Below are 1,092,941 nucleotides of genomic sequence, written 5' to 3'. Positions count from 1 at the left end.
AAATATAAACAAAAGTTAAAAGACTTACTTAAAAAATGTCATGATTTAGTCGGGCGCAGTGGCTCAAGCCTGTAATCCCAGCACTTTGGGAGGCTGAGGCAGGTGGATCACGAGGTCAAGAGATCGAGACCATCCTGGTCAACATGGTGAAACCCCGTCTTTACTAAAGATACAAAAAATTAGCTGGGCATGGTGGCATGTGCCTGTAATCCCAGCTACTCAGGAGGCTGAGGCAGGAGAATCGCTTGAAACCAGGAGGCGGAGGTTGCGGTGAGCCGAGATCACGCCATTGCACTCCAGCCTGGGTAACAAGAGCGAAACTCCGTCTCAAAAAAAAAAAAAAAAAAAAAAGTCATGATTTATAGTGGACTATGATTGTGCCTATGAATAGCCACTGCATGCTAGCCTGGGCAACACAGCAGGATCCCTTCTCTAAAAAGAATTCTAGACTCATGACAGAGTTATGAGAAATAACAGGCTGGGCGTGGTGGCTCACACCTGTAATCCAAGCACTTTGGAGGCCAAGTTTGGCAGATCACCTGAGGTCGGGAGTTCAAGACCAGTCTGACCAACATGGTGAAACCCCATCTTAAAAAAAAAAAAAAAGAAATAACAGTGTTTGAAATAAAAAAGAGATATACTTTTAAATTAAATACCAAGATTCAAACAAGGTACGAGGAAGATATATATCTATATAATTCTTTTTTTTTTTTTTTTTTTTTGAGCCAGGGTCACCAGGCTGGAATGCGGTAGTGCAGTCACAGCTCACTGCAGCCTCAGCCTCCTATGCTCAAGCTATCCTACTGCCAAAGCCTCCCAAGTAACTGAAACTACAGGTGTACACCACCATGCCCAGCAAATTTTTTAAAAAAATTTTGTAGAAAGGGGTCTCACTATGTTGCCCAGATTAGTCTCAAACTCCTGGGCTCAAGCAATCCTCCTTCCTTGGCCTCTCAAACTGCTGGGATTGCAGGCATGAGCCACGACACCCGACCAATCCAGTATAATTATAATCGACTGTCCAATAGAATACTTTTGGGAATTTGATAAAATAATTAAAAAATTCATTTGGAAGAGTGCCATTCAAAAAAAAGCAAAAAGAGTCTTAAGAAAATAAATGAGAGGGAGTTACATAAAAATATTAAAATAAATTAGAATGATTAGCAGCAGAATCAAGAAGTCAACTAGGTACAGGTAAAGGGGAGGGGAGATGATGTTTATCATTCAGTTTACAGTGTTGAGAAACCTAGTTATTTCTTGTGTATCTCTTCAGACACATACACCTAAATATCCTTTTCCGAAGAAAATTCCTCATCTAATATGTTGATTTTTTTAAACTTCATAATATCTATTTTATTTCTATTATCAGATGCTTTAGATGAGCCTAGTTCTTTTGAAAGGCTGTGTAGTATTTTGTTGCTTATATGTAGAATAATTTATTTAACTCTTTGCTTTTCAATGGGCATATAGGTTATTCCCAAGCCCTTGCTATTCCTTACAAATTGAAATACATCTCTTTGTGTCTGATCCTGGCTTACATGTAGTGTACATCTGTAGGTTTAGCTTCTATAAGTAAAATTCCTTGATTAAAAGAGTAAATACATTTTATTTTTTAATTTTTATTTTTTTGAGATGGAGTTTCACTCTTGTCATCCAGGCTGGAGTGCAATGGTGCAATCTTAGCTTACTGCAACCTCTGCCTCCCAGGTTCAAGCCATTCTTCTATCTCAGCCTCCTAAGTAGAAGGGATTACAGGTGCACACCACCACACCTGGCTAAGTTTTGTATTTTAGTAGAGATGGGGTTTCACCATGTTGGCCAGGCTGGTCTCCAATCCTGACCTCAGGTGATCCACCCACCTTGGCCTTCCAAAGTGCTGGGATTACAGGTGTGAGCCACCACACCCGGCCACATTTTACATTTTGATAGAGAAAACCAAGCTGCCTTCCAGATAAGTGGCACAAGTTACAGTTATCCTAACAAAGATGGAAAGTTTGACAGCATACTATGTTCTCCTACATCCTCACCAGTACAGCACTATCAAACTGTTTTTATCTTTTCCAGTCTAATATATATAAAATTGTATCTCATTAAAATATAATTTTCGGCCAGGCGCGGTGGCTCACGCCCGTAATCCCAGCACTTCGGGAGGCCGAGGTGGGTGGATCACGAGGTCAAGAGATCGAGACCATCCTGGTCAACATGGTGAAACCCCGTCTCTACTAAAAATACAAAAAAATTAGCTGGGCATGGTGGCGTGTGCCTGTAATCCCAGCTACTCAGGAGGCTGAGGCAGGAGAATTGCCTGAACCCGGGAGGCGGAGGTTGCGGGGAGCCGAGATCGCGCCATTGCACTCCAGCCTGGATGACAAGAGTGAAACTCCATCTCAAAAAAATAAAAATTAAAAAATAAAATGCCTGGGTAACAAGAGCGAAACTCTGTCTCAAAAAAAAAAAATATATATATATATATATATATAATTTTCATTTCTATTTGAGAATATTTTTCTATGCTTTCAAGCCATTCTTTTTTTCTATTACCAAAAAATATTCTCCCATGTTTTCTTCTAAAACTTTTATGGCTTTGTTTTTCACATTTTATTCTTTCATCCATATGGAATTTATTTTGGTGGTAGCAGCAGCGACCCAGTTGTTCCCACATCTTTACCTGATAATTCAACTTTCCCCTGACTGAAAGCTGAATTTGTATATCATATACAAATGCTGTGTCATATACAAATTCCTTTATGGTCTAGGGCCTACTTATAAGTTCTCTTCTGTTTAATAACATTTAGATTTCCATATAAAATCTGAGTCATAACATACTAGAAGGAGGTATGAGTGAATTCATTTAGAACCTTTGAGTCCTATTTCTATACATGATAAAAACCAAAAACTTAAAAGAATTTGTACATTTTACTACAGAAAATATAAAAAGTTTCTCTAAGTAATAGAAAGATCATAGGTTAGTTTATTCCATTTGGAAGTACAATTTCAATGTCTTTCACAATTTATGTTTATATCCTCTAATTTATTCTACTTCAGAATCCTTAGCCTCTATATATTTATATACATGATCAGAGATGTGATGAAGGATAGTCATTGTCTTATTGTTGATAGTTATAAAATCAAAACCAAAATAAATGTCCATACTAACAGAATGATTAAACTCTGGTAAACCAATATATATGATCTAGCAACAGAATCAAGTTACCATACAGTATGATCTGATTTCTGTTTAAAAATACCTGTATCTTTAAATACATATGGAGATATTTTTCTGTTAACAATGTTTGAGGATTATAATTATCATTATAATATTTGAGGATTATACAGAAAATGTTGCATTTTTGAAAATAAAAAGATCTTTACAACAAGCATATATTATTTTTGTTATAAAAGATCCACATCAATTATTGCTACTACTACTAAGGAAATTAGAAAGCTGGTCATATCAAATATTGGGCTCTAAGTGGCATATGGGCCTCCGGTTGTTCATCACTTAGGGACTGTAGTCATGACACACTCTAAATCAGGAATATTTTATGTTGGACCCATGAACAACCACATATAATGGACCCCCAAGACTTTATTCCAAGTATGTGTGATTGTGCTTTTTTTCCTAGGGAAAATATCCATACTTTTTTTCTCCTTTTAAAAGATGGGGTCTTGCTCTGTTGCTCAGACTGGAGTGCAGTGGCTATTCACAGGCACAGTCATACTGCATTGTGGCCTCAAACTCCTAGGCTCAAGTGAATCTACGGCCTCAGCCTACCAAGTAGCCGAGACTAGAGGCAGGCATTGCCACGCCCAACTTCATCTATAGTTTTTTGACGAATTGACAAAGGGGTCTATATCTTTCCAAAGTGTTAAGAGCTTGTGTTTTAAATGCCAATGATTTTTAAATGCCATCTTTTACCTCGAAGGCTAAGATGAATTCTGGGCTAATCTAAATCTGTAAATAGCAATGTTTTCCCAGCTGGCTTCTTGTGTTCATCTCAATGTGAAGTATTTGTATTCTGGCTTGTACCAAGTATGTTAGTGTTTTCCCCCACTTTAAGCCCAAAAGCATATTATCCTTTCTTGCTTACAAAGTAAGAGCTGTGATGGGAATGTTGCCCAGGTGAGAAGCAGAAGCAAGATAAGTAATCCACTAAAACATGAGCAGGTAATTGGAGCACAAACTCTGACAGTGCTGAAGGAAGACTCTGTGAGTCAATACTAACACTTCCAAGTGAACCAAGAATTAGCTAGGGAAAAAAATGGAGTAATAGAAACCAGATAGGACTACAATTACCTTCAGGTCCACTGAATACACAAGTTATTTTCTTTTGGTAGTAGCTGAACGCTTTTTAAAATTTGAGAATTCCCCTAGGTTGTGGAGTCACATGATGGAAATGACCAAGATAACTAAACACTGGGACACAGTACATTGATAAGAACACAGCATTTGCACTCAGAAAACCTAAGTACAAGTCTTGGCAAGCCACCTAACTTCTTTGAGTATCTTTGTCATTTAGTGAAGGAAATAAAGTCAAGAAAATAAGTGCAGTGAATGCGTTTTGCACATGATAGCCTGTAATGTTTTTTCAATATTCAGCAGGAGCAAATACAATATGTGCATGAAAACTGTAGGCTTTAGACCACGATTTTTAAAAGCCAAACAACAAAAAGCTTTACAGGTTTTTGGAATTATTGAATGTTTTAGGCTTGAGATAATTTTTGGAAATTTTTTTTTCATTCCGAAAGGAAATTTTGGAATTTCTTGGATTTTGGATTTTCTTATTTACAGGCACCAGAACTTGCTAGATATATGCAATATTAAGACAGAAAAATGTAATTGTGGTGGTCCTGTGACTTCCACTTTTCTTTGCAAACAAAGTTCCTTTTGATATTTAGCTCATTTCCAGTTTTCCCCCACTGGTCCCAAATTGACCAGGCCTAGTTAGTTACTCTTATTAGAGCTGGCTACACCATAAAAGCAACCATATATATGTATACACACACACTTTAAATTCTGGGGTACATGTGCAGACTGTGCAGGTTTGTTACATAGGTATACACGTACCTTGGTGGTTTGCTGCATCCATCACCCTGTCATCTACATTAGGTATTTCTTTTAATGTTTTAATGCTATCCCTCCCCAAACCTTCCCCCCTGCACCCAACTGACAGGCCCCAGTGTGTGATGTTCCCCTCCCTGTGTCCATGTGTTCTCATTATTCAACATCCACCTATTCTTACTTGTTAGGTGCTTCAAGGCTCTACCTGAACCAAAACATTTCCCTCACCTGAATTTCTTGGCTACAAATTCTCACTTTTAGTCATTAATGAGTTAAACTACAAAGGTGTTATCTTTAGAAGGTCATAGTTAAAATTCGCTTTATGTTCTAGCTTTCTCTCTTCACACCCTAATGTGGATTGGTTTATCAGATTAGTTAGTAGTCTTGCTAAACCCTGAGGGAGAGAGATACTGCAGCTGCAAATTCTAATTAATAAAGGGGAAATAGGAAAGAGGGGAAGCCAGTTTCGGTGATGAGTGGAAGAGAGAAAGAGAGGAATTTGGTGGGCGAAGAGGTATGTGGTATGAGGGTGGCCCTCAGGGCTGATGATACCAAGGGAGGGGATCAAGGAAGTATATGTAGTACTAAAGAGGTGTGGCACTGAAGTCAAACTGCCTAATTCACAATTTTTACTAGGGTTGGTCCTGTCTCTGACTCATTTCTACTACTTGTCCTGGCAGGTTATGTAACTGCCTGTTCAGTTTGGTTGAAGGGAGTATGGCAAATAAGGGAGTTGAAGTGAGTGTGGCATAACCCTTCTGTTTTTCTGAAACTTAGCCATGTTAGAACATATACTAAGTAATTTAAGATGAATATGCTCTAATCCTGACCCATAGGGATTTGCCTTAGGGATCTTGATTTGTAAAAGTGTTCCCAGAAATGAAGACCAAAACAGAAGTTAAGCTTTCTAGTTCATCTTCTGTCTTAAAGAGTGTGATTTCATATTGTCTGATGGGAGTGAGCTGCTGGGCAAGAAAATTGATTATTAAAGCCTTTGTTAGGTGGAATTAGAGCATTTAATTTAAACAGGTATCACTTGAATAGAGTTTTTTATATCTCCCCCTATAATGTCTAGCAGAAAACTTAAGAGGAAAATTGTCATATCTATAGAGACTAGCTATTATTTTACAGCCAAATGCAGATTTATGGTATTCAAATTAAAAGGGAAACCTGCCACATTCAACAACGTGAAGAGAGGAAATTTGTCTTAGAGAGCTACAACAATTAGGATGAGTAGTTCTTCAGTTATTCTAAAAAGTTAAAATACAGAACTATAAAATATTATACATATATGATGTAAGCATTATATTTTCACTAAAAACCTATCATTCACAAAAACCTATGCATTCATTAGCCAATCTTTTGATGCTGAGCCAAGACCTTCTGACCATGGATCTGCTATTGGGAGTTCTAGATTTTCTTATTTACATAAACACTTTCCATAATACAAAACCTATAATTTTTTGTTTTGATTTTTGTTAAAGGGAAAATATAGCTTGAGGACACTTGTGAAACAATATGAGTTTAGAATGCTTCTATTAAATACATTTGTTTAATATATTCCAGTTTTCTTGCCCATAATAATTTGGGCAGAATTATTGAAATTACGTCTTTCCATAGCATTCCATTTCATTTTTTAAAAATGAAGAGAGACTAATACTGCATACAGAATCTTGGAGTATGAAGGGGAAAAAAAGACTTTTTTTACTCCCCTAATGATGTGGTTACTACAGGAAGCCATTAATATGAACCCAAAGAAGAATAAACTCTACTGCACTCTTTTGCTTCATTGTTTGAATGATCTTCCTTTCTCTGGTCCAGTTCTCTTAATGGGAAAGTCTTCTCAATAGAAGGTTGAATTGGATTAAAAGTTGGTAAAAGTGTTAGATAAAAGTCCTGGATTGGATATTGTTGAGCTATTATCTTGGACTTTTAATCCAAGACTTTTATTGGATAAAAGTCTTCTCAATAGCAGTTTCAAGCTTCCCTTCACCAATAGCAACGTAAATTGGATGAAGAGTGAAAGTATCTGTTAACCAAAAATCACCTTCTTCATAACCCCATCAGCTTTGGCTACAAACTAAATTCCAGTTATATTAATAATGCAAATTTAGGCCTGGCAAGGTGGATCACACCTGTAAATCCAGCACTTTGGGAGGCTAACTGGGAGGATCACTTGAGCCCAAGAATTTGAGATCAGCCCGGGCAACAGCCTGTAGACTGCATCTCTACAAAAAATTTTAAAGATTAGCCAGATGTACTGGTGCAAACCTATAGTCCCAGCAACTTGGGAGGCTGAGATGGGAGGATTGCTTGAGTCTGAAAGGTCGAGGCTGCTATGATCTGTGATGGTGCCATTGCACTTGCACTCTGGCCTGGGTGACAGGTGAGACCCTCTTGTAGGAACTTCGGACTTCCCAAAATTTCTTACCACTCCTAATGTTTCCAGGATTTTTCAAAAGATATTCACATGTGCTCTGTAAAAGTTTGCCTTTGTTTTTCCACTTAGACCTCCTAAAAGTCTAATAGCTGAATGCCACTTACGGTAGAGTTTCCCGACATTTCTACTGCTGCTTATACCCTCCGTGACAGAATTAATGTTGATGTCATGGGAATTGTCTCTCAGTGATTCCCAAACTGCCTACCAAGGAGCTAGACCTGGGCTGGGTTTAACTGCAGAAGTGAGGTGTGCCATACTTTGTCATTTAGTTCTTGAAGCAGCACCAATTGTGTTCACTATATCACAAAGTCTCTGATGAAATTGACTATTTTATGTGGATTATCACCCTACACACACCCATACATGCATGCACACACACACACACACACACACACACATGCACATTCATTCCCTATCCTTTAACCAAAAGTAAAACCAAAAGTAGAACACATATGTGCATAAGCGAATTCACCAGTCCTTTCTTTGAGAAATCACCAGCCTTTTCTTTCAGCAAATAGCTAGACTTTGATAATCAGAATATTCAAGGGGGTGGAAAGTGGGTACCTTAATTTAGGTAAGATAAAATAGATATTATTATTATTATTATTATTATACTTTAAGTTTCAGGGTACATGTGCAGAACATGCAGGTTTGTTACACAGGTATACATGTACCATGGTAGTTTGTTGCATCATTCCCCCATCATCTACGTTAGGTATTTCTCCTAATGTTACCCTTCTCCAATCCTCCCACCCACTGCTATCCCTCCCCTAGCCCCACCATCCCCGACAGGCCCTGGCATGTGATGTTCCCCTCCCTGTTTCCATGTGTTCTCATTGTTCAACACCCACTTATGAGTGGGAAGATGAGGTGTCTGGTTTTCTGTTCTTGTATCATTTTGCTAAGAATGATGATTTCCAGCTTCATCCATGGCCTGGAAAAGAATATGAACTCATCCTTTTTTATGGCTGCATAGTATTTCATGGTGTATATGTGCCACATTTTCTTTTCTTTTTCTTTTTTTTTTTTTTTTTTTAACTCTATAGGGAAAAATTTAACAATCCAATTGTAAATGGGCAAAGGATCTGAACAGACATTTCTCAAAAGAAGACATACAAATAGCAAACAGGTTTATGAAATACACTCAACATCATTAAATCATCAGAGAAATGCAAATCAAAACCACAATGAGATATCTCACCTCAGTTAAAATGGCTTTATCTAAAAGACAGGCAATAACAAATGCTGGAGAGGATGTAGTGAAAGGAAATGTTTATACACTATTGATGGAAAATGCAAATTAGTACGACCACTATGGAAAACAGTTTGGAGGTTCCTCAAAAAACTAAAAATGGAGCTACTTATGATCCAGCAATTCCACTTGTAGGTATACATCCAAAATAAAGGAAATCAGAAGGCTGAAGAGATATCTTCATTCCCATGTTTACTGCAGCATTATTCACAATAGCCAAGATTTGGAAGCATCCTAAGTATCCATCAGCAGATGAATGGATACAGAAAAGTGTGGGACCAGACACAGTGGCTCACGCCTGTAATCCCAACACTTTTGAAGGCCAAGGTGGGCAAATCACTTGAAGCCAGGAGTTCAGGACCAGCCTGGCCAAAATGGTGAAACACCATCTCCACTAAAAATATAAAAATTAGCCAGGTGTGGTGTGTGCCACATTTTCTTTATCCAGTCTATCATTGATGGTCATTTGGGTTGGTTCCAAGTCTTTGCTATTGTAAACAGTGTGGCAATAAACACACATGTGCATGTGTCTTTATAGTAGAACAATTTATAATCCTTTGGGTATATACCCAGTAATGGGATTGCTGTAAGTGGTATAATCCTTTGGGTATTACCCAGTAAGTGGTATTTCTGTTGAAAGAGGTATCTTTTATTTAAGCACTGTCACCTACTTTGGGCATGTGATCATATTTTTCTCAGAATATGAACTCTTTTAGGGCAGTGCATCAGAAAGACTTGGCTCCAAGTAATAGAATATCTGATAAGCAGTGGCTTAAACAGAAAGGGTTATTTATTACATTAGAAACTAGGTAGTAGGCAACTGCTTCTGATGATGCAGTAGCTCAAAAATATCCAATCGAGGATCACTGGAATTCTCTTTGCCTTCCTCTTAAAGTCATATATATGTGTATAACAACTAAGACTTTCCCCAAAAGACTTCTCTTCACTATTCTTTCACCTACATATTGATGGCCAGAATTATGTAATCAGACCACTTCTAATTACAAAGAAAGCAAGGAAGCAAGTACATTTCTTTTCCAGCCTCTAGAATTGTTAGGAACGAGAAGAAGGGACTTAATATATATATTAGTTTACTTAGGTAATTGTAAGTCTCTGCCACTTTAGTATCCTCAGAATGGGGGTACTACAGGCAGAGTTAATGTTCACTGGGTGGTGAGGGTAGGATGAACAGGTTATTTAGATGTAGTAACAATAAGTTTTTTCATCAATCACTAATAAACAAGCAAGACCTTTATACATTTCAATTTAACAAACAATTTTAAATGAGTTATTTGGTTTTTGAATAATACTATAATATTTTTATAAAAAATTGTGTTAATTTTATTTATATCAACTAATTATATTCAATACATTCAACTATAACCACAGTAGTAAGATAAAAATATAAATGCCTATAATCAACTAAAATGCTTATAATCTCTTATAAAAGATTAAATTTTATGTGAAGTATCATCGTTTTCTCAGCTTCTATAGAAAGTTTCCTGTCAAATCACTAGTCTTTGAGGGCTCATCGGTTTAGTTCCCAATCCCTGTTTGACAGTCATCAGTGCCAGGCCACTGCCTCTTTCTTTTCCCACAGTGTTGCCCGTATAAGTGTGTGTTTTTTTTTTTTTTAGTTGACATGGATGATTATTTCAGTCTTGCTCTAGTTATAGATTAAGCCAAGTAAAAATGTAATAGCTGTGAGGAAAAGGAGGCCTGTTTTGGGAGGGAAAACAAAAGAGCCAAGGTAGTTATTTGCTATGATCATGAATAAAGTTAAGGTTTGTATAATTTTGGTAAAACTAAGGTTCTAAGTTTATATTTGTAAGATATGTGCAAAAACCCCTGCTTGATTTTATCTGTTTCCAACTACTATAATATAATCACTTTCCAAATAACATGTATTTATATTAGTAATATGGTATCTAGTCCTTGAAAATTATGCTAATTTTACACTGTACTTATAACAAAGTAAACAAAAATGTATTAGCGAATTTGCCCTGTACTTATAAATTTCTTCTTCCCAAAAGGGATTTTTAATTTTGAAAGAGCTAGACATTACATTTGGCTTATTTTTCTATTTTTTCCTAAATGCATTTCATATTTGCTATTACTTCCATTTTTACAGATCACAAACAAGTGATTTCTTGTCCTTTAAAGACAAAGAAAAAAGCCTATAGATCCCATACAAAGTTCTTAAGAATTCCTGTTACACTTGGCACCTGATAAATAATATTTTAACAAAAAATAAGTTCCTATATGGACATCAATTGTGCAAACCACTTGATTTACATGCCTCTGCAGTATTAGGAAAAAAATATATATATATATATGTATATGGCTTACAGTGTTTTATTAATTTCCAGACACTTAGCACCAACAAATAACACATAAGAACATACAGCTCAGTTGGTGGGTCCAATTAATAATGTTTTAAAAAATTAATAGTCTATTCAAAGTTACATAGAGGTTATATAAAGAATTTAGAGTTCTTATACTTCATCTTCAACCAAAACAACACACACACACACACACACACACACAATAACCAAAAAAAGATAGCTTAGTTATACAAAACAACCAGAATAAACATAAATTTCTTCAAATAGAGCACCTGCTGGGGAATTGTGGCATGATTAAAGTATCATTGATTGCATTCTGAGAACATGCTTACCATTTTTTTGCTTTTTTTGTACTTGTGAACATACATAATTTTGAAGAACCTAGACTTAGTTTTCTTTATTACAGCACTAATATAATCTGTATTTGACAGACAGTTTTTATTATATCTCTAGTAGCACATTACTAATTTCAGCCTTTGGAAGGTTAGATTGCTTTGCCTATGGTAGTTATTCAATAGATATTGAATTTCCTTTTTTTATATGTGTTGAAACTATTTCTCATCCTGTTTTAGGGAGTAGAGATAATCTTTCCATTTTTTTTTGTAGTTTTTAAAAAAAATTTCAGACAAGGGTATGTCCATATGCCATGAGAAATTCAAATAGATTTTCTTTTACTATTTTATATGTGTTGAAATTATTTCTCTTCCTGTTTTAGAGAGTAGAGCTGATCTTTCCATTTTTTTCTGTAGTTATTATTTTTTAAATTTCAGACAAGGGTATGTCCATATGCCACAAGAAATTCAAATAGAAATAGTACAATGCCCTCCGATTGTCTGCTGGTACAATTCTAGCAGTTCTGGGCATAAATTTAATCTATAAAATGCAAAGTAATTTTTCACTTGAAATAGAAGAGGGTCAACTAATTTAATATGTATCCCAAAGATAATATTAATTGGAATTAAAGCAAAAGACCTTAATTCAAAGACAACTGACTATAAAATAGGATTCTCCTGTGGCATTAGAGAAGTCTTTGCATTCTGGGAGAATCTTGGAAGGACCACAGAGAAACCCTCATCTTCCTTTGATTTTGCAATTACAGGTCAAATCAGGCTGACTGTTTATCCCCCAGGAAGGAGGGATATTTGGGGGTTATACTTGGTATATGGTTGTCATGTGTTACATTTTTCTTTCTCTCTTCTACCAACTCCTCATTCTGAGCTCCATTTAAAGAAATGTGCGTGCACCTGAGTTGTCCATGTTGCATGGAGTAGAGGGGAGGGTTTAATTATTTATACAATCTCAAGCCCCTTAGCTCCCATTAAAATCTTGCTAGAAAAAACTTGATTTCAATGTGATTATTTATGTTTTTAGCATGTTAAAATGATCTTTACCTATCTCAGGATTTTTTTAAAATAGAGAAATTAAAATATTTGATAAAGTTGCATATTAATTAAAATTTCAGTAATTACTATTTAGAAGTACAGAAAATGGCACAAAATTAAGCCAAATTAAGAACATTAAGACCACTGATTTACTTTTTTTGTTGTTGTTGAGATGGAGTCTCTCTCTGTAACCCAGGCTGGAGTGCAGTGGCGCAATCTCAGCTCACTGCAACCTTCACATCCCAAGTTCAAGCAATTATTCTGCCTCAGCCTCCAGAGTAGTTGGGACTACAGTTGTGTGCCACCATACCTGGCTAATTTTTGTGTTTTTAGTAGGAACGGGATTTCATCATGTTGACCAGGCTGATCTGAAACTCCTGACCTCAAGTGATCTGCTCACCTTGGTCTCCGAAAGTGCTGGGATTACAGGTGTGAGCCGCAGTGCCTGGTTGACTTTTATACAAAGGATATTTAGTTTAATTATGAATTCATTTCCAAACATACTGCTTGCTAAAGTACACATTTTCGTTAAGTTGGCTTAACTAGTAAGTCTTAAAAGCAGGTCAGGGATGGTGTCTCACACTGCTAATCCCAGCACTTTGGGAGGCAGGAGGATCACTTGAGACCCAGAGTTCAAGAGCAGCTGGGCAAGATAACAAGAACTCTATCTACAAAAAATAAAAAAAAAAATTACTCTGCATGGTGGCAGTCATTTGTAGTCCCAACTACTTGGGAGGCTGAGGTGGGAGGATCACTTGAGTCTAGGAGTTTGAGGTTACAGTGAGCTATGATTGTGCCAGTGCACTCCAGCCTGGGTGACTGAGCAAGACCCTGTCTCTTAAAAAAAAAACCCAAACCAGAAAATGTACATCCGATTTTAAAATGTTTTTCTTTTAGTGTATCTGAGAACTGATAAACTTAAAAATTGTCAAGTAATTATTATGGAAGTTAATATTTTTAATAGAGATGTAATCTCTGGAATTAAATTTTCTCATTTGTTAAGTAATAAGTATCTTCAAGGTGGCCAGGCTTTAATATGTAATAGAATGCATATGGAAAATATAAGAAAAACATATGTGTGTGTTTATGTGTACATATATCCATATTTGCTTTTATTTTTATTAGGAATCACTGAGAGGATTCAGACTATAAAAATGGTTAATTGCAGAGAACTGGGAAGAATGAGGTGAATGTGCATGGCAGAAGGTTCAAGACTTCTTACTGTATACATTTTGATATCTTTTGCTTTTTGAATCATGTGAAATTACCTCATCAGAAAAAAAAGCACCTTAAACAGGAAGAGAAATAAATACCTGAGAAAGGAAAACGCAGATGTGGGGAAAACAGAGATGGGAAAGTTTTTTGTAGATGGCTCCTGTTTTATCTGAGGCTAAGGAGTGGGATAATCTGCTGATCCAATGTACTGCTGTAGTAGTAACAAACTTTGTACCTTTCTTCTTATTCTTTGCCACATATCCTGTTAAATTTCAGATACATTCTTACTGGCAGAAAATATTGGGTGAGTTTCCAAGTTAGATTTGTATTTTCCATGTGATTTTTAAAGATTACATCACATTTATTAGTTTAAAAATGGTTATTAAGAACGAAAGTGTCATCTTTATTTCACTCACTTTCAGTGTTTTTTTGAACTTTACTGTTCCTGTAATATTGATGTTTTAATATATGTAATGATAGAGTTGGTAATCTATCATTTTCTAGTAAAGCTATTGCTTTTTGTTTGCCTATAAGACCTGAATAGCTTTTTCTATAACAAATCTGGATCTTTAAGATTTTCTGTCTGAAATGGTTTATTATGTCACAAGTTGGAACTTGAGGTGCAAGATGTCAATCAAGACAAAAGTTCTCTTATTCTCTCCTCCATGAACTTTTTTTCTTCTTTTCATTCATTGCAAATATTTGCTGCTAGGAAACTCTTATAAACTGCATTTTAATAAAGACTCTCAAATATGGAAAACAATAATTAAGCTGAAAAGTGTCTATGATTTGAATGCTCACAAATATTATAACCTTTGAAAATAAGCATATTACAGTTCAAATAGTGCTTCAGGTCTTTTGAGAGAACAATGAACATGAAACCACAGTAATAGTCCATGGCCTTTATTCTCCATCTTATGTTATCTCTTTGTAGAGGCAACCACTTTGAATTTTTCCAGCTCTTTCTTCTGATTTTTATCTTCATGTCTCTAAACAACATCATTAGACTGCTATTGAAAGGCAAAGTAGTAAGGTGGTCAAGAGCTGCTGGGATTTAAATCCCAGCTCTCCCACTGCCATTTCTTTTCATCCTTAACCTTTCATTTCTTAACCAAAGCACAATTGATATTTTGTGCCAGATAAAGATTTTGGTAGGAAGTTGTACCATGCATTATAGGATGTTCAGCAGCATCCCTGGCCTCTACCCACTAGATGCCAGCAGCACTGCGACCCCAGCTATAACAACTAAAAATGTCTCTAGATATTGCCAAATGTCCCCTGGGGTCGGGAGCAACATCACCCACAGTTGAAAACCACTGATCTTGGGGAAATTAACCAAGTTTCCTGTGCCTTTGCTTACTCATCAGCAAACTTGGAATTAGTAATACCAAACATATAGATTACTACCTTATTAATATGGGTATTAATAATATCGACCTTAATTCCAATTAACTTGGAATTAATACCAACCTTAATCCTAATATCAGGATTAAATAAATAGTATTTGTGAAGCACTTACTGCCTAGGCCACAATAAATACTCTATAAATGTTAACTTAGTAAAATGGTATTTTAAATTTTTCATCCCTATGTTTTATCCATTAGAATTCCATTCCCCCGTTTTTCTAATTCAGTGATGTTAATTTTGATTTTTGCCAGTATTCAGCCTTTATAACAATTACAACCATGTAATTACTCAAAACTGAGTTGCATAGTGTATTAGGATTGTATTAATTTTCTTGTGCTATTTTATTTTCCTTCTAGAGTAAATAATTCCCCTTTTTTTGTCTGCTTGCCTGGTTTTCTGTGTTCCTAAATATCCCTGAACTTTAGGGATGTTTAGAAACATAAATCTCCTCTCGACAAGTTTGGCAAACAAACAAGTTTTTCCATTTTAGGGACTTTCTTATTAGAGCTTTGCATTCTCTTACTTCCATATGGATTTCTTCTTCTTCTTTTTTCTTCTTCTTCTTCTTCTTTTTTTTTTTTTTTTTTAGAAGAGATAGAGTCTTGCTCTGTCATCCAGGCTAGAGTGCAGTGGCGTGATCTCAACTCACTGCAACCACCACCTCCCGAGTTCAAGCAATTCTCCTGCTTCAGCCTCTTGAGCAGCTGGGATTACAGGTGTGCACCATCACACCCAGCTAATTTTTGTATTTTTCTTAGAGATGGGGTTTCACCATGTTGGTAAGGCTGGTCTTGAACTCCTGACCTGGAGATTCACCTGCCTTAGCCTCCCAAAGTGCTGGGATTACAGGCGTGAGCCACTGTGCCCAGCTGGACTTGTTCTTTAGGCCTGCTGCATAGATGTCATCCTGAAATTTCTTTGTACCATTTTTCTGGGAATTCCCTTTATCTTTATTGTGTGTTTGATCCTTTATTTCTGAGTCTTATTTCCTTTTCCTTCTAGTTTGCTCTTTTAATTTAATGAAATACATCTCTCTTTTTCATTAAAAAATTTTTTTGAGACAGGGTCTTTCTTTGTCACCCAGGCTAGAATGCCATGGCACGATCACAGCTCACTGCAGCCTCAACTTCCCAGGCTCAAGCAATATTCCTAATTAAGCCTCCCAAGCAGTTACTATTACAAGTCTGCATCATCACATCTGGCTGATTATTTTTTGTAGAGATGGATGTTGGGGGGCAGGTCTCACTGAATTGCTCAGCTGGTCTCAAATTCTAGCCTTAAATAACCCTCCCACCTCAGCCTTTCAAAGAGCTGGGATTACACATGTAAGCCACTATACTGGGCCTAAAAATGCATTTATACTAAATATAATGTTGGAAATTCTTTTCCCTCCAAATATTAAAAGCAGCACTCTATTGTTTCTGGGCTTTCAGAGTTGCAGCTGAAAAGTCTGTCATTTTAGTTCCTGAGTTTTTAAATGTAAACTGTTTTCCCTCAGTGGAAGATTTGGGATCTTTGTCCTAAAACCTTTGTCTGATGCTCAGAAATTTCACAATAATAAACCTACTATAGGTCTTTTAAAATCACGCTGGGCACTGGAAATCCAGGTCTTTCAGTTTGAGAAACGTTCTTGCATTATAACTCCATTAACTACTGCACCTGCCCCATCCGCACCCCAATAAATATCTCTGTTCTCATTTTGTGAAGCTACCATTAATCACATGCTAAACCTCTAATTTTCTTATGCTTTTTCTTGCCAATTTTCTTCTTATTGTCTTCCCCCCATTTTCTGAGAAATCTCTTAGATATCACCTTTCTTTTTTTGACCGAATTTTTATGTCCTATTTTTAATTTACAAGAGCTCTTTTTGGTTCTTGAATAATTCTTTTAAAAACATACAGTATTACCTGGGTATGATGGCTTGTGCCTTTAACCCCAGCTACTCAGGAGGCTGAGGTGAGAGGATCACTTGAGCCTAGGAGTCTGAGGTAACAGTGAGCTACAAGTATCACTGCACTCCAGCCTGGGCAATATATAATACATCCTCCCCTCCCCCGCAACACACACGCACAAACACAATATTATGTTATGTTACCTAGCATACAATATCTTCTCATCTCTCTGAAGGTGACAATGATACTTTATTTACTCCAAATGCCATTTTTTCCTGTTTATTTTTTATCTTCTCTCTTATGTTAGAGGTTTCCCTCAAATGACTTGTGATATTTGTCTACGGTTTTGTGTTTAAGAATGAGTTGCTATATCACAACCCCATCATACATCATGGTGGGTATTTGTTTATGATATAGTAACTCATTCTTAAACACAAATGCAAGACTGAGTTACCATTCAAAAATTAATCAGTGTAACTCAGCATATCAATAGACTAAAAACAAAACAAAAACAACATGTGATCTCTTAGTATATGAGAAAGCATTTGAAATAAATGTAATATCCATTCAAGATTCAAAAAAAAGAAAACTAAAACTCAGCAAATTAGGAGTAGAAAATAACACTCTCGACCTGTTAAAGGATATCTACGAAAATACTAGAGCTGACATACTTAATAATGAAAGATGTTTATTTTCTTTTAAAAAATCAGGAACAGCTGGGTGCAGTGGCTCACACCTGTAATCTCAGCACTTGGGAGGCTGAGGCAGTGGGTCATGAGGTCAGGAGTTCAAGACCAGCCTGGCCAAGATGGTGAAACCCCATCTCTACTAAAAATATGAAAATTAGCCGGGCATAGTGGCGGGCGCCTGTAATCCCAGCTACTTGGGAGGCTAAGGTGGGAGAATTGCTTGAACCTGAGAGGCGGAGGTTGCAATGAGCTGAGAGTGCACCACCGCACTCCAGTCTGGGCAACAGAGTGAGACTCTGTCTAAAACAAACAAACAAAAAATCAGGAACAAAGAAAATATATTTGTTCTGACTACCTGTATGTATTAGTCAGGGTTCTCCAGAGAAACAGAACCAATAGGATGGATCTCTCTCCCATCTGACTCCATAATCCATATTATGATATGAAATATCTATAATTTCTGAGATATTAGAGGAATTGGCTTGCATGATTATGAAGCTGAGAAGACCCACAATCTGCCATCTGCAAGGTGGAGACTCATGAAAGAAAGTGGTGTAATTTCAGTCTGAGTCTGAAGGTCTGAGAACCAGGGGAGAATCAGTGCAAATCTTAGTCAAGGGCAAGAGAAGACCAATGTCTCAGCTCAAACAGGCAGACAGGAAGAAAAACAGGGAGTTTCTCTTTCCTTTATCATTTTGTTCTATTCAGGTCCTTAACAGATTGGGTGATGCCCACCCACACTGGGGAGGGCAATCTGTTTTACCGAATCCACTGATTCAAATGCTCATCTCATTCAAATACATCCTCATAGACACACGCAGAAATAATGGTTAATTTGCTCACACTTTGGCACAACGAAGTTGACACATTAACTTTCAAATTTTGTTAAACCTTATATTAACTGCCCTGTTCAGAACAATAAGGCAAGAACAAGAAATAAGATGTGTACAGATTATAAAGGAAGAAATAAAACTATCAGCATTCTCAGATGGCATAATTTTCCCCCATTCCCCCCAAATTTATTTAAAATTCTACTAAAATAATAAGTGAGTTTAGCTAGGTCACAGAACATAAGATTGACATTCAAAAGTAAGTTGTATTTCTTAGCCATAGGTCTGACTTTAAAAAAATTGCATTTCCATATATACCTGTAATAAATAATTAAAAATTGACATTTAAAAAATATAACAATAGCATCAAAAATGGTGAATAATCAGGGTTAAATCTAAGAAAATGTAAAAAATGTCTACATTGAAAACTGTAAAACATTGTTGAGAGAAATGAAAGAAGATTATTAGTGGAGAGACATGTCATGTTTATGGATTCAAAGACTTGCTCTTTTTAACAGGTAAATTTATCCCATATTTTTCTATAGAATCTGAGCAATTTCAATCAAGATGTAAGCAGCTTTTTGAGTAAAAATCGATAGGCATATTCTAAACTTTGTTTGGAAATGCAAAGGACCCGGTATAAGCAAAATGATTTTAAAACAGAAAAACAAGAAAGGCCTCACACTGTCTGATTTCAGTACTTATTAAACAGCAGTATTCAAGACAGTGTAGTACTGGGAGTATGGATAGATATATAGATAGAGTACAGAAAGACACCCTTATCTATACAATTAAATGATTCTAACAAAGATAGAGTAATTTCGTGAGGTAAAACGTTGTTAGTAAATGGAGCTGGAACAACTGAACATCCATATGCAAAAAATGGAAGCTAAAACCTATCTCCACCATATAAAGAAATTAACTTGAAATTGTACATAGACCAAAATGTGAAACCTAAAGCTATATACATTTCTAGGGGAAATTATCTGTGACCTTTGTTGTAAATCTTCCTTACATAGGACATAAAAAGCATGAAGTATTAAAAAAAATTAAAAATTAGAGTTTGTAAAAATTAAGACCTTATGCTTTTCAAAAGATTCCTGCAAAAGTGGAAAAGAAATAAAACAAGCCACATATTGGGACAAAATATTTGTGAAGAATATATCTGATTAAGAAGTTATATCCTGAATATATGAAGAACTTTCAAAACTAAAGAAAATAATTCATTTTTTAAATGGACAAATTATTTAAACAAGTATTTTACTAAAGAAGATATCCAGGTAGCAAATAAACACATGCTATTCATCCAAATTGTTAATAAGGAAAATGCAAATTAAGATGAATGAGATATCACTATATACCTACTAGAATAGCTGTATTTTAAAAGTTTAACACTGCCAATTACTGGTAAAGATGCAAATCAATGGGGACTTTTTTTTTTTTTTTTTGAGACAGAGTCTTGCTGTGTCTCCAGGAGCCAGGCTGCAGTGCAGTGGCGCAATCTCAGCCCACTGCAATCTCCGCCTCCTGGGTTCAAGGAATTCTCCTGCCTCAGCCTCCTGAGTAGTTTAGGACTGCAAGCATGTATCACCATGCCCAGCTAATTTTTGTATTTTTTAGTAGAGACGGGGTTTCATCGTGTTGGCCAGGATGGTCTCGATCTCTTGACCTTGTGATCCGACCGCCTCAGCCTCCCAAAGTGCTAGGATTACAGGCATGAGCCACTGCACCCAGCGCCCAATGGAAACTTTCAAACATTGCTGGTGGGAATGCAATATACCACAGACATATGGCTTTTTGTAAACTCAGACTCAAATTCATGTGCAATTCAACAGGGCCTCATGCTCAAAGGAGTCCCATATTCGTTTTAATGTTTCATTGTTAATATCTTGAAATTCTAATAATTTTATCTCTACACCTGTGTTTTATAAGTAAGATCTGTTGGAACTGTAATATGAAATATGTCTCCTAGTACTTACTGCCCTGTTTGCATATAGTGTTGGAGATACCCCATGAACATAGAATTCCAAGGGACCCAGTGGTGCCTAAAAGTTTAGGGAGACTCACAGATAGCACAAGGTAAGCATGTTACAACTAAGATTGAGTTATCATAGATACTGATAACCTGTAGAGGATATATATATATATTTTTTTTCTGAAAAACTGTCCAATTGTAATAGATGACAAATTATCTTAAAATGTATTTTTTTTTAATAAAAAGTGAAAGTCACATAGAATATGCTTGATTTAGAAGGTGCTTTTTTTTTTTTTTTTTAAAGTGAATCAGATAATTTTGTACTGGTCATCATAACGTGACCACATAAAATATTTTGATTCCCAGTAGTATCTAAACTTTGTCTTCTTTTTATTATTATTAGCGTACTTTAAGTTCTGGGGTACATGTGCAGATCTTGCAGGTTGTTCCATAGATATGCATGTGCCATGGTGGTTTGCTGCCTCCATCCCTCTGTCACCTACATTAGGTATTTCTCCTAATGTTATCCCTCCTCAACCTCCTCACCCTCTGCTATCCCTTCCGTAGCTCCCCACCCTGCAACAGACCCCAGTGTGTGATGTTTCCCTCCCTGTGTCCATGTCCTTTCATTGCTCAACACTCACTTACGAGTGAGAACATGCAGTGTATGGTTTTCTGTTCTGGTGTCAGTTCACTGAGAATGATGGTTTCCAGATTTATTCATGTCCTGACAAAGGACATGAACTCATCCATTTTTTATGGCTGCATAGTATTTCATGGTGTATATGTGCCACATTTTCTTTATCCAGTCTATCCTTGATGGGCATTTGGATTGGTTCCAAGTCTTTGCTATTGTAAACAGTGCTGCAGTGAACATACGTGTTCGTGTGTCTTTACAATAGAATGTTTTATAATCCTTTGGGTATATACCCAGTAATAGGATTGCTAGGTCAAATGGTATTTCTATTTCTAGATCCTTGGGGGATCGACACACTGTCTACTAATTAGTGTAATGGTTGCACTAATTTACACTCCCACCAACAGTGTAAAAGGCTATGATTTTTATTTGAATGAGAATTGTTTCTAATGCAAAAAGAAGACAATGGCATTCTAAGAAACACAAACGAGAAAGGAATCCTATATATGCTTTCTTATTCTCATTGTTTCCTGGTATTATACAACTGGTTTTGCTGAAAGTAATGATGCCATAAGTCAAAGGTAGAGAGTGTTGGTAGAATGTGTTGGTATACTTGAAATAAAAAGTTGAGTTAGGCCGGGCATGGTGGCTCAAGCCTGTAATCCCAGTACTTTGGGAGGCCGAGGCGGGTGGATCACGAGGTCAAGAGATCGAGACCGTCCTGGTCAACATAGTGAAACCCCGTCTCTACTAAAAATACAAAAAAAAAAAAAAAAAAAAAAAAAAAAATTAGCTGGGCATGGTGGCACATGCCTGTAATCCCAGCTACTCAGGAGGCTGAGGTGGGAGAATTGCCTGAACCCAGGAGGCGGAGGTTGCAGTGAGCTGAGATCACGCCATTGCACTCCAGCCTGGGTCACAAGAGCAAAACTCCATCTCAAAAAAAAAAAAAAAAAAAAAGTTGAGTTAATTTTATGTAGTGTTTCCACTGTTCTGGTAAGAACAATATATATATACATGTATGAACTACAAAATATGAATCATGTGATTTTGGTGATCCTACATCGTAGTTGAGTGTTCACATTTGCATTTAAAGCTGGCATTATGCAATATAAAGATGAATCACAAAATTCAGCCTAATAATTTTAAATTTTTCCTTTGTTAGAAAAAATTAACTAGCAAATAAAAAATAAAAAACCCATGACAAGTTGAAAAAGAGACCAAGGAAGAAAAACAAGTTTTATATTTTTTATTTTTAATGATACTTTTTTTCCTGCTTTTTGAACCAGGGGCTTGTTTTGTTTTGTTTTGTTTTGTTTTGTTTTGTTTTGTTTTGAGACGGAGTTTCGCTCTTGTTACCCAGGCTGGAGTGCAATGGCGCGATCTCGGCTCACCGCAACCTCCGCCTCCTGGGCTCAGGCAATTCTCCTGCCTCAGCCTCCTAAGTAGCTGGGATTACAGGCACACGCCACCATGCCCAGCTAATTTTTTGCACCTTTAGTAGAGACGGGGTTTCACCATGTTGACCAGGATGGTCTCGATCTCTTGACCTCGTGATCCACCCGCCTCGGCCTCCCAAAGTGCTGGGATTACAGGCTTGAGCCACCGCGCCTGGCCAGGGGCTTGTTTTATAATGTAGCTGACCCTGTATAAATTAAACATACATTTACAATAGGACAAATACATCCAGTTATTGGGCTTCAGTGTAGGGTTGTCAGGAGATAGTCAACCATATCTTTGGCACCCCCAAAAATTTTTAGTGCGAGGTCTTTTCTTGTTCTCCTGGAAGGAAACTTCCAATATCTTGCTCCCACTAAGCCTATGTATAGCATTCTGGGGACTAAGTAGGAAAACAGATTGTTTTTATCAATCAGAGTACAGATTTTAAAGAATCTGTTTTTGTGGCTGGGCATGGTGGCTTAGGCCTGTAATCCCAGCACTTTGGGAGGCTGAGGCAGGTGGATCACCTGAGGTCAGGAGCTCAAGACCAGCCTGGCCAACATGGCAAAACCCCATCTCTACTAAAAATTACAAAAAAGAGCTGGGTATGGGCATAATCCCAGCTACTCAGGAGGCTGAGACAGGGAGAATTGCTTGAACCTGGGGGGCGGAGGTGTCAGTGAGCCGATATCAGCCACTGTACTCCAGAATGTTTCAAAAAAAAAAAAAAAAAAAGACTTGTTTTTGTTATGGTGCTCTATCTGTGTTTAGTTATCTCAAGCTCAGAGTCCTCTGGTTAAAAATCTTCAGAGTAAACCATCAGTTCCTGTTAAGTTGTGGTGGGGTTGGGGCGGGGTAGAAGGTGGTTACTTTAGGTTACCTTGCTTCACAAGGTTGTTAGGAGCTGGGAGACAGATGGCCTGTTTCTTATTCAGACTTTCCACTCGCAGCCCACCTTTTAGAGACAGTAGTTACCTTCAATTTCTGAGGCTTTTAAAGAATGAATTAGTTTGTTCTGAGGTGGTATATTTGAAAAAAAAAAAGAATAAATTAGTTTGCTTCGTGACTTTCCCAGCTACAGGTACTTAACTATTAACTTCTTCTGTTCAGCTAAGAAGTCAGTTATTACTTGATCATATGCTTTCTGGTTTTTAACCTATTTTTGATGGTTCTCATTGTTGTTACCTCTAGTTCTCCTTTTCTTTAATGTTCTAAATTTTCAAAAATTTATTTCCTGCCATCATTTTTGTAATGTTTTGGGAAGGAGAATTAATAAGCTCATATAGGTGTTCTATTCACTATTTTTTCCTGGAGAGATATATATCTCCATATACATATGTTTAATATATATTAATATATGTAAGTGTATATTAATAATAATATATTAACATATAAGTATATATTAATAAATATATATTTATAAACATATGTTTAAATTTTAATGTCATTGCAAAGATTTTTAAAATTAATTTAAAAATTTTTAAAATTATTTTTATTTTCTATGGATTCCTATCACTATAAAAAACCCTAAGTATTTTATTAAGTGTCTTTTATATAAAACAATACAACTTTAAAAAATAAATAGGGCAGGCCCACAGAGATGACAGAACCTGAAAGAAGGATCCGTGTCTATAGGAAGAGTAGAGATTATGGCATCTTCTCAGCAGGGAATTCTGCGCACTGCACCTCCCTTAGCTGGTTAAAAACACTGCCAGGCAGCTGGTTATAATTGTAACTGAGTGTGTGGTAGAGATGTAAAGTTGGGAGTCTTTAACAACTGAAACTAATCAGATCCAATTCCACACTGTCATCTGCTTATTTCAAGACTCGAACTGACCATGGGTGACTAAAGTCCCTCCATCAACCTCTTGGTGACTGCTCTGCTCATCCCTCTTGTTTCATTAACTCCTATTTGGTTTTTCAGACTAAATACCACCTACTCTAGGAAGTCTTTTCTGAAACCCTTCTACTAAGCTAATCTAGGTGTTCTTTACCTCAAGTTATTATTTTCATAATAACATATAATTTTCATAATAACTTGAGTTCTCAGGTTATAGGTATGTAACTATACCTATTTACCAAATATAATTGTATTTTTATTTAGTAAATACAATTATATTTAATACAATACCAAATTGTATTTGGTAAATATGATTATAGTTGCTAAATAAATACAGTTATATCCTAAATTTTTATATAGGTATTTACCAAATATAATTATCTGTAAATATTTCAGGGATCAGCAAACTTTTTCTGTGAAGTTTACAGTAAATATTTTATTTATTTATTTATTTTTTATTTTTTTATTTTTTTAGAGAAGAAAGAAAAAGAGAAAGAAAAAAAAGAATGAAAGAGAGAAAGAAAGAGGAAAAGAAAGAGGGAGAGAGAATGGGAGTCTTGCTCTATTGCCCAGGCTAGAATGCAGTCTAAAAATGGGTATTAAAAACTTATTTTATGCCAATAATTGTGCTTAACAATGGAGATAGGAAGGAATAAGGGAGGAAAAAAACAAGCATCCAACCAATATTTTATTTAAACCTGTGAAATTCTATACAATCACTGAGGAGTGATTTACTTCCACTTATGTAGTCACTTTTGGAGTAGGTATGATGTGGTACTGAGAAGAATATGTGTTTTGTAGATTTGGGGTGGAGAGTTCTGTAAATGTTTATTAAGTTTACTTGTTCCAGGTCTGAGTTCAAGTCCTGGGTATTCTTGTTAATTTTCTGTCTCGTTGATCTAATATTGACAATGTGATGTTAAAGTCTCCCACTATTATTGTGTGGGAGTCTAAGTCTCTTTATAAGTCATTAAGAACTTGCCTTATGTATCTGGGTGCTCCTGCATTGGGTGCATATATATTTAGGATCCTTAGCTCTTCTTGTTGCATTGATCCTTTTACCATTATGTAATGTCCTTCTTTACTTCTTTTAATCTTTGTTGCTTTAAAGTCTATTTTATCAAAGTTGAGAATTGCAACTCCTGCTTATTATTATTATTATTATTATTGCTCTCCATTTGGTTGGTAAATCTTCCTCCATCCCTTTGTTTTGAGTCTTTGTTTGTCCTTGCATGTGAGATGGGTCTGGATGCAGCATACCAATGGGTTTTGGCTTTTTATCCAATTTGCCTGTGTCTTTTGATTGGGGTGTTTAGTCCATTTAAATTTAGGATTAATATTGATATATGCGACTTTAATACTGCCATTTAATGCTAGCTGGCTGTTCTGCCCATTAGTTGATGTAGATTCTTTATTATGTTGATGCTCTTTACCTTTTGGTATATTTTTGGAATGGCCGATACGGGTTATTCCTTTCTATGTATAGTGCTTCTTTCAGTAGCTCTTGTAAAGCAGGCCTGGTGGTGATAAAAATCTCTGAGTACTTGCTTGTTCACAAAAGATTTTATTTTTCCTTCGCTTATGAAGCTTAGTTTGGCTGGATATGAAATTCTAGGTTGAAAGTTCTTTTCTTTAAGGATGTTGAATATTGGCCCCCACTCTCTTTTGGCTTGTAGGGTTTCTGCTGAGAGATTCTGCTGTGAGTCTGATAGGCTTCCCTTTGTGGGTAACCTGAACTTTCTCTCTGGCTGTCCTTAGCATTTTCTCCTTCATTTCAACCCTGGTGAATCTGATGATTATGTGCCTTGGGGTTGCTCTTCTAGAGGAATATCTTTGTGGTGTTCTCTATAATATCTGGAGTTGAATATTGTCCTGCCTTGCTAGGTTGGGAAAGTTTTCCTGAACAATATCCTGAAGAATGCTTTCCAGCTTGGATTCATTCTCTTTGTCACATTCAGGTACACCTATCAAACGTAGATTAGGTCTTTTCACATAGTCCCATATTCCTTGGAGGCTTTGCTCATCCCTTTTTACCCTTTTTTCTCTAATCTTGTCTTCTCGTTTTATTTTATTGAGTTGGTCTTCGACCTCTGATATCCTTTCTTCTACTTGGTCAATTTGACTGTTAAAACTTGTGCATACTTCGCAAAGTTCTCATATTGTGTTTTTCAGCTCCATTAATTCACTTATATTCCTCTCTAAATTGTCTGTTCTCGTTAGCATTTTGTCAAACCTTTTTTCAAGGTTCTTAGTTTATTTGCATTGGGTTAGAACATGTTCTTTTAGCTCACAGAAGTTTCTTATTATCCACCTTCTGAAGCCTGATTTTGACAATTCATCACACTCATTCTCCATCAGGCCTTGTTCACTTGCTGATGAGGAGCTTTGATACCCTGAAGGAGGAGAGGGATTCTGATTTTGGATGTTTTCCGGCTTTTTGCGCTGGTTTCTTCCCATCTTTGTGGATTTATCCACCTGTTGTCTTTGTAATTGCTGACTTTCAGATTGGGTCTCTGAGTGGACATCCAGTTTGTTGGTGGTGATGTTATTTCTGTTTGTTTTCCTTCGGCGGACACCCCTCCCCCACAGAGCTAGACCTTCCCTGGTTCAGCTGTGCTTGCTGTGAAACTCTCAATTATCAGCGATTCCAATTGCTGTTTTTTTTTTTTCTTGTGGGGGTGGGACCAGCTGAGCCCGATCACCTGGCTCCCCGCCTTGGAGCCCCCTTTTTTTCTTTTCTTAATTGAATGGTCAATTCTCTCCCAGGTGCCCCAGTTGCCCGCCAAAAAGGTGCCTGGATCTATGCAATTTCCCGTGTGGCAACCACACTGGCTGAAACAGCCGCACTGAGATTTGTGGCACTTTTCTGCCTGGGAATCTCCCGGTCTGGCTCCACGCTTCATTCCCCTTTCAATCAGCTGAATGGGTGACCCTGCCTTCCCGGAGCTCCAAATGCCAACTAAAAGGGCACCCAGTCCTGCATACTCTGCACTAAGAACCGCCTTGCCAAGATGCCGGCAAAACAGCCATGCAGGTCAAAGGAGTTGCACTGGCAACCCATGGGGCTCCTCCACTGGGAATCTCCTAGTCCATGGGCAACAAAAATTTATCTGGAAATCTGGCATCCACTCACTCCCTGTGCCTTCACTGGGAGCGGCAATCCTGAGCTGCTGTTAATCGGCCATCTTGGATCTCTCTCTGTAAGTAAATATTTTAGAAGTTGTAGGCCAACAGGCAAAATCAAGGATATTCTGTAGCTGCTTATATAACAAAAGAGAAAACAATTTCCCACAATTTTTTTAGCAAAATTAAAAATAAATAAAAATTGAGTATTATTTGTATAATACCAGTATACTAATCAGAAGAATGGAATTATTTTGGTGGGGAATAACATTTTTCTTAATTGGGGTTCAAAGTTAGTGTTCCCTGTTATCAAATTTATTGATAATATTTACCTGTATATATTTATCTATAAAAACAAATTTACCTGTATGTATTTATCTGTAAAAACCATTCTTAGGTCACAAGTCTTATGAAAACATGCTGTGTTGTTTGCTGAGCCTGGATCTATTTAACTATTTGCTCTATGTTTTGAGATTTGGGATTTCTTTTGGATCTTATTTATCTTTGAATTCGTAGGCAACACGCACTACCTGGCACATTATATGTGCTCAGTAACTTTAAACAAGTTTTTTGTTTGTTATTTTAAGCCATGAAGAGATTTGAGTCTTAATTGTCTCAGACTTTTTATCTTGATGAATACTACTTTGACTTTTTTTTCTCAGCTGAAATAAACAGTTCTCTCTCTCTCTCTCTCTCTCTCAAATTAAATATTTTTGTGAATTTAGGAGTACAAGTGCAGCTGTGTTACATGGATATATTGTGTAGTGATAAAGTCTTGGTTTTTAGTGTACCCATCATCTAAATAGTATGCATTGTACCAAACAGGTGGTATTTTATTCCTCAACCCTCTCCCACCCACCTACCATTTGGAATCCCCTGTGTCTATTACTCCATTCTGAATGTCCATGTGTAGCCACTGTTTAGCTCTCACTTGTAAGTAAGAACATGTGGTTTTAAATTTTTTGCTTCTGAGTCATTTCATCAAGTATAATAGTTTTCAGTTCCATCTATGTTGCTGGAAGATACATGATTTTATTCCTTTTTAGAGCTGAGCATATTTCATGGTATATATAATGCCTCCCTGCCTTTTTTTTTTTTTATCCAACATGTAGGTAAGTTGATTCCATGACTTTGCTTTTGTGAATAGTGCTGTGATAAGCATACAAGTGCAGCTTTAAAAAAAAAAAAGTTTTCATTTTCTTTGGGTAAATACTCAGTTCTGAAATTGCTGGATCAAATGGTAGTTCCATTTTTAGTTCTTTGAGAAATTTCGGTACTATTTTTCATAGGAGCTAACCTAATTTACATTCCCACCAACAGTGTATGAGTTCCCTTTTCACTGAATTCTCGTCAACACCTATTGTTTTTTTGACTTTTTAATAATAGTCATTCTGACTGGCATAAGGTAATACCTCACTGTGGTTTTAATTAGCATTTGTTTGATGATTGGTGATGTTGAACACTCTTTTGATAAGTGTCTGTTCATGTCCTTTGCCTACTTTTTTTTCTTGTTGAATTGTTTGTATTCTTTGTAGATTCTGGATATTAGCCCATTGTCAAATGCATTGCTTGTGAATAATATGTCTGATTTTGCAGGTTGTCTGTTTACTCTGTTGCTTGTTTTGTTGTGCAGAAGCTTTCCAGTTTAATGAAGTCCCATTTGTCTATTTCGTTGTTGTTGCATTTTCTTTTGAAGACTTAGTCATACATTTTTGCCTAGTTCAATGTCCAGAGGAGCTATTCCTAGGGTTTTTTTCTTTTTGGATTTTTATAGTTTCAGGTGTTACATTTAAGTCTTTAATCCATCTTGATTTAATTTTTGCATATGGTGAGACAGAGCAGTCCAATTTTTCTTCTGCATATTGCTCTTCATTTATTCCAGTTCCATTTATTAAATAGAGCATTCTTTCCCCAGTGTATATGTTTGTCAAATTTGTTGAAGACCTGTTGGTTGTAGGTGTGTAACTTTATTTCTGGGTTCTCTATACTGTCCCATTGATCTGTGTGTCTATTTTAATACCAGTACCACACTATTTCGGTTATTATATCTTTGCATTATAGTATAGTTGAGCTTTTTTTTTTGGTTCCTTATGAATTTTAGCATTTTTTTTCTAATTCTATGAAGAATGACATTGATAGTTTAAAATAAATGGTATTGAATCTGTAGATTGCTTTGAGCAATTAATGATATTGATTCCTTCAATCCATGGGCGTGTATTATTTTTCCATTTGTTGGTGTTGTCTATGATTTTTTTCTGCAGTGTTTTGTAGTTTTTTTTTTGGTAGAGATCTTTTACTGCATTGGTTAAATGTGTTCCTAGGTATTTGGTTTATTTGTAGATATTGTAAATGGAATTGAGTTCTGACTTGGTTCTCAGCTTGATCATTATTGGTATATAGAAATGCCACTGATTTTTATATGTTGATTTTATATTCTGTATCTTTACTGAAGTCATTTTTCAAACCCAGGAGTCTTTTGGAGGAGTCTTCAGGGTTCTCTCGGAATAAGTTTATATCACCAGTGAACAGAGATATTTGACTGTCTCTTTCAATTTAGATGCCTTTATTTCTCTTTCTTGCCTGATTGCTCCAGCTAGAACTTCCTGTCTTCTCATTTTTATTGCAAAGATTTACTTTCTGTTATGATAATAATACTTTACACGTATTTTAGGAGATGTTGAGTATTTTTTCTGCTGTCTTCTTGAGCATCTAGCCTTCCCTAAGAAAAAATAAATTACTTTGACATAAACTTTTATTACTGATCAGATTTCATTCTATAATACATTTCTTTTTAAAATTTCTCTATATGTCAGTAGATCTACTGAGTATCAAATGAAATTCAAGATTTTAATAAATAAATATTTATTTATATAAATTTAAGGGGTGTACAAGTGCAGTTTTTGTTACATAGATATATTACATAGTGGTGAAGTCTGGGCTTTCAGTCTTACCATTACCCAGTTAGTGTGGATGAAGTACTACTTTGACATTATGCACTATTTTTCTTTTAAGAATTTTCATATCTATTATTTCATGTCTATTACCTACTATGTAATAAGGAAAGGACTAATGTTATTATTCCCATTTTACTGATATGATAATGTAAGTGAATAGCATTTACCCAAAGTGACACATGATAGAGCCAAAACTAGAATAAAAGAATTCTGATTCTCAGCTATAGTGGGTTTTCCAAGGATTGCACTACACATTCTCAAGTATGTGTGTCTCTTGTTCACTTTAAGAATTATGAATTATTAGAAAATTCAGAGGTATAAGTAAACCAGCATGGGCTGGTGAAGTGGCTTTGTTGTCTGGGGTGATTAATCAGGGTTTGTTGTCTCACAACAAGAAAATTTAGAACACAGACACATTTGAGGAGTTTAGGAGCAGGGCTTTAATAGGCAAAAGAAAGAGAAAGGAAAACAGCTCTCTCTAGTGAGACAGAGGGGTATACCAGTGAATGGATGGAGGAACAAAGTCAATACCAAATGATAGTACCAACAATACTTGCCGAAAGAGGGTAGGGAAGAGAATGTTCCACAAGGTGTTAAGGGAGATGGTTGGAAAAGACTTCCTGGAAGAGATAGAAGTTAAACTACAACTTCAAAAAAAGATACCATCTAGGCAATGCAGAATTTATAGGACACTTGGGGAAAGGGCTTGAACAAAACCATGAAGGTAGAAAGAATGTGAATATATGTTCAGAAAATAATGAATAGGCCAGTTTATTGTGAGCAGTTTTATTTAAGGAAGTAGTTGAAGATACATTTTCAGTGTTGGGAAGGAAGGTGATGAGAAAGGCCAAGTATGGGAGTTTGATAGTTTACTGCAAAAAATAATGAGCTGTCAACAAAATTTAAACAGGAAGATGGAGTTGAGATAAGCACAAAATATTGTAGGCAAGCTAAATCTAATTTATTCCTAGACTGAAGCATTGAATACTGTTAATTATTTTTGCTACATAAATGTGTACTGCAACTGCTACATCTGTGTACTTTTTTCATTGTGCTCTGTTTCCCTTAGCGTTATCAAAAAACTAAATGCAATTTCATCATTGATGATTTAGAGGGACCTTGAAGATCTTTCTGTGACTCAAATATTTGTCTTTTTTCCAGATCAATTATTATATTTTGGATGAATAGAAATGCTAGCTTTTAGAGAAAAATTGTGTGTTTGAGAGTATCTTTATAGTCTACAACAGTGTAAGAAGATATTTTATTAATGTTCTATAAGTTTAAGATTTGTTCCTGTCTACTCTTAATTACAAAGTAATATAATGCTGGAATTGGAAACTTTGAGTTCATTTTTACATGGATTTATTCTTTTGAGCAAAGTAGGAAATGAGGGTATGTATAATGTGAAAATAAACTCAGTATTTCACCAATAAAAATATATTGTTCCGAGCTATTTTAAAAAGTGAATTCATATATAGATAAGTTTGACTTGCTTAATGTGTTGTTAGTGTACAGTAGGAGGCAGATTCATCTTCCCTCTCCCTAGCACAATTCCTTAGTGAACATGGGAACCATCTGGCTGCCACATATGCACCCAGCTGCACTCTCAACAGGAGTGGTGTATGTAAGAAGTTTCACAGAAGCTTCTTCTCCGTTTGTAGGGTTAGACTTCCTCCTGCTAGTCTGGGTAAGTTCTTGAGATGCCAAATCATTAAGCACAGTTTCCAGTGTGGGAGGCTCTTGAACTTCCCCCACCATCTCAGGCTTGAATAAATGCAGATCGTTCCACAAGCCTAAGCAAATACTCTATTGTGTTACTCTCCAGAGTGGTTTGAGATTGTACACTTGAAGAATTCCTCCCCAAGACTATCTTGCCATACTGAAAATGTACACTTTTCAGAGCTTTGGGGTCTAAATCCAGCCTAAAGACTATTTGTCAGTTTCACTTCCTTAAAAAGGCAGGGGTAGCTCCCCATGGCTCCATACGTGCATGGGATCACACAGATTTCTCTCCATTGCAGGGTAGAGAGTGAAAGAATTGGATTCATTTTGTGGTATCTCCGCATTTCTTCATTCATAGGCAAATAAACGTTTTACATAACTGCTCCTTTCTTCTTTCTTTGGTTTGATTGCATGCCTTTTCAAGTGCATACTGTATCTTAAGAGAGGGGAGAGGGAAAGATGTTAATGAGGAAGCAAGCAAGAGGCTCTGAAACAACCTGCTTTGGGAGAGGCAACTTCTATATTACTAATGATTTTGATCCCCTTCCTCTTCTCTTCTTGCATTTCTTTTGCAAAACACCATACATCCAACACCTTTCAATGGCCAGGAAGCTCTTCATCTCAAAAGCTACACAAACCTAGGCAAAGCTATGCAAAAAAAGTAGTTTAGATGTACAGTAGCAATACTCTCTCCAGCAATGCATCGAGTGCCCATAGTGATGAGAAGTGGTATGATGGGGACCTCACGGAATCCGAACTCAACAGCTATAACTATCTGCAAGGCACCTCTGCTGACAGTGGCATTGACACCACCTCTTATGGCCCCAGCCACGGCAGCACAGCCTCCCTGGGGGCTGCCACATCGTCACCTCGCTCAGGGCTAGGCAAGGAGAAAGTGCCACCCCTGTGGCACAGCTCCAGTGAAGTAATCTCCATGGCAGATCGGACTTTGGAGACAGAGGGCCACGGCCTGGACCGGAAAACAGAGTCTTCCCTGAGCTTAGACATACACAGCAAGAGCCAAGCTGGCTCGAGCCCTCTGACAAGGGAGAACAGCACCTTCAGTATAAATGATGCTGCTTCCCACACAAGTACCATGAGGTCCCGACACTCTGCCACCCCAGTGGTTTTCACCAGTGCCCGCAGTTCACCTAAAGAAGAGCTTCATCCAGTCGCCTCCTCGCAGCTTGCACCGTCCTCCTCCTCCTCCTCCTCCTCCTCCTCCTCCCCCTCCCCCTCCCCCTCCCCCTCCCCCTCCCCCTCCTCCTCCTCCCCCTCCCCCTCCTCCCCTCCCCCTCCGCCTCCGCCTCCGCCTCCGCCTCCGCCTCCGCCTCCGCCTCCTCCGCCTCCGGTCCTAGAAGATTTTACCCTCTCCAGGACGCTACTAGCAAGTACCTAACTGGATGGAAAAAACCTGAAGGAACCATAAACTCTGTGGGATTTATGGACATGAGAAAGCGTCACCAGAGTGATGGCAATGAAACAGCCCACACCAGGCTGCGTGCTTCAACCAGAGACCTATGGGCATCTCCTAAGCCAGCAACCTCCAAATCCACCATTGAAGAAAACCTAAAGAAACTGATCGACCTTGAAAGCCCAACTCCTGAATCACAGAAGAATTTTAAGTTCCACGCACTCTCCTCTCCACAGTCTCCTTTCCCCAGCACCCTCACCTCGCGGCAGGCCTTGCACAGAACACTGTCGGACGAGAGCATTTACAGTGGCCAGAGGGAGCACTTTTTCACCTCGAGGGCTTCACTTCTGGACCAAGCCTTGCCCAACGACGTCCTCTTCAGTAGCACGTACCCTTCTCTCCCCAAGTCTCTCCCGTTGAGAAGGCCTTCTTACACCTTAGGAATGAAGTTGTTGCATGGAGAGTTCTCGGCCTTGGACAGCTCCCTCACCGACATCCAGGAGACCCGCAGGCAGCCTATGCCCGACCCTGGTCTAATGCCCCTGCCTGATGCTGCTGCAGACTTGGATTGGTCCAACCTGGTAGATGCTGCCAAAGCCTATGAGGTCCAGAGAGCCTCTTGTTTTGCTGCTAGTGATGAAAACCATCGCCCCTTGAGTGCTGCATCCAACAGTGATCAGCTGGAGGAACAGGCTCTGGCCCAGATGAAGCCTTACAGCAGTAAAGACTCCTCTCCCACTCTGGCTTCTAAAGTGGATCAGCTGGAAGGTATGCTGAAGATGCTTCCGGAAGATCTGAAGAAGGGAAAAGAAGACAAAGCGCACCTTCAGGCGGAAGTGCAGCACCTGCGAGAGGACAACCTGAGGCTGCAGGAGGAGTCCCAGAACGCCTCGGACAAGCTGAAGAAGTTCACGGAATGAGTCTTCAACACCATAGACATGAGCTAGGGAAGGCTGAGGAGGACAGCAGAAGGGTCCGGACACTCCCTCCAGCCGGTGTCTTGCAGCCCTGATCCCACCATAGAAAGCATCCTCAGTGCACCTTCCCCGGCATCCTACTCCGCCCCCTTTCGGGGAGTGCGCAGCACAACAGTTGTAGATCAGCAATCATCACCTGCCTTTTGTAGAAAAGAAAAACAAACAAAAAAAAGTAAATAAAAAATTTAAAAAGTAAAAATAAAAGTTTAACCGATAAAAAAAAAAAAATCCCTCTTAAGCCTGAGCTGGCCAGGCGCAGTGGCTCACGCCTATAATCCCAGCACTTTGGGAGGCTGAGGTGGGTGGATCATGAGGTTAGGAGATAGAGACCATCCTGGCCAACATGGTTAAAACCCCGTCTCTACTAAAAATACAAAAATTAGCCCGGCGTGGTGGCGCATGCCTGGAATCCCAGCTACTAGGGAGGGTGAAGCAGGAGAATCGCTTGAACCCAGGAGGTGGAGGTTGCCGTGAGCCAAGATTGTGCCACTGCACTCCAGCCTGGCCACAGAAAGAGACTGTCTCAAATTAAAAAAAAAGAAAAGAAGAAGAAGAAAAAAAAAGCCTGAGTTATATAACAATCTATATGTGACTGTGTTACTCTTTTCCCACAAGATAGGATGGAATTCCCTTTGTAAAACTATGAATCCAAATAAATGTTTACAAAGTGGCTCTTAAGGTAACAACAACAACAACAAAACAGTTTTGCTTTCCATGGTTTTAATTACGCATGTTCAACTGTGGTCCTAAAATAGCAAGTGGAAAATTCCAGAAATAAGAAATTCTTAAGTTTTGGGCCGGGGGGGAGATAGCTTACATCTGTAATCCCACAATTTTGGGAGGCTGAGGGGGATGGATCACCTGAGGTCATGAGTTTGAGACCAGCCTGGACAAAATGGTGAAACCTGTTTCTGCTAAAAATACAAAAATTAGCTAGGCATAGTGGTGTGCACCTGTAATCCCAGCTACTTGGGAGGCTGAAGCAGGAGAAGCACTTGAACCCAGGAGGCGGAGGTTGCAGTAAGCTGAGATCATGCCACTGTACTCCATCCTAGGTGAGACTCCATCTCAAAAAAAAAAATTGTCATTTTAAATTGTGCATTCTTAGTAGCATGATGAAATTGCACACTGTCCAGCTCCATCTGGCCTGGGATGTGAAGTCCCTTTGTCCAATGTATCCACACTTTATATACTACCCGCCCATTAGTCACTTAGTAGGTCTCTTGATTATCAGATCAGAAATAAAACATACTGTATATAAGGTTCAGTACTATCCGTGGTTTCAGGAATCTACTGGGGGTCTTGGAAAGTATCTCCCAAGGATAAGTGGGGAGGACTACTGTATTAGGTAATCAGAAAAAGTACTCTAATCCTAGATGGGCCTAGATACCACAAACATAAAAGACAAAAAGTGAATAGATACTTCTACCCATAATTTAATTATCTGGATATAAATAAAAATAATGCTGCTACTTTGAAAAAATTCTGTTTCAAATATTCTGATTTCTCTTCTCTTCTGAAATTTTCACAATGTTTTCATCTGCTAACCTCAACATCATTTTTTTAACCTCCCACATATTTTGTAAATGAATAGTTATGTTGGCAACCAAAAGTTTCCTGTAAGTAAACTATAAATCAAGATACTGTTATGAATAAAATTCCTTTCTTCCATAGTAAATTTAAGCCCCACTTCTTTCAGTTTACAAAGGTTTCCATGACTTTTATCTCCACCTACATATTTACCCTCTTCTCATGCATGCTTGCTTGTTCATCTCATTGTAATCATTCAACGCCACACAAATATTTACTAAGTGCTCAATATATATTAAGACACATACCAAGGGTTATGTAGGAGTTTTTATGTGCTTGTAAGGAGGAAAGAAATAAACAAAACAATACAAGGTAGTATTTGACTGGTACCTTAAGAGTTATACAAAGAAGGAGCTTAAAGCATTTAGATGACAGAGAGCAGTTTCAGCTGGAGGAATTCTGGTTAGGCTTTATGGAAGAAGTGGCATATGAATGTTACCTTAGATTAGTAGGATTTCAACAGAGAACATTCTAAACACAGGCAACAGTGTAATCCAATATGGAAATATGGGAAAGTGTGTAATATATATTAGGCAATGATTTGCAACATAGTTTAACTTGTAGTGTGTGGGGCAGCAGGTAAAGTTGTTTTTTTACTTTTATTTTTTTAAACAGGGTCTTGTCCTGTTACCCAGGCTGTATTATAGTGGCTGGATCACAGCTCACTGCAGCCTCGACTTCCCAGGCAATCCTCCCACCTCAGCCTCCCAAGTTGCTGGGACTACAAGCGTGGGCTACCGTTCCTGGCTAAATTTATTTATTTATCTATAGAGACAACGTCTCCTTATGTTGCCCAGGCTGGTCTCAAACTCTTGGGTTCAAAAGGTCTTCCTGCCTTTGCCTCCCAAAGTGCTGGGATTACAGGTGTGAGCCACAGTGCCCAGCTCAGCAGCAGTTAAAGTTAATGAGTAGATTGACATCTGATGTTAGAAGCATTGATGCTGAGGCTAGAATAACAATTGAAACTTTATTCCAAAAGTATTAACCCTTGAACTATTTTATTTTATTTTTTTGATAGGCTCTTGCTTTGATAGGCTGGAGTGCAGTGGCATGATCACAGTTCACTTTAGCCTCCACCCCCTGGGCTCAAACAATCTTTTCACCTCAGCCTCCCAAATAGTTGGAACCACAGGGGCACATCACCATGACAGGCTAATTTTTAAATTTTTTTTGTAGAGACAGGGTTTCCCTATGTTGCCCAGGCTGGTCTTGAACTCCAAGTGCCCAAGGGATCCTCCCACCTTGGCCTCCCAAACTGCTGGAGTTACAGGCATGAGCCACTGTGCCTGGCCCAACTCTTGAACTTTTTGAACTGGATAGTTATGCAATCAAAGTAGAAGTTAGAAGGAAGAGTCAAATTAGTAAGGATGGAGTGGAGATATTTACCCGAGATGGGAAGGCCTTTCAGGGGAGAATAGTAGTGATCCAAGAAGGAAGTGGTAAATGTCCAAATTAAGATGATAAAAATTAGAATAGAGAAAAATGAATGATACAACAAGAATTGCAAAAGAATAAACAGTTCATATTTCTTCCAACTAGACTGTTGGTTTTTTAGGAGCAAGGACTATGTCTGCTTCTTGTCTCCCAATACATTGTATATTGCTTGACATAAAAAAGTGTTTTATAATGAGTAAATATCCTTTTTAATTACCTGTTTCATCTACTTACATATTATCTGCTTTTAAATAATTATGTCTTGACTATTAGACTCAATCACCTTCTTTTCTCATTTCTCCCTCATATATATATATATGGGGGGGGGAGGGAGAGAGAGAGAGAGCCAGCACAGCTAATTTTTCATAAGAAACAGATTTCAATAATACAAAACTAGTTCTTCATTCACTGTAAATCAACAAGAGAGTCAAGAATGAAAAATTGATTTTGGATAAGAGGTAGGAGGTTTTAGAGAATTGTTCTCAGTAAAAAATGAAAGAGCTTTGGAAACTAGGTTCAAATATGTTGAAAACACATGAGAGTCTGGACTATTCACACATGATAGAATAATTTTTTTGAAACACTACCACTACTTCTAATAAGCATTACATTACCTTACATTTTAGCATAAGAACTCATAATACACAGCAACTGACAGAGTCATCCGGGACAGGGGTCCGCAACCCCAGGCCATGGACTATTATCCATCCATGGCCTGCTGAGAACTGGGTTGCACAGCAGGAGGTGAGCTGTAAGCAAGTGTGCATTACCACCTAAGCTCCACCTCCTGTCAGATCAGCAGTGGCATTATATTCTCATAGGAGCATGAACACTTGTGAACCATGCATGTGAGGAATCTGTGGTGCACACTCCTTATGAGAATCTAATGCCTGATGGTCTGACATGGAATAGTTTCATCCCCGCCACTCCCACATCCATGGACAAATTGTTTTCCATGAAACTGGTCCCGGGTGCCAAAAAGATTGGGGACTGTTGACCTAGGAGATTGAGAAGGGATCGTACCACATGTGGGTAGGATTTCCTATGCTTTGCTCTATTTCTGATATGGAATCTATAGTGGCAAACAGGCTTCATTCCTGGCACAGCTCATTAACAATATTCCAGCATGTCCTAGGACTGCATAAGAAAGAATCCACTAACTGTATGAAAATGATTTTAAGTCTCTATTTTGAACTGAGAATAATTTCCCAAGATTCTGTATTCTGAAGTCAATAAGGATTATTGCACAGTTTTTTTCCTCTGTTTTGCAATGCTAAGTTTATAGCTTGGTGCCTCACTTAAAAAGGGGAATTGCCCATGTATTACTACTTAACTACCTTAGATTAGCTGTTAGAGAGATAAGGGTGATGAATGGTGCTTAGCCCCAGTGGTGAAATTGACCTAATTTTAAGCTTCCTGATAGAACCAGCAGGTTTATCAACTACTCCCTAAAATATTTGGAAGCATATGACAAAGGAGTGTAACTAATTCTATACAAATCTTTAAAGAAGAATTCCATTATAAGTTGCAATAAATATTGAAAGAAGAAGGCTCTCTTATTTGAAACTGCCTTTTAAGGCAAATACAGTGTATTTCCATTTTAAAAGGAAAAGATTATTTTGTAGCATCCAAGCTACAGGGGCTCACATTGCTGGACTTTGGAAAATATTGAAAATATCCACCAATTGAGGTTTGCTAACAACAGGTCTCACTGTGACTCCAAACCTTGGAGTAAATTCTCTTTCTGTAGCAAAAAGTCTTTAGCAGGCTGAGGCAGGAGAATTGCTTGAACCCAGGAGGCGGAGGTTGCAGTGAGCCGAGATCTCGCCATTGCACTCCAGCCTGGGCAACAAGAGTGAAACTCCGTCTCAAAAAAAAAAGTCTTGTCATTTTTGTTAAAGTGTGTTTGTATGTTTACATATAAAGTAATGTGTATAAAATTTAACAACTTTAAGTTCATCATGATTTAATTTAGTAGAATTTTGAAACAAAATGGTTACTGCTGAAATTATATAATTAGCAATATCCTATTTTTATTTTTAATTTTTTTCTTTGTAATACAACGTGACATTCAATGATTAGCAATATCATAAATTTTAAAAATTTGGCTGGTTTTATAAGGAAGGTGAGTGGCTATTTGTTTGTTTTGAGATGGAGTCTTGCTCTGTCACCTGGCTGCAGTGCAGTGATGCAGTCTTGGCTCACTGCAACCTCCACTTCCTGGGTTCGAGTGATTCTCCTACCTCAGACTCCTGAGTAGCTGATATTACAGGCACATGCCACCACACCCAGCTAATTTTTGTATTTTTAGTAGAGACGGGGTTTCACCATGTTGGCCAGGATGGTCTCAATCTCTTGACCTCATGATCCGCCCACCTCGGCCTCCCAAAGTACTGGGATTACAGGCATGCGCCACTAGGCCTGGCCAGGGAGTGTCTATTAAGACTGAAACAAAATATTTGAGTAGTATAGTTTGAAAACTAAAGGTATACTTTTGCCTTTCCTCTTTTCACCCTTTCCTGAAAGGTAATCTTTGCATTGCATTTTATACAAATTATCCAAAGCAGAGCAGGGGAAACAAAAAAGCTCCTTGTGAAGAAAGAGAGAGACTATTTGCTGCTATTATGATTGAGTACAATTTAATAGAGTAAGGTATCGTAAGAAAACCAAACAGCATAATGAATCCAAGCTTGGAATAAATCTTAAAACAGAGATATCTCTTACTAGCATTTTCACTTAGATAAGGCAAATTAAACATAATTTTAAAAATTATAGAATTTTTAGTTTAGTTTTTTTTTTTTTCTCTCCTTCAAAAAGAGTTGTTAGTCATGTAGGGGATAGAACAGCAAAACCACTGGATTTGGTTAAACCTAAACATGAATTTCTGGGGATGTCTCAACAAAAAAAGGAAAAACAAAGTATCTTATTTTTCATTTTGCTTCAGTAGCAGACATTTGCCTTTGAACTCCAATAGAAAAAAAATATGCAGAAAAAAAAATATGCAGGTTTACTTTAACCATCAACGTGAGACATAATGCAATAGCAGAGAAACTAGTTGTAATTGGGTTTATAGCAGGTCTTCGGTTCACAAAGAACACAAGCCTGAACAAGCCAGCATGAGTCACTTCGTGAGGTGGTATCATAATAATATTACCATCAAGATTTCTAGGTGAATGGACTCCGTGGACCCTAAAATGTCCCCATAAATGATCTGATACACAGCAGGTTATACATTTCCTGAAAGTTTTTTTTTTTTTTCATGTAAGTTTTATATCAAATTGCAAGTAATGTATACTCTATTTTCTTCCGGGTACAAACCTGTACATTTAGTTGCAACATGTCAAAATTATGTCAAAAATTCATTTTGTAGCAAAGAAGAAAGCAATAAAATAAATTCTCAAAGAGGCAATATAAACTTTTCAGAGTGTAAAAGGAATTCAACTTAGCAATGTTGCTAAACAAGAAACATTTTCTGTTGAGAATGTGAAACATTAATACTGATAGGAGAGAGAAATGAAGACGCCAACATGTTTATCTGTGAGCAGTTATGAAGCTCACACTAAATGTGTCTCTGATTTGTTCTACGTCATTGGGCAAATCTCATACTAATCTCTTTTTGTCTCCATTTCCTCAACTATAAAGAGGGGATAATAATACCAACCTGCCTCAGAGGGGTGTGGTGAGAATTAATTAAGTCCCATAAAGAGTTTCGAAGGCCAAAGATGAAAGACAGCATAGTAAGTACAAAGCCTTGTCTTTAGCACTGAATTTGATGGAATATAAAAACTTGTCTATTGATGGAACAATTCTCAAACATCTAATAAGAATATACTTTCTTGAATTTATGTGACTTAAATTTATGAATTTGTTCATAAACGTGTTTTATTTAGGTATACCATATTTAATTTTTCAGCCTAGGCTAATAGAAGAAGAGAACACTAATTTGAAAATTAAAATTATGGCCAGTTAAAATTGAAAATATATATTTTTAATTTACTTTTTGTTTCACCTCTGTATGTATTAGTAAACTAATCAGGTGTTTGTTTCAAGAGAATGACTGAGACTAGAATTGCTTCTTGGGGGAACATAAAAGAATAAACCATTTAATTTGTTGCAACCCTTTAGCATCAAGATACCAATGATTCAGTTTAGAATAAAGATATTATTAACTTCTACCTGAATCAGGGCACTAAATGTGGGAAAGTCTGTTTCTCTAAACTACCTGAATTTAGTAGCCAACGGAAGGAGTGTATATGAAAACAGAAATTTCATTTTCAGAAATATGATTCCTGTTGCACTCCCAAAGGCATATTAAGTTTCTGGAGTGCTAACTGACTAATGTGAAAACAGAAAATATTATGATGAGCCAGTCACCTCTACACTCTATATTAAGAAAAAATATTAGCTGCCTACTTTTGGCTGAAATGACATAGTATTTTGGTTTCATTTAATACAACATCGACTGCTGAGGGAATAAGCAATTTACCATTCAAAATATTACTAAATTTATCAGTAATTTGTAAATGATTACAACTAGAGCTAGTAAGATTCTTGAGATATTATTTCCTAATTGATTGCTTAGTTGGACAAAATCTTGGATGACATAAATTAGCAATGAAACTGTCATGCCTCAGAGTTCTACTGTTCTTAGATTTTTAAAAATGTACTAGTTTTTTGTGACAGTCAACAGTCTTTCCTTATGCCAGTTCATGGGAACAATTCATTACTGATGTTTGTTTTGCCTTGGGTTGGGCTGTAAAAGTACTTCATAATGATGTAACTTGGGAGGTTGTTATTTTATTATATCTTATACTGGTTGTGGTCAAGAAAAAGACAGACTGGAAAACAGGAAGTAACATATCTTTACAATATTTACCATTGCCATTTAACAAAAGATTTAGTTTAACTGCATTTAGAATTTCATTAATGGTACACTTCGTATTTCTTTTTTTAAGAAAACTCATTTTGCTTTTATCCCAAATTTTGACTGTAAACATTAAATGTCGAGATTGATACCCATGGAGTTTACCAGCTTAATTTTGGTTAGAAGATGAATGATTCACTGCTTTCTTGTCTGAAGAGTAGGAAGAACACCATATTTAAAATGGCTCTGTCCCAGAAGGCAAATCTTATGGGTTTCACTGCCCAGCCCACTCAGAAAAATAAAACTTGGGGAAGTTACAGCAGAATACAAACTGAGCATGGAATTGTAAGGACATCTTATAACGTGTTTTCTTGCCAGTGCTATAAAAATGGTTCTCAGTTTTCACATTATTCAATTTAAAATTTTAAAGATTTTAAAACTCTAGGAGAAATTTTCCAACTTATTTGGTTTAGTTATCCTTTTTCATCTAAGACTCGAAAAGGGTTTCATGAATAAATAAACATATTTTTGTTTTGCTCAGCATTTTATTCTTTTTGCAATCACAACTCTGTATTGTGTGAAACAAAAATATTTCTCATTTCTCTGGTGTTTGTTTTATGTCTTATTTCTTTTAGTTGACAGAAATAAACTGTTTTCAACCCCAGTGAGTGAATCAGGAACTAGCTTGCAGGTTCCTTTACCTCAAGATGGTCTAAAAACATTTCTCTATTTGTGTTAAATATTACATAAGAATAATTTTTAAAAATTCTTTTAGGTGCACATGTGTTTTATTATGTCAGACAAAAAATGAGTAAAGTTTATTAAGATATCATCTAGAATTTTGTAAAAAAAAAAAAAGGATTTTGTTTAATAAAATTCAACAAAGATGTATTCAGAATGTTTTACCTGGGAAGGAGGAGAGATGAATAAAAGTTCTTTGTCCTCAGGGAACTTGTAATTTACTATGGTAGCTAATATAGATAACTCATATTTTCTCAAATTTCATTAATCTATGGATACAGTACAGGCTTCATGAAATTAAAAACGTATATTATATTGCTAGTATGAATCGATCCCATCCTTCTTCAGGAATTATTTATTGCCCCTCATTTCCCACCTATTTCTGAAATGGCACAGGAAGTGTTTGATCAGTTTGATTAAATGACCAGATAAATGCAATGGACTGTAAAATGTTATGACTCAAACTGTTGAAATTCATACTCTAAATAGAATATAATCTTAACACCTAAAAAATCTTTCCTGAGAACCTTCAAATTAACCACTTAATGAATGAGCTTCCTTATATTATAAGGAGTGACGTGGATGGTAATATGTTTATGTCTAGTCAAATGGTCACATTCTTTATTTTCCTGACTCTGAGGGATTCAAGAACAAATCATAGCTGCTCCTCATTCTTAATTTAGCTAAATGTTTCAATATTCTCATTTACCCAACTTCTTACACTTTTAATAAGGAGCAAATTTAAAGTTGTTTTCTTTCCTATGCTATAGTTCATTATATTTATTTAAATAACAAAAATGAAGGTAGTCAAAGATTCAAATAATAAAATGTATATAATATACAATATGCAAAGCATGCAAAATACCAGCATTTGGCTGCTCAAAAATTTATTTCAGACTAAAGCAGTCAATTATTCTTGACTTGATATAAAAAATTAAATTATTCAGCCAGTAAGCATTATTCAACTATATTCAAGACATTCTGCTAAGCAATAAAAATAAAAAACCTATGATTCCTACTTTTTTTTTTTTTTAAGAGGGAGTCTAGCTCTGTCGCCCAGGCTGGAGTGCAGTGGCGTGATCTCAGCTCACTACAACCTCTCTGGGATTCAAGCAATTCTCCTGTCTCGGCCTCCTGAGTAGCTGGGACCACAGGCGCACATCACCACACCCGGCTAATTTTTGTATTTTTAGTAGAGACGGGGTTTCACCATATTGATCAGGCCACTGACCTGACCTCCTGATCCCTGCCTCAGCCTCCCAAAGTGCTGGGATTATAGGGATGAGCCACCCCACTGGGCCGATCCCTATTTTTAAGGAACTTAGTTTAATGGAAAAGGCAAACACACGAATAAACAAATTGAATACACAGAAATAAGTGCTGTTGGAGACTCTAGGAAAATTAGGGAAGGCTTAACTGAGAAGATGAACTTGGGATAGTCTTGAAGACAGAATGAAAATTTGTTATATATAGAAGAGGAAGAAAGGGCATCTGAAGCAAAGAAGGCAAAATTTGCAAAGCCATAGAATTTTGAAAAGATATGTGAGCAGTTCACTGTGGTTTGGAGCTTAGGGTTGTGGTGGGGAGTGGAAGGAAATGAAATTAGAACACTAAATTTGGGTTACATCACAAAGGGCATTGTACCTATACAAAAGAGCTTTGCTTTTATAGGGCAGCTAGTGAAAAATCAGGGGAAATTGTTAAATAAAAGGAGAGGGTGTAATCATCTTTGTTTGGTAAGAAAATAATGATGGTAGGAATGTGAAAGATGGATTACTGGGAGAGACTGATGGGGGAGGGACCAGACAGGGCAATGTGGCAATAATCTAGGACAGAAATCACAAGAGCCTGAATTGAACTAGTGGATAAGGAAATAGGGAAGAATGGTCATATTTTTGATGCATTTCTGAAATGAAATTGACAGAATTTGGGTGTGGGTGGTAAGAGGGACTCCAGAATGAATTTTTTACTTGGGAAACTTGAGCACATTGATTCCATTAACCTTGATGGGTAAGTTGGGAATATTTAGGAATATAATTATTTCAGTCTTCTTTTTTTAAAATGTATTAGGTTCAAGTGCTTTTGTGATAGCCAAATTAGCATTTGAAAAAGCTGGTCTGGAACTTGAAGATAAATTAAAATTGGAGATACAGTCTTGGGAACTATAAGCAATAGCTTCTAGAATGTGAATGAAATAATATATCTAAAAATGTAGAAGGAACACACCACCAAGGATGAAAACCTGGAACAATCAGCATTTAAGTGAGTGGCTCTTATTTATTTTCAACCTATGCCTCATTTTGAAAATATAAAAATCTCAGCCTACCTATAATCATGTCAGTTCAAATCTCTCCCTTCTTTAAAGGCCCATGACTACCCGCTATTCCTGCCTCCTCCTCACCTTTCCTTATTTTAAGAATTTCTGTCACCGGTCATGGTGGAACATACTTGAAATCCTAGGTACTTGGGTGGTTGAGGTATGAGAATCTCTTGAGCCCAGGGGTTTGAAGCCAATATAAGAAGACTCTGTCTCTTAATAAAACAAAAAAAAAAGAAAGAAAGTCTAATGTAAGAAGTAGTCTGAAGAGAAGGAACCATTATAGAAAACTGAGGAGCACTTAGAGAAGTAGAAGAAAAATAAGGAGTGGATAACATCCTGGAAAAAAAGGTCATGTTAGCATCACATTGCTACTTTAATCCCTGACTAAATCCTACAAATTGAATGTAGGCACTTCCTGTCCTCACAGAATCAGGTGGAATGGGAGACTTGGATGTCCATATTCAACAGAGCATCCAAGTTTGAGTCTTTCAGCTCCCTTAAGTTCCCCAGCATACCTGGAAGTGCACATGTAGCTTTTGTTCCCCATGGAAGACGCTGACACCACCTTCCTCTTTTAAGCAGCAGAGATCAGGGTAAAAGGAATGACGGGAGGAATCTGGGGCTGTGTAGGGAGAGAGTGGCTTCATACCAGTAAGCAAAGCATGTTTTCTTTCCACTTTACGTGACCCAGAGGCTGTTGATGGTATAACCAAAACTAATTTTCAAAGTTTTCATATTTTTCAAGTCGTCTCTCAGCTTTGGGGGCTCCTTGATCCTTTCTCCTTCCTTCAAGAGGAGAGATAACAATTGAAACACCCTTTAGATGACTTATTTCAGTCTTACCTCTTGCTGCTCAGACTCTAAACGTTCAGTAACAGGTAGAGCAGTGGGAGACCGTCACTCTTCCTAACTGCCCTTGCCTACTACTACTAGGTTTTTAGTACTGGGTAAATACCTCCCTGGGGAGTCTTCTCATAAATTCTAAGTCAGTCCTTAGGATCCCTTATTCTTTCTCTTCCAAAAAGCCACATCTGTCAGCATTCAATTCTTGTTGCCAAAAGTTTTCAAGTAAGCCGCCAAAGTTTTTTGGACGCCAGCAGAAGACGTGAGACTGCTGGGTCAGAGTAAAAGGACTTAGTTACTCATAGGACAACAGGAAGCATGAACTTCATGCTCATACCATTCATGCCACTACAAGTCTCATGGATGTGATATGTGGAAGCCCCAGTGAAAGCTGCACATGCAGTGGGTTAGTATCACCGTTGAGGGACCCTGAGCATAGGAAACCCTAATAAATTATTAAGGAGCTGCAAGCAAACCTACCTAAACTTTGCCTTGGAGGGAAGTATTATCTTAATTATACTGGGCAGCAAACAAACCTGCCCTCTACTCTAAAAAAAGAAACTCTCTTCTTCCAAAATTGTTCTCTATACAAACATGCTTGAAAAAATAATCCAGAAAAAAGCTAGTACCTCTTTTCACACAATATGCAGAAATGCAAGAGACCCATAGAGGATTTTCTCCCCAAAACAGGTTCTGGATTCCCTCCCTCCCTCCCTCCGTCCCTCCCTCTTTCCTTTTCTTTCCTCCTTTTCCTTCTTTCCTTCCTTCCTTCCTTCTAACTTCCCTTCTTCCCTCCTTCCTTCCTTCCTTCGAGACAGGGTCTCACTTTGTTGCTTGGGCTGGCATACAGTGGTGCAATCTTCTCTTACTGCAGCCCACACTTTCTGGGCTCAAGCAATCCTCCCACCTTAGCCTCCTGAGTAGCTCGGACTACAGGGATACACCTTCGTACCTGGTTAATTTTATTTTTTGTAGAGACAAGGTCTTCCTATGTTGCCCAGGTTGGTCTTGAATTCCTGAGCTCAAGAGATCCTCCTGCTCTGGTCTCTCAAAGTGCTAGGATTGCAGGAATTAGCTACTGTGCCTGACCTCTTTCTCCCTCTCTTAACTGACTTCACTTTTATTTTTTTTATTTTCTCACCTTTGTTTCTTTTTAAAATATAATTTAATCCATTCAAATTATTTTTAGTAATACACATTCTCTAATGAAAAATTCAGCAGAAATAAATATCTATTTTTAATCCTATGAAAATAAAATTCAAGTTCAAATTGTTATGGCAACAAATAGTTACAAGAAAATATTTAGGAAAAAGAAAACTCATGGCTGGGTGCGATGGCTTACGCCTGTAATCCCAGCACATTGGGAGACACACGGATCACTTGAAATCAGGAGTTCGAGACCAGCCTGGCCAACATGGGGAAACTCCACCTCTACTAAAAATATAAAAATTAGCCAGGTGTGGTGGTACATGCCTGTGATCCAAGCTACTTGAGAGGCTGAGGCAGGAGAATCATTTGAACTCAGGAGGTGGAAGTTGCATGAGCTGAGATCACACTACTGCATTCCAGCTTGGGTGACAGAGTGAGACTATGCCTCAAAAAGAAAAAAAAAAAATTCATGTTATTATTTGAAGCGTATACTTTATCAATTTTAATGAAAATTCAAAATCAGGAATGATCTTGACAAAATTTCACTCACTGGTTATGATTAGTTATGATTATGCATTGAGTAAAGGCAGTTCCTAAAATCACAGCCACAATTCTTTCATCTCGTTTTGCCTAGTTAGAAAATTCATGGACAGAAAGCAAAACAAAATTTAAGAACTTGACATTACTGCATGCAGCATATATGATGTGATCATTAAATAGTAGAAAACACATTTCTTTAAAGTAAAATAAATGAAGTAGTTTCATCTGAGGGGCTAACACATATCTATATGCAGTTTGGTTAACTAACAACTTTTTTTTACTATAATTATTAGAAGAGTGAGGTCAGACTATACAAATTGCCACAAATCTGGATGTCTGTATGCCACTATGGATGGCATTACAGAGTTCTCTATTTTCAGGCAAACAAGAAGATTTTACTTACCTGTCTCCTTGAAATTAGACTAGCTTTAGCTCATGAAATGTGTGCCTAAGTGATGTACGTCATTTTCAGAAGGATGAATTTATTACCAATGTTTAATTGCCCAGCCTATTCTTCCCCTGCTGGGTAATTGTGGAAGCATGTGCTGATGAGGAGGTGCTGTAATACCAAAGCATCCTAGAAAGTGGAGTGACACACAGAGGAATATGAGCCTCAGGGGACTTTATGTGAAGAAGAATCAAATTTTGGTTAAGCCCATGACATTTGGAGGTTTTTTTTTTTAATTTTGTATTTATTTGTTTATTTATTTACTGAGACAGAGTCTTGCTCTGTTGCCCAGGTTGGAGTGCACTGCAACCTCTGCCTCCTGAGTTTAAGTGATTTTCCTGCCTCAGCCACCGGAGTAGCTGGGATTTCAGGCATGCGCCACCACACCCATCTAATTTTTATACTTTTAGTAGAGATGGTGTTTCAACATGTTGCCCTAGCTGGTCTCAAACTCTTAACCTCAGGTGATCTGCCCTCCTCGGCCTCCCAAAGTGCTAGAATTCCAGGTGTGAACCACTTTGCCTGGCCTGGAGTTTGTTTGTTTTAACTGTCATTCAGCTTAGCCCATCCTGATTAATATAACGATGCTGCTGCAGCTTTTTAATTCTGAATTCTGATGCAAAGTAAATGCCAAATTGACCATGTGGATCTAGCAAAAATATACAACTGTTCATTGTCATACTTTAATGCCACTGAATCTCCCTGTGAGATCCAGAGTCCTCGGGAAGTATGGCTAGAAGTTCTATATGTATGTCATCCCATGTTCTGAATGAAGTAGTTCACTCTTGGCTATAAGCCCTAACTGTTTGACAGAAAGATGTCTCTTAGTATAAATTTGCATGGAGAAGTTTCTTGTCTTTGAAGCAGATGTTAAGTCTATACACCTGGAAGTCATGGTTACTTGAAAGCTATCCTTGAAAGGTATTGATACATAACAACTTATAAATCACTTGTAAGATTTATTTTCTGCCCTGAAAAATTCCTAGAAACCTGACTTTTAGGCTATAATGTGACTTATGTCTCCCTTCCTTCCTTCCTTCCTTCCTTCCTTCCTTTTCTTCCCTCCTTCTCTTTCTTCTTTCTCTCTCTCTCTTTCTTTCTTTCAACATTCTCTTATTTGTGTGTGTGTGTGTGTGTGTGTGTGTGTGTGTGTGTGTGTGTGTGTGTTTATTCTTAGAAACAGGGCCTTGAGAGGCTCGGCGCAGTGGCTCAAGCCTGTAATCCCAGCACTTTGGGAGGCCGAGGCGGGTGGATCACAAGGTCAAGAGATCGAGACCATCCTGGTCAACATGGTGAAACCCCGTCTCTACTAGAAATACAAAAAATTAGCTGGGCATGGTGGCACATGCCTGTAATCCCAGCTACTCAGGAGGCTGAGGCAGGAGAATTGCCTGAACCCAGGAGGTGGAGGTTGCAGTGAGCCGAGATCGCGCCATTGCACTCCAGCCTGGGTAACAAGAGCGAAACTCCGTCTCAAAAAAAAAAGAAGAAACAGGGCCTTGAGCTGTCACCCAGACTGGAGTGCACTGGCACAATCATAGCTGACTATAACCTCAAACTCCTGGTCTCAAGTTATCCTCTGTCAGCCTCCTAAAGTGTTGGGATTAAAGGCATGAGCCATCTTGCCTGGTCTAACATGCTCTTCATTAATGCGAAAGTATGTTTAAGCAAATTATTTTGTTTCAACAAACAGCCTAAGTGTTTATAAAGTCTGCAGTAGTGTATAGTAATGTCCTAGGCCTTCACATTTACTCACCACTCACTCACTCACTGACTCACTCAGAGCAACTTCCAGCACCGCAAGCTCCATCCATGGTAAGTGCCCAATACAGGTATACACTTTCTTATATTTTTATATGGTGTTTTTAAAGTACCTTTTCTATGTTTAGATACACAATATTTACCATTGTGTTACGATTGCCTACCATATTCAGTACAATAACATACTATACAGTTTTGTAGCCTAGGAGCAATAGACTATACCTTATAGCCCAGATATATGGTGAGTTATACCATTTAGATTTGTGTAAGTACACTCTGTGATGTTCACACAAGGAAAAAATTGTCTAACAAAGCATTTGAAAGGATATGTTTCTTTTATCAAGTGATTCCAGACTGTATTTTGAATACTTTATTTTTAATAATGGAAACTTTGGATAATTTCTATCACAATGATGTGATTAAAATTATAGCTTTTATTTTTACTTGATGTATAATAATATATTTATAAGCTTTTGTATTTTACATATATTAAATATTTATTTTTACTGGCTTTTTAAAATTAAAATACTGCATTAATATGAGTATTTTAGTATTCAATGAAATAAACAGTGAATTATCAGTAATATTTTCATTTTGTTCTAGAATGGAAATCACTAAATCATAACAGTGAAAACATGTATTTAGTTAGGCCTCACAGTGTTGCAAAAATATTAAGGTATTTGAAGGGAACCACATCTATTGAGAACGTGTTTTTAAGCCTTTCCACATCAGAAAGCTATATGGGATGTCCTTCTAAGTGGTCTCATTGTTCATAGTGTGCAAGTTGTGGCCTAGTGGAATCTAAAAATCACCAGGGTCAGAGTGGCACGTAGAGTAACTGTATTAGTTTCTTCTCACACTGCTATAAAGAAGTACCTGAGACAGGGTAATTTATAAAGAAAAGAGGTTTAATTGGTTCATGGTTCCATGGGCTAAGCATGATGGCTTCCGGGGAGGCCTCAGGAAACTTTCCGTCATGGTGAAAGGCAAAGGGGAAGCAAGCATGTCTTACTTACATGGCTGGAGGAGTAGGAAGAGAGAGAGAGGTAACACATGCTACACACTTTTCGACAACTAGATCTCGTGAGAACTATCATCAGAACAGTACTAGGAGGATGGTGCTTGTAGATGGCCCCTATGATCCAGTTACCTCCCCCTAGACCCAACCTCCAGCACTGGAGATTACAATTCAACATGAAATTTAGTGGGGACAGAGATCCAAACCATATCAGTATCTATTACTTCAATAACCAGCAAAGCAAGCAGTGTCTGTAGTGTTCCCTTGAAAGTTTTCTCCAAGACTTTGGCTAGCATACTGGAAAATGTTGTCTTGTCATGCATATATCTGAGAAATGTTGAGAGTTGGAACCTGAGCTAGGGTATGGCTGACAGGTCAGTGACCTCTGTGATATCACATAGAAAAGCAGAGGATAACTAGTCTTCTGACTTCAATAATCAGCCTCTCCCTTTGAACTTTCACAGTGAGAATTTACATCTGGGATTTTCCCCTCCAAGCACTGCATACAACCCATTCAAATCTGATCTTAATTTTAGGGTAAGGCTGCCTTCATGGGAATATGACTTATTCAGTCACATAGGACCTATACTCAGAAGGGCCCCTTGCTTGGTTTTTTTTTTTTTTTTTTTTTTGAGACAGAGTTTTGCTCTTGTTACCCAGGCTGGAGTGCAATGGCGCGATCTCGGCTCACCGCAACCTCCGCCTCCTGGGTTCAGGCAATTCTCCTGCCTCAGCCTCCTGAGTAGCTGGGATTACAGGCACGTGCCACCATGCCCAGCTAATTTTTTGTATTTTTAGTAGAGACAGGGTTTCACCATGTTGACCAGGATGGTCTCGATCTCTTGACTTCGTGATCCACCCGCCTCGGCCTCCCAAAGTGCTGGGATTACAGGCGTGAGCCACTGTGTCCGGCCTTCTTGCTTGGTTTAATGCCATTTTGCCACCTTGAAATTCTTGGTAATTTTTTACTTTTATTTTTTATTGTTGGTTACAGATTCTTGCTCTGTTGCTCAGGCTGGAGTGCAATGGTGTCATCTCGGCTTACTGCAGCCTCTGCCTCCCAAGTTCAAACGATTCTCCTGCCTCAGCCTCTCGAGTAGCTGGGACTATAGGCATGCACCACCATGCCCAGCTAAATTTTTTGTTGCTCAGCCTGGTTTTGAACTCCTTAGCTCAGGCAATCTTCCTGCCTTGGTCTCCCAAAGTGCTGGGATTACAGGCTTAAGCCACCGCACCTAGCCCTTAATAATTTTTGAACAAAGAGCCCTGCAGTTTTATTTTGCACTGAGCCCTGCAAATCCTGTAGCCAGCAGCACTGTTGGAGTGGTTTGCTTTAAGAATATCAGGAAGAATGATATGTATGTCTAATGTATGTCTGATTTTTTAAAGTGTGAGATTCATGCTTATTCTACTTGAATATATTTAGGCACTAAGACAAAATGTCTCTGATCAGAGTTGAAGCTAAACCAATATTTGAAGTGCTAAGATGTATTCCTTCTTCTCGTTAATGCCTCTCTTCTCCTTCCTGTCCATTTAGATCTTTATGCTGCTTCCTGGACTTCCCTCAATCCTTCTCCCTGATGTCTCATCATTTTCCCACCATGAAAAATGCAATACACATGTATATTGTTCATTTACAGACATTGCTATCAATACACGCCCCTTTTCTTTTCCATTTCCTGCATTGTGCCATTGGAAAGCAACCTCAGAAGCTATTTTAGTAATTCTTCTGAGGTTTTTTTTTCATGTCCTTCATCATCATGGAAATGGTGTGGGTTTTGGAGAAAGTTCTCAGAAGAGAGCACACCTGCCTCAAGCTCCCCACTCTCACTAAAATGCCCTCTTTATTCTGTCTTACAAAGATCCTCTTGTCATCATGGATGAAGGGAAAGGAATGACAAGAAAAAGAACATATCACATTTTTTCATGCACTCATTCTTAGACTCAACCCTTTAACCTGACACATTGATTCTACCTTTGAACATTTTTGTATGAACAAGCCTTGCACTCATTTCAAAACCATGACTCCTTGACCATCCATACCTTGTCATGTATTCTTAGCCTTATGTTGATACATACGTGGCCCTTGTTGATACACACATGAGCCATGGAACATTATTTGTCTCCTTTATTATCCAACATCTTAACATTTTGTAGTAGAAACAAAAATCCAGAGAGACATGGCCATGCCATTGCTTTCTTCCTTCCTCTCTTCTTTCCTTCTTGCCCTCCTTCCCTTCCTCTCTTTCTCCCTTCCATTTCAAACTTCTCCTTTAGAATCAAGTCTGAAGATTTTGTTTCTGGTTGAAATAGTTAAAAAAAAAAGAAGAAGAAGAAGAAAAACAACTTTCAGTTTGAAAGACAAGGATATTTTGGTGCAACCATGGAGCTGCTATGTCAGCAAAAGCCCTTTGTTCACCACAGGAAGCAATCTGGTCATAACAACTTCCTTCCAATATTCAATGCAACTATTGTCCCTGAAACCTATCAGATAGACAAACTACCAGTCATCCCCATTAGCAACAAAATATAAATTATATTTTCTGTAAGTACTAAACTATACTTCTCTCAAAGTGACTCTATTTAGTTTTTAAAAATTTTCTCTGCTTATTAAGTTAGCTTGTATTGCTCACTGATTTTGGTGAAAGATTTGAAAGCAGAGATTGTAAAGAGGTGACACTTTGATTTGTTGAACTGAAACTACATTTGTGACTTGAAGCAACTGACAAGAGAAAGAGAGAAATGACTATTGAGAAGATGTTTGTGGCTTCCTATACTGCTGGATTTCCAGTAAGAATAGTATGTAGGCAGTAACTATAATATGTCTGTAATATCAGCTTCATCTGCAGGGTCAGCATTGTTTTATTCCCCCCAAAAAGTTTTTTTGAAACCACAAATCACCTCAATGCCTTTTTGTTTTTATTTTGAGGAATTTTTATCCTTTCTATGTTATCTCCAGCTCCCCTACTTCACATTAGAAAATTATTTTCTGCTTTGGGATTATACTAGTAAGCATCAGAAAGACAATCCATCACCTCTTGGGTTAAGAATAATGACTTAATCTCTTGTGGAAAAAAAAACCTGTCTGAGGCATTCTTTGTGGGTGATAACCTTCTTATTGGAATTCCTCAAGCCCTCCCACATTCCCCATTCTTTCCCTCCACATGAGCAACACTACATTGGGCAAAGAGACAAACCACTGTTTCTTCTTCTTTGCTTTTCTTCAGTCTTAGTTTAAATGACATTTCTTTTGAAGGGATCCAGAATATACCTACCATGCAGAGTCATTAAACTTCCTCACGCTAGTTAGGGTGAGGTTTTGTTGTTGGCTGTGTATGTGTGTGTTTTTAGTGAAATGACTTTTTCTTCCACTGTTTTCTGTTCTCCTTTCCCTTCTTCACTTAATGACTCACTCTATCTCTTCAGATCCCATCTTGAAACACTCTCGTTTCTGTTTTCTTTGGACCCAGTTTGACTCCCACACAGTCTAATTCCCTTTACACTCCTCTTCATGTACTTGCCAAGGTTGCAAATGTGCTTAATTGTATCTTTTCTGCATTCAAATTTTAGTTCTTCTCTTTTTTCTGTTTAGAACTTTCAAGTTTTTCTTGGAATAGATTACCCAGTCTGTTCCATTCTATTTTTTTTTCTCTTAGGTTAGAAATAAAGATAAATAGAATAAAGGACAGTAGATTTTTACTACCCCAGAACTTATGGGTTTAGGGCCCTGTGAGTTAGGTGTCTCTTCAGCCATTGTATAGAGTCTCAGGCCATGTGTCACTCTGGTGTATGGGAAGTTTGTCCCCAACAAGCCAGGGAGGACTTTTTCATCATATGCGACAGGGAGAGGAAGAAAATTCCCAGAGGAAGCTGCAAGACATGGATACAAGAATGGAAGAGGAAAAAAAGAATAGCTGAGAAATTAGTCTGATGAGGTCATAGTTAGTTTTGAACAGATGTAAATTGGCTAGTCTGGTCTCTGTTTTTCCTATAGCTCAATTCCTGGTGTATTCGTTTCAATGCATCTATTTCTTTGGGAATCCATCTAGGTCCCCCCACCTGGACGGATCAAGTATGTGGTGTGAAATATTGCACCACATCCCTTTGGTTTCCTTGGCTTTGTGATTTCACAGATTGAAACAGCAGTAACAAATCTGCCTTTCACTGGTTCCCTCTATAAGCCAACCCTTCCTTGCCCTCTGAGGCTCTGATGACCAACTGCGTGATGAGGTAGTGTACTCAAGATAGTATTTGGGGTCTTAGGCTGGATGTGGGGCTGATGCCAGCAATAAGCACTAGCTGTACTCCCATGCTGGTGACAGGCAATGCTAGGTTGTGAAGTGTCCCTTCAGACACAGACTGCATGAAAAAGAAGATTGAAAACATTAGTGATATCGCTATGTTTTAGAAGCACAGCAAGCAGTGTCTGTAGTGTTCCCTTGAAAGTTTTTTCTAAGACTTTGGCTAGCATACTGGAAAATGTTGTCTTGTCATGCATATATTTGAGAAATGTTGAGAGTTGGAGCCTGAGCTAGGGTGTGGTTGACAGGTCAGTGACCTTTGTGATATCATAGGAAGTTTCGTTTTTTTAGAGAGAAAGGGTCTCATGTTGCGCCCAGGATAGAGTGCAGTGGCTATTCACAGGTGTGATCATGGGTCACTTGAGGCCAAGAGTTCAAGGCTGTAGTGTGTATGGCCTTGAACTCTTGGCCTCAGGTGATCCCTGTCCCATCCTCCTGAATAGCTGGGACTACAGGTACACACCACTGTGTCCAGCTAGGGAGTTGAAACCTTCATTTTACAGATAAAGAAATCTGGGGCTCAAGGAAGTTGAAAGACTTATTCACTATCACACAACGGCCAGGCGTGGTGGCTCACACCTGTAATCCCAGCACTTTGGGAGGCCAAGGCAGGCGGATCACGAGGCCAGAAGATTGAGACCATCCTGGCTAACATGGTGAAACTCCATTTCTACTAAAAATACAAAAAATTAGCTGGCTGTGGTGGTACGTGCCTGTACTTCCAGCTACTTGGGAGGCTGAGGCAGGAGAATTGCTTGAACCAGGGAGGTGGAGGTTGCAGTGAGCCAAGATCGTGCCACTGCACTCCAGCCTGAGCAACAGAGCGAAACTCCGTCTGAAAAAACAAACAACTAGCCCATCACACAACTTGTCAGTGGCAGAGCCAGAGCTAAAACTCTGGTCTCTGGGCTCCTGGCCTAGTATTCTTTGCATCATAACACACTGCCCTACAGTGCTGTGCTTGCATCTGCTGGCTGGCCCAGGGTGCCAAGAGATAAGGGCCTATGACATGACATGCCTTTTTAATGCAACTGGGCTTCTTAATGTTATTTTTCTGGACATTATGGATAATACTTCTGTGTCTCAATATTCTGAATGAAAATATAATGCATACTCATTACGGAGAACAGAAAATTTGGAAACATAGAAGAAAATAGTAATATTTTATAACTTGATTATCCAGATAGGATCACTATTAACATTTTATTTCTTTCTACTTTTTCCCCACCTGTGGATGCGTGTGTCTGTGCGTGTGCGCACATGTGCCCCGGCGTATTTACAAAATTGGTATTATGTATTTTGTATCAGTTGGGCTTCTTTCTTTAGTGCAAATAACAGAAACTGACCCAGTTACAAACTTAAAGAAGGAAAGGGATTTTTAAAAAGACGCCCAGGTGTTGTAAGAATAGGACCCAGGAAGCTTCAGAGAGCTCTGTAGCAGAAACTCAGAGCTGCTTTTCTCAGAATAGAGAATAATTACTGGATAAGCCAAAACAGCACTGTATATAGATGTCCCAGCTTTGAAAATCACAATCATATCTTGGATGAGTAAAGAGTTTCTTTAAATTTCTCTGTAACTGAATTTATTCTGTCACCAGTTCAGTGCAACATCGTCTGTCTCTTCGAGGTTATTATCACATTTGAAGTTCACACTTCTTCTCAGGGCTGTTTTTTCTTCTCAAGATTTTTCCTTTCCACCCCACCTTCTTACCTCCCTGCTGGCGGTCTTTGAGAACAGAGGAAGCTCATGCTACCACCCTGCTGCAAGGAAGGCATGTCTGGTCTTTGTGTGACCCTCCATTCCTTCCTGGCTGTGAAGTCTTGTTTACGTGGATTTTGCCTGTGGATTGTTCTGGACACTGGGCAGTGCAGTGTCAAGCAATTGCTCCCAGGAGTTTGGTTATCTTCCCCTGCTGCTGCTGAGAACCAACTGCCCCTGGTTTTAGTGTGGGGCCTCCCAATCCTCTGCTCTGTTCCTCCCCTACTCCCCACTTTCCCCATAAGCCAGCTGTCACACTGTTCCCAGATCTCTCCCATGCCCTTTCAAGAAACCATGGGGATCGTGGGGGCTGATAGGGTAGGAGCCTCTCTCAGCCCCCATCCCACCCCAGTCCTGACTTGGTGCCATTCATACCCTTTGCAGCCACCCTGTGTTGTCAGTGGGCATTCTGAAAGTGGCTTCTCCCTGATTTCATGTAGGAAATCTAACAAAAGTACCTCTGCTTTTGTTGTTCAACACAGGGTCTTGCCATGTTGTCATGTTGCCCATGTTGTCTCAAACTTCTGGGTTCAAGTGATCCTCCCACCTTGACCTCCCAAAGTGCTAGGATTACAGGGGTGAGCCGCCACACCCAGCCAAAAGCACCTTCTTTTCTCATGTGAAGAAACTTGTTTGGAAAGACGGCAGTCTCCTCATGGATTTTTCCTACATCTGACTTTCTTTTCTTTTTTTCTCTTTCTCCATGTTCTTCCCTGCAGCCCAAGAAGGGAATTTTTCTTCTTCCTTGTTATGAGGCAAGAATATATTAAATACTGCACTATTTTTATTTTGTGATTAACTTTTGTAATCTCTGTGCTTTTTAGTCTTCTAGATTCTGCGTCAGTTTTCCAATCATATTCTTTTTTCATTAATTCAAGAGAAAATCCTTCTCTTTCAATGACACAATTCTTTTGTTTGAGACAGGGTCTCACTCTGTTGCTCAGGCTGGAATGTGGTGATGTCATCCTGGCTAACTGCAACTCTGCCTCCTGAGCTCAAGGGATCTCCCACCTTAGCCTCCTGAGTAGTTGGGACCACAGGCATGTGACACCATGCCTGGCTAATTTGTTGTATTTTTGTACAGGCAGGGTTTGGCTATGTTGCCCAGGCTGGTCTAACCACCAAGCTCAAGGAATCTGCTCGCTTTGGCCTTCCAAAGTGCTAGGATTACAGGCGTGAGCCAACACGCTATGCATGGCCCAGTTCTTACATATCAAAGGTGCTTTGCTTCAGAGTGATAAGCCTGCTATGAGTTAAAACACATTTAAGCATGGAATGTATTTCTCCTCTCCTGAAGACAGTGGCTCTGATTGACCCAATGGATGGATTCAGTATTAATCTATTAATCTAATCGTTACAGGGCAACAGAAATAATTTGTGGAAAGGAAAAAACCCTTTAGTTAAAATTTTCCAATGACAGTTTTACCTTTCTACATTAATTTTGATACCCTGTATTTTCTACTATCAAGAGAATTTTTTAATACAGGGCTACATTGGATTTGCTTAGTAATCCCACAACTCATTTAAATTTCCTTCTATGGTTGAATATTTAGAACATTTTAAGATTTTGTTATTGTAATTAATATTGTAACCAACATTCTTGGACACACATTTCTAAATGCCTCTTACTCTATTTGACAAGCATTTTAGTAGAACAATTATTGGATCAGAAAGTTAAAATTTGAAAATTTTTTTTTATATATGTTGCAAAATGGTTTCCCAAAAGTCTTGTTCTCACATGTACCCCAGCCAACAGTACAGGAGGGTGTGAGACTTGTTACACACTTGCTGACACTGAATAATGATTTAGTCTTAGCTTCCCGCAGCCCTCATTAGTTTATGGGAATAGAAGGGGCATAGATTAGAAACTACTAACCTCAATATTGCCCTTTCCCCCACTTGATAGCTGATGTAAGACCTCTAATACTTTTGGAAATTCTCACTAATCTCTGTGACCAAGAGTTTCTAAAAGCACCAGGGCTTTCTTGCTTGTGCTCACACTCCAACCTCCCTCTGATTGGCTTTGCCTCATCTAGTAGCCGAGGTTTGGAGCTTCAGAGGGTTTTGTGCGAAGTGTAGGATGATGTCTTTTCTCCTAGTGTGTCACTCTAATAGGCCCGAAGCTGTGCTAGTATGTTCCAGTGCTTTAAAGACATTGATGATATTGCTCTTTCAGGTTTTTTTTCTTTTATCTTTTTTTCTGGATGCCCCCTCTCCCTTCCTCTGTAGGAGTTCAGTGAGGGAACTGAGCTAGAAGACAAATCTGAATGACAGAACAGACTGTACTCGTGAGAACTCCTGTTTTCCTGGGCTAAGCTAATTATTTTTCCATTTCTTCCTTAGAGTATATTCTTTTCCAGGAGGCTCTTGCATTTGCATACAAATTGTTTTTTTGCGAGCCCACCTCATAACTACAGCACTGATGAGCATTGATTTTTTATTTAGACTTAAGCTGATGTGCCTATTACAGCATTTAAAAAATATATTTTTAATTTGATAAGTGAAAATACTGCCTTGTAGGTATTTAAATTTACATTTCTTTACTATTAATGAGGCCAGGCATTTTTTCCTATATTTGTTTCTAATTTCTGTTTCTTTCTTATGAGTTGCCTGGTTAAGTCCTCTCTCATTATCTCCTGGTGTTTTAGTATGAGATTTAAAAATATTAAATATATAAACCCTTGAGCTATCATATTAGGTAGAAGTAGTTCTCCCTTTTTTGGTATTTTCATTATTATTACTATATGTACAAAAGTTTAATATTCTATGGAGTACCTTGTTCATGGATAGGAACAGTGAATATTTTAAAGACAGCTCTACTCCTAAGTTGGTTTATAGATGCAATGCAATTCTAATCAAAGTCTAAAATGGTTGTATATAAAACCTTACAAGTTTACTCTAAAATTTATATGCGAGAGGAAAAGGCTAAAAGCATCCAAAATATACTTAAAGAAAAAGAGCAAAACAGGGAAGTTTGCCTCCCAGAAATTAAGATTATATAGTACTTAACATTATGTGGGATTTGTGTTGGGATAAAATACTCAGGTGGGAGGAGTGACTGTTCAGTAAATGGTGCTGGGTTAATTGATTTCCTATAGGCAAAAAAAATAAAAAGGAATTATCTTGCTACATCAGTTCATACATGAACATAGATTCTGTGTGGATTAAAGACTAAACTGTGAAAGATAAAACCTTGAAACTTTTAGAACACAGCACACTATCTTGAGGGGTGGGAAAAGATTTATAAAACAAGGCTCAGAAAGCACAAACCATAAAGAAAAAGATTAATAAATTCAACCATATTAAAATTAATAATGGCCATTTATCAAAAGATATTATAAAATAGTGGCCAGATAAGCCACAAAGTAGATGACATTTTCCACACATGTAACCTAGAAAGGATTGGTCTGAAAAATAGGTAAAGAATTCAAAAATCAATATGATAAAAACACAAAGAACCTGACAGAATAATAGGCAAGAGAGAACCGTTAAGTATTTCTTAGGGAGGTACCTTGAGACTTGAATCCCTATAAGCTGGCTTCTCTGTCCTTTTGACCTGCTACATTCAGATTTTTCATGCTCATTTTATACATTTTCTGCCCCAGCTCTAGAATCAGCCATTTCTCCAAGGAACTCTGGTTCCTTTGGGGAAGAATGGTATTTCAAAACCATGATTTGCATGTCGGGTACAATTATTACTGTTGGGATATCACTGTTTTTTCTCTGTGAATAGAACTAGGGGATATTTGCATACACACTTACATCTATGGTTATTTCCCTTTATATCAATAACACTGAAAATCACTGCATTTCCACTGATGCCTATAGTTGCAATCTATCACCACAGAGTTCAGTCTCATTTTATTCCTGGATCTCATTATCCTGAATACTTTCACTTACTTGGTCAGTTCTTTCATATACATCACTCAGCCTTTGCCACCATCATCACCTCTCTCACAACAATGACTTCTTTATCTCAAACATCCCCTGCAGGGCTACTGTTGCTGGACACCATTGTGTGGATTCCCTCTTCATCCTACTCAGGCTCGGACACCCTGAGTCAGGCCACCCTCACGCCTGCATACTCTCCTCAGGCTGCTCAGCTTCCAACATCCATGCTAGGCTTTCTCCTATGCAGATGCTCATCTTACTTCACTCTGGGCCACCATGGCTATCCCTATCATGCTGCAAATGCCTATCCTATCCTATTTCTCTCTGCTAAAAGGCTTTATGACCAAGTTGTTCTGGAAAAGAAGGAAAGAGGAAGGAGAAAGGCAAGAGCTACGTTTAGATCTTTATGGTTTCATTTTTACTGTTGCGTTTTTAATCTATGGGAATATGGTATGATTTAAAGATAATTTTACTTATATAAAATCATCATTTACTAAATAATTAATTATATTTCCATGTAAATATCTTTTTGATTAGTATAATGCACAATGTTAAAAAAAATGGCTGTTTTTATTTTTGAAGAGAGTAGTAGAAAGACAACCAGAGGAATAAGAAAGCAAATTGAGATTATATCTACAACTAAAGCAAGAAAAAGAAAGCTGAACTTTCACGAGAAAAAATTTTTCTTTTAAGGAGATAGTAATATAATGTCCCATTTGGAAAGTTTTTAAATTTCACTATTTAAAATTAAATATAAAAGCTATTCATTAAAATGTGAAACCTCAGGATGAATAAATGTAATCGTGTCTGAGCTCGGCAACTGAATATGTTAGTTCCACATGGAGGATTGTTCTCTTATACACATCTGTTTTCACCTAGGAAAATAAACAAAAAAGCCCTTTCTCACCCTTGGCTCCACTTCTTTGAATTATGTCAAGTAAAATGAAACACTGAAAAGCAAAACAGTCCAAAGAAAGCATGGATTTATATGAGCATATTTACTACTGCAAGTATTATGTAAGAAACTGCCTGCTGTGTGTTCGAGCTTTTTTGGTGCAGACTATGCTTTTCTATGCAACACTAAATTATTTATTAGATAGTTGTTGTCTTGAGCCAGACTATCTCCCCATTTTTCCTACATCATTTTTCAATTGACTGGAAAACCTCGTAGTTGTCCATCTCTGGGGACATGGGGAAATAAACTGTCCTATTACATTTCTTCCTTACTGTATTACTATAGACTCACTGTGAACTTCTGGGACACATCTTATGATTCTCTTGAGTCTGCTTTATTCCCTAAGAGCGCAGTGGCCATAGACCTGATAGGAATCTTCTGGGATGATCTGTCATATCTGATAAAATGTTTTGAAGTATCTCATACCAGATGATAATAGACAAGCAATACATTTTGAAATTTCAGCCCTGGGAATTTGGTAGATTAAATTCTTTTAGCTCAGCTTGTTTTTCATTTTTCCCCTTGAGGATTGTTTTACTACAAAAGCAAATTAAAGAGAATTTGGAGACACAGATATCTCATAGCATAAAAAGTACACTGTCTGGGCTGTGAGTCTGTATATAAAGGAAGAAACAAAACAAAAAAGGTACATTCATTTAAATGTAATCTTGGGCTGGGTGTGGTGTTTATGCCTGTAATCCCAGAACTTGGGGAGGCTGGGGTGGCATAGCAAGACACTGTTTCTAAAAAAAACAAAAAAATTAGCAAGATGATTTCCTAAGTCCAGGAATTCAGGGCTTCAGTGAGCTATGATAATGACACCACACTCCAGCTGGGGGTGACAGAGTGAGGAGACTTTGTCTCAAAAAATATATATATTCTTAGATTAAGTATATTGTCAATATGATAGAAGATAGTTAACTTAGGCTGCATCTTCATGTGCTTCTTGGGTTGCCCATTTTGAATGAATTGTTAAAACTGTTCAGGCAGTAATTAGCTTGTATTATTTTCTAGTACATTTTGGAATTTTGTAAACTCTTTCTGGAACTTTCTGGCTTTGGTAGGAGAATCTCAGGTGATCACTTCTCAGGAACAAATTTCAAGGGGTCATTTTCTTTCTCTTACCAACAAAACTGAAAATAGAAACAAGGACCTAAAAATCTAGTTATGATTGGATAGAAAAAGAATATTAAGCCATGTATATAGATGGGCGTGAGTCTGTGGTTTTGATTTCATAAGTCTCAGCGTAGAAAAGTGGCCTCTTCCATGAGCAGAGTCAGATATTTTATCCTTTGCTTCTAAAGATGACTGGAGAAGATATAAATTGATCTTTTAAAAAATCAGCTTTTTATTTATTTATTTTCTTTCTCTTCTTCTCCTTCTCCTTCTTTCTTTTTCTTTTGAGATCAAGTCTTGCTCTGTCACACAGAATGAGTGCATTGGCATGATCTTGGCTCACTGCAGACTTCACCCCCTGGGTTCAAGCAATTCTCCTGTCCAGCCTCCTGAGTAGCTAGGATTACAGGCATGTGCCACCATGCCCAGCTAGTTTTTGTATTTTTAGTAGAGATGGGTTTTCACTATGTTGGCCAGGCGGGTCTTGAACTCCTAAACTCAGGTGATATGCCTGCCTCTCTCCCAAGATGCTGGGATTGCAGGCATGAGTCACTGTGCCCAGCCTGATTTTTGAATAATTTTAGATTTACAGAAAGATTGTGAGCATAGGACATAGTTTCCATATCCCGTCTCCCCATTTTCCTTAATGATAATATCTCACAATACCATTGGGCATTTGTCAAAACTAAAAGCCAACATTGGTACCTCACTATTAATAAAACTTTAGACTTCATTCATTTTTTTCTAATGTTTCTTTTCCATCCCAGGATCCAACCTGTGATAACACATTGCATCTAGTTGTTATATAACAGCTTGCATGAAATGTTGGGAACTTGGGAAAACAGAAAAAAAAAATACTGAAAAATACATTTATACTTAAATAAATTCTGTGGTTAATTTTATAACTAAGTATTTTCTGTATTGGTGTTGCAATGATTCCTGAAAATGTCTAAGTGACATCATAGTTATATTTCAAAAAATGTGGCATGCATAGTCAAAGACACTGCAGAGTATGAAGACATTTAATACAGGGCCTCTGCCTTCTAGAGAGGTAAATAATATAAGGAAACATTATGTGGCGAAGAAGACAAGTATTAATGAAGAGTTTTGGGAGCTGTAAGGGAAATAAATTTAGTAGTTATGGCAATAGGATTCCTGGGGAGGTAGAAGAGGGCTGTGTCTTTAGAAGCACCAAGGGCTCATGATTCTAGGGAGAGTAACAGTGCCTCTGTGAGTTGAGCAGAAAAATTGGACATTGGAGGGGATTGATTCCTCTCTTGTGAGAGAAACATGCTCACAAATCAGGAAGCAAATAAGGTTGAGTCCATGAGGCATGAAGTCCACAGAGGTGGGAAGTCAAACAGTGGGATAGTGGTAGGAAGCAATATTTTAATGAAATATGTTTGTTCAGTAACTGTTGGTTCCAAACCATTTATATACTTCATTTTAAGGTAATATCATTCAGAGTCAAGCCACAACTTGGAAGATTAAGGTTGGAGGATCGCTTGATCCTGGGAGGTTAAGACTGCAGTGAGAAAGACCAAAGGTACATGCAGAGCAAATATTGTCTTAGGATGTCATAGTAGAGGTGATATTTAGCCCACTAGTTAGGAATCTCAAAAGGATGGGTGCTGATGAAGAGCTCCATTTTGGTTTTCTATTGAACCCTCAGTCTTTTTTGAGCAATTCATTTACATTTTTTATTTCTTTATTTTATTGTGGTATAATATGCATAACAAAATTTGCCATTTTAATCTAAGTACACAATTCATTGGCATTAGTACATTCACATTGTTGCATAATTATCACTGCTATCCATCTCCAGAAATTTTTCTTCATGCCATACTGAAACTCTGTACCCATTAAACAATAACTCCTCATTTCTCCCAACTTTTATCCCTGGTAACTGCTGTTTTACTTTCTCTTTCTATGTATCTGGCTACTCTAGGCACATTGTGTAAATGGAATCATATAATATCTTTCCTTTTGTGTATGATCTATTTCACTTAGCATAATGTCTTTTAAGTCTCATCCATATTGTGATGCTCTACTTACATCCCTTAAAGTAGTCACAAATTATGCTGAGTTTTTTTTTTTTTTCCCCTGAGTCAGTTTCATAGGCTGAGATAAATAGCATGACACATAAAACACACATTGGAGGGGAAGAGTATGCAAAGTCATTAGTAGAAGTAGGATACTGAAGTAACCAACACAAAGGCCCCATGGGGTCCCTTAGCTGCTAGAGGTAGAACTAGAGATTGTGGACCAGGCAATGAAGGAGCAAGCCAGAAGGCAGAGGCCATTGGTGTGAGGCTGGGGTACTGGAGTGGGATGGAGATGTCAACAGGAAGGGCCTGGTAAACCTGTAGGCCCAAGAGTAGTAATGCTTATGGAGGTAATTGAAGATTCAGAAGTGGAGGGAAAGACTCTCCAGTCAGTGACTCAGATACGTAGGAGGGAGAGCCCACTTGGCTCAGGTGCCAAGGAGGGAAAAGATAAGAGTTTGGTGGATCCAAGGAAGTTTTCAAGGAAAAGGTAGTAGATAAATGAGTAGCATTTGGATAGGAAGAGAGGACTAGAATAATGATTTACTCCAGAGGAAGTGGCATTAGGACAGATAGAGAGATGGAAACCATAACATGCTTTTGGACCTAAGCAGACCAGTTTGGTTGGGGCTTTATGAAATGCAGAAGGAGACAGGAGTAGCAGCCAGTTATTGACAAATTATTCAGATTATTTTGAAAGCAATAGACATCACTAGAAAATGTTTCGTTTCCTTTGCTCCAATTGTCAGTAAGCTTGATTAGAATAGTTAGCACTCCTTGACTTAATAGTAGCTTGGGAGATATCTCCACCTCCTAGGAGAATATAAACTAGCTGAAGGTAGCACCATTTTAAAGATAGTGTCCCTTGTAGTGTTAAGCACAAGGTCTTGAAGTTCTTTATTCCTCATTAAATATTCTTTGAATCGAATGGTAGTTAGATTAAGAGATTTTGATGGGAGCTTCTTTGCCTGGGAGCTTTTAAAATTATATATATATTTATATAAATTAAATAAATTTAAACTTATAATATATATAAAAATTTTAAAAAATTTTAGTTACAGAGGTCTCACTATGTTGTCCAGGCTGGTTTTTAACTCCTGGTCTCAAGCAATCCTTCTACCTCAGCCTCCTAAGTAGCTGGGATTACAGGTGCAAACCACTATCCTCAGTGCCTCCCTGGGAGCTTCTTTTCTAAGCCAATGGGATCCAGTTTGGAGATGAGTGGTTCCTCTCACCCTTTCCTACTGGTAAGTGAGCTCTTTGGCTGAGGTTCCTGGTCCAATGTCCAGTCTTCTTCCCTTGCCAGGCAGCTCTACACTTCCCAAATCCTGTATGCTTTCTGTCAGGAGAAGCCATGGCTTGCCATCTGTGGTAACTCCAAATCCTGTCCCCATTTCACATTAGAGATGTTTCCCCTGATGGCAACTTCACTTCCATCATCTCTTTCCACACTATGTCTGCCAGGGGATTAGCTTAATTCCCTCCAATCTACCTCAAGTTTAAAAGCTGTTTAGTTACTGCCCTCTTGGTGAGGGAATCAGGGAGCTCACCCTCCAGAAACCAGTGCTTCCTCTTCCCTGCAGTGGGGCGAGGAAGAGATTCTTTATTCTTCATTGACAAGTCTATAGCAATAATAGCATTATCAACAACAGTAGCAAAATAACCCATAAAAATGACCACTACTACCACTACACACTCCAAGGTATCACGTTTTTCCTCACTAATTCATCTTATTGTAGATCATGTACCCTCACTGAGGGAATGTGAGTGTATCCTCAGCACGAAGGATCTTAAACGTGATTGTAATGTAATAGGCTCAGATAGAGTTCAGGCAAAGACTGATTAACCTTAGGGTTTGATAAACAGAGTGGAATCTGGAGGAAAAGTAGCCAGTGAAGGAGAATTTTTTGGTGAATCCCCAGTGCTCTTCAATCTAAATGATCTGGTCATGATGACAGGTGTTGTCATAATGAAAAAGGATGTGCCAAGTGGTAGTTAGCTTGGTGATCACAGAGATCACCCCGGTCCCCACTGCTGTTACAGTTTATTCTGTACTGGTCAGTTCCAGATTCTGCCTGGTCAAGGTCTCATCATGGTGGCTAGGCAGCCCTGAGAAATCCTACTGAAGTAGCCAGTCAGCCTCTCTAAGTAGCCTTCTTGTCTTCTTTTTACCCAAATTCAGAAAAGTTCATCTGTTTATATTAAGATGACCACAGGAAAAAAGATGCATTTTCTTTTGGTAGAAGCTATGATCTGAATGTTTGTATATTCCCCAAATTCATTTGTTGAAATCCAGACACCAATGTGATAGAGTTGGGAGGCTGGGCCTTTAAGAAGTGGCTAGTTCATAAGGGCAGAGCCTTCAGAAATGGGATTAGTGTCCTTATAAAAAGAGGTCCGGCCGAGCGTGGTGGCTCAAGCCTGTAATCCCAGCACTTTGGGAGGCCAAGGCGGGTGGATCACGAGGTCAAGAGATTGAGACCATCCTGGTCAACATGGTGAAACCCCATCTCTACTAAAAATACAAAAAATTAGCTGGGCATGGTGGCACGTACCTGTAATCCCAGCTACTCAGGAGGCTGAGGCAGGAGAATTGCCTGAACCCAGGAGGCGGAGGTTGCGGTGAGCCGAGATCGAGCCATTGCACTCCAGCCTGGGTAACGAGAGCGAAACTCCGTCTCAAAAAAAAAAAGAAAAAAAAAAAAAAGAGGTCCTAGAGAGCTGCCTTGTTTCTTCCACCATGTGCGGAGGCACCAAGAAGGTATTTCCTATGAATCAAGAAATGGGTCCTCACCACACATCAAATCCGCCAATGCCTTGATGGATTCTTCAGCCTCCAGATCTGTGAGAATTAAATTTCTGTTTTTTTTTTTTTTTTTTTTAAGCCACCCAGTTTATGGTAATTTGTTAGAGTAGCCTGAACAGGCTAAGATAGTAGACTCTTGTTTTCCCACTGTGTGCTGTGGTACATATTGGTGGCATGGGTAACTGCTTTACCTATGAAATGGAAATGTTCCACTCATACATTCATTCATGCAATAGACATGTATTGAAAGTCTGCTGTGTTCTAGGGACTATTCTAAGTGTTGGAACTACAAAAATGAATCAGATAGTCATGGTTTCTGTCTATGGGGCTTATGTATTAACACAAATCAGAAAATTTTGACCTTTCATTTAAATATTTCTTTTATTAAGTTTTTATTCAAGGTTCTTAAATGTTAGGCTGCTTGTATTTGAATCTATTGTAGATTGTCTGGGTATAGCCCTGGAGATTCTGATCAGGTGGATCTGGGATACAACCAGGAAGAATGTAAAAAAAAAAAAAAGGGGAAAACAAAACCAACAGCCTCTTGAGTAGTTTGATATGCAGCTAGGTTTGAGAGCCAATATTAAAAAAAAATTCTCATTATTTAAAACTAAGCTTGTGGGTGTGTCTGAATCATAAATGGATGGTGGGAACTTAGCACATAGACAAGCACTATAGGATGTCAAATAGGAATTTTCCTTATGCCATGTAACTACTGCTAAGACCCAAACTGAGGACAAAAACTACAATGTGTTCCATATTCTAAATTTATAGAGTCATCAGAAGTTGGAGTCAGCCATCCTTCTCCAGGGCTCTCTGAGATGCCCCTCGTTAGGGAACTGCCTCATCACTTTTCCTGTCTCCCAAGGGAGGTTGGGAGAGGGGAAGCCAACCTCTTGGGGAGTATGTGTACAGATTGTATTCATTCTCTCAAGTCAAGTGTGTAAGAGAGGGGAGCTCAAGCAAATAACTTGAAAAGAAGCAAATAACTTGAAAAGAAAAATAAACAGACATTTTGTTCCCTGGCTGTATGACCTTCTAAAGTAGTAGACTTGCTGATGTGCTTTATTTGCTACTGAAATGTGGGAAATTTGAAGGCCTTCTCCTTCAAAATAGGGGTAAAGTCCTCACATGCCTGCAGACTTGAGAGCTGGTGCAGAGAATGTGAGATTGGAAGCCACAAGTGTCCCAGGACTGGTGCAGTGTGGGGGCCAATGAGGGGCTTACCTGTAGAGAATGCCACCAAGCCTGCATCTGCCAAAGAAGGCAAACAGATCTTTCATCTAAAGGAAATCTTAGAGCCACCTCTGGTCCTCATCGAGCCCAGAGACAATAGGCTAAACCAGTGGTTATAATCAACTGCAGAGAGCATAGCAACAGTCATATGCAGAGATGCTCATGTTTCTTTCTTCTTTTTTCCTTTCTCCCTTCCCCAATCCAAAGGAGTTCATACCCAGAAGAAAGAGGAGGTTGGTGGTGGTGACAGAGAGTCAGAACTCTTTCTTTCACTCAACACCACTTCCCCCACTCCAACAAACTTTTCAAAACTTTTAGTGTAAAACTGAAGATCTAACCTCTTCTGGGTGATGGGACACGTAGAATTGTGATTAAATATAAAATCAAAGTGTTTAAATAGATAGAACTGAGTCTGAAATATCGGAATGAATGTTCTAATAACCACATTTGACTGAAAAGCACAAAATTAGGCAAGATATATTTGGGAGCTTACTATTCACCAGGAAAGTTTGGAGCATTTATTGGGAAAATAAAAACACTATGTGTCTAAGTTGGGTGTGGTGGTGCATGCCTCTAGGCCCAGGAACTCTGAAGGCTGAAGCAGAAGGATGACCTGAGGCCAAGAGTTTGAGGTTTCAGTGTGCTATGATCACTCCTGTGAATAGCTATTACACTTGAGCCTGGGCAACATAGTGAGACCAATAAATAAGTGAATAATCCCCTCAAAATATTGCATGTTCATAATGAGTTGAGATGCCTTAGTAGACTTAAAATATTTTATTTAAAGGTTTAAAAATAATTATATGTGCACATATCACAGAATTCAAAATATATAAAAGGATAAAAGTAAAACATAAGTTTGCTTTTCCAGTCTTCTCCCTCAACCATGCAATTTTTATGTTTCTTTCTGGAAATATCACAGAATTGCTTTATATTAAAGCTTCCAAAACAGTCATCTAGTTCCAAAATTGATATAGTTCTATATCAGTTCTATAGCATTGATGAACATATGCAAGAAATATATGAGTTAGATATATTTCCATATTCTATGGTTATGTTTCTTATCCAAAGTTTCCTTTTCTCTCTGTGTGTTTTTAAAATAATATCAACTTTTATTTTATAGATTCAGAGGGCATGTGTACATGTTTGTTACATAAGCATATTGTGTGGTGCTAAGGTTTGGGTTATGAATGATCCCATCACCCAGGTAGTGAGCATAATACCTAATAGGTAGTATTTCAGTACTTGTCCCCTCCATTGCTCCGCCTTCTAATAGACCCCAGAGTCTACTGTTCCAATCTTTATGTCCTTGTGTACCAGATGTTTAGCTTCCATTTATAAGTGAAAACATATGGTATTTGGTTTTCTGTTCATGTGTTAATTCAGTTAGGATAATGGCCTCCAGCAGCATCCATGTTGCTGCAAAAGACATGATTTCATTGTTTTTTATGCTGCATAGTATTTCATGGTGTATATGTAAGTTTCTTTATCCAGTCCACTGTTGATGGATATCAGGTTAATTCCATGCCTTTGCTATTGTGAATAGTGCTGTGTGAACACACAAGTGCATGTGTTTTCTTGGTAGAATGATTTATTTTCCTATGGCTATATACCCAGTAAGGGATTGCCAGGTCAAATAGTAGTTCTGTTTTAAGTTCTTTGAGAAATCTCCAAACTGCTTTCTATAGTAGCTGAACTAATTTGCATTCCCACTAACAGTGTATAAGCATTCTCTTTTCTCCACAGCCTCACCAGCATCTGTTGTTTTAGGACTTTTTAATAATTGGCATGTTGACTGGTGTGAGATGGTATCTCACTGTGGTTTTGATTTGCATTTCTCTGTTGATTAATGATGTGGAGCATTTTTTCATGTTTCTCGGCCATTTATATGTCTTCTTTTGAAAAGTGTCTGTTCATGTCCTTTGCCCACTTTTTTTTTTTTTTTTTGAGACAGGGTCTCACTCTGTTGCTCAGGCTAGAGTCTAATGGGATGATCACAGCTCACTGTGGCCTCAAACCCCCAGGCTCAAGTGATCCTCCCATCTCAGCTTCTTGAGTAGCTGAGACCTCAGGTGTGCCACAGTACCTCGCTAAACTTTTTTATTTTTAATTTTTAGTAGAGACGAAGTCTTGCTATGTTGCCCACACTGGTCACAAATTCCTGAGCTCAAGCTATCCTCTTGCCTCGGCCTACAAAAATGCTGGGACTATAAGCATGAGTTACTGTGCCCAGCTAATTTTGCCTGCTTTTTAATGGGGAAGATACTCTAAGATTGACTACATGCTTGGCCTTAAAGCAAGTCTCAATAAATTCAAAAAAGTTGAAATCTAACCATACTAACCATCTCTTGGTCCAGAGAGGAATAAAAATATAATTCAATAACAAAAATATTTTTCAAAAACACACAATTGTATGGAAATTAAGCAACTTGCTTCTGAATGACTTTTGGATAAACAAAGAAATCAAGGCAGAAATCAAAAAAATTCTTTGAAAATAGAGATACAACATACTAAATTAAGAAGTTAGAAAGATCTCAAATTGATGATCTAACATCACATGTAAAGGAACTAGCAAAGAAACTAACCACAAAGCTAACAGAAGAAAGGAAATAACTAAAATCAGAGCAGAAGTCCAGGAAATGGAGACCCAAAATCTATGTAAAGGATCACCAAAATCAAAAGTTTCCTCTTTGAAAGGATAAACAAGAATAATACCACTAAGTAGGTTAACAAAGAAAAAAGAGAGAAGGCTCAATCAAGTAAGCATGATCAGAAATGACAAATGTGACATCACAACTGATCCCACAGAAGTACAAAAGATCATCAGAGACTATGATGAACACCTCTAGGCACACAAACTAGAAAATCTAGAGGACATGGATACACTCCTGGAAAACATGGCCTCTCAGGATTGAATCAGGAAGAAATTGAACCCTGAAGAAGCCAATATAAAGTTCAAAATTACTAATAAAAAAACAGCTACCATCCCCTAAAATCCCTGGATAAGGTGGATTCACAGGCGAATTCTACCAGATATACAAAGAATAGCTGGTTTCAATTCTATTGAAACTATTCCAAAAAATTGAGAAGGGACTCTTCCTCTCTTATTCTGTGAAGACAGCATCACCTGATACCAAAGTCTGGGAAAGACACATGAAAAAAGAAAGCTGCAAGGCAATATCCATAATGAACAGAGATGCAAAAATCCTCAACAAAATACTAGGGTTACCTTTTGAAAGATGTTGCCAGAAAGCATCATCTAGACCTCATTATTTCTCTGTGATCCAGTGAATCTAATTTTAGTGTTTGAAATTCTCCAGAAGCAGGTATTCAGAAAAATCTTCAGAGTTTCCTTTTTAATTTTGAAACTTTAAAATAGCTATTCCTATATTATCTTATGTTTTGCTTATTTTCTGTATTTTGCTTATTCACATAAAACTGGTTTATTCATTGATGATTAGGTTCTAGTTCAGAAGCCACCTTATCTCAGAAATAATAATCCTAAGTGATGAACTCCATTCCTGGCTGGCTCCTCTAGTGATTTAAGATTCTGTGTAAGTTGTACGACCTTTATACTTGCTTTTCTCCATTACAAAACTGAATAAAGACAAGTTGCTGTCTTCTACTTTGTACAGTGAGGAAAAAATTTTTGTTAGCCAGAAATAACTGTTCCAGGCTAAGGGTAGAGGTGGAGAAGTTGACTTGTTTTTTGGTGACTGATTTTTAAGACTAGGGTGTGATGGGGTTAAAAAAGTTTTCACTGGCACCAAGTTAAAATCTAGGTAACAAATACAAACTCAGGAACCTCCTCATTCTCATCCCTCTTATCTAAATTGAATTTTGGTACTCTGTGTTTGCTTGTGTCTCTTTCTCCCTCCCTCCCTCCCTCCCTCTCTCTCTCTCTCTTTCTCTCTCTCTCTTTCTATTTTTAAGTTGAGATGGTGTCTCACTCTGTCACCCAGCCTGGAGTCAGTGGCATGATCTTGGCATACTGCAGCCTCTGCCTCCAGGACTCTAGCCATCCTCCCACCTCATCCTCCCAAGTATTTGGTACCACAGGAGTGCCACCACTCCTGGCTAATGTTCTGTATTTTTGGTCGAAACAAGGTTTTGCCATGTTGCCCAGGCTGGTCTCGAACTCCTGAGCTCAAGTGATGTGCCTGTGTCAGCTTCCCAAAGTGCTGGGTTTATAGGCATGAACCATTCTGCCCAGCCTGCTTGTGTTTCTTTATGTCAATGACCATTCTTTAGCTTGCTGACTCCTTAAGAATAGAGACGATAAATTATTTTTGCATGCTCCACAACACAAACCTGAGTGTTTAAGAGTGTTTAATATATGGCAGGTACCAGATATTAGGTTGGTGCAAAAGTAATTGTGGCTTTTTTTTGCACCAATCTAATTAAAATATTTGTTGAGTGATAGGCTAAGGAATATAGGGTTAATTCTCTAATGGATAGGAAACTAAAACAACAGCAGCAGAAGCAACAATAACAACTTTAAAAAAACCTAATTCAGTAATAGAAAGGGGAGAGAGTGTAAATGTCAGTATTACATGACTAGAAACGTGTTTAGAAAGATGAATATGTGCAAGGCTGCCAGATTTAACAAACACATTTTCAGGAAGCCCTGAATCTTACCTGGCAACCCTAGTATGGTGTTAATATAGACTCTTTAGGAGAGTTGAAGGGGAAGACAATGGAGATAACTAGGAGACTACTGAAATTATTGTGAGAGAAGAGAGTTTCTAACAAATGCATTGTGTAAGAACTGAATTGAGGGCACACTGTGGAGGTAGAATGTGCAGGACTTGCTGACTGGATGTGGGAGGTGAGGTATAAGTGAAATCAAGTGATTCCTTCAAGGTTTTGAATTTGGATTACTAAGTAGATGATTGCAAAAATGATATCCAGAAAGCTAGGAGGAGACAGTTTTGTGTGAGACTAAAGGGATTATCTTGGTCAATTTTGTGTTACCATAATAGAATATCTGACACTGGGTAATTTAGAGAAAAAGGGTTATTTTTCTTATGATTCTGATGGCTGTAAAGTTCAAGGTTGGGTATCTGCATCTGATGAGAGCCTCAGGCTGCTTCTACTCATGGTGGAAGGTGAAGGGGAGTTTGTATGTGCAAAGATCACATGGCAAAAGAGGAAGCAAGAGAAAGGGTGGGGAAACTTGCAGGCTCTTTTTAACAACCAGTTCTCTTCGGAGCTAATGGAATGAGAACTCACTCATCCTTGAAGGAGGACATTAATCTGTTAATGGAAGATCCACCCCCATGACCCAAACACCTCCCATTAGACCCCACCTTCAACATGGGTGATCAACTTCCAATATGAGGTTTGGTGGGGACAAACATCTAAGCCAAGCATAGATAGAGAAAGAAAATGAGTTCAACATTTCAAAAGTAAACATTTTTGAATTTGCCAGCTGAAATAACCATCAGATATTTAGAGATAAAGATTTAGAGCCTGGGAGAGATTTGGTAAATACAGACATATGAGACTTTAAAGGACTCTGAGAAGCAGAGGTAGATTTTGCTGGAATGCCAGGTGGCTGATCCAGGGTGAAGACATGTATTGCCTGAAGCTAAATTTGTATCGAGAAACAGAAGAGCCAAATGTATATAAATGTTCCCTTAAACAGTGGTGTATATATCACTAGTATAATTTCACAATGGTGATATAAATCTGAGTATAACAGAGAAATGATGAAGCAAGAAAATTTCCCCTTAACTCTTCTTGTAGAACTTTACCAGAGTGGAACCCTACCAGAATCTCTGATGGCTTTGCTTTTGGTATAGGGAATAAAGGGCAAGCAACACGTTTGAATAGGCAGTGCTGCTCCTGCTTAAATCACTCCTGGAACTCTTAGCCAGGTATTTGTAGCCAGGTGCATTCTTGGATACATCTAATAAGATCTATAGTAGGAGGATGTGTGTGTGGCAGGGGGGATGGGGGTCAGTGTTTTCCACCAATCCATAATCCTCCTGTAATGCTGCTGTGCTGCTCAATAAATATTTATTGAAAAAAAGCGAATGAATAAATATTGAATAAATAGCTATAAATATAGCTATTAACAAATATAAGATAATAATATAAAGGTTTTAATAATAACAATATAAATGTAGTAGAATGGAAGATATGAAAAATTAGAAATTCATTCTTTCCCATGAGTCTTTAGAAGTCTCAAGGAAGAATTTTGTAGATAAGGAATTTATGTTGGAAAAGCACAACAACTGGAGAACAGTCTAAAAAGGTATATTTCTAGCCTTGTCATATTCTTTTTCCTGCATATAGTAACAAATTCTGTGTGTGGTAGGGTTGGCATTTTTTCTCCCATGAGGATGCATAGGATGTCAGCACCTGTTTAAAGTTGCTATAACAACTGTAAGTCACAATAGCTTTTTCATTGTGAAGAGGGAAGAAGAAAGTGGGGAGAGTTGGATAAAAACATGTATGAATTGGTGCGTGAATCAAATAAGTCTCCAGAGATAAAAAAAAAAAATAAGGATCTAGGTGTAGCCTCTCCCACAGATCACTCCTCCTGTCTGTAGTCAGCAACTGGCTTTTGATAACCTGAGAAAAAAATGAGAATGGAAGGATTTAGATGAGGAACAAAAAGAACCAGAACTAAAGGAATAAGAGCACAACCTTTACCAAGAATACAACAAAACAGGAGAATTTTTTTTTAAAGAAGTTTAAATGTTTTGAGCTCCATCTTCTGGTCATGAAGTAGGATAGAATTGAAACATGATATTAATCATAAAAGCTAAAATGTATCAATAGGAACTGTGTGAAATGTATTATCTCATTTAACTTATCTGTCATGACAAATAAACTACCAACTCTCAAACTTGAAAATTAAGGTAGTTCACATTCTAGCCCCACCATCTTGTTTCATCACCATTCATTTAACAAGCATGTACTAGAGCCTAATAGGCAAACAGTATTATGTTTACATGGCTGGGCTTTGAGGGAAGTACAAACCCGTTATCCTTGGCACCTACTTTCAAGGAGTGACTTTTGCCACTAAAACATGCAATGAGAAAAATACCACAAGACAGCCAAAAAACGGAGATTCCAAAGTGTGAGAGAAAGAAAAGTCAGCCCCTGAACACACACCCCACTGAGGAATCTGAAAATCTAGATCATAGGAAAAGGATTTAAAGTTACCTAGAGCTGAAATGAATTTAGGGACCCAGGTGAAATATAAAAGTAGAAAAAGCAATGTGAAGAGCCCTGTAGGCACTCCCAGTACTCAGCTTGAACCCAGGGAAGTCATTCCTGGCCTAATCTCACAGAAGTCCTTGGGAAGGGGAAGGTAACCAGCAGAATTGGAGAGGGGCCACAGGGTGAAGGAAGCGCCTAGTTAAACTTTGTAACAGTTTTGACTGAGCACAAATTTTCCTGAGTGCAACTGGTGGTGGGGGCTGGTGAATGGGAAGTGCAGATACAAGTACACAAGCCATAGCTGATGGTGTGGCAGGCAGAGAGCCAAAAGGCCTCAGAGCCCTGTATGTTTTCTTAGTGGGGAGGGTTGTAGCCTGGGGCAAGATCTCAGCCTTGGTCACCAGCTGTCTTTATATAAACTCAGCATGGTTGGGGGGCACAGTGGGAGTGAGACTGGCCTAAGTGGCTGCATAGGAGCTGGGTGAGGCCTGTCACTGCTAGCTTTTTCCCTCCTCCCTGGAGGCCTATATGGTGCAGCACAGGCAGCCATAATTACCCTCAGGGCATAACCCCATTGGCCTGAGAACCACCCCCATTCCCCACAGTGGCCAAAACAAGCCTCACCCAAGGAGAATCTGAGCTCAGACCCACCTAATCCTTCCCCGACCTGATGGCTTTTCTCTACCTCCCTTGGTAGCTGAAGACAAAAGACATAAAATCTTGAAAGCTCTATGGCCCTACCCATTGCCTAAGAAACATGAGTATGAGTACTCATTTTGGCCAACATAGGGCAAGAGTATATCCCCCTGTACTACTCAAGGTGGTACTGTCTTGAAAGCACCATCTCCTAGCTGGAGGCCAACCAACTCGATGCATTACAGCAACTCAGAATAACTCTGCTCCAAAGAAGGAGAAAACAACAGCTAATTCCAATGCCTGCAAAAACCTGGCTAACCAGAGGTCCTGAGTCTGTCCACATGGCTGTTTCACTCTTAGCAACCAACATTAAAGAAAACGAAGCAAAATTACAACAAAGGACTCTCACAGAGTCCACTTCATTCCCCTGCCACTTCCACTGGACCAGGTGCTGGTAGCTGAAGATGGATCATATCACAGGACTCTTTGGAGATATTTTCCAGCATAAGCCTGGAATACAGTAGCCCCATCAGGTGGCTAGACCCAGAAGGGCAATAACAATCACTGCAGTCTGGCTCTCAGGAAACCCCATCCCTAGGGAAAGGGTGTGGAAGCACCACATCAAAGGATCACCCTATGGGATGAAAGAATCTGAACAGCAGCCCTTTAGTTCCAGAATCTTGCACTGAAACAGTATGTCCAAATAAGAGGGAGCCAAAAAGTAATATGACAAAACAAGATTCTGTAATGCCTCCAAAAGATCACACTAACTTTCTAGCAATGGATCAAAATCAAGAAGAAATCTCTGAATTGCCAGATAAAGAGTTCAGAAGATTGATTATTAAGTTACTCAGGAGGCACCAGAGAAAGGTGAAAACCAGTTTAAAGAAATTAAGGAAAAAAAAAAAAAAAAAAAAACAAATACAAGATATGGTTGAAAAAGTCTCCAGTGAAACAGAAATCATCAAGAAAAGACAGTCACAAATTCTGAAATAAAAGATACCCTTAGAGAACAGCAAAATACATTGGAAACTTTCAACAATAGAATCAAATAAGTAGAAGAAAGAACTTCAGAGCTTGAAGACAAGACTTTTAAATTAACTCAGTTCAACAAGGACAAAGGAAAAGCAATAAGAAATTGAACAAAGGCTCCAAGAAATTTGGGATTATGTTAAACAACCAAACATAAGATTAATTGGTGTTCTGCTGGGCACAGTGGCTCAAGTCTATAATCCCAGTGCTTTGGGAGGCCAAGGCAGGTGGATCAAGAGGTCAAGAGATCGAGATCATCCTGGTCAACATGGTGAAACCCCGTCTCTACTAAAAATACAAAAATTAGCTGGGCATGGTGACACGTGCCTGTAATCCCAGCTACTCAGGAGGCTGAGGCAGGAGAATTGCCTGAACCCAGGAGGCGGAGGTTGTGGTGAGCTGAGATTGCGCCATTGCACTCCAGCCTGGGTAACAAGAGCGAAGCTCTGTCTCAAAAAAAAAAAAAAAAAAAAAAAAAGAAAAGAAAAGAATAATTGGTGTTCCAAGGAAGAAGATAAAAGTTTGGAAACCTTATTTGAGAGAATAATCGAGGAAAACTTTTCTGGTTTTGCTAGAGATCTAGACATCCAAATATAAGAAGCTCAAAGAACACCTGGGAAATTTACTGCAAAAAGATTAGACACGTAGTCATCATGTTATCTAAAGTCAGAAGAAAGAAAAGAATTTTAAGAGCTGTAAAGCAAAAGCATCAGGTAACTTATAAAGGAAAACGTATCAGATTAACAGCAGATTTCTCATCAGAAACCCTGCAAGCTAGAAGAGATTGGGTTCCTATCGTTAGCCTCCTGAAACAAAATAATTATTAGCCGGGAATTTTTTTATCCAGCTAAACTAAGCTTCATAAATGAAGAAAGATACAGTTTTTTTTTTTTTTTTTCAGACAAACAAATGCCAAGAAAATTTGCCTCTACCAAGCCAGCACTAGAAGAAATGGTAAAAGGACTTCTAAATCTTGAAATAAAACCTCAAAATACACCAAAATGGAACTTCCTTAAAGCATAAATCTCACAGGACATATAAAACAATAACACAATGGGAAAAAAAATGCTAGGCCACAACTGGCATGATGAGTAGAGCATTACTTCACATTTCAATACTAACAATGGCCTAAATGCTCCACATAAAACATACCGAGTGGCTGAATAAATAAGAATTCACCAACCAAATATCTGCTGTCTTCAAGAGACTCACCTAACACATAAGGACTCACATAAACTTAAGGTAAAGAGGTGGAAAAACATATTCCACGCAAATGGAAGCCACAAGTCAGCAGGAGTAGCTATTATTAGACAAAACAGACTGAAAGTCTGTTAAAAACAACAACAGTTTATAAAAAGACACAGAGGGACAGTATATAATGATAAAAGGACTAGTCCAACAGGAAGATATCACAGTCCTAAATATATATGCACATAACACTGAAGCTCCCAAATTTATAAAACAATTACTACTAGACCTAAGAAATAAGATAGATGGCACTACAATAATAATGGGGGACTTTAATACTCCACTGACAGCACTAGACAAATATTCAAGACAAAAAGTCAACAAAGAAACAATGGACTTAAACTATACCCTAGAACAAATGGACTTAACAGACATTTACAGAACATCCTACCCAACAACTGCAGAATATACATCCTTTTCTTCAGCACATGGAACATTCTCCAAGAGAGGCCATATGATAGGCCCCAAAACAAGTCTCAATAAATTTAAGAAAATCAAAATTGTATCACGTACACTCTCAGACTACAGTGGAATAAAATTAAAAACTAACTCCAGAAGGAACCCTCAAAACTATACAAATACATGGAAATTAAATAATCTGCTCCTAAATGATCTTTGGGCCAACAATGAAGTGAAGATGTAAATTAAAAAATTATTTTGACTGAATGATAATAGTGACACAACCTATCAAAACCTCTGTGATGCAGCAAATGGTGCTAAGAGGAAAGTTCATGGCATTAAATGCCTTCATCAAAAAGTCTGAAAGAGCACAAATAGACAATCTAAGCTCACATCTCAAAGAACTAGAGAAACAAGAACAAACCAATCCCAAGCCCAGCAGAAGAAAGGAAATAACAAAGACCAGAGCAAAACTAAATGAAATTGAAAGAAAAAATAATACAAAAGATAAATGAAACAAAAAGCTGGGTTTTGAAAAGATAAACAAAATCAATAGACCATTAGTGAGATTAACCAAGAAGAGAGAAGATCCAAATTAGTTGAATTAGAAATGAAATGGGAGATATTACAACTGATACTGCAGCATTACAAAAGACTACTCAAAGCTACTACGAACACCTTCATGTGAATACCTTTACATGCAGAAATTGGAAAACCTAGAGGTGATACATAAATTCCTGGAAACACACAACCCTCTTAGATTAAACCAGAAAGAGTCTGGGCGTGGTGGCTCATACCTGTAATCTCAGCACTTTGAGAGGTCAAGGTGGGCAGATCACTTCAGTCCAGGAGTTTTGATACTAGCCTGGCCAGCATGGCAAAACCCTGTCTCTACTAAAAATACAAAAGTTAGCTGAGTGTAGTGAAGCATGCCTGTAATCCCAGCTGCTTGGGTGGCTGAGGCAGGAGAATCACTTGAACCTGGGAGGTGAAGACTGTAGTGAGCCAAGACTGCAACATTGCACTCCAGTCTGAGTGACAGAGCAAGACTCTGTCAAAAACAAACCAACCAACTAACAAACAAAAAAACAAACAGCAAACAAAAAACAGGAAGAAATAGAAACTCTGAGCAGAGCAATAACAAGTAACAAAATTGAAATAGCAATAAAAAAAATTGCCAACAAAAAAAGTTCAAGACCAGATGTATTCACAGCTGAATTCTGTTAGACATTCAAAGAACTGGTACTAATTCTACTGAAACTATTCCAAAAGATAGAGAAAGTTCTAAATCTTGAAATAAAACCTCAAAATACACCAAAATGGAACTTCCTTAAAGCATAAATTGATATAGATAGAGGCAATCCTTCCCAAATCATTCTATGAACCCAGTATTACCCTAATACCAAAAGTAGGAAAGGGCATAAGTAAAGAAGAAAACTACAGACCAATATCTTTGATGGACAGAGATGCAAAAATTCTCGACAAAATGCTAGCTAACTGAATCTAACAGCATATCAAAAACATCATATACCATGTTCAAGTAGGTTTCATATCAGGGATGCAGGGTTGTTTAACATTCACAAGTCAATAAATATGATATACCACATAAATAGAAGTAAAAACAAAAATCATATGATTATCTTAATAGATGCAGAAAAAGCATTTGACAGAATCCAGCATCCCTTTATGATTAAAACTCTCAGCAAAATCAACAGTGACCAAGGTAATCAAATAAAGAACTGAACCCCTTTTACAATATCTGCAAAACAAACAAAAAAACAAAAAGCAGTTTAGGAATATACTTAACCAAAGAGATTAAAGATATTTACAAGGAAAACTATAAAACACTAGTGAAAGAATTTATAGATGACACAAACAAATGGAAACACGTCCCATGCTCATGGATGGGTAGAATCAATATTGTGAAAATGACCATACTGCCAAAAGCAATCTATAAATTTAATGCAATTGCCATCAAATACCATCATCATTCTTTAAAGAACTAGAAAAAACAATTCTAAAGTTTATATGGAACCAAAAAGCCCACATAGCCAAAGCAAGAATAAATAAAAAGAAAAAATCTGGCTTCTGGCTTTTGGCTTTCGGCTTGGAGGAGGCCAAGGTGCAATTTTCTTTGGTCGTCCTGAATCTGGGATCATCCAACATCAGCCATCTCCACCATACTGCCGAAGTTCGACCCCAACCAGATCAAAGTTGTATACCTGAGGTGCACTGGGGGTGAAGTAGGTGCCACTTCTGCGCTGACCCCCAAGATCGCCCCCTGGGTCTGTCTCCAGAAGAGGTTGGTGATGACATTGCCAAGGCAATGGGTGACTGGAAGGGCCTGAGGATTACAGTGAAACTAACCATTCAGAACAGACCCGCCAGATTGAGGTGGTGTCTTCTGCCTCTGCCCTGATCATCAAAGCCCTCAAGGAACCACCAAGTGACAGAAAGAAACAGAAAAATATTAAACACAGTGGGAATATTACTTTTGATGAGATCGTCAACATTGCTTGACAGAGGCAGCACCAATCTTTAGCCAGAGAATTCTCTGGAACCATTAAAGAGATCCTGGAGACTTCCCAGTCTGTGGGCAGTAATGTTGATGGCTGCCACCCTCTTGACATAGATGACATCTATGGTGGTGCTCTGGAATCAACAGTGGTGCACTGGAATGCCCAGCTAGTTAAGAAGCACAAAGGAAAATATTTCAATAAAGGATCGTTTGACAACTGATGGGGGGGAAAAAAAGAAAAAATCTGGAGACATCACATTACCTGACTTCAAACTATGCTACGAGGTTACAGTCACCAAAATAGCAAAATAGCATGGTACTGTTTTAAAAACAGACATGGAGACCAATGGAACAATATAGAGAACCCAGAAATAAAGCCAAATACTTACAGTCTACTGATCTTTGACAAAGCAAACAAAAACATAAAATGGGCAGAGGACACCTTATTCACCAAATGGTGCTGGGATAATTGGCAAGCCACATGTAGAAGAATGAAACTGGATCCTAATCTCTCACCTTATGCAAAAATCAGCTCAAGATGAATCAAAGACTTAAATCTAAGACCCGAAACCATGAAAATTCTAGAAGATAACATTGGAAAAATTCTTCCAAACATTGACTTAGCAAAGAGTTTATGACCAAGAACCCAAATGCAAATGCATAGAACCCTCCCAAAAAGCATAAAAATAGATGGATCTTAATTAAACTAAAAAGCTTCCGCACAACTAAAGAAATAATCAGCAGAGTAAACAGGCAACTCTCAGAATAGGAGCAAATATTTGCAAACTATGCATCTGACAAAGGACTAATATCCAGAATCTACAAGGAACTCAAACAAATCAGGAAGAAAAAAACAAATAATCCCATCAAAAAGTGGGCAAAGGACATGATAGACAATTCTCAAAAGAAGATATACAAATGGTCAACAAACATAAGAAAAAATGCTCAATCTCACTAATAATCAGGGAAATGCAAATCAAAACCACAGTGTGATACCACTTTACTCCCACAAGAATGGCCATAATTAAAAAATAAAAAAATAATACATGTTGGCATGGATATGGAAAAGGGAACACTTTTACACTGATGGTGGGAATGTAAACCAGTGTAACCACTGTGGAAAACAGTGTGGAGTTTACTTAAGGAACTAAAAGTGGAATTACCATTTGATCCAGCAATCCCACTACTGAGTAACCGGAGGAAAATAGGTCACTATATGAAAAAGTCACTTGCATATGCAGTGCATACAAGTTACTTGGCAAGATATGGAAACAGTCTAAATGCCCATCAACCAAAGAGTGGATACAGAAAATGTCGTGTACACACACACACACACACACACACACACACACACACATACATTTACATATATATGTGTGTGTGTGTATATATATATATACATATATATATATATACACACACATATATATACACATACATACATATCATGGAATACTACTCAGGTGTTTTAAAAAGGAATGAAATAATGGTATTTGCAACAACCTGGATGGAGCTGGAGACCATTATTATAAGTGAAGTGCCTCAGGAATGGAAACTCAAACAATGTATGTTCGTTCTCACTTATAAGTGGGAGATAAGCTATGAGAACATAATGGCATGAGAATGATATAGTGAACTCTGGAGCCTTGGGGGAAGTGTAGGAGGTGGGGGTGAGGAATAAAAGACTTTACACTGGGTACAGAGTACACTGCTCAGGTGATGGGTACACCAAAATCTCAGAAATCACACCTAAAGAACTTATCCGAGTAACCAAACACTACCTGTTTGCCCAAAACTATGAAATAATAATCACTTTTAAAAATAGAAATAAACCCAACACATGTTGATTATTTTACATTTAGTATGAATTACACAAGCAATACATGAACAATGCTTTTCTCCCCAAATTGAAACTTCACAGAAAGGATGAAATTTTTCTTTGACTAGCACCACAGTCATAATCTCTCCTTCCTCCTAGCAGTAATCATATCTGTGGGTTTGTGGATGCTTCTGAATATTATTTAAGCTATAACATACATGTAAATGTACACATGAAAATTGTTACTTCTTGTAAACTTGAGTAAGGGTATATTATGTATGAGAGTGTTTTAAGTACACTATTGTGTACTTAAAAAACAAATTAGGCTGGGTGTGGTGGCTCATGCCTATAATCCCAGCACTTTGGGAGGCCGAGGCGGGCGGATCACAAGGTCAGAAGTTCGAGACCAGCCTGGCCAACACAGTGAAAACCGTCTCTACTAAAAATACCAAAAAATTAGAGACTCGTCTCAAAAACAACAACAACCACAAAAAACGAACAAACAAACAAACAAACAAAAAAACTCCAAACCCAAACCAAGCAAAACAAAAAAACAAATAGAGCAGACTCTAATATTTATTTAGGAATGAGGCTTTGTAATGGAAATACACATACCATAGTAAACTATGTACATATTCAGAGAGGTAAAGGAAGACAAAGGTTTTTAAAAGAAAAAATGAGAATTATATAATTGTTTTGTGATATTTAGTTTTAGCTGCAAGTATCAATACCATGGGTGGTGCCAGTCCGAGGTTGGAAGGACAGATGCTGGGCAGATGTCCTTACAGCAGTATTTTGTGTATGTAAAGTTGTGATGACCTTTCTGCAAATTTGTTTTTTTGTTTTTTTGTTTTTTTTTTTCAGAGCCTTTTGTGATAGTGCTTGTTATGAGGGCTTAGTGCACGAGAACCCTGCCTTCATGGCTTTCACCATGATTCTCATAACTTTCGCATTTCCCCCTTTTGATCAAGATCTTTCTCCAAAAACATCACTGGTGAATCATCCTGTAGGTAGGGTTTGATTGTCCTTCAGTGCTGAAATAAACCTGTCCTGATTTGGTCTGGTCTTCCCATGTTTGAGGGAAGTGGTTTGCAAGTAGGAGTCAGTATCAGAACATTTTTAGCCACATTGAGCAACAAGAGCACTTAGGAGGGAGTGGCTTTCAGGCTAAGGCTATCTGGAATCCATTGTTAAGTTAATTTTGTCAGTTCCATAGGTGTTTTTGTTACCATCTTAAAGTGCCTGGCCAGTATTATTGCACCAGAAGTTATACTTCTCCGAAAACTTAACAAGCAACAGGTATAAGGTTTAAAAAGGGAAAATACAAAGCAAATTGATCATCTTAGATTGTATAATAGTTTTGAGTCATGAATTAACCTTAAAGGCAATTACTTGAGTAAATAAAATGACTGTGGGAAATTAAGTAAGACTTGTAACCATGTGGCCTGTTTTCTCATTTTGTATTTATGGATCTCAACTTTCCCAGAGGAATATATCCAGGTACAGCATGTAGTATTAGCAATAGTTACAGACATCTCCTTATTAGCCAGTAGGTAATATTTAGCAACTTTGTCATCTAATATCTTAGGACTGGATTGAATCAAAGCAGAGAGTGATCAACCATTGTACTGGGAATGATGCCAAAGTCACCTACTAGGTAGACTAAAGGATCTCCTTGGCTGGGTGTGGTGGTTCATGCCTATAATCCTAACCCTTTGGGGGCCCAAGGCAGGAGGATCACTTGAGGTCAGTAGTTCAAGACCAGCCTGGGCAATACAGTGAGATCCTGTCTCTACAAAAAAATTAAAAATAAACTGAGTGTGGTGGTATGTGCCTATAGTCCTAGCTACTAGGGAGGCTGAGATGGGAGGACTGCTTGAGCCCAGGAGTTTGAGACTGAAGGAAACTATGATTGTATAACAGATTGAGACCCCCATCTCTCTAAAAAAAAAAAAAAAAAGAAAAGAAAAGGAAAAAAAGGATGTTTTAGGTTAGGTTCTGTCAAGCTACCAGCAGAAGGTACTTTTAATGTCACCATTATCATGTCAAGTGAAAAAGATAGGCATTAAGAGAGGTAAGAGTCTCATTATGATATGGAGGGTTCTGATGTTTTGGAAAAAGCTGTTTGAGGCATGAAGACATCAACTTCTTATCCTGTTTTGCAATTTGAATGTCTCTGGCTATGGCATCAGGTGGTTTGTTGAATTTTCTGTGTGACACATACATCAATCATGAAACTTATCCCTTAAAATTCATCTAGTTTTAGTTTTAGGGCTTCAGGAACAAAAGAGTTCCCATTTTTAGTAATTCCATGGGAAAAGTTAAATTGGAGGACTCTAAAAGAATTCAGGATCTAGTTTAGTCTGTAGGTAGACAGCAAGGACTCAAAAACAATGCATAAGGCTACAGTGTAGTAACACAAATATTATAGCTTTTCTTTAGAAACATTGCTCTTTATCTGAATATTGCTCACATGAAAATCTCAGATTTAAAACCTTTTGAGTCTAGGCAGCCAAACTAAGATAGATTTTTGGTTTTACCTACCATCTTAAGGTTTTGGGACCTGCCAGGAAGTGACAGTTTTTACTCATTCACTATAAGGCTGGAAAGCCTTGAAACCAGGCATTCTATGCATGTTCTCAAATATGATATTCCAGTCAATGCCTTGGTAATATAGCCAATGCTTCCAATTGTTTTCTGTTATAAAGGGAAAGTAGATTTTCATTGAACTTATCCAAATAACCATACAGCCATAAGAATACTAATAAAGAGTTTCCAAATTTTGGAGGGATCAAGCAAGAAGAAAAAGTAAATTTTTCCACCTTTGTTCACAAAAGTATACTTTACCATATTGCCGTAAACTGTAGTTAGCTTACACTTGGAAAACAACACATTTAAGTAAAGAGCCAAAAATGTTTCAAATTAAATTTATAAAAACATTATCTTCAGCAGTTACTTAATGTCATGTAATTTTTGTTTTGTTTAATCTTTATGAGTAGTTTCATGAATTCATCAGTTTCTTCATTAGAGTTCTAAAATTTTTTTAAATTAATAAATCTTAGTTATTAAAACCTGTATTTTAATTCTTCTTCTTCCTTCCCCCTTCTCATTCTTCCCCTCCCTCCCTCTTTTCCTTCTCTCCCTTCATCCCTCCCTTCCAACCTCCCTCTCTCCCTTCCTCTCCTCCTCCTCCCCCTCTTCCTCCTCCTTTTTCTCTCTTCTTCTCCTTTCTTCTTTTCTCCTTGTTTTTTCTTTTTTGGAGACAAGATCTGGTTCTATTGCCCAGGCTGGAATACAGAGTGGCCCGATCATAGCTCCCTGCAACCTCTGCTTCCTGTGCTTAAGCCACTCCCACCTCTGCCTCCAGAGTAGCTGGGATTACAGGCATGTGCCATCACATCCAGCTGATTTTTTTCTTTTTTTTTTTCTTTTTTTTAGTAGAGATGAGGTCTCCCTACATTGCCCAGGCTTGTCTCGAACTCCTAAGTTCATGCAATTTACCCACCTTAGCCTCCCAAAGTGTTGAGATTACAGGCATGAGCCACCACACTCAACCGAAACCTATATTTAAAATTTTTTAAAATTGATATATAATAGTTGTCACATTTTTGAAATGCATGCTATTTTTATTTATTTATTTATTTATTTATTTATTTATTTATTTATTTATTTATTTTTGAGATGGAGTTTAGCTCTTGTTACCCAGGCTGGAGTGCAATGGCGCGATCTCGGCTGACCGCAACCTCCGCCTCCTGGGTTCAGGCAATTCTCCTGCCTCAGACTCCTGAGTAGCTGGGATTACAGGCACGTGTCACCATGCCCAGCTAATTTTTTGTATTTTTAGTAGAAACGGGGTTTCACCGTGTTGACCAGGATGGTCTTCATCTCTTGACCTCGTGATCTACCCACCTTGGCCTCTCAAAGTGCTGGGATTACAGGTGTGAGCCACTGCGCCCGGCACTATTTTTATTTTTAGTTTTTGAGACGGAGTTTTACTCTTGTCACCTAGGCTGGAGTGCAATGGCATGACCTTGGCTCACCGCAACCTCTGCCTCCCAGGTTCAAGCGATTCCCCTGCCTCAACCTCCTGAGTAATGGGGATTACAGGCTTGAGCCACAATGCCTGGCTAATTTTTTGCATTTCTCATAGGGATGGGGTTTCTCCATGTCGGCCAGACTGGTCTCGAACTTCTGACCTTGTGACCCTCCTGCCTTGGCCTCCCAAAGTGCTGGGACTATAGGCATGAGCCACCGCGCCCAGCTGTATGTGTTATTTTGATACCTTTATACAATGTATAATGATCAAATCAGGGTACCTGGGATATCGGTCACCTCAAACATTCATCTTTTGTTTGTGTTGGAAATAGTATGTATCTTCTTTTCTAGCTATTTTGAAATACAGAATAAATTATTGTTAACTATAATTTTCCTTTTGTACTATTGAATACTAGAACTTATTCCTTCTATCTAACTGTATTTTGAACCCTTAACCAACCTCTCTTTATGTCTCCCTCCCCACTTTTCTTCCTAGCCTCTGGTAACCACCATTTTACTCTCTACCTCCATGAGAGCCACTTTTTTTGCTTTCATATATGAGTGAGAACATGCTATATTTGTTTTTCTGTGCCTGGCTTATTTTGCTTAACATAACAACCTGCAGTTCCACCCATGTTGCTGCAAACGACAGGATTTTACTTTTTGTGGCTGAACAACATTCCATTGAGTATATATATGTACTTTATATGTACATATATATACTTTTTTATATATGTACATATAAATTTATTCATTCATTCATCCACTGATGGACAATTCAAAAATATTTCTGTTTTTATTTTATTAACAAATTCAAAGCCAGTTTATTGGGCCAGTTGTGGTGGCTTATGCCTATAATCTCAGCATTCTGGTAGACTGAGGTGGGATAATTGCTCGAGGCCAGGAGTTTGAGATCAGCCTGTGCAACCTGGTAAAACTCTGCCTTTACTTTAAAAAAATATATATATATATATATACATACATATACATATATATATATATATATATATATATATATATATATATATACAAAAATTAGCTGGGCATGGGGGTACATATCTGTAGTCCCAGCTACTTGGGAGGCTGAGGTGGGAGAATCACTTGAGCACAGGTGTTTGAGGCTGCAATGAGCTATGATTGCACCACTGCACTCTACTCTAGGAACAGAGCAAGACTCTATCTTAAAACAACATCCCCCCCCATAAAAAACCCACCAACAGCTTAGTTATCAACGATTTACTTAAGTCATATGAACTAAAAGGCATTTGGATTAATTAGTATATATTTTATGATTGCTCATTTATCTAAGCTAATCCGAATAGGATTTCTTAAGGAATTTCTAGCCAACTACACCAGATTTTACTGTGTAGACAGCATACAACACATGTCAACACACATAAACACATATACATGCACACAATAAAGATCTTATAGCTTTAATTGTAGAATTTTAGTCACTAGACAGTAAAGCATAGTAATACAAACTGCCAAGTTTATAAAAGAATAGTTGGATCCAAATTGTCTTTTTGACAAAATGGGACCTGTTCATGTGAATAAATGTTATTTTCCCTAATTGGTAATCTAAGAAAACCTGTGGACCAAAATTTTTAGGTAAAGCATCTTGGTTTTAAATAAATCTTGTATCCTTTTTTTCCAGTTTTAAATGAGTTTAGGATGAAATTATCAATCGTTTACATTTTAGCTGGGACTGACTGAATTCTATAAGAAAATCAAAATCTCCAGTTGCCTTGAAGTTTTTAGTAACAAATCTTTCTTTCGTTTGCTAGTCTGGTTTGCTTGACTAGTCAATGCAGGCAGGCAGGGAAGCATTTTGGCAGGTGGTTTTTTTTTTTTTTTTTTTTTGGTCAACTTTTCCTGGCCCCTGTATAGCAGACAGACAAAGCAACTTTTATGCCAGAGATACCCTGCATTATTGCTCTAAGTTCAAGATTTTGACCTTTTTGATCGGAGACGCTAACGCTAAGCTGTATAAACATGTATCTCTTTATGTCCTTTTAGAATATCAATCCTTCAATTAACTGTTTTATCACCCTAAGCAATTAATAGTTAGGAAAACCTAAATTTACATTTCCAAAAGGTGTCTAGTTTGTTGATTACGATGAAGCGGTTGTAATTTGTAGGCCATTAATTTGAAAGTCCTTTAAGGTTTCTATCTTTATCCTGGTTAAAATGCTCTTTAAAAAAGGTCTAAGGAGCTTTTGAAATTAGCAACAGTGTATTATCTTAACACAAATAAGAAAGTCAACAGATTTAGAATAGCCAGAAAAAAAAAAAAAAGAGAGAACTAAAAAGAATCTACGTGTTAACTGTATTGGTTGCAGTTTCTAATTGAAGTCTAAGAAAAAAACAAGGTTGGAGACTTCAAATGATATTCATGATGGCCATTAATTTACAAACATGCACAAGCAAAAGCCATGTAGCCAGCTGGAGTCCCAGAAAGCTTGACATGCCTGAATGAGAATCCCATTCTGTTTCTGACTAATTTCTCCAGAGCAAAGAAAATTCTATAAATCCTGTCAGGAAGTTTAGACTGGTGGTTTAGATCATGGTGACCATCCCAGTGGCTTTTAATTGGCCATATCATGCCTACTATTTAGAATGTTTATTTTTGCTCTTAGAAGATGTTCAGAAACAAACAAGGGAAAAAGAGCCAAATCATTTACAGACACACATAACCTAACCAAAATGAAACCAAAATCAGAGTGCTCACAAATATTGTAACCCAGCCATGCAGAGCAAGCAACATGTTGAGCCTGATGCACCAAATCAAAAGTGAATTCACCGGAAAAGAATGCTACACAGACAAAATGTAAACTCTGTAGAAACCAGAGAACTCAAACCAGAAGGACACTTGCCTTTTACCAGAAAGGGATTGCCAGAAATAACTTTTATAGTCCCAGGAGGGATGCAAGGTCCTTTATTTAAGGTGGCCTTATTACCAAATCAGATCCCAAATAAAGTAAAAAAAGAACATACCAAAGGGAGGGAATCCAAAAGTCCTAGAGGAGATTCACCATGGCAGAAAAGGCAACACTGAAGTCAGTCAGTAAGGCACTCAATTCCACAGGCCACCAATTCATCAAAGGTGAGCTAACTTTGGCCTCACTTCTGATACCATTAATGTGAAACTAAATAACAAACACAGGAGACTCTCTAAAAGAAAATGTTATTTATCTGGGAATAGGAATTACAATGGGAATACACATGCCATAGTAAACTATGTATGTGTTCAGGAGGGTAAAGGAAGACAAAGTTTTCTTTTTAAGTGAGAAGAATTACGTAATTGGTTTGAGAGATTATCTCTGGATACAGAGTTTAATACCAAGGGTGATGACAGTCCAAGGCTGACAGACAATTGCTGGGGAGATGTCTATAGAATTTTTTTGTTTGTTTGTTTGGTATAAGGTTGCAATGGCCTTTGTGCAAGTTTGTGTTTTTTTTCAGTCTTTGTGGTAATTCTTGTTATCAGGCGTTTGTGCATGAGAACCCTCTTCATGGCCTTCTGAGGTTCTGTCTTTTAGGATTTTTAACACAAGTGGCTCCATTTTGATTCTGACAACTTTCACAGTATAATTCTATACCACTGTATGCAATTGCTCTTTACCCTTAGCAGTACATCTTAGGGAATTTACCTATGATATTACACACATATATACATAGGTTATTCTTTTGAATAGTAACATAATATTACATAGTATTTAGTCTGTTTCCTTTTTACGTTTGTTTGCAGAATTATAGGCAATGCTTCAATAAACATTATTGTACACATGGGTATTTCTCTAGGTGAGATACTGAGAAGTGGAATCACTGGGCCAAAAGGTAAGCATAGTTTTGCTTTTGATAGATAATGATTATTGCCCTTCAAAGTGGAAGTTGCATTGAAAGGGTTTTTTTCTTCACACTACTTTGTCTACACATCTGCTGACACTTGATATAGTCAAATTTTGTTTGGTCAATCTGTTAGCTAAGAACTGGTATTCTATTATTGCTTTTTACTTGTATTTCCCTGGTTGTTTATTCTTTTATGTTTAATGACCATTTCATCTATTGTTCTGGGGCCTGACTCTTATTCTTTACATTTTCATATCTTTTAATCTATTTTTGTTGGGTTGTTTTTATGTTTGCTATTTAGTCATTCTGTAATTCTTTTTTATATTCAGTATGATAATTTGTTATATATGTATAAAACTTCTTTCTGGATTATTGCTCCTTTTAAAAACAAGTTTTATTTTTATCTAATACACCAATTAGAAAAATTTCTTATACATATTCTTTATAGCCTCAGGCATACATATACTTAGATTTTTATGTATATTGTAATAGCGTGGGCAAAGCCTCACCCAAATCCTTTTGAGGCTTACCACTTAGGACAGCTGCCTTCCCTGTGAGCATCTGTGTGTCTTTCCCTGACCGCTTTCTTCCCTCCTGCAGAAGAAGGATTTCTGCTCCTCACTCTGGGAGCAGTTCTGACCTCGATTGTTGTGGTTGGTCTTTAATTCTCTGCTCCTCTTGACCTTTGAGTCAACAGTGGCTCCTGGAGTTTCCAGCTAGATTAGGCTCCAGTAGTGGTAATTTACTTAATAATATACACTTTGTATACTGCCTTTGCTTCCCTGACTCCCTTCCTCCCCTTCCTACCAGTGATTCCTGTGGTCCCCTTTCAAATAACTATTTGTAGTTGGAGCTTTGAGTCATAAGTCTGCTTCTGGGTGAACACAAGCTAAGTGCTATCTTTTAGTCAGCACTTATTCTGTGCCAGGCAGCAGATAAGAGTCTGGGCTTATGAAATGTGTAATCACATCACTTCCATTTTGTAAATGAAGAAACCAAAGTTTAAGCTAAATAAGCTACTTGGGGATGTTCATCAAGTAAGTGAAAAAAATATAATTTGAACTAAGGCCCCCTGAGTTTCAAAACCCATATTTTTAACCATTAGATTGAGAAACAACTGCCTTTCTAGCATATCCCTCACTCATTTTCTCATGAAAATTCTGTTCCTTAATGGTCCTATTCAAAGGATAGTTCCTCAATAAAAGATTCCTTGGTGTTGGCTGGGTGCTGTGGCTCATGCCTGTAATCCCAGCACTTTGGAAGGCTGAGATGGGCAGATCACCAGAGAAAATGTGTCTCTACCAAAAACACAAAATTAGCCAGGTGTGAAGGCACATGCCTGTAATCCCAGCTACTTGGGAGGGTGAGGCAGGAGAATCACTTGAACCCAGGAGGCAGAGGTTGCGATGAGCTGAGATTGTGCCATTGCACTCCAGCCTGGGCAACAAGAGCAAAACTCCATCTCAAGAAAAAAAAAAAAAGATTCCTTGGTATTATGTTTCAGTTAAGAATTAATTTTTTCTTTCCTGGATTTTTATATAACTGACTACCTTTCTTTTGGAATGTAATACTTTGTCTTTTGTTTATAGGTGTGCATATCCTATTTTTTGTGCTATATAGAATAGTTCTTGGGTGCCTAACACACATCAGGTACATGTTTTCTTGAAGGAATGATTATAAATTTCTTTAGGGCAAGAAGTGTGTCTCTATATTGCCTAGCTCATATTTTATGTTAAGGAGTTCAATGAGAGCTCATTGGATTGAAGTTCAGGAACAAGATCATCTGCCAGAAGACATAGCATATACATTTTAGAAAGGACAGGAGGATGAATTGGGGGAGTAATTGATAGATATTGACACAATAAGTAGGCTAGTTGATGACCTAAAGAAATTTGAAAATGAGTACAATTTAAATTGGCCAGTGGGTTCGTGAATCCAGTGTGTTCATAGGATATCTTTCATTATCTCTTCTGTTCCTAGTCTAGTATTAGGCATTATTGTATGATAGAAAGACACCTGTAAAAGAAAAGAAATACCTGAGGCTCTCATGTCTTTGGCAGGAGTTCAATTTAAGAGAGTGAAAGAAAAAGGAAACCTCTTTTTTTTTTTTTTTTTTTTTTTTTTTGAAACAGGGTCTCACTCTGTTGCCCAGGCTGAAGTGCAGTGGTATGATCATAGCTTACTATAGCCTTGAACTCCTAGGCTCAAACAATCCTCTCACCTCAGCCTCCTGATAAGCTGGGATTACAGATACATGTCACCACACTCAGATAATTTTTTAAGTTTTAGTTTTAAGTTTTATCAAAGGAATAAAAATACAACCCTTTCATTTTATTAAGGATCCAAGGAATTTAGCATTAGAAAGACATCAACTCACTGAAGTAGGTCTTTTAGATAACCCTGAACTTTGTGTGGTCCTTGTCTTCGGCTATAATTGCTGTAAGGTGGGAGCCAATAATTTTCTGCAGCAAGTAGTCAGCGCTTTCAGTGATATGAATATCGTCTTGGCTGGAGGCCAGGTGGACAACCTGTCATCACTGACTTCTGAAAAGAAGCCTCTGGATATTAATGCCACTGGTGTGGTTGGACTGTCATTTAGTGGACACCGAATCCAGAGTGCCACCGTGCTCCTCAGCGAGGACGTCAATGACGAGAAGACGGCTGAGGCTGCGGTGCAGCGCCTCAAAGCGGCCAACATTCCGGAGCAGAACACCGTCGGCTTCATGTTTGCGTGTGTTGGCAGGGGCTTTCAGTATTACAGAGCCAAGGCGAATGTTGAGACGGATGCATTTAGAAAGTATTTTCCAAGTGTGCCCTTATTCGGCTTCTTTGGAAATGGAGAAATTGGATGTGATCGGATAGTCACTGGGAACTTTATATTGAGGAAATGTAATGAGGTAAAAGATGATGATCTGTTTCATAGCTATACAACCATAATGGCACTCATACATCTGGGGTCATCTAAATAAAGCCAACTTTAAAGTGGCTTTCATGCAATATATATAAACAAAAACAAAAACAAAAACAAAACAAAAAAAACACATCTCTCTATGATGCCCAGGTTGGTCTTGAACTCTTGGTCTCAAGCAATTATTTTGCCTTGGCCTCCCAAAATGTTGGGATTACAGGTGCGAGCCACCTTGTCTGGCCCACTTAAAAAAAATAATTTAAACTTTTATTTTCGATTCAGGGGGTACATGGGCAGGTTATATGGGCATATTGTATGATGCTGAAAGGAAACTTTAAATTATCAAAGAGTAGAAGATTCATTTGAAAAATTGTGTATTAAATTGTTGAAGCACTATAAAGGAATGATAAGAATATGCTGTTGGCTAGCCAGGGAAAACTTCCAGAAATAGGTGAAGGTTGAACCAAAACAAGTATGTGATGGTTGTTATTTGGTGGAAAGCAGTGAGCAGAGCACTTGAGCTCTGAGCAGTGAGCAAAGTTTTTTTCATACTTTGGCTAGGATGAAAAAATAGTGCAGGGTCTAGAATTAGTGTGTTGTATTTATGGAGTATGCAGAGTGGATGGGCTTTGCTGGTGGAAAGACTTTGCTCGATATGTTTAATATCTCCAAAAGGGAGACTCTAGGCAAACTGGGAGGCAGGTGAAATTGAACTTGGGAGTTCTAGCAGATGAATCTTTCAGCACTTCTTTTCCTCTTCTGGCTCTTCTTCCTTTCCATCCCTCCCCCCAGGCAGTCATCATGTATCTTATTGCCAGCTCTTACTTAGGGCTGTGCTCACTCAGGTGTAGATAATGATCATTTAGAATTTGAAACAGTAAATCAATTGGAGGGTGCGGTAGAAAGAGCAGGGGAGGAAAAAGTTTTGCCAGTTAAGATACCCATATTAGCAAAGGAAGAGGTGTGAACGTTTATAGACAACTTGATGAAAAGGCAGTGGTTTTGTTTGGCTAGGGCAGTGAGGTTCCTAATGTTTTTGAGTAAGAGAAACCCTTGTTAATAAGAAAAAATTAGTAGGTTCCTACATAGTAGTTACTGTACTAAGAGTATCCTTTGAAAAAATCATGTTGATAAGATTACTTTAAATTGATACATTTTAAAGCAATAGTTTATATGGTAGTTAATTTAGTTTACAGACAACAATTGGCAGGATGTAGATTTACAGGCCTCTTTACCTTACTTTACTACTTCGGAGATCTTTGGCCCACAGATTGGGTTTCACTGGGCTAGCATAGGATTTCTGTAGGGAGGTTCATTCTGTGAGACTCATTTACTCATTCACCCAAGAAATATTTATTGAACTAAGTGCAGTATCCTCTTTTAGGCTCTGGGAAAATCGTTGTGAAAAAACTAAGACCCTCCTTTAAGGTGCTTATATTTTAGTGAGAGGAGACAGACAATAAAAAATATCACACAAATAACTATGATATTTCTAATGGTCTTAAGTGTTATAGATAATAGGGATTGTCTGCATGGGCTAGGGGGAATGTTATGAAGAGAGAACTCTCTAGTATGGTGACATTTGAATAGACATTTGAATGAATTAGGGAGAGCCCTTAAGGTCTCAGGAATAAGAGTGGAGTGCCTGTAAAGCACAAGAGGTGGGAGCATATTTACTGCCCTTGGATAAGAGCAAAAAGACTGGTGTGGCTAAAGTAGGATTAGGGAGATGAATAAATTATAGTGGATGATGGGTTCTGGTAGTGCTTAGCCATATTATATAGGATCTTGCAGGTCATTGTAAGCACTTTGAATTTTACCCTAAATGAGTTAGGAAAAAGCCATTGGAGGGTTTAAATCAGAATAGCGATGTAATCTGAAATGTTTTAGAAGAATTGCCATGGCTTTTTGTGAAATAGATGATTAGATAAAAGTTGAAGCAAGAGACCAACTGTAGAAATCCAGGCTACAGATTAATTCTCAGATGCTTCTGATTGGTTGAATAAGACCAGGATGGAGAACTCACCCTTGGATTTGCAATGTAGAGGTTACTAAGGAGTGTGTACTCAATTTTGTAGGTAATAACGAGCCTTTGAAGGTTTTATAGGGAAGTGATACCATCAGTGTTCTACTTTATGAAAATTTATCAGTTGGTAGCCGTAGATGGGAAGAATTAGATTAGATGAAAAAGTCTGAGGATAGAGAGGTAATTTAGGTACCCATTTCAACAATCTAATTGAAAAAGTATGGGGGCTGGATGTAAAGTAGCAAAGGTGTGGATGAAAGTAACATTTCAGAGTCTGAATTGGAAGAATTAGGCAATTGAAGACATATAGAGCTGGAGACTAAAGAGTCTAAGTTAAAAATTTGAAATTTTGTGATGTGAAAAATTGTGATTCTAATAACAGAATTCAGAAAGTCAGAAACAGAATGAGTTTGTTTGAGAAAGATGATACCCTTAACTTTGGATGCCATGACTTTGAAATTCTAGACTTCTAGGTTAATCTCATAGCTCACCTTAAAATTATTATTCTTCAATCACCTTTCAGCAGTCTGTCTTTGAGATTCCAGAGGCATTGGAAACCATAATCTCCTTCTGAACTGAAGGATCCCACCTTTCTTCCTAGAATAAACCTTTGTTACTTAACTCTGTAGTCTGTATTGATGATCCACACAGAACAAGGCTAACAAAAAGTCCCTTATTTTTATTTGTTTACGTGCTAGGTTTGAGGTGTTGGTGGTAAATTTTGGCAAAAATGTCTTTTAGAATGGAAATGTAAGACAGAGGGAGATAAAAGTTGACTGAAATATGGGAATCATTTTCTATCAAACTAAATAAGAACTCTAAAGGAAAGAATGTACCAAAGAGAATATTAATTATAGGTGCCAGAAGAATTCTCTGTAGTGGGAAAGATAATTTGACATATGGAGCAGAGACGATGTACATTTAAAAGCTATCAAGAATATGCCTCAAAAATAAAACTTTCTGTTTGGTCAGTCACCTAGATGGGCCTTATTACAGTGGAAAATAAAACAGCATGCTGAGGTCGAGGAGTGACATAAAGAGAAATAAACAGGAAGTTTTGTGAGTTTCAAAGGAATGGTCAGGAGAAATGTACTTCATATTAAGTCAATGTGAAGTAAAGCTAAGGAAATATGCATTGGAGAATTCAGCAGAAGCAAGAAATCCAGGGAAGAAGTAACTTAGAATAATGTTAAGCTTCTTTGGAATTCATGAAGATATTTCAGGAGTGAGTTGGGGGATGCTGTTTTATGTTATATTCTGAATGGGTATTCTTCCCATTTTAATTTATAACAAAAATATATGGCAATGGAAGGGGGTGGTAACTATTTTGGAGACATTCAAGTTGTAAACATACAGGTCACAACACATTTAGAGGAGAAAAAAACAGAGATTAAAAAAGTAGTCATTAAAGAGGCAGAAGAAAATGGTTTCAGAATATTTCTAAAACTTGGATTACTTTATACATGAACTGGCTAAAATGGCATGAAATCCATTTACCTTTAAAAGACCTTCCAGTGCTGTCATGCAATACCCTGCCATTTTGTTGTGATTATTGTTAAGGGATTAATTAATTTCTATAATAGTCTTTTTTTTTTTTTTTTTTTTTTGAAACGGAGTTTCGCTCTTGTTACCCAGGCTGGAGGGCAATGGCATGATCTCGGCTCACCACAACCTCCGCCTCCTGGGTTCAAGCAATTCTCCTGCCTCAGCCTCCTGAGTAGCTGGGATTACAGGCACGTGCCACCATGCCCAGCTAATGTTTTGTATTTTTAGTAGAGACGGGGTTTCACCATGTTGACCAGGATGGTCTCGATCTCTCGACCTCGATATCCACCCGCCTCGGCCTCCCAAAGTGCTGGGTTTACAGGCTTGAGCCACCGCGCCCGGCCTTTTTTTTTTTTTTTTTTTTTAAATACAGAGTCTCATTGTGTCACCCAGACTGGAATACAGTGGCGCGATCTCAGCTCACTGCAACGTTAGCCTCCTGTTCAAGCGATTCTCCTGCCTCAGCCTCTGGAGTAGCTGGGATTATAGGCTCCTGACACAATGTCCAGCTAATTTTTTGTATTTTTAGTAGAGATGGAGTATCATCGTGTTAGCCAGGATGGTCTCCATCTCCTGACCTCGTGAGGCGCGTCTCAGCCTCCCAAGGTGCTGGGATTAGAGGCCTGAGCTGCAGCACCCATCCTCCATAATAGTCTTTACTTTCAACTCAGGAAATTGTTAACTTTGTGCTTTTTTGGGACTATTATGGATGTGAGGCTTCTTTATCTCCATGTAAATCTCACTGTACCACAAGTTCTCAAATCGACCAAATTGGAAGTTGGAGGAAAAATTCAGCTATGCACTTTTTGAGTGAAGGATAGTCATCATTTCATTCTGCGGCACAGTGTAATGTTGAACCCAGTTGGTATGTCTTTCAAAACTGACATGGAGTTTGTTCTTTGCACAGTAATGTGTGTGTGTGTGTGTGTGTGTGTGTGTGTGTGTGTGTGTGTGTGTACACGTGCACACAAATGCATGTTTTCTCTTTGAAGACTATTCTCTTTGAAACAGAATACCCTGGGCAAGTTATAGATGGATATTATGGATTTAACCCAACTAATTGTTAATGAATGAATGTTTCTTACCAGTAGGGTTCTTCTTATTTCCTAATTCTCATTCTGCTACACAGCAAGGAAACACTAGGTTACACAGCTGTTTGAACTTGAAAAAGATCTTCATGCCACACAATAAAATTATATTTTAGTTTTACATCGTAGAATAGAATATATAGTGTAAATGATTCCTTGGTTCAGATAATATATAATAATATATGCTTATTAAATAATATAGTTGTATACTTGGTTAAAAGTTGTTGAAGACTATATGTAAAATAGTATGTACCTGAACATAGGGCACAGAGAAACTCAAGAACTACTAACTGAACTAACTTTCAAGGTTTTCAATTTACTGTTTTTATTTCCTGTAAAAATCAGGTCACTGTTACTAATTTCAACTGAAAAGAATTAACGAACAAAACCTTTTTTTTTTTCAAGTCATAGAGAGTTTCACATCACTGCAAATGAAATCTTCATCCACGTAAGAAAGTGTAAAGAATTTCATATGTTTACTGAAGTATCATGTTTTTACCATTACCCTAACCTTCTAATCAGTTTGCATTTTTAAGTGTTTAGATTTAAAATATGTATTAGAGAAAAAAATTGCCCTATTAAGGAGCTTTAGGTGTTTGCTTTGTAGATGTGGGATATAGATTTAAATTGTGCTGGGATTTATATTTTTGACCTAATGTGTATCCACAACTAGTTTGGTTGTAGCAACATGGCTTTCATTTTGCATAACTAATAAGGGTAGCTGATGAGTCAGTCTAATGATATTGCTTTATGCTTCTTTAGAATCTTTCATCTGCAGCTCACTAAATGCTTTGTAAACATTAATTAAACATCACAGCACACATTGGAGGAGAGGTTAGTATTATTATCCTTTTATGGGGAAACACATATAGAGGGCTTAGGTAAGGCAAATATTAAATATACAGAACTAAGTTCTACAGGATAAAGGTGCCAATAATGCTGTTTCCTGGGTACAGAGAAAGGAGCATAGGTGTAATTACAACAAAACCCCCAAAGTTTATGGGGAACCTGAGTTTCAGGAAACTCAGAACGCTTTGTGAAATAAATTTCAGAGATTATATATTAAACTGAAGTTTCTGGTTAGAAGAGCATGTACCACACAGTACCCAAAGTTATCTTTTTCCTGATGATGTGGAAAATCAGGTCAGGATTACTGCAACGTGCTTGAACTTAATAACTGAAAATAGAATCATATGATCTGGGTGTTCTAGCATAGCCCGATTTCAAATAAGCTGATCTGCTTCTCCCATAAGTGGATTCAAACTATTCTTATTGTGTGACCTAATTTTTAGTTTTGAGGATCAAATCACCATAGATATTATGGCCAGTTTTGAGCTTTATTTCTATATCCTAAAATGAAGTGGGTATTAACCATTTATCAGACAATTTGGGTAATTCAAATAGCTGGCAACTCAGTGGTACAATTGCTGGTAACACAGACAGGAATTCAGCAAGATGGAATTTTGTTTTATTTTTCTTTCATAAGGGAAGGCTGAAGAGAGGCTTATATGATAGTTCTAAAGTGGTGTCAGTGACTCAGGCTCTTGTAGTTTTCTTCACCATCCACATAGTATGTGATTTCCATCCCCAAGGTTTTCACATGGTCCAAGATGGTTTTTGGGATCCCAGACATCACATATCCACATATGTCTTCGTCGTCGTCGTCGTCGTCGTCGTCGTCGTCTTCTTCTTCTTCTTCTTCTTCTTCTTCTTCTTCTTCTTCTTCTTCTTCTTCTTCTTCTTCTTCTTCTTCTTCTTCTTCTTCTTTTCTTCTTTCTTCTTTTTTTGTTTTGAGATGGAGTCTTACTCTATTACCCAGGCTGGAGTGCTGGAGTGCAGTGGCACAATCTTGGCTCACTGTAACCTGTGCTGCCTGGGTTCCAGTGATTCTGCCTCACCCTCCAGAGTAGCTGGCATTCCAGGTGTCCACCACCATGCCCAGCTAATTTTTGTAGTTTTAGTAGAGATGGGGTTTCACCATCTTGGCCAGGCTAGTCGTGAACTCCTGACCTTGTGATCCACCTGCGTCAGCCTCCCAAAGTGGTGGGATTACAGGTGTGAGCCACCGACATATGTCTTCTAATCAGGGAGGAAGCAGAAAGGAAAAAACACATACTTCAGCTGTCTGTCTTAAGGAACTTTCTCTAAAGGCTCACTCACTGTTTACCAACCATCCCTGTCTGCAGGAGACATTGGCAAATGCAGTCATTTAGCTGGATACATCACTACTTGGAATACAGTTAAAGTTCTTAAAGTTTTATCATTAAGGAAAAAGAAGAGAATAGATGTTTGGTAGGTAACTAGTTGTCTTAACTATAGCAAGCAAGCAAAATCAATGATTAAAGCAAAAAGCAAATCCTCTTTGGATAGTGAATGGCTTTTTATCTTACTCAAATTGACTGAACAATATACACATTTCCACTGTGTTTCATGACCTGGAGGCACTGCCTATGGGTGTGTTTGTGTGGCCCTGGCAAGAAAATAACCGAACCAACAAGTGCATCAGCAGAATTGTCTGGAAATGCGCTTGCTGTGTTCCTCTCCACCCTGTTTTTGGTCATGCACTGAAGTCAAGCTTCCTGGTGTGCTTGTGACTTAGCTGCTGGTAGTTAAAGTGAGGCAGGTCCAGGGCAGTGTAAATCTCCTCTGAACTGTTTGATTGTGATAATCTGGAGTATAAAGCTACTTTTCCTTTTGTACAACTTTTGTCCTGTGCTCTATATGAGTGTGTATCTCTGTGCATGTTATCCTGAGGTTTGCCTACCCCTTGCTCCCCAGACACTGATGTTGGGAGGAGTTTGAAAGTATGGTAATGGCTTGCTTGCTTGAAAGAAGCATTTTATTTAACACAATTGTAATCGCAAAAGGATGTGAATATTAATTTGTGATTCTTTTTAATTGGATATAACCTTTAAAAAAGCAAATGGTCCATTCCACATTTGAATTAAACCCATGGTCAGGTGAACTTTAAGACAGAGGTTAATTTGGAGACACAGTATGAAAAAAAAAATGCATGTTTTAGTGCTCCCCAATATTAATAACTGTTATTTTGCTTTCTTTGAGTGCCACTTTGGTGTTCCACAACTTCATCTATACAGATAAACAGATAAGGGTCTGTAGAAAGTTTGGGGCTTATTCATAGGGGAAGAGGGTTGTTAAGGTTAGCTAAAAATGATGTTTGGCGATCAGAGGGTCCCTCTAGTGGTAGCTAGCTTAAATATGCTTAGGCAACAACAAATTGTGTGCTGTACCCTACATATTTGTGGTGGTGACCTACAGTTAATAAAGCCACCCCAATTTAATTTTAAATTCCTATTATAGCAGGGTTGTTAATGAGTCAACACTCACTAAAAATTTTTAATATTTTGTTTCCTTAATGTAGATTTGGGAGCTTGTGGATCAGTCTTAATGAACCTAGTCTCCTTTGTTTCTGTGTTTGTGGACTTCCACTTTCTTCTTATCCAAAAGCCACAACCAGTCACTTTTCAGGGCACTCAGTTTGATGAAGTTTTAAGAGTCTCCAAAACGTTACTCCTTGTGTTTGGCATATGATCAGAGTTAGATAAAAGAATCAAACCAATGAAGATCAAAATGTCAGGTTTATTACTAATAAAAGTGGTACTGAAGAATGTGGCTCAGTTGTGTGGTAGCAGTAGGTTTCCTAGGACTGCACCAGAAGTAGCCATTTTTCTGGTTGCCTGCCAGGCCTTGCTCTGCAGGGTTAGTCTCTTTTATATAAAGTGACACATAATTTGTTGTGCAAATCAAGACACTTTTGAGAGTCAAAGGGGGCACTGATAGGATGAAATGCCGGGACTGTCCTGAAAACTGTGGCATAAGGCCACTGACTTTTATCTCATGACAGCAGCCAAAATAGAAAGCACATTGTCTGCAGGCAGACAGGTCCCTGAGAGAAAGGGGAGAAAGGAGCTTAGCTCAGCATACTCAGTTGCTTCTCCCTAACACACCAATTAGATAAGTCAGTTCTTGATCCCTGAAGAGAAGTAAGGGATGGTCCAAGATGCCAGCTGTGCTCATGGAAAAATCCATCCACAGATTCCATAGGGATATGGAATGGAGGTTTTTTTCTAATCATCCCTGCTCTTAACATTTGCACAGCCAGAGTGGGGTGCTCTAGGCATAGGGACTGAGGAGTGGAGTGCAAGTGTTGATTGTTAGCATCTCTTCTCAACTTCACATTTGATGATATGAGGCTTGGTACATTTGAAATTGGCCATGGTGGAAGTTTTGGCAAACTACAAACCAGGGCCTTCTTTTCTCCTTTCCAGAAGAGCTGGTTGTTAAAAAATCATCAGCACACCACTTAGCCCTGGACTAGAATTTTATTTCTTCTGGGTTTTATAACTTAGACTTCCCCCTTCCCCCACGAGCTGGGCAAGATATCATTGATTAGTGATCATAGGCACATTTATTATTGCCATTAGAAACTCCAACCTCTGTGCCTTCTATATGCCATATAGGGATTCACTCCATTGGTCCTGCTTCCCGTGACCTCAGCAGTTGCAGTGCAGTGTGTGTTCTGAGTCTTCTATCCTGGCATAGCCAAGGAGCCTGAGGATAGGTTTTCCATTTGGCACCGAGACTGGCCATTCAGTGCATGCCTGCATAGTTCCTTGCCGAGTCTACTGAAATGGAAAGCATAAGTGCGACTTTGATGCTTTTAGAATCTCCCAGGCATTGGCAATGAGAAATAGGATTGTTCATAGGGGAAGTGAAATTCCTGACAATAGCATTGTCAGTAGAGCCGTAAGGTACCTGAGTTTTAGAAGTTAGAAGCTCTGAGTTTGATTCTTGTTTATGTGAAACATAACTAAACTTTGTAAACAAATTTTGACTGCCTGGAGTGTTGGTTTCTTGTAAAGCGGGAACAATATTCTCCCATAAAAATAGGTTTTGAGGATAAAATGAAATAACATGTGAAAATGAGTTATAAATCCTAGCTAGGTTAATGTAAAGCATAAGCATTATAAGGAAAGCGTGTGTTTTGTGGCAAAAGGAGAGATTAGTTAGTGCTGACATTTTAGCTAATTATTTGCAGGATGGGAGGGAGAGCCGGATTATCTGGTTTATCTTTAAGGCTGACTAAGCATGTACTTAGCTTTCCAGCAAAGGAGTATTGACTAATTTTTTTTTTTTGACTAGGGAGGAAATTAACTATTTCTCTAGCTCCCTAGAACAAATTAATTATCCTTGGAAAATAGACATTTTTTACTTTTCTTCGTGCTTATTTTATAGATTATTGTTTTAAAATTATAATTTGTAAGAGAGTAGGGGTATTGCATTCTTAAAAAGCACTTAGAATCTCTAAGAAAACTTAATCTAGTTACCACGACATAGTTTCCACTTGTGTTCTTGTACCTTCCAGCGCCGTAACAAGATCTGGGGTAAAGAAGACTTCAGGGGTCCATTTTGTATCATGTACTTTGTATAGGCCACACAAGGGCTATATTTTTCCTTCACATTATATTAATTTAGTACAAAGTTTCCTAGCAAAACACAAAATTAATAGTATCTAATATTAAATAAAAACTACGTTTGATATTTTAAAAATAACTTAAAAATGAAAATCTTCCAGGTTCAAGGCCTGTTTTTAAGGCTTGAGTTTTTCAAATGCGTATTGGCCTCCCTCTAGTGGTAGCTGAGGCGAACTGAACCAAAACGGACATAGAGCTCATCTCTGAATTAAAAATAGTTGTCAACATCTACATCTCAATTTTAATGGCTGGAAAGCATGTAGCTAATCTCAGGTTTTGCATTATTTAGATCCATGGGTTAGTTTGAAGTTGTTGTCTGTATAGTGTTTGGGCTTTTTTGAGCTTTTGTGTTTATTTTTGATTAATGGAATGTATATGTGTATTTTTTTTTTTTTTTTTTTTTTTTTTTTTTTTTTTTTTTTTGAGACGGAGTTTCACTCTGGTTACCCAGGCTGGAGTGCAATGGCGCAATCTCGGCTCACCGCAACCTCCGCCTCCTGGGTTCAGGCAATTCTCCTGTCTCAGCCTCCTGAGTAGCTGGGATTACAAGCATGTGCCACCATGCCCAGCTAATTTTTTGTATTTTTAGTAGAGACGGGGTTTCACTATGTTGACCGGGATGGTCTTGATCTCTTGACCTCGTGATCCACCCACCTCGGCCTCCCAAAGTGCTGTGATTACAGGCTTGAGCCACCGCGCCCCGCCTATTTTTTTCTATAAAAATGAAGCCCTTGGTTTAGTTATAAATTTCAAGTTTTTGATGAATTTTAGAAAAAAAAATGCTAATAAGTTCTGGCACGAATTACAGAAAAAAAGTGTTAATAAGTTTTTATTAAAACGAGATTATTCTTACAGTTCTTTTGATAAAAATTAATACATGCAAAAAAATTCAACCTGGATCTGATAAAGCCTTTAGATCTAACTAGCAATTTTCAGAAAACACAGAGGATGGAGAAGCATGCTAAAATACCAATGAGCTGTAATCAGTCAGTCAAACTCAGAATGAGAAAGTCCATAGGACATAAAAGCACATTTTTTTTTTCCGACAAATACTTTTCAAGAGGGGAAAAAAGGGAGAGAAAACTGGGACAGGAAAATTAAAAGACATTTCAAATACAACAATAATTTACTATATCTCATCCTTGTTTGGGTCCTGATTAAATAAACACCATGAAAAACCCGTATTTGTAAGATTAATGAAACAAAACACTGACACGACATGTTTTATATTATTAAGGAATTATTTTTAGATGTGATAATGGTATTTTAGTTACGTTGGTTTCATTATAAAGACAAGCTATTGCATTTCAGTGATTCATCCTGAAATACGTATAAGTGAAACTATATGATATCTGGGATTTCCTTCAAAATAGTCTCAGGGGAAGGGATAGATGGAGCTGTGGCTGGGACAGATTGGCCATGGGCTTGGTACTAGATGGTTATCAGGGAATTCATGATATCATTTTATCTACTTTTGAGTATGTTTAAAATTCTCCATAATAAACCATTTAAAAATACCAATAAATTGTTATAGTACCTTTAATAACAGCTATGTAAATAAATACTTCCTATCTTACCATATCATTAAGCATTATTGTTTGATGGGCTACATCCTCAACCCAGGCTCACTTTAGGTCTCATATTGGAGGTATTCCCTAAACTTGTTGGAGTAGCCCTCAGAAGTCTGGCTCCGTCTAAAGTGATTTGTTGGACCTCTAAGGAATTGTATTAACTTTTTTTTTCTGAACCTTAATTCTAACATAAACCAAAAGGCCAAGGTTTCTTAGGGAAGATATCATGAAATAAGCTCAAGTTATCCAATTCCTTGAGATTGAATCCAGATCAACTTAAGGAAAAGTAAACAAATATTTTGTTACTGATGCATAAAATATGTGAAGCATTTTCAAGTTAGAGTAGTGGTGACAAAGAACAAGCCATTAATAGACCCCCGTATTCACATTTCCGTAGTTCCAGGTTTTAAGTCTTCTCCTACAAATATCCCCTCCAGCTCTTTTTCTCCCCCATTCACGTGACCATGGCCTTCTGCTTGATCTCAGCCCATGTGAAAGGCCAGTTCTGTACCTGTTCCAAGGAGGCTGAGTACTGCATTCTCCACCTAGTGTATCCCTGGATTCTGGCTCTGAACATACTGTCCTCGTGGACCCAGAGAGCTACTGTCCTGCCAGACTTCCACTGTCCCCTTCTGGTGTAGAGAGAAAAATGGGACATGAAATTTAAAAGACATTTAAAATACAACAATAATTTACTATATCTTATCCTTGTTTGGGTCCTAATTAAATAAACACTATGAAAAACCCGTATTTGTAAGATTAATGAACCAAAACACTGACACTACATGTTTGATATTATTAAGGAATTATTTTTAGATGTGATAAAATCTCTCTACTCACAAAAACAGAAGATTGGACCTCACTGCATCCTGTTGTTGATCTGAAATAAAGATTCTAAACCTAGTAAATAGCTGGTATAGGCTGCATGTCCATTACTAAGCCACATGGAAAAAGAAGACAGAGAACTTGGAAAGAGAAATAGTAAGTTCCATCTACTGACAGATGATATCTCTGCCTTAACTTTTAAGGTCTATGATCATCTTACATAGAAGCTGAAGGTATAGGACCATAGGGGAAACCTCCCTGCTCTGAAACTTCTCTCCTTCCTAGATATTACACTGCCTTTAATATTTCCAGTGGAAATCATGTAGGGTGGAGATGGCTGGGCTGTCTCTTAGGAAGGGCAGGCTTAAGACTTTACCTTACTTCTCTTGGGTATTAGAAAAAGAAAGGTAAAAGGGACTGCAAACATATATATGTGTGTGTGTTTTTTAAAAAATTAATTAAAAAACCTCTAGCCAAGCAGGGAAACTGATTAAACTATCACTGTCTTCATCAACCACAGCAATCATTCACAGGGAGATTCCTAGAACTAAAGAGAAGAGCATGAGGAAATGGGGTTTCCAAACCATACAGCTTCCTTCCAGGCAGGATTGAAGGGGGAGAGTGAGCTAAATGTGCTAAGGCGCAAAATGACAGAAAGGCTGTCCTGAAAATCATCACATCTGAAGCAGCCAGATGCCAATTTCAAAGTGGAGTAGATTCTAGAATCCAGGACAAAGTAAAGACAGCCCAAATTAAATCTGAAAACAAATGGAGAAAGGCAAACACAATAGAGAAGAGGGTCTTGAGTAACTGCCTAAAATATATGAGACCTTTTAAAATTTCCTTTTTTTGTATACAGATAAATTAGTCTAGCATAAGGAGTTAAGATCAATTGAACAAATAATAACTTACTAGGACACCCCTGATAAAAGAAAAAGTTCAGCTGAATTAAATTTAAAGGAGTGTAAGTGAGCAATGAACAATTCGCAAATCAGGCAGCCCTCAGGATTACTGCAGATTCACAGAGACTCCAGGAGTGCCTTGTGGTCAGAACAAATTTATAGACAAAAGAAAGTGACATACAGGAATGGGAAGTGAGGTACAGAAACAGTGATTAGTTACAACTTGGCATTTCCCTTATTTGAATGCAGTTTGAACATTCAGCCATCCATGAAAGGTTGAAGTATGGCCGCTGGGATTGGCTAACACTCAGCTACTGTTACAGGCGCATACTTCTAAGCTAGCTTTTCAATTTTGTCCAACTAGTAAGCTAGGTTACAGTTAATCCACAAGGACTCAAATATAGAAGTACGGAGTCCTTCTCAGGCCATATTTAGTTTGCGTTAACACCCATCATACATAACATTCATTTTTAAATTACAGTTTTTGGGTACCTTCATTTCCAGAAGTAACAGGTGTTGTCACCATATTTCCCAACCCCAAAGCAAAACATACAGTCCTATAGTGGGTCCAAATTTTTAAAAAATCAAGGCCACCTTGGGAAATTTCATCCACCATAGTAGCTTTAGATCAAGAGAACATATACCATTATTGAGCACCTGCTATGCTCCCAGTACTTTGTTAAGTATTTTACATTAATTATCTCATTTAATCTCTACCCTAGGAAGTAAGCAAAAATTACTCTCACACACAAACACTAAGGCCTACTGAAATCAAGTGACTTGCCAAGGTCATATAGCTCACATGTGTGGTGGTGCAAGAATTTGAACTCATGGAGTCTAGCTCCAAAGCCCAGACACTGAAGCCATTTTGCTGCAGAACTAACAAGGATAGAGGAATATTTTTATTTGGCAAGAAGAATAGGGAATGTGTATTCTATTCGTATGGGATGCCTAAGAATCAGATGTTACTTAGGGAATGAAAAAGGAGAATGGAAAGAATTGTCCGCAGCTCCTGAGTTAAATGCTTCCTAAAACTTTGCTTTTCCTATACTGAACTGTCTGCTGTGTTACAGGATCCTAACTCTCATCATTCATTCTCAAGACCTACCTTCTGGGTAACTGCTATTTTAGCAATTGTACCTTGAATCTGAAGACAGTATTCTTACTTCTCTCACCCTTAGAAAAAAACTTACATACTGCAGCTTTGAGAACCAATTTAGTCATTTCATATCTGAATGTCTAAATCAAACTTTTCTATTGTCATTAAGAAAAAGCAGAGGTGCTAGTTATTAACAAACCACTGTCTGCCAAAAAATTGAATGAAGTAACCTATTCATTGGGACTACAGTAGTTTTTTTTTTATTTATTATTATTATTTTTTAATACTTGCTGGAAAGGAAGAGACCTGAGTTAGAAACTGGAGAGTAAATTCATACCTAGTCACAGTCTCTAGCCTATATGTAAGCTAAAAAAACCAAAACACACACACACACACACATACACACACACAGACACACGCACACACACACACACCCCGAGAGAGAGAGAGAGAGAGAGAGAGAGAGAGAGAAACACACACAAAACCTAGTTTCCTTTTGCTGTTAGGAAATACAAAAATACTTATATATGCTTAACAAACTATAGAATAAAATAATAAGAAATCAGCATAAACAGCAACCAACAAACACTTGTTCTAAAGTTGAAGCATTAAAGTGACACATTTTCCTACTGAGAAATCAAAATGGATTATTAACCGATATCCTAACGGGGCCTACATGCTTCAATTTAGGGTCCTTCTTATCAGGTGATAAGGCCTAAGGGGAAAATAATCCCTATATCAAAGTGCTGAAGCCAGAGCTGCTGGGAGATAATATCCTGTAAAACCAGAGATTTTGATTCACCCAGCCTTGTACTAAAGATGAGTGTCTGGAGTTTTAAACTCTGGTGGGCATTAGGTTCATGGTCACAGTCTTCAGAACTGGGGTTGGGGTCATGAGGGTATAACAAAGCTCTACTGCAATGGCAAAGGGAGCTGCTGCCTGAGGGACACGGCGGGTCTAATCCTGGGCAGGCACTCTGGAACCATCAATCATGTGATGCCCTTGTTGGACAGGTGTGCTTGCCCCTCACTCTGGGAGAGTGCTACTGTCATTCCTGCTCTGTGAAGCTATCTGTGTGCAAAGTCAATTTTGTTGCACCTACGTTTGAGGAACTTGTATCCTTTGCCTGTGTCTGTGGGATGCTTTCATCCAACACAGCACTGCTACTCTGCCTGCCATACTTGCTTCAGCCCCTGATCCACACAACTCAACCCATGCATGGAATAGCCAGGAATCCAGAGCTTTGCAGGCAGTAGTTTACATCTTTATACAAAAATAAACAAGCTAACTAGCTGGTTTTGAGGCCTGAGGGAATTTAGCTAGATGGCACATTTTTAAAGCCAGCAACTCTGTCTTACTCATCTTCCCCCCACCCCCCGCCCCCAATACCTAACACAGTATCTGGTACATTGTAGTATGTGAGGTTTAGGAGCTAAATAAATCAACTCTGCTTTTCTTCTCAAGTTGGAACTGACAGAGAGATAGACACAGGAATCAGATAGGTGGAAATCAACAGGCTGCTGTTAGCACATAAGTTACCTTTGTTCAGATTAGAAAAGCCACCTCCTTTTTCTTCCTTTGAGCATATGAATTAGAAGAGAACACCCACTCCTGGAAGATGATTGTAAATAACTGTGTGAGTGAGTTAGAAGAAAGGTACCAGGGAACTGGCTTCATGTGCAGAAGCTGGGCTGGACTTCAGTCCCTACTTTTTGTGCAGTGACTCTGGAGATCAAAGTAGAAGGGAGTTTTTGTTTTTGTTTCTTTAAATTTTATAAAAGTCAAATTAGAGTATATTGCATGGATGGGCCATCTAATTTCACATCAATTGAATTTACTTTTCAAAGTAGTAGTATTCTCCTTACAGGGCTAGAACTTGGCCCATACACTTACCACATAGTACAAAGTCAATCAGGATGCCCTCCCTGGACCAACAGTTATGAAGAAGTGAGGCCCAGAGGAGCTTCTGTCAAGCTTGCTCAGTTCTTTCTCCTCAAGCCTACAATAATAGACTTCATTTCTTTCCCTTGGGAGTAATGAAGGAATGTGGGAGGGACACCAAAGATATTGCTGTTGCAGTAGTTCTTACTCTTGGAATCATAATAGGAGAAAGGAGCTTCTTAGTGGCATAAACACTCAATGTTTCCTGAATGAGTGGATACATTTAAGAATGGGCAGATATGCTATTTATTGTATAAATTTAACTAGGAAAAAACAACGGTAGAATAGCCAGGAGGGAAGTCTTAGGGGCAAAATGAATGTTTTGTGTTTTGCTAATGTATTGGGAGTATGTGAACCATACTTGGCTTATTATTTGGAGGGCTCGGTTAGACCATGATGCTGGAGATGGGGAGATTGACTACTGACAGTGGAACAGAAAAAGGGCCCTTTGAGAGCTTAACTGTTCAGAGAATGCGTTAGAAGACACTCGATGTTTTGATTTTGGTGGAGAAAGATTGATCAACTTGTTCAGAAACCATTCAGAGTTGATTAGAGGAGTGGAGCTGAGCAGTTGGAGCAGTGACTTCTTAGCCTGGGTACCTTTGAGCAGACTGTGTTTCCAGGGGATATAATGATGGATACTTTTGTTCCTTAAGAGGAGAAAAAAGAGACAAACCCATGAATTCTCAGAATGCTATGTTAGGAGAAATCTTTTATTTCCTTTTTGGTATCGGTTAGAATGCTGCACAAGAGAAAGGATAAGGAAGTGAGGAGGCTTATTTTGGGGCCTTTTTTGGAGACTGTGTGTGCTATCTTATTTATTATACTTCAATTGCATCACTAATTCATATTAGTTTATCTGCTTAGTCAAGGATTTTGAGGTCCCAAAACATATAAAACAAATGAGTTTTGATGGTAGAGAAAAGGTCAACCTTTGGGTGGATAGTGGGTGACATTGGGATGAAGATGGATAACCAGGAGGTAGAAGGAGAGCAGCGTCTACTCTGAGGTACTTGAGTCTATAATTAGTTATTTATTATTGCATACATAATTATCCCAGGATGTACTGGTTTAAAATGGCAGTCACTATTTAGCTCACAATTAAGGTATGGGATCAGCATGGTGGTTGTCCTGGCTTAGCTGGATTTTCTCACAAGTCTGTAGTCATTTGTCACTTCTGAATGAATTATTGGGTCAGCTAGGGGTTGGCTGGTTTGTGTGGCTTCCCTCAGATGTCAGGTGGCTGCTGGCTAGGGTATCTTTGTTCTCCTCCAGTGGCCTCTGCATAACACTGGCCTGAAAGGTGCTGGTTTCAGGTTTCTAGATGCAGCAAGAGAACAAGCCCAAATGCGCAGGCACTTTTCAAGCCTCTGCTTCATCTTTGCTAATGTCACATTTGGCAGGTCCTGTGGCCAAACCCAGATTCAAAGAGTATCTCTTGATGGGAGGAGCTACACCACCACACGGAGGGAATGAATCTGAGGTTATTTTACCACCTACTATAGGATGCTAGGCAGAGGTGAAGACTGCAGTTTGGAGATGATGGAAGAGAGAGGTACAGACAGGGGGAAGGGTGGGCAGTACCAATCATCGTTGTCTACTTCACAGCCTTTCCCAGGTTGTCCTAACATGGTCTGCATGCCATTGTGTAGTGTAAAGACCTGTGGAGGTAACCACAGGCAGACTCAGAAACCGAAGTTAGCATCAAAAATCATTGGATAGATGTGGGTGTGTGGGTGATTAGAAGATACATAATGTAAGAGAATTTTAAAATGACTATTATTTCAACTCAATCCAGTAACCTAGATCTGATATTACCCTCCTGATATCTGGATGGGAAAATTGGGTAAGGGGGTATTATCCAACTCATAACATTTTGCACAAGGGGCTTGAGGAAACCAGGAACAATGTTTATTGAAGCTAAAACGATACACTGATGAAAAAGTATCATTTCCACTATTGTTGAGAACAACTGGGGACATCTTACAATAGGTTCTTTTTCATCAGCTGTGTCGAGACAATAAAAGGATAATGTCTGTGGCCCTTATTACCGAATTGTGCTTGCTAGAGCCTTAATGAGATGATTAATGATCTGAGCAAAGCGTCATTCAGATATGGGAGGAGGTGGGGGAATGGTTCAAGGGAGCTGCTTCTCCTTCAGTAAGCTCATCTGTCAAGGGACTGAATTAAGACGGCAAGTGGAGTCAAGGGAAAAACTTGCCGCATTCTCTCCCCATCTGAGCCTCCTTTCTTTTCTTCTCCTCTGCTGTTCTCTAGGTAGCATCAGACCTTGAGGCCTCTGAGTCCCAATTTGTCCTCAGTAAAATGAGGACAACAATCTCTGTCTCAGACTATTGTGCAATCTAACTTAACATAAAGGCCTAACCTTTATACCACTCAGAACTCCTTCACCTCTCATCTTTTTTGTTCTTTTGGTTTATTTTAAGTTTTATTTTGAAATAATTTTAAACTTATAGAAAGGTTGAAAGATGGCAACTCCCATATACTCTATTCAGATCTAACAATTTTTGACACTTTGTCACATTTGCTTTATTATACTCCCTCTCTCTTTACACACACATGCACGCTCTCTCTCTCTCTCTCTCTCTCATTTTATGAACTATTTTAAAAGCTTGCAATATCATTCCCTCTTACCTCTTCGTTCATTATTGTGTATTTCCTAAGGAAAAAAAGGTATCCTCTTACTTTACCATAGTACAGTTGTCAAATTTATGAAATTTAACATTGAAACAATACTTTTATCCACTCCATAGTCCATAATCTAATTTGTAAATTGCCCTAATAATGTCTGTTACGGTATTTTCCCTTTCCAGTACAGAATCCAGCACAGGATCCTGCACTGCAATTGACTGTCCTATATCTTCAGTATCCAAATCTGGAAGATTTCCTGAGCTTTTCCTTATCTTTCATAACACTGATATTTTCAAAGAATACAAGACAGCTATTTGATAGAATGTTCATCACTTTGGGTTTGTCTGATGTTTCCTGATGATTAGGCTCAGACCATGCCTTCCTCGCTGTATAAGACATCAGTGATTTGTCCTTCTCAGAGTACCGTGTCCCCGGCACAAAGTGTGTGTCTGCCCCTCACTGTTTATGTTAATTCAATCACCTAATCAAAGTGTTGTTTGGTTTCTCCACTATATAGTTACTATTTCCGTCTTTCAACTACTAAGCAATCTGTGGGGTGACACTTCGGGACTGTGTACATATCCTGCTCCTCATCTAACTTTTCCCCCTGGGCTTTGTTTCCACAGATAATCCTTGTTAGAATGAATCTTTATTATGGTGGTTACAGAGTTTTTCTTTGCTTAACCTTATTCCAAATTTTTACCTTTTTTTTCCACAGTTAGTTAGAATCTGGCTCCCAAGAACATAATCACGTTATTCATTTTCTCAATATTATGACACTCATAAAAGTTTCACAATTGCTATACCCATAACTCAATGAAAAATAAACTTATTAGAAAAAGTTCAAGCTTTGTTTGCAGTTCTTTTATTCCCTAGATCATGGATATATTGTCAAAATAATATGATCAAAAGTTACTTGCATTCCTCTCTTTTTCTCTTTCTTCTGTGTGATCCTGTCTACTCCCCAGTGTAGTTATGTATGTATGTACGTATGTATTTGTTTTAGAGATTGGGTCTTCCTGTGTGTTGTCCCGGCTGGAGTGCAGTGGCGATTCACAATTGCCATCATTGCCCAGTACGGTTCAAACTTCTGGCCTCAAGTGATCCTCCTGCCTCAGCCTCCTGAGTAGTTGGGGCTACAGGTGGGTACCACCACATCCAGCTTTCCATGAGATTACTTAATAAAATACAGTTATGTTAATTTGTTACTGTGTCTAGTAAGTTTTAGGGTTTTCCCCTCCACCACATCATCTTCCCAAATCTAAAATCTGTGGCCTACCATATTAGTTGACTTCATTGCCATGACAGAATACCACGGGTCAGGGGGCTTAACCAATAGAATTTTATTTTTCACTTCTCAAGAGGCTGGAAGTTCATGAGAAAGGTGCCAGTGGTGTTAGTTTCTGGTAACGCCTCTTTCCTGGCTTGCAAATGGCTGCCTTTCACTATGCCCTCACATGGCCTTTTCCCTATGAGTGAACTCTGTTGTCTTTTTCTCAGCTTATAAGGACAATAGTCCTATTGCATTAGGGTGCTACCCTTATGGATCATGTAACCGTAATTACCTTTTTACAGACCTTATCTCCAAATGCAGTCATTGGAGTTGAGGGGTTCAACAAATGAATTTTGCAACAGCACCGTTCAGTCCGTACCATCTACTGTCTTTCCAGCTTTCTCATTCTTTCTCCAATGAAGCTCTTGAAACTTGTTTTGAAACTCATTGAGACTCCTGATTCCTTTTGGCTTATTTCCTTCTTGTTTGCATATTCATTATTTCACAATTCATCTCATCATTCATTAATTTACTTATCCAAATGTTATTTATTGAACACCTATTAAGGATAATGCACTTTGCTAGATGTAGGAGATACAATGGTTAGGACGAAAACTGAAACTTAAAAAGGATGTGTTCCTAGAGCTTAGAGTCAACTGAAGGAGTCTGATGACATTAATCAGAGTCACTCAAAAATTATATTTAAAAAATTTTAAACATGTAAAATCACAGTACAATTGTGCTCCAAAGAATATACGTATAAGAAAGTGTAACAGGAGGGAACTGATCTAGTTAATGTGATTGGGGAAGGCATCTCCAGTAAGATCATCTTCATGCTGGGATCTAATGGAAGGCTAAGGGGTAAGTGGGGGAAGAAGAATAAAGAGAAAGGGAGGTGGGGGTAATAGGGAAATGATGGTTCCTTACAAGGAAACAGAATACCTTAAGAACTATCAGTTGAATAATGTTCATCAATGCTATCAATTTTTTTGCCAAAGGTTTGGCATTGTTTACTTTTCCCATCCCCAATGAGATATTACTTCAATCATATATATCTGCTCTTAGCACATGTTGCTGTATGTCACACTTTGATGTGAATTTCAGTCATGTGCCACATGAAGCCATAAGGTTTTGGTTAATAATAGAAAGCATATACCATGGTTGTTCCGTAAGATTATAATATTGTATTTTTACTTTACCTTTTGTACGTTTAGACACACAAATACTTACCATCATGTACAGTATTGCTTACAGTATTCAGTGTAGTAACATGCTGCACACAGATTTGTAGCCTAGGAGCAATAGGCTACATCATATAGCCTAGGTGTGTAGTAGGCTATGCCATCTAGGTTTATGTGAGTACACTCTATGATGTTCACGTGAGGAAATTGCCCAACGATGCATTTCTCAGGCCATATCCCCATTAGATAATGCATGACTGTAGTTCCACTGCAGATTCATCATCTCTAGTATCAGATGCCTGCTTGCTGATGTTTCTGTGTCTCTGAGCAATTCTTTTTCTATTTCTGTTGCTCAAGAGCTATTTCAAACCTGGCCCATTTTTCTTGAGCAATCTGGTTCATTGCTTCCTTCTCTGGATGAATTTACCTAACACATAGCAAATAAAAGCTATCAGGTCAGAAGACCCTAAATACCAATTGTCCCATATTCTGATAAATTTGGTGCTGCCTATCTCTCTAGCTCCCTCAAACTCACAGCACTAAACTGTATCTTCTTCATTCTTCTGTATCCCCCTATTATTTCTATTGAAGAGCTGGGGTGTGTGTGTGTGTATTTCTGATATAATCTTCTAGTTGGGAGGTGAGGTTCAGGCAGAGGTGGGGGTCAAGAATGAGTGTCCTCTGTTGTCTAGATTGACAAAATCAAGGAATTGCATAGTCTGAATTTGAAATAGGGAGAAATGCTGACTTGAGGGGCTAGAAAGGAGTCCAGGGAGGAGGTCTGGTTTGGAGACTTATATTATGAATACTAGCAATTAAAGAGACTGAGAAATAAAAGCAAGATAATTGTGCTGGTTGAATTTCTGAGCTGAGCTGGCTGCATATGACTTGCCTTTATGTACATTTCTCCATATCAGTTAGCTATTGTTGTATAATAAACCACCACAAAATTTAGTGGCTTGAGGTAAAAATCATTTATTATTCCTCATGAGGCATTTATTATTCCTTGTGGGTGATTAGGTTGGCTGATCTTGGCTGAGATCACTCAAGTGCTGGTAGTCAGCTTTTGGGTTGCCTCCATATTGGTTGGTCTATGATGACCTCGCCTGGGCCAGCTCAGGTTGATTCCACAAGGGTGTGTTTCACATCCTTCTAGCCAGCTAGCTTGGGCATGTTCCTATGGCTGTGGGAAGTGTCCAAGAGGGAAAGCTAAAACATGAAAGCACTTTTCAAGCCTCTGCTTGCATTAGGTTTCCTGATGTTTCAATGGCCAAAGCAAATTACATGATCAAACTGAGAATCAGACAGTGATGGCAAGGTGGGGGCCATTACCAGATGACACAGACACAAGGAGGCATAAAAGCTTGCAGCTGTCAATGCAGTCTATCTGCGAGATTCCACAGTATGATGTTTATACTCTTATCATTTCCTTAGACCTGTTCTCAATTCCCAGCCCTATGGACTATTTTTTGGTTTTACAGTGTCTAATATCTCCACAGTATTTGACACTGTTGGCCTTTTCACCTCTTTGTTTGACTCTTCCTCCTTTTCTTTTTTCTTTTTCTTTTTAGATATAGGGATGGAGTCTTGCTATGTTGCCCAGGCTGGTCTCAATCTCCTGGGCTCAAGCATTCCTCTCATTTTGGCCTTTCAAAGTGCTGGGTTTACAAACATGAGCCATTATGCCTGACTTCTCCTATGATTTTAATGTAAGTATTCCATCCTGACTTTCTTCTAACATTTCTGACTATACATTTTGTGGACTCCTTTTCTTCTTCCTGTTGTTTTCATCTTGGGTTTCCCAGATGATGGTCTAAAGAGTCTATAAATTCTCCTCCTAAATTTAAAATTGAGAAATAAGACACATAGAGATAGACCTAACTTCATCACTGATAAAATTAATTAGAAAATGTGACTACAGAATATTAGGACATTTACAATGGGCTTTCAAATATTTATCAAAATTAAATGTTCCCTCCTGGTCACAGCTTGAGACATTGGGGAGCAGAACTGTGAATGCCCTGCAGAGAAGCTGATAGTAAATAAGAGAGAGGAAGGGATTACATACTCAGTTCCTTCTCTAAACTACTTTATGGGATGTCAAGGGGTGGGAAAATAGGCCAAGAACACTGTTCTTCTATATGCTAACTTAAGATCAATGGAAGAATGTTCTTTCCTAATTCCAGAGTTTCATCGTTGATATATTTCATTCTAATTTCTCTAGCAATGCCATTTATATGCATGATTTTAGCTACCTATGTAATACTCTCTTTTTCTCTAGCACAGACTTCTCTCCAAAGGTCTAAACCAGTATTTTTCTAGGCTGCTAGATATCTCTTTTGGATACTGAACATAGTCCATGAACCAAAATTGAAATAATCATTTATTGGTTCACTTAGACAATAAAAGCTATCCAAGGCATTTCTTTTTTTTTTTTTTTTTTGGTTTTGGCCAAACTTTTTATTTAGTATTCTGTAGTTGTTTAACACACACTTAAATGGTCTTATTGGGGGAGGGGGAAGGGGAGGTTCTTGCAGATTCCCAAGGAAATGTCAGGAAGGCAAAATGGCCAGCATTATCCATTTGCATTTTTGGGTTTACTGGGTGATTATTTCCTTACATAGGCATCTGATTTCAGGTTTTTCATACTGAGATCATGGAGGTTTTAGTTGGAAGACACCCTGAAATCTTATGAGTAGCATACCCCAACCACCCTCTAACAGCTAGTTTGTTTGTATAGGCAGAATGATTCATCTCTCCATTTTAGATGGCTAGATGTTTTGTGGAAGATCTTAGAATTGCTTGCCTCACTTACTGGGAAAAATCATATAGGAAGTGACCTTTAGGGACACTTTAACTTGGAAAGTTACAACACTAGTACAACAAGTCTTAACACATTTAACATTTGCTTGTTGAAAAGCAATGTCATAAAATCAAATAATATTAAACATGTTTTACTTTTTTCCTCACAAGAACTTAAAAATTATGGAGGGGAACTTAACAGGGAATTTAAAAAAGGTAACACAATTTTTCTTTTTAGTAGTCCTTGGGTAGTTATGACAGAATAGTCTCCACTTTTTGTTTGTTTCTTTGAACTGGGATTTTGGTCCAAAGTTTTGTTTGTTTCTGGTATCTGCTTCTGCCTCCCCCTCTATCAGATCAGCTTCCTCCACGGCCACCACCTCTTGGTGCTCCGCGGCTTGAACTGCTGTAGGAATCACGTGGAGGAGGGTACCCCCTTTCCATAGAAGGAGGAAACCCTCTGTCTTGTCTGCCAACCCGATCACGACCACTTGAGTAGAGATCACTTTGGCTGCTTGAGTAACTGTCTAGACTTCCACCACATCCGCCACGTGAGCTGCTGTAATCATCATAGCGACTGCTTCCACCATAAGACGGCGGGGGCCCTCGTGTAGGTGGAGCACTACGTGAGTTACCATAACTCTCATATGAGTCTCTGTAGGAACCTCCACTTGGATGATCTGAATAGTCACGATCACGACCATATCCATCTCTATCGCTATAGCCTCTTGAGGGATAGTCATCACGTGAACTGGAATGACCATAGTCACGGTAAGTATAACCTCGTGGTGGTGGTGCATAACCTCTTGTATCACGAGAACTTGGGTAATCTCTGCTGGAATAGCTGTCTTTAGTAGAATACCCATCATCTCTTGGGGGCAAATAAACATCTCTACGAGAAGGCAGCGGTTCTCTTCGAGGTGGACCTCCGTAACTATCTCTTCCACGTGATACAGGAGCTCTTCCTCCCATTCCACTGCTGCTGCGAGCTGGTCCTGAAGGTGCAGATCTCTTAGGAGGAGGACCCCCACTTCTTGGTGGTGGTCCTCTTTTTACTGGGAGTGGTCCCCTGGAAGAACTCATGTTAAAATTCATGGAATAGCCACCGTCATCCATGTGTCCTCCCCGTGGGGGAGGTCCCCTGGTTCCTCCACTTCCTCCTCTTCCGCCTCTAAGACCTCTTGGAGGTGGAGGCGGCCCACGTCTACCACTTTCAAATGATGGTTTGGTGGCTTGTTCCACTTTGATGGCTTTTCCGTCTAATGACTTTCCATTCATGTCTCTGGCTGCATCCTTAGCGTCTGCTGGGCTTTCAAAGGTGACAAAAGCAAATCCTCTTGATTTGTTGGTTTCACGGTCTTTCATCAAGAGTACTTCCACTATTCGTCCATATTAGCCAAATACTGCTTCAAGAACTTTCTCATTTGTTTCCGTATTAAGCCCACCAATGAAGAGCTTTCCTGGGCGATCTGCTTCAACCATTTTTTGTTTGTTTGTTTGTTTTTTTGCTGGTAAGTCGGAGGAGTGACAATGGGTTCAAGCTCCAATGAGCTCGCCGAGAGAGGCTTCCTAGCAGCTTAGCACCAAAAGCGGCTGCCGGGTCCGAGTACCGAAACGCGAAGCCGCTAGCACTACTGCGCAACCTATCCAAGGCATTTCTGATTCCAATTTCTCTATTCTGTTCCTTATCTCAGGGCTATATTTGCCCAGTGGCCCAAGCCAAAAACCAGAAAGTCCTGCACTCTCTTCCTTGCTTCCCAGTGTCTAATCTGCCACCTATTCCTATTCATCCAACCTTGTCAGTATCTCTTATCTGACATATCTTACTCCACATAACCACTTATTTAATTCAGACTCCTGACTACTCTCTCTTAGATATCTACAAAAGCCTCTTAAATATACTACCCCCTGCTTTCTGTCTTACTGCCTTTGAATTTATTCTCTGTAGTACACAGGAGACCAGGGCACTATATTCTGTGTTACAAGAAACAGTGTGGGGTTTAGAGCAGTTCTGTCACTTAGTTATATGTCTTTCAGCAAGTAACTTAATTGCTTGAAGTTTCAGGTTTTTAAAATCTGTAAAATAAAGATAATAATACCCACATTTTGCCTGGTTCACATGAAGATTAGATAGGTGTCAAAAATGTGCTCAAGCGTAGTGCCTGGTCTAGCATCATAATGGGCAGCATTAAATTATATGCTGGGTGTTGTGTTACTGCTTAATGTATACTACCTCATTTATCTCTGGGTACATTTTATTATCCCCATTTTCCAGATGATAAAATGATGTCCAACTTGCACAGAGTCACAAAGCAAGTAAAGTATTGAGGAATTCAAGTCCAGGCAGTTGGACTCCACAACACCTGCTGTTAACCACACAACCATAACTACTAGGAGAGACAGGATGAGAAAGTGAGAACATTATGAAGGCCTGCCTCCATTTTTAGCTGCTAGATGAACTTGGACAGGTTCTTTAAAGTTTTGAGCATCAGTTATCTGTAAAATGAGGATAATAATACTTGCTTGTAATGTACTAATGGGAGTTAAATAAGAATGAATTATGTAAAGTGAATGGAACTCATTAGCACCCAATAAAGAATATCTATTAATATTGTTATTTCTAGGTTAAACATATCATCCTTTAGCCACTCCATTTAAATATCCTGTTGCATTCCCTCGGCTTCAAGGATAAAGCCCACACTCGTTTGCATGGAATACCAAGCCTCCATTACTTACCTCCTCCCCTCATCTTCCAGTTTGAGCTTTAGTAATACAACCACTGTAGTTCCCCTAAAGTGCATTGCTCTCCCATCAATATCTGCCTTTGGAAGGCTGCTCTCTTGGCCTGGAAAACTATCCTTCCTTCTCTTGCTCCTATTCTAACATTTGTCTTCTGGCTAACTCTCATTCTTTGATCCTTGGATCTTCCCCTCTCCCTCTTTTTTTATAAAGCCCTCAGTCACAGAAAGGATGTCCTTTCTCAGATGCTGTTGTAATTGTGCACACATCCATCTAAACTCATTTCACGATTGTTCATTTGACTTTTTTCCCTGCTAGCCTGAAATGTTAGAGGATAGAGACTTTAATTCTGATATTCCAAGACTTATCAGGGTAGGCAGGCAATGAATGCTTGATGTGTGAGGACTGAATGCAATAATTAGAGGTATAGAATCTGGTTCTTAGCAGGTGTTCAATCAATATTTTCCATTGTTTTAATAATTTTTGTATAAAATAATATTTATTAATGTATTCTATTTTAGTAATATTTATTATTTATTATTTCTATTAGTGTGATGTTTGTGGCTTAGCATTCTTTCTATTACCCTTTGTTCTCTGGAACATATTTGCACGTTTCATGAAATCTCTCTAATTCGTTCTATATTCTTACTTATCAGTAGAAGTAATTATAAAGGGATTCTGCATTCTGCTTGCTTTTGTTATTACCCAAAGTGAAAGTCTCCAGTTTTTTTACTTTTTTAAAAGCACACTCATAACCAAATGCAATGCCTTTTGTTGTTAACTGACCTAAAATATGGGCATTTCCACTAAATCAAGCTAGGAAAAATTGGTGAGGAATCTGCAGAAAAGACGTAAAGAAATAAACATGACAATCAACACAAAGAAAGTTGGAAATCCTTTTCCAGGGGTACGGTTTGCCAATCTGACATCTTCTCTTTTGACAAAGATTCAGTGCTGGCAGCCCCTGCTGGGGAGAGGGTAGAAGAGGAAGACAGGAACTACAGGGACACAGCTTAAATGTTTTGACAGCTGAGTCAAAGAAGTGAATTGCCGCAGGCATTTGCACATTTAACCCCTGCTGTGACAGCTACAATTCTTTCTCTCACTGTCTAAATCCTAGAATCAGTCCTTTGGAAAGCCAAATGTCTCATGCCTACCACAAAAAATAAATGAAAAAAAAAAGTGAAAAAAATTAGGTGAGCAAGAATTGAATATGCTCAAATCTGTTAGGTGGCAATGATTTACCCTTATTTTCTTACTTTCATTTTTCATTAGCCATAACCTAGAGGGCTAGAATTCTGTGCCTTATTCTCTTGGGCCTCATGTGTAAAATTTCAACAACACATTCTGGCAGGATGAGCAGATTTAATGGTGAGGAAAATAATTATGATATACTTCAATTTGGTTCCAAAGTTTACTGAGCTAGTCTTTCATCATTCATAGATGCTTCTGCTCATTTTTGTAAAAACTATGCTATAGTAAGAAGCAAGTCAGTCAGCAATAAATTTCTCATCGTTGGAACAAAGCATTTTTTTTTTTTTTTTTTTTTTTTTTTTAGGATGGCAGGAGCTCTCTGTCTTTGTCTTTGTTTCTATGTTCGTTTCTTCCTCCCTCTGCAACCCCCCACTATCCTTCAAATCATGGCACATAACTGGAAAAAGAGTGAGAAGAATAAAGGAAAAGAGGAGTGTGGTATTTGGGGCATTGACTTAACAGCATTTTATTCTACAAGCAAGATTTATGTTAGTGGACTGACTATTGTTTGTAATGAAGTCCAGTAGCACTAAGTTTTTGGCAACATTAAAAAATATCTCACCTTACAATTCATAATCACCTACTGCTCTATTAGGTGCAGAGGAGAATTCAAGAGATACAAAACAATGCCTACATGCCCTGTTCCCCTACAAATGAGCTAGGCAGGAGTGTAGAATTCAGAAATTAAAATGCCTATTTTAAAATTTATGAAGCTTGTACGAGTTTTCATGGATAAATAAGGCCAACATGAAATCACTTAAAAAATCCTCTTTTTGAAATATTGCACTTCATTGTATTATAAAATCAATAATAAATTTCTCGAAAAGTTTGATTTCTAATAAACTGCAGTGTTTTTTCCTGGTCTTGTATTACTGTTTTTCTTTCTGGTGCCTTTTCTTTTAGAATTACTAAAATCCCATGATTTACTCCTACGTGACTTTAAAGCAGTTAAGAAAAATAACTTGAAGTGCCGAGAATTTAGAGAAATCAAGCAGCCCAGAGTTAAACAGAAAGTATGCATTGTTTTGCTTGTCAGATTGGCAGTTTCCTTTAGATGATTTCATGGAGTTAATTTGAATTTCTTGCCTTCTTAAAATTCTAAGACAACCACATTCTTAGGCACCTGTTTCTAGCAGTACATACTTGCCTTTAAATCCCTTTTCATTGCAATGGGCTATGTGGTCGCTCAGCCTAGAGAACAAGCAAATCTCTGTAAGCACTTACTACTGGGGCAACATTTCCGGAACAGTTCATTATGTGTCACAGCTAGGGTCAACACTCAAATAATGGATGAGAACAATACCAAATATTTTGAGTGGAGACTAATTAAGAGGTAAGCAAGAGGAATTGCATGGCTACATGGTGTAGAAATAGAATTTTAGAGGATGGGAATAATAGTGGCAAAGGGTGTTTTTTTTTTTTTTTGTCCACTTTCACAACTTTCATAGTTAAAAATCTTGGCCATGTTGGGGCTCAAAAAACAATATCTTAAAGCAAGGTGCTTTGGCATGCTGATTGGCGCTTTAAATTAAAGGAGATTAGAAGGCTTCAGAAGCAAGGTCTCTCCAATTTTCTCCTGCCTCCTGTTTCTCACTTTACTTTCTCCTCCAAGCAAGTCATAAAATCTAGAATTCCACTTCCCCAAGGTAAACCATAAAAACCAGAACTTCTTTCCTCCAAAGACAGCCATAAAACCTAGAAATATTATTCTAACCTTCCACTGATTTCCTGTTTAGGAAGGAGTTTGCCATATAGAAATTCTCTGACCTGCCTTGTCTGATTGTAGGTCATAAGACCCTCATACCATATACAGCATTTGAAGAAATGCTGTATAGAAAGGTCAGGAAGAATCTGAATGGACAGGTTTGCTGAGTTTTCCCACCTTATTCTGTTACTGTTAGACCATCCCCTTTTTGTCTAATCATATTTCTACATGGCTGGCCATTCTTCGTCAAATCTAAGCATAAAAATGGAGTTTCCCCTGGGTCTTTGGTCTTCATTTCTGAAGACTTCTGTATCACTAACACTTCGATTAAATACATTTGTTATGCTTTTCCTGTTATTTTGTCTTTTGTTGTAGGAATGACAGCTGTTACCATTATGATGGATGAGGAAAGTTATCACCTTTTCCACCCCTACAGCCTCAAAACTGTCTCTAATTTAGCAGGGATTATGGAAATTGAATGTTAAAGCCCATAGCTACAAATTTTATCATCTTTATTTTCCAATGTTCTTTTCTTCATTTTGTGCCGGGGTGGGAGGATTTACAAAGATTCCCGAAGAACTGTAAAGACTGTGTTCATTTATTTATATATTCCTTCGTTTATATGGCCAGTCAAGCTTCTCTGGAATGCTCACTTAATATTAGCTGCTAATCTGTACCTTTTTTTCAGCTCACTTTCTAGCTTTGTAAACTCAACTGGGGTGCAGTGGGGTGGAGTGGTTAAGTATGATGATGAAGAAAAAAAATTAAAATTTTCAGGGACTGGTGGAGTAATGTTTGGTGTGTGAAAATTTTCTGGCTGTATTTTGCCAGAGACAATTTATAATGGAAAGTGCTGAATAACGTTGGGTCCTCTCTATGCTTTTGGAGGACAATGGATGTCTCCGTTAATAGTAACTCCAATTTAAATATTTCATTTGAGTTTCATTTTATGATACAAACATAGGTAGTTAATTTGTTTTGTTTTTTAAAGCCATGTATTAATTTTAACACTATGGATTCAGCCTTGGGATGTCTCAATTATTGTACATACAAGCTATATTAATACTGATTCATCTCCAGAGATTGCTCTCAATAACTTTTAGAGCTATATCAACCACAAAAGTAATCAAATGTGAGTTTATACCTACTTTATTCATTTCTAACAAATAAAAATCGTGTGCCAATGATATGCCAAAAGTATCCAATGATGAATAAAACTGAAGCCTTGTTGGAAATACATATATGACACACTGTAAAGTTTTCTTAAAAAAGCAAGTTGCTAAATTACATGTGGTGCATGATCCCATGTGAATAACAAAGTATGTATATATGCATGGAAGCATATTTGGGACCAAGCTGTTAATAATTCTTTTTTTTTTTTTTTGGTAGAGACAAGGTCTCACTATGTTGCCAAGGGCTGGTCATGAACTCCTGGCCTTAAGCTATCCTTCCATAGTGCTGAGATTTCAGGCATGAGCCACAGCATTCAGCTACATTTTATCCCTGGAGGATACCATTGCTGGCTGCTGGAATCAGCTCACTTCTCTGGAAATTTTCCTTTCTCAAAGAAGAATGATTTTCTGCAGTCACAGACATATTACAAATTTCTACCCCTCCCTGACCTCAGCTAGTGGACTAGTGGACATTAGAACCAAGGGGAGCCAAAGCATTGTCTGGGTTGAACCAGTTTAGATTTTCTCTAACGGGGTTTTAAAATTGGGACCCAGAAATGCAGATGAGTTGGTAAATTTGTGAGTGGGGAGGCACAGTGTTTGGGCCTCTATGTGAGGAGAGGGGAAAATTCGGCTGGGGCTGGAGGAAGAGAGAGACTATTTCCTAACCTCTTTCCAATTCTTGGACTCAGCTATGTAACTCTGACTGTACTTTCTGCCTTTGAGTTCCTAGAATTTTTTCTTTTTAAATAAAAACATCTTTTACTTAATCTGTTTTGAGTGGAAATTTTGGTAATTCAGAGAAACTTCACAGTAGGTCACTCATTTTGTCTTTTTGAAAATTTAATCCTGCTGCTCTAAAATAACTTTCTCTAAGGTCAGTATGTGATACCTGTTCAAATAAAGCCAGTTTTGACCTCCAAATAGAAATACAGTATTCGTGGTTTCAGTATATTTTAAGACCACAATTTCTAGGCAAAATGTTTCAGAAAAATTTCAAATTTTTGCAGGTCCTAGACAGAACTAAAGAAATAACTTTTTAAAAAAATTGCACTTTAAGTTCTGTGGTACATGTGCAGATCTTGCAGGATTGTTGCATAGCTACACATATGCCATGATGGTTTGCTGTCTCCATCCCTCCATCACCTACATCTGGCATTTCTCCCCATGTTATCTCTCCTCAACCTCCCCACCCCCCCACTGTCCCTCCCCAGCACCCCCCAACAGACCCCAGTGTGTGATGCTTCCCTCCCTGTGTTCATGTGTTCTTACTGTTTAACACCTGCCTATGAGTGAGAATGTGCTGTGTTTGGTTTTCTGTTCTTGTGTCAGTTTGCTGAGAATGATGGTTTCCAGATTCATCCATGTCCCTGCAAAGGACATGAACTCATCCTTTCTATGGCTGCATAGTATTCCATAGTGTACATGTGCCACATTTTCTTTGTCCAGTCTATCATTGATATGCATTTGGGTTGGTTCCAGGTCTTTACCATTGTAAACAGTGCCGCAATGAACATATGTATGCATGTGTCTTTATAATAGAACGATTTATAATCCTTTGGGTATTAGGATTGATGGGTCAAATGGAATTTCTATTAATGGGATTGCTGGGTCAAATGGAATTTCTATTTCTAGATCCTTGAGGAATCGCCACACTGTCTTCCTTATGGTTGAACTTATTTACACTCCCACCACCGAATTCTATTTGACCCAGCAGTCCCAATACCCAAAGGATTTATAATATCTTTTGCCCACTTTTGAGTGGGTTTGTTTGTTTTTTTTCTTGTAAATCTTCTTTAGTTCTTTGTATATTCTGCATATTAGCTCTGTATCAGATGGGTAGATTGCAAAAATTTTTTCCCATTCTGTTGGTTGCTGGTTCACTCTGATGATTGTTTCTTTTGCTGTGCTAAAACTCTTAAGTTTAATTAGATTTCAATTGTCAATTTTCGCTTTTGTTGCCATTGTTTTTTGTGTTTTAGCCATGAAGTCCTAGAAACAACATTTTTATTCTCAGATATAAGTGAATCAGAAATGACATTATTTCATCTGAAAAATGACAGGTAATATTTTTTCCCCTCTGTTAACGGTGGAGAGTGTCCAGGTTCTTGGCATCTTGAACAAAGAATTAGACAAAATGCACAAACAAAGCAAGGAAGGAATGAAGGGTTTTATTGAAAGTGAAAGTATACTCCACAGTGTAGGAGCAGGCCTGAGCGTAAGAGCTCAAAGACCCTGTTACAGAGTTTTTGTGAGTTTAAATATCCTCTACCTGAGATACGTCCTATGTAAATGAAGAGGATGAAGTAAAGTTACAAAGTCATTTACAGCATAGGTCCTTTGGAGAGGATATTTCCTGTTATAGCTGCAGTATGTGAATTGGCCTTATGTTCCCTGCCTCCAGACCCTGTTTTCCTGCCTCACTCCTATAGAGTTTATTGTATAATGAGTTAACTCATTTCAGAATCTTACTTGTCCTTCTATTCTGCAGCTTTTTTTTTTTTTGGAGAAAGGATCTTGCTTCTCACTCTGTTGCCTAGGCTGAAGTGCAGTGGTGTGATCACGGGCTCACTGCAGCCTCAACCTGCCTGGCTCAAATGATCTTCCTACTTACCCTCTCTGTAGTCCAGCTGGGACTACAGGTGTGCACCATCATGCTCTGCTAATTTTGTTGTATTTCTTGTAGAGATGGGGTTCACAAATGGATAATTATTCACATAGGTATTTGAGGATCTCTTAACAAGATCTATAAATACCACTTAGAATTGCTCTTACTAGTTTAAAAACATTGTAGGAAGTTAAAATTGTAGAATACATAATATTAGTCTACTGAATACAAGTATTTAAATGAACTAAAATGAAATTTTATTATCAAACGCGTTTGTATACTTACTTCAATGTTTTATTTCTCAAAAACAGAAAACTCTTTAACTTGAAACATTCATCAATTTAAAGATTAAATCAGCTGAAATAATACTGGAATTTGATATATGATGCATTTCAGTCTCCTGTACTATAACTCAATTTGGTACATGTAATCGGTTTATTATGGCAATTGGTTTATTCCTGACGAATGTTGCTATGAAATTTTCTCAATAACTGCAACAAAACCCCTAAACTCTTAAAAAGCAAATGACTATAATTTTATTAAAAGACAACATTTTTGGATTACTTTGAGTTTCACTGTTTTATTTATACATTCAGTTTCTACAGTCGTCGTCTCTGATTTCATATTAAAGAGGCACCCAGAAATCACCTGGGTTCATCTTTGTTGAAAAAAAAAAGAGTAAAACATAGCAGATGCATTATAGTAATTATGTAACAATTTTTGCTGCAGGCAAAAAATAACTTTCAGTTATTTTAATTAAGACAACTATGTTTCAGCATTCTTGCAAATGTATTTCATTTGATCTTCACAAAATCTGAAATATGGTATACATATTAACAGTGATAACATGGCAAATGTTTTATGTTTTCAGAAAACAACCATTTTTATATAAACAACTTTATTTTAAAGTGTAAAATGTATTTCTGTTTTTCAAATATAAATCTAGACAATTATGTTTAATTTAAAGAAAATATGAGAAGCCAATTATTTTGAGAAATGATGGCTTCGTGTTCAGCTTTCATTAGGTTCAGTTTTCATGGGTTTATTTTGTAAGAACACATCAGCTTAACACTTATGAAATAAGATTTTTTCTTAATGATGATTTTTCTCTATATTTTTATTGAGATTGTACTATATGTACTAAGTAGTTTCTCTTTTTTTGAGAGGGGGGACAGAGTCTCGCTATGTTGCTCAGGCGGGAATGCAATGGCATGATCTCAGCTCACTGCAACCTCCACCTCCCAGATTCAAGCAATTCTCCTGCCTCAGTCTCCTGAGTAGCTGGGATTACAGGCACGTGCCACCACACCCGGCAAATTTTTGTATTTTTAGTAGAGATGGAATTTTACCATGTTGGCCAGGCTGGCCTCAAACTCCTGACCTTGTGATCCACCCACCTCGGCCTCCCAAAGTGCTGAGATTACAGGCGTGAGCCACTTGCACTCTGCCTAATTCTTCATTAGCAACAAAATGCCAGTAAATATTTAAATAAGAATAAAACATAACTGGATTTGTTTTGATAAGTCTAATAGCTACTAATTTAATTTTTTGATTTTTAGTCACCTGACTTTTGCTTTGGTTTATTTTGGAATTTGTTTATTAGTTTTCACATCACCTTTTAACTGTCTTGTATAATAATTTTTAAAATAGAAATATAGGACAGTCTTGTCTTCTGTATGTAAATCAATATTTTCACCTAACATTCAATTCTGTCTCTTGGTATTAAACAGATATAAATTCCTTTGGTTGCAAAGACAGAAAAAGAAGTAGCAAGATACAGAATGAGAAAACAAAAAGGAGGGAAAAGATAGAGAAGATGAAATGGGAACAAGGCAAAGAAATTATATTTAACAGAAAGAGGTGTAAGTTAGACAGTTAACTCTGGAGAAAACTAATGAATTAAGAAGATAAGGAAATAGGTAAATATTAAAATAAAAAGACAGTATAGGAAAAGCAAATATCTATGCTATTTATTTTAGTTAAATTAAACATAATTTTATGAATAAAAAGAGGTTGAATTCTCCTAGAAGACATAAATGTTAAAATATTGACTCAGATTTGTCACAACTTAGATAAAAATGTAATCTTGAATCATAAAAATATTCTGATACTGTTATTTTCCCTGTAACCAGAATTCTCTGGGACAGGAAATTCCAAATGACATCAACTTCATGTTTCAATTACAAATCAAATCAAAACTATTTTAGAATAAAAATGGGATGTATCTTCATTTAGAAGCCAGATGTCTTATTAAATATAATTTCCTCTGTTGGCTGCTTTATATTAAGGGTGGATTTAAAACAAGAACAGCTTCTGTGAAATATAATTATACCCCCTTTTGTGACTTTCACAGTCATGGAGGCTGGAATAAAAAAGTAACCGACAAACAAAGCTGCAAAACAGTGTTTAGTTTTGGCCTAAAGGTTTTACTTAAATCTTAAATCAACTATCATTTTCTTTTGCTATTCCAGAACTATGTATTGTCTAGATTATGTTGCACTGATTGATAAATCCAGAGTTTCCTTTTAAGGCTTTTAGAAAAAACCTCACTGCCCTATGCAATGCTCAGCCATCAAAGACTTCTTTGGTGAATTTATATTTTTTACAATTTTCTTTGCCTCTTAGTTTTAAAAAGGATCTCAAATAGATGCAGTTCCATCAAAGACAGGAGAATAAGATACAGATGGTGTTTGGGAATTACTGTTCTTTTTGTTTCTTTGGGCACATCCTGGGTGAAAGAATGACTTCTTTCTTATTGATGGTTTTGATTTTGCTTTTTCCTCCTTTAAAAAATTATTAAAGCATATATGTATTTTCTTGCCTGTATAAGTAACCATAGTATTAGGTATTTACTATCCTCTTTCTGCTACTTATGCTTGATGAAATTGGAAAGTATTGGCAATTGGAAAATCTTGGCAGTGAGTGATTGCCTGGTTCTTAAAGTTCACTCAAATGTTCTCTGCATTATCTACTAGACAGAACCATACAATCCGGAAGCTCTCTGGTCCAACAACCTGCTCAATACTCTTGTTCTTAGTGTTCATACAGATAATGTCTGGGCACTGGTACTGGGGAGGAACTCCAGACTTGCAAGGCAACCCATTCCACCTTTGAACAACTTAGTCAGATATTCTTCATTGGTTTGTGCTGAAGTCTTCTGAAGCTTCCATTTATTGATCACAATTCTTTTCGTTTTGTTTTGTTTTGCTTGAGACAGGTTCCTGCTTTGTCATCCTGGCTGGAGTACAGTGGTGCAATCATAGGTCCCTGCAGCCTTGAACTTCTGGGCTCAAGGCTCAAGGGGGCAACCTGGCTCAGCTTTCTAAGTAGCTAGAATTGATCACAATTCTAATGGCAATATATGGAAACCTTCTATTCCATTTCCCACATAACAATCCTTCATATATCTGAAGGCAGCTTCTCTGCCCCTCTGAGTCTTTGCTCTCCCAGATTTAACATTTCCAGTTTTATTTGTATTTCATATGAATCCCCTGACCAGCCTGGTCAATTGGGAATTCTAATCCTGCCTCTACTACACAGTTGCTCTGAGTTGGGTTTTTTTTGTTTTTTTTTTGTTTTTTTTTGAGATGGAGTCTCTCTCTGTTGCCCAGGCTAGAGTGCAGTGGCATAATCTTGGCTTACTGCATCTGTTCCCTCCTGGGTTCAAGCAATTCTCCTGCATCAGCCTCCAGAGTAGCTGGGACTACAGGTTAATGCCACCACGCCTGGCTAATTTTTGTATTTTTAGTAGAGATGGGGTTTCTCCATGTTGGCCAGGCTGATCTCAAACTACTGTTCTCAAGTGACCCACCAGCCTTGGCCTCTCAAAGTGCTGGTATTACAGATGTGAGCACTGCACCTAGCTGCTTTGTTATTTTCACACTTATATCATCAGGATATTTTGAAAAACTATTCTGTTTCACCTTTTAGAAATGACTTTTTCTATTTAATAAGGAGCTCTTCAAAATCTATTTTGTATTGTAAAATAATTCAAAATGCAAAAAATTATGCATATACCCCTATTGTCAAATAAAAATCAAATCCAGACTTAGTAAGGAGAGCCGTTATTTGAAAGGATTATTGCAACGTGGTGAAAGGGACCATTGCAATAGTGAGAGGGGGACTCTTGCAATAGGGAGAATGTTTTGACCGTAATATATGCAAGCATCTCAAGAGGTAGGCAAAAAAGGGATGTTCTTTTATAGAGAGAAGTAGCAAGGCTAGCATCAACCAGGTGTGGGGAAGTGGGATGAAAGGGTTAGCAAAATCAGATAGTAGGTTAGAGAATGTTTTACCTTGAGGCCAGCCTATTCTCGGGAGGATCTGTTAAGGAGGAGTTGTAGGTTAAACCAAAATTTAGGGACCTGGGAAAAGGAGAGAGAATCTAAAGCAAATTTCTGGTTAGCAAGCTTTTTGTTCCAGCTGGTCAGTAGGGGAAGCAGTTCAGCTAATCATTTATGAGGCAAAGAATGGGAATTTAGAATTCTGTATCTGGCCTTGTTGCAAGGTAAGCAAGCGGCACATCTATGGGTCTTGTCTAATTTACATGGGGACTCTTGGTTCTTTTCAGTAAGCCAGTTTCTGGAACACAAAAGGGTGGGTACTAGGGAACTTCTTTGGTCAATGCTCTTTTCCAGGATAACAGGGCTTAGGTAAATTCAGCGTTGTCTCAATTCACCACCCAAGAAATGTCAACTTCAGAGGATGTCTGGAAAAAAAAAATAAATAAAAATAATTAAAAAAAAAAGAAATGTCAAGATTTACTTTGGCCATTTTTGCTTCAAAAACATTTTTAAAAGAAATATACACTGTAGACACAAGTGAAACCCCTCAACCTATTTTATTTCCTTATCTTTCTCTGCAAAGTTAACCACTTTCAATTGGTTGCTATGAATCTCTTGTTTTTAATGAAAACTGGACCATTTAAGAATTCAATTTGATTATGTGACACTTGGCATAAATGACTACATTCTGGTTTGGTTTTGCCTGTTGGGACCTAGTGTGAAGAAGGTTCACTTCAATACAGTGGCCTTCTATAATTTTTGGTTAATAATTTGAATGTAGCCAGAATCTCAGTCAACTTAAGCTGACTCATGCCAGGGTCACAAAACTCTCAAATTTCAGAGTTTGCTGCAATTGATGTATTTTCTTGTTCACATTCACATGGGTTGACAGGCTCTGTTCCACATCATCTTCACTCCAGGTACCGTAGCTGAAGATGCAGCACATATCTTGGACACGGTGGTCTTGTGACAGAGAGAAAAGAGACAACAGGCCCAAGGAAGGCTTTTAAAGCTTCTGTTTCAATGCCATTTTACAGCCACATTGTGTTGCTGAAGCAAGTGACCTGGGGTGAGGGCATGTAGTCTCCAACAGATTAGCCTGGGAGGGAGAGGCAGCAAATACTTTCACAGGGGTACAATCTATCACACTAGGTGTCCCAAACCATCTCTTTGTTCTGTGTGCTTTTCATGTTGTGTTTTAGAAACAGTTCCCTAAGCAAATGCCATAAAAATATTCTCCTGCATGTTCTTGAAAAGACTTGATTTTTACATTTGTATTTTTGACCTACCTGGAATCTGTATTTGGGTATGGTATAAGATAGAGATCTAAGTTTATTATATTTTTAGTTAGTCAGTTACACTGCTGGCATTCATTGGTGATTCCATCCCTTTCCCTCTGGTTTTTACTTGTGACAGGTGATCTCTGTCACATATCCAATTCCCAGGTATATGGGAACCACTCTCTACTCCTCTCTGGGTTTCCTGTAAAGGAGAACGTTATGTTCCTGGACCAGGTTTTCTGTGCCTTCTCTCCTGGTCCTGCCTCCCAGAACAAAGGCATTGGCTTCCTCAGTCACATTTCTGGCTTTGAGTTCCTGTTTCATTTTTGGCACTTAAGATATATCTTTCTAATGTTTTATTATTACCCAACTATGTAGTTAAGCTTATTTGGGGGTTATATTTTAGCTGACACTTCTATGTGTTGCTAATTGAGGGGAGTCTGTATACCTCAGTCTGCCTGGTTGGTGAAACCCACAGAAGACTCTTTAAAAGTTTAAAAATCTGCTATATTCAAATTAGTGGATTTAAAGGTAGATTTGATAGTAACCTGATTGACAAAAAGATTTATATTATGGAACACAAACCTTCCCAAGGAATCTCAAACTACGTTTCGAGGTTGAAGCAGCTAGCTTTTTTTTTTTTTTTTTTAAGATTCTTTCTTAGAAGTTAATTTTTTTAATTACATTTTTTTATTTCCATAAATTATTGGGGAATAGATGATATTTGGTTACATGATTAAGTTCTTTGTTGATGATTTGTGAGATTTTGGTGTACCCATCACCCAAGCAGTATACACTGCACCCAGTTTGTGGTTTTTTATCCCTCACCCCTTCCCACTCTTTGCTGAGTCCCCAGACTCCATTATGTCTTTCTATGCCTTTGCATCCTCATAGCTTAGCTCGCACAAGTGAGTGAGAACATACGATGTTTGGTTTTCTGTTCCTGAGTTACTTCATTTAGAATACTGGTTGCCAATCTCATCCAGGTTGCTGTGAATGCCATTAATTTATTGCTTTTTATGGCTGAGTAGTATTCTATCATATGTACTATATATATATGTGAGATATATATGTTATATATATGATATATATATTTCATATATATATCATATATATACTGTGAATATATAAAACTATGGATAAAGAAACTGTGCTCTTCAATTGATGGGCATTTGGGTTGTTTCCACATTTTTGCAATTGGAAAAATGTTATATTTTTGCAGATATATATATATATATATACTGTGAATATATAAACTATGGGTAAAGAAACTGTGCTCTTCAATTGATGGGCATTTGGGTTGTTTCCACATTTTTGCAATTGGAAATTGGGCTGCTATAAACATGTGTGTGCAAGTATCTTTTTCATATAATGACTTCTTTTTCTCTGTGTAGATATCCAGTAGTGGGATTCCTGGATCAAATGGTATTTCTACTTTTAGTTCTTTAAGGACTCTCACACTGTTTTCCATAGTGGTTTTATTAGTTTACATTCCCACCAGCAGTGTAGAAGTGTTCCCTATTCACTGCATCCATGCCAACATCTATTTTTTTTTTTATTATAGCCATTCTTGCAGGTGTAAGGTGGTATTGCATTGTGATTTTGATTTGCATTTCCCTGATTATTAGTGATGTTGAGTGTTTTTTCATATGTTTGTTGGCCATTTGTATATCCTCTTTTGAGAATTGTCTGTTCATGTCCTCAGCCCACTTTTTTATGGCCTTGTTTATTTTTTCCTGTTACTTTGTTTGAGTTCATTGTAGATTCTGAATATTAGTCCTTTGTCAGCTGTATAGATTGTGATGATTTTTCTCCTATTCTGTGGGTTATCTGTTTACTCTGCTGACTGTTCCTTCTGCTGTGCAAAAGCTCTTTAGTTTAATTAAGTCCAAGCTATTTATCTTTATTTTTATTGCATTTAGTTTTGGGTTCGTGGTCATGAAATCCTTGCCTAAGCCAATGTCTAGAAGGGTTTTTTCAATGCTGTCTTCTATAATTTTTATAATTTCAGTCTTGGATTTAAGTCCTTGATCCATCTTGAGTTGATTTTTGTATAAGGTGACAGATGAGGATCCAGTTTTATTCTCTTACATGTGGCTTGCCAATTATCGCAGTACCATTTGTTGAATAGGGTGTGCTTTGCCCACTTTATGTTTTTGTTTGCTTTGTTGAAGATCAGTTGGCTGTAAGTATCTGGATTTATTTCTGGATTTTCTGTTCTGCTACATTGGTCTGTATGCCTGTTTTTATACCGGTACCATGCTGTTTTGGTGACTATGGCCTTATTGCATAGGTTGAAATCAGGTAATGTGATGCTTCCAGATTTGTCCTTTTTTCTTTTTCTTTTTCCTTTTTTTTTTTTTTTTTTTTTGAGACAGATTTTCCCTCTTGTTGCCTAGGCTGGAGTGTAATGGCATGATCTTGGCTCACCACAACTTCTGCCTTCTGGGTTCAAGTGATTCTCCTGCCTCAGCCTCTGGAGTAGCTGGGATTACAGTCATGTACCACCACACCCAGTTAACTTTGTATTTTTTAGTAGAGACCAGATTTCTCCATGTTGGTCAGGCTGGTCTTCAACTCCTGATCTCAACTGAGTTGAGATCTGCCTCAGCCTCCCAAAGTGCTGAGATTACAGGCATGAGCCACCATGCCCAGCCCAGATTTGTTCTTTTTGCTTAGTCTTGTTTTGGCTATGTGGGCTTATTTTTGGTTCTACAGGCTTATATTTTCTAGTTCTGTGAAGAATGATGGTGATATTTTGAAGGGGATTGCACTGAGTATGTAGATTGCTTTTGGCAGTATGGTCGTTTTCACAATATTGATTCTACCTTTCCATGAGCCTGGGATGTGTTTCCATTTGTTTATGTCATCTGTGATTTTTTTTTCAGCAGTGTTTTGTAGTTTTCCTTGTTGAGGTCTTTTACCCTCTTGGTTAGGTATATTCCTAAGTATTTTATTTTATTTTACAGCTGTTGTAAAAGGGGTTGAGATCTTGATTTGATTCCCAGCTTGGTTGCTATTGGTGTGTAGAAGAGCTACTGATTTTGTGTGTATTGATTTTTGTATATGGAAACTTTGCAGAGTTCTTTAATCCGTTCTAGGAGCTTTCTGAAGGAGTCTTTAGGGTTTTCCATCTTGATTTCATATCATCAGCAAACAGTGACAATTTGACTTCCTTTTTACCAATTTGGATGTCCTTTATTTTTTCCTCTTGTCTGGTTGCTCTGGCGAGGAATTCTAGTACTACGTCAAAGAGAAGTGGTGAGAGTTGGACTTGTCTACTTCCAGTTTTCAGAGGGAATGCCTTCAACTTTCCCCCATTCAGTATTCTGTTGGCTGTGGGTTTGTCATAGATGGCTTTTATTACATTGAGGTATGTCCCTTGTATGCTCATTTTGTTGAGCGTTTTATTCATAAAGGAATGCCGGATTTTGCCTTTTTTTTTTTTTTGAGACGGAGTTTTGCTCTTGTTATCCAGGCTGGAGTGCAATGGCTCGATCTCGGCTCACCGCAACCTCCGCCTCCTGGGTTCAGGCAATTCTCCTGCCTCAGCCTCCTGAGTAGCTGGGATTACAGGCACGCACCACCATGCCCAGCTAATTTTTTGTATTTTTAGTAGAGACGGGGTTTCACCGTGTTGACTAGGATGGTCTCGATCTCTTGACCTCGTGATCCACCCACCTCGGCCTCCCAAAGTGCTGGGATTACAGGCGTGAGCCACCGCGCCCGGCCTTGGATTTTGTCAAACGCTTTTTTCCACATCTATTGAAATGATCATGTGATTTTGGTTTTGATTCTGTTTATTTTGTGTATCACATTTATTGACTTGTATATGTTAAACCATTTCTGCATCCCTGGTATGAAACTCACTTGACCATGGTAGATTATCTTTTGGATATGTTGCTGGATTCAGTTAGCTAGTATTTTGTTAAGAATTTTAGCATCTGTGTTCATCAGGGTTATTGGTCTGTAGTTTTCTTTTTTGGTTATGTCCTTTCCTGGTTTTGGTATTAGTGTGATACTGGCTTCATAGAATGATTTAGGGAGGATTCCCACTTTCTCTATCTTGTTGAATAGTGTCAATAAGATTGGTACCAATTCTTTTTTGAATGTCTGGTAGAATTCTGTGGTGAATCCATCTGGTCTTGAACTTTTTTTTGTTGGTAATTTTTAAAATTACCATTTCAATATTGCTGCTTGTTATTGGTCTGTTCAGAGTACCTAATTCTTCCTGATTTAAAGAAGGTTGTATCTTTCCAGGAATTCATCTGTCTCCTCTAGGTTTTCTAGTTTATGTGCATAAAGGTGTTCATAGTAGCTATGAATTATCTTTTGTATTTCTGTGGTTTCAGTTGTTATATCTCCCATTTCATTTCTAATTGAGCTTATTTGAATTTTTTCTCTTCTTTTCTTGGTTGATCTTGCTAATAGTCTATCAATTTTATTTATCTTTTAAAAGAAACAGCTTTTTGTTTTATTTATCTTCTGTATTTTTTTGGTTTCACTTTCATTTAGTTCTGCTCTGATCTTGGTTATTTCCTTTCTTCTGTTGAGTTTGAGTTTGGTTTGTTCTTGCTTTTTTAGTTCCTTGAGGTGAAACCTTAGATTGTCTGTGCTTTTTCAGCCTTTTTAATGGTTCAGGGCTATGAATTTTCCTCTTAGTGCTGCCTTTGCTGTCTCCCAGAATTTTTGATAGTTATTACTGTCCTTATTTTCATTCAGTTCAATGAATTTTTAAATTTCCATCTTGATTTCATTTTTGACCCAATGATCATTCAGGAGCAGGTTAGTTTCAATGCATTTTCATGGTTTTAAAGGTTTCTTTTGGAGTTAATTTCCAGTTTTATTCCACTGTGGTCTGAGAGAGTGCTTGATATAATTTTAATTTTCTTGAATTTATTGAGGCTCATTTTGTGGCCTATCATATGGTCTCTCTTGGAGAAAGTTCCATGTGTTGTTGAATAGAAGGTATATTTTGGGATTGTGGGGTAGAATGTTTTGTAAATATCGATTAAGTCTATTTGTTTCAGTGTATAGTTTAAATCCATTGTTTCTTTGTTTTACTTTCTGTCTTGATGACCTGTCTAGTGCTTTTAATGGAGTATTGAAGTCCCCCACTATTACTGTGTTACTGTCTATCTCATTTCTAGGTCTATTAGTATTGTCTTATAACTTTGGGAGCTCCAGTGTTAGGTGCATATATATTTAGGATTGTGATATTTTCCTGTTGGGCACAGCCTTTTATCATTATATAATGACCCTCTTTGTCTTTTTGAACTGCTGTTGCTTTAAAGTTTGTTTTGCCTGATATAAGAATAGATATCCCTGCTCGCTTTTGTTGTCCATTTGCATGGAATGTCTTTTTCTATCCCTTTACCTTAAGATTATGTGAGTCCTTATGTGTTAGGTGTGTCTCTTGAAGGTTGTGTGTCTTGAAGATATGTCTCTAGTTGGTTGGTGAATTCTTCTTCTTCTTGTTCTTTTTTTTTTTTTTTTAAAAGAATCTCTCCTTTATTTTATTTTTTAATTATACTTTAAGTTCTGGAGTACATGTACAGATCATGCCGTTCCTACCCCCCGACCCCTGACAGGCCCTGGTGTGTGATATTCCCCTCCCTGTGTCCGTGTGTTCTCATTGTTCAACACCCAACTATGAGTGAGAACATACAGTGTTTGGTTTTCTGTTCTTCTGTCAGTTTGCTGAGAATGATGGTTTCCAGCTTTATCCACGTACCTGCAAAGGACATGGACTCATCCTTTTTTATGACTGCATAGTATTCCATGGTGTATATGTGCCACACTTTCTTTATGCAGTCTATCATTAATGGCCATTTGGGTTGGTTCCAAGTCTTTGCTATTGTAAACAGTGCCCAAACAATTATAAAACATTCAATTATGAAGACATATGCACACATCATATGTTTGTATCCCTTGTTAGTTGTATTCCTAGGTATTGTATTCTCTTTGTAGCTATTATGAATGGAAATTCACTGATAATTTGGTTCTCTGTCTGTTATTGGTGCATAGTAATGCTTGTGATTTTTGCACATTGATTTTGTATCCTGAGACTTTGCTGAAGGTGCTTATTAGCTCAAGGAGATTTTGGGCCGAGACAATGGGGTCTTCTAAATATAAAATTATGTCATCTGCAAATAGAGACAATTGACTTCCTCTCTTCCTATTTGAATATGCCTTATTTCTTTTTCTTGCCCGATTGCCCTGGCCAGAACTTCCAATACTATGTTAAATAGGAGTGGTGAGAGAGGGCATACTTGTCTTGTGCCAGCTTTCAAAGGGACTGCTTCCAGTTTTTGCCCATTCAGTATGATATTGGCTATGGGTTTCTCATAAACAGCTTTTATTATTTTAAGACACATTTTATTGATACCTAGTTTATTGAGAGTTTTTAGCGTAAAGGGCTATTGAATTCTGTTGAAAGCCTTCTCTGCATCTATTGAAATAATCATGTGGTTTTTGTCTTTGGTTCTGTTTATGTGATGGATTATATTTATAGATTTGCATATGTTGAACCAGCCTTGCATCCCAGGGATGAAGCTGACTTGATTGTGATGGGTAAGGTTTTTTATGTGCTGCTGGATTTGGTTTGCTGGTATTTTATTGAAAATTTTTCACATCAATGTTCATCACAGATATTGGCCTGAAATTTTCTTTTTTAGTTGTGTCTCTGCCAGGTTTTGGCATCAGTATGATGTTTGTCTCATAAAATGAGTTAAGGAGGATTCCCTCTTTTTGTATTGTTTGGAATAGTTTCAGAAAGAATGGTACCAGCTCCTCTTTGTACCACTGGTAGAATTTGGCTGTGAACCTGTCTGGTCTTGAATTATTTTTGGTTGGTAGGCTATTAATTGCTGCCTCAACTTCAGACCTTGCTATTGGTCTTTTCAGGGATTCAACTTCTTCCTGGTTTAGTCTTGGGAGGGTATATGTGTCCAGGAATTTGTCCGTTTCTTCTCGATTTTCTAGTTTATTTGCATAGAGGTGTTAATTTTGCATTTCTATAAGTGCATCCATTATTAACTGAAGTTTTGATTTCTTTTATTTATGCTGGCTATTTCATTAAACATTTCTACTTTCACTTTTTGTATCATTTTTTGGATTTCCTTACATTGGGCTTCACCTTTCTCTGGTGCCTCCCTGATTAGCTTAATAATGAACCCTCTGAATTCTTTTTCAGGTAGATCAGGGATTTCTTCCTGATTTGGATCCATTGCTGGAGAGCTGGTGTGATTTTTTTGGGAGTGTTAGAGAACCTTGTTTTGTCACATTACCAGAGTTGGTTTTCTGGTGCCTTCTCATTTGGGTAGGCTGTCAGAGGGAAGGTCTAGGGCTGAGGGCTGTTGTTCAGTTCCTTTTATCCCACAGGGTGTTTCCTTGATGTAGTATTCTTCCCCTTTTCCTAGGGATGTGGCTTCCTGAAAGCCAAGCTGTAGTGATTGTTGTCTCTCTTCTGAATCTAGCCACCCAGCAAGTCTACCAGATTCTGGGCTGGTACTGGGGGTTATCTGCACAGAGTCCTGTAATGTGAAACATCAGTGGGTCTCTCATCTGTGGTTACCAGTACCTGTTCCAGTAGAGGTGGCAGGATGATGAAAAGCACTCTATGAGGGTCCTTAGCTTTGATTCATTAATGCACTATTTTTGTGCTGGTTGGCCTCCTGCTGGGAGCTGGTGCTTTCAAGATAGCATCAGCTGTGGTGGTATGGGGAGAAACAGGCAGTGGGTGGGGTCTTGGAAGTCCCAAGGGTATATGCCCTGTCTTCAGTTACCAGGATGGGTAGGGAAGGATCATTAGGTGGGGGGCAGGGCAAGGCATGTCTGAGCTCAGACTCTACTTGGGTGGGTCTTGCTGTGGCTGCTGTGGGGGATAGGTGTGAGGGTCCCAGGTCAATAGAGTTATGTTCCTAGGAGGATTATATGATTAGAGGAGTATTATATGATTAGATGTTTCTCAGTTTCATGCAGCTCATCAGGGAAGTGGGGGAAATCTGGCAGTCACAGTCCTCACCCAGCTCCCACACAACCCAAGGGACTGGTCTCACTCTTATTGTGCCCCTTGTAACACCACCAAGTCTGTTTTCAGGCAGTGGGCAATCACGGCTGAGAACTTTCCCCAGGCTGCCCACTTCCCAGCTGTGAAATAAACGGGGCTTTCCTTCTTCCCCTGCCTGTGGAGTCTGCACGCTGGATTCATACCCTGCCCCAAATTCTGGCCAAGAGACTTCTCCTTCAGTTCAAATTGTTACAAAGTTCAGCTGGAGATTTTCTTCTCCCTGTGGCCTTTCTCCATGCCTCCAGCAGCCCTCCTCAAGGACCCCTGTGAGGCCAAGCAGATATGGCTTGGTAGGGGACCCAGCGAGCCCACAGGGATTTTCCCACTGCTTCCTCTACCCCTGTATTTCTCTCAGCTGTCCAAATTTACTCAGCTCAGGTAAGGTCAGAATCTTCTCTGGTAATCTAGACCTCCAGGTTCCCCAGTGGGGGTGTGTGATTGGGGGCAGACAATTTCCATTTCCCACTTCCACAGTTTGGGCACTTATAGTATTTGGGGTGTCTCAGGGGTCCTGCAGGAGACACAAGAATCCATGGATTCTTGCAGCATTCCTAATGTATTCCTGCAGTCCTTCTGGAGCAAAATTTCCCAATGTGAGCCTCCACACACTGCTCTGTTTGTCCAAGCAGGAGTTGCAATCTAGTCCTGCCTCCTGTCTGCCATGATCTTTCCTTTGCAACTAGCTTTTAAAATTAATTAAAAAGCTATCTGTTATCCAAGCTATTTTTTTTGAGACGGAGTTTCGCTCTTGTTGCCCAGGCTGGAGTGCAATGGTGCGCTCTCGGCTCACCGCAACCTCCGCCTCCTGGGTTCAGGCAATTCTCCTGCCTCAGCCTCCTGAGTAGCTGGGATTACAGGCACACGCCACCATGCCCAGCTAATTTTTAGTATTTTTAGTAGAGACGGGGTTTCACCATGTTGACCAGGATGGTCTCGATCTCTTGACCTCGTGATCCACCCGCCTTGGCCTCCCAAAGTGCTGGGATTACAGGCTTGAGCCACCGCGCCCGGCCCCAAGCTATTTTTATAGGCAAACTTAGCTTACGGGCAACTCTCTGACTCCGCCCCTTGCTATGGCGTGTTGAATTTAATGTCTCTGCCAATTTTCCTAATTATTTTAAATAAATTATAAGAAACAAACCAAAAGAAGCTTTCAGACTTGTGTGTGTTTGTGTCTTTGTGTGTATGTGTGTTGTATGTTTCTGTGTGTGGAAGAGAAGGAAGTGGGAATGAGGGAAAAGAAAAGGAAGAGGGAGGAAAAATTTTGTTTCATTCTTTTCCTTTAATTTTTTTTGTTCTTAATCTTTAATTTCTCTTTAGTAATTTCTCTCACTTGCAAGCTTAGAGTGAAAGTTAATATTATGTGTAACCCAAGTGTCTAATACCTGGATTGGTACTCACTGCTTAATAGATCTAATTACACCGTCTCTCCTACCAAGGGTTGCTTTAGTATATTTGAGCTGCATCTTAAATGATTCCTGGTTCTAGCCTGTTTTCTGTTGTTTGGTTCCTAACCATGGCTTTAGTTCTTTCTTGGGTCTCTGCATGGTCTGCTCTAGCACTTGATTTAACAATATGGTGGAGGAGCTGGATAGTTTGGTTTCAAATCCTGACTCTGACGCTTATCAGCTTTAGGACCTTGGGCATCTCATTTAATCTTTCTGCATTTCAGTCTCCTCACTTGTAAAATGGACATAAAACAAATAGCTGCCCTCCAAGGTTGTTGTGAGGGTTATGTAATAGATGTCCTGTTCATATCTTGTTAGAGTTCTCTTCCATCTTTTTGCACACAGGCTCCAGATGAACTGTCATACCCTGAGCTGATATCTGGTGTCTTTTTTGTCAACTCCTCTCTCAGAACCTGCTTTCTAAAAGTACCTGGGAATTTATGTACCGCCCCTGTTCCCCCAGCCTTAACGAATGACTGCCACTTTAGGAATGTAAATACTCCACCTCCCTTGCTCCACAGGCAAGGGACACCTGGATTGCACCTAACTCAGGTTTATTTTACAATGGTGCTCCTGTGGGATTGAGTTATTATCCCTCCCAAGTGGGTAACACCTTTGCTTGGCCTCCTTCGCTTTCTGGTCCCACTATATCATTCCCACTCCTCCTGGAAATACTTTTTCTTAAATCGTTTTCACACAAATCCTTGCCTCAGGTTCTGGTTCTGGGAAAGTCAACTTGAAGTAGTTTATTTGAGTTAGTATCTATATAAATTGCTTTGCATATAGTATGTCATATAAATGTTGGCTGTTATTCTTCATGTTATTACCATGCTAGTCTAAGACAAGGTAGTTTGATGAAGGTCTCCTTTTCCTCTCTGCCTCATCACCAGAATATATATTTCACTCTATTTAATAATTTATCACAGAACTGCTAATATAAGGCTGTTGCGTACTGGCTTTCTGGAAGATTTGGGGATAACAGGGTAGGACATACAAACTTAAAAACAAAATGATGAATGTAACTTATTTGAAGAGTCAAGGTAACCCTATTTATTTGTAGAGGACTCTACAAATAGAATCTGGTCTTGCTTCCATTATTAGTGGTCTATGCTTTTCTCTGGGATGCTCAGTGGGGAAGTTCCTTTGGGTCTTTGTCACCTTAAAAATCCCCATCCTCTTCAGAAAACCCTCACTACACCCCACAAAGTCTCTCTAAAACTTAACTTTGAATATGATCCCTTTCTTTGTGTGGTTGAGGATTTGGATTTACAACCAAATGGCATGTCAGACACTAATTTTATACCTTTTTACAATATATTGGAGAAGAAAAAGAGAATAACTTTTAATGGAAAGAATACTTTTGAATTTTAGGACTGCAGCATTAAAAAGTTTGGTCAGCTAGCATTTTATTTTATAAGCCAACATCTTAATGTTCTTTTTGAAAGTGCTGGAACAGTTTGCTTTAAGACTGAGACATTAAATGTCAAGCTTGAACCCATATGCTGGGTTGTAAGTGTTCAAATAGCTGTATTATGTGAATTTCTAGAAAACTGGGTTTGCCATGGGAATATTATTATAGTTATAACTATGGGTAGGTTATTGTGGTTGCATCTCTGACCATAAAAAAAAGAAAAGCAATAAAATTTATACTCTAGAGGTAACTGAAGAGACAAAGGCAGAGATAATTGAAGGATTTCAATTATTTAAAAATAAATCTCTGTTTTTCCCCCCATTTTCAGTTGTGAATTAATATAATACTTTCTGTTTTCAAATAGACTCTTACATTTATAAAAGATTTCAGTTTAGTCAAATTCTGAATGCTGATGAGTACTATTTAGCTCAGGTTTTAAAGTATGTGGTATGAAAAAGTTGTGCTGAAATATTGAGCTTTGTAGTGTCTGGGGTTATTCTGGAATTTCCTACTCACAGCACTATAAATCTAAGGAGAAAATTAAACTATATAATACTGATACTTCACTCTGACTAAACTCCACCATAAATTTACTAAATGGTAAGTGATATTTACTGTTTGCAGTTGTAATGTTCAGACACAGTATTTGACTTAGTTTATTAGTTTTCTATTGCTGCTATAACAAATTACCACAACTTACAGGCTTAAAACAACACACATGTGTTATCTCATCATTTCTGTGGATTGGGAGTTCAGGTACAATTTAGCCAGGTTCTCTGCTTAGAGTTTCCCCAGATTACAATCAAAGGATTAGCTGGGCTGTATTTCCTTCTGGAGCTCAGTTTCCTCTTTCAATCTCCTGTGATTGCTGGCAAAATGCATGCCCCTGAGGTTATACATAGAACTGAAGTCCTCATTTTCTTGCTGACAATTTGCCAGGGTAACTCTCAGCTTCCAGAGGCTGCCCTTTGTGCTCCTATAACATGGCAGTTTACTTCAAGACTAGCCAGGAGAATCTTGTTCTCCAGTCTGCTGGGACTAAGTCTCATACGATGTAACAACCACGGAAGTGACTATGCTGTCGCCTTTGCCACATAATGTAACCTAATCAAGAGAGTGACTATCCTATCTTTGCCATATTCATTTGGCTAAAAACAAGTCACGGTTTTCTCCACATTGAAGGAGATTTGCAAAAGCATGCATGACTCTTTGGGGGTCATGTTAGGATGGGTACACCATACTTAGTATGCCCAAAACCATATAATCTGTTCATATATCACATTAAAGTTGACTAGGGTCAGGTTTTTTCATTTTGTGTCATGGTACGGGGTAAATTGAGATGTAAGTAAATAAAAATATTATTGCAACATATGAGTCACTGAAACCATTGTTGGTCTTAAATAAAGCATGCTTTAACTTGAATTTATGTTCTAAGTCTCTAAAATAAATGAGAGGTGAATGTTCTTCCTTCATGACCATGATGACATTTGTAGTGTTTTTTAGTTAGTACCTGCTGGTGAACTCAGAGCTTCAGATGATTTTGATGGATTATGGGAGTAAAACATTTTCACAAAGGATTAGATTTGAAGATATAAAAACGACACTTGGAAAACAAGGAACAAACCACAATCAGTTAGAACAGGTGCCTCCAATCCCCTGGGCCAGGAACTGGTACAGGAACTGGGCCACACAGCAGAAGGCGATCCAGTGATCTTCCTCTGTATTTACAGCTGCTTGCATTACTGCCTGGGCTTCACCTCCTATCAGACCAGCAGTGGCATTAGATTGTCATAGGAGCAGGAACTCTATTGTGAACTGTGCATGCTAGGGATCTTGGTTACATGCTACTTATAAGAATCTAATGGCTGATGATCTGTCACTGTCTCCTATCACCCCCAGATGGGACTGGCTAGTTGCAGGAAAACAAGCTCAGGGCTTCCACAGAGTTTACATTATGGTGCGTTGTATAATTCTTTCATTATATATTACAATATAATAATAATAGAAATAACGTGCACAATTAAATGTAATGCACTTGAATCATCCTGAAACCACCTTCTCCCTCCTCCCCTAGTCAATGGAAAAATTGTCTTCCATGAAACTGGTCCCTGGTGCCAAAAAAGTTGGGGGCTGCAGAAAGTGCAGTAGAAGAAAATGCCCATTTACGATAGTAATAAAAGATGAAATACCTAGGAATAAAGTTAACAAGCAATTTACAAGATCTACTTTTAAACAGTTAAAATATTGCCAAAGAACACAAAGAATACTTGGACAAATGGTAAGGCATATTATATTCTTGGATAGGAAGTCTTAGTATTATAAAACTGACATTTCTCTAGTTAATCCATAAATTTAAGTTAACAAATAAAACCAGTTTTTTTTTTTTTAAATTAGACAAGCAGACTCCAAGATTCACATGGAAAAATCATCAAGGAACAATAGCCTAGAAAACTCTAATAAAAAAATAGAGAGAAAATTCAGGGAAGATTTGCTCAGCACATATTAATATTAATTAATGTTACATTAAAGCTATATTAATTAAAAGTGTGGTACTAGCATATTAATGGAAAGAACAGAAAGCTGTGAAATAGACTCTAATAGCAGGTATATCTTCAATATAAAAGTAGTATTTCAAATCATTGGTGAAAAATGCTTTATTCAATAAACTGTTAAGAGACAACTCAGCTTTTTGAAAAAAGTACCAGAAGAAATCATGAGAGATGATTTTATAAACCTGGTATCTGGAAAGCCTTTCTATAAATGACACAAAACCTCTGAAATCCATTAAAAATGATTAAATTCAATTTTAGGAAATTAAAAAAATAAAAGACAATAATAATAGAAAATGACAAAATCAGAAAAACATTGGAAATATATTATTAAAAAGTGACACATTTAAAAATATATAAACTATTCTACAAATCAATGAACAAACAGACTGTGGACTAACAAAATGAAGAAATGTTATGAAAAAGAAGATAAAAATGACTCAGATAAGAATACTTAATTCACAATAAGAAAAAGACAACCATAAATAATAATAAGAATGTACCACTTTTTCACTATATTAAGTGGCAAAGATGAAAAGTTTGATAAAGCAAGACATAATGGAAACATACTTTCATACATTACGGGTGGGAGTATAAACTGATGCAAATTCTTTTTTTATTTTTTTTTATTTTTTTTATTTTTTTTAATTTTTATTTTTTTTTTTATTGCATTTTAGGTTTTGGGGTACATGTGATGAACATGCAAGATTGTTGCATAGGTACACACATGGCAGTGTGCTTTGCTGCCTTCCGTCCCCTCACCTGTATCTGTCATTTCTCCCCATGCTATCTCTTCCCACCTCCCCACCCCCCGCCCCTCCCCCATTTCCCCCCAACAGACCCCAGTGTGTAGTGCTCCCCTCCCTGTGTCCATGTGTTCTCATTGTTCAACACCCGCCTATGAGCGAGAATATACGGTGTTTGATTTTCTGCTCTTGTGTCAGTTTGCTGAGAATGATGGTTTCCAGGTTCCTCCATGTCCCTATAAAGGACGTGAACTCATCGTTTTTGATGGCTGCATAATATTCCATGGTGTATATGTACCACATTTTCCCTATCCAGTCTATCATCGTTGGGCATTTGGGTTGGTTCCAGGTCTTTGCTATTGTAAACAGTGCTGCAATGAACATTCGTGTGCACGTGTCCTTGTAGTAGAATGATTTATAATCCTTTGGATATATACCCAGTAATGGGATTGCTGGGTCAAATGGGATTTCTATTTTTAGGTCCTTGAGGAATCGCCACACTGTCTTCCACAATGGTTGAATTAATTTACATTCCCACCAACAGTGTAAAAGTGTTCCTATTTCTCCACATCCTCTCCAGCATCTGTTGTTTCCAGATTTTTTAATGATCGCCATTCTAACTGGTGTGAGATGGTATCTCAATGTGGTTTTGATTTGCATTTCTCTGATGACCAGTGATGATGAGCATTTTTTCATATGTTTGTTGGCCTCCTGTATGTCTTCTTTTGTAAAGTATGTGTTCATATCCTTTGCCCATTTTTGAATGGGCTTGTTTGTTTTTTTCTTGTAGATCTGCTTTAGTTCTTTGTAAATTCTGGATATCAGCCCCTTGTCAGATGGGTAGACTGCAAAAATTTTTTCCCATTCTGTTGGTTGCCGATTCACTCTACTGACTGTTTCTTTTGCCGTGCAGAAGCTGTGGAGTTTGATTAGGTCCCATTTGTCTATTTTGGCTTTTGTTGCCATTGCTTTTGGCGTTTTGGTCATGAAGTCCTTGCCTACACCTATGTCCTGAATGGTTTTGCCTAGATTTTCTTCTAAGGTTTTTATGGTATTAGGTCTGATGTTTAAGTCTTTAATCCATCTGGAGTTAATTTTGGTGTAAGGTGTCAGGAAGGGGTCCTGTTTCTGCTTTCTGCACATGGCTAGCCAGTTTTCCCAACACCATTTATTAAACAGGGAGTCCTTTCCCCATTGCTTGTTTTTGTCAGGTTTGTCGAAGATCAGATGGTTGTGGGTATGTTGTATTTCCTGTGAGGCCTCTGTTCTGTTCCATTGGTCTATATCTCTGTTTTGGTACCAGTACCATGCTGTTTTGATTACTGTAGCCTTGTAGTATAGTTTGAAGTCCGGTAGTGTGATGCCTCCCGCTTTGTTCTTTTTGCTTAGAATTGACTTGGCTATGCGGGCTCTCTTTTGGTTCCATATGAAGTTTAAGGTGTTTTTTTCCAGTTCTGTGAAGAAGGTCATTGGTAGCTTGATGGGAATAGCGTTGAATCTGTAAATTACTTTGGGCAGTATGGCCATTTTCACGATGTTGATTCTTCCTAACCATGAACATGGAATGTTTCTCCATCTGTTTGTATCCTCTCTTATTTCGTTGAGCAATGGCTTGTAGTTCTCCTTGAAGAGGTCCTTTACGTTCCTTGTTAGTTGTATTCCTAGGTACTTTATTCTCTTTGTAGCAATTGTGAATGGCAGTTCGTTCTTGATTTGGCTCTCTTGAAGTCTATTACTGGTGTATAGGAATGCTTGTGATTTTTGCACGTTGATTTTGTATCCTGAGACTTTGCTGAAGTTGTTTATCAGTTTCAGGAGATTTTGGGCTGAGATGATGGGGTCTTCCAGATATACAATCATGTCATCTGCAAATAGAGACAATTTGATTTCCTCCTTTCCAATTTGGATACCCTTTATTTCTTTTTCTTGCCTGATTGCTCTGGCTAGAACTTCCAGTACTATATTGAATAGGAGTGGTGAGAGAGGGCATCCTTGTCTAGTGCCAGATTTCAAAGGGAATGCTTCCAGTTTTTGCCCATTCAGTATGATATTGGCTGTTGGTTTGTCGTAAATAGCTTTTATTGTTTTGAGATACGTTCCGTCAATACCTAGTTTATTGAGGGTTTTTAGCATAAAGGGTTGTTGAATTTTGTCAAAAGCCTTCTCTGCATCAATCGAGATAATCATGTGGTTTTTGTCTTTGGTTCTGTTTATGTGGTGAATTACGTTTATGGACTTGCGTATGTTGAACCAGCCTTGCATCCCCGGGATGAATCCTACTTGATCATGGTGGATGAGCTTTTTGATATGCTGTTGCAATCGGTTTGCCAGTATTTTATTGAAGATTTTTGAAACTGATGCAAATTCTTAACAGCAATATCTATCTAACTATCTCTAAGAATCATATAACCTTTAATCTTGCTATATATTTCTTATGTATTGATTCTGCAGTATACTTATACATGTACAAAATGAATAGATTCAAAAATATTAATTTATAATAGAAACATTTGGAAGCAAGACAAATGTCTTTTAATGGAATATTGGTTAAATAAAAATTGGTTTGTGAGAATAGGAAGAGCTAACTTTTTTGTGTTTATGTGCTAAGCATTTACTAGGCTCTTTACATATTAACATAATCTAACTCCCACAACAACAGTATGAGGTAGGAGTCATTAATATTTTCACTTACAAAAGGGGAAACTGAGAAACAGAGAGCACAACTCACTTGCCCCTAATAATTAGTGGAGCTGGGACTGAAACTCATTTAATCATCCTCCAGAGCTAACATATTCTTTCACCAGGCTACACATTCCCCCATGCCCGTGGAATTCTAGGTAAGCGTAAAAAAGAAAGAATTCACTCAGTACGTACTATACTGATAATCTAGATTATATAGAAATACATACATATATGTATTTTTAAGATATACATTTTAGGAGAAAACTTTGAGAAATATAATAGTGCAGTGCATTACCATTGTTGTGGAAAAAGAAAATACATAAATATTTGGAAATACATGGTTTATCTTCGTAGATTCAAAAAGAAAAAAAAAAAGCACCGGTGTTTATATATCATGGGAGAGGAACTGAGTGTCTTGGAAAGAGGAAGATTTACTGTTTATGTTGATCATTTTGTGTGCTTTGAATTTTGTCCTATGTATATATACTCAAAGAAAGGAAGTTAAATAACAGTAGCAAAACCAGTAAACTCAGGGAATAGCATTTTTCAAGGGCCTGGTTTTTACAGTATTTGTATTAGTCCATTTTCACACTGCTATAAAGAAATACCCGAGACTGGATAATTTATAAAGAAAGAGGTTTAATTGACTCACAGCTCTGCATGGCTGGGGAGGCCTCGGGAAATTTACAGTCATGGCAGAAGATGAAGGGGAAGCAAGAATCTTCTTCACAAGGCAGCAGGAGAGAGAAGAGAGCAAAACAAAGGGGGAAGAGTCCCTTATGAAATCATGGGATCTCTTGAGAACTCCCTCATTATCACAAGAACAGCACAGGGAAAATTGCCCCCATGATCCAATCACCTCCCACCAGGTTGCTCTCCGAACACGTGGGGATTACAATTTGAGATGAGATTTGGGTGGTGATACAAAGCCAAACCATATTAGTATGTATTTACAAGTAACTTGCTTCTGCTTATAAAGACAGTTTATGTTATAAACATTTAACATGCAACATAAATAACTGAAAAGATGAGTTCTGAAGACTGAGAGAAGGTATATAACACACAGAATCAACAAATAATTATTATTTAGAATATATAAAGGAGTCTTACACATCAATAGAAAAAAAGACAAACAAGGCCGGGCGCGGTGGCTCAAGCCTGTAATCCCAGCACTTTGGGAGGCCGAGGCAGGTGGATCACGAGGTCGAGAGATCGAGACCATCCTGGTCAACGTGGTGAAACCCAATCTCTACTAAAAATACAAAAAATTAGCTGGGCATGGTGGCGCGTGCCTGTAATCCCAGCTACTCAAGAGGCTGAGGCAGGAGAATTGCCTGAACCCAGGAGGCGGAGGTTGTGGTGAGCTGAGATCGCGCCATTGCACTCCAGCCTGGGTAACAAGAGCGACACTCTGTCTCAAAAAAAAAAAAAAAAAAAAAAAAAAAAAAAAAGAAAAGAAAAAAAGACAAACAAATGGTAAAAATAAAGATATGAATAGGTAATTAATGGAAGAGAAGTTTAGGATAAGCACATGAAAAGCTGATCAACCTTATTAGTAATTAGGGGGAGGCAAATTAAATGAGACATAGCATTTCATACCTCTAAATTTAAAAGTTTGACAGTAAGAAGTATCAATCAGGATGGAGAATAATGGCAAATATCATACCAAGAACTGCTGGTGGGAGTGCAAATTGGTGCATCCACTTTGGGGAATAAATATAATGCCTAGCAGATAGAGAGATGCCTTTGAAGACCTGTGATTCAATAATTCCATCCATATGTGTTCAGGTAGACAAGCACGTGAATGTTTATAGTGGCTTTTTTTGTAAATAAAAGTATTTACTGGGGCCATACATGGCAGCTAATGCTTCTAATGCTAGAGTTTTGAGAGGCTGAGGGGAGGATTGCTTGAAACCAGGAGTTTTTGACCAGTCAGAGCAACATAGTGAGACTCTTTCTCTCACTAAATAAATAAATAAATAAACAAATAAATAAATAAATAAATAAATTCTTGAATATGTTAGATAATGTAATTCTCAAATATTTTATGTTAAAATTTCTAATCCTTGGTAACTGATACTTATGGCATCTATGAAATGGACATTGCTACCACGGTTTTACTTTATTTAGTAGTTGCTCTAGAGTATGCAATGTCCATTTACAACTAATCCAAGTCCACTTGAAAGTGAACTATATTGCTTCATAGGTACTGTAAGTACCTTATAAGAACAATTGAGTATTTCTAATTCTTCCTTTCTGCCCTTTGTATTATGCCTTCCAGCTCCTTACTGTCATTGATTTCACTTACATGTAAGCTATAATCTATCATCAAATACATTATTTCTGTTATTATCACAGATAACAAACTGTTATCTTTGAGATCAACTAAGAATAAGAAAAATTCAAGATTTTTTCTTTACCTTTACTTATTCATTTATCCCTTCTCTGATCTCTTTCCTTTCTTTACGTAAATTTGAGTTTTTGACCTATATTATTTTCATTCTCTCTGAAGAAATGCTTTTAACATTTGTTGCAAGGCAGGTCTCCTGTCAACAAATTTTCTCCCTCATTTTTTTGCTTGCTCTTTTACCTTTGAAGGATTATTTCATAGGATCTGGTAGTAGTTTTTTTTCTCCTCCACAGATTTTTAAAGATTATTTCCCCCCTCTTTTCTTGTTTGCGTGGCTTCTGAGAAGTCAGGTATAATTCTTATTTTTGCTCCTCTGTAGATAAGGTGTTTTTGCCCCTCAGGCTTCTTTCTTTATTTTATTTCTGTGTAAATTTTGATTTACATTTTTATTCTTATTTTAGGTTCCAGGGTACATGAGAAGGATGTGCAGATTTGTTACATAGGTAAACATGTGCCATGGTGGTTGCTGCACCTATCAACCCATCATCAAGGTATGAAGCCCAGCATACTTTAGCTATTTTTCCTAATGTTCTTCCTCCCCTTGATAGGCCCCAGTGTGTGTTGTTCCGCTCCCTGTGTCCATGTGTTCTCATTATTTAGCTCCTGCTTATAAATGAGAACATATGGCGTTTCATTTTCTGCTCCTATATTAGTTTGCTGAGGATAATGGCTTCCAGCTCCATCCATGTCCCTGCAAAGGACATGATCTTGTTCATTTTTATGGCTGCATAGTATTCCATGGTGTATCTGTACCACATTTTTTTAGTCTATTGCTGTTGGATATTTGGGTTGATTCCACGTCTTTGCTATTGTGAATAGTGCTGCAGTGAAGATACATGTGCATATATCTTTGTAACTGAATGATTTATCTTCCTTTGGGTATATACCCAGAAATCAGATTGCTGGGTCAAATGGTATTTCTGATTCTAGATCTTTCAGGAATCGCCACAATGGTTGAATTAAGTTACATTCACACCAACAGTGTAAAAACATTCTTGTTTCTCTACAGCCTTGCCAGCATGTGCTGTTTCTTGACTTTTAAATAATCTCTATTCTGACTGGCATGAGATGGTATCTCATTACGGTTTTGATTTGCATTTCTCTAATGATCAGTGATGTTGAGCTCCGTTTTTCATGTTTGTTGGCCACATGGATATCCTCTGTTGAGAAGTGTCTGTTCATGTCCTTTGCCTACTTTTTAATGGTTTTTTTTTCTTGTAAATTTGTTTAAGTTCTTTGTAGATTCTGGATATTAGGCCTTTATGGGATGGATAGATTGCAAAAATTTTCTCCCACTCTGTGGGTTGCTTCTTTGCTTTGATGATAGTTTCTTTTGCAGTGCAGAGGCTCTTTAGTTTAATTAGATCTCATTTGTCAATTGTTGCTTTTGTTGCAATTGCTTTTGGTGATTTCATCATGAAATCTTTGCCTGTGCTTATGTCCTGAATGATATCACCTGGAATTTCTTCTATGGTTTTTCTAGTTTTGGGTTTTGCATTTAAGTCTTTAATCCATCTTGAGTTAATTTTTGTATAAGGTATAAGGAAGTGGTCCAGTTTAAATTTTCTGCATATTGTTAGCCAATTCTGCCAGCACTATTTATTATATCCCTTTGGCTTCTTTCAGATTTTTTCTTTGTCTTTGATTTTCTGCCATTTGAATATGATTTTTGTAGTTCTTGGGCATTTATTCTGCCTGGTATTTTCTGAGCTTCCTGGATATGTGGTTTGGTGTGTGACATTAATTTGGGGAAATTTTCAGGCATTATTGTTTCAGATATTCTTTCAGTTGCTTTCTCGCTTTCTTATTCTGGAATTCCCATCATGCATATGTTACACGTTTTGTAGTTGTTGTGCAGTTCTTGGCTAATGTGTTCTGCTTTTTTTTTTCAGTCTTTTTTTCTTTTACTTTTCAGTTTCTATTGACATATCCACACACGCAGGGATTCTTTCCTCAGCCTATGAAAAACATTCTTCATTTCTATTTCAGTGTTTTTGATCTCTAGCAGTTTCTTTGGATTCTTCCTTATACTTTTCTCCTCTCTGCTGATATTACTCATCTGTTCTTGCACGTTGTCTACTTTTTCTGTTTGTGCCCTTAGCAAGTTAGTCATAGTTGTTTTAAATTCATGTTCTGGAATTATAACATTCATGCCATGAGTCTGTTTCTGATGCTCGTTCAGTCTCTTCCAACTGTGCTTTATGCTTTTTAGTGTGCCTTAGACTGTTTGTTGAAAGCTGGACATGATGTACCAGGCAGAAAAGGAAATGCTAAAAATAAGCCTTTACTGATGTGTTGGTAAAATGTGTTGTGCGTGTGTGTGTGTGTGTGCGTGTGTGTGTGTGGTGGAAAAGGGCTCAATAGTCCTGTGATTAGGGTTCAATAGTCCTGTGATTAGGTCCTAGTCTTTCAGCAAGGCTGTGACCTTGGTCTGTGCACTTCACAAGTGCTTCTCAGTTCTCCTTGCATTCATCTTAGGCAGGAAAGGATAGCTGAAGGAGGTTGGAGTTGGGTATTTTCTTTTCTCCGCATGGAAAACTAAAGGGGACAGGCATTGGATATTTTGCCTCCTGCAGGGTGGTTAGGCTCTGATAAAATCTAGTCAGTTAGGGGCTGGTGAAATAGTTTCTCCTGAGGGCAGACTTTGTTAAGCAAAAGAGAATGCTTTGGCGTATTTCAAAATGGTTTCCACCTCTCCCAGCTGGAAACACAAGCAATTTTTTTTTTTTTTTTTCCATTTTCGCTGTGAGAAGCTGATAGAGCTCCTGGAGGTAAAAAACTGCAGAAGTATGGGCATCCCCCCGAAAAATGAGTCACCTTGGAGTTTTTAACACACACACTTATCTATTCAGAGCTACCAGCAATTCCTCAATTCTAACTTAAGATTTCCTGCTTGGACACTGGTTCCCTTAGAGATTTCTGCTAAGGGAAGTTGGGGTTCTGAGTGTCCCTCTCTGTCTCTTCAGGGCAGCACTTTGCTCTGTGACCTCTCTTCTCTGATAGATCAGAAAAGTGTTTGATATTCAGCTTGTTCAGCTTTGCCTTGTTAGAATTTACGACTTCTAAGCTCCTCACGTGCTGAACTGGGAGATGGAAGTCGTCTCAGTGGCATTATTTTTAATAAAATATTGAAAAATTGGAAACATTCCAAATATCTGTCATTAGGAGAATGAATAGTCAAATTGTGGTATGTTCATATCATGGAATACTGTAACACAGGTAAATGAGCGTACTGGATTTAAATAATTTAAGATGGTTCTATCACAAAAACAGAGTGGGAAAAAAGAGAGATGCAGAATGATACACAAACACTATATGTTGTTTATGAATGCATGCTACAAAAATGTAGCAGAAAGGTACATACCATCTTTAGGATAGTGATTTCTTCTGTGGATCTAGGGAGGAATTAAGTAGATAAGGAATAAAACAGAGACATCCACTATGTAATATTTTATTTCTAAAAAGAGGCAAATATTTAAAGCAAATACAACAAATTACTAACACCTGTTAAGTATGTGTGACCTTAGGAAAGCTAATTAAACTCCAAGTGCTTATAATTTTCTTTTCTTTGACATAGGGATAGTAATATTTATCTCATAGTTGCTGTTAGGATAAAATTAACTAATATATTTTTGAAAAATTTATAATAAGAATGTAAAGAAAATTGCTGTCAAAAAGATTGAAATATTGAAATAATTTGAATAACTTTGAAAAATAACATTATATGAATTATTATTGTCACAAGTTCTATCATATTTAACTCAAAGTAGACCACATAAATCTGTTTGCATTTTTTACTCTAGCTGTCATTTTATTTGAAAAGTGCCATGAATACATCTGCTTTTGGTGATCAAATGATCAAGGGAAAATGGAAAAACAAGGCATTTGTTGTATTTGTTCTGGAGGAGTCAGAGGCTAATTTAGTTTCCATCAGCATTTCTCAGAGAATGTAGCAATTTTTGCTATGGCTCTTTGATTTTTATCTACATACTTCAATAACTCACAAAAAGATACCCCCCAGCCCCTTTTGTGCCCCTAGATTGAAATAAACATCTTTTCAGAATGCTGGTGGAATTGACTACTGTTTCTATTCATTAACAAAACACCAGGAAGCAGCAGGAGAGCCTTCCATGGGAACAATAAGGGGATCCTGGATGCCCCTTGAGTAGACTGATGCTTGTCCATCAAGTTTCTCCTCTGTCCCTAGTGTGGGTGGGGTTTCTGCTCTGATTAACAGCCTAGTCCATGCTTTTTACATCACTAGAGTCTTCATGGCACCTCGGGTTGCTGTGACCTTGCTTGAAACTGCTTTGAAAAGTACAGTGCTTTTGAATGACGTGGAAAATACCTTCTGTTTAGGAAAATGCTTGTTGTTCTGTATTCTGATTATCAGTAAGGCTGAAACTATTAAAAAAATATAAAGTACTCTGGACATAGTCTTTCTAGCTTTAAGCAAAAAGAATTCTACACAGTCATATAAAGTATTACAGTCATAGCTTGAAGCCTGAAATTTCTATTGTGAAAAAGCATGTCCCTGGAACACAGGCTTTGTGGCTAAAAGGTTCATATGGTTTCTGTAACGATGTAATGCAAAAGTAGGTCTCGTTGAAACCTAAACTGAGAGAAACTGTTGAAGCGTGAGTTACTTTGTGAACTCAATGCTTGCAGCAGAATATGAATAAGGATATTTTAGCAGTTCTGGGGCAAGCTTTGGGATGAATCAGAACATTGCCCTCTAGGTCAAAAATTCTCTATGACTAAGTGAAAATGCCTGACCAATCCCAGGTTTAATTTGTAGAAAGAAGATGGTCACACACGCATTATATACATGCAAACATGCACACGAAAATACATCCCATCTCCTATATCTGGCAGTGATGAGGAATGAGGTTTTCTCTATACAAATGAAACCTGATCAATTAAATATAATAGTTTAATATTTTATATGAATCTGTGTTCTTCAGTCTACACCAAACACATTTGAAGTTTTTCTTGATGATTCATCCATCACTATTAATAATTAATTATGATGCTTTTATTTCTTTGTAATGCTTTGCTTGTATTTCTCCTCCTTCCCCATTACTAAAGCAATACTTATTTCAGAAAATAAAAAAATACAGAGAGAAAAACATCAATTATTATATTTTTTACCTCATGTAAATATTTCCAAACACACACTCATATGCACGCATGTACTTAAACAAATAAAAACATGTAATACCTTTTGTGATCTGCCTCTTTCTCTTTTTCTTTTTCTTTCTTTCTTTCTTTTCTTTCTTCTTTTTCTCCCTTCCCTCCCCTTTTTCCTTTTCCTTTTCCCCTTTTCCCTTTTCCCTTCCCTTCCTTTCCTTTCCCTTCTTCCTTTCTGAGACAGAGTCTCACTCTGTTACCAGGGTAGAGTGCAGTGGTGGGCGATCTTGGCTTACTGCAACCTCTGCCTCCAGGGTTTAAGTGATTCTCCTGCCTCAGCTTCCCGAGTAGCTGGGACTATAGGTGTGCACCACCATGCCCAGCTAATTTTTATATTTTTAGTAGTGACGGGGTTTCACTATGTTGGTCAGGATGGTCTGGATCTCTTGACCTCATGATCCACCTGCCTTGGCCTCCCAAAGTGCTGGGATTACAGGTGTGAGCCACTGTACCCTGCTGATCTGCCTTTTTCTCTTAATGATTTATCATGAATATTCTTTTAAGTATCAGTGGACCCATACCTGAAACATCATTTTAAATGACATTATATGCGATTGTGTGGACAATTATATTTTATTTCAATACCTTCATATTGTTGGGCAGTTACATTCTTTTTTTGAGACAGGATCTTGCTCTGTCACTCAGGCTTGAGTGTAGTGGTATGATCAGCACACTACAGCCTCAACCTTCTGGGCTCAAGCAATCCTCCAACCTCAGATTTTTGAGTAGCTGAGACTACAGGTATGTGCCACTATGCCTGGCATTTTTTTTTATTTTTTGTAGAGACAAGGTCTTACTATGTTGCCCAGGCTGACCTTGAGCCTCTAGGTTCAAAAGATATTCCTGCCTCATCCTCCCAAAATGCTGATTACAGGCATTAGCCACTGTACCTGGCCACATTCAGCATTCTTATTTATTTTATAGTGCTTTTATTTTATTTTTCTTTTTTTAAATTGTACTTTAGGTTCTGGGGTACATGTGCAGATCATGCAGGATTGTTGCCCAGGTACACACATGGCAATGTGGTTTGCTGCCTCCATCCCCCAGTCACCAATAATATCTGGCATTTCTCCCCATGTTATCCCTCCCTGACCTCCCCACCCCTCCACTGTCCTTCCCTTGGCACCCTCACCCCCAGCGTGTGATGCTCCCCTCTGTGTGTCAATATATTCTCATTATTTAACACCCACCTATGAGTGAGAACATGCAGTGTTTGATTTTCTGTTCTTATGTCAGTTGGCTGAGAATGATGGTTTCCAGATTCATCCATGTCCCTACAAAGGACACAAGCTCATCGTTTTTTATGGCTACATAGTATTCCATGGTGTATATGTGCCACGTTTTCTTTGTCCAGTCTATCATCAGAGGACATTTGGTTTGGTTCCAGGACTTTGCTATTGTAAATAGAGCCGCTATGAACATATGTCTGCATGTGTCTTTGTAACAGAATGATTTATAATCCTTTGGTTATATACCCAGTAATGGGATTGCTGTGTCAAAAGGAATTTCTATTTCTAGGTCCTTGAGGAATCGCCACACTGTCTTCCACAATGCTTGAACTTGTTTACACTCCTACCAACTATGTAGAAGTGTTCTTGTTTCTTCACATCCTCTCCAGCATCTGTTGTCTCCAGATTTTTTAATGATTGTCATTCTAACTGGCGTGAGATGGTATCTCAGTGTGGTTTTGATTTGCATTCCTCTAATAATCAATGATGATGAACATTCTCTCATGTGTTTGTTGTCCTCATAAATGTCTTCTTTTGAAAAGTGTCTATTAATATCCTTTGCCCACTTTTGGATAGGTTTGTTTGTTTTTTTTCTTGTAAATCTGTTTTAGTTCATTGTAGATTCTGGATGTTAGCCCATTGTCGGATGGGTAAATCGCAAACATTTTTTCCCATTCTGTTGGTTGTTGGTTCACTCCAATGATTATTTCTTTTGCTGTACAGAAGCTCTGGAGTTTAATTAGGTCCCATTTGTCTATTTTGGCTTTTGTTACCAATGCTTTTGGTATTTTAGTCATGAAGTCCTTGCCTATGTGTATGTCCTGAATGGTTCTGCCTAGATTTTCTTCTAGGGTTTTTATGGTGTTAGGTGTTATGTTTAAGTCTTTAATCCATCTGGAGTTAATCTTAGTGTAAGGTGTCAGGAAGGGGTCCAGTTTCTGCTTTCTGCACATGGCTAGCCAGTTTTCCCAACACCGTTTATTAAACAGGGAATCCTTTTCTCATTGCTTGTTTTTGTGAGGTTTGTCAAAAATCAGGTGGTTGTAGACGTGTGGCATTACTTCCAAGACCTCTGTTCTGTTCCATTGGTCTTAATACCAAAACTCAGCAGAGACTCAACAAAAAAGAAAGCTTCAGACCAATATGCATGATGAACATTGATGCAAATATCTTCAATAAAATACTGGCAAACCAATTGTAGCAGTACATCAAAAAGCTTATCCATCATGATCAAGTAGGCTTCATTCCAGGGATACAAGGCTGGGTCAACATACATAAGTCTATAAACATGATCCACCACATAAACAGAACCAAAGACAAAAACCACATGATTATCTCAATGGATGCAGAGAAGGCCTTCAACAAAATTCAACAGCCCTTTATACTAAAAACTCTCAATAAACTAGATATCGATAAAATGTATCTCAAAATAATAAAAGCTATTTATGATAAACCTGCAGCCAATATCATACTGAATGGGCAGAAACTGGAAGCATTCCCTTTGAATCTGGCACTAGATAAGGATGCCCTCTCTCACCATTCCTGTTCAATATAGTATTGGAAGCTCTAGCCAGAGCAATTAGGCAAGAAAAAAAAAATAAAGTGTATTCAATTAGGAAAAGAGGAAGTCAAATTGTCTCTATTTGTAGACAACATGATTGTATATTTAGAAGACCCTATCATCTCAGCCCCAAATCTCCTTAAACTGATAAGCAACTTCAACAAAGTCTCAGGATACAAAATCAATGTGCAGAAATCACAAGCATTTCTATACAACAAGAACAGAGTAACAGAGAGCCAAATCATGAGTGAACTTCCATTCACAATTGCTACAAAGAGAATAAAATACTTAGGTATACAACTAACAAAGGATGTAAAGGACCGCTTCAAGGAGAACTACAAACCACTGTTCAAGGGCACACACAGATGGAGAAACATTCCATGCTCATGGTTAGGAAGACTCAATATCATGAAAATGACCATACTGCCCAAAGTAGTTTATAGATTCAACATATCCCCATCAAGCTACTAATGACCTTCTTCACAGAAGTGGAAAAACCACATGAAACTTCATATGGAACCAAAAGAGAGGCAGCATAGCCAAGACAATCCTAAGCAAAAAGAATAGAGCCGAAGGCATCATGCTACCTAATTTCAAACTATACTGCAAAGCTACAGTAACCAAAACAGCATGGCACTGGTACCAAAACAGAGATATAGACCAATGGAACAGCATTCTTATATCACAAACAACACTGAATATACTTGTGTGTGTTTGTATGAATATGTATATAAGTATATATAGTCTATGTTTCTTAATTAGTTCTTTATAATACATTATTAAATATGGAATTTGTAGTTCAAAGAACATGCCCATTTTTGAAAATTTTGATATGTTTTGTCAGCCAGGGCAAATATTCAGCTAATATATCCTATAGACACATTTAGTCTATATCTTGTGTCACTCTGATTGTTTAGTGCCTGTGCTGTTTTGGTGGCTAAATATCTTGAAATATTTATTTTTGCAAAACTACACTAGAAGAAAAATTTGTATTCCCGCTCAGATTTATATTTTCAGGAGAGATGAAGGGATTTCCTTAAACATGTTTTTATTTCTTCTCGTATAAAAATAATCACCTGAAACTCAGGCAGTATTTGAACTGAAATTTTGGGGCTAGAAGGCTGATTTTTTTCATGGATTAAAATATATAATATTTACAAATGTGTGGACAGATACTTTACCAAAGAAGAAACGAGTTAGTACTAGACACCTATTGGATTGGCTAAAACAAAAAACAAGAAACATAGAAACCTGACAATACTAAGTGATAATAAGCATATGTAATAACTAGAACTCTCACACATTGCTGGTAGGAATCAAAAATAGTACAGACACTTTCAAAAACTGTTTGACAGTTTCTTTAAGATTAAACATACACTATGTTATGACCCAGCAACTCTACCTTTAGGAATTTATTCAAGAGAAAGGAAAACATCTGTCTACACAAGAATATATACAAAGCAAATATTTGTAGTGGCTTTTTCGCAATTGCCCCAAATTGGAAACAACCCAAATGTTCTTATCTGATGAACAGATAAAAAATTGTGGTATATCTGTAAAGTGGAAGACTACTCAGCAATAAAAAGGAATGAAATATTGAAGCACACAGGAAGATGAACAAATATCTAATGCATTAATACTGAACAGACTACATAATATATGATTTAATTTATATTTTAGAAAAGGGGAAATTACAGGAATAGAAAATAGATTAATGTTTGCCAGAGGCTGGAGATGGGGTGAGAGGCTGACTTTAAAGGTTCATCATGAGGAAGATTTTTAGGGTGAGCAAAGTGATAAATATCTTAATTGTGTTTGTAGGTATATGACTACATGCATTTTTCAAAACATGTAGACCTGTACATCAAAAATGTTAAAGTCATAGATAAATTAAAAAGGCAAATGAAAATTAAAAAAAAAATAAAAATCTATTTTAGCAGGAAAAAGAAAATGCCATGCTGAAATCTCTTGGCCACCATAAGAATGCACATTGCAGACCTTGAACCACAGTCAGCATGATTGACCAAAGGGCCAGCTTGCTGTGCTTGAAATCCTTTGCTGCATTTGCTAGTGACTGATATAGTTAGTATACTAAAGTAGGCTAATTCCTGCTAGTCATGAGGTTCCCCAGTGGCCTCATTGAAACTTCTTCAGATTGCACCATAATGTGGGATGCTTCCACCCCTCCCTCCTTTCCTCCTTTGCTCAAGTCAAACTTGCATGGTGGTCTAATGGTTCCCTCAGCCTTACTGGCCCCCTCAATTTCTTTCACACAGGCATTTCACCATAAAACCTTGCATTTTTAAAAAAATTATACTTTAAGTTCTGGGGTACATGTGCAGAATATGCAGGTATGTTACATAGGTATATACATGCCATGGTGGTTTGCTGCATCCATCACCCTGTCATTTACATTAGGTGTTTCTCCTAAGGCTATTCCTCCCCTAACCCTCACCCCCTGCTATCCCTCCCCTAATTCCCCTCACCCCCCAACAGACCCCAGTATATGATGTTCCCCTCCCTGTGTCCATGTGTTCTCATTGTTCAACATCCACTTATGGGTGAGAACATGCAGCATTTGTTTTTTTGTTCTTGTGTCAGTTTGCTGAGAATGACGGTTTCCAGCTTTATCCATGTCCCTGCAAAGGATATGAACGCATCCTTCTTTATGGCAGCATAGTATTCCATGGTGTATATGTGCCACATTTTCTTTATCCAATCTATCATTGATAGCCATTTGGGTTGGTTCCAAGTCTTTGCTATTGTGAACAGTGTTGCAACAAACATACATGTGCATGTGTCTTTATAATAAATGATTTATAATCCTTTGGGTATATACCCAGTAATGGGATTGCTGAGTCAAATGGAATTTCTATTTCTAGATCCTTGAGGAATCACCATACTGTCTTCCACAATGGTTGAACTAATTTACATTCCCACCAACAGTGTAAAAGTTCCTATTTCTTTACATCTTCTCCAGCATCTTTTGTCTCCAGATTTTTTAATGATCGCCATTCTAACTGGCGTGAGATGGTATCTCAACGTGGTTTTGATTTGCATTTCTCTAATGACCAGCAATGATGAACTTTTTCATATGTTTGTTGGCTGCATAAATGTCTTCTTTTAAAAAGTGTCTGTCCGGCTGGGCGCAGTGGCTCACGCCTGTGATCCCAGCACTTTGGGAGGCCGAGGCAGGCGGATCACAAGGTCAAGAGATCGACACCATCCTGGCCAACATGGTGAAACCCCATCTCTACTAAAAGTACAAAAAATTAGCCAGGCATAGTGGTGCGTGCCTGTTGTTCCAGCTACTTGGGAGACTGAGGCACGGGAATTGCTTGAAACTGGAAAATGGAAGTTGCAGTGAGCCAGGATCGCGCCACTGCACTCCAGCCTGGTGACAGCGCAGGACTCTGTCTCAAAAAAAAAAAAAAAAAAAAAAAAAAAAAAAAAAAAAAAAAGAAGTGTCTGTCCATATCCTTTGCCCACTTTTTATTGGGGTTGCTTTTCTTGTAAATTTGTTTCAGTTCTTTGCAGATTCTGGATATTAGGCCTTTGTTAGATGGGTAGATTGCAAAATTTTTTTCCCATTCTGTTGGTTGCTGGTTCACTCTAATGATAGTTTATTTTGCTCTGCAGAAGCTCTTTTGTTTAATTAGATCCTATTTGTCTGTTTTGGCTTTTGTTGCCATTGCTTTTGGTGTTTTGGTCATCAAGTCCTTGCCCATGCCTATGTCCTGAATGGTACTACCTAGGTTTTCTTCTAGGGTTTTTATGGTGTTAGGTTTTGAGATGGAGTTTCACTCTTTGTTGCCCAGGCTGGAGTGCAATGATAAAATCTCAGCTCACTGCAACCTCTGCCTTCTGGGTTCAAGTGATTCTACTGACTCAGCCTCTCTAGTAGCTGGGATTACAGGCACCTGCCACCATACTCAGCTAATTTTTATATTTTTAGCAAAGGCAAGGTTTCTTCATGTTGTCCAGACTGGTCTGGAACTCCTGACCTCAGATGATCCACCGCCTTGGCCTCCCTAAGTGCTGGGATTACAGGCATGAGCCACCGCACCTGGCCCTTGCATGTTTAATCATTTCTTGTCAGATGCTTCTTGCAAGTCCTGAACTAACACAACCTCCAATTTTATACTTTATAATATAGTCATCATAAAGATAAAATGCATGATCACATTTTAAATTACTTTTACCCAATGATCTCTTTTATAAATATATTTATTAAAGAATAACATACATAAAGGCATATTAAATGTAAGCACATGGCTCTATAAATTTTCACTAAGTGAAATTGCCACTCATATTGAGAATTAAAATATTACTAGTAATTTAGAATCCCTCCCCCACCATTATGCCCTCTACCAGTGACTAATTCCCTCTTGAAGATAACTGGCATCCTGAATTTCTACCATTATAGATCTGTTTTGACTATTTCTGAACTTTATTTAATTGGCATTTTTCAGCATATACTTTTATTTTTATTTCACCTTTGATCAACATGTTTGTGAGATTAATTCATGATGGTATGTATAGCAGCAAATTCTTCCTTTTTTACTGTTATAGAATATTCCATTGAGCACAGTACAGTTTATTTATGCATTCTGCTTTTGAGGGCTAATTATATTTTTTCCCCCAGTTTTGTGCTCTACAAATAATGTTCTTATGAGCTTATTTGAACATGGCTTCTGGTACATGTATATATTTATTTCTCTTTGGTATATCATTAGGAGTAGAACTGTGAGATTATAGGTTATGCATATGATCAGTGTAAGAAGATACTATAATAACTTTTCAAAGTGGTTACTTTCAGCAGCTAAGAATTCAATTGCTTCTAGAACATCATCATTCACACTTGATATAAAATTGACAAAGACATAATAGTAAAGGAAAATTACAGGCTAATCTTTCTCAGAGACAAAGATGCATAAAATCTTAAGTTATTAGCAAATAGAATGTAGCCGCCTATTAAAGATAGTATATCACAACATGATGTGGGGTTCGTTGAATGCAAAGTGGGCTTAGCATTTGAAATATCAATTTATGTAATTCTGCACAAATAACAGAATAAAAGAGAAAAATCATTTTGTTATCTAAATAGAAGAAAAAAGCTCAATAAGTAAGATTACAGCAAAAAAATACTATTAAGTATTAAAAATAATATAAGTAATAGTATTTTAAAGAAACTATAATATCCCACCATGATTTAAAAATACCTCTCAGCAAACTGAAGAGAAGGGAGCTTCCTTAATTCAGGAAAGAGTATCCATAAAACATCTGTGGCAAACATAATTTTTAATGGTGAAATATTGAAAACTTTTTCTCTGATGTAAGCAGAGAGATAAGGAGATGCCCTTTATCATCACTTCTATTTTTTTTTTTTAATATTAGTTACCCACCAGGGAAATAAGGCAAGAAAAATATGGTATAGGTATTGGGAAGGAAGATACAAAGTAATCATTTTACTTATATCTTGATATGTTAACTATACAACAGTCAATATTATATCTTTATATCACAGGTGACATGACTGGATACATATGAAATCCAAGAGACCCCACAACTAAATTCTAGAATTACGTACATTTAGCTAGGTTGTTGGATACAAAGTCAGTATATAAAAGTAAATTTTATTTCAACATATCAGCAATAAAACTATTAGAATATGAAAATTAAAAAAACAATTAAAAATACATCAAAAAAGGCTACCTTAGTGCTTATACTAACTGACCATCGATTGCCACGTGCTTGCTGTCTTGTCAAAGTTTTGATAGTTTTTCTATCTCTTAACTCACTGGGTTGTTAGCTACAATTTCTATTGCTATCGTTATGCTTGCTTCTAATTGTAACTTCTTTTAGTAATTTTCTGCCTCAAATGTGCTACTATTGGAAAATCAATAAAAACATTAAATGACTAAAAATTATTGTAATAAAACTAAAAGCATTTTAGTGCTCACTGTGACTTTCATTTTGGCCACTCAGGAGTTACTCAGAGGCCTTTACACATACATTCAGGGTCTAGTTTTGCTCAAAGTGACTGAGGTTGCCAGAAGTACAAACTCCAGGGAAGAAGGGTTATGAACTCTGTAAGTTTCCTGCTTGAATACGACTTTCCTCAAAATTTTCTATGAGGTTATTTCATCTTGAAAGATAAAGAAAAAGAAATTGATTTCAGCTTCTGTTTAGGAATTTTTAACAAAATATGATTACCTTTTTTTTGGAGAAATATTTGGTATAAATTGAATCAATAAGTTTGCTGATAGGTAGGTATTGACTGTGATATGATTTAATATGCATAACAATTCTTAGATAATGTTGCACTGGCTATTGTTAGCCCTGGAAGGTTTTGTTTCTAATATTAGTTGAATTTGGTTCAGCTCAATAAGTAAGATTACAGCCAAATAAATACTATTAACTAAGTAAACCAATAATTATCAGAACTGCACTCCAGAAATTGGGTTTCAGAGGATTAATTCAGTGAGAATTGAGTCTCTATAGCTAAAGTAACAGCCAGAACAAAAGTGACTAATGAGGAGCTAGCCTTTGCTAGTTTACAGGAGCTGATGGGGCTGCATTATTAAATATTTGAGCTCTAGTCATGGCCTGTGGGTGCTATGATGGCATCACATATTTTTTTTTCTTTTTTAAAAAAAGTTTATCTTTTTTATTAAGGTAAAATACACATATAAAATTTACCATCTCTGTCATTTTTAAGTGGACAGTTCAGCAGTCGTAACTACCTTTATATTCTTTTTTTTCTCTTTCATTCCCTGGCCCCTTCCTGGCCTCTGGTAATCACCAATCTACACTCCATCTTCATGAGATTCACTTTTTTTTGGGATGAAGTCTTGCTCTGTCACCAGGCTGGAGTGCAGTGGCATGATCTTGGCTCACTGCATCCCTGCCTCCCAGGTTCAAGTGATTCCACTGCCTCAGCCTCCTGAGTAGCTGGGACTACAGGCACGCACCACCATGCCTGGCTAATTATTTGTATTTTAGTAAAGATGGGGTCTCACCATGTTAGCCAGGATGATCTCGATCTCCTGATCTCATGATCTGCCCACCTCATCCTCCCAAAGTGCTGGGATTACAGGTGTGAGCCACCGTACCTGGCCGAGATCACTTTTTTTAGTTCTTGCATATGAATGCGATATTTGTCTTTTTGTGCTTGGCTTATTTCACTTAACATAATGACCTCCAGTTCTATCCATGTTGCTGCAAATGACCATATTTCATTCTTTTTTATGGCTGAACAATATTCCATTGTGTATAAAGATCACATTTTTATTTATCTGTTCATTCATTGATGGACACAGGTTGATCAATCAATGAATGGATAAATAGAAATGTGATCTATATACACAATGGAATAAAAAATGTCCATCCATTGATCAACACAAGTTGGCTATTGTAAATAGTACGGCAATAGCAATAGGAGTACAGATGTCTCTTCAATGCACTGATTGCCTTTCTTTTGGCTACATACTCAGCAGTGGGACGACTGAATCATATGGTAGTTCTACTTTTACTTTTTTGAGGAACCTTCCTACTGTCCTCCATAGTGGCTGTACTAATTTACATTCTCATCAACTGTGTATGAGGGTTTCTCTTTCTCCACATCCTTGCCACAACTGTTACTGCCTGTCCTTTTGATACAAGCCTTTTAACTGGTGTGAGATGACAATTCATTGTGGTTTCGATTTGTATTTCTCTGACAGTTCACTTACGTTGAGCAGGTTTTTGATATACCTGTTGGCTGTTTGTTTACTTTCTTTTGAGAAATGTCTGTTCAGATCTTTGGCAGATGTTTAAATTGGTTATTTGTTTTTACGCTATAGAGTTGTTTGAATTCCTTATATATTCTGGTTATTAATCCCTTGTCAGATGGATAGTTTGCAAATATTTTCTCTGTGGGTTGTCTCTTCACTTTATTGATTGTTTCCTTTGCTGTGCAGAAGCTTTTTAGCTTGATATCACCCCGTTTCTCCATTTTTGCTTTGGTTGCTCATGCTTTCTAGGTCTTACACAAAAACTCTTTGCCCAGACCAATGGTGCATGAGCCATGTCTAGTTTCATTCTTCTGCCTATAGTTCTCCAGTTTCTCCATCATCTACTGAAAAGATTGTCCTTTCCCCACTGCATGGTCTTAGTACCTTTGTCACCATTTCTTTTCTGTTTAGATTCATGGCTTTAAAGTTTATCCATGACAACCTAATGTCAAATATACATTTTATATCATTTCTCGGTATATTCTGAGTCACATACATATACATCAATAGGCATATATGTAATTGAAATAAAGTTTCAATAGAAAAAACGCTTTTCTTCATGTGATATATATAGAGAGTTTCTATTCTATTGTAATTTGTTGCATTTTGTTTAAGAAATGGGGGTGGTAGCTCTCTAAATTGATTTCATGGCTCATTAATGTGTCATGAGGTTCAGTTGAAAAACACTAATTTAGATGACCTGAAGGGTCAACTTTCCTCCTTCAATGCTCCCTTGAACTGGAGCCTTGGACTGGGCACAGCTTAGCCCAGTCACGGTCCAGCAGTTATTAAAGAAAGCCTAAGCTGGGCATGGTAGTTCATGCCTGTAATTGCAGCAGTTTGGGAGGCTGAGGTGGGAGGATCACTTGAGCCCAGGAGTTTGAGACCAGCCTGGGCAACATGGCGAGACTCCATCCCTATAAGGCAAAAACAAACAAACAAACAAACAAATAAACAAACAAAAACAGGCCTGGACTATTTTGATTCTGGACCATAGACAGGAGGAAGGAAAAAAGTTAAGCAAGAATGGGGTCTCAGTTGAAGTCTAGTTTCAGGATAATTTCACAGGGAGTTCTAGAGTATTAATTGCACCAAAAAGTTGATCATGCCTTCAGGAAAGGAGTTCAACATTTTGTATTTTGTTATTAGCTGCAGGTTGGCACCAGTGGGGGTCCTGGAGGGCCTAAAACCTCAGAGGGGGCCCTGCAGCATGGGGGTTGGGGAGGCAGCTTCTGTTGTGTAAGAACAATTACCAAAAGAAAGGGGACAAATGTGGGCATCAGTGGAGTAAAGGAATGTAGGTAGGGAGCATCAACAGGGCCTCATGCAGTTTGCTCCTTTCGCTGATGAAGCCCACTTGCTTTTCACATTAACCTCACTCTGTACAAGTGTGATTTCTCCAGAACTCTGGATGGTTATAATTTCTGGAAAAATCTAGAAGAGGATGGTTAGTAGGATAAACTACATTCCTTGTTGCTACAGTTGATCCTGAGATCATACTCAATATCTTCAGCTTTTACCCTTTGTTCTACTTCCTCCCTCCCACAGGTAGGAGCTGGCTAGATGGCCTTTGGTTATGCAGATAAAGGATTATTCTTGTTGGCTGCCTATTTCTCTATCCCTGAAGAACCTTATGGTTTGTTTGCCATTTCCATTGATCCCTGTGAGTCAGGCCATCTGCCCCTGTTGCCCGTTATGGTAACTGTGCCTATCTTGCCGCTGAGGATTGAGTGCCACCATGTGGCTTTGTTATTTTGGGCTCCTCTCATTTCCACTACAAGTAGTGAGGGAAGTTCTGTAACATCTCCTGTCATTGGATCCAGCCCTTAGTCCACTCCCTTCTTAGAGTCTGTTTTCTAAAGACTCAAATTGTGAGAAATAAAGATGGAATCCTGGCTGGGCACAGTGGCTCACACCTGCAATCCCAGCACTTTGGGAGGCTGAGGCAGGTGGATCACCTGAAGTCTGGAGCTTGAGACCAACCTAGCCAACATGGTGAAACCCTGTCTGTACTAAAAATACAAAAATAAAATTAGCTGGCATCTTGGCGTGCACCTGTAGTACCAGCTACTGGGAAGGCTGAGGCCCCAGAATTGCTTGAACTGGAGAGATGGAGGTTGCAGTGAGTAGAGAATGTACCACTGCACTCCTGCCTTGGTAACAGGATGAGAGTCCATCTCAAAAAAAAAAATCCTATGTCCCCTAACTGACTGAATGGACCTCCTCTTAACCAAGAAGAGCCCAGAGAATCCTTGAAAACTGAGCTCCCAGCCAAGATGAGATGGGAGGTTGGATTCATCTCATTATACCCACCTACCTGCCTAACCACAATTATTAGGCTTTCTTCTCTAAGGGCTAAACAGAAATCAGCCTTTTAAAAATACTCTGCCTCTGACATCAACCCACTGCCTGATGCTGCCTGTCCTTTTGCATTTCGACAAAACATCTGACCAGCATTCCTTCCTGATAAAAGACTGCTGACCATAAGGTGATTCTGGCCAGTGTAAGCAGGACACACAGCAAGAGTTTTCATGTCCTTTGCTTCACCCTTTGACATCATAGGGTTGAAAACTTTACCCTTGAATCATGCTAATATTGCCATTTTTAAAACATGGGTCCCATGGAGAGGCATGAAGCTCAATGTGCATACACGTTTCTCTTTTCATCAATATTCATGACTCTTCCTATAGCTTATTAAATATGTATATTTAGCCACCCTGCTCAGCAAAAATTCCTGTTCCCTTTACTCTTCCCTTGAAGTGCTTGTTTCTGGCTTCTGACCAAAGGCTATGCTTCCCAACCTGTCAGAATGGCCACTCTGCAGGCTGCAAACTTTAATGAGGAATACAGCTCCTCTTTCTAATTTAGTTGACACCTGCAACACTAGTTTAACCAAATTAAATACTATTTCTGTATTTAGGATTTTTTAAGTCTTTTGTGGGAGAATACAATGTGAATTTCCATGGATATAATATAAAATAGTTTGTAAAACCTCTGTTTCTTCTGGTGACACTTGTCAAAACTGCCAAATTGGTATTCACTTGGGCCCTCAATGTTGTCAAAATTTTAGGTGAAAAATATCAGTCGTTTTAATTTTTAATTCTCTTGTAATGAATATTTTTTCATATGTTTATAACATTTATATATCCTTTTTTTTTTGAGATGGAATTTTACTCTTGTTGCCCAGGCTGGAGTGCAATAGTGCAATCTTGGCTCCCTGCAACCTCTGCCTCCTGGGTTCAAGCAATGCTCCTGCTTCAGCCTCCTGAGTAGCTGGGATTACAGGCATGTGTTACCATGTCTGGCTAATTTTGTATTGTTAGTGGAGATGGGGTTTTTCCATGTTGGTCAGGCTGGTCTCGACCTCCTGACCTCAGGTGATCCACCTGCCTTGGCCTACCAAAATGCTGAGATTACAGGCGTGAGCCACCATGCCTGGCCTGTATATTCCTTTTACTAAACTGTTCATTTGTTCCCATTTTAAAAATTGAGTTGTTAGTCTCTTTTTTATTGATGTGTAGAAGTTCTTTATATATTACCGGAAGTAGCTCTTTGCCTGCTATGAGTGTAAAATATTTTTTCTTAATTGTCATTTGACTTGAAAATGTTAAAAAGTTATCTTTTCTTTTCTTTTTTTCGTTTCTTTTCTTCCTCCTTTCCTCTCTTCCTCTCTCTCTCCCTCTTTTTCTTGCTCCTTTCCTTTTTTGTACCATCTTTTCTAGCCTAAGCCATTGTAATAGCCTTCTTATAATAATAGCCTGGCTTTCATTCCTGTTTCTGTCAGTTTTTTTCCCATATAAACAGCCAGAATAATTTTTGAAAAGCACATGAATATTTCATGCAACCACCTCAAATATTTCAGTGTTATTTCCATTGTTCTTAGGGTAAGGTCCTAAATTGACTTACTAGGCTTCTCTGATCTGAACCCCCAGCTGTCTGTAGCCTCATTGGCAGCCACTTCCTGTATCATGACCTTTTCCCCCCTTTTCCTCTAATGTGCCAGTCCTCTTTCCTCTCAGAGCCTTCACATATACTTCCACACCTCTCAAGGTGTACTTCCTCTATAAATTTGACTGGACAATATTTTGTTCTTTAGGTTTTAGCTTAAATGGCACTTTTGCGGGAACAATTTTTCTGCTCCTTAGATTATAGGCTCTTCTTGCAACCCTATAATAAACTTCGTAGCTCCTGACCCAACTCTATGGTATATACCTATTTGTTTATTTAAATACCTGTATCTTCTGCTAATGTCTAAACTTTGTGCTGACAGGAATTATCTCTCTCTCCTTTTATATTTCTAGCACCTAACAAATCACCAAACACATAATGGATAGTCAGTACATAATTGTTTAAAATATATTGAAGGAGGAAAGAATAAGAATTGAGAGTTGGGCAGTAGACGAAGATTTAGTACTATGCCAATGAATTTATACTTTATGCTGTAGAAAATAAAAATCATTAATATATTTAATATCATTTAAAATCACCTTAAATCATTGATACACTTAATATTATTTGTTTTATTCTTCCTTTTCTTATAGAATGTTGGATTTTCAATTAATAATTACTTCTTGAGTATTGTTTCATACGACCAGGAATCTACCTGGGTACGTAGTAGGAGATCTTTAAATCCTTAATTAAGATGGAGTGCATTCTTTCATCATTGGTCATGGGACTTGATTTTAAAAGTCTATCTATCTATCTATCTATCTATCTATCTATCTATCTATCTATCTTCTTAAAGCAAATAATTCTTAAAAGAGATTTGCCATTTCTTATCAATACTCTCCCAACCAAAAAATAACTTCAATGATCTGAGCCATATGACAACATTTTATGAGATGAGTTAATATTATAGTATTAGGGAACCACAGATTTTATTGGTAATGATATGCTCAATGATATTTTTGTGAAGAAAAGAAAACACATATGAGAGTAGCAGGTATTGAAAAAAAGTGACCTGTTTTACCATTTTTTTTTTTTTTTTAAACAGAGACAGGTTCTTGTTCTGTCATCCAGGCTGGATGGAGAGCAGTGGCATAATCATAGCTCACTGTAGCCAGAAACTCCTGGGCTGGAGTGATCCTCCTACCTCAGCCTTTCCAGTAGCTGGGACTGCAGGTGTGCACCACCATGCCTGGATAGTTTTATTATTTTTTTGTAGAAATGGGGTTTCTCTATGTTGCTTAAGCTGGTTTTGAACTCCTGGCCTCCAGCAATTCTCCTTCCCTGGCCTCCCAAAGTATTGGGATTACAGGCATGAGCCATTGTGCCCTATCTGTTTTATATTTTGTAATCTAAAAAATTATTAGATAATCTAATAATAAATATGATAGCAATAATAAGAAGCAGAAAAGATATCTCTGTGCTTCTCTGCTCAGTAATTTCTGTTTTAATAATATTAGGACTTACCTTCAGTTATGTAACATTTTTTATGTTGAAATTGCTTAACCAAAATTAAGTAATTAATCCTTATATAAAATCCTGCAAGGCAGATAAGAACTATCTTCATTTTGCAGATTAAGTCAAGTGTACCATATTCTAAATGATTAAGACTTCAAAATCTCTAATACCAAATGGTCTATGCTCCCCTGGAAGCATGTGGAAACCTAAATTTACATAGTAATTATGTGTTCAATTGTGCTGAGCAAGCAAGTGGCAGGCCCAGATAATCTTAAAAAAAAAAAAAAAAAAAAAAAGGAAGAAAGAAAAAAAAAGAATACTGATAATATACCAAAAATGAGTAATGTGGTTTTTACAATCCTTGTTCAATAATACTATTACTCACATATAGTGATTCTTCAGAAGTCTTCCTATGCTAAAAATAAAAACAAAAAAACCCACAAGAACCTTGGTAAATGCTAATGTTTTATGCACAGAATAAATCCAATGAGATGATGAAGTTTGCATCTTTAAAGATAAAAAAAGGTCCTTAGTCCATTCAGAGATAACAATGATATACAGCTATCTCCTTATTATTTAGTACATAAATTTAAGTATTTGACTGCATTCTGCTAACTGTGAATATGCCTTGTGGGTAAAGAGAATTTGTGTTAAAAAAAAGATATTGTGAAATGTTAATAAAAATGTAATTCCTTAGCCTTACATTGTGGAAGGACTCGGATAAATATATCATTTCTATTTTTGAAAATACATAGCACTTTTCTCAAGGCAGAGGGACAAGTCATAATTGTCAGTGAAAAAAAAATGAGAAAAGTTGTCTGTCTATAAATCTATCCATCCATCTATCCTAGTTTTACAAAGGAAGATTTCAGTCAACCTGAGTCGGCATTAACAGGAAAGTCCCCTCTGTTTTAACCCTGTGTAAAGAAAGTAAAGTTGAGAGCCAGGTATGATGGCTCATGCTTTAATCCCAGCAGTTTGGGAACCAAGGTGGGTGGATTGTTTGAGCCCAGGGGTTCAAAACCAGCCTGGGCAACAAGATGAAACCTCGTTTGTTCAAAAAAATACAAAGACAAAAACATGCAAAAATTAGCCAGGCATGGTGGTGTGCATCTGTGGTCCCAGGTACTGGAGAGACTTAGGTGGGAGGATCATTTCAGTCTGGGAAGTCAAGGCTGCAGTGAGCCGTGATTGCTGCTCCAGCCTGGGCAAAAAAGCAAAAAGAATTCATCTCAAAAAAAAAAAAAAAGGTAACTGAAAACAACCAATCTGCTTTTTGTTTTCTGTTTCTGGTTTCTTCAGCCCTTTTTCTGCTGATAAAGTCAACCTCCTCTGCTGAGCTCACTGGAGCACTCATTCTACTTTGCAGCATAAGGTGTTGCTGATTCTAGAATTGAAAATAAAAGCCAATTAGACTTTTGTTGTAATTTTGTCTTTTGACAGAACTAAAAAAGATCAAGGTATGTTAGAATACCAGAAAACAGTAGTTTTCAAGACTAGAAGGTGTGGCCTGAATTAAAGTATTTGAAGTCTTCATAATAGTTGAGAGGAGGGAAAAATTATATATTCTGATATTAAGATAGCTATACATTTTGTATTTTAGGTCACTCACTAAAGAACAGAAATAGAGTATAAAAATTTTAACGTATTTGAAAAAGAGAGATAAAATGAGAGATTTATTTATAGAAATTAGTCCAAGTCTTATAACCTGTCAGTTAATTTAGAGAATGCTGTGCAATCTTTTGTCATGTCTTGAAATAAAATTGTGTGTGTGTGTGTGTGTGTGTGTGTGTGTGTGTGTGTTTGTGTGTGTGTTTTCTTTTTTAGTTTTTTAGACAGAGGTTTGCTCTTGACTCTTGTTGCCCAGGCTGGAGTGCAGTGGCACAATCCCAGCTCACTGCAACCTCCGCCTCCTGGGTTCAAGCAATTCTCCTGCCTCAACCTCATGAGTAGTTGGGATTATAGGCATCTGCCACCACACCTGGCTAATTTTTTGTATTTTTAGTAGAGATGGGGTTTCATCAGGTTGGCCAGCCTAGTGTTGAACTCTTGACCTCAGGTGATCTACCTGCCTTCGTCTCCCAAAGTGCTGGGATTACTGGCGTGAGCCACTGCGCCTGGCCAAAATGAAACATTTTAATCCTCCTCCTCTTCCATCTTTTTCCTTTTTGTTCCCTTTCTGCTTTCCTTAAACATTCATTGGGCACCTGATATGGAATAGAACTTACGTGCTACAGATTTAGAGATAAATGAGACAAAGAAGGAAGATTCTCATTCAGACAAGAAAGGGATCCTTTTGACTGAGGGAGATATGAGTGGAGTTTCAAAGGGGAAACTTGGTTAGCTACCAAAGGTGAGTGTTGTATCATTGAGAGAGTCAGATAGATAATTTTCACTGACTTGGAAACCATATTTGATCAATTAATGCAGCTTTAATTTTTCTTTTTTTTAAAAAAGTGATTGAATTTAAAATATAAAATATAAGGCACTGATTTTCTGCAGATGATTTTTCCTTTCCTAACGTTTATAAAATAGTTTTTGTGTGCTGAATACATTACTTTCATTAATCCATTTTATCCTTTCAAATGAAATATGAGTAAGTACTAGTATTATTTCTTTTTTAAAAAAATATATTTTATTGCATTTTAGGTTTTGGGGTACATGTGAAGAACATGGAGGATCGTTGCATAGGTATATACATAGCAATGTGGTTTGCTGCCTTCCTCCCCATCACCTATATCTGGCATTTCTCCCCATGTTATCCCTCCCCAACTCCCCACCCCCCATTGTCCCTCCCCTAGTTCCCCTCAACAGATCTCAGTGTGTGATGCTCCCCTCTCTGTGTCCATGTGTTTTCATTGTCCAACACCCACCTGTGAGTGAGAACATGTGGTGTTTGATTTTCTATTCTTGTGTCGGTTTGCTGAGAATGATGGTTTCCAGGTTCATCCATGTCCCTACAAAGGACACAAACCCATCATTTTTGATGGCTGCATAGTATTCCATGGCATATATGTGCCACATTTTCCCTGTCCAGTCTATCATCTATGGGCATTTGGGTTGGTTCCAAGTCTTTGCTATTGTAAACAGTGCTGCAATGAACATTTGTGTACATGTGTCCTTATAACAGAATGATTTATAATCCTTTGGATATATACCCAGTAATGGGATTGCTAGGTCAAATGGAATTTCTATTTCTAGGTCCTTGAGGAATCGTCACACTGTCTTCAACAATGCTTGAACTAATTTACACTCCCACCAACAGTGTAAAAGTGTTCCTATTTCTCCACATCCTCTCCAGCATCTGTTGTCTCCAGATTTTTTAATGGTTGCCATTGTAACTGGCATGAGATGGTATCTCAGTGTAGTTTTGATTTGCATTTCTCTAATGACCAGTAATGATGAGCATTTTTTCATATGTTTGATGGCCTCATATTTGTCTTCTTTTGTAAAGTGTCTGTTCAAATGCTTTGACCACTTTTGAATAGGCTTGCTTGTTTTTTTCTTGTAAATCTGTTTTAGTTCTTTGTAGATTCTGGATACGAGGCCTTTGTCAGATGGGTAGATTGCAAAAATTTTTTCCCATTCTGTTGGTTGCCTATTCACTCTAATGACTGTTTCTTTTGCTGTGCAAAAGCTCTGGAGTTTAACAAGGTCCTATTTGTCTATGTTGGCTTTTGTTGCCATTGCTTTTGGTATTTTGGTCATGAAGTCCTTGTCTCTGCATACGTCCTGAATGGTTTTGCCTAGATTTTCTTCTAGGGTTTTTATGGTGCTAGGGCTTCCGTTTAAGTCTTTAATCCATCTGGAGTTAATTTTAGTGTAAGGTATCCAGAAGGAGTCTAGTTTCTGCTTTCTGCATATGGCTAGCCAGTTTTCCTGACACCATTTATTAAACAGGGAATCCTTTCCTCATTACTTGTTTTTGTGAGGGTTGTCAAAGATCAGATATTTGTAGATGTGCGGCATTGTGCCCAAGGCCTCTGTTCTGTTCATTGGTCTATATGTCTGTTTTGGTACCAGGTACCAGTATTATTTCTATTTTAAAGATGGGGAAATTGAGGTAAACTGGGCAAAATGGCTTGCACAAGAGCTATCCGATTCCAGGACATAGGAACAGAAAGAGATCCATCTCGAGTAAGTTGGGGAGATACAGGATTAAAGAAACTTAGTTCCTGATGTGTTTCTCAGGTACATTATGAGTCCCCTAAAAGGGGACTGCAGTATGGAACGTTTTCCCAACTTGTGGGATTGGTGTGTTGAATCAGCACAATTTTTAGGACCCCATCCAAATGCAAATTTATTTCATCTCCCACCATTCCTCTAATTTTTTTCAGAGGGTATGCACTTCTTTTGCCCCTTGATGAAAACTTGAAGAGTTCACGTTTTCTGATCACTGAATAATAAAATGTTTCATTTACTTCAAGTTGGAAACAGCATCCTAGTTGGGAATTAAAGTTCACAGTCTGTTTGCGTTTTTATTCTGAAAAGGATTTAAGTGTCCAATCCATAGTGGCAGACCAATTATCTTGAACATAAGCATCTTCAAGATTATAATAAAAAATGACATTTAAAGAAAAGGAAAATTCTAGCATTGTATTCAGTAAACATTACATTGGCCTACTCGACATTAATATAGCATACTATAAAGTGAAATAACGCAAGCAAAATCAATAATCATAAATAATTTGTTTCTTCAGATGACACAGTGAGAGGCCAAAATACTAAAATGGAAAGGAATACAGAGATGTTTGGAAACAAACATTTGAATGAGAGAATCCTTAGCATGGCTTAGTGTGGCTGAACCACAGAAAAGGATATATATATATATATATATTTTTTTTTTGTGAGACAGAGTCTCGCTCTGTCACCAAGGCTGGAGTGCAGTGGCGTGATCTTGGCTCACTGTGATCTCTGCCTCCCAGGTTTGAACGATTCTCCTGCCTCAGCCTCCTGAGTAGCTGGGATTACAGGTGTGTGCCACCACACTCAGCTAATTTTTGTATTTTTAGTAGAGATGGAGTTGCCTTGTTGCCCAGGCTGCTCTTGAACTCCTGGCCTCATGTGATCCACCTGCCTTGGCCTCCCTAAGTGTTGGGATTACAAGCGTGAGTCACTGCTCCTGGCCAGAAAAGGATCTTAATAATTTGTGACATATATTTAAAATATAGCTCTCTGTGACATTTGTGACATTGCTGTGGAATAAATGAGTTCAAGCAGAGAAGAAAATCCTTAGGATAAGCAAGCTGCTTGAGTCATAAAATTGGATGGTTTAAAGAAGATCTTACAAAAACTGAAATCTCCAAACAAACAAACCAAAACAGGTGTGTTTGTAGTAGTCCAGTAAATATCTTAAAGCCTAATTTTTTTTTAATACAGAAAAAGAGAAATTACCTTATATAAAATGGAGTCATTTTATATAACATATATGTGTCATATATTTTATATATTTTTAAACTCTTTAAAGCAGCTAAACAAATACATACAGCTTCCAGTAAATATGTGCTTTATGATTAGAAATAATGTTGGTACTGCTATTCTTTTTGATTTAAGACTACCACTGTATTGTATACTGTTAAACCAACAAGAACTATTTTGGGAAATTACATACTGTTAGGAGAAAAACAGGTTATGTCAGTCCTTATTCTTGTTGACGCCTTCCCTATTGTCAGTCCTTGTATGTGTTGATTCTTTCTTTGCTTGACTTTCAAGACTCTAAAATCCTTTCTGCCTCTGTCACTCCTCTACCTCCTTGCTGGTTATACTTCTTCCTCCTGACCCTGAACGTGGAACGTGGTCCTTGACATTCTGCTGTTTCTTCACAACAGTTTTTCCTTAGGCAATTCATTGAGATGTTCCTCAAATCCACCCTGGTCATGACATTTTTCTCTGAGATTTATTTCCCTATCTCTGTCTGCCAGCTGGGCATATTTCTTATGGTTAATTATGCTTGAATTATTGGAGTCAGCTTTAGTTCTCTCTCTTCTTGGTCTTCATATCAAATTAGTCACAATTCTTCTTTTTCTGATTCATCTTTTCAGATTAGCAGGAGTCCAAAGGACCTATACTACCCTCATGATTTCCCTCATGATCATGCTACCCTCATGATTTCCTAGATATGAGAGTACAGTGGGCTTGTGAAGGAGGCCATACATAATTCAAGAGGGAGATTCCTAAGGTGAAGCCCAAATTGAGAGCAGCCAGCCAGCCTAACTATAACTCCTGCACAAACAGACAAAGCACTGTAAGAACTTAAGTTGAGGCAAAGCGGTGGAAACAAGGGACTTAGACTTGAAGGAGTTGGCTGGTGTGGTGCGGTGGCTCACGCCTGTAATCCTAACACTTTGGGGAGGCTGAGGTGGGTAGATCACTTGAGGTCAGAAGTTTAAGACCAGCCTGGCCACCATAGTGAAACCATGTCTCTGCTAAAAATACAAAATTACTAAAAATACAAAAATTAGCTGGGCATCGTGATATGTGCCTGTAATCCCAGCTGTTTGGGAGGCTAGGCAGGAGAATTGCTTGACTCGGGGAGGCAGAGGTTGTAGTGTCCGAGATCACGCCACTGGGCGACAGAGCGAGAATCTGTCTCAAAAAAAGACTTGAAGAAGTGGGTCTGAAGTGGAGAGTGGGAAGTAAAGTTGGTGGAATTCCATGAGCTGTCCGAACGTCACCATACATATTATTTAATAGTCCACGGACTAAAACACCATAGATATTTTTATAATCATCTTCAGCCTTTTAAGGGGAACGATCTCTTAGAGGTACTTCTTTTATATATTAATATTATGATAGTCTCTTCATTGGTTTTTGGTTCTCAAATCTTTACCTTTAGTGTACATCTTATATTCTAGTTTTAGGTTACTTTCCTTAAAACAATTTCTTTATCCATGCCTATTCCCTATTCAAAATTGCATTGACTCTCTTTTCCCCAACAAATCAAAATTCTTTGCCTAGCAATGGAAGCCTTCTAAACATGTATATAACCCAGTAATTACTTATATACAGCCCTCATTTCAGGGAAACCAGACTATTTAGTACTTATAACACACAATCGGTGAAGCCTCACACCATTCTGATGTTATTCCTATATCATTCCCCTTCACAGAAATAACACCTTCAATTTTCTTTGTAAGTATAAAGCTTCCAGATTTCCTAGGCTGTGTTAAAAACTGTCTGCGTTTTCTTTTGTAACTTACCAGCTGACTGCCATAGCCATTAGAAACCACCACAACATCTGCAACAGCCACTGCTACCATTTGTTGAGCTTTATTAAATGCTGAGTACATGCACTGGCTGGTTTAATGTCTTATTTAATCCTTATTTGTTATTAGTAAATTCTTTGGATCCTCAGATCCTAAACATGGTGTTATGCGTATAACAGATTTTGTACTGATGCTTCAGCATTTTAAGAATGAGAAGGTCATTGGAATTAGGCTATTTAAATTATTTTCTTCTACTAGTTTCACCTGAATTTTTTCCATAAAATGTTTATGTGAGAATAATGAGGAAAATTCTTAGAATGTTACCATCTCAGAATGCCTTTTGTCTTCATAATTGCTTCTCCAGGTAATATATGTTGTACTCTAAGGTATTTTGAATGCATTGTGATGCTAATATATGTGTAAATATCATAAAGGGACTATAACTACCATATTCATTTTAGTTGTATGATGTCTGAAGTGAGAATCCAGGAGAAGAGAGAATTAATGTCAGTGGAAAAGAATAAAGCTAATGAGAAAATAAACTTTACCTTTCAACCATCAGAAAGTCCATTAGCAAATAACAACAAAGAAGAGAGAAGGAATGAAAATTCATTAAAAAAATCTTATGCCCTCCTTAGTGTGTTTTGCTTCCTAATGTAATTTCTGTTCACTAGGATTTTCCAATTTTCATTACCTTAACAGGCTGTTCTCATTTCGAAAGCTCTCCCAGTTGAGTTTCACATACCTTCATGTGTATCATATACCCTTAACACTTTTCACCTTTTTGTTTGTATGCCTGCCGGTCTGTTTTGAAACTTACTTTAGAGAATGTGTTAAATATCCTACCTTATAGTACACTAAAGATAATTATGTCCTTGTTGGCTTACTAAGTGTGCCAATGATGTTAATCTATGTAAGGATTAAAATCATGGGTTATTTGTAAAAGAGAAGGAAGCCATTCTGATTTCCTATGTTATTCTCATAGGCATACCAGGAAGCAGATGTAGTATGTTGTCATTTTTTCTTGTTTTGTTGGCATAATGGAATGAAGGTGCAAGAAACATACTGCCACCCCACAGCACATCCTTCTTTGTCACCTGTGCCTGCTAATTTACCATTAACAAGTCATTCCCACATGTTAGGCATTGCTTTCTATTTTTATCTTTTTTAAAAATGCAAGTACTCTTAAGGTATAACACATTAAGTGTGTTCCCTAACACTTCATTCATTCATTCAGTTAAAACTTGAAAAATGCCTGTATGTTGTAGGTTCCTTGTAGATAGGAGCAACATAGCTGTAAACTTGACAGGTGAGGCCTTGCCCTTAAGTGCTGACATTCTAATGTCAGCGACACATGACCAATAAACACTCAAATGATGTAACAAAATAGTTAACTGATGGAAGGAAGCTGTAAGGGAAATAGGGTAATGCCATAGGTAATACAATGGGGCTAATGAGTGAGAAGGACCACTTTAGGCATTAAGGTACTTCTCTGAGGAATTGGTATTTGGGAAATCATGTAAAAGGCCTTGAGACTGGCCACAAAGGAGTGAGGCTGGAGTACAGTAAGCATGGAGTGCTGGTGGTGGTGACAGTGGTGGCACCTGATGGGAACAAAAACCAGATCCCTTAGGGCCTTGTCAATCATGGTAAGGAATCCAGGCTTTATTTTATGAGCAATGGGAAGCCACCGGTGGGATTTAATTGGAGGAATGGCACAATCCTACCTATGCTTTAAAACTCACTCTGGCTGTGGTGTGGAACATATTTGCAACTTGTTAGTGGTAGGCTGAGATCTACCCACAGGCATTCTGCTCCAGCACCCAGGTTCTTCCTGACTGCACCACACCATTTCCTTGCATTTGTGCTTTATATTCCCTGTGCCTGGAGCAGCCTCCTTCCTCCCCGAGCCACCCATTCTCCAGCTGGCAAATTCCTACTTTCTTTTTTAGATATAAGCTCAGATGCTACCTCCTCTATAAAGACGATGACTCTATAGTTTATCATCCTCACTAAGACACTTGAGAGTGTGCAAGAGGGCACTATTAGAAACTCTGCTAAATATATGCAAAATCGACTGTCTCAACCAAACAGTGATATGTGGCTACCTTTGCTTCCAAGTGGCTTTTACTTATTTACTTATTTTGTAGAGAATTTATAATTTATTGTTATTAAACATAAGAAATACCCACTAATCCAAAGCAATATAATCAAGTGCTAGGTATTGTTGTCAGTCAGTGTACCAAGAAACAAACAAACAGGCAAAAAAGTGATAGAACTTGGGGAAATGACCCAGAAGACTGAGAAGCCTATTTTTCATTTTAACTAAACACATGCACATACACATGTGTGATTATTTCATTCAAAAGTAGATTTTGTATATGTAAATTTTTAATTTTTTTTTTCTGAGACAGAGTCTTACTCTGTTGACCAGGCTGGAGTGCAGTGGCACGATCTCGGCTCACTGCAACCTCTGCCTCCTGGGTTCAAGTGATTCTCCTGTCTCAGCCTCCTGAGTAACTGGGGTTACAGGAGCCTGTCACCGTGCCTAGCTAATTTTTATATTTTTAGTAGAAATGAGGTTTCACCATGTTGGCCAGGCTAGTCTCATATTCCTGACCTCAGATGTTCTGCGCACTTTGGTCTTCCGAAGTGCTGGGATTACAGGTGTGAGTCACTGCACCTGGCCCTTAAATTTTTTTTTGACAGAGTCTCTGTCACCCAGGCTGGAATGCAGTGGCATGATCGTGGCTCACTGCAGCCTTGACCTCCAGGCTCAAGAGATGCTCCCACTTCAGCCCCCTGAGTAGCTGGGAACACAGGTGTGTGCTACCATGCTTGGCTAATATTTTGTACTTTTTGTAGAGTCAGATTCTCTCCACGTTGCTCAGGGCTGTCTCAAACTCTTGAACTCAAGTGATCTCCCCACCTCAGCCTCCCAAAGTGCTGGGATTATAGGTGTGAGCCTCTGTGCACAGCCAAAAATTGAGTTTTTAAAGGCAGCTATCTTAATTTAGTTTTTCATTAGTTGTTTGGGGCACCATTATTCCCTGGCCCTACTAGATACTGACAAGGCCCTCAATGGAAGTACCTATGGCTAATATAAAAGTTCTAATGACAGGAACTTGTTCCTCAATAATATAAAATAAATATTTAGATCTGTACTTGGTTCATTTCTGAATGAGATATTATTTGGTACGCATTGTATTCCTATACCTAGAAAAGTAGACTAGGGTTTGAGAATTGGGCTTACATGTGTGTCATGCAGATGATCACACCAGGCACATATCTGTTCCTCAAATCTACCTAACTCTCTGCCTCTCAAGTGAAATGCAGCTCCTTAACAAACATTTATAGTATATGTATTGTAATTACCTTTAATGACCTGTATCCTTTGGTAGCCACTCAGGTTTTTAGAATAATAATCAGGTCTTATTTATTTTTTGTTTGTCTCAGTGGATGTTGTAGCACTTGGCACATAGTCACTGACATTCCAGATTTTAGCTGTAGAAAAAATGAGTGAATGCATCTCTACTGAGAACAAAATGTTATGAGTACAGGAGCTACAATGATGACTAAGATATAGTTGCAAGTTCTTCCTTGGGTCCTTACTTCTTTAATTTTCAAAATTTTCTTTAAAAATTCAAATGCCTCTTGTAGAACTATTCTCTAATTTATTGTCATGGGTATTGGCTGATGCCACTGAACAAGAAAGATTTCTAGGAAGGAATATAAGAGAAAATAGACCAGAAAATAGCACACTGAGAGGTTATTTGAAGCTTTATGGATTTTTCTCTAATGTCAATTGAACATTCTCTTATACAACATTATTTAATTTTCATTAAAAAATTATCAATATTGGTGAATTTGAAATTCAAGTCAAGTACATACAAAAACTAAATACCAAGTGATAAGCAACTCAATTTTGCTACTTATCAGTACATTAATTTTGTTTGAAATGAGCTGATTTAAAGTGCAAATGCCTCAAATTTGATGGTATAGTCATTTGATTTGAGTCCCTCAATGTAATTAGGTAAGATAAATGCTATATGATAAGTTGTTATGTATGTAATTTTTGTGTACAATAATGTATATATACATCATGCCATAGAGATAAATTGTTAGATTTGTATGCATGGTAATATTTCACATATGGTATTTAATTTATAAAATGAATGCTTTAATTATTTTACTACCCTCAAAGGAGGAAGGAAAGCAAAACCAATAAAATTGATAAAAACATAGAGATACGATAAGGAAATACTTTTTCATTTAAAAAATGACACATTTTTATAGCCATAGCTATTCTTTAAAGCCAGTAGAGTTTTTTTTTTTTTTAAATTTATTTTATTTCAACAGTTTTTGGAGAACAGATGGTTTTTGGTTACATGAATAAATTCTTTAGTGCTGATTTCTGAGATTTTGTTGTACCCATCACCCGAGCAGTGTGCACTGCAGCCAATGTGTAGTTTGTTACACCCCATCTCCTTTCACCCTTCCCTTTCTAGTCCCCAAAGTTCGTTATACCATTCTTACACCTTTGCATCCTCATAGCTTAGCTCCCATATGATATTTGGGTTTCCATTCCTGAGTTACTTCACTTAGCATACGGGTCTCAAACTCCATCCTGGTTGCTGCAAATGCCATTATTTTATTCCCTATTATGGCTAAGTAGTATTCCATGGTGTATGTATACTACATTTTCTTTCTTTTTTTTTGAGATGGAGTTTTGCTCTTTTCGCCCAGGCTGGAGTGCAATGGTATGATCTCAGCTCACCACAACATCCACCTCCTGGGTTCAAGCAATTCTTCTGCCCCAGTCTCCCGAGTAGGTAGGATTACAGGCATGCACCACCACAACTAGCTACTTTTGTATTTTTAGTACAGACAGGGTTTCTCCATGTTGGTCGGGCTGATCTTGAACTCCTTACCTCAGGTGATCTCCTACTTCAGCCTCCCAAAGTGCTGGGATTACAGGTGTGAGCCACTGTGCCCAGCTGTATACTACATTCTCTTTATCCACTTGTTGGCTGATGGGCATTTAGGCTGCTTCCATATTTTTGCACTTGTGAACTTCGTTGCTATAAACATGCATGTGCAGTGTCTTTTTCACATAATGCCAGAGAGATATTTTTGTATTTGTGAAGACTTCTTGAATAGGTCTTGCAAACATTCTGCTGTTACAGTTTTGTGATAAGTAGGTCGAATTGATCAAGCCTCTAGGAAGACTATTAAAAACTAAAGGAGGAGGGAGGAACATTTTATAGTAGAATGTTTTGAGTAGTTTGCAGTTGCTAATTTTAGCTTATAATTTATTAGATCTTCTTGATGAATCTGAAGTTATTGCTTTGGTGCATTTCATAACAAATGATTTTGCCCAAAGTCTTTAGTAAACATTTAATTTTAATTTTAATCTCTTTATAGTTGATGCATAAAAATGGAACACTTCCCATGACACTGGAAAAAAAAGTACACAAGTTTAGAAAACATGGGTTTAAAGAGGAAACACCATCTTTGATGGTGATTTAGAAATGGCAAACACACACAGAGGAAATAACTCTCCAGGTTAAAAAAAATACTCATTTGTTTTTTCTTAGGTACATGCTCTCAATATGCTGTTAAATCAAGTTATTCAACAAGTGTTTATTGACTACTGTGTGCCTTTGTGTGCACACTATTAATCATAATCTCCAATGACATTTACTGAATGTGCACTGTGTGTAGATTATTGTACTAGAGGGAGTTAGTGATTTTTTTTATTTGTAGCAGATGCAGGTTCTGCTGTGCATTTTGGGGCTTAATGATTTACTGACATAGGCTGTAGTCTCTTCAGAGAAAAGGGTTAGTTCAGGATGTAACAAGGTCATCTGAAACAAATAAATAGCTTTGTAACAGAGAAAAATTTCTACATTTCGGGCCAAATTTTGGAAAAGCTATTTCATATATATATTTTTTTCTAAAATTCTCCCATCTACTTTTTGAAGAGCATAGCTATTCAAAGGAGAGAATCTTCAAAGGAGAGAAGAGCAATTTGGGAAAGGTCAGTAAAACCCTCTAGGTGGGGCAGCAGGAACTGCCTTGAGCATGCTAGAAATCCAATGGAATCTCAAAAAGTGTGAGTAAGTTCTCAGAGGATCCCTATATTCCTTTAAACAACCTCAGAAATCAGGTGTAAGTGGACATTAAACATAACACGTCAATCCAGTCTTGTTCAACTCTATTAGAATGCAGTTTCTGTGGTTAAATGACTTCTGCTGAATTAACTAGACCTTGGACCATAGCTTTCAACATGTTAAATAATCATATAGGCAGGAAAATTAATAAAGTGATACATTTTGAAGACAGTCTATATTTTTGGAAATTAAAAAAATCTAGGTTTTTAAAATTGCATCTACACACACAACCTGCCAAGGATAATCGGAGCAACTTAAAAAAAAACCCCATTAAATGTAAATGAATAATATCAATAACAAAAACTCAGCCATACTTATTTAGTTATTCAAATAATTGATATTGAAGGGCTTTTTTAAAAGGGAGTATGGATTTTTAATAGAAGTCTCTAGAATTTTTATTGTAAACAGTGCTGCAATGAACATTCGTGTGCACTGGAACCAACCCAAATGCCCAACGATGATAGACTGGATAGGGAAAATGTGGTACATATACACCATGGAATATTACGCAGCCATCAAAAAGGATGAGTTCACGTCCTTTGTAGGGACATGGATGAACCTGGAAACCATCATTCTCAGCAAACTGACACAAGAGCAGAAAATCAAACACCGTATATTCTCACTCATAGGTGGGTGCTGAACAATGAGAACACAAGGACACAGGGAGGGGAGCACTACACACTGGGGTCCGTTGGGGGGAAATGGGGGAGGGGCGGGGGGTGGGGAAGTGGGAAGAGATAGCATGGGGAGAAATGACAGATACAGGTGAGGGGACGGAAGGCAGCAAACCACACTGCCATGTGTGTACCTATGCAACAATCTTGCATGTTCATCACATGTACCCCGAAACCTAAAATGCAATAAAATAAAAAAAAAAAAAAAGAAATCTCTAGAATTTTTAAATTCTACTTTTAAAATAAATTTTAAAATTATACAAATAGCAAACTTTCATTTTACAAAATTAACAAATACAAATGTAAAAAAGAGAAGGAAAATGGCAAAAAGAAGCTTTACTAATTCTACGAGTACCAGGTAACCATTGTTTAAATTTTGCTGTATTTATGATCTTATTTCTATGTGTACATGTAGACATAAGCAGTTAATGCAGGTGTTCTCTTAGAGTACTGAAGAGGAGGGGAGTGGGTGGGCAGTGTAGGTGGCACCGGTCATCCCAAATATAACCCACCTATGTGACAATTCCAGCAGCAGGTCTTAAAAGAGAGGCTCTTGAGGTAGTGGGAGGAAAGCAGTAATTCCACTCGTGGTCCCAACATTCCAAGTATCTTCCTTTTGGTTCCAGGCTGGATATTTCTAGCAGCCTAGGAATTTATTTCTTAAGAAGAATGTGTCTGGTGGCGAATTTATTTTGGAACTCCCTCTGGAGCAAGATTTAGCTGCTTCTGAGCTCTTACATCTGTTGCATGCGTAGGAAAGCCAACGATGCAATTTGAATGAGGAAGGCACACACTGAGGTAGCTTCATGTACCAGGTCTTACTCCTCTTAAAATATGCCCCAACCAGACCTTGTCATCAGCAGCAGGAGATTAATCCTCCCTGGCTAATGCCCTAAAAGGAATTCTGGGACAGATGATGAGAGATATAGACAGTATCCTTCCATCCTTTTCCACAAGATCTGTGTTTATGAAGTAATAACAATAACAGGAACACAATCAATGAGGACTTTCTTCATGCCCAGCCCTAGACTCATTAATGCATTCAGTTTTCACCACACCTCATGAGAGTTCCTATATCAGTCTGCTCAGGCTGCCATCGCAAGATACACAGAGTTGGGGAGCTTATACAACAGAAATTTATTTCTCACAGTTCTGGAGGCTGGAAGTCCAAAGGGTTGGTGTCTGGTGAGTCCTCTCTCCTTGGCTTGCAGATGGCTGCCTTCTTACTGTGTCCTCACATGGTGTTTTCCTTGTGCATGTGAATCCTTGGTATCTCCTCTTGTTATAAGGACACCAGTCATATGAAATTAAAGTCCTGCCCTTATGACCTTATTTAACATTAATTGCCTCTTTAGAGGCCCCATCTCCTGAAGCAGCCATACTGGGAATTTAGGGCTTCAACATATGCATTTTGGGAAGACACAATTCAGTTTATAACAGTGGTACTATTATCATCCACATTTTACAGAAGAGGAAGAAGATTTTATTTTACCAAGATCATGCAGCTAGGCGATGATAAAATTTAAATCGAACTTTATGTAACCTGGAGTGCATATTCTGGACCACCACACACTACACCCATGAGATGCAATTTGGGTACATAGTTCTCTCTCAAGTTCCATTCTATTCTATTACTATTGTAAGTTCCTGTAAGATTCTGACATTAGGCTGTCCTTCAGTTTTAGTTTTCAAGGTTATTTTGAATTTTTAGCACTCTTTTTGGTCTCCTGAATATTTTTGTGAGAATATGAGAGAAAATGCAGGTCACCAGTAAATAATTTTGAGCCATTTGGGCTGGCTAATTCCAGATATCAACTGTATGTTGTAGGGGGAGAAAAAAACTAACTTTGTAATGGTATCAAATCTGTAGCTTTTCTCACAAGATTATAGCAGGAATACTTTACCCCAAGTAAAATGCCTGCTTACTACCTATTTTCTATTGGTCTTACTAGTTCTTTGTTGAAGAGAACAAAGCATCAGAAATTCACAATATCCATGTTTCCTCAGTTATCAACAGCTCTGTTGTGTAATAATGCTGCCTTACAGTTTTTCATAGAACTCTATTTGCTCCTAAAAGAATTATAATTCTGAAGTTATGAGACAAAAAAAAACCACACTGAAAGTTAAGTTGACATTTCAATGCCTCTTTAGTTTTCTGGAGTCGTTGACAATGTGGATTAGAATGGGCTGTTGCTAGCAGTTTCCAGTTCTGAACTGGCATGATCACAGAGCATAGGATCTTGTCAACCACTGCATGATGAGTCTACAAGGCATTTGCCAGATAAAATGCCATTTTTTTTTTTTTGAGACCGTGTGTTGGTCTGTTGCAGCCTTGACCTCCAGGGTCAAGCAATCCTTTGACCTCAGCCTTCTCTGAGTAGCTGGGAATACAGGCACATGCCACACAGCTGGCTAATTTTTTTATTTGTTGTAGAGACAGGGTATCCCTATTTTGTTATCACAAACAAGCTTTTAATGGTGCTCAGAGGGTGGAATGCAATGATTGGCTTAGCTGAGGTTATGTGCCCCATTCCTGGAGCTGGAAGTAAACCCAGCTGTTCTAGGACAACATGGATGTTATGTCATGGATGAAGGATAAAATGGTTGTTAGGATGATTGCCAAAATATCCAATTGTATTCATAAATACCCTTTTAGGGTACTTGAACCAAAACTTAAAAGTAAAAGGGATCTGGGGTCTACTTAAGTTCCACTAGATCAGTTAGGAAGTATTAGCTTGTATCAAAAGAAAAAACTAGCACAGACTGGCCAAAATAATAGGAACAGGAAATTTATTTAAAAAATTGGGATGTTCATTGCTATGTGGACTTCAGGCATAATTTGATCAACATACAAAGTCATCCAGCAATTATTTTGACTGTACACTTCTCTGTGTGTCTACTTCTGCAGCTTTCTTTATGGTAATAAAGTGGATAGAGATTGGTGTGCCAGGAATTTCTAGCATAAGGCCTGAGATTTTACCTGTTCGACTAGACTAGATCACATGTGCGCCAGTGAGCCCTGAATAGTGCTCAGAGGGCAAAATGCAGCGATTGGCTTAGCTGAGGTTTTGCACTCCACTCCTGGAGCTAGTGGTGAAGCCAGCTGTTCTAGAACCGCAGGGATGTTACATCATGGATGAGGGGTAGAATGGTTGTTACGATGACTACCAAAATATTCAATTGTATTCATAAATACTGTTTTTAGGGGACCTTAACCAAAACAAAAGCAAAAGGGATTATTTGAAAATAAGCTATGTTTGCCAGGCCTGAAATTATGGCCAGATTTTTCAATAAATTAGAATGAAACATATACAACTAATTGATAATCTTCCCCACATTTTAAAAAAGCCACACAAATGAGATTCATGTGATCATTTATTCATTCATTCAAAGAATTTTTCTTTCAAATATTTCATATTTTATTACATTTATACTTTAGTATCACTTAATTTCTTTTTAAAATTTATTTTAATTTTTTTACATTCACAAATTTTATAAACATTAATTGAGCACCTATTATGTGCTCAGACCATGACTAGGATCTAGAGATTAAGGGGCTCCACCATTTAATAGGGAAGACAGACAGATGAACAGATATTTCAATATGCTAAGTGTAATTTGACAATATAGCAAAGTAATTGGCATCATGAACTCTGCTGACAGACTAACTGAATTCAAATTCTAGCATTGCCTTTCATTCAGTGGATGACATTGGTAGACAAAATCTGTGAGCCTCTCCACTCTGCACTCACCTTTTTTTCTCCTGTAAGTATGGAGAAATATCTCTTTTTCTCTGTATGTTCTCTTGATTTTATTTCCTCTGCCCATTTTCTCAGGAGCATTTGCTTTCTGAACCTTAGCTTCTTTTCAACAAAGTTGGGAGAATAATAGTACTTCTTTTTATAAGGATGTTCTAAATGTTAAATATAGTAATACATGTCAAAGATTTAATGCAAAGTCTGGCAGATAAGAAGTTCTGAAGAAATGTATAGGGTAAATGCACCTATAGCAATAACTCAAGCTTACCTTAGCATGACCTAGTATGGCAGAAGCACCTGAATGTGTGTTCTGAGCTAGGGAATGCAGAAGTGACCATACTAGAGATTCAATTCTTGTCTATTAGAAACATGTGAGCCCCTATCTTATCCTGTGGAACGTAGGTTGTACAGGGGATTGAGGCCCTGAGTTCTGGGTTAAATTGTCAGGTTGGATTGTAAGTGAAGACCATTAAGGAGAGGGTGTTAAATTAAAATGCAATATTAATTCATGCTGTTTGTAAGCGCTTCCAATTTTCCTGTCCAGCCCACCACCACTGGGCTGTGCAGTTATCTTGTCTAGCCTGCTGCCACTGCACCATTTCTGTAATTAAGATGGTTCTCCTGTCCAGCCTGCTACCACTGGACTCTTTCTGCTCTATGTAAGCCCCTAATAAAACCCCATGTCTTTTTTTGCTGGCTCTGGCTCTCAGGCCTCTTGAATTTGGTGCCTTTCCTGTTGAGGTTAACAGGAGTTTGGCATAATAGTGGCTATAACTGTTTATGGCAGAGCTGTGTTCTGTGTTCAGTGCAGAGAACTGGAATTGAATTCATTCCTTTTATTCTCTCTTATCTGACTGATTCCCACTAATACCTGACGATTCACCTACCCCACCTCCTACGCTGAGTTGTGTTAAAATGACTCTTCATTATATTTGAGTAGCTCACTAACCCTATTGTACAGCATACCTAATATAGAGGGTTATATCTTCTTGTTCAGTTCCCTTTCTGACTATATCATAATCTAGTGGTTCTTGGACTTTAGCTTGCAGCAGAATAGCTGGATCCAACTCCAGGATTTCTAATTCAGTAGGTCTGCGATAGGACCTTGAGGATTTGCATTTCTTACAATTTCCAGATGAAGCTAGTCAAGGGGCCACACTTTGATTAGCACTGCTATAAGCTATTGGAAGGCTTATCCAACCAAACTTGCCACAGCGAAAGCCAAAGCACTATGCTTTTTGTTGCCAGCAAAATTGTTGTCCATATATAAGTTCTCTCCTTTACCTGTATTCTTCTGAAAGGTCTAGCAGTCCTCTTAGATGATAGTCTTATATTAATCATTTACACTTTTGTGTAATTATACCAGACAGTGCTCAGGTGGTTGCAGGTTTGCTTTCTTACCTATTTCTTCTGTTTGGTCAGATAAAAAGATGCTTGCAAATTATAAAGCACAACAAAGATGTGAGTTATTGTAGTATTTGGAAGATGATAATGAATTCTAACATTTTTCTTCCAGCTATTGAGCTAAAAGCATTAACTCACTCAATTCTAACAAGACAGCTACGAACAGAGATTCTACTCTTTGCTTATTACAGATGAGGAAATTGACTCTTAGCTTAGGTCACAGAAGTAATCATCTAGATCTCTGCCAGCTAAGAACTATGTTGCTAGGACAAGGTAAAAGAGAGTGACTGAGTCTGTGAAAAATATGATGCCCATATATTCTGGTGGCTCTAAAAGTTGGGCATTTATGATATATGTGAAAAATTACCTTTAAGTGCTCAAATATTTGTGAGTAGACTTGCTAGTATGTTGAATATTTGGGAGCAATTATATGTGTGTTGCATCAACATTAAAGTTTGTATTTGGTTCCTTTAAGGTTGGTAAGAATTCTGGAACTTGGAGTTTTTGAAACCAAATTATACTGACATCTCTTTGGACTAAGATCAAATGCTTTAGAGAATATATTGGAGGTATTAATGTTCAACAGATCACAGCCAACTTCATCTTTAACTGTTATTTGAGGTGTATAGCCAATTGTACACATCACTCATTATTACAGCATACTATACAGTCAATTCCTTTAGTTTTAACAACACATTCTGTTGCTATATAAAATTATATAAAATATGAGAGATCATCTTACCTATCATGATTATTAAGCTTGTAACTGGTTATGTCAGACCCAGAAATCAAGAACACCAGCTAGATTGGTTCAAATAAGAAAGGCCCAGAGGAGACTAATCCAATCAGAGACATGGAACTCAGTGTTTGAAAACCATGAGAGCAGGCAATAAGCAACTGAGTGTAGTTACTGCTACCTGCTAATGCCTATAGAGTGCTCATTATGTTTTGGGATGCATGCCAAACTCCTGGGATCATGGGATTTTCTCATTTAGTCTAAGTAAATCATTCAATGAAGTAGGTAATATCACTATTCCATTTCCTTATTCAAGGTTACAGAATTAGCAATTATATAATTATAATATTATATTATATATATTATAGCATAGGGATTTGAATCAGACTGCCTGTCTACAAAGCAGGAGCCTCAAACTGCTATGCAACTCTTACTGTCTACTAAGATAGAATGTGAAACCAATACTTTCAACGTCTGGGGCATGTGATTGCTGTACCTTCAGAAATTTCTTCTAATGCTGTGAGACAAGATTTCTATGGATTTGCCCCTCTCTGCATACAGATTTTTCTGAAATATTTTTGCTTTTCATATTTTTAAAAGGGTGCTTAAAATGGTGGGATCAAATTGCCAGAACTCAACTTTAAAATCGAATTTAAGGGGACCACAATAAGGGTTATAAACAGCGATAAACCTCCGCAGTACATAAAAATAAGAAAGCATCACATTTAATGGATGATCTAAGAGTGGCGTGAAGCAGTAGGCATTGGCAACTACATTAGCATAAAGAGAGTCAATGAATCATGAATGAAGAGTAATAGAAGTCTGTAGTTCAAGAAAACAGTCCTAGAATCTGCACATTAAGCCTTAGCGTATAATTTTCACAGGAATAGTTAATTGTAAGAGGAGATTTGAGAACATGCACTGGTATCAATTCTCTTCCTTTCCTCTCTTAAGTGTTATATAATTCTCTCCCATAGCATTCAGATATATATGTTATTAAGCACCCACTGTGTGAAAAACATTTTCACTAGAACAAAAAAGGAATATTGTTTAGACTGTGGACTTTGAATCCTAACTTGACTAGGAATTCAAGAAGGACATACAAGAAATAGCTAATATGGGCTCTAATATGGGAGTTCACAATAGTCTACAACTAAGAATTACAAGTCTGGACTTAACATCATGACAACATGGTGATAAGGGTGGTAAGTTTTACCTTGGGAGAGTAAACAAACATAATCAAGGAAATTGGAAAGGAGAGAAAAAGTGTTACTCAGTCTTCGTATTAAACATTTAGGCAAAGTCTCTGATATAGTTTGGCTTTGTGTCCTCACTCAAATCTTGTCTCCAGCTGTAATTCCCAGGTGTCAAGGGAGAGACCTGTAATCCCCACATGCCAAGGGAGGGAGGTGATTGGATCATTGGGGCAGTTTCCCCCATGCTGTTCTCATGATAGTGAGTGAGTCTCGCAAGGTCTGATGGTGTTATAAATATCTGGCATTTCCCCTGCTTGCACTTCGCCCTATTGCCACCATGTGAAGAAGGTCCTTGCTTCCCCTTTGCCTTCCACCATGATTGTAAGTTTCCTGAGGCCTCCTCAGCCATGTGGAACTGTGAGTCAGTTAAACCTCTTCCCTTTATAAATTACCCAGTCTCTTTTTTTTTTTTTTTTTTTTTTTTTGAGACAGACTCATTTTTACCAGGGCTGGAATGCAGTGGCACAATCTCAGCTCACTGCAACCTCTGTCTTCTGGGTTCAGGTGATTCTTGTGCCTCAGCCTCCTGAGTAGCTAGGATTATAGGCACTTGCCACTGCACCTAGCTAATTTTTTGTATTTTTAGTTGAGATGTGGTTTTACCATGTTGGCCAGGCTGGTCTCAAACTCCTGACCTCAGGGGATCTTCCCACCTCAACCTCCCAGAGTGCTGGGATTATAGATTTGAGCCACCACACAGATGTTTCTTTATAGTATTGTGGAAATGGACTAATACAGGCTTTAAGTCTTATGACCAATTTTCCCATATCATCCAACACCGGTAACACATATGAATCCATCAGTATCTCTTGTTTCTGAATTACCAAAAAACAAAAAATTGATTTAGTTCCTGACATTCTTCTTCTGACTCAATATGAATCACTTGATATTATGTTTAACTGCTTCTTTAGCCTTAATTGTATCTTGTGTGCCATAGAATCTCACTATAGGTGTCAACCATGACAATGTGATTGCAAAATCTCCAACAATAGGGAGTGAAAATTACCAAGGGTCCCAGATGCTGCTCTCTGAAATCCAATGTTGCATTTGAGCCCAGGCCATGCTTTCCATGGGCTGCTTCTGGCCTGTTACTGACTGGCTGGAATGCTAAGGCAGGCCTGTTTCTGGGATATCTGGACCAACTTTGGACTTGAGGCCACCCCAATGGCCTTGTTGAATCTTCCTTAGACTGCACAGCAGTCTAGGAAGCTTCCATCCAACTTTTCTTCCCTTTCTCTTTCACTCAGGGTCAGGCTTATACCACAGTCAAATGGCTAGCCTTGCCTGGTTCCTTCCCTATTTTCTCTAACATGTGTTTCTTTTAATGAAATCCTTGAATGGTGTTAACCCATCTAATTGACTTCTAAGAAAACCTACATTATCATACTACAATGATAAGGAATTTCCTTTTTAAAACCCCAAAGTTTCTGCTCATAGGTTTAGCAGCTGATTTTTAAAAATATCCTGGTTCATGAATTCTTTTATATTTTCTGCAGTGATTGGACATATTTTAAAATAGCATTATAGGATAATCAAGTATGTTTCTGCTGCCCTGTGAATTTGCCTACGTTAAAACTGTGGGGGCCGGGCGCGGTGGCTCAAGCCTGTAATCCCAGCACTTTGGGAGGCCAAGGCAAGTGGATCACGAGGTCAAGAGATAGAGACCAACCTGGTCAACAAGGTGAAACCCCGTCTCTACTTAAAATACAAAAATTAGCTGGACATGGTGGTGTGTGCCTGTAGTCCCAGTTACTCGGGAGGCTGAAGCAGGAGAATTGCTTAAACCCAGGAGACGAAGGTTGCGGTGAGCTGAGATCGTGCCATTGCACTCCAGCCTGGGTAACAAGAGTGAAACTCTGTCTCAAAACAAACAAACAAAAAAACCTGTGAATTAGGGAGCCCATGGCGACAAATGATATGATGCTGTATTTGGGATTGCAGATGACTTCAGACATGGTTGGGTCAAGACACTCGACTCTGTTATCAGAATATCATCTCTGTCTCTTTCAATTCTGCTTTCCTTCATGTTGGTTCAGTTTTATTCTAATGCATATTCTCTCTGTGAAGTGAAAAAAAAGTCCTCTTAGCAAATCTAGATTTAGATTGTCTTACTGTGAGCAATTTTCATAAAATGAGAGCACCAGTTTTGTTTTGTTTGTTCCAGCAGAGTCTTAGGTATGACTTTCTTTGTTTCAGCATAGGTCATGTGCTCATGTGGAAGTAATCACTATGGCTGTGGGCATAGGATGCTTTTTCAGTTAGATTCTGGTCATGTGTTCACCCCTGGAGTTCTGACAGTAGAACATAGGGGAGGAGGAGAAATAGTTTCTCAAAGAAAGTTTCAAGATACTCCAAAATGGCAGTGGATATCCAATACTAGTGTTATGGACCCTCAGCACCACTGAAGTACAAATTTCAGTGGTTCTCTCTTTGGGAAGATAATAAGCACTAATGTTTGTAAACCAATTTGAAAACACTGTTATATAAATAATTTACTTAGAGTTTTACAACATACTGTGAATATATTATAAATGGGAAAATGGAAATTTAGAGATTAAGATATTGCTTTAGGGTCATATTAGTTAAGACATAATAAAATTGACATATAATAAAACAGAAAACTTTTAAGACATACAACAAAATAGAAAAATATAAAAAGTAAAATTTAAAAAGTAAGACAAAGGATAGTATGTTACACTAAAATTTGTAGAGTATAAAGATCTAAAGTATAATTTACTTTACCTACACCTTCATGTGGAATAGAACATGGAGATTATAGAGTTGTTTGCTGTGAATTTGAGTCATACATTAAGCTTCCAGGTAGCCAAAGTAAAAAGAGAAACATGATTAGAAAGAATAAAACATATCAGCTCCTAATGGGAGGTAAGGCTTTTCTGACTTTAAGATACGTAACAAATGTATGTTGTGGCAGTTTGTATACAGTGCTTTTACTTTTCTCAACAACATCTTTCTACAAATTGTAATTTTTAACACAATTTCCAACATTGCTTTCCATCGGAAGCAAAGAATCTAAAGTGAAAATCACTAAAAGCTAATCCTAGTAGAGGACAGAATAATGAGGTTCAAACCATTATTGCTGATGCCTATCTATATATCACATCATTTGTATACGTAAAGGAAATAGAAATATGTCATGTCTTGCATTTCTATTCTAATATAGAACAGAATATATTCTATATGTAGGAGTGCAGTGATAAACTCCTTGGACATTTCAGCATTTGTACTCATCAAATTGTGTTTTGACTCAAAATTTAGTTATTTTCCTGTAGTACATTGCTCTCTCTATATATATAATTTTTTTTTTTTTTTTTTTTTTGTTGAGACGGAGTTTCGCTCTTGTTACCCAGGCTGGAGTGCAATGGCACGATCTCGGCTCACTGCAACCTCCGCCTCCTGGGTTCAGGCAATTCTCCTGCCTCAGCCTCCTGAGTAGCTGAGATTACTGGCACGTGCTACCATGCCCAGCTAATTTTTTGTATTTTTTAGTAGAGACGGGGTTTCACCATGTTGACCAGGATGGTCTCGATCTCTTGACCTCGTGATCCACCTGCCTCGGCCTCCCAAAGTACTGGGATTACAGGCTTGAGCCACCACGCCCGGCTCCTTTAAAAATATTTTTAAACCTGTTAAAGGGATAGAGGCAAGTGAAAATAAAAGTTCTGCTTATAATGCGTGTAGTTAGATATACTAACGCCATTAATTTGTAATTTTGTAAATTGCAATTTATTGACTCTGAGAAATGGACCTTGTGATCCATATTTGATTTTGTCATTTATTTTTGCTATCCATGTTTATGTAAGCACACAATAAAATCTTCTTGTACTTTTGGATTTAATAAAATTCTTTTAAAAATAAAGGAATAATGGCATACTTATATTTCACTGAAGAATTATATTTTATCAGTAGGTTTTATAATTAAGCCTTTGAACTTTTGTTGTTGAATATCATTGACTTGGAAGTAATTGACTTCCAAATATTGCAAGGAGTTAAACCAACACTGAACCCTTCTTTCAGAGGCAGTGTCTGTTATATGTTGAGTAACATTTTATAAATCATACAGCTTATTTTGATTTTATTTTTGTGAAAGATATAAATTGATTCAAGCTCATTTATTATAGAAAACAAGTTAGCTATCAACAATATCCTGGTTTGAGTGTACTAAATTAGGCTTTGGAACTAAAAGGCATTTTTTATTGTGCTGCCATGTCTTTCTGGTAACTTACTATTTCAGGTAAATTACAACTCCCCATTACATGGAGAGAGAGAGAGAGAGAGAGAGAGAGAGAGAGAGAGAGAGAGAGAGCGCGAGCGTGTGAGAGAGCGCAAGCAGAAAAATCATTACTATCCCTTGCTTATTTTTCATGTATATCACTATAGTAATGTTATCAGGGCTTGAAAGATGTTAGCTTTCTTTTAATATAACACTTTATCTTGAGAAATGTGTAAACATGGGTATGGGAAAGAAATGCATTAGTAGAAGAGCAATATAAATAACACTCAATAAGTAAGAGGAAAAACAATCATCATATGATGTCAGAAAAGAGGTGAGCTTTTGTCAGAAACTTGTCTAACCCTAAGGCATATCATTAAAAGTTCCAATGCAGTAGCAAAATAATGATAGTTTAGCAGGAACTTTATACATGAGGTGACTATAAAATGTGAAAAATATATTTCTGTATCTGCATGATAAATGTGTAATTTATATTTGTATGTATTAGCAACATACACCACAAAAGAATGCTTCAGCTGCATCATAATTTTCAAGGTAATGATTTCCCATACTAATTTACGTCTCATCTAAGGGAATTTTTTAATAGGAAGTAGATAATTCTATGTGTATTATAGAAAATTTAAAATAAATGTAGTTTTAATCATTATCAAGTTTTCATTCTTTTCTAATATTGCTAAGCAGAACTGTTAACTGTTTCCTCCTCTGTGCTCTCCTTGCACTAGGTCCATATCATTAGGAAAGCATTTGCCACATTACTGTTCCACTAATGAACCACCTCAGTGGTAAGGATATTAAGTTCAGAAGAGATTTCTTTCTTACTTTGTGTGTGTGTGTGTGTGTGTGTGTGTGTGTGTGTGATGGAGTTTCACTCTTGTTGCCCAGGCTGGAGTGCAGTGGCATAATCTTGGCTCACCACAACCTCAGGCCAGCGGTGTTCTTGCTCTTTTTATATTCCCAGTGCCTGTTATGGTGCCAAATGCACATGAGGTGCTCCGTAGTGAGTTTGTTGAATGAACCAGTTGATAAAGCCACATTGGGTGGAGATTATAGCTGCAATTCTTAGTCTCAAAATATCATAATACAGAAGTGGACAGCTTCTGCATAGCAAAAGAAATGTCAACAGAATATACAGATGACCTACAGGATGGGAGAAAATGTTCTAGTATCCAGAATCTGTAAGAACAAATGAAAAACCATAACCCCATTAAAAAGTGGGCAAAAGACATGAGCAGATACTTTTTAAAAGAAGACATACAAGGGCTAAGAAACATATGAAAAAAAGCTCAATATCATTAGTCGTCAGAGAAATGAAAATCAAAACCACAGTGAAGTACCATCTCACACCAGTCAGAATAGCTGTTATTAAAAACTCAAAAACCACATATGCTGGTGAGGCTATGGAGGAAAGGGAATGCTTATTCACTATTGGTGGGAATGTAATTTAGTTCAGCTACTGTGGAAAGGGGTTTGGAGATTTCTCAAAGAATTTAAAGCAGAACTATTAGACCCAGCAATCCCATTACCGGATATGTATCCAAAAAAAGAAATTATTCTACCAAAAAGACGTATGCATGCATATGTTCATTGCAACAGTATCCACAATAGCAAAGACAGAATCAACCCAGGTGCCCAGCATCAGTGGATTGGATAATGAAAATGTGCTACATATGCACCATGGAATACTACATAGGCATAAGAATAATGAAGTCATGTCCTTTACAGCAACATGGATGCAACTGTGGCCATTATCCTAAGTGAATTAATGTAGGAACAGAAAGCCAAATGCTGCATATTTTCACTCATAAATGGGGGCTAAATATTGGGTTCTTATGGACATAAAGATGGCAGCAGTAGACACTGGGGACCATTGGCAGGGAGGGAGAGAGGGAGGCAAGGGTTATAAAACTAACTATTGAATATTGTGCTCACTATCTGGGTGACAGAATCAATTGTACCCTAAATTTCAGCATCACACAACATACCTACATAACAAACCTGCACGTGTACCACCTGAATCTAAAATGAAAGTCTAAATTATGAAGAAAAATAATAAAGTACATTAATATTGTAAGGAAAATGTGTAGTAAGTAAGAACCTTTTGACTTGAATTCATCTTTAAGAGAGGCAGGACATTGCATGGACTCTGCAGACATATTATTTGGGTTTGGTCTTAGCTCTGTTGTTTACAGCCTGACTGCAGAAAAGGAATTTTGCTTTCTGGGTTTCAGTTTTACTCATTTTAAAGAGGGCACTGATGATAATACTATCTAGCATAGAGCTGTTATGAATGTAAATGAGTTGGTCTCTGTAGAACCCTGAGAATAGCATCTCACCTAAAATAAATACTTAGTAATAATTAGCTACAAGATCTTTAGGACTTTTTTTTTTTAAGAATCTTTAGAAATAATAAGTTACGGGCGTGTTTTCCCCAAAATTGAATTTCAGCGTTTCTTCATTACTTGGAGAACAAAGTTTTTGTTGTGTGGTCTGTCTGCCTGCCTGTGTGTCTCCTTTCATCCATCTTTCTCCCCAGAACTGAGTTGAAGACTAGTGTTAGGAGTCATGGTGGCTGGGAATACAGATAAAGAGTGGGAAGTAGGTAGTTCAAAGGTTTCAGATTATTGCATGTTACGAGTTCTTTGTCTGTACCTACTTCTTAAGAAAGAATTATATTTTCTACATGGCAATTGATTGGAACAGGAAAAACCACTTTTTTTTTCTTTTGCCATAGCATATTCAGAGTTTATACAATGATCTGGAAAATTCATTTGGAAAACTGAAACCACAAACTAGTTCCATCTTCCGTTATCATTGGATATCAGAATAAATTTGAATAGATTGAGTGCAGAGGCTAAGGGTCAAATAAATGATACAAGTTAACACAGGGAAAAGGTAGAATGATAGGGGCAAGAACAAGGGTATTGCCCAGGGAGGAAATTGTAGGTGGAGTCAATCAGTGGGGGAAGAAGAGATCTCACACCCAGAAGCCCAGGGGGAAGTTAACAAGCACTCCGGCAGGTGGGTGGTGGGGGTGGGGAGGGGGAGGTTCAATACCTAGAGAAGGGCAAAGATGCCAAAGACCATTTCTGTCTTCTTCAAAGATCTTTGGAAATCTTTAAAATGTGATATTTAACCATCTGTCTTAAATAATGAATTATTCAATTTCTCTGAAAGCAAAGAGTTCAAGTATTTGGCCTTAAAGTACTTTCTATCCCTTGGCAATACTGCATGAAATATATAGTTGTAATGTGGCCACATTTTCTTCGCCAGAATCTTTTGCAATAGTCAGACCCCATGGAGTAGAGATATATGTCTATGAGCAGAGATATCCATCTATCTGTAACACAATTGAAGGATAAATTGATAAAGGTAACAATATAAAGGTTTCATTAAGAATGACTAAATCTGCCTCACAGATTTAGAACCTGACCAAAGTTAAGTTAGGCCAGCCACACCGGGTGCTTCTTAATATATAATTTTTTTGTCACTGAGGAATCAATAAATATTTTAGATGTGTTTAATAAAAATCTTTTTCCTGATCTGTTTCCAGAGCATCTTCTCTTTCTACTGTGTGTTCATCTTTTTTTTTTTTCTACCTCATTCTGTTTATGCTCTAGGCTAGTAGCACTGTCCAACAAAAATATAATGTGAGCCACAAGGGGACCCACATAGGTAATTTTAATTTCTAGTAACCAGATTAAAAAGTAAATAGGTGAAATTAATTCCAGTAGTGTATTTACTTAACTCAAAATGTTATAATTTTAATATGAAATCAATATAAAAATTATTAGTAAGTGATATAGTTTGTATATTTGTACCTGCTCATGTCTCATGTTGCAGTGTAATTCCCAGTGTTGAAGGTGGGGCCTGGCAGCAGGTGTTTAGGTCCTGAGAGTGAATCCCTCATGACTTGGTGCTGTCCTCACAATAGCGAGTCATTTAAATGCATGTGGCACCACCCTCACCCCTTGCTCCTGCTTTTGCTATGTGATGTACCTGTTCCTGTTTTGCCTTCTCTCATGAGCAAAAGCTGCTTCCCTGAAGTGGAGCAGATGCTGGCGCCATGCTTCCTGTACAGCCTACAGAACTGTGAGCCAGTTAAACCTCTTTTCTTTATAAATTACTCAGTCTCAAGTCTTTTTTTACAGTAATGCTAGTGGCCTAATATAATAAGCTACTTTACTTTTTTTTTTTTTTTTTTTGGCACGAAGTCTTGAAAATGCAGTGTATATTTTACACATAGTTTGTCTCAGTTTGGTCTATCCCCATTTGAAGTACTTAACAGCCACCTGTGGCTAGTGGCCATGGTATTGGGTGGAAGAGCTTTAGGTCTTCTCTGTTGGAAACATTAATTAGGTTCACATTAAAAATGCTCCTGTCTGGACAGATAGAATGGATAGAACAGTGTGTTCTAGGTGGTAGGAACCAAATCCTTGTGTCTTCCTAAAATGTATATGTTGAAGCATTAATCCCCACGGTGTGCCTTAGGAGGCAGGGCCTTTGGGAGATAATTAAATTTAGATGAGGTCATGAGGGTGGAGCTCCCATGCTGGGACTAGTGCCCACTCAGGATGAGGAAGAGACACCAGGGCTTCCTTTCTCTGCCCTGTGAGAGCACAGTGGGAAGCAACCTTCTGCAAGCCAGGAAGAGAACCCTCGCCAATAATGAAATCTGCCAGCACCTTGATCTTGGGCTTGGAAGCTTCTAGAACTTTGAGAAATAAATATCTCTCCTTTAAGCCACCAGTCTATAATATTTTGTTATAGCAGATCAAGCTGACCAAAACATTGTATAATATTATCTCCACTCCCCTGGCCACCTCCCCTCACTATAGCCACAACTCCCTCCACCCCAAAAACTATCAATACCTGGTGATTGATTGTTGAACCATTTTATTACAATGATTCAGTCACATCATGTATTCTTTTGCTCCTACTCTTGACATTTTTGATATTAATATTTCTTAATTCATAGATACTACATGAAAGCATAATTTTAGAAAATGTGGACACATGTTAGGTAATATATTAATCAGAATGGCTAGCTAAATAATAGGAATTATAAAGAGAAAATGTTTATTCTATAGCTAAAGATTAATTTTGGTTAGTTGTCCAAAAATAAGACAATTGAATTTTTATATACACTAAATAGTGACCAATAAATATGGATTTGGATCTTAGCTATAATTTTCCTTTTAATGAAATAACAGAAACATCTGCTCCAGTAGACCTTAGCTATAATATTAATGATACTTTCCTTTTTGGTATAATTATAAAACAAAAGTAACGTCCTTTGCGTTTGTATGCAAGTCTGAGCTTTGGTCCCAAATAGTTTTCTGGAATACTGAAGACTGCAATGACATAGTGGGTTTTTATTGGCTCAATACTGTGAATGAGTGCATGTGAAGCTGTTTCCCAGAAGTGGTGGAAGATTTACATGCCTTTTCATTTGGTAGAGCAAAGTTTCCCCACAGATGGTGCAAGAATGGGCACAGGTGTGTGAATATATTGATCCCCTCAGCCACTAGAGCAGCTGGGTTTTGCCGGGGAGTGGCCCCAGAACCTTTGGCTGTCACTTCAGTTAGGAGCAACCTCATTCATTATCCCTGAGCATGGTGCAAACATTGTTCAATATGTGAGCCAAGATTTGCTAACGTTTGGAAAACCCTGTCATTGTAGATCCAAATCTCACTTCACTTTTTAAAATAAATGAGATCCTACTCAAGATAGAAAGCATGCTAAAATGTCTGTCATTTATAGTATTTTTCCTAACATCCTTTTCCATGAGTCATTGTATCTTCCAAGTTTTCAGGTTTCCAGGTGAAGTTTGCTTTATCTTCTCCTTAAACCTATTAAACAAATGTTTCTCAGTTGAAAAAAAAATCCCACACCATTGTTAATTAAAAATTATTTTAAATATTATTTGTTGCAAAAACCAATTTTGAACTAAGAAAAATTCATTTAAAAAAAGGGTAAATAATTATTTTATTTTCAAGCTATATATGATTTCTCACTTTTGTTATATACCTTGGTGATAGTGGTAAAGCCTCTCTAAAAAGTCACTGACAATTGCTTTCATTCTGAAATATTGATAAGCCAAGTATGACATACTTTTATTTGCTCAAGAGGAATAAGTTTGAGTATCATCAATTCCTATCCCTCCCTCCCTTCCTCCCTCCCTCTCTCCCTCCTTCCTTCCTTCCTTCTTTCCTTCCTTCCCTTTTTTTCTTTTCTTCTTGCCCTGTCACCCAGGTTGAAGTGCAATGTTGCGATCTCGGCTCACTGCAAACTTTGCCTCCTGGGTTCAAGTGATTCTTCTGCCTCAGTTTTCTGAGTAGCTTGGAATACAACTGCCCACCACCAAGCCCCACTAATTTTTGCTTGTTTAGTAGAGATGGAGTTTCACCATGTTGGTCAGGCTGGTCTCAAACTCCTGACTTCAGGTGATCCATCCACCTTGGCCTCCCAAAGTGCTGGGATTACAAGCTTGAGCTACTGTACCCAGCCCCTATTTCTCATTAGTCATCCAATGTTCTCTTTCTTCCCTAACATGTTTAAATGTTATGTTCTTAATGTTGCAATAACAGAGTAGGTCTTTAATACTCTTAAAGAGGTACCTCACCTTATGTGATTTAGTGAGACATGCAGAAAGTGGGGAAGACACTCAAGGTCAGGCAGAGAGTTACTGTGGAACTTAAGTCAGGTCTCTATTGTCACTGGTGTCATGAACAGCTCTTCAAGCTTGCTTTCATTCTTACCATTCTACTGAGCATCTTTTACCCACAGATACAGTGACAGTACCTCGCAGAATTTAAATAAAGGACATTTTGGTTAGCATCATAATATATCGTTGTCTTTTTAAAAAAAGCTAAAAAATTACTTGTTTTCTTCAGGGAAAAACATTGTAGATTAATGCAAGAAAGCTATAGTGGCAACATGTAAAGTATTTGGTTTGTCGATGCTTGCCTGGTAGTGGTTCTGTTAGAAGCATTGCTTTATTTTTGATCACAAACATTGAGTTACAGGTAATCATGAATACTTTTATTGATTTATTTAAAAAATGGCAGGACTGTCAATGTATAAATAATCAAGTTTCTTTAACAGACCTTTTTCTTTTTGTTTACAAAATTTAGTTTTCTTTAAAAAGAAAAAAAAAAAGAAAGCTAGATCATTGATTTGATGTAGAGTGGAAATTGCAAGAAATGAACTTAGATGGCCAAAAATTCGAGTTGAATTTGTTGAAATAAATATCAACAGGCTATACTAGATATGCATTTCAAATTATCATGTGAAATGATCTTAACTTTCTAATTGAAGTTATGCCTGAGGGGGAAAAATGCTCCTTTTATTTTTTTTCTTGAGGACAGGTCAAAATGTGACTGTTTATTATCAAGACATTTAAATTTGATCTCTACATAAGGAATTCAATACATTTGTGTAATCCTCATTAAATCTGGCAAGTGTGCTCTGCCTCAAAGCCAGCCTCTGCAAGAAGTCACATTCAAGGACGTAAGTCTGACTCCAGAAGCCTTGAAGAAAAATATATAGAATTTTAGGTTATATTTCCTTCTATAAGGAAAACTATATGTAGCTTATCATACAGCAAACTTCCTAACAGTTCTGTTTATATCTCTCTCCATCTCCCTAAAGTCTTGTACTCATAAGAGCTGCTAGAATTCTCTCCTGTCCTCCTACACAGTCTCCTCACCAATGCACTATCACCAGCCACTTCCTCTTTTTCTCTCTCCTTTTCCAAGTCATCTTTGGCTCTTCCTGCTGCTTGCAGCATTTGTTTTTCAGTCATTCAGGAAGTGTTCATTGAGCACCTTCTATGTGTCTGACACTATCCTTAGTATTGGGGATAGGATGGAACACTATAATCTCTACTTGATCTGCTAGTCTGGTCCTTTTTCTTCCTTTTCTTTGCAGGACTGGGAGGGTTAGAAAAGATACAACTCAAAATAGCATAGTAAAAAGGGAAAAATACTGTAATGGCTTATGTAACCGAACAGGCGTTGTCTCGGTTCAGAAATCAGAGCCCATTTTTCTACTCTGAATCCTCTTTTTTTTTTTTTTTTTTTCTTTTTGAGACGGAGTTTCACTCTGTTGCTCAGGCTGGAGTGCAATAATGTGATTTCAGTTCACTGCAACCTCCGCCTCCTGGGTTCAAGTGATTCTCCTGCCTCAGCCTCCCGAGGAGCTGGGACTATGGGTGTGTGCCACCACACCCGGCTAAATTTGTATTTTAAGTCGAGATGGGGTTTTACCATGTTGACCAGGCTAGAACTCCTGACCTCAGGTAATGGGCCCGCCTCAGCCCCCAAAGTTCTGGGATTGCCAGTGTGAGCCACTGTGCCTGGCCATACTCTGAATCCTCTTGATCGACTTCATTTTCTGACTCTGCTAGCTGTCTTTGCAGAGTTCCAGGCTCACAGCATGATAACACCCAATCCAATGTAAGAGATACTCCACTTCCAGACTGCTGCAGAGGGAATTTTAGATTAAGCTTATTGGTCCCAATTAACCTGCCTTTTAGGTCTGATGCTCAACCCTGAAATTGCCATTGTAGTCAGGGGAGGGAATATACTGCTAAACCTGTGGTGGGCTTCAATCCTGAATCCCTAAAGTAGAGGTAATTTTATTTGAAGCAATTAGCCTGAGACTGTGAAAGCACTTGTTCATCCTGGAAGGAAATAAATGTGAATGCATGCTGGGTAGTCAAAAGACAATGATTTATGTCACTGGTTTTACTACTCTTTTCCTGCAGGATCCAGAGTCTCCTCCTCATGTTAATAAGTGATATCTATCTTGTTGCATGTGAATTATTAGCTTTATCTGTGTAATCTCAGAGTCAATGCAGGAATTTCGCCTCCTAGTTGAAAGATTCTAAGATTCTTGCCTTGACTTGAGTGTTCCCAGAGATAGAGAGCTCACTGCCTGGAGAGGTATACTGCCCCTTGTCTCTATATGCCATACAATCAGGACTCAGATTCATTTTCCACTCCTCACTTGGCTTGATAGGGAGTGACAAAAAAATCGTGAATGCTTAGAAATGATTGTTCTATTATTCTTCAGTTATGATACATTTAAAAACCTTGCATGTAGACACATGCAGGATATGACAAAAGACTGAGCTACTCTGACTTGTATGACCACAGGTAAAAATCTAAAGAATTAATGGATTTTGTTTCCATTTGCTCCAATCTTAAAGAAACATTTTTCAAGGAGAGCTTTTTACTTTGTTTAGAGTGATGATCTATGTTAATATTTATGGAGGCTTGCATTCTGGTAACTTGCAAATTTGAGAAATTCAAATATAATTTTATGTACTAAAGCTGTGCTTATGAAAGAAACTGTTAAATATACAACTAAGATTGATTGTAAATAATGCATCTTTGGTTTCATCTTCCTCAATTTCATAAGTGATTTTTGTGTAGGCTTTCATATCTGAAAATGAGTACAAATGTGGAGACAATAAAAGGATCTTTCCTAAACGGCATTCTAACATTTTTAAAAAGATTGCACTGGTAATGCAAACAGATAAAATAGTGAAACCCCTCAGACAGCAATTATGTGGCACAGGCTCTGAGAGCTAATCTCTGAGAGTCAAGCATATTAAGATACCAGCAATAACATCTACATGGACAGAAAACTGATAGCTTCTTTGAAAAGAGCAAATGTATTGCTTTGGGCTCAAAGCCCACCACCTTCCCAGAAGCCCTTAGCATTCATGATCTACTCCAACAGACCTTCACCATTGGATTTGTACTGTCCTCCTAGGAAATTCTATAGGATACGTCAGACATAAAAGGATGATGTGTGGATTCCCTCTCTCTTGTGTTCATATCTGGGCATATATCCATTATCCTCAATAACTCTCAAAGTACAAGTCGATCAAAACACGAGCACCTGTATCTTGCTGGCAGTCTTTTCTAGCTCCTTTAGCTTTCTCAGACTTGAGGAAGGCCCACGTCTCCAACTGCAGGGAACATATTTGAAGCTTTCTAAGTGGTCTCATGGACCCCCCTACTCTAGTTCAAAGTAGAGGTAGCATCCTGCCCAAGTTGCTTGGGGGAAGGGAGGGCACGGAAACCTAAAGACTGTAGTTCTCACCTGTTCTCTTCTTTCTCTACATTCTAAGGTGTCAAAAGTATTGCAAAGCTGTTTTGAAAATTCTGCCTTTTATTTTGGCATCTCATAGGTAGAATCAAGTGCAGTTGTTTTCAATCCTATCCAACTCAATAGACTTTTAAAATAGTAACTTTTTATCATCCTCCTTTTCTACCATTGAATGAAATTCATAGAAATACAACCTACCTGCATATATGACTTTGAAGAATCAATATAATGCCTAAACTGTGAAATAAGAGAGAAATAAAATTTTATGTATGTAGTAAAATGATATGCATTTCAGTATTTAAATACTCAGGCATGGCTCCACTGGAGAAGAAAAGGAAGGAGGCAGATGCTTGTCCTTACTTGGAATGAATAAATTTAGATGTAGGAAAAGGCAATATTCAGTTGATTGTCAATCCTTCTTCTTTATAATTATTATTTTAAAACAAGGGGTAAATAAATGTATTCGTATTTCAATAGATAGGGGTGTGGAGAGAGAGAGAGAGAGGTTCTTTAAACATGAATTCAACAGCTATAAATGCAGACTCATCTGTTTGAAATATTAGCAATTCAAATTCCACAGTGATACTGCTTTTAGTAACACACTCTGAACTTCTTGCTAACTCCAAGTACCTCTAAGAAGAAAAGAAAGCAGCATACAGTGTTTCCTCTACTTACACAGTAGTCATAATCCTAGAAAATGTGTTATATATGGAAAACTATGACAAAATATGAAGGTTTGTCATGTGTTGGATATTAAAAAATTGCACAAAACACAGATCAATGCTTCATTCTGTGGGGCTGTACTACATATTTCACAACATCCAGTCCCTTTGGTCCCAACCTATAATTGGGCCTCCAATCACTGTAAAACTCAGTAAAGACAAAACAAACAAACAAACAAACAAACAAAAAACAGAAAACAAAACAAAAATCTCTAAAAAATATCCCCTGGGGGAGTGTGGCATGCTCCCTTTCATTGAGAATTACTAATTTATTGTCTCATGATGGTGAGGACATAGTTAAATGTTTGATAATAGTATTATTAAGAGATAGTTGGATGTTTATTACTAAGATCATATTGTATTCATTCATTTTTACACTGCTATAAGGAAATATCTGAGACTGGGTAATTTATAATGAAAGAGGTTTAATTGGCTCATGATTCTGCAGGCTGTGTGGGAATCATGGCAGGATCTGTATCTGGGGAGGCCTTAGGAAACTCACAATCATGACAGAAGGCAAAGAGGGAGCGTGCATGTCTTACATGACCAGAGCAGGAGCAAGAGGGTTTAGGGAGCTACTATACACTTTTAAACAACCAGATCTTGTGAGAAGTCCATCAGGAGAACAGCACCAAAGGGGGAGATCTGGCCCCATGATCCAGTTGCCTCCCACCAATACCCATCTCCAACACCGGGATTACAAATAAATTCGACATGAGATTTGTGTAGGGACACAAATCTGAACCATATCACATATTGAATGCTATATGCCAGTTTTTGCATTAAAAACATTACATATATTATTTTGTTTTATTCACTTAGTTCATTTGCTTATTCACTTAACAAATATTTATTATGTTCCTACTTTGTGGTAGGCAGTTTTCTTTGAGCTAGAAATAAAAGATAAGCTGTTGTGTTGAGTACATTTCATGCATCTATGTTTCCTTTTGAGACAGAAATATCATGGATATAAGTTATGTCATTTATTAATATTGATCTTTATATGTATTGTTTATGCCTATATTAAGGTTACATAAGAAATGATTTTGATATAGACATTTTTACGTAGATTCAATCGCCATCCTTGAATTAACTTGTTATACAGTAACAGTGAGGTGCAAAAGTAATTCAGGTAAGTTTCTGTGACATCAAGCCAGTGGTCAGGATTTCTAGAATCAGCAAGCTACACAGACGCTTGTTTCTTGCTCTTTTAACTCACGTTAAAATAACGAGCAGTGAATAAAAGTCATCTTATGTATGATTAGACATATTACTGATTGTACACTGAGATATCTGCTGGGTTCTTCTTGTGTTTGCTTTTGCTTTTATATTTACTGTTCTTGGTTATTAATATCTGTCAGTTATTAATTTTAGAGTTATATGAAATAAGTTACCACTCAAACATTTTTCTATCCTTAGTCACAACTATAAAATACATGGATGTTTACTGACAAAAGATAATATATAATGCCATGTAATAGCATGGAATGTTTTATATAAGCCACATGTATGTCTTATATATAGTCTCTGTCTCTACACACACACACACACACACACACACACAGACACACACACACTTTTTTTCCTAAACTTTTTGAAGTAAATTACAACTTACATCATAGATTATTGTTCTTTAAGTATTCAGTGTGGATTTTTTTTCTAACATGATTACAGAACAGTTATCAAAAATTTTTTTTTTTGAGGTGGAGTCTTCTCATTCTGTAGCTCAGGCTGGAGTGCAGTGGTGTGATCTCGGCTCACTGCAATCTCTGCCTCCCAGGTTCAAGCGATTCTTCTCCCTCAGCCTTCTGAGCAGCAGGGACTACAGGGGCACCACCACACCTGACTAATTTTTGTATTTTTAGTAGAGATGGGGTTTCACCATATTGGTCTGGCTGGTCTTGAACTCCTGACTTTGTGATCTGCCCGTCTCGGGTTCCCAAAGTGCTGGGATTGCAGGTGTGAGCCACTGCACCTGGTCAACTTCTTAAATTTACATTGATAATTTCCCATTTGTTTAGTAGTTTTATTTTTAATATTTTTATTATATATTTTATAAATATTATATATTTATTTTTCTGGATACTTTTGTGTATATTTTAATAATAGTTTTTAAAAAGACAGCTTTCTAGCTACTCTAAGTAGCTGTCTTAAAGCCATTAGTTATATTCAAGTAGTAATAGTATTTCATATAAATCAGGACCAAATAGATCCAATTAAAACATAAACAACCCATAATAGGAGGCGAGGGGTCTAAACAATTAGAAAAAAGACTCACTACTTGAAGAAAAAAGTCAGTTCAGTTTACTCTTTCCATGTCAACATGTCCTTCATTGCTTCTGCCACGCAGGGAGAATGAAAATAATAGCTTCCAAACAAGGCAACCAAGGGTTTTCCTTCACTTCTTTTGACTAATGTCAAAAAGAAATTGAATAGAGCACCTATAGCTAAGGTAGCATCTGCTATTAAGTGCTAAGTAGTCAGGGACTTGCTCCACTCCAAGCTTAGATATTGAAGATAAATAAACAGAAATGTGTTTTATAACTCAAGATCCTGGGTGATAAAATTAAATATTGTGCCTTGCACAACCTGAACAGTTGTTTATTATAAAAGGAAGCTCTAATTTACTGCTTAATATACGAACTTGATTGTTTTGAGTTTTATACTTGACTGTTTTTAGTGAGTATATTTGACTAATAGTGCAGAAAATCATTAGCAAAATTAAATCAGGCAATGATATTTCTTATTCAAATAAAATGCACTTTAGTTGTGCTGTTAGGCTTGAAGGACATCTTCCCTATCCCAGACAACTGCCATTGCCCGCTTCCCCAAACAACCAAGCATAACATGACCAGCTCCCCCTGCCCCTCCAGCTCCTTCATTTCCAGTCATGAAGTACATAATAAAATATGCTGCAGCCATTTTCAAGCTAGATCAGCGTTTTTCTCCAGAATTTGTCTTTTCCATAGACTTCTGTTCTAAACTACTAATTTCCATCTCCTTGGTTTTTATCATGCTGGTGTCTTGCCCAGATTTTTCCTTTTGGTACACTCTTTAAATTGAATGGTATTTTTAGACAGCCTACTCAGCTTCTCTATCACAGTCTTGAGGCATATGATGTTCCACATTTGACCCAGTTTCCAAAGATATCCTAGCCCAATCTTGATCTCAGAGCCTCAGATCATTCTGTTATTTTATCTGAAAAGTGGACACTGCATGGCCGAGGTTTAAGCTTTCAAGTTTCTGCCCATAGTATAATAAGGCTTTATATGGGCAGAGAACTTAAATTTGTGGAATCAGCCTTTCTACGTTGCTCAACAAGTATTTGCTAAGCATTTACAGAGAATCAGGTACTGTTATCTGTACGTTTTAGGGCTTCAAAGGGGCCAATAAATAGGACCTTTTCCTCTGCTGTGCGTGGAATCTGAATATTTTCAGAAAATAATTCTGAAAGGCAGATGGAAGCAAAATATCATCTCTGTCATTTGTAGATCAAGATTAGAGTCATAGATTAATGAGAGAACCAAGTGAACCAGTTAACCAACTCTCAGAATTAGGAAGACCTCCCCATGTGGTCCCTGCAGTCCTGCATCAGGGCAGGCAGACCTTTTCTCCACAGGGATTTAGACTCTAGAGGTGATGGGAGATACTCCTGCCACAGTCAGGCAGTTCCCAAGAGGGAGAATGGTACAACTGAGCATTCCTGCTTACTTTTCTCAAGCTTCCATTTCTCTTACCCAGGGAAGAGTGAGTTAATGGACAGAGAGATGCTAGAAGTATGCTTAGAGAATAATATCTCCATGTCAACCAGGAGCGAAGTATCGTGATTCTCTTCTAACAGAATGTGCTAGAGATGTAGTGTTGTGTAGACATGATCCCCTGCCACCCCCTCCAAATGGAGTTCATAATTTTAAACATGTAATCAGAAATGATGAAGTAGGATGCAATTCTTCTCTGCATTGTGCTTTCAGGGGGCAGATCTTGAGTGATAAATTGCATGTCTTTTAAATAATGTTTAAAATCAGTCACAGAATATTCTTTACCTGTCTAAGACTGAATAAATACTACAGTACTAGGGTTTTCTTTGTGTGTTTGCGTGTGTACTATAGTCTAAACACCTTCTTGCTATTCATAGTCTTTCTTTACATTAGACACAATACAATTAATTGTTTCACTTCAGTAAGTTATAGTCACTTTTCAGTCTGACATCATAGAGGTTATACCCAGGTAATTTCAATGGAGTTTTGGGTGTTCCAAATTCTTTGGTTTTGCATCTACAGGGAATCTTTCGGTTTACCCATCCTGGGAACTAATCATATTCATTATGTGTGGATTTTAACAAGTTTAAACCTCAGATTTCTTTTCTTCATTTTGAAATTCATGGGAAGTAACTTGTGGAACCCAAACAGATGTTCAGAAATAACCATTCTCTATCAGTTCATATTAAAGATATATGATTAATTTATAAAGGACCAATGATTACATAGTTTATGTTTTAAAGAAAAAGAAACATATATAAGCAATATTAGCAGATCAGTGAGATGAGAGAAGAATACTGCTAAAGTCAACCACATAATGTTTTTGAAATTTCACTCAATGTAAAGAATTTCTTTCTTTCTTTCTTTCTTTCTTTCTTTCTTTCTTTCTTTCTTTCTTTCTTTCTTTCTTTCTTTCTTTCTTTTTTTTGTTTGAGATGGAGTCTTGTTCTGTTGCCAGGCTGGAATACTGTGAGTCACTACAACCTCTGACTCCCAGTTTAAGCGATTTCCCTGCATCAGCCTCCTGAGTAGCTGGGACTACAGATGCGTGCCATCACGCTTGGCTAATTTTTTGCATTTTATTTAGTAGAGACAGAGTTTCACTATGTTGGCCAGGATGGTCTCGATCTCCTGATCTCATGATCTGCCTGCCTCAGCCTCTCAAAGTGCTGGGATTACAGGCATGAGCCACTGTGCCTGGCGAGAATTTCCTTGGAAAGATTGTGCCATTTCCGATGCTGAGTTTCGCCTCCTTAAACTTTTAAATGGTAAATGAACAATGGTTATTAAATTGCTAACAATGGCAAAAATAAACAGCAATGGTTGATAAACTAAAATGGTTGAATAACAAATAGGAATTTGCCAATTCTTTCCCCAGTAGCTAGTCTATAAATTGTCAATACTATTATTTATTAATTATATAAATATTTATTTTATGTTGCATTGAAATTATTTTATTCTCTAAAACTGAGAAAGATAAGTAGTAAAGGAATGGTAAATAAATGGCAAAGTATGAAAAAAAGTGTTTTCTGTGCTTTTCACATCCTCAATAAACCTGCTATGCTAATGCTATGTCCAAGAGCATTATATATGAGAAAACAATTTAGGTGTAATTAAATGTATCATATCTGTTTAGATATATCTAAATATATCACATCCGTTTAGATATATTTTATCTAAATGAATTATATCTATTTAGATGTACTATTTGTTTTTTCTTTTTTCTCTCTAGTTTAGGTGAGAGTTATTAAAACTTTAGTTGTTTTCTTTTAATATAGCTGTGTACTACTTAATTTCTTGCTCTACTGAAATGTTGCAAACAGAGTTCTCACAGTTTCTGTGAAATATCATAAATAAGAACATTTTTTGTCATCCTGCACATTTAATCTTACAGCTGGCAAATCTGTCATCTTCACATTCAAAGCATATTCTGAATCCAGCCGCTTCTCGTTTATCTGCCCCTGCTGTCCTCCTCCAACTTAATAGCCATCTCTTGCCTAAGCTGATGTTCTAATTTGCCTCCTTGCCTCCACTATTTCCACCTAGACTCTGATCTGCACATGCCTCCGGCTCCCAGAGTGGTCCTAGTGTAAGTCAGGCTCGCTCTCAGCACTTCATAGCTTCTCATTACGTAGAATAAAGTTCGGGGAAGTCCTTACCAAGCCTTCTGGCTACCGCACCTGCCTCACTTCCTGCTGTTCTCCCATCCATCACTGGCTGCTTTGCTGTTTGTTCAAGCACACCACACTCTGTCCTGTCTCTTGGTTCTTGTACTTACTCTTCTCTTTGCCGTGAATACACAAACTTCTTTGCTTAAATGCTTGTTTATTTTGTGCCTGAAAATGTATATACCAGAGACTTGTTCTTGTAGTTTTCCCAGTTCCTGGTGTAGCACCTGGCACACAGATAGCACTCCAAAGTTTTTAAATGAGTGGCATCTGATGAAAACATCAAAGCTACCTTCTAGATTTGTGGAGATGGCCCAGATAAAAGCGGTAAAGGATAAGGAGAGATTTTATGTTTCCCCAACACTTGTAATATTTAAGCGTTCTGTAGAAACTGGTGAGTACAAACTAGTCTATAAAGCTTCGGAATGTGTAATGAAAGAAATGATACGTCTTCTAAGAGATCAAAGAATGAGAGAAAAGACATTTGAAAGATTAAAAATTCATCAATGAAGATAAATCAGGCCATTAATTCTTCAGAATTAATATGTACATTAGTCACACATTTTGCCCTTTTGCCTTTCAATTGTGTATGAAGTAAATTCTGTTATCTCTACACATGATTACCTAAGTTTTCTTTTTTAAAAATATTTGTGTTCTTGGTACTTCACTCGACTCTTTGTAATGGTATTTAATTCTTTTAGAAAATGAATTTCTACCTTTATCAAATGTAAGCTTAAAGGATAAAATAAAATTGAAGAAGAAAATATTATTATTTTATTCTCTATTAGAAAACAAGCAAAGGTTTTATGTTTTAAAGACATGTCTTGGTGTTTTAATTAGAATAGCTTTGGTTAATATTTCAGCTTGAATTGATATAAAAGTACAGTAAAAAAACCTTTTTTTACTGGTTCATACTTAGGTCACGTTCTTCATAAAATTAATAATTGGTTTGCTTTGGGCATTAAGATACTCCATGGAAAATTATAAAAACAAAAACCAGGAAGGGAGTTTAGTTCATAAGTTATTTATCTACCTGTGCATCCTGTGCTAAATGGAAAAAGAAGGGCCCAAAGGGTAAATAGGTAGGACAGGTTACATTCTACATTTGACTGTGGAAAGCTTGCTTAACAGAGAGGCAGATAAAAACTTGCCCAAGTCACACAGCCCAGAGGCACCATTGAAGAGCTAAGGGATTTGCTACTTGTGGGCTGCATGGCTTAGACTAAATAGGGCCTTGTAGGAAAAAGTTTACTGTAAAGAGCTTGGACTTTTTCAGTCTTGTAGCTACCAAAGGGAAGGGAAATAAAAGAACAAGCCTTGATTGGAAGGAAGCCTAACGTATGCCTGAGATTACATTTATTTTATTTAACATTCACTTACATAGTTCTCACATTATGCAGAATGAGGATCTTCAAAGTGCTTAAAAACTCTTAATTTACTATTTGTACTAATTTTATGAGATATGTAGTTTCATTATCCTTATTTTACTGATGGGGAAAACGAAGCACACAGAAGTTAAAACAGCTCACTCAAGGTCACACAGCAAGTCAAAAGTAGAAGAAGCAGTGATGTGAACCCAAGGATTTGTCTCTGGATCCTTGCTCTTAATACTATTCTCCACTGCCTGTCGCATTAAACTAAAACACTGCTTCTCTGACACTACTGAGAAACAGAAAAACAGTGTTTCTCTAACATGAGTGAACAGCAGAATCACCATGACAAGAATGTGAGTGCATGATGGTAATCAAAAGGATCATACTCTCAAAGGCGTGTATGTCTGTCTTTAAGTAATAACCCAAAGATTACTGCTATAGTTGCTACAAGTAAAACATTCATTCATAATTTGGTTACACACCATGTGTTTATTGCACTCTGATTTTATGCCAGGTACTGGGCTAGCATTTAGGTGAACAAGCAGTCACAGCCCATATCCTCAAATGGTTTTCAGTCTACAGGTGAGAGAGATATTAAAGATAAACAGACACATAAAATAGATAACCACGAACTGTGTTAAGGTCTGAGGGCAAACAATAGTGTACAATTAGAATAATAAGTAAAAGCTTAATTATACACATGGTGTGAGGTTGGCCAGGCAAGGACTCACTGAGAAGGTTTCAGGTAATCCAGGGATCTGAAGATTGAGTGTCGGTGGGGGATCAATGCCAGGTCAATGTGGGGTAAGGAGTTGTGCCGCTCTGTATCCACTTTCCTCCTCCCTCCACTCTTTTCTATACTCTGAGGCTGACCTAAGTGGATTACAGCAGGTGGTTGTACCTCAGTGGTCCTCACCTAGGGGTGATTTTGCACCCTGGGAACACTTGGCAGAATCTGGAGACATTTATGGTTGTCATAACTGGGAGGCATCTAGCTGGCAGAGGCCAGGATGTTTCTGGCTAACCATTCTACAGTGCTCAGGATAGCCCCCTCACCCAAATACAAGGCTTTATTGACCACAGATGTCAATAGTGCCACTGTAGAAAAGCCCTGAAGAGGGAGGAAAACAATGGCTTTATTTCCCCATTCCTTCCCCATCGAGTTAGCCTTAGGTGACCTCATCTCTTGCCTGAACGTGCCCCCTCCTCAAAAAATGGATGACTCTTTAGGATTCACTCCTTGTTGGGTCTAGGAGTGTTAAGCATTATCCACTGTGACTCCTCTATATCCACGTGTTTGTAAACTGACCCTCTGTAAATAAATGCACCTCAAATTATCCTTTTTAACTATGCCTTCTGTTTCTTCTTGGGACCCTGAGTGATGCAAGTGTGTTCTGGCAGAAGACACAGCAGCCTAATGTGAGGACTCCATGAGTGGGAACCAGGGGAGAGAGGCTGCTCCTGCCAGAAACACCACATAAGGTAGAGAGGCAGGGACGCAAATACCTTGGCTTCTTCCTTTCTCCTGTCTTCCAGTATCCTTCTGTGTCTCCCATTGGCTGAAGCCAGTTGAGAGACAGCTAACATGCATGTCTGAAAGTGCAGGTCCCAGGCATCAGTGAAGGGCAAGGATGAATCTGAGGGTAAATATGCCTGGGACCTGCACAGGGAGAGCAGCCCTGCAGTGTGAATATTAGGAGGTTACTGCAGTAGTCCATGGAGAGCCTGATGGTGGTTTGGATTAGGGTTGATGGAGACAGAGAGAAGGCAAAAAAGTCTCCCATGGCCTTTGGGCATGTAGCGTGAGAAACACACACTTCCATGTTAAAAGGCCAGGAGGCTAGTGAAGGGGAGGCATGCATGTGTAAGGACATCTGGATAGGGCAAACAGGTCCTTTCAGGCCTCAAGCAGTTGCTAGGTTGGAATGTGGTCCCAGTACAGCCAGATCCTCAGAGATTTCAAGAGAAGCCAGATCTCCAGATTCTGAAATGAAATCCTTCAATTTTTAAACAATGACAACTAATGAAAACATATGCACTGTGAACTGAACTGGATTTGGCTCCTGACTCGAGTCTAGAACAATGAGTTTGCAACCCCAACCTACTGAGGGATGTTATAAATGAGGCATATATTAGTTAGACTGTTGCTAGCTCTGCTTTGGTATCTCTTTTTCTGTTTTAAATGCAGGATGTATGAACTGGATCCAGTGTTTTTTTTTGAATGCTGTCTAACAAAAAATACAGAAACACATATTTTATTCGGGGAATGACAGAACCACAAGTGTCACCCGTAAGTCAGGATTGAAAATGTCTGACTCATCAAAATAGCCACATTGTTCGCATTCTTCACTTTCACTATAAAAGAATAGTACAAATTTAAACATGCATAATGCATTTGTCATTAACAAAACATTGCTTTACAGATTTTATACATTGGACTCTGTGAGATTTTTTTTGAGGAAAAGAAAAAAGGATTCATTTAAGAAAAGTAAAAACAAGTAGACTAGATGAATGCCCTAAAGATTGGTGATTAGAAAACTGATAACCAGAAGGCCTGAAGCTCAGGGCCAAAATGGTTAGAAAAGCTTGTTTGTCAGTGGCAGTCCTTATCTATAATTGGCCTATTCACTGTTGTGCAAAGGCAGAGTTTAGGGCTTCATTACTCCCAACAAAAGTCAACAAATAATTGTGAAACTCCAGAGGAGTGTTGATGCCAGGGAAATCAGAGCTGCAAAGAGGGTAGTAAATGTAAACCTGGAGACCATAGTCCAACATATGACGGAAGATGAGAAAACCAGGTTTTAATAGGAAATGAAAAGAAGTAACAATAAAAAAAACTTCAAAAGCTCCAATTGCCAGTGAATCAAATTGTTTTTCTGTTGGTTTTTTTTGTTGTTGTTGTTCCCTTTTAGGCATTATTCACATGCAAAATAATTTCTACAATATAGTAATGCTTGTGGTCAAGTTGTGATGCATGCAGTTGGAGATGGACATTTCAGCTTTTTCAGACCTTTAAGTAGTAATGGTTCTGCTAAGCCAGGTCTTCAGGAGGTTTCTTTGGGCTGCAGAATAAAGTTCTAGGTCCTTAACATGGGAAACAAACAATCATTAGTTTCTCACTTTCCTATGAAACCTCAGCTCTCACCACACTGTTCTTGGAGCCATGTGCTTTTGTGTTCTGACCATACTTACCTACATTTCCTCACCTGACCTCACCAGACTGTTCCACGTTTTCTCGAACATATGCTGCCTCTTCCTTATGGAAAGTTCTTCCATGAAGTTTTTCCCACCCACAGGTAGAACTGTTTCCTCCTTATTTCTCTTTATAGTTTGTATATTGCCTGTAGCAATTCATGGAATATATTTAAAGGCTGCCTAGTCTTCTTGAGGGCTGGGTCCATGAGGGCTTTATGTGACTCTCTCTTGTGCCTATCCCAAGACCTATCCAGTGCCAGGAACAGAATAAGTACCAGATAACTGTTCAGTGACTGAATGATACCTTCGCTTTGTAGAATTGTCAAGAATGTCAGAGCAAATTTGAAATATTGTTGTATTCAATCGTTCACCAGATTTTTATATAGTGACCGACTACATATCAGGCATTTTCCCAGGTGCTAAGGATTCACTGATAAACAAAACGTTGTCCTCATCCTCATACATTTTAGAGGGCAAGACAGAAAATAAACACATCAACATTTAATATGTCAGGAAAGGGTAACTGCTGTAAAGAAAAACAGCCAGTGAGTAAGGGACAGAGGTTATGTCGGATACTATTTCAGACAGGCTTGTCAGAAGTCCTCTCCAGAGTTCAGTGCCTTCCAAATGAATCAAAGTGTGAATAACACACAGGCCAAGGAAGAGAGTTCTAGACAGGAGGAACAGCAAGTGCAAAAGCCACGAGGTGGAAGCATTCTTGATTTGTCTGAGAAACTACAAAGAGGCTAGTGTGGGAGAGAAAAGTAGGGAATGGGGTCAGAGAGGGAGCTAGGAGCTGGAATATGTGGGACCTGGCAGGCTATGATAAGGAATTTGCATTTTATTGCCAGTGTGTTGTCAGCCACTGTGGGGTATTATATAAGGAAGAAATGTAATTTGATATAGGTTATCACATGGTTGCTGTGATGGTTAATACTGAATATCAATCTGATTGGATTGAAGTATACAAAGCATTGATCTTTGGTGTGTCTGTGAGGGTGTTACCAAAAGAGGTTAACATTTGAGTCAGTGGCCTGGAAAAGGCAGACCCACCCTTAATCCCGGAGGGCATAATCTAATCAGTTGCCAGCATGGCTGAATATTAGCAGGTAGAAAAATGTGGAAAGATGAGACTGGCCTAGCCTCACACCCTACATCTTTCTCCCATGCTAGATGCTTCCTGCCCTTGAACATTGGACTCTAAGTTCTTCAGTTTTGGAACTCCAACTGGCTTTTCTTGCTCCTGAGCCTGCAGATGGCCTATTGTGGGACCTTGTGATCATGTGAGTTAATACTTAATAAACTTCCCTTTATAAATCTATATATCTATATCTATATCTATCTATCTATCTATCTATCTATCTATCTATCTATCTATCTTTCTTCCATTAGTTCTGTCCTTCTAGAGAACCCTGACTCATACAGCTGCTCTGAGAATAGACTGTAGAGGAGAAAGAGCAGAAGCTAAGAGACTTAAAAATGTTTATTACTAATATTGTTCATACTTGACTGCTTTAGTGATTCACTGATTCATTCAGTATTCTTTGATTCAACAAAAATGCATTGAATTTTTACTATGAACTCTTCTAGGTATGGTGGATACAGACATAAATAGAAAGGTCCATGGTCTCATGAAACTTACACTCTAATGAGGGAGATACTCCCCATTCTAAGTAAGATTTGAGATTATTCAGTCCTTCTGGTTCTTCTCCTTCATGAAGGCCTGCAGCTGGAGTGGCTGCAGCTGTACTCCTGACTACAGAGGCACAGTAGAAGGCACTGTGGTGGCTGTAGCTGTTGTGCCATTATCGTTGCCAGGTCAGCTTCTCTGCAGGACTTGGGAGAATCACAAGAATCACCTTTTCTTCTGGAAGTCCAGGTCTTCTGGTGGTTGGGCAATAGAGCTCTACTGGAAGCTGCTTCAGCTATGGCCACCTGCCCTCAGAGATTTCTGCAAAAGAAATTGCTGTAAACCACAGAGGGTCTGGATGTCTCTTACATCAGAGTGCCAGTGTTAGATTAATCTGACAAGACAATAACATTCTTAAGAAGTGGCAAGACTTCATGAAACACCTCTTTAATTTCCTTAAGATAGCAACCTCACAGGGAATGATTGGCTGCTGTAGAATTTGGATGAGGCTGAGGGCTTTACTTATGACATGTTGCACACTCAGCCTTGGAAATGGGTTCCTGCTTATGAAGCTATTGTGTTTCACACTGAGTCTGGTGGGTTACTCTGGAGCAGAGATCCCCAACAAGGGCCCAGAGGGATCCGTGAAGAGACTTCCCTACAGGAGGTTTGTTGTCTATGGTTGCAAAGTTTAGACTGGAATAAATTGCTCTTTAGTGGTTTCATGTAGGAATGTAGAAATAGGTTATATTGGATTTAAATTATTTATTTTCAAAAGACAGGGTAGAATGTGTTCTACAACATATTTATTTAAGAGACTCGATTTAGCTTTGGGAAAGTGAATGGTTGTTTCTCATGTCTAATGCTAGGAAAATGTAGGCAATTATCTTAAAATGGATATGATTATATATGTCTTTAATAATTATAGTTTCTTCCTATTTTTCTGCTAAGCACTATGTTAACTATTAGGGAGGATGTTACGCCTGACACGTGACTTCAGCAAGCTCTCAGCAAGCTGAGGCCATAACCTTTATTCAAAAACCAGCTTAAATGTGTTATTTTGACAAAAATTTTGAACCATCTATAATTTACAATTTCTTTCTTGTGACGTCTTAATATGGTGAATTGGAGTCTCCAGATTTTCGGAAACTTTCTTTGGGTTTTACAGTGTTTACTTAGCCTTTGGCCCTAATTTCATAATGTCTATATTCTCATCTATAAAAATCAGAATTACCAACATGTTATTAACTTAGCTAAAATAAGGACTAACTTAGGCTTGCTATGTTTCGTTTCTGATAATCTGGAATATATTCTTACAAGCTTTGAATGGGGAGAAGAAAAGATAACTGCTGTCTATTATTTAGTGGTATCTTACTAAACTCAAAGATAAGCCGTGGGACTATCTAATAAGGGAAAAAATGGAATAACTTCCTCTATATTAGAAGTAAGTGATGTTTTTGAGAGATTGCTGAAGTTTGAGTTAGCATATCTCAATTTTTCCTACAAACATTGTGAATTATATTTAATTGTAGAATACAGTAATACCGAGAATAGGTGAATAAATGTTAAAGACCATATCACAATGCTTGACACCTAGTAGACAATTAGTTATTTAGTGTTAAACTTGTAGAACTGAGATAATTAATTTGTACTTATATATCCACTTCATTAGAATAATAATGAGTTCATAGAGTTCATTACAGAAAGTTTTATGAGGTTCACACATAAGGGAAGGAGGTACTTGCTTTATTGATTGAGAGACTGTTTTCTGTTTGACTGTTACATTTATTAGAAATGAAATTTTCTTTCCATTTAATTTTAATTTTTTTTTAGAGGGGATCTCACTGTGTCACCCTGGCTGGAGTGCAGTGGAATGCTCATGGCTCACTGTGGCCTTGACCTCCTGGGCACAGGTGATTCTCCAATCTCAACCTCCCAAGTAGCTGTGACCACAGGTGCATGCCAACATGCCCAGCTAATATTTGTATTTTTTTGTAGAGACAAGGTTTTGCCATGTTGCCCATACTTGTCTTGAACTCCTGGGCTCAAACTATCTGCCTGTCTTGGCCTCCCAAAGTGCTGGGATTACAGGTATGAGCCACTACACCTGGCCCTTTATTTAATTTTTATAAGTATTGGTAGTTGAACTTCTGGTTTGTCTATCCCAAATTCATCACTGCGAGCTGTTGCAAGTTCTCGATATTACTTGCAGTGAGGAACCTGGCTCATTTTTCTGTTTCTATTGTAGATTTTTGGTTAACAGTCTCTTCATTGCCATTGGCTGGTTCCTTTTGTATGTTCCTAGACATTTCTCATAAAAGACATTGCTGATTATGCTATGTTTGTGTGTGTGTGTGCGCACATTTCCAAGCACTCTGATCACCCCAGCTAGAAATCATCTCTTTTTTCCAAGTGTTTATTGCTTTGTTCCCGTCACTGTAATGATTTAGCAATTTAAAAGAAACTCTTGTTTCATAATCATTCATACCTGTCTAAAAATCACTGAGCTCCATGAACGAGCAAAAGCAATATCTGAACACGTTTTTGCGTTGATCATGTAGAGCAGACATTCAATGAATGTTTGTTAACTGGATGAACACGTGTGCTTGTTTGGGCAGGTACACAAGCATTCATAATATCTTTGTATTTCATTTCTACAGACGATGTCTTCAATTAGAGAGTACAGCTGTGTTTGAAAAGACTACTACCAATATTCCTTCTACATTGTGTATGTGAATTGGCTTTTCAGTTTAGGGACTGTAGCTATTTGAACATACTGAGAATTTGTCCCTCAAATTCAGTTGGCCTAAAAGGCTTTGTTAAAAAAATAAAAAAATAAAAAAAAATAAAAAAAGCAGTCACCTTCCTTATAGGGGAACTTCAGGTGTTCTATTAGCTGCTGTTTCTCAAGAGCTCACCGCCCTGTCACATTTTTAAAAAGCTGTGTTATTCCACATCCTTGAAGGGCTTTTTCTGCCTTTTATGGGGGGTGGAATTTCTGTGCTTCAGCTCACAAGGTCATACATGCTCTTACTGACAATTTTCCATAGGCTCCACACAGGACAATAATGACTGGACAGTTCCCATTCTGAGTGTGTGAAAGGACCTTTGAATGAGGGATTCACCTTTTTTTTTTTTTTTTTTTTTTTTTCCTTTCTTTAAGTTCTGGGACACATGTACAGAACAGAACGTGCAGGTTTGTTACATAGTATACAAGTGTCATGGAGATTTGCTGCACCCATCAACCTGTCATCTACATTAGGTATTTCTCCTAATGCTATCCCTCTCCTAACCCCCAACCCCCGAAAGGCCTTGGTGTGTGATGTTCCCCTCCCTGTGTTCATGTGTTCTCATTGTTTAATTCCCACTTACGAGTAAGAACATGCAGTGTTTGGTTTTCTGTTCCTGGGTTAGTTTGCTGAGAATAATGGTTTCTACCTTCATCCCTGTTCCTACAAAGGACATGAACGCATCCTTGTTTATGGCTGCTTAGTATTCCATGGTGTATATGTGCCATATTTTCTTCATCCAGACTATCATTAATGGGTGTTTGGGTTGTTTCCAAGTCTTTGCTATTGTGAATAGTGCTGCAATAAATATACGTGTGCATGTGTCTTTATAGTAGAATGATTTATAATCCTTTGGGTATATCCCAGTAATGGGATTGCTGGGTCAAATGGCATTTCTGGTTCTAGATCGTTGAGGAATTGCCACACTGTCTCCAACAATGGTTGAGCTAATTTATACTCCCACCAACAGTATAAGTGTTCCTATTTCTCCACATCCTCTCCCGCATCTGTTGTCTTCTGATTTTTTAATGATTGCCGTTCTAACTGGCGTGAGATGGTATCTCACTGTGGTTTTGATTTGCATTTCTCTAATGACCAGTAATGATGAAATGATGAGCTTTTTTTTTTTACATGTTTATTGGCTGCATGAATGTCTTCTTTTGAGAAGTATCTGTGCATATTCTTCCCCCACTTTTTGATGAGGTTGTTTTTTTTCTTGTAAATTTGTTTAAGTTCTTTGTAGATTCTGGATATTAGCTTGTTGTCAGATGGATACATTGCAAAAATGTTCTCCTGTTCTGTAGGTTGCCTGTTCACTGTGATGATAGTTTCTTTTGCTGTACAGAGGCTTTTTAATTAGATTCCATTTGTCAATTTTGGCTTTTGTTGTCACTGCTTTTGGTGTTTTAGGGATGAAGTCTTTGCCTATGCCTATGTCCTGAATAGTATCACCTAGGTTTTCTTCTAGGATTTTTATGGTTTTAGGTCTTATGTTTAAGTCTTTAATCCATCTTTAATTTTTGTATAAGGTGTAAGGAAGGGAATCAGATTCAGTTTTCTGCATATGACTAGCCAGTTTTCCCAGCATCACTTATTAAATAGGGTATCCTTTCCTCATTGCTTGTTTTTGTTAGGTTTGTCAAATATCAGATGGTTGTAGGTGTGTGGCATTGTTTCTGAGGCCTCTGTTCTGTTTCATTGGTCTGTATATCTGTTTTGGTATCAGTATCATGCTGTTTTGGCTACTGTAGCCTTGTAGTATAGTTTGAAGTCAGGTAGCGTGATGCCTCCAGCTTTGTTCTTTTTGCTTAGGATTGTCTTGGCTATATGGGCTCCTTTTTGGTTCCATATGAATTTTAAATAGTTTTTCTAATTCTGTGAAGAAAGTCAATGGTAGATTGATCGGAATAACACTGAATCTATAAATTACTTTGGGTAGTATGGCTATTTTCATGATCTTGATTCTTCCTATCTATGAGCATGGAATGTTTTTCCATTTGTTTGTGTCCTCTTATTTCCTTGAGCAGTGGTTTGTAGTTCTCCTTGAAGAGGTCCTTCACAATCCTTGTAAGCTATATTCCTAGGTACACTCTTCCCAAGGAGTATTTTTGTAGCAATTGTGAATGGCAGTTCACTCATGATTTGGCTGTTCGTCTGCTATTGGTGTATAAGAATGCTTGTGATTGATATTGATTTTGCATCAATATTGATATTGATCCTGAGACTACTAAGTTGCCTATCAGCTTTAGGAGATTTTGGGATTACACAAAGCTGTTTTCTAAATATGCAATCATGTCATCTGCAATCAGAGACAATTTGACTTTCTTCCTATTTGAATATCCCCTATTTCTTTCTCTTGCCTGATTGCCCTGGCCAGAACTTCCACTACTATGTTAAATAGGAGTGGTGAGAAAGGGCATTCTTGTTTTGTGCCAGTTTTCAAAGAGAATGCTTACAGCTTTTCCCCATTCAGTATGATATTAACTGTGGGTTTGTCATAAGCAGTTATTATTTTAAGATACAGTCCATCAATACCTAGTTTATTGAGAGTTTTTATCATGAAGGAGTGTTGAATTTTATTGAAGGCCTTTTCTGCATCTATTGAGATAAACATGTGGTTTTAGTCTTTGGTTCTGTTTATGTGATAGATTGCATTTATTTATTTGCCTATGTTGAACCAGCCTTGCATCCTAGGGATGAAGCCAATTTGATCGTTGTTGATAAGCTTTTTGATGTGCTGCTGGATTTGGTTTGCTAGTATTTTATTGAGGATTTTTGCATCACTGTTCATCAGGAATATTGGCCTGAAATTTTCTTTTTTTTGTGGTATCTCTGCCAGGTTGTGGTATCAGAATGATGCTGGCCTCATGAAATGAGTTAGGGAGGAGTCCCTCTTTTTCTATTGTTTGGAATAGTTTCAGAAGGAATGGTACCAGCTCTTCTTTGTAACTCTGGTAGAATTCGACTATGAATCCATCTGGTCCTGGGCTGTTTTTGGTTGGTAGGCTAATAATTAATGCTTCAATTTCAGAACTTGTTATTGGTCTATTCAGGAATTTGACTTCTTCCTGATTTAGCCTGAAGAGAGTGTATGTGTCCAGAAATTTACCAATTTCATCTAGAGTTTCTAGTTTATTTGCATAGAGGTGTTTGTAGTATTCTCTGATGGTAGTTTGTATTTCTGTGGGGTCAGTGATGATATCGCATCTATTATTTTTTATTGTGTCTATTTGATTCTCTCTTTTCTTCTTTATTAGTCTTGCTAGTGGTCTATTTTGTTAATCTTTAAAAAAAACAGCTTCTGGATTCATTGATTTTTTTGAAGTTTTTTTTTTTTTTTTTTCTGTGTGTCTCTATCTCCTTTATTTCTGCTTTGATCTTAGTTTTTTCTTGTCTTCTGGTAGCTTTTGAATTTGTTTGCCTTTGCTTCTCTAGTTCTTTTAATTGTGATGTTAGGGTGTCGATTTTAGATCTTTCCTGCTTTCTCCTGCAGTCATTTATTGCTATAAATTTCCCTGTAAATACTGCTGTAGCTGTGTCCCAGAAATTTTGGTGCATTGTGTTTTTGTTCTCATTAGTTTCAAAGAACTTATTTATTTCTGCCTTAATGTCCTTATTTATCCAGTGGTCATTCAGGAGCAGGTTGTTCAGTTTCCATGTAGTTGTGTGATTTTGAGTGAGTTTCTTAATCCTGAATTCTACTTTGATTGCACTGTGATCTGGGAAACTGTTCGTTATGATTTCTGTTCTTTTGCATTTGATGAGGAGTGTTTTACTTCCAGTTATGTGGTCAATGTGGTGCTGAGAAAAATATATATTCTGCTGATTTCTGTAGATGTCTATTAGGTCTTCCTAGTCCAGAGCCGAGTTCAAGTCCTGAATATTCTTGTTGATTGTCTTGTTGATCTGTCTAATAGTGACAGTGAGGTGTTAAAGTCTCCCACTATTATTGTGTGGGAGTCTAAGCCTCTTTATAGGTCTCTAAGAACTTGATTTATGGATCTGGGTGCTTCTGTATTGGGTGCATATATATTTAGGGTAGTTAGGTCTTTTTGTTGCATTGGTCCCTTTACTATTATGAAATGCCCTTCTTTATCTTTTTGATCTTTGTTGGTTTAAAGCCTGTTTTATCAGAGACTAGGATTGCAACTCCTACTTTTTGCTTTCCATTTGCTTGATAAATATTCCTCTACCCCTTTATTTTGAGCCTATATGTGTCTCTGCATTTGACATGGGTCTCCTGAATATAGCACACCGATGGGTCTTTACTCTTTATCCAATTTGCCAGTCTGTGTCTTTTAATTGGGCCATTTAGCCCATTTACATTTAAGGTTAATATTGTTATGTGTGAATCTGATCCTGTCATTTTGATGCTAGCTGGTAATTTTGCCCATTAGTTGATACAGTTTCTTAACAGTGTTAATGGTCTTTACAATTTGGTATGTTTTTGCAGTGGCTGGTACCAGTTATTCCTTTCCATTTTTAGTGCTTCTTTCAGGAGCTCTTGTAAGACAGGCCTGGTGGTGACAAAATCTCTCAGCATTTGCTTGTTTGTAAAAGATTTGATTTCTTCTTCATTATGAAGCTCAGTTTGGCTGAATATGAAATTCTGAGTTGAAAATTCTTTTCTTTAAGAATGTTGAATAACTCTCATCTGGACTGTAGGGTTTCTGCAGAGAGATCTGCTGTTAGTATGATGGGCTTCCCCTTGTGGGTAACCTAACCTTTCTCTATGGCTGCCCTTAGCATTTTTTCCTTCATTTCAACCTTGCTGAATCTAACAATTATGTGTCTTGTGGTTGCTCTTCTTGAGGAGTATCTTTATGGTGTTTTCTGTATTTCCTGAATTTGAATGTTGGCCTGTCTTGATAGACTGGGGGAGTTCTGGATAATATCCTGAAGAGTGTTTCCTGACTTAGTTCTATTCTCCCTGTCACTTTCAGGTACATCAATTGAACATAGGTTTGGTCTTTTCACGTAGTTTCATATTTCCTGGAAGCTTTGTTTATTCCTTTTCATTCTTTTTTTCCTAATCTTGTCTTCACAGTTTATTTCATTAAGTTGATCTTCAATTTCTGATATCCTTTCATATGTTAGATCGAATTAGCTATTGATACTTCCACATTTTTCACAAAGTTCTCTTGCTGTGTTTTTCAGCTCCATCAGGTTATTTATGTTCTTCTCTAAACTGGTTATTCTAATAAGCAATTCCTCTAACCTTTTTTTTTCCAGGTTCTTAGCTTCTTGTATTGGGTTAGAGCATGCTCCTTTAGCTCAGAGGAGTTTGTTATTACCCTTCTGAAGCCTACTTCTGTCAATTTGTCAAACTCATTCTTTGTCCTGTTTTGTTCCCTTGCTGTGAGGAGTTGTGATCCTTTGGAGAAAATGAGACATTCTGGTTTGTGGAATTTTCAGCCTTTTTGAGCTGTTTTTTCCTGATCTTTGTGGATTTATCTACCTTTGGTCTTTTATGCTGGTGATCTTTGGATCGGGTCTCTGTGGTTTCTGTGTGGAGATCCTTTTCGTTGATGTTGATGCTATTCCTTTCTGTTTGTTAGTTTTTATTCTAGCAGTCAGGCCCCTCTGCTGCAGATCTGCTTCAGTTTGCTGGAGGCCCACTCCAGACCCTGTTTGCCTGGGTTTCACCAGCAGAGACTGTAGAACAGCAAAGATTGCTGTCTGTTCCTTCCTCTGGATGGTTTGTTCCAGAGAGGCACCTACAAGATGCCAGCTGGAACTCTCCTGTATGAGGTGTCTGTTGACCACTGCTGGGAGGTGTCTCCCAGTCAACAGGCACAGGGGTCAGGGACCCACTTGAGGAGGCAGTCTGTCCCTTAGCAGAACTTGAGCGCTGTGTTGGAAGATCCCCTGTTCTCTTCAGAGCCGGTAGGCAGGAATGTTTTTGTCTGTTAAAGCTGTGCCCACAGCTGCCTATTCCCCCGGTGCTCTGTCCCAGGGAGATGGGAGTTTGATCTATAAGCCCCTGACTGGGGCTGCTGCCTTTCTTTCAGAGATGCCCTGCCTAGAGAGGAGAAATCTAGAGAGGCAGTCTGGCTAAAGGGGCTTTGAGGAGCTGCAGTGGGCTTCCACCCAGTCCGAACTTCCTGGTAGCTTTGTTTACACTGTGAGGGGAAAACCGCCTACTCAAGCCTCAGTAATGGCAGACACCCCTTCCTCCACCAAGCTCGAGTGTCCCAGGTCGACTTCAGACTGCAGCGAGAATTTCAAGTCAGTGGATCTTAGCTTGCTGCGATCCATGGGAGTGGAATCTGCTGAGCTAGACCACTTGGCTCCCTGGCTTCAGCCCCCTTTCCAAGGGAGTGAAGGGTTCTGTCTCAGTGGAGGTGCCACTGGGGTATGAAAAAGAAACCTCCTGCAGCTAGCTTGGTATCTGCTCAAATGGCTGCCCAATTTTGTGTTTGATACCCAGGGCCCTGGTGGCATAAGCATCTCAGGGAATCTCTTGGTATGTGGGTTGCAAAGACCATGGGAAAAGCATAGCATCTGGGCTGGAATGCACTGTCCCTCATGGCATGGTCCCTCAAGGCTTCCCTTGGCTAGGGGAGGGAGTTCTCCGACCCCTTGTGCTTCCTGGGTAAGATGATGCCTTACCTTGTTTCAACTTACCCTCTGTGGGCTGCTCCCACTGTCCATCCAGTCCCAGTGAGATGAACTGGGTACCTCAGTTGGAAATGCAGAAATGACCCGCCTTCTGTGTTGATCTCGCTGGGAGCTGCAGACTGGAGCTGTTCCCATTTGGCCATCTTGCCACTTATAATTGAGTTCACTCTCATTTATTTTTCTTAATTTCTCCAAATGTAGGAATTTCAATTCAATATGAACAGATGTCAATACTGACCCATGGTGGTCATTTGTGATCCTGAATAAATGACTTAAACTCTCTCTAAGCCTTAGTTTTCTTGCATAAAATAGGGATAATAACTCTACCTACCTTAGGATACAGTAGTGAGGATTGTAATGTAAAATGGGCCCAGGCACCCTCTAGATGGTTGGTAGATGTTAGAGATAATGATCGAGAAATACTGTGTGACTAGAGCAGATGTCTGTAAATCATCAGCTGGTGATGCACAAAGCATGCTTTCAACAGATAGTAGCTAAAATCATGGTGATGTTAATGATGACATTGGTGATAAAAATGATAGCAGCTATGACTCATCATAAGGTAGAATTTATTAAATGACTCAAAAAGCCAGAACTGACTTTAGCAGTAGATCCTATTCTCATTGCCTTACACTTTCATTTACAATGTAAATATTTGGTTTGTATATTTTGCCTAGAAGACAATCTAGTTGAAAATAGTCCACTACTTTCCTACTTGTTTTAACTAGGAAAGTGTTCTGTCTTTACTCTCATCCGAACAAGATATGTTTTCCCTCACTTTTTAATCTATTCTTATGAAATATCTGTATAAATTCTATGCATTGAGTCATCTGAAGACTCTCTTTTTCATTTTGTTACAGAACCAAAATTTTCAATTTATCTAGACCTGATGCATTGTGAATGAAGAAACATATAGAGAGAGCCACTACTTGCCCAACATCCATGGTTAGTCATAGTCACAGTGGAACTGAGACTAAGGTTTCCATTTTTTATCTGACTATGGTGCTTCCTGAAGTAAATATAAGATTTGAGATCTATATTTTCTGCTTGCATGACTGTGTTGAGGTATTTTCTTGTCCTGCATGTAGAGCTTCATTTATAGATTTTTTTTTCCCCTTAAGTGGTCCAGTCTAACAATGAGATCACAAACTCCTTTTTGATGGGGACCATTTTTCAGATTTCTTTTTCTAATCTTTGGTATAGAGTTTTAAACTGATATGCTATTCAGTGATTTGCTGATTGAATTAATTTTAATTCAATGAAAAGAATGTCACACAGCTCCAACAATGACACTATTTTTGTTTAATTATTAAAGAAAAATTTGTTATCTATTTCCTGTGAAAGACTGTATCTCTGAATATTTGCTGACCAAGTGGCTGAATTTTAAATTTCCAGTGAGAATTGCTGATGTTCTGAATAGTATCTCAGGTGTAGACGGGCAGGTAGGCTCAAATTTCTTCAAGTTTATTATTTCTTTATGTGCTGCCTCAATGCTGCCAGGTAGCATATGATCAACTGCATCTCCTTTTGAATATACACTTTAAGAACATTATCAAACAGCAGAAGATGAATGCTTCTGGGCCATTGGACAAGGTTCACAATGTTATGTCAGCAAATTTTACTCTAAGTGTGGGTTACATGACTCACTGCAAATAGAATGTTCAATATCTGTCGAGTGACTATCATGTACTAAGGGTTGCTAGGCACTCTCACATACATTATCTAATTTGTTTCTCATGAAAAGTCCGTGAAGTGAATATTATTATCCGTATCATGTCAATGCCTAAATTGGGAAATGAAGAGGCCATGTGATCTACACAGGTCACACAGACAGGCCTATACATATTTCCAATAAACTTTGAAAGTACTTACACATTATCTTAAAAAATCTTTTAATTATTTTGTGCTCATGTAAGGCATGTGTTGAATTTAATTACTAAAATCATTGCTCTATTTTCATGAATTTAGACAATTTTCAAGATCATATTTTTATTTTCCTGTTTCCTTGTTGAATATAACATTGCAATATAGGTGGAATAGCATGTTTAGGCTATTCTAAGACAATGTTTTTTGTTAATGATTTGAAAATCCAGCAGATTTTTAGACAAAACATAAGCTGCACATATAAGTTTATGTTGATAAATATTTGGCTTAAAAATGTAAGACTACACCAAATTAATATTATTAATTTTGATTATTACTCCTTTAAGTGTTTGGATATGATCATCATATATTAATATTACTTATGCTATTGTTTGATTAGACAGACCCAGAATTCACCAACTGGTCAGGTGATTGTGAAAGTGTTCTCATATCAATGTTTAAAAATAAGCTCTTTAATATTAGAAATTAGAAATTTTTAGCAAGCAGTGATACTTTCAAAGCTTATTGGAAATATGTATAGGCCTGTCTGTGTGACCTGCATAGATCACATGGCCTTTTCATTTCCCAATTTAGGCATTGATATAATAGGGATAATAATATTTACTTTATAGACTTTTCATGAGAAACAAATTAAATAATGCATGTGACAGTGCCTAGAACAACCCTTAGTACATTACTGAACTCTTATTTTAATTTAATTACACAATTTTTGGCTCATATTTTGCTGCTTAGCCTACCTCAGTGACCACCTTTTGAGCACCATGATGACAAATTACAGTCAGAGGTGAGAATAGCCCCATTAAAAGTTGCAGGAATTGCCACAGAGTGGGAAGTGGAATTTCCAGACCAAACTCAAATGTAATCCATGGTATCTTCATGTTTTTGTCATGCTTCTGGGACAGTGCAGCGAAGCAAAGATAAGGGAAATTGGAATTGCTACAGATGTGTATGGATCGAAGTGTGAATAAACCTGGAGATGTCTGGCAAGAATAACTTTCTTTATCTCACACACCAGCTTCCGCTGGGATTAGCATTATTGTTCAAAACACAAATACACTAATTAGATGTTTTAAGCTGCTGCTACCTGAGGAGGCTTAATCTTCTTTGATATTATTTTATAATAGACTTTCCCTTCCCCATTATCATTTGTGAACTAAATTGAAACTTTCCAAAAAAAAAAAATGCTACTAGGTTACTGAAAAGTTGTGTGTAACTGTTTTTATTGCAGCAGATAGTTTGCATTTAACCACAAAGGGACATAATTTTGCTGGTTGTGGGGAGTCCCCAATCCAAAACAAAAGGAAAACCAAAACAGTGCTTTTATACACTTAGTAACAGATGGTTCAAAGTACCATTGAATTTTAATAGTAGTGCTCTGCCCCGTAGGAAAAACTTTCGGGAGACCAATTTATCTACTTTTTGTTTGATGAAACACAGTTGTTTTCTGAAGGTAAAATCAACTCCTGAGCAAGAAAAAAATTAAATGTGATTCTAACATGATGGTATACATCTGTTAAAACCCATAGAACTGTATAAAACAAAGAGCGAACCCTAATGTAAACCATGGATTTTAGTTAATAATGTATTATTCATCATTTATAACAAATGTACCACACAAATGTAAGATATTAATAATAGGGGAAACTGTGGGAAGGGATCAGGCTATAAGGGAATTCTGTATGTTTTTTTGCTCAATTTTTCTGTAAAGCTTAAGTTTCCCTAAATATTAAATCTATTAGGTAAAAAGAGAAGTAAGTGGAAGGTAGATCCCTTCTCTTACGTGAAGTTTAAAGGTCAGAAAGTTTACTCATATTAGGAACTGTGAGTGCTTTAAATTTGCACCAATGGCAATCATTATGACAATGGTGAGCTGTGGGCCCTGTGTTTCCCATCCCAACAGAACGATAAAAGACATTAATTAAAAACTACATTTGAGAAGTAATTTTGAGAAATTTAAATAGTGTTCTTTTCCTCAGGGCTTCTCAGCACCTTTAATTTGTTAATGTAATATAGAAAACACCTTTTTGCCTGGCAAGAGTAATGCCATCTTGAAGCAAAAGCACCGTGATGGCTGATGTTTGGCTGCTGCGTAGAGTGTTCCTGCAGTAAGGTCCAGAAAAAATGCCTGTAGCATAGAAAATCCCTCACAAAAACAAAACAAAACAAAACAAAACAAAACAAAACAAAACAAAACAAAACAAAACAACTTTCCCAGGGTTCACAAGTTTTGCAAGAGAGTTTGAGACAGGACTAGCTGTACATGTTTCACCAAAAACAAAAGCTTGCTATATAAGAATACTTTCTCAAGTGAAAGTATGGGGATTAAATTTTTTTTTTTTTTTCTGAAAAAGTGGATTTGTCAGTCTCTTTCTTTGGCCTCTCAGCTTCTTTGGCCTTTGGGAGTAGGTTCGCATAGACCTGCTCACTGTAGAACGTGCAACAAAACATGGCTTTCCAAAGGGGAGCTATTGTATGCAGCATTTATGAAACTTTTAAACTGTGGAACAGTTTTTGCAAAGAGCTAGTGTTCCTCAAGTAGAATACACTTGGGGGAATCTTATATCCTAATAGTTTCATAAAAGATACATGACTGACTCTCTGAGGGAAGGCATTCTGTGAAATGATAGTAAACATGATACTCAGAGAGTAAACACTGACCCTTCACCATCCTCTCATATTCAGTCAATCAGCATGTTCTATTGCTTTATATTTCATAATTTTGCTTGCTTGCTTTTTATCAAACCCTTTGCATCCCCTTGCTGCCATCCTAATTCATGGTATAATAATCTAATTATTATGTTTATTATTCATATTAATTATTCAATCTAATTGTTGAAAGTATAGGTAGGTGACACTTAATGACATCACTATTTTAAGACATCACTTCTTTTGCAACTCTTTCTTTCACAGTTGCTATCTTTCAACTTTCATCTGAGAGTTCAAGTCTATTCTAGATTATGGGATAGGGTGGCCAGCTTTCCCAGTTTGGTCTGGGATTAAGAGATTTCCTATGATGTGGGACTTTAAGTGTTAGAAGATGAGAAGCACCTGCTAGAACCTGAGAATTACCTGGCAAATGGAGACAAGTTGGTCACCCTACTCTGGAACCACTTTTGACAAAAGACCTTAGGGCATGAGTTGGTTTTACTGGTAGCCACCTTAATCCACTTGAGAATTGGATTCAGAAAGTGTTCTTCAGCACCTTCATTTCCCTCTGCGTCTGAGTCCCAGCATTGAATTAGTCCCTGCAGCTGAACTTAGGAATCTGCTTACTGCCATGCTTTTCTGAAAACCTGTTTTTTGAGAGTCTGAATTCTCATCTGTTGATTGCTATGTAAATTTCCATCAGTTGTCTGCCTCACCTCTGAGGGTTAGGTCTCTTAAATTCTGGTGACTCTGAGTCTAGCCTTTCCTATTGCTGGGGCTGCTTGGGTCTGAAAAATTAAGATTCCCGGTATGGGCCTAGATATGCAGGTTTAGGAACCCTAACTTAATGGCTCGTTCAACAGTTTCCCTTTTTCCCAAAAAGAATTTACTTAAAAATGTTTAATGGCAGTTTCATTTACATAGGGTGAAATGCACATATCTTAAAGAGTTACACTTTGAGGAGTTTTGATGAATGCATATACCCATATGACTCACATCTCTATCAAGATGTAGGATCTTCTCATCACTATAGAAATTTCCCTCTTGCTGTCAACATAGTCCTTGACTGTTTGCCTTCTCCTATCACAGGCAATCACAGCTCTGATTCCTATCTCTATAGAATAGTTTCGTCTGTTCTGAAACTTCATGTAAACAGACATATACAGTATATACTCTTGTTTTATTTCTCAGCGTGTTTTGAGATTCATCTGTATTGGTGCATGTTTCAGTAGTTTATTCTGAAAATGTAATGTTCTATGGTTTGTATTTATAAGGTGAGGAAAGATCTCCTTGATTGGAGAGCAAGAAATATTCCTGAACATCTTTAGTTCTACCTCAGACTACACACGTGACATTAAATAAATAGATTTGCATATAAAAGATACTAAATATAATTTCATGCTTTTGAAAATAACTTAATTGACTTATTCATTTAAGACTCTCCTTTCAAAAACTCTTATGATTGGTAGAACTGATAAGATTCAAGTCAGACTTCTATATTGCATACAGTTTTATTTGAAAGCACTTTGAAAAAGAGTTTGAAGCAGTTAAAGTGTTTTTAGACTTCAATACGAAGTTCAAATATGTAATACTGTAACAGAGGTTACCTTCTTTAATATTGGATATATCACAATGTAACATTCCATAATAATATTTGAAATAGTTTTGATAATTGTAAAAAAGAATTGTAAACTGCAGATAATTATAATTAACCATAAATGTTTACTGATCACCTATCATGTATAACATGATATGCTCTACATGGGAAAGGGAACGTTCAGGGAAGATAATGAGAAATAAAAATGATTAAGTCACAGTTGAGTGCAAGGTGAGTTTTTTATTTTTATTTTTTGAAATGGAGTCTTGCTCTCTTGCCCAGGCTGAAGTACAATGGTGTCATCTTGGCTCATTGCAACCTCCACCTCCTGGGTTCAGGCAATTCTCCTGCCTCAGCCTCCCAGGTAGCTGGGACTACAGACATGTGCCACCACGCCCGGCTAATTTTTGTATTTTTAGTAGAGATGGGGTTTTGACATGTTGGCCAGGCTGGTCTCGAAATCTTGACCTCAAATGATCCTCCCTCCTCAGCCTCCCAAAGTGCTGGGATTACAGGTGTGAGCCACCACACCTGACCAAGAGTTTTGGCTTTATCCAATCAGAAATGGAACTATTCAGATATTGATTTTTAAAGAAACTAACTTGTATTGCATAATCAAATTTTAGAAAAGTGATTTCCTGAAGTGTATAGAATAGACTTAAAATATTATTTTAATAATGTAAATATAATTGAGATGAGTTTGTTGAGAATTAAAACCCTCTTTAGTAAGATCCACCCCAAAATATATGTGCAAGGTTGGAATCTATCATTCTGTAACTAATGCCAAGAATCAATATCTTTGGAAAATACTTCGAAAAGAGTTTCAGTGGACCTGGAACAGTGAGTGGCTCATGCCTGTAATTTCTGGGTGTGGTGATGCATGCTTGTGGTCCTAGCTATGCAGGACGCTAAGGTGGGAAAACCTCTTGAGCCTGGGAGGTTAAGGCTGCAGTGAGCCGAGATTGCACCACTGCACTCCAGCCTGGGTGACAGAGTGAGATCCTATCTGAAAAAAACCCAAACAACAACAACAAAAAAGTTTCAGGCCTGGTGAAGTGGCTCACACGTATAATCCCAGCACTTTGGAAGGCCAAGGCAAGAGGTTCACATGAGTTCAGGAATTCAAGATCATACTTAGACCTCATCTCTACTTAAAAAAAAAAAAAAAAAAAAAAAAAAAATTAGCCAGGTGGAGTGGCAGGGACCTGTAGTCCCAGCGACTCATGAGGCTGAGGCAGGAGGAACTCTTGGTCCCAGAAGGTCAAAGCTGCAGTGAGCTGTGGTTGCACCACTGCACTACAGCCTGGGCAACAAAGTGAGACCCTGTCTCAAACAAAAAAAAGAGAGTTTTAGTTAACCAAAGTTTTAGTTAACTAAAATTTCAGTAAGGCAGGAGGAATAAATTTTGAGATCTGTTGCACAGCAGAATGACTATAGTTAATAATAATGTACTGTATATCTTAGAATAACTAAGAGAGTAAATTTCAAATATCTTACCACAAAAATAAGTGAGGTGACAGTTATGTTAATTAACTTGATTTATTTACTCCACATTGTATACATATATCAAAATAGCACAACATACTCCATAAATATATATGATTATGATTGTGAATACAAGTAACATTAATAAAAATAAATAAATTTTCAGAAAGCTTAAAAAAGAAACTAATACCTAATGGATGAAAATGATTGGTTTTAACCTGTTCCTCGTTGCCATTACTTTTTAATGCTGAGTAATAGTCTATTAGGCAAATACAGTCATCCAGCAGTACTCTCAGGGGGATTAGTTCCAGGAACAACCCCTCCATACCAAAATCAGTGGATGCTCAAGTCTCTTACATAAAATGTCATAGTGTTCCATCCTCCTATTGTTTTAAATAATCTCTAAATTACTTATAATACTGAGTACAAAGTAAATGCTATATAAGTAGTTGTTATAGTGTGCTTCTTTTCTTTTAATTGCTGTAGTGTTATTTTTTATTTTACCCTCCTGAGATTTTTGATCTTTAGTTTTTGAATCCACAGATGTGGAACCTGTGAATATGGAGGGCTGACTGCACATCATAATTATCTGCTGTCTTGTTGATATACTTTTGAGTTGTTCCAGTTTTTGCTAATTATAAGCAAAGCTGGCATAAACATTTATGTTCAGCTTTTTTTGGTGGACGTAAGTTTCCATTGTCTTGGATGACTCCCTGTAAATAAAAGTGTTGAGTCATACTTTAGGTGTAGGTTTATAATTATAAAAACGACCAAACCATTTTCCAGTGTAGTTTTATCATTTTATACTTCTACCAATAATGTAGGAGCATTCTGGTTTTTCTGTATCCTTGTCAATATTTGGAGATGCTAGTCATTTTAATTGTAGTCATTTTTGTGGGCATGAAATGGTATCTCATTTTGGTTTTAATTTGTATATTTCTGCTGACTAATGGTATAGAATACTTTTTCATATGTTTATTGGCCACTTACAAATTTTCCTTTGTCAAATGCCTTTTCTAGTCTTTTGCCCATTAAACACAATTGTTTGTTTGTGTTTATTATTGAATTGTAGGAAATGTTTTATATAATCTAGGATTTGTATGTACCATTAATATTTCCAGCTATCAAAAGTATTCAGATATATGTATCATCTAAACTGTGACTTGTCTATTCATTTTCTTAATGGTGACTTAGGATAAATAGAAACTTTTAATTTTGATGAAGTTTCTTTTTTTCTATTATGGTAAGTGTTTTCTGTATCTTAAGAAATCTTTGCCCACTGCAAGTTCAGAAAGCCATCTTTAAAAAAGATATTTTAATAACTTTATATATTTTAGCTTTTATGTTGAGGTGTGCAATTCATCTTGAATAAATATTTATGTTTACAATGTAAGGTAAAAGATGAAGTTCATTTTTTCCTCGTTGATGTTATATTACTTGGCATTGCCTTTTTAAAAATTGTTTTATTTTTAATTGACAATATTATATATAATATGGGGTATAAGGTGAATGTGATGTTTTGATACGTGTATATACATTGTAGAATCATCAAATCAGACTATCTGTCTTCTCAAATATTTGTCATTCTTTTTAGTGAGAACATTTGAAATCCTCTCTTTTAGCTATTTTGAAATAGGCAATATATTATTATTAAGTATAGTTACTGTACTGTGCAATGGAACACCAGAGCTTATTTCTCTCTTCTAATAGAAACTTTGTACCCATTAACCAATGACTCCCCTTTCTTTGTCCACCTCTGTGTCTCCAGCCACTGGTAACCACCATTCTACTTTCTATTTTTACAAGTTTGTCCTTTTTAAAATTTCACATATAAGTGAGATTATATGGTGTTTGTCTCACTGTGCCTGGCTTATTTCACTTACCATAATGCCCTCTAGGTTCATCCATATTGTTGCAAATGACAGAATTTCCTGTTTTTATGAGGCTGAATAGTATTCCAGTGTGTGTGTGTGATATACATAATACACACACACACACACACACACACACATATATATATATATATATATATATATATATAATTTAAAAAATCCATTCATCTGTTGATGGACACGTTTTTATGACTATTAGAATAGTGATGCAATAAACATGGGAGTGTAGACATCTCTTCAACATACTGATTTAATTTCTGTGGGATTGGGGAATTGACTTTTGATATCCAAACTTAGTATATAATACCTCAAAAGCCATAATGCCAATTATTTTGTGTTATAAAGTTGTTTGGCTATCAATCCATATTTTTGCATGAGAAAGTTATCTTGCAGGTAGGCCCATTGAGAAGACTAGCAGGTGGTCTTGATTGATTCTTGCTGAAATTGAAATTAGAGTAAAGGGACATCCAAACACTTCTCCAGTGGACTACAATGACACACAACTAATTCAAACCTTTCTTTTTCTAATTTTTCTTTCCAAATAAAACAACAGCAGCAACAGCAACAAAAACAACAAAACCTTATTTGTTTCTTACAGTTTTCTGATGTGTTTCAGTGTCTACAGTCACTGCTGAGTTTGCATCTGTTGCATGTTGTATCTTACTGGTAACATATGGAATAAACTTCTTATTCATGTAAGTATGCTGGTTCTAAAACATAACGTGGAATCACTTACGACTCAGCACTACTTGGTAGCAATAAACAGAAACCTACCTCAAAGGAGTGTAAGCAAAAAAGGAATTGAATTAGATTATGTAATTTGACAAGTCCAAAGCCTGGAGACGGTTTAAGCAAAATTTGCAGTGAAAATTTTTCTTACATAAAACAGGTAAAACAAATTTGGTAAACGTAATTTTTTTTTTAATAGTGCAAGTAGTCAACTGCTGTCATTCCAAGAAAGTATTATTTGTAGATAGTAAAACTGTATGGAGACTTAAAAAATACCCTATAACAGTTAAAGGCAGAGCAAATTACTTAAATAAAATTACGACATTAGTTCCAAATAGTAACAGTACAATTTGTATCCGTTTTCTAGAAAATATCAGCAATTAAAAAAAAAGAATGCTGATGCGTTAACTCAAATTAATCAGTATTTTCTTTGTACACTCAGATTGCAACCTAAGTATTAGTCTGCTGAGTTTGGTTTAGTGGATATTTATTCAGGATTTTTTAGGAAAACAAGGAAACAGAAGAGGAACAGAGCTGTGCAAATGACCTCGGGGTTCAGGCGAGACTCAAATGCCTGCTTCTCCTCTGAGGTTATTACAGTCTCTTACTTGTTTGACGTTTAGAGATATTGCAGGAGATAGTTGAAAAGCAGAGGTTGACTGCATTTCCAGTGGTGTTTTGCCCTGCTGGTATTTGTTCCTCGGTGCTGCTGTGCAAAGGGCCAGAGCTGCGTCAAATGGATCTTTTCCTCAGGTCGTGCAGGCTGGCTGCCTTGATGTAGTTGCTGATGTTGGCTGCTGACGATCCTTATTCTTTACATTTGCCTGGTCCTCATTTAACCGGAAAACACAGTAGCTGTAGCTGCGCATAGACTTTTCCTCTTTCTGTTTCCCCCTCATACCCCTCCCTAGACCTCTCTGGGCTTTGACGTCATGTGTGCTCCTTTCAGTTGCCATAGCAACCCCATTCCCCAAGCCCTCTCGGTCCGTCTCCTCTGGTAGGTTCCACAATGGTACAGGCAGCATCACGCTGCACAATGGTTTCTAGGCAGTGAAAGAGGGTGATTCAGCAAGCCACTCTTCTTCTTTTCTCTTTAACCTCCCCTTCACTTTTTATTTTTATGGGGGTGGGTGGTGCTTGCTATATGCTTACCTTTTTCTTTTCTTTTTTCATTTTTTACAAATTTCCTTTTTTGTCCTCACTCCTCAATTCCTAGGGGCTTGAGTGAGTTTAAGATTGGGTTTTCTTGGAAATCACCTGTCCATCGTTAATTTTAAACAATTTCCCTATCTCCAAAGAATCTCTTCCTTATTACAGTCTGGAATGTGGTTAATGAAAAACAAGTAGGGAGGATTTCTGGGCCAAACACTGCCGGATAAGGATCGTAGTTCTCAGGCACGGAATGGTAGGTGGCTCTTTGCTCGTTCTGGGTTCTAACCTGTTTTTTGAGGGTGGGGTGATGTCTATTGATTGTTCCTGGTGGGGCGGGAGAGGGAGTTTGGAAGAGACGCTAGAAATGGGGGGGAAAGCAGGTTAATTAAGTGAAGTAGCTTTGAGGCAAGAAGCCACCAGCTTTACCCTCTGTGCAGAACATCTCTTACCAGACTTGGGCGTGTTGAAACCTTTCTGTTTGGAGTGAGGGGTAGCAGAGGGAGGGAGGGAGCATTCTTATTGTGACCAGGGGTTTTTAGACCAATGCAGAGCTACAGAAGGAGAGAGAGAGAGAGAGAGAGAGAGAGAGAGAGAGAGAGAGAGAGGAAGAGAGAGAGAGAGAGACCACACAGAGAGGGAGAGGAAAAAAAAAAGCTGTGCTTGTTAGAACTGCTGACCTTAGTTCCATATCTGAAAAATACAATGGGTTCTATAAAACATTTAAAATAATGTCTTTTAGTTTGAATTTGTGTTTACTTCCTGAGAAGTATAACTTAAATATTTTAAGATGTATTTTACTAAGGAGCAGTATTTATATATATTAGGTGTAAGACTAATGGCATTGCTCTTGCAGAACAACTCCAGTCTAAATCTGAGCTGGAGAGAGGAACACAGAACAGGGGTCAGGTTAGAGATAAGAGGAAGCACTGGCGCTGCAGTCAAATAGGAAAGAGGTCCCTTTAAGAAAGTGATCTCCTAGTCATAGCAGGCAGCATTTTTTTTTTTTTTTTTTTTTTCATGGCAAGGTTCCCAGGTATTCTGTGCTGGGATACTGTGTCCCCTACAAATGTCAGAGCTCTTTTGAAAAAAAAAATCAGTAATAAGTATGGCGTTATATTTATTAGAATCTATGTGTTTATGCCTTCAACAAAAAAATGTAATTTACTGGAAAATCTGTAAGTAAATCAGATTATAGATATTACAAGAAAATTATCCATCTATATTTTTTTCTCACCCTCCACCCACATTTAAATCTAGAGACTTAGTCTCTGCTTTTACCCCCTTAAACAGATAACTTCCCAGGGTACTGCAATTTAGCCACAGAAAAAGAATGGCTTATCCCAAGCAGCAGGCTCTGAAGCAATCACAAGGTTGTTTACATGGGCTGCCTTTGGTGCAGAGCCTGACAGTGTCTATACAGCAGCCCTGCCTGCTTCTGGTATGTTGACGATAACTTTTATGAAGAAACTGCAAGGAAGCAGGCTAAGTCATATGGGACAGGCCACAGTTCAGGTGGAAAGAAAATGAGTAGAAGTGCACCAGGCATTGCCAGTACAACATCCAATGTCTCCCTCTATCCCTAATCTGCTAGTTGTCGGACCCTGGAAGATCCCACAGAATGCTTATCAACATATTTAAAATGGTTGCAGTAAGGACCAGTTCTCTCAGAGAAGCTTCTGTGAATTTTCTACTTTAGGTCAGTATAGATGTTATAAATGTATAACAAATAAATCTATAAATGTAGCACAAGCTTCCGACTTCACTTCAGAACCATTGGATTTTAGGGGTTGGATGCTTTGGATGTAGCAGCTTGGCTGCCTCTGGTATGTATTCCCTTCTTTTCCTTGATCACACTCTTACAATTGACATAAAGTATTGGATTAGGTTATTTTATTATGTGGAGCAACTGGGGTTTCTCTCCCCTACAATGGGACTAGAAAATCAGATGACAAAGGTGGTGTGACCTTAAATATTAGAGTCTTCATGCTTTCTCATTTGCATGTCATTCCTCTGCTGTTGCAAAGTGTCTTTAATTTGAGGGGCTCCTGTTCTTAAAAAATCCTCACAGTTTCAGTAAAAAGATTCTGGATAATGAGGCAGTAAGAAATTATATGTAGAGTGGAAAAATCAGCTGCCTCCAGCTTCCTGCCTGCTCGCCTCAGAACAGCATCTGCTGTTGAGAGGAGTGTGTTTGCCATGCTGGAAGGGGATGTTTATGAACAGATCCCAGAGGGACTGAATGTGTTTTTGCTGTCATTGTCTGGTACGTCTGTAGCTATTAGTATTTAATGGTTTCATAGTACATGGTCTATATATTTTAAGGTTAGAATGAACTGAGAATTTATTGTCAATGCTATAAAATGTAAGTATTTTAAATTTATAGAAAAATTAATAAGATTTTCCTTGTTAGTATATCATACAGTAATATCATAAGCAAAACAAATTTGCCCAACCTAAGTAATCTGAGAAAACCTCCCATGTTTAAAGGCATAAACAAAGTTTTATTGTGGTTTCATGTAAATCAATCTCTTTCTTTGGGTGAAGCCTAGTTATAAATTCTTCTTATGCTGATACTAAAAGCTAAAGACAAAGTGGGTGTTTACTTGTTTGTTAAATATGGGAATAGATATTCTCCCTTCATTCACCAATTCTGGCCTCAGGTCACATTTGTAGCTAAAGGACTTTCAGTGGAATTGGTGTGTTCAAATTGAATGATTGCTTGGCGGCTTATCAGAATAATGGACTCAAAACAAGAGAGACTTCCTTCAATTAGAATAAAAAGCAAACACATTGTTGTCTTCAATTCTTTCTTTATTGCCCTTTCTATTTCCTCTGACAATCTCTTTTAAGGTTTTGGTTGGACATTTCAGCAATCATACAAAAAGAGGCACGGAAGTGTCCAGTAGTGATAAGAATGGAGTACAATGCTCTGTTTGCTGCAGGACTGCTGAGTGCCTTCCTCTTACCACACATGCATCTATTATTGCATCTTCTTCTGAGGACCAAGGACTTGTGGAAAAAGTTGGGCCTAGAGACTAGTAGGGGACATGCTTACTGGTAAAGAAGAACAGGGTCCATTTGCTTCTTTGGCATATTGGATGTATTTATTGCATTACATTAAGTCTGAGATGAGGCACTGTTTGCTGATTCAGATAAAAAGATTATGCTGCATATTGATTGTTTAAAAAAAACGTAACAGAATTGGAGCCCATCTTTTCAGAAATTCACCTAACTGTACATGTTTGCATAGTGAAGTTGTAAGGTTTTGACTAAAGATTATTCAGTTTGAGTACATTTTATCCTCATGAGCCAATCAAGGCAAAGAAGGGGAAAATACAAAAACTGTTTTGCATACCTTTTGTTTTCTGTATTTAATAGGGAGAAGCTTTATTTCTTATTGTGAATCTTGATAGAAACTCTTAAGAGACGATGTCAGGTAATATTGAAAATCACTAAATAGAAACATTTTAGGTTTAAAATGTAGACCTCAAACATATACTGTATTTGGTAAATAATTTTCTAGTTTATTTGATGGTTTGGATCCATAACAAGCCACTATGGCTTTTCTCACAGTTATTATCTCTGGTGACTATGAGATGTAAAACCCTTAAGGCTTATGGAAATAATGCATGTAGGAATGGAAATTGTAGTTTTCAATGGAAAAAAGAATGACTAAAGTCTCCTGAGAAGCATTCGTATCCACAGCTGCTCTAAAACCCTGAGTGGTGTGAAGGTTTAAGGCAAAGCTACCCTATAGGGCAATCGGGCATTTGCAGTGGCCTGCTCGGTAATAAACAGGAGTTTCACTACTGTACGCACGCGCATGTGTGTGTGTGTGTGTGTGTGTGTGTGTGTGTGTGTGTTTATGAAGAAAAACAAAAACAAAAACAGCAGTGACTTTAAAGTTCTAGAAATTCATCTTAGCGACTTGTCTTCATAGAGATAAAACTGACTCCTGTTTGTCTATGTTAACCTGCCTGGGTGTCCTGTGCGTTTTCTGAAAATGGATTGCTTAAAGCAAGTGTCTTCTTATACATTGGAAATGGGATCTGAAAGCATTGATAGTGAAGAGAAGCTCTTAGGTCTGTTTATTTGGCAATGTTTATTCAGTGTTTGTAGGTGGAAGCTCCATCACAGCACTTATATCATATAGTAATTGCCTATTCTTGTATTACTTGTATTCTCTACTAAGTTATAATTCCTATCAGGGACTGACTTTGTCTGGCACACAATAGGGACACACCAAATATTCATTAAATGAATATCTCTCATATACTGAATTCTCTGCTAAGTGCTATGGTAGAAAAAATTGGGAAACTGTAACACAAAGTTTCTGCCAATTGGAACCTATACTCATTTGGGGAGGTGAGGCTAAATATCAATAAAGATGGTATAAGATCAAGGGCCTGTATTAGTGTTTTGAGAATAAGTGCAATAGAAATTCAGAGGACAAAGGAATCCACCTCGTCTGAAGTGGTGGTAGGTAACAATTAGGCCACACTAGGGGTACTGGGGTGAGCTGGTGGGATGGTGAGAGGGCAGTAGTCCTGGAAGTAATTGTAAGCACCTGGCCAGGAAAGAGACTCTTAGTGCGGCAAAGAGGAGGCCTATTTTGGGTATGATGACCATATTTTCCAAACTAGAAATAAAAACTTATGATTTGACCATGGGTCGCATGTTAAAAACTGCCACAGAGTCTGAAGAATAGTGTCTCATATAATGGTGGGAAGAACAGGTGATAATGGTGAAAAAGTGGGTTTGTAACTAGATCAGATGATGCAGAACATAAATACAGGTCTTTTCAGAGCAACTCCAGCTTAGGTTTACTTTCTTTTGCATACCTCAGAGGTTTTCAAAATTATCCTCCTTTTGTACCTATGTAACCATTATTCCAATTAAATCTTTTTTTTTTTTTTTTTGAGATGGAGTTTCACTCTTGTTACCCAGGCTGGAGTGCAATGGCGTGATCTCGGCTCACCGCAACCTCCGCCCCCTGGGTTCAGGCAATTCTCCTGCCTCAGCCTCCTGAGTAGCTGGGATTACAGGCACACGCCACCATGCCCAGCTAATTTTTTGTATTTTTAGTAGAGACGGGGTTTCACCATGTTGACCACGTTGGTCTCGATCTCTTGACCTCGTGATCCACCTGCCTCTGCCTCCCAAAGTGCTGGGATTACAGGCTTGAACCACTGCGCCTGGCCTGAAATCTTATATGAAAAGCAGAATATGTAAATGTATGCAACAGTGGAGCTCTCCCAGTTGAGGATGAGTGGGGTGCCTTGTATCAGAAAACCATATTCATATCACAAGACCAATTATATCAACTGAAATCGGACTTACTTATTTGGTTTATGCTCAGATATTAAAATATCTAGTTGTTCTGGTATTGATAACATCAAAGTTCTTGGGCTTGCAGTAAATTATGAATACAGAACTACCTTGAGATGTTTCCTTTCCTCTGCCTGCACTCACCCACCTAATAACCAATTGTCTTTGATGTCAGCTTTTTGGTTTTCTAAATACAGGTGAAGTTCCCATTTAAATCTTAAAATCAAACTCATCTGTTTTTCGGCTTTGCTTTCAGGCTAGTGTGGGAAACACCAACTACAGACCCATCTCAGATCTTCACCATGGCAGCTCATGCAAGAAACTGTTGAATTAGACCTGTTTCCTATAGATGAGAAACCATACAAGCTGTGGTGAGTTGCAAATTTAAAAATATTCCTTAGCATGAAAACTGTGATCTACATAAACAATTTAAATATTGCAGATGGTTTGGTATATGGATCTGGAGAAATACTGCTCCAAATAGTATCAAATACAGAAGTGAAAATAAATAGAACAGAATGTTTTATAGTGTGGTACTACTAATACCACATACAATAGTGAAAAGTCTTGAAGTGTATGGGTGCAGCATATAATACCATGATACTACCACCATGGATGATACCTGCAATTAACATTTTCACGTGGCAGAGTAACAGTTGGGTACCATTATTTTTAAGTGACTTTTATTATTTGCAACATTGTACTGTATTGTACTGATTCATCTTTAGTAGAAAAATTGGTTCTGAGCTAAATTATGGTTTTCAATATCTTTTAGGAACACACACACACACACACACACACCCCAGTTAGCTTTTCTGAAATAAGAGTAGAGAAATCATAGTTTTATAAAACTCAATTCATGGGCATTTTAGCCTACGAATCCTTTTGCTTAACAAAACAATGTTAAAAGTAGATCCAGTTGCTCTGCCTAGTTGGAATAACTTTAAAAATTTATTATTTTATAAAAATATCAGCACACACAGGTAGAATATCTTTTTAAATCAAATACTTGATGCTTCAGAGTCACCAAAGTCAATAATCAATAGATTCCAGCAGAGATGAATGAGTTATAATCTGTCAAGTAACATATTTGAGAACTAGAGTTTGACTGTGGTGCTTATCAGACTCCAAAAGAAGCTGTTTCGAGCTAGTGATCAATATCTTTCTTTCATTTGCCTAGTGGCTTTTATAACTCTAGATAGGTAGGCTGCCCTGTGAATTAATGTATAGCCGATAACTGCAGAAGACTGTTGAAATTAATCCTAGAGTTACTTCATATAGTGATTTTATGAAACAATTCATAAAAAACAACCTGTCTCCCATTGTATTAGAAAACAGATCTAATAGCCATCACTATACTGTGCTTAATCAAAATGTATTTAATGAGTGTTACAAAGAATCACATACAATTGCCAATAACAAACCATTTTTGATCTAAAATAAGGGCAATTTTATATGGTTGAACATAATATGTTATATGTTACTACCAATGATGTAGAAGGCATATTATGCTCTCTTCATTCTGAATATTACTTCACTAATCAAACTCTTATTGAGAATCTATGATATAGGTAGCATGTTTAGCTTTGGGGGTAGATAAAAGGTAGTCCCTGCTTTAAAGGAGCCCTCATTCTAAAGAGCGTAGTGCTTATAATAAAATGTTCTTATTAATGGGGTAGTTGTGTTCCAGAGTGTGGCATTTATAAAGTGCTATTACATGAGTAGGTATAGAGTGCCAAAGGAAGTGCATCAGAGGAGACTCTAATGCAGATGTGGTAGAGGTTAGTCAAGGAAGGGTTCCCAGAGGAAGGGATCTTTTAGTTGACTATTAAGCACAGTAAGAGGATAGCCAGGGGAAGGGAGGATGCAGTGCACAGTGGGAGCATTTTTTAACAGACCCGGAAGCCTGAGAGAGCATGATTGTGTGGGGATACTAGGTATGGTTTACTATGCTGGAGCAGAAATTGTAGTGGCAGAGATAAAGTTAAAGAGGAATGCAAGACATGTGCCATGAAGGGTCTCTTAGATAAAATTAAGGAGCTTGGAATTTGTTTCAAAGTGAAGAGCTTTTAAAAGATTTTAAGTAGGAGATCGACATAATCAGTTTCTTTTTTATACCATACACATAGAAGAGTGTATAAAACAGAGGTTAAAGAATAATTGTAAACCAAACATTATGTAAACAAATCAAACAACATAAAACAAATCAAACAAATAAATCAAACATTAGATGATACACTCCCGGCAAGCCCTTATGTGTCCCTTTCAGATCAAATACTTTTCCTTCCCCACTTCTAACTACTATCCTACCTTTTGTCATGCACATTACCTTGCTTTTCTTTGCAGGTTTTCTAATTATGTGTGCATCTCTGTGCTATAAATCTTAGTTTTGACAATGCTTCAGCTCCGTGTATTTAGAATTATAGCATATATACTCTCAATCACCTGACTATTTTGCTAACATTGTGAGATTCTTTCATGTTAATGCATGGAGTTTATTCATGTAAATTGTTGCATAGTATTCTACTGTATTACTATGCCAAATGTACTTATCTAGTCTACTGTTGTTGAACATTTGGATTAAATCTATTTTATTTAATGCTAGTATAAATATAAATTTAATATTTTTATGTTTATATGTTAGTTATCATAGATTCTGATATTTACCCTTTTCTAGGATAAATATCAAGGGAAGGAACTGCTGAGTTTTTGGATATGTGCGCCTTTAATTTTACTAAATAATTCCAAAATATTTTCCCCAATCAGTTGCATCAATTTACATTCCCAGCAGCATTATGTAAAAAACTCTACATTCTCAACAACACTTGATTTACAAGTTCTTAAATTTTGCTAATCAGTTACATATATAATTGTACTCGTAGAAGTATTAATTTGCATTTTGCTGATTACTAATGAAGAAGAGCATCTTTCCTTTTTTTTTTTTTTTTTGGTAATTTGTTTTTCCTTTTTTGTGAAGTGCCTGCTCAAATTTTTTTGAGATGTGTCTTTCAAAATAATAACTAACGCTTATTGAGTTCTCACTGTGTAATAGGCACAATAGTAAGTACTTTATGAACAGTTCATCTTCCTATTATTCCTATAATTTACAGGTAAGGAAACCAGCGTTTAGAGAGGTTAAATCACTTACTGACAATCACACAGTTAAGAAACAGTGAAGTTAGCATTCAAGCCCAAGTGTTTCTGATTCCAGAGTTCTTCAGTTTCTCAGAGAGTGTTTGGAAGGGGATTTGATTAGAACCAGGGAGAACATTTAAGGTGCTATTGCAGGAATCTCGTTAAAAAATAAGTGCATAAACCAAAGAATTGCCAGTAGGGCATATGTAACAAACAACTGGAATTGGTAATGAATGTGGTGGGCAAAGAAGAGAAGGGATTTAAAATGTCTCAAGTTTTAATACCTATCAACTAGGCAGATTCAATATTAGTCATACAATGTGTACACACACACACACATTGTATATGTATACACACATTGTATGACTATTATTGTCATCTATTGTATATATATTATACAATACATTGTCATATATTGTGTGTGTGTATATATATATGTACATATATAGAGTACAGGTATTGTTGTAGGTACTAAGAATTCATTTTACAAAGTCCAGGCATTGTAGTAAGTACTAGAATACATTTTATAACTCTACAATTCAATGAGATGAATTTAGTTCACAGGCTCATACATTTTAGGGTTTAAAGCAACGACACTGTTCATTTGGGTCAAATCTTTACTTTTTTTTTTTTTTTAAAGATATGAAAGCCGCTGCTAAAATAAGGTAAGTGGCCTATTTGTTCTAGATCACATGTTACTAGGTGTCAGGTTAAGAATAGATATCAGGCCTGCAAAAAAAATGCAAAGAAATAACAACCACCTGATTTTTAAATTAACAAGTGATGAAACAATCAACCTATTCTATTTCCTAAACATTTCTCAGATCAATCTCTTTTCATCTAAATCTGTTGCTACTGCCATAATTTAAGTCCTACTCCTCATCTTTAGCAGGTTTATTTAAATAGCCTAGTATACTATCTTCTTGTTCATTATTCTACCAGTGAAGCCACCAGACTTGTTACTTGATTTGCAGTTGTTACCGCATAATTTCCCTACTTAATTTTTTATATACTCTGTCATCCATATAATAACTTCCCTTTTCCTTAAGACATGCTATACTCCTGCAGGGCAGGTGGCTCACGCTTTTGTAATCCCAGCACTTTGGGAGGCCAAGGCTGGCGGATCACCTGAAGTCAGGAATTCAAGAACAGCCTGGCCAACACAGTGAAACCCCCATCTCTACTAAAAATACAAAATTTAGCTGGGCATGGAGGTAGGCACCTATAATCCTAGCTACTCGGGAGGCTGAGGTGGGAGAATTGCGCGAACCTGGGAGGTGGAAGTTGCAGTAAGCCAAGATCGCACCACTGCACTCCAGCCTGTGTGACAAAGCGAGATATGTCATATTCCTGTTCACCCACATTTTAGACACTCATGACCTTTTAAATTGCCTGGCAACACCAGTGTGCTTCAGTTTCATCACACATACTCAAGTATTTCCTACCTCTGTGGTTTACTTCATGCTGTTTATTCTGCCTGTTTTCGCTCTGCAAAGCCCTTACTTACTCCTTTCCATCCTTTAAGATGTTTGCAACTCTAAGATGGTCTGAGGGCTAGCAGCATGGACATCTCCTGGAAACTGATAGAATGCAGCATCTCGGGTCCTACTACTCAGACACAGTGATTAAGAAACTGCATTTTCACCAGATTCCTAGGGGATTTTAATACATGTTAAAGTTTGAGAGTGCTATTTAGAACTGCTTTAGATTTCATAAGATTCTATCTCCTCCTGGAAATCTTTGAGATCCCTTCCATCCAGCATTGAGTCATTCTTGGTGCTCTCACCATAACCTGTGCATTATCTACCTCACTGTACTACCACAGTATCTTGTTATCTGTTTATTATCTGTTTGTGTCTGCTTTGCCTCCCACCTTAGCCAGGGGGTATTTTGAGCCAGATTCATCTTTGAATTTCTTAGACCTAATTCAGTGCCTGACACTTGCATAAATATGTATTGAATGATTGACAAAAGAGAGAAGAATGAGAAAGAGGTAGATAATACAGAAAGAGAAGCAGGACAAAGACAGGCACATGAAGAAAATAACACATAGTGAAAGAGACTTCTACAGAGATAAAACTACATAAAGGCACCACAAGTTCTGTCTCTGGATACAATCTGGAAAGCAGCCTGGCAGAGAATCCACAGTCTTATTTAAATAGGTTAGATGATGGCCTATGTAGTTTGTCTCAGAAGAAAAATTTAACTTAATTTCTCATTTAACAGTATTGTTTTTTGTTGGTTGTTATTAAGTAAATTTTTCCAAAATTGGCCCTACTTTCCTAACCAAACTGTTACACTGTCATTTTCACCATTCAGAGCCTGCTTGGAATATTATGTGTAGCATTTAGTGCCCTCTATGTTCATAAAATGAAGTGGGTCCTGAAGATTATGTTGAGGATGGTGATGATATAGGAAACATATCTTGTGATGGACAGTCAAGAGAAATTACAGTGTTTTGCCTGGAGAACAGAAATGAAAAGATCGAGGTGGAGGGAGGCAGTGCTAGAGAGAGAAAGAGAGTGCAACTTAGCAAGCAGCTGCCTTCAATATTTAAGGGCTTTCATATGAAAGAGGTTATAGGATGCAGGATTGTTTTTAAGTTGTACTGAAGGCAGAACTAAGAGACCAATGAGTGGATAGTAGGTACTGCACATAAAAAAATTTTGATTATAAGAACTGGTTGAGTCTGTGCTTTTTGAAAAGTAGTAAAGTTTTCATTACTGCAAGTATTTAACTATCTTCAGGACTGAACAAATATGAAGAGCTTTTTAGAGATGATACTACATGATGTAGGATATTGAACTAAATGACTGTAAGATCTAAGGTCCTTATTACTTATAAATCTATAGTTGTTCAGAGAAGTACAGGAAGAATGGCAGTAATAAAGAATTACAATAGTGGTTAACATTTATTGAGTGACTACTTCATGCCAAGCACTGTTCAGAGTGCTTCGCATGTACTAGTTCACTTGGGCCTCACAGCAATACTGCTGAAATTTCTGTTTTACAAAAGATGAAAACAAAGCACAGGTGATTTAGTAACATGCTTCAGGTCAGGCAGCTATTGGTACATGATTCTGACTCTGGAGCATATGCTTTTCATTACTATGCTATATTCTTTATAGTGTTAAATGTTAAAATTGGACCCAAATAGAGCTTTAAAATATTGATGTAGTTTGAATTCCAGGTAAGTATAAGAATTCCAAGGAATGGTAACAGTAACATAATCAAAGTGAAAAGAGATAGAAATTGGCATAACAGGTTTGTCGACACAAGTATCTTACAAATGAGGCAAATAAGAGAATATTCAGAAATGTTTAATTCTGTGGTGCTGTTCTGTCTTGCTTCTCAATGGCTGCAAGTTACCAAAGTGGGAAATTAAATCTTTAGGCATATTTAACCTGGTAAAACCAATATAAGTAGTCCTAGACTGTGATCAGAATTTTGCATTCCCTCCAAATTCTTATGTTGAAGTCCTAACCCCAAGAAGATGGTATTATGAGATGGGGCATTTGGGAGGTGATTAGGTCATGAGAACAAAGGTGACTGGGATTAGTGTCCTTATAAAAGAGATTCCAGAGAGCTAGCAATATTTTCTACCATGTGAGGATAAAGCAAGAATGCACTGTGTGCCAGAAAGCGAAACCTCACCCAACACTGAGTCTGTTTGTATCTTGGACTTACAGAACTGTCAGAAATAAATTTCTGTTATATATAAGCTGTTAAGTTTATGGCATTTTGTTATAGCAGCCTGAATGGACTAAGACATTCTAGTACTGTATAAAATTTTTACAAACTTTTTTCTTCACTGATTGGTAGAATATCTAGCTGTGTCTTAGGAAGATGCATTTGGGGCTGTCATTGTTTGAGAGTTCCCAAGTAAATGATGCCTTATCAGGAGCACATATTCAGTGCTTTCTCTTAGAAATTGGGATTTTCCTGGAGTTTATTTGAAGACTGAGTAAGCATGTGCAAAAATTTAGGTTCTTCATAAATAATTCTCTGTATTTTGATAATCAGTATCAAAAGAACTGCTATTAAAATCAAAGTATGAGATTTTAATGAAAATTTGGTTAACATAACAAACCTATTCAGGTTAAGACTTGAAAAATTTAGTGTACAGTTGAACAGCATTTATTACATGTGATAATTTATTATTTGCCTTGTAGATACTATAAATTTTGCATGCCAGATGTTTTAAAGTTTACTTTCTATTTGTACTTTTGGAGGGCCCAGGTGGGTTGTGAGTGCTTTAAATCCTGAGACTGACTTTTAAGCTGTTTCAGATTTAACTGTGGATAATCTTCATAGTATTGCTTTCAGAAAGTCACTTATAAATCTTAAGAATGAATGTAATTCTGTTTTGAATTTAGTTTATTAAAATATAGATACATCTTAATAAAGATACTCTTCTATATTCACACACACACACACACACACACACACACACACACACGGGTACATATGTAATATTTGACTCATTCCCTGCCAGAAAATTGAATAAAGTATATTAAGCAAAAACTATGTGAAAAAATGGGTAGGAAACATCTTAAGCTATATAGCTGACCTTTGAACAACATGGGTTTGAACTGTATGGGTCTACTTATATGTTTTTTTCCCCCCAAAAAACAGATTAAGGGCCGGGCGCGGTGGCTCAAGCCTGTAATCCCAGCATTTTGGGAGGCCGAGGCGGGTGGATCACAAGGTCGAGAGATCGAGACCAACCTGGTCAACATGGTGAAACCCCGTCTCTACTAAAAATACAAAAAATTAGCTGGGCATGGTGGCGCGTGCCTGTAATCCCAGCTACTCAGGAGGCTGAGGCAGGAGAATTGCCTGAACCCAGGAAGCAGAGGTTGCGGTGAGCCGATATTGCGCCATTGCACTCCAGCCTGGGTAACAAGAGCAAAACTCCGTCTCAACACACACACACACACACACACACACACACACACACACACACACACACACAAACTTGGATTAAAAATCCAGTACTCCTGGGATGTGAAACATCCAGATATGGAAGGCTGACTTTTCCTACAAGGCTGATTGTTGGACTTGAGTATGTGTGGATTTGGTTAGAGACCTGAAGTCCTGAAACCAATTCCCTTAATATACCTAAGGATGACTGCATTTTATCTTTTCTGAGTTTCAGACTAGTACAGTCGGCCCTCTGTGTCTACAGTTTCACATCCGTGAATTTAACCAACCATGGTTTGAAAATGTAGTTAGGCCTATGATGGCTATGTCTGTACTGAACACATTTTTCCCTTATCATAAACAATACAGTAAAACATCGATTTATATAGCATTTACATTGTATTAGGTACCATAAGTAATCCAGAGATGACAAAGTATATGGGAAAATGTGTGTGGATTATATGTTACTACCATTTTATGTAAGGCATTTGAGCATCCTTGGATTTTGGTATCCTCATGAGTGGTCCTGGAATCAATCCCCTGAAGACAGCTTGTGACACCTTTATGTCATGTCATATGTTTGTTTGACTATCTTGTTGTCAACCAGGGTTCAGGTTAACAAAGTGAAGTATTACAGGCAATAATCTTTCATTCATTGTACTGATTGTAGTTTTGGTCCTTTGTACAGATGTTTGACTCTGTGTTATAATTTAAGGAACCAACACACATTCTTTTTTTTTTTTTTTGAGGTGGAGTTTCGCTCTTGTTACCCAGGCTGGAGTGCAATGGCGCGATCTCAGCTCAATGCAACCTCCACCTCTTGGGCTCAGGCAATTCTTTTGCCTCAGCCTTCTGCGTAGCTGGGATTACAGGCACACGCCACCATGCCCAGCTAATTTTTTGTATTTTTAGTAGAGACGGGGTTTCACCATGTTGACCAGGATGGTCTCGATCTCTTGACCTCGTGATCCACCCGCCTCAGCCTCCCAAAGTACTGGGATTACAGGCATGAGCCACCACGCCTGGTCCCAAAACACATTCTGATTTTCACGTATCTCTGCTTCTGAAACTGATATCATGTTTTAAATTTCCACTTGCTCTTTTAGTTGAAGACTCCTATTCAAGTAGAAATGTTACGAGGCAAATTGATTGGCTTGCTAACCTAATAAACTAACTTGAATTAAGGTGTGAATTGGTCATAATGGATTTTGGATCAGATGTACTAACCACTTTTGAATAAATATGGTGCATTAAAATAGCAGGACACTGAAGGAATATATAGGAAAAGTTTTTATATGGAGAAGGAGTCCAGAAAGCCTCTGGAAAAGGCAGAGGCCTTGATGCTAGATTTTTATCCCAGCTATGTCATGAATTACTATTTCTTTGGGCAAGTCTTAATTTCTGAAGTGACTAAGACACCAATAGTTTCACTGGATATGTTGGAAAATCCCAGTACAGTTTATAAATCCTAATTTCTAAGGGCAACTTTTAAAAGATTTCTCTCATAAGTAATCAATGAACAAATATTTGCACACACTAGTCCTTTTTTAGCCAAGAATAATTTTAATATAAGACAAAGCTGAGCTTCAACTGTATATGAGAGAGTTGTAATAGATGATGTCTAAATTTCTTAAATTATAAAAATTATGTGAATTATGTTTCACAGATTGAATTAAAGAATGAGATGATATCTAGGAGTTTACATCCAAGTTGGGTACCTTGGTGGGGGAAGCCTTGGCTAGTGAAGAACTCCATGAGGATGCAAATCAGCTATGAGGGAAAGAGAGGGCTCAGAAGTCTCTTAGAGAGGGACTTGCCAATGCAGTTTTGCTTTAACCTCCCCCTTTTGTTGTCTTCAGCTTAATTCTGCCCGTTCTTATTTACTCTAAATCAAGAAATAAGATATTTTAGCTATAGGAAGTCACTTCTAATTATTAAAAACGTACTATCCATAAGGAAGATAGTTTATGCATAGCCAGCCAAACTACATCAGCTTTCCAAGTTCGCATCATTTTTTATCCTAAAATTATCCTTTGCTATTGAAAGACTAGTGTGCACAAATATTTGTTTATTGATTTACTTAGGAGAGAAATCTTTTAAAATTTGACTTTAGAAATAATGACTTCTAAACTGTACTGGGATTTTCTAACATACCAGGTGAAAACATTGGTATCTCTCTCCCTCCCTTGCTCCCTCGCTCCCTCCCTCCCTCCCTCCCTCCTTTCCTCCCTCCCTTCCTTCCTTCCTTCCTTCCCTCTCATCCACAAATATTTACTGACCGTTTACTCTGTATGAGGTGCTGCAGAAACAAAGATAAATTTGACTTAGCCTCTGTTCCTAAGCAGCTCATTATTATACTAGGGAGCTTAGGGGGTAGTGAGAGAAAGGAGAAAATCCTGTGAATAAATCTCACACATACGATAGTTCCTTTGATAAATGTTGAGAGCTGGTGTGGTGGCTCATGCTTGTAATCCCAGTGCTTTGGGAGGCAAGATTACTTGAGCCCAGGAGTTTGAGACAAGCTTGGGCAACATAGCAAGACACCAACTCTACCAAAAAAAAAAAAAAATGTCTGAGTGTGGTGACATATGCCTATAGTTCCAGCTACTCGGGAAGCTGAGGGGATAGAATTCCTAGATCCCTGGAGGTTGAGGCTGCAGTGACTGTGATATTGCCACTGAACTCCAGTCTGAATGACAGAGCAATATCCTGTGTCTAAACTCAACTTCTATCCAGACATTCTTAAATGAGGTTCTGCAGAGAAACATGTGCCAACTGCCCTCAGGCAGTAATTCTCACACTTTTTAGTCTCATGATCCCTTTATATTCTTGAAAGGTATTGAGAAACATAAAGAATTTTTGTTATAGCCACTGGTATTTGTTATTTTAGAAATTAAAATATAAAATTTTAAATATTTATGTAATTTATTTAATAATGAACAATTGTAAACCCATCACATGTTAATGTAAATAATGCTATCTTTTTATGAAAACTACTTTCTATAAAATAAAAATAATTTAGTGACAAGTGACATTGTTTTATACTTTTGCCAATCTGTTTAATGACTACTTTAACAGAGGGCACATGAATTTTCCTATGTACCTATTTTTTTGTTATACATATCAAGTCACCTCTGGAAGATTTTGACATATACTTGTGAGAATATGAGAGTGACATTGTTGAACCATGTCTTCATATTATTTGGAATTAGTTTTGATTAATTTGGGGATCACATGAAAGGGTCTTGGGGACCCTCAGAGGTCTGTGTACTATACTTTGAGAACCACTCCTAAAAAGTATATGCTGTATGTAATGAATAGATGTCTCTTTTATGCATCTAGCATGGTACTATTAGGTAATACCCTTGGGAAAATTGAGAAAATGGTGTTTTGCTATTTAGATAAGGTACTGTAAATGAGAAAGGCTGCCAGACTATAGGCCTCATAAAAGGAAGGCTATTTCTCATTCTTACCCGTCACCTGTCACAAAATCTGACATGGGACCTAACTCTGAGAATCTCAGTGCAGAACATTCTAACAAGAGAGATGTACTTTCTTAAGTCACTGTAGTCCTAGGTAAAATGTGGTGAGTGCTACAAATAAGACTAAACGTGGAAGAGCTGGAGGAAGCAGTCCTTTCCAGATGGTAAGTCAGGAGGGCTTCATGAGGAAGACAGCACTGGGGTAGAAATACTAACATTTTGATAGCGCCAAGAGTTTGGAAAGGTAATTTCTGGAAGAGGGAACAGAATGATCAAGTAGCAGAGTGGGTTTGGAGTTCAGAAGTTTAGGTTTGGATGACTTATGCACAGGGGACATGGCAGTCAGAGACAGGGCTAGAAAAATAGATTGGGGCCAGACTGAAGGAGGCCTTGAATGATCTGTGAAGGAATTTGGGGTCTGTTTCTATAGATGATGAAGAACCTCTGCTTTTTTTCTGAACAGATTTAAGGAAATTATTCTGGCAGTAATGTTGGTTTGAAGAAGAGAGATAACAGAGGCAGGATGAGCAGTAAAAAGGAAGGAGAGAGAGAGAATCCAGCTTGAACAAGAGGCAGTAAAATTCCAAGTAGGAAGGTCTAGTTGATAAAGAAGGCCCCAATGTCTGAGATAATTTGGAGTAAGAAGCTGTAAATGAGAGTTTCACTCAAGGGGAGGAAAACACTGGGTTCTTTATCATTTCATTCTAGGCTTAGCCACAGTTTTGCTAAGCAATTATGTGCAGGTTCTTGGGCTTTGGTTTCTCCATATGTAAAACGTAGAAATGGATTGCTTGCCTGTTTGTATCACAGGAGTCTGTGTAAAGATTAATGAGCTCTTCGACAGAAAGGCACTTTATTAATCTAAGCCATCAGTAATAAAAATGAGAATGTTTGCCAGGTACTTTTGCTCCTATGTGGAAGGCTGCTATGTAAATATGAAATGCTGCCTGGAACTATTGTCATTGTTAATAATAGTAAAGTCATTACCACGAAATGCCTACACAGAAAACTTGTTCTCAAGTCAGTTCTGAAGAGGCAGGAGGAAGCCAGGCATGGAAATTCATTCCATTTTGTTTATTATAAGTCTTCCTTATTGTAGACTATTTTCCTGGTTAGTAGAGAAGTCATTTTAACAGTATTTGTATTTTATTGTATCTCATTATTACCATCACTCTATTCTAGTCACGTATTACATTACTATCAGGGACATCATTCTCCTTACTTTCCCCATGCAAAAAGAGACGTGACAACGTTGATGTGTCTGGTTACCTGCATGAGTGTTCTTGTCAATTTTAGCTATTTTCATCAGTTTAACCCATGGTTATATAGTCTGTTGATCAAGCAGGTAAACTCCAGAGTTAAACTGCCTGGATGTAAAGCCAAGTTCTACTACTTCACATGAGATCCTGGTTAAGTCACACAACCTCTTAAGTTTTGGTTTCTTCAAGTCTAAAATGCTACAAATAATGGTACTTTCCTATAAAGTTATTGTAGAGATAATGAAGGTAAAACTCATAGCATTAGGTGCTCAGCAACTGCCAGGTGTATTTTTTTCTTTTTTAGTCAATTTTTATTACATTATCATCATGTTTTCTCTTTTTCTAATCAGGGTACTTTCCCATTCCTTGTCAATTAATTATTTGCCTTTTGGTAGTTAATTTGTGGTAACATAATTGATCACAACCTTTTTATTACCTAGAGTAACAATCTAAAGAATCCACAAAAATCTTAAATTTTATTCATTGCCCTTTTATATATTCCTCTTGCACTTGTTCTCCAGCAAGTCAAGTACTTAATTCTGCTATAAATATAAGATATCTAATAAGTTTGTCCTAACCATTGACAGGTGTTATTTCCTATGACACATTGCTATCCTCCCACACAATTGTCCCGTAAAGAAAATTTTCTTGCCGTTTTCCTTTTTGACCCATGTATTTATTCTCTTCTCAAGATCTGTATCAGTATGTTTCCATTTTTGCTATTACTCGTGTCTCCCAAGATGACTAAAAGTACCTTCCCATATTATCTCAGATACATCGAGATCTGTTTGGAACATACACCATGCCCTCAGTTTAGAGTGCTGAAGCTACAGCCAAATTTGTCTTATGCTCACCAAACCAAAGCTCATTTTTCTAATTTGCACAAAGACTTCAAGAGTATATTGGGTTAGTGTGTGATCCTGTTTAGCACCTTATCAATTGTTATACATTAGTATTGTTAAGTCATGACTGTAAATTCCTGTGGATTTTGGCCAAATATATCACTGGCAGATTCTCTTTTGTGTCATAGTTACATAGAATGAATACTCAGCCACCATCTCTCCCTATGTTGTTTATGACTTCCTTGTGTCACGAACCAAATGAAAGCAATGGTCTTGCTTCATGTGAAAAGTTAATCTATATTTGCTAATAGTGAATTATATCCTCTTGAAATTGTATAAGACATTAAAAATTACTGTTGACAATGGCTGCTAGTAGAGGTGGAAAATGATTGAGTAGAAAGCCAAAACAGAATATATTAGCATTTAATCAGTTTCTTCTTTTATGACTTGAGTATTGAGTCTTTCTCTTAGTCACACTGGCTTAGAAACTACTTAGATGAACATACTAGAAGGGAGTTTCCTTTTTGAAAATTGTTATCTTCTATCTGGTATTAGGTCACAGAGATGAAAAGTTAGCACCTCTGCTTTGTTTACTTTTTAGTATGGGGTATACTTACCTTAGCCACATGCTAGATGTGTGATATGGTTTGGCTCTGTGTCCCCACCCAAATCTCATGTTGAATTGTAATCCCCAAGTATCAGGGAAGGGACTTGGTGGGAGGGGATTGGCTCATGGGCGTTGATTTCTCCCTCCTGTTTTTGTGATAGTGAGTGAGTTCTCACGAGATCTGATGGTTTAAAAGTGTGGCACTTCCCTCCTTGCTCTCTCTCCTGCTCTGCCATGGTAAGGTGAACTTGCTTCCCCTTCACCTTCTGCCATGATTGCAAGTTTCCTGAGGCCCCCCAGCCATGCTTCTATGCAGCCTGCTGATTTGTGAATCAATTAAACCTCTTTTCTGCATAAGTTATCTGGTCGTAGGTAGTTCTTTATAGCAGAGTGAAACAGACTAATACAATATGTGATCTTGGCCAAGTTGTCTAATGCCTGGTCCCTCAGTTTTCTGCTTTGAATAATGAAAACAATAAAAACATCCATCCCATGAGGCGGTTGTGATAATTAATTGAGGAAAGAGATGTAGAGTTATTAGAACTATGCCTGGCACAGAGCAAAACTTTAGTATCTTTTAGCAAGCATCATTAACTACTTGAAGTAACATAGTAGTTAAGAGCTTAGTTCTGGAGTAGATTGGTAGGCTTGAGTTCTAACTCTGTCATTTGCTGCCTGAGTAATTTGTGGATTCACCTTTCTGAGCCTCTGTTTCATGTAAAATTGGTACAGTAAGAATATTTACCTTCCAGGGTTTATGTGAGAAATAAATGGGAAGCACTTAGCATAATTGCTCATTGAATATTAGCTATCATTTTTTATAATCCTTATGACACATAACTTATATAATAATTATTTAGCAAATATTTACAGAGAACTTATTTTGGGTCAGGCAATATCTCAAGTATCTTACGTATGCTATCTCATTTATTCCTCACAATATCTCTAAAGAGGTAGGTAGCCGTTGTTATCCCTATTTTACAGAGGAGTAAATTGAGGCACAGAGAGGTTAAGCAACATTTCCAGGGTCCCTCAGTGAGTGAGTGGTGAAACAAAGTCTGTGCACTTATCCATTATGCTCTATGACATAAAGAAAAAAGTTGAATATAATGTTTGGAAAAGAAAATTCGACTGTTAGGCTAATGACTGAGGCTCTCACTGTGTCCTGACCTTTTTCAAACCCTGAATCTATTCAAATGGTCAGATAAATCTCGTTAAAATGAAGATTAGTAGGTAGCACTAAAGAAGAAAATAAGGTAAGGCAGTCTCTGAAACACCTGGGATCTCAGCGGTGTGTGTGGAAGTGAAGCCTTCAGTGCTTTTTCCCCAAGAAAAGCTCTTTTTATCTTGAGGATGCGGTAGGAGCATGGTTTACTTGAGTATTTCCAGTCTTATTTAGCTTCCGCCTCTTCTCCCCTTTGCTACTGCCTCCCTTAGTCACTGCATGACTCTGCCTGAGGCCCTAGGCAATTGTACGCATTTGCTTTATGCCCTGAATGTCCCTGGTGATATTTGGGATGACTTCTTGTTGTACCGCAGCCCTGTTGTTACACTGTATGTAATAAAATAGTGCCTGGCTGCAGAATGTGATGGTAAGGGCTTCTGCTTTCAAGTACAGAGCAGATTCAGATTCTCAATCTGCTTATATGGGCAAATTAATCAACATTTTTAAGACTTAGTTTTTTAATCTGCAAAATGAGTGTATAGCACATACCTCAGTCTCTGAGAGAATTGAATGTAAAACATTTTAATATCCTGTCAGGTATTAACATTCCCTGGAAATTTTGTTGTTACTGCTAAACACCAAAAACTTTGAAAAAGATTGGTTTGCTTTGGATCATTACCAAGCACTTTCATCACCGAAATAACAAAATAAACTCAGCTGTTATCATGACAAATGTCCTGGGGGTACTTTTCAGTATAATAAACTAATTTCATTTCCTCATTAACATGTATACTCCTGGGTGAACCCTACTAGGATTGGGAAGAGCAAGCTGTGGAAAGGCTATAGGGCTTGCAAGTACAAGAAAAACATGTGTCTATAAAATAGTTCTCTGCTGTTTATTATCTAAGTGAGTATGTGAAAGCAGAACGTGAAGCTGAAATTACCCCCAGAGCAGGGGAGTTCCCACAAGAGCATGCCCCAAACTGTCCTGAGATGGGGCCGGTTGGGATTCCAAAGAAAGAAACCCAGATGCCAGGGTGATCAGTCCAAAACATAAATTAGGGTAACTTACAGAGGACTGCAGCAGTCCTCGAGATAGACAAGAGGAAAGGGGTGTTCTACATAGGTATATCTGCAAAAGTGGATAAGGAAATGAAGTTTATATGAGGGTTTCAGGAATTCAGCTCAGGGCTAGAGCCAGTTTCTTTCAGTGTTTTGGGAAATGACATAGATGCCTTTATCAGTGATTATGAATGATCAAAACCCCAGTTTGGGTTCAAGCCTGCTGGGAAAAACCTGCAGCTGGCCAGGTCACAGAAGAGTCAAGGTACCCTGAGATTTTCAGTCAGGACACAGAAAGAAGGTGTTTGTGCGGGAGGGGAACTGGAAAGACACTACAGTGAATGTACTCTGCAGATTTTCAAATTTTCTACAAATCTAAGATATTATTTTTATAATTTCCACAGGAAATTTCAGAAGAAGAGCAGTATGGAATCAGTTTATTCAAGGAAGGCAGAGAGGACGATGTCTTGCATTATATCTTAAGGAAAGTAGATAGATTGGACTGGAGGAAATTGGACTTCAAGCAATTAGCTGAAAAATGGCAAATATATATTGTAAGAGCATATCTGATAAGAATAAAATGACCAGTCTGATAGTACTGGGATATTTGACATCTATATGGGCAAATCAATGGAGCCCTGAGTGCTAGGTAAGGAATTTTGGGTGATATTCAGTTGGCATCAGTTCTTAGATTCCCTGGGGAATTAGCAAGCAACGTTTTGTTTACTGCATGTGGAATGGAAATGGCAGATTAATTGGATCCTCTACTCCAACTCCTGATCCAGGCACCGATACAAGGACTGTTTGTTATAGTCCCTCCTTTAGGTTGCAAACATGCTCTGGATTATCTGGTTGTGGTGGGTGCAGATGTCTACCATTCTGAGGACTCAGAATTCTCACCACTTTCTATTTCCCCATTCTATTTTTGGTGTGAGGCAGTTTCTCCTTTATGAATCTCTAAACAAAGGGACTTATCTATTTTCTTCTGGACATGCACTCATGTAAATATGGATACAGAGTAATTTCTGGGGAGTTCATCTGAATTGAGTCATGTGATTAGCACTTCCTTGTTGATCAAGTTGACCATCAACCTCTTATCATTAGTGCAAAAAATCATTTTTAAATTTAATTTATGGCAAGACGTCTAGCTACATTAAACTGAACCATTTAGAGGTAAAGGCAATCTGGAATGCACTATCAGTTACCATATTGATTCCAAGAATATACTTAATTTTATTTACTCATTGGACAAATATTTATTCAGTATCTACTATGTGCCAGGTCCTGTACTAGCTGTGGGAATGCAGTAGTGAATACGATAGATTAAAAAATCATTCCTGATGTTGTGGAGCTTATATTTTGGTGGAAGGAGACAGAAAACAAACTGAATGAATAAATGAAATATTTCATATATTAGATGGTAGAAATGGTCGAGATAGAATATTGAGCAGAAATATAGAATAGAGAGTGTGGTGAGGAGTTTCAGTTTCAGAAAGAGGGATGAGGGAAGAACTCCCTGGCGTGTCATTGAGCAAAGACCTTGTTTTATATAATGTCATAGGCTTGTATTCATCCTCTCTTGATTCCACGTTTGTCACTTCCAAATCTATTGTTTGATAAAAGTGAAAGGAATTCCTGGATAAGAATGTCCTCTGTTCAGTAGTCTGTGAGTAGCCCCAATTACTTGATAGAAGCTCCAAGTAAGTTCTCAAGAATCACTTATAAAAAAAGTGCAATTGGGGGCTGGGCGCGGTGGCTCAAGCCTGTAATCCCAGCACTTTGGGAGGCCGAGGTGGGTGGATCACGAGGTCGAGAGATCGAGACCATCCTGGTCAACATGGTGAAACCCCATCTCTACTAAAAGTACAAAAAATTAGCTGGGCATGGTGGCACGTGCCTGTAATCCCAGCTACTCAGGAGGCTGAGGCAGGAGAATTGCCTGAACCCAGGAAGCAGAGGTTGCGGTGAGCCAGGATCGCGCCATTGCACTCCAGCCTGGGTAACAAGAGCGAAACTCCGTCTCAAAAAAAAAAAAAAAAAAAAAAAAAAAAAAAAAAAAAAAAAAAAAGTGCGATTGTCAGCCTAAAGTTAAAACACATAATTCTGCTTAAGACCAGGTCTCCAACAGCTAATACCAAGTTTTAAAGTTTTAGAGTAGTTATAATGGGTTATCTTTCCTAAAACACTCACACTACCAGTTTTAAAGAAAACAATTTAAGACATTTTGTGTTATCCCTCTTCCATAAAATTGATTCCACCCTTAGCAATTATCTGACATTAATTTATAGAAGTAATTTCATGTTCTAGCTGTTTTCTCAAGATTATTGTCTGACATATCCTTGTTTATCCATTTACCATTTGATTTCAACACAAATTATAATTTTCTTTTTATATTAAAAAATCTTTTGATTCTAGTTTGATTTCCTTGTCTAATCTCCAGTCGGGGGACATCTCTGACATTATCTGAATAACGTAGTTGATATGGTTGGGCTCTGTGTCCCCAGTCAAATCTCATCTCCAATTGTAATCCTGACTGGAGGGAGGGACCCATAATCCCCACCTGTCGAGGGAGGGAGGTGATTGGCTTGTGGAGGCAGTTTCCCTCGTGCTCTTCTTGTGACAGTGAGTTCTCACAACATCTGATTGTTTTATAAGTGTCTGTCATTTCCCCTGCTTGCAATTCTCTCTCTTGTCACCATGTGTAGAAGGTCCTTGCTTCCCCTTCCACCATGATTGTAAGTTTCCTGAGGCCTCCCCAGCCATGTGGAACTGTGAGTCAGTTAAACCTCTTCCCTTTATAAATTACCCAGCCTCAGGTATGTCTTTATAGCAGTGTGAAAACAAACTATTACAGTAGTATATTATTCGTTGCAGGGCACAGGGAGAAAGAGGGAGAAAGAAAGGAGTAAGAGAAGAAGAGGGGGGTAAGAGAGAAGGAGCAAGAAGATAAAAAATAAAAATATTTTTAAAAACAAACGTATTTTAAATCTGTCATTTCTACCTTTAGCAACCTTATATGGCTATCTTTTATTACCTGGGACTCTAAGGCAGAATCATTACAGACAGATTTTAAATTTAAAAAATTATTTTTACATATTATTTGCATACCAATGTCTTGTACTTGTTTCATATAATGGCATTTGCCTTTAACTTCTACAACCTTTGTGACCTTTTAGTTTGAATAGAGGTCAATGTCTGCTACAACATAACATGTACAACAAATTGTTAATATTTCTTAACTAATTCAAAACATATATCAGGGATTATCTCAGCTATTTCATAGATTATTTTTCATTTTGTTGAAGCTATGGAGATGAAATTGGAGGTGCAGGATTGGTGTGTGGAGATGGGTATTGATAGTCAATTCTCTCAGATAATGTAACAGGTGAGTTCTGAGAGGCAATGATGCTGTCTTTCTCTCTTTCTTTTCCCTTATATATTTCCTGCTGGCATTAATGATATTCCTCTCCTTCTACAAATTTATTTACAAATATGTATAACACACATGTGAAAGACTATTATTCTAGGCATTGAGTTCAGAAAAGATCTTGTCTTCAAGAGATTATAGTCTGGTGAGAGAAACAGGCATTTTTCTTCACAGTATGTATCACAGTTTCTCATTATTTATTTGTATGCTAACTTTTAATATTTGAATAAATTGTAAGAAAACAATATTATCAAGAGCCTGAAGGTGTTTTTTTCATTTTTTAAATGAGAATAGGGTACTAAATATACTATAGTGTCAGAGGAAGTCTCTTTGAGGAAATGTGTTTCTTTAGGAATAGTCAGATGAAGTGGGGAGGTTTGTGAGGTGGAAAAAAGTTGCAGGCTGAGGAGGCAGCCTATGTGAAGGTCCAGTGGGGACAGAGATTGGAAGAGCTGCAAATTGTGCAAGAGGGAAAGTGATAATAAATGAGGTTTGAGAAGTACACAGGGTCAGATTACATTATGAAGAGCTCTGTGGGCCATATTAGTTATGAAATGGAAGGCTTTAAGCGGAGTCAGAGACATAAGCAGATCTGAGCATTTGAAGAGTGATCTCTTTGCTGTGTGGAAAATGTTTAGGGAAGGATAAGACTGACAGTGAAGGTACAAGGTGACCCAGGAGAGACATACTGGTGACCTAGACTAGACTGACACAGTTAGAAGAGGAGGGAATGTTCTCAAAAACAGTAAGGAGGTAGATGGAATCTGCGGGACTTGTTTGCATTTGGAATATGAGGGGAATGACAGTCGGGCATGAGTCTTGGTTTCTGGCTTGGATGCCTATGTGGGAGGTGGTTGCAATTTTAGAGAAAGGGAACACTGGAGGAGGAACAGGCTTGGAATGAAGAAGATGAATTCAGCTGTGGATATGTTGAGTTTGAAATACCCAGCAGGCAGTTGCATATATGTGTTTAAAGTTTAAGAAATAGGCATGGGCTGGAGGTTATGGTCAGTTCTTGTCACTAAATAGAAGAATAATGGGGCAAAGAGAGATTCTAGGAACAAACTTTGGCAAATACCATCAAAGAAGTGCAGAGAAGGAGCAGAATAATAATGATAAAAATGATAACAGCTAAAACATATATAATACTTACTATATGCCAGGCACTATATTATGTGTTTTTACATATATTAGATCAATTTAATCTTCTTGAGAGGTTGGTGCTACTGTGATCCATGATTTTACAGATGAAAAATATGTGAGGCCCAGAAAGTTTAAGTAACTTACAGACTGTCACCAACCACTATATGGTAGAGATGATTTAAAACCAGGCATCCTAGCTTCAGAGATTGTGGGCTTTTTCTCTATATTCTGCTGACAAGCATGGGAGTGCACTGTCCAGAAACTCTGGGAAGAGAGGGAGTTATCATCCTTGTCGCTGCTTAGAGGTCAAGGAAGATGAAAGCCCCTTAGGTTTAGTGACATTTGCCATTTATGAGAACACGTTTGCTGTCATGACAGTGTGAGAAGGCAGATGAAAGTAGGTTGAGGACCTCCTGGGAGATGAGGATATGAAGACAGTAAGTGCAGATGATGCTGTCCGGAAGTTTGGCTGGAAAGGTGAGCAGATAGGACTAGGAGAATTCTCAACTCTTCATGATGAGAAAAAAAACCGTGGAAAGAATTTGATTTTAGGGCAGAGCAGAAAGGGGTTCTTTGTGAAAGGAATGAAATTGTTTTGATGCCTATTAGAACTCTCTCCTGTTATATTATCTGAGTGTATTGACTGGTCCATGTCTCTTATTCGAGAATTTTTTTTCTAGAAGAAAGCAGGTATTACCTGACATAATTATAAAGTAATACTTGATTATACATTATGGAACTTGTTGTTTTCTTAAAATCTCTACAGCTGGGTGCAGTGATAGTGCCTGTAGTCTCAGCTACTTGGAAGGCCGAAGTGAAAGGATCCCTTGCCCCCAGGAGTTTGAGGCCAGCCTGTGTAAAATAGCAAGATCCTGAAGATCCTATCTCTAAAAACAAATAAAAACAAACAAACAAACAAAACTCCACAGCCATACAATGATTAGTTGACAACTATTACCTACCAGTCAGTAGCCTTAAATTTGGATGCAAAACCTATGGCTAGAAGCATACAGATTTGTGACTTCTCTCTTGAGAACCCTGGGAGCAAATACTCTGTAAATTTTAATCAGTCGTAAATGGAGTGCTTTCACCCAGGACAAATGACAATCATCTTTTCTGCATTTTACTCCATTTGCTCATTTCCTTTCATTTATTACTCTAAAATTACAGATGACCAGGGCTGCCTTGAGGAAGTTTCCTCAAAATTTCTTTTCCCTGTGACTTTAAATCAGGTTTAATTTTGACCGTAGGCTTTTGTCTAGATTGGTTGAATCACCAGCTCTGTTATAACCTCCAGATTATTAAAAAGCTCTTCTAAAAGATTTTGTGGAAGGTTACAGCATGAACTGGCCTATTTCTCTGTGGGAAGGTAGGGCTCAGGAAAACGTAACAAATGTCACAGTGAAACTATGCTGTGTCAGACCACAAGTGGTCCCTCCATACAAAGGGGGACTGAAACATATCCTCTAAAATTCAGTGTAATATCATGGGTGACATTCTTTCCTTTTTCTATTACTGAGAGCTGAGATTACTGAGAATAGTTTTTCACTTAATGTTAATGGGTATTGATTCTACACATTTTTTCCCAGTCTTAAATCCACAGCATGTGTTTGAAGAGATTTTAAAACTTTTTAGAATAATTAAAAAAAATAACCTCCCAATGAAGGAGAATGATTTATAAAATGATGCATTTAAATATAAAGTTTCATTTAAGGTAAAGTATTATTTCGAACAGAGTGTATTTAAAGTTTTGTTAAACTTATTTAAATGTAATATGCATTTAAATGTAATTTATTGCTTTAATAACTCAATTTTGTTGTACTTCTAGTTTGTATGTGCTGAAATATTTACAGTATATTTTCATATTATTTGAAAGAGAAAAACACTGTATACCATAAATGGAGTTGTGCTATTATGGTTAAATATACATTTTTAGGGAAAAATGTGAGATTATCTGTTAACCACTCCAGAATCCTATTTAATCATTAAAAATGAAAAGGGAATTAATGAAAGAATGATATAGTTAATGATCAAATGAAATTTAGTTACAAACACAGAAAAGTTATAATCAAAAACAGTTAAAGTATCAATCTGAGACAGCTTTTTTCCTTCTAAACAGGCCTTATAGATAATTATGCTTGTTGAATCATTTGTCATATTATACATTTGTTCACATTACCTGTAAAACGTATTTCATGAAGTTCATTTCATGATTGATTTGTTACTCTTGATAAAAAGTGCTGAACTTTCCCCTGTTAAAAGAATTCAGTGACTTTTCTTGAGAAAATTTGTAGTGCATATTCTTTGTTAGATGAAAAGCAGGATAGTGAAGCCAACCGAGAACATTTTTCTTTTCAGTTCTGGGACTGAGTTTGAGAGTGAAGCAACACCTTGTGCTCTCATGGTGCACTGCTCTCATCCTAAGCTTAGCATCTTTGCTGAGAGAGATAAACAGAGATGTGGTTTTTCCAGTTTGGGCCTATTCTGACAAGACTGCCCTTAAGTTTATAGGCTGATAACAGGGTGCAGAGGGAACTCTGTAATTTTACTCATACTTGAATGTGACTATAATACATCATGTTTGAGAAATTTCCTGTATTCAAAGAAAATAACCAAGTTGGTCCTGTGTTCTGTCTGTATGCCACTAAGTGAAAAAATATATGTTCCTTTCCTGCTTCAGCTGTTGTTTACTTGGTACATAATTTTCTACTCCTTTGAAAATGACAATTTTTCTCACTCTCATCCTTTGGTGAGAGCCTGAGAAAGGCTTTGACTTTAAGAACTTTCCTGGTTGTTTAAGTCAAGCTTGAGAGAGAAAATCATTGTTCTTCTTACTGTCCTCATACTTCCCTTTTTACCCTCCCTATAAAGAAGGGTAATTACGACCTGCCCTCTCTCTCAGTTTATCACAACATTCTTGAGCTACTTGTCAATATTTATGTTTTTTCACTGATAATTCTTTTCTAATCATTATTCAATCAACAAATATTTATTATCTGTCACATGCTAGCTATTGTGCTATAATTCTAGGATGAAGATGAAAAGGATAAAGTATTTACACACAATCTTTTTGTATCCAGAAAAAACACCAACAAGTATATTAAACACATTTTAATTAAGAATTTAAAAATAAATTTAAAACACGAATCCACCATATGACTATGTCAAATTAACCTATAGAAATGAATACTCCTTAGCAGTGGTTCCTTGTATTAGTCTGTTCTCACGCTCCGATAAAGAACTACCCAAGGCTGGATAATTTATAAAAGAAAGAAGTTTAATTGACTCACAGTTCTGCATGACTGAGGAGGTCTCAGTAAACTTACAATCATGACAGAAGGGGAGGCAAATACATATTTCTTCACATGATGGCAGGAAGGAGAAGTGCTGGGCAAAAGGGAAAAGCCCCTTATAAAACCATCAGATCTTGTGAGAACTCACTCACCATCATGAGAACAGCAGCATGAGGGTAACCGTCCCCATGACTCAATTACCTCCTACTGGATTCCTCCCACGACATGTGGGGATTATGGGAACTACAGTTCAAGATGAGATTTGGGTGGAGACACAGCCAAACTAGATCATCCCTATAGTTTTTCTTAATCTGTACCAGAGCTTCCCTTAGGTGTGGGAGAACAGAGAGGAAAGCATAGTGACAAAGATAAAATTTATGTTGAAAGCCTGCTGCTTGCCTCTGCTTTGATTCACTTGGCAAATCCTATTAGGATAAGAAGTTCATAAAGCTAGCAGGCTTGTGAACTATTTATGAACTTGTACTTAAACACAAAAAAACTGAAGTAAGCACTGTATAAATTAGTTCCAACAGAAAGACATTGATTATTCTGAATGGACCTAGCACAATACACCTCTATGTGACTTCTCACACATGGACATGCTCAGTTTCAGGGATACAGACATATATGTACACACATTCACATAAGCCACACATGACTGTGTATTCTTTTTGCTGGCCCACCAAATTGAACTTTCCTGAATTAGGGACATAAAATTCTACTAAATTAAAAGTCTGGAGAAAATATGTCTCTGCCCATCTTTATTCCAGTAAAAATTAACTATTACTGGCTTTATTGCTTGTGATATTTATATAATAAAAGATATTCTTAAGATATGATGGGTTTTCCCAAAAAGTGCTATATTTACTAATTGATTTCATTTTAGGAAGGTAGAAGTGAGGTTATCTGTGCAGACTAGAGGATAAGTTTATTCATCAAGACTAGAGGAAGAAAGGCAAATTGTGCCCCTGGATCTCTGCATAGGCACATAGCAGATGGCACAGTGGAGAACAAGTTGATAAGAACAGGCAGAGAAAAGTAACACTATCATAAGCCCCAAAACTGGGATCCCTCACTGCTGCTGGCTTGAACCAAGCTCAAGACCTTGCCCTTGCCCGTGCTAAAAGGCTGCAGACAGTAAAGGCTGCACATATCTTACTTCTTGCAACACAATGAAGCTTGCTTCATTAAATAAAATTGTAATATAACAGCACAATTTAGTGTCTCTAGATTAAATGTAGTTTTAATCTCTATAATAATAAAAGTATGAAAAAGGGTAGAACTAAAAGATCAGTGAGTTAAAAACCAATTAACCAGCTGATTGAGATGTGCTTAAATATGTTTAACACATTTGTGGAGAAGGTTACCATACCAATAGAGTTTACAACATTTCACAAACTTCAAATAAATATCAGGAGGCTGAGGCAGGAGAATTGCCTGAACCCAGGAGGTGGAGGTTGCAGTGAGTCGAGATTGTGCCATTGCACTCCAGCCTGGGTAACAAGAGTGAAACTCTGCCTCAAAAATAAAAAAATAAAATAAAAAAGTAAATATTGATATTTGACTTAGTCTATTTCGTGTTGGTATAACAGAATACTACAGACTGAATACCTTATAAAGAACAAAAGTTTATTTTCTCACAGTTCTGAAGGTGGGGAGGTCCAAGATCAAGGCACCAGCATTTGAGGTCCAGTGAGGGCCTTCTTGCTGAGTCCTCACGTAGAAGGTGGAAGGGCAAGCTAGCCAAATACTATGGGAAGCCTCTTTTTTATTTTTATTTTTATTTTATTTTAAGTTCCAGGATACATGTGCAGAATGTGCAGGTTTATTACATAGTTATACATGTGCTATGATGATTTGCTGCACCTATCAACTTGTAATCTAGGTTTTAAGCCTCCTCGTGCATTAAGTATTTGTCCTAATGTTCTCCCTCCTCTTGCTTCCCACCCCCTGACAGGCCCTGGTGTGTGTTGTTACCCTCCCTGTGTCCATTTATTCTCATTGTTCAGCTCCCATGTATGAGTGAGAACATGCAGTGTTTGTTTTTCTGTTCTTGTATTAGTTTGCTGAGAATGACAGCTTCCAGCTTCATTCATGTCCCAGCAAATGACATGATCTCATTCTTTTTATGGCTGCATAGTATACCATGGTATATATGTGCCACATATTCTTTATCCAGTTTATCATTGATGGGCATTGGGGTTGGTTCCACGTCTTTGCTATTGTAAATAGTGCTGCCATAAACACATATGTGCATGTGTCTTTATAGTCGAATGATTTACATTCCTTTGGGTATATACCCGGTAATCAGATTGCTGAGTCACATGGTATTACTGGTTCTAGATTCTTGAGGAATCACCACACTGTCTTCCACAATGGTTGAACTAATTTACATTCACCAACAGTATAAAAATGTTACTATTTCTCCTCAGCCTCGCCAGCATCTACTGTTTCTTGACTTTTTAAAAATCTGCATTCTGACTGGCATGAGATGGTATTTCAGTATGGTTTTGATTTACATTTATCTAATGATCAGTGATGTTGAGCTTTTTTTTCATGTTTTTTTGGGTGCATAAATGTCTTCTTTTGAGAAGTGTGTTTTCATATCCTTTGCCCACCTTCATATGGGGTTGTTTGTTTCTTTATTGTAAATTTGTTTAAGGAAGCCTCGTTTATAAGGGCTTTAATCTCATTCATGAAGAAAGAGCCCTCATGGCCTGCTCATTTCTTTAAGGCCCCACCTTTTAATACTATCACATTGGCAACACCTGAAGTTTGGAAGACACAACCAAACCATAGCAAGATTTTATAAGAAATGATTTTTATTTTATTATAATTATTTTTCAGCCAGAGTCTCACTCTGTTGCCCAGGCTGGAGTGCAGTAATGCTATCTTGGCTCACTGCAACCTCCACCTCCTGGAATAAAGTGATTCTCCTGTCTCAGCCTCCCATGTAGCTGGGATTACAGGTGTGTACCACCACACCCAGATAATTTGTGTGTGTGTGTGTGTGTGTGTGTGCGTGTGTGTGTGTGTATTTTTAGTAGAGATGGAGTTTCACCATGTTGGCCAGGCTGGTCTCGAACTCCTGACCTCAGATGATCCACCAACCTTGGCCTCCCAAAGTGCTGGGATTATGGGCATGAGCCACCATGCCCAGCCAGAAATAATATTTAAATAATATTTAAAATGAATAGTAACACACCACTTAATTAAATAAGCATTCTGCAGGATACTGAAATCATGTTGTCCTTCAAAGAACCGCATTTGATACAAGAGTGAAACTTATAAATGTTTAAACATTTGCAAAAAAAAAAAAAAGTAGTACTGAAAGTAATTCAGGAGAAGTGTCACCTAGTACAAGACAGATGTTTTACTGTGGCATGCTGGCTCTGATTGAAGAAAAAACTCATATTTTAAAAAAATGAGGTAAAAGTGAAATAATTTTTTGCAGGGTGAGAGAATTTGTGCTAAAAAATTTAAAGGTATCCCTGTTTGCTAAACTTCACCTGGAATATTCAAAGACTCTAAGATTTGTAAAATTTAATGAAGTATTTTACTTCAGGCTGGGCACAGTGTCTCATGCCTATAATCCTGGCACTTTGGGAGGTTGAGGCAGGGGGATTTATTGTGCCTAAGAGTTAGAATCAAGACCAGCCTGGGAAACATAGTGAATCCTAGCTCTATCAAGGAAAAAAAAAAGATTAGCTGGATGTTATGGTGCATGCCTGTAGTCATAGCTACTCAGGAGGCTAAGGTGAGAGGATCGCTTGAGCCTGGGAGGTCAAGGCTGTAGTGAACCATGATCACACCACCGTACTCTAGCCTGGGCAACAGAGTGAGATGAATTACCTACTAAATGAAATAAAAAGACTTACAGTTCTTGTATATATTACATGCATTCCTGCTGCACAGATATAAAAAGATTCTTAAAGTTGATTTAAAAATGCTGAAAGTGATATAACAAGGAACAATGTTGTTAAATACTTACAGAGTATAGATTTAAAATCAAATAATTGTGTGTATTTTCTGTACCACTGGACATATTTACACAATTGTTAGCATAAACAGTGTTCTCCATTTTTCATTACAATTTTATCTCCCTACTGAATGCTAGACTTTTAGTTCTGTTATTTGTTATAGCTTAATTTGTTTCCCAACAGTGAAAAGAGCTATGGACTTGTAGATTTTCAGCTATTTCATCTTAAAAAGCCAGTGTAACCTGACTACAGACGACTCCAGTGGTATATCACTTTAAAGGGAATTTAGACTATTACTCAGCAGTTTGTAAGATGCATTCTTTTTTTAGCATTTGGTCAGAGTTAGGAGAAGCTATGGCAAACCATCTCACCATTAAATCTCCTCTACACAACTACTGCCCTGGCTCAGACCCTTACCATCTCTCAGGGAAGCCATTGCAATTCCTTCCCAACTGGGCATCTCCACAGTGGGAGTTATCAGACACATCGAAATCAGAATAAATTTTCTAGAATAGATTAGACCATGTCTCCTTCTTGCTTACATGCATCCAGTAGATACTTCTATAAAGCCGACATTTTAAAGCCCAGTAGTCAAGTCACATAGTCTTGCCAGCCTCACCTCCTGCCCCTATGATTCCAAGATCCTGCTTACTCCCCAAACAAGCCATGTTCTTTCATGTATTTCCTTGTGACTGGAATGTTCTATACTTGTTAACTGCAGCCTCTGACGGGGTAAGGCACATACATTTTGCAATGTCACTGCTTCTGTGAAGGTCTTCCTGGAGTTTCTCACACCCCAAAAAAATTTTGCTGTATTTTTTCAGTCTCGATAGCTCTACAACATACCTTTATTATAGCCCTGAATATTTATTATAATTTTGAAATCTTTACTTCCCTTTGAGAAATTCTCAAGGGTAAGGCTGTTTTCTTCTTACTGGTCTTCTGGCACCCTGCATGAACAGAGTAGGTGCTCAGTATAAATTAGTTGACAAATGATTGAATTATGCTTAGAGTTTTTGCTTTATAAAAGTTTAAATATTATTTTCTTTGTGTCTATTTTATCCTATTTGATACTAATAAAACCATATTACTATTCTAAGTCATTTTATCATTCTTTTTTTAAATCATTCTTTAAGGAAATAATTATGGTGACATGAATTAAGGTGCAATATTCTATTCCAAACTTAAGTAAGTTTTTACTTAAGAACTCCTTTACATTAAAACGGTAACAAAAATAATAATGTCCTAATGTAATTTTTATTTTAAAATTCAGATACAGTCATATCTTTTTGAAATCTATTAATTCCTAGATCTAAGCTCATGTATTTTAATAATAAACACTCATAAATAGGACTGTATTTAGTAACGTATTTGTTGACGATGTTATTTTAATAAATGAAATTTCAGAGGCAGTGTAAGCAAGCTGACTTTAGAGCTAAACTAGGTTTAAATATTGCCTCCACTAATTACTGCTTGAATAACTTTTGAAAGTTACTGTGCCTCAATTTCTTTTTCTTTTGACCTGTGACTGGAGATAACAGTAGTAACTTTCCTTATAAGGTTGTTTTGTAAATTAATTGCGTTATTTCATGTAAAATTGCCTGGGCACCCAGTAAAGTCCATAAATATTAACTCTTATTATTATTGTTCCTAAATTACTGCATTCTCTTTTCTTCCTCTGTGATCTGTGAAATCCTGGTTACTTAATTATTGGCATAGAGTGCTTTATCTTTCTTAGGAATATTTTTTAGTACAAGTTGCAGCTTTAGTGGGAAGCTCATAGGTGTAGAAGAAGATTACATTAAATTTATAATGGAGAGAGAGCTGGAAATTAGAAACGAAATCAAAATTTCTATTTCCTTTGTGTAAAAGTCCTTGTCTGAAACAGTTGGCAATTTAGAAGACAATATGCACAAAGTGCATAAGTTTGAAAGCTTGTTCAGACTGTGAACTAAAAAAACTTGAAATGGACAAGTTTTGCTATGCAGAGCAAATTTTATATACTTTATGTATATGTGTCCGGGTGTATGAATAAAGATAGTATTTTAGAAGGTACCTAGATTGTACCTAGATTGTAAGTAGAGGCAAGGAATTCACTGTGAAGAATTCCTGGAAAGAGGTCTAAGAAATCAGGGGGAAACAGGTTCATTAATAATGCTCTTTATGATAAAATTTATTCCATTTATTTTATGGAGAATGTGAGTTTTTCATGTTTATAGAGATGGAATATATTCCTTTTAAAATAATAATTTGTTTGATTATTATGGGAGCAAAATGAACAGAAAATAATTTCTTGGAGGAAGGAGAGGTGAGACTGAATGAATGATAGGATTAATATTTTCCCAGCTCTAGTTATACCTCTGCCCTTTTTACTGGACACCTCTTTCTAGTAACTATCAAAACTAATGTAAGGGACCTGAAAACATATTTACTATTTGGTTTCAAATCTTGAAATTTTATGATTTGAGCATTCTAAAAACCACATTAAACCTCAGTTTCTTTCGTAAAATGAGGACAATAATAGTATGTAACAGTGTTGTGTGGACAGAAACAATAGATGTATGGTTCTAGTGCCTGGCACACAATAAGTGATCAATAAACATTGGTGCCTCCTGGAGTCAGGATGTTGCCCGAAGAAGTTGTCATGTCTGAGCTTGTTTCTCACCTCCCAGGTTCACCTTACTTGCCTTCCCTTATCAATAGATTTCCCATTCTCCAACCAAAGTTTTACTCACCCTGTTTCATGGAAGTGATGTATTGAAATGCTATTCTAGTCTTTTGAAACTTTGAACTGAAGAATGAGTGTTGGTCCCTTCTGCTGTTTAACTTCTGAGATACCCTCCAACTCAGAGGTTCAGTAAACATAGATGTTCCCTCTTTCACTTAGAGTTGGAAAGGACATTAGGGATAATTTAGGCTGTCCCACTTTAACTTTCAAGTGAAGAAGTGCTGCCTAGAGAGGTCATGCAACCTGCTTAGGTTCCACAGTTAGCAATGGCAGGGCTGTGATGAATAATTAGGGATCTTTCCAATGTGTTATATTGACAGCATAATATAAATTATTAATTTATGTAAAAGTCTGTAAATTGCTAACTTCTGGTGGCTGGAGGCTAGATCTATTTACTTGATTTATGTAAGTCCTACAATAGGCACAGTAATAGATAACATAATAACTGTCAGACAAGATCAGAGAAACCCTTCAAATGATGCAAGAAAATGGGACACAGGCTTTTCTATCATTTCTTCTTCTTTTCCCATTGTGTGACTTTGGGCAGATTATTCCTTAGTATATTATATTATTTAGCTTTCTCAGTGGAGCTTCCCATGGAAGTGTTTAAATCTATAGATATTTTGAAACGCATGGGGAAAGACAGCCTAAATTCAGCAAGTATTTTTATAATTTTTATAATTTTGAACTTTCTCTAGTTTTTTTTTATTAGTTTTGTTATGAGTGAGTTTCTGCAAATCCCCTAAATTATGATAGTCCTTGAAAAAATATAAGTACAAAATCTCACTGTATTTATTTTCAAATATTATTTATTCTCCAGTGCTTACTGCTATTTTGAATTCTACGTAAAATCAACCCTGAATAGGTTAGCTGCCCTATAAAATGGAATACTGTCTTTCAAAATTTATGTCCACCAGAAATCTATGGATGTGATTCTAATTTTATTTTGGGAAGATGATCTTTGGAGATGTAATCAGGTTCAGATGAGGTCCTACTGGACTTGAGAGGTCTCCTAAATCCAATGTAATTGGTGTCCTTATAAGAAGATGGAAATTTGGACACAGAGACATAGACACATTGGGAGAAAGCAATGGGAAGACAGAGGCAGAGACTGGAGTGATCCACCTACAAGGCAAAGAACTCCAAGGATTGCTGGTAACCACCGGAAGCACGAAGAAGCAAGAAATAAGGCTTCTCTAGAGCCTTCAGAGAGAGCATGATCCTGCCAACAGCCTGTTTGCTGACTTATAGCCCCCAGGACTGAGAGAAGAAATATCCATTGTTTTACACCAAGCTTGTAGTGCTTTGTCATGGCAGCCCTCAGAAATTAATAGAGATGCTAAAATAGTATGACAAATAATTTCCAGGATTATTTATAGCATCCTTATTCATCCTGGAAGAGATATGAAGTCAACCAGCCAAGACTATTTCTTGAGTATTTAGCATATTCTCAGTAATATGTTAGAATTAGTAATTAGTAAGATGTTAGAATTAATATGTTAGAATTAGTAATATGTTAGAATGTAGACAGTGTGAAAGAAGGAAAAGACGGTTTTAACTCTAAAGGAATTTACAGATTTGGGTAGATAAATACTACAAAACAGAAAGCATAATCAATAGATAATAAGGCCCTGTACCAACTAGAAGTGCAGTAATCTTTCAAAGAAAGAAGACTTCACTGCGGGCTTCAAAGAAACCTTCCTAGAAATACGGTATTTAAGTCTGGCCCCGAGAGGTGGGCAGGACTAAGGAAGGTAGGGTAATGGGCATCTTCCAGGGAGGGAGGAGAGCCTGAACGAAAGTACAAATGTGAGACAGAACCTCAGATGCATGCGAGGCTGATCTAATTGGAGTTTGGGTGATTTAGACTAGGAGAGAGATTCTAATGGAAATGGAAAAGCATGATAGCCAGATTCACAGTGGTGCCCCAGAGAATACATGACAAAACATGGTTTTGGAATACAACTTTGTCAGAGAATGCAGCAAACTGTGTGGTGGTGGTGGGCATGCCTCTCGGAGAGACAGACTTCTTTTGGATGTGCCAATGTCCTATTGTGTGATTTTGGGCAAATATTTCTCCTTTATGGACTAGATATGGATTGCACACTGATTTACTTCAGGATAAATCCATGTTTAGTAAGGCTTACACATGGTTTTAAAAAAGTTAAGCATTAGAAGCTTTTCAAAACCCAGAGTTTAAAAAAATCTCTCATGAAAAATGATAAAATCTGAAGCATAAGGTGGGGATTTCTACTCTGGCAACAACTGGCTGCAGCTAATGCCATTGGAATGGCTCGTGTGGTTGTTGGGGTTCAGCTCAGCTTCCTCATGAATCTGTGATCCCTGTATAGTCCCTGTGGGCATTTGTATTTGCAGCCCCTGGACCAATCTCTGTCTGCCACTACTGCTTTCTTAGTCAATGACCATTTTCTTACCTGTGATGAAAATCATATCACCTTATAAATTATTGTTCATTTTAATAAAAGTAAAATGCTTTGCTTTTCTGCCGTGTTTCCACTAATGAGAAATCATTGCAAATTCACCTGTACATTAAATTTGTTGCGTTTTTCTGCGTGCTGTATATACATGTGTGACAAAGAGTCAGAGATACTCATTGAGATTGTATTTTATTAAATTTACTGTGAGATATCCCTGGAAAAGATAATTCATATGTAGATATTATTAGTCATATGACCAATTCAGATTTATGTTTATATGTCAATATTCTTGTTATTTTTTAAAGAAAAAGTTGGCTTTAAGTTGTTCCATCAATTTTACTTTAGAATAGAAAAAATATGTAAATGCTAGGCTTCAACTCACTGCAAAACTTTCAGATGTGAATATTGTTTTTGGTGCATGCAGTAAGTCATGTATTGCTAAGGATTTGCTATGCAACTATACTTCCTTTTGTTATCTCTCTTTTTTTCTTTGTTGTATCATGTAGTATTTGTTTGATATGATTTACATCAACTCTGGAGGAATGAAAATTTCAGTGTAGCATCAACATTAGGAAGTAGCACCAGTGTTTGTTACAGAAGCATTTCTAATGAAGATAGCTCTCTAGCAGTGATGTCCTTTTTTAAAAAAATGTATGGACAAACCTCATTTTAAAATAGTTACAGAGATTTACTTGCACAGAAGAGAAGAGCCTTAAGTATACAACTTTTTACTGCTTTGGGGAAGAAAATAATACTTTATTTTGTATTTCTATATATCTCAGAAGTATTTAAGACTTTTTCAATATGTCTACTTGAAGAAAAGTTAACGTAATTTACATTTGAAGCTGAGTGACTTAGTGTACACCTAATTTTTCTGGCATGATGTGTCTGTGTCAGCATTAGGAAATGTATTACTTTGCCAAGGTTATGTAATTTTGCTTATTTGCATTAGAAAGCAACCTTGTACATACATATAAATAAAAGTAACAGGCAAAAACTATGGGTAATTTGACAATACACTACATAATAAGTACTCTAGAAAATGTTTACATTGTTGGGTTTAGTATTTTCATTTCTAAAATGCATTTAAATATTTTTTAATTTTTAATTTTTGGAGGTACATACTTGGTACATATGTTTATGGGGTACATGAGATATTTTGAGACAAGCATGTAATTCATAATAATTACATCATGGAAAATGTGCTACAAACAATCCAATAACTCTTTTAGTTATTTTAAAATGTATAATTAAATTATTATTCACTATAGTCAGCCTGCTGTGCTATCAAATGCTAGGTCTTATTCATTTTTTCTATTTTTTTTTTTGTTAGTGGTTATTCCCATTAACCACCCCCTCCATGCCCCACCCTCACACTACCCTTTCTACTTTCTGGTGACTGTCCTTCTACTCTATCTCCATAAGTTCAATTGTTTTGATTTTTAGATCTCATAAATAAGTAAAAACATGTGATGTTTGTCTTTTTGTCCCTGACTTATTTCACATGACACAATGACCTCCAGTTCCATCCTCTCAAATGTATTTTATGTGTGTCATCAAAGATTATATAGGGATATCTATCTATTGCAATGTATCATAGCAAAAACTATAAGCATTTGAAATTTTAAAAAATATTTTAAACATTAAAAGCATTTAAAATTATTTATTAATAAGGGATAGGTTAAAAATAATTCTATTTGTTGGTATACTTCACAGACATTAAAACGTAGAAAATTTTATGACACAAAGCTTTCATTTTAAGAGGAAAGAAATAGAAGCTTGTGTGTGTAATATGATCTTAAGTTTGTTATGCATATCAGTATATCCTCCCATCACTCTAGATGGTATTATGGTTGATTTTTATTTTTTTATGTTGTGTACCTAAATATTTTCCTTGCATATATTCTCTTTGTAATCAGAAAACAACAACTGCTATTTCCACTGAGTTACAGGCAGCAAGTGCATGTGTCTTAAATGAACAGTGTGATAAATTTTCACCCATGTATATACCTATTGGATTAGTCCATTTCACACTGCTGATAAAGACATACTCAAGACTTGGAAGAAAAAGAGGTTTATTGGACTTACAGTTCCACATGGTGGGAGAGGCAACAGAATCATGGTGAGAGGTAAAAGGCACTTCTTACATGGTGGCGGCAAGAGAAAATGAAGATGCAAAAGTGGAAACCTCTGTTAAAAACCATCAGATCTTGTGAGACTTATTCACTACCATGAGAACAGTATGGAAAAAACTGCCCCCATGATTCAAATTATATCCCACTGGGTCCCTCCCACATGTGGGAATTATGGGAGTACAATTCAAGATGAGATTTGGGTGGGAACGCAAAGCCAAACCATGCCACCTATGTATCCACCACACAGGTCAAGATCTAGAACATTTCCTAGAGCCCAGAAGGCTCCTTTGGGCCTCCTTCCAGTCAGTACTTTCCAAAAGCAATGGCTCTTCTGACTTCTGTCATTATAAGTTAGTTTCACCTGTTCCAAACTTGATATAAATGGCATTATATAGTAAATACTGTTTTCGTTTCTGCTTTTCACTCAGCATTATGTCTGTAAAGCCCATTGATGCTGTGTGTGTGTGTGTGTGTGTGTGTGTGTGTGTGTGTGTGTGTGTGGCTGTAGTCTACTCTTTTGCATTGCTTGTAGGATTCCTTGTATGAATATATCCAAATATATTTTATTATCTCTACTGTTGATAAACATATGTGTTCCTTCTAGTTTTGGCTCTTTTGAGCATTCTTGTACTTGACTTTTGGTGAACATATGTACTTGTATATACATCTGGGATGGAAGTGCTAGATCATTGGATCCCTGTATGTTTAGCTTTGGAAGATACTGCTATACAGTGTTCCAAAGTTATTGTGACAATTTGTATTCCTACCAGAAATGTTTTCTGAGTTCAGTTGCTGCAGTTGGTATTATTGTCAGTTTTAGAAATTTTAGTTATCATTCTGGTTGTGTAGATACCTTATTGTGGCTTTAAACTGAATTTCCCTAATGACAAACAACGTTGAGAACATTTTAATCTGTTTTTGGTCACTTGAATGTCTTCTTTTGTTAAGTGCTTATTCTAGTATCTCACCTATTTTTTAAAAACTGAGTTGTTTTCTCTTCCTGATATTGTAGTTCTTTATAAGTCCTTTGTTGAATAGGTAGTTTGCAACATCTTTCCAGATCTGATTTTCATACTTTCTTAACAGAGGCTTTTGACAAGAAAAATATTTTTAATTTTAATGAGGTTCAATGTATCAACCTTTATTTTTATAGTTATTGCCTTTATGTGTGTTCTTTTGAGGAAACATTTGCCTATCTCAAGGACATCATTTTACTTATTTATTTTCTAGATGCTTTTTAAGCATTTATACTTGGGTCTCTGATCCATTAGATGTTGCGTCGAAGGAAAAATTAGAGTTTATATTATTTTTCAAATGCAGATTCAATGGATGCAGAACCATCATATTCCTCACTGCATTGCAGTGGCATCTTTTCCATAAATCATTTGAACAAAGTCTATCTATCTATCTGTATATGAATGTATTTATATATATGTATTAATGTATTTGCATCTACATATGTATCTATGCCTACATATTTGTGCATGTATACGTACACACACACACACACACACATATATGCTTGCCAAAACCAATAACACATATATGCTCATGACATAAGCTTAGTATACCAGCTTAAATAATATCAACACCAAAAGTACACATAGCTTTGCATTCCTTACGCTAATGCCAGGAAATTGCTATAAAATTGAACGTAGACAATCCACTGTTAAGTTTTTAAGTGTAAGACTGGCAAATCAATTTCCTGTCTGGTTGGACTGTCTGATGCTGGATTCTTCTGATGACAAAACACTTCTACTGTAGTTCCCTGGATTCCCGCTAAACCACCAACCACTGTAACACGAATTTAGGAAATGATCTCTGGTAGATATCACTTAATATCCTGAAGTCTCTTTTTACATTGCTTCACCTAAATCATTGACTCTGAGAGAATTGTAGTGAGTTAGGCTATGTGAAAAACCTTAAATTTACTGTGAAAGAATTTGAATTCTAATTTTCAGACAGTATTCTGGATACATTGTAATACACTTGCTATTCATCTTTCAACCAGAAGTCCTGAAAGTTTCAGAAATATTTCCAGTAAGTTGCTTTGTCTGTATGGTGGATAAGGAGCACTTGGAAGGACACTATGGACATTTTCATATGTGAAAACTAGTCACATGTAATAAAAATTAGAATATGGCATATGGGGTCCAAGAAGGCTCTCAGTATGATGATCAAATATAATTACTGGTGATATCCATGTTAATTTAATATAAAGAGCAGCATTTAAAACCATTGGTTCTATCCAAAAATAGAAGAAATTGTTTCATGTGGTCACATGGTGCTTGTCACTAGAAGTGTTTAAACTGGATAGCCAGTGTCAGACAGGATGAAAGAAGGATGCCTCAATTTGATTGAACAATGTGCTCAAACTTCCAATTCTGAGTCCATATATATTTCTTAGTACAGGATGCATATAGTACTGACTTTTGAGTTTATCAGTTTGTCATTGTTAATTCCAGAAGAAATCATGGTCAGATAGTATAAGGATTTATATAAAATAATATATTTTTTTGAGCCTGCTCCATTTTGAGATGCTTTCCCTGTATTGGCTATTTTGATTCTTTTATAAAATAATAAAACAGAAGGTGTAGAAGAATAAGAGATAGGGTCTAATCAAGAGGTTGATGTTTCCTTTTATGTCTTATGAAATACTGTGATTTTAACACCCAGACAGTATCTTCACAGTTCCTGCCTTTTGCCTGAGAGTGGAATTCTTCAGTAGTCCCTAAGGGTTCTGGATCCTGAAACCAGTGTGACTACCTTTTTAGAGAGGCATGTGACAGAGGGCTTGCCTTTGACGTAACCACATCTCTGTGACCAGAAGGAAGTAACCCACCTAGGAGTAAAGAGTCTCACCATTTCTACCATTGTACTTGGGGTAGATGGTAGAAATGAAATATGTACTCTATTTCTGCAAAGGGAGAGATAGAAGTTGTCATCATTTGCTGACAAAATGTAGTTAAATGTAGTTACAATCCTTTAAAGTCTCATTTCCTCTCTTCAAGATAATAAAAATTGTTTTTCTTAGTGACAATGTTGAAGTTAGAGGTTCTCAAATTCCAAACAAGAGCAATCCTAAAGGTATCCTATAATGTAAGATCAGTGCCATTAAAAGACTTATACAGTTATGATGGAAAAATTGAGAATCATACAAGGGATAAAGATTTACCTTGGATTATCTGTAAAACTAGTGAATAATAATGTGAGAGCCTAGGATTTGTAGTTTACAACTTTCTCCTCCTTAATATTTTGTCTTTTAAGCTTCTTTATTAATGTTGAGCCATTTTTTGTTGATATTAATACATTTATGCTATTCAAGCAATATTGGTTACACTTGTTGTTTGCATATTAGCTTAGATGTTTGCTATTCAGGACAAATATGCACAACCCTCATGGTTGACTCTGTTGGGGTGTGTGTGTGTGTGTGTGTGTGTAACTTAAAACTATGTAATCATATAGTGATTGGAATTTGGTGTCTTCATGTTGTATCTCTCTGGGTCTCACTTTGACCTTGGACTCTTACAGGAAACCTATATAACAACCCATCTTAAAAGTAATGCTCTAATGTTCTGACCTATGCCACAGTAGGAGATGTGGAGTAAATAATTAAAATTGCCACCATGAAAAACATTCCACAGCAGGAAAGGGATAAAGAATCTTTCTTGAGAAGAAAAACCACTAAATCACACAGTGAGAAATTAGGAAAAAAATAACAGAGAGCAAGCCATTATAAACAGTGCCTCAAGGAAGTGAACTATATTTTAAAAATAAGACTCAAATTTAGGAAGGTGAAAACATTTCAGTAGTTTTCAAGGCTGCCAGCAATTTTAGAATCAATTTCTCCCTTGACATTATATACCGATATTTTCACAAGTAGTAATACCATATTTATGTTGCTTATAAGAAAGCTACTGGTGGTAAAGCCAATGTACTATACACATTGATCAGAAACCTTCACACTTCAAGTCATTCAGTCATATATTGCTTGGTATAAAAATGGATGACCCATGTTCAAGAAATATATTTTCTGTATTTTCGAATAAAAGCCAAAATAGAGGGCATTGCAAGTTCGCTTAGAATGATGTTACTAACAGATGACTTGTGAACCCAGAAAATCTGAGACAGGTTTCAGTTAATTTAGAAAGTTTATTTTTCCGAGGTTGAGGATGGGCCTGTGACACAGCCTCAAGAAATCCTGATGTGTGCCCAAGGTAGGTGGGGCACAGTTCGGTTTTATACACTTTAGGGAGACACGAGACATCAATCAGTGCATGTAAGAAGGACATTGTTTCGGTCTGGAAAGATAGGACGTCCTGAAGCAAGGGAAAGAAGACTAGAAGGGGGGAGAGGTCGCAGATAGGTGAGACATAAATGGTGACATTCTTTTGAGTTTCTGATTAGGTTTTCAAAGAAGGCAACCAGAAAGCATAGACCTCAGTGAGCAGAGGAATAGCTTTGAATAGTATGAGAGACAGGTTTGCCTTAAGCAGTTTCCAGCTTGAGTTTTCCCTAGTGATTTTGGAGGCCTGAGATATTTTCTTTTCACAGACTCAAATAGTTCAAAGGATAGTGGTGTAATGCTTAATCTTTAGTCCTGCATGTGGGCTGGCACATATTGTTGTAAGTGTAGGTACATTTATTAAGCACTTGCTACATGCCAGGCACTGCTTTAACTTCTTCCCATGTCTTAACTCTGATTCTTCTTAACAGTTCAATGGAGAATATCCCTTTATTATGTCCATTTTGTGAAATTGTCACTGAGGAGGAGAGAGGTTAGTAACTTGCCCAAGATCACACACCTTGGTAGCAGAGCTGGAACTGAACCAAGATTAATTGGCTCTGGGCACATACTTTTAACCACCACAAATGATTTCTAGGTTACAGCCAGAAATGGAAAAAGCCCCAGTTGTTGATTTTCTGATTACTTCAGTATTGCTGGAAGCATTTCCTTAATGCAATTATGGTGCAGACTGCTGAATGCAGGCTGCAGGTGACTGAAGGCAATGTAGCCCTTGGTCTTTAGTTCCTGAGCACATTACATTGCTTCACTTACTACACTTATGCAATGCTTGTGCATAGAGGGGCCAAGAAGATCTGCATGCCAGAGTGAATCTGGTATGTGTATCTGACAGTAATTTGCCTGCCCAGCAATGGAGAGGCGGAGATAGTGGTGTAATGCTTAATCTTTAGCATCAGCGGGGAATGTGGGACTGCATTACGGCCTCGATTTATTTTCATTTCAGTTATATAGTATGCAGTAGAGCTTTTAAATAAAGAGGCAAGTTACAAAATAAATAACACACACACACACACAAAAAACAAAACACCAAACAAAATACGGGCCAGATATCAGTGCCAGCAAAGAATACTGTCCAATAAGACTTTGAATTTAAAATGATTTTTTTCCATTTTAATGTAAGGATTGTAGGATATAAAATGTATATACATATATACATACATATATATGTATACACACACACTTTTTTCAGTTTAATGCATGGAAGAAATTTTAGTGTCTCAAGTTTTCAGTTATTGATGGATGTGGTAATAATGATGATGATGATAGCAGCATTTAAATAGCACCTGACTATGTGCCAGGAGCTATTCTAAGGACTTTTAATGTTAACTCATTCATCACCATATTGAGAGTTTTTAATATGAAATGAAATGAAATTCACTGAATACAATTTAAATATCAGAAGAGTTAACTTTACTAACTTCAGTAGAATGCCAGTTCATATTTGCAAATTTAGCAGAAAAGGTAGATGATCGTTTATTTTTAAATGGTATGGTTTCTTTCAAATCCCAGGGAGCTTTGGGAATCTTTCTTTTAGGTCAGCAGAACAGATGCATTATTCCCCCAGTCTATTCTAAACTAAGCTAAAAGCCCAACGATTCATCAGGTAAGTAGTTTGTGGGTATTATTCTTGGATAGATACATCTAAATAGGCTATTTATAATTTAACTAAATCATGTCTTGAGACACATTGTCACTTACAAAAGGGGGGATGACCTACCAGAATTTATATAAAAATAGAGGCAAAGAGATATTAAATCACCATGTCCTCTTGCAAGTTTATTTTTTTCCCTTTTCTTTTTCTTGTCTGTAATCTTCAAGACAGCAATTCAGTAAAGAAAAGTGGCAGCTTGTAGGAAGACTGTACTCATTTAAGCTCTAGCAGAAATATAGGATAATGCTAGATGTTTCATTCTTTGCAAGAAAATGAAATGATAAAAATCAATATATTTTTCAATTAGGTAAGAAACTCTAATCTCCCACCTCTTTGGAAATTTTAAGTATTAAGAGATGTATAAAGATCACAAATAGAGGAGTCTCAGTCCCTACTCTCTATTTTCAAATGCTCACTTAACCTGTATTCTGAAATTTAACATGTCCAATAAACATTTTCTTTCTCTCAAATCAATTCTCTTTTTTTTGTACTTCCCTATTAATATGAATGATATCATCATTTCCCCAATGGACTAGTGTCAGAATCTGAGTCATTTTCAACAGGTCTTTCTCTGTTAATTGTAATATTCACCTGTTAGTTCATTTTATATTTTTGTCTTAAAAAATGTCTCTTGCCTCTATATTTCTACAGTGTGAGCTACAGCTTAGGATCCAGTCATTGCTTCTTGCCTTGACTTAGATAATGGATACTTGCTGGTGTCCTACCTCTCTTTTCTCTAAATCCATCTGATGCAGGACTCTGAGACTACTGCTAAAATCTTCAATGATTCCAAACTTCTCAGCCTGGAGTTGAAGGACCTTGACAACATTCAACCACTCTACGATTCCTGATAATCTTCCCCTATTTGCCCAACAAGTCTATGTCCTAACCAAACTAGCCTCTGCACAGTTTCCTGAATGTGAGTCATATGTTTCTGTTTTCTACCTTTGCATTCTTTTAAGGCTATTTCTTTCCCTTGGGATAACCTTGGTTTCCATTTCTACCCTTAAAAATCTTATTTGCCTGTATATGTCTGTCTCACACCACGAACTCTTTCTCCAACTTAAAGCACTGTCTTTTCTTTATGAATTTCTCTTTGCACTTCCCTTAAAGTTTCTTGTGTAATAATCAACATCACATTTTATAACACTGGTTCAACTTCCTAGTTCCTACACACATGCATACATGTATGAGTTCCCTATAAAATGTATTAGGCCAGTTGAATGGAATTGAGCTTTCATCACTCTAGGTACCTCTCAGGTACAAATCAGAAAGGCTCTAAGATCTGCCTTTAGTATATTAAAAACTCACCTGAAACTGTGCAATGTGAGCCCATGGAGCCCTTCTATTACAAAGTAGACTACGTAATGGCATATTTATTTTCTAAGTAATGGACCCGAAAGGACCTGTTCTGAAAATATAACTCAGATAACTGGAATCTCATTTTATGTCACTGTGAGTCAGATGAAGATTTTTAGATTTGCTTCTTTGTTCTCTCAGTATATCACCCTAGCTATGCTTCATTTACTTATCTGGCTCTTCTTATGATACATGGTTGAAAATTTGAATGACTGCCCAGACTTAGAAAGTCACTAGACCCGTGCTTGAATTATAGACTCTAAGCTTATCTCAGCCATGTAAAAATACACAGAATTAGAAGTAAGATATTTCCCTTCACAAAGATTACATATAAATATGGGCACACACAGAGTAATTATTTCTGCAACATTAATACTCATGGCCTTCATGGCAAGATTCTCATCTAATGGGTAAAGGCTATGTCAGAAAAATCTTAGAGTTCAATCTGTTTTTAATTGCTGAAATTTTCCCAAGTGAAATATAAGCCACATTTTTCTTTAATTCTTCCTCTAAGGGAATTTATTTTTTATTTTGCTATGTTGAAAGAAAAAATTCTAATGTGTTATAGTGCATATTTTGTTTTCTGTAATATTTCTGGGCACATTGCACCATAATTACCATTTTAAGATTAATATAATATCTTTGGAATTCTTATACTCATGTAACTGATCTGTTTATGGACAGATTCACTCAAAGTAGTTTGGAGTGAATACGTTTGTGCAGTTGTTTGCAAAGTATGATTTGGGAACCCCTGGAAATCTCTGAGTACCTACAAGAAATGTGCAAGGCAAAAAGTATTTTCATAACACTGGAAAAATACTATTTACCTTTTTCATGCTCATCCTTTCAGGAATGTACAGTAAATTTTCCCAGAGACCACATGATATGGGATATCATAATAGATTGAATGAGAATCTAGCTATCCTTTATTAAGCAAGATATTAAATAGATTTGCAAAAATATAACACACTGCCACTCTTCTCACACATTTTAAAACATAATTTTTTAATAATATTCATTAATTTTGCTAACATTTAATGTGTTTATTGTGGTTACACTAATATCTAAAAAATGTTCTTAGCTTAATTTCTGACATGGTAAATCTGATAAATATAATAATCATAAATAGAAGCTCTTTTGGGTCCTCAATTATTTTTAAGAGTATCTGGAGAAAAAGTTTGGTAATTGCTGTATTAGTGTATATAAAATAAATTCTCAATATTATCAAAAAAGTTATCTATTTATTTGCCAATTGTTTTATTTTTAATTGTGATATTAAACATGACAATTGATTCTATTTCCTTGATTTAAAAAAATTACCTGTATTAGAATAGACTCTTGCTTGTCTTAAAAAGAAAGTGATTGTCTGTTTCGATTTTTTTTTTTTTTTTTTTTTTTTTTTTGAGATGAAGTCTTGTTCTTCTTGCCCAGGCTGCAGGGCGTGGCATGATCTTGGCTCACTGCAACCTCTGCCTCTTGGGGTTCAAGTGATTCTCTTGCCTCAGCCTCCCAAGCAGCTGGGATTACAGGCACCTGCCACCATGCTCAGCTAATTTTTGTATTTTTAGTAGAGCAAAATGAAATATTTGTTCTGCCTTACCACTATATTTCAGGATTACCTTTTCTTTGATTCTTAATAGTTTTAATTCTAGTCCATGATTATCATTTAGTTATTGAAAATGATTCTAAATCTTATATAATGGACACATAAGTATTCTCAGAGAAATAATTTTAAAACATTACAGTGAGAATTCCTTCAATTTTCCAGAGTCTACATTACTGTTTACTAGGTTAGCATTTATGGATGGTAGTCTTTTCTTGTTATGAAACTAATAGGGATATAATGTAAGCAATATGTATGATATATCACATTATTATAACTAAAATGTGCATCAACAATGAATTGGAATTTTAAAAAATATTTGAAAAAAGCCTCAGTAAAATAAATATTAATGTTCTTCATGTGTGACTTAGGTGCATAACACTAAATAACCAAGAAGTACCATATATTTTTAATTCAGACAACACTGTCTCTAAAAAATAGGTGGTCTCTCAGATACACCATTCAGTGAAAATTAGGGCCAGTGGAAAATCTGTATTTCTGGTTTTCCCACCAGCCTACATCTTTCAAAGCAAAAAACATGTTTTATTCATTTTTGTGTCACTTCTTCCTTTGCCAAACATATAGCACATGACTTGTAGATGTTTGCTTGGTAAATGTTTATTGATAAATGAAAGTAGAAGTCACAGAAAAGGGTAATGGGCATATTTTAGCAGTTGCTGATAAGGGGGAAATTGGTTACTTGGAGCAAAAACAAAATGACTTTTTCACTTGTAGACTTTATGGAAAAATATAATTTAGCATGAAATTGAAAAGAATTGAAAGAAGAAGCTTAATGAAGCCAGAATGACGTAGGAGACATGTGGATTAAGAGAGCTGAGAATTAGAGGCTTGCACTGTGGCTGTTTTCCCGAACTGCTGTAGTTAAGACATTTTTCTTCTGTCATACTTTATGCATTTGTAATTTAGGGGCGATAATTATTATAATTATCCAGACAGAGGATTTCCCTTAATGGGATGTTTCAGTCAAAAATGGACAGGAGGCAGCTGTACTTGGCTCATTTTGTTATGAGTGAGGATGGAAGAAATTTAAAATAAATGTAGCTTGAAATAAAATTAAAAGTGGCATGAATCCTCACTGTGAATTTGGAAAAGTCTTTTTCTTGGTAATTAGCATTACCTCCACTTCCTTACCATTTATATTTTTATTTTATTTATGTACTTTTAGGAACTAATTTTTGGCAAAGTAGGCAGCCATTAGAATGAATAGATAGACTGGCTTTCATCAGGTATTCTACACAATTAAATTTAATTGTGTTTGAATACCTTAAGATTCAGATGTTTTTGCAAATGTTTGGATTTTTTTTTTCCTGAAGCGAAGAGTGATTTTGAATATTTACTCCCTAAATAGGTCACTTACAAATAGTAGACTTAAAAATAAGCAGTAAAATTTGAATTTATGCCTAGGCAGGTGAGAGAACTCAAACTATTTACTAACACAGTTCATTGCTGTTTCCATGGTAACAGAGGCCAGTTACTGTCAGTCCAGAGTCGCTTCGCCAGTTGACTTCAGAAGTGAACTCTGTGTGATGTTGCCAAATGTCTGGCTTCTGTGTTTCCTGTTCCAAGCAATTGTTTCTTATCCTGAATACTAATGACTAGTCTACAAAGGCTGTGGTTGAATACCACTGAAGACGGGACTGTGAATCATATGTGGAAAAGTAGTGAGCATTTTGCCTGTAGTGAATTTAAAAATATATGCAATTGGATTGTACATTCTCTAACTAGCGATGCCAGTAATTTATTAATAATGTTATCTTGCTATTATTAGGCAGCAAAATAAGAAATGACAGCACAGCCGTCATCATTGAATCAACTGCCTTTTCAGAAACGCTTGCTGACTTCGGCTGGTTAGCATCATCATGTAAATTCAAAAGATTGTGCACATGTATGCCAGCAGAAAAATAAAATTGCAACTGGATATTTTTCTTTTAAAAATGTTCATATATTGATTGCTCTGAGATGGAGAAAAAAGCAGCTGCCTGAGATGCCAGTGAAATGGCTGGGAAATTTAAAATGAGAGAAAAAAATTAAAGCATTTGAATAGAGAAAAAAGCTAAGCAGATTTTGCTTTTTAAAAAAGAAGACCACTGTGATTTTTTTTTTTTTAAGTTCTGGCTGTATAGTGGTTATCAGTGCGGAGAATTGGGACCCTCTCTGCCTGGCTCATACCCTATACCAGACATTTAAGCATCGAACTTGTTATAATCTGTTCCTCTCTGGAGCATAAGTTGCTTGAGGGTAGACTGTTTTCATCATTGTATTTCTGACAGCTAACACAAAGCCTGACACATGTTGAGTGCTCAATAAATATTTAATGAATTAAATGAAACTCTGTGAATCCCCTGCAAGGATTTTCTGGTATTTAAGCCCATCAAATTTCCTGGAAGAATCCTATTAGACTCTTCTTTTCATTAAAGAGGATAATAGCTCACTGCTAACTATATGATATGGAGCTTCAGTTGACAGTTACATATGGCTGTGACAGCTCCAAATGTTTGTTTCCAGCAGACACTGCTCAAAGATGACTCTTCTCATTTTTTTCCCCCCTAGCTAGTGGATCCATCAATCATGGCTTTTGGTGGCATCTTCTGCCATTTCTAACTCTTGGCTTGGCCATCCCCTGCAGAACTTTTACTGTGAAGAAGGATGCTTTCTTCATAGTAAAAGTTCCCAGTAGTTAGCTTTAGGAAGGCAGTTTCAAATTTCCTTTCTTTGTGCCAAATACCAACCCTGGTTCTCAATTGGGGAAAATTTTGTCTGACCACCCCTGCCCAACTTGTCCCACTGGGCATTTGGCTATATCTGGAGTCATTTTTGATTGGCAGAGAATGCTACCAGCCTCTAGCGGGTAGAGGCCAGGAATACTGTGAGCCATCCTACAATGCTTGGGAGAGCTCCCACAACAAAGACTTTTCCAGCACAAAATGTCCATGCATGAGAAATTGAGCTCTTTTGTGAAACTTGCTCAAAATCCTTCAGAATCACACCCTAGTCCCCCCTTATCTCCTTTTTGGAACTGTTCCCACTCTCCCCACTTAGACTTAGCTTTTTTTTTTTTTTAATACTTTAACAATTTGATTTCTCTTCCTCAGAATGTCAAGATACTGTCATGAACAGAGAGACTGTTAGTCTTTGCTACCAGTGTCAGAACTTACAGGTTCATAATTATCTTGCCGGTAGCCCCACATTCTAGAAGGTGGAAAGGCAAATATGCAAATCAAGTTACAGGAATAATCAATCTTGATGGTCCCATTGCTTTTAAGAAAGACATGCAAGGAATGCTCTACAAATATAGCACATGGATTGTGGAAGCTGCTCTACAAATAATAAATATTTTGTATTGTTCTAAAACTTTTTCATGGATTAGGAATTTTCAGTTGGATATTTGTGTATTACATCAAATTCTGCAAAGGAAATGTGACTTGACAGTCTTAATAATAATTCTAAGGATTGGTATTTTTTTCTTTAAAATCCCCAAATTGATCTACATGATATCATAGTTATTTTAAAACAAGAAATGAGCATTTTAATGTATGAATATGGGGCTCAAGTTTTGAATTCTAACATGAAAAAGATAATTGCACAGCACTGGATAGTTAGGTTTTTCTAAGACAGTAAGAAAGGAATACTGATCATCACTTGTTAATGATTTCAGTGACACATAAAGAAGGGAGGAAAGCATTTCACTTTTAAAACTCTTTACAAATATAAACTAATGAATCCTCAGAACTTCTTATAAAAAATGTATGAGGCCAGATGTGGTGGCTCCCACCTGTAATCCCAGCACTTTGGGAGACTGAGGTGGGCGGACCACTTGAGGTCAGGAGTTCGAGACCACCCTGGCCAACATGGTGAAACTCTGTCTCTACTAAAAATAAAAAAATTAGCCAGGTGTGGTGATATGTGGCTGTAATCCCAGCTTCTTGGGAGGCTGAGGCAGGAGAATCACTTGAACCCAGTTGCAGTGAGCCGAGGTTGTACCACTGCACTCCAGCCTGGGAGACAGAGTGAGACTTCATCTAAAAAAAAAGAAAAAGAAAAAGAATGTATTATTGTCGTTCTTAAAAGATGTAAACACAGTTTACCGTATAATATTCTAGTTTAGCAAAATTTGTGAACAGTGATTATGGGAAGTGTTTCTGCTCTCAAATACTATAATTAAATCCTTTTCCCAGATGCTTTCTTTGTAAATAGCATAACATAGTAATTTCTAGTCTTTGCATTTAGGTGACTAGTCTTGATTTGTCAAGAGAAAGGAAATTTGGATAATAAATGTACAAAGTATCTTAGTCTGTCTGGGCCTCCATAACAAACTACCACAGACCAGGTGGCTTATAAATAACAGAAATTGATTTCTCACAGTTTTGTAGGCTGTTAAGTCCAAAATCAGGGTACAGGCAAATTCCACCTCTGGTGAGGTCTCTCTTCCTAGACAGGCATCTTTTTGCTGTAACCTCACCTGATGAAGGAACAAGGGCTCTCTCTCCAGACTCTGTTATAAGGGCATTCATTCCAATTCATGAGGCAACTGCCCTCTTGATCCCTCCTCTGAAAAAGTATCATTACTATGGGGCTTAGGATTTCAGCATGTGAATTTTGGGTTGACATAGATGTTCAGACAATAGCACAGTGTAATTGGATGAGTTAAATATATGTTGCCAAAAGTCAAGTCTGTTATCTCTTTTTCTTTTAATTTTATTTAAAGTTTAAAAGTTTGCTTTCATGAATATCCACATACTTAAAGTTGCAAAACGAGGCATTATTTTTACTGCTTTTATTCTGAAAAACAAATTTCCCTGTTTTAGTCTACTCACTCTTTATTGTACCATTAAATTAGTTCAAATTTTAGACACATATCAAGAAGGTTATATCTCACAAGTATTCCAATAATAGGCAGGCCTCTCAGGTTTCTTTTCTTATAAAATGAAATTTATTTGAGATGAGGTTTCCCTGTTTCTACTAAAAATACAAAAAATAGCTGGGCATGGCAGTGCATGCCTGTAGTCCCAGCTACTTGGGAGGCTGAGGCAGGAGAATCGCTTGAACACGGGAGGCAGAGGTTGCAGTGAGCTGAGATCATGCTACCGTACTCCAGCCTGGTGACACCATGAGCAGTGAGACGCCATCTCAAAAAAAAAAAAAAAAGAAAAAAAAAGAAAAAGAAAAAAGAAAAAAAGAAATCTAGAAGTTACATTAGCACCAGCTATTACCGCGTCGGTGTCATGGGGGAAATAAAAGAGGCAGGAAGCTCTCTACTTTTTCTGTCCTCATTTTCCCAAACCATTTCCCAGCTTTCTCACCTGGTTCTCTACAAAGAACTGAATCAGAACCACTGTGCCCATCATCTGCTTTAAGTTTTTGGAACTGGAGTACAAGGAAGAAGAAGAACAAAAATAAAAGAAGATGGTTATGGAGTGGTAAAAGTTATATCTGGGCCAGTCACCAAAAATTGGGGAGCAAATATTCACTGACTGTCTGAATTAATTCCAATCACACAGTAATGGCAAAATAAGTGTCTACTATGTGCCTGGCACTGAGATGAAGTGAGAGATGGTCTCTGCCGTCATGGAGCTTTCAGAGCAGGAGACAAGAGGCGCAGCTGGTAGTTCAAGGGCTTGTGGCATTGTCTGCAAAGAGCAAACGGATTTCAGGAATTGGCTTCAGTGGTTTCCTGAAGCTCAGCACGCTAGCCTTCCTGATGGCTAGACAAAGGTCACAGGGGTAGTTAATATAACAGTAGCTTTGTTTATTTAAAATAAGAGAAACTTCTGGCCTATTTATTATTGAGTGTCATTCTTAATTTTTTTAAAAAAATTTTAGAATCTTTTGTATCCTAGCATTTGTGGAGGAATTCAATAATTAATATTGTCATAGCCCCTCATCTGGAAATGTCTACAAACTACTGGGGAGCAGAGACAACAAAATAGAAAATTGTAATAGAGTGTGATGAATATTGGGTTGGGTAATCTGTATGCTGTGGAGGTACAGAGAGGACCATAGTCGGTTAGCAGGGACCAGAGAGTAGCGGACATCCAAGAGTCTTAGAGAAAACATGGACTCAACAGGTCAAATGAGGTAAATGGAGCAGCACTTCGGGCAGATAGGACCACACAAAAGCTCTGATGCAAATGGAAACACGGAGAAGCACAAGTGTTCCAACTGAACGTGGGATAAAAGGGGTGGAGGTGAGATATGTTAGCCAGGAACCTGGAGAAATAGCAGTCATGAAAGACCTTCTATGACATCTTAGGAAACTTGGGATTTATTCAGACAGAAAGGAGCCATTGAAAAGGTTACCAGAGAAAAATGACATGATCAGATTCATGTTTTACATTGATCACTCTTGCTGGATATAGGGAAAAGATTAGAGTAGAGGCAAGAGTAGAAATAGAAAAATCGTTCAGATAATAACATTGAATACTGTATACGGAGCCAATTATAGGAAAAAAAATTTCATTAGTAATCATTTTTATTGTAAAATTATTTAACTGGGTACAAACGTAAAACTGTATATAACATCTTTATGCTTATAGTTTTTATGTCACTATAAAACCAACAGATTGAAAAATTACCAACCAGATTTAAAAATAATAAAATTCAAATTAACAACATTCAATTAATATGAAAGATGGTGTGAGTTTTTTGAAAATACATCCCTTATACTAAGTGTAGTTGTTCTTAGAGCATAGTCCTGACCAGCATATTAGCCTCACCCAGGAATTTGTTAGAAATACTAATTTTCGGTGGGTGTTGAACAATGAGAACACATGGACACAGGGAGGGGAGCATCACACACTGGCGTCTGTCGGGGGGGGAAATAGGGGAGGGACAGCAGGGGGTGGGGAGTTGGGGAGAGATGGCATGGGGGGAAATGCCAGATATAGGTGATGGGGAGGAAGGCAGCAAATCACACTGCCATGTGTGTACCTATGCAACAATCTTGCTTGTTCTTCACGTGTATCCCAAAACCTAAAATGCAATAAAAAAGAAATGCTAATTTTCAGGCCCCAACACAGACCTACCAGTCAGAACCTCTGAGGGCAGGCCAAGAAGTCCCTGTCTAATGACCCTTCCGGAGGAGTCTGGTACACACTGAAGTTTGATAATCACTGCTTAGCAGGTGAACACATGGATCTCCTCTAATATGAATACAAGACATTAATTTTTCTGAAAGCAGAAGGTCCTAGGAATAGAATTTATAAAAATTGTTTTAAGGAATCATGAGAAATGAACATTTAGGGTCATCAGATGCATAAAATATAAGAAATTCTCATCATTAACTATATGATTAAACACTAGAGAGGAACCATGAAGAATTATAACTGTAATGAGAATTTTACTATGCTTTTCTTCTTTTTAGAGTGGATTAGGATCCTTGTCTTTTCCAGTCTGTGGCATGAGTTTTGTCATGCCATTTAAATCATTTAGGGCAAAGAAATTTATATTTACATTCTGTTTCTATGTTTGCCAGTCAATACTGTTTAATAAGTTTTCTTATATGCATATTTAAAAAAATTTCATCTAACAGAAAAAGGCCTACCTGGTTTTATGTGGTTCTGTTTTATCAGGAGGGTGAAATGTTTTTCATGTCCCACCATCAAGTTCTCCATTTGTCTGTCATGGGTTGATAAGCCTGGTGCAGGACCACCCAGGATTGGTTCCTTTCAGCTCCTGGGTGCTCCCTCACATGCGAGCCTCTGTTCCACCTTCCCACCTCTGAGGCCTCAGCCCTTCCTACTTTTTTGTTAGTCACTGCTGAATTTTCTCCTCTTTCCCACAAATCCAGTTTTAACTAATCTTTAGGTATAAGAAAAAAACAAAACAAAAACACCAGTTTGTATTGCACCCAAATCTTTCTATTTTGCATTTCTGCTAGTTTTTTTTTTTTTTTTTTTTTTTTTTTAAGATCTTGCTCTGTCATCCAGGCTGGAGTGCAGTGGCACAATCTTGGCTTACTATAACCTCTGCCTCCCATGTTCAAGTGATTCTCCTGCCTTAGCTTCCCGAGCAGCTGGCACTACAGGCATGTGCCACAAGGCCCAGCTAATTTTTGTATTTTTAGTAGAGATGGGATTTCACCATGTTGGCCAGGTTGGTCTTGAACTCCAGACCTCAGGTGATCCGCCTGTCTCAACCTCCCAAAGTACTGGGATTATAGGAGTGAGGGACCACGCCCAGCCTCTGTTAGGTTCTTTGATCTTTGTTTTGGTTTCTGCTTTGAGCAGGGGAGGGAGAAAATAGCCCTTGAGATATTAGTAAGAGAGAAGAGGAAGGGAAACATAGAAATTATATATATTCATATATATATAAAGACATAATGAAACTAGAAGATGTCATAGTAAAAGCTATAACATATTTTTATAAACCATGTTTTTCATTCCTTTTGTGTCATAGTAGACAGTACACATTGTAGCTGCAGTTATTTTTCTAAAATATTTATTCAGCTGGTGATCTTTAAGCATTTACTATGTACTAGGAACTACTCTAGAAGTTGATGAAATAGCAGTGAACACAGAACAAAAACTCCTGCCCTCATAAAGGTTATAGTGTAGAGAAGGGACACTGTGACCAAAAAAAAAAAAAAAAATGTAGAGAAAGTTACATGGTGATAAAATTCTACGGAGGAAAATAAAGCTAGGAAGGAGGTTAAGGAGTAGGGAAGAGAATACAAGTTTAAATTGGTGGTCAAGGAGGGCTTCACTGAAAAGAGGACATTTGAATACACCCTAAGGAGGTGAGGGAACAAGTGAAATAGAGATCTGAGAGTAAAATAGAGATCCTCCAGGCAGAGGGCCTGGGGCGTAAGAAGTGAAACAGCAAACACTTGTGTTGTTTTGTTCCTTCATAAAATGGAAGTGAGAGTCAGGGGATACGAGAGTGTTGGGCTTTGTCTTAACACATAATAAAACTGTTTTGGATGGCATTGACATTTCCAAATCTTTTGGCAAGTGCAGAGCAGCCTTTGATGTAGGGCTTATTTAGCTGTAGCACTCAGGTGATACCCTTCTGAGGCCTCTACCAAGTTCCCTGGATCACCAGTTTTTCTGCTTTGGCTGGTGAGATGACACATTCTTTTGAGCCTGGTTTGAGCTCTGCCAATTGCTTCAGGAGGTTCTTTCCAAAGCCTCCTGGAGTTTCAAACCAGGTCTGTGCTGATTAGAACTAGCCAAAGCCTCGAAGGGGTTTCTATCCAGGTTTCCGGAGCTCTTTCTCTCCAGGATATCACCTTTCTCATATTCTGTCCTGTGAATTCTGGCTGCCTTAGCTTCCCTGGTCTCTCCTCTCCTCACCTTGTTGAGGCCATATGACCACGGAGCTTTGTTAGGCTTTTCCTATCCTAGGGCTTTAGAGCTGCTTCCATGACATAATTTGGAGAAAGTATAAGGATCGTTTGTTTTCATTCTTCCAAAGATCACAATACTGCTCTGGCTGTCATCCAAGGTCAGAAAATACTTATTCCTGTAGTTTCCTTTTTTTCTTTTTCTTTTTCACAATAGGGGGCCAGTTCTCTGGGCTGTTAATCCCTCTTGGGTAGAAACAGAAGCTCTGGTAGAACTTTTGATTGCCAAACTAAAAAAAACCGTTCACAACTTAACCTATTTATATTTATACGTAAACTCTTGCCCACACTTAAAAACCAATATACCATGGAAGCAAAAATTCTTCCCATGAGGTTTAAATTGGGTTATCTCAAAGTAAACCTAGGGGCAAGGATTTAAGTGCAGAGCAATTCATTTGGGAGGTAGATTCCAGGAAACACAGGTGGAAGAGTAGGGAAGTGAAAGAGGAACGGGAAAGAAGACATGAAAGGGCATATTAGCAACTCACTCACCAGATGTACCCCAGGGCCCAGTGCCGCCACGGATCTCTGGGAGCTCCTATACAGCACACCTTGGAGCTAATCACATTGACGAGGAAAGAAGCTGGTTGTATGTCCGGGGACCCGTTAGCCAGCATTTGCTGAGTTGCCTCCATGGGTGTTAACTCCGGTCTTCTGGCTTGTCCTGCCTGCTGGTTACACACGTTCCCTGTGGTCAGAGAAGTCTTCAGGCAGAGTGGTGTAGTTTGGATATTGTCCCCTCCAAGTCTCATGTTGAAATGCATTCCTCAGTGTTGGAGGTGGGGCCTGGTGGGAGATGTTTGGATGGGGCAGATTTCTCATGGATGGTTTAGTACCATTCTCTTGGTGCTGTCCTTTTGATAGTGAGTGAGTTCTTGTAAGATCTGGTCATTTAAAAGCATGTGGCACCTCCCCCGCACTCTCTCTGTTGCTGCCGCTCCTGCCATGTGAGATGCCTGCTCCCCCTTTGCCCTCTACCATGATTGTAAGCTTCCTGAGGCCTCCCCAGAAGCAGAAACCAGTGCTATGCTCCCTTCACAATCTGTGGAACTGCGAGCCAATTAAACCTCTTTTCTTATAAACTACCCAATCTTAGGTATTTCTGTATAGCAATGCAAGAATGGCTGAGTGCACAGAGATTCTCAGATGTGTACAGTAAGTAGCCTTCCTAGTTCAGAGGTGAGAGCCAATGGGGGTATAAGCAGGGTTACTAGTAATGTTGCCACATCAGACATGGGATGCAGGTTAAACACTTTCTTAAGAAGTGCTCCGTGCTCCAATTTCAACTCAGCAGACAAAGTAGACCTGACCAAATAGATGCAGGCTTATGTCAGTCTTCTCTTCCTTTTCATAATTATTAGAGGACATTCTTTAGCTTTTATTTCTTCAAAGTACTATGAATACCTAAGCTATCTGGAACTCACAAGGAGTGGATAGTTCTATACATTTGATATTTTCGTATACCTCCAAGTTTCAACCTCTAGGGGACATTTTGAGACATTAATTTTTTATACGAATACACCCACACTTTTTACTGCCTTCTTTAATAGAGAATGTAAAATAAATTTTAGATTTTTCTGAAGACTGTGTTAATTTTATTTAATGCGATGTGTTTAAACTATAGGCATAGCTGTATTTGTAGATGTGGAGTGAAAAACATTTAGGGTAGATGAGTACTCTGGTAGTAGCTTTCTTGTCAAAATATCTCATGGTGACTTAATTTTATACATTTGTACCTTTCTCATAAGAGGAGAGTGTAGTCTGATGACCTGGACGTGGAAACAATAATGAGTTGTGCAAAGTAGTTATGAGACCACAGACTGCCACCGCTTTCTCTGAAGTGGTTTAATTTGCCCTCCCACACTCAAAAGCATCTCCTTGGCCAAAACTGTCCTCACCCTTTGACTTGTAGGCCCTTTTCAAAACACATCTATTATTTCTTTGTTTTGTTTTAGAAGCAGGGTCTCCCTCTGTTGTCCAGGCTGGAGGGCCATGGTACAATCATAGCTACTGCGATTTCAAACCCCTGGGCTCCAGCAACATGCCTATCTCAGCCTTCTGAGTAGTTGAGAGCACTGGCAGACACCCTCATGCCCAGTTAATTTTTCATTTTTATGTTTCGTGGAGACAGGGTCTTACTATCTTTCCCAGGCTTGTCTCAGACTCCTGACCTCAAGCTGTCCTCCCACTTCTGTCTCCCAAAATGTTGGGATTAAGGGGTGCCCAGCCCACAGCTATTATTTCTACATCTTAAATACAGTTGACCCCAGGAATTTCCTGATTCACTTATCCAAGTGCTTTCCCCTTCTACATGTTGTTGAATTTGTGCTAGAGATGTGGAGAGAAGTATTATATTTTCTTAACAGCCATTAAAGTCAATACATTATATTTTTCTGGACATCACTCAGTTGCACACATTTCTAGATGTTCCTCTTAACTTTGTATTGGAAATAGAATACTAGATAGTATTTTGAAAAAGTATTTTTACTCTAATAATTAGACAAATATTGAAAACCTTGAAGAGTTCTTGATAAATTGGTGAACTTCCTATAAATACTCTTCAGAATCAGCAATACTATAAAATCTAAGTATCTGTCTCCATGAGCTCAATTAATGAAATAACACTGGCTCAGGAAGATGTGAGAAAAAGTCCAATGTCATGGTCCTTTTTCTTGAGGGAATTATTATGATTGCCTGAAAATGCCATCCACTGTAAGTACAAAAATCTATAAAATTATTCGGAAAGAGTTATATGGCTATTCACAAATTGGTTTACACTTGACTCCCAAATATTGTATTTCATAGGAATTTATAGAATTAGCACTTGCAAAATGAGTCATTTTTTTCTTTAACCTGTTTTAATCAAAGGGCATTTAGTTCCTTAGAATCCCTTCAGTTTGGAAGTTAGCAAATCTCAATGCAATATAAATTATCTAGGAGATAGACAGTGCTTAGAAATGAATTATCTGAAAAACATAGAAATTTATACCATAGTATGATTTACAATTTTTTTTTGTCAGTAGCATCTAACTTCCTAGTGCCATGTCTCAGTTTGAAATGCCAAAGCTATATGCATTTCTTTAAAAAAATGTGCATAGCTCTATTGACTACTTTGCTTAAATAAAACCTTGTACTTTTTCCATAACCACTAGACCAGAGATGGGGCATGCTTGAGGCTTCTCAGTAAGAAGCATTTATCAGAACATTGTAGAGTTGCCTCAGGGTAGGCTGGTATGATGTGTAGCACAGCTACCTGGCATTGGACGACTCAGGACCTGTAAAACATTTCAACAGCTGCTCTTCTGAAGTGCTGTACTGGTATTACTAAGATAGATTATCAAGCTAGATTGAATTCTGTAAGAGTAGAGGTTGTGTTTCTTTTGCTTATTTTATCCCCAGTGCTGAATCTGGTGTTAATGATCAATTAACATTTAGTGAACAGATAACTTAATTTGTTCAGAAATTTTCTGATGTTTTTGTTATTAGAGATGATCTGATGTTTTGTAACACCTTCATGCACAGGTGAAGTCTGACCTGATTCTCCACCTGTCTGGTTCTCTACTCACTTGTTTAAGCCTCTAGTGGTCTTGTCTATAGTTGCACTTACTATGCTGTATTACAGCTTTCCTATTTACAAGTCTTCAGTCACCACCAGACTAAGTTGACCCTGCCTTATATATTCTTGCATCATCAAAGTCTAAAACAATGGTTTACATAATGTCTGATAGTTTTTTAGCAAGCTAGTCTCAACATTTTAAAGTTACATGCAAGTATCTCCTTCCTTTTACATATTAGCTTTTCCCTAGAGGAAGCTGAGTCTATGACCAACGATAAGCTTTGATTAAAAAACAAAAACAAAAAGATCAACTTTGTAAGGCTGATACATCTGTTATAGTAAGTGGTAGCTTCATTTATTCATCGAATTATGTTTTTGATCAGTATTTATTGAGTGCTGAGTGCCAGCCAGATGTCAGGCTTCATTCTAAGTACTGATGAAGTCACAATGAACAAAAGAGGCCCAAAAACCCTGTCTTTATGGATTTTATATTCTAATGAGGAAAATAGATACTAAATAAGATAAATAAGTAAAACACCTATTTATTACATAATGATAAAGAGCTAAGGAGAATGAATACAGCTGGGAAAGGGGATACAGGTAACTGGGAGAGCTGCTTGGCTTTTTGATAGGTTGACCATTGCCAGTATTACCAAGTAAGTAATTTTGAGAAAGACCCGGAGAAAGAAATGTTACCATCTATGTGAACATCTGAAACAGCATTCCAGGAAGAAGGAAGAGCATGCTGAATCTGGTGGTCAGTTCTCATTTCTCCTATTACTTGTCCTTCTCAGCAGCTCTTGTCACGGTAGATCACTCTGCTCCCACAGGGCCACTCTCCCAGCTTTCCTCTGCTTTTGCTGATAGCTCCTCCACTGGTTTCTCCTCTTGATTTCCAAATGTTGGAGAAGGCTAGAGCTCAGCCACCATGATTCTTTTCTTCTCTCTCTCCTCCCTGTCCAGCTCATCCTATCCTGTGGCCAAACACACTTAAATTTGTATTTCTAAACTTGACTCCTCTGAAATCTAGATCTATGTATCCAGTTGCTCACTTAGCATTTTTATCGACACAGTCAAATACTCACCTCAAATTTAATATGTCCAAAATCAATTCTTAGCCCCACTACCAACATGTGCTTCACCTTATACTTCTTCACCTTAGAAAATGGCATCATTATTCATTAGTTTCTCAAGCTAAAACTTAGAATTCCTCCACGAGCCCTCTTTCACTCGTCCACCCTACAGAACATCCATTGGCAAGTCCTGTTGGATCTAACTTCAAGATATTTACCTCAAATGAGTATTTCGATTTCTACGCCTACTTTCTTACTCCAAACTATTATCATCTTTTTCTAAGAATATAAATGTAAAGAACAATAGATAATAATAAGTGTATCATTATTACATATTATAATGATAAAACTCATTATAACATATAATATTTTTGGAATATAACAACATGGTATATTATTATATAACAACATATACTATGTATGTGATTTATATAATTATAAATATAAATATAGTAATATAATTTATCATATATTAACATATTCCCATACTATAATGCTGTAACTGAAAATATTTGTGTATGTTAACATAGATGTCGAAACTATCTCCTAATTTCTTCCTGGCTTAACTGTTGCTCTCTGCCTCTTCATTAACCATATAGTGTCTAGAATGGTTTTTTAAAGATAAGGATCTGATCATATAATTCTTCTGCTCAAAACTCTTCCCTGACTTTCCATCCTTCAGAAGCAAACCCAACCTCCTTGCCTGTTCAACAAAACCCTACCTGATCTAGCCCGTGGCTACCTTTCTCACCTCATCTCAAGACATAACCTCCCCTGGCACACCCATCCAAGTAGCTCCTGCCTCAGGGCCTTAGGTGTTCTCTCTGCCTTGGGTATACTAAATGCTCCTTCACATTATCCATGTCTGTGCTCGTATGTCACATAAAGCAGAGGCCATCTCTCACTGCCTATCTAAATATAATCCTCTACCAGTGTATAGTCCCTTGTTCTGTTTCATCTTTCTTGATAGCCTTCATTTTTACCTAAAAGTATAGTGTATATTTATTTTTATTCTTTGTTTATCTTTCTGTTGCTTATCTAGGGCAGGGTCTTTTTTTTTTAACTTTTATTTGTCATTGCTATATTCATCTTGTTTCTTAGAATGGTGCCTGGCACATATCAAGTTCTTAATAATTATTTGTAGAATGAATGAATCAAGATCTTTCTTTTGAGCTTCATACCCCACTATTTAAAAACCTATCATAGCACTTAAAATTGTATCTAATGAGAAATTATTTTTCTTACTGATGTGACTATGAGCCTCTGCAGGAGAAAGACTTTAACATTCATCTCCGATTTTCCAGTGCTCATAAAAGGCTTGGGTATATAGAGGTGATTCAAATATTACGCTTAACAATTTAACAATTACTTGGACACATCCCTCCCTAAAGAGGCAAATCTCTCTGGTGTTTTCCCAATGCACTAGGCTACTAGAGATACTGGACATCATGATTATCAACTACCTTGCCCTAGATACAGTACAGCCTATTTCTGGCTCAGAAAATAGTTGAATGACATTCAGGAAGCATCTGAAATTTTAGATTATTAGATTATGATTTTTATAGCTAAAAAATGCAAAGAGTTTACGAAATCTAACATTAGAGCATTGTAGCTTTCACAGAGTTCAACATTAGTGATCATCTAGTCAAATGTCTTATTTTACCCGTGATGAAACTGAGGGCCAGAGAGGTTGTGCCATTTTCCCAGGTGATGACAAAGTCAGAACTAGTGTTAGGATACCTGACTGCAGTCTGGTTTTTTCTCCATTATACCATTTTCCATATGTTACTCAATTTCTCTGGTCTTGTTCATCACCTCTCCAGTGGTAACCTCAGAAGACTGTATCTAGATAATGTCTTAATTCTATTCTATTCTATTTTCACATATAGATTTTCATTTCCGTATATTTAGAAGCCTCAGTGGTCTAAGTCAGTGAGCCACACTTTTACGACAAGAATATTAAAAGGGCAGACCAGACTTTTAGACAAGTTTTAAGCTGTATCTTGACTCTAGATACAATGAACATTATTGAACATTATCCTTAACTTGAATTATTTCTGGTAGTGATTGGGTTTTCTAGTAGTGATTTAAGTAGATTTATGCACTAGTGTGTAATCTATGGATTATTGGAAGTAATTTTAATGTAAACATTTTCACAATGAAAATTGTATTATGCCTAGAACATATAAGAACAATAAAAGTCACAACTTTCTGGAGCTTTTTAGAATCCCTGATGCTTTGAAATGTGTGTTAAAGCATTACTCATGACTATTTCTTTCCTAAAACGATGGCAGCTGTGTTTCCTAACTTGTGATGAATATTCTTAAGATCACCATACCGAAAAGAGCAAGAATGTATTTAGAACACATGTCGAGTTTATGTGGTACATTTTTGGCAAAAACAAAACAAAGAATAAAAACTTTGTGAGTAGATTCTTTGATAGAAATAGTTCATAATTAATATGTACTTAGAAAGCTGAAAACTAGAATCACCTCCAGTAGAACTGTGGTGTTTTTATTCAACAATGACAAGCAGAGACAACATTTTAAAAAAGTTTTTGTGGATTGCTTATAAAGGTAAAATGCTAGATTTATTGGTCTATCATCCTGGAAAATGGATTTTGTTATTTTAAGCCCCTTTTTCATGATCCTCTTTCCTTACCCAACTGGGTAAATGTTCCCTTCTTTTTCCATTTACAACACCTCAAGCAAATCATTCTATTTTCCTCATTGAACTGAAATGACATGCTTATACTCTGCTTTTTCTTGAATGTAACTTAAGGTCCCTGAAGGCGGAGAGATCTGATTTTCTATTCCTGTTAAGGGTGCCAGCATTCTCCCAAACAGGCTCTAACATGCTCTCTACCTACCAGCTTTCAAAATCCTGTTGGTTCAGCTTTAAAATTCTGTTTTGTGAGGCTTGACTGACACTGAGAAGCATCATCAACAAACCAACAGGGTTATTCTGACTAAGGCTACTATTAGGTGGGGAGATGGATGTGTTCAGGCTTCAGACACGATGACAACTTCCTCCTCTCCTCATTTATGAAGTACTTGAGGATTGCAGACTGCCCTCATTTTTCAGTCTTGTGATAAAGCAGGAACTATGGAGCCAGGATGCCTGGAGTGGATCTCTGCTCTGCCATTTACTAGCTCTGCTCCTTTTAGCTCTGTAACCTTAGACAAGTTTCTTCACATCTCTCTGCCTCAGTTTCCTCATCTGTAAAAAGAGGATAATAATATAACCTATATCATCATCTGGTTGCTCTAAGGATGACATTAAATGGGTTAATAATATGAAATGCTTAGAATAGTGCATGGCACAGAGCAAGTGCTGTAAGAGTTACTGGTAATTATTATTATCATTACCATTCAGGAATGCTGGTTCTCTACATAGAGATGGGAGAGAGAAATAACAGAATCTCTATGAGAATAAGGTGGTAGTTTCAAAAAGATTGCCTCCCCAAAGGCTTTGTTCAGGAACACTGTTCTAGGCTAGAAATCCAATGACGCCCCAGGTTTCAGATCCAAAGAGTAGGAAGCTATCCAGTGATAATCTGTTTCACTGTAGGTCATGGATTACAAACTGTTTATTTGATTTATTGATCTACAAAGTTATTTAAAAGTACATGTAACTGTGATGGTTAGTTTTACGTGTCAACTTAATTGGGCTAAGGGATGCCCAGATAGCTAGTAAAATATTATTTCTGGATATATCTGTGAGAGTGTTTCTGGAAGAAACTGGCATTTGAATTGGTGGACTGAGTAAAGAGTATTGCCTTCACTAATGTGAATGGAAGTCATTCAATCTGTTGAGGGCTTGATTGGAACATGAATACAGAAGAAGGCAGAATTTGTTTCTGTTTGAGCTGGGATATCCATCCTCTTCTGCCCTCAGCCATTGGAGCTCCTGGTTCAGTTCTGCAGTTTCGGGAGTTGAATAGGGACTAATGCCATTGGCTCCCCTGGTTCTCAGACGTCTAGGCTTGGGCTGAATTATACCACTGGTTTTGCAGACAGCAGATCATGGGATTTTTGGCTTTTGTAAATTGTGTGAGCCAATTCCTATAATAAATCTCCTTGTATATATATATATATATATATAGGATATATATATATATATATACACATATATATATATATATATATATATCCTATTGATTCTGTTTCTCTGGAGAACCCTGATTAATATAATAACTGTACAGATGCTAGACTTCTTTAAAATTCATGAATGAAATGACACTGCACTCATATAATTGCTCTGTCCAGATAAGTAAATCTATCTGAGTTGTAAGCAAATACCTAGAAATGCATCTTACAAGTGTTTTTAGAATATGTAAATTTTGCTGAAGAATGGTCTTTAAAAGTAAGATTTCATGATTTTGGTTAAAATTAACACATTACCGGTCTATTCTGCTGCATTTATTCCCATCTTCCACCTTAAATGTAAAAACACAGGAAAACATGAAAAGCCACAACAGGAATGAAAATGAGGATTGCTTATTTACTTCTGCTAGATTACAAGGAGTTTTCGTTTAGTGAAAGGCCATGTAAATAAGACTGAAAAAGGCAATGGATAGTCCTCATGGACAAAAAGAAAAATCCTGCTTTTCTGAGAGTAGGTAGGAAGACTTTTTATTCTTTTCTCACTGCACGCCCTTGACAGAGTTAAAGATCTATAGCTACTCACAAGGAATTCATAATCCTCCTACTGTGTATGTACTGCATTCTTAGGCACTCAAATGCTGTTACCCAACTCTTACCAGTACAGTGTTTTCTGTATCCATGAAAAGCCTGACTGTCTGTGAGACAGAATCAGTGATGACAATAGCAACAATAATTCTGAAAATTATCATTAGCATCATCATTAATGTTTACTGGGTTCTTGTCCAAGCTGCTGTTCAAAGGACTTTTCACTTTAGGTCTTGTTTATAATAAACGTAATAACCTATGAGGCCAGTAGTATTATTCCTTTTATATCATCAAGGAAACTGAGGCACAAACCTCTGTGGAAGAAGTAGTTCGAAAATACAGAGAGAAAAGCCAATGAAATGATGACATCGAAGCTGACAGCTATGAAAATCAGGGAACATAACTCCAAACAACCATAGAATGGAAGCCATTCAGAAGAATAAGTGAAAACAACCAAAGTGAATCAACTTTCCCAAGGCAAGGAATGGACTGAGCATGGACAGTTCTCTGCTAAGGAGAAAGAAGAGGCAGCAGATTGGAGTCTCTAGACTCAGGCTTGCCAGATGCAAGTTCTTCCTCTACCACAGCATTGTGTCCTTGGGCTAATTACTTAACTATTCTAAGACTTAGTTTTTCTTTTTTTTTTTTAATTTGTAAAATGGAGATAATAACACTGGTATGTTCCTCATATAGCTTTTGTGAGGATTCAGTGAGTATTGTATTACATGTAAAAGGGTATATAAAAACTGTCTGATACATAATAAATAATAAATAATAGCTATTATGATTAAAGGGTTGAAAAGAGAAAGGAGGAGGATTCATGCTCAAATAATTTGTGAGGTGCTGATTAACTGGGTTTCTTTATTATGGGTCTTCTCATAACCCTTAATATGCTAACCTAGATTATAAAACTTCAAGAACGTTCTCAGGTTTATTTGACTGGAAAAAAACCCTTTCCCCGCATGGAGTACAAATAACATCTCGTGGACACTGGTGTTCCACAGATCACAGTGAAGGAAATATTTTTTTATTTCATACTTTTTGTATACAAGGTTAGAAAAACAGACATGAAAATGTCTTACATTGATCTGCACTGAAAACAACTAACCGTCAATGAGCTTTTTAGCTTTACAAAGCATCATGAATACACTTCTATCTCCATTTTATAAAACCATGTATCTAGGCAGTCAAACCTGATGAAAACTCCCTTTTATCAGCATCATCACCTGGAACACTGAACGTTTTCTCAGCACTTTTCCCAGATGCTGTAAAAAATGAGTTAAAATGGGCACAGCTCCAGCCTTCTGGGAGATGTATTTTACCAGATTATAAATCCTTCAAAGTATTTGTGCTTCATTGTGTCTTATCATGTCATAAGGACACTGTTCTCTTGTGTGTTGAAATTACATTTCTCTAGCATGTCCCATTTTGGTATTGGAATGCTGCTGAATTAACATTAAAAGAACATACTATTTAAAAGTTTTATGTCTCTGCTGCCCAGCACTGCTGGCGGATTATATTGATCAGCTTTGTTTTATTTAATCTTCTTGTGTCAAATGACATATTCAACGTGGTTTTCCAGATCAGTTTTCTTTTATGCAGTCTTCTTGTGTTGAATGACATATTCTACGTGGCTTTCCAGAACTGGACCAGGGCTTATTTACAGAGAGGTTAATTAGCTTATATAGGAATTATACCCATTATACTCCATTGCTACTAAGCTGGGTTAAGGAAATATAATTAGAAATAAAATCTCCTACTAAACCAGTGAATCCTCTTTACAAAAATGTAGAAAAGAACAAAATAGTGTTACTACTGAATAAGCATTAGACTGTGATGCACATTACAGATGATCTGCTAAGGCGATTACAAAGGGAGAATGAAATATCACCCTTTATACAGCCAAGCAGATATAATCTATTATATGCATGTTGATTGTCTGTATCAAAATAAAAAAAATAAAACCTCTTGTATCTTTATGATAAGCAGGAAATTACATCATGGAACATGCACCTAGGCTTTGATTGCATAGAGATCGGGAAACAAGGTGACTTCTGTCCTCTTAGATGTTCCCATTTCAAAGAAACGCCTCTGATGCCTCAGGAAATACATTCCTAGGATGCAGAACTGGCAAGAGGCTTAGTAAGCTCTTAAAAAAGATTTGTAAGCACCTCAGAGAGACAGATAAAGCACTTAAAAGTTCAAGTTTCCTAAGGGTGGGCAGGGAGAATACTCTTTCCCCTCTTGGTGCCAGGGAAAATTTTAAATTAAATGTTTGTTTTCCCCCAAAATCTGTATTTATCCTTACAAGTTTCCTTTTCTGTTGCTATTTTATAGTTTCAATGTAAGTTTTAAAATGATCTCCATTGGTGTTTCTACTTTTTCTGGCTAGTTTGCAATTGACTAAATAGCTGGCAAGTCCATAATAAAGTTATGAAACAAGCAATTATCAGAATTACAATAGGATGAATTAAAAAATTAAATACAATATTTGCCTGTGGGAATAACCTTTAATATCATAACACTGGTATGATTCTCCATTAGAATTCTGAATTCTTGATTAGCCATGCATAAACATTGTCCATTAGACATTAAATTCACATAACAGTGTGGAGATTTCTGCTTGTGCATTCAAATGATTCCCTATTTGTATATTACTTTGTAGTTTCTTGTGAAATGTTACCCAATTTAAGTAACAGCTTAACTCTGTAATCAGATCACCTAAGTTTTTAATTAAGAGTTTTTCTTGAAAGGCCAATAAATTTCTGCTGAGTTTTTGTCTGTCACATAAGTAATGTAGCCGTTACATGTTAATCTAGTCCCTTTAGAATCATTCTGTCTTCTTAAAATTTTCCCAGTTGTGAAACACAAAGATAGCCATTGCCTTTATCTAATATAAAAGTCTTATTATAAGGTAACCATTAATAGTTACAGATTGAAATTTCAGTGTTTGATTTATGATGTGTTGTCTTAAGGACAAACCCAAACTGTGGGCCATTTTTTTTTTCATCAGTCCAGTCAATAGTTGTATTATTATAACAGTAAATTAAGTCCCCATGAATAATAGACATCTACCTTTGTTTACTGTCTAACCTGACCCTGGCAAGAACTTGTGTTCTGGGCAAATGGGACATGCCTTGAAAGACTGTGTGCTCTTCCTCAAGGAGCTAACATTCCAGTGGGATTTCCTTTCTCTTTGCTTATTGTCTCAAACATCAGCTCAACAAGCTTCGTTCCTATTCAAAGTATGGTCTGTGAACCACATTTTCAGAAGCAAGGCTTAGAAACACTGCTGTTCTGTAACTATTTTACTTTATTTTATTTTATCGAGAGGGAGTCTTGTCTGTCACCCAGCCTGGAGTGCAGTGGTATGATCTCTGCTCACTGCAACCTCCGCCTCCTGGTACAAGCTATTCCCCTGCCTCAGTCTCCTAAGTAGCTGGGATTACAGGTGTACACTACCACACCCAACTAATTTTTTTTTTTTTTTGTATTTTTAATATTGATAGGGTTTTACCCTGTTGGCCAGGTCTCGAACTCCTGACCTCAGGTGATCTGCCTGCCTCCCAAAGCACTGGGATTACAGGCCTGAGCCGCTGCACTTGACCCTCTGAGGCTTTAGAAACTGGGTCTTGGGATATTGGTATTAGGGTAAAAACAACATGGTTGTAGTTAGCTGCAAATAACAGAAACCAACATTTTTAAAATTTATTTGTTTTTCAACTTTTATTTTAGATTTAAGGGTTTCATGTGCAAGTTTGTCACAAGGGTATATTGTATATGCTGAGATTTGGGGTGTAAATGAACCTGTCACCCAGGTACTGAGCATTGTATCCAGTAGGTAGTTTTCCAACCTTTCCCTCCTTTTTCTTCTTTCCTCTAGTAATCCTCAGTGTCTATTGTTTCCTATCTTGATGTCCAGGTGCATCCAGTGTTTAGCTCCCACTTATAAGTGAGAACATAAGGTATTTTGTTTTCTGTTTTTGTGTTAATTCACTTAGGATAATGGCCTATGGTTGTATCTATGTTACTGCAAAGAACATGATTTTCTTCTTTTTTATGGCTTCATAGTATTCCATGGTATATATGTGCCACGTTTTCTTTAGCCAATCCACTGTTGACGGGCACCTAGGTTGATTCCATGTCTTTGCTGTTGTGAATAGTACTGTGATAAACATATGAATGCATGTGTTTTTTGGTAGAATGATTTATTTTCCTCTGGGTATATACTCAGTAATGGGATTACTGGGTTCAATGGTAGTTCTATCTTTAGTTTTTGAGAAACATCCAAGCTGCTTTCCACGTTGACTGAACTAATTTACATTCCCTCCAACAGGGTATAAGAGTTCCTTTGCAGCCTTAACAACATATGTCATTTCTTGCCTTTTTTTATGGTAGCCATTCTGACTGGCATCAGATGGTATTGCATTCTGGTTTTGATTTGCATTTCTCTGATGATTAGTGATGTGGAGCATTTTTTTTTCTTATGTTTGTTGGCCACTTGTATGTCTTCTTTGGAGAAGTCTCTGTTCATGTCCTTTGCCCTCTTTTTCATGGGGTCGTTTGCCTTTTGCTTGTTAATTTGTTTAAGTTCTTTATAGACTCTGGACCTTTGTCAGACGCCTAGTCTGAGTTTTCTCCTGTTTTGTAAGTTGTCTGTTTACTCTGTTGATAGTTTCTTTTGCTCTCCTTCTGCAGCTTTTTAATTAGGCCTCACTTGTCAATTTTTGTTTTCGTTGCAATTGGTTTTGAAGACTTAGCCAAAATTCTTTGCCAAGGCTGATGTCAAGAAAGGTATTTCCTAGGTTCTCTTCTAGGATTTTTATAGTTTGAAGTCTTGCATTTGAGTCTTCAATCCATTTTGAGTTTTTATTTATGAACATAAGAAATAAAGATATTTGTTGGAAGAGCATATGATGGCTCACAGAGCTGCAGGAGCACTGGAGATCCAGGGTTGGAAGATGGGCAGGGAACAAAAAAGGCAGGCAGAGAAGCCCACAGCCTGGTTTCCACCTGGGGGGAGTGTGACTAGAATGCTGGAGTGAGGAATTGTCTGTTTCCTTGATTCTGCTAATGTGTCCCTTCACCATTATCCTTTAAGAAATAAAAATTCCAATCAGAAGTGTTTGATTAGTTAAGCCACCTTCCGGTAATGTCAGTTTCATTGCAGCCAGAGATAAAGGGAAGGAAACAGCTGCCCCACTTTGTTGCTGAAGTAAGAGACATGACTCTGTCTCCATGTTATTCTGGTGTTTCTGTCAAGTGGTGCTCACTCTGGGCACACACTGCTCTACCATATGCTTTGTGTATATTAACTCATTTATTTTTATACAACTCTATGTGGCAGATATTATTCTTCCCATTTGTACCATAAAGAAACTGGGCACTGAAAGTTAATTTTATTGCCCCAAATCACACAGTAAATGGTAGAAATACAATCCGAAGGTAGGTTCCCAGGCTGCAGAATGTGTGTACTTCTCTATATGCTCAAACTTGACTAAGACAAGTGATCAAAGGCTTGGAAGATAAAAAGGAAAAGAAAAAAGATATCTAAGAGAAAAGAACAAATTAGTAACACAGCAATCAAATGTTTATTTTGTATGATGATATAATGTGCACATTTCTGTTTTTTAAATCTATACTGTACTTTAAAAAGTAATGTAAATCTATACTGTATTTTTAAAACATAATTTTGTTATAATGTTAGACTTATGGGAAATTTACAAAGATAATATGAACAGTCTCATATAGAGTCTTCACTCAGCTTCCCTAAAGGCCAATACTTTACATAACCATGATACAAAGAGCCAAAAAACGAAATGAACATTGAGACATTACTATTAACAGATGATGAACTTCAACATATTTCCCCAGTTTTCCCACTAATGTCCTCTTTCTCTTTGAAGATTCAATCTAGACCCTCTCATTGTGTTTACTTACCAGGTCTTTAATCCCCTCCAATTTGTGATAAGTCCTTTGTCTTTCTTTGTCTTTTGTGACTTTTAAAGTTTGGTCAGGTATTTTGTAAATCATCCTTCCATTTGGACTTTTCTTGATGTTTTCTTATGATTGATTGAGGTTATGAATTTGCAGGAAGAAGGACTTTTTCTGTGTATTCTATCAGGGAGTATGTAACATTGATACGTCATATTACTAGTGATGTTAACATTGATCACTCAGTTAAGGTGACATATGTTTACTTTTAATCATTTCTTTTTAGTTTTTAAAAAATTACTAGGTTAATACTTCTTGTTTGAAACTTCAGTCAGATTAACATTTCCAATATTTAGTAAATTTTATTCATTTCTTTACTAGTGGATTTCACTGTATTTCAAAACCTTCAACTCATATGGATACCTGAACTAGACATAACTCCTTTTGCCTTTCAATCACTTACTATGATTTAGAATGTATTTCCTTAAACTACACATAACTTGGTGTTCTATATGATGTATAACAAGCTAAGCTGAAGATGAGTGGTCCACTATGTCCATAATTTGGAGTAGACTCCATAGCCAAAAGCAATCCTTATTCTAATACAAAATGTACCAGGACACTAGGGAGTTAGTGAATTAGAATCAATTCTATCTACTCGATGGGTATCCAGGCCATTTCTTTTGTTGTTTTTGAAAACTATGTTTGTTAGGAAGACCTTCAAGCCAATTTGGCTATTAGTCTAGGTTTTATGTGAAACAACTTTGCATATGTAAGACTGTATATCTGTCTTTTGCTATGAGTAAAACATGCCAAAATAGTGATGTAGACAAACTATTGTTATAGAAAACTCTTTAGCAATTGTCCCTGTATAAGGTCATCCTCTTTTGTAATTTGTATGTTTTACTTATAACTGAAGTACATATTTAAAAAACATCATGATATTATACTTTGTGGTATATATCTGCCATTTCTCCTTAAATTTTTGCATCTTGAGGAGTAGTATTCCATGTTTGTGTGTGTTTGTTTTTTCTTTGAAATAAATGATAACATCTACTCCAGGCCTCTAACAGATAGCAAAGATTATTAATGTTTGGTAAACCATTTGTAAACAAAACTAAATTTAGATGATTGATAGTGGAGATGTGGCTAAGGGTAGGATAATAATAAAATTACATACTCATAATAAGTCAATGTTTGATGTGCCACCATTCTGAAAATGCTTTTAGATTTATCAACTAGAAACAAGTAACACCAGGTATTAAACATCTTATTCTGTATACTTTGCTTGCAAATATAACTTAAAGAATTACTGTCTGCTTAACCATCTAGTTACATAAGCATTAGTTTTTATCTTAAACTTAGGCACTTTAAAAGTAATCCAAGTATCAAATTTAAGCTTGTTATATTAGCTTGTAAACAATTTTATTAGATTATCACTGCCAAAAGCTAACACAAAACCCTGAAGCCCTGGATTTTAATCTTAACATTAATATATTAGAAATCATAAAAATAAAAAGAATTCAGTTTTCTTCCCAGGATTTGCCATAGATGATGTCTACAAACCATTATTTCTTATTTTTTTTCTCAGGAGTGTAATAGGTAAGTAGGAGACAAGCCATTAGGCAGAAGGGAGCAAAAAGCATAATTAATGTTTTTGTAGATACTTTTTGTACTTTTTGGTTTCTGGGCAGATTAAAGAGCCCTCACTCAGAGAACGCATGCAGCAATGGTGTGCTGGAGATGGCTTGTACCAGCAAGAAAGAACCAATTGTCAAATTCTAAATAGTTCTGTCAACTAGTTGATAAATACAGCCATTATTAAACATTAAATTATATAAATCCACAATTAAATAAATACTATTAAAAGAAAGATGACAAAACTTAAGACTGATCACTTTCTCATTTTTTCCTTACATATTACTATTGTTATTATTTTGTTTGTGCTCTTGAGGTTGTTTACTTCTGTGGCAACTGTGTTATTGAAATACTACATAATGGTGTGCCACTGTGCATCTACTCTCAGCTCTGCACACAAGGAGTTCATGTTGGTAGCTTGATGAGCTGATGATTAAAATAATGAGTGTGTATTTTCCTAAAGAAAATGAAATTAAATATGGTGGGAGACTATGTGATGTAAAATTATGTTTCTCTTTCCATTACTGTCATTCTTTCTGCCATTCAAACCTACTCTATTCCTATCTCAGGCTATTTGAGTTTGCTGTTATCTCTACCTAGAATACTTTTTCTTCTACTATGTGCTTGGCTATTTGTTTCTTATTAGAATATGCCATCCTTTCAGATCAACTTTGTCTGGTTATCCTGTTGAAAATAGCCCACCATATTCTGCCCACTCCCTGACCTGGCAACACTTCCCACTCCATTACTCTGTTTTTATTTTTGTTATAATGTTTACTGCTATCTGAAAGTGGTTTATCTGTTCATATATTTACTATTTTCTTCTTCACTAGAATGTAAGCTCCCTGAGGGGAGGAATTTTCTATAACATTTTCATTTCTGTTTTTCAACACTTAAAACAGGGCCAGGCACACAGTGGATTAACAAGTACATTTTTATATTGATAAATGATTTAACATTTGAATAGACTGTATCAGTGAAGGACATCTAAATTAAAATACAGGTTGAGAAATAGGTAAAGCAATTTGAATATGAAGTAAAATAAAGTTTGTCAAAATCCCACCACTTGAAGAAAGAGACTCTAAGATGCTGATATAAGCTATGTCAAACAAAATGCTGTTTTTTGTGTGTAATTGATATAAATAAAAAATATTGAATTTTTATTAAGTTTCTTAGGAGATAGAATTTGGGAATAGATTATGTCAAAATTCTAGTTAGAGATCAGACTTGTACATTGCATTAATTATGCTGTACGCATCTGTGGAAAGAATGCTTCTAAAGCAACACTAATTACATGAACGAGAAAGAATGTTTTATTTTAAGGAATAGCAGCATATTCAGATTTTTGTGTGGCATTTCTCCAGCTACAGAAGCTAGCTGTCAAAAACTACTTTCTTTCCCAGAAGACTTTTATAAGGTGAAAGCTGAGGCTGCAATTCTATTCCAAGCCAAACTTTGTACAATATGAGCAAATAAAATGCCAAAAAATATTTTCAGTGACTTTGATGAGGGTAGCTTTTTCTAATATTTAGGAGCCTCATCAACTTTATTGCTGACTTTTTAAAAGTATGATTGGGGATTCTGATAGATTAACTATAATCTATAAAGTTCTGTAATGTATGGTTCATAAACTGAGGAATACAAAGTAATGAGGATATTGCTTACAGGATTTTAGTGTGAGGATTGACAAGTAGTTGGGGAAAACATTTCTATTTGTTATTTCATTCACTTATTTGACGAATACGTTAAGCTCTAAATATGTATCAGGCATTGTTTTAGGTGCTAGGGATACAATAAAAGAAATATTTACCATCCTTAAACAATCTAACCAGGGAATAAAACAAGTAAACAGGCTATTGTGATACAATGTAATGGGTTGAGGAGATTCAGGGCCTCCCAAGAATACATAAAAAAGACAACTAGCCCAGATTTATGACATTTGAAAAGTTGATCACATGGTCATAAATAACCACGTGGATTAAGACAATTTCTGACTTGTATTTGAAGAATGGATTGCAGAGTGGTGTGCTAGCAACTGTTTAAAAACTACCTATTTGGGAAGACAGAAAAGAAAAGCACCCTGATTTGTGATGTTTGCCCATTTTTGTGGTGTGAATATGTCCACCATGGTGGTTTAAAGGTACCAATAAGATGTAGCTGAATGTGAAGATGAAAAATGATGGTTGGCAGGGTGCAGTGGCTCACGCCTGCAATCCTAGCACTTTGGGAGGCTGAGGTGGGCAGATCATGAGGTCAGGAGATCAAGACCATCCTGGTCAACATGGTGAAACCCCATATCCACTAAAAATACAAAAATTAGCTGGGAGTGGTGGCACATGCCTGTAATCCCAGCTACTTGGAAGGCTGAGGCAGGAGAAACACTTGAATCAGGGAGTTGGAGGTTGCAGTGAGCCGAGATGGTGCCACCACACTCCAGCCTTGTGACAAGAGTGAGACTCCATCGAGAGAGAGAGAGAGAGAGAGAGAGAGAGAGAGAGAGTCACAGTTGGTGCTAGTGAGCTGAGATGAGCAGGATCCAGAATATTTCTGGTTGGAGAGGACAGAATAGAGGCTTAGACACAAGTGAGAGAACACTGTTCAAACAGGGAAAAGACGATGGGGTTTCAACTATACTGGTGAGATTTGAGCAACTTCCAGAGATGTTAAAGGGATAAAGAAACAGTTTATAGTAATGCTTAAGAGTTATGACCATACCTGGATTCATAGCTAGACTTTGAGCCCACATCCTGGTGCTGCAAGTTAACTAGCATTGTGATGCAGGGCTGTTTTTTAGCTTTTCTGGGCTTCAGTATCTCATTTCTAAATTGGCGATAATGATAGAAACAGACATTCAGAGTTGTTAACAAGGAATAAAGAGTCAACACACATGAAGTGCTTGAATCAGTAAAAAAACACAGTACATGTTATCTTTAGCAATACAGAAGAGATATTGGTAATTAATGATTAGCATATTGATGGATGAGCAAGGAAGGAAAAAGAGGAGTCAAGGTTGACTTGTGATTTTTTTTAGAATGTCCCAACAGGTAGCTAGAAATGTATGTAATTCTGGGAATCTTCTCAGTGACTGCTTATCTATCTTTGCACTGTTCTGTCAGAACGAAATAAGCATGTGTCTTTTTTTAAACACTGGGTTTTAGGGCCTCTTCATTATAGCAGCTGAGACTACAGATATGGTGGGCTAGTACAGATGGATTCTATTTTCTCTGTGAGTGATGAGATGGAAGGGTTTTCTGAGAAAAGAAAGTTAGTGTGGAAGGGCATAAGGTTTGGAAAGAGTGAAATTAATTTGAAACAGCTAGTGGTTAGGGGCCAGGATAGTAAAGATAGGCACAAGGAAAATATAGAAACGTTGTGTGATAATCTCAAGTAAGTAGAAGAGCATTGATTCGTGGAGAAAGGAAACAACATAAATATGAATTAAAGAAATAAATCCAACAAAATAGAAACAAAAAACTAACAATATAGGCCACAAAATTTTTACCAAAAATATTTACAATTTTCAGACTTAGTATTAAAAATGTTTCATGACAGTTAAGATCAAAAGTATGTTTTCAGTGTTACAGTACTTTTAAAACAACTTGTGAATTAGGCTATTAATATAAGAATTTACAAAGTTTAGCCAGACCTAGCTGCTATTCATATACAGCTTTATAGGCTTGCATGACTTTAAAGAAGTGAAATGGGCATTGACTGACAGCAATATTTAAATACCAAATGAAATATAAATAAAGTGCTAGGAGCACTGAGATTAACTAAGATGGAACAATGCTTTAGCCTTATTATGGGAAGCTTCCTGAAGGGGGTGGTTTTTTAACTGAAACTCAAAATGGACATATCTTTACACTTTGGAAACTAGAACACATATTATTGGTTCTATGCTTCTATTTTCATACATGTTTTCTAGCGGTAGTAGGTTAGTGCAAATATAATTGTGGTTTTTGGGCAATGAAAAGTAACAGCAAAAACCACAATTATGTTTGCACCAATCTGATAAAAATCATATTTGACTTTAGGATCTTTATGCTGGGGCAGCTATAACACTACAGTCATTTTTCTTAGGCTCTTTCTCTGACATTTCCTGTCTTTTGGTCTTCCACATTAATAAAATGTGTTTTTATTTTAATGTTCCTGGTATGAACCATGTAGAATTATCTGGGGTCATTCGCTAAAAGTGGACTACATCATTTCTTTGTCAAAATTTTCACTTTTATCTAATCTGAAAAATTATATAGGTTATTTTGAATTGAGACCTTCCGTATATTGTAGCAAGAAAACATACAGAGACCTCACATTTTACACAACATTAGCTACAGTCTTATTTCCTAAGTAGATGTTGAGATAATGTTTTTCATATTTTTGCTTATTTATTAGGTAGTATAAAATATAATTGGAAGAATTCTTTAAGAGCCCATCATGATCAGAATTGTTATTTATCCTGCGAATAAACTGAGGCATTTTATACATTTAGTTTCTGCAGAAAATCATTGTCAGGTTTGATTTTTTAAAAAATTTTAACCAAAATCCTTTATTTTGGTAGTGAAGAAAGTTTTCTCATGCAGTTCTGAATATGCGTAAGTGTGCTTGTACATGTAAAGCCTTAGAGAGGCTTTGCTTTTACTGGGAAAATGTTTTAATTTGGGAGACAGAGCCTTAAGCCAAATTCCTTGTTATCGTCAATTTAATTGAGAAAATTGCTTAACCTCAGTCATTTTGTCAAGTTTGACTGACAAGTAACTGCTAGCTGTGAAGTGCACTGGAATTATGAGTACCTTAAAATATCTTGAGACTTCTTGAAGTGAGGAGGTATGTGTGTAACGGGGACAGAAATCATCAATGCGTGAGGAGACATGTTTTCCTCTGTTCCTTTGCCTAACCAGTTTACCATACAGATTAGCATCATATTTAGAGGCTGAACAATAGAATTAAGGATGAATAAATGCATGAAGGTTTTGTCTTTAGAACAAAAGAGAATAGCAGAGAATAGAAAGGAAGAGGGAAAAGAAAGCCAAGTTTTATCCGGAGACAAGGAAGATAGGACAGGAGGTTTAGGGGAAAGGGTTGAAAGTGAGAGGTGAGAAAGCTGAGGGGTGGGGAAAACTGGCAATCAATTGGAATAGGAAAAAAAGATTATACATTGGATCTCTTTTAACATTTTCCAAGAGATGCACCTAGGGATTAGAATTACTTTAAATTGCTTCTGGTTGCTGGTTTTACTTCTTGGTCTCTAGCACTTTGACCCAGATATTTGGGTTTTCTGGAAAAAAATCACAAAAATGATAAATTAGCTTCCTATTCTGAAATACTTTAAAATAATGTTGTATAAAAATCCAATATGGTAAAGATAAAAATATTTTCGTATGACATTAATATCTTATTACTCAGAAAATCTAATTTATATGAAAGTCTTGGGAGACATTAATAGATTTATTTCCAGCTAAAATCCAGATTATTATACTTAAACATTTTTAGCTTAAGACAAATTCAGTGTGAAGACTAATGTTTTCCCCTTACTTTTCTAACTTGCAATTCTCATGAAATATGTTTTACTCTTTGATAGCTAAATCAATAAAATCCATTTTAAGTGAACTATTTTTCAAACAAGAATTTTCATAGTATTGATTCAGGATTAGAATATTACATTTTGATAAAAATCAGTGAAACTAGTAGCTCTCTAAATACTGACTTTTCTAATTTGAAACTTAGAGAGTCATCATGCTTCGAATGCTAAAGTTTTCTAATGTTCTTCTCTTTAATATATAAGACACAAAGCCTCTTTATAAGACATAAATTACAACTAACAACTCTAAGGAAAAGCATCAACTCTTTACCCCCTAAGTTATTTTAATAGAAAGGACTATGAGGGAGGAGTATTAATGAAAAACAATGGGGGAGTAGACAAACCAAAAATTGTGCCTACTGCTCATTGAATTTAATCAGTAAGGCTGTTTGATAATTAGAGAAGTGGAATAAAAAGCAGACCTAGATGCTACCAGGTCATTTTTATGTATTATGGTAAGTTAGATTTAGTGACTATTGGCAGTAAATACGTTCTCTGGAGATAATAGGCCCCATGAGAAAATTTTGTATTGATTTCTTTTAAAATATCTATTGAGTTCTGTGAGGCTGTGAGCTGGTTAATATTCATGCTAAAATGAACATATTTACTATTGTTTCCCAGCTGATTTTATATTCAGGATTTTGAAGAAGGAGGAGGATATGAACTATTTTGAGGATTTTGAAATTTTGCTAATAAGCGTGGCTTTTGTCTTGGCTTTGTTAACTGGTGACAATAATTGCCTTTCTTTTGTTAGACTTTGGGCAAGATAAAATTCTTCTCTCACACAGCCTTTATTTTCTTTTTATTACATCAGATTTTGTGATTTTCCTAAAGCAAGAATGCTGATGTGTACCCTATGTTAAAAAGAAATTGCAGGTTTAGAAAAAAATTGGTAAAACAATGAGATTCCATAATTAAATGTTATAATCTTAGTTTTTCCTTATTTTATTTTGTAGCATTTCAAAAAGTGCTGCAAAATAGTGTTGTGGTGTATTTATTAAAAGGAAGGCTGGTATCTGTGCCATAGACCTGCCATGCAGAATGAACAGCTGTACATTTGCAGATGGCTAATATGGATGTCTGGAGAGAAGATGAAATTATTTGCCTAGCCTAGTGCATTTCCTAAGAGCAGCAGATGATGTAATTAGCTCATCATGCAGGCAGACTCCAGGATGTGTGAGATCTTCCTGTGAGACCTCCTATGGCTTGGGCTACCAGCAAATCTCCTGGAAAAGGTGCAATTTGGTCACAGGCAAATGTCATATGTGATTTGCCCTCCCTAGACCTATGAACCATTTTTAGCTCACTTCTGTTTGGGCTGTTCTTATATAGACAAGAGGTACAACACAACAACAGCAACAATACAAAGACTGGCAAAGTGTAATGAAAAGAATTAATTTTTAAGTGCTGGTCTTAGGTATCCAGTGTTTTTATGTTTCTCAGTAAAAATCTTTAACTTAAAACTTAGCATGAATGTATGAAAAAAACTTAACCTCTAGTTTATACCTTACAAAAGTTAATTTGAGATGGATTGTAGACTTAAACATACAAGCCAAAATTATAAAACATTTAGAAAAAATAAAAGATTTTTTTTTAAACTTGTGATAGGCATACACTTTTTAGAGAGGAACTAATTATAAAGGAACAAATATGGTAAATCAGTTTTTATCAAAATTCAAGGGTTCTGCTTATCAAGAAATAGTGCTGGAAAGATGCAAAGGTAAGCCCCATGCTGGGAGAAGGTGTGCACAATACAGAATCTGACAAAGGACTTGTTTTCAGAATACATTAAAAATATTCCTAAGCTACTATGAGGTCATAAAAAAGAATGAAATCATGTCCTTTGCAGCAACATGGTTGCAGCTAGAGGCCATTACCCTAAATGAATTAATGCAGGAACAGAAAACCAAATATCCTATGTCCTCACTTAAAAGTGGGAGCTAAACTTTTTTAGGTCCTCAAAAATGTAAAGATGACAACAATAGACACTGGGCACTACTAGAAGTGGGAGGGAGAGAAGGGGCAAGGGTTGAAAAATTAACTGTTGGGTACTGATATGATTTGGCTGCGTCCTCACCCAAATCGCATCTAAAGTTGCAATTCTTGTAATCCCCACATGTCATGGAAAGGACTCAGTAGGAGGTAATTTAATCATGGAGGGGAGTTACCCCCATGCTGCTGTTCTTATGATAGTGAGTGAGTTCTCTTGAGATTTGACGGTTTTATGAGGGGCTTTCCCGCCTTTTGCTCAGCACTTCTCCTTGCTGCTGCCATTTGAAAAAGGACGTGTTTGCGTCGCCTTCCACCATAACTGTAAGATTACTGAGGCCTCCCAAGCCCTGTGGAACTGAGTCAGTAAACCTTTTCTCCTTTCATAATACATTATCCTGTTTCAGGTATGTCTTTATTAGCAGCATAAGAATGGACTAATACATGTACCATGCTCTCACTACCTGGGTGACAGGATCATTTGTCCCCAAAACCTTAGCATCACAGAAAATACCCAGGTAACAAACCTGCATATGTACCCTCTGAATCTAAAATAAAAGTTGAAAAAATTATATATGAAAAGAAAGTTTTCTTAAAATAAAAAAAAACTGAATTTGCTGATAGAAACTGAAATAACATATTTCTATGAATTAGTAATGACAAAAAAATCAGTTGAAGCAATGGGGCAAAGGACTTGAAGAGATATTTCACAAAGGAATATATAGAAATGGCCAATATGTACTCAAAAAAGGACCAACATTTTTAGTCATCAGAGAAATGCAAATTAAAATCACAGTGAATACCATATCGCACCCACTAGAATGTAAAAAATGAAAAAACTGACCATATTAAATGTTGGTGATGATGTGGAGCAACTAGAGCTCTCAAGTATTGACAAGAGGAGGCTATAAGATACAACCACTTGGAAAAGCAGTTTGGTAGTTTATTATTAAATTAACATTTACCTGCCAGTGCTCCAGTAATTTTACTCCTAAATAGTTATAAACCAAGAGAAATGGAAGTATATGTTCACAAAAATATTTGTACATAAACATTCATAGCAGTTTTATTTATAATTGTCCCAAACCGGAAAAAAAAAACAAATTTCAATGAGAAGTGAATAGATAAACTGTAGTATATTCATTTAGAGAAATACTAACAATTAATAAAAAAGACTGCATCAACTATTAATGCAATCTGCAACATGCATGAATCTCAAAAACATCATTCTGAGAAAAATCAATCAGGCATGATTCCATTTTATGAAAAGCAAAAACAAGTAAAACTAATCTATGGTGATAGAATTCAGAGCAGTGGTTGTTTAGGAGGTGTGGGGATAGCCTAGAATGAATGCTTGGGAACTTTCTGGGTTAACATCTGGGATACTCTACATTTTTATTGGGGTTATGACTATAGGATATATATGGATATCAGAAATCATAACTTAAGGCCTGTGTGTTTCACTTTATGTCAATTTTACTTGAATTAAATTTCTTAGTTCTTTATTATAATGTATCCTAAATGGTGCAGGAAAGTGGGAGTAAATTTGAATAACATCTTTATCTTAAAGGTAGAGTTTTGCAAAAGACATTTGATTTATCTTCCGTTGTCTTATTAAGATGATTTGATTTTACAAGTCTTTGAGACTTCTTAGGACTTGGGTTTTACCCCTTAATTTTATATATTTGACTACTACCTGGATTCTAGAAATTTTAAATTAATATCCCCATAGTCTTCTGCGTGCAAAATTCTAGTTATACTAGACTATGATAGCACTTTGCCTTACTAAAATTTTTATTGTGATTGTAAAAATTGCAACAGTGTCCCCCACATTTAGATATGGTACACATTTTTTCTCTTTGTTTTGTACAGGGGAAGGAAATTTTTTAAAAAAATATACATTTTTTTCATTCATCGCGCATTTTCCTTTACTGTTTCCTGTTTTAGGTAAAGAATAAATAAAAATTACCTCCCAAGAAATATACTAAAATGTTGAGTCTTACAAGTCAAACTAATCTCTTTATTTCATGTGTTAGAATGCTGAGGAACTTTTGAACAGTAAGATTCCAAATTTCTAGTTTGAATTACAACGTAATAGAATTTTGCATTGCTTTTCTGTGCTTCAATGGATGCTAGAATAAGTTAACTTGTACAATGCCTTTAAAATACTTTAAATTTGTTGAAAACTGCTTCTTGAAAAATTTAAGATATTTAATCATAACACTTGTATTTCTTACTTAAAATGGAAAACGTTTTGCTATAAATAGATGTAATATCTTCAAAATGCCTTTCAGAATTTTTGGACTATAATATACAATTCACAGGAAAACAGTCTGAGGGATAACATGCCTGCTCACTGCACAAATATCTTTTAATCAAAATTTTCTTATTAAGTATCTTTATTGTTGTTATACAGGAACTTTGCTATTGTATTTTTATTAAGGACTGACACCAAATATTTAATTTCTTATCATAATGACAAGAAATTTTGAACTAGGATGAGGTTTAATTGCTTTCTTATAACCTGTAATTTGTTATTTAGGACATCGTTGTTAAATGGATTAAGTTTGGGTTTGCCAGAGAAGGTGGGAACAGAGTGTTGCAGTATTTGAAGTGGAAATGTTCTCCAAGTGGGAATAGACAAAGGGAGGAAAAAATAATGTGAATTAATAAATGGAAAGGGCTGGATGGAGGGGAGAGAGTAGTTATAAAGATGCAGGGCCTTGAGGGCTGAGACAAAATGTACAGAATCTGCGTGTTTGCAGGCGCATAAGCACTTTCCGAATTGAATTAAGACTGAGGATGCCAGAGAAAGAACTTAAGGAGTGTGGTGAGGTAGTCATGGTGATAAAAAGGGAAGATTTTAGAAGATGCAATTTGAATTAACTGGAAGAAGAGATCTGAAGCAGTGAGTCTTGTAAAAAGAAATTTGAATTTGTCAAAATGACAGGAACCAAAAACATTAAGGAGTTTAGGCATATGTCATAATGACAGGGCAATGTACTCACTACACAGCCTAATAGCTCATTCTAATAGACTAGTGGGTTCAAATAATTTATGTAGTTTGTGTTTATGAAGTGTGGGGAGGAACACGGAGAATATCACATTGCAGGCAGTCATTTATTTACTTATCTTTTTATCTTATGATACTGGTATTTATTACTTTCACCTATATTCAAAATATAGCCTCAATATTTTGAGCTCAGAGAGGTGCATTTTAGTCATTGAAAAAATATTAGTAGACATTATGAAGTCAGCTAACAAATTGTTGCTGCATATGTAATCCCATGTACTGGGCACTATTTCAGACACTGGGAATGTAATGGAGAAAACACAGAAGTAGGTACTTTTCTCAAGAAGTTTATGTTTTACTGCTGAAAGAGTGGAGGTGACAGACAAGTTTTATAATTTATTCATTCACTTATTCATTCATTCACATACTGATACATGCCATGACGCATTTAAAAAATGGGGTAAAATACAAGAAGTGACAAGACTTGGTCAGTAATTTTAGTTAGGACTGTCAAGGAAGACCTCTGGGAGGAAACTATGCTTCAGTTAAGACTTGAATGGTGAGAAGGCAGCCGTGTGAAAATCTGGGGAAAGAGTATTTGAAAATGAAATCACATCAAATGCAAATAAACAGAGGTGGAGATGAGTTTTGCATGTTCAAGAGAAAGAAAGAAGGACAATGTGAGTGGAGTAGCGTGAATAGTAGAGGACAGAGAGACCTGAGGGGCAGTGAAACACCATCAAGGCAGAGCCTATGATAATGGTTTTAGATTTTATTCCAGTTGCAGTATGAAGCCAGGAAGACAGAAAAGTGATATGCTTTGATTTATGGTTTAGAATTGTCATTTTGGTTGCTGTGGGGACATTAAGACTGAGATAGAGGGCAACTAGGAGCCTCTTGCAAAAATTCAGGTGAAAGATGATAAAGGTTGGAATCAAGATGTCACGGTAAAGACGGTGAGAAGATGGTGTGATTTGGGATCTGTTTTTGTGGTAGAGTGGACATGACCTGCTAACGAATCCTATGTGGAGTATGAGGGGAGGACAGGAAGCAAGGATCACATGTAAATTTTCTACTTTAGCAACTTGGTAGATAATGTGGCTATTTAAAGAGATGACAAAAGTTAGGTGACGGGAGAAATTCATGTCTCTGTGTGTGTTTGTGTGTACACACTTGTCCATTATAGTTTCTTGTTGGCTGTGTTATTGATCCAGTGCATAAATTTCAATAAACATTTCCTGAGCATATCCTATGTTTTAGCCACTGGACTAGGTGTTAGGAAAACACTGAAAAGAAAAATAGAGAGACTTGCCTTCCAAATAATTTACATTGTAATAGAGCGAGCCAAGTAATGAATAAGTAGATATATGCTTTAGTTTGTTAGATATTAATAATGTCTATGGATAAATATAAAAACAGAAGAATAAGGGAGAGTGCTGAAGGTAGAGATAGGTTTGCTTTTTTGTGTGTGTGAGATCATGGAGGGCTACTTTAATAAGGCAATGTTTGACGAGAAGTTTGATGAAAATGGGGCACGAGTCATATTAAGTGTCTAAGGGGAAGAGTTCCAGTCAGAGTGCAAAGCAAGTGCAAAAATCAGAAGTGGGTGTGTGTTTGGCTTATTGGAGGAACTGCAAAGAGGTCAGTGTGAATGAACTGGGGATAAGGAGAGCAGCAGCAGATGAGGCCAGGAGAGGCAGGAAACAGATCATTTAAGATGTTATAGACCATTGCGAGCAATTTCCCTTTTACTCTGGATGAGAAGCCAATGGAGAATTTGGGAGACAGGGATATTGGTCCTGTAAGTCTCAAAGCAAGTAGTATTTCTAGACCTCTAAGTGGCTTATCTTGTACATGAAGGGACAGAGTAGCTTACAGGAGTATACAGAGTATGAAGGCCTTGGGACAGCTGGAGTTACTGCTTAGAGAACAAGGATAAAATGGGAACTATGTGGCTTTTGATTCTAATGCTTTGTTAGAAATTTTCTTTTTGCTATTTACAAACTAAAGGAAGGTAATTTTATTTATCCAGAATCAAATTGAAACATTTGTGTGAAATCTATGCTAATATAGTAACTTCTGTGATCTTTTCTGTTCAACACAGTATTTATTTTGTAGCTATTAATTCATTTTCAAATGATTGCATGTCATTTACATTTGAATTACATACCTGTTGATTAGTTTCATCTAATGAGTCAACATATTGCTGGAGACCAAAATGATTCATACAGCTTGACTCCTCAAATAAATATGGACTCCAATTTAAAAGAAGATACATAAATACATATATATATATATATATATATATATATGTATATATATATATACCACCAATACACATCCATATCACCTAGAGAAAATACATAAATACATATTTATATAAAATAAAGATATTATAGTTTTGCAGAAAATGTTATATAATATTATATAACACTTTGATATGTTGCTATATTTTTAATATTTTGTACTGTTTAGGTCTGGTCGTTAAGATGGTTGTATAGTTGTAGATTTAGTAATAAATTCGAAGCTTAAGGGGATTAAGTGAATTTTAGAGTTGCAAACATAGTAGAGCCTCTCAAAATCCTGCTTCATTTATGATTCACTGTGATATTATTGATACATGCTTCCCAGTCAGGTATCAGATAAGTATCAGATAAATTTCTTTTGTTATTTATTTGTTTTTACACTATTTGAATGGTTATTTGTATGACATGCACCAATTTCTACTCTAATTGACTTTTAGTGGTAGAGAAAATAGGACATATCTCTTTGGCCTAGAGGATGCTGACATCCCAGACTGTTTGTACAACTGGGACAAAATTATAATGCTAAAATGTTTGTCATTATTGTTAGTTACTACTCTGTTTTGCAAACATTAACCCTTCAAACCTCACAGCAATACTGCGAGGTAGGGATTATTATTACAGATGAAGAAAAGGAAGTACTGATTGTTAAATAACTTGCCATATGCCAAGGTCATACAGCTATTAAGTAGTAGGCAGGCATTTGAAACCAGAGACTGTGACTCCAGAAAGCCAAATTTTATTGACTGTGATTGACTTATTTCACATATCTTGGGAGACTGAAGGAATTCAACCTGCTGAAACTGAACTCTGTCTTCCATTTACCAGATATTCCTCTTCTCTTTCCCTGTTGTTTCTTTCTTTCTTTTTTTGAGACGAAGTCTCGCTCTGTCACCAGGCTGGAGTGTAGTGGCATGATCTCAGCTCACTTTAGCCTCCGCCTCCTAGGTTCAAGCAATTCTCCTGCCTCAGCCTCCTGAGTAGCTGGGATTACAGGCATGTGTCATCATGCCCAGCTAATTTTTGTATTTTTTAGTAGAGACAAGGTTTCACCATGTTGGCCAGGCTGGTTTTGAACTCCTGACTTCAGGTGATCTGCCTGCCTTGGCCTCCCAAAGTGCTGGGATTACAGACATGAGCCACTGCCCCCAGCCCCTCTGTTGTTTCTTAAACTTAGTAAGCCTCTCAGGAAAATTTCACACAGTTCCTCCCATGATCTCCTGAATTCATCTGCCAAACAAGTTTACCACATTTCTACCGGATCTTCCTTTTCGATTCCACCGTTCTCATACTCATATCTTTGTTTATGAGGCAACTGTACTGTTAGATGTGAAAATGCTGATGTCTGTGTTAAAGGTACTTTTCCTTGGTGTGTCGTTAATCCTCAAGGTCAGAGCAGGCTTAGGATTCATGCAGAAGCCAGTAATAAACCCCAACTCAACAATGGGTAGTATGCTATTACTTTGACATTGAAATAGCACTGCTTGTGGTCAGGACTTCAGGAAGAAAACCTCTTAACAGTAGATTCTGCAACTTCTGCACCTAATGTGGCTCTCAATTGTGCTCCAAATATCCTAAGGGGTTAAATGGACACTAAGCATTTTTCTGTCCTTTACATCTCTTCCTCTTCTCTTTAACGTCCGAAACAAAAAAACAAAATGAAAACCCTTTCCTTTCTCTTTTACCAAAGCCTGTGCACTTCAAGTTATATTATATAAATGGTACACAAAGAGACTCCATAGCTTGGCAGGCCACCTTGGGGTTGGGGTTTAATAGTGAATCCATATCATTATATATATATATATATATATATATATATATATATATATATATATTTTTTTTTTTTTGAGACAGAGCCTTGCTCTGTCACCCAGGCTGGAGTGCAGTGGCATGATCACGGATCACTGCAAACTCCGCCTCCTGGGTTTGAGCAATTCTCCTGCCTCAGCCTCCTGAGTAGCTGGGATTGCAGGTGCCTGCCACCATGCCCAGATGATTTTTGCATTTTTGGTAGAGATGGGGTTTTGCCATCTTGGTCAGGCTGGTCTCAAACTCCTGACCTCAAGTGATTCACCTGCCTTTCAATGTGCTGGGATTACGGGCTTGAGCCACCGTACCCGGCCCATATCATAATACTTTTAAAGGCTGTTGGGCAAAGGAGTGCTTCTGAACAAGCTCAGGATCCCCATATAAATTTCAGGGCCATCAAAAACCTAGAGACGGGGACTTAGTTTAACAGAAAGAAACACATTAATGAATTCTGTTTAAATCATGAAGAGACAAATGCAAGGTTAGCCTTGGGCACAAATGTGAATTCCTCAATGTTTCTCTTCAGTCTTTTCTTTCTCAACCATTCAGTTTCCTCCCTGGTGTAATCCTTTATCAGAATCAGGAAAAAAACAAAAACAAATCTCACTGTAAATTTAATAACTTTGTGTATTTTGAACTTATTTTAATAAGATGTCAGACTTCATTCTTTATTAACAAAGGAACTTCAGACTTTCATTGTGGGGGACTAGAAAGGAAGAAGCTTAAGAAGTCTTTTCTGGCAGCCTTAAAAATCGCAACTCACAACCTACCAACTATTCCGCCTATAAGGCTGATTCAGTTAGTGGGACTATTTAAAGATTTTGTCTAATGCATGCTGAGAAGTTAAACAGAAGTATCATGTCTCTTCTTGTTCTTGGGTGGTGTGAAATTCATTTGCCTTGGAAGGTTTTTTTTAACTCTGTGAATGTTTGCACTTTGAAAGACCATATTCTTAATTTGGAATGGTAACTGTGCCAGATATCTTGGCAACTTTACAAAAAAAAAACTTTAATGTTAAAGGAAAATTATACACTATGAAGGCTGTCATAGTATGTTGCATTGATAGGGGACAGAATGGAATTAGTATAACATTTTCTTGTTAACTTAAAAATTTAAAATTAAAACATTTTAATACATGCAAGAAATAAGATAATACAATTCTGAAACATAACTTTTCTGTTCTTTATATTTGCAATAACTAGAAACAAGAAATTATTTTCTATTTAAGCACTAGCTATAACCAATAATGGTGATAATTTGCTATTATGAATTCATATGACAGAAATTAACAATGGGAGATTTTTGCAGCTAAAGATAATTTTAATGCCTCTCTATTTAGCTGAATGGACCTTTGGAAATAATTCCTTAGTTGGAATGTGTTTTATAACATATCTTGTGTTACAATGATGTTATCAATAATGATAGTCTACTACTATTTTTTAGCACATACTGTGTGCCAAATTTCAATACATGTTTTTAGCGTTTATCAGAAAACCTCACAGATAAAGATAGGTTTTGTTCTTCATAATTTACAAAAGAAATGGAGGCTCAGAGAGTTTTCTTAATTCACCCAGGCACCAGTAAAGTGGTCGAATTGAAATTCAAACCCTCATCTTACCAGACTTAAAGGCTTTGATCTTTCAGCTATATCATCTTATGTCTCTAAAACAAAAATTAATCCCTATCTGCCATGCCAGTATATAAGTGGCAGTGGCTATAAGGGATGGACAGTGAATTTGGACCAGGGAAATTATAGCAAGATCTTGTCACGGTAGGGCAGCGAGGAGCCACCAAGGGTTAAATGTGATTTCAGCTAAATTAGACCAGGGAAAATTGTATTTATCACTGTAATTCTAGAGAAATAGGAGCAGTGATGGTGGGTCATGGCTGGTGGTTGAACCAAGTAAACTCATTAGTAGCAGAAAAATATATTGCAAGAGATTTGAAAAGTAGCTAAAGAAAAGGTGTTTCAGTTGAAGTCCTTAAAGAAACAGCATGCTTATATTTGGCACTTTGAGGAATATCTAATAACGAAACCAATTTAAACATGTGGACAGGATGTAGAGAAGTAATAAGGGACAATGTGATCTCCTGAGGAAAGTAACAAGAAGCTGTTACCACTCATACACCTGAAGTGGTGAGAGACAGTGGTTCCTGAAACCTGGAGATGATAGCTAGTGTGGAGAGGGCCATTTCACAGAAGCTATGGCCTTTGCAGCACCCCCTGATTCACCATGCAGATAGGGAGCTGGAGGAATAAATACTTCCACCTCCTGCCCTACTCTCCATCCAATAACTTATTGTGGCCTTTGTTGGTACAACAGGAAGCTGGAGGGCAAGGTAGTCTGTTGATACCATCCATGCTGCCCAACCTCCTGGACACAGAGTAGACTGGAGAAAGTTGGAGAGTAGATCTGGAGGTGCAAGTGGAAATTAGCCAGCACAAGATGTTAAGCAGAGGATCAAGAAACTTGATTCAGAATCAAGGATAGGGCAGAACTGGGGCAACTGAATAGCGGGATTAGGATCAAATGAGACTTGAGAGAAGAGGCTCTATCTTCCTTTTTCCACTGTATTGGTGAGAATCATTCATTCATTCATTCACTGTTATTAATTAATTGCTTAATTTATTCAACAAAACATTCTTCAGTTCTACTATATGTCAAGCATATGGTTATCGTACTAGATTCAGTACACACTAGGAGCCTAATCAGGGGGTGTGTTAAAAAGGCAACCAGAAACTTCCTGACATGCTTGTTAGTTACTTATGTATTATTCTATTATCTGCTATTACTTTACCCTAAACTCTGAAGGTGGGACCAGGGGGTCTTTTTAGGTTCTTAGTCTGTTTTCTGGTGATTCAACAGAGTACTTGAGATTGAGTAATTTATACGGAACAGAGATTTATTTTTTATGGTACTGGAGCCTGGGAAATCCGAGGCTGAGGGACTCATCTGGTGAGAGCCTTTTTCTTGTGTCATCCATGGCTAAAGACAAACGGGCAAAAGAGTGCATGTGTGTGAGAGAGGGCAGGGGGAGAAAACCCACTCCTGTGACAACTAACCCACTCCTGCTATAGTGACATTAATCCATTCACCTAATCACTTCTTAAAGATCCTACCTCTCAACACTGTTGCATTGAAAATTAAGTTTCCAACACAGGAATTTTGAAGGACACATTCATAGCAATTCATAACAAATCATAGTGCAACAAATCATAGCAGTTATATAAAAAAATTAGACCCACAAGATTATCTTAAATCATACGTGGCATCAAATTTGCTTAGAAGCATATGGGACAAGAACCTTAGTAGCCCAGCAGGGCAATGTCACTTATGACTCTTCCATGGAACTAGCCCTCATGGCAGTCCATGATGTAGCCTATACTGTAGCACAAGAGCTATACTCTTTGGTTTCTCTTTGGTATGAAAGAATGATTCTCAAAGCAGGTATACAAATTCTCCTGGTTTAAAAACCTCATGTCCCACAGGAGCCAATATCTCTTGTAACAACTCCATAAGCAGAGCTTCTATGATCTCTGAAAAATGCATGTCCAGTTACAAAAGTTTAAAGCTATCCCTATCAGGTATTTATCATTTATTTATGATTTTTCCCATTCCACATGCAATTACACAGATTATTTTTACCCTAAGCAATCTTGCCTATTAGCATATCTGACATACTTCCTTTATCAGGTTGTCAAGGAAACAGATCTAGAAAGTGAATTGAACATCAAATTCTGAGGGAGAAAAAGAAAATATTTTGTTAACCCTTTATCCACACACATTATGCTTCTAATTAATGATTTTTTTGATCAAACAACTAGAGAAAGGCTTAAAAAGGCATGGGACAGATAAAGTTCCTAACTCAAGTAAGGTGTGGCATACCTACAGACAAATTCAGCTCCTGTTACGAGAAAAGAAAACCCATATTTCACTTTGCACCAGCAAGTGATTTTAAATTGTCAAAGTGACCCAACAGTATCATCCAAAGAGGTGGTGAACAATTATGTGATGAATTGTTGAAACTATTATTATCATGAAGGACAAGGAGCTTGATCTACTTCTGTATTCAAATAGGCCTTAGAATGAGCTGACATCTTAATATTTAGTTTTCAAGGTGCAAAAACATTACAAAGATATTATATTTTCTGTGTCATGAAAAGTGTATTAGCATGGCCATTGAAATATGTGTCAAATATCTTGCAGGTTAATTGCTTCTCCTCCTCTTATGGTAGGCTATGCTTTTCTTATTATGTTGTATTAAACTTTTTAAATAAAAATTCTCCCCATTAGTAAACTCTTTGAGGACAATAATAATACTTATCTCATCATTGCATCTGCAGCATATAATGCAATGTATTGCATAGTAAACACTCAGTAAAATTTTTTGAATGAATGAATAAATGAAAGAATGTAACTATAATTCATATTATAGTAGATTCAAATTTTGTATAAAATATTTCTTATAGGACTGTCTTTGTCCAATGATGTTAAAATTTGACTTCCCTAATTTTTATTTTTTATAGAAAGCCAGTCACATATGTTTTCTTTTAAGAAAGATGTATGAATGCAGACAGCTTTGATTTGAAGTACGTTTTTTCTACAGGGAACTACTATGGAAATTATTTGCCAAGATTCCTAAGAACTTTCCCCTGAACTTCGATGGACTTGTAATATTATCTTCAAGATCCTCGTAGAACAGTTTCTAAGACCCAAAGATGGAGTTAAATTCACAGAATCCACTACAAGAAAACCGATTTTCAGATTTATTTAGGGAACGATGCAGTACAAATCCTAAATAAAGAGACCACTATTTGAAGTTTACCAATTTACTAGACTAATAATTCCGTATATTATATTTGATAGTGATTTAAAATTTACAAAATATTTTTATCTGCTATTTTAATTAAAACCTTGTTTCAGAGCTCAAACTCCTGTTTTACAACTGGCAAAGCCTCAAAACAGAATGCGACATTGAAGACAGAAGCTACAGAATCAAATAGCCTGGGTCCAAAATGAGACTGAGTGATCTTGAGTAGAATACTTTACTTCTAGGCTCTTCAGTGTCTTCATCTGGAAACTGGGGAAAATGATAGTGCTTGTTGTATAGGGTTATTGTGAAAATTGTAAAATGTGAAACTCTTAGAAGAGTGAATGGCTATTTTTAACTTACTTGAAGCCAAACAATTAATAAGCAGTAAAAGAGAAATTTGAATCTAGATTGCCAGTTTTCAACTTTAGTATTATTTTCACCACACTCCATTGTATATGTAATATTATTTAAGCTTTATTTAGAATGATGCCGATTTTGCCCATGTTACACTTCCTCTGGCATTTGGAGATAGCTTGGCTTAATTATAAATGTATGGTTTATCTCTGAACTCTGATCATTTTGGTTAAATTTATTGGGTAATGGCAGATAGCTGAGGGTTTTCATTTGTAGATGCAAATGGCTTGGAGGGTAATGTTTTAAAATTATGTCTTTATATATTTGTTACAGAAAATTCAGTGTACCAAGTCATTAATCACCTAATTATTACTCAAGATTATAGAAAAAGCATCACTAAGATATGAAAGCAAAGCTTTCTTTGATCTATCATAAATACCTCAGTTTCACACTACTGAAAATATAAATCTCTTGATGTGATTTGAATAATTCCTGGTTGCATAAAGCATAAATTCATTTTCACATTTACAGTATTATTTTTACCTCTATACAGAGTTGTTAGGTAAATTATGGTATTTAACTCAGAAATAGTACTTTACAGAAGACATATAAATATAAGTCTGGATTATAATCATGTGAGTGAAAGGCTATGGCAGGTTGGAAGAGAGTTTGAATATGTTGTGTTTGTGTTGTCTGTGGGATCTCTATGTGTAGATGTTTGGGAAGACATTAGGTATATGGATTTGGGATTTAAGAGAGAGATTTGGAATGGAAATATAGATATTTCAGGAGCTAACATGAAGGAGATAGTTGAAACCATAACAGTGGATGAGATGTCTTATGGAGAAATATGAAGAAAGAGCCTTTGGAAGGAAACTTGGGGAACATTAAAAGTTAAGGCATATGTAGCAGAAGCTACAAAAGATATTGAGAAAAAAAAATTAAGAATCAGGAGAAAAGCCAAGAGAGCCTGTTGTCCTGGAAACCAAGAAATCTATCCTTTTGACAAATATTTTTTGTTATTATTTTATATAAAATGTTGAGATACATCAGTGAAAACAGCAAATTACCTTATATGGTACTGAAATGAGACAGGAATAAATAAGTAAATTATACATTTTATTAGAAGAAGTTAAGTACAATAAAATATAAAGCAATGTAAGAGAGACTGGGAGTGCAGGAGTCAGTGCTGCAATTTTAAGTACCAGTCTTTTTGGGTAAGTTTTACCAAGAAGGTGGCATTTTAACAAAGACTTGAATGAGGTTAAGGGAGAGAGATAGAAATAATATCAAAAAGGATACAGTAGTTTATATTTTTAGAAGGGTTAAGTAAAATATGAATATGAATTCCATTTGGGTTTTTGAAGTTTGGAGTCCACACTGACCTAGACAAAAGCAAAGATTTGGTGGCATGGAGTGGGGTAAAGGACAGATTGCATTGGATAGAGGCATAAACGTACTGTTAGGAAGAAAAGACAGCAAGGACCCACTATTCTTTCTACCAGTGTTAACGGTGAAAGGAAAAGGAAAAACACAATGTGGTATCTGGAGGGGACATGGATTCGTAAAGATTTTGAACATAATTATAGATACAGAGGGGGTAAGCTAGCATGCAAGGGGTTTAAAACTCAGGAGTTGACAGGAGGATGATAATTTATGGGAGGTGGCACCTGAGAACAAGAAAAATGGGAAGAGAAAATAGTATATAAATGTAGAAAGAGCTCCTTTGCTCGGAAAAAAAATGAGTAAGGAAAGGTATAACCAACTCAATAATAAAGATTGAGTTGGTTATACACAATCTAGCAATGGGAAGAGGCAAATGATGAGTTTTGTCTATGAAGTAAGGAGTTAAGGTGATTTGTTAAAAATTGTAAGGTGAATAATGACAATAGAAGGCCTGTGATGATTTCATGTGGTGTCTGTGGGACAAAGATTAAGGAGCTGACTAGGACTGCAGACCAATTTTGCGGGTCCAGTTGAAGCCAGAATCCTTTTTTCACTAATTTTCATATCATTCATCTTCACGATTGAGCAGCGTGGCACAGAGAGGAATGAATAGATAACTGAACTGATCCAAATCTGAAGTTCTGCCTGATATGTGTGATGAATTGAGTTAAGGGAGCCTAAAAGAGTATATTCAGAACCACATTTAGATTCACTGTAGAAAAGAGAGAATAAATAGGAATGGACTGATGAATTGGGAACAAATGGAGAGATTAAAGGGCAAAGGACATGGAATGTGTGTTAGGAACTCATGTAAGAGGATGTGGTTCAACAAATTTGAACTTGTAGCTTAAGCGTTAAAAAATGGAATAGTTCTGGGTAATAGAAAGCCTAAAATGTGGATACCTAGTCAAGTGGAGGTGGGTAATAAATAGAACTGAGGACAAAGAAGTGTGAGGCAAGATTATCAAACTTTTTAACCACGTGAGGACTGACGTCACTGAGCGTGACGGTGATGAAGAGGGAGACTGTGAACCAGGTATAAAGTTATTATTGAATCAGTGGAAGATAAAAATGAGGAAGAAACAGGGAGGTGATAAATGGATCACCAGAGCCCCAAAGGAAGATTTGACAACATTTAAGACATTCTGCTAGACTCGAGAAGACTACCTAAGAAATGCACCGTGAGTGGATATGGTACATGGATTCAGTATTTATCCTTCTTATTAGCAAATTAAGCTGCAGTGCATCATATTTACCAATTTACTGTAAACCAATCCACCCTAAGCTGGTACCTTAGTTAAATGTACTTCTGCTTCTTTCAATTATTCTTTTCAATGAGAGCAAATCACAATAAAATAAGTTAATATTAGGGGATTAATAAAATGCCAACTTGTTGGTCATTTATGATTGGAGATACATTCATGCTAGGGACCTATATCTTCTCTATTTTCTTCCTTAAGATGACACAATAAGGAATGGTATTTGAAGTAAAGACAGAGAAGTTGAGATAGCATGGCCAGTCACCTGTTATAAAAGATCTAATGCAACCATTAAAAATGGAGAATAATATAGAATAATATGTGAAGTTCAGATACTCAATGATACATATTTGGGAAGAGGTGTGTTAAGTACTAAGCACATACCAGGGACCATTTGATGCTGTGAATAAATAGGTAAAATATATTCCCTATTCTTAAAGAATCTGCCTTCTGTTGGGGTGAAAATTAAGACAAACAGATATCTAAGATATCTAAGATGAGACAAATAACATTTCTAAATATCAAGGTAGTGCTGGATTATTTTAAAGGCAGATTTTAGTTTCTGTTTAAGGTCTTATTAAAGCAGAGGGAATCTTCCCACCCCATCTCCCAGAAAAATAAAATTTGCTTTCGATAAACTTTTCTAGAATTTAGCAATTGAAAAAAGTTAAACAGAACCTTGATTTTTAAAAAAATTCAATATAGATACCAAATTAGACATTCAAAATAAGATTATAGTTTGAATTAGATATATGGGGTAGTCTCCAAAGTCTCCTGCCTGGCACTGCTTATGGACAGACTAAACAGCAGATGTACTATCAGGACAGCATATATGCCTTGAGAAAGGAATGTGGCTCTTCCTCGTGAGATGTCATCCTCTGACTCAGTGCCCTGTCTTAATAGATCATGGTGCATTGATGAAGAGTGACAGCCCGACAGAGAAAGAGATGTCACATACAAAAAACTTTATATCATTCATGCTTTTCATTCAGTGATACAGGGATATACATTTCTGAAAACTCAATACAACACATTAAAAAGAGCAGGTGAATTTCTTTTAGAACCTAGAGTAAACTGCTGTCAGTAAACTGGATGAGCAGCAAAATCCCAGGCAAATACGAGACAGGAGCGCTTCTCCATTTTTCTACTTTTTACTCACCTTACCCTCGATCCCACCAGGTCTCCAATTTAGTCTCTTCTTTTTTACTAAATCAGAATATTCTTATTATTTTTCTTCAGAAAATAGAATTCCAAGGATATGTCACTCTGATTAAGCAGATTGGTTACCTTGGTGATGTCACTCTTATGTTACATCTTCGTAAAGGAATTGCATTTGGATGTTAGCTTATCTTCTGTTGAAAAATAAGTGTGATCAGAGCAAGCGTTATGGTATTTCTGAGAGTATTTACAAAAACCCCAATTTTAAAAAACCTTTTTAAAAAGGTTTTTTAACCTTTAACATTGAGAATGGAGATTATAATCTTCCTTCAATGATTTTAAGAATCAGCATCTTTTTAGGCTTCTAATGTGGGGACAAATATCTTTTGTGAGGGACAGTTCCTTCACTTCTCTGGGTTGCTCCCTGAAGTTTTATTTCAGTGAGAAAATTATTGGTCACTTGGTTCAAAGCAACACTTTAACTGCATGATTGAGCTTACTTTATCCTAGCTATGATTTCAACTGTAATAACATTGGCCACAGAGGAAGAATAATAGTTTTCTCCTAGAGTCAATCTATCATGTCCCCTAGCTGTGTTGTGGCTCATGACCATTGGCGAAATTAATCAGTTTGACCCTTTAAGAACATGTTTCCTTGACAGTAGTACATTGTCAAGGCCTCAGGAAGCACTGTCCATGACTTTTTTACAACGTAACTAGATTTCCAGAAACTGTGGTTTACTTTTTTCTTTCTTTGCCATTTTCTTGATTCCATAATAAATACATTTAAAGAGTCAGGGAATGCTAGATGACTCTTCTATGAAATTGAGATATAATTTAATTAATTTTTCAGAGATAAGTTGATTCTTCACTTCAAAATTGGATAGATATTGCCTCCTTTAAATTTTTTTTTAATTTCAAAATTCTCTAGGCTTTCAGTCAATATTAACAGCAGAAGCATAGTTCAGTGGGAATAAGAGCTATTTTTATGATATGCTTAATCTGAGGATGCTTAACCTTCTGCTAATGTTGTTTAAAATAGAATAAAGATAGTCTGTCTGGAATGATTTAAGACCTCTGAATGGGTATTTAAGATGACCACAAATACAGTATAAGGCCCACTCTAAAACCAGCCACTTGCTCCTGTGATTACTGGAGAGAAATGTTCATTTCAAAAACGCTTTGTTGCCCAAGAGAAACAGATTTATTTAATCAATGATCATAGCTCCTTGGATGTGATAAACTTTCTGCAAAAGTTTGTAAAGATCAGCATTCCTATAAGTCTAGCTGGACTATTTACCATTAAAGGACCTTAAGATGTCTTTTACTCCATCATTCTCTTTTAGACAAAGGCAAAGTATGAGACATAGTCATCAGATATTATTTCTAGATGCTCTGTTTCTGAGCACCTGTGTCCATCCTCACTTCATATGATTTTCCCCTTTTTAGATATGAGGCTTTTTGTAGTTCAATAACTTTGCATTTTTATTTCACATTCTCATTATGGTTTTATCAAATGTAGGCTCCACAGTCAGAAATGAGGTTTGTTTTGATATCATTGTATAATTATGAAGTTTCTTTGGTTTGCTCACATAGGTATAAGCATCTTGACTGAGACTGTCATTAGGGGGCCCACTTGGCCTAGAAGTATATTTTCAAAATATTTGAAAAGACTATTTAACATGGGGTTCAAGACAATAAAAATTTATTCACCTTTCGTTGGTAGTGGTCAAACCCACTATATGGGCCAAAAAACTATATCCCATGCACTGATCATTACTATAGCTGGGATGCACAGATAGACCTGGTTCTGACTGACCCCAAGTCACTTCCAAACCATATTTTCTCCTGTTTTATTGCATTATGGAGGCTTGAAAGACTTTTTAAAATTCTCTTTCCAGCTTCCTTTGCTGAAAGGGATGACATGGTTCTACCCAAGTGGAAATCTGCTGGGATAGCATCTGATAAAATGTCACTTTCCAAATTCACAGGGACAATTTGGTGGGCACAGGTCCACCCCTACTTGTTTTAGCAGCTAATGGGACTGTGATGCTTAGAATCACAGCAACCGCCTTGTGATGATGAAGGAACCTGCATAGCAGAATCATAGACACTGGCCTTACATAACTGAGCCACTGAACCGATGCCAGTAGCCACCCACTTCCAGCTGTCTTTTGAAGTAATAAAAATAAGCTCCTATTTATTTCAGCAACTGTTAGGTTTCACTTTATGCATCTGAAAGCATATGGTATGCATGTGTGTGTGTATGTATGTATAATAAAATTCTGTTTTTAGCCATTACTTTCCCCTCACTAGGGAACTGATAGAAGCCAAAAGTTGATATGACCAAGGTAATCTACTTAGGTCTATTTAGATTTCTTCTCCTTTATCATTTTGATTTGCTGGTTTAGATTAGTTCTACATTTTCCTGTGCTAAACTATACTTTTAAAAACTATTTCAGAGCCTTCTAAATCTTTCTGAATTTGTTCAAAATTTAGATTTCCAGTAGTCCCTTAATGATAGCATATCTATATTCTCATCATACAATGCTGAGATTTATGGTTTGTTCTCCTTTGAAATATTTAATAAGATTACAGTTCAGCATCTCTTTATTATAGAAATAATAATATTACTGTTCTTTAGGGTTTTCAGTCTGTTTCTCTTTGCTTCAGTCTACAGGAGTAAATCTGGTTAACCCTGCATTGTATCAGAAGGTGATCCCATATCCTGATTCTCTGTTTAGGTGGGCAAGAAGAGTTGCTTTGTAGAGTCTGACCTGAGAAAGATTCTTCTCTGATGAAGCATGAGCTCTATAAAACTTTCTTGTGGTATCATAAAAAAAAAACCTTTTCTGGCTGTAGCCACTTGAGATTTAACTATTTCATTATTTAATGTCTACTAACTTCTAGGCTACCTTCTCATAAAATTCCCTGTGCCTGTAATATGCATATGGCAGGTGCTCAGTAAAGGTACATTGTTTAAATGTTGAATGATGAATTGAGATTTTTAAAGAAACTATTGAGTTTTCTTATAAGTTTTCTTGACTGTCAGTTAGAATACAGTTTGTATCTAACATGAGACTGTGAGCTGGCTTTACAAGAAGATGTTAACCAATTAATTTGACATTTTAATTTAAATGACCAGCAATTTTTTTTTCTTTTTTTTTTTATTGCTTTTTAGGTTTTGGGGTACATGTGAAGAACATGCAAGATTGTTGCTTAGGTACACACACGGCAGGGTGATTTGCTGCCTTCCTTCCCTCAGCTATATCTGTCATTTCTCCCCATGCTCTCTCTCCCCACCTCCCCACCCCCGTCCCTCCCCCATTTTCCCCCAACGGACTCCAGTGTGTAGTGCTCCCCTCCCTGTGTCCATGTGTTCTCATTGTTCAACACCCACCTATGAGTGAGAACATGCGGTGTTTGATTTTCTGTTCTTGTGTCAGTTTGCTGAGAATGATAGTTTCCTGGTTCATTCATGTCCCTACAAAGGACACGACATCATCGTTTTTGATGGCTGCATAGTATTCCATGGTGTGTATGTGCCACGTTTTCCCTGTCCAGTTTATCATTGATGGGCATTTGGGTTGGTTCCAGGTCTTTGCTATTGTAAACAGTGCTGCAATGAACATTTGTGTACATGTGTCCTTATAGTAGAATGATTTATAATCCTTTGGATATATACCCAGTAATGAGATCGCTGGGTCAAATGGGATTTCTATTTTTAGGTCATTGAGGAATTGCCACACTGTCTTCCACAATGGTTGAACTAATTTACACTCCCACCAACAGTGTAAAAGTGTTCCTATTTCTCCACACCTTCTCCAGCATCTGTTGTCTCCAGATTTTTTAATGATCACCATTCTAACTGGTGTGAGATGGTATCTCAATGCAGTTTTGATTTGCATTTCTCTAATGATTAGTGATGATGAGCATTTTTTCATATGTTTGTTGGCCTCCTGTATGTCTTCTTTTGTAAAGTGTCTGTTCATATCCTTTGCCCATTTTGAATGGGCTTGTTTGTTTTTTTCTTGTAAATCTGTTTTAGTTGTTTGTAAATTCTGGTTATCAGCCGCTTGTCAGATGGGTAGACTGCAAAAATGTTTTCCCATTCTATTGGTTGCTGATTCACTCTACTGACTGTTTCTTTTGCCATGCAGAAGCTGTGGAGTTTGATTAGGTCCCATTTGTCTATTTTGGCTTTTGTTGCCAGTGCTTTTGGCATTTTGGTCATGAAGTCCTTGCCTATGCCTATGTCCTGAATGGTTTTGCCTAGATTTTCTTCTAGGGTTTTTATGGTGTTAAGTCTTATGTTTAAGTCTTTAATCCATCTGGAGTTAATCTTAGTGTAAGGTGTCAGGAAGGGGTCCAGCTTCTGCTTTCTGCACATGGCTATCTAGTTTTCCCAACATCATTTATTAAACAGGGAATCCTTTCCCCATTGCTTGTTTTTGTCAGGGTTGTCACAGATCATGTGGTTGTAGATATGTTGTGTTTCCTCTGAGGCTTCTGTTCTGTCCATTGGTCTATATCTCTGTTTTGGTATCAGTACCATGCTGTTTTGATTACTGTAGCCTTGTAGTATAGTTTGAAGTCCGGTAGTGTGATGCCTCCAGCTTTGTTCTTTTTGCTTAGAATTGACTTTGATATGTGGGCTCTCTTTTGGTTCCATATGAAGTTTAAGCTGTTTTTTTCCAGTTCTGTGAAGAAGGTCATTGGTAGCTTGATGGGAATAGCGTTGAATTTGTAAATTACTTTGGGCAGTATGGCCATTTTCACGATGTTGATTCTTCCTAACTATGAACATGGGATGTTTCTCCATCTGTTTGTGTCCTCTCTTATTTCATTGAGCAGTGGCTTGTAGTTGTCCTTGAAGACGTCCTTTACGTTCCTTGTTAGTTGTATTCCTAGGTATTTTATTCTCTTTGTAGCCATTGTGAATGGCAGTTCGTTCTTGATTTGGCTCTCTTTAAGTCTGTTACTGGTGCATAGGAATGCTCGTGATTTTTGCACGTTGGTTTTGTATCCTGAGATTTTGCTGAATTTGTTTATCAGTTTCACGAGATTTTGGGCTGAGACAATAGGGTCTTCTAGATATACAATCATGTCATCTGCAAATAGAGACAATTCGATTTTCTCCTTTCCTATTTGAATACCCTTTATTTCTTTTTCTTGCCTGATTGCTCTGGCTAGAATTCCAGTACTATATTGAATAGGAGTGGTGAGAGAGGGCATCCTTGTCAAGTGCCAGATTTCAAAGGGAATGCTTCCAGTTTTTGCCCATTCAGCATGATATTGGCTGTTGGTTTGTCGTAAATAGCTTTTATTACTTTGAGATACATTCCGTCAATACCTAGTTTATTGAGGGTTTTTAGCATAAAGTGCTGTTGAATTTTGTCAAAGGCCTTGTCTGCATCAATTGAGATAATCATGTGGTTTTTGTCTTTGGTTCTGTTTATGTGGTGAATTACGTTTAAAGACTTGTGTATGTTGAACCAGCCTTGCATCCCTGGGATGAATCCTACTTGATCATGGTGGATAAGCTTTTTGATGTGCTGTTGCAATCAGCTTGCCAGTATATTATTGAAGATTTTTGCATCTATGTTAATCATGGATATTGGCCTGAAGTTTTCTTTTCTTGTTGAGTCTCTGCCAGGTTTTGGTTCTCTGCCATGTTTTGGTATCAGGATGATGTTTGTCTCATAAAATGATTTGGGAAGGATTCCCTCTTTTTGGATTATCTGGAATGGTTTCAGAAGGAATGGTACCAGCTCCTCTTTGTATGTCTGGTAGAATTCGGCTGTGAACCCATCTGGACCTGGGCTTTTTTTGGGTGGTAGGCTCTTAATTGCTGCCTCAACTTCAGACCTTGTTATTGGTCTATTCAGGGTTTTGACTTCTTCCTGGTTTAGGCTTGGGAGGATGCAGGTGTCCAGGAATTTATCCATTTCTTCCAGGTTTACTAGTTTATGTTCAGAGTTGTTTGTAATAATCTCTGATGATGGTTTGGATTTCTGTGGAATCTGTGGTGATATCCCCTTTACCATTTTTTATTGCATCAATTTGGTTATTCTCTCTTTTCTTTTTTATTAATCTGGCTAGTGGTCTGTCTATTTTGTTGATCGTTTCGAAAAACCAGCTCCTGGATTTATGGATGTTTTGAAAAGTTTTTTGTGTCTCTATTTCCTTCAGTTCTGCTCTGATCTTAGTTATTTCCTGCCTTCTGCTAGGTTTTGAGTTTTTTTGATCTTGCTCCTCTAGCTCTTTCCATTTTAATGATAGGGTGTCAATTTTAGATCTCTCCTTTCTTCTCATATGGGCACTCATTGCTATATATTTTCCTCTAGAGACTGCTTTAAATGTGTCCCAGAGATTCTGGTATGTTGTGTCTTCATTCTCATTGGTTTCAAAGAACATCTTCATTTCTGCCTTCATTTCATTGTTTATCTAGTCAACATTCAAGAGCAAGTTATTTAGTTTCCATGAAGCTGTGCGGTTCTGAGTTAGTTTCTGCATTCTGAGTTCTAACTTGATTGCACTGTGGTCTGAGAGACTGTTTGTTATGATTTCCGTTCTTTTGCATTTGCTGAGGAGTGATTTATTGCCAATTATGTGGTCAATTTTAGAGTAGGTGTGATGTGGTGCTGAGAAGAATGTATATTCTGTGAATTTGGGGTGGAGAGTTCTGTAAATGTCTATTAGGTTTGCTTGTTCCAGGTCTGAGTTCAGGTCATGGATATCCTTGTTAATTTTCTGTCTTGTTGATCTGTCTAATATTGACAATGGGGTGTTAAAGTCTCCCACTATTATTGTGTGGGAGTCTAAGTCTCTTTGTAAGTGATTAAGAGCTTGCCTTATGTATCTGGGTGCTCCTGTATTGAATGTGTATATATTTAGGATCGTTAGCTCTTCTTGTTGCAGTGATCCTTTTACCATTATGTAATGTCCTTCTTTGTCTCTTTTGATCTTTGTTGCTTTAAAGTCTATTTTATTAGAGATGAGAATTGCAACTCCTGCTTTTTTTTGGACTCCATTTGCTTGGTAAATCTTCCTCCATCCCTTTATTTTGAGCCTTTGTGTATCCTTGCATGTAAGATGCATTTCCTGGACACAGCACACTGATGGATTTTGGCTTTTTATCCAATTTGCTAGTCTGTGTCTTTTGATTGGGGCATTTAGTCCATTTACATTTAGGGATAGTATTGTTATGTGTGAATTTGATACTGTCATTTTGATGCTACCTGGCTGTTTTGTTGGTTAGTTGATGCAGATTTTTGATTGTGTTGATGCTCATTACTGTATGATATGTTTTTGGAGTAGCTGTAACTGGTTGTTCTTTTATATGTGTAGAGCCTCTTTTAGGAGTTCTTGTAGAGCAGGTTTGGTGGTGATGAAATCTCTGAGTACTTGCTTGTAACAACCAGCAATTTTTAAATCTCTCTAAATGGATTGTGAAAAACAAGCTTTTAAAAATTAGAAAAATACCAATGACACACTGAGAAATTACATGGCTGTCAAAAAGTAGCCACAGGATTTCACAAATATCAGGATCTCATAAACACCATATGGTGATTAAGTACTTCTTGTGAGCTTTTTGCTTCTGGTCTGAGATAGAGACATGCAAAAACCAAAGAAACACAGCTTTCACTCTTTATCTAACTCTGTTAATCCTACAGAGATAATGTTGGCTGAGGGGAAGAAAAGTGTCAAGCTACTTGATATATGACAATGAAAAATTAGAAGGACCTTTGATATCAGCCAAGACTGACATGTTGGAACGTGTCTCTTCTCTTAATTTTTTGAAGGATGTTATCACTTGGAACTTTTGGCCATTAACCAACATTCCCAACACTTCCATAGTTCAATGCTGCTGACCATGGTTTTTCCAGTGCCTAGAATGCCTTTTCTCTACTGTAAAACTCCTAGTTATGTTTTAAGACCAAAATAAAATGTCACCTCTTCTGTGAAGCATTCATAAAGTCCTCCAAAGCATCTTAGAAATTCCATTTCTGTATTTTCAGATCACCTACACAAAATACACACATACACACACACACACACACACACACACACACACACACCACACCAGTGTTTATCTATTAAACCACCATCACCTATTATGGTAATTTGTTGATTTATATGTATTTCTCCCTTCCTAGACTTTAATTCTATAAGAATAGCATCTGTGACTCATTTATCTCACTAAGTCAGGGCCTAACAATGCTTCAGACAGAGTAAGTGCTCAATAAATCTTTGTCCAGTGAATGACTCTCCTGGAGAGGAAACGACTCAGCAGTAAAGATTCAATGGGAGTTAACAAAAAGGTATAATAACAGGTCTTGAGATCAGGACAGAGAGCAAACATGAGTTAGATTAAACAATAATTGTTAACTATTCAGAATTTGTAAATATGGTGCTAAATTATGCCAGTATTTCTCAGGATGCTTTTGAGTAGAAGAAAGTGATAACCTGATTGAAGTTGGCTTAAACAATGAGAGACTATAGAGGAAAATACAGAAACAGAGAGCAGGCTGAGGGTACAGTACAATAGGAGTTCTGCTTTCTCATCTTAATGATTCTTTTGGTTCTTCCCTCTTCCTTCTGGACTTTAAACTGACTTCCTTCATGATTGGCAGTTGGATGACAGTCAGCAGAATTGGCAATAACATGCATCCTTGTTTTCTCCTGCTGAAGCTGAGTAAACCTCCCCTCCCACCAAGGAGTAAAGATTGTTACCTTTACTCTGATTGGTCCAACTTAGGTTGTACACTACTCTGGAGCATCACAGGTGTTGAGGAATATTATTTAATGCTTGGTAGGGTGGTTGGAATGATCATGATTGGCTTACTAATCAAGAGACTTTCCTGAAGTTGTAGGGAATTAACTTTCTACACCAGACAGGCTGTGTATAGGGGGAGTGGCATGGTGACCAGCAGGCTCCAGTGTCCGACTGCCTGCATTCCAGTCTTGTCTCTTCTGTTCACCTGCTCTGTGAGTTCAGGCAAGCTGACTCTGTTTCCTGATCTGTAGTGAGGGTGGTAACAGGACCTACCTCATAAGATTACTCTGAGGTTTAAGTGATTTATTAGATATAAACTACTAAGAACACATCATAAGCACCATGGAGGTGTTTGTTAGTTTTCCCTTCTTAATGATTTAACTAAAATTAGTGTTGTGTTAAAAGGGCAACAGCAGGGAATACATTCTATTTAAGCAAACAAAGCTGTGAATTATATTAGTTTTTGTTTTACTTAACAACTTGACTTTTGAGGTTATTTTTGAATGTTTATTACTTAGTAATGATGAGTTTCAGTTTTTAAATGGAAGGGCAATAGCATAGAAAAGCATGTGATTAACTGTCTATTAATCGTGTCTGGAAAGTAAGAAACATTATTTGACTATTCTAAGAATGTTTGTTATGCCAACCTGATGGCCATATAAACTGATTACAGATAAAGTATTTAAAAAGTAATTTACAGTAATATATTCTGGGGTTTAATTAGATTCTTAAACATCATGTACCTTACCTTTTCATTTTGCATATCAGAAAACTGGCCCAGAAGAAATTAAATAAACTTGCCCAAGATTGTACAGTTGGTGGCCGAACTGGTTTTAGAGGCAGTGATTATAACCTCAAATATTGTCTTATAAGTCGAGTATTGTTTTACTAGCCCGTATGACATGTCTCTTGAGTGGTAGACCTACAATGCCTAAATAACTAAAGAGAGAGAGAGATGTTCTCCTTATTAAGAATTGGCACTTGTGGGCTTGCCACAGTGGCTCACACCTGTAATCGCACTGCTTTGTGGGGCCAAGACAGGAGGATGGCCTGAGCCCGGAGTTTGAGACCAGCCTAGGCCATATAGTGGGGCCTTTTAAAATTAATCAATGGGTGTGGTGGCATGCAACTGTAGTCCCATCTACTCAGGAGGCTGATGTGGGAGGATTGCTTGAGCCTGGAAGGCAGAAGCTGCAGTGAGCCATAATCACATCATCACACTCTAACCTGGGCAATGGAGTGAGACCCTGTCTTAAAAAAAAGAAAAAGAAAAAAAAAATCGGCACTTGTGCTCGTGTGTGTTTTGTGATCCGTAGTATAGAACCATGTGTGCAGCTGGGCTCAGCAAATCAGAATCTTGCAAGCACACGAATGTAAGTGAGCTCTTATAGTTAGTGTTATGATGTATACAGGATTAAATGAGACAGGCTACCCAGGTACTTAATATGACTTAAGTCATATTTTTCAGAAACTTGGTTACAAATACTAGCTAAAATTTTTAGATGTATGAAATGAAATAGAATGTTGAGCAGATTTCTTGGAGATAGCTATATTCCTGTTTATAAAGAGGAGAAAAAATGCATATCTAGACCACATATTGGATAAAATTCCCAAATGTTATATACTGCAAAGTGTAACACAGGAAATATTGTATCAATGCTGAAGGTTGGGGAAGCAATCTAGAGCTTTCCAAATTTCACAGTAGAGTTTTATAAAGAAAATTTCTCAGACTCAGACAGATCACATGATGCAATTCAAAATAGAAAATGCAAGCACACTTAATAAGCTCAGCCCTTTGATTACCCAGCCTAAAGCTGCTTTCTAAGTTGGTTGCTAACATTTTATGGCTTTACCAACATGTCTTCTAGGAATCACAAAATGCACATACACACTTTATGCTGCACTTTGTGAACCCTCTGTGATGTTCACTGGAAGCATCATAAGCCACTTTACAATTCCTACGGGAGCCTGTTTTTATTAGGGTGGCTTCTCAGCTGGCGGTTCACTTATTCATGCTGAAGGATACTATTAAGAACTGTTTTGAACTGAAACACTAGAACTGGCCCTTCATTTGATACATCATTAAACAGAGACATAAGATCAAGTAAGTGTTAATGAGCAGTGATATATTTTTAAATCTATTGTAGAAATTGCAGACATCTCAAACGCAAGAAATTTTACCTCTCATATATTTACTGTTGCATAGATTTTACAAAATTTAGTTCATTCTCTGGTTTCATGTTATTAATAAAAAATCATCTTGTAGGGCTGGGCTCAGTGGCTCAAGCTTGTAATCCCAGCACTTAGGGAGACCGAGGCGGGTGGATCACATGGTCAAGAGATCGAGACGATCCTGGTCAACATGGTGAAACCCCGTGTCTACTAAAAATACAAAAATTAGCTGGGCGTGATGGCATGTGCCTGTAGTCCCAGCTACGCGGGAGGCTGAAGTAGGAGTATTGATTGAACCCGGAAGGCAGAGGTTGCAGTGAGCCGAGACTGTGCCACTGCACTCCAGCCTGGCGCCTGGCGACAGAGTGAGACTCTGTCTCAAAAGAAAAAAAAATGATCTTCTATTAATATGGTATAATTTCACAAATTATGATGTACAAAGTGGTTGATTTTTTTCCAAGTGTTTTCATAAGTGCCTAAACACTGCTCTCATTTTTCCTACAGACTTTCTCTCTCCTCCTGTTTTATACTCCTTTAGTTGTAACCTAAGAGCTATAAAAACATCTAGAAAGGTGTATATGCCTTTGCAGCACTGTGGATGTGCTAATGCGAGCCGCTACTTATGTGACTATTGAATCAATGCTTCTGTTTGGCTTCTTTCCTGTGCTCCCATGGAACAAGTGTTTATCAGGTTACTATTGTGTACCACTTAGCATTACTCAAAATGAAATTGGAGCCATTTGTGATTTTGACCAGTAAAGAGAAACAATCTCTGACGTTTTAACAGGGTTCCTCGTTAGTCATGTGTAATCATGAAACTTACATTCCAGTGGGTGGGGGAGGAGCTCAGGGAGGTAAGCACAAACAATAAGCAAACAAATAAAGTTAATTGTACCTTTACAGAGAAAAGTGCTAGCTATGGACAAACTAAAGCAGGAAAGAGATTCAGGGTACTAAGATTGAGGGGAGGAGGTAAGAAGTGGGGAGAAATTTTAAATAGAGTGGTCAAGGAAGACATCACTGAAAATATGATTAAGATCTGAAGCAAGACAGGGCTGGAAACACATGGGAATCTGAGACAAGAGAGGTTCAGGCTGAGGAAAGGGCATGTTCAAGGGCCCGAAAGTGTGAGCATGTCTTTATCAGAGGCTGAATGCAAGCCTGGCTAGAGTGGAATGAGTGAAGTGAGGAAGAGGAGAGAACAAGTTCTGAGAGGTCACTAGATCATAAAACCTATCTGTCCATTGTGAGAGCTTTGAATTTTACTCAGAATGAGATCGGAGCCATTTGTAGTTTTGACCAGTAAAGAGACACAATCTGGCGTTTTAACAAGGTTCCTCTGGCTGTCATGTGTTGCAGGATAGACCAATGTGTATGATGAATGACTAAATAGCTCCATAATTAAGGCTTCTAGGCACCTGAAACTCAACATCTGATGTATCCAAAATAGAACCTATCATCTGGGCAGGGCCAATATGGTCTACTAGAAGCAGCTGAGTTCAGAGGCTCCCATTGGAAAAACCATAATAAGCATATGAATCCTTCACCAGCAACCAAGGTATCCAGGTTCTCTCATCAAAATTGACTAGAAGGCTGGAGTGACCCATGGAGAGAAGGAAGAGCAGTGTGGTGCGGCAGCCCACCTGAAAGCCAAATGGGGAAGGGGAACCCCCTCCCCCTCAGCTAAAGGAGGCAGTGAGTGTCCTCGCTACCCAGCTAGGGAAACGGTGCTTTTCCTACGGAACTCTGCAACCCACTGGTTGGAAGATCCCATTTGAGAACCACCAGGCATAGCGTCCCAACCCCAGAACGTGCAGATTCTTCAGCTGGAATCTACTTAAGTCTATTGAACATCCGGGGGAGGGGCATCCAGCACTGGTTGCCACTGCCTGTTGACTAAACCCTTTGAGCTCCTTGTGGAAAGGGCAGCAGCCAGCACTGGGACTCACAACTGCCTAACATGCTAAGCTCCCTGGGCAGAGGAAGGCATATCCATTTCTATAGCTCCAGGCTTGGTCCCCACACTTGTCCCCACAGCCCAATACACTGGCTGTGGCAGTTAAGTGTCTAGAGTGTCTCTTCAGGTCTAACCCTGACCCATCCTTCCTCAGTGGGTGGGCCTTCCCTGCAGGATCTCCAATAATCCCAGCCAGAGGCTCAGGGACAAAATTTGGATCTTCTTGGACTGAGCCCTTAGTGAGAGGGGGGACCACAGTCTCTGTGGATCAGCAGACTTAGCCTTTCCTCCTGGTAGTTCTGAGGAATCTGGGCAGCCCAGACAGGTGGGTTTCCCCCAGAGAAGCACACTTTCTCCACCAAGGGACAAAGTGCTTCATTAAATGTGCTATCCAACTGGGTGAGACTCTACAAGAGGAGTTGTCAGACGCCCTATACAGGAATGATTCTACCGGCGTCAGGTTGGGGCTTCTCAAAGTCAAAGGTCCCAGAAGAAGGAGCAGGCACCCATCTTTGCTGTTCTCCAGCCTCCTTGAGTAACATCTCCAGGCACAGGAGCAAATCAGATGAACAGGGCCTGAGTGAACCCCCAGCAAACTGCAGCAGCACATCAGAAGAGGGACCTGACTATTGAAAGAAAAACAAGCAGAAAGCAACAACAACATCAACAACAAAAAAGGCCCCTACAAAAAACCCATCCAAGGTTCAGCAGCTTCAAAGACCAAAACTAGACAAACTCACAAAATTGGGAAAGTATAAACAACAAAAACAAAATGCTGAAAACCCTGAAGGCCAGAGTCCCTCTTCTCCAAATGACTGCAACATTTCTGCATCGAAGGTGCAGAACTTAATGGAGTATCAGATGGATGAATTGACAGAAGTAGGCTTCAGAAGATGGGTAATGAAAAACTATGCTGAGCTAAAGGAGCATATTCTAATCCAATGCAAGTAAGCTAAGAACCTTGGTTAAAGGTTAGAGGAATTGCTAACTAGAATAACCAATTTAGAGAGGAACATAAACAACCAGATGGAGCTGAAAAACACAGCACAACAAGTTTGTGAAGCACATACACGTATCAACAGCCAAACTGACCAAGTGGAAGAAAGGATATCAGAGTTTGAAGACCACCTTACTGAAATAAGACATGCAGACAAGAATAGAGAAAGAAGAATGAAAGGAATGAACAAAGCCTTCAAGAAATATAATATAGGACTTCATAAAAAGACCAAACCTGCAATTGATTGGAATACCAGAAGGAACCGGGAGAATGGAAACAAGCTGGAAAACATACTTCAGGATATCATCCAGGAGAACTTCTCCAACTTAGCAAGACAGGTCAACATGCAAATTCAGAAAATACAGAAGACCTCATTAAGATACCCCATGAGAAGATCAATCCCAAGACACATAATCATCAGACTCTCCAAGGTCAAAATGAAGGAAAAACTGTTAATGGCAGCCAGAGAGAAAGGTTAGGTAACCTACAAGGGGAAGCTCATCAGACTAACAGCAGACCTCTCAGCAGAAACTCTGCAAGCTAGAAGAGATTGGGGGCCAATATTTAACATTCTTAAAAACATTTTCAACTCAGTGTTTTATATCCAGCCAAACTAAGCTTCATAAGCAAAGGAGAAATAAAATTGTTTCCATACAAGCAAATACTGAGGGATTACATTACCACCAGGCTTGCCATGCAAGAGCTCCTTAAAGAAGCACTAAATATGAAGAGGAAAAACCAGTACAAGCTACTGCAAAAACACACCAAAATATAAAGACCAATGACACTACAAAGAAACTGCATGAACTAGTGCACAAAATAACCAAATAGCATTATAGTGACAGTATCAAATTCACACATAACAATGCTAACCTTAAATATATTATCCTAGTTTATCTAAGTGGGCCCAATATATTCACAAGGGTCCTCATAAGAGTGAGGTGGGAGGGCCAGGATCAACAGAAGATGTGATGACCAAAATAGAGGTCAATGAGAGAGAGTGTTGCAGATGTTAAACTTTTGGCTTTGAAGATGGAGAAAGAGGCCCAGGACCAAAAATACAGAAGATTTTAAATCTGAAAAAGGCAAGCAAACAGCTTCTCCCTTAGAGCTTCCAGGAGAAACTATCCCTGCCAACTCTTTGACTTTAGCCCGTGAGACTGATTTTGGACTTAGGACCACAGAAACTGTGAGATAATTCATTTATATTGTGAAGCTACTAAGTTTGTGGTAATTTGTTATAGGAGCAATGCACAACTAATACAAGACGTGAATCAAACATGTTCATTTTTTGAAACTTCTCCTGAGCATGCTCATCACTTCCACCGCAGCTGGTCCGCAGGCACCAGGTCCCCATAGCTTCTTTTCTGTTCAGCTGTCATCACTTTGTTCACAGTATTGTAACTACTTGCTTGTCTGTAATGCTTGAGGGCTTAGATTTTAACCTCATTTGTCTTTACATTAGCATTACAATGCTTGGCAAGTAGGAGATGTTCAGTAAAAGATGAGTGACTTTCTACTATAATGTAATACATGTCAATTATCACAGAACAGAAAGTTTGAAAGCATCTTATTAAATTTCATTGAAATATAACATGTATACAGAAAAGAGCACAGAGCATAAGCTTGCAGTCCGATGGATTTTCACAAGGTGAGCACACCTGTGTGACCAGCACCAAGATCTGGAGACAGCATTTTATGGGCATGCCACAAGCCCTCTTTGTCCTCTCCCACTTCTAGGGAAGGCTTGACTTCAAACACCAGGGAGCATGTGCAGACAAAGCACAGTTTTTGGTAAGGATTAGGAATTCTGAATAAAAACGGAATCTCCCTTTTGATTGAGTAAGAATGTGGATAGGAATGTGTGGGACTCATAAAAATTATCCCTTTTGGGGCCTCCATTCCTTCATTTGGAAAATGAGATGTTCGGTTCCTCAGTTTACCTCAGTGTATGAGTCTAGGAACTCATTATGTGATGTATGTGCTGATTTTTGTGCAGGAAACAGATGTGATGCTTGAAGTTTCTATATTATTAATTTAAATTATACAAATGATACGATTTATCTAATAATCTAGAAAATGAATGTAACATGAGGGTAAAGAAGAGATGATCTGGTATGATTTTCTAAAATTCTTCTCTTTTCTCTTAATCCATTACTGCATGTGTTTTAGAAAACGTGTGTGAATATCTGTTTACTTTATCAAGTAAATAAAATGGTGGAAAACTTTCCTTACAAAGAGTTGTATTTCTTGAAAGGGTCTTAGAGACTTTTGATTTAAGTCTAATATTGTAAGTTTCCTCTGAATTCAGAATACAGTGTTTCTATGCTCTTATAAACTTTGAGGACTAGAGGATTAACTCTGGGGTCTTTAAATAAAAATCTCAATTGATAAGAAAATTGATGATGCTATTTTTAAATGGAAAATGCAAAAACACACCAAAATATAAATTTCCATAAAATTTAATTATTATGATTTTCCATAAAAATCATAAATGTAAAAAGTTGATTATTCAATTGCTTGGAGAAGAAAACAAATTCTCCTACTTGTTAATACATTTGTCATTTGTCAGAAGATAAGACACTTATTTTAATATAGTATTTATTATTGAAGAATTTGCCCTAGATATTCATGGATTAGACAAAAGGACCTGAGATATCATAGTAAGGAAGTTAAAGTGAAAGCCAAATACCTAATAAGAAAATAGAACAGAAACTGTTTATATTTTAATATGTAGTACTATGATATTAATTATATCAATTTTAACTCAGAATTTTGAATAGACTCTATTCCGAATTTTGAATAGAATCTATTCTGAATTTTGGCATACATTTTTATGAGACAAAATAATTATTGTTTATTACTCAATAGGTGATAACTAATTATATTTTGTCAGGTGATAAACAGTACTCAATAGGTGATAACAAAAAGTACTATTTATTAAATATACAACACATATCAGAATCTTTACATTAATTTTTTGTCTCTATGATGCTGTATATCAATCTCAAAATGAAGATGTTGTTTTTGTTGTTATTGTTGTGTCTTGCATGTAAGAAAATGAAAATGACATTGTGATCAAAGTCTCTTAGCTAATCCATTCCGGAATCTGTATTTGAGTCTAGAGACTCTGACTTAAAGTTTAATTTTCTGTTTTTTGTAAATAAAATTTTATTGGAATACAGCCCATGCTCATTTGTTTATATATTACCTCTTGTTTTCATGCTACAGTGTCACAGTTGAAAAGTTGCATTAGAAACCCATGACTTTCAAAGTCTCAAGTATTTACTATGTGACTCTTTACAGAGAAGTCTTGGTGACCAGTGGTATAGACCAATTCCTGTTAAAATGAACCCATCTATGTTCCTCTGTAATGTAAGAGCACTTGATTCATATATAACCTAATGTCTAGGATTCTTAATTTCTAAGAATAGGCCTGGCTTCATGGGCATTTGGCTTAATGCTGTGCTGTTGCTCGAAATAATAATGGTTGAAAAAGGTCCTGCATTTTCATTTTACATAGGCCCTGCACATTATATAGTTGGTCCTGTCTAAGAACATTTATTTTTTGCAACAATAAATATTAAGATTATCTTTAATTCAAATGTGAGGGGAAAATGAATTACTATCCCTATAATTATATTTCTATATAGATTACCAAATTTGGCAAATAAAAATGTAGGGTGCCTAGTTAAAGGTGAATTTCAAATAAAAAACAAATTATTTTTAGTATAAGTATGACCCAAATATTATATGTATTTTATCTGGCAATTATACTTCTACGCAACTGGTAAAAGCTCTTTAGCAGTAATAATAAAGTACTCATCTGAAATATCTACAATGCAGTTATAGGACATGCCACAGAAATTATTTTAATAACCAAGTAATTCGTGAGACTATTAAAAATCTTCTCTTCGCATTTTCACTTGCTTGTTAGCATTGGTCTTGGATGAATATTCTAATGCTTATCAGTTCGTATTTTCTGATAAAATGTCCAAATGGACCTAAAATTATATATTCCTTCGGCATCCGTTTTCCAGTAGGTCTAGATTTTTAGACCATTCTTTCCAGAGCTGTTAAACTGCCATTCCTATCTAAGCAGTTAAAAAAGGTCATGAATAAAACAAAAAGCAGACTGAACAAATACTTAAAAGGGCAGAGACTTTATAATTACCAATACAACTAACTAGGTGATAAAATGTTGACCAGATGTTATATGATATTTTTGAAATTAAAAACATTGAAGTAATAATATTTTGCTAAAACTTAAATTGCATTGAAATAAAGGGAAATAAATTAAGGGCAGTTTTAAAGAAATAATTTATAAATTAGTTTTATACTAAGAAAATTAACAAGTGAACTTGTACAAGTACAATTTCATTAGTATAGAGGTAATATTAACTTTTATATATTTAGTTAAGTATTAGGCTGATGAGTGATTTAGATTAATAATTTCAGAAATTTATCCCCATGGTTTTTTCTATGTAAGCAGAATAGTTACAAAAATACATTTCTGAGGTAAAATTAGAAGACATAGTTTATTTGTGAAATTAGAAAACAGTAGGTTGTCAGGATATGTGTAGGCACATCACACTTTTTTGAACCTTCAGAGAGGGTATGCCAAACTTTTCTTTATGTGTTACGCACTATTTTCTTTAAGTGGTACAATTTATTGCCATATAGTAATTCATACACTGACAGTTCAGGTGCTTAATTTCTCACTTAAAGATGAAGTTAATAACCTTTAAAATGAAACACAGTACTCAATGGGAAATATATTTTTTAATCAATCAAACTGTATAAATTTACCTTTCCTAAAATCACTTAAAGATAAAAACAAGGAATTGCTTGTTTTTCTAAAACAGGATTGGCTATTTTTAGATCTGACAACTCAGAAGTGTTCTATGAACATGTCATTATAATTTATCTTATTTTGAGATAGGGTCTCACTATGTTGCCCATGCTAGAGTGCAGTGGTGTGAACATGGCTCATAGCAGTCTCAACCTTCTGGGCTCAAGTGATCCTCCTGCCTCAGCTTCCTGCGTAGCTGGAACCACAGGTGCATACCACCATACCCAGCTAATTTTTTGATTTTTTTTTTTTTTCAGAGACAGAGTCTTACTATGTTGCCCAGGCTGGTATTGAACTTCTGGGCTCCAGTAATCCTCTCTCATCAGCTCTCCAAAGTGCCATGGTTATAGATAGATGTGAGCCACGATATCTGGCCTAAATATGTCATTTTAATTTTAATTTGAAAAATACACATGCATGTAATTTTTTCATAAAATAAAATCATAGTTACATTTCTCACCTTAGAGAGTAAAAAATAAGAAAGTTCCTATGTATTTAATATTTTCAATCATGCATACAATGAAAAAAGCCAGTTGTTTTCCTGCATTCTTAGTTAACCATTAAGAATGTTAATTTCTTTCATAACACAGACCATATCAATTTATTCTACTATGAAATGGATAACTTTTAGATAGGGACACATATTAGAAAAAAAGAGAGTCTAGATTCTTGTACGGTTTGTAAGTTATTTCCATGTGATTGAAATCTGGTAAGTATTTACTAATGTAATAGGAATTTTCTTTTTCAGGTGTAGGCAAAATATAGATTCATCCTTTTTTTTTTTTTGTCTTTTTGTTTTTTTTCCTTTTAGTGGAGAACGGGGTCTCGCTATATATTGCCCAGGCAGGTCTTGAACTCCTGGGCTCAAGCTATCCTCCCGCCTCTGCCTCCCTAAGAGCTGGGATTACAGGCATGAGCCACAGCGCCCAGCCATATAGATTCATCTTAATGACCTCACACATATTTCTGCCATATAATCTTTTTACAATGGCTACTTCGTTATTTTATTACAACAAAATTTCAGCTCATTAAAAATATCTTAATGGCATATAATGGATGTATTTGGGAGTGTGGGTACTCAAATATTTTAATAGTGCATGATTGTTGTATTTCAGAATGTGGGAGTGTGAAAAAAATTAAACTTCACGTGGACCCTGGAATTGACTTTGCTCTTCCCATTAGGATTTAATTAGGATCTTTATGTTTAAACCTAACAAAATTTCAATAGAGTGTTGATGGGAAACCTTTAGTTGCCTTGAAAACTCATAGGGAAGGCTGAAAATTTCAATATGTCAAGTATTTGTTTGAACTTTTTATTCTTGTTTTTTTTTTTTTTTTTTTCAAAGACAGTACATTTAGAGACCTGTAGAACTATAAATTAATGTTATTATGGTTTGAACTATGCGTAGTATTTGTGATTTAATGAAGTTAGTGTAGTTGAAATATGAACTTAAGCTATATTTCATAGTTGTTGTTCATGAAGGACTGAAAATAAGGACTCAAAATAAAACTAAGCTAGTTTGAGAGAAGCCATAGCTTACTTGGGAGTCTGTCTTCTTCATTCAATCAATATTTATTTAACACCTGCTATGTAAAGTGCTGGGGATACAAACATGGATCAGATATTTCTTTACTGAAGAAGTTCATTGTATATTGGGTAACAGACATTTATAATTAAGATTTAGAGATAAGATACATTTATAAATAAGATACAAAGGGTGATAGAATTATGCCTACCATATCTTGTGAATACCCTAGAGTGGGAATTTCCCAGCCTAGGTATAGCAAGAGTGATCTGACAAGGCTTCTAAGATGAATTTATAACTTAACTGAGTTGTAAAATATAAAAATAAGTTAAAAAATAGAAGTATATGGGAGAAGGATTTCAGATAGAGTAAACCGCAGGAGAAAAGGGGAAGGGAGAAAGAACATAGTATTGTGATATGCAACACTTACTGTATTTTCTGACCTTGATTTTCTGGCATCTGAGGCCTTGATCCCAGAGAAATTGCCCCTCCCAGAGCTAGCTAATTCCTAGAGAGAGGAAATGACCCTCCTGAAAGTACACTTTTCATATATACACAAGCCAAACAATGCAGAGCCCATGCTCCTAACCATTTCCTTTATCCAACTCTCTTACATGTCAACCCAATATTCTCCTGCCCTAAATCACCCAGAACCAGATATCAGACAACTAGAGAGAGTTCCTAGGGACAGGGTTAGCCAAGAGCCCTACAGAATTATTCAAGCTATCCAATCCTAAGCTGACTCAGTGTACCTACCCTGCCTTGCCCATTCCTTTTCAATAAAAGATCAATGAGGATTTGGGCCATGCTCTCTCCTCTCACCTCCTGATCTACCTTGGTAATTCCCCACATGGCCCTGCATAGCATGTAGTGTTTACTGTTTCTAGGGATCTGTGTGTATGGACTTCTTTCTTCATGGCAGTCATTTCTGTGTCAGTATGTACTATATCTGATTAAAACAAATCCTAAGTACACTTTTAGAACAGACAATATAAGGAGTTTAGGGTTAAAACAAAATGTGAGGTAAGGACAGGAAAGAAATAGGGATGGAGAGGCAGGCAGGGGTCAGATTGCACAAGACAAAGAAATTTGATTTTAAGCAATATGAGTAGATCCATACTAATATTGTTTTATGGGTTTTTTTTTTGATCCCTGTGTGAGTAATGCCATTTTTAGTTTGGTCATACATCATCTCCAAGGCTGATCTAAACGACTTTTAGGGCAGACCCTATCTTGTAGTTGATGTTGCTGACAGGTGAGAAAATATTCTTAGAGACCTGAGAATAATACCACCTATGTGTCTATTTTCTAATCATGTTTATACTCTGCAAAGTGGATATTTACACTTTTGTCACCTCTAGGAGAACAAATACTTGAGAAGTTGCGTGAGAGAAACCTTCTTATTTCTGATTCATCAAGGGCTCTACATTACCATGACCAACAAGACAAATTGTGACATTCATAATATGTTATTATTGAACATAAAACCATATTTTTTCAAAAAAATCAGGAAAAGCAATTTATCAAATTCAATGAAAATATGTTACCAAGTGAAGCTAGGTAAATTAGATTTGCATTACTTTGGGAGTATACATTTCTCACATGGAGGACCTATAATCACTTCAAATGATATTGGCAAATGCCCAGGGACAGCTATGTCAGACTCTTCAGGAATTCATTCTCACTATGGAAATGGCTTTCAGACCTGTTTGTAATATAGAACATAGAATGATTTACTACATTGTCTTAACATGTAATAGAAATGAAATTCCAGGCACATCCATCATTTCTTATTTTGTGGAACTGTCTTTAAAATTCTTGAGGAGAAATTAAGGTGATGACTTCCTCCTGGAATCTCGCATTGTGGGATAAATTACTCAGAAACTGATGAAAACAATGTGCAAAATAAAATGTCCAATTAAAAGTCCTTAGAGGGAAAATATATTCAAGGTTTAATGCTGTTTACTATACTGACTTATATGCTACAAAGGAATTTTGAAATATCTTTAAACTCTGGCATAATGTATTAGGATACTGCCAACTGAAATTAGTGATCTTTTAACCTGCCACTGGTAATATGCTAAGTTTTTCCTCATTTTTTTACATGCCCCATTTTATTTGGCATCATCTAAGGATTTCAAAATGCAATATGATCTCAAAATACAACTTTCCACTTGAAACCTGGTAAAGCCTGGCTTTAAATGGAAACTAAGCCTAGCCTATTTAGATACCCAAGTGACAGTTCAGAAGCTTGTGGTTTAGTTACTTTGTGAGCCCCTCATACACTTAGATTAATGTTCTATAAAATCATGCCAGATGAGTTCACAGCTGAATTCTACCAGACATACAAAGAGGAGCTGGTACCACTCCTGAAACTATTCCAAACAATCCAAAAAGAGGGAATCCTTCCCAAATCATCTTATGAGACCAACATCATCCTGATACCAAAACCCAGCAGAGACTTAACAAAAAAAGCAAACTTCAGGCCAATATCCATGATGAACACAGATGCAAAAATCTTCAATAAGATACTGAAGATACTTATCAATAAGATACTTCAAACCAATTGCAATAGCACATCAAAAAGCTTATTCATCATGGTCAAGTAGGCTTCATTCCAGGGATGCAAGGCTGGTTCAACATACACAAGTCTATAAAAGTAATCCACCACAAAACAGAACCAAAGACAAAAACCACATGATTATCTCAATAGATGCAGAGAAAGCCTTTGACAAAATCCAACAGTGCTTTAGGCTAGAAACTCTCAATAAATAGATGGAATGTATCTCAAAATAATAAAAGCTATATATGACAAACCCACAGCCAATATCATGCTTAATGGGCAAAAACTGGAAGCATTCCCTTTGAAATCAGACACTAGACAAGGATGCCCTCTCTCACCACTCCTATTCAACATAGTATTGGATGTTCTAGCCAGAGCAATCAGGCAAGAAAAAATAAATAAAAGATATTCAATTAGGAAAGGAGGAAGCAAAATTGTTTCTATTTGCGGACAACATGATTGTATATTTAGAGGACCCCGTCATCTCAGCCCAAAATCTCCTTAAACTGATAAGCAACTTCAGGAAAGTCTCAGGATAAAAACTCAATGTGCAGAAATCACAAGCATTCCTATACACCAATAACAGACTTAACGAGAGCCAAATCAAGAACAAACTGCTGTTCACAATTGCCACAAAGAGAATAAAATACCTAGGAATACAGCTAATAAAGGCTGTAAAGGACCTCTTCAAGGAGAACTACAAACCACTGCTCAATGAAATAAGAGAGGACGCAAACAGTTGGAGAAACATTCCATGCTCACAGTTAGGAAGAATCAATATCATGAAAATGTCCATACTGCCCAAAGTAATTTATAGATTCAATGCTATCCCTATCAAGCTACCTATGACCCTCTTCATAGAACTGGGAAAAACCACCTTAAACTTCATATGGAACCAAAAGAGAGCCCACATAGCCAAGACAATTCTAAGCAAAAAGAACATAATGGGAGGCATCACTCTACCTGACTTCAAACTATACTACAAGGCTACAGTAATCAAAACAGCATGATACTGGCACCAAAACAGAGATATAGACCAATAGAATAGAACAGAGGCCTTGGAGGCAATGCCACACAGCCACAACCATCTGATCTTTGACAAACCTGACAAAAACAAGCAATGGGGAAAGGATTTCCTGTTTAATAAATGGTGTTGGGAAAACTGGCTAGCCATGTGCAGAAAGCAGAAACTGGACCCCTTCCTGACACCTTACACTAAAATTAACTCCCGATGGATTAAAGACTTAAACATAAAATCTAACACCATAAAAACCCTAGAAGAAAACCTAGGCAAAACCATTCAGGACATAGGCATAGGCAAGGACTTCATGATTAAAACACCAAAAGCATTGACAACAAAAGCCAAAATAGGCAAATGGGATCTAATGAAACTCCAGAGCTTCTGTACAGCAAAAGAAAAAATCATTAGAGTGAACTAGCAATGAACAGAATGGGAAAAAATTCTGCAATCTACCCCTCTGACAAAGGGCTAATATCCCGAATCAAAAACAAACTAAAACAGATTTACAAGAAAAAAAACAAACAAACCCATTCAAAAGTGGGCAAAGGATATGTACAGTTTTCAAAAGAAGACATTTATGAGGCCAACCAACATACGAAAAATGCTCATGATCACTGGTCATTAGAGAAATGCAAATCAAAACCACATTGAGATACCATCTCATACCAGTAAGAATAGCAATCATTAAAAAATCTGGAGACAACACATACTGGAGAGATGTGGAGAAATAGGAACACTTTTACACTGTTGGTGGGAGTGTAAATTAGTTGAACCATTGTAGAAGACAGTGTGGCGATTCCTCAAGGACCTAGAAATAGAAATTCCATTTGATCCAGCAATCTCATTACTGGTTATATATCCAAAGGACTATAGATTGTTTTGTTATGAAGACACATGCACATGTATATTCATAGTGGCACTGTTTACAATAGTGAAGACCTAGAATCAACGAAAATACCCACTGACAATAGACTGGACAAGGAAGGTGTGGCACATATACACAATGGAATACTATGCAGCCATAGAAAACGATGAGTTTGTGTCCTTTGTAGCGACATGGATGAATCTGGAAACCATCATTCTCAGCCAACTGACACAAGAACAGAAAATCAGACACTGCATGTTCTCACTCATAGGTGGGTGTTGAACAATGAGAACACATGGAAACAGGGAGGGGAGCATCACACACTGGGGTCTGTTGGGGGGAATAGGGGAGGCACAGCAAGGGATAGGGAGGTTGGGGCGGGATAACATGGGGAGAAGTGCCAGATATAGGTGACAGGGGCATGGAGGCAACAAACCACATTGCCATGTAGGTACCTATGCAATAATCCTCCATGTTTCGCACATGTACCCCAGAACCTAAAGTGCAATAAAACATGCATATATGTAAATTATCTTACCAGAAAAAAAAAATCATGCCTTCCAAGCTCATTTCAGTGAGAACAAAGTGTGTCAGCAGATGCTGAAAGCCAGAAAACCTCATGCAACGAAAAATACTCCTAACTTTTTAAGAATAAACCTACATGTTTAATTAGCATATGCAAAGACCACTTGTATTATCCTATATGCTGTAGTAATCAAAAGGTGTTTCTGGGTATATTATAGTGAAAGGATACAAACTGATTTAGCAAAAGAAAATGGTCCACGGAGTGAAATTCAAAGGGAACCATACACAAACTTCCAAGAGTCTTCTTTCAGTGGAGTCACATAGGACTTGCACAGTTCCTACAGCAACAGACTGTGACTACATGTCTACCAGGAAAGCTCACTGAAAACTCACAGCCCAAGGATTTATTGGTAGCTAGTCATGTAGGCATACTATGCTGGCATGTACCAAAATTTGAGACATTAAGGAGGAAAGCAGGCATTCAGCATAAACCACATTGTTAATACAAACAGTTATGGCACTCTCATCAGTTCTGACAATGGCAAGAACCCTCCCCACATCCAAGTTTCCATACTCCAGCTCAGGGCCAAACTTCCGAGGAGGGATTTCTAGGGAAAACAGCCTCAGGCCTGCTGTTAACTCTTTTCTGCACAAAAACAAATATATTGATCTATTTGGATTCTTGCATGAGTATTAACATTTTCTCCCCTAGGATATTGACTTACTTCTTAGCAGTTACATTCATGCACTAATTGAAAACAGTTAACTTCAGGGTTCCTTAAGGCCAACTAAACATCTGCCGTCTATAAATTTTAGATTACTGCAAAATAAATGAGATTTAATTTTCATTGCAATAGAGAATTGTATTTAATATGTTATTTCTGTAAATGAATAATAAGACAAGTCTCATTCATCTTAGATAATATTTTTATACTTCCATTTCAGAAGATGAAATTCTCTGACCTTATTTTCTAACTTTGAGGGAGAACACAAACTCAGATTTATCAAATCCTGTGCATTGATTATGTTATCTTAAATTTTGGGGGCAAAGAAAGAGAAGGAATACATATGCTTGTGAATTAAATCAATAGCGTTGATATTGGGTTATTGGTATTTGATCTTCAATATATCTGCCTTTTTAAATTCATTCTCCATAGTGACCCAGTGTAATCATTCAAACACAAATCTGATAAAGTCATGCTAACCCCGAAGGCCTTCAACGATTGCTCTGATTTTCAGTCCCTCACATTCTCTATGCTTCCTCTGCCACTGAGTCTTTGTATATGCGAGTCCCTTTACCTTGAATTCCCTTCCCTTCTCTTTTTACCTAGTGCACTTCTACTCATTCTTAAGCTTTCAGCCAATATATCACTTCCTTAATAGTTCTGACTGTCTAGGACTGATTTCATTAGAATCAGTAGGTCCATATAAGGTATTAATAATATACTTTTTTCACCTGTCATTTGTCACAGTTACAAATTTACATTTCTTAAAATGTCATTGATTAATAGCTATCTTTTCCATTAAACTGACAACTCCTCTGTATTCTTGAGTATCTAGCACAATTCCAGGCCCATAGTATGCATTCAATAAATATTTTTTACATGAAAATGTTGATAAAGTTTCATTTGTTCAGTGCTCTCAGATAATCAGAACTGAGGCAGGGTTCCACCTCCCACATATATTTTGGATCCTAAAGAATGGCAACTAAGCTCAAAAAAGTTTTCAAATAAAAACTGAGGCATGTCTAAGTCACCCTCCAGAGGAAGGATGACCATCCCTCTCACAAATTTGGTTCAGGTGTCAAGATTGATGCTACCACACATGCCACTAGAGGATATAGAGGCTAATTGTTTACATAATGAGACTCCCTGAAGAGCAGGGCATGTTTCTAAGCAGGTCCAAGAGTGACATGAGAAAGCAGGAAAAGGGACTGACTTCGGATTTTATTGTGGTTAGAGGGTAGGGCCAGAGTGAGAGTTCATTTATGTATGGCCCAGGGCTTGTGTGATTTGAACTTCCTGTTGGCACCATGGCACCAGAGGAGGGAGCATCTAGGCTTTCTTATTAGTTTTCCCAGATGTGGTTCAGAAGAGGAAGAGGGAGGGGTGAGACTTGGGGATAGGGGAGGCTATTGCCTCCTGCAGGTGGAATTTGCCTGAGGTTCCAGGTTTGTATTTATCTGTAGCAAGGAGGCCTCAGTGGCAGTGCTGAGCTTTCAAGGTGCTGTTTTCATGACCCAAGGCATAATGTGCAGGCGAGTATGAGGAATTTAGGGTTCAGGCCCTGTGAGAGCTTCTGTTCTCAGAAGAGCACAGAATGCAGCCAGCATTGCTTTTCTAATGGTGTGTCATAAGGTGCCGAACAGGACAATGTCTTGTAAGACAGAGTCCATGGGCAAGTTATGGCCATTACAGGTGATCCAGATTTTCTGGGAGTCATGAGAGGAGGTTTCTAAAGTGAAGAAGTCTTGGGGGAGAGAGGCACTTGTGGGAATCCCTGTTGTACTGCAATTTGGACAGATTCTAGAGCCTTCTGTTGTAAAAGGGGAACTACCAAAGGGGAATTGATATGTAACACCCAAAATGGTAAAATTTAAAATTTGGCAAAAAGTAAATTTAAAATGGTAAAAAAAAAAATTTAAATTGGTAAAATGTAAAATTTGTAATGCAAAATTTATTGCCTTCATTATCGACCAGGCTTAAAAGATGTTGAGCTTGTGGGTGTTGAGGGTCAATGACTGTTTCTTGACAGTGTCAGGGATGGAGTGACCCTTGACATGCTAAATAATTTTTAGGACTTTAACCAAGGTGATGAGGCCTTGTACTGTGTGGAGGGCAATGCCCATTTTATCTTTGTGAACTCATTTGTGAATGTTTGCATGTTCTGAATAAGCATGTAGACTGACTCTCCTTGGAGGAAGATGTCATCAGTGTGATGAAATTCCTATGCTCCTGGAGAAGGTGGGATAAAGTTTAGAAGTAGCCTTCAACTATAGTGTGTAAAAGTGCATTAGGGGGTGCACAGATCTTCTGGAGGCCTGGAGGACCAGTCAAGAACAAAATGGACTTCCACTTCAGTAGGAAGAGGCTGGACCCTGCTTCTTACCTATGTTGGGATTCTTCATAAAGACAAAGTTTTTTTTTTTTTTTTTTTTTTAACTGATCTTTAAAGGCTATAATACAAGCTGTACTGTATTATGAAGTGTTAGTATTTGCTTGGGCAGCATGCAGTTACAACAGAGACCTCGGCTGATCCCACAGGTATCTGTCAAGTTGCAGTGACCCCATGGGGATGCCCCTAGTTAAGGCAAAGTGTGGAGGTGGTGTGAAGGCTTTGCGCCTTGCATTGCACAGTCACTGGGGAAGAGGAGTAACCTTGGGCAGGGAAGCCCCTTTTAGCAGAGGACCATTTTTAGGACACAGCACAGCTGTGTGCTGTCAGCAAGAAAAACTCCTGGCATTTGAAGAAATGAGTGCCTTAGTTTAGAAGAGAGAGTTTGAGTGTTATACATGTTCCTCTGCATATGAAAAATGTGTGTATTAGTTTGGTTTTACATTGCTATAAGGAAATATCTGAGACTTGGTAATTAATAAAGAAAAGATGTTTAATTGGCTCATGACTCCACAGGCTGTACAGGAAGCATGATGCTGGCATGTGTGAGGCTTCTGGGGAGGTCTCAGGAAACTTCCAATTATGGCAGAAGGGGAAGGGGAAGATGGCATGTTTTACATGACTGGAGGAGGAGAAAGAGAGTGAGGGGGAGGTGCTGCACACTTTTAAACAATCAGATCTCACAAGAACTCACTCAGCATCACAACAGTGCTGGGGCTATGGTGCTAACCCATTCATGAGAATCCACCCCCATGTTCCAATCACTTCCCACCAGGTCCCACCTCCAACATTAGAGATTACAATTCAACATGAGATGCTGTGTTAGGTGGCTTATGCCTGTAAGCACCTAGGGAGGCTGAGGAGGGTGGATCCCTTGAACCCAGGACTTCAAGACCAGGAAACATAGTGAAATGCTGTCTCTGCAGAAAATACAAAAATCAGCCAGGTGTGCTGGTATGTATCTCTAGTTCCAGCTACTCAGGAGGCTGAGGTGAGAGGAATGCTTAAGTCTGGGAGGTTGAGCCTACAGTGACCCGTGGTTACCCCACTGAATTCCATCCTTGGTGACAGAATGAGACCCTGTTTTTACAAAAAACAAAAACTAAAAATACACTTGAATATGAGATATGGGTGGGGACACAGATCTAAACCATATCAATGTGCCTTCTTTATTATCTATAAATATACTTGATTGCTACAGTTTTTACACTGCCTTTTGCTGCATAAGATCAATTAGCAGAGTAACCATCCAATGTGGCTTTTTCCTCCCACAGTTTGAGTTACTCCTGTCAAGCCATTGACCTGTAAAAGCCAAGGACATACTGGATGGCATTGTTCTTGAGGCAATTGCTCAGGATTTACACCTCCTCACTTCTCCTGTTTAGTTTGATCTGAGCCCGTTATCACTTCTCCTTTTTGTCTTTCTGGCTTCATACTGGACTTTCTTTATTTCTAGACCTCTCCTTGGGAGTCTGTCTGTCCGCGACTGATGGGCACTTCCCAGGCCCCTTCCATTCAGTAGACTCTGTGGGCTAGCTCAGTGGAGTAGCCTAGGTGGCATTTTAAGCTAGGGAAATGGACAACTTACCCAAATACGTTCATTGGAGAGGAAAATTATATAGAAAGCAAAAATAATAATTCTCTGTCATTACTCAAAACATTCCTTCAAAACCCCCTTATATTGTTGGCCAATTAAGACATAACTGGATCTACAGAACATATTTAAAGGTTATAAAGAGCCTAGAGATTGGGACAGAAATCAATGAGATAAAAGAAACAAAAAAGACACGTTTGCCCTTTGCCTTGATCCAAATGCTAAAATGTTAAATCGAAATGCCATACAAATACATTAGGCTGCACGAAGAAACCTAAAATATTATTGTGTTTACTGTTTAAAAATACCTATAAAAATTTGAACTTTCTTTTCTAACTCTAAACACAAGTGAAGTTCAATGTAAAAATACATATTTCCTTCTAAATACCAGCCAATCATATATATATGTGTAAAATATGTTTCTCTCTCTTTTCATTTAAATTCTCAAATTCTTTAGGACAAAATAGAATTTAAGGAAGAGCTTCCTATGGCATCATTGCCCCTACTTTCTTGCCTTCATCTAATCTGTTAACAAAATATGAAGACTTATTATTTTCATAAAGAGATGAGCATAATTCATGGTCATCTCTTGATATTCTTGAAATCATATTATTCTTACATTAGTCTTATATTTTTCATGTTACAGATTACTCAATTCACAATATGCAGAGGTCAAATTAGTATATTGTCATCCTTGGTTTTGTTTCTTTTTTTTACTCTGGATGACACATTTGGCATGAGTAACTCTCCTAAGTGGTTAAGTGATGGCTCCATACAGGCCAGCCATTTAATGCTTTACTTGAACTTTATTTTTGTTGTTGTTGTTGTGACATTTTAGCTAATCATAAAATGTCACAGGTGAAATTAATCCAAACTTAGATTATATAGCATAACATTTTATTTAGTTTTGGGCCATATTAATATGTTTTTATTTGTTTCTACAGCTTTTTCCTACAGTTTTATAACCGATATCTTAAAATAGTAAATGCAACTCAGTGTATCATAACTTACTTAAATTGGATGTGGGTTAAATTTGTAAACATATACTTTGCAAAAGTGTGTGCAGTTTTATGTTGTAAGATTAGGGAATGTATTGTAAATCATATACACATTTTTAGAAAAGAAAATATTAAAGCAAGCAATTTATTATAAAAAGTACTTATCTGTAGATGGTTTTCAATAGATGATTGTTCTCTTCTTACCAGCCCATAACCTGTAACTTGCTTTGGTTTGTGTTAACAGACATTAAAGCCATTTGAATGCAAGAATATTGATATTATACCTGAAGAATATAAAATATTTTTCTTATAAAAGACTGAATTATTTTAAAAAGTCTTCAAAGTTGTCTATTAATTTATATTATCATTAAATAATGACCTTGTCTTTAAATAAATGACCTTCCTCTAAGAGGTTAAGGGTTACTCGATAGTCTTTTTAATTATTTCAAAACAATAAGAGATACATTTCCAAGTTTCCACAAATATTGCTATTCTTATAAGAAATATTCTTTTAAAATATTCATTGCAAGTAGACTAAAAGAATAAATTAAGAAAACATTGACCTTGTGAGAATTTATAGCTCATTAGGCTTGAAGCATTGAATTGTGATTTGAGTTTACTAGGAAAATATCCCAAATATCCTCCTTTTCTTCCTTTATTTTATGTAGTACTGGCCAACTAAAAAAAAAAAAAAAGCCTTTATACTGCTAAGTGAAATGAATGTTTGTACTTGTGACTTAGGTTGGTAGCATTGTGCTTTACTTTGGAATTTAAAATAATTTGGTTGTACAGGAGAGGATATGTGCTAATTCTATCTACACAAAGGGGCAGGTCTGAGAAATCTGCCCCCAACACCATGGAATTCTCTCTTTCTATCTCTGACTCTCAATTTCTTTTGGGGAAAAAAGAAAGACCAAGAAAACTATGGGGACAAAGAGAAAGGGTTTAGGTTTTCATGTGTGCTTATGAAGTTTATCAGTAGAAAGAGGAAAGTGGAGAAATCAGAGAGATGTATGGATAAAAAGAAAGGGAGGTAAACATTGTGTCTGGGGCTTCGGTGTGATGATGAATTCCTCCCTACAAGAAGAGTTGGCTGGAAGCCCTGGATAAAGCTGCTTCCATTTCCAGTTTCTTTTTCAGTGATCTCTACTATTGAATTTATGGTTAATTATTTTTACAAATCATTTTCCTCTTGCTCTCTTCATTACAATTCAGTTGCTAAGTGACTGGGAGATAGAGTGACCTCTGAATTTATTCTGCTCATTATATTGTTAGATTTTTCCACGTCACTTAAGGGATGGATTTGTTCATGTAAGTTCAGCACCTCTCCAGGATTCAAGTTGACATTTCACCTAATTAATAGCCCCTATTGGTTTAGTAATTTTCAGGATGTATAATTAAATCAATAATAGTCTTGTTCAGAGGAATTAAGATTTCATTTTCCCTTTTAAATTAATTGCCCAAAGCGTTATTTCTTTTTCTTGCTTAAGGCTTATGATTATGCCCATATCTGTTAAAATAAACATATTTTGAAAGGCCATCTTTAGAAAAATTTAAAATGCTGAACTTTTGAGATTGAAAAATAAGTCTAGGCCAATTGTGGCGGCTCATGCCTGTAATCCCAGTACTTTTGGAGGCTGAGGCAGGTGGATCACGAGGTCAGGATATCAAGATCATCCTGGCTGACAGAGTTTTTTAGGAACCTCATCTCTACTAAAAATACAAAAACTTAGCCGGGTATGGTGGCAGACTCCTGTAATCCCAGCTACTTAGGAGGCTGAGGCAGGAGGATTGCTTGAACCCAGGATGTAGAGGTTGTAGTGAGCTGAGATTGCACCACTGCATTCCAGCCTGGGTGACAGAGCAAGACTCCATCCCCCTCGCAAAAAAAAGCCTATATATATGTACAATATCTTAATCTAATGGGAATTCCTTAAAGGCAATAATTTTGGGTTTTTATCTTTGAATTGTTCATTTTTGCTCATGAAGTCCTCAGTATAGTGCCTTACTCAGAACTGATACTGTTAAACATTTATAGAATTATTCATTGAATCAGTGTGATGAGAATATGAATAAATTTTCCTTTAAAAATGAGGTTAATATTAAACATGACTATACATATAAATAATTTTACTTCTCTTTATACATAATTTTAAATAAAAATCAAAACAATTTGATGGATAATATTCCATTGCTATTTTTAGTTTGAGGCTTGCAGTCAATATGTATTTATCTTCTGTTATGTCAACTGTTATTTACTTAACATATTATATATATATATATATGCACATATATAGTGTCTACTATTGAGATTATGTATTTGATGCTTTACAAATAGGTATCTTATTAATGAGGAATCATTAAGGAAAAAAATACCATCTTTTCTTTCCAGTCACTACTTAGAAAAAAAGACCGTGTATGACTCACGTATGTACATATACAAACCTAACAATGATTAAAGATGTGGAGAATACAAGGATGTTACATGCTGAGTATTCTGTGTTGGAGGATGGCTGTGGTGGTGCTACACAGGGTTTCTTGCAGTAACCAAGAAGCTGCGTTGTATGCCACTCAATAGGTGTAATGACAAAATGCCTTAAGAAATGTTGAAGAAAAAGATGTAACTAGGCCAAAAATAATGGTTTGGGTACTTCACCTGTGTAAATGGTTTTTGTGATTGATAGTGAAACCTGAACTGGTAGTATCTGTTGAACCAATTCAGGAATTTTTAAATTAATTTTACAAATTACAAGGATGACAGAAAAAAATCTTGTTTATATTAATATAATTTTGTATGGAATGTTTTAGAAAAGTAAGTGAAATACTTGTATCTAGGTTCAGGCCCCAAATACATGAATTTTAGGAACAACTAGGGGAAAAAAAACAATTCCCAAGAGGCAATTTCTAAAATGTTTCCAGTGTTTGCTGGCCAAAATTTTGGTGAGAAATGTAGTCTGTGTTTAATGCATAGTATTTGGGCATTTAGATCTGACTCCTTATTGCCTTGTGGATGAGATGTATAAATTATGAGTTTCCTAACCATTTACCATTTAGACCTCTGGTTTCTCTATGAAAATAAGTTGCTCAGGTGTTTACTATGTTTTCTTTCAGTCCAAAATATCTGAATCCATTATTCTTTCACATACTATAATAATAATTCACCTTATATAAATATGCATTTCTCATTAGAAAACGTACATAAAAGCACAGAGTTATTAATGTGCATATTTCTATCTATATTTTCTAAACTATATTTGTATCTATTTTGTTTTAAAAGATTGGGAACACACTGTAATACTCTTTTGTTTCCAGTTTTTCCACTTTACAATATATTATGAACACATATCCATGTCATAATTTATAAATAGCTGAATGGAATTATGTTCTATTTCTAACAATAATTACTTCATCACTTGCTTTTTATTGAACATTTATTGAACATTTAGTGTTTCTATTATTTTATTATAAATAATGCTGTGGTGAACATTCTTATGGACCAATCTTATGGATTAAAACACAAATATTTGATTACTTCTTTAGTATAAGTGCTTATGTATGGAATTGCTCTTTAAATTTTAAATGCATTGTTTTTTTGTCAACATTTTCTGTTGTGGCAAAATACATAGAACATAAAATTTGCCATATTCACCATTTTTAAATTTTTTAAACTTTAATTTAATTAATTTATTTATTATACTTTAAGTTCTGGAGTACATATGCAAAATGTGAAGGTTTGTTACATACGTATATATGTGCCATGGTGGTTTGCTGTACCCATCAACATGTCATCTACATTAGGTATTTCTCCTAATGCTATACCTGCCCTAGACCCTCACCCCCAGGCAGGCCCTGGTGTGTGATGCCCCCCTCCTGTGTCCATGTGTTCTCATTGTTCAACACCTACTTATGAGTGAGAACATGCAGTGTTTTGTTTTCTGTTCTTGTGTCAGTTTGCTGAGAATGATGTTTTCCAGCTTCATCCATGTCCCTGCAGAGGATATAAACTTATCCGTTTTTATGTCTGCATAATATTCCATGGTGTTTATGTGCCACATTTTCTTTATCCAGTCTATCATAGATGGGCATTTGGGTTGGTTCCAAGTCTTTGTTATTGCATCTTTACCATTTTTAATTATACAATTGAGTAATATTAAGTACATTGATCACGTGCAACTATCTCCACACCCATCTCCAGAACACTTTTCATCTTGTAAAACTAAAACTCTGTACCCATTAAACACTAACTCTCCATTCTCTGCTCTCTACCAGGCCCTGGAATCCACTATTCTGCTTTCTCGCTCTATGAATTTGACAATTTTAAGTATTTTATATAAATAGAATCATACCATATTTATCTTTTTGTGACAGGTTTATTTCACTTAGCATAATTTCTTCAAGGTTCCTCTATGTAGCATATCGGAATTTCCTGCATTTTTAAGGGTGAATAGTTTTCCATTGTATGTATACAGCACATTTTGCTAATTCATTCATCCATGGATGGACACTTTAATTGGTTCTATATTTTAGCTAATGTGAATAATGCTGCTACGGACATAGGTGTACAAATATGTTTTTGAGATCCTGCTTTCAATTCTTTGGGGCATATAACTGGCATGGAATTGCTGGATTATATGGTAATTCTATTTATAATTTTTTAAGGTACTGCTCTACTGTTTTCCATGGTGGCTATACTAATTTTCATTTTCCTCAATGGTGCACAAGGGTTCCAATTTCTCCGCATCCTCACTAACACTTACCATTTTCTGTTGTTTTTGTTTGGCTGTTCTTTTAAAAATTGATAGCCATCCCAGTGGGTGTGAGGTGATAACTTGAATATTTTTTTAAAAAAGTTATTTAGTGTTAGTTTCTACATATTTTGGATTTGAATCTCTTTTTGTCTGTATTATATGAAAATATTTTCTCCCACTCCATAGGTTGCCTTTTCACTCTATTGACAGTGTCTGTTTATGCACAAAAGTTTTTAATTTTTATGAAGTTCAATTTTTCTATTTTTTCTTTTGTTGCCTGTGTCTTTTGTGTTATATCCAATAAATCATTTACAATCCAATACTGTGAAGATTTGTTCTATGTTTTCCATAAGAGTTTAATAATTTTTGCTCTTACATTTAGATCTTTGATCCATTATTAGTTACATTTAGCATTTGATGTTAAGTAAGGGTCCAGCTTCATTTGTTTGCATGCAGATATACAGTTTTCCCTGTACTGTTTGTTGAAAAGACTGTCCTTTCACCGTCGAATGGTCTTGGCATCCTGGTTGAACATTAATTAACTGTTTATGCAAAGGTTTATTTCTGGGTTATCTATTCTATTTCATTGATCTATACATTGATCTTTATGCTACTATCACACAGTTTTGATTACTGTAGCTTTGTAGTAGGTTTTGAAATCAGGGAAGTATGGGTCCTTCCTTTTTGTTCTTTTTTCAAGATCGCTTTGGCTACCTAAGGTTCCTTGAGATTTCATATACATTTTAGGGTATATTTGTCTATTTTTGCAAAATGCAATGTGATTCTGATAAGGATTGCATTGAATTTGCATATTGTTTTGGCTAGTATTGACATCTTAATAGTATTAAGACATCAATCTATAAACATGAGATGTCTATTTTTTATGCCTTTTAAAAATACATTTTAGTATTTTTTCTTTAGTTTTCATTGTACATGTCTTTTACCTTCTTGGTTAAGTTAATTCCTAAGTATTTCATTCTTTCTGATGCTATTATAATTTGAAATGTTTTCATAATTTCCTTTTCAAGTTGTTCATTATGTATAGAATGTAATTGATTTTTGTGTGCTAACTTTGTATCCTGCTGCTTTGCTGAATCTGTTTATCAGTTCTAAGAGTTTTTTAAAAAAAGAAAAAAATATATTTAAATTGTGCACTCTAAAGAAACTGCAAATAAAAATCCAGATGTTTGTCTTTTCTGGAAAAAAAAAAAAAAAAAGAGTTTTTTAAAAGTAACCTTTAGAATTTTCTATGTAGAAAATCAGATATCTGTGAACAAAGATAATTGTACTTCTTCCTTTCAAATTTGGATCCCCTTTCTTTATTTTCTTCTTTCCTGTTTTTTTCCCCCATTTCTCTGGCTGCAACTCCCAGATATTTGTTGAATAGAAGTGGTGAAAGTGAGCATCCTTGCCTTGTCCTTGGTGTTAGAGGAATATCTTTTGCTCTTTCACAATTGAGTATGATGTTCATGATGAGTTTTTCATATATGGCACTTATTAGTTGAGATAATTTCCTCCTATTTTTAGTTTGTAGAGTTTTTTTTTTAAATCATGAAAGGGTGTTGTATTTTGTCAAATGCTTTTTCTGCATCAGTTGAAATATTCATGTTTTTCTCTGTTCTGTTAATGAGATATACTATATTGATTAATTTTTGTATGTTAAACCATCATTGCATTCTAGCAATAAATTTCATTTTGTCATAATATATAATCCTTTTAATGTGTTGCTGGTATTCTGTTGCTAAGAGTTTGTTAATATTTTGTTGAGGATTTTTCCGTCAATATTCACAGGGATATAGGTCTGTGGTTTTATTTTCCTGTAGTATCTTTGTCTGGTTTTGGTTTCAGGGCAATGTTTATCTCATAGAATGAGTCTGGAAGTGTTCCCTCTTATTCAGTTTCCAGAGGAAGTTTGAAAGTAATTGGAATTAGTTCTTCTTTGTGTGGTAGAATGGTAGAATTCACCAGTGAAGCCATTAGGTCTAGGGCTTTTCTTTGTCAGGGTGTTTTTGACTATTGATGCAATCTCCTTGCTAGTTACAGGTCTATTCAGACTTTATGGTTTTTTTAATTTGAATCTGTATTAGTAGGTTTTATGTTTCTAGGAGTCTGTCCATTTCATTTAGTTTAATCAATTTGTTGGCATACAGTTAATCATAGTAATCTCTTATTTTCCTTTTCATTTCTGTAGAATTTGTAATAATGTCCCCAGTAATATCTTTACTTTCCTTTCTGATTTCAGCAATTTGAGTCTTCCTTCTTTCACTTAGTAAATCCAGTTAAAATTTGTCAATTTTGTTAATCTTTTTAAAAAACAAACTTCAGGTTTTGACAATTTTCTCTATTGCTTTTCTATTCTTCATTTTGTTGGTCTCTGCTCAAATTTTTGTTATTTTCTTACATCTGCCAGGTTTAAGATTAATATGTTCTTCTTTTACTAGTTCCTTAAAAGTTATGTTGTTATTCAACATCTTTCTCTCTTTTGTATTGTAAGTATTTGCAGCCCTAAATTTCTCCCTCAGCATTGCTTTTGCTATGGCATACAAGTTTTGCTATGTTGTGTTTTCATTTTAATTCATCTTGTAGTATTTTATAATTTTCCTTATGATTTCTTATTTGATTCATCGGTTGTCTAAAAGTATTCTTATTAATATCTACAAATTTCTGAATTTTTAAGTTTTTCTCTTTTATTGAATTCTAACTTCATACTGTTGAGACCAGAGAAGATACATGTATTACATCTTGGACTATAGTAACCAAAAGAGTGCCTCCTGCCTCAGCCTCCTGAGGAGCTAGGACTACAAGCATGCACCACCATACCCACCTAATTTTATAATTTTTTTGTACAGACAATATAGCCTATTCTGGAGTATGTCCCATGTGCACTTGAGAATAATGTATAATCTGTTGTTTTGGGGAAGACTGTTCTGTATATGCTTATTAGTTATTGTTCATTTACTGTGCTGTTCAAGTTCTCTATTTCTTTACATATAATTTGTATTTGTATAGTTGCTATATTTACTATTTAGAATAAGGTACTGAAGTCTCCAATTACTGTGGTAGATCTGTCAATTACTCCTTTCAATTTTATGAATTGTTTCATCCTATATTTTGATGATCTATTGTTAGGTGATTTGAATGGTTTATTAATATAGTGTCCTGTTTGTTTATTGTAAACTCTTTTTGATTTAAAGTTACTAATCTGATATTAGTATAACCATTCCTGTTCTCTTTTGGTTACTATTTCCATTGAATATTCTTTTCTGTTTGTTTTCAAGACAGGGTCTCACTTTGTTGTCCAGACTGCAGTGCAGTGGTGTGATAATGGCCCATTGCAGCCTTAAACTCATGGCTCAAGTGATTCTCCTGCCTCAGTCTCTTGAGTAGCTAGGACTACAAGCATGCACCACCATACTCAGCTAATTTTATAATTTTTTTGTACAGACAAGGTCTTGATATATTGCCCAGGCTGGTCTTGAACTCCTGACCTGAAGAGATCCTCCCACCTTAGCCTCCCAAAGTGCTGGATGCACAAAATATATTTTTGCATTATTTGACTTTCAGCCTATTTCTGTCTTTGGATCTAAAGTGAATCTCTTATAGATAGCATATAGTTGAGTCATGTTTTGTTTTTTAATCCATTCTGCCAATCTGTCTTTTGATAGAAGAATTTAATCTACTTATATTTAAAATGATTAACAAGAAGGAGGAACCTTTGGCATTTTGATATTTGTTTTTTTCTATGCCTCAGAGCTTTTCTGTCCCGAATTTCCTGCATTACTGTCTTTTTCTGCATTCAGTTGATTTGTGTGTGTGTGTGTTTGTGTGTGTGTGTGTGTGTGTGTTGTACTGAAACATTTTAATTCCCTCTGACTTTCTTTTTTGTATGTTCTATAACTATGTGTGTGTGTGTGTAGCATGGGGATTACCATTTAACACGTTGAAGTTGCATCACACCAATTTGAATTTATACCGACTTAACTTCAATAACATATAAAACTGCTTTCCCCCCCCCATTTTTGTCCTTATGCTCTTTATTTAGTTATTGATGTTATAAATTACATTTTTATACATTGTGTGTTTTCCAAAACAAGCAATTCTTCTCAGTGCATTAGCCTCTTAAATTATGTAGAAAGCAAAAAATAGAATTACAAACCATTGTTGCAATGAAACTAACTTTTATAATCATGTCTGTATTTTCCTTTACTGAGTTATTTCTTCATATGGCTTTGAGTGTCTTTTCATTTTAACCTGAATGACTTTATTTAGCATTTCTTGCAAAGGAGGTCTAGTGGTAGTGAACTCTTTCAGCTTTTGTTTATCTGGAACTGTCTTAATTTCTTTCCTACTTTGGAAATACATTTGTGTTAAACATTAGATTCTTGGTTGACACTTTTTTTTCTTTTAGGACTTTGAATATATTATCCCACTCCCTTCTGACTTCCAAAATTGCTGATCAGAACTCTGCTAATCATCTTATTAAGAATCTCTTGGCCGGGCGTGGTGGCTCAAGCCTGTAATCCCAGCACTTTGGGAGGCCGAGGCGGGTGGATCACGAGGTCAAGAGATCGAGACCATCCTGGTCAATATGGGGAAATCCCATCTCTACTAAAAATACAAAAAATTAGCTGGGCATGGTGGTGCATGCCTGTAATCCCAGCTACTCAGGAGGCTGAGGCAGGAGAATTGCCTGAACCCAGGAGGTGGAGGTTGCGGTGAGCCGAGATCACGCCATTGCACTCCAGCCTGGGTAACAAGAGCGAAACTCTGTCTCAAAAAAAAAAAAAAAAAAAAAAAAAAAAAAAAAAAAAAAAAAGAATCTCTTGTGCTGCATCACTTCTTTCAATATTCTCTCTGTCTTTGTCTTTCAGCAATTGAATTTTAATTTGTCTCCGCATGGGGTCTTTTTGATTCATCCAACTAGGCATTTGTTGAGCTTCTTGGGTTTTGATATCTTTCATCAAACTTGGGAAGTTTTGGCAATTATTTCTTTATATAATCTTTCTACCCCTCTATCTCTCTCTTTTTCTTTTGAAACTCCACAATGTATAAGTTGGTTCACTTAATGGTGTTCCACAGGTTGCTTAGGCTTTGTTTACTTTTTCTCAATCTTTCTTTCTAATCTTCAGAATCAATAATTTTTATTGTTTTGTCTTCAAGTGCATTGATTTTTTTACTCTGCTGCTTAAATCTTCCTTGGAGTGTGTCTAATGAATTTTTCTCTCTTTACTTGTACTTTTCAGCTCTAGAATTTTTTTTTCCTTTTTAGAATTTCTCTTTATTAATATTTTATTATTCATATATTATTTTCTTGATTTATTCCATGTCTTCCTTCAGTTCTTTGAGCATCTTTGAGAGACTTGTTTTAATGTCCTTGTCTAATAGTTTTGCCATCTGGCCTTTCTCAGGGATAGTTTTCTGTTTTTTTCTTTGAATGAGCCATACTTTCCTTTTTTTGTATGACTTGTGACTTTTATTGAAAACAATGTAATATTTTTAATTTTTAATTTTCATGAGTACAGAGTAGATGTATATAGTTATGGGGTTCATGAGATATTTGATATAGGCATAAAATGCATAAAAATCACATCAGGGTAAATAGGGTATATATCACCTCAAGCATTTATTGTTTATGTTACAAGTAATGCAATTAAATACTTCTAGTTAAATACCTCTACTTAAAATGTATTATATTATTATTATTGAACATTGAATTATTATTATTTAATCAGGTTTTTCAAATTTTTTCTTATAGAGTTGTTTGAAGTCCATATATACTCTGGTTATTAATACTTTGTCAGATAGATAGTTTGCAAATATTTTCTCCCACTCTGTAAGTGATCTCTTAACTTTGTTGACCGTTTTTCCTTTGCTGTGCAAAAGTTTTTAACTTGTTGTTATCCCATTTGCCCATTTTTGCTTTGGTTGCCTGTGCTTGTGGGGTATTACTCAATAAATCTTTGCCCAGTTGAATATCCTGGAGGGTTTCCCCCAAGTTTTCTTATCGAAGTTTTATAGCTTGAGGTCTTATATTTAAGACTAATCCATTTTGGTTTGAATTTTGTTTATTGTGAGAGATTAGGGTCTAGTTTTATTTTCTGCATATGGATATCCAGTTTTCTCAGCACCGTTTATTGAAGACACAGTTCTTTCCCCAATGTATGTTCTTGGCACCTTTGTTGAAAATGAATTCATCGTAGATGTATGAATTTGTTTATGGGTTTTCTCATCTGCTCTATTGGTCTGTGTGTCTATTTTTATGCCAGTACAATACTGCTTTGGTTAATACAGCTCTGTAGTATAATTTGAAGTCAGGTAATGTGATTCCTCCAGATTTGCACTTTTGCTTAGGACAGTTTTGGCTATTCTGGGTATTTTGTGGTATCATATACATTTTAGAATTGTTTTTCCTGTTTCTATGAAGTATATAATTGGTATTTTGATAGGGAATGAATCAAATCTATAAATTACTTTTAGTAGTATGGACATTTTAACAATTTTGATTTCTTCAATCCATAAACATGGACTATCTTTCCATTTTATTGTGTTCTCTTCAATTTCTTTCATCAATGTAAAAACTGAAAATTTATATCTACTAACATGATAACTATGGAAATCAGATTCTCCTTCTACCCTATTGTTTGCTATTTTTAAATTTTGTTTTGTTTCATTTTGTTTTTAATTGTTGTGGGCTTTCTTCATACTGAGGATTAACCTAGAAATTGCGAACCTTCAATAGAGCTCAGAGTTCCAAAATAGTTACATCATATAGATTTTGTCAGTCAGTGCAATTGTTGTCTAGGTAGGGAAGCAGATTACTGGTGCTTCCTACTTCACCTTTTACTCATTAACAGTGTTTTAAATTTTATGTAAGTGAATAGATCAGTAGTGTCATTTTCATGTGCTTCTTAAACATTGCTTAAGAAATGTATTCATGCTGTTAACATTTGGATTCAATTTATTCACTTCCAGTCTTGTATTTTCCTTCACGAATAAATTTCTCTCATGGTAGGTTGTTAGGTTTTGTTGACTTATTTTACTATTAAAAACTGAGAGATAATGAACATGATTTCTCCTTGCATTTTGTGTCAGGTTTCTCAGTGCAGATACATAGAAGTGGAATCTTTTTTTTTTTTTTTTTTTAGTTTACATAGCTTCGACCTTACCAACTATTATCAATGTTTTCTTGAATATTGTTGTATAGGAAGTATCGATCAGAGTTTTATATACTAATTATTGTATTAATCTTCTTATTTTTCTATAAAATTGCCAACAGAAACTAATGATTTGTCTCCAAAATTTTATTTAATTATTTTATTGGTTAAAATAATTAGTCATTGCTATTGCAGTGTCTCTCTAAACGATCCCATGGTTGTCAGTGGAGAACAGTTTGTTTTTTTCAATTTATATGGCAATTTTAAAAATTTCATTTCATTTCCAGGGTACTATTGTGTAGAAACAGTGATAGTAGACAACGTTATCTTTTATGAAATCTGAGAGGGAATACCTCTTTTTCTTGTTTTCATCATTAAATATAATATTTGCTGTTTTTGATGGATAACTCTTACCCAATTATGAAAAAATGTCTTTTTTTCTAGTTAGTGAAATATATTTGTGTGTTTTAACCATGAATAGATTTGAAATGTTATCAAATTATTTTCTCTTTCAATTGAATATGACAAGGATTTTTCTAATTTTATGAATTAAATATATTGAATTACATTACTAGATATTCTCAAGTTGCCACATTCTTGTATGCTTGGGATACACTCTATTTGATTTTGTGTATTTTTTTTCTAACATATAATTTTGGTTTATAATTAAAAAAAATTTTCACCTGTATGTTCATAAGATTGGTTTACAATTTTCTTGTCTTATATTAACTTTGTATGATAGTGTATGAACCTCAACAGATTAATAGAAGAATTTCTCACTTTTTTGTTATTATATAAAGTTTGTATAAAATGCAAGAGATACTTATACTTTTCTATACTATCCTTAAGATTTTTTTACACATGATTTATCAATTATCGAGGAAGCTGTGTTAAAATCTCTCACTGTGATGGTGAATTTTTCAGTTTTCTTTTGTAGTCTTCTAATTGTGTTAATATTTGCTTTACATATTTTGAGACAATGCTAAGTGCATATAAGTCCAAGACTGTTACATTTTCTTGGGGCATTTATTTTTTGGCATTAAATAATTACCATTATAATTCCTAATAATACTTTTTGCCTTAAAGGCTATTTCGTTAATATTAGTGTAGGATAGTAGCTCTCTTTGGTTTAAATATTTTTTTATGTGGTGGGATTATCTATCCCTTATCACTTAAAAATCTCTCTCAACTGCTCTGTTATGGATTAGTTGTGATAGCTTATAGCTGAATTCTTTTTTTTTAAAAATTCTATTGAATGTAATATTCACTGACATCTGATTTTTATTACTTTTCTCTGCCTTTTTGGTTTTACTGTTATTGTAGAATAGCTTGTGTTGACTTCTTGTTGCATTCCATCTCAACAGTTCTGACTTTCCAAAATAATGGGAAGAACTTTTTTTTTTAATTTTAAGAAAAATATCTGAGAGTTCTATAATCTCAGTTCAGCTCACACAGATTACGACTTGTGTAACCCACTGCCTTTTCCCAGTCTACAATTTAAGCCATGCATAGTGTCTACTGTTTAGTAAAAAGACAAAGAATTGGGAAATTACTACAATGTAATTTCTTAACAAGAGTAACTCATTGAAGTTGGAAGAAGAAAAGAAGCAATGACAATAAGCAGTCTGCAGTACCCCAGAAGTTCTCAAACATGGCTGGATTTACAAAACTGAAGTCTTCACCATTCTGAGGTTCCTCTTTTGTTTCCTTTCAGATTCCACACATTATTTCTCATATTTGTATGCTGTCTATGTCTATGCTTACCATATTACTGAATCATTACAGTATTGGGAATAATTTGTTGTACTAGCTATCTTGTTGGTTGTCCCTTTCTTTTTTGGTGATAACTCTAATGCTAATTAATTTTTTCCAAATGGTTGCAAATCATACTTTTTTTTTTGTCATCAAGATTAAATAACTTTACTTCTATCTTTTTATATGAACAATATTTTAAGAAATATCTGAGTTTTAGATGTGAAACTATGGAGCTATTATTTATGAGAAATTAGATATTATTTTAGAAAGTATGTATACTTCTGGTCCTTGTCAGTTAGCATGCTCTAAATCAGAGGTTGGTAAACTTTTTCTATAAAGGCTAACTAGTAAATATCTTAGGCTTTATAGCTCATACAGTTCCTCACATGATTACTCAATTCTGCAATTTTAAAGTGAAAGCAGCCATAGACAATTTATAAACTAATAGATGGCTGTGTTCAGACACAATTTTATTAAAACAGGTGATAAACTGAATTTGACTGATGGACTATAATTTGCTGCCTCCTGATCTAAATGATAGCACATCTACTGAAGAATTTGACAGTATCTTAAAGTGAGCATATGTACAGTTATTATTAGAAAATTTAATTTAATTCTGTTTTCTGCTGCAGCCTCTGAAAAGAGAATTACTTGTTTCAACATATATGTTAATTTGGTCTTTCGAATATTTTAGGCAGAATCCTTTTGAATGTGAAGGAGACAAAATGTGTCTATGACAGCCGGCAAGTATATGTATGATACAAGAACACAAAGCCATTTTTAATTAACAATGAATTTATATTCTTATATCATATATATGCTTGCAGGCTTTTATAAATGTCATTTATAATAATTACATTGTATACTGATTGAACTCAGAAACTGATGGAACTTTTTTTTTATTAATAATTAGTAGTTCATGGTTTTTCCTTCTGTGTAGTGCATTTCAGTGAAAAACCATGGAATCCTGGAGCTGCCCAGAAGAATTTGATTTTTGCCATTTGTGAAGCTTTTTAAACCTCCTGTGGTTTAGTTGACACATTTCATATACACAAGAATTTAAACATTGATCTAAGCTGTGAAAACACATAATAGTTATATTCTATTAAAGCAGCTGCTGTGTGTCACTTCAAACTAATAAATTCTTAAGTGTATCTCATTCATGCAACTTGGCTTCCTGCTTTGTTTGGAGTATCCAGTAATTTCTATAGACACGAAATAAGGAGAAACTAAGTACAGTGTGTTGCATAGCAAGAAATGCATATATGGAGCTTTTCCCAGAAGAACAACTCATGATTGAAAGCACTAAACTCCCTAAATTAGAACCTTCTTCTCTTTCGAGCTACTAACAGGTCCTATATTGCACCAATATATTGTCACTAATTTCATTTTAGCATAATATTGAGATACTACCTTGACCATTTGTGTTGTTTCTATGCAATGGACCAAATGCTCTCTGCCAGGCTTCTAGGAAATACAATTAGCAAACAAATTTTTTTTTTTTTTTTAACTTGCTGAGATTGTCAGCGAAAACGTTCTTTATCTTTTAAGGTGCCTTTGTGGAACAAGAAGATTACACAGTGACTTTGTAACGTTTTCAGCTATGGTGCTACACTGGAGTCTTTGTAATACAAACTAGGGAAGGTCAGGATGCTTGCTTTTCATGGCAAGATTATTCATTCATTAAAAATTAGAACACATTGTTTTGCTGGGGGGTGCTGGCTGTTACTATTTTTCACATGCCCACTTCAGCAGTGCAGAACTTTAACATCCCTGCTGGGTAGCATTTCTGAAGTCATTGTGCTTTGATTCTTTCCTTCATATTTCCACTACTGCAAACTCTTAGCTTCTATTTGTTAGCATCAAATGTATTGCAAATTCACAGGTTTTAATATGAGGAGATAATGAAAAAAGCTTAGACTGATACTTTTACAATTTGGTTCTTCTTTCATTCAATAAACATTTTCTCAACATTATCTACATATCAACAATAGTTGTAGACCATGGGGTTGTGAAGATTAATAAAACATAGTCATTTTTCTTGAAAAGGTCTTAAATAGAATGGAAGACATTTAAGTGAACAGTTAAAATATTATATGACATTTATAATAGAAGTAATGAACAAAGTGCTGTGAGAAGACTGAGAAAAGATAAAAAAGTGACTGGAAGACGTCCCTGTTTAATGCATGCTACAAGACAGTGGAACAACAATGGAACAAAATATTTTGAATGCTGAGAATGAACATTTTGAAAACAGAAATAAAATAAAAATGCCATTTTAAAAAACATCAAACCTATGAATTCTTACAAACAAATTTTAAAGAGGTGGATAAGGACTACACACCTTTATACTATGTAAGTAAATATAAAATACCTTTTTGGTAATTTCTTAGTTTCTTCCAAACATAATTGAGTCTTGAAAGCACAAATAATAGCAATGTTTTATGAAGTCTATAATGTGTGTATAAGTAAAATATATAACATCAATAGCTCAAAGGATTGGAGAGGAAAACGGAAGTATACTATTAAAAGTTTCTTAAACTATATGTGAAGCAGAATAATATTATTTGAAGCTAGATTATTATAAATTAAAAATGCAGGGTGTTATCTCTAGAACAACCACTAAAAAAAAAAAAAAAAAGAAGAAAAAGACAATTTAAAGCTTCATAAAGAAAATATAGAAGAATATCTCCATGAACCTCGGGTAGGCACAGATCCCTTGACAAAACTAAAAACAAGCTAATCATAAAAGGAAAATAAATTAACAATTAAATTTGTAAAATTAAAAATACTACTAATTTAAAAATAACAGTAAGCTGAATATGTGAGCTGAAGACTGAAAGAAAATATTCATAGTGCATGTTTCTAACAGGAATAAAGAATTTCTACAATTTGTAATAAAAAGATAAAGTCTTCTCCCCACCCACGGTCCACTATCCACTGAGCAAAAGACTTGGAAAAGCACTTTACCAAGGAAGATAAATAAGTGGCCAATAAACACATAAAAATTTCTCAAAATTATTAGTCATCATTATATTTTTAAACACTCACTAAAATGATTAAAATTTAGAAAACTGATAACACCAAATGTTGGGAGGGATGTGAAGCAACTGAATTTTCATATATTGCTGCAGGTGATTGAAAATGGTTCTGGCAGCTTTTCAAAAGTTAAACATATTCCTTCAACCTAGGTGTCTATCAACAGATGAATGCATAAAGAAACCGTGGTACATATATGTACAAAATGGAGTATTTTTCAACCACAAAAGACAATGAGATCCTGTCATTTACAACAACATGGACAGAACTGGAGGACATTATGTGAAGGAAAATAAGCCAAGCATGAAAAGACAAATACCACATGTTCTCACTCATATGTGGGAGCTAAAGAAATTGATCTCATGGAGATAGAGCGTAGAATGATGATTACCAAAGGCTGGGAAGAGTAGTGGAGAGAAACGAGTAAAGAGGGGATGGTTAATGGGTACAGAAATCCAATTATATAGAAAGAATAAGATCTAGTGTTCAATAGGATGATTATAGTTAACAATAATTTATTGCATATTTAAAAATAATTGGAAGAGTGGAACTAGAATGTTTCTAACACAAAGAAATGATAAATGCTTGAAGTGATAGATATCTCAGTTATCCTGATTTAGTCATTACACGTTGTACATTTATATTAAAATTTCACGTGTACCCCATAAATATGTTAGCTGACTTGTATCTATAAAAATTAGAAACTAAAAAATTAAGCATAATCTTATCCCATGATCCAGTAATTTCTTTAGATATTTCTCCAAGAAAACATACCTATGCAAAAAGACACATTCATATATGCTCATAGCAGCATTATTATAATATCCAAAAAATAGAAACATCTCAACTGTCCAAATGCAGAATCAATAAACAAACTGTGGTACATTTTTGTCACCAATAAAAAGGGACAATTACTGATAAATACACTAACGTGAATGAATACTAAAGACATTTTGCTGAGCAAAAGGAGCCCAACAAAACAGAGTACATACTGTGTAATTTCATTTACGTTAGTTCTAGGAGAAGAACTAATTTATAGTGAAAGAAGATAGGGCACTGTTCAGAGGGTGAGGAGTATTGCCCAGAAAATGGACATGGGGTTTTCAAACTATTCTCTATTCATGGGAATGTGTGTTTCAAGGGTATACGCATTTTTCAAAATTCATCCACTTGTACATTTAAAAATGGTTCATTCTGCTGTGTCAATTAAACTTGAATCAAAACTTTTTTTTTTTTAAATAAAACACTAACAAAGTAGTGGTTACAGTATGGCAAAAAACAAAAAACAAACAAACAAACAAAAACAAAAAACATAAAATCCCTAGGCATGCAATAAGGTAACCTTACAGACTAAAATTTAAAGAGTAAATGCTTCTTTTGTTTTGTTTTTTACTTACAGATTATATTTTAGTATTTTTTTCTATAGAGAATTTTCTCATATAACAAAAAACCTAAAAGGGAAAAAGTTCTAGAATTTATTAATTCAATAGTTTAATGGTTCTTTTTCTCTTTCTACTTTACAAACCTCGGCATTTCTCAAGAGCATTTCCTGTTAGTGGCTATTCTAAGTGTCTGGTACATCAAATCAAACATACATACACAAGACCCAGCAGAATACTGAAGGACCACCAATTCCTTGTGTCACTAGATCATTTTTTCATAAAATATTTTAGAAACATCCAATACCATATATTTCATCTGTTTAAATAATGCAACAAACATGTGTGACCCCACTGCCCAGCTTCAAGAAGTAGACATAGCTTATATCTTTGAAGATCCCTGTATGCCCCTTCCCAGTGGTTTCCTCATCTCCTTAGGATCATTATCTAATCTCTTCAATTGTGCATTTTTATTCTTTTGCTTTTAAATTTTTTTATCACACTAAAGCAATATTCTTAAATAAGATATTATTTAGTTGTGCATATTTTCAAAATTTTCATAAATGGATTAAGCATAACTTTTTTTGTTTACTTAAAATATTTATGAGACTTTGTCATAGTTGACAATTGTTACACTGTTCAACTATTTCATTACCACATGGTATTCTATTAAAGGAAAATACCACAATTTATTTATTCATTGCTCTTTCTACCGATATTTGTTTTGTCCAGAGTTCATTTTTATTATTTATTATGCTACTACAAAAATATTCTAATGAACTTTCTTGTACATGTACACTGGTAGAAAAATATAAGAGTTACTCTAGGAATATGTGTAGATGTGGAGTTATTGTGTTGTAGGCTGTGCACAAATTTACTAAATAATGGTATCTTTTCTCTAAATTGAGTTATTCCAATTGCTACACCTATTAGCAATGTACAAATATTCTCATCAACTTCCTTTTAAATACTGATTTTTTTTATTGCATTTTAGGTTTTGGGGTACATGTGAAGAACATGCAAGATTGTTGCATAGGTACACACATGGCAGTGTGGTTTGCTGCCTTCCGTCCCCTCACCTGTATCTGTCATTTCTCCCCATGCTATCTCTTCCCACTACCCCACCCCCCGCCCCTCCCCCATTTCCCCCCAACGGACCCCAGTGTGTAGTGCTCCCCTCCCTGTGTCCATGTGTTCTCATTGTTCAACACCCGCCTATGAGTGAGAATATGTGGTGTTTGATTTTCTGCTCTTGTGTCAGTTTGCTGAGAATGATAGTTTCCAGGTTCATCCATGTCCCTACAAAGGACGTGAACTGATTGTTTTTGATGGCTGCATGATATTCCATGGTGTATATGTACCACATTTTCCCTATCCAGTCTATCATCGTTAGAATGGCGATCATTAAAAAATCTGGAAACAACAGATGCTGGAGAGGATGTGGAGAAATAGGAACACTTTTACACTGTTGGTGGGAATGTAAATTAATTCAACCATTGTGGAAGAAGGTGTGGCGATTCCTCAAGGAACTAAAAATAGAAATCCCATTTGACCCAGCAATCCCATTACTGGGTATATATCCAAAGGATTATAAATACTGAATATTTATTATACTTTTCAGTTTTGGACAATTTAAAGGATATAAAGTGGTATGTTAATATGATTTTAAGGTACACATATATTTATGAGCCCTTGTATATTTTTTTCATGAAATTCTTCCATTTTGGGGGTTTATTTATATTAGTCATTTGTCTTTTCTTATTGATTTTTAAGGAGTTTTAATAGATTCTGGATACATTTTTCACTGTTTATATATATTTTTATTTCAGATTTGGGGACTACTTTTTGAACTAATTATCACATATTTTCATAAACAGATATTATTAATTTTGACATATTTTCTTAATGTGTTTTTTCAGAGCTTAGCATATATATTATTTATGATTTATTTCATGGATGCATTCAACTATTTTTAAAAATATTATTTAAAGTTTGGCCTTTCCTGAAGTTTCTGATCTGTCTGGAATTATTTTTTTGTGTTCAACATGATGTAGGGATTGTCAAGAATGCTGGAAAGTCTGAGTTGTTACCCTACTTGCATGTTCGTAAGTTAGCCTTTGACAGTTTCATGGATATTAGCAGAAGATACGTGACTCCTGGGTCAGCTACTAGGGACTTTATTACTCAAAGCAATAGCAGCAGCTAGAATCTCAGAACTCACGTCATTTCCTTGGACCCCAATTTCCATTAGGTGATGTAGCAATTCAGGTGACCCCCAGCACCACAGTGGATTGCATTATTGAAGAGAAACCTCAAGCTAAGCAAACCTGAATCTTTTGTAACGGGCAGTACACATGCTTGACCTTTGCCCCAGATAGCCCCAGAGTCATCAGAGCTACTCTTCGCTCCAGAAGGAGATACTATCTCTATCTTTCAAGGTTGTCTGCTATAGAAACATACTTAGGAAGATAGTCTGGAACAAAGGCAGCTAGTGTTTCTGTTTGAAAAACATGGAAATATGAGAGGCCCATAGAGAATTGCCTTACAACAGGAATCTACTTCCTCCCCAACCACATATAGTGACCAATTGGGGCAAATCAGCATGATTTAATGCATAATTTCTTATTTCTTCAGATGTCTGCAATGCATAGTTTGACATAATCAGGTTTTATATATGTCTGTGTCTGTTCTGGGCTCTGTAGTCTATTAATTCATAGAGTATTACCGCATCCATTCCATATATATTTGCTTATCACACCTTTATAAATGTTGTTGATCTCTGGTAAAACAATTCCCTCCCTTGCCCTAGGCAAAGACCCACTTGTTCTTCAGGAATATCTTATATATTCTTATCCCTTCAGTCTTCCTTAAATTTAAAATATCTGCACAAGTTCCAATGCAAAACATTTCACCTTGTAAGTCAGACCCTACCGCTTGGATTATTTTGCTTCCTCCAGAAGTTTATTGAAAATGTCTTATAGTAAGCTTTATGCAGTGCCTCCAGTGTGACTTCCCACCATAGATAGGTCTAAATCTTGCTTCCTGTATGCTGCATGCTACCCTTTAAGAACTAAAGTTCTGAGTGGCTGGCAAGATAGCAGGCAAATAGTCTCTGTTTGAAGATGACATGATTGTATATTTAGAAAACCCCCATTATCTCAGCCCAGAATCTCCTTATGCTGATAAGCAACTTCAGCAAAGTCTCAGGATACAAAATCAATGTGCAAAAATCACAAGCATTCCTGTACACCAATATAAGACAAAAAGAAAACCAAATTATGAGTGAACTTCCATTGAAAATTGCTACAAAGAGAATAAAATACCTAGGAATACAATGTAAAGGAGAACTACCAACCACTGTTCAAGGAAATAAGGAAGACACAAACAAATGGAAAAACATTCCATGCTCATGAATAGTCAGAATCAATATCATGAAAATGGCCATACTCCCCAAAGTAATTTATAGATTCAATGCTATCCTCATCACACTAATTTCTTCACAGAATTAGAAAAAAAAAACTTTAAATTTCATATGGAACCTAAAAAGTGTCCATATAGCCAAGACAATCCCAAGCAAACAACAACAACAACAACAACAAAAAGTCACAAAGCTGGAGGCATCACACTACCTGACTTCGAACTATACTGCAAGCCTACAGCAACCAAAACAATATGGTACTGGTACTAAAATAGGTATATAGACCAATGGAACAGAACAGAGGCCTTAGAAATAATGCCACACATCTACAACCATCTGATCTTTGACAAACCTAACAAAAACAAGCAATTAGGAAAGGATTCCCTATCTAATAAATGGTGTTGGGAAAACTGGCTAGCCATATACAGAAAACTAAAACTGGACTCCTTCCCTTCACCTTACACAAAAATTAACTTAAGATGAATTAAAGACAAATGTAAGACCTAAAACCACAAAAACCCTAGAAGAAAACCTAGGCAATACCATTCAGGACATAGGCATGGACAAAGACTTCATGACTATGATCAGAGTGAACAGGCAACCTACAGAATGGGAGAAAATTTTTGCAACATATCCATCTGACAAAGGGCTAATATCTGGAATCTACAAAGAACTTAAACAAATTTACAAGAAAAAAATAATGCCCCAAAAACGTGGGCAAAGGATAGGAACACACATTTCTCAAAGAAGACATTTATGCATCCAACAAACATATGAAAAAAATTTCATCATCACTGGTCATTAGAGAAATGCAAATCAAAACCACAGTGAGATACCATCTCATGCCAGTTAGAATGGCAATCATTACAAAGTCTGGAAACAATAGATGCTGGAGAGGATATGGAGAATAGGAACAATTTTACACTGTTGGTGGGAGTGTAAATCAGTTCAACCATTGTGGAAGACAGTGTGGTGATTCCTCAAGGATCTAGAACCAAAAATATCAGAAAAACCATTATTCTCAGTAAACTAACACAGGAACAGAAAACCAAACACTGCATGTTGTCACTCATAAGTGAGAGCTGAACAATGAGAACATATGGACACAGGGAGGGGAACATCACACACTGGGCCTGTAGAGGGCTGGGGGACTAGGGGAGGGATAGCGTGAAGAGAAATACCCAGTGTACATGATGGGTTGATGGGTGCAGCAAAACACTATGGCACGTGTATACCTATGTAACAAACCTGCACATTCTGCAGATGTATCCCAGAACTTAAAGTATAATAATAAAAATGAACAAATAAAGTTCTAGTCATAAGACATCAGCAGTTGGTCTGGAACAAACAGCAGCTTCAGCTCATTTACTTCTCTGCATATATCCTTTCACATTGTTTTCACCTTTTCAGAACTTTTCATGCTTTTGTTTTCGACAGCTCAGCTATGTATTCTAAATGATGTTTTGTGGATTTTATGTAACATTTTTAGAAATTTTGCACTGATAGTAATTTTCAGGATACTTATCAATCCTATTGCCAGAAACCAAAGTCTCATATTGATAGTGTTTTTAAATGGTTTAATCTTACAGAATTGTGCATTTTGCACATAATAAACATTCAACAAAGTGCATTTAATTGAACTGAAAAAAATTTATTTGTGTTTCTCTGATGTTACTGTATCATTCACGTTACCAGTATCTAATTTGGTAATACTATCATTAGATGACTTTTTCCTCTTCTTAAAATTTTGCAAACTTAAAGAATATTTTGAACATGCAGAAAATCATATAATTGAATCTTTGCAATTCCCACCAAGATTAAATTCATGCTAATATGGTGCCTTATATTTTTTTACTTCACAGTTATATGTACTTAAAAATAACATTTAATCATTTTTGTATATTTTGTAATTTAAAAAATTTATGAGAATAAAGTATATTCTTTATGTCTGTTACAAACTGCTATTCTTCTCAGTCAACATCTTGTTTGAAAAATTTATCTATACTGATACACTAAGCTCTAATATAATTACTCCAAGCTCTATATAGAATTCTATTATAAATCATATTTTATTTAATAATGTTTTTATTCTACAATAAATATATATATATATATCCTACTGAGCATATGTTTGATGTTTTGTTTGTAAATTAAATTTTTAGAAATGAATATACATTATAATTGGATATATTTCACTTTAAATTATTAGGTATGTCCACTTTCTTATATCTAATCTTTATGAGTGTGATGGAATTGATTATTGTAAAAGATATGACATTTTAACCTTATTTCATTATTAAATACAATTTGTGAAAGGTATAGTATGGGTCAAGATAAGAATTATGCTAGAGATATGTTGTGCATGATACCTTGCATATAATTCAAATTGTGCCAAAATCTATATTGTTAAATAATGAAAAATTAGTGATTTGGAAACTTATGCTCCATTTTTTTCCCCTCTAGGTATTTATGAGCCTCCATTTCTTATACTACTGCAGTGAACCAACATTGGATGTGAAAATTGCCTTTTGTCAGGTGTGTGTTCCTTACAGGTAGAACAAGGTACAGTATATTCCCTTGTATTTCCACTTTGCCATTCCATTTGCATATACTCCGCACCAAAGTCAGCACTTATATTATATTAAAAATAGTTTCAGATCAGTGTCTGGCAAGATGCCAAATAGGAACAGCTCCAGTCTGTAGCTCCCAGTGAGATAAATGCAGAAAGCAGGTGATTTCTGTATTTCCAACTGAGGTACCCTGCTCATCTCATTGGGACTGGTTAGAGAGTGGGTGCAGCCCATGGAGGGTGAACCAAAGCAGTGTGGGGCATTGCTTCACCCAGGAAGTGCAAGGGATCAAGGAACTCCCTCCCCTACACAAGGGAAGCCATGAGGGACTGTGCCTTGCACTCCGCCTAGATACTACACCTTTCCCATGGTCTTCACAACCCACAGACCAGGAGGTTCCCTCAGGTGTCCAGAAAACCAGGGTCCTGGGTTTCATATATATGTGTGTGTATATATATATATATATATATATATATATATATACACACAATTGAGTTTTAGGTTTTGGGGTACATGTGAAGAACATGCAAGATTGTTGCATAGGCACATACATGGCAATGTGGTTTGCTACCTTCCTCCCCATCACCTATAGCTGGCATTTCTCCCCATGTTGTTCCTCCCTAACTCCCCACCCCCTGCTGTTTCTCCTGTAGTTCCCCCCTACAAACCCCAGTGTGTGATGCTCCCCTCCCTGTGTCCATGTGTTCACATTGTTCAACAACCACCTATGAGTGAGAACATGCGATGTTTGATTTTCTGTTCTTGTGTCAGTTTGCTGAGAATGATGGTTTCCAGGGACACAAACTCATTGTTTTTTATGGCTGCATAGTTTCCCTTGGTGTATATGTGCCACATTTTCCCTGTCCAGTCTATCATCGATTTGGGTTGGTTCCAAGTCTTTGCTATTGTAAACAGTGCTGCAATGAACATTCATGTGCATGTGTACTTACTGTAGAATGATTTATAATCCTTTGGGTATATATCCAGTAATGGGATTGCTGGGTCAAATGAAATTTCTATTTCTAGGTCCTTGAGGAGTCGCCACACTATCTTCCACAATGGTTGAACTAATTTACACTCCCACCAACAGTGTAAAAGTGTTCCTATTTCTTCACATCCTCTCCAGCATCTGTTGTCTCCAGATTTTTTAATGACTGCCATTCTAACTGGCATGAGATGATATCTCAATGTGGTTTTGATTTGCATTTCTCTAATGACCAGTGATGATGAGCATTTTTTCCTATGTTTGTTGGCCTCATGTATGTCTTCTCTTGTAAAGTATGTGTTCATATCCTTCACCCACTTTTGATTGGGCTTGTTTGTTTTTTTCCTGTAAATCTGTTTTAGTTCTTTGTAGATTCTGGATATTAGCCCTTTGTCAGGTGGGTAGATTGCAAAAATGTTTTCCCATTCTGTTGGTTGCCGATTCACTCTAATGACTGTTTCTTTTGCCGTGCAGAAGCTGTGGAGTTTGATTAGGTCCCATTTGTCTATTTTGGCTTTTGTTGCCAATGCTTTTGGTGTTTTAGCCATGAAGTCCTTGCCTATGCCTATGTTCTCAATGGTTTTGCCTAGATTTTCTTCTAGGGTTTTTATGGTGTTAGGTCTTATGTTTAAGTCTTTAATCCATCTGGAGTTAATTTTAGTGTAAGGTGTCAGGAAGGGGTCCAGTTTCTGCTTTCTGCATGTGGCTAGCCAGTTTTCCCAACACCATTTATTAAATAGGGAATCCTTTCCCCATTGCTTGTTTTTGTCAGGGTTGTCAAAGATCAGATGGTTGTAGAGGTGTGGCATTGCATCCAAGGCCTCTGTTCTGTTTCATTGGTCTATATGTCTGTTTTGGTACCAGTTCCATGCTGTTTTGATTACTGTAACCTGGTAGTACAGTTTGAAGTCCGGTAGTGTGATGCCTCCAGCTTTGTTCTTTTTGCTTTGAATTGACTTGGCTATGTGGGCTCTCTTTTGGTTCCATATGAAGTTTAAGGTGGTTTTTTCCAGTTCTGTGAAGGTCATTGGTAGCTTGATGGGGATAGCATTGAATCTATAAATTACTTTGGGCAGTATGGCCATTTTCACACGATATTGATTCTTTCTAATCATAAGCATGGAATGTTTCTCCATCTGTTTGTGTCCTCTCTTATTTCATTGAGCAGTGGTTTGTAGTTCTTGAAGAGGCCCGATACATTCTTTGTTGGTTGTATTCCTAAGTATTTTCTTCTCTTTGTAGCAATTGTGAATGGCAGTTCATTCCTGATTTGGCTCTCTTTAAGTCTGTTATTGGTGTATAGGAATGCTTGTGATTTTTGCACATTAATTTTGTATACTTAGACTTTGCTGAAGTTGCTTATCAGTTACAGGAGATTTTGGGCTGAGACCATGGGGTCTTCTAAATATACAATCATGTCGTCTGCAAATAGAGACAATTTGACTTCCTCCTTTCCTAATTTAATATGCTTTTTTTTCTTTCCTGATTGAATTGGCTAGAGCATCAAATACTATATTGAATAAGAGTGGTAAGAGAGGGCATCCTTGTCTAGTGCCAGATTTCAAAGGGAATGCTGCTAGTTTTTGCCCATTTGGTATTATATTTGCTGTGGGTTTGTCAGGGCCCTGGGTTTCAAGCACGAAACTGGGCGGCTGTTTGGGCAGACACCAAGATAGCTCCAGGATTTTTTTTCCATACCCCAATAATGCCTGGAATGCCAGCAAGACAGAACCATTCACTCCCCTTGAAAGAGGGCTCAAGCCAGGGAGCCAATTGGTCTAGCTCAGTGGATCTCATCTCATGGACCCCAGCAAGCTAAGATCTTCTAGCTTGAAATTCTCACCACCAGCACAGCAGTCTGAAGTCGACTTGGGACACTCAAGCTTGGTTGGAGTAGGGGCACCCACCATTACTGAGGTTTGAGTAGGCAGTTTCCCCTTCACAGTGTAAACAAAGCCACTAGGAAGTTAGAACTGGGAAGAACCCACTTATACTCAGCAAAGCCCCTGTAGCCAGACTGCCACTCTCCTCCTCTCTGGGCAAGGCATCTCTGAAAGAAAGGCAGCAACCCCAGTCTGGGGCTTATAGATAACACTACCATCTCCCTGGGACCAAGAACCTGGGACAAGGGGCAGCTGTGGGCACAGCCTCAGCAGACAGAAATATTCCTGTCTGCGAGCTCTGAAGAGAGCAGCAGAAGAATGAATGAAAAGGAATAAACAAAGCCTCCAAGAAATATGGGACTAGGTGAAAAGACCAAACCTACATTTGATTGATGTACCTGAAAGTGATGGGGAGAATGGAATTAAGTTGGAAAACACTTTTCAGGATATAGAACTTCCTCAACCTAGCAAGACAGGCCAACATTCAAATTCAGGAATTATAGAGAACACCACAAAGATACTCCTCAATAATAGCAACCCCAAGAAAGTTAATAATCAGATTCACCAAGGTTGAAATGAAGGAAAACATGTTAAGGGCAGCCAGAAAGTTTGGCTTACATGTAAAGAGAAGCTCATCAGACTAACGGCAGATCTCTTTGCAGAAACCTTACAAGTCAGAAGAGGGGGGCCAATATTCAACCTTAAATCTTAAAGAAAATAATTTTCAACCCAGAATTTCATATCTGTCAAACTAAGCTTCAAAAGTGAAGGAAAAATAAAATATTTTACAGACAAGGGAATGCTGAGAGAGTTTGTCACCACCAGACCCGCTTTTCAAGAGCTTCTGAAGGTAGCACTCAATACAGAAAGGATAAGCTGGTACCAGCCGCTGCAAAAAACATAAAAAATTATATATACCATCCACACTATTAAGAAAACTTATCAACCAACAAGCAAAATAACCAGCTAGTATCATAGTGACAGGATCAAATTCACACATAACAATATTAACCTTAAATGTAAGTGCGCTAAATGCCCTAGTTAAAAGTCACAGTCTGGCAAATTGGATAGAGTCAAGACCTATTGATGTGCTATATTCAGAAGACCCATCTCACATGAGCACTAGTTTGTAGTTCTCCTACAGTGAGATAGGTCTCCTGAATATAGAATATCTATCTATCTATCTATCTATCTATCTATCTATCTATCTATCAATCAATCTATCTATCTATCATCTATCCATCTATGTGTGTATATATATATGTATATATTCAGGAGAATATAGCACACACATGGGCTCAAAATAAAAAGATGGAGGAATGTTTACCAAGCAAATGGAAAGCAAATAATAATAATAATAATAATAATAATAATAATAAAAGCAGAGATTGCAATCCTAGTCTCTGATAAAACAGACTTTAAACCAACAAAGATCAAAAGAGAGAAAGAAGGGCATTACATAATGGTAAAGAGATCAATGCAACAAGAAGAGCTAACTATCCTAATTATATGTACACTTAATACAGGAGCACCCAGATTTATAAAGCAAGTTCTTTGAGACCTATAAAGAGACTTAGACACCTACACAATAATATTGGGAGACTTTAACACTCCACTCTCCATATTAGACAGATCAATGATACAGAAAATTAACAAAAATATTCAGGACTTGAACTCAGCTCTGGCCCAAGCAGATGTAATAGACATCTACAGAAGTCTCCACTCCAAATCCACAGAATTTACATTCTTCTCAGCACCCATCTCATTTATTCTAAAATTGAGCCACATAATTGGAAGTGAAATACTCCTTAGCAAATGCGAAAGAACAGAAATCATAACCAACAATCTGTCAGACCACAGTGCAATCAAGTTAGAACTCAGGATTAAGAAACTCACTCAAAACTGCACAACTACATGGAAACTGAACAACCTGCTCCTGAATGACTACTGGATAAACAATGAAATGAAGGCAGAAATGAAGATGTTCTTTGAAACCAATGAGAACAAAGACACACATACCAGCACACCTTTGGAATTTTGTCTTTGGTTCACACTGCTGTATAGCAACATTCACAATAGTATCTGACATAGGGTCGGTGGATTATGCAGTTCTTGTGATGCTATAAAGAAATACTTGAGGCTGGGTAATTTATAAAGAAAAGAGGTTTAACTGGCTCATGGTTCTGCAAATAGTACAAGAAATGTGGTGCAGGCAACTGCCTCTGGTGAGGGCCTCAGAAAGCTTATAATTATGGTAGAAAGCAAGGGAGGAGCAGGCATCTCACATGGCCAGAGTGGGAGGAAGAGAGAAAGGAGAGAAGGCACCACATATTTCCAAGCAACCAGATCTCAGGAGAACTCACTCACTATTATGAGGACAGTACTAAGCCATGAGGGATGCACCTCCAGACTCAAACACCTTCCACCAGGCCCCACCTCCAGCACTGGGGATTACATTTTAACATGAGATTTGAAGGAGACAAATATCCAAGCCATACCAGTAGACTCTCATCAAACATTTACACAATGAATAAATGAATTACAAATGTTTTGTTTATGTGATCAGTTGCAACGGTGATCCTGCTGTTGTGGAAAATGAGCAGGACTGAATTTCTAAGTTAAAAATCTGAGCCCTATCACTTGCAAGCTGTATGACTGCGAGCTATTTCCTTAGCCTTCATTATTCTAGCCATTTACTTGCCATGAACACTTAAAATAATACTAACCAAAACCAAAAAATCGAAGTTAATATTTTACGTATTTCAAGATTAAATCTAAACGTCAAAAAAATTTATCAGTTTACATAACCTTAAAATTTCAGCCATTTTTTAAAACATAGAAAGTCTTTGTGTAGGTTATAGTTATTTTTCAGTTCAACTTTCTACATTTGGGTGCAGATACAGAATGTTTATTTCTAATGAGAGTCCTTTTAAAGCAAAGGAATAAAAAGAAGTGAAGCATGAACTTTCTTAATGACTCTGGATTTTCCTGCTTACTATAAGCTTTGGATACATAGAAAATATGCATGCATATAACATTTTTTAAAAAATCTAGAAATATCATAGTAAGCAGATGTTTCCAGTTGTGACTGGGCATTTTATTTACTTCCCATGTGGAATTTTCTTTGATAATAACATTTATTTTTATTTTTTCTATAGCTCTGTGCTTCATTCACTTCTCCAGCAATTTAAAGAAAATAATGTATTTATTTTTAGAGACAGAAAGATCTATTGGGGTTTTCTTTCAAACTATGCTCCTTGGAAGTGTTTCATTTCCTGAGGCATCTCACAGATCCTTTATGTGCTATGGTGTTTAAGCTGATCACCAGCTTGGCTAAGGTTACTCTCAACATTTTGCCCAATAGACAGTACTCAAATATGTTAAATAACTTGTCAATAATTAATTAATGATTAACTATATCCAGAATTCCACTCTCTTGACCTTTGGGCTGTCAGTTTTTCAATTATGTCATATTTCTAAGTTTTTCATTATTATCTGTAAGAAACTAGAGAAATATAGAAAATAAAATTGTTGGATAGTATTTGTTAACAGAAAATATGTACATTATCTATAAAAGTTTTAACCTTAATTCTTAACTAAATTATTTAAAGAATTTGGGATTCACTGACTTTTTAAGTTACTCTATTATTTTTTTTTTTTTAACCCAACCAAGTAGCTTTTGAAGGCAAGAGGTTTCTTGTTATAGTCTGGGAGAAATTTTTCTTTGTAATGTTGGACAATAAAAGTATATTCTTTAGTTTGCACTGATTTAATTCAATAATTACAAAAATATAAACCTACAGGGAATTTAGAGTGTAAAAATTCTTGATTTTCTGGAGAAATAGGTAAATACTCTTAGCCCTCTTTTCTCAACTGAACAGAGGTATAGAACTGTTACATTTCACTCTATGAACTAAAAGAACTCAAGAAAGTATACTTTTTGGAACTCTGTTGTACGGGGATACAGTCACAGAGAAATAACATGTGTTGGAGCCCCCAGCCCTCACACACTCACTGTGTCTACAGCACCTACTGAATTCTTTGAGCATTTCCATTTAGTTTACAGATTTGTGTTTTTCCCACTCAATGGTACTATCTTAGGGTCAGGACCAGGACATCTTCCTCCTTAACTCCCAGCCCCAGAAGTTTATCTTACTCCAGTAAATATTCAATTAATACTTTTTGAATAAAAGAGGGAAAATGAAAACCCAGCAGAAAAACACTGTTTCCTAAGTAGAAATGTGTTTACTTGCTTTTCAAAATCAAATCAATTTCTCAACATCCTCACATCTTACAAGTATATATTAATAGATTTAATTATGTTTTGGTTATTTTCCTAATCATAAAGCAGTGTTAACTTAACATTTATCAACTTTTTGTCCTCTGTAAACATTTACCCATGATTTAGTTATGAATAATTTAAAATTATTTCCTGATTTTGAGAAGGCCTCTGACACAGAGGGTACAAATTAATTAATCAACAAATCATAAATTAAAGCAGCACTAGAAGTAACAGGGACTGAGGTAAGACTGGTCTTCCTTTTTTTTTTTTTATGACAGAGAAACTTCTTATGGCTCCTTATCTACTCATTGACTGATTGGTTATTCGTCTTACCATTCATTGATTGAACACATATTTTGAAGAGTTTTTGGTAATTTTTCCAATTTATTAGTATAATATTCTTCCCTTTAAAAAATAATTTAATTTACTTTTAAAAAATGGCACATAACAATCATACATGTTTATGGAGGTACATAGTGATGTTTTGATACATCAGGGTAATGTTACTCAGGGTAATTAACATATCCATCATCTCAAACATTTATCATTTCTTTGGGTTGGGAACATTCAATATCCTCCTTCTATTTGAAATTTATAATATAAACTACAGTTTCCCTACAGTGCTATAGAACACCATATTATATTCTTCCTATCTAGCTCTAATTTTATACCCTTTAATAAATCTCCTTTTTCCCCCCCAACCCTTACCTATCTCAGCCTCCAATATCCTCTGTTCTACTTTTTACTTCTATGAGATCAACTTGTTTTTAGCTTCTATATATAATGAGGACATGTGGTGTTTAACCTTCTTTCCTTGTCTTACTTCACTTGACGTAATATCTTCCAGTTCCATTCATGGTGCTGAGACTGACAGGATTTCATTTCTCTTTCATGGCTCAGTAATATTCCATTGAGTGTATATACCTCGTTTGCTTTATCTATTCATCTGTTGTTGGACACCTAAGGTTGATTCCATGTCTTGGCCATTGTGAATAGTGCAATAAACATGGGGGTACAGATGTCTCTTTGATATACTAATTTCATTTTTTTTTTTTTATGAATGCCCAGTAGTGGGATTGCTAGATCATATGGTAGTTCTATCTGTAGTTTGTTGAAGAACCTATTATACTGTTCTTCATAGTGGTTGTACTAGTTTACATTCCCACCAACAGTGTATAAAAACTCCCTTTCCTCCACATTCTCACCAACATTTATTTTTTTGTGTGCTTTTTATAATAGTCATCCTAACTGGGGTAGGATGACACATGTGGTTTTGAGTTGTAGTTCCCTGATGATTAGTGATGTTTGGTGATCTTTTAACATATTTGTTGGCCATTTGTAGGTCTTCTTTTGAGAAATGTCTGTTCAGATAATTTGTCTATTTTATAATCCAGATTTGTTGTTGTTGAGAGATTTCAGCTCCTTGTATATTTTGGATATTAATTCCTGTTGGAATGAATAGTTTGAAAATATTTTCTCCCATTCTCTAGGTTGTATTTTCACTTGGTTGATTGTTTCCTTTGCTGTGCATAAGCTTTTCAGTTCGACAAAATCCAATTTTTTTTTTTTTTCTTTTTTAGTTTTGTTGTCTCTGCTTTTGAGGTCTAGTTTCATAAAACTCTTTGTCCAGAACAGTGTCCCAAAGCATATTCCCTATCTTTTCTTCTAGTAATTTTATAGTTTCAGGTCTTACATTTAAGTATTTAATCTATCTTGAGTTGTATTTTGTGTATTGTGAGAGATAAAGGTTTAGTTTAGTTCTTCTGCATATGGGTAACTATTTTTTTCGCAGCATCATTTATTGAAGAAGGTTTTCCTTCCCCAGTATATGTTCTTGGTACCTTTGTCAAAAGGCAGTTGGCTGTAGATATGCAAATTAATTTCTGTTTTTTCTAATTTGCTCTGTTGGTCTATGTGTATACCATGCTGTTTTGGTTACTATAGCCTTGCAGTACATTTTGAAGTCTGGTGGTGAAATACCTGTAGCTTTGTTCTTTTTGTTTAGGATTGTTTTGGCTATTTGGGGTCTTTTGTGGTTCCATACAAATTTTTGGATTTTTTTTTCCTGGGATAAATATCATTGGTATTTTGGTAGGCATTTCATTGAATGTGTAGGTTGCTTTGGTTAGTATGGTCATTTAACAATATTAAGTCTTCTGATCCATGAGCATGAGATATCTTTTCATTTGTATCCTTTTCAATTTCTTTTGTCAGTGTTTTATCATTTTTCTTGTGCAAAACTTTCATCTCCTTGGTTAAATTTATTCCTAGGTATTTAATTTTTTTGTGTATACTATTGTAAATGGAATTGACTTCTTGATTTCTTTTTTAGCTAGTTTGTTGTTCATGTGTAGAAATGCTACTTATTTTTGTTTGTTGATTTTGCATTCTATGATTTTACTGATTTTGTTTATTAGTTCTAAAAGTTTTTTGGTAGAGTCTTTAGGATTTTCTATATATGAGATCATGTCATCTGCAAACAGACAATTTGACTTCTTCCTTTCCACTTTGGATACCCTTTACTTATTTCTCATGTCTAATTACTATAACTAGTTCTTCCAGTACAATGTTGAGTAATAGTGGAAAGTGTGGGCATCCTCTTCTTGTTCCACTTCTTAGATGAGAAGCTTAAAGCTATTTAGTATGATGTTAACTGTGGGTTTTTCATAAATGGCCTTTGTTGCAAGACATCTTACTGAGTACCTATAATATGTACTTGTAATTTGTATAATGGAAACTACAGCATGATGCAGTTATTCCACTAAAAAACATGCTGTTTACTCTCAATTATGGTAGGGAGTGGTTGGGCTTATAAACATTAAAAAAACCTACTCTTTAGAGTTCAAGACCTCAGAGATAAGCAATAACAAGTCACAAAACAACCAACTAACCAAAACCCCTCACTACTTATTGAATACTTACTGTGTATGAAAAATTTATTAAAGTTTTACTTCACTTTATCTTTACAATACCACTTAAACGACATTTAACTGAGAACAAAAATCTAAATGCAAAGGATCCTAGGATACTATTGGACCAGTCAGGGAAAAAGGTTTTTACACAAATTCCAAAATGTGGTTGTGGTATTTATGGTCCAAAATACTGCTGGAGATAAGACAAAAATAGCAGTCTTATTGTGGAGCTGTTAGTGTCAAAATTAACCTTCAGTTAAAAATAATTCTTACTTTATTATGGCATTTTACATTGTAAGCCATATGGCCAAGATTAAACATGTGACTTTTTTTTTTTTTTTAGTTAAAGCAATGTCTTTTAAATAAATATAAAATAATATCAGATGACTTGATTAGTTAAAATGTATTTTATTTCTCTAATATCTGGATAATAAAAGCACTATGTGAATATATGTAATAATATCTACTCTTTAGCAAAATTACTGATCACTTTCTTTACTATTTTTTGGGTGTTTTTCAATCTTTGGACATTTCAGGATAATTTACCAATGTTTTATGGGGTGCAGTAGCTTTTAAGAGCCTATTTTAAACCTGAACACTAGTAAACAAGGGAATTTATTTTTTAAAAAAAGAAGTGTCTGGAGTGTCCATGGAGTGATTTCATTTTAAATGATATGTTCAGATTACTAGTATCTAGAGCATTTAAAAAATATCGTTAAACTTGGTTTCAGAATTATATGGGATTTTAAAAACAGCTCTCTTGATTTTAAGGCATTTTGAATTTAAAGTAATTTGTTTTGCTCAACTCATTTCATTTGATGCATCTATGATGTTTCGAAGACTTTGAAAATATCCAATTAAAATTTTTTATTCTTCATTGGATGGCCATCCTAGATGGAATAAAGACTTTCATATCAACATGAGAAGTAGAGCATCAAAGAAAAAGATGTTTTGGTAGAGCAAGGTGAAGGAAAAACCTGCATAACATGACAAGTAAACTGTAAACCATTTTAGGTGATCTGTGAAAAAAATGATGTGTTTTGTTTGGTTTAGGTTTTTGGAAGGACCCAAAAAACTCAATTGAGATTATTCACTTGATATCAATATGGCTTAAGGGGATCAGCAGGTTGAACCATGGATATAATTGAAGGCACTGGTGTTTCATAAATAAATGGCTGTAGTTTTGACATATGAACCTATATATCCCCTTTTTTAAGAACTATTTTAGTTTTTCATGTAATGGGGAAAGAGAAATTTTTACTTTACATTCTCCTTTTAATGGGTTTTCTCTCTTGCGCACTCTAAGAAAAACTGACTGACTTTCTTCTACATCTGCTTTAAATGTAACATTTAATTTTGCACTAATATTCTGAAATCACAATGTATATGCTTTTGCTTACATGACTGTGAGTAAATTATTTAATAAGGTGACCATTATCATAAAAATGTGATATATCTTGTATGCTGAAATAAATCACTGAAATTTCTATACTGTCATGATAACCATCTACCTGTTTTTATGGATGAATGATTCATGTTGCTTGACAATAGTTTTTTTTGAGTATCCACAGGTGAACATAGTTATAGCAAATTTCAAAACTGTAAATTTAGTGCTATGTTTCTGTTTTATAAACTGAGCAGTTTTTTTCTGAAGATTTATTAAGTAGTTATTTTAGTTAATGCATACACTTAGTTATGCTGCTCAAGTTTAACTCACAGAAAATTTGAAGGTCCTCAAGTTCAGTTCTGTGATAATTAGCTTTTCTCTATTGGTTCATTGTGAAAATGTGCTTGACTTGCTTGAAGCACAAAGAGGTCAGATTTTTGATTTCTTTTTGAGCTGGTTTAACCTAAATTTAAGTGTAACTTGATGTTATGAGTTTAATTATTGTTGAGGTATGAATCAGATTAAATACAGTTATTGGTTACATTTTTCAAAATACAGAAGTTATGTTAAAAAATGTAGGGATTCAGTCAGGCTAATATGAGAAATTTTAGTTATAGAAAATATACACAAATCCTTTTGAAAGGCCTAAGGGTTTTTTCTATAGTTCTTGGCTAAAGTCAGCCTAAATCCCCTTTGCATTTAGTTAATAAGAAAAGCAAATAGCTAGGGTATGTGGGGAGTTTACCTAAGTAACTTGTTTACTCATTAACCTTTGATCATTCCAGATGGCTGTCTCAGTGGGAGGTTGACCAGGGATATTACCTACTAATGGTGTTTGCTATGGGCATTGGAACCTGTCCTTTAATCCTCACTCTAGTGGTGTTGACTCAAAGCTTTTGTCATTTAATGTGTACTGAATAAAGGCCAGAGAGGCCAGCATGTGGGGGCTGGCGGCTGCTGTCTCTTTATAGCACTTTCTAGGGAGTCTGTAAGTGGCCATGGAGTTACATTCATTCGTTTCCTATAAAACAATCTTGTAGCCACCTTGACATAAGTTTCTAGCACCTGTATAAAAGTTCCTGAGTGGCTTGGATATATATTTATGCTCCCTTTATTGGCCTCCTGACCCGACTTTCTACATGGAAGACCCCCAATTGCATCTCTCTACTTTAGGATTAAAAATTAAGTAGATTCGGTTCATCCAAAATACAGCAGTATCTTTTTTTTTTTTTTTTTTTAACCTAAGATGGAGTCTCACTCTGTTACCCAGGCTGGAGTGCAGTGGTGCCTTCTTGGCCCACTGCAACTTCTGCCTCCCAGGTTCAAACAATTCCCCTGCTTTAGCCTTCCTAACAGCTGGAACCACAGGCACATATCACCACACCTAGCCAATCGTTTGCATTTTAGTAAAAATGGGGCTCCACCATGCTGGCCAGGATGGTCTCAAACTCCTGACCTTGTTATCCTCCTGCCTTGGCCTCCCAAAGCACTGGAACCACAGGCATGAGCCACCATACCCGGCCTACAGCAGTGTCTTAACTGCATGAATGTATCAAGAAATGGTCTGCTGGGTGTGGTGGCTCACGACTGCAATCCTAATGCATTCTATTGCATTTGTCCTGTTTCAACACAGTGAGGTAGGTTTGTGGTGATCTCACAGTATGTAAACAAAACCCCCTTTTCTCCTTTAGCTACCATGACACTATTAATCACTACTGCAGCAAGGCAGGACACGGGCCCCAGGTACCATGAAGCCCTCGATTATGTGTCTCCATGGAACCCAAGAATTTTGAAAGGTTAAAGATTTTAGACCTTCATATATCCATTCCTTGATGGCACAGGATTCAGTACAGGGGTACTGGTCTTAAAATGTATCCTTACCAACACTGTTTTTTCCAACACACACACCCTGTTGTGCATGGTAGGCCTAGCCCAATCTGGTGAAGAATGGATCTGAGATGTAAAGCACGTCTTGTGCCTTAGGATGAGACAACCCTCACCTAATCTTGGCTTCCTCTCTGGGCTTTTCACCTGACCCGACCTCTCCAAGCCTCTCTGAATCACCATTTCCTGTTTAGACTAATTTTCAATCTTCCAGTAGGAGGTGATCAAGTCACAAAGCAACCCAGTTAAAACCTAGTCTCCCATAAAACATTTTCAAGGCAGAGAGGGTTTCAAGAGGACACGATGGCAGAAAAGCCAGCTCTTATTGGCAAAATTGAGGTGGGCAATAGGCTGTGCACTCCAAATAGTTGCTCTCCATGGTGGCAAAAATAACAAAAAGTATTCCTGCTGTGCAGACCTGGAGCTGCTGCCGACTTATCCCTGAGATTGCTCATGTACCTGAGAACACAGTGCAGGAAATGAGGGCCTTAGATTAAAATATACAAAAATACAAAACCAGAATATTTATATTAAGGAAAAAAAGTTAAAATGCATGAGCTATGTCATTTGCACACAACTAGTGTAGTTGGCATCATGGAGAAAGTGGGACTCAAGGTACAGTAGCCAAGGGAGCAGATAAATAAAATCACATTGACCCAGAATGAGGCCCTTTTTGCCATCATCACTACCCATTGCTTAGGACAGTTGCCAGCACCTTATCCCAAAAATGGGTATGAGGATACAAGATGTGAAAAAAGAAGCACTGCCTTACTCCTGAGAGATTCTCTTCTGCAGAATATAGTGGCTTGGCTCCATGAATCTGGTCTTATACTTAAACATTTCACTCTGGCATGGGAATTGTTATTATATATTTTTAAAAAGGAAAACAACTTCCCTATCCAGGCCACTTTCAAAAGCTGGACATTCTGGCGATGGAGCCTCAGATAAAGCATGCAGGTTGTAGGGTGATACTCTCATCCTGGTTGCCCCCAGAACCCTCACTTGCATATGGATAGAGCATGGTTGCCGTTCCTTTGACTCACCCTTTACCCCGCCCTAGAAGGAAGAAAGGGTGATGGTGTGAACTCCAGCCTGAGATACATGGCAGTGCCAACTAGCCCCATGCACCCTATTCTCACTTTCTCTACTCTGCCTGCTCCTCGAATATTTCTGATAGCAAAGTAGTAGCCCCCACCCACTGTGGCTCAATTCTGGGCCTCCAGGAGCAAGGCAGCGCTGTGAATTTCTTCTTCTGGAAAGTAGGTTGGCTTTCCCTGTGTGCTAGAGGCCTGCTGGGCCTTCAGTGGACATGAGGCTACCAGATAGCTGATGCTCTGGCAGAAATGGCACTACTTGGGCTGGGGTGGTGGCTTGGATTCCTTGGCATGATGGTCTAGACCTCCTGAGTTGTAGCACCTATCTCCTTCTGATCTGTGCTTCTGCATGTTCTTCCCCTTTGGTCGACTCTCACTCCCAATACAGAACACACCATCAGGTCTGGTGATGTGGATGGATTCCAGACCCTTGGCTGACTTCTTAAAAGTGAACTCCAGTGGCTCACACCACCTTCAAGCGCCAGAAGCCCTCCATATGTAGCTTACTTTGGTGCACAAAGATGTCCACTGCGGGGTTCCGGCACCGGCAGTCATGAACAGGAAGCCAAACCCCATATGCATGTTGAACCACTTACAGATGCCTGCACTATGCAGCGGTGGAGGCTCGTCCTCTGTCCTGGGCCTCATCTTCTGGCGCCTCCTTTGGCGCCTCTTCTGCTGCCTTGGTGCAGCCACCTGTAAACTGCTGCTTGAACATGAAGCCCGTGGTCATCAGCCGAGCCCATGGCCCAGGGCCTCTGGTCAGGCAGCTACTGGCCCCAGAGGAGTCCAAAGGCAAAGGGCCAGTTTCTTAAATGTAGCATTTGAAAAACTCAAATTCTCTTTTCTAAAAATATAAAGACATATTTTAGAAATGAGTTTGTAAAATCCAGATAACTCATTTTAACCATTTAGGTTCCCAAATGACATTTTTACTTTCCTTATGATGAAATATTAACCTCTTACTCCCATTCTGAGATTTTTTTAAAGAATATAATTTATTATTACTACCCTGGAAAATTTGTCCTGTCTTAATTACGTAGTACCACTAATTATTTCTGATTTTGTATGTCTTTTTTCTTTATTGCAGACAAATTCTGAATGTGTAGATCAAAAGATGTAGAATTCAATGTGATTCGTTTAGTAGTTTCGATCACTGTGATAATGAAGCCAATTACTCAGAAAAGTTTGCTCCTCTAAGGGAAAATTTAATATTAAGCTCCAGGGAGTCAGGAGCTTTGCATTCTCAAACTGTCTAGGACAGTTCTTGGCACATTTTATGACCAAAATAAATCTTTATTGGATAAAAGACATACTGCAGTAATAATAGATAGACTCCAAATTTCAGTGACGTATCAGATGAAAAGTTTATTTCCTGTCATTCAAATTCCAATTCGGGTGAGCAAGGACTGTCCTCTATCTGACGACTTGGGAATTTAGGTTTCCACTATCTTGTGATGCATGAGCTAAAACACCCCTGTAGAAAGAGATGTATTGTGGAGGCACATCACATTTTTTAAAAACTTAATTTCAGGTTCTGGGATTCATTTGCAGAATGTGCAGGTTTGTTACATAGGTAAACATGTGCCATGGTGGTTCCCTGCACTTATCAACCCATCCATCGCCTAGATATTAAGCACCATATATGTTGGCTATTTGTCTTGATACTCTCCCTCCCACCACCCCCATGACTGGTCCCGGTATGTGTTGTTCCCCTCCCTGTGTCCCTGTGTTCTTATTGTTCAGCTCCCACTTATGAGTGAGAACATGCAGTGTTTGGTTTTCTGTTCCTGTGTTAGTTTGCTGAGGGTGATGACTTCCAGCTTCATCCATGTCCCTGCAAAGGACATGATGTCATTTCTTTTTATGGCTGCATAATATTCCATGGTATATATGTATCGTATTTTCTTTTTCCAGTCTATTATTAATGGGTATTTGGGTTGGTTCCAAGTCTTTGCTATTGTTAATAGTACTGCATTAAACACATGTGTGTATGTACCTTCATAGCAGAAAGATTTATATTCCTTTCAGTATATACCCAGTAATGGGATTGCTGGGTCAAATGGTATTTCTGTTTCTAGATCCTTGAGGAATCACCACACTGTCTTCCACCGTGGTTGAAGTAATTTACATTCCCACCAAAAGTGTTAGCATTCTTATTTCTCTGCAGCCTCACCAGCATCTATTGTTTTTTGACATTTTAATAATCACCATTGTGAATGGTGTAAGATGGTATCTCATTGTGATTTTGATTTGCATTTCTCTAATAACCAGTGATGCTGAGCTTTTCTCAGGTTTGTTGCCTGCATAAATGTCTTGTCTTCTTTTGAGAAGTGTCTGTTCATGTCCTTTGCCCACTTTTAATGGGGTTGTTTTATTCTTGTAAATTTAAGTTCCTTGTAAATTCTGAATATTAGATCTTTGTCAGATGAATTGATTGAAAAATGTTTCTCCCATTCTGTAGGTTGCCTGTTCATTCTGATAATAGTTTCCCTTGCTGTTCACTAGCTCTTTAGCTTAATTAGATTCTATTTGTCAGTTTTTGCTTTTTTTGCAATTGCTTTTGGTAGTTTCATCATAAAATCTTTGCCCATGACTATTTTCTAACTGGTATTGCCTGCATTTTCTTCTAGGGTTTTTATGGTTTTGGCTTTTACATTTTTACATTTAAGTCTTTAATCTATATGGAGTTAATTTTTGTATAATATGTAAGGAAGGGGTCCAGTTTCAGTTTTTTGCATATGGCTAGCCAGTTCTCTGTGCACCATTCATTAAATAGGAAATCCTTTCCCCATTGCTTATTTTTGTCAGGTTTGTTGAAGATCAGATGGTTGTAGATGGGTCTTACTTCTGGGATTTCTGTTCTGTTCAATTGATCTATGTGTCTGTTTTTATAACAGTATTATGCTGCTTTGATTACTGTAGTCTTGTAGTATAGTTTGAAGTTAGTTAGCATGATGCCTCCAGCTTTGTTCTTTTTGCTTAGGATTGTATTGGCTAAATAGGCTTTTCTTGATTCCATATGAATTTTAAGGTAGTTTTTTTTTTCTAATTCTGTGAAGAATGTCAATTGTATTTTGATGGGAATAGCATTGCATCTATAAATTACTTTGGGCAGTGTGGCCATTTTCACAATATTGATTCTTTAAATCCACAAGGATGGAATGTTTTTTTCATTTGTTTGTGTTGTCTCATTTCTTTGAGAAGTGGTTTGTAGTTCCTAAAGAGGTCCTTCACATTCCTTGTTGGCTGTACTCCTAGGTATTTTATTTTCTTTGTAGCAATTGTGAATGGAAGTTCATTTATGATTTGGCTCTCTGCTTGCCTATTGTTGGTGTCTAGGAACGCTTGTAACTTTTGCACATTGATTTTGTAACCTGAGACTTTGCTGAAGTTACTTATCAGCTTAAGAAGCTTTTGGGCTGAGACAGTGGGATTTTCTAGATACAGGGTCATGTCCTCTGCAAATAGAGACAATTTGACTTCCTCTCTTCCTGTTTGAATACTCTTTATTTCTTTCTCTTGCCAGATTGCCCTGGTCAGAAATTCCATTACTGTGTTAAATAGGAGTAGTGAGAGAGGTCATCCTCATCTTGTGTCAGTTTTCAAGGGGAATGTTTCTAGCTTTTGCCCATTCAGTATGACATTGGTTGTGGGTTTGTCATAAATAGCTTATTTTGAAATATTTTCTGTCAATAACTAGTTTATTGAGAGTTTTTAACATGGAGGGATGTTGAATTTTATCAAAGGTTTTTTCTGCATCTATTTAGATAATCATGCAGTTTTTGTCATTGGTTATGTTTATGTGATGGACTATATTTATTGATTTTTGTATATTGAACCAGCCTTGCATCCCAGGGATGAAGCCAACTTGATGTGGTGGATAAGCTTTTTGCCTTTATTGATTATCTTTGCATCGATGTTCATCACGGATATTGGACTGAAGTTTTCTTTTTTGTGTGTGTCTCTGTTAGGTTTTGGTATCAGTATGATACTGGCCTCATAAAATGAGTTAGGAAGAAGTGTCTCCTTTTCAGTTGTTTGCAATACTTTCAGAAGGAATGGTACTAGCTCCTCTTTGTATTTCTGGTAGAATTCATCTGTGAATCCTTCTGGTCCAGGCCTTTTTATGGTTGGTAGGCTATTTATTACTGCCTCACTTTCAGAACTTTATATTGATTTATTCAAGGATTTGACTTCATCCTGGTTTAGTCTTTGAAAGGTGTATTTGTCCAGGAATTTATCCATTTCTTCTAGATTTTCTAGTATATTTGTCTACAGGTGTTTATAATATTTTCTGATGGTAGTTAGTATTTCTGTGGAATCAGTGGTGACATCCCTATTATCATTTTTTTGTGTCTATTTGATTATTTTCTTTTTTTCTTCTTTATTAGTCTAGCTAGCAGTCTATCTATTTTATTAATTTCTTTTAAAAAACCACCTCCTGGATTCATTTATTTTTCAAGACTTTTTTTTTGTGTTTCTATCTTTTTCAGTTCTGCTCTTAGTTATTTCTTATTTTCTGTTAGCTTTTAGATTTGTTTGCTCTTGCTTCTCTACTTCTTTTAGTTGTAAGCACATCACTTTTTTGAAGACCTCTCTGTTTAGGTAACAACTGGCATTTCTTTTTTTTTTTTTGTTTTCCTGATGACTTGTTTTACTATTTGATTTAAAAATAATGTTTAAACCCATAACACTAAAAAACTGTTTCAAGTAATACATTTTGAACCAGCAGCTAAGCAAAGGTTGCCTAATTACACAGTGAACCACCACCTCTTTGAAAGACCATTGTTCTGACTTAATTAACATTAAGTAAAACAATTCTAAGACCACAGGGCATATTCTCATTAGGATAAATTACTCAGACCTCAGTAAGGCAGCAAAGAATTCTCTAGAATAGAATCTTTCACTACTTTTCCACTTGCACTATATCTACCTCTCAAAAGACTCTGCTAGGGCTGAGAGCCTCCCTCTGGAAGGGAAATCTGTTCCATATTGAATTTGCTCCATTTGTGGCCATGGGTGGAGGGTGCAGCAGATCCCCAGGTGTCAGGAGAAACATGGTTGGGATGGAACAGATCCTCACCTGCTGTGGCTGCCTTTGAAGCACTTTTACCCTGCTCATTCTTGTCTCAAATCTTCCATGTGGATATTTAAGTCTATTGTTGCTTGACTTAATGTAGAAAAGAATGGGATGGGTAGTTGCCAGAGAAATGCTATTTTCTTTTCTTTCTTTTTTTTTTTTTTTGAGATGGAGTCTTGCTCTGTCACCAAGGCTGGAGTACAGTGGCACCATCTCAGCTCACTGAAACCTCCATCTCCCAGGTTCAAGTGATTCTCCTACCTCAGCCTCCCAACTGGTTGGGAACTACAGGACTGTGCCACAATGCCCAGCTAACTTCTGTATTTTTAGTAGAGTCGAGGTTTTGCCATGTTGGCCAGGCTGGTCTCTAACATTTGACCTCAGATGATCTGCCCACCTCCACCTCCCAAAGTGTTGGGATTATAGACATGAGCCAGACAGCTGGCATTTCTGTATATAGTCACATGACATCAACTGCAACTGCAAGGGAGGCTGGAAAATGGAGAGCAGCACATGGATACTCGTGGATCACTGTCTCTACCACAAATGAAAACAAATATGTGTGTATATGTATATGTGTGTGTGTATATATATATATATATATATATATATATATATATATGGTTATCCTGTAATTCTGATCTCTGTTGGTTCTTTGTGGGTTTTGAAGCAGTATCACAGTGATTTCACATGGCAATGTGGCTTATGAGCTAGACCAGCTTTTGTTATAAACACTCTAAAACTGCTAACTATGGGTCTTAAATGTTGTCTAACTTCTCAATAATAATGATAATTATAATAATGGTGATAATTATATTAAGAATAATAACAAACTTTGAGAATTTTCTATAACCTTATTCCATGCTTATAGCTTACATGGATTATCTTATTTAACCTTTCCACTAATCAAAAGTAGATTATTGCCCTCATTGTGCAACTAAAGAAGCAAAAGCTAAGATTATAAAGAACTTGCCGAATAAATGGAATCAGGCCCTTTAAATTTCATGACATCTGTGAAAATCCAGCTTTCCATCACTACACAAGATTGTCTACTTCAATCTTGAATTATTTTATGTTAAACTTAGACTCTAGGCTGACACAATTGATAAATGAGTTTATGAAGGAGGGTATTCATTCATTTCTCTTGATTTTCTTAGCTTTGTTCCTGAGAGTCACCTTATTATAGGAAAACCACATCATTATTCTTAATTATTGTAGCTGAACTAACACATGGTTTACGTTACAAAGGAAGACAACTTGTTGGCCAAACTTTAATTCATATTAATTGGTACCACCATTTAATAGTTCTGAGACTTTGAGCCAATTAATTAACAGCTCTGTAGGCCACTTTCTTCATCTGTTTTGAGTGGTCGCTTTAACATGTTAACATAATACAGAGTACACCTATGGTAGATAGGCAATAATACTGGTTCAGCTTTCTTTCTCCCCTTGTGTTATTGAGAGTTAATATCATACAAGTCATATGACACATATTTCTGTGACTTTCACTAAAAGTTTTTATCTACTGCCTGTTGTTTGATTCCAGGTTTATTGTATAAATAAACTATTGAAAATATTCTTCCTGAAGTTTAGCTGAAGAATCTTATCTTTCCTATGAATTGGTATTACACATTTCATGAGATTAATGAATCAAAACTTGCCACTCACTGTGGTTTTGTTGTTGTCATTATTTTTTTCCTTTGATGTTCTAGAAGCGTGATACTAAGTTTTGTGCTCGAGGCAACAGATATTAATAACTTCAGGTAAAACTGTCATCTCCTAGCTTGCTTTATTTGATATTTGTTCTTAAAACTGGATTTGATGGTTTTACTGTTTCTCTTTTCTTTTCTTTTCTTTTATTTTTTTTTTGAGACAGAGTCTTGCTCTGTAGCCAGGCTGGAGTGCAGTGGTGCGATCTCGGCTCACTGCAATCTCCGCTTCCGGGTTCAAGCAATTCTTCCGCCTTAGCCTCCCGAGTCGCTGGGACTACAGGTGTGTGCCAAACGCCCAGCTAATTTTTGTATTTTTAGTAGAGACGGGGTTTCACTGTGTTGACCAGGATGGTCTCGATCTCTTGACCTCGTGATCCACCTGCCTCGGCTTCCCAGAGTTCTGAGATGACAGGTGTGAGTACCACGCCCGGCCTGTTTCTCTATCTTTTACCATGAACTACACAAATATTTTATGGAGCCATACAGAATATAAATAATGAATGAAAGAATAAAATGGTTTGCCCAAGGTTTCACAGCTATTAAGTGCAGAACTGATCCAGGCTCAGTGCTATTTTGAGCTATATCATTTAAAAGAAACTAAGAAAGCTTAACCTCCAAAAATTCTTAAACCTCAGTGTTTCCCACTCAGGAACTATCAGAAACATAGGACAGTCATCCACAAATGATGAGGAGGGAGTGCTTCTGAAATACAGGCTATTATATTTAAGAAAAGTTCAATCAAAGCTTTGGACATCTGCAAGAGAAGTTCAATAATGTGAGACATTTTTCTTTGCAACATTCTGTGGCTATAGGTTAGCAATGGAATTGATGATGAGGGCTTAGGTGCCGATATCAAGGAGAGTCTTTTATGACATTGTTTTTAACGTCCATGTCTTTTGTTTACGTGATCTGCATTGCTTCCAGTTTTTGACTCCTTAATTAGTCATCTTTGAATGGTGACATCTTTTATTTCTACTATTGTCTAAAACAGTGATTCTCAAAGTATGGAACTTGTTAGAAATATAGATTCTTGGCCTTATTCTAGTATTACTTAATCAGAAACTTTGCGTTTTATAAGCCTGCTAGCTAGTCTTAATCCATGTTAAAACTTCAGAATCTCTGCTCTAGACCAAGTATTGGCTAATCATGCCTTCTCAACATAAATTTGTGTGTGTGTGTGTGTGTGTGTGTGTTTTAACTTTCTAGGTTCAAATAATCAGCTGTCTTGTCCTATGACCTGAACTCGGGAAATACTAAAATGTATAACTAGAGAAAAGTCATTTTCAGCACAAATAGTATTTTTATGCACTGTGCTTAATGGAATATTTTCATGGGCACGTTTCATAAGCAAAAATTTATATTTGAACAACGAACACTATATAGAAGCTGAAGGATAAAATATATTCTATTAAATATGCTCTGAACTTTTCAAAACTCAATTTAGATTTGTAAGCTTGGGGCACAGATGGAATCTGAGGGAAGTTCTTTAACACATCATATTTGCTATAAAATTCTTTATTATGACATCAGTCTAAGAAAATTTTCTATGCTATTATATCCATGTCTTACTGCTTAAACTAGCAATTAAAATAGACTTTTACCAATTATTTGATATGCTTTCATGAATATCTTCCCTAACTTCCAAATTTTACCTGAAGTTTAATTCAAACTGGGGTATAAAGAAGAAACTTGAAAGGAAATTATATATTTGTGTGTGTGTGAATTCACAAACTTTGTAATGATGATTTTCAACTGGTTGATTGCTGATGCTTGAATCCAAATCTCCAGAATGTTATGCCAATGGCTGGTATTTTATCAAGCCCTGCTTCTCAGATGTGAATCCCCAGGTGGTTGAAATACACGTTTATTTCTGAGAACCAGTGAAAGGGCGGTTCAGGGATATTTTTAGTTGGGTAAAACACAGATAAAATCTCCTCTCAAATATTACCAACTTTATACCTGTGACTTTGCATCCAGTAGTTGCTGTATACATAGTAGCTGAATGAATTAATGATAATGAATGAATGCAAGGGGTTAGTTGAAACTGTTAAAGTTGTCAGAATCAAAATGGAGTCACTTGTGTTATAAGAAAAAGAAAAAACCCTGACAAATAGAGCAGAGGAAGGCCATAAAAAAAAGGGTTCATATGCAGAAATGCCTGTTGGAAACTACTACAAAAGGCTGAAAACCCACAGGCTTGCACAAAGACCATCACAACCTTATGCAAAACATATTGCTGCAAAGACATCTGCCCAGCAACTGCCTGTCCCACTTCAGACTGGCATTGCCTTTGTTATTGATCCTGTAGCCAAGGATAATTACCTCAAAATAGATAATCATCCTCATTTTTTCTTTAAAAACCTCTGTCATCCTTTATCTCCCTGAATACACACATAGTTTACTGTGGCATATATGCTGCCATTGCAATACTCTATTTCAGAATAAATATTCACTTATTTCTATTATATAGAGAGAGCCTTTTTCTGCTTGTTAGTTTCTGTTTGCTTCCAGCACCTTCTTTTATTTACTGTAGAATGTATTATCTATACTTTAAAAACTTTCTTATTTGATTGTCTTCATTCTAGACCAAACCTTATCTTTTTTTTGGTTATATTTCAAGTGCCAAACCTAGTATTGGGCAAATAATATGTATATCATCTGTGTTTGTTGGGTTAAACAGTTCTAAATATTAAATAGGGTAGCTTGTGAAGTTAAACCTGAAAGAGAAGTGACACGAATCTTTAAGCTTCTTTGATATATTTGAATATACATTGAAATGTTGGAAGAGGAGGGACAACAAGTTGAATCAACTGTGATATGAAGACTGAGACCACAGCTAGAAAAGCCACAGCGAAGTCCAAAGGCATAAGGCCATGCCATGATACAGCATTAAGTCAGGAATCCAGAACACAAAGTTCAGTGCCAATGGTTAGTGTATACATGCAATACAGTTGAGAAAGCTACACTTCAAAAGCGAAGGAAATAAGTAAGGGAAGGGTAGATATATTATCCAGGTTTGATGAGGCTAGTATGTGTTAAAGATTTTTGTGTGGTCAGAAACAGAATATTAAAGGATATAAAGAAGGATCAGAACATGACAAATGGCAAGTTAGGCCCTTCATTCATCCCAAATTAAACTTGGCAGATGAATTTGTTATATATTTTAGCTCCAATTGCTTTTTAACCTTTCTTAGCAAGGGAAAAAAGGAGGGCTTTATTCAGGGTATTCTGCTCATATGCCAAAAAGTCTAGAGTAGAAATGGGCCATGGTGTGGAGAGCAGTTCCTGGTACTGTGGTTGAAATCAAGGATTGTTTAAAGACTAATGTTCTTGTTTCTGCCACTATCCACACCCATTGTCTAAATTCTAAACCCTGTTGTTGTCTCCTTCAATAGGCTTGCAATGTCCTGATGTTTAATAGTCTTGTTTTATTCCCTATGCCATGCTCCACAGTCTGCTTTCTTGATTGTAGACCTTTTGTTATTGCATTTGCAAATCACTTGAATTTTTGGTTTCCTGTACAAGCAACATACGTTCCCGTAAGTCCACTTTATTCCTTGAGGTCTGAGTGCATTCGAAGTGAATGCTGCCACCATATCTGATGCAAACATAGGTTGGTGCCTGTCACACATATTCTACTCGCAAGTCTGTTTCCGCTATCTGGGGTCTCAAGATTCTAGCACTGGATTTGTAGGTTTTGCCATCCTTGTTCATATGGGCCCCACTGTATTCTCATTTACATCACTGATGCTGCTTGGATTCTCTTCCAAGGGCGTATGGGGAAAATTAGATAGTACTTCTATTTCAAGTTTTTTTATTTAGAGATGCAATGCCAAAACTTTCCAAGGAAAATAGTTTTATCATCAATCCAGAGGTTCAGAGCCTAAGGAGATTTAAATCTTTTAAATTATATCAGAATTTGATTTTCAGAAAAGTTGGCACGTGTTAAAATCATACAGAAAGTCTTTGGTTTAGATTCTGGACTCAAAACATTATAGGCAGATTTTTTTACTAATTAAAACTTTGGCAGGACACTCACAAGTTGTGAGGTATGTGAGAAATTATTCATTGTGTGGGAATGACTCATGTCTCACTTCTTGTAGGACAACCAGCAATCTTTGACAAACCAAATCAATATAAAAACCCTACCTCTCCCTTTATTGCGGCATTTTGAAACCTGCCCACAAATCTCCTAAATGCCCCAAATGGGTCAAAGCCACCTTTAATGAGAACCACTGGCATAGATTGTTTAATTTTCAGTGACTGGGATTGGAGAGAAACCCATAGAAAATGTGGGTGCTTAAAACCTGAACAAAACTAGCAAGAAAGGGTGACTGTTGGGAAGGCATTCACCAGTGTGTGCCACAGGAATGGGCTGCATGATATTCTGTGAGGTCCCTTCTAGCTATAGAATTCTTACTATTTATGTCATAAGGACAATATAAGATCATTTGTGCATTATCACAGGTAATGGATATTTGTATTATACATATATATTACAGTTTAAAATTATAAAGACAGACTCTTCAATGACTAAAATAATTGATGGTTTAACTTTTCTAAAAATATGCAAAAAATGCAACAATTAAGGTATTTAAAAGCTAAGCTTCCAAAATATAAAGTGTCATGTGGCATTTTAGAAAATGTTAACTTGAAAAAAATTTTCCTATGCTTGTTCAGAATAATAGCATTTGTTATTAATGAGAATAAATGAAGTCAACACTGTTTAATTCAAATTTACTCAATTAAAATACTTAAAACTTTACATAAGTTTGTATCTTAGTTCTTTCTGAGAAAGGGATGTAGGTACAATTTTTTTTTATTACTTAAAGTTCTGGGGTACATGTACAGATCATGCAGGATTGTTACATAGGTATACACATGCCAGGGTGGTTTGCTGCCTCCACCTCCCTGTCACCTACATTAGATATTTCTCCTAATGTTATCCCTCCCCAATTTTCCCACCCCCTGCTATTCCTCCCAACCGCCCCCCACAACAGACCCCACTGTGTGATATTCCCTTTCCTGTGTCCATGTGTTCTCATTGTTCAACACCCACTTATGAGTGAGAACATACAGTGTTTGGTTTTCTGTTCTTGTGTCAGTTTGCTGAGAATAATGGTTTACAGACTGATCCATGTCCCTACAAAGGACATGAACTCATCCCTTTTTATGACTGCATAGTATTCCATGGTATATATGTACCACATTTTCTTTATCCAATCTGTCTTTGATGGGCGTTTGGGTTGGTTCCATATCTTTGCTATTGTAAACAGTGCCTCAGTGAACATACATGTGCCTGTGTCTTTATAATAGATAGATTTATAATCCTTTGGGTATATACCCAGTAATGAGATTGCTGGGATTGCTGGCTCAAATGATACTTTATTTCTAGATCCTTGAGGAATTGCCACACTGCCTTCCACAGTGGTTGAACTAATTTATGCTCCCACCAACAGTGTAAAAGCACTCCTATTTCTCCACATCCTCTCCAGCATCTGTTGTCTCCAGATTTTTTAATGATCGCCGTTCAAACTGGCATGAGATGATATCTCAATGTGGTTTCGATTTGCATTTCTCTAGTACTCAGTGATGATGAGCATTTTTTCACATGATGGTTGGCTTCATATATGTCTTCTTTGAAAAGTTTCTCTTTATATTGTCCACCCACTTTTGGACGGTTTTTTTTTTTTTTCCTTGTAAATCTGTTTTAGTTCTTGGTAGATTCTGGATATTAGCCCTTTGTCAGATGGGTAGATTGCAAAAACTTTTTCCCATTCTATTGGTTGCCAATTCACTCTAATGATTGTTTCTTTTGCTGTACGGAAGCTCCGGAGTTTAATTAGGTCCCATTTGTCTATTTTGGCTTTAATTGCCAATGCATTTGGTGTTTTAGCCATGAAGTCCTTGCCTATGCCTATGTTCTGAATGGTTTTGCCTAGGTTTTCTTCTAGGGTTTTTATGATGTTAGGTCTTATGTTTAAGTCTTTAATCTGTCTGGAGTTAATTTTAGTGTATGGTGTCAGAAAGGGGTCCAGTTTCTGCTTTGTGCACATGGCTAGCCAGTTTTCCCAACACCATTTATTAAACAGGGAATCCTTTCCCCATTGCTTGTTTTTTTCAGGTTTGTCAAAGATCAGATGGTTGTAGATATGTGGCATTACTTCCGAGACCTCTGTTCTGTTCCATGGTCTATATCTCTGTCTTGGTACCAGTACCAAGCTGTTTTGATTACTGTAGGCTTACAGTATAGTTTGAAGTCAGGTAGTGTGATGCCTCCAGCTTTATTCTTTTTGCTTAGGATTGTCTTGGCTATGAGGGCTGTTTTTAGGTCCCATAAGAAGTTTAAGGTGGTTTTTTCCAGTTCTGTGAAGAAGGTCAATGGTAGTTTGATGGAGATAGCATTGAATCTATAAACTACTTTGGGCAGTATGGCCATTTTCACGATATTGATTCTGCTTAACCATGAGCATTGAATGTTTTTCCATCAGTTTGTGTCCTCTCTTATTTCCTTGAGCAGTGGTTTGTAGTTCTCTTTGAAGAGGCCCTTCACATCCTTTTTTAGTTGTATTCTTAGGTATTTTATTCTCTTCATAGCAATTGTGAATGGGAGTTTGCTCATGGTTTGGCTCTCTGTCTGTTATTGGTGTATAGGGATGCTTGTGATTTTTTCACATTGATTTTGTATCCTGAGACTTTGCTGAAGTTGCTTATCATCTTAAGGAGATTTTTGAGCTGAGATGATGGGATCTTCTAAATATACAACCATGTATATTGAGACAATTTGAATTCCTCCTTTCCTAATTGAATACCCTTTATTTCTTCTTCTTGCTTGATTGCTTTGGCTAGAACTTCCAATACTATGTTGAATAGGAGTGGTGAGAGAGGACACCCTTGTCTACTGCCAGTTTTCAAAGGGAATGCTTCCAGTGTTTTCCCATTCAGTATATTATTATCTGTTCTCATGTGACTGGTATAATGGATGACCAGTGATCATCTTTGTCTTATTTACTTGAATCCTGAAGGATCTAACATAACCTCTGAGATCAGTGCATATTCAGTAGATATAGATGTTTATTCTACAAATGAATGATTTCATGAGATACTTTAGAAAAGATAATGCAAATAAAATTTAAGGTAAGTCTATTATAAATAGTTTTAATGTTGGGAAAAAACCATTTCTTTGCATTTATTTCCCTAAGCTCTTTTACTCCAGGTAATCTTGTATGGATGAATACATATTTTTTTTTTCTATGTGAACTTCATGAAATAGATGATAGATGGCTAGGTGTTAGTAATCGTTAAAAGAACAAGTTTCTGTACATCTCATTATCATTCTGCCTGTTCACTTGCCTCATGTTTTTGCTGTTCTTCTTTTTGACAGGGATTCGATAAACAAGTGGATGTGTCATATATTGCCAAACATTACAACATGAGCAAAAGCAAAGTTGACAACCAATTCTACAGTGTGGAAGTGGGAGACTCAACCTTCACAGTTCTCAAGCGCTACCAGAATCTAAAGCCTATTGGCTCTGGAGCTCAGGGCATAGTTTGGTAAGCAGAATGAATTTGCTGTATTTTTTAAGGGTAGATACTGTGTGCAACTACTAGACACAAACACACAAACCAACAGAACCCCCAAAATAAATAGCATAATTTGGGAGGGAAAAGTAATCCTGCTAAAAAAATTATTAGCCTTATGTTTAATTCATTACCCACTTGCTAACAATATATACAACTTGGCTTGTGACATGTTTTTCTGGTCACAGAAAAAAAAATTGCTACACAAGAATCATAAGGCAATAAAGAGAACCAGAGGTTTCTAGAAGTTGCTAACGTATTTACAAAAAAAAAAAATTTTTTTTTTTTTTTTTTTTTTTTGAGATGGAGTCTCGCTCTGTCACCAGGCTGGAGTGCAGTGTCTCATTACACACTAGAGAGAGATAAAAGATATTTCAAATGTTTCTATGACTTTTCAAATTCAGTGTTTGAAACAGTTACCTATTTCAAAAAAGTAGTATTTAAAAAATGTTGCCTTATGTTTCCAAAATGAGAAGATTCTGGGAGTCTTAGTAATTATTCTTTTATGACATGGCTGAGTAGCTAATTAAAATTATGACAAATCTAGATTTGATTTATCTGTTATGAGACTCTTGCAAAATTAATGATATCAGGTTAATTGATAAGCATTTCTTTTATACAGTTTTAATTTGTAATGTTACAACCAAATGTATTTAATATCAACTTATAAAATAATTGTTACTATTTCTAATGGCTCACACAGATAAGTAAAAATTCAAGACATGTATCTTGAGTATTTATATATGTATATTTATTTATAAAAGATATTTATTTATATATTTATTTGTTACTGTTCTATTCATAATGTCCATTTAAAATCACAAACACTTTTAAGGGATGAGATGAATTTACAGCAAGTCACCATAAATTTAGCCATTTTCTTGCTGACCTTACAGTTCTGTAGGTCAGAAGTGCTACACAGGTTTCACTGGGCTAAAATCAAGATGGTGGCTGGCTGGGTTCCTTTCTGGAAGTGCTGGAGGAGAATCTATTTCCCTGTTCATTTGAATTGTTGGCAGATTTCAACTCCTTCTAGTTGTGGTAAAAAAATAAATAAATAAAAAGAGGTTTACAATTTAAAATATTTTAAATGTTTTAAAAGTCGTGTTTAAGTGACTACATTTATGGTGGTTTGCTATGCTAGCAATACTAATACACCTGATATAGTAAAGATTCTGATATTAAGACAATTCCTATAAATGTCCTAAACTTACCAGTGACAGGAGAAAAGGGTAGTTTCTGGCTACCTTTCCTTGACAGAAAATTGTAGAATATTAACATGAGACAGTTTTCCTGACTAAGATTCTCAGTTCAGATGCTCACATATTCCTTGGGATAGTTTGATCTTCCCTTGAATAGATCTGCCACAGATTTGTGGCCGTGGAACTGAGTACTGTGAGTGAAAGAAAAAGGAGACCTTTAATGGCTCAAAAATAGATGCAAAGCAATTTGCTCAGGAAGTTAACATGATTACAGAAAGATTTGAACATTTCCTAATAATTTTGTAGTATGTTTTATAAGACATTTGGGCCTCTATTTCTCCTTTATATAGAGTAGAAATTATCTACTCTTTTTATAGAGTAGAAATAAAACACGGAGGAAGCAATTACAAAACAGATATCATCATTGTTGTGCATGTGTCACCACGTGCAATTCTGCATGTGTGTGCACGAGAAATTTTGCTTTTCAAGCCTAAGTATTGGCATATGGATATTTATTATGTCACAGAATCTCCATCCTCCTAACTTGTTTGAAATGGAATCTTGGTTCTACTGTTCTGGTTACCTTAAACTTGTTATTGGGTTCTTAGAATCTCTTTCCCCTCTTTAGACTGTTTCATTTCCTACTTATCAGTATGGGGAAAAAGGTAATACAAAAATATCTTCAAAGGAGATTAACTATTACTATACTGGTTTTCATTTACCATGGATGATAGGTCAAAAATGTCAATGTTGAGCACAATTAAATGAAAGCTAATATAAAATCTTTGGGAAAAAATGAAAATTTTTCTTCTGTCTTTGCGGGAAAAGAAAAGATTATCTGTTGAAGCAGAAACAATGAGAATTATTCTGCTTCACTGTGTGAGCTGAGAAGTTCTCTGTAGCTTCAGAGATGGGGAATTGTAGAATAATCTCTAAGATGAGTTTTTAGCAACAGTGGTCAGGATCCAGAGGGGGGAAATCATTTCAGAACACTTTTCCAATCATCAGAAGAGGGTTTCAATAGTGTTTTTTTTCTGTTTCCAACTCCAGAACAAAAACAAGCACGGGAAGAAATCAACAGTAGGGGTTTCACTGTCTTCACTTACACACTCACATCCATCCTACTGTTTCTTGCCAAGCCAAGGAACATTATCTACTTTCTCATTTCTGTCTCTAAACATGATTCAAACTGACAGCCAAAGTGGTGGCAAAAGTTAACAACTATGTTTAGCGGAGACAATTTGCCAAAATTGTTCTGCTCTTTAACTGAAAAGGGCTGATTGCATAGTTTTAAATGCAAGGAAGTAAAGCCATATTATTTCCTTCTTTGTGGTGTCACACACTATCAGCTTGTAAGTGGTCACAATTCTATTTGACAAGATGATATTAGGCAGGGTATTTACAGCAAACTGTAAGATTAATACAGATAAAACCATAGAATCATTGTAAAATATCTGTGCCTTGAAAATTAAGTATTTAAAAATAAGATGATATCTTTTATGTTAACCAACTTAAAAAAAATCCCACTCAGAGCTAGAGGATGACATTTAATTAAAGTTGAAATAATCATAGTTATAAGATGCCCTGGAAATAATACAGTGGATTAGTTTGTCTTAAATGGAACATATATCCATATATATGTATATGTATAGTAGTCCCCCTGTAGAGCTTTCTGTGGTTTTAGTTACCCATGATCAACCAGGACACAGAAATATTAAATGGAAAATTCCAGCAATACTTTGTAAGTTTTAAATTGTACACCATTCTGAAATCTTTCCCTGTCTCACTCTATCTCATTGCATCCGGCTGGGGATGTGAATCATCCCTTTGTGTAGGGTATCCAGGCTGTCATATGATACACCTGTTAGTCACTTAGTAGCAGTCTTGGTTATCAGAACAACTGTTGCAATATTGCAGTGCTTGTGTTCAATTTACCCTTATTTTAATTAATAATGGCTCCAAAACACAAAAGTAGTGATACTGGCAATTTGGATGTGCCAAAGAGATGCAGTAAGGTGCTTCCTCTAAGTGAAAAAGTGAAAGTTCTCAACTTAATGAGGAAAGAACAAAAATCTTATGCTGAGATTGCTAATGTCTTCAGTAAGCACGAATCTTCTATTTGTGAAATTGTGAACAGTATGTTATTACAGTTGTTCTATTATTCTTGTCAATTCTCTGCTATGCTTAATCTATAAATTAAACTTTATCATAGGCATATATGTGTAGGAAAAAGCATACTATATGTAGAGTTTGATATTAGCTAGTTTCAGACACCCACTGGGGGCCTTTGGATGTATCTGCCTCAGAGACAAGGCGGTGCTACTGCAATGAATATGTAATACCAATATAGAGTTATTATATATTATATATATCTACATATTAATCCAGTGGGTTAATCTTAATTGGTTAGGTATCATATATATTATTTTAAATATGTATATATATTAGGATATATATCATTTTGTTTTGCACAAAAATTTGAAAAATCATTTCTGGTGAATGTCCTTCAATAAGTGGTCTACAGTAATGAGATTATACAGATAAACAATTTAAGATATAAATTGCCAGGCATGTTCAGCAGAACCTCAGGTGTTCACATATTCTTCTTTGAAAAAAAAAGTTCCCCCTTTTTAATGTACTCATTTTTATTAAAAGAAAAAAGACTATTTACTCTGATGTGTTTAGCAGCTTTTCCCATTTTGATGATGAATTTGAGTCACCCTATCTGCACTCTGATTTAATCACCCTTGAGCTAATAACATCCATCCACAAAATGATTGGAAATGGTTGGGAACATCTTCCCCAAGGGGTTGGTAAATATGCACCAGAACAAAAGTGATTGCACCTTGGCCATCTTAGGGTGCATGATAGAAAGATATTTAATATCTATTTCTTGCTGATGAAAATTAGAAGAAAAATTGATAAAGTATGTTCTCAGGATTCTGTTAAAATTTGCATATTTAAATATTATAGATTCAATTGCCTGTAGTTTAATATACCTTATATTGTCATCTTTAGTAATTACAATTACAAATAAACTTATGTCCAACAAATACTTTTTTCCCATTATGATTTGTCAATGAGAGCTTTTAACTTTCAGTCTTTCAGAATCTAGGTTTACTCATCTGTAAAATGGAGATAATATTATCTCTTAGGACTCAAGAGAGTACAAAACAAGCTAGATACATAAAATTGCTTTACAGATCTGAAATTGTCAGGACTTTTAGTTAATTCAAAAAAGGTAGGCTTATGATACTTTTTCCTAACAATGGAAAATTGTGAAAGGTCAGCACATGTAACCCAGGAAAATGCCTGATTATAACAGTTGCTTCGTCATCACATTGTGTATATTATATACATATTACAGTTAAGAACATGGTATTTAATTTAAAAAAAAAAACTTCACTAATACTCCATCATGGAGGCTGGCAAAGAAGAATTTGAACTTGTTTTCCCCTCTATCTTTCATCCAGGGCTTCAGTTAACCAATATTATTTACAATATGTTAGTTTTAAACATTCATTTTTAAATCTGTAACATGGCTTCACAGGTCCAGTTAACCATCTTTAAGCACAGAATATGGATGGGAGCATTTTATGGTTATGAGGTTGGTGACATGAAGAGAGATGGGTAAGATCATCCGGAGGGTTTTCCAGAGCATCACACTTTCTGAATAACACAAAAGAGACTTGAGCAATGGACCCCAGATGATTTTATTTTGTTTCTGGAAACATCACTCAAGCTCTTGTGGAACATTTCTCTTAGAGTCTCTAATGAGCCATTACGCTCAATGACACAGATTTAACCACACATTTCCATTTAGCCCCTGACCAGTGGAAATGATTATCCTCTCATCCACATCTGGAATATCAGCACATTCTTCATCCCTGGCATTTTCCATTAATTTTACAATTTCAGACCTTTAATTGCAACCTCCTTTAAATAAGAAACATTGAGCTTCAAATACTGTGTTTTATACTTGTAGTAGGTTTAAGGTGGTGATGGCCCAGTAGAATAGGACAGAATAAGATCCTGCAATTCTTCCACCTTTTGCTGTTCTCCTAGGCCCCTTTGCATAACACAGGCTACAAATATTTATTTACTGTATTTCTCAGTTGACCAAAAAGACTGGTAAATGTCATTCTTTTCCTTCACCAAGAGGATGTGGTATTTTGAAAAGCAATGCGTACAAGTTTGAGGGCAGTATATTTACAGAAAAAAACAATTATACATATATATAATACCCACATTTCTATGTGTTAACCATAAAGTATGTATATGTCCTTAATGTATAAATACTTAATGTGGATGTGATAACTAATGCTGAAGGGGTTGGTAATTCATAATCTTAAAAATTATATTTGGCTTTAGAATGTATTATGGACATTTATTCTGAATTTTGTCATTCTTCAGTTAATTTGTAATTAATTTACATCCCTGTAGTAAAAACTGACAGCAAGAATTTGTATCCTGAAGGCATTTTTCTTGTCAGATTTGAAAAACAGTCATTTAAATTTTTGTAGATAATTATTCATTTCCAGATGACTGAGTATTTTCTGTAAATCATTTGTTGATATAAATGTTAATGTCCCTATTAGAAGAAATAATTAATAAACACATTATTATATTTTTCAGTTTCAATTTCCATCCCAAAGATTAAATAGTTAAGTGATGCTGATTCTTATTCTTTTTTAGAACTTATCTTTTAGTGCATCAGCGGATATTTTCATTGCCAAAGTAAAGTCAGTTTATGGTCCATATACTATTTTTTTCAGATTAATCTTTATTAATTGTTAGGGTTAAAGTGTATCCATGATTATATTAAAAAGTAACCTATAGCCCAAATATAAATATCTAACAAGTTAATCCAGCATCATCCAGTGCATCTTGGAAAAGCCAAAATTCCTCATAGAAAGGAGGCAGTTTGATCAGTTAAATTTAATTATGCTAAGTAACAGATGGCAATGGCTGCCCCTCAGGTTCTGGGAAGCATCCTCACTTACTGCCCTAGGAGACCTGTCCGTTCCATCTGTAGATAAGGTGGATTTGTTTTTTGTTTGTTTGATTTTTTAAGACAGCAGGTATGTGTTAGAAATTTTGTAACAAAAAATACCAAGGCTTAGAGGAGCTCTTTATAAAGCTCAGAGGAAAGGTAGTTGGCCCTTCTCTCTACTAAGTCATGTTTTTGGCCTGTTACAGCATCACTTTGTTTATGAGTCTGAGTTGTCTTGCTAATCATGGATTTGAATATGGGGGCTGAAGACAAAGGAAGACATCTTTTAGTTTGGAAGACGGAGTGACAGCCCTATCATTCCCTTTGTGTGTTCTCTGCCTCTCCTGTGATGGGATTTAAATTTATTTAAAATATTTGACCTTGTCAAGTAAGTTTCACTTTACATGTCCAAAGTTATGAAGGCAGCATTGAGCCATTGCATTTTAAGCTTCTGTGTGTGATGGGGAAGCCTAAATCACCATGAGGGAAGGCACTCCATCACTTCATTTGATGTAGAGTTTCTTTTATTTGAATACATGTACCTTAGGGCTCTTGTAGCTATGCTCTTCTTCACTTCTATTTTTCTTTATATTTTATTATTAAAAACATTTTTCACAGATTTTAATATGTCTATTCATAAAATCAAGATTTCACTGTCAATCCAGGGAGATGCAACTCCAAATATATTTTTGAAAGTTTTCTTTTGGGTTCCCCCAGGACATCAGAATTTGGTTGGGGAGTGTGTGCCCTGCACAAGAGCACCGAGATGAGAGACTTGTAAGGGCTGAACTCCAGCCTGGGCTCTACCAGTGGATCCTGATGAATGGTCACCACTGCCTCCAGGAGCCGCTTTTTCTCAAACCCACACCAGATGGGCTAGCAGCAAATACTGAATGAATGAACTTTAGATTTGAAGTGACAATGACAGAAACTCAGTTTAACTAGCAAAAATATAAGTTGGAAAATAATTAGTGTACGGAAGATCTAATACATATAGGATGTTAAATAATTCACTGGCATGATGATTGAAGACACCTAAAGGGAATGGAAATAATCAGGGAGCAGAGGAAAATTATAAGTCCAGTTGTTGTCATGTTAACATTATCTCTCCTCTTCAGTGACCCTGCGTCTCCCATCCCCTTTCCCTCCCTACATCTTTGTATGGATATCTGTCTTTCAAGACCTCCCTGTTCTCTGAGCCCGTCATACTCCTGCTGGATTATTTTTTTCCCTATCTTGCCAGGAACCGTGAAGAGTGATTTCATACACTCTTAGATGCTCCTTATAATCTCACCTCCTTGTCCTCTGCAGCTTTGTTTTCTGAACTCTCATCCGGATCAGCGCAAGTGGCTGTTTTCTCCGCTCCTGCTGGAAGGCAGAGCCCAGCTGGAGAAATGATATAATCACACTGATTTCCTTCATTATAAGTTTATGAGCTTCATCCTCAGCTGGGCCCTTGTTCCTGCTCAGCAACCATTTTGCATATATGTCTTGTCAGCTCCCTATCTATTTCCCAAGGTGGCTGTTACAATCCTTTTACAACTTTCATGAAAAGTCCCAATTCCACTTCACCAGCAGCATTCCTTATAGAAGTTCTTATCTCCTACTTCTCAGAGCAAACAGATAGACTCAGGCATGTAAACTCTCAGTTACCCCTTTAACCTCCTAACTCTTGGTCATCTCCATTCTCCCTGCCCAGCTAGGGCAGCTGAGGACTGTGTAAGGGAGTGGTTAGAGTGCAGGCTCTGACATCCTGGCTCCCTCTTACCTGTGTGGGATCTCAGGAACTTCATCTGAAGATAGGGCTGGAAGAAATAAATATGTATGTATAGAACCGCTATTAAAGCAAACTTAATTAGTTAATACAGTGCCTGGATTTGCTTAGTAGTAAATACCAGTTAGTTTTCAATATTGTAGCCGGCCTGGGATATGGCCAGGTTCTAAGGGGTTGGTTTGATTAGGGTACTGTCTTTTCTAGTTCAGTGTTCAGAATGCCAGTAAAATAATCCAATCCAGGCTGGTCATGGTGACTAATACCTGTAATCTTAGCACTTTGGGAGGCTGAGGTGGGTGGATCACCCGAGGTCAAGAGTTTGACACCAGCCTGGCTAACATGGCAAAACCCAGTCTCTACTAAAAAATACAAAAATTAGTAGGGCCTGGTGGTGGGCACCTGTAATCCCAGCTACTCAGGGTGCTGAGGCAGGAGAATTGCTTGAATCTGTGGGTGTGGAGGTTGCAGTGAGCTGAGATCACACCACTTCACTCCAGCCTGGGTGAAAGAAAGAAACTCCATTAAAAAAAAAAAAAAAACCCAATCCAAAGATACAGAGGACAAAATTTGAACCGGTGGGCAGAGCAAAAGGAACCAGAAAGACAGGTACTACTTTTCAAGCCTAATAAGAAATGAGATTCTAAATGAGAGAAGGAAGGCAAATGCCAAGAATCAGACCAAAACTGGATCAAAGTGGATGAAATTTGGCAACAATGGAATGAATCTAGGATAAATGTCATGAATATTATGGGCTGGTACGTGAGTGTTAGTGCTATTAGACTAGGTTGAAGCCAACTGTTTCCTGGTGCCCTCCCACCTCTGTGGTCAAGCATTATCTAACTGTTTTATTGATCATGTCTCTACCCTTCAAATATTTGTATTTTAAAAGTTTTTGTCATCCTTTGGACTTTCATTTTTCACATTTCAATGCCTGATGTCTTCTGTCATTTGGCTATAATTTACGTCTAAGCTCTTGGTCCATGAATTATTTCTGTACTCTTATCTCCTTCAGATTACTCCACAGATATCTCAAATTCACCATGCCCAATATAATTTTATGATCTTCTACTCAAACTTGCCATTCATGATGTATTTCTTATTTGGGGACTGCTATTCCTTCAGCTGTCTCAATTAAAAATTACAGAGTCATCGTTTCCTCCTTTCTCTTTCCAGATTGAGTCTAATTGTTTCTATTTCTGAAATATCCCTTCCCTCCATTTCAATTGACCGTTTCCATGTCTTCATCATACCCCACTGGGCTATCGTCATGGGTGGTTAACTGATGTACCTTTCCCCCTTCTTACCTCTCCCTCTTCTAGTCCATTTTCCACACTGCTTATTATGGGTAAAGTTGCTTACACAACAAAATTCAAATATTTTAGAAGGGCATACTAATCATTGTTCTCAAATGTGCTGGCCACTTTTATGCTTCGGGTATTTATATGAAGCTATTTTCTTTCACCTGAATCTCTTGACATGCTTGCCAATTTTCCTAGGAAATTGCTACTCATCTTCACATTTCAGTTACAGGGTCACTTTTTCTGTGAAGTCTTAAGTCACTTTCCCTACTGCTCAGCAAAAGTAATTGCCCTCTCATCTGTATTATCATGACATGTTATACTTACCTCTCTTTTGGCTCTCTTTATATTTTTGTTGCTGTTAAAGTCCGTGTCCACTGCTAGATGATGATATCCTTGGGACAAGTATTCTGACTTTTTTATCCTTATAGTATCAAGATTTCAGAAAGTACCTGTTGCATAATGGAAACACCTAAATATTAACTATTAAATTTATCAATAGTGTAATATGTATGTTTGAACATGTATATACTATGTATCAGATAAATAATATGACCCACTAATTTCAGGAGTAATACATCAAATCATAAAGTGTACTTATAACAGGCTAGCATCAGCTGTAGGAAATAGCTACTATTGTATGCAAACATCAATTCAATAATTAGAATAATTCTAACTTTCTCTTAAATTATGCCTTTTGGTAATCTAAAGAATTAGTAATTTGAAAATTGATTTTTCAAATCATTCATTAAATACTATTCCAATTTAAATCTGATTTGATAATATTAAAGACTACAGATATACGGCAGGTTTTAAAAGAATCATTAAAGAGTACAATCTAAGGACTTGATACAAATTTACTAAAAGTATTCTTTCATATTTTGGTGTCAATGTGTGAGAGAGAATGTAGTCACTATAAAATAATATTTATGATATCCTTACAGAATGTATAACATTAGTGTCATAAGGTTGGGAAATAAGACATGAATACCATTGATACAGCTAAACTCAGTATTGGAGGTATATTTATTAGTGTCTTTCACATGAGGAATATTACTAGATTTTTTTTTTGAGACAAGAGTCTCTCTTTGTTGCCAGGCACCAGGCTGGAGTGCAATGGTGCGATCTTGGCTCACTGCAACCTCCGCCTCCCTGGTTCAAGCAATGCTTCTGCCTCAGCCTCCCAAGTAGCTGGGGCTACAGGCGCATGCCACCACTCCTGGCTAATTTTTGTATTTTTTAGTAGAGCTGGGTTTTCACCATGATGGCCAGGATGGTCTCGATCTCCTGACCTTGTGATCTACCAGCCTAAGCCTCCCAAAGTGCTGGGATTACAGGTATAAGCCACCACGCCTGGCCATTACTAGATTTAAAGGAGACTGAAGAAATGAAGAAAATACGAATGATGGTAGTTGTCTGGATTCATTGTTTATAAACTGAAATAAAGGAAAAAAAGACATTTGGGAGACTGAGGCAGGCAGATCTCTTGAGCGCTGGTGTTTGAGACCAGCCTGGGGGATGTGGTGAAACCCTGTCTCTACCAAAACGAAACAAACAAAAATTAGCCAGGCTTGGTGGCATGTGCCTATGGTATCAGCTGCTCCTGCGGCTGAGGTGGGTGGATCCCTTGTGCCTGGGAGATAGCAGTTGCACTGAGCCATGATCATGGTGCTGCACTCCAGTTTGGCCAACAGATCAAGACATTGTCTTGAAAGGAAGGAAGGAAGGAAGAAGGAGGGAAGGGAGGGAGGGAGGGAAGGAGAGAGGGGAGGAAGGAAGGAAGGAAAGGAGGGAGGGAGGGAGGGAAGGGAGAAGGAGGGAGGGAAGGGGAAGGGAGAGAGGAAGGGAAATAGGAAAAATACATTAATGAAAACAAAATAAAATATTTAATCCCATACTAAGTCCATAAATATACTTTCCTTCAGTGGATATTTATTGAGTCTGACGCATATTAGACACTAGGCTATGTCATAGCAATATAAAGTTGAATAGAAAGGATCAAAGATCCTGCCATCTAATCAAGAGATCGATGTAGTACATAAATGCTATCGCTGTTCCTGGGCTGGTTTCTTCACATCCTTCCATTCATATACATTGGTTAGGATAAATCTGGCTGCTGTGACAAACTGACCAACATAAAATGATAGAAGCTCAAACATGATAGATACAAGCGTCCTTCTTATTTATCAGGTGAAGATGGGCGTAGTTAGGGGGAAGATTTCTCTTCTATTCAGTGAGCTGAGGGGAGAGACTGATGAAAGCTCTGGCATATGCATCTTATAATGTGTAAGGGCTCCAAACAGCCAGAAGCATAGAGTTGCGCCTGGAAAAAGAAAGGATAAAAAGAATAGGAGAAAAAGAAAGGAAACTGTGAGCTTTCATGTAATTTCTAAAAAGAGATACAGTTCTGAATATCAGGAAGGAAGCACTTATAATGTAGTTAAAAGTTTCTTTTTAAAAGTATGTTTAAAACGTATTAGTCAATCTCGTAGGCCATTGAATACCTTATTTTGATAAACTAAATAAATAATCTAAAAGGATTGTAAGTAAATGCCATTAAGGTGGATAAATTAAACAGCATACATCTGTGTGTTGGAAAGCAAGAAGAACCAATGATTTCTATAATTTCAAGGGATGATGCTTTCTAAAGAAAGGTGAAATATCTTGTGCATATATGGACATTTCCTAATAAACAAATGCGAAATATCAAAAAAAATCACATACATGGGGAAACGAGCCAGCAAATCTGTAATACTAGAATTCTTATCTCAGCTTTAAAAACTGAATTCTTTCTTCTCTATAGTACCATAGAATGGGGAGATTCATACTTCATCTTCAGAAGAAGACCTTAATAATCACAACACAATAATACAAATCACAGTAATAGTTAACATTCATTGAGCTATTATTAGGCATTGTGTAAGCAGGGCCAGCCCTGTTTCCCTTTTGCTCACATTTCATCTCCTAGAATTCCATTAAATGGCCACAACCTAACTTCACAGGAGGCTGGAAGTGTCATCTAGCTGAGCCATGTGTCCAAGAAAAGGAAGACTAGGATTTTTCAGGCTTTTCCATCTCGAAAATGCCTACCATCCTCCTAAATCTATTACCAGTACCCCTCTGAGCAGCTCCTTCATAACCCTGTATTTTCAGTGTTATTAGCATCATCACATTGGTTTTACTGTTTCTCCTTACATGGTCTCATTTCCCACTAGACTGTAAGCTCCATAAGGAAGACTGTCAAGTTTGCCTTCAGTTGAATTTCTAAGGCTTAACACAGCTCCTAGCAGAGTAGGCACTTAATACATATTGCAGTCAAAGTGCTGATTTTCCTTTCCACATCTACTATTCACTCTCAGCTCACTGGAATCCACTTCTATGCACTCTAATATGCTAAAGTTGCTCTTGCTAAATTACCAGTAAAGTAACCAAAATGTTAAATGCAGCAAGTAGTCTTTAGTCTCCATCTCATTTGATTTGGCATTTTGGTACTCTCCTCTTCAAGATTTACCTCTTTTTCAGTTATAGTTTCCTAGTTCTTAGATGGACTCCTTTTTTTTGTAAAACTAGTGGTGCAAAGAAGAGCTCTTGGGTGTTAATAGCTTGTAATCTCAGAGGTAAAGGAAGGGCTACATTTTTTTTAATGGCAGGAGAGTGTATTTACTTTATTAGGGAGGAAATGCTAGATGTTACAGGTTGGGTGTGTGGAGAGAAAAACGGAAAGAGAGAATGGCTCTAAGACAGACTAAGAGGAGAGTGAGACAGAGAGACAGAAGAAGAAAGATACATAGAAAAGGCAAGATAGATAGAAACAGATGACAGACACAGAGGAAGAGGAAGAGGAAGAGAGTACACAGAGAGAGATGTAGGAAGATCAAGCAGGCAGCCGAGAGACTCCCAGAAATAGAGAGACTGAAGAGACGAGAAAGAAAAGTCATAATCATTAGAGAACAATTTCTGAGAAAGCAGGATGGTACAAATGGAAGTAGCTTTGGAAAGAAGCAGTAATTATTTGTGAAAGAGAAACGTTGAGAAATATTATTTTTGCTTACGTTAAGACATCTTTGGTATGCTGTACAAAATTTCATCACTAATTTTTAAAAATCATCAAATAGAGATGGAAATTTGGGACCAAGAAGTCTTTTGACCCTGGTGCTACATAAGAAAAAGCAATTAAAAGGCTAAGCAGGAAAATTACTAGAAAAGATCACTGGATCCAGAGTAATTTTTGTAAAATTGCCACTTTTCTGCTTGTTTGTACTTTAAAAAGGAGAAGACTCATTGGTAGAAGTGCTGTATCATTGATATGTTTTTAAGGATTTTTTGGTAAACATATTACCAGGTAGGGAATAGAAACTTAGACTCAGCTACTATGTCCATGGTGTGCAAATTTGTCCAATTGCGTTCATAGAGTTGTACTCATTTAATATCTCATTATAAGTTTTTAACATTTGTATTCCTTTATTTTTGCCTGAAAGCAAACATGGAGTTTCTGGATAGTGGCAGAATATTGTTACTCAAGGCAATAATTGCATCAGTTACCTATGTCTCCTTCTTTCCTTACAGTACAATGTTCTAAAAGACAGATGTTATCCTCTATGTGCAAAGGGCTTTTTGCATTATCAAAAAGCAATTATGATATATAATTTATATAGTTTATATAAGGCCTGCTATATAGCTGCCACTTTGCTAGGAAGAGAGATAAAAGAAAAGAGAGAGAGAATGAGAGAGAGAAAGAGAGAGCAAGAGAAAGAGAGAGAGAAAAACACACACACACACAGAGAAAGAGAGAGAAAGAGACAGAGAGAGAGAGAGACAGAGAGAGAGAGAGACAGAGAGAGATCTAGTTTTCCTAAAATAAATATTCTCTGGGAGGAGATAGAGAAGATCCCTATTTTACAATCATTTGGAATGTAAATGTATGGCTCTGAGTTTCACTCACTTTGAAATGATAACAAATTTCTCTCTGGAGGTCTCTCTACACTCTTTAACTTCCAAGACCTGTCCTTTAACCAGGTGCATTATTTGCTCAAAGAACCCTGACAATGCAGCAACATTGAAATGTCTCTATGATATGGGTATTATTATGTACATTAATAATGTAAAATTCCAGTCTTATAAAGTAATAATATTTCTGGATTCAAATAATCTTGTCAAATTTCTATTTAAAAATATTTTAAAATAACTATTGTTAACAGCCCATACTTAACTGGAACACAAGATCTTTTAATGTTTTACTTAAATCAGTTTATAAGTGCATGTGCTGTGGATATATACTTATACTTGTTAAGTGTGCAGAAATAAAAATTACCCCCTTAATACCTCCAAAAAATATATTAGTAATTTGGTATGTTTTCATAAGAATACCACTCACTCCTCTTGTATGTATTCAAAAAGTATTTTACAATTTAGTTTGTAACACAATAATATCACAAACAATATGATTGATTGAAACTATGCTGTGTTCACCTTTATTCTCTAATAAGCTTAGCATCTGATAACTATTTTCCCTGGTTATCAAAAAGAATGCCAGAGGAATTTTGGTTTTTGCCAGTGTAAGAAATTTTTTCATATAAAATACACTATGTCTTTGGAGAATTGAAAGAATGTGCATTATTAATAAGATGTTGTAAAAGAAAGTCATTCTTTATTTCATGTCTCTTTCCTCATATTCAATAATTTCCTTGAGGTTGGGAACCACATCTGTTTCATTATATTCCATTCCATTTAAAACATTTTAATGAAGCACCTAATGTGTTTCAGGTACTGTATTGGATGCTTGAGCTATTTTCTTGAGCAAAAGCAGACATGGTCCTCACTCTCTTTCCAAGTTTTGGTCTAGTAAGTAGACTCTGGTTGTGGATATCTGTTTTAGAATATACTCTGAGGTGTCCTAACCAAGAGACATGTAGTATAGTGACTTCAACACTTCTCTCTTCCACTGAAGTCTGAGTTCCTGCATAGTTCCAGTGAATAGGACAACTCTGTTTCACAGAAACACAGGAATCATGACAGCATTGTTCTGTCCACATGACAAACCCACTAGGGTCACATTCCAGTTTATGGAATGAGAAATAAAGCAAGTAGAGAGCAAGCTGTCTTTCTATAAGGATATTGATATGGTTTGGCTGTATCTCTATGCGAAGACTCATCTTGAATTATAATCCACATAATCCCCACATGTCAAGGGTGGGACTAGATGGAGGTAACTGGATCATGGGGACAGTTTCCCCCATGCTGTTCTTGTGATAGTAATTGGGTCTCAGGAGATCTGATGGTTTTATAAGTGTCTGGCATTTCCTCTGCTTGCACTCACTCCTTCTTGCCATCCTATGAAGGTGCCTGCTTCTCCTTTGCCTTCTGCCATGATTATAAGTTTCCTGAGGCCTCCCTAGCAATGTGAAACTGTGAGTCAATTAAACCTCTTTGCTTTATAAATTACCCAATCTCTTCATAGCAGTGTGAGAAAGGACTAATACAGATACGACCTTGAAGTTGAATGTTTCCCTTTTGCCCTCACCCATTGTTTTGAACCTAATCTAACTATAAGGAAATCTGGGAACTACATAGTTAGCTGAATGCCATGTGCCTATGTAAAACTAGGGAAGTTCTTATAACCACCAGGAGAAAGGGGATGGATCTCGGGAGACCATGAGACTCTGAAATAGCAAATCTTCCATTTCTGGATCTGGTAACATCCAGTCTCTCTCCTTGTTTATCTGACTTTGGCTTATGGGCCTTGCTTCAAGTCAATATGGGTTTTATTTCTTGATCCTTCTAAATTGTGTCCCAGCTAGCTGCATTATATGGATTAGAGCCAATAGCTTCTCAAGAAATAGAACAATATAACATAATTTATATGACAAATCAATGAACTAGTGTCTGGCTAGAATGATGCAATCACCCTGTTTGTTTTCCTCACCCTGTTTTCCCAGACCTAGCACAATGTCTTGAACATAAGAGATATTGGGGAAAAAAAACTTCATTCAATGAATGAATGATGCATGAATCCTTTAGAATGTAAATGGATGGTTCTAGATTTTACCTGCTTTGAAATATAAACATGTTTCTCTCTGGCAGTGTCTCTTTATTCATTCTTTAACTTCCAAGGTTTGCCCATTGACCCAGCTCCAGATTTCTTTGTTTAGAAAACTCTACCAGTGAATAAATATTAGCATACTTCTCTGAGATAGGTACTTGTTGTGCTTTGAAAATGCGTTGTATTTCTCCACCAAAACTAATGTGGAAATTAGGTCCCTGGTGTGTGGTTGTTTGGATGTGGGGCCTAGTGGGAAGAGTTTGGGTTTTGGGGTGGATCCCTCATTAGCATCTTGGTGCAGTTCTTGTTGTGGCAAGTGAATTTTTGCTCTTAAGAGACTGAATTAGTTCTTGCAGAAATGCATTAGTCCCCAAGAAAGTGGGTCGTTAATAAAGCCAGGATGCCCCTCAGGCTTCCTCCTCGTTGCAGGTGTTCACTTTCCATTTGATATTTTCTGCCATGTTGTGACACAGCACAAAAGCCCTTGCCACAAGCCAAGGCCCTGCCTTGGAACGTCTTAGCCTGCAGAACCATGCGCTAAATAAACTTCTTTTCAATTACCCAGTCTCAGGTGTTCTATTATAGCAACACAAAATGGACTAAGATAGGACTATCATATCTATTAATAATGTAAAATTCTAACCTTTAGCACATTGAAGAAACTTACAGGCTACATTTTAGGTTCAATGTGCATGTTTTAAAGTATATTCTTTATTAATAAATTCTACAGAGCTTTATTTTCTCGCATAGACTCTGAAAATATCCAGGCTATACCATTGTTACCCTAGGAATGGCTTTTCTTTCTGTTGTAAGATGCTGTGGCTCAATGTTAATTTCTGTTTCTTGCCTGCTGTAACTGATATTCTTAGCTTTAGTAAGAGAATGGTGTCTTACACTTCTTTTGGCTACAAAGAGTAAACTACTAGTGGTGTAGAAAGTGATGACAGAATATTTCCTTCGCACTGAAATAAAGATGTGGACTTCGTAACACAATTTCCTCAGGTTAAAAAAGCTCAGGGGATTGTCTTGGGTACTACATTTGAGGCACTTGCTGTATCTCTTTGTGTCTTGTTCAGTGGTTGCCTATCTCATGTTCACTACGGGACTATCATTTTAATATATTTTTGTAAGATACCAGGATCATGTTTTAATAAACTATATCCTTTCTGTAAAGTAGTGAATCATTCTGAGCTTGACTTGTACGTTGCAGTGTGGCTGAACTCTTTAGAACATGGTACGAGGCCTTTTAGAACCTAAGTCACAAATAAACTGAATGACTTTGAATAAGTTAATTGTCTTCTTTAGATCTTAATTTCCTCATGTTTAAATAAGTGAGGTATTGGGTATTGGTTCAATGATTAATGGTCTTTCTAGCTAAAAATTCAGTCTTGATATGTAGATTATTTGTTATTTAGAGAAATGCACAATTTGCTTTTTCTTCCTCTTTGAAATTTGCTTTTGACACTTTGCAAAGTATTTATTGTGCATCTGGTAAGAAACTGAGCTTGAGATCCTGGGAAGTAATTACTAAGTCTCTAGCAGCCAATAGCTGTGTGTGCGTGTGTGTGTGTGTGTGTGTGTGTATTTGTGCCCACCTGCCTATGCATACATGTATGTGTAAATTGTAGCTGGTTGGAATCAGAGTGCATACATACATTTTCCTTTAATTTGAATGACAAAGATAATATGTAATTTTTACCACTAAAAATATTTTTTCATTTTCCTAATTTCTTTTGATTTGGAAATGTTGAAACAACTGGGTGCTGTTATCAGCTTACAGATCAGGTAGAAGTAACAGACTGAAAAAAGTTTATGTGTGTGGTGTGGCAATATGATAATGGGATAGAGGGCTGGGTGGAGATTTTAATGTAGTTTTGTAAAATCTGATTATTAATTGCAATTAATAGAGCTTGAGTTAGACATTTTCAATTTCTCTGGCTGGTTAAATTTGTGCTCTATGAATACATAATGTAGTCATCACACTTCTACTTTCCTTGAAAATATACATAGGAAGGGAATGGTTAATGAAATTAGAGCTACAGATACTTAATTTGGAGAGAGGTTGGCTCTTTAGGGAGATAAAATATATCTTCAAATATTTGAAGTCACAAGTGTCAATAAATGAGTACACTTACTCAGCTTGACTCCAGAGCACATTCACAGAATTAACAGGGCTTGGATTTTGGCTCAATGTAAGATAGAATTTTATTGGAGTAAAAGCTATTCATCATGGGTTGTCTTCCTTGTGAAGGCGTAAGCAACTGGTGACATTGTTTTCCTGCAAAAGATGTCCAGATGAACATTTCTTAGGAATATTGTATTTTACATAGAATTTCCTCATTTGAGAATGTTGGATTAAATGACATGTTAAATTTTCTTCCCATTCTAGGATTACATATTTTCCCATTGCCTCAGAATTATTATTTATGAACTACCAATGCTTTTAAGCAAAGAATTTCCAGCTACAATGTGTCTGAGGTAGTTTGATGCTCAGATTTGGAATGTGTAATCTCCTTATTTACCACATTGTCAGTAAGGACTGACATGATCTCAGTTGGAGCCACCAGCAAGATGTCTGGCTCTGCACCCAAAGTCTGAGACAAAAGTCCTGGCTAAGTGTGCTAGGTTCACATATGTTAATATCCACAAAAAGAGTTTTTTAGAATTCAAATTATCTTCTAAACATAAAACTATAAACACCTTTCTTTGAGAGAGGTCACATAGTCTAGTTCTGGCTCTTGGTCGTACCCTGTAGACCATTTTAGCTGTAGGCATTAAAAAGTTTTATGTTATGGACACAAAAATTCATATTATGGTTGGGTATTAATCTTATAAAATTCTGAAGTTCTCTCTTTAAGAAAAATCACAAATACAAAATTAAGAATGATAGTAAATTATTTCCTTAGAATAAATACATGATAACAAATTACAAATGATAAAAAAGCTGATAAATACCACAGAATCATAAAATCAAAAAAGATAGTACTTTATTTTTCAATTCTCTGATATAATACCCCTTTTACTATATATTTTTGACTGTATTCTCTTTTAACATGTCTCCACATGAAAATGATTTTGTAATATCATTATCTGTAGAGAAAATAGAAATTCAGTGTCTTCGCTACTATGATCAGTTAAAACATATATTTTGTTATTGATATTTTGGAAAATATTTTTTTCAGTTTCAAAATTTATTACTGATAATGTCGTATATATGTTTAGAATTGTGAAATTTGAGAAAAACCTTTCCCAGTTTCTTTTATATATAGGCTGTCATATTTGAAAAAGTCTACAGATTACATTCTGTCTTCGTACAATTCAAACTTTGTTTCTCAATCACTACATACCTATGACATACTTGTATTGTCAGTTACTGTTCATATTGTGATATAACTTCTGAGTCTGCTCCTTGCTGTCATAAGATTGAGCACCAGGTAACTAGGCCCACTGGTAGCAGTATTCTTAGAAATCATATCTACACTGTAAAATGTTGCAGTAATGTAAATACATAAGTGACTGTGAAACAACAATAATCCAGTGTACCAAACAAATACATTCCCAACTTAATTTCCTCTTAGACAAATGTCAGAACATCTGTAGCCATTCTAATTCTACCAGGTACAATGGGCATTTGATGAAAAGAAAAGCTAGAATGTAAAGAGACAGTGAAAATTTAAACAAAAACAGCTTATGACTTGCTTTATTAAACCTTGTATTAGCTATCTCCAACCTTTTTGGCAGCAGGGACTGATTTCATGGAAAACAATTTTTCCATGGACCTGGGGCTCGGGGAATGGTTTTGGGATGATTCAAGTGCATTATATTTATTGTGTGCTTTATTTCTATTATTATTACACTGTAATATAAAATGACATAATTATACAACTCATCATAATGTAAAATCAGTGGGAGCCCTGAATGTGTTTTCCTGCAGCTAGATGGTCCCATCTGGGAGACAGTGACAGATCATCAGGTATTAGATCCTCATAAGGAGTGTGTAACCTAGATCTCTCATATGTGCAGTTCACAATTCGGTGCACACTCCGATGAGAGTCTAATGCTGATGATGATTTGACAGGAGACAGAGCTCAGGTGGTAATGTAGAGTGATGGCGAGTGGCTGCAAATACAGTTGAAGCTTTGCTCGCTCACCCACAGCTCACCTCCTACTGTGCAGCCCAGTTGAGGACCCCTGCCTTATGTTATTTATAAGTTAGAGGACTTGAAGGTCAGAGAATATTGCAGGTAAATTTTTGTTGAACTTTAGGACAAAATCAATTGGACTTAGCCTTAAAAATGCATTTTTATGACTATCATAGTCAATGTATAGTTTCAAAGGCACATGACCTGTTATTCCTCAATAAGGTAAATATATTTGGTTATATGCATTTCCCAATACAAAAAAAATGTGTTGGGTTTGAGTTTTCTTTTCAACAGTAGATAAAGGGCAATATAAAATTATTAGGAATAACTATTACGCTATTCAGTATGTTAACTCAACATGCATCAGCAATAAAATTACAAAAGAATTATATTCAAGTTTCATATATGTATCAAGGACTAAATAATTAGGTTATTAACTCATGGAGACCTTTATGAACTAGGTTATTAACTCATTGAGAGCTTTATGAACTAAAAATTATATCCAGGTTTCCTATATGTATAAATAATTAAATAAGTAGGTTATTAACTCATTGAGAACCTTATTAACTCATTTAGACTTTATGGACGAGGACGAGTAATACATCATCTACTAACCAGAAGCAGAAAAGAGACGCGGTAACCCTTGGAGTTAAGTTCCAGTTTTGCATTCCTTTAAGTTCATATTTGACAATTTTTTCTGATCTGGTACACTTCAATTTATTCTGTGGCGCTTACCAAACATTTTGGCTATGTTCTCTCAGTCTTTCAGAGTCCTGTTTCATAATGTAATAATCCATATTAGATCTTTCATATAAAATGTTATTTGCATCGTCTCATAAATAACATGATTTTAAAATACTTAGTGTAAAGAAAAACACTTTTTAATGTTAACATTTTACATTATTTACTGGCCTATAAACAGGATTTATGCTGAAACAATTGACTAATTGCGTTTTTGGCACAACCTGCTGCCAGTAATTCAATCATAGACTCATGGAGCCTCTTTTTTTTCTTTTTATTTTCTACCTTGAAACTGCAATAAAGCTGTAGTTTATGATAAAAACTGGGAGAGAATTATAGTTCTTGTTGTAAAAGTACAGCAATTAGTACAGATGGTAGGATAAATCCCTAGCTAAGTAGGTTCATTCCTAACTGTGCTTTTTTAAACTGATGTATTAGTCATGAAATGCAGTTTGGGCTTTATTAAATCCTCAAGTTCAATCCTACATTCTTCAGTGATAATTCTTCATGCTTATTATTTTCTTTACTCTTCTTAAATACTTAAACTATCTGTATGCCCGTTAGCTAAATAGTAAAAACAAAACAGGCAAAACACCCACTAGGTCTTCTTTATATATGTTTTTCAACTATCAAAATGAAAATAAGTCAAACATCTCAATGGCTTGAAATTTTTTGTTTCTAGAAAAAGTGAAACATTTGATTTGATATTGGTACCTTGTTTTCAGTAATTCTCCAACCCCACTAGGATATACGGTCTACAATCTGCCATAATTTTTCTGTCCCTGACTACCTTCATGGAATCATTTTCTTCCTTATACTTCATAGATCTTGTGCCTTATATTATGAGCTACCCCATTTATAAGCTTTCACTATCTTCCCCTCTTTCTTCTTGGCAAAACTCAAATACTTGTTCAGTCCAGTTCCTTAGCACTAGAATCTATAAACAAGCCTGGAGAAAAACGTTCACACTGTTTGGTCTCTTCTAAATTTAATACGAACAGGAATGATGGAGCCTTTATCACTGTTCAAGATCTCTAGCCCATCTACATTCCTACTGTCCTAAGTGACAATTTCATCCCTTTACCTCTTCCTCAAAACCCCAACATATTCTTACCCATCCTGTCTCTCATCTGATGATCTTGCTTCCTATTTCACAGCAAAACTAAAGACTATCAGAAATGAATATCCATAAGCTGTTCCCTCCCACCACATTTACCATGGACTAATATCTGTATCCCTTCAATCTCCCTTTCCTGCTGATGCTATGCACAAAATGTTTTATCCTGTGTAAGACAATCTTGCTCTTGTGACTAGATCACATTTCGTTTGGTCACCTCAAGAACATTTATCTAGCAATTATTCTCTTTGCCATTCTGTGTATTTCCTTAAACCAAGAACTTTCTCTCAGCATCTAGTATTTTCTCCTCTTGACCTAATTATATGTTTAATTTGAATCTATCTTATATTCCTCAATATGATATAGTTCTTTGAGTGTAAGAAACATAACTTGTACTTGGCAATATCTACCACAATAAATATCAGCAAGTTTTTGCTTCTATAACATATGACATGGTTTATTAACATTTAAATTTAACCTCTTATGAAGTCTTTTATTTTATCTAAATAAAGATATCCAATAAGAGAGGAGACATGCTAGAAGATCAGTAAACTGTTGTTGAACGAATGAAGAGATAGCTCACTACAACTTTAAATGAACTTGATTGTCAAAAGTGAGTATCAGCTCAAATTACAAAGAAATGCTACAAGAGAATTTCATTTCCCTGTAGCACTTAGTCAAAAGAAAAAGAGCGATATTATTTTTGTAATCCCAGGGGACACAGAATTTAAGTATTCAAACAGTTTCACCTATGCAGCAGTCACTGAATCTATGCACGTGTACACATTCACACACACGTTTTCATTTTTGCCAATAGCACAGAAAGAATATTGGTGAGAATAGAATTTTTGTAATTGTTAAAGTGAATCTTGTACATACTGACCTTTCTCCAAACTTAAGCTACATCACAAAAGGGTGCATAGATAAATGTCTTTTCTATTTTTGAGCTTATTAGTGTTCACTGCCTTGTGTTCCCAAACTGAGCACACACAAAACCACAAAAGCAGGATGCACTGGGGAGGGCTGTTAAAATCAGCTGATCAGGAAATCCATTTGGGGTCAGTAAACTGGTTGCTAATGACACCAACCAACAGGAAAAAGGTGGAGAGTGCAAGAGCAGGACATGCTCTTAGGAGTAAAATCAATACACACATTTGATTGGTGTAATACTTTTTAGAGAACTGTGCAAAGAAATCCCAATATGTAGCCTCAAAGTGCTAATCTTCAATCTTGGTTTAAAATACTTAGAGAAATAATAGCAGGTTATATGAGAAGACTACTATCTAGACCAAACCTTGTCTGAACAATCTTCATGTTTATTTAAAACAAACAAAAAACAACTTAAAATTGCAAACTTTATTAGCCTTTTATGTGGTTTTACCACATTTCTCAAATACATTTATATGCTTTTGGATTTTAGTATTTTCTGGAAGCTCAATTTTTGTTTCTTTTACAGCACAAGGATGCTTGTGTAAAGTTTCGAAAGGAGAAAATTCTACTGTACAGTAATAGTTTTATTAGCACATTATTCAACCACCCTGAACCTCAGTTTCCTCATCTCTACTGGCTTGCGAAATTTCTGTAAAAATACAGCAAGTTAATGTTAATATCTGTCCAGAAAGCAAGTTCAACTTCTAGTTATTAACATGTAATGATTTTTCTAACATCAACTCTTTCAATTATCTAAATAAATATTATTTAACTTTTTGTTGACCTAGTGAATAAATGAACAAATTAACTGTAAAACTAGAATCAGAAAGGCATATAGGAATTTTCTTGTTTACACTATTCATTATAATGAAAATGATACTGTCATCTTAATGGAATAGCTTGCAAATATTTATAGTTTTTGCTTTAATAATAAGGAAAAGTTTAAAATGTTAAAAATTCAAATAATCCTTAAAAAAAGGAAAATTAATAGTTGTCATGCATCACAAGTGATGTCAGTTATAGCTTAATTTTTCCAATATGTGTTGTGCTCCTATATACTTATAATAAAATATTTACCTCTTATTTCTAAATAATTTCAAACATGTTAAGTTTGCAAGCATAGTAGAAAGAGCTATAACAACATTATGATTGTATTAGTCCATTCTCATGCTGTTAATAAAGTTACACCCAAGACTTGGTAACTTATAAAGGAAAAAGGTTTAATTGGCTCACAGTCCAGCATAGCTGGGTAGGGCTCAGAAAAATTACAATTATGGCAGAAGGGGCAGAAAATTACCAGCATGTCCTTCTTCACATGGTGGCAGAAAGGAGAAGAATGAGAGCCCAGCAAAGGGGGAAGCCCCTATAAAACTCTCAGATCTCGTAGAACTCACTTACTATCATGAGAACAGGATGGTGGAAACTGCCCCATGATTCTATTACCTCCATCTGGTCCCTCCCAGGATACATGGGGATTATGGGAACTACAATTCAAGATGAGATTTGGGTGGAGACACAGCCAAACCATATCAGTAGTAATATTTATTTCATATGGTCTTAATGAGAATCAAGTTACTCATGTATTAAAGTATTAAGAATTTTAGAAACAAATGAGTTGGGAGCAAAAGTGCTTAGAACTAATAAATATTAGTCATTATTAAGTCTTGATTTTGTCAGTTGAACAATAGGAGTGCCTATCTTATAGGACTATTAGATGCATAAAATTTAGAAACCCATGGTTTTTCCAGTCTAAGCTAATGACAGCCTGTGCTATATATATAATAAAACTTACTGAAAGAAATCTAATCCTAGTGTCTAAGATTATTTGAGTAACACTACAATAAAATAAAAATTGCCTACATATAGTGTTTTTAAACCTAGAGTCAACAATTACATCTAGTCTTTACATTTTAGGCTTCCCTAAGTTTCACACTGATAGCGATTGGTGTGAGGATAAGTTTAGTTGATCTCTGCCAAAATGAATGCAGCAAATTATTTGATATTTGGAAAACATTTACTGGTGGAAGATAATGCAGTTACACTGTCTTCATATAAGCTATATAATAAAATTTTGGTAAAAAGAATGGGGTCTATTTGTTACTCTTGCACTTTTCAAAGTGGAGTCCTTGTGCTTCAGGGTGAGGACCAGGCAGGGAGGCTGCAAGCACAGTGTGCCAGGAGAAGTCAAAGCCACAGGAGAAACATGGCAAGCCTTCCTGGAATCCAAATTTAGAAAAAGATGAAGTGTTATGAGGAAATGAGATTTTATATTAAAATAAACATATCTCTATTATATATATGTTTATATTTAATTCCATACACATGGAATTAAAATATACATTTTACAGAATTTTAAAGTATGAAAAATATTTAAAGCCTGTTTGAGTAATGTTCATAGAAATCTAAGGACTATATATTCAGTCTCCTCTGCTGTTAGGAGTCCACCAATCATCAGTTAGTTTACTTGTGTGACAATTATTTATTTAAGGCCAACTCTATGTCAGACACTGTACTATGTTCTTAATGCAAAAGTGAGCAACACTGAAATGGTCCCTGGCTTTATGAGGCTTAAAATCAAGTAGTAGCATGCTTTTTTTTAAAAAAGCTAAGCTAACTTAATTCTCCTGACAACTTTCTGAGGTGCATTCTATTAGTTATTTTATTCGTGTTCTGTTAAGACATAACAGTGCTTTAAATACAACAAGCAGGATTCTCAATACAAAATAATGTGGCAGGGATAGTCTAATTTAGATGAGATTTTGTGAGGATGATGAGGTGTGGATTGGAGGAAAGCATAATTTAATGCAGAGACCATGTAAGAGGTATTTTCTGGTGTAAAACACAGTGATAGAAATAGAGCTAGATTGAAGTGGATCGATTTGAAAATATAAATTGGAGATACAAATAGGCCTTCTTCATGGATTGAATATGGAGAGATCAGATGAAGAAAATCAAGACAACTTTCCAACTTGAACAAATGGGTATTTGAATGATAGACTGAAGGAGGGTGATTTAAAGTTAAAGAGAGAAATCAGTTTGGGGCATACTAATTTTAAGATATTTCTAAGACAGCCAATTAGAGATGTTTAGTTGTATGTATGAATATGTACACTTACAGTTGTACATATGTTAGGACCTTTGGGAACAATACCTTGGCTAGAGATAAAATCTTGGCATCTTGAGTAACACAACATTAAATTAATATATGCTTGCTTAGATTATTTAAACTTTTGTCCTTTATTTTTTCCAAAGCCCTTTTAATTTTTTTTTAAATTTTTAAATTTTTTTATTTTTATTGCATTTTAGGTTTTGGGGTACATGTGAAGAACATGCAAGATTGTTGCATAGGTACACACATGGCAGTGTGGTTTGCTGCCTTCCGTCCCCTCACCTGTATCTGTCATTTCTCCCCATGCTATCTCTTCCCACCTCCCCACCCCCCGCCTCTCCCCCATTTCCCCCCAACGGACCCCAGTGTGTAGTGCTCCCCTCTCTGTGTCCATGTGTTCTCATTGTTCAACACCTGCCTATGAGTGAGAATATACGGTGTTTGATTTTCTGCTCTTGTGTCAGTTTGCTGAGAATGATGGTTTCCAGGTTCATCCATGTCCCTACAAAGGACGTGAACTCATCGTTTTTGATGGCTGCGTAATATTCCATGGTGTATATGTACCACATTTTCCCTATCCAGTCTATCATCGTTGGGCATTTGGGTTGGTTCCAGGTCTTTGCTATTGTAAACAGTGCTGCAATGAACATTTGTGTGCACGTGTCCTTGTAGTAGAATGATTTATAATCCTTTGGATATATACCCAGTAATAGGATTGCTGGGTCAAATGGGATTTCTATTTTTAGGTCCTTGAGGAATCGCCACACTGTCTTCCACAATGGTTGAATTAATTTACATTCCCACCAACAGTGTAAAAGTGTTCCTATTTCTCCACATCCTCTCCAGCATCTGTTGTTTCCAGATTTTTTAATGATCGCCATTCTAACTGGTGTGAGATGGTATCTCAATGTAGTTTTCATTTGCATTTCTCTGATGACCAGTGATGATGAGCGTTTTTTCATATGTTTGTTGGCCTCCTGTATGTCTTCTTTTGTAAAGTATCTGTTCATATCCTTCGCCCATTTTTGAATGGGCTTGTTTGTTTTTTTCTTGTAGATCTGCTTTAGTTCTTTGTAACTTCCGGATATCAGCCCCTTGTCAGATGGGTAGACTGCAAAAATTTTTTCCCATTCTGTTGGTTGCCGATTCACTCTACTGACTGTTTCTTTTGCCGTGCAGAAGCTGTGGAGTTTGATTAGGTCCCATTTGTCTATTTTGGCTTTTGTTGCCATTGCTTTTGCCAATGCCCTTTTTCTAATATATTTAAAGTCCTGGAAATAAACATTTGGCAATAGTGAACATAATTTTATGCAACAAACATGTAGAGAATACAGAGCTAAATCCTTCAGGATTTCAGCCATTAAATTGTACAACTTTGAGGCTAGAAAAAATATGATGAAATACAATAAATGATATGTATATCATCATTATGGTACAAATAAACTGCTGCAAAGGAAGAATACAATTTATAAATGTTCAGCCCAGATAGTGATTGAGTATTGGAAGTAAAAAATAAAAAAAAGATAAATAGTAGACAAAGAGGGACAGAGTAGTAACAAAGGAATGAAGTACAGGGCCCTACAAAATAGCTAAAATACATTTTCCAGAGGCAAGAGATGTTAGGAGTCATGCATAGTTGGCAGTGCTGCACCAGTTGTAAGTCTAGTGGAGGACAATCATAAAATCAGAGACACTGTGCTGGGTCAGGTTTAAGGAAGGAAAAGTAGGCCCATGGGCTGAGCAATGAAGTTTATTTCTATCATAATTACATGTCCTGCGTGTAGGAATAATTTCCAATTCCTGTGGGTCACTTAATGAATCTCATCAATTTTACAGGTCTCAAGAAATAGTACCAACCTGTGAGCCAATGGGACCATCTTAATGACTTCAGGTCATTAATTTTAGACATAGCACATTCTTTTCTACAAGGCTACTTTGAGAGTCACTGTGTGGCTGTTGGGTTTCTGGCACAAATAAAATTTAACACAATATACTCAATACACTCTTTCACTCCTTAGCTAACTCTGACATCATCCAGACAGTGATGCTCATGGAAGTTGCCATGTGGATTTATGAGAAGAATTTTATTAAGATAAAACAACTAAACATAAATAATACTTTAAATTTTATTGCCAGGAAGTGGCCGAAGGTAGGAATGTAGCGGTAACCCTGGAAGAGCAGTTCCTTGCTTCCGACTCTTTGTCTTGGGAGAGTGACATGTGAAAGCTGCTTCAACAAGAAGCACAGTGCCCTTGAGCAGCAGAGAAGCATATCACTTACATCTAATAGGGAACATTTTGTCAATGAAAGTACACTGAAGTATATTATACTGCTGGTTATAAAAATAGTGTTTTTGAAAATTGTTTTAAACAAACATTTTGGTGGGACACTGTGGCTTACACCTGTAATCCCAGCACTTTGGGAGGCTGTGGCAGGCAGATCACGTGGTCAGGAGTTTAAGATCAGTCTGGCCATCATAAGGAAACCCTGTCTCTACTAAAAATACAAAAAATTAGCCAGGTGTGGTGGTGTGCAGCTGTATTCTCAGCTACTTGGGAGGCTGAGGGAGGAGAATCATGTGAACCCAGGAGGCGGAGGTTGCAGTGAGCCGAGATCTTGCTGCTGCACTACAGCCCAGATGACAGTGCAAGACTCTGTCTCAAAAAAAAAAAAAAAAAAAAAAAAAAAGAAAGAAAAAGAAAAATGAAAATAAAAATACAGTTAGTATTTTATAACTTATATGAATTGTCTAAATATTGTTTAGTGAGAATAATAATTACTCTTAGTATACCTCATGTATTTTGATCTGCTAAAATTTCTGATATTTTTCTGAAGTCAACTTTTTATTTTATTTATTTATTTTAGGGTTTTGCAAGCAGTTATTTATTAGTGTTCATTTCTAAAAATGAACAGTTGCTAATTTTTTAGATAATTGCGAATTAGGATTTAAAAGGTATTTTTCAGGGGTGAGATTCAAGGCTTTAAGGAGCATCACTCCAAGAACACACACACATGGACATGATTTACTCCTTGTTTCTCTTGCTTGATTCTGTGGAGGACTTGGTACTAGTCTTTGGATGCAGACCTTATTTGATTGGGGCAAATTCCATTATGTTACTTTTTTTTTCTTTATTGTACTTTAGGTTCTGGGGTACACGTGCAGATCATGCAGGATTGTTGCATAGGTACATACATGGCAATGTGGTTTGCTGCCTCCATGCCCCTGTCACCTATGTCTGGCATTTCTCCAAATGTTATCCCTTTCTGAACTCCCCAGCACCCCACTGTCCCTCCCTTGGACCCCCCAACATACCCCAGTGTGTGATGCTCCCCACCCTGTGTCCTTGTGTTCTCATGGTTCTTCACCCACCTATTAGTGAGAACATGCGGTGTTTGATTTTCTGTTCTTGTATCAGTTAGCTGAGAATTATTGTTTCCAGATTCATCTATGTCCCTACAAAGGACACAAACTTGTCATTTTTTATGGCTGCATAGTATTCCATGGTATATATGTGCCACATTTTCCTTGTCCAGTCTATCATCGATGGGCATTTGGGTTGGTTCCACATCTTTGATATTGTAAACAGTGCTGCTATGAACATATGTGTGCATGTGTCTTTATAATAGAATAATTTATAATCCTTTGTATATATACCCAATAATGAGATTGCTGGGTCAAATGGAATTTCTATTTCTTGGTCCTTGAGGAATCGCCACACTGTCTTCCATAATGGTTGAACTAGTTTACACTCCACCAACAGTGTAAAAGTGATCCTGTTTCTCCACATTCTCTCCAGCATCTGTTGTCTCCAGATTTTTTTTTTTTTTTTTTTTTTTTTTTTTTTTTTTTTTGAGACGGAGTTTCGCTCTTGTTACCCAGGCTGGAGTGCAATGGCACGATCTCGGCTCACCGCAATCTCCGCCTCCTGGGTTCAAGCAATTCTCCTGCCTCAGCCTCCTCAGTAGCTGGGATTACAGGCACGTGCCACCATGCCCAGCTAATGTTTTGTATTTTTTTTTTTAGTAGAGACGGGGTTTCACCATGTTGACCAGGATGGTCTCGATCTCTCGACCTGGTGATCCACCTGCCTCGGCCTCCCAAAGTGCTGGGATTACAGGCTGTCTCCAGATTTTTTAATGATCGCCATTCTAACTGACATGAGATGGTATCTCAATATGGTTTTGATTTGCATTTTTCTAATACTCAGTGATGATAAGCATTTTTTCATATGTTTGTTGGCCTCGTGTATGTCTTCTTTTGAAAAGTGTATGTTCACATCCTCCTCCCACTTTTGGATGGGTTTGTTTGTTTTCTTCTTAGAAATCTGTTTTAGTTCTTTGTAGATTCTGGATATTAGCTGTTTGTCAGAGGGGTAGATTGCAAAATTTTTTTCCATTCTGTTGGTTGCCGATTCACTCTGATGATTGTTTCTTTTGCTATACACAAGCTCTGGAGTTTAATTAGATCCCATTTGTCTATTTTAGCTTTTTTTTGCCAATGCTTTTGGTGTTTTAGCCATGAAGTCCTTGCCTATGCCTATGTCCTGAATGGTTTTGCCTAGGTTTTCTTCTAGGGTTTTTATGGTGTTAGGTCTTATGCTTAAGTCTTTAATTCATCTGGAGTTAATTTTAGTGTAAGGTGTCAGGAAGGGGTCCAATTCCTGCTTTCTGCACATGGCTAGCCAGTTTTCCCAACACCATTTATTAAACAGGGAATCTTTCTCCATCGCTTGTTTTTGTCAGGTTTGTCAAAGATCAGATGGTTGTAGATGTGTGACATTGTCTCCAAAGCCTCTATTCTGTTCCATTGGTCTATATCTCTGTTTTCATACCAGTACCATGCTGTTTTGATTATTGTAGCATTGTAGTATAGTTTGAAGTCAGGTAGCATGATGCTTGTTCTTTTTGCTTAGAATTATCTTGGCTATGGGGCTCTCTTTCAGTTTCATATGAAGTTTAAGGCAGTTTTTTCGAATTCTGTGAAGAGGGACATAGGTAGCTTGATGGGGATAGCATTGAATCTATATATTACTTTGGGCAGTATGGCCATTTTCATGATGCTGATTCTTCCTATCCATGAGCATGGACTGTTTCTCCATCTGTTTGTGTCCTCTCTTATTTTGTTGAGCAGTGGTTTGTAGTTCTCCTTGAAAAGGTCCTTTACATCCTTTGTTAGTTGTATTCCTAGGTATTTTATTCTCTTTGTAGCAATTGTGAATGCACGTTTGCTCATGATTTGGCTCTCTGTTAGTCTGTTATTGGTGTATAGAAATGCTTGTGATTTCTGCACATTGATTTTGTATCCTGAGACTTTCCTGAAGTTGCTTATCAGTTAGTTTTAAGGAGATTTGGGGCTGAGATGATAGGGTCTTCCAAATATACAATCATGTTGTCTGCAAATAGAGACAATTTAACTTCCTCTTTTCCTAATTGAATACTCTTTATTTATTTATTTGTTCTTGCCTAATTGCTCCACCTAGAACTCCAATACTATATGGAATAGGAGTGGTGAGAGAGGGTATCCTTGTCTAGTGCCACATTTCAAAGGGGGATGCTTCCAGTTTTTGCCTATTCAGTATGATATTGGCTGTGGGTTTGTCATAAATAGCTTATATTGTTTTGAGATAAATTCCTCCGATACCTAGTTTATAGAGAATTTTTAGCATAAAGGACTGTTGAATTTTGTCAAAGGCCTTCTCCGCATCTATTGAGATAGTCATGCGGTTTTTGTCTTTGGTTCTGTTTATGTGGTGGATTACATTTATAGACTTGTGTATGTTGAATCAGCCTTGCATCCCCAGAATGAAGCCTACTTGATCATGATGGATAAGATTTTTGATGTGCTGTTGCAATTGGTTTGCCAGTATTTTATTGAAGATTTTTGCATCTATATTCATCATGGATATTGACCTAAAGTTTTCTTTTTTTTTTGTTGTTGAGTCTCTGCCGGTTTTGAATCAGGATGATGTTGATCTCATAAAATGATTTGGGAGGGATTCCCTCTTTTTGTATTGTTTGGAATAGTTTCAGAAGGAGTGGTACTAGCTCCTCTTTGTACATCTGGTAGAATTTAGCTGGGAACCCATCTGGACTTGAATTTTTTTGGTTGACAGGTTATTAATTGCTGCTTCAACTTCAGCCCTTGTTTTTGGTCTATTAACAGTTTCAACTTCTTCCTGGTTTAGGCTTGGGAGGGTGCAAGTGCCCAGGTATTTATCCATTTCTTCCAGCTTTACTGTTTTATGTGCATAAAATTGTTTGTAGTAATCTCTGATTGTAGTTTGTATTTCTGTGGAATCTGTGGTGATATCCCCTTTATCATTTTTATTGCATCTATTTGATTCTTCTCCCTTTTCTTTTTTATTAATCTGGCTAGTGGTCTATTTTGTTGATCTTTTCAAAAAACCAGCTCCTGGATTTATTGATTTTCTGGAGGGTTTTTCGTTTCTCTGTCTCCTTCAGTTCTACTCTGATCTTAGTTATTTCTTGCTTTTGCTAGGTTTTGAGTTTTTTTGATCTTGCTCCTCTAGTTCTTTCAATTTTGATGATCGGGTTTCAATTTTAGATCTTTCCTCATTTCTCATGTGGGCATTTATTGCTATAAATTTCCCTGTAGAAACTGCTTTAAATGTATCCCAAAGATTCTTGCATGCTGTGTCTTCATTCTCATTGTTTTTGAAGAACATCTTTATTTCTGCCTTCATTTCGTTGTTTATCCAGTCGACATTCAGGAGCCAGTTGTTCAGTTTCCATGGGGCTATGAGGTTCTGAGTTAGTTTCTTAATTCTGAGTTCTAATTTGATTGCTCAGCGGTCTGAGAGACTGTTTGTTATGATTTCCGTTCTTTTGCATTTGCTGAGGAATGATTTACTTCCAATTATGTGGTCAATTTTAGAGTGGGAGCAATGCAGTGCTGAGAAGAATGTATATTCTGTAGATTCGGGGTGGAGATTTCTGTAGATGTCAATCAGGTCCGCTTGGTCCAGTTCTGAGTTCAAGTCCTGGATATCCTTGTTAATTTTCTGTCTCGTTGATCTAATATTGACAGTGGAGTGTTAAAGTCTCCCACTGTTATTGTGTGGGAGTCTAAGTCTCTTTGTAGGTCATTAAGAACTTGCTTTATATACCTGGGTGCTCCTGTATTGGGTGCATATATATTTAAGATCATTAACTCTTCTTGATATATTGATTCTTTTTTTTTTATTGCACTTTAGGTTTTGGGGTACATGTGATGAACATGCAAGATTGTTGCATAGGTACCCACATGGCAGTGTGGTTTGCTGCCTTCCGTCCCCTCACCTGTATCTGTCATTTCTCCCCATGCTATCTCTTCCCACCTCCCCACCCCCCCACCCCTCCCCCATTTCCCCCCAACGGACCCCAGTGTGTAGTGCTCCCCTCCCTGTGTCCATGTGTTCTCATTGTTCAACACCCGCCTATGAGTGAGAATATACGGTGTTTGATTTTCTGCTCTTGTGTCAGTTTGCTGAGAATGATAGTTTCCAGGTTCATCCATGTCCCTACAAAGGACGTGAACTCATCGTTTTTGATGGCTGCGTAATATTCCATGGTGTATATGTACCACATTTTTCCTATCCAGTCTATCATCGTTGGGCATTTGGGTTGGTTCCAGGTCTTTGCTATTGTAAACAGTTACCATTATGTAATGCCCTTCTTTTCCTCTTTTGATCTTTTTTGATTTAAAGTCCATTTTATCAGAGACTGGAATTGCAACTCCTGCTTTTTTTTGCTCTCCATTTACTTGATAAATCTTCCTTAATCCCTTTATTTTGAGCCTATTTGTGTCTTTGCATGTGAGATGGGTTTCCTGAATACAGCACACCCATGGGTCTTGAATTTTATCCTATTTGCCAGTCTGTGTCTTTTGACTGGGGCATTTAGCCTGTTTACATTTAAGGTTAATATTGTTATGTGCAAATTTGATCCTGTCATTTTAATGCTAGCTGGATGTTTTGCCTGTTAGTTGATGCAATTTTTTCATTGTGTTGATGGTCTTTACCATTTGGTACATTTTTGGATTGGCTGGTACTGGTTGTTCCTTTCCTTGTTTAGTGCTTCTTTCAGGAGCTCTTGTAAGGCAGGCCCGGTGGTGATGAAATCTCTCAGCAGTTGCTTGTCCGTAAAGGATTTTATTTCTCCTTTACTTATGAAGCTTAGTTTGGCTGGATATGAAATTCTAGGTTGAAAGTTCTTTTCTTTAAGGATGTTGAATATTGGCCCCCACTCTCTTCTGCTTGTAGGGTTTCTGCAGAGAGATCTGCTGTGAGTCTGATGGGCTTCCCTTTGTGGGTAACCCGACATTTCTTTCTGGCTGCCTTTAGCATTTTACCCTTCATTTCAACCCTGTTGAATCTGATGATTATGTGCCTTGGGTTGCTCTTCTTGAGGAATATCTTTGTGGTGTTGTTCTCTGTATTTCTTGGACTTGAACGGTAGCCTGACTTGCTAGGTTGGTGAAGTTCTCCTGGATAATATCCTGAAGAGTGTTTTATAGCTTGGATTCATTCTCTTCGTCACATTCAGGTACACCTATCAAATGTGTATTAGGTCTTTTCACATAACCCCATATTTCTTGAAGCCTTTGTTCATTTCTTTTCACTCTTTTTTCTCTATTCTTGCCTTCTCATTTTATTTCATTGAGTTGATCTTCATTCTCTGATATTCTTTCTTCTGCTTGGTCAATTTGGCTTTTGAAACTTGTATATGATTCATGAAGTTCTCGTGCTGTGTTTTCCAGCTCCATCAAGTTGTTTATATTCTTCTCTAAGCTGTTTATTCTAGTTAGCATCTCATCTCACCTTTTTCTAGGTTCTTAGTTTCTTTGTATTGGGTTAGCACATGTTCTTTTAGCTCTGAGAAGTTTGTTATTACCCACCTTCTGAAGCCTGTTTCTGTCAATTCATCAGATTCATTCTCCATCCATCTTTGATCCCTAGCTGGTAAGGAGTTGTATTCCTTTGGATGAGGAGAGGTGTTCTGATTTTTGGTGTTCTCATCCTTTTTGTGGTGGTTTCTTTCCATTTTAGTGGCTATATCTACCTGTGGTCTTTGTAGTTGGTGACTTTTGGATAAAGTCTCTGAGTGGACATCATTTTTGTTGATAATGAAGTTATTTCTTTCTGTTTCTTAGTTTTTCTTCTAACAGTCAGGCCCCTCTGCTGCAGGACTGCTGGAGGTCCACTCCAGACCCTGCTTGCCTGGGGATCACCCACAGGGGCTGCAGAACAGTAAGTGTTGCTGCCAATTTCTTCTTCTGTTATCTTCATCCCAGAAAGGTACCTGCCAGATGTCAGCCTGAGCTCTCCTTTATGAGGTGTCTCTTTAGGTATATGGGGGTTGGGAGCTGCTTGAGAAAACAGTCTGTCACTTATAGGAGCTCAATTGTTGGGAGCTCTGTTGTTGTATGCAGAGTTGCTGGGCAGGTACTTTTAAGTCTGCTGCAGCAGAACTCATAACCACCTCTTTTCCCAGATACTCTGTCCTAGGAAGGTCAGATTTATTTATAAGTTCCTGCCATGCTGCTGCCTTTTTCCATAGATGCCCTGCCCTGCACAGCATAGTCTAGTCACAGTCTGCCAGCAGAGGTGTTGCTGAGCTGCCACAGGCTCTGCCCAGCTGCTGTGTGAACTGCCTCGGTAATAGGGGACTGCCTAGGTAGTGTGGTTGCCCTTTCCCTCAATGAGCTGGACTGTCCTGCATCCAGCTGCGTTTGCTGCAAAACTGTTAGTCCAGAACATTTCAGATTGCTTGTTTTGTGGGGGTGGTACCCGCCAAGCCAGATCACCTGGCTCCATGTCTCTACCCCATCCCTTTCAGTTGAATGGGCCACTCTATATCCCAGGTATTCCAGGCTCCAGTTGAAATGGCTGCCCAGATTTGCGTGAGTTTCTGTGCACCAAGCTGGCACCAGCTGAAACCACCATGCTGAAAACTTGTGGAACTTTTCAGCCTGGGAATCTCCTGGTTTGTGGGCAGTGAAAATGTGTTTGGAAATGTGGTGGGCACTCACTCTCTGTGTTGTTCTTACTGGGAACTGCACTCCAGAGCTGTTCCTATTCAGCCATCTGGGATCATCCAAGAGCAGAACTTTAAATGGAAATCCTAAACAAGTGGGATCAAGACCCTGAAGCATTTCTTCAAAGAATTGTAACAGGAGATGAAACACAGCTTTACCAATGTGATCTTGAAGACAAAGCACAATCACAGCAAAGGCTACAAAGAAGTGGAAGTGGTCCAGTCAAAGCAAATGTGAACTGGTCAAAAGCAAAAGTCATGGCAACAGTTTTTGGGATGCTCAAGGAGTTATGCTTGTTGACTTTCTGAAGGGTCAGAAGATGATACTATCTGCTTATTATGAGAGTGTTTTGAGAGAGTTAGCCAAAGCATTAGCAGATAAATGCCTGGGAAACTTCACCAGAAAGTCTTTTTCTACCATGACAATGCTCCTGCTCATTCCTCTCAATAAACAAGGGTAATTTTAGGCATCCAGCTTACAGTCCTCATTTGGCTCCTTCTGAATTTCTTTTGTTTTCTAATCTTAGAAAATGATTAAAGACACCCATTTTTCTTAGTTAATAATCCAAAAAAAAAAGAAAAGAAAAAAGAAAAAGAAAAAAATATGGCATTAACATGATTAAATTCCCAAGGCCCTGATTTCTTTAGGGATGAACTAATGGCTGGATCATTGCTTACAAAAGTGTCTTGAACTTGATGGAGCTTAAGTTGAGAAATAAAGTTTATATTTATGTTTTTATGTTTTAATTCCATTTTTTTCCCAGAAACTTTTTAAAGCTCCCTCTTATGTGGAATAAAAATGTTGAGCTCAGAGAAGCAGAGAATAGAATGGTGGTTACCAGGGGTTGGAGGCCAAAGAGGGGGAGACCGGAGAGATGTTGGTCAAAGCACACAAAATTAGAGACGGGGGAATAATTTCAAGAGATCTATTGCCTGACATAATGACTATAGTTATAAGAATATACTGTATACCTACAAATTGCTTAGAGAGATTTAAATGTTCTCAACACAAAAAGTCTATGCAAGGTCATTGTATGTTAATTAGCTTGAGTTAGCAATTCTGCAATGAATATATATCAAAATATGACGGCCTATACCACAAATTTATACAGTTTTTGTCAATTAAAATATGTTTTGTAACCATCACAAAAAAGAAAATAAGCAAAATTAATTTAGAAGAATAATCATTTGATCTAAATGAAAAATTATGATTCAGAGTAATCTGTATATGTATCTTTTGTGTCTCCTCAAAATTCATATATTGAAACTTAATCTTCAATGTGATATCATTAGAAAGTGGTATCTTATGGAGGTGATTAGGTCATGAGGATTTCCCCTCATGAATGATATTAGTGCCCTTATAAAAGAGACTCCAAAGAGCTAGGTAGCCCCTTTGCCATGAACACAAGGTGGTGACTTCTATGAGGAACAAGCTCTCACCACTCACCAAATCTGCCTATATCTTAGTATTGTCCTTCCTAGACTCCAGAATTGTGAGAAATAGGTGTCTTCTGTTTATAAGCTGCCCAGTCTCAGATGTTTTGTTACAGCAGCCCAAATAGGCTAAAACGTAGCTGCATGTGTTAAACCATTGTATGTGGGCACAGTCAGTCTTCTTACAGTAATTACTAACTTTGAAATAGATGCTGATGGTCCTTTGGAGAACTTTTTTCTGGTTTTCATTTGGTTGTGATGAAGAAGATATAAGGAATAGAAATTTAGTATATAGTACTTTATGCAGTTTTAATTTTATTAATTTATTTCTGTTGGAAGAGTTTTAATGCAAAGTTAGAAAATATTTACTAAACCTGAAAGGGTAAATAATTATGGATTTATACCACACAGTAAATGGCAAAATCAGTGTAGCAAGGCTGTCTGACACCTCCCTATATGCCTTATAGCAGGCCTGGCCAGTCTCTGTGCCCCTCACATATTTCGTATCAGGCCGAACAAATTTTCCAAATTTTCACCTTACTCTATCAATTGGCAGCCTGGCAGCTTTGCGGATTTTGTAGACTAAAACATGAGCTAGATAAATATATGAATCATCCATTGAATGGTCAGTAAAGAAGTAGAATGAGCGTGAGACAATTTGTCACAAAGATGGAAGAGAAATTAAGACAGTCTGTGTGCGTTGCATCAACTACCAAGTTAATTCTCCGGGAGTCTTAAGTTTCTTCTCCAGTGTCATCATCCCTATTTCCAGAAATTGCCTTGTGTCTAGAGCAGCCATCTTCTTTACATTCATCTATTTTCTGTGGTGATGAGCTTGCTCAACTTGTCCCATGTTTTTGATTAAAGGTGAATAATCTTTGTGTGGTCTTACCTGTCTTTAGTTTGCTAAAGGATTGTAAAGTACTAGTTCAGTTTCTAGTGTTTTAGGGAATTGCTGCTTTTGATACTGTCTTTGAGTGCTTAGCTGTGAGACCTACTTGCTGCCTTTGCTTCAACTCAGTGTCTACCAAGTGCAAAGTGCTTTGGAATGAAAATTCTATAACTAGGCTTGGTTATCTTGGTTAGTTGGTTACATAGGTGAAATGTCTTTTCTTGATGTTGTAGTATAGCCATAATTTGACCTGCCTTTTGCCTAGAGAAGCATTCACGTGTACTGCAGAACATGCTGCTGTATTTGCTTATCAAACCCTGTATTCACCAGAAAGTACACTTTGAGACAGTGATTTCATGCAGGAGATTTATTAGGAACTATTTTAGAGGCGAACACCTATGAAAAAATAAAGTAGAGAAAGAAGTTCAGCTGCAATACAATCTCAATGGAAGCCTCTGCTGACACTATTGGGAGTTCTGAGGAGGTAATGAGCTTTACCAGCTGTCCTGAATTGGGGTGAAGTGGCCAGGCTTCTATAACTACTCAGTCTTTGAGTGATGGCTGTCTATGAAGAGTGTGTAGGCTAGGTTAGGCAGCTCTTTTCAGCTGAGGTCATCCTCAAAGGGAGCTAAGAGCTGAGAGGCTGTCTGCTGACAGCACACCTAGTATCTACATAAAAGCCCTTTATTCTTGATAGAGAATCTCTGTGCCTCACAGCACCTATACCACTGCTCTTGGATACATCAATAGAGTTTTCCTATTACTGGTTTTTTATCCCCAACATGCCAATAATGAATTTGCAGAATATCAGAAGGCAAAGCGCTTAGGGCCCACAAAAATCACAATGCATTTCTGTAACCTAGATAAGCCTACTTTTATACTTTCTGTTATATGATATAATGAATATCTATATAACCTAAGTTATTAAGAATTCTGTTACTTATAATTGAAAGTATTCCCAACAAATATAAACAAACTTGTACAGCCAAACAATTCAATGACAAAATAATTAACCAAAATATCAACTGTTAACTTTTGATGAGAAAACTAAAGAAAATCTCTCTGAGGAGATAATATTTGGGCAGAAATGTGAATTGCAAATAGGGTTAGCCAGGTGAGGATGCAAGAAGAGCATTCCAGGCAGGAGGAACAATTGCAGAATCCCGAGGCAGAAGTGAATTTGGCAGGTTCAAAAACATGATTCTGATGAAAGATTTTGGCTTCCCAGGCTATGATTTAAGATGTTTAAGATACTCCAGTAATGCCTGGGGATTTTCCCCCACAAATATTTAATATGATTACAAACATTTTAAATGTAAAAGGAAAGAGGAGTAAGAAAAATTTTCAAATAATTGATTATGACTTAGGAAGAACATTTGTGTAAGAGCTTATCTGCAATTGTCAGAAAAAAATGCTTGATAAATATATTGAGAACAAGACTTGCCTTCAGTAGTGTGTGTGTGTGCACGCATGTGTGTGTGCGCGTGTGTGTATGTGAGAGAGAGAGAGAGAAAGAGAGTATTGATATAAATAAATACAAGGAGGTAAACATAACTTTATAGCATCATCAAACTGAATTAAACGACAGGAGCATAACAGCAGAAGGCTCTATCACTCTTTTAGGAATAAATGTGGTAGAAGTAGAGGTGTGTTAGTACTATATGCCAAGAAGTTGCTGGAAAATCTTCAGCAATATGGCTGGAGAATTGTTGGAAAAATCTTCATAAAGACTTATCTCCATTTTAACCTGAATAAAGATAGCAGAAAGAAAGAAATGCTGAAAGAAAAAAAGTAAGATTTCACAAAACAATATTTGATGAAAAAAATAGATGACTCAAGAGTAATAGAAAACTTTCAGATGTGAATTTGTGACTGTACAGCATCAATGATGCCAATTTGCAGATGTATTTGCTAAACTTCTGCCAGTAATCACTGAGAAATTACAGAAAATGGGAAAGATTGTAGTGTCAGCCAAGGTTCACGGCAGAAGGCAGAAGCATTTTAAGTAGGCAGAGATTGGATGCTGTAAATGGGTGGCTGCAAAGTTACAGGAAGGCCTGGAGTGGTTGCTTTATTTACTCTGGTCTACCTTGAATGACTCCCAGACACCAGAGAACTGAAACACCGGGGAGCTCCCACCTCTGAGAGTGTCCTAAAACCATCAGATTCCAGAACCTACAATCAAAGCTGAGATTAGAAAATCAGAGAGCTGCAACTATGCACTTACTGTTGCCATGGCTACTCTATTATGCTGTGAACAGTGGAATGGAAGCAGGAATTCATTGGTGTCTTTGCTTCCACTCCTCCTCTTAACCAGGGATCTAGAGAATGACATGAAATATTGCTTCAGAAGAAAATCTCACATCTCCACAAGACCTTACCTCCCAAACAAGACATGTAAGGAGATGCTGACCATCCTCACTTCTGCTTTACAAATTGATCATAGGTGCACCTGCAGGATCTTACTGGAATCCAGAGTGCTAGCTGCAAAAGCCTCTGGGAATTGTACACTTAACTCTGAAGTGTATTTAATATAGAAAGGTATGATGTAAAAGGGTCAAATGGAAGTTCAGTAAATCAAACCACAGTATCCACACAATTCAAGACAGGCAAAAGTTCTTATTTCTTTAGAGGAAAGAATAGCTTTTGTAAGAGACACCTCCTGAACTTGACACGGGTCCATATATTGGCTAGAAAAGATACCCCATGAGCCATTAAGACAGGGTGTAGTGATCACTGGGAATAGGGTGTTTGTTAAAAACATATCATACAGATAGTTTATTAAAGTGGTAAGCCAGAGAAGTCTATGGCTTCAGTGTATTTGTTTATTATTTTTATTGATATAGGGTGGTCTCACTATGTTGCCCATGCTGGCCTTGAATTCTTGGGCTAAAGCAATCCTCCTGCCTCAGCTTCCTGAGCCGCTGGGACTACAGGCACATGCCACTGTGCCCAGCTTATAATGTATTTAAATTGTAACAAAGCTTTTTGTCTTTTTGGAATATATATTTTATGGTATCATGGGACAAACTGAAAAATGTGGTCACGATGATGGTACCATTGAATGTATTTGTAATTAGTAGAAAGACTAAACAACTGTTGATTAGCAGATATGTGTCCAATTGTTACCTGTGCTCTAGGAATTCATGCTTTATCCTGCCCTACATGACATAATGAATCTGGGAAGAACACTGATTTTAAAAATAGCAATAGCCATCATTTACTCAGTGCTCACTCTAGGTGAGGCACTCTTTATACGTTATTAACTCTGTTACTCCTTACAACAAACTTGTCAAGTTGTTATTCTCTTCATTTTAAGTATGAGGAAACTGATATCTGAAAGAGTAAATAACTTGCCCACATTTAGTAAGCAGCAGAGCTGACATTCATATCTAAAATTGCTTCTAGGAGGAAGTACCCCAGACAGAGGGAGAATGCCGCAATGTTTCCAGGAGAACTGTTTAGTTATTTGCCTGCCAGGAAACCCTAGAGGGTGGCATTTTCTCAGTTATGCCACATGAGGTAGGGGGATGGACCACTGTTTCGCATGATCTGGTCAATATCTCAGGGGCTCAAACTTACATTGACAAGCCTCACTACCATCTCACATATAAAACCAGATACCAATTTTTAAAATTATGATAGATGTAACAGTTAGGCTGACTAAATATAGACAATATTCTTATACACATGTCCTGAATAAGAACCTGATTAGTAGAATGTTGACTGTAGAGGATAAGATCAGCCCAAGGAAACTCTGATTAGAATGCTAACTGGCTGTAGTTTCTGACAATCACAATGTGAATGTATTCATCTGCCTGCCTGACCAGATCTCTGGACCTACCCGGAAGGGCACTTTCTTATTTGGCCAAGCAGTGCCAGAGTTTGCCTCTCCAACTCCTTTATATGCCTTCATGACTGATTGCCATTCTTTCTTTTGGTGTTTTAATAATTTGAGTTAAGTTAATTTTGGCCTAAGATTTAGTCCTTGTCTTTGAGGTGATTGATCAATTTTCTGCAAATACAATGATTTAACTTTAGAAGATAAGTTTAATTCTTGTGTTTCCAAATCTACTTTTGCCCTTATATATTACCTATAAGATACATGCCCATTTGATTCTATCTGTGCTGCCATTGGTAGGTGAAAAAGAACAAACACAAGAACAGAAGCACCAGTGCTGACGTATTAGTGTAAGAGTAGCACAAGATTTTTAAGAGACAGTTTTTTAAATTAACATAGGTTCACTGTGAGCCAATAGGGTGAGATGGAGAGAGAGGAGCCAAGATGGCCAATTAGAAGCATCTCCTGTCTGTGGCTCCCACCAAGAAGAATGAAAACAGTGAGTGAATCTTGCTCCATCAGCTGAGATATCCAGGTTTTCTTACTGGAACTGACTAGGCAGTTTGGTGTGACCCCACAGAGCGAGGAAAAGCAGAGTGGAGTCATGATCCAAGAGCTGCATGGAGTAAGGGGAACTCTCCCACCCAGCCAAGAGAGGTGGTGAGTGACTGTGCTGCCCTGCCCAGAAAACCATGCTTTTTCCATGGATCTGTACATCTTGTGGATCAGAAGATCCCCTCATGAGCCCACATCACTGGGGCCTTTGGTCTCCAGCACAGAGCTGTGTGACCTGCTCAGGTTGTGACCAGTGGCAGCAGGCTGGATGATGCCTAAGACAGCCGAGTTCCTGAGGGAAGGAGTAGCCACCCAACCATCACTGCGACTTCAGTTGGTCATTTTTTCCTGCTGGTGTCAGGAAGACTGGGTAGTTTGGACTGAGAGAAATTTCCCACAGCACAGCACAGTGGCTATGGCAGATTGTGGTCAGACTGCTTCTTTAGGTGGGACTTGTATCCATCCATCCTCACTGGGCAGGGTTCCCCGCAGGAATTGTAGCAACTCCAGCCAGGAGTTTTCAGACAGAGCTCTGATATCCTCGGGCAGGAGCCCCTGAGGGGATGGGAGGCCACAGTCTCACACTTTGGAGAGGCCTAGTCTTTGCTGGCAGTCCACATGATGGGGATTCTCCCCAGCACAGTCCAACCTGCTCAGCCAAGGGGCAGCCAGGCTGCTTCTTTAAGCAGGTCTCTTATCCCAGGCCTCCTGACTGAGTGAGACATCCCATCAGGAGTCACCAGACACCTCATACAGCATTATTCTGGCCAGCATCAGCTTGGTGCCCCTCTGGGATGAAGCTTCCAGAGGAAGGAGCAGACAGCCATCTTTGCTGTTTGGCAGCCTCCACTGGTGATACCTCCAAGGAGGGACCCAGGTGAACTGGCTCTGGAATGGTCCCCCAGTAAACCACAGCAGTCTTATGGAAGTTGGGCCATACTGTTAAAAGAAAAACAAAGAAACAGAAAGCAACAACAACCACCTCAACGAAAAAAATCCAATGGACAGCAGCCTCAAAGATCAAAGGTAGAAAAACCCATGAAGATTTGAAAGAATCAGTGCAAAAATGCTGAAAACTGAAAAAGCCAGAGTGCCTCTTCTCCTCCAAATGAAGGCAACGCCTCTCCAGAGGGGGCACATAACTAGACTGAAGCTGCAACAGATGAGTTGAAGAAGTAGTCTTCAAAAAGTGAACAATAATGAACTTTGCTGAGCTAAAAGAATTTATTATAACCCAATTCGAAGAAGCTAAGAACCATGATAAAACATTACAGGAGCTGTTAATCAGAATAACCAGTTTAGAGAGGAACATAAATGACCTGATGGAGCTCAAAAGAACTTCACAATTTAACCACCAGTATCACTAGCCAAATAGACCAAGCAGAGGAAAGGATCTCAGAGCTTGAAGACTATCTTGCTGAAATAAGACAAGCAGGCAAGGCTGGAGAAAAAAGAATGAAAATGAATAAACAAAACCTCTGAGAACTATGGGATTATGTAAAAAGACCAAACCTATGACTTATTGGAGCATCTGAAAGAGAAAGGGAGAATGGAAGCAAGTTGGAAAACATACTTCCCAATGTAATTCAGGAGAACATCTCCAACCCAGTAAGACAGACAAATATTCAAATTCAGGAAATCCAAAGAACTCCAGTGAGACACTCCATGAGAATATCAACTCCAAGACATAATCATCAAATTCTCCAAGATCAAAATGAAGGAAAAAATCTTAAGGGCAGCCAAAGAGAACAGCCAGATCACCTACAAAGGGATACCCATCAGACTAACAACAGACCTCTCAGCAGAAACCTTACAAGCCTGAACAAACATGCAACATTCTTAAAGAAAAGAGTTTCCAACCCAGAATTTTATATCTGGCCTTTTTAGACAAGCAAATACTGATGAAATTTGTCACCACCAGGCCTGCCTTACAAGAACTCCTGAAGAAAGCACTAAATATGAAAAGGAAAAACTATTACCAGTCACTACAAAAACATGTTGAAGTACACTGAACAATGACACTATGTAGCAACCATATTAACAAGTCTGCAAAATAACCAGCCAGCATCATGATGACAGGATCAAATTCACACATAACAATATTAACCTTAAATGTAAATGTGCTAAATGCCCTAATTAAAAGACACAACAGCAAGCTGGATAAAAAGACAAGACACATCAGTGTGCTGTATTCAAGAGACCAACCTCTGTGCACAGATACACGTAGGCTCAAAATAAAAAGATGGAGGAAAGTTTACTAAGTAAATGGAAAGCAGAAAAAGGCAGGGGTTGCAATCCCGGTTTCTGAAAAACAGACTTTAAACCAACGAAGATCAAAAAAGTCAAAGAAGGACATTACATAATGGTAAAGGGTTTAATTCAACGAGAAGAGCTAACTATTCTAAATATATATGCACTCAATACAGGAGGACGTAATTTCATAAAACAAGATCTTGGAGACCTTCAAAGAGACTTAGACTCCTACACAATAATAGTGGGAAATTTAACACCCCATTGTCGATATTAGACAGGTAATCGAGACAAAAAATTAGCAAGAATATTCAGGGCTTGAACTCAGCTCTGGATCAAGTGGACCCAATAGATTTTGACAGAACTTTCTACCCCAAAACAACAGAATATATATTCTTCTTAGTGCCATATGACACTTACCCTAAAACCGACCACATAATTAGAAGTAAAACACTCTTCGGCAAATGCAAAAGAACTGAAATCATAACAAATGGTCTTCCAGACCATAGCACAATCAAATTAGAACCCAAGATTAAGAAACTCACTCAAAACCACACAACTATAAGAAAATTGAACAATCTGCTCCCGAATGACTCCTGGATAAATAATGAAATTAAGGTAGAAATCAAGCAGTTCTTTGAAACCAATGAGAACAAAGGGACAACATACCAGAATCTCTGGGATGCATCTAAAGTGCTGTTAAGAGGGAAATTTATAGCTCTAAGTGCACACATCAAAAAGCTAGAAAGATCTTAAATTGACACCCTAACATCACAACCAAAAGAACTAGAGAACAAAGAGCAAAAAAACTCCAAAGCTAGCAGAAGACAAGAGATAACCAAGCTCGGAGCAGAACTGAAGGAGATTGAGAAAAAAAAAATCCATAAAAAAATCAATGAATCAGGATCTGTTTTTTTGAAAAATTAATGAAATAGCTAGACCACTAACTAGACTAATAAAGAAGATGAGAGAGAATAATCAAATAGACACAATAAAAAATGACAAAGGAGATATCACCCCATAGAAATATGAACTACCATCAGAGAATACTATAAACACCTCTATACAAATAAACTAAAAGATATAGAAGAAACTGATAAATTCTTGAACACAGACATCCTTCCAAGACTGAACTAGGAAGAAGCTGAATCTTTGAATAGACCAGTAATGAATTCTGGAATTGAGGCAGTAATAAATAGCCTACCAACCAAAAAAAAAAAAAAAAAAGCCCAGATGGATTTATGGCTGAATTCTACCAGAGGGACAAAGAGGAGATGGTACTATTTCTTCTGAAACTAGTCCAAACAATTGAAAAGGAGGGACTCCTCCCTAACTCATTTCATGAGGCCAGCATTATTCTGACACCAAAACCAGGCAGAGTTATAACCAAAATAATAAAACTTCGGGCCAATATCCCTGATTAACACTGATGCAAAAATCCTCAATAAGATACTGGCAAAATGAGTCCAGTAACATATTAAAAAGCTTATTCATTACAATCAAGTTGGTTTCATCCCCAGATGCAAGGCTGGCTTAACATATGCAAATCAATAAATGCAATTCATTACATCAAACAGAACTAAAGACAAAAACCGCATGATTATCTCAAAAAGGCTTTCAATAAAATTCAACATCACTTCATGTTAAATAAAGCTCTTAATAAACTAAGTATTGCGGGAACATACCTCAAAATAATCAGAGTCCTTTACAGCAAACCCACAGCCACTATCTTACTGAATGTGCAAAAGCTGGAAGCACTCCCCCTGAAAACTGACACAAGACAAGGGTGCCCTCTCTCACCACTCCTATTCAACATGGTATTGGAAATTCTGGCCCAGACAATGAGGCAAGAGAAAGAAATAGAGGGTATTCAAATAGGAAGAGAGGAAATTAAATTGTCTTTGTTTGCAGATGGCATAATCCTATATCTAGAAAACACCATCATCTCAGCCCAAAAGACCCTTATGCTGATAAGTGACTTTAGCAAAGTTTCGAGATACAAATTTAATGTGCAGAAGTCACAGCATTCCTATACATCAACAGACAAGCAGAGAGCCAGATCATGAATGAACTCCCATTCACAATTGCTACAAAGAGAATAAAATACTTAGGAATACGGCTAACAAGGGATCTGAAGGACTTCTTCAAAGAGAACTACAAACGACCACTCAAGGAAATCAGGACACAAATGAAAAAACATTCCATGCTCATGGATAGGAAGAACTAATATCATCAAAATGACCATACTGTCCAAAGTAATTAATAGATTCAATGTAATTCCCATTAAACTACCATTGACATTCTTCGCAGAATTAGAAAAAACTATTTAAAACTTCATATGGACCCAAAAAAGAGCCCACTAGCCAAGACAATTCTAAGCAAAAAGAGCAAAGCTGAAGATGTCACACTACCTGACTTCAAATAATGCTATAAGACTGCAATAACCAAAACAGCATGGTACTGGTACAAAAAAAAAAAAAAAAAAAAAAAAAAAAAAAAAAAAAAGATGCATAGACCAATGGAACAGAATAGAGAACTCAGAAATAAGACTGCACATCTACAACAATATGATCTTTGATAAATCAGACAAAAACAAGCAATGGGGAGAGGATTTTTTATTTAATAAATGGTGCTGGGAAAACTGACTAGCCATATGCAGAAAATTGAAACTGGACCTCTTCCTTATATTTTATACAAAAATTAACTCAAGATGGATTAAAGATTTAAATGTAAAACCCAAAACAATAAAAACTCTAGAAGAAAATCTAGGCAACACCATTCAGGACATAGGCATGGGCAAAGATTTTCTGATCAAAAGGCAAAAGCAATTGTAACAAAAGCAAAAAATGATAAATGGGATCTAATTAAACTAAAGAGCTTCTGCACAGCAAAAGAAACTATCATCAGAGCAAACAGACAACCTACAGAATGGGAGAAAACTTTTGCAATCTATCCATCTGATAAAGATCTAATATCCAGAGTCTACAAGAAACTTAAACAAATTTACAAGAAAAAAGCGGAACAATCCCATTAAAAAGTAGGCAAAGGACATGAATAGACACTTCTTAAAAGAAGGCATTTATGTGGCCAACAAACATGAAAAAAAGCTCAACATGACTGGTCATGAGAGAAATGTAAATCAAAACCACAATGAGATACCATCTTATGCCATTCATAATGGTGATTATTAAAAAGTTAAGAAACAAAAGATACTGGTGAGGCTGCAGATAGGAATGCTTTTACTCTGCTAGTGGGAATGTAAATTAGCTTAATCATTGTGGAAGACAGTGTGGCATTCCTCAGAGACATAGAAACAGAAATATCATTTGACTCAGAAATCCTATTACGGGGTATATACTTAAAGGAATATAAATCATTCTGTTATCAAGATACATGCACATATATGTTCACTGAAGCACAGTAGCAAAGACATGGAATCAACCCAAATGCCCATCGATGATAGATTGAATAAAGAAAATGTGGTACATATACACCATGAAATACTATGCAGTCATAAAAAGGAATGACATCCTGCCTTTTGCAGGGACATAGATGGAGCTGGAAGCCATTATCTTCAACAAACTAACACAGGAACAGAAAACCAAACACTGCATGTTCTCACTTATAAATGGGAGCTGAACAATGAGAAGACATGGATACAGGGAGGAGAACCACACACATTGGGGCCTGTTGGGGCCATAAAGCCGAGGAGGGAGAGCACTGGGAAAAACAGCTAATGCATGCTGGGATTAATACTCAGGTGATGGGTTGATAGGTGCAGCAAACCACCATGTCACACATTTTCCTATGTAACAAACTTGCACATTCTGCACATGTACCCAGAAACTTAATATAAAATAATTTTAAGTGAAAAAAAAAAATGGTGTGTGATGTCATTATTAAAGAAATCCAGGAAAGACTTAGCTGTATTAACTATGTCAGAATAGGATTGTTGGATGAATGAGTGAAGGAATGAATGAAGGAGTTACTAGTTCTACCCTAATCCTCAGTTACACTCTATATCCAGAGTAGCAATATTTATTTAGTACAGGATCCATATTTTCAGAGCATATTGACACATGAGTTTATTCAGAGGAAGCTGACCAGATGGTGATGGGACTTGAAACCACATTCCAACAAGTGGTGGTAGAGGACTGGTAATATTTAAGAAAGAAAAGACTTGGGCGAAAAATACTAAAAGCTAAGAGTTACTGAGTGTGTACTCTGGGTCAGGCATTATGTGCAGCCTTTTAATAGATTTCATACATTATGGTTAATAATGGAAAGGAAACATTTTCTTTTGAGTTTTCCTGGAAGGCAGGACTAACAGTAGTCAGTGGAAATGGCAGAAAGATAACTCTGCTTATCAGAATGATGGCATTTCTATTCTCAAAGCTGCCCAACAATAGAAAGAGCTGCTTGGATATAATGATTTCCAAGTTTTTGGAGGTGTGCAAGCAGAGACTGGTGAAACTTTTCATGGACATATTTTAGAGAGAGGAATGAGTATTAAATGGCGGTATGTGCCAAGTGAACTCTAAGACTTTTTTCAGCCTTATTTTGTGAATCTCTCATTGTCTTACAGTACAGCAATTCCATTTTTGGCTCTTAGTTCTGTGGCATGAACCTTCAGTGGTCAATGTTACTTCTAATTTAGTAGTTCAGTTGTAGTGGAATCTGGTTTTGCATTTCCTCCTGGCAACTAAGACAAAACCCAACAGAACTCAAAGTCTCAGGGATTGGACACAGATATTTTGAGAGTCCATCACTGAGTATAAAGGCAAAAAGAGCCTCTCTCATTTTCTCATTTCATCTCTAAACTCATGTACTCTTTATATGAGAGAAATAGCACCAAATATTTAGATTGCTTTTTGAAAGCATTGTAAATTTTTATTCTTAGTTTGAAAGCTTCACATGTGAATAGCATTTATTTTTGTCTTTGTATTTAAATGCAGTTATTTATGTTTCTAAAATTCCCTCTGATTGCATTTCTTATTTTGAGCTTTGTTATTGTTAGAGTGCACTGTGATCATCCACCCACCTGTGCTTTTATGGTAATTAACATCACACCTTAAAAATTGGTTCTTAGTTGGGTGCCATGGTATGTGGCTTTAGTCCCAGCTACTAGGGAGGCTGAGGCAGGAGGTTAGCTTGAGCTCAGGAGTTCAAGACCAGTCTGGAGAACATAGTGAGACTCTATTTCTAAAAAACAAAAACAAACAAAACACCTGGTTCTTATGAATGGGTAAAGAAAACATGTTCATTTAAAAGATGACTACCAAAGAACAATGAAGTTTTATAGATATAAAAAATTAAATATCATATATTAACAGATGAGAAATTCAAGCTCAAAGAGATTGAATGATTTGTCATAGTCACATGGCTAGTGGGAAATTTGAATTCTTGTCTTACTTCTTTTTTCCACCCACTTAATGAGGCAATTATGTACTATATTCTTAGTAAGATCTTTTTCTTCTCCTTTGCCCTCTTCTCCTCCTTCTCCCCTTCTCCTTCCCTTTCTTCAACTCTTCTTCATCCTCCTAGCATGTAGAATATTCTTACACCAGTTACTCATTTCTTTACTTACAGCCTGATTGGCCTGTGACCAGCACAGACAGTATCTGAGTAAGGTTCCAAAATAGTCTTTTCTTTACCTGTATCCTTAGTCAGGTAGGCAAGAGTTCTAAGGAATCTTGCGTTCTTAATTCTGAGTTGCTTTTGGATCTCTGCAGTGCTGCGTATGATGCTGTCCTTGACAGAAATGTGGCCATTAAGAAGCTCAGCAGACCCTTTCAGAACCAAACACATGCCAAGAGAGCATACCGGGAGCTGGTCCTCATGAAGTGTGTGAACCATAAAAATGTAAGTTTTGTTATTTTTAAATTTCTGGCAGTGGGAGTTTGTGAGACTGGAAAAAGAAAATGTGTCTGTACTCGAGTAAGAAAGGCTTTCTTTCTTTCCTTTGCAATTCCTGCCTCTTAAGATTGTTTATCCTGCCAATATGCTACATTTGATTTTCTTGTCCTCATGGTAGCTTTCTGCTGAAAAATCACCTAAAAACCATATGAGGTGGAAGTGATGAATTTTATAAATATTTCCCTAGTTAGAAAATTTACCATATTTGGCTATCTTGCTCCAAATTGAGAGTTTCATGCTTTCCAAAAATGAAACAAGAGAAGCAAAACCAAAAAACAAGAAACAAAAAACCCTACAAAGCACCATGCTACATTTCTTTATAATTTAGATTTAATTGCTAACAGTTGAGTTTTATTCATGTTACCTCCTTTTTGTTTCAGCTGTAGTCTAGTAGTGGCCTCTAATTGTTCAGTGAATCCTCTGTGCGTTGGCAATATTTATTTCAGGGCTGGGCAAATATGCAAGTACATATTTGCAAAGCACTTGAGAACAGGATCAAGTTTTTTCTCATCAGAACTCAGCTGGGTAGACCATTAAAGGACTTTCTACACTTCAGAATCTAGGCTCCTTCAATCACAGGCTGAGACCTGTAGAATTCTTTCTGTGCTCCACTTCTTAGTAAAAATAAATAGGAGATAATTCATTATTTTAAGGAAAACTTTTATTAATAAATACATTATAATAAATGTATTGAATACATTTTACATATAAATACATAATAAATTATAAATTATTATAAATAAAATTTTATTTTCTTAAAAATAAAAAAAAATTATTATAAGTAAAATCATTATAAAGTATAATAGCTATAATAACTTCCTACAAAGTTCTCACATTACCAGTGTGGTTTTATAAACCATGGATCTTGTTCTAGTGCTAGCCATCTACCAGTGGCACTGAGAAGACACATATGTATTAGTTTTAAGTTGAAAGATATTTGAAAGGCAAATATGCAGATTCAGGCCCCATGACAGTATTTCTCTTTTCCTCTATTACTCTACCCTGATGATTTTTAAATTCAGTCTTTTGACATGTATGTGTTAAATGAACAAAATGTGCCAGGCACAGATCTAGATGGTCTGGATGTTGATACAGCAGTGAAAAAAAAAAGACAAATCCCCACCCATGTGGAGCTCATGCTCTATTGGCAAGAACAAGGAGGTCCACAATAAGATAGGTCAATATGTAAAATGTCAGGTGAAGGTAAGTTCTATTAAGTAAAGCAAAGCAAAGCAAAGCAGGAAGATTTTAAAATGCTGGTCAGTATGTGGTGGGGTAGGTTTGCCCTTTAAATAGACTAAGCAGCAAAGACCTCACTAAGAAATGAAAATTTTATGAACTGCATACCCACAGTTAATATGGCCATGCAACAAGCATGAGACTTCTAGAAAGGAATACAGAAATAATAGAAAGTTCTATACTAAAGTAATTTGTTCTTTCAGTATGTTAAATAAAGGTAAAGGCAAGATTAGCCACATGATCAATACAATCCATTCTGTTATACCAAAGAGGATGGAACATAACATGGGCAATGGAAAATGAATGGATACAAGCAATGGAAAACTTTCCATACAATTGATTCATCCTCATTCCAGACCCTGTAATGTAATACAGTGTGGAGAAATGCCCACTTACTTGGCCAGTTTGAGAGAATGATTCTTCCCATTCTAGACTGAGATGTTGGAGTCTCATATTTACGAAGCCTAAAAAAGAGTTCCAGATTGCAGTGATAGTTTATAAATAGCATCCCACCTGCTACCTTCCTTTTATTTGTGTATGGATGTATGTAGAAGTCTACAGAAACGTATTTCTGGAATGTTTTATGAAAAGGAAATTCACTTACAACCAAGTGTAAATTCCACATTAATAAGAACATAGAACTCTGTTAATACTGTGGAAAGCAAAGGAAAGGTAAAGTAATCCCATTAATCTTTAATAATAGTGAGGAAAATCTGTTTAGAAAATACTTCTTTATGGTGTTAGTTTGGTCCTGTTAGCTGTATTTATACAGTCCTCTGCTCTACCAGCTGAGCTATCGAAGGGACGTGTTGTATTTCTTATCCACTGAAAATTAGATTAGAATTCTTATTTTAAAAAAAGAAAATAAATATTCAATTCTAGGAACTAGTGATTGTGAGGCCTGACAAGCATGGATTCACATCTGTGTGTCTCAAGGTGCTAGGATAAAAGCACTTAGATTCCTATCTGGAAACTGTTGAATTAAAATGGAAATAGCTGTGATAATGTCCTAAAGATGCATGTTTTAAATTGGCTATTGGTAGGCATTAGAATTTATAAGAGAGCAAAGGAAGGATAGAGGATAAATTCTCAAACAGTAAAAAGTGAGAAAACAGGGTCATAGGAAATGGGAAAACAGGAACCTATGGTAGGGAATAGAGCTTGAGAAATTACGTTTTAGGACAATAAATCTTGATTTATTTAAAATTATAATGCTATTTTCTAGGTTTTTTTTAAAGATTATCTAGATTATTTGTTCACCAGGTGACCTGGGTTAGCGTTTTTCCATTTTTAAGGAGTGTTCATATGAATGTTTGTGTGAGTGTGATGTGTGCTCTATACACAGTCTCCAATGTTTTTGTTTGAACAAATATCAAAATGAAACAAATTACTGTATGAGATTGATAAAGTCCTAGAGAAATGGACCCACTGTAGATGTTCCAATGAAAGGTGGACTTCATAGGCATTTTTTAACACTCACTGGCACTGAGATGCTATGAGAATACAGAATAAAATGGCCCTTTAATAGCAAGTTTTAAAGATAATTTTAAAATAATTATATTTCTGTATGAATATTCCATACTGCGTTTGCTTTAGAAGAGATAATCTTGTTTTATTTTTAAATATGGAATGCTTCACGAATTTGCATGTCACTATATAGTTGTAATATAGTGTAATTGCTATAAATATGTATACTAGAAAATATTGGATGGTACTGTGATTATTTTTTGTCAATAATTTCTCAACAAGTTAAAACTACTTGAGGCATAAAACATTACATAGAATTGAGTCAAATTTTCAGCTGTTTAAACTAATTTTATTTTGTTGATTACTTTGTATGTTTTTATATCATTTATAAAGTTTACTGAAATTCATTGATTGGTGCTTTGAAGCTGCTTTTATCTTGACCTTGTACTTATCCAGTTTTTATAAAATAGTTGCAATATATTGTGAGTATAAGATTGTTATTATATGTTTTTATTTTCATTTCCTCCTGGTTTGTTAGTACAGAATATTTAGTTGAAAGCACATTTTGAGTTATTGACATATGCAATCTATTTGGAAATGTGACAAAGTATTTTCACAAAATTTGCTTATGCTAGAAGGTAAATTTCTTTACTAGCTAATATATAAAATAAAGCAGGAAACAAAAAGCTTCTAACTGAATTTAGATAACTTTAAAATAATTTTCTACTAAATTCGTCATTGATATCTTCTAGAATGCATCTTTCCCCACACCTATTATTGGAGCATTAGTTTAAGTAATATTTGAGTGTGAGGTAGAAGAAAAAAAAATGAAGTAATAACACAAAAAATCATGAAGAAGAAGACCACTTTGTTCATCTGGAGAAGTATCCCACTGCTAGGTCTCATGGAGTGTTTTCCTGCCATCTCTCTTCTCACATGACATTTCTTTTTTTGTTGTTTAATCCCACAAAGGCCTATATTCTGCCACGAGGAATCACACTTGAAAGCATTGTAACAATTATGCATCTCTCTGACTCTTCTGCTCAAAAATTGAGCTTTTTAGCTTCATTATTAACTTTAAGACAGATCATCTGTGAGACAGCTCCAGAAATTTTTCCAACTTCTCTATTTTCACCTTAGCAGTAGTGACTTTGAGTTGAAGTAAAATTTAAAAATAATAAATTCTCTCTCTTTTTTCTTTCTCTCTTTCCTCTGTCCCTTCCACTCTCTTTCAGATCATTAGTTTATTAAATGTCTTCACACCCCAGAAAACGCTGGAGGAGTTCCAAGATGTGTAAGTAACAAAACTCAAAACTCCTGAAGGAAGAGACAGCACAGCACTCAAACAGTCCAAGGGAAAATCTCTCTCTCTCTCTCTCTCTCTCTCTCTCACAAACACACACACACACATACACACACACACACACACACACACACAGAGAGAGAGAGAGAGAGAGAGAGAGTTGAAATCCTTGTACTGATCAAAAAGAGGTAAGAGGTGGCGGCAAATGAAAGGGGTCCAGTGATAGAGAAGATTGTGTTCGTGGTGTTATTTCCTGGAAAGATATTCTGCCTCCTTTTGGCCTTGTGGCTTTATATACTTAGTTGTTCCATGCTCTTGGTCAATCAGATAAGGCTTATTTATTTATGATTATTAATAGTTTCCATGAACTTTCCACGATGAGTTAATTCACCTGAAGAAATAGTAATAAGAGGGACATGAAAATTATCTTGATTCTTTTGATTTTTGTAGTGCCATTGATTTTGTGCAAAGGGTCTAACCAGTAATGACAACAGATGGAGGAGAGAAAGTGGTTCCCTAGCACCTTGTGTTCAACACAGATGCATTGAATTTAATGGAAGAGGCTGTCTTGAAATTTTTTTATATGTGTAATTATAATACTCAAGAAAGAGTTGAGGGAATACAAGGGAAAGTGAGAGCAAAATTAAGGTAAAAAAATCTATGGGGACGAACCACACACTAATAAACGCTGCTTCTACTAGCAACCTTATGGTAGGGTTCCTGTAGCTAACACACATGCAATACCTGGAAATTTTCATATTCTTGATTCTGTCAAAGTCAGAGCTAGGAAGTTCAGAAGATGTACAGAGTTAGGAGAGAATTCTGACTAAATCAAAGGACTTCATCAATCTTGTAATCTGGAACTAACATTGTGGATTTACTCTTCTAGTTATTTAGTAATGGAACTGATGGATGCCAACTTATGTCAAGTGATCCAGATGGAATTAGACCATGAGCGAATGTCTTACCTGCTGTACCAAATGTTGTGCGGCATTAAGCACCTCCACTCTGCTGGAATTATTCACAGGGTAAGAATACCTTCTCTAGGATTACAATGAAAATGCTTTAACAGAAGAGGAGGAGTAACTGTAGATTATTTTCTTTATACAGGGGCATTGGTCAAATATAATATATTTCCTCATTTATATGATATTAAATTAGCATCTAGTTCACTAGTTGTAGAAGGAAATTCTAGTTATATTGTAGTTGAGTTTATTGAATATTATGTTTTGGCTCATTGAGACACAGCTTCTTAGAAGCCTTATGCTTTCAGCTCCTTGATTGGCAGAGGTCATACTTAAAACTGAAATAAGCCAATCCATTTCCATAGTTGTTTCTGGTAGCATAATTACAGCTGCTCTGATCTCTTCTTCTGTCAGGCCTAGAAATGATATATAAGTTGATTTATATTGTCCTAAGGAGAAACCTAAAAGAAGACAATAAATGATATATATATATTTTTTTCTAAAACCTCTTCCCAAGATTAGTGTAAATTGTATAAATGATAATACAGTTGTTTTCTGGGTTTGAAAATCTTTCTGGGGATTTTTTTAAATCCAAAAACTAATAGTTTACTTATTTGTGGCAGTAAGCATTTGCCTTATCTAGGGCGCTGTAGGCAAGGGGGACCTCATCAATGCTACTGCAAGATGGCTGTGTTGATTGAGTCAATGAAAATAACATGTTTCACTTGATGCTGGCTTTTAATTTTTTCCCTTATCCCTATTGTTAGGATTTAAAACCAAGTAACATTGTAGTCAAGTCTGATTGCACATTGAAAATCCTGGACTTTGGACTGGCCAGGACAGCAGGCACAAGCTTCATGATGACTCCGTATGTGGTGACACGTTATTACAGAGCCCCCGAAGTCATCCTGGGGATGGGCTACAAGGAGAACGGTAGGGATGCTTCTGAAGAGCAGCATCAAAGCGATGAATAAAACGGGTATACATTTTAGATAGCCAAGGAGAATGTTCTCTTTCATATACAGGCTTTTATAAAGTAGGCTGCCAGATAGCATATTCAGGTTTTTTTTTTTTTTTTAATACTACTGGTAAGAATCACTCATTAAAAATGTGAAGGGTGTTATTGAGAATTCTCAGCTTTGCTAGAAAAGCGCTAAACGTTAATAGTGAAAAAGAATTCTAAATAGAGTCTGATTAAACAGTCAAGTGGATACTGATTGGCACACATGCCTAGATATTGAGAAAAATTGCCATTTGGGTTGCAGCTCAGCTGAGTGTGAGTGTGAAAGCAGGAAGGAATCTACCACATTTAGCCATGTGGCTTTTATGTTGAGTCTCAGATTGATGGCTCTAGTTCTAGAAAAAGACAAGCAAAAAAAAAAAAAAATGCCACAAATCCTTAGAGTGAAAATCTTCACAGACAACTTTGAAATAGTCCAAATTATTCAAATTGAATAAGAATTTCTGTAATACTTTAAGCTGCTCTGTAAGAAATATTTAGAGTAGCAATTGCCTGTAAATCTTCATATATTCCAAAAATCGTAAAAAAGGAAAATGTCAAATTTGACACTACTGCTTTCATGAAGAAAATCTAATATTTATGAACACTTTAGAATGAAGGTATGGAAAGAGCCTTAAAAATGTATTACAATTGACTGTTGTTGATTAAAACAAAGGATTTATTAAATACCTGTTAGAAAGCATTACAATGTATTATTTTGATGAGAATATATCTTACAAGTAATGCAACATATTGAAAAACGTATTCAATATACTTAGGAATTAAAATAGTTTTAAATTAGCATTGTATATGTATTCAATGTACCTTTCATATTTATTTTTATATTCTATTTAGTTTTTAACCATCTATTTTTATAAACTCTATAAAAATAATCAGTGTATTTTTATGTACAGGTGCTACAGGGTACTTTAATGAGAATTTTCTGGCCACTGAAGTTTACAGAAACTTCTTTGTATACTCTTAGATTAGAAGACAGAGAATGTAGGTATGCATTTATACAGAGGAAGTTAAAAAGTCAGCTCTTATGAAGGTCAGGTTTACCCTGGTGGGCAATATTGGAGTTCTGGTACCTTTTGACTCAGAAGAGATGAATCTAGCCCTCCTCACAAGGCAATACCACATCTAATTTATTCAGAAAAGAAGACATTTTTATACTTTCTTTGCAAGTTATTTTTAAAAAGTCAAAGGAGAAACAAAGTCAAGAATCAAGAATGTACAGGAGACTGGGTGGGCCGGGGGGTTCTGAATTTGCCTATTTGGGCTTTTCAGATCTTGATACTACATATAGATGGTATTAAAATCCCTCTCCCTTCCCTCACTAGAAGAAATTGCAGGTTGCTACCTTAGGTTTTTGACTTCTCTAAGTCCAAGGAGAAGGGCTGCCTGGCACCCTGGTGCTGCCCTCCTACCAATGGGGGGGAAGATTATCACGCAGAAAAAGCTGCTTGCTCCCACATCAGGCACACCCCGCTGTCCCCTGCATCTAGCCCCACCCACCTTCCCCATAGAGGAAAGGTTCCCTTTGTCTATAATACAAAGCAAGTTGGAAGTGGGTAAATATTGATAAGACAAGGCAAAGGCAAAGCATGTTTTCCTAACAAGTATGACAATTTGGAAATAAATATATGTACATAACAATTTTTAACACCTTTAATACTTTTTTCACTTTCCTTCCAGATGACTCGTTTATACATGTGCTAATTCATCATATGTCTTTTTTCTTGAAATATTTCAAACAGAAACTAAAACTGATGTTTATTTACAAGGAAAAACTTCTGAAGGAAAAGCTAAGTCCCAAATATGAGGGATTCCAATCCTTTTGACTCTAAACCATAGTTCCAGCCATTTCCTAGTTTCTTGGATTTGGTTGAATTTATCTTGTTTTGCCCTCCCTCCTCCGCCACCAAAAAAAAAGGTGGTCTCTTTTTGCCCTATTCTCTGTAACTGAATGAAATAGAAAATGAAAATAGCCACCCCTACAGGTTAATTGTTTTCTCTACATCCAGCAAATGACCCAGAATACCCTTTGGTGGCTTTTAGCTGTCACCTACCTGCCATGGAACTTTTGGTTTAACTATTGTTTTCCCTGTCACCAATGTCACCACGCTGTGGTACTATTGAGAGGCAATGTAAGGTACCCACCAAGTAATGTTTTAAACATTAATTTGAGTTCTCATACTAGACACTGTTTATGTAATAGCATAGTGCTGGTTTTAATTCACCTTTTGGCCAACTTTTGGTGGGAGGTGAAAATTGTACTTTTAATCAAACTGTTCTTTTTCCTCCTCCTTCAGAAGTCAATTATCTTAGTTAACTTTACTTTCCTTCCTTTTCTTCACTACCCTCTCTCTCCTGTTCTAGTGGATATATGGTCTGTGGGATGCATTATGGGAGAAATGGTTCGCCACAAAATCCTCTTTCCAGGAAGGGACTGTATCCTTGTACCTTTTGCTACAGCTTTACCTGTTTTGTTCTTTCTCCCTTTTAAAAACATAATGATTTTACCAGGAGAGTAAAGATAGAAGCAAAAAGTTGGGTAAGTGGTGTTATTGTAATGAAAAAAACTGATGATTTCTATAATCTGACCAGTACTGAAGACTACCTACCACAATGATTTCTTTAAATTAAATTTCAATGGGCTTTTTTCTTCTAAAATTACTTTCTTGCCTGCAACTAAAACTAGAAATGCTACTTTTCCTTAATAACAGAGGCCACCAGATCCCAAATGATTAAAATATATTTACCTTTATAACTAGCAAAATAAGTCACTATTTGGAAGTCATTTTCCATCTCCTTTCTAAAACTATTTTGTACTTCTACAATATTTAGGCATAAAATTTCTCTCCTTGCTGACATTCTAAGCTACTGTCTATGCCTTCACTGATTTAAATTACTCTTGACACTAAATCAAATCTTTAACAGGTCAATATAACATATCCTCCTCAAAATATGCACTTCCACATTTAAAAACTGTAATTATTGTTCAAGTTGCTGGTGGTCAGGTGAATTTAAAATAGACTTCTCTCACTTGATTTGGAGATGTGACATACACATAGATACTTGTTTTCCCAAATAAATTTATAATTTCATAAAGCAATTTTGATTTAAGTTCTATTGAGTCCTACAATAGAGTCCATCAGAAATTTGGTCTAGAGCTATCAATGATTTGGAATTATCAAATGAGCTGAAACATTCTTAAATGGCCAAAAGTTCACTCTGTAAAGGTACAGATATGTGTTTATAATATACAGATAATAAAGTTTACATGTAATAGTAGAATATAATTTTAAAAATACAAAAATACCTTACTACAAATACTAGTGCAAATCTAAGTACAACCATAATTGACAATTTTAACAATTATAAGCCAGGATTGAATTTAGTATATTTATTACATATGGATGTTTGGGAAATTGGCACTAACCACGTGACCCGTAACTCCATTAACCATTCTATTTGATTGATAAGAAAGTTTATTAAGGAATCCTTTTATTATTTAAGAAAGGTTATAATTTTTATTATTTGAAAAGTCAAATACAAAAAACAAAACAAAACAAAAACCTGACTCAAGAAGAAGTGGATACCATAATAAGCTTGTATTTAGGTAGGCATTTATTCATTCTGCTGGTTGTTAATGAGATAGTCTCTAAATTCCACTAGTAATGTAAGAGTAATGACATATTCTAGAACCGCACTGTCTAGTAGGTAGCCACTAGCCACATGTGGGTATTCAGCACTTGAAATTATAGCTAGTTGAAATTGAAATGTGTTTTGTTGTTAAATGCATAGCTGATTTTTAATATATTTCTAAAAATATGTAAAATATATGATTAATAATCATATAGATTAAGTTACGGTGATAGCATTATAAATATATTGGGTTAAATATATATGTTGTTAAAATTAAACTTAGCTGTTTCCGTCTTTTTAATATGGACATTAAACTTAAAACTACATATCTGATTGGCATTTGTGACTGTCGTTTTTCTGTTAGACAGTGCTGCTCTAGAACATGAGAAAACTCCATGGCAACTACTTATTTATAACCAATCTTAAAGTCTTGAATCTCTGTTTGCTCCATGTTCCTTTCCTATCTATACTGTGAAGTCTCATTTTCATCATCAAATTTGATATGGCTACTTAGGAAAATTCATTTCACTTTAAATTATGTATCTATAGCTTGGGCATCAATTATATACCTACCATAGTTTATTTGAACAATGTTATAATGCACATTCATATTTAAATGTGCTGACTTTATTCAAAAGTAGGAATTGTTTTCTTTTTGCTTTGCCTTTGGTGTATAATACATTTTGGATGAAAAAGGAACCTCTCAATACTCAGGGTGAAGTTGCACAGCCACATCTTTGCAATGCACTTGTCAGTGGAAAGCAAAAAGCCACAGACTTTCTCATTTCCATGTGACTTTTTGTTACATGTCACTTGATTTCATGTAGTGAGGTTGTTCTCTGAGATCTTATTTAGCTCTTCAGGCATTTATGAGAATTGATTTTCTTCTATTTTGACAGTATTAAATTTAAAAGCCAATAAAATGAGAAAAAAGCGAAAACTTTTAAACTTAATCCAACCCTTCAGAAAAGCATGCAAGCAAACAAACAAACAAATAAAATAGCACCATGTTGGATAATTCTGTTTTCTGTTAAAAATTGTTCTCTTGGAAGCCCCCGCTTTTTTATCCTAGTTTGTTTTGGAAACATTTTTTAGAGCTGAAATTAAATTGTGTCAAAATAAATGCATAACATTTATATCCTTGATATGTATGAACCGAAACATTTAAATAATCTTTAATATAAATAATATAGACTATAATAAAGGTTTGCAGTCTATATTTCTTTATCTCAAGTGATATATAGTATAGCAGCCTTTGATAGCCTAGTGCCATATGTGATAATGACCCTGCAAGTGGACCTAAAATTTAAAAAAAATTACATAAAAACATCTACAATGGAAAGCCTTTTGCTTAAGTTAAATTTTATGGAAGTATGAGTAAATATTTTCCAATGAAATAAGTTAGATAAAAATTTCCTTTTTGAAAATTTTTCTATTTGAATTTAAGTTTTTAGTTCATTTTACATATAATTAAAATTATGACTTAATTTTTAAATTAAATTTTAAAGATGAGCAAACCTATAGGAATCTCTGCACAGGGCTTTCTACCAACAATTGAGCAGTCAGATAACCTCCCAAACTATGACTGTGAGACACAAGGCTGAGGGCTGATTCAGGCTATTTATGGGCAGAAGAATTATACAATTTTAAGCATATTGAAATGAGTCTAACATTTATTGGAAGCATTATCAAAGCTAAGTATATGCTAACTGATACCTTGACTACTTCCAAGATTCTGCAGAAATTTCAAAAAACAATCAGAGGTTCTCATGTCTTTCACGTAGAATTATTCAGAGTAATTTATACTAAATTACTTTGAGGCTGAAAAATGATGTGGTAGTACTATCATCATAATCAACATTTTTCTTCTCTCTTCACAGAACTTTTAAACTTGAACTCTAAGCAAAAATAATAAAATGTCTTGACAAATCGGAGAATCTTATGAAATTATCATTGATGACTGAAGTTTAACTACTTTCCCGCATTTCCACATTTTCCCACATTTCCCCTATCTTTGCATTTTGAGGAATACTATGGGGGTTTCTTGGTGGTTAATGGGATCTAGATGATATCACAGGGAATTGTCTTGGTTACTAAATTAGAATATTGGCAAAGTAAACAAAATTGAACAAAATAAACCATACATATTTGCTTTTCTACCTATTAGTTTGCTAAGTAATAGCCAAAGGATCACTTAATACTTATTTTTCTTGTATAAAGTGTTTCTTAATTATACATACACTTAATTTTCACTATAGTTTTATGATTAAAACATATTTCATAGCATATATTTTGACATAATGTAGTTTATGTATACAATATTATAATGCACATTCATATTTAAATATATTACTAAACATTCTTAACTAAGCATTCTTAAACCCATGCTGACTTTCAAGTCAGAGAGTAGTAAACATGCCAAGTCCATTATTTTCTTTATGTAGTCCAAAGAACAGATAAATCAGTGGCTTTAGCTTCACTCAGATTTTGTTCCTTTCAGTAAAATTTACAGGAAAGCAGTTTTACAATGCTTCCTTAGAAGTTTTTCTAAGAACTATCCAGTCACTCACTGCCTTCACCCACCCCAAACCCCAACCGGGGCATGCCATCTTCTTAATTATCAAAGGCTTCTATAGTCCCAGTATATTTCTCATGAGTCCTTTCTTCAAACCTTCTTTTAGATGCATTCTTCAACCTTATTTTTTCCATTCTACTTCAAATGGTAGCACCTTCTTTGAGCAAACCCTGCGATGTTCCTTTATCTAAGTTCTTGGCCAATATTCTCTGGATATGGTAAAGTTAAAAACAGGCACACTACACTCATTTGAAAATTCTAGACCTCAAGCATATTATATCAAAAGCTAACAGCTAGACTGCTAAAATAGCTCCTCTTGCCTTTCCCTCTGAACAAGAAATTGCAATTAAGATGAATGGGATATACATATAACCTTGCCAGGAAGCCAAGTTATTAAGGAACAGGTAAATGGTTTTCCAAAAGTATATTTGAAGAAATAAAAAAAAATACCCTCAAATGAACGGAATGCTATATCTTTATAAGTTTATGAACATTAGGAAGGATCAAAGTAAAATGAACAAAAATTTGTGTTTACAGATTGTTATATCCATCTAGCACAGAGATATTTTTAAACTCTTCTTACCTCTTTGAAATAACAGTGCTTAATTCCTAATAAACTTTTGCAGCTAATAACTTACTATATAGTCTAACTCTGTTTGTTGCAATTAAGATAATACAGGGTTATTTAAAACAATATAAAATGTATGGCTTTAAATAAAATTAGAATGAAAAAATTTAATAGGTATTTTTCACATCTATAAGCAAATTGCACATAATTATATATATATTTAAAATAAAATTATTTATTATTTAAATGTATTTAAAAGAATACATTTATTTTAAAGAATCCATGTTTACCACTAGTATGCTTGCTACTCTTCTCTTTTATTATTATTTTATGAAAATGTGAGACAGGAGTCACCAGAATGGGAGCTGGAGATTCTGAGGTTGTAAAGAAATAAAAGCAAGTTTTATAATAGGTAGACTCAAGGAGAAAGTCTTTTTCTGATTTCCTGGCATTACAATATTTAGCATTAAGTTTGTGAATTGTTGCTTATTTTTCTTACTTAGATTCACATGAGCAAAATATGTACATTCTTAGTTTATTTATGTATATCAGTATCCTTAGAATTCTGTTTTTCAACTGAAGTTTAATACAAGGTCCTTTTGTTAAATAACTAGAGGTATAACTTAGTAAACTAATTTTAAAAGAAATGTTCTAATTTTATAACTTTTAATTTTATAACAATTTTTATAAAATTATTACATAACTAGTTTTCAAAGCAATGTTCTGATTTTAGAAAACTATATTAAATATTCTTACTATCATATGTTGAGTTATTCATTGAAAGAAAATTTGTATAAATTCTACGCTAAGTGAAAATATACGTAGGTGTGTTAAGGAGAAGTCTCAGAAATTATGTTAAAAGACCACATAATCTCCTAGATAGGAAACGTTTTCCAGAACAGAAGCTTATGTAGTCCAAAAATGATTTAATCATGGATCGTGATCTGAACTATTAGACTGAGTGTGGAAGTAGCAATAGAGTTCTTCATTTATTTCGATTTTACTTCCATGGCCTACATTACATCATGTCTGTCTCTTGGTTAGAAATAGAAAAAAGACAGTTTAGTACAAACTAATTTCTGACAAATAATATGACACGAAATTTTCAGAGATTCTCACTCAGAAAATTAATAACCATATTTTGGTAACACCAAAACTTACCTAACATTTCTTTTAAGGAAAGTGACTCAGTTATCTGAGTGTTGCAATTGCAAATGAATCTGCCGTCTGCCTATGGAAATGTAGAATGATGATGGAAGAATGTGAGGAATCAGAATTTTAAAAGCCAGCAGAATTCTACCTTGGCAGCATTACTGTGCAGAACTCTTATAGAGACCCAAATGCTAAACCAGATTGTCTCAGAAAGCATAAAAATCCAGTTTCCAATAGTGATTGAATTTCCTAATTACTTCTAAGGTGTATGCACAGTCTCTATTCATTGTAATACTTCACAATTTCATAAATAATCTAGTCTTACCTTGATTAGCAAAATATATATATCACTAATATATACAAACGCATATTATATTAGTATATTTATGTATCCCAATATAGATAAATCAGTAGAGGGAAGGCTTGCCATCTTCCTGTTCAATAGGAGTTGATATAAAATTCTTTTATTACATATTATTTGCTAGTGGGGATGACAAATTCATGAATTTTGGTACAATGGCTTTATCTTGGGCCATAATCCTGTCTTGAGTACATAAAAATCCACATAAATGTATATGTATATATTCAATTTTTGTAATTCAAGGTACAGAGCTTATCATTTCTAGGCACAAAGAGTAGCACTTTGGTAGCATAGATATAAATATACACTGGGAAAAGAGAATAGTGAGTAAAGTTAAAATGGGAATTAGAAAGAGTTTTAGGATATTTTCACCCAGAAAGAGTTATTAAAATAAAGAAAATGAAATTCAATATGTACATCAGAATTTCAGATCTAGAGCTTTTATCTCTGCATTATTTTTATGCAAAAGCTTTGAGATCTATTAAACCTATTAAAGATACATTTTAAATAAATGTTCTTATTTTACATTGGAATATCTCCTAGATCCCCCACACAAAAAAGAGAACTGGGAGATATACCAGTTACTAATAGCAGTTATTGAATCAACAACTGTATAGAACCAATTGAGGCTAAGGCAACATAGAGACTAGAATTCCATTTAGGCCATCTGTTGTGCCGTTGCTGTTGTTTAAAGGCGCATGAAGAACAGTAAAAACAAATACAAATACACACACAAAAAGGGATTTTAGCCTGAAAGATAAAATCAGCCAGTTTTAAGAGAGTTATGGTTAGGGATTACAGGTTATAGTTACATATTTTAAGGTTACTATAGGATGAGGAAACAAGGTCATTCCTATTTACATAGTGAAGAGAAGTTCCATAGAGTCAATGTGATTCAATATGTAGGATGCCTTTCTAAGTGGTTTCAATAATAAAAGAGATTGCCTAGTGAGTAGCAAGTTTCCTCCATTGGAAAGATTTCTTTATTATAGATGTAAATATATAATATAATTATGTAAATTTAAAATGAATAAACCTTTTCCATATATATTTAATTCCCAAATATAATTTTAATATGTTATTTAATACATAATGATGCATAAATAATATTTATTGGGGACTTACTATGTACCAGGGAATTGTGCAAGGATCTTTACTAGACATAACTTTTTGAGTCTTTCATAAAACTCTGCATAATAAATACAGTTTATCATCAATATTTTATAGAATAAAATTGAGGTTTAGAGAGAAGTAACCTGGCCAAGATTACACAGTTAGAAAGCAATGGAGTCGGTTCTCTAGTAGAAAAAGATGAGTATGTCTACCAGAGATATTATAAAAAACAGTTTTGTGCTAAATAAGAAATAGAAATAGATGCTTCTTAAGTCCCAGACTGCCTGATGGCAGAAACCATTTTTTCTAAATGTTTGAATGGAGACAGGCAAGAGAAAACACTGCATATTAAGTTTTTTGGTGTCAATATTTTTTGTGTATCTCTTCCACATGTGTAAGATATAGATATACCATAAATAGCAATTTTGTCAAACTGGTCTCTTTGAACAGTATGATAGGAATACTTGGAATTTAAAAATAAATATTTTTTCAGAGTTTTTTTTTTCTTTAATCAAAGATTTCTCAATACCAACCTGCTGTAAAATAGATGTTACTTGAAATTACAAACACGTTCACAATAAAGGGGTGCACAACTGTTTGCTCTATCTTTCCCTGATATTTTTGCATGTCAGTTGCTTTCCTAAGCTGGAAGCAAACAAATTTGCTTCTTTGGGTATGCTTATCACCCTCAAAGCTGTAACCATTTCTTTGCAGTGATCATTTTGTTTAGGTGTTAAATCAAACAATGGAAACTTTGGGTTTAACCCGAGTGAGATTTTCACATTGGAATGAATCTCATGAGGAACTCTTTAAGGTCACTGCCAAATTACAAGATGTAATTTGAAAAGTAAGTGGAGCAAAATTATATTGTGCTGCCATCTTAATGCCTTTCTCTATTTGCTCCCCCTCAACATCCCTCATTCTTCTGCTTTATTTTTTTTCCTCATAAGTATGCCCTATCTCTCTTTCTGACTTTTAAGTAAAACAAATGAGTAACCAAGTACACTTCAAGAAAGAGATACCACTCTGTTGCTTCACGCTTCCCCATTTTGCCCCTGCCCATGTGCACTCTGCCCTGGCTTCCTGGTTTTAAGTTCTGGATGATACCTGGCAATAGCAGAGAGATCATTCATTGTAATTTCACCTTGAATTCCAGATTTCTTTAGATTCACAGTCTCAGAAGAAGAATCAGCTCTTTAGACGTGTTTATTTCACGTTTATTTCATTCCATTTTGAAAGCTAGCGTTTCTTATCATTATGAAGCAACCGTGTTTATAAGACTAAGACAAGGCTTCCTGCTGAGAAACATGCCCCTTTGGTGGGAGTCAATGAAACTAAGACAACATATTCTGAAACATTCATTCTTGAACTGGCTTTTCACTTCTGGAACTGTATTTCATTTATAAGTAAGAGTAAATGTAAATGTATTTTCTAAAAGTAACTCTTTTGAGGTTGCCGGCAGCTCAGTTTTTCTTTTTTCTTATTCAAATATGTATACAAGAGTAAAAAAGAAATTGATTTGCATATTAACACTAGCTAGAATAATTTATGATAAAAATCAGTAGGATTCTAGTAGATGAATGCAAATTAGACCTTTTAAATTGAAACCTGAATTAATCATTGAGTTATAATTGCAATGTAATACTCTTCTACTTTAAGTAGCATTGGGCGGCATTGTTGGTTCAGTTATATGACAGAAAAGGGCCTTGACAGTCTGTGTGCTCCCCTTTCTACTGTTTAAAATACTAATGATCATGCGACTGGCCTCTCATCCAGTCAGTGAAAAGTCAGGCTATTACTCTATGGCATGGGTAGCCCAGTGTTTTCATTTATTTGTTGTTCTATTCCTGTGTTCTTGTTTATCTTCATTTCATTTTTGTTTTCAGTTGACATGTGGTCAGTAGGGTGCATCATGGGAGAAATGATAAAAGGTGCAGTGCTGTTTCCTGGCACTGATCGTATCCTTCCTAGCAGCCAGTGGTATCTCTGGGTGTCACTCTCAATTAATTCCCTGTTGTCTCAGATGCAATTCTGCTTATGGTATTTGTTCACAGTCACTAGAAAGTTTCTGTGAGACTCAGCATCAAATATTTACAAGCTGGCATTATGACAGAGTAACTTTGTCTCCTAGTAAGATCTTATGTGGATAATACAGTAACAAATATGGAAGAGTAAACCTGATATCAAAAGGTCTGCCTGAATTCAGTTCTACCAAACTAATAACATTGTGTACTCTTCTTTCTTGTTTTTGTTGTCGTAGATTTTTCAAAATTAAGATGTATTCATAGCTAGATAATAAATTAAAAAGTCTTTCAGTTCTAAGACTGAAGAGTTATACTTTGATATAATGAGAAATATTCATATGGCATGGGCATTTTTATCAGATTCATGTTTCTCCACAAATACTAATTGGTTTATTTTCACATATATTCAGAAAGCATGCATATGAATTTCATTTTACAGCTGAAACTTTTTCTAAAATTATTTTTCTTATTCATTCCATTTATGGGAATAATATTTCTAATTCTTTCTCTTATTTTCTGCATTTTATTAACAAGTACAATAATTAAAACTTCATTAATTGATAATGGCTATATATAATATCTGAAGAAATACATTGAAATCACTTGAATAATTAAAAGTGATTCTGTCTTAAACAACAAATAATTAACAAGTAAAGATCAAGGCCAGATGTGGCAGTATATGTCTATAATCCCAACACTTTGGGAGGCTGGAGTGGAAGGATTACTTGAGCCCAGGAGTTTGAGACCAGCCTGGGCAACAGAGCAAGATCCCTGTCTCTACAAAAAATAAAAATAAAAAATTTAGCCAGGCATGGTGGCAGCACCTGTAGTCTCAGCGACAAAGAAACTATCTTGCAGGACAGCTTGAGCCTCAAGGTCAAGGCTGCAGTGAGCAGCGATTGTGCCGCTGCACTGCAGCCTAGGCAACAGAGGGAGACCCTATCTCTAAACAAACAAAGAAACAAACAAACAGATTCCAGAGGTTCTGCAGTATTAAATAGATATGGATAGTGTGTGATTAGTGATTAGTATATGGATGTTCATGGGTCCTAGCATCAGGCTTAAAAATCAGTTACTCCCTTAGTTAGTTAAATATCCCTCTACACTTAGTCACTTATGAAAGTTTCATGTTTTCATCCTACTAAAGGTAAAACCTCTGCTTCAATAACATACTTCAAAAATAAAATTGAGCCTATAATAATGGGGTTTTAATGTCTGATAAGACTAAATCTAATTACGAATATGGTACATCCATGGATGTTATAATTAGCCATTTGCTTTAAGTTTCTAACACCTACATTACAATTCTTTAGTAAATGTTTATAATGTAATGTATAAACTTGAGAATTAATATTTATATCTGGTTTTATATATACATATATACACACATATATAAATATATATATAGTTTCATACATATAGTCTCTCTATATATTAAAAGAAATAGTTCTGGAAATGATTGAATCAGGCACTCAATTTTTGTTGGAAGAAAGAACTTAAAATACTTTGGTTAAAAATAAAGTTACACTGTTTTTACTTCTGATTATTCTTACTAAAATTTTTTTTCTAATCTTGCATTTGACACAATTTAAAAAAATCTGTCTATATTGCTGTTTTGTTTTTTAAATATACATTTTATTAAATGACATATATAATTTACCACATCAATGTTAATGCTATTTGAAACTATGCTGGCTTTATAAAAACTAAATTCCCTTGGATTTCTTAAAAATCTGGAGGATTAAAAAAATAATACTTCTTTTATTCCCAATCAATTATAACATTGTGTTTGGCCTTTGGGCATAAATATAAAATTGTCTTGGGCATAAATATAAAATTGAAAAAACAAAGTTTTTTCAGTAGTTCATTGTGGTTGAATAATTGGTGACTGAAATGAATAATTGCCACCTGTAAATTAAAATGAATGTTTTAAAATGACTTCTGTTATGTTTTGGAGAGGAGTATCACACACTAGGGGCAGTTGGTAGGGGTAGGGGAGAGACAGTGGGGTCTGAGAAGGGAGGGGACTGTGGGGAGGGATAACATGGGGAGAAATGCCAGATATAGTATGCACCTAAAGTAAAATAAATAAATTTAAAAAAAATTAAAACATTTCTACAACTGGGTTATTAAATACAGTTTGACATTTCTTAGAATAGTTTCTTGGGAAAAGTTGCTTGTATATCATTTTATAATTTGGGTGTCAAAATTTCTTGTAAATAATTGTTTAGGTTTCTAGTAATGTGGCAGTATCATATTCAATGCCCTTGATATTTGGGTATGAAGTCCTTTATGGGGCTCTTGTATGAGGACATATTTGTAAATTCTTGGAAGACAAATAGGAATCATTTTCTCAAGTATGTCTTACAATTGTGGGCTGTGGTCTCTTAATAATTTCAAACTTGGTTAAAGTTTTAAATCAGTCTTTTTAAAGCAAACAAATTATGAACGCTGAATATCAAATAATTAACCTCTGAACATATAAGACGTTACTGATTTTAAAAATTCTGTTATTAGAAATGAGTTATCTGAAAAGACAATAAAATTATACCTAAATCTGTTAGTAAAATAGAGACATTAAAATGGAGCTGGAGATATGCATATGTATAATATACACCTATTTAATACATTATAAGGAGTTATGGTTTTTTAATGAATATATCCTCATTTTATAAAAGCATTCTCAAAACAATAATCTCTAACAGCTCTTGGAATATGAGCTATGCATATCTTTTTTTAATTTTTAATTTTTCTGGGTACATAATAGGTATATATATTTATGGGGAACATGAGAATTTTGATACAGGTATGCAATGCATAATAATCACATCATGGAAGATGGAATATCCACCCCCTCAAATATTTATCCTTTATGTTACAAACAATTTAATTATACTCTTATAGTTATTTTAAAATGTACAATTAAATTATTATTTACTGTAGTCCCCTTGTTGTGCTATCAAATACTAGATCTTATTAATTCTTTCTAACCTTTTCTTTTCTCCATTAACCATCCCCACCCACCACCTGGTCTGCTATCCTTTCCAGCCTCTGGTAACCATCCTTCTACTCTCTATCTCCTTGAGTTCAATTGTTCTGATTTTTAAAATTAATTTAACGGCCGACTCGGTGGCTCAAGCCTGTAATCCCAGCACTTTGGTAGACCAAGGTGGGCAAATCACCTAAAGTCAGGAGTTCAAGACCAGCCTGGCTAACATGGTGAAAACACATCTCTACTAAAAATACAAAAATAAACTGGGCATGTGGTGGTGGGTGCCTGTAATCCTAGCTACTCAGGAGGCTAAGGCAGGAGAGTCCCTTGAACCAGAGAAGCGGAGGTTGCAGTGAGCCGAGGTTGAGCCACTGCACTCCAGCCTGGGTGACAGAGCAAGACTAGGTCTCAAAACAAACAAACAAAAAATCAATTTTAATTTTAAGTTCCAGGGTATATGTGCAGTATGTGCAGGTTTGCTTCATAGGTAAACATACCACGGTGGTTTGCTGCATCTGTCAACCTATCACAGGTATTAAGTTCAGCATCCATTAGCTGTTATTCCTAATGCTTTCCCTTCTCCCACTCTGCCCCCCAACAGGGCCTAGTGTGTATTATTCCCCTCCCTGTGTCCATGTGTTCTCATTGTTCAGCTCCCACTTAGAAGTGAACACACGCAACGTTTGTCTTTCTGTGCCTTACCATTTCACTTAACATTTTAAAATGTACCACATTTTCTTTCTTCATTCATCTGTTGATGGATGCTTAGGTTGCTTCCAAATGTTGGCTATTGTGAACAGTGCTGCAACAAACATGGGAGTGCAGAAACCTCTTCAAAATACTGATTTCGTTTCTTTTGGGTATATACCCAGCAGTGGGATTGCCAGATCATATGGTAGCTCTAGTTTTAGTTTTCTGAGGCACCACAAAACTGTTCTCCATAGTTATTATACTACCTTACAGTTCCAGGAGTGTACAAGGGTTCCCTTCCTCCACATCTTCCCCGGTGTTTATTGGTGCCTGTTTTTGGATAGAAGCTATTTTAACTGGGATGAGATGATATCTCATTGTAGTTTTGATTCGCATTTCTCTGATGATCAGTGATGTTAGCACTTTTTCATATGCCTGTTTGTCGTTCGAATATGTTCTTTTGACAAATGTCTATTTAAATCTTTTGTCCATTTTTACTCAGATTATTAGATTTTTTCCTATAGAGTTGTTTGAGCTCCTTGTATATTCTGGTTATTAATCACTTGTCAGATGGCTTGTCAGATGAGTAGCTTGCAAATGTTTTCTCTCATTCTCTAGGTTGTCTCTTCACTTTGTTGACTGTTTTCATGCTGTGCAGAAGCTTTTTAGCTTGATATGATCCCATTTGTCCATTTTTGCTTTGGTTACTTGTGTTTGGGAGGTATTACTCAAGAAATCTTTGCCCAGACCAACGTCCTGGAGAATTTCCCCAATGTTTTCTGATAGAAGATTGATAATTTAAAGTCTTGTATTTATGTCGTTAATTCATTTTGATTGAATTTTTGTATATGGTTAGAGATAGGGATCTAGTTTTACTCTTCTGCATATGGATATCCAGTTTTCCCACACAATTTATTGAGGGGACTATGTTTTCTCCAGTTTATGTTCTTGGCACTTTTGTTGAAAATGAGTTCACTGTAGGTGTGTGGATTTGTTTCTGGGTTCTATTTTCTGTTCTATTATTCTATATGTCTGTTTTTATGCCAGTATCATGCTATTTGGTTTCTAAATTTCTGTAGTATAATTTGAAGTTGGGTAATGTGATTCCTCTAGTTTTGTTCTTTTTGCTTAGGATAACTTTGGCTATTCTGGGTCTTTTGTGGTTCCATATAAACTTTAGGATTGTGTTTTCTATAAGTGAAGAATGCCACTTGTATTTTGATAGGGACTGCATTGAATCATAGATTGCTCTGGGTAGTATGGACATTTTAACAATATTTGTTTTTCCAGTCTATGAATATATAATATCTTTCCATTTTTTTGTTTTCTATTCAATTTTTTTCAACAGTGTTTTAGAGTTTTTGTTGTAGAGATCTCCCACTTGTTTGCTTAAATTACTTCTTAGGTACTTTATTTTGTTTGTAGATATTATAAATGGGATTACTCTTTTGATTTCTTTTTCAGATTGTTCGCTGATGTCATATAGAAATGCTACTGATTTTTGTATGTTAATTTTGTATCCTGCAACTTTACTGAATTTCTTTATCAGTTTAAATAGTTTTTTTGATGGAGTCTTTGTTTTCCCAAACATAACGTCATATAATCTTCAAACAACAATAGTTTGACTTGTTTTCCAAGTTGAATGGTCCAGAAATGCCATCCAAGAGCCAAATCATGAAATTGGTACCTCAAGAGCCTGCTTGGTGCTCTACCCACACTGTGGCCTAGCTGGTGCCTAAGGTACAAGACAAAATCCCCTTTATTTTATCTCTGCTTTTTTGTCTCACTCCATAGTCACCACATTTGGGAATGTGCCAAGTCTCACCTGAGGCCAGCAAGTCTCAGCGTTTCACCCAAGCCCCTCAACATAGCACCTGGGTATTGCTGCTGGTTATTCAGGGCCCAAGGACTCTTCAGTTAGCAGGTGATGAATTCTGATATGAATTGGTCTTTCCCTTTAAGGCAATGGGTTCCCTTCTGTTCTACGGTGTATCTAGAAATCTCATCTGGGAACTGGGGGCTGGAAAGGAGGCCTCACAACTCTGTTGTCCTAGCCTACTGTGGTTGAGCTGATATCCAAAATGCAAGACAAAGTTCTTTGCACTCTTCCCCCTCCTCTCCTCATGTGGATGAAAGAGGTCTCTTTTGGAACTGTGAGCTAGGCACCATGACACTGAAGACCCCAGGCATTTATTATTAAGAAAACCTTGCACATGTGCTCTTTTAAACATATATTCATAGCATCATGGTTTGTAAAGGAAAAAAAAAAAACAATAAAATCTGTATATATTCCAAAGTCTACTTACAGGATAATGAGTTAGTTATAGATACCCATAGACTGAAATACTACTCAGCTCTGAAAATGAGTTAACCATGTCCAGTCCATAAACATGAATAAATCTGAAAAATATAATGTTAAATTTTTTAAAAAGCAAGTTACAAGCAAGTCACAAGAAAATGACTTAACCATGTCCAGTTCATAAAGATGAATAAATCTGAAAAATATAATGTTAAGTTTTTTAAAAAGCAAGTCACAAGATAATGGGTTAGGGGAGGGGTGATGCCAGCACTCCCTTAGTTGCTCTGGCTGGTGTCTCAGTAGGTCACATGTCCCAAAAGTCCATTGACTCTGAGCCCAGTTCAGGACTAGGATTCTCCTAGGAGTTTCAGTCCTAGTGACCTTGACTGCCTTTCAAATTTATTCTCAGTCCCAGAGCAGTTTAGTCAGCAGTGGTAAGTCTTGTGGAAACTCAAGTACTGACTGTTGGGATTGGCGATTCCCCTCTGGCTAAGGCTGGTTTAAATGCTCCTCCTGTGGGCGGGTGTTGACTGAGTTTGGTTTGGTTTTACTTTCTGCTACAACAAGGGCAGCACTGAGTTCAATTCCTCACAATTGCAGCTCTCCCTCTTCCTGGCACACAGAATTACTCTTTGCACTATGCTGCTGGGGATGGGGAAGGGGTGGGACTGGCAATTCAAGACAGTTTCTCCTGCCTCTTCAGTACCACTTTCAACAATATGGGAATTAAAACCAGATGCTATGAGTGGTCATCTGATTTTTGATCCCTATGAAGGTGTTTTTTGGTATAGGTAGTTGTTAAATTAGGGTCCTTTCAGGGAGAATGATTGGTGGAGCCTTCTATTTTGCCAACCTGTTCTGCCTCCTCAGACATATATCTTAATATATGAACTCACTCAACAGCAAAGCTTAAAATGTTAAAAAGATATTCTATCTTTTACCTTTTGTGCCTACAAAAGTTTGACACGTTGTTTTTAGTAGTAAGAAATTTAGATAACCACACTGTTCTTAAAGGAATTTATACGCTACATTATAGTAGATAATGTTAATGGAATTTTATTCAATCAAATATGTTTTTAATGATATATAAAAGAATCAAAATTTAACTGCTAGGATAATTTTGGGGGGGAGATACAATGAATTTTATCATAGTTGACATTTTATTTAAGAAATTATAAGACATTTTGTATTAAACAAGTGAGTTAATATTAAAAGCATAGCTTTTGAATAGGATTAATAAATAGACGCACATATGCTACCATTCAGGTTAAAAAACAGTACCTTCCCAATACTACCTAATATTTTTATGTGCTCCACAGCAGCCACATCCTCCCTTTTCCAAACGGAGTTAGCCACAGTTCTAAATATCTGTTTTTACTGTATCTGTAATTTTCCTTATGTTTTTACTATTTGCATATTTATCTTTATACAATCTATGGTTTAGTTTTATGTATTTTACATGCCATACTATCATCATTATCTTGTGACTTGCTTTTTAAAAAACTTAACATTATATTTTTCAAATTTATTCATGTTTATGGACTGGACATGGTTAACTCATTTTCATTGCTGAATAGTATTTCAGTCTGTAGAGGTATCTATAACTAACTCATTATCCTATAAGTAGACTTTGAAATATACAGGTTTTATTGTTTTTTTCTTTTACAAACCATGATGCTATGAATATATGTTTAAAAGAGCACATGTGCAAGGTTTTCTTAATAATAAATTCCTGGGTTCATAGGTGTACACATTTTTAATGTTCCCATGTAACATCGAATTGATTTCTAGAGTAACATTTTATATATGTGGTCCACATCCTCATCAACTTTTGCTATTGTCATATTTATTTTTAAATTTATTACCAATCTCTTGTATTTAAAACACTATTTCATTGGAGGTTTAATTTACACTTCCTCATCTACAAGGGAAGCTAAGGATCTTTTTCCATGTTCATGGGCCACTATTATTTTCCTTTGGTAAAATATCTCTTTTATAAAACCAAGAATGAACACACTTTTTTCTATTGTGTTTTTTTCCTGTTGATTAGTAGACATTCCTTATATAATTTGGCATCTAATTTTTGTCAGTTTTATGTGTTGCAAATATCTTCTTGTATTTGGATTATTTTCCCATTTTATTTTATGGTAATTTTAGAAGCTGGCAGTCTGTCTTTTCCTATATGTTCCATAATTTATATGTTTTATGTCTTCAGAATCATTTGATACTACTATATTGTGCTATAACTTTACTGGAAATATTTTAAAGTTTAGTTTTTTACAGTTAAACCATTAGTCCACATGGAATTGATTTTTTTTTCCTGTGTGAAAGAATCCACTTTATTCGAGTTTCATTTATTGATTAACTTACTTTTTCTTTACAGATCTATAATACTGCCTCTCTAATAAGTCTCCACATATTTGGTGGAGGGGTGTTAAGTCCTAGGCTCTGTGTTCTGTTCCACTGGTTTGTCTATCTCTGGACCATGAACATCCTTTCTTAATGAATATAAATATATGCTCTTCACTTACATCAGTTAGGGTAAATACCCTTCTTTTTTTTTCTTGGTTATCTTCAGAAGTATCTTGACTATTAATGCACCATTGCTCTTCTATTAAGATTTTAGAATTGGCTTGCTAACTTTTTAAAAAAAATCCCTATTTGTATTTATTTTGGAGTTGTATTTAAAGTTCAATTTTGTATAAAATGCTATTTTAATTAAGATGATTTATTTTAATCTTTCTCTTGAACATAAAATGATCTTGGCAAATGTTAATTTAGATAATTATTGTCCTGACTTAAATATGCTATCAATGCCCAGTATTTTAGTTTTCTTTTTAGGCTCATAAATTGACAATACTATGATTTTTTTTTTTCATAAAGGTGGTTTGTTTACACTTACCCTTATGATTGCTATTTTTTGGCTTACCACTACTCCTTACATTTTGACCTTTTATTTTGAGATTATTATTATTTTCTCCTGAAGTATGTCTTTAGAAAGTATCTTTAGTGGAGTCTTTGATATTAAAACTCTATTTTAATTGAGGTTCCCTTATATGAAATATAGTTTGGTTAGATATAGAATTTTACAGTGAAATTGATTTTCTTTTGGTGTTTGAAAGCTATTATTCTACTTTCTTTTTTTTTCCCCAGTATTGCTGGTAAATAATCAGTTGTCAGTGTAATAGCATCTTAGGAGATAATCTGTCCTTTTCCTTCACTTGGGATTTTTTTTCTTGGTATTTGATTATCTGCTGTTTCTCTACTGTGAGACTCGGTGTGGATTTCTTTTTATTTATCTCCATTGAGAATCATTGTTTCCTAGATTCCAACCTTTCTTCAGTTACTGGAATTTCTCAGCTGTTGTTTCTTTGAATATTTTATTTCTTCCATTCTTTGTATTCTGTCTGTACAAAACTCTGATTGGGTGTAAAATAGACATTAATTTATAACATAAATATTTTTGAGCACCTACTGTATACTGGGTACTTCTTGTCTCCAGAAATACATTAGTTTAAAAAAAACTGACAAAAATTCTTATTATAATGATATTTACATTAAAAATGCAAGATACTAAAAGAAGGTGATAATAGCTACAGAATAAGAGAGACCAAAATGCTAGGATGGAGGCAAGAACAACCTCATATCTTCTTTTTTTAGTTTAAATGTCAAAAGTTTTTTTCAACTATGCTTTAAGTGGTATATTTTCTTGACCTCATATAAGCTTGACTGCCTCTTGTTAACTTCCACTGTATGTAGTATTATAAACAGAAATGAATGTAATTTTCCAGATTTGGTCTTACAGAATAGAGCACAGTGTCCCTGAATTTCTCTTAAGTAGAATCTATATTTCTGTTAATGTAGGCTGTTTGTATTAGCTTTTTTAAAAATAATTATTTACCAAATTGGAAAGGGCTTTAATACTTTTCAGCTTTAAAATAGAGATGCCAAATTACATGATCTCCAAGGTCTCTTCCCACTTTCAAAATACTATCTCATGCTGAGAAAATCAAGTCCAATGTTTTTGAGATCAGAATATCATTCAGTTGCTATTTACAAAAAATAAAATTACCAACAAAAAATTAGTCTTGTAAGAGGCCTATGCGAATGAAACTCCCCAAAGATTAACCTTCAATAGCTTAATGAAAATTCTGCCATTGCAACACATTAATATATATTGGATTTGCTTGTAAGTTACATGCCTCTCCATTTTTTTATTTCTAAGTAGAGATAGGATGTAATAGTGAATAGATTTACATAAAGTTTCAAATATTAGCCTTTGAATATTCCATGTTCCATATTGTAACACTAGCAATGTGCCAGTGCCAGAGTACAAATGGCCTTTTATTTAATTTGCCAGCTTCATGTTGTGGATGTGTTTTGGCTTACAATTCTTCTTCCTATGCTCAACTATAATTAAAACAGATGTTAGTTACAATTGTTCATTAAGTCTTATTCATATTTCCTGTTACCCGAATCTGACAAGGACTTTTGAAAGGAAAAAAACATTTTCAAATAAAAAATACCCTAAAAACATTTTTTTAAAGAAACAAAACAATTCAAAACATAAACCTGGAAATCTAGATTCAGAACTCTGTATGTTTGTGCATATATACACATATATATATCTTTATAATTATTTTTAGAAAAAATTCTTTTAACCACAAATTTAATCACAAGGAGCTATAATTAGTACTTTCCTTGGGTATTATTCCCCTGGTAATAGCAACATACAATTTTAGTTCTCCCACAGATGATGAGGGACAGAATTCTTCTGCATTTACTGGGAGCCTACAAGTGCCACTTACTATAATTTCCCATGGACTTTGCAGGAAAATTGCATGGGCAAAGAAATAGAGATTAATACTTTTCTTTCTCCAAGTATTCTCAGGTGAATGACCCCCAATTTTTCGGTATCAAATAGGTGTGGAATAATCTTTTGGTGAATTTGATCCTATTCTTATTTGTATCATAAAACTGAAACATGTTAGTATTTTATTCTTACAGCTGGACTTAGTAACTCACAAGAGATGTTTGGTATATTCTACACTAGTATTTCTTAAAATATAGTCCCATACTTTATTACAATTACTGCTGGTGTTTTTGTGATATCAGCCCAGACCTGTGGACTCAGAATCTTGCAGATCAGTGAGTAGGAAGAAGGGATCTGTATTTTTGTAAGTTCCCTGTGTTATGACTATTCAAGTTTGGGAACCACAGTTTAATATAATAATGCCTAATACATGACTTATGTGCCTTAATTTCCTTATTGTGCACCTGTTGCAGACATACTAATTGATCACAACATTTTTTTCCTGCAGAGCTAATAGAAAGCCACATAAGTCTACTCAGCATTGTGCCTAAACAGCTGGTTGGCGTGGATGATAAGTCTCTCTTGGAACGATTCTATACCAACATTGCTATTTGGCAATATTGTCCTTAGGGACATAGCTAAGAATTTAGAGACAAACACTGATGTTCTTTAAATTGCAAAGAGAAGTCAGAAAATTTTTGCATAAAGAATTGGATATAAGGCCTAGAGCAGAGTAGAAAGCAAGTCAGAAACTATGAGGTGTCAGCTCTGGAAATCACATTCATAACAACAAAAAACAATCAATGATAGAGGAAAACATAAATACATGATGTAGTCATTCAAAGGACACAATTGAATGAGGCCATTAAATAGCTCTTTATGATTCCATTTAGTAAGTTCTGAAGGCTTAAATATGGATGGCACAAATTATTTTTGTAATTATGACCCAAAATACCCAGAAAACGATAAGTCTTATAAGGGCCTGTGCAATGAAGAGGCCCCAGAATTGACCTTTTCATACCTTAGGTTCAAGGCATTATTGTTTTAGAAAGTTCCCTAACGAAGGAAGCTAAAGAAAGAGAAGTGCTTGAAATGTAAGTTATTAGCTAATTGATAATATTAATTAAAAATATTTTCAATCTTAGGTTTTCGGAAACTCATTTTTACATTCATATTTACTTTGTTTACTCTCCTATTGTAATACTATTTATTGGAGAACTCAGTAATAACATTTGTATATTATCTTGTCATCATGCTCTGTAAAATTGAACTTCTTGCAATATAGCTCTACTTTTATGTAGTCAATTTAGAATTATATCGGGTGATTTACTGTCAAATAATTCTTACTAAATGTCCCTTTTCCATTTGTATTCAATTCATTTGATAAGGGTATATGTTAAGGGTGATAATTTCTTAAGCAGTACATCAAAAATATAAAAACAAATATACTTTTTGCTTTTTTGATAACTGCACAGGGCTGGGATCTGTAAATCCTCACTCTGTGTCGTATAAAAATGATAACTTACGGATATTGTAAAGCAAATAAATTATTCTCCAAAAATGGTTTTGGCCATTCTTTAAAAAATATTTATCATGTTAATAATTAACACATAATCACAAAATCTAGTCGATATTTTATGTATTTTAAAAATGTAATCATTGTGGAAATCTGTTTTTCCATTTAAAATATCACCTTATTTTCTATATAAAATATATTTTCTTTCTTTTTTTTTATTGCATTTTAGGTTTTGGGGTACATGTGATGAACATGCAAGATTGTTGCATAGGTACACACATGGCAGTGTGCTTTGCTGCCTTCTGTCCCCTCACCTGTATCTGTCATTTCTCCCCATGCTATCTCTTCCCACCTCCCCACTCCCCCGTCCCTCCCCCATTTCCCCCCAACGGACCCCAGTGTGTAGTGCTCCCCTCCCTGTGTCCATGTGTTCTCATTGTTCAACACCCGCCTATGAGCGAGAATATACGGTGTTTGATTTTCTGCTCTTGTGTCAGTTTGCTGAGAATGATGGTTTCCAGGTTCATCCATGTCCCTACAAAGGACGTGAACTCATCGATTTTCTATATAAAATATTAAGAAAACTAATTGTTTCATGGGAATATGTTAACCAGATAGACTAAGAAAGGGGCTTCAGAGACATTCTTTAAGGGAATTGCTTCTGACAAAACACACCATTAATTTTATGGCCATATTAAAGCAACTTTTTACCATATCGTTCCAAATTTACTCTTTTCCTTACTGGAATACTTGAAATAAGCACTGAACATGCAAACAAGAGATGGGACTTCTAGTCTTGGCTTAGGTTAGGTTAATTAGTATTATAAAGAAAAATCACGTGCTCAACTAAATTGGACATAGTGGTTCATGTTAGTATCCTATGAACACCTGGAAAACAAGTACTTACCATATGTAGATATACATACCCATATGTTTATGGGAAGAAAAAACTTGAAATGGATTGGTTAAATAAAGACACAGACTTTTAAAGATCGCTGCAACACAGATTTCCAGTGTGAACATTTAACTATTTCATTGACAATGATAAAGATTCTTGCCACCCTTCTTTTCGTAAACCATTGCATCGAGAACCACAACAATGTTTCATTTAAAAGCAATCTAAGGCAGGAATGAGCACGAGTGTGTCGATGGACTCTAGTTATGATTTATTAAAAGATGAATTTTAACAATTCTTATTTAACAAATTCCAGAATATCTGACCCTCTTTAAACTTTAATGTAAAAGCATCACTTTTTTTTTGTTTTGGGAATGCTTCTTTAAAAGCAATTCTTTAGTGTATATCTTTATGATTCTAGCAAATGTAATTAGGATATAATACTATGTTGGGATTATTTTGCCAACTTTGTTAAATGACTTAGTTACAGAAAATCTGACATCCTCTTAGCCTCTATTTTAAGTTTGACATCAAATGATTAGAATTTTGAGGAAGTTTGGCCAGTGATGAAATGATAGCTTGGTAGCACATGGTAACCCAACTGTTTAAAAAATATGTCTCTTTGTAATTTATAATGACAAGCACTTAGGTTTTATTTTACTATACTAATGTATTCTATTCAGTATGTCTATGTACTATGGATATAGCTTACTTATATCCATAGTAGTAATACAGGCTCTTGTCTAAGAGTAATTTGTAACTCTAACCTTATATAATGTTTTAGTTTTATTATTTCTAGTGAATTACTACTGCATTTTCTCATGCACATGATAATTAGATGAGCTTTTATCAAAGCATGTTCTTATTTAATTATTGCTACTATTTTGCACAGGAATATTATTGTTTTTCCCACATTCGTTTCTTATGTTGATAATCTATAGTTACATATTTTTTATTTATATATTTATTTATTCCAATAACTGAGAGAATATGTAGTAATTTAAGTTTTATTCAGCCAGATTATAGGGAGTAAGAAGAGGATTTGCAAATTAATTTGATTTTATCTTTGTTCAGTCTCCTAGCTACTGTGTATTATATATTTACTTTTGTTGAATACAGTTAAGTTTATCTTTTTTTTTTTATTTTGAGACAGAGTTTCACTCTTGTTACCCAGGCTGGAGTGCAATGGCACGATCTCGGCTCACCGCAACCTCTGCCTCCTGGGTTCAAGCAATTCTCCTGCCTCAGTCTCCTGAGTAGCTGGGATTACAGGCACACGCCACCATGCCCAGCTAATTTTTTGTATATTTAGTAGAGACGGGGTTTCACCATGTTGACCAGGATGGTCTCTATCTCTTGACCTCGTGATCCACCTGCCTCGGCCTCCCAAAGTGCTGGGATTACAGGCTTGAGCCACCGCGCCCGGCCCCAGTTAGGTTTATCTTTAATCAGGATTGACAATCTTTTTTAGTCCCAACCTCTTGAATAACCAGGAGTAAAGACTTTACAAACTTCAACTAAGTGATATTATGGTAAGAGTCCCTTAACTGTCATACCATACCTTAGTGGAATGAATTAACCAAACACAAAAGAACAGAGTTGTAGAAGAATAAGCAATGTAGGAGAGAATACTGCTTGCAGTATTGGATGTAAGGGGAATTTCCAAGGTCTCTATTATTCACTGACACATGGCAAGGAAAACTGTTTGAAATCAGTTGTTTCCAGCTGGTTCTTCAGAGTAGATGGTGTTTATCACTCTCAAGACTCTGATATATCAAATATTAATGATAGATGATAAAAAGAATCTTAGTCAGTGAGTTTGTCTGCCAAAAGAGCTAGCTCCGATTTAAGAGGGTATTAATTTTCATAGACAGGTAATATTTTTTCTGTGGTATTCCTTAAGCTTAATGTACTTTGTAAACTTGGATGTACTTGGATAGAAATCTGTTGTTTTAAATTAAAATTCCTCTGTTCACTCACATATTTCATTGAAAACAATATTCAGTGATGTCAGTGGTAAAAATAGGTATGAAATAGGTGATTTCTTTCTTTAATAAATATGATTTTTAGGAATTTGGCAAAGAACTGAGTTGTTTTACCATCAAAAGTTATATTGATATGCATGATGTATACAAATAGAAAAAAAATTCCAGATTTTTAGAGAAAAAAAATCTTAAAGGTAATTTAGGAAAATGTAAATGAATATAGTCTAAAATATTTGTTTACTTGTCATTTAAAAAATATAAATAATAGAGGTAACTTCAGGATAAAAAGTCACTATAATGTGTCATTATATATTTTTATTCTAAGACACATGATTATATAGAAGTTTTTCTAAAGAATATGAGATTCGTCTTGTGTTATTTGAATAACTTTTTATCTGTACAACCCAAAGACTATTTCATGATATCTTATCTTGTTAAATAATTACTAGTCTTCCAAAAGTACATAAGTTTCATAAGTGAATTTAAAATTTCAAGAAGACTCATACCCTGACAAGTCTGATTTTGCATTTTCATGCTTTGTTGCTTATTAATACTCTAGTTGCGTTAGTGACTGTTTAGGACTTTGAGTAGAGTTAGCCTCCCAATTGTTGAAAGGCTAGTGGTCTGCACTTCCTTTTTCCCTTAACTGTTCAATTCTCAGATATTGACCAGTGGAATAAGGTAATTGAACAACTAGGAACACCATGTCCAGAATTCATGAAGAAATTGCAACCCACAGTAAGAAACTATGTGGAGAATCGGCCCAAGTATGCAGGACTCACCTTCCCCAAGCTCTTTCCAGATTCCCTCTTCCCAGCGGACTCTGAGCACAATAAACTCAAAGGTATGTTCTTCGGGAATAACTTAAGAACAACTATGAGGGTGACAAGCCAAACAAGTACTCGGTATAGAGACATCAGTCTCTTTCTCTTTGTTTCCTTTTATGTTTAGTCGACACATGATAATCGTGCATATTTCTGGAATACAGGGTAATATTTTGAAATGCGTATGGAGGTATAATGGTCAAATCAGAGCAACTGGTATAACCTATCACCTCAAACATCGATAGGTTCTTTAATTGGCACAACCTCAAGTTAAAAAAAGGTATTTCTTGGAAGATCTTTCCTACAAAGCGGAGAAACCATGGATTTTAGATCTGAATATTCAGAGGGAAGTGTGATGATGCTGTGCACTATGTATTTCATGGGGGGTTATTTAGAATCCTAAAGTTATTTAACTCTGAAAGACCACTATAATACACATATATACATTGAAATCATGGTTTCAATCCTTTTTATTACTTAAAAATATTTTCAGTGCAAAGTTTAGTTGCAAAATCTTGGAGATGCAGATCTGAATTTATTTTTCTTATAATTTATGGAATGCTTAAATTATTTTTTTATTTTAAAATAGTAAATGAGATTTTATATACATTTTTTATTCAATATAAACACTTCCATTAATAAGTCATTTTTTCCTATCACTTTGTTGGCAGTTAATGTATTTCAGTCACAAATATCTTCACCCACAAAATTGACTTGATAATGCCTCAGTCTCATTTGGAGACATGGAATAAATTTAGCAATGCATAAATTGTAATATAAATAATAATACCAAATTCCTATAATTTGGAATACTCCTGGAAATCTGGTTTTGAAATAAATCTGTTTCCCTCCTGCCTGGTTTCAAATTTGTCCCTCTGCCTTAAAGTCTGTATGACCCTGAGCAAGTTACCTAATTTTTCTTTCCTTCTTTTAACAAATGAACATAGAGAGAACCTACCTTATAGGGTTGTTGGGAAGATTAATTGACTTAATTATTTGTTGAACACTTAGAGCAGTGCCTGGCTCACTGTGGATGCTCAGTGACATGAAATATAATAAAAATAGTGGTTTTAAGATGTATCTATAAATTATCAAAAAAGAAAAACTTAGGACACATGTTTTTTAAATTTAGTCCCAAATGTTATATGAACAAATTAATTATCTACAGACTTAACTTACAAGCTTAATATGTATAGCTGAGGAAGACTTAAATGAGATGAGAAATCTAAAATGTGGTGCCACTGTTTTGCAGGATGTTTTTATATCCTCTGAACTTTTATCTAACGGGTTTTAAATGTGTAACACTGTTTCTGTGCTCTTAACACATGCTGCACAGTTGAATTTCTTCCTTCAGCTGCCTCTATGGACTCTCTTACTGACAATGGACAAAATTATTTCTAAATCTACAACTTTTAAGATCAACGTTGCCTGTATCCAGTTTGAAAAAGAGCTGATACTCAAAGTAAAGCTCTTATGCCTTTGTGATACTAATTGAGATATCAGGCAAACGTAATCCCTTCTTATGAAGACACTTGCAACAATACGGAGGCAAAAAGCCCTTATTCAACTATTGTATGAAATCACAGTAAAAAGGCTATTAAGATACTATGTTTCATAATATAATTACCATTTTCTTGAGTTTACTCTTTAATTCAATTTGAATCTCTGCAATTATATTACTTTTGTAAATGAAAAACTAGTTTGCATATTTGATTATTGATTTTAATTTTTAATATAAAATTGGCAAATATGAATAATCATAATATACAAATAACCAAATAGAAGAATTTATTTTAGTGTATTTGGAAAAGAGCATAACACATTTGCTTTCAAATAAAAGAATGAAAGAGAACTCATTGAAACGTTTTCCCATATTGTTTCCTAACAATAGTATTGATCATTGTTTCTTAGCAAGATGATTTGGTATTGGTGTAGTTCATGATCCTATTCATGAACAGTCCATTCTAATCCCAGCTTTTTCTAAGAGCAGAAAAGTGGATGGATTTGATGAGAGAATCTATGAGAATTGGACATGAATTTGGATGTAAAATCAGTTACAAATTAAAGAGATATTTAAAGCAATTAATAAATAAACACAGCCCTGTTAGGCTGTTAGGAGGCTATTGGCAATGAGAAAATTAAATATTGAATAAACATATAAGTATTTCTGTATTTTTGTTATTCTTGTGCAGTTCAGAGTTTTAATTTAAAAGTAATAATAGTTTCTAGGATTGAGTTTCCCAAAAAAATGGTCAATAAAAATTTCTTAGATTTGATTTAACTAGTGATTTTTTCATATTTGTTAAGAACATTAAAATATATATTTATTGATTACCAAGTAAATTGGTAATTATTATCAATTACGAATTGGTAATAATTTATTAATTACCAAAAAATACAGGTAAAAAAATTAATTGCCACATTTTAACTGTCATATAATTAATATTATGTGAAAAAGACATGAACAGCACTCAAAAATAATATGCCAATAATCATAGTCATTGCCTCTAGCTAAGGGTGTTAGATATTATTTCCTGATATTTATATTTTATATAATTTTCAAACTTGTAGAATTAGCCCAGTTGTCTTAATCTGAAAATTGATTAAATAAAAACTGATACGTGTCCACAGAGTCATCTATGTTGTTTGAAAACCAAATTTAATTTTTTCTCTTTAATTTGATGTCTTGCCATATATTTAAACCGTTCAACTTTCTTTTTTTTTTTTTTTTATTTTTGAGACAGAGTTTCACTCTGTCGCCAAGTGCTAGGCTGGAGTGCAGTGGCACAGTCTTGGCTCACTGCAACCTCCACCTCCCGAGTTCAAGGAATTCTCCTTCCTCAGCCTCCCGAGTAGCTGGGACTACAGACGCACGCCACCACGCCCAGCTAATTTTTGTATTTTTTTTTTTTTTTTTTTTTTTTTAGTAGAGACGGGGTTTCACCATGTTGCCAGGATGGTCTCGATCTCTTGACCTTGTGATCCACCCGCCTCGGCCTCCCAAAGTGCTGGAATTACAGGCTTGAGCCACCGCACCTGGCCAACTGTTCAACTTTCAAATCCATTAACAATATTGATTTGATGTATTCATTTCTGTTAAAACTTTATGTAAAATTTTACATATTTTTAGAGATTAACATTAATGTGTCTTTTAACAGTTATTAAATAAATATACTATCACCATGTAATTTTATAACTATTACTACCCACAACCATAAAATTAGTTATGATAATTTTACATAATATAGAATTTTTCCTTAGTGTCTGGTATAGTATTAGACTGGCTTCAGTCTTTAGCTACTGGATTTCATCAAATCATGATTCCATTGATTGAAAAATGCCTGATGATTACAGAATGTAAAAATAAAATTCAGTGGTTGAATGATATTATTTCTATCACATCAATTCTTCTATTGTTTTTATATATATAAGAAATTTGTGGCTGGGAGCAGTGGCTCACTTCTGTAATCCCAGAATTTGGGAGATTGAGGTGGGAGGATCCATTGAGCTCAGAGTTTGAGACCAGTTCGGGCAATATAGGGAGACCTTATCTTTACAAAAAAATAAATCAATAAGATAAAACAGCCAGATATGATGGTGCATGCCTGTAGTTCCAGTTACGTGGGAAGCTGAGATGGGAGGATCCTTTGAGCCCAGGAATTCCAGGCTGCAGTGAGCTGTGGTCATTCTACTGCACTCCAGCCTGGCAACAGAGGGAGATCCTGTCTCAAAAATAAATAAATAAATAAAATAAAATTAATAAACAAACAGAAAAAGAAATTTGTCTGATTCAAACTGTTAAGTCAATTTGTATACTTGAATTAAATTAAAAATCTGATAATTTCGTTGTATGAATAAGAATACAAAGACACACGTTAACGTCAAACAGCCATCCACACATTTGTTGAACATCATGCATTTGCACTTTTCATGCTCTTTATTCTGTTTATCCTATATTCACACAGTTTACCAAAGATGATTACTTTGCTTGCATAAACGCTCTGGGTTGATACATCTTACTTAGAAATTTGAGTGAATAATTTTATACTCAAAGCAGTATAACCCTTAGAGAGCCTCAAAATGAAGCCGTAAGCTTAGAGACACAAAGAAACGAGTGTAAAATGCATTTCCTTTCCCATCACATCAAAGAATTTACCTGATGTTTGGAAAAAAGATACTATTCCATACTTTATTTTCTTAATTTCTTCTCTGTTCAACAAATTTCCTTACTGAAATCAAAATCTTACTAATTATTTTTCTCATTTATTGTTTCAGCCAGCCAAGCCAGGGACTTGTTGTCAAAGATGCTAGTGATTGACCCAGCAAAAAGAATATCAGTGGACGACGCCTTACAGCATCCCTACATCAATGTCTGGTATGACCCAGCTGAAGTGGAGGCGGTAAGAAATAGGCTTCCTTTGCTTTCACAAACAAAGCACAGCTCATAGCAAAAACTCAATAAAACTAGAAGACAAAAGAATTCACAATGGACTTGTATAAATTTTCTAAGTCCAAAGCCTGTTACCTGCCCCTCTAAAAGTTATTTTCTTCAACGTATGTTTTAAAAATATTTTTCCAGGGCTTAGTAGAAGAGGGATGATTTAGTCCAACAAGCCTTAGATGTCCGTGACACACTACTATTTTTTCTGTTAAATTGATAACACTTGTATTTCTTCTTGCATGTTTAACCATAAGCCTCTTCTAATGCAAAATTATGGTACGAAACAACAGAGGACAAGTTGCTTTGCTTGCATTTTTTTAAAAAGATACCTGCCACTAGTAAAATGTGGTACTTAAGAATATTTCAGTGAGAAAGTTTTTATAAGACCATTGGTGCCTTGTGAAACCTTCCATGAACTAGAGGAACTAGAAGCAGGTATTTCAGTAAGTGCATTCCCTCAGGTTGATCGGTATGATGTATCTCCAGGTCTTATACCCAGACGTGGAGAATCTTCTCAGAAGCTTAACTCTATCTTAAAACATATTTTTTAACCATTTAATACCTTCTATTCAACCTCCTTCTTTTATCTTTACCTCTCTTCTTTCTTCTGTATGGATCCAGGCCTAGCAGGGCAAGGGGCTCTTGCTGTTGCCCATGTGTGTTTTAGAGGCCTCCTGATGAGAATTTCCTTTCTGTACCACCTTCGAATGTTCCTATCAGCAATGTTACCTTCTCCCATAAGCATGAAAAGCTTCTTAAATTCTCAGAGTACCTGTGATAAATCATCTCATTTTCTTTTATATAATACCTTCAAATTCATTTGTTTGGATTTGTTCTTAATCTTTCATTTGAAATACTGTTTATTTCCCCAAGGTATTCTTGAGGATATTTTCACTTTCTTTCAGTTTTCTTTCCTCTGCTTCACTATGTGTTTTTCCATGTCAGAGGTGCCAGATTCAAACACATAATTCCCATTTCTTCATTCTTCACTAGGGAAGATATGAAAGATGGCAGGGAGGACTCAGTGGAATTGAACTTTGCAGACACAATATTCAAGAGCTCCTTTTCATAATGTAACCCAACCTTTAAGTGTTTAAAAACTTCAGAGGAAACACTTAAGTGATTAATGAGTCTCTCAAATGTGGAAACCGAAGTGTAACCATCCTGCATTACATTTTTGTAAAGATCTTCTCTCTTAATTAGTTTTACAATGATGTTGAAGTTTCATTTTGCCTCCAGTTAATTTTTAGTCATTTTATTTGATTCTTACAAAATAAAATACCTACAATTAAATATTTCTGAGTTTAATTATAATGCTCCTAAAGTTAATATATATTCTTACAACTAAAATGTAGAACCTCTTCTAGTGTCTCACACTTGGGAAATACTTGCAAAAATATTTTTGAGATAGAATGAAGTAATGAAGTGGGTGAGAGAAAATATGATGTAAATGTATATGAAAATTAAGTATAAAAATTTTATCTCTGATGAAATTCAAGAAAATATTTTAGGTTATGTTGATAAAAATGTTATATAAATATAACTTGTTTGAAATTGCTTCTCCTCATTTATTTAGAGGCATGTTAATTTAGGCCTCAGTACGTCACTTATTTATTTTTTCTTATATCTAACTTAATGGGTATAATCTGGTTTTAATGGGCTGTGGCCTAGAGTTTAATTAGAGTCATAAAGTCTGCATTTGTAATTCACTTGTAATTATGTTGCCTATAAAAGAGATAGTTGTTTGGAATCTATAACAACATCATACTGAATAGTGTCAATGAGTTTTTAAATTTATTTTAAGTTTTTATGAAAAATGCTTTGTAGAATGAAAAGATAAAATTTAGGATACTGAAATAGCTAGAGCGTTTTTGTTAACCATTTTGATATTGGCATGCTAGGGCATGGCTAGCAGCAAGGCAGGGTGCATGAATTTTAGGGGAAGGATCTGATAGAGGCTGCAGGTCCAGGAAAAGAAATCAGTTAATACACAGAACAAGCAAGTGTTTGACATCTAGACTGGGATCATTGATTGTCTTACATCTAGACATTTTATAGTGAAGAGCTGGGAATCCTGATACTAGGGCAAGAACAATTTATTACTCTATGAAGTGCATCACCGTGGTCACAACTAAGAAGAGACAGATTCTGAAGTCTGTAGTCACCTATGCTTTCTGCAAAATCAGTAGTCAACTATGCTTTCTGCAATATCCTTAGAATTCATGTGTCTTTTATTGCATGTGAACATATGTCTAAAATAAGATAACCTTTCTTTATGGACACATGGCAAAATTATAATAGAGTGATGTATCTTCTTCCAGGGCTGATAAGACTGTTTTGCAAAATGCATTCCTGTATGTCTTTATAATCCAAATAAATGGAAGTAACAAATAATCAGAATATTCCTTCTGATCAAAGAGCCTTCAAGTAACTCATGTCCTGTTAGAGAGGGAAGGAAATTCAAAGGTGCTAGAGAAAAAAAAAATAAGTTTCACTGGATGGAAATAATGGCAAGAGGACAAGGAATAAAGGAAAAACTCTCATAATGTGATAATTTAGAGGAAAAGTGGAAAGAGTATAGATATGCTATGTGTAATAAGTTATTAATCATACTATGAGCTGTCTTATCATGTTTCAAATGAGAAGAGCACATGAATGAATATTTTCATAATTCTAAGAGGAAAAATTAGCCATGTATGCATAAGTTTGAAAATATTTAAAATTGGATTCTATGCTGAAGAATAATCTGTGTAGTAATAGTACATAAATATTTTGAAATAACTGTTAAAATTATTAGCAAGTTGTTATTCAAATAATGTTTAGAGTAACAAAGTGCAGTTTAAAAATGGAACACACAAGTCGCATATAATGTCAATGCTTTTCCATGAAACAATTGGAAGATGCTCTAACTCTGGTTCAGTGTTCATTAAGAGGGCAAATATTATTGCACACAAATGTAATTGGTTGAGTTGTTTGCATCTTCATAGATATGAAAGATGAGTGAGGTTTAAATTTCTGCTCTGCCCATTACTAATTTGCTTTGATCAAGTTTCTTAACCTTTCTGCAATTCAGTTTTCTAAACTAAGAAGGTTCTTTCTTATCATATATGCAGCATAGCATTCTGAGATTTTGAGGAGTTAATGTGCATAAAGTGCTTAGCAAGTGCTTAGCAGTCAGTAAGAATCACATAAATTATTCTTATCTTATAATACTATTACTATTATGACTTTTACATGCATAGCTTTACTACCTTTTGATATTAGAAAAGGATATATGCATCTGGTGAAAAAGACTAGCTGGACAAGATATTGCAGAAATATTCCACAACATTTATTTTTTGAATAATGATGATGATCTAATTCCCACATGATTTTAGGTCCATTTTTTCTTTTTCTTTTGTCTGATGTATACCTACCTCTTCTTTGCCAGGTAGAAGAGCATCTAGTGTTGTTAGTTTAAACCAAACTAAGACAGATCACAGAGTCCACAAATCCTGATTATTATTCTCTATACTTTGGGAAAAGTAGGAGATATTTGGGATTGTTTTGGGGAACTCAGTTTAATATCTTCCTTGTGCCCTCTTGGAGGAAAATGCATTGTTTACGAAGCTTTATTGCCTCATCTCTTACCAGATTATTGAGTTTAGCCACCCTTCTAGGATGCAGTGGTGGCTTTACCCCTGAGAATGGGGCTACAGAGCATATTTAAGGAGCATCTGGGTGAACTCCAAGCTAAGAAAGAGTTGATTAACTATTTATCAGGGCACAGAAGAAGGGGATTTATGAGGAACATAAGCTGTAACTATTTTTAAAAACAGTTTTATTTCTGCCAGAAATTTCAGAGCACTTCAAGGAAACTCCTGAGTATAATAGCCTTACAAAAGGCTCCATCCTGCCGTTCTTGTTCCTTGCAAGGGCACAGGGAGAGGAAGCAGGAGAAAGAGATGTGTGTTCAGGCAAAACTAAATACTTCAAAACTCAAAGAAATCATCGTGAAGAAGCCTATTACAAACATATGGAGTCAGTGGGCACTTTTTGATTTCTCAAGTCTCGACTAAAAGGAAGGATCTAGACTTGAGACTAGACCCATCCCCTAAGATGGGAGAGGTGCTGGAGCCAAGCTTCATGGCCAGTGGTGATCAACCAGATAGACCACTGTGTTGAAGGCTCTGTTTCAGAGAGGCCCAGATATAGTTGTTAATGGCTGAAACCTTACTCTTGGAATTAGGGCAGAAAGGCAGGTTGAACTGCTTGGGCCACTGGCATTTTGAAATGTTTTTCTCTAGTGGGTGAACCTGGGGTACTTGAGAACCCAGAGGACAGCTGGCAGGAAACATAGAAACTTCTGGGTGGCAGCCAAATGAAAGTTCCAGAAGAGAATGCTGGAAACGGGGCCTGGAAATGGTACTCCAGCTATAATGTAGACCACAGAGAGAGAGTGGGTGTGTTTTGTTTGGGAATCTAAAGACACATGACATCCTCAACTAGAGTAAGACAAAAGGTGTAACTAATTCACCCAGTTTGATTGGAAGGTGACTTGGTAAAAAGGGCCAGTGCTGAGCTTGTTTGTTATTTTTGATCTAACTCAAGATTAATTTGGGAATTGGGACAGGGATAAGTGGGAATTTAATCTATCAATATAGATCCTGAATTAAACCACCTGATCTTTGGATTCCCAGTGAGAGTATAACCTGAGAAACAGAGTAACACTTACATGTATTTGTGCTGAGGTCCAATTAAAATAAACACTTAGACAACATGAGCCCAGAATAGTCAACACTATTACACATGTACTGTTTGTTTATAATGTAAAGTGATTAAAAGGGTCTTAAATACTTTTTTTTTTTTTTTTTTTTTTTTTGAGACGGAGTTTCGCTCTTGTTACCCAGGCTGGAGTGCAATGGCGCGATCTCGGCTCACCGCAACCTCCGCCTCCTGGGTTCAGGCAATTCTCCTGCCTCAGCCTCCTGAGTAGCTGGGATTACAGGCACGCGCCACCATGCCCAGCTAATTTTTTGTATTTTTAGTAGAGACGGGGTTTCACCATGTTGACCAGGATGGTCTCGATCTCTTGACCTCGTGATCCACCCACCTCGGCCTCCCAAAGTGCTGGGATTACAGGCTTGAGCCACCGCGCCCGGCCGGGTCTTAAATACTTTATTGATATTATTATTTACTAGTTCATTACTTTAGGGATTATGTTATTTTTGCCTACAGTGAAAGAATTTATAGAAACAAGTTAACCTGACTATATTAAGCTCTTTTATTACAAGACCATCATACATTTCATGCCCCGTGAGCAGAGTTACTGTCTGACATGATTTTATCCATCTTCTTGTCTGCCATTGTATCTTACTGGATGTTACCAAAGAGGATGCATGGAAGGGATGAACACATGCAGGAAATACACATTACTGTATTTCTAATCTTCTTGTGACATAAACACGTAGACTTTCATGTTGCCTGTGTCTGAAAATCTGTTCAAGGTAAATCTGAAGCGAGAACTTAGAGATCATTGTAGAGTGGTTTTGTCCTGCAGTTCAGCAAACATCAACATTCAGAGTAGCCGCTTTTCAACTTTGATCAACTATAGGACCAGCAACCATGATAAGGTGAATGGAATAGAGCTAGACATGGCATCAGAAAGGAGAGAGAAGGGAATCAGAAGCCTGTGGTCAAAGTAGAACAGGTTCCAGAGCTTGATCTGAGCAATCCAGAGAGAGAGAGCTGATGCAGATATGTAGGCCAGGCAGTCAAGGCCAGCTGGGCAGTTAGGTGAGACGTGTGGTTTAAGATCAGAGGTCTAAGCAGATGAGACCCTAAAGGGTGTTTAAAGGGTGTCAAAGATAAGGATGTTCTCAGATTGCAGTGCAGAAGTCAAAAGCAGATACTCTTGGACCAACACAGAGATAAGCAAAAATGGGAAGCTACTATCAACCTGAGAGCTTGGGGATGGTTTACTGGAGCCCAGGTAGTAATGACCTGTCCAGTGGGAGCTGGAGTCACAGACACAGATAAAGTATGGAGAGAAATGCCTCCTGGTGGTGTCTCCCTCCTGTTGGCTAAGACCATCCCTAAGGCAGCTGACAGACAAACCTGGGAAATTTGGCCTAACAGAGTCCAGCCCCCTGAGAAAAACAGCAACTAAAGAAAGTGGGAGGACAGCATCTGTGGGCACATGTTTCCAGGGCTGGCATTTACCATATCATTCTTTCCTTATTCACAATTCTGAAATACCTAAGCAAAAGAGAAGTAACCAGGGAACTGAGCACAATTCCTCTGGTGAGGAGACTTTAGATATTAGAAGAGGTGCTGGGATACCTTCACTAGTAAAGTGAAGAAAGCATCCTTCTAACAACTATTTAATTTCTTCTAGTATTTCATGATTTCTTGCCAAGAAATCACAAGTGCTACACCAACCTGATAATCTTGGCAGAAGCCTTTTTCTCATTGGGGTTTCCACTGAATGTGTGCACTTTCTTCCATTTGAATGCTGACGTCCATCTTTCCATTGTTGGTTGTAGGGCTACAGTCTTGTTGAGACAAGGTTGGACCACATACACGTACATGAGGGCAGTGAAAGGATTCAGCCATCTGCTTTCTTTTAGGTTGCTGTGAATCTACTCTTCTGCTGCCACAGGAAAGACCTCTCTCACTAGGAAAGACCTCTGTCACTTTCTTCTCACTCACCTCTTCTTTATTTCTTCCTTTTCTGTCTCTTCTTCACTTCGTACTTCTTTTCTTTTTTTTATCCAACAGAGTTATTCAAATAAACTTTCACTACTTGTTAACAGTTTAGTATTTATTCACTTATTTTATAAATATTTACTGAGCCCACACTTTGTGTTCCACACTGGCCTAGATGATGGTGATTCAGCATTGAATTTATAGACAAAAAATGAGAAACAACAGTTTCCTACTTTTATTGTTCTTCGTAGGTTTCCGATAGTTAATAACTTTTATTGAATGGGAATCTTTGATAACTTATCATCTCCTAAAGAAACAAAATACACTCTTCCAAATATGAGTTATCTACTTTACTTGATTATTTCACTTGTTGTTTAGTGTATGATTTCCTGACTATAGAATCTGAAATTCCATGTCCTTTGAAATATTAATCAGTTATAAATAAATTGCAGTGAGAATCTGCTAATCTTCAACCAGTTGTACATCAACTTCTTTGAATCATAATTAACAAATTATGCTCATCTACTTTTAGCTATGATTTTTAAATTATTATTTGACTGAATATAAAACAATGTCCTGCTGGGCAAGGTGGCTCATGCCTGTAATACCAGCACTTTGGGAGGCTGAGATGGGTTGATCACTTGAGATCAGGAGTTTGAGACCAGCCTGGCCACAATGGTGAAACCCTGTCTCTACTAAAAATACAAAAATTAGCAAGATATGGTGGTGACCCCCTGTAGTGCCAGCTACTGGGGAGGCTGAAGCAGGAGAATCGCTTGAACCTGGGAGACGGAGGTTACAGTGAGCCGAGATCACACCATTACACTTCATCCTGGGAGACAGGAAAAAAAACAAACAAATAAACAAAAAGTCTTGACCAAGCTTGGTAACCCAAATGCTTAGATTATTACTGAAAATCAAAGAATACTAAAGTTGCTATGCTAAACATCAAAATATAAAAATGAATCTTTAAATTATAAATTAAACCTTTCTATTTACTATAGCAACTAAATAAAAGTATTTAATAGATAGTTTAAAGATTTATCTATTAATGTATTGATCATCTGAAGCCTTCAAACATAATTTAGATGATTGATGGTGATGGGAAAGAATTATTCTCATTCATTATTACCACTGACTTTTAATTCTCTCAAATCCATTTTTACTGTAAAAGCTAATATCATTTAATTATGAATATCCTATGTTACTTGCTCTATTAAATCTACTCCGTGAATGAGTTCTTGTTTGCATTGCTTCTAACTTTTTTAACTGTAGCTTTGCTAGTTGTCTTCTATTGAATTCTCTTAAATTCACAATAAATTCCTGAAACAACATGGTGAAGAATAGGGTTATAAATATACTTGATTATAACTATAAGCAATACATTTTGCTAGACTCAATATATATGAATGTAGGAATGATAAGGAAAAATATGAGCTACAATGAATATGAATTTGATGTATCTAATGTTCAAATAGTTCATCAGTAGATGTCTACTGTTTGGAGATAAACCACTGAATAAAATGTACATATGTTTGCTTCAAATATTTTGTTATCCTTTTATTAAATTGGTTTATCTGAGTGTAGCTCTGTGAGTTAAACCTGAAGTATCTGGAGAAGATGATTTAAATGATTTAAATGAGTTGTAAATGCAAACAGCTCTCTGTTCAGACTGTATCTCCCATTGGGAGGAAAGGGGATTAAAGTCTTTGTCAGTGACATTTTCCTTTGATGAGTGACATCAAAAGGTTAGGGCATGTCTTCAAGACAATTTCTGAATAATGAATCCATCTGAAATTCTGAAACTGTTGTTTTTGTTTCCTGATTTTCCCCAGAGGGTACAGTCATGCACTTAAAATAGTTAATAGACATTATTTTTGTTTGCTGTTACTTGGTTTGCCTCAGAAGGAAGTCAGTTTGCATATGAAGTTTATTATATAAAATTTAGTAGCAACTCTCAAGTGGCAGAAAATGCCTATCAAATATTTAAATACTGTAAAGCTTGAGTTATTTAATAACTTTTTCCATAAAAATTTGAAAATTTTTATTAAGAAGGCAAAACTCCGTTTAGCTAAAGTAATAAGAAAACTTAAAAAAAAAATTTCATGGGTAGAGAAAGCCTCTGTTGTTTATTAATAGAAAAGGTTCACAGTACCTATCACGTTGAATAGGACCTTGGATTTTACTACTAGTTTGTTTCTCAATGCTATATCTGTGTGCTCACTTTTAATAAGTTTCCACCTTTCTGCTTCTTTAGATTTTTTGAAATATGCTTATTACTTTGGATTTCAACTTGGAAAGCTTATAAACTAAACATATTACTCTACTTGATAAAGCACATCAATTGAGTTTTCTCGGAAAGACCTATTTGGAGGTTTTTATAAAGGGGCTTATTCTCAAAAAGATTTCTCAAGTTATTTCTAGCATTTTAGGAATAACAAACAAAAATTTTATCTAAATTCCCATAAATATTTTCACTAGTAAGACAGACTACTCTAGACTAAGGAAAGAATAATTAACAATGTGAATAATTTCAAGTGTCTGAAATATTTAGCATGTTAGTGATTTTATTTCCATAATATGTTATATAATGTTTGTTGCATATTTTAAACTTGACAATCAGTCCACGTATTTCCCAAGTGCCCATCACCAGTTTGGTCTATAATCTGTATGCAGGTCACTGGTGACCTTTTGTTTCCTAGAGGTAGAAAGACAAAGAGGTAACTGAATGATGTTGTACTATGAGACATCATTATTCTCTTTTCTCCCTTCTAAAATTGCCATCATTGAAATTCTGTTTTTCAGACTAAATGTCCCTATGAATTCTTTTAAATATGATTTGTTCTACTCACACGGAGTTAATAAACTGGCTGAATTCCTCCCTCAGCTGTTCTCTCCATCTGTCCTGACACAAGGACTACCTCTTTGAGTCTTAGAATTCTTACTGCAGCATGTGTCATGCTGTGAAAAAGCTAGTGTGACCCATGGCAGGCTTAATTTGAGAAATAGTTTAGTACCATCTATCTGTCATAGAAGACTCTTTCAGCGTGGAGTTGAACTCTAAGTAGGTTTGTTAGACTCAGAATGTATATAAATTTAGAAATGAGGAGGAAGAAACGAGCTACAATGGATATGAATTTGATGCACTCTAATTATGTACTTAATTATAGAAAGAGCAATTTATATTTTGCGGTTTTCATTTGCCTGGTGAAAGTTAAATCAATGTCTCTAATTCCATTTTTGGAATTCTAAATTTCCATCTGTTCATTCTGATGTATTCTTTCAGCAGCAAAATATGAGCAATTTACTAATTGCCTCCATAGAAAATATAGCTTCATTAGATTTTGCTTGCCTAGTGCCTCAGCTGCTTAAAGTGAAGATATCGTTTGAATTGCCTTTGGATTATTTTGATGCCATGTATTATGTTAGTGGGAGCTTGTCAAAATGTTTGTTGTAGATAGAGTTAGCCACCTGCTTTTAGGAGCCCCACTCCCTATATGCCTTATAATAGGAATATGTATTTTACTGAAACACTAATTCATTTGTCTATAATTTTAACAAGTTATATTACTGAAGAGAAATACTCATCTTAATTTTAATTCATTGGGGAATTCAGAATCCACTGAATCCAAAATTCTCAGGTGTCAAAAACTGGAATGATTGAATTGTTCATTCTCAGGAGAGACATGTTTTGTTGTCTAATAGAATCCATGCTTTGGTTTTTGTTTTCATGTTTTAGCTTGAGCACTTTAGACCATGAGTGTTGTTAATCTTTTGAACAGATCACTAAGAGAGAATACTTTATAAAAAGGGGGAAGGGAACAAAAAAAAATTTCTAGAACATTCCACACCTGTTGCTCTCTGAAAGGCTGAGTTATGGCTAAGGTGTTTGTCAGTTTCTTCCAAATACCTGATTTTATGTCTTCTCTCCTAGGTGATCTCTGAGATATTGTAAGTTCCACCTATTTATCTTGAGGTCGTGGGCATTTGTGAAAGTATAGTTTATTTTCATAATATGTTTCATCCTGGAAAAAAAGAGTTAATCCAGTTGTATCACCTGCCTCGTATGTAATCCATAAACTGTGAGAGAAAAACTATATATATATATATATATATATATATATATATATATATATATATATATTTCCCGATTAGAGTTCCTTCTAAGAGATAAGCAAAGAAGTCCGTGTGGGAACTTATAATATGTTTTGTCAATTAAAATTTACCAAATTTTATAGTAAGAGGAAGAATAAAAAAGAGAAAAGAATAGGAGTAGGTCAGAAGAAAGAATCTCTATCAGACAGCTTTGCCTTGAGATAAGTAGAGGCTACAAAATTGGCAAATCTCTAGGAAACAACTCTTTTGGTAATTTGCATTCTTGCCTTGTTCGCCTACCTGCAATGTTGCTAAAACAAACTAGACTTGAATTTTTGTCAGTCATCAAAGGATCTCTTCTTAACCACTGTGCATACATGTTCAAGGGCAGCTCAAAAGTGCTCCTACCCATTCTCATATCATTGTGGTTTCAGTAAAGAACTTTTATTGATAAAGAAAACGATATGCCCTGCAGAGGTGATATTGTTTTCTGCAAGGCCTACATGTTAATTATTATATATCAACCCTGTAATTTAAGGACCATATCAGTTCTGTACTCAGCAGAATAATTTGGTGAGCAGCCCTGCTTAAATTCCTAAAGGTTTACTTTAAGTAACAGGTTTGCTATTTAACACATTTTTCTTTGCTTCTTTGCTCTGAGAATTAGTGAGGTTTAATTGCATGATGAACTTTTAAATACTATATTCTTCTTAAAAACAAAACAAAACAAAACAAAACAAAACAAAACAAAACAAACAATAATACCTGCCAGGTGCAGTGGCTCATGCTTGTAATCCCAGCAATTTGAGAGGCCAAGGCAAGTGGATCCCTTGAACTCAGGAGTTTGAGACCAGCCTAGGCAACATGGCGAAATCCTGTCTCTACTAAAAATACAAAACTGGCCAGGAATGGTGGCTCACCCCTGTAGTTCCAGCTACTTGGGAAGCTGTGGTGGGAGAATGGCTTGAACCTGGTAGGTGGAGGTTGCAGTGACCCAAGATTGCACCACTGCACTCCAGCCTGGACAACAGAGGAAGACTCTGTCTGAAACAACAGCAACACCACCACCCAAGTATAGACATACTGCATGATGCAATATAACAAATGTTTATAGCACCCCTAGGAATGCTGACACTGTACAGGATCTAGAGATGCACACAGGAGGGCATTTCCCTGCCCTTAGGCACTTACTATCTAGCACTGACCTTTCTTATGAACACTGAGGGTTCCTTGGAGGAACTTAGGAGGGCTTTTGAAAAACATCCCAACATTTTCTACCTATAATTATGTATTTACATATTTCTGGACATACAGTTCACAGGCTTTTTCAGATCTTAGGAGTTGCTTTACTCCAAGTTTAGTTCTTAAAGTTGTGAAAATCATGAGTCTAGTAAAGAAAGTTTTCAGTGGGTGGGGGATGGGACTGCAAAAATGCTGATTCTTTAGACGATTATCATTTAGAGACATAACAAAAAGATTTGATACACTTTTTTAGAAAATAACTTCTCAGGTAATTTTAAAATTTTTATTAAAATACTTTTTGATTCTGTAAAGGTCCTACTTTTTTTAAGGAAAGTGCTGGAGGCAGAAGTAACTAATAAATATAAAATGCTTTCAATTTTTATTACTGTGATTTTAAAAAAACTGTTAACATTACAAAGATAGTTTCTTATGGTCCCAGGCAATTTTAAAATGGCTTTTTTTTTTTCAAGAAATAGAAATTAACAGCCACTGTCTACTCTTCAAGTAGCTAGTTCTTTTCCCATGCTGTGAGGCTTTCAGGGGTTCAGTTGACACGTGACTTACAGCTTTATTGTTGCATTATTCTGCAATGAATAATGCAGATTTCATAAGAATGACAGATCCAGCTTTCCTCATACTTTACTTCCACTTGTTTTTCCTAAGGACTCACTTCTTTCGCAATATTTATTTTCCTTTGCCATGTTTGTCTCCAAAGATTTTTGGATTTTTTTTTGTCCATTTTCTAAGAAGGTTGTTATGTTGCACATTGCAACGAAAAGGTAAAATGAACAAATGAACAACAACAAAACACAAAAAAATTAACCAAACATCCTGTTCGAGAAGTCATGCTTAGAGTTGGCGATGCTGTCAATATTAGGAAGTAAACTAAGAAGTTTGACAGTCTAAGAGAGAGGGGAATATGATCAGAAAGTATAATCAATAATGATGCTGAAAATGCGTATTTGTGATGATGTGAAGATAGCTTTAAACACTGTAGGATGTTTATGCTGGCATTTTTAAATCCCTAAAGGATAACAATAGACATGAAGTCAGAATGTCATCACAACTCTACATAGACTACAAGTCTGGAAGTTGAAGAGTTGGTTCTTTTTGCAAAAAGAACCAGAAAAAAAGCTAGGCAGAAACTATTCTTGAGTGCTAAATCAAGGTAACCTTCAGATTCAGGGAAAAGGCTGAATGTCAACATTTTTTTCCCAAGTGTTGATCCATGGCTTAGGCCCTAGGGTATTCGTTATATATGAGGAGAAGGTAGAATAGATGAGAGAGAATATTAAAAAGGTTACACTCCCTTTTTACAAGTCTATTAAAAGTTTATGGTCTTTCCCAGAGTATGTGCTACAATAAAATTATTATGTCCCTTTCTAATGGCAAGGTGGTTGTAAGAATGATAAAAAACACTTCCATAACTTGCTGCAGGTTTCATATGAGACTCATAGGGTTGTTTGTAGAATAATGGCCTACAATATCTTGTGAAAGAGAATAGAATGTATTGTTTGTGAAAAAAAAAAGTGCGTTTAATCGCCATCCAAAAGATGCTCCCCACAGTTTCTAATTCCAGGGAGAATCTGATTTCTATCTTAAGGTGCATTTTGAAAACGGAATTCCTTTGATGTTCTTCTGTAAAAAGTGAGAGATAAATTAGCTAAGCCTCAAACACTTTTTCTGAAAATTTCCTCTCTGAGTGTTGTTTTGGACTTAGCAGAAAGAACTTTTGGTGACTTTCTTTCATGACATATATGCCAGAATGCTGTTTTCCTAGTACAGCAATCTGTTACCACTTTTTTTTCTGAGGCAGGCTTGCTCATGCTTCTTTCACCATTACTGTTTAATCATGAACAATAGTTTATTCTTAGCCAGAATTTTTACATGCATACTCACAGGTAAGTTTTCTTAATAATGAATAACTCCCCCAAGAATCGAAGGCTAGGCTTAAATTAAAGCAAAAAAACAAAACAAAACAAAACAAAACAAAACAAAACAAAACAAAACAAAACAAAAAAACTTGGTTTGGCTTGCAGTTAGTTAATTTAAAATACAGCCATACATAATTCAGCTTTCCCAAAGCAAAGGCTGTAGACAGACAATGGGAGAAGACCAAGAGCTGCAGAGCGTGGAGACCAAGGTCATGGCACTGAGGGGCAGTGGAGCACAATGAAAACCAGCCACTGTGGGTCAACAAGTAGAGGACATGGACTCAAGGCCTCATCATACCTTGGACGGATCCACCGCATTCATTCACTTACATTTTATTAAGCTTCAAGTGTACACTACTATTGAGGATTCACTGATTCTAATAATAAAAATACACAATTCCTGTTATTTAGTAGTTTTTAGTATAGTAGAGTTGATAGATAAGTAAATAAGATATTACAGCCATAGTACAAGTGCCATGGAAACACAAAGGAACAAGGGATAATTCATTCTATAGCAGACAAAGAAGGTTTTCAGGAGGAAGAAAAGTCTCAGGTGGGACCAAAAGGGTGGGCAAGAGTCAGCCAAGTGAAGTGGAATAGTGGAATCTGGTAGGCAAAGGAAGCAGCCTGCTCACGGTCAGGAGAGAAGACAAATCAGGACACCTCTGGAAAACTATGAGTTAATTCACTGTGATCAGGGTAGGGAGTGGTGAGAAATGTAGCTGGAAATGTAAGCAGGGCCCTGGTCAGGAAACACGCTTTAAGTCATTCCCAGAGAGTGCCCAAGCTGAAAGCTTAGTGGGAACGGCTGTAGGGATTTTAATCAGGGAGTAATATAATGAGATTTGTGTTTTAGGTAGATCATTCTTACTGACTGATGAAGTGATAATATAGTAGAAAGATTATTTAGGAAGCTGGTGAAGTAGTTGAGATAAAAGATGACAAAATGGACTTCAATGGCAATGGAAATGAAGAAAGAATGACATTCAGAGATGGTGGTGTAATTGTATCACTATTCTTTACTCATGGAATGCCCTGTCTAATAATGTTTTAAAGGATAAAATATGTGAAAGTACCCAATTAACTTTGAAAACATAGGATGTTACTATGAGAGTTTTCTTAAAGCTTGTAGAGGTAATTGAACTATTTTAAACCTAATAGTTTTAGTCTATATGACAGAAGAGAAATGGAAATGTTACCAATTCCTATCATTAACACAAAAGCTCAGTTAGACTTATTTTCTTTTAAGATTACTCTTTAGAGGAATTACTTAATGAAAAGGCAAGCTCTGTTTTAAGAAAATCCACTGTATGAGACGTATTTCTTAAATGCAAAAGTAAGAGCAATGGTAATGCCTTATATTAGAATAGAGAGCTTTATGATTGTGTTTGTTTCTCAGTCTTTTTTGTTCTCCGCCATACCTGAGAGATCATCATCAATTCATTAACATCATCAACCTGTCAATTTTTTTTGAGACTGCATCTTGCTCTGTCACCAGGCTGGAGTGTAGTGGTGTGATCTTGGCTCACTGCAACCTCCGCCTCTGGGTTCAGGTGATTCTCCTGCCTCAGCCTCCCGAGTAGCTGGGACTTCAGGTGCATGCCACCACGCCCAACTAATTTTTGTATTTTTTAAAGTAGAGGTGGGGTTTCAGCATGTTGGCCAGGTTGGTCTCCATCTCTTGACCTTGTGATCCACCCACCTTGGCCTCCCAAAGTGCTGGGATTACAGGCACCAGCCACCACACCTGGCCAACTTGTCAACCCTTTATTAAAGCAGTGATTCTTGATGTTGGGTATGGCAGATTCTTTTGGGCATGTTAATTAATTGGAAATAAATCCTCACTCTCAAGTGATTCTGTTTCCTAATCGCTCTCCTCAGAGCACCCTTTCCCCACCACACATACCTTGGAAATTATTGCTCTTGGAACAACTTACAGATAGAAGTTTTGTCTCATTCATTTACATCATTTATGTTACTGTGTGTTCCTAAAATACAGTAGGTTCTCAGAAATATTGGCAGAATTAATAAAATGTTTCAATCATTCTCACATTGACTATTTTATTTAACCTTTCCACTCATGTTCCTTTTATCCATTGCCCCAGCCAAAAGAACCCCTACCACTACCTCCAGGTGTTAGTATACTCATTTTACAGAATTTTAACATGATTTTACTTAGACCCACAAATAAGCCCAAGGTTCTCAACTGATCTTCGTTTCATTATGTCACAGTATCCTTTAAGAAGTCCACTTTTCTTCACAAAGGTGGTATTAATAATTTTTATACTTAGAAAATTTAGAATTAAAATGAATTTATAAGAATAGTATTTGCCACTTTCTTTCTGATGAACATCTCATCTGTAAATGTGGTATACAAATGCTTTCTTATATTATGTGCCAAATATATTGAATCTATGGTAGAAGGGGCAGTTTTTACTAAATTAGCAGATGTCTTTATGCTTGCTTGAAAGACTTGATTAACCTAGAACCTTTATGTCATGTTCTAAACTTTTTCACAGAGATTAGTGGTAGAAGGGGAAAAATAAAGTTTTGTAACAAAAAGTATGTATATTTTTAAATTAATGAACACTTTAGAATTGAAAAAAAAATTATTAAATTTCAACCTAAAATATGATATTATCCCTCCAACATTAGTGAAGTATACTCAAATTAGTTTTTGTTAATAACATTTCTAATTCTGTAATTACGTTTCTTCATTCACTGTGGATTTGTATCCTGGGGCTATTCATTGATGCTAACTGGAAGAGTGTGGTTTTCTGTGGTTAATGTCTCCAGGATGCCTCTTTATTGATTCATGTTACTAATGTAGGAGGGCTGAAGTTCATTTTTCCCTTGTTCATTTGCTTTTGTTTTGTGTCTGTACACAGAAGTGCAAACGACATGTGGCTTTAATAGACTGACTGAGCAATATCTGTGCTTGATGTGTTTATTTTTCACCTAGAACTGTTTTCTATTTCACTTTTAGCTCTTATTTGTTCCATAGAATATCATTGGTGCTAATGTGATCTTTTGCCTATTAAAAGAAAGGCTTGCAACAAAAGCGGTTCCTTCTCAGAATTTTAAGTTAACTTGTTTTCTTTAGAACCTTCCATATGCCATCATCATATTATGCATTATGCTGCAATGATTCATTTTTATGTCTATCTTCCTCAACTCTACTGCTGTAAAGTTCCTTGGGAGTAGAAATTCGGCTTTATCTACTGAGTGCAGAGAAAACAGTGAGAGTAGTGGCAGGTGCATAGTGTATGGTCAGTAAATGTCAGTTGACTTGAACTCAACTACACTGTTCTGAGCACTTCTCTAGTGTTTATAAAACACTTTCTGATATCCAATCTTATTTAAACCTCTCTACAAACTCTAGAAAATGATGACTATCCTCAACAACTCTTAACTGAGCTTATCTTCTAAATGTACCCTGACTCAGACCACTTCTCATTCCTCCATCTACACTGGATCATGTAATAATTTGAAACTTATCTCTCAGCTCCACTCTTGTTCCTTGTGGTCTGTTCTGCAGAATGCCTAGAGTTTTCCTTTTAAAATGTAAAACAGGTCACATTCAGATAATTCCTCAGCTAATACTTTTCAATGGCTTCTTACCATATTTATAATAAAACTCAAAGTACTTATCATGGCTTGCAATGCCCTACCACAGTGTTGTTTCAAATTTTATCATAACCTATAATAAGAGGGGCGTTTTGCATTGCAACCCAGCATGCATGTACACGTGCATATGCGCGCACGCGCACACACACATACACACACACACACACACACACACACACAAACAAAAAGAAAACTATACACTGATATTTTTCTATCTCATTTAATCTTCTTGGTTACATAAAAAGTGCTAGTGATGACCCAGCAATTTATTTTCATGACTGCAATTTGGAAAACATTGCTCTACTTGGTCTGGCTCCTGCCTGCTTTTCTCATATCACCTTTAGGCTTTCCTTTTCCACTCTGCCCCAGTAAATGGCATCCTTGTGGTTTCCTTACCACACCAAGCATGCTGCCCCTTTAGGGTCTTTGCATTGTGTTTTCTTTTATCTGGTACATTCTTTTTCTAGATATTCATATTGCTCCCTCCTTACTTCATTCAAATCTCTGCTCAGGTGTTGCCTTCTCAAAAAAGACTTTTATGACCATCCTATCTAGAATAGTGCTCTTCGGCCACCCCCTTGCCTGTCATGCAACGCACATTCATGAGTAACCTGGCACTAAACCATACGTAGACAACCTGCTTCTGGGTCGGGATTTCATATGTAGCAGAGTATGATGTGCTACTGAAAGTCCGCCCTCGACACAAGCGTTTGTAAAAGTAGTAATAATAATAATAATAATTTAAAAAGTAAAATAAAAACAAAAAAGAAGTAAAAAAACTAAAAAGAAAGTAAAAAAATTAGAATAGTACTCTGTTACATGCTAGCCTCTTTTTTCTCTGTAGTGTCGCTGTTTGACATTATATATCTCTTTTTGTTGTCTGTCTCATCAACGAGAATTTAAGGTGCATAAAAATCGAGATGGTGACTCTTTGGGGCTCTGCTTTATCTCAACTACCTAGAACACTGTCTGGCCCTTAGTAGTCATGGCTTTATTTCCTGAATAATGTGTCTGCGTTTACAATTGAAGACACTAAAGCTTCTTCTTCTTTTTTTTTTCTGAATATTTGCTGAATAAATGTATCTGTGTTTACAATTAAAGACACTGAAGATGTTAATGGCTGTCAAGTGCATTGCCCATGATTGTGCAGCTAATACGTGTATATCCAAAGCTGGAATCTACTTGTTGTTGTTGTTTTTAAATTATTTAAATAATGTCAGACGTGATAGTTTATTTCATCTCTTTCCCAGGCCTATTTTTCCAAGTTAATATATGGCATATTTTTGAATGCAGTAATTGTTTTTCATTCAGTGGTTCATACTTGTTGAATGTTTACTATGTACTTTATACTGTGCTGGACTGGTAAACAAAGGCACAATCTTTGTCCCACAGTCTAGTGAGAAGATAAAAAGTAAATGTTGATGATACATATTCCAGATTTTAGGCTTATTGTACATTGGAAACACATACAAATAACTCGGTAATGTGGGTTAGTGAAGGCTGCTTGGAGTGATTAATTTTCAAACAGGAACATGAAGACCTGAAAAAGAGATTATCAAAGTGAAGAAAGACAGGCAGAAGAAAGGGTATATGCAAAAACCCCAGGATCAAGAGAGGGTGGGGAGAGTGGTAAACCTTTCCAGGTGACTCAGCGGAGAAGGGTGAGAAATTATTTGGGGCTGATAAGCAGGGACCAGATAAGAAAGGACTTCCCAAGCATTGTCATGGGTCATGCACACTAGCCTAGGGTGAAGGGAAGCTATTCAGAAGCAAGTGGGACAATAGCGTTAGCAGATTTGAAGTTCCAAAGGGTCACTCTGTCCACAATGTAGAACTGGAGTTGAGAAAAGGAAGACAGAAGGCAGTGGAATAGATCTGTAGTAATCTAAATTACTGTAGACATGGGCAGAATATTCAAGAAATGTTTAGAAGCTAATAATTGACATAAATTGTAAATAATTAAATTTGGAATTTAAGGGAGGTGGAATTCAAAGATGACTAATAGCATATAGTAGTGGGTTAATAAGTATGTATTAAATTAATGAACAAAGAAAGAAAGATTCATGACCAGGGCACTGGGTGATTGGTGGTGCAATTACTGAGACTTTTCAGTTAAAGAACCATAGAAAATTTTAATTGCCAAGAAGCAGAAAAGAGAAATTTCATTTTCAAGACATGATTACACTTTTTGATGATGTAGAGCTAATAAATTAGTGACCTACCATTTGAGAAAACTACAGAGCAGAATGAAAAATAGAGAAAACTGAATTCAACTTCTTTGCCAAACCACTGGAGCATTGTGTAATTAAGCTTTCCAATTACACTCAGTTCATATCATAATTAAAATTTGCATTACTAGCTTTCAAAGTTTCCTCTGGTCACCTAGTGCTATGATATCTCTAAGCAACATTCGTGCTTCCCATATGTAACGCATTATAACACATGGAAATGCTTTGTGCATTGCAGGTATTTAAGAGAGTTTGTTGAATTACCTGGTATGATATTTGTTCAACATTTGGAACTAGTTCTCTCTTGCATAAAGCAGTAGGTGAAATGCTTTCATTGCAAACTAAGTGACTTGCCCAAGGTCACTCATCGTACTAGTGCCAGAGTCAATGGTGCTTCAAGTTCAGAGCTCTTTCGATCGTTCCTTTCAGAAAACCTGTGACCTATTACGAGGCTCAGAGATTCTCCATGCTCAGTTTAGTCTACAGACTGCATTTGATTATGAAACATAAATCTTGTTTCCACTTTCATTACAATTCACAAATTTCTTTGTCCTGTTCTTTAAAATAATATATCTGTCCAGAAATCATTGTATTCTACCAAGAAATAGATGTCATTGAAGATTGAGAGAAAAGTTACCTATTTTCTCTAGAACGTTTTCTTTTGCCTCTATACAAATGAAGCGTAATTAGGCAAATGGCAACACTTGCTTTTGTACCGTATAAGTGGTTAGAGCAGAGGTCTTAATCTTTGCTGCACGTTAGAATCATTTGGGAAGTTTTTAAAAATATCCTGACACCAAGCCCTCACCCCAGAACAATTAAATCAGAATTTCTGAGGTGGGATCTAGGCAACAGTATTTTTAAAACTCTCAGATGATTTCAATATGCAGCCATAGTTAAACCATAGACTAGAGCGACTTGGTGAAAATGATGAAAACGCAAAGCACCTCTTACTTATTGTTTTCTTTTTTTCTAGCCACAAGGTGGCAGCATCACAATACGTTGCACATTCTCGTCCCTCTGAGTGGACGTGGAAATTTGAAACATCAACATTTTCTCTGCTGTTCTCTGTTGCTTTGTTTGCCTAAAAAAAAGTTAAAATATTTTTCAATAGGTTGAATTAGTAGGAACTATAAGTCTTGCGTGGAAAAATGCAAAGAACACCGACTTTGCAATCAGTTAAATTTGGGGTTAAATATAGCCTCTGCTACTGATAGATTTTTAAATCTTTGTGTGCTTCAGTTGCATGCCTGGAATAGGAGGGTTATCACAAAGACTAAATGAGGTTATATATGAAAATCCACTTTCTATAACTGATAGTAGGATGAGGAAGATGTTGAGGAGAAAAAAATGATAATGCTGTGATAGAGTCATTTATATAAGATCCAGAAAAACCCAGGATACTTACTCTTTTATTTATAGCCTTTCTTTCCTGCATTTGGGTCTCTTCCTTCCCTGTGTGTGTCCTTTGACTTAGTTTCCAGTGGCAATTACTTCTTAACAAATAAACATGTTCTAGTCTCTTTCATTTCAAAGAACAAAGACTCAAAGCCCACATTTATTTTTAACTACACTTATGCCTTTAACAATGGAAGTATGTCGTCCAGCTTCATAGCCAAGTCTCTGTAAAACATTAGTCCTTGCTTATGCGCAATTTCTCTAGTTCACTTTTCAAACATTGACACCACTTTCTCTAAATTCACTGGTGGTTTCTTAGGTGCCAAAAAAAATTGGTATATCATGTATTTGCCCATTTAAATAAGCTGACGACACCCTACTTCCTGTACCCCTGCACATTAATTTCTGTGATGGCAGCACACCTATTCTTCTGCAGCCTCCATTGCTCGATGTGAGTTGTTCTTTCTTCCCTTAGAATTGTGCATTCCAGGAATTTTTTTCTTATAGCCCTAATTTATTTTCTCCCTGGGAGTCTTACCTTCCACCACAGCCTTAATTTTGATTATCATAAATGACTCAAAATCTATACATTATACCATAGAGCTGGCCTTAGTTCCAGATGTATAAATTTAACAGTTACTGGAATTGAAATTGGCATTGCAAAATCAACATATTAAATATTACACTGGCCGTGTCTCCTCCCCACACAAAATCTATGCTTCCTCCTCCTTCCAACTGATGGCACTACTTTGTATCCAGGTTATCATCTGGATAATGGGATATCTTGCAGTCTTTCTATTTCCTCAGTCCCTTTCATATCCAAGGTGATTGGAGAATTTAATCAATTTGCATTCAAGGTAATTATTGATAGATAAGGACTTAATATTGCCATTTAGCTCATTGTTTTCTGGTTGTTTTGCAGGTTCTTTGTTCCTTTCTTCCCTCTTTCTGCCTTTTTTTTTTTCTGATAAAATGATTTTCTCTGGTGGTATGCTTTGATTCCTTACTTTGGATCTTTTGTGTATCTACCATAAATGTTTACTTTGTGGTTACCATGAGGCTTACGAAAACATCTTATAGTTATAACAAGCTACTGTAAGCTGATAATAACTTTTCACCTGCATTAAAAAAAAACTATACTTTTACTCCACCATTCCTCCCACATTTAAAATTTTTGATGTCTCAATTAACATATTTTTATATCGTGTATCCTTAAACACATTCTTTTAATTTTACTTTAAAGTGTGGGATACATGTGCAGAATGTGCAGGATTTTTGCATAGATATACATGTGCCATAGTGGTTTGCTGCACCTATCAACCCAACATCTAGGTCTTTTAAAATTATTATTATTTTATTATTTATCTATTTTTATTTTGAGATGGAGTCTCCCTTTGTCACCCAGGCTGGAGTACAATGTCGCCATCTCAGCTCACTGTAACCTCCACCTCCCAGGTTCAAGCGATTCTCTTGCCTCAGCCTCCTGAGTAGCTGGGATTACAGGTGTGCACCACCATGCCTGGCTGAACATCTAGGTTTTAAGATCCTCATGTGTTTTAAGATCTCCCCTTGCCCCGCAACCCTCTGATAGGTCCTGGTGTGTGTTGCTTCCCTCCCTGTGTCCATGTATTCTACCTGTTCAACTCTTACTTATGAGTGAGAACATGCAGTGTTTGTTTTTCTGTTCCTGTGTGTGTTTGCTGAAGATGATGGTTTCCAGCTTTATTCATGTTCCTGCAAAGGACATGAATCCATCCTTTTTATGGCTGCATAGTATTCCAGGGTATATATGTGCCACATTTTCTTTATCCAGTCTATCACTGATAGGCATTTGGGTTGGTTCCAAGTCTTCACTATTGTAAATAGCAATAAACATAAGTGTGCATGTGTCTTTATAGTAGAATGATTTATAATTCTTTGGGTATATACCCAGTAATGGGATTGCTGGGTCAAATGGTACTTCTGGTTCTAGATCCCTGAGGAATCACCACACTGTCTTCCACAAAGGTTGAACTAATTTAACTCACACCAACAGTGTAAAAGCGTTGCTATTTCTCCATAGCTTCACCAGCATATGTGGTTTCCTGACTTTTTAGTAATTGCTATTCTAACTGGCATGAGATGGCATCTCATTTTGGTTTTGATTTACATTTCTCTAATGACCAGTGTGATGAGCTTTTTTCAAATGTTTATTGGCCACTTAAATGTCTTCTTTTGATAAGTGTCTGTTCATGTTTTTTGCCCACTTTTTGATGGGATTGTTTATTTTTTTCTTGTAAATTTGTTTAAGTCCCTGGTAGGTTCTGGATATTAGATCTTTGTCAGATGAGTAGATGGCAAAAAATTTTCTTTCATTCTGTAGGTTGCCTGTTCACTCTCATGATAGTTTCTTTTGTTGCACAGAAACTATTTAGTTTAATGAGATCCTGTTTGTCAATTATTGCTTTTGTTGCTGCTCTTGGTGTTTTAGTCATGAAGTCTTTGTCCATGCCTATGTCCTGAATGGCATTGCCTAGGTTTTCTTCTAGGGTTTTTATGGTTTTGGGTTTTACATTTAAGTCTTTAATCCATCTTGAGTTAATTTTTGTATAAGGTATAAGGAAAGAGTCCAGTATCAGTTTTATGCACATGGCTAGCCAGTTTTCCCAGCATCATTTATTAAATAGGGAATCTTTTCCTCATTACTTGTTTTTGTTAGGTTTGTCAAAGATCAGATGGTTGTAGATGTCTTAACACATTATTGTAGCTATTATTATTCTTAATAGTTTTGTCTTTTAACCTACGTGGTAAAGATATAGGTGAATTACACATCACCATTACAGTATTAGAGTGTTCTGAGTTTGACTGTGTACTTAGCTTTATAAGCAAGTTTTATACTTTCACATGTTTTTGTGTCATTATTAGAATGCTTTTCTTTTAGCCTGAAGAACTCTCTTAAGCGCTTCCTGCAAGACAGGTCTGATGTTGATGAATTCCCTCAGCTTTTGTTTCAGAAAGTCTTTATCTCTCCTTCTAAAGGACAACTTTGATGGGTACAGTATTCCTAATTGATTCTTTTTTTTTTTTTTTTTTTTAGCATTTTGACTCTATCATTTCACATACTCCTGACCTGTAAGGTTTCTGCTTAAAAATCTATTGCCAGCCTGATAGGGACTCCCTTAAATGTGATTTGCTTCTTTCTTTTCTCTTGGTGCCTTCAAGATCCTTTCTTTGAGTTTGATTTTGTTGATTTCATTATGATATGTCTTGGTGTAGTCTTGTTTGAGTTAAATGTGATTAGAGATCTTTAACTTTCCTGTACCCGAATATATCTTTCTGAGACTTGAAAAGTTTTATTTCCTTAAACAAACTTCCTCCCCCTTATCTTTCTCTTCTTGAACTAAAAAATGTGCTCTTTTGATGCTCTCCCAAAAATCACATACATTTTCTCTATTTGTTTTCTTTTTTTTCTCCTCTGGCCATGCATGTATTTTTAAAAAGCCTGTCAAGACTACAGATTCCTTCTTCTCCTTGATCAGTCTTACTCTTGATGCTCTCTATTGCATTTTTCATTTCTTTCATTATATTCAGCCATAGGATTTCTGTTTGTCCTTGAAAAATAATTTTGATATCTCTGTTAAATATGTTTTATTTATTGTTTTTTGATTTTATTAAATTGTTTCCCAATAATTTTTTTAAGTCTGCTGAGCTTCCTTAAAACAGTTATTTTGAATTTTTTGTCTCATAATTTATGTATTTTCATTTCTTTTGGGTCAGCCTCTGGGAGATTTCTGTGGGGTTTTTTTTTTTTTTTTGGTGGTTTATGTCACCTTGGTTGTTCATGTTTCTTATTTCCTTATATTGCTATCTGTGCATTTGAAGAAGTAGGGCTTATACCAGACTTTGCAGACTTTCTTTGTCTGAGAAAACTCTTCATTAGTCAGCCTGCCCATAGATCCTATGCATGCCACTGTGTGGTCTAAGAGTAGGCCTCCTGTTGGAGTCCTCAGGCAGGTTGGCTGGAAGCCTGGGACAGCATGTGGGTGGGTCTATGGGGTTGGGCCTAAAGTCTAGATCCACAAGTGTGGACCTATTGATTGAGTCCACATGGATGGGCCTGAAGCCTGGTTTCCCCAGACCTGACACTTATATCTGCAGAGGCTCGCCTTAACTCTGGGTCCACAAGGGCTACTTGGCTTTGGTATGGGCTTTGAGTTTGAGTCTGCAGGGGATAGCCAGTTACTGGGATGAACGTGAAGCCCAGGATTATAGGAGACAGCCCACTGCTGGAGAAGTTCCAGAGGCTGAGCTGTTGAGGTAGACCTGGCAGTAGAGTGGCCCAGAGACCAAGTCTGCTGTAAAGACCTTGAGCCTAGGGCTACGAGCTCCTGATCAGTGTTGGGAAAGGTGTGGAAATGCAGTCCACAAGTACTAGCCTGGAGTCTAGGACTGTGAGGGTCTCTTCGGTGCTGGGTTTTACAGTGGCAGGCCCAGTGTTGGGGTCGAAGGCAAAGTCTGATGCTCACTTCTCTCTCCTTCTGTCGTGTGGAGGTTATCTCTCTCCATGCTGTGCTGTTTGGTGTTGAGGGAAAAGAGAAGCAGATAATGTAAAACTGTCTTTCCTGTCTCTCCAATGCATCTTTTTTTATTTTTGTGCTATATCCAAGTGCTGAAATCTCTCACCTGGTTTCCTTCACCCTTGTGAAGGTATTTTTATGTGTGGATAGTTGTTCCCCCTGTGAGAGGGGGAGCACTGGAGAGCCTTATTTTTATCATCTTGCTGACATCTACTCAACTCATACTTTTAATAGGCCTTTATCTCATCTGTAGTAGTATATTATTTATTATCTGTTTGAGAACACAGACATAGTTCCTGAACCATGCTGAAGCAATTTTAAATAATCAACTAGTGGTATATCACAAAATGTCATTATCTACTTTTGGAAGGTAATGAAGTTTTTGATATTTAGAAACCAGGCCATTGCTTAATGAATAGTATAAGGTCACATTACTGATAAATCATAGGAATTAAATATATCTAATCAATTCTTTTGATAATTGTGCATATTGCTATAATATTTTCATTATTTTGGTGGATTGTTGGAAGATTATTTGTGAAACAAATACTGAGCTCCATTTTGGGGTAATTAACTGCTGTTGGTGTTACAGAGAATATAAGGTTTTAGAGAAAAATAGAACATGCTAAACTGTCATTAGCCAAATAAAACCATAAAAGTAAATATCATTTAGTGCTTAATCAGAGTCATTTTACCAAATTTTTTATTTTCCAACTAAAAGGTGAAAATTTAAGAAGTTTTAATCATCAAAATCTTTAAATAAATTTAGAAAACTTATTCTCTGTGTGTAGATTCAAGGAAACATAAAATCAAAGTGTTGCACATTTCGTTAATGGATTTGCTGATCTATCTAATTTTGCACTAAGATATACCCTTCTTGCTTAAAGCCTTTTAATAACTATGCACCTTTTGGCAGTCATCAAACTGCCAAGCTTAATAAGAAAAAACAAAGCAGGTTTCAATAAGATACAATAACATTTACTTAGATCCAGATGTTCAATTAATAGTGAATGCAAACACCAAGAGACAGTGCTATTTAAAGCTTTCATTGACATTTTAAACAAGGCTGCAGAACACAGGGAGATCCTTAATTAGCACAAAACAAACACCAACAACTTAATGATTGTCGTATGGTTCGGAGCATGAGCGGTAGGGAAAAATATCAGTTCAGGGCTCCAAGATGGATCAAAGGAATGGCTTTGTACAACTTCGATTTCTTATATCTGGCTTTTATCTCTTTAGAGATTCATAAGTTTAGAGGTCTTTGATGTCAAAGATGCCTTGACAGAAAGTGTTTAAGAATATAAGCGTTGACTGCTTGTATGATAGTTGCCAGCTCTAGCTATATGTATAGACTGACAGAAAATTGGAAGAGAAATCAGTGTGTGGCAAGCTCAGATTTGTCTTTAATAAATATCTTTTATAGGTGTCAAATTATCCAATTTAATGTTTCTTCAACCCATAAGAATTTTACTATTCTGTCTTTTCCCATAAGAGACCATAAATGTATTCCTCTGTCACTAATTAACTCTGTGATTATAGGCAAATTACTTATGCTTTTTTAGTTTCTGTATTATCATTTGAAAATTGAATAAGGATGACATTAGATAATCTCTGAACTGTCTTTTACCACTGATATACTATAATGCTATTGAAAAAAAGAATTATCTCAAATATTCAGTAAAAAATAAATACACACCTTTCACTCAATGAATATTACTTATAGATGATACAAAATGAATGAAGTCACAAGAAAGAGCAACTTTGACCTTTGAAAGATCAGTTAGGGATTAAAAAGGTGCTTGTTAAAGAGATCTTTTAGTACAAAGTCATGGCCAACAGCTAGAACTTCATTGAATGCCCACAGAATCGGTATTTTTCAACTCCAGATTTATCATGTAGAATTCTACTCTTGTATGTACTGTCTCCCAACAGCCATATTTTGTAGCTGAATTGTACATTCCTAAAAATAGAGAAAATGGAAGAAAATGCTGACCTGCTGTCTCAGAGAGGCAAAGGGTACAGCTGCAATTGTTGAAACTTCAGGGATAGAAAAACATTGCAATTCAGTTGTTTTCTCTGTCCTCAAATTACTGTATACCTTAGATCTCTAATATGTCATTATCACAACATTGTTATGTAGAGTGCCCACATATTTAACCTCCAAACCGCAACACTTAAGGGAGTGAAGGGGCTAAGGGCTACTAATAATTATAAGGACAATACGCATAAAGTGGAACTATTTTGTACAAACTAGGAAATATGGCCACTCTATTGGCTTATGTTTCTATTTCTTGTTTACAAGATGTTCACCCTAAATATTGTTCTATTAGCCTTTATTTTTGATTCAACAGTATTGACACTGCTCTGGATTACTCTTTAAATTTGATTTTAATAAAATTTTCATCATTAATTAGCCATATGACTTCAAGATATAGTTTTAAAAAGTTCTTTGAATCTTAGTTTCCTGACTTTGAGGATTATTAGGGCATATATGTATAGTTCTCAAAGAGACTTGGGAGAGTAGATCTGAGATCATTATACTTTTTCTAGTGTCACAATTATTCTATAGTTTCTTTCTTTTAGTTATTTGGTGTTGAGGATCTTTTTCTACATTTTTACAATTGCTTAGGTATGTCTCATATTAATGTCCTCCACCGAAGATCGATCTGGGTCTTTCTGGGGGTAATAGCAATTTAAGGTTTAGAAAGTTTTCAAAGGGTTCAGCAGCATGCTTTCTATCATGCCTTTCTGGTGCTCTGAGAGCCAAAATCTTCATGTGCTTCATTTACAAGAAACAACCAATTACCTCCTTTTTGTGAAATTCTACCTGCTTGACTTCTATAACATAGCAATCTCATTTTTCATGTATTTGTCTAACTGTCTCTTTTTCCCTTAGTAAACTTATATTTCTCTGTCCAATCTTTAAACCTTGATGTCAGACAGGGGTCCGCTTTGGCCATTTACTCTCTATACCCACATATCTTCCCTGGGTTACCTCATCCACTCTCATAGTTTCAACAAACATCTCTGGCTGGTAGTCTCAAATCTATGTATTCCTAGACAACAGCATTGCTCTGAACTTCAGATTATATACTTAACTTTCAAATCAACATCTCTACTGATACAACACTTAGGCTCACCTCTCTTCCAACCTCATTTCCCCTTTTCTATTCTCTATTTCTTTAGATGGCTTCACCACATGATCATCTTTCCAGCAACTCAACTGAGAGATTAGGAACTCATATTTTTCTCTCTCACCACATATGTTCAATCAAAAACCAAATTCTAGCAAGCTTATTTATTAATATTTATTAATTATTCCTGAATCTGTATCTTTCATTCACCCTCACCTTTTTTTAAACCCCAGTCAGAACTTTTAGTGTTTTTTTTTAGGTCATGCAATGGCTCCCTACCTCTTCTCTCTGCTTACAGTTGCATCGTTCTTCAATCCAGCTGTAAATTTGGCAATGCCATTCTCTTACATTCTTCAGTGGCTTCTCCTATTCTTTAGGAAAAAGTATTTCTTCCATATCATGATACCATGGATGATCCTTGGTCCATCCTTTCCTGGTCCATTTGTTTCTCTAGGAACAGCTTTTCTATCTTGTCACTTCTGACCACATGTTTTATTTTACTGTGAAAAAAAATCCTTCTTTTACTCTCTGTGTGCGTGTACACACAGAGAAACACATGCATCACCACCACTACCACCACCACCACCACCACCCCGTTCTGTTTTCTACATATTGTGACTTGGCTTATAATTTGCTCTTGGCATGGAGTCACATTTTTTCCTCCTTCGTTGATCTTGAAAACCTCCCACACATCTTTTGCTCACTGAATAAGCATCACTTAGCCCAGGAAATCAAAGCCAGGCTTTGTTAGGACTTATCCATTCTGCTCCCTTATATCATATACATGTTTCTATCATTTACCGTATACTAATGATATGTTTTGAATCAGCCTTACTCAAGTAAATTGTGAACTCCTTGAGGTCAGTAGTCACATTATTCAGTGTTAAAATCTCAGTTTTTTAATAAGTCTGCCACATGATAGGTGCCCAAAACCTTTATTGAATGAATAAATTAAATAAATAAATTTTAGTATTTACTAATTCACAGTGACCATGTACTTGTTTGTGTTTTTTCTCATTTAATTGAAATAATTCAGACATGTCTTATCAGTATAAAATTTATATAATTGACCATCAATATAAATTCATATAAAATTAACCATCATTAAAAAATATGTCTAATCCATTTTAAGTTACTGTTTATGTAATCTATATGAATTTGTGTTTCAGTTTCTACAGTAATTTCAATTAAGGAAGTAAAGTTCAAATCTTCCAAAATAATATAAAAAACGTTTACAGTCTTTTGAAAAATATTCAAGCCGGGTGCACTTTGGGAGGCTGAGGCGGGTGGATCACGAGGTCAAGGGATCAAGACCATCCTGGTCAACATGGTGAAACTCCATCTCTACTAAAAATACAAAAAATTAGCTGGGCATGGTGTCGCGTGCCTGTAATCCCAGCTACTGAGGAGGCTGAGGCAGGAGAATTGCCTGAACCCAGGAGGCAGAGGTTGCGGTGAGCCAAGATCGCGTCACTGCACTCCAGCCTGGGTAACAAGAACGAAACTCTGTCTAAAAAAAGAAAGAAAAATATTCAAAGGGTGAAAGTCACAAGCCTTGATAACTCTCCATATACTATCCTTAATTTCCTCCTATCTTTAATTTCACACATCTCAAATTAGTCTTATCTGCGAAATTCCCCTAAAACACTCTCAACAGACATCTCTGGGGCGTTTCTCTTTATCCCCACTCCTCATTTATTTTTAATTAGATTGTCACTTAGCAAAATAGAATAATTCCAATTAAATAAGGAAGGGAAATAGAACAAGTAAGTGCTCAAACACCAACTTCTCTTTAGCAGGAGGCAGGGAATGTTGCTGACTATCTCGTCCTGATGATGGCTGCCAAGCACTTATACGTGTTGCATCTGCTCTCTTTGGATTATTGGTCAATTATTCTTTTATATTATCACATAGAAGACATCTGTATGTGAATGTGCCCTTTTATTGGAGGTGACATTTGCATTTCTTCTTCAAAAACAAACAAACAAAAATCTGAATATGTAGTAGATTTGCAGAGGCCCTCGAACAAATACTGTAAATTCCAGTGTGTTTAAAGCAGCCCTCTTGGTTTGTTGAAAGGAAAAATCTTGGACTCAGCACTTTACTTTTTCTCTTGTAGTTTGTTTGTGATTAGAGTCTATATACTTTGTACTTTATATATCAGCAACAGCTGTACACTGATGGTCCAAGGGAAACCTCCTCAAAATAGCTTTGTTTCCAAAAGAAAATGGCCTTTATGAACTTTGGCAGGAACTGTATTCTTGAGCTATGTTAAATTTTAAAACTTGGATGGAAAAATCCACTGCATGGAGAAGCCAGCCACACAGGATCATGAGCCGGATCTGTTGTTAGAAGAAGAATGAGGTGCCAGCAGCTCACAGAGCTCTGGAGGCTCTCAGGGCTTATGTACACTGTATCCTGTGGGGGTCCTGGACAAGGGCACTTGGATGGGGGCCTAACCACAGCATTACACATGCTCAGGAAGAGGTAATGCTGGAAATTTACCACTTGGCAAAGCATCTTTACAAAACCAGAGTTTGGCTTTGTGGTAGTTTCTTTAGGTAACAGTTTCACAGTTTTTCAAAAATAACTTCATTTTACTCATTCACTCACCAAGTTAGAATGTTTCTATAATTTGAGAGTCCTTTACAGAGGTGGAAAGTTCTACCTGGTTCTACCAGTCAGGTCCTGAGAGCAGTGCTTAACCATCCCATTCCTGTCACCTTTATAGGGTCAATGTATTTATTGTGTTTTCACTACTGTCTGGGGTGCTGTGAGAGTCTCACTTTGCTTAGTTGTCAGTGCTGAGGGCTGCTGAGAGCTGCTCAGCCAGCCACATGTGAATTGCAGTAGGTGGTTTTACAGCCTTCTGCCCCAGTATCAGTCAAAGGTGCTAAAAGAATATCTGGCTCCATGAGTAGTTATTTCTCAGTACTTCAGTATTATGCTAAGTTACTTCACCATAGCTGGGCAAAGTCTTCTATTTTCATGGGAATATACTTCTGCAGGATGTGAGGCTGCCCTAGCATGCCAGAGCTAAGATGAATATTTGTGTCTGCCACTCTTCAAGCTACCACAGATTCTGCATGAATTAGAGAAGGGTCACTTTAGCCTGAGGGTGCTGTTCATGAGCCAAAAAGTTCTCACAGAAGCTGGAAGCTGTCTCTGAAAATCTTGTCTAGAGCTGTCACAATAGCCATTTTCGAAAGGTCTGCATCCTAATGGACTTGCATCACTCTTATTCAAGTGACTCTTAGTTTTTCACAAAAACAATTGCTTTCGGAGTATTGGACAGGAACAGATTTTAGTGTCATGATACCAGAAATTTGATAGCTCTTTTCTGCACTCAATGTGCCAGCCAATGTAGTTCCTCAGCCTTGTTTCTCTACCTCGTGGTGATTTATTTTTCCAAGAGCTTTTTTTTTTTTTTTCCCTTTCCATGTCACTTGGCCTGAACTGGAGCTACTCTAGTCATGATGATAGATCTCCCAAAGTCTAAATATCAGGAAGAAGAGGTCAGAGAGTTTATCTGAGATTCTACTTCCCGGTAGGCATGTAGGTTTGTGAAAAATCCCTCCTTTTCCATGTTTGAACTCCACATGGGAAGAGAAATCCTGGCTCTATAAGTCAGACTGAAGGCCCTATCGCATCATTTATACTAGAGAGGACTTAACCAAGGGCCACTCAGGGGTTCAAGGTGACCCACCTTTGGCAGCTTCTTCAGGAAAAAGGGGAAAAAAGCTTTAAATTGTTTAGGTATGGGACACATAGCAATATACAAAGATATTCTATGATTTTTCATGAAAATAAAAAGGTTGATCTGGTCTCAATATTTCTTTATATTGAAGACTAATGCTATGGTCTGTTGAGAAATATAAACTTTTCTTCAGAAAAGGTCTAAAAATAGAACAAAATCATATTAGTCTAGAAGAATTTTAGCATGGCTCTATGATAGGGCAAGTGAATAAAGGAAAAGTAGCTTCTGGGCCATTGAAATCAAGTGTTCTGTCTGCTTCTTAAAAGACCAGCCATTAGTTGCCTAGGCATGGGTTCTAAATCAGAAGATGTCAAAAAGTGAGCTATCAGCATTTAGGTTCTGCTGCAAATATTGCAGCAATATTGGGTCAGCGGCAAATATTGCCATAGGAATAAGTCCTCCATAAGTTTATGGGAAAAGTTTAACTTCTGAACTACTGTAATTACCTCATAATTTATATACGATTCTAATAAAATAAATGAGTTGCAAGTTGTTCTCATGTATTCTAAGACTTTATGTTTAGGTTATTACACAAAGATTATTGTTTGTTTTTATTTGGCAGCCTCCACCTCAGATATATGACAAGCAGTTGGATGAAAGAGAACATACAATTGAAGAATGGAAAGGTAACTCAAAAAGCATACTTTTTGCTTTATTGGACTCAGAAAGTATCGTCAAGGCTTCTCCTTGTAAAACAATGTACTAAAAGATGATTTGCTGACTGCTATTCTCTTAGGCCATTTTTAAATTCCTAAAACTTCATCTGTCTTTTTATGCTAAAAGCAATGTTGTATTTGCTCAAGAATGAAAGGAATTTACCATTGGTACCTTTTAAAATGGTACTGATTGTCAGTTTTGTCATGGTGGGGGCAAGCTTTAGTTCAGAATTCCAGAAAAAGTTTTCTATGTTTGTATATAAAATCATCATTTGACACATGAAACTAAAATTAATTCTGAGATTGGCTTAGAGTTTAGAAAATAAAAGATAGTTAATATATGAATTTACTCATTGAATTGATAGGACTTGAGAATTTAAATAGAAAATATACATATCTGAGTAGCTTATTTTTTCTTTAACATAAAAATTAGAATGAACAAATGCATTAATTGATTTTGCAACAAAACTTTTCCAAACACATACTGCATCTTTAAGATTATACTCAGAATAAAACAAAGCAGGAAAACAATCGACCTAAAAAGAATTGTTAAACTAATCTAAATCACTACAGAATAGAATAAAGATGAGAAAGTCAAATGCAAATTGTAACAAATGATCAGATCAAAATGGGACGAGCTGAAGGAAAGGAACTTTTGAGCTACCTTGAAGGAATTAGTAAGTGTAATTCGGAATAGAAAAAAAATTAAGAAAATACCAGATAAAGGACTAAGAGTAAAACAAAGGATAGGAATAAGCAGAAAATGTTGTAAAGATATTAAAGAGGAAGACGTGTGATGGCTCATGCCTATACTCCCAGCAGTCTGGGAGGCTGAGACAGGAGGATCGCTTGAGCCCAGGAGTTCAGGATCAACCTGGGAAACATAGTGAGACCCTGTCTCCATCAAAAACATACAAAAATTAGCTGGACGTAGTGGTACGCAACTGTGGTCCCAGCTACTCAGGAGGCTGAGGTGGGGGGATAACTTGAGTCCAGGAAGTGGAGGCTGCAGTGAGCCATGATTGTACCATTGAACTCCAGCCTAGGTGACAGAGAAAGTCTCTCTCTCTCTCTCTCTTTCCTTCTCTCTCTCTCTTTCTCTTTCTCTCTCTCTTTCTCTCTCTCTCTCTCTCTCTATATATATACATATATATAATGTATATTATATATATATATATATATATATATATATATATAAAATAAAGTAAAATAAAAAATAAATAAAATTTTTAAAGATGCCAAAGAGATTCTACTGGTCCAGGATCATGTTGGTTAATATGGAAAAATGAACATATATAAAAAGTGGATCATGTGAAAAAAGATGCTGGATATAGATGAAGAAAGCTTGCTTTGATCTAAGAAGGGACAGGAAGGCACTCCTTAGGGGCTCATGAATAGGTAGGTGGTAGGATATTACCACCATTTGGGGAGTACATGGACTAAATTGTGAGAAATCGGAGAAAGAAGTACCTGTAAAGAATGATAATTATACAGATTATAAGCCACTGCAAAGCAAGAACTAGTAAGGCTGAGTGATCTTTAGCTAAAGGGGACAAAGTAAAAAGAACTGAAGCTACCCAATTTAACTTTAGCATTCAGAAAGCCAAATATGGATGCAAGTCTGAGAGTAAATGAACTAAATTTTTTAATGCGTTTGGTTTTTGGCAAGTTTAGATTTACAAATTCAAGATATGAGTGTGGAAAAAAAGATGCAGTAAGAGATGGAAGTTGTAAGGACTGGTAATAATTTAAAGTCATGACAGTCTCACAGGCAGTGAGTATAAAAGAAAAATCGATATTCGAAACTAACACCATAAAAATTGTTACTAGATGAAGCTAGAATATACTAGTAGTACCCCCAAATAATTCATAAAACAAGTAAAACATGTATTAATTTTTCATGTATGTAGAAATGTTTCATATATGTAGAAATAAATGTTATTTATGTAGAAATGTATGTATGAATAAATATGTATGTAGAAATAAATAGTATGTTTCATGTATGTAGAAATAAAATTTTTACATTTATTTATTCAGCTGCTGTATTTAGATACCTATTTGTTCCAGGCTCTCTGAATTATAAGGGAATATGGAAATTAAAATCTCAATTGATTTTTAATTTACTCAACCCCATCAAAATGTTACTATTTCCCATTTACTAATGAATTTCCCTGTGGATTAAGGAGAAATTTGTTTTCTATAATAACACAGATAACTATTTCTTACAGAACTTATCTACAAGGAAGTAATGAACTCGGAAGAAAAGACTAAAAATGGTGTAGTAAAAGGACAGCCTTCTCCTTCAGGTACTCAGTCTCTGTGAATAACCAATAAACTAGTACTTGTATAATTTCTTGGCCTTTGTGTAGGGTAGCAACAAATAGCATTGCTTAAAGAGCAGATAGACAAATATCACACAGCTGTTTCCTTATAATGATTTTAGGTTTATTTCTTTTGATATTAAGTGTGGCATTCATTCTGATTATTCTGATTGTAATGATCCAACATGAAAACTTTTTCATAAATTATTTTAAGACAGTAATGAATCGTGAAGAAAACGTTAACATGGGCTAGTTAAAGGGTAAATGCTCCTCATCAAAATTCAGAGCCATAATGCCCTTTTGACCATCAAGTCAATGTAGAGGTCAGGAATCCTTTCAGCCCCAACCTCTTCCCTCATTCATTCTTAGTGTTTGAACTCTTCTCAAGGTCAGTGCGACAATGAAACATCTACCAAGATGGGCTCCAGTTAAAGTCAGCTTGGAAAATCTGTCGTTTGCTAGCTACAGAATCTAACGTAAAATTGTGCATATGTATTTTTTACCGATCCTAGTAATGTGCTTTAATATCACTTGAGATGATTTACTTATTAATGCTAATATATTTTTTCCTAAGGCCAATGCTCTCACTATAATTTAGCAAATGTTATGGTTTATTTCCTGCTTTAAGAAAAAACTACGTTCAGTTCACGCTACCTAAAATGTGGGCTACAAAGGCCTAGTTTTGAGAAAGACTGATTAGGGTGTTGTTTTCCTAAATTATTTTAGGAAAAAAAGTTGTAGGATGAAATAATTAATCAATTATTCATATTGATACTACTCTTTGAATAACTAATTTATACCCCAAACCACTATGATACCCAAACAGATGCAATTCAGTTATGACATGTTTTTCTCACCAGTAGACTTGAAAATATACTCAGTTTTATCCCAAGTCTTTCCTTTCCTCAAAGAGGGTTAAGGGAATCATTGGAGTTGTTTTCCATGCTGCCCTCCTTACTCATTCACCCTAGAATACAGATTGACACAGTCCATGAAAGCTGCTTCTGACTAATCTGCATGTTTGGGCTGTTGCTCATTAAAAAACTCAAAGACAGAATCCAAAAGCCTCAAGATGACAGCTGTTAAGGCAGGACAGTGCTTTGTTTTAAGAATCCCTGTAATGACCAGAACATATTGTTTTATACTCATTAAGCAGCAGAAATACCAGAATTTAGCCATGGGTGACCTAGCATGTTAGGCTGAGCCTGGACAAATTTTAGTAGAACCTATTCGATCCATCTTCAGTTCAAGTTTCCTTTTCATATCACCTTATCCCAAAAGACTTTTTACATCTTCCCAAAGATTAGAATCTTTCCTTTTTATAGGTCCTACTAGTCCCTGTATGTTGAACAGTTGACTTCTTGCCGTATAATCTCTTATTGATTGTAATTTCATTGAGAAGAGTGTATGCATTTATCTCTGTGTCCCATGTAGTGCCTGGGTACTGAGGCTTGCACAGTAGTAGCTCAATAAATATTTATTAATTTGAAAATTGCCACTCAGTTTCTCCCTCACCATATTTCTTGATACTATTCCAAATACAGAATTCGAGATAAGATCATGTAACTGTAATACAGTATACTATTCAGCAGTTCTTACACCATTATTATACATATTTATTCACTCTATTAATCTCCATGAGGATAAACAGGCCAAGCATGAAGTATATAAATTCTTGCTATTGGCTTTCTTTCATGCTTCACATAAAGGTTTGCAACTTTCAGGTGTTCGATTCATTCATTTTGGGAAATACATATTCATTATTTTTTTGCAGTCCTGATTGTTAATGATTAATTCTAAAATATGCAACTTAGGCTCTACCTAAGTAAGAAGGCTCTGCCACTTTTTAATCATTCCCACTACCTTAACAATTAAAAATGGTCTATGTAATACATATGCCCTAAACTATAGTTGACTGGCTTAACCCATTTATATTTAAAATGATTGTGGATTAAATCTAGAAAAAATATTCATGACTTAATTATGAGTCATGTAGTATGACTTTCTCTTTTGTGAGAAATCATATGTATACTACACATTACAGGACACATTTCTGTATGATATATTTGTATGCATGATGGAGAGGCTATAGGGCAGTCATGTGCTGGTGCTGACTCTACCAGCTCATGACAACCAATTGCGTACTTCTCTTCCCAACTATGCATTTACTGTTGGTGTGTTGGCAGCTTGAAATCAGCCACAGAGGATTTACAACATGAAAATCGGCAGACCCTACAAATCAGGGCATTTTTGTTCCCCACCCCCAGAGCCAATTGTTAAATTTTTATTGGCGCACCACAGTGTGTGTGCATTTGTGTGTGTGTAGTAAACTATGCTGGAAAGAAAAAGCAATTACTAAAGAAAAGTTTGAAAAGTCAGCTTTTTTGTGTTGTTCATTGTATTCACCTTTTTTCATTAATGTTCATGTAGCACATTTTATTTTAAAAATAGCTAGGGTAAAGTGTTTTTATAATAGAGACTCTCTTAGTATTCAGTTATAGCAACACTGGGAATTCTGCAGCAGGAAATAAGTTAGTGCAGTATCTCAGGGGCAAAATGCTTCTAATACTGAAACCTATGTTTTATGATGCTTTTTAAATGTAAATAGGAAGTTAAATGTGTATTTAAAAAAAATTTATAGGTTTGAAATTTATTGATGGAATTGTATGCCAATAAGAGATAAATCTAAACTTCAGACGCATTTCTAAACAAATAATTGTACTCACTTCTGCTATCTGATTTTACTTGCACAGTAATTTATTTTCAAAGATGGCATAGCTGCTTGCTTCCTGAATTGATTTGTAACAATTGCTGAGGGACTAGCAGCCCATGAAAAGAAATTAATTTTCTTCTAAAAGCATTTGTTATAGGGCATTAGAGCTAGAACAAATATAGGAGAGCATCTGATTCACCAATTCTCAGATTCTTCACCAGCCCTCTTCCACCTGAGAAGTAAAGCTCCCAAAACTAACAGTGACTCACTAAGATAAAAATGCTGAACATCAGAATGGGCAGAGATTTTTCAAAATCTCTAAGTCAAAGATAAAGCTTCTGGGTGATTTTAACATGCAACTGTTCCCTCCCCAATATGGACCACATTCCCCACCATGGGAATATGTCCTAGGGTCACTAATCTAGTCCATTAATTTTATTTATGTTATATTAAAAAATCTCAGGCCCAGACATACTGTGGTTCAATATCATCTAGATAAAAAGGGACTATTTTTTTCAGTGTTGCGCTTTTTCTAATTCTATATCTATCTTAGTATTTTGTTGTTTGGGGTGGGGTGTACCAGGAAAATCATTTCATTTAGCAACAACAAAAAAAGCAGAACAACATTTTCCCCCACAACGTCTTTTGGTTAAATAACTTCTAGCTGAGAATTTTTCATTAGCATAAAGTTACTTATTTCTATGAAATCTAATTTTTTAGGTAAAGTTGAAGGTAGTTAATATTCCTCATTTGCAACCCTATTTGCATTTCAGTTCCTTTTAATGCCATTTTTATTGACAGAAATTTGTAATGCTTTATTGATGGCAAAACATTTCTGAAAATCTATATCTCTACTGTTTTCTCTTAAGCAATATAGAAGGAAGGGATATTTATCACATTGCCAGGACAAGTGAACACTATGATCAGATTCAATTCAGTGCAGTTCTGTTATGAGATGTTCACAAACTGCTTGGCAGTAATTTAACAACTTAAAGCCAAGGCCCATGTCTTGTCCCTTAAATTTTGTTTGAGTTTATGGTTTATAAAGCCTGCTTATTGCATACATGAAAATAGATTTGAATGGATCATCCAGTAAAGCCAGCAGTGGCTGTAGGCAAGGAGGCATTTATTATAGCACAATAGAGGGAGTCATACAGAAGCAAATAGTTTTAATCTAACAGTGGTGGGCTGTAATATTTAACAACTATATTTTAATAAAGGAATTGATGAGTAGCACTTAACGTTTTCTGTGGTATAAATATTCTCACTGTGACCAATTTTAAGCAACAATGGAACCTCAACAGATGCAGATTTGAAAAGAGATGCTAATAATTGGTTCTAAGAAGCCACTAAAAGCCAGCTCCAACACACCATAGACAGTGCACGTTTTTCTCCCACTATCACACCGTTAACCAGGAAACATTCCCATCAAACAAGCAGATGTCATGGGTATTTTTACAAAGAAAGCACTGGAAGAGAAGACCTCTTAATGAATTAGTGCTGTATAAAATCAGAAGCAGTAGTCTGTGGAACCCTAGAAATACGGCTGATTAGCACTTTGCTAGATTCTGAGCTTTGAATAGTTGAACACTAATTATAATGTGGATTCAACATTGATCAGATAGAGAGCAAGACCATTCTAACACAAGAGATGGAAATTAGAGAGAACCCAAGGATGAACAAAAGGAGAAGAAAAACAACTACAACAACATGATTTGGCCAAAAATAGCTTAACAGTTTCACTAGTTCAAAAGCAGGAAGGAACTTGCTCTTCCTCACAGAACCTATGTAGAAGGGTACACATAAAAGATACTCAATGCTGTTTTGTTAACTCGAGTACTTATTCTATGTTACTACTCAGCAGCAGACATTGTGAAAAACAAGAGAAATAAGTATAATTAATGAAGTAAAAAGAAGCAGGGGAATATATAATTGAGGTAATCTGTAACAAAACTACATATAATGAGGGGCTGACTAGTATGGCGTAACACTCAGAATATTCCAGAAGTGTGCTGAAAATAAATATGCTGATTTTGAAAACAAGTGCAGTAGGAGTGTTGTGTGTTTTATAAGCATAGCCTGCATCATGATCCCCTGTTTATGAAGAGCTTATTAAAAGTTACTCTGGCTTTTGCTACATTTATTCAATATGATGCATAGAAATAAATTTGTTGTTTTGCTGCTGGGGAAATTTCTTCAGACTCTTTGTGTAATTTCTCTAGCTGCCATTGTTGTAGATGTGTGTTTATTTGTAAACATCAAATTATGTTCTTACAAGGGAGCTTTATTTCAGCTAAGCCTTATCTCACTCTTATTTGAATCATTATCCAACTTTCACTGTGGCAATAAGAACATGTCTACATAGGGACCAGCCAGGATAGGGGAAAAGTCCTATCTAAAGGGAAGATCAAGACTATTATTAAAAATACTTTTTGGTTTGTATTATGCCACAATTTTATTTGGAAACTTTCAAGCTGGCTATTTTCTCATAAATAAAGCATGTTATAAAAAATCTTCCAGTTCCACTGGCATTCTGGTTCATTATAACATTTTATATATATGTATATATATGCATGTATACACACACACACACGACACAGACACAGACACACACACAGACACACACACACACACACATGCTCGAGCTGACTTTTAGCGGCTTCTGTTTTTTAGCATCTCTTTCCAATTCTGCATCCGTTGATGTTACATTATTACTTAAAATTGGTCACAGTGAGAATATTTATACCACAGAAAGTGTTAAGTGCTACTCATCGATTCTTTTTTTAAAATATAGTTGCTAAATATACATATATAAATTATTTGATGTATTTTTAATATCAATCCACTAATACTGAAATAAATCCTCAGTATAATTGTATTTCTATACATTAGCAATGAACATAAAAGAATTCCATTTAGAATAGCATCAAAAATATATAAGAATAAATTTAGCAAAAGAAGCTCAAGCTTTGGACTCTGAAAACTACAAAACATTGTTAAAAGAAATTAAAGAGGACCTAAATAACTGGAAAAACATTTCATTGTTCATGGATTAGAAAATTTAATATTGTCAAAGTGATGACAGATATTCCCCAAATTGATGTACCGATTAAGCAAATACCTATCAAAATCATAGCTGTCTTTTTTTGCAAAAATTGAGAAACCCATCTTAAAATTTGTGTGACAACGCAAAGCATGCAGAATATCCAAAATAGACTTGCAAAACAACACAGCTGGGAAATTTACCTGTTCTGATTTCAAAAGTTATTACAAAGCTACAATATTTGCGACAGTGTGCTCCTTGCATGAAAATACACAAATAGATCAAGAGAATCAAATTGAGAGCCCACAAATAAATACCTACATTTATGACCAATTGATGTTTGCTAAGGGTGTCAACACATTCCATGGATAAAGAATAGCCTTTTCAATAAATGGTGCTGGGATGACTGGACATATATATGCAAAACAATGAAGGTGGGCCCCTACCTCATATCATATACAAAAATGAACTCAAAATGAATCCTCTACTTAAGTATAAGGTCTTAAATGATAAAGCTCTTAGGAAAAAACATAGGGTAAATTTTTATAATCTTGGGTTAGAAAATGGTTTATTAAATATGAAACCATAACACAAATGATAAAAGAAAAGATAGATAAATTCAATTTCATAAAATTTTAAAACACTTGTGCTTTAAAAGACACATTCAAGAAAACGAAAAGACAAACCATAGCATAGAGGAAAAATATTTGAAAATATATATCTGTTAAGTAACTTGTACCCAGATTATATATGAAGAGCTCTTACAGGACTGTCACGGTGGCTTATGCCTATAAACTCGCCATGGTGGAAGGCAGAAGTTGGGAGATCATTTGAGGTCAGGAGTTTGAGATCAGCCTGGGCAACATGGCAAGCTCCTGTCTCTTCAAAAAAAATTTTTTTAAATTAGCCAGGTGTGGTGGTTGTGTGTGCCTGTAGTCCTCATTCTACAGGTAGTACTACAGGTACTTGGGAGGCTGAGGCAGGAGAATTGCTTGAGCCCTGGAGTTAGAGGCTAGAAGGTACAGTGAACCATAACCATGCCACTGTGCTCCAGGCTGGGTGACTGAGTGAAACCTTGTCTTTAAAAAAAAAAAAAAAGAAGAAGCAGCTTACAACTCAATAATAAAACGAAAATAAGGCAATTAAAAAATGGCCAAAGGAGCCAAGTAAACTTTCTCCAAAGAAGATATACTAATGGCTGACAAGCACGTGGAAATATACTCAACATCATTAGCCATCAGGCAATGCAAGTCAAACCACAACGAGATACCATTTCATGCACTCTAGGTTGGCTAGCTAGATAAAAAGATAATAAGTATTGGTAAGATGTAGAGAAATTGGAATCCTCATACATTGCTGGTAGTAATGTAAACTGGTGCACCCACTTTAGAAAACAGTTTATCAGTTTTTCAGATGTTTTTAAACTTAGAATTACTCCAGGCTCTTGCAATTTCATTTCCAGGTATATATCCAAGAGAAATTAACACATGTTCATACAAAACTCGTACATGAATATTCATAACAGCATTATTCATAAGAGCCAAAAACTTGAGACAACCTAAACATCCATCAATTGCCTACCAACTAATAAATAAACAAAATGTGATGTTTCCATACAGTGGAATATTATGTGGCCATACAAAGATATGAAATACAGATACATGTCACAGCATGGATAAACCTTAAAAAAATTATGTTATATGAAAGCGGCCAGTCATAAATGATCACATATGGTATGCTTCCATTTACATGAAATGTTCAGAACAGGCAATTTTAGAGGCAAAAGGTAGATTAGTCATTGCCTAGAGCTAGAGGGTGGCTGAGGAATGGAGTGCAGAATTTTCTTTAGGGATGATGAACTGCTGCAAAATGGATTGTGGTGATGACTGCACAGTGATGTGCATATACTAAAAAATACTGAATCATAAAAATTAAATTTCTTAATTATATATGTGGATTATATCTTAATAAAGCTGTTACAAAAAGATATATGAACATCATTTGATACCTAAAGTCAAAACTAAATTAAGCTGTAGCACCATGATTTGAAAGGCATCCATAGTCTAGGAATATATTATCCGGGAGACAAATAGTAGGAAAAAAGCAATTTCCCTCTGCTGGCTCACAATTGATCAGGCCTTTATAATAGAGTCCTGTGTCCAGTTTTAATCTCTACTTTTTATTAAGGGTGTGGGAAAACAGAAGAGAATTCGGAGGAGTTCATCATAATGACACTAAATTATTAGCAACTTGTGAAAAAATATGAAGGATGTTGGTATAATTTAATCCAGAATCGGGAGGAAAAACAGAGCAGGGCATTTGGGCAGCGTAAGGGAACCAAGGGCTGTCTGCTAGGAGATAAAATCTCATTAGGAAGGGAAATGAACCAGCTCTGTACCATAGCTATAGGGGATATAATAAAGTTGGAATAAATAGAAGCCATTCAAAATCAGAATATTATGGAATATTATAACTTTACACATTGTTCTGATAGAGTAATTATTTACAAGAAGACAATAACAAGAGGACTTGAAAAATCTTTTCTAGAGACATTTAAGATTAGAAAGGATGGGTATTTTTAGGAGTTTAAAGAACATAAAAAATTCTTGAGATTTTCTGTATATAAAAATATCAGGATCAAAAACAAAAATACATGTTAAGTGATCATAACACAGGAAATTGCCAAGCAAAACAAATGGCCAGGAAGAAATACATGAAAAGTTTAACAGTTCTTACCATTAATTTGAAGATCACTGAATATCATTATCTTTTTCCTATATTTTTTCACATTTCCTATAGAATACATCAACATATTACTAGTCAACAAACAACTTAAAAACATGGAGGAGGCCAGGCGCGGTGGCTCAAGCCTGTAATCCCAGCACTTTGGGAGGCTGAGGCGGGTGGATCACGAGGTCGAGAGATCGAGACCAACCTGGTCAACATGGTGAAACCCCGTCTCTACTAAAAATACAAAAAATTAGCTGGGCATGGTGGCGCGTGCCTGTAATCCCAGCTACTCGGGAGGCTGAGGCAGGAGAATCGCCTGAACCCAGGAGGCGGAGGTTGAGGTGAGCCGAGATCGCGCCATTGCACTCCAGCCTGGGTAACAAGAGCGAAACTCCGCCTCAAAAAAACAAAACAAAACAAAACAAAACAAAACAAAAAACAACAACAAAAAAAGGAGGATACAAGTGATCTGTGTTAGTTCTGGTGTTTGTGTCCTCTCTAGATAACTAATACATTTTCATCACATGTTTTTCACAGGCAAGAAATGTCTACTTCAGGAACAAAGAAGATTGTGTTAACCCCTCCCCTTCCTTAATTTAGTTTCTTTTTGTCTTTCTGATTTATTAGGCCTATGTGATAACACTATTATAATTGCCTTTGGATTTATATTTTTCACCAAATAGGTCTTGCACACTGTATTTGCTCAAATAAAATATACTTTTGGTGAGAATTCCTCATCTCTTATTTTATTAGGGGATTATACTACAGATTTTTAATAGCCAGCTATTTCACAAAGCAAGCACGTTACCACTCAGATTGCTTAGGTATAAAGAATACACAAAGAAAAAATGTAAATGGATTGTTTCCATAGCACTCTGGTTTAATTATATTGCCCAATGCCTTTGGTTCATCTTTCTTCTGTTGATCTCAAAGCTGGCAACTCAGCAAGCTTTACTGAGTGATTTACCATGGGCAAGTTTCTTCTCAGAGTTTCAACCTTGTATTCCAACATAACAGATAAATAATATTTTTCAAATTAATCTAAGCTAATCATTCAGAGTTCTTATTTGGAGATCTCAGGTAAGCAAGCCTGCTGGAGAGTAAGCTCATAAGCAAAAGGTGTACTCAGCCTTCTCCTTTTTTTTTTTTTTTTTAACATTCATCAACAGTCCTACTTATGCCCTACTGGCTTTTCTATATTCATTTTAAGTTTGATGTCATTAATGATGACACAATATTATTTACTTTATATACCTTTCTTTCTCTAGAGATGTGGTCCCCAAGTAATTCAGATTTCCAAACTCCACTTCAGCTCCTATTACTGTGATACGATCTTTGCAGATGTTTGTTTTAAAAGCTCCCTGCATTAAAAATAATCAGGCTCAAGGCCAGGCACAGTTGCTCACAGTTGTAATCCCAGCACTTTGGGAGGCCAAGGCGGGTGGATCATGAGATCAGGAGTTTGAGACCATCCTGGCCAACATAGTGAAACCCCTTCTCTGCTAAAAATACAACAACAACAACAACAACAACAACAAAATTAGCCAGGCGTGGTTGCAAGTGCTTGTAGTCCCAGCTACTTGGGAGGCCGAGGCAGGAGAATTGCTTGAACCAGGAATGCAGAAGCTGCAGTGAGCCAAGATTGCACCATGTCACTCCAGACTGGGTGACGTAGTGAGACTTCATCTCAAACAACAACAACAACAAAAAACAAAAACAAAACAAACAACAACAATAAAAAACAGGCTCAGATGGCTGATTAAGAAGTTTTACGTATTTGTCTCCTCCATAAGCCAGGGGTAATCTTTAACTGAATGCACAGTCTCTGAGGAGTTTTTGATAAATGCAAATGCCTTGGCCTCACGCAAGGCCAATTACATTAAAATGTATGCAATGCATGGGGGCAGGGGAGGCAGTGTGACCAGGTATTAGTGTTTTTTTTTTTTAAATTGAAAGTGTTACAGTGTTATGATTTCAAACATAAAGTGAGATTTGATAACCACTGCACTAGTCTGTGAATAACTTGTGACAAGTGAATTTCTTTTATTTATTTATTTTTTTATTTTATTTTTATTTTTTTTTTATTGCATTTTAGGTTTTGGGGTACATGTGATGAACATGCAAGATTGTTGCATAGGTACACACTTGGCAGTGTGGTTTGCTGCCTTCCGTCCCCTCACCTGTATCTGTCATTTCTCCCCATGCTATCTCTTCCCACCTCCCCACCCCCCGCCCCTCCCCCACTTCCCCCCAACGGACCCCAGTGTGTAGTGCTCCCCTCCCTGTGTCCATGTGTTCTCATTGTTCAACACCCGCCTATGAGTGAGAATATACGGTGTTTGATTTTCTGCTCTTGTGTCAGTTTGCTGAGAATGATGGTTTCCAGGTTCATCCATGTCCCTACAAAGGACGTGAACTCATCGTTTTTGATGGCTGCGTAATATTCCATGGTGTATATGTACCACATTTTCCCTATCCAGTCTATCATCGTTGGGCATTTGGGTTGGTTCCAGGTCTTTGCTATTGTAAACAGTGCTGCAATGAACATTCGTGTGCACGTGTCCTTGTAGTAGAATGATTTATAATCCTTTGGATATATACCCAGTAATGGGATTGCTGGGTCAAATGGGATTTCTATTTTTAGGTCCTTGAGGAATCGCCACACTGTCTTCCACAATGGTTGAATTAATTTACATTCCCACCAACAGTGTAAAAGTGTTCCTATTTCTCCACATCCTCTCCAGCATCTGTTGTTTCCCGATTTTTTAATGATCACCATTCTAACTGGTGTGAGATGGTATCTCAATGTGGTTTTGATTTGCATTTCTCTGATGACCAGTGATGATGAGCATTTTTTCATATGTTTGTTGGCCTCCTGTATGTCTTCTTTTGTAAAGTATCTGTTCATATCCTTCGCCCATTTTTGAATGGGCTTGTTTGTTTTTTTTCTTGTAGATCTGCTTTAGTTCTTTGTAAATTCTGGATATCAGCCCCGACAAGTGAATTTCTATTGCTATGTCTTGATGGTCACCATTTAATATAGTCCCCTGTGCGTAGCTGTTCTATAAAGGCTTGCCAAATGATTGATGGACTAGACATCCCCTGTTGTATTTGCTCATCCCTGATTCCTGAATGGCATTAGATGGGTCTGGTTCTAGATTTAGTCATGTTGGTCTTCATTTTCTTAGCACAGGTGCAGCAGTGAACAGCAGTGAGAGTCTCCCTCCATCCTCGTCTGTCAATGACATCTCCTCCATGTCCACCGACCAGACCCTGGCATCTGACACTGACAGCAGCCTGGAAGCCTCGGCAGGACCCCTGGGTTGTTGCAGGTGACTAGCCGCCTGCCTGCGAAACCCAGCGTTCTTCAGGAGATGATATGATGGAACACACACAAACACACACACACACACACACACACACACACACACATGCATGCACGCACTCACGCACACACACAAATGCAGACACACAACATCAAGAAAACAGCAAGGCAGAGAATCCAAGCCTAAAATTAAATAAATCTTTCAGCCTGCTTCTTCCCCAGAGTTCTGTATTGCAGCTAAGCTCAAATGTATATTTAACTTCTAGTTGCTCTTGCTTTGGTCTTCTTCCAATGATGCTTACTACAGAGAGCAAATCAGACACAATTAGAAAAGCCTTTTCCATAAAGTGTAATTTTAATGGCTGCAAAACCAGCGACCTGTAACTGCCCTTTTAAATGGCATGACAAGGTGTGCAGTGGCCCCATCCAGCATGTGTGTGTCTCTATCTTGCATCTACCTGCTCCTTGGCCTAGTCAGATGGATGTAGATACAGATCCGCATGTGTCTGTATTCATACAGCACTACTTACTTAGAGATGCTACTGTCAGTGTCCTCAGGGCTCTATCAAGACATCATGTACTGGGGTACCACACGGTCCATTTCCTGTGATCTATTACTCTGACATAAACCCATGTGTAATATATTGCCAGTATATAAGCTGTTTAGTTTGTTAATTGATTAAACTGTATGTCTCATAAGAAAACATGTAAAGGGGGAATATATGGGGGGAGTGAGCTCTCTCAGACCCTTGAAGCTGTAGCTTCCAAATTTGAACGGATTAAATGGCACCTGTATACCAATTTGTAGAAAGAACATATGTGATGCTTATGTAAAGTGTGGGGGGAGCGGGTAACAGTTTTCAGGCACAAAACGGTTTGGCCTTTAGAAGGCAGGTGTGACTAAAAGCTGAGAGTCTTTTCTGTGGCAGTGAAGCATAGGAGAGACTGGAGAATAGGGTGGTGGTGTGGACTGAGACCTAGAGGAGGTCATTACTCAGATTCTAGGAGACACTGGTGGCCCTATTTTAGAGATTTGTCCCTATTCCCATTTGTCATTTCTCAATTATTGGTCACAAGAAGAGGCCACTGGAGAAAGTGGCAGGTGGTGAGGCAAGGTTATTGTGTGTGCTTTTGATGGTAAGAATCTCTCCTTGGAATTGAGCGGAATTGCCTCCGTGTGAATTCCTTCAACAACAACAAAAAAATTGAGCCTGCCTAGACTACTTTCAGATTGTAGGGTGCGTTTTCCATGTGTGGGCTGCTTCCCTGGTTCATACCCCACCAAAGTTTTATTTTGAGAAATAATATTACTTTCCTCTTCTGGAATAAAATAATCAATAAGAGTAAAACCCCCAAAGCACAGTGTGAGTCTCAGGTTAGCATTTGAAAACATCTCCAGAGATGATATTATTCTGCAGGAGTTTCCCCGACTCCTTAATGTGGCTGATGTTTCATGTTTATTTATTTATTTTCTTAAGTATGAGCAATCGAAGAAGGGCTGATCATCTGAGTTTTGTAATGCAGTAGACGTAAGAGCAATAACTCTGCCCATAAATTTACTGCTGCCAAATAGTTTTAGCAATATTAGTTCGTCTTAAAAGCCATGAAGCATTAATGTCAACGTTTAGCAAAATTTCCTGAATTTAGCTTAACTTAAAAGAAAGTGCTTTCCTGAGCACTTAAGGAGGCACTGTGAAACATCTTGGTTATATACAAGGCAATACCAAGGTGATCTCAGCAATAATCAGTTCAGGCTTCCCTTCTTATTCACTTTGAAGTATCCATCACAGTTATTTGCACTCTGGCCATGTTGGTGCTCACCAAGGTGGTGATATTTCACCTGAAGAAGTGAAAGACAGAAAATATATGGTTGATGAGTGTGAACTGATTGGAAAATAGAATCCCCCCCACCCCCGAAACAGAGCAAACAAGAATGCCAGTGCTCTGAAAACTGCCTTAAATACAATAATAGGGAAGTTTCTTTCTCTCTTCAAGCAATAGAGTCCACAGGGAAGTGCACCCACCTGCACCATCACCATGCCCGTGGTGCTGCCATTCCGAGATTGCTTCACACAGTCGGATTCAGTACACATGATCCTTTGTCTAAAATAAAGAGAAGAACATTCCTTTGTGCAGCTTGTCCCCTGTAATAAAAATGACCCATTCTCTCTATTTTGCTATCATTTATTTTTTGGTTAATATTGTTGACAACTGATTGTTAAAAATACCTCCTCAGTCACATGAGCTCCCTCTATTATCTTTCAGTCATATGCCTGTTTTTTTTTTTTTAAAAAAAAAAAAACTTCCCCTCTCTATATCTCTAATTCTTTACTGATTTTTCTTTCTCTGTACTTTTCTCTTGATACATCTGTGGCCTCTCCCCTCACTTGCTTTATACCACATGGGATTAAGTGCAGAGAGCAGGGAGCTGCTTTAAAGAGAGTCTCAGGGGAATTTTATTGGCCCCGAGATGACATCACAAGGCAGAAGGAAGTCTCTATTCGGCATCTTTAAAGGGCTTGACAGGCTATCTCTCATATCTGCAGAAGTGGTAATGTTTTTCCCCCTCAAATTAAACCAGGCAAGAGCTAGACAGAGCCCCTCCGCCACTATTAACACCGTCCCAAAGCTCAATTAGTCTTACATCTTCTGTGCATGGCTCTTGGGAGCTGGTTAGCTTTAGCCAGATTTCCCTTATGGACAAGAGAAAAATGGAACAAATCCCTCGAATTTAAGTATCATTTACAAATGGAGGTAAGGATTTAGCCCCCAGAATTTTTGCAGGATCAATTTTATTAGGTGATCAAAGAAAGGTAGATGATGGAGCAACAAAGCGAATCACCACTGTAAAAGCCCCCCAGTCCTTTATCCGCTAGGTCTGCTTTCTTATAATATCTCTAGGAGGTGATGAATATTATAAAATTCACAGAATATAGTATGTTTTGCCTTCATTTGTCTTACACACACACACACACACACACACACACACACACACACCCCGCAAATATTTCTTAGTCACTTCCCAGGAATGTCCTAACTTTTCAGGTAGACAAGTGTCAAGTCACCTGGACAATATTCCTGAAAAAAATGAAGGCTCTACCCGGGACTGGGGCTCATTTTGGAAGTTGAAATTGGCACTCTGAGGAGCCTTATCTTCTGTCACTTCCTATAGGGCAGCTGGTTTGCAGAGATCCTTAATAAAATCTTTCGCAGTATTTTGTAGGAAGGATGGCTGTGTACTCATGTGCAGGGAGAATTAAACTGCTGTGAGAGTTTGGAAAAACCACCATCACTTTACTATTAGTGTGTCTTTACTATTTTTATATGTGTTTTGTGGGTCAGCGTGTTCAATTTTAAATAGGAATACACTAGCCTTACAACAGAATTTCTTCTTGTGGAATAAAAACTGATAATAATCATTCATCTTCAAGAATCTGATGACTGAGCTTTGTAGGAATGTACCCCCACAGTTGGACCAGAGCCTGGTCAGCTCCCACCAACTGGAGTAAGCTATTTAACTGAGGGCCAAGAAGCTTGATAGTGTTTTCAATCTGTTATCAGAAAAATATTATCTAAAGACACTGATAGCGGCTGACTGGTAAAACAGAAAGTTGGCCTTAGCAAATGGAACTAGTAAAAAAAAAAAATAGGTAAAAATTCAAAAAATCTTTATGTTCTGTCAAGGAAAAAAAAACACACACACAAGGAAACCTGACTTTTTTGAATTTCAAATATTCATTGCAAAACCTAAACCATACAAAATCTATCTCGATTTGAATCCCTTAACATACGAAAAGCCACATCTTAAGTGCATTATGCTCATTATGCTCTGTAAGGCATGTTATTAGCCAGCTTTGCTGAAAAACGTGTCTTCTACAGCTCAGAAAAAGAAGTAAAATTGCTCTAGAAATTTTTGATCCCAGCCACTTTGGGTCCAAAGAGGAACCCGACTCCCCACTCACAATCCCCTACACACATTTTAATTACAGGAGTCTAACATTTTCTACAGATATCATTAAACCAAGCAAGGAAACTCCTTTCTGTAAAAACAACAAAAAAGTTACTATGTACATACTTACATTAGCTATTTTCTTTGTGATTAGAGGATAAGATTTTGTTATTTCTTTTGGCGCTTAGACCTTTAACTATCTGAAAATGGTTCACTTTGACCTGTTTCTTTGATCAGCCAAACTTAAGTGAGGGGCCTCTGTTTATATATAGAATCCTGTATATGTAACTTTACTTATGTGGGACCAATGGCCAGTATACTCTAATGGACATAAATCTCCCAATCCTTATCTAGGATTATCTGTTCACCTTGCCATGTCCATCTTGCAATGAGACCTAACTTGCACTTGCCTGTTTTTCTGCATGATTGGACTCCAAAGACTATTACCAATGATGAGAATTGTCCTGTGTCAGTGTTTATAAAATGGACTTAAAGCACACACTCATGCATACACACATTCACATCCACCTTTACTGTTCTAGATCAACCCTGCAAAGCAAAACCATGTACTCCCAGTTTCTTTGCAAGGTCTGTGTGGTGAGAACTAAATTCAGTCAGCCTAATGGGTAAAATGCAATCTCAGTGATGTTTAATAAGGATTTGAAATCATTCAAGTCATTTCTGTGTTCTTTCTCATACCCTTTCCTATTTTCTCTTCCTTTATTTTCAAAATGTCTGTGGAACAAGAGGATGAATCGGGGAGAACTTTTGCTTCTTTTGACTCTTTGTAGGTGATACAGAGTTAATATATTGTGATTTCTGTTTCTTATGAATTATTAAAATCAGAGGAAATCTGCTTCCCTCAGCATAAAACCAAATCCAGACCCAAACGTTGTTGGAGTTTGCCTGTTGACAATGGTTATGATGCTGCTCGCTGTCTTGAGTTGCATGTACCGACAGTAGCTCTGAAGGGCCTCATGATTTCATTTTGTCGTCTGATAAATGAAACTTGTAGTATGGTCCAATTGTGCCAGGGAATAAATAAGAAATAAGGAACGACAATGACCTACTTTCTCGCCTTGGGTCAACAGTGTGTGATATGAAATTGACCATGTAGAAATCTGCGTTTTTCATTAGACACTGGTTTCTTCTAAAAGTGACCTCATTTCTGTCTGCAGATACTAGGTGTATATCTGCAAATCAGTAATTTCTCTTTAAGGTATAAAATTAATGAAGGGGAAAGAAAAAGATCATGGTGGGGGCATTAGGTGAGTAGAGCAGGGTTAAATTTCCTAGATTATCAAATTCCTATTCATTTAACTATTTTCTAACAGAAGAGGAAAAAGTCTTTGTTTATCTACACCAGGCGTCCCCAAACTTTTTACACGGGGGGCCAGTTCACTGTCCCTCAAACCGTTGGAGGGCCGCCACATACTGTGCTCCTCTCACTGACCACCAATGATAGAGGTGCCCCTTCCTGAAGTGCGGCGGGGGGCCGGATAAATGGCCTCAGGGGGCTACATGCGCCCCGCGGGGCCATAGTTTGGGGACACCTGATCTACACGATATCAACTTTAACATCTTAGACTCCCTGAATAATTAAAAAGATACATGATTTCGTGGCTGGATGAAGAGTTCACTGCACTGGTGTTAGTTTACTTTGCAGTATCTGAACAATGTCAAGGAGTGGCTCTTCTATTTCTGTAAATGATATTTTATTTAACCAATTAACTATTAGAAAGCCTGGAAGATAAACATATGCATTATTACCTACTTCCTGTTGGAAGATAGCAACAGCCTCTAGTTATCTCAGGTGCAGCTTCTATCCTAGTTTAAATCACAGATCCTTACTCTCTTTTAAAAAGATCAAGCATAGGTACCGAAAAATACCCACAATAGTAAGAAGGGAAACTGCATTCCACAAAATGATTGCTCGAAAAGAGTCAGACGGAGTTACTGGTGCATTCTTTTTTTTTTTTTTTTTTTTTTGAGATGGAGTTTGCTCTTGTTACCCAGGCTCGAGTGCAATGGCGTGATCTCGGCTCACCGCAACCTCCGCCTCCTGGGTTCAGGCAATTCTCCTGCCTCAGCCCCCCGAGTAGCTGGGATTACAGGCACGCACCACCATGCCCAGCTAATTTTTGTATTTTTGGTAGAGATGGGGTTTCACCATGTTGACCAGGATGGTCTCGATCTCTTGACCTCGTGATCCACCCGCCTCAGCCTCCCAAAGTGCTGGGATTACAGGCGTGAGCCACCGTGCCCGGCTTACTGGTGCATTCTTGATAACGTAGATGGTTACCAAACATTTGGTAATTTTGACCAAGTTCACAGTAAGAAGAAAAACAGTCTTGGACTTACTTTTCTTGAAGATTCCTTATGGAGCAACCAACCTGGAAGGATGAATCTATTTACCAATAACAACACTGTTACCAATTCATCACAGCAGTGTTTTGTATTTGTAACATGTCTTTTCTCCATGGATGTTGAAAGGCATGCTTGAAACACATATACAAGTAGTGAAGCACACTGAAAGTCCCACCATCACAGACCACTTCATGTTGGGAACCACCTACGTGACAAGTCATCTCTCCCTGTTCCAGACTAAATTTCAACTGCTCAACCAATTAGATCATTGTAGTCTGTTTAAGGCACTAAAAACATGCTGTAGAAATTTCTATTTCTCAGATGCATGAAATGTGATGACACATACAGCAACGAGTCAAACATTCCTTTAAATTTTCTACCTTATGTCAAATATTTCTTAAAGACATTCTTATCCTGTTATAAAACCCCACATAAAATAATCTTAGGGAATTCAAGGAATTAAAATTTCACTCCATAGAGTACGTGGCTTTATTTCTTCATTACTGAACTTCTAGTAATATTCTTCACCTGATCTTGTCTGCAATGTTTAACCAAGGGTCCAGATCATTTGCAACTTGGGTACAAAATGTTATTCATCCTAAAAAGCCTTCACATATTGCCTAGACGAGTGTCTCACACACAACTTGCCTTCGTTAACACTTGTGAATCCATCCTGGTGAAAATACTGCCTAGAACAATTATACAAAAAAAAATCATTTCTTATAATGCAAATAATATTTTACACAGACCAAGGGAATTCATAATATTAAAGTATTTCTTTCATTAAAGGAAGGTTTTTAGAAAATAATGGCCTCTTCCTTCATGTTAATATATTGCAAACTTGGATTTGGTATAAATCAAGTCCTAAAAAGATTGCTCTGAATTTCTAATTTAATTTCTGAGGAACATTCTAAAGCAGTTCATTAATTTACTCCAAAAACATTTATTGAACACTTCTGTGTAGGGGGTATCTATTGCATGGTCCATAACCTCAAATTCAGAGTTATTAAATCTTTGTTTAAAAAAACTAGTTAAAGCAAATAATTTTATTTCATTTATTTACTATAGTTTTAATATAATAATGTATTTAAATTAGTGGTGTGACTTGCATGAGTCGATTTTTATTATTTGCTTAAAGCAATGAAACAAGGAATCTGCTTCTTTCAATGTTCTCATTTTGTCTAATTATATATAAATACACTGCATGAATCAACATGAGAAGTTTGAATATTTTCCATTACAAGAGATGAAACCATTTTTAAAATTTATTTAAAATTCGAAATTCATTTTAAAAATGCATGGATGTTCTTTTCTGCATCATAGAAAGTTTGCTTTGATATATGGTTCTTCTGAGAGCTATTGGACCTGGATGCTGACTAACTTCGGGGCTTATACTTTCAGCATCACAATCTCCAAATCAGCAAATGATATCACAATGGGTACTGAAACCTCTTTGCAGCGACATTCTTATATGAAGCCAAATCTTTGCAGTATTTTCAGTCTATGGATAGTTGTTAGAACGCTAAAATAACTTAAGGTAGAATTTGGTCGTTTATTGTTTTTTATTAAAAGGTCCAACTGAGAACATCCCTGAACATCTGAACCAGAAATTTCACATAGAGCTCTAAATATTCACTCATTCATTCATGCAACAAATATTTATTTATTGAGCACTTCAATCATCCAAGGACTGTTCTGGGTATACATAGCTGTGATGAAGTCAGCAAATGTGCCTTCACATGCTCTACATTCTAGTGGGGAAGTCAGGTAGAGGTAAGTACAAGACCACAAAGGAGGTTAAAAAACAAGGTGGGAAAGGGATGCTATTTTATACAAAGTGATCAGGGCAATCCTCTCAGAAGAGGTGATAATTGCTCAGACACCTGACTAAAGTGAGGGAATGAAGCTATGACATGGAGAAAGTCATTTCAGACACTGAAGAGAAAGCAAAGGCAGGCTCTGGAGGGAGAGTTTGTTTATGCAGACAAGGAGGGGCAAAGAATCTTGTGGATAAAGCAGAATGAACAAGAAAAAGTGGGATTGTAAATGAAATATGAAAGCAAAGCAGGGTTAGAGCATGGCAAGATCTTGAGATTTCATTCTAAATATGGGAAGATGGTGGTTAGATCTGAGAGAGGAAATGATATAGGCTAAATTTTCTTTTTAAAAAGATTTCTTAGGCTACAGAGTAAAGAGGAATCTTAGGAAGAAAGATAAGAATGGAAACAAAAAATCCATGATAAGATAAAACATTAATCCAGAGAGACACGATGGAGCTTAGACTCAGAAACAGAGATGCTGAGAATGATTTGAATTCCGGACCTATTGTGAAGGCAGAGCTGACAAGATTTGCTGATAGACTGATACTGTGATAAGAAAGAGAGAAGGGATGACTCTAAGTTCTAAACCATGAAGTAAATGTTGGTGTAGTTGACTGAGATGATGAACAATGGGTTAGAAGAATATTGGGGGAAAAATCATGTTTGCTTTTGGAATATCAGTTGAAGATGTTTATTAGATATCCAAATGGAATAGGAGTATATAGCAGGCTGGAATTGAAGAGGTTGAGCTGAAACAGAAATCTGAGAGTAGTCAGCTTATAAATAGTATTAAAAATTACAAGTCTGTATGAGACCATCAAAAGACAGCATAGATAAAGAAGAGAAAACCCAAGATGGAGATGCCTCTCGCTCCAACATAAAGACACCAGGAAACAGGAGGGTATTCCAGAACGTTTAGTGAGGTAGAGAGAAAACCAGGTGAATGTGCTCTCCTGGAAGCCAAGAAAGTGTTTCAAAAGTGAGGGCATGGGCAGGGGAGCAGCGTTACTGAGAGACTGAGTAAGATGGGGACTGAAGATTCACAGTTGGACTAAATCTGTGTGAAAGTCATTGATGACCCCAATGAGAACAGTTTCCATGCGGTACCGAGCAAGAAAAGAGTAACTCCTGTGAGTTCTAAAGAACATGGGAAGTGAGGAAGAAGAAATGGATACAGAAAAGTCAAAATTTTTTCTACAAAGTGCAGCAGAAGAATGATGTAAAAGTTGGAGATAAATGTGAGATTGAGATAATTTTTAAAAACTAATATAGAATAATGGTGTTGGTGGGGCCAACAGACAAATGACAAAACTGATAATCCAAAAGAGAAAGGGGATTATTGCAAGTCTAAAGGCCGAGCAACCCCGTAGCTAGGATGCCGTGTGGAAGCTGAAACCGCACCTTCTGCATGGCCCTTCCGGCCAGCCGTGCCTCTCAGATGAGAGCTGTGCCCAGGCCGTCACCAGCCACTCAGCCACCAGCAGCGGCACCCCCCCTCTGCAGTTAGCTCTCCTGCTGCTGCGCCCCGGCAGCCAGGTCTGCTGTCCCACATGGCAACCACTGCAGCTTGTGTGGCTGTGGGCTCTGCTGTGGGGCACACACTGGGCCACGCCGTTACTGGGGGCTTCAGTGGAGGAAGTGATCCTGAGCCTGCGAGGCCTGACGTCACCAGGAGCCTCAGGGAAGCCAGCCGGCACAGCAGCAGCAGCCTTGCTTCTATGAGATCAAACAGTTTTTGGAGTGTGCCCAGAACCAGGGTGACATCAAGCTCTGTGAGGGTTTCAGTGAGGTGCTGAAACAGTGCCGACTTGCAAAGGGATTGGCCTAATCAAGAAGTTCAGCCTGGAGAAATGGAAAACCAGCTCTCATAACCAAGTTAACTTAATATAAAATTTTAATTAATAGTGAAGGTGTAAAGTGTAGCCATCAGTTAAACCTCTCCTGTCATTCCTAGCTTCCTTGCTTCAGAATTGAAATGGAAGGGGGTGTTCCTACTCTGTAGAATTTGGAGCTGGGAAAATGTTTGTGTGGCCTCCTTAAACTAGCTGTTATGATTTTATTCTTTGTGAGTTAATTAGAATAAAGGGATTTTCGTCCAAAAAGAAGAGAGAGAGAGAGAGAGAGAGAGAGAGAGAGAGAGAGAGAGAGAGAGAGAGAGAGAGAGAGACTATTTATTGCTAGAGTAGCATGCTTGAAAAGACCCGAGGAGTGTGCTCCAGTTTATGGGAAGATGCGCTGGCCCTGCCTAGTAACTGTAGCTGGTGATGTGGTGTGCACAGACTCAGGTAGCTTGGGAATACAGTGATGTGATGGGTATAAGTACATACTTACCTTTTTTTTTTTTTCCTTTTTTCCTCAGTAAAGATAGAAGTAAGGTTATCAGTTGAGAATGAAGAGAAGAGTCTGGAGGTTTGAGAAGTGTGAAATTGACCTTGGAAACTGTGACAGTAAGTTACTGGACAGTGATGAAAACTATAGCCTTATTCATATAGATACAAAGCAACACAGGTCAACATGGTGGTCTTTTGTTCTCTAGTCATGTTTAGTATTTTCAGGCACAGGTTAAGAGTAAGAAAAAATTAGTTTTAGCTAGAGTCGCATTTTGTTTCTTTTTAATTCTTAAAGTAGTAGCACAGTGCTGGGAGTATAGATAATGGAATATGGGAACAGGGGCAAGAGAATAATTATGAGAAAGAACCACAGAAGCTAAGCTGGTTAAGGAGGGAAACAATTAAATGGGGACAATAGTTGGTGAAAACGTACCAAGTTGGAGTGATGGTGCTAAGGGGAGTGACTAGAGAGAGAGAAGAAGTGATGACCACAGCGTGGGATGCTTGAAATGGAACTGTTGGTGATGCCAGTGATTAGTAATGACACAGTGCATGGTATAACCATGAGCATAGTGGCTGATGCTCAGGCAGGGGCAGAACAACATTTTCAAAAGTGGTCAAGTTGCTGAATGGCCAAGATGGTGAGTGGACTATGAGCAGCAAGGGCGAGTGGGTTAGGTGCTGAAGTGAATAGGAGTCAGTGATAAGGAGACATGTGCTTGTAAGAAGGTCGTTAGAGAGGAAGAAGGATCAAAGATCTGAAAGTAGCTGCAAACAGCAAGGCAAGATTGGTCCCCTTTTCAGGCCAATGATATGCAGGTTGTGGGACAGGAAAACAGCTAGGCTTGAGAGGGCTGAAAGGAAGGTGATGTCTTCAGGAGGCAACCGTGATTCAGAGAAGAGGATGTAGGGGAGGGTGATGGCAGCTGTAAGATCTAGAGGGGATCATGGAAAGGTTCTAGGAGGGGAGAGGGCATTGGAGATAGAAGCAAATGAGAGAATACACTAGGCAATATGGAGATAAGCAAATAGATGAAGGTAAAATGGAAAACTTGGACTATTTTGGCAACAGTTAACCAGGGATGAGGACATGATGGCATGACCCTGGGGATCACTTCAGTGAGGTGCATAATTAACCCAGCGAATAATGAGGATGCAAGGAACAGGGAATGGGTGTGTGGAGAAGAGGCCTGGGAGGGACATCCTGTTTTCACAAGAACAGGTGGGATGCTCAGGGCCTTCCCCGGAGGTAAGAGACAGTTGTCCTCAAAGAAAATGATGCCAGTTTGGTTTGCCACTTAACAATTCAGTGTTCTCCTGTTGCCTTTACTCCCTGCTTAAGGCTGGCCTCACAATGGCTTATCCCTCAAGAGGCCATTCAGACAGCAGTTATACAGCGGTTCAGAAATAAAGCGCATCATTCAGCCCCGGACCTGAACTATAAATGGTGCTTTAAAAAGCACACTTTTCATCAGCTGAACTTTTTACTCAAAGATCTACAGTAGGTTCAGTAGATTTTAGTTGATTGGGGAACTGTTAGTTCTCCAAGTCACTTCAGAGCAAGAGAGCCTTAAGCTGGGCAGTTCTAACTTTCAACTCATTCCCCACTTGTGCAATTAAGAAGACTGTAAAGAGAATAATGAAATAGACTTTTGGGAGCCACCGTTCCAGCACTTCTTTCCTGTGGTTTGTGAGTTCAAAAGAGGCAAAATGTTTCCAACTCTGGATACTTTGAATAAGAGCATAGAAGCCACATGGGTACTAAGTGTGTTTTCAGTGTGTTTTTCTCATGGCATGCTGCTAGGGAGTTATGCGCAATGCCATGTTGATGGCATGAACTTGGTAGGTCATGTTTATTTTATTGAAAAGACTCCCTAGGGTCTGCACTGAAGGCACATTTGCCATGCTGTTCCAAAACTGCCCCTTACCAAAACTGCGGCTGTGTCTGATGACTTCCTACTCATCTTTCAGGACTCACACCAAAGTCATGGCTCTGCATTGCTCTCTTCAGCTTCATCTTCATGGTCTCTTTAGTTACTTCTATAGTACATCATATAACGTGGCAATAACTATAAATTTATGTCTCCCAGAACACCTAGTCCATAGCCCTCAGTTTCTTCATCATAGCCCTTAGAAATATTCATCATATTTTATCCAATATCTTTAACACCCAACATCATTTTCAGTGTAGACATGCATAGAGTTGAAGAAGGACAGTTATAGGTAGGGTTTAGACATAATTTTCAGATTATGGATCTAATTATATATCTCAGAATAGAAAGAGTGGTTTGGGCTACTTTCCTTGCCGTCAATCCCTGGCAAATTATCTGGGCACAGATAAACTTAAGATTCTCTGAGACAAGGATATAATGTCCTGTTCTGGTGAGCATGATACTTTTAATGCTGGTCAAATCCCTGAGGCCAGAACCTTGCTATGTTCCTTAGAAGCTGAAACACTCTTTCAATAGAAATAATTTGAGTGCTGATAGCTTCCATTTAGTGAACACCTACTATGTACCAGGAACTATGCTAATCCCTTCACCTATCGTACTGCATTCTTCATAAAAATCTGATAAGGGAGGACTTATTACCCTTCCAGAAAAAACAAATTCAGGCTTATATTTATTATATAACAAGTTCATAAAGCTATTAGGTGGCAGAGCTGGGTTTGAACCCTGGTCTTAGATTCCAAAACTCAGTCATGTGCTACTCCAATCAGAGTGCAGCTCTGCAATGTAAGGAACACTGGGATTTGTGGCAAGCATCACATTCTTTAATGCTATCCTGAATTTTCAAGGTGCCATAATTATCTCAATAATATAAACTGCCCCTCCTAGGAATGATTTTTTGAAGAATATCCCAGCTTGTGAATCAGAGAGAATGATTACTTAAATTCCTTTGGAGGTTTTAGTCATTTCATAATGTTGCATATAAAATCTACGGTTCAGTGGGCCTGACATCATAGGCAACTCTATTTTAAATGTTCTCCGAAGAATACTCAGGCATATAGTTTGAATAGTGAAGCTAACACAGTAGGCTCCTCACCGGCAAGCAAATCCTTTCTCTTGAGTTTATAACTTAAGATTCATTTTAATTACCTAAGTAGTTTTAAAGAGGCATATACAGGATGTAGCAAATGAAATCTTGATACCACCTAACTACTTTGTATCCTTATTGATTTCCAATTTATCCTTATGTTAATTTGCAATTGACATTGTCTAGGCTTTTTATTGAAGTAACAGAAATACAGATGAACATGCTGCTTGTGGTATTCATTGATTAGAGGTCATCATCATTGAAATTGACAATTAAAATTAACATTAGCATCCCTCAAATATCACAGGCCAAATAATGCCGTGTGTGTGTGTTTGCGTATGTTTGCATTCCAAAAAATTACTGCAAACTCACTGTGCTGACATTCTCTTTGACATAAGGCATGGAGGGATTTAAGAGCAAGGAGATACAATCCTGGCCTCTTAAAGAGGCTTCATTTATCAATAGAGTTATCAATGGAGCAAAGTGACAGACCCTGGGATAAGCACATTACATACCACCATTAACAACAACTACATCCCTACTCTGTAGGAGTGAGTTACTGTCTCCACTTTGTAGATGAGATCAGACAAGTCAACTTACCTGGTATTGTCATGTATCTTGCATAAGGCATGTCTAGAGGCGTTATCCAGGTTAGAATGGCTCTCAATTTTCTATTTCCACTTCACCACTCTCTCCTCTAAATTGCTCCTTATTTGGTGAAGAAAATCATCAGATACGGAAAAGACAGAAAGAGATATATGCAAATTGGGACACAAAAAGCAACTCACACGGCTTTGAGATTCTAGGAAGCTTCATGAGGAAACTGACATTGATTTGGCTCTTAAAGGATATTTGGAGTGTGCCAGCTAGAAGGAAGGCAAGCAAGAAGAACACAGCAATAGCAAGTGGAAAGTTCTAGAGGCATGAAATGGCAGGGCAGGCGTGGCGGGAAGAGGTAGGAGATGAGAATGAGAATGAAACTGGAAGTCAGAGCCATTTACATTATGTGAAGGGCCTTGTCTCAGGCAACTGAAAGTCGTCAGATGCAATTAGCAAGATCAAGCTATGGTCGGATGGGTGATTTCGAAAAGGCAGCCTGCAAAGGACCAAAGTATAGGAGAGATGCTGGAACAAAAGGCACTGGGTAGGATGCCTTCATCAAAAGGTAAGGAAAAAGTGATTAATGAGAGCAGATTAAAAAGACAAAGATGAATGGAATAGACTGGCTGGTGAGCAAATTTATGAATGAAGAGGGTAGAGAAGGAAAATATGAGTTGGTTGAGCACAGTGGCTCAAGCTTGTAGTCCTAGACAAATTAAGTGACCCGTCATAGCTATGTGTCTTGTATAACTTTCGGGAGGCTGAGTAAGGCAGACAGCTTCAGTGCAGGAGTTTCAGAGCAGTCTGGGAGATATGGTGAAACCCTATCTGTACAAAAACATACAAAAATTAACAGGGTATGGTGGCGCACACCGTAAGCCTAGCTACTCAGGAGGCTGAGGTGGGAGGATCACCTGAGCCCAGGGAGGTCAAGGCTGCAGTGAACTGTGATTATGCCACTGCACTCCAGACTGGGTGATAGAATAAAAGAGTGAGACTGTCTCAAAAAAAAAAAAAAAAAAAAAAAAAAAAAAAAAAACCCGAAAAGAAAAAAATGTGAGTTAACACTTATGGAATCCTTCTTGTATTCTACTAGCGGCTGTGCTCGGCCTAACCCAAGCTATCTCATTAAGACCACATAACAAGTCTATGGGAGTAATATTTTTATTATTCCAATTGCACAGAGAAAAAAAGTTATGCATGGAAGGTTCAGAAACAGCTGGAAAATTGTAGACAATTTGAACCCAAGCAGTTTTACTGAATATCTTTTCTTTCTTTCTTTTTTTTTTTCTTTTTCTTTTTTTTAAATTGGGGCATCATAGAGCTTCCTGGATGAGTCTGACGTTTTTATCGACTATGATAAGGACTAGAAAAAGATGAAAAGATTGAAGGGAGAGTTATTAAGATCAATTTTCACATTTTGAGTTTGAATTTCCTATAGTATGTCCAGGTGGAAGTAACTGGTTAAATAATTGGAAAGAGAGAGAAGGGAATTAAGAAGTCATTGCTATAAAGACACTGGTTGATACCACAGGAACACGCATGCTCGGTCGGTAGAAGGGTAGAAATAAAAGTAGGACAGTGGCAAGGATGAAAGCAGTACAGACCACTTTCCCTCTTGAAAATAAATAAACACATGCAAACATTCAACCTTCAATACAAACCCCATAAACTCAAGTATGTAGACTTTATTTCCAATTATGTCTTTTATAACTTTCTGTTCTAGTGTGAGAAAGATGATTTGCCTGACTTCTCAAAACTATTGCCTTATTGTGAAGAACTGTTCTCTCAAAACTCTAGCTCCAGAGAGCCCTGGGCTTTTCTAGAAAACAGCAATGCTGAGGTTCCCATATTTGTCAAAATTGGAACTTTAGGCATTCACTATTTGAAATTATTGTGAGTATGTTTCAACAGGAAAAACTGATGCTGTCAAAATGAGAAGCAAAATAGTTTGTTTCTTCCAAACTTTTCTCCTTCTCCTTCTGCACCCCCACCCCCTCACCATTCCAATTATCTTCTTGCTACAAACCACCTTTGCCAGCTGGGGTAGGGAAAGATCCAGATGGCAATTGTCTGAGTGAGGAAAAAAAGGTCACTACATGACACACACTCTAGCAGTTTCACTGAGAGGGACACAGTAACAACATTTCACTGCTGGTATTCCAAAGTGCAGTTGATGGGAGGTGGGAGAGGTTTGAGTGGGAGACAGGTGCTCACACGGGCATGGTTTAGTAGGCATGTTTCCCAATTCCTAAACAGCAGGAAGAATTCCTCTGTAACTATCCTGCAGTTCAAAGAGATTCAGTCCAGAAGGACAGAGTAATTCAACGCCTGAATGGTTAAATGTCATTCTTTACCATATTTCTTCTCTAAGGAGCATCTTGTGTTGGAGAAATGCATCTGAGGATCTGGCAGGGTAGACAGTGGGCCTCAGAAGGGGGCTTTCTCATGGAATCTCAAAGTTCCTATGTCAAGTTATCTCATGAAAGCAAAACTGAGCAGTGCCGGGGAAGAATTTTAAAAGCAGCTCAAAGGTTCCTGGCGATTTGACTGTATTTTATAAAACTCTTTTCATTTCTCTTTTTGGTCATGACAAAGTCTATTGGCACAAACAGCACAGCCACAAAGTATTTTTTTATTTTAATAACATATATTTATATATAGATTTATATTTTTGCTTATTTTCATTTCCTCAGCAAAAAGGGAAATAAAAATATTGATCTATAAAATAAGCCGATGATAACACAATGCCAAAAATAGCTTATGTTAAGTGCAAGGGGTGAAGCTTGAAAGCAAGCTAAATTGCAACAACATATTGATTTAACATTTTAAATACAAGACTTGCAATAAAATAATTCTTGAAATATGCTTCTCATTTTTAGTTTACTTTTGAAAAACTACTCTATATACACATATCCAGTTGTAACACTTGACAGTAGCATAATGGGGCATAATATAACTTTGGTACACATTGCAGATATGGATGGCTAATGTCTGTAAATGATATTCCCTCACCAGTTAGACCTCTGTACATCCAGGTGACCAGCCACCTGGTTCTAAGTCATCTCCCCCCAGAATCCCCGTAGTCTTTCCCAGAGCCATCGGAGACAGCAGGAGGAAGCAGGCTCACTGGATCCATATTGTGTTTCCTCTCTCGGTTCTCCTGGGTTCCACGGTCAGCTCTCCGAATGTGGAGAAAAACTGCTCCATTTCTTTCTGTAGCATGTCGTTTCTTTTCTCGGCATCTTCCTTTGCTCGCTCGGCATTTCGCATTTTTATTTCTATCATTGTGAACTTTTTCCGCTCCTGATCCAGTTCATCATGGAGGCTCATCATTTCTGTTTCCAAAGTCAAGTTTCGCTGTTCTAAGCTACAAAGGATGTGGGGGTGGGGAGGCAAGAGTAAGATAAAGTGATTTTTTATTCACTTGAAATGAAAGAGGCATACAAATATTTTCTACACTCCTTATGATGCTTAGGAAATTGAAATAAAGCCCTTTCTACAATTTAAAAGATGTAATTTTATTGTATTATTTTACTATTTGCTAAGTTCACTAACTGTCATTTTAGTAATTAGGTTCCAAGACCTCTCTTGGAAGCAGCTGTCATTTAATAGTAAATAATTGAATGTCAGCATAGAGAAGCCAGTGACACATTCCAGGAAGAAGAGGCAGAAAGCTTCCTGAACATTAAATTGTAAACTTGACTATAATAAATGCAGAAGGAAAGTCTGATAAAGTTGAAGAAAAAAAAAAGAGGGCAATAACATTTGCTTTCTATTGAAGGAAAAATAGTGATGGGAAATGTCATTGTTGGTTAACTGCTAAGAATGTAGTTTTTGGAAGCATATAGAGTCACATCTTATAAAAGAGTACACAAAGTAGTGAGCTTACATTTTATAGGACAGGTAAAGATCACATGTGTTAAATAAGCCCTGTATCTTATATTTTGTAAAAATAAAGCCCATCCCTTGTTATCCTCAATTCTCACTGCTTCCCAAGTTAATGTAGCTTAGGACATAGGTATTTTATATCTCTCTATAAATTGATAGTGGTTTTGTATAGCTGTATTGATAGCTTTTGGATAATTGTAGAATTTGCAATAATATCTCTAAAAACAGAAATTGTTTTCTCCATAACAATTAAGATACAAATCATACACATATATTATTCAGAAGAAGGGTATTAAAATTACATCTTTATTGTAAAATGTATCTTGATCATGGCTGACTTTTTAATTTCACCTATTCTGAGCTAAAGTCCCGTGAGACTCATTCAAATTTACCGTACCACTGAAATTTGAAAGGTTATTGCATTTGTAGCTCTCAGAAATCTGATTATTTGAATAACAATTTTAAAATTAAAATCTCAATTATGTTACTGTTTTAACAAATTTGAGCCCCACATGTTGATATTTCATCCAGATAATAAGAACACTTTAAAATTAATCTTCCCTCTCTTTGTAAGAACTAGAATTAAAAAAATACTTCATATTTTGTAATCCTACATCATTTAGAAGGCTATTTTAAACCTATGACCATATTTTTAAATGAAAATTTGACACTATGCTGGTTGCCACCCAGAATCTAGAGTATATTCTCTTTGCTTTCCAAAGCCATTTTAGTGCCGAAATGTTGGAAGAAACTGAAGTTAAAATACTGAGAAGGACAAGCCTTGCAAAACAATATATTGACACATTTGTATTTAGCGGGTGCTTACAGGAAACTTCCCGGAATGAAAAGGGATGAATTGAATACAGAAGAAATCCCTTTCAATGCAAACATATAAAAATGCTGAAAAATTTTTAAGAAATCTGTTTAAAAAATACACAATCAAGGTTAAAATAAAAGAGCAACTTCAGGTATCAGAATCAAGGAAGAAACTGAAATATAGAACAGTACGTAGAAGCACACAAGGGATATTAGTCTTGGATAGAAGCCACAGGGTTGGGGCTACGTTTTTCCTTTTCACACGGGGACAGGAGATGGGGCGTCCAGTATTAGGGAGGCAGAAAACTACAAGTAATTTAACTGAGAGCTTGGAACACTAACTTTTTATTAAGAAGAGACTACAAAATCTCTACTCATGGGCTTGGGGAAGTATCAGAATTGAATTAGCACAACAGAATGTTAGTAAGCTACAAAACGAGTCTGAGAAAAGTTACCTAGAATGCCTCAAAAATGACAATTATTGGCTGGGCAAGGTGATTTACGCCTGTAATCCCAGCACTTTGGGAGGCTAAGGTGGGCAGATTATGAGGTCAAGAGATTGAGATCATCCTGGCCAACATGGTGAAACCCTGTCTCTACTAAAAAATACAAAAATTAGCTGGGTGTGGTGGCACACACCTGCAGTCCCAGCTACTCGGGAGGCTGAGGCAGGAGAATAGCTTAAACCCGGGAGGCGGACATTGCAGTGAGCAGAGATTGTGCCACTGCACTCCAGCCTGGTGACAGACCGAGACGTCATCTCAAAAAAAAAAAAAAAAAAAAAGAATAATAATTACGGAAATTTAATATAGGAAAAAGAAGTTAACAAAGATGGAGGACAAACATATCTTAATAAGGGTTTTGGAAAGAGAAAATTTAGAAAGTGGGAAGATAGACAAAAAGATGATGAATAAAAATATTCCAGAATTGTAAAAGATGTAAGTTGTTATATCAAATCATGAAACAAAGTTTGAAAATTAAAGAAAGGAAAAGATATATCAGGAAGTTACTAATCAAAGGGAGATGGCATGACAGTATTAATATCAGAAAAAATAGACTTTCAGGTAAAAAGCATCATTACAATGAAAAATAACCACTGATTAATGATAAAAAGGATCAATTCTTCAGGGAAATATAAACAACTCTAAACTTCTATTTACTTAGTAGCAGAACCTCAAATTGTTCAATATAAAATATGACAAAATTGTAAAAAGAAATGGGTAAACTCAGAATACTGTTAGGAAATCTTAAAATATCTTTCTCAAAAATTATAGGTCTAGCTGAAAAAAATGAGGAGTAATGTAGAAGCTTTGACTAGCTTGATTAGCAGACTTGATCTATTGGTCATATATAGAATCCCAATTCAGTAATAAGGGAATAGTTTTAGCTGACCAATTAATATCATCCAAATGAACTTCTCTGACCACAATTCAATATTTTCTAAGAAAATAAAGTTAGAAATTGCTGAGTGCAGTGGATCATGCTTGTAATTCCAGCACTGTAGGAGGCCAAGGTGGACAAATCATTTGAGGTCAAGAGTTTGAGATCAGCCTGGCCAACATGGTGAAACCCTCATCTCCACAAGGGGAAAAAAAAAAAAAAAAGCCAGGTGTGGTGGTTACTCTGGAAGCTGAGGCAGGAGAATTGCTTCAACCTGGGGGGTATGGGGGGTAGAGGTTGCTGGGAGCAGAGATCATGCCACTGCACTCCAGCCTGGGTGACAGAGTGAGACTCCTCAAAAAAAAAAAAAAAAAAAAAGAAAGAAAGAAAGAAAGAAAGAAAGAAACCAATTTGGAGATGGAAAATGAACATCCAACTCACATGTTTCAGAACGGAAAACCATATACTACACTGACTGATAATTAAACTAAAATATTATCTGTCTACCTACCTTCATATTTATTTACCTACCTACCTATCAATCCATCCATCCACCTTTAATACTTGTTGAGTAAAATTATAAAGGAATTTAAAGAAAAAAGAATAACTCTAAACAGGAATGATCAAAATGTAGCCAGAACAGTTATCTTTCTATAATCTCATGGCTGGTCCACATGTGCTCCTCCAGCCTACCCTACTGCAGACCTCTCCCTTGGCCTCTCATGAGGGTAAGAATGTGGCAGTGAAATGGTGCATTGAGATGACACTCTATTGGGAAGTTCTATCAGTTTATCAAAATCTCTAAAATACACCATAGATCCACAGATCTCAGAATATATATGCATCAGCAACATCCTCAGAAATGAATGTATTCATCTGCAAATTAGTAATGAACCTTTTTTTTTTTTCCTTTTTGACTACATTTAAAGTGTGACCCCTTGCCTCAAAATATAAGCTTCGCAGTGTGAAGTGCTAATTTATCGTCATGCGTTGGCAGTAATTCAGAATTCTAACACATAGCGGTTCCAAAAACTACATTCAGAAAGAAGAGTAACCTTTTAAGACGATGACCCTATTTTTTAAATTTAAATCTCTTGTCACTCTGCATTATATAGAAAAATTCAAACCACATTTCCACTCAGTGAAATTTACAAAAACAATACTTTCCAAGAAGGTAATTTTTCAATCTCATTTATAAGTAGTATTTTAATATATTTACTTTGCCATAGCTTCTGAAATGTTATCTTTTGGTCTGATAATTGATAAATGGATAAGAAACACACTAAGGTAAATCAAAGCCAACTTGCAACCGACTTGTGGATCCTAGCACACCATGGAGGAAGGGTCGCTCAAACCACGCAGGCTGAAACTGGGACTAAGACGCTAGAGGAGCTACTCCTACTTTGATCATTTTATTAGAAGATGTAAATTGATATAATTCAGTTTTAGCATAATTGCTTTTTGGCGGATCATGTTCTTTGTTCCTCATTTAGGCTACAGTCTCCCTTGTTCATGTGAACACGCTTCACGTCCCTATTCTCAAAAACCTCCATGAATTCCTATCTCAGAGTAAAAGTCAAAGGCTGAAAATGAGCCTGTCAATCCCCAGTGTCACCTGGCTCTTACTGCTTCTCTTAGCTTATTTGGATCCTCAGGGTCTGGAACAGAGCCTGGTGGAAAGAAGGCACTCTCTCAATATTCAATGACTGAAAGAATAAAACATGGAGATACATTTACTTCTACTTTTATTTTTACCCCAGTTTCATCCTTTTCTTGACAGTGAAAACTGACAGGCTTCTAATGCTCTGTCCATCTCCTCCACAGCCCCTCTCCTTCCAGCCCTCTAGTGCAAATCTGCCTATTTAATAATAATCAAAAATGACATTGTTGAGCCTATTCTGTACCAGGGAAATGTTCAATCACTTCTTATGTGTTTTTGAGGTAGGTACTACTGGCATTTAAATTGCTTACATTAGGGAACCAAAGCTCACAGAGATGAAGCTAACTTCCCCAAAGTCACAAAGCTCATAAATGGTGGTGCAAACTTGGGCCTCTGACTTTGGAGCCAGCATTATGTCCCCCTCAGTATGATCCTGTCCCACAGTAGGAGGCTAAAGAGCCCTCTCTGGTAGTTACAACCGCCAGATTTTCCTCACCTCTTTATCCTGGACTCATACTCTATCTTCTGTTTGGTCATTTCCTGTTTCAGGCTGGAGACTAAACTGTGCAGTGCACTGTGGTTGCTGCTGCTGTTACCAACAAATGTCTCGCTGTTGTCACTGCTGCTGGTGGCACGACTACTTCGACCTCCTACACTCCTATGGTCACTTTTGCTTTCATAGTCCCTGGGGTGGGAGAGGTCATCCTGCGGAGGCCCATCCAAAACGGGGTCCTCAAAGTTCCCCCCATAAAAGTCTTGCTCTGGGCAGGTGGTGGTGGAAGAGCGACAAGAGTTGGAGTTCTCAGGGAGGGAGATTTCACAGGAGGAAGTGGACCAGGTGGCACTGTCGATGCTCTGCTTGTCATCAAGGTTCATCATGGAGAACTGTTGATGGACGTTATCATAGGTGGACAGTCTGTTGTGCTGGCCTGACTCTCCAGCTTGTTCTTTCTGCTTGTTATCCCTCAGGGTCACATAGCCATTTGGCAGCCAGCTCATGTTTCGACCATTTGCGGGATTCCCGAGTGTGTCGCTCGTCAAAATGCCCATGCGCACTGTTCCATTCTGTACACTGTGTGTGCCCATTTTGGTACCAGATCCCTTCAGTGAAGAGTTCCTTCTGGCTTGTAGGCTCCCATTGGGGGTGATTTGGGTTTTCTCAAGACCTTCTGCATTGCTGCTGAAGGACCCATTGGTAACTATCCCACTACCCTTATTAAAAGCTGGGTTCTTTTTTACCATGAGAGGGGGGCTTCTGGACACATCTAGCTTGTGAACACTGTTCCTTGGGCTGTTGGTTTTGCTGCCTGATAGAGCGGTGGGGGATCCATTGTCCATGCTGCTTCTCCGGGGTGACTCAGACTTGTCCCAGGAGCACCGCCTACCAGGGCTGTCCTTGGTGTTATTGTTCTCCTTGTTCTGTAACTGCCCTGTGGTGACTTTCTTCTGAATTTCATTGTTGTTGTTGCTCACTCCATCCTGAGGCTTGCTCTGTAGTTCTGCGTCTTTGGGAAAGAGGCAGTCATGTTTGCTAATCATCACTGACATCAACTGCTGGACAACCACAGTGCCTAGAATTGCATAGAACATAAAGTAGCATGACTGAGAGAGTTTTTATTTATTTCTATTTGAATGTGACTCTTAAAGAAACACATTCAAGTGAACATTCATTATTATTAGCAATACCAAACCACATTCTTAACTATGATAATAGCAATAGAAGCTAAAATGTCTTGAGCATTTACTCTGTGCTGTGAACTGTTTCAAGAACTTTGCTTCTGTAATTTAATTGAATTTTGAAACAAATCTACACATATATACTCTGATTATCACTGTATTATGAAGGTTAAGTAACTTGATTAAGGTTACATGTAAAGGACCAGACTCAGGGCTTGAACCCAGAGTTAATCATTAAAAAGCTGGGCTCGAAATCATAATACAATATTTATTACAAGGTTGACATTTAATTCTGAGAAATCTTTCCTAGGAGGAGGTCACCATGACCCCTCATCTAATAATTGCCTCAAACTATCAAGATACTTTAGTGGTAGCTATAAATAGAACCCTATACAATCTCTGGTGGATGCATGATTTTTCTAATGTAGCAAGGCAATGAAAATTCATAAGACTTTTGATCACCATTCAAAAGCTTCAGGGCATTTTAAATGACATCAGCCAGAATGGTGTAGTGAATACTTCCAAAAATTCTATTCACCATATAAGCAACAAGCAAAAATTTCCAGAATCAACTATTTTGGAATTCTGTAAATGAACTAATGGCTTGATGCAATCTGGAGAGTGTTTATGTAAGAAAAATGACTGAATCTCAGTAAGAACAGCAAGGTCTGTGGTATTTTCACTTGCTCTGATCTTATCCTTCTGTCCTTGAAAACCAAGAGCCCACAGTCACAAAGAAAACCAGCCATCTGGCTGCCACTGGGATGTGCAAAGCAGGGCTGGATTTTTAGTTAGTAAATATGGTTTCTATATAAAATACTTAAAACATGATATTTGGCAAAAAAAGAAAAAAGATGAAAATGGCTTTTGACAATGCAGAATTTCATTAAAACAGCAGCTAATTGAGAGGCTGTCAGAGAGCAGAAACCTGACCTGGGGCAAGGTCACTTTTTAGCTTCAAGTGACACCTGTGAAATAGAATTCAAAATCAGATTTTGAATAGAAAAAAAAAACATATTATATTCATTTATATTCTACACGCTTTTCCTGTGATGATTCAAAACTTAGACTGTTTTAGACTGCATATCTGCAATGAGCAAGATCTATTGCTACATCAATGTTGTTCAAATTTTAAAGTTCATAAAAATTACCTGGAGATCCTGTTAAAAGGAATATTGAAATTCAGTAGGCATTGCGTGGAACATGAGATTTTGCATTATTAACCTGCTTCCAGATAACATTAACATCAGCAATAATAGAATAGTAGCACTGGCATCACCCAGAAGCCTGAACATTTCAGGACCCTATGCAGAGCATCTGAATCAGAATCCCCAGGTGATTCCTGGGGCCGTTACAGTTTGAGAAACACTGTAGTAGATGCAAATGTTTCCCTTGTATCTTCCAAATCAAATTTCTTGAAAGTCCAAAAGAGGATTCATTTTTTTCAGATGAGAAAATTGAGGGTAAGAGAGGTTAAGCTATTTGCTCAGAGCACAGAGACAATGTGATCAAAGTGAAATTTAATATTTAGTCTTATTCCATATTATGCATTTGTTCTACTATATTTAGCTGCTGCAATTTAAAACTGTAGCAGTAATAAGTAAACTTGGGATAGTTTTAAAGATAAAACTAGCTGGGCGCAGTGGCTCACGCCTGCAATCCTAGCACTTTGGGAGGCTGAGGCAGGTGGATCACAAGGTCAGGAGTTCAAGATCGGACTGGCCAACATGGTGAAACCCTGTCTCTAATAAAAAATAAAAAAAATTAGCTGGGTGTGGTGGCTTGTGCCCGTAATCCCAGATACTTGGGAGGCTGAGGTAAGAGAATTGCTTGAACCGGGACCCAGGAGGCAGAGATTGCAGTGAGCTGAGATCACGCCACTGTACTCCGGCCTGGGCTACAGAGCGAGACTGTATCTCAAAACGAAACAAAACAAAACAAAAGATAAAACTAAAGATAAATACCTATTGAATTACCATCAATTATTACAAAATTGCGAAAAAGACTGAATGTAATAATTAACTGTATTACATAGCCTTCTTTTCTCTTTTAGTATTCTCTGAATTTGTCATCATATTTTCCATGCATGTTAGCAGTGAATCTGATAAAAAGGATTTCAGAGCAGTTAGAATAACACTGTCAACCTTATGCACTATGTTTGAAGATGTTGTGTATTTCATACTATTTTATTATTTGCCCATATGCAGACACACTTTCAGAGGTTTGCAGTTTCCATTATATATGCCTCTGTCTAGTATTTTGGGAGAGTGGACCTCTTCCCTAGCATTGGAATATTAACATTTGAAGTATCACTGCTTCCTGTCATAGCTATGAACTGTGTGGGAGCATGTAATTAATTGAAGACCAGCATCCCTAAGGTCTCCATGATGAGTTTGTGAACAGCCATGTCAAAGTGTACTTGTCACAGTTACAGAGTATAAGGTCAGATCCTCAGAGATTTAGAACTCTCTCTTGTATCTTGAGAAGCTTTGATTCCATCTAGTCTCTGGGAAAATAAATGGCCATAGGCCTTGTAAAGGGACTTTCTTAGAATTTTTATAGTTGTTTAGGACAGACTAGCTCAGTAGTAGTGATGATGTGTGTGCTACTGTACACACTATCACTTTCTCTTTTTTATCCCCTCTTCTCTGTTATTTTCATCCTTAGAATGCCAATGAGGACATGAAACCCAGATCATGAGGTCAGAGGGGTTATAATCACCAGCCCACTCTGAAGAGTCCAAAGAGTCCAAGCAGATGCTGGTGTCCCACTGTGCTACACAATCAGCAATTCTTCCCTTGATCATATAATTTTACACAGGTTGCCTCTAAATACCATAGAATAGACACTTTCCATCATAAGCATTGGCTAAAACTTTGATTTTTCTTAAAAAAAAACCTAGGCACTTTAAATATAATAGGTAAATGTAAAAATATATGTAAATGACAGCATTCCGTGCAATATAGTTTCAATTTATATTTTTTTGCAACAAATAACTTTGTATATATGTCATTTTGCATGTTTGAAGACACCATGGAATATTACGCAGCCATCAAAAATGATGAGTTTGAGTCCTTTGTAGGGACATGGATGAACCTGGAAACCATCATTCTCAGCAAACTGACACAAGAGCAGAAAATCAAACACCTCATGTTCTCACTCATAGGCAGGTGTTGAACAGTGAGAACACATGGACACAGGGAGGGGAGCACTACACACTGGGGTCCGTTGGGGGGAAATGGGGGAGGGACGGGGAGGTGGGGAGCACTACACACTGGGGTCCATTGGGGGGAAATGGGGGAGGGATGGGGAGGTGGGGAGGTGGGAAGAGATAGCATGAGGAGAAATGACAGATACAGGTGAGGGTAAGGAAGGCAGCAAACCACACTGCCATGTGTGTACCTATGCAACAATCTTGCATGTTCTTCACATGTACCCCCAAACCTAAAATGCAATTAAAAAAAAGATATTTCATGATTTTTGACAAATGTATATACTTCTGAAAGTACCACCTAAGCATGATATTAAAAAGTTATCCTATGCCTCTTTGGAGTCAGTCTCCTACCTCTAACTCTGGCCCATAGCATCCTTGATGCTCTGTCTTTATAGTTTTGCCTTTTTCACAATTTCATATAAATGAAATTACACAGTAATTACATATCTAGGTATTTTCCACTTAGCATAATACTTTTGACATTTATTTATATTCTTACATGTAGCAGTTCATTCTTTAATGTCAAACAGTATTACTTTCTGTGGATTTACCACAATTTATCTGTTCACTAGTTGATGAAGTATTGGTCTGTTTTCAGTTTGGGGGCTAATATGAATAAAGACAATAGGAACATCTGACTGCAAGTCTTGGGTGAACATATGTTTTCTTTTTCCTTGGGTAAATGTTTAGCACATGGCTCTATTGGGTTTTATGGATACTGTATATTTAAGTTAGTAAGAATCTACCTACTTCTTTTGTGAATTGGCTCTAACATTTTGTATTTCTACCAGCCAAACCTAGTATATTTTCAGTCTTAATTTTGCTTTTTGTAAGGAATGTGTAGCGACATCTTATTGTGGTTTAAATTGCAGTTTTTCTAATGACTAAAGATCCTGAGCATCTTTCCTTGTATTATTTGCTATTTGTGATGTGTATATTTCAAATCTTCTGCCTATTTTTTCATTGACTGTCTTGTTTTGCGTGAGTTCTTAATGTATTCTTAAAACAAGTTATTTATCAGATACGCAATTTGCAAATATATTCCCCATTTCCAAAAAGGCTTGACTTTTTCTTTTCTTAGGAATATCTTTTAAAGTGCCAAAGTGTCAATTTTGACAAAGTCCAACTTACCAAATAATTTTTAAAATATTTTTATAGTTAGAGTCTTTTGTGTCATAAGTCTTTGACTAACATAAGGTAATCAGATTTCTTAAAAAATATTTTCTTCTGTATCTCTCATACTTTTAACTCCTAGGTCTATGATCCATCTCAAGTTTTTTGTATATGATGTGAGGTAAGGATTGAGGTTATTTATTTATATTTTTAGGGATATGAAATTGTTCCAGCATCATTTGGGAAAATGACTATCCCTTTTTCATTGAAATACCTTGGTACATTGGTCAAAAATCAAATGACTACACATATTTCTGGACTCTGCTCTATTTCAGTAATCTGTGTGTCCATCTTTATTTCAATACCACACTTAATTATGTGTGGCTTTATACTAAGTCTTGAAATCAAGTTGTATATACTCAACTATTTGAACTATTCTAGATTGCTTTTATTTCCCTGTAAAACTTATAATATGATTGTCAATCTCTACAAATAAAAATTCTGGTGGAATATTTTTGTGTCAATTATATTGAAACTATAGGTCAATTTTAGAAAAATTAATTTCTTAATGATATTGAGTATTCTAATACATGAGCAGGGTATATTTTCCCATTTACGTAGTTCTTACTAATTTGTTAGTTAACGTTTAGCAGTTTTCAGAGTGTGTCTTATCCATGCTTTCTTAAATTTCTCCCCTAAATATTTTAAATTAATGAGTGTTGTTCTAAATAATAATTTTTATTTCAATTTCTAATTGTCCAATGTAGTATATAGAAATACAGTAAAGTTTTATAAACTGACTTTGCATTATGTGATCTTGATACATTTGCTTATTAGTTATGTTAGTTTTATTTGTCGATTACATAGAATTTTCTACATAGATGGTCATGTTGACTGTGAATAAAGAGAGTTTTACATCTTCTTTTCCAATTTTATACCTTTTATTTCTTATTACTGGCTAGGATTTCCAGTACAATGGAAGTGGTAGGATAAGGTAAATTTACCTTAAACCAGATCTTAGAGGCAAAGCATTTGGTCTTTTACTGTTAAATATGATATTTTAAAAATTTTTCAGAGAGAACCTTTGTTAATTTAAGAAACTTTCCTTTTTATCTGCATCCAAGACGATTTTTTTTTTTTTTTTTTTTTTTTTGTATCTTAAAGTGGTGTATTAACACAGCGAATTAAACTGATTGATTTTATATGGCTAACCAACCTGTCTTCCTGGGATAAACTCTCCCTGGTCCTGATATATTATCCTTTTTATATGGTAAAGTCAATCCACTAAGGTTTTGTTTAGGATTTATCTGTCTACATTCATGAGGGATATTATTCTGTATTTCTCTTTTCTTATAATTTCTTTATCTATTTCTATATCAGGGAAACATTGGCCTCATAAAATTAGTCAGCAAGAATTCCCTCTACCTTTTTTATTCTGAAAGAGTCCTTGCACAATATGTAATTTCTTCTTTATATGTTTGGTAGGATTCAGCAAATTTAAGTTAGTGGTGTTTTTGTTTTTGTGTGGATGCTATTAACTATGAATTCAATTGCATTACTAGTCTCAGTTTCTTTCTTTCTAATCTTGAGTGAGCTTTGATAGTTTGTATCTTTTAAGGAACTTAAACATTTCATCTCCATTGCCCAATTTTTTGGCAAAAAGCTGTTTATAATATTCCCTTTGATTATTTTAACATATATAGATTTTTGGTAGGCCACTTCTATTAAATCTGATATAGGTAATAAAACTGTTTCTTTTCTGATCAGTATGGTGAGAAATTTATCAATTTTTTTGATCTTTTTAACAAACCAGTTCTTGGTTTTACTGGTTTTCTAGGTTGTTTTTGTTCTCTTTCTATTATCCTGATTTTCTTCTTATCTTTATTATTCCTTGCCTCTGTTTCCTTTAAATTAGCTCTTCTTTTTGCAGCTTCCTGAAATAGAAACTTAGATAATTAATTTTAGATCTTGATTTTTTCTGATATAAGCCTATAACTTTATGAATTTTTCTCTAAGCATTGCTTTAGTTGTATCACACAAACTTCATACAACGTTTTCCTTTCTTTTAAATTTTAAATGTATCTGTATATTTTAATTTTAAATGACGTGTATACAGTATAGAGTTGGGTGTTGCATTTTTATTTATTTTATCTTTGCCTTTAGACTGGAATAGACAAAGCATTAAGATTTAATGTAATTATTGATAAGGTTGAGTTTAATTCTGTCATGATTTTTTTTCTACTTATCACATCTGATAATTGCTCCTCTTTTTTTTCTGTCCTTTTTAAAAATTATATTTATTATTATACTACATTCCATTTTATCTTTATTGTTGGCTTATTACCTAATACTTCATTTTATTTTTTAGTGGTTGTTGCTTATTACCTAATACTTCATTTTATTTTTTAGTGGTTTTTCTATGCTCATAATATTCATATTTAATTTATTATGGTCTACCTTTAAATAATATTGCAACATTTTGAGTACAGATTAACAGCCTTACAGTAGTCCACTTTTATCAGTTTGCTTCCATTTTCTTTTGTTGCCATACATTTCATTTCTGTGTGTATTCTGTATCCCACAGTACGTTATCTTAATTTTGCTTTGTAAGTCATTTTTAATGAGATTAATAATAAGAAAAAAAATCTTTTATGTTAATCCACATATTATTCATTTGCAGTACTCTTTATTCATTTCTGTGCATATGTGTCTATCTGGTTCATATTCTTTCTGCCGCAACAGACTGTCAGTGATGAATTTACTCACAGATTTTGTTTCTCTCGAAATGCCCTTAGCTCCTTTTTATTTTTGAAAAATATTTAACTATATTCACTGGACACAGAAATCTAGGTTAATAGATTTTTTTCAGCACTTCAAATATTTTGATCAACGTCTTTTGGTTATATAATTTCTAGCAAGAAATCTGTGATGCTTCTCTTCGTTCTTCTGTATGTAATGTGTCCTTTGTTCCTCAGTCTGCTTCTAAGCTTTTCTCTTAAATTGGTTCTCAGCATTTTGATTATGATGTGCTTTTGTGTGGCTCCCTTTATGTTAATTCTCAGCTTCTGAGATATCTGTGTTTGTAATTTTCATCAATTCTGTGAAAAAAATGAGCATTTTCTTTCCTCTGTGCTTCATGTCGGATAATTTCTCTTATAAAGACAAAGTCTTTATAAGTCTGAATTTATTATTTGCGAGTTTTCTCCAATATCTAATCTGCTATTAATCTCGAGTGTAATATTCTCTTAAGTGATAATTATAATTCTTAGAAATTCTATTTGGACTTTGTTTTCTTAAAGCCTTGTATTTATTTATTTATTTTCATTGTACCTTATGTTCTGGGTACACGTGCAGATCATGCAGGATTGCTGCATAGGTGCATGCATGGCAATGCGGATTGCTGCCTCCATCCCCCCGTCACCTACATCTGACTTTTCTCCCCATGTTATCCCTCCTTGACTTCCTCACCACCCCCACTGTCCCTCCCTTGGCCCCCACAACAGACCCCAGTGTGTGATGCTCCCCTCCCTGTGTCCATGTGTTCTCATTGTTCAACACCCACCTATGAGTGAGAACATGTGGTGTTTGATTTTTCATTCTTTAAAAATATCTTTGATCTATCTCTTCATCATGTTACATTTTGCTCTACCTTCTTAAACATATTTACAGAATATAAAAATAATATCCTTGTCTTCTATCAGAAATGACTCAATCACATTTGGGTCTTTTTCTATTAGCTATTTTATGTCCTGTTTACAGCTCATGTTTTTATGATTCTGTGCATGTCTTGTAGTTTTTAATTGTATGGAAGACATTGTGGACTTTTATAGCTGGTTATTGAATTTTGAAAAATATATATACATATTCTAGATGTGTTAGACTTTGTTCTGGCATAGAGTGAAGCATTTGGGGATCAGTTGAATCATTTTTATTATATGTTAATAGGCTTTAATTTTTAGAGCAGTTTTAGATGTACAGAAAAATTGAGCAGAAAGTACAGAGGGTTCCTATGTACCTCCTCTTCACTGCCTTTTTACACACAGTTTCCTCTTTTATTAACATCTAGCATTAATGTGGTGTATTTGATAGTTGGTGAACCCTTATTGATACATTATCATTAACTAAAGTTTACATTAGAGCTCACATTAGAGTTCACTCTTTGTGTTGTATGCTCTATGGGTTTTAACAAATACATAATGTTATATATCCATCATTCCAGCATCATACTGAATAGTTTCACTGCCCTAAAAATTCCTTATGCTCCTGATATTCATCCTTCCCTTCCTCTCTGCACTCCTATTGGATCATTTAAAAGTTGCTTTAAAATTTGTGAGGACTCATCCATAATTTAAATCTTATCACTGAGGTAATACCTATGTGAGAACTCTACACAATGCCTCATTATCAGGACTTTGCAGTCTTTCTGTGAGAAAGACAAATTATGTCAAGCTTAGTTTGAGGCCCAGAAAATTTTTCGTACTATGAGTCTCTGGTAAATTCTCTCAAGTTTTGTGTAGTGTCCTCTCATGCCAACATAAATCAGTTCTCAGCTACTCTCTCTTGGTCTCCGCATGCTCTATGTCTAGTTCTCTTCTCTTTTTTCTACTCCCCCCAATTCTAGCTCCCTTGGGCTTCCCCTTGTCTGATCTTGTTCTCTTCAGCTCAGCAATACTTAGGATTTTTTTCTTCCCTGTGATACAATGTGAAAACTGCCTCCCAGTAGTAATGTGATGCAATCACTGGGTTCCCCTCATTTGTTTTCCTTCTCTTAGGAATCATAGGCATGTATTGCCTACTGTCCAATGTCTAACAACTGCTGCTTCGTATACTTTTCTGGTTTTCTAGTTGTTTAACTTGAATGGTCTCTATTCCACTTCATTATGACAAGAAGTAGAATGCAATATTGTTTAGCAGTATTTTTTTTTATGCTGAAAACACCTTTTGAAGATTTCCTTGAAAGCTTGTATGTATTATATAGATACGATTATGCTTATATAATAAGGGTATCATTAATGGCTACATCAGTATTTGAATGGTAGCAAGAAGGACAGTAATGATAAGGAATGTAGAGAGAATTTTTCAAGTAAAAGAGAATTTTAAAAGAGCATATTTTTAAAATAAAGCAGTCTCCATGTTTTTCAACAGAATTCATGTCAGTTGACTGTAAATAATATGTTAACAGCCAAGAATAATGTTTCATTTACTAAAGCATCTACTAAAATGAGATAAGAAAATAAAAATAAACATTATGGGTTAGTAAATACATAAGGTTTATCTTCCAGTCTGTGCAGCTTTTACTCTGGCTTACTGTTGAAACTAGAATGAAAACACCAGTTGGGGACAAATCCACTTCACATGGATTGAACTCACTCAGATCAGGCCAATGTTGCAAACACCTACTGTATCTCAGGGGTTACTTCAGCTTTAGAGTATATTTGATTGAATTGTAATTGTGCATGTGTAAAACGCAGGGCAAATGACTAGGAGGCATGAGCACAAATACAAATTTGATCTTGGAAGTCAGAGCCTGTGAGAGATAATGCCTGTCTGCCATCTGATCACTACCTTTCTTCTTCAGCCACTCTACAGAGCTGAGAGAGCTATTTTTCTTTTTTTAAACTTTTAAGTTCAGGAGTACACGTGCAAGTTTGTTACACAGGTAAACTTGTGTCATGAGGGTTTGTTGCACAGATTATTTCATTGCCCAGGAATGAAGCCTACTACCCATTAATTATTTTTCCTGATCATCTCCTTCCTCCCATCATCTACCCTCTGATAGGTCCCAGTGTGTGTTGTTCCCCTACCCATGTCCCTTTATTCTCATCTTTTAGCATCCACCTTTAAGTGAGAACATAAAGTATTTGGTTTTCTGTTCCTATGTTAATTTGCTGATGATAATGGCCTCCAGCCCACCCATGTCCCTGCAAAGGACATGCTCTTGTTCATGTTTATGGCTACACAGTATTCCATGATATGCATGTGTCATCTTTTCTTTTAGTCTATCATTGATGGACATTTAGATTGATTCCATGTCCTTGCTATTATGAATAGTGCTGCAATGAACATACACATGTATGTGTCTTTTTAATCGAATGTTTATATTCCTTTGGGTATAAGAGTTACTTTTCTGACTGGATGTGGTGGCTCACGCCTGTAATCCCAGCACTTTGGGAGACCAAGACAGACAGATCACTTGAGATCAGGAGTTTGAGACCAGCCTGGCCAACATGGTGAAACCCCATCTCTACTAAAAATACAAAAATTAGCCAGCCATGGTGGCAGGTGCCTGTAATCCCAGCTACTCAGGAGGCTGAGGCAGGAGGATCACTTGAACCCAGGAGGCGGAGGTTGCAGTGTCTGAGATCAAATCACTGCACTCCAGCCTTGACAACGGAGCAAGACTCCATCTTGAAAGAAAAAAAAAAGAGTTGCTTTTTTTCTGAAATAAAAAATACAATTTCAGCATTCTCTTCCCCAAGAGGGTTCGAAGATTCCTGAATGCAAATGGTCTACAAGACCTTGAAAATACTGTGAAGTCTTTCTAGCGATTCTTTCACCAGTCTTCCCTATATGCCCTGATATCATCGACCTTACCAAATTTTTCACTTGGATGCAGTGTTATCTTTCTTACTGCTAAATACTGAATGTTTGCATCTCAAACAAAATTCATATTTTGAAATCCTAACCCCCAGTGCAACAGTATTGGGAGATAATACCTTTCGGAGGTAACTAGGCCATGGGGGTGGAGTCCTCATAAATGAGATTAGTACCCTTGCAAAAGAGATCCCAGAGAGCCCCTTCACCTTTTAAGCTATGTGAGGACACATCAAGTAAACAGTTGTACGTGAGCCAGGAAATGGGTCCTCACCAGATACCTATCTGCTGGTGCCTTGATCTTGGACTTCCCAGACTCCAGAGCTGTGGGTAATAAATTTCTGGTTTTTTTAATCTACCTAATCTATGGTGTTTTGTTATAGTAACCCCAGTAGACTAAGACATCCCTCCTCTTGCCAATCTATATTTCTTTTTCTAGTGGAAGAACTGTTATTTAATGTCCCATCCTCTGTGATGGTTTCCCTGACTTCTAATTAAAATACCATAATTTCCTACTTTTTTATCTCACAGCCCTTTGACTATCCTGTACATAACATTTTTCATACCATAATTGAATGTTTAGCTGTTCAAGTCTGCAACTAGGCTAGGCAATAAGTTTCTGTAGGGCAAAACTTTTTCCTTATTCATCTTTGCATTCTCAGGCTTACTGATGATCATTGCTTAAAGTAGTTCCTTGACGAATATTTATTGAATGATAAATTAATTAAGATATATTTTAAAAGATTATTATTGTGAAGATTAAATTCAACTCTCAGAAATGGTGTCCAAGTCTGAAGATTAAATTCTACTCTCAGAAATGGTGTCCAAGTCCAATTTTATATAAATCAGGAGAATGAATAAGGAAAGAGGAGAAGCTTATTTGTAGAAGTAAGAAAATGAGTAGATTCAGAGAATGAGGAAGGACAGAGGAAGACAAGAGATACTGTATGGGTGGATTTGGGAGAGTTTTGAGAGCAGGGGAGACAATAACAGAGTACTTTAAAACAACTTGCTCATTGGGGTTTTGATTTGCATTTCTCTAATGATCAGTGATGTTGAGTTTTTTAAAGTAAGTTCGTTGGCTGCATAAATGTCTTCTTTTGAGAAGCATCTGTTCATGTCTTTTGCCCACTTTTAATGAGGTTGTTTTTGTTTTGTTTCTTGTAAATTTAAGTTCCAGTGAGATGCCATCTCATGCCAGTCAGAATGGTGATTTATTAAAAAGCCAAGAAACAATAGGTTCTGGCAAGGAGGCAGAGAAATAGGAATGCTTTTATGCTGTCGATGGGAATGTAAATTAGTTCAATCACTGTGGAAGACAGTGTGGCTATCCCTCAAGGATCTACAACCAAAAATACCATTTGATCAAGCAATCCCATTACTGGGTATAAACACAAAGGAATATAAATAATTCTGCTATAAAGATAAATGCACACATATGTTAACTGCAGCACTATTCACAGTAGCAAAGACAAGGAATCAACCCAAATGTCCATGAATGATAGACTGGATAAAGAAAATGTGGTACATACATACCTTGGAATACTTTGAAGCTATGCCATAAAAAGTAATGAGATCATGTCCTTTGCAGGGACATGGATAGCGCTGGAAGCCATTATCCTCAGCAAACTAGTGCAGGAACAGAAAACCAACCACCACATGTTCTCACTCATAAGTGGGAGCTGAACAATGTGAACACATGGACACAGGAAGAAAAACAACACACACTGGTGTTTTTTGGGGCAACGGGGAAGGAAAGCCATCGGGAAAAACACCTAATAGATGCTGGACTTAATACCCAGGTGATGGGTTGATAGGCACAGCAAATCACCATGGCACACGTTTACCTATGTAACAAACCTGCACATCCTACACATGAACCCCAGAACTTAAAATAGAATAAAATAAAACAAGTTAAAAAACACAACTTTCCATGCATTAAGAATGCAATCAGATTTCATATTTTCTCTAGAGACACAATAAACATCTAACTTGTTTTTAATTATTTTTGGATTCAAGAACACTTTTTATTTAAATACTGACTCATGTTGAGACTGGGCTAGGATGTAGCTGAGTGGTTTATGTGCTCAGCGAGGTCTGCTGAAAGTTTGGTCGCTGTGAGCTGGTTTTCCCTGAAACCTCATTGATCCTGGGTTAAATGAAACAGTTACACTCCCAGGGAATTAAGACGTTCCTATGGCCCCCAACAAATTATGATAATGGATAGGATTAGTTTGCTTCTCCATTTTTCCTGTACTTACAAAACAAACAAACAAACAAACAAACAACAACAACAAAAACTTCTCTGTCTACTTGTGCACCTATCCTTTACACAATTATCGGTGTATTTGGAGAAATTTATTTTTTTCTTTGGGTATCAGGTATCTTATCCACAGGGAGGCAAGGGGACACTACATAATTTTTAAAAGATTTCTCCTCAAATAACAAAATTTGCAACAAGAGTTTAAACAATAACAACAACAAAAACAATGAATTCTAGGAAGATGGTGGCAGCACAGTACTTGATCTCCTGAAATCCTCACATAAAAACAGAGCAACTAGATAGCAAGGCCAAAACCCACGGGTAACATTTTTAAAAAAAACTAGCTGACAGAGTATCTCCTAGAATCCCAAAATATACGCTGGTGGAGACAAATCCCCATTTTCATAAGGCCTGCATGATATCAGTGTCTCTGCAGAGGGAAGCAGAAAGGAGCAATGAGGGCTCTGATGGGTCTGGAAATAGAACATCCTCCCAAATCCCCATAGATATTCGCCAGAAAATGCAAAGGTTTAATTTACGAACAGTGGCTAAAATTGGGAGGGATTGTGCCTAGTCCAGTAAAGGTGGCCAGTGGCAAGGTCTGAAGGAGTCAGAGACAAACAGCCCCTCAGATCTCTCCACACTGACCAGCCAGGACTGTCTTCCAAACAGGGCTCTGCAAGGAGGGGACACTACTAGGATAGGGGTTACAATTGAGAAGGACTAGGACAATAGAAATAAAAGAAAAGAAAGAAAGACCAATGGAAATCAAGAAGGCAATAAAGCAAGGCCATCTCAGGAAGCTAGATGCCATATTTTTTTATGATATGAAAAAATAGATCAAGCTCAGTGAAGTCAGAAAAGCTAACCCGAATGAATCCTTTACACACAAATGGCTTTGTGACAACACACTATTTGGAAAATTCACTGAGTTATGTTGATCCCCCAAATCCTGACACATGCATTTCTATAGTATCAAAGATGTATTTGTTAATATCGACACTAATCTTATCAGAAAAGTGGTTCGAAATTTAGGAAGCTGTCAAGCCCAAGGTTTTAAATACGAATTTTTCACATGCAAGTTCAAATTTTGTGAATGGCAACAAACTCTGACAGCTGTATTTCTTGAACTGAAACGTTTAGTTCATTTTGAGAATGTGTCTGCTAAATGCTCAAGTCTGAATAACTGTAGTTTGTCAGATGTTCTTTCAAATAAAAATGGAGTTCCAAGAAAAAGCAGTTAGTGCTGCTCAAATATCACACAAATGCTTCCCCTTGAGCCAATCACTGTGTTACTTTTAGAAGCAGTATGCAGAAGTGCTTTATACAGACAGCTGTCTCTTCACCCTAATATTAAACAGATGTGTTCTCAAGATTGAGTATTTAATGTAATTAATATTTTTTACTGACAAGAACATTCTTAAGTAAAATTGGCATTTTTTTCCTCTATTGTAAATGCATGCTGGTGAAGAATATGGTGCTAGTGGGGTGTGATGGCACTGCCTTGATTCATATTAAGGTGCCAGCTGCTGCATCCATCACTGCTATAGCACCATCTGTGCAAATGTCAACACAGTGAAAGAGCAACAGCATCTTCATATTACTATGAAAATACTTTTAAGACCATGGACCTCCTGAATGCATCTCAGGGGCCCCCAGGTATATTTTGAGAACATTTTGAGAATCTCTAGGCTGAAGAGACATCAATATAAGGACCAGTAGTGAATACTAAGTGGATAGATTTATATACATATCACCAAAGATTAAATGAGAACTAAAAAGGAGAGGGTATAGAGTATAATGGGTATATATTGTGACAACATACAGTATCACTATTAAAAGAATAAAAGGAGGATTAAAAGAGCACATGTAAAGAATTTTGCAGTAATCATACTAGTGTTTGTACTGGTATTCTGAGACTACTGTGTGTGTGATGAGGTATCGAGCAAATGATTAACTGTGAGATGTTCTAATTCTGTTATCCTCAGTGTCTTTGAAAACCAGGATTCCTTGAAAGAAAGAGAATAAAACTGTAAAGAGAAAGGAATAAATAAAAACCCTGCAGTTCTAATTTTGAATTGTAACTTTTGTGAACTTGTGAGGCACTTTTTTAAAATACGTAAATGTGTATATAAGTTTATTATGCATATACTATGTACATGTGTTGTGTGCGTTCATATCTACTAGCTCTGCCCACTAAAAAGTCTAGAAACAATAACCAAGCCAGTAGTAATGAGTATCACTGGTACTAAGCATCTAGTTCACCTTAAAATATCATTTCCCTACTAAAAGAAGTCAGGACTTTTGGAAATTGACAGATTCCAGGTTTGGGGCATAAAATATATAATATGAGCCTGAGAAACCTGGTCATACTAAAAAGAAAGATAGCTACCCCAAACTAGGAAGATCATTTTTAAAGAACTAAGAAGACAATTTGAAGATACTTCCACTGGTCAAAGATGGGAAAGTTGGAGATTCAACGAAGCACAGTAATTACAATGTATTGACCAAGTAAACTGATTTTAATACATGAGTTTATAATGATATTTTAAAAATGTTCACAGTAATATGTATAGTAGGAAGATAAAGAAGTAGAATTCACTTTTAGAGGAGATAAATATCTAATTATGTGCTTTAAAAATTGGTAAGTAAAGGGAAAGACCCAAGCAGTGCTTATGTTGCCTTTTAAAAAGTTACTGTTGGGTTCCTAAGCAGTAGGTGAGAAGGAATTTTTTGAAAAGCATTCCAATTACTAACTTAAAAATTAAAATGTTGCCACATGGATGAACCTTGAGGACATTATGATAAGGGTAATAAGCCAGTCAAAAAAAGACAAATACAGTATGATAATGGGTATATGAGGTACCTAGAGTAGACAAATTCATAGAAACTGAAAGCAGCTGGGTGGTTGCCAGGGCCTGGGGGAGAGGACAAAAAGAGTTTGTGTTTAATAGATGGGGAGTTTCAGTTTTGCAATACAAAAAGAGCTCTGGAGATGGATGGCGGTGACAACATGAATGTACTGAATACTACTGACCTGTGAACTTAAAATGGTTAAGATGATACATTTTATGTTATATGTGTTTTACCATAATTAATTGAAAAAAACCACGTAATTACAATATGAGCATTTCAGCTTCCTGCCAATTAATAGTTTTAGGAATTTTGTAAGTTCGCAAAAAGAGAGATAAGGTGACATTATGTGTCTCCTGATAAGGACACAGCACAATCAAAGGTCACACAGAACAAATGTGAAGTTGATCCAGTTCCTAACTTGCAGAAAATGCAGAGGGCAGAGAAATATTTATATATCCCATTGCACCATGAATCAAAAAATCCATGAATCAACAAATCCAGATTATAGGAAACTCTACAAGTGAAATAACATGATTTTTCAAATGGCAAGTTATAGGGGATTCTGTATATTAAAAATTCTAAAAAGATATCAAGTAAAGGAATAGGAAACTTAAATACAATGTCTTGGAACTTCATTTGTGAGATAAAACTACAAAGAAACACAAAGAAATTGCTATCAAAATTTGGATATTAGGATGACAGACACTGGGATTGGGTCATAGCATAAGGAAGTGTTTTGGGGGTGCTGGGAAAAGTTCTATTTTTTTTTTTACCTAGATAGTTATTTGTTTTATATAATTTATTAAGATGTGTGTGTATGTGTGTGCATAAGTGTGGTGGTTTTCTGTATTGTATGCATTTTAATTTATAATAAAGATTTCAAAAAACAATGGACTAATATATCTCTAAGCTTCTTGCAGCTTTAAATTTCATATTTTCTAATGCCTGCTAAACTCTTCAGATAGAAATTAAGTTTTCTGAACTATCTCATGCCAAAAATCTGATGTTCAATTTATATTGCCCTTGGTATTTAACAAAGGAAATTAAACTGAAGTGATGTAGGTGGACATGCAAAAGTTTTTCTTGCATGTCCAAAGAACTGAAAATAGTTGAATTTTAAAGAAAGGAACAGTATCAGGTAGTAAAATCAAAGTGACTGAGGGGGATATTTTGTTCTAGACTAAATAAACCCACAGTGAATCTAAAAATAATTTTTGCTTCTGCTTCCCCTTTTCCTATTAAAATTTGAAATCATCAGTTAGTCTTGTGTGCAGAAAACAATGGCACTATGAATGACACAGAGCACCTAGGGCTGCTGGAAAGAAAAGGAAAGTGCAGTTTAGTTCATTGCAGAAAATAATTGAGACACTTTGTAATTTGAACAACAGAAATTTCTTCATGTTTTAACCTACAAATAAACAAGCAGCATTGCTTTATAAAATACCATTTTTCCCTCTTTAAGTCAGTCAAATAAAATCAAAATTAATAAAAATGCATGTTAACTGAAAATAATAACTTTTTAAATTTTCTGAAAACTGTATTGAACTCACCAAGTGAAGTAGTTTTCTTTTTTTCAGTCTGGAATAATACTTTGCATATGATTTATGAAGGTTTCATTTATTTTTGTGAAGCTAATGAAGAGTGATTTAGTACATTTTACGTTTAGTAAACTCAAACAAAAAATATCTGACTCTCAAAAGGAAGATTTCACATTTAAAGAACTTCAGTTAATAAATGGAGTTACCATATATTCACTTATTACCTTGGTTTGCTCAGAGGTGAGTAGATTCTGGCCAACCAAGAGATAATTGCTTCTTCTTTTGATGAGGGTGTAAGATAATCATTTACTTACCCTCCATGATAGTCAAAGGATCTTCCACTTTGGGACGCAGGATATTAGGACCAAAGACAGTTGCCAAGTTCTGCACACTCATTTTGTTAATTCCCGAATAGGACTGTACTTCATCCAAGAACCTACGGAGTGTAAGCATATGATCAAAACACAATGGGGTCAAATTTGCCAGTGGAAGAATAATAATCAATCATTAGAAAATTCACAAACTGGAGTAGGTTTAAAGATGACTATGGAGACAGAATTATGTGGATGCTCACACATCTCTCACTCAAACACAGGGAAAATATATTGCAAATTAGGAAAGATCAAACTTTACATATCATATCGACTATCTGTTTTGGCCTGGCCTGGTTTGGTTTTTCTGTTAATCAAAGGAACAGGTATGTTTGGACAATGCTAACATGGAATTCAGAGTCAGCAATGTGGATTCCCTTCCAATCCCTCAATCAAGTAATAACTTATATATATATTCAATTAGAGAACTGTAGATAAGATCAGCTGGTAGAATGCCTTATTTTAGACAGAAGGAATTAACCCTCTTTGTAGAGAATTTGCGAGCTTCAAATTTATAGTATTTAAGAAATAAGATAAAATACAGTAGAAATTAAAACATCATTCCTAATGGTATAAAAATTGCAAATGCAAAATGTTTCAATTTATTAGGTGCTAAAAAATAAGGGGCATAAAATAGGAGAGATTGTTTTCATAATCTTTCAGCATTTCTTCATTCCCTACCTCCTCTTCATTTATACAAGAGCTTCTCTTATTTCATGGCTTGCTAATTGTACTGATCAGATAGAGAGTAAATAATGAAAAATCAAAGTAACATATTTATATAGTACTATTATGTGTCAGTCATGGTGCTAAGTTATTAAATTCTAAAAGCATGTCTCTGAGATAGGTACCATTATTGTCTCTGTTTTACAGATGAGAGTCATGTGGTACCAGACGGAAGATCTTCTCCAAAGACAGAGTTAGTAAGGGGCAAAGCTAAGATCTGAACCCACCAGAGGATATGACCTCAGAGGCTGTACCCTTAACTACTATATCATGACTTTCTAAAAAAGTGCCTGTTTCCACACATTCATTACTGTTATACAGCCTAACTATAGTAGCATTGAAGGCAAAATGTTAAACTAGCGTTTCTTATTTAAAAGACCTGAAATTAAAAGTCTGCTTAATTATTTCAAGAGAAGTTAGGCCTTTCTATTGCAGAGATAAAGACTTAAAATATGGTTCCAAAGGAACTTTTTTTCCCTTTTACTTTAGGAGAATGTAATCTCTTTTTCTTCTCTTTTACTTAGGGAGAATCTAGACTCACCCACTAGAATAACTCAAATTAGTTCAAAATCTTTGGATTATAACTCTCTATATTAATAAGTCTAAGCTGTCAGTGGTATGATTTCCTGCTTTTTCAAATTCTGGAACCCAAGGTCCCATTTGCTTCTAAGTATAGCCATCACAAGAGAAAATTATTGTGGGAGGATTTGGAATTTCTACTCAGTTACATTGAAACTTACCACCAAGATGTCTGATACTATTCTTAGATTTCATAGTTTCTAGTCCGTTGAACACTTATCTCATCATAACACCAAACACATACATAAATGATGCATTGTACTGAATTAAAACTTTGAATTCTATTTTAAAATAGACTGGGAAGCCATCATGAAAGACATCCTGCAGTGACTTGTAGTGTCAATCATCACTCTCTATTTAAGTTTACTCTGTTTCAATTTTGCATATTTGGTTTCTTAAACAGGAGCATGTACATAACATATCCCATCCCAGGCTTTGAGTTATACACTGAGAGATACATTTTTCAGGCACAATTATTTTTCTAACAGAATTCAGTTAAATGTCTTTTTGATGAATCCTGAGGTGGGAGAGAAATGGAAAGAAAATAGCATTTATTGAACACTTACTATATATTAATCATTTAAAATATAATTCAATTTTTTAAAACAACTACATGAAATAAGTGTTTTCATTACCATTTTACCTATTAGGACCCTGAGACTCAGAAAGAATAAGAGAATTGCATAAAGACAGGCGACTAGTCAATGACACAATCTTGGCTCCCATGCGGATCTTTCCCATGCCAAGATAGCATGCTTCTTTTCCTAAACAATGCCACTCCTGGAATAGTACAAACAACTTGATGGAAGTTCAGAAGAACATATCTTTAATGTGTAGCGGCAAGAGACACTTCAGAAACATCAAATTTCAGAATCAAGGAATTTAATGCTCAAAGAAGGTTTTGGGATCACCTTGTCTAACCTTTTAATTTTACAGAAGCCAACACCAGGGATCAAAGCAGTTGAGTGATTTTATTCATTGTCAAACGCAAATTCGCATCAGGCTAAATATTTCTTTTTTTGTTTATGTTTGTCCTTGGGACAGTTCTTACCTGCAAATATACTTGAGGAGGTTGTAATTTACCACTGGCAAACTCTTCACCTGCTTTGCTAATTCCTTAACACCCTGAGTACAAAAAAGAAAATAAGTATTATCTTTCTACATGTTGGCCTTAGAATTAAAGCAAATGGGAATGGCCATATGATTTTCTTAAAACATTAGTTTCACATGTTATCAATGAAAGATTTTGTCCTGAAAACTTACCACCATCACAATGAATATTTTAGAAACATTTTCAAAGATGTACAAGCATTTTAAATATCTCCATAAGTACTATTTGTGGAGAGACAGATTTAAATGAAGTTGTTTGTCATTTTTAACATTTGCTTGCAATTGCCTGAAAAGAGAAGATAAGCTCGTTTATCAATAAGGTTATTTGAAAAAAATTAAGCGACGTAATAAGGGTCCTTGCCATCTTTAGCATGTGCAGAACATAGACAAACACATCTATTGACAAGTCTCTCAGAGCTGGTCATGCTTAGGATACATCATTTGGGGAGATAGTATGATTGGAAAAAGTGATCTTTCTGGAAATTTCACAAAGAACTAATTTATTTGGTTCTTCTCATTGTATGACTTCCTCTAATATGTAAATGATACCAGAAAAGCCAATGGATAATGTAATTTTCTTTCTTCTTCTCCCCATAAAGGTTCAGATAGTAAATATTTTAGGCTTTATAGAACAAATTATCTCTGTTTGCAATCACTCAACTGTTCTGTTATAGTGCAAAAGCAGCCACAGTCAGTATTACATAACAAACGGAATAAAACTGCATTTATAAAAATAGGCAGCAGTTTTTGACATGAGAGTCAAGAAAATATAATGGGGGAAAGAAGAGTCTTTCAACAAACGGTGCTCAGACAATTATATATCCACATGAAGAAAAATTAAGTTTGTTCCTTTCCTCACACCAAAACCAAAAATGAACTCAAAGTGAATCGCAGATCTAAAGGTAACAGGTGAACCTATAGAAGTCTTAGAAGAAAATACAGGAATAACTATTTGTGACCTTGTATTAAGCAAAGTCTTCTTAGATACAACACAAAAACACAACTGATTAAAAATAGATAAATTTAACTTCACCAAAGTTCACAACATTTGTGTTTCAAAGGATACCATTAAGAAAATAAAGAGACAACACATAGAATGTGAGAAAATAATTGAAAATCATATTTATGAGGGACATGTATCTAAACTATATAAACTCTTACAACTCAATACTATTAATAATAAGGCAAATAATCTAGTTAAAAATGAGGAAATAATCTGAGTAGATGTTTTTCCAAAGAAAATATGCTAATATCCAATAAGTACACAAAAAGGTGTTCAACCTCATCAGCCATCAGGGAAATGCCATTCAACCTTCAATGAGTTATGACGTTACTCATGTTGGGATGGCTAGGACAAAAAAGACAGGTAACAAGTGATGGAAAAGATTTGAAGAAATCAGACTCTGCACTCATTGTTGGTGAGAATTTAAAATGCTGGAGGCCTTTTGAAAAACACAGAGTTACATATGGCCCAACAATTCTACCTTCTAGGTGTATATCCAAGAGAAATAAAAACATAGGTCTATGCAAAACTTTGTACATGGATGTTCACAACAGCATAATTCAGAGTAGCCAAATAATGAAAAAAGAAAAAAAAAACAAAGGTCTGTCTGATGAATGAATGAATAACAGAATATTGTTTAGAAATAAAAGGAATGAAATACTGATAAGTGGCACAACATGAGTAAACCTTGAAAACAGTGAAAGAAGCCAATTGTGTACACACACAAAAAAGGTTGAATGATTCCATTTATATGCAATGTCAAGAATAGGCAAACCTATAGGAACAGAAAATAAATTAGTAGTTGCCAACAGCTGGGGGGAAAAGGAGGATTAAGAGAGGGTATGAGGTTTATTTTGAGGCAATAAAAATACTGTAAATATTCTAAAATTAGATTTTGGTGATGGTTGCACAACTCTGAGAATATACTGAAAACACTGAATCGTACATTTTAAATCAAGGATTGTATTGTATAAAAATTATATCTTAACAAAACTGTTTAAAGAAACAGCAGTAGGTAGGATTTTGTATACAAGCCACTGTTTGAAGTGGTTTTGGTCAACACAGTTAAAAGATTATGAGACACTGCAGTCAGTTTATTTTGAGACAGAGTCTCAGTCTGTAGCCCAGGATATAGTGATTAGATCTTGGCTCACTGCAACCTGTCTCCCAGATTCAAGGAATTCTCCTGCTTCAGCCTCTCGAGTGGCTGGGATTATGGGTATGCACCACCACGCCTGGCTAATTTTTGTATTTTTAGTAGAGACTGGGTTTCACCATGTTGGTCAGTCTGATCTTGAACTCCTGACCTCAGGCAATCCACTCACCCTTGTCTCTCAAAGTGCTGGTATTATAGGCATGAGCCACCTTGTCTGGCCAGCAGTCACCCTTTTGTGTGATATGTGGCCTAACATAGCACTGCGTTTACCATTTAGGGAAGTAAAGTGGCAAGTCGTGCTGATTTAATTTATTCAGCCATATTTTTTCTTTTCTTCTTCTTCTTCTTTTAACTACAGAGGGGATCAGAAATGGTACCTGAGCCGTATATGGAAAGTCTCAGTGTGTGTGAGGTCAATACATAGGATAATGGAGAATAACACTGGGATAGGGCAATGGAAATTTACAGACTTAAGACTAAGAACAAAGACAAAAATTCCAAACAAAAGTTTATTTGGAAATAAATGCACCAACTTACTGCTTCCTCTTCCTTGCTGAGCAGTTTGGCACATGACAAAAAATCTTCATACTTTGCATAAGGAATAACTGGTTCTGGAAGTTCTCGGAGATACAGCTTAAGAAGTGATGCCACCGTGTGTACATCTGTGTTGCTGTGGAGACATAAGTGTGAAGACATTCTCTGAAGTAAACTTCATACCATTCTATTTATTTTTTTCAAGAGTCTAAGAGTCAGAATTCTATCCCAGTTGGCAACTGAATGAATTGATCCAGTTTTCAGAGAGCATTTCTGTGATGCCTACTAGATGCCACCACAGGTGGGGAGAAGAAGGCCTAGAAGGACCTAGAGAATCATCAGTGAGAGTGGAATGATAGCTACCAGAGGCTGGGAAGCATAGTGCATGTGTGCGTGGGTGGGTGGGAGTGGGGATGGTTAAGGGTACAAAATATAGTAAGGTAGAATGTATAAGATCTAGCATTTGATAGCACAATAGGGTGACTACAGTCAACAATAATCTATTATACATTTAAAAAACAACTAAAAGAGTATAATTAGAATGTTTATAACACAAAGAAATGATGAATCCTTGAGATGATGTATACCCCATTTACCCTGATGTGATTATTACACATGTAGGCATGTATCAAAATATCTCATGTAACCCATAAATATATGGGTACACTGACTATGTACCCATAAAATTTAAAAAAACTAAAGAATTTTCAGTGTGGTTTGAACATTCGAGCATATTTTTGTGCGTGTATCTGATGGTAAGCAAAGGTGTTAACTTAAGAAAACAATGAAAATATATTAGATCTTAAATAAACTGTAATAAAATTTACAAAAACTATATCAAATCTACAGATGTGTGTATGTGTGCATTCAATGTCAAAATGAATTACTAAATCCTCACTCATCTCTCAAAATGTTGGACTCATTTTTGAGGTGTTGGTGTTTGCCCAGAGATACTCAAAGCTTAGTGTGACATGCTATACATCTTTAACAGAGCTCATTTTGAAAATGATTGATTCTTGGCATAATTGCTTGTCTAATATTCTAAGATAGCTGGGAATCCTTAGAGTCTTCTAGAAAAGAAGAGCAATGTCATGAAAATAAACAATGAACACCTAAAGTCCTTTACATAACTTGAATAATTTATTTGTTTCGTCTACTGAGTGTGATTGGCAAGACAACTTACTAAAATATTAATTTATATTTTCTCTTCTGTATCTTATATTTCCTGTTAATCCATGAAGATGGATCATAGTAAAGAAGGGAAGAATTGAGTTTTGTGTGTGGGGAGGGGAGAAGTTGTTTGATTTTTGTATTTCAGGGGAGAAGAAGCAAAAGCATGAAAGGAGAATTGACTTCTTGTGAACCCGGAAGAGTGGTAGTGAACAACTCAGGGAATTCTTTACCTCACTCTCAAGTTGTGCTGCAGGAAGTGACATGTCCCCAGAGAGGTGTGCTTTGAGAACTGGAATGCAGGCACTGGGGTTTCCTGCCTCAGTGAATATTCTCTTCTCTTAGCTGTGGCATGAAAGCAGAGCCGACTTTACAAAATTATATGAGCTGAGACAATGGGCTTCTCAGTTCTCAATTTTGGGCTCATGGGCTGGTTTCATCAGGTATTTATTTACTGCACATCTACTTCTAATGGGTATTATGGAAAACACAGTGGCTAGGACCTCAGGGGTTTAAATAAGTGGTATTATTCTAGCCTGCTCACTACTTATAATCTAGTTGAGGCAGCAGATATTAAGTTGATAATAAGACAAGTATGAGATTCCAAAATAAGATGAGTGAAAATAAAAGAAATTATGGCACATCATCTAACAACAAGAGAAGGTTTGGAGGTCTCCTCCGAGAAAATGATGTTTGGGAAAAGATTTGAAGAGTGCGTAAGGACAGAAGAAGGCATTTCTGATCAAAGCAAGGGGAAAAAACAGCCTGAAGTGGGAGGGAGTCACCTGTCTTTGCAGAATTGACAAAGGCTAAGAAGGCCAGAGTCCAGAGTGGAAATGCTTAAGGTCTGAACAGTAGGCAGCAACCTCATGGACCATAGGACTTTGCCTTCTTCAGGGTAAGGGCTGAGGTTTTCCGTTTTGACATTGGAGTCTCTCAGAACAGGCATATTGTCAACTGTTTTATAGATGTTAAAACGATGGAGATTATCTGAAAGGGCTTGTTTGAACTAACTTATTTTGTCTTCTTGATAACTAAGTAAATATATGTTTTTCTTTCTAAAATTCTGAACCTATAGACATTATAGAAGAGATCATCTTAAAACCTTGTAAAAAACATAAAAATTATATTTCCAGGACATCTTGAAAATTACAATCAACTCATTCATTCCTAAAACTAAATTCCAAAAAAATTGTTTTTAAAAGATTTAAAATAGTCTCAATGGTAAGACAAGCAATACACTTGTGTAGTATTTTTGGATGTTTGTTTTCTGAAAAACCACCATATTTCATGCGCATCAAAGTCTTCTGTGTTTTTCTTGCTATATCTGCCCCTCGAAAGGACAGTCATTAGCAGTAATAAAACCACAGCCTGGGCAGGATATGCATAATAGTCAAACATTCCAATAAACTATTTCTTTTTGATTCCACTCTAATTCAATCTACCATCATGACTGACTCACATTTGTTTGCCTTCAGAGTCAATGATAATTTTGTTAGGTATAGGTAGTACAGAGAGAGAAGAATGTAAAAATAAAATATAAAATAAGTATATATTTCAATATGTAGAGTATGTTATGTATAATTTGCATGTCTATAGAAACAAGATATCAAATATTTATGAATAAATACAATACATAAATGAGACAATAATAATAAACAAGAAAGATTTAACAAAAAATTTGCTTTAACGTTTCATTGATGATCTGTTTATTACATTGGCTGTTCCCAAACACTGTTTTTAAAGCAAATTGCTTAGCACTTTACTGTTTTGCTTTTAATGAAGTGAAGCATTTTATAAACTATGGTATTGAGAACCTTTGAACACTAGATGGCGAGATTGCAAAGTTAGACGATGAGATGGTGTAAAAATTGTGAAGGATGAAGGGCCGCAGAATCATTCTCCCTCTACCAGCAATTTTCTTAGCACCAAAGCTGCAGTAATGTTCTAAGAATAGAAATATTTGAGCCATGAATCAAGGTAAGAAAGGCGGAGTGGGATGATTATTTTATTCCTTCCCAGAAGTGATACAAGAGCTTTCTAGCATTACAGTATATATGCACACAGCTAGTTATATAAAGGATGAGAAAAAAAGTCCAATTACATTTTGTTTGATTAACAAAGGTTATTAAGTTTTTGCTTTAAGGCTAAAATTTAAAAATTTATGATTCTTTTTTTGGCTTTATTAAACTTAGGCTACTCTGTAGAAATAGAGACTTTCGCATTTTTCTAGAGTTTTCATTTTTGCTTTGTCCTTTCTCACTAAAGAAAACAATCATTTCTAGACAGAATCTAACGTATTTTTCCAGTTCTGATTCACCTCAAGAGGTTCTCAGTCACATGCCCTAATTGTTATTAGGCTACCTATTGCAATGAGGAAGTCCGGTGTTTCTCTGAAAAATATTTTTGTATGTTCAGTCTACAAAATAGAAACCCTGTGAATCTCCCTCTCTAGCTTTCTATCTCTTATTGGAAATCCACTACTCTGCCAAATTAATATTTACCTCTATGTGCAACTAATTAATTAGATAACAATATTATGTGTAATTGCCCAATGTACCTAAAAGAAAGTACCATCTTTGTCTCAGAGAAATGTATCTCAGTCTTCCCCAAAGTAAAGTGAAGGGACTGCGTTGTGGCAAAAGTCTATGTACAATGGAGAATAAAAATTCTTCCCCTAAGAACAACACCACATTTACATACATCAGGGCCTCACCGAAGGCCAATGAGTAGGTTCGGCTGTTAACCCCAGTAGTACTTTAACAGGAAACTTCACAAAAATTCTTTTTGGCTAACACTGAGATATGAGATGCTTTAGAGTCATGCTCTCTGGTATGCTAAATAAAATTGAAATTGGCCCAAGGATGCCTCCCTACAAGTTCCTAACTGCGACCTAACTCAGTACCAGAAACGAAGTAAAAACCTAACTAGGAACAAATAGCCGAGTTTCAGCCAATCACAGGCAGCCGGCTGTGCAAACCATGTATGAGATGTCAACCATGTAACTGGGCTTTCTCTGTACCTTGCTTCTGTTTTCCGTAGGTAGCTTCTTTTTCTCTGCCTGAAAATATAACCTGCACATGTGATAAAGTAGAACATTCTGAACCATTTTGGCGCAAAGTGCTGCTGGATTCTAGAACCACAAAAAAAAAAAAAAGCCAATGAAGATCTACAAAACTAGATTTGTTGTAATTTTATCTTTTAACAGGTAGAAGTTCAAGACTATTTGCTAAAGTCATTATGCAGACTCAAGACCCTTTCACTCAACTGGTAGTAGAGTCTTTTCAGAAGGTAAGATAAATAATCAAGTATATTATATCCAGTGGTAGACAAAGGCAGCACAAGATAGGCCCAGAGATCTGAGTGAAAGAGCTCTCAGACCAGGAGGAGCTTTGTAGCATATGTTCCTTAGTTGAGCAACATATAGATTTGGTTTGCATATTATATCATACTTGGACTTTACGTTTGAATCCTGTTTCTTCCTGTTTATTGCTTTTTTGTTTGTTTGTTTTTACAAATTTAAATGGAGAATTCCATGAGGCTTCCTGTTATTGACTTAATTTTATATTCTCATAGGGCTACTTTGATCATTCTGGGATCAATCATTCACTCACCAAGTAGTTCCTGAGCACCTATAATATGCACAGCCTCAGGCCACATGCTAGGTGAAAAATAAATAAACAATATAGACCCTTTTTTCTTCCTTTGAGTTTATATTTCTAGCTGATCACCAGCACTTTTCCATACCATCTCTCATTTTCTTCTACTCATAACACTTTCTGTGTATTCTACTGCTGAGCTCCTGCCAGGTATGTGATCTGAAGAATGTTCTTTATATTTCCTGGAAATTATCTGTCCTACTTATCATCTAGGTACGACATAGGCCTCTTTTTGCACCTCTAGGTGCGAACAAGGATAAAAGAGTTTGACAAGAATCCCTTCTTGCTTATCCTCTATCCCCATTCCTCCTTTCCTCATAAACATACTTACACACATGGATCAATCCAAATGCCACCATAATTACAAGTATAATACTTCACAGACAAAACCTCGTAACATTTAAGCCTCAAAATTAGAAATGGGAATTTTTCACTCTGAATACTATGCAGTATAATCCCTTGGTTTAACTGAATAGAATGAATTTTCAATGCACCCACATAGGAAGTTATTAAAGATATTGTGAACTTATCTGCAATGAGCACAATGAGATGACCTAAAATTCACTTAGAATTAAAAAATAATAATGTCATATCCATCAGCCTCCAGGGAGAACATATATGAGACTGAAAACATTCAGCAGTACTTCCAACACGAATGCTACCACCAAACGGTCTTGCTTAAGCAATACTCTGCTTTGCCTGCTGAGTTCACCAAGACACAGAAGCAATTCCAAAGATACTAAGCAGCTCCAGACTAAACTCAACATTTCTTTAAAAAGTCTGGTTCTGTTCAAACTTATTTTTTGATGTATCTGTCAAAACAGATGCATTTTTCAGCAGTGAAACTAGAATCTGGTTAAACTGTCAAGGCTTATTGCAGTTACTTAAGTGTCACCAATGAATTATATACAAAACCAAAAGACTGTTTCAGCTCCAGGCTAAGTGCTAGACTGCAGTGAACTAGTGCTTGTCCCAATAGGATTCTCCTGGTTTAAAGCTACTGATGGCAGAGAACTACATGATATCTGCTATGGTTTGAATATCCCCCCCTCCTATTCCTATCAAAGCCTAACTCCTAATGCAATGATACTTGGAGATAGGGCTCTAGGAGGTAATTAGGGTTAGACAAGTTCATGAGGGTGGGGCCTGGCCTGATGGGATTAGGGCTTTTATAAAATAAGACACTAAAGAGCTTGCTCTTTCTCTCTCTGCTTGTCCACAAATCCAACCAGAAGACAGTTATCTGTAAGCCAAGAAGGCAACATTCACCAGAGCACAACCATGCTAACACCCTGATCTTAGGTTTCCGATTTCTAGAACTGTGAGATAAGAACTTTCTGTTGTTTCAGCTACCAGTCTATGGTATTTTATTATGACAGTTTGAACTGGCTAAACAACCTCCAAGACTACTTTTGGTGAGCTTGTTTGTAAAACTGTTGATGGTACTATCAGAGTACTAAGTAATGAAATGTTACTGCAAAAACAGAAACATGCTTTCACTTGATGTAAATTTATGGAAACACTGTCAGATAAACCAATGTAATATAGAAAACAAGGATTCACAACCTTGGCTGCACACTGGAATTAACTGAAAACTTTTTCTAATAATTGCTGACTGGGTTTTATATATTCTGGTGTAATTGATCTGGGTTAAAACTTGGGCGTTGAGATTTTATTCTCTAGAACACGTATTTAGAGTGGAAAATTCCAAAGAAAGAAGGGAGTTCCAATGTATAATGGTCACAAGTTTAAATGTGGCCACTTCTAACATCTGTGGGAGCCTACTACTTACATATTTGTCTCACCAGTGGAAGAGATGAGATTGTGTCCTCACCCAAATCTCATCTTGTAGGTCTCATAATTCCTATGTGTTGTGGGAGGGACCCAGAGGAGATGATCAAATCATGGGGTTGAGTCTTTCCTGTGCTGTTCTCGTGATAGTGAATGGGTCTCATGAGATCTGATGGTTTTAAAAATGGGAGTCTACCTGCACAAGTCCTCCCTTTGCCTGCACCATCCATGTAAGATGTGACTTGCTCGTCCTTGCCTTGTACCATGATTGTAAGTCTCCCTTAGCCATGTGGAATTGTGAGTTCTCTATTAAACCTCTTTCTTTTATAAAGGCCCAGTCTCAGGTATGTCTTTATCAGCAGCGTGATAACAGACTAATATAGTGTCCAAGCTTTACCAAATTGTCACATTGATCTTCTCTCTCCTCCCTCTAGAATTACTTATGTGTATAGAGACTCCTCCCTTTCTATGCTAGCTAATCATATAAAAATATTTGACAGTTTAACATACAATCACTCCAACATCCCATACATGCAAGCACATGCATGTGAGTGTACACACACACACGTACACAAATCAGCCTCTTTATGTACATAAGGTGCTCAATGTAACAAAATACCTTGTAGTATAGCTGTAAGACAGAGATTACTCTCAACAATCTGAGTTTGGTGCTTCTATACCACAGAATCCTCAAGAAGAAAGTAGCTAACTCCCTAAACTGAAAAACATTATGGATATTTATTCATTTTCTACTATTTCCCATGAGTAAGTCTCTACTTCAGTGTTTCTTTGACACCTTACTTGCCTTTCCCTTCCACCTCCTAGCCTATTCTCTGATCGTTCCTCACTAGTTAGCTCCCAAGCTCTTCTTCCTCTGCTGCAACACATGGTGTTGTTTTCCTGGATAACCTGCACACTCTTTGGATTAATCCATGAGTTCCCCTGTCACTTTGCTACAAGATTACAAAATCCATATCTCTGTATCAGACCTTTCCACTGAATTCTCATATGTTTCATTTGTATTTGAACTTCATATGAACAAAACTGACTGGTAACAACAGAAAAATCTCCAGTAAAATTGTTCCTCTTTAGCATTCTTTTTCACAATGGATGGCATCACCATTCATGCAAATAAGTAAGAAACCTAGAAGTTAAACTAAATTGGACTCTTCCCAAGACTCTACATCTAACAGCAATTGCTGATTCTCGGACTGAGAAGTATGTTGGAATTACCTGGGAAGTTTAAAAAAATACTAATGCTCGATTCATATATATTCTGACATAATAGCTTATGAATCCATACTTTCTTTGGAAATCTCACTGACGCTGCTTAAGTTCAAGTTTATATTACTATCTCCACTAACACAATACCATATTAACTGGTCTTCCTGATATCCAGCCTGTCCTCCTACCTCTAACTCCCTTAAAAAACATGTAGGTGGTAATAATCAGTACCAAACAAATATAAATAAAAAACAAAATGCATTGTTGCATAGCTTTTGAATACCATATTTAAATGCCAAGGGCAATTGTTTAAGCATAAATAAATGAATATGTAACCCACAAAAACAGACACCTCTATTTTATAAATTAGTCATTAGAGTTGTTGCCATTTAGTTTGAATTAATATTTTTGAGAGCATCAATTTACTCTAGAAATAGATATATTCTACCGTGTCTCTCTAAATTAAAAATTTAGACTAAAGAATAAAAATAAATTCTGACTTTTTCTGTTATAGTACCAAGGTATTTTCACAAAAAAAAAAAAGAAAGGTTAGCAGGATCAAGATACTTATAAGGCTTGATGTAGAACATTCAGAAAAGTTTCCTGAAAGCAATAATTACATTAGTATATAACTTAAACAGGCTACTTTGTATAACATACGCATTCAGTTCCAACAATAACAAAACCTTACTAAAACCTTAAGTGCTGTCAGTTACAAAATAAATCAACACAGCTTTTAAAATGACTCAATATGTACCTACAGCTTTACTGATTTTATACCCAAGATTCAATCTCATATCCAAATTTAACTTAGAAGTAACATTCAAATACACACGATGCATCTCATACTGCAAATGACACTAATATTTTCCAAACTTAACAAAAACATGATTAATTTTCTCCCAAAGAGATTAAATCTAAAATCAATGATCCCACAAATATTTTTTCTATTAAACTAAGATCCTAGTCATATCAATGATCTATACAATTATTTAGGACAAGTATTCAAATAAGAAACTATTTGAAAGTAAACAATGATAGAAAGAGGATAGCTTGTTTGCAAACTACAGAGATTCTATTGTAAATACATATTACACACACATAAATGTTCATACATACAGACACATATATATTTTGTTCTTTGTAGAATCATTTTAAACATATCCAATCAGTTTTATGGTATAAAGAAAATCAATGAAATCTCCTGTGGGATGTTATTCTCTCCTTAGTGTCCGTAGATCTTCATTGCATTTATTTACAATTGTCTCAGGAGAAAGCTAAAGCCTTGAGGTCCCACAGGGTATCTGTAGCTACCAGTGGACAAAGTAGTTAGTTTGCTTAAGAGCTTTAATAAGCATAAACATTCTATATCTAGGTTGGGAGTCAGGATGAATTAATGTCCACACGTTAACTCCTTCTCTGACTGCTCTGTGGAACATCACTTCCTAAATTCACAAAGAATAACATATATACTAAGGAATGCAAGAATGATTTAAAAGATTGGTAGGTTATTGTCAATTCAGATGACCTGTTTTCAGGTGGTTATAAACTACTCACCATAAGAGATTCAACAAGAAAACACATTTGTTATCCTTAACAAATCACACCTATACTATACACTGTACTATCTACTACACAGTAGGTTACACGACTAGTTTGAGAGAGGTGAACTTCTTGCTCACCTCACATTTCTCCCAGGAATTACTCAGAAATAAAAAGAACTGAATGAAATAACACATAATCTCTAGGTACACTATAATGATGCAGTTATCTGATTAGATGCTGTAATAATGAACTTTGATTTTTTGCTAAGCTGGAGTATTCTGTTTTCCTAACCTTTGATTCCTGATACACAAACACTAGATGGTATTTTTTCATTGAGAGTTTACGTGGCTGTTCTAGTTTTCATGTCTTACATTATTAGTAAATACATTAATATATGCCTGAGACTTCATCACACAGCCTTTTCTTGCTTCAATTGGAGCTAGGACTTGAAGTGCAATGGGTTGTAATTTCAGTATCATATGGTCTTAAAAGTTTTGGCAAACTGTTAACGAACTTGGCATAGCAAAAATAGAGAAGTTTTGGCTGTATTTAGTTACTTTACCATTGTATTTGCCTGCCTACACGTTTTTCCCTTCACTAAGCTCTGCAGATGGGGTTTCAGAAGAAACAAAGGAAATGTAATCTTCGTAATACATTCAACAATTTATCTCATAATCTGAGAGATTTTAGATTATGTAACCAAGGACTTCCCAGGAGAAATATTATTGATATTCTCATGCTGAGGGGTACATTTATGCTTAAACATATACGTGTGTATTTGTGTGTGCATGTACGTGTGTGTGTATTCTCTAACAGCATTTAAAAGCCATATTACATATACTTTAATATTTCCATTTTTAAATAAAAAAATAAAATATAGCCAAACATCACAAATAATTTTCTAGCTAATGAAGGCTAGACAGTAACTTATTACTTGTTCATGTGTCTCCAACAATGACCTTATTGCATGTCACTCATTTCCTGCCATATTCACTACAAGTGTGGAGAACTATGATTATCTGATTCTGGATGAACAATGAAAAATCACATATATTCTTTCCTAGAAAATATATTTTCTTCCAGTAAAAATAAATAAAGTAAGAAAACAAATTCTTGTGCTCCACGCAAGAAATGAGTAACTAGAAGCCTAGTTTTACACAGCCGAATCTCTAACTCACAGTGTAAGAGGAAAATTAAAAAGATTTTCTGGTATATTCAGTTGAGTCAACAAGTTATTGCCAAAATCATTCAAGTCCACACAAAACTTGTACTATACGTCCAACATGGAAGTATTCTTAGTGTATTGGACTGGATGATACCATCCTAGTTTATTAATATGTATGTATAAATCAAGGGAAACACATAAAAAGGTATAAAAGAGCTGTTACGTCTTTATTGTAGCTCTCACATTAAAAATGCAGTTCATGCCCTTTGCTAGAAGGGATCCTTTGTCACTACATTTCAGATGATTTTCATATTAGTGTTTTCTGTTTGGACAATGTAAGAGGGGTCCGAGTGAGGAAAGAAAGAGTGATAAAACAAATTTCATTGAGAAGAGGCAAGTTTTTTGTTTTATTCTGGTTTGGTTTTTGTTATTGTTTTGTTATAAATCAAAATCTAGTTTGCTTTGGAAGTATAGTATGTCGATAGTCATGACAGCATTTCAGGAGTAGAAAGCAAATAAAGGTACTGGTCCTGACTTGGAATTGCGGTTTTATGAAATTTTGAACCCATTCATAGGATTATGACCTTGCATACTGACCCAGACAAGCATTTTGCCTTAGTTGACAAAAATTATTTTCTAACAGAATTTCAGAAATTATTTTGCAACGTGGTAATTTTCAAGTTTCCTAAATTCTAATCTATGAAAACTAGTTCTTGAGTTTTCTACTTCCTGAGCTATCACAAATCTGGGCATTTTTTTTTTTTCATTCAACAACTGATTCAAAATATACTCCTAGTATTGAGTTATTCAACAAACATTTATTGAATGCCTGCATTACATTAGACATTGTTCTAGGCATTAGAGATAAAAAAGATGATTAAGATTCACAAAATTCTCTACCTTCTTTGAGTTCATATTCTAGTTCTATATGTAAGTTTGACTTTATGAATACAGAGTTTTCAATGAATATCCACAGTGATGTCCTCTTGGGTATATAAGTGTGTGTTCCCATAATATTGTAGACATTTATATCAACCCTAAACTGATATTCCCAGAACATCACTATTAATTCCTTAGAGACTTTGTAACCATTTCCTTACCATGGATTATCAAAAGAATCAGAAAAATAAAATATTATAAAAACATATATCTTCTAAAGAGTAACCTGGATTCTTTTAAAACTTTTTAACTGCTCCCCTCAATTTATGTATACCTATTAATAATAAGGGTAGTATCATCAAGTTTAATGTTAAGAATACTTTGATGTTGGAATATAAGATTGTTGAAGTATTCAGAGAAGGTACAAGTTTTGTGTGGCCTGATTTTGGCGATAACTTGCTGACTCAAATGGATACACCAGAAAACCCTTTTAATTTCTGTCTTACACTATGAGTTAGAGATTTAGTAACTAAGCTTTGAGTTACTTTTTAGAATGGCTCATGAAAAGTAAAAAGAACGGCTCATAAATACATGAAAAAAGTTGAACATCACTAGTTATTTGGAAATTGCATATCAAAAGCTAAAATAAAAAAAAATATTTCATACTCACTAGAATGGCTAGAATTAAAAAATATCATAACAGTCATACATTGCTGGTGGAAATATCAGATAGTTCAGCCTTTTTGGAAAACAGTTTAACAGTTCCTCAAATATTAAACATAGATATGATCCAGCAATTCTGCTTCTAGGAATAGTCCACCAAAATATTAAACATATCTTTACCCAGAAACTTATACATGAATCACAGAAATCTTATTAATAAGAGCCAAGAAGTAGAAACAGCATAAATGTCTCCAACTGATAGATGAATGAACAAAATATGGTATATTCACAAAATAAAATTCTACTCTTCACTAAAAAGGAAGCAACTACTGATGTATGTTATGACATGGATGTGTCAGGTGTGTGAACCAGAGCAACTCCACCTAGAATAGGGGCTGGGTAAAATGATGCTGAAACTTACTGGACTGCATTCCCAGATGGTTAAGGTATTCTAAGTCACAGGATAAGATATGAGATCAGCACAAGATACGGGTCATAAAGACCGTGCTGATAAAACAGATTGCCGTAAAGAGGCTGGCCAAACTGACCTCTGATTATTCTCATACACTCCCACCAGTGCCATGACAGTTTACAGATGCCATGGCAATGTCAGCAAGTTATCCTATATGGTCTACAAAGGGAAAGCATGAATAATTCACCACTTGTTTAGCATATCATTGAGAAATAACCATAAAGATCAGCAACCAGAAACCCTTGGGGTTGTTCTGTCTACGGAGTAGCCATTATTTTATTTCATTAATTTTCTAATAAACTTGCTTTCACTTTACTCTATGGACTTGCTTTGAATTCTTTCTTGTGGAATATCCAAGAACCGTCTCTTGGGGTCTGGATCTGGACCCCTTTCCTGTAACAGATGAACCTCAAAAGTATTATGCTAAGTGAAAGCTAAATGCAAAAGAATAGTGAATGATTCAACTTATAATAATTTCCAGAAAAGGAAGAATCTATAGAGACAGAAACAGATTAGTGGTTGCCTGAGAAGGAAGAGGAGCTGGGAATAACAGTAAATGAGCATAAGAAATACATTGGAGTGATAAAAATGTTCTTAAACTGATTTATCATCATGGTTTCATGAGTTGGTAAATTTGTTAATGATCATTGGATTGTACTCTTGAAATGGGTGAATTACAATACGTAAAACATGATTCCCTTTATTTCAAAAACATGACTTTAAGGGATATGCTTTCATGAAATAAAATTTACAATCTGAGTCATAAAACACAGAAAAACACACCTTTCATAACATACAATCTTACAGATACCTTACTTATTTTCAGTAGGAATTAATTATCTTAGAGGTTTCAAATCATAAATGAAGACTTCCTGGATTAAACATACTGAAGAGTTTCTGGTGAAATATTAGTCTTTGTATCACATAGATTAGATAATATTACTTTTCCTTATAACATAAAATGTTAGTCAGAGTCATCATCACCATCATTATCTCCATCACCATACTTACAATGATAATAAAAAGTGCCTACAGCATGCCAGGGCCTGTGCTATTTCACTTACATATTCCAAGTATTTTTGTTCCATTTTGTTTTATTTTTAAGTGAATGACTACAACAATCCTGTGAGATTAGACATGATGATTTCTATTTTGTATGAGGAAATTAGCTTTGAGAAGTTCGGTAACCAGTTTCAATTCATTAACATGGGTAGTAAGTGGCAGATTTAGTCCCGTTCTTTCTGTCATGGAAGGCTGAACCTTTAACATCTACATTGTATTCCTGCAAATAAGTAGACAAACACCAACTGACAGATATGCCAAATATTGAAACACTTCTTGGTTAATGGTGCACTTGTATTGATAACCCCATTGGGTTTCAGTGGAAGTAAGCCGAAATTCTGGAAAGATAAATGGGAAGGAAAGCAAAGTTCATATTCCCAATTCTAGATGCATGGGCTTTTTAGATATATCACAGAGTAAAACACAATGCAACATTACGGTTTTCTAGTATACATCCTGTCCCACATAAATATTTAGTTAATACGCATTCGTGGAGGTATTTTTCACATATGAGCTATTTTCCCTCACAGCCTGTTAATTTTTCAGACCTTGGTGGGTTTATAAAGTGGTTTCACTGAACTCTTGTGAGTTACTCTTTATTCAAATTAGAGAAGAGGCCAAGCATTTAAAAGAAAGAGGCCTCCTGGTGTTCACAAAGAGTGACCTGACTGTATTTCCCAAAGTGTGGGTTATTCCAAGTAACTTAAGATGCCACAAAAATAGGATATTGACATCACATAACTTAGTAGAAACACCAGTTCTTTCTTGGTTCTCTTTCAATTCTCCTGACTACATCAAAGAGGAAGCATCAGTTAGGAAAGAAGAGTCAAGTTAAAGTGGTAGTAGCACTGGCCAATCTCCACTTTCATCAAATCAACAGAGGGCCTTAGGGTCAGAGCCTTCAGAAAGCAGCTGTGTGCAGGGACATTTCATAACATGATCTTGTCACTATACTTATGTTACATCGACCTCATATTTATGCAAGTAGTGCTGGTTTTCAAAGAACAATAATACATAAATTTCCTTTTACCACAAAATTGGTCAGAAAACTGTAACTATGTTTAAAGAAAAATATCAATAAACTTAATGCAGGCTTTATACGGAAATGGCTAAAATCATGAGGGTAGAATGTGAATGAGAGAAGTTTGAGAAATAGTCAAAGACAATGGTTATCAAATTTTGTCACACCATCATACCTCTAAGAAGTGCATCAGAAAATAGGAACATTAAGAGTTACTATAAGTAAAGAGCTATTCGGGACTTTAGAGGCTGGCCTCGCCTTGACTTCAGAGAATCATTTAGGGTGCTGAAAATAGGTATCCAGTTCACCATCTACACACACAGAGCTTGCCTTAGGCAAATTCCTGGGAGTGAATTCTTTGCTTTTCCAACTCTTTAGGAATGCAAATTTCTCCCTTTAACTGGTCCACATGCTTTCAACCTACCACTTGCTTTCTCCACTTTGTTCCAACAGGCCCTGCCCTTAGATCTTTTATTCACACTGTGATACTGGGGCTCTATGACTGTACAGTCTGAAATCTTGAGTTTGAGTTTTTGCATGGATTGAAGTGTAAAGGGGCTGAGATGTACCTTTCAGGCTGTCTTGAAACTTCAGGCCTTATTCAGCAGATAGGAAATCATGATTTCACACATCAACTCTACACCCAAGAAAATAGTTTATCTCACAATAGCATCTGGCTTGCCTAGCCCAGTCAGGACTGATACGTTGCTCCCAGGAATATTGTGGTGTTGATTCTACTGCCACCCTTTCCCCATTTCATAGATAGGAAACAGAGTGACATCAATTCTGATGAACAATACCCTTTGCCATACATTCCTGCAGTGGATAGTCCAGCTAGGATTTCCCAAATTACAGTTTTAGGACCATGCATATAAGAATGATGTGGGGAGACGAAGGCAGAGGTTGGAGTTATGTAGCTTTAAACCAAGGAATGACAAGGGTTGTTGGCAAATATCAGAAGTTAAGAGCAAGGCATGGAAAAGATACTTCCCTAAATCCTTCAGAGATAGCAGGCCTCTGCTGACATCTTGATTTTGATTTTCAGCTTGCAGAAATATGAGCTAATAAGTTAGTTTTTTCTTTTCTTTCTTTTTTTTTCTACTCAGTTTGCAACGCTTTTATATGGCAACCCTAGGGATACAATACAGAGGTCATGGAAGACTCAACAAGGAAGGGGAGTTGGGTAAATTTGTTAGGCTCTTCCAAGGGGAAGGGAGCACAAGCAGAGGGTGGCAGGGTGGGTGGGGTGGGCGGAGGGGCTCGGGTCGGGGGACGGACATGGGCTTATTCAAATAGTCAAGTATAGGGACTTGAATTTTAAAACAGAAAAGGGACAGGTTCTGCTGTTTAGGAAGAGATCTGGGCTCTGGGCTGAAGGCAGCCCTTCTACTACTGGAACAACAGCAACAAAGTCATGAGAACGTGTAGCACTCCCTCAGTACACTCAAACGTTCTAAACGCTAAGCTAGAACACGTTAAAATGATCAAGGATCTTCTAATTTTGGTACGTGTGCTGCTGAAGCGAGCACAAACAAGAATCTTCATTTGTAAAACAAATAGGTATTAGGATATTCTCTTGATAAATATTTGGTGCACTATAGGCCTGGTGTTGTGCTCAGAGAGGGTATAGTATCAGGACAGAGAATGATCTTGCCCTCAAGGAGCTTAAATTACCACAGGGAAGACAGATGATAAGCAGTAAAGAATCAAACAAACTAGATAACTACCAAGGGCGATCAAAACTTTGAAGGGAATAAACATAGTGAGCTTAGAAGCTTCAGGGAATTGAGGATTAAATGAAATAATCAGGAGAGTATCCAGCACAAGGTAGGTTATTATTGACAAAGTTATTATTCTTCCTTAAAGGATGAATATTTTATCTACTGACTACATCCTGGTTTTTAATTTGCAGTAGCAGACGATGGATTTTTTCTGCCCTAAACAAAACATTTTTTTTTTCTTGATATGTTTGGGGCAGCTCATTTGTTTTAATGCAGTGGCAGTCAAATGGGTTTCCCAATCTCTGATCACAAAGTGCACCCATGCTCTGTCAAAAACAAGAGCCTAAGCTGGACAGACCATATTTCAGAGTCCTCCACCGTCTCCTCTTCCTTCCATCTCTGATCCCAGTAACCAACTCAGTCAGAGTGATCTCTGTTGCCTCAGCTGTATGCCTTGGAGGACGGGCTTATTTCCTCCTCCTTACAGCACCTTCTCCTGTCCTCCCTTGGAAGCCAGCTCTCATTCTTCCCTCCACATTGAACAGTCTCCTCATTTCAACGTCTTTATGCTTGTAATAGCACACTGGTGCTCATGAATCACCCTCTGCCCTGACCTCATGCCTGCTCTCTGCCAGGCTCCATGCTGGGTGCAGAGGAAAAGTCCATGACTAGAGGACATGGTTCCTGCCCCTGGATAGCACAAGCAGATTAAAAAAAAAAATCACCTGTGGATTTGCTTACAATGCAGATTCCTAGGCATTTTCCAACCATTTAAATCAGAATGCAAGCAAGTGGGGTCTGGGCATCTGAATCTTAAGATATTTCTCTAAGTCATTCTTACGCATACTAAGACTGGAGAATCTCTACTATGTCTGTAGTACGCCCCACTTTCGAGTTCACTTTTTCATATTTCAGATCAGTAATTCCCAGAACTAAATTCCTTCCCAGAGGATTAAATGAAAAGTTGTGCCGCTTTTCTGTCTCCTAAATTTTAGGCTTTTATTTTTCATTTTATATCTCTGTGGGCTTCCAGTTTGTTTAGTCCCCCAAACAAATTCGAAAAATAAATGAAAGGGGAGAATAAGAGAGAGAGGAACACGGGAAGTGTGAACTGAGTACGTGGGTGGGCAGCTGGGGTACCTCGGACAGCAGTTGCTTTACGGGATTCTTGGACAGAATGTGTAAAATTCCTGGCGTCATGAAGCCTCTGTCCTTGCTCCCAAACACTGTGTTGTAAGAGCATAGTTATTCTGTTGCCCAGCAGTTAATGCTAGGATGGTGACCACACTGCCATTCTTGCCTGGCCCTACCTTCCCAGCCCTTTCAAAATGTATCTTGCTGAACAGCTGATACCATCTGGAAGGCTTTGGTAACAAAATAACACTCAGTTTCTAATTCGATTTTATACATTCTAGATTTCATTTCTGTCTCCTCAAAACTTGGAGGTTTAATATAAAAAGTTATGTTTTAATTTGTTTTCATTCCTAAATAGAAAGAATAAAGACAAGAAGGGTTAGAAACTATGATAGCCGTTCTTTTTTGTTTGTTTTTACAGTTGACAGGAATTGAAAGAATACAAATTCTTTCAGGTCAATGAGAGTGCCCTTTCTCACAAAATTCACTGGCCCAGGAGTATGTGGGAATATGGCATAACTGTAGGAACAATGAGTCATGCCTATATAAAAGTCTCAGATTTGAACTTCAGAACTGGAAAAAGAGCATACAATATAATTAAGGAAGAGCAGAAAGTACATGGTTTAATAAAGCCTCATCCATGCACTCACAAACACTCTAAATTCAATAACGTGTGAATTTCAAGTGACTTTTTCTCACATCATCTTTCCTTTTTTTCCCTTACACAGGACAAAGTGTTTCTTCCCATTCATATGTGAAATATTATCTTCCAAATCCCAAATGGATCCACAAAAAAGCTTCAAAAGCCCAGGCAGGTATATGAATACATGCTCTTCAGAGGAGGACGGATATGTTCAAAACATTGAAAACAAAAGAGGCAGAATTAAAAAAACCAATGTGCTGATACGATGAATTATTACATAGTCCTTAAGATCACACATGTGAAAACTACTTAATGACATGGGAAAATGCCCATGATATAATGTGAAGGAGAAAAGCTAAGATGTAAAACTGTATGATTCCAGTATATTTTATACATAGTTGTATTTTGATATACCTAAATCTCCGCTTATCTACTTATTTGTCTGCTATGTATAGCAAGAGATCCCTGGAGTGTTGAATTTTAAAATATTCACATTTCCTTCTTGTATTCTTCCATATTCTACATTGTATATAAAACATTATAAACAAAATATAACTTTAATAATATTCAAATTAAACTTGATAACTTCTTGGTATTAAAATTTTTAACATTTTAAATATAATTTTAAAAGTTTACTTTAAAAATTAAATTTCAGGGCTTAATATTAGAGGTGCAGTGTCAGTGACTAGAGATTATCTTTGCAGAATACCTGTGGGAATTTCTTTTTATGTTTTAATAAATACGTTTTAAAGACAAAAGCTGAATCCTATTGACTCTTTAATGAGAAATAAGCATTATTGGAATAAACAGGGAAAATATTCATTCATTCTTACTCTTTAAAATGTTTCACAAGAAAAAATTTCTCAGTTAACACTTCCCTTGTTCCTCTTTCTCTCATTCTCCCCATTCGTCTATTTTTCAAATTTTTTTGGGTGACTAAACAAACTGCAAGTCCACAGAGATAAAATGAAAAAAATAAAACAATATCTATTCAAAGCATTATGCACAGTCTGCACTTTTATCATCTTGAAGCCATGGACCCCCATTTGGGGCTCATAGCTTCAAAAATACAGGCATATTTAAGAACACAGATGCTCCTCAGAAGAGGGCAGATATGTACAAAACATTGAAAACAACAGGGGAAGGATTAAAGAACCCGGGTGAGATAAACTTGAACTAATGAATGTTCTCCGGTAGTTTCTCTCCACATCCCAAGTGAATAAAGCCTGATCTAGGACTTGACCATGTGAAATATCAAACTCAGACAATTAACCAAAAAACTACATAGGGGCAGAACACTCTGCTTGGACAAGTTTCTGAAAATAACCTCACCATCCTTTGGGAAATTATGGATTTTCTTTCCCTTCCCCATGTAGCTCCAATTACATTTTGCGGGAAATATGTTACCCCTTTCTTATTACCTCACCATTCATGGATCTGGGAACCCATTCTTTTAATCAGCAGAATCCAGGAATTTGCATATCTGCCACCAGAGACCAAGGGATTCAAGCTTGACCATTTATCAAAAGGATATTTCGGTCGTCAGAGTGAACTTTGTAATATGTAAATAAAATCATTTTATTTACCTGCTAAAAATATTTTGACAGTTTTCCATTTCACTTAGAATGAGAACTAAATTTCTAATTATAGGCCAGGCATGGTGGCTTATGCCTTATAACTCCAGCATTTTGGGAGGCCGAGGCAGGTGGATCACCTGAGGTCAAGAGTTTGAGAGCAGCCTGGCAAACATGGTAAAACCCTGTCTCTACTAAAAAATACACAAAAATTAGCCAGGGGTGGTGGTGTGCATCTGTAATCCCAGCTAGTTGGGAGACTGAGGCAGGAGAATTGCTTGAACCTGGGAGGCGGGGGTTCCAGCGCACTCCAGCTTGGGTGACAGAGAGACTCTGTCTTAAAAAAAAAAAAAAAAATTATTATAATCTGCCAGGCCATACAGACTCAACCTCTACGGACACTATTTATCATCACTTGCTGCATTCTTGTCACAGTGGCTTCCTTTCTTTTATGCTTATTTAATTAAATTTTTTTTGTTGTTATTTTTTTAGAGACAGGGTCTGGCTCTGCCACCCAGGCTGAAGTGCCAGCAGTATGATTATAGCTCACTGCAGCCTCAAACTCCTGGGCTCAAGTGATTCTCCTGCTTCAGCCTCCTGAGTAGCTAGGATTACTGGTATACACCACAACAGGCAGCTACTTATTTAAATTTGATTTTATTTGTAGAGATAGTCTTGCTTTGTTGTCTAGTCAGGTCTAGAACTCCTAGCCTTAAGTGATCCTCCCACTTTGGCCTCCCAAAGTGCTGGGATTACAGATATAACCCACTGCTCCTGGCCCACCAATGGCCTTCTTTATGTTCTTCAAGCAAGCTAAGCTGTGTCTGAATCTAGGACTTGCTATTCTTCCACCTGTAACATGCCTGTCATACCTCCACCATGTCACAGGTATAACAGGCCTCTTGTCATTCGAGTCTCAACTCACATGTTACGTCCTAAGGAAGGAGATGGGTATCTCCACCACTTTACTTACAGTATATTAGCATGTCACCCTCATTACTTTTCAAAATTATTTGTATATTTACTGTTTATTGTTTATCTGCCTATGACTCATAATGCAAACCCCAGAAGAGAATGTACCTTGTCTCTGTCATCTAGAACAGTATCTAAGACAGAGTCAACATTCAAAATTATTTGTTGAATGAATGAATAAGGTGGATTGTTTTCAAAGATGACTGTTCATAATTTCTCTCATCCTTATATAACCATCACATTACTTCTATCAAGAAGTAGAGTCAGTTTTCTCTCATTTTTAAGCTGAATTGGTCTTGTGATTTGCCTTGGACCAAGAGTGTGCAGTGGATGTGACATTGCACCAGTCCTGGGCCTACGCCTTAAAGGTCCTGTAGCTTCCACCCTCACTGTCTTTGAGTCCTGAGCCACGGTGTAAGGAGTTTCAACAATCAGCTATAGGAAGGAGCCCTGAAGGATACAAGACTAAGAAGAGAGAGCAGGAGGCTCAATCAACCATCGACGGTTCTAGCCAGCCCAACTTAGGCACCTATCTTGTCAGTAATGCTCTCTAGGATACTGCAGCTGCACTAAATTGCAGCATCCATTATCAAGTGGAACAGAGACAGGGCCTTCTGCCGAGCATTGCCCATATGCAAAATATGAAAAAGTTATTATTTTAAAGTAAAAACATTTGGATTGGTTTGCTATTCAGCAATAGATATCTCAAACAGTCACTGGTACCAGAAATTGGGTACTGCTGCAACAAAAACCTAAAATATGTTTTGGGTGCTGGTACTGGAACCAGGCAAAGTCTGTACAGCCAGTGAGGAAACTAATTAGTAAGAGCATGGCAAACAGTGAAAAAATTGCTATTAGAGGCTAGAGAAAGGCAAATGCTTATTTAAACAGTGCTGGAAAAATTAACAAGACTATTGACTGCAATAATTTGGAACATAGAGAACATTCCTGGTGAACTTGTGTCCCTGGCTAAGGAGGGTTTCAGGCCAAATGACGACGGTCCTAACTGGCTTCTTTTATTTGTGCATATGTTAAGAGTGCAGGAGCAATGGTACCTAAAAGAGAAACTGTTCCATTTTGAAGAATTTTGAGAAATTCCATCAGCCCTAAGGCAGTATCTCTAGCTGGTCAGAGTCTCAAAGTAGGAAATGGCCATAGGAAAAAAAAAAAAAAAAAAAAAAAAAAAAAAAAAAAGGAAAACCCAGGGTGCCGACAGGAAAACACGGCTTAGAGGAAAACGTGAGACGATGGGTGTGAGTATAAGACTCCTGCTAAGATTTCTGAAAGACACAGCACCTCATAGAGTCTTTTGGCAACATAAATCTTTTATTATGTTTTCTTCAGTCTGTTTATGCAATGGTGTAGTTTCTGCAAAAATACATCTTATAAAGGAGATAATTAGGGTCACATTTTTATAAACTTTGGACAATATTTCATTGTCAGTCAATAGTTATCAAGAACTTGATTTGGAGATAACTGCTTACAGGGCACATCTGTTCTTACAGGAATCCTAAAATACATAAACTATTACTCCATTACCTCACATTAGAAAAATCTTATAAGAAGTAAATCTTAAATGCCCATGAAAAAATAATTTTAATAACTATGTTTTGCAATAATGTCAATGTCATATAATTAGGCCATATGTAAATATGAAAAGAGGGCATTGAAACTCATCATTGCCCCTCGAAGTTCATTGTAGAGGGTATTGCTTATCCCATTACACGATATTCTATTTTGAGAATCCTATTGACATATTTCTTTCTAATTTGGATAATAAAAATGAACATTTATCCTCCACAACTCATTGATTATATGATTGATTATATGGACAGGGCTGATCTATATAACTACAGATCTGACTTTCTTTTTAAAGTATAGAATAAGAGATGTGGCTCCTCATCAAAAAGTATATTTGCAGTCTTGAAATCTGTTATCTGATCCTTGTTCTGAATTCATTTCTGTATCTCCACATTTACTTTTCTTTTTCTCAGAGTAAATTTATACATCTTTATAAACTATTTGCAATTTCTTTTTTGTAAAAGGTAGGGCTTTCATCAATTAATTGATCCTGTCTGCTTTTTCCATTTATCATTATTTAATTAAAATTGTCCTAACATGTTAAAACTGTGTAATATTTTCTGATATGAATGTACCATTATTTAGTTAACCACACTTACAGGGAGATAATAAATTGGTATTCATTTTTTGCTGTTATACAATTTGTAATAAACAACTTTGCACTTAAGTTTGCTCTACATATCTGATTTTTTTCTGGGATTGGAGTTGCCTGCATGAATGCTCCTGAAATATATTATCAAATTGCTTTAGAAAGACTACAACAGTTTGTATACTCACTATGTGTCCATCCATGTACTAATTCTACACTTTCACAGAGAAGTAACACTTAGTATGTACCATGGTCTGAATGCTTGAGTTCCCCCATATTTATATGCTGACACTTGATCACCAGTGTGATCGTATTAGGAGGTGGGGCCTTTGGGAAGTGATCAAGGCTCTGCTTTCAATAATGCCCTTATAAAAGAGGTCCCAGACCTTAGTGAATAATTTATGCCACATCCTCAAAAGCAACTTCAACAAAAGCAAACATTGACAAATGAAATCTAATTAAGCTTAAGAACTTCTGGATAGCAAAAGAAACTAAGGGAGTGAACAGACAACCTACAGAATGGGGAAAAATACTCATAAACTGTGCATCTGACAAAGGTTTAATATCCAGAATCTATAAGGAACTTAAACAAATCAACAAGCAAAAAATGAAATAACCCATTAAAACAAGGGCAAAGGACATGAACAGATACTTCTCAAAAGAAGATATACCAGATGCCAACAAACATATGAAAAAATGCTCATCATCACTAATCATCAGAGACATGCAAATAAAAACCACAGTGAAATACCATCTCACACTAGTCAGAATAGCTTCTGTTAAAAAGTCAAAAAATTACAGATATTGGTGAGACCAAGGAGAAGAGGGAACGCTTAATCACTTAGTGGAAATGTAAATTAGTTCAGCCACTGTGGAGAGCAATTTGGAGATTTCTCAAGGAAGTGAGAATTGAGCTACTATTTGACCCAACAGTCCCACTAGTGGGTATATACCCAAAGGAAAAGAAATTATCCTATGAAAAAGACACATACACCTATGTGTTCATTTCAGTGCTATTCATAATAGTAAAGACATGAAATAAACCTAAGTGTCCAACAATGGTCACTGGATGAAACAAAAGTGGTACATATATACCATGAAATACTATGCAACTATCAAAAAGAATGAATTAAGTCCTCTGCTTGCAACATAGATGCAGCTGGGAACCATTATCCTAAGTGAACTAATGAAGAAATGGAAAACCAAGCATCACATGTTCTCACTTTTAAGTGGGAGCTAAACATTGGGTAAACATGGACATAAAAATAGGAACAACAGACACTGGGGAATACAGGAGGGGAGAGGGAAAGAGGGCGCTAAGGGTTGAAATGAACTACCTGTTGTGTACTATGCTCACTAGCTGGGTTACGGATTCATTCATGCTCCAAACCTCAGCATCATACAATATACCTTTGTAACAAACCTGCACATGATTCTAAAATAAAAGTTGAAAAAAGTAAAAATGAAGAAATATATTTACAATAGGAAAAAATATACATTTTAAATAAAAATAAAACCAATCTCATCTTGAATTGTAATTCCCACAATTCCAACATGTTGTGGGAAGAACCTAGTGGGAGGTGACTGAATCATGGGGCAGGTGTTTCTCATGCTGTCTCATGACAGTCAATGAGTCTCACAAGAGCTGATGGTTTTAAAAGCAAGAGTTTTCCCTGCATAAGCTCTCTTTTTTTACCTGCTGCCAACCACATAAGATGTGACATAGTCAACGTTGCCTTCTGCCATGATTGTGAGGCCTACCCCTCCCAGGTTTAAGAGATTTTCCTGCGTCAGCCTCCCAAAGTGCTGGGATACAGGTGTGAGTCACTGCGCCCAGCCCTTTTCATATGTAACTTTTAAGAAGCACATTATCTTATTTGTCTGTTATTTACACTTGTTTCACCATTCATTCTAAATACAAAGCAGATCTTGAGTCACATAGAAACCTAAACCTTGAGACCAGCCTGGTCAACGTGGCGAAACCCTGTCTCTACTAAAAATACAAAAATTAGCCAGTCATGGTGGTGTACACCTGCAATCCAAGCTACTTGGGAGGCTGAGGCACGAAAATGGCTTGAACCGGTGGGATGGAGATTGTAGTGAGCTGAGATCACACCACTGCACTCCAGTGTGTGGCAACAGAGCAATACTCTGTTTTAAAAAAATAAAACTAAGCCATCGTTAATAGTAATATTCATGTCATCATTCATAAAGTTCATCTTCATAAGGGCTTTCTTTTGCATTCTGATTTCATGATTTTCATAATTATAACAACTGTGATTTGTTATTACTCACAGTCACAAGCTGAGCTTGTATCTACAACTCGTTTAGACATTTTCTTAAAAAGAGGCCCCAGAGCAGTGCTCTGTGCCTTCCACCAACTAAGGGCACAGTGAAAAGGTACCATCAATGAACTGAGAGCAAGTCCTCACTAGACATGGATCTGCCAGTGCCTTTACTGTGACTTTCCAGAATTTCCAGAATCCAGAATTTTCAGAAATAAATTTTGTTTTGTAAACCACTCAGTGTATGATATTTTGATATGACAGCCTGAATGGATTAAGACAGTAGGTTATTTTTAATTTTCAAGCATCAGGATTATTCTGCAACCTCTGCCTCCCGGGTTCAAGTGATTCTCCTGCTTCAGCCTCCCAAGTAGCTGGGATCACAGGTGTGCACCACCATACCTGACTAATTTTGTATTTTAGTAGAGACAGGGTTTCACCATGTTGGCCAGGCTGGTCTAAACCTCCCGACCTCAGGTGATCCACCCACCTTGGCCTCCCAAAGTGTTGGGGTTACAGGTGTGAGTCACCACACCCGGCCTAGCATCAGGATTATTCTTATCCGAAAAGTCCAATGCTGAGAATTTATCCTAAGTAATCCAAAAATAGAAAGTATTTATGTAAATGTATATACACTACAATAGTATTTATAATAATGAAAAACTTATAATGTAAATGTCCAACAATATTGAAATAGTTGTGAATAATAAAGCTGTAGAGTGAAATATTAGGTATTAAAAAAGAGGCTTACAGAAGTTGCTAATTGGAAAATGTTAAAGTAGAATGGAAGGGGATTATTCAACTATTAATATGGGGAACATTTCTGGTGTATAATACTATTGATAAAATTTTATTTTTTCTACTTAAGAGAAGGAGATAATTCACAAAATATTAGCCATGATTAACTCTTAATTAGTGGAGTTAGGAATGCTTTATATTTTCTTCTCTGGGTCTGCCATTATTCTTTTATTTTTACCATGCAATACTTCTTGTTTCCCTGTAAAACTATTCTAGATTAAGGTAGAGCTATATATTTCAAAATATAATGCTTTTGTTATTATTAAAATACTTATTTTAATTACATTGCCAATATCCCAATCTCTACTCATAATACTTTTAATATTCCTTATTTGAAATAATTTTAAAAAATTAAACAAGAAACTTATTTCATAAGTTTGCTTTTTCCAGCGCAAAAGTTTAATACAGTTATACTTTAGTACCACAGAAAAAGGAAAAAGTACAACAAAGACTGTTTTAAGATGGAAAGTATGGAAGAAAAAGACATCTAAGTTGCCAAATTTTTAACTTTGTAACTTAATAAAAACAATGCAAACTCCTGTGGCCAAATAATCTCTGTTGTAAACTGTTATCACATCAATCAAGGTTATGCCTCCTCAGCTCACTGCATCCTTTCAGTTCAGTCTGAATTTCTCATTGAAGATGGTTAGTAAAATTGTGACATCTACCTGTCAAATGATGGCTTCTCCCCACAGTCAAAGGCATCTTGGAGCTCCTTAACAAGATTAGCCTGGCCTGGCAGTCGAAAGAGACCCTCTTCTTTCAGCCCCCTTTGTCTGATAAAGTCCACGCACTGCTCCACCAACATTGGAGCCAGACGGTTCCCATATCTCTTCTCATAACGAACGGTATCCTCCAGTTTCTGTCCAAAAATGCCTAAAAAAAATAAAGGATCACAGTGAACTTGAGAAATTTCTCTCTTCCCACTTTGTTGTTCCTGTGTTTTAATTCCATACAACAGAAAAACAAAGATTGGAATGCTAGCAAGTACTTAACATTCAGTATTTCACATTATTATACAATCAAATTCATTGCATGCAATTCCTCAAATGGGATGAATTTACCTTATGCTGCTCCTTTCCTGTATTTTATGTTTAGCCCAGAACCGAAATAGAAATACTGAGTTTGAGATATCCATTTTGAAATAAGAAACACTAATACATGTAACTTGAGTTTGAGGGTTTCCATTTTCTTTTCCTTCTAAGAAAGGAATTGTATTCAGTAGCTTAAAAGGAGAAATATGCTACAGAAAAGAGTCAAATTCTACCTTTATTAGAGTTATACGTTTATGTCCAATTTCCATTCAAGTTCTGTCTTTTTCTTTTTTCCCCTTTTGCTTTCACTCAAGTTGTGATGTCATGACTGTAATCAAGGTGATAAAACCAGGAAAAGAAACCCTGAATTTTCTCCCATATGAAGTATTTCAGACCATATTTGCTCTTTAAAATCTTAAACTATTAACTTATTTGAAAGCAAAAAATTGAAATTTACAAAACAGTTCATACTAAAAGTGAAGAGGTAGGGGCTTGCCCTAATAGGAAGCGTTATTTTATCATGTACATTTTTCAGAATCGGCAGTATGTGGTGGTAATAAAAAGCTGTCCAACTTTTAGTTAGATTTATTAATGATTTTACAATACCTACAAACCACACATTCCTTGGTGCTTACACCTGGGCCGAACACCCCCATTATTTCATCCTTAGTACTCCACTAATTAAGAGATAACACTTTTGAATCACATTAATGTTAGGTAGTAGCTTGGTAAAAATTATCAACCTATGAGAAAGGGGGGAAAACAGCCAAAGGAAATGTGACTCCAGTTTCCCAGATGGAAAGAATACCATGAAATTATTTTAATAGTCTAAGGAGTTTCATAAAAGGGGAAGAAAAGTAAGTGGTTGCATGTTGAAATTATGTAAAACTTCAGAATGTTTGGGGAATTATTTCACAACCATTAGGTTAAAGATTTGATTATACCAACAGATGCTTTGCCTCCCCACCTGTAAGATAATTTCTTTACGAATTCAGTAGTGCAAAACCATCACATTTCAAGCAGTAAAGAATTGTTACCAAAGAAAATATTCTTAGCTCAGGAAGAAACAGTAACAGCAAACACAACATTCTCACCTGGTATCAAATCTAGCACTAATGAAATACATATATTCCATTTAGGAAATACTATTGAGTAACCTAATATCAATATTCAAGTGCATATAAAGCAGAATTAGAAAATAGCATTTTCTAAGGGCAGTAAAGATTAGAGCAGATAACGGGTCTAGTTAGCTTCGTTTGTAGACTTTAGAACAAGCAGTTTCTCGATAATGGCGTATCAGATCTCATTCACTAACTCCAACAGACATTCACACCCCATATTCCCTTGGCATTTCTGTTTTAGAAGCTGGAAAATTAAATACTTGTTCCATTTCACTTGCAGTGGGGTGGTCATATGGCATAGTCCTGGTCAATAAGTCTTCTTGTAGCCTTCGGGAAGACTTTCTTTGCTTGATGATAAGGAAAGATATCTGCAGCTGTCTCTCCTTTTGCCTGCCTTGAACATGGGCATGATACTGGCTCTTGTTAGAGTCATCTTCTGACCATTAGGCAACAATCACAATGGAAAGGCTAAAAGATTAACAGACATGCTGAGGCTGAAGTTTCTGGCAGTACTTTTGTCCAGATAGCTTTTAATGTGAGAAGAACAAACTGGTGTGTGTTTAAGCTAGCTTTCTGTTCCTTCAGCAAAACAAAATTCTAATCCATTAAATGGTGCTAATAAATTATGGAGATATTCTAATGTTTTAATAATAAGGTTTGCAAATTGGTTATGTTGGAGAATATCGACCCTTTTGGTGGAGAGCTTTGAAAACAAACGTGATGCTTATTTGCCTCTAGTGATTGAACTCTATCCCGCCAAAATTAAGTAAATAGCCTCTTAAAAGGTACTTATAAATCATTTAAGAATATAATATGTTGACTTTTGGGAATAAATTTTATGTATGTGTGATTTTTTTTTTTTTGCTTTGGATTTTTGCTTTGGATTGATAAATATATTACTTAAGGGTTCTCTTTAAATCCAACAGAAAATCTACCAAGGATGTTCCAATTCAATGACCATGTGTACTACAAACATGAAACAAATTTCCAATATTTGAGTTTATACAGTAATGAAAAACAGTCAAACATTCTTTTCTCAAAGCTTTTAGGATTTTTGCCCCCAACAACTCAAGGAGTGATAAAGAAAGGACTGTTTTGCTTTAGATGTGTATATTTGGTTTCCTTTTTATTTTCTTGTACATGCAGGTTTGCCTTTATGATAAAATAAGAATTTATTTAAAAATTATAGCAAGAAAGTTAAATTTATTAAGTATGCATTATATTCTGAGTCCCTCAGAATGAATGTTCTCTCATCTTCATAAGAAATACATAAGGTAACTATCATTCTTTTTATACATGAGAAAAGTGGGGCTCAGAGATGAAGTAATTTGTCTGAGGTTAGTTACAGAGCATCAACGGGCATAATGGAAGTCCACATCCAGATTTGTTTAGCTTTAAAATCTTTGCTCATTTCTGAATATCAGTCCTATTCCTTTTTATTTAATCACAATCATGAGTTCTCATTTTCTAGTAATTAAAAATATTAGTACATTCTACAACTGAGTAAAATCATGGACCTTTTTAGTGCTTTTCAAAAGTGATAATAGCTAAGCTGTACTTACGTATGTCAGGTATGTTACAAGCAGTTTACCTGCATTTCTCTCATTTAAAACTGATAACACCCTATGAAGTAGGCACCACCATTCTTTGCATTTTAAGGAGGATAAGCTTGAAGCACAGAAAGGTTGAGTAACTTGCCAAATGTCACACAGCAGCTAATGGTGGAGCTAAGGCTTGTTTGAAGTGGTGGGATATCAGAGCCACTTAGTGTCTATTACACAATACTGTGTGGTATACACAGTGGATGAAAACAGCTATAATGGAAGACACCTGCCATTTATTAGCTTTCTGACCTCAATTCCTCCCATCACATTAGGATAAATGATCTGTGCTGAGAAAATGTAAATTGGGAGGTGGGGGAGGTCAGAAAAAACAAAAAGAGAAGGAAAATACTCTGGAGCTTCAGTGAACATGCTGCTCCCCCAAAGCAATTTCCTTCATATAGAGCTGATGCCTTTAATATAGCAGTGTAATATGTAAGAAAGCTAAAGCATGTAGAAAACATGTACATACGATTCAAAATTTCTGTGGAAAAAAATGAGTTTTCTGCTGTAAAACTGGTCTTGCAAAGAATGAGTAAAGAATTTTTATAGATGTGTACTCCCCATTCTGTAGCACTGGGAATAGCATGCCAAATATTTCTGACTTAAAATGGTAGATGTGGTTTGCCCTTCTGCCTAAGAAAGGTCCTTGGGAGGAAAGCTATTGTTGGGAAAACATCGTTTAAAGAAACAAATGTATTAAAAAATTTCCTTGAGGGAGCAGTGAAACTTCCAATTTTAAAATTAACACAAAGGCACAAAAGTCATGTGCTACCCCCAACTAGCAGCACGAAGAAAGGACACACTGACTAGTAGTTTATTAACAATATTCCCCAGAATGTGGGTCATGCAAACAGTTCCAGCTATGTCCATTTAAACTCCCAGCAAGGTTTCACACTCTCTGACAAAAGCATCCCCAGTATTTCTGGGCAGCAATGAATGTCATGCCTACCTCCCCTCCATGTGAAAGTACATTGGTAGTGTCACAAAGCATCACTCAGGATGTGACTTTTCACTGGACTGAGAAAGTAAATCACATAGGTGGATTTATTACACTGGTAGGTGGCTGTTTCCAGTGGAGCAAGCAAGAAACTGCCATAGCCTTCAGGATTTGCGAGGGTCCCCCTTCACATGTGATTTATATAGGCAATAGCTAGAGGCTGCCTGTGAAGCAAGTGACTGTGATCCTGTAAATACATTCGTATTTCATTCTTCCTGAAAATGAACAAGCAAATTTTAATTTAAACCTTCTTAGATTCTGTGTCCTGGAACTGCGTATCCTCTTTGCTCCTCAACTCTCAGTGAAGTATGTGACTTTGTCTCCTTTTCATCACTTTCCATTCACTTGCAAACTTTTGCAATTTGGTAGCTGACCCAGTTATTACAATAAAATGTTTTTTTTTACAGTCACCAATAACTTCCTAGTTGCCAAATCACTGACAGTCAAATTTATGTTTTGTGTTACTTTGTGTCTCACTCCCTGTAAAACTCAGTCTCTTTCTTCTTCCCGACAACTCCCATGTTACGTGACTTTTGCCTCCCAGTACCCTTCTCAGTCTCTTTCTTGATTATGCGACCTACTATGCTCTTTAATAGTTGTCTGGGTTCTGTCCTCAGTTCTGTTTTTTACTTTACCTGATACAGTCACTCTAATAGATTCCATCTAATTTCACTTCATATTAACTATTCTCAGGTTTATATCTCAATTTGGGCTATTGCTATAATCTCCTGCATTGGATTTCTAGGTGCTCAGTAGAACCCTCAATATGGATAGCTCAAACATTTTCAAATTCAAAATTTCTAAAGCCAAATAAGTCATCTCCTTTTTTAAAAAACCTATTCTTTGTCCTTTAATCCTAATTTTGGTTATCAGTACAAGCTATTCCCCCCAAAAACATTGAAGTGCCATCTGAGAATCAACCTATATTCTTCTTTCCTTCAAGCCACTCACTTTACCACCATGTTGCTCCCCGCCAAGCTTTTCACCACTGCAGTAGATAAGATATTCAGTATTTCTTCAATGATTGTTTTGAAGAACAGAGTTCCCAGTCCAGCCAAGTGCTGCCATGATGGACTTCATAATAGCTCAATCAGATCATGCCACTCTTATGCTTCACTTCTTCCAACGGTGCCCACCGGCCTGTCTCTGCAACCACCTTTTCCTTTTTATGAAATAAAGTCCCCACAAGCTGATCTCAGCCTCTTCATTCTCCATTCAGTCAACAGTGTTTAGGTGTCATCCATTGTGTGCCAGAAACTGTGGTATCTCCATTCTCATTTCTTTTGCTTCCTCACAAACCACACACTCTCAAACTATTCTGAACTATGTATTGTTTCCTAAATAAAACATGACTTGTCATGTCTTTATAACTCCTTCTAGAAGGTATGTCCTGCCTTTGAAGGTCAGCATAGGAAACCTTAGCCTTTAAAAGTCAACTCATATATCTCCTGTGTCACATCTTTGCTGACATTCCATTTCCCCATTCCCTACGCTAGACCCAAAGCTTGATATATTTCTTTATTCCTCATCATTTTTCTTGGGAATTATTTATTTAGATGCCTAACCTGTGTTGGACTAGTCAAAAGAGGATTTTATTTTTACATTTATGATAATGAAATAATTGTTTTACATTTATTATTATTGTTATAAATATTAGAAAGCAGCTACGTACTATATGTCTATCCTATTAGCTTTGGAGAGGTTTAGGCAAGGTGCCACAGACACAGGAGCACACTGGGATTGGTCCCAGGTGGAAAGGACTCCAAAGCATGAATTCCATTTTACCATAGTCAAGGCTTTTTGTTTATGTCCCTGAAACTTATCAAGATGGGTGACGGACAGATGCTCCATAAACATTTATGCAATAAATGCATGCATGGAAACAAAACATTTTACCTCCCCAATTATAGAAAATAAATGAATAATTCCAATGTAAAATGAAGCACTTTACCTCACCAATTATAGAAAATAAATGAATAATCCCAATGTAAAATGAAACTCAAATGTAAAATTGGGCCGTGCCATTAAGTTTGAGTTCCTTATCCCCTCTTGTCAGTAGATCACATGCTCAGCCACAGTGGGAATTTGCCCTGACTTACCCTCTGCTTACTGCAACTCTGCTAGCAGGATAAATCCTGGTATCACCAGGATGGTAATAATTTTCCATTAAAATGACCATTTACCACAGAAAATGGTCAAATCAAAGTAAAATACATCCGTTTTAGTACAGAACTAAGAAACAAAGCCAGGCAAAGCTTACTTCACTCTATCATCAGCTTTCTAAGTAGCCACAAAATCTTATATAGATAGAAAACCTTTGCTCCAAGGAGCTCAGGGTCTATTATAACCAGTTAATGTTGGTAGAACCTTCACTCTTTTCACAATGTGAGTGGGGAAGGAGGGAGAAAAATAAAGGCTAGGAAAGGTTAGGAAAGTGTTGTAAGGTGAAAACAGCAATCCAGTGGACTAGGTCTTGACACCAGGTTCCAAGTCAGGCAATTTGCATGTATTTCTTTCTTTCTTTTTTAAAATTAATTTATTTTACTTTAGGTACATACTATCCTCTCCCCATGTTATCCCTCCCCACCCTGCCCTCCCTTCTCATCCCCTGCTGTCTCTCCCCTATCCGCCTCAACTGCCCCCAGTGTGTGATGCTCCTCTCCCTGAGTCCATCTAAAACAGCAAAAGCAATGATAATAACAGCCAAGATAGACAAATGGGATCTAATTAAAATGCATGCATTTCTTTCTTTGTCATTCATGGACATTCTGCAAGGAGGTACCTTTTCTACAAACAGAGAAACAGATTAGAAACTGACAGGTGACCTGTCTGAGATCACAAATCTAGAAAGTGGCAGATTTGGGATACAAACACAGTTTCATATGATTCTAAAAGTCTTTCTTTTCCACTATGTTATGCTAATTCAATTTAAACATAATTTTTCTGAGGCATTCTCAGTATTATCTTAGCATCACATGGGAGAAAAATATTTTTTTTTGTAACTTCCAAAGACCAAATCCGATTTCCTTTAGTTTACGTGAATCACTGGGTTTCCACAGGAGCCCGTGGTCAGCCTTTTGTTCATGGGCACCTACAACTTAATAGATTATTTTGTGTAGTGCTTATCACAGAGTAGGTAATTAATGTTTCGTTATTCCCAAGGAGTCTGTGAACTCACAGATTTGAGACAACCTGTTTGTTTATGTTCTCATTCCCAGCATCACTTGGTAGAGGCTCCATAAAACATTGATATATGAATTAATGAGCTATTCATTTATAAAGAATTTAAAATTATGTAGATTTGGATAGTGGTATTTTGTTGGACAAATCCATTTTCACGGTGATTACAACATATACAACATACAACAAAATTTAAACAGGATGTTGGTCTTGTCCACCACCACTGTAAAGACATTCTATTGCCTATGGACTCCTGTGAATAGCTAGATTGTAACACCGCACCTCACCAGTTTGTCATCAATCTTAAATTCCTCATTAAACAGACCTATTGCCATTCTCCCACTTTGGAAAGAAATAAGTGTGTGTGTGTGTGTGTGTGTGTGTGTGTGTACAAGCCTGTGTACTACTAACATGTATAAAGCACCTCAAGGTGGCTATGAGGCTACAGTGGCCAAGAATCAGCTTATATAAAATATAAGAGCTATAGGCTGGGCGTGGTGGCTTGCACCTATAATCCTAGCACTTTAGGAGGCTGAGGTTGGAGGATTACTTGAGGTCAGGAGTTTGAGACCAGCCTGGTCAACATGACAAACCCCATCTCTAATAAAAAATACAAAAATTAGCTGGGTGTGGTGGTGGGCACCTGTAATCTCAGCTACTTGGGAGGCAGGAGAATTGCTTGAACTCGGGAGGTGGAAGATGAAGTGAACTGATATTGCACCACTGAACTCCAGCCTCAGTGACAGAATGAGATTTCATCTCTAAATCAATAAATAAGAGCTATGGAGTTAGGAGCACATACTTGGTAAACAGAGAAAGCTTGCTGAAGAAGTGAGAGCCAATGATGCCTTAAAGAGAGCATACAGTTTGGATATATAATGGAGAAGAAAGCATCCTAGCAGAGGGAACAAAGTGAGGAAAAATGAACAAGTGGTGTAAGACATGTATTTAGGAGAAGGAGTGAAACAGTCTGGGGAATGAAAGGGCTTATACTCCAGGGAATGTTTGAATTTGTTGGAGGGCCTTTATAATTACTTGAAATAGGACTTTCTCCTGTGAGCAATAGGGGATCATACAAATCTTTTAGGCGGGCAGATCACTTGAGGTCAGGAGTTCGAGACCAGCCTGGCAAACATGGCAAAACCCCGCCTCTACTAAAAATACAAAAATTAGCTGGGTGTGGTGGTATGTGCCTGTAATTCCAGCTACTTGGGAGGCTGAGGCAGAAGAATTGCTTAAACCTGAAAGGCGGAGGTTGTAGTGAGTGAATTGGCTGCTGCACTCCAGCCTAGATGACAGAGCTTAGTGAGAAAAAATCTTTTAAGCTGTGGAAGGTTGTTGACAGCACTGTTTTAGAAATACAGATAGGGAAATGCTTCACAGGATGGCTTGTGTGTTGTAGGAATTCATGAACAGTGCTGGGGGTGCACAGAGATGAGGATGAACACAGTCTTGGAAAGCCACTATTTAGGTTAAAGTAAGTTGCATACATGGAGCAATAAAGACACAGAGAGCTAAGGTGATGGGAGTGGAAATGGAGCTGAAAGGACATAAAGAAGAAGCAATGGTGCATGATCACTAAGTGGTTTTCATGTAGGAAAAGCCACTGAGGACCTGATAACCTATCTCCAAGAAAGGAGCAGTTCATTAAAACAAACAAACAAACAAACAAACCACGACAGAGTCAGACTTTAAAAATCTAATTTCGCGTCCTGGGATCACAACAATCAAGGAATCCTTCCTTTTATGACTAGAACCAAGTGCTCAGACCCCAGTGTTACGCATTCCCAAGAAATCAAAAGATCAGTTATACTGTTAATGTTCATATTATAGCGGTAAAGAAAAATTGTAGTTTCAAAATCAACACGGTAGAAACATTCACTTATAATATTTATCTCAACAGAACATAAATCCCACAAATCCCAGCTTCCTGCCTCATAGATGTTTCTTGGTTCCTGGATTTTTCAAACTACTGAGAAAACATTTTCAGTGACCTTAATTAGTACCCAAACAAAGAACGAGAGATGAAAAGGGCAACAAAGGACCGAAGAGATCTGGAAGAGAAAGGTGCTCTGAGAGATGAGTTTCAGCTTGCACAGCACAGCAAGCTCTAATGTAACCAGGCCTCTGGAAACTTTTACTCAACTCCACAATTTATCTTGACAGCATTTCTAAAACCGCTAGAAATGCAGCATGTCTCCTCCGCTGTTGGCCTACTTTTGACAACAGTAAAAAAAAAAGAAAAGAAATACGTTTTACATGTGGATCAGGAAAAGTAGCCACATCAACATTTTTTTTTTTTTAACCTCTGGGCATTTTTTCCTGGCTTCACACATTCTCTTTATTGCATTCCTTAAAATGACTTAAGCTGATGCTTTCAGACAGGCTTGGGAGAGGAACGCAGAAACCCAGGCCACTTCTTGAAACACTTGAGTACCCAGGAGATTAAATAAAGCGCAAAAGAACACACTCTTCTTAAGGTGGCATGGTTTTAGGAACCCAGAATTGAGAGACAAGTTCATTCTTTTCAAGGCCAGACCTTCGATAAAGATGTAAAACCTCTGTGCATCATGCTGCTGCTGCTGCTGCTGCTGCTGCTGCTCTGAGTGATGAGTGCGGCAGGAGCAAGGTGGCGGTGGCTGGGTTGAGGCTGCAGCAGCTGAGCGCCTGTGCTCCCGGGGCCTCACTGCAGAACTGTGGGTACGCAGCCCTTGAACAGAGAGCCTGGGATGCAGCCGGCTCCAGAGAATGGAAAGGAAACGTAAAACCGCTGAATGCTTCCTGCACCTCCTTTCCTTTCTCCTTTTGACAGAAAGCAGAATACAGCTTTGTAAAAAACAACAACAACAAAAAAACCCTCTTCATCCTGGTTAAAATGCTGGACATTGCCCAAATTACGAAGGCTTTGCAGAGAAAATGACAGCAGTTTAAAAATAGCCCCCCAGGATAGGATAGATGGAAGCTATGCCCTACCCAGTGGTTGCCATTTGCCCGTCCATGGGAATGTTCTTCCCAGGCACTGCCTTCCCCTGTTGGTATTTAAGGAGAAAGGGAGGAAGGTATCGGGAACAGCAGACTGTTCACAGGGATTCTATGGGAGACAGGAGAGTGACAAAGGCGATATAGATATATATCCTTTAAAGATACATTAATAATCCTCCAAACATCTAATGTTACAAATGAACGGCAGTAACCCCGAAAAGCTGTGTTTGGATAGAGCCAATTTAGTTTCTAATGGGCTGGGAAACTAGAAGAGAAAAAAACTATCCTTTAAGCAATTAATCTCTGAGCCTTTAAGAATTTCTGTCATTGTTAATTTCTGTATCAATGATGCAATCCTAAAAAATATGACACATGCATCTCTAATTATCTTTGTGGCTGAGACAGGAATGTAAATTAACACCTGAACTCTTTGTTGATAATATATAACGGTGATTATTACCAAGTCGTCTTAGCTACGCAAACACTCTGCAGGAATAATGATTTTCTTAAAAAAAGAAGTTTCCAGTATATTTTGTAATTTTGATTTTTCTTATTTTTGTTTTAATTTTTTGTTAGTTATGAAGTAGGGATTAATTAATAGATGACAAATCAAAAAAAGGATGTGCGGGAGGAAAAAACCCTAGATGTCATTCAACTCAGTACCTGACTAAATTATTAGCTTACTGTACATGACATTCACATTATAATTACCTAGTTTCTATTTAAACAGCTATTCCACTTAATTATCCTCATTTTAAAGCAAAAAGACATTTTAAAATATTTTGATCCATAAACTTTTTCTGAAAACGTTTTATTTTACCTATTTTGTATTCTCTAACTCCCCCAAAATAAGTCAACTCAGAAATGTCTCAGTTTCTGTTACTGATCGTAAGTTGTTCTATGTTGTCACCCCTGTTCCTAATAGTTTTTATCTTTGCCCTCTCCCAGTGCTACCTTGTGATATATTTGAAAAGTCAAGGTGACTCCTATTCTCAGCAAATATTCATCAATACAGTTGAAAGCCTCCTGAAAATGGGTCAGCACAGATAATTTGATTATCAAATTTTTCTCAACATGGGAGGTGAGGCAAGCACAGACAGCCAGAATCAAAACCAAGGTGACAGGAATACAGCACAGAGATTTGCGAGGGCCCTGTTTTGAGGGGTCAGAGCGTGGCTGCTTGATTTGGGTCTGGGAAGGGCTCGAGATCTCTCTGGCCCCTCCTCTGAGGACAGTCAGCCCAGCTTGCTTAGCCTCTGCCAGTCAAGGTGATTCCCATAGGATCACTATTCTTTAAGCCCCACCTACCCCACCTATTCACAGACAATAATAAACAGATTTAAATGAACCTCAGAAAATAAGTATGGACAAGCAAGGATACACACAAATCACTCTTGCACATCCCTAAGCTCTTGGTTTCCAAAATCCCACTTTATCTGAGCATAAACAGACTTTGAAGCCTAAGAGAATATTATTTAGATTTATAAAAAGGACATGAACATATCTTCTACCTACCTTTCCGAAAACTAAAACACCGTTTGATTCTTCTGTATGTAGTTTTAGGGATGAAAGGAGTTGAGGCTAAGGCACCAGCGGGGCGTCCCCCAGAATTCCGGTCTTCAGGCATCATACAGGCCCGAAGTTCTGAACCCGGTTTTGGCTTCCTTTAAAACCTGCCTCTGAGCGAAACCCTGCAGCCACTCCTCATGCTTGTTTATTTATTATTTTTGAAGTGCTGATTCCTAGAACTCGAAGGTTTTGATCATCCAGGTCCTGGCTTAGGAATAAGTTACCACCTCTTATTTACTCCTTTTTGGCAAAAAACTTCCTTTTCTCTTGCCTAATCCAGGGAGTTTTTAAGGTTTTTGTTTTTTTTGTTTTAGTTTCTGCAGACATTCCAAAATGCCACAGGAAAAGAACTGCAGCAAGCAAGCTACCATTCCCATTTAGACAGCAGGAATTGGTTTTTGTATTTATTTTTTTATTTTTTTTTTAATTAAGAACTGTCTTCTCAGCTGGACTGAGATTCCTCTGGAAAGGTCAGCAAATAGCCCTGTGCAAAAGGAAAGAGGAACAATGACAAAAAGTCCCCTAAGGAATATTTCAGGACTGTCCTTGCTGGCTCCTTTCATCTGAGCAGGAGGGGAGGAAAATAATGGCACCTTCTCCAGAAAGCATTTCAGTGCATGATGGATTTCTTTCAAAGGACTCCCCTGCTCCTTTTACAGCACCCCACATTCTTTGATGCTCTCTGCAGGCTTCTCCCTTTTCCCTTCTGTCTTCAGACTCCCAGGGGAATCACCACATCAGAATAGTCGAATGCCCATTCCAGGAGGCTCCTTCGATCTTCGGGGGGGAGGCAGCTTTGCAGGGAGTGTCTCCTCCCTCTCCTCCTGCTCCATCTCCCCTTTTCTCAATGAGAGCTGAGAAGGAACTGGCAAGGCTGTGGCTGCGGCTGCCTCCAGTGCCCGCTGGTCACATGCAGCAGGTGCAGTCACAACAGGATGAGGGGAGGAGGGAGAATGCCTGCCACACTGCGGTGTGAACCCCTTTCGTTTGCTTTTGACTTTATGTTGACTTCCCAGCTTTTGTCTTGTGTAGCATTTTTACAGCTGGCTGGCTCAGCCTCTCCAGAAATCACAGGGCACCAACCAAACCCCAGGGGGTAAACTTTTTGCCTCTTCATACCTTCATTTATTCTCTTCCCATGCAAGTTATACTTCTTCCAAATCATTTGTAATTGAATTCATTTGTGAACACTGATTTAACATGCATACCCTGAAAACATATTTATATGTGTGTATGTGTGTGTCCATAAAACAGAAAAATATTAAAAATTTAGTGGCAAAGAGTCTGTGGCTATAAATGCAAACACATAAACACATATGTGTGTGTGCGTATTTACACACACTTCTATGTTTCTCCAGCTATGATTTGAAAACCAATTCTGTTTTCAACATTCTCCATGGTCTTGCACATACACTCTGCACCCCAGCCCCCACGTCCATCAAGCGTTTCAGTCCTACTCACTGAACAATTTACTTGCTAGGTTAATCATTCATCCACCTGGCTGTTCCATGAACTGATTTGGAATGCCAGTGCCTTAGCCCCAGCTGACCCCCAAGGCCTCTGTGCTCCTTACCAGCCATTTGGCAGAAGCTTTATAGGACCATGAGGAGTGTTAAAAAGGCCCTTCCGTTAAAAATATCATTACTCTGACTAGCATGCTCAAGTAGGTAATCTTTTGTCATCGAAAGGATTATTATTAGTTAGTTCTGCCCCACGATTCAAATGGTATTTTTACCTTCTGGGTCACAGCATGCTGCTAAGAAAATAAAGAACCACAAAGTGTAACTTAGCACCACCGAGACAGAGACAAGTTGCCCTTGCAAGCACCTTAGCCAACAGACAAATCCACTGACCTGAGCACTGATCTGCAGGGAACTCCTGTAGTCACAGGATTTTGGAGCTGGGTAGTGAAAGCATTTTTTTTTTTCTTCTAATGTTCTTATTTCACAAGTGAGTAAAACCAGAGGGAAGGGAAGTAAAACTGCATATCCAAGATTGCACAGTTGTGTCTAAGACAAGACCATGTTGCCCCTTAATTAACCTCTGTTTGCCTACATGCCAATTGTTCATCATAAGGATTATTCACAAATAGTATTCGTAATGCCTGGCTGGGCCTCTGAATCAACTCTTTTCATTAGGAGGCAGAAATGTACAGGAAAGACCTGATGTTGGCAGTAGCTAACATCAGGCTAAGCAATCAGAACTAAAAAAACTGTTGGGTCGGGTGCAGTAGCTCATGCCTGTTATCCCAGCACTTTGAGAGGCTAAGGCGGGTGAATCACCTGAGGTCAGGAGTTTGAGACTACCCTAGCCAATATGGTGAAATCTCATTTCTACTAAAAAAAAAAAAAAAAAAAAAAAAAAAAAAAAAAAAAAAAAAAAATTAGCTGGGCTTGGTGGCAGGCACCTGTAATCTCAACTACTCGGGAGGCCGAGGCAGGAGAATAACTGGAACCTGGAAGGCAGATGTTGCAGTAAGCTGAGATGGCGCCATTGCACTCCACCCTGGGTGACAGAGGGAGACTCTTCTCTCAAAAAAAAAAAAAAAAAAAAAAAAAAAGCTATTAATAAATTATCACTCTCCTCAGATCTCAGATTCTAGACTAGAGCCTTTCATAAATATTGCCTCAAAAACAATACAAAAGGAACCCTGTATAAAAATAAACAAGAAAAGAAGGGAGGGAAGGAGTGAAGGGAGGAAAGGAGGAAGGGAGGAAGGGAGGGATGGGAGGAAAGGGAGGGAAGGGAGGAAGGGAGAAGGGCAGGAAGAAAGGAATGAAGGAGGGAGAGAGGGAGGAAGGGAGGGAGGAAGGAAAACTAAATCTTCCCAAGGCTAAATAAATGTTTGACATTTAAATTTCTGAATTTGACTTTCATGCAGAAACCATATGCCTCTCAGTTAGCATTATTACTAGAGGAGTAACCATGCATGGGTGTTTTCAGCAGGTAGCACAAAGCTGAGCTATCTAGAGTCAATACTGAACTTTGTTATCAGGTTAGAGAGTTAAAAAGAAATGTCTGTTTTTCACATTTCTCTTGGTTCCCTGCCCCATACGAATATTTTATAAATTCACTTTAATACAAAGGAAAGGCCTATAATTCCAAAATCCTAAATTTTATAATTTCCACTTAATAGTTTTAATTTCTAGGAGACTGAAGAACTAGACAAGCTCCTCAGGTGTCTCCTATATTTTAATCTAATATCTATTATTGCAATGGCAAAGAGAAAATACTTTGCATATATGTGCAACCTGACTAAAGATAAGCTTAAGTGCCTTATGAAAAACTTTAGCTTTTTAAAAACAGTTTATGAAACTGCCACAATGAAATGCTCCCTTTGCAATAGATACATTTAAAATATATTCAAAAGTGGTATACTGTGATTGATAAATTAGAGTGATATGTCACCTTCTCTTCTAAATGTGTTTACAGATACCATCTAATCAAGTGCTTTTTTATTTAGGATTACCAGGGCCGGGTTCTATAACTAAGACAGGAAAGGAAAGTGCATTCTCTTATGAGGGTGATTATGACAATTCAGAATTTTTAGTAGCTTTATTGAGATATAATTTCCATGCCATAGAATCCCCCAATTTAAAATGTACAATTCAATGGTTTTTAGTATATTCACAGATACATGCAACCATCATCACAGTTAATTCTAGAACATTTTCATCTTAAAAATAAACCCTGTATCTGAGGTGAGCAGATCAGGAGGTAAGGAGATTGAGACCATCCTGGCTAACATGGTGAAACCCCATCTCTACTAAAAATACAAAAAATTTGCCTGGCGTGGTGGTGTATACCTGTAGTCCCAGCTACTTGGGAGGTTGAGGCAGGAGAATTGCTTGAACCCAGGAGGTGGAGGTTGCAGTGAGCTGAGATCATGCCACTCCAGCCTGGGTGACAGAGAGAGGCTCTGTCTCAAAAAAAAAAAAAAAAAAAAGAAAAAAAGAAAAAAAGAAAAGAAAAGAAATAAAATAAAATAAACCCTGTATCTTTTGACTATCTCTCTCCTATCCCCTCATCCCCTCATCCCAGCTCTAAGCAACCACTCTGTAGATTTCCCTGTTCTATACTTTCATCTGAATGGAATCATAAAATGTGCTTTTTTTGTGATTGGCTTCTTTCACTTAGCATAACGTTTTCAAGCTTCATTCATGGTGTTGCATATATCAGTACTTCATTTCTTTTTATGGCTTAATAATGATCCATTCTATGGATACATCACATTCTGTTTATTCATTCATCTGTTGATGTACATTTGGGTTGTTTTGGATTTTTAAAAAAATGCTCTATGGTATCAATTCCAGTATTTTTGAAGGACTCATAAAACTATATTAATTCTAATTATCATACATTTAAAAACTTTTTATTATTTTTCATAGACTGAAGAATATACTATCAATAAGGCATGGACTTATAATTGTGGGCTTTTTACTATCACAGTAGAAGTAATAGATCACACTATTTTGCTATAAAGCAGGAGGAACACATGGGTTTTCTTCCTACTTCTGCTCCTCACAGTGTGACACTTGGCAAGTTTTTCATCCTCTTTGGATCTTAAAGACTTAATTCACAAAATGTGAGGTTGAACTAAAACAGTGGTTTTAAAATATTGCAAATCTGTAGAAAAGTTAATTTAATTTAACATTAATTTTAATATTTCCTTGAAAATGTTAAGTGGAAACTTAATACACAGCATAAAATAAGTAAAAGGGTTTTCAGTCATGTAACTCATTGTTTAAAACTAAAATGTATAAGATTTCTTTAAAATTCAATCAATAATCACAGAATTTATTAATATTAATAGGAACATTTGACATCTTAGATTAATATGATCATCTGAAACACAAGATTATGGCTGACATTCAGTACTGATATTCTATTTTGTTTTGTATTCTGTATTAACTTTAGCAAACTCTGATATTCAGAGAAATCAAAAAGGATTTCTTACAAATTAAATGATACTTTAAAAATTTACCTTGCAATCTCATAACACTCCTATTAAACAAAGGTAGCAGGAGAAGATTTATTCTTTGAAGCATTGTTTCTATGATGAGTGCCATATGATAAAATATATCTCTTTAAATGTAAATTCGAATCGAGCATTTGCAAAATTCCTGAAGTAGATCTCATATAATAAAGTATATAGACCAATGAATAATTGGAGTGTCCCTTCCAGGTTCATGAATTTGAAGATTCACATATGCAGCTCTCCCAGTCCCACTGGAATTATTTATGAGATTTCTGGGTTGATGTGACTGCCTGTGGCCATTTATTTGGAGAAGTTAACTGGATTTCATTCTTTTTCTTTTCTTTTCTTTCTTTCTCTTTTTTTTTTTTTTTTTTTGGAAGTCACAGATGGAAGAGAAGAAAGGGAGGAAAATAACCAACACTTGATAGAAATAATCCCTCAACAAAAATATATTCTTCAGTAGACATTAAGGATTCTTCTAAACTCAGGAACCCCAGAAATCTGATGATAAAGGAGAGAAGAGAGTCTTTAGAGACAACAGGAGCTTTGAAAAGATTCATCCTCAGGCTCCTCACAAACTCTTCACCCGGGAAATGCTAACAAACATTACTAGATGGGTATGTGTCTCTCACCTACAGTAGCCACTCCTTATTCATAGGGGATAAAAATCTCTGTTGGATACCTGAAATCTCAGAAAGTACTGAACCCTTTATATACTATAGTTTTCCTATACATACATACCTATGGTAAAGTTTAATTTATAAATTAGGCATAGTAAAAGTTTAACAATAATAACTAATAATAAGAATAATTATAGCAATATACTACAATAAAAGTTATGTGAACATGATCTTTCTTTCAAGGTATTTCATTGTACTATAGCTCTTAGCAACCGTAGCATGCAACTATTTTTTCCCCTTAAATCAGGAACGTTTTACCTGTTCACATAAGTGAAACATTCTATGACTTCTCTTTGGCATATCCAAATTTCCAGCATCACTACTCTTGCACTTTGGGGCAATTATTAAGTAAAACAAGAAGTCTTTCTTGAACACAAGCACTGTGATACTGTGAAAGTCGATCTGATCACCGAGATGGCTACTAATGAGTAGAGGGTAGTGTGTGCAGCGTGACAGTTGGACAACTCACATTCTGTGAAAGACAGTGTGAGATTTCATCATGCTACTAAAAACAATGTGCAACTTAAATCTTATGAATTGTTTATTTCTGGAATTACCCATTTAATATTTTTAGACTGCAGTTGACCAGTAGTAACCGAAACCATGGATAAAGGAGAAATAACTCCTTACTGCATAACTATCCTCTGCTAAGGTACTAGAGTGGGGATCTCAGCCGGTGAGCCCTTTTCAAATTTTACAGTCACTTGCTAGCTATTTGGGGTTATGAACAAGTAACCGTATGTGTTGTCATCCAAACTAGAACACTGTGGGAGTGAAAGGTAGCACAACCAATAATTAGCCTGGGACAAAAGTTGTAAACTGCTCTTATTGAGCAAACTGGAATGAATGGTCATCCTAGTTAGAAACCTTCCCTTTCCCTGACAGAAGATATTTCTAAAACATAGACACTTTACAAACATGTGCCATTAATCTAGTAAAATATCATGTTTTCAATGAATCTCTACTATTTTAACTTTAATTTACCAACTTTTAAAACTAAGCTTTTAAGTTATTCTAAAATATAAAATGGTCAGTCAGCCTAAGAAGCATCTGATATAACAAAATCGCTTTGTCAGTTCAGGGTGTTGACAATATACAGAAAAATGGAAAATATATACAAGAACTGTAATTGTTTATAAAGTGTGAATTTGACGTGATACAACTTATTTTTAACTACATCACTATATAAAAATTAGGCATTATGTTCTTGGAAATATATTGTTGTTCTAGATAAATAATTTTACGCTTTTATTTTTTGTTCCATTTGCTCATTTTTGTTAAATAATTTTTCTGTTTATATGATTCTATTTTTTATTTTTTGGTACATCAAGATCACATCTTTTATCTTTTCTTCCTTTGTTTAGTTCTATTCATAGCACCTTTTTAGCTCATTCTTCATATGGTGCATTAACACTGTGTTAACTAAAACCTTTTAAAAACTCACTTTCAAATTTAGAAACACTTAACTGATCGAAAAGCATGTTTTCCACTCCAATAATCATCAGATCATTATCAAAAGTTTTGGCATTCCTCTTTGATACAATTGAGCATTTGGGGGCTGGGATATCTTCCAAACCCACTAGTCATAAATTTCTGACTTCATATCTAGATATTCTTAACTAATCGACTTTTACAGTATGAGTCCCATAATTGCAGATTGTTAGTAACATGGAAAAATCCAAAACTAAAAAAAAAAAAAACCGCTATTTTTATAATTCAACATATTCACAGAAGGTTTATTATTAATGATACATGATCTAAATTAAACCTGTAGGATTTACAAAGATATATGTCTAACAATAACATTGAACAATTTGCAATTTATTTTAACATTCACCCACTCGAATTCAGGAGCTAAGAATAACATTAGCTGGGGGAAAAAGATAAACAGGTTTGGTCTACCTTTCTGTTTTCCCATGATTTTAAAGGAACACTCACCGCCTCCAAAAGGTCCCCATATGACTCGGCGGATGGACTTCACCCAGTCTTCCATATCATTCTGGGTGCTTGCCATGAGGAGGTAGCTCTCATGATTTGCTGTCATCCGATCTCGATCACCTCCTGTGAAAACACAGTAACATATGCAGCTGAAGTTGCATCCAGAGATTCCTCATCATCAGCATCCAGAGGAACCCCTGAAACAGACCCTGTGCCTAATACAGCCCGCACTAGGTTCTACCCAAGGAATTGAAATATTTACCATGGTTTCTGAGTGGGAAGAAAAAAAATTAAAAAGGAGAGGCTCTTATATTTTCAGGAGTAAGCTGGAGAACAAATGTCATTTTCTAAACAAAGCCTGGGTTTTTTGTCCTAGCAACAACCCATAGGCCTGCATCAATTCATAATCCAATCTATTCACTCGAAGCTGCTGAATACAGAGAAATAGCAAAAACAAAATGAAAGACAGAAAAGGTGGAAAAGTGGTCCACAGAGCTTGGCCTTTCATTTCAAGCAAGCATGGAGCAGTCAGCACTGCATAGTGCACACACACGGAGGCCACCAGGACATTGTGATTGGATATCGGAGTTACAGGAAAGAGTAAAGAGTCACATGCAATGCCTTTGACCCAGAGGTTCTGCTCTATGCCTCTGTTCTGGAAGAGGAACCTCATCCTCCCAAATCACAACTTCAGGAGGGCAGAGAGGAGGCAGGGAAGAAGAAGACATGCCTGGCCAGCCACAACGGCCAGATCAACACCCCTGCCGGCTATCGCACCTGCAGGTGAGCTTTAGGAAACCCTGCCAGTGCCTCTGTGAAAAACCTTGATGGTTCCTTCAGTATTTTTCCCCAAAGAACAACTCATGCACTTTAAAACCTTTATAATCTCTAATATCAGCTTTGAAGTGCTGGACTTCCAAAGCATGTAATTTAATTTCTTAGAAGTGTTCTATAGCGCATTTAAGATTCCCCAGTGATTTAATTTTCCCACTTACAAAACAGGGATAACAATATTTGACCTTGAAACAGATCTTGAGGCACGGTTTTGTTATACCTTTTATGTTTAAAGGAGTATTTCTGAAGACAAGTATTGGAGTCTGCACTCCTTCACCATCTTTGAACACAGTGCTGCTCACAGAAGGAATAATTAAAGAAATAGAATAGTATTTAACTGGATTCTGATAATATGTTAATATTATACCAATTTCTAAGGTACTCAAATATCTATCAAAATTTAATTTTCATGCAATGTTGTATACTTGATGCCTTGGGTTGAATTAATTCATATCTGAGCATTTTGTTTGGTTAAGATGCTGTTTGTTCATTTGTTTGTAAGTGGATCTAAATACTTTCATAAGGAATTTGCAGGCTTCTGTTTACAAAGGCACCACACTCTATTATTTCACACTCAATCTGGTTCACACATAGTTCTGAAAGTTACAGGCATTAGAATTTGTGACCTCTAAATTCTATATGAATGCTCTAGGTTGAGAAGGACATCTATCCTAGCATAATGCAAATTTTTGATACAGGTGAAAAGTCAGAGAAGTGCATCTTTAAGTCAACCAGTTGAACAACCAGTATTGGTGCATTACATTTTAATACAACTAAATGAGAACAGACGAAGGGCTCAAAAACTGTATCAAATAGGTTTCCTAATGTTGACAAATCTTTTGAATAAACAAAACTAGCCTCCTCATATTACAGTGAACATCTCATTACTAGGGAAACTGATTCTTTTACACATCTAGTGCCACTCTAGGTCAATCATCGCTGTAAACCAGTGGTCCCCAACCTTTTTGGCACCTGGGATCCAGTTTTGTGGAAGACAATTTTTCCACAAATGGGGTGGTGGTAGTGATGGTTTCACAATGAAACTGTTCTACCTTAGATCATCAGGTGTTAGTTAGACTCTCATAAGGAACAAGTAATTTTGATCCCTCTCAGGTGCTTCTATGAGACTCTAGTGCTCCAGCTGATTTGACAGGAGGGAGAGCGTAGGCAGGAATGCTCACTTGCCCTTTGCTTACCTCCTGCTGTGTGACCCAGGGGTTGGGGACCCCTGCTTTAAACAACTTGTATATGGAAAAGCATCTATTCAGGAATCAAAGAAAACCCAGCTCGAATCACAGTTTTATCTTATATTAGCTATTTGACTTCCAAGGAATTATTTAACTTCTGGAAACTCAGTAATCCTTTTTTTTGTTTGTTTTGTTTTTTAAAGAGACTTTAAGTTCGGAGATATATGTGCAGATTTGTTACATAAACTTGTGTCATGGGGATTTGTCGTAAAGATTATTTCATCGCCCGGGTATTAGCCTAGTATCCATTATGCTTCCTGATTTTCTCCCTCCTTTCACTCTCCACCCTCCAATAGGCCCCAGTGTGTGATGTTCCCCTCTATGTGCCCATGTGTTCTCATTATTTAGCTCCCACTTATAAGTTAGATCATGGAGTATTTGGTTTTCTGTTCCTGCATTAGTTTGCTAAGGATAATGGCCTCCAGCTCCTTTCATGTCCCTGCAAAGCACATAATCTTGTTCTTTACCTTTTATGGCTACATAGTGTTCCATGGTATACATGTAACACATTTTCTATATCCAATCTGTCATTTGATGGGCATTTGGGTTGATTACATGTCTTTGCTATTGTGAATAATGTTGAAATGAACATATGTGTGCCTGTATCTTTATAACAGAATGATGTATATTCCTTTGGGTATATACCCAATAATGGAATTGCTCGATCAGAGAGTATTTCTGTCTTCAGGTCTTGGAGGAATCAACACACTGTCTTCCACATGGTTGAACTAATTTATATTCCCACCAACAATTTATAAATGTTCCTGTTGCTCCACAACCTTGCCAGCACTGGTTATTGTTTTCTTTTGACGTTTTAGTAATAGCCATTCTGACTGGTGTGAGGTGGTATCTTATTGTGGTGTTGATTCGCATTTCTCTAATGATCAGTGATGTGTTTCTTTCATATGATCGTTTGCCATATGTATGTCTTCTTTTGAAAAGTGTCTGTTCATGTCCTTTGTGCACTTTTTAATGGAGTTGTTTTTCTCTTGTGAATTTAAGTTCCTCATAGATGCAGGATATTAGAGTCTTATCAGATGGGTAGATTGCAAAAATGTTCTCTTCCAATCTGTAGGCTGTCTGTTGACTCTGTTGGTAGTTTCTTTTGCTGTGCAGAAGTTCTCTGGTTTAATTAGATCCCATTTGTCAATATTTGCTTTTCTTGCAATTGCTTTTGGTGTTTTCATCATGAAATCTTTGCCTGTGCCTATGTCGTGAATGGTATTGCCTAGTTTATCTTCCAGGGTTTTTACAGTTTTGAGATTTACATTTAAGTCTTTACTCCATCTTGAGTTGATTTTTGTGTTATGGCATAAGGAAGGAGTCTGAAACTCAGTCATCTTAGTCATGCTTTAGAAATAATTATACATACTTAGTCAACTTTTGTGAGAATTCAACAAAATAAAGTATACAAAGACACAAGCACTAAAGTAGAAATGTAACTATTAAATTTATGTCATTTAATTGTCTCTCACGCTTACCTAAGCAAAAAATACATATTACATTACATCGATCCCAGAGACATTACATTTAATAAGTGTTTGAGAACAATTAGTCAATAGCAACAACAATATTCTAAAAGTGTTATCTTTCTTTGATACATATATGCATACCAATGTGCATTAAAATTACATACTGCACACGTAAATACACCATACCTTAATATGCATATACATGGCTGTATGACATAGAAGTGGCAGAAGTAACTAAATGGCAAAATAAAAACATGCTTCATTTGGCATAGTGCAGTTCTAAAAATTAATTTTGTATTCTGATCCACTTATGCCACAGTATCGAGAGCAAAATATTAACATTTTGAAATCAGAATATTGTAATTATTGTCTTTGCCTGAAGGATGTTTAGCAATTCAGAGAGCAATAGCCTGCTGTGTCACTCCAGGCCTAGTAATTAGAGTGAGTGGCAGCCGCTACAGTGTGTTTCTGCCTGAAAACAGACGAAAAAGAATGGCACACACAACTGGCCATTATCCCCTGACTTTTCATTTGATGCTTTATCTCTGCCAATGGTGCTACATGTCTGACCTTAATCTCATTTAGACTGCCAATCACAGATACAAAATCCCATCTGTGAATTTCATCTATGAATCTAGATCTTCATTTTTCATTTTAATAGCAAGGTGTGGGGTATGATTTAGAAAAACTTTTTATGTAATTCTTTGTGGATATATAGACTCATTACTAAAGATGTGACTGAAACAATTATATGGATTTCTAAAGGTATGAACTAAATATTCTGTACTAAAAATAGCTGACTTCTAACTGAAAGTGCCATCTGTTCTAATGCATAACCCCTCGGTTCTAAGAGCATGGGGCTGTGTCTTGCAATTGAAGGAGCTTAAAAATAACTTACCAAATATATGGTTTGATAAATGAATAAACTTAATCATGTGGATCAAGATTCACTCTCTTCCTCAGCCCTTTCAAAAGGTGAAATTTTTTCAAGAGGTGAAATTTTTATAAGCAATGTTGAGATATAATTATCACTGGAGTGGTGGGAGTTTCCCAGTCTTCATATGTAATATGTGTATGTATTATATCACATTATATTAATGTTATATGAACCAGTATACATTCTACTATCTTCATTTCTGCATGAACATAAATATCTATGCAGTCGTAATGTTTTAAATAATATTACTTTAAATGATACTAGATTAGTTCACATTTTAAAGAACATATGTCAGAAAGTAGTACATAACTTTTAGATGTTACCTCTTTTTGGTAGCGATGCTTTAGTGTTACTGTTAACACATCAAGCATTTATGATTTTGTTAATTAAATTGGCCACATCATTCAATTTACTTGTTTATATCTAATTGAAAGTATTTGTACATTTTGTTGAGATAGTCTATATATTTTCATTTGACATAAATTTTTCTTTCTTAAAAATAAAATAGATTCTCTTAAATGCTTGACACGATCAACTTTTACAAAAATTAAAAGTTGGATTTAAAAAAGCTTAATGGGCTGGGCATGGTGGCTCACACCTATAATCCCAGCACTTTAGGAGGGCAAGCAGGCAGATCACAAGGTCAGGAGTTCGAGACCATCCTGGCCAACATGGTGAAACCCCATCTCTACTAAAATAGAGAAAATTAGCCAGTGTGGTGGTGCATGCCTGTAGTCCCAGCTACTCGGGAGGCTGAGGCAGGGGAATTGCTTAAACCTGGCAGGCGGAGGTTGCAGTGAGGCGAGATTGTGCCACTGCACTCCAGCAGCCTGGCCACAGAGTGAGACTCCATCTCAAAAAAAAAAAAAAAAGCTTAACGAATTTAATAGACTAAGAAATGTGTAATCTAAAATTAAAAGAAATAAACACAAAAAATGTAAAGTTAATTCTAAAATGAAATGTAAATATTCATTAACTGTATGAAAACATTGACGCTTTTAGTAATTACAAAACAATAATTTCAAAAACGATATTTTTAATAAATAAATTTGAAAATAATTCTTAATTTTTTAAGAGAAATATTGGAAATGGTATACCAAGATGAACATGCTCATTGCTTATAGGCATATGGATAATATTCCTTATGATGCAGTCACTAAAATAGAATTTTGAAGTTTGTTAATATGAGCTTTTATTATGTAAATTTACAAATTTTATGTATATTATCTCAATTTGTACATAGATAGAAAGTTAGAAAAATAAGACACTAGATTGAAATACACAATAGTTTTAACAATAACTATTTCTGCTTGCTAAGATTGAGAGGTTTTTAACTCTTTTTGTACTTTTCTATAATTTCCATATGTTTAATGATGCATCATTTTATAATAAACATATTATTCCATATGCTCTATCATGTATTATTTTATTATCAGAAAAAAAGAATTATTGAAAAGAAAAAAGAACAAATTATATAAATCATACGGTCATGATAAATGACTAAATGATAAAAAGCTAAGACAGACTGAAGGTAATTATCACTAACCTCCCTCTGTGCTGCTTAATTACTTACTTTGAATTCTCATTTATTTATCGATAGCCTCTTTCCTTGATTCCCCAGACACTGATTCTTCCACTTAGTGTCCTCAGTGGAAGATCTGGGACACGAGACCTATGTTGCTCAAAGTCCAGACTACATCAGGTAACTAGGACTTTCTCAGTGACAAAAGAGACTGTTACTATTACATGCATTAAAGATTGCTACTATGTGCATTACTTTTTAAAAAATACACTCTAAGAAACATTTTATTGAACTTATTGTGTGAAAAGTTCCAAAAAATAGTCATAAAAGTAGACTTTTGCTATTTTTCTTTGGAAGAAAATAATTGTAGGTTGTCAATAAAATTGGTTCATAAAAAACAAAAAGTTTCTTAGAAGGATGTCTTTCTTAGAAGATGTACATCTCTCCAATAAATAATTATTTAAGTATTGCAATGAATTATTTGTTTGTATTTAAATTTTTAAGCAAGCTGCAGTTGCACAAAGGAAATTGCTGTCACAGACATTTGATTTAGTTTTCAAGACAAGTTTATAGTAGAGAACTGAGGACATTTCAGTGACTATTCAGATGCTGTTAATAATTTCAAGGGTGATTCCCAACTGCCAATCAGTTCAAAACCAGACTATTGCACTATCCATTTTATTGTAGGTTACAGAACAGTATTTTAATATTATAAGTAAAGTTAATAATTTTCACTCATACAATTATAAGCTCTTATTTATTTTTTAAAAAATATTACTTTCCCCAACTTAGTTTGGTTCTTTATTCATAGTGGAACTCTAATGATAAATTGCAAGAATAAAAGTAAATTCTGAAGTCTATCAGTGGAAAATTACTGAGAGGAAAAATATTTCTTCCCTTTTACCGTGACTGATACCTGAAAAACAAGCAGAGCTATGTGATGCACAACAAAAAGTTATAGGCATCTATAGACACTGCCACTTCCTAATAAATAACAACAAAAATAAGAAAATAGCACATAATTCACAAAATAAAGCTAGAGAACAAATTGGCCTCACATTCAATACTGTATTTAAGTTTTTCATATATAGAGATTTTACTACCTGAAAATTAAAGGTTTTTGAATGATTTATTAAGTGATTTTTTTTACAAGTATTTCTTCCCCAAAGGTTAATTTCAAATATATCAGCAGGGTAAAATTTCAGTCTATTTATCAGTGGAAAAGTTGACAAAATGTATTGTGTTTTTCTACAATAAGCTATTTGAATATTTAAAAATCTCTAAACCAAAAAATCAGAATTAATTAAGGTACCAGTGGCAGTAATTATCATTTCTTTTGTAGCCAGTACCACACAATAAACATATTACTAAATGTTACCTTGAATTGTTATAAAATTAATTCTATATTTTAACTTCCTCAGTACATACTATAATATTGTTTTACATATTTCTTATATCCCCTAGTAAGTCATAATCTCTTTGTAAGAAGAAATCATTCTACAATACACAGCTAGCTTATGTTTCAGTTCAAAGTAGCTATAAATGAATACTTATTAACAAATTATAGAAGGATTGGTTTTTATTAGTTAGAAGCTTCTAAAAATTAAATTTAGTAAAGATTTGTTAAGAATCCATCTCTTTGGCTATAGATATATAAAGAATTGACTCAAAAACTCTATACTGTACAAATTACTACTGACATGCTTTTCCTCAAACGTTACTATGACAACGTCTGAAATAGGAACAGTGAGTAAAAGTCCTGCCTTGCTCAAATTGCAAATACAAATACGTGCTTATAAAAAAGTATGGGGCTGGGCATGATGGCTCAGGGCCAGGCACATTGGCTCATGCCTATAATCCCAGAACTTTGGAAGGCCAAGGTGGGTGAATCACTTGGGGTTAGAAGTTCAAGATCAGCCTGGACAACATGGTAAAACCCTGCCTCTACTAAAAACACAAAAACTAGCCAGGTGTGGTAGTTCATGCCTGTAATCCCAGCTACTCAGAAGGCTGAGGCATGAGAATTTCTGAACCCAGAAGGTGGAAGTTGCAAGGTTGCAGTGAGCCACACTACACTCCAACCTAGGTGACAGAGTGAGACTGAGTCTCACACACAAAAAAGAAGTATTGAGCAAGGCATGGTGGCTCATGCCTGTAATTCCAGAACTTTGGGAGGCCAAGGCTTGAGGATCGCTTCATAAGTGAATAAGAAATAAAATCCTTTACAAACAAGCAAATGCTGAGAGATTTTGTCACCAACAGGTCTTCCTTACAAGAGCTCCTATAGAAAGCACTAAATATGGAAAGGAAAAACCGGTACCAGCCACTGCAAAAACATAACAAATTGTAAAGACCATTGACATTATAAAGAGACTGCATCAACAAATGGGCAAAATAATCAGCTAGCAATATAATGACAGGATCAAATTCACACATAACAATATTAACCTTAATGTAATCAGGCTAAATGCCCCAATTAAAAGATCAAGACTGGCAAATTAAATAGTCAAGGCCCATTGGTGTGCTGTATTCAGGAGGCCATTCTCAAGTGCAAAGACACACATAGGCTCAAAATAAAGGAATGGAGGAATATTTACCAAGCAAATGGAAAACAAAACAAAACAAAAAAAGCAGGGGTTGCAATCCTAATCTCTAACAAAAAAAGTCTTTAAACCAACAAAGATCAAAAGAGACAAAGAAGGGCACTATATAATGGTAAAGGGATCAATGCAACAAGAAGAGTTAACTATCCTAAATATATATGCATGCAATACAGGAGCACCCAGATTCATAAAGCAAGTTTTTAGAGATTTATAAAAAGACTTAGACTCTCACACAATAATAGTGGGAGACTTTAACACCAATATTAGACAGATCAATGAGAGAGAAAATTACCAAGGATATTCAGGACTTGAACTCAGCTCTGGACCAAACAAACCTAATAGACATCTATAGAGCACTCCACCTCAAATCGACAGAATATACATTATTCTTAGCACCACATCACATTTATTCTGAAATTGACCACATAATTTGAAGTACAACACTCCTCAGCAAATACAAAAAAACTAAAGCATAACAGTTTCTCAGATCACAGTACAATCAAATTAGAACATAGATGAAGACACTCACTCAAAAACTCACAACTACGTGGAAACTGAACAACCTGCTCCTGAATGACTATTCCTTAATTTCATAAATAATGAAATTAAGGCAGAAATAAATAAGTTCTCTAAAACCAATATGAACAAGGACACAACATACATGCATCACTGGGACACAGCTAAAGCAGTGTTTAGAGAGAAATTTACAGCATTAAATACCCACAGGAGAAAGCAGGAAAAAATCTACAATTGACACCCTAACATCACAATTAAAAGAACTAGAGAAGCAAGAGCAAACAAATTCAAAAGCTAGTAGAAGACAAGAAATAACTAAGATCAGAGGAGAACTGAAGGAGATAAAGAAACAAAAAACTCTTCAAAAAAAAAAATCAATGAATCCAGGAGGTGGTTTTTTGAAAAGATTATCAAAATAGATAGATGACTAGCCAGACTAACAAAGAAGAAAAGAGAGAAGAATCAAATAGACACAATAAAAATGATAAAGGGGATATCACCCTGGATCCAACAGAAATACAAACTACCATTAGAGAATACTATAAACACCTCTATGCGAATAAACTAGAAAATCTAGAGGAAATGGATAAATTCCTGGACACTTACAACCTCTCAAGGCTAAACAAGGAAGCAGTTGAATCCCTGAATAGACCAATAACAAGTTCTAAAATTGAGGCAGTAATTAATAGCCTACGAACAAAAAAAAGCTCAGGACCAGATGGAGTCACAGCTGAATTCTACCAAAGGTACAAAGAGGAGCTGGTACCATTCCTTCTGAAACTGTTCCAGACAATAGAAAAAGAGGGACTCCTCCCTAACTCATTTCATGAGACCAGCATCATCCTGATACCCAAACCTGGCAGAGACACAACTAAAACAGAAAACTTCAGGCCAGTGTCCCTGATGAACATTGATGCAAAAATCCTCAATAAAATATTGGCAAACCAAATACAGCAGCACATCAAAAAGCTGATCCACCATAATCAAGTTGGCATCATCCCTGGGATGCAAGGCTGGTTCAACATACACAAATCAATAAACATAATTCATCATATAAACAGAATGAATGACAAAAGCCACATGATTATCTCAATAGATGCAGAAAAGTCCTTTGATAAAATTCAACATCCTTCATGCTAAAAACTCTCAAAAAATTAAGTATTGGTGGAACGTATCTCAAAATAATAAGAGCTATTTATGACAAACCCATAGCCAATATCATACTGAATGGGCAAAAGCTGAAAGCATTCCTTTTGAAAACTGGAAGAAGACAAGTATGCCCTCTCTCACCACTCCTATTCAAAACAGTATTGGAAGTTCTGGCCAGGGCAAGCACGCAAGAGAAAGAAATAAAGAGTATTCAAATAGGAAGAGTGGAAGTCAAATTGTCTCTGTTTGCAGATGACATGATTATATATTTAGAAAACCCCATTGTCTCAGCCCCAAATCTCAAGCTGATAAACAACTTCAGCAAAGTCTCAGGATACAAAATCAATTTGCAAAATATCACAAACATTCCTATACACCAATAACAAATAAACAGAGAGCTAAACCATGAGTGAACTCTCATTCACAATGCTACCAAAAGAATAAAACACCTAGGAATACAACTTACAAGGAATGTGAATGACCTCTTCAAGGAGAACTACAAACCACTGCTAAAGGAAATAACAGAGGACACAAATGAAAAAAATATTCCATGCTCATGGATAGGAAGAATCAATGTCGTGAAAATGGCCATACCACGCAAAGTAGTTTATAGATTCAATGCTATCTGCATCAAGCTACCATTGACTGTCTTCACAGAATTAGAAACAGCTATTTTAAATTTCATATGGAACCAAAAAAAGAGTCCATATAGCCAAGACTATCTTAAGCAAAAAGAACAAAGCTGGAGGCATCATGGTACCTAACTTCAAACTATACTATAAACTATGGTAACCAAAACAACATGGTATTGGTACCAAAACAGATGTATAGACCAATGGAACAGAACAGAGACCTCAGAAATAATGCCACACATTTACAACCATCTGGTCTTTGACAAACATGTCAAAAACAAGGAATGGAGAAAGGACCCCCTGTTCAATAAGTGGTGTTGGGAAAATTGGCTAGCCATATGCAGAAAACTGAAATTGGACCCTTTCCTTAAAAATTTATACAAAAATTAACTCAAGATGAATTAAAGACTTAAACATAAGACCCGAAAGTATAAAATCCCTAGAAGAAAACCTAGGCAATACCATTCGGGACATAGGCATGGACAAAGACTTCGTAATTAAACACCAAAAGCAATGGCAACAAAAGTCAAAATTGACAAATGGGATCTAATTAAATTAAAGAGATTCTGCACAGCAAAAGAAACTATCATCATAGTGAACAGGACATCTACAGAGTGGGAGAAAATTTTTGCAATCTATCCATCTGACAAAGGGCGAATATCCAGAATTTACAAGGAACTTAAACAAATTTATAATAAATAAAAAAAAAATCAAAAAGTGGCAGAAGGATACGAACAGACACTTCTCAAAAAAAAAAAAAAAGGCGTTTATGCAGCCAACAAACATGAAAAAATGCTAATCATCACTGGTCATTAGAGAGATGCAAATCAAAACCACAATGAGATACCACCCCATGCCAGTTAGAATGGCAGTCATTAAAAGGTCAGGAAAGAACAGATGCTAGAGAGGATGTGGAGAAGTAGAAACACCTTTACACTATTGGTGGGAGTGTAAATTAGTTTAACCATTGTTGGAGACAGTGTAGCAATTCCTCAAGGATCTAGAACTAGAAATGCCATTTGACCCAACAATCCCATTATTGGTATATACCCAGAGGATTATAAATCATTCTACTATAAAGACACATGCATGTGTATGTTTCTTACAGTACTGTTGACAATAGCAAAGACTTGGAATTAACCCAAATGCCCATAAATGATAGGCTAGTTAAAGAAAATGTGGCACGTACATACACAGAATACTATGCAGCCTTAAAAAAGGATGAGTTCATGTCCTTTGTAGGGACATGGATGAAGCTGGAAACTATTGTTCTCAGCAAACTAACACAGGAACAGAAAACCAAACACTGCATGTTCTCACTCATAAGTGAGAACTGAACAATGAGAAGATGTGGACACAGAGAGGGGAACATCACACACTGGGGCCTGTCAGGGTGTGGGGGACTAACAGAGGGATAGCATTAGGAGAAATACCTAATGTAGATGACAGATTGATGGGTGCAGCAAACCATCATGGCACATGTATACCTATGTAACAAACCTGCACGTTCTGAATACATATCCCAGTATTTAAAGTACAATAAAAAATCAGTAAATCAATCAATAAATAAGAAAGTCATGACTTTTCTTTCTCTTTCTTTCTTTTTCTTTCTTCTTTTTCTTTCCTTCCTTTCTTTCTCTTTCTTTCTTTCTTCCTTTCTTCTTTTCTTTTCTTTCTCTTTCTTTCTTCCTTTCTTTCTTTCCTTTTCTCTTCTCTTCTGTTCTTTTCTCTTCTTTTCTTTTCTTTCTTTTTAAGATGAAGTCTTGCACTGTTCCCTGGGCTGGAGTGCAATGGCATGATCTCTGCTCACTCTAACCTCTGCCTCCCAGGTTCAAGCAATTTTCTAGCCTCAGCCTCTCAAGTAGCTGGGATTACAGACACCTGCCACCACGCTTGGCTGATTTTTTTTTTTTTTGTATTTTTAGTAGAGATGGGATTTCACTATGTTGACCTGACCTCCTGATCCCACTTTGGCCTCCCAAAGTGCTGGAATTACAGGTATGAGCCACCATGCCCAGCCTGATTTATTTTTTAAGTAATTATTGACTTTTATTTTGGTCATGTTTTTATAAAAGCACAATTGTGACACATTTACTTTTCACTGATTAATGAACCTTCTGAAATCACAAATAGGCTGTTTGTATTTTCACTATTTTTCACATTTTTTGGACTTATTCCTTCAAAAGGGTGAATCTGTTTGTAATGAGCACGTCAAAGATAAGAATGACATAATTTATTATGTTTTAAATACTTGTTACCCAGGTTGCACTGGGAAGTTGACAGGATCTCAATTTAAGTTCAATAGTTTATTTTGATTTTCACTTTTGTCAGAGGTTCAGAATCTAGTTTTTTCTTCTCAGCATGTAATTGCATTCTTCTGATCGAAACTTCCAACAAATAAAGGCAGAACATTTCCTTGGCAGAACCAAAGTATCTAGAATTTATGTCCTCTTCTAATTTGTTTGGTTTAGGTTGGTAGACTAGTGAGTTCAGAATACCTGATTGACATAGGAGGAAGGTTGCTCTTACAGATGGTATTTATATTCAGATCAGTGTTACTCCAGCAATGCAGATACAGACTAAAATTACAAGAGAAAGCAAGTCCTGATACAATAACCCACAACATGTGGCAAATGGAATATCACTTCTTTAGGAGCAAGACAGGGAGTTTGTTGACTTATCAATGAACACCTAAACTAAAGGCATTTTCTATCGGGATGTCCCATAACAGTACAGACGACTGGAATATTGAAGAAAATTGGTGAGAAGTATAGGAATTCTTAATGGTCATGAAAGTTAAAAACAGGAAGTTTTCGATAACTTGACAAAGGGTATAAAGATTTCTTTATACAGGGGAAAATGTGGAATTATATTGAACTTTATGCTCCCTACAAATATGGTGATAAACCCTCTATTGCAGGGTTACTCAAACTGTGATGAAAACTTCAGTGTATATGTCTAAGAGGACAGTACCTGGAAACTTGTTAGAAATGGGAATTATTAAACACCATCCCACACTAACTGAATAAAATTGGCAATGGGACCCCGCAATCTGTGCTTTGAAGATGCCTACTGGGTGATTCCGATGCGTCATAAAGTTTGAGAGCCACTACTCTTATAAGATAATTCATTATAGCAGGTAGCGGTTATAAATTTTAGAACTCATGTATTTCAACCACACTCATCCTATTAGCTTGTATTCATGTCTTATTCATTTGGTAACAACCATTCAGCCAGAATTACTAAGCTTGAAAGCTATGGATCATATAACTTACCTAATTGCCCATTTGCATTGTAAATGATTAACTCTGCAACTAGTTTTGCAAGGACATGCCATTCAAGTTGAGATGAGTGAGTCTGGCAAATTTGTGAGCCTCATGCATTAAAGATACCATGCTTTATCAAATCAAAGCAAATATTAAGGTATTTCTTTTTGCATTTGAATACAGAGCCATTATACCTTTTTCCCTGATGCCCGGAGTTTGATGAGTTAAATAGGACACTGAATTTGGACAGACATGCCACTTTTGAAATCTGGATGAAAATGTTCAAATCCATTTTTAAAATTTCCTCAGCTCATACTCATTTTATTGTTTATTAATATTACAAACCTGTAAGACTCATAATATTTGATGACAGTTGCTGGGTGATCTACAGTTTACAAATTACTTTTATATCCGTTCATTCATTTGGTTTTTACAAGAACCCTATGAGGTAAAGCAGAGCATTTTTTCATTTATTCAACACATTTATTGAGAACCTGTTGTTATGCCAGTCACATTCTAGTTCTAAGGATATAGCAGTGAGTAAAACAAAGGTTGGAGTTTTGGGGAGAAATCAAGACCGAAGACATACATTTGGAATTCACCAATGAGATGATATTTAAAGACAGGGACCTACGTGAGGTCCCAGAGAATACTGTAGCTCTGGGGAAGAAAATTTAGTAAGGAAAAAAAAAAAAAGATAGGAGAGGCTGAATAAAAATGGTGACAATGAGTCAAATGCTGTTGAGAAGTCAAATAAGATGAAAAGTGAATGAGTATAGACTACTAGAATAGGGAAAATGGAGGTCATTAGATCAGGCAACATCTGGATAACTGGATTAGGGATCACGGAAGTTTTCTGAACAACCTTGCAAGAGCTGTTTCAATCCACCAGATCAGCACAAATGAAATTCTGCCTGGAGTGTTCATAAGATTATGGAGGGAAGCAAACAGGAAAAGCCAGTTTAAACAAATCTCTCAGGCATTTTAATGTATTAAGGAGTAGAGAAACAGGGCAGCAGTGGTTGGATGGGTGAGCACAAGGATGTTTAAAACGAGAAATATTAAAGAATGTTTATATATGTTCATGGGAGTTATTCATTGGAGAGGAAAAACTGATACTGTAGGATAAATGAGGTTTCAAGACTCATCCATATTTTTTTAAAGCTATGCAAATATTTCTCAGTCTTCTCAGGATCTTTAATAAGGTTTGACAATCCATATAATTAATTTCACCCTAAAGTATGTTATTTTAAAAATATAGAAAACATCTAGAAAAGAATCATTAAAAGAAAAGAAAATAGCATTGAGCAGTTTTCTTTACAACTCTACCTGGGAGCAAAATATAAAAAGAAAGATGGTTAAACTCACAAATTATTTTCAAAGTTAAATTTTACTATTTTTAAACAAGTTTTAATATTTACTGAATAAGAGATTATTGGCAACTTTATTTAATTGGAACACCTTTCTTCATAAAGTATCTCTTAGTGTTAGTTGCTATGGTGCTAATTACCCAATTTTACATAGCAGCAATTTTAGAGAATGTGTTTGGATATACACAAAGAATTGACATTTTGAAATAAAATACTATGATAGATAGTACAAAATTAAATTATTCCACCCATTGAACGACAACTGGTGATTATTATAGTAGTGCAAAATTAAGAAAAATTCTGATTTGGGTTTAATTTTTTTTTATCTTAAGCAATTACAATTGGCTTACAATCACAACAGCTTAACTGTCCATTGTGCTTTGCTCTCACAGTTGATATCTGAATTTTCTGGATTTTGTGAGCTCCAGTGTATACGTGTGGGAAAGCAAGATGTGAAATTTGTCTTATGGGCCTGGAGTGTAAACTCCGCCATTTAGATTAAAGGCACACTGCTTCACAGAACATACAACATTTGTATAACATTTCGAAAATCGAATATTGGCATTTCAGGACCATTATCACTTCCACAGGTAAGCATACTTGGGGATATTTTCTTAACTCATATGATATAAACATATTTCAAATCAAATATGATTTCATTAAATAAACTATTTCTTCAAGATATGTTGAAAACAACGCTCACCCTGTTAATTCCTCAACTTGTGTCTAAAATTAGGGGGTCTCACCTAATTGCAATGGGTCTCACCCATTCTAATTACAAATAATTTTAAGACTACAAAAAGAGGGGAGGCCAAAAGGTCACATGTTATTCCCAAACTAACTGTAGACATGTAAGTTCTTACAAAGAATGTTAACCTGTACATGCTTCTTAATACAAAATGCTTGTATGCTAATTTTAGATAATATTAAGTAAATGCATAAAACTCTGAAATTCCTTCTTAAAACTGTGACTCCCAATACAAAATTAGCAGGGCATGCTGGTGCATGCCTGTAATCCCGGCTACTGGGGAGGCTGAGGCAGGAGAATTGCCTGAACCCAGGAGGCAGATGTTACAGTGAACCGAGATGGTGCCATTGCACTCCAGCTTGGGCAACAAGAGCAAAACTCCATCTCAAACAACAAAAACAAACCCGGCGACTCCCAATAATCATTTGCAATGGCTAAAACCATATTTTTGTAGTCTTAGGTTTAAAAATTACAACAAAATGAGAATAACTTAGAGAATCATCACAAAGCCAAAAAAATTTCAGGAACTCCTTTCCACCTCTCAAAAATGGTCTGCAATGACTTCCAAAACCTTAGAAAATGGTGACTGTCCTTAGCAAAATAAGGCACAAGCTCTTCAATGTACTCATAAGTGTTCACTTATTAACAAATACGATAAAACTTTTAAAAATCATCCACTTTTTACATGAAATTTAGAAAACTGAATAGAAATGAAAACTCTTTAAAATTAAAGAGAAACAAAGGCAAGCTAAAGTGTCTAGAAAATGTTGCCAGGACTTTTTCATTGCTTTCTTTCTTTTTTTTTTTTTTCCTTATGAATTATTGATGGCAGTGGCTGCTCCAGACAGCCTACCGCTGCCATCATGCGGGTTGCAGCAGGGAGGCGATGCTAGGGCTGCACAAGCCAGCAGCAAGCCCTGCCCATTTGAGTTGGCGCGGGAGCTCTCCCGCCCCCCCCCACCCCCATACCCGCCCACACTCCATCCCCCCCCCACCCCAACCCTGTGTCACTGCAGCCGCTCAAACCAGCGTTGCAGACCCAGGTCTCTTGCTCCGTGGAGCAGGCTGGAGCCCTGTCCTACTGGATGCAGCTGCAGCCATCCAAACTGCAGCTGCAGATTAAGGCATTCCTTGCACTCTTGCGGGCCTGGAAAGGCCCTCCTGCCCTCACAGGCTCCGAAGTGCCTGCCCTTCCCTTCCCCCATTCCCCCCGCCCCCCATAGATAATTGCTCTGGGATTATCTATGGTTGGCTCTGTATTTTGATCAAAACTCACTACTCTTCAGAAGGCTTTTCTACAGGGAACTCTTATTCAGAGTTCTGCCATTGTCTCTTAGACTGGAAAAGCTTCTTCACTATTATTAGAGGCATTATTATTGTACTATTTTTTATGATTCCTCTATACTCCACTCACACTTTAGTAAGAAATCCCTTTGGAGAGAAGCCCCCTACATTGAGTGTATCATCTTTTTCAGTTGGGATTCTGATACAGTTAAGTTTGCATAAGTGATATGAATGTACCTTTTAAATTACAACATTTTCCTAATTCCCGGAAACTAAATATTCAGCAACTTCAATGCAAAGGAAAAAACGTAATAACTTACAACTAGTTTAAAGCTACAGCTTCTTAAATTTTACATAGTTTCAAGACTGCCAAGGCACTGTGATGAGTACAGAAATAGTATTTATTTTCTATCCACCAGGATGTTGTGATCTTATTAAGGAGACAAAACATGAAATGAGGAAGATGGCAAAGAAGATATGAACTGAGCAGAGTCTGGTGCAATTATTTACGATATAGAGAGTAAGAAGTATTGTCTGTTAAGAAAAAAAGAAAGAAATATTGACTTATGTTATCAGAGAGGATGTTCTGAAAGCAGGGGAAATTGAAAAATCTTTTGATGAACAGTCCCAAAGTTGAGGTGATGGTGTAGATGGAGAGAGGAGTGTGAGCACATGTGAGGCTCAGTGTGCTTGAAGACCTGGCTCAGGTGTCTTTTCCGCAGTGTAGCTTTTTCAGGTTGAGTTGGTTTCCACCTGCTTTGAACTTCCTCCAGCTTATGTTCAATCTCTGAGAGGCTTGCCAAAGGTATTCTCATTTGCTCCTTTTCCCAAGCCTTTTTTTGCTTTTCCTGTATGTTGCTATCTTTTTCAAGGCTCCCTGCTTGCATGTAACTCTCCACTATTAGAAGATCCCCAATACAGGGAGAAGAGCAGCAAGGCATCATTTTCGGGATGAGTTAATCTTAACACTATATTAGTTTGGCAGGCACCAAACTAATTAAGAGCCTGGATACAATCATAATTAAGACACAGTTCTTATCCATAAGTAGTCTTCTGTCTACTGAGGAAATAAACAAGCATATAAATCTCCAATTTCTAATCCCAGTAAGAACAAGGTCATTCTGGTTAAGTGCAATACTTATACACACACACATACACATACAAACACATATGTACACATATACAAGCAGATGCTCACATATATGTGCACCTTTTCTGGTAATTATGTATCAGCCAAGAATTCATTTGCAGAGGAACTAACCAGGAAGAGAAAATGTGTTATGTTGAAGTCATTCAAGAAATCAATTTCAAACAAAAATGGACAAAGTACGTGATTCCTGACAAACATCAAGATAATACATCTTTTCCTGTGGATATGTCTACTTAGGTTTTGTAAAGTGATTCAGATAAGAAAAATATATTCGAACATTTTAATAAATATACAATTTTAAATAAAATGAACTAGATTTGTTTGGCTATTTATTTTTAAGTTGGCAGTTACGGGAAAGCCAAATGATAAGCTGACCACAGGAGAGCTTTTCCTTTTCTTGGAACCTAGAAACATATTAACACTAGGAATATATTAACAACTACAAAGAAGAAAACAGCCATTTGAAACTCCAATGTGGGAGCTCCGAGTTTAGCTAAGGCTGAGTCCTTATTTCATAGCTAAATGTCTGAACAAGCAAGATTTTGTACAAATCAGATTATTTTTCCACTCATTTTGCTTCTAATGAAGATGAAAAGAATCAATTAGTTCCTTTCATAGTTCGTCTCCAGTTTTACCAATGTCTTCCCTCCTTCCAGAACTTCCTTTCTCCCTTTTTAAAAATAAAAATAATGAAAATGTCTCCCTGATTTACAAACAATAATGTGAACTAACAAGTGAAAGGAATCTTCCTAAGTTACGAGTTCCTGTTTAAATAAATATAAAAGATGACCTTTTTTTGTCTTCCATCCCTCTCTTCATGTAATTTTGTTCATAAGTCAACCTATTACTGACTTCCAATGATGCTAGTAACTATACTGTCCAATCTTATGATTTTAAGAAAAATCTTAAAAGCTATTAATGATGAAACTTGGAGCTCTACTATTTATTTACATGAAATATGCATCAATATGGTGATTTTTCTTTCACTATAATTTTTAGGTATCTTTTGTTCTTAGTTTATGTTAGCTTGTAAAGCCAGAGCTAGGGTAGTACAGAATTTAAGTAGCATCAAAATACTTGGTAATCAAAATAAATAATCTTTTGATAACATTAAAAAAAGTTATAGAAAATTCATAATGAGCAAAATATCAAAATTAAGATGGGATCACTATTACTGATTTTTTCTTTTGCTTTAAGCTCCAGTGTCACTGTGACTGATCCTAGTCCTGTTCATTTGAATATTATCAACCCTAACTAGTATCTTCCTCCTCAACCCCATTTCCATCTCTGTAAGCAAACCATCTCTGGCCATATGACATGGCTATCCCCGTTTATTTGACTATAAGGAACAACAGAATGATGTAAACAGCATTCTAATGTGAGTGGTGGGTTTAATGATGCTGGAAAAATCTATAATGTCTACTTTGTATGCTATGGTGGTTGCTATAACTTTGAAATATTTATAATAGATTTTCACCATTTTCCATGAGAAGAGGAAAAATTTTTAATAAGTGTCTGCATATTATCTCTTTATTATAAGGCTCCTACATATTACTGCTCCTTTACTAAATGGTGTCTGTGGCCTCTAGCTCCAAGTTAAATACAGCTTAGCAGTGACCTTGGTGCCAAGAAAGAATGAGCTGATGGCCTTATTTCAGCTTATTCTTGGCAGATGTCCAGTGTACTAATTGGTACCTAGGTGACAATGCCACGAACAAACCAAGGTGAAACAAACATGAAAAGTAACCCAAGTGCACAATTTCAGATCATCTACATACTTGAAAGTAAGCATATAAAGTTTTTTTTTGCCTTGTATCACTAAGTATGGAGGAGGGAGAAACTCACTGCTTCTGATAGTCCTACTATCATAATTTATTATCATTTAAGGTAAAGTGGTCTTTATATGTATTTAGGAGCAAGTGTAACAATCAACTAATGTGCAACAGAAGCTCAGGGAGAAGACTGATGCTCAGTGGGAAACAAATGCAAGGGAATTCTCTTTCCACACAGAACTTGTGGAAGCACAACTCTTCATTCACTTTCAGACATGTTCAATGAGATTTACTGAGTGAATCGCACAGTGCTATTTTCTAAAAATGAAGGAAAAATAGGAACAAGAGAGGATGGGATGAATGAAGGAAGAAACATGGGGAAAGCGAATATATGGTGTGAATGTAGGTATAGTATATAAGAGTTAATTATCATAATTTTTTTTTAATGTCAAACAACAGATTGTCTTTTCTGAAAGTTTGAGAAGATTCGAAGACAATCTATTTTACTTAAATGAGATAATGTACATATAATATGCCAAGCTCAGTGGCTGGCCTACATGACCTGAAAAAATGCTGGTTAGTAAATCACCTCTCAGCCTTCTTTCTCCTCTTTTCAGCAAGGTAAAACAAAGACTCTTTTGCCTTAAAAAAAAAATATTTCCAATACTGTGGAAATGCATCCTTTCTTAGATTTTGACACTATCTGTACCTCTACATCCAGACTTCTGTAATGTTTTTTGTAATTGAAAAAAAAAAGCAAATTAAATGTAATTCAAATTGCTTTGAGCATATTAAATTAAATTAAATACCAAGAAACTAATTTTTAAAAGTATTCTGTCCCCTGAGTATTATGTTAGGTTTCATTCTACAATTAAAGGCAACAATCAAACATTTGTAATTTGTTTTTAATACCAGTATGTTTTGGGGTTTTATGATATGGCATTTACTTGCAAATTTTAATTCAGCAGATATTTACTAATGTCTGAACAAGAGCACTTTAAATAGTTGAGCTTCGTATAAATTGCCACCTAAATCACTGAAACAAATCATTTGTTTTGCATATTTTTGCTTTCTTTCTAATTATTTCATCCAATTAAAAAACACAGGACCGGGCGCGGTGGCTCAAGCCTGTAATCCCAGCACTTTGGGAGGCTGAGACGGTGGATCACGAGGTCGAGAGATCGAGACCATCCTGGTCAACATGGTGAAACCCCGTCTCTACTAAAAATACAAAAAATTAGCTGGGCGTGGTGGCGCGTGCCTGTAATCCCAGCTACTCAGGAGGCTGAGGCAGGAGAATTGCCTGAACCCAGGAGGTGGAGGTTGCGGTGAGCCGAGATTGCGCCATTGTACTCCAGCCTGGGTAACAAGAGCGAAACTCCTTCTCGGAAAAAAAAAAAAAAAAAAAAAAAAAAAAAAAAAAAAAAAAAAAAAAAAAAAAACCAAAATTGTGTAAATCCTTGGTATTTCATGTCTCGATGCCATGTTGGGCAATACAAATATTTCACCCACAGGCCTAAACAAAAAAACAATTTTCAGTTTTGAATGTTGTACATTCTCAAAGGCATTATATTGCATTAAAAATCAGTAGTAATGTAAGTAACACTTTAAATCCTGTCAAATTTCATTTAGTAGCATTTCTCAAGGACATTTGATATGGTTTATATATTTGTCTCTGCCCAAATCACATGGTAAATTGCAATCCCCATTGCTAGAGGTGGGGCCTGGGGGGAGGTGTTCCATCATAGGGGAAGATATCTGACAGCTTCGTGCTGTTTTCATGATAGTGAGTTCTGGAAAGAAAAATGTAGTGATTTAAAAGTGTGTGGCACCTTCCCCTCCACCCCTGACTCTCTCTCTTTCTCTCTTGCTCCTGCTTTCACCATGTGAACTGTCTGTTCCTGGTTCATGTTCTACTATGAGTAAAAGCTCCCTGAGGCCTCTTTGGAAGCAGATGCTGCTATGCTTTCTGTATAGCCTGCAGGACCATGAGGAAATTAAACCTTTTTTTAAAAAAATAAATTATCTAGTCTCAGGTATTTCTTACAGCAATGAAAGAACAGCCAGTCTAATACAACATTCTTGTAAAAATAGGCTTCATGGCCTAGTTAGAGATTACACATGATCAAAAGTTGTCCAAAATGAAATACATCTAAAAAACTATAGATTAAAACAAGATAAACAGTTTTTGCTTTCCTCTCTGCAGGATTTCTCAGAGTCTTCATAGTTAGAAATGCAAAAACTCCAAGAAAGGACGATATACAGAGTATCCATCCCTATATACTTCATTAAGGAAACTTTTCTTTGCAAATCATCTCGAGAGACTTGTGTTTTATGGACTATACTTTGGGAAATATTGTTTTTCATGCCAGTGACTATATCACACTGATGTCTGTGGTGCACATAAAAATTATCTGAGGGAAGATTTTTAAAAATTGGGGTGCCTGGATTCAATACAGATCAAGCGAATCAGAATCTCTAAAGACACAGCCTAGAAAATTATATAATTTTAATGCTCTAAGATAATTTTAGTGTTTTAAATATCCTTGGGTTTTTTTAAAAAGAATGCTTTAAACAGTAAACAGTTTTAAAGTTGTACATTGTAGCAGCTTTATGTTGCTAATAGAAATTTTAAAAATATCTTTATATGGTTAATTTAGTAATTTTTACAGCTTTTAAACTAAACCATCAATGTCATTACATTCTGGGAAAAACATATCAAAATATAACTGCCATATAGTAATATAAAAGCTCTTGAGTGAACAAACTATAAGATCTTTAATAAAAACAAAACAAAACAAAAAACCCTAAAGGTTCAGCTTTAAGTTGCAATTGCCACAGATCGAGTATTTATCAGAATTTTTTTTTTTTTTTAGATTTTAGATATTTTTAACCAAAGATCTAAGTTAGGCAGAACTCCTGATGTGGAGTATAGACATGTATCTAACTTCTCATTCATGAGAAAACGAAACACAGTGCTTTTGATCTTGACAGTAATTCAGAGCAGAAATATTTTCCAATTCCATTCTCAGCTGATTATTCTTAAAGCATACATGAAAATAACCTGTTTGCTGGAGAAAAATACTAAAAGCAAATTAGGATATGGAACAGAACAGTTAATGCTTTCACCAAAGCCGAGGTTAATTTCAACTAGTAACTTTTAAGTTTTCATTGAATTTCAAAACTCTGGTCACATCTGGTAGCTGGGCACCGTGGCTCACACGTGTAATCCTCACACTTTGGGAAGCCAAGGTAGGAGGATCATCTGAGGTCAGGAGTTTGAGACCAACCTGGTCAACATGGCGAAACCCCGTTTCTAATAAAAATACAAAAATTAGCCAGATGAGGTGGCAGGCACCTGTAATCTCAGCTACTTGAGAGAGTGAGGCAGGAAAACCGCTTGAACCCAGAGAGCGGAGGTTGTAGTGAGCTGAGATTGCACCACTGTACTCCAGCTTGGGTGACAGAGGGAGACTTCATCTCAAAAAAAAAAAAAAAAAAAAAAAAAAAAAAAAAAAAAAAAAAAAAAAAAAAAACAGTTGTGTGTGATCCATCCCAAGGGGAACATGTCACAAATGACAGGCCATGATTACCAGATAATGGAGATTTTATTTTCTTCTCTCAGCCAACCTTAAATATGAGTGGTCACTAAAAAGCTGGAAGGTTATTTGAGACACAGAACTATGGTGTTATATCAATTTGCAATGTGATGCTGAAGTGTAAAGGCACTGGGTCCAGTCAAATGACTACTTGAAAACAAACTTCTGAGGAAAGAAAATAGAATCTCTAAATGACAGAGATCTGTAGGCTACAGATGTTAACTCTGTGCCCTGTCCGATCTTTACAGAAACTTTAAACATCTTCAGGGGTCTCTACCATAACAGTTGTGTGACATATTAAATTTGCCCTGAAGAATAATGTTCAGTCACTATCACCCAAATACCATTTAAAGTGTGGCAGATATGTAGCCATAAAAAAAGAATGAGTTCATGTCCTTTGCAAGGATATGGATGAAGCTGGAAGCCATCATTCTCAGCAACCTAACACAAGAACATAAAAGCAAACACCAATGTTCTCACGCATAAGTGGGAACTGAACAGTGAGAACACATGGACATAGAGAGGGGAACATCATACTTCAAGGTATGTCAGGGAGTGGGGAGCGGGCAGGGGAGGGAGAGCATTAGAACAAATACGTAATGCATGAGGGGCTTAAAACCTTGATGATGGGTTAATGGGTGCAGCAAATCACCATGGCACATGTATACCAATGTAACAAACCTGCATGTTCAGCACATGTATCCCAGAACTTAAAATAAATTCTTTTTCAAAAAAAGTGTGGCAGATAGATTATGAATAGACTAGACCATCTCTTCTGGTTAGAAAAGCTATAATAAATATTTACTTTCTGTATGACAAATAAATTACTCCTTGGTTCAATTACCAAGTTGAACATTCTTGGAGGAGAAATACTACAATAAACAGAGTGAAGCAATTGGTAAGTTACATCACTTAGCAACTTTCTCATATATGATCTCAAGTTCTGAGTAAATAAAATGTACCTACAGCCTAACATATGTTATTGATCCTACTCAAGTTTTCAATATGTTGTTATATTTAAGATTCTAAAACACCATGTAAAATTCTGAACATCCATCATCAAATGTCCTACTGGTCTACTGTGTGGTAGGTAATTGGAATGTAAGAGATGACATTTCTTACGGTTTTGTCAGTGTTTTGGGTTGTTATTTGTTGGTTTGTCTTGCTCCTTGGGCTTCCATAATGAATCCTAACAAGAAACAAATCACCATAACTTTCTTGCTATTTCTCCTTTAATATAAGGGAATGACAGCAAGTTAAGATGAAGGCAGGTCTTTGGTTAGTCTGCAACTGAGATTAGTAAATCATTTGTTTTTCTTATTTTTTTCTAATATAGTTCTAGTACCAAACAGAATTGAAAGTATTACCTTCCCAGTGAAGTAAAGGAGAACACCAATCATTCAACTCCTACTTAGAGAAAAGGGCTTGGTCTCACATCAAAATTGGCCAGTGCATATATAATTAAATGTTTCAAATTGATATAAAATATCTAAGCTATAGATGTATCACTTTAGAGTTTCTCACTTTAACTAAAATTTTAAGTGAACTAATAAATTTAACATCTACCAGATTGGATATGGGGACTAAGACAGCTTCAGTTGTATGGCTATCAAGTTATATCAGTTTATCCTTCTAAAAGAACCCATCCTTTTCTGCTATTGCAAGAGCACAGACAACAGTGTGGGGATTAAACATGAGTGGAACTTGGAAGACTGACTGTGTTCAATACGAAAGCATCAGCCCGAAAGCCCAGTTTCAACATTTCTGATTCCCAGGAGAATCCCTTGCTCTTGTGGTGCAAAGAATGCTCTTCTATCTGAAGAAAGTACAGGTATTAAAAAGACCTGCAGGATAAGACAACTTTAAATTCTGTACATTACTTAGTTTTTCCTGTAAATGCATACTATTTGTGCTTGCCACATACTCTATTCCTTCACAAACTGTCCGCTGACATGATTTGTCAACACTGTCAGATCCACCCTGAATAGTGATGGGGAGACCATATGCTGATAGAAAGGAAAGAAATATTTGATACTAAGAATACACAAATATATAGATTAACAGGTAGACATGATCAGATACCTGTTAGAGATACATTATTATACTTTTTGATTACTTCAATTTTACTTTGGATCATAGATTGACAGCATAAACCTTTTAATATACAAATTATTTTTGTTCCTCTTGTTTTTTTGTTATATTAGCCATCTTAATGTTGTAGAATGTAGTAGATATTACTACACTAATATCTTTATAATCTTATTCTGTGAATACCTTTATTAGCTGAGATTCATCACATTTTTATATTATCCTAATGAATATAAATTATTTTTTTATTTTTTATTGAGACAAGATCTCTTCTGACATTGTCCAGGCTGGTTTCAAACTCTTAGACTCAAGCCATCTTCTTGCCTCAGCTTCCCAAAGTGCTGGGATAACAGGGTGAGCCACCATGCTCAGCCTGAATTACTTTAAATGCTATTATGTAATACAGATGGAGACAATGAAGGTCAAGGTTGTTTTTCAGTTTTGAACAGCACTGAAAAGAAGCTACGCTTACAAATTTACTGCTTAGTTTAGATTTAATACTACTTGAGAATTGACTAGATGGTATCTCAAAGTATATTTTGTCTCCAGAGCTTATAATTTTTGCTGCATAGTATCAATCTCACTTCATTATCAAGAATTCTATCTGAATACCGTTGCCTATTAAAATAATTTATCTAACTTATTGTCCCTTGGAGATTCTGTTTCTATGTGATGAAAATATTCATATAAAAATAAAGAAAAAGAAATAGCGACCTCTGGAAATGTGTGGGCAAAGCAACACTAGGATCTAAAAGGTATTACTGAACATTGCATGTAGCACAGTCATTTACTGATTAACTGACATTGTTTGCAAGGGAGCTAAATTTTTATTTTAGTTACCCATATGTTTTGTTCTTTTAAAATTTACATTCTGTAAATGCATTTCAAGCCATCTATCTAATGTAGATCCTTTTATTCTCCTCAAAGATTTATTCTTCACAAAATAGAGATTTCCAAAAACTAAACTAGTTTTTACCTTAAACACATTACTCACTAGCTTGTGCTTTAAAAACTCCCAAAAAAGGTATCTGATTAATTTTTTAAGTGCAAAATTTGACATAGCTATATCTTCAGTCATTAAAAAATATATGCACAGGCTGTGTATGGTGGCTCATGCCTATAATCCCAGCACTTTGGGAGGCTGAGGTGGGTGGATCACTTGAGGTCTGTAGTTCGAAACCAGCTTGGTCAACATGGTGAAACTCCAGCTCTACCAAAAATACAAAAATTAGCCAGGCATGGTGGAGAATGCCTGTAATCCCAGCTACTTGGGAGACTGAGGCAGGAGAACTGCTTGAACCTGGGAGGTGGAGGTTGCAGTAAACCAAGACCATGCCATTGCACTTCAACTTGGGCAACAAGAGTGAAACTCCGTCTTAAAAAAGAAAAAGTATACACATTAAATCCCAACAACTCTTATTGGAATCACTTACTGATTTTGGTATATTTTTATTTTCTTAAGAGAAATGGCAATCTAACAAGATCCCAATGCTGCTAGCTATTTTTTTGAAAGTGCATTAGTCTTTATTCATGCTCACAGCCTGAGATACTTCTTTTTAAATGATTTACAAATGCATTTTTTGCTCTTAAAATAAATGTATCCTAGACTAATTCTATTCAGAATAGGGATCTCATCAGTTTCAGTCTGAGGCAGTCATCTTTTTCTTTAATCAGTGAAGAGTATGGTTATAAATATGTGTCTAAGAGCCTTTATGTGCCCTCATTTAGGCATGGAGCTGTTAGTGATCTACGCTAATGGAGAAGGAGAAAACACTGTCGTCTAGCAGTCATATACAAGGAAGTCGCTGAAACTCCTTTCAGCCTGCCTTCTCCACGTGTGAGATGGAGATGGTTCTTTTTTCTATTGGCTGCACTTCCAACAAGAGTTGGTTTAATAATAATAATAAAATGATAATAGTTAGTAAGAAAGCATTGTAAAGGAGCTCATACTTTTGGAGACAATTTCATTTAGAGACCTTCCAAAGCCTCCCCTCCCCACAAAAACATCCTAACCTAAAAAAAAAAAAGTTAGAGGTAAATCGCTATACAGGAACCATGTTATATGCCAGCTCCATCCTTACTTCCCACTCAACTTACAATGGACCCAGCCACACATTTGCATGCACACACCTACCACTTTATCTCCCTACTTGCTTGCTTCCTTCCTTCCCTCACTTGTCTCTGATGAAATTTGACTGCCCAGCCATTGAAAAATAAAAGAAGGAAAATTGGAATTACCTAGGAAGATGCAATAAGCAATGGGAAAATGTCATAAATAAAGGAAGAAAAATAAGAAAGAACAAGGTAGGGAGAAAGAAATAAAGCAGTAAGAAGGGCAGCAATATGAGAGACACAGGGAGACAGAACTGTCAAGCTGCTGGCTTAAGCAACTCACCTGGCTTCACAGCCCTTTTAATTTTCTGTGAACTTTTTGTGTTCATTTTTTTAGATATTTAAATACTTGTAAATTATGACTTGTATCAGAAGGTCAGTTGCTTCTTTTTTTAGAAATCAGTAGTAATAATTATAACACGAATAAATAACGCCTTAACATTTTCCTATCAACAGATGACTGAACCAGATAATATTTTGGGATCATATTTATTACTATGATTCACAATCTATATGAGTGAAGGAAATTCAGTACATTCATATATTTTTTAAAGTAGATAAACAAGTGAATAGGCAAAACAAAATCTATTTGTGTAGAAGCTGTGGAGTGATTTTTCCTTCACATTTGTCTTTTGAATTAATATCTCCTTGAGGTGGCTGGCGCTTTGGCTTGACAACAGATCAGTGTTTACACCAGCATTGAGGCAGAAAGCAGGGCTGGGCTGGGAATGATTTAAGGCATCATTTTATAGCCTTCCAAGAACTCCTACTATGAGAAGAGACAGTGGGACATTCAAGGCTGTTCGTGGGAGTGGCTAACTGCTGACAAAGAAAGAAGGCTCATGTGGTTGTAGTGGGCAGTGCCTTTTACTCATCAAGTTCTCAGGATGGTAAATGTGCGATGCCCAAGGTGAAGAGGTTGCAATAAAGACAGGATGAAGTCTAAAAGAGACTTTTAAAGCAAACTCCATGAAGAACCTTGACAATAGATCAGTGTTTACAATATTTACACCCTGTGAGCACTTTATAGCCAGTGTTCACAGGGTGTCAATATTTGCTCTACTATTAGAGCATGATAAGTTATGAAAATAACAAAATATCTTGAGCAGCAACCCAGACTAATGTATATTTGAAGAGATAAATGAGACAGAATATCACATTTATGGGACATTCAACAGAGGCTCCCAGAACAGAAGGAATGACTATTGCAATACTGGGGGCTGAGAGGGCAATTAAAATGCAAGCATGAAACGCTGCTACAGCCTCTGAGCATCAGTAGAAGATGGAGGCAGTGAAAGGGTAAGTGTCTTGGATATAGACTTAGCTCTATCTCTCCCAAATAAACATTAAATAAATGTACAATGTTTTCTATGCAAGTAAACTTCAAGAAGAAGATTCCAGCAACTATTTCTAAATACAACAGATTCTACCCATGAGCCACTTCTACAAATAAATTCTACAAAAACACTACAAGAAGAGACTTAAGGAGGATAGGATTCCCAGCATGGGATTAGACAAAAGGTTTAAAACAAGAGAAGTATTGTTTTGTTGGTAGGACATGGCCATAAGAGAACTAAATGGCAGTTTTTTCAAGATTGAGGGAGAAGAGAAATCTTTTAAGATAACATAGTAATAAGGAACTACTTAAAAACTAATAATAAACATAAAAAAGTAATATTTACTTGATAGATTGCAAAATAATGTTGGCTTCCTAAAATCAAAAAGTTAAACTATATCAGATACTTCCATTGCAACTGCATCCTTTCATTAAAACAGAAATTAAGTTTAAATATCCCACCACATATTCTATTTGTTTAGTAATACCTGATATCAACAAATAAGTGTTTACTGAGGACTGGTGGTTCTTTCTGTTCTTGTGTTTCTGTTTCAATAAAGTAATTATTCTTATGCATTTGGTCACTGAAGCCATTAACTTTACCATGAAGTACTCTCTACTGTGGAATTAACAGAACTGATCACTACAGGCAGTGAGATCTATAAACAACCTCTGAAACAGAGAAATGACCTATACATCTTTCAGACAGGTTTTGAGATCTGGCATTAAATTTCCATGTCATCAGGTAGGCAGTCTGGAATCAGAACAATGAGAAGTAACATGTAAATGGTCTACCACTAACAGCACTGAAGCTGGATTTTTGCTCCAGTCTTCTATATTCAAGTATGGTAAAAATTCTCACAAAACACCCTTCATCCATACACTAGACATTTGTGCCTAGAATGACCTCTAATTTCAAAAGGGCACACACAAAAAAACTCAGATTAAATTTTTGTCAAGGTATTCAAAATAAGGAATGTTAATTTTGCCCCGAAACATTATTAATGTAGAGCATGAAATATCAACAGTTGCAAAAAATAAAACAGAACCTTTCCCCCCAAAATATATTTTTTTTCTCAGGAAAACAAGCACAAAAGATGAGAAATCTAGCTGCTCAGAGTCCATGGAACAATTTCCATGTTCATTTCTGAGTGTCTTCCCTGAGTGTCCTGCTAGCTGAAGCCCAGGTGATCTACTTTGGGATACATGGCTTTATTGTGAACAACTGGTCATAGCACAGATAAATTTCCAGAGACTGGGCCAGTTCTCATTCTAACTCTTCACTGTGAAACTTCCCATGGTGAGCTACCAAAGCTGGAAGCAATAAATAAGTAAATTATGTCCTTTACTTTTATTCCTTTAGCAATTCTGTTTCTTCTACCTGCTAAATATATTATTTTTATTTTAATAGTTTTTTGGGATACAAGTGGTTTCTGGTTACATGAATAAGTTCTTCTGGGGTGATTTCTGAGATTTTAGTGCATTAATCCCCAGAACAGTGTACTGCGTGCCCATCACATAGTCTCTTACCTCTTACTCCCACCACCCGACCTTCCCTCTTGAGTCTCCAAAGTCCTTTCTTTTTGAGAGGAAGTCTCATTCTGTCACTCATGCTGGAGTGCAGTGGTGCGATCTCTGCACACTGCAACCTCCATCTCCTGGGTTCAAGAGATTCTCCTGCCTCACCTTCCTGAGTAGCTGGGATTACAGGCGTGTGCCACCACGGCTGGCTAACTTTTGTATTTTTAATAGAGATGAATTCTGCCACATTGCCCAGGCTGGCTTCTAACTCCTAAGCTCAAAGTCATCCGCCCATCTCGGCCTCCCAAAATGCTGGGATTGCAGGTATGAGCCATTGCGCCCAGCCCCCAAAGCCCATTGTATCATTCTTGTGCCTTTGCATCGTCATCCTGCTAAATATTTTAATAAATAATGTGAGGTTTGCTTATCAGCTGTTATTAAATCCCATAGTGATTCAACTTTGCTTAGAGTTGACAAAGAAAAACAAACAAAAATGTTTGCTGCCAATCATGTCTGCAGAGGAGGAGAAGAGAGAGTGGATTATACACCTTTTTATTGGATCCATCCTTACTTCCCTGGCTGTTTTTTCACTCATCGTATCCTTTTAGTACATCTTTTACCTTCCAAATAGTGACCCTCTTCTCGTGCGAGCCTCTTTCTGAGGAATCTCATTTGCTCCTATAAGCTTGGCCACTAACCCTGGTGTAAAAGTTCCTAATGCGACACCTCCTTGTCTTCTCTCTTTTGCCATCCAGATGTACTATATTAACTTTAAACACAGAATATCCCCAAATAAGGATCACTATTTTCACCCACAAACCTGCATTTTTCTCTTGCCTTCCTGAAACCTTGTTTGAAAGTTACTCTCATCCCACTGCAGCATCGCATCCCCCTTAGGTCCTAGACCCCCTCACTCATTTAGCCATATTAGCACTACTTCCAAAATCTCTGTCCAGTTGACACCTGTCAGCATGCTGACTTCCACTGGCCTCTTTAGGTTATAATTCTCTCTCACCCAGGTCAGGTCACTACAGCCGCCTCTTCATGGTTACCCCGTCTCCGATATCATCCATCAGCAATTTCACTGTTACACTGACTTTGGGTGTTCCTTAGACTTAAAGACACTTGTTAAATGAACAATTATTGATGCCTACTCTGCTTTAGGGCTTTAGAAGTGAATGAAACAAGGTCCCTACCTTAATGGATTTTATGTGCTATTGTCGTAGATTAAATTTAATAATTCGTCTGCTTAAAAATCTTTGATAACAATTCATCCTTAGAGAGGATAAGGTCACCAGTTGTAGTGATGTGCAAAGCCCTGAACAGTGTAGCTTCTAACACATTTCCAGTCCAGTTATCAAAGCCAACCTCATCTTCTCACTCTGGTTTTCTAGATAGACTATTCTAGCTGCCATTGCCTGAACATGCTTTTATGTACATGTTCCCTCCTGTACCTCTATATTCTTGCAAAATTTCTATTCAAATTTTAAGATTAAGGTTGAGATTTTCACTTTCTGTGGTTTTCTCATGAAACTAGCCAGGCTGAATTGATTTTTCCCTTTGTGGTTATGTTTGTTAATGCTTCTATCACCACCCATATTCACAGAGTATTATGATTCTTTGCTTTCTTCTCTGTCTCTCCTACCAGGCTGTCAGTTTCTTAAAATGATGCAGTCATCTTTGTATCCTGAGCTACTAGCAAAAATTCTGCCACAATAAGAACTCAGTAAGTTTTTGTGTAATGACCAACATAAAAGAAAGAAGAGAAAGATAAAGAAAAGAGTGAACAGAAAGTCAGGGCCTGGGAAGTCTACAGGGATGAAAGTATTGGTAATAAAATAGTTAACGATCTTTACTCTACACTCAATAAATGCTAAGGATTAAGTGTCATTGTTAACTGATAGCTAAGAGGAAAGACATTGATGGTCCTCAACAGACCTTTCATCAGTCCAGTGATTCATTTTCTTAGGTTGACTTTTCATAACAGGGAATCTTTGCTTTCCTACAACTCTGACAGCAGGATGGGAAAGAAACTATATATACACCATTTACTAAAACATGAAAATTGTAACTCCTTTTACAGATCATGGATTTAGGTATAAAAGGAGGAGGACAAAAAAGAAGCAATATAAAAAGAAAGAGATGGCAATAAAAGTCTTGGGGGTCAATAAAAGATTCTGCGGGGACTCAGAGGATTTATGTATAGATAAGGCATTTAGTGGGGATTAAGAAATAGTGTGCCTTGGTTGCTCTTGCTACTATCAGCTGAAAATGATAGAAATACCAGGAAGCAGGGCATTATTTATAAAAGAGGCCATTTCAGTTGCTGTGTAAATTTCAGGAGAATTAATGTTTCATACTTTAACCAGTGAGATAATTGGAGTTTTCCCTTGGCATTCCATCCATTTTGCTCTGTACACACTAGTATTCAAGCAGCTAAATAGTCGTGGAAAGAAGATGTGTGATTATCAAAGTTTTCTGACATTTCAAATATAGAATGCCTTGCATACCATTATATGAAACTAAACCTCATAGACTACAGAATAAAAAGTGTTTTATTTCTACTTTAATTCCATGAGGTATTACACTAAAAAGGAAATAATGGCAGCTCATGTTTATTGAGACTTCTCCCTAAATATGTTATTTAATCTGTAAATATTAATTATAATTTCACTTATTAGGATAGCTTATAATTTATAATTTATCTGCATTTACTAACATGTGACACATGTAGTAAATAAGGAATTCTGTCTCTTTCTCCATTTTGCAGTTTATTACCAATGTAAACACTTTCTCAGTAAGAATGGGAAGCTAAGCTCCTGTTATATTTACCCTATGTCCATATAAAATTTACACTTAGTTTAATTTAAAATCTGGCAAAGTGGTGTGAAATATTCATCTTCTTGAAACAAATACCCAATAAGTTTAAATCATTCTTTTATAAAGACACAAGCGTGTGTATGTTCACTGCAACACTATTCACAATGGCAAAGACAGGGAATCAGCTAAATGCCCAACAAATGACAGACTGGATAAAGAAAATGTGATACATATGCACTATGAAATACTATGCAGCCATAAAAAGAACAAGATCATGTCCTTTGCAGAGACATGAATGGAGCTGGAGGCCATTATCCTTAGCAAACTAACAAAAGAACAGAAAACCAAATACCAGGTGTTCTTACTTATAAGCGGGAGCTAAATAATGAGAACACATGGGCACACAGAAGGGAACAACGCACACTGGGGACTATCAGAGGGTAGAGAGTGGGAGAAGGAAGAAGACCAGGAAAAGTAAGTAATGGATACTAGGCTTAATAACCGGGTGATGAAGTAATCTGTACAACAAACCCCCATGACACAAGTTTACTATGTAACAAACGTGCACATGTAACTCTGAACTTAAAACTAAAGATTAAAAAAAAAACCATCTTTGTGTCCAAGATAGTATAAATAAAAAAGATACCTTGTTATGAAAAAGAACAAAGTTTAAAATTGTTTTACTAATGTAATAATTGCTGCTCAGAGCAATGAACTCAATGTTATAAAAATGCATCTGAAGCTTATAAACATCACTCCTGTACAGATAGAATTTTCTTTCTTTGTTCTTTATTTTATTTTATTTTATTTTTGAGAAGGAGTCTTGCTCTTGTTGCCCAGGCTAAAATGCAGTGGCATGACCTCGGCTCAGTGTAACCTCCACCTTCCGAGTTCAAGCAATTCTCCTGCCTCAGCCTCCCAAGTAGCTGGGACTATAGGCACATGCCAAGATGCTCAGCTAATTTTTGTATTTTTTGTAGAGACGGGATTTAATTATGTTGGCTGGGCTGGTCTCAAATTCTTCACCTCGTGATCTACCTGCCTTGGCATCTCAAAGTGGTCTGATTGCAGGCATGAGCCACTGTGCTCGGCACAGATAGAATTTTCTTAAATTGAGAGTTACCAAAACATGACAAATAAATTCAAATGAAGGTCTAATTTAATTTCTGAGGTCAAAGGTAAGATTAATTTATTTTTCCTGGTCATAGATAATCCAGGGAAAACACTGATTTATATATGACCCAGGATGTTCTCTCTTCAGAAAATGCCAGCTTCGATATTTGTCAATGACATAAATGGGAAGAAATATTTCATTTTCTACTTCTTTTTAGTAAAATATAGCCAATTAGAAAAAAAAGACAAACAATTACAAAAACATATTGGAACAGGTATCTTACCTATGTCCTCACTTATGAAAGAACAGAACATCTTTAGTTTCTTTAATATTTCAGGTCAAAATTCACCTAAGCATAAGCTTTGAGAACTTGAAATAACATGACAGAGGGAAAAGGAGAAACTTCCATGGAGAAACATTTTTATGTTACAATAACTTAGCATTTTTCCCATAAGGTTCTTAAAATAATGTTTTGCATGTTTCAATGTTGTACAATATTTACAACAGTAAACATACAGGTGTAGGTTATATTGTTCTGTCCTGGTGTTTCTGGAGACAGTCTCCCAATCCATATGGCAGGAAGATATTTATTGCATCTTTCTCAGTCTCTTGCTCTTTGACCTGTTATTTTAAGAACAGATTTTCATTTGGTGTCATTAAAGTTCATCAAAATTTGGTATACCTCTCCTTTGATTAATAATTCTTAATAGATATATTTTAACTATAATTAATTAACCTTGGATCAGAGGAAATTTTTGAGGGCTTTGGATTATAGATTTTAATACTCTAATCAGCAAAGAATCTTTCAACTAAATGTTGAGGATTTCTTTTAAAATTGTAATGTGTTACATAAACCCTTGGCAATATTAATGAAAAACAATTATTAAATCATCATCATGACAGCAAATAAATCACTTTTTACTGTTTTGTCTTCTTCTAGTCCTTTTCATACATATAGATGATACAAATATTTCTTGAATATTGGTACCACAGTATGCTCTTGTTACTTCAAAAATTACATTTGACATATCATAACTATTTAGTTAAATCTAGGAAAAATGATACCAAAGCTAGTCAATGCAATCATTTGCTGGTTGATAATGAGATCAAGGCAAGAGAAAAACTGTACCGCTTATACATAATAAAATCTGATATTGTCTCTGAAATAACCAACAATATATTCTACGCACAGAATAAGTAAGTTGCCTATCTGAGTCAACCTTGTTTAAACATTGTCTTATATCAAAACATAAATGGGATATTATTTTCATATCAGTGTGAGTATAGGTGTTAATTTAGACAACTTTATTTGAAAATCTTAGGGGACAATGGAGATGATCTAGCATCAATATTTTGGATGCTTTATGACATTATTTCCTTGCTTAATGTATTCACTTATTTGAAAGCAGAAAAGCTATTCAGTTAATGCTTTCAAAGTTCTACGAATATATGTCAGTTTTACAGTGCCATTTAGAAAATAAGCACTGAATGATTATCATTCCCTTTCTCTGAATAGGTTTGCGTGGCATCGACTCAAGTGTTTATTTTAGCAGTGATTCTATAAGCAACACACAAGCCTGGTTTATGATGATAAGGCTTAGTACTTTCAAGACAACCTCTGGTGCACTAATTGTTCATCTATTAAGAGCTCACCTTTACATGACATGAGAATGTTAATCTGGAGGCAGGGTGAAAACTGAAAATGAAAGGTATACTCTACCCATGAGGCAGCTCACTGTTGCACTTAAATCAGGTAAGCAACCCAACTCACACTTTGTATTTCACATGATAATATTGTTACATGAATATATGATTGTTCTGTGAAGTTTATCATATTACAGTAAATAATGTTGTCAGATAATGTCATTGACAATCATTAAACTTTTGCTAAACACATGGTTTGTTAAAGATTATCTTGGGCCCTGAGAAAATGAATTACTTCTGAGTTTAGTCATTTCCAAATTAAAGATAAATCTGGATACAATCCCCTCAAGGTGTTTTGAAATTGCATGAGATGTTTCAGAAATTCTTTATAGCACTAGAATAGCAATGTTATGACTTTAATTAATATTTATCTTTATTGGACAGGTGCAGTAAGGAAGTTGATGATGACATTGCATTTCAAATTTCTGTGTGTGGGATACTTATCCTAGGTGGTGCATAACTAATCCAAAATTTCACTCTCTTAGTTTTAAAAGATGATAAAGTATCAACCAATATAATCTACCACATCTAACTCTAGCTTTAAACAATTTAAATTAAAAAGCTCAGATGTTAAGAGAAATGACCATTCTCCTAGCCATAACAATGTACCATTTTAGTTTTCCATGTCATTTAACACATGAGCCATGATCAAATATTTGGAAATCTATGGAACTATAAGAACTACTGTTTCCCCAACTTACTAGAAATAATTCAAAAAAATATAAATAGGTTTTAAAAGTTCGTGTTATCATTACTTTAAATCTAAGCCATATAATCTATGATCAAACAATGATTTTATATATTTCAAATTTTTAACTTTCAGAAACAATTAATAACCTCCCAAAAAGATGACCTTGAAGATTCTAAAAATGCCAAACTGTATTATCTGAGATAATTAATAAAACCCCCAAAGTGGGTAAGAACTAACAGATAGTCATGAGTTTCTATAGATAAGGTACTATGAATCAGAATTTGTAAAACTGGCCCGTGGTTGAAAAGCACAATTAAAAAACATATATTTTAAAACCCATAAATAGACACCAAGTTTCCAGAAGCAAATATCAGCCTACATTAGGCTGGCTAGGTGGATTACAAAACTGAAAGGCTAGGGGAGTTATACAGCACTCAAAACAGTATAATCAAGACCATATATATGAACATTAAACTTACACAAAGGAGGCATAATAAATCTAATATGTACCAAAAAGAAACCAAATCCTAAAATGTCCTCCTAAAATGTGTTAGCTAATAATGAATAAATCTGAACTGAAGAAAGGATGTTTGCCATACTTTTTCCCTATTTGCTTCTACATTGTAACTTCAGACCACTCTTGCAGTGTCTTTGTATTTTTTGAGAGACCATAAAGCACTTACATCACTAAAAAATTTCCAAACCCAATTTTACCATATATAACTGTAAAAAGTGGCACACTTTCGAGACTATATTTATACATATAATTTGTAGATGAAGCAGATCAGACAGTAAATTGAAATAATAAAACTTTAAAATAACAATTTTAGTTGATGTAACAATTTCTGCACTCAAGAACTCCCAACTCCAACCCCAAGATTTCTTTATCAAAGCTGCCAAATATTTCTAGAAGAAAAAATTACCTTCCATATTTTGTAGAAGAAAGTCAAACATTCCACAACTTGATAGTTTCCGATTCAATCTTCCTTTACAATAGGAGTGTTTGTAGGAAGTGGGATAGGGGCCGCAGGGAGGTTAGTTTATAGACCCACAGAGAAAAGCTAACCCAGAATGGAGGCTTGTCTTCACACTCACCTCTTCCTTCATCAGCTAAGGGTGAGAGACCAGTGACCACACATAATACCTCTGTAACTCCCCCTTAACAAATGTTTAGAAAGCTAGTCTTGACAGAAACTGATTACAAGGATGAAAATCACACCCCCTTGTCCCCTCACAACAAAGGGCTCAACAATGAGAAGATTAAAAGACAGGCTTTGAAGTGGTTTACTGTCCCATTGGTCTTTAAAGTCAAAGTGGGCAAAAAGTTTCTTCCCCTCATTAACTTTTTAGTATCTTGTATAAGTGGACTGGAATCTTCTAAGATCACATAGTTCCTAAAAGGTATTTGCTGGAGAACCTTTGAGCAAAAATTCTTTGAAAAAGAAAGTGATATAAAATAAACTGGAATTGCCAATTCACTAAGGAGTGGTTGAGAGTGTTAATTTAATGAAATAAGTAATATGTTTCATGTTATCATCAATTACAATTTAACTTATATATTCCTGCACAAAATTTAAGTGCTTTTTGCTTTTTGTGAGACCAAATTCTATATAGAGAGCTTTCACATACTTGCCCTCAAAACACTATGGGCATTTTAAGTGGATGATTTTTTTATTGTTCTTGGTTTATGTCTCTACTTCATAAATAAAGAAATTGAGGACTAATGTGCTTTTCTCTAAACATGCATGAAAAACTATAGGTCAACATACAAGGAAACTAGAAAGGGAAGTTATACATTGCTGGATAATCATATGAGACCTAAATGAAGGAAAAAATAAAGTTTTTATGGCTTCTTAATTTGTGTTATGTTCTGCTAACATCTGTCTGTGTGTTTGGATATTTCACTATGTAACCATATCATTTCTCCGGAAACTCTCATCATCCTTGGCTCCTAGGCTTTATACTGTCTTGGGTTTTTCATTTTCTCCTAGGTATCTAGTTTGTCAAGGCTTTGCTATTGACCCTCTTTGTTTGTGTAATGATGTATTATTTTCCTTCCCGCAGTGTAATCTCCCAGCATATGTACCCTATCCTCTGCACAAGCAGAAGTGCATGACTCTCTGGCCCCTGAATAAGCCTGTTGGGTCTTTCCTCTTGGCTTCCTGCTAGTTGGAACAGTCTCTTACCGCAGTACCTTTTCAGCCTAAGTTGCACATCAGAATCCTCAAGAAAGGAGAGGAACCATTTTATAAAATGTTTTACAAGCAACCCAGGTGATTCAGTTAATTCAAATACTTAGCCAGGGTTAAAAACCACAAAATCCTATTAACATTCTCCCTATCTCTACAAACCCTGATCACAAGCCCTTTCAACTACTTGTTCCTTACATCTTTTGAAGTTCCTCTTCTTAAAAATTTCTAGTGATCCCTTCCAAATTCTGCATTATATGCAAACTTCTGCCAGACCTCTTACTCGCTGGTAATCTTGGAAGAGGAGAGGTGACAGTTCTCTTCCTGGCCTTGTTTTTAAGTCAATTGTTCCCCAGAAGTATCTCTGCTAATTTGCTTGATACAGGCCACTTAAACACAGGATAGGGAGTATTTAAATATCCGCAGTGTCTTTCCTGAACAATCTGGGTCAGTCCAGCAAGTTCGTTCTCCTTTCCCAGATGGTAGCTCCAGTGAAGTACATTGAGTACTAAGCAGTTCCGAGTTGTGTCTTGCCCAACACTCTCTCTCTAATCGCTCTAGGCAAATCCTGCTGTAGTTCCTGTTTTGTTCTTGTTAAGAGATTTTAGTTTTACTCTAAAATTTCGGTCCAATCACTGGGGTTTATGTAGTTATACATTGACGCCAGCATTGTCCCTTTATATTCTGTGTTGCTGCATTCTAACCATCTGTGAGAACCTTCCTATTTTCTTTTGAAAAACCTTTGCTAAATGCTTTTTGAATCTCTTGGCTACGTGGACCATGGACCTTGATGGACTCTCTAAGCTGGTGGTCAGCTGGAATACAAAATAGAATATAAAAGAACCACAAAGCTTATTGTGTCCATTGTCTTCATTGTGTAAATCAAAAACTAGGTAACCAAAAGGGTTTAATGAACTGACCAAGTTCCTGGAACAGGCTAATAGCAGAGCCGGAAGTCAGATTTCCTAATTTCTAATGATATCATCAATATCATCTTAATTATCAGGAGGGTTCTAGAATGACTTTTTTCATTCCAGAGTCATAGAATGGAAAAAGGAAGAAAAATATCAGTGATTAAGTGCCCACTAAAGACAAAAACTTTGCATATGTTGTGTCATCCAATTCTCATCATAACCCTATGATACTGATAATATTTACAAATTTTAAAGAAGAGCAAACTGAGAATCAACAAACTTAACGCCAAGTTCACATACCTGCCATTTAATAGACACAGATTTGGAACTCAAATATATCTATCGCCGAAGCCTATGGCTTCTCTGTTTTAACTCAAGCATAGGGTTGGAAAGATGATCTAGCACGAATTCTTAACTACGAACTTCATTCAATACAATCCCTGAAATAGGGTGTTCTTGGTGTTATTTCCCCCATCAAATTCCAAATTTCAAAGTATAAAATGTTTCCTTGGGCATTTTCCTTTACTAAATGATCAGTATTACTACAAAATATAAAAATTCAACAAACATAGGTAACATTACTGGATGAGTTACTAGAAGCCATTGTCTATGTTTACTATTTCCTGTGAATAATATACAATTTATTTTATTCAGAGCACTGCCATTAAACATTAATTAATTTTCCATTCTCTTCACTAAAATGTAAAACCCACTAGAGCAGGCACTAAAGGGAACAAGAGCTTCAGCAGGCGTTGGTTTGCATGTGTATCATCTATGTTACAAACCTGAAGGCAGTGTTTCCAGCAGAGAACTGGGAGGTGCAGAGAATCTCAGCATGCTTAGGACATCCAGCTCTGACGGTTGGTTTTCCAAGGTACCAAAAACATGCTTCACAATTTGAAAGCATGATAAGCATGGTTAACTTGCATAGTTAGAACTGACCAAATTGACAATTCTTTGAAATCACCATCTGTCTGTCAAATGACGTAAACTTGAGGAGATGAAAAAAAATTTACTCCATAGATTAGATTAAATCATGTTAAAATATAAAATATAAAACAAAAACCTAGATAATCTATTCTTCCTCAACTGTATCTTTTTAAAAAATAAAGAATATACATCTTGGCAAGGTTAATGATTATAAAATAAATTACACACATATAGTAGTCCCCCTTTATCCACCATGGTATAAAAATTTAAATGAAAAATTCCACGAGCAACAATCTGATCTTCGACAAACCTGACAAAAACAAGCAATGGGGAAAGGACTCCCTGTTTAATAAATGGTGTTGGGAAAACTGGCTAGCCATGTACAGAAAGCAGAAACAGGACCCCTTCCTGACACCTTACACCAAAATTAACTCCAGATGGATTAAAGACTTAAACATCAGACCTAACACCATAAAAACCCTAGAAGAAAATCTAGACAAAACCATTCAGGACATAGGTGTAGGCAAGGACTTCATGACCAAAACGCCAAAAGCAATGGCAACAAAAGCCAAAATAGACAAATGGGACCTAATCAAACTCCACAGCTTCTGCACGGCAAAAGAACAGTCAGTAGAGTGAATCGGCAACCAACAGAATGGGAAAAAATTTTTGCAGTCTGCCCATCTGACAAGGGGCTGATATCCAGAATTTACAAAGAACTAAAGCAGATCGACAAGAAAAAAACAAACAAGCCCATTCAAAAATGGGCGAAGGATATGAACAGACACTTTACAAAAGAAGACATACAGGAGGCCAACAAACATATGAAAAAATGCTCATCATCACTGGTCATCAGAGAAATGCAAATCAAAACCACATTGAGATACCATCTCACACCAGTTAGAATGGCGATCATTAAAAAATCGGGAAACAACAGATGCTGGAGAGGATGTGGAGAAATAGGAACACTTTTACACTGTTGGTGGGAATGTAAATTAATTCAACCATTGTGGAAGACAGTGTGGCGATTCCTCAAGGACCTAAAAATAGAAATCCCATTTGACTCAGCAATCCCATTACTGGGTATATATCCAAAGGATTATAAATCATTCTACTACAAGGACATGTGCACACGAATGTTCATTGCAGCACTGTTTACAATAGCAAAGACCTGGAACCAACCCAAATGCCCAACGATGATAGACTGGATAGGGAAAATGTGGTACATATACACCATGGAATATTACGCAGCCATCAAAAACGATGAGTTCACGTCCTTTGTAGGGACATGGATGAACCTGGAAACCATCATTCTCAGCAAACTGACACAAGAGCAGAAAATCAAACACCGTATATTCTCACTCATAGGCGGGTGTTGAACAATGAGAAAACATGGACACAGGGAGGGGAGCACTACACGCTGGGGTCCGTTGGGGGGAAATGGGGGAGGGATGGGGGGGTGGGGAGGTGGGAAGAGATAGCACGGGGAGAAATGACAGATACAGGTGAGGGGACGGAAGGCAGCAAACCACACTGCCATGTGTGTACCTATGCAACAATCTTGCATGTTCTTCACATGTACCCCCAAACCTAAAATGCAATTAAAAAAAAAAAAAAAGAAAAGAAAAATTCCACAAGTAAAAAATTCATTAGTTTTAAATTGCCACAGTTCTATGTAGCAAGATGAAATGGTGCTGTCTCGCTCCATCCCTCACCCAGAGTATGACTCATCCCTTCCTCCAGTGTATCCATGCTGTATACACTACCTGCCTGTCAGTCACTTAGTACCCATCTTGGTTAGCAGATATATTGTTGCAGTATTACAGTGCCTGTGTTCAAGTAATCCTTATTTTACTTAATAATGGCCCCAAACTGCAAGAATAGTGATGCTGGCAATTTGGATATGCCAAAGAGAAGCCATATGTCTTTAGGTGAATACATGAACATTGATGACTTAGCAAGGAATGAAAAGAAATGTGTGCTGAGGTTGCTAACATCTACAGTAAGAATAAGTCTCCTATCAGTGAAGAAGAAAAAGGGAAGTTTGTGCTTGTTTTGCTGTTGTACCTCAAACTGCAAAGGTTAAGGCCACATTAAAAAGTTATGCATTCATAATAAATACTTAGTTAAGGTGGAAAAGCCATTTAATGTGTGGGTGGAAGACTGCAACCAGAAAGCTTTGAGCCCATTTGAAGACACAAGCAAGGGATCCCCTGAAACAAGTGACACCCAGCCGTTTGCTGCACACAAGAGATGGCTACACAGATTCAGGAATACAAAAGGTCAGCAGTAGCCTAAAGCTATGTCATAATGCCTGTGCCATTCACCGCACTTCGTCTTATCATGTAGGCACTGTATCATCTCACATCATAAGAGTGAATACAGTACGATAAGATATTTTAAAAGAGAGGCCACATTCACATAACTTTTATTAGAGTATATTGTTATAATTGTTCTATTTTTATTATCATTTATTATCTGTTACTGTGCCTAATTTAGAAATCAAACTCTATCACAAGTATGTATGTATAGGAAAAAAAACTGTATATATAGCACGGGTTCTCATCCAACCTCCTGGAACTGGTCCGTGGCCTTTTAGAAACCAGGCTGCACAGGCCAGTGAGCATTACCACAGCATTAGATTCTCATAGGAGTGCAAACCCTACTGTGAATTGCACATGGGAGGAATCCAGGTTGCCCACTCCTTATGAGAATCTAATGCCTCAGAAATCATTCTGCACTTCCTCTCCCGCACCTCCCAGCAATCTGTGAAAAAATCGTTTTCCATTTAAGGTACCGGTCCCTGGTGCCAAGAACATTGAGGACCACTGAAATATAGGGTTTGGTATTAAATACGGTTTCTGGGCATTTAAAAGGTATCCTCCACAGAGAAGGGAAGACTAGTGCATAAACTTGCTATCTTAACAAATTATTTAATTATTTATGATTTTTTGCAATTTTGGCTAATATCCTTAGCACAAATACCATTTTATGTCATTTTAAATATTGCTATTACAATCATAATTATATTCGGAAACATTTTTATTTTGCATGATTCAGATTCACAAGATAAAAAAATCATAATTCATCTAATTTGATCTTTAAAGTAACAGTTTTTCTAAGTCATTATCACTTGTTACATTTATATAAATATAGAGGAGCTAGATGGTGATTGTAGTAAATCTCCAGGACATGTAAAGATGTTAATGTGTTATACAGAAACAAACTGTCTCACCTTGTATTTGATGCAAAAAAATCAACAAAGATTGATTTCCACTATTCACTCAATAAAACTGATATGTTCATAGAACACAATTTTGCTGACTAAAACTGCATAGAACAAGATCATGATGTTGAAATTTTGTGCAAAAAAAAAAGCCAAATAAAACACTTTCCAGATTAATTCATATAGTATGTTCCTATGAAATATACACAAGTCTTCTGTTTCTTAATGTTCATTCTCAAAATAAAACTCCAACTCCCTTCTTCAGCAGCAATCCTTTGTAATATTTCAACAGTCATTGAAACGTTTGGTAGTGTACTTGGTTGAATTGCTCAGTGGAGATTGACTGCTGTGTCAACTTTTCATTCCACTTTTTACACAGTTCTTTCAAAGCTTTCACAAAGGTGATATCTTAAATCATAAAGCTTGACCAAAAGAAAAAAAATTCAAGGTTGTGGAGAAAAATGATCATAATGTAAGATAAATTTTATATTTCAGACAGGAGACAAACTTTAAAATTGCTGTTCTATTAATCTCTTAATGGACATAACTAGAAGAACTTCAAGAATAGCAAGATCCTCTATGATAGCAAATACTTTGGACCTTTATATAGAAACAAATCGATTATGCAAGATCAGAAATGTCTAGGTCTATGTATCTTATTCCAAGATATGATATAAAAACTACAAATATATGTAGTTTAATGCCATTTCAAGACTGGCTGAAAATGTTATCTGAGCTTGAATTAACTTTTATCAGTGAATAAATGCCAAATTGTTATTGTTTATCAACAGTGGTCTTAACAAATAATTTTTCTTCCCTATCTTAAAAGATGATTGAATCAATAACAATTGATATTAATTGTAACATCAAAAATTTGGCTGGCTAGACATTCCATAGTGTACACAAATGTTAACTGCACAACTGTAGTGGCTACATTTCTGAAAATAATTGGATACATAGCCTTGCTGAAATATTTATTAAGAAGTATTCACACCATTCTTTTGCATTATATTCCACTCTCAACTCACAATAATTCAAACTGATCTTTAAAAAATTTACATAATCAAAAACACATATACATATCTACCTATCATCATCTATCTATCTATCTAATCTAATCTATCTCTCTATTTCTCTATCTACCTATCTGTGCATAATTGTACATTAAAAGGAATAAAATAAGCTTGTTTTAGTAGTTGCAAGCACTTGAAATAGACTTATTAGATACAGGAATAACTCAGTTAGATGTTATGAAGATAAAGATGTTACTTCTTTCATTATGAAAGTATTTGATGTTCCATTTTAAGTAACTACAAAAAAGTAGGGCTAATCTTAAACCATTTTAACATCAACTAAAGAACATAAAACCCTGAGGTATGCATTAAGTTGATATTTAATAATGTAATTATCAATTCCCAGAACTGCATATTTTGTATGTTATCTTGTTTCATAATCATAGACCCAAAGTGTTTTTAAACTAGTAAGCATAAATAAATTAAACTCTGAATGATCGGACAAGTTTAGTAAGTTTTCTTAAATAGTTTATAAAACTCTAGCATACGTCTTTATTAAACAGAAAACTTTTAGAATTGTTTGTTCCTACTTAAATTCATGTATTTTAGATAGACTGAAAAGTGCTATTATATTCTTTTTTTTTTTTTCTTTAATTAAGACAGTGTCTTACTCTGTCACCCAGGCTGAATTGCAGTTGTGTGATTATGGCTCATGGCAGCCTCGAACTCCTGGCTCAAAAGATCCTCCCACCTCACCCTCCTGAGTAGCTGAGACTACAAGTGTACGTTGCCACACCCAGATAGTTTTTGTAGTTTTTGTAGAGATGGGGTGTTGCAATGCTGCCCAGGCTGGTCTCAAACTCCTGAGCCCCAGCAATCCACTCACCTCAGCCTCCCAGAGTACTGGAAGTACAGGTCTGAGCTGCAGCATCCAGTCTTGTGCCATTATATTCTTAAGCTCTTATTTCAATCTAATGTTTCAAAATAAATAACTATACCCATTACTCGTTTTTGCTTTTCTATATTACCCGGAATTGAATAAAAAAATGCACAATGCAAATGAAAATTGAACAAAACAAAACAAAAAAAACAAAACAAAAACAAAACTGCCTCCTGCTAACAGACTGCAAAAGACTAAAAACGTTTTAAAGGAGCTACCCCATTTTGTGACACAGTTAAGAGAAAACAAACTGGATAGATACACAGAGATAGAGATGGCTATAGCCGGAAGACATAACAACTGTAACTGACAATTTACATGAAAACTGAATCTAACAATACTGTAGTAGTTATAAAAGTACGTCAATATCAAACACAGATCATCCTCAGTCTGTTATCTTTTTTATAAATAAAAAGAAAGGTCCAATAAATAATGGTACAGTCGGACCACCTGCAAACATGCAGCAATTTTTTAAAAGAACTTCTTTTAAAAAATAGCTTCTGTTTATAGAAGAACTTCTATAAATCGTGCATATTATGAAGCGGTAAAACAAGAGCATTAATTGGGATGCCTTACATTATGGTTGATGGTCAGTACCACTGATGTTATACATGCTCCATCACATTTAGAGCCCATGATCTCTACGTACCCATCAGAGACTAGGAGCCACTAGGTGCTGGAAGAAAATATTGATTGGTTTTGTATTATTTGCATAGAAGATAAGAAAGACATCTAATATTATTAAAGTTTAAGTGATTGACCCTGGCACCTAAACTTAGTGTATATATCAGATGGTCAAGTCTTGCTTACTGAGGACAGAGACCCTAGTGGGAAGAGGAGGCGTTTCATAAGGTAAAGGAATTGAGAGCAGAGATCTTACAGTTGTATTTGAGCTTTGAGCTTATTGGCTATATTGTAGTTTGTGGGCAGCTGGCTCTGTAATGGGTTATCGCATTCAATTTTAAGAGATTAGCCCGCACAAAATGGACAGATGGCTTCAAGTTTCCTTCTAAGAAACTAAAGATTAAAGATAATGCTAACGATTCAAACACAAGCCATTCACATTAGGTAAATTACTAGATAAACAATCTAATCAGGTCTGACAAGAAGTAAGCCAAAACTGAAAATATAACAAACTTATTTGAAAAATATATGGATAGGGGCTGGTTTGTTGATAAACATTGCCCTGAGTGTGTGTTCATTGTACAGCATGTATATTCTGCCTTTTTGAGATAAGTTATCTCCATTTTAATGGTCACTAAAATAACTGCTTTTATAAAACAGTTTGAAAAATAATGCCATGTATTTAAAATATATCCATTCTGGCCAGGTACGGTGGCTCACGCCTATAATCCCACAACTTTGGGAGGTCAAGGCTGGTGGCTCACCTGAGGTCAGAAGTTCGGGACCAGCCTGGCCACCATAGTGAAATCCTGTCTCTACTAAAAATATAAAAATTAGCTAGGTGTGGTTGCACATGCCTGTAGTCACAGCTAATTTGGAGGCTGAGGCAGGAGAGCTGCTTGAACCCAGGATGTGGAGGTGGCAGTGAGTCGAGATTGTACCATTGCACTCAAGCTTAGGCGACAAAGCAATAGTCTGTCCCCCAACCCCCGCCCCCAAAATATAAATATATTCCATTTAACTTACTAAGGCTTTTTCTATTATTCACAAATACAATTATCATTTTTTAAAAGACAATCTCTTCTGTTACACGTTTCTGAGGCATGAACTTCCTCACCTTGTAATTGTTCAACAGGGGAATGATATCAGTATGATATAGCAGTTATTCATACGACTTTCCCCAGAATATTAATATTCTGAAGCAATCAGGGACAGGCTCTCTCACAATCAAACAGAAAGCCTTAGTAATATTTGAAAACCTTACGAATGAATCTGAAAATTATAGAAGTACCTTTTCTAAGTAGTGGCTTATTAAGGAATTTTAAGAACTGCTCAGCTTTCCAACAGGTTAAGCTGCAAGTGTAATGTGCAAAGACATGTCCACCCTCATTTAAGACAATAGATTAATAAGGAAATCTATACCTGGAATAAGATTCCCTTAATGTTGATGAAAATGGTACCTATTAGAAGCAAGTACTCTTTGAGACCTCCATCTCAAAGGGGAATATAGGAGCCCAAGATTCAAAGCTGCAAAGGACTGACTGATGGTTGTGCTAGGTGACAATGCCCACTAATCTTTCACTCTGCTTCCAATATTTGTATGGATTGTTATCATTCTGGTTTATGTTCTATTTTTAAACTGCTCTAGGTTTTGGGTGATTTTTAATTTATTCTATGGGAAAATCTAAGCCTCAATATTTTTATTAAGCAGACTTTTTTGAAGGAATCCGTATATATTGTAACAACAGAAGTACCTAATTTAACCATTCAATCTTAAAAATTATTTTTGTCTGCATGTTTTATAATGAAAAAGTACATTAATAAAAGTAGACAAGCAAATATATTCACAATTAACTGCGTGGTCACATTTTATTTTATTCATACAGAGGGAGCACAGTCAAAAATGTGTTGAAGCCACTACTCTGATCTGTATTATCCTGAGTGGAGAGGACAGAATAGAAGCAGACATCAGCTTTAGTGTAGAGATTAAAGTGAGGAACTCTCGACAGGTCACATAACAGAAACATAAGATGGGTATACTGAAATAGAAATGCGTGAAATCATGTCTGCTGAAATGGGATGCTTGGAAAGAAAATCTAGACAGACCTCAGTCATGCAGCAGACAAGAATGGAGTTGCCCATTCTGAACATTCTGAACACTCGGTGGCAAGATTTATCACATGCTCTAGCTAGATGGTTCTGCCTCCACTATCATATGGGCTCCTGCTATGGAGCACCATGTCTTTTCAGCTTTGTAAATCCTCTGCAATTGGCAAAAGCCTGGGTATACAGTAGATAATTCCCAGTATGTGCTGAATGACAACATTGATTTATGACTAAAGATGTGTGCTTACTTGGAAAGGAAATAGGGAGAAAAGTAAGAAAAAAAAATAAGACAATTAACATTTATCAAGTGGTCATAATGTGTCAGAAGGAGAGCCAGGTACTTTGTTTCTTTGAATTATTGTTACAGCTATCCTATGAGTACATATTCCCATTTATAGAGAGGAAGCCAAAGCTAGAAAAAGTTGATTTAGTCACCCAATGTGAACACAGCTAGCAACTAGCTCAGCCAGAATTAGAAATCTACTCTAACTTCCAAGTCTGTATTCTGGGCTCCCTGATACTGCCAGTAGGAGTAGGATTTCCATTGAGGATAGCTAACAATCACACACCACAGCCTTTTTGTATCTAACACTGATACCAGGAACAAGGTCCTTTAAAGACTAGAATGTCAGCGATATTATGTCTAATGATGCTTTCCCAAACAAAATCAGCCATTAATGATTTATTCTTTTCCTTATAGTTCAATTGCAATGGATTCACTTTAGTTTAAGAAATGTTTTGCTGGGTGCAATGGTTTACGCCTGTAATCCCACACTTCGAGAGGCTGAGGCAAGCAGATTGCTTTGAGCTCAGGATTTCAAGATGAGCATGGGCAACATAGCAAGACCCCATCTCTACAAAAAATACAAAAATTAGCTGGGCATGGTGGTGTATGCTTGTAATCCCAGCTATTTGGGTGGCCGAGGCATAAGCATTGCTTGAACATGGCATGCAGAGGTTGTAGTGAGCCGATACTGGGCCACTGTACTCCAATCTTGGTGACAGAGTGAAACCCTGTCAAAAAAAAAAAAAAAAAGGCTAGGCATGGTGGCTCATCCCTATAATCCCAGCACTTTGGAAGGCAAGGTGGGTGGATCACCTGAGGTCAGGGGTTTGAGGCCAGCCTGGCCAACATGGTGAAACCCCATCTCTACTAACATGCAAAAATTAGTTAGGCATGGTGGTGCACACCTGTAATCCTAGCTGTGCGGGAGACTGAAGCATGATAATCACTTGAACCTGGGAGGCGGAGGTTGTAGTGAGCCGAGATCACACCATTGCACTCCAACCTGAGCAACAGAGCAAGACTCCATGTCAGAAAAAAAAAAAAAAAAGTATTTTAAGATTCAGTGATTTCTATTTCTATATCAATGTGTTGACTAATTTGGTTTCTCTAATTTAAATATAATACTTAATTAAATTCAAATGCATTTCACAAAACTTTTTCTCTTCACAAAGAGAAAAAGTTTTGTAAGTCCGAGATCACTAATCTGTAATCAAAATATAACCTGATAGATGAACACAAACATGGATTCAGCCTGTTTGAAATTTTGAGTAAATAATTCATGAATATTTTTACTGTTCTTACTGTGGGTAAATTGATAAGTGAGACAACACACAGTGCACACTAGATCTTGGTTAACTCTCTAGTTTAAAAGCAAATAAGTGTTTTAAAATATTGGCAATAATCTTTTTAAGTGAAAACCATTTCTTTTTATCCTTATCTTAGCATATTCATGTCATCCAATAACTAGAGATAATATAACCCCTAGATAATATAATGTGTTTCTTTGTTGCTGAGAGGAAGGGTCAATGTGCCATCACTGCTTTGTTCTTCAGAGGAGAATTAATTATGAAGCAAATGGAGCTTAAGCTTCAAGCCCCTCAGTTGCATGGGCCTCTTGCAAGGTTCTGCAGGGGTTACAGCAATGTGCTCATGTGGTCATACACTTAGCCCACAGTCTATTAAGAGACCTCTTTCCATTCCAGTTTACTAACCAGCACACTTTCCCTTGGGTCAGGTAAGCAGGAGTGGCTGTGGCATTTTGGTATCCAAATAAGGGGAAGTTCTATTAGGGATACATTTAGCTTAGATTTAGTGGAATGCGTGTATGTAGTTTAAGGAAAGACTGATTTACCTTTTTATTCTTTCTGTAGAAAGTGATGTTAGAAAACAGTTGTCAAAGAAAAAGTTGATCAAAGGGTATGCAATCAACTAAGGTAGAGAAGAAGGTGCATTGGGCATTTTACAAATAACAATCTGCTGTATTTCTGAATCTTTCTGACATTCGTATTTGCTAGCTTTCATAAATAATTAATTTGTTGTGAAATTCTTTATTCTAAAGAAGTAGTTGATTTCTTATTCATAATTTCGTATTATTTCTCCTATGTAAGACTCCTAAATTACATGAACTTTAGGTCCTTCAAAGCCTGAAGCCCTCCTTCCCCTAGAGAGTGAAGTAGAACAATTTAGGGGTTAAAACTCCGAGACTGTGTGATAGAGTTATACACCTTCCTTAGAACAGGTGAGAAAATCAATACCCTTTCTTCCCACCAGGAATTAAGAGATCTTTATTCAAAAGAGAGAATAAATGGGAATAGCAAGTCTAATCTCATATCTATTTGATAATTCCTCCTCTTATTTCAACATTACCCTGGTCAGCAAACACAAATACAATTGTACCATTTAGAGGTAATATTTGATACAAGGAAACTTGAAGTAAACTCATGAAACAGTAAACACAAAAACAGAGTACACTGCTACTTGTAAAACAAAGGAGGTATTATTCTTTCCTTGCCTATCCCACTCTCCCCTTCTTGATATTTCTGAACATTCTTTGCTCTGTACACACCTAATATCAAAGGAAAGGAACCTACAAACCTCATTAAATAATTAAATATTGTTATACAGCAAAAATGGGTTTATATATACTCACAACGCTAGGTAGGGCCTATAGAAAATTGTCCCCCTGTAAAAAACACCTGAATCTCCAAGCACTCTTGTCTTCAGATCATCCCTAAATAGATGAGCTAGTAGAAAAGAAAGGCCTGCACTAATTAATGGAATTTAATGCTGAGGAGGTAAACTCATAAACGTTGAGACAACATGTACCATAAGATGCCATACACAGCCAGGTACACAAATCAGAGCTTTTGCAGAAAAGTGATGAAAGGTCAGCAGAATGCACCGAGTTTACATTTCTTCCTGGAAAACAAAATTAACAATTGAGGTTCATCTGCTTTATAGCCACATCTAATGAATGAGTTCTGCTACTTACATTTCATCTTTGAAAAAAAATATGGACATGTGCATATAAAAAGAATTAATAGGACAGGAAGTGTTTTTATATTTCTAGACACAATTGGTTGGCTACATTTAAGGTTAGGGAAAGAGAAAACATATCAATTATATATGGTATATGATAATATAAATAGAGCACTTTTATTGCTCTCCTGTGACACTGAAATAACTAATGATCATCATAGTTGAAATTTATGAAGTGCTTTCTATGTGTCAGGCATGTTTTTAAAGCACTTTACTTGCATTAGCTCAATTAATCCACACAGTATCTTAGGTAGCTACTATTATTGTCCTGCCCATTTCACAGATGATGAAATTAAGACAGAAATGTTGAGACACTAGTCAAAGGTACACAGTCACAGTACTGGTAGGTAGGAATTCAAATTGAGGCAGTGTGGATGCCTAGCCCAAGCTATATGTATTAATAAGCTGACCTCCAGGCCTGTTCTGAAGAATTCTAATTAAACAGGGTACCCTGGAACTTTAATGAAAATTTCCTGTTTTTCTGATCTAAGCCTCAACTTTGCTTCAGAAAACAAGTTAACATGCATTCAATATAATCAGTGCTTTTGACAAAATGATTCTGTTAATCTATAAAAGAAAAACAAAATGATTCAGGAAATTCATGGGAAAATGAAAGCTTTTCCTTTGCACCAATTTGGTGTGGGAAAAAAAAAGTGCTGCCTTATTCTATACATCAGGTAGGCATCAAAATAGTGAAATGCAGTGAATTTTCCAGCTTAATGATTCCTCCCTCCCCCACTCCCTCCAAACAGGACTATAGTAATTTAGAGAGAGTTAGATGATCATAGGAGACACCAGTCAAAGGCTGGAAAGCATTATCTTGTAACAATGCCTGAATCAGAGCTAATTCAAGTCTCAAAAAATCAGAGTCTCCTTGCCAAGAACGACAAAAATTGCATAGGAGCATGATATTTTTAGAGTGACAGACACTTAGGGCTGGATGCATCAACAACCATTCCCAACATCCCATTTCCTCCTGAAGCTCTTCTGTAGACTGGAAAGGCAGGGATTCTTTGCTGCCACCTTGCATGATTTTGGGCAATCAGACACAGGCAGACTGCAACAGGGGGTAGTGAAAAGCAGAAAGATGTGACTTGCTGCCTTTTGTCCTCTTCCCCTGCTTTGAAATTGCAGCAGTCCTTTGTTGTTCAAGGGGGAAAGACTAGGACAATCTTAGAACACTGAAGCAGTGTTAATTTACATCTGTGCTACTTGTTATGGGAGAAATAAAAACCGTCTAGTATTTTCAACATTGTGGGCAAGTGTTCTCTTATTTGCTGACAAATGTAATACTGATAGACCTGAAGAAAGAAGAGATAGGGAGGCGCCAATTGCATTGGTAAGGGATCATTTTTAGGCAGCAGGAAGTAGTCGTTACTGAAACAAGGGCATTCATCATATTTGTATGTGTATCAAAAGATATACAAGTATGATAGATATATCACATACAAAATATATACAAGTATGATAGATCAATGAAAATACAAATTAATTAATTTAATTAAGAAGAAAAAAGAGAAGTTATCCTGGAAACATTTGAAAGATGACTAGAAATGAGTAGGTACAAATCTTTTAAAGTGAGGGGATTATGGTTTTGCTTTTTAAACTTTTATTTTAGAGTAATTTTAGGTTTATAGAAAAATTGCAGAGATAGTGCAGAGAGTTCCCAGATAACTACACCCTGTTTTCCTTATTATTATCAAGTTACATGAGTATTACATAAATATTTTTATTAGTCTTATTATTAGTCCATACTCAGTGGACTTTCCTCAGACTTTGTTAGTTTTTACCTAATCCTTTTCTGTTCCAGAATCCCATCTGGGGTGTCACATTATATTTAGTGTATAATATCCACTCATAGATATTTATTTTGTAGTTTAGATTGTAGGCCAATACTTTGTTACTCAATGTGTTCCAGCTTCATTTATTGGGAGGAATGGGCCTGCAAAACTGTCTCTTGTGGGAAAATTTGCATTCTGTAGGGAATCCTCTTCTCTTTCCAGATCTTTTCTTGATTCTGAAGAAACTAGCAGAGAGTGTAGCACCTTTTAAAGTTCTGAATAGAAAACATCTGCCATCTATTGTCTCTGAGGGAGGGGGACACCTATGAGAATTCATCTACATGATATGAACATTGGCTTCCACAACCCCTTTAAACCAGACTCTTCTTTCTATTGATTTCAGGTGTTTAGACAATAAATTAACTCTTTCAACAAATTGACAATCAGAAAATCTATGAATCCACCTATGATCCGGAATCTCCTCCTTCCAGATGTTCTGCCTTTCCGGACTGAAGTAATGTATACATGGCATGCATTGATTGATGTATTTTGTCTCCCTAAAATGTATAAAATCAAGCTGTAACCTAACCACTTTGAGCACATGTTCTCAGGACTTTCCGAGGCTGTGTCACAGGTCACGATCTTTAACTTTGAAAAACCAAACTTCTAGATTGATTGAGACCTGTCTCAGATACTTTTTGGTTTTTGGTTTATGCATACAAACACACACACACACACACACACACACACACACACACACGTACACATTATATATGTTTATAGATCTACATTATAACTAATATATATATATATTAGTTTTATATATATATATATATATATATATATATATATATATATATATATATAATTACCAGGCAAAAATAATCTAGAGGATCTAAAAGTCTTATAAATGAATTAAATGTGGAATTTTTATCATCTAGATTACTATTGTCTGTTAATAACACTGAGAATTGAGAGGCAAGTATAAAAATATGATTCTAAAAAAGAAGAGGAGCTGACACTTCTAGGTACTATTATATTTCCATTTTTTTCCTCTCAGAAAATCACTGAGTAATTTATGAAGCAAGCCAAGCAATTTGTGCTATTTTGAGAAAAAGAGGATGTCCCAGCTAAAAATAAAAAGAAAAAAATTAAATCATATGTTTATTATTGCTTTTTGCCAGACTAACTAGAGTTTTGTCACCATCTCTGATCTCTGGCTGACTGCAAACCCAAATATTTTCAGTATTAGTTATTTGGCTAATGAGTATAAATCTAATGTTCTCTTCATTCTGACTTTGGGTGTAAATGCACTAGAATTCATAACAATAAGAGCCATGTTACACTTCCACATGTTAAAGATTATATACAACATATAAATAGCTATGACATTTAAAATAAAATAGTGCTCTTCAATCAGCATTAACATTTAAAAAACATTAAAATGGCTGCTAGGTGCCAGCTGCTTTACATAAACATAAATCATTTCACTTAATCCTCCTGGTTAGTCCTCTGAATCAAGTGCTTTGGATTCCATTTTAACCGCGGTGGCTCAAGCCTGTAATCCCAGCACTTTGGGAAGCCGAGGCGGGTGGATCACGAGGTCAACAGATCGAGACCATCCTGGTCAACATGGTGAAACCCCGTCTCTACTAAAAATACAAAAATTTAGCTGGGCATGGTGGCGTGTGCCTGTAATCCCAGCTACTCAGGAGGCTGAGGCAGGAGAATTGCCTGAACCCAGGAGGCGGAGGTTGCCGTGAGCCGAGATCGCGCCATTGCACTCCAGCCTGGGTAACAAGAGCGAAACTCCGTCTCAAAAAAATAAATAAATAAATAAATAAATAAAGAGGAAGTCATTTGTTCAAACACTCCTGACTAGTATGCTGAAGTGTCCAGATTTAACGACATTTTTCTGACTAAAACTTATATCGAGTACATACAGACCCACTCATGTATATATTAGAATCCTAGCAAATTAATCTGTGATAATTCATGGGGGCCTTAATAAAAAGACTTTCCACAAAAGCATAGGGAGACAGCAAGGAAACCACCTGGGTAATACCCCGGGTTTGTCACTATAGGGTCACACCATCCTCTAGGATGCAGCCAATTGATTTACCTTTCCCTCCAACCACAGTGAGGGAGTCTTGTGAACAGGCACTGTACTGTAATTCTCTTCCCCCATCTGATGTCTTGATTAGGTCTCCATGGCCAACTCCACCAAAGGCACAGGGCAAGGGAGGTATAGGTGTGATCCTCACAGATCTGCTACTAGAGCAGAGACCAGGATGAGAGTGGTGGGCAGTGCATCAGGAGAGGTGAACAGAACAGCTCAGCAAGTGCTGGAAGGTCTCAAACTCTTGGTTTGAGCATAGAAACAATATTTAAATACGCTAATCTTGTATTCTTTTGAAAATAGACTTGAAAACCAGCAGCAAAAGATCTCTACACTGAATCTTTCTAAATGTATAAGAATTAAAGGTGAGTTTGTTCATGTGAAATAATCCTTTGAAATGAAAAATCCTTCCTATTTTATAAAGCTTGATTTCAACATTCCATGATTACTTCCAAAGTAAATTACACTTAATTTTAATTCTGAAAAACATAAATAAAATAAATTTTCCCTAATTAGTTTGAGATTTAGTTATTAAAATTATTATTTATAATTTATAAATAACATTATTTATTATTCATTATTGTTATGTATAGAATTATTTCATAATATATATTTGTTATTATTTCTTGTATTTATTTATTACAATTATTTATTTATAATACTAAATAAAGAATTGTTTATTCTTTAGTATTATTAATAAATAGGGTTCTGTGATAGAAAACAATGGTGTGGTAGCCTGCATTATTTAGGATGGTTAACAAAGGCTTCTCTGAGTTTTAAACTGAGACCTGAAAGAAAAAGAGTTACCCAGCCAGTAACAATTGATTTTACCTCATCTGCCAACTCACAAAATTTTAGGGCTGAATTTGGCCACAATAATCATTAACGTAGAAAATCAAGAATTAGCTAAAAAAATTTTATATTCATAAAATGAAGCAGAACAAAATTGCAAAGAGATAAAAAGGTATTTTTCTGATACACATCCCAACAAAAAACATAACAGAAGAAAATGTTCTCCAAGAGAAACCAGCAAACTTCACCAAGTCATTTCTACATCTAAGTCACAGGAAATCTGCAAGGGGCTCCTAATGAGTGTTGGATGCTAATTAGGTCCGTTTGCTTACAGGGCCATGACACCGCATGAAGAAGGGAGATGGATGTGACATGTGGAACTTACTCTCACAGTGACAGAGTTTATTCATTACAAATGTATTCATAGCCTCAAGATGGTATTATAATTTATTTATTTTTAAGATATTTTAGTGAAAAGCCTCAGCCAGAGCTCCTCTATTTCTCTAACATATAAAAAAGAAAAATCAAACAAATACAAAAATTATATTAATTCCCTTGCCCTAATTTGTCTGTATTTCTATATACTACTTACTGCTCTTATTCATTGCAGGTGGGCCTGGCTCACGGGAGTGGCTCTGAACATGCTTCCTATCTTCCCATCCTATCATTTACATTTCCTGCCTCATCCACTCCCTAAGCTTATATCCTATCTGTTCACCAAAAAAAAAAAAAAAAAAAAAAAAAAAAAATCTAATTTTCCTGCAGTGTCAGATAATTACCTGTCTATCATAAGTTTGGCATCAAGGTCTTTGTATAGATAGGCATCTGTCTTTGCCAAACCAGAGGAGAGTAATTCTGGATTTCTTAGACGATACGGAATTCAAGATAAATCTGTACCAAATTTTACATGGTTAATTCAATCGTCTTAACGTAACTGTACTTTTTTCTTTGGCAGGACTATACTAAAATTTTATTCAGAGTTTCTGACCACCATTCCGATTATTATTCAAGGAATCACAAGCCGTTTCCTAACAAACGTACCTCCAAACCCCCAAGTGATATAGGAGTTAAGAAGGACTTCCTTAGGCAGATAGCAAGGGCATGGGAGTCCTTGGTAAGGCTTTTATTTTTATGAAAATAAGCTCTAAATTATTTTCTAACAAAGAGCAGTCTGAAAGCTGGGAGCCTGCACCAGTGAACGCTGGCAGGAACTAAGGACTAGACATTTTCAAAATGGCAGCTCTATCTTCCCTTCTCTGCCAGCAATGTCTATTGTAACAAGCAGACACGTTGGCTCCGATCAACTGGAAAGTCCATTTGCACAAAAAGATTAAGATGCAGCAACCAGTCTTCTCCTCCTCACTAAGTAAATGTCATACCTCATGGAACCAATCTATGAGTCCTGTGTAAATCAGACACCGGCTCCTCAAACTGGACTATAAAACTCGGGGCATTTGCCAGAAGCCGGTCTTTTTCTGCTTGGAGACCCCTCTCTCTATAGAGGAAGGTGTTTCTCTTTCTCTTCTCTTGTACCTAGTAAACCTCTTCTCCTAAACTCCTCCTGTGTGTCCATGTCCTAAATTTTCCTGGCATGTGAAGACAAACCCTGGGTTTTTACCACTTCACAAGCTCACTGCATACACTCAATGTGACAATTCAAGGTTCCTAGTTAATTAACCCTAACTATAAAAAAGTTACTGATTTCCAAATATATGTAGGGTTACTTTTCTAGGTATTGGAAAATAGTGTAAGACAAATTCACAACAATGATAAGTAATCACCCTAGGGAGAAGATAATCTGTGCCCTAAAAGTAGTGCCCATTAATTTAACTAACCCTCACTGAGTAGCTATGATTATGATTGCCAGGCAGAATGCTAAGTGCTGGAAATACAAAGATAAACAAGGAGACCTTGCCTTTGACTTCACTGAGCTCACAATCTAGTGTTCGTAACAGGATTTTTTAAAAAGATTATAATATCAAGTAATTAAATAAATGACCATATCATTGGAGATTATGGTAAGTGCTATGAAAGAAATAAATAGGGTTCTGTGATAGCAAATAGTGACGTGGTAGCCTGCATTATTTAGTGTGGTTAACAAAGGCTTCTCTGAGTTTTAAACTGGGAACTGAAAGAAAAGGAGTTAGCCTGCCAAGAAAAACAGGCATGTGGAAGGAAGTGGCTCTGAGTGAAGGTGCCTAAGTTAAAAAAAAAAAAAAATACTTCTCGTGGTGTTGTAGTGCAGGAATCACCAGAAGGCCAATATGGCTAGAATGATATGTCACAGGGAGGGTGGCCCAAGGTGAGGTCAGAGATAGATGTCATCACCCTACGTCTATACACCATCGTGAGGAGTGTGGACAGCTCCAAACAGGGGCGGAACAGGATCTGATTTATGTTTGCTTATTTACTTTCCTGTTTTAATGGCAGCTTTGTGGAGAATACATCTGAATGAGAGACATTTTAAGAGACTGTTGCTATACTCTGAGTGCTAGTGGCTTGTGCCCTAGTGATAGCAATAAACATAAAGAAAAGTAAAAAGATGTGAAATACATTTTGGGAGGAGCACTGACAGGACTTGTAAATGAACTGAATGTGAGAAATGAGAAAAATACGAGATCCCACCAAATATTGGATGGTGTTGCCATTTACTGAGATGGGGAAGAAAGCAAAAGGAAGTCGTAGTGGGAAGGAGTGCACAGAGAGTTGCCTTTTGGACAGGTCAAGTTCGAGATGCTGACCACGAGTTGAATATTTGAGTCTGCGTATCAAGAAAGAAGGCTGGGGCAGGAATTCAGAACAGAAGGTGAGCCCTGTTAAACCAAACTAAATATGGCCTAAGAAGGACTCCACATTTGTCTATTTGAGTCCTTGTGGATGAATTGAAACCTAGCTAAATGATCAGACAAGATTGAAAACATAACAATAACTGAGTCTTGGCCAATCCCAGTGTCCACACTTCAATCATTCATGGACTGATAAGTGTTCAAACTGTGTTCAGATAATGCAAATGTAACCAATCCAGCTGTTTCTGCACCTCACTGCCGATTTCTGCAAGTCATTTCCCTTTTTTTTTTTTTTTTTTTTGGCCTATAAATCTTCTTCCACCATGTGGCTGTGCTGGCGTCTCTGTGAATCTGCTGTGATTCTGGGGGGCTGCCCAATTTGCAAATCATTCATTGCTCAATTAAACTCCTTTAAATTTAATTTGGCTGAAGTTTTTCTTTAATCATCCCTAATGGAAGAGCTGAAACTCCGGGTATTCAAGAAGGAGGAGGACTTGGAGAATTAGAGAAGGGAGAAAGGCACCCAAGGTCTTAGAATGATGGGTTAACCTAATTGTGGAATAATGAATAATAAGCTTGGCTGCAACTTAAAAGAAAAAACATTAGAGAAATAAGGGCCAGATTCAGAGAACCTTTATATTCAAGCTTACGATTTTGCTGATTTAAGTTTTAGGAGCTAGCAAGAGTAATTGAGTAGAGATGTGGAGTGGGAAGTGTTGTGTGTAAGAAGTATATTATTAAAACAGCTGTGACTGCACGTGTATGATGTTTTGGAAGTAGGGAAAACCATCGGCTCATGTGGGGATCTTTCAGGACATTACTTCTGTAATTGTGGAGTGAATGAATGAACGTTTGGGCTGAGATCCTGGTCACAGAGTATAAAGGAAGAAAGGAATAAAGTAACATTATAAAAAGAAAACATTGGGATTATAAGGAAATTGAAATAAATTATTTTATTTCAAATAAATTATTTTATTTCAAATAAATTAAAATTTATTTCAAAATAAATTAAAAATTATTGGGATTATAAGGAAATTGAAATAAATAATCTTATTTATCAGAACAACAACTGTAGGGACTAATATTTTTCCCTACTCACCCAGAGAGAGGAAAAAACAAAACAAAAAAAAAAAGAAAACATCAAAAATATTTGGTGCCTGAGAAGGCAAGAAAAGAAATGAGGGAGAATAATTGGGTGAATGTCATTTATACTTCTTTTCCTTTTTAACTGTATACATTGGTAACATGCCTAAGCAGGACACAGCACGTATATCTTGCTTCATGCTTTGTTTCCTCTGGAATGACAGGTACGAATTTACAAAGTAATAGTGGAGGACATTAGGGCAAAACTGATGATTGCTGGGCCAAAGAAGTTCCAGCATAGCAATAAGAAATGATGAAGGATAAGATTAACACCTACGAAACGTACGCTTTAACTAAGGAAACACGTGCAATAACACGTCTTATGCAGCTCACACGGCACAGCATTTAATCTTTTACTGTTCCACCTCATGTCATAATGGAAGAGGATGTTCACAAGAAGGCAAATATTGTAAAAATATACAAACTAAACCAGTGATGGGAAAAATATAATCACCAGCAAGAGCTAGCTGAATGACAAGCAGGTTAGTGGCTGCTTCATGTTTAATTTTGGCATTTTGATTTATGTGTTGTTGAAACAGTATCTGACTATGGGCAATTCTTTTCCTTTTTGTGTCCTGGTTTTACCATGTATAAAAGGAAATCATTTAATCTAGTGAAATGGGAGGATTATGGTTGAGTGTATGTGCGTGTGTGTGTGTGTGTGTGCACAGAATAATAATATACGTTCTTGTAAGGGACTGAGAAAATCTAAAGGGAGAAGATAGATATTAAATACTGATAATAACGATCTGAGAAAGCCAGCATTAAACATAATGCCTTCCTCCTAAAGCATCTTATTCAAAGTATAAGTAAGAAAAGATTTAACAATATTAATAAACAACCTGCTCACAAAATATGATGAGTAGGAAAAGTGGCTATCATGATTCATTTTAATAACTAATGAAAAGATAAGATGGATGCCAGCAATTGCCTTCCCTAATGCACCTTCATTCTCCTGCTGATGGACAAATTATTTTGTATTGCACCTAGGGCACACTATTAGATTCACTCCTAATCATTCATCACTTCATGGTCGTCCCATCCTCAGGAATCTCGGTTATTTTTAATGCCTACTTTCCTTTAGTAATTGATGCTTCATTCAAAGTGAAGTCATCGATGCTAAGTTAGCCTTGGGTTTCACAGAGACACATGCAGTAAAAGCCTCTTGTCCTTCCAGACTGTTAGGCTGATGACTCTATCATAATGGATCCTAAAGGGGCTGACAGGTTTAATATTAAATCGTAATGAAGAGATGTCACAAAAATATCATGCTTATTTAGTATTTGGTCTTTGGAGAGACGATCTCTGTAAATTGCAGTTCCTTCTTGGCATCTTCCTTGTTTTATCTAACTCATATATGAGTGAGCCCTCGTGCGGCACCATATTTCAGCAAGTCACCTGCTTCCCCCATTTCTCTACACATTTGCTTTTTATATTCTCCATAAATAGTATCTTACCCTGTAATTCATCTTCCATGCCTAATTCATTCTAAATATAAGCTTCATGGCCCTGTTTCTGTCACATTAAAACACTTCCCATGGCAAGCTCACGTTTAAAAAGAAAATCAATTGTTCTGATTCATTGGACATGAGCTTCTGCATGTTTTTATAATTTATTGCTCATCCTTGGGCCAGTATGATACCAGCATTAAGTACTAAGGCTGCTTAGGGCACAATCCTTTTCAGAAAGCTTTGCCCTCTTAATATCAGGAAAAATGCTTGAATTTTTAAAAATTGTAAGCTCTTAAACTTGGAATTGTAAGCTCTTTTTGAGACAAAATGAGTGAGGAACAAGCACTACCCAGGAGACTAAAAGATAACTAGGGGTGCTCAAAAGGAAAGGCTGTCATTTGTTTCTGTGTCTTCCCAACTGCTGCAGACTGTCTCATTAGTAGGCTTAGGCTCTTAAATGAAACTGGAAGTTAGAATTCCAGACTACAGAAAGCTGGAAGAATAAATTAGTAAAAATAGTTCTTGTACCTAAATATCTGATAGTGGTGATGACCCTAAAACTTCACTTGTCACTGCAACACTAGCTACTAGTATGGGCCTTTAGAGATACTCAGACCTAAATATCACATTAACATCAAGAAGAGAAGAAATATGTGGTTTAGTTATAGAGAATATTTCAACAGTTGTCGGCAAAGTTCATTGTGTATTTAAATGACTGATGCTTATTACTAAAATATGTTGATACTCATTTGGGATTTTATTTCTATCTGCCGAGATTACTCAATTACCATGTTCCATCTTTGTTCCATAAGTGAACGTTATTTAAGTAAATTTCTTTAAGGTTCTGATGCCAACAGTTTATGAAATAACTAAAATATGTCCAAGTCTTGGCTGGGCACAGTGGCTAATGCCTATGATCCCAGCACTTTGGGAGACTGAGATGGGCAGATCACCGGAGGTCAGGAGTTCGAGACCAGCCTGACCAACATGGAGAAACGCCATCTCTACTAAAAAAACAAAATTAGCCGGGCATAGTGGTGCATGCCTGTAATCCCAGCTACTTGGGAGGCTGAGGCAGGAAAATTGCTTGAACCCGGGAGGCAGAGGTTGCAGTGGCCGAGATCACGCCAATGCATTCCACCTTGGGCAACAAGAGCAAAACTTTGTCTCAAAAAAAAAAAAAAAAAAAAGTCTATGTATATGTGTATGTGTGTATATGTGTGTGTGCACTGAACTGGGTGTCAAACCTCTATCCTTCATGTTTTTCCCCAGTGGCCTCTTCCCAGGTCAAACCATGTTTAAATGACTATTGACAACTTGCAGCAATGTGTGAAAATGAGAAAGGCCTTTGCCTAAGACCCAAAAGCAGATCATGACAGGAGGATGTGCACGTACAGATTATCTGGATTGCTTATATGTACCTGAGGTTCAGGTATTTTTTTTTCCCCAAAGACCATATTACTGAAGTTGACGTAAAAGGTTCTTCAATTGCTGGAATCTGTGCACCTCTCTAGAGTCATTTATTTTTATTTTTATTATTGCCAGATATACCCTTTTAACCCCCCAGGTAAAATAAAATCTTTCAGTTCCTCCTACATCGTCCAGACACATTATCACTTCTGTTTGTACAGATCACTTTTCTTCCACCTGAAATGCATACATTCCCTTTCCTTTGCCTGGCAGCTTGGTTAATTTCATCTCTTACGTGACATTGCTTCTCAGAATCATCTTGTCCACAGAGGCAAAGCCAACTTGCCAGCATTTAATGCTTTATTTAATGCCATAACATACCACATAATGTTTTCTTTAATATTTGCACGAGCATTATGTTTTAATTTATTGAGTACCCTGTCCAGGTCGAAGCTTAGTTGCACAAAACATTTACTCATTTTCAGGCAAATGCCATTGCTATGAATGGAGGAAGGAGCAAATACATCACATTCCCTCTGGGCATCATTCACTAGTATCCCATTACTGAAAAAGTGAGAAATTCCAAAAAGGAAATGATGGGAAACATGACTGGGTGCAACAAATGGTTTAAACAAATAGTGACAGAATGCCAACCAAATGAAACACTATCTTCATTAGCATCTACCATGTGATCAGGGGCTCTGAGCATTAGCCAATGTTCCCCGTCGCTTTGTTTGTTTCGTAAACGCTAGAGTTGTCTCTCTCACACCCCTAAGCTTAGTGGAGTGCTTCATATACAACCAGCATTAAATAGATATTTCTTGAATGTTATGTGAATGAACAACCAATTGAAGAAAGGTATATGTCCATTCTATATATTCTATATTCTATATATTTTTTTCTCACAACTCTTATGTTGAGGAAGAACTCACTTTGTGGCAGGTTTTAAACAAAAGTTTAAAAGAAATCTTAATTACAAGCAAAAGAGGTTTAAAAAAATGACAGACTTAAGTAAAAGAAAAATTGGCCAGGCGCGATAGCTCATGCCTGTAATCTCAGCACTTTGGGAAGCCGAGGCTGGCAGATCACAAGGTCAGGAGTTTGAGACCAGCCTGGCCAATATGGTGAAACCCCATCTCTACTAAAAATACAAAAATTAGCTGAGCATGGTGGTGCCTGTAGTCCCAACTACTCAGGAGGCTAAGGCAGGAGAAATGCTTGAACCTGGAAGGCAGAGGTTACAGTGAGCTGAGATCCCACCACTGCACACCAGCTTGGGTGACAGAGGGAGACTCCATCTCAAAAAAAAAAAAAAAAAAAAAAAAGAATTATTAGAATACATCATGGACTCAGAATTAATAGAAGCCTTTAGAGCTTCAGAGGGCCAGAAAAAATGTTAGATAAACATAAAATGCAGGAATCCAGGGTAGGCAATCTATCACACTCGCTAACCTGAATCTATTGCCCCCTCTGCAACCACTATTAAGTTGTGTAGCTTCCAACTATTTCTCTTAATCTTTTATATCTTACAGTTGAAGAGAGCACAAAATTGGTGAAATAAATTCACATGCCTACTTTCTGTCTCTATCAGGCTGAGGGAGTAAGGATCTAGTGTGTTTTGCTTCTTTAAGAAAAGGTTTAACCTAAAATTTTTCTACCCTCACATAGTAGGAATTTCCTTACTACCAAAACTGCATAAAGATCATTTGCAAACAGGAAATAAAAGCATTATGAGAAAAAAATAAATGGGTTGAGGAAAACCAAGAAATATACATAATAATTGATTTTGATGATAATTTGAATTGATAATTCACACTTAATCAACTAACAGCAAGCAACGGTATGTATGTGATATATTCTTATGTTTTCAGAAAGCAGCATATGTGGATACTCTTTTCCTAGGAATTTTGTTTACCACATTATGTATTTAATTTTTATGCATGATATGGTTTTGCTCTTGTAGTTTGTATAGTGTAAATAGATATTTATGAAAGAAGCTTTGTTCTGCTTTCCTCACCATCTTCAAACACTAAGGAAGTTTGGTCTTGCTAATAGTTTAGTTCATTACCCTGCTCTAAAGATCAGTGACTTTGCTTTGGTGACTCCTGTATCCTCAATGTCTAGAACACAGCCAGGTACAGGTGCTTAATAAATTATTGCTGAATATTGATTTCTTAAAAGAATATATTCCAGAATTATTGAATAAACGTTTCTGATGGCAGCAACAACAAAAATGGAAACAATCTATGTATCTATCAATGAGGAAATAATAAATACATTTTGATGTGTCTACATTCATGAGATGTTTATATGTTAAGTAAAAAAATAAAAAGGTCAGTTGCCAAAAACAGTAAAAGGTCATATTTTTGTTGAAATATGTGTGTTACTAAAAGTAGTCATAGAAGAATATACTAAAATGTTAAAAGAACTTACCACTAAGGATAGGTTTTGAATAGAAGAACTAGAAAGTTCCTTTTACTTCTCATTTTAAGTAATTTCCAGCTGGGTGAGGTGACTCACGCCTGTAATCTCAGCACTTTTGAAGGTCAAGGTAAGTGTATCATGTGAGGTCAGGTGCTTGAGACCAGCCTGGCCAACATGTTGAAACTCCATCTCTATTAAAAATACAAAAATTACTCAGGTGTGGCAGTGCATGCCTGTAATCTCAGCTACTTGGGAGGCCGAGGCAGGAGAATCGCTTGAACCTGGGAGGTAGAGGTTGCAGTGAGCCCAGATCGCACCATTGCACTTCAGCTTGGGCAACAGAGCGAAACTGTCTCAAAAAAAAAAAAAAAAAAAAAAAAACTTTTATTATTAAAAAAGTATAATATGCACATTGTAAAAAGAAAGTGGTGACAAGCAAAACTAAAAAACTAAAAGAATTAAAATATCAAATGTTCTTAGTGTGTGTTCTTACAGATTTTTGTTTATATGCATAATTTTTTACTAAAATGAAGTCATTCTGTACATACACATTTTCAAGTAAATGATGCTAGTGAATGGCCCAAAAGTACCTAAATAGGTACCCAAGATCATAAGTCATCAGAGAAATGCAAATTCAAACCACAGTGAAGTAGCACCATGCACCCACTAGAATAGCTAAAATTAAAAGAAAGATTGATAATATCAAGTGATGGCAAGAATATGAAGCAACTGGAAATCTTAAACATGCTGATGGGAAATTAAAATGGTACAAAGAATTTGGAAAATAGCTGGCCCATTTCTCCAAAAGTTAAACATGCATAGCAAATGGCTCATCTTTTACATGAATGTTCATAGTAGTTTTAGACGTAATAGCTCAAATTCCATTAATTAAAACTATTAAAAATCAATTAAAATTGATTTTAGATGAGGCATAATGTGTCATATCCAGCAGCCAACTCTCTAAAGCCAGCTGAGGGTATGAAGGACTTCTCAGCATCCTGCTAAACAGAATGAAAACATGGGATTCTCAGGTTCTTTTTTTTTTTTTTTTTTTTTTTTGAGATGGAGTTTTGCTCTTGTTGTCCAGGCTGGAAAGCTGGAGTACGATGGTGTGATCTTGGTTTACTGCATCCTCCACCTCCTGGGCTCAAGTGATTCTCCTGCCTCAGCCTCCTGAGTAGCTGGGATTACAGGCACCTGCCACCACACCCACTAATATTTGCATTTTAGTGGAGATGGGTTTTCACCATGTTGGCCAGGATGGTCTCGAACTCCTGACCTCAGGTGACACACCCACCTCGACCTCCCAAAGTGCTGGGATTACAGGCATGAGCCACCACACTCAGTCATCAGATTATGTACAGACTTTCTGTGAAATTAAGACTGGACATTCTGGTCCTGTATTTGATCACTTTCACTCTCCACTTTTTCCTATGTACCCCATTTCTGTTCAGTTCCAACTTTTCTAATTTGGGTTTTATACAGTTTAGGGAAGAAAACCTTGGATATAGAGTTTGAAGATTTAGTTTTGCCTTTTGCGCAGGTTCTCTGACTTTCTCATGTACACACAGTGTCTAAGCATATTGGGCTTGTAATATAATATCAACTCACAGGGTTATTATGAGTATTAAAAAAATAATGCATAGCGAACTATTTTTCAAAATGGAATACTCTCTACTGACGTTACATATTAGCTGCAATCTTTGAGACCAATGGTGGTAGCATAAAATTGCAGATCGAACAATGTAAACGACTCCTGGTCACCTGGTCCTTCTACAAGAACAAAAGTTAACATAAAGTTAAGACCTTGAACAGCATCAACATCCTGTAAATAGGCCTTGTTCTTGGGACAAGTTCAGACCTTAAAGAGTTATTAAGTATTTTTGTTGCTTTCCTTTGGAAATTCTGCCTGTTAGGTGCTGGGACAAATGACAAGCACGGTTAAGTATCTATTTCCTATAATGTGAAGTCATCCCTGAAAATACCATTTCAAGTGGCAGTATTCCAGGAGATCAAAGGCACACAAGATGTATGAGCTCACTCACTGGCTCAGAATGAACCCAGTTCCACTTAGATGTAGCCTGACGTAAGAAACATGGTCACTAAGTTAGGAGACTTGGGCTTTCCAGGCCAAAGGAAAAGAGAAAAATGAAAAGAGCAAGAAAGGGATGGGTTTATAAAATTTTGGAACTTTCCAGAAGGAGTTTAGATTTAAAGATAATGTTTAATACCACTTTTAATTTACAAATAAAGTAGGTAGGAAATGTCAAGTAGTTAAAAAGGAAGAAATAAATTTTCACAAAACAAATTGGCAATATGCTAGTCTTAGGATGTTACTCATTATCATTTTATTTCAGTGATTTTGTCACAGTGAAAAATAAAATTGCACCATTATCTGAAAAGGCCCTTGAACCTAAGTATTGTCTGTAGGCCTTCAGTTCACTGATGGAAATTAATTTTCTCATGTTTAAATTTCATAAGTTCAAAATGATATTTTTCAAATATTTAAAATGCTGATTCTTGTAGATTGCCTCTGAGATTATGTTTATATGAATACAATTCCTGTGGCAGTCAAAGTTGCAGGTTTTCCTTTTTAAAATTTTTTTTAAATTTTTTTGAGACAGAGTCTCACTCTTGTCACCCAAGCTGGAGTACAATGATGTGGTCTTGGCTCATTTCCACCTCAGCCTCCCGGGTTCAAGCAATTCTCCTGCCGCAGCCTCCTGAGTAGCTGTGATTACAGGCATGTACCACCATGCCCGGCTAATTAAGGTATTTTTAATAGGGACAGGATTTCACCGTGTTGACCAGGCTGGTCTCAAACTCCTGGGCTCAAGTGATCCGCCCACCTCTGCCTCCCAAAGTGCTGTGATTAGAGGTATGAGCCATTGTACCCAGCCAGGTTTTTCTTTTCATAGTATTTATTTAAAATCATGCATGTAAATATACTATTTGGCTACTTTGTATCTCATATTAACAAATGGGAGGCATTTTATTTGTTAGCCTGTATGCTTCTGAATTCGGATACAGAAATAGCACTGCCTCGCTATAGAGATGGTGTGGTGGAAGGGGGAGAAAACGTATAGAACACAGATTAGATGACTATCTCTCCTATTTACTAACTGTGTAATCCTGCACAATACATGCCTAGATTCCTTTATTATGGATTTTCTTCATCTGAAAAATGAGCATTGTTCTTTTGCCGCATTGGAATGCATTAAACTCAACTCCCAAATTGGGGATGGGTGATTGTATTTGGAGGGCAGAGTTACCCTCCAAAGACTACAACATCTTAACCTCTAATCTCTAATGCTGTGGACAGATAATCATTTATTTGACCAGCGATGACTGTATGTGTGCCCTGACCTTGACCTGGGTCTGCTCCCCACAGTTCAAGACAAACTGATCACCTTGAAGTTCCTCAAATAGGCCAGGTTATTCCCACATCTAAACTGACATTTGCAGTGTCTTCTGCCGGGAAAGCTCATCACACAGCAGGCTTCCTTAGGCTTTTGCTTCTTTGCTCAAAATTCACCTCCAAAATGTCTGTCTTGACCATTTGCATAAAAGAGCACTTTCCTCCGCCCATTCTTCTTTATGTCCTCTATTCTGCTATATCTATCTTTATGACCGTTACTACCTGGCATAATTTATATTTACTTTATTAAGCATCATTAATACATGTAATATACCATTATTAACTATGTTCTGTGTCTAGCATGTAAGATTATTGAGGGCACGGACTTTAACAGTTTAATATACTGCTGTATTCCTAGAACTCAGAATAGTATCATCACACAATGCAAATCAACAAATATTTGTTAAATACATAAGAAAAATGAATCAAGCAAAATTTGGTTAAAAAAACCAAGTGACGCTTTAAACTTTCTGATTAGATATTCATTGCAGATCATCAAGTGAAAGGTAGAATCTAGATATGGAAGTATTATTATAAAAATTTACTGATTTGAATTTTCACATGTATTCCAGAAAGTTTTAGGAGAAATCTAATGTCCAGAAATTCTCAGCATAGCTCATGAAGCTCTACAACCTCACAATGCCCCGCTTTTGTTTACAGAACCAGTTGGCACTCAAGATCTCTCAGAAGAACACATAAATTTAGATTATTTTGGCTGAATTATACTCTAGCCTTTGTTTGAATTTAGTTATAAGCTGACAGTAAAATTGTTGTAAATTTTTCTCTGATATCTCAGCCTAGCACATAAATAACGAATAAGTCTAAAGATGGTCAGTCCCATGAATGAAGGGTAGCATACTATTTAACTATAATCCAGAAGACAAACTGTGTAAATGTTTCCTTATTGCTTTTTCCCAGTTAAAAGGCTAGAAATCAATTTTTCTCAGATACTCATGGCATGGTGATGAAAACAGTATTGGAATCCTGATAAATTATCTTTATCCAAGATAACAAGGTAGAGTAAAAATTTGTTAATAACCATAATGTGATGTCTGAGAATGACCCCATCACCATTAGGTGAGAATTAATTGATTGTTTTATAGTTTTTTTCCAACAGAAATGTAAAGTGTTGATTTCAGAAGAACCCTTCCCTAATCCTAATGATTGATAGTAGGTGATTTGTGCTGTACTGTTTGACTTCTCTTACTGAAAAAGCAATAGGTAAGATATTAAAGTAGTAACTCTCAACAAAAAGTGTCAGTAATAAAAAATCCTGATGTATGAAGGCAGAACACTGTTTCTAAGTCCCTTACTTCACAGAAAGCAGATTAGGGGGTTAGAGACAAAGTGATTGTGGGAAGGCAGCTTTTTTGTGTGTGTGGTTTTTAGACACATAAGTAATAACCCTTATTATAAATAAAATAAGTGTAAATATTTTTAAAAATTATATTTTTGAGGCCAGGCACAGTGGATCATGCCTGTAGTCTCAGCGCTTTGGGAGGTCGAGGTGAGTGGATCACCTGAGGTCAGGAGTTTGAGACCAGCCTGGCCAACATGGCGAAACCTCGTCTCTACTAAAATACAAAAATTAGCTATGTGTGTTAGCGGGTGCCTGTAATCCCAGCTACTTGAGACTGAGACAGGAAAATCACTTAAAACTGAGAGGCAGAGGTTGCAGTGAGCTGTAACTGTGCCACTGCACTCCAGCCTGGGCAACAAGAGCAAAACTCTGTCTCAAAAAAAAAAAAAAAAAAAAAGACAGAAAAGAAAAAGAAAAAAATATATATTTGAATTTAAACAGCCTCTTATCAGCTAAATAAGTCTTTCAAATAACTCTGATTTTTTTCTATTCAGATTAAAAAGTGTATTTTAGTGTAATCCTCTCAATATCCATCAATAGTAGCTATCATCATTTTACCTTATTTTTAACTCTGTTAATATAGGTAGGAATTTCTAATCCATAATCAGAATACATTATTGTGTTGATCACTTCTGCTTCTGTCAGGTAGGCAGTGATTAGGGACACTGCTATGTCTTAAGTGTGTGTAAGCAAAAAGGGAAAGAAGAGAAAATATAAAAGGCAGGGAAAAATCCTCAGAAGTCAAATAAACATAGTGTACATAATTTCTAAATTATGTTAACAAATATACATGAATGATTTATATTAATATGTACATGAAGTACCTATAGTTTGGAAGTAAGACTTCAGTTAGAATGGGGCACTGCTACTTACTAGCTATGTAACTTTGAAGAAGAGGCTTAATCTCCACTGGACTCAATTTTCCAATCTTTAAAATAGGACAATAGCAACAACCTCTAGAATTGTTGTAAGTAAAGACATACCACAAAGCTGATTTTCAACTTTGTGTGTATAATAAAATCGTTGTAATGCATAATAAAATTTTTACACAGGTTGGGTAAAATCATAACTATGACTGAAAATTACCATGAGTGATAAAGATAAACTTTCCAGGAAAACTAAAATAGCTTCCTTTATTGTCCAGACACAATTCAATACTTATGACTTGCAAAAGAAAGGAAAAACATATCCATGGTAACATGTGCTTCTCTATTGCTTCAAGGTCGAAGTTGGAATATATATATAAATCCTATAAGGTATTTAAAAATGCAGGTAGAAGTGATAACAGATGAGTATTTCCCAACCTCTCTCAGTCAATGATATCTCCCTGTTAAACTGGTGCCATGCAACATGACATTTGCAGAGATTAACTGGCCATTGGTTCCACTAATCCTGTTCCAATGTCCAATTCCTCATTCCCTAGACACCTACATCTGCAATATCCCCATTTCCTCTAAGATTCACCATGGCTGTCATAATTTCCATACAATATAATTGGGCAACAAAATGAACAAAAACAACAATAGCAACAACAGAATTATGAGACACAGCAACAATTTCATTATATCAATACAAATTTGCTTGACTTTAATCACCAAGCAAATTATCTCAAAGTATAATTCCCATTGCAATTAATATGGGACATATCCTAATCATTGTTAGAAAAGGTGCAAAGTGTTCTTTTCTACTCCTTCAGGTAAATACAGATACAGAACTTGACCATTTTTTAAGTTTCTAAGACACTGGGTTTATGTTGTTTGTATGTGTGTGTTTGTATGAATGTGTGAATTGTTACTAACAACTGCTAACTCTGTGGAGTAGAACACTAAAGATGTTTTTATTTAATTCTGTAATCTCAGAACGTCATCACGAAGTTGCCTAAATTAACACTTCTTTTGTTTAGAGGAAAAGTTTATGTATTCACTTTATAAGTATTTATTAATGGCTTATAATATATGGGCTACAGAGCTGTGTGCTAGAGATGCTGTAACAAAGAATTCGGCCAAGAACCTGACCCTCTGCTAATGGATCTACTGGAGAGTCCGTATTTCTCTACTGTCTTGTATCAGTGTTAGCTCATTATGTTCTCTTCCTCTTAATTCCTAAATCTATTTTATAAAACTTCCCTAGCATATCATGATGTATAATAACCATTTATTAACAATACTAATAAAGACATTGAATAGTATATTTCAGGGAGGAGCTTACACTTTATGTTATCTCATATAATCTTTACATGAGGAAACTAAATGAGAAACAATTGTTGGATTTCCATAAGCAATTAAACCTTAAAAAATATGTTGTCAATTATGTCTTAGGGCTTTTTGTGTCACACATTCTACTTAATTATTCTGCACTTAATGAAATATGACTCAGTGACAAAATTTTATGCATTTAGCTGTAAAGAAAACCCCATATAGTTCAATATATATTTTGTATCAATGTCAACATCTATAATATATGGTGGAAAGAATAACATAGTCAGTGATTTTAAATATTATATTGCATAGTCTATGGCTTAAATTTCCAACAGGTTTTCTAATTTTTGTTTATTTTTCTGTAAGTAAATATGTGGCTTAACTCTACCATAGTAATGTTTATTTTGATGAAATAATATTTTTCCCATGATAAAACATTTTAAAGAAATTTTTTCCCTGAATTAATTTTTAAAAATCACACACAAAATATGATGATTCCTGACAATGAACATTTAGATAAGCAAAAAATGTCTATTCATGGATTTATACAAATTTCTATTTGTGATACATTATTTAAATTATTTATTTATTTTAAAATGTGACGTCTAAAATCATGAATTTATCAAATTTTTCTTATTATGAGTTGCCTTTGCCTCTCTTGCTACTTGCATCTAGAGTTTGGATAGTATCTCTGTCGCTTAGCTGCTGCTTAATTTTTCCTTACCTGTAAATCACAGATAATGAAAGAACTTAGAGCTAGAATGCAGACCTCCTGACTCATGATCCAGTTTTCAATTCTGTTAATCTATTTTTATGTTATTAGACATACAGAAACAGTAAGAGGACTGTCTAACAATGTGGCATTTTAATGCTAGTATTAACCTAAATAGAAAATATTACTATACCATCAATCTAATCTGTTAAAAACATAAAGGCAATCATGAAAATGGAAATGAAACGTGCATTTTCTACAAAATACTATGTAAATAATGACTTAATATGAAATACTTGGTTTTTACTGCTAACTCCAACTGGTCATCGGAGAGTATTTGTAGCATTTTAAGTAGCAGTCAACAGTATGGGCGGACTGACCTCCGGATCAGAATCTCATTTACTACCTGTGGGTTCTTGGCTGTGTTAATTGACCTTGCTAAGTCTCAGTTCCCCATGTGTACATCAGGGTTACTGATACCACCCCACCATCAAAGTGGGAGGATCAAATGAGACAACTTACAGATGCACTTGGCACAGAGTAGACGTTGAATAAACATGAGCTCCCTTCCTCTTCCCCTAGTGCCAGCTGGCTGGCAGACCACACTGAGCAGAAAAAAGGAAGCTATGTTCTCCTTTTTCCAGACAGCTGGTAATGCAGACATCACAGGCTTTCTACAAACAATGTTGACTAATTTTTTGCCACAGCTGACGTGTGTATAATGTGCCCTGCCAGTTCTCTCAATAAGCTGAATTCATGACCATGGAATAGTTAAGTTTTTATTTTTTTTATTGCTCCTCATTTTATGAGTCCAGATTGAGGTAAAGTGGCAGTTTTGTAATGTTTTGTATATTTCATGGACCTGGAAGACTTCATTTAATGTTTTGTAATAACAACAATAAAATGTTTTCCATTGTTTAGTTCCGACCACAGTCCTATGATATACATAATACTACTCCCTCCATCTGTAGATGGGACCACTAAGAAACACAGGTTAAGAAACTTGTCCAGCATCACACAGGCAGAAAGTGGCAGAGTTAGCATTTGAATCCTGTGTTTTGACTCCTGTTCCTGCACTCCAAATTCATAGAAATGGTTGAGAGTGAGAGCAGGATGTGCATATCAAGTGAACAAAGGCCTTAAACTTTCATTTACTACTTTCCATTCAACTGAGGGGGCAAAAAATACATTACTGAACACCTGGATTGTATTAGCTATGTTCTATTTCGGAATAGAAACCCTGAAATTTCCTCTTGATAGGGAAATATTTATCCCCTTTTATATCACTCAAGTATAGTATGTATAGGATATGAATTCAACAGGCAATACCTTCTTAATTATACCTAAAATATTCAACAGTTGGAGAGGCACATTCCTGCTCTTTTTGGTCCTTTTTACCTAAGGGGAAAAAGGTCCAAGTAGGGCTTGTGTGTGAAGGTTTAGAACAGTGGCTGGTACAAAGTGAAAACTATATTATTTATTACTGTTATTACTTAATTTTCAAGACTACTTGCTTAATCTACACTTCTCTGATTAATTTTATAGACCACCAAGGAGCACCTTGCTGATGCCTAGGTCTGTATAACTCTGCTGAATAAAGTGTGCTCCACGACTGTGTTTTATATACAGGTACACCTGGGTGAGGCTGCAAAGAGGAATTCTCACCATCGTTTCAACCAAGCTAAACTGGATTTTTTCTGCTTTATGAATATTCATCACTATACAATGTCATTTGAAGAAAGATTCCACTAAAAACGAAAATAAATGAACAAATATGAAAAACTACTGCCGTAGCAAAATAGAATAATAACAATAATCTCTAATACACATATTGGGCTTATTTAAGCCAGAAACTATTCTAAGTAATTTTCATTATTATACTATATACTATAAGTTCTATATTTCCCATTTCATAGATGAGGAAATTGAAGAGATTAGATGACTTATCTAAGGCAAGTTTAGAATGGAGCTGGAACTACAATCAACACAGTTTAGCTCCTGAATCTGGTTTCTTCAGCACTGTGCTCTGCAGGCTCTGGACAGAAAAGAAAGCTCCTCTTAACAGATTTTATATACTTTTCAATCACTGTTCTTAAGCTCTACAGCTGAATCAGAATAATCAATGTAAGCTTTCTCATTTCACAGTATGACCTGAAAGCAATATGCCCAATAAGTAAACAAAATATAAACATAAAAAGAGATTCTGAAAAAGCACAAATGCTGCTAAATGGAAACAGCCTACTGAGGAGTTTTTCTGGATTCCATTTAAAAAATAATAATAGGTAGGTCTAAAATGGAACTGGGGTAGGTAAAAAAAAATAGCATTCTCTATGGTTTCTCTAATAGGTATTAAGCTGTCTACTTTAACACTTTCATTTCTATGGTGTTTGCAACGCTTTAGTGACCAAATCCAAAAAGAAGAGACTAAATTCAAATAAGATACCTAAAATGACCAGCAGTTTTATGTTGGATAAATTAGTAAGAGCTGTCTAATTGCATAATTGATATACCTCTATCTGCTCAGACCCTTTGTTTTATTTTTTATCCAGGTTGGAGTGCAGTGGCATGATCTCGGCTCACTGCAACCTCTGCCTCATGTGTTTAGGCGATTCTCCTGCCTCAGTCTCCTAAGTAGCTGGGACTACAGGCATGTACCACCACACCCAGCTAATTTTTGTATTTTTAGTAGAGACAGGGTTTCACCATGTTGGCCAGACTGGTCTCGAACTTCGGACCTCAGGTGATTCACCTGCCTCAGCCTCCCAAAGTGCTGGGATTACAGGCATGAGCCGCCACGCCCGGCTTGCTTGTACTTCTTAGCCATAGATGATTTCCTTTTGATCAGGTGGCAACTTTAATACAACTTAAGGATGATTACCACAGGCTGTATCATGATACCAAACAATTAAATTTTGATTTATAGAAGCTGTGTTTCAATAATGTTGATTCATCACAGAGAGAGTCTTTATCTCTAAAAGTATTCACACATCATGAGCTTCCCTTTAAAATATAGAACCAAAGCTATGAGAGCCAATCCTGCTAACTATGCAAAACCCTGGATCCACAGCAGCTATGGGGAGAGACAAATCATATGAAACAATTAATATGGAAAGAGACATGGCACATGTGGTGTGGGATAGGCCAGTCACAATGCTGAGCACAAGACCATATGGTTCATTAGACCTCGTGCTGCTCCTGGGTACAGTGTCCACTCTGAAGTTTATCTCTTCTTCATAGTTTTTATTTAAACTAGTTCAGGGCTTAAAGGCAGGATGTAAAATTCAGTTCAGGAAAAATAATTCCTTATGTCCCCTGCCTGGGTAATTATGAACTTGGCACAAGTTTTCTTAAGTAATTATTAATTCAAACTTTATTTAAGCTCATTCTATCACTTATTTTGTTTTCTTTTGTTCTGTTCTCTTCAACAAAAGATAGGCCATCGAGTTTCTTTGAAAAGGTACTTGGTAGTTTCTAAGTTAACTCCAGTTAAAATCACTTGTGTTTCATCTGTTTGGTCAACAGAGTGAAATAATTGTAATCTTAACAAAATGTTAGAATTTCCCAGCACTTTGCGAGGCCAAGGCAGGCGGACCATGAGGTGAAGAGATCGAGACCATCTTGGCCAAGTGGTGAAACCCCAACTGTACTAAAAATACAAAAATTAGCTGAGTGTGGTGGCATGAGTCTGTAATCCCAGCTACTCAGGAGGCTGAGGCAGGAGAATTGCTTGAACCTGGGAGGCAGAGGCTGCAGTGAGCCGAGATCATACCACTACACTCCATCCTGGACAAAAGAGCAAGACTCAGTCTAAAAAAAAAAAAGTTAGAATTATGACCAGACATATTCAGTTTTAAAGCTTTATCTGCATTGATAAAGAATTTCTATATGAGCGTAAACACTGTTATTAAGAATTCAAGTTTGGATGATCAGTGTTAACAAAAGATAAGAATAAGGAGCACTAGAAAGTCTCTATCCTCTGATATCCAAATTTAAATCAGCATGTACACTTCCTTCTTTCAGAAAGGCACTTTGAAGCAAGGGTGGTATTAAGCCACACATACTTACAAATTACTATTTTTAATGTTTAAAATAATTTATACAATTATTATTGAGTCTTCTGTTTTAATATGATCGCCAAAAGTAATGAGAATAGCCACCATTTTTAGTTCATTGCAATTGTAGGGGTTTCCCCTTCCCTTTGGAATTAAGCAGGTGTCAAATATTTGTTAGATGTCATCTAAGATAGGTAGTTGCTCATGAAAATGCCATCAGCAGTGCTCAGGTTGTGACAACTGAGCTATGATTTTTGTTAGAAGTCGGTATTGATCAGCATAATGACAACAAATAAAGGTGAGGGGCTCAGTGTGGCTGAAGGAAGAAACAAGGAGAGGAAGAGCAGAAAAGGTCCGAGGTGGACCCTCCATGCAAATACAGAACGGAGCGGGTGTTTGGCAAAGTCAGCTTAGGGGAGGGAGGGATGGACTTTGTGGGGGAGGGAAGGTGTGCAAATAATTGTATTTTGTTTATATCTTAAAGAAAATGTGCCTAAAATGTGTCACTTAAGGAAGAATACAGCTTTGGCAACCAAAGTGGGAGGAGGGAACATCTGCAATAATAATTGGCTAATGCAATGAAAGAGATTTTAAAAACACTTTTTACAGTAGTTATTCTGGCCTTTTAGAGATATATTCAGAATGATTTCATGTCTCTCTTGAGAGGCAGTATCCACAGTAGTCATGTTCACAGGCCCTGGAATCAGATTTGAACTCTGACCCTGCCACTAGTTGCTGTCACAATTTAACCTGTCACAACTTCCTCATCCGCACGATTTCCCCATCTGTTGTTTATACCATTGTTGTGAGAATTAAAAGTGTATAAGTAACACAGGCACTTAGGAGAGTGGCTGGTGCCTAGTAACAGCACATGTTCGCTATTTCTTCCAGACGTTGTCTGAATCCAATAAAGAATGTTAGCAGAAAGGATGATCAAAACCATTAAATGATGCTGGGAGTATATTTTCAAAGTACGGCTTTGTTTTCATATTTAGCATACAGATAAAGCAGCAGAACAGAAAGATGATACTTATCTAGGAAACTAAACTAAGTATAGGTCTTGAGCGAAGATAGTAAAAATGTTAAAGTTCTCTAATTTTCAGTCACAAAGATTCATTCCCGTGTAGGGAAGTTACCCGACAACATTATCAGCAGCATGGCAGTTTTATTGGGATTGGGATACAGTCCGTATGGTGTGCTTGCTGACAACTCTGGAGTTCAGGGGAGTGGGCTCCTCCTAAGCATATTACTTCTGTGAATAACCACGTCACTTCAAGCCCCCACCCCCGTGAGAACTACCACCTCAGAATTCCTCTGGGGAAGCTGAATTTGTTCCCTTGCTATTATAAGCATTTGCCCCAGATGACTCCAGGACAAAGTTTAATTCTGCTGCTTTTTTTTTTTTTTTTTCTCTTTCCATTTGTCTTCATGTAACATAGACTTCAAAACCACAACTTTCAACTGAATTACATTTTTAGGGACATGCGAAGACCTTGGGGCAGGAGAGGCAGAAGTCAGTGAAGCAAGAGTTCACCATGTTTTCAGTCAGTTAAAGAGTGATGTTAGAAACTCAGGTACCTTTTCCCCATTACTTGGGAAAATGTTTTTCCTTGCCGGGCCTTATTTCAGAAATATATTGTATGACCGAGTTAGCTAGTCTGACTCAAATTACAGACCAGGTTGGCAGAAAAGAAACAACTTACAGAAGCAAAGCAAGTGTAGGAAAAAAGAATTTGCGCTATCTCTGCATATGATGATCTTCTGAGTTCACTCTTAAGGGATGCTCTGCAGCAAGGGAGTAAATAGTCTTTGACACTTAACTCCTGAACTACTTTCAGAGATAAATATTACCTTTAGGAATAAATATGTCATAACTTGGCTAGAATGATGACCCATACTTAACTATGTGCACATATTGAGGGAGTCTCTGCACATCAACACAGTCCTTTCCCCCCTTTTTTTGGCATTTGAGAATGGGGCTTCTACTCTCTGAGTTGGAGCAGCTCTTCTGAAACTTTAATGTACAAACAAAACATCTGGGGATCTAGGTTAAAATGCAGATTCTGACGCAGGAGGTCTAGGAGGGGCCTGAGACTCTGCATTTCTCACCAGTGCTGACAGCATACTGATGCTGCCAGTCACTGACCACACTTGGAACAGCATGGAGGTAACAGAATACTGAGGTCAGTCCTGGACTCTGAATTTTCTCGGGTTCTCCCATTACTATTATTCCTTCTGAGCCAGTGCTAGGGGTTGAATTACACTCCCCAGGAAAGATACGTTGAAGTCCTAACTGCCAGTATCTCAGAATGTGGTCTTATTTGGAAATAGGGTCTTGACAGGTCAACAAGGGAGTTCCTAATCCAATGTGACTGGCGTCCTCATAAAAAGAGGATATTTGGATGCAGTGACAGATATGCACACAGGGAAGGTGATGTTGAGAAAGACAGACATCTACAAACTAAGAAACTCCCGAGTCTATCAAAAGCTAGGAGATAAACTGAGAACAGACCCTTCTCTTGTGCCTTCAGAGGCAGCGTCAACCTGCTAACACCTTGATTTTAAACTTGGCTTCCAGAACTGTAAGATAGGAAATTTCTGTTGTTTAAATCACCCATTTGTGAAACTTTCTTACAGCAGTTTTGGGAAAGTAATACAAGTACCATTATCAAGGACATTTCCCTGACTCTTCATGCTCCTACTCTCTGACACACACAGAAACACCCAGAAATGTTTGGTGTACCACAAAACTTAGCACAATGTGAGGAATGTGAACAGAACATTCCATACACAGATAAGGTAACAATGAAAGGTGGAGGTCATGTGTCTTTGGCTAAAGCTTGCGTTGCTTCTACTGTCATTGCAGGTGTCAATAATGACATGCTGTCATAGATTGGCAACACTGCCAAGTCTGAATTCCATAATTTATCCAACACTGCTCTTATCTACAAATCACTATCTGGCTGGGCATGGTGGCTCGTGCCTGTTATTCCAGCACTTTGGGAAGCCAAGGCAGGAAGATCACTTGGGACCAGGAGTTTGAGACCAGCATGGCCAACATGATGAGACTCCGACTCTACTAAAAATACAAAAATCAGCCAGGCGTGGTGGCACACGCCTGTAATCCCAGCTACTTGGGAGGCTGAGGCAAGAGAATAACTTGAACCTGGGAGGCAGAGATTACAGTGAGCAGAGATTGTGTCACTGGACTCTAGCCTGGGCAACAGAGCAAGACTCCATCTCAAAAACAACAACAACAACAAAAATCAAATACAAATCACTATCACATTCCATCACTTCACATCCTTTGCACCTCATTATCGGCCCTACGAATTGCTTTCTTTTTTAAAATTTTCTACAATGAAACAAATCTTTCTCTTAAAAATTTCACATTGTGAGAGTTACTAGGTTTGCAATGAATACAAGTAGAGAAAAACAAATAAACATAGACTTATATGAGAGTGTGTAGGTGAGAATGAGGTATGCTAATGTCACTCACTAGCTAAGTGATGGGTCTATACAAATCAGACTCACAGCAAACATCATTCAAACACACTCCTCAGAAAAATGGCAAACTACTAACAAGGTATTTGCTTCCACTTTAAAAGACTAAAACACATGCTTAAAAGATCCATGAAAGCCAAGGAGTGAAGTTTTTTATTTTGATACTTAGTCATTATACATCCAAATATGGTTCATTCTACTTTTTAAAGTCTCAATATTCTTCAGTTGGGAACCATTCCCTTGGAGGTATTTGAAAAGTACAGGAGTATTTGGGTTTTCACATAAATGGAGGAGTTATTGGCATTTAATGGGCAAGGCTTGGGGAAACAAAACATACTATAAAGCAAAGGAATATAAATATTTTTCCCTTCCCAAATAGTAAAAGCAACTCTAGTTCAAGGCCCTCATCCCATCTGGGCATTTCTTTAAGATTAATGGTCTTTTCCATTTGGGGTTCTCTGTTCATCCTTTGACTTTTACCAGAAGCCACGTGGACATCACAGATCTCTCTCCTTTGACAGGTGTGTCACTCCTTGAGATGTCCAAAGAACACTGGTTTCCCACTCTCTCCTCCTTATGGGATGTTATAAGGATATACTGAGTAATCGATAGAACTGTTCTTATTAGATTTTTGCCTCATTTTCAAGGGCAAGTGGACAGATGGGTGAAGTATTATAGATACATCTGACCAACACAGTGTACTTGAGATAGGACATCTTGGAGGTGTTTTTAAATATTCTTTAATGCAGGTAGTGTCTCTTTCTTTCTTTTATCCATTCATTTATCAAACAAAAAAAGGACCTGCTTTGAGGAAGACATTGTATTAGGTCCCACAGAGGAAGGTCACAGACAATGACAATAAGATCGTCATTCTGCACTAATTAAATTTATCCTATTTTATCTCCCATTAGTTCTTTTTATTCTCTCATAACTTTCCCCCAACTTTTTCTACCTCTCGATCTAGGCATTGGCTATCCCTGTAAGGGGCAGTCTCTTCAAGCCCACAAGGCCACAGACGGCAAATCATCAGAAATACAAAAAATAAAAAGGCATAATTAACACAGATTAGCACACCAAACAGGAATAAACTACTTAGCATCATTTTGCTACTTGTGGTGTGCAATGGTAGGTCCACTGTGGACTAACCTCCTGTGTCACTCCTCTACCAAATCATGATAGTTCTATTTACTAAAATATCGCCATTTACAGATTAGCTTTTTGATTATTTATTCTGCTATAGACAAATCCATACATACATATTTTCTCAGTTATATACTTCATAATATGTGATTTATGCTAATGTCATATATGTGAAAACTGAGCTTTACAAAAGTTAAATAACTTTCCCAACTTGCTCATGGATTTCAAAACAGGTCTAGCTGATCCCAATGTCTGTGTTCTTAACTAATGTAAAATATTTCTGATAGTTAAAATCACTTTCGTATGACTTCTAGTGAGCTTATAAATATCCTACTTGAAAGTTTCAAACACATTTGACCTTCATCCTCAGCACCTTGACTAAATTTATTTATGACTGTTTTAGAAAACTGATTGTACCTTCCAAGTTTCTATTAATACTAAATTTTAGAAGTTTAAAAACTTTTCTAGGTTTCTTAGCTAATACAAATCCAAAAGGCAGAAATTCCAAATATAACTGGGTAGTCCTTGGCAATTTTTCAATGCCTTCAGGCTTTTGAGGTTCTGTGGATTTGCCTTAATCTGTTGCTAGGAACGCTGCACATCGCTCTCAACAGCCTGCCAGTCTGAGAAACTTAGCGTGAATGACACAAGTGTTTTGTTGTTGTTTTTTTTAATCCAGAGGATGGTATGAAACAGTACAAGAGGTCATGGGAGGGGAGGAATCGTAGGATAACGAAATTAACTAGAGGAACAGGAAGTGAAAAAGGAAAAAGAATCCACAGACCTAAGGAAAAATCTTTCCAACTGAAGCTGTCTCCTCCCCACAAAGCACATAACTCTTGCTAGATAGCTTTTTGAATCAGTTCAGTCTATTCTGAGAGCAACTTCAAAGGGCCAGCACATAGCTGACAGTGTGTCATCCCATTATCACACCAATGGAAGTCACAGATCAGAAATCTGCAGACACCAGAGAGAGTGATGGCACTTTAAGGCCTCAATCAAGTGTCAGATTTTGGAATCAGGACAGTAAGAGCAAGAAATCAGTATACAATATTTTCCTAACACTTGTCTGGCCCCAGCATAAAACATAGGCATCAATTTGGAATTAAAAAAAAAATTGGTGATTTATATTTATACCTTCTTTGCTTTTCTTACTTTCTGAAGCCCAGGAGCCTAAAACACGTAGATAACATTGGGATAGATGGTACAGAAAAAGGCCCACCTTGGATACATCTATACTGCTACAGTAACTGCCATGACTGCTGCCATGCCCAAGTACATCTCAAGCAGCAGGACACCACTCCCACCCCTTGCCCACGACAACTCAGTGACGTGGTGGTGGCAGCCCCTCCACTGTGCATGTAAGCACACCAAACCATCTAGTATGCTGTTAACTTCATACTTTATACATAACTTCACCTAAACCTTCAAACGCTTTAGAATGTATTTTGGTGTTACTTTTTTTCCCAAATGGCTATATAGTTGTACCAGTACTTACTACTTCCTACTTCATACTTCATACATAACTTCACCTAAACCTTCAAATGCTTTAGAATGTATTTTGGTGTTACTTTTTTTCCTAAATGGCTGTATAGTTGTACCAGTACTCACTACTTCCTACTGACTCGTTCATCCTTCCCCCACTGTTCTACAGTTCTGCCTAAATTAATGGGGTATGTTTGGCATTAAGAGAGGGTTGTCCACAATGGACTGACCCATGGCACACTACACATGGTAAAATGATACTAAGTAGTCTATTCCTGTTTCGTGTGTTAATCTGTATTAATCATGCCTTTTTATTTTTTGTATTTCTGGTGATTTGCCATCTGCGGCCTTGTGGGCCTGAAGAGATTGCCCCTTCCAGGGCTAACCAATGCCTAGTAATAGCAAAAGACTTAGCTGGCAGTGTGTTTTCACATGCAAATTAACCAATCCAGAGCCCATACCCCAACCACCTCCTCTATCAGGCTCGCATGCTCTGGGCCACTATCCTTCTGCTCGAATCACTCCAGTGCCAGGTACTAGACAACTAGAGATAATCCTTTTACCACTGAGCCCACCAAAATTATACATACCAGACAATTCTAAGCCTACTCACCTGACCTTATTTGTTCCTGCCCATGGAAAACACAAAAGGCTCTCGCCCCTGTTTTTCTTTGGTTCCCTCTGCTTCTGACGGACCCCGGTGCTTCTCTGTATGGCCCATGTGTGTAGCCTGCCCTGCTCTTCTTGGGAACTTGAGAGTGACAGACTGCCTTTTCAATAGCAATCACCTCCTGATCTAGTGGTCTCAACTTTCCTGAATAATAATAAAATCTATGTTTAAAAATACAGTCTTACAGACTTAGAAGGAAGAGGAAATACTGTTTTTGTTTTGTTTTGTTTTGTTTTGTTTTGTTTTTAGATAGAGTCTCTGTTGTCCAAGCTGGATTGCAGTGGTGTGATGTCAGTTCACGGCAGCCTCAACTTCCTGGACTCAGGTGATTATCACACCTCAGCCTCCCTAGAACTCTGGACTACAGACATGTGCCACCATGTCCCGCTAATTTTTGTATTTTTAGTAGAGACTGAGTTTTGCTATGTTGTCCATGTTTTGCTATGTTGTCCCAGTCTTGAACTCCTGGGCTCAAGTGATCCTCCGACCCTGGCTTCCCAAATTGCTGGGATTACAAGTGTGAGCCACTGCACCAGGTGGAGACCTTTCTTTATAGCCACAAAATAATCCCTCTGAACACATTGGTGTGTTCTGATAAGTTATCAGTCAAAGGAAAGCCCATTGTACAAGAATAAGAGTTGGAGAAGGAACATGCTCCAGCTGGTTTTATACTTTATCATAAAACTATTTAAAGCATGCTTATCTTTAAAAATATTAGAGAGCATGTGAAAGTCTCTCTATTTATTGATTTTAATATATTGGAGTAGTGTTTTTAAAAATTCCCTTAAAGTCAAATATGCCTATAAATAGGAAACTTTGCAATAACTTTCTATTGATGGCTCCTTGCCCATTGGAAATATTTGGAAGTTGGCCGGGTGCGGTGGCTCATACCTGTAATCCCAGCACTTTGGGAGGCCAAGGCGGGCAAATCATGAGGTCAGGAATTTGAGACCAGCCTGGCCAACATGGTGAAAACCCCGTCTCTATGAAAAATACAAAAATCAGCTGGGCGTGTGGCACATGCCTGTGATCCCAGCTACTCAGAAGGCTGAGGCAGGAGAATCGCTTGAACCCAGGAGGCGAAGGTTACGGTGAGCTGAGATTGTGCCATTGTACTCTAGCCTGGCTGACAGAGTGAGAGTCCATCTCAAAAAAAAAGGAAATATTTGGAAGTTGTGATTACATTGTTTTACAGATTATTTAAATTACATATTGTTAAGAATTTTGGAGCTATTAATGTGTAAAGAGTTTACATTGTATTGATCATCAGTGTTGTTAGAAGTTATTTATTATTTATGGTGATGGGTGGCTATTGAGGGGAACATAGGTAGGCACTGGGATCCTATTTGAGGCCTTCCCTAGTATAACAGACATAACTTAAATGTTTAAAAAGCAGGAATAATATACATATTTGAGATAATGACTTTAGTAGGTAAATCCTGTGGCAGGGGCCAAGAATGACAGGAAGTCATATTTTAGTAAACAGTCTGTTCATTCTATTTCCTCAGAAGACAAACTGCACTCAAGATAAATGAGGCAGGGCTCTTGAGCAGACTTGCAGAAAACGTTTATATTCCCTGTTTCTAACGGAGAATCACCTGCTGCCATCTGCTCCTACTCCAGCTGCCAAGTCCTTACAGCCGGGGTCCACTGAGGAGCCCAGTGACTGTCAGAACACCGTGATCTCAGAGGACCACTACCAGAGGAATGAGCACATCCCATACCCTGCTCTCCAGGTTTCTTCTCTCCAAACAGAGGCCTACTTTAGGGAATCTAGAAGTAATAGATAAAAGTTGTGTGAGTGCCCATTATATTATCTGAATCTATATTGCTTTGGGAAGAGTTAGTAGGCAAAATAGAACTTAGTGGCTAAGGTAAAGAGATATAAAAATGATGGATAGTGCTGTAAGCCATTCTCATATGCTAAAAATCATATTTAGTGTCAGTTTACCAAAGGCCTTTGTAGAAGTGTAACTATGTCAGTATGTGTAAACAATTGTTGACGTAGGTTTCCAAGCCTAGCAATGGACTAGATGGATTGAAAAAGTATGAATAGCAGAAATGCTAGGGACAATGGACACAGTGATCACTGCTGCCTGGCAGCCACTAATCTCATTCTTTCCCACTCACCCTCCCATTTTCTACTCAGTAGAAATGGGCAGTAGGTGGGCAGTAATGTCTTGATTTCACGCAAGGTAGGATTTTCCGTAGTCCCAAGGGATAAATCATAACTGCTTCCTTGTCCAAGGTGTAGAAATTGAGTGTAGGTCAAAAGAAAGAAGGTTCAGGAAATGAAGAACTTAGTGAGTTTAAAGTCTAGAATAAAAGTGTAAAGCTGAAAGAAGGAAGAAAGCAAGGACACAATGTATCAGGGAGTTTAAGCATTTTAGAAAATTAGAGATACTTATCAAATACATAAACAAAGGTTAATCTTTCCCCTTAACTAGGTGAACTTAATTGCATAGAAGTAAATGTGTTTGAACAGACTGGCATGTGCTCTGAGGTCAGTACCTATAATCTCTAAACCTTTTTAAACCTCTTTGCATGTTGAGGTAAGCTAGTTATCTAAAGAATAAACACAGACACTATTAAAGGCTTTTCTTGTCTGTATACACTGATTATGATTCATCAAATAGGTGACTAACTTTCTAGCTTTTCTACATAGAAGCTGACCATGGGTTCACATGGATGCCACATTTGAACATACTCGTCTGTAGTCCTCATAGAAGGATGAATGGGCATGTGTTTATAAAGCAGTTTTATGAGGCCTTCCTGTACCTCCTTTCAGTCATGGTGATAGTCATGTTAAACTCCTTTCAAGAAGCAGCCAAATTTTAGATTATGAAAAGCCAATATAGTACAGCTTCCCATGTGGAAATGCCAATCATTAATTCTTTATATACCTCAAGTTCCACATCCATGAAATGAAACATTTTCTTAACTCTCATAGAAAGCATTCAGTGTTAGAGTCAGGTGTTTCTGCTCAGCATAACACAGTGCTCTTATATAGAGTCTGAAAGCAAGAAACCATGAAGAGAGTATCCCAGGAACTTGGCATTCCACATGCATGTAGGAACAGGTGGCGATCTAGTTTACAGGGTTAGAATTTTCTTTCTAAACTGACATGCTTTAAAAGTGGGACAGATGATTTTTAATATTATATGCTATTTATTGTTTTGAATAATTTTAATGTTCATTGCCTTTTAATAAAGTTTATTTTACTTCATACTTTTTTAAAGTCTATGAAAATGGAGATCAATTTTAAATAAAAATTTAAAATTTCCTTTTTTCTTTCTCATTTTATTAATCTCAGTAATAGAATTCAAATTAATTAAAACTGACAAGTGCCTTCCACAGGTTGACATGTTTTATTAAGAATTCTTGTTCTTGGCTTCGTTTCTGCTGACTCTAAATTTTTTTAAGTATTCTATTGTTCTTTCATTAGACATAAAAACTTGAGCGGTTAAAGTACTTTTTGGCATTCTCTCATAATTATTCCTCATTTTAATGTATTGTCTTCTTTTCCATTTTAAAATCTGATATTCTTTTTCTTCTTCTGTTTACACAGTACCAAATTCCTATACTTTTCTCTTTTCTAGAATATGAGCCTCATGAATATAAATCTCCTATATATTTATTTAGATATTTAAAAAGTATCTCCTTTATATATTTTGTGGGTTCACTTAAGCAGTCAACGTACAAAACTGACCCATGATTAAGGTATATTAACCCAAGAGCATGATTTTAATTCCTGTTTTAACAGACTGATCGTGAGTAATCCTCTACATTCCCATATACTTTTACAAGCTCACACAGCTGTTGTATTGTCTTGTGTACACAGAATGTAACATTACAAAATTCAAATATGCTGATAACAAAAGCTTTATAGGTTGATTAAGTTAATTGTAAGTACACCAAAAGATAGCAAGTATTATTTGGTTTTCTTTTGGTTCTCTCTCTCTCTTTTTTTTTAAATAACACATGAACACACACACACAGACACACACAAATGGCCAAGTAGAAGTTTTCATTTTGACAAGCAAATACACAGAAAACTCCCACTGCTTTTGTCATCAGATCAAATCCTAAGGCACTCTACTCTCTTAAAGTTTCGGCCACTAAAATACGGGTAAAGCAAAGAATACACCACAGCAAGCTCTAAACAAATACAGCAATTCAGACTTTCATCAGAAGCAGTTTTTATGTGCCTTCGCATCAGCACTGGGATTCTGTATATGAACAGATATATCATGTGGCAGCAGCGATTAACAAAAGAATCCAAGAAACACTGCAGTATAATGATCACATTTCAGCGTGGAAGAATAGCACTATGTCCAATCTGTTGCCACAATGTGGACACCGTGGAGAGCTGAACGGATCATGACAGAAAACAAGGGCATAAATAAAACCACACACAGTCTAGGTCCTGAATTTGTGGTGATATAAATATCCCCAAATTATCAAACACAATCAACAACAATACCTGGCAATTTGTCTCCAAATTAAGAACAAAGCACCCAGCTCTCACCTTGCCCAAACATACACTTCAGTGGTCAGTGACAAATGCAGGCTGCACTTGCAAGCTGGGAGACAGAGCAGCTGCTCTGTCCTGAGCCGCTTAAAGCACATTCGAGCCCAACTCAGGTCCTACTGTGTTTGCTCACTGCAGTTTCTCCCATGACTCCATCACCCAGGAATGGAAACCACGGCTCGCTCCCCAGCACTAGTGGGTTCCCCAGCTATTGAGCTCAGGTAAAAACGCTGAGTCCTGCAAGGTCACCACAAGGTGACCACAAGCAAAAGGAGTGTACAGGGAAGAGGAGGGGTTGTCACGGAAAGACCCTAAACTCCAGACACCTTGCCTTTCGAGATTCTGAACTCCATAAATCAGAGCTGGGACAATAAGAGGTCAGAGACGCAGTAAATCTGAGAATCCCAAATGGCACCAAGCCAAGCAACCAACCCGGGCAATAACCTCTCTCTAAATACACACACGTGCACGTGCGCACACACACACACACACACACACACACACACATACACACACACTCTCTCACACACACAGACTTCAGTGTAGCTATTCCAATTGCCCAGACATCCCTCTCAAGCCAAAATGTTGTTTATTTTTTTCTGGTTTCCAGGTAACAGGGCTCAAAGAAGGGTCGTAGAAAATTAAAGTATTTGCCAAAATCAAATTAATTCTAAGAGCAAAGTGATTCTGGCCCATAAACCCATATAGTAAAGTCTTGTGTTTGCATACATACTGGAATTATTCAAACTCCCATATTAAAAAAAATAGTAAAGATGTATTTATTTCAGAGCTGACTGACAGAATCAATTAAAATTTCTCATAAAAATTCCTCTCATCTTTTTCAAAATTAGTCTCGATTATGCACATTTTAATTTGGGGGGTCTTTAAGAAGACATTTCTTGCCAAAAAATATAATCACTCTGAATATATATACTATCAGTAGATACAAACATGTTAATAAATATTTCCCTGTAGAGTCTCTCTAAGTTTTTATTTCTCATATTTTGATCTTCTTAGAAGTGGAGAAGTAACATTTTTTTAATCTTGCATGTGCTTACAAAACATTTCTTCTTCGTTGTATATATTTTTTAATAGGTAAATAATGACTTACTGAATTTTAGATTGATTGCATAAGCAAGAAATTATTCTGACTGTTTAGACAGTTTGTTTTACCTCTTTCTCCAACCACCACTGTTCATTAGCAATTTAAGTTCCTAGGTATCAATTTTGTAATCTATAAAACAGGAATTTGTTACTAGTGCCTGTTTTGTTTACTTCCTTGGCTGGGGCATGAGGGCGAAATGGGACAGAGTGTAGGAGAAATTGCTTTCTATATGTACAGTACTTGAAAAAATGCACTTGCTGCATTCCCCCCACCACCCCTTCCTTTATCTCCCCAGTTAGTAGTGGGACTAGTAAATTACTTGCTGTGTTCTCAAGGAAGGCTTCTTGGGCTTCAAGGAAACTGCTTGTTTCAAGTGGGCTATAAATAAAGTTCAAGATTTTATTGGACTGCTGTTCTCTTTGTTGCAGATATCGAGGGCAGCCACCACATGCCCAGAGTCAGTTAATTGTGAGCAACATGAGCCCTGTCTAGTGTTTGAGGCAGAACAAGACTAGTCGAAACTCTGGTAGAAAATGCTTACGTGCATGGCTGGTTACATAGTTCACCTGGTGTCCTGTTGTACTTCTGTGTTTGAGGGGGCTGGAGAAGGGGATTAATGAAGGGGAAAGGTTAGCTATGGCATGCCAAATTCACTGCTGAGTTAATTCAGTCACAGATGCATTTGGGCATTCATGCTAATTTCCCTACAATTACTTATGCATTATTTAGAGGTTAAGTTGTGGAGGGGGTGGGGAACAGGGAAGGGAGACAGGTGGAGAACAGGAAAGGAACTAACAATGTGGCCGCCTGTCTTATGAGACCCACAGGGCTGTGAGCTGTGAGCTTTAGGCATATTATCTCAGTTAGCGCTCATAATAATCCTAGGAAATACCTGTTATTCTTATTTTACAGATGAGCATACTTAGCCTGTACACTGTTAAAGAGTCAGTGGTGAAGTTAGAATTACAATCAAGATCTGCATGGCCTAGAGTTCCATAGTCTGAGTAAATTAGTTAATTTAAAGCTTTCTCAGAAAAAGAAAGGGAATAACGTGTGGTTTTTACATAGTGCGAATAGGCAAGGCAAGAATACAAGTTGCTCAGAAAACTTCTTGAGGATATTGACTAGGCAGGTTAACTTTTACAAAGAGTCCACAGATTTTTAGAAAAATAAGTTTTGATTTTTTTTTTTTTTTTTTTTTTTTTGAGACGGAGTTTCGCTCTTGTTACCCAGGCTGGAGTGCAATGGCGCGATCTCGGCTCACCGCAACCTCCGCCTCCTGGGCTCAGGCAATTCTCCTGTCTCAGCCTCCTAAGTAGCTGGGATTACAGGCGCGGGCCACCATGCCCAGCTAATTTTTTGTATTTTTAGTAGAGACGGGGTTTCACCATGTTGACCAGGATGGTCTCGATCTCTCGACCTCGTGATCCACCCGCCTCGGCATCCCAAAGGGCTGGGATTACAGGCTTGAGCCACTGCGCCCGGCCCTTGATTTTTTTAAACAGTGAACTCATTGCAAGACACAGAAAGAAAAAAATCAATGTTTATTATCAGTGCCAATACTTATTTTTTAAATTGAGTCCTGCTTGTTTTTCAATTGAAAAAGCAATTTAGAAGTCTTTCTATGTAGTGAACTATTACTCTGTTTTTTCTTTAGCATACACACATGCATTATTTTATCTTAATTTTCTTAAATTATCAGACCCTTAACAATGCTCTTAAGGAAGCAAAGCAATCTCTTGAACTTAGATGAAGCAGAAGACTTTTAACTACAGTGAGGAATATAGTACAGTAGCCATAATTTTGAGTCTCCTAGGTTTGAAGATGTTAATAAATTGGCAATTTCTTTCAACCAATTTTATTTAGAAAACTAGAGGCAGAATCTGGACTGCAGGACTACATGTGTGTGTCTCTGTTCCACCCTTTAAGTAAGTATCATTCCCAGCCGTAAGCAAAACATTTAAATCATATCTGAAGTCAGTTTTCAATCATTCAGATATCTCAATTGAAAAATAATAAAAGTGGAAACAGTTTTAGGCACATTGTTATACTGCCCCACTAAGATATTTCTTTACATTTTTCTTTTCTTTTTTCTTTTTCTTTTTTCTTTTTTTTTTTTTTTTTTTTTTTTTTTTTTTTTTTTTTTTTTTGAGTGGAAGTCTTGCTCTGTTGCCCAGACTGGAGTGCAGTGACATGATCTCGGCTCACTGCAACCTCTGCCTCCCGGGTTCAAGCGATTTTGTTGCCTCAGCCTCACTAGTAGCTGAGATTTCAGGCACACGCCACCATACCTGGCTAATTTTTCTGTTTTTAGTCGAGATGGGGTTTTGCCACGTTGACCAGGTGGGTCTTGAATTCCTGACTTCAAGTGATCCACCCATCTCGGCTTCCCAAAGTGCTGGGATTACAGGCATGAGCCACCAACCCAGCCGGGTATTTGGTTTCTCAAACTCTACTGCTAGTATTTCCCTAGTGTAATTACTATGGCAGAATAAAAGAGCACATTGCTTCCTCCCGTTGTCTCTGAACCTCCATGTTTTCTTTTTCTCTTTTGGATTTTAAGATCTCAATTTTAGAATCATATATGGAAAAGATGCTTGCACTGAAGTTTAAAAGTATGAAGAAGAAAGCATCCAGAAGAATCGGTCAACATTTGCAATCAATGAGGAGAATAAATAAGATGTTTTGGTTTTCTGTTTGGTTCCTGGTACCTTGCCCAGTAACGGTACCTTCCTGACGTTTCCTAGAGGCAGCGTTTCATTTCACACAGATACTCAAGAAGGTCTGGCCCAAACTCCTCATAGTCTTTCCACTTAGAATAGAACTGGGTTCATGAATGAGTCGGATGTTGTTTCCAGTGTGTGAACTAATGAAGGCAAGTAGTTTTCTAACACATTTTCCCTGCCACTCCCTCACATTTGGCTTTTTAATTTAGGTCTTAGAAAAAACTCCAAATGATAATACTTATTAACTGTGAAGAGTGAATACTGTCAAAACTCTGAAAGTCATTTAGGCAAAAAAGTGAAAGTAATTCAAAATGTGAATGCTTTTAGCAACCATCTTACACGGATGTTTAAAGACAATCTGTGTGAGGTCTCAACTTATTCTAAAAAATGTGGCACAGGTATAGAGTTAAAACCATAAAATTTAACACCTTCTGAGCATTCATAATTTATTGTATTTCTAAATATAATTGTGGTGTTTTGTTAGATTAAGTAATATTTTTCTAGGTGGGAATAGATGTAATTCTTTATGCCTTTCCTACCTTAAGATGTAAAGAACAAATGTCTTCCTTTCATTCAAAGCTTCCTAAATACATTCAAGTGGTTTTAGAAAAAGAAAAAGAAGAAAGAAATGAAGGAAAGAAGGAAAAAAAGGCAGGAAGGAAGGAAGGAAGGGAGAGAGGAAGGGAGGGAGGGAGGAATGGAGGAAGGAAAGGAAGAAAGAGGGAGGAAAGGAGAGAGAGAGGGAGGAAAGGAAAGGAAGAAGGAGGGAGAGAGAGAGGGAGGGAAGGAAGGAAGGGAGAAAAGAAAGAAGGGAAGAAGGAAGGAAGGAACCTGAAGATTATCTCTTTCTGAATTCTGGAGAAGGAATTCCTGGGCACTTAAAACTATTTTAAGATGTACAAACAAGGTCATTCAACATATTTGAAATCTTTTAACAAATATAGCCTTGCAGTATAATCGCATCCCCCCACCCCCCAACCACACACACACCTAAAGCATAAACCATTATAGTCAGGTGGCTCATGGACAGGAAGGGCCCTTAGGCACCCAGCTGCCTGAGCTGAGTGATAACAGTATCAGCTGCTGTTCCATCAGAGCACTGCATGTGGGGGTCCGTCAGGAAGCCTGGGAACATTGGTGCTCCTATTTCCATCAACTGAAGCCTTGATGACAAAAACTTCAAAAGCATTAGTGTCAATATCCCTAGTCCTTAAATAACTAAATGTACATCCATATCCCATGATGCAATCATACTGAAATTAGAGAACTGTGTTAGGATTTTGTAAGAGATTTTATGATACATTACTGAGTACAGCATATTAGAAAATAGTGGGATCTATTTTCTAATAGATACAAATAAGATACAGATATTTTTCTATATATTGAATATTTATTACAAACTTTGGATCACATTGTACTGAAATTAGAGAACTGTGTTAGGATTTTGTAAGAGATTTTATGATACATTAAATGTGATCCAAAGTTTGTAATAAATATTCAATATATAGAAAAATCTGTGAAAAATATGCATTATGATGTTAATAGTTTTTAACTCTAGGTAGTGAAATTACAGCAATTTTATTTTCTTCTAGATCTTTTAGCATTTTTAAAATGTTTTTCAATGACTATTACTACAATGTAGTGAAAGAAAGGAAAAGAAAAGAAAGAACAAAAGAGAGAGCGACAATAGTAACTCTAGTTCATAATAAGGGATCATTTTTGAAAAGTTTTTTGACAAAGTTAATTTGCCGTGCTTATAATCACTACAAGTGGAAAAATTCCAGTTTTCAGACATGTTATTACCATTACTCTCACCATCTGCATTAAAAATATTCATGGTACACATAACAAAATTCTAGATGCTGCAGTGCTATAACATAAGGAAAATATAGAGTACTTTGGAGTTCACTGATTTTTAAAATATAAAAACTGATAGGGGGAATAAGGCAGGCAGAATATGTGTGTGCAGAAGCAAGTGTGTATAAACTCAAATACAAAGAGAATGGATGTGGTATCAATATAAACAGCATGACACACATTCATGAATGTATAATTATAGTCTTGGAGTCACTGCTTATTTTTAAAAAGGACATGGTGAATTAACAACACATTTATAATCAAGAAATTGTATTGTCTTCTAACATGTTATGTTGCATGAGCACATATTTTAGAGAGATCTCCTCCTTAATAGCAACATAGATTGGTTTGAAGGTGAGCAGGTGCATGGGGAGAAATTACATTGCTGATGTTATCTGTATCTTATTTGTATTTTTGTTTTCATTCTTTACGTCTTTCTGATGTAACCAGGAGCCAGCTGGTAAATAACTCAGAATTACAAAAAAATAAACAACATCAACTTGTTAATTAAATGACAGACTCAATGTAAATCAATCTTGGGGACAGAGTATTCAGCACAAAAGTCTTAAGCCAAGTCAGAAAATTTGGATTCAGCCTAAAAATCATTCATCTGCTACTCATTTGTTGGTTTGCTGAAATAACATTTGAAGGACTGGAAAAATAGAAAGACCAAATCCACATCAATTGAACATTTCACTTTTTAATAGTTAAGTCATAGCCATGTGTTTCCTTTTTAAATTGAAAGAAATTTTCCTAACATGCATATATGGAGAAAGTGCTCCATCAGCTGACCAAGGCTACATTTCAAAGGAAAGGGATTTATTCTTTAACTAGAAAGTCAACGCAAATGAAATCAGAAGTTCACTATATTCTTAGATACTATTGAGCTAGAGGCTCAAAAATATAAACAATGCAATGTTTTCAAAACAACAGTCACCAATAAACTCTCTTAAGAAAAACAGTAAATATTTTTACACACATTCTATCTTCTGCTGGCCTTTAAAGAAACTAACGTGTAGGTTTACATTATTCCTACTCTTTAACCAGAATAATATTATTCAAGTTACTTTTGGAAGCTGAATAAAGTTTGAATATACTTAAATTATATTTTTATGTAATGATCTGATATTATTTTAAATCTCATCTTGGTTGATTAAAAAGTAATTGAAAAATTAAAAATTTATGCCTTCATATAAAAATAATAGGCTGGGCATGTTGACTCATACCTGTAATTCCATCACTGTAAGATGAGGCAGGAGAATCATTTGAGACCAAGAGTTCAAGACCAGCATGGGCATGACAACATAGTGAGATATTTTTTTCTACAACATATTTTTTAAAAATTAAACAGGCATGATGCCATGTGCCTGTAGTCTAGAGGCTACCCAAGAAACTGAGGCAGGGGGATTACTTGAGCCCAGGAGTTTGAGGCTGCAGTGAGCTATGACTGTGCCACTGCACTCCAGCCTGGGAAACACAGCGAGACCCTGTCTCAAAATAATCATAAGAGTAAACTATTTGTCTTATGGATTATATTTTATTATTAAAAAGACAAATTTTTCAAGTTTAATTCACTCAAGATAATGATCATATGTGTTCAAAATTTAGGAATTTACTATGAAGACAAGTTTCTATTTAAATTTAAAGATCTTAATATTAAAGAAAATTATATTTACAGGCTTATCATCTGTATAGTATAACTATCTGCATACAAATATAAATGTGTGTATATATATATATATATATATATATATATATATATTCCAATGTTTTTCATGTGTAGAGCTTTATGTGGTTGTAGTCATAGTACACATATAAAATTTTGCTTCATTATTTTGCTTAGAATATTTTATAAGCATTTTTACTTGTGTCTCCAATCTTCAAATGAGATATAAAACACTAAGTAAACTAAACTGTAAAACAGATAAATAAATTATTTATATATTTGTTATTTTCAATGCCTGCATAATATTTTTTGAATCGATTTGATACAGTTTATTTATACATTTCTCTATTTGAAAGCACATATTTGTTTCCAGTTTTGTTAGTAAAATTATACTGTTATGTTACTAAGAAGGCTTTTGTTTTTCTACAGATTTCTTTTTTAAGAACTCCTTTTAGAAGACTTTTTAGAAATTTCTAGAAAAATGGATCAGTGGATCAAAAAGTCTATTCTTCTTTGTCTTTCAAAAGTTGAAGAACAATTTATCATGGTGAGTGTTAACCAAACTCCTCAGTGCCACTGTATCTCAGTTTCTTTTTAAAATTATTATTATTGAGCCAATGAGTATTTTTAACTTTTATTTTAGGTTCAGGGGTATACATGCAGTTTGTTATATAGGTAAATTGCATGTCATGGGGCTTGGTATACAGATTATTTCATCATCTAAGTAATAAGCATAAAACCCAATAGTAGTTTTTTGATTCTCACCCTGCTTCCTCCTTCTATCCTCAAGTAGGGCCTGGTGTCTGTTGTTCCCTTGTTTGTGCCCATATGTGCCCAATGTTTAGCTCTTTGCTTATAAATGAGAGGATGTGGTATTTGTTTTTCTGTTCTTGTGTTAGTTTGATAAGGCTACTAGCCCCCAGCTCCATCCATGTTGCTGCAAATGATGTGATCCTGCTCTTTTTTATGACTGCATAGTATTCCATGGTGTATATGTATCACATTTTCTTTATCCAGTCTTCTGCTGATGGGTTTTTAGGTTGATTCCATGTCTATGCTATTGTGAAGAGTGCTCTGATGAGCATACACAGGCATGTGTCTTTATGATAGAACAATTTATATTCCTTTGGGTATATACTTAAAAATGGAATTGTTAGAGCAAATGGCAATTCTACTTTCAGTTCTTTGAAAAGTTGCCAAACTTCTTTCCACAGTTGCTGTAATAGTCTGTTCTTGCATTGCTACAATGAAATACCTGAAACTGGGTAATTTACAAAGAAAAGAGGTTTAATCAGCTCATGGTTCCACAGTTCCATAGGCTGTACAAGAAGCATGATGCTGGCATCTATTTGGCTTCTGCGGAGGCCTCAGGAAATTTTCAGTCATAGTGGAAGGTTAAGAGGAAGCATGTGTGTCTTACATGGTCAGAGCAGGAGCAAGAGAGGGGGTGGAAAGGTGCCGCACACTTTTAAATGACCAGATCTCACAAGAACTCGCTCGCTCACTATCACGAGAACAGCACCAAGAGGAAAATCTGCCCTCATGACCCAATCACTTCGCACCAGGCCCCACCTGCAACACCGGGGATTACAATTTGACATAAGACTTGCAGTATAGTAGAGCTTTTTTAACAATGGTATGTTAATAAATTTGCACAAAATATATTTTTTACTCATTTTTCTTTTCTCTACCATTGCAAATTTTGACAAAGAGAATTAGAAAAATAAGGAAAACCTAACTACCACCAAGAATCAACAACAAAGGTGGAAAAATTATGGCAATGGGAGTCACCTAGATCCAGCCATTTCCCCAACTGAGCAACCTTGGGTAAATCACCTTCCTCTCTCTGTTTCAATTTTCTTAACTGTCAAATGAGACTGCAATCAGATATTGGATGTGGAAAATGAGATGTAAACTGAGAATCTAAAGAGTTGTCATTATATGATAGGCTGCACTAAATTTTACACATTTGGCATTACACTGATTTTTAAATGAACTCCATGATTTTTACTGCCAGGCTATTCTAAGTGATAACACAATATAAAGGCATGTGGCCATCAGCATATACCAATATTAATTCATAAAGCAAAGGATAGAGGAAGGATGTGCAAAAGTTGAATTTATAAACATTTCCATACAGCTTTTGCAGCTGTATGACTTTTCAAACTGGCTAACCAATGGCTCTTTAAAAAAGTCATCTCTTCTGAAAGCTACCTTCCTCCCTAAGTCCTATGATGTTTCTCTTTAAAACACAACAAAACAATGGCAATCTGTTGTGAAGAGGGTTGCCATGATATCTTGGGAGAGAAGAAAAGGCAAAGAATAAGGAAGTGGGCACAGGCAATAGTAATAGTAGATGCAATAAACATAACTACTCACAACAGGGAATCAATAAATGTTAACTTAACATAGAGAATAAAAGAGAATGATTTCACTGGGAAGGAAGAGGACTTAGTGTAGAGAAGAAATTTAAAACTGGAGCCCTAGCTCTCTCCAATGAAAATATATCTAAAACAAGTGCCTAAAGTCCTTCTCACTAAAGTCCTGAGTGTTGTGGTCAGCAATATCAGAAGCAGAGGGATGCGTTTAAAAGGACCGGGTGATACCTAGTTGAGGCCCTTTTGATGATCAGTCACTCTCTGCTGTGGTAGTGAACATTTCTTTCCTAATTTACATGGTCTCGAATGACACTAAAATGGTCAAGAAAATGAAAAAAAAAATCTATTTGACATCAGAAGTCAAATACTTTGCCTTCTTCACCACTTTTCTGAAGAAAAAATACTGATTATAGACCGATGACTTAGTGGGTATAATTATTTTTAATACTAGCTTGTGTGATGGTTTTGTGTGAGTTGGAGAAACAATTTTAGGTATCTTCTGTGGTTTGGGTGGACAGGTCCTTGGCTCTCATTTTCTCTTGTTGCCACCGTGTGAGCATGCCTTTCACCTTCTACCATGACTGCGGGGCCTCCCCAGCCACATGAAGCTGTAAATCCCATAAACCGCTTGCTTTTGTAAATTTCTTAGACTTGGATATGTCTTTATCAGCAGCAGGAAAATGGACTCATATAGGAAATTGGTAACAGTAGAGTGGGGTGTGGCTAAAAAGACACCCAAAAACGTGGAAGTGACTTTTGACCTGGGTAATAGGCAGAGGTTGGAACAGTTTGGAGGGCTCAGAAGAAGACAGGAAAATGTGGGAAAGTTTGAAACTCCCTAGAGCAGATGTCCCCAAACTATGGCCCACGGGCCGCATGCGGCCCCCTGAGGCCATTTGTCAGGCCCCTGGCCGCACCTCAGGAAGGGGCACCTCTTTCATTGCTGGTCAGTGAGAGGAGCACAGTATGTGGCAGCCCTCCAATGGTCTGAGGGACAGTGAACTGGTCCCCTGTGTAAAAAGTTTGGGGACGCCTGCCCTAAAGGCTTGTTGAATAGCTTTAGTCAAAAGCCTGATAGCAATATGGACCATGAGGTCCCGGTGGAGGTGGTCTCAGATAGAGATGAGGAACTTGTTGGGAACTGGAACAAAGGTGACTGTTGTTATGTTTTAGCAAACAGACTGGTGGCATTTTGCCCCTGCCCTAGAGATTTGTGGAACTTTGAACTTGAGAGAGATGATTTAGGGAATCTGGCAGGAGAAATTTCTAAGCAGCAAAGCATTCAAGAAGTGGCTTGGGTGCTGTTAAAGGCATTCAGTTTTATAAGGAAAGCAGAGTATAAAAGTTCAGAAGATCTGCAGCCTGACAGTGTGATAGGAAAGAAAAACCAATTTTCTGAGGAGAAATTCAAGACGCATAAATTTACGTAGTTACTGAGAAGCCAAATGTTATTTCCCAAAACAAGTAGGAAAATGTTTCCAGGTTATGTCAGAGCTCTTCATGGCAGTCCCTCCCATCACAGTCCCGGAGGCCTGGCAGAAAATGGTTTCCTGGACTGGGTCCAGAGTCCATGTGCTGTGTACAGCCCAGGGTCTTGGTGCCCTGCATCCCAGCTGCTCCAGTTGTGGCTGAAAGGAGCCAATTGTAGAGCTTATACCATGGCTTCAGAGGGTGCAAGCCCCAAGCCTTGGCAGCTTCCACATGGCTTTGAGCCTGTGAGTGCACAGAAGTCAAGAATTGGGGTTTGGGAACCTCTGCTTAGATTTCAGAAGATCTATGGAAATACCTGGATGCCCAGGCAGAAGTTTGTTGCAGGGGCAGTGCTCTTATGGAGAACCTCTGCTAGGGGAGTGTGGAAGGGAAATGTGGGGTTGGAGCCCCCAAACAGAGTCCCTACTGCGGCACCGCCTAGTGGAGCTGTGAGAAGAGGGCCACTGTCCTCCAGACCCCAGAATGGTAGATCCACCGACAGCTTGCACCAACAACCTGAAAAAGCCACAGATAATGCCAGCCTGTGAAAGCAGCCAGGAGGGAGGTTGTACCCTGCGAAGCCATAGGGGTGGAGGTGCCCAAGATCACAGGAACCTACTTCTTACATCAGAGTGACCTGGATATAAGACATGTAGTAAAATGAAATCATTTTGGAGCTTTAAGATTTGACTACCCTGCTGGATTTAGGACTTGCATAGGGTCTGTAGTCCCTTTGTTTTAGCCAATTCCTCCCATTTGGATCAGCTGTATCTAACCAATTGTATACTGCCATTGTATCTTGGAAGTAACTAACTTGCTTTTGATTTTACAGGCTTACAGGTGAGGGTCTTGCCTTGCCTCAGATAAGACTTTGGGTTGTGGACTTTTGAGTTAATACTGAAATGAGTTAAAACTTTGGGGGACTTTTGGAAAGGCATGATTGGTTTTGAAATGTGAGGACATGAGATTTGGGAGGGGTTGGGACAGAATGATACGGTTTGGCTCTGTGTTCCCACCCAACTCTCATCTTGAATTGTACTCCCATAATTCCCACATGTTGTGGGAAGGACCTGGTGGGAGATGTTTGGATCCTGGGGGCTGTTTCCAGCATGTTGTTCTCATGGTAGTGAATAAGTCTCATGTGATCTGATGGTTTGATAAGGGGAAACCTGTTTCATTTGGCTCTCATTCTCTCTCTTGCCACCACCATTTGATACGTGCCTTTCACCTTCTGGTATAATTATGAAGCCTCTCCAGCCACATGGAACTCTAAGTCCAATAAACCCCTTTCTTCTGTAAATTGCCCAGTCTCAGGTACATCTTTATCAGCAGCATGAAAATGGACTCATACATGTTCTTACCACAAATATACACTGTATCTGAGTTGAGAATATGTTAATTAGCTTGAGTGTGATAATCATTTCACAATATTCACAATATTCACAATATTGTGATAATCATTTCACAATATCTACATATATCAAAACATCAGATTTTATGCCATACATATAGACAATTTTTCTTTGTCGATTATACCTCAATAAAGCTGATAATGGGAGAAATAAAACATTAAAAATCAAATAAAATTGTTTTTTCATAAATAACAGAAAAAGGATATGTTAGATCCCCATCAAGCAGGGCTTATAATTATTTAAGCAGTTTTCACTTTGAATAATTATACTGTAACCCATAGATATGAAAAAGACTGTAGGAATTTTACAACTGAGGACACTGTAACCTTCAGACAAGTAGTCCCTCACTCAAATTCATGTAGATGTTGACTATCTGAGTCAGGCATATAAAAAACTATGAGATTCTCCATTTGGATATTATATTACTACAAAGTTTTATCTCATGTTTCCCACTCAGGTAGTTCGGCCTTTTTCCTCCACCCTCCCCACCCCCCATTTTGATAGCTCCATTGGTTGAGATAACCAAAGTAAAGCAGTTTATGGAGAAATTCAAATGAACTGCTTCCCTCTTGCTCCTGGGTACCCCTCCTATGTGAATGCTGGGTTCACTGAAGTACATTAAGGTAGTTACTATTCTGTTGTGGTCTTCATAAAGAGTAATACTATTTCTGATTGTCATCTAATGATCAGAAATAACCATGCTTCTAATTCGTCTTGTAACGAGGTACTTCCTTCATCCTGGAATAAGATACTTCCTTCATCCTGGAATAAGATACTTCCTTGAAAAAGAAAATAAACTCAGAAGAAGGCTCTCAAGGGGATGAAAAAAGCAACTGCTTTCTGGCTCACAGACATATGTCTAAGCTTTGAGGAATGTGAAAGTATTAAAGAGTCTCCTACGTAACAGATTCTAAGATAGGCCCCCAACCACACTGAGGAAGAAATAGGGCCACGGTGTAATGGAGGCAGGTAACCCTGGAGAGTAGGTGGTTATTTCATGGCCAGATTATTTAGTTGCTTGTTGTCATCATTTTCTTTCCCTGGGTCTTTTGAAGAATCCAGCCTCATATCAGATGTTCTATTGGCTATAATCAGGAAAGCTGTATTGACCAATTATGAAAGAAAAAGCCCTGTGAAGTCATTGTGGTGATGAAAGCAAACAGCTAATGGGAACTTATCTCCGGAAGGGAAGACAGCTCTCAAGGAAACCAGGGAAAGAGAACTGGAGCTATGAGTCTCATGTGAGACCTTTCTATTATTCACAACCTGTAGAATCTGGGTTTTATTGTTAAGACTAGGAGTGATTTCCTTAACGCAGGAGATTTTTTTAAGAAAAAATACTGGATTAGAGTTTCGAATGTTGGGTTAGATTTTATCTAGATTCTGAATGGAGTGTGAATCAGTTTCTTTCTGGGGAAATTAATGGATGGCATAAAAATCATCTTAAAAGCTCAAGATATCACTGTCATAGTTACTAAAATCCCCATAAACTTATGTTTGGAATGTACCTTACAAGCATTAAGATTTATTTTAATTAGTTATTATCCAGTAATCAAGCTATGAAACAGATATGAAAATAATTTTTTTGAAAAATGACAGGTTCTCACTAGGAGCTCTGATACATACTATCGGAAAACACATGTACTTTTTTATTATTATTACTTTTATTTTTTGGAGACGGAGTCTCACTCTGTCACCCAGGCAGGAGTGCAGTGGTGTGAACTCAGCTCACTGCAACCTCTGCCTCCCAAGCAATTCTCCTGTCTTGGCCTCCCAAGTAGCTGTGACCACAGGTTTGCACCACCACACCTGGCTAATTTTTGTATTTTTAATAGAGACAGGGTTTTACCATATGGGTCAGACTGCTCTCAAACTCCTAACCTTAGGTGATCCTCCCACCTTGGCCTCCTGAAGTGCTGGGATTACAGGTGTGAATTACTGCACCTGGCCAAAAACACATTTATTATAAAGGTAGAAAATACTAATTACATCACCAGCTTTTATGTCTCTACACATATATATTAAGCACAAAAGAGCAATATAAACTTATTTGAAAAGATGCTAAAATCAATTTTGAATGTAACATGTGTTTTGACTTTTCTCTGAATCGTCTTGATAATTGTGAATATATCCACATAATAACAAAATATGTGAAGACTTTCTCCAATCTGTAAATAATTACTCTGAGTTGGGACCGTATCTTCATTATAAAAATTTTCTATTTGTGCTCCATTATCAGTGAGACAAAGTGATACACATTTAAGTAATGGCATCAAAAAATAAAACTAAGGTGAAACCTACTTAGAAATTCTGTCCTGAAGATGAAGTAGCATGAATGTAAGTGGCGGTGGAGATTGGAGGGAACCATGAGGTGCCCTTGCATATTAAGTCTCTCCTGTGCTGGGCAGCTCACTACCCTAGACTAGAACTCTCTTTCCATCCATATTCACTAGCAACTGAATCCAAGTTCTGGAGTGAACTCATACCTAGGGTGAAGAGTAGTGCACAAACATTTACTAAAGAGAAGGAAAGCTTCAAAATTTGCATAATATTAATTTTAATCTTTGTATTTAAAATATTTTACAGCAATTCAACATGTTAAAACAAAATCTTTAGACCCACACTAGTTACATCTATAGAGGTCATTTCAAATGCTGCCATTTTAAAATAAATTTCTCAAGGGATACACAGAAATCATTGGCTCTCAGCATTAGAAAAGGTGCTAGTAGCCATGTAGATCAAATCCCTATCTTGTCATTAAGTTAAAAACATTGATAGAATTACATTTCTTTTCTGTTAACTATAGTTGAGCCTTAACATTGCAAGAGAACTTTTCCAAAGCTTTCATAAATGTGGAAGTGTTTTATAGGCAGTACAGGTCATGAACCATCATGAAAAGTAAAACCTTCAAGTAAACACTGAGAGTGTTTTGACTAATGGATATGTTGCCTTCATGCTATGTTCTCTGTTTCAATAATGTTAATAAAATTAAATGTCCCAAATTTCTAGTGAGCATATGTTATAATAATTTTATAGCTCTACAAACAAAAAGAAGTGACACTGAAGAAACTTTTTTTTTTATTTGATTGGGTTCAGAGGATGAAATACTGATGTTTAGCTAGCTTGCGGTAAAACAATTTAATGTTTTCCTTAAAACTACTTATTTACACGTGAAGAGTACAGTACTACTAAAATAGATGAGACATTTGAGGACAAAGGATTTTCTCTCTAATACCATTGGCAAATTAAATGGTATAAAGGAAGTCTAGAAAACTGAGAAACTGAGGCATAAAACAGCTAAAAGACCTGCCCAAGATCACTCAGCTGTGTTAAGCAGATGAACTGTGAGTAGTAATGTAGGTTGCCTGACCCCAGAATCCATGCTTCTGATGACTGCACTGTGGTGCACTATGAATACATTGATGCATATGCCTATACTTTGCTTTAATTGTGATCAAGAACAAAATGGGTGGCATCCTATTAGAACGTGGCCTTACAGAGCGCTACTCTTACTCAGGATATTATTCCTGTTACTTCACATGTGAAGAAATAGAATCATATAAAGGTTAAGAACATTTCTTAAAGTTACATAGCTATTTTGAGCTGAAAATTGAAGATGAAGGAGATATTGCCTAACAAAGTTGGTAATGGACTTACATGAAAGGCAAAGCTGAAATTTTTAAAAAGAAGGCTTGTATAACATCCACCATTTATTAAGCATTGATCACGTTCTGAAGACTTGGAATACATTTTTATTAACCTCTCAAAAGCCTTGAAATATATTGTCATTTTATCCCATTTTATGATTTTATAATGTTACAAATGAGGAGATTACACGCCAGTCAGGTTATAAATAAGGATTTGACTCTAAAGACCATGTGCTTTCAAATATGCCTTTGAAGACCCCAGTTTATGTGTCTATGCTAGCAGTCGAACATAGGGAAATGACAGAAGGAGAGATCCTTAACTAGGCACACACACTTCCTGCTTTTTGCAGTCTGTCCCGGACATCTACCCCTCAGCCTGCCTGGCTAATGCCCCTCCACCATGCATCACTTCTCTGATCTGAAAAGCCTCATCACGTCCACATCAAGGGGCTTATTTATCTTCTGAGGTTGCCAGACTGGAATGCTCTGTGAACCAGAAATTTTACGAAACAATAAAGGATGTTAGACCTAAGCATTTGAAGCTCCTGAAGTAGGTTCTATATTGGAAAAAAAATAAAACGTTGGGTGCTAAGGAATGTTAAATAAATGCTTGCAAGTATTAATACAGTTACGTTATAACATTTTGAAAGTGACTATGCCTTGAATGGAATAAGGTAATTTCCTCTCTTATTTGAATACTTATTTGATTAAACACATGAATAATTCATTTACTGACTCTGTCATTAACACCTTGAAATATGAATCTCTATATAACCAGATGGATATGTGTATTTCTTTTCTTAATTTTATGCAACAGTATATTTATTCTCCATCTATTTAAATGGAAGGGTTCATTTGTTTTTAAATTTGAACTCCTTTTAGTACCTAATATAAAAACCCCCAAAGATGTTAAGAATGTTAGCCAGGTGTGGTGGCTCATGCCTGTAATCCCATCACTTTGGGAGGCCAAGGGGGGGCGGATCATCTGAGGTCAAGAGTTCAAGATCAGCCTGACCAACATGGTGAAACCCCGTCTTTACTAAAAATACAAAATTAGCCAGCACACAGCCGTAATCTCAGCTACTCAGGAGGCTGAGGCAGGAGAATCACTTGAACCCAGAAGGCAGAGGTTGCAGTGAGCCAAGGCAGAGGTTGCAGTGAGCCGAGATCGCAGCATTGCAATCCAGCCTAAGAGTGAAAACTCCATCTCAAAAGAAGACAATGTTGACAATGGTGGCTAGATGTATGTCAATGTTTATAGTGATGACTACAGAAAAGCAATGTCTTTGATAGTGTTTGTGTTTGTGTTAGTGGAAAGCCGGTCTGTCCTAGATCAGTTGACTCTGAGACTGGTATCTCCCTTTGTTTACCCAAAACGTTAACAGGGTGTGTGTAATGATTTTCTAAGCAATGCTTAGGACAGCCACTTACTTTAAATTGGATAAAAGGTGGAAGGAGCTGTGTAAACAATTCTGTAATGATCCTTCTTATAACTTCCAGGAAGACATAGTCCCCAGTTCACATGTAACACAGAGCTTGTTTTCTGCTGATATATTGATCTTTTAAATCACCTACATTCTCTCATCAAAGAAAACTTTTTTTTTTTTTTTTTTTTTTCTGTTTCAACTAGTTGCTACTCTTTTTGGGTTATTTTCTTTTAAAGCAGACAATCACCTCCATATGGACACTGAGATGGCAGAACAGGAATGAAAGCTATCAGTCAAAAATCTCATGACAGACTGAAAAGGACCTGCTACATTAGGACCAACTTTAATTCTAGACTGGATAATTTCTCTTGATCTTCCTTCTCTCTGATGGCCTTTTGAAATACAATATTAACAATACAGAGAGAGAGAGGAGGTAGGAGGTAATACCGTAGAATGTCTGGAAATCCACCTTGCAGACTACCCCTCCCTGGGACAGGCTAAGGAACACTGGCAACTGATAGCATAATTCTCTCTTAATCTGAAGAAACTCAATGAAAACACATCTGCCTAAAGCAAGTGAAGGAATATTGAAAAGAATAAGATGTAAATAAATGAAGGATTTACAATGAACCAAAAAGGAAAAAAAAAAAAAAAGGTTAAAGTGGCAGAATGTTTAGAGCAGTTGAAAGTAAGAAAGTTTAGAAAGCAATCTGCTGGGAGTTGACCTGTCTAGGTACTATGTTAGAATGCCAAGGTCTGAACATGCTTGCTTATAACCCCTAGGACTTAACATTGAGAATCTTACTTTATATTGATGCCTGCTACAGAATTTTCTCAAGAGGGTGACAATGAAATAAAAAGCTCTATTTTTTTTTAATTGGGAGAAAAATAAAATGAGAATGCTGAAACATCTGGTCTCTTTCATTACAAGAAGCAACAAACAACTACGTAAAACTGTCAGAACAAGCAAATAAAAATATGTATTAGAGTGAATTAGTAAGAAAAAACTCTCAAGAAAAACATGTCAACATTGTATTTATAAAGGCTCAGGGAGAGTGAGTTTGTTTGGGGGAAAAGGGGAGACAAAGATAAAGAAAAGTGGCTTGAGTGATGCAGACCAAAGTCGCCGGCCTCAGGGTAAGAAAACATACTCTCCAGGACTAGCACGTCATGGGAGCTTTGGCAGAACCTTGGAATAGTGGTGCTTGAAGTGCCCCTGGGAGATTACAGGACTTGGAGGAGAATAGAGGCTTGGTACATTTCTGAGGTCAGCCCCTGTGCCTCTGGGCTCCAAGGTCGGATGCACGCCCAAATACCCTAGTGATCTTGGCAAAGAGGCAACAGAACTATCTGTCATCAGGACAGTATGTGGCTTGGACATTATTCATTTCAGCCAAGTGTGAGCTGAAGACCTGAGAATCCTCTCTATGAAAATTTAACACAACCCTAGTTCCCAGGGTGGAAAAATAAGGCAAGGAAGGACAATAATGCCTGTGATTGAAGCTTTATTTATTCAACATCCTGGTGACTTGGATTTCAGAGTTTGATTTAAGGTAATTAGAAAAACAATGAGTTGTTTGGCACTATATCAGGAGTGGGATAAAAATGATACTGTTAAAAATGCACAATTTTACAAATGCTCTCTGACTTGAAGACTAGCACTAGAGGAAAATATCTTTGTAACACTGGGTGCCTTCGATTTGGTTGAAAAGGTAAATAGAGTTATTTTAGAACAATCTAAGATAGGTCTATTTTAAGTCAAAAAGTATATTACGTATGTTTTTTCTACCACCTGAAAAATGCAAGGCTTTATTCAGATTGACGTAAATAAAATTGAGAAAAAGGCATATGTGGCAAAAGCTACATATTTTTGGGCAGTCATAAGCTTTCTCTTAATTACCTAATTTCTGAGTTACATTAGTATTCTCATCTTAGAAATGGAAAATTGGAACTAGAAATTACCCAAGTGAACTTATGAAAATAATAATTATTTAACAATTTAGCTGGTGAAAATCTTTATTTCTTAACTCTCATTTTTGTGCATTTTTTTTTTTCAGATCACAGTGGATTATGTAGCAACATTCTCCTCTTGAGTTCTCAATCCAGCCTACAATTAAAAAAAAATATTACTGTCATTGGGAACAATTGCTACCCATGGGAGGAGGTCATGTTCTTCTGGAATGTTCAGACTTTTTTAAATTTTACTTTAACTTCTGGGATACATGTGCAGATGATCAGGATTGTTGCAAAGGTACATACATGGCAAGGTGGTTTGTTGCCTCCTTCCCCCCATCACCCATGTCTGGTATTTCTCCCCTACTTATCCCTCCCCACCCTCCCCACTCCCCACTGTCCCTCTCTAGCTCCCCACAACTGACTGCAGTGTGTGATGCTCCCCTCCCTAGGTCCACATGTTCTCATTGTTCAACGCCCACCTATGAGTGATAACATGCGGTGTTTGGCTTTCTATTCTTGTGTCAGTTTGCTGAGAATGATGGTTTCTAAAATCTTCTCTCAAATGCCCTTCGAAGTAGAATATGTGATTTTAGGCCATGTAATTTATGATTGTCACATGTTATTGCCAAACAGCATATTTTCAACAATTATACATATTTCCAACAATTAGTTATACAAACTAAGCTTCTGTCAACTTAAATAGTAGAAAGCATTGCTTCCTTGCTAAGAAGCTTGTGATCGAGTCCTCTAAATAAATGCACATCCCCTTAGAATCCAGTTCAAGCATCTGTTCTTCCCCTTTAGACCTTAGATCAGTGGAAGCCAAGACTTATGATTTGCAACTGATTTAATTTATCATTCTTTGAGATTAGGGGTAAAAATATTCAACTGGGAACTATTAGACTGAACTAAACTGAAGGAAGTTTAGTTTTCTAAACCAAAGTTCATGTTTCCTGAAAAACTTTGAAAATTTGCTCAAATGAAGCAGCTGAAGGGGGTAGGCTGCTAGAAGGAAGGTAATGCTCCACGTATGAGAGAGAAATAAGTATGTCTGAAGAAGAGATACTTAATCTGGGATACACCCCTCCTGAGAGTCTAGGAGGCCCTGAAATCACATCAAAAATTCTGTGATTACATGTACATGTGCATTCTTCTAGAGACCCGATCCTGATTTACATTAAATTTCCAAATAGGCTCATTAAGAACAATTGTCAAGAGTTTAGGCATTGCTATGCTCTGGCTGACCTCTCTTTGAAGCTCAAAGTTGATCAATATCATTCTTCGGGGAGCACAAAAAATTAATGAGCACTAATGGGACATTAACAAAAGGCCAAAGGAAAAAATCCAAAGCTCAGAAAATTTACATTTTAATGCTGCAGCACACCTGAGCAAAGTACTTCAAGCCATAAAGCCGTTGCTACTATGCTACTAATAAAGAACCCTACAACAGCAGGGGAATCATTTGTGATCAAGACACATTTTAATACAATCCCCAATCAACACAGCTGAGGAGAAAATTTTACATCTTTCTTTCCAGATGGTGCCATTTTATCAGAGTAGCACTCCTTGGTATGTTCAGTTAATTAAAGTCCTTACGGTTTGTTAATGGCAGATTTGTGCAGCAGAAATGAGTCTAGAACAGATGTCTGTAAATTTATCAAAGCGGCTGGATAATCATCCTGACTGTGCTCTGAAGAAGTATTTCATTTTCACCAACACTGACTCTCAGAGGACCTAAATATCACCTCTGCCTTTACTGCTTTTCAAAAGGAAGCAAGGGGAAGGGGTGGTGTTGGGAAGGGGGGAAACAGCAAGATTGTTAGCCAAAGTCATCAACTTTGAAAGGGATAATCAGTAATGAAGGCATTCCAGCACAGTTTCAAATACAAAAGTATCAAGATATATTTTTACGAGACTCTCTGTAAGTCTCATCACAGTCTCCCTAATCAACCTGCATTTGTATTTGCTGTAAACTTGTGGCACAAATGAACTTTTATCTCACATCTTTGTTCTTGTTTTGTCGGCATGTACCTGCATCTAAGATGGTACCTAATGTAACTAGAGATTAAAGGAAAAAGAAATAGAAGCCACTGATTAACACACACAAAAAAAAACAACAAAAGTTATAGTGGGCACTTTACCCCACCTCCAAAGCTCCACGGATCTTTGAACTAAAAATTGCAGATGGGAAGTTTTGTGTATACTGGAATATTGCCTGTGCTTTGACAGTTTCAGAATACTGTACATAGCTAATGTCTGCAAGAAAGAAACCCAGGAAAGTGTTAGAACAGAAAAGCTAACATTCAAATAAGACAAAATATTTTGATCCTATAAAGCCCTGTACAAATGCAACATCCTTTAAAAATCAATTGGTTGAGATCTCTCAGAAATTCATTAGTTTGTGATATCACGTAAAATTATGACAAAATTCTTATCTGACTTATAATTGGATTTATGTTTCTGAGCTGCCTGATCCCTTGTATTTTCTTTAAGTAAGCCATGTTCACTTATATACTATTTGGTAGTATTACCTAGCTCTCTTAAAAGAAGAAAAATTACCTCCTTTAAGTTAACAATGTATATTTTAATAATTTATACAAATCTTGTTTTATGTAGCATTTTATATCTAAGTTAATGTAGTATGTTATATTTTAGTACATGTTTATTACAACTATTGCAACTACTGATGACACAAGTACAGTACCTGTTGTAAAGATGATGAACAGCTGCTACAAGAAACACTATATCATTTACTAAGTTATTGGGTCAAATGACAACTAGACCTCTAGTTGCTTCCATACCAACCTTTTTTTATTACAATGCTCATTATAATGAGTTCCACAAAATTTTGCAGATTTTCCTAAATCTAATTGTATCTACAATCCCATTCTACTAAATGCTATTTAAAGAATTTTTCTATTTATAAAAATGTATAAAAATTCCAATCTTCCTGGGATTGAAAATGAAGTGTTTTAAATTTATTATGAAGGAAAATATGTTACAGAACAATTAAGAGCCTTTGACTGTAATAGAAACACACAAAGATCCATGGCACACTGTTTGCAAAGCCACATTCTGTAGACCCCACAGTAGAGATCACACAGAAAAAGGTGTGAACTGCCCTGTAAATCATGGGGAAAAGAGCTGTGAATTGCCCCTTAACTAATTAACCTGGGCAAATGGCACAAGGAATATTTAGAAACAGAAGAATCTCTTTTAAAAGATTTTCAGGCAATTTAATCTTCAAGTCCACAAAACATAAGGAAATAGACACAAAGAATTAAAGAAAGGAATAGCAAAATGAGCATCATGATGAAGGTATAAAAACTGTTCTCAAGCTGTAGGCATGAGAGTGTTATGCTGCTGCTTCTTCCTCTTCATTTCGGTAACAGGGAAGATGCCCTGGAAGAGATCCATCTTAGATAGCAAATGAATTAAGCTCTAATTTAGTTAAGGAAAATAGTACTATCCCTAAGCATACTTCTACAGCAATATATTTTCTGGTATTTAGAAAACTGTAATATTTTGAAACCTCAATTGGTTTAGGAGGTAACTATGACTGCCCAGTGCTGACAAATGGGCCTCAGTAAGCCACAAAAGCCAGACCCAATGTAATATTTTGGTATTCTGAAGTTCACATAAGTATCACCACAAAGTATAGTGTTAAGGACTACATGTTGAACTCTTCCTGTGTGTCAAACAATTTATATTCCTTAATATATCATTTGTTTTTAGCTTCATCGGATTTTTTTTTTTTTTTAGACAGAGTTTTGCTCTTGCTGCCCAAGTTGGAGTGCAGTGGCGTGATCTCAACTCATTGCAGTCTCCACCTCTCAGGTTCAAGCAATTCTCCTGCCTCAGCCTCCTGAGTAGCTGAGATTATAGGCATGTGCCACAACACCTGGCTAATTTTCTGTTTTTAGTAGAGACGGGGTTTCTCCATGTTGGTCAGGCTGGTCTCGAACTCCCGACCTCAGGTGATCCACCAGCCTCAGTCTCCCAAAGTGCTGGTATTACAAGCATGAGCCACCGCACCCAGCCCATCAATTATTTTTTACAATTATTATTATTTTGCAAATGTGAAAACAGAAATTCATGGATATTAAATGATTTCCTCGGGCTGTGCAAAAGAGTTGGTAATTGCAAAGCAACTCCATCTAACTTATAACTCCTTTATCCGTTTTATTCTAATGTAATATCTGAAACTACCTTGGCTTACCATACAAATTATTTTTCAAACTGGGTATTAACTACTTAAATCCGATCGTCTCAATTATTTCCCTTTAAAACTATAGTATTGCTATTCTTTATCCATCATTATAAATTATCGTTTTCTCTGGACATGTGCTGGTTCAGCTCTTAAGCCCAACTCTTAAGTTGAAACTCACAAGTGTTCTGCTTTCAGTGAAGTACCGTTAGGTAGACATGAGCCATTTCATAGCTCAAAACTCTTTCTGGCATTAAAATAGAAGTAGACAGTGAATATGGAGGGGGCTATCTTCACTGGGAAATTTTTACATAGGTGGGGTATATAAATACTATCTTAATCGTCACAATCTTAGGAGTTGGATACGAGATTTTGAGAGGTTAAGTAATTTGGTTAGCTCTACACAGCAATTGGTGGTCACGTTGGGAAATCAAGAAGTCAGTGCTACTAATACTTTTCCAAACATTGTCCATGAAGGGGTTCTAGTTAATAAATTTTATTTGTTTCCATCTACCATGAAGCTCATTTCATTATAAAATAGCTTAGTCCAATTATTAAAAACTTGCTACATAAAAGGCGCATTCTTCAGAGTCCAGGTGCAGCAAGTCATCTTTCAGATGTCACTTGGTTTTGCACATATCTTAATTTCATGGAGAAAATACCATTTTACTGATGAAAGTAATCCAGCCCAAATAAAGATGGTGCTGGAACTCTGCTCTTCTCCGTCATTCTCTTGAGCTTGAATAATGTAAATACACCTATCACACATGGATCTACTAATAATGGGTTCACCATGTCTGGCTAACATATTGCCAGGGAAGGAATGCCTGCCTGAGATGGCTGGCTCATTTCCCAAGGGAGAACGCAAGCAGTCTTTTGTTTGAATAAGTAGCTGCTGCCTACACAAGCACAAAGTTCTATCTACAGGAAACAGTTATATAATTTTCTTTTCTTTTCTTTTTTTTTTTTTTTTTTTGAGACAGAGTTCCGCTCTTGTTACCCAGGCTGGAGTACAATGGCGCGATCTCGGCTCACAGCAACCTCCACCTCCTGGGTTCAAGCAATTCTCCTGCCTCAGCCTCCTGAGTAGCTGGGATTACAGGCATGCGCCACTATGCCCACCTAATTTTTTGTATTTTTAGTAGAGACGGGGTTTCACCATGTTGACCAGGATGGTCTCGATCTCTTGACCTCGTGATCCACCCGCCTCGGCCTCCCAAAGTGCTAGGATTACAGGCGTGAGCCACCGCACCCGGCCAGTTATATAATTTTCAAATGATTTCTACAGTACAGAGAAATGTCACAGTCCCAGCAATCCTCTTCAGTTACTCTTATTTAGAAAATCTCATAAGACACCATCTATTCATATGCCCAGGGGATGACACTGTAAATACACATATTTCAGTTTTTACATGGAATGACAATTCCTGTAGCAGAGTAACTGGCATAACACACGGAAGAAAAGTCTTATATCATATTACAACTGCATGAAAATGGTATGCAATGTTTAAGTAATGACAGCTGGACTTGAAAATTTTTCCCAGGCTTTTGCTTAATTTAGACTTAGACCACACTCGAAATATAGTTATCAATATTTTTCATTTAATGTTTCCTAATCATCCAACATAAGGCGCTATTTGTGGGACATAGTCCCTTCTACAAATCTGGTGGGCATTAAAATAGGAGGATCTGAATAAAGAGTATAATATAGGTTTAGCAAATTTATCACCTAGATTATTATTTTTAATGCACTTTAAAGTTGCTATACTTCAACAAAAAACAAGAAAAGAAAAAATAAAAACCTATAAAACTATAGATCAGGCGTCCGCAAACTTTTTACACAAGGGGCCAGTTCACTGTCCCTCAGACCGTTGGAGGGCTGCCACATACTGTGCTCCTCTCACTGACTACCAATGAAAGAGGTGCCCCTTCCTGAAGTGTGGCGGGGGACCAGATAAATGACCTCAGGGGGCTGCATTCGGCCCGCGGGCCGTAGTTTGGGGACACCTGCTATAGATAGTTTAAAATGACTGACTGTTAATAACTGAGACGTAACCATCCATAACTCACATTTGATGCTATATATTGTGTTCTTAGAGCTGTATGTCCTTTGGAAATTTTGTGTTTTTATGTATTTAACTAAAAAAAAAAGACTTTAATTTGAATAATTTCTTAATGTGAATGAACTTTTTCTCTTATTGAGAATTTTCAACTGGAATTAATATGCAAGCTTCATATGTTATGAATATCTAGGAAATAACCTACCTGTGGTAAAATGCTCTTGAATAATATATAAGGCAAACATTAGCATTTTAAAAATTCCTAACGTTTAACAGAGGGCCATATGGTTATAAGTATTGTTTCAATGTAGGCTGTTTCAGTTGCTATGCAGCAGAAATTGTTCCAGCCTTTTGATATTGCTTAATGAAATAAGTAAGATTTGTATTTTAATAATTAAGTTATATTTAAAACAGTTTATTTGAGCATATTTTCCTCCTCCTCCTCCTTTTTTTTCTTCTTTCTCTTCCTTCTTTCCTTCTTTCCCTTCTTCCTCTTCCTTCCCTTCCCCTTCCCTCCTCTTCTTTCTCATTTGCCTCCTCCTGTTCTTAATTCCTACCCTATGTCCTCCAATTGAGTAGGATGTTGCTATTTTACCATTTGGGCCCTATTTCATTCAGCCTGGGATCTATTTTCTGCTTTGCTCTATCTGAGCAATTCTACTTTGGTACAAGATCAAAGAGCTAGAAGAAACTCAGCCAATTACCAGCACAGTGATTCTTAAGCCTGATTCACTGTCGCAATAACCTGGGGAACTTTTTTCTCTTTAAGCTTTTTAAATCTTTAAACAATTTTAGAGTTACAGAAGAGTTGCAAAGATAATACAATAGAGTTCCTGTATACTCTTCACCCAGATTTCTCTTGTGTTTATATCTCACATATCCTTCATACAATTTTCAAAATTATGCAATTAATTTTGGTACAGTATTACAAACCATACTACAGAGATTATTCTGCTTTCACCAGCTTCTCACTAGACATGTTCTTGGATCCAATTGAAGATCTCATGTTGCATTTAGTTTTTATGTCTCTTTAGTATTCTCCAACCTGTGACAATTCTTGTCTTTCTTTGCCTTTTATGACTTTGACATTTTTTTAAGATGACTAGTTTATGATTTTGTAGACTGCCCCTGAATTTGAATTTGTCTAATGTTTTCTCATGATCAGATTGAGGTTCCACATTATTAGACAAAATGTGCCCTCTCAGTGATCACTCAAGAGGCACATGATGTCAATATGTATTACCAGCAGTATTAAATTTGATCACTTGACTAAGTGATGCTGTGAGAATTCTGCATTTAAAGTTATTATTTTTCCCTTTATAATTATTAAATATTTGAAAGGAGATACTTGGAAACTATGCAAATTTACCAGTTCCACTTCAAATTATGCCCACCAATTTTAGCATTCATAGATAAATTTTCCTATAGCAATTATTACTCTTAGGGTGATTTCTATATTCCTTATTCTTTGGATATTTTGTGAATTGGATTTTTCTATAAGGAAGAATTTACCCTTCTAACTCATTTAAATTGTTTTCAATAATTTATTTCTATTAGTATAGACTCAAGGAATTTTATCATAGTTCTCAGGTTATAATCCAGTACTATCTTTCTTTCCTTGCTCAGATTATTCCCACTTTGGCCATTAGAAGCTCCTTCAGGTTGGTTAGTGTACCCTTTCAACATGCTGCTTTTTTCTTTATTCTTTTTTTTCTTTTCTTTTTTTTTTTTTCTAAAGGAAATCCTTTACATCTAGAACACAAGGCATCCCAGGTTCTCTGCACCAGCCCGGGAATCAATGAACTCTCCAAGGCATTCTAGTTATTGCTTATTGGAACATGATGTTTAGAACCCAAAATCTGAGCATTAAGTGTGCTCATGGTTACTGGGGCCTCATGCTTTGTAGCCTCTCTCAGTGTATATGGGTAGGAAATATATGCATGTATACTAAGTCATATACTCACATACACACATGCACACAGTTCTCAGTATATATTTTTAACAATCATTCCATGTTAATATCTCTGACTCTAATTCAGTACCATAGGTGGTTCACTCTAATTTTCTAATTTTCCATCCTCTTTATTTGCACGTATTTTTTGTTAATTGTTTTCATTGCTTTCAAAGCCTAATATTATTAAAATATCTTTCATTTTTAGAATTAATAGATATATCAAACTAATTATTAATACATTTTTGTTTTCTGTAAAAAAAGCAAAAAATGAAAAAGAACTTTGTTTCCTAATTCTTACCAGAAATCCACCCTCAATTTGCAATCATTTTTAACTATCACTTTTGCCAACTTTATTTTAAAATAATTTTACCCTTTTGTAGAAGTTGCAAAAACAGTACAAAAATTTCTTCTATAACTTCTGTAGCTTTCCCTATAGATAACATCTTTGAAAACTATAGTAATATCATCAAAACTGGTATAACATAATTAACACTTGCACAATACTATTAACTAAATCAGACCTTACTGGAGTTTTGGCAGTTTTTACATGCACCCATAGTTTTTGAGCTGTGGGGAGGTGCACAGTCCTGTGGAATTTTGTCATACATATCGATTTGTGTAATCACTATGATAATCAGGATACAGAACTGTTTGATCACTCCAAAAAGCTTCTTCTTGCTCCTTCATAGTCACACTATCTCTCCAATCCCAACTCTTGGCACTCACAGCTCAGCTCTCCATGACAAAAAATCTGCCATTTCTAATAATTTTATATAAATATAATCATACTGTAGGTTGCTGTTTGAGATATGCTTTTCACTGAGCATAATGCCTTTGGTTCCATCCAAATTGTTGAGTTATATCAGATGACACAGGTGTACCAATATTGCTGAGAGAATATGTTTAGTTAAATAGATGGGGCCCTTCATCATTAAAAAGGGTACATCTTGTAACTTTTTGATTCTATTTTAACAGATATCCTAGGTTTGAAACCACAAACACTGAATCTCTCTCTCTCTCTTTTTTTAAATTTTTTTTAGTAAACTCAAGGGATTTGACTAAGGTAGATGATTTTAATTTCCTTTTATAATCTAGAACCTTATAAAAATGATTTTAAAAATAAAGCCCAACAGGATGTAAGGTATTTAAGGCATGCAATAAATTCTGTAGTTTTGCTCTTCAGCTATTGTGCCTCTATTTACTCAGGGTTGTTTGGCTTCCCGCCTCTCCCTCCCCAAAATAATTATTCTGATAATGGCACTCTGAGGAGCGCAGGGTTAGGAAAGCATAATATCTAATGAGGTCAAAAATAATAACACATATTCTAGCTTTGGAGATGCTACGTGGCACAAGCCAGGCTAATTAGTGTCAACATACTCACTTCTGGGATTTGTGTGACAATTTACAAGGAGAAAAATTTTGTTCTGCTGAATTCTTCATACCATAATATGGAGGCAGCCAGTCTAGAATGAAGCTACTCAGAAAAAAGCACTATTGAGAAATGGAGAAAAAGCAAACCCTGCTGACATCATCTGAATATTTAGATCTGGCCACCTTGGCTATAAATTAATCCTTTTGCCTGCTCTGTGGAAATGAATATGGTCCCTTTAAAAATTTTTCCTTTGCCATCTGATACCATGCTAAACTCTATCAGTAGAGGGCGATAGAGAGTCTCTGCCGAAGAAAATGGGATTTTGCTTCCTGGAGCCGGTATGCTGACTCCGCAGGCTTCTGCAGCTCACGTAGCTTCCCTAGCACCCAGCCCCTCCGATGTACACACCTTCCTCAGAGCCCAGCTTCTGCAGACCTTCCCCACAAAGCAGTGTTGTAGCAGAGTCCTCTAGTGAGATGCCTCACCATAAATTTTTCTAGCGTTCTGGAGGGCTAATTTCAAGCATGGAATGAAGGAGGACTTCCAGCAAATCCTATGGGCACAGCACCACCATGACTTCTAGTGAGTCAAGGCCAAAGCATCTCCAAAGAGCTCTGGATCTCAGCCTTGGGATCAACTTTTCCTTGTGTGCTCAATTTCCCTCACAGGAGTGGTGGCTGCTCCTAGATCTGCTATTCTTACATTCTTTATAGTTCTTTTTACTTTTTATTAACCAATCCCTTCATACTCTAATTCCCTGTAATAGTTAATCATTCTTTACATTAAACTGTCCCTGTTCAAATTACTATGTGGTTTCATTCTCATGATTGGACCCAGATTGATACGCCATGCCTGAAGGCTGAGACTCCATTGGACTTCTCAATTTTATGATCTAATAAATTCCATATTTTGCTGATGTTGGCTTGAGTTTTTGTAACTAGAACTAGAAAAGTTCTGATACAACTGTGATGCGTTAAATTAATAGGAAGGCTAATATAGAGAATATTATTTTAGAAAGCTGAGTCAGTATATTTTTTAAAGATAGACTTGATACTCAAACACTTTAAAAACAAATTCAAATTCTAGTAAACTTTTTTCTCAGCAACCTAGGAATAATATAGTGATAACTTGTAATTTGCTCTAAATTATATCTATATGTGAGTGTGTGTGTGGGGGGGGTAGGTAGAAAAGTAAACTGTGGGTACCTTTTACAACTTTGATACAAGAATGTATAGGTTGGTGCAAAAGTAATCACAGTTTTTGCTATTACTTTTAATGGCAAGAACTGTGATTACTTTTGCATCAACCTTATATCATGAGAGACGTGTTTCATGCAGCATACCTCACCACATCCGGGGGAGAGCCTTTCTTCCAGGGAATTCTGGGAACTCTGTCATGGTGAATCAGTGTAATCAAGTAAACATTAGGCAGTTAATGCACATATATTGATCCAGAGACTATCCAAGATGATCTTGTGTGAGTGCATGAGGGAAGATTTAATGCATTAATAAGATACAAGTACAATAAGCTGAGTATACTTATGCAAAGAAACACCACAAGTTACTTTTAGTTTTAGGTTTGTGTTTATATTATTTTGTGTTTTCTCTTAGCTTATTTGTTTGTTTGTTTGTTTTTTGTTTTTACCATGCCATATTAACTGAAAATATCTCCCCTATTTGAGGCACAGGCATAAATTTTGTAGTCATGTTAAATATACAAAATAACAAAATTTGGAGGGTCTTGCAAAGATACTCCCCAAGTGAGAAAATAACATACAAATAGTCTTATTTCAGATTCTGATTGCCAAAAAACAGGAAGGACAACCATAATTTGGATATGAGTATTTAATAATTGTTGCACATCTGCCAATTTCCAAATAATTAAAATGACAGGAAGAAATATTCTAGGTGGAATCTGTCACTAAAGTCAGATTGATAATATTTTAAAACTTAAAGAACCATTGACAAAAACCCAAACAAGCATGGTGTCAACTCTAATTTGTTGGAATCTACAACCAATATACAGCATGTTGCCTTCCAGAGGGAGAAAAAAGAAGGGAATAGAAAATAGAGCCAACACAGACGGAATGAGGATGAAAAGGCATTAGATTATTATTATATCTTCTTGCCTCTGGAATAACATTGATTCCTATATATGAACTTTGCATACATTTCTATATCCATGCACACATCAATTCTGAGACAGATGCCAGTTTCAAAAGCATTAAATTAGGAAATACTGTAATGTGGAATGGAAGAAATATAGTGGTGAGGGGTATCATTCTTTTGTTTCCTAGAGGGACTTCCTTGACATGGGAGATTGTCTACAACCTCCAAAAAGGACTTTGACTGATTAAACATTGTTTCTTTTCCCCAGTCATTATATTTCTCAAGCTGCTGTTCAAGGGGAATAACCCAAGAGGTCTATGAGGGTGGACCTTTATTTCATCAGTTGCAGAACAATATCACACCAACCAGTGGAGATGCAAAGAGAGTGCCTGCCTGGGTGCAGGCTCAGTGCTACTCGTTCAAAACATCACATAATTGAAATTTTCTAAAACGTATTGAAGAAAATATTTACATAAAAGAATTAGCAGGCTGGGCACAGCGGCTCATCCCTGTAATCCTAGAACTTTGGGCGGGTGGACCACCTGAGGTCAGGAGTTCAAGACCAGCCTGGTCAACATGGCAAAACCCCATCTCTACTAAAAATACAAAAATTAGCTAGGCATGTTGCCACACATCTGTAATCCCAGACACTCAGAAGGCTGAGGCAGGAGAATCTCTTGAACCCAGGAAGCGGAGGTTGCAGTGAGCTACAATCATACCACTGAACTCCAGCTTGATTGACAGAATGAGCCAAAAAAAAAAATTTTTGCAGTAACACTTTGAAGATGAAAGCATATTTTAACAGCATTGTATACAATTATATTTGAGGATTATTCTTTCTCCCTTTGTACTTTATTAATCATGTCACTGGCTTTATAATATTACAAAAAGTGTTCTGAAAACTTTAGAAAAATAATCTTCAGTGGCATATAACATCTCTATTTCACTCTTCCACTTTAGTATTTCAATGACATTCAGATATCCTCTTGACAGATATAAACTGCATTATAACGGCCTTACACAGCCCCATTTGGTTGTCTAAAACAACTCTTAGAAATAGCAGAAATGGTAATAGAAAACAGACACTATGTTGAAAATAAAGATATAATACAAAGGATTTTGTCCCTCAAAGTTCCAGAATATATAGTTTCATCCCCTCTCTATGATATATTAATACATATGGATTGTTTGATTAAGTCATTTCCTCTGGGCACGAGAAATACTGTTCCCTAAAGAAAATAGCAAGTTACATGACAACTCTTCTTAGTCATTGCTTCATATACCTTAAATAAATCACAAAACTTTCTTCTCAGGTGATTCCTCAATAAATTCTCTTAAAAATTGTCCTATGTATATCTCCATAATTTTGCTGTTTCCTTTTCTTGTATTATGCTTATAATGAATCATACATTCTCAGAAAGAAAGCATTACTTCTTGTGTGCGTGTTTTCAGCAACATGTGGTGTAACCATGAACAGTGGATAAATATTAAGGAAAACACACTTAGGGACTACTCATAATTTCTTTTCTATGTATACATAAGAATACTCTATTTTTGTGACAGGAAATACTCTGATCTCATTCCCTCACATATTTTATTTGAGATTTAAAAAAGAGTATACACAAACCAAGGGTCATCATTTTGAACCTTTTAAGGCATGTTTAAAAAGAAAATGTGGGCCAGGCGAGCTGACTCACACCTGTGATCCCCACACTTTGGGGGGCTGAGGCAGGCGAATCACCTGAGGGCAGGAGTTTGAGACCAGTCTGGTCAACATGGTGAAATCCCTTCTCTACTAAAAATTAAAAAATTAAAAATTAGCTGGGCATGGTGGTGGGCACCTGTAATTCCAGCTACTCCAGAGGCTGAGGCAGAAGAATCGTTTGAACCCAGGAGGTGGAAGTTGGAGTGAGCCAACAGCCTGGGCCTCCATCTCAAAAAAAAAAAAAAAGTAAGTAAGTAAATAAAATGTGATGACAGAGTTTACCAGATGCCATAAACAGAACTAAAAGAAGTGGGATTATCCTATCCTTTGACTATTCTGTGGGAAATAAGGTTTAAAATTTCTACTAGCCCTGTTTCTGTTTTTTTTCAGGCTACATTTTAGAAATTCAGTAACTTACCAGCCCCACTATTTCAAAATCGTGGTCAGAAATCAAAGCATACCTCTCTAAGAAAAAAATCTTTTAAGATCTAGAGGCAAAAGACTTGTTTAACTCTGTTTCTTTAAGGATTCTTCATCACAAAAGCTTGCTGTATATGAGCAATTTGAATTATCACTGGAGTTTTTCAAACTATACATTTTAGAGTTATTTCAGACTCAAATATGTGCATGAAGCTTACTATTTAGACAAATCTAAAGCTAATAAATTTTGTACTACTTCATGTTTCTACAAGCAGAGGGTAGTAAATGGTGTGTGCTCTAACATTTATGACCTCCTGCTAATACAAAATTTCATTTAAAAAATTTATTGGTGTTATATAACTGGGAGCTAACTTCGCTTCTTTTATATCTGTCAACTCTCTATTTATCTTATTGGCTTTAATTTATGATGCCAGAAGAAAATATTACCCTATTTCAACAACAATTTCTTCAGTACTGAAAAACAATGGATTCCCTGAATACAGTGACATTTTTGAGCCTAATTAAATAATGACAGGGAGTTAAAACAAGTCCAAGTATTAGTTGACGGGTGCAATTTGTTGATGTTCTTCAGTGGTGCATGACAGTAAGATCTGACAGAGCTTCAAATTGTACTACAATAAATCAACTTGATGATCTCAGATTTCTAAAACAGGAAATATACCAGCTCTTTGGGATCAGATATTTCCTGAGAATATAAAGTCAAACTGAGAAAGTGTGTGTAGAGAGTGCTGAGACAATTGAGGAGAGAAACTGCTTCAAGTAAGAAGATTTTTTTTTTTTTTTAAATAAAGGAAAAGGAAAAGGAGAGTCCATCAGCTGGAATTCAGGGATACATTTTTTTTTTTTTTGAGGGTTCGGATAAGCTGTTGGGACAAACAAAAGAAATGGAAAAAATTTTAAGAGCTATTGCAATAAATTAAGATATTCTAATATAGTCCAAGAAACTTCACTGGATTAAGGAAAATATTTATTGTTACTAAGTCACGTTTCTTTAAAGCAGTCTATGCTATGAGTAGACCACGTGTGGCTTGGCTTTTATATTGGTAACTTGGGATACTCCATTTTTCTTCCTTGTCCTTGATTTTAGGATTTTTTTCAGGACCAGTGTTTTCTGAATTCTCTTAATCCTGACAATCATGTTTAATATGAAATATAGTTTTTAAAACTGTCAAAATTTTAAATTTTTATTAGAGTATGACATTCGATTTTCCAATATTGGTATTATTGATTACAAAACAGTTTCAAGCTCATTTTAAAAAAAGTTTAATTGTTAGGAAAATTAGAATTGCCATACCATTTGTTCCCATTATCAATATTCAAATGTCATCATTGACAATTTTGTTGTATATTTCTACTCTTCACTACACATCTTCATGAACACAAATTTTTCAGTATCACTTTTACCTCTTTGTAACTCAAACCTGACCACATAATTGAACTAAAAAGCACAGTTCTTTTCATTAGGCTGGCTCTTATGCTCCATTAAAGGATAACTCAAATCTTGTAACTCAAATCTGACCACAGTTCTTTTCATTAGGTTGGCTCTTGAGCTCCATTAAAGGATACACAATGCACAATTGGACATTACTGACCACCTCCATCTTTACTTGGGAAATTCTCATTTTCTATCAAGACATTTGAGTTTTTTTGCGTCCATGTCTGCATTTGTACTAGTCAAGATAGGCTAAATTATGCTGTACTAACAAGCAGTTCTATAACAAAGATTTTTCCTGACTTACACTAGTCCAATGTGGGTCAGCAGGGTCCTTAGCTCATAATGTCACAGTCACTCAAGTGCCTCAATATGTGCTTCCATGATCCCATGATCATGGAAAGGGCACACAATGACCCCTGTTGTGGCACCTAAAACTTCTACTTGGAAGTGGGGCACGTCACTTCTGTTCATTTGTCATTGGCCAAAGCAAGTTACATGGCCATGACTAACTTTAAAGGAGGGGAGAGATATAATTGATACAATTCTTTTTTGTGCCTGGAGAGAAGAGTGGTGGAAATATTTGGTGAACGCTTTTCATAACTATCTCATACATAAACTGTATATTTTAATACATATAATTTCTTTTGTGGGGTCACTTTTCAAATCTTTTATTTATTTATTTATTTTTCAGATGGAGTTTCGCTCTTGTTGCCCAGGCTGGAGTGCAATGGCACAATCTTGGCTCACTGCAACCTCCATCTCCTGGGTTCAAGCAATTATCCTGCCTCATTCTCCCAAGTAGCTAGGATTAAAGGCATGTGCCATCATGCCTGGCTAATTTTTTATATTTTTAGTAGAAACAGAGTTTCACCATGTTTGTCAGTCTGGTCTTGAACTCCTTACCTCAAGTGATCTGCCCTCCTTTGCCTCCCAAAGTGCTGGGGTTACAGGTGTAAGCCACTGCACCCAACCACTTTTTGAATCTTAATCACTTTATAGAGAGCAATATTTTACATTTGTACCTCTTGTATTTACCCTTAAATGTGCCTTCTTGCTCAACCTGAATATGTTATAGCAGCAGAATTTATAACACTGGATGGGCTTATTGATGATAAGTCCATTCTGAAAAACAAAAATGTAAAAGGCCTGAACAGATGCCCACAATGTGGACATTTAGTTCTAACCTTACCTACTTTTTCAGACAGCTGCCCTTATACACTATATCATGGAGTTCTCTCCTTTCTATGATTCTTTATTCCTTTGCTGGCTTAAAAAGGGTAAGGACACAACAGGTTTTGACCAGCACTGGATTCTCAATCTGCTGCATATACCTGCTATTTGATTCTTACAGCCTTTAGTGACAACAAATGTTTACTGATTAATGGTTAAAAGCCTGATATATTTATTTTTAGACCAGGTTTTAATTTTTTCCAATGTAGTTCATGAAGAGCAAAATCATATGTGAAACAGTCACGCTAAACTTGGCTGAACACAAAAGGCTATGACTACACTGCCTGGAAGAATGCTTATTCGATATTCCCTAGACTAGCATATTTCTCAGTAGAGACAAGAGCATATACTGTAGCCATGGAAAATCTGGAGAACAGAGCACTTGAAAATACCATTTATACTACATCAAACTTGAGCCCACTCAGGAAATGTAAATCTTTCCCATATGTGATGACTACTTGGTGTCCAGCTTCCAGTTCTAAAGAGACACTGTAAATATCACAAATAGTCCTTTTTAACTACTACCAAGAGCCTGTCTTTATGCTTGTGGTTGAAAGAACAGTTCTCTAATAAACAATAAGGAATTTTTTTTTACTCTGGGAACAGCAAAAGGATATAACTGTATATTTCAGGTATAAATTGAAACCATTTTCATATTTCAGATTGGGTCTAAATTTAAATAAAAATAAGTTTCCCTTAAAACCATAGAGACAATAAAACTAAAGACAGCCAAAACAATCAATCTTGAATTATAAATTGGATCCTAAAATTCTAATGTTTTCATGCAAGATATAATTGTTAGAACCATTTTCAGAGTTTCAAATCAAGATATGGTGTGAAAAAGAATGATTTGTGTGCTATGTGGGATGCGAGAGACAGTCCGAGAGGTATAATATGGCTAGTAAATCGTCAAATTTCCCAAGGCATTTAGATTACTTAAAGCAGTGCTTCCCACAGTGTGGTCCATGGACCACCAGCACCATAATCACCTGGGTTTTGTTAAAATGCATATTCTGGGACCCCATGTCAGATCAGTTGAATCAGAGACTTAGGGCCCATGGCCCAGAAATCTGCATTTTAAGAGATTCAACTGATTTCTGCACCTAATTTAAAAAAAAAAAAAGGAATGTACACAGGTTTATTGAGAGATGAAAAGAGGAAAGGATATTTAAAATCAGGGCATTGGAAGACAGTCCAGAAACTTAGGCAATGACTAATGAAACATTCTTACTTAGATCTTACAGCAAGGAGATGAAGAAATCCAATAGTCTTAGAAGAGAAAATATCATACTGATGGTTGAATAGGACTTCTCAGGAAGATTCTAATATATCCTTAACATTGTCTCTCAGGGAGAAGGCAATCGTACTCTCCAGCAACAGTTTCTACAGTGAATGCACTGGAATGGTTGGCATCAACTTCTCCATTCCCCTAAGACAGGCATCCCCAAACTATGGCCCGTGGGCCTCATGCAGCCCCCTGAGGCCATTTATCTTGCCCCCCGCCACACTTCAGGAAGGGGCACGTCTTTCATTGGTGGTCAGTGAGAGGAGCACAGTATGTGGCGGCCCTCCAACGGTCTGAGGGACAGTGAACTGGCCCCCTGTGTAAAAAGTTTGGGGACGCCTGCCCTAAGACCATCTGTTAGTCTACCATGAATGTCAAAGGTCTAGAATAGGACAGCCTTGAAGAATACCTGACATTCTCCGGTTTGCAATACCTATAATATGCTTTTCTGTACCACCACTTGGCTCTCACTGCCAACTCAGTTTTGCTTCACACTCTGTAGCATCAGATGTTGGTTCTATTGTAAGTTGACTTTTTGCTTTTTTGGTGCCTTTGTACCCATCTAATGCCCAGGGCTCAATGAGCCTGTATCTTTCTTGCCATTTCACTCTTAAGAGTTTCATCCCTGAACTCCACCCAATCTGCTGAGTGATCTTCCTCTTTAGAAACAGAAAAATAAAAAGTCTGCCTGGTCTATTTACTGTTGCCTTTTCTTTGATTCTCTGTAGCGTTTCTATGCCATCTATGGGCATATATCTCTTTGAATCTTGATGTGTTCATCAACCTACACACTCTCCAAATCCCATCTTTATTTTTTTTTCTTTAATGGAGGTTCCAATACATTGGCATGATTAATTAAGTTATTGACCAGGGGTAATTAACTCTGCCTTCAGCCCCTCTTCCCTCTGGAGGTTGAGTGTTGGGACTGAAAGTTCCAACCATCTAATTATGCCTTGGTCTTTCTGGAGACCAGACCCTATACTGGAGATACCTAGGGGCTCCAGCCACAAGTCATCTCATTAGCACACAAAAGACACCCTCATCTTTCTAGAGATTCCATAGGTTTTGAAAGCTATGTTCCAGGAGCAAGGGACAAAGGGCAAACATGTATTTCTTAATATGCCACATCCTCAGGAAAACAGAAGACATTTTCCTTTCTGTCCTTGTTCTCTATGGAGCTCGTATCTTAGAGCAGATGTTACTTCGTGGGAATCTTAGCTGTACTTTCAGAACTTGGGTAAAGATCACTCATTACCAGTATGGCCTTACTTTATAAGGCACTTTCAGCCAAGCAACTGTCCTTTTGAGTGATTTATGAAAATTTCTGCATTTGCTTTGTGTTACTTAAGATAACACTGGTAAGAAGTGGAAAGATCCTTAGAGATCAGAATATGGATGAAATATAAACTAACATCTGAAGCCCCATTAAGTTGTCTAAGGTGGAGATTCTCCTGTAAGATTACTTTTTTATTCCCTAATCCTCTCATCTCTATGGTCAAGACCTAACCAGGTCAAATCCTACACTTCATATTTCAAGCTTTAAAATCCCTCCAGCTTCAAAGAGAAAAAATATACTTTGGACTCTTGATAAGATTATAAACTATTACCAACCAACATTTTTAATAGCAAAATAGACAGCTAAAAATAATTGGTGTAAGTTTAAAATATAATTTATGTAGAAGAAATAGATGTTAGTCTATAAAGCCAAGTGTGTAAGCTATAACGTCCTTATTTTTTTACATTGGCAGGTGGCTGAAACTTAATTTTGATTAACTTACTTTCCTGGGTATCATCTGATGTCAGGGTTACATGTCTTGGGTCGGGATAAGGGGAAATCTGGTCTGTGGTCATCATCTCCTGCACATATGGCCATCTCTAATATGCTGGCTTCCTCATCCATGTCTGTTCCTGGAGTCCACAGGCCCTGTGGCTAGGTTTGCATTTCTCTGGACTTGTCTCTCTCACCACTCCTTCTCTTGCCTTCTTGGGGCTGTATTTAGGAAACAGGGTTAACCTGGAAGGCTATTTTGGACACAACTGTTAGACACCCATTTCTAATGATCTGGCACTATACAGAGCCTAAAAAGTGACTCAAGTTTTACAGCCTTCATGCACTTGTTTACATGAGAAGTGATCCACAGGTTCCTTTGCTCTTATATTTTCTCAATGTGATCTGGGTTTTCAGTTCTGCTCCCACGTACCCAGCTCAGGGGATACCCAGCCTGGTGTGGCAGAACTTGGAGCACTTAGGATACTGCCATCCCTCAAGAACCTGATGTCTCTTTGCATCTCCTCTGATTCTGCCTTTGGCTCCATTACCATGAGAATTATTAATATCTGCATTATTTGCTCTTAGTGTAGGATAAAGAAATCTGTTTCATTTTGTTGTTGTCATTATAATTTAAAATTTGAGCCCTGAGGTCTTATGAAGTTAGCTTTTGGAAACTCAAAAGCTGTTGCAAACAAAAAATCCAGAACACTTTAAAAAATTATCCCTTTTCTTAGGCAATATTAGTCACAAAATAAATGGGATTGGAGCAAAGCCAAATGCAAGGAGGTAGACCACGAGTTACTATCTCAAAATATCTCTCAAATGTCAGCACTGAGTCTAAGTCCCCATCATGTGAAGCAACTGCTGAAACTCTGACAAATGGTGAGGAATCTAAGATAAACAAAGTTTAATGAGTCACCTGAATGGTCATCTGCTTTATTATGAAATCTGAGCAAATAATAAATGAAATATATGGAGAGAAAAATCTGGGACTATTTTACCGAAAGGGAAGAAAAGCAAGCTCATATCATCTTGTTGCTGTCTTTTTACTTTCTTATCACCTAATTAAATGTGTACTGTGACAGGCTGGACAACCCTTCAGCACATCCTCAAAGAGGATATGTCCACATTTGTAATAAAACGAGAGCAATACTGAACCCCAAAACCTAGGATTTGTGGGTGAGACACTGTGCTACATACTGCTCAGACAAATATGTAAGACAAAGCCCCTACCTTCAAAGAGCTTACAGTCCAGCTGAGCTAGGAAAATGGACTGGTCAATAAAAAGTCAAAATGCAAAGTGCTGAAAGTCACAGCAATGTTTTGAAACAGGAGGGATGAAGTAAAGGAAAGTGATTCAGAAAAAGTAATGATTCCAGAAAGAAAAGATCAAGGAATAGTCCTCTAGGCTGAAAAACTCCCTGCATGTGGCAAGCCACACAAAGGTGAGAAAGCACAGACATGCTGAAGCTAGCTATGTATATGAGAAAGTGGGCAGAGCTGGTGCAAACCTGAGGGGAAGGAAGAAGGGAAACATTCAACATTTACTCTAATCAGGTTTGTTGTCCCAAACCATTTCCCCCAATATCTGTGTGCGTGTGTGGGCGTGTGTGTGTGTGTGTGTGTGTACGTGTGTGTGTGTTCATAGGAGATACAGTATTTCATATAAAACTGCCATAAGATCATGTTAATACTTTTTGAAATGCATATCTCTGATGCAAAGATTTGCTTTACTTCAGAGAATACTGTGGAGCATTGGGAGCTGCACTTTGGGGTTGATTAATAAATATTTAATTATTTTATTTGTTATGTATGCCATTAATTCCCATTTCAAGAGCTTATGGAGTTAGCTTTTGGAAACCCAAAAGTTCAAAGTGAAGAGAACATTGTGTGGAAGACTTCACCCGCTTAAAAGCAGCTCCTATGAATAAAAAAGGATGGATTTCTAAGATATTATTCCTGCTGACAGCTGAAGATGGAGGGAGAAAGGAAGAGAAGGCTCAGATTTATTTTTGTTGCAGATTTGAGACTTTGCAATGGAATTAATACTCCAAGAAGTTGCCAGTATGGCTGCAGGTTCTTACAGAGGAAACACATTCTAGAGTTGCTATGTGATTGTTGATAAGTAACTTAACTTAGTTGGACAGTTTTGGTCATTACAGAAATATGTGGGGCTTAATTACAAGATCATTAAGATCCCATCCAACTTCATAATTGTATGACTTATGCAACTTCCATTTACAAGTAATTAATGAGCTAATTAAGGAAATGAAATAAGCAGCAGATGCTAAGAAAAAGCCTATGTCCTCTTACAGAAATAAAGGTCGTAGTGGTCTCTGAGAGAAGCACTAGCAGAGACACTAACAATAACCTTCCAAAAACCGATACTGGGTATAAGAAATGATGGTCACTTTATCTTCCCTACATGACAGGCAGGTGTCACTTTGGAAAATTAATTTATGACTCTAGGGTAGCAGTTGCAGTGAAATAATATTCCTGGCACATGTCTAAAGACCTTTAGTCATTACTTTGAAGTATTTCCACTTAAATTTGACAACGGCACTGATGGATTCTCAAATTCAAAGAAAGGACAGTATTATGGCAAATGAGGCAGCCTGGTGTCAAAAAACCTGGGACATGTTACTGGCTACTCCAGTTGCTTCTTTTGTGACACTAAGAATAAATCAAGAAAACCACATATAAACATCAAACAAACGAAAGTGTTTATTTGCATTATGTATTTGTAATTGTTAAAAAGAAAATAAACCTCAGTTTTACTTTTTACTTTTCTTGCTGCCCTTCCTTTCTTTTTTTCTTTTCTTTTCTTTCTTTTCTTTCTTTCTTTCTTTTTTTTTTTTTTTTTTTTTTTTTGATGGAATTTCACTCCTGTTGCCAAGGCTGGAGTGCAGTAGCACAATCTTGGCTCATTGCAACCTCTGCCTCCTGGGTTCAAGTAATTTTCCTGCCTTAGCCTCCTGAGAAGCTGGGATTACAGGTGCATGCCACCACACCTGACTAATTTTTGTATTTTTTTTAGTAGAGATGGGATTTTATCATGCTGGGCAGGTTGGTCTCAAACTCCTAACCTCAGATGATCCACCTGCCTTGGCCTCCCAAAGTACTGGGATTACAGGAGTAAGCCACTATGCCTGGCCCATGGTGCCCTGTCTTTAAAAACCAAAACCAAAACAACAACAACAACAACAACAACAACAACAACAAAACGGAACCAGGAGATGATGATTTTATCTAAAAATAAAATATAATACCCAATTACCTTTGTTTTACCACCACTTGCAATCAGACCAAAACTATTGGTATTATCTGAATTTAACTTTACTGTAGACTTCTTCAAAAGTCAAACTGAACTAAAAGAATAAAGCAGTCTCTTTAAGAGAAACTGGATTCTGTTTTTATAATGTCTAGTACAAATAGAATAAAATGTTTTCTTTTGAGTGCTGAATGAACAATATATGGGAAATGTGCTGAGCACTGTGGCTGGCACATAGAAGGTTTTGACATACGTTATTCATTACTGACACTCTGAAACGGAGGCTTAGGATGATTAAGTAACCCATAGGATGACACATGTAAATGCGCCAAAGCTGGGCCTCAAATTCTGAAATTCAACTTCACAGCCTCTGCTCCTGTCCATCTACTAAGGACACACTGAAAAATTGTGTGGGGGGGGGGCGGGGTATAAATATATCTATCTATACTTATGTATCTATATCTAGATATGAAAGTAGGTAGATAGATAGATACATGATCACCTTCAAATTGCCACATGTATAGAGGATAGATAGCAGTAGCAATGGATGGAAGAGGGGATAGTAGGTTAACAAGAGGGAATTAAATTCTGAGCAAGAATGTGGCCATGGAAATAAAAAGGAAAAATGCCAAGAAATGGTTTCTAAAATTCTAATTGGCACCTGGTTGTATAAAGAGTGATGAAGGAGATGAAAGATGGAAGGCAGGTTTGAGTGAGGGAAAGACATGGGGTTGGAAGCACTAGAATACCACAGACAGCTTTGAATAGGAGGCCCTGGCCAGCAGGGACACTGCCTGAGGTTGTGCAGGCTGAGTAGGGTCTGGGATTCAGCTCAGTTCGCTGCCAAGCTGAAGATCCTGATGTGAGAGCATTGTGGATCTGGAGGAAGGGGCCCTTTGTTACGACTCACAGGGTAGAAGAGGCCTTGCTGACCGGATATCTACATTGGGCTTTAAGGTGAAGCTATAGGCCTGTAAGAAATTTTCCAAAGAAGAAAAACTAAGGGAGGAAGCAAAATAAACACAGACACTGAAACCAAGAAGGTGGAAAGAAGGCAGGAGCCCCTCTAACAAGAAGGAAGGAAAAAAGTCCAGAAGAGGGGCAGAGCCATAGGCTAGTACGAGATCTCCAACATCAAAAGACAGAACTATTTCAAGAAGAGCATGAGGGCAAACAGTATAGATGGCAGAAAGAACAGAAGACGAAGGCAGGGATAAAAAGCTGTTGGACTGAACAGTTAATTCAGCCATCATGAGCAAACTCTGAGAGGTCATTTCAATATTGTGGTAGAAAGAACGCCAAATTGCAAAGGGTTATCAAGTCAAGGGGAGGCAAAGGAGAAGAAACAAAAAAATGTGAATTTTTCTTGGCACCAGGAAAAAGGCACATGGTTGAAAAGGCTGAAAGTTTGTTTGTTTCGTGTGCCAGAGGCCTGAACATCGCTGTGCCCTAAGGGAAAACAAAGGTGCAAGTAAGAGGACATAATTTATGCAAGTCCTGGTTCCATCTTCATAAATATGTTGTTTAAAAGTTCCATAAACACCAGTGGCCCAGGAAATGCTTTAGCAAATACTCATTAACAAAGTGACAGCTATTTAAAAATGTTCCCATAGCTATCATATGTGTATCACTCCTTGAGAATAAAGTCTGGCAGGGAATCGTGACTGTTTCCTTTAGTATGAGAACCCTTCCATTCCCTGGGGATTTTCAGAGAATGGGGTACATGGTTGACCTCTTACTCAGACAGAAGGAAATTATGCTTTCACTTCCTGCCCCTTTATGTATTTTTCACCCAGTCATTACTTCTGGCTAGATATAGATATTAGACTGAAAGCTTGGAAGTCAAGGTTCTAGATGAGTAATATTTCAGGACTTAGTTCTGCTACTCTTTTTTTTTTTTTTAAGAGTGATCAGGACTCACTAATTTCCAAATCATTTAAGTTTTCAAATGAGCAAAATCATACGTAAAAGAATGATTATCCTAATTGTATTCAAGAGGAACACACTGAAACAATGTAGGTCCCCAACAATGGGAGACATGTTCTATTATGTTACAGTATAGCCACAGAATGGAAGAATACACAACAGTAAAATGTTTTTCTCAAAGTTGATATAAAAAAATTTTGATTGATATAAAACAAAAGTTCACAATGCTTACAGCAAAAGAAACAAACAAAACAAAAATAAAAAGGCGTAGAATAACAGTTGGGACTTTCTTGTCCTCCAAATTCACTTTCTGAAATATTGTTGACTGTAGATACCTGATGGTTTTTCTTCTGGCAATTTAGAGTTCCAAATTACTGTTTACTAACAGCAATTTCATAATTTATTAAATGGCTTTGTTCAGTGAATCACTCATGTTTTAGCATAATTCACAATAAACTAAGTAACAAATACTCCAATAATCAAATATGAAATAAAACATAGCAGTTTTGGCATCATTTTATTTGTCAATCTCTTTTTAAATTAAGTTTTGAAGGTAATAGTCATTCAACAAACATTTACTGCATCACTCAGTTGTTAACACAAAAGGAACCCTGGATTCGTATCACCTCTTAAATTGTCCAGAAGCTCCAATTTAGTATGGTTAAACAAAGGCCAATATATAGAAAGATACTTGCGTCAGTTTAAGCATATTTATCCCTGAGAGACTGTAATTGAAAGTGAACTAAATGTGGATTTTTTAAAAGAACAAAGCAATTATCTTTTTCTCTGTTCAACAACTTCAGAAATGTCAATAGCTTCTCTCCCCTGTCCATAACCTACAGCACTAAGCTTGACAGCTCCTTGGGAACCATAAATCCTGCTCACTGAATTCTACTTTATAAGGAGCTGAATTCTGAGGCTTCTGGAGAATTCTCATAAGGTTGTGCTAAGAAGGACCCTTATAACATGTTATCAGTGAATGCTAACATGCATTAATTCATTTAAATGATTGTTTCCTTTTCCAGGTTTAAAAAAGCATCTTTCTAAATTGAAGTTTTCCTAAGTGTGTATTCATAATGACACTGACATTTCAGGAATTTTAAATTTACATCTAAATTAGTACTAAAATTTCCTATTTAGGTATGAACATGAACATTAAACTTCAATTAAAGTGAAAGACTCAGTCAAATGAGGAATAGCTTCAGTGAACTGACTTAAAATAGTATATTTTCAATTTAAAAGAGCTGTGTTTCAGTTGCAATAACATTTCATTTTAAAATAAGTCATGTCACCTAACTGAAAGTAGGAAGCAAAATTAAGCACAATTTCTAGACAATCTTGTTTTATTTGAGACAGAGTCTCACTCTGTTACTCAGACTGGAGTGCAGTGATGTGTTCTTAGCTCACTGCAAACTCCACCGCCCCGCTGGGTTCCAGCGATTCTCCTGCCTCTGCCTCCTGCATACTTGGGATTACAGGCACAGGCCACCACACCTGGCTAATTTGTGTTTGTGTGTGTGTGTGTGTGTGTGTGTGTGTGTGTGTGTTTTAGCAGAGATAAGGTTTCACCATGTTGGCCAGGCTGGTCTTGAACTTCTGACCTCAAGTGATTCATTTGCCTTGGTCTCCCAAAGTGCTGGGATTACAGGCATAAACCACCAGGCCTGGCCTAGCCAATTGCTTTAGACAAAGTCATCAAACATATGCATATCCCAAATTCACTGCTGCAGACAAAAGGCAGTCTCTAATTCATTGTTTCAAACAGGAAAGTTTGTCATATACACCATCTGATGCTTTAATGCTTAGGAAAAATTTCTACAGTGACTAGGTGAAAATTGTATTTTTTTTAATTAAACAAAAATGGACTTTTAATACAAAAGTCTTCACAATGTGATTCCAAATAAAGTTGAATTATCAAGTAATTAGCAAAGGAATTGAATTAAAGTTGAAATTTAGAATTGCCCTGGACTCAGCTTATAGCTTAATATATGTTTGTAATATATCCAGTTCTATTTTCTTCTTTTGTAGAGTGGGATTAATAAAAGTGACTACTATCATTGTCAAGATGATTGAGAAATCAGTGATTTTTTTTGCTCTAAAATGCACAGTATAAAGATATTAGAAGAAAACACATATTGTCATATATTGTGCTACTAAATTCATTGTACATGGTTTATAAAATTGCTTTGTAGTGTTTTTCAGCTTAAAAGAACTGGAAAGTTAGAATGCAGTTCAACAAATCAAAACAATCACTGAGAAAATTAACCTAGCCTTATTCATTTTTTCTTAAGCATAATCTCTACACAGAGGAATTGAATAAACTAAAAGGTGATTTTTTTTCCCTTTTCTCTCTTTCCTACAAAGCATTATTACTGTATTTCCCAGCTATGCATACATGTGAGCAGCATGATTGTGAATGGGACTAAAATAAAATACTTAGTTCTTGATTAATATTAGGTATGCCCCTTGAGATTTGTTTAGTCACTGATTCCTTGACACATACCTCCAGTAATTTTATAAAAAGAAGAACCCAGCACTTTCTGCAGAAGATGCAGTAACACATTACTTATTCCAGAACTACTTCCATGGCAACCTCTACTACAGAACACAACTAAGAACCTGGACACAAGCCAAACGTCTCCTGAGCACCCAAAATAGATATCACTGTGTCTATATCCTTTGGCATATGCACATTTCTCGGAAGAGAATCTCTTGAACCTTCAGATAAAGTTATTGTCTCTTATTCTATCCATAATTTTTTCTAAACTTGTTTATTTTCTGGTGTTCTTGCTCACAGCACAAAATAATCATGAGGAGGTGGTTGAGGTTGAAGGGAGTTATTAGACATATGCAAGCTGTCTACACCAATAAGGAAATAGGTCACTCTGCAATATGGAAGGTGGACACAGGGGGAAGAATGTCTTATAAAAATAATACAATAATTCAAAACACAGTGATTATGTGACCTTTGCATCTAAGAATTAATAGCCTTATACACCATGCAATGTATTATTGCATTGTAAAATAATTCTATAATGCATATCCATGAGTAATGCTGAGTAGTTAGGGAACATTAAATTGCATTTAGTCCCCTCCAGAGAGAGCTCAAAATATACAATGGATCTGAGAAAAAGAATGACCCACAAGTGGCTAAATTCTTTAAAAAACTTTTCAAGTTCTCAGTGGTAAAAGTTTACTTTTTGAACTTCACTTTTTGGAAAATTCACATATGTTGAACCCCATAATGTTCTCCATTGTCGTTTTATTGGCCAGCAGCATATATATACTAGCTAGCCAGGGTCTTGGGGAAAGAGTGACACCTGGAATGCTAGAGTACACAGGGATTTTTTTTTTTTTTTTCTGTCCCACATTGGGCTATTTCCCTTCTGCTCTGGAAACCCCTCTATAGCTCAGTGACTTGAAATCTTTTTGCAAATGTCACTCTTCTTAGAAATGTTTCTCCATTAAGGTGAATAAGCTTAAACTATGATAAGCTTTATTAAAAAAAGAAAAGCAGGCTTACTAGAATTAAAAAAAATAATAATGATTAAAGAGAAGGCAGCATTAAAGTTAACAGCTAAATATAGAAGCAAACTGGAGGCAAAAACCCCAATTCAAAATAACTGTTTTTTCCAGGTCAGATCCGCTAAGCTGTGATAAATTTAGTAAGCTTTGACTGGATCAGTTAAAATGCCTAGACTGCCCTACCCAGGTTCTCTTGCCTGATTGGCTCCATATTAGTTCTATATTTCAAGTTTAAGATTCATTAACTTCCCCCTCCCGCCCAGTCAAGAACATTCTGTACATTCTGTAATGCTAAAGTGTATCCCTCTTTATCCAACACAAACAATAAAACACAAAAATCACACGTGACAAGATGCAACAAAGAAACAAACCTAAGCTAAGCTTTAAAATAAAACAATGCCAACAACCATTTGGTTCCTGAAAACAAAACAAAGCAAAATCCGGGTAGTTTGAAGTATCAGCAGCCACAAAATAATACAGTTAAAAAGCTAAAATACTTTCAAGACTACATTTCTCTCAAAATAGACGTGAAGAGGGAGGGGAAAAAAAGGTCAAGTGACCACAGAATACTTGTCCCCAAAACAAATGAACCCTGAAGATTTAAATGAGTAAAAACAGTACCTTATAAGTCACTGGTCTGGTCTACGCACAGCTGTTCCCAGTGCCGACTCTTGTTTAACTGTCCACTGCCTTCAGTTTAAAGTTAATTCTTTTGGCAAAAAAGTACAGAGCTTGTCTGGAAAATGCTGTTTGGACACAAACCATTTCTTTCAAAGCGGTGGTAGCTATATTTAAGTTTTCTTGTAGAGGGGGATATAAACTCTTCCTGTAGCTAATTTTCTTTCTCCTCCTTCTCAGACTTAGTCAGTATCCTCCCATCCCATATATTGAAGAAAGAGACAGAGAGGGGGAAAAAAACCTACAAGGAAATATACCTTAAATAATGTAATATTTGAGCATTTAGAAAAACAAAACAAGAAAGAAGAACCATAGAAAGCTCATCAGGACCTTAAATATAATTTAGCCCAGTGCCCTCATTTTGTAGATAAGGAAAGTGAAACCCAGAGAAAACTATGATTTGTATAAGGTCACTCACATGGCTAGTTAGTGCCACAGTTAAAAAATAACCAGTTTCACAACTCCTGCTTCAATGCTCTTTCCACTACACTAACATACCTGAGGGGAAATGGTTTACCTTTTCCTCTATATCCTCGTATAATAAGCAAAGGAGTTGGCAGGGAGCACTAACACAATTAGGATGTGAGAACTGTCTCAGAGAAAATATTTCCTTTGGATTTAAAATCCTTAATATTGTAAGTTTCCCTATAATCTCCAATTTCTTTGTATATCAAGAAATAATCTTTTTCTTTGCTGATTGTCCAGAATATTTTTACAATTCAGGAGTTGCCATGTTTCAGAGGATGCTAATATCTGTTAGTTCTTACAGAGTACTGCTTTAGTAAGGCACCGTGCTGTGACAGGTGACAGAATAGGTGTTCTACCTAGTGTAAGCAATACTGCTCCATAGCTCCTCAACTAGACACACATTTGCTATTATCACAAATCTCCACTTTCAATATGTCAAGATCTTTTGAATACACACATTTGGTTTTGATTATTTTTGATTGTATACTTTGTTACATAAAACAGAGAGACAAAATAATAATTTTCTTTGGTGTCCTTCATACATTTCCTACTTATTGGTGAATATATTATTTTCCTCTAATAGCAGGAATGATGTTCTTATTATAATAATTTTTAAAATTGCCTTTTTGAAATGTATTCATTCATTCACTTATTTAACAAATATTTATTGAACATTTATAAGATCTATCTCATCCCTCTGATGTGAAATAGCATAACAGACAAGCAATAGCTTCCTTGGAAAAGTAGGGAATTTTCAAATAAAATCAAAGGTTTGCGTGGGAAGTAAGGCCAATTCTTTGTAACTATTTCTTTATCCATTCTCACACTTCAAACATGTGTCCTCAATTTATTGATATCCTATTGATTGGGTTGTTCCAATCTTAAAACATCCTGCCCAGGTCAAATAAACCAAAATATGAAGAGACCCACATCAAAATCACTCTGGTCAATATTAATTTTCCATTTGATCTGGAAAAATCCTTATATATATTTTTTTCCATGTTTGTTGTTAGTATTTTTTTTATTGCATTTTAGGTTTTGGGGTACATGTGATGAACATGCAAGATTGTTGCATAGGTACACACTTGGCAGTGTGGTTTGCTGCCTTCCGTCCCCTCACCTGTATCTGTCATTTCTCCCCATGCTATCTCTTCCCACCTCCCCACCCCCCGCCCCTCCCCCATTTCCCCCCAATGGACCCCAGTGTGTAGTGCTCCCCTCCCTGTGTCCATGTGTTCTCATTGTTCAACACCCACCTATGAGTGAGAATATACGGTGTTTGATTTTCTGCTCTTGTGTCAGTTTGCTGAGAATGATGGTTCCTTATATTTTAAAGCAAAATCTACTTCTACGCTTTGCAATTCCAAGACACAATGAGCAAATGCTCAGATCACTCAAGGCCCATTTTCAAACTGTTACCCATTCTTTATCTCAGAAATGCACTGTTTGGTTTTAATAGTTCTCATCTACTTTTAAGGCATCTACTCTTGCCCTGATCTTTGGCAGAAAGCAGTGTGCTTATGACCAAATAATTATAAAAATGTAATATCTAAAATGACAATTAGATTTTCTGGAACATATTTTCCAAAATGTTGAGAAATTAATGGGCACGATAGCACTTTTCCAATGCTGACAAATAAGCAACAGATATTCAAAGCATAAATGTTGAGAAATAAATTTTTGAAAACCATACTTCATGGGTTTTGACATGATGACAGCACCCTATTTTCCTTTTATTCTCATTTGATTATGTCTATTTGAGTCCTATGCAAAGGTTGAGCAACATTAATATGTCAAATATGACAGGAGTTAGACACATGGATACATACTACTTGCATTTGCTAAAAATATTTTGTATTTTCCTTTTACTTCTTAAGCTTTACTTTTGATATTGACAGTTTTACCTTTAATCTGTTAGAAAGAGCAGGAAGGAAATATGAGTAAAACCTCGAGAGGTAATAGGCCTTGAGGAGACACAGAATTTTACATGGAATGAGTCAAAGTGATTCAGAGGGTTAAGCTGCTGGAGGAAGGAAGGAAAGAGTGAAGAGACATCATGGACAAACAGATTGTTTAGAACAGGAGTGGGCTGAGCCATAGACAAAAGATTATGGGTATTGAATTCCAGAACCAAAGTCTCCTAAAATTGGCTAAACAAAGAAGGAACTAGCAATTTTGGTGAGCAGTGAGAGCAATAGGAAATTGGCCTTTAAACCTACTTCAAAATTCATGGCATGTCTCATCTCTGCCTATTGGAAGGGAAGAATGTGCTGTCAATATGTAATCCAATACAATGTAAAACAGCACAACCATTTTTAAAATTTGTGTCTCCCTCTATTTAGGGTCCTTGGACCACTCCAGGTTGCCCTACTCTGGGAATACTCTGAATTTCAGAATACTAGTGTAGGTTTAGTGGGGAATAGTCACGTATTTTGAAGGTTTGCCTTGTGGTGTTGAATTTCACTGATGGGAAAAATACTTCCAGCAGAGGTGAATTCCAGGGCAGGCTATATTAACGCAGGCAAGGCAGTTGGAGTTCTCTAACTCTTGATCTCCTCCTCAGTTTTCAGGTTTATTGTAACACTAGAAGAAGGCTTTTACTAAGAAATCCCAGAGAGCTCTTTGGTGCTAACAGTGAAGGGTAGTGACTGCATGAACAGCTACTAGATTCTAATATGTATGCTTCAGGATATATTTCAATTATGGAAGTTTTTAACATTCTTAAGAGACTGATACACAGAACAGTCTTAAGCATCAACTCTCTTAAACCAATTCCAGCATATGCGTACACCTCTCACAGTCCATTCTCCTCAGAGAGCCAGAATCCTCATTCCCCTCCTTGTATCTATGATTTCTCATCTTTCCCATCATTCCTCTGCTTCACTGTTGAACAGTTTCCCATGATTACTCTCCTTCATTCCTTCCAGTGGTTTTCCATTATTCTCTTGTTTTGCATTGGTCCAATGATTTCCCATAAATTCCCCTGCTTTAGCCCTACCACAATCTCCCATTTCCCTTAGTAAAAATCCAAATGCCTAACCATGACCTCCTAGGTACTACATGATTTAGCTTCAGTTTATCTTCCCTACTGATAAAGTTTGGCTGTGTCCCCACCCAAATCTCATCTTGAATTGCAGCTCCCATAATTCCTATATGTTGTGTGAGGGGCCTGGTGGGAGATAACTGAATCATGGGGCAGCTCCCCGCATAGGGTTCTTAGGATAGCGAACAAGTCTCAGAAGATCTGAGGCTTTTATAAGGGGAAACCCCTTTTACTTGGTTCTCATTCTATCTTGCCTGCTGCCAAGTAAGATGGGCCTTTGACCTTTCACCATGGTTGTGAGGCCTCCCCAGCCACATGGAACCGTGAGTCCATTAAACCTCTTTTTCTTTAAATATTACCCAGTCTCGAGTAACTCTTTATCAGCAGCATGAAAACGGACTAATACACCTACCGAATATCCTAACCTGCTATCACATCTGTGTATGATGCTTCTCCCTCATATTTTCACAGAATGATCTCCTTTTCATCATTCACGGTGATGCTACCAAAAGTCACCTCCTCAGAAAGAAGATTTTAAAATGTTCTAACCATTCTGGTTAAGCATACTTTCACCCACATATGCCCTCTATCCCATTTCCCCCTTTCATAGCACTTTCCACATATGAAGTGAACTTTTGTTCTTCCTTACTTAATCATCCATTTGAGTAATCAGTTGAAATACGTTTGCTATGTCTTCTATAGAATAAGTTTTATCAGATCAGAAAGATATCAGGATATATAAATAAGATTAGAAACCTGAGATTTAGGCTTTTTGAACCACATTACCCTTAGTGTTCAGAAGAGTAGTATAAAATAGGCATTTAACAAATATTTATTTAATAAATTTTTGCATGAGCTGCTATTCTGCTGTCAACAGAAGTCTAACATAAGTCCATAAACATGAAGGTAAAATCTAATCTACTTCTGCAATTGACTTAACACTGCAAATCTCCCCTTGGCTCTAGCAGCTAGGAATCACAGGAAATGAGGAAAGAGCCCCAGCTAGGCCCTAAGTAGTTGTGTCTACGTAAGATACCTGTAACCTTCTGAATTGTATTAAAGCAAAGGCCAGATAATATCTTGACTTGCCAGAATATCCTCTGTGGATATATGTACCTAACTAGATATGTGATTACATTTGCTAGAGGTCCTAAAAGCTTCTAGACACCTCCTTTGTTTCCTGAATTCTACAGTGTAGTTTCTCTTACTGAAACAGCAGATAACATAGAGTTAAGTCTATCCTTTCCAGGTGGTTTTAAAAAGCTGCCCTCACCTGCCAACTCTTCAGGAGCAAAGGCTAAATCTTTGTGCTTGCAACATATGTTTTCTAAATGAAAAGGAGGGAGACCAAATAATTTTGGAGAGGTGAGCTCACAGATAATTTAATCTCCCATCTAAGCTCTGCTGCACACTCAATCAGAGCCCTCCAGTGAGCTGTAAATTAGATTTCCTCTCCTGTCTCTTATCCTACTGCTTCCTAATTATCTGTTCTAGTGAGTCAGCCTCTCTGGGTCCTGGGGCCCAGACACATTGTGGGATAATGTGACTGGCTCACCATGATTCAAGTACAGCCACATCAGAGAGGTGGCCATGTGATGGCAATATAGGGAGAGGGTGATTTTTTGTTAGGAAGAGAATGGCTTTCCCTAAGTGCCATGACAGCCCTCCTCGCAGGACAACCAGGGAGAGGGAATTTCTTACCTGAGCACTAGTGTCACTCAGAGGTAAATAACTACATTTAAAGTAACTTCATTAAAACAACTTCATTGAAACAAAAAATGCTCTTTTCCTATTGCATTGATTATACATTAATCTACATATATAAGTGGCATTTATTTCATCAATGGATCAAAGCAAAAATATTTATTAATTATCTCTATGGACAAGGCCTTCTGTTAGATTATGAAGTTTCTGTAATAATTTCTTATCTCATTGATGATAATGTTTCTTTATCCAGAATAAAAATTTCCCCAGGAAAATAAAAATTTCTTTCTTCTTCCTTGAATTTATTGATATGCTTATATTTGTTGAGCCCATATAATGCACCAGATGCTTGGGTACAAAGAAAAAGACTAACTCCTGCCTCAGAAACCTTTGTTTTTGGAGGTGGAAGACATTTATAGACTATTGTGGAGGTAAGCACTGCTTTACAGGAGACCATCGAAGCAGCAGGGAATCAAGACAAAGTAACCAAGGAAGGCTGCCTTGAGGAGATAAAACCAAAATGCCATTTGAATGCGGAAGGAGAGGATTAACATTCCAGGTAGGATATAGGGTACACTTGGGTCAAGTGGTTCTATAGAGCTGGCATGTAGAATGAAACGCCAAGACTGATAGATAAAGTATGCAGAAAGGAAGACAGGTGAAATTCAGGCTCAGAAGTTTGGTTTTCATACTCAAGGAAATGGGTATCCATTGAAAGTTTTTAAATAAGGAATATTGTGGTTTTAGAATGCTAAGTGAAGAGAAAATTCAGGGACAGGTTGTCTAAAGGACCTTCTATATCACCATAAGACACTGTGATAGTCTGAAATTAGGCAGAAAAGACAGAGAGAAAGAAACACATGGCCCTAAAATATATTTTAAAATTACTACAGGTAGGAAGATGTAAGAAGGCAAACTTACTCCTGACAGCTCTATAAGATGATTACAGAAAAATATATCAGTGTTAGAACTGGATGAAACTAGTATTTTATAAGAATTCATTATGTAAAAGACATTTTTCATACAATCCCTCTATTTACAGATGAGGAAACTGAGGCATATAACTGAAAAGAGTGATTGAAGAATTTGAAATCACATTCTTCTATCTATGAGGCTCATATACTTTACACTAAACTGCCTGTCTCTTTGAGGGCAGCACAATTTGGACATTTTTACAAATTGGGCAGTAGATGACTAGAGTCAAAATTATTGTTTGGAATATAATTTGGCAATATCTTAGAATATTTCATGGGCAGAAAATTAGGTTTCATAGGCATCAGCATGTCCAAATATGAGATTCAATACATAAACAATTGCATTTGCATGGTTTCTATGAAACTACATGGTTAGCTACTTTGCAAAGTACAAATCCTTCATCAAATTCCTCTTGATAATCTAATTATATTTATGCCTGGAAGTCTTACTCACTACTATACTAGGACAGCCAGTGGAAACCAGAATGAAAGTGAACTTGGCAGATACCCTAGTTCCATCAAGTCAGATATTGAGTTTTGAACTACATGGAGTTTGAAGGATAATTCAGTTTCAATGAACCTAGGAAGGCAGGAGGTAAACTAAGACACTGAACACAGAAAGGGGCAAATATAGCTCTAACAAGAGAAAATGCTGAGCTTTGTTTTAAAGTTGAAGTAGGAAAATTCCTTCTCCAACATATTTTATACTCACTATGGATGATCCCTACTGTCTAAACCTTGACTCTGAAAGTAAGAGGCACTGCTGTTAATGACAATGAGATTGCAGCTTAAATCCAAGACTCTCACAGGCAAACTTGGACACATGTCACCCTACCAATGAAGTGAGAATTAATATTGACCTAAATATGATGCTAGTATCAAGAATGAGGTCATAGGTCTTAGAGCAACTAGCTCCAAAGTTGGGAAATTCTTACACAATTTGGACACGTTGCTCAATACTCAATAACAAGGGCCAGGTTAATAAACTATTTGTAATAGTTCATTAGTCATTTTCATTCCATAGTTTGTTTTTATTTAAAAATGGTATAGAATGACCAGGCATGGTGGCTCATGCCTGTAATCCCAGCACTTTGGGAGGTCAAGGTGAGTGGGTCAATTGAGGTCAGGAGTTCAAGACCAGCTTGGCCAATATAGTGAAACCCTATCTCTATTAAAAACAAAAAATTAGCTGAACATGGTTGTGCGTGCCTGCCATAGTCCCATCTACTTGGGAAGCTCAGGCAGGAGAATCGCTTGGACCCAGAAGGCGGAGGTTGCAGTGAGCCAAGATTGCACCACTGCACTCCAGCCTGAGCAACAGAGTGAGACTCTGTCTCAAAAATATATGTATATGGTCTATACTATTGTTCTGTAACAATGCAAAATGATGAGGCTTCTTTTGTAGAAGACATTCACAGATAATGGGCTGTGATGGTTAATTTTATGTGTCAACTGACTGGGTTTAGTGATGCTCAGATAGCTGGTAAGACACTATTTCTGATTGCGTCTGTGACCATGTTTCCAGAAGTCATTAGCCTTCGAATCAAAAGACTGAGTAGGCCGGGCGCGGTGGCTCAGCCTGTAATCCCAGCACTTTGGGAGGCCGAGGCGGGTGGATCACAAGGTCGAGAGATCGAGACCATCCTGGTCAACATAGTGAAACCCCGTCTCTACTAAAAATACAAAAAACTAGCTGGGCGTGGTGGCGCGTGCCTGTAATCCCAGCTACTTAGGAGGCTGAGGCAGGAGAATTGCCTGAACCCAGGAGGCGGAGGTTGCAGTGAGCCGAGATTGCGCCATTGCACTCCAGCCTGGGTAACGAGAGCGAAACTCCGTCTCAAAAAAAAAAAAAAAAAAGACTGAGTAAAGAAGGCTGTGAGTGGCAGTCACTATGTGAGTGGGCAGAATGCAATCTGCTGAGAACATGAATAGAAAAACAGGCAGAGGAAGAGTAAATCTGCTCTCTCCACTTGAGCTGGGACATTGATTTTTTCCTTCTCTTAGACATTGGTACAACTGGTCTGCAGGCCCTCAAACTCAGACTGGGACTTAACACCATTGGCTCCTCTGGTTCTCAGGCCTTCAGGCTTAGACTGGTACTACACCACTAGGTTTTCTGGGCTTCCAGCCTACAGAAGTTTATGGAACTCCTTAGCCACCATAATGGTGTGAGCCAGTTCCTTATAAGAAACCTCCTTCTCTATATCTATATCTATATATCTCCTTTGGTTTTGTTTCTCTAAAGAAGTCTGGAAAATACAGAGATACACAGTGTGTAGTCTCCCATATAAAAGAACATATTTGCATAAACAACATGGCTATGAAATATAAAGATAGTGGTAGCAGATGAGTGCCCCCACGCTATTTTGATTATTTAAAAAATAAGCACAGGTTTTATTTCTTCCATTTGTTCAGTGTGACCATCAGTAAGTCAATATTAATGAACATCCAACTAAATCAAACCTCAGTTCACTTTCCTGCCCTACTCCTGCAAAGTTCTCTGAGGTAAGAACATTCTTTCTTTTCTTTTCTTTCTTTTCTTTTCTTTTTCTCTTTTTTTTAGATGGAGTCTTGCTCTGTCGCCCAGGCTGGAATGCAGTGGCACGATCTCGACTCACTGCAACCTCTGCGTCTCAGGTTCAAGCGATTTTTCTGCTTCAGCCTCTCCAGTAGCTGGGACTACAGGTGTGCACCACTGCACCCAGCTACTTTTTTTGTATTTTTAATAGAGATGGGGTTTCACCATGTTGACCAGGCTGATCTTGAGCTCCTGACCTCAGGTGATCTGTCCACCTTGGCCTCCCAAAGTGCTGGAATTACAGGGCATGAGCCACCACACTCGGCCTGACATTCTTTCTTGTATGACAAGTTTCCTTACTGGTCTAGGCAAAGGGAAGGATGGGCACCATGAGGAAAGCAAACATTCCCAGGTACAGACAGGTGAGATCAGCCAAAGTTAATTAGGTTTCCAAACTTGGTTCTGTTAGCAACTAGCTGTTGACCTTGGCCAAAACATTTCACTTTCCAGAGACTTTGTTTTCTCCCATATAAAATAAAGGGATTTAGTAAGATTACTCTGAAGGTTCTCTCAGATGTGAAATTCAACTATTTTCTGAGATAATTATCTCCCATATGTTTTAAATTTGCTTAAGGTTTATTTACCTTTGAGAATTGAGAGATCTGTTGTATTATAAAGAAACTAAAACAGGCAGTTATTGACAAAACAACTGTAATGGTAACAATAATAATGATTTCTAAGACTCCCAAGAATACAAACCTAGGAAGTAAGGAGACATTTATATTGTGAATAATAGGAGGATTGTTAGAATTTCCTTGGGGAAAAAAGCATCAGATATAAAATACGAAACCATACTGTGCTGAATAATTTTTAAATATTAAGCTTCCTTGGGCTCCCAAACACACTGAGGATTAAGATTCTTGAGTTTATACAGGAGAGAAAGGTGAAGATGCTTCCCTACACTGTCATTTTTACAATAAGAGCAAATCCCCATTTACAAGGTAGAATGTTGGAAATGAATAGAGGAGGCCCTTCCTTGATCTGTATTCTTTGACAAGTTCCTACACACACAAATGTAGTTCAGAAAATAATGAAAATAAATTGCCTATCAGTGCTGGGGTATTGGCCAATCCCAAGCTTCAGTGCAACCAAATATAAGAATGTTGGACTATTTCCTTATGCTTATTTTAATTCCTCTTCAACAGAAAGTAATATAATAAGTATATAAGTCAGGCATCCCCAAACTTTTTACACAGGGGGCCAGTTCACTGTCCCTCAGACCGTTGGAGGGCTGCCACATACTGTGCTCCTCTCACTGACCACCAATGAAAGAGGTGCCCCTTCCTGAAGTGCGGTGGGGGGGTGGGGGCTGGATAAATGGCCTCAGGGGGCCGCATACGGCCCACAGGCTATAGTTTGGGAACGCCTGATATGAGTATATCATGTAAAATTTAAAGTTCCTACCCTCTACTACCCATACTATTCTTAAAGATTAACCACTACTAACAATTTGCTGTGTATCCATCAAGATATCAAGCTATCTGTGTCTATCCACATATATGTATACTAATACACACATATATATCTACAAAAGGGTTTTTGGAAAGAAAACATTATCTTTTTTCCAATTTTTGCTATATTTATTAATTTTGTTGACATTTTAAAACAAGCAAAAGAGCAACCAACTAATGTATCTTATTTTCCCATCAAAAAAAAAAAATCTCTTTCCTCCATCCCTAAACCCTTGGATTTAACTGTACAACTTATAAGGTGGTAAAGAAAAACAATGCAATGATGCATTACTAAGAGTCAAGATGCTTAGCAAAATGAGTATCTAATAAATGTTTACAGATTTGAATGAATGGATGAATCACACCAGAGACCCTAATCTCATTAACATGGGAGAAACTGCCAGGAAACAGCCACATGTGAATCGACTTCCCTCATATCCATTCCTCTTTTTATCATGTATTCAATCATTGATTTTTTGAATGTCTTTTAATCACTGTTTTTTCATAAGGACATGACTATTTCTAACATGAACACTGTATTTTTCATCATCACTATCTGACTATTCAGCAGTAAAGAGAACCTCATCCTTCATCATAAATTGAGCTCTGTAGTGTCTCTCTCATCATTCCAGTCAACACTTTGTAGGGTCTATTAATCCCAGTACCTTTGATGAATTTACCTTATGTGAGACTGAGAGATGTTACTATGTTTTATGTCAGCTTAATTTTTAGGCCCAGGAGGAGACCCTAAAAAAATAGAGAAGGATTTTTTTCTCCCCTACACCAGTGACCTCATCTTTAGTTGTGTCTTTCTATCATTCTTGATTTTAATTTGTTTGTTAGATTTGAAAAGGCTTTTTTTTAGATTTGACGTTGCCTCCTCAACTCACTCAGAAGCATTCATTTCCTGCTGTTTTATCACTCTGTCTTTGAGCTCATATACTCTGATTTTACAGTTTCCTTAATTCCGTATACAATACACAGCATTGGGTACTTTTGGACAGCTTTAAATTTAAATCCAATCTTTAGATTGTGGATTAAAAAAAATAAAACTGTATTTGCCATGCTATTTTCATTTGTTTTCATGTTTCTTTCAATTATTTTATTTTCATTGCTAACATTTTGCTATAACATATTTGCAAGTTGTCATGCCAGTTTATTTCTCTTTGCTAATGGTTAACACAGCAACCACATCTAAACAGTCTATTTTTTTTCTGAAACGGTGAGGGTGCATCTCTTTGACACCTTTCCTACCCTGGTAAAATACTGTTTTATCTTTCAGAATGCCTCAAGATTTTCAAGTTCAGAGTAATTCTTTTTCCCAACAGCCATTTCCAAAGGCCAAGCTATAAACAGAATTTAATAGTGTAAGCACTGTAGCATTATATACACAAACATGCACTCTATTTCCCAGTTCACACATCAGAATCATTTGGCAGGAAAAAAACAAGAATAACAGAGTTTAACTCTGACCAAGAATGTCATAGTTTGCTAAGAGCCTTTCTCTCTGCAATCACACTTGACCCTTGTTAACATCGTCTCGAAAATACTGTGTTCTACCATAACTAAAATATGCTACTGAAAATGCAAAACATTGTTTCTTTTTTCTTAAATAACTTGTTCCTCTGGGACAATCTATATGCCAAAGAACAAGTTTCATTTTTCTTTTTCCTTCCTCCCAGGTACTCAGTTTGCTTTTGTTGTTGCTGTTGGGAATTCTCTGCTCAAGTTTCCAGGGTTTATGGCTCATACAGACAACCTCTCTTCCCCTTCCACAGCAATTCCATAAACCATGCTGTAATTTTAGTGTACATAATAAAGGCGATGAAGCATTCACACTGAATGTGTGAGGTGTATGTTTGTCTCTGTGTGTGTGTATATGTGTATGATGGTGACATAATACATACATAACAAACTACATCTAAAACAACGTATTTATATAAAAATGGTCAGTTGGCAGCAGAGCAATCTGGAGTGACATTTATATTCATAATCAAAACATTAAAATATCATTACCTGAAGACTTCAGCTAGGAAGAATTAACATGCATCATTTACAACTATGGTCATACATTGCTTAACAATGAGGATGCACTATGACAAACGCAATTAGGCAACTTCAAGTTGTGTGAATGTTGCAGAGTATACTTATACAACTTAGATGGTATAGCCTACTACACACCTGGACTATGTGGTATAATCTATTGCTCCTAGGCTACAAACCTGTTTAGCACTGTACCGATTACTATAGACACAATGGTAAATATTTGTATATCCAAACATATCTAAACATTGAAAAGATATAGTAAAAATATGGTATTATACTCTTATGAGAGCACTATCATATATGCAGTTCCTTGTTGACCAAAACATTGTTATGCAGTGCATAACTGTATTTGCTAAACATTAAAATCGTGAGCATTTTTGTTTGACTTTGAGAAGTAGTGAAAGGCGGGTGAACCCAGTGTAGTTTGTGGTTCTCGAGTTAGAGCTGGTAAATGACCTCAGTGATTTATTGTCAAATAGGAAACACTTGGCATAAAAGAGGAATTTTGTATTTCCTATTTTTGCTTTCACTTCAGAAATTTTTCATCTGCTTTTTTACATGCTGTTTCATCACTGTCTTTAGTCTCCAGGGAATAACTTCATATTCTGCCAAGAGACAGGGGCCATATTAGTCTTTAATATGCATAAGAATCACCTGGGAATATGCTTAAACATGCAGACTCTGATTCTGGCTCCAGTAGAGATCCAAGAATTTGAATTTCTAACAAGTTCCCAAGCGTAACTGCTTGGGAATGGCAAAGATCTGGACACTAATGACATAACAGGAATAGTTCAATTTTAAAAACCTGAAAGTGTTATGGCAGTTGATGAACAAGGAATTATTTTCATGTGTTAAGCTGCAAGACCTCTATGCAAGTACAGAAAATTCTCAACTGCTCATTTGATATTGCTATGATTGTTCCCTTCTCTATCTTTTCTTTTTTGTGTGTCATTTTCTCTGATTCCCGGACTCATATCCCATTTCTACTTCCTTCATCTGTACATAGAAGAATGGTTGAATCACAATATTCAGGATTAGGAAATAGAGACATGATTTTGGTGACTTTTCCTCCCAGGGATTTAAGTATTTTGATTTTGCATCACCTTGTTGATGTTACTCTAGGCTGAAAGTAGATTGTGAAGTATAAGAAATCTGACTAATAGTTAAATGCAGTGGTTAAACAGTTTCAACATTTGAACCCCATTCTTAATAAGGGTGATAATAAAATAAATTCATGCTGGCAAAAAAAAAATACAAAAAATCCAACAACACCCCAAAGCAAAAATAACTATGTAATTGAGTGTAAATTTATTTTTGCTCTGCTTTCGGCCTTTATTACCAAAGAGTTGTGCTGTATGTGACATTTCATGTTTTAAAAGAGAGTGGCTATCACTGATTTTTATAAATGTACTTTTCTTCTTCTTCTTCTTCTTTTTTTGTTTAATTGAGGTAGTCTTGTTCTGTTGCCCAGGCTGGAATGTGGTGGTGTGATCTCAGTTCACTGCAACCTCTGCTTCCTGAGTTTAAGGGATTCTCCTGTTTTAGCCTCCCCAGTGGTGGGAGCTATGGGTGTGCATCACCATGCCTGGCTAATTTTTGTATTTTTAGTAGAGACAGGGCTTCACCATGTTGGTAAGGCTGGTCTTGAACTCCTGACCTCGTGATCTCCCCGTCTTGGCCTTTCAAAGTGCTGGGATTACAGGTGTGAGCCACCACACCCAGCCATAAATGTACTTTTCATATGAAAAGCTGGTGTCTGTCTTTGAAATCTAGAATTAGAGAGTATATTTTCAATTTTCATGATAAACTCTCATATCCATTCTTACTATTGCCACTACCTTCCATGGTATTTTGCTACTTTTTATCCACCTGATACTTCAAGTAAGCAGAATTTTTTAAATCTAATTATATTCTTTCTTTAATATACCAGAAGCTTGCTAATAGAGTATTATATGCCTACAACTCTTTATTGAAATTACTATCATGCTTGGAGATGTATGAAAATATATAACCCTTTTCATGCTTAATTATTTTTCCACCTCTCCCCAGAAATCTTTTTATTATAAGGATCTTAGTGCCTCTTTCAACCCACTTTTCTTAGTGTTTATTTGGTAAACATTAATTCTTCATTCTGAATCCACAGATCACACCTATATGCTCTAAGCTTATTCTATGAATCAGTTAAAACAAAAACGTTTTAATGCCACTTATAGGAATAGTCTAATATTCTACTCACTATACAATCCAATTCATACATAATGAAATTATTTTCAAGGCAGGCTCCCCACATTAAATTAAAACACACCGTTTTAAACATTAGCTACCTTTCACTAAATAGCATTCATTCTAGCATGTATAGTGTATGTAGTTGAAGAGTTTACTTTTATTTAAACATTAGCTTCAGGAATTAAAATGTGAAGTTTGATTCTTATGCTAAGTCATTCATTTAAAAGGCCAAATAAATGTTCCACTTTTATTGCAAGGAAGCAGATACAGACAAACTTCAAAGTTAATCAGCCATTTGGGCCAAAATCTCCAGATGAGGCAAAAATCTCTAGATCTTTCCTATGATAACAAATGCCTTTCGAAGGGCAAGGAACAAGTATACTGGTTTGTTTAAACATAAACACACGTAGAATTAGTATAAACTTTCTGAATTGCAAATGTTAAGTAGTTGTATAATGAGAAATCCTTGAGAATTGTAATAACGGAAGAGATCTACTTATGCCTTATCAAAATTATTAATAGAGAATGCCTTTCTCCTTGTGAGCATTCAGAAAGTGCTCCCTCACCCAAACAGCTTTTGTTCACAGAAACAAAAGTCAGAAAATGTCCTTGCTTTCTCCTCTGTATTCACTGCTGTTTAAAAAAACAAACAAACAAAAAACAATAACTATGAGGGCTGAAGAAAAGGGGAAGAATGCACCTCCTGTTTCTGTAAACATCTCAACACTAACAAAATCTCAGATCTTGCTTCTCGATTAATACGAAGCTCAGTGGTTAGAAGGGCTGCATCAAATCTGTGTTTCACCTGGTTAATGATATCAATAAAGGTTATCTCTACAAAGAATGAAAAGGTCACTAAACAAATCGCAGTGACTCCATCACATTATTATTGCTTGGGAATGTGTTTTATTGATTAAGTATTCCTGTGTAGAATCTTCTTCCTTCTAATGCATTGATTATAGCAGGGGAGAACAACTCTAAAATGTTGCCACACAAGTACCCTCACACTAGAGTGGATAGAAAATCAGATCCCTCCAGCATCTCTCTTTATGATAATACATTTTAAATAGACTATGAAGAGGCAAAAATTGAAGAAAAATTGGATAAGTGAAAATTTGGCTTAGAGATTTCTTCGTGATAAAAATAAACCACCAATAAATTCTCCAAGAAACTCTCAGTGTTGTTAGTAGACTTGGTATTCAGCATGACATGTAATGCTAAATTATATATATGTGACTATATATATATTTGAAAATCTACTTCCTTACAGATCTTACATTTTTGGGGAGAGACGAACAATTAACATCAAAAATAAAGTGTGATATGCAATTTGATATGAAAAACATAGGATGCTGACTTTTGGATTTTATATACAATGTTAATGTATATATCAATTTTATTTATTGCTTCTTTTGCATTTTGTAAAAGCCTTTAGTGTGGAGGACTCTAGCTCTTGTATGCCTGGTAAGAAAGCATACATTTGTGATTGCGTAAATGGTATTTATTAGTATATCATATACTTCTGAAAACTCAAGACTGTTACTCCATCATTATTAATATTTTGGGAAGGTATTTAAAACATGTTCACTCCTCAAAATAAAGAAATAAATGAATCATTAGTAATACTTTGGGAGAAGTATTTGAAACATGCTCACTCTTCAAAATAAATGAATAAAGAAACAAACAAACGAACCAAAACAAATAAACGAATAAGTAATTCCAGACACCTCCCTTTGCCTCTGAAGGCTCTGGGGTCCTCTACATTCTTTCTGGTTGATAGTTTCATTTCAAACTTCCAATCCAAGCTTTGTCCTCAATCTATCCCATCCTTTGCCTCCTGTCCTCGGTAGGTGTTCCCTCCCTATGGGACCTCAGTTATTCCAGTGGCACCAGGGTAGATCTAATGGCTCCCCTGCAAGATGTTAAACTAAGAGGTTTTATTACCTGGAAAATACAAGAAACAGCTGTTTATGTAAGTGCCCTAGGCACCCTGGTTAATCATTCTTGCAAACAAAATTAAATGGAATACAATTCTGATTGCTGCATTTGTTTTTTTGTCTATTATAAGAAAATAATGGCCTAGCCACCTTAGCAGAAAGTCAGTGATTTATCACAACTGATTGCTATATTTCATGCTTTTTCAGAATTAAATAACAACCCCAAATTATTCCACTTGGAATATTAGCTTCCTGAAACTATAAAATACAAGAATCTGGCAGTGGATATATATCCAAAATACTGATATAATATATGGAAGATTTAAAAACGGTAAAGTTGTGCTTTTAAAAATGTTTTATTTTAGAAAATAAAGGAAAAATCAATAGTCCAAAGGAAGACTTAAGCTATTACATCACTACATTTAAAATGTGCATTTGAAAATGAAATCACAGATTCTTTGTTTTATATCCTGTCATCTTTTTTGTTGTTGTTAAAAAAAGAAAAAAGAAAAAAGCATTTCTAAGCTTGTTGATCTTCACAGTTACGCAGTTAAACCAGTAGTATAGAGTACAACTCTTTATATTAGGCACATGAGATAATTCTTTACATAAGTGTAATAGAAAATTGCTTCTGGTGGTTCAGCTGTTGGAGGAGCTTCTGGCCATCAAGGAAGGCAATAGATCCTACATGTTAGAACTTGGGGTTTGGAGTCAGACAGACCTGGAAGAATCCTGGCTCATTCACTCACGGGCTATGTAATCCTCGGCAAAGTTTTTTTTTTTTCTTTTTGAGATGGATTCATCTCACCCTTTCTCCTAGGCTGGAGTGCAGCGGCACGATTTCCACTCACTGCAGCCTCCTGGGTTCAAGTGATTCTCCTTCCTCAGCCTCCTGAGTAGCTGGGATTACAGGCACCTACCACTATGCCCAGCTAAGTTCTTGTATTTTCAGTAGAGACGGGGTTTCACCATGCTAGCCAGGCTGGTCTTGAACTCCTGACCTCGTGATTTGCCCGCCTCAGCCTCCCAAAGTGCTGGGATCACAGGTGTGAGCCACCATGCCTAGCCAGGCAAAGTTTTTAAACATTTTGGTTCCTCTCAATTTCCTATTTTATAAGATTGAGATATCTTTCTCACACATTTTTAAAAAGAATGGTTCAGCTAAAATACACAAATTGCTAAGCACAGTCACCTTTAAAACAACACAGTTTTGTTAATGATCGTATTTGTTAGCTTATGTTGATTAGGTTTGGTACAGAGTAGGTGAAGAAAATGGGAAGACTGGCAGCAGGGCATGTGTTTTCCCTCTTCTGGATATTCCTTCAGTCACTTTCTTCCCCTTCCTTCTCATTCTCAAAGAAAAACTATCATATGACCTTCTGTACATTAGCCAAATGTTCAGAGGGTCAAATATTAATGTGCAAATGACGTAGCATACTACAGGGTTTTAAAAATAACAGTGAATGAAACTTCTTAAAAGATACTGATGGTTGCTCCATAACGTAGCTTAGTATTTGGACACTATTTTGAGCAAATCATTCTTTCTGAAATGTTCTCTATTCACCCATAACCACGTGACACTTCAAATGGAAACTGAGTTTAAGCAGAATACTGAAGATGTGTCCACTGATGGGATGTATTTATACTTACTAGTGGTGCAATTTTACCATGGCCACTGGCCAACTGGCTGAGTTCTTAAAAAGTCAATATAAAGGCTGCGAGACATAAACAGGAACTTTGGGGAAGAAACAAAATAGCACTGTTGATCATAATACAGCCGTTACTATGGACTCAGTCTTCCTTCTCTCTGCAAACACCTTAAAACCATTTGTTCATTCACTGAAAGCTAAGATTTTCCCAGGAAAAGTGCAGCCAGCATCCAGAAGGTTAAAACCTTTGTAGTGCTGTGGTAAAAAGACATCACCTCAGCTGCCTGTACATTGAGATATCCTCTGCTTCTGAAATTCACCTTCATTACATCTCACAGAGAATGTATAACATATATTTTAGGCATCTTTTTGATTAATCTAAATCTCCACCCTGTTCTCATACTGCATTCATTCTTTATTCAACCCATACATCAGAATCACATTATTTTCTCTTCCTTAAAATAAAAAAGTCTTTACCAATCTAGTCAGATTTCCAAATGTTTCTCTCATTGGTTTCCCTTTAACCACTTCACTCAGTTTTATCTTTCCCCTTCTCTTGCTAGCTACTTCCAACTTGGAGGAACCAACAGGAGAATTCACTCACATAAACCAAAGGCCAGTACAGATTCCCATGCACTCCAGCAGACTCTTTTCGGTGGATGCAAGTGAGTGGTGAGAGATGAGATTGGGAGAGAAGAGCATTCTTAGCTACTGGTCACATAGTGAGATTCAAGAGAAGCCATCGCAAGGCTTGGAGAAATATCTCTAGAAATAGCTTGGCTGCAATGATGAGATTTGGGTGTATGTTTCTTTAATTGTGGTATAACATGAAATAACAAGACAGAATCATATTAGGAAGAACTCCAGCTATTTCCAAGCTGTTTGTGATCTGAAGCACTACAAGGGAGGTAACTGAGGCTGATACACCACCACAAAAGATTGAGAACTTCTCCCTCCTATAATAATCAGACTAATGTTTTCCTCATTACCATGTCTTCATTTTTCCTGCTGACAGTACAATGCCTACAAAGGTCTCTACTGTTTTCCACATTTTTGTTTTAAATTATTGATAAGCTCTAGTAGGGCTGATATGTGACTGCAAACAGGCAGTGGTAGGTAGTTAAGAAATATTTTTCAGAGAGCCATTGGAACATAACAGATATACATCTGTCAAGGTCAGAAAGCAGAAAACATACATGAGACACAGTTGGGCTGTTCAATTTGTTAATACATGGGGCAAGTCCGATGTCTCCTGAATGCAATATCTAACAATGGCTGAAGTGATAGGATTCAAACTCTTCCAAGCTCTGGGCCTTTTGGCTCCAGGCCTTCTGCTTTTCCTGCATCTCTTTATGATGGCAATTATTGACCAAACAACATCATATGGCAATGATTTAATTGGTTCAAGTCCTGCTCCAAAGGTAAGTGTTACAGACTTTTGGTCCTATTCCCCACTTCTCCTGTTTGAAAGCAGATTACTCAAATAGCAGAAATAAAATGTCATTTCTGTTGCCGTATGGGAAACGTAATGCTACAGTTAAAGAAAAACTCATGTAGAAAATTCCAAGTTTCTTAAACGTGGCATGCAAAATTCCATTGCAGTGAAAAAGAATGGCATTTCATATGGTTAAAACATCTACAAATAAGGAGTATAAAACCAAAACTCATGACTCGATCAGTCATAAAACCTTGATATGTAATATTACTATAGATCTCAGGTTAATCAGCACATAGTGAACATTGAACAATATTTAGAAGTATTATGGAATATTAAAATAATGTAATCCTGAACCAGTTAAACTTGACTTCATTTCAGTTAGGCTAAGGTTTAGGTTTTGATTTTTATTATTTGGGATTAAAATCAGGTGTCTCACTGAAATAACTATATGTTGTTTAAATTAAAGAATAAATGGAATTAAACATGTCAACATGTCATTTAGTAAATCTGATACTTTTTCCAGAATAAATAAGGAAAAAAAGGTTATTTCATTTTTACCAAATGACACCAAAAACCCACAGCTGTCTATAACATTTTGGAACTGTCAGTTAATGAGACACATTTACCTCTCATCTTTAACTCCTCTCATTCCCACCTCTGAGTTGACTATTGAGCCTTGAAAATGGAGATGAATTGTCTTTGTTCACATCCTAAGTGGTTGCAACATATGAAGTTTTTGGAAAGAACTTCCAAAAACGTGTTTTGAAAGAACAAAGTTTGCTGAGAGAACTTTTCCTTCATTCCAAGAATTGATAAAGCTTGTTGAGAGTTTCAAGCTAACAATCAACTTGTTCTTTCTTTAATGTCTGTTTCACGTACCTCCCTTCTTTCTGTTCCCACTGCCATTGTCCTATTACACAGCTGAATTTCCTCCGACCTGGACAATTTCACCTACTTTCCATCATGTCCTTGCCTCCTGTCTCAGCCCCCGTCCTATAGACAGAGAAACTATCCTTAAGTGCAATTCTGATCACGTGACTCTGTGTGGATACTTGCCCAAGTGAACACTGAGTAAATTTCAAATTCTCTAACACTCTGCATAAAGCATTTTATAATCGAGGTTCAATCTCTTTGCTAATATTACAGCCTCCACTCTAGTCAAGGTCGTATTGATTAATTATTCTGTTCCCTTTTGCTAGAATATTTTCACAACTTTGTTGATAAAAATCCTACCTATATTTTGAGGCCTGGTTCAAGTGCCATTTTCTCCATTAAATCTTTCCTGGTTTTTTTTTCTGGCAAAAAGTAATTTCTCCCTTCTTTATGTTCTTCTAACATTTGGTTATTTTTCTCTTACAGTCGTTATTAAATTCTTCCTCCTAAAGTTTTTACTGTATGATTTCACCATTTGTGATTTGAGTGCAAGAGGTCCCCAGATGATACATAGAAAAAAGCTAAAATTGAGATTAATATTTTTCCAGCAGTATTGGGCATAAAAGCAAGATTTTACTATGGTATGTTTTATTTGCCCTCACTGAACATCTGATAGTCAAATTTGGGAATTAAAGTGGAATTTTTTTTTCCTGTTAATTATAAGCTAAGTTGTACAGTTCATGCTGTCCTGTGAGATACATTTAAAGAGGTAACAATAAAAAGGATAATAATACAGTTTTCATATTTAAGCCTCATCAGCAAAAGAATAGCAACTTCTGAACGCGAATCCTCTCTTTTCCTTGGAATGATCCTGGGTGACTCATACATAATTTTTCTTAGCAGTCCTTAAGGTTCTCTTCCAAAGACTGGTTTCTGTGCCTTTGATGCCCACTGTGTGGTGCATGAAGATTTGAATCACTCTTCCCTTTTGTCTACATCTTGCCCTTGCTATCTTCCACCAAGTTGTTCCTCCTCATGATGCCTTGCAAGGTCCTTCCCCTTGTCCATCTTCCCACCATCCTTCCTCCAATGTGCCATGTGCAATGAGGTGCCAGCCACATCTCTCATAGCATAAAAATGCAAAACAAGATGCTCACAACCCCTTGCCCAAAATACCTTAGGAGTCTATATCAGAAGGTAATGTGAGTGATATTCCTTCCTGAAAACAGGCAACCTATAAAGAGTTGGGAGACTTCAGCTCCTCATGTGCTGGAGTTGAGCAGCTCCTTACCTGCCATCTATTGTCTGCAAGTCAGCCTGCTTAATAGAGACGTTGCATCGCTGTCCCTCATTTCTCACTGCGTCTTTAGGCCGTCTCTCCCGACATCCTCTCACAGGTGGCTTGATTCCTCACATGCACACACAAAATAGGCTCCCTTTGAGGATCTTCACTCTCGTAGGCGCACAGCTGTCTCCAGGAAGATAGCTGATACATTCCTTGGTGGTGTTAACAGTCTCCTCTCATTATACTAGTGAGGTTATATTTGTTTTTTCATTCCAGTTTTGGTGAAACAAACATACTTACATGCCTAGATCACTGATGCCATAGTATTTTTGACAGCAGTAGTAGGGAATACACTTTAAAAACCCTTAGGCTTTTTTTTTTCTTCTTTTTCCAAAGCATGTAATATAGGCCAGAAAGTTTCTAAAGAATTGGTTGCATTGACCCCTTGCTGCCCTCTAGTGAGTGTCTGGTGTATCTCCTGCTGTTCCAATCAGGATGAAAGTAGTAGACTTGGGGTAAAAACGGAGATGGCTTGGCCCAAATGTGCTATAATTTATTCATTCCAGGCTCAGGAAGATTATCTGGCCTCTAGAGAAATACTGGGCTCCAGAAACCAGACATTGTGCTACTCTGGTCAGAAAACAAAAATAAAGATAAAAAAACGGCTTTGAAACAGTTAAGATTACTCGGGGTTCCAATAATAACAGACATAAATTTATTATTTCACTATTGCTATAAAAGTAGAGCCAGTCCAGCCAAGGGCTTCCATCTATCCTAGTCTTCATTCCAACTTCCTTGGTCAACAGGGGGCTCTGGAATTATACTGCAGATCAATAAACCAGCTCCTGAGCCCCAGGGGTTAGCAAAACACACCCAACTGCAGCAGCCAAAACACCTTGTCAGACACACAAACAACACACAATGGGTGGTAAAGGGTTTGGCACTATCTTAGGTGTGACTTATGAGAATTTTCCTCTGAACAGTGTCAAGACTTTCTTAACTCAAAGGCATTGAACTCATGGAAAAGTTTCAAGTCATTGGAAGCAAAAAGATACAGAGATGAACTTGCTTAGCATCTAGATATATGCTTTTTTAAACTTTCTCATTTTTATACTGTGAAAGTCTGATTCTTACACTTTTTGGAAATGAAGAACTAGATTCTGAAAGTCTGTTTGTAATAAATAGAAGAGAGTACTAGTTACTAATACCCTAAAATTATATTATAATCAAAAAGTTTTGAGATCAGGAATTTTGGCATTTTGAAGTCAGGGGTCAAATGTTAAAGCTCTGATTTTTATAAGGTAAGTTAGGTACATATCATAATGTCCAGTTCCTAAAAATGGGCATTTTTCTTGATTAACTATATAGAACAGCTTACATATTTGCAATTATTTTGCGTGTGTGGAACATTTAGTTTAATCATGTCTTTTGTTGACTATAAAGAAACAACCAAATGGGTATGAATATATTGTATCATCTGTTGTAATCTATTGTAATCTATGTATCATCAATGTATTGATACATAAATACATACATTGATACATAATTACAATACATAGTAATCACACATTACAATACATTGATAATCAATGCATTGTATCATTACATTACAAACAATATATTACAATACATTAATGATCAATGTATTATATCATCTATTGTTATCTTAAACATTATTGCATGTCTTAGAAGCCTATCTTTTGCTAGAGGGTGCCATGGGCAATACTCAAGCTGACGTTATCAATCCCAATTGGTATAAAAGAATAGAAGCTTCCCATAGAACAAGACTTCCCCACCCTTAGGTCAGTAGCTGAAGCAGTGGGGACAGCTGAGGGAATATTTTCACTTTCCAGTAAAATTAAGGAAGAAAATATACTATTCAGTCACTGAAGAATTCAGGGTTGTGAAATGAGTATGTGTTTGTTATTTGATGTGTTGTGAGACTCATGTGGTGGAGATGAGCACCTCCTTATCTGCCATTTATTGTCTACATGTGTAGGGGTGTCGAAATTCTGGTGTCTAACCTCATGTTACACTTAGAAATACATTTCACTGAGATAAGGAATGGACTTCTCTGCAACAGACCTTCACTTACAGGATGTAGGAAAATTAGTTAGCAAGAAGGGAGAATTGTCCCATAAGTATATTGGGATGGTAAGTAGCAAAAAAGAGTTACATTTTATGATTCAAGAAAAAATGTCAAATAACCTCACAGAAAATTGCAATGGAAGAATCACTTCCCAACGTTTTTCTGTCCAACTTTATGCAACAGTTTCTTTTATTCACTTCTTTCAGGGCTTAATATAGTGTTTGTGACACAAAGATACAATCTGTGTCCTCAGAAAGCTTGCAGAACTTACAGAGGCAATCCAGAAGAGCGGCTGAAGAGCACTTTATAGCTACAGAGATCCTTCACATGCTTCCCCTAATCTGATTTTGTAACAACCAGGGGAGGTAGACAGGACAGAAATAATCATTCCAGTTTTATAAACTTGTAAACAGAGGAACCAAAAAATTAAGGGACTTGCTCAGTGTCGCATGATAACAAATGTTTCAGCCAGGACTAAATTCAGTTCTTCTGATCTAAGCTCATGCCCTTTCCAGTATTTCTGGCGGCTTGTAGCATTTGGCAGACATTCAAGCTTTTTACCAATTGCTCTTCCTGGTCTTTATAAACTGTCAAGAGTCAAACTTAGACATTCCTCACTCACTGGAATTTAAAATTTTGTGTCTACCCAAATAAGACGTATTGAATTCTTTATGAATTCCCAGAATTCTAAGTGGGACCTTTAAAATTATGTTGTCTGTCATATGTATACTTATCTCTTCTCTGAGGACTGTTTCAATCTGTGACTTTCCAGAGAAGATTCTGAGACCTGAAACATCACTAAAGGTATTCTAATAAGGACAATGCATGAAAAAATCTGCCGTGTATTGTTCATGGGAGTTATGACCTGAAAGGCTAGTAGTGCTTTGAAGAGACATTGGCACTTCCATGTTTGCTGCATCACTATTCCCAATAGCCAAGATACGGAATCAACCTAAGTGTCCATCAGCAAGTGAATGGATAAAGAAAATGTGATATCTGTACACAATGGAATATTATTCAGCCATTAAAAAGACTGAAATTCTGTCACTTGCAGAAACATGGATGGAACTGGAGATCATTATGTTAAGTCAAATGAGTCAGTCATAGAAAGACAAATATCACTTGTTTTCACTAATATGGGGAAGCAAAAGAAGTGTATCCCTTTACCAGAGATCAGGAGGTCCCCAGAGGAAGGAAATGGGGGAGAGGGGGATGAAGAGAAGTTGGTTAAGGGGTACAAAAATAGAAAAAATAAGTGCCAGTATTCAACATTGGACAATAGAAAAATTATAGTTAACAACAATTTATTGTATATTACAAAATAGTTAGAAGAGAAGAATTGTAATGTTCCCAACATGAAGAAAAGATAAATGTTGGAAATGATGGCTATCCTGATTTCTCTGATTTGATCATGACACATTGCATATAAGTATGGAAATATCCCATGTACTCCCAAAATGTGTACAATTATGATATATCAGTTAAAAAATTCAATGAAATATATTGCTTAATAAGCACAATTCTAGAAGAAACTATTGCTATACAGAAGAATGATTGTTGATCTGTAAATAAGCCAGAAAAGGGAACATTCCTCTTTTCAAAACCAATTAAACAGACAAGGATTTGAGGAAGCCATTAGCCAGTACATAAAGGCTCATTCGTAGGGTGCATAAATTGTTCTACTGAAATGTCGACTTCCAAATATTCATCTCTGAAACATGTGCCAGTTCAAAGGCTAGGACGATACCCTGATATTAAGAGAGAGACTTTTTAGCAAACAAAGTAAAGGCAGGTCTTATAACAGTTTGATGTGTACATGAGGCTTTGAAATGAAGGTCCTACAGAATGACTGTCTATCTGAAAATTATAAATATATGTATTTGAGGTTTATAGGTTTAAGTCCTAAGGAAGGAGTGACATTTCTAATGGTACCAAGTCCACTATGCTGGTAACCCAGAAGAAGAAGAAAAATAGAAGAAGAGAAAAAAACAAACTTACAAAGTTCCTACCATTAGAACGTCTCTATACAGTTTATATCTGTGTTTTTCATTCTTTAATGAGTTTTACGATCAGTATAACATAGCTTCAAAAAGACACATTCTTTCTTTTCTTCTGCACCAGTCACAAGAAGGTGTCAGAAGATACCTTATACCTTTATTCTCACATCCTCTTACACCCATTGAAAAACTTTTCGCAAATTAAACATCAACCAGATAACTGAAAAAATTTCCGTTTCTGCTCCTGAAAAGAATATTTTAATCAGTGCTGTGAATAAAAATCGTCTATAATAATGAAATTCTTGTGGTGTTCTTAGTAAGTATCTCTAGCTCCAGATCAATATAGATAATCATAAATTAATGTTAACGTTTATTTAAGGCCTCGTTGGTACCAAGCAAGGTGTTAGGCATGTTACATCTATCTTCTCTTGTAACATACAAGAAATACAACCCAGCCATTTAAACGAGTGTTATTAGTGCAATTTTACAGAGAGGGAAACATGCTCAGTGAAGTGAAGCCATTTGCTGACAGAAATGATGGTACCGAGTACCAGTGTTAGGTTTAAACTCAAGCCTGTCTCTTTCCTGCTCCTGTGGTGCTCCCTTCACCATTCCAAAACACGTAAGCACATTGTCGCTTTTTACATCTGCAAAAAAAAATGCTGTGCCTTAATATTTAATACCGATTGATTAACATTTAATAAGACCCACATCAGAATATGGAACAGTGTTTGAGTTTTTTTAACTTAGCAAGAAAATAACCACAAAGGCATTCAGTAAAGATAAATAACAATGATGCAAAAATGTGTACTTCATGGAGTTGGGGGTTCTCTCTGGTGACATGCTCTGAGTGAAGATTTTGAAAAAGGGAAGGGATGCTTCCTGGTGGGCACAGAATGTTTTGCAAGTGGCAGACAGTAATACTGAGACAAGCTGTATTTATCCACTGGGCTCCTCAGTAACTGCACACACCGAATGGGCCTGAATTATGGCTTATCCGGATGCCAGACTTTGAGGACACTCCTCATGCCACTCACTGGTGAGGCAGAGTGAGCACCTGTTGGATGACTGAAGTGGCTCAGTGCTCATTTATCTTCAGGGCAGAAATGGGTTCCAGATACATACTAATGCTTGTATGGCTATGTGGCCAGGAGTGGCTCACTCTTCCTTACCACATCCCGGTAGTTTGAATATTCAGAGCACAGCAGCAAGGGAGGAAGGAAGTTGGAGGGAAGTGTGATTTATTCAAGCTAGAATTTAGTGCTTAATACTGTGCTAGGCAGTGCCATAGGCATTATCTCGTATTTTTTTAAGGTAGTATCTGTATTCATTATTTGAATCAAACTGGAGAGGTTGAATAATTTATGTCACTGTAGAGCCCATTGGGAGTCCAGGCCCATATTTCTTCCTCTCCCCTATTCAACTACCTATAATGGTGCTTTCATCAAAACTTGAGGGATTGGGAAGGCAGTTTCCCGGGAACAACCCTAAAGGGAAATGTGGATCTAGTTAACAGGAAACCATGATTTTGTAGTGTTTACAATCCACACTGTTTTCTCATTTTATCCAGCAGAGCTTAGCATCCAAGACATTCCCTTGTCTGTTTCAACAGCTGTTAGAAATTAAAAACAAACAAACAAACAAAATTGAGCTGAGGGCTTTAGAAAGGAATTTGGCAATGTATCTTAGGTTAAACTACACAACAATGCCAATTTTTAACTGGTTTTGGCCTATAAACCCCAGAATTTCTTATGATCATCCTAATATATAAATTTAATATACTTGAGTCAGCTAGTGTGTTAACATACATTTATAAGATACTGCAGTTTTGTTTCTAATAGCAAATACTGTAAAATGCCTAAATATCTATTAAGAGCTGGATTAAAAACTCTAATTATTCTGCACCCATGCAATGAAATACTATGCAGCTATTAAAAAGAATAAGCAAATTCATATTTGCTGATATTAAAAGATATCTAAAATCAATTAAATGAAAAGCAAGATACATAACAAGAACAATACAATCTATAAATTCACTGGTGAATACTTATATATTAATCATATGGATTTATAAATAAAAATGTAAATTTGCACACATACATATATGTTTATAAATTTGGACAGAGAGATTGATGATTTGAAGGCAGTAACTCAGGAAATACTTATTTTTATGTGTATTCTTTTGTGGCATTTAATTTTCTTTTTTTTTTTACTCTTTGTGTAGTATTCTAAAAATTATTATGAAAGGCAAAGAACACATTTTTTGATAGCCACAACAAAACTGTGTAGAAGGGAAGAGAGATCTCTGAGACTTCTGCAGTGGAATAGGGAAGGGGAACGTTTCTTAGTAGATGAAACAACGACTAGAGATAGAAAGGAATGAAAGGGGCTGGGCATGGTGGCTTACACCTGTAATCCCAACACTTTGGGAGGCTGAGATGGGTGGATCACCTGAGGTCAGGAGTTCAAGACCAGGCTGGGTAACGTGGTGAAACCCTGTCTCTACTAAAAATACAAAAATTAGTTAGGTGTGGTGGCGTGCACCTATAATCCCATCTACTTGGGAGGCTGAGGCAGGAGAATCACTTGAGCCCAGGAGGCGGAGGTTGCAACGAGCTGAGATTGTGCCACTGCACTCCAGCCTGGGTGACAGAGTGAGACTCTATCTCAACAACAACAACAACAAAGGGAATAGAAGGAACCATATTAATCCCCTGGCCTCCAGTAAAAGGGTGAGAGGAAGCCATTCTGGGATTAAGAAGTGTCTGTCCTGGGCCAAAATAACAAGTCATCTTGACCCTCCCAATCTCCTGGGTTCCTAATGCTCCCTGCTGGAGCCCCTTGTCCTGGCTATTGAGCTACGGTTGCTGAATAGACATTTAGAAATCTCTGATCTCACTATCCAAATAGACTCCCAAATCACTCCATATCAAAAACCCCTGATTTATTTTATTTGAAGAAAAACATAGCACTTATCATTACCTGACATGTATACATTAACTGATGGTTATTTATATATTTGCTTATTGTTCAATTTTTTCATACCAAAAAGCAAGTTCCAGAAGAGTTGACATTTCTTCTTATTTAATAGTGTCTCCCTAGAGACTAGCACAGTGCCAGGCACAGTATCTGAGGGTCAGGTGGATGGATGTCTGTCTGCATGCACTCATGGATGGATGCATGGATAAAAGAGAGGGCTGCTTCTGCTGCTGCTGCTGAGACGGCAGAGGGCAAGCTCAGAAATCACTTCTTTTTAAAACTAACACTACACCCTATGATTAAAACTGCATCCGGGTGCGGTGGCTCACGCCTATAATCCCAGCACTTTGGGAGGCCAAGTTGGGTGAATCATCTGAGGTCAGGAGTTTGAGACCAGCCTGATCAACAAGAAGAAACCTCATCCCTACTAAAAATAAAAAAAAAAAAAGCCAGGTGTGGTGGGGGGGAGGTGCCTGTAATCCCAGCTACGTTGGGGGCTGAGGCAGGAGAATCGCTTGAACCTGGGAGGTGGAGGTTGCAGTGAGCCGAGATCGCACCATTGCACTCCAGTCTGGGCAACAAGAGTGAAACTCTGTCTCAAAAAACAAAACAAACAACAATAACAAAACAAAACAAAACTGCATTTGTGTGGGTTATAATTTTCAAACAATAATAAAGAGGAATGCTTAGTTTGACAATCTGGCAAGATTATCTGAGAATAGAGCAGTCCTGAAAAATCTTCAGTATGTGGTTTCTATAACTTCGATATCAACTAGTAATAATTTTTCAGACACATAGTAGGCTAGTTTTTTTAAAAAAAAAATTTGTTCACAATAGAGTGGAACTCTCCTAAGGACATAACAAATGGAATAATATAGTTGGCACAGGAAATCTTTTCTGAATTCCAATCAACAGCTAAGAAGCAACTATTCCAATGTAAAGCTTAGTAGACTGGAGACTGTAGAGCAAGATATTAGACCTCTGTGTCTTCTGCAAGTCCCTATCCTGATGCCATAGCTGATTAGTCACAATTGAGCACTTCATACTCAGTTTTATGTTGGGCTGGAGTTCTGTTCTTGAAAATTTGGGGTAAGAGCTAAGAAAAAGCCATCAGGTATGTTTGTGTGACTAGAGGTGTAACATCTTTAGAACTGTTGGGGACCGTATTCTGCCACAATGAAGGAGAAACAGCCTGACAAGAAAGAGGAATGATGCAGGTGTGTCAGGATACATGAGGACAAGGGCTGAAGAGAAACACTGCTTCAGAGACTGTCAAGTAAAGTGTCCAGGCTGATCCTGAGGCTTTGTGGCAAGTTTTCTTTGAGTATCTGCCAAAGTTCCACAGTATGGAACAACACTGAGACTTGAACCTATTCTGAGTTTGCTCTCATGCACAGGAAATACTGTCTTTCTGCATCATACTTGGGACATAAAACATATTTCTTTCTCTAGCCATTTTTTATTCTTATGTAAATATTTGTTTCAAAGCTTGCATATTATATCATATCACATATTATATATCAGTTTCTTACTGTCTCTCTCACACATCTACAATTTAAAAATACTCCTATTTTATTTAAACATCCACATACTTGGCCATTAATTTTGTCTGGATCATATATTCTTTCTAAGTTTAAGTTTTTGTTATCAGAAACAACTGAGTTTAATCTGTAATTCCTTTCTGTGCTACAAATAAAAGATGTGACTATAAAACAGTATCACTGCTTTCAATCTTGAACAAATTCACCAGATTTTGCATATTTAACTGTCTTTCTCACCTATCAGAATATGTTTTTTTTAACCCCAGCATGGCATATGCATCAGAAAGGGAGTTAGGGATTTCTACTGGACCACAGAGTAAAAATCTTTTAAGAGCTATCAATACCACATACTCAGAGGAACAACAAGGACTGTGTAATTTGTTTGGAGTACGTGGTCAACATGCATAGAGGTAGGGGATGGCCTAGGTTGCTCACTGGTGTTACAGTTATCAAAGCCAAACACACTTGAAGTTCTTCCTCTAGGTTAGGGTTCGTTTGAAGCTAGCCATTTACACACTTGAAGACAAGTGCCTGCCTTACAGGGAACCTGTAGAGGGCAGTATTGCTGTGTATTTTGCATCTGTCGACTAAAACTTTCCACACAGCCAAACAATCTAGGCATGAACAGATGTAAGCTACTAGGTTAAAAGTCTAATTGGTTTTTATAAGGATACCTGGTTTTTTGCTTTTATTATTAAAGTCACTCACACAATTTTAAAACACTGCCTTATTCAAACCGTGCCTTATGCACAGCACCAAATTTAGAGAATGTTCTGTCTTGATGATTTAGGTTCTGTCCTTAATGGTTTTGAAATATATTTTAAAAATTAAAAATTACTTATTTCAGAATCTAAATGTAAAGAAAATACAATTTTTGGCTATTTTAATACCATATGGCATGTTGTTCTGTTTTGTTTTTGTTTGTGCTTGATGCTTTTTTTTTTTTTTTGCTAAATAAAATAGAAAAATATCCACCAAGATTACCTCTCAAAAAAAAGACTTTTTTCAAAAGCTATACAAGATACTTTCAAGTCCAAAGATATGTTAAGATAATTACATTTTAAAACATAAGTGAAACTGGAACTGATGGTAGGAGATTTAAAAGGCAAAAAATGAAAGAGCTTATTTTAAAAATGAGCTTTGCACATCTTGCTCTAGGGATTTTCTTAAAAGTAGGAAAAAACATTTCTAGTGCTGTTTATAATGGTCTTAAAGGAGGGAAATAAGCAGCTACTCTCATATGAATTTGTACTGACAGACAGTGATGTCCCAACCATGGTTTAGTTATATACAAATGAGGTCCCTGAAACCCTATATGAATGGTTTCCCATTAAAACAAGACAATCGAACAACCTGAGTACCTCTCCTGTTCAGGCATGTTGTTAAGAGAACATGGAGGCACAATATATAGCCCCTGCCTCCAAGGAAATCACAATAGAGATTAGGGTATGATGTGAATGTTAAAAATAAATAAATAAATAAATAAATTATATGAAGAAAATATAGCAAATACAAGAACTAGTGTAAGAAAAAATGCACCTCCTGAAATTCAGTATTTGGGGGTTCAGGTTTACTGGTAGAGGAGCTGGGCTTACAGGATGGATAAAGTTTGTGGAGAAATAAAAAATCAGGAGCAGAAGAACTCGTGAAGAGTAAGTCAGCTATTCAAAAGAAGGAGGACTGCATAGCACAATTTTAATATTTGCAACACTAAATAATTTTTAACAAGGAAGCAGATTTCCAGCCCTGCCTATCCATTCCTGAAAACTGGGCATCATGTTTAGTTACATACAAATAAGGTTTCTGACTTCCTGTATTAATGGTTTCCCATTAAAACAAGGAGGAATTTAGCCCTGATTTCCTAGCTTACCCTTTCCTTACCACTTGGCAAAACTACACGGTGAAAAACTCAGGTATCAACATGACTGCATTCACTCTCTCCTCCTTCACCACCCCTAGGAAATCTCTAGAATTACATGATAACAAAACAAAACAAATAAAAACCTATCCCTGACGTGACTTTAACTTACATTAAATTGCCTTTAACGGTATATGTGTTCAATTGCTGACACGCCTGTTTTCTTTGTCCACTGGACTGTCAGGCTCCAAGGGAAGGGACTGGGTTTCAGAATCATAGTTCCTAGCATCATACTGCAGAGCAATGCTAGGTATTAGAATAATCTGCAGAACTTGGAAACATATAGATGCTTGCCACCAATCCAGTCCAACTGATAGACACTTTCCCCCCAACAAACTTCTCCAGGATTTTGTTTACTATGAAGAACATTCTTCTATGTGTTACACTTAGTTTGGTACTCTGAAGCCAATTAGATTATTATGAGATTATTCATAAGTTCAAGGACTATGATTTATTCACCTTTTATGTCTTTCATACTGTGTAGTGTGCAAGCAGGTACATGGGATGTACTTGTTGATTTTATTTTAGTTTTTATTTTTATTTTTTTAGAGATGGGGTCTCACTCTGTCACCCAAGGTGGAGTACCGTTGTGTGAGCACAGCTCATTGCAGCCTTGAACTCCAGGACTGAAGGGATCCTCTTGCCTCAGCCTCCCAAGTAACTGGGAACCACAGGAGCACGGCACCATGCTCAGGAGATATATATATATATATATATATATATATATATATATATATATATGTATATATATATATATACATATATATATATATATATAGTAGTTACTGGGGTCGCTCACCATCTTGCCCAGGCTGGTCTCAAATTCCTGGTCTTAAGTGATTCTCCTGCCTTGGCCTCTTGAAGTACTGGGATTACAGGCATGAGTCACCGTGACCAGACATTGGTTAAATTTACGTTAAATGTTCTCCTTTTTACATTTTCCTGGGCACAAATTTACTCATATCTGACAATGACGACCACTTTAAGGATGAAAGCACCGTGCTTTAACCTCACACTCATATTTAAACATTGTTTGGAATTAATAATGGAGAGCATTGAGACTAGATTACAGAAGGCTTCTGAAAACGGAGGGCACATTTAGACTTGTCTACCTGTGTAATGAAGCCTTACATATGATATTCTGTACCACCTGGCTAATTCCCTCTAATGATTGGAATACCTCTTAAGAATCTCTGAAATAAGGGCTTAACAAACAAATGGCGTTTCTGAGGAAACATATATTTTTAAAGGACTGAAGAACCATTTTAAAAAGCAGCAGTACATAATGAAAAATATTCCTGAACCAACATGAAAGGTGATTCAAGTCTTTTTGTTACAGGTTGTTCTGAAGTCCTGTTAGGAATGTCATAGCTACAAGTAACTGTTTGGTTTGCCTCTAAGAGATGGAGGGTGGAGGATGGAGGGTTTAGGAGAAACCTCAGTCATATACTCCCTAGCTCAACTTCTCTTTCTCTGTGTGTGTCTTTTCTCCCTTCTTAAATACTGAAGTAGCATTTAACAGCCAATATGCTAAAGACCCATTCTCCTTGAATTTTTGTTCCAAGAGTACTAATTTTTTGGTCTCATTTAGGAAATTCTATTGACTTATTTTTTTGACTCGGGCCTTATAGCTTTCTATATAGAATATGTGACTGAGATTAAAAACAGAATCCTAAAAATTCATAGATTCAGGGACCATGGGATTAAAAATCAAGCAAATAACTATTCCAAGGAACATAAGCCAGACCCCCTGCCTTTCCAGGATTGAAGCTTAATGCCAAACATGTTTGAATTACGGTATTACAAGTAAAGTACTCTAGGGTTTTACAAAATGAAAAGCAGTTTTCAAGTAGAAAATGGTTTTATGTTTTCCTATAAATATTTGGACAAAGCTGAATTCATATGTGATCATCAAAACAAACCCACCGGAACCACTAGAAACAGATGCATCTACCAATGGATAAATTCCTTAAAAAGTTGTGGGTTTTTCTGTTTTTTGTTTTTTGTTTTTGTTTTTGTTTTTTAATATGGAGGATGAAAATCACCTACAAGACAACTATTCAGTAGCTCTTAGTGGCAACCATAGGCAAATCTTGGGATCTGAGAACTTGAAAAGATACCAGGAATTAAATAATTAATTTTCAGTCTTAATATCATACTGCTGTGTTATATGCTACAAGCTAGTAGTTGCTAATTAGTGATAAAGTAATGCCATTAGTAAGGGATTTGCTTATTTATAATTAAAGTTGATTTAAGGTTATTTTCAGTTTTGACGTGTTCCCTTGAATGAGGGAGCCAGGATGACATTACAGTCAGTGCACTCTTGGGCTAACTTTCAGTCAGTCTTATTTGGCCTGTGTGTCTTGCCACAAAAGAGAAAAACAAACAAGATTTGAGAACTATCACTCCAGTACAACAGTTCTGCTTCTCTTCTCTGTGGGTTTTGTTTCGTGGCTTTTTTTTTTTTTTTTTTTTTTTTTTTTTTTTCTGAGACAGGATACCTAGGTTAGAGTACAGTGGTTCAATCATGGCTCACTGCTGGCTCAGCCTTCTGGACTCAAGTGATCCTCCTGCCTCACCCTCCCAAGTATCTGGGACTAACATGCCCAGCTATTTTTTTTTTTTTTTTTTAAGAGATGGAATCTCGTCTTGGCGTCCCAAAACGCTGATTACATGAGTGAGTCATCACATCTGGCCCCTCATTGGCTCTTTCAAATGCTTGAGTTGAAGTCCCTTTGTCTTTCTCTCAGTTTCACCTCCAAGGTCTCAGACCTCTTTTATTCTTCTAAACATCTTCTGAAAGGCAGTGATGTGCTCTAGCTACACTTAAGTACCATGATTTTTTTTAAGCTGAATTATATAGTAATTTAACAACATTGTCTTCTTTTTGCTTTCAATTTCTTTCTGGTGAATCTGAATTTCAAAAACATTCATCATTGCATAGAGATTCAGATTCTCCTTTTAACTGAGATCTGGAATCCCTGATAATGCACTAATACTGAATAAAAGCAACATTTTTTCAGAACTCCCATCTCCAGGTCCTCTGAAAACCACGAGGTTTATAACATTTTACATAATTTAGGTGTCCTCTGTGAAATTTCAAAATATCTACATTTTAACCAGTTTAATTGATATGTTGAAGATCACAGAAATTACCTGTTGCTTATAATCTATGTGCAAAATAGCACTAAAATATAACAAAATTTAAGACATTGTTTTTGCCTCCCAAGAAACATACAGACTAGCAAACCTCAGTTTCCATATCTATAAATTGGACTTAATCAAAAACCTATTTTAATGGAATTATTGTGAAAATTCATCTAACACCTTCTTACCTGATACAGACATTCAATTAACCAATTCAATAGATATCTGTATCAATCTATACATCTACACATATAGCACACACACTTTTCTTTTTCTTTTCAAACACTTAAATAATGATTTGGTAATTTTGTTATTAAGAAATGCAGGTTGCATGTTGCATTCAACTAGTGAGAAAAATGAAGCTCAAGCTTAGCTGGACAGACAGGCTGAGTTAATTAGTACTCCCTTTCTTATTTTCCTCCTCCTTCTCTTCTGTCCTCCCTCATTTTCTCCTGCTCTCCATGTTGCATGATAAGAGAGAGACATCATCAATATCTTAGCTCAGTGACTGCCTATCTCTTCTAGGAGAAAGCAGACATTCGGCCAGCTGCCAGCTTCTGCCTCCAAGGTTGGGGACAATTGCCCACTCTGTGCCCTGGCGGCCAAATCCTGCCAAACAGTGGCAGATGGTGTCTTCCCCACAGATCTTCTACAAGTCACATGGCAATTGGCCTGGGTGAATGTTCCGGCTCCTTCGTGGTTGATCTATCCCAGTCCGCTCGCCTTTTCCACTCCCTCCCCTACTCTGGCAAATAGAACAGAGACTTTTAATCACTGTCACTTTTTCCATAATTCCCTCATTGGGAAAGAGAGTTTTTAAAGAGTAGATCTTTTTATTTGGTTTTGGTCTTTGAACTACACAATCAGACCACAAGGAATGGTGTCAGCTCCTCTAGTAACACGCAACTACAACTATAAAACATGAAGAAAAAGCACCAGTGCCTGCAAAAAATATATATACATATATGCACATATACATATATATATTCTCAATAATCTTTTTCTTCTCCCATATTCATGGAATGGAGCTGTGATTTTTTTAAAATTATGCACTAAAATATCACTAGGCCCTGAAACAAATTCAGTTTTTTTTTCTCAACTTCCAGCCAGTTTCAGCATTATTGCCCTCCCTCCAACGTCAGGGAAAGAAAATGGCCTGCATCCAGGTAACTGAGGCAGTGAGTTCTGCTGCTCATCACAGTCGCCATCATCTACCAGCTATTTGGCATTCCTGCCTATCCCCAAGCAAGACACATGCCCAAGTGAACAAAACTGAATCTAAGAAAAAGTAAAAATGCAGAAGTCATATGCAGAGAGCTAGAAGTTTAACACATATAATGACATTGCTGTAAAACTATTTGCGTTCAGAGATATTTCTAAAAATGAAAACAAAAACCCTGTTTATTATTTTTTTTAATCTCCCTTTTCTGTACTTCTGGGTAATTTAATAAGATAGCACCATAGAGATTCTCTAAGATGATCCTACCACTTTCCTAACAGCAAACGCCATTCTAGCCCCTTCTCTAGTATGATCTTAATATTGTTTTCTGTTGTCTTTTTCTTTCCTCTTGTGACTAATGGGAAACAAATATCCAGCTCTCTGGTGCCGAAGTGGGGAAAACCTCCTGCGAGTGTCTTGGTTTTTTAAGATTTTTCTGAAAGAACAGCAAAATGGTTATGTGAAAGGGACCCTGCATTTGCTATTTCACTGGCTGGTGACTTAGGGCAAGTTATCTTGACATGAAACTTCAATTTCTTTGTAAAATGAAGAGAATACTAGTCCTTAATTCACAGCATTGTTAAATAAAATTATAGAACACAAGCACTGTTAAGTTAAAGAATATAATTATGAACAGAATGAATACTCAAAAAAGTTAGCTTTCATTACTGCTCTTTTATGCATAGGGAATCTGTGTTTCTGGGATAGTGTGGGACTATTGACATACATCTATAAGATAACAGTGTATTGTTAAATAATCTCTGAACTAAGGAGGATGGCAAGTGAGGTAGGAGTTTGTTTCATGTATAACAGGCCATAGCTTACAAAAACATGCAAAGAATGACATCATCTTTCACTCACACGAAGGAAAGAAAGATGAGAAGAGAGATGATGAGAAAGTAGTCATCATTCTTCATTAATTTTTTATTGAGTCCAACCACAAGAAAGCACACAGTATATGATGGTAAACAAAACAGATAAAAGGCAGTTGAACAAACTATTAAATTCAAAATAGGAAGTTCTGTGATAGATATGAAAAAGATGACTAATAAAGCATATCAGCTAGGCGGAGTGGCTTACTCCTGTAATCCTAGCACTTTGAGAGGCCATGGCAGGCGGATCACTTGAGGTCAGGAGTTCGAGAGCAGCCTGGCCAACATGGTGAAACCCTGTCTCTACCCAAAATACAAAAATCATCAGGGCGTGGTGGCACACACTGTAATCCCAGTTACTCCAGAGGGTAAAGCAGAAGAATTGCCTGAACCTGGGAGGTGGAGGTGGCAGTTAGCCGAGATGACTGCACTACTTCTGCCTGGGTGACAGAGCAAGATGCTGTCATCCCTCCCCTCAACCAAAAAAAAAAAAAAAAAAAAAAAAAAAAGAAAAAGAAAAAAGAATATCCCAGATCAGAGGTAAGTACTTTCAGTAGAAGTTCTCCTCTGAAAAGAATGCATTTAACTAAAGATTTGAATGATAAGAAACAGACCAAAAAAAAAAAAAAAAAAAAAAAAAAAACCAAAGGCATGGACTCTATAAGGAGAGTGTCCAACATGCATGAAAGGCCTTCGATCTGAAAAATCTTCAGACATTCCTGAGCTATGTGGCAAGTCTGTGTGGCTGCATCATGGGAGCAAGGGGCAATGGGGGATGGGATCCTGCAGGCTATAAGACTAAATGTGGAGTATTCGTGATGCGGAGAGTGTGATGGGAAGCTGTTGGAGGCTTTACACAGCCAGTTAGCATACTTTAAGATGATCTTTCTGTTGGAGAAAAATGGACTCTAGAAGAATTAAGTGCAGAAATCTAACAGAAACTTGATGTGGCATACATGAGAATGAAGAAACAGGAGATAAAAGAAAACAAAGTAGAGATATATTTTGGAAGCAGAATCAGTCCCACCGGTTGATGACTGGATATCAAGTGTGAGAAAGGGAGAGAGGATGCAAGGATAATGCCCTGACTTATGGCAAGTCCTAAGCTTTTCATCCCGTTAAACTCAAATTGACCACTTGCAAACGGAAATGCATATAAGAGGTCTGGGTAGACTCAAATTACAAAGGCCTGGTGCACTAGGGAGGCAGGAAAGAGGGAGATAAGCAAGAAGAGAGCTAGGTGGGGAGCCCAAGTGGTCCTCTTGGCCCGAAAATAAAAAAGGGGAAAGGCCGTGGCAAGAAACTCCGTCAACAGAGGAGTCAGGTGTGGCATGGTCTCTAAATGCTTCTTTTATTTTCAAGGCTTTAATAACATCAAAAGGCAATCCACGGTGTTCTTAAACCAGAGCTTGGGGATCCTCCCTCTGGCTTAACTAGACAGCAGGCGGCACACAAGAGAATTACTGAAAATTAAAGAATGAGACTTTTTAAGAAACATGCCTGGTCTTATGCCATCTGCAACTGACTCAACCAGAGGGAGAAAAACTCATAATTTAAAAAATAAAAATGATACCAAAACGATCCAATGGGGAAAAAATACTGTGTTCAACACATGGTCCTGGAAAAGCTAGACATTCCACATGCAAAAAATGAAGTTGGATTCCCTTCTTATACTGTACACAAAAAGTTAACTCAAGGTGAATAATAGACATAAATGTAAGAGCTAAATCATAAAACTCTTAAAAAACCATGGGGATAAACCTTCATGATCTTGATTTAGGCAAAGCCTGCTTAGACATGACAGAATGTGATCAAAGACACAAGAGATAAATTGGATTTCATCAAAATTAAAAACTTCTGTGGTTCAAGGACACTATCAGTAAAGTAAAAGAACAACTCATGGGACAGGAAAAATATTTGTAGGTTTTCTATCTGAAAAGAGGTTTGTACCAAGACTATATAAAGAACTCTTATAACCTGACAATAAGAAAAATGAAAAATAGGCCAAAGATTTTGAAAAGACATTTCTCCAAAGGAGATATATGCAAATGGTCAGAAGCACATGAAAAGATAGTTGATATTAACTCAGATTAGGGAAATGCAAATAAACCACAGTAAGATACCACTTCCTACCCAATAATAAAATAATAAAAATGATACCTGCACTTTGGGAGGCTGAGGAGGGTGGACTACCTGAGGTCAGGAATTTGAGACCAGCTTGGCCAACATGGTGAAATTCCATCTCCACTAAAAATACAAAAATTAGCTGGACATGGTGGTGTGCACCTGTAATCCCAGCTACTTGGGAAGCTGAGGCAGGAGAATCACTTGAACCCAGGAGGCAGAGGTTGCAGTGAACTGAGATCGTACTACTGCACTCCACCTTACATAAACCAAGCACACTAGGAATGGCAGTAGTACTCCTGCTTATACTGACAAAATCAAGAAAAGTTAATACTAACATAATCAAAGAGAATATGGAAGAGTGGAAAGAGAGCTAAGTGGAATGCTGCTAAGTATGAGCCATCTTCCTTCCTTTCACTGTAGACCCTTTACATTGACCCTTTCAATACAATTTATTTACATTGTTGGTTGGTGTTAGGATTCTATGCTTTTTCATATTTTCAAATAAGTGACCTGAAAGAGAGAGTGAATTTGCAAATGTCATGAAAGTGAGCACATGTAACAGCTCCAGTGTTCAAATAGTTGAAAAAGTGCAATATTATTATCTCCTTGCTGCTCCCAATTATTTTGAGCAGCAAGAACATGGCAGTATTGCACTTTGCATGGAGATCGTATTTTCAGCCGTGATTAACATACTGAGCCATTTGTGCTTGGCTCCTTCTGTGTAATTAAGTCAGTGACCATTAGACTGAGCCCACAACCAGTTTGCTGCCTATAGTTTCCCAGGCACAATTAGTTCCATTAGGAGTCAACCCATAAGTAGGATAGTGATGGCTCTGAGGCTTTGTGTTTCAGACGGCTAATGAAATGGCACTGCTTGCTTCCAGGAGATACAGGAGATATTCATCTCAAAGGAAGCAGAAATCAAATCCAGTAGAATCTACAGGTTAACAAAGGGCTGAGCAGAATGGGTGAATTTTACATCTGAGTACCAGTTCATATTCACCGAGGAGAGGGGTCACTCATGATTCAGGTCTGGGCATTTAGAGAAGGAAGGGTATACTGTCATGAAATATATATATATATATATTTCACCAGCACACAGATCATCTCATTCTTTTTCCGCTGAGTACCTTCACATCAATTGATTTTTACACATCATCTAGGGGAAAGACGACAGAGAAGATGTACTAAAACTTACCATTGGATTCAAACACATTAGAAATAATAAGGTGTCATTAAAGAAAGATAAGTTTACCACAAGTTAGACACATGATGGTAGACTAGTGAGATAATTTATCCTAATTTATACAGATCACCATCCTCATTTGGTTGACACTAGTTTACATTCACATACATTGTCTCATTTGTTAGTTCCACAGTATAACATCCACTTAACGGTTAAGGAAGTGGATGCCACAGGAATTAGAGGAATTGCCTAAGAGATACAGCACGAACAAAAGTCTCTTCTCCTCTACCTACTAACTAGTTTTGTAAGTGCTCAATTGCTTCAAAAATGGACTTGATTGTTGTTTCCTAGAGAATTCAATGGAATTCTAAGTGATGTTTATTGGGATGCTAAACAATAGTTTCTCAAGAATAAGAATTTGGCTCATAACATCTGGCTCATTGCTGATTCTTACTAAATGTTGATTAACTTAACCAGACTTTGAGTTTGAACTGAATTACAGAATCAGTGTAGTACTCGGGGCTCCCGATTAGTAACCCCAGAAGCTACCCATTTCTACATTATACCAACTTCCTGTGCCTGCCTGCCTTTCTTCCTTTCTTCCTTTCTCCTTCCTTCTTTTGTTCAATAAATATTTATAAATGGTTATGATGTGTCAGGCAGTTTGATGTAAGCTGGAAACAAGAGGATGAGCAAAACAAAGTTCTAGCTCTCATGGAACTTACATTCTTGAGTGAGAGACACATATTATTTATATGAGAAAAATGGCAAGAAGTACAGATCATGGGCCTTCAAAGAGGGTTAAGATATCTTGGGAGGTAGGATCAAGTTTTCCTAAAGAAGCAACAATTGAGGTACCATTTGAGAGATGAGTAGGAGTTATCTTATGAATCTTGGAATCATGGAGAGGAGCCATTCTACAAAGAGGGAACAGAATATATAAAGGCCTGTGGCTAGCGTGATGCACTGCACATTTGAAAAACTCAAAGGAAGTCAATGTGGTAGAGTTCAGAGAGTAAGAGAAAAAGAAAATACATCGGGGATAGTTATAGACTATAGCCCTATAGGCTGTGATAGATTTTTTTAAAAATAGGAGGTGACTTGATCAGATTTGAATACCAAAAATATCACTGTATAAGAGAGTTCTGTTTATTTTTTAATGTAATATTTAATAAACCTAAAACTGCTCTAAAAATTAAGTCTATTAAAAATATCACTTTGGCTACAGTATTTGGGAGAGAATAGAGCGAGGGAAGAGTAGAATCTGAAGACCAGCTAGTAGAATACTGCAGTGCTCCAGGACAAAAAGGACCAAGACAGTCCAAGGTCCTCTGTCATGACGAGTTAAGGGCGAAGAAGAGAAACGAGTAATGGTGACTAAGAGACAGGGACAATAGAGTAGGATGAAAGCTAGGAAAGTTGATGTCCCAAGGACCAAATGAAGAATTTGTATCCAGAAAGAAGGAGGAATCAACTGGATCAAATGATTCTGACTGGGAAATGATTATGAGGATTAAAACATAATCAATGGATAAAGAAAAATCAGCTGTCATCAATGTCATTCATAAGAAAAAATCTGGTGAAATGAGGGGACAAAAGTTGATTTGAACAAAGATAGAAATTGTGCTACATGATGGGAGAAGTGTGGTCAAGAGATTTTTTTTTTTTGTTTGCTTGTTTTTGTTTTTTTTTTTTTTTTACTCAGAAAACTAATAGCATGATTGTATGCTCATATTTTTAAAACTTTAATATTCATGAGATTAATTTGTTTTAAAATAAAATATTAATATACTCATATCTGTAATCCTATGAGAATACACTATAGGAGCCAAAGTTACATAACAAGATAAAAACAGTGCAATCAATAGATTATGGTTCCTGAAAAGGTGAGAGTGGAAGGAATTCAAAGATAGATGAAGAACTGGATTTAGGAAGGAAAAGGAACAGTTTCTATGTAGTAACAGATATAAGTAATTTTGTATACTTAGTACTAGAAAATTGGGGGAATATCCATTAAGTAGGCAGTAAGGCTATGTGTGGGAGAGAGGATGATAAAAAACAAAATGCAAAATAAACCAACTACTTAAATAACAACTGATTTGCATCAGTTATATCCAAAGTGGTATGACTTACTTGGCTTTCAATCAAAGAACCCATTATGACAAATCACAGCCCAGAGATTAGAGTGAAATAGCCCCCAAGCACAGTTCTGTTATTATCTCCACTGTGATTCTGGTAAGCAAGTGACACATCAGAAATAATGAGTCATGAGAAGGACAATGTGATTGTTGCTAAAAAAATAAAATAAAAAATAACAACAATAGGAAAGATCCCTGAATTATGTCATGCCCCTGTACTAATTGTTTTCCAGAAGCCTTAATTGCCTGTCTTGACACCCCTTGTTCCTGTATATCCTAAATGACAAGTTGATAATTCACTACAGAAGGTTTGGGCAACTGGTTAAGATGTATCAAGTGCTCCCTTTGGCCTTCTGCCTCTGACTAGATGCATAACAGTAATATTTGAAGCATTAGTGTACCACTTTTAGAGAGAAGTTTGTCCTCAAATAAAATTAGCCGTCACTTAAAAAGAAAAAAAAAATAAACAAAGATAATAACAATAGCACTAAGGCTACATGTCCAATCTATTTCCTTTGGGCAAAGTGATAAAAACAAAACAAAAAGCTAAGAGTAAAATTTAGGAGAATTTTAAATCCAAGGTCAATTTTCAGGAGAATAGATAGACACACAGTATTTGTTCTTCCCCTGGGAAACTCTCATTTTTATTTCCTGTGTTTTTAGTTAATGCTTTGGTTGCTAAATCACTCCACTTTTTAAATATTTCTGGAAGGAGTAAGCAGAGTTTTGGATTACAGTGTGGATAACATATAGCAAGGTCTGGATTTCTGCTTCTTTCTTTGAGGAGTAGGATGGAGCTCAAGCAGTCAGTCACAAACCTGAGGGAAGGTTTGCCTTCTAAAAATAGAAAAGCCTCTAGAAGAAGAGTTGTCTCATTTCCTTTTTTATTTTGATATGGGCTTACTTGTGTTTCGTCAAAATACATACAAGGAAGTCCAAACCCCTAGTACCTCAGAATGTGACCCCATTTGGAGACAGTGTCTTGAAAGAGGTAAAGTAAAATGAGGTCATGACAGTGGCCTTAATCCTATATAACTGATGTCCTTATAAGAAGAAGAGATTAGGACACAGAGGGCACGGAGGAAAGATCGTGTGAAGACACAGGGAGAAGATGAGCCATGGAGAAAGGCCTCAGAAGAAACCAACCTGACTGACACCTTGATCTTGAACTTCTAGCTTCCAGAATTCTGAGAAAATACATTTCTGTTGCTATACTACCCAGTATGTAGTACTTGTTACAGGAGCCCTAGAAAGCCAATAAACACACTAAAGCTTTTTTCTACTCACTCCCCATTCTTGTGAAAGGCACAGAAAATGTTATTTTAAAAACAGTGCTAATCCAGCAGAAGTTCATAGAAAAACTTTCTATATAGGACCAGAGGATCCTTAAACCAGTGCCCTTTATATTAACAGTCTAGTGACTATCCTACAGAATTGGTGAGGCCTATAAGATCCATAGTTGGTTGATGCAATTTAAATGTAATATAGAACTTTGAATTTTTGTTTATTAATCCTATGTTTGAAATATAAGCATTTGAATAGCATGGGCTAATGAACCCACAAATGAATAGGCAAATGAAAGTAATGTCTGTTTTAAAGCCAGGAAGTCTGACGGTCTCAGGGATGCATTATTGGGCTGCAGATGGTCCTTGGGGTTTTATCTTTTGAAATATTCAGGACCACTTCATCTTAGTTTTCTATTAAAAAAGAAAAGCAAAGCAAAAGCATTCCTTGGTTCCCTGAGAGTTGGCACAGGTCTCAGTGATATGCCAGTGCTCTCCTGGCTACAAGCTTATCGCTCACTCTCAATTATCAGCAGCTGTTTTGCTGCTCATTTTCATTTTCCTCATCTATTGCTTTTCCTGTGAAGTATGATTCCCCTTTCTCATTCCGACATTGTGTCTGACCTATTGGCTGTTCTCTCCACTGGTCACTGACTCACCCAAACACACTCTTTCTGTGGCTCAGAGAAGCCCCACCACAGACAAAGAACTGCAGGACAAACTCTATTTGTAGTAACGGCAGCCTACATTTGTTTAGTACTTTGCTATTTTCATAGCTTGATTAGGTGGCAAAGCCCTTTTCAATTATGGGATAAAAGAAAGAGGGATAAAAGAAGCAGGTGAACACAAACAGCCTGAGAATGTATAATTAAAACCATGCCACAAGGAACAATGGGAAAGATCACATTTATTTCAGCAGATAACTTCCTTATAAGTAGCTTCTGTTTTCAAAGTAATAAAAGACACTAATGGTGTATTAATGAAGGATCAAGAAAGAGGAGAGTATTTTCTTTTATTAAAAAATTAACATAATAATTTTACATATTTATGGAGTACTTAGTGTTGTGAAATACATATAATATATAGTGGGTAATAAGGCTCATTTGCATATCCACCATCTCAAACGTTTATCATTTCTTTGTGTTTGGAACATTAAATATCCTCCATCTAGCTATTTGACACTATAATATATTATTGTGAACTATAGTCACCCTACCGTGGTATAGAACATTAGAACTTTTTCCTCCTGTCTAGCTATAATGTTGTCTACTTTTTAAATAGTGTAGAGTCTGAGAAGTTAATGAACTTCTCTAGAAGTGTCTCACGAGGCACTAGGAAAAAGGCCAATAAGTTAAATAACTTAGATCCAGACAGCTCTAATTTTGACTAATCCAATATGATTAATCCATAGGTGATAAAACTGCAGTCTCATTTATTCATTAATTCAACAGACTTGCATTAAACATACACTACATGACAGCACTCTGCTCGGCATTAGGGATAGAAGCTGTTTTTTTAATCAAGAGCTTCCAGTCTAATAAGGAAGGAAGAGAATACACACAAGGCAAGGACTGGAAGAAATGCAGAGTACACTGACTCTTAAACCCATAACCCCATTTCTTCTTGTTGTCCTTATTTATCTTAATTCTTAGATATTTGGCCTCAGAGGAGTGTAGATAATAAACCTATCCATATTCCATTGGTATAAGAAGGCTGTAGCATGTGGTGGTTTTGTTGGCTCAGATGGATGTGAAGTCTGGCTTTAGCACTTATAAAAAATGTAAATTTGTACCACTGTTTTACCAATGAGGAGAGTGCTATCTATCACAAATAGAGTTATGTGAATATATATATATATATATATATATATATATATATATATGCCTAAACTCTCTCTCTCTCTGTGCAGTTATATTAAGTGAGTCATTGTATATAAAGCCTGACATATGTCAGTACAGGGCCTGACACATATTTCAGTAAATCTTAAATATGAATATTATGGAAGCATTTCTCATACTGATGCTAAAGGAAAACTGGTGGGGTTTAGGGGTGAGGAGATGTTAATATTTGAGTGGTAGGAGAAATAAACTACCCCTCTAAGAAGATAAGCTTAATTTTTTTTTTTTTTTTTTTTTTTTTTTACTCACAAATAAGGTATTGCTATTTTCTCTGAGTTACTTAGAGCTTTAAGATACTAATGTGAGCTGGGTGTGGTGGCCCCTGCCTATAATCATAGCACTTTGGGAGGCTGAGGCAGGAGGATTGCCTCACTCAGGAGTTTGAGAACAGCCTGGGTAACATGGTGAAACCTTGTCTCTACAAAAATAAAAAAATTAGCTAAGCACGGTGGTGTGAGCCTGTGGTCCCAGCTACTACTTGGGAGGCTGAGGCAGGAGGATCACTTGAGCCCAGGAGGTTGAGGCTGTCGTGAGCCATAACTGCACCACTGTACTCCAGCCTGGGTGACAGAGTAAAGACCCTGTCTCAAAAAACAAAACAAAACAGCGAATGTACATCACATAAAGGACAGCCTAGAAGACACTTCAAACTTATTTGATCTTGCAAGAGTTGATTCCGTCTCAGAATATTTGTATATAGCTTCCTGAACTTGTGTGGACTGGAAAAAATATAGGAAATGTTTTTTATGCTAGGGACATCAATATCCTATTAATGATATTCATAAAGTCACATAAGAGATTTCAGTTATGGTCAGAATCTAGAATTCCAAATGAACTGAGACAGTGTTTAAAAGAGAAGATTTCAGTTTGGTCACTAAGACTTTTAAAGTTCAATGTGATTTAAAGAATAGATATTATTCAGAGACGGAACTTCTAAATAAAAATGTTGGCAAATAGTTCCTGAATCATGATTTTGAGGCAATGGGTAATGCCATGGCCTGGGGAGACAGGCTGTCTCAGAGTTCTAATTCTGGCTCTGGTGGCACCAGTGGGGATTAGTGATTTATATCAGTATTTCAGCTTCCTTTTCATAGGTTTGCTTTTTTTATCTAGCCCAGGGGTCAGCAAACTATGCCCATGGACCAAATCTGGTTCACTGTCTACTTTTTACATTTTTAAGTGGTTGGAAAAAAATAAAAAGAATAATAATATTTCTTGATATTTGTGAAGTATATAAAATTCACATTTCAGTGTCCATAAATAAATTTTATCGACATACAGCCACATTCATTTGTTTATGCTACCATCGCAGAGTTGGGCAATTGTAGTGAAAACCTTGTGATCACAAAAGCCTAAAATATTTACTCTCTGGATCTTTCCAGAAAAGGTTTGCTGGCCGCTGGTCTAGTGAATAGTGATGGTGACTGGATCAACATGTCTACCAACACTCCTCATAGGGACATTTCACAGGAGAGGATCATAGGATCACAGTGTCCATCAGTTCGTAAATGCCCCAAATGTCTGTTGGTCGAAATGACACTAGCTAGAATTTCAAAGGATTAAAATCATTTTAAAATGTTCTTTGTACCATGCAATAGCTTCTTTCAAGTGCACATTTTAACATATTTTAAGTAGGAAGGGAGTTTTGAAACAAAAATCCCAAAAACTTTTCTTTTAAGTGAAAGAATACGTAGTAGTTAATACATACTGTTTTTAACCAATGCATTTATTTAGTTCATGTTTAGAGCTACTTGTGTATATAGAATTATGTTTTCATACCATAAGCAACTCCTACTCACATTCTCTAAATGATTTGCATATATTAAAACTAAGTAAAAAAAAATCAAGCTTCAGGGCTGCCTACAGACTTAGGCAGACAGAAAAAGAGATTGTCACAGCTGCTTTGGAGTAACAAATATAATTGCATAAATTTTAGCTTACAGAACTAACACAAAAAAGAAAAAAAGTTAAGATAAAGAAAGTGTTGTAAGATTAAATGCCTAAGCAGCATATTTAACTAGTGATCAAGAAAATGACTACACTTTATGCTAAAACTCTATAAAATATCCTTATATTTTCATATAAAATACATGCCAAATATTGGCTTGCATTATAAAATGACAGCAAGTTAATGTAGCCAATGACATTATTTATTCAACCCATAAGGAGTCACAAATGCAGACATGTATGGTAAACTTTTATTGCTGTTGTTACATTATTATCCCAAAAACTAAAAAACTGACCAAACCTTTTTCTTTCCCAGAGACACCCATGAATCTCTCTCATAACTATTTATTTCTCAGTTGGCCTATTACATAACACAGCTGCAATAACCATCTAAGTAGGTTGAAGTTTTACTAAATTAAAAATTTTACAGCCTCCAGACCCATGAAATGTTCTATCCAGGAAAAGTTCTTTTGTAAATGTGCAAAATAGGTCTGTGGAGTTACACAATCATAGGAACAGGAGAAAGAACAACTGAATCGGAGAGGTAAAAGTCTAAAAATGATTGATACACCAGATAATTACAAGTAACAATTTATGCATACATCTACATAGATAAAATAGATAAACGCTTAGGAACATAGATACATTAGCTAAAATAGAGGTAGATAAAGAGTGACAGCACTAGATAGAGATAACAGTCTTTGGTCCCCAATATAAACTATTATTCTTAAGCTACAGTCAATGATTACATTTTAGGGAATCTCTGAAGTCCTCAAAAGTGTGTGCAATTTTGGTAGGTATTTTCTTTTCTTTTCTTTTTTTTTTTTTTTTTTGGCAAAATGAACAATACATTTAATAGATCCTTTCAGCTCCCATGCCCTCTAATTTTTCACCTATCTCATAAGGTATCCTTCTGGAAAAATAATTAGAATGGAAACTTAAAAAAATTGAAATATACAAAAGTAATATGTAATTGTCTAAGGGTATTGGAAATAATTAGTATAGTTGTGGTTGAAGTTAGGATAAATAATACTTTTTTTTTTTTTGAAGGGCCTGGTTTTGTTTCCAGGCAGACAAAAATCACTTTATCCTTCAAAATTTATCTTATTTTTTTCATAGCTACTTTTTTATTCCTCATCCCCACCTCTTTTCTTTCCCTGGAGAAAGAAAGAGGAAAGAACACCTTCTAGTTTTAGTTATTATTTATTTTAGACACTGGGTCAGATGGACCTTTTAGGGCCTGGAATATTGACAATTGCCCTTGAAACCCATGATGAATCTTTGCTTGGTTGGTGGACTGAGTCCCAGCATATGATTAATATCAGGTGTGTTGGTTGGTGGTGGGACAGTGAGTGATAACTTGGCCAATATGTGCAGGGAGTTTGTGAAGAAACTGAGAACAATTTCAGCAATGTGTGCTGGGTAATAAAAGAGAATTAGATCTCAGAGTGTAACAGTTGTCTGTGGGAAAACATTCCATACATAGAACCCACCTTTGTTACCTTTATTCCTAAGAAGGAAGATCACTGCTGGAAAATGCTTCTCCCCACTTTTTCATGATAGTATTGTTGTGGCCTCAGAAGGTGCTTTCAGAAGGCTATAAGTGGGTATCTCTATCCAATGCCTATATGTATTATATAGTGTATCAGAAATAGCTGCTAAAAAATAAAAATGTCTTCTCTTATCGAGTGCCAAAATTCTCATTCTTAATGAATGAGCCTAGAAAGATACCAGTGCATCCATTTCAGTTCAAAAAATAACTTCACATGTATTTCAGAAAATAGGCTCTAGTTTTTTTTTGTTGTTGTTGTTTTGTTTGTTTTTGTTTTTGTTTTAAAACGGAGTTTTGCTCTGTCACCCAGACTGGAGTGTAATAGCACTATCTCGACCCACTGTAACCTCCACCTCCCGGGTTCAAGTGATTCTTCTGCCTCAGCCTCCCAAGTAGCTACGATTATGGGCACCAGCCATCATGCCCAGCTAACTTTTGTATTTTTGTAGAGCTGAGGTTTCACCATGTTGGCCAGACTGGTCTTGAACTCCTGACCTCACGTGATCCACACCTGCCTTGGCCTCCCAAAATGCTGGGATTACAAGTGTGAGCCACTGGGCCTGGCATCCAGCTCATTTTTTAAAAAAAAATTAAGATACATGCAATGTTATTTTGACTTCTTGGAACTTTACCTATAAATTAGTGATGTGTGTGTATGTGTGTATATATATATATATATATATACACACAGAAATATATATCTATATCTACACACACATAGAAATACATATATATACACATAGAAATATATATATATATACACACACACATACAAATACACACACACACACACACACACACACACACAAAACCATCACAACACACAAATGTAAATATACCTTCACTACTTAGTGTTAGCTTTTTAAATTTTAAGACAGAGTCTTGCTCTGTTGTCCAGGCTGGAGTGCAATGGTGTGATTTTGGCTCACCACAACCTCTGCCTCCAGAGTTCAAGAGATTCTCTTGCCTTAGCCTCCTGAGTATCTGGGATTATAGTCATATACCACCATGCCCGGCTAATTTTGTATTTTTAGTAGAGACGGAGTTTCTTCATGTTGGTCAGGCTGGTCTTGAACTCCCAATCTCAGGTGACCTGCCCGCCTTGGCATCCCAAATTACTGGGATTACAGGCATGAGCCACTGTGCCAGGCCTAGTGTTAGCTTTTTAACCTCTATAAAATTACTTCTCTGTGCCTCAGTTCTGTCATTTGTAGAATGAAGATAATGACATTGTCTACCTCACAGAGTTGTAGTAAGGTTTAAATAAAGGGATACATGCAAACAGCCTGGAACATTGCCTGGAATACAGATGTCTAAAAACTGATAAGGTTCTAGACATTATAATGGATACTGTAATACTCTATCTAGATCCCAAGGACTGGTATATTGGTTGCTAAAGACACAAAGAGATTCTCATGGTTCTATAAAGCAGCAGGAAACAGCTTCACCTAAGTTTATCTGTTTCTCTCCTCCCAATCAATGACTACATGGCACCAGGAAACAAAGACCAGTCCCTCAGTTTGAAGCAATATTGAGAGGGATCCCAGCCTCAGGAGACTCCACTGGATCAGCTAAGACCTCAGTGGCTATGGTGTTGCAGGGTCAGGTGCTCCTGTTACATCCTGCTTTCCTCACAGAATAAAAGTATCTTCAGAGAACCTTTCCCATGACAACCTAAGGTCATTCTCCATCAGAGTGTTCCTGGACTCCAATCTAAGATTATAGATAGATATAAATAAAATATTTTATCCCCATTATTTGAGAATTGCAGCGAAGGTCCACCCTCCACTTCCCCAAAGAGGCTAAAACTCCACATTCTAAGTTGAAAACACCAATGAAAATTGTGCCTAGCCACTTTCCTGCTGGGTTTACAGAGAGAAAGCGTTTCCGAGAACCCAAATGGCCCTGACTGTTTTGAGGGGCAAACTAGAAAAAAGGAAGTGATACTTGGAGAAAGCAGTTTTCAAAATAAACACTATTTTTTTGAGTGGGAGGACTAGAAATTCTCCCAACCATCAGAACAAGAGTACTGCTGGTAGATGTTGATGTGTGCTGGAACAGTGACCTAGGAGTTCTCTAAGTCAGGGACTCATGACGGCCTCTGAAGCTTGGCAAGCCACTGACCTTGCTGGGCACTGAAGCTGATAACCCATGGAGAAAATTACAAGCCAAAGGAGGCAGCGGCAGTGAAACAGCCTGCATTTCCCTGACATTGCAGGCCAGGGTACATGAGTTTCCTAGTTGCTGAATAAACACAAAGCAAGCAGCTGGCCTTTGAGCCCTTTTGCTGTATCCCATCCAACAGGACCACCCCAATGCCAGGAGAATACTAGCACATGGAGTGGATTTCTAATTCCAGACACACCGAAAAATCCACAAATGCACCCATGAAAGATGCAGCTTTTAGAGAGGAATGTTTGTAATGACCAGTCAGTGCGAAGGGACTATGCCCTAGCAATGGCATCTGTGTAGGAAGATCTCTACCTTCTTCCATCTGTCTCTTCGCCTCATCATCAGAAAGGAAGGCAGAAAAGTAGGAGAGGAAACAGGTGAGGAGTTTCTCTCTACTTTAGCCACTAGAGTGACAAAGAGGTCTTTGCTTCAACAGGGGCAAAAATGTCCTAAGCAACAGGAAATAGGAGCTCGACATAGCAGAGTGGGGGCAGTTTCAGATGATTGAGATTCCTCCATAAGCCTGGTAAACATATGCACTTCAATAAATATTTGTTTAGCACCATGTGTTATACTATGCTATTCCCAGGTGTTAGGTATGCAGTAATAAGCAAGAAAGATGTGGTTTCTAAATATATGGAGATACAGGCAGTCCTCCTTTGTCTTATTTTGCCTCTATCTTATCTGTTTCTTTGTCATTTTATTTTTTCTCTCTCTGAGAGACTTCTCTCCTAAGAAAGTTAGGGGATCATTATTCCAGTAACTACTATTTTTTTTTTAAAAGATTGCAAGGAAAACTCAACTAGAACACATTGAGAGAAGCAGAGACCAACTGCATGTTCTTTCTTCAAGAACTGTTCATTAAAGATTTGCCAATCTTTCTTTCTAAACCACATTTCCCAAAAGCCTGGCCCTTGGCCATAAAAGTTCACTTAAGTCTAAAATTTGGCATGTCTGACAGAGAAGCCTTCAAATTTGCCAATTTGGCTGATATCTCTTTGAATAACACAGAAATAGAAAAAAATTTGGAGGAAAACATCTATAACTCATGGCATTATTCAGAGAGAGAATTCATTTCATGGGCTAATGAATCTATAGGAAATTAACCCTAAAATATAGTGGATTTTTTTTTCAAATAGGTTTTTACAAAAGCCTAAAATATGCATAGAAATATAATACATAAACAAATATAAATAAGTAATATACAAAGAACTGAGGCTCTCAATTTTGTTGAAAATTCTTGTGTTTTATTATTTTTATGTGATTATTCCTTGGTTTCATAGAATATTTCAGCACAAAGCAGAAGCAAAAATAAAACAAAATAAAAATTCCTGCTTATTGGCCTGGTACAGTGGCTCACGCCTGTAATCCCAGGACTTTGGGAGGCCAAGGTGGGCGGATCACGAGATCAGGAGATCGAGACCAATCTGGCTAACATGGTGAAACCCCATCTCCACTAAAAACACAAAAAATTAGCCGGGTGTGGTGGCACACACCTCTAGTCCCAGCCACTTGGGTGGCTGAGGCAGGAGTTGAACCTGGGAGGCAGAAGTTGCAGTGAGCTGAGATCATGTCACTGCACTCTAGCCTAGGCGACAGAGTGAGACTTTGTCTCAAAATAAATAAATAAATAAAATAAAAATAAATAAAAAATTCCTACATATATATAGATACATATGGATAAATTGTAAGGACACACAATGCACGTGTGGATAAACTATATTTGTAACACACACACAAATGTGTATGTATGCATGTAGCACTAGAATATATGGCAAAGAGCTTGCTAGAGGCTTTTGTTAGTTTTGTTGGAAACCATTATGGCAGATGAGATTAAAATATGTAATACTCTCCTATTCAATGATACACCCTGAATAGTTAGGCTTGATTTAGCTATCCGTAAAGACAGACACTTGGGTCTGTAAGCATCATCTTTATGATAGATTTCCTGGAGTGACAATTGAAATATACTTTTTAAATTAAATCCAAATTTTATTAAGGGTTTCAAGTTACATACTTCAAATTTCTAGAATGGAATGGAATCATTTTGGAACTGGAAAAATGGCATAAACACTGACATCCCCTGAAACTGCAATATTATAAAGAAAATTCTTCTGCAAAGAGAAAGCCAGTATAGACTAAATATGCTTTATGAGGATCTGCTGCCAGGTAGGCCCATAGCCTGCAGAGGGTTCTGTATACATTACCAACCACATTTCTGCAAACCTTCCTGCCTCCTGTGCATTCTGGCAAATGAAAACACTCTGTTGCAACTTCCCAAATTCTCACGTTAAACAATGACACAACTGAAAAAACTGAAAAATATTATCTTGTCATTCCCATTTGCAAAGATAAATTGTTATGCTATCCCTAAATAACCCAAATTTTGCAAATATTGATAAAAATAATCTGATTCAGATCCCACATTATCACACAAGTGCAGAAGCATTTGCCTAGAAATGTCATCTTGATGTCAAAGGCCTACCAGTAAAGCCCCAATGGCCAGAATTAATGACACAGACACTGATTTTCTACGTAGTGCTTTGTGTTTCCAGCTCTTTCTTCAAAGATACATTTGGAACACTCACACTCCATAAGATGACTTAGAATCATACAACCTAATTTAGTAGCTACTACATACTGTATTAATAATTCAGGAAGCATCTTTTCAAATGACCTACTCACATACTATGTTTATCTTCATAATTACAGAAGCAAGCTTGAATTTCCTATAATTTTTTTTGAAAGGACAACCTTCAGATTCCATATTACACAATCTTAAACTTCTTAAGCTTTGCTCATCAAAAGCCATTATGTCATACGCACTGCATGTGAAACAGATTATTTAGAATAGAAATGTTGGAGGAGAGGTTTTATCCATTACTTCCTGGTCTTGAAGACATGACTCTCTCTAAAACAGTACTGAAAATATCCATCTATATTACTTCAGAACTTCTTCACCAAAAGAGGATACCTCCTTGCAGCTAGTAGACTGAATGGAAAAGTAGACCTCTAGCATTATTGGAGATACGGACTCAACTGTCAGTTTAATATCATGCTGATTTAAAAGCCAACATGAGCTATTGTTTGAGAATAAATCGGAAAAGAAATTTCCTCTACTGATACTTCAAAGACTCTGCAACATCTGGAATCTAGTTCTATACAGGGTATTCCACTAAGAAGTAGAATAAAAGGATTTAATAAGGCAAATAAGATTCAGGTTTCTTACAATATGTTCTCCCTGGAGGGAAACAAATAACACATTGCATCTGACTAACCTTTCTGCACTTCAGCTGCATTAATTAACATTTAGTCATGGATTCCATCAAGAGCCAGATGAACTCAGTGCTACAGCTGTTTTCATCGAGAGGAAAAATATGCTTTCCCATTTTAGATTCCCAGCATTTATAAATATGGGGAAAAGACATTTTATTGACTGCCTTTGTGGCAGCATTATTGATGAGAACTCCATACTTACCCAAATAAATTCACATCCACCCTAGCCTGTGATCAAATCAATATCAATATTACATAAACTGGGTCAGCCAGAGCCAAAACTAAGAAAACCAGATTCCTACTTCCCTTTTTCTTACATTGAGGGATAAGGAAAGGTTGAAGAACTGATCAAAGAGGTAGATGATGACCTTGGAGGAATTGTTACTGGGTTAGGCAAAGATTTTAGTGGAGATCAGGTACACTAAGAGGAATGAATACAGATGACTAGGAAAAACTAACAGATGTTTCAGAAGTTGAACGGCAGGATTTGATGTCTTAGCAGAGCCATCCTCGGCTCTACCACAGAAACACATGGAAGTGATTGACTGGGAGCAAAGCTGAGGTACAGAACTGTAATACTTGGTAGGTATTACAAGTATTCAGTACTAAGAGTTTTTTTTTTTTTTTTTAATAACAATACCTCCTTTAAAATGCAACTGTGTGAGGAAATATGTCAGTGATTTCATTGGGCAAAGCATTCGACCTATAACACCTTGTCAAATTTCATATCACAAGAGCACTGTAAAATCAAATTTATCTCCAACAGTCCTGAGCAAATACTGTGTCATGACTTCTGGTCAACTATGGAGTCTCATGGACAAATGGAAATCCAATAGTTATGTGGTCAGAGTATGTGTGTGTGAGTGCATTCATTTGTACTAGTATATGAACCTGCAGTCATTATGTGTAGCAACACTAACCAAATTTGATAATTGTGTCCTCAAATTAAGGTTCTTAGTCATGACTCAAAAAGAAGGAAACCTGCCTGACCTATCTTCACCTTTACAAACACAGGGGGACAATAATTTAATCAGACTAGGAAAATATCTTACCTGGAACTACTTCAAAAAGGAACTTCCCTGGATTCTCTTCATTGCAGGGATGCTCTAAAACTTTGTTTCCAGGCAGAAAAATGGTACCCTGTAAACGCAAATACCCAAACATCAACATCATCAGATAGCAAACATCAGATATCATCATTATAATCAGTGAATATCTAAGGGGTATCTATAACCCAGTATACAGTAAGATGCATCAGACTCTTTTATATTCCCAATAATAAAAAATTATGTGCCAGAATCATATTCACTCAAGATTTAAGAAATACTTGTTGATAATCTAATAGGTATAGGACTAATATGTATGTTAGCTGCTAGGTTCATCTTAAGCACCAATTTATTAAACACATTCTGTGTCCCAGAAATTTTACTAAACCTTCTACCCACATCATATTGCTAGTATAATCTTATGAGGTAAGTATTATTTTCCTCATTTTATAACTCTGTAAACAAGCCAGACTTAGCCAAAATTGTGATAAGCCTTCTTTTGATTATCTCTTCTCTTTCTTTGTTTTTTTCTTTTCTTTCTTTCTTTCTTTTTTATTTTGTTTGTTGAGATGGGGTTTCACTCTTTTTGCCCAGCTGGGAGTGTAATGGTGCACTCTCAGCTCACTGTAACCTCTGCCTCCCGGGTTAAGTAATTCCATTGCCTCAGCCTCCCCAGTAGCTGGGATTACAGGCACCTGTCACCGCACCTAGCTAATTTTTGTATTTTTAGTAGAGACAGCGTTTCATCATGTTGGCCAGGCTAGTCTTTAACTCCTGACCGCAGGTGATCCAAAGTGCCCCAGCTCCCAAAGTGCTGGAATTATAGGAGTGAGCCACTGCATCAATTATTCCTTCTCTTTCCTCTGTTTAAATTTCTCTCTTTAGCTGATCATTTCATTCAGTGCTGAGATATACTTAAAAGTCTATGCCATTAAAAAAATACTTTGGATCCGACTTTCAAGATGGCCGCCTAAGAACAGCTCAGGACTTCAGCTCCCAGTGAAAGTGCAGAGGGTGAGTGGACGCCGCATTTCCAGATGAACTCTTATTGCCCACAGACCAGGAGATACCCAGGCAGAGGGGTCGCCAGCGTCGCAGTCCCAGCCGGTGCGGCTGTTTTGGCCCCCGCGGGGCTGATTCCGCCCGCGCGGCTGCTGTGACCACTCCCTGTTGCTGCGGTTCTCCATACAAAAGCCACTGGTCTGGGAGCCCTCTTAGCTGGCGAGCAGAGCCTTGAGACGGCAGAATAGCCCATTCATCTGAAATAGCGAGTCAGGCCAGGAGATTCCTAGGCAAAAAATCCGCCAGGAGCCGGCGCCGCGGTTCGAGCCGACTCCGTGAGTCGCAGCACGGGAGATCCCGGCGCCTTTTCAACAAGCGACCGGAACGCGGGGTCGTTCAACTTAAAAGAAAAGACTCTGAGTCAGGGAGCCAGGTGATCAGGCTCGGTTGGTCCCACCCCTCCACCCCCAACAACAACGAAAACAAAAACAGTAATTGGAAACCCTCTGGGTTGAGCCCTTCAAACCAAGCACAGCTGAACCGGGACGGTCCGGCTCCGTGGGGGAGGGGCTTCCGCCATTACTGAGACTCTCCACCGCTACGGAGGCAGGCTGCCGTTGCCGAGGCAACCTGCCACAACAGAGAGAGTCCGCCATAACAGAGGCGGGGCCACCATTGCCCAGACAGTTCTAACTACGCCCATATAAAAAGGACTACAGGGAAGAGCTCAGGGCAGCTGGGCGGAGCCCACAGCAGCTCAGCAAAGCCCCTGCGGGCAGGCAGAGGCTAGGCGTGCTGCTAGCTGGGCGGGTCCGACCTGAAAAAAAAAAAAAAAATCAAAAAAGGCAGTAGTGCAACGGAAACTCATAAAGCTCCAACTCCCTGGGACAGAGACAGACAACAGGTGGATAAACCCACAAAAATGGGTAGAAACCAGCGTAAAAAGGATGAAAACTCCCGAAACCAGAACACCTCTCCTCCTAAAAGTGATCACAACTCCTCACCAGCAAGGGAACCAGACCGGATGGAGAAGGAGGGTGATGAAATGACAGAATCAGACTTCAGAAGATGGGTAGTAAGAAACTACAATGAGCTAAAAGAACATGTTCTAACCCATCGCAAAGAAAATAGGAACCTTGAAAAAAGATTGGACGAACTGCTGACGAGAATGGACAGCATAGAGAGGAGAATAAGTGAATTGATGGAGCGGAAAAATGCAACACGAGAGCTTCGTGAAGCATGCACAAGCTTCAACAGCCGAATTGACCAAGCAGAAGAAAGGATATCAGAGGTCGAAGACCAACTCAATGAAATAAAAAGAGAAGGCAAGAACAGAGAAAAAAGCGCAAAAAGGAATGAACAAAATCTTCAAGAAATGTGGGACTATGTGAAAAGACCTAATCTACGTCTGATAGGTGTACCTGAATGTGATGAAGAGAATGAATCCAAGCTGGAAAATACTCTTCAGGATATTATCCAGGAAAACTTCCCCAACCTAGCAAGGCAGACCAATATTCAAATCCAGGAAATACAGAGAACACCACAGAGATATTCCTCAAGAAGAGCAACCCCAAGGCACATAATCGTCAGATTCACCAGGGTTGAAATGAAAGAGAAAATGCTAAGGGCAGCCAGAGAGAAAGGTCGGGTTACCCACAAAGGGAAGCCCATTAGACTCACAGCAGATCTCTCAGCAGAAACCCTACAAGCCAGAAGAGACTGGGGGCCAATATTTAACATCCTTAAAGAAAAGAACTTTCAACCCAGAATCTCCTATCCAGCCAAACTCAGCTTCATAAGTGAAGGAAAAATAAAATCCTTTGTGAACAAGCAAGCACTCAGAGATTTCATCACCACCAAACCTGCTCTACAAGAACTCCTGAAAGAGGCTCTACACATATAAAGGAACAACCAGTACCAGCCACTCCAAAAACACACCAAATGGTAAAAAAGCAGCAACACAATCAAGAATCTGCATCAACTAACCAACAAAACAGCCAGGTAGCATCAAAATGACAGCATCAAATTCACACATAACAATACTATCCCTAAATGTCAATGGACTAAATGCCCCAATCAAAAGACACAGACTGGCAAATTGGATAAAAAGCCAAAACCCATCAGTGTGCTGTATCCAGGAAACCCATCTTACATGCAAGGATACACAAAGGCTCAAAATAAAGGGATGGAGGAAGATCTACCAAGCAAATGGAGAGCAAAAAAAGGCAGGAGTTGCAATTCTCATCTCTGATAAAATAGACTTTAAAGCAACAAAGATCAAAAGAGACAAAGAAGGTCATTACATAATGGTAAAAGGATCACTGCAACAAGAAGAGCTAACGATCCTAAATATATATGCACCCAATACAGGAGCACCCAGATACATAAGGCAAGTTCTTAATGACTTACAAAGAGACTTAGACTCCCACACAATAATAGTGGGAGACTTTAACACCCCATTGTCAATATTAGACAGATCAACCAGACAGAAAATCAACAAGGATATCCAGGACCTGAACACAGACCTGGAACGAGCAAACCTAATAGACATTTACAGAACTCTCCACCCCAAATCCACAGAATATACATTCTTCTCAGCACCACATCACACCTACTCTAAAATTGACCACATAATTGGCAATAAATCACTCCTCAGCAAATGCAAAAGAACAGAAATCATAACAAACAGTCTCTCAGACCACAGTGCAATCGAGTTAGAACTCAGAATGCAGAAACTAACTCAGAACCGCACAGCTTCATGGAAACTGAACAACTTGCTCTTGAATGTTGACTGGATAAACAATGAAATGAAGGCAGAAATAAAGATGTTCTTCGAAACCAATGAGAACGAAGACACAACATACCAGAATCTCTGGGACACATTTAAAGCAGTCTCTAGAGGAAAATATATAGCAATGAGTGCCCACATGAGAAGAAAGGAGAGATCTAAAATTGACACCCTATCATCAAAATTGAAAGAGCTAGAGGAGCAAGATCAAAAAAACTCAAAACCTAGCAGAAGACAGGAAATAACTAAGATCAGAGCAGAACTGAAGGAAATAGAGACACAAAAAACTCTTCAAAAAATCAATAAATCCAGGAGCTGGTTTTTTGAAAAGATCAACAAAATAGACAGACCACTAGCCAGATTAATAAAAAAGAAAAGAGAGAATAACCAAATTGATGCAATAAAAAACGATAAAGGGGATATCACCACAGATTCCACAGAAATCCAAACCATCATCAGAGATTATTACAAACAACTCTATGCACATAAACTAGTAAACCTGGAAGAAATGGATAAATTCCTGGACACCTGCAACCTCCCAAGCCTAAACCTGGAAGAAGCCGAAACCCTGAATAGACCAATAACATGGTCTGAAGTTGAGGCAGCAATAAAGAGCCTACCACCCAAAAAAAGCCCAGGTCCAGATGGGTTCACAGCTGAATTCTACCAGACATACAAGGAGGAGCTGATACCATTCCTTCTGAAACTATTCCAGACAATCCAAAAAGAGGGAATCCTTCCCAAATCATTTTACGAGACAAACATCATCCTGATACCAAAACCCGGCAGAGACTCAACAAGAAAAGAAAATTTCAGGCCAATATCCATGATGAACATAGATGCAAAAATCTTCAATAAAATACTGGCAAACCGATTGCAACAGCATATCAAAAAGCTCATCCACCATGATCAAGTAGGATTCATCCCGGGGATGCAAGGCTGGTTCAACATACGCAAGTCCATAAACGTAATTCACCACATAAACAGAACCAAAGACAAAAACCACATGATTATCTCGATTGATGCAGAGAAGGCTTTTGACAAAATTCAACAACCCTTTATGCTAAAAACCCTCAATAAACTAGGTATTGACAGAACGTATCTCAAAACAATAAAAGCTATTTACGACAAACCAACAGCCAATATCATACTGAATGGGCAAAAACTGGAAGCATTCCCTTTGAAATCTGGCACTAGACAAGGATGCCCTCTCTCACCACTCCTATTCAATATAGTACTGGAAGTTCTAGCCAGAGCAATCAGGCAAGAAAAAGAAATAAAGGGTATCCAAATTGGAAAGGAGGAAATCAAATTGTCTCTATTTGCAGATGACATGATTGTATATCTGGAAGACCCCATCATCTCAGCCCAAAATCTCCTGAAACTGATAAACAACTTCAGCAAAGTCTCAGGATACAAAATCAACGTGCAAAAATCACAAGCATTCCTATACACCAGTAATAGACTTCAAGAGAGCCAAATCAAGAACGAACTGCCATTCACAATTGCTACAAAGAGAATAAAGTACCTAGGAATACAACTAACAAGGAACGTAAAGGACCTCTTCAAGGAGAACTACAAGCCATTGCTCAACGAAATAAGAGAGGATACAAACAGATGGAGAAACATTCCATGTTCATGGTTAGGAAGAATCAACATCGTGAAAATGGCCATACTGCCCAAAGTAATTTACAGATTCAATGCTATTCCCATCAAGCTACCATTGACCTTCTTCACAGAACTGGAAAAAAACACCTTAAACTTCATATGGAACCAAAAGAGAGCCCGCATAGCCAAGTCAATTCTAAGCAAAAAGAACAAAGCGGGAGGCATCACACTACCGGACTTCAAACTATACTACAAGGCTACAGTAATCAAAACAGCATGGTACTGGTACCAAAACAGAGATATAGACCAATGGAACAGAACAGAGGCCTCACAGGAAATACAACATACCCACAACCATCTGATCTTCGACAAACCTGACAAAAACAAGCAATGGGGAAAGGACTCCCTGTTTAATAAATGGTGTTGGGAAAACTGGCTAGCCATGTGCAGAAAGCAGAAACAGGACCCCTTCCTGACACCTTACACCAAAATTAACTCCAGATGGATTAAAGACTTAAACATCAGACCTAATACCATAAAAACCTTAGAAGAAAATCTAGGCAAAACCATTCAGGACATAGGTGTAGGCAAGGACTTCATGACCAAAACGCCAAAAGCAATGGCAACAAAAGCCAAAATAGACAAATGGGACCTAATCAAACTCCACAGCTTCTGCACGGCAAAAGAAACAGTCAGTAGAGTGAATTGGCAACCAACAGAATGGGAAAAAATTTTTGCAGTCTACCCATCTGACAAGGGGCTGATATCCAGAATTTACAAAGAACTAAAGCAGATCTACAAGAAAAAAACAAACAAGCCCATTCAAAAATGGGCAAAGGATATGAACAGATACTTTACAAAAGAAGACATACAGGAGGCCAACAGACATATGAAAAAATGCTCATCATCACTGGTCATCAGAGAAATGCAAATCAAAACCACATTGAGATACCATCTCACACCAGTTAGAATGGCGATCATTAAAAAATCGGGAAACAACAGATGCTGGAGAGGATGTGGAGAAATAGGAACACTTTTACACTGTTGGTGGGAATGTAAATTAATTCAACCATTGTGGAAGACAGTGTGGCGATTCCTCAAGGACTTAAAAATAGAAATCCCATTTGACCCAGCAATCCCATTACTGGGTATATATCCAAAGGATTATAAATCATTCTACTACAAGGACACGTGCGCACGAATGTTCATTGCAGCACTGTTTACAATAGCAAAGACCTGGAACCAACCCAAATGCCCAACGATGATAGACTGGATAGGGAAAATGTGGTACATATACACCATGGAATATTATGCAGCCATCAAAAACGATGAGTTCACGTCCTTTATAGGGACATGGATGAACCTGGAAACCATCATTCTCAGCAAACTGACACAAGAGCAGAAAATCAAACACCGTATATTCTCGCTCATAGGCGGGTGTTGAACAATGAGAACACATGGACACAGGGAGGGGAGCACTACACACTGGGGTCTGTTGGGGGGAAATGGGGGAGGGGCGGGGGGTGGGGAGGTGGGAAGAGATAGCATGGGGAGAAATGACAGATACAGGTGAGGGGACGGAAGGCAGCAAAGCACACTGCCATGTGTGTACCTATGCAACAATCTTGCATGTTCATCACATGTACCCCAAAACCTAAAATGCAATAAAAAAACAAACAAACAAAAAAAAAAAAAAAAAAAAAAAATACTTTGACTTCCCTCTCCAGCTATTATTCTATTTTTTTTTCTTGCCTAGCAAATAGTTGTCTCTACTGTATCTATTTCCTCATTGTATCCACTGCGGCCTGGTTGATGCACCCATAATTCCACTTACATGACTCTCACAAGCTGCATGTGTGATAATGTTCACTTCTCAGTGAACTTGACTTTCTGGTAGTATTCATCACTATTGACCACTTTTTCCTTGAAGCACCTTCTTTCCTTTGTTTCTTGGTTTTCTCTAGGGTCTTTCCTCATTTCTCTGTTGTCTGAATCTCATTTGCTAATTGACCTTTAAATATTAGTTTTTAAAAAGATTTATCCAATGATCTATTCTCTCTGACTCTCATACTCTCTTTCTCTAGCTCATTTTTAGACATTAACTATATGACTTCAATAACCTATGTTATGCCTATGACTATGTTATGCCTATGACTTCAATAACCAACTGTAAATCAATGAATATCAGAGTAATGTTTCTAACCTAGGACACTGAGTGTCAGATACATTCAAAAGCTTATTTGACAATTACACTTGGGTATCTCAAAAAGCTTCTTAAACTCAACTTAGTCAAATTAAAATGCAAGTAAATCTGGCTCTTATTATGTATTCCCCAGCTCAGTGACTGACACCCTCTTCTATTCAGTTGCAAAAGCCAGTAATGTTGAAATCATTAGCTCTACTGTATGTCTCTACTACTACCACTCTCTAATTTCAAGCAACTATTATCTCTTGTCTGGAATTTTTCAAATGCCCCTTCAATGAATTCTCCTCAATATTCTAACAACTTTCAATCCATTTTTTTTTCTTATTGCAGCTGGAGTGTCTTTAGAAATAAATGATCTTGCAACTTTTCTGCTTAAAAATCTTCTATAGCTTTCATTTGCTTCAGGAAAAAAGTCTAGGTGGTCTGACTCTACCCAAGTCTCTAAGCTAATGTTTCTGTTCTTATAGCTGTTTTGCTTTCTATGGCTTTCTATCATCCAGCAACTACCCTGCTATAAATGGCAGCATGCTCCCATCTACCTTAGGATGACATTCTTTCCCTGATAATTTTATATCATGTTTAAGACTGCTACATCTAAAATATATTGCATAGATTCTTGAATTTTTCCTGGACTGATTTACCATCATATGTCATTATGTTATTTGTAAAAATGAGTTGATTAAAGTTCATCTTCCTCGTTAAACTGTAAGGGCCCAAAAATAATATGTGTTTTGCTCCCGAATTTACCATTAATGCCAAGGATTCTGCCTGGCATATAGTTAATGTCTAAAAATGTGTATTGTTGAGTGAATGGGAACTGTTAGCATATGAAGCCAGTATTAAGAACTAAGTGTGCTGAACTCAAAAGCCCATCCTTTTGTCCACCTTATTGTATTGTCCACTTTTCCCAGCTTGAAAAATGGTTAGTAATATTTGGCTGAAGTAGTATTTTACTCAATTTTCATCCTATTTGGTTTGGCACAGAAAATGATAGTCCTCAGCCATTTCCCTCCTTCTGGGCTTGGATTGATAAAGCATAGCACTCCCCAACAAAACCCCCCAAAAATTGTAGGTTTGAAGTTTCCCTCTCCCTCCGTGCCTTACAAGGTGAGGTGTTGGAGGAATTGCCTTTGTTCTCCACCAGAAAGTACATTTTCTTGCTTTTTATCACATCTAGTTTTCTCTGGCCTGTAGAACCCATTTCTCATTTTGTTTACCTATCTTTGAAGTAATTTTTAAAAATTACTAGATATTTTGAAGATATTCATTATAATAAAGACCTTTTATTAAATAAATTTAATCTATGTGGTTTCCACATAATGTGGTAAAAACAACTGTTTCAATTAAGAATTTATTCTACTTACTGAAATGACTTTGTGAAGTAATTGAATTTGTGATTTATCTTAGTTTTAGAACATGACATCTAATATTCATTGATGCACATGTGTGTTTGTATGTGTATATATGGCTCCAGTTTAATTCTATGGCTTCAGGCTCTACTTAAGATCTTGAATTGTACATATGCCATATAAGTTGAATTCAAGCAACTCTCTGGCATAAGCACTACCTCCATGAAATCTTAAACTGTCATATTTGGTAATTTAAAAACTTCAAGTAATACTATCCTTTGCTGTCTTTTTTGTACATGTGAAATAGCTACTTCTGGCTGAAATTTTTATTAACATTTTCCTTTATATAAATTTTATATTTTGACAAGTTTTTCAAGCAAGTCATAACATAAAAATAGTAGTTTAAATATCAACAGACAAGGCTTAGGGTAAGATATACTGTAACTGACAAACATTTACTGTGGTTATTTTATTAGATCATTCAGTAAATAAAATAAAGTCATTTAACTGAAATAGCTAACTTGATCACATTGTATAGAAATTCTGTAAAGTTCATAACTAAAGGAAATGTCTTAAACGTGATAGTTATTTTCAAAGTGTTTAGCAATGTTTATGGTGCTGAAAATGCAGGTAAACAAACAAAAATCTCTAATTTACCCACTACAGATAACCAATGTTAACATCATATAAATTCTCCCATACTTTTGCTTATTTATGCATGTGTATATAAACATACAGAACAATTTTCACAAAACAATAATCAAAATAAAAAGATAATTATTATCTGCTTTAAAACTTAAAAGTCATTATTAAGCAAAATGTAGTAATCTACATCTTTTTTAAAAGCTGAATTACATAGTACTTGCTTCAGTATACATACTTTTATGTTCTTTACTGTTGTAATATGTTTATAATTTTTGTGTTATAAGGAACATATTATGTATAAAAAACATCCATGAGGGTAAGTCTTTGAGCTTCTCCCTAATGTATTCCTTTAGGCCAAATATCTAAGAGAGAAATTAGTCACTAAAAAGTATGCACTGCTTGTTTGTGTGAGTTGGTTAATTCTTCCGTTGCTGCTCTAAATTAACCAAAGAAGCAACAGACTAATAAACAAGTACAAGTCAGGTGCCCAATCTAACTCAAAAGTACTATGTTGACAGACTAACATGTGTCAGGTATTATTTCTTTAAATATCTCGGGTGAAGTGAAGTGCGTGAAAGAAAGTAATAATACTCTTTAGTACCAGAATAACATGGTACATAATTATAAAACAAATGAGTGTGACAGTATTTTAAAAATCAATAAATACAATAAAAGTTTAAGAAGAGAGTCATAAGGGCAGGCTGATTAGTTAGGGAAAAGTATATAAAGGAAATGATTTTAAGAGGAAGATAGGATTTTAAGATTTAGTGACCAAGGGATAATCTTTCAAAGTGGAGGAAATAACATCAACCAACGCAGAAATTAGATCCATATGTGCAGCAGAGAACATTAGAATAAGCAAAAGATCCATGTGGAGGAATAATTAGAAAATGAAGATTGTTGGTTACATGTGTTGAGGATGTGCTGTAGAAATTCTAAGCCTAGGCAGAGGATGTTACACTTGATATGCATAGCAGCTGAGAACCAGGGTAGGTTCTTAAGCAAAGCAGATGGAGATTTAATGATACTAGACTCTTAAAAGTTTGTTATCATAAAGCAATTAATTTGACATAAGAGGGTAAAGTCAAGAAAGGTATTGTCAGTAGAAATGACATACAGTTGCAATACAGAGGCATTATTATATATTTTAAGAAACGTGTACAGAAACTAGTCATAGCTTAAACAAGAAACAAAGAAGGAAGAGTAAAAGACAGACTTCAATTTTTCTCTATATCTGGAAGAATATTTCCCCTGTTAGATACGGGAATTAGGAAGATTTCAGTCTAATAAGGCCCATGAACTTGAGCCAAAACCATGTGATATTTTAAAATTCTCTCTTAGTAGATATGATGGATATTCTGTGTTTGTTCCCCCAGATATTCTCTCCCCTCATCACTCTATTCTACACTCTAAGAGACTGATCTCTATAAATTGCATAAACCAAGCTCTTTTGATCTCTGGCTTCACATTAGGTTTGAGAGGCTACATCAGGATGTCAGAAGACCACAAGAGAGATAGGTCAAGATATTTACTCACCTATGTCCTTCCATGCTAGTTGCAACATGGTCCTACTTGTATTGGGTTAAATCTTAAAGTCTCATCACGGGCTTCTCCACATTCCAGTAGAGCTAAGTAAGAGTGGTAAGGAGTTCCTCTGTGTTTTTCACTCTAGAGTGTTTTACCTAACCTTTCCAACACTTGGTAAATGGTTTTTTAAATCACACACTCTTCAATCACCTTTTTTTTTGTGACAAAGCTATCAATTACTTGCTGGAATACTGAGTGACAAAAGGAACCCAGTGCAACTGTCCTGAGTTTTCTAAGTAAGGGTATGTTATCCTTTGATGTTCAATATGCCTCATGGCAAACTTTGGATGATCAGTGAGAAGCAGCTCAGGTATAACAAGGAAATGTAAACTTTTTGACAAGAGTTCAGCACGTATGGTGACAATTTTATGACAATAATTAAACAGCACTTTCAGAATGGAATTATACATATTTTTATTCCTGATAAGAAATATTCTTTTTACAAAGAATCTTTAAAACTTCAAAATGAAATATGAAAAACAAAATCTTTTATAGTTTGACAGCTAAGAGTTGGCAAAAGCGACATAATTCACAACCATACTAGTAGTTTGCTGTCAGCTAAAATTACTATTAAACCGAAAGATCATATCTAGTTAATATCAGATTACTGAGCCAAAACCACAAGAAATTGGGGGTAAGGCTAGATGCTGTTGAAAATAGGCACAGGGATCTTATTCTTCGGAATTTAGATTGGAAAAATACATGCATGTGCAATAGCTCTGTTTAGTTTAATAAGCACAATGCTGAGATTTTTTTCCAGCATAAATTATGATTGTGAGTATCACAATGAACTAGAAAAATCTCAGCTTGACAATATATGTGCATTTTTAATGAGATTAGATAAAGATCTGAAAGTGAGAGCAAGGTGAAATAAATATTCAACAGGTGTTAATAAAATGACATAAGTTGGTTCAATTTTTTTTCTTTATAGCAAGTAATCTCATTAATTTATTAAACAGATATTAATGTTAATTAAAAAACACCTAGCAAGTACCAGGCCCTGTCCTAGGCACACAGAATATAAAGGTGAGAGCGGCCAATAGAGTAATTTTTGGACACAGTAATTTCCTGTGTCCAAAAATTACTCAGGGAAGGCAGAAAATTGGAAAAAAAAGTATTACATATTAAGGCCCTGTTATGAAAAGGAAACAGGATACTGTACACTTATGAAAAATATTAAATTGTAATCATAAGTGTTCTGGCTATATAGTAATTTCCTGATAACAATGAATTTTGTGATTAAGTAAATCTATTCTAGAGTCAAGCTGCCTAGGTGCGGGTTCCCATTAACACCTTTTAGTCACATGACTTCAGGCAACATATTACTTTGCTAAACACTTTGCCTGTTATTTATGTCACTAATTCACCCAATTACTCTGTAACAGGCATTTTCTCCCCCTTGCTCAGGTTCTTCATCCTTAAAATGGGATAAAAATAGATCCTACTTCATGGCATCATTGTTAGCTAATAGATACAAAGTTTGTAGAAAAATGCCTCGTTCGAAGTATTTATTACTTTAATATTTAAAAATCTGATATACCATAATTCTTGAAGCTATTTTGGGCCCATATTTTGTTAATCCCCAGATAATAAAATGATTATAGTAAAGATTCAATATAAATATGCTAGTATAATTACCTAGGTGCGTAATAACTAGTGAGAGATTAACTAACTAGAAAATTTGACATTAAATTGCTGACTGTCATGTTTGCAAGTCTAGACTTGTTAGTAAAACAAGTAAACCTCTAATTAGCAATCTAACAATAAACACCGTAACATTTGATGTTGATAAGGATGATTGGTGATATTTCTTGACTATTACTTTGCTAAACACTTTGCATGGTATTTATGTCATTAATTCACCCAATTACTTTGTAACATAGATATTTTTGTTTTTATAAATGAGAAAAAGAAAGCTCAGGAAACATCAGGCAGAAACTCTGGCCTGATAAATTCTTAATACATATTTGTGTGAACAAAAAGTGATGGAATGAATGCAAATTGCTTTAAGGATTTAACTTTAGCTGTTAAGCCAATTTATGTTCTTATTTCTAATCAATGCTGCTATTAAAGCAGTATGGGGAAGTTTTATAAACAGTTATCAAGTTTCTGCTTCCCTTCTGAAATTAGTTACATAGATTCCTGGGGTACTGAGAGGGGGAGAAAAGAGAAGGGAAGACTTCCAAATTGATAACCATTTTGGAATCTACCTTAGTAATTCTGATGCATAATTATTTGGGGGAACACTGATCTAAGCACTGTTATAAATTTCCTTATAGAAAATTGTAGTATACTATCAGTAAAGTTGTACACACTGTAGAATGTACTATATTCTCAGCTAATAAAAACACAAAAGCAACTAAAACACATAATATTTCCAAATAATTATTTAAAATTAAAATGACAAACAATAATATGAAACTATTTTATAATTAGCAAATAAATAGAAACAAATTATACAGAAGTCTCATCTTGCTGTTTTATACTGTAAACTGCAGAGCTACACTTGAGAAACATTATCATTCTGGGTTCATTTAATTTTAAAGCATTTTCATTATATGATTTAATACTACAGACATTCAGATCCTAGGAGACTAACAAGAGAGCATTAATTTTAATATAGAAAAATATATGCTGTGTTTTGAGTGTTCCTGATATAACTAATTTTAAAATATTTAACCCTTTCTTTCTAGACACAAGGATCCTTTACCCCATGTGAATTTCCACACTGGACAGAACAAAAGAACATAAATTTCTTCTCATATAGAGTTTTCCTGCATGAGCATTCATCATGGGAGCATAGCCATCACCAGCCTAACTACACTGGGGTCACTTCCATTTTTCAGCATGTTTTGATTCCTTGGAGAATGGAGACATTCCTCAATTATGAGAGGAGACACATTGGAAATGAGGGAAAGAAAGACATGATTCTAAATCCAAAAGTCTATAACTGCACTCTCAAAACTGTAAGAGATCTAGAAATTACCTTTATTAATATACATCTATTATATGAACCCCTCTGCATTATTACACGCATTCAGCATTTGTCTGGAACATCCCACTACCTTTCTTGAGGTGCTTTTTGTTATTTTGAAAAATTTTAACTGAGAGTAAAAATGGATGCAAATGTTGACACAAAACCACCCCAACAATTTCCATTCCAAGTTCCTCTACTTGGAGTGCCTTTTCCCACTCTGAATTGTAGTAACTAACATCTGCAGAGGTTTATATGTGCCAGAACTATTGTCATCTTACAGAAGGAATGGTAAGGCACCAATAAGTTTAGGAGCATGCAGCTGATAATGTCAGACACAATTGGATCTCAAGGAGTCCAAGCTCCACTTCCTTAACCAGATCATCTGTGATGGGAAGACATTCTGTGGTTTATTGGCTCCTTCACTTATTCATTTATTCATCAAGCATAAATGTAGATGTTGAAAATGCCAAAATACTTAGAAAAAAATGAAACTGTTAATATAGGCTATCTTTGGATAGTTGGGCTATAGATAATTTTTATTTTGCTAAATTTTTCTATTTAAAACATTTTTTAAAAAGTACATATTACTTGTGCACTAACAAAAACATAGAAATATGTTTCTATTAATTAATGAACTTTTTTTTTTTGAGATAGGGTCTGACTGTCACCCAGGCTGGAGTACAGTGGTGAAATCACAGCTCACTGCAATCTCATCCTCCCAGGCTCAAGCCACCTCCCATCTCAGCCTCCCAAGTAGCTGAGACTACAGGGACTACAGATGCATGCCATCATGCCTGGCTAATTTTTTTATTTTTTGTAGAGATGAAGTTTTGCCATGATGTCCAGGCTGGTCTCAAACTCCCAAGCTCAAGTATCTGCCCATCTCGGACTCTTGAAGTGCTGGAATTATAGGCATGAGCCACCACTCCCAGCCTAGAAATATATTTTAAAAGCAAATAAAAATGACAGGAGAAAGCAGGGTTGCACGGGGGCATTTGGGAACCTTAAACTTAGGTTTCTGACTTGCAGTAAGGACTGTGGAAGACAGTGCTAGAATATGTGTAATATGTTCACTGAATAATGGCCACCCAAAGATATCAGGTCCTGGCCGGGCATACTGACTCAATTCTGTAATCCCAGCACTTTGGGAGGCCAAGGAGGGTGGATCACCTGAGGTCAGGAGTTTGAGACCAGTCTGACCAATATGGTAAAACCCCGTCTCTATGAAAAAATTATCTGGGCGTGGTGGTGAGCGTCTTTAGTTCCAGCTACTCAGGAGGCTAAGACAAGAGAATCACTTGAACCCAGAGGCAGAGGCTGCAGTGAGCTGAGACTATGCCATTGCACTCTAGCCTGGGCAATAGAGTGAGACTACCTCAACAACAACAACAACAAAAAGACATAAGGTCCTAAAAAAAAAAAAAAAAAAAAAAAAAAAAAAAAAGATATCAGGTCCTAATCCTTGAAATCTGGAAATGTTACTTTTAATAAAGATCTCTGCAGATGCAATTAAATCAAGGAGCACGACAGGGATTATCCTGGATTACCCGGGTGGGCCCTACACCTAGTCGAAAGAGTCCTTAGAAGAAAGACAGGGAGATCTGGTTTACGCACAGCAGGCTACATGAACACGGTAGCAGAGATGGGGGTGACATAGCCACAAGCCAAGGACTGCTGACGGTCACCAGAAGCTGGAAATGAAAAGGGACAGCTTCCCCCTCAAGCCCTCAAAAGACAGTTTGGTCCTGCCACACCATGATTTCAGACTTACCTAGGAGATAATAAATGCCTTTTGTTTTAATCCATCAAATCTGTGACAATCTGTTACAGCCACCAATGGAAACTAATACAAAAAGGTGGAAACAACCCTTCCAATGACCTAGAAAGGAGCCTGTAAACAGCAGGGGCTTTAAAATGAGTCCATCCTAAATCCTCAAATGCTGGTAAATGATCCTAACTTTTAATTAGCCAATCTTTTTTGAAGAGAATCCAGAGTTTGCAAGGCATTCAAAGAGGTGGCAGCCAAAGAAAATCCCTTCTCACCCCACCCTCTTCTCTCTTAACAGGAGGAAACTGTTAAACCAATGTCACGTTAATGTCCTTGGAACCCCAAGCCCGAATATCTGTGGCAAGAAACGGAGTTCAATTACTAAATGTCATTTTATAACTTTTATTATTTCTCAGCTAGGAAAATAAATGTGAGCTGTTCAGGGGGTGGTAAATGCCGCATGTCTGAAGCAAAGTCTATGCCAGTAAGAAAAAAATAAAAACAAAAGGAAAGGTTTTGAAGTTTGTGTCTCATTATGAAACAGAGACGTGAAGAGCGGAAAACAGTCATAGTTATACAATATTTATTATGGGAAACTCTAAGACTCTAAATAGAGAAGGGCCCAATAAGCCATTATCTGTGGACCGGAAAATTGATGATAAAACAGCCACATTTGAGATCTTATTTTAATTAACTAATAAACCCTCTGTGTGTTTAAAAAATTAAGTGGCAAGGACCTAGAATTAACCTTGGAAGAAACTATATAATCTCTAATTCTGGAGTACAAAATAACCTGATACACTGAATATAATAACCTTGCTAATTTCTAACAACCAAGTAAAACTATTTTATTGCTAGATTAATAATTTTCCATATATTTTTAAAATTAGGAAGTTTCATAGGGAGAACAACATCTCAGCAGGAAGAAAGCAATTTAGGACTTAGTCATGCAGATGCTTTTGACATTTTGAATTTGATTAAAAAATCAATTCAATGTAAACTTTTAATATAGCTTTCATTTTTAAACAGATAATATTTTATGTCTTCATAGCTTAAAATTAGAAATAAAAGTAACATGCAAAGAAAAAACATATTTTACAAAAATGTTAATACTTTAGCTATATGGTTGATTTTTTTTAAGTTCAAAGGTACATGTCCAGGTTTGTCATAAAGGTTTGCTGTACAGATTGTTTTGTCACCCAGGTACTAAGCCTAGTACCCAATAGTTATTGTTCCCACTCCTCTACCTCCTCCTACCCTTTACCCTATAATAATCCCCAGTGTCTGCTGTTCCCTCTATATGTCCAAGTGTTCTCATCATTTAGCTCCCACTAATAAGTGAGACCATCTGGTATTTGGTTTTCTGTTCCTGTCTTTGTTTTATAAGGGTGGTGATCTCCAGCTCCATCCATGTCCCTGTAAAGGACATGATCTTGTTATTTTTTTATAATTGCATAATATTCCATGGTATATGTGTACCACATTTTCTTTATTTAATCTATGTTGGCATTTAGGTAGATTCCATGTCTTTGCTATTGTGAATAGTGCTGCAATGAACATACATGTGCATGTGTCTTTATGACAGAATGATTTACCTTCTTTGGGTACATACACAGTAACAGAATTGCTGAGTCAAATGGTAGTTCTGTCCTTACAAGAGTATGTAAGCGATCCGACTTTCAAGATGGCCGCCTAAGAACAGCTCAGGACTTCAGCTCCCAGTGAAAGTGCAGAGGGTGAGTGGACGCCGCATTTCCAGACGAACTCTTATTGCCCACAGACCAGGAGATACCCAGGCAGAGGGGTCGCCAGCGTCGCAGTCCCAGCCGGTGCGGCTGTTTTGGCCCCCGCGGGGCTGATTCCGCCCGCGCGGCTGCTGTGACCACTCCCTGTTGCTGCGGTTCTCCATACAAAAGCCACTGGTCTGGGAGCCCTCTTAGCTGGCGAGCAGAGCCTTGAGACGGCAGAATAGCCCATTCATCTGAAATAGCGAGTCAGGCCAGGAGATTCCTAGGCAAAAAATCCGCCAGGAGCCGGCGCCGCGGTTCGAGCCGACTCCGTGAGTCGCAGCACGGGAGATCCCGGCGCCTTTTCAACAAGCGACCGGAACGCGGGGTCGTTCAACTTAAAAGAAAAGACTCTGAGTCAGGGAGCCAGGTGATCAGGCTCGGTTGGTCCCACCCCTCCACCCCCAACAACAACGAAAACAAAAACAGTAATTGGAAACCCTCTGGGTTGAGCCCTTCAAACCAAGCACAGCTGAACCGGGACGGTCCGGCTCCGTGGGGGAGGGGCTTCCGCCATTACTGAGACTCTCCACCGCTACGGAGGCAGGCTGCCGTTGCCGAGGCAACCTGCCACAACAGAGAGAGTCCGCCATAACAGAGGCGGGGCCACCATTGCCCAGACAGTTCTAACTACGCCCATATAAAAAGGACTACAGGGAAGAGCTCAGGGCAGCTGGGCGGAGCCCACAGCAGCTCAGCAAAGCCCCTGCGGGCAGGCAGAGGCTAGGCGTGCTGCTAGCTGGGCGGGTCCGACCTGAAAAAAAAAAAAATCAAAAAAGGCAGTAGTGCAACGGAAACTCATAAAGCTCCAACTCCCTGGGACAGAGACAGACAACAGGTGGATAAACCCACAAAAATGGGTAGAAACCAGCGTAAAAAGGATGAAAACTCCCGAAACCAGAACACCTCTCCTCCTAAAAGTGATCACAACTCCTCACCAGCAAGGGAACCAGACCGGATGGAGAAGGAAGGTGATGAAATGACAGAATCAGACTTCAGAAGATGGGTAGTAAGAAACTACAATGAGCTAAAAGAACATGTTCTAACCCATCGCAAAGAAAATAGGAACCTTGAAAAAAGATTGGACGAACTGCTGACGAGAATGGACAGCATAGAGAGGAGAATAAGTGAATTGATGGAGCTGAAAAACGCAACACGAGAACTTCGTGAAGCATGCACAAGCTTCAACAGCCGAATTGACCAAGCAGAAGAAAGGATATCAGAGGTCGAAGACCAACTCAATGAAATAAAAAGAGAAGGCAAGAACAGAGAAAAAAGCGCAAAAAGGAATGAACAAAATCTTCAAGAAATGTGGGACTATGTGAAAAGACCTAATCTACGTCTGATAGGTGTACCTGAATGTGATGAAGAGAATGAATCCAAGCTGGAAAATACTCTTCAGGATATTATCCAGGAAAACTTCCCTAACCTAGCAAGGCAGACCAATATTCAAATCCAGGAAATACAGAGAACACCACAGAGATATTCCTCAAGAAGAGCAACCCCAAGGCACATAATCGTCAGATTCACCAGGGTTGAAATGAAAGAGAAAATGCTAAGGGCAGCCAGAGAGAAAGGTCGGGTTACCCACAAAGGGAAGCCCATTAGACTCACAGCAGATCTCTCAGCAGAAACCCTACAAGCCAGAAGAGACTGGGGGCCAATATTCAACATCCTTAAAGAAAAGAACTTTCAACCCAGAATCTCCTATCCAGCCAAACTCAGCTTCATAAGTGAAGGAAAAATAAAATCCTTTGTGAACAAGCAAGCACTCAGAGATTTCATCACCACCAAACCTGCTCTACAAGAACTCCTGAAAGAGGCTCTACACATATAAAGGAACAACCAGTACCAGCCACTCCAAAAACACACCAAATGGTAAAAAAGCAGCAACACAATCAAGAATCTGCATCAACTAACCAACAAAACAGCCAGGTAGCATCAAAATGACAGCATCAAATTCACACATAACAATACTATCCCTAAATGTCAATGGACTAAATGCCCCAATCAAAAGACACAGACTGGCAAATTGGATAAAAAGCCAAAACCCATCAGTGTGCTGTATCCAGGAAACCCATCTTACATGCAAGGATACACAAAGGCTCAAAATAAAGGGATGGAGGAAGATCTACCAAGCAAATGGAGAGCAAAAAAAAGCAGGAGTTGCAATTCTCATCTCTGATAAAATAGACTTTAAAGCAACAAAGATCAAAAGAGACAAAGAAGGACATTACATAATGGTAAAAGGATCACTGCAACAAGAAGAGCTAACGATCCTAAATATATATGCACCCAATACAGGAGCACCCAGATACATAAGGCAAGTTCTTGATGACTTACAAAGAGACTTAGACTCCCACACAATAATAGTGGGAGACTTTAACACCCCATTGTCAATATTAGACAGATCAACCAGACAGAAAATCAACAAGGATATCCAGGACCTGAACACAGACCTGGAATGAGCAAACCTAATAGACATTTACAGAACTCTCCACCCCAAATCCACAGAATATACATTCTTCTCAGCACCACATCACACCTACTCTAAAATTGACCACATAATTGGCAATAAATCACTCCTCAGCAAATGCAAAAGAACAGAAATCATAACAAACAGTCTCTCAGACCACAGTGCAATCGAGTTAGAACTCAGAATGCAGAAACTAACTCAGAACCGCACAGCTTCATGGAAACTGAACAACTTGCTCTTGAATGTTGACTGGATAAACAATGAAATGAAGGCAGAAATAAAGATGTTCTTCGAAACCAATGAGAACAAAGACACAACATACCAGAATCTCTGGGACACATTTAAAGCAGTCTCTAGAGGAAAATATATAGCAATGAGTGCCCACATGAGAAGAAAGGAGAGATCTAAAATTGACACCCTATCATCAAAATTGAAAGAGCTAGAGGAGCAAGATCAAAAAAACTCAAAACCTAGCAGAAGACAGGAAATAACTAAGATCAGAGCAGAACTGAAGGAAATAGAGACACAAAAATCTCTTCAAAAAATCAATAAATCCAGGAGCTGGTTTTTTGAAAAGATCAACAAAATAGACAGACCACTAGCCAGATTAATAAAAAAGAAAAGAGAGAATAACCAAATTGATGCAATAAAAAACGATAAAGGGGATATCACCACAGATTCCACAGAAATCCAAACCATCATCAGAGATTATTACAAACAACTCTATGCACATAAACTAGTAAACCTGGAAGAAATGGATAAATTCCTGGACACCTGCAACCTCCCAAGCCTAAACCTGGAAGAAGCTGAAACCCTGAATAGACCAATAACATGGTCTGAAGTCGAGGCAGCAGTAAAGAGCCTACCACCCAAAAAAAGCCCAGGTCCAGATGGGTTCACAGCTGAATTCTACCAGACATACAAGGAGGAGCTGATACCATTCCTTCTGAAACTATTCCAGACAATCCAAAAAGAGGGAATCCTTCCCAAATCATTTTACGAGACAAACATCATCCTGATACCAAAACCCGGCAGAGACTCAACAAGAAAAGAAAATTTCAGGCCAATATCCATGATGAACATAGATGCAAAAATCTTCAATAAAATACTGGCAAACCGATTGCAACAGCATATCAAAAAGCTCATCCACCATGATCAAGTAGGATTCATCCCGGGGATGCAAGGCTGGTTCAACATACGCAAGTCCATAAACGTAATTCGCCACATAAACAGAACCAAAGACAAAAACCACATGATTATCTCGATTGATGCAGAGAAGGCTTTTGACAAAATTCAACAACCCTTTATGCTAAAAACCCTCAATAAACTAGGTATTGACGGAACGTATCTCAAAACAATAAAAGCTATTTACGACAAACCAACAGCCAATATCATACTGAATGGGCAAAAACTGGAAGCATTCCCTTTGAAATCTGGCACTAGACAAGGATGCCCTCTCTCACCACTCCTATTCAATATAGTACTGGAAGTTCTAGCCAGAGCAATCAGGCAAGAAAAAGAAATAAAGGGTATCCAAATTGGAAAGGAGGAAATCAAATTATCTCTATTTACAGATGACATGATTGTATATCTGGAAGACCCCATCATCTCAGCCCAAAATCTCCTGAAACTGATAAACAACTTCAGCAAAGTCTCAGGATACAAAATCAACGTGCAAAAATCACAAGCATTCCTATACACCAGTAATAGACTTCAAGAGAGCCAAATCAAGAACGAACTGCCATTCACAATTGCTACAAAGAGAATAAAGTACCTAGGAATACAACTAACAAGGAATGTAAAGGACCTCTTCAAGGAGAACTACAAGCCATTGCTCAACGAAATAAGAGAGGATACAAACAGATGGAGAAACATTCCATGTTCATGGTTAGGAAGAATCAACATCGTGAAAATGGCCATACTGCCCAAAGTAATTTACAGATTCAACGCTATTCCCATCAAGCTACCAATGACCTTCTTCACAGAACTGGAAAAAAACACCTTAAACTTCATATGGAACCAAAAGAGAGCCCACATAGCCAAGTCAATTCTAAGCAAAAAGAACAAAGCGGGAGGCATCACACTACCGGACTTCAAACTATACTACAAGGCTACAGTAATCAAAACAGCATGGTACTGGTACCAAAACAGAGATATAGACCAATGGAACAGAACAGAGGCCTCACAGGAAATACAACATACCCACAACCATCTGATCTTCGACAAACCTGACAAAAACAAGCAATGGGGAAAGGACTCCCTGTTTAATAAATGGTGTTGGGAAAACTGGCTAGCCATGTGCAGAAAGCAGAAACAGGACCCCTTCCTGACACCTTACACCAAAATTAACTCCAGATGGATTAAAGACTTAAACATCAGACCCAATACCGTAAAAACCTTAGAAGAAAATCTAGGCAAAACCATTCAGGACATAGGTGTAGGCAAGGACTTCATGACCAAAATGCCAAAAGCAATGGCAACAAAAGCCAAAATAGACAAATGGGACCTAATCAAACTCCACAGCTTCTGCACGGCAAAAGAAACAGTCAGTAGAGTGAATCGGCAACCAACAGAATGGGAAAAAATTTTTGCAGTCTACCCATCTGACAAGGGGCTGATATCCAGAATTTACAAAGAACTAAAGCAGATCTACAAGAAAAAAACAAACAAGCCCATTCAAAAATGGGCAAAGGATATGAACAGATACTTTACAAAAGAAGACATACAGGAGGCCAACAAACATATGAAAAAATGCTCATCATCACTGGTCATCAGAGAAATGCAAATCAAAACCACATTGAGATACCATCTCACACCAGTTAGAATGGCGATCATTAAAAAATTGGGAAACAACAGATGCTGGAGAGGATGTGGAGAAATAGGAACACTTTTACACTGTTGGTGGGAATGTAAATTAATTCAACCATTGTGGAAGACAGTGTGGCGATTCCTCAAGGACCTAAAAATAGAAATCCCATTTGACCCAGCAATCCCATTACTGGGTATATATCCAAAGGATTATAAATCATTCTACTACAAGGACACGTGCACACGAATGTTCATTGCAGCACTGTTTACAATTGCAAAGACCTGGAACCAACCCAAATGCCCAACGATGATAGACTGGATAGGGAAAATGTGGTACATATACACCATGGAATATTATGCAGCCATCAAAAACGATGAGTTCACGTCCTTTATAGGGACATGGATGAACCTGGAAACCATCATTCTCAGCAAACTGACACAAGAGCAGAAAATCAAACACCGTATATTCTCGCTCATAGGCGGGTGTTGAACAATGAGAACACATGGACACAGGGAGGGGAGCACTACACACTGGGGTCTGTTGGGGGGAAATGGGGGAGGGGCGGGGGGTGGGGAGGTGGGAAGAGATAGCATGGGGAGAAATGACAGATACAGGTGAGGGGACGGAAGGCAGCAAAGCACACTGCCATGTGTGTACCTATGCAACAATCTTGCATGTTCATCACATGTACCCCAAAACCTAAAACGCAATAAAAAAAAAAAAAGAAAATAATACTATCCTCCATTCCATAAAAAAAAAAAAAAAAAAAAAAAAAGAGTATGTAAGCATTCCTTTTTCTCAGCAACCTTGTCAGCAAGTTATTTTTTGACATTTTAATAACATTTTAATAACATCTCACTCTGACTGGCATAAGATGGTGTCTCATTGTGATTTTGATTTGCATTTCTCTAATAATACATGGTTAGGAATTAGTAAATAGTAGCGATTCATTAACGTCATTTTGCTTTTAAGTCCTATTTGGTAACTAATTTGGTAATTACTAGAACAGAGTTTTCATACTCCGTAAACATCTCTTATTAGTATTTATATTTATGGTCTAATATGAACACACATATTGAAAAGTGATCACAAATGTACATATATTACTCACAGTAACTTATGCTGAAGAATAAATGAGGCCTGAGCAAGAAAGTATTTGATGTGTCTGTGAGTTTTTAGGTTCATTTTGCAGGAAGATTTTATTTGGCAAATTAAGAAATGAAGACCAGCAAGCCTCTGACCTAGAACTAGTCCGAGTCCTGAACAACAATTTCCTCAGCTCCCTCAGATCATTATGCCACCTACCAATGGCAGGCAGGTGGAGATCAGAAAAAAAAGAAGCCTGTTATTTCCTTTCTTTCTAAAAAAGAAATACACAATTAACAAGTAATTTATGACCTAAACCAGCTGCTTTGTGAGTACTCAGAACTCAGGGTGCAATAGTCATGCTGGTCTCCTTTTCATTCCAGGTTGAGATAATCAACTTTCATTCTTGTGCCAGAGACATCAGTGACCTAATTTTTGCCTAGGACAATAAATGGTCCAACTTCAATAATGTTCATTAACGTTCCATTCCTTTTCTCAAGAAAATAGCACATATTGGGTCCTGCACATAAGTCCAAGGGGCAGAAACTGTTTTCAACTATTTCTATTTCTAACAAAAAATTTTAAAAAACCTATAAGGGATTACTCTTTGTTATTACCTATGTGTTTATCCAGAACTTTCTGAGGATCTAAAGTCTGAATTTAAAATCAACTTGTATTTTATGATTATTATAATCATCAAAGTATCAGTGGAGCATATTATTGGAAATATTTTGTTAGACATGGTGAAAATAAAAGTTAAATAACAGTTCTTATCTCAGTCAAAATAAAATACTAATTCAAGAAGCACAAGGAAGAGTTCAAAAATTTCTCTGATGGGGGGGAAGCACAAACAGTTTCAGCATTCGCTTTACCCACAAATATGGTAAAAAATATTTCCTTGCATGGGCGTAGAGCAGTGACATTAGCAAAGAAATCTGAATGTAAAATACTGTAAAGGCAGGGCATGGTGGCTGATGCCTGTAATCCTATCAATTCGTTTGGGAGGACAAGATGGGAAGATTTTTTGAATGCCAGGAGTTACAGACCAGCAAGGGCAATATAGCAAGACTCTATCTCTACAAAAAAATTTTAAAAATTAGCTAGGCATGGTAACATGCTCCTATAGCCCTAGCTACTCAGGAGGCTGAGGCAGGAAGTTAACTTTAGCCCAGGAATTGAAGGCTGCAGTGAGCTATCATCACACCACTGCACTCTAGCTGGGTGACAGAGCAAGACCCTGTCTCAAAACAACAACAAAAACCACTGTAAACAAAATAAGGTGTTCATTTAATAGATCTAAAAAATACATCTTTTTGAAAAGCATGTGTTTCAGGGAAATGTGTTTTGTGTCCAGTGGAAATTTGTTTCACTAGATTTTGAAAGTATGTTATTGATGGTTAGTCATAGAAAAATGTTGATATAAAAGTGGACCCTATTAAAATTCTTTATTATGACAGATGAGTTTTATTAAGCAAGATGAAATCTTAATTATCATTTAGTCTTAGCTAGTAGGTTTCACAGTATAGTAAGCATTTTTATTTAATTATCAAGCAAAATACATTTTTATTGAATTGCTTTAAAATATGATATATCCAGTGATACAATGGATGTAATATTTAATAGATTTGAGGTCCATAAAAAATTTCTCTAATAATTTTACATCTACACATCACATAAAGTAGTTCAAAGTTACTCAATTCAACCTCCCACAAATGCCTGAATTCTGTCTTCATCCAGCTTGAGGAAGATCACTTCATAATAGTCACCTCTGATCCTTTTTAACTTCTACGTCATACCCAGCTGAAATCTGGCTCTTAAGGATATCTGTGCCCTCTCCCCTGTAACCATTGGCTGAGAATATCCTCTGGCTCTTGGCATCTTTAAAGACGCCCACCACTCCCACGTTGTCTTCTTTTCCCCTCTTTATATTATATTCATCTGTTAAGAAAATTTAATCTCCAGACACCTCATGACCCAGATATTCCTACTAAATCCACACTTATTTGTCACTATAAACTGTTATAGTACGGGGCTCCAAAACAGTACCCAATATGATAAGTCATAGAAGAGAGAATAAAAACATGAATTCTGGAGTCAAACTGTCTTTTTTCTCATGTCAACTTTACTCCTTGTTAGGTATTACTCTGAGGAAGTTCCTGACATTCTCTGTGCCTCATTCTCTTCATCTATAAAATACAGATAATACTAGCAATTAACTCATATGACCGTTGATAGCTGAACATGATGCCTGCATGTGGTAAGCACACGAAAAATGCTGATTTCTAAAAATGTCGGACTATAACCTTCCCTATGTGCACAATGTAATTCAATCAAAAGGTTCTAACATTTTGCTAACTCTACAGGTGTTCTGATTACACTGTTGTTGCTCATGGTGTGTGGTCACATTTCACATGAATATCTACATGCATGCAAGTCATATTATATTCATTGAAGTAATTATTGAACCTAAATATGCATATGTCTTATTTTTACATTATATGTACACTTGTACATTTTCTTTGTTAAACTTTTTTGTTGGTTTGAGTAAAAAAAAATTAAGTTTTAGATTAAATTATAGTATCTGTCATTTGTATAAATTTTACTACTTTACAAAGGATTTTAAAATATATCTTATTTAAACTTGGTACAAATCTCATATTTCATTACTTTCATAATTTGCATTTTCTCGTTTTATATTTGTAGTTTGGGATACATTTTATAGACAATAGTAGGTCATAATTCAAATTATAGTGTGTTATTATTCTTAGTAATACATAAAATGACAGTATGTCTTACATTTGATTTGGTCTCACATTAATTGAACTATGGTTTAAATGCGAAGAATAGATATATTTTTCTTTATATTCTTTATATTTATCACTAAAAGCAATACAATCTAAAGGAAACTCTTATCTTTTCTACGTTCCTAAGTGACTCCATTTTACTTAGATTTATCCACTCCAAACTTTTAAAACGTATTGAGCCTTGGTCAAAGTACCTTATGATGTTTTCTTACTTTTAATTTAAAAAAATTTTATCCGATTGCTTATACATTAAAAAATATTTAATAAGCCCTACTACATTCCAGATAAGGTATTGAGGATACAGCACTTAAAAACAAAATACAAGGTGACAAAAACAAAACCCTGTAACCCCAGCTACTCAGGAGGCTGAGGCAGGAGAATTGCTTGAACCCGGGAGGCAGAGGTTGCAGTAAGCTGAGATCACGCCACTGCACTCCAGTCTAGGCAACAAGAGTGAAACTCTGTCTCAAAACAAACAAACAAACAAAAACACTGTATGCAAATGAACACAGTGAATCTACTAATAAATCTGACAAATGGAGTACAACCTAAATATTTTTCAGCAGGTTACTGGACAGAAAAACTGCAATACATCCATACAATTGAATACTACTCTGCAGTAAAAAGTTAAGGAGCTACTGATAACACATAACAGCATGAAAGAATTTCAGGCGCATTACATTCAATGAAAGACGCCAGGCTCAAAAGTTACATGTTGTAGACTGCTTATATATAACTTTCTGGCAAAGATAAAATTGCAGGAACTGAAAATATACCAGTTGTTACCAGGGGTTGAGGGTGTGGTAGGAGATGACTCTGAAGGACATAGGAAATTTTTGGGGGGATAGCATAACTGTTCTATACTTTGATTGTGGTGGTGATTACATAACTGTATGAAAATTATACCTCAATGAATCTGACTTTAAAAATGCACTGTTGTTGATGTTCTGGGGTGTTGGAGAGTTCCTTAGTCTGTTTGGGCTGCTATAACAACATACCATAGACTGAACGACTTATAAAAAAGATAAATGTCTTTCTCACAATTCTGGAGGTTGAGAAACCCAGTATCAAGGTGCCAGCAGATTCGGTGTCTAATCAGCGTCAGCTTTCTAGATGGCAGTCTATTTGCTGTAACCTCACATGGTTACAGCAAAGAAGGGGCAAGGACCTCTCTGGGGCCTCTTTTATAAGGGCACAAATCTTATTCCTGAGGGCACTACCCTCATGATGTAATCAACTCCCCAAGCTCCCACCTCCTCATATTATCATCTTGAAGTATTTCGATGTGTGAATGCAGTAAGGGACACTAACTACAAACTTTCAGAATGCAGAAAAAGGCTGCCCACTGCTGCTAGACAAGTCAATGTAAAACAGCACTTCATCCTTCCTGGGTGTCCAGGACCACCTGTCACCTCATCCCACCTACCGTGAACATCTACCACACTCAATGCGGAGAAAATAGTAGTGTCTTTCACATGACAGGCACTAAACATATGTGTAGAATGTGAAGTTGAACAAATGAATTAAAAAGCATGTGAATGAATTTCTTATATGTCTATGGTCTTGGTGGCCAGGCAGCTTTTAATTATTCTATTTCCACTGCCTTAAAAGACAAATTTACTTCTTTCTGGCCTCATTTTTATCATCAATGACCCAGTGTTTCAGTCATAATCCTGGATCCTTAGTTTCTTTTATACTCACTTTTCTCCTTTATCCCCCCAATACGTGGGCTTCTCTTCTTTATTCATTCCCGCAAGTACATTCTCCTTTCACATGCTTCTCTGTGGTGGTCTCACTTCTGACCTCCACCTCTGCCCAGCTCTGTCCATCACAGCTGACCACAAAAAGCCTTCCTCTAACTGTTCTGAGTATATTTTCTGTTTTTCAGACTCCTTCATGGGTCACTTATAACAAGTTAAAAGTTCTGTTTATGCTTACTTAGCAGGTTGTTAATGAAGCTGGGGGACTGTAGATACTAGAGCTTCAACATACAAACACAACAACCAAAGTCATGTAAAAATAAGCATCACCTACATTTTCACAATAATAAAAGCTTAAGTGAAATACTGAAAACTAAGTACAAATGATGCTGAAAATTAAATGTGCATTTAAATCTCAACAATCTAGTCATATATTCTGCAAACAACCTCATTACAGAACATCAAAACTCACAAACCCCAGGGTGAATAAACACAAAACAGAAGACAACATTTATATTTTTGTTTCTTGCATTTCATTGAATAACTTATTGACAATTTGTGTAAAAAAGTTTATCAAATTGAAGAGAGACTTTTTTATTGTGTTTTGAAAATATATCTTTTCTTATAATACTTTAAAACCTATAAAATGTGAATACATGTTTATGTATATGGAAAGATTTCAAAACTATATTTAAGAAATAAATTTTATAAAATAGCTATCAAAAATGTTAATTATTAATTAGGTTGGCATCTGTTTGCTATGGTGCTAATAGATAACCTAAAACAATCATTTTAAGATATGCGTTATTTTAATTTTAAGAAAGTTGCATCCGTATAAATACAATGTGTATCTGTTTCTCTTAGCCAAAAGAAGAAAAGTAGGCATTTTTTGAAAAGTTGTTTCACTTCTCTATTTTGTGCAGCCTTTTCACCAAAACATAACAGAATGTACTTCCCCTTTTAAGTTACTCCTCCTTTATCTTGTCTGTATATTTACATATGCTAGAGTCATAAAGAGAGAAGCTTTATTACATGTGTGGGTGTATATTTTATATGCATATATCTTATAACTAGAGAGAAAGAAAAAACAGAGACAGACATTCACAGGCTGACTGGAATGGAGTAGAGATGAAACAACCTTTCAGAAGAAAAATATATACCATGGGTTGATGGACTTTTGGACAGTCTTCCCCAGACTCAGGAACTGAGTCCAATCTCTGGTTATTTTGTTCCCTCAGACAAGACATGAAGGAAGTATGATGTGACCACATTGCAGATGGTTTGGATAACCAGTGTTCAGAAAAGAATTTTTATTAAATCCATTTGCCATATGTTTTCATTAAGCTGGAGCCTCCATTTTATTATACAAATGCACATAGTACACACATATCTATATATAAATCGTGATGTCACGAACCCTATACCTTGTGCTAATGTGAGAGTTTACTGGGTTCCTGAATATCTGTCAGGACCACCCATGCAAATTCTGAATTATAAAAAGAAAAAAATTTCAGTCAACCAAAATCTGACCAGATAAGACATGAAATATAAGGACAGGTTTTTATAGTTGTGACAGCTGTCCCAAATTCTTGATTTATTGATGTTATTTATTTTATAGTAGGATGCAATTGCTGTAAAATAATTGGCATCTTAAGATGCATAAGGCACAGCTTTTTTTGAAAAGATACAAACAACAGAAAATCACAACAAAAACAAAAGAATATGGACACTGAGGACTCAGGGTGGGAAAAGTTGGGAGAGAGGTGAGGAGAAAAAGACTAAATATTGGGTACAGTGTACAGTGTTCAGGTGATGGGTGCACTAAATCTCAGAAATCACCACTAAAGAACTTACCATGTAACCAAAACCCACCTGTACCCAAAAAACTATTTAAACAAAACAAAACAAAACAAAAGGCTATGAGGAAAGGAATATAATGAATAGATAATGTGATCAGGAAGATAAAATGTGTTTTAAGTCTAGTGTGGCCATATGAAAGAAGAAATATAAGTAAATGATAGAGGGAGAGATTACAACTAGTGGTTACTATCACATCTCCCTTTCTATAAACTTTTTCTTTAAAATTCCTGTAATTACAATGACAGAAATACCCAAAAGTTATTCACTGTATTTCTTACAATGAAATATTTCTTCCAATTCAAGATCATCTTAATTCATTAATTTCCAAGGGGAAAATTTCTCAAGAAATAAATACTGTAAATTATGTCTACATAAAAAATATAACAGCATGAAACAGAGAGCAATATTTTAATTTTCTTTTGCCTTCCGGAAGATACTATAAAAAGGAAAATACACCAGATACATTTCGAAAATAGAGTGATTTTCCATTTTTTTCTCTAGTGATATCTTAACACTCACAATGTCTACTTTACATCAAACTCTTAAAAATAAAAGGGTCTTTTCAGTGGAGTCAGTATAAGTTCACCTTTCAAGCTCAGACTTCTAACCCTGATTTGCACATAGACTGCTCTTTCTCTACTTGGATATCTGACTAACACACAACATCAAGTGAGCACAAACAGAACTAAGCTTTTCAACCACCACCTCCCCAACCAGTATCACCACCACCAATCAGCCTGCTCTACCTATAATCCTTCCTATCTCCATTGATGGCAATTTTGTCTTTCAGGGTATTCAGCCCAAAATCTTGAAGCTACCTTTGACTTTCCTCTTTTATACCACATCAGGTGCATTAACAACTCTGTTGTCTCTTTCCTTTTTTTCTTTTTCTTTTTTTTTTTTTTTTTTTTTTTTGACACAGAGTCTCACTTGGTCACCCAGGCTGGAGTGCAGTGGCCCAATCTCAACTCACTGCAACTTCTGCCTCCCGGGTTCAAGCATTTATCCCTTCCTCAGCCTCCCAAGTAGCTGGGATTTATAGCTGCCTGTCCTGCCTAGTTTTCATATTTTTAGTAGAGATGTGGTTTCACCATGTCAGTCAGGCTGACTTTGAACTCCTGACCACAGGTGATCTGCCTACCTTGGCCTCCCAAAGTGCTGGGATTATAGGTGTGAGCCATCGCACCCGGCCCAGCTCTATCTTCAAAACAGATCTGCAACTGGTCACTTATTACCTCTACTGTGTGATCTCCTCAGGAAAGTAAAAATCACTGATAAGTCTGACTTTTAAAATCTCAATTCGGTTTGTGTAACATAGTGTTTCCTTAATATTATTAATTTTCAGTAGATAAATGTAACATTTTCCTCTAGATAACTTTGTAGCTGTGCTTTTATTCACTCAATAATATATATTAAATGCCTACTATGGGTCAGGCACTATGCTAGGTACTTTGGATATATCAGTGAACAAAATAAAGATCTAGGTCCTAGTGGATCGTACAGCTAATGGCAGACAGACAATAAACAATACACAAAACGAATACATTATGTAGTATCTTAGACGATAATAATGACTACTGAGAAAAGAAAAAACAGTAGAGAAAGTGAAGTCAGGAGTCATAGTGGCGTGAGGAGGGTATTGGTTAACAGTATTAAATAGGGTGGTCAGGATGTCTCTCCGAAAAGTAAATTTAAAAATTATTTTTTATGGAGACAGGGTCTCGTTCTGTTGCCCAGGTGGGAGTGCAGTGGAGGATCATAACTCTCTGCAGCCTTTACCTCCCAGGTTCAAGTAATCCTCCCACATCTGCTTCCCAACTAGCTAGGACTACAGGCATGCACCACCACACCTGGCTAACTTTTTTTTAAATTGTTTTTTGGTAGAGACAGGGTATCACTATGTTATCCAGGCTGGTCTTGAACTCCTGGGCTCAAGTGATCCTTGCACCTCAGTCTCCCACAGTGTTGGGATTACAGGCATGAGCCACTGTGCCCAGTTTGAAAAGTAGAATTTTTAATGGACACTTGTTAGATTGATTTCCTTCTGCATATCTAGGAAGAGGATTGACAAGGAGGTGCCAAAAATAAAATGGTATATACTGCTGTAGTCTCTGATTCAAATCTTTCTCTATATCTATTAAAGAATCATGTTTGAAAGGGAAAAAGCAAATACTAGATGGGACAAGGATGCAATAAAAAAATATCCACTTATGGGTTCAATATTTATGTCTCCCCAGAATTCATATGTTGAAGTCCTAATCCCCCATGTAATGGTAATTGGAGATGGGGTCTTTAGAAGGTAATTAGTTTTAGATGAGGTGACCTTCATGACAGGATTAGGGCCCTTATAAGAGAGACTTCAAGACTCTGTTAGTGTATTCTTGCAGGGCTATAAAGAAATACTTGAGACTGGGTAATTTATAAGAAAAAATAAGGCTGGGCACGGTGGCTCACACCTGTAATCCCAGCACTTTGGGAGGCTGAGGCGGGTAGATCACGAGGTCAAAAGATCGAGACCATCCTGGTCAACATGGTGAAACCCCGTCTCTACTAAAAATACAAAAAATTAGCTGGGCATGGTGGTGCGTGCCTGTAATCCCAGCTACTCAGGAGGCTGAGGCAGGAGAATTGCCTGAACCCAGGAGGTGGAGGCTGCGGTGAGCTGAGATCGTGCCATTGCACTCCAGCCTGGGTAACAAGAGCGAAACTCCGTCTCAAAAAAAAAAAAAAAAAAAAAAATAGACTCAGTTGGCTCATGGTTCTGCAGGCTGTACAGGGGGCATAATGCCAGCAGCTGCTCCTGGGAAGGCCTCAAGAAGCTTACAAACATGGCGGAAGGTAAAAGAGGAACAGGCATGTCACATGATGAATGCAGGAGCAAGTAGGGGGTGGCAGTGCCACAGATATTTCAATGACCAGATTATAAGAGAACTCACTGACACAAAGACAGCACCAAGCCATGAGGGGCCTACCTCATGAACCAAACACTTCCCACTCAGCCCCACCTCCAGTACTGGGGATTACAATTTAACATGAGATTTGAGTGGGGACAAATATCCAAACTATATCAAAGAATTTCCTTGTTATGTCCCTCTTTGCCATGGGAGGACACCTTATGAACGTGCTGTGTGGAGGCCAGGGAGAAGCCCTCACCAGAACCCAACCATGTTGGTACCTTGATTTCAGACATTTAGCTTCCAGAATGGTGAGAAAATAAATTTCTGTTGTTTGAACCACTCGGTTTATGATATTTTGTTAAGGCAGCAGGAGCAGACTAAGAGGCCACTACAATGTTAAGTATTGAACATTACAAATGTGAGCCTATGAAGCCAGGAAGGATGTTACATAGAGAAGCGCCATGTTCAAGTACAATTTATAGCGCCTCACAAATGTTGAGGCATTTAATATTCAATTAGTTCCACAAAATCGTGTTAATGATCCCTCTGAAAAATTTCTGGATCTGCCCACTTTCTATATTCTATAGATAGACGTGTACAGTACTCATACTTAGGCCCCCAGCGCCCACTCTTACCTCCCAAGGCAGGCAGTCACAGAAACCCTCCCAACCTTCCATGGAAGCCCATAGAATGACTTGGGCTTCTGGAAGCCCATAGAATGACTAAAAACGAAGGTTCTCTGGTAAGAAGCCACGTTCCAAAGTGATACCAATGTTGAAATATGTGTATACCTGAACGAATTTAATTTTGTCATAAGTTGTTACAATGAGTGAAGCCATAACAAGTATGTGCTTGGGAAAGTGGATACTGCTGGCTAGTCTTCCTTCTCACTTTTCCCTTCCTCACCTACACTCCCCTCAGACACACACTTCTTGCTTAATCTTGCTTTACAAATAATAGTGTATGTTTGACTAAGAAAACATTTCAAGATTGAAAAATGAACATAAAATTAAAATGGACTCAGTTTTCCTATCAAGTTTTTGTAGCTTTTCCAAATTGGATGCCCCTAATTTTAATTTTAATGACTTTCTGATACCTACCTTCACCTCTGGCCAAGGCAGGCCTCCCTTTCCTGCCTGTCTCCCCTCCACCCCACATGGTGACATCCATTCCCACTTCCTGTGCTTTTCTTATGCTCGTCACTTGACCCGGAATGTCCTTCCAAATGCATTCTGTTTTCTAAAAGTTCAGCCTCTACCTTCTTCAGCCCTTGCCTCGGAAATAGCCCAGCTGACTTCCATTTCATTTAACAGAACTGTATTAACCTATTCACTAGCTGCCACACAGCTGAGTTTAATGCCAGCAGTATGTTACATTATTCTAAGTATTTCACTGGTTTTATGCACACATTTTTTTGTGTGCAAAACTAAATATTTAAGCTCCTGAGTATCAAAGCAACATTACATTATTCTTCATAACTTCTTGAGAATGTAGACCAGTGCTAAGGGCAAAGCAATTCTCTCTATATATAATAATATAAATAATTTTGTTGACAGCATAAATGCATGCCAGTTGACTAAATGAGTTGGAAAACAATACAAAAGTACGAGACCCTTTCCTCACTAGCAAATCATTGGTCCAATGATTTTCTACAACTAAAAGGGGATTTTTCTCAGAGTTTCAATTGTGGCACATTCATTATCCTCTGATATTATTGCTCTTGATTATACCCCATTATCATTCCATATGTATCCTACCAGGGAAAAAAACTGTCATTACTCATCCTTTTCAGTGTCTCTTTTTCCACTGACAAGACAGGGCCATCCTCAACCGTTGATCAATACAAATTGATAAACATTGCATTTATATCACCATTTCTGCATGGTGCAAGAAAGGGACTCTGGCATCTTCTCCCTCTACTCAATTGAAAGTGCTGCTCCAAATTTAGCTATGAACATGATTTATTGGGTACTTTTATTCACAATAAACACAATCCAGTTGTGAGTTAAGTTGAAAGAATGTTAAGTTTCGTGAGACAAACTAAATTCAGCAAACTGAATTGCCATTTGATGTAAAACTTATGATGTATAAGAGGGCAATCAACTTACCTTAAAATAATACAAAACATTCCAGGCATTAAAAATGAAAATGGAAATATGCTAACGAAAGGAAGGAAACAATCCATGAATCTGAAATGACTCAGGTAAATCATTCTGCTTATTGAATTCTAGATAGGTTTGTATATTTCCTGAATAAAAATCTACCTTTTCTTTGATGGTAAAAATATAGTGTAAATACATTTTTTCCCATTATTCAAGTTATCAATCTGAATGTTAGACACTAATAAAAGCTGATAATGAAGCAGGAAGAAATATGTACATCCAATATGCATTTACTTTTAGGAATTTAAAAACAGGGCATTTTAGAACTCAATTCTAACAAAAATAAAAAGCTGTTGGATCCTAAATGAGACCCAGCACTCCCAACCTAGCTGATATATTCTGAAAGATTAAAATCATGCTAATATCTGGAAAAGTTAGTCTAAAAAATACTATATTCTTATTTATCTGTGTCTGGCTAAACATAGATGAAAAGTATGTGCTCACACCCCTGGCTGCCTTAAATTATTTGTAACATTGTCAATATATTTCCTTCAGGAAAATAAATTCAACTTATACTATATCAGCATATGTCCTCTATGGAATTGTGTTTGCTGTTGAGTACAATGTGCACTGGGGATGGGAGATAGGAAGTAGCAAACATTGCATAGTATATTACACTAATTAATTTGCTTCTATTCAAATCCAGCTGATTAAGAAGAAATTTAATGAATTTACTCTAATGAATATTAAATCATAATAGTTCTTTTGAAAACATTCATCTCTAATTTATTTGGCTTCCTGCTGTTATAACTCAAGTGACTTAGGTGTGATTTATTTAGCTTCAGACTTTTAACATATTAATTTCAATATTTCAGGGTCAGTGACAATCAAATTGAAAACTAATCCTTCATTGATAATCATGCTTGCTATGACAATGGGGCTGTCAGCTCAAAATAGAAGGCTACTAGTTTACAAAGTGACACCTGACACAATAATGTGATTTTTTTTCATCTATGACATGATTGAGCATTCTTATTATGATTGAGTATGTTTTTATTTTTAACCTCTTTCCCTGAGGTAAATGAGCCAGGAGGTAGTTAAATCTTCCTCATACCCATGTAATAAACAAACATGTTAGATGAAGGCAAATCCTGTCTTTATTGGGCACATGCCATGATCTAGGAGAATATGAACCACAGTCTTTAGAAAGTGGTAGAGAACTTACATTGTTGTGTGTCAGCACCACTTAATATTTTTATGTAGAGATAGCTAAACGCAGGAACAAAAACATTATTTTGCTTTACTTTTCACAGAAATAATTCAGAATAGATAAACTAAACATGCATATACAATATTAAGATCTTTCATTTGAGTTGAAGTCTGGGGATTTGAATTCTTCTACTAAAATCTCAAATAACAACCTAAAGATTTGGCCTAAAATACACTCTTAGAGTGTTATGCATATCATTTTACCTCCACTTTAATTGTTGTCCTAACTGAGCTAACTGTTACACTTGCATTTAGTTATTACCATTAATATCTTACATAAAACTGACAACTCAGGTATGATATGTGGGGCTGATTTTTTATTTGAGGAGTTTTATTTAGGACAAGAGAGTCATAGCTGAAGAACAATATCAAGATAAAGATTCAGTTATACAATTAGGAAAGTAAATTTTTTAAATAGTTTCATATACTTGCCTAACAAACTCTTTCTTTGTAGCCTGAGACCTAACATGAAAAAAATGCAGTAACATATAAATAAATATACGTGTACATGTATATATTTGTATGTAAAACACACACACACGAGGGTGAAGGGCTGAGGGAAAGTCAGAGACAGTGTCTTCAAGGATGGGAAGTCTTTTTTTCTGCCATGTATGGGAACACTAGAAACATTTTCTAGTTGTTTACAGATTACAAAAATTAATGCTACTAATAATTTTTAGTAACAATACTAAACCTTTTATCCATTCATTCAAAAGGTAACTGTGCTGCTCTAGATGTCTGGCATACCATGGTGAATAAGACAGATAAAGGTCCTATTCCACTCGAGCTTACACTGGGCTGATGAGTGAGTTTTTGATATATGCCACTGCCAGACTGATTCCAAATCTCTCGTTCTTCCAGCACCACCTAGTTGATTTCAAGTTTCTCCTGCCTTAACATACCAGTAGATCTTTCCTACTTGAGAAATCCTGTAGTTTCTCTGAACTTAAAGAGGAGCCGAAGAGGAGGGACAAGATGGTGGACTAGACGTACAAGAAAGTTCTGCTTCCACCAAGAAAGACCAAGATTTTGAGTCAATTCACATAATTTGAATAGGTTTTCATAAAGAAAATGCTAGGAGTAGATGGAGATGCAATGCAGACACTGAGGCTGAAGAGGGAGGAAGCCGTCGACCATCTGTGGGGTACTCAAACACTAGGGCTAATTCTCGACTCTGAAAGGCTCCTGGCAAAGAAATGGGTGAAGGAACTGTATAATTCCCACCATGGTCCTCTGGGATTCTAGCCACAGGGGACCACAAGTACCCCATACACATCTGAGCTGGGAGGGGAGTCTTCCTGGAGAGTAGGCAGAGACAGTGCTTCAGTAGGCATGGAGCCAGCAGCCTTGATGTAGCTGGTGGCCATAGGCATTCCATTTCCCAGGGCTTTCCATCTCCCTCTAAGAATCTCTAGCCCCAGCTAGATGCCAGGCCAGAAGAAAGTGGGGCCAGCTTCGCTGTGGGACTATGGCATATCTGTTCTGCAGGCCCTCCTGCTCACCAGCCCCTCCCAGAGCACCTGCCTGACTATCCCACAGGAGTGTGTGCATAGAGCAGCTGTTGTTGCCCATCCTGGTGTTTTTCTCCACCTGAGTATGTTCCTAGTGGCCTGGGAGCACTTTGGACCTTCCAGCACACCTGGAGTCCAACCCCAGGGTACACAGGATGAAGCCACCAGAAGGTCCCTGTGCCCCAGGGCTGTAGCATGTAGCTTGGGACTGCTGAGCTGAGATGTGTGACTGACACTTGAGCAGGGGAGGATCCCACACTCTCAGAGACTGAAGTGATGAGACATGGGGGGTCTGCAGGTTAGCAGAAGAGTGGGGTATGACTCCCTTCACAGGGCCAGTTGGGAAATAATGTGGCCTATTTCTTTGCTGCAGCCTCTGCCCAGGGGAGCTTTGCAGCCCAGAACATCTAATAAAAGAAATCTTGATGTAGTGGTTGGAGGATGCTCGCCAACACCCAGCAGTGGGCTTGGAAAGGCAGCAGCACTTCTCTACCCCCAGCACTGCAGAGCACAGCTATAAATGTGAGGACAAACAGAGGAGCCACAAAAAAATCATTTGAAGCTAATGAAAATAGAGATGTAACTTACCAAAATCTCTGAGATGCAATAAAGCAGTGTTAAGAGAACATCAAACACGTTTACCGAGAAGATAGGAAAATCTCAAATTAGCAACCCTACCTTTCACCTAAAGAAACTAGAATAACAACAAAACAACAAACCAATACCAAAGCTATCATAAGAAAAGAAATAACTAAAATGAGAGAAGAACTGAGCAAAATTGAGATGTAAAAGTCCATACAAAAGATCAATGAAACCAAGAATTTCTTCTGTGAAAGAAAGAAAAAAAAACAAAAACAACCAAGATTGATAAAAAGGGACAACATCCAAACAAGTACAATTAGAAATGACAAACATGACATTACAACTAACCCCACAGAAATACAAAAGATCCTCAGAGTCTACTACGGGCAAATCTATGGACATATATTAGACAATCTAGAAGAATGGCATAAATTCCTGGAAACATATAATTTTCCAAAGTTGAATTAGGTGGAAATTGAAACCCCAAATAGACCAATATCAAGTTCTGAAATTGAATCATATATACACACACACACACACACACACACACACACACACAAATCCCTGGACCCTGAAGTCACAGCTGAATTCTACCAGGCATGCAAGAAAGAACTAGCACCAATCTTACGAAAACTATTCAAAAAAAATCAAGGAGGAGGGACTCCTCCCTAACTCATTCTGTTAGCCAGAATGAGCCCAATACCGAAATCTGGCAGATGCAATAAAAAAAGAAAATTTCAGGCCATATCTCTGATGAATATCAATGCAAAAATCTTCAGCAAAATAGCAAACCAAATCCTGCAGTACATCAAAAAGCTAATTCATCATCATGATCAAGTAGGCTGCATTCCTGGGATGCAAGACTGGTTCAACATAAATAAATCAATGTGATTTACCACATAAACAGAATTTAAAAACCATATGATCATCTAAACAAACAGAGAAAAGTTCCAGTGAAATGCAACATTCCTTCATGATAAAAACTCTCAACAAACTAGGCATTGAAGGAACATCTCAAAATAGTAAGATCCATCTATGACAAATCCATGGTCAACATTGTACTGAATGGGCAAAGGCTGGAACTAACTATTCCCCCTGAGAATTGGAACAAAACAAAGATGACCACTCTCACCATTCCTATTCAATACAGTACTATAATTCCTAAACAAACTAATCAGACAAAAAAAAAAAGAAAGAAAGAAAGAAAGAAAGAAAAATTATCCAGATAGGAAAAGATGAAGTCAAACTATCTCTCCTGTGGACTACATCACTCTATACCTATAAACTCTAAAGACTCTGTCAAAAGGCTGCTGGAACTAATAAATGACTTTACTAAAGTTTCAGGATACAAAGTCAATGTACTAAAGTCAGTAGTGGCTGGGCACAGTGGCTCACACCTGTAAGCACTTTGGGAGGCTGAGGAGAGCAGATCACTTGAGCTCGGGAATTTGAGACCAGCTTGGGCAACATGGCAAAACCTTGTTTCTACTAAAAAATACAAAAATCAGCCAGGTGTGGTGGTATGCACCTGTAGTCCCGGCTGCTTGAGAGGTTAAGGCTCAAGAGTCACTTGAAGCCAGGAGGTAGAGGTCGTAGTGAGCTGAGATTGTACCACTGCACTCCACCCTTTTTTTCAAAAAAAAAAAAAAAAAAAAAAAATCAGTAGCAATTCGATCCAGCAATAACATCCAGGCTGAGACTCAAATCAAGAATAGCCACAAATAAAATGAAATCCCTAGTAGTATAGCTAACCAAGGAGGTGAAAGATCTCTATAAGAAGAACTACAAAACACTGCTAAATGAAATCACATATGGCACAAATAAATTAAAAAAAAAAAAGCATGCTCATGGATTGAAATAATCAATATCATTAAAATGGCCATACTGACCAAAATGATCTATAGATTCAGTACATTTTTTATCAAACCACCAATGCTATTTTTCACAGAATTAGAAAAAAACTATTCTAAAATGTATATGGAACCAAAAAAAAAAAAAAAAAAAGAACCCAAATAGCTAAAGCAATCCTAAGCAAAAATAACAAAGCCAAAGACATCAGACTACCCAACTTCAAACTATACTCTAAGACTACAGTAACCGAAACAGCATGGTTCTGGTGCAAAAACAGACAGGCACACAGACCAATGGAACAGCATAGAAAATTCAGAAATAAAGCTGCACACCTACAATAACATGATCTTCAACAAGGTTGACAAAAACAATCAACGGAGAAAGGACGCACTGTTCAGTAACTGACGAGCCATATGTAGAAGACTGAAACTGAACCCCTCCCTTTCACTTTATAAAAAATTAACTCAAAATACATTAAAGATTTAAATGTAAGATCTCAATCTATAAAAATCCTAAAAGAAAACCTAGGGAATACTCCTCTTGACACTGGCGTCGGCCTTGGCAAAGAATTTTTGGTTAGGTCCTCAAAAGCAATGGCAACAGAAACAAAAATTGACAAGTAAGACCTAATTAAATGAAAGAGCTTCTACACACCAAAATAAACTATTAGCAGAGTAAACAGACACTCTACAAAACGGGAGAAAATAGTCACAAACTATGTATCTGACAAAGGACTAATATCCAGAATCTATAAGGAATTTGAACAAATCAACAAGCAGAAAACAAATAATCCCTTTAAAAATTAGGCAAAGGATATGAAAAGCAACTTCTCAAAAGAAGACATATACAATAAGCTGTATACTTTGGTTACCTAGTCCCTGTTACCACTTTCAAAAATCTACAGTCAATGTGGATAAGAACTAATTGCTGATTGTCAAATACATCAAATAAAGTTATAAAATTGCCTTAAAAAAAGTCTTTCCAACTTGCACCCCACAGAATGGCTCCCGCAAAGAAGGGTGGTGAGAAGAAAAAGGGCCGTTCTACCATCAATGAGGTGGTGACCCAAGAATACACCATCAACATCCACAAGCACATCATGGAGAGGACTTCAAGAAATGTGTCCCTATAGCACGCAAAGAGTTTCAGGTATTTGCCATGAAGGAGATGGGAACTCCAGATGTGCACATTGATACCAGGCTCAACAAAGCTGCCCGGGCCAAAGGAATAAGGAATGTCACATATTGAATTCGTGTGCGGTTGTCAAGAAAACATAATGAGAATAAAGATTCACTCAATAAGATCTATACTTTGTTTATCTATGTACTTGTCACTAGTTTCAAAAGTCTACACAGTCAATGTGGATGAGAACTAATAGCCAATTATTAAATACCTCAAATAAAGTTACAAAATTTCCATAAAAAAAGACATATAAGTGGCCAAAAAACACACAAAAAAATGCTCACCATTGCAAATCATCAGAGAAATGCAAATCAAAATCACAATGAGATGTTACCTCCCGCCAGTCGGAATGGCTATTATTAAAGAGTCAAAAAATAACAGATGCTCGCAAGGCTGTGGGCTGTAGCGAGAACACTTAAACATCGTTGGTGCAAATGTAAATTACTTCAGCTACTGTTGAAAGCACTTTGGAGATTTCTCAAAGAACTGAAAATAGAACTACTGGCTGCGAGTGGTGGTTACGTCTATAATCCCAGCACTTTGGGAGGCTGAGGCAGGTGGATCATCTGAGGTTAAGAGTTCAAGACCAGTCTGGCCAACATGGTGAAACACCACCTCTACTAAAAATACAAAAAAATTCGTCAGGCGTGGTGGCGGGTGCCTGTCATCCCAGCTACTCAGGAAGTTGAAGCAGGAGAATCGCTTGAACCTGGGGAACGGAGGCTGCAGTGAGCCGAGATCGTGGCACTGTACTCCAGCCCAGGTGACAGAGTGAGACTCCATCTCAAAAACACAAAAAACAAAAATAGGACTACCATTTGACCCAGAAGGAAAAGAAATCATTCTACTGAAAAAAGAAAACACGCACACACACACACACACACACACAAAATTGCATAACTGCATGTTCATCGCTATTCAAAATACAAAGACATGGACTCAATCTAGGTGTCCATTAATGGTGAACCAGATAGAGAATACGTGGTGCGTATACACCACAGAATACAACACAGCCAGAAAGAACAAAATTATGCCTTTGCAGCAATATGGATGCAGCTGATGTCCATAATCCTAAGTGAATTAACATCGGAAGAGAAAAATAAATACCACATGTTCTCACTTATAAATATTGAGAACAGGTGGACAAATACATGAGAACAATAGAGAGTGTGAACTACTAAAGCCGGGGAGGGGGCTGTGGATTAAAAAACTACCTATCGTGTACTACGCTTACTACCTGGGTGAAGGGATCCATGCCTCAAACCTCAGCATCACATAATATACCCATGGAGCAAACCTGCACGTGTACTCCCAGTACCTTAAATAAAAGTTAAAATTTTTTAAAAGACAAAAAAATCCATGTATAAATAGATATGTATTTAGTATGTGTATTTGTATAAATAAACAGATAAATAAATCAAGTACCACCTCAGTCTATTTCCCAAACTAAGCACCTTCAAAGCTTCTAATTTCTCCCTCAACAAAAATTTTAATTAAAATGATCTATCCATCTATCATCATCACCATTATCTAATTAGAGGTTGGGCAATTTTTCTTGAAGTTGATACAGGTATGGTTTTCTTTCCTTTCCATCGCATGTCAATATTGACAAGGGGCGACACCTGATAGGGTTACAAAGTAGTTAATGGTAGAATTACCACATTGGCAAGAGCTCCTTTATTCATTTTCTAATGAAAGCCTTTCTGAACATATTTGTAAATAACCATAGCTATTGGCCAAATGTTACAAGCAGAGGAGATTAATTTACTAATACAATATAATTAATTGTGGCTAAAGATCTTATGCTTTTTTAAAAGTACTTTTTTCCTCTCCTGAAGGCTTTTGATTAAAATTCTAAGGAATAAATATGTTCATATTTCACAAGTTATATTTTTCTTTTGCAATGAGCAACTGAACTTAGGGACTCGTTTAATGTATGCAAGGCCTTCTTCACAAAGAGAAAGCATCTCTATCACACACACACAGCCCTGTAGGAAATAAATATTATTGCAAGATTTTTGGAACAACCTATTCAATACTATACCTCTCCAGAATTTAATTAGGAAGGTTTCATTAAAAGTCTCATTAATATAAGTCATCAGGGACTTAGTTTTCTTGTTAAATACCTCTTTGTCATGATTTACCCTGCGAAGAATACAAATAAAGTTCTTGAAAGGTTTTGTAATACAGGATACTCACTTCATACACTAAATATATAAAGGAAATAAGCATTTACATTCTAAGCCTTAGGTGTCAGTTTCTCTATTAAGTACTTGTTCCATTTCCTTTATTTTCATATTGGTTTATTCTTTCTTATACTATCATGTGCCATATTAAATATGGATGCCAATTATTTGACATTCTTTCCATTAAGAATTGGGTGTTTGACTTTACCCTTAAATATAAGTAGGTTCTGTGATTACTTTGAATCTGTGCCAAGTTCTGTGCCCAGGCCAGTCTTTTGGGACCTTCTCTGGGAGACTTGATCCTTCAGGGAAAACTACCAACTATCCTGAGACAGTTATGTTAGAGAGCCTGCAGGTAAATACTTCAATCAGCAACTGAGAACAAGCACAGCTGCCTGCACCAAAGTGCTAGACGTGTGAGTGAAGCTCTCTTGTATCCTCCAAGACCAGCCCATTCTCCTGTAGATCCACTGGAGTAGAAAAATTGTCCTGCAAACCTTTGTACAAATGTCTGACCCATGAAATTGTGAAATCTAATAAAATCGTTGTTTTAAGCCTCTGCATTTTGGGATAGTTTGCTATTCAGCAATACATAACAGAAACATAAAGCAGTACCTGCTATTGTAACAAAAACCTAAAATATATAGCACCGATTTGGGGACCAGGAGGTAGGCAGAAGCCAGAAGCACTTTACGTAGACTTGTGTTGAGGGCATAAAAGACAGTGAGGGAATTAGTGGCTGGAGGAAAGGTAATCTAAATGATTAGTGGTAGAGTGTTTGGCAGCAATGCAGGAGTAATAAGGTCAAAAAATATACCTAATGAACTGGTGGATTTTGCTAAGATTTTTAGGCAGAACATTGAAAAAGCAGCAACTGGTTTCTTTTACATGCATATGAGAATGTATGGCTAGAAAAAGGTAAGCTTAAAAATTTCTATAAACAAAAATTTAGAGAAACTATAAAGGAGGCAAGACTTACTCAGTTTAATAATAAAACCAGTGTCTTATTCCTAGTTTCTCCAGAAAAAAAAATCACAAAATACAAAATTGCCTTTGAGCAAATAGCATAACCAAAACGCTGCCAGTTAAGCAGTAAACATCTACAGAGTGTGGTTGTAGGACACTTTATTGAGACCTCAGAAAGTTTTAAGGGTATGCCCAGTATAGCTTAAGGACATGACTCTCACATCCTGTCTCATGGTTAAAAGAGGCTCTAAGAATCTGAAGGATTTGCCTTTTAGACTGTATCAACTAAATAAAAAGGCTCCCAAGAAGCTTAAGGGCATTGTTCTATAGCAACTTGATTCTCAATGAAGTGTACAGAAGAGTCTATCTCTAAAAGAAATATGAGTGTAGTTTTTGTTTAATAGAGTAGATTTATAATATGATACACTGGAGATCCACAAAAACTTAAAATAAATTATATCAGATTGGACTGAATCAGAAAGTGACAAAATGAAATGAGACCTATAATTCTCAACCTTCTGCAACACAGGAAGCAGGCTGAAGGGACTATTCAGTTTTAAACACAGGCCACTTCTCATTTCAAAGAATGAATGAGTCAGGAGCAGCAATGTATAGGTATTATAACATATAGCATGTTTTCTCTGGATGAAATCAAAATTTAAAAAAAATGTAATATGTTTTATCATGAATCATTAGAGAAATAGAAATCAAAACCACAATGAAATATCACCTCATAACTACTTAGGATGAGCATTATAAAAATAGTAATTTTAAAAATAGAAAATAACGAGCGTTAGCAAAGATGTGGAGAAAATGCAACTCTTAAGCACTGTTGGTGGAAATGTAAAATGAGAGCCATTCTAGAAAACAGTTTGTAGCTTCCTTGAAAAATTAAAAACAGAACTGCTGTATAATCCAATGATCCCATTTCTGGGTGCTTATCTCAAAGAATTGAAAGTAGAATCTTGAAGCAATATGTTTATTGCAGTGCTATTCACAATAACTAAGAGGTAGAAACAACCTAAATGCCTATCAACAGATGAATTGGGAAAATGCAGTATAGACATACTGGAATAGACATACTGGAATATCATTCAGCCTAAAAAAGGAAATTCTGTTATATACTACATATGAATCAACCTGGAGGACATTAAGCTAAATTAAATAAGCCAGCCACAGAGGACAATACTGCATTATTCCACTTACAGGAGGTATCAAAAATATTCAAACTCAAAGAAGCAAAAGTAGAGAGATGGTTGCCAGAAGCTGGGGTTTGGACGTTGGGGAAGGAATGGGGAGTTGCTATTCAATGAGTGTAAGTTTCAGTCATGCAAGATGAGAAAGTTCTAGAGATATGCTATACAACAACAATGTATTATATATTTTTAAATTTAAGAGGATAGATCTCATATTATGTGTCTGTTATCACAGTAAAATAGATAATAAAGATCTAATAGGTTTTAAAATCATAAAGTGTTACAACTTCAAAATATGTTAAAACAATCTAGGGCAGTTAATCCAATGGAAGCCATGTTTTTATCATAAATTAGTTCAAGTACTTTTTTAATAAGTAGGTGAGTTAAGAGTTAATGAACAATCAAACAATTCAAAGTTTATGGTCTTTTTATAGACCCCATTTTTAAGAGCGGTTTTCTCTGTATCAATTGTTGTGCTTCCCTTCATGGGCTAGGACTTAATTTGATCATATTACACCATTACAACATGTGAGAGAATTTATGTAAGCCTGTGCTGACAGATGGAAAGGTTGATAATGGAAATAATACATTCCCTTTCCCTACCACTCTCCTCAACAAACTCTGTCTTTCATATTTATAAGAACTGCCATGTCTTTGTTATGATCAGTACTTATTGAATCTCATTGCCACCTTTTTGCCACTCCCCCTGCCCCTGCACACACACACACACACACACACACACACACACTGAAGGAAGTAAGAGTTGAGAGAGGTGAGGAGTAGAAGGCTCAGCTCAGTTCATGCTTGGAACCCTAATCACAGGATCACTATAGGTATGGAAACTATAATTTTCCCTCATTTTTTTTGCAAAGTCAAAAGAAGGATCATTTTTGATATGGGAGATACGTGAACAAATACTTATTATGTGTCTTTGAAAGTGCATAATATAATGGAGACACATGAGGTATATTAGCTACTTTAGTGAGACACAGGAATAATTCTACTTCTCCAAAGAAAGTTCTCTCTACACTGTATCCTTTACTGAAGTCCAATACTCATAAGATAATCAATGAGGAATAGTGTCTGCTTCTGAATGTCGGTCAAGAGGAGGAGCTTGCAATAGCTTTGCAATCAAGGTTCAAAGAACCTCATAAAGTGGCAGGAATATTTCGCTCTTGATTATTCACCTCTAACCATGATCTTTTGTATTTCTTGGAGGCCACTACTTGAGTTACCTCCCTGGAGGCTGAACTGATAATTCTGCATTTCCGTATCATCTCTCTTCTTGCTGGCTCCCAAAACAATGCTGTTTGGTCTGCATGTGGCCATATGAGAAGGCCATGGAGCCGGAAGAGCCAGGATGGCTGTCTTTTGATTTCCCTTATGTAATTCTATAGGGCTACACGGAAGCCTGACTTTTCCTACTTTGTGAAAATGCACAAGTCTGAAACAATACAAGCCACTGGCTATTCTCATTCAAATACGATACTATTAGTGTTTTCTGATAATAACAGAGCAAACTACCATACTATTTTCAAATTAGAGCACTCTGTTGGCATAACTGTAAAGTCACACAATATAAATAATCAAGAATTCTGTTCTCTCTGTGGCTTATGATGGTTTCTATACATCTTTATTTTTAATGCAGTGGCAACGGATTGCTGATACTAACACTTAGAGGACGCTGCCCAGCTGAGCTCGGACAATGCTTCCTCTTTTAGCAAACAATATAACACAGTGTTTAAGAGCCCAGACTTGAGTCAGACATACTGATTTAAATTATGCTTTATACTAGGTCCTGATCTTGGGTAAGAGTCTTAACTTTGCCCTTGTTTCTTCATCTGTAAAATGAGGATAATAGTGGCACTCACATTCTAGGAGTATTTTAAGGATTAAACGTGTGCTCCATGTACATTATTTTGAATAGAACCCAACTCATACTAAGTGCTCTATACATTTTAGCCTGTGATATTTATTTGATTTGTCCCTATCCTTGACAAGAAAGCATTTGAATTGAAAGTGACATGAAGAGCTAAGTAAAAGGCCTGACTTCTCCCCAACTTAGACAGCTCAATTTTCTCCATGAAGATCCTGTAAGGACTGTTACCTATTGTGTTTTGTATGTAGGATCTGAATACATACATTTTTCTGAATCATTACATTAAAAGTTGCATATATATAAATGCTTTGGCCTCTTTCCTAGAAAAACTGGTTACTCTCCTGGAGTGAGTTTGTAATTTCCAGATGCCTTCAGAGAACTCAATGCAGCTGCTATCTCCTATTGATCAGCCAGCACTGACTCCACTGTGCCAAACAGGAAGGATCCCTGAGAGGGAAGTGGAGAGTTGAATATCACATGAGTTAGCAAAGGCTTTCTTGAACTTACATCATGTTTAATTGTATCAAATGCTGTTCATTGTGTGGTTAAGCTTGTGGTGCTTCTTGGATGAAGGAACAAGGAGAGAAATTACTGGCATCTGAAACAAAACCAGAAATTTCTGTTTATTTGGGACCTCAAATTAGACTTGAGTCATAGGATTGTCAAGTTGCTCATGCTGGAGTCAGCTGGGCTGGTTGTCTTCTTATATTGCAATACAAAATTCTTATTTAATCCTACTGTCTCATAAAAAAGTTGAGGAAAGACATGTTCACAAAGCAACACTTGATGAGTTAAAACAGTATTTTAGTTTCAAGTCTTAAAATTATACTAGGAGTTTTTCTGCATATTTTAAGGTTCTGTTGAATTTCTAGATCATTCTACAGTATAAAAGCTCTGGTGTATCCTCAAGACATACTTCTGGATGCCAAGACTGTCCTTTAAATAAGATATGCTCTAAGAATCCTCTCTATAAATTCAACACTTTATCTCTAGGAAATCATTAGGAAAATATGAAAAAGAAAAACTCATCACTGAGATTTTTCATTCTTGTTAGAGGAGACTGTTAAGTTCAGGAAGCCTGTGACAGTCAAAATATAGGGCTTAACTCATGATATATGTAGTGCTATATCCATTAAAATGGGGAATAATGCAAAGACATCCATGCACATAGGCTTGGTTTCAGAATATTTTCATTTTTTATTTCATCTCTGCCACTTCTTACTTATGAGATCCAGGATTAGTAACTTGAGTCCTCTAAATAGTAATTTCTCTCTGGCACATGTAAAGACAGCATTATCTCACACACTTCAGGTGCTATGTGAGTACATAATAGGAATAGGACACTGTAAGTTGGAATGAAGAGGCTGCAACTCCTGGGTTTGGGATCTCACAGTTTAATATCATCAAAATTTAAATTAGAGAAGATATTTGAAACTTCTTCAATACTTTTTGGCTCTCAGATTAAGTGATTTCAATTTTACAAGTTGTTTTCACATCTGCAGTTTTCTTTGGCAGGATGGCATTCAATGAAAAGTTGATAATGCATTGGGTAGGCAGGGCTTGATAAAAACCTTTCTTGTAGCTGCACAGTTTCAGCTAAATTAAATTTATTTTTGTTTTGAAATAAGAGTAGTTCGAAGACATAAAGGTAAACCTCTGGAATTTGGTAGTTTCTTATCAATGGGACTATTTACACAGAGGCCAGAAAATTCCCTGGTCCTGCTCACGCCTATCAGATTCATAATTTTAGAGATGACTGTGACTGGATGATATCAACTGTGGTGTTGAAGATGTACTTTTCCTGGGCTTCTTCACTGTCTCGTGACCATGCTACATTTTGGCTCTAAAAGGATCTTCTCATCTCCTCAAAGGGAGGTAGAAGCAGAAAGGAAAAAAAAATCAAATTAAAGGCAAACTTTAAAAGCTTCAGGCTAAAAATATGGTAGAAAATCCAGTTGGGTAGAACCAATATATTTCCTCTTACATTTCCTTTATTTCCACTTTCAATTTTTTTTAAAAAAGAATATAATTTTGAACTAAAATGGGTGAGGAGAATTAAAGGAGAGAAGCAAGAGATAGACACTATTGAGACTCTCAGAAGAAAATGCCTGTATCTAACCACGCTTGAGCTTAGTCTCCTCAGGTTAGCATGTCAGGAAGGCAAATGGCAGCGTTTCCCACTCCATTCCAACATGGAGTAGTTCCTACATAGCACGGGATTCCAGGGAAGATGACCAGCAGTCAAATCTTCATGCACCTCCAACAAGGACACTGGAATTAGCTGTGAGTGGAAAGTGTGTGATGTGTGGGTGCGTAAGATAGAAAATTAGTGGACTGAGAGCCAGAAACCGGGAAGACCCAAGACATCATCTTAACAGATACAAGTATGTAGAGGTGATTTCTCTGTAGAACTGATTTTCATTACAGTGGACGCCAAAGGAAATCAAAATATTTCAACACAAAATGCACTTCTTTGATACATTTTGGGATGGCTGTTCAGAGGGTCCACAGCCAGAAGAAGCCCTGCAAAGCTCTCTTTTGTGAGGGAGATCTGCATCTGTAGAGAAATAAAGTGAAGTAAACAAAAGATGCAGACAAGCTTTCTCTGAAGCCCCCTTTATCCAGATCTAGTAATGATTAACTGAGAGTCTGAACCGTTAAAGATCTGAGAGAAATATTCACCATCTATTCTCTCTGAGGGCTGCTACCTGCAAGCTTTCATCTACACCACAAGACTACCTTTGTGAGCCTGGTTTCTCCTCTTCTTCCTCTCCCATAACTTGACTTGCCATGCTCTAAGCTTCCCTATTCTTTCTGTAACCTCAGGATGGTTAAAAGTCTCAACCATCTTGCCTTGCTTTGTGTTCTTCTATTTTGTATCACTCCTGTGCTTGTTGATAAATTTGAATACCTTTTCTCGTGTTAATCTGCCTTTCCTAGTGGATTTCTTTTAGCAAACCTTCAGCGGACAAAGGGAAATGTTCCCTTGACCCTATATTGCCAACATTGATCAGACACCTCTTAGGATGTTATAGCCTTGTACTCCCTATAACAAAATGCCCATCTTGGAGACAAGAAAGGAAAGATTCCGTCTCAACTGACTGTAAATCTGAAATGACTAAGAATTGTTAGAATCATGTGTTTATTATTGGTCAGAATACAAATCTGAAATTCAGATAAATATGAACTATATAAAAATGTAGTTACACTTTATTTTGCACTGTTTGTAGTCTGATTCATTGATACTGACTTTACAGTTCATTTTTTCAATCTGACTGTCTAGAATTACAGTCTGAACAATCAGACACTTCTAGGGATTAATTGTACTTCTCCAAATGCCTTTATTATTTGACTCGTTTGTCTTTCATTATGTGCTTCCTTTAAATTAGTATTGAAAGTACTATAAATGAAAACAAATTTGGGCACTGAATACAGAATTCTTGTTAATTGTGTTGAACTTTGATACTACTTTTCAAAAGAAAATAGCCCTTTTTATGTTTGTGTGTTTTAGAGACAGAGTCTTGCTCTGCCACCCAAGCTGGAGTGCAGTGGCACAATCACAGCTCGGTGCAGCCTCAAACCTCTGGGCTCAAGCGATCCTCTTGTTTCAGCTTCCCGAGGAGCCGGGACTACAGGCAGGTCACCACTATGCCATGCAAATTTTTTTATGTTCTGTAAAGATGGGGTCTCGCTATGGTGTCCAGAGTGGTCCTGAATTCCAGGCCTAAATGTGATCCTCCTGCTTCAGCTTCCCAAAGTGTTGGAATTCAGGCATGAGTTATCATGCCAGGCCAGAAACAGCTCTTTTTTTTTTTTTTTTTTTTTTTTTTGCGCTGGAATCTCACTCTTTCACCCAGGCTGGAGTGCCCTAGTGTGATCACAGCTCACCATAACCTCAAACTTCTGGGTTCAAGTGATGCTCTTGCCTCAGTTTTCCCAGTAATTGGGACTATAAGCACACGGCCACATGTCTGGCTAATTTTCTATAGAGACAGGGTATTGCTATGTTGTTCAGACTGAAACAGCCCTTTGAAAAACTGACAAACTAGTAAAGGAATTAGTACATTAAAACTGGTAAGAACAAGAGACTACAAAGTGGAAAGTTAATACATAATACCAACAAATATTTGGCTTGTGTTCATTCTTCTGACATTTGGTGTTAAGTGTATCTCTGACCTAAGAAGACTAGGTGTACACATGACATTACTTGTTTTTGGCCAGCAAACCTAGACCTTATTCCTTTTACAGAATCACTATTAAAATAAATGAAAAGAGCAAAGAAATTTTACCACCGAAATGTTATCAGAGGACTCAAAACTGTTCATGGTTAAAAACTCATTTCATCATTAACAGCAGCAGCAGCAGGAATGAGTACATCCTTGGCGGCCTGCCAGGTCCAAAGGCTATCTGGAAATACATTCAGAACGTGAAATAGGTTAATTAAGCCCATTGTTCCCTGGCTGTCACTCTAAGGGACAGCAGGGAGGTACAGGCTGTGTGTCTAACTAGGTTGGGGTAGCAAACTTGAATCCTTCCCACCCCTGAATGTGCATATAAAATGTGGGTTGTCTGCCAAGGTCAGGACTGCAAGATAAATTTCTGTATATAAACATGATAACATATAAATGGAAGATTAAATGCTCTTTAAGATGTTGTGAGGAAGATAAAGAGAGAAGACCAAAGCGAAGGAAAAGCAATGGTTTGCACTTGTGTCTGTTGCTAATGACTTTTAGTTAATGAAAGCTACTTGATTCAGAAGATATCCATGTTGCTCAAGAGCAATGCTTCTTCTTGTATAACAGCCTGTAGGAAATCACTGTTTTCCCCTAATATGAGTTCTCTGCTCTGCCCCCATTGGGTTCTTCCCAGTGAGGCCTGAGCCTCCCTTCTTGTAGCCTCAGGGAGGCACTGGCCCTGCTTGTTTGTTTCATGTGCTGCTGCTTCTCACATCCTGCTGTCACCTGTTTCTTTTAATGACACTGGAATAGAAAATACGGGAATCCTTTCCCTACTATGCAATTGTACTTCAAAACAACTACTTCTTTTGACAAAATTAAAGTGCAGTGTTTTTAAGGAATGGGATAACATTGCTCTCTTTTCTCTGCAAGGCTTTCAAAAGATGAATGGGTACTACTTGGCACCCTCAGGCACTACACGAATTTTTTTCACAATTCTGCCTTGCTCTTCCCAACTCCAGACCTAAAATGTGCACTGCACATGCCTGTGATAGGCCCTTGGGAGCCAAAAAGACCACTGGTAACAATAGGAGAAACAAGACGAACATTTAGGCTTCTTAACTCCTTGCCCAGTGTTCTTTTCCCACTTTACTGTAGTTTGGACCCTCCACTTACCCAACACTACTAACTCCATCCCTCAACCCAAACCCCAAGCCCCAATTTAATATACTAATGCAGATGTAAATACAATTTCTGAGAGAGCTTGCTTAACAGTTTTTTCTAATGAAAAAAATCAGAGTTTGCCCCATTTAGAGGATCTTGCAAAATGATCTCTCTGAGTCCCTGGAATACGCACAGCAGCAGCAAAGAAAAACGTCACCTATGAATTTGATACGGCTTTTTGTTGCAAGCAGAACTGTTCATTAAAAGCTTAAACAGGTGGCAGGTTTGGCAGCCCAGTGTGTGTATTCTGTGGACAGATTTATTATGCCTTTCATTTTAAAATATTTATGCTGAAACAGACTCAGTGAGATAAATTATCTGTTCACAAGAGCATTCTGTTCAAGGCTGCTATGATAACTGCCGTATCAATCAAACTATGCAATGAAAAGTTATCAATTTTATCATCGTTATCAATTATTTATAACTTAAGAAACTCTTTTCATTTCTTCTCCATTTTAATTTTGGTATCTTCCAGTCAACTTTTACCTAACAGTAGGAGCCAGCGTCACAAAATAGGGACCGTATACAGGATGTCGCTTCAATTGCTGAGGTGCAGGCAGGAGTCTGATATGCATTTCAAAGTAAACATAATTACACACGAATAGCATTGGCTCTCCCCATCCTGTTTGATGACTTTGGGTGGAAAGGAGCATGTAAACACCAGAGGAATGTTCAAACAATAAGGCAGCTTTGCTTTGTCAAATGAGATAAGCCACAAGCCAACTGAAGTTCAGCATAAAGTCAAGCAAAGCCAAGTGCACACTTCAGTCACCACTGAGCCTTTACGTAGTTGGAATGACTCCATAGGCTCAACGTAATCACTTTTCCAGGTGCTGGGACTTTCTACTGGCAATGCCCACCATCTTGGGAAGGTAGGTCTTACCAACTTTAAATATGACAGGAAATACTTTGCTAAAAGGTTATCCATAAATTGTTACTCCACAATCCAGCATCTCACAGAACCTTCCAGATTCTTTTTGCCACTGCAGTGTCCAGGGTTTTATGCACATTAACCATTATGCCCTTCTGCTAGCTATTTCTTTTCATTCTGACCTGATAATGCCATTTCCCACAGCTGCAGAATACATGCTGAATCTCTTCGGAAGCATGCTTTCTTATAGAAAACATTCAGAGAAGACTAGAAAGGACAGATGATACATTGCACATTTCTTATGTGGACTCTTGCCTGACTTCCACCAGGGAAATTCTCCTTGTATTCAGTACTGTCTTAGCTAAGTATCTCAGGGACACATGCATCTTGTTTTTTTTCCAACTGGCTTCTCACTTACATAATTGCCCTCCTCTTTCTGCTACATGCAGAAAGGTTTTCACGCCTGCCACAGGACAATGCTTACCAACCTTTACTTGCTTGCTTTTTCCTCAACAGAAGAAAATACTCGTCCTGTATTGTAAACCAGATCAGTTATCTTTCTTCAAAATACTGCTCAAGAATAAGCTCCGTGTCAAATTTTCAGCAGAGCCCTCTGATTACAAATTGTTATAGCTGCCCCATGCTTGTGAAGAGATCTGTGCAACTCTAAGTGGCTGGATGTACATTTGTTTGTGGCTATTTTTGGCTTTGTTTTTGTCCCCATAATTCATAAGGAACTCTCAGACGAACAGTAACAAAAAGCTTACCTCAGGCAGATCCATCAGGGTCAATTCAAGATGGGTATAGGAGTCATGGAATGTGAATAATTAGTTCAAGGGTTACAAGGTTAATCCTGGTATGTCGTGCATAGCAACATTAAACAGATTGGCACATTCTTACATGACAAGGAAAGGTGCCATTAACTCATTGATTTTCACAATTAGTCTTATATCGAAAGAACACAGGACTCGGAGCCATAATGACTGAGTTCTAATCCCTGCTGTCTCTCTGCTTACTGTGTGACTGCAAGCATACTGTGGCAACTGCTAAGGTAAATTGACTCAGATAAGTTATACATGCATTGATGCAAATATAAGATATAAAGGGTGATTTATTGATTTAAAGATTGATGTTGTCACCATATGTCAAAAAGATTTTGTATTATTCTTGGGTAGATAGTAAAATAAAACAATTCATATCATCTCCCTAAAAAGATGAGTGCATCTTTGACAGGGAAGGTAAACAGTCTGAGTTTGAGAGTAAGAGAACTGTTCAGCAAGACCGCTTGAATTTGCCTACTTTTATCCCTTTTGACTAGACCGGCAGTAGAGAAATAAACACCATTATTTCTGCTATGGCAGTCGTTCTTAAAATGTGAACACTGGTCCTGCAGCATCGACAGCATCCAGGAAAACTGTCGAAATTAATATTACTGGGTCCCATCCCAGATCTACTGAATCAGTCCTCCAGGTAGTTTTGATGAATGCTTGATTGTGAACCCAACCACTGCCTGGACCAGTACACTGGGATTAGTCCCAGATGCCTTTAACTTGTTGGGTAAGCTGAGAGCCCAGGCTAGCATAAGACATCATGAGAGTCTGTGCATTATTAACAACACATTATTCCAGATTTTCCACCAGTGCAGATTTCTTGTAATGTTATTATTTCCATTAAATACAAGCTATGCAACAAAATAGGATTTTATAAACCTTTGTAGGAAAATTCACAGGTTTTAGAAAAAGTGCTTTTCCTAAGAAACCAGATTTGTGGCTTCTAAAAATATGGCCCCTGTAGTTACAAGGAAAAAAACTCTAACTTAAAAAAAAAAAGTGACTAAGTACACTAGCCAGAATTTAGCTATCAACTCTCAGAATAACTCAAAGGAAAGCTGTCCTCTCAATGCTTAGATCTTCCCACTGGTAAAGTGAAATACCAGTGGGGAGATCTAAGCATTGAGAGAATGACTTTCCCTTAAGTTATCCTGTAATAGAATGATCTCCAAGCTCTTTTCCAGCTCTCCATGTTTAAATTTGAGACTTATTTCTTCTCTCTCTTTCACTCACATCTTGAAAACTGCATGCACAGAATAGAACAGAAGGCATAAAGGAAAGGACAGAGAGAAACACTGATTAAGAAACAGAGAAAGAACAGAGTTCACAGAGATTTTGTATTTTCCAAACCACAGAATGGTTGAAAGATATCCTAAAATTAAGCTGTCAAGTGAGTTTGGAAGCGTATCAAAATTTAATTATTATACAATAAACTGTGTTCATCTGTTAAAAGGAACCTTCATGTAGGTGAGTGGTGACACCTTGAGAGCTTTCTGTACAATTATGAAGGAAGATAAAGAGCTGTCTCAAGCAAAGACAGCCCAAGTGCAGAGCTGCAGTAGAGAATCTTTGAATCCAGGACACTAAAGGGAAGTGCACTTGAGCAAAAGGAAGGGCAAGAGGGTAGCACAGCTGCTACAGAATGAACATTTTCTTTGTGCAAGCTCATGCTTACCTGCTAAGGAAAAGCCTTCTCTCCAGCTCTATCTACCAAAGCCATGCGACGTCCACTGACTAGCCTGATAAAGGTCACACTCATACTCTTTCAAGTACAGAAAAGAACTAAATTGAATACCTATAAGAAATCCAGAACCCTTAGAGAAAGAGTTGCATACATTCAATGTATTATTAAAGATAGTGTGCTATTACATCACTATGGTTGCAGAACATCAAATTAACAGACATGAAGAAAATAAGCACTCAGCATGGGAGACACCTAATTACAAGAAGAAGGGCAGCAAGCCTTTGAGAATGCAAGAATTCAGCATTTCCCATTTCTCCTTTCCAAGTGTTTTCAAATAACGTGTTTTTTTTTTTGTTTTGTTTTGTTTTGTTTATTCCCAGTCCTCAACCTGATTGATACTTGACATCAAATGTTTTCCCACCATGGAGAAATTCACGCGACCAGCTTCTTGCTGTACCATCAGAGCCCAGCTGGAACCAAGAATACCTCTCTTTTTGGTTTGTACTAAAACAGATGAGTAGCCAGGCTTTGCCTGCTGATAAAGAGTAATAATCATGCTGGTAATGGAAAAAATCTAACTTAACCCAACTGCCAAGATCAGCCTGTGCAACTCCAACCAGAGGTGGGACAGGAGGGATAGGTAGGAGGGGGATACTGAAATATACTCATTCTTATCGGTGTCTTCATTGTAACTTCTGTGTGTATTTTATGCCTTAACTGAAACAAAGTTAGGAAGTCTCAGAGTTGAGAAACCACTTGCTCACTTCAAAGGAAGCCTGGACTAAAAGGAAGCTGAAGTTAAAAGTAATTCATAAACAAGAGAGGTTTATAGCCAGAAATTGAAAGGACCTCATCTGGCCACAGCATGGCTTAATTAAACATCCTAGTTCATTCCAACTCCACTCAGATTTTCTCTCAATGTTCTTTCTCTTTATGTACAAAGCTAAGTATTTTTAAGAGAAATTTAATCCATATGGTTTCTGATTCATTTACACACATAAAACTCAACAGAATGACTCTTGGTGTGCAAAAAGTTCTCTGAAACTGTTTCCTCCTTAGAAACAGAAAACTGTGTTGTGTTCACATTAGACTCAGTCATTTTTTTCATGGGTTAACATTTCACTCAAAAGCTTGGGGCCCAAAAGGATGGAATGCATTGAAGGTTGGTGAACTCAGCTCCTTAAATAGAAAAAAAAAAAAAAAAAAAAAGAAAGAAAGAAAGAAAAAAAGCACCTACTTACTTCAGATACTGGGTCTTTGAGGTTTCTCAGTGTCCATTCTTAGGAATAGTTTCACATTTGTCCAATAGCATATTTGTAGCACATTCTTCTTTTTAGTAGAGGCATTATTAGGAGGTATCCTTTTTTACAGGCAATCCTACTCTTCAACTATAATATCCTAGCTTCAGAAGTCAGTGTAAGAAAAGTTCTGCAGAAAGCTCTGCTCTCAATCACATAAAAATACTGGGCACATAAAAAATATTTTTGGAAATTCCAGAAGAAAAAGAAGCATATTCTTAACAGAAATGGAAAGACTGTACTCATAGCTCCAACAAAAAAGGCTACAGCCAAAACTTCTCTTTATATATACCTCCTGGCTTCCTCATCCACAAGCTTTGTCGAATCACTTCTATTCATCCACACATATTTTACTTTACTTGCATTTTCGTTTGACAAATATTTATTTCACTGCCTATTTTGAACCAAGTCACTGGAATATAAAAATCTAAATATTAATTTGATTTCTTAGGAGGAAAGATGCCAACACATGTATGATAATTGTTATAATGAACCTATGGTTAAATATAGAGGAAACACAGGGAAAAAATACCACATAATACTTGCTGAGAAGTACATAAAGGCTTAGAGAAAGCAAAGCTAGAAAGATAGGCAGGCTTTTTCCAGGTGGATGAATCAAGGGAAAGGAAGACTAATTTTTAAGGGTAGCATTTAGTGCACAGGCACTGAGGCATTAAAAAAATTGTTTTTTCAAACTAAACTGAGTTCAGTATTGATGAAGTGAAAATACGAATTGTCATCCAAGAATATTCAAGAAAGGGGCCCAATAACATAGGGTTCTATATGTCATACAAAGTAATTTAGATTTTATCTTGAAAGGACTTTTGTGCTCAATTGAGTGTGACCATTAGAATGACCTATGATTCTTTTTCTCAAACACACACTTATTCCACAACCCAAGAGATTCCAACTTTGTAGGTCTTGGGTAGAGAGTTTTACATACATTTTCTTAAACATTCATGATACAGGTCCCTGTTTGAGAACTGCCTGGGGCTCATAGGAACCACTGAAGTATTCTAAACATGGGAAGTCATGGTCAACCTGACTATTAGTTGTTCTTTGGTGGGCAATGTGAAGAAAATTTTGCAGAAGATCAAAATACAGGGAGTGTTTTAAAGGCAATGCAAAGGTTCCAGAACAAATGTAGTCCTAAGTTAAAGGACGATAAGAGGCAAGGCAAGAGAGTTTGAAAGAAATAATAGTAATTAAGTCACAAAGAATTAATGCACCAAAAGTATACCTCCATCCTCCTTTCTGCTGTGGTGACACCATTCTCCAAGAAAAGAGACACAAAGAGAAGAGAGAGGACAGAAAAAAGTGAGTTCAAGTTCTCAACTGTTCAGTTGATTGGATTCAGAATATAAATTATGTAGGAGATTGAGAATGTATTAATTTAATATGCCCTAGAGCTTTCTCCTCTGTTTGCAGTATTGGGGATTCAAGAGTGGTTTTATTTGAATTGGCTAACATAGCACTTATTAAGATTTCACAGTTCCAAACACTATGGGCAAGCTGTAATTCTAACTTATGTCAAATAAATGGCAAATAGAATCACTCTGTCCTACCCTGAAGGTTGCGAGCATGTGAAGCAGGCAACCTAAGAGAATTTTTCTCACATCCTAATCTCCTTTCTTCTCTTTACTGGCACCATCAGGGACAGTGGTCCATCTTCAGCTTATTTATGCAGACAAACAAGCTTGGCAGTTTATTGGACAGAAAAATGGCTGATTTAAATATTATCGAAGTGGGAAAAATTATGATTGGGGTAAAAATAAAGTTTGCAGCCACCCCATCCCAACTGACACAAAAGTTCCTTTCCATAGCTCACACCCCTTACTCTCCTCCCACTTTTCTAGTTTCCATCTGAGGCTCAGTGCTCTGGGGGCCTGCACTAAAGCCCCAATAGAGGTGTTGACACATGTTTCTACCCAAGTGGAGAATTTAGTCGCCAAGATGCTGGGTTTATTTTTCTGAATTGCTCCAAATATCTGTACCTTTTATTGTGCTTTTCTTTATAACATTCGTGTGTGGAGAAGTAGATTCACTAAGTTATTTTCCTGTCATTATCAACTATGGAAGCGTTCATTCCACTAAAATATATGATTAGATTGAAACTTCTCAAGCTTCGCATAGAAGTCTGTGATATATCTATATCTGTATTATATATACATATGAAAGTACAAGACCCATGCAGTCTACCCTTTTACCTTTTAATTCAGGTTTTTAATATATATGTAAGCATATTTGTGTGTGTACATAAGTATGTGTGCATACCTACATACACACATATGTACTTTTTTATGGGTCATTTTTGTTTTTAACAGCACTTCCTGCCATCAAACACTATCTCTGTACTTTTCTTCCAGACTTCCTCTTCCTTATGTGATGTCTAGAATAATGTAAATTGTGACTGCAGCCAGAGATATTAGAATGGGCCTATTCATCTGCTGCTATTCAACATTCATTAAATAAAGTGTGATATGAATTTTTACCTCGGTATGTTGCCACAGTGTATTGAAAGGCTGACCCCGAAACCTAAATCAGGCACGTAAGGTAATGCAAAGTCAAATAAGTATCAAACTTCCTCAATTATATAACATCATGTTATTTCTTTAGATAACTTGCCTCAGAATTGAAGATTGAATTTTGAGGCAATTTCTGCATGGACACCAGTATAAAAGGTGGATTTTGAGAACTCAATATTCCTGAGTTTTGTCTACCCAACAATGAATAGTGTGGTCACTATGCTAAAAGCTGTGACCTCAAAGATACTAGAGCAATTCCTGTTACTTAGTGAAGAGATGGCAGCTCAGAGAATCTCATACACACACAAAGACACAAAATGAGAATATTAGAAATTCTACCATTAAACCTAGGATCTAAATGTACCCACTTTCAACATTTATCTTAGTTCAGACTCCCCTCTCCTTGTTACTTCACCAGGTTTGTAACTGACCTTCTTTACTTTTATCTTTCCATCTCCTTTCTTTTCTCCAAAGCTAGAGCCAGAGCAATTCCTCTAAAGTGCATATCCAACATTTTAGTTTACAGCTTAAAACTCCTCTGTGATCCCTCATTGTTCTCGAGGTCAAGTTCCAACTCTTAGTGTGGATTGGATCATGAGGCCCATCATGAAGAACCCCCTCTCTACCCCTTTATCTTCCAAGCTTCCCCCGTCTAACTCAGACACAGTAAGGTGTTAAAAACCCCAGGCTCTTTGCAAGGACAGTCATCTCTTCTTTCTCTGCCTAACTCCCTCTCATCTTTTGATCCCAGATTAAAGGTTACTTCTACTAAGATGCCACTGGCCTGTTCCCTATGTTACTGTAGTAACCTGTGGTTGTCAGTATTTATATAACACTTTGAAAATGTACTCTAATTGTGTATCAGCACCCTTTGCTCTCTTTCGTTTTTACCACCAGATCCTTGTGGATAGAATTTGTTTTATTCTCCTAGTAGCCCCTGTAGCTAGCTAAGTGCCTGCACACAGTAAATTCTCAATTTCTAGTTGTTGAATAGATAGATGAATGAATGAAATAAAGCTGTTTAGTATTTTCTGTTTTGCTTTAATGGCCTTTAACCTGATGACAGAGGAAATTACAAATTATAAGTCCACTGAAAGTTTATGAACATAGTATTAGAGTAAACCAACTAAAACACTGAATGGAAGTTAGGGCACGTATAGTTTAATAAGAAACTTATTATACTCTGACTTCTTCTGTTTCTTGTTTGCCAGGCTATCCAAGAATGCCACTAAACCGAAGGAGATCTCAAGAGATAATCTGAAACAGCATTTAAATAAGCCTTGAGATATCTAACTTTTTTATAAGATTTTTAGGATTTACATTACTCAATTATTTAAGCAAAACATCATATTTGTTTATTTACCTTTTCCATAAATAATTTTTAGGTGTCACCAGACTCTTTACCCTCAATTTAATTATATTTCTTTTTACTTGTTTCTTGACACCAATGAGAAAAAAAAAATAGGAATTAAACAATTGTAAACCTCTAGAGATTCAGACAAGTCAATGGGTAATTTAAGACATTCTCCTACCCAATAGGTTATTATTTGGGTTTCATGAAAACCTTTAATTCTTTATGATACTGGATAAAGAAAAACACAAATATTCATTTAGCTTACTGTTCAGTAAAATAACTTATGAACGTTGTGGAAAGAACACAGGATAAACAAAAAAGTTGGGCAGAACCTACACTTACAGCAAAATCTGAGTATGTTCCTAATGACTTTTCTAGGTTTGTAACACATATTAATCATCTTTGCAATGTTTCTGATCAGATGTCTGAATTTAGATATCTTAGTAAGAAATAAGAAAAGGAAGCCACATGTTTCGTAATGTTTGTCTATAGCTATTTCTGGTTCTGACGTTTTAATAAAAGTGGTGTAAGTGAAAATGAACTGAAATTCTAAAAATGCCAAATGAACTACAAATTGAAACTCTAAAAATAACAAAAGGTTATGTGTACCAACAACTCTTTCCAGAGTCACTATCAACAGATTTTCATTTAAATTAATTCAGCCAAGTCCTCTCCCTTTCCTGAGTCTTTTTGAATACTGCAGCCCTAAACATCTGTCTTATTGAAACAAATAGCTGTAAATATGTTACTCTGACTGTTTTGTTATACTTATATGGAAGACACCTTTCAAAGCTACCTTTAAAACAACATTTCAAGAGAAATGTTAACTAAACTGTGAGAATTAATTCAATCATTAGCAAGTACATTTTCCTTGCTTCATGGCTGGCAGGCCGGACTTAGGTATTTACTGATTGGCTCCTTGAATGCATGCAAGGAGGCAATAAGAGACAGTCATAACTTAAAAGTTAATTAAGAAATTCAATCGAAGGCATGCAACTGAAAAGTTAAAAGACTAAAATCTGAAGTTAAGCATATTCTGTTTTTTCCACATAAACCACTGAGCTTGGATGATAAGTAATAAGGGCAACTCCCCCTAGCAACAAGTCTCATTGCCCTGGTAGCTGCTTATTCAGCTGCAAGTATTCTAGACTTAAAGAAAGCTATTTCAGAGAACTAAAGGAAAGAAATCTATCATTTTTAGAGAGGGCTTCATAAAGATATTCTAAGTTATCAAAAATGCTGCTTGGGGAAGTGTGTGGTACTACTCCTGGATCCAAAGTAGGGAAGGGATGAAAAGAGGAAGACTCTTAACATGATCTCCCCTTTTTCAGATTTACCGAGTCATTCTTCTACCCTGAAAATGTCCTTTTCATAAAAATCAGACTGAGTGAGGAGATAAAAGAACTGTAATACGTTAGGAAACTTATGTGTACTTTAATGATATGGTGTAATAGAACTAGGGAGGAGAAAATTAATATGGCCACTATATTCTTATTTTTTATATGTTGAAATACCAGAACCTGTGTTAGACCTTGTAGATAACACAGAAATATTTTGAGACACAATTTTCATTTTATAGAAATTTCATTTCTAAGAGAATTATTTAAACATTTACAACAGATAAACTTTAATATTATTTTTACTTTATGATATTGTAATATTTGACATTGGCCTTGAAAATCTGATAGGCACTTCGAAAAGACAGAACTCTTGATTTCCTTTTTGCAAACTATACCGCACCAGCAGCATCCTCATTCTGTTACTGGTAGCACCATTCTTTCCTCTGTTCAGGCCAAATACCTTGATCCAGAGTTTCTTAACTTCAGCAACTTCAGACAATTCTTTGTTGTATAGAACTGCACCGTGTGCATCATATGATATTTAACAGCATCTCGACCTCTACCCACAAGATATCTGTGGTATGTTCCCCAACTGTGACAAGCCAAACATTGTCTCCAGAGATTGTTAAATATTCCTGGGAGAGAAAAATCACCTCCATTTAAGAGGCACTGCCTCAGAGTTACGACTGATTTGGCCCTCTCTCACATCCGACATAAATCTCTCAGCAAATCGTATCACCTCTGATCCAGAACATACTGAAAATACAAGCATTTCTTATACCCCTGCTGTTCCCACCTTGACCCAAGCTGCCATCATCCAAATCCTGGATTACTTCAAGGACCCCTAGCCTGTCTTCTTGCTTCTACCTTTGGCCACGTACGTCATATTCCCAGAGCACCAGCCAGACATACTAACATATAAACTTCTTTAGAAGAGAGAAAATATGGCTTGAGTGATTCCCCATGGTCTGTATTTATGACTATAAACTGTGTGTACTATGACTATATGCGTTAATATTAATTACAATGAAGACAGTCGTGGCAAATTAGTCTAAATGTTGCAGTGGTAGACCTAATTCAGTCGCACATAAAAGACACTTTCACATTCAGATGATCAGCGCAAAGCACGTATCTATTGAATGATTGCTGTGTACTTAATTCTATAGTCAGAGCAGAATTTCAGTATAAGAAGTTGGAGATCAAATAATATTTATGAAAATATTTCTACTTTGTCCCACAAACAGGTTAAAAATAGAATGTTTCACTAGATTGTTTTTTAGCAAAAGGTTAAAAAATTTATGAGAATCTCTTTTAACTGGTTTCTATGAAAAAGAAGCTTGTCTCAGGGTCTTAAGTAATAAATTTCCAAAATTGATCAGCTACATGTTCCTTAAAATTGAATAATTTTGTATTGATTACAGAGGAAAAAGGAAGTGGGGAGGCAGATCCCAGGGACACAACTGTGATAATATTAGTTCTTGTAATTATTGAAAATGTAGTTTATAGATATTTTACTTAAGATTAATGGAGAGAAAAAGAGTTTGTTCCTTCTTTTGTCAGACTGAAAAAAAAGTCTTAACAAATTGACCAATGAGAATGCAACTGTAAATTAAAAATAATTGAATAATGAAGTTGGGCACAGTGGCTCACACCTTTTATCCCAGCACTTTGGGAAAATGAGACGGGCAGATCTACTTGAGTCCAGGAGTTCAAGACTAGTCTGGAAAACATGGTAAAACTTCATCTCCACTAAAAAATACAAAAATTAGCTAGGCACAGTGGCATGCACCTGTGGTCCTAGATACTTGGGAGGCTGAAGGGGAAGAATTGCTTGAGTCCAGGAGGTGAAGGCTGCAGTGAGCTGAGATCGGGCCGCTGCACTACAGCCTGTGACAAAGCAAGACTCTGTCTCAAAATCATAATAACCATAGTAATTGGAATTGTGGCATTTCATAAAATTTCTACTTTGTAGTTATCTTCTACCCCGGCAATGTTTGCATTTTGCCAACAAAATGAAAATTTTACTCCCTTGCAAAAGTGCCTGGAGGATAAAGTTATTAATTTACCTAATACCTTGTCTTCATGGAAGAGCAAGCGGACACAAAGTTTTCTAGAAACTACTTTGTTTTGACCATTTTCCCTTTCTATTCCTTTAGAGACAAAGTGTCATTGCTGACTAGGTATTAAAGATTTTCTGTTAATTTCAGCTCACAAGTTCTGAGAAGAGTTAACAGAGGAAGAAAGTTTTTCTCTTTTTCTTGAAAAAAAATCCTTCTTAAACCTTATGAAACTAAAAAAAGAAGAACAAAGTAGACCAGTTAGAACACATTACTTTTCATCCCAAGGTTTCAGTGTGCTTTGCAGATAGCATATTATTAAAACACAATTCTGAGTAAGTTCCAAGAAATTCTTCTCCCAATTCTACAGCCACAAAAGTTGAGGCTTGGGGAGATGAAGAGATTTATAGCCAGAAAAAAAAAATAATAAGGCTAAGGAATATCAAAATCCAGCAATTCTTTTGTCTGAAAACAATGAAAATAAAATAAAAATACAACAAAAATTATTTCCTTGTTTTAGTCAATAGAAAATTCTTCCAAAACACCATTGCAATATTACATTTTTATAATTTATTTCCTTTTTAATGTTGGTTCTACTTTTCACTATTCTACATAAGTTGCTGTAAACTTCTTTTAAAAAATAACTTATATACCAGCCATAAATAGTTTCAAGGAACTCTGAAAGGAGCAGGATTTGTTAAACAACACTGTTAGTGAAGCCACTACAGTGTGACTGATATGACAGCCACGGTTAAATATGGCCACAAATCACTATTATTATGCTTGCATTTTTTTAAAGCTAATTACTTAAAAATAAGCTTAAATCACTCATATAAGATAAACTAATTGATTCTTGTCTGTCTATCATATTAGAAATACAGTTATATTACTTTATCTTTCTGCTCTTACATGTGTCAAAATACTTTTAAGCTAAAACATTTTAGCTTAATGTTGGCAAAATATGAATCTCACTTTTCATAAAATGTCATTTACATTGTCAAATTTTAATTTCAAATTCAGTGGTTCCACATATTGTTTGGTTTTTATTTTATAAAATACGGTGTTTTAAAATACATTTCAGAATTGTCTCTAAAGAAAAGTAAGTAGTTCTGTGTTTATGGTTACCACCTTCTCTTACAAGTAAATAATTTACAAAATATACTTTGACCCACGACTATTAGATTATAAGTGGCCATGTGCAACTTTAATTTATTTGCCAGTTAAGAAAACAGCATATTAATTCTATTGGAAGCAACCCAATAAAAGGTGACTTATCAGTTGCTGAATAAAACTGCTTTATTTTATTCTCATAAAAAACTTTACATACTTTATTTAAGTGTACAGTATACTTACTCTTTCAAGGCACAGTCTAACCAAACTTCCATTTTTTTTATACCGAGTCTCGCTCTGTTGTCCAGGCTGGAGTGCAGTGGCGCAACCTCGGCTCACTGCAACTTCTGTATCTGGGATTCAAGCCATTCTCCCACCTCAGCCTCTGAGTAGCAGGCATGTGCCATCACACCGGCTAATTTTTGTATTTAAGGTAGAGATGGAGTTTCACCATGTTGGCCAGTCTGGTCTCGAACTCTTGGCCTCAACTGATCCACCCACCTTGGCTTCCCAAAGTGCTGGAGTTACAGGCATGAGCCACCATGCTTGGTCCCAAACTTCCATTATAAAGTTTTAATGTCCATGATTGAGAATTGTGTATGAATATTTTATCTGGTAGTAATTAAACCAAATATTAACTGAATAAGAATTAAAATTCCTATTCCCCTCTTTTTGTATAAAATTATTTTTCAGTAGCAAGTCCCTAAAGAACATTATTCAATAATAGTACTAAATTCAGATGATTACATAATACATCTAATTAAATGTTTATCAGATATCAGAATATCTGATAAATATCATGGAAAACAGTTATGTAATTGTGAGGGCATTTATCACCCTACGCTCCCAAATGTATATAGCTCTTGCAATATGACTAAGTAATCCAATTGGAATACTGTGCTGTAGCAAAAAACATTAGATACCTAAATAAGCCTAAAAAGAGCTACTAAGCTGTATTTCATCATTAGTGAAAAACATCTAAAATATAAAAAATATTCTAAGAAAAGGAAATTTAACTTACAAACTCTTTTATGCAATAAAAGGGAAGAAAACAAAAACAGAATGTCTTATAAAACTATAACTAATTCTGTATATATTCAATTTAATCACTACTTACTTTGTATGAGTTACAGTGTAGGTAAATTTTTCTAATATCCAAAACTTGTGTCTACCAACCCTGTTACTATTTTTAAGAAGCAAAGTACACACATGTACACATTTATATCATGCTATATAATATGAAGTTATAAATATGATTATACAACAATATTCACTTTAAAATGTTAATAGCTAGGATAAGGAGTTGTAGCCAATTGCTTCCCAATCTTCCCACTCCCATTGTGTAGGATATAGGCGTCCATCAGTTACATAAATAATCTCAGATTTTCTATTACAAAATGTAGATTTAAATATATTTTTTTATTTATTAGTCCATACATATTAGAAGTATGTGTAAAAGAAAGGTCATGATATGTAGCATGAGAGATGCCTAGGTTTGAATCCCATCTCTAACAACTACTGACCTTTCCACTGGGGTCATGGATTTCTCATATGTAAAATAGGATATAAAACCTACATTGTAGGCTTCTTCTACCTACTTATAAAAATGTATGTGTTAGGAACTGAATTTTGCCCACCAAATTCATATGTTGAAACCTTAACTCCTCCCAGTGAGACTGTATTTGGAGATAGAACCTTTAAGGAAGTATTTAAGGTTGCATAGGGTCATAAGGGTAGGGCCCTAATCCAAGTGAACTGTGTCCTTAGAAGAAGAGAGAGACACCAGGCTGTACACACAGAGGAAAGGCCATGTGAGGACACAGTGAGAAGGCAGCTATCTTCAAGCCAAGGAGAGAGGCCTCAGGGAAACCCAAACTCTGCCAGCACCTTGATTTTCAACTTCCAGCATCCAGAACTATGAGAAATAAATTTCTGTTGCTCAAGACACCCAGTCCACAGTATTTTGTAATGGCAGTTATAGCAGACTAATACAGTGTGTTTTAATGACTAGTATACTTTTTGGATACATACTGTAGTACCAAAAATGCTAGGTCTACTTCTATTATAATTATAATTATTAATAAAATAAGGAATAAGAGGCCACGTATATGATATATTTAGAGCATCAGAGTCCAACAAAACATTCTTTGATGATGAAAATATTCTATAATTTGTGCTGCCCAGTATATTAGCCACTAGACACTTAAGGCTATTCAGCATATTGAGCATCTGAAACATGGCTAGTATAACTGGAGAACTGAATTCTTAATTTAATTTAAATTAATTTACAATTGTTAATTCCAACACTTTGGGAGGCTGAGGCAGGTGGGCCACTTAAGGTAAGGAATTCAAGACCAACTTGGCCAACTGGGCATAATGGCCAGCACCTGTAATCTCAGCTACTCAGGAGGCTGAGACCAGAGAATCACTTGAACCGGGGAGGTGGAGGTTGCAGTGAGCTGAGATTACGCCACTACACTTGAGCCTGGGCAACAAAGTGAATCTCCTTCTTAAAATAAATAAATAAATAAATAAATAAATAAATAAATAAATAAATAAATTTACATTAAAATAATCACATTTGGTAAATGATTACTATACTGGACAGTACAAATCTATAGCATCTACAATTTCCTTGTGCTATTTTCATCATGATTAGCTTTTTCTCTACTGTATAATATAATAAAGACTTCTTTAGTCCTTTTGCCAAATTACCAGAAATTAGTCTAGAAACTTTTCCAATGACTCCAACATTATTCATATTCAGAAAATATACAATAACCTCTCTGGCTAGAACAACGATATATTCTTGTTTTATTCAGTTTTTGTGTAATAGAAGATCCCCCAAACCATAGTAATTTTTCATTGTATATTATCATTTATGGTTGAAAATTTTATCTGACTGTTCCTCGTTTTAGACATAATTTAGCCATGTCTTGAAATCCCAGGTTCATCAATATGAATATTTTTTAGAAAAAAAAGCATTTTATTAACTTATATTGATTAATACATATTAATGTGCCACAAGAGCTGTTAACATGTTGAAGAAAAATACAAATTCAAGGAAAGTCCACATTAAAACAAATTAGGGTAACTCTAAAACAAGCAAAAACCCCAGAAAATCTTTTGTTACAATAATCACATAAATATTTGTATTTTTATAAGTTTCTCATTACCCAACCATCCTAGACAGACTGGCTGCTAATGTAACAATTGCCTCTGTCATGGAAGCACACCACATACCACCCCAACTTGTCACCCCCAAATCCACAGTTCCTGCATCTCTCAAAAATGTGTGCATCTGATTTCTACTCCTCTCTTTTACTTGTATTAGACCATTGATTAGAGGAAAGAAAAAGTATCTCTCATGTCTACAAGAATTGGCTCTAGAATGATTCAGGCACTTCTTACTACAAAGCATAAAATGTCTCCATTTTCATCATTATTCAATGCTGCAGAGATGAGAACAAGTCAAATTTGCTAACTTTTAAAAGTCTTTGTCTTGGTAAAAACTCTAGGTGCAAGTCACACATAAACTGGCAATGCTAATCTTAATGATCGTGAAAGCCCTAACTTATATTCTAATGAAGTATTGACTTCTCATGAAATTTTCTTAACAAAGAGAATAATACTGCATTTCATAGGCCAAGTCAATAAAGGCATATTGTGGGACAATAAGATAGTAGAAATATTCCTAATCATTAACACATTCTTTATGAAAATTATCACTTTTGCTGAAGTGATATTTCACTAATGGTATCATAAAATAAAGAAGTCAAAATCATTTAATCACCCATTATCTTATTGTTCAATGTGAAATAAATGTAGGAAACTTAAAAAACTTCTAATATGAACATTTAGCATCAATGTTTCTTATTGTAAGCATTCAGCATAAAGTCATGCATGCTTTGCTATAACACTAAAATAGGTGTGTTGAAGTAGGCAAACAAAACAATAGACCATTTTCATTATTATTTTAAAATTATCAAAATATAAGCTATGCTAAGAAATAAATTTTCTGAGAAAGACTTTAAATTGTTCACTGTCAACAAGTTTTGAATAATTTTTATACTTTTAAGCCCATCTGTTATTATTGTATCTAATTTTGAAAGATCAAAACCCACTTTAGTAAATGATAATTTTTCATGACGTATCTAATAACAGAAAACCATGAATTCAATCAAATACATGGCCTTGAAGGAATATATAGGCAGGCAGTCAACAATAAAATTATACAGATGCAAATAATGTAAGAGCACTTACAACCTATTATTAGACAAAAACAGGAAAAACTCAATGTCTTTCTATGTTCACAGTTTGGATAAAGACAGGAAGTGAATACTAATAATAAAACACTAGTAACCCTGAGGAATTTTAAAAATTACTTTAAAAATTGTTAAATATTTTTATAATTGGAGGGGAGCACTACACATGGGGGTCCATTGGGGGGAAATGGGGGAGGGGCGGGGGGTGGGGAAGTGGGAAGAGATAGCATGGGGAGAAATGACAGATACAGGTGAGGGGACAGAAGGCAGCAAACCACACTGCCAAGTGTGTTCCTATGCAACAATCTTGCATTTTCATCACATGTACCCCAAAACCTAAAATGCAATAAAAAAAAGGTAAAAAAAAAAAAAAAAAAGTAAACTGAATTTCAAATGGAATGAATTTTCCATTTAGGCGATACAGCAAAGGAAAAACGGGAAAATCTGGGAGTTTCTCTAATCCTTGTGTGTCCCTCACATCTCATCTCCAGTCCAAACCATCAGTAGGTCCTGCCATTCCTACTACAAAAATAATTCACAAATTCACATTTTTTATCCCTGGACTGACGAATCAGTCTCCTTATTGATCTTTGCCCTACACCACACCCAAATCTATGCTACAAAACATCAAGCCACTTGTTTGCTTAAAATTCTTTCATATCTTTTTATTACATTTAGAACATACCCAAACTTCTTCCAGAGACATACAAGCCCCGACAGGATCTCAGGCCAGCCTCTGTTCTCCTCACCTGCCACTCCCCATCTTGTTCACAAGCTCCAACTTCCCTGAACCTTTCTTCACCTCAGGCCTTTGCCTACACTGTTGTTTCCACCTGGAACATTTTCCCATGCAGACCCTTCTGCAAGGCCAACTTCTGCTTATCCTTCAGGTTGTCCATAGCCACCCAATCTGAACTCAGTCCAGAGAACTAGGTTATCCTGGGATGTTATATATACTTATGCAGATTTTCTAAGGCAATTCATTGTTTTAAAGCTAATTGCTAAAATCCAATTTGCACTTGATTAAGGAGCCTTACCCAGGAATATGTGTGTCTGTTAGCAGAAATGACCTTCTTTAGGATCAATACTTTCACAGGTTCCCTTATTGTTCTCAGTACTCATCTTCAGTTAGAATCCTATATCCTTCTTGTAGTCTTCTCTGACACATAACTTACCTCCTTAGCTCACCTATAAATGCATAGAGTATAGGGACTACTGCCTATTGATTGTTATATTTGTGTAATGCATTTTACATAGTATTACCAATAATTATTATACTATTCAACTATAATAACAGCAAGTGCTTATAAAGGGCCTACTACAGGAACCAGAAACTGTTCTAAATATTTGACGTATAGTGACTCATTAAGTGATATGATGGCTAGACACACTGACAATAAGATAGGTATTGCCACTATCCTCATTTTACAGATGAAAAAAAAAACAACTGGAAATTCAGAGAGATTGTTGGCCAAGATTATTAGGCTAGTGATGAACCTAGGACTCAAACCCAAGCAGTCTTCTGTTTAGAACAATGTAACATACACATTCGATATTGAAAGAATGAAATAGCTGATAATAATTCATTTCAGGCAATAATCTCATCTTTGGATAATTTTGTGTAAAAATTGTTGTACTGATTTTTCTAAAGTTTTGCCTAAGACCTGGCTTCTCACTTCTAAAATCTAGGATAACTTTTGATTCATCAGTAGTAACATCTTTCATGGCCCAACCTTTGAAAGGAACACATGCTAGATATTTCTTAAATCACTGCTGGATAGCATTTATGGAATGACCATATACTTCTTAAATTTACAGTGTATATTGGAAAAGTATAATGTACTTCATTTAAGTCAGAAACAGGGGAGTTGATGTAGTGCAAAGAATTCAGGATTTGGATGCAGAAATTCTCGGGTTTTGTCCTTATTTCTCCATTGTTACCCATATGACCTATGACTACCTTGATATCTCTAAGCCACAATAAGTTTCTCACCTGTAAAAAGAGGAAAATAATGCCTAACAATTAAAGGCATTATGAAGCCTAATGCATATCAAAAAATATGAGAACATTATTAAATCACAATTTTTCAACTACTGAATATATGTAGGGCATCACTCAGTGCCAGGATATAGTTCACAGTTACTTTACTGCTTCTCCAGTGAATGATAAATGAATGATTAAAGACTAAGACTCCATCATGAACTTTGTTTTGGTTTTATTGGATTGGTCTAGTTCCACAGTTAGAAGACATCAAATTTTGAGAATAAGTTTCAACAGCCAGCTCTATGGATCTGAAATGCTGAGAGACCATTAAATGACTCAAGGACTTTCTAATGGTGAATTAAATCAATCTGTTTATCCAGTGGCAAACAAATACTTTATAATACATTAAATGCAAAGAAGAATCATTACTAAAGGGGGATGTGGTGTAGGGGAATAAGTAAGAATGGCTGGGTTTGAGTTCTGGTCATGACATTTATAGCTGAGAATTTCATTTAAATGTTAAACACCCCTGACATTGTTTCTTCAGCACTAATATGGATATAAAAATACCCACAGGACTGTTACAAATATTAAATAGAATCATGTCTTTAAAAACACAATGCCTGGTTTAATATGCTGATTAAGACATGAGAAATGAGACAGTCAAGAAGAGAGAATTGCTACTGAACTGAAGCCATTCTGTGGCTAGGGAATTGCTCTATATGCAGAGTGCCAGTCACAGATTAAATGTTTTGTAAATACTGTGAAATTAAAGTACATCACACAGAAAGCCTTTCCAAGATGTCAACCAAACACTTAGTTCATTTGAAGCCATTTGTAGCATTTTGCTCTAAGAAACAGAATGTAAAATACATACATTTACAAATGCAATTTAACCCAAAGTTCTGAATGCACATATGTGACATAGTTCTAAACTCCTTTTAGGAAGGTTAATTTCTGTTTGGCAGTTTTGTTAAACGAAAAGTTTTTAAAGGTTTTACTTTAGGATATTTAACTAGGAGTACTGTGCTTTATACAGGGAAATTGAATGGCAGTCATTGGGAAGCTCCCCAAGGATATAATAATTAAGTTCCAGTAGGCAAGGGAGTGTGACCACATTTCCACAAAGAAAAATAAAGCTCTTTTTTAAACAATTAAAATATAATAGACCAGCAGAAATTTTACGAATGGAGACATTTTTAATTTTATTCAACAAAAATCACAAGCTGTCTCCTAACTGAAATCTTCCTATTAAAAACTCAGGGGAAATAACAGTTTCCATTTGTATGACATATTTGGTTTATGATTTATGATAATAAATGGAAATATTACATCTTTGACTTGATAGCTTTAGAGTTGTCTGTTCTGTCTTGGGTGTTGTGTAGAGTGAAGCTCATGAATCTATTTTCAAAACTCCAGTTTATAATATATATTTAAATATCCCTGTCAACTGTATTCTCAATGAACATGCACCACAATATCTTTTTATCTCTGTGAATCTTTTGATTTGTTTTCAAAGTAGTTTTAAGTAACTGATGTCCCTGTGCACCTTAAACTCAGTGCAAACTATACTGAATTAATTGTTATAGCTATAATTGAGTATCTAAGAATAATATGTATTATTCAGTTAGATGTCAGGGTAGCAAAGAGAAAAAGATACCTCATCTTAGGACATCTTAGAAGGACTTCTGTAAGATAAAACCGATAAAAATTATCTAGCCCCCACTCCAACATGGCATAGGATAAGGAGTTTCTACTTTTAAATAATTGAGTCAAGGTTTTGGTTCTGGGGATAATCTATAAGTGCATACATATTTCCTATGACAGGTTTGAATAAGTGAATGAACTGTATCTGACTTTATTAGCTGACTTACTTAGATGTATTTATGCACTTCTTCAATAAAAAAATTTTCAAACAATGGCAACTACTTTTCTAAGGACTGGTGATACAGCAATGACTCTAGGGAAAAAAAAAATACTTTTCCACACAAATCTTACATTCTAGTTGGGGAAAACAGACAAAAAATGAATAAGTAAAATGTTTAGTACAACAGATGGCAGTAAGTTCCATGGATAAAAATAAAGCAAAAAAATGGGCACAGGGAGACAGTTCCAATTTGTAAAAGGCTGGTCTTACAATGTTCACTACCAAGATGATGTTCCAGGAAAGGCCACTGATATTTGACGTTTGAGTACTCAGTGCATCATTACCATGCCAGCACCACTGCCATAGGGGACCGTGTCCTCTTGATCAACTACTTTAGAGTTGTTAAGATGAAAACTCAATTCTGCATTCATTATTGTACTTTATTCTTTGAGGTGAGTATAATTTTCTACTGATTTTATATGTGAAAATAATGAGGTAACCAGTAAGTGTTTAAGTAACTTGTTCAATGTCACTCATTTGTGAGGGGTAGAGTTAGGACTCCAGGTCAGGTCCACTGACTTTCAAATTTGCACACTTATTACTATACCATGGTGACCATGGGGGTAGATCACCACTGAATGTCTCAGGCGAATATCTCAGGACACCAAACCAAGACAAAGGACAACAAAAGGAAAGGTAGAGGAATGTTAGATAATTTTTCCCAATTTGCTATTTTGCTATGATTGAATTCTCTTTGTTTTCACAAAATGCATCTCAATAATTAATTATGGAATTATGAGAAGTAAACACCCTTCATAAAATAAGACTACCATTATGACTACTACTACTGATTATAATCAAATCCAATTTCTTACCCTACAAACCAATCTTGAACCTTTGGGGCTAACTATATTGCATGTCTCCCCATTTCAGCTACTAGAAAATGTCATTCAAATTTAAGCTCTTAGCTTTTATCCTACTATCATATAATTTCTTCCCAATTCCTCAATTCCAGTTAGAATTAATCTCTCTTATCCTTATACTCTCAACTCAGTTACTCAATTTACCAGGATTTCATGTGTATCTCCTCTTCTAAGTTATTAATACTTACATGGCAGAGTCAATGTCTTTTTCATGATTGCATACTACATACATGTGAATACAAGTCTTTACTATATTCTGAACAAATCTTGGTTGAACTCAAATCAAATCACATATTAGGGAGTACACTTTCAAAAATACAGCAAACATCCTCAATTTCCCAACCAGGCTCTAAATAGCCCTATGGCCAGATCACAATACTCAGTTCCCTTACATTTTTGCAGAAACTAACCTAGTACACGTAGAAGACAAATAAATTAGAAATTACAAAAATCTCATATTAAAAAATCATAAACTAGTTAAATAAATATAGTTAATTATATATAATTTATACCATGAAGGTCTATGAATACTAATCCTAAAACAGTGCATCTTTGAAAAATGACTTTTGATCTAAAGAGAAATATAGATTGTGACTCTAAATTGAACTAATGTAGAAAATAATAGTATAGATTTCTTCCAAATTTATATTATCAAAAAGAATGGGAAATTGAACTAATTAGTTGCAATGGGGTTGAGAAAGTCGTAATACTGTGTTCTATTTAACACTTCTTTTTGCTCTAAAAGCCTGTAATTCTTTTATGATGATGATGATGGTATATTTCTAAACAGGTCATTTATCAAATGCATATATAATTTATATAGGAAATGCATTCTCTAGGTAAATTAGAGATGATTAAATTAATATAATTTATTCTGAATCTTTATTTGATTTAAAATAATTGTTCAGGCTATGAGCATGATATGGAGCTTCAAGAAATACTATTAATGATAGTGACATATATATATATAGCATCACACAGACAAACAATGTAAGCTTTTAAAAGATTTACTCTTTCTCTTTTGTAGTTAAATTTTCAACAAAAGTTATATAATTGCAGTATGTCATTTTTCACACTTAATGACTTTGCATAAACTAAATGGAAGTCTTTCAAAATATTTTTATAATGAGATAGAACTAACATCTATGATTTGATACATATCATATTAACAATCAAACATTAAGACATTATTCTGTAATATTGATTCAACGTATATTTTGAAATCACCATAGAATTAAGTTGGTAATTTCCAAACCATTTAAAAGCTATCCTATACAGATTCTTCATAAGCTCTCAGCTGGATTATCAGTCTTTTCTTGTAGGTCTCTAAATAGACATATAGAAAAACATTTTTATGAGAAACGCTTACTGGAAGCCAATTTTCCTTCCAATACATGCTTCTTTTTCACAGTTAGGATGAAATTTGCTAAGCAAGGACATTCAGCACAAGACGGACATGCAGGTTTGATGTCCATTTCCCAGTACCACGCAGCATATGCACATCATTTTTAAAAATCAGTTTCACCATACACAAGTACTGTCTTCATGCTCAAAGAGGATGACCTAGTACTAACATAAGATATATCTTCATGTTTTTCTATCTATGGTACAGTTTCTTTCTAACCAAAAACTGTTCTCTGCTGTTCCTCTTGATTATCATGCAGATTCTCTCATTTTTAGTTATAAAGCAATAATATAAGTAATGCATCCAATCAAGATTTTTAAACAATCAGAGCTTAAAGAAAAGAAAAGGAATCTAGGTGAAATTTTATTACCAAACCACCATGATTAAGTCCAACTCATCCTGAAAACTTACTCTATGAAACAGTGTTTGAATTAAATGTTCCAATGACCAGAGTGTGAAAACAATTTTGTTATATGGAAATTTTGATTAAGGCATTTGTTTTAAATGATAAACTTATTCTTTGTTATTAAACTGTATGAAATTTTTATCTTAAGCTACAAACTCAAAGTAAACAAACACTAAAGTTTAAAAATGAACAGCTGTCCGCTGATTACAACCAGAATTTATCCAAGAGAAAATGTTGAAATGTAATTTTATTGTCTAGACTACTCTTTTACTTCTAATGGTCATTTTTTTAAAGTAACAGAGCACTTTCTTGATGATAATCATGAAGCTCAATCTTTACAAAAAAAGTAGAAAAAAGAGTTACTCATTTCTCTTGCCACCATCTATAGTTTAGAAGCACATATCTGTTTGACTGAACCATGGCAATTTAATGAGATTTTACCAGATCTTGCAACATCTATATATAATTGTCGTATAACTTAAAATGAATACGACACACAGGAATACACTATTTCTTGAAATAGTTCAGAAAAGCTAACTATAAAATGGCAAGAATAAGTATTTGTATATATTATTTAAAAGGTTACACTGTTTGTCTATGAGATGCCATACATATATGTCATTATCATTAATTAGTATTTTTTGATGATCCCTCTTATCCTTACAATCTAAACAATTATTTATCCAATAAAGATTAACATGATATGTTCCATTGGTTTAGTTATCTTTATCTTATCTAAATAATAATTTTTATAAGAAATTATATTTTCATTTGATAAATGGCCCTTTAAAGAAATATGCAATCATCATCATTAAAAGAAATTTGTAGGCTTTTAGAACAAAAAGAGATCTTAGTTGTAATATGGTATTACTCTTTTGCTTTCGAATAAAAGCAGAGTCATTAAATTCTATACAACTAATTAGTAATGAAGACAGACTTAGATCTCAGTCTTAAAACCAATGAGATGTTCTTTTCATGAAACAAAGCTACCTCCTTCCAAGGTAATAAGGATGGTAATATCTGATCATTATCAAGCAGTTCTTATGGGCCAACCTCTGGTCTAAGCTCTTTGCTCATTTCTTCTTCACAGTAATATGTTAGGTAAGTACTCTTAGTTTCACCATTTTGTAGATGAGAAAACTGAAACAGCAAAGTTTATGTCACTTGCCCTTCACATAACTGGTAAGAAATTTATCTCTTTTTGACCAAAGAACAACGGCTCCACAGCCCTTCCTCGAAATCATATGATATTATTGCATGTACTTTTAAGACTGAACTCTTCACCAAAAATAAAGTCAAAGACATTATCTTTTACTTAGACTGCCCTCCAGTCTAAGATACTTATTAACAACACAATTAAAGATAATTAAATCAGCCTTCAGGCTAATCTTTCCTGGATTTATTTGGGAGACTCAAATACACAGCCATCAACGACACTTTGCATATACCCCTACAAATAACAATGAGAGTTCCCACTGTTGATTCATTCACATGTCTATTCTTTCAGCAAATATTTGCTGAAAACCAGATATCAAACAGATACTCTTTTGGAGAATAAAACAAAGATCTCTGCTCTTCTACGCTTGCACTCCCCTGAGTGGAAACACACACACACACACACACACACACACACACACACACTGAAAGTGTTTTATTTTATTCCCCCATCGAAGAAATAGCAAATAATAGGCATAATAAAAGTGAATTTTCTAGTATGTTAGAAGGTGATAAATACTACGAACAATACATAGAAAAATAAACAAAAAATAAAAAAGAAAAGTAAAACCAGGTTAAGGAGTCTTTGAAGATGGAGGAGAGTCCAGTTTGCCACTTTAGTGGTCAGATCCTGATAAAGATGAAATGAAGGAAAAAGAAAGAGCTAACCTTGGAGCCATCTGGAGAGAAGGCATTTGAGGAAGAAGAGGACTACTGCAAAGTCTGCAGGTAGGATTATGACTGGGGTTTTGATACACGCCTGAGTAGAGTGATCAAAAGAGGGAGACATAGGAGCCACAGTCAAAGATAGTGAAGAAAGTGCAATGCCTTGAAGGTCACTGGAGGGACTCTTTAGCTTCTGTTCTGAGAACGACGGAAATACTGCAGGATTCTCAGTGAAGCATTGACGTGATCTGACTTAAGTTTTGCAAGAATCACTCTCTCTACTACCTCACTTTTGCGAGACAAGAACAGAAGCAGGGAGATAAGAGAAGGATTTTGACGTCATCTATGTAAGAAATGATAGTGGCTCAGACACTCTCAAGGGTGGTAACAGTAGAAATGTACGAAGTGTTAATATTTTGGATATATTTTGAAAGTGTTCCTGCAAGGTTTTTATTTTAATAAAATAATGTGAGCTATTGAGAGCTATGAGAGAAAGAAGAGTCAAGCATGACTCAAGTTTTTGGTCTGAATAAACTGAGAAAGTTGAAACTGCATTTAAAAAGGTGGGGAAGGCTATGGATGAAGCAGGTTTTGGGGTGAGAGGAAGTTTGGAGCATGCTGAGTTTGAGTCATCTATTTGTGGCTTAGTAGACTGTTGAAACTCACTGAATAAGTCTGGAAGTCTAGGAGAAAGGACTGGACTGGAAATTTATATTCAGGTGTGTGAGATTATAACATTTATATTTATGTATCTACCTCCTGATTTTCATCCATGATTCTACAGCCCTTGTTATGATGTTGAGGCATTTTAGGCTTTAAAAACAGGCCTTGGAAAACAGAATCTCTCTCTTTCTTTCTAAGCTTCTCCTGTTCTCCTTTAACCTGCTCCTTTTCTTTCCAAGGCTAGAGTCTTCCCCTGTTTTTCTGTCTTGGGAGCTGGCTGTAAGGAAATTGTATCACCTGCCTTGCCTGGTTGTAGGTCACAAGGCTCTCATTTCAGAAGGGGTCTTGCCCCACACCTATGACGAAGGAATGTTGCACAGAGGTCAAGAAGAATCTGAATGGACAGGCCTTGCTGGGTTTCACCAGTTTATTAGTATTAGATCTATCCTTTTTTTTTTCAATCAAATTTCTACATGGTTATCAATCATGTCTCTCTAATGAAGTTTCCATAAAAGGCCCAAAAGGACAAGGTTCTTAGAGCTTCTGGATAGCTGAACACATGGAGGCTCCTGGAGGGTGGGGTGTGCCTTCCTCCATAACTTATCCTATGTATGTCTGTATCTGTGTCCTTTCTAATATCGTTTCTAATAAACCAGTAAACGTGTTTCCCTGAGTTCTGCTAGCTGCTTTAGCAAATTAATCAAATCCAAAGAGAGATTGGTGGGAACACCAGCTCAAAACCAATGGATTAAGGTATGACAAGATCATTAGGGTAGGCTCTAATCCAGGGTGATTCTAGAGGAACTCTGGACACAGACTCAGAGGGAAAACAATATGAAGACCCAGAGAGAAGACAGCCATGTACAAGGCAAGGAAAGAGGTGTACAACAGATTTTCCCTCACAGCTCTCAGAAGGAATCAACCCTCACAATACCTTGATCTCAGACTTCTCACCTCCAGAACTGTGAGGCAATTAATTTCTGCTGTTTAAACTACTTTGTCTATGGTACTTTGTTATGGCAACTTTAGCAAACTATGGCTCATCTTTTTCACTCTTATACAAAAGAATGATGTACAAAAAAGGGAAGATTCAGGACAAGAATGGTGTTGCACACCTGAGCCGCCACTACACACAAGGCTGAGCCGGAAGGATCATTTGATACCAGGAGTTTGAGGCTACAGTGAACTGTGATTGTTCTACTGCACTCTAGCCTGAGTGATAGAGTGAGATGCTCTCTCTATTAAAAGAAAAAAAGAAGATTTCTCCAGAGCATGGGAGGTAAACCAGGAAGTTATTAATTTTTTAAAATAATTTAAAAATTTCTTTAGCTATTTTAGTTATTTCCTTAATAACTGAAGTAAATTTCTTTTAGTTATTTTAACTAATAATTAAATATCTTTGAGTTTGGATTTGTGAAATGAATTCTCTATTTGCTTGTGTGCCACATTCCTGATTTATCTTGTATCCAAGAATAGGAGCCAAAAATTGTTTTATAATTTTATCAGTATAAATACCTTTTGAATTATCCTTCAATTAATATGTTGCTCTATGACCTTTGTTTGTGACAAAAATAATCATATCCTGACTATATTTATGCAAATGCAAAGACACAAATACATTTAAAGAGGCAGTGAGTATAAAAATAGGGGATAATTACATATTAAATAAGCGTTATCCTTTTATTCAGTTGAAGAAATGGTCACAAACAGATTATAAATACTATGAGGGCAAAGATTATGACCTATTGATTGTGAAAAGCAATATGAAACCTTGGGTAGTCTTTGACCTGGTAGAGTTTCAATAAGATGTTTGCTTAATAAACTCTAAAGTGTCATGAAAATCCTTAAAATCTTAAGGTAGGATGTTTTAAAATGTAGGTATTATTTAGGTATGGCAAGGCCAACAGATTAGATGATGACTGCCATTGGAAAGACAGTTTGTTATGGCACAGATCCCAGAATGGGGGCATGCCATGCCACAAGGGGGCACACAGGGAAGGCCAGGGTTGGTCAGGAGGCGGAAGGAGTGGGATGGGGAGAGCAGGTGGAAATGCAGACGAACATCTTTATTATGATTTCCACAGGAAGACATGGGAGGGATAGAGTAAGTAGGTTTAGAATTGGTTAGTTTCGATACTTTCAGTGGGTTATGGGACGTTGGGGCTCTCTGATTAATAGTTGTCTGGTACCTGGCCCTGGTGTGATAAGGCAGTTGGCTAATGGCCTCATAGTGTAAGCATCTGATAAAGGAAGTTGTTGATGGTGTGGGCTCTGAAATGGATTATCAGAATTTGAAAACCATGCTCCAGGGCCAAGCCTTTCCTGTCTTCAGGGATTAGCTAACTCAGGGAGGAGGAGAGGCCATAGCTCCAGGATTCAGAAGTCCCCTAATGTCAAAGCATCAGGATACAGACAATAAAAAGACAGAGTTAACACATGGGAATTGCTTTACTGTCTAGAAATTTGCCATTGTGTTATTTATTAAAGAACTGAACAATATTTCTTACTTCTTTCAGCCTCTCATCACGGCACATTAGCCTAGTCTTACCTCTTGCCTTGAAGCTGTTGCAAAACTGTACTACGAACTGAGTCTTAGAAAATATTTCATAATTTTAGGAGTACTTAATGAAAAAAGGCAAACTTTCATTTTTTTTTTTACCAGTTATTTCCTCCAGTAAATAGATACACATATTTAATATGACTTGTTTTTAAATGAAGAACTATTTTGTGCAAAAAATGTAAAACAAAAAGAAATCACAATCTTTTTAATGTTATTGATTCTTCATTGATTCAAAGGATATTCAGAAATTACTTTTTCCTCAATGGAAATGTCTTGGAGCCAACTTTGAGAATGTGTTATCTATTTAGGCTCACCAAACACTGGACAGGGTACAAAAAGATACAAATCCTATTCTCCTTCTTTTCTTTGTCTGAGATTTAGATTGGGTACCATTGCCCCTGGATTTTTTTTTCTAAATATAATACTCAGGGACACTTTCTACATGAACATAGGCTAAAAAAATGCTCTGAGATTCTAAAATTTACTGAAATAGATAATAATACAAAAAATTGTACTGAAATAGATAGTAAAACTGAATTATCAGTGGCCAATCTGTATCAAAGCTGCTGAGAGAGAAATAAGTTATATCTAAGAGTGTGATTAAAGATAACAGTGGTCATATCTGATTCTCAATTCCATGGGCTACATTCTCCTTCTTTTGGGACAATCATAGGACAATTTGGGGGACAAGCAACAAGAACAGTAATGCACAGTACTGAATCATAAAAGAGATACTCATTTCTTTAGATAAATATTAGCGACAACTATCTAAAATGTATTCTACCTCCATTCGTCAGGTCCATGTCCACGTAAGACAACAGAAGGCCTCTGCAAACAGTGGTAATAAGATTCTGAAAGTGAGGACCATGAGATTATGTCAGTGACCAACTCAGTGCCTAAGGAAGTAAAGCAAGAGCAGTAGGTTCATATCTTCAATTCACCAGTATGCTTTGCTCACCAGTCTCTCCTTAAGAGAATTATTTACTTAGTTTTATTTGAAGAAGAGGGTGTTCAGTAGCAAAGAGTAAAATGGGCAGAGAAATCCCAGAAATCCCTTGTCTACCCATGACAGTACATTCTGCTAATTAAGTGTAAACTGAGGCAAGCTTCTGGAGACTCTTGGTTCTCACTGATCCAGCCTGATAAGGTGCCCCACATATTGTGGGCACACACAAAATCAAAGATGTCACTATTAGAGAGGAAAGGAAATAAAGCAAGAATATACAGTCCTTTGTTATTACAATGGACAGTAATAGGGTTTTCTTTAGGTTTAGAATAAGCTGCTATCTGTCATAGAATCTCTCTTCCTATAACCACTGGACAGTTTTGGAGAAGTCACATGTCAGTTGAAGAATGCATCCCTTTAGTTTTTCAAGTGATGCCAAAGGTGTTAAGCAAGAAGAATATTAAATTACAAAAGGCTTTTCTCTAAATTCATTGGAACAGCTGAACTAAAACCACTAAGTCAGGCAGAATCTTACTCAGAAGAAGTTGTATCATATAACACGTACAAGTCTAATAAATATCATTTAATGTGGTATTTGGATCTAAATAAAGTATTAGAAGATTAGCACAAAATTATTTATCTAGCTAAATCACCACAGCAGTTCTTAAATCAAGGCAGAGCTACAGTCATAAACATACAAGACCATCATGATAGTTAAGATGGAGGTGGAGATGAGACAAGTTACTACAGGGCTTTGCCACATTCCTGGCCTGCCCTGGTGCTGATTGCTAAGGATACAGACTGGGACAAGAATGTGCTGTGACTGAGATGGTTTGTGGCACAGCAGAAGCCTCTGCTCAAGAGACAAGGCAAAGAGAATGTAGATTTTGAATAAAGCCTAGGAATAGGAATGCAAACCACAGTTCTAGTTCTGAGCAATTATCTCCTGTGTTAATACATGTTCCTTTTAAAAAGAACAACCTCAAATATCTCTTTGATCTAATTTAGCCTGTATAACAGGAATATTGATGTGAGCCAAATATGTATTTTAAAATTATCTAGTAGCTGCATCAATGAGTAAAAAAAGTGAAATTAATTTTAATCATACATTTTATCGAATAGATCCAAAATACTTTAATTTCAACATCATTATGTGTTGAAAATATTAACGAGATATTTTAAATTCTCATTTTGTATAAAATTTTTGAAATCAAGTATCTTTTACCAATATATAACATGTCTCAATTTGGACACATTTCAAGTACTCAATTAGCACCATGTGGCTAGTGGTTACAATATGTGGCTATTGACAACATAAATTTAGATGTTGCAATCTGTTATTGAGGAATACTTAGAAGGTAAATACATGTTCAAGAAACAATGCAGTTGAATGAATACCTAAAGATATATCAATTAACCTAAGATATCTATTCTTCATGATCTCTATTACATTTTTTATTTGTGGTCAAAATTTGGGATTACACAGACCAAAAATTTGATGTAAAAAATCTTTGGACTATTAACAACTTTGGCTCCTATCAGCATTTTTTAAGTAGATCTGAACTATGATTTTAGTCATATCTATGCTACCCAGGGGGATGGTCCTGGGCATCCTATCCCAGTTTCAGACACCTTATAAGCATGCATCAACTCACAATTATACCCTTAAGCATAAATGAAAAATGCATGCACTTCTAGGTAACACTGGCTATCTATGCCACACATGTATTTAATTAAGTTTTTCAGTTGCACTTGGCTCCAGATTTAATACTGATTACATATCTAGCAATGCAGAAAAATTATTATATACCCATTAATGTAACATTTTGGGGGACATTCTAAGAATATCTGCTCATTTTCTCCTTTGAAAATTTATCTACTATGTGCTTATCATGTCTGTAGATAGCAAAACCCTGAGGGTAAGATAGCAAGAGTGCAGATTCATGCCAATAAGAGCCTACAGTTTGGTTTGGAGAAAGATACATATCAAATTACTGTATATTATTAGTCCAAAAACTGCCATTAAAAAAGATAAATTAATTGGCTTTGAATTTGTCAGGAGAAATTTCATGGAGAAATTTAGACTTGCAATGGGTCGCAAGGTTGATGGATTTGGGTTACTAATTCCAAATTGTGGTATTTCCACTGCATTTTCAGAGGGTGGGTTAAGTACAGCCTAATTTAATTAGCAATTTAGTGTCAAGGGATAATAATGATGGCTAACATTGAGTGCGTGTGTGTGTGTGTGTGTTTGTGTGTGTGTATGATATTCCCAACAAGTCTATGAGATAGGTACTATTAATGTCTTCATTTTACAGATGAGGAAGCTGAAATACAGAGAGTTTAAATAATGTTTACAGAGCAAGAAGATTGACTGGAGGTTGCGTACTATGAATTTAAAGCAACCGCAGAACATTCAAGTGTCAGAGGACTCTGAGCTAGAACACCATAAGGTTGAGACTGCAGATGTTATCTTGTGAATGAAGCTTATATTATTGTTTCACTGTAAGAAAGCATCTAAAGAGAAAATTGTGAATCCAACGCTCTGGGAAATACTCAAATTTATGAAAGAAATCTGAGAAGGCAATAAAGAGAAATGACGTATTAAAAACAAAAAAAAAAAAAAACAAAAAAACAAGAGAAGCGCAATGTTATGGAATCTAAGGAAGGAAGAGTGAAGGCCAGTCATGTCAAATGATGCAGGAAATCAAGGAGAATAAGGCAAGATAAACCTGTGGAATCTACTCAGAAGAAAATGTGTAGGGAAATTTTGATAGTGTGCGTTATTCACTTACAGAGTAAATAATTGGCTATGTTTAAAACAAATTTTTTAGAGAGCTCTTGTCTTAAAAAGCTATATTATTAGTACCTATGAAAAGTACAAGTTAGATATTGTCTTAGAAACTCCATTGGTAAGTTTTTTAAATTAAAAAATTAGATTTAAAGCAAAATTAAAATCCTTTGTACAATCAAACTGCCTGCTTTGTATTCTTTGTGGGATATGCAATGAAGATCACTTCACCTTGTAGTCTAGCAGTTAACTAAGTTCTTTGGTTTCCTTAAGATGCAAAAATATCAGGAGAATAATTTAAGAAAAACCTATAGATTTTATAGAATTTCAGGGAATTCAACAAAATTTGAAAGCACTTCTCAGGGAAATGAGGAGAAAGTAAGCAACAAATAAAAGAGACAATGAGAATAAGCCATTGGTCTGAAAATGTTGGTATGGGGCAACATAGGAGAGACCTGTAGCAAAAGCTAAAAAAAAAAAAAAAAAAAAGCCCTTGAACATCTTCATTCACAAACTAGATCACCTGATGATGGAGAGGTTGGGAATGAATGTGTTAGTTAAGTCTTTTCTGATTAAGAAAGAAGTGGGTAACTATGGCAGGTACACATCAATGTTTTGGCACCATGCTTTTCTGGCAGGTAAAGTCTTCATGTTTCTCCATTTTCCCTAACAAAGTTTTGAACCCAGAAAGCAGAAATGGAAGAAGAGCTGGCGATTTAGAAGGACATTAATTAAAAAGCAGTTTTTATGCTCACTATGAAAAATCCTTATAAAAGAAAAATCATATATTAGTCTTGGTAGCAGAAATAAATAGCTGAAAATCAGTGATGACTTGAAGTGTTCCTTTAAAACTAAGCACAGATGGGGTTCTCCACCTGATCTGAAGATGTGTATATCTAAGGATTCAGGAATGTCTGGCCTTGAGGATGAATAAGGTGTATGTTTATTTAATGGATAAGAAAAAAATGAGAAATGAGAAGTAATTAATCATAGGAAAAGGGAATATTTTTTCTAAGGAAAGTAGACAAGCGTCAAAGGGTGGTAATAATTCTAAGCATCTCAAGAGTTTATTACTGGAAACGTCTTTTGGTCCATGCACTGAAGTCTGAGACATAGGGCAAAGGCAGCAATGGAAAAGAATAAAACTTAAAGGAACTGGCGTCAGTGGTAGTTTCAGAGAAGATGGCAGTATCTTAGGAAGAGAGGTCCAAACCAACACTGCTGGATATCAGAAGTGATATTTTTGCTTACACAAGAATGAGCAACAGTGTTTATTCTGTGCACCTGAAAGAATAAAATGTAGAAGATGAAGCAAAGAGGAATGCAAGAGTGGAAGCAACTGACAGATACTATTTGGGAGCAAAAGAGAATAACGCACTGAATATACCATAGACATCTTCTGAAAATGGCCACCAGGATTTGGACATACTTGAAAACATGTAAGTTCTTGAAAATTTAGAGACAGCTGAGCCAGGGGACTCCTATGTTTGTTATTATCATGATCTTAATTTGACTCCAGGCTGAAATTAAAAATGGAGTAATTAACGAATGTTAGTTTTAACTGAAGGCAGAACAAATTTACTGATTTGAGTAACTCTATGGAATATTAGAGCTCATAAACAAATTTACTGAGTTGAGTAACTCTATGGAATATTAGAGCTCTATATAGAGAGCTCATAAACTCTGGAAGCAAAATTTTTAATACTGAGACAAGTTATCTTTTTATTTCCCTATTACATATTATGTACATCAACATATAATATTCATTGATTGAAAGGGGACTAAATTTGTGAGATTTTTTTAATCCTTTAGTTGAATGAGACTGCTAATTACTACATGCAGAACATCAGTTGCATAATTGCAAGTATAATGTCAAGTTATTTACATAGGAGGAATTGTAAATCAATATCTTCTGAAGGGGGAGTGTTCCTGTAGAATGTAGTTGTGGACACACTGAGGACTCACCAATGACAAAAATCAAAGAAAAATTTACTTGGGAAAAGAAAAGTATATGATTCACAGGGTTCCATACCCAGAAGAATCTGGTTGCAGCGCCAATCTGCAAAATCCAGAGCTTGACTTTAGAGAGGTGAAATCAGGCACCCGAAATATTTTAGGAAGCACATAACAGCTTTACCTATCGTAAAGGTATGTCTTTTGAACTGTTAATTTACAATAGTTAATTAAAAGTAAATAAAAGCTAAAGTCTTAATCTCAAAATGAATTCTAATTTTCCTTGATCTTGGTGGGTGCTTCTCACCCACCTTCTGGGTGTAAGGTAAAAAGGTAAGATATTTAAAGATTGTAAATATCACTCTGCTAGAAGAACTTTCTTGGCAAAAAATTGTGTATTTTATATATAGCAAAATAAATTGAGAGGTCGGTCCAAGGAGTAATCTTCATTGAAATTTTAGGACCTTGCAGATGCCTAGAGTTAAAAGAAATTGCCCAATTTAAATACATGGAGGCACAGATCTATACTAATGGAAGTTACCACATAAATACTTGATGAGAAAAGAGCAGACTATATGCTAATTTGTCAAAAATCATTCGTACTGGATAACTTTCTAAACATTCTGAAACAATTCAAGATAGCAAAATGTCATACAAAGCACATGCCATACCCATGTGTAATTTACACTCAGATTGACAGATAACTCATAAGATACACATCAAGAGGGCAAGAAAGTCAGAGAGACAACCAAAGAAATGCCAGCTAGAAAGAAAAGCAAAGGAAAGCATAGCCATTCAGATGAACTGTTAATAAGAGAGGTGCCAAGATTTTCATACGGGCAGCCTGGTAACACTATAAGTACATAGACACTAAGCATTTTTAATAGCCAGGTTTCACTAAGAGCTAAAAATAGTAGGTGCTAGACAACAATATCCTAATTATTATGTTTTTCTTGAGCCAAGCATACATATAAAAGAAAAAAAAAAGTTATCCATGGGAACAAAACCCAAAAAGAAAAAAAAAATCAATGAGCCTAATATATTCTAAGTAAATAATACTGTTCCTGGGGTAATTAGCATCCTAGAATATTTGTTATCTCATTAGGGAAAACAAAATCTAATTTATCTCCTGATATTTTAAAACATTTATATAGGGAAAAGGTGGTACATATACACCATGGAATATTACGCAGCCATCAAAAACGATGAGTTCACGTCCTTTGTAGGGACATGGATGAACCTGGAAACCATCATTCTCAGCAAACTGACACAAGAGCAGAATATCAAAAACCGTATATTCTCACTCATAGGCGGGTGTTGAACAATGAGATCACATGGACACAGGGAGGGGAGTACTACACACTGGGGTCCGTTGGGGGGAAATGGGGGAGGGGCGGGGGGGTGAGGAGGTGGGAAGAGATAGCATGGGGAGAAATGACAGATACAGGTGAGGGGACAGAAGGCAGCAAACTACACTGCCATGTGTGTACCTATGCAACAATCTTGCATGTTCGTCACATGTACCCCAAAACCTAAAATGCAATTAAAAAAAAAGAAAGAAATTAAACCACATTGAAAATGAAAAAAAAAAAAAACATTTATATATAAATCTATAAATGACACCCTTATGTGTGAAGAAAGGTAATTGTAATTGCAAGGCGCACAAGGTAATTGTAATTGCAAGGCGAAGTGGAGCTTGGAGAGGCAAGCATTTTATTGGACACTGCCATTAGACATTAATTTGCTATTAATTAATGCAGAATTGGTAGCTACACTGCATGTTTCTTAACTGAAAATCAAATTCTAATTAACCACTGTATATATATGATATAAAAGGCTGAAAACACAGTGAGACCACAGGGATGTTTTTCTTTTAAATTACCTTTAACAAGTATGTATAACCTACCTTAGGTTCTTGTTATTATATAAAATCCAATGAAATGGGGTTCTGAAGACTTGCCCCAATAAAATACAAAAAAAAAAAATGCCTATGCCTACAGCCACAGCATCTCTCTTTATTCTTTTACCAATAAAAGAAAAGAAAGGTTGGGGCAACACATGTTGCATTTCTCCAGTTACGTGACACATAGTTTGAGATGAGAAAAATTTTCCCTCAAGAAGGCAGAAACTGCTAGTTGCCTATCAATATATATTTTTGATTCTTTTAAATAGTAATATAAGCCAAGTTTTTATGTAGATCTGAGGCTATATAGAGATCAGAGAACAGATGGCAAGAAAACAAAAATAGATGAATCATGAGCTAATGAAGTTCAGAAAAAGAGTAGAAGAAAAAAATGAACACACCAGAAAAAACAAATTAGAAACAGTTAAATGGTCTATAAAATGACAGATATGGAAATCAAAGGAACAAACAAGATGTTAAAATATAAGTTCAAGAAAACATTCCACAAATAAAAGAATTGGATCTATGGATACAAAAGACACACTCAGAACTATTTCACATGTAGGTGTATCCTAGTTACACTAGAGTATTTGTAAAGAAAAAATTCTTTGAGTAACTAGATAAAAAGATCAAATCATTTTTAAGGGGCTAAATATCAGTTTGAACTCAGTTTTCTCTATCACAATATTCAACATTAGACGATAGTAGAAAACATATGACAAAGACCTTAGACATAAATTATGACACAAAATTTTTTCACTCACCTAAACTGTTATTCAATAGATAAATTTGTTTGAACAAGCAAAACCAAGGAACATTGTTATGATCTCAACTTGAAAAAGTAAATTGAGTAGTAATCTTGTCACATAGGAAGGAATAGGAAATCTATAGCGAAATGATTAGAAGTGAACATTGGATCTATTTAACTAAAACATATGTGGGGATTAAGGTTGTATAACTTTTTATAAATGTTATGCATTCTGAAAATGCTAACAAAATGACAGTGAAACAGAGAAAAGGCTGGACAATTTTTAAAATGTGAAGTTACTTTTATCTTACAGCTAGTTGTAAAAATGATATCATCAAAAGACTAATTGGAGAAGTTTCCATTTATTTAACAACATAGATGTGTATATTAAGAAACCTAACATTATCAATTACATTAAGTGTGGAAAAGGAAGGGTAGTGAGATAAATGTTAACATAATAATCACCTCTTTTAAATAGTAAACATTATAAAACATAGAGAATTAAGAATGTATATATAATTTTCTAGCTTAAAGGTATCTACTCAAGTGAAACTTTTTTTTATCTTGTCAGAAAAAGTACACAGAAACTAAAAGAACCACAAGTGCAAAGAGCAAAACTTTGAAAGGAAGTGTTCCATAATGTAAAATGAAGCATAATGTAAAAGAACATGACATATTTCTCACATCAATCATATCAATATATTGTAAATGGGCTAAAATCAACTATTATTTTTTAAACTAACAAATTAGAAAAATAAATGTAACTCAGTTATATTCTGATCTAAAAATAGATAAAGGCTTAAACCCTCAAAAATCAACTACACTAAACCTAAATATATTTCAAAAGAGTAGAATCAGCAGGGACAGTATATTTATGATAAACATGTAATAAAACTAGAAATTTACAAGAAAATGAGTTAAAAAGAGTCAAAAAATCAGAAGGTAAAAATCAAACAAATAAGTTAACTTTCTCTTCAAAAATTCATGATTTTTGTTTGTGTTTGTTTCATACACAAAAAAATTATTTAGTCATCAATCAATAGCTTATTTCAACATAGAACTGTTCTATAATTCTATGAATTTCTAATCCCTCTCAATATAATTCAACCTTATACCTGACTGAATCTTACTCCCTGTACAAATCCCAGCATAAACAATACTGTCAATGTTGAACATGCTACTCTATGCTCTAAGAACACTTTCAGCTTCCCAATTATTTTTAGTTTTTCAAAAATTCATGTTTCAACGATGAAATAAAAACTTAAAATTTTAGAACATGTAGAAAAATATCAGCATTAAAATTACTAGTAAGCATAACTCATGGGAGATACTGAACAGAGACTAGAAGGATAATAACACCTTAAATAATTACAGTAAGTTCACTAAGTTAAATTAACAAATACATATGACAATTTTAAAAAGAACAACACAAGAACCCAAGGAAAGCCAAACTGAGGAATTAATAAAAATATAGGATGGAATACATAAATTTTAAAACACTGAAAAAACTATTAGAAATCACTATTAAAATAGCAATAAAATAATAAAGCAATAGCTAAAGTCAAAGTGAAAATATTCACAAGAAATCATTTAGCTCTCTTTATAAAAATGCATTTTATATCTAAATTAAGTAACTAATACTCTAGATAACATAATGTATTAAATATCACCAGAAAAGATAGCAAATCTAAACTACTCAATTTATAAAAACAAAAAGCATGCTTTTCAAATGCTACCCTAGACAGAGTATCTTGTGGTTATACAGGGAATTCCACTAAGCCTTCAAAGAGCAGATAATTCCAATGTCTTTGATGTTATTCTGGAGTACTGCTTTTTAAACTTTAGTGTAAATAAGAATCATCTAAGAGCTTAAGATACAGACTAATAATCCCAACTCCAGAAATTATGATTCATAGATCTGGGATGAGGCCATAAATTTGTATTTCAAACAAATTTCTATAACAGTAGTTCTCAACAAGTGCAGATGTTGTCCATCAGGGGACATTTGTCAATGTCTGGAGATGTTTTTTATTGTAGCAACTGTGTGCTGTGTGGGAGAGTGCTAACAGCATCTAATATGCAGAGACCAGAGATATGACTTGCTCCTCCTTGCTTTTCACCACGATTGTGAGGCTTCCTCAACCATGTGGAACTTTAAGTCCAATTAAACCTCTTTCTTTTGGGTCACATAATTCTTTGTTGAGAGGGGACCGCTGTGTGCATTGTAGGATTAGTGCTAATAGCATCTAATATGCAGAGGCCAAAGATATGAGCAAGTCATATGTTACATGGATGGTGGCAGGCAAAGAAAGAGTGAAAGCCAAGTGAAAGGAATTTCTTACCATAAAACCATCAGATCTCATGAGACCCATTCACTACTATGAGAACAGTATGGGGGAAACTGCCACCATGATTCAACTTTCTCCCACCAAATCCCTCCCACAACAATAGGAATTATGGGAGATAAAACTAAAAATGAGATCTGGATATGGACACAGCCAAACCATATTAATAGCTATGCTTATTCACTGGCATATTGTTTATGATCGCTTTCAAGTCACAAAGGCTCAGCAGCTGCAGTAAAGACTATGGTTGGCAAAGCTTAAAAATATTTAGTATCTTGTCCTATATAGAAAAAAGTTTGACAACGTCTGTCCCAAGATGATGAAAACAGGAGGCAAAGGAAGCCTATGTCCCTGAATTTTTTTTTTTTTTAAGCCACTGAGATTTGGCATATATTTCGGCAGTTAACTAGTACTAACTACATTAGAAAGGCAAAATTATGAGCAGATATGATTGATTATTGGTAATATTCAAGGTGACCGACTGAAAATTTGTAAAACATGAAAGGAGAATATATTAAGGCAGCTGGGTACAAAATTAATTTAAAAAAGTAATAGAATTTATATATACATAAACAATCAACAGCATTGTGCAGGTGTTGGCAAAAATTTCTCTGAAGAATTAGATAGCTTGCTTATAGCCATTACTTGAGGGAAAAAAAGAATTAGATAGCTAATATTTGAACTTACGATTAAGAGAAAAAGATCTTTCCCCCATGAAATTGCAACAAAACTGACAAATGCCCTAAGTAAATTTAAAATAAAGTAAAGATCTATTTGAAAAAAATTTAAAGCATTACTTGGAGATTCCAAAAGAGCCTGAGATATACCATTTCTTGATTGGAATACTTAAGTTATGAAGACATTAATTTCTACTAAACTAATCTAGAATTTTAATTTATTTCCAATAAAAATATAATAGATTTTTTCCACCTAGACAAGCTAATTCTGAACATTAATCAGAAATATCAACATACAAATGTAACAAGGATCTATACTTCATGCTTTACACCAAACTAAATGCAAGATGGATCAAATAAGTAAAAGTGAAAATAGAAAACAAACGTACTAAAAGAAACTAAGAGCAAGTTGTTTTAATGATCTCAAAGTATGGAAGACCTTTTAAAGTATGATGCAAAACCCAGAAAATTTCAACTGAATAAATGGTACCTTCTACATGCGCTCTCTCTCTCTCTCTCTCTCTCTCTCTCTCTCTGTCTGTGTGTGTGTGTGTGTGTGTGAGAGAGAGAGAGAGAGAGAGAGTGTGAGACAGAGTGTGTGTGTATATAACATGTTTGTGTATGTGTATATATATATGTGTGTGTATGGCAGTGACTAGTATAAGCACTGTTAAAGAAGAACAACAAACCGGGGAAAATATTAGCAATATGTATCACAGACAAAGACTAACTAATACATAGAAAGCTCCTATAAATCAAAATTAAGGGCTAATATTCTTTTTTTCTTCTCTGACTAATTTTAAATGACCTGTCCTTGAGCATGCTAATTATTTATTCCTCTTGACCAAGCCTGCTCTTGAGTCTTTCTATAGAATTCTTCAGTTCAGGCATTGGGGTTTTCAGCTATAGAATATCTCTTTGGTCCGTCTTTATTATTTCTGTTCTTTGTTGAAGTTGTCATTCTGTTCATATGTTGTTTTCTGGTATCATTTAGTTGTCTATTTGTTCTTCTATAGCTCACTGAGCTTCTTTATGACTATGGTTTGAATCCTTTATCAGAAAATTTGTAGATTTCCATTTCTTTAGGGTTGGTGACTGTTACTTCATTTTGTTCCTTTGATGGTGTCACATTTCTATGATTATTCATGATCATTTTGGCTGTTCATTGGTGTGTGAACATTTGAAGAAGTAGTACCTCTTCCAGTCTTTACAGATTGGCTTTGGCAGGATAAATCTTTACTAGTTAGCTCATCCAGAGATACTGAGAAGGCCAACTGTTAGGGTCTGTGACAGGCTTGCAGCTGGAGTCTTCAAATGGGCTGGCATGGAGCCTACCTAGGTCTGCAGAGGGATGCCTAGAGACTATGTCCCCAGGAGCCAACCAGATAGCTAAGTTCATGGGTGCCAACCATATGGGTAACTTTTTTTTTAATACCCTATCTAACATTGCACACTATCAAACTTTTTGATTTTTGGTAATCTGGTGCAAGAATCATTTAAAATATTTTATTTGCTTTTTCTATTGTAAGATACCTGGCAAGGCTGTCCATCAGAAACAAAGGAGAGATATATTTTTCCACAAAAACAAAAACTATGGGAGTTAATTTTTATTAGACCAGTCTCACAAGAAATGCTAAAGGGAGTTGAAACAAAATGATGCTAACAAACAATGTGAAAACATATGTAAGTATAAAACTCACTATGAATTTATGAACATAGTCAAATTCAGAAGACTCTATTATTGTAAGAATAATATGTAAACCTCTTGATTTTAGTGTAAATGTTAAAAGTCAAAAGTATTAAGTATAGTGACAGGAATTTGCTCATGGATACACAATATACTAAAGATATAAACTGTGATACCAATAAGATGCTACATGAGGGGAAGAGAAGTTAAGTATAGAGATTTTTATATGTGGTTAAAGTTACCTTGTTATGAGCTAACAGTAGACTGTTATAACTTTATGAGGTTCTTTGTTAGCCTTGTGGTAACCACAGAGAAAAAAACTGCAGTGTATTCACAAAAGTTAAAGACAAAGGAATCAAAATGTACCACTACAAAAAGAATCATCACATCACAAAGGAAGTCAATGAGAGAGAAAGGAACAAAAAATTATAAAGCAGAAAAAAATTAAATATTACCTATTAATAATAAATTCAAATATAAATGGATTAAATTCTGCAGCCAAAATACATAGAATAGCTGATTTGATAAATAACAACATTCAAGTATACTCTGCCTATGAGAAACTCACTTTTGCTTTAAAGACACACATAGATTCAAATGAAAGAAGGAAAAAGATATTTCATGTAAATGTATTCAAAGAGAGTAGAAGTGTCTATACTTACATTAAATAAAATAGAATGTAAGTCAAAAAACTCTCATATGAGACAAGAAAGGTCATTAAAGGGTCAATTCACAAAGAAGACATAATATTTGTAAATACACGAAAACCCAACATCAGAGAACCTAAATAAATAAAGCAAATGGTAAGAAAACTGAAGAGATAAATAGCAATATAATAATAACAGAGGATTTCAGTACCCCACTATCAATAATGGGCAAATTATCCAGACAGAAAATCAGTAAGGAAACATTGGATGTGAACACTATAGATAAAATGAACTTATTAAATGGATATAGAATATTCCATCCAACATTAGCTGTATTCTTTCCATCCAAAACCAACATATTCTTTTCAAGCATGCATGGAACATTATTCACAGTAGAATACATTAGGCCACAAATTGAGACAACAAATTTAAGAAGACTGAAATCATATCAAGTTTGTTTTCCAACTGCAATAATATGAAATAGGAAATCAATAACAGGACAGAGGAATTTCAGAAAACTCAGATATAGAAAAACTAAACAACATGCTCCTGAACAATTAATAGTCAATTGATGGCTCCTGAACAATCAATAGTCAAAGAAAAAATTAAAATGGAAATTTAAAAATATCTTAAGACAAACAAAAAAGGAGAAACAACATACCAAAACTTGTGTGATGCAGCAAAAGAAGTTCTAAGTGGGAAGTTTATAGAAATAAACACTTAAAAATGAAACTGAACTATCTCTCACCATATACAAAAATTAACTTAAGATTGATTAATGACTAAAATGTAAGTCCACAAACTATAAAAATCATTAAAGAAAAGCCAGGAAAAACTCTTTTGAACATTGGCATAGGCAAAGAATTTATGACTAAGTCCTGAAAAGCAAATGCAACAAAAATGAAAATTGACAATTAGAAGTTAACTAAACTAAAGAGCTTCTGCACAGCAGTATAAACTGTCAACAGAGTAGAAAGATAAGCTACAGAATAGGAGAAAATATTTGCAAACTATACATCTGATAAAGGACTAATATTCAGATCTACAAGAAACTTAAATAAATCAATAAGAAAAAAAAATTCCATTAAAAAGTAGATAAAGGACGTGAACAGACACTTCTCAAAAGAAAACATACAATTGACCAAGAAACGTGAAAAAATGCTCCATGTCATTAACCATCAGAGAAACGCTAATTAAAACTACAATGAGACACTATCTCCATCAGTCAAAATGGCTGTTATTAAAAAGTCAAAAAAATAACAAATGTTGGCAAAGAAATGAAGAAAAAAACATTTATACACTATTTCTCAGAATGTAAATTATATCAGTGATTGTGGAAAGCAGTTTAGAAATTCCTTAAAGAATTTCTGTATCTAAAAATAGATATACTCTTTGACCCAGCAATTCCATTACTGGCTATCTACCCAGAGGAAAATAAATCATTCCCCCCAAAACACTTGTACTGATATGTTTATCACAGAACTATTCACAATAGCAGAGTCATGGAATCAACCTAGGTGTCCTTCAGCAGTGGATTGGATGAAGAATATGTGGTATATAGACAACATGGAATACTACACAGCCATAAAAAGAATGAAATCAGGTCCTCTGGAGAAACCATTGTCTTAAGCGAATTAATGCAGAAACAGAAAACCAAATATGCATGTTCTCACTTACAAGTGGGAGCTAAATATTGGTTACACACAGACATAAACATGAAAACAATAGATACTAGATACTCCTAATGGAAAAAGAAAGGATTCAGGAAAAGGGTTGGAAAACAACCGATGTGGTACTATGCTCACCATCTGGGTAATAAGTTCAATAGAAGTCAAATGCTAGCATTATACAATACACCCATGTAACAAACTTGCATATGTACTTCTTGAATCTAAAACTTAAAAATAAAAATGAAAAAGAAGAAACATCTCAAATAAGTAACTAAGATTATACCTTAATGAACTAGAAAAAGAAAAACAACTTAAGCCCAAAGTTAGTAGAAGATAGGAAATAATAATGATCAGAGCATGAAATAAAAATAGAAAAAACTAATGAAACTGAAAGTTGTTTTTCTGAAAAATCAGCAAAATGACAAATCTTTAGCTAGAAAGATTCAATTAAGAAAAAAATACCAAACACTCAAAGGTATAAATAAAAGAAAATATATTACATTTGAAACCACAGAACTACAAAGGACCATAAAAGGCACAAGAACAGAAAATCAAACACTGCATGTTCTGACTCGTAGTTGGATGTTGAACAATGAGAACACATGGACACAGGGAGGGGAGCATCACACACTGGGGTCTGTCGGTGGGGAAATAGAGGAGGGACAGCAGGGGGTGGGGAGTTGGGGAGAGATAGCATGGGGAGAAATGCCAGATATAGGTGATGGGGAGGAAGGCAGCAAATCACACTGCCATGTGTGTACCTATGCAACAATCTTGCATGTTCTTCACATGTACCGTAAAACCTAAAATGCAATTAATTTTTTTTAAAAAGACAACTATGAACAATTATACACCGAAAAACGAATAACCTAGAAGAAATGAATTAATTGCCAGAAATATACAAACTACTAAGACTGAATAATGAAGAAATAGAAAATATGAACAGTAATAAGTAAAGAGATTGATCAGTAATAAAGTATTCCATTAAAGAAAATCCCATAACCTGATGCCTGCACTGCAAAATCCTACCAAACATTTAAAGAAAAAATAACAGCAATCCTGAAACTATTTCAAAAAAGCAAGAGGAGAGAGTACTTCCAAATTCACGAGCCCAGCATTACTGATAACAAAGCCAGAAAAGGATACACATAAAGAATAAAAATCCAATATTCCTGATGAATATAGGTGCAAAAATTCATAACAAAATACTATTAAGTGAAATTCAATGGTACATTAAAAAATTGTACATCATGTTCAAGTGATTTTTCTACCTGGCATGCAAGGATCATCTGAAATATGCAAAACAATAAATGTAATACACACATTAACAGAATGAAGGATTAAAATTATATGATCACTTCAATAGATGCAGAGATGACATCTGAAAACAATTAACATTGCTTCATGATAATAAAAATTCTTTACAAATTAGGTATTACAACTAATAAATTAGTAAGTTGCAGGATACAAAATCAACATACAAAAATCAATAGTGTTTCTATAAGCTACCAATAAACTACCTGAAAAAAGAAATCAAAGAAACAATACCATTTACAATTGCATGAAAAATATTCAGGAATAAGTGCAACTAAGGAGGTGAAATATCCATACCCTGAAAACTGTAAAACACTGATGAAATATGTTAACATGACATGAATAAATGGAAAGCTATTCTGTGTTTGCGATTGGCATAATTAAGGGTCTATACTACCAAAGCAATCTATAGAGCCAAAGTAATTCCTATCAAAACTTCAGTGATTTTTTTAAAAGAAACAGAAAATCCTAAAATTCATAAGGAATAATAAAAGACCCCAAATAGCCAAAGTAATCTTGAGCAAAAAGAACCAAGCTAGAGGCAGCATACTACCTAATCACAAAATATACTACAAACATAGAGCAATCAAAACAGTATGGTAGCAGTATTAAAACAGACATATAGACCAATGGAACAAAATAGGGAGCCCATAAATAAATGGATGCATTTATAGCCAATTGGTATTTGACAAAGATGCCAAGCACACAAAATGGGAAAAGGACAGTCTTAAATAAATGGTGTTGGGAAAAGTGGATATCCGAAAGCATAGGAATTTAATTATACCCTCATCTTACAGTTTATACAAAAATTAACTCAAAATTAACTAAAGGCTTCAGTGGAAGACCTGAACTGTAAAACTACTAGAAGAAAACAGAGGAAAGGCTCCATGACATTGGTTTGGCAAAAAATTTTTAGATATGACCCCAAAAGCACAGGCAAGGAAAGCAAAAATAGACAAATGCGATTACATCAAATTAAAATGCTTCTACAATGAAGGAAACAATCAACAAGACAATTTTCAGAATGGGAGAAAATATTTGCAAACTATATCTGATAAGAGGTTAACATATATATTTCAATATATACATATTATATTTAAATGTATATATAATTATATACACAAAATATATTTAAATAGATAGATAGATAGATAGATAGATAGATAGATAGATAGATAGATAGACAAAAACTGTTATGCTTTCCCACTACTCTTTGGTTACATAAATAAATACAAGGTTTATTTTTTGTAATCTGAGCTTTAGAGAAAAAAACTTAATTTCTAAAAAGAAGCAGCCAGGAATGGTGGCTCCCGTCTATAATCCCAGCACTTTGGGAGGCAGAGGTGGGTGGATCACCCAAGGTCAGGAATTCAAGACCAGCCTGACCAACATGGTAAAATCCCCATCTCTACTAAAAATAAAAAAATTAGCCAGGCGTGTGGCACATCCCTGTAATCCCAGCTACTTGGGAGGCAAGAATCACTTGAACCTGGGAGGTGGAGGTTCCAGTGAGTGGAGATCACACCACTGTACTTCAGCCTAGGTGACAGAGTGAGACTCCATTCCAATAAAATAAAAGGAAGCAAAAATACAAATAGGCAAAGGAGAGAGACTTTGTAAAACTAGAAATAAGAAATAAAAATACACACGCACACACAAACACAAATAATACCTTCAGTAACTTCTATTTTTCTAGGCGTTATAATTTACAACCAATGAAGGTGAACAAGATAATATTAGAATATTGACAGGCTTTAAATATTAGAAGTGTCTAAAATATTGTACATAATAGTCGTAAGATCAATGTAAATTATTAAAATTATTTTCTTTCAAATGTCAGACATTGCAAAAAAATAATTTTAGTAAAGCTAGAATTGACAAATTCTTTGTAGGCTTTACTTAACTGCTTGTCAGTCATTCTGATCACAATATTAACTACTTGGGAATTCCAGGAAAGCTATTGCTCAGATAACTTCAAATCCTTTATTTAAAATATGCCTCTCAGCTGCTGGATTAATATAGTTTCATGCTTTTGGTTTTCAGCCTTGAAAATGAAACGAAGAAACCAATGATGTGAAAAAGGCGTAAAGGTTTCTCTTCCCATAAAGTTAGCAGTTTGTGCTTATTAAAATTCTAAGTTCTCCAGTATCTGATCTGCTTTGAGGCATATAATTAAAATATGCCCCCCTCCAGTATCAGAGAAATATAAATACACAAAAAGCGGGCCTTTATTCAAAACCAGCCAAAGATGCTGTCTTGGAATAGACACAATACAAATTATTTTTTCAGGATAAATAATATAAACAATAACCTAGTGACCACATGTTTTTGCAGAGTTTACACCCATTTCCCCAATGTTCACATGAGTTAAAAATGCTTACTGATTGATAAGCTAGGTTTCTTAAACTAAGATTTTCACTTGTCGCTTGTGGGAAGGATTCACAATTCATGCTACAATCTATATAATCACTGGTCTGCTCTCTGTGGGCTTATATTTGCTTAATAATTTCATGATTACAACATAATTAATGATACAACATAGCGTTATATATTCTCAATTAAAATTTTTCTTACCAAAAATAACATCCAGTAATTTTAAAGACATATATGAGCTACCACACATGTTTCAAGTCAACTGAGAATTGTGGAAAAGATTCTGGCACCTAGGATGTATAAGCCAGGTGAGAGATAACACTTACAAAATTGTACCCTGGTGAGACTTACTTATTTCTGCTCAGGTAAGCTGAATATTAAATTACATTTATTATAGCTGAATATCAGTGAAGTCTCTCAGTGACTTTAATCACTCATAAAATTAATTAATTTTATCTTTCGTTGTTTTCAGAAGGGTTTAAGCTAAGACATGACTTAACAGATAAAGAACATAGCAAAGTAAAATAAATACAATATATGTAATAAATCTTGGGTGAAAGAAAAACAAGGTAGCAAAACAAAAATAAAGATGGAAGGAGGTTAATATACAAATTGCATGCCTCAAAATCCTGTGTGTTCAACCCAAATCAATAGACAAATGTTTGGAAATTATATGGTATTTATATACTGCACGTGTACACCAGATGCAAAGGGGAAACACCTCCTTTTAAAATGAAATTAAAGAGAAATCTTTTTTTTGGGTCATCTTGAGGAAAAACTGTAATGTCACAGACATTATCTTTACATTAAATACAGTGACAAGTTAGTTTTCACAGCCTTATTCTTATAATGTTTCTTGGATATAGGCACATGAAACCAAGTCAAATTACATTTCAATAAAAACAATGTAATGATGAAGAAGGAGGACAATTTATGAATAAATATCCATGTGACTCTGATGGCCTAGTTTAATCACAGGATCTATGAACAATTTTAATAGATTTTAATAATGGGTTATGTAGAATGATTAATATTTTAATATATTATATTATCAAAAGGAATTAATGTGATATTTAAGTATTTTTAAGGCGTTGAAAATTCACCTTGGGCCATTATATAAATTGTTTATTAATTCCAACTGATCACTAATTAAGATGGCTAAAATCATTAGGCTGGGTCCACCAGAGCCATTTAGATCCAACCTAATCAATGATAGGAAATATGGTCAATAATTAAAATATTTTTTAATAGCTTTCTTTCAGACTCTAAATTCTAACAAAAAAATTCACAGAAACTTTTAAATGTAAAGCTCAAAGTGGCTATTACAATATGTAGGAAATTATGTTCTTTTCTGTATGGGAGGTACATGTAGATACCCAGGGCAATTCCTCTAGACATGATCTCTGACCTTTTTACCTACTAAGCACTAAATATATATAAACATATATTACAATTTAATTCTCACAAGAACTTCAGAAAGGAGGTATGCTTTCCCCTACTTCCTGAAGTAGTTGTAAGAATTAAATTGCAATAAATGTTTATATATATTGTACAGATGAAGAAACTGAGCCCAGAGAAATTACCCAGATGTCCAATGTCACACAACTAGTAAATGGTAGTGATGAAATGCCATCTCCATAGCTTCTATCACTCTATTTCAGTGGACCAAAGATGATATTTGGGGGCATAAGATTAATTTTTATTTCCTTCTTGGAGACTGTTTTACGAACAGCGATGACAGAGTTCTTCATCTACTAATTTGTGTCAGTTTGATCATTATAGTTTTCCATTAAAATTTTCTAAAGTAAAGGATTGCATGCTTAAAAACACAATGAAAAGAAAATGAAAATTCAGACTTCTTATTCTAAGCTTGGCCCATTTGTCTTTTCTGTCTTCATTCCCTTTTACTCCTTATGTATAATGATGTTTATCTCCTCAGTTTCTCACAAGAAAAACAGTGAGGATAACTAATTTTGAGAATTGGTACTGAGATGGGAAGTACTACTGTGCCAAAAACCTAATGTATGTATCACTGGCTTTGGGATCAGGTGGTGACTAGGAGGCTAGAAAAATGAAGATTCATTTTATGTATAAGGAATTTGTTTGGTTAAAAAAATGCTGCCTGTGATAATTTGGAGATAGAAAATATACTTAATAAACTTGTAAACTTAAGCAAGCAGGTTTCCAGCTAGAATATTAAAAATGTGAGTAGGTTCCTGCTAGGTGTTTGGTAACATTCCCCAAGAAGTGGACAAACCCAGCAAAGAACTGACTGGTTTGCAAGCAGACTTAAGAGGACATATGGCGATCCCAGAAATATTGGGCTTTGCTGGGCAGGAAAATACAATTGTTTCTCATTCTTAGCCTTACCAGTCAGCAAAATATCTGGCAAAATTCAAAACATATGTGATGTACATATGTATATATATTAAAGCATCTGACACCTAAGAGGCATTTAATAAATTTAAGATCTTCCTTCATAGCAGGACAGATTACATGCAATGAAACAGTTAAAATGAATGAACTGCCTTCTAAATTAATCAACATGGATGAAATTCAAAAATATAATGCTGAGTGATGAAAGCAAAGTGTAACAGAAATCTTAAACTTATTAAACTTTTCAAACATAGGCTTCATGTTGTTTATGAATATACATATATATAAAGCTGTGCAAAGGCAAACATTTGCACACACCAACTTCAGGACAGCAAACTGTAACTTAAAAAGGAAGGGAGGCTGGGTGCCATGACTCATACATGTAATCCAAGCACTTTGGGAGGCTGAAGTGGGCAGATTGCTTGAGCCCTGGAGTTCAAGACCAGACTGGGTGACATGGAGAAACCCTGCCTCTACAAAAAATACAAAAATTAGCTAGGAGTGGTAGTGCACCTATGGTCCCAGCTACTCAGGAGGCTGAGGAGGATGAATTGCTTGAGTCAGGAGGTTGTGGCTGCAGTAAGCCATGACTGTGGCACTGCACCAGCAGAGCCTGGGTGACACAGTGAGATTGTCTCAAAAAAAAAAAAGGAATGGAAAGGATTGGACTTTAGCTGTTATCTGTGTGATATTTTAATTCTTTACAAAAATACTGCATGGAAAAATATGGCAAAATGTTAATTCATTAAATATAACTAGTGGGTGGGTGTGTATCCTCTAAATATCTTCTAAATTGGTTTATTCTCAGTTTTTGAAACATTTCATAATTAAAACTAAAAATAATATTAAATAGAAACAAAGAAATCCTTTTGGAATACAGCTTCAGACTGGTTATTCATGGACTGGTTATTATGAAGAATAAAATAATATTTAAATATGAAATTATGCATTTTGCTACTTGGATGTTTTTGTTATACACTGGTCTTAAATGTGTGTGTGTGTGTGTGTGTGTGTGTGTGTGTGTGTGTGTGCATGCATGCACGCAATTTATCCACATATATGCCTGATTAGCCACCAAAGAAGGAATATTACCCTAATTATTTGCATCAGTTACATTTAAAGGGTTCCTTGCCAGTGCATGCAATCAATTACAACATACCCACTGGTACTATCCAAAGCCTGGATAAAAGTACAGGTCAAGAAGGGACTATAATTAAATATCTGAATGAAGAAGGAAACAATGTGTCTGCCATAGAAAGGTGAGAGTTTGAAAGCAAACAAGATGTACTCACATTTTTCTTGCCTAGTCCATCAAGTTTCAACAAGTAAGCAGTACATATTCTCATCAGACATGTACCATAGACTCAAAGGATTATCTTAATTTCCAGTCTTTCTCCATATTTTCTAACAAAGGCTTATGTACCTGAATTATTTGCCTCATAAAAGGTTGGGATCAGGGTCATGGACAGAGGGAGAAGTGGTGGGGATAGGGACTAGTATTAGACAATACAGGTAATGAGTTGGTGATTTTTGTAGTGTTGATTAATGAATCCAAACTTTTCCATACACTGAAAATTTTTTAAAAGAAAAAGTGCTAAACACAATTTCTAAAGCCTGAAAGAAAATTCAGACACTTTTTAAAGCTGTCATTTTTCTTAAGTGAATAATTGTCATGGGATCCAGTGAAGAAACATGCTTTAAAATTATGCGGTGACTGTCATTTATCCAACACTATGACAAAGGTGTTCTATGCATATTAGTTTATTCAGACAATAACTTTAGGTTGATCTATTTATTTGGAAAGTTATTGTCCAACTCCCTGCATTTACAAGGTCACATTGGGAAGCAAAGGCTTTTATAATACAAAACATTCACTTATCCAATAAACTATAACATTAGGCCCCTTTCCAAGATTCTCCCAGGTTCACATGTAGCAGTAGCACATAGTTACGATTATAACTTGTTTTATATTAGATGAAATAGTTTTTTTTATTATTATACTTTAAGTTGTGGAGTACATGTGCAGATCATGCAGGTTTATTACATAGGTATACACATGCCATGGTGGTTTGCTGCATCCATACCCCTGTCACCTACATTAGATATTTATCCTAATGTTATCCCTCCCCAATCCCCCCACACTCCCTATTATTCCTTCCCTATTGCCCCTACCCCCTGACAGGCCCCAGTGTGTGATGTTCCTCTCCCAGTGTCCATGTGTTCAACATCCACTTATGAGTGAGAACATGCAGTCTTTGGTTTTCTGTTCTTGTGTCAGTTTTCTGAGAATGATGGTTTCCAGATTCATCCATGTCCCTGCAAGGGACATGAACTCATCCTTTTTTATGACTGCATAGTATTCCATGGTGTATATGTGCCACATTTTCTTTATCCAGTCTATCATTGATAGACATTTGGGTAGGTTCCAAGTCTTTGCTATTGTAAACAGTGCTGCAATAAACATACATGTGCATGTGTCTTTTTAGTTATTTGTGTAACTATATTTTTAAGATAAAATTGTAATAAAACATATTTTTATTATTTACCATGAAATCAGGTTCTCTTCCAAAATTGGTTCATGTTTTTCTATTTCCAGTTTTCTTTAATAATAAGCATCCTCTCTTCTATTATTATCATGATTTTTAGATATATAAATTGATACCAAAAGGTAGCTTTTCTTTACTTCTTTCACATCCATAGAAAACCACACCAGGAGCCTGAACAAATGCAGGACCAACTTACTTCAAGATTCATGCTTTTAACCATAAAACAGCCTAACTCTTCAAACAAAAATACAATTAAGGTACTATTGTAAGAGGCTTGAAAAGACAATGAAGACACAGTAAAAGGCCCTTGGTGAATGTGAATGGAAACTGTGAGCTACTGGCAAACACAAGACCTTTGAAATTCAGAACACTCGTTCACCATGGTAGCAAAAATTAGCACAAGTCAGGAATAAGTATGACACTTTTTCCCCAGGAGGCTAGAAACCTTGAGAGAATGATTTCTGATACAGTTTCTGCTCAGCTTCACCCATGTCAGGCTCTTTGCATCTGGTCTACTTTTATTGGTGATTCTGAGTCAAATCCATTAAAATGTATTCATCTGGCTCAATAAGGGTGCTTTCTAAGGAATAGGTGCTTCATACCATGTTATTCTACATTACCTGTTAAATTCAATTCAACATACCATGCCAAACACTCTGCTAGACCCCAGCAATAAAAAGCTGACTCAGACTTAGTCTACACCCTCAGGGTCCTCACACAAATAAACAAGTTCATTAAATTGTCTTATGCCCAATCATTGCATAATCTAGAAAAGTCAGTTGTACAATAATTAAAAATAGGGTAAGCTAATGAGGTACAGTTTAATAGCATTTAAACAGAAAGTACCATGATGCTAAGACATAAAGGATCTCTTCTTCAGGTCATCAAAATATTTCATTGTATATTTCAAAGTACCTATGAGAGATGATTTTTGAATATTTTTACCACAAAGAAATGATAAATGCTTGAAGTGATGGATATGCAAGATACTCTGCTGATTTGATCATTATACAATGTATATCTGCATTAAAACATCACATTGTGTTCTATTAATATGCACAATTGTTATCTGTTAATTAAAAATGATCTAAAATTAAAAAAGAAAAAAATCCAACTTAGTCATGAAGGGAATGTATGGAGTTGCCTTCCCAATTGTGATAATAGGAAGAGCAGAGAAGGTACAAAAAACAAAGAAGCCCTCGTGTTAGAAAAGAACTGAAGTCACTACAGATTAATTAATGAAAGGGGTGGGTGGCTAGGGAAGGGATAGCAGGGGGTGGGGAGGTTGGGGAGGGATAACATTGGGAGAAATGCCTGATGTAGGTAATAAGGAGATGGAGGCAGCAAACTACTATGGCATGTGTGTACCTATGCAACAATCCTGCAAGTTCTGCACATGTAACCCAGAACTTAAAGGATAGTAAAAAAAATGTTACATGTATTTGTAAAACATATTAACGGAAAATAAAATTGTCTTAAAAATCAGTAAATATTCAACTGATCGTAAAGTTGAAACATTTTCAAAAGCAGTGACAAAAACTCAGTTCTGAAACAAAGTAACACTCCTATCTCAGAATCTTCTGGGGGCACATGAAGGAGGATCAATTGGATGAGAACAGCGTAATGGAGGCATACACTCCAGACTAAAGCAGAAATAACACTATTGCTTCCCTGGCTAATGATGTTCACTAATTTCTCAATGAAGAGAAAATTCAGTTGATGGCAATGTCCGTTATATTCTATTTCTACTGTTTAGTTTCCATTTAGCAAAATAGATAATTGTATAGGGCTCCCAATTCAGAGTGAATGTATTCAATCCTATTTAAATAATAGCAAATTTATCCTAGCACTTACTTCTAAAATGCTAAGCATTTTAGAAACATAATGTATTGAATCATCACAACCATCTTTTGCTGTAGGAAATATTCTTACTCTTCTTTTACAGATGAGGAATCAGTCACAAAAAGGTCAAGAAAGTTGAAGGTCACATAGGTAGTAGGTAGAGGGCCAGGATTCAAACCTAAGCAGCCTGTGCTATCTCTCTAACTAAAGAAATTCCTCAGGTTTAATTATATTAATAAAATCATATTTAAAAACATTGAGTACTGGCTGGGTGGGGTGGCTCACACCTGTAATCCCAGCACTTTGGGAGGCTGTGGCAAGTGGATCACCTGAGTTCAGGAGTTCAAGACCAGTTTGGTCAACATGGTGAAACCTTGTCTCTACTAAAAATACACACACAAAAAAATGGCTGGGTGTGGTGGCATGTGCCTGTAATCTCAGCTACTCAGAAGGCTCAGGGAGGGGACTTGCTTGAACCAGGGAGGTGGAGATTGCAGCGAGCCAAGACCATGCTCCTGTACTCCAGCCTGGGCAACAGAGCAAGACTCCATCTCAAAAAAAAAAAAAAAAGAAAAAGAAAAAATTGAGTACTATCAATCAGGTACTATATGAAGCAAAGGACCAGAGATTAACACTATTGTTTATATATAAATAATAAATATAATAAAGTCTCACAAAGTCTAGGCTATATTTATAATATCAGTGGACCACGGGAAGTAGCGGTCAGCATGTAAACTATTTGGCTGGCTGGTTGCCCTAACAGTTAACACTTAATTTATTGCCTTTATTGACAAAAGTAGAGATGCATCAGGTAATCAGCATCCTTAAATAATTCCATATTAGCATAACTTGCTCTGAAAGTCTTATATAAGAGCCTCTTCTCTGCCTGTTTTATTCTTTTCCTCTTTTCTTTACTCTCTGTCTTCCCTTTTCATAACAATTCATATTTTTGAGCAAACACTTGAACAAAACACTTCCTGCTCATTCATTATAAACAACATATAAGAATTTATGTTAAAGACAAAGAAGGGTCTTAAATAGAAGAAATCTTTAAAGAGTTTAGAAATTCTCATTTTCTCCTTAGCTTTCCCCTACCTCTGGCACACTTTGTAGCTTCCATTTTATAACTGCAGACCCACAGACAGTAAGAGGCACACCTGTATAAACACCAAGGCCCAGAGATTTTGGTTGGTCTGCAGCCAGCACCAGACATCATGCACTTTCATATTCTGTCTCACTTGAGCCCCATCAACACCTGAGGGAAAGCCTATGGCCGAGGTACTAAACCCTGAGAAACTTGGCATAGCTTAGCTATGGCTCCAACACCTGAGATAATGAGGAAGTATCAAAAATAATGCTTGACAGTTTTCAGAAACATTGCCTTATGATTTAAAATTCATCCCAGAGTGGCTGTGATATATGTGAATACAGCCAAATACACAGAGAAATATATGGGACAGATTCAAATGAATGAAATGTATTAATGATATTAGGGAATGGGTACAGAGATGATTCCTGCAAGACATTTTTTAGGGACAACTGGTGACCTGATACCAAGGAAATGTAAGATTATGCTTTTCTTTCTTTCCTTTTTGCCAATTCTTAGTGTTTTGGAAAATCTTTGTTGCTAAAATAGAAGGAACTTAAAGGACATTTGGTGCAGAATACACAGCTCTCTATAGTGAATGTCAATCTCTATATCTCATTAATTCATTTTATGCAGAATGGAAATCATCTGAATATTCTGGCCTTGAATAAGTTTATTCTCATCCATGCATTTCTATTGATAATACCTATTCCATAACCCAAAGGGAGATTGTCTTAGATGGAGGGAAGTAACCTCAGGTCTTCTCTCACCAAAGGCAAATCAAATTTTAGAGAGCTTCAGCATCCCTTCCACATTTGCAAAGCCCTTTCATAAAGTTCTAGCAATCCATGAAGGAAGTGAGGTCTGTGTTATGATTGTCTCTCATATTCCTCAAGTCTTTTCTTAAATGTCATCTGATCAGTCTTTCTCTGGCAATTCTTTATAAAGCAGCAATGATTTTCTTCCCTGCTTTCTAGCCCTTCTTATTCTCTTGCTGGTTTAAGTTTTCACCATAGCACTTAACTCTGTCTAGAACATTACACATTTATGTATTTATTTAATGTCAGTCTCACTTGACTACAGTGAGAAGAGTGGCTTTGTGTTGTTCATTGGTCTATCTCTAGAGCTTGGAATAGTGCCTGTCAGTTAGTTCATCTTAGCCAATATTTGCTGAATGAATAAATGTTGAATAAATGAGTGAATATAGGGTCTCAGAAGAATAGAACTTGTTCCAATTACAAAGCTAATTGGTAGTAGATTCTAGACTATTCTTCGAACTTAAAAATATTTATCTTATCCTTTTCTATGGAAATCCTAAGTGGCCTTTGAAGTCTGTTGCCCCAAAGACTGAAGATATTTCATAAGGAGTTTGGCATGTAGTAGGTACTCAAAACATTTTTTTGCATCTGAATCTGAATAATTGAGAATATCACCCACCACATAAATGTTGTAATTTTCCAGTTGCTGAAAGTCTTTGAAATAACTCCGGTAGGAAAAGGGAGATGAAGACGGTTCCTGAGGGGCTTCCAAAGAGAATCAGAAAAGGTCAGCTACTATAAATAAGTATAATTCTTACAGGAGTTCATTGCAATCTCCATAAACACTGATTACTGCACACACCTCCAACCTCATTCTTCCCTGCAACCTTTTCAGACTGAGATCCATTTTTGTTGTTGTTAAACAATATATATTCTGTGTAGAAATTTAGAAATGCACAGAAAAACACACAGAAGAAAACTCAAATCTCCTATATGTAATATCACTGAACAGGAAAAAATCTATAACCATGCCCCTGTATATCTTTTAATTGCCACAATACACATGTGTTTAATATATTTTAAATAGGTGAACGTTTAGTGTATACATTGCATAGTACTTGCTTTTAAAAAATTTAACGATGACCCGTAAACATTTTGCATTTCATTGAGCATTCTTACATGAATTTAAAGGACTGTATAATAGCTCTTGTGGTATGAATGTAAGATAATCTATTTAAGCATTATCATATTTGAAGATATTTTATTATTCCTATTTACTTATAGACAAAACCATGGTAACATCACGTAAGAACATATTTGGATACTTCTCTGCTTATTTCCTTAGAACAAATCCCCTTTTGTGGAATTACAAGGTCAAAGAGAAGAGACACTCAGGTTTTGAGGTACACTGTGGGCCTTCCTTCTGGAAAGAGTATATTAGATGAAACTCTAACTACATACTGTTCCCTAAAGCTATGTCAATATATTATGATTAAAAATATATTTTCCAATTTGAGAGACAAAGTCATCTCTCATTTTCTATAACTTTGTTTTATGATAAAAATAATGTGTTCATTACAAAAAATAATAAAAAATCTAGACACAAAAAAGACAAAATGAAAAATCACTTATATTCTAATACACATAATTAAGCACTGTTAACACTCTAGAGTGAATACATTCTCTCTAAAGCTTTGGTTCTTTGTGTTTATATGTAAATGTTCATAGCCATACATCTGAATACAATTAAAATTCTAAAGTGAGGCCTGGCGCTGTGGTTCATGCCTGTAATCCCAGCACTTTCAGAGGTCAAGGTGGGAAGGTTAGGAGTTCAAGGCCAGCCTGACCAACATGGTGTAACCCTCTTTCCACTAAAAAAAAAAAAAAAAAAAAAAAAAAAATTAGCCAGTGTGGTGGTACATGCCTATAATCCCAGCTACTTGGTAGGCTGAGGCAGAAGAATTGCTTGAACCCAGGAGATGGCAGTTGCAGTGAGCTGAAATAGTGCCATTACATTCCAGACTGAGTGACAGAGTGAGACTTCATTTAAAAAAAAATTATAAATGAAATGATACATATATTTTTAACTACAAATATCATAAATATTTTTTCTTATTAGTTATTCATGTACAAGAACATCTTAATGGTTGCTCAGTGTTCCAATATATACAATTTACCTTGCCAAGTCCCCTAGGGCTGGTTACCAAGGCTAATTTCAATCATGTAATTCCAAGTTTATCTACTATTTAATAAGGGGATTTTTCATATGTTTATCAAGCATGGGCAATTCTTTAGTGATTTGTCTCATTTAGATTTTGTTAAAGATATAGTCATAGTTTTCTTCCAAATATTGGACAACTGGAGATTTCTACAACAGGCAAGATCAGCAATAGGCTGAAAAGGCACTTCTCACTTCAACATGCAGAGGGGACCATCACTGCAGTCACCACAGTTCAAAGCATCTCATTTGAGACTAATGAGTTACCTAAGTCTGTCACTGAAAGAAAGAAAATCTCAAATTCCAGTCCGGCTTTGACGTCATCAGTTTTTGTGGTCTAGGACGATATCTTGTTCTACAGACTGCATTCTGCCCAAAGGGCATGATAATTACTGACCTGCCTTTCCAGAACTTGCAAACATGCACACCACATTTTTAGGAATTCTAAAAATACTAGGGAAGGTGAATGAGTATTCTTTTTGCTCATTACCAGGCAGCAACTTAGTGAAATAATAAGATATGCTGCTATACTAATAAAAACTTAGACTTCGAAGATAAAGAAAAAAAATCAATGTTTAATTGATTCAGAGAACCTAGTCCATCATCCTCCAGTAACCTAATTACCTGACTTTGTGCAGACATATTAATGAACCATTAGTATAATTTCAAAAATGTATCACTAGCACTAGCATAGTACCAGAAACATATGAGAAACTGAAATATGATATGAGAAAATGAATGAATGAATGAATCTTCTGCTCTATTTACATCAAGTTTTCTAATATATGTCACCCACATTGTACTGCTGATGACTATTTTGGTTTCAGTTTGACCATCTGCTGAGAAGTGAGACGCCTAGTAGCATTCTGATGCCCTTAAAGGCCTTAGCTAGTTTCCTTTTTCTTATTCAAAAACACACCTAGTATCTATGTATTAAAAATAAAGATTACTCAGTATTTAAATTATCTTTAAAGGATGCTTTGAAAAACCTAAGAAACATTTTTATATCTATGTCACTAATAAAATTAGTAAGCTATTATATGGAGGAAGGTATCAAGGATGATAAATGAGTCATAGCTAAGCTGTAATTGTCAGCAGCAGATAGGATCCCAAAAGAAGAACAGTCCCACTACAGGTGAATTTTCAATGTGGTCAACCACCTCCATATGCTCCTAAGTAGTCAGCACTTCAAATAAATAACCTTTACCAAAGGCAATTTATTATGTGATTTTCTTATCCCCTAAATTAATAGAGGACAAAAGGCTATGTTAATTACATAAAAATCTAACCTTAGTTTCTTCTAAAAATGAAACATATTAATTTGCTTACTATGATTAAGCAGTGTATTTTCTCACAGTACCAAGAGGTGGAACAAAATTAATTGGCTGGTACATTTTAAAAACCAGCATTCTGCTCATGTTACTGAGCGTGAATTTTTATTAGCTTGAAATACAAAATAATACCTAACATGTTAGACATTAAAATAGGCAAGTTAATGCAGTGAAGTGATAATGATTAATCAAAGATAATTCTCTCAGTGTCATCTTAAAATGCACATTGCAAGATTTTTCTCTAAAATCCAAACTGAAAATGCTTTTCAACAAGAACTGAGGAATTTAGAATAGGACACCAAGAGAAAAATATTCAGAAATTGCCATGGCAGGAAGAGACAGGCCATTGTTTGATTCTCAAACTCAGTTGAATTAAAACCACTGAGAATTAAGTATAAGACAAACATTACATAATTCTGGACTTGTGTGTCCATTACTTTTCTTTTTGCTTTCATTCTTAACCTCTTAATTTGGAATCAGATTAACAAAATAATTGGAATATTGACTAACATATGAATTGCCTGAGTTTAAAAGGTGGTATTGCAATAGGCAGAGAGGAGGGAATATCAAAATCATTACATTTTTGTTGTGAAAATGGGTCTATGGAGCACCAATGATATCTCTACAGCTTCCTCCCCAAAACAGAATTATGCTTTATTGATTTATCCAATCAGCACACTTGTCTGAGTAAAACAGAATAGTTGGTGGAGGAGTGAATATTCTCTGAACTTTGAAATCACCTTCTCTCAATTGCCACCCAAATCTGCTCTGAAATTTTTGCATTTTAATCAGAATGCTGAGATTAATCGAAATCTGGGTGGTCATTAACTTTGATGATCACATCTAACTTGGGAAGTTATGTGAGATATGACCAAATTTTCCCCTCAAATATTGCTTTATTTTTCATGTTCCATGCAGTTTTATCTATGTATTATGATTTCCTTTGCTCAATAAAAAAAGATAAAATTCTGGAAATAGCAATGTAAACATCTCCCTAAAAACTCTGTCATGCAGAAAGTCTCTGGCTATCCTCCCAAAGTCTTAGAAAAACGCTGAGCCTTTGTGAGCTGTTTACTAAACTCTGCCCTCTGTCCTTCTTCCTGTGCAAGTAATAGCTCTGCATAATGACTGCAGTTGAACCAGTTTTGCCTCTTAGGAAACTTCTAGGCTCCTATTATGGGAAATTGGATTCATATGCTAATATTTTGTGTCTAGCAAATGAGAGTATTATTGAAAATAGCTTTGGAGGACCTGTGAACCCTTGAAATAGCTTTTTCAAAGGGAAAAATCATCACAGGGAAAAGTTATTTTCATTTATGTTTACCTATTTGGTAAAATATGCTACATTTTAATTAATTTAAAATATTTGAATGAAACATTCCATATAGAAAATGCCAAAATTCAGTATACAGTAGCTCAGAATCTATGTATTTTTAACATCACTAGTTGTACACTGTGAAAATAATTATTTAATAAAGTAGTTCTCAATTGGGAGAATTTGGCAATGTCTGAAGGGATTTTTGGTTGTTACACTGGGGGTTTGCCAAGCATTTAGTGTGTAGAAGCCACGGATGCTGCCAAACACCCTACAATGCACAGGACACACCTACAACAAATAATTGTCCAGACTCAAACACCCTACAATGCACACGGCACACTCACGCAAATAATTGCCCAGCCTCAAACACCCTACAATGCACAGGACACACTGACAACAAATAATTGTCCATCCTCTAATTTCAATAGTGCTGAGTTGAAAAACCCTATTTTAATATAAAATGAGTTAAAGGAAAGAAGAAGAAGTTGCTGCATATAGTACCAGGAAAATAGTTCTCTACTAAATGGCTTTTGATGTATTAGAAACACCATAGTTATTTCCAAGTGTTCATTCATTCATTCACTTATTTAACAAATATTTATTGAGCACCTATTATACAGAAAGAACTTTAAGTTCCTAAGATTACAACTTTGCACAGAACAATTGTAATTTCACTTCCATGGTAGTTACATTTCAGTTGAGAAATGGAAAGCAATATAATAAACTAAAAATATAGACTGGTGAATGAAATAAAAGGATGAAATAAAAAACTCTTTAGAATCTTAAGAAGAATTAATCAAAAATAAATAAAGTAGGCCGGGCGCGGTGGCTCAAGCCTGTAATCCCAGCACTTTGGGAGGCCGAGGCGGGTGGATCACGAGGTCGAGAGATCGAGACCATCCTGGTCAACATGGTGAAACCCCGTCTCTACTAAAAATACAAAAAAACTAGCTGGGCATGGTGGTGCATGCCTGTAATCCCAGCTACTCAGGAGGCTGAGGCAGGAGAATTGCCTGAGCCCAGGAGGCGGAGGTTGCGGTGAGCCGAGATCGCGCCATTGCACTCCAGCCTGGGTAACAAGAGCGAAACTCCGTCTCAAAATAAATAAATAAATAAATAAATAAATAAATAAATAAATAAATAAAGTAAAAATATGTAACAAGTCATTAAAATACCACAGTTTTTTGACAAAAATGAGTATATTCGTTTGTGCTGTAAAAGCCACTCTAAGATCCTATTCATCCATTTTAGCCATCACTTGCCAACAAGTTTTCTGGAAAAGAAAGCCTGATTTGAAAATCCATTTTTTACATTCTTTTAGCAAAAATGACCAAAATGCAAAATTAAAAACATTTTTTAAGACCTGCATCAATTTGAATACATTACCCTGGGAAATTTTTGTTTTGTTTTGTCTTCATGGGAGTTGCTAAAAGAGTTGAATAAGTGTAGCATATAACATATTCCTTGCATGAAAAGCATATTTATGAAAACCACATCATGAAAGGGAAGCAGCAAAAATTCTTCAAGTGAATAGCTTAGCACAGAAATTCCTGTACTATGAAATACTTTGCCATGTGTGATCTAAAATACTCTGTGGGCTTTTAGTCTTTCAAAGGAAGATATGTGATTTCTCTAAGGCACGTAAATACAAAATTTATTCTATAGAAAAAAAATTGAATGTGCTGTGTCTTCTAGATCTTTTTCTTTGAAAGATGAATGCCCCATCTTCCTCTCCCCACCTGGAGAACACAATGGCTTTCATAACCAGTACTCCTGCTCCTTTCATGCTCTACTGAAATCCATTCTCTACACAATGTGCACAGTGAATTATTTAAACATAAATCAGATCATGTCACTCCCCTTCTTAAAACTCTTCAATAGATTTTTCCACTACATGCTGGGGAAAAAAATATCCTTAACAAAAGTCTGAATCACCTGGCCACTGCCTCTAGCTGCAGACTCTTCTCCAGCCCCTGTCATGGCTGAATCTGCTTCAGTCAAACTGACCTCCTTTCAGTGCCCATAACCCACCAAGCTCTTTGCTACCCAAGTGCCTTTGCACCTACTGTTCCCTCCTCTCACCCTGTACCTCTCTACCTAGAGGAAATTTGCCAACTCATCCTTTAGTTGTCTATTTCAGCACATGATTTCATTTCCCTTTACAACACTTAACATGGTGTGTAACTATATATTTATTTTTAGTTACTTATTACTGATTTTCCAAAATAAAGGGTTAGCTCTAGGAGGCTGAAACCATGCTACCTTATCCTAATTTTACTCCAATAATCAAACAAGTTATTTGGCATACATTTAGAGTTCAGTACAGGTTACCTGAATGAAGAAACAAAATAATTTAAAAAAAAAAAAAAAAACTAGTTACCTTTGCATGCCACAATATGCAAAACATCTGTAATTTCTGCAATTATAAAATTAAGGAGATATTATAAAATACTAAACATAGATAGTAGAGCCATTTTCACTAATACTTAAATTTTATATTTAGAAATTGTGTTACATATAATACAAAACAAACATATAACAAATTAGTTTAATAGCAATTCACATGTATTTCTCAGGGGAAATGTTTTCTTTCAATAAAATCATGAGGTGCCATGCTGTTACATCAACACCAAAGTGTGGTTATTAATATAACACATTCATTAAAAGGAAGTCACCTGGGTAAACAAATCAAACAAGTTTTTCTTCCAATAGTCATGGATATTCCCATAAGGAAGGAGGCTTCTGCTGTATGGAACCTTTACGAAGAAGGATGATTTTCCTACCATTATTTACGGATTTCTGTTATCCCAGAGAAGATATACAGTATAATGGAAAAAGGATGGAAATTACAAGATGAACTGAGCTCTGTTTCCAGCTCAGCTAATTCTACAGTTCTGGCCTCTTAGGCAGGCTGCTCAATACCTCTACACTCCACAGTTCTCATTTATGAAATGAAGTGTCAGCCTTTCATGTTTTAATATCCTATGCCAGCTCCTTAGTGGAAACATCTCTCCACAGTAAGCTGCTAATCAACTCCCTCTAAACCTCCTCTCTCTCACTGCTGGAGCAGAGTAAACCACTTAGATCCTGTATTGTTCAAAGAGGTAGCCACTAGCCACAAGTGGCTATTGAGTACTTGAAATGTTGCTTGTTGAATTCGAATGTGCTTTAAGTATAAAATACACATAGGATTTTGAAGTCAGTACAAAAAGTCAATGTAATATATTTTATTAATAGTTTTATATTCACAACATATTTAAATATTTGATAGATATTCCATTAAGTAAAAAACATTTGCGATATATTCCATATGAATAAAAGTAATCTTATTTATTTTATTCTTAATTAGGCTCTTGAAAAATTTAAAATAGGGCTCAAATTTATGACTTACACTCTATTTCTATTAGGCAACCTGAGTTAGATAGTTTTTTTAGTCTGTAATTATTTATTTGACCTGGGGGATATTGTAAAAAAGCAGACAGTGATTTCTAAAATTTCTTCAAATATTAATATCCAAGTTCCTAATAAGTCTACGATCACATAGCCAAATACGATTATTATTTTGGGTCATGATTATGCTATATGAAGTCCAACACTATTATTCAATTCCTTTACTTATCCTACCTATTCATCTTATTATTTTCAAACAATAATTTCAAGGTCCAGAATTCCCAAGGAATCATCGTACATTAGCATAATGATCAGCTACTAAGAAAGCGTAAATTACAGTTTGACCAGAAAGTTCACAAACACACACATACTTTCAGCTCTGCCACAAAACATTATTGTGTTTTGGGAAGAGAAATTTATCCATTTGAGCCTTTGTTTTCATAAATAAAATGAAAGAGAGAGTGTTAAAAAGAAATGTAAATTAATCACCATAAATCTGGTATATCTAAATATAATGAGTAATTAGAATGGAGTATAACCATAAAATATGAGAATAGCATCATATTTGGACTATTTGGACTCTTGATATTTCTAGACTTTGTATCTGTTTATTAATTAAATGGAAGACAGCTAAAATTTTACTTCTTTTAAAAAGAAATGAGTTTCTAAAATTAAAAAGAACTGATATCAAGTTCATCTTTTGAAGTCATGATATTTCTATATTTTTTTACTTTATAGTGTGGGTGCATAATGAATAATAAGACTTCTTGTGATATATTAAACTTTAACACAACCATCCCTTAGGTTAGTTTGAAATAATTTTCCAAGTTAAAGTGAAGGATGAAAGGTGCATTTGATAATGTCCCAAGTGTCATCTGAATTGTAACACTACCATTGCATGTTGTAATTAGATTTGCAAGTCTTCAGACATCTTCAATGACATTTTAACTGGGAAATTTGCTCATTTAATTTAATCTGTTACAACTGACTTACTCTAGGCTCAACTGAAAAAACATTCTGAAAGTTAATTTCACATACTCTTTAAGATTCTCTATTTTTCAACCTGTTGAGGCCACCATTCCAAATGGAAATTATCAAGGTATTTACAACAATAGCTATAATAACATTATAACCTCTTTAAATATGTAACATTCCCATTGAGCAAATATTTATTTAACGTCTCCCAAACACCAGTGTCTATCAGCAGAAAAACATAGTTGCTGCCCAAAGGACCATAAATGCTATATTTTCAAAGAGATTCTATGTAAAATAGATTCTAAGATCTTTTCAGTAGCCACCTGAGTGAGGACAAAGGTCTCATACACAAACAGACTTGGTGGATAGGTAATGTTCTTTTTTGCATCTTACTCCTCGTCCTTTTCAGCAAATCTCACCCTCCTTCCCCATCCCTCCCTCTAGGCATCACTTTGCTCTTCTCCAATAAGAACCTGGTTTTCTCAAGTAACTGCATAACTAAATAAGCATTTACTTGTCAGCCTTCAGGCTCCATGGAAAGGTGTGGGTGATATTTGATGGAAAAGAGGAGAATTTAATTTCCTATAAACGGAGAAAGCAAAATCAATAAATTTACCTTTTATGTTCTTGACAATCAAGTCATACCAATAAAACCTTATGTCTTAAGATTGGTTAAAGAATACTTTCTAAGCTTGATTTCTAACATGTAATTTATCCATGAAAGTAACACATATCTACTGAAAATATATGTTGAAAAACTAAGGATAATAATGAAAAACAAAATCTTTGCTTTTAAAGAAACAGCATTTTTCAGTAACAGGCTGGGTACACCACATGAATCTGTTAATCACTGTTCCTTTAATGTGGATATCTTCTTTTCGTTTACAAATGATGAATTTATATATTTTTAAAGTAATTTCCTTTAAAAAGATATTTGGTCTTAAAATACTATGGTTAAAGAATGAAATCTAGTTAAAGAATGAAACAAGATGTGGGCATCTTAAATACTGTTGAAAAACAGTAATGGTAAACTTGAAATTGGATTCCATACTCCTGATTGTTTAGTAAAAACAATATCTAGTTTTAAATGATGCAATAGCTTCTTTTTTTAGAACACCTGGGCAAATTATTTATATTATGTTGAATTGTTTTATATATAAATATTATTCCATTTGTATTTCATCAGAATATACAGGATTTCAGTCCCTTGGATTTGTCATCTTGTGTTTCAGAAAAACTGATCTTAAAACTGGGAGACAACTAAGATTATGGAAAGAAAATACATACAGTATTTTAACTGCCTTTTCATAACCACTGGCATCTCAAGCTAAACCAGAAAAGAATTCCTTGAACCCCTGAGAAGGCTCCATCTCTTTTTCCTTTTCTTACCTCATCTAGCACTTACACAAACATCACTGGAACAACAACACTTTTTATGAAAGACAAAGCAAAAACTGGGAAATGCCACACATGAGGTGTCTTTGAACAACAGCTGTATTATAAAGTTCAGACCTTGACTGCTGATCTCTTTGGCTGCCCACTCTCAACTTCATGTTTGACCTTCAGTGCTGGCACAATTCTGGCTGCATTCCTCAAAGCACAAAAGACAGCAAAGTATGTAGAAATCCTTGAGATAAAACTGGACTCATAAAACAGCATCGCTGTTTCCTTCAAAGCACATTTCTAAGCATTATTTGGATTCTACTTGTCATATGCCTTTCTGTGTATACCAAAGGCTTTGCTGGGTCACCAATGATGATACTAGATAGGTAAAAAAATCAAAAAACAAAAAACAAAAAGAAACCCAGTTGTTTTCATGTTCAAAATAATATTTCCTTTTAAGGAACATGCTATCAGTTCCCTGATGAAAGTAGCTACATACATCCTAGGCACTGACATACAGAAAGGAGCCGGGGATTGGAGCAGAGTCAGTTCTTAGCAGTAAATCAGACCAAAGCACCTTTTATATTATGTTTTAGATCATCATTACAAAGCCAACCCTAACATTTTGCTAATTGCTATAATATGATCAATAAAATAGAGCCAGTCACATGGTGATAACAACACCTAGCATTAGTTATCAGACTCCTTGAGAAGTGAATATAGTTTATATAACTCACATAATTCACATGCCATACCTTTCTTTGGGATTTTCTGGTCATGATGTTAGTCTCCTTGAAATCATCCTGAGAAGCTTGTTTTCATTTTTTCCCTTATTATCTTACGCTTCTTTATCTAACAGCATCTTTCCATTATGCTCCCTAAAGTCTTTCACAAAATCCTCAATAGAAAAGAAGGAACTGATTTTGTAATTCAGTAGCAATATTTTGCATTTATGATCAAATGCTACACACTGAAGTTCAGGGAGAAATGAGTCCATGAATTTCAATGTAGGTAAGTTCGGCTTGGGTCTTTAAAGGAAGTTTACCACTTTGCCTCATGCCTACCAGGTAACTATAAATACCACTGGTCTTGTTTATAGTTGACTGTTTTATAATATCACTTTCTAGGAACAAAATGAACTGAGCACAAAACAAACAGAATATACGCTTGGTCTGCCAAAAGATATTCATTTCTGAGAGAATCTTCTACTGGGTCTCTGCATGAAAAGGAACCTTCCAATGCCTGATATGTTTCATCAACCTGAGAAAGGGGTTGTTCTCTTGCTGTGTTTGGGTTGTTAGTTCAATATATACAGAGTTACTGGATTGGAGGGACATTCTCACATTGTGAAAAGTCTGTTCAATTCATAGGGCACATTATTTATCCATTCTGGGAGAAAAGGGAAAGTAGGTTGGGGTGAGCATGGATGTAGAATAGCAATATGGTGAAGGGAAGGGAGCAAGACTGTTACAAAAAAAAAAAAAAAAAGGAGAAACTAAATAGGATTGCAATGTTTGTTGGTTGAGTCACTTTACTTAAATTCATTTTTCTAAATAGACTACATTACATCCCTATATGCAGAAACACTGAAGAAAAAATTGAGTTTTGCCTAGTCTCTTTTTCACCTCACATGTAGTTAAATTTTAAATAATATTTTAGTTATTCTTGTTTTTAAATTTAGAGACATTGGTGAATGAACTTGCAAAATAATATAGGTGATTTTTGTGGGGCTACAAAAGATTCCTTGTGCCACATATGTAGAAATAATAAGTCACTATTGCTTTTGCTCTTAGTGTTTTTATTCCTTTATTAAAAAGAGATGGACAGAAAGTAAGATTCCCTTCCTTTTATACTAATTAGAAGGCAATTCAATGGCTATTAAATATAATATTGTGATGACAGATAGGTATCAACTCCCATTCTAACTTTGGCCAAATTTTTGTGGTTAAAAAAAAAATGCTATGTTGTAAAGAATTTCAAAGTTCCAGAATTCCTAGCTAGAGCAATCAGAAAATAGAATTTCAAAGTTCCAGAATTCCTAGCTAGAGCAATCAGAAAATAGAAAGAAATAAGGGGCATCCAAATTGGAATGGAAAAAGTTCAAGTATCCTTGTTTGTAGATGATATGCTCTTATGCGTAAAGAAACAAAGACTCCACCAAAATCTACTAGAACTAATAACAAATTCAGTAAAGTTGCAGGATACAACATTAACACAGAAAAATCAGTAGTGTTTCTGTATGACAATAGTAAAAAATTAGAAAAAGAAATCAAGAAATTAAGTTTATTTACAATACTTATAAATAAAATAGAGTAGCTATGAATTAAGCAAAAAAGTGAAGGATTTCTACAATAAAAACTATAAAAGACCAATGAAATATGACATTTAAAAAAGGAATGATATCTATGTTCATGGAATGGAAGAATCAAAATTGCTAAAACATCCATACTACCCAAAACAATCTATAGATTTAATATAATCTCCATAAAAATATCAATGACATTCTTCAGAGAAACAGAAAAAAAAACTTCAAAATTTATATAGAACCACAAAAGACCCAGAATAGCCAAAGCTATCCTGAGGACAAAGAACAAAACTAGAAGAATCACATTACCTGACTGCAAATTATACTACAAAGTAACTAAACCACTATGCTGTAACTAAAACAGCATAGTACTGGCATAAAAACAGACATATAGACCAGTGTAACAGAATAAAGAACCCAGAAATAAGTCCATACATCAACAGTGAGCTCATTTTCAACAAAGGTGTCAGGAACATACAATGGGGAAGGGACATCCTCTTTAATAAATTATTCTGGGAAAACTTGATATCCATATGCAAAAGAATGAAACTAGACCCTTATTTCTCACCATATACAAATCAAATCAAAATAGATTAAAGATTTAAGTCTAAGACCTCAAACTATGAAATTACTGAAAGAAGTATTGGGGACACTCTCTAGGTCATTGGACTTGGCAAAGAATTCTTGAGTACTACCCTGCAAGGACAGGAAACCAAAACAACAATGGACAAATGAGATCACATCAAGTTAAAAGGCTTCTGGGCAGCAAAGGATACAATCAACAAAGTGAAGCAATAACTCACAGAATGGGGAAAAATATTTGCAAACTATCCATCTGACAAGGGATTAATACCAAGAATATACAGGGATCTCAAACAACTCAATAAAGAAAAATCTAATACTCCAATTAAAATACAGGCAAAAAAGCCTGAATAGGCCTTTCCCAAAAGAAAACATCCAAATGGCAAACAAATATATGAAAAGGTGCTCAACAATTTGATCATCAGAGAAGCACAAATCAAACTACAATGAGATAACATTTCACCTGTTAAAATGACTTTTATCCAAATGACAGGCAATAACAAATGCTGGTGGGAATGTGGAGCAAAAGGAACCTTCAGACACTATTGTGGGAATGTAAATTAGTCCAAATACTGTGGAGAACAGTTTGGAGGTTTCTCAAAAAACTAAAAATAAAGCTACCATATGATCCATCAATCCCATTGGTAGGTATACATCCCAAGGAAAGTCAGTCAGTATAACAAAGAGATATCTGCACCCCCATATTTACTGTAACACTGTTCACAATAGCCAAGAATTGGAAGGAGCCTAAATGCCCATCAGCAGCTGAATGAAGAAAATGTGGTACACAATGGAGTACTGTTCAGCCTTTAAAAAGAATGACATCCTTTCATTTGGAACAACATGGATGGAACTGGAGCTCATTATGTTAAGTGAAATAAGCCAGGAATAGGAAGACAAACTTTTCTCACATGTCCTCCCTAATGTTTGGGAGTTACAAATTTTAAAAATTGAACTCATGGAGATAGAGAATAAAATGACCTGGTTACTAGAGACTGGGGCGGTAGAGGGGTCAGGGAAGCGGAGATAGTTAATGTGTCCAAAAATGTAGTCAGATAGAAGGAATAAGATATAGTATTTGATAAGACAAGAGGGTGACTATAGTCAATAATAATTTAATTGTAAATTTTAAAATGACTAAAAGAGTATAATTAGATCGTAACACGAAGGGCAAATTCTTGAGGTGATGAATACACCATTTACCTTGATGTGATTGTTACACACTGTATACTTGTATCAAAATAGCTCATGTACCCTATAAATCTAAATTTCTATGATACACCCACAAAAATTAAAAATGAAAAAAACAAACAAACAAAAAAAACCCAAAGTTCATTGTCAGGCCAGCGTTGAAGGAGTGCTAGGACAAAAGTGGCAAGTCTGCTTTAGGAGGGAAGGAGCAGTGGGAGTCCATCCGGGAAATCCAGTCTAAGGTCACAAGTCCGATTACAGAGCTGTACGTTTTCAAAATTGCTTTCCCTTCTGCCATGATACACATAATTGGTAGTATGCCTAATAATAATAAAAAAATGGCTATTTTGGTGGTGTGGGGAGTGTGGTTGGTTGGCTATAGTATGGCAATATTATTAACAAACATTTACAGCATATTTACTGTATACCAGGTACCATGCTAAGTACTTCATACGTAGCAGCTCATTTAATCCTCCCAAGAATCCTTGGACATAATCTTGACTTACGCTCAGTTCTCAGAACTCTAGATACGCTTCCCTCCTTTTCCCTTGCAATGAAGAAAATGTCAGAGTGCACGTTTACAGGGATAATCTTGAGCCACTGCAATTTACAAAAAGTAAATCTTTGTCAAGCTAATATTTTAACTAACGACTTGTGAATTTATATGACTTGTGACTAATGACTTGTGACTTGTAACTAATGACTGTGACTTGTAACTAATGACCAAGTCTGACACAAGAGTATGTTGACATCAGAGCTGAGCACTGCAGTATTGAACGCTGCTATTCTTGTTTCCCAGACTCTCTCTGTAATTCCAAACTAAATGTGATGAAAATGTGTGTTTCTGATAAAAGTGGAAAGCAGATGAACATTGGTAGATATGTGATTACCAAGAAAATCTGTTAAAAAGGCAGATCTGGCCATGCACAGTGGCTCGTGCTTGTAATCCCAGCACTTTGGGAGACCGAGGCTGGTGGATTACCTGAGGTCAGAAGTTCCAGAACAGCCAGGCCAGCATGGTGAAACTCTACTAAAAATGCAAAATTTAGCAAGGCCTGGTGGCGCGTATTTGTCCCTGGGAGGCAGAGGTTGCAGTGAGCTGAAATTGCACCAAAGCACTCCAGCCGGGGCAACAAGAGCAAAACGCCATCTCAAAAAAAACAAAAAAAGCCAGATTTTATAGGTTAGTGCTGCACGGGAAAGGCATTACAAACAATTTTTGTCCAGCCTTTCATTTTGCAAATATGAAAACTAAGACTGATGGTTTTCAGTTATATTTGACTACTCTTTAATTTTTTCTGTACATATTTTTAAGAGTCATGACAAATTTCTTTTAAAAACTGAAGATGCTATTGTTAAATTTTAAATAAACACATCTTTCAGTCTACTTAAAAGTACAATAACAATTTTAATAAAAGTTTTAAGAGGTTTCCAGTAGTAAAACTAGGTTTACTATAAAGCATGTTTTTTTAGAAGAGAAGCATGGCAGACAGAAAGTACTCAATGAGTGTTTATTTTAATTAGAAAAAAAAAAAAAAAAAAAAAAAAAAAAAAAAAAAAAAAAAAGGAAAGGGCTAGGCATGGTGGCTCAGGCCTATAATCCCAGCACTTTGGGAGGCCAAGGTGGCTGGATCACCTGATGTCAGGAGTTCGAGACCAGTCTGGCCAACATGGTGAAAACTCCATCTCTACTAAAAATACAAAAATTAACTGGGTGTGGTGGCAGGTACCTGTAGTCTTAGCTACTTGGGAGGCTGAGGCAGGAGAATTGCTTGAACCCAGGAGGTAAAGGTTGCAGTGAGCTGAGATCTCACCACTGCACACCAGCCTGGGTGATAGAGCGAGACTCCATCTCAAAAAATAAAATAAAAAGAAGGCAAGAAGAAAAGGAGTAAAAAGGAAAGGAAGGGAAGAAGGAAGGAAGATAGGGTAGGAGGGATGGAGGGAGGTGGGAGGAAGGAAGCAAGGAAGGAAGGAAGGAAACAGGGAGAGGGGGAGGGAAGGGGAGAAGAATGAAGGAAGGAAGGAGAAGGGAGGGAGGGAGGGAGGGAAGGTAGCTTTCTCATTCCAAACAAATTAAAATCTCATTTACATTAAACAATACTTTGCTAAAATTAGCATCTTTGTGTGACCAATTCACTGTCTTGCGATTACACATTAAGTACTACTTTTAGAACAACTTCTTTTTCTTCCAAAAGAGGGATAATCTAAATTAGCAAGCAAATTGCACATCATAGTAATTACTCAAACAAAAATGTGGATGTTAAGAAAATTTGCAATTTTCAGCAATGGCTTTGAAAATAACAGATCTAAATTCCAGACTTATAATTAAGAGGGAATAATTTTGTAAAATAAAAATCTATATTATTTTTAAACTCTTGAATTTATTTTGAAAGCATTCTTTAACATATAGGATTAGTAAGCACTACTCATGTCTATCAAAGTATTTTGACTTAATGGTAGATGTTCCAGCCAAAGAGATCTCTCTAGCTATGTCCCAAGAGGAATTATTAGTCTCCAAAGACAGGACCCAAAGGATAGCTTGACACTGAGAAGCAAAGGAAATTGAAAATATATCTCTGGCCAGAGACGTAGAAGCTATTAACAGGAAACAGGCTCATTATCTAGTAAGTTTTCAGGAATGGTCCCCAAATGGTTACATGATACATGATTAAAAAAAGATTACCATGATTACATGATAAAAAAGAATTTATTGAAATATTAATTGCAACAAAAATTCCTGTTCCCAGGCAAGTTTATCAGTCCTACCACCTCCTATCCTCTGGCATGTTTTGTTTTTTTGTTTTTGTTTTTGTTTTGTGTATGTGTGTTAAAAAGCTAAAAGAATGAATGAAATATGAATAGAAGGTATATTTCAAGGACCACCAAAATTTCAAGCTAAAAGGAACACTAAATGTCAAGCCAAAGCAGTCTTCTATTGTTTTAAGGTGAGAAAATTAGGATCCAGAGTCATTAACTGGCCAGGCTTTAGGTGGCAGAGTTAGGACTAAAATTACGCTAAGATTCTGTGACATGGGTCAGATCACAATTCCGTTTGTTAGCAGACATAATCCACCTACATGCAAATACCCACAGAAACTTCACTCTTCAAAACTGTTAAGGAGGTAATGAAGTTTACAGAATCTCCATTTATTATATGCCCACATCTCTGAGGCCCAATGCAATTTATTTTACAAAGTTGTCTTCCCTTACAAGTTTCACCTTGCAGGTGATTTACCTCTGAGAATATCATTTGATGGCCTTTAGAGAGGAGACAACTTTTATGCTTCTCCATTTCAAATTAATTCAACATTAAATTAGAAACTTCATGGGTCAGAAAGAGTGGTTTAGTATTCAGGGTACAAAGTCTTCAACATTAACTGTCTTCATAGTCCTTCCTATGCATGTTAGAAACTTTGTATTGATAATAAAATACTAAAATTATTGAAATCTTAGAAATGAAATAAAGATGTTATTTTAAGCTCTTATTCATTTAAAACTATCTCAGAAACAAAAGTAGAAGTCAGTAATATGTACTTCTCTGTAATGAATTTATTATCATCATTGCACTTTAAAGAATTAGATGCTCACATTCAGAATGAATTTATGGTGCTTCTTCAGCCAATAGATATGAATTGAGTGCATACTGTGTGCAGACACTGTGCTATATGAGAGGGTCCCTGGACTCAAGGGTCACAATAAGATAGGAGAGCTAGTAGCAATCTTATATAAAAAGTGCTATCAAACAGATATTTATGGACTCTCAGAGTTACAAGAGAAAGCCACTAATTCTAGCCCCACCCTCCAGGATGGGCAGAGAATGAAGACGGGAATCATGGAAGGGGAGAGGCATGAAACATGGTTTTATTTTCTCTTAAAACAACAAATGAAAACTATTATATTAAAAGGCAGCAAGAGGCATTTAGCAAGCACAAAACATCATCAATTAAAAAGCAACAGGAGGCTTCAGCGAAGAATGCAATCATGTGCATGCTTAGCATTTAGTGACTGAAGTGTCACTAAATGAAATCACAAAGCAATAGTGATGGAGAAAAGCAACCCTGCCTCTTGGTGGGGCTGACAATGTGTCCAAGATAAAGGCAGGAATAAGTGAGAAATACCCTAGTGATGAAGTTATCAGCACACGGGATTGTTCTCCCCGTGCACATTATTCTCTCAGTTCAGCATATCCTTCCTTCTCTTTGCATGACAGTCTTCTTTATTCTTTAGATCTCAATTTAAATGTGACCTTCCCTTCCTTTCTATCTAAATAGGCCCTACCATCGTGACCACCACTGCACCATTATTGTCTGTCTTGTTCTCTATTTATTTTTCTTGTAGCAGTTTACTTTCCTTACTCATTAAATGGCTGACTCTGCCACTATATTGAGCTTCACAAGAGCAGTGACTTGCGAAGTCGTTTTATATCAAGCATATCTGTCATATATTACATGCATAAATCTACTCATGAATAAATGCAGAAGGAAAGAAGGATGGGAGGAATGAAGAGGAAAGGAAGCCAAGAGTCCTATTCTATCAAGTCCAAGGGATTGATGGAACTGCACTTATTTCATCTATTAAAACGCTGCATGATTAGATCACTATTTGTCAATTTGACTACATGTGTATACTTCCAAAGAAGAAAAAAATCTCACTGGCTCTAAAAGTCAAGTTAAATATTTTAGTAGTAATAAAATAATATATCAATATACCCCCCCACTCACACACACACAAATTCACAAGCCTATACTAAACAAATTAAAAAACTAATAAAATGTAAAAAAAAACTAATAAAATGTAAACATCACTGAATGTTAAAATCAACATTCATGTGATCTGCTAGATTATGCTTTTTTCTTTTAAAAGGATGATCACTCACAATATGAATTAGCTACTAACTATTATAGCACAGTGGCAACTGAAGCCACAACTTGCCTAATACTTATCTCTATTCCAACTACTGGGGAACTTTTGTTCAGCCAGTACTGTATGATGACATCATTTGGCCTTCCCTTTATGAGTATGTAATATTTTCTATATTAATTTACCTCTGTTCTGTTGGGTCAATTAAGGAATACCACCTGGATTCAACATGATTAGAAAGACAAATTAAACATAACTATTAACAGCATAAGGCAGTGTTTGACTATATAATAGCAACATAGATACTTTTAGAAATTTCTGTGAGTACTTTTTAAATTCTGATAGAGAATTCATCAATCTCCCATTTTGAGAAAAGAGAACACATATTAGATTTTGGCATATTCTTTAGTTTTAGTGCTTATATCAGGAGACCTAGATTTAAAACCCTGCTAAAAATATAAGCAATTTTAAGGTATTATATGAATTAAGCAATTCTCAATTTTATTAAGCCTGACAATCCCCCTATACAAATCTATAGTCTTCTTTGATCCTCAGCTTCCTTTTCTATCAAATGATCGCTGTAATGTGGTAGATATTCAAGTTTCATTCTGTTTGAGATACAGGGATTGGCACACCACCAAAATAGTATTGTGACTGAATAACTGAGTCTCTTGGTCAACCAATCACATCTCATGATGAAATTGTATACACAGGTAGAAAAAAAAAAAAAAACCCAAACACCTTATTATTAATGCAGACTTTGGGCCAAAGCGGCTTCATAGGTCTTTGGCAAGACAGTATGGACAAAGATTCCTTTTCCCTATGCATGGTAAGTTCCCTGAGCAGCTAGTATAAATGGTATAGAACCACAGAATCTTACTTCCTCTGTTTCAAACCAAATCCCAAATCCAAGTCTCCATTCTTACCACTCCACTAGGATGTCATGCCTCACCTCAGCAACTGGCTAAAAGAGTGTGAGCAAGAACAAAAAGAGAGAGGGAAAAAAAGAAAAAGCAAGAATAAGAGGCCTCCACTTGACCTTCCCAGAGTGGGACAAATGCTCCTGCAATCAGTTGCTGAGAGAGAGAATGGAAAAAAATAGTTAAAATCAAGAGTGATGCTGATATACAAAAAAAAGACTTGGAAAATCAGAGGGATTTCAGGAGTCAGAAATTGTTGCTCCAGTGAGAGATCTGGACAAGTACTTTATTACATGTGTGACCATGAATCAACTAGATGCAAAGGATAAAGAGATAACTGGCACTTTTCCCTTCTGGGTAGTAGTCCCTGGGGAACCAAAGAGGAAAAAGAGACTAATGTCTTGGCATGCTAGAGACTGAACTTATAATATATTACAGTAAGAGACCAGTAGAGCGGTGACTAGTGAAAAAGCTCTGAAGCCCAACCTACCAAAGCAGACTTTTGTTTCCTTGCAGATGGAATAAGGGAAATGAAAGTGAGAAAGAACATCTTCCATCTACTCAATTTTATGGAATTATAAAAATTATTTTATTCCTTGCCAGAAATGTCCAAAATCTATTCTTCAACATCATCACATCAGCAGGTGTTGAAGTCCCATTTTGTTATAACCCTTAAATGGAAATACAGTTAAGTAGAGTATGTAATCCCTGCCATAGATTCCTCCAGGTTTCTCTCAGGGCTTAAACCACCAGAGGCGCATTCAACAGGAATCCATAAAAGTGAGTGGCGAGTAGCAGAGACAGGTTTGATTGCCATGCTCTTCTCAGTTCTCTGTCCCATGTCCAAGAAGATAGTCTATGGCACATTTGCTGACTAGCAATTTCAATTTTACGTATAATAATTTAGTCACAATCATCAGCCACTGCTCTGTATCACTTTTGTCTTGCGTCAAAAATGGAAGGAATACACCTGCTTTTGTTCACAAATCTTCATTGTTTGAGTTTATAAATGCAGCTAGAAACAGAACTCAGGTTTATATTGCATGGCATTGATGGATCAGAGTGGTCTAAAGCAAACCAACTAAAAGTGGGAACCACCCACAAATGCCTATAGAACTAAAAGAGGTTATTTTATGAATTACTGCAAAAAAAAAAAGAAAAAAGAAAAAGAAAAATGGGGGTTAGATATAAGTAGATGGGTTTTAGCAAGCTCTACATCTCATTTTGCATACACACTCTTTGAGTATACTTCCTAAACAGCCAAGCATGGAATACACTTCTCCTAGGACCTCTCAGCAAAACTTAAGAGTTATTAACATGATTACTAGAACCCCCATGATGCCTGTAAATTTTCATCATTTCAAAAAGGATAGGGTTCTTCAGCTGTATTCCTATTTATTAAAGTGAGTATCAAATTCCTTCTTTATTGTCTCATAAATAAATCTACTAAAAACACCTTTGGGCACTAGTGTGAATCCTGCCCATCTCTACAGAATATTTTTTTTCTTTCCTGAACTTATTCTTATATATATATATATATATATATATATATATATATATATATATTTTTTTTTTTTTTTCACTGTTATACCTGGCTTTGCCAATCACTAGCCTTTGAATATAGATTTGTTTAAGCCTTCTGAAGTTCAGTCTCATGATTTATTAATAAAAATCTAATGAATAAAGTGTTGTGAGAATTAATTGAATAATAATATAAATGGAGTATTGAACATGTAAGACATAACAATTCATAATAAACATTTACCCTTTTTCATCTTCCTGGAAAGCCACAGTATAGTGAGGGGTTACCTATTTAAATGCATCTTTGATTTTTATTAGCTAAAACTATCTTTGTCACTTTAAAAAATATTTGAAACTGAGGAATGGTTGGAGTTAGTTACACGCTAAGACAGGAAAACTTAATGTTATTTTAATTTCTGAGATCAGTCATATTGCTAATGTTTTTTACATTTAAAAAATCAGAAACTTTCAAATTTTTAGGCAGACATCAAAACAGGAAGGCTAGAAGAGTATCAGCTGTGTGGAATGCCACATAATGTAAGTCCCTCGGGGAACATTGCACAACTCCTGTTTCTTAATCCAGAATATTAAAGGAAACAACAGGTCAGAAACAAAAGTGCAGTTTCTGATCAGCCACATTAAATAATCAGAGACACATAAACTTGAAAAGACAACAAATTTGCTTCTTAAATTATTATTTCCAAGATAAAATCAAATTATATAATTTGAAATAGCTTAGTGAAAATATGTTGAAACTTTTCAATTCAGACCATTACCTAAGATCCATAAATGTTTTGCAGGTTTTTTACCCCAGTAATACTAAGATGTGTAATAGTAGGAGTTGAAAGATTAAAGTATATGACATTTAAGTCAATCCCATTGTAATTTTTCGGATATTGGCATAGAGAGTGTCACAGTCTCTGTAGCCATACTTCTGTACCCATTATTCATTGAAAAATGAATTAATGACACAATTTCAAGCAGCAAACTACAATCTAGTGTTTTAAAAATCCACCCAAGTTTTCTATCTCATGAATTTTGCATATCATAATTTTGGATGGAAAGGGCTTCAGATGGGGCAATCTGATTTTTCATATCTTTAAAATATTCTCAAGCAATTTAAAGAGTCAAAAAGAGAGACAACATTTTAAATAAACACTATCTTTATCTCAATTGCAGGTAAATGACAACTTTTTAAAGAGGCATATTTGAAAACACTAGATATTTTAGATAAGCCATACTGTAACTATTTGTGGTAATGACTAAAACTGGCTTCAAGATTTTTGCTTAAATATTCAAAATTCAGACTAACGGAGAAAAGAGAATATTTACAAACTTGCTTGTAGGTTGAAAATGGAATTACTGCTCATTTTCCCATAGGATACTCTAAAAGTAGAGTCTCTCATTTCCAAAATATCTTTGAATATTGCAATGCAAATTTCATAGGCAAATGCAATGATTTGGAAAACAAAATACTAGCTCATTGAAAGAATTCCAATAACTTAATTTTTAAAAAGCAGAAACTTTTGTGGGGCTACACAAAACTTCTAGAAACCTGGGATTGCATAGCAACACTGAAGCCATCAGCTTCATCTTTTCATTTGAAAGAGGAAGCACAGAAAGAAGGTACTAATATAAGGTAACATAGCTCATTAATAGAAGAATAAATTCCATAATCCAAAAGTACCTTTGGCTCATCTACCACCATATAAAACAGAAATTAACATGTATAAAATCTTCTTTAAAATCTAAAGAAAACATAACTATTAAATCCTGGCATTTAAAAAAAAAAAACAACTAGAAAAAGTTTCAAAATAGATACAGAAATTTAGCACTGAAAAACTGTCTAAAAATTATATTAGAATCTTACTTCTAATGTTTTCTGCCTCTCCTGGAGAAGGTTATGAATGTTTAAAAACACAATTTAAGTTAGAGCTGTGTTGGTTTATTCAAATAATCAGTGCATCCTTCAAGCAAGGCCAGTACTACAGCATTTCCGACTCATATCTAGGTCAGTGAGCTCTTACCCATAGAATCGATTCTTCATCTTAAATGTTCTCAAGATTGCCCACAAAGTAGAACAAGTTTATCTGTACTATTTTATTTCTAAACATGAGTGAAGAATTACATATTATTTAAGCATCTGTAATCCCATGTCTAGAAAAACATGTTTAGAAATCCAGGTTCACAAAGATGAGTTAAGGATTCTGCTAATAAATAGAATTGATTCTGTTAATCTTTTCTCATTACTATGACAGAAACATAAACAATAAGTTAGAAGAGAAATAACTTATCATAAGTTAAAATGTACGTAGTGTTTATGCTATATTTTAGTACTTTAAAAACATTAAAATCGTATTTGTGTATATGGCAAAGTACCTGGTTTGCAAGCAGAATACAATATTATTTCAAGTTAATAATCATAAGAAGTCAGAAACAGGAAGTATTTTTACAATTTTAGAATAATTTGTTGATGAGAAAATATTAGGTCCATTTATCTGGGAGAATAAAAAGTATGTACACTTGATTTATAAATGAAGTTTCAAAAATATAAGAGTATAACATAGATTTTTGCAATGAGATGTTAAATAGCAATTATCCTACTGTCTCTGACAGGTTTCTGAAATTTAAAGCTGAAATGAAGAGGTGCTAAGTGCCTTACTCTTCTATGAAAGGGCAGAACAACAGAATAGAATCAAACCCAGTCAGATACGATCAGTGTGGCCAGAACCTATCTGTACTTCCCTTTCTGCTATAGGCAATACATCTGAAGGAGAAGGCATAATCCCCTTCAGTCAAGGGAGATAAAACTCCAGCAGTCACTAGCAACTGGAGACTGGGAGCTTGCTCCGCAGTTTGTTATGTTCTGAGGTTGCTTTGCACTTCCTTTTGAGTAAAAGACAAAAGAACTGGAAAAAGCTTGTAGAGCAAAGAAAATTTCGTGGGCATGTGGAGGGGCCTGCAACATCCTATTTGTCATGGCAACCATGTATGGATTGCCACTGAGTTCAAGTGAAATAATGAAAAGTGGGACTTTAGGTGATGGGACTTTAGCTAAAACCTGTGGGGTGTACTGCCCATTCTGAGAGGTGAAAGATGAAGAGAAAGGACAAGATTGGTTCTTTTTGTCATATTCAACATCAGACCCTGGGAAGTTGAGATGGTCATCAACTGTCACAGATTAGCCAGAAAGGCAGAAGCAACCAATATGGACATATAGTACCCCAACAGCAATGGGCTTTTAGGCAGAGATTCATCTTTGTTCACCTTTTCTCTTCACCAGTTTTCAGTAATAGACTAAAGAGAAGGAGAGATTATCTACCCCACTATTCCTCTGCCTCTATCTCTGTCTCTCTCAGTCTCTGTCTCTGTCTCTGTCTCTCTCTCTCTCTCTCTCTCTCTCTCTCTCTCTCTCACACACACACACACACACACACACAATGTGGCGGGACACAGATGAGATTTAAACCAAGTGTGAGGCTTGAGTTTTAAATTAGATTGAAATTAAATAACTAAAAATGATTGGCATAGTTTCTCAAAAGGTTAAACATACAGTTACCATATGACCAAGCCACTCCACTCCTAAGTGTATACTCAAGAGAAAGGAAAACATATGGCTACACAAACACTTATAAATGAATATTCAGAGCAGCATTACTTATAATAACCAAAAAGTGTTAACAATCCTTATGTCCATCAACTGATGAATGTATTAAAAATCTGTTGTATTAATACAAAGGAATGTTTTTCAACAAAACAAGAAATAAAGTACTGATAGCATGTTACAACATTGATGAACCTGGAAAACATTATGCTAAAAGAAAAAAGCCAAAATTCAGAAAGTGAGAACAATAATTTTTGTGTCTGGGTTGCTTTCTTGTACATAAAAAGTGATCGGAACACTCTAAAATTATAAATGTCATAGCTTATAATTGATAAATAGTCACGAAATGAATGAACACATGGCGATAGCTCTACAAAATGAGAAGCAACTGGATTTAGGCAAGATAAAGCTAAAGAAGAGAAGACATGAAAATTGAATAGAAAAAAAAAAAAAACCTAAAAGAGAGCAAGTAACAAATGGCTGTGAAATATTTGATATATCAAGAGAAAAAAAAAACAGATAAAACAAAATAGGTTTTTAAAAACACATTGCTGTAAACACCAATAATGTAAGTATTCAAATTTTGTTTTTACTCATTTGTTTTTTTACCATAAATTTTCTTCTCCTCTAGTTGGCAAAATGGAAATTTTCCTGTATTTGTGCAAATAAGATAGTCTGAACATGGACTACCTGGTTCCATATATTGAATTGCATCACCAAATACAAAAGCCTTCGGTTAATAAGAGTAGATGTTAGAACAGAACTGAAGGGATTCAGCTCCAGGAGTTCTCCCTTCCAGTTGGTGCTGAGGAACCAGAAAACCAGTGCTGCCTCTCTTAGAGAGGCCAGTTTTACAAAGAGAATTCTTCAGGTCTCCTTGGCTGTCATCATAACCGTTTTGATATACTCTGAAGAAGTCCATAAAAGTAATTTAAACAAAAAGAAAAGGCATATTACAAAGGGGAGTATTGTTCTGAAATCTTTTCATGTGAGTTCAATGTCTGACAGCACAGGTGACAAGTGAAAACAAATTACTTTCTGCTCTGAAATTAGCATGAAAAATGAAGAGAACCTCTTTGTAAATCTTACATGGGCTGATCATCTATTATTTCCTTCATTATACAATTTAAAAAGTATATATTATAGATATTAACTTCTAAACCGCTGTGTTAGTGTATCCTGATGGACAAAGATGGTAGAAATGATGACTGATGATGATTGATGATTGATGATCATGATGATCATGATGATGATGACTGATGATGACTGATGATGAAGTTGATGATGATGACAGTAACATCAATACCTAACATTTATGAACTGCTTTATATGTGGCCAGGTACTGTGTAAGCATTCTAGAAACATTATTTCATGTATTGTTAACAACTATTCTGAGATAGGTATTTTATGACTTATATTTTACAGATGAGAATAATGAATATTATTAACTTAGCCAGGCTATACAGCTATTATTGAGTCTAGACTGAACCCAGGTAGTCTGATTCTAGAAACCATACACAAGACAAGTAGACTCAACTGCTTCCAGGGAAGTGCTTATACCAGAAAAACCAATTCTGGAGAAAATTGTGAACATGAAAATGGTCTCATATGCTATGATCCCTCTGCCCATCAATCTCTTTTTGTGCAAGACATTCTCTGTGCTTTTCCATCTCAGGTGCCCTCTCCAGTAGCAACTGATTTTCTTAGCTCTTCTTCCTATAGTCAAAAGCAATCCAAGGAGCATTTTTGTAATCCGTACTTACACACTAATGAAATGACAGCAGGTCAAGTATTTATCTATAGTGTAGTTGCTTTTCATAATTTTTACAGAGATTAGATAATAATATAAAATAGTCCATTATAGGAGTTGCAGGACTGTCATGGAAGGCCTTTTCAGGTAGACAGATATTTTGGATTCCTTCATAGTGAGCTGGACATAGAATGAGTTCTATTTTAACTGTTTTAAGTCTAATAAACCAAGAAGTACGGGCATATAAAGGCAGGGGAAATGTAAGGTCTCAAGATAAAATTTAAGATATTTACTACTGCTTCTTGGAGTCTTAACAAACTTGCCTCTGCTTTCTTTTCCAAACCTCTCTCTCAACACTTCTTGTCCTCTCTCTTAGGTACCGGAATACTTGGCCATTATCAATTCCTAACAATCTACCAAAAGGCATGGCTATATATATATATTTTCTATATATACATTATAAGTATAAATATGCATATTTTATAAATATAAATATATATATATGTATATATATATATATACATATATATATTTCCTAGAATCTAGAATAATACCTGTAGGTACATTAGAAATCTACAAATATGTGTTGACTTTAAAAAATCAAATCAATGAGTAGTATTAATATTTTAAACAATAAATTCTATTTTTCTCATACTAATTTATAAAAATACTAACATTTCTTTCATTCTTATCATGTACCACTGCTTTTCTTTTTTTTTTTTTTTTTTTTTTTTTTTTTTTTGATATGGAGTTTCGCTCTCGTTATCCAGGCTGGAGTGCAATGGAGCAATCTCGGCTCACTGCAACCTCCGCCTCCTGGGTTCAGGCAATTCTCCTGCCTCGGCCTCCTGAGTAGCTGGGATTACAGGCACGTGCCACCACGCCTAGCTAATTTTTTGTATTTTTAGTAGAGACGAGGTTTCACCATGTTGACCAGGATGGTCTTGATCTCTTGACTCGTGATCCACCCGCCTCGGCCTCCCAAAGTGCTGACATTACAGACTTGAGCCACTGCGCCTGGCCGTACCACTGCTTTTCAAAACCAAATACATAAAGCATCTTATTTAATCCTCAAAATAATGTTATCAAGTATTTACTATCATAATCTCATTATACAGATTAGAAAATTGAAGCTTATACCAGCCAACTCAGTTGCCCAATGTATCCAAATTAGTAACTATATGAGCCAAGATTCATTCAAATAATTTTATTCTAAAGCCTGTGTCTTTACTCTTTTAAAAATCTTATTCTTATAATACTGTGTAGAGAAAAGCAATAAAATTTTAAATAACAGTGGAATAAAATAATATTTTATATTAATAATACTTTCTGTCACTTGATATAGTCATTTCTAGGAAAGTGCTAAGAGTTCCTAAGAATTTATGCTGATGCACAGTACCATCTTAGTGTCTTTTTAAACACTAAAAGACTCAGATGCTACACAGAAAGTTAGTTTTAGATTTGAGGATGAAATCCAAATTTCAATGTTTTTAGTATTATTTTAAATACTTCATTGAGGCTTTGGCTTCATAAATTTTAACAGGACAGCAATTGCCTTAGAGATTTCTAGATTTCATTAACACACGAGTTTCATTAAATATATAAAATTAGAGCTTACTCTTAAATCAGCAATTAATCTTTACATATTTAGAGGTCAGCCCTCAGGTTATAATTCACTCAAAATCACTTTGTTCTCTAAGTTAAGAAAATCCATTGTGATCTAATCATCTCCATCATGTACAGAAAAAACCTTGCCCACACAATTGGATCAATATCTGTTGTAGAAAGTCTAGACCAGATTAATTGGGTTGATGCCTATTTGAATTTTAGTCATTTTATCAGGAGTTCCAGACTGGCTTCTAAAAATCGATGTCCTGTTGTGTCAAATTCCAGCTCAAGAGTATATCAGAGGCTTTCTCTAGTATGGCCAAGCTTGAGACTCAGCTTTTATTTAAGTAATAATGTGCTGCATAATAGAAGTAAAATAGATGGGCCTAAAAAGCATTAGGAAAAGTTATCAACAGATTCACTTAACAAAACCTGCACAATTGCTTTATTTTTAAGGTAACTATAATTATACGTCATCTCTGACTCAGCTGCTCCCCCCATGTTATTGTACTGACAAGGTCATGGTCATTTGTCATGATTATTAATGAAATATGCCAGAACAGATGTTGTCATGAATTCAGTTCAAATGTGCTTTAAAACCCTTTCTAATAGATACCCAAAGTCCTTAGGGGTGTGCAGTGCATGGGGAAGATTCTTTTTTTATAGATTCTTCTGTACAGTATGATTTTCCACTTTTTCTTCTGTATGTAAATATAATGTTATTTGTAAGATAAAATAGAAAAGATATTACCTAAAAAACTGGAAAAATACAGCACTATAAAATGTTTATAGTAGTGGCCTGTGAGTGACAAGAATTATAGATGTATTAACATACTTTCAAAAATTGGCTACATGCATCACCTTCCTGTTAGCTTTTTATAGAAACAATCAAAATCAACTTTATTTTTTAAAATATACTCTGAATAAAATCTATATCTGTATAAGTGCAAACACCTGTAGATAATGGATTCTGGAGAAAGTTTTGTCGTAGATGAACTAAACTTGCTTTTTTTTTCTATTTTTAAAAAAGTACAGGATACTGAGGATATTTAGTTTGATTTATATTAAATATTAAATAGCTATATTTTGAGATAGGTCTCTAATATATTGCCAGGCAACGTTGGCTAAGTGCTGGAAACTCATTGTTTACAAATCAAGTACTATCTCCAGAGAGAGGAGAGCCTTGAGGCATCTTTGCCTTTTGCTCAGAAACAAAATGCAAGAAAAGTGACAGTGAAACTTTCTAAGTCCTCAGCTTGTGCAGGTTGTTGAATATTTGGAAGGCAAGGTGCAAGCTGAATAAGAACATGAAACATTTATAGTAAGGTCAAATATTTAAGTATACAATGCACTAAATCAGATACAGTGTGTCCTCATAGCAATAAAATTTGAAGACAAAGATGAAAGGAAAACCTAATTGAGAAATTCATATTCATTAACTTAGGTTTTCAACATATTAGGAAACAACTGTGATGATTTCTTTTCTGAGAGTAATATAGTTATGTAGTTTGAGTATCATGGGTGCTCTGGAAATAGCTTCTCATTGCCTAATAAGGGACCCCTTTTCCATTGGGCCCCCATGTTTCTCTCTAACTGCATTCTTGCTGTGTATTCACCCTTGCAACATGTAGCTATACAAAGATATCTATTTTATAACTCCGTGTCTTCCCTCTGCTCTGAATTCCTTTCCCCAGTTTATCTACCTGGAAAACTCTCATTGACCTTCAAAATCCCAGGTCAGGGTCACCTCTTGCCTTGTGTTGCACTTCCCAAGTCCTCCTGACAGTCCTCACTCACTCCTTGCTACTAATTGCACCTGTATACTCACAGCATTCTACATTTACAGGATAGCCTATTATGGTTATAATGTTGCTTTTCCTCAACAGATGAGCAGTTTTTCATAACAAGGATAATGATGGAGTTTGATATGACTCTTTTTATTGAGTAAAAAAAACTCAGTAAAAATTTGCTAAAATAAATTGAGAACCCTCATCAAGGATAAGAAGAACACAGATTTCAAGGGTTTTATACTCTCATTTTGGAAATGCCTTATAAGAAAGTAAAAAACAAAAAGCAAGTTAAGTTTATTGAATCTTTCCAGCTGGTTAGGAATGCTTAAAAGAATGAATTTTTTAAAATTTTACTCATGAAGTTTTCTTTATATTATTGAAGGAGCCCTCATCAAAATACATGAAGGCCAAGGATATTCTTATGTGGGAAGCATTGAAGGGAAAAGAAACAAACAAGAAATACTTCTGACTAAAGGCTAATGTAAAGGAAAGTTGAGGATTAATGAAAGAGGAAGAATGAAGCCGATGGAGCACTGGATCTAGGAGCAAGAAAGTGACTTCTAGTTTCTCATCTGTCATTCATTAACAATGCCTCCCTTTGGCTGCGGCACACAGATATGAAGCAATCATATACATGCACTCATAAACACATAACTACAAAATGACAGGTTTTAGGACAAAATTTTTCCAACTTTCAACATCTTTCAAGGTGCTCAATTATTTTCCATTCAGGTGTTTTGATTCTTTAAAAGATATTCTACAATACATCACTGCAGGGCTTATTTAATGTGGCTTAAACTTTGTTATTTTAGATAGTATGATTTTGATAGATGAAGTTGAGAACAGTCAATATTACTCATGGTGCCTTGGTCCTGACCCTGTGGCCGCATGGCTCTAGATACATTACACTGACTTACTAACTCATTCAAAAATATGCTGTTAACACTTACCATGTGCCAGGCATCTACTCTCAGTCTATTTTAAGGGAAGAAATTATTCCATTCATAGATCAATATAGACTGTAGGATTACTACCAAGTTCCCTCTGGTATAGAAATTGTCAGTTCTTAATCTGAATTTGTATGCGTGTGTTTAAACATGAGGGCAAAACATTAAAAAGCTTAATGTTAAAATTATCAATGTTTGCACTGCTATGAAAGTTGATATTAAAAGATAATTCAAAGTTATTTATCCCAGGGCCAGGTGCAGTGGCTCACACCTGTAATCCTAGCACTTTCGGAAGCTGAGACAGGCAGATCATCTGAGGTCAGGAGTTTAAGACCAGCCTGGCCAATGTGGTGAAACCCTGTCTCTACTAAAAAAAACAAAAAAATTATTCGGGTGTGGTGTGTGCATGTAGTCCCAGACAGATTCTCCTGTCTCGGGGGCCTGAGACAGGAGAATCCCTTAAACCCAGGAGGTAGAGGTTGCAGTGAGCCAAGATCACAACATAGCACTTCAGCCCAGGGACTCCATCTCAAAAAAAAATTTTATCTATCACACATTTTAACTGCTTTATTTATCATAAATCCTTAACAAATGATATGTAGGATGAAAAATTTAAAAACATGTTTTGGGGGGATGGTGATGGTCTATGTGTGGTTTGTAAAATATTAGTACTTTTTGGTCAATACAAGTCTATTTTATTAATTTTATTCATAATAAGTCTACGAATACTAGTAATACCAGTAACATGCTAATATAAAATACTATTTATCTTGAAAATAGTATAAATTAATGTAATTTTCATTTTGAGATAGATTTTCATCTGAATTAATCTGGAGTCTTTCCTTTTTAAAATTGACATTTCTAATTTTTTAATCAAAATAACCACTGGAGTGCCTGCTAGTCATGAAGATAAGATACAGTGGATCAAGCCTGTGGTCCATGTTCCTCAAATCTGAGAACGTGCAAATGTCAGAGAATGTGCACATAAACTGTAGTTTGAGAAACTCTGCCCTATATTGTTCAAAAAGGGTATTATCATATTGCCTCTATGAATTTTCTCACAGAGGGTATTCAATGTGTTCCTCCATAATGAAGTCCCCACATTGCATGCCCTAAATCCTATGTTTTTTTTCACATTAACCTGATTCCTTTCTCTGAGTTTGGTAAAGATAATTTTATATTCAAGATAATACCTTAATCTGACTATTAGATAATTATTTTTTAAAAAAGGTACAATTAGGAAAGAATCCTGGAGGGTAAGATAGGAGACAAAAGACTCCACTAATTTCCCTCTGAAGTTTGAATGAGATATGATCTTGATTACATCACTTCTTATCTCTAAGCCAGTTTCCTCTTGTGCAGTAATAATCCCTACATTGCCCACTGGTTCGCAATGACAAATGAAATAACAGATATGGAAAGTGCTATAACTGTCAGGATACCAGTATGGGACCTTCTAAATTTACTTATAATGTCTTGGGTTAAAGCCATACGAACTCAGACTTACTTAGAGACAAATTATTATACCATTGTTTGTTTAACTTTGAATAACCTGCATTACACATAAACCATGGTTTCTTCATACATGAATAGCGTTAATAAGGTTAATTATACCTACTTCGTCAGGTTATTTTAAGTATTTCATTAGATAATATATGTAAATTCTTAGTCTGATGTTCAATCCTGATAAATCCTCAGAAAGTAGTAGTGATTTAAAAACATAATAATAATAATGATCTAGGTTTATAGCATGCTTTTTTTTTTTTTTTTTTTTTTTGAGATGGAGTCTTGCTCTGTCACCAGGCTGGAGTGCAGTGGCATGATCTCAGCTCACTGCAACCTCTGTCTCCTGGGTTCAAGAGATCTCCCTGCCTTAGCCTCCTGAGTAGCTGGGACCACACAGGCACATACCACCATACCTGGCTGATTTTTGTATTTTCACTATGGCCATTATGGTCTTGATCTCCTGACCTTGTTATCCACCCACCTCGGCCTCCCAAAGTGTTGGTTACAGGCATGAGCCACCATGCATTTTTATTGCTATTTTTAGGTAATTCAATTAGAAGAATGAGAACGTTGTGAAATTATAATGCCTTAGGAATTTAAAATACTAAAGCAGAGACCTGGTCCAAATTTCTAATTAAATTCTTTAACTTTAACACAAGATGAAATAGCCTCAAGAACATACTGTTAGGAATGTTTATATAACTAATCTAAAATGTTTCTTCTCTCATGTATGTATCCTATAGATGTTGCTGAAGAGAACAGGCAGAGGTGATGCCTCACTTTGCATCTCCTCTCATTAATTGATAAGCCATGATCAACCTGAGAAAACTGTTGTAGCTACAGAAATGCAGATGAAGATTATTCTCTGTCATTGCAGTCTTGAGACTTGTGGCTGAGAAAAATAAGTCAATAAACAAATAAAAGACCACTAAGGGACTACAAAGCAACAGAGAGACTATTCACAGGGGGATGGGTACATTATGCATGCTGGTTGAATATATCAAGGTCATTTCGTTTAGCACCACATCCGTATTTTATGTGAGTTAAGGTAGCGGAGGAAGCCTCTGAGAATTGATACTGAAAATGTCTCAGAAATTACTGAAAGTTGTGCGTACAGTTCTTCCTTCCAACCTTGGCTTTCCATTTACTCTTGTTTGGCTGCAATATATGTTTTAGGAGATGTCTATTAAAATTTTCTCATGAACTAAGTTTGCTAGAGGGACTCAGACATTCTCCTCTGGCTTAGTAAAAATTATAATTAATATTAGACAAGTATAATTTGCCTCCTGGCCTCAATTAGCAACTTTATTATCTCCAACTCAAAGCAAACAATGGGAAAACGTGTGAAAGATGACAAAGAACTGAAGGAGACCGGGGAGCTTTGGGTGGTCTCCATCCCAATCGGTTTCTAGTAAACCCTTCTATGTTTTGGCTTTCTTAGGCTCTTAATGCTTTACATTTGCTCCTACTCACCAATGGCTTGGTTTCGTCTTCATCTTTGAAATAATAGAGCTGATCCCCCTTGAGCACAAACCAGCGAGTATGCCAAGTCTTGACAAAGCCTCCTTGCTTCCTCAGCCACCCACACTTGATGGCATTCTGCCACCCTTGGCCATGTTGAGGGTTCTCCGTGGAGTCATTGTTCTCCTCCATTATCAAGCTGATGGACTTTCCTAGTTAGCAAACAAAAAGAAAGGAAAATAATAAGGTGCTCTGTTACATTCAACTCCCTTTAAACCACTCTTATTCAAAAAAAAAAAAAAAAAAAAAAGGAAAGAAAAAGAAAAGAAAAAGAGAGAAAAAAAAAAAAACAGAAAGAAAGAAAAAAGAAGAAAAGAAAAGAAAGTGGGAGGAGGGGTGAAAAATGTTCCTCAACTCATTGGCCACATTTCTAGACACAAACCACAGACTGGACAACAATATGCCCAGAGGAAACGTGGAGAGAGCTTGTTGTGCCTTCCTGCCTTCTTAAATGAATTCAGCAGGTGGGTGGTGCTCTTTGTCTCTAAGTAGAAATGAAAAAGGAGAAAGTTCTAGAGGTAAAAGGAATTCCTAAAAACAAACTAAAACAATCAACAAAAACGTAACTCTCAAAATGATGGTCTCTGTATCTGCTGGGCACAGTCTGGGGCGGGCCCCTGCAGACCTGTGTTTACCTTAACAAGCTCTAGCCTGACCTGTGTCCCAGTTTAAAGAGACCATTTAGAAAAACTTAATGGAAGATATTTGTCTTACACGGTCGAACATATCTCAGGATGTTTCTACCCTCGTTCCCAGATTATTCCCTTGACAATTTTTTTGGCTGGTCTGGGATTTGTACAGCTGAAAAAGTTTAAGAGAAAACAAACAAACAAAAAAACCCTGCTTGGTTAGTTTTTCCTTTCTCCTACAGCCATTGTCAAGCTTCAGGAGGGAGGGGTATGTGCCAGTCCCTGACATGATGAGGAATATTTAAGGTTACCTGTGAAGAGATATAAGGCCATACTACCTATACACAAGCAAGAAAATGAGTTCTTTGTTGGAAAAATATTAACCCACAGGTGAGATGCTAAAACTGCCCTAGTAAGAACAGAGAAGGTGTACGTTCTGGGGGAGCCAGGGACAAGTGGTTAAAAGATTTTACTGTTCCAAAAGCTTCTTCCAAATTCTTGCTAATGTTTATTTCTAAACATAATGTTTATTTCTTTATTCAGGAATTGAGAAGTCGTCTCTCACTCTTGTGCCTTTGACGAGGTTATAAAGATACAGACTATCTGATAAGACATAGAATATTCCTGTCCAGGCATACACACAAAGCCCCTGTTATATTATTTCTGATTGAATCTGGAAGACGAGCTGCCTTTCTGTCTGGCGTTTATATTCACCACTAATTTTTTAATCAATTTGCATGTGTACAATCCTACTTATAAATTCCACCAAGTTTTCATTGTCAGCCCTTGGTCATTTATGTTTCTTCCTTGAAGGCTCAGGATCAAATCTTCCATTATTGGGCTTCAAGTTCTTTCAGTTTATTCCTGCCATTCCTGTTGCAGGAATGAAGCAGAACTTTCTCTGTAATTACTTCTTATTTTAGTAACTTCAACCATCTTTGGAGTAGATTTGCCTATTTCGTTGGCATATATTTCAATCTATCACCATCCTTGCCTTAATCTTCACCTCATAAACTACTTTTAAACTTCAAGGCGGTTACTTGACTACCATCTGTCTCATTCAATTTGCAGTTTTTTCCTTCCTTGAAAAATAGGGCCCTGTCTCTACAATACGTCAGGACACTTCCTTTTCCCTATGGGGCATTCCATGACCACAACTACTTATTGCAGAAAGCATTCTCCCCTCAGGTGTGTGCCCGTGTGTGCAGACTGAATCACGCCTGATGCTTCCAGTTTGCTACTCCCTCGGGGCAGAAACTTTCATCTCCTTTCTTTCAAAGTCCTTGACCTACTATGAAGAGCCAAGAACCCCACTCTCAATGAACAATTAATGCTGTAAGATAATTTAGATAATAAGTATGCTTAGTTAGACCACCCTAAATAATCTCTTTCGTCTCCCGGTATTTAAACTGTTTGAATCTACACAACTTGCTGTTTTATCACTGCCTAACTTCTTTCACCAAACATCTTAACTTACAAAGTTAAAATAGACCTTAAAACAAACATTCCAACATACACACACACACACACACACACACACACACACACACACGCACACACACAGACACTCACACACACATACACACACCACAAACATTCACATACACAAATCTGGAAGTCATTGCACAACAGAGTATTTAGGGCCCTAACATTTTCTTTTTCTTTCCTCTCACATTCAAGCTTTCTATTAAGTTCGAAAATTTCCCTGTAAAATGCTTCAAGGTCATCAGCAACCTACCATGGATAATATAAAAAATACAAGTGGCTAATTCCCCTTTTGTGTACATTCATGCCTTAGTGAAAAATATGTGTACCCTAGAACATGGTTTCTGATTTCTTTTGCATATGATGTTTATAAGTCTGACTGAAGCCAATGACAATATTTCCCACTGAACTGGCTGTAATGCCTGTATCTTTATGATTTCAGAATACATCAGAAAGTGCTTTAATAATGCTAATTGAAGACTAATTGTAACAATTTCAAAACAGATATGAAAGTAGATTTATCATATTCCTAAGGGAAAGAAATGTCACAACTATTGTTAGATGTGTAAAAACTTAAAATTAAGTTTTACTAAAATAACCATTATCTTTATAAAGAAGTCTTAATATTTCTGGAGAAGTTAAATGATTAAAATTCTACACTTCGCCTTTAAAATGAGGATGCTAGACTGGATTATTTCCAACTATGGTCTCTTCTAGCACTCTGAAATCCATCATCTCTGTAATTCCATAAGTGTAGGGGACATCAGATATCCTTACTACTCAGAACAATGTCTGGCATGCAGTGAAACTCAATCAATGTTTGATGAAGTGATCAATTTTGCAACAGGTTTCATGCTAAGTGTCTAAAAGTGAACATCATCTCCCTCTGAAACAGGACCTTCCCCAAAACCTGATCTTAGTAAATGACATCATGATATATACCCAATTGCAAAAAAATATATATAGAAAACTGGTCATTTGATTCCTGACTCTTCCTGACCCTGGCTATAAAATCAATCAGTAAATTCAGAATACCTCTAAAAAATAGTTCAAATCTGTCACTTTGGCTTTGTCTCCATTGCCACCTTATGGTGGAGTCCACTATTATCTTTTGAGGAGACAATTCTAATAGCCTTCCAAGGAGTCTCACTGCTTCCATTTTGAGCCATAACACAAATACACAGGTACATGCTCACACATATTTCATTCTCAAAAGTGCAGCCAAAATGAGCTTTTAAAAATTCAAATCAGATAACGACTCTCAACATTCGAAAATGTTGTTGGCTTCCCACTGTACTTATTTCAAAATCCAGAGCCTTACCATGGCCTAAAAGGCTTTGAGTCATCTGGCACCTGTTTACTTCTCTAACCTAATCTCATGCCACCTTCTCCCATCCCTCCCTCTACCATACACAAAGTTAACCACTCTAGTCTCTTTTCAGTTCTGGAAACACTCAAGCTCCTTTATGGATTGCTGATTTCTGCCTAGAAAAGTCTGCCTTGGGCTCTTCTCATGCTTAACTCCTTTTTTTATCTAAGTTTTGGCTTAAAATCTGTCTCCTCCAAAAAAAAGTTCACTAATCATCCTGTGAATTAGGTCATCTCTTTTTATTCTCCGTCACTGAACTGTGTCCTTTGTCTCCCTGACACTTCTCTAAATTGCTATTTCTTTAGTTGTTTATTGTCTATCACCCTACCAGGAGACCATAAACTTCATGAGGTCAAAAACAGGGCTTTTCTTACTAAGAATAACCAGTGCCTTTAATAGTACTTACCTGGTACTTACTAAACCTATTGAATCAATAGATGAAGCTCTGCAATAATCACAACAGAATCTCTACAAAGAATATTTTGGAGGGTTCTTTCTCATTGCATTTAATGCCTTAAAGAAGACTGTGCATGCTAAGAACTTGACTTTTTTCCTTTGACATAGGAGACTTCAATTAGTATGAAAATTGTTCTTAAACACAATGTCAAAATCATTACACTTGAAAGAACCTGAAACTGCCCTTTATGAAAAAAACATATTCCTAATTTATACTTTTCAGTCTTGGCAGGAAATACACATAACCAATTGTGGTTTTAGCACTAAGTACACTTTATTCATTCAAATTCTCAGAGAATGATTTCACTGAATCTTTGCTGGGAAAATACTTTCACTGAAGTCAGACCCTGGTAGCTGGGTGGTACATGAAATTACAAAATAGAAATATCACCTTGATTAGAAAATCAACACAACAATGAACAAAGTAAAAAAAATCTAAATACATGGTTATTCCAAACTAAAACAAAAACGGAAGTGAGAAATGAACCTGTGTCTTTGTATCAATCTAAATGAAAAAACCTTAATGATGAGTGTACTATGCCATAGCTAGACAGTTCTCAGCATTTGATGGACTTGTAGCTTTTTGAATTGTTTTCCAGAGGAGGAAACTGTTTTCTACACCTGTTTGTATGGTTCTTTTCTGCAACCAGAAGAGCCAAGAACACAATAGCATGACATAGTGCAATCAGAGATGAAACTAATGCTCCTAACAGACTCTTCTAAGAGTCAAACAGCACACACATAGATATTTAGATGTGTGACTTCATTTCAACAAAGAATACATAAGCATGCATATAAAGAAGTACGTAAATAAAGAGGAAGCCATATATCACAGAGTTGCAATGTATTTGAAATGATAATACCTATATAATTTGTATAAATAAGAATGTATTTGTAATGATAATGTTCAGCAAACATAAGCGAATGAGATAGTAGGAGGGAGCTGGAGCAAAAAGAAAGAGGGAGAGAGAATAACTTAAATAACACAGGCAATTCCACCACAGTTCCACCACAATGCACCCACTCAATGAATGTGTGCACCTATGGCAAGGGTGAAGGGGAACAGATACATCTCCTGGCTTCAGTCAGTGTCAGCTTCCTTGGCCTCTGGTGGGGTGAGTATTTCACTGTATAAATGTGTTCCCAGAGTTGGAGTGCACGTGATTTCATATCTCACGTCCCCTCGATTAGTCAAAGAAACAGTGATGTATTCTATTGCTAGGGAAGAAAACAAACAAACAAACAAACAAAACCGGCAATGTTGGTAAAGTACTGCAACCTATCAGAGATTTGTGGGACTTTGGGAAGAAATTTTGATCACACCCAGTTATCACCATTTGTGTTGACTCTAGAACATAAATCCTTTTTAAGATAGGATTCCACTGTACACCGTATATAATTACAGGTAGCCAATATTTATCCAAATCTCACTTTTTCTTATTTTAAACAAAATAGTTTATTTTATAGATATTGCTAATATGCTGGTTTGTCAAACTCAGGACATTATATTGAGCTGTATCTAAATGCCAGATATACCCTTTCAATACGTAATGGTTCACACCACAAAATCTTAACAAAAGGAAAGAGATAGTATGTGTGTGTGTGTGTTTATAGGAGTACATGCAAGTGCACGTGTGTATGGGTGTGTGTCTGTGTGGGTGTATGGTGGGCATGGGTATATACTGTGTGTGTTCTGTCTAGAGCAGGGGTCTCCCACCCAGTGGGCCAAGGACAAATACCAGTTCATGGCCTGTTAGGAACGGGGCCACACAGCAGGAGATGAGCTGGAGGTGAGCGAGCATTACTGCCCCAGCCTAGTCTCCTGCCAGATCAGAGTGGCACTGGATTCTCAAAGGAGCTCAAACCCTACTGTAAACTGCCCAGCAGGGGTTCTAGGTTGTGTGCTCCTTATGAGAATATAACTACTGTCTGATGATCTGAGGTGGAACAGTTTCATCCCGAAACCATCCCCCCTTTGCTCCATGAAACCGGTCTCTGGTGTTAAAAAGGTTGTGGACCACTGCTCTAAAGAACAAACTCTTTAAAGACAAAATATTTGTTGATATTATTTTCTCTTTTTTTTAATTCCTCAGTGCCATGGTGGTGGAAGCCATGTAAGCATATGACTATAGATCAAGCAAAGACCTAAGTGTTTCGCCATCCAGTGTTCACTAAAAAAATGGATTGTGCCATTATTAAAGTCAATCAGTGAAGTGATAGATTTATTCTGATTATTTCCCAGAACATTTCCTCAACAACTGTAGCTATGTACCTGATTTAGAACCTGGAACTCTTTCAATATCCTAAATATTTAAATAATTTCAGGATAAAATGACATAAAAAGCATTTTTTTTTCTTGTGGTCAGTCACCCCTTACTTGATTTAATGTGTTCAGCTCTCTACCTTGGCTCAGCTTTGAATGTTGAATGTGAAAGTTGAATCCTACCAAATCTCCCCTTTGTCCGTTTTCCAACTCCATCTAGATTTTCCCTGGATGCAATGAATACCATCTCTCCTAACCCTCACTACCTATAGCAGAAGCTAATGCCCCACATAGAATCCTCTTACCTGTTGTTATGGACTGAATGTTTTGTGCCTTCCAAATTTCTATATTGAAGTCCCAAAATCCAATGTGATGGTATTTTGATATGGAGCCCTTAGGAGGTAATTAGGATTTGATGAGGTCATGAGGATGAGGAGCTGATCTAATGGGATTAGTGCCCTTATAAGAAGAGACACCAGAGAATCTGTGGCCTCTTTTTCTGAACCCATACAAAGAAGAGCTCATGTGAGCACATAGCAATGTGGTGGTCACTTACAAGCCAAGAAAAGAGGTTTCTGAACTAAACCCACCTTACAAGCACCTTGATCTCAGACTTCCCTGCCTCCAGAACTGTCCGAAGTGAACTTCTGTTGTTTAAGTCACCCAGTCTATGGTATCTTGCTATGGAAGCCTGAGAAGAATAAGCTACCTGTCATTATACCCACTCCACCACAGGGTCTGAATGTGGGCTGGTCACCAGTTCTTTACAAAAGCCTTAGCCAATGACTTACTAGAGAAGGGGTGACAAAGGCAGCCTTCTTGCCTCTTGGGGAACTAACTTTGTGTTTCGGTCTGTGCTCCAGAGCATCTGCATGAGATTAGGTCAAAGCCAGTTTATACTAAACTTGATTCTCCTGCCCCATCCTGCTTCCCTCACTTCCCTTCTCCTGAGAGCACTCCATAATAAATTACTTGAGCAAAAATTCTCACCTCAAGCTCTGCTCTAGGAACTCTGGCCTTAGACTCTTCCAAGATGCATATGCCTCAACTTTTGTCACCCTCACTTCCCTTCCTAACCTCGTCTATGGTAACAATAATAGTTCAACATTGAACTTAGTTGTTTCTTGTCAAATGTGGCATTCTTTCTTGTCAAATGTGGCAAAACCTATTGTTGCCTTCAAGTTTCTGCCCCCTTTCCTTTTCCTAATCGTGCCATTCCTGATACTCTGTGTCTCAGGTCTGGGAAAGCCAGGAACACAATGAGGATGCATCTGCTAGTACCACCTCCTGCTTTACGGATGGTTGGCTGAAAGCAAGAGTTTGGCAGGTGGATACTATGAGGGAATCCAGGTTTAAATGAGATGAATACAAGTGGAAGATGGAAGCACAGGTGGTGGTAGAGAGAAGGGGCAAGAGTCTAGGACATTTTCATTTCCATCATAAAAGTCTAAATCTCCATGTTCTACCCTGTGTCAGACATAAAATTATGTAGCTACATGACTCAACTTTTAATAAAATTATGTTCATACACACAGACACACACACACAAATTCATGTGAAACTAAGTGTACTGAGAAAGAGCAGTATCTTTAGAACTCATGGAGTACAAGACACTCCAGACCCATCACATCACTTTCCTTGATTACTAAAATAGCCTTCTATTTAAGCCCTGATCTCATTCCTAGCACAGTGATATGATGGATTCTTTCTATAGCATTAGAATTTTCTTTTAGAAAGCAAATCAAGTCATGTTACCACCTTTCTAAAACTCTCCAATATTTAAACACTTCCACTAAGAGTTAAATCCACGTTTTTTTGTCATGGCCTATATGGCCCCAAATGATCCCTGCTTACCTTTCCTTGAATGCTTCCCTCACATCCTGAACAGCTAACTTCTCACCATTCAATTCTCAATTCAAATGTTGCCTTATTATAGATGCCCACCTCGGCCTGCCTTACTAGAACCATGCCTCATCCCTCACCACATTCTCATATTTCCTTATTTTATTTTTTCCACAGCACACAAGAATCCCTTTTGTATTCAGTTTTTCTTGTCATTTCTCTGTCCTCCCATTGGCACATTAGCACCTGGAGGTTGGTGGCCTTCTAACCAGCGTATTGAGCAGAGGTAGCAGAGAGTGACCGTTAAACACACAGTTATGTGTCAAATGCATGAACGCTTCCTAACGGACAAAACTACCAAAAAGCATAAAACTATAAAATGGTAAAAAATATACCAGAGAGTTAAAGATTCATACAAGAGCTAGGATACAGAGAAGGGCATATAGAAGGTTTTTCGAACATGTGCATTTACCAAACAGTATATAACAAAAATATTTAAATAATTAGATCTTAGTGACTTACAGTAAGGGAAAAAAGTAACTGCTAACTAAAGAAAATGGATGAGTTTTCTCAGTTCACTTTCTGTCCCCTCACTCTCCACCACACCACCTTTTTTCCTGAAGAATAAATCAAAATGTGGCGCCTACAAGGGAATCAGTACTCTTGGTCCAAAATAACAAAAGATGTAATAGAGATTGTTTTAGCACTGATATAAATTCCAGAAGCCTAAATATGTTTATGGGAAGCAATTGAATTTCTTAAAGTAGCTGGAAGGACTTAGGGTTTTCACATGTGGTTTTCCCGTTGCCTGGACATCATGGCTAACTTCTATTATCCTTCAGGTCTTCTCAAAGTCTTCCCTGATGCCACCACCACCCCGCTCTGAAAGTTCCACTTGCCTGATACCATCCTGGACATGACCCTTATCACATGTACACCATGTTTCCATTACTTCTCAGTGTTCCATACCACAGTAGACTCCATGGAACCCACCACTGCACTGGCATACAGGTTAATGCTAAAAAAATTGTTAAATAAATGGCAAACTAATGAATAAATGAATCAATGCTTCAATCTGTCTTTGTGCCTCAGTCAGTTCTTGGGGTCTGTATTAAAACTGACACCAAAGCCCTCAAAGATCCCGAGTACTGTACAAAAATCACAAAACATTTGCCGTTACTAGACACAAATGCAAGGACATCATGCCAAATTCTCCCATTTAAATCTAGCCCAAATTTAGTGTCTTAAAGCTACACTGAACTTCAAAAACGATTGAGCCAAGTGGATTGCCATTGGTCTCACTGGATGCTACTCTTAATCACGATTTGAGTTAAAAATTAATAAACATTTCTTCTTGAAAATGAAAAGCATAAGCATGAAAAGAACAATGGGAATTGAATGAAGCACAACACTCATGAATATACAGTTGAAAATAGTCACCAGAAGGGCATACCTGGGGGAACTTATGTGTAGTTATTTTTCTGAAAAAAACACTATAAAATCATGTTGCTTGATTAAATTGTTTGAAACATCTGAGAATGGACAATGGCAAAAAATCATGTGTATGTTGGAATGGATCAGGAACATCAATCTACATATTAGATTTTAAGCTTCAATGTTTCCATATTCATTTGCCAAGAAATCAGAATGACTTACTGAAATGAACCATAAAAAATGAAATTTCTCCTAAGAATTCAGTTTTTGTTGTCTATTTAATGCCTCATACATTGTAGAGATAATTTGTTCCCTCTTAGGATGGTTTTAATTCAACTAGGGAGAAAATTATATATATTAATTTTAATATATTATATGTATAATACTTTAACATATACTTAGAACTGTCCCTTACCACCACAGTGGTATCTGAAGGACAAATAAGAAAGATAACCACTGGAATTCCCCATACTGATAACTGGAGTAGAAACAAAAATCAAATCAAAATAAACACTTTACTACTGATTGGGATTAAGAAAGAATTGACAGATACATGGCAATTGTACTGCTGCTTGTCAAGCTCAAGGCAGACATTAGTAATTAATCACCAGACATTATTAATTAATTCACTTCCGGATACCTTCTCAATCTAGTACTCTAGACAGTCACAACCAATCAATCATATAAGAAAAGGTAAGAAAGACTCTTTTTTACTTCAATTCTGTAAAAAAACTAGGAACTGAAGATATCCCTTAAATATCAAATAGAAATTCAGGTGCTTCTCTAAAAAGAATGCCATTTGAAACAGGAAAAGATGATAAATTCAACTTATTTTAATGGAAAGCCTGAAGATGGCAACTATCATTTCACCATATGGCTAGAGAGAAACAAAGAAAACAAACCCGAAGCAGGAAAGATGAAAAAGAGTTGGATGTTTCTTATTTTATATTAATTGAATCTATGACTAGACCCTTCAAAATAGAATCAGAAACTTGATGCTATAAACATCTCAATTTTTAAGCTTTTGTGTGTACTCCACTCCCTCACCCATAGTTTATTAATGCAATTTTGTTTTGAAAAACTGTCACAAAGAAAAGAAGTTTGGGGAGGTCCAGAAGGGTTGAGGAGACGTTGGTCAAAATATGCAAAATGCCAATTAGATAGGAAAATGTTCAAGAGGTCTATTGTATAACATGGTGACTATAGCAATGTACTGTGTTCTTGAAAATTGCTAAGAGTAGATCTTAAGTGTTCTCATCACAAACAATAAGGATGTGAGGTAATGTTTATGTTAATTCTTTCAATTTAGCCATTCCAGAATGCATGTGCATTTCCAAACATGATGTTGTACATGACCAATGTATAAAATGTTTATATGACAATTAAAATTCATTCATTCATTCATTTTTAAAAGAGGTTTTCCACATCTAAATCTGAAAAGTAATGGGATTATAATACCCAAAGAATGGGAAAGCAATGGCAGTAATAAAGGAGAGTTTTTGCACATAGCAGAGAGAATTGAGAGAGGAAAGCTGAAGCCCATAGGATTCTGAGAAAGTCAGCTGGGTCCTTTCCTCATTATGCGGAAATAACCTCTGTGCCTATAATTTATAGAGCCCCTCCAGCACTTTCCCTGATGACCATAATTTTTAAGGTAAGATAAAAGCTTTCCTGAAACACTAGTTTTAATTTCAGCTTTCTTTAGTGAGTCTGGCCTAAGAGAATCAAATGTTGTCAATTGCATTACCATTTCAAGCCCCTCAGTGGGGCCAGCTTTTTACTCACCTACACTTCAAAGAAAATACTTTACAAATGGGTAACTTTGATGGAGATAGTCATTTGTCTACAATGAACTCTCTGATGTTCTCCTTCAAATGAAGGCCCTGAGGTACTTAATGATTTCCAATAAGGACCACTCATTTTTGTCAATTAATCCTGTGGGTAGAACATCATCGGGCTTGCTCTAAAGCCCAGCAAAATGACTAGGCTTTCTAAGTATATAAATCTTGTCCTAATCACTGAACCAGTTGCTCTCCCAGTGGTTTATTACATGGAAGTGTGGACAATACTTTTATTATTAGAATCTGAGGAAGGTAAGGAAAACATGTCCAAGTGAAAACAACAGCATCATTCACATTATAGTAGACTTTGATGTGTTAAACAGTGATCTCTGATAAAGTACGGCTCTTCACATATAATTTGAACATATTTTAGTATTTCAAAATATCTGATTATTTCACACTTTACTTTTATATTTGCTAAATAGAAATCTGTCTTTACTGCACCCAAATACATTTAATTAGCACTTTAGTGAAAGAGAAATATATCGTGTACATAAAAAAAATTTAATTAAGAAGTTTGGTGGAACATATATTATTTGAAGTATCCAAGGGCCTGTCTCTGAGGATGCCCTCTCCCTCATGCCACTTTATTCTTGTTGGTGCCATCATCTTTTTGCTAAAGGGATGGGCTTGGACTTAGTTACTCATAGAATCTGAGCTCCCTAGCAGCAGTGACAGGCCCAGGAAATGGACAAGGGACTTAGGCAGTGCCAAGTAGAATCTTCCCTTAGAATAGGGAAGACACTGAAAGGATGAGCATCTGAGGTTGGCGGCATTCATCTTCCCTTTTAGCAAAGCCATTTGTAAAATGAAGCTAGGAAGAGACAAGCTGGTGTGAGAGAGGAATGGAGAGAGAACCCAAATAAATTTGTAACTCAAGAAGAAGGAGTGATTCTCTTAGGAAGAATAAAAAAAGTAATAACATGAAAAATTATAATGTAGACTTCATTAAAGATTTTTTTTTTTTAAAGTGTGCTCATCAAAAGAGATCGCTAAGAAAATATAGTCTTCATGACCTGAGGAACTGGGAGATCCACAGGGAAAATGCCAGGATACCTGGCAGCTAGGAAATGGTTACAGAAATATTTCTACATGGAGGCCAAGATGGCTGACTAGCAGCAGCCAGTGTGCACGGCTCTCACAGATAGAAGAAAGTGTGCTGGGTGGACACTAGCTCTTTAACTGGAACATCCAGGTGAACACACTGGGATTCATTAGGGAAACAGCATGACCCATGGAGAACAGAGAAGAGCAAGACAGGAGAACTGCCTACCTGGGAGTGGTACAGAGCCAGGGGAGTTGCCCCACTGGGGAAACAGTGAGTAAGTGAGAGTCCTAAGGGACCCACACTTCTGCCACTTCTGCTCAGGAGATCCCCACAAACTCCTCAGCTGGGGCCTCCAGACCAACACATAGAGCTACATGGAGTGTGGACAGAGCCCTGCTCAGGCACATGTGGAGTCCTGGGAGCCTTGGATCCCTAGGTACCCTGGCACCAGTGGCTGCAGCTCCAGCAATGGGGAAGGCCAGCTTCCCTCACACACCTGCAGTAAAGAAGCAAAATCCACAGAGCTGAGCAGCCTCCACTGCGTCTTACAGGATAAGGCCCGTCGGCTTGGGGTGCTGGTGAGGCCACCTCAGCCACACCTGAGTTCTTGGGCAGGGAGCAGCTCTGCACTTCCTTGGGACAGAGCTCCCAGAGGGAGAGGCAGGCTACCCTATTTGCTTCTCTGCAACACCCCCATCCTGATGCTCTCAGGTTCTAGGGGGTGTGCAGTGATTGGGGGCTGTCCCAGATCCCCAGCAGAGCTGCCTTATGGAAAAGGGACCAGATTTCTTCTACTCCTCACTGGGCAGGGCCTCCAAACCTGGGACTCCAGGCATCCCGGCCTGGGCTCTCAGAATGGTAGCAAGTCTACGTTTCCCTGGGACAGAGCTCCCAGAGGGAGCAGCTAGGGCACCAACTCGGCTGTCCTGTAGTCCTTGCTCCTGTTGCCCTCAGGCTCAGGAGGGAGTATAATGGTTGGGGACTGATGTAGATGCTCAGCACAGAGCAGACACCTTCCAGAAAAGCAGCCAGACTGTTTTCCACATGAGTCTCCCCCTCCCCTACTCTTCACTCAGCAGTGCCTACTGACCTGGGCCCCCAATGTGATTAACCTGCCCCGAGCTGAATGCTTCAGTCAGTGGTGGCTCTGCATCTCTCTGAGAAGGAAATCCCAGAGGCAACCCACAGCATGTATGCCATTGCAGCTGCAGTGGTACTACCCTGACTGTCCCCACTCTGGGGGAGGAACAAAGGGCCTGGTTTCTATGCTGAAACCTCCAGCAAGCTGTAGAGAGGAGCCTAGTCTCTTTCAAGTGAGCTCCCACACCCCACTCTTCACCAGGCAGGGCCTCTGGCTTAAGACCACAGGATAGCTCGTCCACCCCAGCTGAGCATTCCCACTGTTAATGGCTCTGTGTTTCCCTGCAGAGGTACTCCCAGAGGCAACCAACAGCCTCCTCTCCACCTGCTAGCCTCAGTCTGGGGAAGAAACAAAGAATCCAAGGGTTTTACTCATACTTCCAGCACACTGCAGTTATTATAAAGGAGCCCAGGCTCTACTCACTGTGAGCCTTTAGTCCCCTAATCTTCACCAAGTGGGGCCCTAAGCTTGGGCAAGCAGTTGCAGTCACCCCCACCCACCAGCTCAACGTTTCCAATAGCAGTGGCTCTGTGTTTCTCTGAGATGAAGCTCCCAGAGGCAACCAAAAGTCCCTCTGCCTCTGCCACTGCCACTGCAGTTGTACTGTCATTGTTACCCTCAGACTGGAAAAGGAGCAAGGACTCTGAGTGATTTAACCACAGCTCCAGCAAGCCACGGCTGTCCCCAAAAGAAGAAGTCAGTCAGTTTCCCCTATGGGCTGCCCAGCCTCTCTGCTCATCAACAGGCAGGGCCTTCTGGCTTGAGTCCACAATGCAGCCACCACACCCCAGGCTGATACCCTCAACTGGTAGTGGGTCTGCCTTTTTGAGCCCCAAGAGACAAGTAAAAGGCCCTCTTCCACTTGTCCTTGCCCCTGTCTAGGTCCCTTCTCCTGCTGCCTCCTAGCCAGGAAGGATTATAAAGCCTGAGCTCACCCCAGAGCTGCAGTGTGCAGCCTAGAAGTGCCAAGCCAAGAGCTACTGCCGGAACTTGAGTGGGAGAGGATCCCACACTCTTGGAGCACTGAGAGGCACTGAGAGGGAGCATGGCTGCAGTCATGAGGAAATACAAAGGAGTGAAGTGGCTAAGCAAGAGCCAACCTACTGGCCACTATGCTTAAGCACCATCTACTGGATCACATCCCAAATTTCAACAACAAAAGTACTTTGCTAATATATGCCACCCCCAACCTACACTATGAAAATAAGGATAAGAACTCAGTCACAAACAAGTTCCTGCATACAGCCTCAACCCTCTGAAAACATCTTGAAAAGAAGTCAGCTAACTGTACTCAAATTACATCACATTGTGGGGTGTGGCAGCTACATTGAATCAGTCCACGCAATTGAGAAACAATGAACACAAGGACTCTGGCAACTCAAAAAGTCAGAATTTCTGCTTTCTTCCAAACAGCTGCACTAGTTTCCCAGCAAGGATTCTGAACCAGGATGAAAAGGCTGAAATGACAGAAATACAATTCAGAATGTGGACAAGAATGAAGAGCATCAAGATTCGGGAAAAAGTCAAAACCCAATTCAAGAATTATAAAGATTACAATAAAATATGATACAAGAGCAGATAGAGGAAATGGCCATTACAAGAAAGAACAAAACTGATGTGATAGAGCTGAAAAACACACTACAAGAATTTCATAATGCAATCACAAGTATGAACAGCAAAATAAATCAGGCTCAGGAAAAATCTCAAAGTTCAAAGACTGGTTCTCTAAATTAACTCAAAAACAAAAAAGAATACAAAAGAATGAACAAAACCTCTGAGAAATATGGGATTATGTAAAGAGACCAAATCTATAATTCACTAGTGTCCTTGAAAGATATGAGGAGATAACAGGCAACTTGGAAAACACATTTTAGGATATTATCCATGAAAACTTCCCAACCTCATTAGAGATGCCAATGTTCAAAATCAGGAAATGCAGAGAATTTCTGTGAGATATTACACAAGAAGACTATCCTCAAGATACAGAATCATCAGTCTCCAAGGTCGAAATGAAAGAAAAAATGTTAAAAGCAGCTAGAGAGAAGGTAGACATGACCTAAAAAGTGAAACCCATCAAGCTAACAGCAAACCTTTCAGCAGAAACTCTGCAAACAAGAACAACAGATTAAGGGCCTGTATTCAGCATTCTTAAAGAAAAGAGTTTTCAACCAAGAATTTTATACCTAGCCAAACTAAGCATCATGAGCAAAGGAGAAGTAAGACAAGCAAATGGTGAGGGAATCCATTACCGTTGGACATGCCTTACAAAAGGTTCTGAAGGGAGTATTAAATATGGAAAAGAAAGAATGTTATGAGCCACTACAAAAACATCTTAAGCAAACTGATCATTGAGAGTTAAAGGCAACCACAAAACAAGTCTGTATAATGAGCAGCTACCAACACCATGACAGGATCAAATCTGCTTATATCAATATTCATGTTGAATGTAAATGGGCTCAATGCCCCCAATTAAAAGGCATAGAGTAGCAAGTTGGATAAAGAAGCAAGATCCAATGGGATTCTGTTTTTTCAAGAGACTTATCTCACTTGCAATGATAACCATAGGCTCAAAGTAAAGGGATGAAGAAAAATCTACCAAGCAAGTGGAAAACAGAAAAAAGTCATGGTTGCTATTCTAATTTCAGAAAAACAGACTTTAAACCAACAAAGATTTTATTCTAAAGACAAAAAAAGTACTGACATAACGGTTAAGTATTCAATTCAATAAGACCTGACTATCCTAAACATATATGAAATACATATGCACCTGACACAGGACCACTAAGACTCAAAGTTCTTAGAGACCTACAAAGAGAGTAATATTTCTACACAATAATCATGGGAGACTTCAATATCCCAGTGACAGTATTAGACAGATCATAGAGGCAGAAAATTAACAAAAATATTCAGGACTTGAACTCAACACTTGACCAAATGGACCTAATAGACATCTACAGAACTCTCCACTCAAAAACAAAAGAATATAATTCTTCTCATCACATCAAGGCACATACTCTACAATCAACCACCCAATTGGACATAAAACAATCCTCAATATATTCAAAAAAACTGAAATCATACCAACCACACTCTCGAACCACAGCTCAATAAAAGTAGAAATAAATACTAAGAAAACCACTCAAAACCATACATGAAATTTAAACAACCTGCTCCTGAATGACCTTTGGTTAATCAATGAAATTAAGGCAGAAATCAGGAAATTCCTTGACTCTAATAAGAAAAAAGATACAACATACCAGAATCTCTAGGAAACAGCTAAAGCAGTGTTAAGATGAAAGTTTATGGCACTAATTGCCCACATCAAAATGTCAGAAAGCTCTCAAATGAACAACCTAATATCATCACCTAGGGGAACTAGAGAAACAAGAGCAAACCAACCCAAAAGCTAGCAGAAGACATGAAACAACCAAAATCGAAGATGAACTTAAGGAAATCAAGACTAGAAAAAACATACAAAAGATTAATGAATCCATGAGTTTAAAAAAAATAATTAGTAAGATAGACCATGAGCTAGCAAAATAAAGAATAAAAGAGAAAAGGTCCAAATAAGCACGATAAGAAAATGACAAAGGGGACATGACCAATGGGCAACAGAAATACAAACAACAACAACAACAACAACAACAACAAAACCTCTCAGAGACTACTATAAAAAAAAAAAAAAAGAACTCTGTGCCCACAAACTTAAAAAACTACAAGAAATGGATGAATTCCTAAAAACATGAAACTGCTCAAGATTGAACTAGGAAGAAACTGAATCCCTGAACAGACCAATAATGAGTTTACAAATTGAATCAGTAATAAAAAGGCTACAAATAAGAAAGAGCTCAGGACCACAGCCAAATTCCACCAGTTGTATAAAGAAGAGCTCTCACCATTCCTATTGAAACTATTCCAAGAAAATTGAGAAGGAAGAACTCCTCTCCAACTCATTCTACAAGGAAAGTTTCATCCTGATACCAAAATCTGGGAGACATACAATAAAAAAAAAGAAAATGTTAGGCCAATATCCTTGATGAACATTGATGCAAAAATCCTCAACAGAATACTGGCCAACTGAATCCAGCAGTACATTGAATAGCTAATCCACTATGATTAAGTAGGCCTCATCTCTAGGATGCAGGGTTGGTTCAATATATGCAAATCAATAAATGTGATCCATCACACAATCAGAACTAAGAACAAAAAATGCATGGTTATCTCAGTAGATTCAGAAAAAAACTTTTGATAAAATTGAACATCTCTTCAGATTAAAACCCTCAACAAATTAGGCATTGAGCAAACATACTTTAAAATAATGAAAGTCATCTATGATAAACCCATAGAAAACACCATACTGAATGGAAAAAAGCTAGAAGCATTTCCCCTGAAAACCAGCACAAGACAAGGATGGTCTCTCATCACTCCTATTCAACATAGTAATGGAAGTCCTGGTTAGAAAAATCAGGCAAGAGAAAGAAATAAAAGCATCTTGATAGTAAGAGAGGACATCAAACTATTGCTGTTTGCAGATAATATGATTCTATTCCTAGAAAACCTCGTAGTATCTGCCCCAAAATTTCTTGAGCTAATAAACAATTTCAGCAAAGATTTCAGGCTACAAATTCAGTAGCATTCCTATACAACAATATCTAAACTGAGAGCCAAATCAAGAATGCAATCCCATTTACAATAGCCACAAAAAACATAAAATACCTAGGAATACAGCTAAACAGGGAGGTGAAAGATCTCCACAACAAGAATTACAAAACACTACTCAAAGGCATCAGAAATGACAGAAACAAATGGAAAAATATTCCATACTTCATGGATAAAAAGAATCAGTATTGTTATAATGGACATACTGCCAAAAGCAATTTACAGATTCAATGCTATTCTTATCAAACTACCAATGGCATTCTTCACAGAATTAAGAAAAGATACTTTTAAAATTCGAGTTGAATCAAATAAGAGATTAATTAGCCAAGGCATTAAGCAAAAAGAACAAAGCTAGAGACACTATGTTATCCAGCTTTACATTATGCTACAAGCCTACAGTGACCAAACAGCATAGTATTGTTACAAAAATAGACACATAGACTAATGGAACAGAATAGAGAGCCCAGAAACAATGCCACACACCTATAACCATCTGATATTCCAGAAAGTTGACAAAAGCAAGCAATGGGAAGAATTTCCTATTTAACAAATGGTGCTGGGATAAATGGCTCACCATATGCAGAAGACTGAAACTGGACCCTTTCCATATACCATATATTTGGTGGATATGTAAATTAGTTCAGCCATTGTGAAAAGCAATTTAGTGATTTCTCAAACAACTCAAAGCAGAATCACCACTCAATGCAGCAATCCTATTATTGAGTACATACTTAAAGGAATATAAATCATTTTACCATAAAGACACATGCATGTGTATGTTCATCACTACACTATTCACAATAACAAAGATGTGGAATCAGCCTAAGTGCCCATTGATGTCAGACTGGATTCAAAAAATGTGGTACATATGTACCATGGAATACCATGTAGCCATAAAAAATGAGATCATGCCCTTTGCAACAACATCGATAGAGCTGGAGACCATCATCCTGAAAGAACTAACACAGGAACAGAAAACCAAATACCACATGTTCTCACTTATAAGTGGGAGCTAAACATTGAGTACACATTGGCACAAAGAAGGGAACAGATGTCAGGGCCTACTTAAGGGTAGACAGAGGGAGCAGCATAAGGATCAAAAAGCTTTTGATCACTGTGCTTATTACCTGGAGAAGTGAAATAATCTATAGACCAAACTCCTGCAACATGCAATTTACCTATATAACACACCTTTGTATTTACCCATGGACCTGAAATAAAAGTTAGAAAGAAAAGTACTGTATAAGCAAGCCAGAGACTGTCAGAAAATATTTGCAAAGCATATATCTGTCAAAAACTTATATTCATAATATATAAATGACTCCTACAAATCGATCTAATTTAGAAAATAGAAAAAAGATTTAAATCGGCACTTCACAAAGGAACATATAGAAATGTCCAATAATCACATGAAAAAGTCCCAGCATCATTAGATATCAGATAAACGCACATTAAAAATACAGTCAGATACCATTACATGCACATTTGAATGGTTAAAATTTAAAAACACTGACAATAACAAATGTTGATGAGGATACGAAATAACTAGAATTTTCATATATTGCTGGTGAAGGTGTAAATGGTGCAGCCACTTTAACAAAATGTTTGGCAATTTTTTTTGAAAATTAAATGTAACTGTACCTATGACTTAGGGATTCCAATCCAGACATTTAACCAAGAGAAATGGAATCCTTATATTCTCAAGATTTATACAAAAATGTTCATTGTAGTTTTATTTATATTAGACACAAACTGGAAATAACCCTAATGCTACCCATCGAGAGGGAACAGATAAGCAAATAGCATGACTTGGTTTCTTTTAGCAACCAAAAGAAATAAACTGTCTATAAACACACACACACACACACACACACACACACACACACACACACACACACACAGGTTCTTTCACTCATTGTAATGACTGTTGGATTTATACATGTTGTTATATATACATGTATAAATCCAACAGTCATTACAATGAGTGAAAGAAGCCAGATACAGAAGAGTCACTGCATGATTCCATTAATATGAAGTTCTAGATAAGGCAAAACTAGCCTATAGTGACAGAAATCTGGAAAGCAGCTACTCTTGAGGGGTAGATACTGACTGGAAAGGGGCACAAGGGACCTTTCTAAGGTAATGGAAATGTTTACATCTTGATGAGACAGAAGAAACATGGGTATAGACATTCATCTAATGTCATAAACTATGCACTTAAGATCTATGCGCAAATTATGTTCCTCTAGTAAATTTTATTCCAAAAAGCTGTTAAAAAGTTCAATTCTTGGGTTTGCTTTTTTTTTTTTCTGCTGTGGTATAGGTTAGCAATTTTGAAGTTGTTTTCTGTGTATTCAAAATTGAGAAAACAAACATATATACTGAACATGATAAATGTGAAGCTAGGTTTCTCACTTTTGGAAAAGAGGGTTACAAGTGAGAAAGTGAGGGCATCAGAATGTATCCTGTAGTTTGAGACTGGAATCTGAGGTGTCATTATGGACTCATGGTTTTTCATCAACAGACACATAGATATAGAGATAAAAAGAAACATATATTTACTAATGCTTCTTGCTGACAGGGCCTAGAATTAATAACATATCAGTAGCAATGAGTGCTCCTGGTGTCCAGATCTTGACTTATAAATGTCATTCACTTCTCAATGGAAGCAAAGCTACATGGATGAAGGACTGATTCCAGGATGTGGGCAAGGACAATACAAAATGATCCTAGAACAACATGTGCCAGGTAGTGAGGAAATCCTCAATAATGATGGGGAGATATCAAAAAAGAAAAAAAAAACTGATATTAAATGGCTTTCAGTCTGGAAAAATTTGAGTATCTGAGTAAATAACGATAGTATTTAAATATTTATGGGTATAATGGATTCTAGCCATAGAATAAAACAAGAATTCATGAAGCCCATTGATATCATAAATAAACAAATAAATAAATGAGAAACATGGGAAAGCTCTTCCTTTCAGTAAAATGTCAATTATTCAATTTGAAAGGAATAATGGAATTACAAGTTACCAATGGATGCAAAAAGCTAGCAGGTAGAAGTGTGATGGAGAAAAAGATATTTAAATAGTCTCAAAGTTTCTTCTTAGAAATTAATCATCATTTAGAAAGGGTGAAACAGTAGTTTTACCGTGGAGAAACCTGGCAGACACAGTGATCAAAGTTTACATTGCCAACCAGGCACCGTGGCTCAAGCCTGTAAACCCAGCACTTCGGGAGGCTGAGGCGGGCAGATTGCTGGAGCTCAGGAGTTTGAGACCAGTCTGGGGCAACATGAAGAAAACCTATCTCCATAAAATTACAAAATTTAGCCGGGCTTGGTGGTGAGTGCCTGTAATTCCAGCTACTCGAGAAGCAGAGGTGAGAAAATCACCTGATCCTGGAAGGTCCAGGCTGCAGTGACCTGTGGTTGTGCCACTACATTCTAGTCTAGGTGACAGAGTGAGATCCTGTATGAAAAAGAAAAAAATGTACATCGCCAGTATTGAATACAGTGACATCATGTGCTTCCTGAAATCATGTGCTGAGAACACAACATCACTTCTGTAGGACTCTTGCCAAAAATGTATATTCTGAATCCAATGAAGGATAAACCGACAAATAAAATTGAGGGACATACTACAAAATACCTCACTGTGTTTTTGAAACTCTTAAAGTCAAGAAAGATAAAGAGAGGTGAAGAACTATCCCAGGTGAAAGTACACTAAAGAGACAGGGCAACTAATCTCAGTGCTTGATTTGGGCTTGGATCCTGAGCCAGAAAACAAATAGAGAAGGAGACAATACAGGGCAAATTGATGAAATTTGAATACAAACTGTAGAATAGATAATAGTGTATTCATGTTAAATTTTCTTTTTTGGTCATTTCATAACTGCAGTTATGAATTGTTCTTCATTAATTTTACTTATTCTTCAGAAATACATTATACTTGTTCTTCAGAAATACATACTCAAAAATTTATGGGTAAAGGGATAAGATGCCTCCAATTTACTTTTAAACATTTCAGAAAAAATAATAAATACATAGAGACATATTAATAGAATAATAAAGCATATGAAAAAGGATGTAAATAATTGATATGTCTGGGTAAAGGGTATTCAGAAGTTCATAGTACTGTTCCTGTAACTTTTCTATAAGTGCAGAAGTACATGAAAATAATAAGTTAGAACAACACACATGGCTTACTGTAAGAAAATATTAATGAGATGCTAATTATGTTCTTTGGATCACCACCAACAGGCTTCAGGTAGTGCCATTATAATTGAAAGGGTACTATGCTAAAAGTTGGTAAGGATGCCTTTGGAATTAACTTGATCTTGAGAAAGTCATTTAATTGTCTTGGCCTTTGTGCTCTGTTTCCCCCAAAAAGAGACTGAATGAACTATTTGACATCTTAAGATTTCTGTTAATTCTAAAATGTTGTCATTCTTAGAAACGATCTTTTAACAGCATTGTGCTCCTATAGGTAATATGATTAATAGGACAGATTTTCTGGTTCAGTTACAGTTAAGACTCAGAGGTAAAAGGGCAGTAAGTAGAGTAAAGTGTTGCTCTATTCATAATTCTCCTTATTTAATTGCCATGCCATTTTACCATCTTATCTTTTTTTTTAAATTTCATGCCTCAGTTTAGAAAACATTAACTACCACTGGATCTGTGTATGTTATTCTCTTTGCTTTCAGTTAGAAATATAATTTTTATTTATTTAATAAATAATATAGCATTTACTATATGCTCACTGTTCTAAGTGGTGTGCATATGCAAATATATGTATGTATATGCTTATGCATATATGTGTATAAACTCATTTAACTATCATAATAACCCTATGAAGTATGTGCTATTCTTATTTCTACTTTATAGGCAGGTAAAAAATAGGTACCTACAGTCCTAATAAGTGGCTCGGTGTTTTTTTTTTTTTTTTTTTTTTTTTTTAAGATGGATTCTTGCTCTGTCACCCAGGCTGGAAAGCAGTGGCAGGATCTCTGCTCACTGCAACCTCTGCCTCCCGGGTTCAAGCGATTCTCCTGCCTCAGCCTTCTGACTAACTGGGACTACAGGTGTGTGTCACCACATCTGGCTAGTTTTTAGTAGAGACAGGGTTTCACTGTGTTAGCCAGGATGGTCTCAATCTCCTGACCTCATGATCTGCCCACCTTGGCCTCCCAAAGTGCTGGGATTACAGGCGTGAACCACCATGCCTGGCATAAGTGGCTGCTCTAAAACAATTAGACCTCTGAACCTAGGTAGTGTGGCTACAGAGATTAGATTCTTAACCAATACTTTATATTGCCTCTCAAATATTATGTAAAAGTAATTTCTAGTCTAGAATAGCCCCAGACATTCAAAAATTACATGAAAAAAAGTGGGCTTGGTTATAAAACTTTTTATGTTTTGCCAAAATTTGATACCCGGATTTTGACCCATATATTAATGTATATCATATACATGTTGTATGTGCATAGCCTCATGTTCCAGATCCATCACTAATATTTTCTCATCTTGATATTTATGCATATATATTTCATTTTGAGTTTTTACATTTAAAATGCTAAGAGTTGGCACATCCTTCCCTGTGAACTTTCTGCCACAATGACTTTGCTCTTTCCCCTTCAGCAGCTTGGACGCCCTCAGGTGAAAGAGATCAGAAGCTGGTTTTTGCCCACCCTTTGCAGAAAGCAGCAAATGAAGCACAGCCCTGCTGCAGCACACCCGATAGTTTCAGTCCAAGGGGAAAGAATGAGGCTCATGCGCTAGGTCCTTCGTGAAGAGAAAATTAGCATGAAGGTGACATAGTACTTTTTGCCTTTAAAAAAAAAAAAAGGAAAGTGGTCCAGGCACAGTGGCTCACATCTATAATCCCAGCACTTTGGGAGGCTGAGGCGGGTGGATAACCTGAGGTCTGGAGCTTGAAACCAGCCTGGCCAACTTGGTGAAACTCCATCTCTACTAAAAATACAAAAATTACCCGGGCATGGTGGTAGGTGCCTGTAATCCCAGCTACATGGGAGGCTGAGGCAACAGAATCACTTAAACCCAGGAGGTGGATGTTGCAGTGAGTCAAGATCGTGCCACTGCCCTCTAGCCTGGGCAACGAGTAAAATTCCATCTCAAACTAAAAAAAAAAAAAAAAGAAAAGAAAAGAAAATAAACTATAGAGCACTGGATCATTTTAGTTGGGAAAGTAAAAGGACATAAGTCCTAAGAATTTCAGGATAGCATGACTAGTGAGTGTTCATTCACAACCTCATGCGCAGTGGTCTGCAGTCACCTGTACATTGCAGGTGCTCCCCAGATGCTGGGGAGTTACTCATGCAAATCCCAAACTCAACTTTCATGAGACCTGGACTGGGGGAAAAAAAGGAAAGCTGAACAACTGTTAAGAAAAGGTGCTTTTATACACCAGTGGAATTATCTGAGAAAGATGAAAGGCAAGGAGTTGCGCCAACAGTAAGAACTAACCGGAATCCATTATATTTTAACATATCTGACTCTGTCTTGCAAAAAGAAATTACATGCGTATGTATGTATGTATATAAATGGCTTCTCATAAATTCCAAATACTCCTGAAAAAAACGCTTAAAATTAGGGCTGATGTCTCTGCTATACAGAGGATTCAAGAAGCTAAAGTAACTTTCTCAAGGCATAAACCTAGCAAGTATCTGAGAAAGGACATGAATGTACAGTTTTTGATCTAGATGCTGAAGTTTTTCCCTTCCTTTTGTTCCTATTGAACAATACCACTTCATGTTTAGACCATCAGCTTATACAGTCCAGTATCTTATACTAACTAGGATTTCCATGATGTAAAGAAATGAATAAATAAATAAACAGAAAGTTGACACTTGAATAATTAATATATTCTAATTTAACACAGTTACAAAAATGTCTAAGACAAAATTAACTAACCATTGAGGAAATACTCTAATAGTATTTACTTTCCATGGAGCTACTTTAGGATTTCAAGAATTTAAACATAAAATGAAGACATTAAATTAAGTCATTTACAAAAATGTACATATTGAGAATTATCAGCCTGGCAGTAGTATTGACGGGTGGGCCCCTAACGGGCTCTGAAACTGAGAAGACAATGAAGACATCATTTAGATGAGAGGCAACGTGCTGGCAGCTGGAGGAGGGCAAAGCTGGTTAGCGTGGAGAAAACGAAGAGGCTGGAGAAAGGAATGTTTTGGTTATGGGAGCAGGAAAAATTACATCATCAACTGTTGGTATAGCTGAGACAAGGAAGATGATGATTGAATCTGGGTTATTTAGCTTTCTGTGAATGATGAAACTACTATGGACTGCTACTAACTACTACTTCTACTATGACTACTACTAAAACTCCTACTAACTACAACTAACTTAAATTACAGCCTTCAAGCGAAAAGAAAAATGAAACATATTTTAAGGATTATAGGAAAAAATTCTGCTTCCCAACATGGCTATGAAATGTAACATTCAGATCAATCAAATATAGAGACTAGTAATGTCATCTTATATAACATAAACAAGTAGCCAATTTCCAATTAATTAGAAAAATAATCATATTATTAACACTATCGTAAACACAATTCTGGCTTGATTTAAGACTCAAAAGCCATTCAGAATCTTAATACTATAAAATCAGTTAGTAGTAGTTTTATCATTCACAGAATGCTAACTCACCCGGATTCAATCATCATTTGCCCTTTCCCAACAGTTGACATCATTCTTTCTGCTCACACAGCCAAAACATTCCTTTAGTCTGTGCTCCCCATCTGCTCCATGCTAATCAGCTTTGTCTTCCTCTCACTGCCAGCCCTTCGCCTCACATCTAAATGATAACTTCATTGTTCGTCCAAGTTTGAGAGCTTGTAGAGGCTCACCTTGCAGTACTATCGCCAGGCTGATAATTCTCAAACATGTGTTTTATATAATCCAAAACTTATAATAGCTGCCAAATGCAGAGCACATCATGTTCAAACTTAGACTCATTTTTAAGGTATCACAATCTAGCCCAATATACCTTTCCAATTTATTGTTCATTACTTTTCTCCAGTAAGTGCCCCATGAGGGAGTCTTCCAACTCTGTCTATTCCATGTAACCCAAATGTGCAGTGCTCATCCTTACCTCTTTCTTATTGGAACTTACTGAAGCTAAAATTAGCAAGCAGCATTGTTAGTGACAGCTTAAAGAGCAAACGTCATATATTATTTACTATGGACCAGGCAATATTTTAAGTGTTTAATACATATAACTCACACAATCCTCACAATAACCCTGTGAAATAGATGCTGTTATTATCATCCCCATTTCATAGATGGTCCAGAAAAGCTGAGTGAGTCATGCAAGTTCACACAGCTAGCAAAAAATAGAACCAAAAATCAAACCAAGCAGTTTGGTTCCAAAATTCTACTCTCAACCACTATCAGTATGTCTCTCAGTAACCTATTAAAACACTGTATTCATTGTCTGAATAATTAGCCATTATTATTTCATACATGCTACTTTTATCTCTTCAATGTCTTTCTTTTTTTATTTCCCCCTTTAATATTGAACATATAGTTAGCCCTATGCACAACTGTCCCTAAGGGAGACCATTTTATTCAAAGATTTTATCTGAAAAGCATGCATATGAAAAGCATAATTCATGCATTCTGATTAGCCAAACTGCACAGAAATAGATTTCCTACCATTAACAGAGTCATTTGAAACAGGGCTGGCCTGTGGCAAGGGGACTGAGAGGAGAAAGACGGAAGCCTGCGCTAGGCAGTAGCTGCTAGAGAATTCCTACATTGGAGGCTCTGCAGGACAGCTTTCTGCTTGCAAGAAGGACTAGAGATTCAAAAAACTTGCTTTGAAGCTATAGTTAACAAACAAGTACACTTATGTCAATTGTGGGTTGCATATCAATAAAAATAGCAGCATTTCCCAAAGATGTTCTTACTTACACTCTATATAAGATTAGGAAAACATACATAAGCCATATTAATTAAATTTTAATTATTCATTAAATGAAGCATTGGGGAGAGTGGATTGTACCCCACTAACACCTCGAAATTTTACTGAGCCACTGGTGACTGAAGCATGCCGATGATCTGAAGAAGAGTTAAAGGTTTTAAGATGCTTATAGAAGAGTCACCTCTTTACTTTCAAATATTGGAGAAGCACTATTTTGAAAATACGTATGCATAGAAATACATAGAAAAAACTTTAAGTCTAGAAATTTTGATAAAATTCAGATTTCTTTCTAATAGGGTACTAGGTCAGGCCTTCCACACTCTCATGAAGAATAAAAGCTCATTGTTTGAGGTCCAACTCAAATGTCAACCCATTTGTGAAGTTTTCTTCTGCGTAATTAATCACTCCCTTATTTTAGTGACATTTTATATGTATCTCTATTGTTTCAGTGATTATATGATATAATTGCTACTTAGAAAATGTGCTGATCTTGGCTTTTAGCTTGTTATCAAGCCAAATACTTATCAAGAATTGAATGAATAAACTAACTATGACATCACCATGCAATTGATACAACTCATCAATGAAAAGTAACTAATTACTAATTTTGGAAACAATACGAATTATTTTCAAAAACTTTATGTTAAGCTAAAGAAGCTAGACACAAACAATATATGTTGTTGTCAAGAATTGCGAAGGATCTAAGATTTTACTCAATGTACAAGTTACTAAAGTTCATGGATGCTAGCAGAAGACACAAGACTGCTGGGTTAAAAACAGAAGACTTCATTATTCACAGCAATAGGGTTAGCCGAAGTGCCACACCTTCACAAATACTGGAGTGTTACAGGCGAGAAACCTACCGTTTTGGGAACCTAAATCTATAATAACACATGTTAAGCCTGCCTGAACTTTGCCCCAGAGGGACATATTATCTTTAGTAAACTGCACAATAACAAACCTTCCTTTTGTAAGGCGTAAGATATCTTTAGCTTCTAAGGCTGTTCACTATACAAACACCTGTTTAAAAAAAAAAATACTTCTGAACAAAGGCAGTGCCTCTGCTCACAAGACAAACAGAATTTTGTAAGACTGATGGAGAATTGTTTCCTAAGAACTATATATTTTCATTCATATAGCATTCTGAAATAGGCAAAACTAGTGTATGGTGGGGAAAAAAATCAGAAGAGTTATTTCGTGGAGCCAGTAGTGATTAAAAATAATCACAAGGAAAATCTGGGGTGAAGAAAATATTTTATATTTTGTATGAGGCAATTGTTACATGGGTATATATATTCGTCAAAACTCATCAAACTGTACACTTAAGAGTATACATAAATTGTATGTAAATTATGTATATACATGTTGTAGCAAACTATACTCCAATAAAATTGATAGAAACATATGCTGCTTATATCTGCTTATAAATTCTAGGCTGGTATGATCTCAAAGGCAAGGATTTTATGGTATTTATCTATCTTGCTGACTACTAAGACGAAATAAGCCAACTGAGTATTCTTAGTAGGTGCCAAATAAAAATTGGTCACACTGAATTATTGGTGATGTTTAAAATAGGCCTCTGAGTATTCTTTCTTGTTGAATATTGATTTGAATACCACTACATTAGAGTTTACAAATATTTATTTGTGTATGAATATTGATATGATATTTCAAGGAGCGATAACAAATTTTTATTTTAAAAAATAAATCCTCTAAACACTAAATTATTTTGATGTAGGTTAATTTTAATAATGTGACTCATGGTTTAAAAATAAAAACTCATGCTAGTAAAAATAAAATTTTTGTTTCTGAGACAGAGTCTTGTTCTGTTGCCCAGGCTAGAATGCAGTGGCACAATCTCAGCTCACTCCAACCTCTGCCTCCTAGGCTGAAGTGATTCTCCTGCCTCAGCCTCCTGAGTCGCTGGGACTACAGACACCTGCCACCACAGCTAGCTAGTTTTTGTATTTTAGTAGAGATGGGGTTTCACCCTTTTGTCCAGGTTGGTCTCAAACTCCTGACCTCAGATGATCCACCTACCTCGGCCTCCCAAAGTGCTGGAAAATAAGGTTATTTTAAAAGTCATTATTTTCCATATTATCAACCTAATTCTGTCACCTCTTCAGAAACACAATACTTTTGAAATCTTCAGAATAAAGACATCAGAAAAAGTTTTTCAAATTTGAAAGTTCTAAAGGCTTTTCCAATTTTCCTTTTACTTAAGCAATTTAAATTTAGTGAAACAATGTGGTATCTATTAGATGGTAACTTGGCCTAGCAAAGCCTAAAGCACAAAATTGACAAGTTGATTTTCTATAATAACAGAATTTCAAATACTTTCTTCTTAATATGTACTTCTATATAATTTTTCTAATTTGTTTATAGATGATGACCATTTATTCCTTCAACTAACGTTTTAAGTTAAATAATTATCTTAACTCACACTAAAATGTTGTTTAAAAGAGTAAGACAGTGGATCTAAATTAAGCAATAAAATGGTTTGTCAGCTTAGTACAATACAATTTCAAGTTTAAAAAATTTCTCTTACTTATACATTTCTTTATGTTACCTTTTATTTCTCTAATAAAGATTTGGTCAGAAAAACCTGGACACCAAAATACAACTGAAATGTTGTGAGTATAAGTGATTTGTACACACCAAATCTGGGATTTCTTTAAAAACTTTTGAATGACTGCTTTTAAGCTTCCCAATTTCAAAAATGTAAATCAGTCTCTAGGGGCAATCTTCAATAATTAAAATATTTTCCCTTAATGATATGCTGGCAACTAATGGCCAAATAGCATTGCAGTTTGTAGCAAAGCTTACTTAGTGATGCCAGGAATTCATTCCAATCCTGAAGAGAGTTTTCTATAATTTCAAATGCCAACAGGCAAAAGAAGAATTTAAAAAGTCAAATAAGCAATACAATATTTTAGGTATCAGAACATAGCTTACTCTAGAGAACATTTTCAAAATTTAGCAGGAAAAAATTATTTTTTCCTACAGGAATCTGTTAGCTTTACATGGATTTTTATAACTGCATTGTTTTTTTTGCTAACATTCCTTCATATTAGAATCCTGCATTTCTACTACTCAAAATATGGACCTACTGCCTGGGACCGGAGTCAAAATCAAAAAAGGAAAAGAAAGAATGTTGGAGTATAAATGACTGAGCCAAGAGGAGAGGCCTCACATCAATAGTCAAAGTGTTTTTCTCTAATTGTATCTTAAGTCTAAGCTTTATCTTACCAACCAGATGGAAAAGTCCTCAAGGTCAAGAATTGTGTCTCATAATCCCCTCGCACATAGCCCAGAATTGAACATAAAACAGGTGCTCAATAGGTGCTTGTCCATTGATTGAAACGTGAATGATAAGGAGACTGTGGAAAAATACACCAGTAGAATACAGAGTATCTAACATAGTGTGGTATTCAGAAAAGATGATTTTCCTTCTCTGAATTAATATTCTCTTGAATAAATTGAGAAAAATAATGAGGAATTTTCTCACAACATGTGCTTGGAATACCAAGATCTCCCATATTGTCCACAGTAGAAATGCAATAAATTGGTGTGTCTTTGAATATTAATATTTGAGAAAGCACTGTATAAAATCACCTGTGACCTAAAATGTTGATATGCTCTTATTGCTACATATCTCTAAATACTCTCGTACACACAGATACCACTCTTTATAACACCTCACTTACCTAGTGACAATTTGTCATTGACAGTTTTAGCAAAAGGCAACTCTTCCTCGATTTTCTCCATCTTCCTGAAAGATGTATAATTAAGTTCATAAAATGTATTTATTATAAATACTGCTTGTCATAGATGCTGTTGATTATTTAGCAAAATCCCTGTAATTTTTGGCATCTGAACACTGCTTCCATTCTGATCAAAAGCCTCTGTACTTTTTGTTTACCAGTTAAACCACTCAAACAGCAATTTATTAAAATTAGGTAGATGCATTAATTAGAGTTTGAATGAGTAATAAAAAAGTATATAACCTTTTTGGAAAAGACTTGAAAACAAAGTCAAAGATAAGTGGTAAAGAGAGTAAAAATAGTATATTTTGTTTACTATTCCAATATATTTTCAGCTATTTATATAATCATATTCAACCTAAGTAAAAGTATGCAACAGCAACTTATGCCATGTTTACTTCACATGCATGTACAGCCTGATTCTCATGTTGAGGATACTAAGTAATAGTAAATTGTAGCATATTATCTGATATATCCTCATACCCTATACTAGGTATGGAAATACTCAAGTCCTATAAATCTAGGGGCTAGACTCCTGGGTACCTCAACCATCAAGGAAATAACTATAGCCCCAAACAGGACAGAAGTCATCGGAAAAGAAAACCATTTAGAGGTGATAAAGTGATTCACAAGTTTATCAAATAACTGGGAGGCAAACAAGGCTGAAACATTAACTTCCTCACAGAAGTGGTTTTTGAACTCCCTGAGAAGAATGGTTAATATATTCATAGCACCACATTCCTCTCTACTGTGGCAGTTGCCACAAATATAGTTTTATATTCATTTGTGTGGTTCTTTATTAACATCTAGTTATGTAAGTCTATCCTAGGCTATTAACATCTAGTTATGTAAGTCTATCCTAGGCTCTCTGAGAGTAATTAGCATATACTTTTTTTTTTTTTTGTATTGGAGTAGGGATTGTGATTATATCACTCAACTGAAACAACATCTGACACATAAAAGGCAGTCAATAAGTACTGCTGTCAAATTTGTTGAATGAATGGAACACAGATTGAAGTTAAACACCAGAGATGTAACCTAAGTCATGGTATACCTGTCACAATAAATGTCACGAGATACAGGCAATCACCGACTAGGGATAGTAAAGTGGAGCCCTCATGTTTTTGATATTCCAAAGATCTTCAGAGAATTGAAAGAGAAATGAAAATATGGTTACTAGTGAGTATGGACTAGCAAGTTTTTATAACACCAATAGTGAAGAAAATAAAGCCGTAACTTAGGAATACCAGTTTCTAAAACTGCATAATGGGGAGACATATTCATAGACATACATACATATCTATATACAACAAAACCATGTTGTAGAAGTTTCTGTAAACTCTGCCTTAGTCTCCGTTAGGGTGCAGAAGAAGGAAAGAAGGTTGGGAAGAATTTGATTGACAATAGGAAGAGCTATGTGATTCAGATGGAACAATATCTGCTTTGGAAATGATTATTCACCATAACCAAATCACATCCCTTCTTCTGAGTTTTTATGGGTTGCTTTGTTTTATTCATCACCAGAACTGACAAATAGGGTGACCTGGGTACTTGTTCTATCTCTAGACCTCCATGAGCTCTTCGTAACTTTAATTTGTGTACTATCAATAATATTGTAATTGTCAACTTCCACATTCTTAAATTTTTTCATACATATCTGATGCCGACATTTCAATTAGTAGTTGTATATTATCGAATTGAACGTGTGGTCTTGATACATAATTAGGATACTTTGTGTCTAGCTTGAAATAGTAAGGAGTAATTTTGGGTAAAATGACCATTTTTACTCCATCTTTTTTTTTAAACTTTTTTTCTTTAACAAAAACAGTGTAATTAATTTACTATCTATTAAAACTATAAAGAAATAAATTGGAGTATAAAATGTGTCTTTGTGCCATGGAAAGTCTATCAGTATCTAAAATTGAGCTTTTACATTTGAATTCAAGGAAATAACATATTTGGAGTTTCAGTTGGACTATGTATGTTTCATATACTTCAACTCCTTATCTTGAGGGACATTCAAACCCACTTAATTAAATACACAACTTTAGGAAGGTAATTTTTTACTGTAAATATGCTCAACAGAAGCCCAGCAGACCTTAGCCAGGTGTGTTTGGAGTTGGAGATAGAGCAAGCATATTCATCTATTCAGTAACTTTCACGGATTGCCTTGAGGCCACTGCAAGTGACTTTCATTATGTTAGAGAAGTCATAAGGAATGATAGTGTTGATGAAGCATCTGTCTGAAATAGGCAACTAGAGGCTTTGAACAATAATATTATGCATATGTAAGAATCAGGACAATATGACAATATGGGGGCTAGCCTACTGCACTCTATTTCACTCAGCTGCTCCTGAGTTCTAAGACTCTTTATCAAATTTTCCTTCGTTTAATCCACACTTGTTTCCATCCCACTTCATTTTCTCCAACTACCTCCTCTCCCAACCAACAGGTCAACAACCTCACTGTGGCCAGAAAAACCTGTCACCTCACAGGCTCCTTTGGTTATTACCACCACATTCCTTCTGCTGGAGGAGGAACAAGAGGGGAGATCTGGTTAGAATCCCAGTCCAGCCACTTTCTAGCTTCCTCCTGCTGTCTTACAGAAGTTACTTACAATCCTTCAGTTAATAAAACCAAACTTGCCCATTGTCATGTGATTTGTATGAAATGGGTGGATCAAGTGCCAAAGGAACAGATGACACTCAATAATCCTTACTTTTCTTTATTTCACTGAGGTCTTTCTCATGTTACCCAAAACTTGCCTTTCCTTACTGGTAATACTTCTCATTTTTGTACCTGATAATAGAGAGGAATAGATACAGATAGAGATATAAACTTAGGCATCTTCTCCATTCTGGTGTTAGCTACTTCACCAGCTCCCCTAGACAAGCTCCATCCGCATCAGATCATTACACTTACTCATTTCCTCATCCAGGATTTGTAGATTTCTTATTCTCTAACTACTGAGCTCTCATGTGCAGTTTCAGCTAAGATCAATGTTATCCAGGGAAAAAGTATCTTAGATAAAGTTATAATATTCCTGTAAGTCATCTTTTGGGAGAGAATTACTTAACATAGGCTAGTTATTTTGTTACAATTTTTCTAGGAATTTTACATTAGTGATTACCATAATATATTTTAGTATGTTTAGTGGGATCTTATTACATTTGAATATATGCAAATTTGATATTTACAAATTTAATATGTAATTATATAATAATCATATTCACAGTAACATAAAATATGCTAGTGACATGATTTTATTTTTCTGTGTTTGGCAACTGACATGGAGACTGAGAAATATATTTCAGATTATATAAAGCAGGCGTCCCTAAACTACGGCCCGCGGGCCGCATGCAGCCCCCTGAGGCCATTTATCCCCCCCCCAACCACACTTCAGGAAGGGGCACCTCTTTCATTGGTGGTTAGTGAGAGGAGCACAGTATGTGGCGGCCCTCCAATGGTCTGAGGGACAGTGAACTGGCCCCCTGTGTAAAAAGTTTGGGGACGCCTGATATAAAGAGTATAATCCAAAGTTACATTCCAAGTTGTGAGGGAGAACACCCCTTACTTTATGCTATAAAGCATACAGGATGCTTCAGCCTCTAAAGCTAATTAAACACTTTAAATTAGATTCTGAAAGGCATGGAATATGAAAGAGTTCACATTAGACAATATTTTCCTCCATACTTTGATTGCTGAATGCATATCAAATAAAATAGACTATAAAGACAATACAGTTTAACTAACAGAATAGTGTAAGTTTAAGATCAAAAGCAAAATCAATTAAAAGCAAATGTCTAAAAAATATTGGATGCATTTCACCAAAGTATACTTACCTAGCTTGAAAACTAGGAGATTTCTTTATGGACCAAATTAATAATAATAACAGAAAGATAAAACTGTCCCTTCCTTCAAGATGATGTCCCAAAGTTTATATGGAGGGTTTTCAATAGATAGGAAACATCCCCCTTGAGGATTAACACCATAGGCCTGCATACTTACATAGTATGAGTAGCCACTTGTCTTTTTAAACTCTCCCCCAAATATTCCCACTATATATTTTATCTCAGAGTGTCCCCTATAACATTCTACTTAGGCTTTTATGACCTCTCACATGTTGAAAGGAAAACAAACATTCACACCCTTGAAGGTGACTTTGTTCCAGGTATCACCCCATGGTCTTAGCAGAGGTTTCTTCTCACACAGCTTGTTGACAGAATTGACTTTTGCCTATTGAGAACTGCCACTGATCAGTGAATAGAATGAACTAAAGAACTCAGAAGCTTTCCATCACTGAGAAAAAGCAGTGGACAGTATAAAAGCAGCTTTATACACTAAGGATTTGCTGTGACTTCCTAGCAGTGACAGAATTAGAATGGTCATAGTACAGAGTTTGTTTTCATGCAGCAAGATCATGAAGTGGCAGAATGCTCATGGTAAATAATAAACTGGTAAAAACAACTATTGTCAGATGATAACTACTCGAATGTTCACAGTATAATCATAACATTTGTGATTGCTTCTTTCAAAGATTACAAAACGTAATAGTTGGTATCAAATGTTATATAACCTTACATGGGGAGTCTAAATTTTTAATGGTCAAATTGTTGAAAAAGAATGAAGGCTTTGTAATTCCAATTTTAATCTCCAAATGTACCATGTACTCTTTATCTGAAGAGCATTATATAGACAGAGACACAATTATAGAGATAAAAATAATGTTCAGAAATTAATTATACAATTCTCACTATGAGTATTTATGTTAATTATTCTCCATTTGCCATCCACAGCCCTCATTCCTATAGGATCATTCTCTGCTTTTCTCTGTCCTGATAAGGAATTCATTCCTTAAAATCACTACATTTAAGCCATCTAGAGTGTTTCTATTTTCCCAACAGGAGTCTAAATAAAACACTACCAATCACAAAGAGACAAAATAGAAGCAAATGAAATGTCCTACTGCATACTTCTGAATTTTTAGATCACAGTTTATGTCACATTATGACTTTAAACCTATTTCCTGAAAACAATAGCATCCATTATCTTCATAGTCATTGCACATGACTGAGTTGCTGCTAAAACTTGATAAATCTTTGTGCTTTGTTTTATATTTGTTCATATCACTATCTATAATTCATAAGTTCTATCTGATCTTCAAATGTACTCTATAGACAGTTTACCCTGATAAGCTCTGTAAGACTTAGGACTCTAGTAGGTGTCAGTCTGTAATATATATATTAAAAAAAAAACCTGTGGGTATTGATCACTGATATAATATACTGTGGATAGATGATGGACTTTGAAAGAAGAAGCCTGGAGATGAAGTCCCAGCACTGGTCCTTCTTAGCTTGTATAAGTGATCTTGTACACTTTTTCTCACTCAGCTTCTGTCTCTTCATTTATTAAAGGGAGGAAGTGAAAACCCATTTAACAGAATTTCTGTGAGAGCAAAAATAAACTGTAAATATGTGTATTATGTGAAAATACAAAGTGATGTACTCTGAGAGTTATTTGACATTTAAAGCAAAGATCACTGAAAAACAATTATTAAGGATTTAACACAACAAAAATAAGTTGCAAGGCTAGTAATAAAACACTAGGTATTGAAATGCTTCTGTTTTCCTACAATGATCAGTCTTACCTCAGAATGGTTTGGAGAAACTGAAAATAAGGTTGTCCCCAGAAAGTCATTTGTGAGTAGGAATATACTCCTCATTCCTTCCACACACTCAAAATGTCAGTCAAAGTCCTATGATTAGAGAACTCACATTTTTCTATATTGCTCACTTACTCCTTTATTAAGTAAATATTTGTGTAGGGTTTCCTAAACTCCAAACACTATTTCAAGTGTTGGAGACAGAGCAGTGAACAAAATAGACCATCACTGTATCTTGGCAACAATGATGTCCTCTCCCATAAGTTGATGTACATTTCTTTTGTCAGACCTTTATTTTTATTTTCTCTTGGTCCTATATTCATGACACTGTAGGTCAGGCCAACTGCTGGACTAGTGGGTCCAGTGCAAAGAACTGACATACAAAGTTCCATAGATATACTTAACATATGGAAAGGAAAAACAACTTTACAGACACAAGAAACACAAAATCAGCCATCTGTCCTATGTCATTTGTGTTTCTAGAAAATTAATGAATAATACCAAACTGCATAAGGGCAATTCTTCAAATCTCATATTTCCTTGATTATGGAAAACAGTCCCTGTACATTATGCAAATGAAAAACCTAAAACTTAATATTTATTTACCATTGATGATTTCTTTGGGCAAAATGTGTTAAGTGCCTACTCTCTGTCTTTATTTTGAGAATGAATTTCCTGGGATCCTCACATAATTAACTGCATAAAATAATACTATTCAAACAGAAAAAAAAAAAAAAAAAACTAGATATGCTGAGTGATTCCTGGCTCTACTCTTGCACTAAGGAAATTGTGAGACAGAATTTCTGGTTATAACGTTTATAATCCACTTGGGCACTGAAATACTACATATGAAACAATTAATAAGGCTAGCATTAAATATATAAATATTACATTTCTCAGTGAATTATATTTGTGTGTTTATTGTAAAATCATTTTATGGATGCTTTCCAAATACCTTTGTCCTGAAAAATGAGGGTATTAAAAATGTGCAGTAGAAAGTACTGATGCATGGTGTTCTCGAAGACATCCAAAGTAAGAAGCCCTTTGAACCAGTGAAAGAGATGAAGAAAATATTCTTGCAGTAGCTAAATATCACAGTTAAATGGTCAAGACCAAATATCCACATAGGGGAAGTTCTGATGATAAGGTAGTGCCTCTCTGTGTGGATGAATTAAGTTCATCATAATTCTCATTCATTTAGAATATAAAATATACATTTGTGAACTGATAGGCTTCATATCTAATATTCTTTTACTATTTTATACTCACTAATCCCCTATTTTTTTAACAAAAATTAAAAGTAGCTGGAAAACATTTACTTGTTGATTAGGTTTGGAGTATTTGGGACTTCAATTTTTTTTTTTTTAATTAAGAGTAATCTCTTTTGTAATAGAATTGAAATGTAACAGAGGATATGACGTGGAGATAGTTCATGCCCAATGATAATACTCTAGGATTCATGTATATGCAAAAGACAGACATGCAATATTAATCTGTTTGAACTTTATTTAACAAATACATAGTGCTTACTAGTGCAAGGAACTGTTATGAGAGCTTTGAAAATATTAACTCACTTAATCCTCAAGTCAATCTAATAAATTAGATGCTATTCTAATCCTAATATTTACAGATGAGGAAACTGAGATACTGAAAGATTAATTCTCCCACCTGCCATCAGAACCAAATTACATCTTGCCAAATTGTTGTTACAATAGACATATGATCTTCCATCCCCATTTATCTCCCTTCAATCCATATTCTACACTGACACCAGAAAAAATTTTTTCTGTACATACCTACTCATAATTTTTCTTCTTAAAACACTCTAGTGGCTTTTGATTTCCTATTGAGCTATTATGATTAAAAACAAGCAATAACATGTATAGCAATCATAGCTAATATTTTTTCTTACTTTCTACACAGCCCTGCATTAAGCATAATATATTATCTCCATGTATAAACTCAACTGATGTGATGTGGAATACAGTGTCTGCTACAATCTGACCCGCTATCTTTTTCCATGTTTCTTTGGATGGACTGGTCCCTTCATTCAGTGATTCTCTTCCCTTTCTGTTTCAGTCCTACTCTTCAGCTCTCTCAGGGTTAGGTGTTCTGTTCATTGTCATTACAATGCAGCACAAACATAACACTGCTATTATAGCACTGATCCTGTCATTGTGTAATCTATTGTTTATATGCCTGTCTCCTTTGTCAGTGTGTGAGAAATTCATTCCGGATTCACTTATGCTCCCGACACATAAAAGACACTAAAGAAATGTTGAATATATGTCTCAGGAAATCAGAGAAATAAATTAGGTGTTGGTTATCAACGCTGAGTAGCAGAAAAATCCATGCCTACTTCTTGGATCAAATGAGGAGATTCTGCACATGAGGTGAAACTTCAGGAGTCACTTAAAATACAGAAAGCAAGGAATACTTGCCAGGTTTGAGAGGCAGTATTTCTATGTTCAAAATGATGCTTAGGAAACAGGATGAGAATGAGAAAATAAAAACAAAATAAAACCAAAAATAGAAACAAAACATTAAGTTGTCCATTCTTAAACACGTAAAGGAAGATAACTAAGGTATAAAAGAAAAGATGAGTGAAACAGTTCAACAGACTCAGGTAAAATGTTCCATATGCAAGATAGGGTTGCTAAGTGAGTGAGACTGGTAATAGAGATTAAGAAGAATAGCTCCCCTAAGTTGGAAGTGATCTTACTGTATCTAAATTTCTGTAATTCTTTCATAAAAGTCTTGTGGCTCAAAACTTTCACTTTTGCCTTTCAATTATTAATATGCATGCCTATCTTCTGAAATACAAAATATGCCTCTTATCATCACATACCCTACTCAACCTACATGTTTGACATAACGGACATCCAAAACAATTTGATAATCAAATAAAAATCATGCATTGGGCTTATGAAGAGGTAGTGAAAACACCCTAGAGTTACATTAAATGTAAGAAATGCAATATTACTTTTTATTTTAAATTATAATGCATTATTAATGAGATACGTCCTCAGAAAAGGCAGATTGTCCCTTGAACTATTCCTTCTTCAACTTACCCTACAATAATATAACTTGGTATTTCCATCACTCTTTTCTCTGGAGCTTGAAGTGCTTGTACATATTCCATTGATTTATTTCACATGTCCTGAGAGAATCAAGTGTGCAGGATATTGCTGATCCACAATAGACACAGCAATGAGTAAACTTTAAGATCCAAAAAGAGATTTTGTTTGAGCACATAAGAAATAAGTTACATAACAAATGTATAGACCATGTGTAATATTCCTAAAAGTAAAATATGAATACAACACAATAGGATTGCATTATAAGTATGCATCTATTATTAAAAAGCTGAATGCTATTTCTTTTCAGAGATGATAGAATTTTTTCCTCATGCATGTATTCTTTATAAGAGACTCATAAATTCATTTATTTTACTTTTAGGAATATTGCACATGGTCTGTACATTTGTTATGACAGTTGGGTATTCAACAATTGGAGTTGTATATGCTTTCAGAATTTCAGTGGCTAACTAAAGCAATCTCCAGTAGAATCCTACAACCAAGAAAGATATGGGATAAAAGTGAGTTTGATAAATACCAACAACTATTTGTCATCATATAAGCAGGGAAAATGATCCTTCAAATTGTCCTTCTCCCTTAATACAGGCAGAAACCCCATGGTCTTCAATAGTGGTTTAGAGATAGGCCCCATACCATTAGTATATAACACCTAAAATCATTAAGTTTTCCACAGGCAACGACTGTTTATCTCATAATCTGATTTTAAGAAAGCTCTACGGAAGGGTAAAAAAAAAAATCTGTTTCTTCCTTTTTCTCATGGGGGAAAACAGGGTCTTGTTCTGTCACCCAAGTTTGAGTACAGAGACACAAACACAGCTCACTGCAGTCTCGACCTCTTGGGCTCAAGCCATCCTCCCACACAGCCTCCTGAGTAGCTGGGAATGCAGGTGCCCACCGTCACACCTGGCTAATTTTTGTGTTTTTGTAGAATTGGGGTTTCGCCATATTGCTTAGGCTGGTCTTGAACACCTGGGCTTAGGCCATCTCCCCACCTTGGCCTCCTAAAGTCCTAGGATTACAGGTGTGAGCTACACTATGCCCAGCCAAAAACAGTCTTTAAAGCAGATTTCATGCTTTGTCCAGCCAAGTTAGTGTTTATCAATACAGGTATCTGGACAAACTCTGAATTTATTAGGTTCATTATCTCAACTTCAAAGGAGGGAAATGAAACGAAAGAATTAAAAATATACAACTCTGAGAACAGGCCCTTGGGGTGTAAAAAGCCTCTAAAGGTATCTAACATTTTTTTTTTTTTAAGAAAATTCATCAGAACTGCGTAACTGATTTTTTAAAAATGTGATGGTTAAAACTCTCCTAGTTTTCTGAGATGAGTCCTAGTGGAGAGCTTAAAGAATGCAAAAAGGAATCTTGAATCAAATAAAGTAAAAATTTGTAAAAGTTGAGCTAGACAAGGTGTGGAAAGGATGTAAATACATAACAGGAGCCACAGACGTGAGCCACGGTTTTAAAAAATGCTGATAATATACAATTACGTGGCAAGTGAAACCATTAGCAAAAATATAGCTATACAGAAAAGTCTACTTAGGTTTTGAATATCATATAAATATTACTGCAATTTGGTATCAAAGATACAGTTCGGATATTAATAAGATGATTGATACAATATAGATGTAGATGAAACCCAACTAAACTATGTTGGACTCTGGCTAAAAGGTTAAGAGATTATATAAGGATCCTCTATCACAAAATAAGAGTGTAAAGTCATCTCACAAGAACCCCAAAGATAGTAAAAATAAATCAACAGTATTGGGACAATCCATAAGCCAGCTTTACCCACCCTTCATCCCTGTCTCATTTATTGGATTTTAGTCTGCTGTCTAACATGTTTCATATGTTTGTAAGATAATAGGTCTATATTACACAGCCTTAGAATTTGCACACTAAAGCATCATCTAGAGCACCAGTTATAGTAATTCAGGTTGCTCACTGCACAAAGGCACCTGATGGATACAGAGGGGAGATATGAAATCTATCCCATCCTCTGCTCCTGCTTCCAGCATGGGCTGCAAATTAACTAATAGTCACTGCCAGAGTAATTCCAGTATAGGCCTTGGACTCAGCCATATTTGGATTTAAATCCTGACTCCATCTCTCTCTTGCTGTGTGGCCTTGTTCAAGTTATTTATCCTTTCTAACATGTCTCCACAAATGTAAAATAGCAATAACCTTATCAATCATGCAGGGCTGTGAATTAGAGATCTTGAATGGCCATGGGTCATCATATGTTCAGATGTTTAAAATGTGATAGCTATTATTCTTATTATTGCTATAGTTCTGTGATACAAACTTTATTTCAGTAAATTCCTATCCAGTAAATGGTAGAAATTTTATATAATATGACTTGGTATGTACAAGTTGTAGACCAATAGTAGAAGGAATATTTAAAAAGTAGTTGTACAAAGAATAAAGTTATTACATATTGAATGCTTAAGGACACTTGAGAAATTTGGTAAAAAATTAGCCAAGCTTCTGATTCAGTGGTACAGAATGGTGGGGGTGGACGAGGGGTATCAGAATTCTGTAGCAGAATTTTCCAGGTAATACTGACATAGGTGAATCACACACTGAAAATTCTGTCACAGGTAGAGAATTTTGCTATCTGCAAATAAGCTTGTGAGTAATAACTGAAAAAATATTCAGTCTCCAAAACACTGGCTAGATATGCAAATGTACACCATGAATACAGAATGGGGCTGCCCACCACCACCTCTATACGAAACTGACTAATCTGTATAAGGATTAATCCCATCACATTGCAATCATGTCAAGATTGTAGAGTCAGCAAGAAATGTGTTTTTTGCCTGTTTCCTACAATTTTTTTTTTTTTTTTTTGAGATGGAGTTTCACTCTTGTTGCCCTGACTAGAGTGTAATGGTGTGATCTTGGCTCACCACAACCTCCCGCTCCCAGGTTCAAGTGACTTTCCTGACTCAGCCTCCCAAGTGGCTGGGATTACAGACACGTACCACCACATCCAGCTAATTTTGTAATTTTTTTTTTTTTTTTTTTTTTTTTTTTTTTTTTTTTTTTTTTTTTTTTTTTTTTTAGTAGAGATGGGGTTTCTCCACATTGGTCAGGCTGATCTCAAACTCCTGACCTCAGGTGATCCGCCCACCTCGGACTCCCACAGTGCTGGTATTACAGGCATGAGCCACCACACCCAGTCCCCTATAAAATTTTAACTCTGCTGTAAAGAATTCAATAGAATCAATTCTTTCAATACTTTTTTTTTTCCAAGAAACTTTCCTCTACAAAGTAGAAAAATTATCTTTCTTCCTTCCAACTCATCTATAAGGCATTTATTTATTTGTCAGCTGAGTGACCCTGTGGCTAACTATATTTATGTATTATAGATGATGTGTCCACTTCGAATTTTAACATGTTCCTGTAGTGCAATGGGTACAGAGCAATTTGTGACTCCACTAAGTAGTCTTGGGCCATATCTGCATTATGAAATTAAAGAAAAGAAAGGAATAACTAATGTTTAGAGTTATTAGGAAATGTCTCATTTATGCTAATTTGTCTGGCAACTGCACAAATAATAAACATTTGTGTTTGTTTATTATTTGTGCAGCTGCCAGACAAATTAGCATAAATGTTTAAGGAGTACTTATGTTTCTCTTCTCCAAGGCCATTATCCTAATTATATCTTGATCAAATCATACCTAAAATTGATTTACGTTCTTTGAGACTTACCAATAGATGGTAATGAGGAGGTGCTCTGAGTCATAGATGTTTGCAAGCTATAACCGCAAGTTACTTTTTAAAATGGGAACTCTAGGAGTCACATACAGTACTCAAGTACTTCAGTTCTCATCAAAAGAAAATTTAAGTGACAATATATTCTTTTCATTTTAGTGTTATGATAAAATTAGGTGACACAAGGGAAAGTGCTAGACATGGAGTAAGCATCCTTAAATAGTGGAAGCCTTCCTTATTATCTGACAACAGAATGTGGTCTCCATTTCTGTATGGGATTTTTGTTCCCAGTTGCAAATGGCTAACATTATCTAAATATGTGGGATACCACTCCACCATATCAAAGACTGGCAGAGCCACCTGGGAGAGTGTCAGCCACTAAAGAGTCGAATGACCAGCCCATCTGGTATGTGGTCATGTGATAGGCAAGCTATTTACATACACACACCAGACAAAAAGAAATTGTTTGAATTAGCAAGGGGAAAGGCAAGAAAAGTCAAAGCAAGGGACTATATAGGTCTATATACCTCTAAATGGGCCTGGAAGTCAGGGGGAATCATGTTATTGTATAGTCTACTTTACATCATGCAGATAAACTGAGACAGGATAACATCGCATATAGGATGGTAAAACAGTCAGGAGATTTGGAGCCAGATATCTGAGTTCAAATCTTGCCTTTATCAGTTATGAAATATAAAACATGAGGTAAATTACTTAAGCTCTTTGAGCATCAGTCTCCACTTTGGAAAAGTTGGGGTAGGACTATCAACCTAGTTAGATAGTTGTAATATTTATAGATAACGCTTTATAAGTATCCAGCACAGTATCTGACCAGATAAGAATGCTAACAAATGGTGATGGTTGGAAAAGTAAAATTAGCAGCAACAATACCTTGTTTATGTCTATCATCAACACTGCTGTCACTTCTGCCACTGCTACTACAACTACTACCAACACCAGTACTTCTCGTTGTACAATGTGTTGAGAGTGTGTTATGAAAATAATTATTTGTAGCAATTATGAATGCCATTTCATCAGCTGAGTTGAAAATCAAAAACAAAACAAAACAAAACAAAAAACTGGGATATGTGGTTAGGCTGGACTAAATTTGTGGAATTTGCTTATTTTATTAATGTGTTTATTTAAAGTATATTTATCTTCACAATGGTCTTGAATAAACCAAAGTTCAGTGAAGCATCTTTATTTTCTTTTCCAGGCTTACCTATACTCAAGTACTAGTAAAACAGATGGTCTTGCATTTTTCTGCTGGTTTTAATAAATTTTTAATTGGATATTTGCTAGAAGAGTTCATATAAACCTTATTTTTCTAGAATCTGAATAGAAACAACTGAAAGTCAAAATTGTTTCACATTGATATATACATTATTTCCTGTTTTTAAAATCTTCTCAGAAATTCTACAAAACAGGTATCAAACATTTTAATAATTTGAAGAACAGATCTTAATAATTTGATCTTTAGCTTTTCCATTGACATTCTTTCTAACATGGCAGCTTATCATTAACTTCGGTTAGTGCTGTTGATTGTCAATAATAAATAACTATATCGGCCTCTTCAATAGGTAGAAATACCTCTAACAAGGTAGTTCCTGTGAAGTTACCTATGATACCGTGAAACTCTGGAAGAATACGTACTACGCTCATAACAGAATTTTAAACAGATGAAAACTAGTTAAAATAACATCGAGAGTAGGTTGTAGTTTACTAAACAGACAGTACACTAGGATCAGCAGTATGCAGAGATGCTAAAAGGAGAGAAGTGACTCAAAGGTGGGAAATGTCACAGAGGAAAGAACGCAGGCTGGGGATTAGCTGTGATGATAAGGGCGAAGTGTGGTTGCAAGGTTTCCAGTTGGAGGGCTGCCTGGGCTGCCTTGGGGATGAGAGTAGGAAGTTGTGAACTAGAGAGTGGAAGTGGATGAATGTGGCAAAGTCCAGATGAGGGTGATAAAAAGGGAGGAGGACAGATGATATGATGTAATATATATATTACATTTTCAAGTGGCTCTTAAGATCATCTGGCAGCACCTGGCCCTCTAGTCTCCTGATTCCCCCTCTTTGTCACTGTATAACTTTCTGTGGCTCCTTTCAACAACACTAGAAGCCTGTCTCTACTAAACATACAGAAATTTGCTGGGTGTGGTGGTGAGTGCCTGTAACCCCAGCTATTCAGGAGGTTGAGGCAGGAGAATCGCTTGAACCTGCAAGGCGGAGGTTGCAGGAGCTGAGATCACACCATTGCACTCCAGCCTGGGCAATAAAGCAAGACTCCATCTCAAAAAAAGAAAAAAAAGTAAATATATAGAGCAATGGCACCTGAATGACATTCAGTACCTATTAATGTATGGCACCAAAGGGGAATTGAGGAATAAAACACAATCATTATTCCCAAGGTCATTGTAATCTAGGAAACCATAGAAAATAAATAACATCTGCTGTTTTTTTATTTTTATTTTTTATTATGGCTATTCTTGCAGGAGTAAGATGGTATCACATTGCTGTTTTGATTTGCATTTCCCTGACCATTAGTGATGTTGAGCGTTTTTTTCACATGTTTGTTGATCACATTCGTATGTTGGTGTGGATGTGGTGAACAGGGAACACATCTATACTGCTGGTGGGAATGTAAACTAGTACCACTGCTATGGAAAATAGTGTGAAGATTCCTTAGCAAATTAAAATTAGAGCTACCATTTGATTCAGCAATCCCACTACTGGGTGTCTACCCAGAAAAAAAGAAGTCACTATTCAGAAAACATATTTGCACACACCTGTTTATAGTGGCACAATTCACAATAGCAATATTCTGGAACCAACCCAAATGGCCATTAATCAATGAGTGGATAAAGAAACTGTGAGATACATATATATATATATATATATATATATATATATATATATATATATATATAATGGAATACTAAATACTAAGCAGCCATAAAGAGGAATGAATTAACAGCATTTGCAGTGACCTGGATGAGATTGGTGACTATTATTCTAAGCGAAGTAAATCAGGAATGGAAAACCAAACATTGTATGTCCTCACAGATATGTGGAAGCTAAGCTATGTGGACACAAAGGCATAAGAATAATACAATAGACTTCGGGGACTTGCGGAGAAGAGTGGGAAGGGAGTGAAGGATAAAAGACTACAAATATGGTACAGTGTATACTGCTCAGGTGATGGGTGCACCAAAATCTCACAAATTACCACAAAAGAACTTACTCACGTAACCAAATACCACCTGTACCTCAAAAACTTGAACAACTGAATTAAAAATAAATAAAATTTAAGAAGAAATAAAAAAATAATTTTATCAAATGTCTTCTAACTAGAAAACCCCTGGGAATAAATCATTTTTCATAGTCAATTTTCCTAGTTAAGGATTTTATGCCTCTAAGCACCAATTCTTTTTCAAATTTAATCTTCTGAGTCAGAAATGTCTCTAAAATCATGTTAGATATCATTTTGCTTCTTCCCCATGATACGCCTAATGTCATTTAATATTTTCATATTAACTCTGCAATACTTTATGAATATTAGTTTTGGGAACTTAAAGGTTTGTCCTAACTTCAATGGCCTTAGATTGCTATGCTTTTGAAGATTTCTGTGTGATATTTTTAGAAAGTCTCTTGTCCTTTCACTAGATGGCACTTCTTAAAGTTGTCAATGTGCTTGCCTATGACACGCCCTCTCCCTTTTAATTTATTGCTGCAAACCTACATTAGATCACTAGGCAACTTAGAATTGTTCTTATGTTTTAAAGAAATATTAGGGGCCGGGTGCATCGGCTCACGCCTGTAATCCCAGCACTTTGGGAGGCTGAGGCAGGTGGATCACTTGAGGTCAGGAGTTCGAGACCAGCCTGACCAACACGGTGAAATTGTCTCTACTAAAAACACAAAAAGTAGCTGGGCATGGTGGTGCATGCCTGTAATCCCAGCTATTTGGGAGGCTGAGGCAAGAGAATCACTTCAACCCAGGAGGCGGAGGTTGCAGTGAGCTAAGATTGTGCCACTGCTCTCTAGCCTGGGTGACAGAGCGAGACTCTGTCGCCGAGTCTCAAAAAAATAAATAAATAAAATACATAAAATAAATATTATGTATTCATGTAAAATTATTTATCAACCTTCTGAATAAGAAATGATTTTAGAAATGACTAATGAAGTAATAAAAGCAGAGTCAGAGTTTTTCAACCGAAAAGTAAAAATATTAGCCTGTCAAAAAAACCTATAAATAACATTAAAAATTTAATAAATTGGGTAAGCATTGCAGTAAGCATGATTGATGAAGAATTAATACTTTTATATGCATGTCCATATAAATTAATAAGAAAACACTAATATGCCAAGGCAACATGGAAAGCAAATCACAAAAGAAGAAATGATAACTAGTTAACAAGCATATAAGAAAATGTGTAATCTTTTGAACAATTAAAGAAATTTAAATTGGTTAGTTTTTGGCTATTAATAATTTTTTAAATTTAAATGGAAAAGTTTTAAAAATTTTTAAATTTTGTGACAGCTGTTGTAATAGTTGCCCCATTTTTTAAAACAATTTGAGAATCAGTATTTTTGGCAGGGAGTCATAAAAATGTCCACAGTTATACAGTGCTTGGAAAAAATATGATAATTCTATTTGTTTAAAATTGGGGGACTATTTGTTTAAAAATAAGGAATAGGTGAAGAAAATTAGGTTTTATTAACTCACATTAATTACATGGCGGTCAATGAGCTAACCCTGCCATGTATACAGATTTAAATGTACTATGAAATTTGTTTTGAAACAGTGAGTTACTGACACAGGTATAGGTAGACAGACCAACAGAACAAAAGGGAAAAATCCAGAAATGGACCAAGTACTGTGGAAACTTGTTACATGATAAAAGTGTCAGTTCAACTCACTGAAAGAAAAGGCTAGATGAAACACTGAGGTTGGGGAAACTGGAAAGTTATTTGGAAAAACATGAAAGTGGATCCATATCTCACACTACATACCAGAGTAAACTACTAATGAATCTTATAACTAAATTTTAAAAAAGTAAAATCATAAAAGTACTAGAAAAAACATAATTACAGGAAAGCCCTTACAACTATGACTTATAATCCAGATCCAAGGAAAGACCAATAAATTGCATACCATAAAATTGAAAGTTGGAGGCAGGGAGTGGAAACTTCTGTATGGCTACAGATAAGTCAAAAGACTAATTACAAAGAAAATATCTGCAACGTATATTTCAAACATAAGATTAAATCTTCAACACTTTAATACGTAAAAGCTCTTATAAAATTCAAAAATAAAAGAACCAAAATAGCAATAGAAAAAAAAATAGATGAAATATGAAGTTTAAAAATATATATACAAAATTCTTGGCCCTTAAACATAAGAAAATATGGAATTCTCAAAATAAGAGAAATTAAAATTAAAACTCCAGTAAGTCCTCATTTAACATCTTCCATAGGTTCTTGGAAATTTCAACTTTAAGTGAAACAATATATATTAAAACTAATTTTACTGTAGGTTAATTGATATGAACTAGGGTTAAATTTCTATGGTATATTCCTGGTCACAAAAACACTGAAACAAATATGAGTTAGACACACATTTTGAAAAGATTGATAAAAACAAGTAAGATAATTATTTACTTCATTATTCTAGTTCAGGGATGCCGGTGGCCAGAGCTCACCCAGGCAGCTCAGCACTCAAGGAAGAGACCAGCCCTGATAAAAGCCTTTGTTTCACGGGTGCCCTCACACACCCACACTCACTCAGACTGGGACTGTGTCGACATGTCCATTCATGTAATGTGCACATTTTGGGGGTGCTGGAAGAAACCAGAGTACCCAAAGAAAAACAGCAGGCCTCGGAAAAATGTACAAACATCACATATCCAATGGCCCTGGCTGGGATTTTTTTTTTTTTTTTCATCTGCCTTGTAACAAAAAGATGTTATTCCAGGACCTGCTGTACACATATTAGACAGGCAAAAATGTTCAAGTTTGGCAGCATACTCTATTAGCAGGGCTGAGCAGAAACACTGTTATGTATTGATGGGGAAGTATAATAGTGTATAACCCTAGGGTTAAGAATATGTCAGTACTGAAAAAAACTATATGAATTTACCCTTTGATTAAGCAATGGCACTTCTGATATTTTACCTTAAAGATTCACCTCTGAAAGTATCCAAAAACATATGTTCATTATTAATTCCGGCATTATTTTATAATAGTAACATATGAAAATAGCCTAAATGCTCATCCATGAGAGACTGATAGATAAGACTAGGATATACCATGCAATGAAATATTATGAAACTATAAAGAAATAACTAGGAAGAGTTCTAGAAACAGCTAATGGAATGATTTACAGGACATATGGTCAAGTGAAAGAGACAGAGAGACAACTGAGTCTGTATAACGTCCTACTTTTTGTGTAATAAAAAAGGAAGAATAAGAAATATATATATATGTGTGTGTGTATATATATATATATATATATATATATATATATATATATATATCTTAGTTTATTTTGCACAACCCAAACTCCTTTCCCAAAACCATGACTACCTGTATAGAGTGGGTGTAGTTTATTTTTCACAACCCAAACCTCTCCCCATGCCCACCCCCCAAAAAAGATTACCTGCATAGAGCAGGTATAGGATAGAGCAGTTATAGAAAGAAGGGAGATCTCTCTGAAAATACCATTTTATACAGTTTTTACTTTTATCCCATGTAAATAATATATTATTCAGAAAATAAGGTTAAATCCAAAAGAATGAAAATAAAAAATGTTTCTCTGCTTGAAGGAATTCTCAGATTATAGACGCTTTGCCCATGCATGCAGGGTGACCGAAAGTTCAGGCTCCAGCTTTCTGTTCTAAGGATGATTCACCTAAGGATGAATTGGATCTGGAGAATATTCTATGTACTCTCTCAGAGGATCCCCAGGAGAATGATGTCTTGGCTGCCCAGAGCAGTCTCCAGCTCTGTAAGCATCTTTAACTGGCATTATTCCTTCCCCATCAGGCTTCTGCATGCCTTCACCATGGAGCATTGAATCACTTCTGTGAAAACTACTTTCACGTTAATCCTTGTCTCAGGGTCTGCTCTTGGGAGCCTCCATAGCAAGAGAGACAGTATCACTTTTATTTACAATTTCAGAGTAATTTCTCTATTTATATTATTGTAAAGGCAACACATGGTCCAGTTGGGTGAGTGGAACAAGCGGACGTTTGTGATGAATAGATACTTGGATGGAACTTTAGATAAGCTTCATCAAGGGTTTTCTTGGAAAGTCAGAACAAAGGTGGCTCCCTTCCCCTCCACTCCTAAACCAATTCACTCCACCACTCCTGATTCAAACAGCTACTGGGTGTGCAAGTGGTTAGGATATGAGACTAAATCTCTATGGGCCTTTTCTGCAGTGGGACATGGATTACATATATAGCAGAATGGCTGGGGATATGATAAGTTATTAAATATACGAAATGTAAGCAATGTGATCAGGAATTAACATGGGAAAAGGAAAAATTATACACTATGTGTAGGTATTACATTAAAAGAGAAAAAGTTGCTCCATTATATAATAAAAGTTTTAGTAATTATCTTTAAATGGGTCATTCCACAAAAACTTTCAAAAGGATTCGTGAAGAGATACTTTCCAGGGGCAGAAAACAGAAAGGCAGACCTTTTATCAGAGAAGGAACTGCAGTTAATGACAACATACACACACTAGGCCCCCTGTCATGACAGTCCTCAAGTAGAGCAAGTGAAGATACTGCAACTGTGACTTAGATGAACCCTCTGGGACAAACGACAAAACTACAGGAATCAGAACCAGGCAACCTGAAGACTGGAGAAGATAATTAATCCCAAGGGAAAAAGAAATCATAGAGAAACCCCAAAGAAGTAGATAAGAAAACTTTTCACAGTATCAGATACAATGAACAATTAGCTATCTGCCAATCCTTTGCAGTTTGCTCATATGGGCCAACAAATTTCTCTTTGTGTTAAAACTATTTCAAGTTTGTTTTCTATCTTTAGTAGTCAAAGAATCCTGATCAAGAAACTATATATATATATATATATATCTCCATATATATATATCTCTCCATATATATATATCTCTCTCCATATATATATATATCTCTCCATATATATATATATCCATATATATATATATATATATATATATATATATATATATATCTGGCTTCTTGTATTTTTTAATAACCTGCATATATATTTTTAATGCTTCCTTGTATTTTTTAATAACATGCATATATATGCATATGCTATATATATGCACATATATATATGCAGGTTATTAAAAAATACAAAGAAGCTTTGAAAAGAAAAAAAAGTGGAGCTTGTTTAGGTAGCTGGACACAGGAGAACTAAAAATTACACACAAAGAAAATATTTCTTCCTAAATATGATGTGCCAGTGACGTTTCACTGTTTTTTAAGTGGGAGAAAAATTATAGTTATCAGTCAAGTAATGACATACTAGTGCTCCCAGGTGCAAAAAAGGACACTGAAACAGGAATCCCTATGTGGACAAACACAGCAGCAAAAAGGAAAAGATTTATGTCTCCTCCAGTGCCTGAAATGGGGCTCAGGAATTCTGGATTCTCTTTCTCTCTCCCCCCAGGTGTCCACTGAAGGTTTGGCAGCCACCGATAAAGTAACTGTACCAAACAAACTTCTTTCCCAGCTCTATTTTGAAATTAGATGGTAAATTCTCCATGGAATTGCCACTTGATGGAGATGTTTCCGTGAGTAATTGGCGGTCCAGCAGCTATCACTGCCCTCCTTCTGTGTGTTTAGCAGAAGAAATGACTGTTGTGCCACAGAGGGAGCACCTGAGATTCACAAGGCAAAAACAAATTCCAATTGATCTGAGGGAGAGAACATGCCTCCCACGGCCAAGCAAATTTCTCAAAATGGACCACACCTACTCTAGAGAACACATTCAAATCTTTTGGGGTTCTCTGTCCTCTGGAGTGTGAATACTTGATTGGAGTACTGAGTTTAATTTGCTTGGAATTCACTTGAACTTCTCTTTAACAATGGGAAATAATTTAACCTTTCTGTGCATCCATTTCTCATGTATCAAAGAATGACTTATGATTATCAGATAATATCAAATATATTGAATTTGTGTTTGTTACATGTAAAATAAATGAGCTTAAAAAAAAACTTTTTTGTGACAAGTTACAGAAAAATTTGACAAGGATTCTGGCTCTATAAATATCCATTCCGCTCATTAGCCACAAGTTACAGTTCGGAGTTATTCTAGGGAGTCCCTAAATTTCCAAACAGTCCCAAAAGGCCTGATGAATTCAGTATTTCTTGGCATACAGCTGGTAAGCCTTTAATAAAATATAGTAACCTCAACCATAGTTATATACTCTCTGACAGCATTTTCAATATCTCTAATACACAAATTATAATGGTCCTCAGTGACTGAAATCTAATACCTCATATGCAACTACAGTAAGCCAAGTACTAAGCTTGGGTGTCTAACTAGAGAAGCAATAAAAATAACCACCTAAATAATAATGACTAAACAAATGGCTAATCTATACTTGTACTTAAAGTGCCAGCATTTTACCAAAGCATTATCTCATTTAATCCTCACAGTATTAAATGAGGTGAGAACTAGAATTACCTGCGTTACAGTTGAGGGCCAGTGAGGCTACATAATCTGACAACGACCACATAGTTACTCGATGGAGGAAATGAGACTTGAACTCAGAACGGGGTGTGGGTTGAAGTGTGTGCCCTCACAAAAGTCCTGACCCCCACTACCTTAGAATGTGGCCTTATTTGGGAAACAGGTTTGTTGCCAACATAGTTAAGAGGATGCCATATGGGAGTAGAATGTCCTCTAATGCAACAAAACTGATGTCCTTATAAGCAAAAGGCTATATGAGGACAGAGGAATGCACAGGGAGAGCACCATGTTACAATGAAGGCACAGATTATAGAGTTATGCAACTGCAAGCCAAGGATTTCCAACAAACCACCAGAAACCAGGAAGAGGCAAGGAAGGAAGCCCCTACAGGCTTCAGAGGGAGGATGGCCCTACTGACACTTTGATTCTGGACTTCTAACCTCCAAAACCATTAGACAGAGAATTTCTTTTGTTTAAAATCACACATTTTGTGGTACTTTGTTACAGCAAATCTAGAAAACGAACACAGTATCTAACTCCAAAATCTTAGGAGGGCACATGAATTTGAAGTCTTTCCTAGATCATTATAGAAACATTTAGCTGCATATAGAAGAGATATAATTTTTTCAATTTTATTAGATTCCAAGTTACACAAACATCTCCAGAAGACACATTTTTTAAAAATCAGAATTCTTATTTTCTGCCTTAGCTGCGGTAAGCACAATTTTTGTAATTATTTTTAAATGTTTTCTAAAATAGCTTAATTTTATCCTTTTGAATAACCAGAATAACCAACATTTATTCTGACGCAATTTTCATCTCCAAAAAGGATTCTTTGTGTTTTATGGGTGGCTGTTAGACTATTTTATTTGAATTACCACACTATAAGAACTCCTCTAGAAGAAATATATTAATACTAGGGTGGGTAAACAAGACAAGTTTACATAATATATCGTTCTTATGCAGCCAGCATTTTACCAGAGCAGAGGTATGAATTCTCCTTTCCAAAGAAAGAAATGACAGTGAGAATAGAGACTCAGAGAGAGAGAGAGAGAAGAAGAAGGAGGAGGAGAAAGAGGAAGAGCAGGAGGAGGAGGGATGTATTGAAGACTTACTGTCAACAAGGTGATAAGGAAGTAAATGGCCATAAGAGGAAAAGGAGGATACGCAGAGCAGTGGAAGAAAAATGAGTCTGGAGAGAGAAGAGGCTCCTGGAGAACCCGGGAAAGACAGGGGAGGGGAAGACAGGGAGAGAAAGGGGAGAGAGGAAAGGAAAGCCAGAGAAAGAAAGGGGTTGGGAGACTGAGGGGGAGAGTAGAGGGAGAGAGGGAAAATGAAAGCAAGAAGGAAAGGGGAGAGACAGGGAGAAAAAGAGAAAGAAGGGGAAAGAGAAGGAGTGAAAGAAAGGGGAAGTGGTATAGTAGGAGGGGAAATATGCTGACTATGTATGAAGGTGTGAAATTTGGTGCTAATTGGCACGCATAGCAAGTATTTTCTTCAAGGTCTTAGTGCCAGCTGACACAGAATGAAATAAGACACATTCCATGGCACTTTCACAATGATAAGTATCTGGTCAAAAACCCAATGGAAGAAAATACTCTTATAACTCTCTTTTTTTCCCTCATCTTGGCAAAGTCTTTTCTCTGAAACAAAAGAGCAGTGTTATTCCTATCACTTTATTTTGAAGAGTCCCTTTTAAAAGCTGCCACATCGCATGCAATACTTGATCACTGTCAGAGTCCAAGTTCTTTAGTGCCAAGAGCTAAGTATGCTTTGCCTTGATCTTTGAGAAATATTTCTGGATAGTAAAGATCAAGGGCCATCCATACGGAGGTGCATGTTGCTACCACTCTCTTTGTGCTGTTCAAATACTGTATTTATTAGGAGCAGGTCTTCCTAGTAATAAACACAATCACAGCAGCCCATAATACAAGAGATATATTAAATGTAATATATTCAATTTATAAATACATATAATAAATATAAATGTGTACATAATTAAATATCACATGGAAATCTTCTGGGTTCAAACAAAGTAAAATCATTCTTTAATATAATCAAACCAGGAAAAGCACCATGAATAAGTAAAATGAAAGTCAGCAGCATTAAAAGAAAAGATCCCAGACTAGATCTTTATTGTGCTTTGAGAATAAACATGCTACCAGGCTATAGCAGATGAGCATTTCAAAATACATGGATAAAGAAAGAATTCTTTAGAGAGAAATTGTGCATTAGGTATCATTTCAACTTTCTGTGGCAGAAAAATATTTATATATTTAATATACTAAGAATTTTGTTCTTGTAACACATTACATATATCTTCAAATATGTGTATGCTTTTCTATAATCTAGCCACCCTTTTCCTTATATTTCAGAAGTTTTAAATTAACTTAAGACATTTCCAGTTAAGACCCATGCATAAAAACAATACTAGAAATTAGAATTTTCTAAGTGGTAAATCCATTGTATAGCTAAGAAGTTCTCTAAATCTTCAGACAATGCAGTGACAGTTTATGCAAAAACAGACTGGGGAAAGGCTTCATGGAAGGGCAGAAGGAGCCTGACAAGTAAGACTCACACAGGGAAAGAGGAGGAAATGTCATGGAGGGAAAGGCCTGAAGATAAGAGAGACCTTGGAATGTGGGAGGAGGACGATAGAAAGAGTAAGCCAATGGGTTAGAACATATGGAGAAATCAGGCTGACTGGGCCATTTGGCTGTGAAGTCACAGAAAGGAGGACACCAGTGTAGATCCGTGGAGAGGGAAGAAGGATGACAGAAGCAGTGGTTTATGAAGACACGCAGAGAGATGACACCTTTGTACAAAACAGCAATAGCCCAGGCATCAAATGGCAAGGGCCTGGGGAAAGGTGAGAGCATGGGAATGGAAGGAAAAACTATTACACAAGATGTATCAGAGCTTAGAGACAGGTTGCTGGAGTTTTATCTTTAAGATCTGCATTGTGTTTCTCTTTTGGCTGGAGATGACAAAACTCAGCCTTTTTGCCTTAGGTCAAATGCTTAGGCATTAGGCAGAGAAACACTTTTTTTTTTTTTTTTTTTTTTTTAAAGCTATAATTTAGGAATGGAAGATCACTCCTGTAACTTTCAAAATAATCCACTCAACTCTGCAAATTTTTATCTTAAGGTTATATCTCTCTTTTTTAAAGTTGAAAATTAGCAAAAAATAATGTAGTATCTTCCCTAATAAAAAATCTTGCCCTCATTTTCCCCAAATTATTTTCGCAGAGTATTTTTGAATCAGTATTTCAGAAAATGTTTTTATGTTTTCTCTATCTGCTTTACATTAGAACAGCTACATGAATGATAAGGTATATTTCAATTGAGATGTTTTCTCTCCAGAGGAAAAATTCAATCCTGAGGCCGTATATCTGGAAATGTCAAAAATCTGAATCTGTTAATTACCTAAGAATTAGCAAAAAATAAATAAATATAAAAAGAATAAGAATAATGGTGCTGAAAAGCCAAAAGATATATAAAAATGTCCATGGACTTATGCACATTGACTTTATTCATAGGCAAATATATCAAAGCGTCTCATCTAAGTTTATTTAATCATATTTTAGATATTTTTATAACAAAAATGTCCATCTACTTTTTCAGGTAGATAAAAAAAAAGGTGACAAGGGTTGAAAATTCCCATTCATAGTTGATTTAATAAATAAATATTTATGAATATCACTTCTTTTCAAGGCAATAATGACAAAGATGAATAAGAACCTGACTCTACAAGTAATAATGAAATCTTGGATATACATAGTTCCTTATATTTTAGCAAGCTGTATCACTTACCATGCAAACACCTTCCACAACCCAGTGAAAAAATGAGGAGTCATTTTCACTAGTTTTAGGTCAGAAAACAGAACTATCCAGCCATAGAAGGTATTTGCCAACCACAACTTGTAACGCTCATGCCCATCACCATATCATTGCTTATTCTCTTTCTGCTGATGGGAATGCTATCCGTTATTTATTCAGACACTTATCACTGATGACATTCATAAATACACACTAAATACCTACTACAAGCCAGGCACCAAAAGCTTTGGGATGGATAAGATGAAACAAACAGAATCATTGTCCTCAAATAGTCCACATCCCAACAAATAAAAAGGTAAATAATGGCGCACGCCTGTAGTCCAAGCTTTTCAGGAGGCTGAGGGTGGAGCATCACTTGTGTCTAGTATATAAAGGCTGCAGTGTGCCATGATCACACCACTGCACTCCAGGCTGGGTGATAGAGCAAGACCCTGTCTCTAAAAAAAATAAAATAAAATCTTTTTTAAAAGACAAGTCAATAGAGGAAAGTGATCAGTGATCCAACAGGCCCAATGTGTCAATATGCAGCTCTCTGAGAGTGTTCCCCCCGAGTTCATGAAAATCCAACCATCCAACCTCAAGTCCTGCTTCTGCTATACGGCTTCTTTTTATAATGTCAGTTCATATTTATTAGGCTTTCCACTAAATTCCCAAACAATTAGAATCTATCAAATTTAGTCCTTTATTATAGGTGCTGTTTTATATTTCCAGTTTTCTAAAAGTGTGTTTTACCTACTTTATCACATTTCTAAGTTCCACATGGGTAAAAAAAAGTCTTATGAGTTCCTGAATTCCATTCTGAGGCCATGAGCATTCCACATCTGGGATGATTCATAGTTATTGCTTAATTTACTATGCATCATGTGATATAACAACATATTTTGCTTAGCTAATCTTGACTAAGATAAACTACTTTAAAAGGTACAAGAGGCCTGATGTGGTGGCTCATGCCTGTTATACCAGCACTTTGGGAGGCTGAGGTGGGCGTATCACAAGGTCAGGAGTTCAAGACCAGCCTGGCCAACATAGTGAAACTTCGTCTCTACTAAAAATAAAAAAATACAAAAAAAAAAAAAAAATTAGCTGGGCATGGTGGTGGGCGCCTGTAATCCCAGCTACTCAGAAGGGAGGCTGAGGCAGGACCATTGCTTGAACCTGGGAGGTGGAGGTTGCAGTGAGCCAAGATCATGCCACTGTACTCCAACCTGGTGACAGAGTGAGACTCTGTCTGAAACAAACAAAAGTTATAAGAAAGAAATCTGGAACAAAAAATAACATTTTGGTAAACATTTATATAGTCCTCATTCTAAATATTCCTAGTTGTTTTAATGAGTTGCTACTGATTAGGATAGCATTATTGCCATTTAGTTAATGATGTGTATTCTCAGTAATAAGGTATTCAAATTATTTTCCAAAAACATATTGCATCACTGAACAATATATATTTATTCCCTTGTGGAGCTATGGCATTGAAATGAATACCAAGGAACACTAGACTTCAGTTTTCAACACAATAGAAATCTGGGTTGTCATAAACATCTGGATGAATACTGTCCCATAGGAATATAATAGAAGCCATATTTAAAATTTACTAGTATTTACATTTAAAAAGTAATAAAAAATGTGAAATTAATCTTAGTAACATATTTTGAACCCAACACACCCAAAATATATCATTTCAATATGTAAACAGATTTTAAAATATTAGTGAAAATTTTATATATTTTTTCATACAGTCTATTAAAAATCTAGTGTGTATTTTACATTTCCAGTATATCTCAATTTGAATGCTAAATTTTATCATAAATAATTAATTGGTATTAGGTTTCATAAAATTTAGTTTAAAAAGTAGATCTCCAGAGGTAAGTTGTTCCCCCAAAAAGCTTAATTTTTTTCCAATAATTAAAAATAGTACCAATTATTAAACTTAAATATAAGTTCATTAACATTAAAATTAACTTAAATTAAAACTCTGTTCCTCAGTCATACTAACCTCAATGCAAATGATCAATAGCTGTGGCTACCACATACAATAGCACAGACCTAGCTGAGTCTCTATACACATTTCTTCTTTGGCAATCATCTTTAAGCCAAATGTTTCTTTATCTTATTCTGGCTTATACTTTGTTGTTTAATATGTCCTTTCTTTAAGAGTTGATAATAAAAGATAGTCATAGTAACTAATATTCTAGGAGCCAATCCTGGCCCCAGCCAGGGTTGCAGGCTAGGTGAGCGCTCGCTTCATTTGAACCCCTGGAGAATGTTCTTAATTTTTCATAGCTTCAAATATTTAGACCTTGAATCATCACCATAGTCAGGAGTAGAACAGGAAATGAAGGGATGATAAAAGCTTTTTAGTTTTCCTCTAGTATTTCTCTCCCACTTAAAGCCATGTGAATCCTCGCTAGTGATAGCATATACTATCTTGTGAATGATTCTAAAGCAGGGAATTTCATTAACATTGAAATCAAACATGAACATTATTTATAAAACTAGAGGCTTGAAATTCTAATATGAACTAAACCTATCATTAATGCCCCTTATAGACTAGTCACTTAGAAGGTCATACATTTATTATAGCAATGCTGCCATTACCAAATACATATTTATATATTCTTTCAAATATTTGTATATGTTCTCCTGCTAAAACAACATACCTGATTTAAGTTCAAAGATACTCTAAACAAAGTCTAGTATGAAAGTAATAATGCCTTAGTAATAACTACTTAACAAACAATAGGCTGATTATAAATAAGAATAAGTTGTGGAATACATGTGAGGAGCTTAACTGTAAGGTTTCTTCTCTGATCGCCTGGATAACTAGTTAATATAGTGAAATTCTAAATTGTCTGAATCAAATAAAAGAAAACATAAATATATGACAACATTTGTTCTTAATTTGTTGTTAATAGGTTCTTAATTTTTTCCTTTGCTTTTAGAGGGAACTTTCATTTTTCTTAGAAATGTGGATAAGCACTTATTGATGATTAATAGCTACATTTAACTTACTAATACAAGGATCATAAAAGATAGTGAACTTTTCATAACTATTCTTGACCTTTAGTGTACAGAAAATTTACTTGAGGAATCTGTTAGAATGTAGATTCCTGAGATCTATTCCCCACGATTTTCTTCTGCAGGCTTTAGGAGAGAAAGACTGTCTTTGGACTCTGGCCTCTTCACTTCCTTGTGGCTAAGACATCTGCACAGGTCTGTGCATTTCCCCGCTTGGGGCAGGGAGTTAGGGCTGCTCAGCATGAGGCTGAGCTCACGAACAGGGTACAGGTCACTCTCTTCTAGGAGTCTCCTCCTTTTTCCATTAATATAATTGAAAAAGTTAGAATACCAAAGTAAGTAGGTCACAGAGAAGATAGCAACACAACTATTTAGGCTGCTTTCTCTCTACTGCTAGGTTAAAGCAGCAAGGAAAGAACACGCAAAACTTGAGTGTGTTCAGGCCCAGCGCACTAGGCACAAGCCACATCATAATTTGGTGTTAGGAGCCAACCCAGGTATAAAAGATGGCCATTATTTTACTGTGCCCTTAATTCCCCTGTAGTAGGTGTTTGGATGAGATTCAAGATATTAGTCACCTTTGATACATTAACACAAATTCTTCGCAAAGAAGTATTTTGTTTCCTCACAAAAATCTTCTTGTTCTTGTTACCAAAGAAAAGAAAATAAACTATTAGCTTGTGCATTTATTTTACTTGGATAAAGGACTGTATACTTTTTTATTAACCAACTTAAGAGAAAAAGGAACTCAACTATAATTACCTCTTGTTTTATTTAGAATAGAAATTTAAAAGTTGGAGAAGGAAATTGAACACGGAGGGAGAGCCAAACCTGGCAAAACTGCCATGTGTTCAAAGACAGTTACAACAATATAACTAAAAAGTTAGGGACATGGTGCTGCATTTCTTTTTCTTTCTTTCTTTTTCTTTTCTTTTCTTTTTCTCTTCATTTTTTTTTTTCCTTTTTTGTTTTTTAGACTGAGTTTTGCTCTTGTCGCCCAGACTGGAGTGTAATGGCGCGATCATGGCTCACTGCAACCTCCACCTCCTGGGTTCAAGCAATTCTCCTGCCTCAGTCTCCCATGTAGCTAGGATTACAGGGATGCACCACCATACCTGACTTATTTTGTATTTTTAGTAGAGATGAGGTTTTACCAGGTTGACCAGACTAGTCTCAAACTCCTGACCTCACATGCTCCACCTGCCTCAGTCTCCCAAAGTGCTGGGATTACAGGAGTGAGTCACTACACCTGGCCAGTGCTGCCTTTCTTAATTTAGCATTGAATAACTGATTTTGCATATATACATTTTTAATGTTGACAATTAGTAGCAGTGGACAAAGATAACATATTTTGCATTTATGTGATTATTTCAAAGTGACTTCTCTCCCACAATTAATCTTTACAAAATTTCTGAGAAATACGTATTATTCTCTAGATGCTGAATTTAAAGCTCACAGAAGTTGTTTTCCCAGTGTTACACAGAGGACTTTGCCAGAACTGAGACATGAAACCTTATTTGTAGGTCTTACCAAAGTATATAGTTTTGTACCCTGATTGGGTCTGTCAGGAATGGATAGGGCATGGTGGGACTCATTCATCAACGTCTGTGACTGATAAGTTCAGTTGGTTAGGATCTTTTCAATCCCTTCTTCCTTACTAATTCTGATGGTCAGTCACCAAGTTTAATCATTTTAACCCTTTCATATTTCCTTATTCCATTCCTTCCTCTTTATCAACAGTGTACAAATTTGCACTAAACTCGGGAACATTTGCCAAATATCTGCTATTCTCATAACACAGCTTTGCACATGGGTTCTCTTTGCCCAAAATGACTTCCTCCTTTGTCTACTTGTAAACTTCACAAAATGACTTATTTTTGTTGTTGTTGTTCATTTCTATATTTCATACTCATTTCTATTTATTTTGTTAGCAGGACTTTTCTCAGGAAGGATAGACTTTCACCAAAACACATTTGGGTAATATTAATTTCCCAAAATGTTTTTGACCTGTCTCCAAAGTATGCGTGCTAGTGTTCGTAGGTAGACATCTGCAAAACTCATGTGAAAATGTGGTGCAAACCATGAACTGTGGAGCAGCTAAGCCTGTGCCTTTTTTACTACTACAACTTAATGTATCCTGGAGCTTGTTACATGTAAATCTCCACATTGTTGCATGGCCATTTTTATCAATATGTCGTTGAACTTCATTGTGATTTGAAACCTGTCCAATGTGATGTGACATACATTTGTGATCAAAAGATGATCTATACATCATGCAAATGATTCAAATCTTCTCAAAAGCTGGAGAAGAAATATACTTCTTCAAGAGAAGAGTTGTTTGCTGTTGGTTATGAAAAGTAAACAAATAAACATTCCCACTATAGCAAGGATTCCTGTGCACATATCCACAGTAACTGTGATAGACGTATTTCTGCTGAAAGCTCTGTCCTCTGGGAAAAGTCAAAAGCTGTTCCTGTTTTACAAATGCTAAGCCTGAAAGGCACGTGGAACCAAAAGCTCTCCCAGATTTCTGCAGGCCAAGGGTGACAATACCATATTAATCACTCTCCTATCAAATCTCAGTAAATAAACACCTGCGGTATCGTTCTTTTCAGGGTTCCCAGTAACTTTAAACATGCACTCTTCATAAGCCAAGAAGTTACAAAAATGTTGGCATGATATAAAAGGAAACAGAACTTTGTAACCACTAAGTGTGACTAATAGTGGAAAAGTCCTTCACTGAAAGAGTTTGCTATTCTATTTAAGATAAAAGATCAAAATCTAACAGGGATAACAGTAGGCTGACTACTTCACATGTCCTCTACGGTTTGGAGAGCTACAAAATCAAAATGAGACACAAACAAATTCTATACAGTATGTGGTACTATAAAAAGATTTAACTTTTATTTCACTGTCCAAGAGAAATAATGCTGACAGTCATAATACAGCTAAGGAGATATAGCTGAGTGCTGAATCATTCCCATGCCTCTGTCTACTTCTATCCAGGCATCAGAAAGTGCTTTCAATACCTGCTATGTTATAGAGTATGAAATTCTGATGTATTGTTAAAAATAGACACACTATTAGTAGTCAATATCCCCTCATACCCTGAAATTCCTGATTAACAATAATACAATTTTTCTGTACTTATGTACTGACTTGACTTGGCCTATTCCTCCCCTTTTCAGCATCTACTAGACACTCTCTTCCTTCCAAGCCCTTTACGTCTTCACTGAAACCCAGAAGCAAATCAAGGAAAGAAGGAAGTGTTGAGATACTGTTCATATTCTGTTGTTTATAGGTCATGTCTTTCAGAAAGACAAAATGGTTTGTCAGAGTGGAGGATCAGTTTTGGCTTTTTTTTTTTTTTTTTTTTTTTTTGAGACAGAATCTCGCACTGTCACCCAGGTTGGAATGTAATAGTGCAATCTTCGCTCACTGCAACCTTTGACTCCCAGGTCTAAATGATTCTCCTGCCTCAGCCTCCTGAATAGCTGGGATTACAGATGTGCCACCACGCATGGCTAATTTTTTGTATTTTTAGTAGAGATGGGGTTTCACTATGTTGGCCAGAATGATCTTGAATTCCTGACCTCTTGATCTACCCGCCTCAGCCTCCCAAGGTGCTGGAATTGCAGGCATGAGCCACCCCGCCCGGCCAGGTCACTCTTTACTTGGAACTTTTCATGAAGTTTTATCTTGTATTCAGTTACAGAAACTTGAAAGAAGGCTATTTTCTGTTATTTGCTACATGACAGACTTTTTTTTTAATTTTTTTAATTTTTTTATTTTTTATTTTTAAGAGAGTCTAGCTCTGTCACCAGGCTGGAGTGAAGTGGTGTGATCTTGGCTCACTACAACCTATGCCTCCCAGGTTCAAGTGTTTCTCCTGCCTCAGCCTCCCGAGTAGCTGGGACTACAGGCACCACCATGCCCAGCTAATTTTCATGTTTTTAGTAGAGATGAGGTTTCACCAAGTTGGCCAGGCTAGTCTCAAACTCCTGACCTCAGGCAATCCACCCACCTTGGCCAATATTAAAGATATTAAAAGAGAAAAAAATGTATAAAATGTTATATTATTAACTCTTTAAGAGTCGTCTCCTCTCTTTTCATTCTTATCCAAGGGGTTGAGAACTCTAGCTGTACCTCTTTATAATGCAAGAGTAACTATTTCTACTCTTACTGAGTATATATATCTTGAGCGCTCATGTATCTAGCAGTTTAGAAGCTATAGGTAAGATGAAGAGATGCAAAGTAAAGCCAGATGCACAAATAGTCACTCTGGCAATAACATTCTTTTAATAAGGAGTCTTGCTCTGTCGCTCAGGCTAGAGTGCAGTGGCACAAGCTTGGCTCACTGCAGCCTCTGCCTCCTAGGCTGTAGCAATTCTCCTGCCTCAGCCTCCCAAATAGTTGGATTACAGATGCATGCTACCACACCTGGCTAATTTTTGTATTTTTAGTAGAGATGGGATTTCACCATGTTGGCCAGGCTGGTCTTGAACTCCTGACCTCAAGTGATCAGCCTGCCTCAACCTCCCAAAGTGCTGGGCTTATAGGCATGAGCCACTGCACCCAGCCAACAATAGCATTTTGTGAGTGTTTACTGTGTGTCATTCATGCTTCTAAGCACTAAACATCTATTATTTTCTTTAAATTTCATAACAATCACATAAAGGAGTTGTATATTTTGTTTTCAACTTCCAGAAGAAATAACAGAGGCCTAGAGAGACTAAATAGTTTGATCAAGAACAATGTGAGTGGGAGAATAAGAATCAGAACTCAAGTAATCAACCCAGAGTATGTTTTCTGAGCTATTATAATATGCAGTTTTCCAAAGAAAGGAGAGAATTTAAAGTGCAAATGATGGAAGCGCTATGCTATATGGAGGAAATGCAAAAGTCCCATATCTTAAAAGAAAATAGACCAAGGCCGGGCGTGGTGGCTCAAGCCTGTAATCCCAGCACTTTGGGAGGTGGAGGCAGGTGGATCATGAGGTCGAGAGATCGAGACCATCCTGGTCAACATGGTGAAACCCCGTCTCTACTAAAAATACAAAAAATTAGCTGGGCATGTTGGCGCGTGCCTGTAATCCCAGCTACTCAGGAGGCTGAGGCAGGAGAATTGCTTGAACCCAGGAGGTGGAGGTTGCGGTGAGCCGATATCGCGCCATTGCACTCCAGCAATGCGAAACTCCGTCTCAAAAAAAAAAAAAAAAAAAAAAAAAAAAAAAAAAAAAAAAAAAAGAAAAGAAAATAGAACAAACAGTTCTGTGAGTTCCAGTAAGAGAAAATCATTTGTATTGTCAATTCTAACCAAAGTTACATGGTTTTAAGCTGGGGATAGGGATAGCTGAATACCACGTATTAGCCACGATTCAGTGATACTTCAATCATTAATGTTTGGCTAACTAACAAATGACTCAATGTGCTCTGGACTTCTGTTGTTTGTTGTTTGTTTGTTTGCTTTTGCATACTTCATTTTTGCTTTTCTATCAAATGAAAGCTGTGAAACATACCTATAAAGACAAAGGGAGAGAAAAAAGTTCCCCTTGTCTCTTGGAATATCTCCTATCCAGTATTGGTTAGAAACATATTTTTATTGATGTCAGAAATGGGAAGTGAGGCTATAAAATTGTACATAATTTCCACCTTTATAACCTGAAACTGAGTTAGTCCTCAGAGCAGATTTAAAAGTAAAAGAATCAGGGAATGTGAAAGTGGGAAAGTTGAGAAAGACCCAGAACAATGAGAGTAAAAGTTAAAGAAGGAAGCTTAAAAAATACTATAAATAAACTATTGGTGATAATAATTCCTAAGCAAATTTTAGCAAAAGCTTAAAATAATATCAGTTAAGATTTTCAAGTGAAACGATATGCCGTTTTCATGGGATTTTACATTTTCCTAAGTTTAACCAGCACTGGAAGTTTCACAATAGCATGAAAACATATTAGAAATAACACAGGAACAGAAAACCAAACACCACATGTTCTCACTCACAAGTGGATGTTGAACAATGAGAACACATGGACACAGAGAGGGGAACAACACACACCCATGGCCTGTTGGGGGCTGAGGGGTGAGCAGGGGGGACTTTGAGCATGGGTCAATGGGTGCAGCAAATCACCATGGCACACATATACCTATGTAACAAACCTGCACATTCTGCACATGTAACTCATTTTTTTAAGAAGAAATAAAGAAAAATATTACATATATGAGGCTTCATTTTCATATTGATAACAAAGCAAGTATCAAAATCAGTCTATTAAGAAATAAAACCTTCATTTGTAGATGACTCACTTAAGTATGTAAATATTTGGTTTAACATGAAGTCGCCGTAGTTTTCCTGATAGGTCAAAGCATAAAACTTTCACGATGAGGAAGAGAAGAAAAGTAACTTTGGAAATAAAGTGTTTTGACTTTATCTTCTAAGGCTAAATATTGCACTCTTGTTAGTAAATATTTTCCACAGAGATGTGGATTAACAATTCTGAAAGTACTTTTTGTGTATGGAAGATTTAAGCAAATAAGTAAATAGACTGTGGGAAAAAAGAGATACATTCTTTTGTGAATGAGCACTAGTAACACCCAGATTTTTGGTTTCTAAATTCCGTTCTTCAACAACAGAAATCTGGTTTCCTTAGAAAATGATTGACTCATGGGCTAGATCAAGTGGAGTACAAGAAGAGCCTAGAGCATCTTGTAGTACCAGAAAATAAGAATGCTCAAAAATGATGGTAATATAAAGAAAAGACACAGGAGCCAATTTAAAAGGCTTCTAATGGTCAAATGCAGACAATTTGAGCAACAAAATAAATATCAATTGTAATGGATTATAACTCATAGAATGAAACAGATCCCCATGAGTCCAAACTGATATATGTAAATAATTGAAAGTAAATAAGTGGGGATTAAGGGAAAACTCTTCCTCGTAGAAGAATTTTAACTAATAATGGTAGAAGGAATGATGGATACAGAAAATTGCTATTTGGCAAACACCATAGTGACAACTGTTTCAGGCAAGAATGATCAATGAGTACAAAATTAATAGCTGAAATCATGATAGAAAAAAACTGGTCATTTACTTAGTATCTCTCCACAAAATGCTTATGAGTTACAGAAAGTAAACTAGCAACTTTACAGTAGAGAAACCTGACCAACCTTGAATCAAAAATTGAAGTTTTCCTCAGTAGTATTTAGACAAACTGACATCATATCCTCCCTGATATGATGCATTGAAAAGGGAATAGAACCAATTCAATATACTCTTACCAAAAATGCACAAACTGAGTTTTATTATCAGAACACAAAGTGAGAGACATTCTCCAAAATAACTGGTCACTAGACTTCAACAGTGTCAAGATCCTGTAAGAAACAGAAAGACTACCCAGACTGGAGGAAACTAAGAGACATGACAACTAAATGTTGTGTATGATTTCCGTTTGTCTCTCTCTCCAGAAAAAGAACATTGGTGGGATAATTGATAAAATTTAAATAACAACTATATATTAGTTAATAGTATTTTATCAATGTTAATTTTCTGGTTTTGATAACTCTAAAATGCTAGCATTTAGAAAAGGTTATACAAGAATACATTTTGCAATTTTTTTGTTTTAAATTATTTTGAAATAAGTTAAAAAATAAAATATAGATTTTGAAATGTCCTGTGATACTGAATAGCGACTCTCTTTGATAGTAAATCTCAGTAGCAATAAGTATCATTTGTGTCATGAAATGTTTTCAGTTATGTTATATCATTTGACAATTATTCTCATTTAAAAAAATCTTTTAAGTGACTTGGCATTGTGAGGAAGTATTAGAATAGAGTGACTCTTTAAATATAGGCTTTTTAAAATCCACTATCAAAGTATTATTTATCAAACCAGCTGCTTATCTGGTTTTACATTTCTATAAAAGCTTTATGAGGATAGGAGTAGAAAGGAGGAGTTAATAATAATTATACAAAAGTTCATTCAAGCAGCTTTGAACAATTAAAGTGAAATGGTTTTGGAGTCCAAAAGAAACAAAGATATTGGCCAGTGTAGCACATCCTGGAAATGTGTAACTGAAGAAGAAAGAGGGTCAATAAACACCATGACCGATAATAAGAAGAAGGAATAGAGGAAGAAAAAGATCATAAGAAAGTTTGATACTTAGAGGAAACTGATACGGCAACATTCTAGGGTAATAAAGAGAAAAGGCAAAGGAAAGAAGAAGGAAGGAAGGAAGGAAGGGAAGGAGGGAGGAGGGAAGAGGGAGGAAATACGGAAGGAAGGAGTGAAGGGTGAGGGAGAGAGGGAGGAAACAAAAAGAACCAAAATGGAAGAGAAAAGACAAAAAGGTGGTGAGAGAAAGAACAGACACAAGACATTTAACTTCAAAGAGGAAGGGGCCTATCACTTTAAATTAGAATAAGAGTAAATAAGCTGGTGATATGGCCCTTCACTCACAGCTGTTACCTGCTCAGTACAGTCTCAAATTCATTAGAATTCAGAGCATTGAAGCAGCTGAAACTTCTAAGGCAACCTGAGGCTAATTCCATGAGATAGCACTGCAGACACCCAGAGGTGTTAGATGTTCCCATCACAAGACACTTGGTTGACAGTACTCTGGCCAGAGCCTTCCCTGGACTAAGAAACAAGTGTAGATTCAGGGCAACACCCTAGATAAAAACCATCAGTTCCAAGTCCCCAGGAAGTACCTAGTCCACACAGAACCCCTCTTGGGACTCCTACTCAGCATCATTGCTCCCTCCATACTGTCGTGTGTGTATGTGTGCACGTGTGTACAGGCCCCAGGTGATTTCTGGATAATGTCCAAGTTGAAATAGAATCTAGCTGATTTATTAATAAAAATAAGTGAAAAAGTCTAAGAACAGTAAATGGCAATTAATACTAGAATGGATTAGTTTCTGTTACTTATTTTTGTAATCATATTTCTGGATCTGATATTTAAGGTTAAACACAGGAATTAGCAGAGGAAATGAGAGAGAACAAAACTGTTATTTTCTTAAGGGCTTACTTTAAATGGAAGAATGTACTATAGCAGCCATCAATTAGCTAAAAAAAATATGACCTAAAACCAATGATTAATTATGAAAAAGTTATCAACTTAAAATTAGCCCAAGCAAGCATTATTCTTATGTGGTAAATTACAAGACACTTGGTGTTATGCACGATTTTGCCATAACATCCAAGGGGACAAACAAGATAACTGATCAACCTAAAGTAGCAAGTGTTGTATGAACCCTTATAAATACCAATCACAGGTGGAAAAAAATGATTCAATCTTGCTTAAATAACAAGAAAGTGTAAAACTAAACAAACTTATCAAATTAAGCAAAGGCAAATGGGAGTTTGCAGAAAGTATTTGTGTTGAAATAAAGATATACAAAGATGAGAAATTATCCGAGATTTTTTGGAATTATATTGAGTGTTCTCTGTGGGGAAATGTTTATTAACAAATTGTACAATTGCCAAGGCTTTTATAATGTCAGATCATACAAGCTTTGTTTTTGGGAAGTGGGGGTGGGGGAACAAATCTTTTTGATTCTATCAAATACTAGTTGGTGGCCACTAATTTACCACAAACAAAAAGTTCTAAATTCATAGACCTGTGAGAGGCAAATGCATTATTTTAACAAGAGCTGGGGCTAATTAAAACCCTTCCCAGAGCTGCCAAACAAATATTCTATGGCTCGATTGTTTAACTATAGTTTTTTACAGTCAGAAAACAATGATGCTTCCCTGCCTCTTATTAAAATCAATTATGGCACAAAATTTAGACTCTCAGAAAAAGTAAACTGGTTCATGTGTGAATGAATTCTAAGGAGAATTGTCTGGAATTTAACAATGGAATACCAGGAAATTGCAAAGCAAAGAACTACCAACTCAAGAAAAAGCATCTTACACCTTTATTTTGAACCAATGCTCAGATTTAAGGCAAAATACAACCTGGTTCCTATGAACCAGAGACCTCTGCATTCTGCCCCAAGACTTTAAACACAGTCTTAATTGCTCTGGCTACAATTTATGGGTCAACATTGGTATCAGGAATCAATCTCTGATCTTGTAAGCAATCACTAGACCTGTTCCCTGACTACCTTGACAAAAAACATCACAAACTATAATTCAGCATATCTCAGACTAATACAAAATATTACCAGTAATTTTATCACATTCTACTTTAACATGACATATATATTTTTTCTCCCTCTCCCTCCCATTTCTGCCTCCTCCAGACCCATGGTAATATGACCTTTACATGTCATTTATCTTGCTGAATTATTTTAGCATTTCACATTAATAATACAGCTCATAAATGATGTCATACACTAATTGCTTGGCATTTCCACCAAATAATTCAATATAATTTTGTTTTACTTAATGGCTATTTCTAAGAGATTAAGAAAATCTTCATTACATCAAACTAACAGAAAACAGCAGTAAAAACATGCCACTACTATTATTGCTCTACATTTGATCCCAGTGTTGTTTGCTAAACAAATAAATTCTAACCTTCACAAGCCACCAGTGTCCTATTCTTGTTTGGAAATACATATCAGAAGCACAAACCTAGAAGGGATACCATTGAGCCATGAGCAAATACTGGAAGAAAATCTAAGCATTTAGTATTATTCCTTTTGAGCTACAGAAGTAACCCAGTGTTTCTGAGACTGCATCCTGTATTTCTCAAAGCCTCTGAAAAGGTATGGGGAACAGCATGCTCTGGCACCCCACAGCTCAGCTGCACAAAGGGCTCACCTTGCTCCAGATGAAGAGTCTGTCTCACCCAGCTGAGCCATGAGCTACACAGCCAACTTGCTCTATTTGGCCTCTCATGCTTCAGAAAGGAGTCCCTCTGAGTTGCCAAGCCTCAGTCTCAGGCTTATGTCAGGGAAGCTAAGGATACTCCCTGGAATGTTCCACAAATTAAACAGTCAAGGATGGACTGCAAACAGAGAGATAATAAAAGCCCTGCACAGAAAGAACTCTCCCTGTTTCTCAGACTTTCACAGCAGTCGCCATGAGCTGAATCCTCTTTTTCTCTCTTCATCCATTCTCTCACTCACCTTCAGTGATTATTTGATTGGTCAAGGCAGTGCTTAAAGCGATTAACCAGTTAGTTTTTGTTTTTAATTTTACCTTCTTCATGAAACCTCTTAAATGTTAAATACCATCAGACTTACTTATTTGTTGTTTTTCAGGCACATGAAGAGCATGAAATAATGTACAATTCTGATGTGGTTTGAAGACTGAATTAATTGAAAATTGACAATGTGGAGAATATTCAATTTACATTAAATGGGCCCAAACATAATTAATATTATTATAAGGAATATAGAAAGAATTAGTTTAAAATGTAACCAAAAACAAGTTAAAAGTTACACCTTGATATTAATATGGTATAATTTTCAGCTGCCTTTAGAGTTAATCTAAGCTCCATAAAATACTTTTAAAGATGTTAATTACACATTCCCTTGCTCTTTTTTCAGCCAAAAAGTTTCTCAACTAAATAATGGAACACAGAAAATCATACTAGTGACTCTTTTCTCAATTTTGTCAATGATGTTACTAAACTAATACCCTTCTAGTTGCAAAGCAGAAGAGGCAATTCATTATTTGCATCAGATGTCTTAGGAGAGCATTTAGGTTTAATTCTCTCAGGGAACTCCAGGTGAAAATGGCTCCTGAGAAATAGGACAGCTGCTAAAATTCAAGAGACTGGTCTGCTCATTCCTCACCATGTGTCCTGAGTCAAATCATCTAAGTCACTTTGGACTCATTTTCCACTGCAAAGATTGGAGGAGAGGTGGTAATAGCTGTTTTTTAAGTAGGCTTTTTTCTGAAGTCCTATGAATTTATTCTAAGGGGACCTACAATGCTATATTCTATGTAGAATAAATTTTAATTTGTTATTGTGCTATTGTGTTGGCCTAGCATAGAAAATAAAAATGGAAGATTATCCAAAAGACTTTATATTTCTGTAATTTTAATCTTCTCCTCTAACCTAAATTTTCACCAAATTTATAGGAAAGGTGGGGTTATACATTTCAATTACACCTCTCTTTCCCCCCTATCCTGTGGAGGTGTTAAGACTCAGGTTCACCAAAAAAAAAAAAAAAAAAAAAAAAAAAAAGTCAGGGGAATCAGGAGTTTCCTTCTTGGAAAATATCGAGGTGGCTTTGGCTTGCTAGGCAACAATTTTATCCATACAACACCTTTCATACCCACAGTATCTCATAGCTGAATAAGAAGCAGTAGTTTAAAAAAATACACACAAGCAAACCGAGGACTCGACAAATGCAAGAAGTTCGATGGAAGAGTGAAGTGAATTTTAAGAAAATGGTCCTGTAACTTAAGTGTTGCCGAAGCAAAGTTCACCTTAAATTTGAAAACATTACAAAGGTTCTTGAAAAGGCCCTGGATGAGTCACTTGTGCTGAATGAGCTTTATCCTTAGCCTGACCCAGGATCTACAAAGCCAAGACAAGTGCGAGGGGGAGGCCAGGACAAAAGTGCAGAAGGAGGGACAGGAAGTACTCAGTATACTGTATAGCACTGTTAAGCTAGTAGCATTTCTTATAGCAGGGATGAAATCTACGCATGTAATGCTTTCATCATAGCATTTATTTGAACTCAAGAAATATCTAGTTACATTGAATGGAAACTTACGTAAGCCATTTCATTAAAAATATGGCTGTCATCAAGAAACTAGTAATTTTGACTTAAAGGAACTATTCCTGGTATGTCCTTAAGTTATATTTGCTCACTGTACTAACAGAACCAAGTTTTTCATTGCTTTTCTTACTGCATTGTCAATACATAGTGCAGATAGCTGAAGGCTGTTCTCTCTCATGCATCATAAACACCAGTTGTCATCTAAGAATAGATATTGTTTGCATTTGTTTTACTGAAACAGCAGAAAGTATGTGACTTCATTTCCTATTTCCCAGATGATTTTACAAATATAAAGTTAAAACTCAATCTTTTAACTTAATTAGCCAGTTTCTCAATGAGGAAATCTTTTATATTTGAGGAAGAAAAATTCATTGTAGTGACAGATCATCACACACATACTGCAGGACATTTCGTATCTTGACCCTTGCATTAAATGCCAGTAGCTTCATCCAATCATTGCCATGATGAAAAAGAAAACACCCTCATACATTTTCAAATTCCTCCTTGTTAGGGTATCACATATCCCCTGAAAACCACAGCTGATGAAAACTAGCCCAATGGTACATGAAATCTGTCCAAGAATGATTACTCTAAACTTCATCAATTTATAGCTATGCCTTCCAGATCCTCATTCCTCTATAAAATCATATACCCATTTTTCAGAGACCTGCGAAATGCATACACATAGCCAAGTCTTACCAAAATTGTTCAAAATGGCCAGGCACGGTGGCTCAGGCCTATAATCCCAGCACTTTGGGAGGCCAAGGTGAGCAGAACACTTGAGGTCAGGAGTTTGAGACAAGCCTGGCCAACATTGTGAAACCTCATCTCTACTGAAAATACAAAAATAAAAATTAGCCAGGGATGGTGGCCCATGCCTGTAGTCCCAGCTTCTCAGGAGGCTGAGGCAAGAGAATCATTTGAACCCGGGAGGCAGAGGTTGCAATGAGCCGAGATCGCCACTGCACTCCAGCCTGGGTGATGAACTGAGACTGTCTCAAAAAAAAAAAAAAAAAAAAAAAAGAAAAAGAAAAAAGAAAAAAAAATTGTTCAAAAGGAACAAACTGCCATTTGTCAGCATAGACTTTTCAATGTTGGAACAACCTTAGAAACAATTTAACCCTCTTATTTTATAGCTAAGGAGACTGAAGTCTAGAAAAACAAAGTGCTTTGCCTGAGTTCTTAGACACTAATTAATATCAGAGGTAGGATTAGAGTCCACATCTTCCCATATTTTCTGAATCTCCTTTTCACTTTTCTCTAACCATAGCATTTATTTAAACAAAAAATAAAGGAGGATCTTTTAAAACTTACAGTTAATATATATACCTACTTAAAGCCTACTTTTTAAAAATCAAAGGCACTATTTTGTTAAGGAAAAAAAGATGGGAGAGAACACCTTCAAATATTTTCTAGTGAATCTGGATGCAGGGTTTTCAAATCGAATACTTTTAAGTCTTAAAGCAAATACAGCTCACCAACTATAAACCAAATACAACAATAAATGATGGCCAGGTGCAGTCGTTCATGCCTGTAATCTAGCACTTTGAGAGGCCGAGGTGGGTGGATCACTTGAGTTCAGGAGTTTGAGACCAGCCTGGCCAACACGGTGAAACCCCATCTCTACCAAAAATACAAAATTCAGCCAGGCGTGGTGGCACATGCCTGTAGTCCCAGCTACTTGGGAGGCTGAGACAGGAGAATTGCTTGTACCCAGGAGGTGGAGGTTGCACAGTGAGCCGAGATGGCACCACTAAACTCTAGCCTGGGCAACAAGTGAGACCCTGTCTCAAAGAAAAACAAAAACAGTAAATGACATGACACACAGCAAACAAACGGAGGTGAATGTAATATTATCTGCTTGCTCTTTAATAACGTGCAATCAATAAATATCTTAAATATATTGTTTGATGGGAAAAAATTCTCAGTGCACAAATTTATATTTCCATTTATATCAAATTTTGTATCATAAATATTATTATTGCATTAACTGGATTGCCAGTTTCCCAACTGCCTGTGTGTCTCAAAATAAATGTCGATTAATAAAATATCCAGTGCTGTTTTTATGAGTTTTTAATAATTTCTAATTTTATATTCATTTAGGCATCAGAACTATCATCACTAAAATGTTTCAAATTGAATATAATTTAGATTCCCCAGGCTCAGGGCTACATACAAAGAATGTGTAGTTCTAGAAGGTAGAGAATCTAACTAGTGAGCATCCTTTTACATGTAAACTAATTGACTTCTATGGGACTTACCCAGCAGCACTATAAGTAGACAGCATAGGAAAATAGGGACAAAATCTACACAAAATCGAGGTCACACAAACACTGGACAGCATGCTGTGATGAGTTAAAATCTTTAATCAATACAATATCAATGTATACGTTTACTTATTCTTAAGTATTTAGATGTATCTTAAGTATCTAGCTTTTTCATGATTTCCAAATGCCACCTTTGAATGATAAGTGGTCCTCAAGCTTTAGTGTACATCAGAATCACCTGGAGGCCTTGTTAAAGGCAGTGGCTGGTCCTGGGTGGGGCAGGCTTAGTAATTTGCATTTCTCAGGTGGAAACGATGATGCTGCTGGTCCTGGTACTATAATTGAGGACTACTCCCTTAAAGGTTTTTAAAGATACTTATTTTTTAATTATTGTTATAAATAATCAGAAGCACATTTTAAATTTCTACCTGGTGTATGAGATACACATAAACACACACATTAAAACATATGAAACAATTTTTACTTTTACCATATATGATGAAAACTGAGTTTTTTTTCCATTCATTCTATCTTATTCTATTCCTTTTCATTCAGAAAGAAATGTTGGTCACAAGCAGTAATTTGATTTTATGACCACTATTAGATTAAGACCTACAATTTGAAAACTATTGCTTAGGACTCCCCTGTTTGTCACTGATTTTAATAATAACTATTAACTTGTATTGATATTTACCAGGTGTCAGACACCTCTCCCGTCTTTCCATGCACTGCTCATTTCATAAATTTAAAACTCACATTAACACTATGAAGCAGGTGTTATTAAATGCTCATCTTTACAGAAAAGGAAAACTGTAGTGAAAATCAGTGAATGCAACTTGCCCAAAGTTGCAGGGCTTAATCATAGCAGTGCCAGGTTAGAACATAGGTCTAATTCCAGAGCATAACAGTAAAGGTTGCTCTCTTGGAGTGACATACTTTAATTTGAATCCCAGATCTAATACCTAGTGGCTGTGTGATTTTTGGCAAGCTACTAAGCCTCTCTAGGTTTCGGTTTTCCCATCTATAAAAGAGAGATAGGGCTCATGTAGGAACTATGAGGATTAAATGAGATAACCTACGACAAGCACAGGACAAAACTGGCATGCAGTAAGGTTTCAATCATTGTTATCTATTCTTACATAGAAAAGGCATTCTTAATTTCCATATCAAACACTGTTTCCTTTCCCTTTCCTTTGGCTTTTCGCTCCTGGTACTGTCTCTGGATTTGCCTTTTCTCCTGATTCCTGGCTTCTGGCACTTGTTATCCTATGACCTTGCTTCTGCTCTTCCCCCTTCATCCTCCCTCAATAGCTTGACCTGTTGTGCACGGGTTCTCAGAGCTCCTCAAGAGACAATGCCCATGGCTTCTACCTGTCTCCAGGCACAAAGACCCCAGCTCCTCCTTGGAACCCATCAACCTTTCCTAACCCTGCAGGTACTGAAAAGTTATTCCATGATGAAAGCGTAAGTTGTCACCAATAAATGAAATCTCTAATCAACAAGTTATTTAGAAATATGAGAAAGGAGAGACCTGCTGTACACCCCATACATGATGTTATACACAATCACCAACATTTCACTTTACCATTTCACAACTACAAACGCATGAAATGACATACATGACACATAATGGGATGTGAAAAACAAAATGACATTGAAGGTAGTATTCGTGTGGCTAAATCCTGGATTTACACAGTTAGGTTGCAATAAGATAACATTAGCCTCTTTTGACTCCCCCAGATCATCTTGCTAGAAACTCCTTCACATAAGAAATTTTTACAACAGATATTCCCAAGAAAATGAAAGAATTGAAGATGATTCTTCAATGTAGCTACAGAATTCTCTTCTCTAGGTATCTCCTCAAACAGGAGGGAGATACACTCCAACGATTCCTCTAATAAATGCACCTTCTCTGAGAAAGACTGGCTTTGAAATCCCATTCCCTGTAGCTCATTTCATTTCCGTGTGCCCAGTGACTTACTGACACCACTAACCTAACTTTCTTCTTTTCTCAGTTGCTATCCCCAAAGAAATCATCCTTTGGGTTGTATTTCAGCTTTTCCAAGCCGGGCCTCCAGTCCTAAACTGGGACCACTTGCTTCCTCTTTGTCTCCACCTGATGCTCACAGTGCTCCCAAGACATATGTCCCCATGTCATGGAATTAATTAATGGATATAGATGATTGGATCTCTGTGGACCATACCTTTCCTGTTCCCTTCTCACCAGAAAATAGTCTGGTTAAGCTAATCACTACAGATTGTTTCAGTTACTGGCCTATGGTAGATGGAGCCTCTTTCCTCACTAGCCAATCTTGGTAGTGGTGACCCATCCCAGGGATGCCAATTCACAGCACTAGAATGCTGTCATCTAAAAGACCTTCAAGAGAACTCTAAGGCCAGTTCATGCACATCATATTGAGATCAGGGCTTATCCTATATGCCAAGCCCATGAAATACCCAGCTTATTACTCTAAAATTCATAATTGAAAAGCATGAGAGGAATGGGACATAGTAAATATGGCAGGGTATTTGGACTCATGCAGATGTGGTTTTGATGTTCAAGTCTACATTAACTTGGGTAACTTTCTTTACCTCTCTGAACCTAGACATCCCCATACAATGGGAACCAAAATATCTGGATCAAATATAACATAGATTACATCTAGAATTACTAATTCAAATTACTACTAGAATCAGAAGTAATGCATGTAAAAGTATCTCATGGGGTACTTGGTATGTAGAAGTACTTTATGCATTAGAGTGATTATTATTACGAGAGTCTTAGATTCAAAGAGAAAGTGAAAAAAAAAAAAAAAAACTCAAGACAAAATGAAAGTTAAATTCTCCCTCTGGAGAATTTGAAAATTACTTTGTTTTCTGAAAATTCAATTTGGTGGTTTAAAAACAGCCCTAATTACAGCCCCGTCAGCCTCAATTTATTGATAGATTCAATTTGTAAGAAAAAACAAAAGGTTTACTCTTACATTTCTCAGAGACTTCCCTACGGGAATTCTATACATTTGTGATACACATATTGAAAAAAAACTCACATTTGGCCTTAGTATCTACTTTCAAAGTTACTAAAACATGATTTTTTTCTGAGCTTTTTAAAAAATGTAGCATTTTGGAGAAAGGTCATTTTATTTATCAGGCAGTATAAAAGCAGTACCCAAAATGTGTTGAGGAACTACAAAAAAATGACCTCGAAAAAAATTATTGCTTCCAAAAAACTAAAGCTATACCATATAAATTCATAAATATTTAACTAATTGTATCAATAAGGAAAAAACAGTGATGTAACTAACCTATTTTCATCATCGATTTAACTCAGGTTGATTAGCTTACTATATTTATGGGTATCATAAGCGTATTAAAAGTGAGAACAAGATGATGCAAACCATGTCATAGGAAAACCTTGACTAGCATATAATTGAGCATCAAATTAGTTCAGAGCTTTTCGAGTGACAAGTTAAAATGAGAAGCACGGTGATTTCTTAGCCTGTCTTTTTTCTAATCAAAAAAAAAAAAAAAAAAAAAAACCCACTAGTTAATCAGAAGAGATATTACTTTAAAAAAATTCCTAGCAGTCAAGACAAAGAGGAATATATCATATAAATCCTTATGCAAAGAATTTAAAAGACATAACACAAGGTGCAAAGATATTTCTTTCCATTGCAGCTCATCGCTTTTATATTGACTCTCAGTAGAAAAATAAAGGGGGGGATATCATATTAAAGCATAGTGTGATAAAGACACTTGGACATTTTAACAAAAAAGTGTTGAATGTGACCACAGTAGTAAATTTCTGGTTATGTAATTTGATATAGAGAGTTTAGAAAACTTAGAGAAATTAGCAATTGGACTATTACTCTTAAGTATCAATGATGGTAGTTCCAGGCTTTTCAGAGACGCTGAATAAGGAGCAACTTGAACTGTCAATCCCTGGCTACACTCTGAAATACACATATGAATTCTTGATCAAAATATGTATTATCCACATGCTGAATGGCAGGTACTCACGTAACAAAGGTAACATTCCTCTGAAAATAAAATAAGCCTATATGTATTTTAGCCTAAACAGTATGTAAGCCCCTTTCTACATGTTAGTCAGCAAAAATAACTGGAGACAAAGACAATTGTTTTCAGGAATAAACTTTGAATTTGCCTCAGTGCTCAAAGAAGATGAAAAAAAAAAATCAATATAATAAAGAAACAGTAACGTGAAAGAAGCTGTCCCTCTAAATTTCCTCTTCTCTATCCAGCTCCATTTTCTCCTTTAATTAAATCTGATTTCCCTCAAGCACTAGCACTCCAGATAATTATTAAATAGCCAGAATTATTATTTCTATTTTGTTTGATTAATTAAGACTTTTGCCCATTCCGTAAGTATTGTCTCCAAATTTAACTTTATTATTAGTCCTCACAGCCAAATCCAGGACCTCCCACTGGGATTTCACATGTTACAGATTTTACAGTACAATATAAAAAACAATTGTGGAAAATGTATATCTATTATAATTGTTTCTGTTTTCTTTAAGCACAAGTGTACTTTGTGATTTCCAAGAGAAAAAGATGATTTAACAGTAGTTTTTGTTTGTCTTTCTTTTACTTTAGATTTGCAAAAGCACAATATTTCACCTATGATAGAAATTAAATAGGCATGTGTGGGCTGGTCTGGAAAGTGAATTACATTTTGTAGCATTGTTACGTTTGAAAAATAAACTCTGGGACCAAATAGACGTTTTTCACATGGATTTTTGGGATATAACTATCGTCATAAGTTGGAGTGCACCAGTACTTTATTTATTTATGACTTTACTTGCCCATTTATTGGGGAACCATTACCAGATGTCTACTATGTTTCAGACACTGGGCTGGGGGCTTGGATTCAGGTGGCTCCCCCACCACCAATCTATCCATTGAGGAACTCACAGTAGTTGTTAGAATGGCCAGGGGAAATATATAAAAATTGCTGCAACAACAATTATTCAAAGTATGTTCGAAATGCTACAGAAGCAGACAAGATGAAATGATTAATTCTTCACGGAATTGGGTAAGTTTTCCCGAAGGAAGTTCCACTGGAATTGAGCCACCAAGAATCAAGAGGGACTTTCAGTCAGAGGGCATTCCAGGAGAATGAATCCATGAACCAGAGATCAGAAGTCTGAACAGTGAGGAGCCCTTGTACATGAAGAGGTAAAAAGAAAGGGCTTGGAAGAGCTTTTAGAAACTACTAAAGAGTTTAAATATTGTAAGTCATTGGGATCCAACGAAGGTTTTAGGAAAAGGAACTTAGACAGTTAGTTCTGGACTTTGTAAAGATTAATTGTAGCAATGCCACAGTGGAGTGTAGATGCTGCTTAAAAGCACACATGTACACAATAACCACCAAAAACTGAATATTCTTTGATTCTTCATCACAATAATCCCTTCACTTCCAAATGTGCTTTTACTTAGCTGCTGAAGCCATCAGAACCTTGTAAAGTTTGAGTTTGCATAGCAAAGACAGATGGGTTACCATTGCAAAACTCGATGTGAGGCTTCCATTCTTCACATGAAGTACATTAACTTCATGGCTAAGCTGACCGTTTAACAATTGTATTTTTAAATACCTTTCTCTATCTTGGAGAGATCTTAGTCCTTCAGACATGGCCTTAAGAGCAAACAGACATCTCTCCATTTTAAATCTCTTCTGTTTCTCCTCTGTAGAATGCAATCAGTCAAGAATGGATGTCTCAAGCTCTTGTTATCACCAACCTCCTCCACACCCACATACAACCAACTGGGTGGCTGTCTCTTCTTACTAGGCTCCAAACTGAAGCTCTACCCACCTTCCCCATCTTGTTTTTCCAAAGCACCCACTTTTACCAGAAACTGAAACATGGCAGAAAGAATCAGCATGACATAGTTCAATTCATGGGAAAAAAAACCCTTCAATTCTGACCATAAAATTCACAGGAAAATAACTACAAACAACTAAGATGGTGCTGCAACACCGAACACACTAAGAACAGGAAAAGAATGCATGGCCTGAACTGTACAGTAGCACCACCTGCTTTCAGCCCTGAGAAACCAACCCAGACTCTAATCAGGCCAGAAAGAAAACACTCGTCAATGGGCCAGTAGGTCACAGTGAAAATATTAAGGGAACTGTTGGTAAATACCAACAGGCTTTGGCTAAGACAGCAAAATAATCAGACTCAACTACTCATCACCACCTGTTGCACATTCCTCACCCTTCCTGCCCCTCCCTATCCTTCACCCTGGAGAGTCCAGGATCACACAGTAAATAAAACCATGATCCATGAAAGCTCTTAGAGCTTTGGCCATTACTCCATTACTATCCCTAGCAAAAGTTGAAAGGATTTCCATGGGGATTTCGGCCAAAAACACTTCTACACCTAAATCTATGTTCTTGTCTGGAAGAGTGCATTGCTGTTTGTTCTGCAGTGAATTATTTTTCTAGATAACTTAATTCTTTCACAGTTATTATCAGGCTTATATTTTCAGAATAGTTCAGATTCAAGGCATATGAAGCTCAGAATAATATTACAGAGAAATCACCCTCATCTCAAATCCAAACCCCTGAGATGAAGTAATAAAATCAAGTAATACAGTTGAAAGACAAGGACAGTCTGAATTTCAACAGCTCCTTCAGATTTAGAAATAACTACAGATTCTTTTTCCTAGTACGGTACTTCTTTTGTATTCCTTCCACATACCTCAAATTAAATTCCAGATCTGAAAAATTCAGTTTGTCTCTTATTTCCACTTAAAGGTCTTCCACCAAGAATTATCTCCTGTGAATGGTAGGATGTTATTTATTTCAAAGTTCTGTCAATATTTCGGTCCTCCAAGATGTCAAAGGTGAAGACCACTCAGTAATGGCTCTAAAGAGAATGGATTTCTGGACTTGCTACCTGAAGGTCAGGCAGTCAGGGAAGATAAAAAGGGGAGTTTTATTACTGAGCTCTCTTAGAAGTTGAAATATGCCCAGAGAAGAGGAAGTATTAAGAAATTTAAAAGGGGGAGTGAGAGCTGAACAAGTCTGCTGTGACTTTACGCTGTTTTCTGGCTTTTTCTAATATATTAATTCTGTGTATTTTGCTTTACAATGCCCAGTTTAATAGCATTATCCATTTTTGCCCTGAATGATTGGTTTTGAGTTCTAATTGGAACTAGGGACAGATTGTTTGCATTTAATCTGTATGTCTATCTTTTTCTCAGTAACTGAGTAAAGTTCTTAAACTCTACTGCAAATATCCCTGGATTCCAATGAATTTGTCTTACTTAGTAAACACAGCAACACATATTGTTTTATTTATGGATAAGCAAAGCCTTAACAACTTTTATATTCCAAATACTCAGCACGATTTATTTATTTCCTCTTTTTAGGGAGAGATGAAACATTGATGTTGTTGAAGATTTAAAAAAGAGTAACATAAAATGTGCTGGAAACATAAATTACTTGGAGATAATGTTTAATTCAAATGAATTCAACTTGATACAGTCTACAAAGAAGTCTGGGCTCCCTATTACTAGTTGATACTGAAAACCTAACCTCTCTAAGGAATTCAGAGTAACATTATCTCCCTTCTATTTGGGCATTTGTAAAAGAAATGCAGTCTAAAGTATTTATTTTAATGAGAACATATTACATGCTTATCATTAAATGTTACTTTTTCAAAAATCTAGACAAAAATCTTTTGAATGGCTTCAAATTCACCAGATTCCTTAACGTTTTGTGTTTACAATTACATATGTATATATTTTATAATATATATTTATAAATACTTTGAAACATACATTTTATACATATAAAAGATATATTTTTACAAACACACACACACACACACACACACACACACATATAATTAAAACCTTTCTCTGTGCGTCTGTTATATAGGGAACTCCAATAAGGCACTAGCGGAAACAAAAAGGGGGAAGGGGAGGATGGATACTAGGAAAGGAAATTGAAGTATACAAAGAGTTTTTATTAATTCCATCTATTTTTAAAGCCAGAAACACTACCAGCCTGCTGTCTACCGACACAAACATGAGCGCGCGCGCACACACACACGGGCGCACACACACACACATGCGCCCACACTCACACACGCTACAACAGACTGGCATTCCTGGGGTCCCTCCCCTCCCCAGCAGCCCCCTCCGCGGACTCAGGCATCCTTGTCCGTCCCTCCCGGGGTGGCTCCGTTCACTCCCTGGCGTCTGCGTCACTTACCCTGCTGGGAGCTCCAGACTGACGCGGGACGGGCTGCTGCTGCGAAGGAAAAGGCTCCCAGGACCAGCAGAAAGAAAATGCAAAGAAAGAAAAGGAGGTAGTGAGACCCCTTTACTTCCCTCTACAACGGGAAGCGTTGAGCCCTATGCACTGGGCTGCCCCGCAGCGCGAGTTTCGGAGGAAACAGGCGGCGGAGAGAGCCGAGCCCGCGGTGGGACGTTGGGGGATTCCCCCAGCCGCCCAGTCACCCGCGCGTGGCTCCTCTCCCGGCCCCGCAGTAGCCTTGACAGCTCCCCTTGTCTCCGAGCCTCTCCGGAGCCCTGCTGGTTTCTACCCAGAGCTGGGCTGCGTTGCCACATGCACTTGAGAAATCCTAGCAGTTGCGCAAAGAAGAGTCCCAGAAGTTAGAAAGGGTGATTGTGTGTGAATGTGTAAATATACAGTACAAGAGGCTGGAACAACTGAGTGGGGCCAACCCTCAGACACAGCCCGAGGTTTCAGATTTCATTTGGCAACTGGTAGCTTCACAGGACTCGAGCCGCTCTGCAGGGGAGGCCGGCAGGAGCCCCGCCCTCCCAACGCCTGGGTTATCTGAGAGCCTGAGCCACACCGCCGGGCGCCCCCCCAACAGAATGCGCCCTGCCTGGTTCCTCCGCATCTGGCATCCCTCGTTCCTTTCATGTGCATCATACATACTTGCTAGTCACAGATCCGGGGCTGTGGGCGCGAGGTTTGTGAATGTATGTCTCCTACCCTCAAGGAGTTCTGCCTTTCCTTGGCCAAACCCCACACACCGGTTTTACTTGCTTCTACCAACTCTCCTATCTCGCTTAAATTTTATTTCTCCAATCAGAATTACCTGGATCGTTAAACTAATATTCCCGGAAATGCAAATGTAGCTGGACGCCCTCCAGTTAGAGCCTTAGAGAAATTCAAAGTATAATTACTTTCTTGCTGTGGTGGTTTAAGAACTCTGGGAATTACACAATATGGGACAAAAGGACAGAGCAGAAACATTGTTTTGATGCCGGTCCTCTTCCCATCACCACTAAAATGCCTGTTTCAAATTGTGATCTTATAGTTCTGGTTGCCTAGCATGCTGAGTCCAATTATCTTGAAAAGCTTTGTAAGGATCTCTGTTTTAGAAGATCACTAACGGATCACTCCTGTAATCCTAGCGATACAGAAGGCCGAGTCAGAGTCAGGGGTTTCAGACAAAAATTGGCAACATAATGAGACTCCTGTCTCAATAGATAAATAAATAAATAGTTGGACGTGGTGGTACATGCCTCTAGTCCCAGCTACTCGGGAGGCTGAAGTGGGAAGATCCCTTAAGTCCAGGAGGTCAAGGTTACATTCAAGTATAATTGTGCCAGTGCACTCCAGCCAGGGTGACAGAGTGAGACCCCATCTCAAATAATTGCTACTAAACAAACAAACAAAAAACAAAACAACAACAACAACAACAACAACAACAACAACAAACCTCTATTTTAGAAATCATCACGAGATAACCTTAAGACACAGAATGTGTGTGTAGTCACTAAGGATCTCCAGTGAGAGAAGGATATGGAAGAAGAGCACATGTTCAGTTTCAGAAACACCAAAAATAAAAGGCTGAGTGGACACTGATACATTTTTCCGTTTTATCTTCTTGCTCCAGGTTCTTGGAGAAACCAATCTACCCCATCCCATGCTGAGGACCTACTGTAAACTTGATTTTCTGGCAGGAGAATTCTCAGCCCTTTAATGAATCACATTAATTTATGTGCGGGAAATAATTGCAGTTCATAGTTCCCTTAAAAAATGCATGGAATTGTTAAGCCAGAAGTAATGTGGCTTATTTTCTAATTGGTGGGAATAAATGACCATCAACCCACATGGCCTCACTTGTTCTAGCAGCACCCTGGCAGGTGAAAGCTGATGGGCAGTTTCAGATAAAAGCTGGACAATGATAACATTAACCAAAATGAAATGTGCACACATTTGATAGACTCAAAAGCCTCAGGAAAACAAGTGCCAACAATGATAATGATTCAAGATTGGGACATTTAAAAACAACAACAACAAAAAGGAAACCGTCATGTCAGTAACTTTTTTCAAGATCTAACAAGTATTATCACAGCAGTTTAGTGTCAAAGTGATACAAAACTGAACTCCAGGATGGTTACTGGTAGTCCCTAGCCCAAAAGATTAAGACACACTTCTAACACACACACCCCTGTGTTCAAGGCCTTTTCCTTCCCATCTTCTGGTTCTGTCTCCACCCTTTCCAACTGATAGCACTTCATTGGTGTGTGTGATATATGTTATTATCTTAAGCTAGAAAGTATCACAGAAGGAGAAGAAGGTTGTCACCTGGGGATTAGACAGTTAAGAGGATAGGAAAGGAGTTATGCCCACCAATAGAAGCCTCTTCTTCCCCTCCTACTTATCTGCAGAAAGAGATGGACCATTACATTCCTTTTCTAGAAGCCCCTTAGTAAGGAATCTGTGACAAGAAAGTATAACCTGAACTAGAAACTGTGTGGTTGTTCCCTGACCTCTGACTATACTATTCCTCTCTTATTGCAGATTAATTGGGACCCGGAGACATCCCTTATATCAGGCGTCCCCAAACTATGGCCCATGGGCTACATGCAGCCCCCTGAGGCCATTTATCTGGCCCCCCGCCACGCTTCAGGAAGGGCACCTATTTCATTGGTGGTCAGTGAGAGGAGCACAGTATGTGGCGGCCCTCCAACGGTCTGAGGGACAGTGAACTGGCCCCCTGTGCAAAAAGTTTGGGGGCGCCTGCCCTGTATGTACTGTAGCATCTTTAAAGGAGATAAAAAAAACTCTTAAACAAGACTCTTGAAATCTGATTCTAATGGTAGGAGAATGCTGTTGTGACTGATACAAACTCCAGGGAGGCGATCTCTGCCATTCAGCTCCCTGGGTCTCTGCTCAGAACTTGCCAAAGGATTATTTAAAGCTGAGTTTTACCAGTCAACCTCAATTCTGAGTTAAAGTTGTGCTTCAAACAAACTCTGCAAAACCCAGACATGATTCAAGGGTGAGGGTACTTCCCAGGATTTTCAGGTCCTAGACACCTTTAGGAGAAAAGTCTATGAAAGTTCAATATAAATGGCCTGCAGAGTTTGAAGGACTTCAGTATTTACAGAGAGGTTGTGTAATACCTCTAGATTCCAGAGATCTAGGAATAAAAGAAGAGGAGGAGAGAAGGAAGATAATGGCTATACTACACTTGGACAAGTTGTTTGAGTGTCAGTATTGCCAGAGTCAAGGAAAGAAACCCCCTCCATAGACAAAGACCCCAGGACACTGATTCTATCAGGCCATTGTTTCAATGGAATTTAGTTAGGGAAACCTTAGCCAGTGTTTCCTACAATTATTTCATCTAATATTTAAAATGTATGGGTCAAGTGTTATTATTAAACAAGTATGGATTAGAAAGTATTATAATGTACTTCACTAACTTAAAAATTGCAAAGTTTTTTCAGCAGATTCCATGTGAGATTCTTTGAAAACCTTAGCATAGAGTAATTCATTGTCATATTACCCAATTGTCCATTAATATCAGATACTGGGGCTTTTAAATTATGTTTTCTTTTAAGAAAACATAAATTCCTAAGAGGGCAAAAGACACAGTAACAAAACTGAATAGTCAAGAATTGCCAAAATCCTAACATTTTTAACAAGCTCTCACCAACAATGCAGAATTTGTGTGGGTACTGAGATTTAGCAAGATCTGATTTCAGGATTCAGATAGAAGGCTAATGCTTTTTAAAGTATATCTGTTTCTAAACATCTGTTTTGTTTTTTTTTTCTTTTTATTTCCTGGTAGAAGTTTTTTTTCTACAAAGTCCAGCTTTGTCTGAGCTAAATAAGGTGGAAAGAGATTGAGGGAGCTTTGTGTCCACTCTCTCCAACACTTTGAATCACATGATTCAGGGAAAGATGTATTACTGTTGTTAAAATGGTGGGGAAGGATCAATCCAGCTAAATACCTCTAAGTAAAATAATAAAGGAGAGAAAGAGCATGATAGAAAAATCTACTGTGGCCATGGGTAATCCATGGCCTCTATAATTCTAACACGTGCCTACTAACAGTCAACAGCTTTAAAAATGAATCACAGTATGTGCCCATGCAGATCCTGAGAGGAGCCTGGTATCAACTGTCACCACACTTTCTTTGAATTGACATATTTTGGGGTCACACTCCCTCATCCACCAGACCCCCAAAGTAGATGGTAACAAAAATATCAATGATTAAATTTACATTCAAAGTACTGTCTATTGGTTTTTGTCTAATTACAAAATTAATTAGCTCAACTCATGAAACTTGGAAGGTACAGAGAAGCTTAGAAGAAGAAATTTAAAACTGCCCCTGATATCCCCACTTAGAGATAAATAATAACATTTTGGATATGTCCAATATGTTCAATTGTTTTCTTACCTCTATGTATGCGCCTATTGTTTATGATTTGGACCATATTACTAATCAAAGCAAGATCCTTTGACCTGGGCCTGCATTCAAACCTTAGTTTCCTTGGGCTGGAGTGCAGTGGCCCGATCTCGGTTCAATGCAGCCCCAACCTCCCCGGCTCCAGGGATCCTCCCAGCTCAGCTTCCTGAGTAGCTGGGACCACAGTCATGCACCACAAAGCCTACTTATTTATTTATTTAGTAGAGATGGGGTCTCTACAGGTTGCCCAGGTTGGTCTCAGACTTCTGGGCTCAAATGTCCTCCTGTCTTGACCTCCCAAAGTGCTGGGCTTATAGGAGTGAGCCACTACTCCCAGTCTCAAAATGCTTCTTTTCATGCTGTTTAAACCTAAATGCAGGAATTTGCTTGATTCTGTTAAATAATTAATCTCTCCCTTCCATGATAGGCAGATTTTCTCCGATCAGCTCTCAGCGAAAGTTTCTGCTTTATACCTGCAGTGGTCATTTCTAAATCTCTTGCTAATCTAGAATATCTTTCTGCTTTGCTGACTCACAGTTTCTCCAAGACACCCTTTAGCATGCAGTCATTCACATTTTAGCTCTCCACATTCTCTATCCTTTCTCTACTCCCTCATGAGTACGGGCATACGTGTGTGCATGCACACACACACATACATACATTCATATCACATGAACATTCATATCACACACATGCATACCCATAAAGTAAAATATTTCCCCAAACATGCAACTGTTCCCTTGCAGACTCAACTCTTAATATAATACTGAATGACACTTAAAATATTTAGAAATCTAATTGTGAGCAAAATGGGCTTACTCTCACTACACATTGCTATTTTGTAGATTTTATGCATATTCTCATTTTGGAATCTTCTAAGTTTGTTAGAAAGTTAAATACTTCCATTGAAATAATACCATTCTTCTCCCAAGTATTATTAGATAGCCTTCCTAAGTTACAAGTGTGACTTTTAAAATCGTTTCCTACTGCCTTATACTCAAGATAATAGAAAGTAAGTTATCAATAAGTTCTTCACATTTATAATTCATGTGTCTAATTGCATTGTCATGTATATTTTAAACCTTATCATCTGTCTAGGAAATCCTCATTTCGTCCTATGTTCATCATATCCCAAGCTCTTTAAATAATGGATCTTTTTTGCATCCATTTCCATTCTTTGTCTGCATTCTCTGCTTTATCTCATCTCAGATAATTTGAAACTTAAAGAAAAAAAACATTTACCTAATTGTACATTCTTACCCCACTGATAAAAGAATACTCAGTGAAGATACAAATCTAAGCTGTTAAAACTGATAAAGAACTCAGATACTAGGCATAACTGATCCCATCCTTGATCAAATGTTGAAATTTGATCAACATTTGAATTGCTAACTAGAAAATTGGAGCTGAGGTCATTGTTTTAAGTCATCTAAAACCAATCTAGATTATCAAGATTAAAATGTTTTTTTTATTATAGAGTGCAGACAGGACCATCAACTTATTAAATTATCTTCCATAAAAAACAGATAAGATAGTATAAATGAATCAATATAACTCATCCAAACACATTAATAATGATAAAATGAAAATATTCCTTATAATTATTAATGTGACTTTTCGATACATGAAGTGTTCATTGAAGCAGCTGTGAAAAATTTATCCTTATTTATACTTTGCAGAAAAGAGAACAAAGAGAAACATTGTATGTATCTTATTCACAATTAAAGCTAATAAATGACAGAGAAAAGATTTGAATTTAGGCTATTCAAGTACAAAGTCTGGATTCTTTTCACTGATGTATCAGCAACAGCATCTCCCTATACAAATAGGGACAGCACAATTTCCCTTTCATATATCACTTATATTGGCCAAATGTTTGAAAATAATTCTTATGGCATTCTTTTGTGAGGAGAAAGATTTTCATTCTCCTACAGACCAATTTTAAATCCCATTTAAAGTATTAATTTTAATGTCCTACACTATCAGATCTTTTATTCAAATTTCCAAACAATAGCAAAATTAACTGCTCTTCTTTTTCTTCATGCTCACTATCCGTGAGAGGTGTTAATGAACAGTGAATTGACCAAAAAGCCAAGAGGAGGATCAAGTGGAAATGGTAAGTGGTTCAGATAATTCAAGAACTTGAAAATTAGTTTCTCAACACTGAGTGTTGCATTCACATCTTAAAACTAAAATCTTAAAGTGAAACTAAAAAAAAAAAATTGAAATCATAAGCGTGGCTTTTTAAGACACAATAAAGATAGGCTGAGGCTGATTATGTAAGAAGCAGTGTTGGTGGTAACTAGTTCCTTAATATTTGAAAAACAACCAAATATAAACTCCCTGAAAAATCAATAAAAAAAAACACGGGATTTTTGAAAAATTTTCAAAATAAACTAGGAGGATATTCCAAGAAGAAAAATATTAAAGGGAAGTTCAAGACGTGGGCTTTTGAGAAGACAAAAATAGGACTACAAAGTTATTGTCCTCACCTTTTCTTTAAGACGGGGTTTCACCATGTTGGTCGGGCTGATCTTAAACTCCCGACCTCAGGTGATCCGCCCACCTTGACCTCCAAAGTGCTTGGATTACAGGCATGAGCCACCACGCCCGGCCTGTCCTCTCCTTTTCTTTTCTTCTCCTGAGTCCGTGTTTGAGCAGAAGAGCAAGCAAGCTTTGTGAAGGCTTACTTTGCAAGAATGAGGAGGTTAGGATGGATTTTAAGATGAAAATCAGCTGGGGCTTAGGCTGGGGAGGGCAAATGGTAGAGTTTCAAAATGCTGAGCAATTTGTCTTCATGTCTTCAATGGAAGATTTTCTTCAACCTTGTGTGCCTTATTCAAGAACAGACAGGTGAGTAAAAGAGGTTTCTAAATGGTGATTATGAGGAATAGTCCCAAGAGTTGGAAAGTGAGGCACCAGAACTTCAGCCTAATGTACTGATGCATTTTAAAGAAAAATAGTGCTTTTGGATAGGACATTAGATTATTCCTTTCAAATGTTCTCTAATTCAAACTAGGGGAAAAGTATTCTAAATTCAAGAAAATAAACTGTGTCTGGATGTAGTGGCTTGTTACTGTAGTTCCCACGACTTGGGAGGCTGAGGTGAGAGGATCACTGGAATGCAAGAGTTTGAGACTTCTGTGAGCTATGATTGTGCCACTGCACTCCAGGCTGGGTGGCAGAGTGAGACCCTGTCTCTTAAACAAAAAAAAAAAAAAAAAAAAAAAAAAAAGAAAGAAAATGGATTGAAAAATGAAAGGACAGAGAATGAGACCACCTTTGGGTAGCCTCATAAAATAATTTTAATAGAAATATAGAGAAAGCTTCTCCAATCTGGGTTGAGGTATGGGAGTGCTGAGCATCTGTAGAAGTAGTCAGAATACACAGCAAGATCAATACCAGCTATTCCTTCAGGTTCAATCCTGCTGTAGGTGGGGGCCACCAGGTAAGGGAGCAGACAGCAGCACTGAGATCTGTGATGACTTCCAGGGAGAAAACATAAGCTGCTCAGTATCCTGTGAAGGGAAGCTAAATGAGATGGGGATTTCCATCAGTCCTGCAAGTTGGCGACTTGGAGCTTCAAGTTGAAAACCTAGACTTTAATCATTTCATAAACATTCATGATTAATGTAAAGTTTACCCACATCCCTGTCTAAGGTTTTTTAAACTGCTGTCAATACTCAAGTATTATCATGAAGAGTTAGAAGCACATAGGCGAAGTAGTTAAGCCCAATCATGGTAATTTCATAAAGCAGAAGAATATTGGGAGAAAGCAAATTCAAGAAAGTAGCTGATTGTCATCGATAGGGATGCCTCCCTTACACAGGCACAAAAGTGTTCAATACCTTCTAAATGTGAATCCCAGTGCTAGATGGAGAATCAATTCGGATTTGTCTGTCTCTTCAAGAAATTTACATTCTATCATTAAGAATAGGTGAACAACAAAGATTTAAAGTGAATTTTCCACTTTTCCTCTAAAGTAATGGAGAAATGATGTTGCAATATGAACATTTATTCTTGGCTAATATCTAGCCTCTGAAAGTTACTAGCATCATTTTCACAGCAAACAAAAGACTTACATTTTATATGGTAATGTTATATTATTATTTCAGACAAACTCCAGCAAAGACTTTAAACAGCATGTGAAGATATTTTGACATATTTTACATTTTTGCTCATTTTTGTTGTTTCAATTCTCGACATATTGTTATAAAACCCAGAATACAATGGCATATTTAATATGAAAATTTCCCATGTGGGTTTTTCTTGGCATCGCTTACACAGAATCTCTGGTTTTGAACTGTGCAATATTAAAAATTACTCTTTATAAGTAAAGAAGGAAATCTAATGATAGTATCAAATCTTCCAAACATGTTTAAAAACATTCAAATAATTTCTGGATTGAGCATTGCCCTAAGAAAGCCTAACACAACAACAACAAAAACTTTTATTTTAACATTGAGCTTTAATTGCTTATATTTCCACACTTATTTCAGCCAAAAGGTGACAAGATATATAGAAATATAATTTGTAGGCTTCAAAGTGATTCAGAGTTATTTATTTTTTTTTAACTTCTCTTTTGTTTTTTGAGGGGATTATTATAAATTCTTCAATTTCATTAGGTCTTAATGAAATTAATTTTATAAAACAAAAGTTTAAGATTAAACTCCTTATATGTATAAATTGATTTATTAGCCACTTATAAGGAGTGTCTCATTGGGCTTAAACAAATTAGAATTAAATGGTTACTAAAATAATAAATTTTGTACATAAAAATATATTAATTTTAAATTTTTGAGACTAAGGATTTTTGTTAAATTTTACATGTAAAGAAAAGAATGATACTAAGTTGTTCTTTACTATTATTAGTGAAAAATGCCAACTGTAGAACATGCTTATCTAAATTTAACCTTGTCTATGTTCAGTTTCTTTTAAAAGGTTATCATATTCAGAGGTTATTTAATCTCTAAACATGAAGTCCAACAGGCCAAAAATTCAATATTGTAAATATGAATATATAATTAATTGAACCATGTTATATAAATGCTGACTTTATAAGTACTGGTTATGTTTCCTATGAACTACAGTTACGTATAATCTACACAGATAAACCCATTAATAGTAAAAAGTTTAAATTTGCATTTTATCGAGGTAGATTAGTGGCATATGTTTGCATTTTTTATTTAATAACTACAGGGGTTCCTCATGAAAATATCTTTTTCCAATTTGAACACATTGTTCTCAAATATAAACCAATAGTCTATGAACACATAGCTTTGTAATAACCTTGGAAACAATAACAAATTTACATAATAACCTCTTCTTATACTGCTAATGAGCTTTGGTATGTCAACTTATGGATGTTTATCATAACTTTGTGTGGTTTTTGAGCAGTCATAAGGCTTTAAAATAAAAAATGAATTATTTATTTAAAAGGCTACAATAAAAAGGACAATATGTGATACACCTTGAGTGATGTTTTCTAATACCATTGGTCATTCCTGAGCTCAATAAAGATTTGTTTACTGTATGAAATGCCTTTTAATTATTCATTACATAAAACCTCCATACTCAGAATTCAGGGGAAGAAAATTAAATAAATCTTCATTCTTTGTTTAATTTTATTGCTCTTCAATTGCAAATACAAACATAAAATGAAAGTTTCTGTTAAGTTATAAGAAAATATTCTCATGGAAAGAGCAGGTAAATGTCAGATGTGTTGACATCTACACCATAATAATCCACTCTCCTGTCTCTCAACTACTTACCCAAGTGGACATCCTCAAGGAGACATCCCCAAGGAGACTTCCTTAGTGTAAGCGACCTATGGTTTTCCCCTCCACATTCCCTATACCAACGGCCTTATCCTGGGGTGACAGGGAAAAGGGAGAACAACACAGAAGCTCTGTCTTTATCTATGAACCAAAACACTGTAGGTCTGAAGAAAAATTCATTAAAATTGCCCTTTGTATCTATGTAGAAGCTGTAAGTAATAAAATGCAAATTACTACTGAATTCACCGTTTTTGTGTCATATATCTTTTATTCATCAATAGGATACTAAAAATACAACTACATATTTGTGAAAGGACTTTCAAATATTTTGACATTAAAAGAGTTCCCAGGAGGTGAGAAAAGACTGTGAACCTCTGCTTTAGAGCCTGCCCTCTCCTGAAGTGTTGCCGTTGTGCTTTGAAGGGGGAAGAGTGCTGCAGGGAGGGAGGACAGATGTGGGTTGTAGGTGGCTGCAACGATTCTTCTCTGATAGCATGCACAGCACTAATACATTACAGAATCCTCAACAGAGCAGTCAGGGTCACAGCAAATTTTTGAGTCCACAGTCTAAATATTTTGCTACTACAGTTTTGCTAATGGGGACATGAGAGAAATGTGCACTATTGATTTCTTAAAAAAATTATTGAGTTTGTTTCAAAATAGTTTAATCATTATTGCTACCTTTAATAGAACTCATTATAATGGCTTTCATGAGCCTATTTAGATAGTTCCACTATAATTCAATTTTCATTAACTTGATCGTTATTTTTAACAACGCTAATAAACAAGATATGCTACAACCTTATCCTAACCTTGGCTCTTTTAGCACAGATTTAGAGATTTAAACCTTCTTCTTTCTTTTAAAAATTGCTATAGTGATTCTTAGCAAATTACATTATTAAAATCAACAAATTTCTTTTTCATCAATTAGTCTTCCGTTAGCAACCTTCAATATTACATTCCAAGAGGATGTCAACTGCCCTCCTGCCTGACCACAAGCTGCATATCACAGCACACAAGGGCTATGGCGTGAATAATGTGCACATTGATGTTTACATATTATAAGCACAGAGGTTCAAGTGCTTCATAATGTATTCATAAAACTGCCAGGCATTTTAGATCCTTTGGAGATAATGAGGATTGTTTAAAAACCAAAGTGCTCAAATCTTGTAGTTCAATATACAACACAATTTGGATATTATTATTAATATTATGATTTCATGAATCTTAGAAAACTACATATACCAGAATCTGTTCCACTCAATGGAGTTGTAAAGGTTGGAACCAAGAGGCTGCTATAAAACACTGCAAAAATGTCATCAATGCTAATTGACTTCCTAGAAACTTCCAACAGGAATCAGACCCATCTATAAGATCTATAGATGTGCACTGGTGATTTGTCTTTTGTTCTGATTTTTTTGGTTGTTTTGGCACCAGTTTTTTCGAATTATATTTTTCACTTGCTGGCTGATCCCCTACCCCCCGATCTCTCTCTCTCTCTCTCTCTCTCTCTCTCTCTATATATATATATATATATATATATATATATATGCAGATTTTTATATATATGCAGATTTATATGTATACTCTATTTTACATGTATTCTGTAGGTATTCTAATAATGAATTCAGTCTTGTTTGTTCTTTTTTATTGGCATTCTTCCCACCAGAGATTTTCTTATCAGATATCTCCCAACTGTCTTGCCATTCATTTCACAGGTGTCTTCTGCAGCTGAGAGTTATTGGTGTCATGATGCTACCTTGTGGGATTATTTTGAACATAGAATGAATTATTGCATGTGAACTGAGAAGCACAGTACCCAATACATGGAACATACTTGAAAAATAAGGGCTCTTATTATTCCAACCATTCAACCCTAGGAGAATTTCCATAAAGTTTTGCTACCTTGACTTGTAGAAAACAGCCATTCTATTCATTCTCTGAATAGTCTGAGACATTGACCCTCGTGAGGCTCCAAAAAAGACATTACATAACCAAAATAGCATTGATCACACAAACATCGAGGTGGTCAACACAGTCAATATGAACACTTGCGGAAAATGCTGAGAAAGACAGAGATTTCAAACACAAAAATTAGGAAGATGTTCTTTGGGAAGGAAGCTGGAAAATTCACTCAGTTATCAGTTCTATCTAATTCAAAAAAGCAAAATGCTGTCCAACCTACCAGGTAGTTCCTAATATATATACACAATTGACTCATGCACAACTTAATTTAGATGGCTGACTAACCAAATGGTGATGGAATTTCCCATCCCATCCCTGGAATTCCTCTACTCTCCCGTTTTTATCTTCCCCCCACCACTCATCCCCATTTTAACAACAGTCCAGAAACCCCAAAACTTAAAGTATTATAAATAAATAATTTTTTTAAAAAAAGAAATAACCCACAGTAGGATTTATAGAGCTAGGCAAGGGTTGCTGAGGACAGAGGAAAAGAGATGGCAGTTCCCTCTTACACAGGCCTTGTCCTATTTCCTCTCCTGCTTTTTGTGTCTCCCTCAGAGGCTCCCTGTCTCCACATCAGAATGCCTGCTCTGGTTTCTGGGATAGAATGCCTAGGATGGCTTTCCTGATATAAGCTGACTGTATATTCTCTCCTAAATGAGGGCAAGTCTCAATGCAGTCTGTTATGTGCCTAAATCCTTGTGTGAGCAATGGGAAAGAAGGTAATTCTCAACTCAAGTATCTAATTTCAGAAGTGAGTTCCAATGATTTAAGACTGGAGTGCAGATTCTTCCCCAAGATGAAAGAGTGGCAAGTTCTAAAATTAGATCTGAAAAGTGATTTTCCCTTGTCTGATCCCATTGTTTTTTTCCTTAAAACAAAGCTATGGGCTAATTTCAGAGACAGGAGATAAACACAAAAGCTGCGGAGACTTTGTTTAGTCACAGCCAACATAGAAGAAGATAAATACTCGCTAAAAGGAAAGGGCTCCAAAGACAAAGAAAAGCTCAGGAGACAATAGGAAAGTAAGGTAGGAAGCAAGCCCAGAATGGAGCAGCGTGTCTGAAGATTTGCACTGCCCTAGGTAGCTCCAGATCCTCAGCTGTCCGGTTCAAAGCTGGAGGAGTCCTCAGTTCAATTGCTTAGTGGTTATGTGAATAGAATGATGGGAAGCAGTCTCCCTTGGTGCTTCCCTGCAGCAGCAGGTCATAGCTTCCTAATAATATTTTTACTTATAGATAGTGTTCACATGGTGGATAGGTCCTAGAACATTTCTCTGTGATGGA

At 36.5% G+C, this 1,092,941-nt stretch overlaps 5 protein-coding genes and 3 pseudogenes across 19 annotated transcripts; 5 read left to right on the top strand and 3 right to left on the bottom strand.

Annotated features, from left to right (window-relative positions):
* Positions 1–30,390: 30,390 nt before the first annotated feature.
* Positions 30,391–36,076, top strand: LOC101043614 (signal-induced proliferation-associated 1-like protein 1). Its single transcript, XM_039468024.2, is given in 2 exon segments — positions 30,391–33,425; positions 33,551–36,076. Coding segments are annotated over 2 exon segments (1,566 nt in total). The 5' UTR covers positions 30,391–32,875; the 3' UTR covers positions 34,567–36,076.
* Positions 36,077–65,709: 29,633 nt separating this feature from the next.
* LOC141583844 (large ribosomal subunit protein uL11-like) lies at positions 65,710–83,750 on the top strand (annotated as a pseudogene).
* Positions 83,751–91,309: 7,559 nt separating this feature from the next.
* On the top strand, positions 91,310–95,162 carry LOC101042958 (F-box only protein 22). The gene is made up of 2 exons (XM_074395669.1): positions 91,310–91,379; positions 94,415–95,162. Exons 1-2 carry the CDS (start codon positions 91,310–91,312, stop codon positions 95,092–95,094), a joined length of 750 nt encoding a protein of 249 aa, XP_074251770.1. The 3' UTR covers positions 95,095–95,162.
* A 24,594-nt stretch (positions 95,163–119,756) lies between these two features.
* On the bottom strand, positions 119,757–120,855 carry LOC120363586 (RNA-binding motif protein, X chromosome-like). The gene has a single exon (XM_074396392.1). It carries the CDS (start codon positions 120,797–120,799, stop codon positions 119,792–119,794), a length of 1,008 nt encoding a protein of 335 aa, XP_074252493.1. The 5' UTR covers positions 120,800–120,855; the 3' UTR covers positions 119,757–119,791.
* Positions 120,856–222,932: 102,077 nt separating this feature from the next.
* MAPK10 (mitogen-activated protein kinase 10) lies at positions 222,933–565,229 on the top strand. Of its 9 annotated transcripts, none has more exons than XM_010334764.3 (15): positions 243,999–244,421; positions 249,753–249,867; positions 291,827–291,990; positions 398,929–399,000; positions 427,642–427,811; positions 478,923–479,052; positions 483,048–483,106; positions 484,005–484,143; positions 484,848–485,013; positions 487,463–487,534; positions 512,376–512,558; positions 516,814–516,938; positions 550,203–550,266; positions 552,525–552,602; positions 564,297–565,229. In XM_010334764.3, the coding sequence occupies exons 4-15, from the start codon at positions 398,935–398,937 to the stop codon at positions 564,437–564,439; spliced, it is 1,395 nt and encodes a 464-aa protein (XP_010333066.1). In that variant the 5' UTR covers positions 243,999–244,421; positions 249,753–249,867; positions 291,827–291,990; positions 398,929–398,934; the 3' UTR covers positions 564,440–565,229. The 9 variants fall into 9 exon arrangements, with proteins under 9 accessions (XP_074252496.1, XP_010333066.1, XP_010333065.1 ...); XM_074396397.1 differs by having other exon boundaries at positions 244,000–244,421; positions 398,929–399,027; XM_074396395.1 differs by lacking the exons at positions 243,999–244,421; positions 291,827–291,990 and adding an exon at positions 222,933–223,026.
* LOC104650741 (protein lin-28 homolog A pseudogene) lies at positions 413,574–414,195 on the bottom strand (annotated as a pseudogene).
* Positions 565,230–573,939: 8,710 nt separating the features above from the next.
* LOC101047757 (coiled-coil-helix-coiled-coil-helix domain-containing protein 2 pseudogene) lies at positions 573,940–585,023 on the top strand (annotated as a pseudogene).
* ARHGAP24 (Rho GTPase activating protein 24) lies at positions 581,150–1,079,941 on the bottom strand. Of its 7 annotated transcripts, none has more exons than XM_003923977.4 (10): positions 1,079,446–1,079,941; positions 996,277–996,476; positions 851,450–851,537; positions 657,043–657,165; positions 637,628–637,835; positions 611,015–611,147; positions 608,260–608,333; positions 605,847–605,968; positions 586,774–587,848; positions 581,150–581,900 (listed from the first exon to the last, which is right to left on the bottom strand). In XM_003923977.4, exons 2-10 carry the CDS (start codon positions 996,454–996,456, stop codon positions 581,657–581,659), a joined length of 2,247 nt encoding a protein of 748 aa, XP_003924026.2. In that variant the 5' UTR covers positions 996,457–996,476; positions 1,079,446–1,079,941; the 3' UTR covers positions 581,150–581,656. The 7 variants fall into 7 exon arrangements, with proteins under 7 accessions (XP_003924026.2, XP_074252494.1, XP_003924025.1 ...); XM_074396393.1 differs by lacking the exon at positions 1,079,446–1,079,941 and adding an exon at positions 1,077,926–1,079,410; XM_003923976.4 differs by lacking the exons at positions 851,450–851,537; positions 996,277–996,476; positions 1,079,446–1,079,941 and adding an exon at positions 795,328–796,981.
* Positions 1,079,942–1,092,941: the final 13,000 nt, after the last annotated feature.

This window comes from Saimiri boliviensis, chromosome 3 (genome assembly GCF_048565385.1).
Source record: "Saimiri boliviensis isolate mSaiBol1 chromosome 3, mSaiBol1.pri, whole genome shotgun sequence".
Taxonomy (NCBI): Eukaryota; Metazoa; Chordata; class Mammalia; order Primates; family Cebidae; genus Saimiri; species Saimiri boliviensis.
This window is presented reverse-complemented; position numbering and strand designations above follow the sequence as displayed.

What these genes read in the sequence shown, in the direction of transcription:
- LOC101042958 (XM_074395669.1), top strand. Translation starts at nt 91,310, where the DNA reads ATGGCAGAAAAGGCAACACTGAAGTCAGTCAGTAAGGCACTCAATTCC. An exon ending in AGGCCACCAATTCATCAAAG is followed by an intron (nt 91,380 to 94,414) that starts GTGAGCTAACTT and finishes TTTAAGTTTTAG; the next exon opens with TTTTAAGTTTTATCAAAGGA.
- LOC120363586 (XM_074396392.1), bottom strand. Translation starts at nt 120,799, where the DNA reads ATGAAAGACCGTGAAACCAACAAATCAAGAGGATTTGCTTTTGTCACC.
- MAPK10 (XM_074396395.1), top strand. Translation starts at nt 398,935, where the DNA reads ATGAGCCTCCATTTCTTATACTACTGCAGTGAACCAACATTGGATGTG. An exon ending in GGAGCTCAGGGCATAGTTTG is followed by an intron (nt 427,812 to 478,922) that starts GTAAGCAGAATG and finishes GGATCTCTGCAG; the next exon opens with TGCTGCGTATGATGCTGTCC. An exon ending in TACAATTGAAGAATGGAAAG is followed by an intron (nt 550,267 to 552,524) that starts GTAACTCAAAAA and finishes TATTTCTTACAG; the next exon opens with AACTTATCTACAAGGAAGTA.
- ARHGAP24 (XM_003923977.4), bottom strand. Translation starts at nt 996,456, where the DNA reads ATGGAGGAGAACAATGACTCCACGGAGAACCCTCAACATGGCCAAGGG. An exon ending in AAGACGAAACCAAGCCATTG is followed by an intron (nt 851,538 to 996,276) that starts GTGAGTAGGAGC and finishes TTGCGTTTACAG; the next exon opens with GGTACCATTTTTCTGCCTGG. An exon ending in TCAGCAAGGAAGAGGAAGCA is followed by an intron (nt 608,334 to 611,014) that starts GTAAGTTGGTGC and finishes TTTTGTACTCAG; the next exon opens with GGTGTTAAGGAATTAGCAAA.